This window comes from Lissotriton helveticus, chromosome 5_1, assembly GCF_964261635.1.
Source record: "Lissotriton helveticus chromosome 5_1, aLisHel1.1, whole genome shotgun sequence".
Lineage (NCBI taxonomy): Eukaryota > Metazoa > Chordata > Amphibia > Caudata > Salamandridae > Lissotriton > Lissotriton helveticus.
The window spans coordinates 445489575-446643007 of record NC_136065.1 but is presented as its reverse complement, the minus strand read 5'-3'; the positions used below and the strand labels follow the sequence as shown (position 1 = coordinate 446643007).

Sequence of the window (1153433 nt, the reverse complement as noted above, 5' to 3'; positions counted from 1 at the left end):
TAGAAGCTAGCACCACGACCCCTGTAGCGACTGTACCTCAAACCGAGGGAACTAACACCATGATGCCGATAAGAGAAGCAACTCCTTATTGGGTCCCCTCACGAGGACAGGGAACACACGACGATATTAACCACCAAGATGCGAGGGGGAGGGTAATGTACAACTGGGTCTACCAACCCTGGGATCGGCAAGACATCCTGACTTTTCGAAAGTCCTTGCCTGATCTACGAAAGAACCCCCTGCCTTCTACACAGAATTAGGTACCGCCTTGGGGTCGACGATTGTGACCCTAGCGGACATCGACTTGTTTTTCGGGCTATGTCTACCAGGTGATGTGTGGAAGCTAATCCGGAAAGTCGACCACCTTGAGCTGTTCGGACATACCTGGTTACAACTCGATAGCATAGACAAGCAACGAGAGCCCGGACAGAAACCTTTGAAATCAATTCTAGACCTGCCAGACAAAATCGTACAAAAACTCAAAACCATAGTCCCAGAAAAGAAGGTGGACTGGTCGATAGTAACGGCCTGCTGCCAGAAACCCCAGGAAGACGTATCAGAATACTTTTCCAGATTCGAAACGGTGTTCTCCGATTACAGCGGCCAGGACATGACCTCTGCAACCGGACATCACTTATTCGTCCAGAATTACGTAAAGGGCCTGACTCCAGAAGTCTCGCAGAAACTGCAGACTAGTGAAAGTAGTTGGGCTGCCTCCAAACCCGCGGCTATCCTTCAGATGGCTCAATACTACGAACGACAAAAGAATGAGAACGACAAAGCGACTGAGAGAAAGAAAAAGGACTTGAAAGAACGAGTAATGATCGCTCAATTGCAAGGAGCGACGATAGGTAGGGAGCCGTACAAAGGACACTACCAGTCGACTGCCCCTAGAAATCCACCCCCTAAAGACCGTACCCCCGCGCCCTATGCTGGACGGACAGACATTGACGACAACCAGTGTGCGTTCTGCAAGGGATTTGGGCATTGGAAGTCCCAGTGTCCGGTCCTGTTAGAAATGTACAAAAATAGAGACACAAAAGACGTAGCGGATAGGCCGAAAAATAGAGGGCAGGGACGAGGACACACAAACGATGCTAGCAATGACAGACCAGGCAGACCGAACACTTTTGACCGCCCCCGACAGAACCAACGCCAGCAGGCTGACTGTGACGATGCCCGCAACTTCGCATAGGACTGCCAAGGGCAAGGGAGGGATCCAGTCGAGCTCTATGTTGACCAGCAAGGTCCTTATGTCACCGCTAAGGTCCTAGGTACGAAGTCTCCATTTCTGATAGACACTGGCGCGACACGTAGTGCGTTATCTAAACGACTGATTCCAATGGCACCCTTGTCTGGCTCACACATAACATCAATAGGTTTTGATGGAACGCCCTCCACTAATTCCTTGTCCGCGCCGATCTCCTTCGACTTGGACAGTAACCCCACTGACACGACGTTTCTGCTTTCCTCCAACACCCCCGATGCCATTATGGGACTTGACTTACTGAAGCATTTCCAAGCTACTATTAGGTGTTCACAGGACAGAGTTCGAGTCATTCTGTACGATAACCCGACTCTGCTCAGACCTTATCCCTTACGACACATGTTCTCCATCTCTGACGCTGACTCATCCTTACTCGACTCTCTACCTCTGTATCTGTGGGCCAAAACTGACGCTGACGTAGGACGCATGATGATTGACCCTGTGCACATAACTGTTCGCCAAGATGCGATACTACCAAAACTCCCACAGTATCGGATATCGCCCGAAGGTGAGAAGGCATTGATAAAGATAATTCAGTCCTTGGTAGAGGCAGGAGTGGTAGAGGAAGTAGTCAGCAATATTTGCAACAGCCCTATCCTACCCATTGTAAAGAAGCAGGGTGAGGGAGACGAGAAAGCGTACCGCTTCATCATCGACCTTCGAGAGGTCAACAAAGTGGTTGTACCTCAGTACCCCGTAGTCTCGGATATCACTACCATTCTGACCCGGATTCCTTCCACAGCCACCACCTTCACTGTAATCGATCTCAAGAATGCATTCTTCTCCATCCCCATCCACCCAGACAGCCGCTACCTTTTCGGCTTCACGTTAAAATCCCGCTCATATAGATTTTGTAGAGCTCCCCAAGGTTACACAGAAAGTCCCAGCATCTATAGCCAGGCCCTCAAGAGACAGCTGGACGCCGTTCAGCTGCCGGATGGAGTGGTGTTGATACAATACGTCGATGATATCCTTTTGGCGGCCGACACCACTCCACTTGCAGTCACTACCACTGTCCAAATCCTGCACTTCCTTGCGGAAAATGGCCACAAGGTCTCCAAGAAGAAGTTGCAATTCTGCCAACCCCAGGTCAACTACCTAGGCCACCTCTTGTCCAAAGACGGGAGAAAGCTTACACCCGATCAAATTCAGGTCATTCTAGAAACCCCTGTCCCAAAGACCCAGAAACAAGTCCGCTCCCTGATAGGCCTCACCTCCTTCTGCCGGCAGTGGTTGCCAAACTTCAGCCTTATTGTAAAGCCACTGCTTTCTCTACTAGCTAAAGATGTCCCCTTCCCGCTCCCTTGGACCCCCGAATGCCAATCCTCCTTCAAAGAACTTCGAGACGCCCTTTGTTCTGCACCAGTCCTAGGAACCCCCGATTATACCAACCCCTTCTCTCTCTACACTCACGAAAGGGAGGGATGGGCTTTGTCTGTCCTGACTCAAACCATCGGCCCCAAGCAACGACCATGTGCCTATTTCTCTGCCACTCTTGACCCCGTAGCAAGAGCCTTGCCTGCCTGCCTTCGAGCCGTAGTTGCCGCTGCTGTCTCTATCCGACAAAGTGAGGGGATCGTACTCTCGAATTCCCTCACGGTATTAGTGCCCCATGCTGTTGACACCCTCCTGAACCAGACTAAGACGCAACACCTGACTAGCGCACGACTGACTGGATACGAACTGACTCTGCTTGCACCCCACATCACGCTGAAAAGATGCACCACGCTGAACCCAGCCACCTTGTTGCCTCTGCCTGAAAATGACCCAAATGTCCCCCCTATACATGACTGTGTGACCCTCACGGACGAACAGACTAGGAGTAGAGTTGACCTCCGAGACACTGCCTTCCCAAACCCTGACGGAGAGCTATGGGTAGACGGCTCTTGCATTAAACTCCCCGACGGCACCACCTCAGCTGCCTATGCAGTTACCACAGCCCGAACTGTAGTTGAAACCGCCCGCAACACGCAACGATCCGCACAGGCGGCAGAACTGATTGCCCTCACACGAGCATGTATCCTAGCAAAGGGGACGACAGGAAACATTTACACGGACAGCCAGTATGCCTTCGGGATGGTTCATCATTTTGGGCTCTTATGGAAGGAGAGGGGATTTCTGACATCTCATGGCACACCCATGCTGCACGGAGATCTAGTCTCTGCTCTGACTGAAGCGGTTCTCCTCCCCAAACGACTTGCCGTAATCAAATGCCAAGCACACAGAAAGGTGACAGACATCATTGGACAGGGAAATGCACTGGCCAACATCACTGCCCGAACCACAGCTGAGAATAGGACGACGACTCACATGTATGTGACTAGGTCACAAGCAGAAAAATGGACGGACGCTAGAGAAACTATTAGGGACATCCAAATGGCCAGCTCACCACACGAATTGACTGAATGGGCACGGGTGGGATTAAAAGACGATGAAGGCTGCTGGCGGACAAAAGACACGAACAAATGGTTGCTACCCAACTCGTATCTGATCCCCATACTGACTATGGCTCATTCCCCTGCACACATAGGATCTGCCCCTATGACCGAACTTGTCTCCCGAGTTTGGCATAACAATAGGATTGCAGACTCAGCCAAACGATTAGTCCAGCAATGTCTAGTCTGCCTGCAACACAACCCTGGGAAAGGAACTGTCGTACCCCGGGGAGGGTTTGGGGTCCCCAACCATCCATTTGAAGTCCTACAGATGGACTATATCCAGTTAGAGAGATGTCAAGGACTAAAGTATGTACTTGTTGTTGTATGTGCTTTTAGCAAATGGGTGGAAGCCTACCCGACGCGTGACAACACTGCCATTGCCACTGCAAAAGTACTACTGAAAGAGTTCGTCCCTCGCTACGGCCTTTGTCGTATTTTATGGAGTGACAATGGCCCCCATTTCGTAGCCGAGGTTATCCAGCTTATCCTGAAGGGGCTGGGGGTACAACAGAAATTCCACGCAGTTTTTCACCCCCAATCTGCTGGACTGGTCGAGCGACACAACGCCACATTGAAACTAAAACTGGCAAAAATAGTGGCTACCACAGGACTAAAATGGCCAGACGCTCTTCCCCTGGCATTGCTGTCAATGCGTTCCACCCCCACCAAACACCACTTGACCCCTTACGAGGTCGTTTTTGGCCGACCCATGAGTATCTGGTCTGCACCCAAACCAACATCTATTCACGACGTCCCGGACGTCCTAATGTCTGACTATCTGTATAACCTAACTAAAACGCTGTCTGTTATTCATCATCAGGTGCTGCAGGCCATCCCCGATGCGTCCAGGGGCCCCGGACATACCATCCAGCCTGGAGATTTCGTCCTAATTCGGAACTTCCAGCGGGAGAAGAGTCTGGAACCCCGCTGGACTGGCCCCTGGCAAGTTTTGATCACAACCCGAACAGCTCTTCGAGTGGAGGGAAAACGCAATTGGCTGCACGCACACCACTGCAAGAAGATCTCGTCGAATCTGACAACAACCGAAGGCGTGACCACGCAAGAAGAGCTCCTGAACAGAGATCGACCATCCCTGAGCTGCTACCCGGAAACAGACGCGCTTGAACTGGCAACATATCCCGACCCCACTGTGCCATCCAGAGAAGGGTACAACCTGCGACGAAAGGAGGGAGCTTCGGCTAAATAGACCACTGACTAAGTTTATATTCTCAGAGCGGTGGCCTAACACTACTAAGGTCACCAGGAGAGAAGCCAAACGAAGTTTGTGGTTCTGCCCACTACCGAGCCCCCTTGAAGATGATGGAAGCACCCGATACGAAGATGATGGAAGCACCCGACTTGAAGATGGTGGAAGCGACCGGATATCCAAAGACCCACTACAGAAACCCAAAGAGTGACAGAGTGCACAGTTCAAAGACTATCGCCTTCTTTGTTACCCTTCTCTTCTGCCTCCTCCTCATGACCACCCTCTGGATCTTGGAAGAAAGCTCACCAGCACATGAGACACTTCTAGCCACTGTACTACCTGTCACCGTGAAGGAACACCAGCTGATCTCTCTCTCTCTCCTCAACTCCGAGAAAGACGTAAGGAGTTCTGGAATAACTCCTTCGTACAACTTTTGCACCAGCACAACCTTGCCGCCAATGCCACCAACTGCTGGATCTGCGGGTTGCTTCCGCATGCCACTGGACATTCCATCCCTTTCATCCCCTCACCATTCTCTGTCCATGGCTCCTGCCTCGCCTGGTTGATTCTCCTGCAAAAGAGCTACAGAGATAAGACAATCTCCAGCGAAACCATGTCACACTTTTATCAAGGGGTCTGGCTGAACGAAACAAAAAAAGCGGCTGCACCCTTTTGCCCACTGATGTCCAACACCTCTGTTCACTTGGACATCCCAGCCAAAGAACGTGTCGAAATGCAGGTGTTCAACAACCCGGCCAGACCTACCTTCTCCTACCTCCGGAAACGAACAGCAGCCACCCTGACTGTGGCCCTATCTGTTGTCAATGTCTCGGGTCTTGTATGCATCGAAGGCCTCGGGACACAATTTGTAGGTCACAGTGCCTGCAACATCATCAGAACCTTGGACACAACTGACCCACCCTCTTTTGTCACTTCTCCAAACATGTACTTTGTCTGCGGTACGAAAGCCTACACCTGGCTCCCAAAAGGCTGGGGAGGTACCTGCTACATTGCCTTCATCCTTCCTCCGACCTATGTGGCATCTGCAAACCACCACCGACAAAAACGAGAGAGAGACATTGAACAAGCCGACTCTGCCGGAGCACAGTTCCTGGACGCAATGAAGGGACTTGTTCCACTCTGGGGTCCAATGGCAAACAGCCGTGCCATCCAACACTTGACCCAGGCAGTTGAAACAACCATGAACGTTACAGCTGGCATCCTCACAAATAACACGGCTGAGCTTCAAGCGGTCCGCTTGGTGGCCCTTCGGAACCGCCTTGTTCTAGATGTGGTTCTAGCAGATCGTGGAGGGGCATGCCGCATCATTGGGTCTAGCTGCGGCATCTATATACCGGACAATTCACCCTCAGTGTACAAAGCCATTGAACATCTCCACAGACTTTCCTCGGAAGTCCACCAGGAACAAGAAGAATGGTCGCTTGGCGGATTGTTCTGGATTACTGTAAAGAGCTGGGGGTGGAGGTTGTTTACAATTATACTGATACCCATTGTTGTGTTATGTGGGTTCTGCCTAGGAATTCAATGCCTGCCGCCTTTGTGCTCACTATGTGCAAACTGTATCTGCCCAAAGACTCTGGACTTTGAAAAGGAACGCATGAGAGCATTGTACGATGTCGAGGTTAAGGATTTAATGAAGATCGATATCGACTAGACAAAATGGCTAGATATGTTGAAAAGGGAGGACTGTTAAAATCTGGTTTGCGATGTCAACATTATCGGCGCCATCTTGTCCCCTTTCAGACTCACGCACACTTGCAGCAGCAGCCATTTTTTTGAAAACCATGGTCTCTCTGCCCACTAACAATAGCCAGCGCGTCTCTCCCCCTCACCCCCCGGCCTCGCGAGCATCCCCCCACGCCCCGACAGCCCCCGGTCTCTCCTGCCTGGGCCATAAACGCACCTCCAGCGCGACCCTGCCTCCGAGCCACATCCCGTGCTGAACCCCCTCACTCTTTCATCTCATTCATAGAACAGGCCCTTTTTGATAACCTCTTCCTCCATGCCCGATTGTCCGGCCTGATCCCAGGCCATCACCTAGCCCAACAGATGCAGTTTATTGCCCCCTACAGTAGGACCTCGCCTCACATCAAAGGAGCGGGGATTAATCAATGCCTTCACACCCCTAGATCCGACCGATCGTCCGCATTCCTGTTCCAAGCGGAATGTCCAGCTGCGCGATAGCCATAATGCTGAGATTTGGGTGGGGACCCCTACTGTAGATATGTGTGAGAACGGGCCTGAATCGGGGATTCCAAAGATGCCTTTTTCGTACTTCAAAGCAATACCACGGATGTCATAAATGTAATAAAGCCATAACACTTGTGTATAAGAGGCCAGGCCTCAGAGATGCGGTTAGAGCACCTCGAGAAGATACCCTGTTGTCTGATTTGACGTGTTCTGCTCCGTCGGAATAAACTCCTGTTTCCTGCTTTCCAGTCTCCAGCGCCTGTTTCTTCATTTGGTAACCTTGAGTTGGGTGAGAGGCGGCTATCGCCGGGCAAACCTTGAAAAGGGGTAATCGATCTGACCTGCTTGCCCTTTTTCCACATAGGTTTTGTCATATTCCTCATATTTGTCTGTTGCAAATGTCGCAAACACCAAAAGAAATATACTGTGAACAGGAGAGGCATGAAATGGAGTGTGGATGAGCTTGAATTGGAGGAACTGAATAATCAGATTTATAAAAGGGTGAAAAACTCTCACCCTAACAAAGAGACCAAAGAAAAGTTGAATCGAATGTTGGAAGAGATTGAATTGGGAAAGATTTAAGTTGGCATCTGGTTCTATTGTTTTGTGATGATAGTAAATATTAAGGGTGGGCGGCCAGCTACGCTCCGTGCACGGAGTGCGCGTAGTGCCGTCTCCTACGCATTTTGCGTAGCGGGCGTAGCCAGGCGGCACTACGCGCGCTCCGCAGACGATGCGTAGCCGGCCGCCACCCGCCTCCCTCCCGCCCTCCCTAAATATTTCAATAAAATGATAGAAAGCTTTTAAAAACACTTACCTTGTCTGCCGCGTCCCCGGGGCTCCCTCTCGCCGTCCCTGGATTCGCGCCGCCATTTCGGATACTAATGCGCATGCGCGGGCGGCCGCGCATGCGCATTTCTCATGAGAAATGCGCGGGCACCCGCGCATGCGCATTAGTATCTGAAATGGCGGCGGCGCGAATCCAGGGACGGCGAGAGGGAGCCCCGGGGACGCGGCGGACAAAGTAAGTGTTTTTAAAAGCTTTCTATCATTTTATTTAAATATTTAGGGAGGGCGGGAGGGAGGCGGGTGACGCGTAGTGGGGCTACGCGGAGTGCGCGGGTGGGCGTAGTTTTGCGCCCACTTCGCGTAGCTCCGCGGAGCCCCAATCCGCACACTACGCCCAGGGTTAGTAAATATCATCAAAGAGGGGATTGATGGAGCAAGGATTCGCACGTTACGCGACTTGCTCGTAATCATGAACCTCGAATAATTATAATACCTTAACTCAACCTGTTCGTCTTACTAATTTCCCCTTTATTCTGACATTTGGGATATCCGAGAGATGCTTGCTTATGTGTGTATTAACCTTAACAACGCTTGTCATTAAAAATGGCTGCTGTTTGGCGGGGTTTCTTCAGCGCATGCGTCGGTCACACTCACGTGATGTGACGTACTCGCAGTTCTGGTGGAAATCCTTTGCACTTGCGCACTAGCATTAAGATGGCCGCTTTGTGTTTTCACATGCCGAAGCTTGCACTGCTGCTTTTGCGCTACTGTCTCGTGTGCCTCTAACATTAATGCTGTAGTTATTATAAAGTAAGGGGTATAGAGTAGATATTCATGGTATACAGTGTAATCATTTATTTCTGTGTTTTAATTTGTTTTCGCTTACTTTTCATGTACCGCGTTCTTGAGGGTCTGAGAGACATTCGTGAATCCATCTTGAACAACCTTTCTGCGCATGACAGTCTTCTGCCAGTGGCATTGAATCCCTGCCAACCAGAGGTCTCAGCCAAGATGTGCCTGGGAAGATGCACCCTCACCTAGCAGAAGAAGCTAAACTGTCCCGCAAATGCAACAAATGTATTTCATTCATTGTATTCCGTAGAGTATGTCATGGGAACCCCAAAATCAATAGGCGGTCCCAGAATATGTTAATATAGACTTGTAGAAGTGAAATGTGATTGGTGTGTTGACCTATCCTACTTATGGACCAATCGGAATTGGGGATTCTGACACTTGCAACATTTGGGGGGCGGTACACTGACCCGAAAACAGTATAACTAGCCTAGGTTTAGCTAGAGAAATTGTCCGACTTGTCCGAATAGCTGACCTGTCACTGACCCAACGCACTCAATAGGTGACTTGATACAGAGGGCTGCCGATCACTCTGTCCGAAATTTCCATAGACTCAAGGGTTTTGTTAAAGAAACCTTAAGTGCTGGCGGAGCACTTTGCTGGGGAGTTCGATAACCCAATCGGGGTTCTGACTGATAGCTGCAGAGAGGGTGGAGCGCAGGCATTGCTTCCGAACTGCGGGTGCTGGTCGTGCCTTGGTGGTCCTGTCCTGATCCTAATTTGGGTTTCCTGTCCTGTCCTGGGGTGTCCATTCTGCACCTGCTGGCCTACTGGCGACTGTCCTTTCCTTGGGGTTCCTCCCGTCCTTTACTGATCCGTGGCCAGGGTTGGTTTTCACACCACTTTAGGTAAATATAAGTGCTGAAAGTCTCCTCTGCACCTTCTATATTTTCCTTCCTTTTGCTTTAATAAAGTCATACTCTTGCAAAATTGATTTTCCATGCTTTTTCGCATCTCTGAATGAACAAGTCATACATAAAATCGTCTTTATTCTAGCATGTTCCACTTTTTCCCCATCCTTTGAGTACATTTCCTTTCAGGTCATGATATACTGATGTTCCCTTGTTTTACCCAGGTTATAGTTGATTCAAGTAATTGCTTCGGTTTATTAGTACGGTTTATTTGCACCCTACCTATAGTTCCTCTTTATGGGGATATATTTTACTGTGAAGTTCTAGTATGCTCTTTATTCTTCCCCGACCTTTAGTCTCTCCTTACTAAGTCAAAATTCTGAAATTACTGTCTAGCAAGTTCTTTGCTCTTACCTTACTGTAGACTCATAAATGGTTGGCTTGATCTATTTCCTCTATGGATATGTGCTCTTTATGATTTTGGTTATTGACTGTTTGTTCATTGTAAACCTCATGATCTCCGAGATCGAAGAATTTTAAATAAAGGTTTTCAAAACTTCTTGAGTTTGTGGTTATTATAAAAGTACAAATAGAATATATAAAGTATAAGTATTTTGGTGTCTGCCTTTTCTTTTACAGCTAGCTCCCTGATCCATTGTGATCATTAGGTACCCGTAGCAGTGGAGTGGTTAGTCGGGTACACTGAAAATGAAATAGGAAGGAAACTGGGATACTGGTAGTAGAGTGTAAGGTCACCCGATTAATGTATATGGTAAATTGATGTTTATGGGCCCGATACGAATCTGGTAAAATAATTGTTGGCCGGGTGACCTGCGCGCTCTATCATACTCATTGTTTAACTTACTCAACGTCATCACCATGCTTCAGGTGTGCAAATTTGCTCTGCGCTGCGCCCTTCTGCGCTGCAGTATAACTGAAACACACATGAACCGAGCTAGGTTCAAATCAAACTGCACCTGCCAAACTCAAATGAATCCAATCAATCACATAGTCAAATTTCATCATAGTTTTCCTCTGACTTTTACTCATGCTTTCTTTTTCTTTGTTTATTTCGATTCATTTTATTCATCCAAGTGTACTTGGCATAAGTAAAAACCCAGGAGACATAAATTCCTTGGCACATGTCACGATTTATTAAAATGTGTTTTGATGCATTTAGGGAAACTTGACAAAGATGTCAACCTAACTAACGTAACATATGCACTTATTAGTTGCATATGCATATAGCAAGAATATATTATGAAATAGCTACATAAATGATAACATAATATCAGGTAAGATATGAGTAATATGGCAGTAATACATTTCAATTCTAACAGACCCTCCTTTTAGCATTTATCTAGCTAATACGGACACCTTTATTCTTGCTATCAGGTAAAGGTCTTTACAATTCAAAAAGTAGAGACAATGTAGAAATATAGGCAATAACATGTCAAGTACGAATTTATGTATAGATGCATAGCAAACGTATGGAAGAAAATGACACTGAACATTAGTAGTACGAGTAACATCAGGATCAGAACCTGCAAGAGAAGTAGTTGAACCAAAAACGCGTTCCTCTATTTGCATAATAGTATCAAGCTCCTTTTGAAGCAGTATAGTTGCATTAGTATCATGAACTGAACTCCTTTTGGGAAAGAGATAAGTAGCACAGTATGAGCAGCATAAGGGAAGACACTGAATCAAAACACAGGAACAAATTAAAAGAACAATGAAATATATCACCTTTTCTAGAATCCAACCCCCAACCACCAAATAAAGACCAACTCAATTACTGCTCTCCATTCCTCAAACATTTTCCAAAATGTCTAAAATATGCTGGGTGAAATTCCTTTCCATATTTGTGATACTGACCACACACTGCTCTCCTATTATTACGCAGGCACCACTGCTCTTAGCTAAAATAAAATCGACTGCATATCTTGTTTGCTCCGAGGATATGCGCATACTTTCTAACTGGCTGGTGATGTCATGTAAAGCTGCCACTGTAGTTTAGGCGGAATCTGTAGTTGGCACCCAAAATACTCTCTAGCTCATTCACCCATGGCCATGGCAGTACCACCAAATGTGATAATAGAGGAATGTATATATCCAAAAGTGATACAGTTACTGTAATTGTTGACTTCCAAATCGGTAACACCCTCACAAAATTCCTTGGTCAACGTTCTTTTTACCCATCTTTTATTTGGTTTACTATACTTGCAAGGTACCCCAAGAGGTAACATCAGTCCCAAGGCCACATCCTCTGTGCCATTGTACATATTAGAATATGTACCATTTGATAAAAAAATAAAAACCTGGGTGTGCATAAAGCGGACCCTGATAATCCAATGGCGCATATCTAGTATTCCTTCCCTTCATACTAGGGTCATCCTTTTTTCCTAAACGCAATATATTTTTTTACACTATTGATCCAGAACAATCTAGATACAAATACGCATCAGTACTATTTATTATTGGGCAACAAGCAGGATAAAAACCTGCCTCTTGAGTGACTGTCAGATCTTGATCATGCCAACCTGTCAGAGTGACATTTTGTTTGTCAATAATCACAATACATTTCAGGCATGCAACCTGGGAACCGTGTCCCTCTGGGTTTTCTTCAATACACACAAGGGCCAGGATATCCCATACCAAATTCACCCTTTGCCACTACAAAATGGGGAGGACGAACATATGTACAATTCACCAACAATAATGGGTAAGCAGTTCATAAACCTGTAACAGAACCAGTGGGATAACAAGCTGTGTTATCTCCGAAAAACTTAATGTGCGTATCTAGGAAAACATTACTTTGCATAGCTCTTTTACTACGATCTGAAGAGACAATCCAATATAAAACAAATGATGGGGTATCACCAGAAAACTCCAAGACCCTAAACATCTCCCCTCCCACCAATAAGAACAGTAATATGAAAACAATACAGAACACCTTCTTTCTGAGCAGCCAATCGAAACTGAGCTGCCCCGGTCACAGGGCAACAAAAGGATGACCAATGGGATGACCAAACAGATACATTTTTACTATACATTTTCAAATAGAATCAAGTAATGGAACCAATGATGGAAAGAACAAAAAAACAAAGAAAACATTAAAACGTTGAAAAGATCAGGGTCCTTCACAAGCCTCCCTGGTAGGCTTCTATTATCCTCGGTGGTGCTATTGAGAACTTCATAGATGAGCCACAATGTTGCAGCACATCAGCAAATGTTTACTGTTCTCAGGAAAGGGCACTCTCCCTCCTTGGAAAATCCCCTCAGCTTATCCTGTCCTGCATCACAGGCAGTGAAACAATCTTCTGATCTCTAGTCTACTAGAAAAAAGCAGAAACAAGGGGGATTTTTACTAATCTTATCCACAAAGTCCATCCCTGCTACATTCACTTCTCTTTTGGTGCACTATCCTCCGTCGGGACACAAATTGTACCTTGCTACTCCAGGCACTGTCTCATCACGAAGAAGAATCTGAAATTCAGGGGGTATCGGAGACCAAGGCTTAGGCTCCTGCAGATCAGATGAAGAAGAAGCCTGGGCAGCCCAAATTTCAGGGGGGCCATTATGAAAATGGGGTAACCCAAAAAGGTACAGGACCTGGGTATAATACGTTATACAAAAAACAAGGGTCCAAGACCTCTATACTTTTTTTACTGAATTTATCAGTGTATCATCATTAATTTAACTTAGTACAAAGCAGTATTAATCCGCTCAAAAAACACAAATGCACATATTACAAAGACCAAGGTGTGGGCATGGACTGGACAACAGTAGTAGGTTCAGGCAATCCTTTATTGAATTGCTACATAGTTGTATCTATTCAATAGTAATTCATTAACATAACTCAAATGACTACCAAAGTGGTTGCCCCACAAGAGCGTGCAACACAGCAAAGAGTGTAAAGGAGAAGGGGTTGTGAATAAGAGAGAAAAGAATCAATAGAAAAGTGACAAAATAAACACTATAAACAATTTATCAAGTACAGCAAAGGGTCATTAATCACCCAACCTGTAAAACCTGACCACTAAATCAATCAAGAAACAAAATCTCATACATTGTAAATGAATCAAGCACTACATTTTGCACAACAATGTAGAGAATATGACTTGGGTCCAGGTTGTATATATTTCTAGTGTCAACGTTTCGACTCGTCTTATGGCCATGCGGAAACTTATGCCTGGGCCGTGCGAGTCTTCATCAGGACCAAGGGGCAACCAGGGGATTAGTGATGTCCCCTGACTGGTCTCAGGTTAACAACCATCCACCGCTGATAGCTGGCGACACTATATCCTTAACGATCCCAGTTAGGCACAGAATCGCTCTGAGGAGGGTAATGACGGGTCCTGCTGATTTATTGCAGTAACTGTTCCTCCATATTTATCTGTCACAAGATAGTTTGAAATTCCATTAGTTGCCAAAAGTCTGAAAGTTCCCTTAGCGTCGTCTCAATGCGCATCGAGCGTCTTGGGAAGTAAATATCCACCGGAGCCCCACGTGACCGTGACGCTCGATGCGCATTGAGACGACGCTAAGGGAACTTTCAGACTTTTGGCAACTAATGGAATTTCAAACTATCTTGTGACAGCTAAATATGGAGGTCACGTGTGGCATAAGTTTCCGCATGGCCATAAGACGAGTCGAAACGTTGACACTAGAAATATATACAACCTGGACCCCAGTCATATTCTCTACATTGTTGTGCAAAATGTAGTGCTTGATTCATTTACAATGTATGAGATTTTGTTTCTTGATTGATTTAGTGGTCAGGTTTTACAGGTTGGGTGATTAATGACCCTTTGCTGTACTTGATAAATTGTTTATAGTGTTTATTTTGTCACTTTTCTATTGATTCTTTTCTCTCTTATTCACAACCCCTTCTCTTTTGCACTCTTTGCTGTGTTGCACGCTCTTGTGGGGCAACCACTTTGGTACTCATTTGAGTTATGTTAATGAATTACTATTGAATAGATACAACTATGTAGCAATTCAATAAAGGATTGCCTGAACCTACTACTGTTGTCCAGTCCATGCCCACACCTTGGTCTTTGTAATATGTGCATTTGTGTTTTTTGAGCGGATTAATACTGCTTTCTACTAAGTTAAATTAATGATGATACACTGATAAATTCAGTAAAAAAAGTATAGAGGTCTTGGACCCTTGTTTTTTGTATAACAAATTTCAGGGGGGGGACTGCCGTTTTCAGAACTGCCTCACTCTCTTCCTCCGTCTGTGCCCAAGTCAGTTGGGCATTAGAAAAGGGAACAAAGCGTGGAGCCATCTCCGTCTCGTGATCACCTATCCCCTCGCGAACCCAACTATCATAGGGGAGGGGGAGCGGCACTCGCCGACAATGAGAGGTATGGATCCAATGCTCCTGGCCGTCCACTCTCACTGCCGTCCTTGTCGTGATGAGGACAAAATATGGTCCTTTCCATCTGGGTTCCAAGCTATCTTGCCTCTGGAAATTCTTAATGAGAACAAAATCACCAGGCTGTATGGTGTGCCCGAGCTGGAGGCAAAGCTTCATGTATCTGTTGATGAATAGACTGTCAACGTTTAGTAAGATCATATAAATAATCGACAAGCAGGGGGTAATCCATTTCAGAAAACTTTTTTGGTCTAGGGACGCCCCACACATTTGCTGGACGACCAAAGACCACCTCATATGGCAATAATCCAGTTCTGAAATGGGATGTTATTCTGGTGGAAAAAAGATCAAGGGGTAATGCATCTGGCCAGTGCAACCCAATACTTTCCTTAATTTTTCCCAATTTTAGCTTGAGAGTACCATTGTACTTCTCAACTAAACCTGCCGACTGAGGATGAATTGCTGCATGAAATATTTGCTGGCTGTGCAGACCATTGCACACCAATTGGATCATCTTTGCATTAAAGTGAATTCCGTTGTCGCTCCAAATCAAACGGGGCAAGCCGTAGTGTGGGAAAAACTCCTTAATAAGAGCTGTTTCAGTCGCCATGGCTATGTTTTCTTTCGTTGGGTAGGCCTCAATCCATTTACTAGATGCACAAACAACCACCAGCCCATATTTCAAATTATTAACTCGTTGCATCTCAATATAATCCATCTGGATTACCTTGAAAGGGAGGGAAGGTGGCGCAAAATTACCAGAAAGTGTGTGGGTACCTTTTCCCGGATTGAGCTTCAAATAAAGCATACAGTGTTTCACCAAATGGGCAGCAACCTTTGGGATATTGTCATTTTGCCACACAGTATCCAATAACCTACAAATTCCCCTTGTGCTAATATGAGCCGGACCATGTACCATTGTAACTACAGGAAATACATATGCATCGTGTAACATCCATCTCTGCTTCTCGGATTTGTCAGTCCAGCACCCTTCATCATCTAAACGCCCTGTACACTCCTGTCACACTGCCAACTCCTCAACTGTTGCCTCACTCTGTATTTCCCTAACACTCTCTAGCGAATTTTCAAACATAGTAACATCTGGTACCCTTTTAGCAGGTCCAGTCACAAACATTTTCGTCATTTTTGACCTGGCTGTCTCTTTTGCTATCCGATCTGCAAAGGCATTTCCCCTCCCCACATCATCAGTAATTTCTTAATGAGCACAACACTTCACTATTGCCAATCGTTTGGGAAGGGTTAAGGCTGTCAAAACCCTCTCTATCAACAGACCGTTCTGAATCTTAGTGCCATGTGAAGCCAAGAATGCTCTCCCAACCCAGAGTCGTCCAAAATTATGGGTCACCACGAAGGCATACTGGCTGTCAGTGTAAGTAGTGACAGACAGTCCTTCAATCAATTTGCATGCTCGCAAAAGGGCTATCAGCTCCGCAGCTTGCGCGGAATGTTAAGGAATACGCATGGTAAAAGCATACACTGCTGTAGTTTTGCCATCTGACAATTTGAAACAAGAACCATCAACATATAGTTCCCCTTTTTGATCAGATAAGGGAACATCAGTCAAGTCTACCCGTCGCTTCGTCTCTTTTTCAGTACGAAACAAACAATCATGGACATCTGTGTCTTCATTTTCTGAAGGGAGGGGTAGTAACGTGATTTGGTTCAGAATGGCACATCTTTTGATAGTAATATGAGGTGCAAAGAGTCTCAATTCATAGCCGGTCAGACGAGCACTGGTAAGGTGCTGCGTCTTTGTCTTGTTCAAAAGTACATCCACAGCATGGGGTACCATTACTTGTAGATCATGATTAAGAACGAGCCCGGCTGATTGTGGAATAGAGACCGCCACAACTGCCGCTGCTCTTAAACAACTCGGGAGAGCTCTGGTGACAGGGTCAAGTGTAGCAGAAAAGTAAGCACACAGCCTCTGCTTACCTCCAAAGGCTTGTGTTAACACTAAAAGTGCACATCCAGCCGCTTTGTGTACATACAACAAGAAAGGCTTCTTATAATCAGGCGTACCAAGCACAGGTGCAGAGCAAAAAGCACAATTTTTCATTGTTCAAAAGCATGCTGACATTCATGCGTCCAGTGCAAGGGTTCATGCACATCTCTAGTTGTTAGGGGAAGCAAGGGCTGTATTAATAAAGAATAAGCGGGTATCCAATGTCGAAAATACGAGGTGATGCCTATGAAAGCACGCACATCCCTCTGAGTCACAGGGACAGGCATCCCAACAATGGCATCAACTCATTCAGGTGTCAGCCTCCGACCCTCCTTCGACAGCAGGTGACCTAAATCGGTGACCTGCTGTTGACAATATTGGAATTAGGAAAGGGACACTTTATGTCCTTTGTTTGCCAAATGCTTTAATAATTTAACCATAGCATCCAGAACAATCCTCTTTGGTATCGGAGGCTATCAAAATGTCATTCACATACTGCAATAATGTATTGCCTGTGGGGGGAGAGAGAGAGAGAGTACAATTGACTTTTTAAAGCCTTGCTATAAATACTGGGACTTTCAGTTTACCCCTGAGGAGCTCGACATAATTGGAAGCTCCTACCAGCCATAGCAAATCCAAAAAGATACCTACTGTCTGGATGAATAGGAATACTAAAAAAATATTTTTCAAATCAATCACAGAAAAGAATTTGGCTGTGGAAGGAATCATCATCAAGAGAACAGTAATGTCTGGAACCACCGGGAACTGGGGGACTACTATTTTATTCATCTCCCACAGATCAATCACAAAGCAATAGACATCAGGATGTGCATCAGGGGGATCCAAAGATGCCTTCTTAAGAATAGGGAGAATGGGGCTATTGCATACATTCGCTACTGTCTCCTCAACCACCCCAGATTTGATCAGGTCCTATATAATCTGCATCAAAGCCTGTTCCCTAGCTTGTGATATTTTGTACTGGGCAATACAAGGGAGCACAGCATTATCCTTGTCCTTTATAGAAACTGGTGGTATCTGCAACAACCCCACATCCCTATCCCCTGTGTCCCACAATGAGGACGGCACATCCTTAAATTCAACAGGAAGCGGCGCATCCTTTGCCAAACACTTTTGCACTAACTACATTAGGTCCAAGAGTCATGTAAACACCATCCAGGGAACAATAAATGGTAGCATGTAGCTTTTTCAACAAATCCAATCCTAATAAATTTTCCCCACAATTCGCCATCAACAAAAATGGTGAGTCCACAGTAAAAGGACCAACAGTCAAAGCAAGAGATTTGGAAATAGGGCTCAAAACTGATACGCTTGAAAAACCTACTGAGACATTATTACGGCCAAACATGGCTGCCCCGAGGACCAGCGAATGAGCAACAGAGCAATTCATTGCACCAGTATCCACATTAAATCACTGTGCAGAACAATGCAAATTTGCTGTGACATAAGGACCACAGGAATTTGGACTGGTCCCATTCCCTGTCCCTGACTGTCCTAATCATAGGACATCCCTGCAGTTTCATTGATATCATAATCATCATGATAGTACTGCCTTCCCCTTGGGTCATCAAAATAGTTCTGATCAAAACGACCTCCCGAGGATGCACCTGCTTGAACCTCATCCTGATCAAACTCACCACGGCCCCTTCCACTCGAACCCCGCCCTCTAGGTACTGCAATTTTCTGTAACAAATCTCGACACTCGATTCGCCAATGTCCCTCCTTTTTGCAATATGCACACTGATTCAGCCCTAAGGGTGCACCACCTCTACTGGCACCCCACGACCTCTGAGCCGAACCAGAGCCTCGTCCCCTTCCGGACCCTCTTGCAACCTGCTGCAGCAACACCCTCGTTTTCAAATCCTTACTCTTCTTTTCCACCTTGTCCTTTTCCTCATTTTCTCGATGCTCATAGTACTGGGCCATACTCAATATCACCGAATGATAGGCGGTAGTCCAAGTGCTGTCCAAAGCTGCAACCGAGCCGCAATCTCCAGGAGCAAATTTGTGACAAACCTGTTAACAAACAAACACCACCTTCGACTGACAAATCCTGCCCACTGAAATCCAAGAACACCCCTTCAAACTGAGTAAAAAAATCAGACACACTCTCCTCTTTCTTTTGCTGACATGTCGTCAGCTTATCTCAATCTACTCATCTGGGTGGTATAAGAGAATGCATGTAAGTGATGATACCTCTTGGCAAAGCCAGAATCTCAGCCCTAGGGTTTCCCTGTGATCCTTTGTATGCACCTGCTTCCATATATCCACCAGCACCAACAGCCCGAAAAACATCTCAATGTATGCTAGGGTGATAACTGAGGAGGAGGCGGGCTCTGTTAACTCTTTATAATTCGCCGTAGGGTTTTTCCTAGGCTCCAGTAATTGACTTATAAGAGCTAGCACCTCACTTCTCTTCCACGGGGTATAGACCCACTGTTCCTGAAAATGAGCCGCTACCCGTTGTTGAACTACACCTCCTCTCTGGTTACGCTGCTCTGGAATCTCAGGACGAAAAATGGGATGCACCTCCCTCATCGGAAATTGAGACACACTAGTTGGAGTACGGTGATGTAATCTTTCTCGATAACCTAGTAGCGTCCCAACATTACCAAGAACAGGGGCCATACCAGCTGAATATACATGATCTTGAATGTCAAATAATTTGAGGAGCTGTGCCTCCAGTACACTGTTCCCCCAAACCAATCAATGTAGCCGATATATGCTGAAAGGCATGCTGTTGTACAAACGGATCAAAATCTTTCATCATACTCCATATATCCTCCACACTATAACACGGACTTTGAACACATTGTGCTGCCTGATTTGCAACCATCCTTTTCTCCTCTTCTCCCACATCAGATCAAATCAATACCCACTCCATTCGCTCCTGTGCTGCCGCCCAATTCCCTCCATCTGACCCTCGCTCTGGTGTCCCAACATTACACAACACTGCGGATGAAATGTCTGGGGAAGACACAAGAGATACAGACGCAGGTGAAAGTGTTAGCAATGGCTGTGTGGTAGGTGTAAGAGAAGGAAGCAAAACATGAGCGGAAACAGCAGACACTGCGGGGGTGCCTGCAGTCACCACACTCACAGGTTTGGAAACCGGGGGGGGAGACAGATAGGGCTGGAGCCGAAGCTGTGGAGTCTGCAGAATGACCAGAGGAAGGCGGAGGCGCAGCGAGGGACTGAGATGACGGAACAGCAGGATATATTCTCTGCGGGGCAAAGGGAGGTGGGGGACGAGTTTCTAGCAGATCTTCCACAAAAGGATCCTCATCCTCTTGAACAACATAAGACTTATTACATTGTAATTGAAACTTCCTATCTGCACCCTCAATACCCTTTTCGGTTTGTTCTCTATCATAAGCTACAGTGTTCTGAACCATGTTTGCATTGCCTTCTTCCTAGACTCCTTCTCGGCTTGTATACGCCTCTGCTTAGCTTCCTTCTGCCATACCTGCAAAGTATCAAGCATCGACTGCCTACTTCTTCTAGCGAATAATGTGCCCTGTAAATAATTCAATTTTTGTTCGTCAAAGGTACCATCCAGTGGCCACTGAAGCTCAGTATTGTCCCTCGTATACTTGTGCCATAATGTACGAAACATATTAGGGCCAATACCATGCTTCACATACATCTCAAAACTCGGAGTGCCTTCTGGAGGTGCAGGCTGCCTTTCCTCCAGCCGATGCTCAGCAGAGCAACAGCGGCACCCCATGCACCATACTTTACTCCAACAAAGCATCGTAGCATCAGACACATTCACTATCCACTCAATCAACACACACACACGCAATAAAAACACACACAAACAAGAGAGCCCTCAAAAGCAGTCCTCATACTGCACCAAGACAAGTCAGTCCTCAGACTATACCAAGACAAGTCAGTCCTCAGACTGCATCAAGCCAAGATAGGCTCTAGCCCCAGACCTTTTCAAGAATAAGCCAAATTCAACAAGTGGCAGAACGTTCAAAAACGCTCCATATCACAAGGGTCCACAGACCCACCAAGGTAATCAGGAAGGCTTGCTAGTGAGCGTTTCTGGTCTTTGTAGCAAGAACGCACCGCGTCCGAGTCGGGTGAGTAAACACGCTAACTCCGTGTTAAGGCATGCAAGTCACGTTTTAAAGACAGTGATCACATTGTTTTCAAACTTAAACCACGATCACTCACCGTTTTGGAGAATTTAGTTTTGTAATTGAGGTGAACCTCTAGAGCATGGAACGCGGAGTTGAGGCAACGTTTGCATATATGATTCACTGCAGCATGATTTTGAACAGTAGCATATTTTCAATTGTATTAAAGATAAATAATTCACACATTGAAGGACACGTTATCAGTTGAGCACTTTATGAGAGATGGTATAATGTACACCATTTTCAGTTTTTTTCTGCATTTGCGTGCAGTTGGTATTGTAGTAACTTGTTGCAGTTAGGTATGAAATTAATCAGGACTGAATCAAGTAGCCTCTTATTTCATTTTTTACAGACTGGTATGATGAGACCCCTGAGGAAGGGTCGTTAAGGACCCAAAATGCATTGGGTTTGAGACTAATTCACTGTCTTAACTATAAGAATGACCAAGAAGTTATTGGTGCAAAAGGAATTTCTTAATAATGTGAATAAAAAGGAAACCACTAAGCACTGATGATTTTAGATTACTGAATTCATTGGAATATATTCTAAAAAACTTTGACTTAAATACAGAGAAGAAAACAAGATAGTTTTCGTGATAAGTGCTCCTGTCAGCTAGGCAGCGGTTCCAAAACCTGACACTCTTGCTTTCATTATTCATCAATAACTACCATGTGATGATGTTAATTTCCTAGAGGCCCAAATAACTTTACTGCAACTCTCTCCTAGGCATTCGCAGGAAGGTCAGACATTGTCAATGGATGTTGCGTCACCTAGGGGGATAAACACTTACAAAGGTGGCACATTATCAGCTCGTTCTCAACTTTTTAGCACAGCGATGTAACCACAATTGGTCTCTTATGGCTCTTTGGGTGGCTACAATGTCACAATGCTCTTCATGGGCTAGCTCAATGACTTGCTGTCTCAGGCTCTCAGGTATGACAATTCTCTAGCCTCTCAATATGATAAACTCTCAGGTGACGGATAGCTCATCCGTTCATTTTTGAATTTTTGAAATTCAACATCATCAGCAGAGTGTCGAAAACTTTCTTTCCAAGATTGTGTTGTAATGAGGTCTTTGAAGATGAACATTCTTTACCTGCATTGATAGCAGCATTAATCTGCCCAATGGATAGAGTTGTTGCGCTGGGCCTCACAATGAAGTTGAGATACTCTTCAGCTGCTTTGGATTTCAAACTTCGACGATGAAGAGGCACTCGTGAAAAGTCATCTGCTTGGTTTTGGTCTTTCCCCAGCCTGTGCACTATCACATAGTTGTACTCGTGCAGTTGCAACTCCCACCTCTTGATGCAGGGGGCCTCTTAGCTTTCCAAAGATAGTGAGCAAAGCCTGGTGATCTATGATTATAGTGAAATGTTTCCCATATGAAAATACATGAAAATGTTTGCAGGTCCACACTACAACCAGACTCTCCTCCTCTGGCTGAGAATAGGCACATTCTATTTCCGAGAGGCTTCTACTGGCATAGGCCACAATGTGTGTCTGGGCATTCAGATGGCCATTGTGTTGAGCAAGGATTGCCCCCAACCCCTGCGAGCGTGTGATCTCAATATGTAACTTGGGGCCCAAATTAAGACATTTCAGTTGCTTTCTCAATCGAATGTTTTATTTGTTTGAAATGTTAGTTGCATTCAGGAGACAACAAAGCAGAACATCCCATTGCAATTAAGTTTTGCAATGGGCAACTCACTTTTGCAAAGTCACGAATGTACCTTGAGCAATAACTGTCCAAGCCTAAGAAGGATCGCAGCATGGTTACATCGTGTGAGGGGCAAGAAGATGACAGTGCCTGCACCTTATCTGGGTCAGGAGTCATTCCCCAATCAGAGAATATATGCTCAAAGAATTTAAGTTTGGTTTTGTGAAACTTGCTCTTTTGTTGCATTCAGACTGAGACCTGCATCAGCAAGTAATTAGCACACTTGTGTAAAAATCATGTCATGCTCCTTTTGTGTTGTCCCAAATAACAGAATGTCATCACTGTAATACAAAGCATGTGTAACAGGTTGAATTACTCAGCAAATAACATACTGAAATATCTGCACAGTCAAAGATACTATAAAACTCAGGGGGATATGTATAAGGAAGCTGCGGAGTGAGGCGTTAGCCATCATGACTTAACGCCTCACCCCACCATTTCTGAAACGCAAGGCTGCACCATATTTACAATGATATGGTGCAGCCTTGCGTCCCCCCCCCCCGAGATAAGGCTACACTTAGCAGTGTAGCGCCAACACAGACACACTTGCACCATAGTGTGATTGATGATTTGGGTGCAGGAATTCGGCAGGTAGTTAATCTGTCCCTGTGCACTGGGGAAGTCCCCCTGGACTGGAAGCAGGCCCTGGTGAGACCCCTGCGGAAAAATAATTCTATCCCCTGGACTGATTTGACTAACTTGAGACCGATCTCTCTTCTTCCTTTTTTAGGGAAGATTACTGAGAAATTTGTGAATCAGCATTTGTCAAAATTCATCGAAAGTGCGGGGGGGCTAGATCCCTCTCAGTCGGGTTTTAGGCCTAGGCACAGCACTGAGACCGCCTTGCTGTCCGTCGCTGACGATCTTCATAGGTTACAGGACAAGGGTTACTCCGTTGTCCTGGTACTTTTAGATCTGTCAGCGGCGTTTGACACAGTGTCACACGACATCATGACCTCCAGACTAGTTGACATCGGTCTGGAAGGCAAGGCGCTGGCCTGGCTAAGGAGCTTTTTCACCAAACGCACTCAGAGAGTCATTTTGGGACCATATCAGTCAGAGGAGGTGGTGATCTCTAAGGGGGTGCCACAGGGCTCTTGTTTGAGCCCTACGTTATTTAACATCTACGTGGCACCCCTAGCTAACATCATGAGATCCCACGGGTTTATTCCCGTATCGTATGCGGATGACACCCAACTCCTCTTTCCTTTTAAAATCATGACTCCTGAAGTGCGTAACTCCTTTGCCCGGGGGATGAAAGAAGTGGCACATTGGATGGCAGCAAACTTCCTACAGTGTAACGTTTCTAAGACTGAGGTCATGCTCTTTGGGGAAGCCAAACGCCTGTGGACTCCGGACTGGTGGCCTCAAGATCTAGGCCCCGTCCCTGAGCCCAAAGTGGTGGTAAAAGACCTGGGATCAGGAACTTGCCCTGAAACAACATGCTAATCAAGTGGTCAGCTCCTGTTTCCATGCAATTGGGCTTCTCCGGAGAGTATTTCCCCTGTTACCTGATACCACCAGGAAAACACTCGTTCAGTCGCTCGTGTTGAGCAGGCTGGATTATTGTAATGGTTTGCTGCTAGCTGCCAATGAGGGGATCTTTGCCAGACTGCAGGTTGTGCAAAATACTGCTGCACGATTAGTTCTTAATGTCCCGGCCCGTACTCCCTCAAAACCATTACTCGCTAAACTCCATTGGCTCCCAGTGAAACAGAGGGTGATGTTTAAAACCTGCTGCGTCATCCACAAGTGTCTTACTGGAAAAGGTCCAGGCTACTTAACCGGAAAATTCATTCCATACGTTCCCTCTAGATCCCTGAGATCGGGAGATCAAGAATTGCTATGTGTCCCCAGGGCCATGAAGACAAGGAAAGGGCCTTATCAGTAGCTGGCCCAAAGCTATGGAATGAACTTCCTAAGGAAATTAGAGTATGTAGGGAATATTTTCCCTTTAGGAAAAAGCTAAAAACCGTCCTTTTTAACTATTAGATGTCCCGGTTAGGTAATCATGTGACATGTCTGGGCCTTCTCTGTTTCTCAGATGCTGCCAAAGGCGCGGAGATACTCCTTCGGGAGTCGATTCCCAGCGCGGTACAAGTATGCAAATAAATAAATAAATAGTGCAAGGGTGTCTGCGTGCAGGGGAGGATTGTTTATGTATAGGAAGGCGTTCCTTCCTGCACATAAACAATCCTAAAATGCCATTTTGTCACTTTCATGTGTGCTGCTTCATGCAGCACACATGAAAGTCACAAAAATGCATTTAAAAAAAAAAAAATAAAGATTGTTTATGTCCAGGAAGGATGACCTTCCTGTACATAAACAATCCATGGCATTTTGCTTTTTCCTTGTATGCTGCAAAAGGCAGCATACGTGGAAAAAGCGAAAACTAGGAGAAATAATGCATTTGTCCTCATTTCGACAACTTAAGACCAGGTTTTACCTGGTCTTAACTTTGGCGCTGCCTCCTAAGTATCCTGCCTTTGTACATAGGGGGCAGTGTCAAAATCAATGGGTGTTGCGGTGGAATGCCCACTGCAACACCCACTGCCCACTCCTTTCACGCCACCCATACTTGGAAAGGGTACCTTATTTACAGCGTTACTGCCTTGTAAATAAGGCCAAGCACCTACCGCCACCACTTTGTTGATAAACGTGACGTTGTAGTGGCGATAGGGGCTTGTACATATGCCCCTCAATCTTTTGTAGTTGAACAAACCAACATGAGTCAAAAAAGTAGTAATGTACCTACAATTTTCTTCCACTTGGAGTTGTTGGTATGCTTTGTTCGTGTCAAGACAGGAGATGTTGGCTCTATTTAGCTTCATGATCATGTCCTCTATGTGGGGACCAGGATGCCTATCTCTCTTGATTGCTTTGTTGGCTTGGTGCATATCAACACAAATGCGCACTGCACCATCACTGTCCTTTTTGGGCACCACAAATATGGTTGAAACCCAGAGCTTAGGACAGGTGGAGCATTCAGTAATGTCATGCTTCAACAGTATTTATAGTTATTTCTCAATGGCTTTTTAGAAGTGAACAGTCCCTCTGCTGTGCCACTGGGCAACAGAGCAAATGTCCTCTTATTATGAAGTTGCATTTTCATCTTCTCGAGTCTTCCTTAGCCATGAAACCATGACAGGAACTGACTCGCAATTTAAGGCTGAGCAGGGATGTTATAGCTGAGAGATATCAGTCCCATGTCAGCAGCAGTGGCAAAGCTAAGTAGGCATACACTAGATGAAGTTCACTGAAGGGCATGAATTTGCGACTGTACTGCGTTGTTTTTTGTCACAGGGTTGCTGTAAATGACCCTTGAATTTGTAATGTTTAGAAGCAGCCCATGTATATACCTTCATGTTTGAATGAATAAGGTGTGGCACAGGAGATAGGCTGTTGACATTTCTACTGACATGATTTTAATCGATGCACCACTGTCTATAATGAAGATTATGAGGCGACCATTCACCTTTAATGTAATTTTAGGGCAGTGTCCAAATGAATTTTGTCAATTCGTATGATGATTCTTCTTTGACTTTTGATCTTTGCAAGCAGCTAATTCTACATGTCCATGTAGTTCCTTACGCGATATCATCAACTGACAACAGTCTTCTTCACTAGCACTTGATAATGACATTGAAGAGCCTTTTTATGATGAACTTGATGATGGTTGACAGTACTTGGTTTCTAGTTGTCATACCTGATGTTGCCTTTTGGCCTTATGGGTGTGGCAAGAATGCTTCTGGAACCTTCTGGCGTCCATGTTCTCTTCTCACTTTGATGCATTTGATCTCTATTTCGCTTTGCAGTCTTTGAATATCTGTCCTATGGCTGGACATTTACCTTCATGGGAAAATGAAAACCCATGTCGAAAGCATAACTTTTTCATCTTTGGAGACGTTGACTTGTGTGCATCTATCTTGTGCTTAAGCTTGCTTCTTATGATCAACTCTGATTCATTACACACTGTTCCTGCTTTCATATTAGCAACTTGTCGATCTGCTCGTTCTTCTACCCTTGCAGCCATTAGTATTTTCTCTAAACTGAGTGCCTCTCAACATGTTTCACCTGAACGAATCTGAAAGACAGCCATCAGTGATTCGGAGGCACCAGACTTCTTCATCATTAAAGTCACAGAACTTACATTGTTTGATAACTACATCAAGTCTCTCAACAAACTCATCCATTGTTTCACCAGTGTGTTGTCGTGCTTGGTTGAAGATCTATCTTTCATAGTCGACATTCGGCATTGAATTGAACTTCGCTTCCAACACTTCTTTTATCTTTTGATACAATATTACATCAGTTTGTGAGACTTTCTTTAGCACTGCTTTCACTCGATCACTGGCAAGGGTTTTCAAATATTTAATGATTTTCTTATTTTCTTCTTCTAGCGCATCTATGAAGTCAACAAATGGTTCACTCCATGCAGTCCACCTGGCACCAATGTTCTGTTTATTCGATGTGTCAAAGGTAGTGGTGATAGCTTCAGGAATGTAGCTGCATCATATTTTGCTCTGTAATAGACGTCTTTATTCTTTAACATACAATCACACTCTGCACACATTGCATCATAACTTTTATAACCACACCTTAACACCTCCCAGGAGATTATGTAATTCCTATTTAGATTCGGCCCAGAACCGTGAGTGTCCTAGTGCGCATAATATTAAATTATCACACAATTGGTGGAGTGAGTGGTTTGGTTTCCAAGCTTCATCCATGTCATGTGCAAGTCAAGTTATTTGGCTGCCCGTCTCTCGGGAATTGTATGAGGAGCTTAGAAGGTGATCTCAGCATCATTTGTATAATGTTTTTTACGTTCCATCCGTTCAGCCCAGAAGAAGCTGGCTGTTCAGCTAAATGAAGATGAAATGTAGTGTATTGTATTGGACGGACTGACTTTAATATTACTTTTATATATGGAGTCTGGTAGTAACCATGTCCACTAGTTCAAAAATGAGAAGTGTAGAGCATCACATTGCAAAAAAATACAGCATACATTCAGAATGAATTCCCATTCAGTCAAATCAAAATACACTGTGTTAGAAATGGGGTCTCTAGTTGGCAGTGGTTTGCACCCTGTCCAAGTAAGGACCCTCACTCTAGTCAGGATAAGGAAGTCACACAGCAAAAATTACCCTTGCTCTCCCCCTTGGTAGCTTGCCACAAGCAGTCAGGCTTATCTCAGAAGCAATGCATAAAGCACTTGTACATACACACACAGTAACAGAGTGAAAACTCTATAAAAGGACACCACACTAGTTTAGAAAAAAAATACTTATATGAATAAAACACGACCAAAACGACAGCAATCCAACATGCACAAGTCAAGCTATGACTTTTAAAAGGTTCAAAATAGTTTAGTCGATAGGAAATTACGGATGCAACACTTTTAGAACAAAGTACCTGAGATGCGTCAAAATTCAAGATGAAAACTGGCAGAGGGGAGGTGAGGTGCCGGAAAGCGATCAGTTGACTGGGGGTGAGTGCTTGCAATGTTCAACACTCCGTCCATCATCCCCTTTGGAAAGCGATCAGTTGGCTCCTTACTGCCAGGGGAGGTGATGCATTGAATCCTTACTGCAGCACAGGGGAGGTGAGGTGTCAATTTCTTATTGTCAGGAGAGCTGATGCCTCAGTTCAATCCTGAGAGGGGTGGTGATGCATTGTTTTCTGGACACGCGGCCTCGGTTCCTTACTGAGGGGCAAAGTTAATGAAGAACTTGGCGCCCAGGGACTATGCGTCAAAAATCCAGACACGCTGGGTCAATTTCACACTTACGAATCAGGTGATGCTTCGACTTCTTCAGCAGTATGGCAGGGTCTGCATCGGAGTTGGAGTGTGCACCACAGCCATCGGTGACGTGGTGCTAGGGTTTTGGTGATCTTTCAGCTACACGGCAGACGCGCCGATTCTTCGGCTTCACATCAGTGATGCGTTCTCTTTTCAACCACACGGCGTTGCTGCGTCTGAAAAAATGGGCACTCATATTCTACTTTCAAGGCCCAGGAACTGGATTTGGTACCACTTGGTACCACTAGGATCTCAGTAGATACTTGTAGGTGAAGTCTTTGATGGCCCTGAGACATCTTAACAGGAGGCAAGCACACACAAGCCCTTGGAGAACCTTGGAAACGAGGATGTATAAAGCAAAGACCAGTCCTTTCACTCCCAGATCAGAAGAAGCAAGCAGCAGGCCAGCACAACAAAACAACAAGCAGAGTCAGTCCCTCCTTCAGCATCCAGTTCGTCTTCATGGCAGAATGCCCTCTGAGTCCAGATGTGTTTTGAAGTTATGGTGTCACAGCCCCAGTACTTTTACCTGTTTGTGCCTTTGAAGTAGGCAAACTTTAACGGAAAGTCTTTCTAGCACACAAGACCCTGCCTTTCCCTGACGAGACTCCAAACACACTACAGGGGTATGGAGACAGATTGTGTGAGGACAGGCATAGCCCTATTCAGGTGTCAGTGAGAACTCCTCCTACCACTCTAGGTCAGGAAGACCCATCAGCTTGGTGATGGCTCATTAGGATATGCAGGGCACATCTCAGCTCCTTTTGTGTGACTGTCTAGAGTGAATGCGCAAACAGCCCAAACTGTCACCCTTTCTAAGACGTGGATTGCACAGGTGGGCAGAGGCACAGAATGATAAAGCAAAAAAATGCCCACTTTCTCAAAGTGGCATTTTCAAATAAGCAATTTAAAAACAACTTCACTAAAAGATGTATTTTTAAATTGTGAGTTTAGGGATACCAAAATCCAAATTTCTACTACTTCCCAATTGGAAGTTACACTTGTAAGAGGTTACAAGGTAGCTCCAATGATAACTTATGGGTGAGATAGTCCTTGTAATAGTGAAAAATGTAATTAGCAGTATTTCATTATCAGGACATGAAAAACATACCAGTACATGTCCTACCTTTCAAATATACTGCACCCTGGCCATGGGGTTACCTTGGGATTTCCTTAGGGGTGCCTTACATTTAGTAAAAGGGTAGGTTAGGGCCTAGCCAGTCAACATGGCATTTTAAAACTCCCCACACAGACATAGGTCTGAGACATGTTTGCAAAGCTAACTCATATGGGTGGCACAATCAGTGCTGTAGGCCCACTAGCCGCATTTGATTTACAAGCCCTGGACACACCTGGTGCACTTTACTTGGGACTTACAAGTAAATCAATTATGCCAGTCATGGCTAAGCCAATAGCAGATACGTTTTGCACAGGGAGCACTTGCACTTTAGCACTGGTCAGCAGAATAGATCCTACTAGATGAATGATTACTGCATGAGGCCCTAGTTGAAAAGGCTGTCTCCTTCACATACAATACCATCAACAACAACATGCAAGGCAGATTGGGGGGGTTGCGGGAACGATGGGAAAAGACATCGGGCCCCTAGAAGATATTAATTGGGAAGCAGCACTAATCCACCCCAGAGAGGTAGCCATCAAGGTGAGTCTACGCCTAAAACAATACAAAGTGCTACACAAACTACACAAGATGGGAAGGTCAGAATCACTATACTGCCCCACCTGTTAAACGGTTAAAGGTGATTTTGTCCACACACTGTGGGCATGTCCCAAAACACAGACATATTGGAAGAATATAATAGACACCATAGGGTCAATATTAGGAACAACCCTGCCAGCTGAACGGAAATTTGCTGTATTTGGAATCCTGAACGAGGTGGACATAACTAGGAGCCAACGGATCTTCGCCTCCCTAGGATTGGTGGTGGCTAAGAGAGATGTGGCTAGAAGGTGGGGAGGGATGGAGAACCACACGATCCAGGGATAGACCTCTATATGGCCGCTGAACACACCACATACCAAAGTAGGGGCTGCTCAAAACAATTCCACAGAATATGGGGTCAGTGAAGACGACAGTTTGGGCTTTACCTATGGGATAACATACAACAGTCTATGTCACAAAATACACAAGTGACACATATGGCATGCAATGAAATTCAGCCCTAGTGGTGAAGATGCCTGGTCGTTCCTTGTTCCTGGGTTCACAGGGTAGAATAGTGACTATGAGATGAGAAATTGTATTGAACTAACTTAATATAAAAAATGGGGAAAGGAGGGGTTTCTATTGAAAAGGGCAGGCGTTCTATGCAACCAACAATTGAAATATTGTTTATTGAATTCATTGACTCTTTGAAAATAAAAAAGATTTATAAAAAAAAGAAAAAATGCCAGGTCTAACAAACTCCATCTACCATTGGACTAACACAAGATGGTCAAAATGAAAGATTATTGGCACAATTTAAAAAAAAAAATTTTGGGTCAGCATTTGCCTTAGTAGGATAAATGGGCACATTTTCTATATTGTTCCAAATCTAAAAATTTGATGGTAGCCAATTAACTTCTACCTCATGGGCAAAACGTGAATGAATAATAAAATGGGCTTTATTAGACTGCATGATTAATTAAATACCACGAGACACATGATCACCCCACCTGTTGAGTAGCCATTGCTACAATCTTGCTGAACATTGTTATCAATAATGACACACCGCATAGTATCTTATAAGGCACCGTGCTGCTGATTGCATTCCACATATAAGTCATGAGCTGAGCTTTTGTTTAATCTTGTTGTTTGTACCTGTGACCGTTGATATGAAAGGAAATCCAGAATCCGAGGGTTCCTTTTCATTATGTCCTTTATTTGTGTTGTAATTCTTTATAAAGAAATTAAAGGCATAACATTTCATAAAAGTATAATGCAGCATTATAGACCCATATTTGTCTAGTGACGAGGAGGGATGAGATAAAAGACAGAAAGCTAATAAAGGAAAAGAAGGGTATTGTACACGGTATACTAACAAATTCTACTTCTGATTGATTAATATCATGGAAAAGTTAGACAGAATAAATTATGGAGGGAGCAAATGTATTTTTGAGCTGCTAAATTAATACATGCGTAAAATATGGAATATGATGTATTTTAGGATGATGTTTGGTAATGAAGGTTAGTAAATAAATAAATAGAGAAATAGATAATTAGATAAATAAATAGATACATAAATAAATAGATAATTGGGAAAATAAGTGTGCACATAGGTGGATTAATAAATGGAAGAATGAATAAATAGAGAAGTGAGGAAAGTCATCTACTTACCGGGAATGAAAAAAGGTAAGGGTGGCGGAAATTAAAGAAGGGAAAAGACAAAAGGGATAGAAAGATAGGGGGAAGTGAAAGGAGAAGAAAAAAAGGAAAAAGATGAAAGAAAGGGGAGAGGGACCAGACAAGGCGATAAGAGGGAGAAGTTCAAGAGCTTCGGAGAAAAGAAGTCCACACTTGTTGAAATATTTCTTCTTGATCCTGTAGTTTATATATTGTGCGTTCATATGATGCGGTCTGAAATATTACGACCATCCAATCTGCCTTGGAGGGAGGGTTAGGTGATTGCCACAATCTTAAGATACAAATTTTGACTGTAGAGAGTGCAGTATGTAAGAGTCGACTCTGAGGACGTGTGAGAGCAGGTGAACTTCCAAGATCATGCAATAAAATAATAGTAGAGGTAAGGGGAGTTGAAGAGGAGTAGTTTCCTTTAATGTATCTCCTACTTGTGACCTGAAACGTTGTGTAGAGGGACATTCACAGAGTATATGGAGAAGGTCACAATTAACTCCGGAACATCTCCAACATTTAGAGAGAGGTAACAATCCTGCTCGTTGCAATTTCGATGGTGTCCAGTTCCAGTCACGCAAAGTTCCAAAAAGACAAAATTTCAGGCGTGCTTCATGAGTACCCTTGTCCAGAGCTTCCAATATGTCCAGCCAGGCTCCTCCGTCTATACTAATATGTAGGCATTCCTGCCATTTCTCGCAGAGAGCTTTAAGAAGTGGTTGTGAGTATTCTGATCTCCTAGACCAAAGCATTTCATAGGGGTAAAAAGATAGACACAGTCAAACGCTTTCTCTGCGTCCAGGGAGGGAGCGACCACATCTTCCATCATTTCCCTTGCAGACCATATAGTATGGGCTAATGTTCGGAGATGATTTCTAGATGAACGACCTGGGACAAAGCCAACCTGTGAATGGTGTTTTAGAGAAGGAATAACTTGGCGGAGTTGTGCCACAAGAATACTTGCCAAACTTTTAACATCACCGTTTATTAAGGAGATAGGGCTGCAGCTACCACAAGAGAGCGGATCCCTGCCCCGCTTCAGGATAACCGCAATTAATGCCTTATTAGAAATAGGACCAAGAGAAGATGTCTGGACAGCTTCATGAAAAGCAGAATGAAGAGTGTCAATTGTTTCTTCCCCAGACCACTTATAATATTCCACAGGGAACGCATCTTCACCTGGGGATTTGTGATAAGGTAATTTGGAGATGGCTGCAGCTACTTCTTCCTTAGTAATGTCACCACCAAGTAAATGTCTGCCCTCATCTGTAAGACATGGAAGGTCAATATTTATGAAGTATGTAATTATTTGATCTTCAGTTGCTGCATTTTCAGGAGCGTAAAGTTCTTTATAAAAGAATGCAAAAGTGTTTACTATTTTTTGTGGTTTAGTGAGAATTTCACCTGATTCTGTTCGTATTGCAGATATAGCCATAGAAGCTTCACGTTGTTTAATCTGTGCTGCGAGTAATCTGCCTGCTTTTTAACCTTGTTCATAATGTCTACCTTTGAGACGCTGAAGAGAATACTATGCTTTGGAAGTATATAGATTATTAAGTGCCATTTTAGCTAATTCTAGGCTTTTGCGCTTGATTACAGTAGGACAAGAAGTATATAGATGAGTAAGAGAAATACGATGCAGAGATGTTGATTTATCGGCCACAGCTGCATCTCTCATTAGTTGTCTGCGAATAGTTGCTTTCACAGCTGCCCAAACTGTTCTAGAAGAAGTAACTGATGATTTATTGTTGGTTAGGTATTAAGAGCGAAGAGAACGTAATTGGGTTTTACCCTCAGGTGAACGGTATCTTCGAATGTTCATGTGCCATGGTTTTCAACCTGGAGAGGTTAAGCCCACTTCACGAGAGAGAAGCACTGGAGAATGATCATAAATAGTGGCTTCTAAAATATGGGATTCATTAGTGATTGCAACTACTGAATGGGAAATAAGAAAATATTCTATCCTGGATTGTGTGCCATGAGCAGAGGAAAGAAAGGAATATTCTTGATCTGAGGGATGACAGAGGCGCCAGTGATCTACTGGACCATGGTCCATTGTTATATCACCCAGTAAAGCTATGTCACCAGCATTGCATCTGTCTAAGGGGCCTGTTCTATCTAAAATCCAGTCACAAGTCAAATTCCAGTCGCCACCAATGAGATAACTGGATGCACTAATCTCCACTAGTAGGCTGTTCATGTTGACAAAATAGGAGCGCTAAGCGCCTGTTGAGGCATATACTGAGCCAATACAGAAAATCTTTTCTCCAATTTTTACCTTAGTAAAGACATATCTGCCCTCAGGATCAATCCAGGTTTTAACAATTGAGATAGGTAGGGATTTGTGTAAAAAAATAGCCACACCACATTTCCTTGGTTGGTTCGTCTCAGAAGGGGGTTCTGTTGTCAATCCGCAATGAATAACTTTACCCACCCATTCTTGCTGTAACTTAGATGATTCCAGAGCATCGAGATGAGTCTCTTGTAAGAAAGCAATATCAGTTCTTTTCTTTTTTAGATGAGAGTACATTTTTGCATTTTATAAAATGTGTGAGGCCATTTACATTCCACGAGATTATGCATAATGGATGAGAGGAAGAGGTTGTGCTCACTGCCATGTGTGCGTTGGAAGTATAAAGAGGTTAATTTAAAAGAAAAACTGATGTTAGGGATAAGAGATATTAAATTATGAAGGTGGTGAAAGTGAAGAAGGGATTAAAGTGCAGAAATAGAGGCTAGATAAGTATTGGGGAGACATCATGAGAGAGAGAGGAAAAACAGGAGATACAATAAGCGAAGGGACTATGCAAGGGGAGGAGTGGAGGAAAAGAGAGGAAAAGGTGAAGAAGATAAATAAATTCCGGGTAAGGAGAAAATTAAAGGATGAGTATTCTGCTAGGAAAAAGTGAAAGGGTTGTGAAAGAGTCATTTATATGTTATATAGAGAAGAAAGCAATAGTAAGAAAAAGCGAAAGAGAATATAACGGAAAAGTGGAAGATGTACTGCGTGGGGATAACACAGCACCAAAGACTTACAGGCTATTCGCACTGGAGGAGCCCCATCCGGCAACAAAGTCGGTGGTGAGAGATGTATTTATACAATAATAATAACAATATTCCGACAATAATATAGAGTTTGGAATTAAAGTTGAAAAAAGAGGGAAGAGAAGAACATCTTGAGAGTGAAATGTTAGAGGAGATGAGAAAATAAAAAAAAAGCAGAGGAAAGAAGATGAATGAATAAAAGAGAGAGGTCAACTAAGTATGAAGTTGTCAAATGTATGGTACGATGAGCTGAACTTTGCATAGTATATTAATAGTAATTAAATATTAACATAGAATAGATAATTGTATTCACAGTTAGGTATAATCCTATCTAGATAATAGCACTGTTTAATTAACCAATATCATAGTTAAATGTTAAGACAATTAAATATGAATTATTATCATATATAAATAATATCATAGGTACTGGTTAGACAGAGGATGGGAATGAAAGATGAGTTCAGAGGATTGATAGAGGAGGAACGCAATAGTGCTTTTAGGTAATAATACATTTATGACAATTTTATAACAATTCATAACAAAAAGAAGGTCATTCATGTATATAGACAATAGTCCTGATACCTATAATGTAAAGTATTAACAACACCTAAGGAAAAGGAAAAATGTAAGCAAACAGGCTATGGTGAAAATAGAAGAATCTATGAAGAAAATTTCGGTCAGTCAAACTTTTCATAGGATAGAAATAATAGTAATTAATATTAAATATTTTCTAAATAGCTATTGTATCAATTAGGCATTACTATACTTAAATGCAAACAAAGCATAAATAGATATTATCACAATTAATAATCAAGGTAATTACATATTAAATATTGAAATACTTAATTAACAACATATTTATTGGTTAGGCAAGAGAGGAGGAGGGGAAATATGTGAGAAGGGATTAAGACAGAAAGAGCATTGTAGTATTTATAATTCATAAAACATGTATAACAAATTCATAACAGATAAGAGGGAGTTCATATATATAGTCAGTTATCTTAATTCTTTCTTTAAAGCAAACAGGCTATAAAAGAAACTTTAAGGATAGAGAAATGTATAACATATGTATATATCGGGAAATGTTGAAAGAGGGGGTAGGATGAAAGAAGAGAATATGAAATAGATAGTTTATAAGAGAAAAAGCAAAAGTTCCGCTACTCATCTAATCACCGTCTCCAAAAGGCAAATGAGGCAGCAAGCGTTCTTCAATCCAGTGATATAGAAAGATGATATATTAAACAAAAGATAAAGGTATGTACTCATTGAAGGAAGAGGGGAGAAGACATGCAAATAGGATATAATAAGGCAATGTCTATTGTCTGTGTTCAGTAAACATTCTCCTCTGATGAAGAGGGTTTAAGAGGAGAGAGTGACTTGTCCCTGTTCCTTCCTATGTGAGAGTAGCGACTGCATGTAGGGCCTGAGTACGATCTCCCAAAGGGCGAACAGTTTGATCTAGGTCTCGACCCTGACTCTGAGACCGGTCTGGATTACAGAGGAGCCCACTTGCAGAAGCAGTAGGATAAACAAGGAGAGTTGAGATCCAGATTCTTGTGAGTACGTCATACATTCCATGTTCTGAGGCAAAAGATTGTCCAAGAAGTTACGAAGGTCTTCTGGATTAAAGAATTCTTTGGAGATCCCATCTTTGGTAATTCGTAAACATGCCAGTAGAAAGAGGCCATATTTGATATCGAGTTGACGCAGATGTGGTCTAAAAGAAAGGAAAGCTTTGCGACGACCATTAGTTTCTTTCGAGAAGTCCACTGCAACTCTGATCTCATGTCCTTCGAATATGTATGGGCCATGAGTATGAGCCACTGTGATCAATTGTCGAGCTTGCTTGTGCCGTAGAAAGCAGACAATGAGCGGACATGGTCGCAAATGTTTTCCTGTGTTAAGTGGACCAATGTGATGAGCTCTTTGCATTTCCAATGGTGGTTCAAAGGTAGGGCCTGTGAGTTTTGGAAGGGTTTGTCTGAGAAAGGATTTAGCATCTGGTACTTCTATCTTTTCTGGGAAGCAAAAAAGACGGATAGTGTCTTGGCGACTTATGTCTTCCAAATCTACCACCTTGCTCCTTAGGAGGAGAAGTTTTTGATCTCGGTCCGGTATGGAGTCAAGGTGACTTTCCACTGCGCTCACCCGAGCAGTAAGGTTATCCATCCGAGCCTGGAGTCCAGCAAAACTGTGAGTATGGATTTGGTCTCGGCTGTGGCCCACAGCAGATATTTCTTGTAGGAATCGCTCCACAGTTGGGTCAGGTGAGGTTGCCATCATAGAGTTAGATGTTTTATGAGTCGAGGGAGAGACACCACTTGTGTCCATGTTGGAGCGGCCTTGATTTAGAGCTTCTAAAAAAAGGAGCTGTTTAGCAGGTTTCCCAGATGTCTTACCAGACGGCATCCCCAGCTTAACCCTGTCAATCTTTTGGTATTTGCAGCAATGTAAGAAGGAGCCTTGGGACCAATAACCCATCAAGGCAGTTGAGAGCAACAAACAGAGCAACCCAACCAATGGAGAATCTCACAGGGTATAAAAATAAGAGGCACTTATCCGGGCTGTAGTTATAGATTATCAGCAATGGGACTTGAGAAATTCAGTAATTCAGGAGGGGCGAACAGAATGGAATGCCAGCATTCAGTGGTCGGTACTCCGTCTAAGTGTCTTCAAACACACTGTGATAGTGATAATAGTAGGCCAGTATCACCACATGTAAACCAGCAGTAATCAAAGGTCGGCAGACCAAAAAACGGAGGTTCTGCATAGTAAAGTCATAGAGAACAATTGACATCGAAGGGGTGGTACTTTGTGTGTCTGATGTAATATGGTTCAGATTCAGGGCTTCAGAGAAGAGCAGTTGTGACTATACCAGGGTAGTGTTCTCATCACACAAGCCAATCAGGGTCATTTGCAGGGAGGCTAGATCAAGTTCCACAGTTGAGGCAAATCTCCCTGAATAAACCCTTGCAATGAAATCAGATTGTACCCACAGTCACCTCCACAATAGCACACAGGAGTAAAATACATGGAGAAGCCACCCTAATCGAACTACAAGAGTCCGTTATTGCCAAGAGACTCTGCAGTCATATAGGACAGGGTGGCGCATGAAGCATCAAGCAAGGTCCCATAGTTCAAGAAGGTGGGTCACAGAGAAGAAAACGCGAAGACCACCAAGCCATGCGAACTACTTCGCTACCTCCAGTGTCATATCTCAAGAGGCAAATGAGCAACAATGTAAATGTGGAAACGATGGCACAGGACTGCACATTGAAATGAATGAGCAAGATGCAATGTTCTATTGTGTCGACAGGCTGGTTTCCATTCCATAAATAACTGCATCATCAGACTTAGTCCAGGAGAATTACCACAGATGCTCCACAAATTCATGAATAAAAGGAGGCCAGTCCCATACAGACACCCAAGGACAAGACTCCGTCCCAAATTGAGCAACTGGAACCATCTGGAAACCAAACTCGCCTGAAAAGCAGCTCGCGAGTTTACCTCAGAAGGGGGGGCTTGGGGGAGGGCAGCCGACCCCTGGGAGGTCCCCTCCCCCGGGCGGTTTGGGAGGGGAGGGTGGCTCCATTTTGGAGCAGTCTTTCGAGTTGGGCTTCTTTTGGGCTTGTTTTTGGTTGGCTTTAGAGCCCATTTATAAATGGATTGGGCTCCCCTCCCCGGCCACCATTTTAGGCTTAGGTGACCTGGTGGCCGGGTGTAGTTTCAGTCAGTTTTTGCATCAGTTAAGTTTGTAGGCCATTTCAGTAGCAATTGGTGTAGGTGATTGTTTATTGAGAGTTCGTGATGGCTGGCGAGGATTATCGCGTGCTTGAAGCGATACGCCTGCTTAGCGAGGCGGGCCGCTTAGATTTGGTCATAGGTGACCGGGAGCAGGTCGGGCCACAGCGTCCCCAGCGTTTGGCGTCAGCAGGGGTGTCGGCGGTCGTGGCGGCATGTTTATCTCCTAAGCGGCGGCGCCAAGAGGCGGTAAGTGAAAGGGGCCGCTCTAGAACTAGGAGAGCGGCTCCGGGTGTGAGGGCTCGGCGGGGGAGTGGTTTGGGGTTTTCTGAGCCGGTGTGTGCGGTGGGGCTTGCTGTGGGCGGGCCCGTAATGGTGGGAGAGATTCAGGCTGCGCCGGTTGAAGTACCGGTGGCAGCCTTACGTGACAGAGCTGCTTCAGCTCCAGTACTGCGAGGTCGTCGTGCAGCTAGACAGCGCGGTTGCACGCGACGCTCTGCCTCGGCCTCCGGGGTGACGGTTGGTGACGTCACTGGCGGGGGAGGGGCGGAGGCCTTCTTGGAGCGCGAGACAGTGGTTTTTCGGCCGGTGCAGGGCGGACAGGTTAATCCTGTGTCCGAAGTGTTTTCCCATCAGGGTGGTCATCAGCAGGATGCTTTGGCAGCGCCTGGGGATTTACAGGGAGAATTATTACTTACGCCTATTCGCACACATAGTGTTTCTTTTCCTGCAGGTCATGAGATTGCTGCTTTGTCTGAAGGGATTGGGGGAACTGGTGCTGCCATGGGTCAGTTTAGCCCCTTATTGTTTTCTCCTCCGGTATCAGATAGGGGGGTGGTGGTTTCTGTGTGCAGTGGTTCTGTGGGGGAGGGTGAGTGGGCTCAGATGGGGGGCCATGAGGGTTCTTCTCTTTTGCATTCAGGTCTTGGGCAGGAGGCTTTGGTATTTTCGCATGTTCCTTCTTTCTCTGGGTCAGGGGACAGGGGTGTGGAGGGGTCTTCTCCTGTAGTGGGACAATTGCGTGAGCCTCAATCTGGGGTTAGGGTTCGGTCCTGGGGGGGTCTGGATATTTTTCCATCTTGGGAGGAAGGGCTGAGGGACGTCGCTAACCTACAGGAGAGTGGGGGTCAAGGGGGTATGGTTACAATGTCTGGCGCAGTGAATTTTCCTGGTCTGCAAGTGGGGGGGAGGGGTAGGGTTTCAGGTGCTGTGGAGGGGTCGGTGGGTCAGGGTTCACAGGTCCAGGGTCCGGCGTCTGCGTTTATTCAAGCTCTGTTGGATTGTAGTAGTGATGAGGAGGTGTGTGCCCCTTCCCCCTCTCCCCCTCAGTTGAGGGATGTTCTTAAAAGGAAAGACCCTGTTGGTTCAGTTGTTTTTCAGGAGAGGGGTCGGAGTGTTAGTAGGGCAGCAGGTGAAGTATTTTCAGCTTCTGTTGATTTAGGTAGTAAGGGACCCGGCACATCAGTCCGGCCTTTTTCTTTTCAGGTTAGGGAGCGGTCTGGAGCAGCGGACTTGGTAGGGCGGCATGCAGCCCAGTTACGCCAAGGTGAAGAGAGGGTGGAGCCTGGCGCGGCACGTCCCGTACCATCGAGGGATCCCGTCGTGGCCGGCAAAAGCAGGTTCAGTGCGACCTCGATGGCCCCAGCGAGGGAAGTCAACACAGGCAGTGTAAGTAGGTCAAGTGCGACCTTGCTGGCCTCATCGAGGGATTACAGCGCAATTCATAGGAGCAGGTCCGGCGCGACTTCTCTTGTTCCTCAGGTTCTTCAATCTCACAACTTGATGTTGCCGGTGGAGAAAGCTTTTGTGAGTGGTAACAGTGGAGGAGGGTACCGGCGGGTTCAGTCGGCCTCCCCGCCACGGTCACAGTTAAGGGTTGGTAAGGCCCGTGTACGTTCGCATACACTTGGAAAAGTTCAAAAGAAGGTGGTGTTGCCTGCTCCTCCCCAGTTGGATGAGTCGCTAATTCTTGACTATGATGAGGATAGCCCTGAGGAGGGTGAAGTGCGGGACATGGTGTCTGGGGGGGGGGCATTTTCATGTCTCTCGTAGTTCATTACAGGCTCCGGTGGTGCAGACTCAAGCGGCGTTATCCAGACCACGAGTGCTCGGCCCCTCGGTGAGGGCTCCTCGGAGGGCGGATGATGGTTCACATGTGGCATGGAGAGCGGAGCCCAATCAGCCTCCTTTGTTGCGTCCAGGTGAGAATGTGGTGCCTCGGGCGCAGCCTAAAATGGTGTCTGTGGGGATTGGGGAGGATTTGGTTTCTGGAGGGACAGATGGTAAGTTATATAAGGGTCGCATTATGAAGGATCAAAGTGTAGGTACTACAGATGGTGATAACGGAGTGGGTGCCAAGGTGGACAGTGGCACTTCCACAGTTGGGTTGGACACGTCAAAAAATGTCTTACATAGTAAGGAGTTAAAAATCAAAAAGTTGCCCTATATGGGCGTTACTAAGCCTTTGGGGGCTCATTTAATGCTGAGTACTAAAGAGAGAATATGGAATGGTGAGTATGTTGAGCTTTTAAAGTTATTACATAGGGAGGTCCGTGCCAAAGAAGGTTCTAAAGAGGAGGAATACGAACTAGCTAAGCGCCCCAAGGTTCCTCTAAATATTGAAAACTGGACAGCGGCCTTTTTGATCTATGCCAGCGTTTATTGTAAGAAGTTCCCTGAGCGCTGCGTGTCACTGTTCAAGTATATGGATGTGGTTAGGAAAGCGCAAATCACGAGGACTGATTTTGCATGGGCGCAATACGATGAGGAGTTTAGGGCGCGCATGGCTTGGGACCCGGAGGCAAAATGGGGGGAACTGGACACGGATCTCTGGCAACACACTATGGGTTCCTCTGCTAGTGATAAGACAATTTTTACTGCTAGTGGTTTGCCTTTGGTTTATCGCCCCTTTCAGGCGCGACTCACCCGGGGAGGGGTGGGGGCCATTCCATCAGCACAATCCAGTGCTGGGACCTGCTGGGATTTCAATAAAGGAACATGCAATAGAGAGTTTTGTAAGTTCCGACATGAATGTTCCCAATGTGGAAGGAAAAATCACCCTCTGTCGAGATGTTGGGGGCCTAGGCCTTCGGGTGGGCAACAGTGGACACAGAAGGGTTCGGGACCTCACGTTACACCACAGCCTCCTCCAGCTCCCAGGGGAGGGAAATCTTCATCAGGGGTTGGGCCCAAGGGCTCATACACCGGTTAATGTCCTTCATTTGGCTGACGCGTTGCAGGGTTATGGATCTGCTGAGTTGCGTAAGTTTTTATTAGCAGGTTTTCAAGAAGGTTTTCATCTGGGTTATGAGGGTCCTCGTTTGAGGCGTTGGTCTAAGAATCTAAAATCAGCAAGCGAACATAAGGCTGTGGTCCAAGAGAAGTTAAATAGAGAAGTGTGTGAGGGCAGAATGGCAGGTCCTTTTGATGATTGGTCTTTGGAGAATCTAATAATTTCACCCATTGGTGTGGTCACCAAAAAAGAACCGGGGCATTTCAGGCTCATCCAACATTTGTCTTGGCCAGAGGGTGGTTCGGTCAATGATTTCATTGATGATGAAGCTGCTTCAGTGTCATATTCTTCGGTTGATGTGGCTATGGCATTGGTAGTGGCAGCGGGCCCTTCGGCACTAATGGCAAAATGCGATATTAAATCTGCATTTAGACTGCTTCCAGTCCACCCTGAGGATTGGAGTCTTCTGGGTATCCATTTCCTTGGGAAGTGGTACGTGGACAAAGCATTGCCAATGGGCTGCTCTATGCCATGTGCATTGTTTGAAACTTTCAGTACGTTTTTACAATGGTTTTTCACACAACAATGTGGACATACTTTGGTCACACATTACTTGGATGATTTCTTTTTTGTGGGTGCTGCAGATTCTTCGGACTGTCAGAATGCTCTGTTTACGTTTCAAAAACTTATGGATCATTTGGGTGTGCCACTGGCTCCTGAGAAGACCATGGGTTCTTGCGCGACCATGTCCTTTTTGGGAATAGAAATTGATTCACAGTCTATGCAGGCGCGTTTACCACTGGACAAGAAACAGAAAATGTTGGTATTGGTGGAAGTGATGTTGTCTAAGGAGAAGGTTCTGGTGAGGGAGGTTCAGGTTTTGCTGGGTCACCTTAATTTTGCATGTAGGGTGGTCAGGGCGGGCAGAACTTTCTGTAGGCGCTTGGGCAGGGCTCTGTCTGGCCATTACTTGCCGCATCACCGAGTTCGTTTGTCAGCGGGGATCAAAGAGGATTTGCGTATGTGGGTCACCTTTTTACATTCTTTCAATGGTGTGCCTTTAGGCAGGGAGGTTGACTGGTTGTGGGATGTCCAAATTTTTTCTGATGCGGCTGGGAGCGATGGTTTTGGTTTGTACTGGCAAGGAAAATGGTGTGCGCAACAGTGGCCGGAGAGTTGGAAGAACGGAGGCAGGAGCATCGCATTTTTGGAATTGTTCCCAGTTGTTGTGGCAGTTACTCTGTGGGGCCAGGATTTGGCTCACAAGAAGGTTCTTTTCAGAATTGATAATATGGCTGTGGTTCAAGTGATTAACAGACAATCTGATAGGGACGTGCAAATCCTGAAACTGGTCAGAGTCTTTGTGTTAGGTTGCCTCAAGTTTGACATTTGCTTTAGGGCCTTGCACGTTCCGGGTGTGGGCAATGACATTGCGGATGCTTTGTCTCGTTCACAGTGGGAGAGATTCCGTGGGCTCGCTTTGGAGGCAGACGAGACGCCGACTCCCATGCCGGAGCATCTGTGGACGGTAGGCAACACAGGGTTGTTCAGCTGGTAGTAGGTTCTTTGGCTCCTTCTACTAGAATTGCCTATGAGTTAGCATGGGAGGAGTTTTTGTCTTCTGGAGCTAGTAAGAGAGAGATTCTTTGGCAGAGGTCAGAAGATGTTGTTCAGTTTATTTTGTGGTTAATGGATAAAGGTTTATCTAGAGTTACTATTGCTGGGAAGTTAGCGGGTGTTTCTTTTATGGGTAAGTTGTTCTGGGGCTACTCGCCGTCTGCTGGGGAGTTAGGTAGGAGAATGTTGGAAGGGTGGTCCCGTGAGCGGGGAGGTGTTCAGGCGGTTAGGTCCCCTTTGTCATGGCAGAAATTGTTAAGTATTGTGGCAGTGTTGCCGGTGGTTTGCAAAGATAGTGCAGAAGCTTGTCTTTTTGCCACTCTGATGGTTTGGATGTTTTTTGGAGCTTTTAGAGTGTCGGAGCTGTTGGGCAACAAATTTAATAAAGGGGTGTTGTGGGGGGATGTTCATTTGTCAGTTAGAGGAGTGCATATTTGGCTTTCTCATTCAAAGACAGATCAGAGGAACAAAGGCAAAGGAATTTGGTTGGAAGCGGTTTCCTCCCCGGAGACTTGCCCTTTACAATGGGCGCGATGCTGGTGGGAGTTTTCTGGTGGGATTGTTGAGCATCCTGTTTTTCAACACCTGGATGGTTCGGTGGTTACGAATTACCAATTGCGCATGGTGTTGCGTAAAGCGCTGCGTCATATTGGCCTTGATGAGTCATTATATGGCACACATTCTTTTAGAATCGGAGCGGCAACAGAGGCTTTTAACAGGGGTTGGTCGAGGGAGGACATTATGGGTCTGGGGCGCTGGACTTCAAACTGCTTTCAGCGCTACATCAGACGGGAGGTTGGGGAAGCGCTTGCGTCTTCTTCTGTTTTGCCTCTCTGATACTTCTTTTTCTTTCAGGTTCCGTGGCTGGTCCTCGCTCTGAATGCTTGACTATTTGGATCGTGGGGCACTCCTTCATAAAGAGAGCTCAACTTCAAGCTCGTTTGAGTTATTTCGGCACTATGCTTGGCTTCAATGACCATGTATTTAATGTTGTCTGGAAGGGTAGGGGGGGTATGTTGTGGAAAGATTTGATTCCAGCCCTTAATTCTTGGTTGGTAGGTGGGGTTTGTCCGGATGTTCTGGTTATACATCTTGGGGAAAATGATTTGGGTTTGGTTAAAGGTGTTGTGCTTCTTCGAGCCATGAAAAAGGATCTTTCTTTGTTGCATCAGCATTGGTCTGGGTGTCACGTCCTTTGGACAGAACTGATTCCTAGGAGGCTTTGGAGGAATGCGGTTAAACCTAAGGCTATTGACAAGTCTCGTAGGAAGGTTAATCTGGAGGTCTCTAGGTTCTGTAGAGATTTAGGTTTTGTTCGTATTGTTCATAGTGACATTCGTTATGATACTGTGGAATTTTTTATGAGTGATGGGGTCCATTTGTCCAGAATGGGGATGGATTTATATCTTTTGGAGCTGCGTGAGGTGCTGTCACGCTGTTTGACGATTCAAAGTTTCTTAGGTGAATAGTGTTTTCGGATGGTGGGCTTTATGCTTTGATCCCAACCCCTTCCCCCCTTCCCTGTGCCTAGTTTCTTTGTCGGGGGGCAGAAAGGTGGGGTCTCTGTGTTCCTTCCCCCACTGCTTTCTGGGTGGCGGATTATTTTGGTTTGACAGTTTTGGGCATGATCGGAGTTTATATTTTTGAATTGGGATTTGGTCAGGGGAAGTTGTACAGGTTGAATTATGGTTTGGAGGCATAGGCTGGGGGATATGGACTGGCTTGGGCTGTAATTGGGGTTTTGAGATATGCTTTCGGGGCCGGTTGAAGTTATAATGTTTTAATGGGGCTGTTGTATGGTTTTAATATGTGATGGGGTATGTACGGGTGGGGGCGGGTTTTGATGAGGGGTGAGGGGCGGGGGCAGGTGTTTTGGGGGTTGGAAAACAAATACAATCAATTGGTAAAGGTTTAGATTGTTAGGCATTGGCCGAGGTTATTTGTTGTGTAAATGTGCACCTGTTTCATTAAAGCGGCCTTTTTCACACTCTATTGGTTTCGTGGTCTGCTCACTCTCCCCCACCCCTCCCTCCCAAGGGGGGCTTGGGGGAGGGCAGCCGACCCCTTTGAGGTCCCCTCCCCTGGGCGGTTTGGGAGGGGAGGGTGGCTCCATTTTGGAGCAGTCTTTCGAGTTGGGCTTCTTTTGGGCTTGTTTTTGGTTGGCTTTAGAGCCCATTTATAAATGGATTGGGCTCCCCTCCCCGGCCACCATTTTAGGCTTAGGTGACCTGGTGGCCGGGTGTAGTTTCAGCCAGTTTTTGCCCTCCCTCCCTTTGTAAATATTTGTGGGTTTTGTCTTAATCCCGTTTTTGGCCAAATTATTTATTTATTTGTTTTTGGCTTAGCTGGTTGTAACAGGTGGACATGGGTTTCTTTACATTGTTATTGCTGTCGCTTGGAACAGGTGCGGTGCGGAATATTTTGGTTTGACAGTTTTGGGCATGATCGGAGTTTATATTTTTGAATTGGGATTTGGTCAGGGGAAGTTGTACAGGTTGAATTATGGTTTGGAGGCATAGGCTGGGGTATATGGACTGGCTTGGGCTGTAATTGGGGTTTTGAGATATGCTTTCGGGGCCGGTTGAAGTTATAATGTTTTAATGGGGCTGTTGTATGGTTTTAATATGTGATGGGGTATGTACGGGTGGGGGCGGGTTTTGATGAGGGGTGAGGGGCGGGGGCGGGTGTTTTGGGGGTTGGAAAACAAATACAATCAATTGGTAAAGGTTTAGATTGTTAGGCATTGGCCGTAGTTATTTGTTGTGTAAATGTGCACCTGTTTCATTAAAGCGGCCTTTTTCACACTCTATTGGTTTCGTGGTCTGCTCACTCTCCCCCACCCCTCCCTCCCAAGCTCCGTCATCTCAAAATGGCTGTATCCTCCGAACCTCAATCAGCCGCCGCGATCACATCAGGGCATAACAGACGGCATTTCGTAGTACCAGGATTGCCAAGTCTGCATCTACAAACCTTCTGCCAGCCAAAACCAAAGCTCAGGCAAATAATGTATCATTTAATGAGCGGTCGTCGCCGTACCGGGCTCCTCAGAGCGCGGAGCTCCGGAGCTAAGCGGCCATCTTCCTCCGTTGCCAGACCACGCCCCCTCATTATGTCCTTAAAATCAGTTGTAAAATTGGCAGCACCACAAAATCTGAATTCTTCATCTAATGTGCAATATACATTTAGAGTTCAGATGTCTAGTGATTAACCATGTAACCCTCTATACGTGGTTGCCACTGGAAGGTTGTCAGCATACCATGACCTCCTTCCAAGACAACCCCCTTGACATCACCTGCTTCCCTCCTTCGTATTCATCTATGACGTGTACAAAATGAAGAGACAGGCTAGAAGCCATTCATTCTACCAGGGCTGGTGTAATGCAATGGACTGTATTTGATGCTGTGTTGCCCTTTCAAAGGCAGGTAGATCAGGAATAAAAAGAATGTTCTTGATATGTGGGTGGCTGGTCTGTCTAGACTTAATTTAGCCCAATCTAAAATAAGATCTCAGTTACAGGTGTCATGCAATTATTCCCACTTGATATATAGGGCAGGCCCACAATATATATAGGTGTGTGTATTCCATGATAATGGTGAGCCCCATGATTTATGTGTTCCTAGCATTGAAAATACTGGCCTCCGGCCCAATCCATCAGCTGCAAGAAAGGACCAAGAGCTGGTGAAGTCACGAAGCTAATGCTAGTACATCAACTCAGCCAGACTACTACGAACAATCAGAACAAATCATTTCCTGGAAGAGCTGAGTGGTATTGGGACAGCAAAAACATAAATAAAAGAACGGCTGAATTCTCCAGCTCTCACCACTGTATAACTGAGGTTATAAAGAACATGTACCAGCATGCCTGGGCAGCTCTCAGCTGTGCCTAAAAAGGCACACGTGATACTCAAATGACGGGGTGTGCTACCTGAACATACTGTGGTTTCTATGTAGTATTTTTCCAAAATTGACTGGAAAAATAGCACACCAGCACTTTCACCCTGCAAAAAAGTTCGGAATTTTTTTTTCTGACGTTCATAAGCATGAAATATCCATATGACGATGTCCAGCATGAGATAAGCAGTGTAGGGATTTCAAAAATATAAAATATCTGTCGAATTCACATTGAGTTTCTTCCACCACACCCCCTCCCTTGTTCAACAGTATTAGAGAATATTAAAGACCACCTATGCAAGAACGCCTCTGATAGCTTGCAGCCATGGCTAGCTAATAAAGCAAGAATATTTGGTGTGCTGACAGAAAATGGAAAACGTTTTCAACATATGTGGTTCTATTAGGACTTAATTTCCTGTAATATTATATCAAAATTGACTGGCAGAACAACATGTCAGCACTTTTACCCCATAAAAAGATTTGCAATGTTTTCTACTTACTGCTGTCAGTGAGCCTGGAATGCGATTGAAGAACTTTCCAGAAAGATCCGAGCAGTATTGGAACTGCCAAAAATATTGCATAACTTTATAATTCACAATTATTATGTGACACAGAGCTCACCCCTCTCTCCGTTTGTTCAACAGTATTGGCCTGGTAATAATAAATACTGCCTACATAGGTGGGCGGGGGGCTGGGGGCTCCAGATGTGCCTAATATGGTCTTGTACACTGAATAGAGTGGTTTCAACATACTGAGTTGTTTGGGCCCTTGCAAGGCGCCTGTAGACTTGATTCCTGGAGCTATTGTACTAAATTGAGCGGAAGAATAGCATTCTATCACTTTCCACCCCGAAAAAAACGTGGGATATTTTTTGCACACAATGCTCGTAAATACAATTCCTGGAAGAGCAGAGCAGGATTGGGGACTGTAAAATGTGCAATAGCGGCATGGCACTAAGGCCCTTCTCTTCCTTCAATGCTACTGAACTGAGAATAATAAATGCTATATGCAACAGATGCCTGCGGTAACTTGCGGCTTTAGCTCATTAAATAAACCTACTATCGAATTGAGGAGAGTGTGCAGCCAAAATCTGCAACGGTTTCTACAGAAACCTTGAAAGAGCGAGCCCAAAGCCCCTATTCGCCAATGTTCGGTCTCCCATCTCTCAGCTTCCAATAGCAAGATCGGGGTGTCGTCAATCACTTGGCATTAATCGAACCACTGGCTACAGCAACGGCCCACCAAATAATTAGTCGCTGTCAATGGTGCTCGCCACCCTACTTTCATATTAGCTGTCAGGGAAGGGTAGCAGTCGGTACTGCGAAGGCCTGCCATACCTGACTTGGCATTAGCTCCCATGTCCCCAGCCCTGAAGGGTTCCCAAGCTCCAGCCAGGGGAACAAGCCTCACATACCCCTGGCACCCCAAGTCATCATGGCAATTGTTCAGATTACGTCACAGGTGCATGCACTATTTATTCTCAGTGATAGTAGAGTGACCAACTGGCATGGGTGCAAATTCAGGATGGCGGGTGTGAAAATTCAGGTCAAAGGGTCAAAATTCAGGACAAAAAAATCAGGATATAAGGTCAAAATTCAGGACAATAATTTGGGACAAAAGGTACGTTTTACAGACACACCAGAGGAGGTCATACAATAGTATATGAGTATGTAAATTGACAACCAACATAAGAACAAGTAAAACATTTTTTATATTAGCTTGAGACGAGCGGGCACTTCACGTTTTTTCAGTATGCGGGCAGCTTTGAGCTACTGAGAAACTGTGCAAGTCTTTTTGTGGTATTTCATATGATCAGAATCTATTTATGTATCATTCTTTTCTCTCTATTCTTTAAATTCGTATTTTCTTTTCTGTTCATATTTCCATATTCCGTGTTCCCATTCATTTTTTTGTTCCTTTTTTTATTTGATCATCTTCTTGAATGAATGAATGAAGGGAGATTTATACTGCGCAACTTAGCCCAAGGGCATCAAGGCGCCAAACAGGTCGTCCAGTCTGTAATTCTCCTAGTGCACCACTACGGGTATGCCTCAACAAAAAACAACGTTTTTATTGCTTTATGGAAAAGCACAAGGGAGGGTTGCCCTGCAAGTTCGGGGGAAGCGAGTTCCATAGCCTAGGTGCTAAAGTAGAGAAGGCTCTACCTCCCCATGTTGCTTTTGTAAATCTGGGAACTGAGAGAAGATTTTTGTTAGATGAGCGGAGAGCTCTACTGGGGGAATAAGGGTGGAGGAGGGACCTGATACCCACATAAAGTGCGTTGCAGTAGTCCAGTCTTGAGGAAACGAGTGCCACGGTGGCTTGCTTCCGGGCATCGGGGGGGGAGGTAGTGAGCGATCTTTCTAAGGATCCTGATGATACCGCAGCAGGTAGAAATAGTCCTGCTGCCTTGACGGTCAAATGAGAGTGAGATGTCTATCAATACCCCCAGTTTCCTAGCAAATTGAGAGGGAAGGGGACAGTCCCCAAGGGAAGCTGACCACCAGTCACTTGACCAGATGTCCTGATTGCCCCCGAAGATCAAGACCTCTGTCTTCTCCCCATTTAACTTCAGGAAGTTCTGGATCATCCAGTGTGAGACCGCCTCCATACAGTTCCTGAAGTTCAGGGCAGAATCACTCACAGACTGTGTGAGAGAGACCATGATTTGGGTGTCGTCGGCATACGACAGCACCTCAAGCCCAAAAGATCTCACTACCCTGGCAAGTGGGGCAACATAGATGTTAAAGAGAGTGGGACTTAAAGAAGAGCCCTGGGGGACCCCACACTGCACAGGTTTTGGGGGAGAGAGGAACTCTCCCAACTTCACCCTTTGTTCTCTTTGGTTGAGAAAGGAGTCCAAGAGGCTCAAAGCCAGACCTCCGACTCCTATCTCCCTGAGACAGGTGACCAAGATAGAGGGAGACAGGGTATCGAGAGCCGCCGTGAGGTCAAGCAAGACCAAGAGGGTATTATAGCCCTTATCGACCTTCAAGCGTATGTTGTTAATGACCACAGTAAGGGCAGATTCGGTGCTGTGGGATCTTCTAAAGCCATGTTGTGACGCATCTAGGAGGGTGGAATCATCCAAAAAGGAGCTGAGGTGGCGGTTAAGATGTGATTCAAGTATTTTTGCAGGGGCAGGAAGAAGAGAGATTGGCCGAAGTTTTTCAAGACCCCCGGGTCAAGAGTGGCCTTCTTCAGGAGGGGTTTGACGACCGCCATCTTCCATGAGAGAGGGAAGATTCCCTCCGTGATTATAGAGTTCATCACCTCCAAAAGGGGAGGAATAACCACTTCCCTACAGGCCTTCAGGACCTTAAGCGGACAGGGTCCAGAGGGGAACCAGATTTGGTGTTATCGAGAAGCTGATTGATCCGTTCAGGGGTGAGGAGAGGAAAATTCAGGAGGCTAGTAGAGGGTCCAACCGCCCGACACCCCACTGTAGGAAGGGCGGGGGAGGAAGGGGAGCCTAGCTCAAGGTTAAGGGATTCAAGGGTGTCATAGATATCCACAATTATAGAATGGAAAAAAATCGAGATTCTATCACACAACTCCTGGGTTTCCAATATAGGATCAACTGCCTGAGGGGCGGAAAGAGAGTCTATAATCTTGAAAAGGTCTCTGGGGTAGTTAAGGGAGGCAGTCAAGTTAGCAAAGTGGGCCCTCTTTCCCTCAATAATGGCTAGTTTGTACTTCCTTTACTGTTAAATCTTTCTTATATCGTTCCAGCTTTTTCATTATTTGCATTTTATTCTTCCTTTGTTTTCACACTCCATTTGTTTCATATTTCTTTTTGATTTACCATTTTAATAATTTATATTTATGTAGTCACTTTTGCCTACTTTGGCACCCTGTGGCCCCCTTCCCACTGCTGCATCATGGTGATTATTCTTGTTTTGTTTTATTAGGGTCTTCTCCTGTCTTGTGCTGACCTGCGAGCCACATTTCAAAGTTGGGAAGGGCCATAAAAAGCTTTAATCTGACCCGGTCACACCCCCACTTAGCGAGTGCTTCAATACACCTTTGGCCCATTGTCATTCTAAATGTGATAATCAGCCACAGTCAGAATGACAATGGGCCTGTCCACAGTCTGTACTAGGTCCAGGAAGGGCTGCTGCAGCCTCTAGAGTTCGAAAGAGAAGTGCAAGACGGCTGCGATTGCCCACCCTTCTGCAGTCCCAAAATTACTGGCGTCTGTAAAAATAATGATAAGGGACAAGCCAGCAAAGTAATGGATAGTCCGTGAAATTTATGGATGGTTGTTCACTCTAAGTAATAGACTTGATACCAGTAAAGCAAGCTCAGGGACTTCTCTTTTCCCCGGGGTACTTAATTTCCCCAGGGTCGAGTTTTCTAAGGAATACCATGGTGCTTTGCCTCCCTGTCCTAGCACATCCCAGTGATTTCCCTATGCCCCCACGTTCATGGGAAGACGACGTGGTTTTCTCCAGGTACAGGCTCGGCATGCCTGCTGAATAATTCTGCCATCACAGTCGGTTAGCTACTGTACGTAATAGGAATAACTACTGATGGTTGTCTACATAGCTATGCATTTTCTATAATGCTACTGTGTGATGCACATTTTGCCCGGTGTCTGCAATTTTTCTGTAATGCAGATATTCGTTGAGTGTCCGAAATACTTCAGTAATATACATTATACCTAGTTTTTGCAATGCTCACTAATGCACATATTTTCCCAGCTTAATAATGGTGCCGGAATGCACAGTTTGATCAAATTGTTTCTTATTTTTAACCATAGCACTTTGCTGATAAGTAGCTCTAGCTGGGAGGAAGATGAGTCACTAGGATTCAAACCTATGACTTACATGTTACATATTAATCTCTGCAGTAAGTGGATTTATCCACTGATTTTCTCCCTATGTTTAAAGCCAATGACACATTTGTCGAACAGGTACCTTTACTAGAATGTAATTATTTTGCAATAACCTTTACAGTGCAGTACATTACATTACATTGCGTCCTTTACAACTCTAGTCATTAATTCGTGAAGAGAAGTGTATGGGTATGTAAGGGGATTTTAGGCCTTATGGATGGGTTGTGGTAAGGGTTTTAGGCTTTATGTATGGATTGTGGTAAGGGTATTAGGGAAGGGTTGTGGTAAGGGTTTTTAGGCTTTAGGGATGGGTTGTGGTAAGGGGTTTTTAAGACATGATTTTTTTATGGTTTAGTAAGGGGCATTAACTTTAAAGTTGGATTTGGTAGGATATGTTTTTTTAGGCCTTAAGGATTCGGTGGCACATAGGTTTGGAAGGGGATTTTAGACCTAGGGGATGGGCTGTTTTAAGTGCAGTAAGTGTTTTTAGGCTTTAGGAATGGTTGGGGTAATGGGTAGTAAGTTTTTTTAGGGTCTATGAAGGGAATGGAATAAGAGGCTATAAGGGGCTTTTAGGCTGTAAGGATAGGGTATTAACCCCATAACTGCTGCCACCCTCCCTGTGCTGAGCCCTTTTTTTGGCTATTTGGAGTAGTTCATGCTTAGAGCCCCATAAGTGTTTTCCACATAAGGTATCCACACAAAATCTGCATCCTTTTTGCTAACATTCTGTGGATTCTAAAGGTACCCATTGTTTGTGGGTTCCCTTAGAGGGGACCAAAAAACAGGAAAAATGTAGCTACATATTCAGTTTTTTGAGAAAAATAGGAAATACAGTGCTTTGAATAAGTGTCTGCTTTTTTCCCTAAAATTGCATCAATTAATGGTTTGCTGTGCTAAATTCCTCATCTCTCCAGCTTTCAGAAACATGCAGATCTGTATAAAAGAGCCAATCTTTTACAGCAGTTTTGGCATTTTTGAAAGAGGTAGCCCAATCTTACTATTTTTGTGTGCTCTCAACCTGCTTCCAGTTCCTGGTGGAAATCAGTGTGAAACCGATGGGTGATCCAGGAAAGCTATAGATTTCTGCAAAGTAGACAAAATTCCAAATTCAACTAGGGGTCACATGTGTAGATCCCTCAAGGTTTTTCAAAAGAATCTAACTGTTGAAATAAAATAATATTGAAAATTAGTTGGGAAAAATGGCTATTTGTGACAACGTTTTCATCTGTAACTTTTTGTTACGATGGGCGATTTACAAAAGCAATTTACCATTGCATCCACTAGGCCATTATGGTTCTGGGAATGTATAGGGTTTGTGGGTTTTCCAAGAATCCAAGGTACCAAGAGCCAACGACTAAGCTGCACCGTACAATGGTTTTTCATTGTGTACTGAGTATAGATCAATTCATATGGTAAAATATGTAGAAAAATGGAAATCAAGGAAACCTATGTATTTCTGAAATTAGCCCAAGATATAGAGTTTAGGAGCATTTGATATTTGTAGATCTCTGAATTTGTGGGTACCCGTGCTAGCATATGCTTTAGAGAGTACTTTTCAAAATGTCTTATTTCTTATACACTGGCGTACATTTGGAAGGTACAAATGCAGTGAAATCCAATTATAACTATTTTTAAGAAAAGAATACAAGGTATTTATAACACTATACAATCAAAATCAGTTACAATCCCATTTCCCAGCCAAAATCTAAGTGCTCCAAATGAAGATAGAAACTGCACAGTAAATCTCTGGGCAATCAGTTCTGTAACAGAGACCTAAAGTGTCCATTTCGTTGGAAACGTTATAAGTGTAAAATGAAGGAGCAAGCCATTTCATGGGGACGGTAGCTACATTTAGACAAAATAGCATGAAGTGGGTACTGGCCTCAATTTCACCAGAATCACATACTACATCAATCCCCTTGGGCTTGCTGCATTTGGCAATATAGCCTTCAAAAGGAGGATCACCAGGCGGAATTGTATGTAAAGATAACACAATATCTCAGGGTAGATGTAATCCAAATAGAGTTCATAAGCAACAATAGATTCATGAATTAGATAACCCTGTCCCAGGATGCTCTTCTTACCTAACTCAAATATCATGTGGTTCTTATATTGCCAATATGCATCATTTGTCTTATTTATTGGTTTATTGTTCCCCCATTAACCACAGCGGGATCCTCATAAATAATGTACAGATTCAGCTGCTTTGAAGTACTGCAAACATGCTTCCACCAAGGCATTCCAGGCAGGTCACGGTAATGGGCCGCCTCCCTTATAGCAGCCAAATATATGCCTGCTAAACAATTTTTCTTTAGGCATACCTAGTAAATTACTGGAGCTAAGACAATAACATGTGAAATAGGTCTAATGCCCAGTTCCAAAGTCAGTGATGCTAAAGGTGTACCCTGTCCCACCAGTAACAGTGCCCTCATGAACCTGTTCTCAATTTATTGAACAGCTGAGGAATCTGTGTAGCCTCAAATTTCAGCTCCATATATAATGCAGATGTAACAGCTTTTGCTCTATGCACATGTAATAGTAAGCTCAGAGACTGCCCCCTCCACCATTCTTTGTTTGCACATAAACACTGCAGCAACTGCTGCCTCAGAACTGCAGCTGCTTTTTTCCTATGTTGTTTCCATGACATTTTATTATCGGACCGGATTCCCAAGTAAACTCCCAAGTAATCAAGATTGTTTACTTGTTCTAAGGCATCACTTTTCTTTGAGAAGAAGCACTTTAACTCAGTTCTTGATTCCAGTATCATCAATTTAGTTTTAGGAACATTAATAGTTAAATGTTTCATGTCACAGTAATCTGGAAAGCCCTTAATCAATTTATGCATGGAAATTAGGCATCATTCGCCTATAACAACACAGGGACACCTATATTACCAATCTTCAGGCAATCGCAGTTCAAGTTGTCAATCTATCGGCCAACATCATACAAAAATAAGGAAAAGAGCAAGGGGGCCAACACACTCCCTTGACGCACACCAGTAGTTATCAAAAAGCTCTCTGTACATTGTCCTCTCCATCCATAGTGCACTTGGGCCAATGTATTGCTATGGGGAAGATTGTTTAAACCTAATTCACGCCTCTTGGGGGACGGTTCCTATCACTCAAGGAGGTATAGACAGACTAGTAAAATATGAAACCCAATCCTTCACCCCAATACACGTATCATTCTTGCCACTGCATTGATTGTAACCCCATGTGATGAGTGATTAAATGTTCTTGGAGTTCTTTTCCCCAGCTGCCTGAATGACCTTGTCCCAGTTGCATTTCACGCTTCTTCCCCTGGGTTAATACTTTATAATCCCTCCTAATTCTTATGAATGTAAAATCCACGTCCACAATTTCAGTGCACCTGACAAGAGCATAAGATATCTCCTTCTTTTTCAACCAACATTCATGATTAAGCCAATTACCAGTCCGATCAATAACATTTGTAAACCCCACACTCTTTGTGGTGATCGCGAAGGGGGGAAACATCTTCAATAATTAGGTCAAACAGGACCAATGCCCTTTTATCATCCAACTCCTCATCCCCAATCACTATCATCTCCTCAGCATTAGCATGAAGTAAATTAATCAAATCCAGAGCAAAGTGCATATATTTTCCAGTGTTCCACCTTCTCAGGTCACCTCTCTTTCACTCTTTCAGGAATATGCACTTCCAAATTAGGTCCATCAAAAAAGAACACATGATGTGGGTTATGTTCAATATCTGGACGAGGTACAACATGCATAGTCCTTGCCATCAACCACGATTCAACATTAATTAGAATAGAGTCACTTATAGAAGAACCTCAATGGCCGAGGAAGGTCTCATTAGATGGGGTATCAGAGGAGGTGCGTCCATTCAGTTGTCTTAATTCGCAAGACAAGAACAGAGACCTGGGCCTATGATGTTCCCCTCAGGCTTTGCCTGCCTCATAGTTTTCCAAAGCTACTTCCAGCACAACCCCCGCCTGATCTTCCTCTAAGATTACACTATCTTTCCTAATTGCTAATAACAAATGTTCTATTACTCTATGTTCCCACATGTCTTCCATTAGAAATGGTACCTCACTTGTATGGGTAAGCCTAGTGGCTGCAACAGGAAACGCAAACAAAATACAACATGGATGCATCACATTTTCCCACAGAAAACTGACCCTTTTAATTTCAATGGGGCAGGTGTGGATTTAGGACCCTAGCTGAGCTGGCACCTAGGAAAATCTCGCAAAGCTGTACATTTTTTAAAACTAGGCATCTAAGAAAATCCACAGTGGGGTGAGCTGCATGGCTCTTACCAGGTTTTCTTACCAAGAATCCTGTGAAAACTTCAAACTTTGACTAAAAAGCACATTATACTCACATTTCTGAGATGGAAAGTTCTGGAATCTGAGAAGAGCAACACACTTCCTTCCACCCAGCATTCCCCCAAGTCTCCCAATAATAATTGTACCTCAATTGTGTGGACAGGCCTAGTTCCTGTGGCAGGAAACGGCACTAAAACACATCCTGGATACATCGCCTTTTTCCACTCAAAGTGGGTAGCTGTGAATTTTGGGCCCCAGCTCAACCAGTATCTCAGGAAACCTAGCAAACTTTCACAGTTTTGGAAACTAGACACCTGGAGGAATCCAGGGTGGCGTGACCTTCTCCCAGTGCAAATCTCAACAATTGACAAAAACAAATATTTTCCTTACATTTCTGTGATGGAAAGTTCTGCAATCTGCGTGGAGCCGCAAAGTTCTTTCCACTCAGTATTCCCCAATGCCTCCAAATAAAGTTGGTACCTCACTTACGTTGGTCGCCTGGTGCCTTTGCCATGAAATGGCCCGAAAACGCCACATGGATACATCACATTTTCCCACTCTAAATGGACCCTTTTTTGCAAAGTGGGTAGCTGTCGCTTTTGAACCCTAGCTCAGCGGTCACCTGGGTAAACCCACCAAACTTTCACAGTTTTGAAAACTAGACACCTAGAAGAATCCAGGGTGGGGTGACTTGCATGGCCCTCACCAGGATTTTTATAAGCAGAATCCCATGTAAACCTCAAACTTTAACAAAAAGAAAATTAATGTTCCTATTGTTTCTGTGCTGGTAAGTTCTGGAATCTGTGGGGAGCCACGAACTTCCTTCCAACCAGCATTGCCTCAAGTCTCCCAATAAGAATAGACCTCACTTGTGTGGGTAGGCCTAGTGCCCGCAACAGGAAATGGCCCAAAACACAACATGGCTATATCATAGGTCCCCACTCAAAACTGACTCTTTTTTTCAAAGTTGGTAGCTGTGGATTTTGGGTCTCAGCTTAGCCGACACATTGGGAAGCCTAGCAAACTTTCACAGTCTTGAAAACTAGACACCTGGAGGAATCCAGGGTGGGGTGACTTGCATGTCCCTCATCAGGTTTTATTTACCCAGAATCCCTCACAAACCTCAATTTATGAATAAAAAAAACACTTCTGTGTTGGAAGGTTCTGGGATCTGTGGGGAGCCACACATTTCCTTCCAGCCAGCATTCCCCCAAGTATCTCACTTGTGTGGGTAGGCCTAGTGCCTGTGAATCCCTTGCAAACCTCAAACTTTGACATAAAAACACATTTTCCTCACATTTCTGTTATGGAAAGTTTTGGAATCTTTGGGGAACCACAAAACTTTCTTCAACTGAGCATTACCCCAAGTCTCCCAATAAAAACGGCCCAAACCAGAACCTGGATATGTCACATTTTGTCCACTCAAAACTGACCCATTTATGCAAAGTGTGTAGCTGTAGATTTTGGGCACTAGATCTGCATGCACCAAGGGAAAGTTAGGAAACGTGCCCATTTTCATAAAGTAGATACCTTTGGAAATCCAGGGTGGAGTGACTTGTGAGAATCTCTTAGAAACCTCAGCCTTTCACAAAAAACGCATTTTCCTCACAATCCTGTGATGGAAATTTCTGGAATCTGCATGTAGCAACAAACTTCCTACTGGTCAGCATTTCCCCAACTCCCCTGATAAAAATGGCACCTCACTTGTGTGGGTAGGCCTAGTGCCTGTGACAGAAAACATCAGAAAATGAAACCTGCGTAAATCAAATTTTCCCACTCAAAACTGGCATTTTTTTGCAAAATGGGTAGTTGTAGATTTTGGGCGCTAGCTTAGCCTGCACCTCTGGAAACCTAGCAACCTTGCATAGTTTTGAAACTAGACACCTGGAGTAATCCCGAGTGGGGTAACTTCATGGCCCGCACCAGGTTTTTTTTTTACCCAGAATCCCTCACAAACCTCAAACTTTGACTAAAAAACATATTTTTGGGGGGCTTGGCTTGGTGCGTCAAGATGGCGGTCGCACTCTAAGAGTGCACCTGACTCCTCCATCATCTGCGCCACGATCCACTAGTACTGGCAGCCATCCATCCTCCAATTCTGTAGCCAATGACTTGCTACAACCGAGGGCATACACCCACGACAAAAATCCCCACAAAGACCCAGCATGTCTGTGCCAATCAGATGACCGCGGCGCCACCGCTCTTCAAAATTGCGGCACCCGCTCTCAGGAACTGAATGTGCTAGCCTGCTTCACCCCTGTGGCATCGTGACCCACATTCGATCCAACTGTGGCCTGAGACTACTGCGGAGATCGGCGGCCCAGCGACTAAAAGAGGCATCCACACACGGCAAACCTGCTCCCGCTCCCTTGTGGCTCGACGTGGGTTGTCCGCTCACACGACTCACGAAGGAGGTCACCTCCCCCCAGTGGGACCCTGGGACTCGTGGGCCATGTGGGCCTCAGCCAGGGCTGTCTTGTCCTGCCCCCGCCTGGAGATAAAGCGCCCGTAGGAGAGGACAGTGCCTGGTGACCCGATGGCTCGCTGGACATCCAACAGGAGGATCCTGTGAGGCATATGACCGGCACCTTGCTGGTCGAAGATCGGAGGTGTGGCGCATGGCCGCAAGGCTTGGGATGACACCCTGGCTATTGGCTGAGCCCCTGTGCTGGAGGTTTAGCCTGGCACTGCAGGGACCTGACCACCAGCCGCGCTGCAGCGAGACTGCGGTTCCGGCCGCCATTTTGGGCAGTAAAGTGCAAGATTATCTGTGGTATCACCGCCCCCCCCTCCCGCCAGCCCTGCCAGACCTAGACATGACTACTAACTGGCAGCGCCCCAGCCCAACGGGCGCAACTCCAGCAGCCTGTGAGAGACCTGCAGCTCCTGTAGTACCGGTGAGTGCAGAGGCAGCAGCGGGTGGTGCCGGTGAGTGCAGAGGCAGCAGCGGGTGGTGCTGGGACCTGGCTGGAAGCAGTGCTCCCTGTGACCTGTGGACTGCTTGCTGCAGGGCAGGGGGGTGGAGCAAGCTGCATCCATCGAGCAGCGTGGGTTACTGGGTGGGGGCTCCCTATGCAGCTGTCCTTCTCCCACTCCTACAGTGCCCTCAACCTTGTCTTCATCTATTCACCCCATCGATGGTCAGAGCGATTTTGGAACGCACCACCAACCTCCTCACCTCCCTCCTTCTGGGTGCCACAATAGTCGGGGGTGCCTTCAATGCGGTTCTTAACCCCCACCTAGACACTACAGGCTCACCGTCTGCCACCAGATTCACCCACAGCAAACAGTTAACAAACTGGGCTGATTCCCTAGGCTGTTAGATGCCTGGAGAATCTGACACTCCCTTTGCAGGCAGTTTACTTACACATCAGCTGTGCACCACACCCAGGCAGGTATAGATGCTATATTCGTCCCCTCCATTGACTGCCAAACGATTATAGACATCCGTATTCTTCCCAGTGGTATCTCTGACCACTCACCAGTACTTCTCAGTATTGGAGAACCTCCCCCCTCGACGCGCCCAACCTGGCGGATGAACTCCTGGTTCCACCAGGATAATGAGTTTAAAAAGGCGGTTGGGGTGGAACTCCAGCAATACTTCATCACCAACAAGGGCTCTGTTCCCTCCCTGGGTACCCTCTGGGTAGAGGGCAAAGCCACCATCTGACTCTTTGACAAGGGCCAACTTAAACTTCAGCGACCAGCCCAGACACACCAGATCACCCTGCGAGAGGCTCACACTGCTCCTTGAACAATGTCCACCCATCGACCATGACGCTGCACAAGAAAGGCAGCTCACTTGCCTGAGGTTCAATCAAGCAGCTCTCCCTGGATGCCGCTAAGCTCCTCTGGAGATCATCTATAGCTAGGGTGTATGGATGGGGCGGTAAAAATGGGAAGATCCTCTACAAATTATCTACATACCCAAGGGCCAACCACATTATTCCAGAAATTCTGGGCCTGGATGGTTTGGCACATCAGCCTCCTACTATCACAAGCTTTATTCTCCACAGAACCCTGAAACTTCCCTCTCTGACTTGCTTGGCGCAGGCCGTATCGCCTCCCTTGCCTTAGCACTGTTGAGTCGGCTGACCTCATCGTCATAAGGTTGACATTGCACTCCTACAGGAGGCACACCGTCTCATATCTGACATAATGTGCTTCGCCTTGAATTGGGGGCCTTATAGATATAACGCCCATTAGAGTAGCTATGCCAGGGGCACGGCAATCCTTATTCATAAGCGAATTCCATTATGCATGCACTCCCACTTCAATGACAATGACGGTCGTTACACGATTGTCACAGGCACCTTGATGGGCCACTCACTTTCCCTTTTCTGTATATATGCACCCAACATTGACGATCCTGAGTTCTTACATTCCATATGTGCGCGATTAGTCAAACTAGAAAACAATACCTTGTTTTTGGGAGGGGATTTTAATTTGCTGATGTGTCCTAGGCGCGACAGCAAATTCGCGGTGCCGGTGACCAAACCGCGAGCACGTTCTGTGGTATTGGACTTATGTAGTACTTTCTCCCTTAAAGTTACTTGGCGGTGTTGCCACCCATCTGAATCTGGTTATACACACTATTCGGGCAGCACGACACATGGACACGTATTGATTACTGGCTGTTATCTCCTGACGTGTATATATATGGATCGAATCCATTACCATCCTTACCAGAACATTCTCCTATCATTCCCCACTGCTCTTACATCTCCAGGTGCCTCTGCCGGAAGGCTATGAACTCCATTGGCGCTTCCCAAGCCGAGCCGTCAATGACGATTTATTTCATTCTGAGGTCGGAGAGGCCATAGAGGAAAATTTCAGGCTCAATACCGGTTCTGTAGATACGTGGGTGGTTCTATGGGAAGCCTTTAAAGCCTACATCAGAGGCGTATGCATTTCCAAGCACGGCGGTGTCTTGAAAGACTTGCGCTCTACGATAGCTAGAATAGAAAGGGACCTGGTGCAATTAGATGACAACATACAGGGGGATCCTACCTCGGATGACGCAAAATGTCGCCTCTCACTATTTTTCCGGCAGGGATGCCGCAGATCGAGAGGTCAATTTTCTGAGTAAGTACCAGACAGCCCGCAGGTATGGGGAAGGCGAACGCCCCAGGCGCACGTTAGCGCAGATGCTTCGACCCCCATATGCCAAGGCCTATATCGTTCAATTGCACCATACTGTTGGCCACATGCTCACGGACACTGTAGCTATCCGGGAAGAGTTTATCAATTACTTTAACACCTTGTATTCCACTAGAACGAAAGGAGATTGTACAGCCCAAGAGAATTACCTGTCAGAAATCGCCCTGGTATATTTGGAAAAAAACATACAAAGATTTCTCACTGAACCTTCTTCCGCGAAAGAAATCATAAGCGCCATTGAGGCCCTTAATGGTTCTACTGCTCCAGGCCTGGGTGGGTTTACTGGGGACTTTTATAAAACATATAAAGAGCTCCTATCCCCCAAACTTGTGGAGGTATATGCGGAAGAGCTTGAAAAAAACAAGCTACACCCTACGCTTCGGCAGTCTTAGTCCTTCTGCCTAAACCAGGCAAAGATCCCACACATTGTAGCTCCTATAGACCTTTGTCTCAGTTAAGCTTGGACTGCAAAATATTGGCTAAGATGATAGCCCGACGATTATCTCTGCTGATGGAAACAATTAGATCCCCAGCACAAACTGATTTCGTTCCTCACAGGTCAACGTCACTAAATCTCAGGACACTGTTTGCGGTCTTGCACAGAATTAATGCAGACGTCCCCGCCGCAGCGGTTTTGTTGGACGCCGAGAAGGAGTTTGACTCCTTGAAGTGGCCCTTCTTCCTGTCAGTGATGCGCAGGATGGGAATGCCGCTGGGCTTTGTTACCAACATTGTATTGCTATATCGCAGATCTACTGCCAGAGTCCGTTTGAATGGCACGCTATCGCGATCATTCTCTCTCTCCTGAGGCACACGGCAGGGGTGCGCTTAGTCACCTTTACTGTTCATCTGAGCCATGGATCCGCTGGTCCACCACTTCCAGGAACGGCACCTTCAATGAGGCCTTCAGTCCAACACCGGCCCGTTATTAATTTCTCGATACGCGAACGATATCATTTTATATGTTCGCAAACCCCAAGTGAAACTCAAACCTTTAATCCGGGAGACAATCCGATTTGGTTGCTTTTCGAGACTCCATATCAATTGGTCTAAGTCGGTAAAATTCCCCTTGACCACCAGTACGACGAAGTGGGACTGTGAGTTCCCATTGGAATGGTGCACGGAATCCACTAAGTACCTGGGCATTCATTTACACATGGATACAGTTCAAATCATCCGTCTTAATTGTGGGCAGGCATTGGACGACCTTGAATCACAAATCGAGAAATGGCTCCGGCTCCCTCTGTTTATTGCTGGTCAGGTCGCATTGATCAAAATGATTGTCCTCTCCAAATTCTTATATTTGTTTAACAACATCCCCATACCACTCACGAATCACTTCTTTCGGACGCTGCGCTCTTATCTCATGTAATTAATTTGGAGGGGCAAGATCCCCCATGTCAAGTGGCAGATACTTACCTTACCATAAGATAGAGGGGGTTTGGCATCCCGGATTTCAGACTATGGGGGTCATTAGGATGACGGGCGGACTTAGTCCGCCCGCCATCCTATTGGATTACGGGACCGCCCGCCATAAGGGGGTGGAGTCCCGTGGGGGGTATTAGGATGTGCCCGCCACAGTGGCAAGCGCATCCTGCATTTTTATGTCTCGCGACCTATCGATGCGCGCATGCGCATCGAGCGGAGCGAGAATTCAAGCGGCGAAAACATCATGAAACCACCAGCTTTTTGCTGGCGTTTTCATGGCGTTTTCTTGCCGTTCATGTGAACCACGTGAGCAACATGCACGCGCATTCACGGCCAGGGCTTCTCCTCCCCTACTTTCACTTTCCCGCTTCTCCTCCCCTAATCATTCATTCTTGGCCGCTCACAGCACATCAAAGGGCTTCGCCCAGCGTGCGCTCTGCATTCTCTCCCCAGCCAGTTTCCCCCATCCCTCGCACCCCCTCCTCCTTCAGGCCCCCACCATTTGCTTCCATAGCTTGCAAAGACCTCAGAATAGTTATCGCTAGACATCATTAACCTCCCGCTGAAGCGGCAGCTATTTCTGGTTTCCCTTTGCTTGTGTCCATGGCAACTCACGCAGCCATTACTAAAACCCGAGGGCAAAGCACCGAGCCCCCGAGTCAAGCCTTGCAACCCGCTCCAAGGATCTTGGCAAACGAGGCCATGCATGTTTACTTAAAAGTCACGATGAAGTGCTAGACGGATGCGCAAACCACTGAGTGGCACAGGAGTCGGATTGTGCACAAAGAATGATTCCATTAAAGATACTCATTCACACTTTGACAAAATCCAGCTTTCTAAAAAGATGAAATGGAAGCTAGTTAAGAAACTTGAGAGGTTGTTTGCTCAACAATCAGAGCAGCGCGGAGCCGCCAGTGTGTCTAGACTAGCACATGGTGGGGGGACAGCCAATGGCTCCAGCGCAGAAGTAGGAGGCGTGTGTGCGTCTCTGTGTGTGTGTGTGCGCGCTCCACAAGAACAAACAAGCATTGGCATTGCCAATAGGTCTCGCTTGTGGGACCTTATAAGTATTTTGTTTTGCAGCACAATATCCTTGTAACTAAATACTTATAAGGTCCTACAAGCGAGACCTATTGGCTATGCCAATGCTTGTTAACATTGTGGCGGGCGGTGCTCTCAGCACCGCCCGCCACAATGCTAAAAATACTTGTAATGCATTTCCATACACAAAGCGGCAGGCACCATGTAGTGCCTTCAGCATTGTGTATGCAAATGCAGGGGGGTACCACAGGTACCCCCCATGTGCTCCCCCGACCTCGCCTTCACCATGGGGGCCCGCAGGGGGTCCCCAAAGTGAAGACCGCCTGCCTTTCCGTGACGGCATTGCCGCCACAAAAAGGCAGCTCCCAAAACAAATACTAATATGGATGGCGGTGTCTGATAGACACCGCCACCATATTAAACCTTTTCCGCCCCGGTTGCAAGGCAAGCGGGGAGGAAAAGCGGCGGACGGTCTTTCGGTCCGCCGCGGTCCCCCCTGCTATAGTAATATGGCAGGGGAAAATGGGTGGCGGGCGGGTGGCGGGCGGGCAAGGATGGCGGGTGGATCGCGGTGGCGATCCGCCCGACATCCTAATGGGCCCCTATATTTCCTCGTGGCCCAATGCAGTTATGCCCACGCCTGATATCACCCGGACGCTAGGATACGAATGCTCCTCCCAGAGGCAGGCTTTGTTCTTCCTGACACCCTAGTGGTTGTGCTCCCCAAGGCAATACCTAGAGACCCAGTGGACATTCAGACTGTATCTACCACTAGGCATACTGCTACGAGATTTTTGTACGGGTACTCCAGTTTGACTGAACAGCAGGCTGCGGTCGGTCTAGCTGAAAAGGGGCTATGACAATTTAAGAGCCCCGTACTGGACCGAGTTAAGAAGCACGTTTGTGACTCTTACTGATAACCACATAGCATAATTTTATGCAAGGACTTAACTTTTATCAGAAAGCCGAGGAACATGTGTGGTCACTGACCCCTCATTGATGATCTTACTCCATCAAATGATTTTATATGGGAGCGTATATTGATTCAGTCGAGAATTATTTTGAGGGTTGCATGTAACCCCTAATGAGATATTTTATACATTGTGTGGGAAATTATCATTTTAATCCTGAAGAAGGTGTTGGCCATAAAATACAAGAGCCATAACTGAAACGCGTCGATGCTTACATTGAGTCTTGACACGCTAAGTCAATGGACATAACTACTCCTTTTGCGATAATACTACAAATTGGAGTCTGATTAATTGCCTTCCAACTAGCGTTTTTCATCACTCTTTTAATTGGAATCATTTTCCTTAGTGTATATTTCCCATAGTTTGTTATAATTTGATATGTATTAATTGCTTTTATTGATGCCTTATTGTTTTTAATGACTTGTAATAAAATGTACATTTTTTGGCAAACACTTATCACCTATATTCCTTTTATGTTTTTGTCTGTTGTCTAAAGTTATATTCATGTATGAAATTGTGTGGGCAATAACTGTTGTTGTGTGACAAATTTACCGAAAGGGGGAACATTTCTGACATCTACCACTAGTTGGGCCTGGGATAACTTGTGTCGCACACTGGAGGCTTCCCTGCTATATTCCTCGGCTCTGCCGCTTCCTAATTCCCACTGGCTCCCCATAACGGGTGAAGCGTTGGTTAGGCGTACACTGGCTGCATATGATATTGCTAAATTTGGTGATTTTTTTCCAGGGGGCCACGTTTTCTCATTGGCGGAAGACATTTGATTTTGATTGGCCACCTTCATGGATCGCTTTGTATTAAACAGGGTCCTTTCAGCACTGCGTGCCACCTTCCCAAGCTTTCCGCTTGAGCCAGACTAATTTGCCCCACTCACCACTATTACTGACGCAGACACAGGCATGCACTTGATTTCCAGACTATATAGAACTTGCTCATCCTTAATACCTGTTAACGATCATAAGATTCGGGAGGCTTGGGAATTGGATTTGGGACACCCCATTACGGATGATCAATGGGAAAAGTGCTGTGTTGTTACGTCAGACATATCATTAAACAGTCGTCATAAGCTCTTACGTTTTAAATTTTTGCGCAGAGTGTACATCACTCCAGCTCGCTCACATAGAATTGATTCCTCCAGTTCACATCATTGTGTAAAGTGTAACGCTCCACATGAAGATTTTGCACATTTAACCTGAACTTGCCCCAAACTACAGTCCTACTGGAATGTGATACACAACACATTAGGCCTCGTGATAAATCTAACTCTCTCCCTGCTACCCGAGATTATGCTCATGGGGTACGGAGTGAACTTTCCCAAAGGAGTTCGGAGATTCTCCGCTATCAGCTTTCTCCTAGTCAAGAGGGAGATTGCTATTCACTGGGGTGGGAAGCGTGTTCTTTACATGCTTGGTTACGGAGCCTAACATACTGTAGCACGAACAGCGAGACATATGCTTCCACACTTCACGCCCGAAGGATATCTGGTGCCCCTTCAGGACTTACGTGGTATTCAGCTCCTCGACCTCTAATACACAACTGGACCACGGACTTGTGGCCACAGGGGTTGGATAAATGTGTGGGTGTGTTGTTTATGGTGATGTGATTCTTGAAGTTTTTGATTTTATCTGAATTAACCCAATATATCTAATCACGGTGGGGCCTAAAGACGGCGCTCAAACTGCCTTTCCTGCAAGTGGTATAGTTTGGGTGGACGGGGCATGTGTAGGACAGATTTGCCTAGGTAATGTCTACAAAAGGGTTTCTGTCTTTTTTGTTTCTTGGATATATGTGTTTGCAGTCTATTGAGATGATGATATGACAGTGAGCTTAATGGTTTTGCATTCATTGTAACGTAACAAAATGACAAATAAAGTTTTTAAAAAAAAAATACTAATTATAACATCACCAACATTTTTGATATCATTGTACAGTTTTTTAAAACATTTACTTTTCCTTTTTTCTTACATTATTCTATTAAAATCTATGTGGGAAATTGTCTTTTTAATTTTATTTTCACCGGCGCTACTGTTTTTCAAATTTTTTCCCGTTGCAGCATCTGTTTCTTCAGTCAGTGGAGTATCATGGGCATGGACGGTGTGCTGGTGGGGCACTGGGCAAGTAAGAAACCTATTTTATTAACTATTGTAATTTTCTAATGGTACCTTAAATTAACAAAATGGTAAGAGAGGCCATGATACGTTGTAAATGTTTTTGTTTGTTCACATGTTTGTCTGTTTCAACTTTTCCTCCATTTGCAGGTTGTTGGAGTATGTGTGTGCATGGCACTTTTTGCAAGAGCGGTTATTTATTTACTTCAAATTATAGAGTAGTGGTATAGTGTTGGGTCAATTTACAGTATTCTTCTACTATTCTTTATTAACTTTCAGATTGCACATTTTTGTTGGTAGTTTGCATTTATTTTTTGGAAACATCTGACATAATTTCTTCACTGAATTATTTTCTCCATTTGTAATGGGCCTTTTTATGTCGGTTTCTATTACAACAATCCTATTTAGGTTTCTGAAGTTTTTACTGTGTGGATGTTATTGTCAATAGATTGGAGTTGTGTATTTGTAATAAAAAATAAAATTAAAAAAAGATATAAGCTTGTGTAAACTTTTTACTTAAATGAGCATTCGGATTAAAATTGGTGTTTTAGTTTTTTGATGGAGCATTTTTTTTAATAATATAGTAACATATCACTTTTCGAGTTTTGGATGGTTAGGCTAATGGGTCCTGAGTTTGTGAATTGTATTACATTGCTGTAGCGATGGAAGAGGTAATTACTAAAACACCTGCATTTGAAGAAAGAAGATAGCTCAAGGTAGGTCTTGTAAAAAAAATAGTTTTTGCAAATTAGTATGTTTAAAGGACAAGGCAAGAGATTAAGGTTAACTCTAGTGCGTTTCAGTAAGGGTGCTTTAGTGTTGTTAGTAATGTAGTACACACACATTACATTTTAAGCAACCTGAACCTCCAAACATGCCAAATTATTTAACCTTAGAAAGGAGACATACATTTATTTCTTTAGGTTTTCTTCTTTACTAACTTTTGGGTGCATACAGCTAGAGATATATATTCTGCTTGTCTTTTTTCCTGCAAACATTGATCCTTTTTTGAAATTTCCAATAAATGATAGAAACTGGGGTGAGGTTTTCCTGTAGAGGATCAAAAAGAAATAAGGCATCTCTTAATGAAATTATTAGTGGTTACTCCTGCGTCTAAGCAGGTTGAGTAGTAGGTCCACCAGCCAATATGGAGCCTTGGAACTCATCTGTGACCGGACCTGTTTAGATGTACAATCCATGTTTGCTCAAACTTTAGTAAATGTGCGACTTGTTCCTCTTTTTAGGAATATGATTTGTTGTATAGAAATTATCTAGTTGTTCAGAAGGAACAAAAGCTAATGCAGTTAGTTTTTTAATTACAAATTGCATTTTACTATCAGTCATATTTTCTCCTTCTAGGGATGTTTTCTGCATTTTTTACCCAGATAGCCTGGGTAAGATGGAAAAACATTGCTGTGTTTGAGTGTAAGGGTCGAGTTTTTTTTTATTGCTGCGATCATTGACAATTTAAAGTCTATACTTATTTTCCCAGGTGTTTTATTGTTGGATGTTTTTCTTTAATTATTAGCAAGAATTGACTATATGTGTGGCAGACTGTGTCTGATCGGAAATCATGAAATTTGCATGCTATTCATTTTAGCGTGCACAGTACAAATTTTGGGTGAATGGAAGAGGTGTAATTTTAAATGTTCCATCGATCATCCACATTTTACTATTCACTAGACTACCCCCAAGTCATCTATGTTAATATAGTTTTGTAATGACTATAATTGCTATAGAGTGGAAAACATTCATGCATAAAGGTTTCAATTAGTTTGCCAGATACTATGTCAGCAAAGGTTTTAGCTTGGATAAAAAGATCTGTACTTGTCTGTGTTTTCCCAGGTATTTCTCCGGCAACATGCATTGGGGTCTTCTCTGCAACCTCTCTTAACACTGCACCAGAGAGCCCATTGAAAATGTTGGCCAGTGCCTTCATTTGTTCAACTTTTCCTGTAACCTCACATTCAGTTGCAGAGGCAAAGAGGATATGCTCTGAGGTTCTTTCAACGAAGTCCACCAAAGTAGCCATTCTACCTCTGACGCAGGTAGAGAAATAGATGACATGATTCCATAGAGCTCTTGGTTGGTTTATTGAGCCTTTCATTAAAATATAGTTACCCCATATATTTTAACAATTGGTTCTTCTTTTGGACATCACAGGGGCATGTTTTCCAATTTTTAAGATAGAAATAAATAAAAAATAAAAAATAGGTTTGCATTTTGGTATTTAATGTTTAAATGTTTTCACTATGTCTGCAGTTTCGTTTTCTTACCTTTCTTTTTTCCTGATGGCTATTTTCAAGCACTCTTCTATTTGTTTGCCACCTTTGTTCAATGATGATGTCTGGTATCTTTTGTGTTTTTTACCCAATAATCAGTTAATTTAGGAAAATGTTTTTTGATTGATTTTCTCAATGTTTATTGTTGTTTATGTGAAGAGAATCTTTTGTTTGTCAATTTAATTGTTGAAAACTCTTTTAAACAGCAATCATTACTTTTATTAATCTAACAAATATTTGTGGCTAGTTATTTTAACTTTTATTAAAGAAAAAAAAATGTTCTGTGCCTATACCTGATTGCATTATTGTTATATTTTTTTCCCTGTGCGAAGTCATTGTTTGAAAAAAGTTAGCTTTTTTGTTCTTTTTTGGTAATAGGTTGTCTTGTTTTCACTGACTGTGTGCTTTTGCATATACAGGCATAAGATAATATCTATGAAACATGTTTAAAAATTATTTATTGTTGATCATTGACATCTGTAGCATTTTTGCCAAGTATTTTTTTTATATAAATTGCCAGGTATAGATGCCACTGTCCTAACTGGCACCTGTTTTTTGTGCAAATTGATTACAGAAACATAATGGGTGGTTGCTTGGAAATGTCCATGTACCACCGATGGAAAGCCCCCATGATGCAAAGTAAGGCAAAGCAGTGCCTTGCCTTGTTTTACTTTACTTGATCTAGAAGAAGAATATTTTCCTGGAGCAATTATTTGTACTCAACTTAATCTTATGCTGGTCAAGAAAATGATCCAAGTTTGTTAAGTTGAGTACAAAAATGATCCAATGACATCAACAAAACGCTAATGTATAAAACCAATGACTTGTGAACATGAATATATTTATAAGGATTAACTCAACAGAAAATCATATCCATTACACGTGATTACAGTACAAATAACATTTTGGATACAGCGGTACATCAACAAACGAAAATGGACACCCCCTTATAATCCCTATATTCGTGTTCTTTAGGTTCGGAGGTCCAAGGAAGTGCAAGAATACTCCCAACCATATAGGTCCAAGAGACCTAAGTCCATGAGATACAAATCATCACAATTCAACTTTGAAAGTAGGACAAAAAGCAGCATACTGTTTCATTGATGTTGGTATAGAGGACAGACTGTTGATGTTTCGGTCTTAAATGGCACATCAGGTCCGCAAGACCATCCTCAGGACACAGTGTTGTGGAAGAGTAAAGCCTATAAGTACTTGTTGACAACTAAGGCACATTTCTGCATGAAGGGCTCCACAAATGCCTCATGCATCAAAACGTTCCAACCATATGTATTTCAGGGCGGCGTGGCTTGGATCGCGATCATGGCGGACGCTAAGCTGTGAAGCTCCGTCCTGGTCCGTATGAATCCTGCCTAAAGCGAGTGTGGGATACCCCCAATGCATGAAGCTTGCTGACACAGGGGACAGGCCAGTCACCGGTGCTGATCCGAGCTGTGGTTGGGGCTTCAGCGGAACAGCGGAAAGGTTGCCACGATGGGAGCCTGGAGAGAACGCCATCAGAGTTGCAGCGGGCCGCGGCCTAACCGAGAGCCCGGAGAGCGTAGTTTCTGGGACAGAGAAACACGAGTAGAGAAGACAGCGGTCGGAGGCGCAACTGGAACGACGGCAGCTAGAGTATCGGATCGACGGAGGTCCGGCGTGGACAATTCCAGGCCAGGGCTGATGCATTTGAGGAGGCCTGGAGCAGAGAACCGTAGTGATCGGCAGCCCACTCTAACCAGAAGTGGAGATACTACACCCAAAGAAAAGACAGACCACAGTGTTCTTGTTCCCCTGGAGCGGAGATGGCGGCGTGTGCTGCGGCAGACCCTGAGGTACGTGCGCCATATACTGCTGCGACTGGGGTAGCAGTGACGCAGCACTGAACCATTGGGTGGGCACTGGAGGTGCTCAGCAGCCCGGAGGCCCATGTGGACACCCAGGGGTTTTTGAAACAGAGTTTGGCTGTGGACATCGTAAGCCCCAAAGAAGAGTACTGCACCTGGAGAATGTGGACCTGTGCTTGAGGCAGCTGAGCAGTGGTACCCTGGCTAGGGTGTGGCAGAGTTGCGTCCATTTTAACGGTTGGAGTGACAGGCCAGGACTGATAAAGACAGCAGTTGAGGCTAAGGAGAATCAGCAGTGCAAGCAATAAGATTGCTGGGGGCCTGGCACTACAGGGCACAGTCCCATGCAGACAGACTGGAAGCGGCCTGGACAGACGACTGTAGGCCCGAATGAGACAGCAGGATGCATAGACCTGCAGAGAGAACCTAACGAAGAGAAGAGCTAGGAAGTGAGGCAAGCTTTCACCACCTAAGCAGAGGCGAGATACATACAGTATTTGCCTCCAGGTTTTGTGTCGGGACTGGTAGCAGTCAGCGAGGCATTAGCTTATAACTGACTGGCCAGGCTCCAGCACCAGATGTCATGAGACACCAGTAGAACGGTGTTGACACTTAGACACTGTTCTGGGTCAATCCGCTGGGGAACAATTAAGTGGGTATACATGCCCCAGAACTTACTACTGTATATATGTTCTTCTGAGTCAACCTTCCCCCTGTGGCTTTGTGAACCAGTAGCTTGGTACCGCTGATGCTGGGATATCGTTAGTGAAGGCTAACAGTGGGCGAATCCCCTGTCAGGCTCCGTGATCCCCTTGAGGTAGGGAGCCACTGGACGGATACTAGAAGGAAATGGGGCTGCAGAGACTCAGTGCCCTAGACTTTACGAACACCACACTAGGTGCTAAGGCATTTTGCTATATAAAAAGTTGCCCAAGTAGGGGTTGGGGGAGTTAAAACGGCAGAAAACGAGACAAGGGGGTACCTTGCCCAACACTCCGGACCCCTCCCCAGAAAAGTGGTCAGGAAGTTGGGGACATAACTGATAAAGACTTTTCCTTACATCTTCACCTATACAAGATTTTGAAGGAAATCTCTGACACCAGGACAGCACTGCAGCAGGATATCGGGGCGGTGTCGATAGGGCTGGGTCTCCTGCAGACTGAACACAATATATTGGCAGACAGAGTCAAGGATGTTGAAAACACACTAACAGAATTGGTGCCAGGATGTAGGCAGGGGGTGGCCAGACTTGAGGACCTAACCTCTAGAGTGACGAACTGGACCTGAGGGCAGAAGATGCTGAAGGTAGAAACCGCCGTAATAATATCAGAATTTTGGGGATTCCGGAATCAGCGGAAGGGGCAGACATGCTGTCATTCCTTGAGAAATGGCTTACTGAAGTGATGCCAGCTAGTACACTATCCAAATTCTTTGGTTTGGAGAGAGCTCATAGAGTGCCGGAAAGACCGCCAGCACAGGGCAGTTACCCCAGATCGATGGTTGCCAAGCTACTACATTATAGGGACAGGGACGCTATCTTGCAGCAGTCCACATCTCATGGCCCATACACCATGAATAACAGTAACATCTCTATGAATTCGGATTTTACTGCCAAGGTGCAGGCACAGAGGACCTCCTTTATGGCAGTTAAAAAAGCACTACGGGAAGCTTGACTGCAGTACTCAATGTTCCCGGCGACTATGCCACACACTTCTGCACCACTCCGGATGAAGCGTGGACCTGTCTGGAGGCATAGAGGAAAGGGGCTCCTTTGCCTAGATCTAAGCCGGGCTCAAGAGGCGCGAAACGTGATGCTAAGGCCAGGGCATACCACCCCAAGAAACCGAAAGCACTGCAGAGGCCAACTGTTTCCCAGACATAATAGGAACGGGAAGCCGCTCTGAAGGCGGTGGCGCAGCTGATGTCCAAGATCAGAATGGAGACTCCTCTTCAGACCTAGTGAATCATTTGTCTAACTCAGAGGATTACTCAGGAAATAATGCAGAACTGCCGAAACTTACTCCACGTACTGCAGATGACATTGCCCGACGGACCAGGCCCGTGGATACTCAAAACAGGATGCAGAGAGATGTTTGGCTAGTAAAGAGACTGAGGGCCACTAAGAAGCAAACAGGGGGGAACCCCTGCACTATTGATGGGACCAGATGGTCATCATGCCATTTCAAGCACTCTTGACTTTCCTCCCACCCCCCACTAGAGTGCACCACCAACATGGCTGAGGGCAGCATACTGATCGAAATGAAGTTCTCTTACAGGTTTGGGCAGCTGACCATTGTCAGTCCGCTCGTGGGTTGGGGAGTTTTGCTGTTGGGCTTGTTGTTCTATACCATGGGGTCCACAAGTCATTAGGGTGGGAGCGCTGAGGGATGGCTGGTGTCTCTAGCCCTGCCGAGGAGTTCAAACTCCTGACTTGGAACATTTGGGGAATGGGCTCTCCCTCCAAGCACTACAGTATCCTGAACTATATACGGCGTGGGCAAGCACACATAGTGATGCTGCAGGAGACCCATCTCACAGAGGTGGAAGTGGCTAGGCTCTGACGTAGATGGTGGGGGCAATTATTTGCGACTACCTATTCGGCCTTTGCAGGGGGTGCTTGTGTGGATCAGACCTGGGGTCCCCTTCCAGGTGTCCCGGAAAATAATTGATGCAGAGGGGAGATTTAGGGTGGTTAGGGGTAAGTTGAAGGGCAAGGAAATAACACTGGGGAATGTTTATGCACCAAACCGTGACCAGATGTCCTTCCTGGAGCAGTTCTCTGGGAAACTCTCTGGGGTGGTGGCGGAGGATCTGATTTTGGGGGGTGATTTCAATTGTGTATGCAATTTAGGATGGGACAGATCTACTCCTCCTTTGAGGGGAACGATAGCAGCACTATGACCAGGGGACTAAGGAGCTGGATTGCTGGGTGTAAACTGATAGATGAGAAGAGAAAAGGGAATATTCCTTCTACTCCTCACTATATGACCTACACACCAGAATAGACATGTTCCTCTGTTCAAGTATAATGGCACCGATGTCATCCAATGCTGAATACCTAGGGAGTTCTATCTCCGACTACAGACCCCTGCTAATGCGATTCGTCCCTACCCCCGAGAGGGCCCCCATCCCATTGTGGTGACTAGACACCACCTTATTAGAGGATGAACGTTTTAAACAGCATCTCTCTTTGAGGCTATTGGCGCATACTTTGAGAAAAACCAGGGGACCACTAGCTCCCTCTTAGTAGAATGGGATGCATTTAAAGTGGTAATTCGAGGGGCGTGGCTACGTTGAGCCATGCAATGCCCACCTATTGAAGAGAGTCCGCAGACCAGGCTCAACCATCCGCACATTTCGCCATCCTTATGCAACTTCTGCCGATTAAGAATAAAGATAACCTGTGATGAAGCAGTCCGGCATTAACTGAGCATGCTTTGCTGGCTAAATACCGTGAATGAGCCATGCAACACGACCCAACTGTCCGTGGCCGATACTGGAGGAAACATGGCTGCCGTGCAACTCCGTACAGTGAGGAGATCCAGCAAGCTCCTGTGACCCCGGATGCTCCCAGCCCTCTGGGCCGTGGCTGAGGAAGAGACGTACCTGGCACTTCGCTCCTGAATCGACGATACACACCTTCAGGGATTTTGTGCATTTGCCGTAACGAACTCGAGCCTTCTGAGGTTACGACGAAGAGGCGGGTGTGACTCCGGACCGTGCTTTGGGCCCTGCAGTGAAGAGCTGGTTGGACCACCGTTCATCACAGACTCTCAGACCTCCAGGCTAGGGGGTTCTAGAGCACCCGCTGACCAGTCAGAGGGAGAGGCGAGACACAGTTGCGGGTGTGGGCCTAGACGCGCTCCGGACGCCAAACTTTCTGCCCTCTCTGCTTTCTCACCACTAGGGCCGAGTTGCAGTGGGGGTGCAGTCAGGCCCATGCCGCAGTGAATCCCGTAGGTGCCCTCTCACAGAGGGGCCCAGGTGCTTTTTGGGGATGCCTGGGTGGCGGCACAAGTTTAGTGGCTCTGTGCTGCCTGGTCTAGCCCCTACGTCTGTCCATGAACGCCGGGCCTGGTTGGGGGTGCAGGGAGTTGCTCACTTGGTCTTCGCTCTGGTGGTCCGGGGCTAGGCGCTGGCCCCCACACATAGACCCGTGAACCAGTGGGCTCCCCTACGCCATCGGTGAGGGGCCACTCTGCTGAGCATATGCTGGAGGCCCGTATCGAAACAACTGTGATGTAGACTGGTGGAGCGAAAGCTGAGGCCTGCGCTGAAGGACATCAGCGAATCATCGGGAACAGTGCTGACCACATGCTGTAGCAGCTTTAAAGAACCGACCTGAGGACCGCAGCTGACACTTGCTACGGGTATGCTTTGGTGTGGCAGGTGTGTGCCACCAGTTACTGTACACGGCCCATGTGCTTGCTGATTTTATCCCACGCTGGGCTGAGTGGGGAGTACGTAAGCACACCACACACCTGGGGCCCACTTTGGACTAGGAGATCTATGAGCTCAAACATAGAGACTGCGTCCTGAGCCTCATTATAGTTGTAATCATGAATTGCAGGAGTGTTATAACACCATATCGGCCCCACTGCCTCTGCGCTTTCCAACACTACTTTATAGGTGAGCTCCCCTTTGAAAACAAACGTCTCGCAAGAACAAACGACGCAAGTCAGGAGATGGACCCTGCCCAAGGCTCCAAAGAACGTGAGGAGCAACAAGAGGAAGATATTCAGTCGATCCTGCTGGATGTGCGCTTCAGTATTAAAACAGTGGACAATAAGATAGACGCTCTTGCTTCAAGCCTGGACACAGTCAAGAAGCGTGTTGATGCTCATGAGGTTCGATTAGACACCTTAGAGAGTAGGTTGTCAGATACCCATGACTCTCATACTGAATCAAGAGTGCAATTCCTCAATATGGAAAAGGTATTGGCTGTAATAAAAGTGAAAAATGAAGACTTGGAAGTACGCTCTAGGCGCAACAACCTGTGGATTATTGGGCTGCCGGAATAGACTGTTTGCTATCCTGAAAATGAAACCCTACATCGAGGACCTGTTACGTCATCTATTTGGGCCAGCTCTCGCACAGGTCATGATCGTTGAGAGAACACATCGCTCACTGGGCCGGGACCCCTGCCAAGTGCAGCGCCAAGTCAAAAAATTGCACGCCTCTTGAACTATAGAGACAGAGACGCCATTCTAAGAGCGGCAAGGGATAAGAGTCCTTTGACCCACCAAGGCAGCGCCCTTTCCCAAGTACAACCCGCTGTCCAGGCAGCACGGAGAGAGTTCACATCAGTGAAACGTATCCTGCAAAATTCTTCCATTCGATATGCGATGTTGTATCCTGCTAAGCCTAAAATCATGTATGATGGAACTGTACAGTTTTTCACAGACGCTAAATCAGCCCTCAAGTACGCTTAACACATTGGTGCAAGGAAATTGCCCTCACTTTCTTCACAACAGGCCAACTCGGTGCAAAATTTAAGTGATAATGACTAATTTACTAGGCGTGCGGATCCACACTTTGTTACACAAGTCTGTTTATGCTTGTGTTAATCACTATGAGCTATTAGCTGCCTCCCTCACTGAATAGCTAGCACTGTTGCTCTTGACTATAATAAGATGTTCTTTTCTTTCCACTTGACAGATTGCGCAATATATATCAGCCTTGTCACCCTGCCTTTTGGTGGGTTATCGCTGGCGTCCCCTGCCCCACTGGGAGTTCTCCCATTTGTTTTTGTTTTGCTCGAAGGATACTAAGGGGGGATGGTGTACATATGTCACAACCTAATTGGGAGGTTGCTGTGGGTGGGGGTGGGTTCGGGGGCACGGTATATTCAGGCGAAGGGTCCTTAGCTTCACAGTATATGCTTGACGGGCAAATTATCATGGTTCTTTCTAAAGATCACTTTCTTTTATCACTCACACTTAATGTTGCGCTCAACATTATTGTTTTTTTTTTAACGTATGATGTTTATTGCGAGCCCATGTTACAGGCACATTCACTACATGTTTCACTCATTAAGAAATGACTGAGACAAAATACCTTACTTGGAATGTCCGCGGGCTTAACGATTTAAAAAAAGCCAGATTGGTACATGCTTACTTAAGTAGACACCACGTAGACGTATGCTTTCTACAGGAAACTAATTTGAAATATGACTCTGACTCTAAATTAAATAATAGATACTGGGGGAAATACACTCAGCACCATACTCCAGTTATGCCAGAGGTGTTTCGATCTTGATCAGACGAGGCCTTGGTTGGGCTACCACACATGTTCAGACTGACCCTGAGGGACGTTATATTATTGTGCTGAGCACCCTTATGACAACCAATGTTACTTTAAGATGCAATATATGGCCTCAATATAAACGACCCACAGTTCTTTTTTACTGTATGGGCAAATATTGTGGCATTGGGTTGTGACACGATCATTTGGGACAGGGATTTCAATGTCACTCTTAACAATGACAAAGGCAGAGTGGGTGCAGCCTGCAATCCACACTTTAGGGCAGCACTGCAACTAAACACTATCATTCTTGAACATGATCTTACTGACATTTGGCACAGCAGGAATCAAAACACAAAGGAGGGTACGTGTATCACCTTGCATCACAATGCATGATCCAGGATCGACTACTGGCTAGTCACCTATGATTATGCGTCATAGACCACAGAGCCCCTGCACCTCACACGCATGCTCTCGAATAATGCCCTGGTGGTTCTATGCTGGAAGATACCACAAACCCTACCCCACGCATTTACTTGGCACCTGCCGCCACACGTGCTCCTAGATGATACATTTAGAGAAGAAATTAGAACTGATATCACGCAATACTTCTCTACTAACGAAGGTTCAGTGGACTCCTCCTCGAAGTTGTGGGATGCGTTTAAGGTGGTGATCCGGGGCGCTTGCATCTCCAAACAATCAGGGGTGCTACGCTCTATATGATCTACAATAGTTAAACTCGAACAGGAAATTCAATCAGCGGAATGACTGTTCTTTCAGTCCGGGGAGCCTAGACATTTAGCCACAGTGTGGGGGAAATTCTGAATTTGAGGAAGAAGCAGAGAGGGAGACACGATTTTTAGGGAGGAACTCCAGATCATGCAGCTATGAAGAGGGTGATAGACCTGGAAAACCCCTTGCTAATGCACTTCGACAGCGCACCTCTACAGCATTTATAGCTGAGTTATTAGATGAAGACGCTTCTCCAATCAGAAGCCAAGAGGCTACACACGCACATCTTACTAAATACTATACCGCACTCTATACTGCAACTCAGAGCTCACCCCACCCTGACCTAGATAAATACTTAGAATCAATTGGACTGCTTTGCCTCAGTGACGCCCATTGAGCTTACTTGGATGAACCTTTTTCACTAGAGGACATCACACAAGTCATGAAAAGTTAACTGGGGAAAAGGCGCCGGGTCTAGATGGCCTGACCACCACATTCTATAAGACATATGTGGAGGAACTGGTGCCTTGTCTGCTGGATGTATATCAAGAGTCATTGGAGATAGGGATCCTGCCACAGACCTTGCGCTAGGCTGCAATCATCACTCTTTTAAAACCAGACAAAGCACCTAATCTGTGTGATTCTTATAGACCCCTGTTGTTAATCAATGTGGATGCAAAAATTCTAGCCAAGCTAATAGCTAATACATTACAACCGCTGTTACCACTCATTGCCAGGCTAGACCAGTCTGGGTTTATTCCGGGTAGGTCGACGGCCCACAATTTGCACACCTTTTTCGCTACGGTGCACCAAATAGACCCCTAACTACCCGCTGTTGCAGTGTTTCTTGATGCAACTAAGGCATTTGACTCCTTAGAGTGCCCGTTTTTATTCACTGTCCTATCTAGAATGGGATTTTTGGACCAATTTCATCAAACTAATAATTATGCTCTACACTAGAACCGCAGCCTGACTTAGGGCAAATAACTTAATATCGCATCCATTTGTTATAACCCGCGGAACAAGACAAGGGTGCCCGCTCCCACCACTGCTGTTTGCAGTGGCAATGGAGCCCTTAGCGGCCGGCATTCATCAGCACCACACTACTCGGGGCTTAGGTTTCACAGACAGGAGTCTTATAATATCGATGTAAGCAGAAGATATAACTTTAAATATCTGTAAGCCCGAGGACAACCTTATTCCTGTGTTGAGGGAGGTTCTTCAATTTGGGGAATGTCTGGTATACAGATCAACTGGTCCAAATCCTCTATCCTACCCTTGACTGCAGCCCACGTGGAGACCGACTTGGAATTTCCGCTTAAATGGGCTGCTGGTACCTTGGGTTGTGGCTGAGCAGAGACCTGCAAGAAATATAGCAAATGAACTTCAGCAGATTGCTAGATTGGCTGGATCGAAGGTCGAAACTTTGGACTGCCCTACCTCTGTCACTGGCTGGTAGAATAGCCATCACTAAAATGATACTTCTCCCTAAATTTTTATACATTTTCGTAAATATACCCATACCTTTAACTAAAGCCTTTTTTGAATCCTTACGATCTGCTGTAATAGCCTTGGTGTGGGCTGGTAGACAGCCCCACATGAGCTGGGAGCTGCTAACACGCCTGTTATCCCTGGGTCGAATGGGAGCACCGGACTTTGAACTATATGCCCTTTGTGCGCAGGCCCAATTTTTCCATTTTTGGATATATGCCATTTCATTTCAACTGCACGTGGCCATCGAAACAGAAGTCGCTGATCCGATTCCTCTCCACGCCACCATCCATAAACCATTCCGTAGATCTGTAACCAAAATAAACACCGTGGAAACTGCACTGGGCTTGGGAAGGCTTACGGAAGCGTGTCGGAATTCCATTGCTTTATGCACCCTCAACCTCAATCGCACACCACCCACACTTTCCCTTTCTTAATGAAAGAGGTTCCTTAGAACGGGCACGATCTCTGGGCATTTCTACATTGGGAGACCTATACCCGCAGGATACCTTTTCAGAGCAGCTACAGTCACAGGAAGATAATCAGATACCAGTCCTAAATTTTGTTTTTATACTTCCAGCTCTGTGCCGCCTGCAAGAAAATGCACTCAACCTTCCCGGCTTCCCCAGCTATAATGCAGCTGCTAGAACACTACTAGTTACACCGTCACCTCGTAGACTAATCACTAGATTATATAATCGCACTCAAACAAACACCCCATGGGATGCCCCTAGGGCACTTATACACTGGAGAGCCGATTTAGAAGATTTACCTACAGATGAGCAACAGTCATTCAGCTGCTCACAGCTGAGATACTTATCCCCGAATTATAAACTCAGACTCATTCACTTCAAATTCCTACACAGGATGTATCGCACTCCCATGCAACTACACAAACTGGGGTAACGTCCCGATTTGCACTACTGGAAATGTAAACGTGAAGCACCAGCTTTTCAGCATGTGGCATGGAGTTGTCCTCCCATAGTTGACTATTGGAAAGAGGTCTATGAGACTATACAAAGTGTCACTGGAGTGTACTCCCTTAGTGGCACTGCTGGGATATGTGGGGTAACTTCCGCCCAAGAGGTGCTGTCTGGTGGCATGACGCTGCTACTGGCAAAGAGTAGGCTGGCCATTCGATGGGGTGCCCCTAGGGCTCCCTTAGTTGCTGACTGGGTAAAATATATTGTTCATTGTCAGGAGCAGCTTGCGGCATTCTGGGACCTCATGCCCACTGCATCCTGCTCGAGAGACATATGGGAGCCTTTCACCACCTGGCTTAGAAGCCAGGATGCTGACCGCCCTGACGGTTCTAGTCCAACATCAATACCCTCCCCGCCAAGTTCAACCCAATAATTGCCTCTACACTAGCCACTGTCCAAGACTGTCCTCCGCACATATGGGTCTGCCCAATTTGACAAATGAGTGACTGTTTGTCATAGATATCCTCCCACTTGCCATTTCCGAAATCTGAATTGATGTGTCTGGTTGGCCCAAGTCAGCACTTCTTTGTCTTACACAAGTATGGCTAGCAATCTAATATTGGTTATGACTGTTACATCATATTGTTTGATTTTATCTCTTTTTCTCTTTGAAAAAGTGCAGGACGCAATGGAGCCCTATACCTGTTTGATATGTGATATCGTTATTCATGATTATTTTACTGCTGCAAGCTGTAACGGTACTGTGAAGTGTAGACATACATGTGTGTTTATGTTATATAAATGCCTGAACAAAACTCAATAAAAAATTATTTTTTTAAAAGTCGTAATCCAAGGACAGAGTCTGGGACAGGTGGTGGGAGCCAGAAGAGACATCGCCCGGGTACTCGAAGCCCTGGAAACCCAGATACCGGCACTGGACAGAAAGACTGAGGAAGGGGCTGATGTGCAGAGACGACTAGCAGATGTGAATAATACTTATAACTCCACTTGGGGTAGGTTGAGGACATTGGATTACTGAGTATACCAAGAACGGCAACATGTAGAGGAAATTAGAGCAGGGAGGCTATTGGCCTGGTTAATCAGACCAGATAGCAGGGGAGCTCCAATTCCGAGCATTCGTGATGTGGGGGGGAAGTGTTCTTTGCTCTCCGAGGGGCATTAGCGACTTGTTACGGGAATATCATGAGAAACTATACGGGAAACCAGGGGACGTACGGGAAGACAGATTAACAAAATATCTCGAAGGGTTGAGACTACAAGAATTAGACCAAGACACTTGGGATACACTGGCGCTGCCGGTAAAAGCAGGAGAACTCAGAGAGGCCATTAAAGAAATGGCGCAAGGGAAAACACCCAAGCCTGATGGCCTCCTGGCCGAATTTTACTCCTCCTTCATAGGCTTATTGGCCCCGAGGCTGGAACAGATGTATGCAGCGGCATTGGGGGGAAAACAACTACCACCTTCAGTCAGAGTGGAGCTGGCGATTCCCTTACCAAAAACGAAGAAGGAGGTAGCAGACGTGCTGAATTTCGACCATTGTCAATGTTAAACCTTGACTTTAAAATTTTAAGAAAGGTACTGGCGTCTAGGTTTTTGCCGCAGATGCAGAGATTGGTCCACACTGACCAGAGTGGATGTATCCCCTCATGTTCCACATCTAACAATTTGCGGAGATTATGTAAAATGTGTTTCACAGAGACCTGGGAGGGTACCCTGAAGCCATAGTAGTGACTGTAGACCTGGAAAAGGAGTTTGATTCCCTGAGATGGGATTTTTTATTGGAAGTAATGGGAAGGATGGGGATGGGAGACGGTTGGTCGGAGTGGGTCCGTCTCCTATACGAGAGTCCTAGAGCTAGAGTGCGCACAGGTAGCACGGTATCTGCGCCTTATTCAATTTACAGAGGAACCCGCCAGAGATGTCCCTTGTCGACGTTGCTCTTTTCTCTCGCAATGGAGCCCTTGGCAGAGAGGCTCAGGCAAGAGGGTAAGAGTCTTGGAGTGGCTCTTGGTGGGACTGACCATATAGTTTCGCTGTATGTGGACAAAATACTGATCTATCTCTGTAAAGGATCTCATGGGATCCCGACAGTGTTGCGCTTACTAGAAGAATTTGCTGAGCTCTCAGGACTGCATGTAAACAAAAAAAACACCTGTGTGTTCCCATTAAGTCCTTCCCTTGATCGGCCGCTGAACTTCCCACAGGACCTGGAATGGACTCTTTCAGATACCTAGGAATACAGGTTTATCACCCTCAGTTAGACATGTTGGAGTGGAACCTTGGAGGTGCCCTGAGAGCGTTGCGGGCAAATGTGTCCTTCTGGTGTTCCCTCAAACTACTGGTAATGGCCAGGGTGGCGTTGTCCAAGATGGTGATATTACCTAGACTCATGTATTTATTTGTCAACCTGCCAGTAGTAATCCCGAAAAGCTGGTTTAAGGCCCTGGATACATTATTGAGAGACTTGGTGTGGGATGGGGATGGGGGATGTAATAGGGTATCCCTACAAACACTGCTACTGCCACTTGTGGGGGCGGGCTGGGTGCTCCTGCCTTAGAAGCCTATTATTTGGCGGCACAGCTCCAGTGGAAGGCCAGATCGCTAGATGAAGGGGGCTTGAGACTTTATCACTTCCGGCTAACACTGCACAAGGGGCCTTGACCCCTTGGAAGCTCACCCTTGCCAGAAGATCAAACACATGGGGATACTACTTTCAGTGGTGATAACCTGTTGGGTTAGGTGTATGGCAAGGTCTGGGGATACGCCGCTTTATACACCAAATATACCACTCATGGGACTACCACAGGCAGGGATGGGTCCCCCTCTTACACAGCGGCAATTACAGGGTTGGGAGGAAGCAGGAGTGCTATTGATCGGGGATTGCTATTGGGATGGTGAACTGCTTCCTTTAAATGAGTTTCTAGAATACCATGACTTGCTGCGGGAGAGTTTTTGAATTATCATAAGATACGGGGGCATTGACAGCACTGTGGGGAGTTGACATGAAAGAACCTGCCACCCAATCGGCCTTTCAGGCGATGGTTACTTTGAGGTCGGCATGACACCTGGTAAAATGGTTATACCTGGCTATAACTGAGATGACCCATCGGCCTTTGCCCCAAATACAAGAAAGATGGGAGGGCACACTGAATAGGCAGCTGGCTGAGAGAGAGTGGAAGAAGGTCCTGGGAAGCCCCAAAAAAGTGGTCAGGAATGCAGCCTTTAAACCCATACAGTTCAACATTTTCCATAGAACTTATCTCACTACGCACAAGCTGAACGTAGTATATGGCAGAGAAGACCAGGCCAGCGCCAGATGCTCGCAAATAGACACCGACTTTGCCTATATGATATGGTCTTGTCCTGGGCTCTGAAATTTCTGGACCAAAATTGTAGATACCGTAAATGGGGTTTTGGCTCGTAATATGACATACTTCCCAGAGGTGTGCCTTCTGGGCCTTTTCCTGAGACCCAAATCCAAAAGATTGGGACATAGGTTTGTATACCGGCTAAATGGAGAATAGCTCTCAGGTGGAAGGCAAAGATGAACCCTTTAATAGTAGACTGGGCCAGGGCAGAGGAAAAAGCCCTCATCTGGGAGAATAAGATCATAAAAAGGCGCAAACCCCTGGCGGAACCATGGGCTGACATACTGAGGGCTTGGGACACATGTGATACACCTGACCAAGACTCACAGAGGAGCTCATCTGAATCTGAGGGAATGGGAGAGACACGTACCTGCTAAATACAGGACAATTATTGCAGACCCTTATGAGACTCTGGGTTCTTGGGAAGAGGGTAAGCTTAGCCCCCATGCACCATAACACTTGGATGACCCCTTCTGTTCATTTGATTGTGGTCCGTGCCCTCATCTTTAGGGGGACCCTCATTGCTTTCTCCTCTCCCCCGCCCTCAGCCCCCCCTTGGGGCCCCTGCCCGATAGAAGAACTGGTCGTACCTATTGACAGAGGACCCCTGGTAAATATACATAAGTTTTAGTTGAATGTCTAAATTTGGTTTTGGATGCACAGAGTTTGTTTTTTCAGTTTCTTTCTTATTGAGCTATTGTAGGTTAGCTATACAAGCATTTTCAGAGCATGTAAATGCGTGACAATCAATGCTGACAGCAGACCCAATTACTCCATACAATACACCCCGCTACAGCAGGGAAATATTATGCATTATTGTAAACCTGGAGGATGACTGACACCATAGGGGAAAGAATCACAGGGAAGCATGATGTGGAAATAACTGCTGTTTCATTTGTACATACATAATGTGTTACTGAGATTGATGTCTGACATTGCCGTAAAGATTGTATTCCTACTGTGGATTTGAAAATGCATTGATTGTATCGAAGTTAATTTCATAAATGCCAATAAAACTATTCAATTCAATTCAAAGAAACTTTATTGCGGTCAGTATGACCTTAAAAGTACAAGCTTCTAAAACCAATCATATATTAAAACACATAAAGGCATACAGATAGCAATTTAGAACACTTTAAAAATTTCTATACACCTAAATATTTAATTAGGATACCTTCATACATTATGAAAAAATATATAATTTTTGGGTGATATTGGTAGCAGTAAATACATATTAATTTTGGAAAGTGCATAGTGCAATAAATAAATAAATTAGCTAAAAATGGACAAGCCTTTAAATTAAAAACAGTGAACTTGTTCACAGGCAGCAGGTATACTAAATTAATAAAAATAACATTGAATCCCTATATCAGATCCTACACCTCCTTGGATGATTTCAGTAAAGCCCTCCTAGTACACCACATGGAAAACAGAAATCGGGCAACTGAGAAAACAGTTGGAATGCTAAGGGCAGACTTAAATATCCAAAATGCCTCAAGGCAGTGTCTGCTGCCGATGTTCCTACAAATCTGAACCAACCAGCGTTTCCTTGCTTCATGATAACCAGGGCAACTGAAAAAAACATGTATAAAACTTTATAAATAAATAAACAATGATTCTTCTGGGTGATCGCATGCCGGGCAGCGTATCAATTGTTGATTCTTCCACTTTGATGTAAAACAGCAGAGCGGAAGAACCCCAAACCTAAATTGTAGAAGAAGCTTTCTTGCCTCCACCGGTTTAATAAGATCTAATACTCTCTCGAAGCGAAAATTGTCTTTTATTTCTAAGAAAGCTAGGGATAATTTGCCTGTTTTGGAGCAAGAATGAAGTTGAACCATTCTGTACTCTTCGTAATGGACCTTCATTTGTTTCCTTGAGATTTGAGAACAGGCACGGTCAGGTTCAGCCCAGCAATAACCCAAGCCCATATTATTTAGTACGTATTTAATATGGGCAAACCAGGAAAGTTTAACAGCACCCTGTAACATCATAACTACGGACAATTCCTCCCTATAAGATAGAAGTTGGGAGTTGTCCACAGGCGATGCCAGTACATTAATGGTTTGAGGCTCGACACATCTGCAATCGCCACTATTCCCGTATCTAATCGAAGTGGAATTAATGGGGTGGCCAATGGTAATCTAAGCAACTGTCTAAGGTATTGGTTTTCCACCTTTGATAGGGTCTCAAGTATAAAATGACCCCATAACTCGGCGCCATATAATGCGCCACCTCGAGCCTGGGCCTTGTAAATTTCTAAAGCCGGGCTGACGGCTCTCTTGCTAGACCTGCTAAAAACCTTCATGATGCCACCTGTCGATTGGGCTAGTTTTAATGTTGACTTCGTGATATAAAAAAAACTATACGTATTTCAAATAACTCGAAATCTGTAATTTCGATCCCCAATTCAAACCAAACTGATCATGCCAAGCTTGGACTTTCTCGTTAATTACAGCTAATAGCGTGAAATTCTTCTCTTCTCGGGACAAATTCATATACTTGCTTAAATGGGAATACATTTTAATGTCCTAAGTCTCATGTTATTCTATAATACAGCTAATGTAGTTTTTATGCAACGTTTCTGTGTATCACTTTGTACGTCGGGTATCAATGAACATAAGGGTCATGCGTCACATAAGTACATGTCTATATTTCTTGAATTTCACATTTCATTCATTATTAAAAACATACTGTACATACCAAAAAGAAACATTTGAGAATACTCTCTGATAATTTCATTACTTGTATATTGAAGACACAAAACTATATTTACTGTAAATGAATTGCTTCTTTGAGACCTCACTTAGTTGGAGAAATTTCCACCTTTAATATTTTCATCAGTAGCACGAATCATCAACTTTCTTACTTTGAATTAAAGGCCTCCCATAGATCTCTAGATATCTCTGCTTTTCTAGAATTTTCAGGACACCTCAGGACAACTGGACAACATTCTATAATTAAAAACATGTATCAATACTATATTTTATACAGAGGCATATTTTGCATCGCTTCTTGAAATGTAAACAATAAAAAATATAGAAAATTGCCAGTAACAATTTCTCTTGAAATGTTCATTTAATGTGTATTCTCTAATTTCATACGATTTTATACTAAAAAGATGAAAAAAAAATTTGTAGAAAATAAATTCAAATCATTTGAAAGATATAACTAATGTCCTTATTGTATTTGTGCTGTACACATAATGGATTATAACAGAGCAATTGCCTGACGTAAATCTATTGGGTTTGACAAGAGCTTATTTTCAGTTATAACATCACAGCTTTTATCCACATACTTCTTGTATGGATATCGAATGTTAGATCTGGAATAAGGATTTACAAAATACAAGCATCAGCAAAAATTAAGGTAAGGAATTGTGTATATGATATATCCCACATGTACCATGCCATTACCTTAACAGCCCTTTAGGTCAGGTTATTGAAATTTGATTCCCCATGGGCAATTATGAGTTGACTTGCACAGTAAATTCAGCTTCCAGCAAACAGATCCTGTCCTTTACTTTCCAATTCTGCAGATCAAATTTAAAGTGAAGAGCAAGTGTGCATTTATCTGTAACTGTACCTAAAAATGGGGGTTTACACCTGAAACTAATTGTATTTGTAGACAATTGCTTTAGTTAATTCGTTGTTTCTGCTGTCCTGTGTATGTTGAATTCTGAATGTGACAGATTTCAAATAATTGTATTAAAAATATTGAGTTCCAATCCATTTGTAACTTTAGAAATGGACATATTTAGCTAAATGTAACAGCTTTTGTTAGTTTACTGTGCTCCAAAGAACTTAAAATGGGAGCGTCCTGTTAAGGAATTACCTTAACCTACTATTGAGTTGGGTTGCAATGTGTTTGGTATTTGATAAACGCTGAATGTGGTGAGTTCGAGCTATGTATCTTCATGATGGCGGTCATGCATGCCTGCATTCCTATGCTATTCGAAATCGCTGTATTCTTGGTGATACTGCCAACCAGTGTATCAAAATGTTATTCCAATACCTATTTTCCAGTGCCCATGTTTATACATGTGACAAGGCTCCAAGCATTAATTTAAGCTGAGAATGGAAGACTGGAGTTATTTGTAACTAATCGATGCATGTTTGTGCTAACTAAAAGGTGAAGACACTGATTTATATAACAGATGAGGTTGTTCGGATTTTCTAATATTTGTTTGTTTTTTAGGTACAGTTGACAGCTATCCATAAACTCTTTGTGTATTTATTTAATTCTTTTACTGTATTTCCTGTGATAGGTTTCATTTCTCGATTCCCCGCCCATTTACATTTACATTTATGAGTTAGCAGGATGTGTCTAACCAATGGTATATTCATTTTTGCATTCTTGCTCATATTCTTCATCTAATATTCATTTATGCGTGTTACACTATCATGTTCTCTTAGCTTAGCTTGTGTGCCACCATTTTGGAAGTGTTTCTCTCTGCGTGCGAGTCGCACTTGCTCAGCCCTCCCGTAGGAATAGAGAAAAGAAATGCTAATGCAGTAGTTTTCCTTTCTCAGCTAACTGTGATCGAAACTATAACAAATTCATTATCAGTGGTGTTCTCATATGCTGGAGACGCTGAGGCCTGGCTCCGCGGCCTTGGGCCGAGATAAGAAATGTTGCCATCGCAGGTGCAGATGCCTCTTGTGTGAGGCCATTGTTCGCTCTTCCAGGGGTCCAGTATTTTTCCACACTGGGCGTGTTTTACTCTACTGTATCCTGTTATAATGTATTACTGTGTTGGGATGGCTCAGTCCTCTCGGCGCACTTTCAGGGGTGAGGTCGGACAGGGCCCTCTCATATGGGAGTTTGTGGCCTAATAAAATTACCTTGTTCATTCTTCTCCACTGTCCGGCTGACTTATTATTGGGTAACTATAGGTGAGTGCGGTAAGTCACTCGGGTGGATTTGAGCCACGTTTATCACCTGGGTGACTGATGTCCTGTATTTCGTTTTCAATTCTTTGCAATTTTGATCTACTGATTACAGGTTCTTAGCATGCATCCATAATAGTCCTGATCTATCACGTACGACTCAATTGAATTAACTCTGGTAACATGTTTGCTTGCTATCTTACCAGTCTCCTTCTTGCTACTCATTTCAGTCACCTACGTGTTTAATTTCCACATGTTTTATTAAGTATTTTCAACAATTAAGTACAGCTTTAGAGTACAGCATGAACCAATACAGCCTTCTCGTGACATTATACATTGTGCTGGATAGGAAGCATCGAATAGTGCACATCTCTATCACGCTACACAAGAGTTTGAGCTTTGTTTCCAAGAGAACTGTTATGAAAGTGATTCGCTTCTGCGAGCTTCCCAGTAACAAGAACGAGCTCTACTGTGAGAGAGAAAGAGGAGAGCAAGTGGACTAGGGATAGGAAGAGGGAGAACAGGTTTAGTGGAGGCGACAGAGATGAGTTAGAGAGAGGGGTAGGTGGAGCCTTATTAGTCCAAGTTATTAGGGCGTGAACAAAATTAGTCTCTGGGGTTGACAAGTGATCCATCTCGGGAAAAGGGCGTGGGTGCGGGATGTGTCATTATGTATGTGCTGCATAGTTGAGGATCATGGCGGTTTTCATTTCTGTAGATATTTGTCTATGGGGGACCATAGCTGTCAGAAGGCATTATGATTATGTTCTTTGTTGAAGATGATGTAGTCTGAGCTTCTAAGGAAACATACCCAAGTCCACCAAGTGTGGTAAGATATGGCTTTGCAATTCTTCCAGTCACATAGTATCATTTTGACACCCAGCTTGAGTAGTATGTCTAGTAAAAGGAGCTCTGTGAAACTTATTAGATGAGATGGGGTAATAACCCAAGGGGCCAGCGCATTAAGGACTGGGTTTAGAATACTGTTGCAGTAAAATATAGTATTGATGGTCTCTTGGATTCCTACACAAATGGGATGGAGATGTTTACAGGTGATTAGTATATCATCTATTTCTCCAGTTTCGTTTGACCAATTCCAATATTTAATTGATTCCATTCAGGCCTGATTTAAAGAGTATATCAGGGGTCCAGAAGCATCTGTGTATCAGCCAATATTTGCATTGTGCAATGGTGGGTAAAATCTTTACTTTGGTAACGTATGTCCATATGAGAGCCCAGCTACAATCAGTAGGGATGTCAATGGCTAACTTGAGGCAAGATGACTTAAAAGTGGGAAAGCGCAAGGACCCCACAGTTTCTCTGCAAACTTTTACACAACTAGTAACTATTGTCTATTGTCTTTGTTTGTGTTTTTGCCTGTGAAGTGCTCTGATACCCTCTAGTCTTGCCAGCACCACATAAGAGTCTTTAAATAAACAAATAAAATAAAAATAACTGTTGCATCCCAAATAGTCACCCATATAAAAGCCCTTTTTGATCACTCGTCTTCGACTGGTAAAACAGGCAACAATCATAGTTGTTCCAAAAGAGAATAAAGATCTTCTAAAGACAAGGCCCATTTCTCTACCTAACTTAGGCTACAAAGTCTATGCAAAAATACAAGCATCAAGACTAGGAAAAACTATTTCCCTCTATAAATCATCTCTCCCAAACCGGCTTCATCAAGGGGAGGCTGGCTTTGGATAACATATGACTCTTTGCATATGAACAGGAGAAAGCCCCACTCCTACAATCTGCATCTATGGCTATGGCTTTACATGCAGAAAAGGCTTTGATAAGGTGTCCTGGACTTTTTTTAGGTCGGCTATCTGCGATTTTAATCTGGGGCCTTTCTTTGCACAAATGTTTTTTGCCCTATATGATAATCCATCTGCCAGAGTTAGAGTGAATGGTTCACCCTCAGACAAATGTTATCTTTTCCAAGGAACTAGGCAGAGCTACCCCATATCTTCATTACACTTCTACCTTGCCATTGAACCCCTACTTATTGACATCCGCCAGAACAACAACATCAAAGGTATTCTCTCATGTAAGTCCATTCAATAAAATGCCGGGGGTAGCAGAAGTAACATCTCACACTTTGACACATCCCTTGTGACATCAGACAAATTGATCTCATGACCCTCAACATTCGTTAACTTTCTGGAGAGTGAGATAATTGAACTTGAAAGGCCTACAATAAAAGTAATTTACCATAATAACTGAAAAGACACTAAAGTAGATCACCCATATCTAAATCATGAAGCTGCATTGCATGACCAAGGAACAATGACCACCAAAGGGGCATACGATCATAGTCACAACAAGCATCTAATGCTCAAGGACAATCATCATATTTCTGGACATAGTCTTAAATGCCTAGACATAAAATCTAATGTAAAATTCCATCATTATATAGAGCAAATCTGCTGAGATGAGCGGCAGGCGTGGCCCGCACACGTAGTCGCTAGCCCAGCTCTCCCCTTTCCCCGCCCACTTCCTGCTTCACGTCGACGCCGAATGCCAAGAATGAGTGGTGTTGGCCAGGCACAGAAACCTGCACATAGAGTCTTTCATACTCTGCGGATTTTGCAGTTCATTGTGGTTTCCCACGGCAGCTCTCATAGCTGAGACTGAGACCTATGAGGCGCTACAGGCTCGAGAGCGACGTTGGGCACTGAGCCGCATGCGAGCTCAGCGCGAGTGAGTATGGCGTTCGGGGTCATAGTAAACCAGAGAGGAGCCAAGAAGAGCGTCAAGTGGCAAGATGCAAGTAAGCCAGGCGGTGGGGGGTAAAATTAACTTGGGACACTTGGGAGCAAACCTGCGCAGTATATCAGTATATCAGACCTGGAGTTCTCTCATGGCACGCTATGGCTGCATGAGTCTTGATGCTCCAGCCTTGCTTGCAGTCAATTATAATTACACTACAGCTAGAACACCGACCCTGAGATCTCCTAAAACTTCTTGAGACTCCAGCGGATCCTTGGAGTATATAGCAAGAACCTCATTCATATTCATCTACCTCACCACATCTCTGAGATTCTTGAGATTCCCGTTGCCCTTTGAAGTCGGTGGCCCTGCTTTTGTTCTGTATCTGCACTGCAGCAGGAGCTGCGATATGGAGTTCTGTTGTGAGGATGCGATGGTACGGGCGGATAATACTGTGATGTTCCCACTGTTGGCAAGGAGAAGAGGCAGAGAGAGGGAGCTCTTGATTAATACATTTTCTGAATAGCTTGAAGTATATGAGAAGTCGCTTAGAGGTTTATGCAGACCTGGGCGCTGCCATATGACTCTAAAAGCAGTTCTCAGTAGATCAACTCGCAGCCACACTTAAGGTTGAGCTTAGGTTTGTCTCTCCTTCTAATACAAGGAGGGGATGAAAGAATGCGCACAAAGCAGGCTAAGGCAGCAAAGAAGCATAGCATCGAAATGCCGGCTCAGTATTCCCCTTTCCAGCTCCTAGAGGGAAACGAAGATGCCAGGGAAACGCGCAGCAGAGGATGGAATTAAAAGCCAATGTGCTATCCGAAAATGAAAAGCAAACCAGGCCAGATGACCCCTCAGCTGTTGAGAGAATGTCAGATCTGGAAAATGATGAAGGTGTTCACAATCATTTCCCCGATTTACGGCTGGATACAAGGAGCAGTAGGGAACAAGACAGGAGCATGGGGGCACAAAGTGCAAATGATAGCCCTATCTGCCCCAAGCAATAGCCTCTCTTCCATAAGCACTAAAAGCAACAGACCACAACCAAAGCCATAGACCCTTCTCAAGTTGACGAAGTTATTCCTATAGGAGAAGAGGTCAGATCAGCACACTTGCAAGAAAAAAACGACCTTCCTCAAAGTACCCCTTTAGGTACACCCCTCTCCGAAGCCACTCAACGAACAGCCTGGATCGCATAGGATATAGCCAGCGAAAAAGAAGAAAGTACTGTAATGATAAACCTGAAGGCACCAGTAGAAAGAACTGTGGATGATGGGGAGAGTGGAGAAACAACAATTTAAAAAATGCTGCTAACCATACTGAGTGAAATCAGAGAATTGAAAATGTCCCAGGCATCAGAGATTGCCTTACTGCACGAAAGGTTGTCTAAACTGGAAGAGAATATGTCTAGTGCACCGGAAAGGATAAATGAGGCAGAGAGTCGCATCTCTGATTTAGAGGAAAAACTGTCTGCCATACAGCAAGATGTGCTAGATCTGGGCAAAAATAAGAGTCAGATGGAATCAAAGCTCCAGGACTTAGAAAACTATAACAGGCGCTCATGCGAAGGCACGCAGGTGATAAATGGGCTGACTGAAGGAAGCAATGCTGGAGCTAGAAGGGGACCTTACGATTACCGGAGTCCATAGAGTCCCAGTACAGAGACAATTAAATGCTAAATTTCCAAGGGCCATACGACTCAATTTCGCAGATTTTAGTGTCAAGGAAAAAATATTAAGCACTGCCATAATGAATAGGTCCTTCTCAACTTAAGAAATTTCTCAGTTCAAAATATTTTATGATATGTCTGCAGCATCAGCACGGAGACGAAAATAATTTGTCAAGATGATTGACTTGTTTAAGGAGAGGGGAGCTCAGGCCTCAATTGTTCAACAATCTAAACTTAAAGTGTTAGCTAAAGGAAAATCCCACGTTCTTACAGACATCCAGGAAGCTCAATTTTTGTTGTCAAAACTGGCTGACGGGGCAAAGTGAGGCTCAGCCTCGAAGGGGGCATATTCCAAACATTCAATATCAACGGAAAGGCTCAGCCATTTACTCAGCAGGTCTAAGAGTGCTTAATAGCACTGGGCAAGTAGGGGGAGAGCTGGAGGGCACAAAAGGATGCAATAAAATGGCATCCAGCAACAAGTGGGGGAAACAGTGGGTTATTCCGTCTTTTAGGGGGGCAGAGGGAGTGGTGGGGGGGTTAGGCAATTAAATAAAAGATAGTTTGATTCTAAGTCCTCAAAAATCCAGTGGGATAAAACAATTTAGGACATTGTGACGGGGCGGGCGGACCGGACATGGTAGGACCCAAGGACTGGTGGTCCGCCACCCCCCTCTCACCGTGCCCATTGTCCCCACAGCTACCACAATGCACCTGGACGGCTGACCCCGAGGCCGACTGGACCGACGATATCCACGGAGGCGGCCCCTTTAAGGAACTGTATAGTGAGGCCGAGGCTCCGCCCTTCGACAAAGACGTCGAGTCAAAAGCAGGAAGTGCCCAGAGCTCCGCGAACGGCGTTTCCCAGGAGAAGACGAGCGTGGAAGGAGACGAAAGGAGAGACTTCGAGCGTGGAGAGAGCGGCAAGCCAGGAGGCCAACAACAAAACGCATCGCCCAGCCACGGTCCCACGGGAGGAGCGTGGCTCCAAGAGGTACGTGGCCGGGTAGCGGGCTGGGTTGGGCGGAGGAAACAGCCCCGAGAGTGAAGAGCACCGCCCTTACTTCCCCTCCCTCTGCACGAGCACTGGCCCTCACACCCGACAGAGTGAAACGAGCACTATTGCATGGGAGTTGTGTCTTCACCCCCGGCCCTGTAATAATTCTGAAAGCGTTGCAAGTACCTGACCCCCGTTTCCCTTTTCTTTTGGTACCGGTGGGGGAAGCCTCGAAAGACGCACCTGGGACAGACATCACCACGCCTGTCAAGACCCCCGGATGTTAGAGCTGAATTGAAGCCGTATATGATTTGAGACCCTGTTATCTTATTGTTTACAAGTGGACTGCCTTTTCCAATGAAAAAGACTTATATACCCATTAAACCTTCTTTAAAACCTCTCCTGAAGGCACCTGTGTTTCTCTTTACCAAAGCCTCACAAGACAGTCTCGTGGTAGATTCCCCACAAGTCCCACCCCCTCCGGGACAACTGGTGTCAGAAGTGGGATCTCCACCACCATCCGTCTGTGGTACAAAGATGGAGGCCCTTATCGACCATATAATCAAAGGACAAGAGAAGTTGGAGAGGGCTGTGGAAAACCAGATCGCCACCGCCCAGGCCGACCGTGAGATGTTCACTACCACTATAACGGCCCAGCTGGAAAGTCTGAGAAACATACCCCCTCCCACACAGGTCCTTCAAGGGGAGGTACGACAGCATAGCCCCCACCCCCACGGAATGGCCCTCAAAAAATACGTGCCTGGTGATGACCCAGAGGCCTTCCTTTTAAATTTTGAGAGGGCAGCGAGAGCCATGAGTTGGCCTGAAGAAAAATGGCCATTCTTCCTGGCACCCCTCCTCACTGCGGAAGCCCAATCGGCGTATCAGGCCGCTAACCCCATGGGCACGACGCCCTACGCGACCATTAAGATGGTCATCCTAGACCATTTAGGAATGGATCAGGAAGCATATCGGGTGCGCTTTCGGAAGGAGCGTGGAGTCCCAGGGGAGAACCCCAAAACGCTTTTCTTCCGATTGAAGATGGCCGCCGACAAATGGCTACGTCCGGACCTCTGCAGTAAGGAAGATATCTTGAATAAAGTTTACTTAGAACAATTCATGGAGGCGTTGCCCTACGCCACTCAACGCTGGCTGCGCCAACATGTAGGGATTACGGTGGCCCAGGCCATTGAGATGGCATCCCAGTACGCCAGGGCACAGCCCAAAACCCTCTCTTGGGAACAGGAAAAAGCCCTCAAACCCCTAACAACCCCAAAGGTGGACAAAAGACCCAAAGGTATGACTGAGGTACCCCGAGCGCTCCGTCCAACAGGAACGATGCCTATCCTGCAGAGAGGACCGCAGTGCTTCAAGTGTGGAGAGTGGGGTCACATAGCGAGGATGTGCACCAAGAAAAAGAACCCCGAGGAACCTATGGAGGTTGGGTACCTCCCCCGAACTGTGATGTACTCCGCAGAAATGGGCAGCACCTTCTACGTGAGTATGAGGATGAATGGTTGTCAGGTACGAGCTCTATTAGATTCCGGGTGCAGACAGTCTGTCGTTCAAACCCGATTTGTTTTGCTAGACCAGGTACAACCCCATAAAACAGTATACATCCGGTGTGTCCACGGGGATGTCAAGCCGTATCTGGTTGCATTCCTTACCATCAAATTACCGGATAGGGATCCCTGTCAGGTCCGGGTAGGGGTGGTGGATTCCCTGCCCGAAGATATGATCCTGGGTACAGATAACCCCGAGTTCCTCTCCCTATTCAAGCAAACCCTTGACCGACCCCGACAGCATGAGAGCAAGGCCACCTACCTGTCACATGAACCATGGGTTATTGATAGGAGCTTTCGCTTTGCCCAGGGGGAAGACCGAACGCTCTTTCACGCCTGGGAAAATGCCCACGCCCCCCTAGGAACCCAAACTCTCTCCTACCCACGTTTCATGATTAAGAACGACCTATTGTACCGACAAACCAAAACCGACGGGGAGCTGCAACTCTTAGTTCCTAAATCCTTTAGGGAACAGGTTTTATTTTTCGCCCATGCCCATCTAACGGCCGGACACGCGGGAAAAGAAAAAACCACCGACAGCATAGTACGACATTTCTTCTGGCCTGGGATATATCGGGACGTTCAAGAATACTGTGCCAAATGCAAGGTCTGCCAGAGGCGAAACACTCACCGTCCCGTGGCCGCCCCCCTGCATAAGATGCCCCTCATAGGGGTACCGTTCGCACGTATCGGTATGGACATAATTGGTCCGTTGCCGAAGACGGGGAGAGGACACCTATATGCCCTCGTGTTGGTGGATTACGCGACCAGATTCGTGGAAGCTTTTCCCTTACGAACAGCCACAACCACCGCCATCGCTGAAAGGTTCATAGAGCTGTTCTCGCGAGTTGGTTTCCCCAAGGAAGTGCTGACGGATCAGCGGACCCCCTTCACATCTAAACTGATGAAAGAAGTATGTACCTCCCTGGATATTAAACACTTGAAGACCTCAGTATATCACCCTCAGACCGACGGCCTTGTAGAAAGGTACAATCAGACCCTCAAGATGACACTGAAGAAAATGCTGACAGCCGAAGGACCGACCTGGGACCGTCTTCTACCTATCGCCCTGTATGTCATTCGGTCCCAAAAACAAAGCAGCCTAGGGTGTTCCTCATTCGAACTATTGTACGGCAGACAGCCACGCTCCCTCCTTGACATCACGAGGGATATGTGGGAAAACGAGGCCCCCCAAGAAACAAAAAGCATGCTAGAATACACCACGCAACTGAGGGCCAAACTGGGGAAACTACAGGAACTGGCTTATACTAACCTAGAACACCAACAAGAAAGGTACAAGAGGAACTATGACAAGGGAAAGAAGCTTCGACGCATTGAGGTTGGAAAATGGGCCCTCGTGTTGCTGCCGGCTGCAGGTAACAAAACCCGGAACGAGTGGCAAGGACCGTTCCAGGTAGTCGACACCATTGGGCAAACAACCTACCGACTCAGAATATCCCCCAATAAAACACAAACCTATCACATCAATCTACTCAAAGAATGGTGAGGCCCAGTACCCCAATCGGGACATTTCGTAGGGCAGTCAAGCGACCCCTACGGTTCCACGTTAACCCAACTGGTGGTAAACCCCGGGTTGACTCCCCAAGAACAGACCGAGTTATCGGCCACACTGCAACCCTTCCAGGACGTGTTCTCTGACCTACCCGGGAGAACCAAATTGGCGGAACACCGCATCGAAACCCTTCCAGGAGAAGTCGTGAAGCAAAGACCGTACCGGATCCCCGCAGCAAGGAAAGAAGCCATAAGACGGGAAGTAGAAGACATGATGCGGTTAGGAGTGATCAGACCATCCCAAAGCCATTGGTCCTCCCCGATAGTGATGATACCCAAGCCCGACGGTTCCAAACGGTTCTGCATGGACTTCAGAGCCTTGAACGCCGTCTCCCACTTCGATACCTACCCCATCCCACGGGTGGATGACTTGATTGAGAAAATAGGCGACGCTCGATACATCACCACCATAGATCTCACGAAGGGGTATTGGCAGGTGCCACTTCGGGAGGAGGACATGAAGAAAACCGCCTTTGTGACCGACGAAGGAGCCTACGAGTTCACGGTTCTTCCCTTCGGTCTCCACGGAGCGTCGGCTACCTTTCAGCGCCTAATGAACCAGGTCTTGCGTCCATACAATAAGTTCAGCTCGGCATACCTGGACGACATCGTCATTTACAGCAAGAACTGGAGGGAACACCTACACCATCTAGAAACCATCCTGACCGCGCTACGGGAAGCGGGACTCCATGTCAACGCCAAGAAATCGAAAGCCGCGTTTCATCGCGTGAATTACCTGGGATATGTACTGGGTGAGGGGACGATAGCTCCACAGAGCGAAAAAGTACGAGCCATTGCGGATGTGCCGTTTCCGTCCAACAAAAGGGACCTACGAGCCTTCCTAGGATTAGTAGGATACTACCGCCGGTTCATACCTTGTTTTGCCGAGAAAGCTGCGCCCCTGACAGATCTCCTACGAAAGGACACGAAGACCCGGGAATACAGACAACCCTCCCCCGCCGTCGTGACAGCCTTCCAAACCCTGAAAGACACCATGACCACGGCCCCGGTTCTAGTATCACCTGATCACTCCCTGCCCTACGTGTTGGCCACTGATGCCTCCAATGTGGGGATTGGAGCGGTATTGTCCCAGGTCCAAGAAGGAGTCGAACACCCGGTGTTGTACGTGAGCAGGAAGCTATTCCCCAGGGAGTGTAACTATTCCACTATCGAGAGGGAGGCCCTGGCCATTAAGTGGGCGATCGATAAACTGCGATATTATCTGGAGGGTAAACCATTCATCCTGCATACTGACCATGCCCCCTTGAAATGGATGCATCAGAACAGCAGCAGCAACCCCCGGGTGTTGCGATGGTTGCTGTCTTTACAACCATATTCCTTCACGGTGCAGCACAAAAAGGGGAAGGACAATGGGAACGCGGATTTCCTTTCCAGGGTGTTCCCTCTCCCCGAACGGGAGAATCCAGGGGGGGAGGCATGTGACGGGGCGGGCGGACCGGACATGGTAGGACCCAAGGACTGGTGGTCCGCCACCCCCCTCTCACCGTGCCCATTGTCCCCACAGCTACCACAATGCACCTGGACGGCTGACCCCGAGGCCGACTGGACCGACGATATCCACGGAGGCGGCCCCTTTAAGGAACTGTATAGTGAGGCCGAGGCTCCGCCCTTCGACGAAGACGTCAAGTCAAAAGCAGGAAGTGCCCAGAGCTCCGTGAACGGCGTTTCCCAGGAGAAGACAAGCGTGGAAGGAGACGAAAGGAGAGACTTCGAGCGTGGAGAGAGCGGCAAGCCAGGAGGCCAACAACAAAACGCATCGCCCAGCCACGGTCCCGCGGGAGGAGCGTGGCTCCAAGAGGTACGTGGCCGGGTAGCGGGCTGGGTTGGGCGGAGGAAACAGCCCCGAGAGTGAAGAGCACCGCCCTTACTTCCCCTCCCTCTGCACGAGCACTGGCCCTCACACCCGACAGAGTGAAACGAGCACTATTGCATGGGAGTTGTGTCTTCACCCCCGGCCCTGTAATAATTCTGAAAGCGTTGCAAGTACCTGACCCCCGTTTCCCTTTTCTTTTGGTACCGGTGGGGGAAGCCTCGAAAGACGCACCTGGGACAGACATCGCCACGCCTGTCAAGACCCCCGGATGTTAGAGCTGAATTGAAGCCGTATATGATTTGAGACCCTGTTATCTTATTGTTTACAAGTGGACTGCCTTTTCCAATGAAAAATACTTATATACCCATTAAACCTTCTTTAAAACCTCTCCTGAAGGCACCTGTGTTTCTCTTTACCAAAGCCTCACAAGACAGTCTCGTGGTAGATTCCCCACAAGTCCCACCCCCTCCGGGACAGACATATAGGTTGAATCTTGAGTTGGCATACGAATAGGGAATGAAAAAAACACTTATGAAAAAACATTTATTAAGCATGTAGCTACCCGAGGGCATCCCAGTGCTAATAGCAGCACAGACAGTAAAAACTACTTAGCAACATTAAGGAAAAAACATGTTTTGAGACATTTCCGGAAGGACAAATGATTAGGCTCAGGACGAATATGGAGGGGAAGGGTGTTCCACATCCTAGCAGCATTCTAGGAAAACAGACGGCCACCGCTTCTTGCCTATTTTAATCTGGGAACTAAGGCGAGATGGAGGGTGTCTGAGCGCAGGCACCTGTTCGAACGGTAGGGCAGAATAATGGACCGATTAATAGGAGGTCCCTTCCCTGCTAACGTCTTGTGAACAATACAGAGAGCCTTACATTTTAATCTCTCCTGTATGGGAAGCCAGTGGATGGTATTGAGAGCTGGTTTCGTGGATTGGTGTTTCGGAATCCAAAGGAGCATATGCACTTCGCTGTTTTACACAGTCTGTAGCTTCGCGATGGTAGCACAAGGAGCTCCTAAATAAAGAGCATTCCTGTAGTCCAGGCAGGAAGGAGACCATGAGTCTCCTTGCGAGGAAAGGTAGAAGAGGAAGAATTTTCCAAAGCATCCTAAAGATTCCATAACGAGTAGCTGCCAATTTCAAGGCCTGATACTTTTTTTTTTTTTTTTTTTTTCAAAAACCTTTATTGGAGTAAGCATAGAAAAGTACAAGAATGGGCCTACAACCTCACAGGCTGGCCGCTAATAACAAGGCACAATTCATGAAATAAAAATGTACACCCGTGGTTAGGCACAGCTCGAGTACAAAGCATTACTCTACAGATATCACAGAACAATTTGTATTTTTATTTTACAAAAAGAAAAACAAACACTAAAAGGCGAATGCAGATAATTAAGGTCAGCCCAAAGAACGGAGGGGACGGTCCACGATCAGGAGAACACACCCAGAGCCCGGAGGCCCCAATCAAGTCGGGAGGGGGGGGGGGGGGGCAGCGTGGAGAACCGGAAGTATAAAAAACCTTATGGAAAGGTTCCGGGAACGCTAGTCTAGGGAGAAAGGACAATCTCAGCGGTGTCTACAAGGGGAGGGGCGCGGCGCAAATACCCCCACGATAATCATTCCACTGGCCCCAAACCTTCGTCCACGCCCTGGGTCTGCCCCTGGCCACATAAACCGTCTTCTCACGAAACATGGACCAGTCCATGTTGTCCTCCCACCTCGAGACCTCAGGGGGCCTGGAAGCGCCCCAGAGTTGCGCGACATCCCGCTTCGCAATCATGTAACCAAGGGTAGCCCATCTGGTCTGGGCCACAGAGTAGTCAGTGGGCTCCCACACATTCAACAGACATCGTCGAGGCTCAGGCCGCAGGGCCACATCCGTTACAGCAGTCATCACCTCAAGCACAGCAGTCCAGTAAGCAGCTACAACTGGGCACTCCCAAAGGATATGTAAAAAAGTCGCACTCAAACCACATCCACGCTTACATAGCCCATCCGAAGAAAAGCCCATCGTAACCAGACGCGGACCAGTGACATAGACTCGATGAAGAATCTTAAGTTGAACCAAACGGAGACGGGCGGGAATGGCCACCTCCTTGGGAGAAGAGAGTGCCGACTGCCAATCCTCGTCGTCCAGTACCAACCCATCGCCAACCCAAGCCTCCCGAAGTCGGACCAGTAAGTCCGCCCGATTATTAATCAATTTCTTGTAAATCAGAGAAATAGTGCTATCGGGAAGATGCCCATCAAGGACACGGTCCTCGAGGGGGGAAGATTCAGGCAGGGCCTCATCAGGAACCAAGACTGAGGAGAGGGCGTGCCGGACCTGCAGGTAGCGAAAAAATTCCCTACCACTCAAACCATATTCCGCCTGGAGGGCCTGGAACGACTTCACACAACCGTTCGAGTACACGTCACCCACCTTACAAATCCCAATCACATCCCAGCGGTCGAAACCCTTGGTAGACCAGAGTCCGCCCAAACGTTCCGAGGCATAAAGCGGCGTCGCCAACGTCAATCGATCCTCCCACCCCAAACTCACATTCGCAGCTCGCCATACAGTTACTGCAATCTTGGATGGGCCCACAAGATGGCGCCCGGCCGATCGGGAATAAAGCGCTCTAGTAAAGTCCCCACCCGGAAGCTGGAGTCTATCCATCTCGAATGCAGGATTACGACCCGGGGAAAACATCACGTGATTAATGGCAGACAACTGGGAAGCCCAGTAATATCGCTTGATATCGGGGAGCGCCATGCCCCCGTCATACCAGGGGATGGTGAGCTTTGCTAGTGCGATACGCGGTCGCCCATCCCATATCAATTGCCGTTGAAGACTCTCAATCTCTTGGAAATAGGTCTTAGGAATAGCGTCATAGGAGTTGTGAAGCGCGTAAAGGAATCGCGGCAAGGACATCATTTTAAACAGGGCCGCCCTGCCCAGAGGAGACAAAGGAAGCTTGCGCCAGCGGGCCACATCCAAGCGCAGTCTAAGCAACGGTGGGAGGAGATTACGCTCAAAGCGGAGCGTCGGGTCCAACGTAATAAAAATCCCTAAATACTTGAAACCCGACTGGACCACCTGGATAGGAAGTCTGCTCGGCAAGGGGGGCAAAACCCCCGAAAGAACATATACACAGGACTTGGTCCAGTTAATAACGAGGCCCGAGTTGGCTCCAAAAGAAGCAAGAACGTCAAACAGAACAGACAGAGATTTACGCGGGGAGGTGAGATATAAAAGGATATCGTCCGCGTAAAGCGAAACGCGGTCCTCAAAGTCCGGAGACCAGCGAATCCCCTTGAGAGACGGTTCCCACTGAAGCCAGGCAGCCAATGGTTCCAAGGCGAGAGCAAACAGCAACGGAGACAAGGGGCATCCCTGACGGGTACCCCTGCCAAGGGTGAAAGGAGCCGAGACCCTACCATTCACCACTACTTGCGCCAGAGGTGCCGCGTACAGCAACTGGACCCAACCAATAAACTCAGGTCCAAAACCAAATTTCTCAAGAGCCGCCCAAAGATAAGGCCACTCCACCGTGTCGAAGGCCATGGATGCATCCAACGATGCCAAAATGGCCGGCTCCGTCAGAAGCCCTGCCCTCGCGATCGCGCCGTGAAGACGACGTAGGTTCAGAGCCGTGTTGCGATGTGGGATAAATCCAGATTGATCCGGATGGACCAAGTCACTAATGACCGTCAAGAGACGGGATGCCAGGAGTTTCGCCAATACCTTGGGTTCAACATTTAGTAGGGATATGGGCCTATAGGAGGAACAAAGATCACGTGGTTTACCCTCCTTGGGGATGACAACTATCGTGGCCAGTCTCTGATCATAAGGGAGAATACCCCGTTCCCGGGACTCCAGAAACATGGCGCGGAGATACGGAGCCACCCTATCGGGACGCAACTTGTACAATTCGATTGGCAACCCGTTCGGGCCCAATGCTTTGCCCGAACGGAGGGAACGGATGGCAGTAGCTATCTCATCAACCGTAAAGGGGGAGTCCAACGCCACACGGTCTAAATCAGAAACAACGGGCAGGGCTATATCACGCAACAGAAGGCGAGAGTCAACCACATCCCTCACAGACACAGGGGTATACACCACACGGAAGTACTCGGCAAACCGGTCAACTATCCCAATCGGGTCCGTTACACTCACACCACATGCAGACCGAATCACGGGTACCACACGATTAGCTCTCTCCTTCTTATCCAGCCACGCCAGCAATTTACCCGCTTTGTCACCCACATCATACAAACGTCCCTGTTGCTCCCGAAACATCACTTTGGCGGCATCCGTGACCAAGGACTTATAAGCAAATTGTTTCAGACCCAGGGCATGGAGCTTCTCAGGCGTGATACCAGATTCCAAACCCTCCTCCAATGCAGAAATCTCCCCCTCAAGATCAACCACCTCTCTATTCCTCGCTCTCTTAGCCTCAACAATAAGGGAGAGGGCCTGCCCACGAATCACGGTCTTAAAGGCCTCCCAGAGGGACACAGCAGATGAAACCGACCCCTCGTTATCCAGAAAATACGAGTCCAAGGACTTAAGCAAAAGGGTGCGGGTCTCGGGGGAGGTAAGGTACCACGGATTAATGGGAGCCACCCTGCCCACTGCCTCCACCCCAACCTCAAAACGAAGCCAGAGCGGAGAGTGGTCAGAGAAACCCCTGGGCATGTGCACAATCTCACGCACCGCCGGGGACTGAGCCGCAGGCATCAGGAAATAATCCAGCCGAGACAGACTCCCATGGGCACCAGAGTGAAAGGTGTACTGAAGCTGCGTAGGATGCAAAAGCCTCCAGCAATCCACCAGGCCGAAGGTATCCAAAAAGCCACCCAACCACTGCTGAGCCGCCGGGGTATCCCTAGGGGGGTGGCGATCATGGAGGCCAGAGACTACCGAATTAAAATCACCAGCCAGAAAGAGAGTACTATCAGGAAGGTCCAACAAGACACGGCCCAAATCTGAAAAGGTAGAAGTCTGCAAGCCGGGGGGCACATATACAGTTAATAAGGAGAGGGCACGGCCTTCATATCGACCCACAAGGACAGCAAACCGCCCCCGGTCATCCTGAATAACATCATCAATAGCCAGGGGGAGGGAAGCCCGAATAAGGATACCCACACCCCTGGAACCCGAGGTAAACCCCGAATGTGCTACGAGGCGATAGCCCCACCTATTCATTGCGTGACAAACATTGCCTATCAAATGAGTCTCCTGCAGGAAAACAATGTCAGGGGATAAACGTCGTATACATTTCAACACCACACTTCGTTTGATACGATCACCCAGACCGTTAACGTTCCACGAAACAAATCGCAACCCGCTACTCCCCATCCCACCCGACAAAGCCCAAACTCCCCACCAATGAGCATGACCACAAAAAGCAATTCAAATACAGAATAAAGTCGCCTTGAACACAGAACACACAAACAACTAACTTCCCAACCACCCACCCCCCAAATAACAAGAAAACACCCCCCACCCTGCACCCCTGCAAAAAGCTAAAAAGCCCCCCCAACCTGCAGTGTGCCTGTCGCCCAATAACCCCTATTCTACACAAAGACCCCGGAGGAGGAAAGGCTCCGTCCCACCCGCCCCCCGATCAAACCAATGGCGAGAAGAAGACTATACATCAAAACACAAATGAGATAGAGGAACATAGGCTTACATCCCCGGACCAGTTATACAAAACAAGGCAGCAGTCAAAGACGAAACGTTCAGCTCTCTACACCACCTTCAGCACCGCCCGGGTGGGCTTCGGACTCAGTCTCAGGAGGACGATTAGGCAGGGAGTCCAGCCAGTCATTCGCAGCATCTGGCCGATCAAAGAAGAAAGTTCGATCATTATACTCTACCCGCAGCCTGGTCGGAAAGAGCATTGCGTAACGCATCCCCAAGTCCCTAAGACGTTTCTTGGCACCACGAAATCCCATACGCTGCTTCTGGACCTGTTGGGAAAAGTCCGGATAAAAGTTCACCGTGGCATTTTCAAAGGCTACCGGGCCCTTCACCCGCGAGGCCTGCAGGATAGCGTCCCGATCTCTGTAGTGGAAAAGCTTTGCAACAATAGGTCTCGGCGGAGCGCCTGGCTTGCCCTGGCCCCCCGGAACACGATGTGCGCGCTCCACAGCGAAAAATTTACTAAGGCCAGACGGAGAAAGGTGGTTCTGGATAAGGTCTTCAACCAGGAGATCAACCGAGTGGGGTTCTGGATTCTCCGGCAAACCAACCACGTGAACATTACAGCGACGTGCCCTGTTCTCAAAATCCTCCAAGCGCCGGGTCATGAAATCATTCACCCTACGGAGATTGCCAATCTCCGTCTGAATATCAGAGACGTCCGTCGTGAGGCTGGAAGATTTGATATCCAACGACTTCACCTTTTCGTTCGTCTTGGAGAGATCGGCTCGAATCAAATTCACCTCAATTGCCACAGTGTCAAGTTTGTGGGCCAAAGTTTCATACTGTTGGCCTATGGATTCCCTCATGCCAGAAATGGCGCCCATGATGTCCTGCAAGGAGGGCTCCGTCGACGCATCCGTTACTTGGTCCGACGCAGTAGGACCGGGCAGGGCAGCTCCGGGGGACCCCTTAGAGTGGGTATAACGATCCATAACATTAGATTGAACCGGACCCCCGCGCAGAGGTGTCTTCGTCTTGCGCGTCTCTCGGTCCCCTCTGCCCGCCATTTTGAAGATGCGTCACGAGTAATGTCACCAGGGTCGACGGACCGGGCACCAGAAATGGAGGCCCCGGGACCAAAGGACTTCAAGAGGGGTATCACCAGGATAGAGGCAGCCCACTCCAGGAACAGTGCAGCCAAGGGCCAGACAACCTACGTGTGTCCCGGCCGCAGCTCTGGCCCGACCCTCTCACCAATGTCCCAGTCCGAGGCAGAAACGAAACCGAAACTTAAGAGGGGGACTCACAAGACTAATCCCCCTGCCGTTGTTGTTCAACTCCAAGACGGCCACCGAACCTCACCCAGTCCCGGGCGCACTTCGGGGGCGGAGCCCAAAAGTTCAATCGAACATAATTCAGGCACCCGATGTCCAAATCAGTTTCTGAAGGGTCCAGGTCGATCAGCCCAACGTCCTCTATATGAATCCTCGCAAGAAATCAGGATCAAAGCAGGATATTAAGCCGGGAGTGGCGGGGGTCCGGGGAGCGCTGGGCTCACGCGGCCATCTCGGATGCCCGCCAAGCTCCTCCTCCAAGGCCTGATACTTGAAGTTCAAATCGAGCCAGATGCCCAGACTTTTGATCTGCTTCTTGGGAGTGGGAGTGGGTCCAAGGCAAACTGGCCACAGCGCTCCTGCATTAAAAATAGGAGAATTACCTAGGAGCATTAGCTCCGTCTTAATCTCCATTCAATTTCAAACATGAATGCTCCATCCACTTGGCCACCATCTCCAAGCATGGGCCTAGTCCAGGAGAGGAATTGTCAGAATAATTTAGGGCCACAACGAGTTGTGTATCATCAGCATAAGTGACAATCTGGACCCCAAAAGGAAGCATTATCTCCGCTAGCGGGCTCATGTATACATTAAACAGAGTGGGGCTCAAAGAATATCTCTGCAGAACACCGCAACTGAGAGATATGCGTTTTGCAATAGCATCTCCTTCAAAAACCTGAAATGACCTGTCTTCCAAGAAAGATTGCAGCCACATCATGCCCCGCCCCAGTCACCCCCAAATTCCTGAGTCTATGGACCAAGGTTTGGTGGTTAAGCGTGTCGAAGGCTGCACTAAGATCCAAGAGGATGATAGCCGCAGAGCATCCACAGTCCAAGATTTACTTGTACTCTTCGACTACTGCTAAGTGGGCAGTTTATGTACCCTGTGGGGGTCAAAAGCAAGTCTGTGAGGGGTGAAAGATTGTGAGACTCCAAAAATGTGGAAAGGACTGAGTTGACATGCTTCTCAACAAACTTACTGATCCCCGAAAGAAGCAATATGGGGCGATAATTCCTCAGGAGATCAGGGTTGAGACTCTGCTTTTTTAGCAACACCTTCACCATGGCACTTTTCCATGGAGGGGCGACTACTCCAGTAGAGATAGAGGCGTTAATTAGCTCCAGTATCACTGGAGAGACTCAGTTCAAAATAGTGGGGGGGTGCTGAGTCTCTAGGCAAACCAGATTTTACCAGAGCCAAAGTAATTCCTAACAATGAGGTCCATCCAAAGGATTTCCCCCAGACGGTGCTCACTGATCTGAGGCACAATGTCCAAAAATAATGAATTGCTGTGGCAAGCCGCCTGAGGAAAGGAAGTGTAGATGACTTGAATTTTGTTGAGAAAACTCTGGTAGTTTATTACTACAAGAACAGGCATCATCATGAGTAACTGGAGGTGAAGATGATCTAAGAAGGTTTTTTGCAATGCAAAACATTTCGCAAGGAGAGTTATTTGCCAGGGTAATTCTTTCTTCATAATATGAAGCTTGTGCAGATTTACTTTCCGCTTTATAAATTTTAATGGCCACCCTGTATTTCAGTTTATTAAATAGGGAAAAGTCCTTTCTCCATATTCTTTCAAATCTTTTACAAATGTGCTTAAGCTCAAGGAGTTTAGGGGAATACCACACCGTTCTGTTGGTCCCGGCTGTATTCTGAATCCACTTCTTAGGGAGGACCTGGTCTAACGAGGACTCAATCCATTTATTATAATTATCATTAGCACTGATAGGATTAGGATCAGGGGTCTGCCTGGTATTTTCCAGAGCTGAGATTCAGTGTTCTAGCAAGAGTTTAGACCACAAACGTGTCTGGCTTCTAACCGGACAGACAGACAGGGTGGGACATGTGGGAATCCAGGTAAAGGGAATCAGGAAATGGTCGGACCAAGGCACTGGGATAGTATCCCTGACCAATAATGTGTCAATATTAGGGAAAATGGGATTAGGTAAGTGACCTTTCGAGTGGGTGGGACCGATAACTATTTGTTTGAGCTGAAAAGCTGCCAGGTCATTAACCAACTCAGTGGCGGAATAGGCAACACAGGGAGGGGGTAAAGAAAAGGCACATGTCACTTTTTTATCAAAAAGCTTATCTCACTTTATGAACATTATATGCACTTTAGATCTATATACAGGTTGTAACCTAGCTGCTATAGTTGGTAAATTGGTGAAATGTAATCAAAATAAGAAGCTGTGTTCGCACACAGCACTTTCTAAGAGACTGGGGGTTTATGCATTTACAGTATTTGCTTTCAATAGCACAAGTCATTCTATGAATTTTAGATGCACTTTAGACCTATATGGGTTCAACCCCAGCTGTTATGGTATTTAAACGGATGGAATTTAACTATAATACAAAGCTGTGTATGCATGCAACATTTTTCAATAGGTTGGAGGCCTTTGTGTTTACAGTATTTGCTTACAATAGCACAAGTCACTTTATATATTCCAGATGCATTTTGACCAATATAGGCTCTATCTCAGCTGATATGGTACTTACCTGAATGGAATGTATTCAAAATATGAAACTATGCATGTATGCAGCACTTTTTGAGAGGTTGGGGGTATGTGTTTACAGTATTTGGTTTTTATAACAGCATAAGCCACTTTAGTTCAGCTAATAGTAAGCAATAGGTAGAGAAGAACTTGCAGTACTCTAATGCCAATGGACTGAACAATAAACATAAAGCTCATGCAATAGTAAGCTCACTCAGAAGTCACAACCCAGACTCTATACTCCTACAAGAAACTCACTTCAAGAGCTCAAATAGTGCGAGTAAGAACCTGCAGTAGTGGGCTGGCTTCTACTGTTTGTCAAACGATGGCTGTGCACAGAAGGGGGTAGGAATCTATGTAGGCAAACATGTGCAATTTCAAGTAAAAATCACGCTGGCAGACCCAGTGGGGAGATGGGTTTTTGTACATGGGAGTCTGAACAAGTAAAATCTCACCATAGCCACAATCTATGCACCAGTTTTTGATAATCCTCTCCCTATTACATAAGCTTAAACAGGCCATAACCAGCATTCATGACTTAAATTTCCTTCAGGATCCACTAGTTAACTCTTACAAGGAAGCTCAAATACAAAATAAGCCACAGGTGGCTATTGCTTTGACTAGTTGCAAAAGGGTCCTAGACTTGGTGGATCCACAGCACCTCCTAAACCCAGGGGAAAATGCTTTTTCATGCTTCTCTGCAAAATATAACACAGCTACTAGGATAGGCATTTTCCTGACCTCACATGGTCTTATAATGAACACACACAACTATATTCCTAATGCCTTTTCAGACCATACATTAGTTAAAATGGTAGTAGCCGGGGCAGGATTGGCACGAGCATCTAGGAGGTGGTATTTTAATAAAATTAAATTAGGAATTGTGCACAGAGGTAGCGAACGAAATCAGTAGTTTTTTTCTTAGCAATACAGATGCTGCCATGGTAAGCATAGGGTGGAATGCCTTTAAGGCTACACTACAAGGGATTATTGCTTCTAAAGAAAACCCCCAACAAAGGGCAAAAAGGGAAAAAAGATTTGAGCTTGAGTCAAGACTTGAACACGCAAACAGAAAGTATAATAGAGATAGAAACCTAGCATCAAAACAAGAGCTACTATGAGCAAAACTAGAAATGCAGGAATATTACAATCAGCAAGGTGACATGGTGAACATGGCATACCTCCAGAAGACATATGAGGAGAGCAAATACACGGGGAGACTACTTGCATGGCAGGCAAAGGAGAAACAGGTCCAAAATAGAATCAAATCACTGATAGACGAGGAATCTAAAGTACAAATAACTTGTTCCCTGGATATTAGGGATGCTTTTTCTCAGACATTATGAGAAAGTATGCCAGGCAGGTCAACAAACAATGCCTGACTATATTATAAGCTTCCTAGACAAACTACCAATTCAATCCTTGAGTAAAGAACATAGTGAAATAGTAACAGCAGAATGATCTATTGGAGAAATAGATACAGTGGTGAGTTCAATGGCTAACTGTAAGGCAGGACACAACTCCTTAAACTTGCTATCTATATAATAAGAGGTGGTGCACCTCCGGCATCCTTCCATATGACGGTGGTAAATACCATTTTGAAGAAGGACAAAAACAGGGAAAACACCAACTCCTATAGGCCAATAAGCCTTTTCAATGCTGATTATAAAATGTTTACAAAGCTTCTTACCAACAGGCTCAATAAAATTGTTGGATCAATAATCCACTGGGAACAATGTGGCTTTTTAGTAGCTAGACAACTCTCCTCGAATACAACATGTTTGATAGAAGCTTTGGACTATTTTAATAAGAATAACACAGAGGCACAGGTGTGGTTTTTAAATGCTGAGAAAGCTTTTGATCTGGTGTCCTAGGAGTGTCTTTTTTTAATTCTTGCTAGATTTGGCTTCCCAGAAAGTTTAATACATATAGTGAGCAGTCAGTATAAGGACTCAAAGGCATAAATAATGATTCTAGAAATATAGGTAACTGCAGAATACGTACGGGTGCAAGACAGGGGTGCCCCCTATCCCCAATTCCCTTTGCCTTATTCATAGAGCCCCTGGCAATAGCCATGAGGCAAAAAGCACTACAAACTGCACCTTTACAAGGCATGACCAATATAAAACTCTATTCTGATGACATTGTTTTATTTCTTAAGCCTGGGGAGAACATCTAAATGGAAATACTGGGGATTTCCTCAGAATTTCAAGCAATGGGTGGCTATAAAATAACTAAGGCCAAGACAGAAATGTTGTTATGTAATTGTTCAGGTGAGACATTAATACCAAGTTTTCGGCTATTACATAACTCCAGGCCCAAGAGTTATCTAGGAATATATATATATGTCAGAAAGAGTTGAAGAGCTATATACATAAAACTATGTTCCTCTAGTGCAAAAAGTCAAACGTTTACTAGCAAAATGGAATGAAATAATAGGTCAGGTGGCCTTTTTACAAATTACAATTCTACCACCATTTAATTTCTTATTCACAGCAGTCCCATGTGCACTACAATCATCCCTTTTTAAAGAATTAGATGGTTTATTCTCATCTTTCTTATGGGCCGATAAGGTACCAAGACTAGCACCAGCCACTTTAAACTTCCAGAATGAGGAGGGAGGGTTACCCCTACCAAACCTTAGGGAGTACTACTACCAAATTCGGCACACAATAAGCACAGATTCCATAATCATTTTAATTTGCCAGATATGGACAATTGTTTTATGAAAAAAATAATGAGCAAATACAAAATCGCAGACCCGATGAGGATAGTTAAGAACCCTAAGAAAGTACGATATAAGGTTCTACAGTGGTTCTTAAAACAAAAAACCCAACCGTCAAATTTGTATGGAATCCCATGGATAAACGGCTCTACAAGCTTGGCCAATTTATATACCAGGGTGGACAGGCTGTTGCAAACTGGCATACTAAAGAAATGGGAAGAGAATGGGTACAGGCAAGCGTACAGGCAAGTGGGTGGCTTTTTCAACTCAGATTCCTTGAAAAAGTGACCATAGATAGAGAATGGGCTGCCTCATTCTAAAGATTAAGTGGCCGTTTATCCAAATCAAGGATTTTTTAGAAAATATTGACACAACAGTGCTAAGAGTAAGATCAAAACTAAGCGAAGTGCTGCTAAAAACAATGAATAAGCAGTCAATAAGCAGCTGGGTGAACATTTTTTATGAAAATAAGTCCCTTATTGTCTATGAAAAAGCCTGTGACAAATGGCAGAAGAAAGAAGGCCTCCAGATCCCTTGAGTGGTCTGGAATAGAATTAACAAATTCAATTCAACAACAATTAAAGGCCCCGATTTTAGGAGAATGCAAGTCTACATAAAATGGTAAATATGCAGGACCCCATTGTTTCTCCATTATATATACCCCCAGATTGAAGACTGGTGCTTCCGCTCCTCCAAAGAGGGAGTAGGTACCTGTTCTCTTATTGTTTGGGATTGCCCAAAGATCAAGCAACTATTGGAAGAAATTGAGAAATATCTCAGAACGACTACAGGGCAAGCACTAACTATTTCGATGTGCTCTTATACACTTTTTAATGGCACTTTTGATATTGTTTTGATCTGAGATTGGTTCATGTTTGTGTGAGTATGTCGCCCAAAATCGAAATTGACCATCGTAAGCACTTATTTTGTATATGTACAACTGTGAATCGAACTCTCAATGAAATATGTTTCAAATTCCATCATTATATGCCTAGACAAATATTCCTCAGCTCAGCCAGAACCTCCTTTTTCCCCACATACAACCTCTATTCGACCAAGTATAGCCTGACATCCCCTTGTTCAATCTTATGAAAGCATATGCGTAGACTCTCCTGTGTCTCAAAATCAGTCTTCAAACAGGCTTCATTGACATCATTGACACAAACCATTGATACAAAGATAGTGACTATTATTATTAGTTACTAATAATAATAATGAGGCCACAGTAGAAAAGTCTGTTGACCAGTTATAAAGGTTTTCAGGATCGGTTTGTTTTCAGTGATTTTTGGGCAAGTATAGGTAGCATATTTTTAGAATTATATTTTTGTTTACAGATACGAAGTGCTGTGTAACGTACAAGTTAATATTATTATGATTAATAATAATAACTTGTTTTTTTGTACAGCACTTCGATCCTAACTCCTGCCATTTCCAAGCACTGCAAATTACAAATATTAATAACTTATGGTAATAACATTTTTACTTATTTATTTATTTATTATAGTGTTTTGTATAGCGCAGACAAGACCCGTGGGTATCAGAGCGCTTGACATTAAGAGGTCGGTTAAAGATTAACATAAGTAATTACAATTTAAAACAACAGATATGAGGTAGGTAATTATATGGCTTTTGGAAGTGAATATATAACTATGTTTACATAATATCAGCATTTACGATATGAGTTAGATTAAAGATTAGCATATCTGGAACACGGATTAAACAGCAAAACAATTATGAGGTAGATAAATATAAGACATTCAGGAGGTGAGGACGTAGAAATAAATCAAGTAAAACATGAGGTAGTAGTAAGGATACAACTAGGTCTCAGGAGAAGATGCTGAATATAGCTGACTCAAAATACCCACTATGTATGTCTTCTTGTTATTTTGTTAGGTGCTCCATTATAAAAATGCTTAACCCTTGTTTCAACACTAATGTAACTGAAGATTTACCAATCTAAGGGTCATCCTCAGCAGATGCTCTATATTCCTTTAAAAAATAAACGCACACAGTGTATTGATTGACCTCCTTGTGATTGAGCTTATCAGAGGTGCTAGTTTGGTCCAGGAACTCATAAAAGCATTTCCGCTTTGGTCAGCTCCACTCACATTTCAGCCTACCTCAATGGGCTGGGAGCACTGGGCACAAGAAGACACCTTTTTTCCAAGGATACAAGACACATACACATAGACACTCATCTCTGTGGCACCAGGCTCCTTATAACTGTTTCTCTAATGAGTTTATGACCTGACAGTACATTTCATTTTGCAACACTGCAGTTCAGTAGTTTATTCAGGCTGAAAACAAAACCGAAAGCTAATGCTATGTTCACTGCTTTCAAGACAAGCAGGTCGCACTACAGTGAGATTCCTGTTTTTCTTGTGTATACATTAAACATCATTCAGCAAGTCCTGTAAATCAGGGGTTGCTGGGAATCTGCCAGGTGTAGCAAATGGCAAGTTAAGGGCCGCAGCTGCGACCCATCGTCACCCCTAAATTATGTTTATGTATTCCCTTCAGCTCCAAACCCCAGAAAGTGACTGCATAGGTGGACGATGTACTCATCTTCTCAGAAGAAGCAGACACCGCTGCACCTTACATTTTTAATCTGGTCAAGTACAATGCAAAATTCTCCGGCTACACGTTGAACAAAGAGAAAACTGAAGTCTTCCCATTAAGTACAGTATGTAACCCCTCAATCCTCAGCAATAACAATCTCAAATGGCAAAATCTCCATACTAAATGCTTGGACCTACATTTCTCTAGGACGCTCTAAGAATCGGGATCACAGACTGAAATCCCCCTTCTAAAAAAAGTACAAGACCTTCTTGACACGTGGTCGCCTAAACACATCAGGTGGTGTGGAAGGCTAGAATGATGGCCCTCCACATAAATTAAATCACAAGTATGTTCCCCTAACACCTTTCTACAAATTCTTTCAGTTACCTACCTTGTCATATATTCAATGTTAACATTCACTAACAAGACATTCTTATTGGACTGTTCCAAATTTATTTAGGTAAGTATCAGTATTACTCCAAACTATTACCCACACTTCCTACGGCAGCACGTACTTACCTTACTTTATACGTGGTGCAAAATATATCTTTTTTTTAATCTTCTTATTTTCAATTGCCATCAACACTGGATCAACTATATTCACCTAATCGTAGTTCACTGGTGCTATGTCAGTTCTACTTTCTCTCAATTGCAATAATATTGATCTGGCAATGTGGATTCTTTTGTCAAGACAAAATAATTATGATAACTTGGCATCACAAATAGATGCCCGAATGCCACTTGGGTGATTGTTAAATATTAATTTCTATATACCGCCACACAGGAACTGATGAATGCTTTTAGGACTTACAGTCTTAAAATAGTCCTAAAAACAAGGCAAAACATGTGTAGGCTATTGTTCTACATACAATCAAATATACTGTTCTCTTTTAATCAATGAGGCTGTTGTGAAGTATATATGAAACATATATGTTACATCCTCAACTAAAGAATACTGAGGTATCTTGCTGATCTAGTGAGGGCCTGGTTTGTGAGCACCATCTTGGTTTCTTTTGTTTACTTTGTCAGTTTATTGGATGTGTGGCTTAAATAATCCATGCCACTGACATTTTAATGGTTGGTAAAGACTATATGACATAATAATAGAACAAAACATTTCTATGGTTGTATATGATAAGCTGGATTGTGGACAATCAAACAAGGTCGGAAAGGTACCATAGTGGACATACTCATTTTATCCCGTAACTAGGGGTTTTTGCATAATCCAGTATTCATCCAATCTATTAATTTAACAGAGTATACATTTAATGTAAAGTATTCTAACCACGTAGTGCTGTATTAAGGAATTGTATCTATTTTGCCTCCAAATTCTGTAGTTTACTTTCTGTCTCGTCTACCCAGAAATCCACTGTATTTTAGCCAAAACTTTCTATTTCATATTATCTGGTCAATGTCTTTTTGCCATGATAATGGTTAACCATGGGGATATTTGAGGTTTGACAATCTGAATAATACATTTTTTAACTTCTTGTATGGTCAGCCATACATATGATTTTTCACCAGGACTAGTTAAAAAAAACATAGAAATTCTCTGAAAAAAGACAAAGGTTACAGGGACGTTATAGCTAGGAATGAACTTTTAAAAAACCTTAGAAATTCACTGAAGAAAACAAAGGTTACAGGGACGTTATATTTAGCAAATAGAATTAAAATAACCTTAGAAATTCGCAGAAAAAAACAAAGGTTACAAGGACATTATAGTTAGGAAATAGCATTTAAAAAACCTTAGAAATTTACTAAAAAACCAAAGGTTACAGGAACGTTATATTTAGGAATTAGTATTTTAAAGAACTTGGACATTCACTGGAAAAAACAAAGTCTACAAGAATGGTATAGTTAGGCTCATGTTTCAACTGACAAAACCAGAGAAATTCAGCAGTTATATTTAGCTGAGCTACCTATAACTCTAGCTTATGACACACCCATGCCAGTATTACACATGCACTCACTGATTCATAGGTCTGTACGCACACAGTCACCAATACACCACTCATACATCAACTCACTCACTAACACAGCCATTGATATATCAACTCATATACCCATATGAGCCTCTCACACTCTATCAATCACTCATAGAATTACTCACACACTTACTCACTCATCTATATAGTCCATTGCAGAGCCACTTACTCACCTATACAGTTATACACACACTCACTCTCTTATTTAACATGTTAAGATACTAACACATGCTCACTCACCTATACAGTCACTGACAAGCACACACTCACCCATACAGCTGCTATCACAATCCCTCACTCACACATACAGTCACTCATATACTCCAACACTCACCTATACTGCCTTTCACATATGCAGTTACTGACCCACATACCACTGACACACCCATTCACTCACTGACACATCCATACACATATCCAGGCGCTGAGGTTCTGATGCCTTAGTCAAAGAGCCAGGTCTTGAGCCCCTTCCTGAAGTCGACGAGTGAGGGGTATGTTCGCAGGTGGAAGGGGAGGTCATTCCAGGAATTGGTGGCAAGATAGGAAAATGATTGACTTCCAATGCAGCTCGGACGGATGTGGGGTATGTGTGCCAGGGCGAGGGAGGTGGAGGAAAGCTCCCTTGTGAGTCAGTGGAACGTTAGTTGGTGGTTGATGTAGGTGGGTCCAATGTTGTGGAGTACTTTTTAGGCATGAATCAGCAGCTTGAAGTGGCATCTCTTTTGGACGGGAAGCCAGTGGAGGGTTCTGAGAACAGGGTTGGTGCTGGTTCTCTTGGGGAAGTTGAGGAAGAGTCTGGCTGCTGGGTTCTGAATGGTCTGGAGGTGTTTGGGTGGTTCCAGCATAGAGTGCATTGTTGTAGTCAAGCTGAGAGGAGACGAGGGCTTGGGTGACCATTTTATCTGGTGGAGATGGGATCCATCGGGAGCTCTTGCAGATCAAGCAGAGGGTGTGGAAGCAGCAAGAGGATATACCGTTGACCTGTTGCTTCATGGTGAGTTAGCTGTCCAGGATGACGCCGAGTTTGCATGTGTGGTATGAGGGGGTTGGCATTGGGTCAAGCATAGTGGGCCATCAGGTGTAATCCCATGGTGAGCTATTCTTTCATAAGATGATTACCTCTGTTTTGTACATGTTTAGCTTCTGTCAGTTGGACCTCATCCAGTTGCCAATGTTGGACATAGTGTTCCGGAAGTTGAATCTGGTGGTGGTGGGGTTTTCCATAATGGAGAGGATGAGCTGAGTGTTTTTGGTGTATGAGATGATGTTTTGTCCGTGGGTGCGGACAATGCCAGCTAGCGAGATCATCTAGGTGTTGAAGAGGGTGGGGCTGAGGGAGGAGCCCTGGGGGACTCCACAGAGGAAGCTTTTGGGTTCCGAAGTGAAGGGTGGTAGGCAGATCCTTTGTGTTCATCCAGTGAGGAAGGAGGAAATTCACTTGAGGCTTTACCCCTGATGCTGATGTGGTGGAGTCTGGCGATGAGAGTGTAGTGGGATATGATGTTGAAAGCTGCTGAGAGGTGGAGGAGGATAAAGGCTGCGTTCTCCCATTGGTCGAGGGCGCATCTTGTTTAGTCCGTTGTGGCAATCAGGGCAATCTCAGCGCTATGATTAATTGGAAGCCAGATTGGGAGGCATCAAGCAGGTTATTTTCTTCCAGGTGCTCTAGGAGCTGGTGGTTGATGGCTTTCTCTAGGACCCTGGAGGTGAAGGAGAGTAGTGAAATGGGCGGTAGTTCTTGAGTTCACTACGGTCGGCGGAGGGTTTCATCAGGGGAGGTTTGACCTCAGTGTGTTTCATTGAGTCGGGATGGCAGAAGGGATGATGGAAGAGTTAAGGATGTCTGTGAGGGTGCTGCTGATTTCTTTCCTTCCTAAGTTGTAGATGCGATGAGGAAATGGGTCCACTGGTGATCTGGAGTGAATCAAGTTCATGTAGTGGTGGTGTCACAGGCGTGAGCTCTTCTCCCGTCGGTGGCCTGGTGACTATCGGCTGCCTCTGTGGGTTTTAGGAGGTGGTTGAGGTCAGTGGATTGAGGGTCAACATTTCTGTAAATGTCTGTTATCTTGTTGTGAAAGTGGTCTTCCAGAGTGTCGCAGAGGGCCTGGGATGGGTGGATCATGTTTTCCGTGGCAGCTGGACAGGAGAACTCTCTGACGATGCTGAAGATTTCCATGGCGTGCTTTACGCTCGCCTTGATGCGGTTGGTGAGGGCATCCTTCTTGGCCTTCCTGAGGTGCTGGTGGTAATTCCTGCAGGTTGACTTGAAGGTGCTGAGGTTGGAGTGGTTCCTCCTGGAGCGCCAACTCTTATGTAGTCACTTACATTGCAATTTTATGGACATTTTAAAAAGAAGATACTTGTCCATAAACATTAGAGATCGGGGAAGAACATTTCACTCTTTAGATGCTAAAAATGAAAGGCACGCCTTCTGCAAAGTGATTTTCTCAAACAGCCTTCAAGGCTTCATTACTCAGCATCTTGGACTTCATCTACACGCTTCCGAACAACTCTGTAAAAACACAGGGCAACTGCCAGCTGCACTGCTTTTTGACATTCTATAAGGTTGTCCTTACCTTGCTCAAACAATTGATGGCTCCTGCTGGTGCATTTGCACCACTACACAGGAAGGTATTGCCTGCATTTGGCAATACCCGCACTTCAACAGAAAGCTGTTCACTTAACTGGAGGCCAGGGTTGGACTAGGACAGAAATTGGGCCTGGGCACCAAAATAAAAATGCCCCCATTAGTGAAATTGATATGTAAAAAAGTGGTCCCTGTTTGCAAATTTGGGCAGTTTTTAATTTGTAAAGACAAGCTTTATAAATGTTTTGCAAGGTATAGAAGACCACATAGATTTGAGGTAACTGCAGGCAATATTTGTTTAATATCAAGGAAATCAACAGCAAAAATCAGTCTAGCAGACCATAAACAGTTCCACAAACAGCTCAAAAATCTGCTCACACATTGAATTGTCAGCCAAGCCCATCGGGCACTGCCTGAATGCCCTGTAGGCCAGTCCAACCTTACTGAAGGTGGCTTCACTGTACTGGGGGACTCCAAATTTTCCCTCCCCACACTGATGGTTGCTTCAGCATTTCATCCACTATAGCTCTACTTGCAAATATTCTCCAAGTTATCACAGTTTATTTGAACTATTTTGGGTATCCATTGGAGCCAAATATTCACTGTCTCAGCTGTGTGAGTTCAGTTTTTTATTTTCTTGTCCTAATGAAGACCCTTTGGATCGAATGTGGGTTGAAATGCCTTTGACAGCCTTAGCGGCCTATAGCCTTCTTTTACAAAATTCTATGTGAAACAGAGTACTACCTAGAATAAGATATAAATGGATTCATGTGTTCGTACTCTGTTTTCACAATGTAAGTAAGTAAATGTGTTAACGTTCCACTAATTAAAATAATTACAGTAAAAAAGCACAATGTGCATATAGTCTATTGCCATTTTAGTGTTTATTCTGGATACCATTTTCTGACTGTTTGCTTCACTTATAAGCACCATGTCTTTTTTGCAATGAGCACCTTCAGCTCCTGTGCTTTAAGCAGTTATGTTGGATATATTATGCATTAAAATAATAGAAATAAATAATTATCCTTATAAATCTTTATTTTTATTTACCTGATCAACTTATTTTGCTTTTTTTATGTCATTAATATGTTGCTGATATATCAAATATATATCTCTGGAGAGTATATGATATTTTCTTTAAATGAAACCTAGCTGAACATTGCCGTTTAGCTATAACAAGTCCCTCGTCCAGCAGACAGGGTAGCACCATGTTGTTCTCGAAGGGTGCACATTAAATATTTTTGAAACTTGTACTGTAGATGGACGGGACCAGATATGTTTATCGCTCAATGAACCAGACATATTGGGGCATATTTATGAGGAAGTGGGTAGAGCGGCGTTAGCCACCTTGGCTTCACCATAGTGCAAGGGTGCCTACATTGTAGGGAAAGATTGTTTATGTGCAGGAAGGTGTCCCTTCCTGCACATAAACAATCTGTAATGGCATTTTGAAACTTCTAGGTGTGCTGCTTAATGCAGCACACATAGAAGCTGCAAATCATCATTTTTTTTAATTGGTTGTTTATGTGCAGGAAGAGTTACCTTCCTGCACATAAACAATCAATGGCCTTTTGCTGTTTCTATGTGTGCTGCACAGCACAGCACACATTGAAACAGCAAAAACAAGGAGAAATTAAACATTTCTCCTCATTGCGCCTGTTTAAGACCAGGTTTTTGCCCCATGTTTACGCTGCCCATGTAAATATGGAGCAGCTTCAAAATCAATGGGTGTTGAGGTGGAATGCCCACCCACCCATTTTCACGCTAAGTATAGCGTGAAAGGGAGCCTTATTCACAAGGTGGTATTAACCCACGTTAAGTGGCTTAACGTTGCCTTGTAAATAAGGCGATGCCCCTATTGCCACCACAATGTTGGAAAAAGTGATGTTGTGGTGGCGATAGAGGCTTGTAAATATGCCCCAATGTCTTCAATATGATTGTGGTAGGGATTGTGTACTCTTCCGCTGTATTTTGAGGTGGATGCTGGGTGCGGTTAGACGGAGGCATTAATGATTATCTGCTGAGCTTTTTAAGCAACTGTTACTTGTGTTGACTTAGAGCGCCTTTTAAACTTTTAAAACTGTTTTGTTTTGTTTAGGTGCATTATTGCGACTGTGTGCTGACTGCTAGCGTTCCAGTTAGCTGTTCTAGTGACCTTTTGCGCGCTGATCGCTAGCGCTGGCTTTATGTGTTTGTCACTGCCTACCTGACGGTTCATCTTTCCTGCTCTCCTCATTCTCACCACCTGAGACGGAAAGCCGGGTGTTCTCCTGCTCCTGACTTTCACATTTTTTCCTTACCTCTTTTCCCCGCCTCGCTGGGTGGCATCAGCATCGCGGTGGATTCTCTGGCTCATTTCCCCATACCTGCCCGACTGACTTGGGGCCGTAAGATATCCTGGGACCAGTAGGCTAGTAGGCTGCATTCTGTATTTAGCGGCCATCTTTGGAGGATTCCTGGCACGCTGGTCGGCGGACCAGTGGTGCGGTCTTCCTCACCTTCGCCGGATTTGTTATAAATTTGAGCTGTGAACTACCTCGGACCGATTGTGTACCCTCCCGCTGTATTTTGAGGTGGATGCTGGGTGCGGTTAGACAGAGGCATTAATAATTATCTGCTGAGCTTTTTGAACAACTGTTACTTACGGTGACTTAGAGCGCCTTTTAAACTTTTAAAACTGTTTCATTTTGTTTAGGTGCATTATCGCGACGGTGCGCTGACTGCTAGCGTTCCAGTTAGCTGTTCTAGTGGCCTTTTGCGCGCTGATCGCTAGCGCTAGCTTTATGTGTGTGTCACTGCCTACCTGACGGTTCATCTTTCCTGCTCTCCTCATTCTCACCACCTGAGGCGGAAAGCCGGGTGTTTCCTGCTCCTGACTTTAGCATTTTTTCCTTACCTCTTTTCCCCGCCTCGCTGGGTGGCATCAGCAGCGCGGTGGATTCTCTGGCTCATTTCCCCATACCTGCCCGACTGACTAGGGGCCGTAAGGTATCCTGGGACCAGTAGGCTAGTAGGCTGCATTCTGTATTTAGCGGCCATCTTTGGAGGATTCCTGGCACGCTGGTCGGCGGACCAGTGGTGCGGTCTTCCTCACCTTCGCCGGATTTGTTATAAATTTGAGCTGTGAACTACCTCGGACCGATTGTGTACCCTCCCGCTGTATTTTGAGGTGGATGCTGGGTGCGGTTAGACAGAGGCATTAATGATTATCTGCTGAGCTTTTTAAGCAACTGTTACTTGTGCTGACTTAGAGCGCCTTTTAAACTTTTAAAACTGTTTCATTTTGTTTAGGTGCATTATCGCGACTGTGCGCTGACTGCTAGCGTTCCAGTTAGCTGTTCTAGTGACCTTTTGCGCACTGATCGCTAGCGCTGGCTTTATGTGTGTGTCACTGCCTACCTGACGGTTCATCTTTCCTGCTCTCCTCATTCTCACCCCCTGAGGCGGAAAGCCGGGTGTTCTCCTGCTCCTGACTTTCGCATTTTTTCCTTACCTCTTTTCCCCGCCTCGCTGGGTGGCATCAGCATCGCAGTGGATTCTCTGGCTCATTTCCCCATACCTGCCCTGCCCAGGGGCCGTAAGGTATCCTGGGACCAGTAGGCTAGTAGGCTGCATTCTGTATTTAGCGGCCATCTTTGGAGGATTCCTGGCACGCTGGTCGGCAGACCAGTGGTGCGGTCTTCCTCACCTTCGCCGGATTTGTTATAAATTTAGTGGCTCTTTTCTCCGCGCAGCGGACGCGCGGTGCGGGTGCGCCTACTATCGTGCCAAAGGATCGCCTAAGGTAAGCCCATCTGCGCCCGTCCGCGTCCCGGAGGCGGACGGGTGCGGGTGGAGCTTTATCCTTTTGTGGTCCTAGCTCTCTTACAGTATGCGCACATACACTTCTGAGGGGCTCCTTTCCTTAAAAGGAAAGTCAGGAAATTGCCACAGATTCTTCCCTGGAAAACACTTCTGTAAAAAACATTGTTCGGCTTGCGGATGGGGTCTGGGTGGCCCTCCTGTGTCATCTCCGCGTGGCCTGCCTACAGCTCTTTCCTGTCTTCTTCTTAATACTAGGTCTCTTGCTCGTCACTCCCTGGACATCTACAATCTTTTGGTCGACACAAACCCTCTGTGTCTCTTTCTTACAGAGACTTGGTTGGGTGAATGTTCGGGACCCGACCTAGCGTCAGCCATTCCCAACGGCTATGTTATCTTCAGGAAAGATAGGGCAAAGAGCAGAGGAGGTGGCATAGCCCTAATAGTCGATAAGCGTTTTCCCTGCACGATCATTTCCACCGACGATATAGCGGGCTGTGAATCCCTGGAGTTTTCTCTCTCCTTATCCCCTCACCAAACTTGTGCTGGGCTTTTAGTTTGCAGACCCCGGGTCCCCTAGGCTCTTTTTTTGAAGAGCTTTACACAGCTGCGACAGCTCTGTGCCTTAAAACGGGCCAGTGTATGCTGCTGGGGGATTTTAACATACACATGGACTTAGGCACTGATGCTGATACCATCAAGTTATTAGAAGTCACCACCCCATTGTGTCTGGTCCCTTTCATCACTACTCCCACACATAATAAAGGACACACTCTGGACCAAGTATTTTCCACCACCTCCATTACTGTGTTTCCCCCCAAACCCGTTTTATGGTCGGACCACTATCTTGTTAAATTCCAGATCCCGTTGGCCATTAAACACCTATCTCGACTTTTAGAATGCTCGCGTCAAACATCGAGAGCCTTCAATCGAGTATCCCCGGATATTTTGGCGCAAGCTCTTTCTTCCCACCCTTGCCAGATGTCTGGCAGCCTCGAAGCCGATGTAGATCTCCTACAAAGATGGTTGGTTGAGAGATTTGACGAACTAGCTCCCACCACTACCTCACGTAAAGACTGTAATCGGGCATCTGCCCCGTGGTTTACAGCTTCTCTTGCGGCTATGTGGCGTAGCTGTAAGAAAGCGGAAAGAGTCTAGCGCCGTTACTATGATCCTTCGGACAAGAATGTATATAGGGAGTCCATCAAGCTCTATCATTGCAGCATCACCTTAGAAAAGAAAGCATATCTTGCTAAAAGAATTGAGGCCGCCGCTGCTGCCAGCAAGGAAATCTTCCTTATTGTCAAGGAATTTACTACACCTAGTTCTGTTCTGCCCACGCACCATCACTCTGAACCCTGGGTGTCTCAACTGGCCAACTTTTTCATTTCTAAAATCAAGAACATTCAAGATTCCTTTCCCCCTAACATTTTAACCACTTCGTTTGTAATGGGTGCCCCTTCTTCTATGTTCTTTCCTGAAGATGGTTCTTTTCTGGCTAACTTTCCCCCTCTTTCGTTGTCTTCTTCTAGATCTGATTTCTAAACTTAAATCTGGCTCACCTCTCGATCCTTGTCCTGCAAAGTGCCTGGGAAAAATGTGATCAATGATCTCATCAATCCGGTGCTCAACTGTTCACTGAACACGGGCGTGGTCCCTCAGGCCTGGAAACATGCCCTGATCCTACCGCTTTTGAAGAAGCCTAATCTAGATCCTTTGCTGCACGCTAACTACAGGCCTATCTCCCTCCTCCCGGCTTTGGCTAAAGTTGTAGAGAAGCACGTCCACGCCTCTCTTTCAAACTTCCTGGATAAGAATAAGATCTTGCATGATACCCAGTCGGGTTTCCGTGCCAAAATGAGTACGGAGAAGGCATTACTGGAGGTTACTGATGCCATCAGAGAGGTGTTGGACGCTGGAGGCAAGGCGATGTTGGTACTGCTGGACTTGTCGGCGGCCTTTGACACCGTTCCCCACGGCGGTCTCCTTCTCAGATAGAGGGAGATCGGGCTGCGGGGAGCGGTGTTCAATTGGTTTAAGTCCTTCCTAACGGTCTGGGCCCCCCCTTCTCTGCCGAGATGCCGCCATTGGAGGTAGGGGTGCCTCAGGGCTCTGTTTTGAGCCCTACTTTGTTCAACATCTATTTGGCACCCCTGGCGGCTCTGGCGGAGTCTTTCGGTGCCCAGATCGTGTCCTAAGCTGATGACACCCAGCTTCTCTTTACCTGTCAGAAGGGTGCAGACTTCGATGGCGGACAGATCAGAGGCTGTCTGGGGGCTGTCTTTAAGTGGTTTGAACAACATAGCCTTAAATGCAACTCCGATAAATCGGAGCTGCTGTTTTTCGGCTGCTCTTCTGACCCCAGATGGCAATCTTGGTGGCCGCCGGCCATGTTTCCCCCCACGGCTGCCTCCTCCAAGGCCAAGAATCTGGGAGTGCAGGTCGATGACGGCCTCACGATGAAACCCCAGATCTTGGGCCCGTCGGCAAGTGTTTCGGCATCATCAAGATGCACAGGAAATTTCTACCGATGCTTTCACTCTGTCACCGGAAAGTGACGGTTCAGGCCTTCATAGGTTCGCGCCTGGATTACTCCAACGTGCTCTATCTGGGCCTGCCGAAGTTTCTCCTTTCTCGCCTGCAGGTTGTGCAGAATGCCGCTGCCAGAGCCATTTTTGGCTTGCACCGCAGAACAAGTGCAACGGCATTAATACAAAAACTTCACTGGCTTCCCATCAAAAAACGCGTGATCTTTAAGGCTCTCACACTGACCTTTAAGGCTCTCCATAGCGTAGGAGCAAAATACATCAGAAATCGACTGGCTTTCTATCTGCCGTCTAGGACTCTGAGGTCAGCTTCTCTGGCCTTGGCACAAGTTCCCTCTGTCAGAAGAGCCCAAATTGGGGGTCGTTCCTTCCGCTATCTTGCTTTGGAACTCTCTGCCTGTCTCCCTGAGATTGAACACTAATCTTTTGGGCTTCAGGAGGGAGCTAAAGTCCTGGCTCTTTCTCCAATAGTCTTATGTTCTGTTTGTCTGCCCCTGCCATCCGCTCTCAATTTCTTTTAAAAAGCGCCAGGACGCTCCTCGGAGCAGCCGAGCGCTATATAAAACCATCCTAACATAACATAACATGATCATCTTCTCATCTGGGAGCCAGTGAGGTGAGCACGGCGTTAAGGGAGAATGTGGGACCTCTTACAGTGACCAAAAACCATACACACTGCAGTGTTCGTGATCAGTTGTAGCCAGGGACATCTTTAGGATTTTGGTGGCTCTCGGACAAACTTATTTTGACATCTCTTTCATGCCCTCTTTGGCCAGGTCACGAACGGTGCACAGGCACACTGGTCCAAATTCTACATGTGTGTTTCCATCTTATATTAATGTGGGTTTTCCATAGTCTAATGCAGTAGTAGCTATCTAACATTACTGCAAATAATCTCTGTGATGCTCTCCCATTTGTCACATGTGAGATCTTGTTTCGATCTGAAAGAAACTGTTTATGGTATTGCATGATAGCGGAAAACAAAAACTCAACATTTCCCTACAAAATATCTGTAACAAACTACGACAGATTACTCGTATAAAAAATACATGAAAGGAAAGCAGTATTTAAAACTATCTATATTTAAGAATCATTCCAGATCATCAGGACAGGACTGTGAGTAGAACAGTACCAGCATTTTCAGGGGGCCCCATTAAAGGCTGGGGCCCTGGGCCAGTACCCACTTTGCCAATGTCTTAACACATCTCTGGGTATAGCTTTCCAATACTTTTTCCATGGGCACCAATAGAAAATCTATTGCAGTAATATAGCCTTAAATAACAAGTGGAGTCGAAGAACAGGAGTAAACCTGTTAACCCAGCTGACACTCAGGTGCAATTTGTAACTAGAAAACAATGTCTCAACCGGTGATCATTCAAGGGGGGCAAATACTAGGAGAGTACCAATCACTCAGGGAAGGGAAAGAAGGGAGACCACAAAAAGATTTAGTAAGAAGTAAATTCTTTTTTGCAAATAGTTATATTAGCACTACAATACAGTTTATGTAACATTAACCCTTTCCGTGCGGCCGCGATTCCCCCCGTGTGCGGCCGCGGAACGAACAGGGCGGGGCTGTGACGAACCCCAGCCGTCATCCGCACACGAGCACCGTGGAGCGTGACGGCTGGGGTTCGTCACCAGCATGGAAGGGGTTAAACAAAACACACAGTTGTGCATTGAATGTGCTAGTGATAGTGAACGGCACAGTGACACAACGGGGTGAGATAAACAGCGTGAGCGGCGCAGGGATTATATACAGAAATAGTGGTCAACACAATGACAAAGATTATATACAATGTTTTTTTTTTCGTTGAGTCTCTTTAGGTAGACCACAAAGATGCCAAGTATACGTTGGATAGTAGACGGCGTTACGACCTGTTCAATTCCAGGTCATCATCAGGACAGGGTTACTTTATTTAGAGTAGTGCTGTACAATGGGAGTACAGAGCTACCAACGGAGGTGGAGGAACTTCTAATGGTCTAGTATAGGATCAAACTGGAGTATGGGTGGGTGTTAAAGCCAGGTCATGAAGGACCGTGATCCTGTTTGATCGGTATGGCTGGAAATCCACGCGGGGTTCAGGTTCAGTTGAAGAATTACTGTGATCCAACGCAATCAGACGTAACAGTTTGAAGGAATCCAGATATGTAGGCTGATCGGAGAATTCGAATTGGGAGCAGCGAACGGGTGCGTAAAGCGCAGCGTTCATCAGTCCCACAATAACCAGGGCATGGAACACTAGTTTGCAGCTCTCCAGCAGCAAATAGGGCGGAATTGTCTTCAACATTTTCAGCTGGTGCAAACATACAGTGTGTGTTTAATTAATCTGAGTCGTTCAAGAACGCTGATCAGCAAGATTTAAAAAAGCTGATTTTTAACAGTGGTTTTAGAGCGGGTGGGGAAACTTGAATCCGAGGCCCACCAGCTTTCGGTTACAGTGCTCCAATAGAAGCACGATGTTTTGTCTGTTTCAGTGGCGTAGCAAGGGGAGGTTGCTCCGCCCTGGTTAGCATGAGTTTTGAGTGCCTCCCCCACTCTTATCAGCCGTCTCGGGTGGTAATCCCCCTCTTTGGCAAACAAAACGGAGCAATCTCGCCAGCACTCCTCCTCCCGGCTCTTCAATGCGGCCACTGCGGGGCAGCAAACGCAGTGACCTTCAAGGGTGGCCAAAAGGCTAGCTACGCCACTGGCCCATATTCAGTTTTAAGTCATTACCATGCATTCAGCTGGCCACGACAGAAAATCATTTTGAAAAGAGACCCGATTGGAATCCTTGGGTCTCTTCAGCTGAATGATACGCTGAGTGTCATCAGTGCACATCATGCGCCAAAGGTACCCTGTGATTTATTTTACTGGAAAAACTTCTGTAAAGGAAGAGGTCATTTTAGACATTTCTGTTTTTTTCTGCAAAGTTTTATCTCTGGCACCGGTGGCGCTTTGTGACCCATGAAAATGGTAGGTCGACAGAGATAAAATTAAACAAAATAAAAATAAACATTTACATTTTAAAATTAAAAAAAAGTTTCCCTTACCTTTTTACCGTGCAGCATGTCCTCTGTGTTCTCCATCCAGCTCCTCACTCCTCCAGCAAGCTCCTCTCTCCTCCAGCACAAGGTCTCGTAGCTCCTTATCCAATCTAGACACTGCTCTCATTCTTCATGAGAGAAGTGTCTTGATTGGCTGGAGCAGGCTGCTTCAGCACACAGAAGAGCACTGAAAGCCTGTGCCTGCTCTCCAACCCCACTGTCTGAGAGAGGTTGAATTGCGCATGTCTGTTTGGCCGTAATAATGTAATCGGCCAAACCGACACAACCAATTCAAACTGAAAGGGCCACTCTTCGTTGCTGCCAATCAGCAGCAATGATGCACTGCCCTGCTCTCAGTTCAGCGGAAAGCTAGAAAACTAAAAAGGTAATACAATTCTTTAATTAGCATTTTGTTTTTCCAGCTTTCTGCAGCTGTGTGGGGATTGGGTAGGCGCTCCTCTGCTCCCATGGAGGAACCGCCACTGTCTGGCACTAATTACAAGGAGTCTAGCTGTAAGGACTTCAAGACAAATGGTGTCAAAGGCCGGAGACATGTCCAGTAGGATCAATACATTGCAGCCTCCCTGGTCAAAAACCCAGCAGAGCTGATCTACCTCTGCCAGAGGAGGCGATCTGGTGCTGTGAAGAGGTCTAAAACTGGACTGAGCTGGATGCAAAATGCAATGCAAAACTACGTCAGAAGTCAGAATGTTATTATGTTTTTTCAGAATCTTGATTAGGCGGTACTTGCTAGAAATAGAAGGACCCGCTGAAGTTCTTTTTTTAGTTTGAGCATTCGAGACCTCTTGTATATACTTTAATATATATATGTGTATGTACTTTGTGGGCTCTGGAGATGAGCCCTAGGACTTGTCTGCTTCCGCTTAAGGACTTTTTTTCTGTTCAACTGCCTCTATTTAACTGTCTTAATAGAAAACGACCAGTAGAGTTCAGTAAAATACCAGAATTGCTTTCTGCTGAGGGACTTTTTATTTTTATTTCTCTGGCACCTGCCTCTATTTAACTTTCTTAATAGAAAACGATCAGCAGGGGTCAGTAAAAAAACAGCATCACTTTAGCATTCTCTAGATTACAGTCCATAGAAATTGTCTTCCACATGCACCTGTAGATAATATTTTTTTCAAAACTTATATTTTCAGTGATAAGGCCCTGATTTTATATTAAAAACAGAGCAATATTTCTCTCCATGTGTTCCCATACCTGGTGTGTCACTTTCCCGCCATGTTAAAGAACAGCAGTGGCGTCACTAGGGGGTGCGGGGGGTGCGGACCGCACCGGGTGACACCATCACATGGGGTGACACCAATTCTGACTCACTATCCCCGGGCGAGCTCTCCTTTCCCCGGGCTGGAATACAGTGCATTAGAAGAAATGTGTTGTTATCACACATCTTACACTTCACACTGCACCAGCCAGCTCTGAAACCTTTCTCCCCAAGCCTCTGAAGTGAGCGCGAAACAGTGACATCATCCTGCTACTCCATAAAGGCACGGGCGGAACCTTAAAGGCATCTATTCAGGTGCGCGCACGAAAAGAAAAGAAAGACTTTAAAAGGGAAAAGGGCTGACAAATTTTTGGGAAAAAGAGACCTGGGCGTCATTGAAGTGCAACCACCTGTTGACTAATCATGTGAAAAAATGTGGAAGAATTATTTCAGTAAATGTCAGAGCCCACTAACCGATGCTGCTAAGTACGAAATGCACTTTAATTGCATTTTTTTCTGGCTGCTTCCCATAAGTATGAGGCTTTCCCCTCTGAAGGGAGTTGAGAATTCTTTCAGATCCAAGCCCGGCCTGTCCTTTAATCACAATTAATCACAACGAGGGCCTAATTTTGGGTCTTTAAAAACTGTGGGGTAGATTTACAAACCCCTTGCGCCACTTATGCGTCACGCAAAAGTGGCGCAGGGGGCTTATAAATCTGCCCCTGTGTTTTGTAATGCATAATTGACCTTCTCCTCCTGCCGCCGTCCGCCCGCAGCGCAGGGTGAATATGACGGCTGCTCGGGGGGGTAGGGGGGGGGGCTCCACGGCACACAGTACTTCTGTGAGCTGCACGTAGGCTTGGGGCTCTGGGAACTCTGGCCGCTCCAACACGCTCCTGACGGCACAGGCCCTGGTGCAGCTGCACACACAATACAAGAGACCCCACAGCAGGCCAGCGCCATGTTTATTGCTTGTAGCCAGAGACCAGTACATGCCAGAGACAGGTGTTTACGAGAAACCTGCATGCAGCGAATGCAGGCACGTACACGCGCATACACTGCCCCATGCAAAGACCACTGGGGGGCCCGTCTGTCAGGAGACCCCACGGGGAGATACGTCAAACGCAGAAAGACTCCAACCCGAATATGAACCGGCGACACACACACACTAAAAGCAGGCAAACACACTCGGAACTCACTGTACGAAATACAAAACAGGGCGAGAGCTGTACAGAAAAGAAAACACGCAGGGGCGCAGCTTCCCTTGGTGCAAAGGGTGCAGTGGCACCAGAGCCCTGAATAATGCTGTACAATGCAGTTCAAACGGCGGAGGGGGCATTTCTTTCCTTGCACCAGGGCCACTGAAAACACGCAGACCTCTCTGCATATTGTTTGGTGTCACAAACAATGTCGCTGTAATACTAAACCCTAAACCAGAAGAGGATAAACCGGCACAGTAAGATAAACACAGTGGGAGGAGTTATGAAAGGATGGGTAATACCTCTGCAGTGCTTTAGACTCCGGTGTAGAGGAGTGGGCTTGGAAAGGCCCCAGAAGAAGAAGAACCCCCCTCCGTGGGTGCTGTGCTGCACAGGTGAATACATCTCCTCGAGGAGGTCCATCATGGATTCATGGGGTAAGTCGTGAGGGGGTGACACCATGAGTTACCCGCACTGGGTGACACCAACCCTAGTGACGCCACTGGTAGATGTTTCAGCACCCAGACTAATGTGCTGCATAACTAAATACATATAAGGTCCCAAGGGCGAGACTGATTGCATTGCAAATGCTTGTTCAAATCTGTGGCACAATTGCATTTTTCCAGCTCAGGAGAACCTTCTCTGTAGCCAGGCAGGTGCTACAGACGTTGTGAGAGCAGTTGGCAGCGTATCAACGCCCAGATGCAGGATCCGTTCAGGGCGTGGTTCGCAGGGTGAAACAGATTTACCAAAATGTGAGTTGTTTCAGGTGAGTTGGGGGAAGAGGGACAAAGTTGGTCAACAATTCCTCGGGGTGTGTGTGTGGCTCTCATTAACCTTTGCACTTTGATGCCAAAAGACCAGACTCACATTCAAATTCAACCAACTATTGATTTTATACAAAAAATACATTTGTTGCTAAATTGTTACACATCTCTTGAAAACTGGGGCTGTCATACACTGGACAGTTCAGATGAGTAAAATAATTAATTATGTTAATTTCTTTTGTTGGTTTAGTTGATATTTGTATTCTGTAAGTAAATTATGGAGATTTGGCCATTTGATCATGTTTATAATCATAAGGCATTTAGATAGAGCATCGTGTTCTCTTTATTTACTTCAGTCCCCTCGTCAGGCTGTCTCAAGCTTGTTACCTTCTTTTTTTGTGAAGAATTATATTGTCCGAGTACCAGTGTTTAGATGCTATGACGTGGCAAGATGTCTTGGCCTTACCCGGGCCTAAATTATCAAGGGCCTTATTTATCCAACTGCAGACTGACTCATTTAAGGTAGCACCATCGGAACAGCCGTTTTATTTTAGGCAAGGTGAAACAGCAACCAGTGCTACTGAAAACGGCTCTTGTGTAATTTTCTACCAAGAAAGAGATTGCACCATTTTTTGTTTTGTTTACATTATAGTTGCATTAGATGAAATAGCTGGGGCCTCATTTATGAGGCTGTGCGTCACTTTTACGCCGCCGGTGCGTCACTTTTTGTGACGCATCGACGGCGTAAAACATGCCTCCTGTTGCTCACTATTTACAAAGTGACGCATCTAAGCAGATGCATCACTTTGTAAACCCCTGCGCTACATTATACCTGAGTCAGGTATAATGTATGCAGAGGGGGCGTTCCCCCGCAAAAAGCCTCGTAATAGTGACGCAGTGAAATCTATGAGATTTCACTGCGTCACTTTTAGGACGCTGATGCGTCAAAATCTTGCGCCTGCCTCACAGCAGGCGTAAGACTGACGCAAGCCCTTTCACATGGGGCTTTCCCCATGTGAAAGGGCGCATTGCTGGAGTTGCGTCACTTTTGTGACACACTCCAGCAATGCGTCACTTTTGCGCTTACAGATACGTCAGAAATACTGACGTATCTGTAGGTCCTTGTGCAATGATGCGTCATATTGTAAATATGACGCATCATTGGGGTCGCAAGGAGGGCGCAATGAAAAGTGACGCATCGCTGTTTTCTCGCAGCGATGCGTCACTTTTCATAAATGAGGCCCCTGGATTCTTAAAATGAATGCACGTTGGAACAGATGTTTGATGCTTATGGATGCCAGGGAGCATATATTGTGAGAATGCTGGGAGCGTGCACATTTTGGACAAGAACAGTATTATTTTTAAACCAAGTTACTAAATGTCAAAACTGCTCTTCTGACTGAAAACTGACTTTATAATTTACTTAGTGGACTTTAGTTATTAGGTGCAAGTGAACATGCTGTCTGCTGCTCTGAATTGCTAAGAGAAATTAAAACGATTGTTCAGGTTGAAATTTGTGAAAGATTGTGACTATTGGAAAAAATTGAAAGATATGTGGGGAAAGTGTTTAAGGATATTTTGTTTAAAAAAAACAACAGCAGTATTTTATTGTTTTTATAGAAAATAAAAAGTACAAAAGCAAATACAGTGTGAGTTGGCAGTGCCCTACACATTTTCACGGCGATTACAAATCAGAGGCAGTGGCAGACAAACATTATACAGTGTTCGCAAGCGGGAACTTCTACCACCTCAACCAAAATCAAAGCAGTTTGTGTATGTTACCACTCCAAGAGATCACATAACCATTGGTCGAACAGGGGGACCGTCGTGCCCATTCACCCAATGGCCACCCGTCTCTCCACCAATAATAGGACCAACTGGGCAAGTCTGTAAGGGATTGTATGTCCTTCGGGGTTCACCACTACTCTCAACAAGCAGGCTATCAGTGTCAGTGGGATTTTAATCCCGGTGGCCGTAACTATACGTGGCACTACTTGTCCACAAAAATTCAGGACCTTTCCGCATTCCCACACTAGGTGTATGAAAGTGTCCCCAATCGCACCACAGCACGCACACTTAGCTCCTTTAGCGGGATCTATATTATTTCAATTATATGGAGTGACATAGGTACGCTGTCAAAGAAAAAAATGTAGGAGCCTAAATCTGTTGTTACGGGACACAGTAAGCACAAGACCAGACACACTCATCCAATCCGAATCTGAGAGGGGCATCTCAAATCTCTTTAACAGGCCCTACGTGCTGGAAAGTGTTGAGGTTGCATTTCACTCCTAGGAGCTTTGTAAAAGAGGGTAATTAGGTGGCCAATAAGAACATCAAGCACCCACAAGGGCTGTAGCACTGCCGGGAAATCCGTCTAGAACTCCTTCGCTACACTCTGCAATGTAGGATAATGTAAGAAGAGGGCTGGTCCAACCCCAAAGGCGATCTGAGCATCCTGAAGCACAATGAAAGCATCGCCTGCGTATATATCAGGCCCTACCAAACAACCCCCTCACTCCATTATTGAATTGAATTGAATTGAATTGAATTGAGCTTTTATATAGCACAACTGTCACCCTATGGGTATCCTGGCGCTCAGACTTAGAAAAATCAACCTACACGCAACCAGAGCAACCGTAGGGGCAATATTAAAGGTCAGTCCTAGGGAAGAGCCAGGTTTTCAGGCTCTTTCTGAAATCCGTCAGCGAGTTGGCCTGTCTAATGTTCTGTGGCAGCCCATTCCATAGTTGGGCGGCCACCACGCTAAAGGCTCTCCCCCCCATCCTGGAGCGCCTAAATCTAGTAGTCGCCAACAGAGGATCGAAGCTGCCTTTTTGGATTATACCAAGTAAATTTCTCTCGTAACGGGATAGGACCTAAGTTGTGTGCAGCTCTAAATACAATGCAAAGTGATTTGAAATGTACCCTTTCCTTGATGGGCAACCAGTGAAGTTCTCTCAAGGCCAGCACTGTTGAGGACCTACGTTGTCTATTCAGCACCATCTTTGCCGCCATGGACTGGACTCTCTGCAACCCCTGAAAGATGTATTGCGGCGCTCCCAGATACAGGGAGTTGCAGTAGTCCAGCCTATTCAGCACTATATTCCTCACTACCAAGGTGCGTGTATCTTTAGGGAGTAGTGGAAGGATCTGGCATAGCATACGCATCAAGGAAAGACATACCCCCACAGTCTTGTTAGCCTGTTATTCCATTTAAAGGTTGCTGTCCACCCAGACTCCCACGGTTCGCAATGTTTTAGCTGGGGTAAGAGGTTCCTTTTCAGGTGTGAGCCTGAACTCCAGAGATAACTGTTGGGTCAATCTGGCCATGGGGCAGTAAACCACCTCTGTCTTCCCACCATTAAATTGTAGGGAGTTACTCCTGAGCTATCCAACCGTCTGCCGCATACACTCCTGGAAGAGGTCCATCGACACTGCTGTCTCCCCTCAAGGGAGAACACCAGTTGAGTGTCATCGGCATAGTTGACCAGGTCAATGCCGAAATATTTAATTATAGGGAACAGAGGCTAAAGGTAGATGTAAAACAGGACAGGGCTGACTGCAGAGCCCTGCGGTACCCCATATTGCACTGAAGACTTACTAGAGGTGAAAGGTGCCAGATTCACCATCTGCTGTCTTCCTGATAGGTAAGATCTCAACCATTTTGAAGCCTGACCTGACACCCCTATACTCTCCAGCCTTTCCAACAATATTACATGGCTCACCGTATCGAATGCGGCCGACATATCGAGTAGCACCAAAATGGTGTCACTCCCATTGTCGGCTCGCATCCGCAGATTGTCCAGTACGGTCGCCAAGGCGGTCTCTGTGCCATGACCTGGACGGAATCCAAATTGGTCCCTATCCAGCAGATGGTTGTCCTCCAGATAACAAGAGAGGCTTTTGCTGACTACTTTCTCCAGGATTTTAATAGGATAAGGCAAGAGAGAAATAGGTCTAAAATTTGCTGGTGTATTGGGGTCTAATGATGTTTTTTTTAGCAGAGGTGTTACTACTGCTAACTTCCATGCCTCCGGAACAACTCCCACTTCCAGAGATTGACCGCAAATCTGTTGTAACCAGGGGAACGTTCCATGGCCTACAGTTTTCCAGATTTTAGGCGGAAGAGGATCGAGTGGGGAACCAGAGGACACGCTGTTAGCCAAGATTTTAAAAGAGTCGGCAGTAAGGGCGGGAAATATGTCCAGGGAGATATTTGGCCGGACCACTTCATCTGGTCCCCGAGCGGAATTATCCAGGTCGCTGCTATTATTAAGGTCAAGGTCTCCGACAATTTTCGCAATTTTATCTTTAAAATGAGCAGCAATCTCCTCGCAAAGTTCTTGCGAGGCAGCTACCTTCTTGCTTGTGCCTACTGGGCATGAGAGTTCCTTGATGATTTGAAACAGAGCTTTTGTACTATTGAAGGCTTGTAGAATGGAATTAGCATAGAAGTTTGATTTGGACAGAGCAATAGCCTTTTTATATGTGGCTAATACCAGCTTCAAGGATAGTTTATCTGATACAGAGTAGGTCTTCCTCCATTTCCTCTCCGCTTTCTTACAGGTCGAGCGTAGTAGTCTTAGTTCCTCGCTGTACCAGGGGGCTGAGGTTTTTTTCCTATTTTTGAAACACTTTATAGGAATTATGGGGTCCAAACTATTAGTTATGTGGCTATAAAAAGCTTCATAATTCTCCTCTACCGTGATGGAAGGGGAGAAAAGATTTACGTTAGTGAGAGGCTGTAGATTGTTCCTACCCAGTTTGGCCCACTCTCTACCCCTTCTGTATGTAACAGAGCAGGTGTTGTCGCTCCTAGGGCTAGGAAACTTGATCCTAAAGTGGATCAGATGGTGGTCAGTCCAGGTTTGTGGCAATACCTCTATCACCTCTGTCTCTGTCTCCAGAGCGAACAAAAGATCCAGCATATGCCCCCCTAGATGAGTGGGTTGCTGAACCAATTGATGTAAGTTAAGGTTCCGACAGGAACTTTCCAGATCTCGTAGATGGCTGCCCAGACTGCCATTATCCCATAGATTAAAATCACCCATTATGACCATTCTAGAATGAGTTAGGCTCTGATTGGTAATTGTATCCAAGAGTGCAGGGAAGTGTGTGTCCTGTCCCGGGGGTCTCTAGCAGATCATTCCAGAGAGCAGCCTACCTTTAGCCTCTTGCACAGAAAAACCCAGGATTTCTATTCCTTTAACTTCATCTATCTCTAGCGGCGCAAAGGTCCAATCCTCTTTAAAAATGACCCCTACCCCTCCTCCCCTCCCCACAAGCCTAGGTTTATGAAAGACTTTATAGCCCTCTGGACATGCAAATCCCATTTCTACAGAGGAGTCAGGGCTAGTCCAAGTCTCCGTTAGAAAGAGAGCGTCCAGATTCATATCTTCCATCAAGCAGCAAACTTCAAGATGGTGCTTGACTAGGGATCTACAGTTGATCATCCCACAGTTCAGAAGATATTTGGATGTGCCCTCCACTTACTTATTGCCTATTTCCAGTAGCTGTTCCCTGGAATATTTTATCCGTCCTAGTTCTGTAAACTTGTTCCATCGACATGTTCATATCTATATTCCAAGAGGGAGCCAGATCCCACAACTGTAGCTCCCTGCTGAAGGGGGGCCTACTAGGAACCTTTTAGTCTATCTTCTCCCAAATTTCCACTGTGATTTGAATTAGATACTGAAGTTCAGTCAGGCCTGCCTCCTCGCATCAACAAATGAGGCAAAGTATTGCCTGCGAACCCGGTCCCCAGGAACCGTTTCTCTCTGTTCTCGGACTTTGTGAGCCATCTGCGGCATGCTGTAAGTGTGCAGCATACTAGTGGAACTGTGTATCCCTGAGCTCTAAACCCGATCCTCCTAGTTTTTCTTGAGCATGGCCAATGCCACCCTACAGCGCCTTCACGCCCATAGGAGAATCACCAACAGGCTACCCCGCCTGTGAAAGAGCGTTATGCACAAGGTTCAGGTAGCTTGGAAGGAACACCATTTTAGCCACAGCCGCTTGTCCGATCACAGAGAGAGGACGCCTACTCCAGAATTTAATGGAGTTCTCTAGACCCGGCAGCACCCTGTCTATGTTTTTGCTTCGATGCTGGACCTCAGCGTGTCTAACCCAAATCTCTAGTTAACAAAACTCCTCCAATTCCCACATCTGGCATTTGGTCCAACTGCCTCACAATTAATCTGCCTAAAGGGAACAAGAACAATTTTGCAGACAGTGATCCCAAGATCCGAGACCACACCAAAGAAACCCAGTAACTGCATCAGGATCAGAACCGAATCCCTAGGCTTGCGCACATACACCTGTGCGTTATCTGTATATAGTGAAATAGTGTGGGTAGTGTCCCCCACATTGATCCCCCAGGGTTCTAGCTCTGTACATAGCAGTAGTGCAAGGGGTTTGATTGCTAATTCAAATATTGGGGTTGAGAGAGGTCACCCCTGACAGGTACCCGTCCCCACTGGCCAGGCTTTAGAAAGTTCATCTCCCACCCTAATACGTACAGAAGCAACACTATACAGAAGTGATATCCAGGTGCAGAAGTTAGGACCAAACTCCATGTCTCACAAGACTGCCATTAGATAGGTCCACTCCACCATATCAAACGACTTTTCAAAATCAAGGGAGACCAAAGCCATCTCCCTTTCTCCACCCAAAGTGTAATGTAGTACATGTGCCAACCTATGGATGTTTGAGTGGTGCTATGTGCCAACATGAAGCTGCATTGGTCCCCATTAACCAGCTCTCGAATCACTCCTCGCAGCCTGGTTACCAATATTTTGCACAGTACTTTAAGATCTGTATTGAGCATAGTGAGGGGCCTGTAAGCATAAGGGTCAGCTGAGTCTCCTCTAGCTTTTAGCATCAAAGACACTATCTCCTCTAGCATAGTTGGTGGGAGAAGATGTTTCTCCTTCACCTCCAGATAGACCCCCAGCAGTTTTTCTTTGAGGACGGAGGAGAAGGCGTGATATAACTACACTGGGAACCCATCTCCACCCAGAGCTTTAAACCTGTTAAGAGCCACAACAGCTGCACCCACCTCTTCCAAAGAAAGGTCCTCCTCCAAGTCCTGCATGACCTCCCTTCATAACTGAGCTAAAGTCCTATCCATCGCTCTCACAGTGTCCAGTAGGGCAGCTCTGTACACCAGCTTAAAGTGGTCCAGCTGGACCTATAGAACTTCTCGTTGCTGGGTTGGAAATTGACCCTGTATGTTCCGTATAGATCAAATGGGGGCTACCTCCATTTCTTGCCTGAGGACCCATTCCAGGAGCTTACCAGATTCATCACCCTCCCTGTGTAACAACTGATGAAAGGATTTCAGTGCAATTTTATCCAGTGTTTTCCAGAGGAAGTGCAGCTCTATATGGACTGCTAAAATCATCGCACACACAAGAGCTAAGTGTACCTCCTTGTTTTTTTTTATCAGTTAGCCGGGCCCCCTTGTGTCTCTTCAGGTCCGCTATGATGGGCCTACGGTCTCAGCAGATGGTCCCAATACATTCTACCCAAACTACAGCCTTTAGTGTCTCCCATACAATTGCCCTGGTGTCCATGGTAATTCAGTTCTCAGGTAGGTAATTCTCCAGAGAGGTCCGCAAGTCTGCCTGACCGGTTACCTCTGTGAGAAGATTAGAGGCCATATGTCAAGCCCGGACCCCCCTCAGATTTTCTACCCAAGCCAGTGTCAGCAAAGTTGGGCATGATCAAGAGGAGCTTAGCCATGTGTGTCACCATGCCCTTAATGCATGATCCAAACCTCCTATCAAAAACTGGTCCAATTAACTGTAAGTATTATGGGTCTGAGAGTGACATTTATGTATGCATGACCACCCTGGTGCAGTAAGTGCCACCCATCCAAGAGACCCGAATTATTCAGCACTCTCCTCGATGATCCCACCATTAGTGGTTCAGTACCCTCTTTTGGTGGATAGCGATCCCCCGCCCCATTCAGAACACAATTCAAATCTCCTGCCCAGATTTTCTGCCAACATGTCCTGCAGTTTAGTAGTGTGATACCCTACCATCCAGAGTGTCTTGAACCAGGACCTACTGCCCCTCCACATTTGCCTGGCTATAGGCGTGCTTAAAGGGAACCCCTAGAGCCACCCAGATAGACACCAGCCTTGGCATGGAAAGAATAAGAGGCAAAGAACAGTTGACCCCTCCAATTTTTTTTGCAACTTCTGCGTCTCCTCCCCCACAAGATGTGTCTCTTGGAGGCAAACAAATTGAATCTTATGGCACCTAAGAAATGAGTGGACCCTGTAATGCTTGGAATACCCTCACAGCCCACGGACATTCCACGTGACAATGTTAAGTTGATCAGCCATAGGCATAGCAGATTCCCATTTGAAACCCCATCCCGTTCCCCTGCCTTTCAGAATGTCCAGCTCATATACTGTCATACAAGAAAATGTCTGCACCATCGAAATACTCACACTGTTATAAAAAGGGACAAACAACCCCAAAGAACAAACCCCCCTACCCTGGATATGCAGCGTAGCAACAACATTTCAAACTGCCAATCCAACTGAGCACTTGCTGTCGGGACCCACAGCCTAACCCTACCATCCCCAACCATGGCCTACTACTAACGTGGAGAGGCTACCTTCTATGACACAACCAACACACAGAATATCATGCCTTAAGAAGAACCTAAACATAGCCTACGCTGACAATGATTACCATGCAATCCCACAGACAATGCATGAAAACTCCCACCCCTAACATTCTACAGCTAATGAAGAAACAATTCTTGCCATAAGTCCTTCCTGCAAAGGGAGAAAAAAAGCATTAGATGACATTGCAGAGGTCAAGACCACATTAAGTGCCACATCCTGCTGCAGACTCGGTCGGCATCAAATTGTCCTCTTGCATTGGAGAGGTCCCCCCTGAATACGGTTGCCAGATTGGCTAAGCCAAAGCAATGGTCCCATCCTCCTGGATCTCCACCCTGAAAGGATCATCCTTCTCAGGGGACCATAAGGGCTCAGTGTCAGGCCCTCCACCCGCCCTCCAGTTGGAACCCTCCACATTGGCCGACATCTAGTTTCCTGGTTCTCCAGTATCCAGTGCATTCCTTGGGTACATTATCCCAGACATCCAGCCAGCACCACACATCATCAGGATGATCAAAAAAGTACGATTGGCCCCACCAAGATCACTTTCGGCCTCGCTGGGTTTAACAACATGTAGCGAAGGCCGATTGAGGAAAGCTTGGTCTTAACTTCCAGTAATGCTTTTCCAGAGCCATGTACCTTGTTGGTGTAATCTGGATAAATGGAGAGCCCCTGCTTCTCATGTTTGGCAGTGTCAGTGTCCCGGGCCGCTCTGAAAATCAAATTACTGACTTGTAGTTTATATTCGGGCAATGATTTTATGCAGAGGAGCCCCAGGGCGAGGTGGAGCCACCAGCGCACAGTGGGATTACTCAATGAATATATCTAACACTCAACAAGCTACTCAGGGGTCACCCCATCGGCCTGCTCAGGAAACCCCATCAGGCTTACATTATTGCAGCGGGACTTCCCCTCTGCATCCTCCACCCTAGCCTTCAGGGCACCAGACTGAGACATGACCACAACCACCAGCTTTCTCAAGGTGACCACTTCAATCTGCAGCTCTTCAATAGATACCTCGGCCAACTGGACTTTCTCATAGACCTTGTGGAGGTCAGTGCGCAGATAGAGATGGAGACCTCAAGGGTCTCCATCTCTATCTTGTTCTACAGGGTCACCCTAAAGCCCTGAATGACTTCCAGCAGCTCAGCTCTACAGGGCTCCCCTACAGATGGCTCAGACTCCTGGTCACCCCAGCCAGAGTTATGCCGCGTATTGTGCCGTTAGATGGGGGCTCTTGTCCTGTAATGTTCTGGGGTGTTCCCTGGGTTATTCCTACCCATAGTACTTAGGCGTGAGAACCTCAATGCACACCTGCACCCCGAGAACCACTAGTAGCAATCTCAGGGGCCCTTACGGGCTCCAAAGGAGAAAGTTAGTGTGACCAGAAGCCAGTAGCTGTACCCTTTAGTCCCAAACGGGGCAAGCACTCAAAGTGCAGACAGGGAAGCAAGGCCAGAGAATTTGTCGTTGGCCAGGCAGGACGCGTCCCACACAAACAAGAGGAGACAGCTCAGGAGGATACAATTCAGACCCAGGCAGTTACTTCACAGCCCCTGTGGGCTTCCAACAGGCCACTCTCTGACCCACAGCAGAGACCGCGAAAGCGCCTGATCCGCGTTGCCCCAGCAGTGAAGTCCAGCACTTCAGCTGCCTTCTGCCAGCCGCAACTTGCAAAATAATCCAATGGAGTCGTGCAGACTGAAATGTACGAGGTAAGCCAACAAATAATGGGAGCCCCTAAGGAAACAATGGGCCCAAGTGTGGCAGCGCTTAACTCTGTCCACCAATAAGGAGTGAGGGTTTGCGAGGCCGCCCAGGAGGCACAACCCCACCCAATGGCTACACAGGGTGTTTGCAGGATCGAGGTACCCTATGCCAGCCCAACCAGAGAACAGTTTAGTCTCTTTTGGCCTATTGTCGCCACATTGTACTATTGTATTGCGTGTACTGTTTTATTTTTGAAGGAGGCACAACCCCACCCAATGGTTACACAGGGTGTTTGCAGGATCGAGGTACCCTATGTCAGCCCTACCAGAGAACAATTTAGTCTCTTTTGGCCTATTGTTGCCACATTGTACTATTGTATTGCGTGTACTGTTTTATTTTTGAATTATTGTTATTCACTTTATGTTAGTGTTGTGGATGTAGTGTTGTATATTTAGCCTTGTGCTACAACTATGGGCCTCTGTTTATGTGTTGTCCGCACTGTTTAGAGAAAGGAAAACAGTTTTTAAATGTATATTTATGTGATTACCCTATCTATTTTTGATACTAATAAAATGTGAATTTATAAAATGTTGTGATGCTCCATATTCTGCGGGGCAACTTAATATATAGTGTGGATGAATCACCCACAATAGTATATTCCTGTGGAGGAAGATTCTCTTATTTAACCATCCCTACCAGAGAACAACAGGGCCACCCCAGCACCGCACAGCCTAGCTGGCCACAACGTCAGAAAGGCCACAGAGGCAGGGCACAGCAGGTCGTCCAGTGCGGACTTCGGGTATGTACCTGTATTCTCCTCTCACTGTGTTGGTAGCCTGGTGGCCCCTCAACTCAGCTAGGCACCACCCAGGACCAAAGGGCCTTCACCAGACCAACAGGGTGTAGCATCCAGGCAACTAGCTGCATGGTCACGAGGCCTCCAGACCCACTGCAGACCCCTAAGATACGATGGGTTTAAGAAAGGCTCCGGATTGCACAATTTAGAATTTTTGGGTGCAGAAACCCACAAAAGTGCTATGCACTGGATTTCCAGGAACAGTGGCACTATTGAAGGTACTATTCTGCAGGATATTACTGGGGTCGGACAGTAGCCTCTTTGGAGCATGTCCTGTCAGCCAGCTTCGTTTGAGGACATTTTGTTGTATTGAATGTACAGGGGTTAGGATATTGATGGGGAATCTGTATGCAATATCACATTACTTATGATGAGGTCAGAAACTTTATGAATAATGATTTGTAAATTAATGTTTTGTCACAGCTAAGTATGCAGTGGGATACTTACTTGTTTAAAAAAGGCATTTATCATACATACTATTTTTTTGTTCTGATTGTATCAGATCTATTTAGACTTATAAAAAATATCAGGTATTTAATGCTTTGTATTGGTCATTGTAAGGAATCAATCTGTTCGATGATTCTGGGGCAGATAAGTGGTACTGGACCCAAATTGTAACAACTGGAGTCTTTCACCACAGGTGCCTTGGGCTCCTTGTGGAAAATCCCTACCCTGCTCCCGGCACTTAACATCAGAAACTGCCATGGAGCCATCCACGGAATGCCTGAAATGCAGTCGGAGCCTGGAACATAAAAAAGGAAAGGACTTTGGAGTAGAGGAGGGGCCAAATCTGGCCAAAGCGCCACAGGCGTTGAGAAAAGACTTTTCTTTCTAGGTTCAGAGGGGCAGATCAACCTCTGGGAAAAATAGGATGGGGTAAAGCAGAATCCAGGAAGTTGTGGTAGTGCTGAGAGTGACCTGGTATAGGAGAGCTTGTAAAAGCCTGTGGGTATGAATGTTTTCATTTAGTTTAAGTTGGTTGTGTTATGTTCATGGTGTGCTGCACTAGTCCCACAATTTCTTTTGTATGCTGCCAATATCCTGTTTCACTAGTCTCATGTTGTCTTTAACCCTCATGTATGCTGCATCCCAGCAGGGCCGGACTGGAAACTTACAACAGCCCTGGCAGAAATTAACATTTCAGCCAGCATGGGCAGACGTGCTAATGTGCGCTAGAACAAGAGCAACTCTTTCAAGTTGCGGCCGCGATTGGTAATGAGCACGATCATTCCAGGAGGCTGAAACCGGCCTCCAAGTGTCAATACCGGCCTCCTGGGGCTCCAGCCTCCCAGGGAATTGCCCGCTTGCCCGGCTGGCCAGTCCGGCCTTGCATCCCAGATGCTGGTTACTATGGTTTGGGAGAATACTTCCAATCCCCATACCTTGCCAAACTATATGCTAAGGGCTATAAAAAATTTGGGGCTTATAAAAAGTGTGCCAACCTTGGGTAATCCCCCGACTGCTAGGAAACGTAGTTCTCTATCAACCCATGACCCAGCGTGTGAGTCCTTCCCTGTATAGGGAAAGTGGTCATGATTTCATTACGCTATCACAGGTGTTTTGATGAAGGAAGAATAAAACCCGTTCAGTGGGATTTAAATACTTACCGCATCCTTTCCTATTTCCCTGATGGCACTGGCGAGAGCAACCACATCCTAAGAGCTGTGGAAAAGGAAAAAGAACCACATTACCACCTGCTACCTCACTTGAAGGATGACAACCACTCATTTATACTCTGATTTGTTAGTACATCTTTAAATCAAAGCAAAAATACGTAAATCCGAAAAGCCTCCTAAGCCGTATTTCCACCCATCCTTCCTGCACTCCTGTTCTGCTGTGCCTCACAACTGGATACCAAATGCCCCTTTTTGGCAATTGACCCTCAAGATATTTGGGTTTTTGTTGGAAGTGCTCCGCTGTGCAGGTGCCCCAGGACACCTGAAAAAATGTTGGGCAAGATGAAGACCATTAATGTGAATCCGGTTTGGAGAACCCTAGGGCAGATCAGGTCAACTGGGCCCCAATTGTAACATCTGGGATATTTTGCCACAGGTATCCTAGGGCTCGAATGCTTAGTGCAAGACCTGCAACCAAGTACCTCTTTTTAGCACTTTTTAGACTCTCTAAGTACCTTCTTCCCCGTTGAGGGTTCACAGTACAGTGGCCGCAGGACACTAGTAGTGCAAGATTTAGCTGATTGAGATCCATTTTGCAATTTGCCGTGAGAATCGTCCAATCTGGATTTCATACATAGGTGGGATTGTGTTACACGGTTCCTACAAATTTAGCAGGACAGTGTATTAGACCAATATGAACTTCACAATATAGGCACTCAGTCCATATATACCATCAGTAAGTGTTGGTGGGTTTTGGCTAGCTCACAGCACCACACCCAACCCCTAAAGTGACTGGGATAAACAATGTTATCGGAAACCTTGAAAATTATGCCGATTCTTAAGCAATCAGTGGAAACAGATCTAACCCTTTCATTTGGTCACTTTTACACATCCAAGGTAAACCCAAGAAAGAGATGGCAATGTATCTTCAAGCATTTATTGAAATGATTGTATTCTTGCAAAAAAAGCACAGGCTGCAATTATTAGAAAGATGAGGCGTTTTACTGTAATCAGCATTATTAGAATGGTAAACAATTTGAAAAATGTAGCCACTTTAATTGCTACTAATGTTGATTTACTCCTATCATTATCTAAAAGTACACTAAAGAGAGGATTGTGATAGTACCCTTCTGCCAGATCAATTGGGATAGCCAAACCCCCATACCTTGGTCTTAGGTGCCAGGAAGTCGGTCGCAGCACGTGATCCAGCGGCCTATAGAAAATATATCATAAACAACGCTACCCAATTTTATAACCTATAAACAAAATTCTATACTAAATATGGACCCATTTATAAACCTGACATATTTTGGGCCTACTGAATCAGGTGGTCAGATTAAATCTATATACACATTATCTACAAACTATATACATTTTTATACATCTGCGGAAAGAATATTGTCATTAGAATAAAACCTAACCATTTAAACGACCACCATTGGCGACGTGATCTAGCTAATAGTAACCTACACTTCTGAATAACCAAGACCAGCTTGTTTGTCAAAAGTAAGATTTTATTTACTAAATTATGGTATATAAGTTGATAGTTTTAAAAATGAATTTTATTTGCAATAAAGCAAGCATGATTGTAAAGAAATATAGGAAAAATACAATTTAAGCAAGTAAATCAAATTTAAAGTGAATATATAAAGTTTAGCATTTCTAAAACCTAATTCCCTAACTGAACTAAATAGATAGAAATTAAAGAAAAATTCTTTGAGGATTCTTACGTGCTCCACGCAAAGTCCGACAGCACATCACCCTCATCGGAAAGTCAGAAAGCAGCAGCCAGCCCATCCCTAAGGGCTTGACTTTTTATACCTTTCTACGCTAACTAAACTAGCAAAGGAAAGTTTTCAGAAATCTTCGACGTCCCATTGGCTAAGAGTGACAAGTGACATGTCACCCACTTTTCAAAACTTCCATTAAATCACATTTCTTAGAGACCATTGTCTCTTCCACGTGAAACCAGAAGCTTCCTGAGTTTGCAACAAATGTATAAAGTCATTCTCGCAGCGTCCATTGACTTTCAATTGACTTCCGCGGATGCCAAGTTAAGGACTGACAAAATGTTCTTTTTCGACCTTGGCCATGTCCGACAGAATGATGACAGCACATTAGTTTTTGCTTTGTGAACGCAGCTTTTGACGAATAATTTATTTCAGAATGGGCGTCTCGTGACTTTTGCAGAATTACAAGTCAGCTCTTTTCTGCGACTCAAGTGACTAGGCCCAAAAGCAGGCAACTTATGATTTCTAGTATAAAACAAACACAAGAAAAGTATTAATGTAAGAAATAATGTAGATTCTGTATCCACCCCAGGATTTACTAATAAATTAACCCACCCGATTAATCAAAATGTTACCTAGCCAATGCAAACAAATAAAGCAGCGTTTATATCTACCAGTCTCCGTTATTCCATGAGACTCATATGCACCTAGAATAGTAGAAATGACATCACACAGACAAGGAAAAGCAAAACAAGCACATGCTTCTTTTAAGTTTGCAGCAGTTAGTAATGACAAAAACGAAAACAATAAATTATTTTATTATTTTGCACGAACAAAAAGATGCAACAATTATGCACGTTTATGAGCACACATGTTAGTCCCCCCATGTGTAAAGTTTAATCTAAGTTGTATTAGCACGACATATCACAAATCATTAATATTATTATTCATGTTATGGAAATATGACTTCGCGAGTTTAAACAAAATTTTGTTTTCTATCTCGCTCCATCAACTCCCTCATCTGGTGATTAACAAATCACCACACCAGCACTCAAAATTTTGATAATTTAAATTTCTAAGAAATCGATTCAAATTCATTTGTATCAGTAAACCTAAAAGTCTGTTTCTGCATAATCTTTGGAATTAGCATAACGCTCTCTATGTAACTCCTGTAATTCGATCTCTCTTTCTTCTTCTTTTCTGAGTTTATAGATTCTTTTCTTTTCTTTCAACTGTTTCTTTCTTTTATGTAACAAACAACCTATTTTGGTCAAAATAAAAATGAATACTATTATAATCAAAGGTGCCAGAATCTTGCCAAGAATTGAACTTCCGATATTATGAAACCAGTTTTTAATTGCTTGAAACCTTTTTGAAAGTTTCCCTGTAAAATCATCTTCTTCTAAAGGAATTATCTCTGAATGCATTTGTGTAATATTCTTAATATACATTTCAATATTCTTACTTTCATCAGGTATATATGTACAACAATGTTGTACATGTAAAATGCCACAGACTCCTCCCTCTTTTGCTAGGAGTATGTCTAAAGCAAGGCGGTCTTGAATTACCATGGATCTAATTGCAATAACTTCAACATTTACTAATTGAAATCCATCAGCTGTGTCGGTCGATAATCTATCAACTATAGTGGACAATTTTCTGATTCTCCCTGCATTTAGGGTTATACCAACAAAAGGTATTACAGCTTGAAAAATATCTCCCAGAACTTCAGTAAAAGTTTCTCTTTTAACTCTATTTACATAATTATGAATTTTAAACAATCCTTCTGAATCTCTGTCAACATGAAACACTTTAGGAAAAACAATTCCCACATAACAAGTTCCATACCAGTGGTCTGGAAGGTTGTAGTAGGCTTTGTCACCACAAACAAAATAAATCCCAGGAAAGATAGGATCCTTTCCACCTTTAAATCCCCAACCTCCCAGAATCTGATAAGTATCTTCACAGTTACTTGCACCTACAAAATAATTATCAAAAAGTGTATTGTCTCTTCTAATGCAAAGCTTTCCACTAACTGGTTTGTCTATGTGAATTGCAATATTTTCAAGCATTTTGCCATTTAATTTCTCATCCTCTTTTTGCCAGAAAGCTGACTTAGTCTGCTTGACTAATTCATTCCTCTTATAAATTGCTCTTCTCTCCTCAACCATATTTAAAAATTTCTTTCCTTCAGCACTTAATTTACATGTTAGATTATTCTTGTAAGCATACTCGTAAGTGAGTTCATTAGTAACAAGGAAAAATTCTCTCATTTGTTTTGCTTTCTTATGCTTATTTAAAGCATTATCAATCTTAATATTTGCAAAAATTTCATCATAATTTGAATAGTAATATTCTAAACGTCCAGTTTGATAAAATAAACTAGTTAATACACTACATGTTACAGCATAAGTGAGAGGAAGCATATTATATGTTACTCCCTCAGAAACAGAAGCAGGTAACTTAACACAGACGTAGCAGTCTTTTGCATCCATTACCTTAACATATTCACTCAATAGCTTTGTGAATGTATTACTTGAAAAATCACCAATTGATTTATCTTGATGAATGTTAGGCTGATGATCAATAACTTTTGTAGACGCACTATGTTTAGTTTGACTAACCAGAGCTTTGCTTGTTATGTTAACTTTGTGTGATTCTCTATTCATCTCTAAAGGGATAATCACAGCTAGAACCAACCAGAGCAGAACTAAAATGAGCAGACATACCAGAGTCATCTTACAGCATCTTTTAAAAACAGAACACTTTGAAGTGCTCTCCTTAACATAAGGCATTCTTGGTTAATTTTAGCCTCAAAAAATAAAAATAAATTTTAAAATTTATATACACCCCCTTTTAAAATTTTTTTTTTTTTTTTTTTTTTTTTTTAAAACCCTAAACAAGATTTCTTCGACCTTATGTCATACATAAGTTTTCTTCAACTAAACAGTTTTTCTTCGACCTTGTGTCAACTAACAAATTTTTCTTCAGCCTTTTGCCAATTTAATATTTCTGTACTTCAATCATTGTCACTAATTTCTTGGATTTCGTTTTCTTCTTCACTACTATCATATATGTCAATAACAGGTGAAATTACTAAGTAAGTCCACTCAGGAGACTTATATTTTTGGTTTGGTCTTATTATTCTCTTTCCTTTTCTCGATATCACTTCAATTTTTCTTCCAACTCCAACTTCTTTTCCAGGACTCTTTTGACTACTGATTTCTTCAACTTGTTCTCTTGGCTTTTTGATCAATCTGACTCTCAATCTTCCACCTGGCCAGTAGTCTGCTTTTCTCACGTACTTCTTCTTTGGTTCAGAATTATTTGATTCTGACTTCCAAGTCCTTTTCTTTCTGTTTTCACTTTCACCTTCCACGTCACTTTCTTCAGTTTCGTAGTCTGAAATCTCAATTGACTCAGGAACTTCTCTATTCGGCAATTTCACTCCTTCAGGAACTTCACTTTGTCTTCCATCACTGGTACTCGGTAATTCGTTTTCCTCCTCTTCCTCAATTACCTCCAACTTCCCAGATTTCGGATATTTGTTCCTTACTTCAGAGTTTGTTCTCTGCCTTTCGATACTCTCCTGGTCTGAAACTTCTTTTTGTTCTGCTTCTTTGTCTTCAATGGAGACAACCGAATCCTCAGTTATCTTTCCTTTTAACAGATTCTCTTCACCTTCAGAATCTATTTCAATTATTTCCAAGTCTTTTCTTGTCAGATTTCCATTCACTGGCACAGTTTCCAGATGTCGACTTTCTTGTCGATCTTCAGAATCTGGAATTATTTCACCTTCTGTTTTGCCTTCTGCTTCAGAATCAGAATCCTCTGTAGTATCACTTTCAACATCAGAACTCTCAGGAGTTGGTACTGGAATAGTATGACTAGGATGTATCCAACGTTTCAATCCTCTGCACTTTACAGCATTAGTAGTGATCAAGATTATCTGCCTAGGTTTCTGCCATCTAGGAGCTAGACAATTCCTTCTCCGATGTACTTTCGTTCTGACCCAATCGCCAGGTCTCAGATCATGTGTCAAAACCTTTTCATTTGATTGAGCTTCAGTTCCCACCTGATTAGACACAGAAGTTACCATATCAGATAACCTTTTACAGTAATCCAAAATTGCACTGTCATTTATGCTCAACAGTTTACCTACAGGTACAAAAGCTTGCCTCATAACTCTTCCCATTAATATTTCATGAGGACTCAAACCTGTCTTTTTATCTGGTGTACTTCTTAATGACATCAAAACAAGTGGAAGAGCATCAGTCCACTTTATACCTGTTTCAAGACACATTTTTCCAATTCTGTTTTTAATTGTTCCATTTATTTGTTCAACTACTCCTGATGCCTCTGGTCTGTATGCACAGTGTATTTTCTGCTCAATGCTCAAAGCTTCGCAAATTAATTTCATCAGTTTGTTATCAAAATGGCTTCCTCCATCACTCTCAATAGTGACTGGAAAACCGTACCTTGGGATGATTTCTCTGAGCATTAGTTTTGCCACTGTAATTGAATCACAATGTCGTGTAGGGAAAGCCTCTACCCATCTTGAAAACAAGCATACAATTACAAGTACATATTTCAAACAATTGTGTAAGGGCATTTCAATGAAATCCATTTGTAACCTGGTAAAGGGACCACCTTCTCGACCAATTATTCCTGTCCCCACCACTGATTTTCTGTTTGGATTCATTTGTTGGCATGACAAACACCTTTGACAAAAAGATTCAGCAATAGTTCTAAACTTGGTATTGAACCATGTTTCTCTGAAAAGTCTAACCATAGAATCTCTTCCTAGATGTGCTGGACCATGATATAATCTGGCCATGTCAGCAATCAAACAATTTGGTAAGACTACTCTGCCATCTTTGTAAACCCACACTCCATCTTCTTCACGTGGTCTACAATCTGATCTTAACCATAAGTCTTTTTCATCATCTTCTGCTTCATTTTGTAAATCTCTAATCTCATGCCATGTCTCTACAACAGTTGTTAGCATTAATGAATTTGAATCAGTTTCTTTACTCCTCTCCCGATTGTATGAATAATTTTTCCTTGCGCAGTATTTAGCTGTTTCATCTGCGAAGGCATTTCCCTTGGAAATATAATCAGTTCCTCTAGTGTGCGCTGCACATTTAACAATGGCGATTTCTTTTGGCAATTGTATTGCTTCAATTAATCTCCTAATGAAAACTGCATTTTTAATTGGTGATCCTGCTGATGTCATGTATCCTCTCTGTGACCAGAGTTGTCCATAATCATGCACAACTCCGTACCCATACTGACTATCAGTAATGATGGTAACTCTTATATCCTTTGATATTTCACATGCACGAATTAAAGCAATCAATTCAGCCACTTGTGCTGAACGAACTCCTTCAAGACATGATGCTTCTTCAATATCTACGACTGTACAAACTGAATATGAAGCTTTTAAGACACCTCCTTCGGATCTTAAACATGACCCATCTACGAAGTAGACAAAATCCGATTCAGACAAAGGTCTGTCTTTGATGTCTTTTCTTGGTTTAGTGCAGAATTCCATGACATCTAAACATTCATGTTCTGTTTCAATGTCATCAACAATTTCAGAATCAGGCAGTAATGTAGAAGGATTCAGATTTAAACATCTTGAAATCGAAACATTATCTGCTCCCAGTATGATTTTCTCATACTTTGTCAATCTGCTACTTGTTAGATGTTGAGTCTTACCTCTTGTCAGTAATATTTCAACTGAATGAGGCACAAAAACTTTTACAGGAAATCCCATAATGATCCCCTCACTTTGTTCGAGGCTGATACTTGTAGCTGCAACTGCCTTCAAGCAACCTGGTAATGCTTTAGCAATTGGATCAAGAACTGCAGAGAAGTATGCAATAGGTTTCTTTAAATTTCCATGTCTCTGAATTAACACAGATAATGCACATCCTTCTCTCTCACTGCAATACAGTTCAAAATCTTTTTCATAATTTGGCATACCTAAAGCAGGAGCTTGGCATAAGCTCTTTTTCAGGTTCTCAAAAGAATCCATCTCAGCATCATTGAGAATAATTGGATCTTTTACATCTGACTTTGTCAGTCTTTGTAGTGGTTTTGCAATTACTGAAAATCCACTTATCCATTGTCGACAGTAACCAACCATTCCCAAGAACATTCTGACCTGTCTTTGAGTTCTTGGTGGTAACATTGCTTGAATCATTTTTATTCTTTCTATTGTTACTTGTCTTTTTCCTTTTGCAATTCTGTGACCAAGATATTTTACTTCTTGTTTGCAAAACTGTAGTTTTGCTGGGGACACTTTATGTCCTTCTTCTGCAAGGCGATTTAACAGAATTATTGTGTCTGTTACACAATTTTCTCTTGTCTTTGCAGCTATTAACAAATCATCAATATACTGCACTAACGTAGACCTACCAGGTAAGTCTAGGTCTTCTAATGATCTTTTTAACAGTTCGTTAAAGATTGAAGGACTTTCTGTATAGCCCTGAGGGATTCTTGACCATCCGAGGGTCTTACCTTGGAATCTGAAAGCAAATATTTCATAACTGTCTGGATGTAAGGGAACAGTAAAGAATGCATTGCAAAGGTCAATAACTGTATACCATTCAGCATCATGTGGAATTTGAAATAGAATTACTGCTGGATTTGGAACCACAGGACAACATGGAACGACAATTTGATTAACCTTTCTCAAATCTTGTACGATTCTAAATGTTCCGTTAGACTTTTTAACTCCCATAATTGGTGAATTACAAGAGCTACTCTCCATTTCTTTTAATACACCTTGCTTAATTAATTTTTCAATTATAGGTGTAATACCTTCAATTGTTTCTGTTTTCATTTTATATTGTGGAGTGTTTGGAAATTCTATTCCCTGTTTCAATGTAATTTTTACTGGATCTACGTTTTTCATCAGACCCATCTCATTTCCAGTAAAATCCCATATTTCAGATTTCACTGTTCCTTTGAGTTCTTCAGGTAAATCCTTTTCTTCAAATGCAGGAAACAATTTTGTTTCTTCTGCTTCCATCATCATCATTGTCATTCTGTATAAACCATCTTCCTCCATTGTTTGTAATTCAACTCCATCAGGAGAACAATATATTCTACAATTCATTTTACATAGGATGTCTCTGCCTAATAGATTTACTGGACTACTATTACAAACCACAAATCTGTGTTTATCTCTGTAGTTTCCAATTTCAACTGGTACTGGATCAGTTAAGTCAGTTTTAATTTGCTGATTACTTACTCCGACAACTTGGATGGTATCCCCAGAGAGAGGTAGGTTTTCAATTTCCACTGATCTAACAGTAGAACGGGTAGCACCAGTGTCCACTAGAAAAGTGATGTCTACATCATTAACTTTCCCGTTTACAAAAGGACCAGACTGGTCAACCTCAAGAGTGGCTCCAACGACACACTCTTCCTCCTCTCTCGGGCACCGTCAGCAATAATCATCAGAATCGCTGTCTTGACTTTCTGTTAATAAGAATTGTTGTGAAGCATTTTGCATTTGAACCCTTTGCTGCTTTTGCTGTTTTTGTGGTTTTATTACCTGTTCACTTCCCTGAAATCCCACGTTTGGATTATATTTTTGAACTCCCCCACAATTCGGAAAAGGTGGTTGTGGCAATTGGTCTTGACGATTATTCACCTGTTGTTGTTGCTGTTGCTGTAACTGTCGCTGAATATTAAATTCGTTTAACCCCTGTTGCATCTGTAGCTGTCGCTGCAGGTCAACACCATTCTGCATCTGTGGATTTAATAAGGGATTCTTTAAGTTTTTAGGAGGATGAGGACACTCGTCTCTCCAATGTCCAATTTCGCCACAATTAAAACAAGGTAATCTTTGCTTCAACTCCTCAATCTTTGGGCTAAATTTCTTTGGGAAATTATTATTTTTAAACTTTCCTTGTATCTGGTTTGTATTTCCAGTTTGAACAAAATTAGTGTTCTTATTACCCATGCTGGCAATCTGTTGCTCAGCCACTTTTACCTGAGCCCACATGGCTTTCTCCTTTAGCTTCTTCTGTTTTACTTCTATTTCATCGCTGCAATACTTTGCTTTTCTTAGAATATCATCTACAGATAGTGATTGCCATCCGACAATACTATTTCTGATCATTTCTCCAATTTCAGGTTTTAGTCCATAAACAAATCTATAGACAAAATGACTCATGTCTTTTTCATCTAATTTTTCATAACCACTGTATTGTTTAAAGATTAACAGTAGTCTTTCATAAAAAGAATGGACTGATTCTTTTGTTTCCTGTTCTGTTCTTTCTATTTTAACCCAATCAACTTCTTTGGGTGGAATTTTGTTTTTCATCCAAACAATTACTTTTTCATAAAAATCCATTACAAGTGGATTAGGAGCACCTGTTTCTTTGATTCGCTCAGGTTCTGTTTTTGGCCAACTAATCGATATTTTGCATTCTGTCCAAAGATCAGATGGAACGACAATGTCAAAAAATCCATCTAAATCAATCCACAGAACTTTTGACACTTTGATAAATCTATCGACTTGCCTGTACCACTCAACTGGTTTTTCCCTCAATTTTGGAAAGTCATTTGTAAATAACAGAATGTCCTGTCTCGACCAAGGGACATGAACATATCCTCCACCTGCAATTTCTCTCATTGGAAATTGTTTTGACAATTTTTCCAATCTTTCATCTTCCTTCTTTTTCGTCCATTTTACTCTCCATTTGTTCAGTTCTCCTAGCTTTTTGATATAGACAATCAAATCTTTAATGTGAACTATTCTTCCCATTGAGTTTAAACTCTCAATGTCACTTTCTGAAAAGTCTAATCTGTAATGCTTTGCAAAATTCTTTTGTTTACTCACATCGATTTCAAGTTCTGCTGCTAGATCCTCTAGTTGATCATATTTGTTTTTCGTTTTCCACTGTATGCTTTTACAAATGAACAGTAGTTCATCATCTCGATAGTAATTTAAACTATCTGGACCAATTGTTCCAATTATTAATTCTTCGATATTCGCTTTTAGTTTGGCCACATCAAGTTTTGGTGTGGTTACCCTGACTTCAGGACTCCCTATATCTGATATAGCACCCATTGGTGTTTTTGGAGATAAATCCTCATTAAAGGTTAAATCAGGCATTCTCGATTTAGAAGAGTTTATTTCAGATAAATCTGAATAAAATTTTTCAGCAGCCTTTTGAATTTCTGTATTTAAAGGAATAGTTAATCCAGTTTTGTTTGTTTCTCTTTGATCAAATACGGGCTGAACAGGACCAATTGTTACTGGAACTGTCACAGCTTCCATGCCTTTTGTCATTCTTTTTATTAATTCTTCTTTTGATCTTATATATTAATTATAATCAACATCTTCAACATTTCTTGTCTCTCTTGTATAATCTTTTGGAGGTTCTCTTGCTCTTGGAGCCATTGTAAAATGTCTACCTTCATTTCGAGCATTCTCGAATTCTGGTCTTCTAGGAGTTTCAATGATTTCACAATTATTTGGATAAAGTTTAGGAGCTTCATTAATTGGAGGTGCACTCGGTGAAGTTTCAGTAGAAACCACCGGAGTCGACCATGATCTAGGAGGTCTCAAAGGCTGATTCTTTCTAGCAGTTGTATATATTTCTTCCATAACTGCATCCTCAGATTCACTTTCCATTGATTTCCCTGTAGGAGAACCCATTACCATTTCATGAATTAAATACAATCCTTCACTCATGTTTCCCTGTCTCCACATTCGCAATCTATCTTCATGAGTTTCTCTTTTCCAAGATGGATTTTTAGAAGGTCTTTTAATTCCACTAGCTTCTCTTTGTAACTGATACATCTCGTCTTCCCACTCAACTAAAGCTTCAAATTGAGTTGGTCTCGGTTTCGGAATAAGAGCATTCATTTTCTCTCGTAAATTTCTTAAGACTTTTACATTAAATGAACCATCATCAGGCCAAGTTAAAACACCGTCATTTTTAGTATAGCGTTTCCAACTGTCGAACCATAAGACAGTATGATATCCATATTCACCTTCCATATACGCTGCAGGTGTTTTATACTTATGAAGTAATTTACCACCTCGCGTTTCGATTTTCTTGTCAGGTGAAAATAAATTCTTAAACTTCTGAAATAATGTTGGCTTTTTCTCAACATGTTTAAAATGATAACTCATTTTTAAGAGTTAAATCTAATTCACAAAATCGTTCGTAAAATATTTCCGGGATGTTCCGTAAAACAACCAATCCGTGCGCGAAACACACCAACAAGCCAATGACAGTTGAGCTACGTCACTTTTCTGCTCAACCAATAAATTTGGAGCTTTTCCTAAGGACCAATCAGCTCACAGGCCGTCAGAGACTCAAGAGCCAATCAGAATATAGCTTGTGACGTAGGTCACCCAATCCCAGCGCGGCTCTGTGACGTACACAGCAGCTGCGGTTTCTCGTTTCTCACTCCTGGCGCTTACCCCTCCTTCACAAAATCTTTTCACAGCGCCATTTTAAGAACACTTTTCAGTGTAAATTAATTCTTAACAATGACTATAAAGACAACATCTGTTTGTTTCACTATTTAGGATAGTTTACATACATTCAAGTATCCACACTTCGGAATAGACGGCGCTATTCACACTAAGGATAATATTCAATTGTCAGTAGAGTAACCTTTACCCCACCCTTCTAACACGTATAATTATGAACTCGCTTTGCTCTGAACCCACCGCGAAGTGAAAGTTCTAAGAGTTCCACTTGAACATAAAATACAATTCAAACTCGCACTTTCACACTGAAATTTCCCTAATTTCAAACATACATGAAATCCGTACAGGACTCTCACCTGTTGATAGAAATCATGCGCCGTTAGCAAAATAACGACGTTATCCGTACAGGGCTCTCACCTGTTTATAGATATGAAACATGTACCCGTACAGGACTCTAACCTGTTTATAGATAATCATGCACCGACGCTAATTTACCCTTCACTCAAGCTCGGATATAACTAATACTTTTATCACAGTGAGTTTTATGGAAGGCGCTTTGTCCCTATTCTCATGCTGCTTTAATTTCTTAGAAAATCCTCACTATACAAGATTCAGACCTAGCCCTAAAACTGTGCTGCTCGGCGACAACACTATGGTACACGGCGATACCTCTTGTGATACTCGGCGATATCACTACAAACAGAACAGATGGCTTGCGTGACTAATTTCTCGCCACACAATCTATACCGGTATAGCTTACAGATAGCACGAAAAACGAACTTAACATGTGTTAAAACATCGATCCTATTTCCATACCATAACACTTTAGTAACCCTTAGCAACCAACATATTACCTTGGTTACCCTTAGCAACCATCCTCTGCTACCAGAGAATTGATCCAGCGGCCTATAGAAAATATATCATAAACAACGCTACCCAATTTTATAACCTATAAACAAAATTCTATACTAAATATGGACCCATTTATAAACCTGACATATTTTGGGCCTACTGAATCAGGTGGTCAGATTAAATCTATATACACATTATCTACAAACTATATACATTTTTATACATCTGCGGAAAGAATATTGTCATTAGAATAAAACCTAACCATTTAAACGACCACCATTGGCGACGTGATCTAGCTAATAGTAACCTACACTTCTGAATAACCAAGACCAGCTTGTTTGTCAAAAGTAAGATTTTATTTACTAAATTATGGTATATAAGTTGATAGTTTTAAAAATGAATTTTATTTGCAATAAAGCAAGCATGATTGTAAAGAAATATAGGAAAAATACAATTTAAGCAAGTAAATCAAATTTAAAGTGAATATATAAAGTTTAGCATTTCTAAAACCTAATTCCCTAACTGAACTAAATAGATAGAAATTAAAGAAAAATTCTTTGAGGATTCTTACGTGCTCCACGCAAAGTCCGACAGCACATCACCCTCATCGGAAAGTCAGAAAGCAGCAGCCAGCCCATCCCTAAGGGCTTGACTTTTTATACCTTTCTACGCTAACTAAACTAGCAAAGGAAAGTTTTCAGAAATCTTCGACGTCCCATTGGCTAAGAGTGACAAGTGACATGTCACCCACTTTTCAAAACTTCCATTAAATCACATTTCTTAGAGACCATTGTCTCTTCCACGTGAAACCAGAAGCTTCCTGAGTTTGCAACAAATGTATAAAGTCATTCTCGCAGCGTCCATTGACTTTCAATTGACTTCCGCGGATGCCAAGTTAAGGACTGACAAAATGTTCTTTTTCGACCTTGGCCATGTCCGACAGAATGATGACAGCACATTAGTTTTTGCTTTGTGAACGCAGCTTTTGACGAATAATTTATTTCAGAATGGGCGTCTCGTGACTTTTGCAGAATTACAAGTCAGCTCTTTTCTGCGACTCAAGTGACTAGGCCCAAAAGCAGGCAACTTATGATTTCTAGTATAAAACAAACACAAGAAAAGTATTAATGTAAGAAATAATGTAGATTCTGTATCCACCCCAGGATTTACTAATAAATTAACCCACCCGATTAATCAAAATGTTACCTAGCCAATGCAAACAAATAAAGCAGCGTTTATATCTACCAGTCTCCGTTATTCCATGAGACTCATATGCACCTAGAATAGTAGAAATGACATCACACAGACAAGGAAAAGCAAAACAAGCACATGCTTCTTTTAAGTTTGCAGCAGTTAGTAATGACAAAAACGAAAACAATAAATTATTTTATTATTTTGCACGAACAAAAAGATGCAACAATTATGCACGTTTATGAGCACACATGTTAGTCCCCCCATGTGTAAAGTTTAATCTAAGTTGTATTAGCACGACATATCACAAATCATTAATATTATTATTCATGTTATGGAAATATGACTTCGCGAGTTTAAACAAAATTTTGTTTTCTATCTCGCTCCATCACACGTCATACAGGTTATCTTCCTTAGCAGGATGGAGGTCGGAGTCAGCATGGCTGCATCTCAGTCACAGTTCGCAGCTGTTCCCTGATAATCCCTGCATGGAAATGCTCCTCTCACTGAGCTCTAGCATGAAAACTGTTATTCTCAATCTGTAGCAGAGGAGCTCATTTGGTTTCATCTAACTAAAATGAAGTGTCTCCTGATGAGCACAAAGAGAAAGGAAAACAATGGCATTGTGTTCATCATGTACACCCCGGAACTAAGTGGGTCATTATGATGGTGGACAGTCAGAGAGCTGACTACCATCGTTTTGGACAGGACCCATCAGTCAATGAGTTGGCAGACCCACCCATCCAATTAGTATATGACCCCCCCCCCCATTCAGGCAGGCGTAAAATGCCTTTTTCTACTGCTGCTTGTTTTCTGTGGCCCAGGAAAAGGGCTGTAGCACAAGACGCAGACTAAAAAGCCACTTTTAAAAACATACAAGCACCGTGTGCCAGGCACCATGTGGTTCCTGTCTCACGGTGCTTGGGTGTTTGCGGGGCTCCAAATGTGCCCCCCTAGCAACCTAGCAGTGGCCCACAGGGGGACAGGGTCCCTACTTGGGGACCCCAAAGTCAGTTTCGGTCTTCCTTTAAAAGGACGTCGGAAAGGGACATCCTAATCCCTACTGCAGTGCCTGCACAGGCACTGCCTCCATTGTAGGGATTAGAGTCTGACCACTGCCCTGTTGGGTTCCTTGAACCTCTCGTAAGCGTCGGTCTTTGCCTCGACATTATTGCTCTGACCAACTACATCGTGATGCGTTGGTCGGACCGATGCCTGGATGTCTGGCATACTGCCACCGACATCATAATGAGAGCCTTTCTGTACAGACTACAGGACATCAGTGCCTATCACAGATGCACATACAGCACATTCATGTATTTGCACAAATTGTAGCAAAAGACACCATGAGAAAGAAATTTCAATTCAGCTTCTGTCATTGAAATCTCACAATTGAAATGTGTAAAAAACCTTACACTTGTAATTTATTATAATGCATAATTTCCCACATTTTCAAAATACTTTTTTTAAAACCAAAATGGAACAGAAGTTCATATATTGATATTCATAGTAACATAATGAACATCTGAAGAAAAACATTACAAATATTCTTCATATTAGACAAAGAGATCGATGCTTCTCTTGAAAGGTTGTTATGTGTGCCCAATGCATTTCGGGAAGAAGATTCCTTCTTCAGGGGCCACTGTAATCAGGAAATATTCATATTTGAATGACCTCCAATGCACATAAAGGGAGTGCTTGTGCAAATGCACTAATGAAAATAAAGTCTCATAAATATTAACACAGCAATGTAGCTTATCTACTTGTTAGGCACTACTAAAACCAGTCTGTTGACATGTTCCTTCAACCGCTGTGACAGAATAGAAAGTGATACCTTTACCCAGATGTGAATTGTGTTCCTTTATTCATAAAGACTTTAGTTTAACAAACATAAAGCTTTTTAAAGAAATGTAGAATAAGGTGCCGCCACTGAACAAGTGCTAAAGAAGCCATGTTTTTGAAAGAAAGGGGAGTAAAAAAAGAACCAAGGAAATTCTATCGGAGAAGGTTCTCCGTTAGTAATATGACGTTCCAACATGCTGTTAAAGTGAAAAACTGAATAACTGACCAAGACTATATCAAACTGATGAGATGGCAACTTACTCGAAATAACGAAACTCTGTGACAAGTCTTCTTGAGTGAGTAGTTTAAAAACATGGCCTGTAAAACAACCAATATGGAAATTCGACTTTCAACGAAGAAAATCTCAGCGTGACTGATTAAAAAAAAATGTATGATTCAATGTGATGCTGCCTTACGATTTATTAACTCAGGAAAACAGTGTTATCCTTGTGCTTGAGAAATATTGGAATGGCAAATAATGTCCCTGCGAAATGTTAGAAAACAATGAACTGAAATATGTGAGACTAAACTGGTAGCATGACTGCAGGCATGAAGAATTCCCAATGGGATTCTTACCTTCATCAAACGTAGTTTGTATCTAAATACGTTGAAATCGAGGATTGCGATGAATCGACGGCTGGAATAGCGTTCTCGAGGAACAGAGATGAAAAAAGAACTAATCTAGTGCAATGGTGCATTGTACTTACAATGCGATCGCCATCTTTAATGTGCCTCTTATGTGTGAGCACTGAAGATTTCCAGGTTATTAGGTATAAAAAATGGAAACATGCTGAGTGCCAAAGTACTTATTATGAAAATGTGACCATGTCCTTAAGGACGCAGTGAAGTGCGGATGTTCCCAACGGTAAGAATATGAGCAAGAAACAGTAGTGCCCTGGCTCACAAGTACTGTTAGTAGAAAAATTATAAATAAAGCTTGTGTGTTAAAAAAAAGACAAAATTAAGAATGCCTACTACCGAAGAAAAGTCAAGTTGTGTGCTGTAAGTGAGCGAAGTAAAGATGCTTCAAAAGGGTGAACGAAGATCTCGACAGCTGGGTGTATATGTAATGGTTATAAACTAACAGAAACACTCATGAAAATACAAAATGAAGATAGGGGGATTGCATATTATAGTACTCCACCATGATTTCCTAACTTACAAATACAATGCGGCTGCAATAGTCATGACAGAGAGAAACAATTGTGATAATCCAAATGAGTGTTAGAAGCTGCGTATTGTAATTCACCCAAACTGTTGTATAGCACACTGTGTCCATTATAATAGTCCAGATCAAGCATGTTGAACATTTTGTAGAACAACAGGAGTTGCTTTATGGCAAACAATAACAAACAAGATAATCCAAGTATGAAATAATTACTTGAATTGTACATCATCGTCTCTGTTAAGCCAAACATAGCATGATGATATTGCTGCTCCATTAAATTATATGTTGCTAAGGTTAGCCAAGGTGATAACAAACATCTCATGTCAATTTTGTCGTTTAGACTGAATGGCGTCATTGTATTAAACTTATTAATCCACCAAATTTTCCTCTGCGACAATAGTTTGGAGTTGTCTATGTCTTGTCTGAATTGAATAGTTTCTAGAATGAGGAACCTGAGGTGAGCTATTTTGTGTGTGTTTACTAACCAATGTATGACTAAATTAGAGTTAGTGTTTTGGTATGTATCATGCTTTTGTGCTCAGTTATTCTCACTTTAATTTTTCGTCCAGTTTTACCTATATACATTAAGCCACACAAGCACTTAATGCAAAAGATAACAAAAGTTGAATTACAGTCTGCTGAATGGTGAAATTGCACTGGTTTGTCCGTCATTGGTTGCATGATAGTGTTCCCCATAATCACATTGTTGCAGTGTATGCAATTATGACATTTCCTCATGCCAGTTTCAAGGTTACTGTTTTGTAGTTTGGGTTTGGATAGTATTTCCTTGATGTTCTTACTTCTTTTGTAAGCAAATAAAGGCTTCTCAGCAAATTGATTTTTGAAATCAGGTTCATGCTACAAAACTTCCCAATGTTTGTTGATAAGTTTTGTAATTGTATTTGATTTGTTGGAGAATTTAGATACAAAGACCACCCGTTCCTGTGGATCTTCTTTTACTTTGGTCATCTGAAGTTCACGGCGTTCAATTAAGGATGTTCTTGCTTGCTGTAAAATGGTTTCAGCGTATCCCCTTTGCATGAAATTGCATTTTTGTTCATGCAATGCCGTTGAAAAAGCTTCTTGTGTAGATGATATTCTTTTTATCCTTAACATCTGTGAGTATGGTAAATTATGAATCAAATTATCTGGGGGAAAACTGTGAAATAGTAATAAGTTGTTTCCGGTCTGTTTGTTTCTTATGTAATGTAGTCTCCAGCTTAATGTTAGTCTTGGTAACATCTAAAATAGGTATATTGTTAGTACCGATGTTATCTGTTAATTGGATTCTCACTTTTTTTGGTTGCTGCACTCACGGTGGTTAAAAACAAAGTTGCTATCCTTGGCTTGAAGTGCTGAGGAAGAAATGTAATTGGTGAGAGGAGAGCCTCTTTATGAATAAGCTGTTAAGAAGTGGTTACATAAGCTCTATCAAGCTTGTGATGGTAACATAACAGATTCCACCAAGCGAGGAAGGAAACTTTGGAGGCGTCCTTCCAATTAGAAGTTATAACCTGAAAAGCAATGGTAATGGATAGATCTATAAATGGGCCAAGCTTACGAGCACCAAACCAGCGTATAGAATTACTACTCAAAAATATGAATTGAATGTCAAAAGGGAAATTGGTGGAGGAAATAGAAGCAATAGACTTGCATACTCTTGTCCAAAAATTGTAAATAGTGGGACAAAGAAAAAAAGAATTTATATAAGTGCCAGAAGTGTTCTTACCGGTCCAACAATTAGGAGATAGGTGATAGCTAAATTTAGAAACAGCTAATGGGGTTAAAAATAGTCTCTGGTAGAAATAATAAAGTGTTTGAGTGGTGTTGGCATTGCATGAAGTATGGTGTATCTGCACCCAAATGGAGTTCCATGTGTGTATAGAAAAAGTGTGCTGCAGGTCCTTTTCCCATAAGAGTTCAACCTTGCTTTTGGGACAAGTGGGAAGAGAAAAAAAGAGATATTTGTAGCTATGAGAGGCACGGAGAAAAGGGGAAGTAGGTAACGGTTAGATAGAAGGGTCAAGTGAAGAGGGAGAGGTATCAGAGAGAAGAGAAAGCCACTGAGATAAAATCAATCTCAAAGAATCAAACTTAGAGAGTGACGCGATGGATCAATGATATTTAAATTTGATTTCCTGAGGGGATAAAAGCTGCTTATCATGAATTAAATGTTTAACTTGAATAACCCCTTTAAGAATCCAATCTTTCCAGAAGATAGTACGATTTGAAATTTTAATGGATTTATTATGCCATATAGAGGAATCCAGAAATAGCTGAAGCGGTGAACGTGAATTTTGTAAAAATCGGAGAGAGAGTAGAAATAAGATATGGGATAGTAGGAGATTTGAAAGAACATGGAGGATGAACACAATTGGCTAATGAGGAAAAGGGTATTGGATGAATCACAGACTCCTCCAATTTACACCATACTGACATGGGAGGGTCATCAGAAAAAGAAAGATAGGACAGAATTTTCCGTATTAGACAGGAGGAATGATATTGATGAAAAATGGAAAAATTAACCCCCACCCTTATCTTTAGGATCAGACAAAGCAGAAAGAGCTTTCCGACTATTCCATAGAAATTTACTCAGGAATCTGTTAAGATTCCTAGTTTTTTTTAAAGGGAGTCGTATCAGTAACATGGAAAGATAAAAATTAATTACTGGAAGTATCATCATCTTGGAGGTATCCAACCTGCCCCACCAGGACAGGAATAAAGGGGACCACTTCCCTGCCATGTCAGAGATTTTTGATAAGACATCATCCAAGTTAAGTAGAACAGTCTTAGCAACTGAAGAAGAATATTTTATCCCTAAACAAGTAATGTAATTAGTATTCCATTTAGAATCCATTCCTTCAAACATACTTTTAAGGCGGTGTTTATTTAACGGAAGAATTTAAGACTTAGAAAAATATAACATATCCAGACAGGGCAGTAAATGAAGACAAAAGGTCGGTAAAAGCAGGCACAGAGATAACAGAATCAGACATATATAACAAAATAACAATAGCATAAGCCATGAATACGACTTCAATGGATTTATGAGTAAAACCCCGAAAAGCAGGAGAGCTTCTAAGGGAATGGAGAAAAGGTTCCAGAGACAAGATAAAAAGCAAAGGAGACAAAGGACAACCTTGATGGGTGCCTCGTTGAAGAGTAAAATAAGGAGATTGGAAGCCATTAACAAAGACTGAAGTGGTAGGGGAGGAGAACAACAAACTAATAAGAGATAAAATAACAGACCCGAAACCATGCCACTTAAGGGCACGCATCACAAAAAGCCAATGAATGCGGTTAAAAGCTTTCTCCACTTCTAGGGTGATAATGACTACTGGGGTAGAACTTTTGGAAGCAAGATTTATATGTTCAAAACAGTTCTGGAATTGTCAGCGATCGTTCTACCCTTAACAAACCCTGTTTGCTCATAACCAAGCAGATCCGGGATAACATTATTAATACGAAGAGCAAGGACCTTAGCAAAAATCCTACAATCTAAATTGATTAAAGAAATATGTCGATAGTTAGCACAAGAAGAAGGATCCTTGCCCTTCTTAGGAATTAGACAGATCATAGCTTCAAGAAAAGAACCAGAAGCTTCTTTGTGAGACACAAAATGTTGGAATAAAGATAAAAGACGAGGAAGTAAAAACTGGGAGAAACAAGAATAAAACTCAGCAGTGAAACCGTCTGGGCCGAGAGATTTATCTTTTGGTAATTGAGCTAGGGCGGACTTAATTTCAGGAAGTGTGTTCGTGGGTGTTGGGTCCTGAGGCGGAAGCCGGGACTGTGCGTGTGAGAGTGGATTAATCGGTCTAAAAAACTGCTGCTTGGAAAGATTATTTTATTTCCCTGTGTAATTTGTGTACCCCACATTGCTTTTAAAAGATTACGTTTTAAAAGTTGATTGTCTGTTCCACTTACTGATCGCTCACTTCTGGGCACACACTTTAGCTGCTTCTGTACCTGCCCACTAAATCTTGCTCGCCTAATTGCAGCCGATTAGGCGCTGCTGAGGTCAGAGTGCAAGACACCATCTTAGGTGAGGAGCAGGCGAGCGGTGCAGCGCTCGGCCCCTCCCACCTCTGACCACTTAAAAACAGCTATCAGCACCGCACTCATTGATTGCCTGTGTGTTCGCGGGTGTTGGGTCCTGAGGCGGAAGCCGAGACTGTGCGTGTGAGAGTGGATTAATCGGTCTAAAAAACTGCTGCTTGGAAAGATTATTTTATTTCCCTGTGTAATTTGTGTACCCCACATTGCTTTTAAAAGATTACGTTTTAAAAGTTGATTGTCTGTTCCACTTACTGATCGCTCACTTCTGGGCACACACTTTAGCTGCTTCTGTACCTGCCCACTAAATCTTGCTCGCCTCATTGCAGCCGATTAGGCGCTGCTGAGGTCAGAGTGCAAGACACCATCTTAGGTGAGGAGCAGGCGAGCGGTGCAGCGCTCAGCCCCTCCCACCTCTACGGCCATAAAATGAAATCCCCTTCCTGGAAGCGCAGCGGACGGGTGCAGCGGGCGCGTCGACGGCGCTCCGGAGATGCGCCAAAGACAAGCCCGTCTGCGCCCGTCCGCGACCGACCGGGACTAGGCGCGCACCATACTACCCAAACCACCCATTACTCCAGGGCCGATCTTTTGGAGTGTAATAAAAATAAAGATCATTTACTCCTATCAAAGGATACACTCCATCGGCTCTGTAAGTATGGTATCTTGAGCCAAGGCTGTCACCTTTCCACTCGTGCAGCATGTCTGGCACCGCCCGATCTACCCCCCAATTCGCTTGCTATCTTTTACCTCAACACTCGTTCCCTTGTTAAGCATCAGATGGACATCTTTCTGTTATCAGACACGGAGAAACCAGATATTCTCCTCCTGGCAGAAACTTGGCTAACCCCTACCTCAGCACCCGACATAATAGCAGCTCTGCCGCCTGACTACTATATTATTCAGGCAGACCGTGCTATCGGGAAAGGAGGAGGTGGAGTCGCGGCGATTATCCACTCTAGCCTGGTTGTTACCACTCTTACCTGTCTGACGCTAGCTAACACAGATAACCTTGTATTAAAAATTGTTACTCCCCACATGACTATAGCATGCGTCCTCTTGTATAGACCGCCCACTTCGATGCCACTGTTTCCCATGGCTTTAAGTGAGCAAGTTGCTAACCTGGCTTTGGATCATGCCAGGGTCATGTTAGTAGGTGACTTTAATTACTGGTACAAAGATCCATCAGAGGGCCCTCAATCGGCAGAACTGACTGACCTTCTGTCTAATCTTAACTTTAAGCAACTGGTGCTCTCCCCCACCCACGACAAAGGACACATACTAGACCAGGTGTGGTCTAATACCACATGCGTGACCTCCCCGCTAACCCTGCCTTGCCTCTGGTCAGACCATCTTATTCTTAAATTTAAGATTTGTGTTACTCCCATCAAAACCGCTGTGCCAATCTCTGGCAGGTTAGCCAGAAACTGGAACGCAATGGACAAGACCGCTTTTCTACAGTCACTAGCCAATGATGTCCCCTCCCTGGACAACGACATAAACTTGTCAGTCTCCACTCTTACTGGCTGGCTACAAGCGGCTAGCAATCTTCATGCCCCGTACAAAAGAATCAGACTAGCACGGCGCACGGATGCCAACAGATGGTTTTCCGCCGACTTGAAAACTAGGAAACTGGCCCTCCGGCATCTTGAACGCCTGTGGCGCCGTGAATATGACCCTGAGGAAAAAATGAAATACACTAGGGCGAGAAAAGAATATATGAATGCCATCTCCGCAGCAAAGGTGGAGTATTTCTCTTCTCGTATCCTAGATTCATCAAACAAATCTAAAGATATCTTCTCTGTCTTTAATGAATTGACTAACTTGGAGAATGTCCGCCCTAAAGTAATCCCTACTCAGTGTCTGTGTGACTCACTTAACACTTATTTTAGTGATAAAATCACAGACATAAAAACTAGCATTCCCCAATCAAAGACTCCAATCATGACCGGCATGGCAATCAAGACCGGTTCTGCCACCCTTACCAACTTTCAGCCCATAACTTATGGCCAGCTTTTGGAACTAATGACGAGAGTCAAATCTGGCTCCCCACTGGATATTTGCCCCCCTCGCATCTTGAAAGAATGCTTCTCCACCTACCCAGCCCCTGTTCTTGCCCTCCTAAACGACTCCCTCTTGTCGGGCATAGTCCTGTCTGCTTTTAAAGAAGCCACGGTCATACCTCTATTAAAAAAACCCGGGGCTGAACCTGCATGCAAGGCAAACTACAGGCCCATCTCCTTATTGCCTTACTTGGCAAAAGTCCTGGAGGCACACGTGGCGAAAAGCCTCTCTAATTTTCTGGAGGAGTCCTCCTGCTTTGACCCCATCAGGCTGGATTCCGGCCTGCACACTCAACGGAGGCAGTGGTCACTGCAGTTTTGGACACACTTCGAGACTGCGCAGATAGACGCTCCCCCCAGGCCCTGGTGCTCCTGGACCTGTCGGCTGCGTTCGACACGGTCGACCACAACATCTTGGTCGACCGTGTCGGACAGGCCGGCATACAGGACGCGGCGGCCTGCTGGCTAAGGTCCTTCTTGGAGGATCGCTCCCAAGCGGTGCGCCTGGGGGACCTAACCGGTATTAAACAGCCTATTCCATGCAGAGTGCCACAGGGCTCCTCCCTGTCACCTCATCTTTTTAATATATATATACTCCCTCTCATACAAACCCTTAGGGACAAACAGGTGAGAGTATTTAATTATGCAGATGACCTGCAGTTACTCTTCACCATTGACAACTCCGAAAAATCCATTAGTCACTTCCAGTCAACCATGAGGTTTATCAAATCCTGGATGGATCAAAATCAGCTGAAACTAAATCCAGGTAAAACCGAACTGGTACTGACTGGGGATAGTGCTAAGCATTGGGGTCCTCATTATTGGCCATCAGATCTGGGTCAAGCTCCGCAACCATCATCATCGGCTAAAACGCTTGGAGTCATTGTGGACAGTGACCTTTCATTAAAAGCACAAGTGGGCCAGGTGGTTTCCAAATGCTTCTACCAGCTAAAAAAAAAATCAGGAAGGTCCGGCGACTACTAACGCCAGAAGCTATTACCCAGGTTGTGATCGCCACTGTTCTGTCCCATCTGGACTACGCGAATGCCATCTATTTGGGTCTCCCAAACTATCTACTCAAGCGTCTCCAGATGGTGCAGAACTATGCTGCTAGGATGATCCTAAAGCAACCAAGGTGGCAGGCAGCGACTCCCCTTCTCATCAAACTGCACTGGCTTCCGGTCACACAACGCTGTACCTTCAAAGCAGGCTGTATGATTTTTAAGTCGCTGCATGGCAAAAGCCCTAAGTTCATTAACCAACTAATCACCAGATACGTTCCCTCCCGCAACCTTCGCTCACTCCACCTAGGCCTTCTCCAGACTCCCCCCTTCAAACTTAAACGCTCTGGTGGACGTAGGTTTGCAACACTTGCCCCTTGCTTATGGAACACCTTTCCCTTGGAGATCCGGTATTGCCAAGATCTCCTACCTTTCCGGAAAGCACTGAAGACCTGGCTTTTTAGACAAGCTTTTTAATCTACTCTTCTCTCTTCACCCCCGACTGTGTTACTGTCAATTTTAGCGCCAAGAAACTAATCAGTGTTAGTGCGCTCAATAAATGATTTAATAACATAACATAACATAACAAGAGAAAGTTCCCTTTCTAATATAGAGCAGTCCGGAAGCGAAGAGGGATGTGAAGGAAGTGCTTCAAAAAAAGAATCCAGTGCCTCCTCGGAAGGAGGAGATTCTGGAGTATAAAGAGTCTTGTAAAAATCCGTAAAACAGTTTCATATTTCATTATCCTTGAAATGATTGACACCTCCATTATCAGTGATCTTGACTACCTTAGATCGTTGGGATTTCACCTTTAAATAATTTGCCAGTAGTTTGCCTGCTCAATTGCGACCCCCATAGAATTTAGAGTTGACTTTGAGTAGAGAACCAGAAGCCTCTTCAGTAGATTTCTTATTAAAAGACAACTTAGCCTGAATTTACTCTTTTAGGGTAGCCCCATTATTAGAAGTAAAGTATGTGTGTTCGAGATGTTTAATAGAGGCCAGCAGAGAAGCGGAATCCTTTCTACACTGTTTCTTTTTAGCCGCAACGTAATTAATGAGGAGTCTTCAGGCTGTTGCCTTGTAGGCATCCCATATAGTGGGAAAGGGAATATCTGAAGTAGCATTCCTAAGGAAGAAATGTGGCAGGAACTCTTTAAAACGTTCCAAAAATGTATGATCCTTGAGTAGATAATTATTGAAGTGTCATCTGCTTGGCTTGGAGAGTTCAGAGGGGTGGTCCAAACTAATCAAAACTGGAGCATGATCAGAAATAAGAATATAACCAATATCAGAATGGATTAGGTTAGAAAGGAGATGGGGAACCATATAATCTATTTTAGAAGAAGATTTATGAGTAGGAAAATAGAAAGTGTATTCTAATTTATCCGGATGGGATATTCTTCATGCATCAACCAGACAACTCGAATGAATTGTAATCCTGAAGGTTTTTTGCATTTTATTGGGAATGTACCTAGTGTTGGATTTCCTGTCCGTGAAAGGGTACATGACCTGATTGAAATCCCCTTCCACTAGTAAGTTAGTATCAGGACAGGAATGAAGAGTGTCTGACATATTCTTCCAAAATTGTGCATCAACACCAGTAGGGCCGTATATATTGAGAAGGGAGGAGGGAGTCAGGAACCATTTATGTTGAGATGTAAAAGGAGCCATCTTCCATCACCATCTCTCTCCTCCCTCTCCACAACAGGAGAAAGAGTTTTGTGAAATAGAGTAATCACTTCATTTTTCCTGTCTTTGGATGGGGAACAAAAAACAAGACCCACCCATTGCCTTTTAAGAGAATTAATCTAATTTTCATTCAGATGGGTCTCCTGAAGCATTGCTGTTTTACGTTGCAGCCTAGACAAGTGAGTGAGGAACCTCTGTTTCTTAACTGGGTTGATTAGTCCTTTAACATTCCGAACACAATGCACAAACTATCAGTCATTTTAACTAGAGATAAACAACATCAAGCAACTAAGTATGCAAATGATAAAACGTTAGCAACATCTGAGACAACTTATAATGTATATAGCTGTAAAATAAACACATGAAAGCCTGTAGTACAAAGTGCCAAAGAATACGTGTTAGAGAGCAATGAAAAAAAGAATAATAAAATAATAACATAATGGAAAATACCAAGAGATGGAAAAAGAAATGGTATGCTGAAAGGAAAAAGAAATGGAAGATATGAGGACAATGAAAAGAAGATAATAATAAAAGATAAAAAAATAAAAAATAAGCCAGAAAAAGGAAGAAAAAAGAGAAAAGATAAAAAAGGTAGAAGAAGTAGGTGATAGACAAAGAAAAGTTGACAAGAAGCCAGAGGATTACATTCAAGAGAGACAGGATAAATATCCAGAACAGAGGAAATAGCATTAGGAAGCGGGAAGCCGCAAAGGGAAAAAAGATGACCAAGACAGCCAGAACATCCGAGAACAACCGGAACCAAAAATAGAGTAATAAATATAAAAAACACGGAGCCAGTATGAAACAAAACAATGAAAGAGACTAACTACAGATCAAACCTGAATCAATAAACGTGAAGAAGGCAATCAACAACAACCAGAATGTGTGAAGACATATACAACACTTACCATACCTGAGGGTAACTGTAAACATTGGGATTAATGTGGAAAGGCAGGGAAGAGGGAAAAATCTGGGGAATTGGTCTGAAGAGGAGGAGAGAACATCTGTGGAGAGAGACAAAGAGAAACAATAACATAATATGACCAACCATAATAACAAACAAACTACCACAATCTAGAAAAAACAACAACAACAGTCCGAGACCAATAACATTGGAAGAATTCCAACATCTTCAAACAGATATGATATAAAAGATAAACTCAGAGAACATAAGACAAAGTATAAACGACAAAGTTGATCAGGTCCCTCCAAAATCTATCTCGTCCCCTTTATGGTGAGAAATAAATTGTCTTAGATCTTCAGGACGATCAAAAGAGTAGGACCTCTCTTTATAAGTAACTTTAACAAAGCAAGGATGTACCAATCCATATCTGGCATTCATGGAGCGAGGCACCGGGGGGAGAGAAAGAAATTCCTTGCGACGAGTTTCAGTAGCACGGGCAACATTTTGAGAAAAGAAGACTTTGTGACCGGACCATAACATCTGTTTTCTTTGTTTAGCCGCTGAGAGGATCATTAACAGTTCAGTGTATTCCAGAAATAAAACAATTATCTCTCTGGGATGGTTGGTTGACAGTGAAGAAGAAGAACCTCCAGTTTTAGGGCCAATGCGATGGCACGCTGCAGATTAAGATTAGTACCTTCCTTGAGACCAACAATTTTGGGAATATGTGTCTTTAAGAAGGCGATCATGTCAGACCCTTCCTTCCCCTTAGGAGTGGCATAAATTTGAAGATTGTTATGCCTGTTACAATTATCTAAATCCTCCGTTTGTGCCTTGAGGAGAGGAATCTCTTTAGTCATGGCTGCAACCTGAGGGATCAGATCTTGAGTATCGCTAATTCTCTGTTCCATCGCTGACACTCTTGAATATAAATTTGACCATTTCTCATCCAGCCTCTGAAGAGTAGCATGGGTTTCAATCACAAAAGGTTTAATCAGCTTTATCTCCTCCATGAGATCTTCCAGTGTGATGGGTAATGGAGACCTGGCAGATGAACTAGGTTCTTTCTTATGATGTTTAGGAGGGGCAGCAGGATTGGGGTCCTTGTGAAGAGAAGACATACCTGATGAAGTAGTTTTCTGACCAAAGGAGAAAGCCAAATCCATATGGCAGAAAATAAAAATGTAATGGAATGTCCAGAAGATGAGCAACAAATATAAGCAGAATATGACACCTGGAAGAGGCAGCTAAAGGCAATAGTGAAACAGGTCCTCCGGATTTCACCTCATCACAACTGAAGCGAAGCGTCAGATTCTACTTGCGCCCCAGCGAAGAACAGATTCAGTGTTCGCTAACCAGATTCAGTAGTAACCTCCATACAATGAAAGGTATCCGTTGACACGATTGTAAAGCAGTGCAGCTTAGCTCAATCTGTCTCAATTCATTTACCAGGAAGGTAGCCAAACTGGGGAACATTTATGTTCACTAAAGGGCATTGTGCAGCCTATTCCGGCAATTAGGACCAAAACTGCATGAAGAAAAAACAGGGCAAAGCAAAAACAGTCTCATTTAACAGTCCAAAGTATAAAGGTATCATCCAACAAGGAGCAGGTCAGGTAAACAATAGTATTAAGGGCCATATCTGAGATTATACACAAGGGCAAAGAACTATAATGTTGCCCTCTCTCTAATGCTTTTCAAATGGAATATTGAGACTTCATGATAAAATAACTATGTGAAAGCTGCCAAGGAATCACCTTATAACTTCCAGCCAGCAATAAAAAAGGAGCTCCAAAAACAAAGGTATCCAGCAAAAACACAGAGCTACCAATACTTAGCTGCTGTAGTGACTTGAAAAACCACGCTGCGAGCAGAACCAGAGAAGCCTGTGGAAGAAAGTAGCTCCCCACCGAGGACAAAATGGCGGGCGCCACCATGAGCATTTGAGTTAAAAGCGGCACAAGAGAAAACAGGCAGAAAACGAGTCCAAAAAGGAAAAAACAAACAGCTACCTGTGCCTCCGCATCCGCTCCCTAAACGCCTCAGTCCATGCCACTCCAAATGAGGAAAAATGGCTCAGGCAATGAAAAAGGTCCCGCTCGATACGCAGAGCCTTGGCCGGACACGGCCATCTTGTGGCGGCTCAAGCCACGGCCCCTCGAGTTTTGTTATTTTGAGTAAGTTGACATCTCATCAGTTTGATTCAGTCTTGGTCAGTTATTCAGTCTTTCACTTTAACAGCATGTTGGAATGTCCTATTACTAACGGATAACCTTTTCCGATATAATTTCTTTCGTTCTTTTTTTTTACTAACCCTTTTTTCAAAATCACAGCTTCTTTAGCACTTGTTCAATGGCAGCACCTTATTCTACATTTCTTTAAAAAGCTTTATGTTTGTTAAACTAAAGTCCTTATGAATATTTGAACACAATTCGCATCTGGGTGAAGGTTACACTTTCTTTTCCATCGCGGCGGTCGAAGGAACGTGTTAACAGACTGGTTTTAGTATTGCCTAGCAGTTAGATAAGCTACATTTCTGTTTTAATATTTTTGAGACTATTTATTTTCATTAGTGCATTTGCACAAGCACTCCCTTTATGTACATTGGAGGTAATTCAAAGAAGAATATTTCCTGATTCTGTTTTACAGTGGCCCTTGAAGAAGGGATCTTTTTCCCGAAATGCATTGGGCACGCATAACAACCTTTCAAGAGAAGCATCGATCTCTTTGTCTAATATGAAGAGTATTTGTAATGTTTTTCTTTAGAAGTTCATTACGTTACTATGAATATCAATATACAAACTTATGTTCAATTCATTTTGAAAATGTGGGAAATTATCCATTATAATAAATAACAGGTGTTAAGGGTTTTTACACATTTCAATTGTGAAATTTCAATGACAATATTTGTTTAAGGAAGTTGAATTGATTTTTCAGCAGTGAGGCCAGGCTTTAAGTGACAGCGTACACTTGTTATGTAAACTAATATGTTATGATGGAGGCAGCCTCATTCCTGACCAGCATGCTAATCTACTACAAACAAAGCAAAATCTAGACAAGCTAGATATAGTTTAAATCGTAAATCAGGTGATCTATTATCAAACTATGTGTGCGCAACACATTTTCACTTATCGTACTGTGCAGAATGCCACCATGCTCCTATGTCCAAGGTCGTGGGAGGGGCCAGAGACCCAGGAGCATTGAATTATATCTTCTCCCCTGTGCATGTCTTTGATTTGGTGACGCATAAAGCACCTACCACAACAGTGTCTGCATCCCTTCTGACAATGGACAGAAGAAAGAAAGCAGCTGGCTCCCAGGATGGGTGGGGGTGGGAGGAAGGTAGATTCCGGCTCACCTATTTTTAGACCTGGCATCTTTTGGTATGTTTCCCCTGTCTTTTTGCTTTCTGACCTCCTGGTTGTGACTCTGTTTTTGCTGGGTTAGTGTCTCTGTGCACTTTCTCACTGCTGTCCAGTGTTAAAGTGGAAGAGCACCTATTGTAAATTGTATTATCAATTGTTGTTTCAATGATTGCCATATTTGGTTTACTGATGATTCCCTAGTAAAGTGCGCTGAGAGTGCCAGGACCTGTAAATCAAATGCTGCTAGTGGGCCTGCAGCACTGATTGTGCCGCCCACACAAGAAGCCTTTCAAAGGGTTCTCAAACCTGCCACTGCAGTGTCTGTGCACAATTTTTACTGCCATGCTGACTTGGCAAATGCACCTACTTGCCAATCCCTAACCTACCTTTTTATTACATGTGAGTCGCTCTTAAGGTAAACCCAAGGCACCCCATAAGGGCAGAGTGCAGTGTATGTGAAATGCAGAACATGTACTGGTGTGTGTAAAGTGTTTTAATAGAGAAATATACTGTAATCAGTTTTCACTATTGAAAGGCTATCTGTCCTATAGGATATAATGGGAGTTTACTTATAACATCTAGATGGAGAAATGGAGTTTAGTATGCTTGTACTCAGAATGTAGTCTTTTAGTAAAGATGATTTTTGTGTTATATCACTTTTAGAAAGTAGGTATTTTCTTGCTTAGCCATCCTGAGCACCTCTGCTGGGTTGTGGATTGACTGTCTGGCCTTTGAGTGACAGGGGCTGGGGATGTGCATTCTCTTCAGACAGCCACTGGGGGGTTTGAGGTGTGTCCTGCCTTTCCTGGCTGAGTCAGGGATGGGCTGAATAGACCTGGGCTGCTTTTAGAGTAGTGGGAGGAGATTATCTTGCACCTCAATCGGACTGGTCTGCCTTGGGCAATGCTGTCTCCACCTCCTGCCGGGAAGCTGGCCCAGAGAGTACCAAACTGGTTTGGACTGAGCACAGACACACTGCCTAAGAGAACCAAGAGAAACTGGGTATAAATATTGGGGCCCAGACCCCAGAACTTTGGAAGTCACGTGGATCAAGGAACCTGCCAAGAAGAAGAACTAGAAGAACTGCCAAGAGAGGAACTGCCCCTTTGCTGTGTTGTTGCTTTGCTTGGCTGGCCTGCAGTCGCCGCTTCTGCCTTGGGCAGAGAAAGGACTGGACTTAACTTTCTTCACTTGTCTCTGAGTATCTCCAAGGGCTTGAAATAGAGCGTGCCTTCTGCTCCCAAAGTCTCCGGGACAGCAAAGACTTCACTTACCTATGGGTACCGCCACTGGAACCATGGGTTTCAGTTGCCACAGAGGGGGAAGCAGCCGGCACAGTCACCGACACGGCTGCTGACTCCGTGTCCTGAAGGCACAGCAGAAATCGCCACTGCACTTTGCAACTCAACCCTGGTCTCACCGAGGACAACGACTGCCACCGCTACTGAGCTGCTGCTTCCACAGCATCCTGTGAGCACCACATTCCGCACCGCCTCGCTTCACTCCGCTGCCCTGGTCTCACCGACGATGTTGCTGTGTGCTGACCTTGACACCCGAGACTGCACCTTGGTTTTGGGGGCACCACTCGTAAGTCACACAACGCTCCTCCACATCCCACAGGGCAGTCTAGGCCGACTGATGGCAGCTCCCATCAACCGGCACTGTGACCTGTCAGCACAGCAACAAGCACCACCCTCTCCGCAGCACAACCCTGGTCTAACCGACGCCACTGGATGACCATACTGAGCCGCTGCCTGCACCGCGATTTGAGGGCACTGCACGCCGCACCGTTACGCTTCACACCGCAACGGTTGCCACGACTGGCCTGCACCAACGGGATCGGTTGCAACCTAAGGTACTGTTTACGAGTCTGCTGACACTAATACAAATCCGCACCGATGCGGTTGACTGGAACTGTTAGATTCTGTTAGTTTCAACACCGCTGTAGCTTCAGATGGAGTTACCGGCTTTAAGGAACTGCATTTTAAAGCCATTCTTGCAAAGTGCATATTTTTGATTACTTCATGCTGGTATTTTATCTTTTTGGTCTTGTTTGCACAGATAAGTATTGGTTACTTTTCTAAAACTGGTGTGGTGCACTTTTGTAGTGTTGTCACTGTATTATTTTGTGTTATGTGCAAATTCTTCACACACTGGCTCTGAGACAAGCCTGACTGCTCGTGCCAATCTACCAAGGGGGTGAGCAGGGGTTATTTCAGTTGTGTACCTAAATTATCCTGACCAGAAGGAAGGGTCCCTATTTGGACAACGGTGCAAACCATTGTCAACTAGAGACCCCCATTTCTAACACCTACTAACAGATCTGTGCTGTTTAGGGGGAGTGAAGGTGGCTTGGTTGCATGGGCTTGGGCTCCTTTGTGGCCCTCCAAAATGTGTCCGTCTGCACACCACCTAGGGACATGGAAACTAGCTTAAGTAAAAAAGCAGAGGCACTTAATTTTTTTACTACAAAAAAAGAAAGGAATTCTCAGGAACAGTGCAAAAAGACTGCAAAGCGAAGGGAGTCACATAAGGTTTTGCAGGCCTTATACAAATGTGCTCACAATATATGGGATTTTGCAATCCCTGTATAAAAACCCATCTCTAATTTGTTTATAATAGGTGATTTGTGGCACAACGTAATCACCTATTATAAAGAAATGACGTAGCCGCTAAACTGTAATAACTTATTACAGTTGAGTTCTGACTGGAAACGCAGGTCAGGGCATGGAACATAATTAAAGTAGCTGTTTAAAGAACAAAACCAAAACTTTTCTTTTCTTTCTTCTGCTCTGTTTATCTAGCTCTACTGTGACAAGAAGAAAGGAGATTTGTATGCCAACATGTTTATTTTTTGCACTCCTTAGGTAATTATAGAAGAGTTAGAATCTTTACACACTCCAAGCCAGCAAATAAGGATTGCTCTGGTCTCAGGCGGGAGCAAAACAAAACTTTCCTGCCTGTTCTGGCAGGTATCTGTGAATGCTCCCCTGCTGTGCTGCACCAGAAATTAAGCTCCAGATGGGTGGGAGTACATTCAATGCATGTGGCTACCATTGGCAACTAGATGGGTGCTAACTGGGGAATGGGTGGGCCACAAAAGGCCTTGCCTCCCCCCACCCCCCAAGAAAACACTATGTTGTGGTTTGTCGCAGGTGAGACTAGGGCATCCACAAATGTTTTTGTAAAAAAGGAAAACATGAAATGCAGCACAATACCGCTTAAACATAGGAGAGCGTATTAGACACTCATCAAATATTCACCACTCTAGAGAACAGCACCCCATACAGGGTTTATGGGTCAGATGTATCAACAGGTTTTACCCATTGTTTGTCTATGGAAAAATGTGTTTGTACATACTGCCCAAAATCTTTTTTGTTGCAATTTTTAAATTATACATTGCTAATAAACGAGCACGCCAACTAAGAAAAGAGGGCGAATCCGGGTTAATCCAATCATTTGTTATACATGCGCGTAACACAGCCATACATATGAATAAAAAATATTTCATACTCTCCGATCTTATCTGAACAGATACTTCTGAGCTAACGCCAATCAGAACCAATTCGCCAGTTATGATTACCGCTACTCCCATTATTGATTCTAAGAACTGTTCAATTGAAGCAAATAATGCAGATAACTTAGGGCACAGACAAAACATATGTATATCATCAGCAGCATATTGGCCACACCTATTGCATTTAATCCCTACTGTGGTGCTCCATTCAGACACTTTTTTCGGGGTATAACCATGTAATACTGCGCCCGCATCCTCCCTGTCAAGAGTACCTGATTTGCTAACCTCAATGATTCAGTAATATTAACTTCTTCTAACCCTAACTTGGTTGCCCATATACACTGACGACTCTCAAGGTCATCTGGTAGTACTGCAACAAGAAGAGAATAATATTGTTCTATAGATGTCTTTTTCCACATACTCTTCACAAGGGGGAATTTCCTCAGTTGCTGTTCTAGTCCGGGATGCCAAGGTCTGCAAGAAGCTATGGATCTGAAGGAACTTAAAAAAATCATGGTTTGCTAAGCCATACTTCTTTTGCAGCTCACTGAACGAGGCTAAGTGACCATCTTGCAGCAAATCATCTAGACATTGAATCCCCTTGAGCGTCCATCTATTAGCAATTTGATCCCTAAAGATATAAGGTAATATCTTGGATGCTGCAAATGGGGTATACCTGTTTAATTTCGGGATCCCCAACAGATGTTTGGTCAATTTCCATATCGAATAAGCTGACCTTAAAATTTTAAATCTTGGTTTTTTTTTTAAATAACTGGGTTCAACGATGGAAACCAAACAGCCCTTAATTGTTTCGCCCATCCCAAATTCAAAAAAGGGGCATGACAAGATAAGATTTGGGCACTGCCCCCCACTATCGTCGGGCTGCTTTATTGCAGTGCTGCAGCGACATAATAATACAAGAAATACGGTATACCCCAACCACCTCGATCTTTCGGAAGCACCAGCTTTTTATAGGCTCTTCGTTGCCTCTTATAACCCCACATAAATCTGGACGAAATCCTCTCTAGTCTCTTAAAACACGTAGCAGGAAATTCAGTCGGAATTGTACGGAACATATACAAAAATGTAGGTAATACAAGCATTTTTAAAACATTCGCTCTGCCATACAACGATAAATGAAGATGATCTTGTCTCTCTAATATTAAATTAACTTTTGTCAGCGCCACATTCATTTTTAATTCTGGAACGTTACAGACTGGAAGTGAGATCTTAGGGGCTAGATGTACGTGGCTAAATACCGGTCGGTAACGGTGAAATTCGGTAAATTTCACCGTTACCGACCGGTATTTAGCCATGTGCGATGTAGGTATTACCGATCGGCATCGGTAATAAGGAATCGGTTAAAATAAGGGAAAACAGTTAGCGAGGCCTTATTTACCAAATCAGAAAAAAATACCAAATCGGAAATAAGGAATCGGTAAAAATTCGCTAATGCTATGTATCAAAAATCGGTAATACCGAATTTGTCAAAAATCAGTAATTAAGAATCGGTATTTAACAGTAACTCAAATCAGGTGGTAATCAGGTGCACTGCATAAAAACAGCCCCAAAATGCAACAGTGTGAACACAATGGCTGCCCTGTACGTGATAGCAAGGCGGCTACGTTTGCGTGCAGCAGGACTGAGGATCTGGAGACGGGAGGAGCGCGTGCACTGAGTGCGAATAACACTGTTCCAACTGACTGAGGCTGAAATCCATGAGCGCTACAGGCTACACCCAAACACCATCTTGGACCTCATACGGGACCTGCACCCACTCCTGGAGCATCAGACACCAAGGGTGCACGCAATACCCACTCATGTACAGGTACTCTGTTGCCTGCACCTCCTGGCATCTGGCAGTTACCAAGGGGTAGTAGCTGTGGCAGGTGGAGTCTCACAAAGTTGCCTGTCGCGTTTTTTCCGCAAATTCCTGGATGCCATGTTGCAAAGGATGGCACACTACATCAAATTCCCCAGCACACAGGCAGAACTGCTGAAGACCAAGTTGGACTTTTTTCAGAAGGTCCACTTCCCACACGTCATAAGTTGCATTGATGGGACGCATATACCAATCTGCCCACCTGCTGCGACTGTGTACATCTACCGCAATCGCAAGTCCACACATTCCATCAATGTATAGGTCATATGTGATGTGAAGAACATAATCACCGACATAGTTGCAAAGTTTCCAGGGAGCACCCACGTACTTACATATTCAGGAACAGTGGGATATGTACCCGTCTCCTTGCAGGAGAATTTGGTGAAGGCTACCTGCTAGGTAAGTACATGTGACACCCCCTGAATTTCACAACTATTGCTGGGATTGTACACTATGTAATACTTACTTACATCTCACACACAGGTGACAGTGCCTATGCAGTGCGCTCTTTCATCCTGACTCCGTACCTGCACCCATCCACCCCAAGTGAAAGGAGATGTAATGTTGCACATAGATCGACACGCAGTGTGGTTGAGCGACCATTTGGACTCCTCAAAAACAGGTTCCACTGCCTGCACAAAAGTGGAGGTGCACAGCAGTACCAGCCCCTGGAGTGTTGCAAAATCATAGCTGTAAACACCAACATTTCATCACCATTCAGCCACTGTCAGCTATTTGTGCAACTTTGTCAGGAATATCGTAGGTGCTACTACATTTGGTCAAAGGAAACACCATAGCAGGAAAAAGCTTAGTACCTTGGTGAAACACTGTATGGTTAACCTTTGGGAAGACCTTAGTTAGCGAACTTGCACGCTGTAAGATGGCCGCCGAATTTACTGCACAGTTAGGCACATTTTCAAGACACCTGTGAGGCCACTAATTGCTAAGATGAGTGTGCACGCTCCCCGTGGCGCACTTCAACTGTAGTTTTGTTAGGTTCAGTTCGTGACTCCGTTCCTCTTCATAATTTATATGAGCGCTGGTGCGGAGTGCTTTAGTTCAATTATAGACTTAGCGGAGAGTTTCCCTGCATTTTCAGAGTTGGAGGCTGCATCACGGAGTTATCTTGCAAACTTCGTCAAGTCAAGACCTTCAGCTTAAGGAGATATTCATCAGAGAGAGAAACATTTCAAGTAAGGCATATTTATCTGCGCTCTCACCTCAGCTTTCTTCAGCAATCACGCGATAACCACTCCACGCTGTTAATTTAGCGTAAAAGGGCATTTATTAGGACAGGGTTGACAACCAATTCAAGATAACACCAATAACAGTTAACAATCCTGCCTCAATTCTTCCACACATTATCCACTCTCATCCTCCACTTACTCAACTCCCCCAATTCACGCCAAGAACTCTTCACTTATATCATTCACTTCCACCCTTCTCATTCAACCTCCTCCAACATCTACAGTCATCGCACTCCTGCCTGCCACACCCCCATCCTGCACCTGTATCCCCCTCCCCGGAAGGGTGATTCTGCCTGTCATGGACTCCCCACCCCTCCCAAGTACCGCCACACGCCACCTACAACCCGTCCTAAACATGGCACGCTTAACAAATCAAACGCCCCCCTTTCCACACCTAAATTGTAGGGTGGGAGGGTGGTCAAACGTTCCCTAAAGCTAATCCTGATGGTGCTGGGACAGGAAGAGGAAGGACTTCCTCTCCTGTCCCCCTTTATAACCTAGCCCTAGCCCCCACCCCTAACCCCACCCCCACCCCTACCTACACCCTGTCCTAGCTATCGCGCGAACACCCCAGGGGAAGACTGGTCTGCCGACCTCAATTCCCCTGGGGGCCGCATCGCGCAATAACCACTCCACGCTGTTATTTTAGCGTAAAAGGCCATTTATTAGCTCAGGGTTGACAACCAATTCAAGATAACACCAATAACAGTTAACAATCCCCCTCAATTCTTCCACACATCATCGACTCTCATCCTCCACTTACTCAACTCCCCCAATTCACGCCACAACCTCTTCACTTATATCATTCTTTTCCACCCTTCTCATTCAACCTCCTCCAACATCTACAGTCAGCGCACTCATGCCTGCTACAACCCCATCCTGCACTTGTATCCCCCTCCCCAGAAGGGTGATTCTGCCCGTCATGGACTCCCCACCCCTCCCAAGTACCGCCAAACAGGGAACCCCCAGAGGGCGGTTACCTGCCCCACCCAAAACCAGTGCACCTTTCGTTCTCAGTCACACCGACACCAGATAGACTCATTCCACAACAGACTGATAGCATACCGCATTTCCATCAAATAACACGCATTTCCCATGTACGAAAGGTGCTCTCCGTCGTCTCGAAAAAGCAGGGGTTCCTCCAAACGCAGGCCCGCGTGAGCGATCACTTTGATCCCTTTCTCGGCACAACAAAGTCTCATGGCCCTATTCAACTTACGCCGCGCCCTTTCAATGGCTGCCGGCTTCATTGTCCCTCTCCAAACGCGTCGTGGCACAAACTCTGTCCAAACAATACAGGCGCCAGCCAGATTGCTCCTCACGGCTTCCAAGTCCCGTTTCATGAAATGTAGCAAAGCCACTCCTGACTGCTTGACTAAGTCAATTTCCCCCAAATGGAGCACAATCATGTCTGGGCAACCCAGTTGGGCCACCTTCCTTGTCAGCCAGGGCAGCAAATCGCCCCAACGCATGCCACTCTTACCCCACCACTGGACCTCATGATGGCTGCTCCTCAGTCCCAGGCTACGGCCGTATACCTGTCTGTCCGCATATTTCGAGGCCCAATGAACAAAGGAATGCCCAAAGATCCAGGTAACCGTCTTGGCCCCCGGCCCCCAGACGCAACCTACGAAGAAAAAGAGATTAGCACAACAGTAAAGCCATAACCGCGTCACCGCAACAAACCCCCAACTGAACCCTCAACACCCTCCCCCCTGAACCTCATTTGCGCACATAGCGTTCACAACAGCGAGACCGCCAGCGACCGATCCTTCTAATGGCATCCCAGTACCACCCCAAACGCGCCGCTGCCGTGGCTGCAACTATCCGAAAAGAATGAGTCCCGTACCGAGAAGGATCCCTGCCTACGCGGCGCAGCGCCATCCGCAAAACCACCAACAACTGGAAAGAAGTCACCCTCCTCTGAGAGGCACGCCAAAATATTTCTCCCGACGACCGCTGCACCCTGCTGCAAAACGCTCTCCATCCAACCGCATGTCCTCAAACTGCCGCCCATGTGCACCCCTTGCTCCTAGCAACTCAGACACCCGAAAAGCCCCAAAGAACATCCAAATCATGCACAAACGAAACAACGCCACTTCCTGATCATCATAACAACAATGGGGCAACTCCGTCAAAAGGCCTTGCAACAACTCAAACGTAATGGCCTCCCACAGCCCCTCACCCCCATCCACCCCCCTTTCATGCCCCCAACCTTTCAGCATTCTACTCAGTAAAGGACACCTAGCTGGATCAAAACCCAAATAAACCATGCTGTAAAAGGAAATCCCTGCCAGTTTGCCCGAAATCGTGGTCTGAGACAGCCCCTTATCTATGCAGTGCAGCACAAAACGAACCACACCTTACTCACATTCACTTTCGGGCATACGCCATGTGCTCCTGGTCCAACCCAAAAACGCACCAAATTCAGACCATGCCAATCTGTAGGAGCGCCTCGTTGAGTCTGCGATGGATTTTTCAACCAACCCCACAACTCTCACTCCCCCCAGGCCCAGATACCCTCCGGCACCTTGGTCTTGCAAGCTTCCACTCCCGGCGCCAGCCTCCTGAAACGCTGCCACTGCGAACGAGACAACGCATCCGCAATGTCATTGCTTGCTCCTGTGACATGTTGCGCGTGAAACAGCACATTAAAATGCAAACACAGCAGCATGAAGCTTCGCAGCAAGCGCAGCACCCTCAAGTCCCTTGCCTTCTGGTTGTTCACCAAATCCACCACCGTCCTGTTATCCACATGAAAAAGCTCCGACCTGTTTTGAAACTCGGGCCCCCAAACCTGCAACACCACCAACAAAGCAAAGAACTCCAGAAAGACAATGCACCGTCCCTGCCACAACCAATGATCCAGCCACTGCTCCGCACACCATCTCCCCACACAGAAAATTCCAAAACCTGCTGCACCTGCCGCGTCCGAATAGAGCTGCACCTGCCACACCATCTTATCATGTCCAAAATCCATCAACACGCCATTGAAATCTTCCAAAAAGGTCAGCCACACCCGGTGATCCGACCGAACCCCCAACGTGACAAGGACCCTGTGGTGAGGGAGCACCGCCCCTGACATGGCCATGCCAAGGCGCCTACAAAATGTCCTCCCGGCCCTCACCACTCGGCACGCAAAATTCAGCAAACCCAAGAGACGCTGCCCTGACTGCAAATCAATCTTCCGGACCTCCACCAGCTGCAACAGAAACACCCGAATCTCCGACACCTTCTGCACGGGTAAGCGCGCCTGCCAGGCCAGCGAGTCAAGCTCAATACCCAAAAAGGTCAAAAAGCAACTGGGCCCTGCCGTCTTCTCAGGCGCCAAAGGAACTCCAAACAACTGCGCCAAACTCTGAAACTGCGCCAACGCCTCCCCACACTCACCAGTCTCTCCATATCCCACAAACAAGAAATCATCCAAATAGTGCGACACCAGCCGGTGTCCACTTCGGTCCACAAAGGCACACTGCAGAAAAGAACTGAAAGTCTCAAAAAGCACGCAAGAAATCGCACACCCCATCGACAAGACCCTGTCCACAAAAAGGGCCCCCCAAACTGCATTCCTAGCAAAGAGAAATCCGCCGGGTGACTGGGAAGAAGGCGAAAGGCTGACTTAATGTCACATTTGGCCAATTCCGCCGCCCGATCACACATCTGTACCAGACCGATGGCATCATCGACCGACGCATACAACACCCTGGAGTCCTCCACCGCAATGAAATCATTCACTGAACTCCCCTCCGGCCACGACAGATGATGATCAGCCTGAACTCCCCTTGCTCCTTCTTAGGGACCACACCCAAAGGTGAAATAATGAGGTCTGACATCGGCAACGCGCCAAACGGGCCCGCGATTCTGCCTTCCCTCACCTCCTTCTGCAATTTTTCCTCCACCACTTCAGGTAATTCCATTGCAGACCGCAGATTCTCCGCCCACCTTCTCTCCCGAGGACCCTGAGACCCTACCCGAAAACCTTCCATAAACCCCCAATGCAACTTCAAAGCCGCCTCTCTATCAGGGTACCGAGAGAGCCATGGACCCATGGCCACCACATCAACCGGTGTAGGGGCCCTTTGGCCCAGACTGTCCCCGGCCCTTTGTAATCCTCCACTGTTCGGAAGGTGTGGCCAGTGTAAAAACACTGCGTAACCGGGTGTCGCCCCCCACACTTGGAACACTGATGCTTGAAGCTACAGGGGTGTCGTGTACAGAAGCCTTTATTAAAATTCCAACATGCTCCAACGGTGGCTCCCCCAGACTTGGGCTGCTGACCAGCAGTCCCTGTGTAGGTAGCCTGACTTCCTGCTCCCGCGGAAGATCTCTGACAACCCGCCCCAGACAGGGCGGGGTACAACTGAAAGGACAGATAGGCGACCGGAAGGCCACTCGCACAGGGAAGGGCAGGAGACGTGTTTTTGTTGCATGTGGTTTTATTTGTGACAACAGATAATCTGTACAGGTCCTTCCCCAGGGAAGCCTTCTAGGGGAACGACTTCGCAGTCTTCTCCTTTCTGTGCGGTTGCTCTCGTTTCTGGGGCTGCGCCGTGGGCTTCGTCTGGACTTTTCTTCTTCCCCCTCCGTGATGGTGGTGCAACAGCCGTATGTGGAGGAAGGAAAAAGAGGACAGATTCAGACTCAGGTCCGCTCTCCGGGCCAATACAGGGAAAGGGCAGTGAAGGAACACCAGGTGCTGTACAGTCCCAAACGGGCGTGCTGAGGTGGGTCGTGAGGGAAAGGGAAACCTGGAGATAACACGGGGTCTTGGGTCACGGGACAGAACTCCCCCTTCTCTCTACCCAACCCGCGATACAATTTCGTACCTCGCTTAGCCACACACCTCCAGGTGTGCGGCTGGGCGGCTCGTGGTGCCGATGGCCTCCTGGCTCCCGCGCCGCCGACGGTTCTCGTCTCCTCCTCTCGCCTGATGTTCTTTCGTCTCTCTCTCCTTCGTCCTCTTCCTCCGATACGCTCTCCAACTCTTCCGACACCTCTCCGCTCCCGTCAACTCCTCCGGTGAACAAGCACACCTGTGCGCCTCTGACTTCCGTATTTGACGCTCCATTAGGCTCCTCCTCTTCTTCCAAGAGTTCCCAGTTAAAGGGACCAGTGTCGATTTCGTCGTCTTCTCGGGGGATCCTCATGCAGCTCCACTCTGCCTTCTGCGGAAACAAGAGGGGGGGGGTCACAGGATGAATCCCCACTCGGGGGCCCAGTTGACCTCCTCTGGGGGGTTGATGGCTGCTCCCTGTTACACACCATCCCCCCTGGACGCTTCCGATCGGGAAGGGGATTCCTAGACAGGTAGTCCGCCCCAATGTTCTCTGCGCCTTTGCGATGCCGGACCTTGAAAGTAAAGGGCTATAAGGCCAGGAACCACCTCATAACCCTGGCATTGTTCGATTTGTTTCTGGACATCCACAGGAGAGGGGCGTGATCTGTGAACAGGGTAAACGGGTGCCCCTCCAGGTAATAGGCCAATTTCTCTACCGCCCATTTGATTGCTAGACATTCTTTTTCCACCATGGGGTATCTGAGCTCACGGGGAAAGAGCTTTCTGCTTACATATAGAATCGGGTGGTCCACCCCATCTTCCCCCACCTGAGACAGCACCGCCCCTATCCCATAATCGGATGCATCTGTATGCAGGGAAAAGGGAAGGGAGAAATCGGGGGAAGTCAGAACCGGAGTAGTCATGATGGCCCGTTTCAGGGCAGTAAACGCCTCCTGCATCTCTATCGAGGGGTGTAGTAACACCGTCTGTTTGACCTGATGCTTGAGAGTATCCGTGAGAGGAGCCGCCATCTGGGCAAATTGTGGTATGAATCGGCGGTAATAGCCGATTAGGCCCAGAAAGGCTCTCATCGCCTTCTTGGTTCCAGGAAATGGGGTGTCTGCAATGGCCTATACCTTCTCAATTTGTGGTTCTATTAATCCGTGCCCCAGGACATATCCAAGGTATTTCACTTTCTGGTATGCTGCTCGGGACTTCTTTGCGTTTACCTTCAGACCGGCTTTGTCTAGTGTCGTAAACACCTGATCCAGGTGGTGTAGATGTGTATCCCAGTAAGGGCTGAAGATGACAATGTCATCAAGGTAGGCGGATGTGAAGTCAGTCAGGTCTTGTAACACAGTGTTCATTAGCCTCTGAAATGTGGCAGGGGCCCCTTGGAGGCCGAAGGGCAACACGGTGAATTCATAGTGTCCCTCGTAGGTTGAGAATGCGGTTTTATGTTGGTCTTCCTCTCGGAGGGGTACCTGCCAGTACCCCTTGGTCAGGTCCAGCGTGGTTATGTATTTGGCGTCCCATAGTTTCTCTATCAGCTCGTCAATATGAGGTATGGGGTAGGCATCAAAGTCTGAGATCTCGTTCAGGGCTCGGAAGTCCATTCAGAACCTTCGGGACCCGTCCGGTTTGGGGATCATAACGATGGGACTGGACCAGTTGCTCTTCGACGGACGTATAACTCCTAGGCGCAACATGTCCTGTACTTCCTTTCTTATGTCTTGTCTTCGGGATTCGGGATCCTGTATGGTCTTATTTTGATGATCTTCCCCGGATGGGTGTTGATGTGGTGTTCCGCTAAGTCCGTTCTCCCCGGTTGGTCCGAAAAGACCGCTGAATGTTTTCGGAGGGTGGCTAATAGGCCGTTTCTTTCCTCTGTCCCTAAGTCCTCATTTATGACCAGGTGTTCCATGGTAGAGGGAAAAGTCGGGGAGGTAGGCGTGGACAGGTGTATCGTCTTTGGTGGGGGTCCTAACCACTTTTTTAGCATGTTTATGTGAAAGAGCTGGTTTTTGCGGGGAGTTATTCTCAGTTTGTAACTGGTTTTGCCTACCGTTGAGACAACCTGGTAAGACCCCTTCCATTCAGCCTTGAATTTCTGGGTGGAGTGGAGGAGGGTAGCAAAACCAAAGCCCACTCGTTCACGGCTAGTCGCCTCCACTTCTTTCCTTTGTCGTAGACTTGTTTCTGTTTGACCTGGTTTTTTTCTAAGTTCGTGTAGGCCAAGTCCCGTAGTTTACCTAGCTTAGACCTGAGATTTTGAGCATACTCCAGGGTCTTCAGGGTTTCTTCGGGGGTTTCCTGTTCCCAGGCCTCTTTGGTCATGGCCAGTAGAGTACGAGGTTGTCTTCCATATTGCAGCTCGAAGGATGACATGCCGAGGCTACTTTGCTTCTGTCCCCTAATCACGTAAAGGGCCAAAGGGAGTATCTGGTCCCATTCTGCTCCGCTGACTTCCAGCATTTTTTTGAGGGTGGTCTTCACTGTTCGATTATACCGCTCCACGAGCACGTCCGTTTGCGGATGGTATACGGACGTTCGGATTTGCTGGATGTTCAACGTCTGGCATACTTCTTTCATGAGTCTTGATACGAAGGGGATCCCCTGATCCGTCAAGATTTCTTTGGGGAACCCCACTCGTGAAAACAGCTCCAACATTTTATCAGCCACTTGTTTGGTGGTAGGGGCTGTCAAGGGGAAGGCTTCTGGGAATCTTGTGGCGTAGTCCACTATCACCAACACATGTTGGTGGCCTCTCCTGGTCTTGGGTAATGGTCCGATTAAATCCATCCCGACCCTCTCAAAAGGGGCGCCTATGATGGGTAGGGGCTGTAATGGGAAGGCCGGTGGTCTGGACATGTTCTTTCGTTGACATACGTCACACTCTTGACAGTAGGCTAGCGTGTCTTTGTATATACCTGGCCAGTAGAAGTGGCGTAGGACGTTTTGGGTGGTTTTCTCTGCCCCGATGTGTCCGGCCACTAAATGGGCGTGTGAAAAGAAAAGTATTTGTTCCCGAAACAAGACGGGTACCAATAGCTGCTCTGGTTCGTTTTCTTGTCCCTGTCTATAGAGAAGACCATTCCTAATTAGGAACTGGGGTACCTGGGAGGGTCCTGGTCCTGGGTACTATGGGCGGTTTCCCAGGCATTGAATAGGGTGGCATCGTTACCCTGAGCGAACCGAAAACTCCTGTCAAGAACCCATGGCTCAGGGGGCACGAAGGCGGGGAGGGGAGCGGAAGCCCTATCCTTCCGGGTGGCCCTCCCTTGGTCTTGACTGAGGCTTTGCCTAAACATGCTGGTAAAGGACAGGTTGCCAGTGCCTATTATGAGGTCTTCGGGGAGGGTAGACAGAACCCCTACTCTTACCGTGAGGGTATCTCCCTGTCGGGGTTGTATGGGAATGTAGGCCACGGGGTAAGGCTTTACGTCCCCGTGGACGCACCGGATGTTAACCTTTTCATGGGGGACGTACTGGGAGGGTTCTACATGTTGGGACTGCACCACAGACTGCCGGCAACCTGAGTCTAATAAGGCTTGCATAGGTGACCCGTTTACCCTCACACTCACTCTATATTGGTTCCCCATCTCCGCGGAGTATAGCACAGTTCTAGGGAGGTATCCCACCTCCATAGGACTCCTCAGAATTTTTCTTGCGAGGGCAGAGTCTCTCTATGTGCCCCCAATTACCACACTCGAAACACTGGGGACCCCCCGTAACCGGTGGCTCTGGCTTCCAAGGGCGCTGTCGTGGAGGCTCTGGGGGTTTTTGCATCTTCTTTTTTGGTCTGAGGTTTGCCCGGACGTTCTTCTCCGGTTCCCATGAGGGAAACTAGGGTTGAGCCCGTGAGAACGTGGCGGCCATTTCAACTGCCTGAGCCGTGGTCAAGTTATGGTGTTGTCTTAACCATTTCTGTGTGGCAAAGGGTAAAGCTTCCAGAAACTGCTCCAGATATATTCGGTCCATTATTTCTTCCTTCGTGCTCACGGTAGGGGTGAGCCATTTGTCGGCCGCCATTTTTAACCTCACGAACATAGTTTTGGGACTTTCTCCAGGGGTTCCTTTCTCGCGTCTGAATCGCAGTCTGTAGGCTTCCGAGTCCAAGCCCAGGTGGTCTAGGATCCCGCGTTTCACCTCGGCATATGCCGTTTCACCGGTTGGGTTTGCCACCTGATATGCGGCTTGCGCTTCCCCAACCAACAGAGCAGCCAGGAAGAAAGGCCATTTGGCCACAGGCCACCCACACGCTCTGGCGGCTCGTTCAAAATTGAGCATGAACGAGTCCGGATCCTCTCCGGGTTGGTATTTCTGTAGGGACACACCGCTCATGCCATGAGGGATCCCCCATTCTTCTCCCCCTCCAGGTCGGGTCCAGCTGGGCGGGGCATCAATCGGTTTGGAGGCCATGGCCGCCTTCATTATTTCGCGGTCGGCTTCGGCTGACCGCAGTTGCTGCTCCACGAACCATTCCAGGCGCTCCTGTCCCTTCACTAACTGCTGTACCACGGTTTCCATCTTGTTCACGCAGATGGGTGTGCCTGCATTCTCCACCACTGTAGTGGGTTGCACAGGGAAGGGCAGGAGACGTGTTTTTGTTGCATGTGGTTTTATTTGTGACAACAGATAATCTGTACAGGTCCTTCTCCAGGGAAGCCTTCTAGGGGAACGACTTCGCAGTCTTCTCCTTTCTGTGCGGTTGCTCTCGTCTCTGGGGCTGCGCCGTGGGCTTCGTCTGGACTTTCCTTCTTCCCCCTCCGTAATGGTGGTGCAACAGCCGTATGTGGAGGAAGGAAAAAGAGGACAGATTCAGACTCAGGTCCGCTCTCCGGGCCAATACAGGGAAAGGGCAGTGAAGGAACACCAGGTCCTGTACAGTCTGAAACGGGCGTGCTGAGGTGGGTCGTGAGGGAAAGGGAAACCGGGAGATAACACGGGGTCTTGGGTCACGGGACAGACCTCCCCCTTCTCTCTACCCAACCCGCGATACGATTTCGTACCTCGCTTAGCCACACACCTCCAGGCGTGCGGCTGGGCGGCTCGTGGTGCCGATGGCCTCCTGGCTCCCGCGCCGCCGCCGGTTCTCGTCTCCTCCTCTCGCCTGATGTTCTTTCGACTCTCTCTCCTTCGTCCTCTTCCTCCGATACACTCTCCAATTCTTCCGACACCTCTCCACTCCCGCCAACTCCTCCGGTGAACAAGCACACCTGTGCGCCTCCGACTTCCGTATTTGACGCTCCATTAGGCTCCTCCTCTTCTTCCAAGAGTTCCCAGTTAAAGGGACCAGTGTCGATTTCGTCGTCTTCTCAGGGGATCCTCGTGCAGCTCCACTCTGCGTTCTGCGGAAACAAGAGAGGGGGGGGGTCACAGGATGAATCCCCACTCGGGGGCCCAGTTGACCTGCTCTGGGGGGTTGATGGCTGCTCCCTGTTACAATCACCCATGACTTGTTCTATGACATCATTGATAACTTCAGTTATAACATCTGAAATGACATCATTGATGACAACAATGCATAGCGATTATAGTTTCTTTAGGACACGACGAATTGTTAAAGGACATTCTAGGTAGGTGAAAATGTCAGTTAAAACATACCTTTTTAAACTAACAAAACAACAGGAATTCACCAGTTATAATTATCTTAAATAACTACAACTCGTTCACTAAAGTAACTATGACTTGTATCCTTTGCCGTGCACAGTATTATAATGAATTGTGTCATTTCAGCTGTTACAATAATGTTATCAATTATGTCATAGAACATGTTGTGAGTGATGCTTTGTGAGAGGTAGTTCGCAGTACATGACCGTGTGAGTTATAGTTACATTAGGGCACGTGTTATAGTTACTTAAGATATCTATAACGGGTGAGGTTTAGTCGTTTCATTAATTTAAAATGGTATGTTTTAACTGACATTTTTATCTAACTAGAACATCACTTAAAGCTTTGTTTTTTCAGTGCATATCTAAGGATTTTTTTAAATACTGAACTATAACTGTCAATCTAACATTTGCTTTTTTCAGTGAATGTTTTTTGTAACATAAATTAAGATGTATATCACCATGCGTGGTGCGAGGTTGGGTGCCCAACCTTCCCCGGCACACAGCATTTGTGCATGGACGGTGGTGCCGGTCCTGCATCCACCCCACCTCCCCCGCACATGGCTCGCTATGTCATGCAACAATGTAAAAAGTGTGATTTTATGTAAGGCAGACCTACTGGCTTTGTCAAAGGTTCAAAATTCCAAAGTAATCGTGGCAGGCCCTATTGGCTTTATCAAGGGGTCAGCACAATAACTTGTTTAAAACAGCAAAAAATCACTGATAACCATAATCAAATGTATATTTCATCAGTTCCTACATTGCAATGTTTAATAACAGTGATTGAGGTAAAATGTTTTCACGTAAGTCTTTTTAAGAAAACATTAACAAGTGTTTGAGGTTTTTTTTCTTTTTTAGCCACAAATTCCAGACAAATAACAAACCACTAGATGTCCCGGCACTCTAGCTGTAGAGTAGACAGCTCCAACTTGTAGTGCTTTCAAAGATATTATGGTAACTTCTCCTGGGGTCATGGATTCAATGACTCAGGAGACTTACTGTGTTTTTTTTTGTTGATTTTGTGGGGCTGCTGCACTTTCTGCAGCACCCCTCAACATAATTAAAAATGCTTGGTGGTGACCCCGCCTCTTCTAGGGGCACCACGAGCAAGAAAATATATAATTTATAAATGCCCTAGGACATTTTTAGGTGCTCCTTGCCATAGCAGTGAATAATAAATAAGCAACTCCTGTAAAAATTATTAATACAAAATGAGTCAAAATATATATTTGTTTTACTTTGGGTGGAAATTTGAAAATGTAAACTTTAGAAAAGAATTGTATTTTAATATGGTAAAAATAATGACATTTGAAATTTATATTAATATATTAATGCTATATTTTCTTATTTTATACATTTAAACTAAATAATTTACATTAATATTTAACAAATATTTTAAAGTTTTTCGAATGTATTAAACTTTTTACTGTAACCTATTGTTTGCCATAGGGAGATCTCCTCCACCAGGGCATATCTTTTCTGTTTTTATCACAGGACATAGATTCTTAGTGATGAGGGATGTTCATCCACCATTCATCCGAGTGGAATGGACCACTACAAAGCAGGCATTCATGGATAAATCTTGTGGTAGCACAAAACCCGCCCCTGGGCGACATGTCTGCCTTATTACCATAATTGGGCCATTACTGCTTAGGGAGCCATTCAACAATTTCACAAACATTTCTCTAGAGCGTGGTCAGTGATTCAGGATCATCGCTGGTGCAAATTCCACCATCTAACGTGCAGAAAATGTGTCATTTTAAAATGCAAACCAAGCAAATAGTCTCTGCTGCAGGCAAAAGTCTCAGCCGTGCATGGTTATGAAGTATACTCAGGATTCTTGATCTATTGAGTGGAAACCTATTATCAAACTAATCTATAAAATCTATTTATGAAGTTCACAACCCTTCCCAATAAGGAAAAATTAATGCACATTTTTTGAATGAACTATGTGTCCCTGCTGGTTTAACTTGCAATGTTTAAGGCATTTATGCAGTACTAAAACAATAATAAAGTCAAAATACAAAACAGTAAAAATCTCAAAATTAATTCGAGAAATAGAGTAACATTTAATGAACAAAATGACACCAACATGACAACAATCTAATGAAAGGAACCAGAGATATGATTTTTTAAAATTTTCAGTGGAAATAGCACCAAGAAGCACTAAGGGCTAGTAATTGTCAATGGTTGCGGAAGAACAAGACCACAGCACGATTTGACACTGGAGCTCAGATCACACACAGTAATCAGGTTTGTCTTGCTCAAAGATTATACATTCTGCCTTTAACCCTTCAGGTCCCAATGCATGACAGGAGTACCGTTCTAAAGCCCCCATGACCTCATGTCAGGCCCTTAAAGACTCCCAGATTTTGAGGCAGAAGCCACAACAGGGTCCAGCACAGGTCCCGTTTCTACTGGTGAGCTTGGCAGTTGCAGGAAAAGACCTCTTTTAGCTTGATATGTCCCTGTATCTTTTAACAAAAGGTAAGCCTTATGATCCTTGGAGTCCACTTCTCTGTCCTGTATACAAGCAGGAGTGCAGTTCCAATCTTCCAGGCTCTTCTCAGACAGCAGGTTCAGTCCTCTTCTAACATTGCTAAGGTCCTGGAGTGTTCTGAAGTCGGTGCATGGAGATGCCACATGTATGCCACGAATGAGCCAGAGGGTTGGAATGATCTCTGGGCATACCCTAACCAATGGGGTAAAGGTAATTATTCCCAGGGTTAACCCTACCCACTTTGGGCAGTTTCAAAATAGCCGGGCTGCGAGTGAGGGTGGGGAGTATACAATGATAATCCTTGTATCCTCCTGTATTTGAAACCAAAACAGAGTTTTAGGCAGTCTCTGGAACCCCAAATAACTCAGAGCCAGAAATCTGTTAGAACAACGCTGAGCTTTCAGCAACAAGACAGTGGATGCACACACATTGCTTTGGCATTCTGCTTTACTCCTTTGAGGTGCACTCAAAATGGAATATGTAAACACAGCTGACTTGTCAAACAGGCTTTGACACTGTAGTGTTAAAAAGCGGCCCACTGTTATTGGTGCCTGCATGGCTGAGGGCTGCTGGAAGGCCTAAGTGTCAGCTAACATTTTCTTGTGAAAGGGGCGGCCTCTTTGAAGTGTACCCCAAGTGTCTGCCAAATCAGGTCTTGACACTCCAGCAGGATTTGGATTCTGTGATGTCAACAAGAGGCCCATTGTGATGGTGTCCAGTCTGGCTGAGGGGTGCAAAAGAAGGGTGCAGCCCTGGGTGTTAACTACATCTGCTTGTGACAGGGGAGGCTACTTTGAAGTTAATCAAGTCCTTGGGCCCAGCGTACAGGCCATCCTGTCAAGGACATAACACCACATGCGAGACCTTTTGACCATATCCTGGGAGTAGGTTTACACCTCATTCACACCTACTGAGATGCCAATTACTGGCTGACAGAAATGGGAAAACAAAAAGCAGATTTAGCTTCCAGGGACTTTAAGCAGGGCAAAGGTAACTTTCTAAAAGTCACTTTTTTCAAAATATTTATTACTGATCTAAATTTATAAAGTGAATTATGCTTATAATGTGTCAAGAACTCCAGAAACTAAATTTGTAACTGTATCCTACGTGACAATAACATTTATTAAACATAATATTGTATCCGAATGCTTTACTATGGAACAGCCAACCCTGCTCCAGTTAAATAATTTTAGCACTTTTTTCACTGTAAGGACATATTTAACATTAACCATTTACTTGTCCTATTTTTAAATACCATCTACCCTGCCTTAGTGGCAATAAGGCCTACTTAGTGGTGGCATTAATATTTAAAAGTTAGGTTTAAGCTTGTCAAAAGGGGTTACTATGACAAGTTGAATTTGCAGTTTTAAATGACATAGAAAGGCTACAATGGTAGGCCCAAAAACATGCTCTACTGTGCCACTGCAGTAAATGGCATAATGAGCGTGTCAATTCACTGGTAGCAATTATTTTACAGGCCCTTGGTACACTTAGTACAATATACTAGGGACATATGAGTACATTTAAGGTGCCAATCAGAAATATACTAATTTTACCTGATGAAGGGAGGAGCATAGCCACTTTACCACTGGTTAGCAGAAATTAGGTGCACAGCGTTCTATAGCCAGCAAAAATAGGAAAAAATATAGAATACAATTACATCTCCTGATATATAACAAAATTCCAGCAACTGCAATTGATGTGAACAGCAAATCATTCATACCACCTTCCTCCTAATTAAAGCGCAGCACAATAATTAGAGTGCTATGATAATACATCTTTAAAGACATCATAAATATACAGAATACAATTTCATCACATAATAAACAACTAAAAATGACCAGCAAATACAATTGACATTAGCAGCAAATCATTCATACCGCCTTTCTTATAATTGAAAAGCTGCAGGGTGCTAAAGTGCTATACTGGTACGCCTTCAAGGATAGTACGAATAAACAGAATTTTTAAGACGGTAAACAAGTGTAACCATAGGGTAGTTCAACTCTTAAGGGCTCTAGCTTCAATCCACTACTCCCTTGTAAAACGGATTCAACACCATTTACTATTAAATATTGAACAATAAATAGTAAAGAACAAAAATGCTGTGAAGTTGGACAAAAACACATACATTTACCGTGTTGTTAATAAAGTGCATTAATGTCTAAATCAGGTCCTTCTACTAATGGTTGTAAACCCAAAGAAAGTCCAGAGTAACGCCCTTAACCCAATGAGTAAAAACTACTGAAGGTACCTATGTACTATAACAGGAAATATACATTTGTAAAATTCATAAGGGAGATTGAATAATATTAGTTTGAAAAACCTATTCATGCAGATGAATGATGTTCACAAAGCTCAAATGAGCCTTGACAAACACCCAACATGTCATGCATAGACCTCCTCAACGGATATAGTCCATTCCTTGTGGATACAAAAGTTCAATGGTTGGAATATTTTTCATTCTCCAATTTTGTAATATCAAGGAGCTTGCAACCAATATAGCAATTGAAATAAAGAATTTTACATGAATATTGACCCTAGTGGTGGCAAATGATGAGTCAAATAATACTAAAATGGCTTCGGGCACTATACCCACCTGAGCACATTTACATAGTTCCTGAAACAACTTACTCCAGAATTGGGAAAGAGTAGGACATGTTAAGAAGGTTGCATAACTAGACGTTTGCTGCCGAGCATCCGCATGTACGAGGGGTTCTGGCGATTCCTGCAATGTACTGCATGTAAGAGCTGAGAGGAGCTCGCAATTATGACCCCAGGTAAGAGCGGGGCGAGGCCACTACCTTCAAAACTTGTTCTGCCCCCCCTTCCTACACCAGGATTGACTGGCACAGCCAATGCAAAGTATAAGGATTGGAGTATGCTAACCATCTTGACAGACAAGACATTCTTTTAAACTTTGCAGCCCCCAGGAATTTATAACCCACCTTTATAATATATTGCCATTCCCCTGTTGTTATCTTGCAATTAGTCATGCTATAGATCTATCCAGAAATTCAGGAATCGGAGCCTGGCTAGAGTACTTGTTCAACACCCAGTACCAGTTGTCCACTCCTGTTCATTTGCTTTTCACAAAGAGCTGCATTAGCGTGTATACCTCATCGCTCATCCCCTGGTAATTTGACGTTAAGAATCCTGATGTCTGGTTTAAACTGAACATTAACTATCGTCTCTCTGTCCCTAAATGTAAAAACAAATTCCTCCCATGAAATCTGCTTTTGGCCTATGAAAAAACCACCAGTCCTAGCTTACCCCTTACTCTCCCAGGATTCCAAAGTGGATCTTGACAAAGTAAGTCCGAGGATTTTGCAATCATGTATTGACATAAATGCATAGCATGCTGAAACCTGCCACGAATTAAAGAAAGGATTATTATGACTTTCCAGTGCATGGAGCACGTTATGCCTGGTATTTTTTGGAAGCTTTGTTGCTTTTAAAAATGCTTGTAAATCAATTGCTGACTCTTTCACCATGCGAGTTAATAAAAAATGATTAAAAACGACAGGGTACTACAAAAAGTCGAAGCACATTATCCAATAGCGCAACCTGACAATAGGTCTGGACATGAGGTAACCAATTACTCCCTGAACTTTATCCAACTGCAAAACCAAAAGCTTTATCCTGGAATATTTATTATTCGATACAAATGTTATTATAGGTGAGTCCAGCTCTTTAAAGTATGCATTGTTAATCTTATCAGGGAGGTTTAAAAAAGGAGTAAAAATAATAAAATAATAGCTTGATAGACATTTTAAATAGAGCCACCCTACCTGTCAGTGACAAAGGAATTAACATCCATCTATCTAATAGGGTTTTAACTTTGCTGAGCATAGCATTGAAATTTAGTGGAACAAGTTGTGAATAGTTATTGGTGACATGTATTCCCAGGAATCATTTGGGTGCTGGGGAACGAACTCATGGTGGATATCTTGAGAAAGATCACTGGGTGCCGCCTTAAATAATAAAAGCTCAGTGTTCGGTTGATTTACTTTATAGCCCCCTACACCAGAATACCCTAGATTTTTGCTCATCACCCCATGGATATTAATCATGTCATTAATCATGTCTGTTTTTAAATATCATCCACAAACAGTTTAATTTTCAACATCCCTTCCAATGGTGGGATAATTGAATCTTGATTGTGTATTTTCACTGCCAATGGCTCAAAACAGAATGTAAGAAGAATTGAAGACATTGGACATCCCTAGAGGGTGCTCCTATTAATTTTCACTGTGCCTACTTCCTTCGAATGTATAATAATTCTAGCTTCAGTGTTGTGATAAAGGTTTATGAGAATTTTAAAAAATTGGTCGGAAAATCAAAATATTGCCAAAATAAAAAATTAGGCCCCCCAATTTAAATTAAAAGCCTTTTCAGCATCCATAATAAGTGAAGCAACTTTCTTTTGATTACTTGAAAAATAATCAATGGCTTGAATCAAAAAATCCATATTCAAAGCTATAAACCTATTTGCCAAGAAGCCATTTGATCCCTGTGTATCAAAGTTTGAGCATTAGGAGTCATTTGCGATGTCCTGATTGATGTGAATTAGTTGTAGTCAGAATTTAAAAGGCTTATTGGTCTACAGGAATTAACATTCATAGATGACTTATCCTTTTTAAGGAAACTAACTATATTCAACTCTTTAAAAGATTTAGGGATATACGCTCCCTACCTAATTTGATTAAATAACTCCGTTAGAAAAGGGAGAAATTCCTTTGCAAACATCTTATACACCCCAGTAGGAATGCGATCGTTCCCACGGGCTGTGCATTAGCTATATTTTAGTGTATTATTGCTACTTCAGGAACAACTGCTTTATCTAAAATAAAATCTTTTTATAGACTTCTCATTTGGGATAGACAGAGTGAGCTAAAATATTGTTCTAGCCTGCATAGAGAGACTAAAGAGATTTTAGTCTCCTCTTTGTATTTAATTTTAAATTTAGTGCGATGTATTAGCTGAACCTCAGCAACTGAATTCTTTCATAGAGGTCAATAACTGTTACAAGCCCAACTTCTATGCTTTTTACTTGCTTTCCTCCTGTTCTTGGCTAAGGGTTGTTCTGCCCTATATGCCTACAAAGTACCTGCACCTTTCCCTATTTGGGTATGGTATTTGCAAGTAATGGCTCGTGGACCACCCATGTCTCGCATAGCAGAGGCAAATTTGCTAAAGCCATTAATTCTGTTCTTTCATTACCCTAACCAGAAATGACAGAGGTAGTATTACCTATTATTAAAATCTTCAAATTACAATGCATTCCGGTGGCAACCTATAGGGCAGAGGTTTGGGGATACTCAGGCTGTGAGGGTATTCAAATCGAGGAAAACAGTTATTGCCGAAAATTGCTAGGCGCCCCGGTTACTGCATCTAAATATATGTGTCACGGGGAGTTGAATCTGACGTATGTGGAAGATTTCATCAGAGCCCGGCCAGCTATCTTCTGGCTTAAAGTATGGCAGAACCCTGCAGCTACGTTAACTCAAAGCATAATCTCTGACTGCCTCACTTGCAAAATGGGGATGGCCGTTACCATGGATTTCGGCCGTGCGAGAAAGCCTATCCAGTGTAAATCAGCGATTTGGGTAGTGTAAATAAAAAAATCACTTCAGGGCTGCTATATGAAAAGTAGAACACGTTAAGACAGGCAGAAGAGATGTCCAAACAGTCAGTAGAAAGGTATATGTCAATTGAGAGCATTTAACCTAATTTGCCATCAGGTTACCTTCTGAAGAACATTAATCGATGGGAAAGCAGATTATTGTTACGGTTAAGAGCAGATACAATGAAATATATGCTTTTTTTCCATTGGGGTATAGTGCCAAACTCGAGCAAGCGACGTGCCCTTGTGACAAACACAGCAAACAAACTATGATTCACTTTGTATTCTTTTGTAAATGTTATTTAATGTATACAAAACTATTTCTAATTCCGTTCTTCAAGAAAACTCCCATCATTGACCACAAAACAGCTTATACTAAAATTCTTAGCTTGGAAGAAGATGTTCTGGTCATTCGAGTATGTTCTTTTTTTAAAGCAGCTGTCCGGGCACGTGCTACCATGCATGACGAATGAAGGTTGAATCCTTGTGCATTTTCCACATGCCATTTTCTTCCCTTTCTCTGAAATTCGTATTTGTATGTATTTTTAAAGATTTTAAGTATTTTGTAAACTGATTGTTAATGACCTGTACTTTTATTGATATGATAATATCCGAATAAAGATTTATTGAATTGAATTGAATTATATGCTTCAAAAAATTATATTTACATGCATGCTTTCCTTCATTATTCTGTCTTTAGGCAAAGTCTCTATGAATCCTGTTAATCACTCCAGCTAGTTCTATTTTATGGTCATGCAGCAGCAAAGGCTACCTCAATTAGAGTTCATCTTAAAGTGTTTTCCTTTTACCAAATGAAGTTCAGTTAAATCATACAGGCTTCATTCTCTTGTTGCCCTGTAGTAGAAGCCTTACTAGAATTGATGACAGTCAATTCATCATGCTTACATATCCTGAGCTCCATATCCAAGGTTTCATTATTGTCTGTATATGTTTGTTTCTCTTAGATCCTTCTAGCATTTACCATGGTTGTATTGCTTTTCATGCTTTCCAGCATACAAGAACAGTCAGCCTAACATTCATAATGTAGCCTTGTCAGCCTCTACCCTTACCTTGAAACCATAATTTTAGATTTTATGTCAAGTTCAGATGGTGAACTTTTGACTAATATAGTGGGTTGTTTAAAGTTCCCAAGATTTTGATCCAACACTTCATAGAGCTTAACATTCATATTAGCAAAATGTTCATAATCTTACCCTCATCAGATGTTCACCCTTTCTTTCTACTCCTCTATTTTATTCTCATTTTTCCCTCTGCCAAAAGACTTCGATGGTGAGTCTTTCTTTTCTATGTTTCCATTCAGATGGGTCTAGATCATAATTTTTCTTCTGCAAGCGGTCTCCTTTCTTTCAAACTCTCACTCCATTCTTATTTCAGTGTAAAGAGTTGTTCTAGCTTTTACTGGTTCTCCTTTTTCCTCAATCAGGCTAAAAGTACTCATCATTCATCTTCCTCCTTAATAATCCTCCATGTCCCTTTGAGCTCCTTGCATAATGTACCTATCAGGAGAACTGAATGTGCAGATTTCTGCACACTGCGTTAAGTTCTTTTAAATCACAGAACTACTGTTTTTTTTTAAATTTTATTTATTTGTTTGAATTTATATGGCGCACAGCTACCCAACAAAGGGTTTCCCGGCGCGACAGATCCCAGTGTCAATGCGGTTACAGGAATTAGATGTTGAATAGCCATGTTTTTAGGGCTTTCCTGAATTTGATGTAACTTGGTTCAGACCGCAATGTGTGTGGCATTGAATTCCAAAGTGTGGGTCCTAGAAAAGAAAAGGACTTGCCACCCATGCGTGACAGCTTGATCTTTGGGATTTCAAAATAATTTGCCGTAGAGGACCGAAGAGATCTGGAGGGACGGTAGGGGCGCATCAGGCTTTGTAGGTATTTTGGGGCGGTATTGGTGGAAATCCTGTGCATGAAACATAGGGATTTGAATTTGACCCGATTTTCAATTTTTAACCAGTGTAGTTTCCTAATGTATTTGGTAGTAGGAGTGGTGATGGGGATTTTCCAGAGTAGTCTGGCTGCTGCGTTCTGTACTGACTGTAACCTGCGGACAGTAGCTTTATTTGCTCCCAGGTACAGAGCATTGCCATAGTCTAATCTGGATGTGATTAGGGCGTTAACAACTGTTTTCTTGGTGTTTTCAGGTAACATCCAGCAGATCTTTTTGAGCCATTTCAATATGGCGAAGCAGGTAGATGAAGTTTTTACTGCTTGCTGGTGTAGACTGAGTGAGTCGTCAATAATGACTCCCAGGTTGCGGGCATGTGCGACAGGGGTTGGGGGGTACCCATTTCAGATGGCCAGTGTTGGGGTCCCCAAAGATCTTTGTTTTTACCCAGCACGATTAACTCGGTTTTCTCGCCGTTAAGTTTTAGGAAGTTTTTCTGCATCCAACCAGCGATTTTACTAAGTCCGAGTTGTAGGGAGGATGAGTTGTCAACGTCTGCTGCTGATAGGGAAAAAAGCAGCTGAGAGTCATCAGCGTAAGAAAACATTAGAAGCCCAGTGTCTTCCACAATCTTGGACAGGGGACTCATATAAACATTAAAAAGCAACGGGCTAAGAATGGAGCCCTGAGGTACTCCGTGTTTAAATGTCCTTGTATCAGAACAGGCAGTTTGCGAAAATACCTGAAACGTTCGATTTTCTAATAGTGATCTGATCCAATTAAGGGCTGCCCCGCGGATGCCTAGGGAGTGGAGAGTCTGGGCGAGGACCGCATGCGACACGGTGTCGAATGCCGCACTGAGGTCGAGTAGCACAAGTGCTACTGTTTCGCCCTTATTCACCATGCGACGGATGTTTTCGGTCACCCCTAGCAATGTAGACTCAGTGGAAAAACCTGCACGAAATCCCGACTGGTGAGATGGTAACAGATCATGAATAGTGATGAAATCTGTGAGGCAACGATGAACATGCTTCTCTAATAACTTAGCAAAGGTAGGTAGCAATGATATTGGGCGGAAATTAGCTGGCAGGTTGGGGTCTGCGCCAGCTTTCTTTAAGAGTGGATGAATCATCGCATGCTTCCATTCACTGGGTACAGTTTGTTCAAGTAACGACGTATTAAGGAGATCAGTAATTGTGGTTAGGACGTTACTGCTGAGTTGTTTTAAGATTGAACATGGCAGTGGGTCTCTAGGAGAGCCCGATTTGATGGTTTTTAGCAGCCCTTGAACCATGTCAGGATTCAGCAGGGGCCAACTATCTAGTGTGGCAAAAGATGTATCAGCCAAGGAAGGACAATCAGTAATACCTAAGGTATTACCTGACGTATGCGATGAACAAATGGGGTTCGCTTCAAGAGTGAAGTCGTGTTTATTGGCAGCGTCGTCGATGTCTTGGTGGATTTTATCAACTTTATGAATAAAAAAGTTGGCTAACAGGTCACACTGCGTTTTGTTTAGCTCAGGTGGAGGTTGGGATGTATTGGATCCCGCCAGCTCTTTAACTAGCTTGAAAAGTGTTTTAGAGTGGTCTAAAGCATTTGTGATTTTTGTGCAGATGAACTCTGCTTTGACTTTGTTACACTGTTTTTGGTAAGCTGTTAGCTGAATTTTATATTTTTCCTTATCTGCAGGTAAGTAAAACCTCCTCCATTGACGTTCGAGATTCTTGCATTTAGTTTTTTCCTTTTGTAAAATATCATCGAACCATGGTGCAGGAGAGCGATGGGTGTTTTGTTTTAACTTAGTTTTAGGCAGAATGGAATCAATGGCTGAAAGAAGCCAGTTTTGTACTGTAAATGAGAGCTGTTGAACAGTAGTCTTAGTGCAAGGGCGCTGTTTTTCCAATAGGGCATTGAGACTGTCAATATCAAGTTGTTTCCATTTCCTTATGAGTGGAATGGGTAAAGGTGTGTTGTCGTTGTTTAATAGGTCGACCTGAAGACTAAATTTAATCAGGAAGTGATCGGACCAAGGCAAGGGCTGGGCACACTGCGTCTCAATGTTGTTGAGGTTGGAAAAGATGGGATCCAACAGATGCCCTGCACGGTGTGTAGGACCGGAGTTCTTTAAAGTTAAATTAATAGCTGCTAAGTCATTTATTAGAACTTTGGCCAAGGAGCAATTATCATCCTCTAAGTGCAGGTTTATATCACCTAGAATAGTAAAGTTGGCAGTTCTCATGGCCAGTGGACCGATGAGTTCAGACATATTTGTGAGCCATTTGGATGCTGCCGCCTCGGGAGGACGATATACAAGGATTCCGGATAGAGTGAAATTAGGGGCTAATGTAAGTTTAAAAAGCGCCGCTTCAGAACCACCGCATAAGAGCGGCTTAAAATCGCAGTGAAATGATTTTTTTAAAATTACAGCAATTCCTCCACCAGGTTTCTTATCCCTGTCTAGTCTGGTAATGGCATAGGAATCAGGAAGTGCCATGACTATATCAGGTCCTGAGCTATCTTTGAGCCATGTTTCTGTAACAAACAGTGCATCCGGTGTTTCATCTAAGAGCAAATAAAAAATTTCTGTTTTATGTTTTGGTAAGGAGCGACAGTTGAGACTAATAAAGGAAAATATTTTTGATTTTGACTGAGTTTTGGTGGAATCATTCTGCGTAGATTGGTCCCTGCTGGGTCAATATATAGGTGGCATGTTTGACAGGAATCCCTTTTCCCCCCTAAGTGTAACAGTCTGCAGGAAGATTTAATAGCCGGTTGTAGTGCCTTCAAATGGGCTGACGTATATTTAATATGTGGGGCTACTAAGGGGTTTATCGCAACTTTAGCTATAGGAGATACCTGTGCTGGGTCAGGGTCCGAGCTAGATGATGATGCCATCGCCCTGAAGCACGTCCAAGGCGCGGACGGGCGCAGACGGGCTGACTCTGGCGTGACTCCGGCGCTTGAGAAGGCGCGTCCACAAACGCGACCGCTAGCGCGGAAAACAACCGTTTCCTTAAGTAGAGAACACTGGAGCGCTCTCACCGCTCTCGCCCCCTCACTCAATATGGCCGCCGTACAATATGTTAATACTGCACCTCGATCTCCAGCCCTAAAATCGGCTGAGATCGTCAGGACAAGGCGAGAATAGTGCCTACTGAGTGCTAGGTGTGCTGGGTGCAAGCAGTATGGAAATACAACAATTTAGGATTTAAAATTCGGCGTTTTTCTTAAAATCGAACACGATGCACGCAGTAGCTCTAAATGGCTCCTAGCGTGATCTGAGCACAAACAAAGTATTGGCAAAGCGCTGGTACTTTGGTACATAGGTGTTTCTGACCTATCTCAAATGCAATTTCTTCCAAAACATGGGACTTCTATTAGCTAAAGCATCCATTTTGATTTCCCTTTCATGGGACATGCATTGAAAAGAAAGCATTAAATGAGGAGCTAAATCTGGTTAGTGACCTACTAATGGACCTAAGAGACTTAAAGTGGGTTTCTGATATCTTCATGCTGAAACAACTGCATGGTTCAGGGAGTTCATATTATAGTAGGCAAGCATTACCAAATAACATTTCCCTATTAAACGTACTTATTGATCCTTCTTTCAGCAGGTTTTTACACTTGCTCCTAGCTTAAGCTAAATAGTTGATAAACCACTCAAGTGGCGAAAAAAAAGAGTGGTGGGAAATGAAAAATGAATTGGCAAGTGGTTTGTCTCTCATTCCTTTATTATCACCCACATGCTCATTTCCTCACAATCTCTATTGTTCCTGCCCATTCGTAAGATAAGAAAAGTCATTTCTGTTTTTATATCTGTTTCCAATAAACCTTGCCCCTTAGGTAATTTGTAAAGAAAGACTTTTAAAGGCAACTCATATTAGGAGAACTCTAGTTCAAAATGTTTGTAGTTTTTTAATAGGTGGCTTAATGGGTTTGTTGAGGTTTTGTTTCTTCACATTTTAGGATGCCTGTTTGGTTCAACTTCTTTACATAATCCTGATGTAGACCTAATGATTTGTAACTATGTCTGTCTAGACACAGCAGAAAAAGGAACATAAAGAACATATCTGCTCTATAGTGCCATTGATCAAATGTGTGGGTGCTCAATTAAAAACTGAAGATAAAAGAGTTATTATGACATTTCCAAAACAGTAGGGTGCTTCTAAAACGTTTCCAATTCAGTAAAGAGCTTCTATAAGCTAACAAAACCGTGCTAAACCTCTAGAAATCTGCCCCATATCTGTTGAATTAGAATACTTTCAGTCTACATAATTACAATGCTGGAGTAAATCAAAACACGGTCAAGAAATGATAGTGGGATCCTGGTGCTTATTCAGTAAGTGACCATTGCGATTATGAATAAGCCAGGCTGAATGGAGATATTAGGCCACTGCTACAACCACTTCTCTGGTGTCTAATCGAAAAACTCTTAATGCAACTGCATATTGGCCAAAAACCAAAAGCTTGCATCCAGGCTTCAGCCATTTTGTATGTGGGCCTGCATAGGCATTTGCAAAAGAAAGCAAAATGATGGATGGATTCATCTTCAAATCTGCATCAGGGGCACTTGCTAGAGCTTCAGTACTCCCCCCTCCCCCATTTTATGCAGACAGTGTTACAGGCAAAACATCATACCTCCATTTTAGATAAAGTTATCTTGCTAAGCATCCAGGGCGAACCTTGTGATCTAAAAAGGGGTCTGTCAGAGGGCTCTTTGATCAGTGTACGTGGGATTGACTTAGCTTTATCCTGAGTCACCCATCAGGACGACAAGCCAATCTCATAAATCGTGGATTTACTAAAGGCAAGCTAGGGAATCCTTTTGGAGCTGTTGGACCGAAGAAGTACCTTTAAAGTTTGTCTCTACAATTTCAGCTCATTTGTAGACCAGAGCCTATGCCATGACAGAATGGGTCAAAGCATCAAGCTAAAATGAATTGGGTAAATACCAACATCTACAAATAATTGAAGGAGTCAGGAATCACTCTAGGGGAGATTTATCAACCCTCACATATGCCTATAGCCTTGGCCCATAAACAGCTCAACTTTATACTTTTATATTATAGTTATTCACTGCAGGTGCAAGTAGACAAGACTGTGTTTTCTTTCACAATTTAATCACAGCACCAGCCTCCTGTTGAAGTTTTAAGGTGCTTTTGCTCATATGCGCAGACCAGTTTCGTTTGTTTGTCAGACAACCCCCTCTATATATACAAACGCCTGCACTTTTTCAAGAAGGACCGATTGCACCAAAATGTTCGTCTTCACTGCTTTGTAGGGGTAGAAGACCATTAACTTGGTTTTGTTAATGTTAAGTTCTTTGCAAAAAACATAAGATCTACTATTGCCTGCAGGCCATATGGAGTTTTGGATATTAGAAGCATGTCATCCGCAAAAGCAGGGTAGAAATGTTACAAAGGCCTAGTTTGGAGGCATAATTACCATGAAAATGTAATGCTTTTACTAAATCAATAATATAAAGTGTGAACAACGTCAGTGCCTAGAGACCACCGGCGAACGACTGTCTCAATCCTAAAGAGTTCAGTGAGCTCACCTTTATTTCCATACCTTACTCATGCATTATTGGAGATGTGCAGCCTACTTAGGACTGTCAAAAGATTATCAGGGTCCCCCATCTGCTTTAGGACTTCGCATAATTTTGCCCTGAGGATAAAATCAAATACTGATCTTAAATCAGCAAAACCTGCATACAAGTGACCCCCTGTCTAGCGTTATGGTTTTCCAATAATGCTGCAAAAATGTAAAATTTGATGTATTGTGATGGCATTGTCCTAAAGCCCGCTCAATTCTGAGAGTATGAAATTTGAATGAAGCCACTACTGTTGTATATCGTTTTAGATTCCGAAAGGATTTTCCTGATTCATGCCCTTATATAGGTACAATTCGCGTTGCCCTTATATAGGCAAAGAAATCCTGTCCTTATTTAGGCATAGCCCATGCTACACAAATACAGGCATGGCTACTTCCATCCGTTCATCTACGTCACAACAAGTTCTAGGAAAACCAGGCTCTTAAGCCGTAAGGGACTTCCCCATGCTTGGATATTGATTTCTCCAGGAACTCATTTATTATGCATGAACAACTATTCCTTAGGGGTTCATCCATGACGTTCATATGCTCGACTTTACGTCAAAGCTGGCATTCCTAAACACCTTCAAGGTATAAATATACCTTCACTTGCTATGGCAAAGCACGGTGTGGTTCGGTGCAGTTCGACTACCTACTTGCCTGACGCAGCTCGCTACAGCAAGTGCCGAAGGAAGCCGACTCTCCAGCTGACACACTGACAAGAAGCTGACATCCTCCTGCCGAGAATCCAGCTCCAGTGTTTCTGACTCTCCTTGCGGAGTGTTTGCAAATTGAGTCCCGAGACAGAGATACCAACCTCTTTCATTCTAAGGTATGGAGCTAATTAGAACCTAGAGAAACCTTTGGCAATTCTTGGCAGAACTAAAACTTATGCTAAGCAGCACTTACTTCTTCGCTGGTACTAGACCTAGGTTATCTACATTGGGGCAGGTGTATTTTAGAGCACTAGTTGAGTATTTTAGCCTATGTTATTTATGTATGTATTTTTATATATGTCATAGCAACAGACAATGCTATTATAGTATTATTTTATACTACTGTTCTCGCTGTATGCATTATACTTTGCATTCTGTCTAACGATTGTAGCAGGTCACCTCTCTTGCATGAGAAAGAAGACTGTTCAATAAACCCTTTTATTGAAAACGCCCATCTCACTATTTCTCTGCAACTCGGTAGAAATGAAGCATGCACGATTGACTGAGTGAAATAGTTGTCTATTGTTTCCACAACTCTGAAGATATTTGTTCCAGTCCTAGGGAAACAAAGTTGTCATGTTTATGTGGTTGTCAGAAACGAATCCCTTCTTGTTTATTCGAGAAAGTTTCTAGCGACCTCTGAGTTAGACGGCACACACAATTAAGTATAATATACTTAATAGCGACTTAATGACCTCAGTCTATGTCAAAACTATAGTGTATATTATTCCAATGCGCAGAGCCTATTGGGAATATAGGAACTACACTACACTACAACAGTTCCCCACAATATTACGACAAAATAGTTTCTGTGAAGAGTCAATTAGGCTGATTGGTCTGCAATTGCCGGGGTCGTCTTTGCTGCCCTTTGTACATATCGACACAATCTCGCTTTCCTGCCCAGATCTGGGTAACCGACCACCGCCCAGGATAGACTAAAATAGTATGAAATCAAGGAGCCCCAAACAAATGGTGCGGATACAAAAAGTTCCCCAGGGACAGGTACTTTGTGGGGAATAATCACCTTTATTGCCACTAGAATATCTTTACATCAAGCTCTCATGCTCCCCAGATACTATAACAGGAGAGAGAACATGAGCATTGATCAAGATGACTACCACACCTCAGGTCGATGCTCCTCATCTCACAATTCAGAATGCCTTAATCTGCTTCATCTTCTGTTAAAACATTCTTCATACTGTATAGTTAGCCTTTATGTTCAGTTGGGCCTTAACTTTATACCCACTGATTTCCAATCTTTATTTAGCAGATAGGAAGGCTCAGTCATTTCCAAGTCTGTGTTTCTGATTTGAAACACATTATGCAGTCAACCACCCACAAAAAAGCTTCCTTTTAATTTCCTCTTTCAAAATCCAACCTCTCATTTCTTCGATTATCATCACAGTTCTGCCTTTGGCACAACCCATTTTGACTTCCCCGTGAGGGTTGTGTTGGCTTATAGGATCAGGGAGGGTTCTGGTCCATTGTGCCAGTCAAGAAGATTAAGAAGTGTCTTCCCTGTTTCCACTCTCAGGATAAACTTGGGGCTCATAACTAAGACCCAAAGGCACTCACCTGCACCCTACTTAACTGTCCACGCCTATCACGCAGGTGCTTAATGGCATGATAGTTTTGTCCTTTCATCATATGAAATCTTCTTAAGTTATGAGATTAAAGCTGCGGTCTTCAATCTGTGAGGTGTACCCCCCTGGCTGTCCGTGGATGCATTCCCAGGGAGTGAAAATGCCTCTACAAGTACTTGTAAAGGAAGATGGTCTAAAGGCGAGACCCTGTTTGTGTGGCGTATTTCCAGGCAGTCTTCATTTACAAGCGGCCTTTGAAGCACATAAGGTATGGTAACAGTGATCCTGAGTGCCACTGGGGGCAGCTGGCAGTGAGTGAGCTGGCAGGGTCAAAGAGGTAGTTAAAAAGAGTAAACAATTCTGTAGGTATTTTTGTGTTTTTTTGCCTTTAGGTAACTATATTAAGCAAGATGCACACAGCTCAAATAAAAAAAATGATGCATGTTAAACTAGTTGGTGGGAAATGTACTCTTTTACATTATGGAACCTCAGGTGGTTAATACAATCAGTGCAGATGTCTGGCTTTGTAAGATCAGAAAGGCACAGAATTGTATCATAGTTGGTGCAGTAGGAAATAGTGACTTGTATATTTGCAGTGCTAGAAGGTCCCAGCCTTTGGCAGAAATCACTGTGAATATGTAAGCCATTATTTAAAAATAGTATTACAACCAGTAGAAGCTAGGCTGCCGAAAAAAGATTTAGTGTTTGAGATAAAACAATTGCTTTCAAAATATATATGAGAGATACATAATAAGGATCTCTACCCCAGAACTAAGCTCATAAGGCCTTACATTACCTCTTGTAAATAATTAATCGTTGTCACTACTGAATTGTAAGTCTCTCTATCAATTAAAAACTGGTTAGAAGGCCATTTTCTTCTTTAGCTTTCTGTAGCCCCATCCTCTTCCTTCTCTTTCAGGCAGAGACACCTCAAGGTCAGTAGTAACCATGCAGAGAAAACTGTTTTTGTGAGCCCGGAGGGTAGGAGAGAGTAGGCCAACAGGGTTGCATTCAGATGCAGAGACCTAATTCTCTGGACCGCTGGGACCTCGGGATACTGACCCAGGAGAAAGAGGAAATTAGCTAAATTCATGGATAGTGTCAAATATATGGCTCAGAATAGGAGGCACTATGCGTGGGCTCAACGTTTAAGTTTCAATTGAACAGAGAGAGCTACATCAGGGAGAGGAAAAGGGTGAAATAGGTTTTTGTTTTGAAGGGCCATCACTACCACTAGTGCAGCAAGTATTAGGGACTGGGGTCAAAGGTGTAAGTGCCTGTCTTACTATGAAAAAGCTGAGTGGGGGCCCATTGTCCTTGCTAGCATTGGAACACTGTTCACCCTTGGTGCTTTTTTGTTACAAATCGGCATAAAGTTTAATTGGTGCTGCACGTACAGTGGTACCAGGGCACAGAGATATGAGGCGCCAACTAAACCCCATTCATAGCTGTTTTACTCTCCTTCTTTGCTTGAATTAGGGACCAGTGCACAATTGTTATGCTAGTGTTGCTTTGGGACCCGGAGTAATGGCTCAAGGGAGGTACATTTGAAGCAGAGGAGACCTCTTAGTTTGGCCTTAGATCGCAGGAAAGAGAATGTGGCAAGATGGGAGCCCTGTTTTTAACAAAGGTAGAGGAGACAGCCCACTTTGCAAGGTAGTGGCTATCATTAGTGAAGCAGGTGCAGTGGCACCAGAACCCAGGGGTCTAAAGGGCCCACATGATCACAATTATGACTGTTTCACTTTAAAAAGGGGCATGTGGTCTTATTTCCTTTCTAGCATTAGGGCCGAGGGTACATATGTTGGAAAATAGGGGACAACGTATGGGAGCTCATTTTTTTTATCTTAAAAAGGACAGGGATGTTGTGAAGTTAGCAGACTAGTGGTTGTGGGTGGAGACAGGGGAGGGCAGGAAGAGGAGGAGCGGGAGTGAGGGGAGGTTGGTTAGAGTAGGGACAGGAGACAGGCAGGGAGCATGAATAATAAAGCTCCATTGATAGTAAAGATATGTGTCTGTGATTATTGTAGCAGGATGCTACAGCTGGCGACGAGGGTGGGATCCAGTCAAACCCACTGCCTACAGAAAGTCTAGAGAGACACCCTGTCCCCGGCAGCCTCAAGAAAAGAAAACGCTGCCGAGAAGTGTGAGCCGCTGATGCCCCAGGAGAAGAGGCTAGCCGCAGGCAACCTGCGCCCCCCCCCCCTCATGAGGGAACTGTGAGGGGCTGTGCATCCGAGCGCTGAAAGGCTCGAAGAAAGAAGAAGCGGAGCGCGCCGACACGCGACCCCGCCGGAAGCGTGAGCATTAACAGTGCAGGGATCGGGAGCCTACTCCGACCCTGCTGTGTGCCCCAAAGTGAAGGAGAAGTGCCCCCAGCGTCGAGTACGACGTCCGGCACGACCGACCAGCGAGAGCGACCAAGCGCCGGAAAGCCCGAGCCTGAGATCCCGCCGTCGGTGAAATCCTCACGCTTGATGCGTGTAAGTCGGCAGGTCGCCGCGAAGAAGAGCGGGAAAGTGCAGAGCAAGGCGGGAGCCCACCCAAACCTCACCTGGTTGCTGTGGTGGCCAAAGAACAGTGATAGCAGGAGCGCGCTGCCCTGTGACTGCTGGCCGGTGAGTCTGGAGTGCCTGAATTGAGAGAGAGAGAAAGCCTCGTGTACCGGTACTGGCGGCGGCCATCTTAGAGTCAGGCGCTCGTCAAGACAGACCCCTTGATTTTCAACGGGCGGCCATTTTGAAGTCAGGCACCAAGGAAAACAATAAGCACTGGCAAAGAAATAAGCATTGGTACCCAAGACAAACAAGCATTAATAAAGAAACAAGCATTGGTACCCGAAAGCAAACAAGCATTGACAAAGAAACAAGCATTGGTACCCGAAAACAAACAAGCATTGGCAAAGAAACAAGCATTGGTACCTGAAAATAAACAAGCATTGGCGAGACCAAGTGAGCGTGACAGAGACATAAACGGACACTGCAACGATGTCTGATGACGATCGCCAGGCGGCAGATGTCAAGCCTACGGTTACAAGCGGGTCACACCTGCGAGCGCCCGAACCCCTCAAAGTGACCACTGGGGGAACCATGGGTCCCAAATGGCAGGAATGGTTCGAAGAATTTGAAGATTATATTGAGGGATCGGAGGTGACTGAGGATAAAAAGAAGTTGATTGCCCTGCGTAACCTGGCGGGGCGAGAGATTGTTAAGATAATTAAGGACCTTCCTGCCACAGAGGCAGACACTTATGACAAAGTGTGTGACGCTCTGAATAAAAGGTTCCTTCACAAAAAGAACGTCGACTATGAACGACACACCTTCCACTCAGCACGTCAAGGGAAGGAGGAACCAATGAGTGCTTTCATGATGCGACTGAGGAGACTAGCCAGGCACTGTGCATTTGATAACTTCTCCACGGATGCTGCAGTAAAATCACAAATAATTGATGGATGTCACTCCGATCAACTGAGGAGACGGTTGCTGAGGAAAGAACACACACTAGATGAAATCGAGGAGATGACACGGATCTTTGATCAAGCGGAGGAGCATGCAGCTGCCATCGAAACAGGGCACAAAGGGAGCCGCGAGTTAGTGCAACGTGTGCACGCCAGAAGTGACCAGCGAAGAAGCTCGAGAGACAAGCAGTGGAGGTCACGCCCGTCATCTGGTCAAGAACAATCACGACGTCAGCGGCGAGAACCGTGTAAGAAAGAAAGAAGATCTGAAAATATAAGGAAGTGTTTCCGGTGTGGGTATGATTACCCCCATGTGGATAGCTGCCCTGCCATGGGTCAGAAATGCCGGAAATGTGGCAGAACCAATCATTTTGAAGCGATGTGTGGGGAGTACCACAAAGAGAGAAGAAGCGGAACCAACAGGACAGTTCAGCCTGAACCACGAGGAGGTACCTCAAGAATGTCCCGATCTGACGGCCGAAGACACCATGCACGAGCGGTTCAAGATCAAACTGAGCTGTCGTCAGGGTCGTCACACTCCAGCAGGGAGTCACGTCGGTCCAGGTGGGACCGGAGATCACAGTCCAGGGAGTCCAGGCCGTCATCCAGAGACTCTGTATATACTATCGAATATTTGAACTTAGCGGCGGATCCAGATCAGCTCAAAACATACCCGAGGCTGGACATCAAGGTTGGCAATCATGACACCAAATTTGTACTGGACTCAGGTGCGTCTCTGAACTATATTCCAGTCACTGAATACGAAAGAATGAGTCCGCGTCCCCCTCTGTCGTTCGCACCCGTCAGAGTCTTCACATGGATGGCCAAGAAGCCACTTCCTTGCCTGGGGAAGTTCTCGACAACCCTTAAACATGAAGACACAACCATTTCGGCAGTCATCCACGTTATCAAAGGCCCTGAAGCAGACTGTCTGTTGAGCTTGCCGACAGCAGAACGCCTTCACCTAGTGGAAATTCTTTTCAAGGTCAGTGGAAACCAAGATGTGACCCGTCAGTTCCCCAGACTATTTCAAGGGCTAGGCAAGTTAAAGGACTGTCAAGTGCGGCTGCACATCAACGAACAAGTCAGGCCAGTTGCTCAGCATCCACGAAGGGTGCCATTCCATTTACAGACCGCGGTGGAAGAACTCCAGGATCTGCTAGCCGCTGACATCATCGAGCGCACCGAAGGCCCAACTCCGTGGGTATCTCCAGTAGTCATTGTCCCTAAAAAGGGCACCGCCAACAAAGTCAGACTCTGTGTAGACATGCGTTTGCCCAACACTGCAATTGAAAGAGAGAGACACCCAGGACCACACTTGAGCGACAAGATCTCAGCTCTCAACGGGGCTAAGGTGTTCTCCAAATTGGACTTAAATAAGGGGTACCATCAACTGGAACTAGAGACAAAATCCAGATACATCACCACATTTGCAACTCATCTTGGGTTGTTTAGATATAAGAGGCTCAGCTTTGGAGTTTCCTCAGCAGCTGAAATATTTCAAGAAGCTATTAGACAAGTCATCCAGAACATTCCCAATACGCTTAACTATAGTGATGACATTCTTGTGTATGGCTCTGATCTACGAGAACATGACATTGCACTCAATCGTGTCTGTCACGCACTACTGGAAGCAAACCTGACCCTGAACAGGGACAAATGTGAATTTCATCAAGACACATTAAAATTCTTTGGTCATATCTTCTCCGGTGCTGGCATGAAACCTGACCCCGACAAAATTGGGACTCTGAACAACACCAAGAGTCCTCAAGACGTCAATGAGCTCCGGTCATTCCTCGGGATGGCCAGTTACTGTGCCCGGTATATCCAGGATTATGCAATGATCAGCCACCCCCTCCGCATCCTGACCAAACAGGGTCAACCATTTGAATGGACTCCCCAATGTGAGACAGCATTCAAAGACATCAAGAAGGCGGTGGCAACTGCAGATCACCTGTCATACTTCAATCCACAACGGAAAACGGAAATAACTGTGGACGCCAGCCCCGTTGGGCTTGGAGCCATACTGGCACAATATGACAACGATTCAGATCAACGTCGAATGATTGCTTATGCGAGTCGCAGCCTAACTGACCCGGAGAGGGCATACTCGCAGCCCGAGAAAGAAAGTCTTGCCGTAGTGTGGGCATGTGAACATTTTCATGTTTTCATATATGGTAAGCACTTCACTCTAATTAGAGACCACCAAGCCCTTGTCACCATCTACGGAAATCCCCGATCCAAGATGCCCCCAAGAATCGAGAGGTGGGGCCTAAGGTTACAGGAATACACATTTACCATCGTCCACAAGCCGGGGAAGTCAGAAAACCCGGCTGACTACATGTCCAGACATCCACTTGCATCGTCAGCCTCTAATCCCTCCATTGCGGAAGAATATATACACTTTGTGACAGATCAAGCTCTCCCTCCTGCCATTCCAATGGACACCATCCGAGAATGTACGTCCCAAGACGTTGTCATGCAGAAGGTCTTACGCCGACTTCGACACAACAGGTGGAGACACGATCCTAAGGATGAAGAGACTGATCCACTCCTCAAACAGGAAATGCAAGCTTTCCAACATGTATGCGGTGAACTGTCTGCCACCACTGATGGCATACTGCTGAGAGACCAGCGAATCGTGATCCCTACCACACTGAGACAAGGAGTAGTTGCACTTGCTCATGAAGGTCATCGGGGTATTGTGTCAACCAAGCGTGCACTGAGAGAGCGAGTATGGTTTCCATACCTTGACCAAATGGTGGAAGCCACTTTGAAGGATTGTCACCTCTGTCAGCTCACAAGCAAAAATGATCCTCCCGCACCATTGAACATGACCCCCCTTCCACCGGGAGTGTGGCAAGAGATTGCCATTGATTTCTATGGACCCCTGTCATCGGGCAAATACGTGTTAGCCATCATTGATGAACACTCCAGATATCCATTTGCACACTTTGTACCATCGACTAATGCCGCGAGCACTCTCAAGGTGCTTGATGAAGTCTTTGCGGCTTGGGGAGTTCCCTCTAAGGTGAAGACGGACAATGGGCCCCCATTCAATGGACAAGACTTTGCAGCGTTTGCAAAACATCTAGATTTCCACCACCGTTAGATCACGCCCCTCTGGCCACAGGCCAATGGAACAATCGAAAGATTCATGGCCACGCTCAAAAAGACTTTTCAGCATGCAACGGCGGAGGGAAAAGACTTACAAGTAGCCCTCAATGAGGTCCTCCGAGCCTATCGAACGACCCCTCATGCAACCACAGGGCAATGCCCAGCGACTCTCATGCTGGGACGTCCCATGCGGAACCGCATTCCAACGTGGGAAGGGGCCTTACGACCATCAGTGTCACCTGCTCGAGAACATCAAGAGATGATGGTGATTGACAAACACCGAAAAGACAAGATGAAGACATACGCAGATCGACGGAGGAGAGCAAGGTCACTCTCGTTACATGAAGGGGACCAGGTACTTGTCAGACAAGAGCAGCAGAGGAAGACCGACTGCCCTTTCAAGGATGAACCGTTAGTAATCACAAAACGGAAAGGAACTATGTTGACTGCCGAATCGGAGCAGCGACGAATCACCAGAAACATTTCACACTTCAAGAAACTATCGCAAGACACCACCGAAACTGCATCCAGTGAAATAGCCATTCCTGGTTCGGCTGAACCACGGACAGATGATTGTGAGAACATTAGTCCCGTCGATGAAACACCGAACAGCATTGGTCCGAGTGTCAAGTCGCCACGACCTCATCGGGATACCCGTCCACCCAGAAGACTTATTGCAGAAATGGACTAAGAAGTCAGAGTTTCATTTGTTTTGTTACAAAAGGGGGAGATGTTGTGAAGTTAGCAGACTAGTAGTTGTGGGTGGAGACAGGGGAGGGCAGGAAGAGGAGGAGCGGGAGCGAGGGGAGGTTGGTTAGAGTAGGGACAGGAGACAGGCAGGGAGCATGAATAATAAAGCTCCATTGATAGTAAAGATATGTGTCTGTGATTATTGTAGCAGGATGCTACAAGGGAGTCTGTTTCAAGATTGATGGTCGGGCATGGTGTGGAAATGATGAAAGAGGCAGAGATGATAGTCTCCTACTTTGGACCTGAGTTATCATTAGTGCAGCAGATGCATTTCATTGGGGCCCAGGAGTGTGAGGGGCTCACAACATTCTAATTATGGGGAGCAGTATTTTTCAAGCAATTATTGTTTTTCTTTGATGCATTTGCTGTTTTATAAGTCTCACATTTGGGGGAATATTTACAAGCCCCTAATGCCACCAGAGTTTCACTTTTTCTGACACTCATTTGGCATTGCTCTCTATCCTATATTTACAAGGTGGCATTGAGCCATATGGCTCAACTCCATCTCGTAAATATGCCCGTTACCGCACAAGTCTGCTGCAGCAAAGGGCCATGCAATGTGTGTTGCAGTGGGCGTTCCACCGCAGCACCCATTGCTTTTTGAAGCTGCTGCACATTTACAAGGCTGGAGCAGTGCCAAAAACTAAGGCCATGTAAAACCTTATCTTAGGATGGCGATACCAGCAGAAATTATTAATTTCTCCTCATATTTTGCTCTTTCTATGTGTGCTGCACTCTTCAGCATACAGAGACAGCAAATCACCTATAAAGATGTGTTATGTGCAGAAAGGTGTCCGATCCTGCATATAAACAATTCACCCTGCAGTGTAGGCACCCTTGCAACATGGCCCAATGGTGACTGCCCCGAGCGCTAAGCAACTTTTTAGCACCAGCGCTAGGAGAAACATAGAAGGCGCTGTATTTTTGGAAATATGGCGCCTCCCTGCGTTTTGAAAATGTCAGAGAGCCGGGTTGCCAAATTTGGCGTTACAAAGCCTTCTGACATTTTCTTGTACATATCCCCCTTAGTGTCGAATTCTAGCTACGCTGAAAATGTAACGCCGAGTTGAAACTGTAACCCTCATATGATCCCATAAGCCCCACACATGCACTCAGTCCAACAGCCTGTCCCTACCCTAATATTTGCCATAAAACTTTGGAGGGGGGCTGACTTCAAAAGATTTTGCTTATGGGGCTCAGAGCATACAAATCTAAAGACCCCTGAATTAAAGGCAGCACATCTTTTGGAATTTAAGTGGCCCATGAGTGGCCTCGGCAGCTCCATTGTTAGTGATGTCCTTGTCTTTTTAATGATATTCACAGGAAAAGATCATGTATTCATTCTCTCAAAGGACAAAATGTGACCAGAGTAGTCAAATACATAATTGATGAAAGACTTGAAAGTGATATTTTGACTCTTTTGAAATGTACTGCAAGGGAACCTATAGCTGTCACATAACCAAGCCAATCAAGATTTCATATAAAGGCTACTTGTGGTCAAAAGCCCAGAGGTGTTGGTATAGTTTAGCAGAAAAAGAAGGCACAACAGGGGGACTGCTTCCGAATGACGAGGGGAATACAAAATGAATTTAACGAACTTCTAAATCCTCCTGGCATGTTTAAAAAGCACCCCCTGGGAAACCTGCACTGTACTGTGAGTAATCACGAGTTTTGAAAAAATGATTCACTTTCTGCAAAGTACATTGGAAATTAAAAGAGCTTACATTGGGAAAGAATATTTAACAGTTAACTTCAGTCCGTAGTAAGACAATGTGGCTCATTAGATTCAGCAGGAAGGTTGGTATAATGGCTAATTTGTCATTGATGGGCTGCAGTTTTTCTCCGATTGAATTCTGTCTCTGTGTGCTCGAGGCAATTTTCTGCTGTAAGTAGGATAAAGAAAGTCATGAAAACTAATTTAACAAAAGTCAAATATGACAATTTAAAAATGAAATTAGCTGATAGCACAATAGACCATTCATAATGCTTTTTATTTAACAATAGAGCACATTAGGGCCTAAGTCCAAACTGCTGGTACTGTCTTGCGTTCAATGAATACATTTATTATGTTCATTATAACTTGTGGCCACAAATTTTGCACAGTACAATCTGATCCAGGTGCGTTTTAGACAACACAGATGTTAATAGCAGCATTTCAATTGCACAATAACCCTCAAATCTTTATTTGTACCGCATTCTGTCCATGTTCCATTTGGATGGCTAAAATCCCCAAAAATGTTTTCCGGTGGAGCCCATTTAATGTAGCGGTAAAGTGTTTCTTGGTGCTATATGGTCTTATATTTATACCTCGCCTAGGCAGCGCTATGCACTGTTTTCAAGACATGCTGTATTCGGGATATATGTTACAGAAAACAAATGATGGACGGAATGCTGACAATGCAAACATTCTCCCCAAGTCAAAAGATCTGGGTTAAATCCATCGTTCTTGTGCCCGCTACGCCGCCCCAGTTTGGACCCAGCCAAATGCAAATCAGTCTTGACCCTGTGCCCCATGGGAACAGTCCTGACCGAACCGCCAGCCCAGGTCCTCCCTGGACCAGAAACAAGCATCCTGGGCCAGGCTAGCTTGAATCCAATGGCACAGTAAGCAAGGGACCCATGTCTGGGCATACCCATCCCACTTAGGGCGAAAAGTGTTACAGAAAACAAATGATGGACGAATGCTGACAATGCAAACATTCTCCCCCAGTCAAAAGATCTGGGTTAAATCCATCGTTCTTTAAGAAGGCTGATAGCCAGAAACTGGTCCTAGGATGCTTGATTCCGGTCCAAGGAAGACATGGTAGTTCGGGCTGGACTGTTCCCATGAGGCACAGGGTCAAGACTGATTTGCATATGGCCATGTCTGAACTGGGGTGGATTGGTGAGCAAAATAACGATGGAGTCCATGATGAGTCCGAGGTTGCGTGCGTGCGTGGGCTGTGGGGGACGGAGGGTGGCCTCCAGGTGTTGTTCCAAGCATCAGTGTGTGGGTACTTCGGTTTTGTCTGTGTGGATTTGTAGGTAGCTGTTCCACATGGCGACTGCTTCCATTCTTTCTTGAAATTAGTGTTTGAAGAGGTTTGGTTCATTGGATAGGGAGAGGATTAGTTGGGTGTTGTCTGCGTACAATACAATGTTGAGTCTGTTTGCTCTGACGATGGATGTGAGGAGGGCCATGTAGACATTGAACAGGGTGGGGCTGATGGAGGATCCTTGTGGGACTCTGTAGGTGGTCGGTGTGGGTTTCAAGAGGAAAGGAGAGAGTCTGACCCACTACCTTCTGCCACAGAGAAATGAGTGGATCCAGTCGAGGGCCTTGTTCCGGATTCCTGCGTCATGGAGTCTATGTGCTAGAGTGTGGTGTAAAACTGTGTCAAAGGCAGCGGAGAGATCCAGTAGGATGCGAGCCACAGTCTCTCCTCTGTCGAGGAGGGAGCAGATGTTTTCTGTCGCAGCGAGAATGGCAGTTTCTGTGCTGTGATTCTTCATGAAGCCTGATTGGGAGGAGTTGAGGAAGTTGTTTTCTTCTATGAAGGAGGCGAGTTGACGGTTGATTTTTCCATGACTTTTGATGGATAGGGGAGTAAGGAAATCGGTCAAAATTCTTGAAGTCGGTGGGGTCCACCAAGGGTTTCTTCAGGAGAGGGTTGATCTCAGCGTGTTTCCAGTTGCCGGGGAAGGAGGTGGTCTCGAAGGAGCGGTTGATGATTCATCAAAGCTCGAGGGAGATGATGTCTGCGGCTATGTGGTAGATATGGTGGGGGCAGGGGTTAGTGGGAGCCCCGGAGTGGGTTGTCTTCAAAGTCTTCAGGGTGTCTTCGATGCTGAGGGCGGTTCTGCTGTCCAGTGTCAGCTACGTAGTGTAGGGAACGGAGGGTGTGGGTTCCTCTTGAAGGTTGTTGTTGTTGAAGCTGTCATAGATGGTCTTGATTTTGTGATGGAAGAAGGCGCTGAGTCTGTCGCAGAGGTCCTGGGAGGGTGGAATCTCTGTAGTCTCACTTTTGGGATTGGCGAACTCTTTGATGATACTGAAGAGCTCCTTGCTGTTGTGTGTGGGTAGAGATTCTGTCCTGGAGTGCTTTCTTCCTGAGTATCTGATGAGTTTGTGGTGGGTGGTGGTGACTGCTTTGATGTTGTTGAGGTCTGCTGTGGTTATGGAAGTTCTCCATAGCTATTTGAGGCATCTGCAGCTTTGTCTAGATTCTCGGAATTCGGTGGAGAACCATCAGGCTTTCATGGCATGTGGGTTGGACGTTTTCTTGACGGGGTGATGGTGTTGGTGCAGTGAGTGATCCAGTTGTGTAGGGTATGGGCGGCGGTGGTAGGGTCGTCGTCTGTGGCGGTGGGAGCGGAGCTGCTGAGAGAGGAGGCGATCTGGTCGTCGGGGATCTTGTTCCACTTCATTCACTGGAGCTGGTGTGGACGTTTGCAGGAGATGTTTGTTTTGAAGGTGAAGTGGACGCAGCAGTGGTCTGTCCATGGGAGTTTGGAGGTGTGACTGAAGCTGATGGAGTTTCCGGATGTGAAGATGGGGTCAAGGGTGTGTCCTGCTGAGTGCATTGGTTTGGGTATGAACTGTTTGAATCCGATGTTGTGGCGGTTGTCCAGGAGGGAGGTGGAGTTGGGGTCTAGGCAGTTGTCCATGTGGAAGTTGAGGTCTCCCAGCAAAGTGTAGTCGGTGGAGGTGATGGCTTGTGGGGTGATGATGTCGGTGATGGAGTCGGAGAAAGGTGTGCGGGTTCGGGGGACCTGTAGATGAGGGTGCCTCAGAGGGTGGTGGATGGGTTGGTTTGTATCTTAAAGTTGAGGTGTTCCATTAGGTCTGTGGGCCCGTCGGTGAAGGTGCTCACACGGAGGTTGGATTTGTGAACAATGGTTCCCCCGCAGCGGTTGGGGTAATCCTTCTGGGTGATCTTGTAGCATTCTGGGATGGTGATCGTGATGTCAGGTCCCGAGGCAGTGTTCGTCCAGATTTCAGTAAGGATTGCTGTTGAGGAGGTCCCAGATTTCCACGACATGTCTGTGGATGGAGCGGACATTGAGGAGAATGCATTGCAGGGTTTGGGGTGGGATGGAGTTGTTACTGGAGAGTGGAGGTGGGTCCTGGGTCTCGGTGAAGAAGTGGCGGCAGTGTCTGCAGATGAAGGGTCCATGCCGACATTGAGTGCGTAGAGAGCAGAGGTGCTGTAGACTTTGCGGGTCAGAGGACTGTGGTTCCTGGTGATGGTCGCGGTTGGTTCACAGACAGGCACAGACAGGCTTGCCTTTGGCACACCAGTGGCGCGCCTACTGCGCGGCAGCCATTAAATAGGGATTAGGGGGAGGGCAGGCCAGCTGGGAGGAAGGAGCGGGAACACGCTGGAGCAGGAGGGACCGCAGGGGCAGCAGCGACAGGAAAAAAACAGCTGAAGGTGGCTGAAGCCGGGAAAAGTAAAATTAGGCGAGAGGTGGACAAATGTAATACAAATCAAAGAATTATAAAAGTTAAATGAGGGCAAGTAAGAGTACAGCCAAGTGAAACCGGCTAAAATGGCATAGCAGTTCGAGGGCAATGGACAGGGCCCTGAACCGCATCTAGCGGTGGTGAAGGGCAGAGGCACTACCTAAGTGCACTGTTGGTGGAGCTGTGTGCCGGGAGAGCAGTATCCCGACCAGAAGGTCAGGGGTCTTGCTCATCTCATTGTGCAGCGGCCACCATTAAGTAGGGGTTGGGGAGAGCGGGACAGCTGGGAGGCAGGAGCGAGAACACATAGGAGGGCTGCAGGAAAAAACAGCTGAAGGAGGATGAAGCAGGGAAAAGTAAAATTAGGCGAGAGGAGGAAAAATTAAATACAAATTAAAGATGAAATATAAAAGAATTCAATAAAAGGAAATGAGTGCAGGCAAGAGTAGAGCTGAGTGAAACTGGCTAAAAAGGCGAAGCAGTCCAAGGGCGAGGCACAGGCCCTCGAACCGCAGTCAGCAGCAGTGAAGGGCAGAGGCACTACCTAAGTGCACTGCTGGTGGAGCTGTGCACAGGGAGAGCAGTATCCCGACCAGAATGTCAGGGGTCTTGCTCTGGGTTGTGGAGTCAGGAACCTCTGTATTTAGAGGAGCAGTGTGGCTACTCCCTATTGCCCGTCAACCTAGTCCCGCTTCAGCTGTTGATTTTTAGCAGAGGGTAAGTGTAGTTCCTGCAGGAGTGCAACATCAGCCTGGTGGTGTCAAATATAAGTGAGCGTTTACTTATGTTTGACAAAACTAAATAAACCAGATACAGAGCGGTATGTTGTACAGTGGCATTTGGGTCATCGTCCTAGGCTCAGGTGGTACCTAGGTGTGAAATGGAGGATGCAGGGGGCAAGAGAGGGGTGGGGTTGCTGTCCCAACAACAAACATTTGGGACATGTTCTCCGACACAGGGATAAGACTGTGGAATGTGTGTGGCATTAATGTGTCCAGGTGAAATCAGACGACAAGTGTGATGTCAACTCTTGTGTTCCTATTTGGGAACAAAAAAACCTTCAATTGTAGTCTGTGATGCAAGCCATAATAGCAACCAAATGTCCCTCCACCAGCCAGGTTAATACCAGAGGAAATCCTCGGCAGCAGACCATAATAACTTGTAATGAAAAACAAAGGGGAAGATGAGCACAGGCAACCACCTAGCAATATCCCCATGGTGACCTATTTCACGTCTCCAACCCCAGACATCCGTCCATCCCCAAGGCAAAGGAAACAACATTTGAGGTAACACAATGATGTATACAGGGCTATTGGCAAAAAAAAAATGTGCACGCCATCAAGGCATGTTGAGATGTGCATCACTGTCTAAGAGAACAGAAGGCATGAAGTTATTATAAATAAAGTCAGATAAGTCAAGAAGAGGTTATTTATGGAAGCATATACAGTTTCAAGTAGTCTGCTAGCGATTCAATTCAGATCATTGCCGTGCCATACTGTGTTGTATACAGTGTCTCAGTGAAAGAAGGCTAGTTCACTAGGGGATCAGTAGGGCTCTCCTTCAGCAGACCTCTATGCATTCCTATTCCGGTCTTGGGACAGTACATCAATGACTCTGTCCAGTCTCTCTCTGGCAGAGTGCCTATGCTGGATTGGTTAGGGCCTTGGTGAGATGCATGCTTCTGATTGCTGACAGATAGTCCATTGAGGGTGCTGGAAGCTTGAGGGGTTCCAAACCCTTGAGGGGGATCTGCCTCCATAGACACTCCAAGGTTTTCCAAAAAGGCAATATGTGCTTCCAGATCATCAAATTCTGAGGTGCAGCCTTGTACAGTCACTATCATCACCGCCGAATCCAGCAGACCTAATTTCTTTTCATAGGCAGGGACTTAGGGCTATGATTTTTTTTCATCCTGATCGCTGTCTCATATGAAAAATCTGCCATTACATGGGGAATAAGCCCCTTTCTTGGTATATTGACGCTACAAGAGAAACGCTATGATTACCCTGGAAGCTTTTGGTTTGGCAGGAAGAACATACCCCGTCCATACGCAAGAAAGCTGGGAATTTTCTCCCACCGTTGCTCACCCAGGAAAGCAGCTTCATCCGTTTGTCCATGGAGGTGGCCCAGGCCATTGTGCTGATCAGGATGCTAGTCGGGGTGGGATGTGATGAGCAGACCACTTCTGCAACCTCCATACACGCTCATCAGAATCGGCCACCTCAATGGGGCTGGGCAGTGTAAGGCCATCCTTTCCCCATCCTGGTTTCCATCAATCTGCCCCGCTGGATTACCAGAGTTGTCCCCAGCTGCCTGAGCACATTCAGTGAACCACCATCTTGGATCCTGGCAAAGTCCTGCCTCGCTATTCTGTTCTATCCTTTTTAGGTAATTTAGCACCTTTAATTACATTTCTGCAGCACTGCCAGTAGCAGTCCACAATTGCAATACGATGGCATTATAATTCAATAAGCAAAAGCAAATACAAAAATCCAATATATGCAGACAAGGACAGTATTTTGGCAATATTTTATACATGTTTATAATGTTATCAATTAATAACCTGGCTACTAACTTGCAAATGCTACAAGAAAGAGACTGCTATACATTCAGAAAGAAAAGCAATGCCATCTGGCCCATACCATTGATAGCTAAAAAATAATTCTTCCTGTCCTACTTTTATAATTGAAACATTTTCTTGTAGCTTACAAATACACATAAATCTATGGAATCTATTTGCTTATTGCTTTCAATCAAAAGTTAAACTTTTCTCTTGCAATGTTAGAAGGCATAGTGGTCATTTAAACCTACATGCTAGTGAAAAATCTGAGTCACAAGGAGTTTATTCAGATGTTTACATTAGAACTTATCAGAAGATAAGTGCAAAGTGTTTTTCATTCCAGAATTTGTGCAGACCAGTACCATCTGTTCCTACTTGGTAACTGCTACTGTAAATTACAGTGCATCCATTATTTTACATTTATATGTAAGTTGTGTGCAATGATATTTGCAGTAGAGTGCTTTGCAGCAGCAATCTACATATACTTGCAAAGAGACCTCTGATAATCTTCAGTATATTTTTATATATCGGATGAAGTACCCTCTGATGTACATTATAAGGATATTGCAAGTCACAGAGGAGATCCAAGACCATACAGCGGAACAAGGCCGAAGGCCTGGTTTCTTTTATGATTATGGAACTCTGAGGTGCCTTGGAATATCATTTTAACTTAGAGCAGAGGGTATTTTATCCCTTACAATACTTGGTAACACCAACACCGTCCCACAAATGACTTTAATCCTCAGTGCCTTGCTCTTTCATATGAATAGTATGATAGTATCTTTGCAGACATTAAGACTAAAACTAATTCTGCAGTGTGATGTTAAAGACATCAAAAAGCAGTTGCTAATTTATTGCACAAAATCTTAGAACCTGTGCAACGCAACTTAGTTTAAAATGCTGTATCTCTAAATGTGTAGAAACATGTCAAGTTTCTATCTTAACTGTAATAATGTGAACAAAATAAACATGTTTCCTTAAATATCTCTTTCCAGCTGATCATTGTTCATTTTAGAAAATAACAGAACAGAGGAACAAAAAGTACTTTTTCCTTTTCTTTGATTAAACTGATACTGTTAAGTAGGCTCCACCCATGTTTAGGAGGAAAAAAGCTTTTCTACAAAAACAGACATTTGGGGTGAATAGATTTTAGTGTCACTGATGTTGTAGGGTGCTCTGTCTAGGAGCTGCTCCCCACCTAAACATGGGAACTACCCAGAGTTCTATGGTCTGTTTTGCACCATTTATGCAGCACTCTAAGCTTGAAAGGGTATTATTTTTACTTATAATGGGTTGCTCCCTTGTTCCTGGACACAGCTAAACCTCTCAGAAGAGCTGTAATGACAGCGAAACGTGTCAGGGGTAGCTTTCATTCATTCCAGGTTGACTTGGATGGTATTTTACCAATCCAATGCTGTACTGCGGCAACACACTCTAAGCTGGAATCAACAAGAACCTCAGCCGCAAAATCCAGAACATCCAAAACGCTTCACCAGAATAGTCCTCAACCTACCTCACTACTGCCACATCACCCAGCACCTGTGGACATTACATTGGCTCCCCGTCGAGAAGAGAATCACCTTCAAGCTTCTCACCCACACCCACAAAGCCCTTCACAACACCGGATCTGCCTACCTGAACCATCGCCTATAGTTCCACACACCCCAAAGATCCCTCCACTCAGCCCAGCTCTCCCTTGCTACGGTGCAGCACATCAAGAAGACCAGAACAGGAGGTCATTCCTTCTCCTTCCTTGCAGCCAAGGCATGGAACAACCTCCCTCTCCAACTCCGACAGACTCCTAACACTTTCATTAAGGACCTCAAGGTCAGGCTCTTCGACGAATCGCTGTGAACTTCTGGGAGCTGCGCCCCACCCACAGCACTTTTGGGTGAGTAGTTGTGCTTCACCAACCCAATGATTGATTGTAATACTTTGCTTGGAGTGGTAAAAGGCTTTTGTCATTTTACAGCTCTGCATCAATGGCACTAACTAATCCTATGCTTAAAGCCTTTGCTGTATAAATTGCAAAAAACGTTGTCCCTTATTAGCTCGGTGTGGATGGCACTTTACTATTCCCATACTTAAAAACTTTGCTAGAAAGACAGACATTTGAGGTGAGCAGATTTTAGTGTCACGGACATTGTGGCGTTCTCTATATAGGAGCTGCTCTCCACCCAAACTTGGGAACAACTCAGAGCTGTCTGCTTTGTTTTGAATATGAATAAATATATATATATATATACACATATAATCCATGTCGCCCAAAAAAAGGAGGATGCACTCAACCGCAAATGAAACTATCTGGTTTTATTTAAAGGAAGACCAGCATCTGCATTCCAGTTCAAGGATTTCTATAGCCTGACACGTTTCTAGGCACCAGCCTCTTACTCATAGGCAACTGCTAAAAACTCCACAGAGGCTATAATAACATCTTCGTCAGCATGCTGTTCATTAATATTGGCCCCTGAAGGGCCTCTCAGGTGAGTTCGACTATTGGTGCATGCTGGGACTTTTAGTTTACTTTAAGCCGATTCTTACCCTCCAATGGGTTCTGTTTTGTTTCCATATTTTTAAAATGTTTTATTCACCGTCCAGTGGGCCCCAGGATGCAGAGCAGGTTTGTATATATTATATATTACATATGCCGCTATCTGATGTTTTATATTCTTCCCAAAAAACAAACAAAGGGGAGCCACAGGCAAACCTAATGGTCTGCTGTTGGTAAGCAGGTCACACACTATCCAGTGCAAATTCTTTAAAAGATGGATAAAAAGGTGTCCTCAATATAGGGGCTATTTGAGAGATCACTAAGGGAAGAATGGCAGGCACTGGAACATGTACTAACTAGCAGAGTCACTTAAGAATTTGCCAGGTTAGCAGATTCCAATCTGATCTTCTGGATTTTTTTCTGAAAAAGCTACAAACCAGGGGTGCCGCCTCCATGTTGGTGAAGGAGAATAGCACCACTGATTTTTCACAGTGCGAGAAGCAGAAACATAAAATGGTATTACAAATACCATTTGATGTTTCTGCTTCTAGCACTGCGAGAAAGCAGAAGGGTTTGGTTGGGGGAGGGCGGGTCTGCTCTTGGGCAGGGGAGAGTGGCTTGCCTAATACTTTAGAATGGAAGGTGCACCAGAAATGAAGTTCAGATAGCAAGTTTAGTCCATTATCCTCCTTTATTTATGATTGCAATAAAAATCAGCCATCAGCCAACGCGTTTCGTTCCTTTAGTATAATGAACTTATCAGGGCTAGGTAAATCTGGTAGAGTATTCAACAAAGATCCTTGATGGTTGTGGTAATGTTAGTGTAGCCCGTGTAATCACCCCACAATAAGGGTCAATCAGGTCAAGTCCCAGCTTGTAATACGGGACGTAAGTAAATTCAGCCCCACTTCCATTACTGTAACAGAAGTGGAGCTGAATTTACTGACGTACCATATTACAAGCTGGGACTTGACCTGATTGAGGCTGCCTGCTTCCTGTTCAGGAGAGGAGCAGAGAAGCAGAGACGACGCGGGACAGGGCCGGCGAAGGCAAGTTAACTTTAATTTTTTTTTAAATTAAACTTCCCCTCCTCCCCGTGCGACCCCCGCAACCCACCCGCGAGTCATACCAGCCGTGACTGTTACAAACTAGTAACAGTTTCCAAACTTTTTACTCCTACACTGTTTTTTCTGTAGGGAAAAAGGGATAGATTTTTTGAACTGTACACTTGAAAATATCCTTTGTGATGGCAAGGACATGAAGGGCAAAGCTTTTCAAAGTGAACATACTTTCAAATTCCTTCCTTAACCTACTCCTGACACAGGAATGCCTGGCATGATGGCCATCAGAGAATCTCCGACTATCGTAATGAACATTATCTCAGTTTATAAAAAAACACTTGTGAACTAACTTGGTCATTGAAAAGGTGACTCCTCAACTTCTATGCAAAGCTCACGTTTGATACCGCATCTCTGAAACTGGTGGCGCTGCACTGGTTTCATACTGAATCAAATGATGCAGTTGAGTGTACTATATATTGCCCCCACAAACGTAAACTGTACTAAGTGCACTTCGTTTTTTGAAAGAAAAACCTTCTTGTTCCTACCCTTTTAGTCAGCCACCCATACATATACCGTATTTTCTGGCGTATAAGACGACTTTTTAACCCTTTAAAATCTTTTCAAAAGTCGGGGGTCGTTTTATGAGCAAGCAAATATAGCCCAAACCCTATATTTTAAAGGAAAAGTAGGGGGTCGTCTTATACGCCCAGTCGCCTTATACGCCAGAAAATACGGTATTCAAAATCCGAAGGTCTTGTAAGGGGAGGAAGATTAGAAGTGCTGCCTTCTTGCCCCAACTCATTAGAATTGCTTGTCTTTCTCCCTTAGGCTATCAATAATTCTCATGTGCTAGTAAAGGTTTCTATCTTGATTATTCACAGCTAGATCCCAAGGGCCAGATGTAGGAAGCCCAATTCCGGTCGGTAACGGTCGAAATTACCGAATTTCGGCCGTTACCGACCCGAATTAGGCTTTTCATATGTAGGGGCCTAAATTAAGGATTCGGTAATTTAAGGAATCGGTAAATTACCGAATTCTTAAATACCGATTCGGTAAATTACCGAATCCTGATATGTAGGGAGCACTCAAATGAGTGATTTTCCCATTTTAGGATTCGTTATTTATTGGTGGTAAATTTCGAAAACCCTAAAAAATGCAAATGTATGCAAATAATAACAGTGCCATGTGGCAGAGTATTTGTGCCACATGTGCACCCATACACAATTCAGGGGTGCGACCCTGCCACCCTTCAATGTTTCCCCCCTTTTACTGAATCGGTATTTACCCATTCCTATGGGCCTTAAGGCCCTTAGGAATGAATGGGGAATACCGAATCTGTAAATACCGATTCGGTATTTACCTAATTTTACAGATTCAGTAAAATTTACCGATTGGATACCTACATAGCATTTACGGATTCTAAAATACCCATTTGGTATAATTTGGTATTTTAGAATCGGTAAATGCTGATTATCTACATCTTGCCCCTTATCCTTTATTTCTTTAACTGCTTAATGTTAATCCAAAAAATTATTTTGGTGTATGTGCATTTACTACGTTTCGCATAGGAAATATCCATAACCTAAATCCAGCCTGGCAGCGATCAATGTGGCTCAATAAATCACTACAACGTTTTGTCTGCATGTTGTCAATTAATTTTCAGTATGTTTATAGCAATACAGAAGATTGAAATCGGGTAATTTGTTAGAATCTATAAGATTGTAGGACACATTTTTTTAGGACTGGGTATACCAATAGCTTTTTCAATTCAACATGAACTGTGCCCTTGGCCAAAAGAAGTTGGGTAATTGTAAAGGAGCAACATTTTCTTTGACCTGCTTTAGGATTATACCTGGACAAACATCTGAAAGTGAACCTAAACACTTAATAGTCACCATCAGGTTGATTGCCTCAACAAGGCATACTGGCTCATGATACTGTACACGAGGGACCGTTTGTGCCGCTTTATAAAAGCACCTGGTGAAAACTCTTCTGATTCTAGTGAACTAATATGTTTTACTGAATTTTATATTCAATAAAGGACGATATTGAAGATTTTTTTAAAGAAATGTTATTGGAGGCCATGACACCACTCCTAAGATGGAGAATTGAATGATAAGTCAGTAATTGCGTCGTTAGTAAGCTCCTGGGTTGTGTGGCACACTTCTCTGGATACCTCTGGTGCAGACTGAATAAATTGTACAAGCAGAATTTTTGTATTGATTGCTTGAGCTAGTAACACTTTGACAAATAACCTCACCTTATTTCTGTGTAACAAGGACCATGCATATGCATTTTGGTTGTGTGTAGATTTGTTCTTTAGTAGAGACAATTATAAATTATGCTTCTGTACATTTGATACAAAATGATATCAGCAGCTGACCTAAGACTAGATAGACTGGCATCAGGCACTTGAAATCAAGGCGCGTGTGTTGCAAGCCAACTAAGAAAGATGAAAGATCTAGTCTAACTCTGGTCTTCCTGTTGATTAAACTTTTGTGGGCAAATTGGACAGATAAATCAGCAAATGACTGCAATATAAAACAAATCCATATGGGTTATCACGGGCAAACATGGCATGTTATGTGTGTTGGGCCACTAGTTCACCAAGTAATACCAGTCCCACTAACTTGAGCAGAATGCATGTCTTCTGCAATATCTTCTGCATGATATACTTCAGTAGTACTTCTGGTTTCGATATACTAAGATAATCCGAATTTGTTTGAATGTGTATCAGAAAGCAAATCCCTTTGGAAACCAATTTAGCCACTGTTCAGAGAATCATGGAAAGTCACATATGGATCGTAAAGGCAATTGTTAAAATATGTAAGAACAACAAAAGCAGATGTTCATATTCTGGTTTCAAAGTAAGAAACAGCTTTCATAATTATTTTAGCAGCTAACTAAAGAGAATTCGGCCTAATAATCCTAGCCCACATAAATGTATAACCAGACTAATAACAACAAGCATTTACAATGCAATAGGTCTCGCAGTTGTTAGAGTTTGAGCTATTGGCATTGTAAATGGCAATGTCTTTTATTTATGTGTTGGTTTTTAAAACATAAATAAAAGGCATTGTCATTTACAATGCCAATAGGTTAAACTCTCGCAAATGCGAGACTATTGCATTGCAAATGCTTTTTTTTTATGTAGTTGTCTGTGAAGTTCCACTTGCAAGTCATGGAGCACGCCCAGGTCAAGCAGAATCTGTGGTGTTTCTAGACAACCGAAACAGCCAATTCTTTTATGGCCATTTCTTGCAGGGGCTTCACAAAAAACAACCACGAGGACTGACAGGGGAGACCCCTCAGCAATCCTGCATATTAATGTTTTAGGAGAAAAGATAGTTGCAAAAAAATACTAGGCGTGACCGTCTGGACAAGATTGGACAAAACCAAAGAAAAACAGCAGTCTTTTCCACGTTTGGGGTGTCTTTAAAGCCCTAGCCTGGCAACATTTTAACTGCACTCTGCATCTGCACTCTAAATCTTGAATCTGCACGCTGCACTCACACTCTGCATCTGCACTCTAAATCTTGAATCTGCACGCTGCACTCTGAATCTGCACTCTGAATCTGCACTCTGCACTCTGAATCTGCACTCTGCACTCTGAATATGCACTCTGCACTCTGAATCTGCACTCGGAATCTGCACTCTGCACTCTGCATCTGAATCTGCACTCTGAATCTGTCTCTGAATCTGCACTCTGCACTCTGAATCTGAATCTGCACTCTGAATCTGCACTCTGAATCTGCACTCTGCACTCTGAATCTGAAACTGCACTCTGAATCTGCACTCTGAATCTGCACTCTGCACTCTGAATCTGAATCTGCACTCTGAATCTGCACTCTGAATCTGCACTCCGCACTCTGAATCTGAATCTGCACTCTGAATCTGCACTCTGAATCTGAATCTGCACTCTGAATCTGCACTCTGAATCTGCACTCTGCACTCTGAATCTGCACTCTGAATCTGCACTCTGAATCTGAATCTGCACTCTGAATCTGCACTCTGAATCTGCACTCTGCACTCTGAATCTGCACTCTGCACTCTGAATCTGCACTCTGCACTCTGAATCTGCACTCTGAATCTGCACTCTGAATCTGCACTCTGAATCTGAATCTGCACTCTGAATCTGAATCTTCAATCTGAATCTGCACTCTGAATCTGCACTCTGAATCTGAATCTGCACTCTGAATCTGCACTCTGAATCTGCACTCTGAATCTGCACTCTGAATCTGCACTCTGAATCTGAATCTGCACTCTGAATCTGCATCTGCACTCTGAATCTGCATCTGCACTCTGAATCTGAATCTGCAGTCTCAATCTGAATCTGAATCTGCACTCTGAATCTGAATCTGCACTCTGAATCTGCACTCTGAATCTGCACTCTGAATCTGCACTCTGAATCTGAATCTGCACTCTGAATCTGAATCTGCACTCTGAATCTGCACTCTAAATCTGCACTCTAAATCTGCACTCTGAATCTGCACTCTGAATCTGCACTCTGAATCTGCACTCTGAATCTGAATCTGCACTCTGAATCTGCACTCTGAATCTGCACTCTAAATCTGCACTCTGAATCTGCACTCTGAATCTGAATCTGCACTCTGAATCTGAATCTGCACTCTGAATCTGAATCTGCACTCTGAATCTGCACTCTGAATCTGCACTCTGAATCTAAATCTGCACTCTGAATCTGCACTCTGAATCTGCACTCTGAATCTGCACTCTGAATCTGAATCTGCACTCTGAATCTGAATCTGCACTCTGAATCTGAATCTGCACTCTGAATCTGCACTCTGAATCTGCACTCTGAATCTGAATCTGCACTCTGAATCTGCACTCTGAATCTGAATCTGCACTCTGAATCTGCACTCTGAATCTGCACTCTGAATCTGCATCTGCACTCTGAATCTGCACTCTGAATCTGCACTCTGAATCTGCATCTGCACTCTGCATCTGCACTCTGAATCTGCATCTGCACTCTGAATCTGCACTCTGAATCTGCACTCTGAATCTGAATCTGCACTCTGAATCTGAATCTGCACTCTGAATCTGAATCTGCACTCTGAATCTGCACTCTGAATCTGCACTCTGAATCTGCACTCTGAATCTGCACTCTGAATCTGCACTCTGAATCTGCACTCTGAATCTGAATCTGCACTCTGAATCTGCACTCTGAATCTGAATCTGCACTCTGAATCTGCACTCTGAATCTGCACTCTGAATCTGCACTCTGAATCTGAATCTGCACTCTGAATCTGAATCTGCACTCTGAATCTGCACTCTGAATCTGCACTCTGAATCTGCACTCTGAATCTGCACTCTGAATCTGAATCTGCACTCTGAATCTGAATCTGCACTCTGAATCTGAATCTGCACTCTGAATCTGCACTCTGAATCTGAATCTGCACTCTGAATCTGCACTCTGAATCTGCACTCTGAATCTGCACTCTGAATCTGCACTCTGAATCTGCACTCTGAATCTGCACTCTGAATCTGCACTCTGAATCTGCACTCTGCATCTGCACTCTGAATCTGCACTCTGAATCTGCACTCTGAATCTGCACTCTGAATCTGAATCTGCACTCTGAATCTGAATCTGCACTCTGAATCTGCACTCTGAATCTGCACTCTGAATCTGCACTCTGAATCTGAATCTGCACTCTGAATCTGAATCTGCACTCTGAATCTGAATCTGCACTCTGAATCTGCACTCTGAATCTGAATCTGCACTCTGAATCTGAATCTGCACTCTGAATCTGCACTCTGAATCTGCACTCTGAATCTGAATCTGCACTCTGAATCTGAATCTGCACTCTGAATCTGAATCTGCACTCTGAATCTGCACTCTGAATCTGAATCTGCACTCTGAATCTGCACTCTGAATCTGCACTCTGAATCTGCACTCTGAATCTGCACTCTGAATCTGCACTCTGAATCTGCACTCTGAATCTGCACTCTGCACTCTGAATCTGCACTCTGCACTCTGAATCTGCACTCTGCACTCTGAATCTGCACTCTGAATCTGCACTCTCAATCTGCACTCTCAATCTGCACCCTCAATCTGCACTCTCAATCTGCACTCACAATCTGCACTCACAATCTGCACTCAAAGTCCCAAAGGTGCGACCTATTGGCTATGCCAATGCTTGTTTCACCAAGTCCTGGTTCCGATGTCACAATTTATCACTTTGTTGACCCTCACATGCCTGTTCTTCCGAATGCATGCTGCCCATGATGATTGTGTGTGTGCATCTGCCGTGAAGTGAGCCTTTTGTAACACGCGATCAAAACGAATTGTTTTAAAGTGTTTGAAAACGCCATTTCAAGCAATTGACCGGTGCACCAAGCGTTCAGGTATGGTAGAGAGTGTTTAAATCCTTACAGCCCTCTTTGCTTTTCAAGTTCGATTTTAAAGAATGTAAATGTCATGCGTAATACCCGCAGGACCAGTCTGTCAGGCGGTACCTCATTTTCTCATTATCTTCCCGCAACAAGTAGGTAAAGGGCTTCTCTTTGTGAACACAGGAGAGCGTACCTGCTGTGTCCTAAAGAAGCCATTTCTAATTCTTCAATCCTAGAGCCATAAAGAATAGCACAGAAACCCTCGTCGCTCGAGTCCTCGTTTTCCAAAGATTAAGAAAACAAGAGCGGCCGGGAAGCGGCCGGGAAACAAAGTACGGCCGGCCACATAATTAGGGGAGGAGAAGCCGCACAGCACACGCTGGGAGAAGCCCTTTGATGTGCTGTGCGGCCGCGATGCGCGCTCTGTGCTGGGGGAGGGGGAGGGCCATTAGCCTGAACTCGCGGCAAGATCAAACGAAGGGTGGGAGGGACATTGAGGAACAGATGGCCATGAAAGTTTATGGGCCAAAAGCGCGTGCCTGTGGCCACGTGCACTCGAAGAAAACGCCACGAAAAAAGCGGTGGTTTCACGATGATTTCGAGCACTTGAATTCTCGCCATTTCCCATTCCTTCGGAATGGAAAAGGCGAGACCTAAAAATATACATTACATTGGTTTATGAGAACTAAATATGATCGCTGACATCAATATCTGAATACTGTGCTCCTTTGATTTAGCTATGTAACGCTATGACATTATTGGTTGCAGGGTATGGGAAGTGAACAATGTGAGGTTGTCACTTTTTGTATTTAAATTCACAGAAGCACCAACAACTGAAAAGTACCAGAAAAATGGGCTGTGCCTCTTAACCCGTTGGCTGCGTCGAACGTTCAGCTCCAGTGCTGAACGTTCGAAAAATGGGTGGGGCAGCGTCGGCCAACGGACATGTGCAGCACTACCAAGGTAGTGCTCGCGATGACCGTTGGCCGACGGCAGCAGCCAACAGGTTAATGAGAGAGGAGAAATGAAAGTGGTAGGTTTTATTCATGTGAAACACAGGGGGTTCTCAAAAGAAAAAACAAAGCGATGCACAGCTATCGCTGATATGATCCATATCTGCAGGAGAAGATAGCTGTCAGAAGTGGCCCCTCAATAATTCGTCTCCTGGTGGCTTCTAGCTCCTATTTTCGGCAATTTGGAGGTCTTTCTTTCCTGCAAAGCCCTTAATGTTTTAGTGGACGTTAGTCAGGTGCAATGTGGGTACTGGTTATGTATGCCAGATGACCTCTGCCCCCAGTGACCTCTTAGGGCTCTGGAAAGAACAGCCACCACAACCCTTTCATACATAAGAGCTATGCCAGATAGTATGTGGAAAGCAGGGAGCTGATGCGTTAGCTGTTTAGAGTACTTTTTTTTAGGATTCTGTGGATACAAGTTCTGTAGAATTACTGTCAGGCAACACATACAAGCGGTGTTGAAATGGTTCACTCCACATGTGTCAAGTGTATTCTGCCATCCTTTTGAGTTAGTACCAAGACTGATTCCTTGATCGGGATAAGTCTCTCTTGAAAGATCAAATATGACACATCTCTGCAACTTAACTGGTGAAATGTTCACCAGCAATTCAGGAAATGTGAACTTCCAAGCTCATGAAAGCTATCACTAAGTATTTTATAAGGTATCTTTTTCAACTATCAGCAATTATTTTTTTTATCTAGTCTAAGACCTTTATATCTCTGAGCTACAAATGAAGAATATTTTACCCCTTTTTTATTCGCTACTCAAATTCTCAAGAATAGTGATGTTGTGTGTAATATCCCCCCAAAAAATGACTAACCATGAATATCCTAAGCTTTTTTTACCACAATTAGTTTAATATATTCGAATTGTATCTGCATGAAAGATTACCATGCTGTTAGTAAAACCCAACGTGAAACCTACTCGACTGTACCTTTTTCGGGGGGGGGGGGTGGTTATTGCTTCAGCACTGGTAGAATCAGCAGTAATGAGACATTTTTTTCTATTTTCACTACACTTTCATTTTGGTGCTCTATTGTAAAATATTAGGAACAACTATTCATTGATAACTTGTAAAACAGTTTTTAAGTTTAAAACAGTATTAATAAAGAATGTATGACAACATAGAATATATAATAACTTTTTTTATTAAATATTACAGTGATCAAAAAGTACAAAATATTTGTCACAGGGCTATGTGATTGGGAAACTATTGGCACATAATTCAGTATCAAAAGCATTTTAATGGGTACAATTTGGAAAACATACAAAAATTGAGTGTTTGTCATTGGCTCAGCTTAATCTATGGTAGTGTCTCGTCTAATGTATAGGTTACTTCAACAACCTTTCAATCAGCGAGAAACTACCATGTTACTGGGCCATTGTACTATATACAAATAATCACCTTACACTGCACACAAATTACATAACCTGCATCACAATTAGTGCACACTATTTACAACAAACATTTGAAAAAAATGTATACCCAACTACTACAATATACTGCCATTATTTGAACAGATGCCTATATCTCTGTGGCGCAACCAAGATATCAAGTACATTTACAGCAAATATCCTGAAAGTGCTCACGATGTTCATTTAAATGATGTGAGCAGCACATTAGCAAATAGTAACTTTTTAGTTCAATCAAATCAAAATGTAAGGGCAGGAATTATGACATTTCTGTGTCAGAATAGCATTTCAAGGTTGAAATAAATGTTTGTATTACACTCAGGTGATGCTAACTAAACATGTTAGAGAGCCTTCCAGTCAATATTCACATTGGAAACAAATAAATGAAGACCTCTAGTACTCCCATTTAAAGTCTGAAGCTTGATGCAAGCCTTGTGATTAAAATGTGAGCCTAACCTGACCAGAATTACTATAGTACATATAGCCATTACTTCAGAGTACACACACTGTTCCTTAGCTAGACCTTTGCTGTCCATAGTAGTATGCCTGTCTCCCATTTCACAATTCATTTTGCTCCATGTACAGCAAGCAGTCTGTATTTGAGTGCCTATGTTGTTGTCAAGGCCTCTGCATTACCCCCATGCTGACTTTAACTAGGTAAGCTGTATAGGGTTAGAATAGTGTTTGCTTAAAAGGCACACCGCATTACAAAAGAAAAGCTGTTTCAAGACATTTATCATCATATTATACAGGGGATAATGTACAAGAATTCTGCAGGGTGTAAAAAAGTAAATATTTAAAATGTATCGGCTATTTGGTGAGCACTGAACTGACACCTAAATTCTGCGGTAAGTGCATAAATACACCAGTTACAACAATGTTACTGGACCAAGAGTAGTGATAGACGAAATAAAAAAGGTTGAAATCCCATTTGGGCTTTGCTTCTAATTCGTATGCACTTTAAATGCAAAGAAAATGTACTCAGTACCAAGCAGCTGCATAAATGATTTTATCTCCCTGCAGATTAAGAATGAATAAAGACCTCAGTACGTATTACAGTGCTTCTTGGGAAAGCTCAGGGTAAAAAGATGTATGACTATTTTCCATTAGATTTTACATTCTCGCTAGAAAAACAGTCGGCTAAAGAAAAAGACTTGCCACTTTTAAACACGTTTGGAATATTTTCTACGTTTTATTTTGGGGAAATTAAAAGAAAAATCAAGCATAACATATACTTGGATTTCATATCAGCATGTTTTTCTTTCAGACAAACCTTTTGTCAGCTTTAAAAGACTCTTGGGAACAGAAATAGTCTACAAATGTTCCATGACACAAAGCCTCAATGGAAAGGAAAATAAAAGTATAACTCAAGTGAAATTGTCTGGGCACATGGCACTCTTGATGTTCTTTACTCGCTTCCAACATATAAAGCACACGCAATTATGTTACATCAGTATAAAAAATATAATAGCAGTCAAAGTATTCTCTGTAAGTTGTTCTCATAACTGCTGGTGTTATACTGCACTGGAGCAAATTTACTGTGCTCATTACAGTTTACGACAAAATGATACTATGAACTGAAATCAGTTTACATTTACTTATGTAACAAAATAATCCGCATCTATTTTAAATTATGGGTATCCTGTGCTCCCATTTCATTTTTACAGCAACAACGTTGCAAGGATTTTCAGTACTGCTGGCAAAATGTAATGTTGCTTCTTGTAGTGCCCTTTGGCCTTGCGAGCCTTCTGCATTCTTTAGATGCGACCAACAGCTGGCGATATAAGACTGCCCTCGCTTTCCTTATGAGAGCACCACCCCTGCTGTGCAAATTGACAATTGTATGGTGTAGCCAGACAGCATATACTGGTGCACATATTTAGTCGTGAAGAAAAAAATTACACAACTTTCTTCTTTAAGGGCATAGCGCCTAGGGGCAATGCATTTACTCTGTGATAAACTCTTTAAAAACATACAGTGAGCATGTAAAGGAAATTGCAAATTGGTGAAAATAAAATGAGAATTGCAAGTGTTTTTTTTATATTTATATAATAATGTTTTTCCAAAAGGGAGATGGGCCTATAACAATGAGTATGAGTACTGTCCCGATCACCGAATTGCAAGTGGGAGGCCATTTTTACAAGCGATGTAAAAGATTGTGTAGGTACAAAAACTGACATTTATGAAACTAATGAATCTTTATTGAAGGGCATTAATCGTGCAAGTTTTTGAATTGGCCTTCTGCTGCTAAGCTACAGGCCAGTGACAGCGTCATGACAGTCATACACAGCCTGAATGAATATGATTACTCTAATCAGCCTCACATGATTTGAAATTAGAGGTGTTAATCGTGTTTTTCAAAGAATTTCTGGCCTGCCGTTTATTTTCCTTGCGTATGGTGGCAATGGTTCGTTTGAAGTCCAATTCATATGAGAATTTGACAATATTGTTTTTTATCTTAATTGTCCTAAGGTATTTTGACTTTGTAAGAGCAGTTACAGGAGTCATACTCAATTTCCAGTATGAGGGCTGCAGTCATTTCCAGGTGCAGTATTACCACACCTTTATCAGGTTGTCCCTATGGAATGGGAATTGCTGTAGAAATGTATGTTTCTGCAGTGATTTCCACATGTTATTGCCGAATTCTAGGCTAGTTACCTTGGATATATTCCACGAGTTTTTAATGTGTTATTGATTTTCCCAGGTGTGGTAGTAGTGCATGCAGTAAACGTAAATATTTTGGAATAGCTATTTGGGTGGAAACTCTTTTTTCGAACCAAATCGGGAATACACAGATTTTTGAAATGAGGGCCATGGTGGTCTCAGTAGTTTGTACCAAATAGTATCCTTTATTCATTCACAAATGTAGCTCTCAGCATGTGTTGTGTGTGCATTTGCCCACTTTCACACTGAAAAGTAGGAACAAGTTTGTGGGTTTCAAAAACATTTGATATAACACCGAACAACAATTAACATGCAAAATAGTTCTTTGAAGCGTCTGTAGTAAGGCGTTATGTAATGGGTTATGCTTTTCATGAGGCATAGTGAGAATGTATAACCGGGCACAAAATAAAGAATATTGGTTGTTTAAGGACAGGTCTCGGGGTTTATTAATTTGGCGCGGAGTTACACATTATATACATTAATTCTTTAACAAAACAGTTAAAATATGAAGTTTGTATTGCATGGAATCTAAGCAACGTTTGATGCGGTGCCAACATAGTTCAAGCCAAATTCGAATCTTGATAAACATATCCTTTCTCTGGGTGGTTTACACGCCAGGATTGCTGTTTTTCCATTTGAATGCAGCCTGCAGATGTTGACATACATTCTAAGAATTCAGGAACTGTTCTACATTACATCTCTGGAGGGACATCAATCAGAATATCTTTGAGATGAAAGTGGCCATTTCGTGTGCATTGTAGCATTCTGAGTAAATTCACTAAGCATACTTTCGTACAGTGCCTGCAGGTCTAGGGCTACAGTAACCATAAATACTTCCAACATCTCAAAGGACCCTTGTCATGTAAAAGAATTCCAAGTAACCAAAATAGAATTCGAGAAAAGAGGTTATTCTTTTAGAACAGGGTTTTTCGACGTTATTTGTGTTCACCTTTCAACCCTGATAACTATTTAAAAAAGTTCAAAAGAAAAGTATCAGACGAGCAAATTAATTAAATGATGGCATAAGTTCATGGATGAACAAAAATTGCAATTACATCACATTTAAATTTAAACCAACGTACATCCTGATAAGAGAACCATTATCTGCAAATCCTGTATCTGATTTTAGAAACTGCTGAGGAGCCAAGAAGCATAACTGGTTCATTTTTCTCACAAATAATTTCCAAATCGTTGAGTCTCTTTCGTGCTAAAGTGAAAATGTAGTCAGTGATGGAGGAAACGAAAGGACAATTGTGGAAGATTGTACTCGGTGCCTCAAACGTCATCCTGGAGATGGTCTTGTAATGGGCTGCTTGAACAACATCCATTATAATTCCGGTCTGCTAGATTTGGATGCAAATAGCAGGACAAAATGTATTTGATTTGTCTCAGCACGGTAACTATTTAGCCAACACTTTATTTCGAGAATATTTTTATCTTTGTCTATCATCTGATCAAGAATTTGCTTTGTTCAGCATGGAGTTCCTGAACAGTCATAGCAAAAATTAGCAGTGTATATAAATAATATGTTTATAGCGCTTCACACTACACTTCTCACTTTTCTAAGCACTGTAAATAACAGGCATTAGTATTACCCAATGTGATGGCGCTCACTGACCTCGGAATGATGGAAGGCTTATTCTCCCTTCCCAGGTTTAGAACTTGTGGCCTTCATGTCATTCCTGTTTCAGCAGCAATCACTGAACTCAATGAGTTATCCAGCTGGACAGAGTCCCTCATTATCTTATATTGATAGTTAAGTAAAAAATATTCTCAATCAACGATAGATTTTTTTAAATCCACAAACTTTTATGAATATCTCACCTGTGTAATATGACTTTATTTCAGTGATTTGTGAACTGTGTAACCAGCCCAGACTACTACAAAAGAAAGCCATTCAATGTCTATAACAACAAATCATCCCAGATTAAACACACTGCAGGTACTGTTTGATTTCAATAACATCTGCTTAATTCATATGAACACATGTTGTTTTAGATGCACTTATGAATGCTTCACTGAAGTGTTTACCTCTCTCCTCATAATGTAACATTGATCAAAACGAATTTTGTACTGTACATTGCATTGCTACAGCCTTAACAGTCAGATGAAAATGAACAAATCACAATACCTAAAATATCCACCAACTGTAGTACTCCTGCTTTATTTCCTAGGTCATGTATTACTTTGTTCTGTGAAGATGTGGCCTGCTTAAATATTATTTTAATAGATCTTTCCAACTCTGATTGGCAAACCTTTCACTTCCAATTGTGCAATGTATCTTGAATTAGCAAATGAGACAAGTAAACCAGAAACAGGAGTGAGATGGTACCAAATCCTAAAACGCAAGTCTCGAACCACAAAAACCCTGTCTCAGCTCTCTCGGCATAAAGGAAATACTGTACAGAACAAATGTTGCCACCTCCCCAAAAATAGATTAGTTTGGTATAAGGAATGCAACAATTTTTTTTTTAACTACTGTTACTGATTTCGCTTTTAGAATTTAAAGTTTTGTGCTAGGATGAACAGGTGACAGCTGTGAAGATGAAAAGGCATTTTGAGGATTGATCGATGCTAGAGGGTACATGTTGTTGTGCAAAAGGTCGCCGTATGAGGATCCAACAGGGGCACCTGCTGCCAAGTGCCTGTATAGCTGCTGGGAATTGGCTGAAGATGCCAGAAGCTGTCTCTGTACCATGAACGAATGAAATGATATTGGCTGCATTACTGGGGAATACATAGTCTGGTTTTTCAAGTACTGTAAAGGGTGCGAATATGCAGCTGGGATCCGTGAAGCCAACCCAGTACATAAGGTACCTGGATAGAGACCGGAAAACACTGGTGAGGAAACAGGATATTTGTGACCCTCTAACATACTGTCAGAATTGGAGTCATGCACAGTTTTACTTCTTTCTCCACCTGGATTGGAAATCTTTTCTCTTCCAGAAGTTTCTTTTGGCACATGCAGTGGGGATACAATTCTTATTTTTTTCTCTGAAGGATCATTGTGCACATCATCCAGGCTTCTTTTTAAAGGTCTTGCCATGCCTATATTAACAGTTTTACTGGTGGGGACTGGATGGACAGTACCTTCCACCCGTCTTGAACTTTCAAACCTCATGTTGTGTGATGGTTCTAATCTAGCACTGGAGTCTGCCATCTTTTTTGGGGTGGTTATCATTGGTGATACACGACAGGCTTTAGGAGTGCCTTCACTGCTTACAGTGTGGCTATTCTCAGACTTATACTTCAGTAAAATAGGTTTGCTCTCATATTGCACCATTGTATGTGGAAAACTGACCCCATGGATACTTCCACTTTGCTTGTTTATGGTTTTGGGTAGGCTTAAATCTGTAGGCTGCTCATCTGTTGCAATTTCTGAAGACAGTTTTTCTTGCTGATGCAAAGGTGGATGATAACTTAGATTATTTTTATCCTGATGCTTGTGTTGAGAAAATGTAGGCTTTCTTTCACAGTCCCGCATGGTGTCTCTTGAGAAGCTCTTTGCAGACTGCTCGCCATGAAGGTGATGCTCAGTCTGTTTAAACAGCTTGTGCAGATGAGGAGAAGAGTAGAAGTCTTCCAGAAAGTTGGCTACACGTGAATGCTGTCCCGGCCTTTTCTTTCCATCTGTCTTCAAAACATAAGAGTCTACGTGAGTATTTTTATAAGGCTTAGTGAAATCACAATGAGGACCATCTGATTTACTTGATGGATTCTGCTTTGTACAGTCATTGGTGGGTGGTCGTTCCTCTTCATACCTTGTTTTAAAGCTCTGTACATGCTGTATCACGGAGGGTCTGTTAACTGAAACAGGCTCTTTGATACACCCATGTGATGTTTGCTGTTCACTAGCAGATAGTTCATCTCTTACATTTGTTCTTTTTTTGCTGATTAATGGTGGGGGGGATCCGTAGGGATAACTACTAGATAAGGAGGCTCCACTAACTTGTGACAACAGTTTTTTCTTTGCTAGAGGAGACATAATTCCTGGGTTCCCCCTTGAGTACAGAAGAGGTGCATAGTTAAAAGTAGGGTTCTCATTCCCAGGGGCTGGCAATTCTTTTTCTTTTAGTATATCCAGTGACTGTACAACGTACACTTTTGTATTTTGCTTCAGAGCATTTTGTAATATGTTACAGTCCATTGCAGATTTCAATTCATCGGATCCGAAAGGGTCCATCTTTACTGTGCAGTTTGCCACATAATCAGGTAATTGGGGCAGATTGTCATCTTCCATCTTTGGATTTTGCACATGAACATGGATGTCGGGAAAAATGGTGAAGGACGCTCCTTGGAGTTCTTTTTCCCCAGGGTCTGTAAAAGACTGAATACTTTGCTCTTGCTTTGCAACAGGCTGTTTATCTGTTTTAGTGCTTGAATGCTCATCTGAAAGACATGATTCTAGTTCTGGTTTGGAGTCCGATAAATTGCTAGAACCAGAAGTTTCTTGCTCTTCCTTATCCTCTTCTTCCTCATTTCTGCTGCCATTGACTTCCAGCATGTCCAACTTTTCCATGGAAACAACCTCTGTTGCCTCCTGTGCTAAAGACACAGACTTTTCTGGTAATTTCTCCGCATCTTTCGGTGCAGGGACGTCTGATACAGCATGCTCCTCTTCTACACCTTCTTGACTCTTATGATCCAGTGAAACCTGATTAAAAAATATATATATATTATAACCCATTCACTGTGTATGCTTGATGTCATATAATAGTGTTCAACTCAAAGAGCCATGTTATTTAAACTGCATTGAAGACACTCAATTCAAATTACTACATTAGGCAAAAAACCTCTAGTGAATAAATTCGAAGTCACATTTAATATGCTATGTACATAGTTTTAGAATTTGCTAATCAATTTATTTTTGACAGCCCTATAAATTAACATATTACATAACTCTAAAAACATAACTTGTTATAACAGTAACAAATCAGATGATGGCATAAGATAGGTCATTGATGATGTAGTGTATGAGGTCATTAGTAATGCACGGTGGGGCATGATTTACAGTCTGAGCAGCTTACTTTAACAAGGGAATGTTAGAGTTTAATTAACTGCACCCATAGCATCGCTTTAGGGGTGTTTTTGTAAGGGAATTTCTATATTTAAAAAAACAGACCTACCATTCCTGAAGCATATGTAAATTTGAAGTCTCCATGAAGAGGTTAAGTGTTATAGCTCCAAATACATTATTGGTACTGATAAGAGTTGACCACCGAGGAGGTTCAAAATATATATTTAATTTGAGTAATGCTGTGATGTACAAACCTTAGCAACGGTGAACATATGTCACTTTCACAAATCATGTCATATGGTCTGCAAAAAGGAATTGTGGAGGAGTAGTATACAAATTGTCCTTAGCGATCTACTTAACCTCATTATGGTATGACCAAAGTGATGCAACAACAAAAGGTGGAGGATATGTGCTGCCATAGCATGCATCCACTGCTGAGTGGTGAACCTAGCCTATCTTGTCTAGGAATTTAGCAGCTTTTGCATGCGTCACAGCTCGCCAAAAAGGTGCCATTTTATTAAGAACAATTCAGTTAGTCCAGTCTGTGATATTCAGCAACACTTTAGTGACTTTTTTTTTATACAAATACCTTTGTACATAGCCTAGTAAGAGTCAAGCTTTTAGCCTGGTTATGGTTCTAATACTGTTTTCCATTTCCAAAACCTTTAACACATTTCACCACAGTGACTAGGTCGTCTCTTACATGGCCTGATGCACAATATTTCAATTCTAATACTCTCAGGGGCCTATTTAATATGGCCTTGCATCATGCTTGCACCACGCAATGTGGTACATGCACAACACTAAGCTTCAAGGCATATTTATGAATCCACTTTGCATGGCTTTGAATTGCTTCATAAATATGGAGTAATGTAACGCAGCACAAATTGCTGCATTGCCTTACTCTGTGCAAGGGAGGCCTTCCCTGGGCGTTGCGTTGGGTGTTCCCAAATGAATACCGTGTTTTTGACGCTATCCCAGATTTACTAAACCTGGGAATGCATCAAAAAGATACACCTCTCCAACTGAGGCATAATGAGGAGAAATCTATTTATTTCTCCTAATTTTTTTCCTCTTTCTATTTGTGCTGCATTCTGCAGCATAAGAAAATGCCTCTATGGATTGTTTTTGTGCAGGAAGGGCCTACACCCAGGCTGCTGAAATGGTGCCAGCGCAGGGGGAAACAACAGGAATGCACTGTATTTGATAAAGACGATGCATTTCTGCCCTTTCCCTGTCACGCAGGGCAGCCTGCGCCACAAGGTAAGGTGCTGCGCTGCCCTGCCCTGCACCACCGTTCCCATAAATATGCCCCTCAGTGTGTTGAATAACAATATCTGATCATTTTGGTTTAAAACATAGATATGTTCAATAATAATCACTAAAAGACTAATGTTTTTGTCACATTACCTTTTTGAAGCCATTTTAATATGAATGTGGTGGGTATTGTTTAAGGTGCGCAATACATTAGTTTGTAAGGTAAGGCAAAAAAAGCAAAGCAGTAAGTCGGACAGCATCATTTTGTCTGCAACTGTTGATATCACAGGCCTGTCCTGAACAAGCATACAGGAAGCCAGATTATACCCCTAATTAGTATACATTTCTTACTGGGTAAGCTATCTAGGTTCATTAAAATATTCCTTCTCTTATACAGTAAATGTGAACTGTGGCACCCCAAAGTGTTCTGCCCGGTCACACAACATATTTAATATTCATGAAAAGCACCTGCACAACACGTGGCCCCCTCCATCAATCATAAAAAATAAAAAAATTAAATGAGGCACAACCCCAGGGGATGGGGTCCCTGGGGCCACTTGAGGCCTAAGGAGGGGGCGACGCAGCTCCCCTCCTTAAAAAATAATTTTAAAAGACATTAAAATATGGCCATGCCCCGGGGGATGGCGTCCCCGGGGTCGAAATTGGCCTCGGGAGGGGGGGGCCAAAGCCCCCTTCCCCTTTTTAAATTAATTTTTTTTAATAGCAGGCCCTGGGGTCCCCAGGGCCCCAATTAATGTAAAAGGAGGGGGGGCACACAGCCCCCTTTGTAAAATAAAATACAAAATAAAAATTCCGGCATCGCGGCGGAGGCCCCGCACCCTAACTGCAGCACTCGGCAAACCCCCCACCTGGAGCGTTGTAAGTGGGGGAATTAATTTCCCTTGAATACCGAGGGTCTCTGGGGGCCAACTAGCCCACCAGGTACCTCCAGTATGCGCCAGGGAGCTGCAATGCAGAGAGGTGTTCATAGGCCATGCCCCTTTTTACACCTCTCTGCAACGCAGCTCTATGGCGCTTATTGGAGGTACCTCGTGGGCTAGTTGGCCCCCAGGGACCCTCAGGACTCAAGGGGAATTAATCCCCCAATTTACAATGCGCCAGGGGTCCCTTTAGCACAGTGGTTCCGGGAGGGGGTGGAGCCTGACATATCAAGTGTGCAAATGCACCCCCTGGCACATTGTAAATTGGGGGATTACGTCCCCTTCAATCCTGAGGGTCCCTCTAGCCCACCACGTACCTCCAGTAAGCACCAAAGAGCTGCGTTGCAGAGAGGTGTAAAAATGGGCATGGCCTCTGAACATCTCTCTGCAACGCAGCTCCCTGGCGCATACTGGAGGTACCTGGTGGGCTAGTTGGCCCCCAGGTACCCTCAGGATTCAAGGGGACTTAATCCCCTAACTTAAAATGCGCCACAGGGCACACTTGTCACATCAGGCCTGCCCCCTCCCTGCACCACTGTGCAAATGCGCCCCATGGCGCGTTTTAAGTTGGGGGATTCATTCCCCTTCAATCCTGAGGGTCCCTGGGAGGAAACTAGCCTACCAGGTACCTCCAGTAACTACCACAGGGCTGCGTTGCAGAGAGGTGGTCCAAGGCCACACCCCTTTTTATACCTCTCTGAAATGCAGCTCTGTGGCGCTTACTGGAGATACCTGGTGAGCTAGTTGGACCCCAGGGACCCTCAGGATTTAAGAGGTTTTGGTGGAGCATCCAGAGACACAGTCGCAGTACCCCGCCATTAAAATGTCCATGCCAAGGTATCATGATGCAGCCATGGTCATTGTAGTATAGAAGTCTGGGCAGTCAATATTGGGTGTGTAAATGTTCATGGCCATTTAAATCGCCATGAAATATGATGTATCTGCCCTCGAGGTCCAGGACATGACTCCTGTAGTGAAACGGGACCCTGGAGCCACCCAATTTAACGTACGTTGGGCAAACCAAGAATAAGATGTGGAGTAAAGTTGTCCCTTCCCCCATTTGTGAAGGCGGGGGATACAGTCCCCCCTTACATGTGTTTCTGGCAATAATGCTATGGACACATTATATCGCTTCAGATATGCAAACACACTGCAGAGTTTTTCAAATCCGGCAATACTCCGGACATTCATTTAAATGTCTGTCCTGCCATTACCAGATGCGATTACACAGTCCCCGACCCAGTGGATGGTCTCCACCTCTCACCACCCATCCAGTCCTCCCCAAATACAGAAATGTGGACCTCATTATACAAGAGCATCATAGCATTATCAATTTTGTCTAACTTCTTAAAAAATGTACGCTCGCCCAACTCACCCCCACACCTCTTGGGCAGCTACACTCCAATGTTCACTCTGGCAAAGGGCCACGCAAGAACCAGCTTTTGCCACCCCATTCCTGAAACCACATTGCAATTTATGAATAATCAACTACTTATAATAAAACTTGGGCACTGTGCTAGAGTGCAGACCTCAACAGAGATGCAAAGAAGAAAACCTCAAGCCCCTCCGCCATGCCTGAGTACCTCTCAGCGTGACCTCCAGCCAGCTGTGACATGTAAACTATGACTGTGACTGTGACCCCAATAAGAGACATCAGGCCATCTCGCCCCACATCCAATGATCCCACCCCACGGATAAGCCTTCACCCGAGTGTTCATAGTTTGTGGATTGTCCGCTAGAACAGCAGCACTCTCCATGGGGCACCCCAATCTTTCTGGCAAACCCACAGCCTTGTAGGCATATTAGTACTTCAAGCAGGACCCAATTCTGTGCCATCGCTGGCTGTTCTAGGATTGCCTCAATGTCCCTGGAGCTAGGTTCTTCAAATCCAGGATCACCTTGGTGCCATTTGAACACACTATGATTCACATGGTGAGCGTGATCCATTCTGACTTCTTTTGCGACCATTCCGTCAAGAGACCCATGCAGATTTTCTCTGAGTGTTCGAACACATCAAGATACCTTCACCGGTTGACTAGATCCTGCTACTCTGCAGAGTATCCAACCACTCATAGGCCTCTCCTTGTGTGCATCAGTGGGCTGGGACACTGTACCCTGTAGTGAGGGCTCACCAAGGGCTTACCCCTCCACATTCCAAAACAGTAGGCTACGCAGGTTAAAAGTGTCAATGTTCTTATGAGCGGCAGTTCCAAGCTGCCCTGACACCAATACATTGCCGATTCTCAAACCAGGCCCCCACAATGGCAGTTTCAGTTCTCGCCAGGCAGATTAAGCAGCATTTATGTAGCATGGGGGTGAAGACGGCCCCCGATGGTTAGGGATATTTGCAGAATTTGCTTTATGCCAGCCGGAGCGCCCTTAAAGAGCATCTAGGCAGCCATGATGCAGGCAATGCCCCTCCTCATTCTACATTTCTCTTACTACCCATCCTCTCAGTCGCTCCATGTTGCCCACCACTACTGGCTTTGCTAAAGCTGAAAACTTTTTTTAATGAGCTGATATTTGGGAAAAGCAAGTGGCGACTGGACATCATGAAAGTATATTTTTATACTTTCATGATGATCGCCATGCTGTCTAACACATCTTAACACCCATCTTGAAAATATAGAAAAAGTGATGCTTACATACTTTCATGGGGCCACCACTTGTGTGATGCAATGCAGTGGCCATCTTGAAAGTTGAGAAAATATTTTCATACATTCAAGATATTAATACATTAGAGAGGGCGTATAAGGGAAATATTTACTGACCTTGCATTGTTATAATCCCTAAATACAGTGAAAAACAATGTATAACAACGGGTCAAAAACCAGAGAGAAGCTATCAGAACAACTATGTGCTGTTAGTAGATCCATGAATCCAAAGTATTCATGGTGAAAAATATGTTCCCATCAGATACCCGTCCTGTACCGCCCTACATCATTTGGGATCCTTCACCAGAAGGAAGTGGAATAAATTCCACTATGGATTAGGTAGATTGTGTCCTAATCGTGTTTGAAGGATACAATGATGGATTAATGAAAACTATATGTTGGTATCAGTGGGTAAAAATAATTAGCAGTGCAGAAGATGCTATGTATAGCATGTGAATAAGTGAATTAATATTGGGTTGTAGGAATGGAAAGAAAGAATTTTAATAGGATCCTACCCACACCCAAGGTTAAAAAACAGTGCAAAGTAGTGTTAACAAATAACTACTTGGATGTAATCTAGGTCGACATGTTTCTGCAGATTTTGTAGGCTCACACGATACCTGTCTGCTTCATCAGGACCTTCACAATAATATGCTACTGCTGATAAATGTGTTTTTAGTGATTAAATCATATCACCCACAATCTGGGGAATGAGCTCTCCACCTCACCCGGCTACAGCTCAGGTACAAATGGAGCACCGCTCTGTCCGTCGGTACTCCTCGCCTCCGTCTAGGCTGTCAGTGGGTGTGGGTAGGATCCTATTAAAATTCTTTCTTTCCATTCCTACAACCCAATATTAATTCACTTATTCACATGCTACACATAGCATCTTCTGCACTGCTAATTATTTTTACCCACTGATACCAGGATTCCAAATGATGTAGGGCGGTACAGGACGGGTATCTGATGGGAACATATTTTTCACCATGAATACTTTGGATTCATGGATTGTATCCTACTAACAGCACATAGTTGTTCTGATAGCTTCTCTCTGGTTTTTGACCCGTTGTTATACATTGTTTTTCACTACATTCAAGATAGCCACCACGTTGCCTCATGCAACATTGGGCCTTATTACGATATCAGTTGGAAGCCCATCCACCAGCTCGTCTGTCAAGTTCTGCCTGACAACTTGAGGTATTGATCCGACCGCTGTATTATGATACATGATGTCCGACCGATGCCTGCGGGTGGAATCCGCTCCACCTCCGGCGTGCTCATTTTGGCGGACGGCGATAATAATCCCCAAAATGGAGGGGGGATCTGCTCAGGCACCACCGTGGTGATTACGATGCTCGTTTCCAGCAGCTTTTCTATGGCAGTCTGACTACCATAGAAAGGCTGCCAGAAAAGGACTTTAAGGGCTCCCATGCCCCCAGTATGAGGCCTGGGGGGTACCCAAATATCCATGCATCCTGCTCTGCCTGTCACACGGTGTATAGATGTTCAAAAAGTGTATTTTACCTATTGCAGCTTGTGCTGTGCCCCGCAGCACAAGCCACAACAGCAAACATGCACTTTTCGTCTGGCAGTGAAGGCGACTGCATCCTAAGTTGGGAACCAGAACCGTCGATTCCTTGTCGGGTGGTCCATTTTCTGACACAATGCTAGTCGGACCGGCATTATAATGAGCCACACAGTGTCCATCTTGAAAGTAAAATAAATGGCCTTTAAAGATTGCTGGACACTAATATTTGCTTTGCCAATGCCAGTGCATTATAAAAGCTTCGAAAATTTGTGGCAATAGTGCTGACAAAATGCCACAAGACTACCTGGTATCATTCTGACTGATCTAACTACAGAGTGTTATCAACAGAAGGTAAAGAAAGCTGTTGTTAGTCAGAATCAAGCAAGGAGTTGCAATAGAATTAGTATCCTGAGAGTCCAGACAGGTTTACTGAAATACGATGGATTGGAATGCTACCCTAAGTGCGCTTACCTGAGGTTTAGACTATTCACTAGCATTCCTCTCATCCCATTTTGTGTGATTTGTAGGCAAACAAAATCAATACATTTTCTCATTTTTCTAGTTGGTTCCTAATTCCTAACATTTGTTGACTTAAAACATTTGTCTGATCAGGTTTAAATAGCCAATTTAAATGTTCTGTGGGGCCTCCTACACACAATGTCCAAGTATACTCTGAATTACTGGCTGTACGTTCATTTGTGATGAAACTCTATGTCTAAGCCTTTTACCCTACATCATGATAACCTGTGCAAGAGTTGTGCACTGGTTCTCAAAACACACACACACTCACACATACCCTTTGGCCTTTGCCACTGGATAGTTATAGTTAGGATCACGTTTGCATAGGAAAAGCCTCTTTAGTTTGCTAATAATTTTGGTGCTGTTTGACAAATCTTCCAAGAACCTTTCCAAAAAAGTCTCCTCTAGCTTAGCTCCTCTGGAAAGTTTTGGGGTGATCTGTCAAGCAGGGGCTGAGAAAAAGGAGGCGTCCCAAAACTTATTTTCCCTGTTCATTTTTTCTTAGAAATGTTAAGACACAGCTACAGCCCCCTAATGGCTGAATGGATTTACACCAAATTTGCCAGAAAGTTAATCTTTGTCCAGAAAGTGTGCTTTTTATGATCTGATGTAAATCTGCTCAGTAGTTTTTGAGAAATGAAGCCTCCAACTTTATAGCTATTTCACACCGTGGTTGATCCGTGGGGCCACCACATCTCGAGATGAGATCTGATTGCCTGCCACCACATCAACAACTATGTGGCAGCATCCATCTCAGGACTCCAGACTCAGCACCTTGCCCTGTAAATAATGTTAAAACATCCCCTAATAAAGTTTAGATAGGGTGGTCCACCCAAGTTTGTGAAGGTATGCATATTTGTCATTAGAATCTGGGGAGGGGTCAATTTGGAGATGAGTTTTTCTCTTATGTTTGTGCTTTACCTTGAGCACATGATTTCATCATTGTAGTATAGAAGTCTGGGCAGTCAATATTGGGTGTGTAAATGTTCATGGCCATTTAAATCGCCATGAAATATGATGTATCGCTTCAGATATGCAAACACACTGCAGAGTTTTTCAAATCCGGCAATACTCCGGACATTCATTTAAATGTCTGTCCTGCCATTACCAGATGCGATTACACAGTCCCCGACCCAGTGGATGGTCTCCACCTCTCACCACCCATCCAGTCCTCCCCAAATACAGAAATGTGGACCTCATTATACAAGAGCATCATAGCATTATCAATTTTGTCTAACTTCTTAAAAAATGTACGCTCGCCCAACTCACCCCCACACCTCTTGGGCAGCTACACTCCAATGTTCACTCTGGCAAAGGGCCACGCAAGAACCAGCTTTTGCCACCCCATTCCTGAAACCACATTGCAATTTATGAATAATCAACTACTTATAATAAAACTTGGGCACTGTGCTAGAGTGCAGACCTCAACAGAGATGCAAAGAAGAAAACCTCAAGCCCCTCCGCCATGCCTGAGTACCTCTCAGCGTGACCTCCAGCCAGCTGTGACATGTAAACTATGACTGTGACTGTGACCCCAATAAGAGACATCAGGCCATCTCGCCCCACATCCAATGATCCCACCCCACGGATAAGCCTTCACCCGAGTGTTCATAGTTTGTGGATTGTCCGCTAGAACAGCAGCACTCTCCATGGGGCACCCCAATCTTTCTGGCAAACCCACAGCCTTGTAGGCATATTAGTACTTCAAGCAGGACCCAATTCTGTGCCATCGCTGGCTGTTCTAGGATTGCCTCAATGTCCCTGGAGCTAGGTTCTTCAAATCCAGGATCACCTTGGTGCCATTTGAACACACTATGATTCACATGGTGAGCGTGATCCATTCTGACTTCTTTTGCGACCATTCCGTCAAGAGACCCATGCAGATTTTCTCTGAGTGTTCGAACACATCAAGATACCTTCACCGGTTGACTAGATCCTGCTACTCTGCAGAGTATCCAACCACTCAAAGGCCTCTCCTTGTGTGCATCAGTGGGCTGGGACACTGTACCCTGTAGTGAGGGCTCACCAAGGGCTTACCCCTCCACATTCCAAAACAGTAGGCTACGCAGGTTAAAAGTGTCAATGTTCTTATGAGCGGCAGTTCCAAGCTGCCCTGACACCAATACATTGCCGATTCTCAAACCAGGCCCCCACAATGGCAGTTTCAGTTCTCGCCAGGCAGATTAAGCAGCATTTATGTAGCATGGGGGTGAAGACGGCCCCCGATGGTTAGGGATATTTGCAGAATTTGCTTTATGCCAGCCGGAGCGCCCTTAAAGAGCATCTAGGCAGCCATGATGCAGGCAATGCCCCTCCTCATTCTACATTTCTCTTACTACCCATCCTCTCAGTCGCTCCATGTTGCCCACCACTACTGGCTTTGCTAAAGCTGAAAACTTTTTTTAATGAGCTGATATTTGGGAAAAGCAAGTGGCGACTGGACATCATGAAAGTATATTTTTATACTTTCATGATGATCGCCATGCTGTCTAACACATCTTAACACCCATCTTGAAAATATAGAAAAAGTGATGCTTACATACTTTCATGGGGCCACCACTTGTGTGATGCAATGCAGTGGCCATCTTGAAAGTTGAGAAAATATTTTCATACATTCAAGATATTAATACATTAGAGAGGGCGTATAAGGGAAATATTTACTGACCTTGCATTGTTATAATCCCTAAATACAGTGAAAAACAATGTATAACAACGGGTCAAAAACCAGAGAGAAGCTATCAGAACAACTATGTGCTGTTAGTAGATCCATGAATCCAAAGTATTCATGGTGAAAAATATGTTCCCATCAGATACCCGTCCTGTACCGCCCTACATCATTTGGGATCCTTCACCAGAAGGAAGTGGAATAAATTCCACTATGGATTAGGTAGATTGTGTCCTAATCGTGTTTGAAGGATACAATGATGGATTAATGAAAACTATATGTTGGTATCAGTGGGTAAAAATAATTAGCAGTGCAGAAGATGCTATGTGTAGCATGTGAATAAGTGAATTAATATTGGGTTGTAGGAATGGAAAGAAAGAATTTTAATAGGATCCTACCCACACCCAAGGTTAAAAAACAGTGCAAAGTAGTGTTAACAAATAACTACTTGGATGTAATCTAGGTCGACATGTTTCTGCAGATTTTGTAGGCTCACACGATACCTGTCTGCTTCATCAGGACCTTCACAATAATATGCTACTGCTGATAAATGTGTTTTTAGTGATTAAATCATATCACCCACAATCTGGGGAATGAGCTCTCCACCTCACCCGGCTACAGCTCAGGTACAAATGGAGCACCGCTCTGTCCGTCGGTACTCCTCGCCTCCGTCTAGGCTGTCAGTGGGTGTGGGTAGGATCCTATTAAAATTCTTTCTTTCCATTCCTACAACCCAATATTAATTCACTTATTCACATGCTACACATAGCATCTTCTGCACTGCTAATTATTTTTACCCACTGATACCAGGATCCCAAATGATGTAGGGCGGTACAGGACGGGTATCTGATGGGAACATATTTTTCACCATGAATACTTTGGATTCATGGATTGTATCCTACTAACAGCACATAGTTGTTCTGATAGCTTCTCTCTGGTTTTTGACCCGTTGTTATACATTGTTTTTCACTACATTCAAGATAGCCACCACGTTGCCTCATGCAACATTGGGCCTTATTACGATATCAGTTGGAAGCCCATCCACCAGCTCGTCTGTCAAGTTCTGCCTGACAACTTGAGGTATTGATCCGACCGCTGTATTATGATACATGATGTCCGACCGATGCCTGCGGGTGGAATCCGCTCCACCTCCGGCGTGCTCATTTTGGCGGACGGCGATAATAATCCCCAAAATGGAGGGGGGATCTGCTCAGGCACCACCGTGGTGATTACGATGCTCGTTTCCAGCAGCTTTTCTATGGCAGTCTGACTACCATAGAAAGGCTGCCAGAAAAGGACTTTAAGGGCTCCCATGCCCCCAGTATGAGGCCTGGGGGGTACCCAAATATCCATGCATCCTGCTCTGCCTGTCACACGGTGTATAGATGTTCAAAAAGTGTATTTTACCTATTGCAGCTTGTGCTGTGCCCCGCAGCACAAGCCACAACAGCAAACATGCACTTTTCGTCTGGCAGTGAAGGCGACTGCATCCTAAGTTGGGAACCAGAACCGTCGATTCCTTGTCGGGTGGTCCATTTTCTGACACAATGCTAGTCGGACCGGCATTATAATGAGCCACACAGTGTCCATCTTGAAAGTAAAATAAATGGCCTTTAAAGATTGCTGGACACTAATATTTGCTTTGCCAATGCCAGTGCATTATAAAAGCTTCGAAAATTTGTGGCAATAGTGCTGACAAAATGCCACAAGACTACCTGGTATCATTCTGACTGATCTAACTACAGAGTGTTATCAACAGAAGGTAAAGAAAGCTGTTGTTAGTCAGAATCAAGCAAGGAGTTGCAATAGAATTAGTATCCTGAGAGTCCAGACAGGTTTACTGAAATACGATGGATTGGAATGCTACCCTAAGTGCGCTTACCTGAGGTTTAGACTATTCACTAGCATTCCTCTCATCCCATTTTGTGTGATTTGTAGGCAAACAAAATCAATACATTTTCTCATTTTTCTAGTTGGTTCCTAATTCCTAACATTTGTTGACTTAAAACATTTGTCTGATCAGGTTTAAATAGCCAATTTAAATGTTCTGTGGGGCCTCCTACACACAATGTCCAAGTATACTCTGAATTACTGGCTGTACGTTCATTTGTGATGAAACTCTATGTCTAAGCCTTTTACCCTACATCATGATAACCTGTGCAAGAGTTGTGCACTGGTTCTCAAAACACACACACACTCACACATACCCTTTGGCCTTTGCCACTGGATAGTTATAGTTAGGATCACGTTTGCATAGGAAAAGCCTCTTTAGTTTGCTAATAATTTTGGTGCTGTTTGACAAATCTTCCAAGAACCTTTCCAAAAAAGTCTCCTCTAGCTTAGCTCCTCTGGAAAGTTTTGGGGTGATCTGTCAAGCAGGGGCTGAGAAAAAGGAGGCGTCCCAAAACTTATTTTCCCTGTTCATTTTTTCTTAGAAATGTTAAGACACAGCTACAGCCCCCTAATGGCTGAATGGATTTACACCAAATTTGCCAGAAAGTTAATCTTTGTCCAGAAAGTGTGCTTTTTATGATCTGATGTAAATCTGCTCAGTAGTTTTTGAGAAATGAAGCCTCCAACTTTATAGCTATTTCACACCGTGGTTGATCCGTGGGGCCACCACATCTCGAGATGAGATCTGATTGCCTGCCACCACATCAACAACTATGTGGCAGCATCCATCTCAGGACTCCAGACTCAGCACCTTGCCCTGTAAATAATGTTAAAACATCCCCTAATAAAGTTTAGATAGGGTGGTCCACCCAAGTTTGTGAAGGTATGCATATTTGTCATTAGAATCTGGGGAGGGGTCAATTTGGAGATGAGTTTTTCTCTTATGTTTGTGCTTTACCTTGAGCACATGATTTACTGAGTGGCGCTGCTCACATTTTGATCAATAAAAAGTAGTGTTTTAATTCCACACAGTCAGAAGCAGTGGTCTAAGTCTGCTTCAGGTCACCCAAACGTCCCACTAAAATGAAAAATGCTCCAATTGTACCTCCTGGAGTTAAGGTGAAAGCTGACACTGCAAGCCCCTCTCCACCCCCATTTAGTGTAACGTGCTGACAACCGGTAGATTCAGGTTGTTGCACATGCTGGTTAACTGTTCACTGTGGTAGCTGTTCAATGAATCTTCTTACAAACCCAGGGGCTACTTATGAAGGCCTGTTGTGCCACTTTTCCCAGACCCCGGAGTGATGCTGTTCATAAAATGCAGTACAAAAGGGGGTGGTGATGGACGGAGCATCTGAACCAATCAAACACTCACACCCAGTCAAAAGATCTGGGTTTGATCCATCACCGTTCTTTAGCCCACTCTGCCACCCCAGTTCAGACATGGCTATATGCAAATCAGTCTGACCCTGTGCCTCATGGGAACAGTCCAGCCCGAACTGCCAAGCCATGCCTTCCCTGGACCGGAAACAAGCTTCCGAGGACCGGTGCAAGCAAGCAGAACGCACTATGGTGAATAAGGGGAGCTGGCGTGTCTATTGCAGCACTTAAGGGTGACACCCCTATAAACGTATAAACCGTGTTCTAGATGGAACCTCAAGTATTAAAATCACTGTATGTCTGCCATCCACTAGTGCAGATAAATTACAGTTACAAGCATTTTTTCTGTTTACTCTCCGACTCATTTCGAACCTCATTCTACTACACCTTACAATGCGCTACCCTATTTCTCACCCTACACCTCTCTCAATATATCCTCTACATCCATACTCTCAATCATCCCAGACCCCATTCTACTACTATGATCCTCAAAATGACAAGTTCTAGACTCTTTCGCTACTCTACCCTTCCTTGCATCATCTCATACCTCTTTTTCCATCTAGACCTCCCAAACAAGTCTTTCAAAACCCTTCCTTCTAGCTCTTCCACCCTCCACTTCCCCTTTACTTATCCCAAACCATCTCCTACCACTAAGAGCTAAAAAAAAATGTATCTTTCCAGAACCTTCCCTCTTCTATCCCTCCAATATCCTTTTCAATCCAAATAACAGACTCACATGTCCACTGCTCAAATTAATTTAATATTTTCCTGTACTACTTCCCCACTAATTCTGTTAGGGTCACGGAGTAGTGCGCTACCCATCATACAGCGCTTCAACAACTCATCAGGGGTAGCAAGCAATATACAAATACAAACCCTTCCCTCCTCTATCCCTTCACTAGCTATTTCAATCCAACTTGCATACTAACATGTCCAAAACTCAAAGTAATTTCATATTTACCTATACTAATTCACCGCTAATCATTTCTGGGTTCCGGAGTAGCGGGCTACTCGCCAAAAAAGCGTGTTTCTACGCCTTGTCAGGGGTACTAAGTGCTATATAAAGGTAATTACAATATAAGCATGCATGGTAGGGATACCCTGCACTGCTGAGAGGTGTGGCGCCGCGGCCAGGGCGACTGACGCTGGAATCTGGGGACCACGGTTCGATCCCCGGCTCCGGCGGCAGGTTAGCCCAGCACCATGTGACTCTGGGCAATAGCTCGCTTAATCTTCCCGACGGCCCCCAGCGCCTGGAGACCCTTACGGGTGATTGTGCGCTTTACAAATGTGGACTTTAGTCCTTGTAGGGGTGGGACCGCAGAGGGATCCCTGGGGCCAAAAACCTATTTGTTATTTTAAATTTGCAGAGGATCAGTAAATAAGCTGTAAAATTCCAAAAATAAAAAGTTCAGGATCCTGGCAATTAAAAAAGAAAAAAAAACTGGTGGTGAAGGTGCATATTACTAAATAAGGGGCTGGGGCAGGTTTGGGGAGTCTCCCTCCCTGAACCTGCCTACAGGCAAGACATGCGTTCAACTCCATGGTGAGCACGGCCAGAGGCTGTGCACAGTGTGGGGTTGGAGTTCCAAATGGTAATAAAATATTTCTTAAAATTAAAAAAAAACTAGAAATTCACTGGAAAAAACACACAGACGTGAAAGTGAGATCATAGCTAGGCATGGTAATATCTTACCCAGGGAACCCATTCCCAGTTTGTTAACATTAAGGGAAGAGGGTTGGAAAGCCATCCTTCCCAAGCAGTCTATAGGCCCCAGGTACCCCATCCCCTCTGCCCCTCATTTCTTCTGGGTCTCGCAAACCCCATCCCAGGATGCTGCATTTTTCTGCCAGTGAGAGTGCGGGCATACCCTGCTTTCCCTCTTCTGGGCAGAAGACTGAACTTTGCTCCCACCCGGCAGGAGCAGTGAAAAATACTGCTACCGTCCAGGCGGGAGCAAAGGAATGGTGCCTCCTTCTTGCAGCTTCCAGTATGGCACTGACCAGAGTTCCAGCTGGGGCACACAAGCATACATATATAGATAAGATTTTCCAGCATGCACTAATAAACATGACTTAATAAAGATGATTCCGATCAGTGGCGGTTTCTCGTTGAGGGCGTCGGGGCTCCGCCCCCTTTACTTTACCTGGCACTGGTCTGCCGATATAAAAGCACAGTGTTGTGTTTTACTGCTTTGTTTTACATTAAATACACACAGGACAGCCTAAACACGAGTCATGTGTTTCTTTTTTCAGGGCTTGTACACTGCCTACTACTCACGGTGCGATGTTACTGCAGTTTGCAGTGAGGCTAATGCCGAGTGGCAAGGTCTGCAGCTTTTGCCCGGCTGACGATCTCACAGCCCTGGGGTCTGTGATGTCATCAGCTCGGCAAAAGCATTGAATTGCAGAGCAGTCTCCACCCCCTGATGCCGTGGAGATGTAATCAGCCCTGGGCGTCTTACAGTGAAGCCCTGTAGCTCCGGGGCTTCACATCAATCAGGGAGTGGAGAATTGGTTACCCCGCCCTTTCCCAACTCGTCACTGTGACGAGTTGGGAAAGGGCGGGGTAGAGGCTGCAAACAGTCTGGAAGCCGAGAAAACGAGTCTGCGCAGACTCGAGGTGGCTGCCTGCTTCCCTCTTTGAAGCTCCAGAGCGTCACACATGGGTTTATGTCAGAGCAGCCAGAAACCAACTTGTGGTCGGACCCATGCCTTGTCTCTAGGATTGCAATGAGAAGGCAAGTTTCATTGTTTAAGGAGTTCCGAGTTCGTATGAGATTATTCATTTAAAAAAATAGTTTTGCGGCATCTCCTATTTTTACACACTCTTCTTCCTCTCACGTTCCTGCGGCTGTCCAAGATTACGACTCCCCTCCTCCTCCCCTTGCTGTTCACTCTCTCCTTTCAAACTGGCCCTCCTTCACAAGCTGCCAGCCAGCTCTGTGATTACGCTGCAGCGAGAGACTGTGGATAGAAGGCACCCAGCTGCACAGCAGGTGTGAGCTCAGGCAGTGTGTGGGACAGAACAGGGGGCCCTTCCAATGGTAGCTGCCTCGGCAAAAGCGCACCGAAGCTGTCAGTTGGCTTTTCTCATTATTCATTTATTAGCACATGAAGTAGACGCTTGTGGCAGGACAGGCAGCACAGGGCATGGCAAACAGGTTTTGAAATCATGTTGAGACCGTGGCATTGTGGGGTGGAGAACAGGGCCCTGAGTTGTGAGTGACTGTATGACTTCCAATGGACAATTTCCTTCATTACATTTACTATGGATGGCTGGGAAGGTGAACAGACTTGTAGAGAAGGGTCCTGTTATTTGAATGGCCTCAAGTTGCCTTCTATTTCTCTTGTGAATGGATAAATAGGCTAGTAGTGAACAACTCCATTGACTGAGTCACCTCAAGGCACCCAAGGGCGCTCTTGTAAATAGACAAATGAAGGGGAGGATGAATAGAAGTGTAGAGCACTATTTTGTTCTATTTTGTTGAGGACACCTGCCAGTGTCAAGGTGGTCCCTCCCTGGTCCTCTTATGAATAGGTTGATGAATGACTGAATGAATACACTTTTATAGCATGGCTAAGTTAAGTGAAAGGCTCAGGGTGCACCTCTTCCTGAAAGGATGAATAGGTTTGTACAGAATGATGCAATCCAGTTGCCTTAAAGTGCCTCTATGTTTTCTTATAAATGGATGGATAGGGTGGCTTATTAATGTATAGATTGCTTTATAAACGTTCTTGCTTTCTCAGATTTGCTTAAAAATGCACCATTTGCCAACTTACTTTCCTGGCAGTCAGCCTCACTTGATTCCCTTTAGGGCACTCATCCCGAAGTTTTACGCCCTGCCACTTTCAAATGTCACCAGCCGCCACTGATTCCGATGTACCTATGGTTAGGGATTCTGAAGCTTCTCCTCTTATATACTCATTGTTAGCACATACGGAAAGAGACCTTTAGATTTTATATTATGCAGATAATACCCAATTGTCCATCAACATAGGTAAAACTAAAGTTTTTTACTTTTGGTGGAGTAAGCCAGAAGCAGAACTATAGATGCACAACTGGTTCAAACTCCTTGAACAAAGTCAATACTTCTTGGGACAGCAATTTCTACAATACACTCTTGATAAAGTTTGAACAGAAGTCAAATGAGATTAATGATGATCCATTTACTCACAGTTGTTGAGGGTAAATTATTCACATAATTGAATTTAGCTCTAGGAATTGTAGGATGAGGGGACGTACATCAATCTAAAATTACTATTATCAAGGGTAACACTTGAATAAGAGCTTTGGAATTACTCCTAGGAGTACCTCTCTATCCCATGCGCTAAACAAGGAGAATTGCTAATAGCGCCGTTTCTGAGTATCACGAAAAAGAGTTTATTGGGCGACTGTAAAAAATAACTTTTAACTACGGATTTAAAATGCACTGGAATGTATGAGGAGTTTTGCACTTTGTCAATCAAGATTATGCTCTTGTTTCTTCGGTCCATATCACCATAACTAACTACACAAAGAGGCTGATTACGATGTCAAGCGGAAAGTAAAGTAAGTAAAGTCCACATTTCTAAAGCGCACAATCACCCGTAAGGGTCTCTAGGCGCTGGGGGCCGTCGGGAAGATTAAGCGAACTATTGCCCAGAGTCACATGGTGCTGGGCTAACCTGCCGCCGGAGCCGGGGATCGAACCGTGGTCCCTAGATTCCAGCGTCAGTCGCCCTGGCCGCGGCGCCACACCTCTTCCTACCGCGTCGGAGCCCTTCCGACTAGCTCAACGGTTTTCATTCTGTATGCCCAAATACAATGTTCAAGCTCAGAATGTAAACTACAAGGTCATTCTGAATTGGTTCCGACCAACTCGCAGAGTATTCGTGTCGGTCGGAACTGCATCATACAACCCTATGGACAGCTTTTCTGCCCTCGGGATTACGATGTCAATTTCCAACAGCCTTTCCACGTCGGCCTGTCCGACATGGAAAAGCAGTCAGAAAGTGACTTTGGGGGCCCCTAGCAGGGCCCCCTAACCCCTGCGACCTATGATTAATGGCTGAGGGGGGTACGAGAGACTCCCCTGCAAAACTTTGCACTGTGTGGCAGGCACCATGGGGTGCCTGCGACAGGGTGCAGGGTTTTCCACACACACACCATTTTCCCTTAGGAGCTTGTGTTACGGGTGGTTGTCGGGCGTAACACGAGCTCCCATTGTAAACAATGGGAATCTGAGCAAATATTGTTCGTCCCATCGTAATCCAGCGGTCAGAACCGCCGATCGCAAGTGGTCGGTCCCGATTCCGAGAGGGTGTTGGGCAGAGGCTTTCCGCCCGACATCGTAATGAGCCTCAAAGTGTTACAATTAATGGGTTAGTTTATGTGCGCTACTAGGAAAATTCAGAGGGACAGCTCAATGACCCTTTTAAATTTGGGCGCATCTAGCGTTGCGAAAAGGATGCATTGCTCCTATTAATCGTGGTGCAGTATTATTATGCAGCAGTGGCATAACAAAGGCCCCTGCAGTGCGCGGGGCAAGCTTCGGGCCCCCTCAGCACAGTACACTTGCCTCAGAGCTCCTGAGTGAGTAGGGGGGGCCTCCTTGTACTTTACATGGGGGGGCTCAAGTTTTGTTATGCCAGTGTTATGCAGTAGCTATATAATGAGAAAGTGTCCAGTTCTTAATTGTAAATTGAGAGAATTGCCATTTGGTATTTTTATCATTGTTTTTATTATTGAGTGAACACTGTAGAGGTTGAGGGGGAAAAAGCTAAATACATATTTATAAAAAAAAATTTGCATTGTGATGTACTTCTCATGTTCTTTGCAAAAGATTACAAATTACCACGGATGTACATTCACAGGGTTCGATGCTCTTCATTATAAATGTGTGAAATGTAATTCTATGTAAAGTGCTCTAGTATCTGTATGGTGGGGGAGGGCTATATAAAACCGTTAAATAACAAACAAACGATGGCGCAAGTCTTTAAGTCCTGGGCCTAGTATTTATGCTTCTCTCTGGTAATGAGATTTTCAAGTGCCTGCTTGAAGGCTATTTACTCGTTCAATTTGATTTTTTCCTTATTAGATTTTTCAACCCCTGAAACAGGGACATCATGGATTGTGGGCCTTCAAATTGATACAGTCACTTCTTCCACGTCACAAGCAATACGAATCACTTCTGCAAGCCAGATTAGCAAAACAGCTGCTTTCAAATGGATTGGCACAAGAAGAGATCTTGCATGAAAGGGTTTTCTTGTGGCCTACTGTGAGTTTTGTTATACTCGCCTACGAACCAGCATCACAATGACAATACTCGTATACACGGCACCACTAAAACAAACTACACTATATGCAGATGTTCAAGTGATGGGCGGTGTTTTATAACCGTATATGTCAATGTGGACACCTAGTTGAAAGGCTCACGCATCACATCCTCGAAAAGTAAAACAAAATTTGAGTAGCTAGCATAAAAAAGTATAGCGTAATAAAAACAAAATTTGAGCCACTTGCGTTTAATAGAACATTTAGTAACGCGAAATAAAAAAAAACGCCACAATAGAAGGACGAGAATACTCTGAATGTTTACCTAAAGGGGAGCCCGCCCCAAAAAACAGGAAGAGCATTTGTGTTCTTCACTGCCAGAAAATAAATTTGTCAGCAATCCTGCGCCGTGCCCAGCAACACATATCTTGTCCTTTCACTGAAACAAATTAGTCAGCCGTGTAGAGTGGTGAGGCTGGGCCTACCACGTGTGTGTATATGCACAGAATAATTACACCAACACTTGCTTGCACTCAGCCGGAAAGACCCCGAGCGGTCTTCCGCTTGTTTATTTATACCGAGGGGCGAGCCCGCCCCAAGGTTGCGTGTGCGTGCGTGCGTGCAAGGATACAATGTATGTGAGAGCCCGGATGGCTCTCTACATCCCTCCTTTATTTTAGTCTCTTTCTGCAGGCACATTCATAGTCTCTTACTCATGGAGACGAACAAGCAAAGTCCAACAACCGTTGACTCGGCCTAGGATTGGGCCGCAGGTTGTAGCGACGATCCTGGGTCCGAGGTAGTTCGACAACCCCAGCCGGGGTTGTCCTCGGACCCTCGCTCGCATCTTCGACCCTTGGCTGACTCCGCCCGACCGCAGGGCCTGGTGACACTGGCCTTGGTGGGGTGGCCATTCGCGGCAGAGTAGGTGTTGGATCAGAACAATTATCAAAGTCCATGCTTTCTTGGTCTCCATGTTCCATTCCCTCGGTCCGTTGACGAACATTGACATTGTCCAGTACCTTCTTGAAACATGAGGCATTCCTCGTCACGGTTTGGCCATTCCTCCTAGCTGTAATCATAGTCCCTTGCACTCGCTCCACTGTCCACACTTCTGGCTCAAAAGGAGTCCGAAACTTCCACCCAGGATGGCGATCCTTGACAACGACAGTGTCCCCCTGCCGGAGGACTGGTTCTTTGGCATGCCGATGTGCGCTCGCTTTGATGTTGGTGGCCTGTCGCCGGGCCTGTATGGCCTCAGCGTCCCTTTCTCCCGGCACCCACGTGTTGACAGTGGGAATGCCATCCCTTGGAGCTCGCTTGAACAGAACATGAGAGGGAGCACACTTTGTCGTTGAGTGGGGTGTCTGCCGATAGGCTCCAAGGAAGTCGTCCAGGGCGGCCTCCGGGTCTTCGCCGTTATCCACCGCAATCCGCAGCGCTCTGTTTAATGTCCGCATCAGCCTCTCGACTTCCCCGTTGGCTTGAGGCCACAGGGGTGTGATTTTCCGATGTTTGATCCTGAGAGCCTCCAAGTAAGCCTGAAACTCTCTCCCTTGAAAGGGGGGCCCATTATCGGACTTGATTTCTTCAGGGAGCCCCATCGTAGCAAACACTCGGTTTAGGACTTTCTTTACCTGCGGGAACGCAGTGGATGCGATGACTTCCACAACTGGGAATTTGGAAAAAGAGTCTACCAGCACTAGCATGTGCCGCCCGTCTGGAAAACTGCCAAAGTCTATGCTGAGTTGAGCCCACGGGGCCTGGGGCGCTTCTTCCGTGAGCACGGGCGCTGGGGCAGGGTCTCCGCCCGTGATCGTGCATGCGTGGCAGGCCTGTATCATGGCTTCCACCTGGCTGTCCATCGCGGGAAACCACACCTTGCTCCTCAAGCGGGCCTTGGTCTTTGCCATCCCTTGGTGTCCCACGTGAGCCAGGCTCAGGGCTCGTTGCTGGAGGCTTTCGGGCATGACGATGAGGTGCCCACGCAGCACCACCCCCTCATCTCCGACGCTAAGTTCACTCCGTATCTGCCACAGCTGCTGCCTGGCATGACGCACCTCCGGCCGGAGGCACGAAGCGCCATCAAGGAAATGGGCCCAACGATTTCCTTCGAGTGCCTCCCTAACTTTCGCCAGGGTCTCGTCCGTCGCAGTGGCGTCGCTAATTTCCTGGAGCGACATGTTCTCGGGGCACGCCGCTAGGGTGACCATGTGCACTAACTCCTCCACTTCATCTCCTTCAGCATCGAGGGCCGGTGGGGGTGTGACATCCGGATGACGCGACAAGTAGTCGGCAGGGTTGTGTGCTCCTGGCCTGAACACCACCTTGAACCGGTAACCCTGCAGCTGGACAGCCCACCTCTCGATGCGTGGGGGAGCAAGCCGGGATGTTCCCGCAAAGAGGGGCAACAGGGGTTTATGGTCTGTGACCACCGTGAAGTCCTGTCCACAGAGGTAGAGGTGAAAGTGCTGGCATGCCCATTTGATGGCCAGCGCCTCTCTTTCAATTTGGGCATACCTGGTCTCCGTGTCGGACAGGGCCTTGCTGGCATAGGCGACAGGCTTCCACTCTTCCGGCCCGTACTCCTGCAGCAGCACGGCTCCCAATCCCACTGGGCTGGCATCGACTATCAACTCGGTCCGTCTCCGTGGCTGGAAGTAGGCCATGACGGTGTTGTCAAGTAGACTGGCCTTGACGGCCTGGAACGCCTTGTGTGCAGCAGCAGTCCAGTCCCATTTCTGATCAGCACGGGTGAGGGCACGGAGAGGCTCCGCTAAGTCGGCCAGGTTCGGGATAAACCGGCCACAGTATGTGGCCATGCCCAGAAAACTGCGGACTTCTGTTTGACTTCTAGGCGTGCTGGCCGCTTTGATGGCTTCGGCCTTCTTAGGGTCAACTTTAAGGCCTTCCCTCGTAAAGATATATCCAAAGAAGTCCACTGACTCCTGATAGAAGGCACATTTAGCGCGGTGGAGGGTGAGGCCGCTATCGGCGAGTCTCTGCAGGGTCGCCCTCAAGTTGGCGTGATGCTCCTCTAGGGTCGTTGAGTAAACTAGGATGTCATCACTCAGGTTGATCACCCCTTTTAGTCCGGAGAGCACCTCGCGAATGGCGTTCTGGAAGACCTCGGCGGCCGACGAGACCCCAAAACTGAGCCGAGTGTAGCGACGCAGCCCCACGTGCGTCGAAAACGTGGTGATGTACCTGCTAGCCGGCTCTAGCTCCAGCTGGTGATATCCGGAGTTGAGGTCTAATTTGGAAAACCATTTCGCCCCGTTGAGGTCAGCTATAATATCGTCCATAGTGGGGGTGATGTGTCGTTCGCGCTTGACAGCGGTGTTGGGGAGCCTCATGTCCACGCACAGACGTATGGCTCCCGGCTGCTTCGGTTTGGGGGCAACCACCAGGGGCGAGACCCAGGGTGTCGGGCCCGACACTTTCTCGATCACTCCCAACTCCTCAAGCTTGCGAAGCTCTTCCTCAACTTGGGGCCTGAGGTTAAACGGTACTCGCCGGTGTCTGAGAGCGACAGGTTTCACCGTCGCATCAATGTGTAGCTTAAACTTTTTACCCTTGAGCTTGCCGAGGCCTTTGAACAGTTCTGGGAAGTCCTTTAACATGAAGTCAGCGTGAGCCTGGTGTACTTGGTTGGCGAAAAACACCAGTCCCAGATCTTCTGCTGTGTGGCAGCTCAGGAGGGTGCCTTTCTTGCCCTCGGTGATGTGGAATCTGGTCACAGTCGAATATTCACCGTTGACTACTGTGGTTTGAATCACTCCACGAAGAGGCATGGGCTCTGTCCCGCCATAGGTGTAGATGCGTGCCGCGGACGGTGCCAGTGTCGGCTTTGGGGACAGGCGCTCATACTGGTCCGAGTCCATGACGTTCACGGACGCCCCTGTGTCTATCAGCGCGTTGACACTCGTCCCGTCCACCGAGACGGAGCACATTGGAGGCGGTCGCCTTTTCGTGGATGCCCGGCTCACGTAGGAGATGACATACACCTCATCGTCTTCGTCGTCCTCATATCTGGGCCGGCGGTCTTGAGCCTCCGTGTCGGGAGGGGGTCTCTCCTGGTCAAGAGACAGTTGTCGGACCCGTTGGGTCACAGTTCTGGCGCGCGGGCCTGCTGCCCGGAACTTCCCTCCCCGGCAGACAGCAGCGAAGTGATTCATGCGCCCACACTTGAGGCACGTCTTGCCTTTGGCACCACACGTGGCCGTGGAAGGATGGTCCACACCACAGTACCCGCACTGGCTGTCCCTTGGCGGGCCACCTCGCGGCCTTGCTGGCGGGAATCTTCTTTGGATCGCCTCCACTCGCTCTTCCTTGATGGCCGGGGCCCTTGCCCCAGACGGGGCGATCACCGGGGTGTGCAGTGCGACCTCCATCTCTTCCGCCCGGGCATCCGACAACTCGTGCGACCTTGCCAGGATGAGGATTTCGTCTAAGGTGATCCCCGGCTGTCGGAGGATCAGCTTTCTCAGCAACTTAGATTTGCAGCCGACGATGATCTGGTCCCTGATTTCGTCGCGAGGGTTGGTGAAGGGACACGTGCTCGCGAGCCGTCGGAGTCGAGTGTAGTACATGTCGACTGACTCGGAGTCCAGCTGCCATGCGCGCTTGAATTTGAATTTTTCAAAATCATTGTTCAACTGAGGGTCAAAGTGCGCGTTGAGGGCCGCGACTGCGGCGTCATAGTTGTCCTCGGCTCCAGTGTTCGGGAGCGATTCAAATAAGTCATAGATCTCCTGACCCCCATAGAGAATGAGGAGCGACCTCTTCACCGTACCGTCGGTTTCTCTTGTGCCCCTGAAGTACAGATTGAGGCGTCCGACCCATGCTCTCCAGCGGACGGCCGCCGTTGCCGGGTCTGCTGATTCGCTGAATGGCGGTATGGGTGCTACGCCGGCGTGCTGATGCGCATGGGGCGCGGGCGCGTGAGGACCTGCAGGGGCGCCTGCTCCGGCCTGTGCTTGAGCCTGTGGTTGAGCGGCGGGCGCAGCTGGCTGCTGCTGAAGAGCCGGCTGGGGGGGTTGGCCAGCCCCGTCTTGGACCGCTCCTGGAGCGCCGTTGTTCATGGCGAGGCGTCACTCTGGCCTTGCTGGTGCTTTCCGGGATGGCGGCGGCGTGAGGCGCAGGGCAGGGGCGCAGGCCACGCAGCGTTTCGAGGCGCCTTAGGGCGTGACGCGGGAAGAGTCAGCAGTGGCGATGGATAGGACCCCAGGGACCAGCTGTGGCGGCAGGGACAATGATGCACTGCCTTGTGGGGGCCAATGTGAATGGAGATGCCTTGTTGCATGTGCCAATGCTTGTTGCCTTCTTTATTGTATATTTGTTTTTTTTTTTTTGATCGTGTTGTGTCCTTCAAATGTTCCCATTAATTGACTCACAGTCCGTGAGAACGTCCCTTCGCCCCACGAGGGCAGGAGCACAGCAGGAGGGGCCTGGCGTCGTGCCTAGCGCGCGCCTCTGCAAGGGCGCCTCATGCGCGGCAGCTCCGAAGAGCGAGGGCGGGCCCAGGGCGGGTCGTCATGTGGCGCTCGCCGGGCCTGCAGTCAGCAGGCGCGCCTCCTCCGCGGTGGCAGGCGGAGTGCGGAAGGCAGGGGCCGCGCAAGCGGGGCAGATGAGCACTCACCCGCAGGACCTTCACCCAGCCGCACGTCAGCTTCCGCCGGTCCCGAGTCCCGCCAGCCGAAGGCGCACCCTCACGGGAGACGCGTGGGCGGGTCTCAGGCGCACGGGGGCCAGAGCAGCACAGCGGCAGGCACCGCCGCGCGAGGCAGACACACGCGGATCCAGGTACACCGGCCTCGTCGCCAATGTAGAGTGGTGAGGCTGGGCCTACCACGTGTGTGTATATGCACAGAATAATTACACCAACACTTGCTTGCACTCAGCCGGAAAGACCCCGAGCGGTCTTCCGCTTGTTTATTTATACCGAGGGGCGAGCCCGCCCCAAGGTTGCGTGTGCGTGCGTGCGTGCAAGGATACAATGTATGTGAGAGCCCGGATGGCTCTCTACAAGCCGGCATTCAGTCGCTCACTCCACTCCCAATTTAATGAGACCTGCGTGGTCCGCGCGCGCAATTCGCCCCATTATGTGGAGCGCGGGCCTGTGACCCGGCGGGTTATTATAAGGCTCCATCTGTGATGCTCACGAGCGGCGGCCTTTCCCCGAGCCGCTGCCGCGCCTCTGTGACAAGCCGCGCTAAAAGGCCGTCTACACACAGCAGCATCGTCCGGCCTTTTAATATTTCCCCTTCTACGTTGCTCAGATAAGAAGCATCAAGGAAGCGATCCTCGCCGCGGTCAGCGTAGGAGGGTGGATAGAAAGCAGCTAATGAGTCACAACTGGTTTAAAGATTTATTTCCTCACAGCTGCTTTTAAATATCCCTGCGTGTTCAGTATTCCTATTAGTCACGAAGTCTTTTAGCCGTCCGCGCGGTATTTTGTCTCCTAATAGCAGCCCTTTCAGTCTAAATGTCATCATTAGTCCTTTACAAAGCACTGTACTGTCCGCGGTCTCCAGAGCTTACACAATTACATGGAAATGCCAGACACATGAGGGAAGGAAGGCAGAATAACGGGTCAGATAATATTTAGTAACTCAACCTGTTGCATGCAGCCGTTGCTGTAACGGCAGAATACGTCAATTCGAAACTCACTCACCCATAGCACGCAAAATTCATTTACCAGCAGTCGTCAGTTACAGAACAATGTACACTGCACCAAACATTCATGTTATAATGATTCAGAACAATAAATGCAATACTATAAATAAAGCTCGCAGTCAAAGAACAAATGTAGAAACATGGTTTTCTTAGTGGTATCCCTACGCCAACAGAAAATTACAGTTCACTAGTTTCTTACTCTATACAGTTACGGAATTACATGTCTAGCAAATAAAAAATCATTAAAAGGAATTCAATTGGTTCAATAATAATTTTAAAAAATGGACATGGAATCGGGAGCATATTTTGTCCTTGACAGTATAAAAAAATGTCAAAACCTAAATGTTGTCAAAATGGATCTAATTAAAACTAGTTGCAACTGGTTAAGTGGAATGTCCGAAGCAAACATAAGGAGATGAGGGGCGGAGCGCTGAAAGTTTTCAGACACTCACCCCCAATCACAGATCTGGGTTGAATCCATCATCGTTCTTTAGCTCACTTGTGGAATGTACACCAGGGCAAAGCTAGTATCTTATAGAGTGGACAAGTTGGCTGAAAGGAGATGATTCCTTAAATAGACACCACACGCAGAGTCAGACGCAAAGGCAAAGTCCACATCCCAATTCACTGAATTAAGATCCCCAAATCCGCAAACAGGTCACAAAAGGTGACCACAATTTGCGCACTGTTTTTCAGGTCTTTCTCAATTTTGCGAAGTGACTTATGTTCTAATAGGTTGCATTGCAAAACCTCCAGTAGGAGGGGGTCACAGAATGCCCTGCTTAACGACTATAGGCAGGTTGGGGTTTGCAAGCCCTTGTAACTGGCTATAAACAAAGAGTTGGTGTACTGCAATATAAAGCAGACTAGCTGACCAATGGAGACCTATTTCCTTTTGCAAATGTGGTATCAGCTCATTTGAGAAGTCAGTAACTTACCAATGGCTTGCTACTGCCAATATGGTTACAAACCATTCATAATTACCATTGCGAATCACAAATACCATTGCAAATCACAATTCACACTCCCTCTGCTGTTCGGAATGAGTCTGTAAGCTTATTTTGCCAGTTTGGAAAGGATTTACCGATTTACAAAATGGATTTAGTGTATTTAAAATGTTTTATTTTACGTTCATGATCTCTTTGATTTTGTGAACTGCACGATTTGCCAAATCGAAATTAGTTAGTACACCAGCCCTGAGGAAACATGGGAGCTAGGGTCTGATTACGAGTTTGGCAGTGCAGGAGTGGGACTGACCCGCTCACGCACTGCCAAACCCGTGGCTGAACCGCCCGCCAGATTAGGAGCTTTCTCCTGGTCTGGATGGCGGTTCTTTGGCGTTCCCACGGCGATGCCTTTGAAATAGGCACATTAATGGGATAAAAATCGGTACCTGCACGGCATGGACTGCTTCAGTCCATGCTATGCAGGTACATTGGTGCATGCACACAGAGGGGCACAACATGTGCCCCCTGCATGCATCCCCAGGCCCCCTGTAGGGCCCCTTTGTTTCCACTCTACCACAGATTTCATGTTGGTGGAACCGCCATGAAAACCAAGGTGGAGAGGAAACTAGTAATATGCTAGGCGGGACTGTGGTGGTCCCGTGAAGCATATTGTGGCCTTAAGACTGCCATGCCACCATCACTGGTGACTGTGGTGGTCCCAGAGCGACCCAATCGCCCTAGATGTAATAGGACGATCAGAAGTTCACCGCCGCTGGGCCCCGCGAGTCTGGCAGTCAACTCGTAATTAGCACCTAAATCTTTCGAAGTGTGTTTATGGACACAGAACTTCTTTCAACAAGGTACACGTTTTCAATACACAAATGCCAAAGGGATAGTCAATAATGTGGGTGATTAAGGGAGGGGCATCTTGCAGAAGAAGTTGAACACCCCAAACCTGTAAGTGTGTGGGCATTCGCAATTACCTTGCAGTTAGTTAGTTCTGCACGCTGGACCATCATCAAATATTCGACTATCAAAGTAAGATATTCCTTTGCAAAGTGGGAAAGAGGCAAGAACACTCCCATAAACCATGAGGTCTAGGGGAATAGGCTTCATCAGAAAAAATAGAGCCCAAAAGAAATAGGAGCTCATTCTTGTTTGATTTGCTGAGGTGAAATTTTCCACCCAACTAAAATTTTACTTGCATATGTTTTTTTACAGGTAGGAATTCCCTGAAATGTACTGCTGCTTTTCAGCGTTCTTCCTTCCACTGCAGTTGTAAACCTTTCAAGCAAGACTGTGAATCCTTTGCTTGAAGAGCAAACTGTATACAAAGTAGGTCAGAGAGCTGAACATTTACACCAGTGTCACTTTATTATTTTTTGCTACTTGCCCATGAGAGAATGCTTTTAATAGGGGATTATCTCTCTAAAGAATTTAAAGGCATACACATCAATTTACTGGATTCAACCTAAAGAGTACTTTTGAACCAATTTGCACAACAATTCATATTCATCTTCAAAAACATGTAATGTTTTGCTTGGCTTCAAGGTAATTTATTTTCTAAAATTTAGAATCCAAGTTATTTAGTTGCAACAGAGTCAAATCTTGCAAGTGCCAGTGATATTTGGCCACTGAAGATTATAAGTTAATATTCATTCCTGTGGTTTCTCTTTTTGAAATGAACTCAAAGGAAATGCCACTAACCCTACAATAAAGTGAATTTCCGCTACTGTCCAAAAAAAACGAGTGAGAAATTCAAAACAAAACTACAATGTTATCGTAGTTCCTGACAGAAGCATTTTTTAGAAATACTAGGCTTGCTGAAGCTGCTTGTTTTTTTCGTGATCCTGTCACATTTTCCAGCAGCTGGTTTAAAAGAGTCGGTATCATGTGGACATGATGTAAAGTAATATTGTCATGTCTTCATGTATTGCACACAGTCTTGTTCCTAATGATAGAACTGACAAGTCACTTGGCGAACAGTGCAACAGTTTAGTCTCATCTTTCATACACGAATAGCACCAGGGCTTTTTTTTCAGTAACTAAACGCATCTGCGGCTTTCCTAAATCATAAACCTCACGTGAGGACTTTTTGCTATTCTGAGGTCACAGGAAATGGCAATCTGTAAACATAATAATGTTACAGTAACGAGTTTCTGGAACATGCATTCTTCCTTGCTTTAGTCATCCGTACTTTGGATTTCAATATTTCCACATCAGCAACACGAACTATTCGTTTTTTTTTAGAATTCAAAAACATGTCCAGTAATGACTAACTCATGACCACAATCTCAGAATTCTAACAGTTACTGCAAATTAGCGAGCTATTCAACAGTCTTCTAAGCAATCCATATGGACTGCACCCATTGGAGTTGACATCCAGCAGGCCAGCAATTGCTAATAATTCTGGTTAGACTCACAACCAGACATAGCTTCAAAGACATCAATGAGGGGGTCACAACAGATGCTCCATCCTGCATCAAGAACAGACGGTGCGGCTTAAACAATTTCCGCCGACTTCTGGGGGGGGTAAACCCATTTACATGGCCATGCACGACAAGGAAAAGCAAAATGTGCGGAATCACATTTTGTCCTTGCACCTCAAAAATGTAACTTGCAAACGTAGCACCTTTGAGAAGCTCAGCCAAAAAACAAACACCCACTAAGGCACTCACAATGAACAGTGAGACGAGACACTGAAAAGTGGGAATAAAAACATTCATTATCAATAGTGTAGATGAAGTGTAACTGAACAGTGCAAAGAAGGGACTGCACATAGGAAAGGCGCACCGACTCATAAAATGCAGATACTTCATCATCTCAACCATCTCTAATTGATCCACTGGAACAGGCACAGACTTGCAGACCCCATTTCTGCACAGAGGTCTACCTCGTCAACATGAATTTCCTACTGGCACTGTTTTGTCCTGAGTGTGGAAGCACAATATGTTCTCACTACAGCATGTCAGTGGAGGTTTGGGCGAACTTTCCAGTGGTCATCTTCCAAGCCCCTTCCTGTACTAAGTACCTCTTGGCACCAAGTCACACTTTCAATGTTTAAACTTGTGCTGGCCAGCGGCACAACTGTGTTGTGTTAAGGCAAACAAATACCTGCACACAGCTATGTGGATTTCTAGTTTCTCTTTTTAGAATGGTTGAGAAGATTGACATGAGGTCAAGAGTCTTTACTAGAATGAGCATTTAGTCTTTTATGAAGCTGGGCATCGTGCTAGGGACTAAGGCCTGTGTAGCAGGTAAAGACTGGCTTGCACCTTCTGAGGAGATACTCCAATACACTCCTTTGTAGAGAGGGTTCCCGAAGCAGCTTTTGGTTGTTGGAATACCTACGGAGTTACTTTGGCTGATGTGGCACAGATGAGTATGGATGTAATACCATCTAGACATTCAGGTATGCTGTTTTACGCATAACACTGAACAGTTTCTGAATTACTGTGAAAGGCGGCACTGATTCAGGTTTTAAGGAGTGCTAGACTTGGCATTCTCTTGATTTGGGAGGTGGTGGAGGTGCATTTGATTTCTGCAACGACGAGATCGGAGTGTGTCTACATGGTACTATGATTTCCAGTAGTGGGATCAAAAGTTACTTCCACGGTTGTCACATTGCAGTTGAGGGCTCAGTATGGTAATTTCCCAGTTGATGAGTATTGGGGTTAAAATGTACTGTGGTGCAATCCCTACGACAAGTTGAATGGGCAGTGAAGCAACATGAGCCACAATGTTTGTAGTGGGTAGTGTCAGATATGTCTTGGTGCTACTTCCTGCTTTGCCTCCAGTGTTTCTGTCTGTATGTTTTATATTCATGTTGCTCGTGTATTCTGTGGTCTTGTGTGTCTGGAAGTTAAGGATAAAGTGTCTTGGAGACTTACATTTATTTTTAATATTTTTTCTGGATATTTGTTGATTTTGTGACAAAGAATGTGAGTGTAGATTGAATCTTATTTTGGCCTTAAATGGTCAGGTGAATGAGAAATAAAATTCTAAGAAGATATAAGGTCTGGTAGAATGTTTGTGTGTTTGAATAGAGGGCTGCCGTTGATTTCGGGTAGGGGTCAGTTTGTGCCAGTCTAACAGGGCTGAAGGGGCATTGATATGTAATATTCGTTCCAGTGCACATTTTCTATGTCTGAGCCTTTCCATTCCATATGATGCTTTCAGTGGATATGGTGATGTTAGAAAACCAATGCCCATATTCAGTATTGTATAGATTACTGAAGACAGTATTTGAGTGTGTCTTGAAAGGATAATGTTCTAGATCAGAAAAGGTCTGCCCTTGTACCTGTTATGGATGCTGCCATGATGTACCTGGCTGTTGAAGATTTTGTGTGTATGCCTGCTAACACCCCTGAGGCACACACAGTTACTAACTTGAAGTATATGTTGTGCAAATTTTCCTAGCAGAAAGATTGTCTCTATAGTAAGGCACCCATCGCCTTAAGGGTTTGCTTTTGCATGTTTTCCAGTGGTGTGTTAACACTTAGTCCTAACAACAGTTGCTCACCAGTGAAATGCATATTTATTATGTGCCTATAGAATTCTGGTCTATAACCTAAAATAATAAGTCACAGTACAGCTGAGCCACTGGTGAGTTGTCTGTTATTTACATCAGGAATCAGGCCATTGGGTAAGTTTTTGGAATTTAATTGTCCTTCTTGATTGATACAAGTAGCCCTTTGTTGTGCTCTTCAGAAAAATAAATCAAGTCTTCTACATCCCTCCAAAGTTTGTGTGAAGATCTGTTGATCTAAAACCTGGAATTGGCATCTCTCCACTAGGTTGTCACTTCTTTTTGAACCAACTTATCCAGAACATCTAGTTTTTTGCTGTCTTTATCAGGTGCTAATCTGGGAGTGGAGAACTATTCACTGGTTGCTTGTTGCTGCAATGAGTAGATCAAGAACTTCCTGAGAGTTTATATATAGGATTTTTCAGTAAGACCCTGAAGTTCCTTTCTAATTTAAGACTGACAGACGTTGCCTCCCTTGATTGATAACACTAAGTAACATCAGCATACATTGATCTTTGTTCCCTAACGAAGAATCAAAGTTTCAAAACAAAAACAAGACTTGTTAGTATCTTCTTGCATCTTCCTTTCTAACATTTGAGCAAATTGCCATGACAGTTTGAGATATTTCATCTGCTGACTGTTGATGAGTGTGTAGGAGGTAGGATACAACTATTTTTCATAGTCAAGAGGATGAGTTTCAGGTGTCTTAAGAGTGAAAGGTTTTACAATATCCTACGATTTCAAAGCTATGTCAAAGCTTTTTTCTTTGAAGCTTATGTATGTGTTTGGAAGCAAACAAAGAAGTGGTGCCATAAATGCTGTTTACCTTTCAGGGAAGCTTTTTGATGATTTAGCCATCTTGGCTTCCGGTTGACTAGGCCTGGGACTCTTTGGTTCTACCTGCACCCTGTTCTTTGGTGTTTTTTGGCCACAAAGTGCTCATTAGGGGGTCTGATTCCACACCAAATGTATTTCATTCTTTTCTACATCGAGTGCATTTGTTTAGCTTGAATGTTTTAGAGTGCTATCTCCTGACAATTTCTCTGTGTAGCACAGAAGGTTTAGAGGTGTTTGTTGTGTAAACTAAAAGTAACTGATCCTGGTGAGACAGCTACTTCTGATTGTGCTCCTCATCAGAAGTAGAGAGTTGATACATAAGATGATGATTATTACAATGTGCAGATGTTGGGCTTATGGTCAACATCATCATGAAGGAAGTATAGGAGGCCCCCTGAGATACGGTCTGGGACGAGGGGAATGAAGTGGAAAGATTACAATGTCCCTGAAGTCAACGATACCCGTATTTTCCTGAAGAAGCTCTGTAAGTCTCTTTCAAGGGAATATCTATCAATTGTAGCAGAGACAGCAAAACCTAGACCTTTCTCCAAAAGGGCGATTTCGCTGTCTGTTAGTTCATGTTCTGACAGGTTAATAATAGGCGCCTTTTTGGAGTTCGCTAGTCCCAGTTTTTCTGGCTCCTCGTATGAGGACGTCGAAGGAATTGGGGGGTTTGGTTGTAATTGCCCCTGCCCCTTCCTATCCCTCGTTGTTGGCCAAAGCTCTGTTGGCGTGAGTCCAAAAAAGAAAACCCTTCTTTATTGGGTCCTGCATTTGGTTCTTTAGTATTTCTGCCCTCATCTTGACACTCTACTTCTGAATCTGAACTGGTGTATGAGGTGTCTAAGAACCTGACTCTCTTTTTGGGGTTATTGCGCGGTTGGTTTCGGGGTTGGTTTTGCCATTGTCTGCGTGGTTGGTATGTATCCCTGGGTCTATCATAAAAGTCTGGTTGGAGATAGGGGTAAACATATTCTAGTTTATAATTTTGGATATCCTTGCGTAGTTTGTTAGTTTTTTTATTGGTTAAATAAATCGCTGTAGCCTGTCACATCTCTTTGGATCTCCTCTAGTTTTTGTTGGGCATCCAATAATGCCGTATCGTCCATGAATTTAGCTTCCATGTCCTCGATATCTTTACGTTCGATAACTATGATTTCAAATGCTGTCTCAATTATTAGAAGCATCCAGTCGTGGCTACAGCGATTCGCAATGAGTGTCCTGGTTCATTTACAACTTGCAACCCTTTTGGTATAATCCCTTGCTTACAATATTGAACTAAAAATTCGGCGTGTAATTCTGCTTGCACTACCTTTTTCTTGAGGTTCCACAGTTTACGCCACTGTTCTTCATCAGTTTTGTCTATACGAGTGCTAGATACATTTTTTGAACCAGTTCCATTAATGATCTTGTTGAATTGATCTTCGGAATAAGTGAGTGTTTTAATACGCCGCGTCGACTCATGTTCTCACGAACATTTTTAATGTATTGTGTAAGAATTGTATAACACGTGTTTTAACATGATGTACTTCACTACTATTAGTAAATTGTTTTAACCTGCTCACTATGTGCAATAAACCTATGTTTAAATTTTACTTTCCGTTGTAATGTTTTAACCTGTCACAAGGAAATTTTTTTGTTCATGAAATTGTCACTGAGAGATCCATATTAGTGCATGAAAACTGGTAGATACATGATTTGATGTAATTCAGACAACATTATCTGAGATAACTGGTGGTTGTGTACAGGAATCATACTAGTACAGTGGGGACTTAACCCCGCTTGATTACTTCTTCGGGTATCGTTGACTTCAGGGACATTGTAATCTTTCCACAACATCATTATGAACCATACAAGACAATGTATGACACCCTAAAAAATCTATGTTATTGCTTTACCAAACTCAACCTCCATGTCGTGTAATAATGCGCAACATGTTTATCTTCTAAGGTTCTCATTGCTATGTACACTGAAAGACTTGCTTTACCAAACTCAACCTCCAACTCGTGAAATAATGTGCAACATGTTTATCTTCAAAGGTTCTCATTGCTTTGTACACTGAAATACTTTTTACACTTTGCTTTACTGCTGAATCCCAACTCTTTGGCTTCAATTCGACAAAGATCATATTTGCATTTGCTAGATGGTCTTAGGTTCACATTTCCAGCTTGCTCAATTGGACCCTAAACGTCTCATTGAATATATATATATATATTCGTTCCAACGCCTGCTCACACAATTTAGAACAGACTCCAGTACGCTCAGTGTTGCTCGTTTTCAGTGTTTATTTCAGCCAAATACTATCAGGTAACACGTTTCGACGGCACAGGCGGACTTTCTCAAACCTGTAGTTTAACCCATGTGGGTGTCGCATTGATACAATATTAAAAACATTCCCATTGTACATTCTCCAGAATTCCGGGCAAATTCACATGACATTATTATCCAATAAATTATGTCCTGGAGCACCATGTCATATTTGATAAAAGGCTGCCTGTGAACAAGGAAGTACATTTCCGAAACGCGTAAGGTATGAAGACCGTCCCAGTAATTTCTGCTTGCCATCTGCTAGAGGCCTTGGTATGAGTGCAGGCTTCATCCTATAGACAAACATTTGCTTCAATTTATAACGGCAGTCAAAGCCGTTGGAGTCAGCACCGCTGCAATACAAATGCAGGTTTGTGGGTCCACACTTGCAGACTAAACGGAATACCGAGGGGGCATGTAATGAAGTTGTGAAGGACAAGTTGTTTGCCCTGATGGACAATGGGAATGTTTTTAATATTGTATCAATGCGACACCCACATCGGTTAAACTACCTGCTCCAGAATTTCAGGCAAAGTCACATGACATCATTATCCAATAAATGATGTCGTGGAGCACCATGCTGTATTTGATGAAAGGCTGCCTGTAAACAAGGAAGTACATTTCCGAAAGGCATGAAGCCGGTCCCAGTACTTTCTGCTTGCCATCTGCTCGAGGCCTTGGACATAAAATAAAAAAAGAAAAAGAAAAAGAAAATATATATATATATATATATATATATATATATATATATATATATATATATGGCAAACAATCTCTCCTCCAACAAGAAAGAATAGCGACCCCGGGGGGAGATTCAAAAAGAGCACTTTATTTCAGTGAAGTCTCGGGCGGATGCATTTCGGCTTGTCAGCCTTCCTCGGCGCCCCTCTCCAGTTGTAAGTGCTGTGGCGAAAATAGTCCTGCCTCCATAATTTTATGTGCCTCGCTCCGCCCCCATTAGGCACACCCATGTAGTCCTGTGTAGGAGAACTACAAGACCCACAATGCTTCAATGTGGTGCATCGCGGGTTTTCAGGGATGCGCAATTCGGGTGACACGCTGGATTGGGCACTGGATGCCAGGCGCAGAGCACGAACCTGCTGGGAGGTGAGGCACCACCAACGTCCAGTTCTCCCTCTGGTCTCCCCTGTATTCGCTACAACCGCTCCGCCTGAAGTCTTTTAGCGTGGGCAGGCACAGGAATCCCAGTCGCCCTGACAGGAGAAGCAATTTCTCCCGACCGCCGTTTTCCTCCAAGCATCGAGGTGGGTTCCAAACGCTACTGCTAACACAGTCAAACAGGGGTGCTCAGACGAGCTTGTCAGACAATTTGGACCACTTATGTAGCGCGGGTACACTGAAGTAGCGTTCTGGCATGACGCTATATTGCATGGCAAACAATCTCTCCTCCTGTATATATATACACACACATATTCTTTCCAACGCCTGCTCACACAATTTAGAACAGGCTCCAGCACGCTCAGTGTTGCTCGTTTTCAGTGTTTATTTCAGCCAAATACTATCAGGTAACACGTTTCGACCGCACAGGCGGTCTTTCTCAAACCTGTAGTTTAACCCATGTGGGTGTCGCATTGATACAATATTAAAAACATTCCCATTGTACATTCTCCAGAATTCCGGGCAAATTCACATGACATTATTATCCAATAAATGATAATATATATATCGCTTGCCGCCAGTACTTCAGAGTTATCCAAAGCCACGGATGACAGATAAAGTGTTCTTTCAGTATTTTATTCGAATGCCGCCATTACGCGTTTCAACTCTCAAGGAGCCTTGATCACATGACAACTTTGTGGTATGTTTTTCTTTTTTTAAAGTGGCATTGTGTTTACGTTAGTTTACAAAAAACGACCGTCATGACAATGGAAGAAATACTGAATTTGTAGTTTCACATGGTAAATTAAAAAGTGACATGGTAAAATACCGTTAAAAAACTGCAAATCATGTGTCAAACAAGAGTAAAAGTAGGTACGTCAATGTAAAATAATTCTGTTACTCATACTGACATTCTGTTTTAAGACAATGACGCCTTAAATTATATTATGCTATACCACAGAAGATTAAATATATCACATCCTCATGTGTCTGCTTTAGTCGCCTTCCTGAACCTGTGAGGTCAAAACACGTTGGTGGGGGTAGAGGTGTTTGAATAAAAGAGGAATTTACTAAGATTTAGTGAGTGCTGCGTTCCTTTCCATTCAATATATATATATATATATATATATATATATATATATATATATATATATATATATATATATATATATATATATATATATATATATATATATATATCACTGAAAAAACCATAGGTTTCAGGAGTTATATAGTTAGGAATTAGCTTTTAAAAAACCTTTGAAATTCACTCAAAAAACTATAAGTTTTAGTGGTGTTATAGTTAGCTGGACATTTTACTCATACAAACCCATTGAAATTGCTCCTATATAGTTAGTTGTACTGACTATATTTCGCGCACCCGCAATCCACTGCTGATGATGTCACATATTAGATCATTCATGACATGGTCAGTGACATCACTGATGACATCTCAAATGACATCACTGATGACATCACTGATGACATCATCCAGTGAATGTGGTTTGCTTCCTTATTTAAATATGCACTGTATATATAGCAATTTGCATTGAAGAATAAGTGGATATATATAAATAAATATTTGGATGGAGGATTTAGTAGCAGTGTAATTGACTGTTTACTTGACCAATTTATAATGTCTCACTAAATATAGTGGATAGTGACTAAACTGTGTGAATATCTGTATCACTTTGTCAGTTGTTGTGTAAACTGATTCTACAGTTGGTTACTAGCTATGTGAAAGTCTATATTAGTTATTGATTAGTTAACTGAGTATTTGTATGGGAGTGTGAAAGTGTGTGTGGTTCGGTGGGGGGTGTGTGACTGTCCAAAGATGTGTGAATAGTTGATTCAGTAGATATATGAAGTTAAAACTACATGTTCTAACAGTTGTTTGGGTGAGTGAATATCTTTATGGGTGTGGTGATGAGCAAATAAATTTCTCAATGGTACAGGTCCAACAAACTAGAAAAATAAAAGGCAGTGTATGTGTCAGTTGTATATAAATAAGTATACATAAGACACAATGATTGTGTGAGTGACTGTATGGATAACTGTATACTTGTAATAATGATTTTATAATTCACTAAGTATGACTTACTATCTAAATGAATAGAAGAAGTGGTATTTGTATAAGTGTTTTGCTAAGTAAATATGTAAGTATGATCCATTGTTTGAATAAGTGAGTAGGATGACTTCATATGTGAATAGGATGCGTGCTGTTGTTTAATGTCGATATAGATGTATAAGTATTTTTGATAGTGTTCTATTGTTCATTGACAGCATGTATGAGTGAATCCATAGGTAAGTGATTAGATGTGTGTATACATCTATGAATCACTGAGTGGATTCTTAGATACTTGTATTGCTGTGACAATGGATTTAAATATGATACTCTGTATTTTACAAAGAGTGATGAAAAATTGTAATAGTGTATGAAAAGGTGTATGTGATTGTCACGTGGATTATGTCATCAGTGATGTCATTTGAGATGTCATCAGTGATGTCACTGACCATGTCATGAATGATCTAATATGTGACATCATCAGCAGTGGAATGCGGGTGCGCGAAATATAGTTAGTACAACTAACTATATAGGAGCAATTTCAATGGTTTTGTATGAGTAAAATGTCCAGCTAACTATAACACCACTAAAACTTATAGTTTTTTGAGTGAATTTCAAAGGTTTTTTAAAAGCCAATTCCTAACTATATAACTCCTGAAACCTATGGTTTTTTCAGTGAATTTCAAAGGTTTTTTAAATGCTAATTCCTAACTATATAAGGCCTGAAACCTATGGTTTTTTCAGTGAATTTGCAAGGTTTTTTAAATGCTAATTCCTAACTATATAAGGCCTGAAACCTATGGTTTTTTCAGTGAATTTCAAAGGCTTTTTAAATGCTAATTCCTAACTATATAAGGCCTGAAACCTATGGTTTTTTCAGTGAATTTGCAAGGTTTTTTAAATGCTAATTCCTAACTATATAAGGCCTGAAACCTATGGTTTTTTCAGTGAATTTCAAAGGTTTTGTAAATGCTAATTCCTAACTATATAAGGCCTGAAACCTATGGTTTTTTCAGTGAATTCGCAAGGTTTTTTAAATTCTAATTCCTAACTATATAAGGCCTGAAACCTATGGTTTTTTCATTGAATTCGCAAGGTTTTTTAAATGCTAATTCTATTAGCGGATAACGTTTTTATATATTAAAACGTTTTTTAAATCTCAAATGCCTGCTTTACTAACATAGTTTTTAAGTACAGGCTCTTTTGTCTCTGGTGGCCATCTTGGGAGACTGCATATCAGAATTTTTTTTATGAAATATAAGAGGATTTGAGAAGTCACTCAAAATGTACCCTAATTTTTCTTTCTTCAGCACTAATCATAATTTCTATGGCAAAATGAACCCCCTCATTTTGTTCCTTTGCAAATTAAATGTTTTAAGTGTTAACACTTTATTCCAATCAAGATGACTTCAGGTGTGCCATACTTTTGTCATAAGTAAGACTGTTAGCGCTCTAGTTGTTCTTTAGAACACTCTGGGACATTCTGTCATTGGGCTATAGTTGGGCTACATCTGGCTGATATTTGGGCTACATTTGTTTTTTTTGTCTCTGGTGGCCATCTTTGGGCTACATTGGGCTACATTGGGCTACATTTGGGCTCTAACATATATATAGCCCAATATATATTTTTTCAAAGTTAATTTTCGTAAAAACCACTGGAGCACATATCTTGAGACATAGCAAAGGCACATCGGGCTACCAGTCCCTACAATTTTGCCAAGTTTGGTGGAAAACCATTCAGCCGTTCGGGCTAAAAGTGAGTCCAACCGCCCTATGGAAATTAACATGGGGAAAACACGTTTTGGGACCCCCCTTTTATCTCGGCCCCCGCTTGACGAATCCCCACCAAACTTTCAGGGAAGGACCGGAGCGCCGCGAGGCAAAGTTAAGGAGAATTTCAGGAAGATTCCTCAACCGGCGCCAAAGTTATTCCCAATAGAATGTTGCAATTTCCCTATGGAAAACAATCCTAACTATATATACCTACTGGCTATCGCCACACTGACGAAGGCGACACGCCGAAACGCGTTTGTGGAGAGTGCCTGCGAACAATAAACCTGCAGTGTTGAAAAGTAGCCCCCGAGTGCTGTTGTCTTCTTTGTGAATCGAGAGGATTTGGAGCGCGATATATATATATATATATAGGACTGAAAAAAACAAAGGTTACAGGGACGTTATGGCCATTTACATTAATTTATTTACCGAGAGGAAAAACAACGCAGCCACAGCCACATTTTTTAATGCTCGATGTATGAAGGATGTACGTTGTTACAACGCATGCTTTTACCACGCATGCTGTAACAACGCAAGTTTTAAAACGCATTCCATTACACTGGGGAGTGCTGGATAGTGAATAGTTTAATTTACTATTCCAACACCAGTCCTCGTGGACACTAGGGAAGGTGTTGGATAGTAAATTAAAACTATTCCCTATCCTAGAGCGCCCCCCAGTGTAATGCGTTGTAATGGTTTTCGTTTTAAAGTTTGCGTTGTAATAGCACTGCGTGCTAAAAGTTGCGTTATAAAGGTTGTTCACCTGTATGAATGCATGCTTGCATATATTAAACATTATGTACTATACGTTGATTTGTATATATGACAACATGTGGTATGTCGAAGTTGTCTGAAAATGTATACAAATAGGAAAAAGCTCGAAGAAATACATAGATGTAAGTGCAACATTTTTGTACATATTTTACATTTGTTTTTCCAAATTGGTGATTTGTTTCTATAGAACTGAATGCTAGCTAGGTAAGGTAACCTGGACAATCTATTCTGCTCCATCCAGATGTAGCATTCACACACCATTTACACTTTGGACACTGAGGGGCTTATTTCGATGTCAGGTGAAAGCACAGTCACAGAAACAGGACCGACCGACCTCCGGTCGGCAGTGCTAACTGCCTAATCATGATGCGACCACACACATGCGGTCGCGTACTCCCATTCCGCTATGGGAGCTCATGTTACAGCCGTAAACCAGTCATAACACAAGATCCCTTAGAAGAATGGGATTCTGTGTTCATCCCTCTACCCTGTGGCAGGCAGCTCAAGGTGCCTGTTATAAAGTGCAGGGCTCAACAAGGGGGCACCTATGCACCCCCCGTCCCCCAACCAGAGGCCGAAACAGACCAAACATGTGTTCCAACAAGGTTTCCATGTCAGAAAGGCCAGCTGGAAACCCTGCTGGAAACCGTGCATTGTAATCCAGCACGAATAAAAGCCTTCCATTTGGATTATGGGCCTGTCTCTGACAGGCTGATGGGCTGCTGGAGCCTGTTTGAAACCAGTCGGAAATTCCAGCCGGTTTCAATTCTGACTGGCTGTATTGTAATCAGCCGGCCGGAATTGAAACAGACGGTCTCGATTGTAAGGACTTCGACCTAAGGTTGGAGGCTTTACAACTGAGATCGTAATCGGGCCCTAAAGGTACAATTTTCAACGTGATGTACCTATCCTTGTAAATGTGCATGCTAACTTTCACTGCATTTTACTCCCAATCTACAATGGGCAAGGAGTGCAGAAGGGCAGAAAATCCCTTGTCTGGCAAAATAAGTTCTGACCTGAGGTGGAATGGGGTTTCTTTTAGAATCCAGTGTCAGCACAAGTAACGAATGGAGGAGGATAGAGGCCTGATCATGGAAGCAGGACGCATGTCTGAACCCTCACCATTATTGGAAACATGGGGATATGCAGGGGAGGCAGAAAGTGAATGTAATAACAATGTGTAACCACCCAAAAAGAAAACCTGTTTAATGGAATTCACAAACATTTAGAAATTAATGTATGTGAGTTTAACTTGCATCTCAATAAATATCTGGCATCATTTTTTTCCAGAAAATGTGCTGAAGTGCATCAGTTCATCCCACTTTAAAAGACGTGTGTACTAGATCGGTGGTTTCATCCATATGTAAGTGGGGCAAATATAATGATTTGGCTGTGGCCAAGTATGCAGTCTGCATTTGGGCTCCATTTATTTATTTAATGCGATTTTCTATAGCGCGAACATTTTAATGCGATTTTCTATAGCACGAACATTACCCAAAGGTGTCAGATAGCTTTACAATGCACATATGCAATCAATATGCACATATTCATCCTATTTTACACATGCACAAGTTCCTTTCTTGAATCAGCTCATGAACAAATGCACTTATCCAATCAGCATACAAATACATAAGGAAACTTTTTATGAAATCCGTCCCTAACTATGTGGCTATTGCTTTGACTCCTCTCCAACATCCATGATTTGGGAAGTCCTTAAAGCAGTTACTCACTGCCCAGCTAGCCAGTTCTGACTACAGCTTCCCATAGACTAATCTTTAACCCCTTCTTTCTACTCTTGCCATTGTCATGCTTTAAATTCAATTTTCCTATGCCAGGTTTGGATAGGAATTGAAGGTGGGTGAAGGAGAGCAGAAATCATTGCATTTTTTTAAGCGTGATCAATGTGACTTTTTGGGCATAGATTTGCTATCCAACGCCTTAATTTTCTTTTTGCAGTGTTTATAAAATGCGAACTGGACCCAAGGGCATCGGAGTGCTTTAAATGAGCATCAGATTACATAACATAAGGTCAGATTCAGTTGGGGTTTTTAGGCATGGGAGATGAAGTGATTTGCCCAGAATCAAGGAACGCTGAGCCGGCGCTGGGACTCGAACCTAGTTCACAAAGTGCAAAGTCTGCATCTCCTCCTGCCTGTTATGAGTTTGTACCAATTTCCTAGCCCTTTTGTGCCCCCAGTTTTAATCTTATAGATGTCCTGGGTACCCCACTCGTGATGGTAGGTAACAGAGGCCGTGGATGCTTTCGGGTGGTTCCAAATGGACAGTTGACTTCACTAAGGTACTGTTTTTTGATACGCACCTGCATCAGCTCTGCCGTGAAATTTGCTTATCTTTTACCCACTTGCAAACTGTGCTTCAGGTGGTGTCAGTGCGCAGTGGAGGATACATCAAATAGTGCAATATTCCTTTGGTTCTTTCAGAAGTAGTCCAAATTATAGCCAAAGTAATCAGAAGAAGTTTCTCAGGTTCAATACTCACATCTGGCAGCCATGGAGATGAGAATGTATCAGTATAACCCTTTAGCTAAGCAGGGAACACATGCAGTTGCAAAGAATGCAGTAAAACCCAGCCTTGGGCTGAAGTGACTCAAAATCCTGCTGCACTTCGAAGATGATAGGAGAAATGACACACCCGGCCTTGCATAGTCCTTGTGGACAGAAATCTGATCCATTCGCCCGTTTTGTATTATGTTTAACGTGTGTCTTTGAATGACTATATATGAAAGAGATCTACGCTGCATGGTCCTTTGTGTTGTTTTGCTTTCACTCATCTTTTGGATTAGTTTCATACGCAGGGACTTTACTTATACCAAATACTCAGCTGCGTCTACCCTTCGCCCAAAAACTCAATGAGCCTGGAGTTCATTATCCTATGCAGAGGCTAGAAATGCAGGTTTCGTTTTAAACGGGGGTTACTAATATGTTCATTTTTAGTGGACAAACAATTAACCTTTTGTTATTGGGTAGGAACCGATTATTCCTTCCCAATCTGCTTTCAGCTTGACACAGCAATACCATGCACGTCATTTAGCGAATAATATCAGATTATTCACTATCAGTGTAGTATAAAAACAGAGTATAGTGAGCTGGAATTTGACACTATCTAGCAGTTGAGGTAAGTAAACAAATTGTTTTATATGTATGTTCTGTGCCTGAGTGAATGTATGTGTAAGCATGTGTGTTTGAGTGAAAGTAAAGGTCAAATGGCATGTGATGTCCCTTCGCCTACTCGTGACATTTTGGTGAATTTAAATCCATGAGCAATATTTGAAAACATTTGAATCTTTCCAATCAGAAATACTTTCAAGGACCAAGTACCCCTTTGTCAGGTATTGTGGAGATGTGTTTTCCTACAGGTCATGGAGGGGGAAAACAGAACATTTTGAAGCAAAATCAACCAAAATGTAGGTGGGAATCTGTAATAATGGAGAGACGCAAGTCTGGTTCAAACTTGTGTAACAAATTCTATATGTTTTATCAGTTAATACATTTAGAAGCTTTAGACATGAACAATAGCAGCGAGAAACCGAAAATGTGACTCGGATTACTGTGTACACACAAGCTGACATAAAACATACACAAAGAGTTCAAATGTGCGTAACCCACCTCACAGGGGTCCTGAGGTTTCTGGACATTACTTTTTTCTTTCTTGCTCTTCTTGGAATCCACTCTGATGTGTTTGGCTGAGGACTCTTCTGTTTTTATTTCCCCATCCTGTGCACCCTGTTCTTGCTTTCGAGGCTTTACTGGGGGCAGGGGTTTATCTTCCTCGCCTTTAGTAAATCTCTCATACGGGAGAATTAATCTGAAACATATATTTCACAACAACTTAACAAAACAGATGAAACTGCATCACAGCACAATTTGGGCTCAACAAACAATTACAGAACGCATCACTTGTTTCGTAAAAGAAATAACATTTGTTTCATGCGAAAACGTCGTCTCAAACAGACACATATCAGTGTAATAATAGGTTAAGATACTAAATAGGAAAGACATGAATTACCAAGTTGGCCCTTTGAAATATATTACATTCTACACTTTATTCATGCTAAAAGCTGTTAACAATGTAAAATATTTTAAATAGCAAATACATTATCAAGTCTATGAGTAAATAACCTAATCACTTGCATTTGTGTGCTTAGCAGAGAGAACGTGATTAAGCACTCAACTGCTAAGGAAATATTTTCTGGCACTGATACAATAGCCACGACTGGAGGAACACGAAATTAAAAAAAAAGGGCAAGTCAAATATTACCATGAATTAAAAAAGGTCTGACAATGCAGTAAACCAAATAGTCTACTCACCCAGTGTTTGAATAAAGCACCAAATAAAAAAGTACAGTGTTACTGATCTATTTTTGTGTCCCTGCCTTATTTAGTACTTAATCTTAAAGGGAACAAACCGGTTCAATTAGGAGCGAGATGGATTGTGTTACAATCTCAGTTTCAACTTCAGTGATTAAAGGTTTTATACTGCAGTTGACATGATTAATGACTCACTGTGGGATTGCAACAGGACTGCTTGGCTTAAAAAAAAAAGAACTTCAATGCAGCAAACAATGTTGTTTTGAAATGTAACAAGATGACTCAAAAGAGAGTTCTATTTTGCTTCCAAATAACATACCTCAGATGATTACGACGTCCTATTCAAAGCGTTTGTATTCTTAGACTGTCAGCACAACTTTAAATACACATTTATGCTGGTAACATAAGAAGGTTCACATCCTAACACACAAAACACAAATTAGACATGCCCGCTACAGTAACTGCGCCTCAAGGTTATCCAACACACACTGGGACGACTGATAGCATCGGTTTTAATAAAATGCAACACATTTCGTAATATAACATAAAACTAATTTATGTTGTATTTAAGCAAAATTCATTAACTGAGCACGTTCTGGCTTGGTATGTGCAAAGAGGCGTGAATAATACTTTCGAGCCCTGGATCTGGCAGCCGGCCAGCAGTGAAGCAAAGCAGAGCCCAGAGGGAATATTTCATCTTCAGATCCCATTACAAACTCAGTTTAAACATGTTACAGCTGCTAAAACTAGAAACGACTCCCTCTCGACAGACTCCCCAAAATAACACAGAACTGCCAAATACCTGTTTCCCACTGTCATAGTAGAGTTAATGTTTATGTAACAAAAAGGTCTCGCTATGCAAAATGGGAACAAAATCCCGTTTGTACTTAACATTACACAATTCCTGTTGCTAATAGAATATTTACTCGAATTTGTTTTCTCTTACCAGCCAAACACTGTGATGCTGTCATATATAAATCACATCTGTGACTAAAATGCTGTCCTGTACACACGTATAGAGCAAGAAATATTTACAATTTGGTACAACTCAAAGTTGTTACTAATACACAAATTAAACGTGAAGAACTGACAGCTACAGAAATCAGTCACGCATAAATTGAACCTACAGAGATTCAAAACGTGCTTTAACTCACACAAATGTACTTGAAAATGCTTCGACTAAGCTTTAGCAAGAAAGAGGGGGTGCTGCAGGTCGCAAAAAACTCACATGTGCTAATGTGTTAATATAACCACATTCACGTCGCTGTGTAAACAAAAAGCGTAATCTACTTTGTTTCCCTAGGTAATAAAAGGCCCTTTTTTTAAATAATAAAACTGTACGAGGGGGAAAAAAAGATGTTTGAACAGCTGTTCATGCGTACAAATGAAATAATAATACTATCTGCAGCCCTGTGGTAAAAGGTATTGTGCAATTTCCCTCTCGGTTTCACAGAAGTGAGAGCATTAATTCAGCAATGCTGGACTCGACCACATCAATCACTCTCAACATTCTTTCCATGCGGCCTTTCATGGTAATTTTATACAAAGGTCCCACCTCTTTATTTTTCATTGACAGCATCATCACAGTACTAAAACTCATTAGTCTGGAGCTAATTAGTAACCATGGCTAACTAACATTTCCTCTTCCAACCTTGAGGGATCAACCGGGAGAGGAAAAATTTAATTTTAGTCATTTTTCACTGAGCTCAGCAATTGGCACTTCAGCTGCAGTATAAATACACTTCACACAGCTGGTCAAAGGCCTCGCGCCAGGAGCAGAAAATCTGGAATGAAATGTTTCTTGTATCTGGGAAGCGGCATGACTAAGGTAAAATGGACGCGGAATAGAAGCATGAGCTTGTTCTCATCTTGGCCTTTAACGGTCAAAAAAATCACGACATGTCACCCGCTGTCCCTCCGTGATAAAGAACGATTGTTTCAGCAACGACAACTTTCAGGTTAACAAGGGGGCGTTAAAATGCACTATGGTGCTGCAAAAAATGGCCTTCATGGTCATTAAATAGAACAAATGTTCTTTCCTCCAGACATTTCCTTTCTTTTGCAATTTTCATTGAATGCTTCCTAACACCTGCAATTCAAGCCCCAATGCCAAAAGGCATGTTTTAAAATATCCCTGGCACACAATGCAGGGATGGTTAGGGGTCACCACAGGTGCCTTTCCCCAGGTCCCAAAGCTGAGGGCTATGGGGGACAGGGGCCCAGCTAGGGTCCCCCCATAAAAACTTACCACCAGCCTTTTCACATTGGAAGGAATTACATGAAATGGCTGACAAAAAGGTGGAACGTAATCCCCACGGAGGTGTCTGAGAAGGCACCGCCTCCATTGTGGGGAATGCGATCTGGCCGACCGCCTGACTGGCTCCTTGAGCCCATCGGAAGTTGTTGGTCGGTCTCTCGAGCAATGCAGTCCGACCGTCCTCATCACAATACGGCTGAGTGACCACGGACATAGATGTCGGAGGAACCCACACCGACGACACTTCGGTGTTGGTCCCATCGACATTGTAATGAGGCCCTAAATGTTAACCCTCTATTTCTTGATATATTATGAAGACCTGTAGAGCTAGCAATACATCATCTACTATGTCACTGCAAATGCCAGACATTAACACACATCACTGGATTGACAATTTTTGTTAAAGGAGCAAACCAGTTTTTTAATACAACAGATAAAGAGAAAGATGCCTAAAATGCCTATTTATTTTTGGGAAATCCAAATGTATTTTAGTAAAGGATGCTTAATTTTTTAACAAACATTCAGGGAAAATTGTTAAAATTATTGATGCCATTTTGCAAATGTGTTTATAGAATATATTTTAATCACATATAGATATAATGGTATATCTAGGATTTTTATGATATTATAAATTTAATGAAACTCAAAAAGCATTTAATGTGCAGTTGAAGACAGAAACACGTGCTGATTATTGGAATATTTTCAATCCTTGCGCTAGAGAATAAATATTTTACCAACTTGCACCTGATTCTAAACTCAGATGGATTATATGTTTACAAGCAAAAATGTGACAACTAATTTAATTAAAAAACATATTTGTACAATGTTTCTTATTGACAATGTCTGGTATTACTGCTTTGGATTCTGTGGGGATAGTGAAAAACATAGATGGATGGGGAATTAATTAATAATCACAGACCGTTCCAGATTTATTAAAACCCCGCCCATCCACTTTTCTTCACTATCCTGTATCCAAAGGCTTATATCAGGGGCATCATAAAAACATTATTTAGCAATCCTGCAAATCCTGAAAAATATTTCGATTAATAAGCTTAGGGATACTTTTAAACCAATAACTGGGATACCTATTAAGTGTCTTTAAAATATTGATAAGTTCCTTTGTATCTAAAAGGAATTTAGCTTTTAAAACTACTGAAAAATTCCTTTAGCAAAGTGTATCCCTGACAAAGGCTGCTGACCCGTATGATCACCCGGAAAAGCCAAAACATGTAGGCAAGATATACGTAGATATACGGTTCATTATATTCCATCAAACATTCACACATTACCTTTTTATTCATATCTGGGGTACTCTGTTAATAAAATAGAAATTCCCAAAGGGGTCCACCCCAAGATATTTTTAAGTTACCTGGATTCCCTGCAACTATCCAGTTAATTTGATCTGTACTCCTGCACATTGATTGAGTCCACCAAGGTGGGATTTACCTACCTTGGTGTAGATAAGGTTACTGATGATGAAGCATGCAACAAAAAATAAGTGGGTGAGGTAATCGATCCAGATCTGTTGGATACCTGGAGTTGACCTAGCACTCTATTAAGTGTTCATTGTGATAACCCAAGCACCTTTGGGTAGCTGTGCTTAGAATCATACTCTTACACTCTGTCCGGGTGAATATATATGTGTATATATATGTATTACCTACTGGCGATTGCCAGTAGGTATATATAGTTAGGACCTAGCTACCATAGGAAATCCGCAACATTCTATTGGGAATAACTTTGGCGCCTGTTGAGGAATTTGCGTGTAATTTTCCAAAATTTTGGCCAGCTCCGCTGCGCTCCTTCCCTGAAAGTTTCGGGGGGATTCGTGAAGTGGGGGCTGACAAAAAAGGGGGATCCCAAAACGTGTTTTCCCCATGTTAATTTCCATAGGACGTTCTGACTAGGCTACAGCCCGAACCGCTGAACGGAATTACATTAAACTTGGCAAAATTGTAGGGACTGGTACGCAGAAGTGCCTTTTCTATATTTGGTAAAAATTGCTCTAGTGGTTTTTATGAGAATTAACTTCAAAAACACATATATATCTATATGAGCTCACCGTACACTTACCCATAAGCTTACCCGTACGCGTACCGTACGCGTACGTACGCGTAAGGTATGCATACGTGCGTGTACCCCTACGTGCACGAGCTGCATGCTGATTGGCTGCCACTGTCTATCAACACTCCTAAACAGAAATTGTGGGCAGCCATCTTGTGCCTCGGTAGAGTGAGGTACAGGAAAGCAGAAAAACAAATGAGCAGAACTCAAAAAGGGGGCAGGGTAGAAGCACCCTGACCCCCTAGGCCTGCTCAGGGGGTCCCACAAGGACCACCAAGGCAAACAAATAAATAAAAAAAATTAAAAAAAAGTACGCGTACCGTACGCATACTGTACGCGCACGGTACGCGTACCCCGCGGCTTTCTAAAAAGAAATATATATTTTTTTGGGCCTGGAGGGACCTTGTGGGACCCCCTGAGCAGGCCTAGGGGGTCAGGGTGCTTCTACCCTGGCCCCTTTGCGAGTTTCACACCTTTGTTTCACTGCTTTCTTGTGCCTTGGTTCTACCGAGGCACAAGATGGCTGCCAACACTTCCTGGTTTGGAGTGTTGACAGACAGTGGCAGCCAATCGGCATGCCTTCCCGAGAAAGCTGCATGCTCATTGGCTGTCACTTCTAACCAGGAAGTGTTGGCATCCATCTTGTGCTAGTGTTGACAGACAGTGACAGCCAATCAGCATGCCTTCCCGAGAAAGCTGCATGCTCATTGGCTGTCAACACTTCTAACAAGGAAGTGTTGGCATCATCTTGGGCCTCAGTAGACTGAGGCACAAGAAAGCAGAAAAACAAACGTGTAGAACACAAAAAGGGGGCAGGGTAGAAACCCTCTGACCCCCTAGGGCTGCTCAGGTGGTCCCACTAGGATATTAATATATTTAAACGTTATCTGCTAATATAATTAGCATTTAAAAAACCTTGCAAATTCACTAAAAAAAACTATAGGTTTAAGGCCTTATATAGTTAGGAATTAGCATTTAAAAAACCTTTGAAATTCACTGAAAAAAACCATAGGTTTCAGGCCTTATATAGTTAGGAATTAGCATTAAAAAAACGTTTGAATATATAAACATTATCCGCTAATAGAATTAGCATTTAAAAAACCTTGCAAATTCACTGAAAAAACTATAGGTTTAAGGCCTTGTATAGTTAGGAATTAGCATTTAAAAACCCTTGAAATTCACTGAAAAAACCATAGGTTTCAGGCCTTATATAGTTAGGAATTAGCATTAAAAAAACGTTTGAATATATAAACGTTATCCGCTAATAGAATTAGCATTTAAAAAACCTTGCGAATTCAATGAAAAAACCATAGGTTTCAGGCCTTATATAGTTAGGAATTAGCATTTAAAAAACCTTTGTAATTCACTAAAAAAACATAGGTTTCAGGCCTTATATAGTTAGGATTTAGCATTAAAAAAACGTTTGAATATATAAACGTTATCCGCTAATAGAATTGGCATTTAAAAAACCTTGCGAATTCAATGAAAAAACCATAGGTTTCAGGCCTTATATAGTTAGTAATTAGCATTTAAAAAACCTTTGAAGCCGGACCACAGCTGTTGATAATCAAGAACGGAGCCTGCTTCACTCCAACCAATGGGAGTGCTTTTAGATACTTAAAGGAGGGAGCGAGTATGTCCCAGAGTAACCTGGCATCTGATGAAGGCCCACGCCGAAATGCATTGTGACGTAATTTACTATGGTGAATAAATGACTGCTGAAAGATTCCCCGCTGTGTCCTCTGCTCGTTTCTTGGAAGTGAGGTTTTTGGACATTTTCTACGTTGCTGGCCAGTAGCGCGTTTACAGAGGACCCGCTTTGCAAGTGGCTTGCAAAAAACTATTGGCATCTCTGTGTTTTTTTGTCCAAGGTATTGGATGTTTGCAAGCCCACCATGGGGAGAGACCTGACCAGTGGCCGCTGCAGCTAGCAGTCCGTGACTGCACGGGGACGCGGGATCACCATATCTCCGTGACACGGCCCGGTTTGGTGCTGGACTTATGGTGGAGGCGTTGGGGACTTGAGGCGGCAATCAACACCTGCAATGCGGGATTCACTCGGCTACCACTAGCCATCTCCCCCTTCAGTCATGCACAGCAGCGCTCACATGAGCACAATACAGCTCCGCTATTGACACTTACCCGAATGATGTAAGCTGGGAAATGTAGTCCTTGATGAGCTGGACCACAGCTGTTGATAATCAAGAACGGAGCCTGCTTCACTCCAACCAATGGGAGTGCTTTTAGATACTTAAAGGAGGGAGAGAGTATCCCAGAGTAACCTGGCATCTGATGAAGGCCCACGCCGAAATGCATTATGCGTAATTTACTATGGTGAATAAATGACCGCTGAAAGATTCCCCGCTGTGTCCTCTGCTCGTTTCTTGGAAGTGAGGTTTTTGGACATATATATATATATATATATATATACACATATATATTATATATATACACACATACACACACACACACACACACACACATACATGCCTGAGCTCTCAGTTAAAATAAAGCTCCGAATGCTCTTTAATTTGACAATGTCTGCCAACTCAGCTGGAACCCGCAGACTATGAAGTAAGCCCTGCCCTCTGAAATTTACTTACAAACACAGTCAACATATTTTTATTGCTACAAATTTAAATGCAGAAATGTTGGATTAGCCTTGCAATTCATAAGCTGAAAACCCAAAATGGAAATCATAACTCAAACACCAAATGTAATGCTCATCTATGAGTTTGCAGCTGTAGTTTAAATGATATAAACAGGGCCGGACTGGAAACCAAAACAGGCCCTGACAAAGTACTCGGCCAGCCCCCTTTCCCGTGGGTTGGGGGTGCGGCCGAGCTCTTTGCCAGATTTTGTTACAGGGACGATTTTGCAGCTATGTTGCAAAAACGGCCCTGTAAGAAAAACGGCCACCAGGGGCCCAAAACCGGCCCCAACCCGTGCGGCGCACCATGGGATTGCCCGGTGCCCGCTACGGCCAGTCCGGCCCTGGATATAAATGATCGTAAAGGTCAGATTACTTATTAAATAACGTTTAGAAGTACCAGTTACACAACAATGAATACAGTGTTATCAGGTTTGAAGAATTTTATAAAGTATCTACTTTTAAAAGTGACATGAGCCTTCAGAAGTCTAGTTGACCCCTTTGGTGCCAAGCAGTGAGGTGACCAATTACTGTTCTAGTATCACAGCTCTGATAAAAGCCTCTTTGATTATGTTAGGGGTCATGTAATATCAGGCTATCGATTCCGGCAAGCCTCTGATTATGGCACATTTCCAAAAACCTACATACAAAGGTTGTAATGGGAAACAGTAGTTCCAAGGGTTACGATGCCTTGAGAGCCTGTATACACCACAAACTAATATATTTAATGATATTCCCCAACTCACCTCAAATCTCTTCCCACATTTAAAAGGTTGGAAATGTACTTCTGACAATAGCAGGAGTAAAACATTTTAGAGGGTGGGAATGAAAGAAGGTGTATAGAGTTTGTAATTGCTGACCAGATTTTCACCCCTAAGTATAACTATGTATCTACTTATGCAAAAATGGAACTCACAAACATTAGCTAGAACTATTAATTCCAGGCACTTGTGAATTCCTGAAAAGTCATATGTATGCACCAATGTTACGAAATACAACCCTGGGTGCACTTTAGTGACCTTTTGGAATCAGAGTCCTAATTTAATTTCATGTAGTAACACATAATGTTGCAAATAATTATTTTGCAATGACTCTCCATTGTAAATCTTTTATATACAAAAAATATTGGCATGCATCAAACACACTGTATGAACAATGCAAAACGAGTTTCAAGTAAATTGTTTTGTGTATTTTATTTTCAAATCAAACAATCAATAATTCTGCTTTTATGCTTGTGCATTTGCATATAATCAGGGAGAAATCTGGGAGCAATATTAAGAGCCTCAAACTGTGCACATTTTGCAAACATGTGCACACATTAATATAGTGGGGCCACTGTAGATAGCATTACTGACCGTGAATCCACTATAAAAACAGCTCAAGGCATTTCCTCAGAGTGCTTGCCCTAATAGGGAAAGCCTTGAATTAATTAATCATATATACATCTTTGAACAACTTATACATATGGATACAAATGTTACCTTAGTGGCAGACATTCCTTTTCAACAAATCCATATTTGGGATCCTTGGTGTCAGACTACAAGGATTCCACGCCCTTTTGTATTTACTGGTTTGGGAATGCTTCCTCTTTAAATGATATTGTGTTTTAGCATTAGTTATTGTACTAAACATTGTGCCCCTATCCTTTTAAGGCTCATATATAACTGTGTGTGTGTATATATATAATATATATATATATATATATATATATATATATATATATATATATATGGAGAAACTTGCCGCTTGCAGGACATCACACGGGATACCACGCTAGTTCAAAGCAACAAAGAGTCGACCCAAAAGTGCTGGTGCAAGGTGATTTAATCCATAAAAGCCAGCGCTGCCGCCATGACGCGTTTCGCCTTCGAGAAGGCTTAATCACATGACAAACTGCTTAGGAGCCAGCAGAACTTTTAAAGTGACAGTGCATAATTATCTGGCATGAAAATGGAAAAAATACTGGTTTGTAAAATGCTGCCATAATACGATCGAAAATACATTATATGCGCATTTTTTTACACAAACATCACAAAAATGTTGTCTTGAAAATATTATGTTCAAAATTATATACTTTGATGAATACACACAATTGTCCATGACTCCCATCTAAGGAGAAAAATATATTGACAATCTATACATGATAAAAAAGTTTTCATCTATGTACACAAGCCGTAGCTTTTGTTCCAATATACTTGATTTGTGTGGTAATGAAGTCGATCCATACAATTTTAAAGCAGCAACTATAGTCCAAATTCATGACACCATAAGTCATACATTACTAAATAGAGCCCAAGTGGGCAAGTCACAATGTCTGCCAAAAACAATTAAAGTGCAAATAGTGATTGTGCAATTAGTTTCAATAAAGTGCTGAAAATATCAACAGATAATTCCTAACATACAAGTTAAAATCAGTTACTCATGAGAGTTCATTTCATCATCATTATATACAAAAATCCATGCAGGACGGGAACTGGTTGGGGGTAACCCAAAAGGATATTAAAGAATTGTATATATACATATAAAGAACTATCCGGACAGGACTTATAGGCATACTAAGTGGTACTAAAGACAGGTATAAAGATCCTCTCTGTCATTAAGACCATTGGGATTTTTTGTGTTAAGCTCCAAGATGTATCTAGTCTCAAGAAGACGGAGTTTGGCCTCACGGTCACCTCCTCTTCTTGAGATTTCGACACAATCAATTAGAAAAAATTGGAGCCTATCAGGTATGCCACCATGTTTTTCTTGAAAGTGCCTGGCAACCGGGTAGTTCTGATCATGTCCAGTTATAGCACGTATGTGTTGGAGTATTCGTTTGTGGGCGGGCAGTTTGGTACTGCCCACATATTGGAGCCCACATGGACACTCCAACACATAGATTACATAATCAGTTTTGCAGGTGAGCCACTTGGAAATAGCAGTAGGATGGTCATGGAAGGGACTTTGAAAGTGCGTCCTTTATAGTGTGGACACGCTTTAAAACCCTTCTTTAACCCCTTCGACGCTGATGACGAGCTGGGCTCGTCATGAGGTAGCCTCCTGCTACGCTGATGACGAGCCCAGCTCGTCACATAACATGCGCTTTCGCATATCTCAGCGTGCGAGCGGAATTCCGCCCGCACGCATGCGGTTAAAGCCAACCAAGTGGTGGAGGCTTTGGGCTCTAAGGTGTTGCTGACTAGAGCTTTGGACATTGAAGGAGACTTCCTGTATGTTAAAACTGGCTTAGGATCCATTTTGTGACCAATCACTGGATCACTTCGGACCAAATTCCAGTTGGCATTCAGAATTTTTCTAAGCGCCCCATGCTGACGATTGTATGTTAAAATTACGCGTGGGGAACCAGTCTGGACCTTCTCTGATAGACCTGTGTCAGGGTTAGTGTTACTATTTCTAGTAACCAATGCCTCCTGTCTGCTAATTGAATTAGAACGCCTGATCGCCTTGCTGAGAATTTCAGGCGAATAGCCTCTGGCAAGGAAACGTAATCTACATGCCTCTTGCGCAGCCGCACAATCGGCATCTGTGCTACAAATTCTTTTTATTCGGAGCATTTCTCCAAATGGAATGCTTCGAATCAAAGGAGCCGGATGCTGGCTGTTGGAATGCAGAACAGTGTTCCCTGCACTGGGCTTCCTGTATAATCTCGTGTTTAAGGTGGTACCTGTCACATAAACTTCAACATCCAAAAAACAAATACAATCAGAACTCATGTTGGAAGTAAAATTCAAATTAACGTTATTCACATTAATTAAATCAACAAAAGCCTTTGCACTTTCATGACTGCCCCTCCAAATTGGAAAAATATCGTCAATGTAACGTAAATATAAAGCAATGTTGGTGGAAACAATATTGTGGTGTTGGCCGACCAGGACCTGCTCCTCCCATAGCCCCACGTGTAAACACGCGTAGCTAGGTGAGAAGCAGGCCCCCATCGCCACACCTCTAACCTGATGGTAGATTACGCCATTGAAGATAAAAAAGTTTTGTTCCAGGCACATTCTGGTCATCTCTACCAGCATTTTGTTATGTGCCGTCGGTTGCAGTACATCCTTATTGAGATAATAGTCCAAGGCCTTTAGTCCATCATGATGTCTGATCGAGGTATAAAGGGAGGAAACATCCAGTGTTAGTAATACCATGTTCTCTTCCCAGATAAAATGATCAATTTTCTCTAGAAATTCAAAAGAGTCCCTTACATAGGATTTTAGATGTTTGACATGGCTTTGTAAAAAGAAGTCAATGTATTTAGAAACATGCTCCAAAGAACTGTCAATGGCCGAAATGATCGGACGACCAGGTGGTAAATCAAAATCTTTATGAATCTTTGGGATCAAATAAAATGAGGGAATAACAGGATGATCTTTCTTTAAGTATCTGAATTCATCATGAGTGAGTAATCCACCACTTCTCCAAACTTGAAGTTTCTGATGTTGTTCAATCCACGTATTCTTTACAATCTGGATATTACTTCTGCGGTAACAAAAGGTATCATTTAGTTGCAATTCCGCTTGTTGGAGATACATTTCCCTTGGCCAAAGGACCACGTTTCCGCCCTTATCGGCCTGTTTTACAATGATGTTATGATCCTTTTGTAGTTTGGTGATCAGTTGTTGATAACATCGGTTTTGTTTAGAAATGTAGAATTTCTTTTTGTTGGTTGTGATGTAAAGTTGTTTCATATCACGTACCACGCTCTCCTGGAATATATCCAGATTGTCACGAACCATGATCGGTTGAAAAGTGGATTTAGGTTTGAATGGAGTAACATGTTGACCTGTTGAATCCAATGGCACCTCCCCTGTGGTATCCAAGGTTGCCTCATTTTGAAGATCCCAAAGAGTATCAAAGGTAGCCTGACTCTGACTGCTGGTAGGGACGGGATGTAATAGTGTCTCAGATGTAATACTTTTTTCGAGATGTACTTCAAAAAACTTTTTAAGTTTAAGCTTGCGTGTAAATCGATATATATCCATGCGTATATCCGCATAGTTCAAGTTGCATGGAGGGCAGTACGATAATCCCAAATTTAACACAGCATATATATATAACAACACAAGTTCGCTTCGGATCCTTGCCGCTTTCAGTGGCGGGACTCAGACGGGGTAGCGACTCACAAATGTTCCAACCAAACACTCTAGCACGTAGAAAAGAAAGAAGTCCGGGCCACTTCGAGTTTGCAAAGCGTACTTTTAATTAACAAACGGCTTGTCTCGACGCGTTTCGCAGGTAAACCTGCTTTTTCACGAGAACGAGCAAACTGAATGACATGTAATATATAGTCACATGGTATTATCGTCATACCAAAGGAAATAGACAACAGACTTAGCGGTTTACATTCGGGCTATGGTCAAAGCAGTGAAATACCAATCTTACATGCACATATATATATATATGAGCAAGGTGGCGTTTTTCCTGCTTCAGTTCAGTTAGTTTTTATTTCGACAATTAAAAATCATCATAAAAATACATAATATCAATACAGTTTGACAATACCGCTAAAACATCATTAAACTACATTTCTGAACTTTACGATAGTATTTAAAAACAGTTAGATAAAATTAGATAAAATTAAGCCCCAGCAGCGGGACATATGAATCAGAAATAGAGGTGGGCATTAGTTCAAATTCACAGTTAGATCAGTTTCTGATGTTTCTCAGTCTAACCGCTACTTTAAAAAAAACTTGAGATGGCACACAAGGTGTATATATCATTTGCTTTCTGTAGGAATAGCAGGGCAGCTTTCGCGTGACGTAATTTCTGTTTTCTCAGAATATTGACCAAGAATCGGCGCCTAGGCAATTGATAAAATGAACATAAAAGTACAAAATGAAGGGTGTCCTGCGGAGACCTATTGTCGCAGCCGCAGGCACCCTTCTGCTCAATCGTTGTGGTAAAACCAGAAGGAAAGGCTAAAATGTTAGGTAAAAGATTGAGCCTAAAACGACACATGCTTAATAAAATATATTATTTGGTTCCAGTTGTGTCTGTGCCTGCTTACGAAGGCTCCAGGCGGGGATAGGAGCAGGAGTGGGACTGGATGTGTATATATGTATATATTGAATATGCTACTTACCAGTATGCATCTGTTCTTGGCATGTAGGGCTGCTGACATTCATATCTATAGCATAGATCGCCGCTTATGGTTGAGTCCGGATGATTGCACATTGTTGTCCTGGAAGAGTCTTCGAAGTATCACGAGATGGGTGGCTCCTCCCCTGGACTACAGTGCGCATGGGCATCGACTCCATCCCCAGATTGTTTTTAGCCATTGTGGCGAAGATGGAGTGTAACAGTGTGAGCGATGAGCATGCTAAGAGTAAGTGTAAAGCCTGCAGCCGCTACAGGCGCCGGGGAGGAGGGCGGGCGATATGAATGTCAGCAGCCCTACATGCCAAGAACAGATGCATACTGGTAAGTAGCATATTCAGTTCGAGGCATGTGGGCTGCTGAATTCATATCTATAGCATAGAATAAATAGCAGTCCCTCCATTAACGGCGGCCGCCTGTGCCAGCTGCAGACGTCTGAAAAAGTGTCTTAAGAACAGCCTGCCCCACAGCTGCTTGGAGTGCACATCTACACAGAAGTGTTTAGTAAATGTGTGTGGTGTAGACCATGTGGCTGCTCTACAAATATCTTCCAAAGGGATATTACCAAGGAAAGCCATGGAGGCCCCTAACTTGCGGGTGGAGTGGGCTCTGGGGGGGACCGTTAAAGTGCGCTTCGCCTTGTGATAGCAAATCTGAATACACTTAACGATCCACCTGGCTATACCTGCTTTGGAAATGGGGTTACCTTTGTGCTGGGCTGAAAAGGCAACAAAGAGTTGTTGTGTCTTCCTAAAGTCTTTGGTCCTATCGATGTAGTACATCAAAGCTCGTTTGACATCAAGAGTGTGGAGCATTCTTTCGGCTACCGTTTCTGGGTTTGGAAAGAACGCGGGCAGTTCAATGGTCTGATTGACATGGAACTGCGAAACCACTTTAGGAAGAAATTTAGGGTTAGTGCGCAGCACCACCCTGTTGGAGTGAATTTGAATGAATGGTCCTTGTACAGTGAGAGCCTGTAGCTCACTAACACGTCGTAGAGACGTAATGGCAATGAGAAAAGCCACCTTCCATGTTTAGAACTGAATCTCACATGAACGTAGAGGCTCAAAAGGTGGGCCCATCAACCTGGTGAGGACCACATTGAGGTTCCATACAGGAGCCGGCGGGGTCCTGGGAGGGATGACCCGCTTCAGGCCTTCTAGGAAGGCTTTAATGGCTGGCACTCTGAAAACGGAGAGATGCTGCCTGTTTTGGAGATAAGCCGCTATGGCGGATAAGTGTATCCTGATGGAAGCGTATGCTAGATTGCATTTGTAAAGATGTAACAAATAACAGATGATGTTGGGAGTGGATGCATCTAGCGGGTTGATGTCGTGTTCAGTACAGTAAATGACAAACCGCTTCCATTTTGCTGCATAGCAAGCTCTGGTAGTGGGCTTCCTTGCCTCCCGTATGATATCCATGCATTCAGGAGGCAAGTCAAGGTAGCCAAACTCTAAGACTTCAGGAGCCAGATCGCCAGGTTGAGCTGTTGCGGATCTGGATGCTGAATGTCGCCATGGCTCTGCGTCAAAAGCTTGGGCGTGAGGTGCAGCCTTTGATGCGGTACCACGGAGAGTTCTAGAAACGTGGTGTACCATGGTTGGAGCAACCAGGATGAGCGTCATCGAGTGTTGCTTTAGCTTTCGTGCCACCAGCGGTATCAGAGGTGCTGGGGGAAAAGCGTATGCAAATCTGCCTGACCAGTTCATCCATATCGCATTGCCCTGCGACTGTAGGTGAGGAAACCTGGCGGCAAAGCGTTGGCATTTTGTGTTTTCCTTTGTGGCAAACAGGTCTATCTCTGGATGACCCCACCGTTGGAAGTACGGGCGGAGTACCGAAGGGTGTATCTCCCACTCGTGCATTTGGTGGCTGTATTTGCTGAGCAGATCCGCCATCTGATTGTCCTTGCCCGGGAGGTGTTCCGCCATGAGGAAGATGTTCCTCTGAATGGCCCACTTCCACATGCTCTGAGCCAGATGAGACAACTGTGGGGAGTGTGTTCCTCCCTGCTTTTGAATGTAGTACATGGCCGTCATGTTGTCCGTCCGGATCAACACGACTTTGTTGCACAGATGTACTTTGAAAGACTTCAATGCCATGAAGATTGCCATCAGTTCTAGGTAGTTGATGTGCATCTTCTTCTGCTGCGTAGTCCATAGTCCCTGCACCGTGTAGTGGAGTACATGAGCTCCCCATCCCTGGAGGGATGCGTCCGTCGTCAGGGTAATCTGTGGCACAGGCTCCTGAAACGGTCGGCCCTTGCAAAGGTTGTGTGGATTCCACCAATGCAGAGAGTTGTATGCCCGACCGGTCACCAACACTAGGTTGTTCAACTGTCCCTGAGCCTGAGTCCACTGATGAGCCAAGCATTCTTGGAGCGGACGCATATGTAGCCTCGCGTGCGGGACTATGAAGATGCAGGAGGCCATCATGCCTATCAACTGCATGAACACTCTCGCTGGAAGCGAGTGTTGCGGTCTGAACTTCCGGATGAGCGACTGAATGCTGTCGATTCTCACAGAATTTGGCTGAGCCGTGGCTGCCAGAGTGTTTATAGTTGCGCCCAGGTACTGCCGCACATGGGCTGGCTGAAGGTGCGACTTCGGTAATTTAGTGAGAATCCCAGATCGTGAAGAAGGTGAATGGTGTGGAACATGTTGGCGGCGCACTGCTGGGCCGACTTTGCTTGGACAAGCCAGTCGTCCAGATAAGGGTAAACGTGAACGTTCTGCCTTCGGAGGTGCGCCGCCACCGTCGCCAGGCATTTCGTGAACACCCTGGGCACAGTGGTCACCCCGAAAGGGAGGACCTTGAACTGATAATGGTGACCCTGAATGGTGAACCTGAGCTATTTTCTGTGTGATGGATGCAGTGGAATGTGGAAATAGGCATCCTTGAGATCCAAGGTTGCGAGGAAGTCCCCCTGATTGAGCAACGGGAGAACCTGCTGCAGTGTGAGCATATGAAAGTGTTCTGATAGAATGTACTGATTTAGGGGTCTGAGGTCCAGTATGGGTCTGAGGGACCCGTCCTTCTTCGGGATAAAGAAGTACAGGGAGTACACTCCTGTGCCTTCTTCCTCCACCGGCACGAGCTCGATTGCCCCTTTTTGCAGCATGACGAGTACCTCCTGCTGCAATAAGTGCAAATGCTCCGCGGACATAGGACGGTGTTTTGGTGGCATGTTGGGTGGAGTGGATGTTAACTCCAGACAATAACCGAACTGGATACGTTTTCTGACCCACCTGTCTGTGGTGATGGATTTCCAGACTGGCAGGAACCGCTGGAGTCTCCCCCGACAGGTGTAGTATGGTCAGGGGGCAGTGACAGGGCGTCACTGTTTGTTGGTGGCGGAGGAGCGGGAGTTGTTGTTACCTCGACCTCTGCCCTTGGCGCTGTTGCCCCGGTATCCTCCTCTATTTTGCTTGGTGTAAGAGGATTGCGCCCCACCTTTATTGAATTGCGTTTGCTGGGACATTTGGCCTCTCGAAACACCTCTATTGCCTGAGCGACGAAAAGTGCTCCCTCTAAACTGTTGGGACTGGAGAGCTCCCATGGACTCGGTATCCTTCTTTATTTTTTCCAGGGTGGTATCCACCTCAGGACCAAATAATCTGTCAGGGTTTACCGGCTGGTTGAGGATGGTGGTCTGTATCTCCGGCTTAAACCCAGAGATTCTGAGCCATGCCTGACGTCTCAACATCACACTGGTGTTAATTGCCCTGTTGCTGCAGTGTCCGCAACGTCTAGGGCACACTTAATGGAAGCGTTGGAGATGAGTTTCCCTTCCTGGATAAGCATCTCCGCTGCCTCTTTATATTGGTCAGGTAGATGTTACAACAGGGTCTCTAGTGTGTCGTAGTGTGCCCTGTCGCATGTAGCCAAGAGTGCCTGCGTGTTAGAGATACGCCAGATATTGGCCGCCTGAGCTGCTACTCTCTTTCCTGATGCCTCCAACACTTTGGATTCCTTGTCCGGGGGAGGAGCTTCACCAGTGGTTTGCGAATTCGCCCTTTTGCGGGCATTAGAAACGACCAGAGAGTATAATGGCAACTGGCCCTTGATGTAGGTAGGATCGCCAGGTGCCGGCCTGTATTTTTTTTCAATTCTAGGGTTGACTACCCTTGACCGCGTGGGTTCCTTAAAAATGTCTGCAGCGTGTTTTAGGACCCCCTTCAGCATTGGGAGAGTCTTTACAGTCTTTTCAGCTGTTGAAAAAGTGTCAAATAGGAAGTCCACTTCCACAGGGTCAGCGTGGAGCTCCACGTCGTGGTTTTTGGCCGCCCTTTCAATTAAGGCATTAAATGCCGCAGAATCCTCAGTGGGAGAGGTCTTGACGTTGTACACCTGAGGGTCATGGGCGGTCTGCTGATCCCCTTGGTCTCCTGCCCCCCCATGAGTCCTGTTGCTCATCAGGATCCGTGTTGGCAGGAAAGTTGTATTCCTCGTCCTCATCCCCAGCATCCTCCACATCAGAATAAGTGGGTGAGGGTGTGGCAAGTTGTGCAGTCTGAGGAACCAGTGGCTTGACCAACACAGGTGAATCTGAATCGGGCTTCTTGCGCTTTAGAGGAATTGCGTATGACTCCAAAGGCTGTGCCGCCGTGATCTTTCTTTTGTAAAGCGTAAGCTTCCCGGTGTCGGCATCGATGAAATGCTCCGACTGCTCCTCCACCAAGGGTGGTCGACGCTTCAAGCCCCCAGCCGGGTGAGCTGGCTTCGACCCCGCAGATCCCTGCAAGTGTGGTTCGGGCACCGATCGTGGTGCGAAGGCTTTCGGTGCCACTTTCGGAGGCAACGTGAAGAGGATTGGCGTCGAAGACTTTGGCGTTGGGACCGATTGCTTCGGGGTGGAAGGTGTCATTGGTTCTTCCGCCGAAGCCTTGTCCCTGATGCGTTTTAGGGAGTCCGAGACCTGCTTCGTAAAGGAAGCGGACGGCTTTGTCGACCCGACAGACGATCTCGATCCACTAACATGTGAAGACTCGAGCGTCGATGACTTGGGCTTTTCCGGCCGAGGCATAGGAGCATCCTTCTTAGGGGCGCTACGCCCTCCTTCCGTGGCAGCAGACGTCGACGCCGGCTGTGTCGGATCGGCGGCCTGGATTACTGGTTTCGGGGCCCCAGTCGTCGGCTCGACGCCCTTGCTTGACTTCGGCTCGACGCCGTTTTTGGACTTCGGCTCGACGCTCTTGCCAGACTCCGGCTCGATGCCCTTCTTGGACTTCGGCTCGACGCCCTTGACCACCTTCGGCTCGGCGCCTTTGCCCGACTTCACCGGGTCGATAGCTTTCTTCGGCTTGGGTTGTCCCGACACCTCGGAAGACGAGGGTGTCGACAAAGGAGCAGACGTCTTCGGTTTCGATTGCGTCTCAACCACTTTCGGTCTTGTCGACACCGATGGTTTCACTTTCGGTTTCGTCTTCGACAATGGCGGCTCCGCCGAAGTGTCCGTAGCCGGGCCTGGAGGCGGGGCCGTGGATCCTGGTAGAAGGTCTTGGGGAAAGCCGTGTGGCGATCCCTCGACCTGAGCCTTCGTAATTGTTCGAACGGGGCATAGCTCTTCCTCTGAGCTATCTTCCATGGCCCCATAGGCCTCATCGCCGTCTCCTACCTCATCGACGACTTCTACTACTTCTAGGCCTTCGACATCCGCTTCATAGTCGTAGTCGATTTCCTCCGCCGGAGGTGAAATCTGCATCTGAACTTCGTGTTCGTCTGCTTCTTCGTTGACGAAGATGTCCACCGGTGCCGGGGCCATCTGCCGGGCCTCCATGCGCGCCACGCGCCGAAGCCGAATCGTCTTCTTCGAACGAAACCTGGAACACGCCATACAGCTGGCTTCATCGTGGTCCGGCGACAGGCACTTGTTGCACACCGGGTGGACGTCGATGTGGGGATACTTCGATCCACACACGGGACACTTCTTGAACGGGCTCCGTTCCATGTTGTGTCGTCGAAGGTCTTGCTGCGTCGACTGGGCCTCGATCACCGAAGAGCCACACGACTCCCCGGATGTCCAACTCGGGAACTGAGTCGGAACAGAACTGGGCACCGAACGCAAACAATACCGACGGGAAAAAGGCCTTCGGGCCTCGAAAAAGTTTATGTTGATTCCGAACTGGAGATAACGAAATTACATCCGAACCCAATGGCGGAAAAAACCAATCTGGGGATGGAGTCGATGCCCATGCGCACTGTAGTCCAGGGGAGAAGCCACCTATCTCGTGATACTTCGAAGACTCTTCCAGGACAACAATGTGCAATCATCCGGACCCAACACTAGGCGACGATCTATGCTTTAGATATGAATTCAGCAGCCCACATGCCTCGAACATATATATATATATACTGACAAAGGCGTACCGCCGAAACGCGTCTTGTTCTATATTTCTTGTGTGCAAAATAAATTCGATCCGGATTTAAACCCCCCGTGAGTGTGAATCCTTTTTCTGTGGAGCTTAGCATATATTTATATGTATTTATTTATTATGACTCCCCCTTGAGCAATCTGAACACATTTAAAAATACCAGGAGTAAACAAAACATGCTAAGCATTTACTTAGTTTGCAATTTTGTCAACTGTATCAAATGGCTCTAAAAGTTATAAACAAATAAAAATATAATTTTTTAACTCTGATAGCTCAATTTTGTTTTAGCCCTTTCAATCCCACCAACAAGTATTTATTATATTAATTTCTCCGAAACTACTATTTGGATTTACACCAAACAAAGCAAAGGCAGTACTGTGGGAAAAGTTCAAATTTCATGCCAATTTAATGTACTTCTAATCAGCATTTCTTTTTCTGTAGTGGAGAATACCTGTTTTTTTACACTTGTGCTAATTCGTCGAATTGCAATACAAAAATGGCTCTTCAATGAGAATATTGACCTAACCACTATTGCTATGCCACCCAAGTCCAGAACTAAAACTGGAACCAGGTATGAAACCTGTCTACTCTACAATGACATGGGACACATTTGCCTTCAATTGCCTAGAATTTCTAAGCCTATTTCTGTACCTCAGACTCTATATTTGTATAGAATAACCAATGCTTAATGTATTCTAAATTTCATTAAATTAATTCTACACATGAAAAAAAATGTCTTGTCACTCAAACTGGTACTTTACATGTCATTGATTATAAAAAAAAGTTATATGCTTGGGGGAAAAAAAGGAACCATTAATAAAATTAAATGTACCTAATCTATTACCAAAATATTTGTGGGCTAAACCTCCCCTCCCAATTTAAGAAGTAGTTAATTTTGATTGCTCTCCAGCAAGGTACTTCTCTTCAAAAGACACTTAAGAACTATTGTTCTCTGTGGAATAGGACGTATTTATTCATAGAGCTGATACAGCATATGCTTTTTACATTAATGATAACAAAATAAGTAATTTGCTTTAGGTTCCTTCCAAAGAGTTACTCTAAACACCCTATGACAAATATTCTCAGATTTCTTACAACAAGTGGGTCCCAAGCCACCATAATTATTGTATTTTATGATACTATATTGTTAATATATAATCACAAATATATTACAAGATCATATTCAGCATTAATAGTAATTTAAAATATTGACAACATTATATTTTCCAGGTGCCATCCCTTTTTTTCTTTCATTTTCATAGCTTTACATCTGCCATCATCCCGTGCGCCTAATTATTTATAACCGAAAATGATTATAAACTTGTATTACATTTTTAAGTTTGTACCATGAGCATTAATATTTTAATCTTTTCTAATTTATTTCTAGTGCTGCGTTGATAGTTTTGGGCTTATAGAACACTAACCAAAATCTACTAGAAAAACAGATATTTGACCTGACCAGACTGCCAGTGAAGTTAAGACCATACAAAAGAGCAGTCCTCCACCTAAAGAATGGTAAATACTCAGGGTTTTTCATAATGTATGCAGCGCGTTAAGTGTGAAAGGGCAATGTTTGGACCTATACAAAAACTGCTGTTACGTGTTTGGAAAAACGTATGCTTCTCTGATGAGCTCTAACAAGAGAAAACAACATGTTAGGAGCTGCTTTTATTCATAACAGATTTGCCTTGATGGGAGTCTACCAATCCAAAGCTGTAATACTGTCCCTGGTATCAGTAAAAGAATTTTAGCACTTTTCAGCTGGGCGTGGTTAGCACTAGCTAAACCTATGCTTGAAGATTTTGCTGCAAAAATGGTAAATGGCTATGATGCTTTTCTAGCTTGGCATGGATGTCACTAAGTTAATCTAATGCTTAAAATGTCTGCTTGTAAAACAGTCAATTGAGGTGAGCAGATGTGCCAGTAGAGTTGTAGAGTGCTGCATATAAAGGAGCTGCTCATCACCTAAAACTCAGGCACTAGCCCAAGTTCCCAACAGAGAGAGAGAGAGAGTGCGAGTGTGTGTGTGTCATCATGTGTCTACAAGTGGTATTAAAAGCTGGCTCTTACGCAGACTTGGATATTTATGCACCCCTCTGCTTTTAACTCGGTCCATCTATTGCTATTTATTAATGCTGTTGCCATCATGACTTACTCTAAGCCGCTCTGGAATCATGGCACCTCCTCTCTCAGCACCTACACTCAGCAACGGTAATAAATTGCATATTACATTCTGTACATCTAACTCTTTACTCTAAATGATATATTTGGGTGTTTTATTATACAATTACAGTGGTACGCAGTGGCGGCTCCTCTGCAATGGCGGAGGAGCGCAACCACCCTGCCTGGCGCAGAGCCAGCAAAGGAAAAATAAAACAATCTTTTATTTTTACTTAGACAGCTTGTGTGTGAAGGGGTGGGGCATGGGAGGGGGAGGGGGAGTGTTTGTGCACTTCCTGGTCCCCAAATGCTCATGTGTGTTTGGGCGGCTGTCTCAGGCCGACCAAAACACACCTGCGGAGCTGGAGAAACTTCCACAGACTCACTACCCCGAAGGGTGCCTTTTCCACCCACTCAGAACAATCCCCCTCTGCAGCACAGGGAGTGGCTGGAAGTCTGTCCCAGGGGCTGCTCGGACCCAGGAACCTGCCAGCAGAAGCACCGCGTTGCGGGATGCGGCCGGCGGCTTCAGGTACGTTTGAAACATTATTATTATTAATATCCCAAACCCGCGCCCCACCACCCTTTGTTACTGGCGGCCACCACCGGTGATACGGAAATCCATACTTTTACAAGGACTCATGAAATATTTCCCACATTTTGCAGAAATTTCATATTGACAGCCTCTGCAGTGCTTCCCCATTTTGTTTAATTAGCAACCTGTTCTAGAAAACCAAAGGAAACCCGGAATATTATAATTAGAACCAAGGCCCTTTCTTAGCTGGAAAATAAGAAAGGGTTTGAAACATTTCTGAGCTTAGCTATAACTCCTTGTATAAAGCGGTCAATTTGTGAAAGCCAGGCAAATCCGTAGTAAAAATCTCTGCACATTACACTGTGTATTGTTTAATCCACAGTATATTCATGAAAGCTGAACATTCTAATTACAATCACGGCTTACAGATAGCTCTGCCTTGCTGGCATTAGCTTCAACCATCGCAAATTTCTATAGCTAGAATGTTTTTTAAGAACGTGAAGACACCTGTTTTACCTTAAACCCTGTATTTTCTTTTTACTGCAGACGATAAAGCAGATCAGTCCTTCAATTGCTGTTTTCAACAAACATTTCCCAGGTTTTTTTAAAAGCACTATTTTCAAGCTCACTGAACTACAATAAACATGTAATATACACATGTTAGGAGGTAATGCTAGTGTAGTGTTGATACTGATACACACTGAACAATTAGGTGCAGTAACCGTAGTAGCAGCAGTGGTGATAGTATCAATACTAGCAACAGTAATGCTTGAAGTGGTACTGCCCACAGCTCCAGGGCTGCTAGTACTTATATTAGTAGTACCGTAAGTAATACATTTAGAAAAAAAACCAAGCAGGTGGACGCCAACTTTTCCCTTAGACAACCTGTCTGTCTCTGTCATTCCCAGTCCAAAAGGAACTTTTTACACTTGCATAGCCCTGTGATCACTCCTCCACTTTAGGCCACACCCATTTGGGATAATGTTTTTAATGGCAAGTTTGCACCCCTGTTTTCTGTTGTCCCACAACCCAAAGCTATCTGTACTACCCTTGCTCCCTCGGTTTATTTCAACTTCAGCTAAAGAACCGAGGCAACACATTTTGAAATCTCTAATGAATTGTGTAGTTATGGGCTTCATGTATAATGGGTTTTTAATGCTCAATGTTTCTCTTTTAATACAGTTGTAAAGACTTTAATTAATCATACAATAAAGTATTATCTATCTAAAAAAGTGAAACAAACAGCAGCTGTAATATGACTAGTTGTATTGGTGGTGCCAGAAAAGAAGCACTAGTTGTAGAACAACACTTAATATTCTTGATATTTCCTTTTATGAATCACAGCAGTAGTGAAATTGACTGAGAGTGATAATAGTATTGATAGCATAGTATCAGCTGCAGATTAAAACTCTTGCCCATCAGTTGTGTATATTGCAAACATTAAGTGTAATTTCCAGTCTTTAATTTCCCTTACTTTATTTGTTATTGAAGATATTCTTTACAAAAACGATTTTCAATTAGGTTTATATAATCATTACAGCCAACACATTTCACCCCCTTTTTGAAAGCTAAATGGATGCCCCAGTAATTACGCGTTTGCAAAAATATGCATAAACTCTTTGTTTGGAGTTGTATTTGCTCCTTATTCTTACAAAAAGGCTGATAAATTGCTTGTATCAGCACTACTGCTGCAATTTATTCATGATAAAGTTATTGTCATACAAAATGCCCAAGATCCCCTGTCATTCTGTTACAGGCACTGTAATCATATACCAGGAACGATCTCTCTGGGGGATATCCCTTGTGTAGTGTATCCCTTTTACCCAATTATGAGTTGCTGGGAATTCAGGGGTCAGTGATACCAGCCTGTAATTAATGATTCATTAACAAAAGGCACCCACTACAAACTGTGCCTGGTTTTCCCTGCATCTGGTAACTTTGACTGATGGAACATTGGCCCATTTAGTATCAGATTAACCCCTCCCATGCTGGTGACGGAACCGCTCCTTCACCAGCCTTAGTCGCGCTGTGCTGGTGACATAGCGGTTCCGTCACGGCCCGCTTGACGCGCCTGCACGGCGCTGATTTTGCGCCTGCGCGACGTGTTCTATTGAGCGGGCGGGGTCGTGACGGAACCGCTCCGTCACAAGCACAGCTCGCCCGAGGCTTGTGACGGAGCAGTTCCGTCACGAGCATGGGAGCGCCGCGCAGCCCCCCCCTCCCTCCTAGCGCTGCGGCGGAATTGCCGCCGCAGCGAAGGGGTTAAACACTATCCCCAGCAAGAAAACCCCTCCAGCTGACTCATACTAAAGCCCTTACTGTTAAATGACAGTGGTAATAGTATGGGTAGCACCATTAGTAGTAGCACTACTTAATGTAGTTGCAGCACTGCAGCATGCTGTTACTGACAGTGCTATCTGTACTAGCTTTGTTAGGTGTATTAGTATTATAGTGCCAACAGTTTTAGAAGCAGTAATAGTGAAATTACTACCATTAGAAACTATCATACCACCAATAGTAATACTAGCAAAACTATTATAGTAATAGTAATAGCAAGACAAAATAGCAGTAGTGGTGTTTAATAAAGAGGGTACAACATGATGTATATAAAGAAATGTAGGGATACTAAAAACCATTACAACAAATATGTGTTCAAGGAACTGGGTGCTGGCAGAGGTTTGTTTGTTCTCCTCTGACTGACATATCATTGTTTAATGAAATATATAAATATACCTAATAGGTAACTAAATGTTATAGTATAATGATGCCACCTCCAAAGATCATGGACATTTATAAACTCCTCAAATCTGTTTACATGATTTACAATGTTTTTACGACACTTCAGTTTCAGTGTATAAGAGTTTTTTTATTGAATATTGTATTATCGTTGGAGATAATGCAAAGGTTAGATTCACGCTGAAAGGAAAAATACAGTCATGTTTCATCTGCAAGAAATCAGGACATGTATTGTCAAATCAAAGGGGCCTCCTAGCGTCGAGACAATATTTAAGGACTGGCCATTTGGGGGAATTAAAAGAATTAAAGGTCAAAAAGCAATAACTCTGACCTGTGAAATAATTAAAAAACAGAATATTCCCCAAGAGAAAGGGTTACCAAATTGCCCATTTAATTAAATGGCAAGAAAACATCATAATACGAATTTCCTTATTCGCCAGATGTTATCAAACTAAATTGTTCGATTAAATGATTGAACATGCAGTTTATAATGTGACCATTCAGTTTGCATTACATAGTTAGACTGTATATATAAAATGACTCTGCGGACAGTATTTTTTTAGATTCTTTTTTCTGGCATCAATAATGCAAGAGTAACATTTAAAAGCCTTTAAGCAAAAAAAACAGTAGGGGTTTTGGTTATCAGAGCCTTCTTGTTAAACCAAAAATGCTCTTTTGAAAATAAAAATTATTTTCAAGAAAAAAAAGTTTGTTTCCATCATTATGTTAACTACATTTGTAATTGAGTCCTTATATCAGATATTCTAAAATAACCTCTCATCTAAATAATGGTGCCACAGACATCCTGCAAAGTAAATGTGTTCTGTTCCTGGAATTCCGACAAGTACAATATTAAATGCCTGCTTATCAATCATGTGATATTCATCATATCTGATATTGTTACTTTCCAGAGTACACAGCTTCTTATGGTACTGAATTTTGAAATAGTTGGGCAATTTGGAATTATGTAAATTCAATGTACTGCTCTGTACAAAGAGTCAGAGGTCACCAAAACTATTACCATCTGCCACCTGGCGTTCTGCCAACCAGCTTTAGAACACTAATGCAGACATTTTTATATTTACAGAGTCTAAAATCCTCTCAAACGCAAAGCAGACATTTCATATAATGGAAATGCATTGTCTAGCGTATCCAATTTGACTTTAATATTACAACACTATAAAAGGAAATATAAAGCCGAGTGTATTAGTCGTGCTTGCAGAAAAGCGTTCAAAATGATGTAAAGGGTGATAGGAACTGGGAAACACTAATTCTCCTGCGTTTAAACTGGGCTAAGAAAGTATTATTCTAGTCAGACATTCTGCTCTTATGTGGAATACAATAATGAAGTGATAATAACTCACTGCGGTGATAGCTTGCTTTCAGCTAAGAGTGAAGAGTTTGTTGAGATTCATTTACTACACACAGTATATACAAGAGGCTGTTGTGATTTATATTGTTTTGCCTCCTACATATGGACACATACATATCTGATGGCAACGGCTCAGCAAATATGATTTAGTGAAATGTAAGACATATCTATTTTAAGTCCATGCACATTCATTTTGAAGTAGTGCTGAAAATATGTGATACTTTAATATGTCTTTGTTTATGAATCTGAAATTCAATTACAACGCAGGAGAAAGCCCAAGGCTATATACGGAAACTCTAGAAGCAGAGTGGAAGCATGCATCGCCAAAAGGGTATTTAAAGGCTGAGAGATGGACTGCTTCCAGTTCTGCGGCTTTTGTCAGGGGCTATAAGTATAACCTTGCTGCTATTAGATGAGTTAATTAATCATAAAGTGCAACACTGCAAATAATAGTAGGCTTTAAGGCGCATGTAAAATAACAATAGAAAACAGCACATATAAACAATACATATACAGTATACTGTCGTATTCAATTAAACATAACATGAATTAATCATCTGGACACAGTCAGCGAGCTAATTAAACTGTAGACAACCAGTTAAATTCTAACCCCATCCAAAACCAACCACCCTACACACTGAAATCTCATTTCTCTTCTAGGGCTATTGCCAGGCAATCGTGCAGGACGGCCAAATAAGTAAGTAGCCCTACATTCACCTTAACTATTACAAAAATATAGTAAACTAAACAAAAGAGACACATTAGACCTAACTCTAGTCTAACACAGACAGAATAGCTGTTCATAGTGAACAGGTGAATAGTTAGCAAAGACCAGCATTACTAGTGGCAAAGCCATGGAGGATGCACCATTTTACACATGGCTCCAGGATTCAGACCATCAATGAGACCACTTGTTAAGGTAATGATCTGTCTCTAATGGGTACACAGGCACTATAACCAAATAGAATTATAGGTTAAAGGAGGCATGTAAAAGTATATCACGGAAATGCACTTACGGCTCACAAGGGGAGGGGAACATTAGGATTTCCATATAACAAATTAATATGCAAATGACTTCCATTCTTAATCATTATATGGACATTTGTCTATGAATATATCTGTTGGAACTTCTAAATGTCTGATTGGATTACTCCTGGGATCATTAGTGTACACTCATGTCCTGTGGTATACTCAGATATTGTTTTTAAAAGAAAGCAATAGTCTGGAGACTGTTTTCCTAATATGTGGGGGGGGGGGGGGGCAACCATTCAACCATTTCTGCTATGCCAACGTGCACATCACTTTATCTTGTTTTTGCACAAAGCCTAGTAGATTATAAAAGTGTTTCAAATATCTAGCCTGGATGTTTTTTTGGTTAAATCCAACAGTTCTCAAGTTCCTATTTGGTAAGATCCATCTTAGTAACTGCTCACCCTTAAATATTTATGGAAAGTTATATTTAGGTCACCTTCTGTCCCCAATGTTTGGTCATTAAGGAAAGTAAGCTATTTTGTCATTCTTGATATCTTAAATCATCCGTGTCTGTAATAACGTTTGTCATTATTCACTGTAATTTCTTATGTTAACATTAACATTACACATGCAGCTATATCATATCCATGCCACCCTTTAAAAGGTTTCTTATTAGATGTAGTAGATTAAAATGTTTAAACTGGTTGGCGGAGAGTTAAACATCAGATGACCTATGAATAACTCCTATTCCATTGTCTGTTGACATTCCCCCCACGCAGCACCCCCACCGCTCCTGCCTGCACCGGCCACTGCAGGGGATATGGCTGACCTGTCCTAATGGTTCTGCATGATGAAGAGTGTCAGCCATTGCAGTGCAGGAAGACATAATTCTCAAGAGGGATTTGAATAGGCGCACTGAAAGAGATTTTCTTCTGCGTACGCGTTCTGCCAAACACAGGAGTTTTTGTTGTCGCTCCTGCGATGGGTAAGCTTTTTGCAGGACCGTATCCAGGACAGCTCCCAGAAATATTATCCGCTGAGAAGGCTGAAGGACTGACTTGTCTGGGTTGAGGGTAAGACCTAATTTTCTGAAAAGCCTCAGACAGGCTTTGGAAGACTTTCTTGTGCTGTCGAGAGAGGGTGCCTTGACGAGCCAGTCGTCGAGATAAGGAAAGACCTGGTGATGTTGTTGCCTGAGGTATGCAACCACTGGAGAAAGGCATTTTGTGAAGATACGTGGGGCGGATTTGAGCCAGAAAGGCAGGACCCGGGATTGGTAATGCCTGCCCGCCACAGCGAACCTCAGAAACTTCTTGTGCCTTCTGTGGATAGAAATATGAAAGTAGGCATCTTGGAGGTCCAAGGATACCATGTAGTTGTTCGCATTGAAAAGTTGCAGGACTTCCTGAACAGTGACCATGCGAAATGATTGTTTTTTCAAGTATTTGTTTAGATTTCTTAAATCTAGTATCGGTCTCCATTTCTTTTCCTTTTTGCGCACCAAGAAGAATCGGGAGTAAAAACCTTTTCCTCTTTGACGAACAGGAACCCGTTCTATAGCCCCCTTCTGGATAATTGATGATATTTCTATGAGTAAGAGGTGTAAATGTTTGTGAGTCATATGCTGAGTAGGTGTTGGCGGTGGAGTTTGCACAAATCCAGAGAATGTCCAAACTTCACCAGCTGGAGAACCCAACGATCCGGCTCTTCCGTGAAAAGAAGACTTATTGTACGAAGTCTGCGCCTGTTGTCTCTGCTGAAATTGTGGTCTGTATTGTTGGTTAGAGGAGGAGTATGAAGACCTATATTATTGGTAGCCTCCTCTCTTAGAATATTACCCTCTACCCCTTGAGCCTCGAAAAGGGGTGCTTTTATATTGAAGGGTGCCCAGAGCTCTGGCCGTATCCGTATCTTTTTTGATACCCTGGATGGCCTCATCAATATGGGTACCAAAAAGAAGATGTCCATTATAGGTTATGTCAAGGATCTTGGTCTGAATTTCAGGCCGGAATGTCGTTGCCTTAAGCCACCCTTGGTGCCGTAGGACTGCTGCCCCAACCAGTTGGCGGAAACCAGTTGATGCGATGTCCATCACACAGTCTATAATTCCAGAAGCCGACCTTTAGCTTTCCAGAAGCACCTTTCTTGCTTCTTCCTTAGACTCTTGCGGCAAGGACTCCAAGTATGGCGCAATATCTGACAACATCTGACGGTTGTGGTATCCCAATATCGTTAAAGTGTTAGATGCCTGCACTGTTAACGCTGACATAAAGGAAAACCGCTTTCCAATATTGTCCAAGTGTCTGCCCTCTTTATCCGGTGGTGCTGAAAGTGGGGCAGAAGGGTTTTTCGATCTACGTTGAGCTGCCTGAGTAATCACTGAATCAGGCTTGGGATGGCCAATGAGGGAGGCTGGAGCATTGTCTGGAGCCCGTTATTTCTTGTCCAATTTTGGCAAGACTGGAGTACTGTAGAGGGATTTTGCATTATCTAACAGATTAGACCTAACAGATTTTTTGAATGGTTCCTTGAAATCGTAAAGGAAACAGTCCTGCTGGTGAGAAGGCAACGAGATTATGGAAACCTCCTATATCTTCGGGAGGCGAGTCCGCTTGAGGAGGCAATGGCGATGCTGGAAGAGAGATAACACAGTCGTCCCATTCGCCAAGGTGTGACTGCCTATCCTGGATCTCCCCTTCTTCCTGTTGTTCATCATCATCATCATCGTCCGTAGATGTAAGAGGCGGCACAGCACTTCAATGGTAGAAGGCGGTGGAGGTGGGACTTGCGCTCTCTGTGGTGGAGAGAGAACTGGAATAGGAGACGATGCAGAGATAGGGAACCTCTTTTTGTAGTCAAAAATCATAAACTGCAGGTCAGAGACCAATGCTGAAGGAAGACAGACCATCTGTGGTTGTGGATGATGGCTGTCGTCATGATAGTACGCCTGCTCATCCATGTCTTGATCATCATAATCAGAGTCTTCCTGATACTTAACATTAAGTTCAAAGGGACTTCTTGCAGCTCTAAACATACTGTCCTCATCCGAATCCTCATCCAAAAGGTGAGAGAGAAGCAATGGTTGAACTCTACTGGGTGATGTTAGAGGGGCGTCAGCCACTGCTTCTTAATTTTCTGTTAAAAATATGTAATTTCCGTCCTTGATTTAGGTGTTGTCGACGAGACCGTCATCGGTATAGACGTAGTCGACGAGGAATCATCGATGGTTACGATGGACACTACCGTCGATGAGGGACCTCTCGTCATCGAAGTGGTCATCGACAGGATGGTTGTCGACAGTACACTCTTCGTCGATGTGCGTATCATCGACGACGAGGCACTTGTCGCCGAGGTCGTCGTCGAGCGAGTCGCTGGCGCAGTCGTCGCCGCGGATTTCTTGATTTTGATCGCCGACGACAAAGGGGTATGTGCCGTCGATGAAGATGTCATCGTCGACGACGAAAGGGATGCCGACAAGACTGAAAGTGTGAGATGGTTGTCGTCGACAAAGTCACTCCAACATCTGTATGAGGAGATTTTGTCGTAGTCAAGGCCATCATCGATGAGGTGGTTGTCGAAGGGGCTGAGGAAGGCTTCTTAAAAGTGTTTTGAACCCTCGGTGGAGGAGTAAGAGGTTCTGAAGCTGGTTTTTTCAACCCTTGAAGGGGAGAAGACTCTCTGGCAGGTAATTCTTTAAGTTTTTGAGCCTCTGAAGACTTTTTCTGTGTCATCTTTTGAGGTTGCTGCTTAAAAGGACCTGGAGAGACATCTCTTGGCCTTTTCTGAGGTGTCTTCGAAGAGGATTTTGATGAGCTCTCACTCTCCTCAGAGGACAAGGGATCTTATTTGTCCTAAAGCCTCTGCAGCCAAGTTAAAAAGCCTTCCCTCACGATCTTTTAAAGACCTTGTAAAGAAAGTACGACATACCTTGCAGTCTTTAGGAGTACGGACTGGATAAAGACAGTAGGGGCAGTCCTTATGCTGGTCGTAGACATGCAATCTCTTCTTTTTGCAGGTATCACAGGGCCTAAAAAGGCCTTTTTTAGGAGTATCCGGCATGAAGACAGTAAAGACTTCACTCAGATAGAGAAATATCCGAAGAAAATACCTTAAATCCAAGAGATAAGGAAAAACCTGAGTAGAGCTCAGAGGAGTCTCCCTTTGCAAGACGTGTGGTAGAAAACCTGAGGGACTAGAGCGCCTTCCAGGAAGGTTCCAGAGGGTGGTGGCAGCGGATTGGTTGTTCTCTAGAGTTTGGTCCTTATTACAAAAGGACCTGGATATGATACTAATGTGAGGCCTTTGGCCTATTACTCTATATGTCTAATGGGACATTACTTTACTTATTTTACCGGGGACTCCCATCCCGATGACGGGGAATGATCAGGCATGTGAATCTATGAAAGATACCCTAATACTGGATAATACCCCGTTCCCCCTGTTTTTGTAAATAATACATGGCTGCCATATTGTCGGACGAGGACAACCTTGTAAGATAGGTGAGGAAGAAAAGCCTTTATTGTTAGGAAGATTAGCTGAAGCTCTAACTTGTTGATGTGTAGGGATTGATGGTTTGCATCTTACAGACCTGTGGGAGCAGGTGTTTTAGATGGGCACCCCAACCCATCTCCGATGCGTATGTGGTGAGAGTGAAGTGAGGAACAGGGTCTAGAAAAGGCCGCCCCATTAGCAGGTTGTTAGTGTTCCACAATTACAGAGAACGGTGAGTGCGGAGGTCTATTAACACTGGATCTTTGAGGTGACCCTCTAGGGGACACACGTGCAACCTCTTGTGAGGAACTATGGCAATGCAAGAGGCCATCATTCCTAGCAGACGCATCATGGTCAGAACTGTGAGAGTTTTGTTTGGTTGGAACTGTGGTAGAGTTACCTGAAAGTGCTGAACTCAAGCGGAATTGGGATAAGCTAATCCTAACTGTGGAGGTTGAAGATGAGACTTGGGAACATTTATTGTAAACCCTAGTCTGTGTAGTAGATCCACTGTCAATTGAGTCTACTGTTGGCACTGTAAAGTGGGTACTGGCTTGGATAAGCCAATCGTCCAGTTATGGGAATAAGCCAATGTCTTTGCAGATGTGTTTCAACTACTGCCAAAATTCTGTGAAAACTCAAGGTCCTGGGGTCATCCTGAATGGCAGAACTTGGGATTGGTAATGTTGGCTTTCTTTGACAAATCTGAGGTATTAGCTGTGTGCAGGGTGTATTGGTGTACGGAAATAGGCGTCCTTTTGGTCCAGTGTTGCCATAGAGTCACCCTGTTGGAGAAGTGGAATAACATCATGTAGAGTAACCATGTACCTGGTTCAACACTGCGGTGGCATGGTCAGCAAAACAACAATGGATTTAACCCAGATATCTTGACTGGGGGTGAATGTTTTAATTTGTTCTTCATTCCCTCCATCATTTGTGTGTCTTTTTCCTGCTGTTGAAGCAGCACTTTGAGAAGAAGAGCTTTGACTTCTTGTTTGAGAAGTGTTAGATGATCCTGCAATAACCTGTGAGTGCAAGGTGGAATGTTGGGTGGTGTGGTAATGACTTCCAAACAATAGCCATGTTGGATCATAGCTAGTACCCATTGGTCAGTAATGATAGATTCCCAGACTGGGTGGAAAAATTGTAGTCTGCCCCCATCAAGTGTGGAGTGGTCGGGGGAAGGATTGGGTAGTCACTGCTTTGCTGTGGCTGTTGCTTTGCGTGCGGAGGCACCCCTGCCCCTTCCCTTGGTGTTTCAGCCCCTGAAGTAAGCTCTAAAATAGCCCTTTCTGTAGACATACTGGCCTTCTTTTTGTTGGGAACTCAAGGCCTCTGTTGTGGTAGATATAATGACCCCTGTAGCCTGTGTGACGAAAAGACCCCCAGGTGTTGACATCTGTAATGCTCCAATGGCCTCAGCTGTGTTAGTGTCCTTTTTCATTTTATCATGGGTAGGGTCAACCTGAAAGCCAAAAAGTTGCTCTTTGTCAAAAGGTATATTTAGTACTGCCTGCTGGACCTCTGGTTTGAACCCAGAACACCTAAGACATGAGCATTGTCTAAGAAGCACACTGGTATTAACACCCCTAGCAGCTGTATCTGCTGCATCTAGTGCACATCGGATGGAATTGTTGGTAATTGTCTGACCCTCTGTGACAATCTGTGGTCCCCTTTGTGGTATTCCTCTAGGAGGTACTGTAAGGGTTCCACTATCTCACCCCAATGAGCTTTATCATAGAGAGCCAGAAGGGCTTTGGAATTGGCAATGCACGAATGATTAGCTGCCTGAGCTGCAAGCTTCTTCCCAGCTGCATCTATTCACTTACTCTCCTTTTCAGGTGTGGAGTATCCCCAGTAGCCTGTCTGTTCGCTCTCTTACGAGCAGTAGTTTCAACCATGAAGCCAGATGGAACTTGACCACTGATAAGGAGTCGTTCCACTGGAGACATGGAAGCCGATGAAGATTTAGAGGCTTTCGGCTTTGTAATTTTTGATACCGACACTTTTGGTGTGGAACCGAGTTTTTTGCTCAGCACCGAGGTAAAAGTGGTCAGTTGCCGTCTCTATCCTGAAAGTCAGTCTCGGTCAGAAGAGGTTGATGCCGAAGGCTTTTCCTTGGTATCAGAATTCAGAGCCAAGTCCAAGGGCGGGCGTCCAAAACATTCTTTCGAATCCGACCATAGCAAAAAGGCAGAGTTGGTCCGGCACCCTCTATGAAAAATGTTTTGAGACCTGCTTGGGTATTGCAGCAGTGTCAGGGGCTATAGCACTCATGGGTTGACAGGATGGAAGGCTACACATCTCCATATCAATCCCCACATAGGAGCCAGAGATTTCATCAGGGGAGAAGACTCCTTGTTTGTCTTCTGAAGCAATCTCCTCCTGGGGGTGCTCCTCGCCGAAAATGTCAGGGTGTCATCTCTGCTTCTGCAAGACATTTCCAATTGGTGAGCCCTTCGAACACGAAGGGTTTTTTTTGGACTGAAAGGGCTTATACACGTCACAATCAGCTTCACCATGGTCCGGTGAAAGGTGCATGCTACACTTGCGGTGTTGATTGGTATGCAGATATTTTGTTTGGTAATATGGGCAAAATTGGAAGGGTGTGCATACCATGAGTAGGGCATCTTCGATGGAAACAAGTGCATGTGGGAGTAAACCCGAGGAGGGCAGCGCCCTGTAGGGCGCTCAGTCATCGGCCAAACCGCAGAAATTCGAGAGCAGCGCAGAACTGAAAATCGCGATCAAAATAATACCGTCAAAGACAGTAAAGAACAAAAAAAACATACCGAACAGAGTTCAAACACAGAGCAGAGGCACACACATCAGAACCCTGCAGCAGAGAGAGAAACAATCTAACAAAGAAGCCGATTAACATGCGCAGTATTATCAAGAGGAGGAGTCACTCGGTCTTGTGATTCGAAAGACTTCTTCGAAGCAAAACAACTTGCATAACTCCAGACCCAACACTAGATGGCAGGAGTATGCAGACCATGTGTATCTAAGCCACACATGCCACTGAACATTATTTTACAGACAGTGCAAAAAGAGATAAACAATGCCCTGGACAAAATGTACACTTTAAAAGAAGCAGGAAAGTGTGGGTAGATGCATAAATAGTGACTTGTATTTGACAGTTCACATTCAGAAAGTATGCATTTGGCATTTCAATGTTGTAAAAACAGTAAATAAAATACGAGTAAAAAAAAGATAGGGCAGCTGTAGCATGATAGGTAGCTTTGGCTGCAGGACCACATGTTAGTTTCTTAAATAGAGCAGTGATTCACAAGAAATTTAAAGAGTTATGAAGAGTACTATCCCAGAAGAACGCATTCATGGTTTTAGCAGAGACCACAGAGAGAATTGATCTCAATAGTGGTATAAGGATCTCGGACTGGACTGAATGGTGTTAATGTTCTTTATAATGGATTCCATTTCCTCTGATGAATAGGTTTGATTAATATTAATAAGGCTTCCATATGCTGAGATACAGGTGCATGCCTCAATCCAATCAGATTACTTTTTATTATTATTTTCTCTCGCAGAGCAGGTTTTAGTTTCAATTAGTTTTCTATATTGACAAGGGTCTGCTTAAAGCTATTTGATATGGACTGAAATGATTAATTTCCTTAAGAAAATGAAAGAACTTCACCAAAACGAAAGTTTTAGATTTGTGATTACAGTACAAGATTTTTTAGTCTTTGTGATGGTTTACCTATAAATGCCTTTGATCACGTAAGAAACATTCTTCTCAGACTCGCCAACGTTTTTGTCCATTCAACTGTGGCCATATGTACTTTGATTTTAATGTTGAAAGGCTCCCCTAGGAACCAGTTTAGAAAGGGTTTAGCGTTATTCTTTGGCTAATGGTGAGTTCAGCAGTACAAAGTAATTGATGATAGCCATCAAGGTATCATTTTAGAAAATTACTAGCTTCTCTGCTGAGTTTGAAAGTCTGTTAATGGATAAATATAAAAAAGAGTATGCTGCTACAAGATTTAGATTTATTAATCTGATCTTCTTGGTTTAAGATTCTCTGCTGTCAATGGAAACATCTAGAATAGGTTAATCCAAGCCACATATATGCTTACACACCTTGACCATATCTTTTTACCTTTGCTGCTTGAGCACTTGCAAAAGCTATACATTTGGCTTGGAAGTTGGTCATGTAGGCTGTTAGACATGGCATCCTTGGCGTGGTTCCCCCTGATATTTTTTGCCTTCTGACTTCCTGTTTCGCAGACTTCATTTTTGCTTGCTTTAGGAATCTGAGGACTTTATGAAAGTTAACAAGTGCTGAAATGCATGCACTCTGTACTCTAAACATAGTAACATTGGCTTATCCCCAATTGGCATATTTAATTTACTTATGCGTCCCTTGTAAAGTGCACTTTATGTGCTCAGGGCCTGTAAATTAAAAGCTACTAGTGAACCTGTAGCACTGTTCGTGCCACCCACTTCAGAAGCCCTTGAAACATGTCTGAGGCTTGCCACTGCAGAACCTGTGGGTGCAGTTTTTTTTAAACTGCCATTTTGACCTGGGAAATTACCTTACTTGTCAGGCCCAAACCTTTCTTTTATACCTTATAGTCACCTCTATGGTAGGCCCTAGACAGTCCTGAGGGCAGTATGCAGTGTATTTAAAAAGAGGGATATGTACTCGTAAGTTTTACATGTCCTTCTACTGAAATACTCTTAAATGTGTTTTTCATTACTGCCAAGCATATCTATTACATAGGTTAACATTGGGATTACCTTGTTACATTTTATAAGTGAAATTTACCATTGGAAACAGATGGAAACTTGGGAGTTTGGTGTCTCTAGACTCACAATTTAAAATTCAAATTTATGGTGAAGTTGGATTTTGAATTGTAAGTCTAGAAATGCCACTTTTAGAAAGTTGGCATTTTCTTACTTTAACTATTCTGTGCATTTGCCTTTCTCTCAATACACGTCTGGGGAGTGTGACAACTGGGCTTTGTGAGTGCGTCTGGAGACAGGGCAGGAAAGGCAGGACCTTGTGTACTTCAAAGGCCTCTTTGAAGTCTCCACCACTTCAAAGACACAACTGGATATAAGTACTGGACCACCAATTCAGTACACTTCTGGATCTGAGGGCATTCTACCAGGAAGAAGAACTGCTGTACTGCCAGGAGGGACAGCCACACTACTGAACTGCATTGCTGTGTTGGCCTGCTGCCTCTTGCCTGGGAGTGTGAAGGGCTGGACCTGCACCTCTACATCCTCCAAGAACTTAAGTGACTCCAAGGACTTGCTGGCTTGCCTCCTGTTTTGAAGTCTCAGGGCCATCAAAGAGTTCCTTCAACTCTGTTTCAGCTACTGGACTTTGCCAACTGTGAGTCCTGCCCTGCCAAGAGGTGTTAATCCAGTCCTGGGACTTGAAAGTAGGTTCTGTAGCTGTTTTTCTGCAAAAATCAATCAGTGGCAATTTTGCACCGATTGGAACCGACGCAGTACCCTTTGACGCAATGCCACTTTGACGACATCCCTGCCCGTCTTGACAACGCCGGACTCAACTGCAAGGCTCGATGATGACACAGCACCTGCATCGTAAGGGGTTTGATGACACAGGACCCGAAAGCGAGGCTCGACGATTGTGTGGATCAGAACAGATGCAGCAAGTCTTTAACGTGACGCTTGCTCCATCCAAGGTACTTTTTCAGAAGGACCTGTGTGAGTCCTGTAGAAGGCCTGCCCTCTATCGCAGTTGACTTAAACTTTGAATTTACTCCAGTCCAGTGCAACCTCAAGTAACCCCTAAGCACAATTGGCTTCAGAGCATGTTATTGCAGTTTGTTCTTTAAAAATTCATATCTCAAGTTCTTCTTATTGGATTTTTGTCGTTCTGGTCTTGTTTTACTCAGAAAATTGATTTCCAACTGGTGCGTTATTGTAATTTAAGTGTTGCAAAAATACTTTACACATTGCCTTTTAAGTTAATCCTGACTACTCTGTGCCACGCTACCAGAGGGTGAGCACAGATTAATTTAGGTTGTGTATCTGAATTATCCTGACTAGGATTGTGGTCCCGACTTGTACAGGGTCCATTCCTATGCCAACTAAAGACCCAATTTCTAACATAGTCATATTATCCTATAGCCCAATTTGCTTTAGCAGAGATTCTAAAAATGTCCAGCAGTATTCTCTGAGCAGTCTCAACATTTGTATGGTATGCCTCTTTCTGCATGATTACCATCAAACTTTTATACTAATGCAGCTAGTTTTTGTTTACTATAAAATAAATCTAAGTCCTGCCAGACGGGCCTCATTCCTATACTTTGACCCTCACAGGTATAAACACAATTGGCATATGTTAACCTATTTGTAAGACCTTAGTATAGGGTACCAGAGGTACTAAGGTCCTCCAAGTTAAGTGTCTCTTGTGGACTGCAGCACTAATTGTGCCACAACGAGTGTGACAAAGCAAAGCATGACTTACAGCCTGCCATGGAAGGATGGCTGAGTGCTTTTTAAACTGCTAACTTGACTTTGCCATTTAAACCAATGGCAATGCCCAGACCTTCCTTTTTAATATTTATAAGTCAGCTCTAAGGCAGGCCTACTGAGCCCCAAAGGCAGGGTGCATTATATTAAAGAGATGAACATGTGCTTTATTAACTTTACATGGCCTGACAGTAAATAACCCAGGCAATCTTGTTTTAACTGTGGAACGGCGTCGGCTAGTCGACCCATTGGCGAGTATGGAGTTACATGTTGACAACTCAGCAGTGATAACTTTCAAATGGGACTATTACACATGGTACTTTTACATATCAAATGAATTGTTACATTAAACCCAACTTGTTGTTCAAGTTGAATTTAATGTAACTTTCGTACAATTGGCAACTTTAGAAATTTGCCAATTTGTTGCCCAAAGTTTCCAGTACCCCGTTTATGGTTGCACACGAGCTGTTGTCCTCGAGACAGCCTTCTCAACCTCTTGGGGAGAGGTGAAAACAACTCTCAGGAAGAGAAACAAAGGACCTGCTGAGGCAAGAGGTGTGACCTCATCCGGGCTGGATGGCCAGAGTGGATGTGAGCCCAAAAAGCGAGCTTCAAAAGCGAAGCCACCTTTGTAGGCCAAATGGTAGTCACACACGGAAGGCTGGCATCTCTGGTAGAGAGGGAGAAGCTACTGTCAAACCGTTTTTTTTCAAGGGGACCCCAAGTAGCCACACCTCGGCGTTGAGATAGGGAGGTCCACATAGCAAGAGAAGGGTTCTGCCATGTTGGGAGTGGGCAGGATAGCGCATTCTAGTCTAGCTAGATAACACATTTTGCAGGAAGTCATCACTAGGCTGGAGGGGAGGTGGCAGCCCATTGAATAGTTAAGCCCACATTACCCTAGGTTCATAGTGGCAATAAAAGTGGCACCCTAGCAACCAGACCTCAGATCACAACTGTATTGGAGAAAGGGCCAAATAAGGACTTGCCTGCTGTTCCTTGGACCCAGCAATGAGAGGTTTACACCAAAGAGTGTACTGTACCTGCTGCACATGGGACTACCAAAGAAAGAACTGTGCCTGTGGTGTTTCTCTCTTAGAAACAGGGGTGTAACACAGGCCCCCGTAGCCCCCGCGGTGCGGGGGGCCTAACCTCCAGGGGACCCCTCAGCACTGCACTTTGGGGGAGTGCTCCAGATTGAGTCTGGAGGGGGCCCTAACACGTACCCTGCAGGGGGGGCCCTCAAGTTTTGTTACGTCACTGCTTGGAAAAGTCATGCCTGAGACAAAGAAGCTAACTAAGAGTCAGTTGACTGACTCCCTTTTACAGCCACAGGGCCATAAGAGCTGAGAAACCTGCACCCTTGAAAGGCAAGCACCAAGAAGTATGACCGTTTCTAGACGCCAGCCTGAGAGACACAGCCCTAACCCTCAAAAGTTGTACTCAAGTCTGCTGGATCTTGGATAGTCATCAGAGCACAATTTGGTCACTCAGAAAAAAAGTTACTGCAAGATAAAGGGAAACACTGGTTTTGCTGTAACTGGAGACCAGAGGCAACTGGTTTTGTGCTGGACTTCACCCGGATTTTGAAAGGCAATGACCCCAGAAGCAAAAATTGTTGCCCCCACCCGGTGCTTGTGGATAAAGGGGTGGCCACAGAAAGACCCTCGACACCAGCTCACCATCCTTGAGCATCTTCAGCATCTAGCATCCGTTGCATCAGGGCCACTCCTTTGACTTCTATGATGGTTTGCCCATAAGACCTGGAAATGGCTTAAGCCGGCAGATAAGTGTCCCATTCAACCTGACTGGTCCTTGTGACTGGGCTCACTATTAGATTTGGCATCCCCAAGAGTGCCCATCTATCTGCTTTGAAGTTGCTTGTTGCAGCTAACACTAAACCGCGAGTTGCGGTAGGTATCAAATATTAATTGCATTCATTAAAACAAGTGAGTTATTGTTACTTTTAAAAATTCATATCTCCGAAACCCTCTGGTGGATTTTTGACATTGAGGTGTGTATTTAAAGATAAAAATACAACTCATTTTTATAAAATTGGTGTGGGATTTTTTCCTCATGCTGCATTTCCTTCTTATTCAACTGTTTTGGTACTTCATAATGCTTTACGCTTTTTCCTTTGATAAATCCTGACAGCTCCGAGCCGTAGCTATCTGGGACAGAGCTACGGTTTTACAAACAAACCTGATTGGACCTGACATGGAGTTGTGTCTATTACACAGTGAGGTTGCACAACCACACCATATAATAAATCACTTTCCTCACAGTGTTCTTATGGGAGGAGCAATGATAAAGCTAGGTTCCCCATTGTGAATATGACACTCCTACCACCTTGGGATGACATAGTGAGTTTTCAATTTGAAATCCAAATTTCATTGATCAAGCCTAAGTATACTAAAAGTTTTTGATCCTGTACAGATATATGATCTGGAGACTTGGTCAGTACTACTCTGGGGGACATGAAATTGTACCATTCCAATGGACCAAAAAGAGTATAAAGGCAGGACCACTGAAGTCATCTAATGGTGGATTCTATCTGTACAGTTAAAAGATAAAAGGTATACCAAATAAACACCAGAGGCCCTAAACATAAGCTTAGACCTGCAGTTGGATGGATTACTAGGAAGCGCACCCATTACCTGAGAAAGCCAAACCTGACTACTTAGTAACAAATGCTTCACGGCAAGAGGATACAAACAGCTTTTCCATCTGTGGCTAAGAACTTTGGGGCAGATTTACAAGAAACTGACGCATCTGTAGAGAAGCGTCAGTTTCCCTGCGCCAGCCTGTGATACCCTTCCGCCACCATGGATGTGCCGTATTTACAATACGGCGCACCATGGCGCAAAGATTGACAGATGCATCAGAAATTCTGACGCATCTGTTGGCCCAAAAGTCACGCATTGCTGGAGAAGTGTCACAAGCACGACGCAACTCCTGCAATGCATGTTGAGGCCTATACTTATTGTACTGCGTCACTCCTTATGCCTGCTTCAAGCAGGTGTAAGGTTTTGACGCAGTGGCGTGCCTAAAAGTGGCGCAGTGAAATCTTTTAGATTTCACTGCATTACTTCTACGAGGCTTTCCTGCATGGGAACGCCCACCCTGCATACATTGTACCTGCTGCAGGTATAATGTGATGTAGCGCTTTACATCGTAACGCATCTCCCTAGATGTGTCACGTTGTAAATTGGCCACATTGTTTACGCCGCCACTGCATCACAAAAGTGACACAACGGCGGAGTAAAAGTGTCGCAAGAGGCTTGTAAATCTGCCCCCAAATATTTAGGCTGGCCAATGTTGCACTTGATAGCGCCATAAATTTTCTCGCCACTAGGACCAGACAATTTTTATTTTCTTTTTTTGGCAGTTCATAGTACACGTTAAGCTACCTACCTATAGGACGTGCCACTATTGCTTAAAGGGCCTACTGCTGTCCTCCCCATAACTGCTCCTGGAACCACTTGAACAAGAATTGTGATTGTTGTGGTGACCCATACAAATACACGTTATGTTATGTTATTATTACTGGCACACATCATGGCGACCCTCACCAAATATCATATGTATGATCAAACTAAGGCTAGTTTGAAAAACTCTTCTTCCTTTGGTAATAGCTGTTGTCCAAAACAAAGATTGTGTTTGGTTATCACCAGAGGTACAATCACTGCCACTGCTAAACACATTATCACCAGGAATCCAAATTACAGGGAAACAACTGCCCCCGAAATTGAGATGAACAGCACAAAAAGATCAGTTCTGGACTGGTGTTGATTAACCAAATAAAAAAACGAAATTGTTGCTTCTATTTGAAGTGTCATTTAAAGTGTGATCCCACCAACCATTCAGTTTGTAATGGCTTTAAGTTGCAGGGGGCCTAGCCTTGCAGCGGACTCCTCTTTGGGCTGCAAGCGTTCTTTAAATCCACAACTGAATTTGTAGCCCCACACATATTGTGTTTAGTGGCTAAATAATACACCAATAGCAGGAAATAGTATGTTCTACCTAATAGGTTTCTCCTGCTATAGGCAGTAATAGTATTACCGTATTGGTGCTAGTAATATGTAGTTACAATACTTCAGCGATTACGAGTCAGCATGGTGTCTTCCTCAACATAGAAGACATACGCCTTCGGCATAATTTCTTCCATAATGTGTTTTCAGGTTTGTATCTCAATTCACACCTCACCCTTCGGTGTATCTCTCCTTCTCTATTCTTAACATTGTAGCAGAAGTTTAGTCTTAACCTACATGCTGGCCTGGCACAAAAGGATACTACTTTGGCCTGAAGAGATAGAAAACACCTACCGACCAAGGGAAACAAAATATCTGTCATTGTTCGAAGGACTGCAGGAACCGGATCTTTTTTCCTGATATTAATTAGTGTGCACTGATACCAAGTTACTTCTTGCTCTGTGGTCCCATCTGAGTAAAGCCTGTTTCAAATGGAAACTAACTCGCTGCACATCATCTTGATTTCAATCCCTCTTGATACATCCTAAACATGTACTGTTCTGCATTTTCCTCTTGTCCAAGCAGTATGCAATCCTTTCATGGTGAAAAAGAATAAATTCCCCTCAAAATGAAAAATACAATTCATACACACTAGACACAATGCTTGAAGATATCTAGAGTGTGGGAGTTGTGGATAGGTTTAAACAGCAAAAGAGTATGTTCCTCTGTCATTCAATACTTTCTATTTTTGCAACATGCTTTCTGGGCTTTCAATAGCTCCTTTGTTAAAGCATCTGTTACAGACATAATTGAAAAGATGTTTGTGCAGCGGCATGCTTGAGAGTACAGTTACTTAATCTTAATGATAAAGCCCCGAGGAGAGAAACTCAGATGTGGAAGTCTCTTGTTATCTATCAAAAGGAAAACAGACTAGGACACCTAATCTAGTCTAACATTTAAATGCGCGTTTGACGTTAAATATCAATAATTTGCAGTCAAAGACTGCTTGCCAGCATCCGGTTGGCACACTGCCTTTGTAAAAGCAGGGTATTGCTACAACAACAGAGAAAATGTATCACAGATGCTATGAAAGAGAGAGGAAAGCGTTTGTAAGATTTTTGGCCAGAAAGAATGAGCGACAGCGAGCCAAAGGACACGTATCCTTGATTTATACTTCTGGAAACTAAAGCTTTGTTTTATTACAATCCAAAATGTGATGCATAACTTTGTTTTATACTCAACCTTTATGTAATATAAATCAATATATTTATTGCACAGAATTAACTTGGCTAGCATATGTACTGAGGGATACTATATACAGAATCCATTCTCGTGTAGAAAGAAGGGACTGTATTGAAAAAATCAACATCCAGTAATTTACAATCTGAAACGTGGATTTTTTAGGTTTTAGAATATATATGAAAGGCAGAGCTGTTTTATGTCCTATGGTAACATTGCCTCCAGAAGACGTAAGAGTGTCAATATTCATTAAATAACTTGAATACAAACAAAGATGTCTTGAAATACAGAACCATGGGCCAGACTAAGGAAGTGCTCAAAGTGCTGCAAGAGCCTGTGCCTGCTTTTTGTGTTTCCACTGCACTTTCGATTTAAAGAAGAGACCACCGCACTTCTTTAATGCTGTAACACCAACTGTTCAGGTGCACATTTCACAGCTTTAGGAAGATGGCATTCCTTCATTTGGCTCTTTGCATTTGAGGGTAGTAGCGGCTGCTACTGAATGGGGCTGGAGGGGCGGGGGAGCAGACAGGGGAATAAACAATTATAGGACTTAACTGGGTGCCGCGACCGCCGCCTCCCTTCCGTCGTCCTTCCCACACCGCAGCAGGAAGCACAAAGCCTCCCAGAATCCCCTGGCCAATCAAATCACAACGTTGCTGTACAGCAGCGTTTTGATTGGTCTGAGCACCGTGTTTCGCCGCTTGGACAGGGAGGCTATGCATGTTCCCCATCAGGCTGTATAATGCAGCCTGGTGGGGAACATGCAAAGTGAGCAGACTGGTTTGACCGGCCTAAGAGGACCTGCCAAACCATCCTGTGCACTTTAGAGTGTGCTTAACAATCGTCCCCCTCGCCCCTGCTCTGGACAGCCCAGCCCCACCTGCCTCACCCGCATCGAAGCAGGAATGAAAACTAAAATAATAATAACATTAGTTATAATCATTTTACTTTTAAACTGCTCGCTGAGCAGTGGGGTGATGCTCCTCCGCCTTAGCGGAAGACACACTGCTGGTTGAGAGAATGCATTTGCTCGTGCACCATATTACACACACAAATTCGTAGGTACAGAGGTTCTCCAGACTAGAAGTTCCCTAACTGTGCGCTCCCCCTTTGGGTTAGGGCATTGGGCAAATTAAAAACTCCCAAGGTCCCAACACAGATAACTGCAGACACAGAATAAAGGAGGATTACTGCCTCCATTCCGAAAGGTAGGGCAGGTCCACCTGTAATGAAAGATGGAGCAGCGGTGGGAGATCTGCTGTCGGCCCTCACTCTAGCACATGCACAACTAATTTGGACAGTTATCGCATGCAGTGGTGAACACTTTTTTTTGTAATCAGGTGTACTTCTTCAGTAATTCTGCACTAAAAGTAGCCAATCAGGGAGTTTAGTGGAACAGGAAGGTATTTGCACAGACTTTCAGCCCAATTTGAAATTGGGTGTTGTGTGTCTGAATGATATTACGACTCATTAGCAAGACAAAGTGAAGAGATAAAATACGCTTGGCTATACTGTGGTCTTGTCAACCTCTATGATTGAAGCAGTGTTGAAACAGCACTAAACCTCTGTAATGTAGGTATTGTTGATGTGATCTGCTAGTGTCTGTACATAACACTTATATTGCTGGGCTTTACCTATACATCAGATACAATGTAATTAATTTTAGAGCAGTTATTTATTTTGGAATAACCTTGTGCAAATGCACATAAATTATTGAAAGGACTGTGAACTCCTTCCATTGAGGTGAACAGGCTCAATAGCTGCATAGGATTCCTCTTTCAAAATTAGGAGGCAGGGCTGGACTGGACACAGCGGACACCGGGTGTTTCTCCGGTGGGTCGCCAGGGTGGGGGCCAAATGTGGACCCCTGTGGGGCCATTTATGTTACCGCGGGCGGGTTTTGCAGCACAGCTAACAAAAGCAGCAACGGTGAGAAGGGAGTGGTGCTTTTCACAAGTACCCCACCCCTGGGGCCAACTGAGCTGTTTGCAAGGGCATGTTCCGGCTCCCAGATTGGCCTTGGGAGGCATGGGCAAAACCAGTTGATCATGCTTTTGAAAGGCACTAGTCGACCCGCTGAACAGCACTGGCAAAAACAAAAACATAAAAGTCCCAAAAATGTCCAGCCGCAGATGATGAAGTGTACTTGTGCATGTCTCACTACACAATTGCATGTATGACTCAGATGCTGTAGCCATAATATTCTTATTTTTACTTTAGAGTTCCAAGAGACAGACACCCATGTTGGAGTAGTAAATAGAAAATAAAAAGTGCATGAAAGCACATTATTCCGAATAGAACGGCCAAGCAGTAAACTGCATTTGACATTGTCTGGTCTCCTGAAAAAAAGAAATTTATATGAAAAAGGACGGGGATCAATGAAGGAGTGAGGGTGGAACAGAAGCAGCCACAGATGGCCTGTAAAGAATAAGCATTGGTCTGTTACACTCGGTACATATTAGACTGAATACTGTGTGGGCAAGACTATTTTTATTTTTTACTCAAAAACATTCCAGAAATGCAAATCGTAAGGCGGTGCCAGTATATTGTTCTGCCCTGCACATTACTGCAAACATTGATAAGGCTACACATCAGTTATGGCAGATGAGTGAGAAAAGGAATGCACCACTTGGAGATTACGGTTAGATCCTGTACTTTGTGAAACTCTTCACCTGTGCTAGTTGTGAACAATAAAGTGGAGGGTGCATCACAATTTCCTAATATCTTGTGCCAAGTTGGATGTCATGCAGTGTTAAATTAAAAACGAGGCACCCAAACGAATGCTTCCCACCAGCACAGTTAATGCATATTAATATAACAGCTGATTTGCAAGTTACAGTGAATAAAGAAAAAATTCGCCCTTGGTGAGAAAAGAAAAACGATTCTTGAATGTGTGCCAGGTTAAGAAAGATGTCCAACGTTCTTTCTCACATTTATGCACTGCAAACAACCATGCTGATTTATCTCTCGGTGACTTAAGCATTTAGAAAATTAAATGTGTTTAGTTTCAAACATTGACTGTTCCAGGAGACAGAATTATCAAACATTTTTTATTCCGCTGGGCAATTAACACTGCTGGAAATGCCAGGGTTTTGTAGGTCAGAATACTGTGTCTATTATTCGATTTAAGTAAACGGGTGTTACAAAGGTCAAATAAGAGGCCACTTCCTAAAATAATTTATGCAAAACACACTTTGGAATGCATGGTGTCAAAATTGTTTTTGCTGCTAAATTGCTTCCTCTTTAATTATCATACCTTACTCCCAAGTCTTTGTCCTTTCCCCTTGCTGGGCAAGTGGAACGCAAGACAAATACCAGCAGCTGATTCACTCCCCAATACTAAGTAGAGTGCGGTTTAGATACTGTAATGAGGCGGGAACAAAATACTCACCATGCGTCTGTTTATGAATATGCGAATTCAGTAGTTCTGCCGCAATTACTTACTTACATCGGCACTCATCCTTATAATAAATATGTTAAGCCTTAAATCACGGAGATCACGCCAAGTTATGAAACTACATTAGTTCTTTTTATAGAGATGTGCCAGTCTGTACAACACACACACACGTCAGATTTTGCATTCATGATGCATTTTTGTTTTGCAAATAACTTTGGAACTGTTCAGCTTTTGACAGTACTAAAGACAAATCATCAGTACAGAATTACAAAAAGAGTTGCCATGAAAGCAGAACCTTTCGCAATGAAGTTCCTTCGCTTGTAATGGTGTAAATATGTTCACTAATTCACTCCTTCTTTTACAAATTAGGATATATGTATATATATATATATATATATATATATATATATATATATATATATATTCACTGAAAAAACCATAGGTTATACACCATATATAGTTAGGAATTAGCATTTACAAAACCTTGAAAATTCACTGAAAAAACCATAGGTTATAGACCATATATAGTTAGGAATTAGCATTTACAAAACCTTATTTTACTCACACAAAACCATTGAAATTCCATATATAGTTAGTTGCACTAACTATATATCGCGCACCCGCAATCCACTGCTGATGATGTCACATATTACATCATTCATGACATGGTCAGTGACATCACTGATGACATCACTGATGACATCTCAAATGACATCACTGATGACATCACTGATGACATCTCAAATGACATCACAGATGACATCACTGATGACAACATCCAATGACTGTATGTTTCTGTAAAGTTAAAATATGTCTTACATATTGAAGAATGAGTGGATTTATAAGTGTCTGGATGAAGGATTTAGTAGGTGCATGACTGACTGTATGAGTGAGTGATTAAATGTGTCTCACTGAGTGCATGGGTTAGTGACTAAACTGTCTTAATTTCTGCATCATTATATCTTTTGTTCTGTAAACTGATGCATGTGTTGATCAGTAGCTATATGAGTAACTATATGGGTTATTGATTGGTTGCCCATGTATTTATATGGGAGACTGAGTGTGTGTGTGGGTGTCTGGTAGGTGTATGACTCTGTGCATAGATGTGTGAGCAGTTGATTCACTAGATGTATGGGTTCAAAAGTGCATGTGGAAACAGCTGTATGGGGGGTTGACTGTGTGCATGAGTGTATTGGTGAGTGAATGGATATCTCAGTGCTACATGTCAAAGTAAGTACATATGTAAAACACAGTACATGTGAGAGTTGACATATATAAATAACTGTGCATAAGAGCCAGTGAATGTGTGAGTGGCTGTATGGATCATTGTGAACTTGTATCAGGGATTGTGTAAGAGAGTAAATATGTGTTAGTATATGTTTCAATAAGTAAGGTGTGTATAACTGTATAGTTGAGAAAATGGAGGTGTGATTGATTCTTTGCATGACTGACTAGGTGTGTGTGTAACTTCATGGATGAGTGACAGTCTGTGAGTGTCTGTTTACACTGAGTGTATCTAAGGTTATATTAGAGTCTGAAGAAGTTCATCGTATTATCACATGAATGATGTCATCAGTGATGTGATCAGTAATGTCAAACCAGTGATGTCATCAGTGATGTCATTTGAGATGTCATCAGTGATGTCATCAGTGATGTCATTTGAGATGTCATCAGTGATGTCATCAGTGATGTCACTGACCATGTCATGAATGATGTAATATGTGACATCATCAGCAGTGGATTGCGGGTGCGCGATATATAGTTAGTGCAACTAACTATATATGGAATTTCAATGGTTTTGTGTGAGTAAAATAAGGTTTTGTAAATGCTATTTCCTAACTATATATGGTCTATAACCTATGGTTTTTTCAGTGAATTTTCAAGGTTTTGTAAATGCTAATTCCTAACTATATATGGTGTATAACCTATGGTTTTTTCAGTGAATTTCAATGGTTTTTTAATAGCAAATTTCAGAAGCTTTAAAATGTATTCTTCTTTAAATCGAAAAATATATTTTATATGTTTTTAATACAATTTTTTAATGTATTTTTTTTAATATATTTTTTTGTTTCGCTTCCGGTCCGCGAACCGGGTAGCTTCCCGTTAGCTCAATTTCTTGCCGCGACCTGGTCCGCGAACCGGTAAACGTTCCGTTTGCGCAACTGCCACATTAGAAAACAACATCGTGACGCATCGCGTAATCGCGAAGTATCGCGTTGTCGCGTAATGCGTCATATGACGCGCCGCGTCAGCGCACCCGGAAGCGCTCCGGTCCGCGAAGCGAAGCGCGAAGCGCAGCTTCCCGGAAGCGATCCGGGGCGCGGCGCGGAGCGCGTAACGTAAGCATAACAGGTCATGTGATTTGTCATGTGACTTGTTAATAACACTTTTCATTGGTTCATTTCACTTTTGGTTTCCTAATGTTGTTAGGCTAGGTCATGTGACCTAAAAATAACACTTTTCATTGGTTTAGAACTATTTTTTTTTCCCAAATGATGAAAACCCCTCCTTGTTTTTACCTCATTCTTACTTTCTACTTCCAGAGAGCAAGACCTATTTTTCACAATGGCTTCTGTAATAGCTGCAGCTGGTGCTTCTCAGCAACCACCACCACCACCACCACCACCAAAAGGACCACCTCCAACACTGGACTTTGGTAGAGAGGAAGATAATGAGGACGAAGAGGAGGAGGAGGAGGAAGAGCAAGTAAGGCAGTTCCTGCCAGAAACACCAAGGCAGAGCTATATTAAAGAGCACTACATATGGCAATTTTTTTAAATTCCACCTGGACAAAATAAGGTCAATGCACCCCAGGTGTCTTGTTTGATATGTAAAAATATACTTTCTCGTGGCAACCCCAACAAGAAATACAGCTTTGGCAATCATACAATGATTCGCCACATGGAGCGATGGCACCCTAATAATCTTTCCCAAGCACAAGTAAGGGATCTTGCTGCCAATCCCCCAAATGTCATCCCCAGCACCTCCAGTGGACAAAGGTCATTCGCCGGACCAGACAATATTCAAGCTCCTTTTGAACACTACAAAATAGTTTGGATATATTGTGGAGGAACTATTTGTTATGGAGAGAAGAGTATTACTTTGATTAACCGAGCTGGAGAAAATCATAAATGCAACAAGATGAGAAAACAATGAATCCTTTTTATTTTTTTTGCTCCTGTTGAGACATGTTCAAACCCTGCTTTTTTATTATTTCCTCTAAAAAAACACAAAAAAAACACAAAATAGTTTTCAAAAATAAAATAAAAATAAAAAAATTGTTCAGAAAATTAATAAAAAAATAAAAAAAATAAAAAGAATAAAAAAACAGTTCTTTTCAGAACTACCTTCCATTTATAACAAAATTGGCCACATTTTTATACCCTGTCTTTCTTTTTTCCTCATAGTACGCTCCTCGGACCGCTTCCCGGTGCGCGTACCGGGCGCTCCCCACGCAAAAACAAAGAAAAAAAATAATATTTTTTTGCCCCGTGGGGCCCTTTTAAAGCCTCCACATCAAACCTAGGGGGTCAGGGAGGATCTACTATGCCCCCTTATGGTCATTTCCCCCTTTGTTTTGGCCTCCTCTTGTCTCTCGATCCTACCGAGAGACAAGAGGGCGGCCGCTCCGGACTGTTTAGAATGTTGACAGACACCGGAGAGCCAATCAGCTTCGCTTCGCGAAGTTCCGTTATGCGTCAAGTACGCGAACCGGAGCGCTACCCGGAGCGCTCTTACAGATATATATATTTTTTTGAACGTTAATTTCTCAAAATCCACTGGAGCACATATCTTGAGACCTAGCAAAGGCACATCAGGCTAACAGTCCCTACAATTTTGCCAAGTTTCGTGCAAATCCATTCAGCCGTTCGGGCTAAAAGTGAGGCCAACCGCCCTATGGAAATTAACATGGGAAAAACGCGTTTTGGGACCCCCCTTTTTTCTCGGCCCCCCCTTGACGAAACCCCCCCCAAATTTTCAGTGGCTGCTCAGAAACAAAATGTTCCATTTTCCTGACAATTTCAGCCAATTCCGTCCACAAACGCCAAAGTTATTAGACATAGAATTTTCAAAAATCCTATAGAGAAAAAATCCTAACTATATATACCTACTGGCGACCGCCAGTAGGTAATATATATATATATAGAGAGAGAGAGAGAGAGAGAGACATTTGTTACTTAATGCGGAATCAAATACTTCATAAGCATGATCCTACAAATTTGCTACCCTAAAATGCATTTCTCTTGACCACAGATAGTATGAAACAGCCATGTTTCATACAACTGCAACATTTAATATTGCAACTGCAGCATTTAAGAAGACCTTTGATTGAGGAAATTCCACCTAGTTCAAATTCATCAAACCAGTGGCTCCTACACCATACACAATAGGTTACACACCCAAAGGCTAACAAACATTACTCTTCAAATGTCAGCAATTAAAATACACCCCCTTTAAAAGATGGCGGTTGTGAGTCTAGAACAAAACATACAAACAAAAGACTAGGAGCTAGAAAACATATCAACATCATTCCTGCCAGCATGAGAATGTGATGCTCTTTTAAATAAAGGTGGATCAGATGCTATTAAAAGAGTATCTGCTTCTACTGAGATTTTAAATACTGGACAGTGAAAATGACATTGTGGGCAGTAATCCAAAACAGTGCGGGAAAAAAAATACTGCTTATGCTGCTTGAGCAGTAAACTGGGCCTTTATGGTTTAATCTCTTGGATTACCCATGTCTGGTATTCAGGAGTTACAGGAACTCTAGTCTTTTTGCCTGGGCCTCAGAAACTCCCCATACGTCTCTCTGGTTTGCCATGCATGCTGTAGGGGAGCCAGGAGAATAGATAGAAGTCTTATGGCCAAACACTATTAGTATTTGTGATTACTAGATTGATAACAATAATAAAAAAAACATTGATATCCACACATACCCACATAACTGGCTGATGTACTTTGAAACTGGTGTGGCATAAATAGTAAGCCAAAATTCCACCAAATGAGCAAGCAAAACAACCAAGACGAATTACTACAGGGTGAGGTTCTCGTTATGAACTTTATTTGAAAACATGGGTCCAAATTATACATTTAAAAGTGTCATTTATGGGGGGCGTGGCTTACGCCCCGAAGTGAGATGGCGGCTTTCCCGTGAGCTCCGGAGAGCTGAGAACTCCCGAGGGGATTTTGGACGGCTTTTCTTGTGTTCGAGGCCAGAATTGCGTGTGCTTATGCAGCGGAACCTCTACGGCGGCGTTTGCTTCCACGGTTGAAGCCCCTAACGGTGTTTCTGCGGTCCTGCGAGCCCTGTCTCCTGCGCCGATGTCGGGACGCGGGCGGCCGCCATTTTGAGCTGCCGCGACCGCATCTCTCCTCAAGAAATTACCGTTGCCTCAGGCTGCGCCCAGAATTGGTTCTGCTTCATGCTTCAACTTCTTGGCAACCACACATAAGGTATGGCGTACTCTAGCTAATGCCTCCTCCCTCTATGACTGACTTTTTTTTTTCTTTTCTACATATGGATTTTCCACCTGCATGAGTGATGACCGCCATCCTCCACATTGTGTTGCAAGGGCGTATTGGGATCGTACTTCTTTCAACCGCCGCAATGTGGTTCTTCAAAATTGGCTCCTGCCTCACAGTTTTTTCATGAACGCTTTGCGGTTACTATGTTTTTCCAATTCCTTGTGGATTTCTTCACCTTGTCAGTTTGAGGAGTCTGACTGCATTACATTTTCTCATTTTACGTGTATGAGGTTTACCCTGAGGTTCTGAAGTAGGGTATCTGAGTCACTTTACCCTTCATTTTTGAAGTTTTTTCTTCACGCTTGGTGACTTTTTTGGACTACCTCTTCAAAATCAATATCCTTTTTATTCATTTTCTTCTGTGTTCTTGGTGTGCCCCTATCTTGCCATAATGACGCACGTAACGGCCAACTTGAAGTCGTCGAACACGGGTACCACACCCAAGCGCCTTAAGAATGATCCCCCCTCTCCGATTCGCACCTCCCAGAATCCTATTCTGGACTCCATCTTAGAGGAGGTCCGGGGTCTACAACCCTTTATGTCTGCTACCAATGAGAAACTCAAGCAAATTGAAGAGAGGTGGGTTGTTATGGAAGGCAAGGTCTTGACTCTGGAACAGCGTGTTAGTGATATTCAGGATGTCTCTACTAAGATACCCCTTCTGGAAAAGGAAATACAGCAGCTCAAACTACACACAGAGGACCTTGAAAATCGTAATCGTAGAAACAACCTACGCATTTACGGAGTTCCGGAGAATCTTGAGGGGTCAGACATGGTGTCTTTCATTCGTAGACTCCTGCATGAACTGCTAGACCTTCAGCCAAATGCTCATCCACTAAACATCCGGCGTGCTCATCGTCTTGGTCGTCCTACATCTAACTCCTCAAAACCTCGGGGTATCATCCTTCTTTTCCTCGAGTTCACTGAATTAATGACTGTTCTAAAAGCTGCCAGGCTCAAACGTCGCCTTGTGTGGTCGGGTCATAACATCTACATCTCTCAAGACTTGTCAAATGCCACCAATGCTAGACGCAAGGAATTCTTGAATCTCCGTCCTCAGATGAGACAGTTAAACATTCAATATGGAATTCTACACCCTTGCCTATGTAAAATCACTCATAATGGTCGTACTCGTACCTTTGATGATCCTCAGAAGCTGCACGAATATCTGCAATTTGCTTCTACTCCTACAATGGATGTTACCACCTGATGCCTCCTATAGGCATCTTTTGTTTTCTCCTTTTCTGACAACTCTCTGTTGTTTGTTGTACTGTTCCTAGCCTCAACATGTTCTCCTTCATTCTGTTGTGCCGTCCCTGGCTTTTTTCTATTTCTCTCCTGACGCTCTTAGGGGTTTTGCTTCTCCTTCGGCGTCTCCACGCTCCAGATGTCTTGGCGTTTTCTTTCTTCTCAGATCTGGCATTCTTGCCTTGATCTGTCCACTTTTTCCTCGTCCTTCTTCTATCTCTTTTCTTTCCTCTTTCTAGTATCTCTTTTTTTGTTCTACCAGTATGTATTTTTGTTCATCATCTCTATCTCTTACCTTTCTTTGTTGCTTGTTCTCTTCCTTGATTTTTGCTTTCTGTTCCTTGTTAGTTCGTATTTGGCACTTTTTGGCATGTTTTTTCGACTTAATGTACTTTTCTTGAATGTTATGTTTCTCTCTGTTTGTATTTCTTATTTCTTTTATTTTAGTCAACCCCCTGCAGTGTGTTCGCCCCGGATGTTCACCCCCCTCCTCACCTCCCATCATGTGTAATTTTGTCTCATGGAACGTTCGTGGTCTGGGTCACCCTGTCAAGCGTCAAAAGGTATTGTCTCATTTATCTAAGCTTAATTCACAGGTTGCCTTCCTTCAAGAGACCCACTGTACGGATTCTGAATCCTCCAAACTCAAGAGACAATGGGTGGGCCAAGTAGTATATTCTCCGGCTGTTGACAACAAGGGAGGTGTTGCAATTTTATTTCATAAAGGTCTATGTGCCCAAATTCTCTCTTCCAAAGCTGATACTGAAGGTCGCTGGGTTCTGGCTAAGGTTGTTATCCAAAACAAAACGCTGGTTTTTCTTAACATCTATGGCCCTACTCGCCCTTCTCCTGAATTTTGGAATGAAGTTAAAGTTCTCATTTCCTCTATTGACTGTCCCAATATTGTTATTTCTGGTGATTTTAACCAATGGTTGGATCCTTTCTCTGACAGGCTCTCCTCTACTAAATTTCGTCCTGACAAAACCCATAAATGTTTCCAATCTGCCATATCCTCCCGTCCCTTATATGATGTGTGGAAAACGTGCAATCCTGATACCTTAGAATACACGTTTTATTCCAATGTGCATCATACTAGATCTAGGATTGATTATATTTTAGTAAGCAAATCTCTCCTCCCCACATTGCATAAATCTGAAATTGGTTCTATTTTTATCTCTGACCATGCCCCCGTCTTTGCAACCCTTGATCTTACTCTTACCTCTTCCAAATTCAGCCGTTGGAAATTCAACACCTTCCTTTTGTCAGATGCTGTCTATATAAAGGAGGTTCAGAAGTTTATAGCTGAATTTTTTGCTTTTAATGTTCCTTCGGACACATCAGTTCCTAATAATTGGGATGCCTTCAAGGCTGCCTTGAGAGCTTTTACAATCTTGTATGTTTCCAAAAAGAAGAAACTTAATACATCTAAATACTCGGAACAACTTACCTCCATTAAGAAACTGGAGCATTTGTATTTCTCATCTAAAGACTCTGCTGCCCTTCATAATCTTATAAAAGCGAAATCCGAACTGAATAAAATAGCCACAACTGAAGCATGTAATACTTTATTGAAGATTAAGTCTAAGTTTCATGGAGGTCAGAATAAGGCTGGTAAAATGTTGGCAAATTATCTGAAAATCAAGTCTGAGCGTAAAGCTGTGGGACCTATCCTGAATGACTCTACGAATTCACTAGTTACCTCTGACGAAGATATTGCAGAGGTCTTCCACACCTATTATCATAATCTTTATACTGATGATACTCACCCCACAGATCAAAATGTATCCTTTTTTTTTGGCAGTCTCCCCCCACCCCCCACGCTACCTGATGAATTTGCTCAATTAGAAAAGGATATCACTCCTCAAGAAATTCTTCTGGCCATCAACTCCCTCAAAAAATCCAAGGACCCTGGCCCTGATGGATTGCCAATTGAGTTTTATTCTGCCCTCCATACTATTTTTGTGCCTCAATTGCTACAATTGTTTACCTCTTTTATTGCTGATGCTAAGGCCTCTGGCTCTTTCTTGGATGCCCTCATTGTCATAATTCCTAAACCGGATAAGGATCATTCCCAATGTAAAAACTATCGCCCTATTTCCTTGATTAATTATGATTGTAAAATTTTTGCCAAAATCCTTGCATCCCGCCTTGAATCTATCATCCCCCTTTTAGTTAAAACGGACCAAGTCGGTTTTGTTAAAGGCCGACTTGCTGCTGATAATGCCCGTATGTTTGCTAATGTCATTTCCCACAGCAAAAACCTTAAAGTCCCTCTAGCTGCCTTATCCCTAGATGCGGAAAAGGCTTTTGACCGCATTAACTGGCATTTTATGTTTCGTACTTTGCATTGGTATGGTTTTGGTCCCTCTTTCATTTCCTTGGTCAAACTCCTCTATTCGGCTCCACGTGCCAGCATTTTTGTCAATAACCAATTTTCTAGATTTTTTCCATTAGGTAGAGGAACGAGACAAGGGTGTCCCTTATCCCCGTTACTTTTCATACTTTGCCTTGAACCCTTTCTTCAGCGAATTCGCTCTAATCCCCAGATAACTGGTTTTAAAATTTCCTCTGTTGAAACTAAATTGTCTGCCTATGCTGATGATATTTTAGTGTACATGTCTAACCCTGTCACGTCCCTTCCCCCTTTTCTAGACGAAGTCCTCCTATACTCCTCAATCTCTGGGTATAAACTCAATTTATCTAAAACTGAAGTACTACCATTAAACTCTATTTGTTACCAATACATGTTTGCCTCTACTGACTTTGCATGGTGTCCCTCCAAAATTAAATACCTGGGCATTTGGTTCTCCCCTTCCCTTACCGATACTCTTAAAGCCACATTCATGTCCCTTACTCAGAAGGTTCAATCTCTTCTTCAAAGTTGGTCCCCTTTATTCTTATCATGGTGGGGTAGACTCGACACCATCAAAATGATGATTACGCCCCATATATTATATACTGTATCAATGCTTCCCATGAAAATTCCTAACACTTATTTTACTCGCTTAAATTCCATTTGTTCCAAATTTTTGTGGAACAACAAGCACCCTCGCATTGCCTTACATAAGCTCATACGTCCTAAATCGGAAGGTGGGGTTCGTTTTCCTAATTTTAAACTCTACCACTCAGCCTTCCTCATTAAGCAATCCTTTTCTTTAGCTTTTGATTTTCATGACTCCCCGATTCCTAAACGGGTTACCTTTGAACGATCATTGTTACAAGGTTTTTCCTTTCAACATACTGTCTTTATGTCTAACTGCTCGTTTTTATCGAAGCACACAGTTTTAAAATATTCACAAACTTTATTGCATGATATATTTGCTAAGGATTTATCTCCACTCCAATGTTTTTTGTCCTCTTGTGTCTGGTACAACAAATTTCTTAAATATAAGGGCAGGTCTTTCTATTACAAATACTGGAAAGAAAAGGACATTGTTTTTGTGCATCAGTTCATTGCCAATAATGCCATTATTTCTTTTCCTGAGCTACAAGATTTGTATAAGTTACCCTTGTCTTTTCTCAAGGAATATGTAATTATTACTAATGCTATCTCTTCATACTTATCAACCTTTCCTTCCTCTGTCACTCTACCTACCTTCTCTCCTTCTTCCCCTCTTTATCCTCTATTTTCCCTTCAACAACCCAAGGCTGCCCTTGTTTATAGAATATTGTCTTCGAATGTTGTGGAATGGCCTAAATCAGCTACTGAGCTCGCTTGGGAATCTGATTTGTCTGTCTCTTTATCTGTTGATGAATGGGATGGTATATGGAGCAAACTGTTTAAGACTTCTGTTGCAGCCCGTATTACCCAATCATTATATTTTATTTACCATAGATCCATTCTCACCCCTCTTAGTATTGCCAAGTTCTCACCTTCCTCTTCTACTTTATGCTGGTCATGTTCTTCGTTCACTGGTACCCTCAAACATCAACTTTATGATTGTCCCCCTGTTTTAGCTTTTTGGAACTCGGTTTGGGATATTTGCATGCGTATATTTCAATGTTCTGTTCCCTTATCATTCTTGTCTGTGTTTTCAGGTTCTGCTTCTGTTGATATAGATATTGCTCCTTCTAGTGTTAGATTACTGGATCTTTTTATTGCGGTTGCGTTTAAAGTAATTTTATCTTGTTGGAAGGATAATTCCAAATTATCTGTTCATACTTGGTGGAACTTTGTATGTGATGAACATAGGATTTCTATTGCTTCCTCCTCTTCTGTCTCCTCTAAAATTAAATCTGATCTTCTTTGGCTCCCCTTCTCCAACTATCTTTCATCGCCCCCTTCTCTCTGATTGCTGGGCCTGTATATCCACTGTTTCTCTTCCCCCCCTTCTTCTTTCTTTCTCCTTTCTCCTTTTCCTTTCCTCTCTTTCCCTTCTCTTTTCTCTCTCTCCTTCTCTCTCTTTTTTCTCCCTTTCTTTCCCTTTTCTTTCTTTTACAAATGAACCATTATTTTATAGTTTTTTCTTTGCATCACATTGTATCACGTGGTTCTACTGTATTATTATGTTATCTTTGCTTTGTACTTTCTTTTAACAAAATAAAAATTTCTTAAACTGAAAAAAAAAGTGTCATTTACACATAAAGTGGCCAAAAACCCATACATTTGCACAAAATATTGCAATATTTTCATGATATGTCACTCAAGCTTGACCCTTCTGTGGGGTCAAGGGGAATTCCACCTCTCCAAGAAACCTGATAAAGTGTGATAAATGATGCATTTTCAGCAAATGTTTCCTAAAATTGAGCAGCAATCCAGGGTTATTATAGGTAGCTTAGGAAATGTGGGCATGGTACAAAAGCCAGTTTACACCAGCCTTACAGGCCCAATATGTTCTCTAAGGTACATTGGGTTTCAAGCAGCTTTTAGCAGCCACAGCCCACCACCACCCCTCTGCTACTCTCAACCCCTGTGTGCCATGATTATAATGAGACAGAAAGTCCCACTAATTGATTCTAACTTAATGATAGTTGACTGGTGGCCACAGCAAGAGCTTGATATTATACAACTGTAGGAAATATATCAATTGGCTAAAAGGGATGCAAGTGCTATGAGTTTTATGAGAGGATTTTTTTGTTTTTTTTTGTTAGAGTTTTATATAGCGCAAACTAGACCCGAACCGAATCGGGTATCAGAGCGCTTTACATAGCACCAGTTACGTTACATGAGGACACACATTAATTTTTAGGCACAGGGAGATTAAGTGATTTGCCCAGAATCACCGGAGGTTTTGGCATCGTTACCGAGACATGAACCCAGTTCCCCAGGTCCGAGGTCGAGCGCCCTAGCCGTTAGGCCATCTCCTTAGGAAATTCCTCCCTTAAAACTATTCATATGAGCCCTTGTGCCTATAACATGGTGCACAAAAAGTTAAAAATACCTATTCACAGATGCACAGATTTACATCCACATCTAATGCATTAAGCTAGGAATGCAGAAACTCAATAACGGAAATTCTCTATTGAGTGAATGCAGTCCTTTTTACCTCAAACGGACTGACTACAATTTATCTTTAACCTTTTACTCCTCACGATTGACAGTGATTACACTGTTGGGTTGTTTGTACATCTACCACTCTTGCTTATCCTTCTGGTATCAAATACTGATATTTCCTAAGCAAGGCAGTTTATGGGATCAGTAAAGTCCTCTCCAAGATGAAGGTTCTTGTTCAGATGAAGGTCAGCAAGGAGATAAATCTGATGTCGGCATTTCTGCATCGGATAATGCATGAGTACTGTATAGTGGTATAAAATAACTCTTTGGAGAAAAACATGCCATTCCTTTTAAAGATCTGAAGCAAATAACACAATTAAAAGGTTAGGCAGTTTTTTCGAATGCATAAAAATATTGGAACCTGAAAGATGGTGGGAGTATTTGAAATGTAAAACGTACGAAGTATTTTCAAGTACAGCAAAGGAGATAATATGAGATAAGACATATGTCAGAGAAATACTACATAATTCTGTTGCACCTTGCAGTGAAATGCACTACATGCCTCATTTGAAAGTACTTTGATCACTGGCATGATGGTAGCAACTGCTGGCATAAGGATAGCCAGCCTTGTATGGTCTACATCCTAGGGATGGTGCTGCCCACCCCTCACACAATGCTAGTCATATATGGCCTATTTTGCACGTCCCTGGAAATAAAGAACGCATTCCTGACATAGTAGTCCTGTTATATTCATTCCCAACATTATATTGTGATCATCCATGGCATAATGGTGGCATCTCTGCAATGCAATAGTGATGAATATGCATGTGGCCATTTCAAGCAGACCTCGTCATTGTGTGGCAGCAGCACATATAAATGCTAGAAGAAATTGACAAGAAAATATCTGGAGCTCAAACGTGTATTTACTAACAGTGAAAATAAGGTATTTCAGGACATAAAGCTGTACGTTTGCTCATGAACATAAAAAGGTTTTATTTGGTGGAACTTGTACTCTTTTCCCAAAAAATAGAAAAAGCTTGTATTTGATATCAGAATGTTTATTTTCCAGAAGTGGACTGGCAAGCTTATTTCTGGGTGCTAAATGTTCCTATATATATTGAAATGGTAAATAGTCAAAATATCGACTATAAAATATCGAATGGACATAATATCGAGTTTTAAATATAGAATGGACAAAATATCGACTAGACAGAATATAGACATCAAAAATATCGTTTTTAAGGTAAGTAATGTAATATCGAATGTTAAAAATATAGACAGTTAAAATATCGAAGTATATAATATAGGTTATTAAAATTATCGAATTTTTAATAATATCGAATTTTTTATAGTGTTTTTTATGTTATTATATGTGTGAAAAGTGTGTATTTATGTTATAATTTATTTTAATTAATGAAATTTGTTTTTTTAATTTTTGCGTAATTTAATTCTGTAGCGGGTTGTGGGTTTATAGGGGAATAGGGTGGGAAGTAATTTAATTATAATTATTTAAATATGTAAAATTATTTATTGGTATTCATTTTTAATTAATTGTTAATTATTTTATATTTTGTAATTAATTAAATTTTAATTGGCAATTAATTTTAATTAATTGATTAATTGTTAATTCTTAATTTTACTAATGTATTTGGTAATTAATTCAATTTTAATTGGCAATTAATTTTCATTAATTGATTAATTGTTAATTATGTTAATTTTACTAATTTATTTGGTAATTAATTCAATTTTAATTGGCAATTAATTTTAATTAATTGATTAATTGTTAATTATGTTAATTTTACTAATTTATTTTCTGTCGCGGGTTGTGGGTGTATAGGGGAATAGGGTGGGAAGTAATTTAATTATAATTAATTAAATATGTAAATTTATTTACTGGTATTCATTTTTTATTAATTGTTAATTAATTTATATTTGGTAATTAATTAAATGTTAATTGGCAATTAATTTTACTTAATTGATTAATTGCTAATTATGTTAATTTTACTAATTTATTTTCTGTAGCGGGTTGTGGGTTTATTGGGGAATTGGGTGGGAAGTAATTTATTTATAATGTATTAAATATGTTAAAATATTTATTGGTATTGTTTTAGAATTAATTGTTAAATAATTTTTTATGGGTAATTAATTACATTTGATTTGCCAATTAATTTTATTTAATTGATTAATTGCTAATTATGTTAATTTTACTAATTTATTTTCTGTAGTGGGTTGTGGGTTTATAGGGGAATAGGGTGGGAAGTAATTTATTTATAATTAATTAAATAAATCAATTTATTTAATTGTATTTAATTTGAATTAATTGTTAATTAATTTCTAAAAGTTTAATTATTAATTGTTAATTTGTAATTAATTTGTATTAATAGGTCAATAATTGTAATAATTTATTTTAATTTGTGATTTTCATTGATTAATTATTATATTATATTACATTTGTAATTACTTGTAATTAATTTTTTATAGATATTAATTTATAATTATTGAAATAATATACTGTTGCACTCACTGGAGTGGGAATAGTAATTTTAACCCCTACGCTATCCAACGCTTTCCCTACTGTTGCACTTTTTGGAGTGGGAATAGTAATTTTTACCCTTCCGCTATCCAACGCTTTCCCTACTGTTGCACTCTTTGGAGTTGGAATAGTAATTTTTACCCCTACGCTATCCAACGCTTTCCCTACTGTTGCACCCACTGGAGTGGGAATAGTAATTTTTACCCCTACGCTATCTAACGCTTTCCCTACTGTTGCACTCACTGGAGTGGGAATAGTAATTTTTACCCCTACGCTATCCAACGCTTTCCCTACTGTTGCACTCTTTGGAGTGGGAATAGTAATTTTTACCCCTACGCTATCCAACGCTTTCCCTACTGTTGCACCCACTGGAGTGGGAATAGTAATTTTAACCCCTATGCTATCCAACGCTTTCACTACTGTTGCACCCACTGGAGTGGGAATAGTAATTTTAACCCCTACGCTATCCAACGCTTTCCCTACTGTTGCACTCACTGGAGTGGGAATAGTAGTTTTTACCCCTACGCTATCCAACGCTTTCCCTACTTTTGCACTCTTTGGAGTGGGAATAGAAATTTTACCCCTACGCTATCCAACTCTTTCCCGACTGGTGCACCCACTGGAGTGGGAATAGTAATTTTAACCCCTACGCTATCCAACGCTTTCCCTACTGTTGCACCCACTGGAGTGGGAATAGTAATTTTAACCCCTACGCTATCCAACGCTTTCCCTACTGTTGCACCCACTGCAGTGGGAATAGTAATTTTACCCCTACGCTATCCAACGCTTTCCCTACTGTTGCACTCACTGGAGTGGGAATAGTAATTTTTACCCCTACGCTATCCAACGCTTTCCCTACTGTTGCACTGTTTGGAGTGGGAATAGTAATTTTTACTCCTACGCTATCCAATGCTTTCCCTACTGTTGCACTCACTGGAGTGGGAATAGTAATTTTAACCCCTACGCTATCCAACGCTTTCCCTACTGTTGCACTCTCTGGAGTGGGAATAGTATTTTTTACACTTCTGCTACCGTACGGTAATAATATTGGATATTATTTAATTATATTATGTTACTATATATATATGTTTTAACAAATATGATTGTAAACTTTTTTTATCACTTTCATAAATTATTTAATTATTATAAGTTAATTTAAGTATTTTTAAGTATATTTTAGTAATTAATTTTTACTATTAATTTAATTTAACACCGTTTTTAATAAAGTCTATATTTTTATAAACTATATTTTTGTAAACGATATTTTGTACTCGATATTTTTGTACTTACCTGTTTGTAGATACAAACTCGATATTCTGTCTGTCGATATTTTGTCATCGATATTTTTGCTAGCAGATATTCTGTCCGTCGATATTATGTCAGTGATCCATTGAAATATCAGACAAATGGTAATTCATGCTGAATTTCGGAGTCATATAGCTTAGGGGATTTCACTGGTGACAGAGGGCACTTGCTGCTCTGGCTATCATGTAATGACTCTTGAGGGCATTTACCATATTTTTGAAAAAACATTTTATGAACATATTAATATTCCTCTCTGGGTCCTGAACCGGTAGGTCTGGTGTAAACTGCCTGTTGTACCATGCCACATTTTCTAAGCTATCTCTAATAGCCCTGGATTGCTACTCAATTTTAGGAGACATTTGCTGAAAATGCATAATTTTACCACAATTTATCAGATTTCTTGGGGAGGTGGATTTCCCCGCGGCCCCACGGGAGGGTCAAGCTTGATTGACATTTTGTGAAAGTATTGGAATATTTTATGCAACTGTGTGCCTTTTTGGCCACATTATGAGTAAATTCCACTGTTAAATGCAAAATCTGGTTCCATTTTTTCAAATAAAGATCAGAACAAAAACCTCACATAATAGGGCTTGTTTGTTTTGCCTGCTCGTTTGGTGAAATTTGGGATTGCTATTAATGCCACAACAGTTTCAAATTAAATCAGTCAGTGGCGTGGGTATGTGTGAATATTAATGTTTTTATTGTTATTGATCTATTTATCACACATACTAATGGAGTTTGGCCAAAAGACTACTATTTATTATAAAATCTGAAAGACATGAATAAGTATCCAGGCAGAGTTTACCTGCAAAACATGTGGCAATACAAATTAATAGAGATCGTAGGCGGCCACAAACTGTTTAAGCCTGCAGTGGTAAAAATGCTTCCCTTGCCAAAACACATATTTATCTGTTCTTTAAGTAAAAACATCCATCCATTCTTTTGAGTAGATGCACTTTTATTATTATACTCATTATTAAAGGAAATGCATTCAAACCTATTTCTGAACATCATTTACTGAAACATTAACTACCTTTCCTAGAATCAAAACAAAAACCTTTACTGGCAACACAATTCACTGCACAAAAAGAGGAAACAGTTGATAATGCAGAGCATGCAGAGTAAGTGCATGTTGCTCTTCCTGGAAATAAAAACAATATACATGACTAAAATAAGCTGATCCCGTCTGTCACAGAAAGCAGCAGCTGTGGCAGAGGATATATTACAGATAGCTAAAGTCTCCATGAACCAGGGGGTAGTAGTCTCTCTCCAACTCGGTTGTAATCTTCCTGAAACTGAAAATGACACTAATCGCTCTGAAATCGTATTTGTCCTACCTCCAAGAATCGCTAAAATCCCTTAAAATGGTTCAACACCCCCAAACACTGCTACAACTGCCTCTAAATACCCTAAAAGAGATCCATGTTCTTTGCTCTCAGAACTCATGAACATAAGAGCCGTCTTCAAACCAAATGATCAATCCTGATAGCCACAAACTTCTACAGTTGCACATGAAATGTAGAACTCCCAAAATTCCCCTAGGTGGGCAGTTTCTCTGCAGTAGTGTGTTCTGGAAATGGGTGGGAAAAAGGCAAATTAAGCATTCATAATGTATTTCCCATCCTGAAATCATGTGTAAATTTTGCCCAAGAAAAATTGGGTCAAGGCAAAATTCAGGATAGTAAAATTCCCCACATTTTCACTGGTCTGGTGGAGTCAGCTGTGGTAGGGTGTGTCGCGGCTCAGGAGTGCCAGAGTAGATGTCAGCATCCGCAGTGCCTGTACTGGGCAAAGCACAGCTCAGGTACAAGAGGCAGAGTTGCAGGAAAGACTGGGGAGACCAGCAGGTGGCATAGCTACAATGCAAAGAGGTGCATGTAAGCTATCCAGAAAACAATGGATGCTAAGAAAGTCTAAAAGCTGTAAATGAGAAAGCCAAAGCCTGGATTCAAGTCTGAACTAAAAGGAGAAGAAACTAAATGCACCAAGATGAGAAACAGGCAAAACCTCACTTCCAGGCATATTTAATTTGCAGAACTGGGATACATACTTCAAGGTAGCATACCAATAGAAGTAGAGGGAAAGAAGAGGGGAGAGGATGTAGCCTTAGGGCTGGAGCGGTCGATCTCGAAGCTGGGGAACTGGGTTCGAGTCTCGGCAACAGCGCTCAACATCCTGTGATTCTGGACAAATCACTCCCCGTGCCTAACAGAAAAAAAAGTGAATGTGTCCTCATGTAACAAAACTGATGTTCTTGTAAAAGCGACCTGATTCCCGATGTCTCGAATCTAGTTTGCGCTATATAAAACTCTGTAAAATAAAAAAGGGTTGTTTATGAGTGACAGGGAAGTACCCAGCCTCAGACAGAAGATTCCATAGAACGATGTGCCCTTCCAGGCAAGCGGAGTCACCCACATGGGTTAGGATAGGAAGGGGGTACCAAAACACAAAGCAGTTGACGGATTTCTGGAGTTCATGTGCCTTCCTGCTCTTTCTCTTACAAGGAATGGTGAAATGGCTACCAGAGTGAGATTGCTAATTTAAGAAATGAACTTCAGTTGAAACGTACAGTATTGTCTCTCAGTAGGACAAACTAAGATTCAAGATCTCGGATATTATTACGAGGTGCAAAATAACTGAGACCCTTCCAAACAATGTCCTCATGAAATGCTGCTGCTATGCAAATATTGATGTTAACATGAAATGTCAAGAATAGGGAAACAACATTTGTATGAAAGATATTGATCCCACTCTATTTGAATTAGACTTAACTATGCAAAGTTTTTGTTTCCTGGTTCTAGCAAAAGCTATTTCCCCAATTCCATCAACCGGGGACTTTAACACCACATGATTGAAATTCTCACTGCTTTAGAGCCTCATTAAACCAATCAACAGGAACTCCATCTACAACTTTTCAGCAGCTTTACCTGGTTGAGCTTCAAATAATTATTTTTGTTGCATTGTTTACTGGATGGTGGATTACACAGCAAGTGCAGCAAATCGCTGCTTTTTCCTGGCTCCAGGCTCACCCACCTCCAGAGAACATATTTCACTTATCAGAATATTTTTCTTTAGATAAACTATGTCCCTTGCGCTTCCAAAGTTTTATTTCCAAATCTTATAAATTAAGACCAAACCCAAAACAACTTTGTTAAAAGATTCCAGTAGTCTTACATGCACATTAACGCCTATAGGCCTTCTACACAAGAAAGTCATAAATCTAGATGCACATTTACAGCTGTCTACTCGTTTAAAAAACTCACAGGTGTACTAGAGGGAAATTATGATTTGGGTAAAGTTTTAAGAACATTGCTAGTTCTCTATGCCTACTGGTGAAAGGTCTCTGTAGTGTGGAAAACCCTCATATGCAAGGATAGGAAATGTATGGAATGTTACAAAAAAAGTCACTCCTTGTGAGGATTTCAACACTCACAAACCATTGGGAAAATGTGATTATTCTATTAATTTTCCATATTTTTCTGGACTTTTTGTACCACTTGCACCTTGTTCAATAAGGTCTAGCTTTAGAATTGCAGATATAGGAGAGAAAGAAATTGCAAATGTTTGCCAACACCCACGAAGTTGCAACACCAAGAATGTTCACTTCATTTATAATGCATTTTCCTGACCATCTAGCCCTCCCATAGGAATGCACCAAATTACTCTTTTTGGAGTCAAGCTAGGACTGCAGGAAAATCCCTGGGTCCGAATTTAAGCAGTATAACACATTCTGTGCATGCTTAGTTAAATTACACATAAAGCTAAAATTCTGTGAAGCTACATTTTTCTAGTCCTCACAAGAAATACCGAGATCAGGAATGACAAAGCAAATAAAATATTCATTAGCCCTGGGCCCTTCAAACCTAAGATACTTTGGGGCATCAGAAATACAATGAAGTCTAGCAAACATGAAACCAAGATCACAGAAATAAACAGTAACTGGAGGTCTAACTAATATGCAAATTAAAAGCAAGCGTATACCTCTGAACCACAGAAACTGAAGAAACACTTCTGTTGATCAATCCTGATTAACAGAAACTCCACTGGCAGCACAACAGCCTAAATCATAGAAATGATGCTGCTACTGATTTGGCAATGTCACAGCCACAGAACCAAAAGACTAATAATGAAGTATACAAATACCAAGTCACAAGTCACATAAACAGAAGGAAACAGACGAACACAAAAGTGTGCACAAGCTAGAGCTACATATTGAGAAAGTCTACTTTGGAATCACTCACTTTGCTAGGACGATTATAAAACCAAAGAGTCTCACAAACTGACCACACAAAGGCCTTAGAATTAGAATACATGTCGCAGTGACTTCTATCCAATGTCATACATGTAAATAGGATTAAAAAGAGCCTCAACCAAACAAAAAGATCACTACTGCGGTGAATCCATCTCAGTTTCACATTCACTGCAGTACTCAAATGTCTGATCCCTAGGACATGCATATTAAAATGGCGATTCCAAAAACTCTGAGCCTTATAAATGGAACAAAAAACTCTACACCGTATTCATAGAAAACAGACTTACGGTATCATTACGATGCCTGGCAGTTGCACTACAAGCCGTTACTGAGGCAGTCAGGAGACCGACCGACGAGCATGTTGCGGTCGACCGCCCTATTAGGATATGACCGCTAGGCTGGCAACTGGAAAGTCTGCGGTCTCACTACAGCAGCATGGCTCGTCAATTTAGAAGGGCCACAGCAGATGCCACCATGGGGCAGCACCTTCTGAACGTCCGTGCATCGTGTGCCATGCACAATGTTGTGCATGGCACAGGGTGCATAGAGGTGTTTGGGGGCACTACATGCGCCCCCAGGACCACTTTTCGGTGGCCTATGTTGGCAGGGGGCCCTGTTTGGCATGCCCCATATCCCTTTGCGACAACCTTTTCATGGTGGGGTTCCTGCCATGGAAAGGCTGTCGGAAAGGGATATCATAATGCCGATGGCGATTCCTGCCTCGGCATCGCCACCATTGTAGGACGCTGCTCCGACCGCCCCACCATCGGGATCTATGATATTGGTGGAATCAGCGGTCTTCCGTCTGACAAATTAGGGTCCGACCGCCAGTATCATAAAAAAGCAGTTGGGCCGCCGCCGATGGCCTGTGGGTGATCCGACTGCCAAACATCATAATCGGGGACTTAGATAGGAATGCAGTCAGACCCCTTTAGAGGAATAGAAAACTTGTGCAGGATGGTACTAGAAACCACAGCAATCCTATCAACTGGACGAGGACTAGTGGAACAAGTTTTAACGTTCACAACCATTAACATTAGTACTGCAAAATGTAGTCCAAAAATCTAAGAAACGAGAGTTAGACCTTGAGCAGATTTTTTTGCATTTTCATTTTCTTTTTTTGTTTAAATCTCTAATCTCTTAATTTGGCGACTATTGTCAAATGTCTCTTTTTTGGTACTACTAAACAAACCAGGTATCTGATGTGATGCTTGTTATAAGAAATACACATGTGCAAAAATACGGATCAAAATACTAAAGAGTGTTTTATTTATGACACTGTCTATATAGAATGTATAGACATAGCTAATCAAATGGGAATAGGGGCTACACTGCAGAAGAGCAAAAGAGCAACAAAATAATGTGCCAAGTCAGAAAAAAAAGATTGTAACGAGACATTATTTTATAAATAAAATATGCAATAACTCTTTTTGTACATTAAAGATTTTAGAGACCATTATTCACTAAGATAGTAAGAAGTTTCAATGTGTTTACAGTTCTATAATGGACATGTCAGTGTTTAAAATTAATGAGATTATTAGCAACATACATCCAAAATACATGAGTGTCCTGAAGGCTATCATCTATGTTTTTGGGAATTTACCGTTCGTAATGCCTGCGAGTACATGTAGCAGCACTGGTACTTCCAGGGTTACCACCTAATTCATCATAGACATGTTTCCATTGTCGACGGGCGGTAATCTGGTAAAATAAAAATAAGAGGAACTTGAATGTAGCATTTTAGGAGTTTAAGCAACACTTTCACACAGCATAAGCAAAGACATATTCTCTCCTTCAAGACATCATACGTCATAAACAACGTTTTTTAATCTAACTGTAGGGAAAATGACTTTCATTTTTGTTTTCTAAATGTTTACAATGAAAATTATTCTGAGAATGCTAATGTGTTCAGAAATGTTTTGCCAAAAACATTCCCCGTTGTCTTCTGCCGCAACCTCTTTCATTATATGTTCCCTTGTAAGAAGGTTATGTGTTCTATGTGGCTACAGTTTCTTTGTTTCCATCTACAGACAGTCAGCATCCTATCACTGGAATACCCTTTGCTCACTACTCGATGACAAAGGTTATCTTCTTCCAGAAAGTCAAAGGCATACAAGTGGCAATAACAGTTTAACATAATTGAGTTTGCCAGGGAACGTCAACCCCTCCACACTCAAAGCTGTCTAGCCATCCCTCAGGTTTTGTGTATCTTCTTTCCTACAAGTGCAGTCTTTGAGATACAGCATGAGACACTGGGCAAATCATGAAACCTTTTACTCAAAGGGCAGATTGAATATATGATCTCTGGTGGCACTGTGCCATACAACCGTTCCAACAATCTACAAGTTCATTTCGTATTATCATATTCAAATATTGAACAAAGAATTCCATTTTGAGTTTTTGAGCATCCTCCCAGAGGATCATTCTGTCCTGTACGTATGACAGGTTGCAGGCCAGAATTATGTCATGTGACACCCAAAGAAAGGCTAGTGACCCAACTGAACCACTCAGGAGCTCACTGTAGAGGTCACGACTATCAGCCGTCAGCCACTAGGGAAAACACTTTTCAGATTATTCAAATTGTAGAAATCATGGGGGGTGCATTAAGTTGTGAAAATACTGAGTTGAAACATAAGACTGCATGTGATTCTTTTACTTTCTTTTTGTCTTTTTGTATGTAATGTGCAGACATATCTAACCACTCAGATTTGTTGTCTTCTTGTGCCAATCCCGATATAATAATTAAAGGAGAACTTGGCCTGGAGAATAAAGGTATTTTCCAGTGAGGTGGTCGGCTGGTTATTAACCAGCGAGTAACTTAACTGTACGGTATCCTAAAATGAAGCCGGTGTGACCATCAGCATGAACTATGAAACCTCTGGGTTCTCAGGCAGTTAGTGTTCCTTGTTAGTATTCTTAATGGTAGCACCATTTACCACCAGTGTTCCCTGGCTTCAGGTGTTACTGAACAGCCAGCTGGATAATCCGCATACTTCTGTTATTTACTTAAAAAGCATGGACTTTGCTAAGGACATGAGGACATTTCACAAAGAATGATAGGAAGGCTCCTATACCAATTAGCAAGTTCACAACCACCACTTTGATGCTGTCCTGTACATTCTCCATCTATCTATTTGCCATGCTCTTTGCAGCAGGATTTCCTGTTTGTAACTTTGTGGCAATGTGGGCCACTCTGAGCCGTCTTGCTTTATGTAGCCTTTCACCCCCTTGATGAAGCGACCAACTTGGGCTGATTCTGGTCATCTTTGTCCATGTTGGGTTTGTGGGCCCAGTGGAAGGACCCAATGACCTTGGGCTTCTGACCATTTGCGGAGTCCTCATAATTACTGTAACCATTGACCACGATGGAAAGGTATCTCCCATTCTACTGCACGTTTTCTATCCTGCTAGTTGAGATCCACTGCTGACCCTACCACTTCTGTTCATTGGGACTACCATCTTGTAGGGAGAATGAAAGTCCCCGTTAATAGAATGCGGGTCACCAGACCACTCACTGTCTACTTAAAGAAATACAGACAAAAAAGCGAGTGTCCTTCAAGTGTACCTAAAATGTCACCAGCGGTCAGTGTCTCGAGACTTCCATGGGGCAGTTCCACTCTGCACTAATGTTGAGGACACAGGTGTGTGTACAGGTGACCAGCTGAGCGCTCTGCTCTTCTGAATGAATGTCAAAAACCTTGGAGGACCCTCTGCGCATGTGCAGATTGTTGGGCACACTTGAGTAACATTTCAAAAATCAGAGCAGGCCCATCAGCATTCTCTATAGAGTATGGGTTGCAAAACTTTCTTTATCTTATGACAATACCCTGATAAGTTAATACTCATGGTCCACTTCACTCTGGCCTAGTTGAAAATAATGGAGATAATGCAGAGTGTATATAAATTGACCAGCACAACTTAAAACAGGCTTCCAGTTACATTAAACAAAGGGAGCCTTAACAGTAGCTGGAGAGTGGAACACCCTCTCTCTCGATAACCTACAGAGCAAAATGTATGTGGTAGAGAGTTTGCCCAGCATAAAAACTCTACCCTCCTCCCATCCCTCTCTCGATCCAAACCTTCACCCCAGAACCCAGGTTCCGTTGTTAGAATCACACAGAATCGAATTGTGAGGTATGGCACAGAAGCCACACTGTTATGAGTTATCTTCTAATGTGGTGTTGAAAAAATACCAGGGGAATCATCATTTGGAAGTTAAAGATATATATTTTTAATACCACATATAAAATAAATGTAAGTTAACATACACTAATTTAACTCATTTATAAGGTCATCTGTGTGGATAGAATTTACAGGACCTGCAAATATATCGCTCTCTCACATTAGAAAATAACCCAAATAGAAGCCCACTAATATTTTCCTAAACCCTGTAAATTTTTCATTATTTGATTTTGTGTTTAAGAATGTAGCTTTTGCTTTTATGTGCTTTAAACTATTTGAAATGGGGGAAAGATGTAAAAACACTGCTCTTTGTTGATCTTTATACCTATAAATCTAAGTTGTGTCACCTGTGGATTAAAATTTAAAACAGAAGCTATCATTTTTGTATTTTTACTATGAAGATGTCAATGCTTGTTTAATGCTCAAGGCCAGCATAATATCCATATAAGCAAACGAGACATCTATATATAATTGAATGCAAATTGCAGTTATTTGGCACCACTCCATTTCGGAAGGGTGCAGGACATTCAGTCATTATGTGAAATGTACTTCATGTTGTATTATTGTCCTTCTGAATAAGAACAGTTCATGTTATCAGCCAATACTTAACCAGCTTTGAATACCACGCAGCCTCTTTTTTCCATCAGGCTTCATTTTATATTTCCTAATTATCAATTAATTCAGGGATAACTAAACCGCATTGTCAACATGTTCGCCGTGGCCCTCGACCAAGAAAATGCATTGTTGTTAAAGGGGCATTTGAGCGCGCCAGCATGAGGGTGCACAGCACAACCTCCATATGTCTCGCGCAACAATAGAGCCAAGCTATTCCGCTCTAAATAAATTACTTCCATAAAGAGATGCTCGAGATTATGTTTCAAGAATTAATTCAGCTCTTTTGATTGCAGCAGCAGCCGCGGAGAGTAATCAGATCGCTGTGTGTACGGAAATATTTCCACTGACGCAATCTCCCTGTGTCAATTGCCTTTTGTTCTGTTTTTATATTACAGATGTCATCTGCGCGCTGCATTGAAGCGGCTCTTCTCTTTTTCTGCAGATTTCAATCTAAACTGCTTGCTCAAACATATCAATGGTTTCCCAGTACGTACTGTACTGTACAGTGCACGGCCATCGAATGTTCCTGGAAGCTAAAAATAAACTGCTTATGTCAGATACAATTAAGAGATAAACAGTGTCAAAGCATTTTCTGCGCTTGCTTGATTGCTTCCTGTTTGTTTGCCGCTGACCTTGATATGAGACAGCTCTTACGCCGGCCATAAAGCAGGCTCGTGCATCACACCATTCCTTAATGGGTAATCGCGATTACGTCGGAAGGCTTTTAATACATTTCTCATATGAGACGAGAACAGATGTCAGGTATGTTGCCAAGCGAAATGACTTTTATGCAATCTTGGCTGGCCGCACAATAATAGCCGTTTCTCAACATGGGAAAAAATTACAGCCCCAACTAATTTCCTTGACAGGGAAGAGTTACATGAGTTTTCCACTGGTAGGCTTATGACGAGTTTACAATTCTGGAAAGCTGGAACTAATTGAGCCCGGCTGTGGAGCGGGTTCAAGAAACCTCTGATGTGTTCAGCTATTCCAAATGACTGTTTGCCTTTGCATCAACCCCATTCCTGTCAAACAAGGGAGCGTTACATTGCACAATTAATTTTTAAGTCACTTAAACACTTACTGTTTCATATCCTCCCAGTTTTTGAGCAGCTTGAAACATAGTCCAAAGGTTAACTGTTAGAGGGACAATAAGTGTTTAGATAAGCATTGCATTAGCCACAGTGGTTCATAACAAAAGCACATTCAACATTTTCCATTTGAAAAAAGAACACACAATATCTTTTTATCGAGGCGATGTTTTTAGTCAGTGGCGCAGTTCCAGGAATAATATCAAATTAACAGAACACACGTTAATAGAAGTGAACAACATCAGATCCCTTTGGAAAGCAGAGTTTGAAAACTAAAGAAAAATAAAAACTATGCTGCAGGGAAAGTACTGTAATCTTTCTCGAAATAGTGCTCTGTTTCAAGTAAACCGGGAAAGAAATTAATTTTTTTGTGCATGTGAGAAGTGTATTGCCACAACAAAGGCCTCAAGATGATTAACAGCATGCCCACATATGTTCCTGCTGGTAACTTTAAAAGTAATTTGCATTTTTCTGAACTCCACAAACCAGAAACTTGACATGCCTGTTCGCAACTGTAAAAACTACTTTTTTCACTTCCGCTGGATTCACAAGTTTCACCTCTCATTACTTTGCACCATGGTAGTTTAATTATTACTCATTAACATTCTGGCACTCAGTTGGGTTTTGACTCACGTGTTGGAGACCTACAGTCTGCACAATGGCTCTTTGTAGGAAAGTGATTTCACAAAATTCAATTGCTTAATTGAAGAGTGGGTATGGTGTCACAGTTCAGTCAACACTCCCATGATTCATCACACTATCATCATATGGTTCACAGCTTAAGGGGCCAAGCAGCCTATAATTAAAGTTTCTCTTATCAGAGTTAATATTTACCTAAGGCAGATAATAGAACCGCCACACACAATTAAAGAAAAATCAGAAAAGTTGCACACCTACAATAGGACGGCAAATAAATGTACCCATATATCCTCTGGAGGAGTGCACGACTTCACCCTCAGCGATCCATCAAGGCCAGAAAAAAGCAAACTACATTATTATAGCTGACGTGGGTCATAGGAGATAGGGCTGCAAGCCATGAAACACTAATGCAAATGACCTGATGCCAAGGTGCTGGTTAGGTGACCAATCCACTCCACAATTTCCAAACGACATAACAAAACAAAAAAGCAGTTTCAAAATTCCTCAAGTAAACCATGAGGAACTGACAACAATGGTGTGCACAAGGAGCCATAGGCCCTAAAGACAAAACCGGTGTGAGGGTACTAGTGTGCCTGTCTAGCCCCTTCCCTGCAGGGCACATTCCCCCGCTGTGCTGGGGGGAGGAGGGGCGCGCACAGCGCCTCCATGCTCATGACGAGCTCAGCTCGTCATGCAGCACGGTGGTCGTGTGCTCATGACGAGCTCAGCTCGTCATGACCACACACGCTTCTTTAGAACGCTCGCGCAGCAGGGGAGTTAGCCCAGCGTACGAACGTTCTAACGGTCATGACGAGCTCAGCTCGTCATGAGCACACAATGCACCGTGGTTCATGACGAGCTGAGCACGTCATGAGCATCGAAGGAGTTAAAGGACACCTTGCCTGGCAGATGGGTTGGACTGTTCCTATTGTTGCAGGACCAAGATAGATTTCCAGGCTGATCTCTATCTAGAGTGGCATAGTGTGAAAAATGACGGTCAGGAATGCGTCACACAATGGTGACCAATGGACAATTCCAGAATTCCACCCATCACGTTGTTGTTTGTTGGAGTTGACACCTTAGGTATAAGAGGTCAGCCAAGACCCGGGTACCGAGCTCACTGTGCCACAGGACTCAGGCTATACTTCACAGACAAGGCCTACCAGCCTGAAAGGAAATCTCGGCTGTGTGTGTTCCTGTACTGAGGGGACCTAGACTGACAGTTCAAGATGAACTTTTGCTGTTGGAACAGGGCCAAGCCTGATTTGCTTGTCCGAATCTGTCTGCAGTCACATGTGGGTGAAAAACAAAGGCCTGGAATGCAGTCCTGAGAACTCCACAGAGACTGGGAGTATTTTAAGCTTTCTTTACATCACTTTGTTGATAGCTGCACTGTAGGCCCTTAAATAAGCAACAATAATTGCACTTTTCTACCCAGATGGGTACAAAACGACAGCCAAAGTATGGATGGGATGGATGCAGTTCTCCCCATACCTCTTGGCCTCAGTGCCATTGGACCTACTACACCAAAGATACACACCCTTTACTGGCAATAGGAACACTATACAAATTCCTAAAAAGCATAAAAACAAATCCTTCTTCTGAAGGAAGAAAGGTCTCAACCTCGGAAAGAAAGACACTGAGAGCAATACCCATCCAGGGATGTGATATATGTTAAAGTGCTACTTAGAAGACAGTGTCACTGTACAAAATTCTAAATCTGTTTGTCACCAAAGCTGATTCGGGGAGAGAGGGGTACCAAACCACACACATTTTTCCACAGTAGCTATTTAAGGAAACGAGGAACTGATTTTCTGACAAATGTACACCCTATCAAATCCAAGGCCTTGCCGCCTAATTAGATGATGCAGGCAACCCATTAAGTTACAGTGCTGACATATCTGTGTTCATAAGGTATATTTAAATGTCACTCCCCGTGATGCCTCTGGTGGAAAGCACGCAGGGCTTTTTTATGTACAGAGCAGCAGTTTTTCAATGCATAATTTATTGTCAGAGCTGCGTGCCTGCTCTAAAACACACAGGCTGCAAACTCACAGTACATAGCGTCAGGTGCCCCAGTTAGCGCCGCGCCATAAACTCGGCACTCACTCATCTCCGGATATCACTTGACCGCTGAATTAGGAATTTGTGCCCATCTCTGCAGGGCATACTTGAATTCATCCGCCCGTGGCACTTACGTGCGTGCAGAAATAGTAAACAAGGCCCTTTGACACAACGCCTTTCGAAAGCATCTCTGACCCTTGTACTGCTTCGAAGCCATTAACAGATTTGCTTAGGCATTCGTTTAAGCAGAAACTGTGCGTAATGCAACAAAGCTGTTCACAGCACATTCATTTTATGTCATCATCATCATCAAAATCTTTTATTCGATTAGACATTTTGTTAATCATAAAAAGTACATCATTTAAACACTTCATCATAAAATCACGAATGTTGTTAATACATTAATACAGTTCAGATTTAAAAAACAAAAGCAAAATAAAAAAGAATACACTTTAGTCCATATACAAAGTTAATGCAGGTGTTCGTAAATTCAACTGGGGTTCATTTCTAAAGTTTTGCGAATGGTTATACATGATTTCAAAAACAGGGCTAAGTTCTTTGCCACCTATTGTGATTCAAGATGCTGTAAAGCTAGAAACGCCGGGCGACAGGTCCGCAACCCCATTTGGCGCAACAGTGGTAAAACCCAGCGTCTGCGTATTTCAACATAGTAATGACAAAACAGTACTACATGCATGGTTGATTGGGGGGAGACCTTGTCACATGGACATTTATCCAATTCATGTGACCAGTTTAGCGTTTTTGGAAAAGTAACCAGTCGGAAAAACAGATTAAAACGAAACCTGGTTAGTAGGTATTTTTCGTGATTTGTTATATAATATGATAGGTAGGGCTGTATTCCTGGAGACACCTGAGCCAACAAGATATGAGCGTTAGATTGCTTGGATATTTCACCAGACATACGGAGTTCCCTTAAATGATTGAGACAATGATATTTCAAAGTTTTTCTGCTCATCTCGGTGATAGTTGAGGGCTCAATGACATATTGTGTAAGGTCAAGATCTTTCAAGAAGTTGACCACATACGCCAACCATGGGATGTTTTTTCAGGACGTCATCTCAAGACATTCTAAGATCAGGGCACGTGTGAGATGGCACTGGGGCTTTGTCCAAATACGATGCCAAAGGAGCATTGGTTGGCATTTGATGTAGTCTATTAAGTAGTCAATCCCAAGCTCAATATGGCAACCGTATGTGGGGGCACTCCGTGGGAGGGCCAACAGGTATTTGACAAAGCCATTTTGAATTTTTTGCAGTTCAGCCGTGTTTACGTAGCCCCATACACCAGCTCCGTATGTGGCAATGCTTAAGCATTTTGCTGTATGAATTTTGAGCAATACAGGGGGAGTTGGTTTGCCCATTTTTCTGGAGAATGAGACGAGGGCCGAAGTTGCTCGTTGGTAAAGCAATTTCCTAGTTACCATCGCCCTTTTCCATGTTAGCTGGTCATCTATTAGGATACCCAAGTAGGGGTATTCCCTAACACGTTCCAGTTTTGATTGCTCAATGCAGAGATGTTTGGAGCTTTTTACCTTGGGCCCTGTTTGCATGACGAAGGTCTTGGTCTTATTCACCTTTAACCCAAGTGAAAGCATGTAGTTACAATATTTATCCAGCTGCTTCTGGAGCTGCACTAGGGTCCTAGCAAAAATTACAGAGTCGTCACTCAGCGTAGAGTAATGCTGGAATAGGGCGCTGATTGATGGTAGGTAAATCCTGGCTCCCTTCTAGCATGGCTGCTTCCAGACCATTGGTGTATAAATTGAATAGGAAGGGAGCCAGGACACAGCCCTGTCTTACTCCACGATTTATTGGAAAAGAGGGTGTTAACTCTCCACCCGTACCAAATCTTACGCAAGCCGAGGCGTCAGTGTAAAGCTCGCGCAGAATTTAATAAGGGGAGGGTCAACACCCAACTCCTCCAGAATAGACCACAGCTTGGCGTGGATTACACAGTCAAACGCCGCGCTTAGGTCGACGTAGACCATAAATAGGTTGCCCCGTTTTACCCCAACATACTTTCCTATTAAGAGTGTTAGGTTTAGGGCCTGTTCAACAGTGCCCAGTCCCTCCCGGAATCCGTACTGTAGGTCGGTGATGATGTTCTTTTCTGCCGCCCAATCCTGTAAGCGGTCCAGGATTAGACGACCCGCGACTTTACCCAGTGAATCCAGGAGGGAGATGGGCCTGTAGCAGGCAGGGTTATTTCTCTCACCTTTTTTGAAAATTGGGAGAAGTATGGAGGAGGACCAAGAGTCCAAAAGGCCGGTACTTAAAACTGCCGCCATTAGCTGGGTGATGATTGGGGACCATAAATCGATATTTGAAAGAAATATATCTAATGGGGCACCGTCTGGACCAGGGGCCTTTCCGGTTTTTGAAGAAGATAGTGCACTTATGACCTCTCCAAGAGTGAAATGGAGGTCAATTGGATAAACCCCTTTTTTTTGGGACTCGCTCACTGGATTGGATTGTGCGGCGCTTGCCGAGGGGCGGTCACCAAAGATTTTAGAAAAGTGAGTCACCCACTCGTCCGCGGTCACAGCTACATCCAGATGTTGATGTGAGCTTACCTCAAGTAGGAAGGGAGATTTTACTACTTGCCAGAATAGAGAGCTGTCAACCCATTAAGTTACAGTGCTGACATATCTGTGTTCATAAGGTATATTTAAATGTCACTCCCCGTGATGCCTCTGGTGGAAAGCACGCATGGCTTTTTTATGTACAGTGCAGCAGTTTTTCAATGCATAATTTATTGTCAGAGCTGCGTGCCTGCTCTAAAACACACAGGCTGCAAACTCACAGTACATAGCGTCAGGTGCCCCAGTTAGCGCCGCGCCATAAACTCGGCACTCACTCATCTCCGGATATCACTTGACCGCTGAATTAAGAATTTGTGCCCATCTCTGCAGGGCATACTTGAATTCATCCGCCCGTGGCACTTACGTGCGTGCAGAAATAGTAAACAAGGCCCTTTGACACAACGCCTTTCGAAAGCATCTCTGACCCTTGTACTGCTTCGAAGCCATTAACAGATTTGCTTAGGCATTCGTTTAAGCAGAATCTGTGCGTAATGCAACAAAGCTGTTCACAGCACATTCATTTTATGTCTATTTTGAGCAGGCCTCGTTCAGGCAAACAATGTAATCATCTCTGGTTCTGCAAGTTTGTCGTGCTTGCCAGGATTCTGTTGCAATCAGTGCCAGTTACTATTTGGTATTCAAATTGTTATTTAAAATATACACGTTTTGCATTCTTTACAACGTGACACATGGTTTGAATCTGGAAGGAGACATTTCAGTGCATCACGTGAAGTTGTGTATTCCTCTTTACATATATTCCGTTGCACATTTGATTTCACTGCACATACACTGCTTTCCAAGGATGTGTGGCTTAACTTTACTTTAAGACTTGCTTACAAGCAGTTTGCCATCGCCTACCTTACATCACCACCACAAAGTATGATAAAGCACAGGACCATAGAACTGAAAAGGTTGTATAGTAGTGGAGTATAGGTAGTGTGTGCAGAAGATGATGTCCAATGTTTTCCTTCCAATTCAATTGTTTCCCGGCTAAACTTCGAAAAATTCCACTGACGGGTCGTCAGAAAGTAAAGGTGGAGCTTGTCAAGTACATGAGACTAACAGCACCCTAATCACAAATTCCAAATCATTACAGATTTGTGGAACTGGGAAGAAATTAAGCTCAGATTAGCTAATTTGTGACAATGTATGCAATCCAAGGCCACAAACAAAAATGTCCTAGGGACCCACCCCCTATTTTAGCAGTAACGTTCTTCGAACTTTCATATGGCTGCATGTGATATCAGCACACCAGGATCATACCAGCTTTTATCAGAATAAAGAATTCAGGCAGACTCCAATTTACCTTAAAATATCTCAAAGTCAGAATTCAACTCTGAAAATCATTATTGATTTTATTTAAGAAGCTCACATACAGCAAATCTGGCACCAAAGAGCACTGTAACTCTTATTATGCAGGATAATTGTATTACAGCAGAATCCTAAAAAAAAGAGAGATGCTCTATTCAGAGCAATATGGTGCACGAGATCTTGTTGAGACCAGATTACCATAAATAGGATGTCATTGAGTGGGGATGGGGCAAGTAACTAGCAAGCTTCTGGGCAGCACACTGCAAACTTACCCTTTACATAATTACATCATACATGTGTTTAATTTCAGTCACAGGGAGTTAAAGTGGTTTGGCAAGCACCACACACTGTTTCTGGTGATGTGCTGAAGCAGGGGACAGATTTGCAGTTTCCAGATTTCAATGTCAGCAACTTAACTAATGGGCCACTTCTCCTCTCATTGGTAACTGGCCGTTCTGGCATTAGGAGACTGATGCTAGAGTTACTCTAGTTGACTGGAGAGCAGGCAAATATTAATGTAACCTGACTCAAGACAATAGATGAAAATCACCCTCGAGCCTAAGGATTTCGAGTCCATTCATTTAAATCATACATATCACTCAAATTACATTTTTGGTGCGTACTCAAGCCTTTGGAGCTGAGACCTAAAGAGGTGAAGGGAAAAGTTACCTGAAGCAGTAAGTCTCTGAGAGACCACAGGAGTACATTTTGCTACCACCATAGCCAGTGGAAGGACAGTATACATATTTTCAAATGCCACTGTGTCCCATAAAGTACTACTATTATCAATTCTGCTACCCTGATCATCCACTTTAATCGCCGGAGAAATAGCAAAAATCCCTTTTAGCATCATCCTTATTGGTCTGTTGTCACTATGTGCCAATTTCCCCCAAAGATTCAGGCTATTTTAACTATTTAAATATAATGAGCAATGTAATCCTTGTACTCAGTCACCATGATCATTTAGCAAATGATTAGATTTAATTAACTTTAAAAATTCTATTAGCTTGCCCTAGGTTTAGACTGGCATGAAAAGGCTTTGTGCTTTGTAGAAAAACATAAGTTGCAGGGCAGTTCTGGAGGTGGCTTTCGGCATGTAAGGGATTTATTTGAGGTTGAGTGTGGAGGAGGTGAATACCAGGGAGAGTGTTGCTGAGTTCCTAACGATACATAGGATCTGCACATATAAACAACATAAACTAAGGGATTGGTGTCCAGACTGATTGCAGACACCCCCAAAGGATATGTTAGCCTTTAGACCAGCTAGCTCCCAGTGCCACTATAAACCAGCCCTACCCTTACCAAGGAGTGAATAATTTCTGGCAACTATCGAACATGACAACCCTTGATTCTTCAGGGATCGTGGATACAGTACTTTTCTTTCAGTCACTCGTGCTCACGCTGTTTCAGAGAGATACACAGAATAAACGATGGGGACGCTTTCGATAAGTATTTATTGAACCAGCGTCATTCTAGTATAAAAGACATGTGCTGCAACAAACATTACACGGAAACAGATATATATGATTGCAAGCACCGACACAGTAAATAAAAGGTAGAAATCTACCATGGTGCTAAAACAGTGAATAAATGCAGACATATAGATACATAGTAATAATCAAGCACAAGCCTAAGAGGCATACCCTAGCTAAGTGTACCTGACATATATGTTGGTGTGAAGCCAAGAATTCCCCTAGGAAAGAGCCAACCCCATTTCCAGAAGGAAAAGAACGAAGGACACTGTCTTGGTCTCGAGTTGGAGACCCCGCAAGGGATGTCAGACCACTGCGTGCTGGAGTTTCTGCATACCATGTCGGCATGGAAGCTTCTCCTCTAGTTTGCCCAGCGAAGATGTGGTGCTTATATGCTCAACAGGTACCCTCAGGGGATCTACCTAGAATGGTATTGTGGGCCTGTCATTCAAGGATGATGATATTGGTGACTTTCGTACAGAGTTGTCATGCAGAAGTTGGCAATCCTGCTGTGATACTAAGAATCCTCATGCATTATAAATTAGGCCAGCTTTCGAAGAGAACAACACAACATTTATTCAGCACATAATTAAGGTAAAAGGTCAGCGCCAGAGCGGTTACGTAGAACAAGGTAGGACAAATGTAGATAAAAGGTCGTGCATCTACCTAGACCTATATTGGGGTGCATTGGGGCTCATAACGAGAAGTGCATTTTCTTTGGAATTATCAAGCAAAGGGTACATGCAAGTATATGCCCATTTTAGTGATATATTTAATTGCAATACTTAGTTATTTGGAACTCTGTAAAAAAATATTAAAGTATTTCATGGTTATTGACATGCATTGTAGAGACCGGAAAACTGAAAATCTGTGTCATCTAGTGCAGACGGTTTCAGATTTTGGAAAATAGTGAAATACATGAAGCTTCTCTGAACAAACCTTTCTACTCGTGACATTACAAAGACTGTTATCCCCCTTGCACCAGACATGACTTTTGGACACATTCTTCTTTTATCATAATTGAATGTATGCACAAAATATCATAACATTTTAATATAATCCATGTAACAATCAATAAATAATACCTATATCAACTTAAGAGATCTACAAAACTACATGTTAAAAAGAGTGCACCTAAATTAACACCCAGATAAAATATTTATTTATTTTATTTATTTATGAAGCTTATAAAGCGCGCGGCTACCTCCAACGGGGGTGTCCCGGCGCTAAGATTACAGGTAATCACACGAGAAGAAAGCCAAGTACATGTCCAGTCGAATGGCAAACCAAGGGCTGCAGGTATAAGATTAGCGTTTGGCAAACAGCCAGGTTTTTAACTTGCGGCGGAAGACTTGCTCAGACTCGATGAACCTAAGATCTAGAGGAAGGCTATTCCAGAGCTTGGCGGCTGTGACGGTGAAGGTTCTGCCGCCACTTCGGGAGAGCCTGAATCTGGGGACATTCAGCAGACGTAGGCTATTAGATCTCAGGTGTCTTACTGAGGATGATAATTTGAGCCTTTTTCTCAGATAGACCGGGCCGGTTCCATTAATTGCCCGAAAAGCAAGGACCAGAACTTTGAAGTCAATGCGACGGGCAATGGGGAGCCAATGTAGCTCGTCTCGGAATGCTCTGACCGAGTTGCGGGCAGGAATGTTTCCAATGAGCCTTGCTGCCGCGTTCTGAATGATTTGTAGTCGGTCTATAAGATATTGGGGGGCACCGGCATATAGACTATTGGCATAATCGAGATGTGCCGTAATAAGTGCGTGGACCACCGTTTTACGGGAAGTCAGGGGGAGGAAAGGAAAAATCTTCCTAATCATACGCAGCTTATTAAAACAGGCCGCTGTAACTTTATTGACCTGGGCTTTGCCGGACAAGGTGTTGTCAAATACAAAACCAAGGTTACGAGCAGACTTCGCTGGTATGGGAGGAGGATTGAGGACGGTAGGCCACCATAAAGTTGCGGGGGGAGTACATTTCCGACTAAAAAAGAGGACCTCAGTTTTATCAGTGTTTAAAGCAAGATGATTGGCAGCCATCCATGAGCAAATGTTGCCAAGGCAGTTTCGAAAGTTGGAGAAGAGGGAGTCAGAGTGGTCTCTAAATGAAAACACAAGCTGCGTATCATCAGCATAAGAGACCACGCTGACACCCCATGACTCAACTACCTTGGCAAGCGGGGCCAGATAAACATTAAACAGTAGAGGGCTCAAGGCGGAGCCCTGAGGCACACCACACAGGAGGGGTTTTTCTTCTGATTCAAATGGGTGAAGCAGTACCCTTTGGGACCGACTGGCCAGAAAGGATTTGATCCATGCCAAAGCATTGCCACCAATCCCCAGCTGTTGTAGCCGGGCTGTGAGTATACCATGGGATACAGTGTCAAATGCAGCGGATAGGTCGAGGAGAACCAACATGGCCTCCTCGCCCCTATCCACTGATTCCCTGATTATCTCGGACACTTCCAACAGCGCAGTCTCGGTGCTGTAGCCGGTTCTAAAGCCGGACTGCGAGTCATGCAGCAGCTTATTTGTATCTAGGTACTGAGCCAGTTGTTTCTGAACCGCTTTCTCCAGCACCTTAGCAGGTTTAGGGAGAAGCGAGATGGGACGATAGTTGCAAAATTGTGAGGGGTCAGCATCAGGTTTCTTCAGAATAGGAAGTAGACTAGCATGTTTCCAAACTGAGGGAAATTGGCCTTGGGTCAAAGAGGAATTCCAGATGGAGAGGAGGGGATTAATTAAAACAGGGGCAAGATTGCCCATTACCTTAGCAGGGACTGGGTCTAAAGGCGAGCCAGACTTGACTTTATGGAGTAGGGACAAAGCAGAATCGTGAGTAAGTTCACAGAAAGAGTTAAAAAAGCAATGAGAGGGCTGTAGAACAACAAATGGTGAGTTGGGAGAAACAGAGTCAAAGGAAGAAAAAAGTTTGACAATTTTATCCTGAAAGAAGTCAGAAAGTCCATTGCACAGGTCTTGAGTGGGGACGCATTGGGTTTTCAAGGCAGGAGGGTTCAAGAAATCTTTCACAATAGTGAAGAGAGTTTTGGAGGAATTCTGCGCCCGATGGATGAGATTAGAAAAATAAGCTCTCATAGTAGAGCGTTTAAGTTTTTGAAATTTATTTAGGGCCGATTTATAGGCTAATTTGGCCAATGGGTCGTAGTCCTGGCGCCATAAAAGATAGAAATACAAAAGCAAACAACATTACAATATCTATTCCTATTCTTTTAGTTAATCGGCTGAAATTTTATTCAGCCATTTAACTTGAGACAAATATTTTATGCCCGATCTCAAGATCGAGACTTTATTTTTTTACCTTTTGAGAACAACCATTGCATACATTACTCCAACTACCTTGGCACAAGGAATTAACAATTATATTATATGCTCTTTGCTCTTTTAATTATGAATTCTGCTGTATTATGCTTGTATGTGAACATTGTTAAGGTTTTTATTAACCTATTCGATGTGCCGGACGGCCCGCAGCCGTCCGACGTCACGGTGGGAGTGTGCGTTGGAAGGCTGGGGGCCGTCCGATCTGCGCATGTGTCGGACTCGGCCGCACCCCGGCGGAAAGTCCGCTGCGGCGAAGCAGTTAACGGAATAAACTTATTTGAATTTTTTTTAAATATCTATTCATATTACTCGAGTATCTAAACCAAACCAATACACAGCCTATAAACAAGAGTTCATTCTGAGAGAAGTATGGATGTAGGTCAGAAGAAAACCACATAAGAACTTTACTATGAATTTGCATCATAAATTCAGTCCAATAATTCAACCCAAACACCATAAAAGCTTTGTGAATCATTCTTTTATCTAAAGGGAAGACTGTCTATTGAGGCCACATGTGAATGTTCCTGTCACCAAGTAATGACATCAGTGTTGTTGTTCTTCCACTTACAAGGTTCAGCTTCTTTCCTACCACTGGCATTTTGATGATTCAGGAACACACCCTTTACTGTGTGATTAGCTAATCTTTAATGTGAGTAACCATGCTACAAATTTGCATGGTGGATGATTATTCCACGATTTATCATATGAAATACAGAATGGACTTACTTTATGGCAACAAAAAATGTATGTCATCATTAATATATGGTTCACAGCATCACGTGTACCAATCTGAGTTTACAGGATTCAGGCGTGATAGCTTACCTAGGGACTTACACATTTTCAATGGTATTTTCGTTTTTGCACCATTCAAAATAGAAATCAAAATATAACCATTCAATCAGTACCTATTCCTTGGTGAACCATAACAGCTTCAACAAATTCCATTCCTACATAAAGAATGTATTTTTAACAAAACAAAGGTTTTTTTCTCTTAAATGATACAACCTTAACTACAAATTACAGAGTAGGCTAACCTTCACTTCAAGATCCACATTTACAGAATCAATGTACTTAAAACAAAATTCTAACAATAAAAGCACAGTTAACAATCATTAAAAAAGTATAAACTACATATCAAAAGAGAAACCCTCAAAATAATTTAGCAGCAATAATGGCCCTTCTTTTTCCCCACATCAAGTCGTTTTCAGCGAGGGCACAAGAGGCCTAGTATGAGAGACATGCTGTTCTTTTAAGATTACACCATTCTCTGTTTATGTTTTATGGTTGCAATATTAATATGTTGGCCCTAAGATAAGTTTGGTAAGAGTTTAATGCCCAGGTATGTAAATGAATATGCCTGTCCCATTAATTTGCTCCCCAGGGACAGCTTTCCCTTAAACCTCTCACAATGGTTATAAGCCATAAATGTCGTTTTCTCTGCATTTATCTACAGGCCATGCTACGAACAAAAACTCCTGAAGCTGGCTAAAAGTTTATGCAGACCACTAAGTGTTTTAGAAATTAACAACGTGTTGCCAGCAAACAACAATAAAGGTATCTTCCCCTTTGCAAAAGATTGGGAATAAGCCTCAACTCTTAAGAGATAGTGTACCAGTCCATTTACATATAAAGAAAATAAAGAAGGAGCCAGTACACATTCCTGAAGGACAACCTGCTTCCAACAGGCTTTCTACCCATTGTTAAATCTCTACTAATACAATTCGCATAAAACTTTCTGTAGGCAATCAATTAAACTAATAGGCCTATAGTTGGCTGGCAGGCTGGTATCCCTTTTTAGGGCTCGGGCCTCCGCCTCCACGAAGTGGGGAGGCGGAGCTTCCCGAGATCTTATGCGTTCAAAAGAAGAAGGAATTCAGAAAGGGCTCTTTCCAGGCACATTCCTTAGTGTTTTCTGGTATCTGCCTAGTGATTCGTCTTCGCTGTGCTGTTTTTTTTGTAGCGTTGACCTGATAGGCTATAAGTAATTTACGCGTGGCCGATGTGGCATATTGTGAGCGCGAACGAGCACGGCCGAGTGATTAATCTTAATTAGGAGCTGTCAGAGTGCCCGTGTAATGCAATCCAGATGGTGCGAGCGCGTTCACCATGGCATTGCATACAAAAAGTCATAAACACACACACACATGGCCGTGGCATCATGTTACAGTTGGCACGCGCACCGGGCGGGAAGCGGTGGAGGTCGTGCAGCTTTAAAAGTGGTTTTAAGGGCCTCGGTGTTTGTTTGCGCCTCCTGTGGGTGGGTGCAAGTCCGAGCATATTTATTCAGGGGATGAATGGGTTTATCGCGGTTTCGGCAGCTTGCTTCTTTCATTTGGAGTTTTACTGTTCCAGTGCCGAGGAGCTGTCAGGGGGATAAATCTTGCATTCGGCGAGCATGTCGATTTGTTCCCACCCATCCCAGAGGCTTAGTATCGAATTCAATGTACACATATTTAACCCACACTCATGCACGAAGGGGTATTAGTCAGCTATTGACAATAAATACTGATTTTCATTTTATTAATCGGTTGTCTTTGCCTTGTGACTACCAGCGCTCGCTGTCCAACGGAGAAGCGCTGGTTTATAAATCAGGGACACTCAATTTTATCGACCTCAGAAGCATGAAGGCTTGAATCTTCATACGGAATTCTGCAGCAGGTACACTATTCTCCTGAGCTGCCTACACAGTTCTGAATGCATTGTTCTATTAGTTGTAACTTGCAAACGTTCCAAAGAAACCAGCATCCTTTTCGAAATGTATCAACGACATAAAATGAGTAACAGGAACTTAGGTCTGAGGTAGTAAAAAACATGTCTACAGATTGTTGTTAACGCGTAGCACTAGGAATTGTTTGAAAGAAGAGAAGACAAAATGTAAAGGTAAAAAAAACAGCTTACCTATTGTAGCATGGACATGCACGTGCCAGTGACACGACTCTTTATTTTGAAAACGCGCTATATTTACTGTGAATATGGGCTTCCTAAGACACCACAGCGAGGAAGCATCAAACACTATTGCACTGCTCCAAAAAGGAGAGATACGTGTGCGATGTGTAAGAGGAGAAAAACAATGACGTGTTTTTATGTCGAGTTACTTTCGTTGAATTTGCCGTTTGCCAGTGATGGAAATGAAATGTCACTTAACCACTTTTCTCAACTGAATTGCATTCAGGCAGTTTATCCCTGCAAAAGCAGAACCTTCGTGTCACCTGCAGTGCGCTGCAGGGGGCGCATTACCCTGTGAGTTATCTTAACGGATGTTCTGTTGAAAGGAGATACTGCAGGCTTGGTATCTTTATGTTGTCCGTCTGTAGGGCTGTAAAAACAAGTGTGGACAGTACACAAAGCCCCCGAAACGGCGAAGGTGGGTTCCTCGGGATAAAACGAACACGACATGGATGACTCCGCCTGCTGCTGTAAATGCGTGACACCAACCTCAAAGAGGAATCAACAGACAGCTGACTGCCTGCATGTCACGCGCGGTTTGATAGGTGAGCGGTGTTTGTTGTGTTATTGGGGTCGGAGATGCTACTTCTGCTACACACATAACATGCTAGTTTTGCATCAGAATCAGACATCTTCACTCTGGTCTACAGATATGAATCAACTCCACGTGTCACTCTTCTTCACGCTTTTGGTACATAAGTCACGCTTCAAAATATGTTTTTTTATTTTTCCAAACGGATTTTTTTACATTGAACATAGTAATTAACATAGTGGACTATGTCGTTTGGTTGCTCGCAGTAAAATGACAGAACAGTCCTTCATTATATAGAGAGGGGTGTATAATTTTTACTAAAATAAAAGGTACAGTTTGCACTGTCAAAAACAAGTTCTGTTCCCAGAAGGGAGCCATTGTTGGAGTTGTTCGTTCAAGTGTGCGGCTAACTATGGACACTGTTTGAAACTAGAATGTTCACGTTTTGTTTGCCTTTCACAAATGGCATGTTAATAAAGCAATAGAAAATTGCGAGGGTCAGAAAAATATGCAATTCTGTCACTTTGGATGCAGGGTTTACAGCATAATTATGAACTTGCCACATTGGCCACATAATCTGCCTCATAATTAGCACTTTTATCAAAAGTAGTGAGTGCAGAGTAGTGAGTAGAGTAGTGAGTGCAGAGTAGTGAGTGCAGAGTAGTGAGTAGAGTAGTGAGTAGTGAGTGCAGAGTAGTGAGTAGTGAGTAGAGTAGTGAGTAGAGTAGTGAGGTGAGTAGAGTAGAGTAGTGAGTAAAGTAGTGAATGCAGAGTAGTGAGTAGAGAAGTGAGTAGTGAGTAGAGTAGTGAGTAGAAAGTAGAGTAGTGAGTAGTGAGTAGAGTAGTGAGTGGAGAGTAGTGAGTGGAGAGTAGTGAGCAGAGTAGTGAGTAGTGAGTAGAGTAGTGAGTAGAGTAGTGAGTAGAAGGTAGAGTAGTGAGTAGTGAGTATAGTAGTGAGTGGAGAGTAGTGAGTAGTGAGTAGAGTAGTGAGTGCAGAGTAGTGAGTAGTGAGTGCAGAGTAGTGAGTAGAGTAGTGAGTAGAGTAGTGAGTAGAAAGTAGAGTAGTGAGTAGTGAGTAGAGTAGTGAGCAGAGTAGTGAGTAGAGTAGTGAGTAGTGAGTAGAGTAGTGAGTAGTGAGTAGTGAGTAGAGTAGTGAGTAGAGTAGTGAGTGCAGAGTAGTGAGTGCAGAGTAGTGAGTGCAGAGTAGTGAGTGCAGAGTAGTGAGTGCAGAGTAGTGAGTAGAGTAGTGAGTAGTGAGTAGAGTAGTGAGTAGAGTAGTGAGTAGAGTAGTGAGTAGAGTAGTGAGTAGAGTAGAGTAGTGAGTAGGACATCACAGGCAGCAGCTGTGCAAGCTTCTTACACTCACAAGGAGACCACAGGCAGCTGAGGTGCAATCTTCTCCCACTCACAAGAACGACATCACAGGCAGCAGCAGTGCAAGCTTCTTACACTCACAAGGAGACCACAGGCAGCAGATGTGCAAGCTTCTCACACTCACAAGAAGGACATCACAGGCAGTAACGGTGCAATATTCTCACACTCACAAGGAGATCACTGGCAGTACACACCACATGAACACACTCCATAACACATAGCAACAATACATTGGCATTTACAATGCCATTAGCTCAAACTCAAATAAATCCGAGCCCGATTGCATTTCTAATGCTTGTTATACCCTGGAACCACCTCCGACAGCCATGGAAATAGGAGTTTCCATGGCTGTCTTGTTTGCAGTGACCAGTATATAGTTTGTCCATACATCTATATCATGGAGATAGACATCTTCTGGAATGCTATCTGAACCAGCACCTAGCTCTCCCTCTAGAAAAGGAGACCAATGAGTTAAAAACACCCTCCCTAGAAAAAGTTTGTGAATTCAAATGAATCAATATGACATTCAAGGATGTTTTGCCCAGGTTTATAGAATCATCGGAATATAGTGCTGAGAAATGATTGAACCAATGCGCAGAAAGGATATGGTTCTTGGGCTCAACCCCAGCTGTATGCTCTCCTCTGGCCACTAACCTGCAAAACTGAAAGTATTCATTAGACGCACATGTCTCCAATAATTCTCGCTATCTCTTGTCGTCCCACTCTTTTTGCCACTGGCCATTGACAACTTGTACATTTCTCTAGATGATACTATTAAAGGGGAGTTTTTTGCGCTTAGGGCCTCAGCTAATAAGCATCTTAGCTTTCAGCACTAGCTATTGAACCAGCTATTCCCATCACATGGGCTTTCTATTTGCACTGGGAGCTACAAAGTGAGTGGCATTATCATCTAAGAACGTTGTATGCATCTCGATAACCTCTTACTTATCATTAATTACCTCTATCGAAGTGCAATAATTTAACACAATTCTAGAGCATCATTCTTTATAGTAGCTAAAGCTAGGATTAACCATTACATAGTCAATGCGACTCTTGGATCTATGGTTGTTAAACGTACATGCACCCTTATGGTCAGATTTAGTCCTCCCATTTGTTGCTCGTATGACAAACTCGATAGTGAGTGTCTTTAACAGAAGGGCAGGACGTGTCCATCTTTTGACCAGGGCAATCTCCAGTTCGTCTTTCATCCTCCTCCACTGTGCTTCCAACATTGTTGTCAAGGGGCTCAAATTTGGTGATGAAAACACCAGCAAGGATCAGGTTAACCCCAGGCTGTTGTCTATCCAAGAAGGCTTCCAGGGTTTGGATTGTTGGCACCGCAATCCTACCCATTTCCCCTCCTGCATAATTGTTAATAAATGACACAAAAGACTTTCTGCCACTGCTTGCTTCAATATCTAATATATCCTCACTATCAATTATAGATTGTCGAATTTTACCATTCAGGGAGGGTTCAACCCATTTTACCAGTCCACCTGCCAGCCTCCCCCCTTTACTTGTTTACTTGGCTTTGCCAGGATGAAATATGTCAGGAAACCCAGACTATGTATGGGGCCTGTAAACCAAGTTTCTTGGAAGAAACATGTGTCAAAATCATCGATAAAATGGCACCAATATGGAAGTAGCAACTTAGCCTTGAGTCCTGCGACATTCCAAGAAATGAATGAGTTTATTGATGAAAAGCGATTAACCTGAGCACTGCTAAAGGGACATATAGAGGAACAATTTGTGTCATCAATGGAGACTTCTGGAGCACACAAAGAGATGGATCTTATCTGGGCTTTAGCAGGAGATGTTAGTTCCCCCACATCTTGGGCCCTTCCTATACAATTGGGAATACTATTCTCATAAGATTTCTGCATGTCTAGGGTTTTTGGGGTATCAGAATTCTCCACGGGTATTCTTCTGTCCCCTCAGCTAGTACAAACTCCAACAGCCGTGGTATTTTTTGCCCCCCCCCCCCCCACCGCCCCCGTGGCACTGCATGATCACTATTGCATGGACTTGTAACTTCACTAGCCCCTTTTATTTGAGGTTGGTATGAGAGAAAAAGCCAGGGCCATCCCCCAGTCAGTCATTATTATCAAACGCAGACATAACTTCTGGCAAGTGGGCAAGTTTGCCAGATGTCTTTGTTCCCCTTTCCCTAAACATACATAAGCATACATATTTAAACTGTATACTTGAATTTTTAGGGTGGCAGGCCCGAATGTCTAACATAACGAGGCCACTGACATGTGCCTGCCCCTCAATACAACTTTGATAGTGTCATGGGGTGTCGTGGCATTGGAACATCTTCTAGCTCCCATGATGTCATCCCTGATAACTGAATAGCATTCCCTGGTATGTCTTACCCTGTGGGCTACTTTGTTTTTTAGAGACCCTTTGTCGTCAAAATTCATAGAATCTGACAAGTTTGGGGCGTTGACCAGCACCAGTCTGAACCCAGCCGTGGGGAAGCTATTACGACAGTTGCTTCCCCTTGGCTAGACCCCCTCTTTTTCGCCAGTGGGTTTAGGGGTAGTGTTTCTAGTACTACTGCTGTTAAGTTTAAGCACAGATCTATGGGTCTGCGGTTCCCTGGGCAATACTTGGGTCAAATAAGCAGACTCTCCCAAATGTTATTTGTAGGTGTGCACTGGTGGTAGTGTTGTATCTATTCTTGCATTTATAGACCTAGGAGTCAGCTGCCCCCCTCCCTTTGCTACGACAATGTCCCCTTTAAGGACAAAATATGGTTCATTTTACTCATAAGAAGACTTAACGCCAATTTCAACTCTCCCACCTCAGCTTTCACCTCCATAATAAGAGGGAGGTAAGTGGTCATATTAGGGATTGTTAAGTAGAGTGTATTGGACCAGTCTCCAGTGCACGCCTATCCTTAGCAGTCTCCAGTGCACGCCTATCCTTAGCAGTTGTAACCGTGGACACACCCTCCTTTTTTATCGGGGGAAGAAAACTATTTTGACATACTATCGGTGTTGCTAAAGATGGCACTGTGACCCCTGCTGCTTCTGACTGCAGAGATCTTGAACATTGGGTGGCGGGTGGCGTCACTGTTTTGTTAAAAGTAACTTCACATTTTTTAGGGCCCTTTTTCGCTTTAGTGGTAGCATCTACTTTTTGAGCCTTGACACCCCCAATAGTAGACTCCACCTTCTCGATTAGCTGATCTATCTAACTTAAGTCCAGTAGCTTTACGATGCTTGGCAGCTTTGTTGCCAAATAACGATGTTGCCCGGGTTCTACCACCTTCCGTTTCCCCATATTCTTAAAGTAACCCAAGCCCACAAAGGCAATTTTAATTGCTGATAGTCAACTCAGGTCGGTTTCCCCATTAAGGTATAGGAAGATGTAAGAAAAAAGTTACCCCTCCCCCTTCACCTCAACGAAAGGACACCTAGCTACAAGCCATTCCTTAAATTTGGCCCGGGGTGCACTTACTTCTACTTATGGCTAGATAATTAGAATTATGCATCCTAGCATACAGCTGCGGCGTGCAATTACAAACTCCCAACACCTGATATAATCAGTTAGAATATATGTGTCCACAACCTGCTGACTAGACAGAATCCAGGCAATGTTGGCACTAAGTCCCCAGCAGCCCTGAGAGGGAAACAAAAGGGCTCTGCTCCCCCAGCTCCAGCACATCAACCTGTCTCAGACTTCTCTCGTCACAGAGGGTTAACCATTATGTAGGCACTAAAGGCTATGATCCAGTGGCTAAAAAACATTGGCTATCTCTGGTTTGGCTTGCTACACAACCATATTGCCCTCGTGCACTGTGTATCACCTAAGACATGACATAACAGCTAGGCTTATAATTGGCATTGTTACTGATAGGAATACCACAGCAGCAATTACATTACTGATGGCATCACTAAAGTGACACATGATTCCATTTTTTAAAGTTTGCTATTAATAGAAACGCATCCTTCTATTCTAGGCACTGTGTGCGAAGACATGTGGTAAAAGAAAATCGAAATACACCCTTACAACTGCATTTAATGTCCTCGAGCATATCTGTTACTTCGGAGTGTGATTGAAGAAGCTTTCCTCTATTAAATCTCTGTGAAAACATCTATTTGCGGAAAGTGGTACTGCAGGTGTATATCTACAATAGAATTAAACTCTGTGGATCTGTCACGTCAGAGTGTGGCTGTAGGAGTCTTTGTTGCTGACTGTAGTACTGCAGTCTTTAGTCTCCATGCACTATTTCCGTCATCACCAATTTGCTGTCAAATGAAATGTAACCATTTGTTTCCATGTAATTTAAACGATCATTTGTTCAACAGAAGCCTTGGTTCTCTGTAGAAAATCTAGGGGTAATCAGTTGGATCACATTAAAAGGACAGCATTTGATTGCTCTCTGTCTGTGAAACTGTAGTTTCTTTTTTATTTCCTCATAATCTCAAAGAGTGCATTTTGTGGGTGTGCAGTCGAACCACAACCAAGGGTTTACATTGAAATGTGTGTGAGGACATGTCGGCTGTCATTTGTACTTCAGTTTTTCCTCTTAATCTACTGTAATTTGTGAGTCTACCATCAGTGATTTTTTCCAGTGTCATCATATTACTAATGATGTCATTACAGGTGTTATTATGGATATTATTCATGAAACGTGAGGCCACAAGGAGTGAATTTTGATTGCATTACATTTGCAAAACTCAACATAGCTAGCAGTGGGCAGAATTTGATTTCATGGAATTCCACTGAATGATATTAAAATTCCACAAGATTACACAGAATTCCACTACTGGGCAGAGAGGGCATTTGACACTATTTTCTTAGCGCAAAATACATCCTCTAGTCCACAAATTGATGCGAGGATGCATTTTGAACTAAAAAGTAGCTCTGCCAAATACAAAATGCCCTTACACACTCTGCAGTGATTACTACAGAGTATGTAAGGGTGCGAAGTGTATGCACTGTACGTGCATATGTTATTTGGCCCTGCTGTGCATGCCCCTCTGCGCTCTTACATACTCTGCAGTAATCCATGCAGAGTATGTAAGGGTGCCAAGGGGTATGCACTAAAGTGCATACCCTTTGAAGCTCTACCATACTCAGCAGTGATTGCTGCAGAGTATTTAAAGGCATCGAAGGATATGCATTGCGATGCCTATCACTTGACACCCTTACATACTAGAGTATACAAGCCATATATACTCTGAGTATGAAAGGTAGCCCGGTGGATATGCACAGCAGTGCAGTCAGTGGTTTTTAACCCCTTCTAGGCTGATGACGGCCCCCGTCCGTCAGTCAGCACGGTGGGCGTGTGCTGATGACGGCTGAGGGCCGTCATGATCCCGCCCACTCTTAAAAACAGCCGCACAGGCGCAGAATCGCGGCCGCGCCCAAGGGGTTAAACAGGGCCAGAAGAGGGAGCTGTCCCTCTATGTGATTGCAGATTAAAGTCTCATCTGCAGTGGCATTTAAATTTAGAGGGACTGCTCTCTCTTCCGGCCCTGTTTAAAAAACAAACACTGCAGATTAATTCCGCAATCAGAGAGGGGGAAGTTATTAGTAATTCCGCGTTACAGAAGTAACAAGGAAATACTAAATTCCTCCAATTCCCCAGGCAGAATTAAAAAGTCTGCCTACCCCTCAACGTAACTGGAGAATTTCAATGATTTTTAGGTTTTGGAATGTAACTATAATATCCCTTTAACTGGGGTTTTTTTAAATGAAAGTTTATTTTTCTGATAACATATGTTCCTTTTTAATCTTAGTAGCCAACGATACTGTGCCTGTAATGAATTTTCTTTCACTTATTGTCATTAAAACATAACAATGTTTCTAATGGCCACAGGTTATGGCCTCCAATTATGGCAATAGAGAGCCACTGTCACAAACTTTGTGATACATTTCTTCATCCATCCACCCACACATTAAAGTTTAGCTACAGTGATAGAAAAAAAAGAGCTATACACACACAACTACAAAATGCACTATGTGAAATGTATTCATACTTTTAAAACTTTCTCTGGTCATTACTGCTTTAGTTAAGTATTTAAGCTACTGGTAACAAAAAAGCCTGAAATCTTATACTTACTTTGCTTGAAACCTAAATAAGGTATACGTTCTATCGGCGTTTTTCTTTCTTTCATATATTTATAAAGTGCCACAAGAAAATTCTGCTCCTCTGCCTTGCATTCTCCAATGGAAACCTTCAGACTTTCTTCAGTCGGTTTCTTGCAATTATTGTTGTTACTCTTAGGTTTTAGCAAAGCTGATTTGTCCTCACACTTAACCTAGAAGAACACACTATTATTAGACTAAACCAAGATAGCAAAGTCTATAATCATTTCCACATGCACATGTAAAAACAGCATAACACTGGTACTCAAACTCAATTTCCAAATTATACATCATGTAGCAGGATACAAACCAAAAGAAACTGTGGTTGGGTCTACTCTGGAAACATTACCATGGAATACTATTAAGTAATTTCTATGTGTAACATATATTGTGTGCTGTAAATTATCAGATTTGCTCTTTTATTGACCTTCGTACAAGTAGAACCAAGCCACAGGGGCAGGGTGGGGCAAAACAAAATATAATTATTCTACGAAGAAGGAAAAAGAAATATAAATGTTAAGCTTTTATGTTTTTCAGTGCTTTGAGTGCGTGATGTGTCAATACAGTTAGAAAAATGTCAGTATTCTAACTTTAAGCCATTTAATAGCATTCCATTGAAGTAATGTCTTAAAAATCAGTTGGCATGTTGTAGAGTACTCTCTGCCAACATTTTTCCACAAAACCAAGACCAGGAAACAATCTAAAGCAGAACATCTACCAATTATTTGTTTATTTGACTTTATTACTTGGAAGTGAGCCGCTAACATTTTAAAGAGCTCAAGTCATTTGCGGATCTAAGTCATGTTTCTCATGACAGGACTGTGATACCCAGCTACACAGATTGTACCTATTTTTTAAAGGAAGTCACTCTATCCTCATCAGTCTACAAGTACGGTGTGTTGGTCAACACTGCGAACATTGTCTCAAATCCTGGACCAAATCATCTTAAGGTGTGTGGGATTCATCAAATCTATTGATCTATTGAATATCTGAGACATTTAGTGGGTCTATGAACCAAGCCTTTTAAATCTGATGTGATTCAAGGTAGTTCAACTTCTAAATAGGTTTTCTGAATAGTGCATGGAGTATTGGTTTTCTTTGTTACTTGTGAACGTGGAAAAGCAGTTGCGGAATCGCCATAACCTTGTATCATGAACAGTTTGAAAAATCTTGATTTCCTCCATAATTTGAATAGTTTTAATTTGTTTTGGTTCAACCTGGACTAACTGGCAGCACATACGGACGGACCAAGAAGTGCATATTCAGTGAAACTGGTGCAAAAACTGATGCCATGCATCACGAGATGTGCAGTTTAATTTCCTCATGTCTGATCTACTGATAAGTATAGGGTGTACCTAACACGAAGGCTGTGGCCAAATAAACAACCCCCAACTCTTCCAGGAAGCTAATGGTCCATCTGCTCAATTTTTACCATTTCATTATCTTGTAATCTCTTTACCCTTGATACGGAACCAACCCTCAACCTCAACACCTCCCTTTGTTTTTTGGTCTCTATATTGACAGCCCAGCTGTCACACAGACCTATTGCTTACAATTTGCACTGCATGGGCTTTGAATCAGCACCTTTAAATAACTGTCTTTCTGAGAGAGGGAGAGAGAGAGAGAGAGAGAGAGCAGGCTTAGAATCCACCCCTTTCAATAACTGGTTTTCTCTGACCAGCCTCTTTTAGCCATTGGGTGCAGACACCATCCATCACGTTCTTGGCTCAGTCCAGGGAAGTATCAATCTCTCACCTAATGCTAGTGGAGGTTTGGGTGTGTCCTTCCACCTTCACTGGAGTGCTTGCACTGAAATACATGATGGACTATTTTACAACTGTAGCTCTCTCGATTCATTCCTGCTGGCTACCTCACACGAGTATCTCTCTGATGTGCTAGCACTACAAGCATTAGTGCATTTCCAGAGCTGTTTGCTTTGCCAATGCTGGTTGACATACAAATGTCCTTACTTCAAGTCTGTCTCACACAAACACAAATACGGAGTATGAAACATGCATTATGGGTTTGGGTATAGTTCATTTGTAATACTGACTGTCTTACAATATATTTCACCATTTGCAATTATAGCAACCTTCATTGATCATAAACATTAGTCTACATTTGTGGTTACAATTATATTCTAGAAACAGTATGATTTGGATATGAAAGCAATAGCGTATGTCCGGAATGAGATCCTGAGAAGAGTTTTAGTTCAGGCTATGGCAGTGCTTAACTTGAGCCCGTGGTTTACAGTGCTCGACACCGGCACTTAATTGGCAGCGTTTGCAGGGGCAATGAGTGGTGTGGGCGCAGTTGCCTCCTGAGAAGGGCCCTGGGACGTACTTTAAAAAAAAAAATTAAGCACTGGTCATAACGGAACGAATCAATAGTAAAAAGAACACACATTTTAAGAGAGATCTCTGAGACATAAAAATTAAAGACCCAGAGTTTACTGAATATGTGTGTAGTATTTGCGTAGTGCAAACCAAGGCATAGGACGGGACAGCGCTGAACATGCTACCACCACCCAAGTAGGCATGGGCCAAAATGCCATAACAATACAATATAAATACAGGGTGACTCGGATCTTGCCTGTGATGGAAAACTTGAAATCATGATCTGGGTCACCCCGAATAAAACACAAGCCCATAGCAAAGGGAGGGCCAATGGGGCTTATGGCCCAAAGCCCCGTTCTCTCTAGGGCTCTGTGGTGCCGTTACAAAATGTATTTACATGATAAACAAGCAGGCCTGGCCTGTTCAGTCGTAATACAGCTAATATGACCACTATAAGGGGCACAAAATATACTGTGCTTCCTCTTTCCACTGCACACGTTTTCCTAATGACGAGGCTTTCCTTGGATTAGAAAGCAGAGGAGCTCCACAAGCGTTGCTGCGGTGGGCCCTGCAAATGGTTCAGACATAGTGCCTATATAGGCAACCCTCCCAGGGCCGGACTGGCCAGTGCGGGCACCGGGCGTTTCCCCAGTGGGACGCCAGGGTGGGGGCCGTTTTTGTTACAGGGGGTGGGCAAAAATGGCCCCCTGTAACAAAATCAGCCAAAACCGACCCTCGCAAACAGCTTGGCTTCCCCCCCCACCTCCAGGGGGACAGCCGAGCAGTTTGTCAGAGCCGGTTTTGGTTCCCAGTGCGGCCCTGAACCCTCCTCACCTTTGCAGAGCCTAGCATGCAATTGGAATAAATAATCACGCAACACCATTTTTTTGGGACAAGTTTGCTGCAGGTTTATTCCATACAAAAGTATGCCAACGTGGTGGGTTAACTTATGGGCGATCCAAGGGCAAGCAGAGGTACAAGTGATAATAAGATTACAAACACCCACTCCGAAAAAATGTGTGCTTTTTTCCATAGAAATGTTTCAAAGGTTGTGGTGAAAACTTGACATTTTATTGTAGTGTCCTTGTCTATAAAATACTGCAAACTTTCGTATACAGTCAGGTGTCTTTTAAAAGATTGTATGCAGCATTTTGCTTATCTTTAGAAGCTCCTTAAAAATCTAGCTCTGCGAGTGGCGCACGCCGTATAAAAACTGTGACGTTGGCAGAAAATATATCCATGTCATCATGGAAAAAACTCGAGTAAAACATTTCTAAGAACTTGTTTGACAAGTGAGTGGCTCCTAACAAAAGATATAGATGCCCAAGTCTGATATTTAGACAGCTGCCCCCTCAGAGAATAAATGCTCTCCATTAACTACTGACTATCATTTTAAGTTACTGGCTGCACAAGTTTACCCCGCGCTTGCTCCTTAAACAGAACAAGCATCCGAATGACCCCGACAAACTGCGATCGCCGATGTCTATTAAAAATCCGTCCCCGAGTCTAAATTACTCATTTCCAGAATGACTAACTGAAGCGTCTGGCTGACCTTACAGACTTGCGAACGTGTGTTTAATAGCGACGGGCCCATCGTGTTTATTTTGCTCTCGGTGGATCATTCCAGCGTGTCACTGTGTTACAGAGAGTGAAATCGAACACTCGGTGACGTCAGGGCTCGAGCGCTGGCCTACTTATAAACAAGCGGCATCTTTTCTCTTTGTCCGGGAGAAGCAGCAAAGCTTAAAGCTGAATGCAGTGGAAAACCTAGAACGTCCTATTCAGAGGTCCAGGCCTTTCCTGGAGCTACTGGGGACAACACTTCACCTGAACACAAAAAGGAACTCGTGAGGGAGTTTTTACCTTGGCAACAGCTCTGGCATCGCAATTACTGGAATCTTTCACTCCATTAAATGAATCTCTCCTCTGTGAAAAGGGTTTCTTCTTGCGAGGCCGGCCTTTAAGATTTGGGGCTGAAACAAAGAGGGTGCAATTTTAATGTGAGCGCACACTTTCTCCTAGTAAATGCAGCCAAGCTCAGCGAAAGCACAAGAAATAAATACAAGTTTAGTTCTATGACTGTTTTGCTAATACCACTATTCATTTCCAACTATGAGTGTCTATAAATAGGACTGTGGAGACTGGGAGAGAGCATGTTTATTCTCGAGGTAATGGTTCTGGGGCCAATCCTATGCACACATGTCTGGGAAAATGTAAGAGTAAGGAATGCAAAGCTTAGTTTATGTTTACAAATGTGGGTAACTAACAACCCCCAGTCAGCTTAACACCAATTCACTGACACTCAAGCTTTTGTACACATTGTGCAACGTACCTTCACAAATATCTGGGTAAATGTAAGAGTAAGGCATGAACAGCTTAGTTTATGTTTACTCGTGTGTTCCCCTAAACAGAGAGTAGGAGGTTCAACTTCAAGAATATCCCACTATAAAAGAAGATGTAACATAAAACTACTTGAGAGTAATGAAGTCACTGCTGAACAATCACAGTTCAGACTTTCTTGAGCAGAGGGTTATCAAAAGATTTGTGTGAGTAGTCGTCTGACCCTTAACTTATCAAGGCATGCTTCCTCACTTGGCGGCCTCTCACACTGGTATGGTTAAAACAATAAACTAAAGGTCATAAGGTGAACAACGACTCACTTGTAAAGTAAGGTTGAGTATACCCCTAGGTATTTTAAAGCTATTTCTTGAAAAACTAACAGGACCCAAGGTATTGTCCTGCAATAGATTTCTAAGAACGCCTAGGGTTAAGAATAGCTTGCCTCGGTCGAGTCCGCTGGAGTGGCATTGTTCCTACTACAGTGTGAAAGGTCACCAAATGATAAAGCAAGCCTTGATAAGTTAAGGGTGAGACAACCTCTCAAAAATCTCTTGAGAACCTTCTGCTCAAGAAAGTCTGAATTGCAATTGTACAGCTGGGACTTTGATACTCTGAAGTAGTCTTGGGTTTTGTGTATGTTTACACGAGTGCCTAACTAACAAGTAACAACATCCAGTCAGCTCATAACCATTTCACTATGGTTCAAACGTATGCACACATTGAGCAACTTACCTGCATACATGTCTGGTTACATGTAAGAGGAAGGTATTCAAAGCGCAATTTATATTTATATGTGTGTAATATATAACCTTCAGTCACTTCACAAACAATTCATTGAGATTCAAGTATATGTACACAATGTGCAATTTATGTGCACAAATGTCTGGCTTTAATGAAAGAAGAAGCTATGGAAAGCTTAATTTATGTTTACACGTGTGTAATTTACAATCTACAAACATTTCACTATGGCTCAAGCGTATGTACACATTGTGCAACTTACCTGCACAAATGACCAGTTACATGTAAGAGGAATGTATACAAAGCATCATTTATGTTTACACATGTGTCATTTACAACCTTCAGTCAGTTTACAATCAATTCACTATAAATGCATTACACATTTGATTGAGTTAAGAAAATGCAGCATTTCTAAAGCTGTTCCACTTCACTAACCTAACGATTTCTGAAAAACTATTATTAAAGGCATATTAAAACTACACGGACAGAGGTATTTTTCCATATTTCGCCATTCAAGTCAGTTGCAAATCCATTCACAAGCCTCTGAGAGTATCACATTAGTCACTGCTTTCTGCTGTCAAGCATATTTCCATTGCACATCCCTGGCCACTCCACAGACACACCACTGGCTACTGTACTTTGCATACCCAATTTAAATTAATGTGCGTAGTGTACCCATGAGTACATTAGATTACAAACTTGGAAACACATTTAAACTTTTAATTTGCACTTCTACTTTCTCTTTTAACTTCAGCTGTTCTCAACGCATGGAGGCGTTATCGACATACTCATGATTAAGTTACGTAGACGTCACCACCTTTTTTAAAAATGTAAAACATATGGAGTGCCTGGAAACCCCCTTTATGACCCGATCACTGTATGAAAAGTCCTGCCACAATGCAGCATGCAGTTCAGTGAATGACATTCTGAGGGCCTGTCATCTCATTGGCTGGAAAGAAGCAGGAACAGCTCCAGGAAATAGTATTATGAATGGTGAGGTTGAGTCCAAGTTACTAACAGCATAAATTACAGTGGCTGCTTAAATTTGCCATTTAAATGCCATCGGTACGAGATTAGTCTCTATAATGTCAGCAGCGTGTTTGTTGTGAAGGTGAAATTGCAGTCCATCCCCTTACAACTCACCAGCACCCTCTGGGACAGGGGCAGCAGAAATGATAGCACAGGGGGCAGCTGGCTTACATGCACCTTTCCACATGATGGAAACACATTCTCTGCATGCCTGCGGTATAAGGGGCTAATAATGCAGCATGTTGACAAAAGGCCTTCCCAGCCCACGCCGTCTTTCTATTTCTGTCCCCCAAAGAGCAGGGTAATGCAATGTCATCCTGACCTTGTTCCCTTTACGTGCTGTTTGTTTCACAGCCTGAGTGCCAAGTAAGCATTTTGAAGCATGGCAAATCTATGCGCTGCCGATAGTCCGCAGCAACGGGGATTTCTCGTTCAGTGTGCATTTGTTTTCTGTCTTACGAGCACATCCTCTTTTGTTGCTCAAACCCCTGCATGTAGTGGAAATAATTCGCCCCTTCCAGCTCATGAGAGCCGTCGAGTCAGCCACCGGCCAGCGCAAACAATAACTCGCCAATCTCCTCACTTTGAAATCTTTCCCAGATTGTTAAACTTTTCCTGCCAACAGTTCAAACACTAACAAACAGGAGGAAAAAAAAGTCCGCGAAGCAACAGTCCTAGTGTATGAAGCCCCCAGTGCTTGAAATGGAAAATAGAAGTGCAGGTACTCAGTAGCCTAGTACCTGCTTGTTTCTGAGAAGTGCCGGAACTCTCCAATTAAAAGTATTACGTCGGTCTTGAAAAGTGCCGGTACTCTCCCTCTCAAAATAAAAAGTGCCGGTACTCCTTACCGGGCAGTACCGGCCCATTTAAAGCACTGGGAGCCCCCTAACCATAGGCAGTGTGTCCTAATGATTCTCGACTGGTGATAGTCAAACAGAAGGGTCCGAAAGGTGGGGAAACGCTGTACACACACACTCTCACCACCGGGAAGTCTTGCGGAGGCTGGCAATGCCAGCCTGGCATCATCACCGCGAAGGGGTGCTGTGCGGGACACGCTTCCAAAACACTCGCGGCACACACCACCCATCCGTCTTCTGTAACAGTTAACAGGAAAGTCCCACTGTCTGTCCATCGACAAGGCTCACCCACACCACCACCCGTCCAGAAACACACATTCACAATAACTTGCTCCATACATTTTTTAAAGGGTAGTTTCTGATGACCATGTCTAGACAAAACACATTTTAAAAGCACTCCCTTCACAAAGTACTCAAAGTCGACCCCTTTCAAGAAAGTAGAGTCATCAAAACCGCATCACACTTCTATACCTCTGTCCTTAAAGTTTTTGCCACAGTGCTCGCCGGAGCATCCATTAAACATCAGAAAAGTTGTTCTAGCAAAATCGAAAGAACCATTATTTACCCATTCCCTCAGAGATGGGCGCGCCTCATCGGAGTCGCTGCTCGCCGGGGCTCCGCGGCATGTGACTGCCCGCTCCGCTTTCGGAAGTCTCGCCTCGGTGTGTGTGGATGTGAGAGCCCTGCACGCACCGAGGCGCTGCCGGGGATCTGCTGCGTGTGCGCGCGTTACCCGCCCCTCCCCCTGGCCGCAGCTCATTACACACGTAAACAGAGCGCGGCGGCTCGCGTGGCCGAGGAGGCGATGCCAGTTGGTGCGGTCCGCGCGAGCCCTCCGCTGATTCAGACCTCCGGCTCACACTGACTGGGCTCGGGACGGAGCACTATGAATCAGGCGGCCAAATACAACCTGCTAAAGATATCACCGTGGAAAATCAAAGCGGAAAGCGGGAGCTGTGACTGATATAATAACAGTTGACGGAAGCAGCAGAACATTAGTGATTCTGAATGACTTTACAATTGTGAATAGAGCAGGAGTCAAAACAAACCCCAGTCACCCCACAGGTGGGGGCTCTTTGAGGAATGCACACGCTAGATTTACTAATGAATAAAACAGGTGGAAGAGTGCTTAATGTGTAAAATAGTGAGTGCTGCTGCCCGAAGCTCCGCTTACAATCCCGCGGCCGGTGCCATTACACGTCAGCGCGCCGAATACCAAGGCTGCGTTGTCTGGAAACCACCTCACATTTTAAATCCACTACCAAACACACCCTGTCCTTTTATCTTATCTTTGCAGTCTCTTCTTATCCTCCCCTTGTTAGGGGTTTCCGTCTCTTTCTCCTTCTTTCCCATTTGTTTGTTTTCCCTTCTCGCTCTCTCGGGCGCTCATGATCAGGAAAAATAACTGCACCACCGACTCAAATTAAGTACTGTGTGGGGGAGCCAGCAAATTAGCAGGGCGAGGTAAGGGCCGGATTGGCTCTAAAAAGTTGAGCCAGCGGTCTGGCTTGACTCTAAATACCCATGATCCGAGCCATGAACATGCCTGGGACTTAGCATTATGGGCTTTTCTGGGGCAGGGTAGAGTTAAGCAATTCTTTTATGGGCCTTCGGGGTGTAAAGTGAATTTATTTCTCCCAATATTTCTCAGAGTTATTGCTTTTTTCTCCAGATAGTACATCTCTGAAACACTGAGTAAGAATTGCCTCTTCTTGTTTCTGCCATGTGTTGTCTATAAAGCAGTAACCTAGAAAAATATCAGGAAATATGAATTCCCTTTACGCACAGCAGGCGCATGAAACAGTTGCTTGGGTCAGCACCATGAAAGCCCATCCCGATGCTTGCTGCCGTTGACTTGTAAATTGTGCAACAAAGTTCACGTTGAAATATGATAGTCTTTCTAAAATCCATAAAAGTGTCTTTCTTTAACATGCGGAAGCGCTTCACTTTAGAACATCAGGTTGTATCACTATTTTTAAACATAAACTTAGAAACCTTTAGGCCTCCCAACTCATAGGGAAATGCCATTTGGTGAAATGATAGGCAAGCATGCGGTCAGGCATTGTATTGTAATTACATTTCTATAGCACCTATGACCCCTGACGAGACATGCACCTATATATGACCTACAATCTTATAATACATGGAGCAAGATTATAGGTTAATAAATCAAATAAAAGAGGTTTTTGTACAGGGCAGATCCTGAACTCACGTATTTCATGGTGGTTCCACATGTGATAACAAAGAAAAAGGATGCATGATGAAATAAAATATTTGTCTAGGACCAAACACTTTGTTCAACCTGGGAAACCAGGACTGATCCCAGGTTTTCTGGTTCACACTGAGAAATTTGTCCACTAGGTGGGTGTCTATTTCCCTCTTATGTTTTACATGAACAGTTAATGCTTTGTCTTTAATTCTTGGTTCATAAAGTTAGAGCGTGAGTGGCAGACAGGAGGCACATGAGTCCTCAGTTGATGGGTACAAGAGGACCTTGACGTCAGCCAGATCCAGGTCTCAGGCTCGAGGCTTCAGTGGCTCACCCACCTTTATTAAACAATGATGAGGGAACATATTAACCCGTTTACCGCGGTGCAAATTCCGCCGCGGTGCGGGCGTTCTATTCGGTGGGCGGGGCTGCATCAGCCAACGGTCGTGCGCAGGACCAGGGAGGTAGTGCTCGTATCGGCCAACGGCCGACACGAGCACAGAAGTTGTTAAACATTTCAGAGGTTGCAAGAGAGTACATTATTACTCAGTGCATTCTAGAACACCACAGGATGGATTAAGGTAGAAACACAGTGCACTGAACAATTTACAACAGTGTGTACCCATAGAGCTTGCAGGTGACAATCAAGCCCGGACATTTCAACTGTGAATGCACTACCTCAGTAATTAATCGTATCTGCTGCACACACCATGTTAACATTTAGCAGCAGCTCACTCACTTTTTTCTGTCCCACTGGCCCTCCAAAACTTTATTGGGCCACAGCTTACAATGCATCTACCTAGGTGGGAGCATTCTGGACCCTATTCACGGGCAGCCGTCAGGGCACTGAACAGATCTAGGTAGTGCAACAGTTGTTGCACTATTTTGTGTGTCTACAATGGCAATCCATGACTACCTCCAGAGGAGGTAAGGCAATGCATCCTCCTGGGTGACTGCTCTCTGTGCGACCCTCTTTTCTCCTTCTCAAGGGATAACTGGAGGGTGGACTTACTGGATCACTTCCTGGGAGGCACTCGGTGGGGGAGCCTTTGGTGGGTGCCCCAGAATGTGGTTCATGAGCAAAGGCAATACTTCTTTTGCATTGTCGTAGCCCCAATGCAATTGAAGGAAACCCACCATGCATTGCTCAGACGCAATCTGTGCACTCAGGCACTAGGTATTACAAAACCAGGAACACACATATTTGCAGCTGCTTCGGTAATACTAAATTGCCTTCCAAAACAGGTGTAAATGCCTGTTACGCTGTTGTAGAAATTTCTCCAACCCCAGTACATGAATGGAGAGTTTTGGTGTTAGCAGAGTCCCAGAAAACATCTTTCCAGTAGCGACCAACACCTGGGTTACCAAAAGCTTGAGATGTTGTCGTTCTGCATGCATATAAAGATATAGATATAATTGGCAGAAATCTTATCCTGCATCCAATCAGTCACAGGAGTGGACCTACCGCTGCCAGACTCTGCCAACACAGTCTACAGGGCCCTGGGTAATTTATTTATATAGCGCTTACCACCCCTGACGAGGAGTTAAAGCACTTTTTGGTGAGTAGCATGCTACTCCGGAACCCAAAAAGTATTAGTGGTGGATTTGTATAGTGAATTGAAAAGGAAAATGGGGGATAGAAGAGGGAAGAGTCTAGAAAGTGTTTATTGGGAGATCAAAGCAGTAAGTTGAGGTTTAGGATGAGTATAAGGATAGATGGAGTAGGGAAGAGTCCCTAGAACTGGATTGGGAGGTCATAGTAGTAAAATGAGTTTTGGGATGAGTCACAGGAGGGTAGGTGAGGGAAGAATTTAGAAGGGTTGTTAGGAAGATCATAGTATTAAAATGAGGTTTGGGGTGATCCAAGGAGGGCTATAGGAGGAAGTCTAGAAAGGGTTATTTTGGAGATCACAGAAGTAGATTTAGGTTTGGAAAAGCCAGTCATCACATTGTTGGGAAAGCTTTAAAGGTATTTATTGTTGGCTGTCAGGCTCAATGTAGCACACTTCTGGCAGCACCAATCCACCGCTCTGATAGCTCAGTAGAAATAAACTGGTAAAAAACTGGAAAGTGTACATAATGTAAAAGCTATCAACTTTCATACTTGATGAAATGCAGAAATGTGAAAAAAACATGGTTGATATTTAAAACGTACACTAATACAAATCGCAGGCAAGCTGGGGTCCCACCTGATGTGCCAATTATTATTCATCAGCTTAATTAGCATGGCATAACCTCTTCCGGGAGTAGCTTTGCAAGCAAGATGGCCTGGTCCTTCGGTTTTATTTCTATGCACACTGCCCTAGAGTAACAATTTCATACCTGTTGCTTGATATGTTTTATTTCATGAGTATATGATTGTTTACGAATGCACAACCTTATTTTTTATTTCTGTGATGCGACTATCTTCAATATAGTGTAACCCAGGTGTGCAACACCCATTGGGCTCACGGGACTTCAGCCCACCCCGTCGTGTGTGTCAGCCCGGGGGGGGGGGGGGTGGAGAGACAGCTTCGCGGGCTAGCAAGCATCAAATTGCAGCCGCACCCGAGTACTTAACAGGTCTTTAAAGACCATTTACTTGTAAATGAGGCTTTTGTTGTGTGTTCACCCTTTTCTTACAGCCACTCTGTCCGTGGTGGAAGAATTATCCCCCCGAAATATTTTCTAGCCCCCCCCCCGAAATTTGGCTCTAGTTGCCCGCCTGGTGTAACCAGTGCCCACAACTTGAAAATGCTAATAAACAGAGATGTGAAAACTGCACCACTTTGCTCCTCTCTATATCTTTCACTAAACTAATTCTTGAAACACTCAAATTATGCAGTTCTCTAAAATATGTCCTATGGGGACATAGCTAACGAGGCTCCGGCATGGCCAGTCACACTAGTTGGTTGGCTCTAGTGCAGTGCCTAGCTTGTAAAAAATAAGTGCAGGGCCCTCGTTAGGAGGCCCCTGCAATTTGCACCACACATTGCCAAGGTACTAACACAATTACTAACCATCACACTGATACAAGTGTTACAATTCAGACTGTTCGAGGCTGCCAAAGCTTTAAGAATAGCTTGGGTGGCAGGCAATAGTTGTTTTTAATGTCTATTGAATTAACAAGCAACAGTTTTTCTCCTCATCTTTAAATTGCACAACCAGCGCCAATATGTGGCAGATGTCATAAGTGTGGGTCCCTGCAAATAAGTGCCAGTGCCGAGTAGTGGAAACCCCAGCTCAAATTTAGCACTGCTCAGATGTAATTCCATGTCTAAGCTGGTTCCTGATGCTCCGAGTGCGAGTTGGGGTGGGACCTGACAAGCAGAGGGCGAGGCCTCCCTTTTGAGGACCGCTGCTAGTTCAGAGGCTGCCTGCCACCCCAGTACACTATTGGACTGGGGACCCACAACAAACCTTAAGACAGTGGCACTCCATGCGTACAGCCGCTGCTTCGTGAGTGAGATTGGTGCTAGGCAGACATTTACTGTCATGTATTCCTATAGGTTCTGAATCGATCCCCCTATTCCTGACCCTATTCTGGTTAAACTAACTATCAAGTTAACTAACAGTCAGCCCATGAGGCAAGAACAGCCCCCATGATGCAGATACCGTTATCTGACGCAGTCACACTACGGCACAGGAACGTGTTATCTGATTAGGTCATAACGCTTGAGATCTAATTAGACAAGCAACATTCCTCCAGCCCCTGATAAGGCATACGACGTTCTCATAACAAATCAAACCTATGACAACCTGGAAAATCCGTGCGGCCATTGTTTTGATTTCACAGAGAACTTTAGTAAAGAATGTGCTAACGAGCAAGTCGTATGACATCTTTATTGACGTATCTATGTCCATCTTTACGTCAATCTCGGCACCTTTAAGGTATAAATATTGCCGATCTTGCCCTATGCAAACACACGCGTGGTGACGAGACGGAGCAGCCATACTTGCCGAAGCCGAGAGCAGAAGCAGACCCCGCTGGCAGCAGCCCCGCCTTCCTGACGCGCTGAGAGACGTGCTGCTATCTCAAGCCGAGAGACCCAGCACCGGCGTTTCTGGGCAGCCCTCGCAGGCAGCCTGGAATATCGAGAGCAGAGAAAGAGATACCATTCCTCATTCATCCAAAATTCCAGGTACAGAACTGAATAACCCCTCACAGAGAATTCTTTAGTTATTCACTTGGCAAAAACAAACTTAACTTAAACTGTAACTTTCTATTCCCGCCCACGCATTAGACTTAGGTCAGGTACACGGGGTAGGCGTATTTAGAAACACCAGTTGAGTACGTTTAGTCAAATGTATATGTGTATGTAAATATATTTTAATCATTTTAAACATCATATGGCTCAGAAACCATATCAATGTTTTTACAGTATTATTTTATACTATTGCTTTTAATGTATGCACTTTACTTAACTATAAGTATTGCAATAATATCGATCCATTTCTCTTGTACGAGAAAAGAGACTGATCAATAAATAACACCTTTTTATTGAACACGCCCGTCTCTTCCTTTTCTCTACAATCTGATGAGACTAAGAATGCACGTACTGACTGAGTAAAATAATTGCCTTGTGCTCACATGACTCTCGAGATTGACTCTTGATTAGGGGAGAGCAAAGTTGTCATGTTCTATGGTTGTCAGAAACTAAATCCCTTCTTGTCTAATCAGGGAAGTTAATTCCTCCTTGAACATTCGAGAAAGTTTCTAGCGAACTCTGAGCTACGCTGGCAAACCCAAAAATTAAGTCTAGTATCGACAGTAGTAGACCTAGTTAACGTCTGGTCTAGGCCTTTACTGCTGTAGGTATTATTCCAATGCGCAGAGCCTATTGGGAAAATAGGAGCTACACTACATGGCGCCCAACGCGTTTGGAAAGGGCGATAAAACTAACGTAAGACATTTAGAGTAACTCAGTCGTGCTTTCTCACTCAGACCCCTTTTTCCATTATACTCCAAAGACGTCTGGAGTGGGTGAAAGGTAATATCCTCCAAAACCTCGCAGGAGGGAACTCCTATGTATGGTTCTTGGTATAGTCAACGTTGAAGGATAAAAACATTCCCAAAATATTGTGCATCTAATCTCTGTTTCCATAAAGAAACCTGATCTGCAAACAAACATAATACCATCCTGTCAGTAAAATGGGAGACAGTGATGAAGAAAGAGAGGCAGTTAGATTAGCAACTGAACTCGCAGATGCTGATGCTACCATGCAAGCAGCAGACCCGAATATAACACTCATTCCGGTCATCAAAAGGAGATCTATAACCTTAAAACTTATAGAAAATGGACTGACACCTAGAGGTGGCACAGTCATATTCGTAATCGAGGCACACGAATATCGGCAGACAGAGGTATACTATTCATGGATACATTTTCCAGCAGCAAATGCTGTAACAAAGTACTTCCACTATTACAAAGTAGAGGAACCTCCTGAAACGTACACTCCTTTCGAGGAGGTGGAAGTACCACTCAAATTCCAAGAGCATTTGCTCTTATTTGATGGCGCCCTAAAACATAACAATCACATTACAAGACTCGGTCCTTTAGGAAGACCAGGAGCAACGTGGCCAGTCTTAGCCGGATACACACCACATCCAGACATCGAAAGAATGCCTGCAGCAGAGCTGTTAATACAGCTAAAACAACTACTAAAAATTCATAGACAATTAGTTCAGTATGTAATGCGGACTTCAACAATTCAGCCAGCGATTAAACTTCCACAGCTGACCCCTCACCAGGGGAACACAAATAAAATTACACCACAGAACATCCAATCCTGCCTAGGTAAAGTTCCAGCTAAACGGGAACAGATACCATTCTGGTTGGCACAGAAAATTACCCAAATAGAGGCGGTGTTTCCTGACACCACCCCATTAGAAAAACACAGGATTCTGACTATATGTCTCCCAATGGGAATCGCACCACACATTGAGGACTGTGACACTTGGGGTACAGTCTTTGCTTCCATCTACACAAAAACGCACGGTGTTCCATCCATTTCGGTAATACCAGATGTGCTAAAACAAATTCAAGATGAATACGGTCCAGAACCTGCTTTAACTCTTGGTATGAAATTACTAAAAGACTTCAAGCAGGTCTCGGCTATATTATTAGCCAACATAAAAGGTGAGGCAGCAAACGTGGCGATCCGCCAGAGGTTAAAAGAGACAGATATAGCAGACCAACCAGCTGAAATTGCCAGAATCATAGAAAAATCCTATGAAGAACTAGGCAGAGATAGTCTAGGTGGAATACCAGTAAAACCGCAACTGACTACAAGTCCAGAAAAAATATTTTTAATAATAATTCACCAAAAAAGAACTGGGATGGAAACAAACAATCCAATCCTAAAGAAAAGAAATTCCAGTCCCGAGGGAGGTCTCCCAGGCGAAGAGAGAAATCTCCAAACCAAAGACAGAGGTCACTGCAGAGTGACCCCTCTGGGAATAGATATAACCTTAGAAATAGGGATAATATTAAAAAACCTGATAGATATCAAGACATTGATACACGTCCCTCTCAATCTTTTCAGACTTCCTCGCAGAAATCGGAAAGAAGAGGACGATCAGAAGAGCACGCCAAGTCCAAAGACAAGGAACCTGCTCAGCTAAAAAAGAAATTACAATTTCCAAAAAAGAAGGTAGCCAGTATCAAGGTAGTTAAAAATGCCGAGAATACTGAGGACACAACTGAAAAACGGAGAGTGGGCTCAGACAATGCTAGACAGCGCAGCAGAAGTGAGCATAGCTCGCAAAGTCCTTATGAATCATCTGGAGACAGTGGACACGAATGAATACCTTCAAGTGGAAACTGCAGACACCAGAGTTAGCAAGCCCCACAAGATATACGAGATAACATTACGTATAGAGGGAGATAAGACTAGGAAAATAAGGGGACTATTTTGGGATAACCTCTCAAAGGGTTATGACATCCTTCTAGCTGAAAAAGACTGGCCACCAGAGTTTGTCAGGGAGTGCCCTCATGGCGAAGAAGTAATTATGCCTGCCTTCTCGAATCAAATCCCGATTCATAAAAAATACACACTTGCTAGAAAGTGGGCAGTGGCCTTAGCACCTGCTTTATATAAAAATCATGTAGGATGGGATGAGGATTCTCCTCCTCACAAAATCCAGTTAAAATCACAACCTACTGCACAAAGGCAGTACCCAATTAAGCAAGAAGCTAAAAAACAGGTAAATGAAATACTAGATCAGCTAGAATACCAGGGGGTGATTGAAACTTGCACCTCACAAATGAACAATCCTTTGTTTCCGGTCTCCAAACCAGACAATACTTATCGTCTAGTTTTGGATTACCGACACCTTAACACATGTTGCAAAACCTTTGCAGTGCAAAACTCACAGAGTGCTTCACTAATGAATAACATAGTGCGCAAAAAATACAAAACAACCTTGGACATCTCCAATGGATTCTTTTGTCAAAACATAGCACCAGAGAGCAGATATTTAACTGCATTCTCGGTAAATGGCACTCAAAAACAATTCTGTCGGTTAGCCCAGGGGTACAAGAACAGCCGGGGGGTATTCTCAGCGAGAGTAACAGAATTACTACAACTATATGATGATGAAGCATTATCTTATGTCGATGACATTTACTTAACAGATGATGACTTGGAGACTCACTTGAAAAGGGTGAACACCATAATACTTGGGTTCGCTGCAGAGGGTTACAAATTCAACTTTAAAAAGTCCAGAATTGCCCATCTGACGGTCCTATTCTTAGGATATGAGTTATCAAGTGAAGGTAAAAGCCTGGCAGACAATTTCCTAGAGAAATGTGCCGTAATCCAAGCTCCTAAAACACTAAAAAACCTACAGTCAATTCTAGGCTTCCTAAATTTCGGAAGAACATACATTGCAAATTACGCAGAAAGGGTAAAACCCCTTTATGATCTAATTAAACCAGACTTTAAAAGATCCAGTTGGACTCAAACACACACAGAAATTTTGAGATCCTTACAAACAGACATGCTAATTAAAACAAAATTAGAAACACGTGATAACACACGCAATCTTGTGATTCGAGTCATCCCAGGGAGATGCGGATTCACATACCTGACTTCTAATGAAGGAGAAAAGGTACCAATTGCATTCAAATCACACTTGTACACTAAGGCTGAAATGAAGTTTAGCCCAACGGAAAAAATTCTTACAGCAACACAGACAGCTATAGCAAAAGAACGAGCCCTGGCACAAGGTAAACGAATAATAATCGTGACACCAATACCAGCCTTAGAGGCGGTAACAAAGGCAAGCATTCCAAATGCTAAAGCACTCCATCCAAGATGGATACAATGGGCTAACTCTCTTGCTGCAACAGACGTGGTGTACGAATTTGATCCTTATTTAAAAACACAAGAATTTCTCCAATATGAATTTGAATGTCCTCCGCCAACCGAAATTCTGCCTCTAGATCACTACGGCTGTATAATATATACAGACGGATCAGCACAACCCGCAGTAGGGGGTAAACAAGCTTACAGTGCTGTGTGCGCGATTGTTAAAGGTCGTTGGCACGAAGGGAAATTTAAACCAACCCTCACTAAAACACAATCCCTAGGAGATTGTACAGCTCAGCGAGCTGAACTACTAGCATTCAAGATGGCGCTTGAAAATACCGATCGAGAATTCCCCACACTCATAGTGTGCGATTCGTATTATTGCGTTCAATCTTATAATGAATACTTGCAGATCTGGCTTCAGAACGGTTTCAAGGATGCGAAAGGTGGCACAATCAAGCATAAAATGCTCTGGGAACAAGTAGCTCTTTTACAAAAAGAACTACCAAAGACTCACGTGATACATACACTGAGTCATCAACGTGATGGCGTTCACGTTGCAGGGAATTCATTGGCTGATGAGGCCGCGAAGGCAGCTGTGCAAACTGCTTCCGTAGCTGCCGTCACCAGGTCAAAAACAAAAATAGACAGCGAAATATTACAAGCTGTCAGCGCTTCAGAAAAGGATTCGATAGAACCACTCCCTAAAGGCTTTCCAGTAAAATACTCATACATAACTGATGCAAACAATGTTCCTTTTGCTCAAATCCCTGGAGTGGGGGATAGGGCAATTCCAAACATGGAACATAGGTTAGGACTAATAATAGCGGCACACGAAGGGCTTGCTTCTATCCATGCTGGCGTCTCAGCCACAGTATCATTATTTAAACAGAGATACTGGTGGCCACAAATGAGAAGACAAACGAGGAACTATGTTCTAGCATGTGAAATATGTCAAAAAATGAAAGTATCAACGGTGAGACGTCCAGCGCAGACGCCCCTTCTAATCTCGGATAAACCATTAGCCTGTGTTTACCTAGACCACTGCGGTCCCTTACAAAGGGATGGTAACTATAAATATATCTTGGTCGCAGTAGACTCATGCACGAGATTCATATGGATGTGGCCCCAGCGAACGGCTGACGCCAGAACTGTTATAAAAGATTTGCCAGTCTTTATCGGCACATACGCAATTGGCATGCTGCATTCGGACAATGGTCCTGCTTTTAGCTCTCGGGCTTATAAGGAGGCCATGGTCAGCATGGGAGTGCAATTGCGGTACTCTTGTCCATTTCACCCTGAGGGGAACGGAATTGTTGAAAGAAAAAACCGTGACATAAAGCAATCTATAACGGCAAAGGTATTAGGTTCGGGAGCTGGGTGGGTCAAACATCTAATAAGTGTCCAACGTAGTCTAAATAACTTGCCAAGAAATTCTCTGAAGGGATTCAGTCCGTACGAATTATTATTTGGAACTAGGATGTTGATCTCTGACCTTGATAGTCAGACTTCAGTGGTTAAAGAAAAAAGCTTTGATGTCAAAGACCGTTTGGCTATTTTGCAGGACTTAAACAAAACAAGAAAAGACCTGAGCAACATACAGTTGAAACAACAGCCAACGACCACTGAAGAATCACCACCTGTCCCAGCAAGACCTGTCTGGATTCCAAAAGTCGGGGATCTAGTCAGGGAAAAGATCGCGGTAAAGAAGGAATTTGGGCCTTCCTACAGAAAAGCAGTTCCTGTCTTGTCTGTCAACGGGACAAGATCAGTTGTACTACCGCCACTTGCTGGTAAAAAGGAGAACCGAGTTGTATCCATCGACCTGGTAAAACCACAACATGTGGCCGATAACAAACAGTAGGCCAAGTGGACTCCCAATAAGTAGCAGAACACCAAGGTTTGCTACCAGCACAGAGGTCCTAACAAAAAGGCTCATCACATTCGAAACGCCTAAAGAAGAACAAGAAGGACTATGCAACAATGCAATAGAACTCAGACCTCTGAAAACCCAAATAAAGACATTTAGCAGAGACACACCAATCTATACTGAAGTACCAAGTGAAAATGCAAAAAACAGAAATCCTGAACCAATTGGAACAATTGACAGAACTGCATCCGGTTACTTCATCAACTTCGATGATTCCTCTGACGGCTTCAGTGAATCAAAGACACAGCCATCATCAAAATCCTTTAAAGACAAAGCTAAGGAACTTTTGAAACATCTGAAAGAAACATATCTGGTTTCTCCATGGATTGAATTTTGGGTGGGTTTTGGTGCATTTATCCTCATACTTTGGCTCATCATGGTATTAACTTTGGGACGCTTCATTGAGGGAAAATATGCTAAAATGGACACAGCAAGTCAGAACATCAACTTGATCCTCAAACCACACACATCTTCACACGTCGAGAAAAGAGAACTTTCTTCAGAACTTTCTTCAGCCAACTTCACAGCCAATCCTATACCTGGTGGGGTAGCCTGGGACAACACTGACTATGAAATTTATGGTCCGGTCGAGATCCTGAAATATCCACACCAAATCAAGATCTCCTTGAGTGACTTTGCAAAACCAAACTCATTTGCTGATGATTGGGACTTCGAAAGTATTAACAACATGATGTCTGACTTAGTAATGTCTGCTAAATTTACAAAACACGATTATTTGCAAGGTTCTACAAATTATGATAGTATGTATTGCTATAACCATTATGGTAACCATTTTTTACATAAATCTGCACAACCTAGAAATGTTTTAAGTTATAATCAATGGGAACATTGTGCTACACCTCCAAAAGGAAGCTCTAGAACCGTATATGACAAATATTCATATTTTTCAGGTTTTAACATAAGTAATGCTGAAACATTTTATTTCAAATTGTCAAACAAGACAGGGATGAAAACCATGATAACCAACACAAAATTGATATATTCAGATTCATTCTTTGAAAAAATGAATACATTTGGATTTGATTATTGGGACAAAAATGTTGATTTGAAAAGTGTTTGGGGTACAAAAGAATGGCAAGTACAGGGTATAGAAGCTTTGTTTAGAGCCTGCATGATCCCAGAACAAATGATATTTTTAAATGACACTGTTCAACAAACCACCTGTCTTGGCTTAGCCAAAATCAAAGATTTAATTAAACCGTCTATTCCAAAGCCAACAATGTTTAGCAATAGCTCTGATACAGATGAAGAGATAGACGTAAACCAGATATTAAACCAAAACAGAACACATCCTGATTGGAAACAATGGTTGATCTGGCCCATAGATACAAATAACTGTCAAGACAGATTCCTGAATAAAACACAGGGTTTCAAAATGACCAGGCCAGACCCTAGATATCCCCAAAGACATCACCCAGGGATAATAACAACCTACAGTGTGGGCAAATTATGCCTTCAATGGCTACAAACTTCCACACTGCCTGAAATTAAGCAACACCTAACTTTACTTACTGATGGTGCTGACTTGCGTGATTTCATAATGGGACCACGCAAACAGCGTCAAAAGCGTTTCATAGCAGCCTCTGTATATGCAGCATACAATGAGGCCTGGAAGGTTACTCAAATTGAGACAGCAGAAAGAATACGGGAAATTGACCGTATTAATTTGGAAAAATCACTATCTGTAGTGGACAATGGGTTAATGACTCTGTCCTCCAGAATTTTTTCATTGGACAGCATTGTGTCTTCAGCAATCGATATATTATCGCAAGACTTACTGTTATTACAACATGGTCAGTCACAATTGCGTTCTATTGTACAGCTTGGCTGGACGTTACAAAATCTGCGTTCAGGCTATGTGCCTTGGCGTTTAATCAACACAACGTCACTATTCCAAATCTTTAACCTTACTGATAGACAAATCGGTATGGCGCAAAAGGGTGCTGATTATACAATCTTGAGGATTGAAAAACTAGAAAGATTACCAATGACAATGTCAGAACGACCTGTCAGTGAATGGATAATACACGGAATCATAAATATTCCAATCTCAACCTTCAGGTTTCAATACTGCCAAAAATATATACAGGCTGGCATGTACGAGAAATTGGGAAAGGGGTACCTTAAAACAACTTGGAACCTGCCCTATTCACATGCATGTGTCAGTAATAAAGGACAGAAAGTGTTTCTTAGTGGCAACAATTGTGCTATGTCACTAAGCGGCACGCTTCTGTGTAACGGTATTAGTTTGCACGGAGCCTGTGAAGGGAATTCGTACAACCTTTCATGTCACCAGCAAGGCGCACCTGCAACTGAAATAGAACCATTCTTTCAAAGACTCTATAATGGGAGTTACATTCTTATTGTAGACCGCAAATGTTGTAGTCTTATGCCCGGGACTCCTTATCTAGTCACTACGACAGCGAAGGTCAAGTGCTGTGGACGTTCTTTGTTCCCCAGCTCCTTTCCAGACAGGGAGGCAAGGGCATGGCCCAATTTGAAAATTACTTCTATTCGAATAGATACTTTAAGCAGAATGAAAACAGTGCTTCTTCAGACGCCTACAAGGCTCACGTCATCAAAAGAAACGTATGATCTACAAGTCGCAAGGACGACTGCAGAGATACATACATTATTATCGACTAATTCCCCCGTACATTTCGCGGAAATCCTGAGCGAAATCTTAAATATTTCTGATACCAATGGGATCTCAGGGGTATTTAAGACAGTATTTTCGATGGCATTAACACCATTCAAAGCCATACTGGGTATTTTTCCAGATTTCGTCCATTCGATTTTTGGCGGACTTCCCCTGATCTTGGGACTAATTGCAGGAATCCTATTCTTAGTCCTTATTTTTCGTTATGGCAACCCATGTCACAGATCAAACTCTCGCGACAATGGAAGATACGATCCTAGCCATTGGATACCGGGACCGGATATCAAAAATCCTGGGACTCTCCCGGCTTAGAGACCTAAACATGACTTGGTTTCTATCATTTTGACCAATGTGGCAAAGGTGTGTTTTACCTGTACTAAGGTGTCTGCTATGCGGAGAAGAATGCGTGTTAGACACCTGTCTGACGCTACAATCGGATGCGCCAGTGGATGCAGATACACTGTTGGTTCCTACCAAGGTTCACGCTTTGTGCTGCCCTCAAAGGCTGCCAATCCTGATGACGGCATTCCTGGAATCTTCACCACTGCGATTGAAGAGTAGTGAAGTTCAAGATGAAAGCAGCATCGAACAGGTACGACCTTCTGTCAGCAATGCGAATCAGAATGTCAATGCAGACAATCATGCGCACGAATGCATGGTTACCCCTATTTCCGACTTAGTGGAACTTTCCCATGAAGCTGTTGACAGTTTTTTCGAAAGCCTGAATGATATGATGTTCTCTCCAGAACAGAAATAGAGACTTTTGAGCAAGCTCGCACACGGCGTTCCCTGAATTCGGCCTTCAACTTTAAAAATAAAGTCACATGAACAATTCTTCCCACCAGTTCACGGACAACAATTTTTTAGCAGCCCCAAATTATTTTTCACAAATTTTTCGGGACACTTATCTTCTGCTTAAAGTAAGAAACTATTCCTAGAGAACTAAGATTTCTATTTTTAGATACTCTATAAACTTTAGTTGCCCGCTGGGATGTTCACAAATATTTTATTATGTGATGAGATGGTCTCGAACTTCCTTTCTGTATAGCTATATTAAGAGCCATTTCATGTGTATTTTTCAAATACCAAATTAGCAATAATGCATACAAATGCGTGTTTACTTTTGCATTTAATTCATAGCTTAAGTGCATACAATATATATGACTGCAATTTTTCAGTATATTTGATAATTTCAAAATGCATTTATGTATTTTGGGGTGGTAAGGTATACACTATACTCTATAGTATGTTGTACTATGTTATACTATGCATAGATTAGTAAATATGACCATAGTTAGCGTGGAGTGGGTGTCATGTATTCCTATAGGTTCTGAATCGATCCCCCTATTCCTGACCCTATTCTGGTTAAACTAACTATCAAGTTAACTAACAGTCAGCCCATGAGGCAAGAACAGCCCCCATGATGCAGATACCGTTATCTGACGCAGTCACACTACGGCACAGGAACGTGTTATCTGATTAGGTCATAACGCTTGAGATCTAATTAGACAAGCGACATTCCTCCAGCCCCTGATAAGGCATACGACGTTCTCATAACAAATCAAACCTATGACAACCTGGAAAATCCGTGCGGCCATTGTTTTGATTTCACAGAGAACTTTAGTAAAGAATGTGCTAACGAGCAAGTCGTATGACATCTTTATTGACGTATCTATGTCCATCTTTACGTCAATCTCGGCACCTTTAAGGTATAAATATTGCCGATCTTGCCCTATGCAAACACACGCGTGGTGACGAGACGGAGCAGCCATACTTGCCAAAGCCGAGAGCAGAAGCAGACCCCGCTGGCAGCAGCCCCGCCTTCCTGACGCGCTGAGAGATGCGCTGCTATCTCAAGCCGAGAGACCCAGCACCGGCGTTTCTGGGCAGCCCTCGCAGGCAGCCTGGAATATCGAGAGCAGAGAAAGAGATACCATTCCTCATTCATCCTAAATTCCAGGTACAGAACTGAATAACCCCTCACAGAGAATTCTTTAGTTATTCACTTGGCAAAAACAAACTTAACTTAAACTGTAACTTTCTATTCCCGCCCACGCATTAGACTTAGGTCAGGTACACGGGGTAGGCGTATTTAGAAACACCAGTTGAGTACGTTTAGTCAAATGTATATGTGTATGTAAATATATTTTAATCATTTTAAACATCATATGGCTCAGAAACCATATCAATGTTTTTACAGTATTATTGTATACTATTGCTTTTAATGTATGCACTTTACTTAACTATAAGTATTGCAATAATATCGATCCATTTCTCTTGTACGAGAAAAGAGACTGATCAATAAATAACACCTTTTTATTGAACACGCCCGTCTCTTCCTTTTCTCTACAATCTGATGAGACTAAGAATGCACGTACTGACTGAGTAAAATAATTGCCTTGTGCTCACACGACTCTCGAGATTGACTCTTGATTAGGGGAGAGCAAAGTTGTCATGTTCTATGGTTGTCAGAAACTAAATCCCTTCTTGTCTAATCAGGGAAGTTAATTCCTCCTTGAACATTCGAGAAAGTTTCTAGCGAACTCTGAGCTACGCTGGCAAACCCAAAAACTAAGTCTAGTATCGACAGTAGTAGACCTAGTTAACGTCTGGTCTAGGCCTTTACTGCTGTAGGTATTATTCCAATGCGCAGAGCCTATTGGGAAAATAGGAGCTACACTACATTGCCAAGAGTTTTTCTTGGCCCGAGGGATGCAGTGGAGACCCCAGGCTGGGGCGTGGCTGCCAATGGTGCAGCAGGAACTGTGGCACTGGGGACCACTGAATTCTCTTTATTATATTTCATTAACTGCCCAGCAGTAAGGGGACCATTTTCTTGATTGCACCTGGGCCCATGGCTTTCTTCTACACCATTAGCTTCCGGCAGACCAGTGTAGAGGAGAACTGAGGCACAGAGGTGGTGGCAGCACACAGGATCGGAGACTAGGCTGACTGCGGGGAATGAGGGAAGGGGGTGAGGTGGAGTTGCGCTTTGGACTGATATCCAGCAGTATGAGTCTCACATTGTGAAAAAAGACAGTTCTCCTGTGTCAGACTCAGACCCAAGACATGCATCAGCAAGGAAGGAGTACATCTGTTTCACTAAAGACAAGTATGAGCATTTTACGCAGCTACATTCAATTCTGAAAGAATCCCATAGGGATGGAAGTGAACCAGCTAAAATGTGGGGTCCGCCCTCCTCCAAAGAGTGTGGCTCAGTATGGTGATTTCGAGAGGGTTCCACGGTACAGCAAAAATGATTTAGGATAAAATATTAGTGATGGAGGGGGCATTAGAAACCGTGAACATCCAACTGCCAAAACATTAATATGGGGCTCTAGATCGCCATAATGGAATGCTTGAAAAAAGCTGCCTGAAAAAGAGATGAAAACCAAAAGGGCCCACATCTTTAAGAAGAGTGCATCTCAAATAGAAGATTACGTGCATCAAAAATTAGATCAGATCTGCAAAGGCTAGAATTTAGGAGCTACCATTTTCATTGAAAAGATGATGGCCTCAAAAACAGATGCAATGCTTTGTACAGCTGCTGCTTTTTCAAGACATGAAGTCACATATTCTGAAGAAGGCAATATGCTTATGCAACCGTAATTTGGAGAATATTAATAGCCTAGAGAGTGTAGTGGGTCAACTGGGAAACTCAGAACAGCATGATCTAGTACTACAGACAGGAAACATGAATAAAAGCTGGACACCCTACAGTGCATATCTTCTCAGACCTTAACTTTCTAACCCTTAGGTGGACACTAGGCTTGCAACATGTGAAGGCCAGGTTGGGTGTTGAGGCCTCCTGTTGTTCTAGGCATGGCTAAAGATTAGTGCTGGAGAGAAGGTTTTCCTAGTCACACAGACTGAAGCTGCTAGAGACTTTCTAGGCACCAGGAAAATGGTGTGGTGGAAGGAAAATAATGTTGCTTCCAGCCGTGACTGCCATGAGGCCCGCAATGAATCTGTTTTTGAGTGACTGCTCCGTTTTCCTATATCCTGCTTGTACAACATGTAGGGTATATGGGAAATACCTTATTTGGAATTTATTACTGTGATGTTAGCCAGGGCATTGAAGCTTTGCTAGAGCTTGCTACACAGCTGTAACACCAGGCATGCCCCCTCTTCCTTCTGCCTAGATACTTTTCTGGGGGAGAGTGGTTTATTTACGTAATGAACGGGATTTTATAAAGATAGGTTGTTTAATGATTTGTTGCCAGTGAGATGCATATGCAGTAGGAGTTGGAAGGATACAGACATGGAGTGGTTCTCTTATGCACTGTACTGAGTAATTGGGCTGTCTTCCTTAATTAAAAGATTTAAAAGAGCTGTATACTTTTCTCCAGTATCTATAAATATCTAATCTATTGATATAATTCTCCATCTCTTAACTAGGCTGACAGATTACTGGGAAATTGGACAAATGACCTGATTCTCTAGTATTACTTCATAGAAGAGATTAATAGCTTTAATTGACCAGTTTCTCTCAAACTACGAAACGGAAAAGCATCCTGCGATTACGTGTTGAAAGTAATACATCATTTTTGATTTGGCTATATTATACTCATCATCATACAATTTATTAGCAACAATAATACATATTGACCTTTCTAACCCAAATCATTGACAGCTATTTAAAAATTAATTTGTCAGAAAATGGATCCAGCAGCCGGATTTACAAAAATGAACATCATAATTAATATACAAAAATGTAATGTTAATAATATTGTTTTTAGATTAGTTTGATATATTTTAGTATATATTATAATTGTATGTGTTATAAATTGTTTGTATAATTATTGTTAATGTTTTTTTAATATAGTTTCTTAATTTTAGTTGTTTTACTTTTAACTTAATAGTTTGCTGATATTTTTAGACCCATATTGGGTTGTGGGGTTTATAGGGGTACAGGGTTGGAAGCAAATTGAATATTATTAATAATTAGTTACTAATTAATATTAATTCTTTGATAACTATGTTAATTGTGTAAATATTGTTTTTAATTACATTAGGTTTTAGGTGTGGGTTGTGGGGTTTTTAGGGGTATAGAGTGGGAAGAAATGTAATTATTATTTCATAATTAAATTGTAACTATTATTAAATATTTAATTGATAAGTAAATTGCGTATTTACATTTTGAATTACTATGGTGTCTGTTGTGGTTTTTGTAAGGGTAAAGGGTTTGAAGGAAATTAATTTGAATAATTAATAATGTTAATTATTAATTATGCAATTGGTAATTATGTAAATTGTGTAACTAGAAGATTTTTTAAAGTTATATTTGAGGTGTGTGTGTTGTGTTTGTAGAGGTAACGGGTGGGAAGTTAATTAAATATAATTAATTTATTAATTGGTTTATTTGCTAATTATGTAAATTATGTAATAAAGATTATTTAAAATGTATATTTGGTGCACGTTGTTGGGTCTGTAGGGATAAAGGGTCAGAATTTAATGAAATATAATTATTTAGTTATTAGTTAATTACTATTATTCAATTGATAATCTATCACGAAAAGTTTTAATTATTATAATTTTAAGATATATTTTAGGTGTGTGTTGTTTACTTTGTAGAGGTATGGCATAGGAAGTAATTAAAATAATAAGCGGATAAAGAGGTACTTACTGTTTGATAATTTTTTTTATTTTTTACGTGTTAATTTTGTTATGCTTTTTAATTGTAAATAACATTATATTTGTTGCTTGTTATAATTGTGAAAATGTAGCGTGGTATTTTAATGATAATGTTCGTTTTCATTAAAAATGTTTATTAAACATTGCAATAAACATTTATTTTTTCATAATAAATATGTATTTTAAATGTAAATATTTATATTTGTTATTTAATGTAGTTGTTAACAAATATTTTATTTGTTTGAAGTGAACTACTTTCTGCTATTGCACAAACTGGAGATGGAATAGTAAATTTTACTTCTCCGCTATCCAACGCTTTCTCTACTAATGCACTGACTGAAGTGGGAATCGTAATTGGTACCCCTCCCGAGTCCAACGATTTCCCTACTGTTACAGAGTTTGGAGTGGGACTGAATCTTCATAATTCCTACAATTTCATAGTCTATGTTGTTTAGATTTATATTATTATGATGTTTCTGTGAATTTAACATATTTTTTTTATTTATTGTTGTTTGTAATATTTAATATATTTTTATTAATAGTAATTTTTTATTTTGTTTATTATTTATGTGTAATTAAATAGATATTTTCTTCAGAATTGTTTTCCAGTTTGTTAGTTTGCAATCGATTGTGTGTGTGTGTATATATTTCCTGTACAATGCTTCTTCCGCCCCACTCAGCCCATGGTAGGTGGAGCATGTCCCGGCGAAGCCCACTGGACAATTGACTTTTTCAATAACAAATATAACGCTCACTCAGGGGATCCGTTTCTTCTGGCTAGATTTTATTCCAGTTTTGCGTTTCGGGGAACACAGTCCCCTTGCTCACAGGTGAGCAAGGGGACTGTGTTCCCCGAAACACGTAACTGGAATACAATCTAGCCCGAAGAAATGGATCCCCTGAGTGAGCACTATATTTGTTATTGAAAAAAAATATATATATATATATTTGTTAACCAACGTGGCCCCCTGTTCCAATTTCCGGGCGCTCTCAGGTGATGCGGACAGGATACGGCAGAGCCTCGCTGTTATTTATTTTTCAAAACTCCTTCTCCAAAGGTATTTCCCTCGCACACACAGTCACAAATAGATGCTTTACTCCACAATTGCTTAAACCATCCGGTTTATTCTCAATATGCCAGCTGCCCCTACGCGTTTCGAGGCTGCAAGCCTCTTGATCACGGGGATTCAATAAACGCCATTGGCGGCAAAACAACTATGTGTATAAGTAGGATGACATCATTTCCTCTAGTGAACCGCTAGGCATTATGGTAATGGTAGTTTAGGCAATTTTTATATAAAAAAAAACATTTCCAATTCATATTGGCTACAGTTTAAGCGTCACATTTTTTCTTTTTTAACCATATCGCCACCTGCTAATGCATTTGTTATTCTTTTAGTAACTATTCATTATCACCAATTTAATTGCTGTTCCATGGTATGCAAATCACAAATTGCATCATTTGTTTAACCATTACATTTTACTGAAAAAGGGAGCACCCTTTAATAAGTAATGACTTGCAGCATATTGGCAACTTTAACCATGGAACAGTTCCATCCTATATTTTACATTTATCTAGCACTCCAGTGGGCATTTTCTTTAGTCATTACCACTCAGTCAAACTAAATTATCATTATAATACTATTCACAGTATTCTTGGTATCAGTGACGCAATGACCTCCATAAAGTCAATAACGTTTAAAATCTTATATTATTATCAAAACTAAGTGAGAAAAGGGCGGAGCAAAGAAAAAACTTATATCTAACCACATTTTTCTTAATGTAGCCTTTTGTCAATGTTCGTTTTTGCCAGTTCTTATTTTGGTAATTTCTTCTTAGTTTCTTCTTTCAACATTTTTCTCAAGCAATTACAGTTTTTAATGAGTTTTTCAAAGAGTTCTATTTACAAATGTGAATGCAGTTCCTTGTCCCGATTCAGGCCCATAGGGGTCAAAGTTCTGAAATTTAGGATATGCTTAGACTCCTTTTGTCTTAAGATCTTTTCATGATCCCCCCTCTCACATTTATAGGCACTTGTTCCACTGCATAGAATTTCAGATCCCGCCAATTGCTTGCATGATTCTTCTCCATATGTTTCGCAATGGCGTTGCTTCTATCGTTATTAGTTGTAGCTCTAGTATGTTCTAAGATACGCTTTTTTAATTCACAAATTGTACTGCCCACATATTTCAGAGCACATGGACATTCCACAATGTAGATTACAAACTGGCTCTTACATGTTATCAATTGGTTGATCTTCCACTTTTTCTTGTTAGCCATTTCAATTTCCTTGGTGTTTTACGCAATTATACACACTTTACAATTTAAACATTTAGTAAACCCCACTGATTTCAACAATGTCTTTGGTGGTGTATTTTTGAAATGACTATGGACCAGATGATCCTTCAAATTATTTGTTCTTCTATACGTTATTTTGGGGAAGTCTCCCACAATTTTAGCCACTGTTGGATCCAGCTGTAATATATTCCAGTTCTTGCGTAATATCTTGTTGATCTGATTGTTTTCTGTGCCCAAAGTTGTTATCAGGCGGATTTCATTTTTATTTTCTTCTTTCTCCTGTTCACTTTTAAGTTCAATTAGTTCATTTCTTTTCATCTTTTCAACTCTCTGGTGACTGGAGCGTATCACTTGAGTTTTATATTTTCGTTTTTTAAATCTTGCACACATAGCTTCACTGTTTTTTTGCCGCCAATGGCATTTATTGAATCCCCGTGATCAAGAGGCCTGCAGCCTCAAAACGCGTAGGGGCAGCTGTCATATTGAGAATAAACCAGATGGTTTAAGCAATTGTGGAGTAAAGCGTCTATTTGTGACTGCGTGTGCGAGGGAAATACCTTTGGAGAAGGAGTTTTGAAAAAAAAAATATATATATATAAACATATACATGTATTTGTTATTTTTTTAGTTAAAAAAAATAATAAATTGTAACAAATTATTATTATTTTAACAAGTTTTCAATTATATATGTTTATATAAACATACACATTTTTTTATAATTATAACATTCATATAGAGTTTTATATTATTTAAATATATGTTTATATATTTAATGCTTACTATGTTTAACTATGTTTATATTAAAAACCAATATTTTTGTGTTCAATATTAGTGTAAAATGATATTAATATTTTTGTTATTTACATTATAAGAATAGGATAACCATATTTTTTTGCTCAATATTTTTGACACAATATTTATGTCCCACAATATGTGTGGTGTTGATATTTTGTCAGTGAACCGCTACAATGACCTAATGACCTCATTCTCCTAATTAATATATTGAATAAATTGATTTATGTTTATTTCGGATTAAATGTCTCCTTGAAAACAGTCAAGAATAAAAAAAAAATAGTAAGTACAATATATAAATGAGCAAAATCACAAAATTCATACCAAATAAAACATATTAGCTTTGTCAGCATACAATAAATTACAACACATAAACTCATTAGTATATAGCAGATGCAGAGAACCAGCCGCTCCCAAGTGAGAAAATACCCATCCATGAGATCATTGTTTAACACAAAACCTTTCACAGTTTCCATGTCAGGGGCAGTTAATACAACTTATCAATCATTCGTATAAAGTACAGTGTACAATAGACACAGGGTCCAATTACGCTACGATTATGGCCAGATTACAATGAGGGTAGGAAGGCCTCCGAACGGCATTTGCTCCTTCCGAATCGGAAACATGTCTTCCCAACGAGGGCCCGATTACAATGCGGTTAGGAACATAGACTCCCATTGAAGTCAATGGGAGTCCAACCAAATCGTATCTGGAGGCATCAGGATGCATCATACTCGGTCAGTCGGACTCTCCCGATCTGAGTGGGTCGGAAATCATTTCCAAAACCGATTCGGTTGGGACGATTTCCTAACTGCATCGTAATTGGGCCTATAGTCGGGACCACCACCAACTTGTGAGAAGAATTAAAACAGAATCTAATCAATCAGAGGCCACCAAGTTCATAGCAACTTAACTATTGATATAATTCACAGAGAAACAACACAAAATCATTGTTAAAAAAGTGCAAATGGACACATTTAGCGTCCAGGACACTCTCTGAATAAATTGTTGGCACCAATTAACTTATTCAGTTTTATCAACCACGTCGAGTGTTCAGTAGAAATAAATGCAAAGTTGAAAGACTGGATATTAAATTAATGTACCATAAAGCCAACAGGTTGACCTCATGGCAATCAGCTTATAACTATTAATGGTTAATAACTCCCTGTCTTTAAATTGAAGAATCAGCTGTTCTTGATGCAAGATTCAATAAAGTGGCAAAGATCACACCAATGTCCCTAATTAATTTAATTCCCATGCACATATTTACATCACCCGTAGGTGATAAAAAGTAACTGGGCTAAGCACCACACAAACCCAGAAGGATAGCATCATAGCACTATAGGACCTTTATATTCAGGTAGTCAATAAATATTGAATAATAAGATACGTTTTCTCTATCCAATATTCAATAATAGGAGGACCGTTTTCTTTATCCAAACTGGCATGTCTTTAAAATTAAACATCGCTCACAACTTGCCACAAGAATTACTGTGACACAAGCAATCTTGTTGCTAGAGTAGGCTCTTAAGCGACCGTTAGGACAAGCATTGATTCACATTTCATTCAAAGACAATTACTGCCTTCCAAGTTTGTGATACAATCATCATTTTCCTACCAACTTTGTCGATAGAGCATCTTATACTTCTAAATATAGCGAGCATCCTCATCTTTCATATGTCTTCCTAGTTCTGCTATATTCCAACAAGTCAGCTGAAAGTTATTACAGGTTTCATAGTAGGCTATATTATTTGAAGAGCAATAGTTTCCTGATAAAGTTCAGGTAGTCCAAGACTGACCCGAGGTCAAAACATTTCTTCTTTATTTCAAATCTGTTAAACACCATCATCATAACAGTGCTGCTCTCAGAGCACACCAGGCAATCTCACCTCTGCAGGCCTATACTTGATGCAAGCATCTTGCAATCAACCCTTCCTAATGTGTGAACATAAACAATGTAAACGGACTTTCTGAGCAAAAAATGACACTGCCCACGTTGCACTTTATTCACTATAGTGTCAATATACTGCAAAAGAAAAGCACAATTTAAAATTCAGTTTTTAAATTTTCTTACAATGAGCTTTGCATTTAAAATATAACATAGTACACATTGTTTAAAAATACACTTAAATACTAGCATATTTCACCAACAAAACCAAATGTTTCTTAACACATTAACATACATATCTGCAGTGTCAGGCAAGCAATGGATACTAAATAAATGATGATCAAATGCTGGAAATCTTTCTACAGAGTACTAAGTCAATGAATAATATACAAAACACAGAATAGGGAATATGTATAACATGGTCCTATATTGCCATCTTGGAGTTCAAAGAATTTCTACAAACTACTCGGACTAGGAAGGGGGAAGAGAAAGATAGAGTATTTTAAGGAAATAAAGAGCTCCTTTATGCTGTCTGCCTCAGCTCACACGAGGCAATGTATGTTGTACGGGCAGGAGAGACTATTTTCAATTGAAATGTGTCGGATCCACTTTTCTCAATAAAAGCACTTGCAACATATCACCCTGTGTGAGTCCATTTTTGGTCATGGCGTGAAGTCGTTCTTTGGTGAAAAAAATGTATATGTTACCTAGTGGCAGTCGCCACTAGGTAGTTATAGTTTGGTCTGATTTTACATAGAAAGAGCGTTTTTATGATTTGCTAATAGCTTTGGCCCATTGGATAAATATTCACAAAACTTTCTCCCAAAAAAGTTCATCCACCTCAGCTCATTCCTGGAATGTTTCAGGGTGATTCATCAAATGGGGTGGGGGAGAAAAAAGGGGGGTACCAAAATGCAAAATCCCCAAGCATTTTCCATTGACTTCTTTAGACAAGGCTATAGCAACAACTAATGAATAAAATTACACCAAAGTTGGCAAGAAGCTAGATCAGGGTCCACAGATTGTGCTATTTGTGATTTGGTGTAAATCCGTTCAGCAGTTTTGAGAAATTAAGGGACAAAACAAATTTTATATCTGAACGTTTGGGTCACAAGAGGCTCAAGAGACTTTTTAGGGAGCTGCAATTTAAAAATGAAGTATTCTGATTGGCTGAGTATTTCCCTTGGGCCATCTCACTACTGTGGAAGTCAGACTCCTGTGAGAGCGAGCGTTCTGACTTGCTGAGAAAAATGTTGCTGGCAACTATTACAGGACACGGGGAATCAGTCCACTGTCCTGAAGTAAAACAATAATAATCTAAGGGGACAGGGTAGGGACAACCTGACTTCCTAGGCCCTATGAGAGAGACCCAGAGTGATCCCTTGGGGCAAAAAAGAAATAAAAAAACAAATCGGCAAAAAGTGAGGCAATCCAGCGAGACTCTCGCAGGATTTTTTTAAAAAAACTAGCAGCCGGGTGGCATTTAAGACATTTAAGACATTTATGCCCCGGGAGCCCACCCATGGGCTATGTGGTAGGGGGCAGTGTGGTCCCCTTGCCCAAGTCTGCAGAGAACCCAGGAGCCCAACACCTGGGGCCAAAATTAGTTTCTATGTGGAGGGGCCACACAGCACCAACCTTGAGCCTACGGGTCCCTGAGACCGGAATGTGTTTATATGGGAGGGGAGCCACATGCCCCCCCTCTTGAACCTCAAAAGGCCCTGGGATCCCCATCCCTGGGGCTGAAGTTTAACGAAAAGAGGAGATTACCATGTGGTCTCCCTCCCCGAGCCTCAAAAGGTCCCAGGGAGCCCAACCCTGGGCCAGTTAAGAGAGGGGAGTCATTTGAGAGAACATCAGTGATGTCATGAATGATTTCATAGAACATGTCATGAGTAATGTCATATGCAGCGCATGGCAGCGCATGACGGTAGAGCAAATTTATAGCTAACTCTGCTAACTGGGGAATGTCTGTGATTTTTTTAAGCATGGGCGGCAAATCCGTTACGTCCGCAGATTTTTCGGATTTTTGGTGATTACGCAATCCGTGTATTTTACGTATTTTCCAAAAAATCCGAAAAAATCCGCGGATGTAACGGGTTCAAAAGTTGAACCCCCACCCACTCGTGTAATGGCGCCAGCAAGCTGCCAGCGCCGTTGTGAAATAGTTACAAAGTTAGCTTGCACAGGAACCACTAGATAAAACGAAGCAGGTGCTGCTTTATTTTATCTAAGTGCTTCCTGTGCAAGCTAACTTTGTAACTATTTTACAACGGCGCTGGCAGCTTGCTGGCGCCATTGTAAACACACACATGGTCGCCGGAACTAGTTGAAGCTCAAATGCAGTGACTCATTCATCAGCCAAGAAACAATCGAGAGTGTCGTCGAGGCTGGGCAATGTGCCTTCTTTACCACATCTACTGTCGAAAGTCAGCTGTGATGCTGGATAGAGGCCTTTGCATCCTTGACTTTCACGAGCACAATCCCTGTGCTGTTCCTGTGACCTGGAGTCTCTGTATCTTCATCTGCTGCTCTGATCGGCCTCTGACCTTTTATACACACAAGAGGCATGTGCAGCACAATCCCTGTGCTGTTCCTGTGACCAGGAGTCTCTGTATCTTCATCTGCTGCTCTGATCGGCCTCTGACCTTTTATACACACAAGAGGCATGTGCACTCGCATGGAAGCCCCGTCCGTTTGGCCATGAGTAGGCACATTGTGTTCGCACGGGTTTCTGCACGTTCGCGAGCGTTTTGTACAATAAAACTCTCGCGAACTTGCAGAAACCCGTGCGAACACGCAAAAAAAAAATACGCTAGGCTCCGCGGTTTTTGCGTATTGTCGCAATCCGCAAATCCGCAAATCCGCAGATCCGCGGATTGCCACTACGCAAAATCCGCTCATGCTTAGTTTTTTTAGTTCAAAATGTAAATGTTGTCACTGACAAATCCACCTAACTATAATGTTACTTTAACCTTTGTTTTTTCAGTGCCAAAAAATATGTAGTTGTAGTTATAGTTAGGACCTAATTTCCATAGGAAACACATTTTCAGTTTTTCTAAAGACTTTGGCGGCGTTTGACAAATCTTCACGAAATGTTCAAAACTAGTTTGCCGCTTACTTCAGCTGCTGTCTGGATACTTTCGGGTCATTCGTCAAGCTGGGGCAGTGAAAAGGGGAGGGTCCCAAACCGCTTTTTCCCCATGCAATTTTCCATAGGGAATTTTGACAAGACTGCACCTCAAACCAAATTTGGCAGAAAATTAGATCTTGGTCCAGAAAGATCTCTTTTTGTAATATGGTGTCAATCCGTTCAGCACTTTTGAAGTAAATAAAGAAAACAAATTCATGTATATCTAGGGATTCGGAGGGTCAGTTGATCCGAAAAATCTCATACTGCGATCTGATTGGCTACCACCACTTCAACCAGGAAGTGGTGGCATCCATCTTGAGACTCAGACATGGCCCGATTACCAGAAAATGCAAAACAAAAAAAACTCTAGGGGGCATGGTAGGAATACCCTGGCCCCCTACGTCTGGTGACAAAAAAAAGGTCAACACTCTGCCACACACAACCTTTGGCGATGGTTGGATTAACGTACTGTAATTAACAATTACTTTACATTAAAAAAAAACTACAAATTCACAGAAAAAAACAAAGGTTATAGGGATGGTATAGTTAGGATATAGTATTAAAAAACATACAAATTTACTGAAAAAACCCCAGAGGTTATAGGGATGTTATAGATAGGAAATAGAATTTAAAAAACCTTAGAAATGCACTCAAAAACCAATGGTTACATGACATTATAGTTGGGTTCAGATTTTACACCCACAAATCCATACAGATTCAGCATCCATAGTTCGAGTTATCTCAACTTGCTATAACGCTTGCCCCAAGGTTACTATAACTCGCACCCTCACCCTGCATTGCTAATTACCCCACATATTGCTCCACTCATAACCTAATTGATAATATCACTTCAACATTTGCAGTGAAATTATTGATGAGAATATTGTGCATGTGGGGTGCGAGCTACAGTTACCTTAGGGCACATGTTTCACTGCTGAAATAGTGTGTGTGACTGTGTGAGTGGTTGTGTGGGGGTGTGTGAGAGTGTGTGAGTGGTTCTCTGGGTATCTGAGTGGGTGTGTGAGTGGCTGTGTAGGTGTGTGGGTATGTGAGTGTTTTCGTGGGTCTGTGAGTGAGTATGTGAGTGTGTAAATGGATGTGTGAGTGGGTGTGTGAGTGGCTGCATAGGTCTGTGAGTGGGCCTGTGACTGGTCTTCTGGGTCTCTCAGTGAATGTATGGGCATGTGATTAGGTGTTTTAGTGGCTGTATTGCTATGTGAGTTGGTATGTGAGTGACTTTGTGATGGGACCTGTGAGTGGGTGTATCTAAAAAAAATGTAGGCACTAGAGCCACACGCTGGCCACACTGTGCCCTGTAGTGGATCTACAGGGGCCACCCAAAAAACATTTGGGGGCAATTTCCTGGCCATGAAGGGTCCCTTACAGAACCCTCTATGAGACCAATGGGGTATTTTTTGCCCTCTGGGACCAAGTCCTGATAAATAAAATGTTGGCTGCAACTTTCCTTTTAGATTGTGGCCAACAAATCATGGCATTGATGGTGCATCATGGAGCCTGTCGGTCGGAGCCCATCGATTAGTCTGAAAGGCCTCATAATCCCTTAAGGACTGCGTTTCCGCCAGCAGGATTATGATGTCTATTTCTGACAGCCTTCCCATGTCAGCAATTTCCGACATGGAAAGGCTGTCGGAAAACGGTATTGGGGGCCACTAGCGGGGGCGCCTGGGGGGGCACCATGCATCCCTGCACCATGTGGCAGGCACTGTGAGATGCCTGCCACACAGTGCAGGGATGTTCACAAACTCCCATTTCTCAATGGGAGCTTGTGCTGCAGGCAGGTTTCCGCTTCCTCACGACGGGCTAGTATCTTTCACATACAATGTGTTTTTGCACCAGGTGTTATGCAGATCTTTAAGATCTTTAAAACACCCAGTGAGTGCAATTTTCCTATCACTATCCTCTTTTTTATCTTCTAACTCTAACATGCCCATTTGTTGAACTTTATTTTTAATGTCATATGGACTAGTTTACACTAGTGATCTTCACTTCCCCAAATCTCTGATAAGATTTGCTGTATCAGAGGTGAAGTTATACCCTCCCTATTACTAATAAGACTACTGAATATATATGCTCAGTGGGACTATTACTTCATGTAACAATGGAGATAATGTTCACTTGACCTATGATGATTCAAACATAATGCCTTTTTATTTAGCTTGGACAATAATTGCTTCAAACGTATTACACATACCGGGGACACATTCCCATGGAACAGTTTCTTGATATAAAACACCTTAATGAGTTTGCACTCTTTGGTTTCCCTTAGTAGAGACAAGAATTCTGTATGTGTACACCTGGGGCCATATTGTGGAAGTGCCCTGGGGATGTAACGGGCATTTGCATCTGCTTTGTGCACCATTGGGGGCACTTCAGTAGTACAGAACGGGCCGCCAACGCTTGTACGGCCCCTTTTGTAATACAGATAGCGCTGGCACACATGTAGAACCTGTGCTATCTCAATAGGGATTTCCCTTATTTGCTTGGGTTCTGATCATAACGGTTGCTCCACTTTTGTCCAGTAGATATCAAAATGTCCTTCCCTTTACTATTCAAGTCTAAGTAGCTGTGGCCAACTGCAGATGAGCAGGAGACTCACCTGTTAAAGATATTTCTGCTATGTCAACTCTTTTTCATTGTATTTGGTTTTGAGATTTGTGGTGGGGGGATCAGTTTAATCAATCATGATATTTCAGTTGGATTACAGAATATTTTACAAAAGTATGAGTATATCCTGGGAATTCTTCATATAAGTTTTACAATTGGATCAGAGCAAATCATGTTACAGTGCACCTTGAGAGCATAACACTTGATTGTCTTTAACCCATCATAAATGATCTTTTTAAGTCATGGTTTATTGTCAAATAGCCATATTTAACATAATGTAAATAGTGGTCACTACATATAGCGCATCCTTGCCCTACAATGCTGCAGGGCTCAAAAGTAAGCAGATGAGAGGTGCTAATCCTAAAAGTTCCAAACACCGCCTCAGCACAAGTACTCAGTGAATGCATGTTGAAGTTCCTTTACCTCCTGGTACTTCAATATCTTGGCATATTTAATTGGAAATCCTATCAAATTAAGGGGTCAATTAGGATGGCAGACGGATTGCCACCGCCATGTAGGCGGTGGCGTTTCGTCCGCCATCCTTGCCCGTCCGCCACCTATTTACCCCCCGCCATAATACAATGGCGGGGGGGACCATGGCGGATGGGAAGACCGTCTGCCGCTTTTCCCCCGCGGTCGCCTTGAGACCGCGGTGGAAAAGCTCTAATATGGTGGCGGTGTCTATCAGACACCGCCAGCCATATTAGGATGTGCTGGGGGCTATGCCTTTCCGTGGCGGCAATGCCGCCACGAAAAGGCATACGGTCCTTGCTTTGGGGGCCCGTTGCGGGCCCCCAGGGTGAAGGGGGCGTGGGGGGTGCACATGGGCGGTGCCTGTCATGTTGTGCTTTGAAACGCACAACATGCATTTTTAACACTGTGGTGGGCGGTGCTGACCGCAATGTTAAAAATGTGGGATGCACCCGCCACTGTGGCGGGTGCATCCTAATTCCACGGACGGGACCTCCGCCCCTGTGGCGGACGGTCCCGTCCTCAGACAGGATGGCGGACGGACTTTGTCCGTCCGCCATCCTAATTGACCCCTTAGTTTTAAATTCCACTTGGAAGTCATTATGTCTGAGATAGTTAGTGAACATTGTACTCCAGATGTGGGTAGTTTCAAATGCTCAAAATCATTAATTTGTGGTATGTTGCAATCCTTTGACATGGAAATGAAGGATAGCTTATTTGGATAATCATACATCGCGAATAGGATCCAAATAGTTTTCTTATAAAATAACTGAAACAAATTAAAACCAGACCTTTTTAAGATACATACAAAACACACTTTTCATCAATTTTCAAGGAACAAATATGATCCACGTGCACTGTCTTTTTTTTGCATCCAAGTAATGATTTCCTTAAAAATTAGATAATGTATAGTTGGGTCCAGGAATTCACATAAGTCCATGGTGAACTACATTTTTTAAAACACTTTTATTTACTTTTCCAAAAGGTTGTATGCATATGTCAAAAGGACAATAAAATAATTCAGTCTCATAGAATTTAAAAAAGTCACAAATACAGCAACATTGTGTGCCTTAACTTAGTGAACATCTTTCACTTTTCTATTGGCTAAGCCATGTATAAATGAGGTTGAAAAAGGTTAGCAGGTTTTAGAAAAAGTATTGAAAAACTGCTTTTAGGAACAAATATTATTCTGCTATATAGTACACTTAATCTACATTATCTATAACAATAGAAACACAATTTTTATTTACAGGGACATGAGTAGCTAATGGGTCCATTGAATTACACAACAAAGAGACAGGTTTCAGGGAATCACCCTTAATCAGCAGGCTAGCTTGAATCCAGTGGTGAGGTAAGCACGGGACCCACGTCTGGGCATACCCTTCCCACTTAGGGCGACAAATGCAAAAAAAACAATTGATGGATGGAATGCTGGACAATGCAAACATTAATCCCCAGTCACAAGGATCTGGGTTTTCTAGAAGTGGCATTTCTAAGCTATTAATGACAAATCCCTCTTTACTACAAGAGAAGGTTTGCCATTGTAAATCCAATGATAGTTAACATTATAAGGCTGCTCCACTGTAAGCCGCTATTGCAGCTTAAAGTAATTTCAACTATCCCCCATGTTAACATATGGGAAGAGCAAACCTCATAGGTAGTGACAACACACATGGGTATTCTTCACTACCTGGGCAGGAATCAAATGTGTACCTACCCTGCCTTTCACCCACCACTTGCTTCACTCCTTAAGACTTACACCAAGTGTGCCCTAGTGGTAGTGAAAGGTCCCCTCATGGTCAGGCCAGAGGGATAGAAAGGCCAACCTGAGCATAATTGCAATCACATACACACAGGCCTGTAATGTTCGACTTGACACATGTTTAAAAACCTCATAGGAACAAGTGTGCACCCACAGGCCTGCAAAGGCAGCCTTAAGACCGGTTTAAAAACATGAGGTAAGCACCTCTTACTAGCATCTGTAGGAAGGGGATGTGTACTTTAAGTGGGAAAGTGCCCAGAGCTCTAAGTCCTCTAAAAGTGAATTGGCAAAACCCTGGTGTTGTCCCATGGGAAGAGCTGATCTCCTAGCTAGGGATAACCGGTTCACTGACAGAATATCGATGCCATTGGCCCATACTGCTCCACTTACAACTCGATCAAATGGCTATTCAATAAACGCACATATATATCTGTCCAAGAAATAATCTCATATCAATACAGGGACACCAGTGTTATTTGGTTTTCAGCAAAGCCACATGTATCACTAAATTCATCCGCTCATAATTATAAGAGAAACAATGTCCTTCCATTATTTACAGATGCTAGCTCTAAGATTTTTGTGGGTTATTCGACTTCAGTTTCTGGTCCAGCACTCCAAAATTGATTTTAAAAAAAGTTGACCTTTATCTTGACCATCAAATAACTCTTGCTTTGCTTTACCCATGGACTTGTCAGAATTATTGAAGTGCAGAGCAGCTTCTGTACAAGTGGGTACCATCAATCACTAATTGCACTTCTCACACTTGACTAGAGCCGAAGTGTGATATTCATAATTTTCTTTGACAAACAATATAACCTGGATACAGTAATAAGTGGTTCCTTTTATGTGGGGCTGACCATATGAACCTAGGTAGAAGGTCTATTGATACTTGGTATTTATACTCTTCTTTGCAGCACTGGAAATCATCTCTCTAAACAGCATCTTGTAGCACAAATACAATTTGTACATCTTCTTGCAGGAAGTCTTCCCAATTTGATAGTTCCTTCTTGCAAGTCTTTCACTTATTTAATTCCTTTTTAATTTGCTAACCGCCTCAAAACTGCCTCTTAAACTCATCTTCCTCACTCAAGTTGCAATCTTATAATGGGTAAATCGTAATCATCTACCCCAGTTGCCTCGAATAGGTCTTCTGAATGCGTAACTTCCCACTTGATTAACAATCATCTCAAATTTGCCTCTTTCAAATGAAGGCAATATTTTGTTTGGCTTGAAAACCGGATGCAAAAGCATAACAAATTTAATTATGAAACATGCTCCAATTTTTCAATTTTTACTGATTTTTACAGATAAATACGTACAGAAAACAATGTGTTTTCTGTCTGCATTCATTTAAAAAAACAAAAACACAGAAAATGATGCTTCTTTTGAGTAACTTTCCATGCTCTCCTTGATGAATTCCAGGCCAACAGCTGAGTAGATAGAAAGCATGGGGTTTGAAAAAAAAGAGTGAGATATCTTTAAATAAAAGCATATGTCAACATATGTTTGAAGCTAATATTGAACTGTGGGTGTATTGTTCTGTTATATTTGGCTACTTAATTTTCTAAACACATGACAGGCATCAAAGTATTAGAGCACATTTATCAGTTATAAAATACTATTTTAAGTATAATTTATTCACACAATACATATAAATATGAATATATACTGATATGATGGTCACAAATAAATTAAAATAATTACAGATGGAAGTGTTAAAAAATTAAATACCATAAAACTAGTAGCCCTAATTATAAACATATAGCGATAACTAGCAGCTAATCAGTAAAATACATACAAAATGTGTTAAAGAAATGCATTAGAATTCATAAATGTATAGTCTGCAAGGTAAAAGCAACTGCATCTCAATGACAACCTGTTCTCAAATGTATTTTAACTGATATCTTTGAGGATTATTTTGAATGATAAATATTTCCAGTCCATGAACTTCATGGCAATAAGTAGAAACAAAATCGGTAAAAGTCACACAATAGTGCAAGAGTGCTTTAACAACATGAAACATTAGTATCCATAAACTTAACACCTGGAAAAGTAGAACCAACTACATCTATGTAATAATCAGTTCCCAAAATTATGACATCTCCCTGGATTATTTTGAATAATAGATAGCGCTCACAACACATTAGATCGAAGAACATGACTCCAGTAGAAGGTAGATGGAAATTCAATCAATATGCATTTGGGGGATGGGAATTGTGTTATATGAATTAGTCAACTTGCTTCCCTACCCACTAGGGTCCAGAACTCTTGAACATCCATACATTTAGCAAAAATATGAATCATATCTGCTTCGGAGGACTTACACTAATGCCGATTTATCCAGATCGCCCCATGTAACACAGCCTTTAGGTGAATAATACAAATATTGGATAATTTTATAATGAAGAATATTCACTCTTAAAATAATAAGGATTTCATGGTAAAAATCAATATTCTTACACATTTCAACAAGCATCACTGGTTCCCCTATTTTAACAGATTATCTGGATGATTCTCGCCCCATAAACTTGGCCAATTATCCATCTACAGTAGGTAAAGTTTAGTAATTTAATAAAGGGAATAGGGTTACATCCAAAAAATGTATTTGAATATGTTAAATGAGGGAGGAGCCAAGATGGCGATCGGAACGGTCGCATAAACGCCTCGCTCCGAGATCCCTTCCTCCCCGCCACCTATCCTGTCTTTAATCCTGTTCGGGGCGTTCCGAATTCGGTTACCAAGGAAGAGCCTTCACTTACCGTCTGTTTCCGGGGCTCCGGCGTGCAGTGGTTTCTGCGTTCTGCCCTTGTCGTCTTGCCGGCCTTCCCGGCCCTGACGCCGGGGCCTCGAGTGCAGTGTCTGCCCGGAGGTGTTCGGAGTGCCGGCTGTCCGGAACCGGTGGAGAGACTCGATGGTGGGAGCCTGAGAGCCGCGAGCCGGAAGCACCGGAGCGGACCCACCCCCGATAGTGGGCCGCCCCACATGCCCGATTGCCTGCCGGACCGGAGAGAGAAGCCGCGTTGTCCGGCACCCCTCGGGTGAGACGCCCACTCCTGTTGATTGTCCCGCCTGGGATCCGGTGCAGGGCTCCCCGAGAGTTGTGGGGAGCACGCCCATTCTTCTGGTGACTCTCCTTTCTCCGCCGGGCGCCATCCGCCGCGGATCAGCTGTGTGTCCTGGGGCCTCCGGCACTCATGGTGGACTTGGAGGCGGACGAGACAATGGCGGCGGGCGATGTGCTCAAGATGGCGGATGGCCCCTCGGAGTGTCTTCCTCCTGGAGACAGGGACGTTGCTGCATCTGCTCTCCCCGGACCTCGTTTGCTTTGGGCGGCCCCTACACGGAGTGCTGTCTTGCTTGCCCTGGCTACTCTGCGGATCAACCTGTCCTTGAAATGCCGGGACTTGGAGTTGCGGATCGCCGCCATGGTTGCTCCGCCATTTTGTGACGCTGTGTCGTCTCCCCGAGTTGGTATTGTTGAGACTCCTCCAGCTGTTGTGCTGGGATCTCCAGATGGGTGTTCGATTCTATGGGATCAAGTGGACCCGGTGCCGATGCTGCAGTGTTTCCTACATCCTGATTTCTTTGCTTCGTGCTGGACAGCCCAGATTTTGTGCTTGGCCACGTGGATATTTGGTGTACTTTTGCATTCTGACTGCTGCCGCGTTTTCCTGGTTGCTTCTTGGTGGCCGGGACGGTGTTCCGCGAAGATTCCACTTGCTTTCCCTGACTGGTATGAGCCCACTATATCGTACTGTTTCTTGGCCATGCCGGGGTCTGGCAGTTCTGCTCTTCATAGAAGTGGACAGGGGTGATCGTGCCTGGGTGCCTGCGGGACTTTCGTTTTGTTAATGGCATCTCCGGGCCTCATTATTTGGACAGTTCCTGTTTCCATCCTCTGTGTAGGCTTTTCTCAGTATCCTCTTTGACCTCGATTATTGATCCTTTGTTGCGGGTGGGGAGGTGTTCTGTATTTCGATCGCCCGCTCCTCTCCTCTCTCTCTCCTTTTTCCTCTCCGTCTCTCTTTTTCTCCTTTACTTTCTCCGTTATTTCTCCCTTTCTCCTTTCTCCTATCTTTCGGGTGACTCTGGGGCGACAGGCACGCTGTTTAGTGGGGTAGGCCATAGCCATTACAGTGATGTAGGGTGGGGGGGGGTGTTTGTTATTTTAGCTTGTTTTGTTCTATGGTCCCTTTTTGCTTCCTTTCTAGGGGGTGGGCTATGTCCCTTTGTTCTTTCTCCTTCGTTTCGCAAGTGTCTGCACTTTCTCCTTTTTCGGGGCGGGTGGGCTGTCTATGTGGCGTCCTACTCAATTGTTTGCTATGATTTGTCCTTTATTTTTGACCCCTTTGATGGGCATAGGATGTCTTTGGGCCTTGCCCTACTATGGTTACCTGATTGCATGGGGGGCTATATCCCTCCCGTCCCCCCCCTTTTTTCTGTATATGTTGCATGACGCCCTGGTAGACATGGCTGCTGCCTCCTCTATAAATCATAAAATGGAACCTTTCTTATCCTGGCGCTTACTGTGTAGCGACTTTATTCCACGTCTATACTGTATTCATTTTGCCGTACACATTGATGTTGCTCCTTTTTGGCTCTCCTGATTTTGCGGCCGGCCCCTGTGGTTGTAGGCCTGCGCTTGTACTGACATGCGTATTTCAATAAAGGTTTAAAAAAAAAAAAAAAAAAAAAGAATATGTTAAATGACAGTCAACTATAATTCTGAAATGATTATAATTCTGTACACTCATATAATAGCACTACACACTATAAAGTAGAATTAATCCAATATAAGACAATTTTCTTTTACAGGGTTTTATATAGTGCAAACTTGACCCAAAGGAATCGGGTATCAGAGCGCTTTACATGAGCACCAGTTGCATTACATGAAGACACATTCATTTTTGTTAGGCACTGGGCGATTAAGTGATTTGCCCAGAATCACAGGATGTTGCGCATCCTTGCCGAGACTAGAACCTGGTTCCCAAGATTTGAGATGGACAGCCCTAGCCATTAGGTCAACTCCTCTCCCAGGTAACAGGTATTATACCAAAGAGCAGTATTGTTATATTCCCAGGTTAGGCCCATGTAGCTAAGCAGCTTATGTCTTACATTGTCTTCACAAATAACATTTTCAGCGGTGACCTTTTGGACATATTTGTGTGCACGACAATGTTCGATTAGTTACACTGAAACTAAACTTGTTTACACTTCTAGCTTAGCACAACATCATGTACAAGGTCTCATTTTGCACAGTGTACAAATGTCATCACTATCTTCATCCACGGGGCGACATGGCTATCTAGATATCCATAACATCACTAATCTATAAGCACATAGCAAGGCTTCTTTCTATTATAAAAGATGAGAATCCCGATAGATCAGTAGAGGAGGCACTTCCGCTGAGGTGTTTGCATGCTGAGAAATCACCACGCAGTGGTCTGACATCTCGTGAGGGGTATCCAGTTCATGACCAAGAAGGGATCCTTCACTCTATCCGATCAGGTAATGGGGTTGAATAGTCCCTTTGTGGGATTCTTGTCTTTACACCTACTAATGCTCTGGGTACACCTAGGGGGTGATTCCGATTCGGAAGGGCTCCGAACCATGTTCGGAGCCCTTCCGACCGAATCTGTCAGTGCCGGCTAGATTCCATTCCAACCGAGCTATTCCGATGGGCTCGGTCGGAAGGGAATCCGACTCGGATTTCCGGATGGCCTACGATGGGCTCGGAGAGCCCGTCTGCCATCTAGAAATCCTTCAGTACTCCCCCGGTCGTCTCTTTACGACAGAGGGAGTACGATGGCACGAAAAGGCTGTCGGAAACTGTTTTTGGGGGCCCCCAGCAGGGCCCCCCATGGGTGCAATTCGGCAGCTGGGGGCACCTATGGTACCCCTCTGTGGATCCCTACAACCGTTGGCAGGCACCTTGGGGTGCCGGCCACAGGGTGCAGGTATGAACTGCACCCCGGCTTTTCTCAAAGCAGGCATGCATTCCGCTCGGAATGCATGCCTGCATTGTGAAGTATATGAATGCGACCGAACCCTGCTCGGTCGCATCGTATTAGCAGGGCCGTAACCCACAACAGCAGGTCGGTGGGTTACTGCTCCTGACCGATGTCGGACAGACCTGAGTCCGTCCGACATCGGAATCGGCCCCTTAGAGTAGGATTCGCATCATAGGAGTATGCTCAATTACTGCCTTGTGTTATATGCTTGTAATCACGTTTATCTGTTTCTGTATACTAATCATGGTAGCATATTTATTTTAAGCAAGAATAACATTGGTTCAATAAATATTATTGAAAACGTCCCACTGTGTATTCTCTGTATACTTCTATGAGAATAAGTGAGCACGAGTGACTGAGCGAAAGGCACTGTAATGTTTTCACAATCCCTGAGGGGAGAGGCTTATCATGTTCAGTGTTTACCAGAAACCATTCGCTCCCTGATAAGTTAGGGGGAGCTTATGGTGGCACTATGAGCTAGCTGGTCTATAGGCCAACATATCCTGTGGGGTGTCCAGAATCAGTCTTGACACCAAGCCTTTATTTTCTGTTGTTCAAACAATGCACAGATCCTATTGATTAGTAGGAACTACGCAACAGTATAGCTCATAATAGAAAGATTGGAAAACCAGTGGACAAGAGACTTTCAGATTTGAGCATAGGCTGCTACATTTGTGAATCTAATGCGCTTAAGGTAAGAGGGGTCTTAAAAGCTTAGACAAGATGGTAAGTTAATATAGAGCGCTTGGAGATATGAAATATAGCCAGTGCCCATGACCTGTAAAATTTGTCCAGAAAATACTGACAAATAATACAAACTAAGAATAGATAGGACACAACCCCCTTCTAACTGTAAATGCAACCAATGAGTACCTGTATGTTGACAATTATGTTGCCATATAAAACAAATGCATGAACGTTTGACTCTTGTAAAAAAGGCGACATAGATATGATGGGATTGACTGCAAAAGATATAAAAAATTAGGTAAAATGATATTTTAATAAGATTGCATCATTCAAAGAGGCCTAAAGGGATCCTACACCATTTATGAAGGTATGAGGTAGTTTTACTAAATAGAACATTGTAATTTAATAAAATCATTTGTTCAACTTAAACTGAAAGTGGGATTTCCAGATAACTGGCTGAGGAGGCATAGAATATATCCGAGCAATGTGTCAGTTTATTAAACAGGATCTGCATTTTTGAAGGTTTGAGAAGCGAGCCAGAGACTTGACCAAATCGGAAAGCTTCAGCTTTAATAAAGCAGATAGCTCAACGACTTTAACATTTTGGATATCTATATCATCTGCATAGGCTGCTATTCTGAGTTTGCAGTATTAAGAATCAACAAGGGTCTATCTGCTGCTCACTTCAAGTATTTCAAGATATGTTTCAGGTAAAGTGCAAATAATTGTGCAGATAGTGGGCAACCTTGCTGTGTCCCTCAAGTTACCTGAATTTTATCAGAGGTATTAACCATATTTGAAAAGGGTTTAAATCTATGCTTGATACCTACGACTAATCATAACTACTCCCAGAAAAGGCCAAGAGACCCTGTCAACACTTTTTTAGCTTTCTGTAGGATCATCCCAGCCTTCACATCCAACGCACCTCGAATAAAGAGCTTTCAAGATTAGGATAAGCAATGGTATCCTTTCCTGGGATGAAGTCATGTAGCATAGGATCCACCCGATTTGCAATCCTTGGAGCAGTATGATTATGCAAGTCCTTTGAATACATTTTGAAGTCACTCTTAATAAGAGCTATGGGATGATGCTAAGCGTAGAGCTTAACATCCTTCCCCCTTTTTTTTGAAAGACAGCAATATATGTACCATGCCATTCTAGAGGCGTCTAAGCTCCCTTATCGAACTAGCTAATGATCAACAGGAAAAAAAAGGAGTGTGGACTCAGTGCTTTCCCTAATGGGAGAGATGAAAACATTTTAAAGCTCTGGAAGTGTAATAAGAAAATCCAAAATGATCTCTTGTTGTTCTGAAACCTGTCTCTTAAAGACCAGCCTTAAACAGGTCAACATTGAATCAAAGGTAGTTGTTCTATTATCACAATACAGGTCAGTATGATATGACTGGAGAATACAAGAAATATTCTCTTTCCCTAAAACCTTCTGGCATTATGTGTGTAAATCTGTAGGAATATAGCTTTACTGGTCTGTTGGTAACTCTGTACTGACGAAATGTGACTGATGTTCTTGTTATTTTCACAATTGTTACATTTGTGAATGAGAGCAGATTAACTGACTCATCCCATATAGTTTTTATTTAAATCACATCTTTACAGTTACTAACGTTTGGTAAACCTGGGCATTCTGCAAGGTATTGATGTGAGACAAAAAAAGAGCTGCATGCTCAACTTCCAAAGAAATTAATATATTTTATATTTGTTTTGCCACCTATCTGAGATTTCCATCTCTTAATTGTGAAGCTAAGAGTACCCCTCCCAATAACATACTTCATAGCATCCAATACTATACCAAGAAGAGCAAAGCCCGAAATATGTTTAATGTAAACAGATAGAATTGAACAGGGCTCTATCAAACCTCCAACTCTTAAGAATAGGTTTTGAGCACAAATTATCTTGAGATATAACGTGCAATAGGTTATGATATGAAATAATAGAAGAAAATACATAAACAGATAAATAAAGGGAAAGAGCCTAACCTATTGGCTATCAAGTAATGAATCAAATTATAGATGGACTGGTGAATTGAATGCAAAGTCCAAAGTACAAGTCCAAAGATTTCCCTAATATGACAGGCGGCAGCTCATGTTCACCGCATGCATCCACGCTGTATAAATTGGAAAAGGCAACACAAGGTCTAATGTTAGATTAATATTCCCTCACAAAATTAGGAGGGCCTCCCAAGAAATTAATTCCAAAAGCAATTGATGAACATGGGGGGGGGAGGTCATCTTCAGTTTGGGCCATATACCATACATAATGTTCAAAATACACTTTCTCTAACAATCCTTGCAATCAGCCAGCACTCCAAACTATTCAAGCAACAGCTCTTGCATATGCATAAATTACCCTTTGTGAGTAAAGCTTCCCCTCTGACAGGACAATCTTGTATGGTAAAACCTATCACTTGATAACTGAGCAACCAGCTTACTCATCTCATCTTTTGCCAAATGAGATCTTGGAGACATAATTTTTACACCTTTATATTGTAATCCTGCTCTAATAATATGCAGTGTAGAAGTCTTCCTGAAACCACTGACAATCCAAGAGGAAATGCAGATGCTTCTCTTATAATCATCTGTCATAGATACTTGTATGATAATCCTTGAAATTACCAAATTTATCTCTAGCCTGAATCATCTTTTCCATTTTTACCTACATACCATCGCCCAAATGCCTCCCCTTTGTCTTTGCTCAGCCCCATAGACCTTAGACTTCCCAACCAAGGACCCCTCCCACCCCAATCTCTCAATGGGTGTTCCACAGGCTCCACAGAGAGCCCAGTAAAACCACATCCTACCATTTAAGATAGTTTTCAGCCCCTGTTTACAGATATTTTTCAGCAGTGGCTGAGGCAGGCATCTAGGAGAGAGAAACTCAGCCCCCCACCACACCCAAACTGAAAAGTAAGAGGATATAGACAAATGCAGTAAACAGCCCCACCACATGCTCATTATTAAACCACCCTGCTCCATCAATATCGGATATACGCCCCTTAAACAATACGTTTAGTATCTCTTTAACGTGTGAATCTGAAGTACATGCAAATGTACAGTTATTGTAATTGTATAATTTACAATGCATGTATAAGTTTGGTAAATTCCTGCAGGTAACAATGGGCCTCTGCTGCTTAGAACAATGAAAGCACTTGGCACATCTGCAAATCGCGCTCCACAGTTGCCTGGCAGAAGTCTGAGCGTACAAAAAGCACCAAGTCTCCAACTTTCCTTGGGTTGTATTGGGCACACAGTCTAATGTTAGAACTGTAGAAAAATAAAATTGCTTATATATATATATTAGTATTGCAGAGGGACATTAAGTCCCCCTTCAGTCTTTAGTATTCTGGAAAGGAAAATTATGGGTTTGCTGAATCTGGCATTCTGACAGATTTGGAAAGGCTTGCTGGAATAGACAGGGAAACCTCTAGGGTCCTCACCATCTGTTCCTTTCAAAATACTTGAAACACATAGATTATCTCTGCACGTACAATTCTCCAAGTTTACTTTCCAACATTTCTTTTGCACTTGTTGTTTCATAGAGTGAGCTGTTTCTTCCAGTTTGGAGGTAAATTGTTCAACCTCTGACAACTTGCCTCCCGGAGTTCCAACTTGTTTAGCTGCTTTATGTATTGCTATTTAAACCATAGGATGAGAGGTTTTAAGTACACACAGCACCCTATGCCCAAATAGCAAATCATACATTGATGCAAGGGTTAGATGCTGGTTGGGAAGCTGTGCCCCAGGGCTTGAGCTACTCTGCTAACTAGCAGTGTTATTCACCCTTGGGGCATGTTCAGTTTAGTGGAGACCCGTTAAATGAGTTTATAAGCAGAGAGATCCTCTTGCGGATGATCTTCTACCTCTTCTTCCACACACTGAGAGATTCTTAAACAGTTGCCCTAGAAATGTGTTTGATTGCTTGGGACTGATTTTATCCAGATTATCCATTCTGTCCATTGTTTCCATAATATGACCTCAATCTGTATCTGTATCTGACTCTCCATCGGAGGGATCGGATATGGAGAAAGAGTCTCTTGAACATCCAACGTCTATTTGCTTATTTATCTGTAGGGCCTGCCATTAGGTTAGGGCTAGGAATAAGATTTGAATTTAACCTTTCAGTCCTTTAATAGCTCACCATCTACCTCATCACGTTAAGCGGCTAAATCTGTGCTTGCGATGCTCATAGTAAATAAGGAGGTGTGCTTATGTCAGGCCTTACTTTCAGTCCATTGCTATCCAGGATTAGCTGTATTTATTCCTATAGAAGCAACATCTATTGATCTATTTATTTGGGCCCAGACTCTTTGCTGATCAAGCCACTATGCAGTATCATACAATTCCACCCTTGCATCACATACTCTCTTAGGGGCTTATAAAGGGCACCACATATTTTAAGCTGCCCTTCTCTACAGTGGCACTATATATATGCTAGTCTTATTATACAATGGTATGAACTGCAGATGTAGGCAGTCTGTTTCTCCCAGAACATTTCGGCTCTGTTCTGTGCTTTACTCTTTCACTCATCCTCAGCAGCTTCTTCCACAGTAGAGACAGGTTCTGAGGCCCTACCCTCCAAGTTGCTGCCTATGCTGGAATCATCGTCCCTGGTCCTAATTGTCTTTGTGTCAGGTGCCAGAGATAGGGTTACTAAGCAGTTTTCCATATTAGAATCTTGCAGAGCAGCTGGCAGCATAGAGAAACCCACTGCCGGCCATGTTGCTGCTTGATCTGTCATACAGGGATGCAGATGAGGATCCTTGTTTGATTCCCGATTCCAAAAACTGAGGCTCACCTTCCAGTCATAGTTCAACTGCTGGATGGAGGGCCAACCTGACCTGTCTCTCCCCACAACAATACCAGAAGTTGTCAGGCAGCGTGCACCAGCTTTCAGCCCTCTACTTTCACGTCCAGCCATTAGCCTGGAAACACACCAACCACACCATCTGCTGAAGTGAAGCAGAGACACAGTTACTAGGTCCTAATGGGTTATATGTTCATGCAGAAGTCCAGCTAGTATTATAGCAAGCAATAACATCCCTATACAGGTCCCCAGAATGCTTAAGGAGGGCTCCAACTGTACATCAACCGAGTTTTATCATGAAATTAGACATTATTAAATTATGCATTCAAGAGAGGATCGTAGACTCTTCCAGGCCCATCAGCAACTACTATCAGCCTGTTGCCATCCTGGTAGCGTCAAATTAGATCTTTTGTAGTAAGCTATTTCAAATGAAATAACAAGCGCCCTACGTACGAGTTATTGTTTGTTATAAACAAATCTTTCGTTGAGCATAACTTTTATCGGCAACCGTTACAGAAGCTTGATCTAGCTTGACTTTACTCATGCAGAAGGCATAATTCTATTGCTGGCAGATGGCACTTAGAAACAGTCTCATCAGTTGTGCATCGCCTCTATCAATATGGGGGAACAAATGACACCACAATTGTGCAAATTTCTGAAGCTTAAAAATCCTTCTCTAGCACTCAAGTAAAAATAGTTGTAAGTGGTTGTCCGCTCATTTTTGGTAATAAGTTGTTTGCAGCTCAACTGGAGTGCAGAGCAAATCCTGAAGCTTAACTCACAAGCTAAAGTCATACACCATTGAAGGTTTAGACTGACGGCAATGTTATAACTGTAATTAAGTGGTAGGACGCAGAAAACAGGAGGTATTCACAGTAAGTACAATTTAATTTTAAAAGGAGTATCAACTTCCAGCCAACAGCTGGATATTTATATTAAATTATCAAAATCAGTCGTAGACAAGACCTTCAGATGCAATTGCTTATCCATCTATGTCTGACTCCCTCAGACACAGTTGCATATGAACACTGATGAAAGGGAAAGGAGATGCCCCATCAACCCAGGATATCTCTAGTAGTTTCACACATATGGTAAACCAAGGGAAACATATATAACCCTGTGGCATCCAAAATAACAAATGAATAGTGCACAGTTGGACGATCAGTTGTAGCAAGTTGAGTCTGAGCTGACAGAAAGGCCTTTAATCAGCACAGAAACCATCAACCTTTCGAGCCTCCTGGTTAACCATATTAAATACTACAGGGAGATTCAACATGGGAAGAAGGCAGGCATGCCCACCTCAGGTATTGTCCACAACATGATTGTCAGCCAGCCTAGTGCTGCAAAGAAGTCAAAATTGAAATTGATTGTATTTAAGATCACTATGATGGACCTAAGGATTTTGTTGCATTTTATGTTCTATTTGTATATAGAATTGTTTTATATAAAATAGACATGTAACCCAGGCATGTTTCAAATAGCTGTACAACAATTGGGATTTACATAATAATCCACATTTGTGGATTATTGATTGTGATTGTCATTATTGATTACATGAGACAGGAGCGCACATATTCAAAGTGCTATAATCATTTTGTTTACTGTGTACTCATAAATAGGAGGATACTACAGTATATTCTGGTTGTAATGGTATTGGATAGGGTATGAACAATGTAGATGGTGTTTCATCTGTTAGAACAATGCAAGGTGGATTAAAAATACATTAGAAAGTCTGTATAATGGTTTATATTGGTTTTTGAAATAGCCTGCACACAGTTTACAGTCAGTACAGGTCAGGTCGGTTTAGTGAGTCCATTGTAAAATCTGTTATAAAATCATCAGGTATTTCTTGATGCTAAGGTTTTATAGATGTTTCTTGAAAATAAGGAATGAGGGGTCATGCCTGATCTTATCAGGGAAAGCATTAGAGATGTTGGGCACCTGAATCCACCAGACAGCTTTCACTTCCGTCTAAAGTATCTCAGATATTAAGGGTGGTGTGTTCTTTATAGAGATTCAACAGCTATGCTTTAACAAATACAGTAACTATTGTTCAAGGATGGGAGATGCAACCACATCATTACAGCAGCAGATACAAGAATATTAATTATTAATCTAAAGTGCAGCATTTTAATGAGAACTAAGTGAGCAAATGGATTAGCCTAGTGAGGTTTAGTATATACAACCTTGTGTACATTACAGCTTCGAAAAAAGGACAGAGCCAAGGTATCCTAAAAGTGCTGTTAATCCTTGTAAATTCTTTTTACTCATTTTTTTAATTAAATGATTAATGAGGTGTACTTTTAAGCTGCCAAACATGTTCAAAACAGGCGAAGAAAGAAAATAAATGAAAGTTAATTTACTTAGAGCAACCAAGAATTGTTTTTCTTAACAGTGGCATCAACTGACTTGCTTTTAAATTGGAAGGAAAATGGTGGGCCAAATTGGAAATCTCCTAAACTGCGATTTCCTCGTAAGAAATTGCAATTTAGGAATTCCAAACCCAAGGGTGCCTCTGGGCTTAAGGCCCCCGGGGGGGGGGGGCCTAAATGTTTATGTGCATGTAAGTGCACATATGTCCTAGGGGCATATGTGCGCCTCATATCACATTAAAAAATATATTTTTTTATTTTTGCACATGGGTACCATCAACTTTGAATGGTCTATCTCTGTAGTCTCCTGGTGTAAATTACAGTAACACATCCACATTGGGGCATGACATTGATTGCCACCAGAATAAGACGTAATAAACCGGTCAGACACCCACCCACTACACAACACCACACCAACAAAGTTATAAAAAACAAACTCAACAATCGTGAGACTAAATCTGCTGAGGAAACAGCCAATAATTTCCATATAAAGTGAACTGTCCTCTTTCCTTTGAACAAGACACCATTCTGTTTTTCTTTTTGACTCTTTATGGAGACATCATTAATGTACCTTAACAAAAGGAGAAACGTGATCATTGAACTATTTATGCCACACCATGCTTCCAGAAAGTAATATTTGAGACGCGAGGCAAGCAGGCAGTTATTTTTACTATTATTTTCACTAGGTGTATGTTACAGAGTGACACCACTCACTATTTGCACAGTATCATTTTACACCAGAGGGCAGTGTAGGAAAATAAACCATCCTCACACATTAGTAGGTTTACACTCTATTATTGCAGTTTTATAAATTCATTCAGTATTTTATATTACAGCCTTGTAATTTTGAAGGAAACATTCTCACAACACTTTATATAAAATGACATTCACTAAACTTCCATAGTTTTTACATATACACAAACACATCTTAAACATTAGTCTATTAATAAAGTGTCTAGAGATTTAGTGAGCTGTCTTCATCTTAGAAAAGGCCAGAAATATATTTTCTTCAAACCAATCAAAGAGCCTCAGGCTACAGTGCGGAGAGGTCAATCATAAATGCTGCCCAGAAAGTGGAAAATAAACTGAGCAATAATGCGCTCAGAAGGCTTACTGTTTCAGAAATGTATCAGAAAAAGCAGAACTGACTAAGGACAGCAAAAAGAACAGAGTGAAATAAGTGAGTGCATTGACCACTATCACAAAATAAAATCACCCAACAGAGATCATTCAGAACCAACCACATTAAAGATTCCTTGTAAATAATATAACTCTAAGAAAGAGCTAAACATTTGGCCCAAAGAAAAGCAGCCAGTAGCGTTCCAGCAAGGGATTCCAGGCTTTTAAAAAGGCAAAGTGTTGCACATCCTAATGTCTATGCGTGTTTATTATGGTACCAATTAAAAAAAATAAGAAGGTGCACATCCAATGATAAGTTTATAGGTGAAATTCATCCTTCAATCCGGGGCTACCCGGCAGCTTTTGCTGCTCTCTGGCGCTGACTGCTGGTGGAATTCTAAATAGTACTCTACTATTGCCTTGCACGAGACGTGGTCCAGCTTGGTATCAGAGCTAAGTCCTTCTTTAACACCAAGATATTACAGGGGACTCCAAGAATGGGCAATAAATTCCCGAGACCTATTTTAAACAACAGCAATGGTGTGGAAATGAGAAAATCAGATGTGATGCAACAACACTTAAGACACCGCAAATAGGAACACCACATTATGCAAGACCTAAGCATTTGTTTGGATTATTGCATAATGTTACAGCTCATATTAAGAAATTGGGCACAGGAAACTATCAATTAACCAATTCACAGAACATGAACTAGTTTCTAGTTTTCCTTAACTATTGTACACATATACGATAAGTTTAATTACAACTACACATTTCATACATTCTATTGCCTGCCAAACAATATTTTTAACTGGAATATCATTGGTGGAAGGGGGTGTATTAAGTTCATGGGTATGCCAAAAAGAACTATCTTTGTTCAAGCAGCAACTGACAATGAGTATCCACAATCTAACATTTATTGTGGCAAAAGTAAACCACTGAAAAGGATTTTTAGGTGGCCTCAATGTTCATTCATTTCTAAAAATAATAAATACATTCAAGAAGTAATTAAGGGCCGCATTAATGCTGAAGGTTTTGTAGAATGTGGATCTAAGTAAGAATCAGAAAACATTACATAAAAAATAATGTGGAATATAATTATTTTATGATGTATGGGCATAATTACAAATGATTCTTCATTTATATTTCCTATTAGAATATTGGAATGTTGGTATCTCCAATGAAGACAGTGGAGTGCTCGGGCTTCTAATGTCTGGTAGAAGCCCCAATCATCAACATTTCAGTGTTTGCCGTTGTTCACAGCTGCTGCTGTGAACAAAGGCCTTTTGAAGCCCAAGGGGATTTCAACGCCCTCTGGCTCCGTGAGGCCTTTTTTTACTATTTAGAACACTCTGCCCTCTAGGAACGGAGTGTTCTAATAGCCTTATAACCCTCCGTAGTTGGCTATACCCACCATTAAATGTCTGATCCCTTGGTAAATGCCCTTGTTAATTGTCAGTATAGCCCGCTACAGAGGGCTTTAAGGCTATATATTAGGAGAGCCCTCATTTCTCCCATTATGCATTTTGTGCTCACCAAGCAATTTCACTTTTTAGCTTTTCCTTGCCCCTTCCTTCTGCCAACATCAGTCCTGATCTGCATCTGAACCAGAGAAGAACTTCCATTTCCTAAGATGGGCTAGATGGGACATGTCACATTTCTCTTTCTACTTCTCAAAATGAAAGCAGACATGTAGCCTTCTGCTAGATTTGGGAGTGCCTGATACTGCGCCAGGAGTAGGTTGCACTGCACCAGTTTCGGGTGGTAGCAGAATGCTTCCTTTTCCAAAGATAACTTATTTTTCACCATTAAAGTAAATTCTCAATTCCATTTTAGTTAATCAACATTGTTGTAGTCACTCATATTTTTTCATCAGTACATAATGCAAAAAAGTGTATGCAAAGACCACAAAACAATAACACCCGGTTTGTTTTTACTTAACACTTTTTCGAAACTTAGGGGCCCATTAGGCTGTCGGGCGGATTGCCCCCGCCAGGCTGGCAGTAGCCATCGCCAGCCTGGCGGGGGCAATCAGCCCGACATCCACACTCGTTTTCCCCCCTGCCATATTAGTATGGTGGGGGGGACCTTGGCGGACGGAAAGACCGTCCGCCGCTTTTCCGCCCCGGTCGCCTTGCGACCGGGGCGGAAAAGGAATAATATGAGGCGGTGTCTATCAGATACCGCCAGCCATATTATGATGGTTGTATTAAGGTGCCTTTCCGCGGCGGCGATGCCGCCACGGAAAGGCATGCGGTCTTCACTCTGGGGGCCCCCTGCAGGCCCCCAGAGTGAAGTATAGGTGGGGGGTGCACACGGGGGGTACCTGTGGTACCCCCCTTCCTTTGCATTTACAAAGCGGCAGGCACCACGCGGTGTCTGCCGCTTTGTAAATGCAAATGCTGAAATGCATTTTTAGCATTGTGGCGGGCGGTGCAGAGAGCACCGCCCGCCACAATGCTAAAAATGCAGATGTGCCCGCCACCTAATACCCCCCACGGGACCCCTGCCCTTATGGAGGGCGGTCCTGAATACCGACAGGATGGCGGGCGGACAAAGTCCGTCCGTTATCCTAATTACTCCCTTACTGTTAAGTACATTTATTGGAGTGGTCAAACACTATGTGCCCTTAGAGACAGATGGCTGAAGGAACTAGCTATTATGTTGCCAAAATGATGCAGTAAATGTGCCAATCCCCTGTTTGTTCATCACTTTCCAATATCTATGGACTGATTTTTGTGTACCTGTATTTACCAGTTGGATCATAGTATGATTAATAACCAAAGTGTTTAAAAATTAGAAAGTGAGGGTGATGCGCCTATGTTTAAAACGTGCTGCATGTTACTAAAATGAAGATGTAAAGGCTTGGGACAGGAAGAGGACTTACTCTTTTGGCACTGAGTTGTGTCATCCAGGTACTGTTTTTGAGTCTGGTCTTTATACATTTTCCCAAGACGACCACAGGTTAGTTGAAACATGTCTGCCTTCTTAAGAGGAGGTACTTCATCTAAAATCTCTTGGGTCACAACCTGCTTGCCTTCTTTCATGAAAGTACCTCTTTATGGAACTTCATGGCTAGAGGCCACTCTCCTATTTTTTAGGTCGGTACTTGTACTGGGTGACATATCTGTCTCATGTCTTCCTTTTGATGAAATTTATCTGGTTCAGGGTTTCCTACTTCACTTGGGTCAGTTAAATCACTGGCTTGCCATTTTCAATTCTCCTAGCAAGAGAGCAACTCTAGTGACATTTATTTATTTATTTGAGGAGTTTTATATAGCGCTATCCAGACCCAAGGTTATTGGAGCGCTTCCCAACAGTTTTCTTGAGCAAGATTCATAAAATAAAGCAGTATTCTATATATAGGTTCGGGAGTCAGGGTGTGCTGAGCAGTATTGAGGTAGTACGTGAGTGCGGAGATAACCTCATAGAGTGCACTATGTTTATGCTTGAGCCACTTTGGTAAGTTCGGAAGTCCAGGTGTGCTGAGCAGCGTTGAGGTAGTACGTGAGTCCTGAGATAACCTCAGAGAGTGCACGTTGTCTTGGGGTTGAACCCCTTAGGCAGGTTCGGAAGTTCAAGTGTGCTGAGCAACATTGAGGTAGTACGTGAGTCCAGAGAAAACCTCGTAGAGTGCACAATGTCTTGGGGTTGATACAAAAAAAGCTGTGTTCTATAGATAGGTTCGGAAGGCCAAGTGTGGTGAGCAGCATTGAGGTAGTCCGTGAGTCAAGAGAGAACCTCATAGAGTGCATGTTGTCATGGGGTTGAACCACTTAGGGAAGCAGGAGCAGTTGGGGGTCAAATATCAGGGAGGAGGTAAGTCTTAGAGCTACAATGTCTGGGAGAGACAAGTGAGCAGTAAGTTGCATTTAGATGGTGTAGTGAGGCCTGGGCCTTGTTTGCGCACATTGCTATGTTAGCATAGGCTCATTAGAAGTTTAAACCCCATTTTACCTTTTGCTGCTTTTGCACACGGCAATACATATAGCTGTTGTTGTAAGTAAGGCTGCGTGAAATATTTCACATGAGAATGGCTTGTTTTCGGCATCCCTAGACTTACATCGCAACCCTAGTCTGCACAGTGAGTGCTAAAGCCTCCAAGGTTATCATAACAAGGTAACTGTTGTTCAGGCTGATCGGCTCACGTTTTAGATATAACGTACATGCAGCTGCAGCCAACAGAGATCTGGCGCCTTTAATATTGCACTGTAGGCATGATTTCAGGCACTTGGAAGAATTCAGTTTCCAGAGAGACAGAGAGCTTTTGCAGATCCTGATGTGATTCACTCTTGCTTTTCTTGGAGGTATGGGGTCCCCCACACAAGCCTAAGAGACCTTCTATATTTTATAAAACATAGTTCGTAGCTAGGGAGGGTGATATACTAGGCGCAATAGAACCTGTTTTCACCATCATTGTAATATGATTTCTTCATTTGTGTTTTATGGAATTGTAACAATTCTGATCATATTATTTCTAATCGGTGAACAGACATAATATCGAATGAAAAATATAGAATGGACATAATATCGAGTGAAAAATATAGAACGGACATAATATCGAATGGACAGAATATAGTGGTTAAAAATATCGAATTGAAGGTAAGTAATATAGATTTTTAAAATATAGAAAGTCAAAATATCGAAGTAAGTAATATCGATTTTTAAAATATAGAAAGTCAAAATGTCGAAGTAAGTAATATTGATTTCTAAAATATAGAAAGTTAAAAAAATATCGAAGTATATAATTTAGGTATTTAAATATATCGAATTTTTAATAATATCTAATTTTGTAATTTTATTTTATATTATTTAATTTTTGTGTAATCTAATTCTGTAGCGGGCTGTGGGTTTATAGGGGAATAGGGGGAAGTAATTTAATTGTAATTAATTAAAAATGTTAATTTATTTATTGGTATTTATTTTGAATTAATTGTTAATTTTTAATTGGTAATTAATTAATTGTTAATTGTTAATTAATTTTTAATTGGTAATGTATTTTTATAAATTGATTAATTGATAATTATGTTTATTTTATTGATATATTTTCCGTAGCGGGTTGTTGGTTTATAGGGGAATAGGGTGGGAAGTAATTTAATTGTAATTAATTAAGTATGTTAATTTTTTTATTGGTATTTATTTTGAATGAATTGTTAATGATTTTTTAATTGGTAATTTATTAGTTTTTAATTTGTAATGAATGTTTATTAATTGATTAATTGATTATGTTAATTTAACTAATTTATTTTTTGTAGTGGGTTGTGGATTTATAGGGGAATAGGGTGGGAAGTAATTTAATTGTAATTAAATATGTTAATTTGTGTATTGGTATTCAGTTTGAATTGGTAATTAATTATCAATTAATTAATTTTTAATTGGTAATTTATTTTTATTAATTGATTATTTGATAATTACGTTAATTTTATTAATGTATTTTCTGTAGTTGGTTGTGGGTTTATAGGGGAGAAGTAATTTAATTGTAATTAAGTAAATCAGGTTTATTTATTAATTGGTATTTATTTTTAATGTATTAATTAATTGGTAATTAATTTGTATTAATAGGTAATTCATTTTATTTATTAATATTAATTTGTTTTGTAATTGATTAATTATTATATAATATTAAATTGGTAATTTATTTTAATTAATATTTTCTTGGTATTGATATTTAATTAATTTTTATTAATATATTAAATCTTTACTTTCCCTACTGTTGCTATCTCTGGAGTGGGAATAGTAATTTTTACCCCTACACTATCCAACGCTTTCCCTACTGTTGCACTCCCTGGAATGGGAATAGTAATTTTTACCCCTACACTAACCAACGCTTTCCCTACTGTTGCACTCTCTGGAGTGGGAATAGTTATTTTTACCCCCCCCCCCCGCTATCCAACGCTTTCCCTACTATTGCATTCACTGGAGTTGGAATAGTACATTTTACCCCTATGCTATCCAACGCTTTCCCTACTGTTGTACTCTCTGGAGTGGGAATAGTAATTTTTACCCCTACGCTATCCAACGCTTTCCCTACTGTTGCACTCTCTGGAGTGGGAATAGTAATTTTTATCCCTATGCTATCCAACGCTTTACCTACTGTTGCACTCTCTGGAGTGGGAATAGTAATTGTTACCCCTACGCTATCCAACGCTTTCCCTACTGTTGCACTCTCTGGGGTGGGAATAGTAATTTTTACCCTCCAGCTATCCAACGCTTTTCCTACTGTTGCACTCCCTGGAGTTGGAATAGTAATTTTTACCCCTACGCTATCCAACACTTTTCCTACTGTTGCACTCTCCGGAGTGGGAATAGTAATTTTTACCCTCCCGCTATCCAACGCTTTCCCTACTGTTGCACTCACTGGAGTGGGAATAGTAATTTTTACCCTTCCGCCATCCAACGCTTTCCCTACTGTTGCACTCTCTGGAGTGGGAATAGTAATTTTTACCCCTACGCTATCCAACGCTTTACCTACTGTTGCACTCTCTGGAGTGGGAATAGTAATTGTTACCCCTACGCTATCCAACGCCTAACCTACTGTTGCACTCTCTGGGGTGGGAATAGTAATTGTTACCCCTACGCTATCCAACGCTTTCCCTACTGTTGCACTCTCTGGAGTCAGAATATTAATTTTTACCCCTACGCTATCCAACACTTTTCCTACTGTTGCACTCTCCGGAGTGGGAATAGTAATTTTTACCCTCCCGCTATCCAAAGCTTTTCCTACTGTTGCACTCACTGGAGTGGGAATAGTAATTTTTACCCTTCCGCTATCCAACGGTTTCCCTACTGTTGCACTCTCTGGAGTGGGAATAGTTATTTTTACCCCCCCCCCCCGCTATCCAACGCTTTCCCTACTATTGCATTCACTGGAGTTGGAATAGTACATTTTACCCCTATGCTATCCAATGCTTTCCCTACTGTTGCACTCTCTGGAGTGGGAATAGTAATTGTTACCCCTACGCTATCCAACGCTTTCCCTACTGTTGCACTCTCTGGGGTGGGAATAGTAATTGTTACCCCTACGCTATCCAACGCTTTCCCTACTGTTGCACTCTCTGGGGTGGGAATAGTAATTTTTACCCTCCAGCTATCCAACGCTTTTCCTACTGTTGCACTCCCTGGAGTTGGAATAGTAATTTTTACCCCTACGCTATCCAACACTTTTCCTACTGTTGCACTCTCCGGAGTGGGAATAGTAATTTTTACCCTCCCGCTATCCAACGCTTTCCCTACTGTTGCACTCACTGGAGTGGGAATAGTAATTTTTATCCCTACGCTATCCAACGCTTTACCTACTGTTGCACTCTCTGGAGTGGGAATAGTAATTGTTACCCCTACGCTATCCAACGCTTTCCCTACTGTTGCACTCTCTGGGGTGGGAATAGTAATTTTTACCCTCCAGCTATCCAACGCTTTTCCTACTGTTGCACTCCCTGGAGTTGGAATAGTAATTTTTACCCCTACGCTATCCAACACTTTTCCTACTGTTGCACTCTCCGGAGTGGGAATAGTAATTTTTACCCTCCCGCTATCCAACGCTTTCCCTACTGTTGCACTCACTGGAGTGGGAATAGTAATTTTTACCCTTCCGCCATCCAACGCTTTCCCTACTGTTGCACTCTCTGGAGTGGGAATAGTAATTGTTACCCCTACGCTATCCAACGCTTTCCCTACTGTTGCACTCTCTGGGGTGGGAATAGTAATTTTTACCCCTACGCTATCCAACACTTTTCCTACTGTTGCACTCTCCGGAGTGGGAATAGTAATTTTTACCCTCCCGCTATCCAACGCTTTCCCTACTGTTGCACTCACTGGAGTGGGAATAGTAATTTTTATCCCTACGCTATCCAACGCTTTACCTACTGTTGCACTCTCTGGAGTGGGAATAGTAATTGTTACCCCTATGCTATCCAACGCTTTCCCTACTGTTGCACTCTCTGGGTTGGGAATAGTAATTTTTACCCTCCAGCTATCCAACGCTTTTCCTACTGTTGCACTCCCTGGAGTTGGAATAGTAATTTTTACCCCTACGCTATCCAACCCTTTTCCTACTGTTGCACTCTCCGGAGTGGGAATAGTAATTTTTACCCTCCCGCTATCCAACGCTTTCCCTACTGTTGCACTCTCTGGAGTGGGAATAGTAATTTTTACCCCTACGCTATCCAACGCTTTACCTACTGTTGCACTCTCTGGAGTGGGAATAGTAATTGTTACCCCTACGCTATCCAACGCCTAACCTACTGTTGCACTCTCTGGGGTGGGAATAGTAATTGTTACCCCTACGCTATCCAACGCTTTCCCTACTGTTGCACTCTCTGGAGTCAGAATATTAGTTTTTACCCCTACGCTATCCAACACTTTTCCTACTGTTGCACTCTCCGGAGTGGGAATAGTAATTTTTACCCTCCCGCTATCCAAAGCTTTTCCTACTGTTGCACTCACTGGAGTGGGAATAGTAATTTTTACCCTTCCGCTATCCAACGGTTTCCCTACTGTTGCACTCTCTGGAGTGGGAATAGTTATTTTTACCCCCCCCCCGCTATCCAACGCTTTCCCTACTATTGCATTCACTGGAGTTGGAATAGTACATTTTACCCCTATGCTATCCAATGCTTTCCCTACTGTTGCACTCTCTGGAGTGGGAATAGTAATTGTTACCCCTACGCTATCCAACGCTTTCCCTACTGTTGCACTCTCTGGGGTGGGAATAGTAATTGTTACCCCTACGCTATCCAACGCTTTCCCTACTGTTGCACTCTCTGGGGTGGGAATAGTAATTTTTACCCTCCAGCTATCCAACGCTTTTCCTACTGTTGCACTCCCTGGAGTTGGAATAGTAATTTTTACCCCTACGCTATCCAACACTTTTCCTACTGTTGCACTCTCCGGAGTGGGAATAGTAATTTTTACCCTCCCGCTATCCAACGCTTTCCCTACTGTTGCACTCACTGGAGTGGGAATAGTAATTTTTATCCCTACGCTATCCAACGCTTTACCTACTGTTGCACTCTCTGGAGTGGGAATAGTAATTGTTACCCCTACGCTATCCAACGCTTTCCCTACTGTTGCACTCTCTGGGGTGGGAATAGTAATTTTTACCCTCCAGCTATCCAACGCTTTTCCTACTGTTGCACTCCCTGGAGTTGGAATAGTAATTTTTACCCCTACGCTATCCAACACTTTTCCTACTGTTGCACTCTCCGGAGTGGGAATAGTAATTTTTACCCTCCCGCTATCCAACGCTTTCCCTACTGTTGCACTCACTGGAGTGGGAATAGTAATTTTTACCCTTCCGCCATCCAACGCTTTCCCTACTGTTGCACTCTCTGGAGTGGGAATAGTAATTGTTACCCCTACGCTATCCAACGCTTTCCCTACTGTTGCACTCTCTGGGGTGGGAATAGTAATTTTTACCCCTACGCTATCCAACACTTTTCCTACTGTTGCACTCTCCGGAGTGGGAATAGTAATTTTTACCCTCCCGCTATCCAACGCTTTCCCTACTGTTGCACTCACTGGAGTGGGAATAGTAATTTTTATCCCTACGCTATCCAACGCTTTACCTACTGTTGCACTCTCTGGAGTGGGAATAGTAATTGTTACCCCTATGCTATCCAACGCTTTCCCTACTGTTGCACTCTCTGGGTTGGGAATAGTAATTTTTACCCTCCAGCTATCCAACGCTTTTCCTACTGTTGCACTCCCTGGAGTTGGAATAGTAATTTTTACCCCTACGCTATCCAACCCTTTTCCTACTGTTGCACTCTCCGGAGTGGGAATAGTAATTTTTACCCTCCCGCTATCCAACGCTTTCCCTACTGTTGCACTCACTGGAGTGGGAATAGTAATTTTTACCCTTCCGCCATCCAACGCTTTCCCTACTGTTGCACTCTCTGGAGTGGGAATAGTAATTTTTACCTCTACGCTATCCAACGCTTTACCTACTGTTGCACTCTCTGGAGTGGGAATAGTAATTGTTACCCCTACGCTATCCAACGCTTTCCCTACTGTTGCACTCTCTGGGGTGGGAATAGTAATTGTTACCCCTATGCTATCCAACGCTTTCCCTACTGTTGCACTCTCTGGAGTCAGAATAGTAATTTTTACCCCTACGCTATCCAACACTTTTCCTACTGTTGCACTCTCCGGAGTGGGAATAGTAATTTTTACCCTCCCGCTATCCAAAGCTTTTCCTACTGTTGCACTCACTGGAGTGGGAATAGTAATTTTTACCCTTCCGCTATCCAACGGTTTCCCTACTGTTGCACTCTCTGGAGTGGGAATAGTTATTTTTACCCCCCCCCCGCTATCCAACGCTTTCCCTACTATTGCATTCACTGGAGTTGGAATAGTACATTTTACCCCTATGCTATCCAATGCTTTCCCTACTGTTGCACTCTCTGGAGTGGGAATAGTAATTGTTACCCCTACGCTATCCAACGCTTTCCCTACTGTTGCACTCTCTGGGGTGGGAATAGTAATTGTTACCCCTACGCTATCCAACGCTTTCCCTACTGTTGCACTCACTGGAGTGGGAATAGTAATTGTTACCCTTCCGCCATCCAACGCTTTCCCTACTGTTGCACTCTCTGGAGTGGGAATAGTTATTTTTACCCCCCCCCCCGCTATCCAACGCTTTCCCTACTATTGCATTCACTGGAGTTGGAATAGTACATTTTACCCCTATGCTATCCAATGCTTTCCCTACTGTTGTACTCTCTGGAGTGGGAATAGTAATTTTTACCCCTACGCTATCCAACGCTTTCCCTACTGTTGCACTCTCTGGAGTGGGAATAGTAATTTTTACCCCTACGCTATCCAACGCTTTACCTACTGTTGCACTCTCTGGAGTGGGAATAGTAATTTTTACCCCTACGCTATCCAACGCTTTCCCTACTGTTGCACTCTCTGGGGTGGGAATAGTAATTTCTACCCTCCGGCTATCCAACGCTTTTCCTACTGTTGCACTCCCTGGAGTTGGAATAGTAATTTTTACCCCTACGCTATCCAACACTTTTCCTACTGTTGCACTCTCCGGAGTGGGAATAGTAATTTTTACCCTCCCGCTATCCAACGCTTTCCCTACTGTTGCACTCACTGGAGTGGGAATAGTAATATTTACCCTTCCGCCATCCAACGCTTTCCCTACTGTTGCACTCTCTGGAGTGGGAATAGTAATTTTTACCCCTACGCTATCCAACGGTTTACCTACTGTTGCACTCTCTGGAGTGGGAATAGTAATTGTTACCCCTACGCTATCCAACGCTTTCCCTACTGTTGCACTCTCTGGGGTGGGAATAGTAATTTTTACCCCTACGCTATCCAACGCTTTCCCTACTGTTGCACTCTCTGGAGTCAGAATAGTAATTTTTACCCCTACGCTATCCAACACTTTTCCTACTGTTGCACTCTCCAGAGTGGGAATAGTAATTTTTACCCTCCCGCTATCCAACGCTTTCCCTACTGTTGCACTCACTGGAGTGGGAATAGTAATTTTTACCCTTCCGCTATCCAACGGTTTCCCTACTGTTGCACTCTCTGGAGTGGGAATAGTAATTTTTACCCCTACGCTATCCAACGCTTTCCCTACTGTTGCACTCTCTGGAGTGGGAATAGTAATTTTTACCCTCCCGCTATCCAACGCTTTCCCTACTGTTGCACTCACTGGAGTGGGAATAGTAATTTTTACCCCTACGCTATCCAATGCTTTCTCTACTGTTGCACTCACTGGAGTGGTAATAGTATATTTTACCCTTTCCGCTATCCTACTGGAAAAATATTGTAATTTCTTTATTAATATTACGTTTATATATATATATATATATATATATATATATATATATGTATATATATATATATGTATTAACAAATCAATTTTTTTAACTTACATTAATTATTTATTAATTTTAAGGTTATTTAAGTATTTTAAGTATGTTTAAGTTAATTATATTTATTATTTCATTAATTTTTAATTAATTTAAAGCATAAAAAAAATCGATATTTTGACTAACTATATTTTTTAAATTGATATTTTTGATTCAATATTTTTGTACTTACCTGTTTGGAGATAGGAGTTCGATATTTTTGTATTCTATATTTTTACCTCGATATTCTTGTAGTTCTATATTTTGGACATCGATGTTGTTTCAGTGATCCTTTTCTAATCATATGTCTGCTTGTGTTAGCAAAAATACTGCATCTTAGAGCACGTCATTAAAATAAATATTTTAACCTTTCCCGTGTCTCTTTTTACTCCTGTTGTAGACTGGTATGAGAATAACAAACGAAAGAGTGTTTTTAATTCCCACCATTCCTGAGTATAACCTAAGTCGCATGTTCTGGGTTGTCTAATCATTGGTTCCTTTGCTATAGGACAAAGAGCTAATGTGACATTGATGCTAGTCGGTTAGGGTTTCTAGGTACTGAGGTGAGTGTTTTGGTCCACCACAATTCACTGAGGTCCTGGGTCTCTGTGCACAGTTCTGTGTCTGAGCAGAATCCCTGCAACAATGGTGGCTGTCCATTCGGGAGGGAACGGTTGAGGAAAAATACTTTTAGGTGTATTTTGAATTTTGTGAAGGACGAAATAGACATTACAGAGAGGACTTTATTTCATCAGCATCTTCCATGGACTCATTGTGATATTATGTCTCCTGTAAAGGCTCACTGTCATCTTGTTTGACATGAGGTTTACACACCATTTTTATGTGCTTCTTGGGGTTGCTTCTTGGCTACCAGCTGCTTTAGTTCTTGGTTTCATTACATGTTGCCAAGAACTCTGCTAGTATCCCAAACTATGCACTTTTTGTTTAACTTTCCCAGGTGCTTCACTATACTCATAACCATGTAAACTTCTTTCCAGTCATTTTCTTAGCCTCAAAAATGACATCACTGAAATTATTGGTTGATCTGCTTTTTGCTCAGTGGAGTCGAACCTACTTACATCACCTTTCAATTAACACTATTTTCACTCTATCTGTAGTTTCTGTGTAGAGCCGAGTGACCTTCAGAATTTATGTTGATGCTTTGGACAACCTTATTGGATCTTGCAATATGCCTACCGGCAACTAGCTCATCATGCCAACTGCCTGCCCACTCCTCTTGTCCATTTCAGAATCCACAGGTAAAACTTCTCCTGTGGCTAAATGATGGGATTCAGCCCAGTGACCACCCATTAACATTCCATGTCATCAACTCTCCAAAATTGAGGTTACTGGTGAATGTGATCACGTCAATCACAGTATTTCAGTTTTTTGGGTAAACCCCAATCAAACCTGACACTGAAGACCTCTAAACTGATTGTCGCAACAGAAAATGGGAAGAGACTAGTGAGGCCACGCTAACACTGCTCTTGTATGCCATGAAGATGTGCAGCTTTCTCCTTTACACCCTTTCATGTTTAACCCCTCCCATGCTCATGACGAGCTCAGCTCGTCATGACCGTTAGAACGCTCACAAGCGGTGCTAATTCCCCTGCTGTGCTGGGCGTTCTAAGGAACGGGCGTGTTCATGACGAGCTGAGCTCGTCATGAGCATGGGGGCGCTGTGCACGCCCCCCGCCCGCCAGCACAGCAGGGGAATCTGCCGAGCAGGGAAGGGGTTAAGCGCCTGAGATCAGACCAGCCCCCCAATGTCTTGTGTGAAGTATGAGGTGTTACAGTCCATATTATTGTATTTACAGTCTTTCAAATCGGTGTGTAAGAGGGAACCTGCTTTAGCTATAGTAAACATGCTCGACGGCTTATACCAACACATTTCAGTGAAATAAAATTTTACATAACATTTCTTGGAGAAGTTTTTTTTGCTGTCCTTTCACTGTTCCCTGCTGTCTTTTTTTCTCAAGCACACAAAGTCCTGATTTTACAAAATGTAACCCAGGTCGTTTATAGTGTGAAAGAACTTGCTCAGAATGTGGAAAGTTACAATATGGTCTACAGTCTTTACATGCGTCATTCATTCCAACCAGACCTCATTCTCTCGAAAGAATTTGATATTGTTCTGCGGAAGTGATTTTCATCAAAGCAGCAAATGTGCTTCTGCGCTCTAGGGGTTAAGAATGCCAAAGCAGACAATTGCCGTATGACCTTGTACTGAATGGAATGCAAATAACTCGAGTTTTACCACAAGGTATTTTTGAATACCTAGCTAGTGAAACAGTAAACAGGGCCATCATTTTTAAAATATTCAGACTGCCAATAATGCAGTGCATAATTGGAAATGCGTTCCAAACATTGCTTCCAGTGTAAAGATTTAGTAGGATATTATGCCCTCGGAGAAAATAAACCCATTCATTATTTCAAAGTGCTCAAAGACCAGAAAATTAATCGTTTAATATATACCAATAAAGTCAAGTAAATCGTTAAAAGGCCTGTACTTAAATGACATTTTAATAAAAAATGAAAAAGTAAATCTTTTGTAATAATGCAGTTTGTGACGACCAGAAAATAATGTTTTTTTTACTTTGTAATTAACGAGTCAGATATCATTTTTGTGGTTAACAACCTTCTCTAGTGTTGTTATTTAATCGCTGACCGTAAATGTGAGAACAGATTTTTACTTCTTAAAGAGACACATGGCATTCTCTCACATTTGGGTATAAGTAAAAGTTTAAGTAAAACAAAACAGCTCAACAAAATGTATTGAACAATTAGCAGAGGTTTATAAAACAGACCCAAAACTAACAGTGAACATGTGTTTTTTTTTTGAGTTCGTAGAAACATTATTTTCCATAAAGACAAAGGATTTCTTTAATAAAAGCCTTTTACAAAAATAAGCTGTCCTTTCTTAAGGCAAGTCTGGGTCAAATCTATAAAGAATGTATTTTTAAACAATGCTGTATATTTCCTTGATTGATAATAGGATGTTTGGAAGAGGCTGATGCAAGCTGCCTCAGGCCTTTCTGATCCCTAAGTGTAGCTGGGCTTCTCGTTGAGCACAGAGCTGCTTTACTGCACATGGTATGCATATTTCAGCATTCAGCATTATTAACTCATGACTAACTGACAGTTGATCATTATCTAACACATGGGTCTTCAACAAAGCCTTTTTTGGGCAAAATCTGTTCTCAGGCAGACTGAGACTATATTTTCACTAGGGGTCATTACGTGCTGTCAATGGAAACTCGTATGCTGCACATATAAACAGAAAACCGTAGGCAGGAAAATAAATCCTCTTTTTGTTTAAACCCTTGAATGATGTTACAACCATTCCCAACCCTGGTTAGTTCAAGGAGCACTCTCGGCTGCCCTCTAGTGGTGCATGAGCGTAGTGGAGAAAGACAAGAGCCCTTGCAGGAATAATATACACAACATGTAATTAAGTCAGCAAGGAAAGCACATTTTTATGAGAAAGAGCTGCACGGATGTCTATTTCCATAGCTGTCTTGGAATTACTGCTGATGCTAACCTCTTATCATAACATAAAAGGCACACTTTTAAATAAGAAATACGGCACATTATCCATGCTTCTCAGTTGTCAAGCTTACAGCTTAATCTCGCAACAGGCTGAAACACAGAGAAAGGCACCACACTGTGTTCTGAAACGTCTAGTCAAAGAAAAATATAAACTGGCACAAAAGTGGGTTCTGCATAAAGGGATATTCCTACAAAATACACCTTCTTTCTTTCCTAACATGGCAGATAAATAGGTTTCTATAAAGCAGTATTTAACTCTTACCCAATAAAGCCCTCTAGTTTCACCAACACACGTTATAAGTCTATGCCATGACGCGAGATTCTTATGCACCCTAACATTCACTGCATGGACAACTCTAACTGTGCACAGCAAAAACTCCAAAAGAGGCAGTCAAGTTTCGATTCATGCCATGAAGACCACCTTGAGATACCTAACGCTCCAAGGCTCCACAAGCTATTCTGCATCAAGAATTCACTGGAGAAAAATATGGACTAGGTAAGTAAATATGTTCACCCAGAATGTGTTCTTTTTGGATTCATATACCGGAATCCAATGTGTTTCAGTAGAAGACAAAGGAACCTCTCTAAAGACACATATCTCATAGCATCCAAATGTGTTTGACTGACAAAGATGGCATGCAAGTGCACTCATAATAATATTATTATTAATAATTAAAAAAAATGTGCAGCTTCTTATACAATATTTCTGCCATTCTAAGAGCTATAAATAGAAAAGAACAAGCATTGCTATTACCTAAGTTAATGGTACACAATGTATCCATCTGTGGAACAATAGAAGTCTTCCTTGTCTTGCCAGGATTCTTACTTGTGACCCCTAAATAGCCTCATGTTTCCAGGATACACACCAGCTCATTCAGCCTCTTTGCCAGCTTCTATACAGATTCAGATTTAAAGAAGTAGGATCTGTGGATATTCACGCTCATAGGCGCAGCCTAATACCACAAATGATCTGCATGTACCTTGTCAATAAAGTAAGTCCTCTCTCCAATGTTACTAAAATCCTCCAATAGGGATGTATGATGGTGGATATTTAAACGCTGTATTCACAATTATGTCATTTGTACTACCTGGCAAGGATTAAAAAAGGCTAACGCGGAAATGCGTCTCCTAATGCCAATAAAAGAAGGAATGGCAATCCCGTGAGTGATCCGTGTGGTCCTTTTTGGACGTGTTCTAAGATGTATTCACAAGTCCACCCTCACGCTATGGATTTAGCACCCACCCTGAGTTCAGCAAGTGTGGTGATAACTGGAATATATATATATATATATATATATATATATATTTTTGTTTCTTTTTTCACAGAAAAAACGAAGGTTACAGGGACTTTATAGTTGGGCTCAGATTTTATTCATACAAAACCAATGAAATTCAGCAATTGCGCTTACTATAACTTGCACCACTGCAATGCACTGCTTAAGACATCACATATTACATCACTAATGATGACATGGTCAGTGACATCACCAAAATTATAAATAATTACTTCTTAAAGGACATCACTCATGACATTGCTGATGACATCATCCAGTGAGTGTTTTCTAATGTCTTTTTTTGTGTTAAATGTATATACTAAGGTACCACAAAAGTTAAATTAGTATACTTTGTGTACTACTGAGTAATTCCTTTTTTTAACAAGGTTTATGTGAGTACCTGTGTGACTGTGTGTATCTGTGTGTGAGTGAGTGCCTGCGTGAATGTACAGCTGTGTGAGTGGCTGTATAGATGTATAAGTGGGTGTCTGAGTAGTTGTAAGTGTGACTTAGTGGCTGTGTTAATGGCTGTATTGGTGAGTGGGTGTGTCAGTGGTTGTATGGGTGGGTGAGTGAGTCACTATATGGGTGGGTGAGGGGGTGTGTCAGTGACTGTATGGGTGAGTGACTAGATGTGTAAGTGGCAGTATGGGTGAATGAGTGAGTGTTTGGTTAAGTGAGTTGGTGTGTGAGTGGCTGTATGGAAGAGTGAGAGTCTGTATGAGTGGACCTGTGAGTGGTTGTATGGATGTGAGAATGGGTATTTAAATGGATGTGTGGGTGGGTGTGTGAGTGAGAGTGGTTTTATGAGTGAGTGGCTCTGTTGAGAGGCTGTATTAGTGAGTGAGTGGGTGGGTGTGTGAGTGGCTGTATAGTTGAATAACTGGGTGTCAGTAGCTGTATGGGTGAGTGACTGGGTATATGATCAGGTTCTATGAGTGAGTGGGTATGTGAGTGGCTATGAATACTTGAGTGGTTGTGTAAGTACTTGAATGAGTGTGTGAGTGGTTGTGTGGGTATGTGAGTGGGCGTATGAGGGATTGTATGGGTTTGAGTGGGTGTATGTGTGGTTCTGTGGATGATGTAATCTGTAATGACATTTGAGATGTCATCAGTGATGTCACTGATCATGTCAGCCAATTACTCTGCGGCTGGCCATCTCCGAGTGTCTATCTACGGATTCAGTTTCCAACTGGAGCAAAGCGATTCTTACTCATTCTTGCTCCCCTCAAGGATCCAACAGGATGGTGGATCTGGCTCCCTTATACTCCAATAAGGATGGCAAGTGGTACTTGATACCACCGCTTTGGCTCTCCACTTTGTGTCCTGAAGAAGACCCGCTGTGACTTCATAGTAATCACGCACCATCTTGGGTCGAAACGTCAACGTACCGCACAATCCATATCCTATGTTCTCCATCCCATGCCAAAGAACAAAATCTATAGGAGGCTCATTGGAGATTAATATGTCTAGGAACGGAAGTGAATTGATGTCAACATTTTATAATCTGATGTGTATAGAACTGTATATATTACTTTCACTCAAAACACCTTATCACCTTTAGATCACTTACTCACCGGAAAAGTCAATCTTTTTGCTTTTATCAACTGGGAATATTGTTCATGACAGCCTTTCAATTTTGTAAAAGAAATATATACCAATCAAGAGCTTATAAATAATATATCTACTTTGATTGACCTCATATATGTGTGTTTCCATTTTTCTGCAAAATTATTGTTGTAACTGTAAAGAAATTGATTTCACCCAACAGAACGAACTGTAGTATAATCTTTAGATACCCAGGTTCTGAGGGATACTGGGTCACCCCATTATATTTTATGCAAATGCTAATAAAGCAAATACATTATTTTTAAAAGGTGGGCGGCTGCCTTTACATTATTGTTGCATTTACCTTTCACCATGGCGGCCGCCCACCTTTAGTGGCTATTTATTTACTTTTCAGGCATTGACGACACGCATATAGCTTTAAACATAAAATTAAAGAGCGCCACAATGCAGAGTCTACAAAACAAACACAAAAATGCTACCACTTCTTAATGCTCACTTTAATTTTATTCACTTTAAACCCGCCATTAATTTCTATTTCTATTTTCCTTTAATAGCATTTGCGACATAGCACATAATTCTATTCCCTTGTTAGGTCTCAAGCAAAGGCTGCAGTACCATAGGCTGTTACTAAGTGTCCCCGTTCCAATAAAAACTAATGAAAACGTATACTCTTTCTCTTTATCATTCTATTAATGGTGCAGTACCTTATGTGGCTTATAGAGGTCCCTTTACAACTCCGCTGGTCACCTAGTAACAGCCTCTGGTACTGCACCCTTTCCTTCATTCATGAAATTAATTTTATTATTACTTATTACTTATTACTTACTGCTGGGATATTTTTAAACAAGCACAAAAAAAGGGACACACATTAGCATTTGCAATGCCAATAGCTCAATGCTGGTTCCTCTATCTTCTCGTTTCTGACCTTTATCTTGCTTCTTTCTGCTCAATTCTCACCTTTATTTTGCCTCTTCCTGCTTATTTCTGATCTCTATTTTGCCTCTTTCTGCTTGTTTCTGACCTTTATTCTGCCTCCAGCTCATTTCTGACATCTATTCTGCCTTTCTGCTAGTTTCTCATCTCCATTCTGCCTCTTTCTGCTCATTTCCCACCGTTATCATTCCTCTCTACTTGCTGCTGAACTTTATTGTGCCTCTTTCTGCTCATTGCTATCCTTTATTTTGCCTCTTTGTGCACATTGCGGACCTTTTTCTGACTTTCTGCTGGTTTCTGACCCTTATCCTGTCTCTTTCTACTCTTGCCTCACCTTGTTTCTGACAATTCCTCTGCCTCCTTTTGCTAACTTCAGACTGTTATTTTGTCTATTTCTTTCCTTTTCCCTCCCGGGACCTCGGGGAGAGACTCAAGTCCCCCGCGGATCCAGCCGGCTTCCCACCTCCTGCGGGAGCAGGCATTGCTCTCACAAACAGGAGCTGCTAAACAGGCAGATCCTTGTCTGCCAAACAAATCATTTAGTCGCTTTCTCTGCCCACTTGACAGCGGGCAGGGAAACAGACAAAAACTCCACTCTCACCAAGCGGGAGCCGTTTTACAGCTCTCACTTGCTGAGAATGGAGTTTGTGTTTGATCTGACTTGGCGGGAGCCGTCAAGTCAGGGCAAACAGCTATGTCCCACCGGTGGGCACCCCAGGACATAGCCAGAGCTGGCCCCGGGGCTGGTTTCTTAAAGAGGAGTCTCCAGAAGCCTGGGTAACCCATCACAGGGGCCAACATTACTTTTTATGGGGATCAGGGCCTTGCAGTAATTTAGGTCATCAGTGATGTCATCATGATGTCATAGAAATGTCATGATTGATATCATATGTGGTAAACACCCAAAATATAGAATACAAAATATCGAGAGGACATATTATCGAATGAAAAATATCGAGAGGACAGAATATAGAATGGACACAATATAGTTGGAAATAATATCGACATATAGGTAAGTAATATCGAATGTCATTATATAGTATGTCATAATCTAGAATGTTATATCGATTTTTTTAATTATATTATATGTTAAGATATGTGTTAAAAGTATATAATATTTTTTTAATGTATGTTGCAATTTTTTCATGTAATGAATTAGATGTTAATTATTTTTGTGTATATTAGTTCCGTAGCGGGTTGTGGGTTTATAGGGAAATAGGGTAGGAAGTAATTTAATTTAAATTAAAAAAAAATAATGATGCATTAATTAATAATTTATAGTTTAATAATTAATATTGGTAATGTTTGTGTATATTAGAGCCGTAGCAGGTTGTGGGTTTATAGGGGAATAGGGTGAGAAATAGTGTAATTGTAATTAAAAAAATATATAACTTAATAATTAATAATGTTATGGTTAATAATTAATATTGGTAATTATTTTTTGCATATATTAGTTCCGTAGCGGGATGTGGGTTTACAGGGGAATAGTGTGGGAAGTGATTTAATTTAGAAAAAATAAAAATTTATTAAATATTAATGTTATGGTTAATAATTAATATTGCTAATTACATTAATTAATTTATTATTAAATTTAAAAAAAGTTATTAAACGTTTTTAATTAATCGATGCATATGTAAATTGTTATTAATAAGTAATTACTTATTAATTATTAATGTATTAATAATATTATGTTACATTTTTTAGGAGTGTGTTGAGTGTTTATAGGGGAATATGGTGTGTATTAAAATATTTGAAAATACATTTTTATTAATATTTAGATAATATTTAATCAAAGTTATTTTATACTGTTAATTAATTTATATATCATTGTTTTTATATTTTTGTTAATCGTGATTAGCTAATTAATTAAATGTTAATTAATTATGTTAATTTATTAATATTTTAGATTATTGGAGGTGACATTTATAGTGGAAAATAGAGGGAAGTAAATTAAATTTAAATAATTAAATATTTTTAAATTAATTTTAATTAAATTGTAGGACTGAGTGTACTAAATTATTCCTCCACGTTATCCAACACTTTCCCTACTGTTGCACTCTCTGGAGTGAGAATAGTAATTTTTTCACCTACGCTATCCAACGCTTTCCCTACTGTTGCACTCCTTGGAGTGGGAATAGTAATTTTTACCCCTAAGCTATCCAACGCTTTCCCCACTGTTGCACTCACTAGAGTGGGAATAGTAAATTTTACCCTCCCGCTATCCAACGCTTTCCCTAGTGTTGCACTCACTGGAGTGGGAATAGTAATTTTACCCCTACGCTATCCAACACTTTCCCTACTGTTGCACTCACTGGAGTGGGAATAGTAGTTTGTAGCCACCCGCTGTCCAACAAATTCTCTACTTTTGCACTTGTTGAAGTGTGAATACTAATTGTATTCCCTTAGCTATGTAATGTTTTTAATTTTTTTATATTTAATGTAGTGTACATTATTAATTAACATAAAAGTATTACTTTAATTATTTAAATTGTATTTTATTTATTTTTATATTCATATGATAGGTTTATTTATAAATATGTAACTATATTTGTAATAATGTTTTAAATATTTTATAATTAAGATTAATAATTATTTTTATAATATTATTAAGTAAATATATATGTTTAAAAGAAAATTATGTTTTTTTTACATTACATTTATTATTTTTACATTTTAAGCTTTTTTACATTATTTTAACTATGTTTTATTTAATTATGTTAATTATTTAATACATTTTATATTATTTTTAATACATTTAAAAAATTCGATATTTTACTTAACTATATTTTAACTATTGATATTTTGTACTCAATATTTTAGTACTTACCTGTTTGTAGATAGGGATTCTATTTTCTGTCCCTCGATATTTTTGAATTGATATTCTGGCAGTCGATATTCTGCCCCTCGATATTTAGTCACTAACCGTCATATGTGAGGTCATAGCAGTGCATGATGGGGGTTCAAGTTCTAGTTAGCACTGCCAACTATAAAACTATAACTGGTGGGTTTCTGTGCTTTTTTTTTAGCTCAAAGCAATAATGTTGTCACTGGAAAAACCAAAGGTTATAGTTAGGTTCACGTTTTTCCCACACAAAACCAGAGAAATTCATGTGTTATAGTTCTACTTAAACTTATATTTATATTAACAAACTAAAACTTGTGGCCTTAAGTTCCTTAATGGCATATGTTAGAATTTCTTATAACTATAATTTTGGAATTTCTATGGTTTTGTTTTGGTAAAATGTGAACCTAACTATAATGTCCCTGTAACGTTTGTCAGTGAATTTGTATTTTTTTTAAAGTAATATATAATTGCATCCGCAGGTGCCCATGGATCAGTAGAGGATTTGCGTCCCTAGATTTACGTTTTATTTCTTTAATAACTCCAAAACTACTGAATAGATTTGCACCAAATTACAACACGCATCGGCAAAGCCAAAAGGTATCAGGTTTGCGAGAGGTTCTATTTTTGTTTCCTCTATTCTACAGTAGTTGCGTGGACAGTAAGTGTAGGTTGTGTTTGTATAAATAAATGTTTTTTAATGATTTGCTGATTAAGTGATGTATGTTGGATGTTTTGCCTGCCTCAGTAGACCTATTGGCTTTTAAAGTGTTTTTCGTTGATGTTAGCCAGCTGAAGCATTAATGCCCTGCACTGCCTCAAAGGCATTATAAACCCTTACTGCAGATTACATAAGCTCCCTTTGGAATGTGTTCAGCAAGCTATAGTACATGCTTTTGTTAAGCCATTATAGCACAGCACACAGAGGCAAGGCTCTTTCAGTAGGCGAGGGGGCCTTATTGTAGCCTCCATTCAGTACAGAATATGCATTTATAAGTAATTTATATATAAACCTAATTGAAAAGCAGAAGAGCTCCGTATACTGCACAGTAGAGCCATCACAACATATGATAGAAGTGGTAGCTGTTTGTGGAGTATTGCTGATGCGGTTTGACATAGAAGTGTGAATCAATGTCTGTAAATCAATCACCTCTTACAGTGGTATCTCTGCGCAACCCTTCAGCTAACTGGAGTTATGTGACGCACTGCGAAGAAGATGAAAAAGACTGCTCACAAAACTACTTTCCTTGCTCTTAAACATTAACTTTAGAAACACGGGGGGTAGCCGCAAGATTGTGCACTAAAGGTTCCCTTTATAAAATACATATCTCTAAAGTTTTGGGTTTGAATATATGGTTGCAATAATTATTATTAATGCATTGTGCCTCTGTGTGATGATTGGTGGTCTTATGTGAGCATGTAGCTCTCCATTGGCAGCAGTTGTAACGAGGAATCGGGAAGCTAAAGTGTGACTCAGAGGGGAGGAGATGGAAAGAGCGACCAACGACGGAGGGGGATAGCAGTGATGAGGGAGGAGTTGGGTGGACGAAATAGGCCCCCTCGGAAAACAGGAAATGTGATGAGCTAAGGACAAGATTTACAGGGCTATTTACTGAATGGCACTAGAAGCATCAACATTACAAAGACACAAAAGGGAACCTTCCCAAAGCACAGGATGAAAGAAGCAAAAATAAATAGTAGACATACACAAACTGAAATAGACAAAAGTGAAAGAATACAGGTAACAGACCACTGCTCTGTGTGAGGGAGCAAGACACAAGAAGGAGGGCCAAAAACACAGATTACCCAAATAAATCTAAGCTTTTTGGAAGGACCCCCGAAGAAATTAATCAAAAGCATGGGTGGGCTGTAAGTCCACAAAGTGGACACATCAAGTCTCAAAGAGATAGTGCATGTGCTGCCTAGGACAGACCTAAAAAAAGACATGGACCAAGAGCTAGCTTTCTGCCAAATTTGGTGTATATTTGTTCAGAGGGTCAGCCTATGGCATGTCTAAAATTGAAAATCCCGTTAGACATTGTACGGAGAAAAATCATATTAGAAGCCCCTCTTTTTCTTGGCCCCTGTGCTTGACAAATCACCCCAAAATATTCCATGCAGAAATTGGAAAAGGTAGACTACTTTGTTTGGAAAATCTTGTTAAGATTTGTCAAACGGTGTCAAAGGTACTAGCAAAACAAAAAACCTTCGGTCCTAACTAGAACTACCTACTGGCTATCCCCATATACACATATATAGTTTTCACCAAGCATTTATAATGTTAGGCTTTTTTGTAATTTTTGCAAATGTTTCTTAAGGGTGCTTTAAGAATTAACAAGTTTGCTTCTTTTGTTTTTGGACAGTTGAGAAGAAACCAGAATATTCATAACTTGTATCCCTTACATAGTAGCCTTTTAACTGAATTATAGCACCTTAAAACTGTATATTGTTTCGCCAGTTTCCTGAATAATGTTATGGTTAGACAGACCCAATTCCCCCAAATAACACAAGTCAGATTAATTTTAGACAGGGGTTCTAATTATTTACCTTTGAAACATTGGGTCAAATTACCTGAAAACAGTCTCATTCTTCCAATGCTGAAAGCAAGTTATAAACATACACTCAGGAAATTGTACCTTCCATTTTGGGGACTACTGATTTTGAAACTAACTGCTGATAAAGATTGGTAATAAAGCAGTGACACATGGATAGGCTTCATAGAGGTGAAACGTAAAATCTATAGGCTCACTGAACAAGAGCTCTACTTCTAGCTATACCCAGTCCTCCTGGGACGCAAGCAAAAAAATAATAATTTGGACCTGTTTTTAGACAGAGAAACATTGTTTATTTTATGTACTCAGTGTCGCATCACCTAAAGTGGCACTGCTTGTGTCTAAAAGATTTGTAAAAGGTAGACCACTTACTATAAAGGGACTTGTGAGCTAAAATTAGATGAAAAGGGTAGGTTATCCTGACAAATATTTTGTTCTTTCTGAAGGGTAAACCAATTACATTTTTGACCCACGAAATATGTTTGTGTCCACCAGATATGGACATTTCCATTAAATTACTTAACACCTTCCACCGATCCTTTGTCATTTGTATTGATAGCATATTCTCCTAATTAGGAGGCAAGGGGTGGAATAAAAATACATCACCAAGACAGTTGTTGAGTCTCTGAGATGGAGGTAGAAATCAATGTATCCATTCAAAATACAATGGCAATTCACTGAGACAGATATTTGGAGATATTTATACTTTTGAATGAGAATCCAGTTTACACCATTGTCTTAATATTAGAAGTACAATACACTACTTCATATAGATTTAGGGGCCGATTACAATGGCGTATGGAAAGCCTCTGACCTCTACTCTGAAGCTTTCCGACCGCCCGTATATGATGTTGATGGTCGGAATGTAAACTGGCTGGTCAGTCTGACTCGGTTCCGACTGGCTCTCAGATGCTTCCTGCCAGTTGGAAACGCACCATAATACCCTATGGAAGGTGTTTTTGCCGTCAGGATTACGATGTTGGTTTCCCACATGGAAAGGCTGTTGGAAAGCAGGGCTCCCTTGCCTCCATGGTCTACAGTTGAGGATTGAAGGGGTATTTAGGGTACCCCCTGTAAAACCCTACATTATGTGGCAGGCACCATGGGGTAGTATCAGTATTCAAAATAGGTTCACTGACAAAATATCAACCCTCAAAATATCCTCATACCAAAATATCACGACCAAAATGCCGATATGAAAAATATTGTCATCCGGTACTTATAATGAGAAGTACAAATATATCGATAACAAATATATTGTTATAATAAATATTGTTGTAATAAATATCCTTTTTCAAATATATATAAACGAAAATTATAAATATCCAATATATTAAATAATAACTAATTAAAAACATTAAATAGATGATATATTTTTAATAAATATAACAAATAAACTTAATTAAAAAAAGATCAATAAAAATATGTAATACATGTGTATTTGTATAGATATATTATATATAGATATACATACATATATCTACTTGTATATTATAATTTAATTTTTTTAACTAATATAAAAATATAACAAATATATATAGATATACATATAGTAATACCATAAAATCTTTAAAAAACAGACCATCCTAATTAAATTAAAAAAGTAAACCTTAACAATTATAAATGTTATAATTTTAAATAAACAAGAATATAATATAAATGATAACAATATAAAATAAATTATAAAATATAACATTTAATACATATACTATTCCCACTACAAAACTACACAAACTATTACAGGAAACATATATTGAATGTAATACTCACACTTCAAACAACACAAAAATAATACAACTGGGTAAGATTTGCAACAGTAGTGAAAGTGTTGGATTGCGGATAGGTATTCCCACTCCAGCCAGTAAAACAGTAGGGAAACTGTTGGAGTGCAGAGGGGTAATATTTACTAATACCACTCCAATCAGTACCACAGTAGGGAAAGCATTGGATAGTGAAGGAGTAAAATGTACTATTCTCCTACAGTCAGTACAACAGTAGAGAAAGTGTTGGATTGAGGAGGGGCAACATTTACTATTACAACTCCAGCCAGTACAACAATAGGGACAGTGTTGGGATTGCGGAAGGGAGTGGTAAAATGTACTATTCCTACTCAAGTCAGTACAACAGTAGGGAAAGTGTTGGATAGAGGAGGGGTACAATTTACTATTTCCACTGCAGTCAGTAGAACAGTAGGGAAAGTGTTTGACACTCCAGTCAATACAACAGTAGGGAAAGTGTTGGATAGCGGAGGGGTAAAATTTACTATTCCTTCTCCTATAAGTGCAACAGTAGGGAAAGTGTTGGACTGCTGAGGGGTAAAATGTACTATTCCCACTCCAGTCAGAGCAACATTAAAAACAAACAAAATAGCGAAATAAAATTATTTAAAAAACAAAGTAAAGAAAAATATAAATATGTACAAACTAAATTACAAATATATGTACAATAAATTTTTTTTAAAATAAAAGATATTACAAATAACTACAAATATAAATAAAATGCAAAAATAATTTTTATGCAAATCATTTTTATATCAAAATTATTAACAAAAAAAGTATTACAACATTTTATTTACCTTTCCACCCTATAACTCCACAAAACTCACATCCTGCACCTATAGCGTAACTTTGAAAAGCTAACTATTAACACTAATAATGTAAATATTTATCAACAAACTAGTTATCATTCATTAAATATTAACTATTCATTAATTATAATTAATTTACCCAACATACCCCTACAAAACACACAACACACTAATACAATTTCACAGAAAATTATTTACACAAACATAATTATCAATCAAATTGATATTAATCTAAAAATTAATTATGAATTTAAAATGTATTTACTATTCACCCAATACCCCTCCAAACCCACAACCCACATATAACATCTTGACAAAAAACGAATTGCACAATTAACATAAGTAATTATCAATTAAACAATTATTAATTAATAACTAAATATTAATTCATTAAAATTAATTAACTGCCCAACCTTTACCCATATAAACCCCACAACCGACACCCAACAGTAAAGTAAAAAAAATTATTTACACAATTAAAATAATTAACTGTCAATTAAATAATTAATAGTATTTAACAACAAATTATTCGGCTGGCTTCTGATGTTTTCAAGGAACCAGTCGGCTAGTCGGAACCGGCTTGTAATCCCAAAGGGCGGGCCTTTCCGCCCTTGGGATTACGATGCATGGTTTCTGGCATGTTTTCCATGCCGGCCTGTCCGACATTGAAACCATGTCGTAAAGCAAGTTCAAGGGCCTCCAGCATTTCCCCCGAGGGTGTGCCGCCTCCGGTTGGGGGCTGAGGAGGTCCTATGGTGCCCCCCTTTGATCCCTACAGCCCGTGGCAAACACCTTAAGGTGCCTGCCATGGGGTGCAGGGATGAACTAACAAAACCTCCCAAATACCCAATGGGATCATGTATTACCGCCTGTTTACGGCCGTAATGCATGCTCCCCTAGGGAAATGTCGGATTGCATCCTCATCCTAATGAGGCAGTCAGGACCTCCGACCGGAGGTCAGTTGTCCCATTTACGAAACATGGTAATCACCCCCTATGTTTTGGCAAATGATATTAATAAATTTGATTTTGAAAGATCAATATTACTTGGCTTAATATCGATACTGGACAATGATATTCTTGCTGACGATATTTCCATAACACATTATTTTGGACATGATATTTTGGTTGGCGATATTTCTTTTCGATATTTTATCTGAATACCTTCAAAATACCCTTCTTTGTATCTTCATTCAAGCTTTTACAAACACTTCAATTGTAAATGATAGTTTTTTCCCCCCAAGTTTAAATTATCTGGAATGACCTCCCTCTTGAAATCTGTACCACCTTAACTGCATACCCTTCCAAAGGCTAGAAATACCTTTTATAGGTTTTCCTTTAACATCTACAGGCCCTAGAAACCCCTTATAGTATACTATGTAATTGCAAATAGACTATCAAAACCACATATTTCAATGAGGCAACAAATTGGGATAATATCCCAGCTTGCATTTTCGATCTCACTGAGCTTCAGGCGGAGATAGGCCCAATGTGCAGAATATCCTGGGTAATAGAGATGGCAGTGCCCCAGTAGAAATAGACATAATGTAGTACTACATGTGTGTGTCCAGAGTATCCTGTATGACAGCGAGACAGTGTCAGCGATAAGTGGTACACAGGGCCGGACTGGCTACCGGGCAGTTTAGAAAGCTGCCGAGCTGCTGGCTGATTTCACTGCGGTGGGGGCTGATTTCGTTCATGGAGACCTGCGTGTGCTTCGAAATAATTAATGCAAAACGAATTTCGTTTAGCACACACAGGTCTCCATGAATGAAATCACCCCTCAGCGCGGCAGCTTTCTAAACTGCCCGGTAGCCAGTCCGGCCCTGGTGGTACATGTGTAGACTATCTTTTGTGATACAGATGGAAGACTTGGGCAGAGATTTGTGCTGGGTGAGAAGAATATCCAGTATGAAAGAGTGAGACTGAGGCAGAGAAAAGCTTTATGATGTAGAATATCTGTATCATAGAGATGAAAGACTCAGGTATAAATAAATGCAAATTGTGTAGAATATTCTGAAGCGCCGAGATTACGGTCTATACACTTATAAGTGCATTGACAAGGTTGCAGACAAGGCAGAAATAAGTTCAGAGCAGTGCTTAATTTAAGCCGGTGGTTTCCAGTGCTTGGCACCGGCACTTAATTGTCAACATTGACACATATGACGGTATGCCACATGGTGGAGGTCTGTCTAATTTAAAAAGGTGCACAACAACAGTCATTTATTATTTCAATACGCATTAACCAGGACAACTGTTTGCTGCAGAAGGCTTTCCAATAGATATAGGGCGGCCTGGAATATTCTGAATTGTTACACCTATAGGAGTATGATAGTTTGTGTTTGTACTGTCACTGGCAGCGCTGACAGGGGCAATGGGTAATACAAGCTGCAGTGGCCTCCTGACAACGGCCCTGGCACTTGAGCTTTTTACAAATTAAGCACTGTTTCAGAGTGTCTTACATAGGTTATATGTCCCAGCAGTGAAAGGCCAACAACTTGTACCTTAAGTTGCTCAAGAAGAAACATAGTCAAACACTGACATCACCACCATCTCTCAGTTTATTGGCTAATCAGAATATAGCCTAAGTAGACTAGCCATAGAATGCCTGGTATTTGGTCTGCTCCACGCTTTGTAAATATAGGAGCACTTGCTACAGTAAACGGATCCGCTCACTTCACTGACTAGATGCTGATTGTGAAAGGTGTTTGCGCCCAACCACTTTCAAACCCACCAGCCGCCACTGCTTTGGGGTATTGCCACCATCATGGGACATATATTTATACTTTCAAAGACCAAGGCATTCACGGTAAACATGACTCTGCATGTAGGTCAGACAATTACCTTCTTTTGGCAGCAGATTGTTCTGTACAGGATGTATCTTTTTTTCTTTATTCTAGCATATTCTGCTTCTAGGAAGTGGTTAGGAAAAACAACATCAACAAAATGCTAATGAGATCACATGTGCAGCGCAAGAGGGCGAGCAAACCAAAATTAGCATTGTCGCAAGAGAAAGAAAAATGTTACTTCGCATTGCCGGATGGAAGCGACTTTGCAAAACACTGTGATCTTTTGAGACATGAGCCTCCCTATTGACTGAAAAGGAATTGATGTGAAAGGAATGCACAATGCGCCGCATTGTAAATCATTTTCCCAGAAATGTGTCCAATATTCTCATATGAAACTCATGAGGCAGTGAATATGCCTTCGCGTTAACGTCTGAGATTTCCTGGAATACGGGCGCTTACTTTAACAGTAAATTATTCTCTGGCATGGAAGAAAATAACTTTGAAAAAAAAGATAAGTCAAATAAATGCTTGTGAGAGCGAAGTCATTCATTTGCCTTCAAAAAGCATACATTTCCACGTTTAACAAGTTCAGCATGTACTATGTTATTCACGTTCAGATATCTGCAGCTCTTGGCTATGCCATTAGCTAAGTTTGCCTGTCCCAGTTTAATATAAACACACGGTTTACGTAACGCTATACGTGTGCTGGCCAATGGAAAGGTCGGAATGCGAGTGTTATTTAATGGAAATGCAATCATGGCAAAAGGTGAAACGCTGAGTGACAGCTGGGAGTGGAGGATGAAAAACAGAGTGCGTGGGTGCCATCAAATGTGCTCAAACTTCGTGTAACCACGGACTGGCCAAATCATCTGCGAAGGCCCATGTTTGTTTCATTCTAAACTACCCTAATGTTGCTGTAAGAAAAATGTATAACCATCCCTATACGTTGTGGCTGGGGAAGTCATCACATTTAAATCTCTATTCTGCTAAAATCAAGAAACTGAAACATATTTTGCAAATAATGAATATTTACACCTACAACGCAGAATATTTCAAGTATAAAAAAAGGAGATTACAGAATAAGCATTCTTATTAATGGCATAATTTTCAAGAACTCCTAAATCTGAGTTTTGTTGATCACCCATAAGAAAAATATTGTTATTTTTATTTTCTAAGAATGTTGCCGGAACTCTGGAAAGTTCCAACTGAGGCTCACAAAAAACACCTCTAAAAATGCAGTGAGGCAACAACAATTTCCCCATAGTGTAACGCTCATCACTACCACAGCTACACCCACAAATGCACACTTGAACGGGCAACGTCAGAGAGCACTAGCACAAACCACGTAATGACAGCAATGAAGAACTGCACGAACCAGGCTAACATTTGCACACAACGCACCATACACACGGAAAGGGGCAAGCAAGGTGATGTTGTGAAAAGGGTTTTAAATGTAAATGTAAATGTGTTGTATTTGTAAAGCGCACGGCTGCCCACGCGACGGGGCGTCCCGGCGCTGCACTCATACCGCTGTGGAACCCTTCCTGGCTTTTCCATGTGAAATGTCCACTCCTGGGCACCCCCAAGGTGAAGCCAGGCATCCAAGCGCTGGTGGGGCCGTTGTGGAGATTAAGCAAGCTATTGCCCAGAGTCACAGAGTGGGACCCATGATTAGACTAGGCACTGAGGCGAGAATTATCAGGTCCGAGGAAACTGAGTCCAAGAGCCGCCGAGGCGGGAATTGAACCCTGGTCCCGGGCCAGACCTCTGCATCAGGGTCTGCCGCTCTAACCATTGAGCCACGCTTCTCCAAGCTTAAGTGCATGCATCAAGTAATATTCATGCATCACACAGAATCGTGGACATGTAAGCCAACTTTGTTAAGGAACGCGGAACCACACCAGAGGAAAACAAAGACCTTCCCCGCCCAAGAAACTGCAAAACAACTACATGCCAGCACACATGGATGTGTTGTCTGTCCAGTACAAGGCCATAACACATGCTAGCCATCAATAGGCATTCATAGCCAAGTTTATGCAGGCATGCACAGTATGATTGTACCCCAGCTGCAGCACAGGACAACACTGTGCTGTATCATGGCGTCATTGCGGTTGCATAGTGAATTTTTAACATTTAATTTAGCTGGCCTCAATTATTTTTTTAAAATGGCAAAGAACGCTACTTGGACCGTGCTAACATGACCACTAAAACGTCATTCTCTCTGAAGTAGCCGAGGGGCTTGAACTGGCATTACTGTAAAAGACTACAATCCAGAAACAGTGGGCATGCCAAAGTGCTATCCACTTAGGTTATTTAGGAATTTGCTACTCTGCCCAAATGATACATGTATGAAATGACCACTCCTTCCAATTGCCAGTCAGGTTTGGTGGCACAGTGGACTAATGCAAGCAGGAATCTGTGTTTGACTGCATGGTCATAGGTTTCGATCCTGGTGGGTCCACTCAGCCTTTCATTCTTCTGAGGTTGGTAAAATGAGTACCATTGAGTTGGTTAACAATAAACATATGTTATTTCAGTCAGTGCCATGGCAACCAGGCTGTGGTGAACGTGTGTATTTACAAATACCCGTTTATTTTATGGAGCATCCCCAGATTTGATCCTTTTTTGCCTGTGCTCCTCATTTCAACATGGTGAAGTAGGCATAACCCTAATTGGCATATTTAAATTACTTGTAAATCCCTTAGTGGATGGTAGAAATGTGTACACAGGGTCTGTAACTTAAATTCCATTAGTAGACTGCAGCACCTATTGTGCCATATACTACAGTGATAGTGTAAATGTGGCTTCAAGCCTACCATTAAAGCCTGTTTGGAGCAGTTTAAAAATCACAATTCGACCTGTTACAATAAATCCTTTTGACAGGCCTAAACCTTCCTTTTACGCATTTATAAGTCACCCTTATGTGGACCATATAACCCACAAGGCAGGGTGCATGGTATTTAAAAGTAGAACATGTAGAAAGTTAATATTAAACATGCCTCTACAGTGACTAGCAATTTTAATGTAGGTTGTAGCAAGCCTGGCCGTCCCATAGAGAAACACTGGGTTGCACTATTAGATTTAATAATGCTATCTTTGTCTAGGAAACGAATGGAAATATCATTCTTGGACTCTTTGTACTATGTATGAAAAGCCAAATTCATTAGTGAAGTCAGATTTGTAACATTTTAGGGAAAGGTACATTTAGAAGAGGAATGTTCTTTTAGAAAGTAATCCTTACCCTGCCTAAGGCCTCTGAAGGCTCATTTGCATTAGCCTTCACCTTCAACTGCAGGTCTCTGAATGCTCGAGACCCGAACGAGGTGTGAAAACTGCTCCCAAAGAAGAGACAAAGGCCTGGGTTTAGGGTGGTGTGTCTGTTCCTCTGGCAAAATAGCTATTTGGGCATTGCCTAGGAAATTGATTATCTTCAAATGGGCTTCCTCTGTCAGAAGCAGGTGTCAAATGATACCCGTACAGGGCCCTTCTTATGTTCTCCCAGTTAGGCAGGCACCAATCAGTGGGGAAGGAACTGCCCCCAGAACCGGTTTAGAGTGACCAAAAAGGAGGGGCTGCTCATTTCTCTGACCACACCCTGGGCATGCAGACTCTGCACAAGGGGAGAAGGGCTTCACCAACTTGGATTTAGGCAGAGAGGGGACTATTGGATTGTTTGCAACAGGGCACACAGGAAATGTTGCAAAAGTGAGTAGGGTAACCCCTGAGGAATTTAACCCCATTGGTTAGGGAGAAACCAGGAGTCACCCTCAGTACCCAGTACCCTCCTCAGAACACAACTGGTCCTGAACACATCTGTGAACCTGAGAAGAGCCCCGAAGGACAGGACCTGCTCTATCCGTACCCAGGACAAAGAAGTGGACACCAAGGGTCATAAGACTGACCTCCTGTTTAAGCTACAGGGACACAACAAGCGTTCCTGTAACTGCTCAGCTTACCAGTTTCAACTGGTCCTGCCCTGAACCCTACTGTTTGTCTATACTGGATTGAGTCGACCTCCAATTGCTAATTCTCAAGTCCTGAAAGCATTGGTTGGTGTAGGTGGACTTCTTCTGCCACCACTGAAAACCTGGTACCTGTAAGCTGTGGCGCTGAAATTTTAGGTTTACCAGCATCAAACATTTTTGTGATAGCGAACCCTCATTGGTTGGAAATCACGGAGACAGTATCTGACCTCATGGAGTCCTCTTCGGCTACAGCCTACAGCCTTGCCCCACTGGAAAAATCCCAAAAAGTAACTAAATGTGAATGAAAAATCTTGACTGGGCAAAGGTGACACAAGTATTCGTCCGGCAGGCGACTGTCCTTGGGAGGTAAACTTGAATTTCTCCCACTTGGAGACTTTCTGCCAAAAACCAACGGCTTCACTGGACCTCTTCCAAAGGTTATCTGACCTTATGGAACCCTTCTCAGCTACAGCCTGCTGAAGGTTTAGAGTTCAATTCTTTAGACCAAGTCCCAATGTAAAATTTCCAGCTGGGTTGAACCAGGTTTCTGTATCTGACACTCAGTGGCGGGGGTGCCCCACAACAGTAGTGGGGTGTCAAGTGGACTGAGAGCCAAACCCAGTGAAAGGCATTGTAATACATCACAATGCCTTTAGGCTTAAATGCCAAAGCTCTTGGTCATGGCTCGTTAACAGATTGTTGTTTATAACTGGCCGTGACTGAGAGCATTGGAGTCGAGGCTTAAGGCAATGGAAGTTTCTCACAGTGCCTGTAAGTAGGCCAAAAGGATAGAAACAAAATAAAAAATTAACTTAAACCATGCTTCCTCATCCTCTGTGTTTTTCTTCTTGAATGCTGCCAGTGCCTCAGTCAAATTCCCTCTTCAAATCCGGATGCTGCTCTCAGGCTGCAGATGAGCAGCATGAAAGCAGTGGCAGGATTGGCTGGAGCAGGCTGCCTCGACACTCCAACAGGCTGTGGGGGGTCTGTGCCTGTTCTCCACCCAACTGTCTAAAAGAGCTACCTGAAGATGTTTAAAGTACTTATGTCGCAAGACAGCTAGCCATAGAAACATGCGCACTTTATTATTATTATCATATGTTAAGCGCTACAAATCATCCCTGAGGGGATCTCTCAGCGCTGTATCATTAGACAACAATTAGCAGAACTATGTCAGGTTAGAGATTGAACAACCAGGTTTTGAGAAGTTTTCTTAACTGAGATAAGTCAGAGCAGGAGCGAATGTATGGTGGCAGCTGGTTCCAATGGTGGGGAGCCAAGAAAGAGAAGGAGCGACCTCCCAGTCTGATTTTACATTAAACTGGAGTGAGCACCACTCCCCTGCTGTCAGTTAACAGCAATGACGCCACCATCAAACACTGCTTGGGCTGGGAGTAGTGAAAAATAAAATGGTAATTTATTTTATTACCTATATATTCTTCTTCTTTGCTGCACTGGTAGTGGAGGGGGGCAATACTCCTCCGTCCTAATGGGGGGACAGCCACTGCTGACACCTGATCCATCGTGTTCAGCCTTAAAAAACATCTAGGTCCAGTCTACTGTGACTTATTGACCGTGCAAGGATACGATCCAGGGTGATAGCGCACTCTACAAATCTGCATAACATAACATACCATAACATTAGGTGCCCAGCAATGGCAACCCTGAAGTTGTACACACAACTTCAGAGAAAGAGCTAATGTAGAAGACAGAAGAAACAACATTCCCTAAAGTGCAGAGAGGAGCATGATGTAAGCAATTATACAGCTAATCTAAAAGCATGCCTGCAATCAGTTTACAGTGCCCTAACATAAATAAAGGATAGCCATATAAATGGAGGGATTGAAATCTATTTAGGCTGGTAAAAGGGACATGTTTCTTTGAACCAGTTGTAGAACTCAGATGACAGGTTGCCCTTAGTGTAATCTTCAGGATTATCAGACGCATTGGAGGAGTAAGAGGCATACATCTACATTCACCCACTGAAAATAGCCATTTTGTTTGGTACTCCTCAGATTCATGAGATAAAATGTCAACCTATACGGCACACTGATCCAGAAAAGCTACACAATGCCGTGAAAACATCAGTGTTTATTCAAATAAGATCCATGATAAGGTACATCCTAGTTCTATGATTAGTCCAAGTTAGGCAGCTAATCCAGGAAATAATCAATGAGTGAAAGTGGAGAGTTGACAATTGCCTACTCAGTAGGAAGGTAAAAAAAGTAAAAACAGGCCTGGATTACGTAGTATTGAAACAGTTGTAATTGAGGCAGACTTCTTTCTACTGTATGCTGGTACCATTACACATTGAGAAGGATCAAAAAGCATTAACGTTTTTTTGACTTGTTAATGAAACTAATAGGGTAGATTTAAAACGTGATATTACTATAGCCCAATTACCCAATCTAATGTAGTCTTCTAACCTAACTTTATTTAACAAAGTTGTTCTTCTGCCCTTCTGCAGTTTTTGTTCACTATCATAGTTATTTTGTTAATTTATAAATGAGATTTATTCAATCTTGGAACATAACAGCGGAATAAGTGTATAAGTGTACTGTATAAGTGTAGGCCCAAAGCCGGTTGGGAAAAGTTGGAGGCACTTTCTCATCATTGCAACTCTCCTAATCTACACTGTGTGGCATTGCTTCCTTTTCTTTCTTTAACCTTTTTTAAAATAAAATATTTGCCTACTTTGTTCTCTGTGAAAAGGCCTGGCATCATCACCTTTGCTGGCCGATTTTCAACAGGATGATGGTTGGCAGTGTATCCCCAAAAGTAAGATGTAGATATGGAGGTACTGGGCAGGGGATGAGGAATGGAAACATCCTTTCCTTAGCTAGCGAAATTCATTTTCTGTGATTTGTTGTGGACGGAAAGCATTTTCAAACAATCAAGAAAAAGTGCAGCAAACTCAGAACTTATTTAATAATGCCATCAAACACTGGCAATTATAAGTGTATATGAATTCATACAGTACACATCCCTGTGTATTTTCAATAGAGGAATGACACATCACAAGGAGAATTAGTAGGTAGAAGTAAATGTGAAATATATACAAAGACATTAGTCTCCTATTTACTCAAAGAAGTGAACATTTTTTTTTTCAGGGAACTAAATTGTTTTCAATTTAAAGTAAATGTGTGCTATTATGTTGGTCTTATTTGTTGTTTTAGCAAACAGATAGCAACAATGATTAACTCTAAAGAAAGCCGAAATAACGAACTAAACAGTGCTTTTATCCAAGGCAGTCATACACATTATACATCAGAAGGATAATAGGCTTAATTAATCCTTCCAGGATTGAAACCTTTCTCATACAGGCCACCAGTCATTTCACAAGCTTAGTGTCAGCTTAGTGATGCTTAATTAAGTGACAAAATGTACTTCCAAAGCTAATTTCAGAAAAGGAATTATACAATAGCATGAAAATATCCAACTTGATGTTTCTTTACAAGGAGACTATATTAAAAAGATGACCCATGAAGGTATAATTTGGTACACAAAATTCTCCCCGAGTCTACTTTTGAAAATATTGTGAAGGCCTAGGAAGTACTTCCAATCTCCAAATACGACAAAAATATGGCATTTTAAATTCTACTATCAGAATTTGAGTCAAGATTTGGGGAAATCGTGGTTGACCTTTCCATTCTGTACACTGGACGTTCTATGTCAATGACAACAAATTAGGTCACTGTACTCTAAATCAAAATATGTGGAAGAAGGATCTCTTCTGAGAATCAGCACCATGCAGGAGTACACTGAAGTCACCACAATAAACAAATATATTGAAGGCCATAGAATACCAGCATAGGATAATCCCATGCCACTTATGCAATGTAATATCTCCTTACTATATGATAATACTTTGCCTGCAATTCTCTAAGAGAAAATAGAACTATTGTTTTTTATGTGGGAGTAGGTAGCCAAAGGTAGAACAGTATTTTAAACTGTGATACCCTGAGGCGAAGTAGTAGAGTTCATCAGTTAGCTGTACAGATATTGTATTTAAGATATCTGCTTATTCATGCAGACAGGAAATTGCATTGCAAATGTTGAATAGATTGCACATGTTTGAGATGTATCATTTTAAAAGTTAGGTTTTTTATAAAAATTCTTGCTGAATTAGTAAGTCTCTAAATTGAAGATAATGGGTAGCCACTAACTGAATTTTCTTTTTTTTTTTTTTTGTGAGAATCCTGCGAAAGTCAGTGATGAATACGCTCAAATTCACAAGTCTCTAGGTATTCTCAAACCTTTTGAAATATTTCCACACTTTGAAAACTATCCACGGTATATTTCTGAACACATGCAAGTTCTCCTTGGAAGTTGCAGCAGACACATCTTCCCAGGTCTATTCAATGAATTATTCATGAATAAAAATAAAATAAAAGAAACATACATTTTTCCTTCCTTTCTTACGCTTTTTCATATTAAGAGCCATAGTATTTTCAGTTCTATTTGTCTTGCGACCAGGTGGGACTTTTTGCCTGAACATCTCGGCAATCCTTCTCCTTACATAAAGATATTGATCAGTGGATACAAAACCACACCTAGGGAAGCTTAATCTGAGCTACTTTAATGTATTATCTGTATGTATCTATGATCGGTTATTGTGGCGGTGGTTTTTTTTTTTTTTGGTTGCTGTATGTTCTCCCTCTTTCTTACCTTTATTTTTACATGCTTTTTGTACGGATATATGACGGTACAACGCGTACCGTCACAACGCATACCTTTACAACGTGGCCGTGACAACGCAAGTCGTTACCACGACTTGCGTTGGGGGGGGCGCGGATTTCGAATAGTTTAATTTACTATTCTAACACCAGTCCCCGTGGACCCTAGGGAAGGTGTTAGGATAGTAAATTAACTATTTTTAGACCTTGAGCGCCCTCCAGCGCAAGTCGTGGTAACGACTTGCGTTGTCACAGCCGCGGTGTAAAGGTACCGCGTTGTGAAAACATCGTTGTAAACGATGTTTACCTTTTTGTACGGTATGATTTAATACCTTGGTCTTGGGGGGGGGGGGTAATAATAATTTTAAAAAAAAAGATATTGTCTCTTTCCATTTCGGATACTCAATTTGTGGATAAATATGTTGGCTGTAGAGTTTTGCTTTTTTGTATGCCCAAGACCACCCTGGGTAAGACAGCTCCAACTTGCCCATCGATGCAATCTGCCCGTTAGATGCACAGTGTCAAGCCCCAGACTTTTCTTGGGCCTTTTCATTCTGAACTATGATTAAGCCATTTGAGGGATCTCAAGTGATACCTGAACCAAGAAGCATTTTATAATAGTTTCCTTTAGATAAGGAGTAAATAGACAATTTAACTCATATTAGAAAAATGTAGAAGTATTATAATGTGTGTCCCATAGCCATATTTCTTGAATAAATACCATAAAAGGCAAGAGCATAAACGATGTCCCCTCCCTTCTAAACTGAATTTCTTAAGAGGTTAAACTATAAAAGGTCGAAGTACAGTAGTTTTGAAACACAACCATAAGATGATCTGCCTAAGATGAGGTTTCGCAATGACTGCAACCAGTTTCAAGAAAATAGCATTAGGAACAGTTCACATTTCACAAAAGCTCCCTTCCGAATGATGCACTCATTTACCCAATATCCAAGTAATAAACAGTTGCTTACACACACAAATTACACAGAACAGTTTTGTAAACTATTTTGGCACACATTGCAAAACTCTCAATTATCCACACCGATTTCACAATCAGTAGTTTGTATGTGCAATAGGGTAAGGTAGAGTTCTGATTTTTCTCAGGATAAAGCACTGGCTGTGGTGTACACATGAGACGAAACCCAGACGATAGTCTCTAAACGAAACTACAATTTCTGCATCAGATCAAAAGCAACTTAAAAAAACACAAGCAACAAGCCAACCAAAATGTATCATGATGAATATCTATGGTTGTTTAAGTTGCTCTCTAATTAACTGCAGTCAGTACTAATTTGCAGGTGGTCGGTCAAAATATGCAAGCACAACTTTTCTTTGAAACTGCACTGCTGAAGAAAGACAACACTACTATAAGGATTACTGCAACAGTTGAAATGCTAAAGTTGTTTTCTCGAGCTTCAAGTGAGCTCAGTTCATCCTGACTGTGATAAACATTTCATTAGACTCTTAATCCCACAAAACCGAAAAAGAAAAAGTATGTTTGATCTTGTGCCTTGGAGACCACCTTTGTTCTGGGATTTTTAGGCCCAAAAAAAGTAATCCCATCTCACTCATTGTATGCAAAAATTACATCTTCACATCTTAAATCTTACAAATCCCATGCACCTTGCTTTTATTTCAATTAAAAAAGTTATCTGTAAATTGCTTCTTGAAGCTAGGTTCATGCTATGACAAATACCCAAAATAAATAAGGGCCTGATTACGAGTTTGGCTGTGTGGGAGTGGACACCATGCCATTGCCGGCTCGCTCACCACCAAACTCGCCCGCTGACCACCCACCAGATTGGGAGTTTTCTCTTGGTTTGGTTGGCGGTCCTTTGGCAGTCCCATGGCAGTGCTGTGCTGTGCTAAGGCTCATATGTGAGCCTTAGCAGGGCAAATTTGTGGGACCGCTAAAGCCCATTCCTTCCAGGCATGGACTATGAAGTTCATGCCATGCAGGATCAGGGAGTGCACGCACACAGGGGGCACAACATGCCCCCCACCCCCCCCCCGCATGCATTCCCAGGCCTTGAGGCAACAGGGAACCCTGTAGGGCTCCCTTTCTTGCCTCACTGCCAAACTTTTCATGGTGGGCTCACTGCCATGAAAACTGTGAAGGTAAGGAAACTTGTAATATGCTTGGCGGTGCCGCAGGCACCGCCAGCATATTGCGAGTCTCTGACCGCTATGCCACTGCCAAGGGATCACTGATCCACAGTGGTTGTCGTGGTCCGACCACCACACTTGTAATAGGGCAATTGTACCGCAGATACGGAGTTTGCCGCACCGCCACCGTGAGTTTCAACTTATAATAAGGCCCTAGTGTCCTTTCACAGGTTTTGAGTGCATGTACAGATTGCCAGAAACAAATGGGGCTTATCACCTGAGTAGTTTTGTGGCAGCAATATTTCATTTGTCAGCATATTGGTCAATACCACCTAAATAGATTTGTGTTGGCGATATTTGAATTTGTATGGGACAAAAGTTGCTATTTTAATTTAATGTGCAAAATGTTACTTCTTTGTTATACAATTGTCAGCAATGTAAAATACATAATGTGGTGCAATACAGTGCTTACGTCCAGCACTGCACCTAACTGCGAGCCAATTAAAAACCTGCCCACGGCATTTACTGCTCACAAAATCTTACTGTTAAAAAACAATTTTACTTGATACCGTCAATAATTCGGATATATTTAAATACCACCACAGAACTGTTTATTTGTGAGATGCCTGTTCGACTGTACAATTTCCAAATGGGATTTGCATTTTCCCAAATCAGCTGGAATTGAATAACTATATTAAATATAGGAAGTCTGTATAACAATATTTTTGAAGGAGCAAATACCACACTAAAATATATGAAATGACGATACATTAAAACCATCTAAGAAATATACACTGTACCATCCAATAACCTCACACTGATATTAATAAAAGTACTGCCACTAAAAACAATCACTGTCAAAGCCAATAGGTCTGGTGTAAAAATATATATATTTTTTTGTTTTGGCAATTGGAGTATTATACAAGTTGACAAGCATGACCAGTTCACTTATTGACATGTAGCAATTGTAACAGATTATATAGGAGTATTAATCACAGATAAATAGGAGGAAATCCATGAATAGCGCATAACATACACATATTCACACAACAGACGTTTTCTTTTGGAGGACTCTTAGTAAATGACCTTTTGTTTGGTGTACTGGGTCCGTAACCCCTTCGCTGAGGGGTACTCTAGTCTGCGATATGCTCTTCGCCGGGGTAAATGCTTGTTTTATCTTGGATTCTGAAAACTTTTGTTGGGAATCTACCAAGCCCTCACTAATCTAAAATATAAATGTCTAAAAACACACATTGCCATAGTAGTCTCTGGCATTTAAGGAGAACCACTTCTGTGTGTATGTGCTCCTCCTTGTGATAGGAGAGAACGCCTTCATTCACATTGAAGGAAAGCAATGGCTAAAGTGGGCTAACTTGTTGCCCCACGCTGCATACTGTAGTGTGCGGAAGAAAAATGTGACTGACACAGTAACAGACCAAATGATGAAGAGGGCTGACTAAAACCACTATGAGTAAGTTTATTATACGTATACTTTTTGTTAAATCAGAAGGTCTTGGCGAAGTCCAGATCTAAAAAAAGGCAGACCCAGTATTTGTAGAAAAAGCAAACAAGGCACGTTAAGGCACGTTACAGCTCAGGCGCTTCTACTGCATACTCTCAAATTATATGCTGTAGTTGAAAGTCTAACCATTTATTCCAGCTCATTTTCTCTCCCAGTAAATCCCACTTGGCATTCCAGAGCAATATATTTTCTGTCAGATCTTTCAATTCTACATTGTTTTCAGCACAGTTATGGCTACATTTCCAAAATGCTTCCAGGTGGTTTCTAAGCAACTCCTGTTGAACATTTGTTTTGGGGATTACGTGTAAGAAACAAAACTTTCCCTGCCATCATTCACGTACTACTCAATCACTTTGAAGTATTATTTGAGTGCTCGCCCCACAACTGAAGCACAAAGCAGCATTAACTGTACTTACTTAAAAAAATGTCTGAGTAACCAAGAAGTCTGCTATGGCTAAAATAGGAAGAGGCATGCATCATGTCTAGAGTGCTGATGGATGCAATGTGTCAAGAGCCTGCTGAGTCACCATGGATTTCGCGATCCTTCCATTATTTTTAAGTAGCTTCCTATAAATTTGGCAAAGACTTAGAAAGAAAAGTATTTAACGTTTTGTTGAATGCATGGTGGGTTCACTGTGCTAATCCCTTTCCTTGTTTCTACCTCACAGGCGTTTTATAATCTGTTTGTTTGCCTGTTGCCTTTGATCCTGTTTTTGAAATGGCCATGCGATATTAGTAGACAAAGTATTATTTTCTAACACCAAGTAAACTCTTTATCCGTTAAACAAAGACTCCTTGTTTTTAACAACTCTTCCTCTCTACTGTAATAAAGGGATAAAAGTATGTTAGCTTCTTTAAGTACATTTTAGCACAAAAGCACCCTTTGTTCTCATAAGATAGCATGAATGCAGTTAGCCACAGGAACCAATTCCTAATCTAAAAATAAACCACTGCCTTCTACTTAATGTCTTGCATATTCGTTTTAAAACACAAACCATGACATACAATAATGCCCTGATAATTCACATGACAGAAGATCAAATTCAGCACAATAATCAAAGTAACATTAATTGGGAAAAACACGTTTCAACTGAACACAGTTTTGGACTTCTGTTTAACCTCTCAGGAACACAATTTAAATTTAGCCTTGCACTTTTATACTCATATACATACTACACCAAGAAAGTGGACAGACTGAATACTTATAAGGTTGTATATGTTCATTTGCACATCGGTTCACTCTGTGGCACAGATGTACTTCTTATAGTTGCAAATGGCAGGATCAACCAACTTTTGCACGGAAACCTTTATTATGCATTGAACATTTAAGAATAGGTCTGCATCACATAGTGCCAAACTCATTTATACATGCAAATAGGACAAAGGAGAGTGGGACAACATAAACATCTTTATGTGGCTCAATGGTTAGAGCGGCAGACCCTGATGCAGAGGTCTAGTCCGGGACCAGGTTCAATGCCTCGGCGGGTCTTGGGCTCAAAAATTCCACAGACCTGATAATTCTCGCCTCGGTGCCTATTCCAATCATGGAGTCCCACTCTGCAACTCTGGGCAATAGCTTGCTTAATCTCCACAATGGCCCCCACAACGCTAAGGATGCCTGGCCTCCACCTTGGGGGTGCCCAGGAGTGGACACCTCACAGGGAAAGCCAGGATGGGTTCCACAGCGGTATTCGTACAAGCGCCTTGAGACCCTTGCGGGTGAGTAGTGCGATATAGAAGTATCAATTTTTACACTAAGCCAAATCTACCAACATTGTGTGGGCTGGCTTAGTACGATTTCTGTAGTCTCTTATGTATAGCAGGACCCTTCTGTTCCCTGATGGGCTCCGCAGAAGAATGGTGTAATTGTTTCGGTGTGTCTGGGTGTGGTTGATAAAGTTCATGACGTAATGCGTACAGTTAGTCAAGGGTTGCACTTCAAAGAATAAAGATGTGCACTGCAGAGCTCCATCTGTGGCATGGTCATTTGCATGCTACTGGGTTGGGGAGGAAGATACAAAATCCTAGTTTCAGTGTGAGATATGTATTGTTTCTATGAAACAACACAGATGATGTGTTTTACTCATGTGCATCTGACCTTCTCTGTGTACAGATATTGTGCAGGTCAGTTTTCTGGAAGTAAAAATCTGTTGCAAAACACCACTTGCTCTTTAATTTTTTATTCATCCTTTGTATAATGTAAAGCTGCAGAATTTCACACAGCATAGCACACATTTGATTGAGTCTTGGACTCAAATGTACTACCCTGCTTCATATTTGTTTATTCTGAAATAGTTTTCAGGCCTTGAAAATCGTGAGGGATGCTACTGAAGTGGTCCTTCCAACCAACTATCTACATAGCAAAATGCATTACTTGTGTTTCATTAGATCTATTATATCACATTCAGATAACGGTTGTGTTCCTTATTGAAAGTTACCATCGAAATATTGTACCAGGTATTGGAAGGGCAGTGAATGCAACAGTGGCAGCTGAAAGATGACCAAACGAAAAATACTGAGGTGATTATCAAGTTCCTCTGCTCAAAACATCTGAGGTACAACATAATTACCACATTTCCGAGGAAACCTGCCCCTAGAGGTGTGTGGAATTATAATGTCTCTGTTAACGTTGTGTGGAGTAAACAAACATTTCACTCTGGGAAATTTCGAATTATTGCAAATGATCTGTCAGGATTTGCCCTCTCCCTGTGTTTTTTGTGGGTGAAGTCCTTCAGCAAAATCTTATTCAGAGGGAGAATACTCCCATATGACTATTTAGATAGGAACTGCTCCTGCTAAAAGTAGCTTCTGATAGGGCTTTTACCAACAACATCTTTTTGTTTAGTTTTTGCACTCACTCGTTTTTGAACTTCATAAAGTTTGTGAACATTGCTACTTTTTAATTAAATTAATTTGAGTAACTTGAGGTAGGCTAGGTGTTTCTAGTTTGAACCCCCCCATCAGATATGTCTATCATGGGACTACCCAACAAGACTTCCATCCACTTATCAAGTGCAAGACAGCATGAACTCCCAGAGTCTCCCTCAAAACTACCATTCCAGCTTCAGACTCTCAAAGGGAACTAAGACCACACTGGTGAACGTATAATGTATCCGTATCTTCCTAGTTGAGGGTCAATAGGAACCACTGATCATCCATAACATCTCTGCAACCTAAAGCAGATCATAGGATGATTTTCAAACATGTTTGACTCATTGGAGCCACGAAGCTATCCAGTTAAGGATCCTGCCTTGTTTCATACAAACTTGTGTCAGCAAAATCAGACACATTCTATCGAATCCATTAAAAATTAGTTACCTCTGGGGTAATGTAAGGCCTATCCCTTTGACACTTCTAATATATATATATATATATATATACACATGCCCTATTGACTCATATCATTGAATAGCACTACCTGCAATTGCAGGAATGTGTCCAGATCCACTTCTGTCCTAAGACTGGAAGAGGTTCCACCATCTGAGGAATTATGGACCACAGCTACTTCTTCACAAACAGCAAACTAGTCTTGCATTACACTATATTTAAAGTACAGAGAAATAAATGTACTGTTGTTCTTGAAGCTGAAAACTCAGCCCATTACATAAAAGACAAGCATTAGGAATGCATTAGGGCTCAGGTTTGTTTTAAGTTAGAGATAATGGCATTGTAAATGGCAATGTGTTTTAGGCACTCTGCACTACCACTCTGCACTCTGCACTACCAATCTGCACTCTGCACTCTCAATCTGCACTCTGCACTACCAATCTGCACTCTGCACTACCAATCTGCACTACCACTCTGCACTCTGCACTACCAATCTGCACTCTGCACTACCACTCTGCACGACCACTCTGCACGACCACTCTGCACTCTGCACTACCACTCTGCACTCTGCACGACCACTCTGCACTCTGCACGACCACTCTGCACTCTGCACTACCACTCTGCACTCTGCACTACCACTCTGCACTCTGCACTACCACTCTGCACTACCACTCTGCACTACCACTCTGCACTACCACTCTGCACTACCACTCTGCACTACCACTCTGCACTACCACTCTGCACTACCACTCTGCACTACCACTCTGCACTACCACTCTGCACTACCACTCTGCACTACCACTCTGCACTCTGCACTACCACTCTGCACTACCACTCTGCACTACCACTCTGCACTACCACTCTGCACTCTGCACTCTCAATCTGCACTCTGCACTACCACTCTGCACTACCACTCTGCACTACCACTCTGCACTACCAATCAGCACTCTGCACTACCACTCTGCACTCTGCACTACCACTCTGCACTCTGCACTACCACTCTGCACTCTGCACTACCACTCTGCACTCTGCACTACCACTCTGCACTCTCAATCTGCACTACCACTCTGCACTACCACTCTGCACTACCACTCTGCACTACCACTCTGCACTACCACTCTGCACTACCACTCTGCACTACCACTCTGCACTACCACTCTGCACTCTGCACTACCACTCTGCACTACCACTCTGCACTACCACTCTGCACTCTGCACTACCACTCTGCACTCTGTACTACCACTCTGCACTACCACTCTGCACTTTGCACTACCACTCTGCACTACCACTCTACACTTTGCACTACCACTCTGCACTACCAATCTGCACTCTGCACTACCAATCTGCACTCTGCACTACCAATCTGCACTCTGCACTACCAATCTGCACTCTTCACTATCAATCTGCACTCTGCACTACCACTCTGCACTACCACTCTGCACTCTGCACTACCACTCTGCACTACCACTCTGCACTACCACTCTGCACTACCACTCTGCACTACCACTCTGCACTACCACTCTGTACTGCCACTCTGCACTACCACTCTGCACTACCATTCTGCACTGCCACTCTGCACTGCCACTCTGCACTGCCACTCTGCACTGCCACTCTGCACTACCACTCTGCACTCTGCACTACCACTCTGCACTACCACTCTGCACTCTGCACTACCACTCTGCACTACCACTCTGCACTACCACTCTGCACTCTGCACTACCACTCTGCACTCTGCACTACCACTCTGCACTCTGCACTACCACTCTGCTCTCTGCACTACCACTCTGCACTCTGCACTACCACTCTGCACTCTGCACTACCACTCTGCACTCTGCACTACCACTCTGCACTCTGCACTACCACTCTGCACTACCACTCTGCACTACCACTCTGCACTACCATTCTGCACTACCACTCTGCACTACCACTCTGCACTCTGCACTACCACTCTGCACTACCACTCTGCACTACCACTCTGCACTACCACTCTGCACTACCACTCTGCACTACCACTCTGCACTACCACTCTGCACTCTGCACTACCACTCTGCACTCTGCACTACCACTCTGCACTACCAATCTGCACTCTGCACTACCACTCTGCACTCTGCACTACCACTCTGCACTCTGCACTACCACTCTGCACTCTGCACTACCACTCTGCACTACCACTCTGCACTACCACTCTGCACTACCACTCTGCACTCTGCACTACCACTCTGCACTACCACTCTGCACTCTGCACTACCACTCTGCACTACCACTCTGCACTACCACTCTGCACTCTGCACTACCACTCTGCACTACCACTCTGCACTCTGCACTACCACTCTGCACTACCACTCTGCACTACCACTCTGCACTACCAATCTGCACTCTGCACTACCACTCTGCACTCTGCACTACCACTCTGCACTCCCACTCTGCACTCTGCACTACCACTCTGCACTCTCACTCTGCACTCTGCACTACCACTCTGCACTCTGCACTACCACTCTGCACTCTGCACTACCACTCTGCACTCTGCACTACCACTCTGCACTACCACTCTGCACTCTGCACTACCACTCTGCACTCTGCACTACCACTCTGCACTACCACTCTGCCCTCTGCACTACCACTCTGCACTACCACTCTGCACTACCACTCTGCACTACCACTCTGCACTACCACTCTGCACTACCACTCTGCACTACCACTCTGCACTCTGCACTACCACTCTGCACTCTGCACTACCACTCTGCACTACCACTCTGCACTACCACTCTGCACTACCACTCTGCACTACCACTCTGCACTACCACTCTGCACTACCACTCTGCACTACCAATCTGCACTCTGCACTACCACTCTGCACTCTGCACTACCACTCTGCACTCTGCACTATCACTCTGCACTCTGCACTACCACTCTGCACTACCACTCTGCACTCTGCACTACCACTCTGCACTCTCACTCTGCACTACCACTCTGCACTCTGCACTACCACTCTGCACTCTGCACTACCACTCTGCACTCTGCACTACCACTCTGCACTCTGCACTACCACTCTGCACTCTGCACTACCACTCTGCACTCTGCACTACCACTCTGCACTCTGCACTACCACTCTGCACTCTGCACTACCACTCTGCACTACCACTCTACCCTCTGCACTACCACTCTGCACTGCCACTCTGCACTACCACTCTGCACTACCACTCTGCACTACCACTCTGCACTACCACTCTGCACTACCACTCTGCACTACCACTCTGCACTACCACTCTGCACTACCACTCTGCACTCTGCACTACCACTCTGCACTACCACTCTGCACTCTGCACTACCACTCTGCACTACCACTCTGCACTCTGCAATACCACTCTGCACTCTGCAATACCACTCTGCACTCTGCAATACCACTCTGCACTCTGCAATACCACTCTGCACTCTGCAATACCAAACTGCACTCTGCACTCTCACTCTGCACTCTGCACTACCACTCTGCACTCTGCACTACCACTCTGCACTACCACTCTGCACTCTGCACTACCACTCTGCACTACCACTCTGCACTCTGCACTACCAATCTGCACTACCCCTCTGCACTCTGCACTACCACTCTGCACTACCACTCTGCACTACCGCTCTGCACTACCGCTCTGCACTCTGCACTACCACTCTGCACTACCAAACTGCACCACCACTCTGCACTACCACTCTGCACTACCACTCTGCACTACCACTCTGCACTACCACTCTGCACTACCACTCCGCACTACCACTCTGCACTCTGCACTACCACTCTGCACTCTGCACTACCACTCTGCACTACCACTCTGCACTCGCCACCAGACACGGCGGACTCGTGGAAAATTAATGAAGTGACCTAGAGGGTGAGGATGGGATACTCCGCTACCATCGAGTTCGTAGAAGAACAAGATTACATACGAAAAACAAGCAGCACAGAAAGCATCACTTTCGCAATCGCAATTGTTTAAACAAGCAGCACAGAAAGCATCACTTTTGCGATAGCAATTGTTTAAACAAGCAGCACAGAAAGAGATCACTTTCGCGATCGCAATTGTTTAAAAAAACAAGATCTGATGCATGTAATTCTCTACATTGCTGGCCGGCGCGCACACAGAGCTCAAGGGAAAAAAAACACAGCAGTGCACACGCTCCCAGCACCATCTGCCTTCAATTACCGGCACCTCGGACAGCTGGTAATTGAGGATTTATGTATTCTTCTGCGCGTGTCCGAACACTTCATGCAGGAAGTGGACATTGAAAAAATTCCAAAGCCCTATGGCGTGCTGCCTTACTTAAACACAGCCTTGCCTGGATCAATTACCATGCACATGGCAAAATACCACACGCAAAAACCGCGCGCTTTCTGGAATGTGGCAGCCCGGACCCCTTTCTGAATTTTTTTTTTCTAACATAAGAGCTCGGAAGCCCCGCCCCACTTCGTGGTGACGTAGGCCCGAGCCCTAAAAAACCTAGGCATCCAATTAGTCTATGAGCCATGCAATCTAACAACAGAGACACAAACATCTGCATCACTGAAAACCGAGCCAAAACAAACTTCAACAAATATAACTTAGTGCTACTCTCAAAACCTGAAGATTCCAAAAAATATAAGGAAACCTTGAAGTGTCTGTATAAATGTTCAGTCAGTCATACTCACACATCAACTGCCTGAGCATTGCAAGAGTAGAGGTGGCATTACAAGAGGCAAAAACACCACTACATTACCAAAGTATAAGCAGGGATAGTCTAACTGAGACAATTAATTTCCACAGTATTGAAAAGGTGGCCTATATTAAGCCATGTGTGGGCCTTGTCATGCCCAGATGTCCACCTTATACCACAAAGTACCACCAGTAGGCTGCGGATTGTATTTTGCCTGAGTTGGGCACCATCATACCAACAACATCCACAATATGACCAGATTCATCTCATGTTTCAGGGTCAGTATTTGTCCAGAGGTCAGCACAATCATGTTGATAATATGACAAAGTGTCCTTACATAATGCCAGGTCCAATATTATTTCAATTTAGGATAACATCATGCCACAGTCACCAGATATATGTCAATAAACTTCACCAGGTTGCAGTGTCAGCACTGTACCAAGGACCACACATGCTCAGGATGTCTGCAATCTGTCAATTATTACTACAATTTGCACAAAGCATTGTGTGGAGATTTGTCAATGATTCCATGGATGTCCACATTTTACAAGGGCAGTGCTAGCATGACATCAACGGTAAGCACCATTGTGTAATAGAAGCCCCACTATTTTCCAAGAATTACTGTTACTTTCCAAGGTGCAACAGTATGCAAAGTGTGGGGACCACAATGCCAATAATGTCTAAAGCATGCCAGGAATCATCACCATTATTGCAGCTTGCCAAGACAAGGCCAGCATCTATCAACCTTTGTGTGACTTGGTGTAAGTATTTTACTTTGGAGGTCCCACTTAATTGTCAGAAACATTTAAAGATGATACCCATTCACACTTTACAACAGTGCCTAGCCCTAACTTCTCACAGTCAATACAAAAGAAGTGCACCTATCATGTTGATGTCATGTTCCATCTCAAAATGGAATCCACTTGCCCTTGGTAAGGATATTAGTGTTTACACCTATTAAGTCATAATAGAGAAAAGACACATATGCCCTCTCGCTCTGATCATCAATGTCCAGACAATGAATGCTGGCAGTTATAACCTGCTCAAAGCATATTGATTTCATATGTGCCACTCACCTTAGTTTATTGCTCCTCATCTCGTGAGGCAGCAAGTATATGTAAACTAGAGGTGCAGCTACAGACCCTTTAGGACTCAATTCTGTCAAAGTTATTGAGGCATGTTGAAATACTGAGAAATGTAAGACCTTTGATTCACTATGAACATGTGATTGTTTCTACCTTTTGTGTTTGACGCATGTATTTAAGACACATAACATCTCATACTGTCCTTGATTAATGAGGGGCTTAATACTTTTTGTATATATGTAGAATGTAATCAGCCCATCCCCTCGAAGAAGAGCCTATCTGTCTGAACTGGATTGTCGACGGGGCAAGCCAAGGATCATTATTTTAATGGATGACAAAGATATCAACAGCAATATTGGTAGATAACTAATATGTATTTTTGATATTTTATACAATGGAAAAAAATATTCTTTTCGGCTAAACAAGTAGATTAGTGATATTACGAAAAGCAAACTTGTAGCCAACAAAATGGTAAAACAAATGTGGATGACTGTAGAGCAATGCAGGACACCAACCTGGATGATTTGGGTGCATAAATAGCACCCTATTTTTTGTGTCACAGACCAGGGCCCACAGTTTGGCAAGAATGACCAAAATTAACTCAGAGGATTCGGACAATATGCCATTGAGCTCCACCTTTATGCAAGGGATGGGACCTTTTGTAAAAGATTTAGAAGGAACAATGTTTCACTAGGATATAAATCTTTATAACAAAGTGAAAGAGTGTTCTGTAATATGAAGACAGCAAAACAAGACAACTTTTGCTAAGGCACAAAATCAACATGCTGAACAGTGTGAAATTCTCTTGCAATTGCGTTAATAATTGCATTATATAAACATTATATTTATCACCAAAGTGAGAGCTCTGGTGCTCAAGCTGTAAGTAACAAGGAAGGTGCATTAAAGGTGCTAGACAAAACAAAACATTGTGCATCACTATTAAAAAGACGTATGACTCCTGTATAAGTCTGGTGTTGACAGTGTTTCGACCTCTATATAGCTAGCCTGGTGGAAAATGAAAAAATATGCTTGATTTGATATGTCTGTACATCTGGTTGCAAGTGAATATGTGTTTGTGTGTGTGTGTGTGTGTGTGTGTTATCTAGATGATTATGGCAATAAGGAAAGTTCTTAATCCACACAAAAGATCAAAAGGAGAAAGCCGCAAAAGAGAGCGTACTACTCCTTTTCTAAATTATTGCTCACACAAAGTACATTCTCAAAAGGATAGTGACAAAGAAAGATATTACAGAAAGAATTCTGTAACTAGTGTCAAAGTTAGAGGATTAAGTGTGTTGTTGAGGATGGGTGAGATCTTTTTTAAGGACAAGAACCATAACTCACCCGAGGGTGAATGCTTCATCATAGGGTTCCCTCCTCACAAGAGGTGCCCACATGGACAGCTTTTTTTAAATATTGTAAATATACATATTGTAATGCAAATTGAACATTCCTGTTTTGCAAAAAGTACTTCAGTCCTGTAGTCCACTCACAGTACCTTAAAGTACCAAAACTAGTAATAAAACTGGGCACAGATAGATGGGAGAAGAGATCCAGATGCAAGTAGCATTGTCCAGGCAACACTGTGTTATTCTAAATCAGCACACATATTCACATGTCTTTTGCAGAGCATTTGAACTTCCCCTTGAGGCAGAGAGCATCTTTCTGCACCCCAAGAGAGGTCACAAAAAACTGTCAAGAGAGTGATGGGTGGTATGACGACTGAAAGTGCAGTTGCCCATGACAGCATGCACACACAGACTATACATACACTGTTCATCAGCAAGTACCTCTGGGTGAAAAATGTGTAATGAGTTGTGTGTCCCTTCATGGCACAGCAAGATTTTACCAGGTGCCATCGGGACCTTGAAGCCCAGCTTTCAACCTTGGTAGCTAGACCGCGCAAATTCTTTGTTAAGTTACACATGTGAAACTGGATGCTACTCCCTCCCTTTTCCACATACATGCACATACAGGTGCTTACATGGATGCATGTGGGCACACACCTGCTAGGAAATATGACCTTGTTCGTCTGATTATAATGGGCGAAGTAATTTTCTGGAAGCAGGCTGCTCTACCTGGAGCTGGGCTAGTAATACTTACCATATTTGGCAATGAATCCTAAAGCTATAAAGTCTATAATAAAGCTATTTGAAAAAAAATGTCCAAGGGTCTATGTTTTAGCCTTTCTTTTTTGAAAAAAAGCAATTAAAGCAGTCCTTTTTTCCCTGAATTGTTGCCATATTATCTGGAAATTGCTGTGGTGTTTAGAACACTCCTGCCCCTGACCATAAAACGTATGGACTAATTGTTTAGTACAAATGGAGAGCTATTAAAGCTGTAATGGTAAGGCACTTCAAACACAGGGCTATTATTTCTACATGAATGCTTTCTTAAGCTCAAGCTTGTGCAGTGTATTGCTAATAAAACAAGAATTTCATTTAGCAAAAAAGCACAGCACATTTAAAAGCCTGCACACTCACAGATGAAACAAATCCCATCAATCAAACCCAAAACAACTGATAATTTAACACAGACTAATTACAAACAATAATAAGTATTTTAAATAAACTAACAGAATATCCCCACATTGGGGAAATAAAGAATACACCATGTCTGCAATCTGGGTTATCAAAACTGACATACTTCAGTTTCCAATGATATTTATGATCTAATTACACGTCATTTTCTCGGAGACAGTGTGTGAGGACTATCTATGCTGGGAGAGATGGGTTAGAGACAGGGTGGAGGCTTCAAGAACCGTACTCCTGCTCCCACAGTGCTTTCCCTCAGACATTCACAGGTGTAAGTCTACCAAGGTAACTCTGGCTCACCATTTGGTAGCTTTGCTAAGCTCATGGCTCATGTACTGGAGAAGGTAAGAGGATATCAAAGAAACAAAATACATACAGAAAAATGGCTTAAGAGATGAAAAACGCAAAGGTCAAGAAGATAAATTAAAATGCATTTAACAATGAGATGTATTTATCAATGAAAAAAAGAGCTAAGACAAACAATGATACAGTAAAAGAGAAAGCACGTGGTTGAGGTGTCCAGGAAGCATTGTTTCCCTAAAGAAAGGTGCCTACTTTCAGCTTTTGATTGGCAAAAAGGTTCTCTACCCTTCATGTCTGTTGAGAAATTTGAGATTATACTTTGTGTTTCAAGGTATATAATTCAATGTATATAGACATCCTATTGAAATGCAAACTGCATCAAACATTTAACAACACATTAATGCTGCGTTTAATGTAGTCTCTGACCTTGGTGCCAATAGGATAAAGTAAGTGTGCACAATGTTTAACTTTCCTTTAGAATTCAAAAAAGGGTGAATGGGGTTTTCTTAACTGTGTTTTCGGAGGTCCTTACATCGTGTTTTCATATGGTTTCTGTCAGAAAAACATTCCATCAACAATCTGTTTACAGTGTTTATGTTTCAGAACGAGAAAAGGTTCTGTTAATTATTTTTTAAAGCCAATGTTGACGAATACATAGGCAGGCAGACAGTCAAGGTGCTTTACAATATTTTTGAATGACCTTCTCACGTTGAGCAATATAGGATCATTCTCTCCTCCTAAAATTCTAGAAACTTTGCATCCAAATATTATACTGCACGAGTAATTAGTCTTGAATTATTTACTACAATTTTTATTAGGTTTACTTATAAAAGGATCTACAGAGCATCCAATAGGCTGTAATGCAATGTAAGTAATTATTAAGAAGTCAAAGGTTAATTAATTAAATACTTTATGAGTTTAAACATACGACCTTCTGCCACAAGAGTTTACAGACAGTAACTGAAACAACTGTCAGTTCAGCGCGAGAACAATGAGAACATTCCAAAGAGGAGGCAAGTATAGGGGTGGCGGTAGAAGGGAATATAAATGTAGGTGGTAAGGGCAAAAAGGAAGAGCAGATTACAAAAGTAATATAACAGGATTTGTAGAGCGCCGGAATACCTGTGAGGGTCTCTAGGCGCTGAGTAGGTGCAGAAAGTCAGGGTCATATCAATGCCCTGATCATATGCTGTGATTTTATAACGGAAAGAACATTCTTACTGCAACAGTGATATAAAATACGTTATGTGACTGATAATTGTATAGCACCACATTAACGAATTGCTAAGGCTCTTTGCATAAACTTCATAATACTGAATGTAAATTTACCTTACCTGGATAGCCTGAAAATCTACCATGAGTCTACATTGGAGACTCTGGGTTTAGCAAATCTTCAAATAACCCAATCAGAGTAAACTTTCTCCATTCATTAGTTTCTTGCTTTGATCAGTCTCCTCTGCAACATATGAAAATCCACACAAATGTCCATCTCCTGTCCTGATGCCACAAACTCTAATTCAATATTGTACTATTTACCTGGAGGCAACCTAGTAAGCAGATGCCTGGCTGGACAGTATTTGAGTATGCCCACAATAGAAATGCTATGAGAGGATACGAGATGTTCAACTTTTTTCATCTGAAATTGAGCCTTGGGTGAAAAAATTGAAAATCCACAGGTGAAGGTTAATACCAAAATGATCTGCAGCCTAAAATGATTCCATCACACTTGGTGCTTTTAGAAGTAGCAAGGCAAATGATCCAAAGAAGTATAGTGTATTGTTTTTCTTTATTCTTTAAGAAATGGTGGTCCCCTGTTGTAGGAAGACATATTTGCGGTGCATGTCACTGTATTGTACACTCATTAGGCTATAAGGAGGTAAATGTACTTATTATAGGTAGTGGCGCTGGCATTAAAGGGGATAGGGTGAATGCCCTCCAATAAAATGAAAAAATATACAAAAATAAATGTGCGAGCGCACATAAACTTAAAATAAAAGTAAACTTACCTTACTCCTGCTCCGGATCTCTCAGACTGCAGCTCGGCAATCAGGAAACTCCCTAGACCAATACTGGCGCTGCTCTCCTGCTGTGAGAGCAGCGACCTGATTTGAGAAAGCAGCCTCACTTGACGCTCCACAGTGCTCTGGAGGCCTGCACATGCTCTAAACCAGCTGTCTTAAGGTAGCTGGGCTAGAGGTTGCAAACTGTCTGGCTGGCTATTTCAAGACGGCCAAACAAAGGGACATGCACACTTAAAAAAGTGCACACACATCCCACCCTCCTCCCCGCTGCTGTCATTCAGCAGCGGCCCGCCCCGTCCTGACACTCGGTTCAGGGCAGGAGGTTGAAAAATAAAAGGGTAATGAATTGCCATTTTATTTTTCATCTCGAAGCTTTGGGGGATTTTTAAGCGGGGTTACGCTCCTCTGCTCAAAAGGAGGAGCCGCAGAGTAATATGATCTAGGTGCCTCAAGTCTGCAAGAGTCTGAGTTGATTAATTTTGTGTCCTTCTCAGGCGGTTAAGCAGTTGAGGTGTGTTAAGTTGCTATGATTTGCATTTCCATCCTTCACATATTTCTTTCAAACCTTTGTACTCTTCATGAAAGTAGAAGATTTACAAAACTATTGGGAAGGGGAATGCAAAATTAGGTTGTAAGGGAACACATTTTGTAGGAAAACGATGTACAGAGACATGTTTCATTGGCACTATCCTAAAGGGAGAGTCTGAGGGAAAAATGTGTGCTGAAGTTTCATGGATATTAAAGCTATAGAAATTACTCTAGAAAAGGCCAGCGATTAATTATGACAACCTACACTTGGCCCTGGTGTGTTAAATTCAAGCAAATTATGTATCTATCTATATATATATATTTTTTCTTCTCGTAAGACACCAAGATGTTATATAACATTTTCAAATGCATCATTTACCTGATTAACCAATCTTATTTTTTGTGAAGGTTTATGATCAATATAATTGAAAAAGTTATGATATTTGCTGCTCTATGAGATGACTAAATTCCCCTAATTAAATTCTTAAGAGTTTTACCATACACAATTGCTCAAATGCTGAACTGAAAAAATTCAAGTGGGGCACTTCAAAGAAGCCATAAATGGAAGAAAAGAAAAACAATTACATGGAACTGATTGAAATTCAGTCTCTCCTATTTGCTATAATATCCCCTTCCAATTATCCAGAGAACATTTTAAGTCAAGAGCAACATATCTCAATGTAGCCTGCTAGAACAAATGTTGGTCTAATCTCTGTATAGCTAACAAACAATTCTGAAGTTGACAAACCTCATATGGAAAATGAAAAACACATCAATGATGCACACAATTATAGCCATATTGTTTAAGGTATAAAATCGAAGAAAATTATGTTTTGTTTTGGACTTTTAGCAATTCCCTTTACAGGTAATGGCATAGTTGCATACATTTCAGCGGCATTTATTCATTGAATATCTAGTAAGTTTCTGAATTTTCTTTAAGTGGTCATCCATGCACACGATTTTATCAGTACCCATTCACATGTTAGCTTTACAGTGATCTCAGAGCCAGCTTTAGCATTTCCTGCACTATTTTCTCTCTGAAGGACAAACAATGTTGATTGCTGGCTGCTCAGAATCTGCAGTTGCATTTGTTGACAGCTGCAGTCAATATGTAGATCAGTTTTTTTATATTTCCGTCAAGGTTTTTGGTTGGCACAGATTGTTTTTTTAAACTCTCGTCCAGATTGCTGGCACTCTGGATATAAAACTAATTACTTTATACATGGGGGCAAAATGCTTGCTCACATGTATGTAACTTAACTTGGCGTAATGCTGAATGATGTAGAATAAACATCGCCAACACATCTTTAATGTAGCTGGATTCCATAGAGCGTTACCCAATTTGAATCACTGTAAATACTGCTGTCCTATATTTTGTGGTACTAGCATGAAAAGTTAATAGCAGTATAGGAGGGGGCCGAGCTGATGCCAGATTTTACAAATGATCATGTTAAATGTTCCTGTTTAAATTCCTTGTTTGTATTCTTTCCTATGTGGACATCCTGAAAATCTAGGATAGGTCCCACTTGCTTGCAATTACCGCTGGCACCCCTGTGCAGAGAGAATTTGATGGGAATTTTAAAAAGTTTTATTTCCAGTATTGGTTTGGAGATAGATCTCAAAGTAGATTAGCCTATATAATGGGGTGATGAGAGTCAGTGATCCTTTCTGTAGTGATGAGTTAGTTATCAAGAGCAGAGAGAATTTGGTACATGGCTACAGGTACACCTACCAGTGTCTAACAGGTGTGCAATCTGATCACAGGCATTTAGGGATGAGACTTCCTATATACACAGGCACACAAATGTAAAAGAGAACCCCACTTCATGCACAGTTTCCAAGATCTAAACACTCAAAAAACTTCACTCATAGAAAATATTTTAAAATTACTAGGTATAATGTCAAACAATTTAAAATAAGTTGTTACTGCATTTCAAAAGTTCCCCTTAAAGTCTGCTATAATGTCTCAGTTGACTCGGCCCCTGTTGCTGAGATTAGTGTGATCCCTGTGAGAGCAGCTCCAGTCTTATATTGCACATACATTAATAATGATTGATTCTGTGGGTAATATAGCATTTATTATTTAAGGGCCAGGAGATAATTCAGGATGTATGCTCCACATCAAGAATATTATAGCGAGTCATTCATATTGAGGCAAAAGCTGACTTAACACATGAATGCTGCTCACCTTTTGCAGCTAACGTAATGTGCATATCTTCACACACAAGAAGTGTATTGATCTTCGTGTATAGTCGCCTTTATAAAAATGAATTGAAATTAATTTCAATGAGAAAATGCATAGTGTATGTTTGTAAATAGGAAAGAACCTTAAACTATTTGCAGTGAAAGATCAATGCTGTGGAATTATATTGCATTATTTTTTATTCCATGTTAGCTTCAAGTTGATTAATCAAAAATGCTTATTTCTAATGATGATGCTCTTTACTGTCATCTAAAATGCTAAAAATATCAGTAGCAGTGAAGAAGGCTCTTCGTGAACGGGAACTAAAATACTCCATGCTCTTTCCAACCAAATTGAGAGTGGAAGCAGAGGGTAAAGCATGGTTCTTCTCAACGCCTGAGGAGGCCCAGGTCTGGCTGGATGGATGGCGTAGGGCAACGAGGTCAGACCGTGCTGCAGGCCGAGACGCAAGGCGCAACGAGCAACACGGAGAAATGGAGCAAGAATGAACGCTACTCTCTGGAAGCAGTCAACTTGTCCATCAATGATTGAATTGATGACCATTGGGAAAAAACCGGGCCATGGCCTCATTAGGACCATATCCTTCTTGACAATGGCTGCTATGGGTAATAGTTAAATAGGATGATGTTACAGCTGTTCAATATCATGGATTGCAGATACTTTACCTTATATACCGGGGGGGACCCAGCGGTGATGATATTTGGACGCCTTTGGAGAGACTGTTCCTCTTTGGTGCTATTTGGCTGACTCCACTGATGGGCTCTGGGTTACTGAAGTTTCATGTGTACTGGCCTGAAGAGGGGCAGGAGCTGTTTTCTATTACCTCCTTCGTTGAAGAACTGGGAAAGGGTAGTAAGCACTCTGCTTTGTTGGGGTGGCAGGTAGTTTTGAGTCCGTCAAGCAGGGAGGCAGGGTGGTGGGTGGTATGGGAAGTAAGGTTCATTCGTAATGTTTTTTGTTTCATTGTTTTTCTGATCAGGGCAATGCTTAGTGTAGAATGTGCAGTTTGTCAATTTATGGGCACACAGCATTGGGGCCACTTTGTACCATTACGCTGCTCATGGCGGTAGAAACAGGTTCACCATGCTCTGCGGGTGGTACTGACAACTCTCCGAGGTCCCCGGTGTCTTCCCTAACGTTACTTACCTGGAATGTACATGGCCTGGGAGATAAGATAAAAAGGGGGTTGGTGCTACAGTATTTAAGGCGCAATGCCCCAGATGTGGCATTATTACAAGAAACGCACCTGATGGGCTCCGCGTGTCGAGCTATGGATCGCTGGGGTAACAAAATGGCAGTGCATTCAGAATTCACTTCAGGCTCCCGGGGGGTGGGCATATTGATACGCAAGCAGTTCCCACTGATAATACACCAAACCTGGACATATACTCAGGGACGTTTCGCAGCCATATCATGTCAGTGGGAGGGGAAGCGTTTTAATGTTGTGTCAGTGTATATTCCCCCGGTCCTCCAGACTTTGGCCTTCCCGGCACAAAGCACATTCCTCTTAATACTGTTCTAGATGGCACTAGGGACCGCTACCCGAGCAGGGCAACTGAAGCGGGTGTTTCCCGTCTGAAGGGATTCTTGGACGCTTTGGTTCTCACTGACGCTTGGAGGTATAGACATCCAGTCGAGGAGTAATACACTTTTCAATCCGGGGTGCATAACAGCCTCTCTCGTATAGACTACTTTTTACTTTCAGCTGACAGTCTGCCCCACTTAACAGATGTTGAGATTCGTCCTCATGGCATTTCGGACCATTCACCCGTTTTACTAACCTACACGATGCACAGTAAGGTGAGAAGGCGTGTTTTCCCTATCTACCCAGGTTACTTCCAGGTTCTAACGATCCGAAAGGATATAGTTTCAGTCACGAAACACTATTTCCAAGAGAATGTGTCCTCAGTGCAATCTCCTACTATACTGTGGGAAGCATATAAAACGGTGTTGAGAGGACAAGCAATCGCCTCCATCACAGGCTATAGACGTCAGGCGAAAGGTGAGTTAGAGGCCCTGGAGGCGGAACTGACTAAGTCTCAGGCCCAGCATGAGGAGAATCCCACCATAGATACAGCACATAATCTTCGCCTTAAGCAGTGCACACTCCAAGAATATCAGCGTGACCAGGTTAAATTACGGATACAAGCTACAAGACATACAGTGTATGAAGTAGGGGATAAAGCGGGCAAGCTGTTGGCATGGTTGGACAAAAAAGAAAGAGCACAAAGAACAATAGCACAGCTCCGTACTCGGACTGGGGAGGTGATAACCGCCCTTGAAGACATAGTAGATGCCTTGGCTGGTTTTTTTGCACGAGTATACGCAACTGACTCCCACATGACGACAGAGGAGGTGCAAACATATTTTAAAGATATTAAGATGCCCACCCTGTCGGCAGAGGCTGCTCTATCACTGGAAGCCGATATCACGACTGAGGAACTGCAAACTGCCATCCACTCCCTGCAGTCTGGGAAAGCCATGGGACCCAATGGTATCCCCATTGAGCTCTATAAATGTACTGCTGATCTAACTACCCCACATCTCTTGTCTATGTTTAAAAATAGCTTAGGGGCGGGTGAACTGCCACGTGACCAACGAATGGCTACCATAATCACGGTGCCAAAACCTGGTAAACCCCCGGATGAATGTTCCTCTTATCGCCCAATATCTCTGCTTAACACTGAGGCCAAGATACTAGCTAAACTGATTGCCAGTCCGGATTCATGCCCAATAGGAGCACTGCACATAATCTCAGGAGGGTGCATGAAGTAATGGCGCGTATATTCTGTCTCCAAGAGCCTGCAGTTATCCTCTCTCTCGATGCCCGCATGGCATTTGATATGGTGGAATGGCCATATTTGTTTGCAGTTCTCAGACACCTGGGCTTCGGCCCAAAATTCTGCGCTAGGGTGAAATTACTGTACTCACGTCCTCTTGCGCATGTGGTGGCGAATGGGCATATCTCCAAAGATTTCCATTGGGACGGGGTATGCGCCAGGGATGCCCCTTGTCTCCAGTATTGTTTGCGCTGACGCTGGAGCCATTGGCGGCCTGGATCAGATGGGATCCCATGATCCGGGGATTAAACTGGACAGCGACTTGGGAGGACTGCATTTCTTTATATGCGGACGACGTGCTGTTGTATCTGTCTTCCCCAAGACGCTCAATTTTAGTACTGCTAAATATTTGCGAAATTTTCGGTCGGACATCGGGGTATACCATCAATTGGTCCAAGTCGGTGTTGTTCGTCCTTAAGTGCTCGCCGTCATTGCTTCCGGCGGATTGCCCACTTACAATCATGGAAGACTCGTTTAAATACCTGGGTATTTGGGTGACGCCTAGATTGGATGCCTTCCTCGTCAAAAATGTAGAGCCCCCTCTTGGGAGATTTCGGGGTGATGTGCTGCACTGGCACGCCCTGCCTCTGACCCTCCTGGGCAGGGCAGCCCTTTTTAAAATGATGACACTTCCCCGGCTCCTCTATGTATTAGAAAATACCCCGTTCACAGTCCCTATAAAATACTTTAAAAGTATAGAAGCGATTGTCTCGGGCCTACTCTGGGGAAATTAACCGGCGCGTATTTCAAGGGGTAAATTGATCCTGAGCTGGTATGATGGAGGTATAGCCCTCCCAGATATTCAGTTGTATTACTGGGCAGCTCAATTGAAAATAATTAATCAATGGCTACACACACCCCAAGCGGAACCGGTGTTTCAGGCAGACAGGTATGAACTAGGTGGAGTTCTCTCCGCGTTATATGATAGGAGTGGCTCCTCCTCCCTGTTGGGACTGACAGCGCTTACAGTTTCCACCTGGTATGCAGCTCAGACCCGACTAAAATGCGCAAATGTAATCACCCAAACGACTCCCCTCTGGTCAGCACGGCAGCTGGGTAGACTTCGAAATAGTAAGGGATTTGGGGCCTCGGATTTAATAGGCATTTCCACGGTGGGAGACTTAAGGAAGAAAGGCGCGATAGTATCATTCGACCAGCTCCAGGCCCAGTATGAATTAGCAGCCACAGAGAAGTTTAGATATATACAGATCAAACACGCTTTGAAATCTGTTCTCCCACCTGGCACAGATGAGCCTAAATCCACTCCTTTAGAGGACAGATTGCTTACTGAGCATATGCCCAAGAAGGCGACCTCATTTACCTATCGTAAACTAATCAACAACATACCGGACCCTACACTAAAATTACAGCACAAATGGTCCACTGATTTGGGGGAACTCGATGAAACGGACTGGCAGACAGCACTGTCCTCCCCGCGAGAGGTGGCTACACCCTCTAGACTCCGCCTGGTACAGCTCAAGATATTACACCGTGTTTGCTATACAAGGGTCACCCATTACACCATAGGAAGGGTCACATACCGCTTCTGCCTTAGGGGTTGCAGGGAGGAGGGAACATTCTTCCACACTCTATGTCAGTGCCCCCAGATTGCAGCATATTGGGCTAAAGTCATATGAACGATGTCTCAGGTGGTCGAGTTGTCGGTTGTCCCTGAGCCCAGATGTTGCTTCCTGAACCTCTGGGAGCCGAATGATCTCACTCACCCAGCTCAGGACTGGGTTACGCTGGGTATGAAGTATGCTAAACCTAACATAGCCAAATATTGGGGAGCCGAAGAGGTACCGGCGCTTAAAGATTGGTGCAAAGATTTGGATGCAGCAATGATGGCAGAGAGAGTGGTTTATCTACACCGTGGCTGCCCTGGAAATGGGAGAAAGTTTGGGGGCTTGGAACAAATACAGGGGATATCTATGTGAACCGCCAACGCTGGATGGGGAGAGTGAATCTGAATAGGAGATGGGAGGGAGGGTGGGACTCAGGGGAAGTACCAATAAGAATGAGTTTCGTACCACTGTTTTTGCTGATGAGTATAATGTTGCCGATGATTATTGTACCCTGTGCTACCCAATGTCTGTGCCATAGGACTGTTATTTGCCCTGTATCATTTTCAATAAAAACAGTTAATAAAAAATATATATATTATTAGCTCTATCCACAGCATTTCTTAAGCCCCGAATCAAATGGCCTCCTAATGCTAGTTTTACTGTGATGAGGAAGAAGAACTACTTGAAATGATTATTTTGAGGTGTACTAGGGGTTCATTAACCTTTGGTACTGAACACTGACAGCTTCCTCATACATTAGCTACAATATCCGCTAGGAGTCTGGCTTCTGCTTTCTGCAGGTTCAAAAACAATACATGTGTGTAACAAACACCTAGGAGCAGAGTTACTGTGGAGGACTTGAACTCATGTGCAGGTAGGATTTAGCTTACCTTTTTGAAAAAAAAGCCAACAAGGCATTTCAGGAATGAAGTTTTGAGGCAGAAAACGCAAAATCACCCAAATCTTGTAGGAGATTTTTATGAAACTAGTCATGCCTTTTATGGTGTACATTCAATTCATTTGCTAGGATTATAACCCCCAACAGTGTAGCTTTAGAAATGGACACCAAGGGGTCGATTCTGATGCCGTTCGGAAATCATTCCGACTGAATCAGTTTGGGAATGGTTTCCAACTGACTCGGATCGGGAAAGTCCGACCAACCGATTACGATGCATCCGGATGTTTCCAGATAGGATTCCGTTGGGCTCCCATTGACTATAATGGGAGGCTATGTTCCAACCGAATGCATAAGAAAGCGATGGCTGGGGAAAATCAGGCACCCTGTGGCTGGCACCCGTGGTGCCTGCCACAATGTGCATGGCTGGTAAGGGGGGTCCCATGAGTACCCGCATGGGCCAGACTGGGAAGGCTCCGAGTGCAGGGGCACCCGCTACAGGCCGCTAAAGTCTGATTCTAACTGTCAATTCGAGTCGGACGGCACGATTCGGAAAGGCAGTCCGAATCCAGCTTTGTAATCGGTCGTTCAGAAAGGCAGCCCCTAGAGATGTATGAGTCTGCTCCATACGGCTTGGTCATTCCAAATGTTAAACGGGTTCGGATTTGGATATTCCCAGCGGCTAACTCGCATAGTGATCAGTCGGTCAGAAAGCTTTCTGATTCGGTCGGAAAGACACGTTCCCGATCCGATTCAGACAGACCAAATACCGTTAGAAGGCCTTCAAAACTGCATCGGAATTTGTCCCTAAGAATTTATACCAGTCTTCCCCAATGAGTAGCTCTTTAGCTACTGGTAGCTCTCCAGCTATGTGTAAGTAGCTCTTCTATGTGCAGCCCTGTTAACTAAATTAGATGATTTTGCTTGGCTGAATTAATATATGAATAGCAAAATTAAAAAGTGTGCATTTGAAACAAAAATATGTGTATTTTCAGTTTTCATTACCTGATATTTGGAGCAAATATATTTAAAACTGATATTTGAGTCATAAAAATCAAACAGTGATGAGGAGACTATTATTGATAATATTAACTTGCTGCTAGAGGCACTGCAGTTGTGACTGTTATGTATTACCCATGTAGATTTCACATTGACAAAACATTTTTAACATAACTGCTGGCAACCATGCCTCATGCACAGAGGTAATCACTGCTAGTAATCTTGCATATGGTTGCCACTAATGGAATCTTGTCAGATGCGGTTACTACTACAGCTCTAATAATCTTAGAAGCTCGGGAGGATTTTCATGGAACACAAGTAGCTCTTATTATAAAATGGTTGGAGACCCCTGATTTATACCATAAACGTGCAATCTTTCAATAGACGCAGAAGCCACCTATCTTTCACTTTATAGTCACTTTGAATTCTCTTTTTGAAACCATCTGTTTTCTCAGAGGACTACCAGAGGCACTTAGGTAATATGATGAAACTGTAGATATACTTGAATAAAAAGGGGGATTCATGTCTTACTCTCTGTAACTGTGCCATATATCCAATTACTGTTGGATTCATTCCCTACAGCAATTTTAAAGCCCTATCTGAATGTGAACATTATAAAATCAAATAAATGTGTATCTAGGGGAAGATCTTATGTATCCATACTGGGCTACTTGGCAAATGTAAAATCAGGCCCTAATGAACTACCATAAAATGCACTGAATTGGCACATATCTTGGTTTTACTAGAGAACTTCAGAACTGCCAACTTGAAAATTAAATGCTTTTTTTGGCCTCTAAACAAGCTCATACAAAAAGGAAAAGTGTGGAAGCAGATATAGGAGAAAAAGTTTAAGCAATTTTACTATATTTGAAAATATTTAATGGCCGAAAAAGAATAGCCACCAACTAGGAATCACCTAAGCCAATGCAGGTGAAATAGAATTACAATGTCCTGTAATCTGAAAAGTTTTACAACGCTGCCTGCATGGATTCTCAAAAGAAATTACTCCCTTTGCAAGATATAATCCATTATAATGGCATAGTTTAGTTGCACTTAGTGGCCTCTTCCACCTAAAGAACCACTTCAGCACAGTTCAGCAAGTTCAAACCAAAGGCAATTTAGGTGTGATTTACTCAAAGTAGGCAGGCGTGCTAAATGGGACAGACAGGGTTATCAAAATGTAATAAGTTGTGCTTTCTTATAAATGTTTAGCACTATTGGATTCCCAATCAAGATAAATATCCATTTATCTGATTTCTTTTAAGCTTTTCTTTTTACTTAGGCTGTCAGTTTTCTCAACTTCTTTTAAACTCTGTAACAGAAGTGGCATTATAGGTGTGTAATTAGCAGCTCCGTTAGAAAAGAAAAGTATGCAGAGTAACGTTTTGAATTTTCTTTAAAATTCTATGCATTATATTTAGGTTTCACAGTAAATATTCTGATTTCACAGAAAGTATTACCTATGGCTGCACGTGTTGAGCTGCCCTGGATCATAAGATGGCCAGATTTTCAGGATATCCACAGTGAGAAACCAATTTAAATACAAGTTTTTTTTGTTTTTTTTAATGAGAACTGAAAAAGCATCAGGATGCTTTTCATATTTCTCTCCTGATATCCATGATACACTTGCACACTCCTGCAGTTACAGAAGAGTGTACTCTAATATATGAGGATAAAGTCTCAATACAAGTTCCTTTTCCTAAATTACATTTACATTATGTAGTGTGCTAGGACTGAAACAGAGCTTACAATCATGATGTGGAACCGGAACAGAGTATTCATAAGGCATATCTCATCCAATAGCTGAAAGGTAAGCCCTTGGCAAAGTTTTACATTAAAAGCTCACTCTTACAATGTTGAACTGCTGCATATTGTAGGATCGAAGAGACAGCTTAGCTTGTCTTGGTGGTTGGGTTTTGTGGCCTAACGTTTTTTAGATGGATGCCTTTCAACAACCAACTCACCTACACACCTTCTCTGCATGGAATGTACATTCTGAGGTGGGGGTGATGGGGTGGAAACCAGGGTTATTTCTGGGTCGCAGCATCAATCCAAGAGTTTGACACTGCAGGTAAGCATGGTGGGGTGGGGGTGAAGTCGACCGACGACGGAATAGGGAAAATAAAAACATCCTATTTCATCGTCTGTTGACTCCCGCCCGCGCCCTGCCCCACCGCGTTTACCAGCAGGAGCGGCGATTGAGTAGGACACAAAAGAGCATTTGTGCTCTACACCATACAACACATGCCCTAAAACATCAGTAGGGATATGTGAAACCTGAGGCCTTTCTTAAAAGACATGCGATATACTAGTATAACTGAAAGTGTGAAAGTACTTGCTACTAACTGAAATATCTGTATGACCTGCAAATCAAGTTTGAATACCAGTAATATATAGCGACTCTCACCAAGTTTGGTTAAATTAATATCTTTCATATGCAATGCTACCAAACCACAATTCCAAGGCAGCAGACAGTCGGCACACTACAAATCTCAGGACAAATGGTTAGACTCTCTCTAGAAAAAGACTGGCATTAATTCAGATTCCGAGATTGATTACTTATGAGTTTAGGGGTTTACACGCTGTTTTTACTTTTTCCTAGAGGCAGTCGCAGCTCCTGCAGATGAGCGCGGTAGAGTCAACAGACAAAGAAATAGGATTTTATTTTATTTTCCCTATTACGTTGTCTGTCAACTCCTCCCCCTCCCCGCACCCACCTCACCATGCTTACCTGCAGGAGCCACAAGTGTTGACACTGGTACAAAATAACACTTGTAAGACCCTCATTCAGGATCTGCACAAGCCTGAGTGGTGTTCAAATAACACACCATTCTGAGTTTTGGACCACAGAATAGGGAACAACATGTCAATAGCTTGTTCTTCCAATCCGAGGGCACAAACCCAGTACTGTTCGATGGGGCCCTTTATGATTTGCACCAGGGAGTACTGTACAAGAACCTCGCAGTCAAACACCCACAGGTGTGCTAATGTGTCCAGTCCCCAATCTGAGTGCCAACAGATGCCCTAATCAGGATTTGACCAAGTGATGAAAGAGGCCCAAAGTTTGATGGAACCAGTTACCTCCTGAACGTCTGGTGTTTCCAAAATTTCGATTGTTCATACTAAAATAAAATATAATTATTCCTTTTATTTAGAGTATGATCTTGCATTTTGTTCTTCCTCTCTGCGGAATAGCCACAACTGGATCAGACTTCAAATTCCTGACCCATAAAACGTTCACTCTTATTCAACTGACATCTGCATACTATTGGGTCCTAAAAAGTCTTCTCACAGATTTCCTTACCAATTTCAATCCAATTCGATGGTAATAATCAAATATTTTATCAAAAGCTTAGTGCTTATACATTCTTAACAGTCCCATTTGCTTTCAATTACGCCTTCAAAACAACAAATTTCATTAAAATGCTTTTTCGACGTATTCAACAAAACATCAAAACAGTATTTTTAAGTTTGAAATCAAGTCAGTAAACAAAAGCTGAGCAATACAACTATACACCCTCTACAGTGTTCAAGCTACAGCAGCTTTTAAACTGTTTCAAACTGCCTCTTGAGAAAATAAACAAAAGAAATTGCAGTCACTAATGTTTGTTTTACTTAATAGTTTAAGTGAGTAACAATGCACTCGTGGAATTTTAACACAAGTGCTTTGCTACTTTTGCAAAAATAGTCTGCAATTATATACCACCATGACTATTTAAAAAGTAACACAGCTACAACTGATTCTATTTAGGTGATATGCTCCCGTAAAATGTGAGATCAGAACTCTTTCAAAGCTTGATCACGGCTAATCCGTGGAATCAAGGTTTTCAGTGTTCAAAAACCAAATAGCATTGTGCCTGCTGGAGCACCTCCTTTCATTGAGAAAAATAAATTGTTCAGGGCTTTTGCAGCAGTCTAGCACCAACACCAGATGGCGCTCTCCAAGGCTCCTGTCGCGCATCACCTTATGGCAGAGCAAGCACCGTATGGGTAATCACGGTTTTTTAATGCCCATGAAAACGGGGCATTCCGCAGCTGAATAGCAATTTAGTGCAAACATATTATAGCATTCGTTTTACTGTTGAAGGGAAAACATATTAAAATGTACACCACAAAGTGCATTTAGACTTTTCTCCGTTTTTCACGCCTGGCATCCCCAGGCAATTTTGTCAAAAAGTGCAACTATTTCATGCACGACAGTGAGTGGCAGAAGGAAGATCTTGCAAATATTTTTTTTTAGCAGTATGGGAAAATGAGCAATTAAGAGCTAGAAGGTTAAGAATGAAGAATTCACTTAACAGAGGCAATTATATTAGTCAGACAAACAAAACAGTTCTGGTTTTAGATGTCTTTATTCAAGTGCCATGGAGCATAAGACAGGGTATTACTTGCTTAAAACAACACACAGAATTACTTCCTCCGTAGCCGAAGGAATCAATCATTATAAACAACGTCTGGGGATCATTAATATTGTGCTCCACAGTTGGATTAGCAACAGAATAGAAAAGCCCATCACGATTGCAAAACAGCTCCAGCTTTGCTTTTAAACTTCAGGGTTACTGTATGTTTGCAGATATGGGAACATTGTGTTTAATATGTAACTGCCGGATGACACATTATTATGCATTCCTTGAATCATTACTTACCTCTAGCCATAGTCTTGTGATGTTTGGGGAAAATTAAATTGCTATATTTAGCTTTGCTGTTTGCAGCCTATAATTCCGTGTAATGTATGATTTGCTTAGCTTTTAAAAAGCAGTAGACTGACTGTGCAAACAGGAAAAAAAAGACTGAAGAAAGATTTCTCAGTGCCTTAGCGTAGCCTCCCTCCCCCACCGCCAGAAGGCCCATGATTATGTGTGTGGCGTCCAGTATGGCAAAACACAGAGCTTAATTTGAGCCGATGTTTGTAGGTGGAACCTCATTTGTGGGGATCAGCACTATTGTCCCTCTGCAGACTTTGACCCAAAGCAAGAAGGTGATAAACTACAGGTCTGGCGACCTTGGAGATGTGAAAAGGGTGTATAGATTCTACACTCGGTAGCGTGGGACGCAGGTTCTGAGAAAAACTCTGGACACCCCAAACTTATACTTTAACAAGTTCAGCACTGGCAAAGCAACATGTTAAATAAACTCATGTCCAAGAAGTAAAACCTGGAGGAATCTTTGCGAGAAAAATTCTGCACATTCTGAGTTTTTCTGCTTGGAAAGGAGGGAAACATTTCTGTTCTAACTCTAACTCCAAGGTGCAGAATTTGAAATGGGGAGGAAACGTCACACCCATGAAAAACTACACCTTATTCACGCTGTGTTTACCAGGTGTGTTATACCCACTCCAAATACCAAGGTACTAGTATTGAGGCACTATATGTTTAATATGACATTAGACAGTTTCATATTTATGGAATGTTATTGCGACAGAGTACTGCACAGAATGTGGTCCTCAAAATGTAAAAAGTGTGTCCCCTCCAAAATTTAAAAAACTGCATCAAAGTGTGTAGTTGAAAAGGTCAAGTTTCTGTGCGACAAATATTACATTTATGCAACTACTTTATTTGGAGACAAAATTATATTCATAGCTGTACAAAAACTGTACTTGGTGTGAATATACAAACACACTAAGGGGCACATGCATCAAAATTGTAAATTTCAAATACCGAATTGCAAATTCCTGAGAATCGCAATTAGGTAATCGCAATTTACAATGCACAAAATTCAAAGCGTCTCAGATTGCGATTGCTAGGGGGTCGCAAATCGCTCGTCCTCATTAATATGAATAAGGTAGATCCCAATTTGCGACCCACTAGGAATCGCAAAAGTCATGGGTATGGTGGTCTACTGAGGTCCAAGGAACATGTAAAGAACCTCTCCTAGAAACTTATATAACATTAGGTAGCATATCCATCAATATTTATAAAACATCATTGTCCCAAACAGAACCAATATATAAGCAAAACATTTATTTTTTTTCTTCTTATTTTTTCAGTTCCATCAAAAAACACAAATTCATAAAAGACATATATATATATAGTTATATACAATACAGTTAGTCAAATGAACATAACATGTAACTCCCACTCAGACTCACACATACAAACATCCTCTCAACCAATCACCACAAAATATACTACAAAGCAAAAGTGCAATAACATAATTACAAAACCATGAGGGTCTGAAACAAAAAATACAAACAAACAACAAAAAAGCGCTGACGCGCGTTTCGGAAAGGGACAATAGATCCAGAAGTTCCTTCGTCAGGGCGCAAAGAGAGTCACAGTTTATAGGGAAATTCTCCACAAATAGGAATGACTTGGATATTTTTAACACTTGGTATCATCAAGACCACACTTTCAGGGGTTGAATATTAGTTGATGATGGTTCAATCTGCAGAATACAAGGTCTGTGGGGACAATGTAGGGGAACAATGAACAATAATTTTTAAATAACATCAAGTTTCGCTGCTGGAGAAACCACCACCAAATCGTGCTACCCGAATTGACTAGTGCTAAGAGTATTTATAGTGCACAAAAGATGATAAGTGTAAAATAGAAAGAAAACTCTCTATAGCTGAGATATAATGAAGAATGAAGGATTGAGTCTACAGTAAGCCTTTGAGACCCAGAATACACCAAAGGAAAAACAATAATAAAAAGAGAGCTAGACCAACCACCAAATTCCAACATCGCTACTCTGAGACCTACCCGAGTCCTAATGGTAGATAACTTTGGTGCAAAAATCGTCATTCAATCTGCGAATTCTTGGGCACAAATTTGGTACAAGCAATCCATAATTAGAAAGTGAATATAGGCTCACAGGGGAATAAATAGACCCTAACATACAAAGCTCTAGTCCTCGGACCTATAGCATAAATAACTCACTTGTCAAACGTCCGTTTATTGGTGTAACAGTAGCGTGAGGAATCTCAGTACTAGGGAGGTCGACTGGGAGTAGGGAACTGGAAGTAGGAAACTGGAAAGAAAACAGAACGATAAGCAAATGGGAATAAGACGATAAAAAAGGTCCTAATTACTATATGGCGACTATGATCCAAAGAGCAAGGGGGGGGGGGGGGCGATAGAATACCTACCCGGATAGCCCACAACAGGCTCTCTCAAGAATCCTGGGTCTAACGGGTTTGGCGGGCCCACAGCTCACGAGTCACCCACAGGTAGACATTGTCCTCGGTGGTGGGACAGCTGTCTGGTATCGAGGCTGAAAGGGAACAAAGCCGGAAGTGAGCCGGTCGTTCACAAAGACACCACGGAAAAAATACACTGGAGCCCAAAAGGGCATACCAACCCCCAATAGAAAAATAACCCAGCCCTGGATAGCACACTGACCTGAATAAAGAACATCTGTGCGTCTCTCGACTGTCCGCAAATAAGAGGTGGTGGGGGCAGAATTCACACACCTCTATGTACCGGAACCCGGGACTCGAAGAATCCGAATCAGTTGTGCCGGGGCAGGAAAATCGAAAATGGACTAAAGAGACTCTATCTGAACACGGCGGCCATTATGGATGAGGCAAACTAACGTAAAGAAGGCACCATGGTGGAATTCGCGCGGCCATGATGGACGAGGGAAGAATCATCACAACCAGTCTGGTCCGGTATAAAAATTAACTAAGGCCGGGGGAAGGGACCAACAACCCGGGGTAAAGAGGAGGGTGAAAGAATTTGATCAAGAACCAATAATGAAAAAAGTAAATGAAAAGAACCAAGAATAAAGGTTCAATTACAGGGAGACTAATGAATCGCGATATAGGGGATCAAGGGACAGATGGTGGCGAAACAAGGAAGCTAGGAAGAACCAGATGAAAAAATGCGAGAACACACAGGCCAATAGAGCAGGCCGATTAGGAATAAATTCCGGGGACCAACCAGTCCTAAAGAGAGAAACCACTCGAGGGTGACAGCAGTCATCAGGACCAGGAACAATTACAGTTTACTGAATCGCATTTTGCCAGGGTATGCATTTGTTAAGTCCTGTGACTGCCGTCTGCTGAGTAAAGATCCAAAATACTTCTCTTTTTGCTCGGACTCCATTGATGGTATTATCCTGTGGATTGTGAACTTTTTCGAGGATTCTCCATTTGAGATCATCGATAGAATGTTGTTTCTCATGCCAATGTGATACCAAGGGTGCTCCCCTTTTGTTATTCCTGATAGATGATTTATGTTCACTAAGGCGTGTTCTAAACTCACGGCTAGTCTCTCCTACATATCCAGCCGGACATGGACACACAATCAGGTAGATAACATTAGCTGATCTGCAGTTTGTCATTTCTTTCATACAGAATTTTCTCTTCCCCCATATGAGGACATCTGACACAATGGCCGATCCACAAGCATGGCAATTCCCACACCTGTGTGTCCCAAGTACTGGGTTCTCTCCTGTGATCGATTTTTGGTGAGGGAGAGCCGTACTCTTAAACTTGGAATGGACCAAATGATTTCAAAGATTCCTATTCCTACGGAACGCGAATACTGGTCTGGGTAAGGCTGTTCCGGGGGATCCTGAATTTAAGATATGCCACTGAGAGCAAACAATCTGTCTTAGTTGGTTGTTCAGATTGGAATGACGTGTGAAAACAAACAAGTTTGGGGTTATTGTTCTCCTTTTTATTGTTTTCCAATAGGGCATCTCGGTTATAGTATTTAGCCCGTTTGTAAGACTCCTTCAGAAGTCTTGGCGGATAACCGCGTCTGAGAAGCTTATTTCTGAGTTCCCCTGCATGAATCTCAAGATTTTGCATGTTGGTGCAGTTACGCCTCAGCCTCAGGAACTGGCTGAAGGGTATGCCATCCTTCTGGCTACGCGGGTGGAAGCTCTGATATTCTAAGAGTGTAATACGCGCAGTTGGTTTCACATAAAGTGAAACTTCAAGCTCTCCATCCAATACTTGGATCCAAATGTCCAAAAACTCAATGCGATGTCTGCTCACATTAGAGCTGAATTTGAGATGTGGGTCGTAAAGTTTCAGCCATAAAGTAAATTCCTCCAACTGTTCTTCCGGGCCTCTCCAAATAAAAAAAATATCGACGATAAAACGATACCAATGGAGGACATTTTCAAAAAAAGGGGCGACCTCGTTGAAGATAAACCTGTTTTCGAATTCCCCCATATATATTTTGGCCACATTTGGGGCACAAGCTGCGCCCATACTTACGCCCTGGACTTGCTTGTAAAAAGACTTATTAAACTCAAAATAATTCTCTTGTAGCACTGTACCGAGGCATTCTAGTATAAAGAGATTGTCAAGATCCAAACCACTATGTTCTAAAGTTTTTTTGACCGCTTCTAGCGCTCCCCTTTGGGGAATCGCAGTATACAGAGCCTCTATGTCCATAGAGACAAGCAGGTCCGAATAGTGGTTAAACGGAAGTCCCCAAATGATACTGATAAGGTGTCCCGTATCCCTGATATACGCTGGAAGTGTCTGTGCCAGTGGTCCAAGGAATTTGTCCACGTATTTAGACAAAGGCTCAGTAATCGAGCCAATTGTCGAGACTATAGGCCTGTAGGGAGGATGAGAAAGACTCTTATGGGTTTTTGGTAACCCATAAAATACAGGTATGCTGGTATATGGTTTGTTCAGGTAATCAAATTCCTGTTGACATATGCTACCTCTATTCAATGCTCCTAGTGTGATTTGTAGAATATCATTTTTAATTCTTTTACCAGGATACGATCTCACTCGTTGGTAATGTTCTGGGATACTGAGCATTGCATCTATTTGAGTAACATAGTCCTCCGTATTAAGTGCCCCAATACCCCCTCCCTTGTCACTGGGCTTTATCGTAATAGCTGGATTATTGGACAGAGTCTTAAGAGATTTGTATTCCTCATAGTCCAGGTTAAAGATGGGCTCAGGTACAAACCTAGTGAGATTATGGATTTTGGAATGGACCACCCTTTCAAAAATTCCCACCTCAGGGCCCACCTCATCGAGGGTGGGGGTGAAGATGGAATCTGGTCGCAATCCTGATCTATTTAGATTAACTTGCGGTTCATGATTAGCAAAGAATTTTATGAGCCTAATTTTTCTAAAAAAGGCCTGAATGTCCCTTTTAAGTTCAAATGTATCCACACCCGTACTGGGAACAAAGGATAAGCCTTTGGATAAGAGACAAAAGGTACAAGGGTCAAAGTTAGTCTGGGACAGATTAAAGATAGGCACAGGATCAAGGTCACCGACCACAGTCATTTTTACTGTCTCCAATACTCCGGGACAGGGAGATTCAACTCCCACCCGGACTAATAGTTCCTCCTTATTGGAAGTCGAAGGAAGTTCTTGACAAGTTAGAGGTTCCAGAAAGGCAGGTGTAAATTCTGATCCTATTTCTGAATCAGGCAGAGTCACACAATTGTGACTCAATGCCTCGAGTATTGGTTCCTTCTCCCCGATGGAAATTTCGGGTAGTGGTCCGTGTAGTATGGATCCTCTATCTGTTGGTACTGGCCTCTGCCTTGAGTTCTGAACCTGGTTCTCGGGGTGAACTGGTGGTTCCCTAAAAAACGGTTACCTCTAGAATGTTTGTCAAAATTTTGTCTCCTATAGTTGTTACCCCTGAAGGAGTTAAATCCACCTTCGCCTTCGGAATCAGACGACTCAGAGAACGTGAGAATTTTTTTGTTGGACCAGTAAGGGTAATCTCCTTGATAGCCCTGGTCTCTCGGAGTGTTGTAATATTGGGTCCCAAGATATGGACAAACCCTTTCTTCAGAGAAGAATCGAATGTCCTTTTTAAGTTTCTCAGTTTTTTTCTTTACAAGGTAGTCACTGAATGAGGAGAGATCAGAGTGATTTCCTCTAATTTCTTCTTAGCCTCATCCACTGGATTATTAGTACTGAGTTTTTCTTCAATTTCAGCTATTTCTTTTAAAAGTGAATCAACTACTTCCCTAGCTGTTTCAATAATGAGAATCATTAAATCTCGAGAGCACCGATTTGCAATTAGTGACCACTTTTCAAGAAATGTCCTTATTTCGACAAACAGGCCTGGAATATTTCTCACACGTAGCCCATTTGGTATAACACCTGCTTTGAGATAAGCGAGCATAAATTCCGCGTGGGACTCGGTTCTCCTAGCCTTCTTTTTAAGGTTCAGCAATTTAAACCATTCATCGTTCTCTGTTTTATTGAGTGAAAAAGGACGTTCGGTAGATGAGTTAAGTCCTAGCAGTTTGGAGAATTCTTCATCAGAAAACCCAAATGTTTTAATTTTTTCCATAAATCCCCTGGTCCAAAAAGAGTGGAAAGAATGAGGAAGAACAAGAAAAAACCAATGACTCACAATACAACAAAAAACAAGGGAAATATTATACCCAAAAACCCAAGAAAGGTATACCAGAGGAAGTGGAAACACGGGCTGAACGAAAATAAGAAAAAAATATATACACGGAATATAAAGATCCAGCAGCAGGAAAACAGAAGAAGCCCTCACAGCAACGTGCTGGGGAAAAGTCAAAATACAATAGAGGGTCCCTGTAGATTAAATGCTAGGAGAGGAGGCAGGGAAAAGCAGTCCAAGGTCATCAGACCACCATGTCTGTGATTATTGCTTTTAAATAAAGCAATCTTCCTTTTAGTAAAGTTGCCCATTATCCTTAAAGGAAAATAAGATGCTTTAAAAAAAAGTTGAATGAAATGTTTTCTTTTAATTTTTTGAGACCATGCAGTGCTCCGAGCGACCACTGCCTACTTTTAAAAATGCTTTTATAACCATTAAAAAAGAGGAAGCGGTCCCTTGGGGTCTCCTTCCCATTTGCGAATGGGTTACCACCTAATTGAATTAGGTGAGAATGTTTTGCAACCGCATCCACGGTCACAAAACATTCATGAATACTGTTAGGATTCGGTATTTGGAAGGGATGCCCTAAACATGCCCCTTCTAAATACCGAATCGCACACCCATTTTGCGATTCGGTAACAGGTTACCGAATCGCAAATTGGAGTTTGCTGCATCTGAAAATAATTTTTTGCATTTGCAGAAAAAAATCTTTTTTTGCATTCACAAACAGGCAAATGCAAAAATGCTTGATGTATGTGCCTCTAAGATCCTAAATTAAAGTCCATTTGGTCTATCCGCTCTAACCATGCAGTCATATGTGGACAATGCCAAAATATTAAATCATTACACTTCTGTATGAAAATAAACCTAGTAGTACACTATTCAAAGTTACAAATCAAATACATTTCTGAAAGACCAACCAAGAACAACGTTTCTATTGGAGAAGCGAAAACCTACTTAATTTCAGTATCTTGGCTTAATGTTACCCCATCAATGGCAAAGAGGGAAAAAGAAATGACAGGATTGGAGTAGCAAATTAACCAAACCAGAAATGCATTACGCGATTCCCGTGTAAATATGGTGATCTAGTCATTGAACCTATGATAGAAGACTATTGCACTCATATTGGGGGTATGGTTTCACATGCAGTCCAAAATTTTGGATGCATGTAGGAATCTTCTTCTCTTCAGGCATCTAAGAAAATCCTCGTTGGAAACCACCCTAGTGGCACTGCTACTATTTTTGCAAAAGTAGCAGAACTTGGAAAATGGTCACTCTAAGTCTTAAATATTCCACTCTCACACATCTAGGGTATGAGATATACACATTACAAACAGAAATTCAAGTAGCACACACAATGTGTTCTATTCAAATTTATCTCATCCATTGATTTTCAAACAACTTTCCATTGACTGGTGTCCTCAGTAGAAAGAAACTTTCTAATATATTCAATTTTAACACATATGCTTGATTACTTTCTTCTCTGTTTTAAATTGTAAGTGTTTTCCTGTTCGTTTTTTATTATTGTGCCAGTTGCATTTCAAGCATAAAATACACCCTATTCTGCATTAGTCAACAAAATGAAACCCAAACAAAATATATTCAAATTACAAACAAACTAAAACGTCAATGATATCTTCAAACTGCCATTCATGTGGTAACCCTGTAAATCTCATTAGTAAACACACTTGGCACAACATTTGCCCATGAGGGACCAACATTATTCAACTGTATACTTCCCATAAGACTTCACTAGAATAACTACACGATTCCTATGGTGGTCTTCAGTATATGGCTGTTAGATCACTGGAACCAGAAAGCTGCAGAAGACCCCGCTTCTGCCCTAATGATGGAGAACCACCTACCACTTTCAGAAAATTTCTTCAGCGTAAGCACTATCAGCAAAACTGTAAATGAGCAAGAATCCATTTTATGGCAGCCTGATTAGCTATTTCAGTGTTCTGCAGAATCAAACTACCAAAACATGTCTATTTTGCAAAAAAAACAATTACCCCAATATGTGGGGAACTTTCAATCCTGCGCATGAACACCATTTATGATTTGTATTCTACATGTGGAGTTTCATAATACTAGACTTGATGGACCTGAGCAGGGAAAGTCTGCATCAGGAGAACTTACATAGGGCATGTTTTATGCCATATTGACTCACTATGAAAGCAAGCACCCGCATGGTCAAGACTCCAATAATTATTGGAGGAAAAAAGCAGATGTAATTAGAATATTTATCACCCAAACAGTCACATTTTATTTACAGTTATCTGCCCATTATATAATGTTGATTGATCTGGAGTGGTGTGTTTCCCCTATCTTAGTATGTTCTACCCAAAGACAATGGTGAATATGGCTAAGGTTAAGGACATACTGGACAGGTTGGCTTGGGTTCAGGGTGAGATACAAGCCTATAAAACTCTATAAATAAATAAAATACATTGAAGTTTTTGGTCCAGTGGCCATTAGAAACAACATGGAAGCACCAAATAAAATGGTAAGGGATAATGCTTGAAGTGGTTTCTTTAGAACTAGAAAAAAAAAATTCAAATACAAAGTCTAAGCAGGTTCCTATGAAAGCGCCAGGGTGAAGCACATTACTGAAGATGTCTTGCTGTGGTTAAATCCTCATGTTTAGTAAGCCACATCATATAGGGGATCCCTGGTAAAACACTGAGACCTCCTCTACTTTCTTATGGGATACAGCAGCTGTGCCAAGGCAGATACGTTCCATGAAAACTGGCACTCTGACAGGGTAGCACTGACCAAGTGCTGACACGGAGTTCAGGACAGTTAAGATGATTCTGTGCATGCCTGGCCGCAAATCATATTTTGCTACTGCATCAGGACTTTGATGTCAGATCAAGGGTAAGCAGTTAGCCAGTGTTCCCTCTACCCAAATATATCATCAAACCATTTCAGAAAAAGTCAATTTTAGAAAGTATATTGAGAATAATTTGCCCAGTGGGTTCATGCAATACTAAAAGCCATGTGTGGCTCCTCCTTTTTCAATCCTAAAAAGTACAGAGTGGCACACATACACAAATTACCGAACAGTAGCAAAAATAACAACACCGTGCTTTTAATTTATTCGCTGGGTATTAGTTTAAACAACACATTCAATTGTTACAAAATTGGATATGCATGTTTTTAACAGTGTGGGTTTGTCTTTTATGAGGAACAAGTGATGCCATTCGCACTACATAACACAGCAGCTTTTTTGTAGTTTACGATTAAGACACAGACGATATCATTGGCATGTGACAACATAAATCTGCTAGAATTCTTATATATTACTCAGAAAGAACCATAGCAATTGTCATGAGTAGTGTAACTTACTTCATTTAAAGCAATTAATTAAGTGGGCATCAGTATTCTGAAATTATCTTTCACACGAATAACAGGTTAGCATTGTTAAACTACTTGAAGTACCGTTATTTTCAGAGGTTTTGTGAAACAAATCTTATCAAGAATTTTCATCTACTTACCTTTGGATGTAAACCTAAAATCTACTGTGTTCTAACTGTTGTTTCAGGCGGAGACTAGAATTATGAATTGGTGAGAAGAGACAGTTTTTGACCTATATGCCTTGTGTCAAAAGATATATAGGAGAAGCAACTGACAATGTTATAAGCACAGCATGGTAGCAGGTGGGTATTTGGACCTCGATGTCCCATCTTCAGCACAGTAATCAAAGGTCTAAATACAAGACTGCATCAGATTTAGCATTCAAGAATAAAAGCTGGCAATTCATTCTTTATTTTTTATGGCAGCTGTAACCTTTACATATTAAAAACACTGTTGGTAGGGAAAGCTCAGAGATAATTCATTTAGTAGGAACACATCACAAGTGCTGCATGAACCATTAACACTACATCACCTGATCAGGGTGTATGAAACCAATTGGACCTAACAAAACCATTTGAAGCTACTTTTAAAGTGCCAACTTCTCTTGACTCGAGATCGCGCCACTTTAGACCAACAGTAAACATTTAAAGAGCCTATGCTCTCTAAAACCTACATATGAGCAACGGTTCAATCTGGCAGACTCATTATAGTTAACTTATTTTGATTTCTACACTATGCCAATGAAGAATAAAAAAATGCCTATGGGGCAACACTCTGTTCTTCATTAAATAACAAATGTATTAATCACGCTGATACAATTTTCTCTGCAATTAGAGATTTACCTTACCTTGGTTGTGCCAAGAGTTTGGTGGTCTCTATGCCAAAATCTGGTTTAGAGTTTTGTACAAGACATTGGCATGACTGCAGAACATCATGGTGGTCTCAATACACCAACGTCTTACATCAGTTCTGAAGTTGGTGAGGGGGCAGAATAAGTAAGGGAAATGACTCATTAAAACATATGCTTTGAATTATTGGAAGCTATAATAGAAATTATCAAGCCTCTAATTAATGGTCTTAAACACACAGAATTCATAGTTGATCTTAAAAAAGAAAGTGTCTTAAAAATGACTGCTAAGCCACAAAGCCTTGTCATTTAAAGAGCATTAATGGTTTCCTGAAGTAGAATATAAATATTTTACAGGTTGGTTGCACTTATGTTGAAAACAGCAAAATTATATTCATTGGTCTTAAATGAATTACTCCGAACTGTGCACTTAACTGCCTGATCCAAAATAATGGAGACAGCAGTAAGTTTGGAGCATAATATAACCTGGAAGCTTTTCACCTGCACAATGAAGTAAAAATGCTGCTCCAGTTATGGAATACAGGTGTCACTTGTTTTAGTATGGGATAACAATCAAAGAAGACAAATAGCAAAGCTGACTTTCAAACCCTTGAACCTATCTACAGTCTTAGATACAGACAACCAGTCCATCTAACTGCTTAATTTTCAAAGGTACCAACCGAAGTAATTTTGATTTCTTCCGGAAAGAAACACATTTAATAGGATGGGCAGTGCAATTTGTATAGAGGAATAAGCCAGAGAGGTCATTTTTCATGCATGCACCAATCGCTGCACTAACTGTCACTTGGCGTGAAGTTACAGTTTACGTTTTCATTTATGGTTCACAAAGTTTCAACAGATAACAGGCAAGAGTAACTCACTTGTAGAATCCAGACAAACGTTCCTACAAGAAAGTGGAGATCAAAAGGCAAGGTGCACCTAGAAACAAATAATGTACCACCACAGTAATGAAATATAATCATCCTATGTTGTCCATAAATCTCAGAAAATTTACATAAAACATATTTCCAGGGAACTGTAGCCTTATATTGGCTGAAGCAACTTGGCAAAAGTTGCAGAGTGCTTAAAGATAGTGTTACAAAGTTTTATTGCAATATTTAAATCCATTCTTTCACTCAATCTGTCAAGAGAGAAATTGTAACAAAGTCATACATTGCATATAGGCCATAGTGTTATGTACAAAGAACTATACAAACTGTGTCTTAGCAGCGTACATTTCTATGTATACTTAAAAATTAAACAGTTGAGAATGCACAAAGAAATGACTTGCATCTTAAACTAAAATCATTAAAAATGTATTATTTTTGTGCAGCTTTTGTATACTAATAACTTACCAAACTCCTCACATATACTCTCATTTTCAATTAAACTTGGATGGTCAAAGGTATTCCGACAGTAAAAAATGTGTGTATTCCTGTTGATCACTGCAATACCTCCAAGAGCTAAAACGAACTGATCGATCAGCAACGAAGATGATTTTGTTTGAATGCGCTTCAACACTGAGCGATATCGACAGTACTGTGGATAACTCAGGACTATCACTTTTACATCCTCTTCATTCTCACCTATAAAGAAACAAAAAAACATGTATTACAATACTGTAGATTTGCTTGTTTTGCATTCAACAGCTTAATGGAAATGTTCAATTCACGACTAGGTATTTTTACATCTTTTTTCGAAGTTAACATGCAGAAAAATACCACTGAAAGAACAGGACCTCTTACATTAAAAAGAAAATCATCGAAAATAACATAAAAAGTTACCAATCCACCAAAAACACATAACTATATTTGAAAGTTTCATCTGTTCCAGACATATAACTCCTCTCGTTGCTTGCACTTCATCCAGTCCTGGACTGCCAACCCGAAGCTTAGCTCCACCAAAACAGAATTCCTTTGCCAAGAACTAACAAAAGCTAGTCCAAACCTGGGTCAAGGACATAAGTCTGGTCGTATTGAACCCTAACTTTCACCAAATACCAAGTCAAATCCCCAAAACATTGTCAAGAAAACCAAGATTGCATTTTATAAGTTTTTTCTACTGAAGAAATCAGACCTTTAATTCCTTGCATTCTGATAACTGTCTGGCTGTCAAGCTCACTATCTTTGGTGGCTCTGAGCACACCTGCAGCCACACTGGAGAAGTAAAAAAGAAAAAGGAAAACGAAAAAAACACTAACAATGTTATCTCCATCTATGCACTCAGGATCTGGAAACATCCCCATATCAACCAGGACTGTCTTAACACTGCTCCAATTTAGAAAAGAGCTGAAAAAGCATCAATGTAATGCAATGAACAAAACAAGCATGGCCTCTCTACTTATTTTTTTCCATAGGTATAATTTAATTTTCTACCATGTATCTATTTCATGAATCAGAAATATACAGAGCGATATTTTCTTAGATCGTACATTTATTTTATAATGTTTCTAGGTCATACAGAGATCAAACACATGGTCATTAGTGTATCCAATTGGAAATATACATATTAACATACATTTACATTGGGCTCCTTGATCTTACCACAATCATCTAAAAACCATACCTATAAATCAGCTTCCTCTAATGCATAGCAGCTCAAAATAATTGCCATATGTTTCTCATTGAATTCACTACAGATCAATGGGCAAACCAAATATATATGTATTACTTTGCTATTCATCACTTCTTCCTGGAAAGAGCCTCATATAAGCAATGGGCAATGGTAGATGCTGAAGAACATAATCCAGTTTATAAGGTTACATGTCAAAGTTCTTACAGCCAACCACATCCCATGATTTTAAAATCTGATGAGATAACTTTAAGGTCCCGCAATGAATTATTTGCTGGATTAAACCTCTCTGGTAAATATGTGCATTGACATTTTGATGTTTTGTTTATATACAAAAATGTGGGTAGGAAGATACTTTCATTGTAAGTGTCTGACTAAATGAACTCATCTTGAAATTTAAATTGTTAGTGTTAAATATCCAGAGTTATTTTTATTTGAAATTACATTAACTATCATTGATCTATTTAAATTTACAACATTGTAGGGTCTGTGTTAAGGAAAACAAATACTTCTCCTGCTTTATTTTATTTATTCAATAATGTTTTAGAGAACACTACAATATGAGAAATAATTACACTATTTACATCTTTAAAAAAGGAAATTATGATAATAATGTACTGCTTAGGGTTACATTGTCCATATTACAACTGGAAATAGACCAAGGGGGTTTAGCCTTACCAAATATTCAAACTTATTATGATGCAGCAATATTAGACCTTACAGCACGCTTACTAGAACCTAATGAATGGATGGACATATATTTCTTTGAAAGAATGATTTGTGAGTCCAGCACACACATTCCAATCTTCTTAAAAACATCCAAATTACCCCAAAAGACCCGTTATAAGACAATTCGTGATTACTCAGAACGATTTCAGTCCTTTTTTAAACAAGCAGAATCTTCAGGATTTATTTTTCTGAAGTTAGAGGAATGCAGGGCTTTTGGTTTGCAAATTCCCTTCAGTCACCACAAGAGATGGAAGGATAGTGGCTTTGAGTATCTGGGCCATTTTTTTTCTTGCTACGACACTGATCGCATAGGATGAGGTTTTAAGCAGATGTGGTAATCAAATGAAGCCAGGGTTCCTGGCATACTTGCAGATCATAAACTTTATCAAAAAATGCAATCTTCTCCCAAGCGGCGTGCCTACTGGCCAGGTCAATGCCCTATATAAAGCCAGGTTAAAGGGGGTAGGAAACTGGCATTCTCTGTTGATAAAAACGTAGGGCACTCCCTCTGGTTGAGGAATTTTTGGGAAAAATAACTCAAGAGACTAATTGTTCTTTCTCTCACCAGGACTGGCAGTCTATAGCCCAGGTAGGGAGTAAGGCCCTGAGAGCAGCCAATTTTAAAAGAATGGCTTTTTTGTCATGATTGCTGGCCTACTATACCCCGAAAACATTAAATAAGTGCTATCCGGAAGTGGAGAATAAATGCTTTCGATGCCAGTCACATGGCGAGGGAGACTGGCTTCGTACTTTTTTTACATGCCCAAAGGTTGAAGTTTTTTAGAGCAATATCTTTTTAGCTATAAGCCAGGCCATTAAAAAGAAGACCGATCCCGAGATAGAAGTGGCCCTTTTCGGGTTCTGGAAAGCAAGGTCAGATTTGACCAAAGCTGAAGAGGTGTGCATCACAATTTGCTCCATAGTAGCACGCTCTTTAATTCTAAAAAACTGGAGATCGGAAGTGGTCCCCTCTTATCCTAAATGGATAAACAAAATGCAAAGGATAAGGAGATTTGAAGAAGCATATGCAAGTCGGTTTGGGGCAACAAAAAAGTTTACAGCGGTTTGTAAGATTTTTGATACTTGGGATATATTGACAGAAGTCTAGCACCTTAGCACATTGCACTTTAGGTTTTTATAGTTGAAAGATTTGACTGCTTTGTCATTGGGATATATTGACAAAAATGTAGCACTTTAGCACATTGCATTTTAAGCCCCTTTATTCTGGGGGATGTATGATTGCACAGTAATAATGACAATTTTTGCACAGTTAGAAGGTTTTAAACAGCTATCAATGGATTTATGTTTTAATTGGACATTTAAAGGCACGTAGTGACCATGAAAAGAAGTGCTTTTTTTGCTGTAAAAGTGAAGATACAGTACTATTATATCTGATGCTAACTAGGCACAAGTCACTTTAGGGTCTCATAGTAATGGGAAGGTGTAATTTTTTCCCGATACTTCTCAAATACGAGTTCTGATTGGCTGGAGGCTTTTTACCGTGTTTGGAAAAACAACAATAGAAGGTTGGATGTCTCCCAATTTATGCACTTTAATGTAAATAGTGTTTGTAATTACGTGTTTTAAGGCAGTCTGCACTTAGACAGCACTTTAATAATGTAGGGGTAAAAAATTTAAGTGATTACATGGCTTGCTAGACTTATGTGTTATTTATGTATGTTCATCCATGTTCTATGGATTTCAAGTTGACACATGTATAGAATGTGTATCTGTGAAAAGTGTGGATTTATTTCTGACGACCAATTGTATTATAATGCTGTTTTGTGTTTTGCTCTGCTCAATAATAATAATAATAATAATAAATAATAATGTACTGCTTTAGGATTATAAAATAAGGCCAAAGCTGCACTTACCATTTATGGATAACATTTTAGGTAAAAGCCGAACTTAATCAAACCAATGTTGAGCCTTTAAATACAATGTAAATAATATCTTACTATGGATATGGGCACATAGTACAATGCTTATCCCAAAAGCGACAGCTCTTTTTGTTCAAATCTTCTGTTGCCATAACAAACCCAGAGCATTTTAAAAAAAGATGTAAAATGAAATCAGGATCAAAGCGTACACATAATTAAAACAACATGCTACATTCCTTTTCAGCTTTTGGTTTAATTAATATCCAAATAGCCTGACGCATATATAAAATAATTTACCTAGTACCTCAATTGCTGTTTAGCTTCTACTAACGTTTCTGTGATGAAATAAAACAATAACGAAGAGATAATGAGCAATCATTACGATGTCTCTTTATTAAACAAAAAAAGTCAGAAATTACTTAAGTTGAAAGTACAAGGGTCTTCAATTTCATATGATGCAGCACAATAACATTACTAAGGACAGACACCAGAAAAGACCAACTCAACTTCAGAAAAACCTTTTCTGCAACTATATGCAAGGCTAACCACTTAAATATATCAAATGAATAACAATTCTAATGTTGGTAAGTCTGTGACATCCTTACAAAAGAAAGTCAGTGAGAGACTAATAGGAAAAAAGGGGAACAGCAAGAATAAGGCAATGGACAGCAGTCCACAAATAAATACAACAAATAATTCACAATACGTAAACAGATAGGGCCACTTAAATCTACCAATCATACAGGTCTACTAGGTCTTTTTAGAGCTTTTTAAAAATCAAATCTTCTTCAAAGTTAAAATAATTCTATTTGTTTGTGCCATGCTAGGTATTTCTGCAATACAAGTTTCTATTTTGAGGTTTGTCACTGTTTAGTGATTTTGCAAGGGGTCCTCATTCACAAAACGTTGTGAGTTGTGTGTATTGTGTGTGTGTGTCTTTCAGAGAGAAATAGTTTTTTTCATGAGTGCAAAATGACTTTTGTAATTTGAAAACTTCAGTTTCACACGGGTAAACCTTGGTGTGCATGTGACTAAACCTCCTCCTGTTGGGAGGGATTGGATGTTCCAGGAGGAAATGCCCTAAAAGTATCTGAATACCCATAAATGCACATATTTGTGCATATTTTCAAACCACTTACTGACCACTTTCCCACCTTAAAGAGGGTCATTGATCTACTCTTCTCAAAGGGAGTACACCCTTTTCAGAGGTAGAAAATGAACACTCCCCAAAACTGGCAGGAGAAAAGTATGAGGTTTTCTGAATGGGGGAAATGCTTTTCCAGAGAAAATTATTTATAAAACAAATTATCAGTTATGCTTGCACTTGCCGTCTTTATATATTGGAAAATGCATTTGTCTATTTTGACAAGTGTAAATTAATTTACAAAACTTGATCAAGCTGTTATTTTCTGAGGTACGCCTAGAAATGTGCTCCAATCGCACATTTCTAGGCATAACTCAGAAACCTTTTACTAGAATCAGCCTCCCAGAGTTGATTGCTACATATGGCCACATTCTGGGCTGCCCTTTAACCGCATCACCTTTCTGGATAGATTTGTCTCATTCCCATAAGAATTCCTTGGCAACAACCACATCAGAGAGCGAACTACATTTTACCAAATGTGTGCATTTCGGAATAGAAAATTACTGCACCGTAGAATTGCAATGTAATATATCTACTGTTGTTAGTTTGGAAACAAGATATCTTTTGAGCTTGCCTTTCCTTTCTTTTGTTATTGTTGTCTTTTCTCTTATTTCTCGCTATTTAGTGGAAGTGCATATGATTGGAGAGTGGAAAGGAAGGTGAGTGTGTGTGGGGACTTTCTAGGGCTGTCACGTATTTCGACAGCAAAGGGGTTCAGAAGGGTGGGTTTGCCGAGTAGGTTTACAGTGACATTCCTAGCTAAAGGTGGAGTGGTTGTGGTGAGGGGGGAAATGAGCCAGAATGATCAATGGTCACTTTATGATTCAATGTTCTCTTTTGTACATTGGGAGTTTGGATTTGGGCATTGATTGGTGCATTTGATAATGACGATAAGGGCGCTTGCTAACGTCTAGGCTAAAAAGTATGTGCTGGAACGTTTCTGGCTTGAATTCACCTAAAAAACGCAGTCTAGTCCAGGACGAGATTAAACAGTATAGGCAGCACCTACTATCTTTAATTGAGACCTACCTTACCTTTAAGGACCGTTTTCTGTTAAAGAATCTTAGATATAATACTACTGTATAAACTTCCCAATCTGTTTCTATATGATAGGTTGCTATTGTGGTTGATAATAAACATAAGCTTAAGATACTAAAAACCGCAGGGGACCCAAGGGGTAGGTGGGCGATTACCCAATTATTAATATATGGCCAGAAGTATGTGCTCTGCACAGTGTATGGGCCGAATGAAGATGAGCCTGAGATACTTGCTGTGTTTTGAATTACTGGACTGGTTGAGGGAGTTACTTGTAATGGGTAATTTTAATTGTATTATGGACTTTAGTATTGAATCCACAAATCATTCTGCCTCTCCCCACACGGTAAAAATAATAACTTTTATTCTTGAATTAGCCAGTGTGCATGGGCAGCGAAATTTATGGAGGGCATCATATCCGGCCAAACGAGGCTACACATTTTTTTTTTTTTTAAATCGCTGCATAGACATTACTCTAGGATAGACATGGTTTTTGCTAGTGGACGTTTGATTCAGGAGGCAGGTATAGAAGTGTGTCCTCAGATCACCTCTAATCACAATCCCATATTGGTATTTTTTTAACCCTTATTCGGCTAGGGAAGAGAAGCGTCAGTTCTCCTTCCCTCGCTACCTATTTTCATATCCCAATTACTGCAAACATATGTGTAGCTTACTGTCAGGAAACTCTGCAGGTCAATGTAGGTATGGCCTCTCCGCCACTGGTGTGGGACACTATGAAGTCATTTATTAGGGCTATCACATTGCAATTTATACTTAGTAAAAATAGGGACAGTCAGGATAGCGCTATGCTGCTTTGCCAGACAATTAAGCAGCTGGAGATCATGCACGCTCATATAATTGCAACTGATGTACCTGATCAACAGACAGTATACTTTAATTTGATCGAAAAGCAATCTCTACTTTGCAGGGCTCTTAAAGAAAAGGTTACGGCTAGCTAGCTCAAAAACCGGGCTCTTCGATGTGAGTATTGGAAAAAGATAGGTCAAATACTTGCTTATCAAACCTCAGGCTATTGTGGAATAGTTTTTGTTTTTCATCACGTGTTCTACAACCAGCCTCAAGGATTTCACCTACCTCGGTTTACACACAATGTTCGGGTTGCAGATTGCCCTTTGTTGGAGAACTTGATGCTACTGCACTCCAGAAAGATATTACAATCACTGAAATTGCAGCAGCTCTTTTAGCTCTGCCATCAGGCAAAGTGTCAGGAGACAACAACATCCAGCTCGAATTCTATAAAAACTTCAAAGATATTATCATTTCTCCCAGTGTCATCCAACATATTGAGCCTGGAAGAGAAGTGACCAATGCCTGGAATATGACTACTATTATAGGCTTCTTAAAGAAAGGCAAACCACCAGATTTACGGGCTCATATCACTCCATAGCTCTTATTAATGCCATGCAAAGGTGTTTGCAAAGATTTTTGGTGTTGGAATTGCTCCTCAACTGTCAGATTTAGTCTCCCAACAGCAGCATAGCTTTGTACTGGGTAGGGACACTACTTGTCATGATAATACAGCAGTTGCCACATTTGATGCAGTAGAAGAAACAGGCCAAAGGATTGGTATGATACATTTAGATGCCTAGAAGAGTTTCGACCGTGTTGTACAGGGTGGTCTTTGGGCAATGAAGGCCGCCTTTGGTATCAAGGATCACTTTTACAAGGGGTTACAGGCATTATATAGGAGTCCCAGTCCTCAGCTAGCTTATGCTGGGAAGTCTTCGATATCTTTTCAGATTCATCACGGTACTTGACATGGGTGCCCTCTAACTCTTCTTTTGTTCGCTTTGTATTTGAGTACCTGCTCTTGCATGAGCATGATCAAATATAAACCAATGATGTCTGGTGATTGCGAACTTAAAATCACAGCTTATGCTGACAATGTTGCTATATTTTCATCTAACAAGTCAGTAGCCCTCGATCATATTATCGAGGAATCTAATAGTTTCAGAATATTCTCTTGCTGTAAAAACTAAATACAACTAAAACTCAAGTTCTTCTTAATTTTAAACCAGAAGTTCTGATCACAGGAGTAAGTTAGTCAGCAGCCTATCTTGTAGTTCAGCTAAGCACCCAGGTAGGGAAATTTGTTATATTGAATTATGAACCCCTCCTACTTTCAGTTATTAATAAACTCGAGTTCGGGAATATGCTTCTTACCAGCATTATAGGTCAATGTAACATCATCAAAATTAATGTTTTGCCAAACTTTTTATCCATGTTTCGGGCAGTTCGCCTCTAGGTTCCAAATTCATTTTTTACACAATTCTGGGCTACAAATGGGACAGACGTGCCATACAACTTAAAATATTTCTCTCTGGGCACGGTGGACTGCAGCTTCCTGATTTCAAGCTTTATTTTTGGGTGGCAATTGCTGGTTAATCTTTGTAATTTGTTAACACTTATTGATCCAGACCCCTCTATTTTCGGTTATCAGTTTGCATTAGGGCCAGACTATAGGCTATTTTTGTATTGGCTAGGGGATCCTAATTATTAGTATTAGGTTAAAGTGTATTAGGGATATTGCTAGTATATGGTGGGAAATATCCGCTAAGTATTCTTTCCTGTTAATACACTCGGACACCCCACTTTGGGATAACCCAGCGTTTCCATCTATATTCCACGATTCAGTGGGTAATGGTTGGTTACATTTTGAGATTGAGACTACAGGGCATCTTTACGATTTTAACGTATTTTGCTTTTTTCTGGGCTTCAAGTGTCCTTTGATCTTCCCCTTTATTTTTTCTTTAAATAATTACTGAGTAGGGATTTCTTTATGGCAGGATGTAAGCTTACTATTTTGGTTGGTTATGATTTACTTTCTAGCTTTCATAGGGAGCCTAGGAAATCATTATTCAGCACAATCTATCAGGGGCTCTGTCAATACAGAGTTGATGATAGTTTGTCTCTTGCTGATAAGTGGAGTAGGGTACTGTCTGCTCAAATTTTTCCCTCAGAAATCCTTAGGGCCTTAGATATCATTGACGGTTCGGTACACTCTATCAACTTAAAACTGCAGCAAGTCAAGACCATCTGCAAGCTGTATTATACGCCAGACAGAATTACAAAATGGCCCGGGAACCATGGGGCTGAGAAGACTAAATGCACTAAATGCTGTTTTGCAGCTGATATTTAGCATAGGTTCGTTATATGTCCAACTTTGTTAAGAATTCTGGGATGGTGAGCCCCAACTGTCGTCAGCTTGTCTCAAATATGATATACAGCTTACTCCTAACCAGAATATGTTGGGTTATAGGCCCGAATTTGATAATGTCTGAGACAGATGTTGTCTATAGTAATTGTTTTGGCGACACTTTGCATTGTCAGAGCTTGGGTCTCCCCGCTTTCCCCAAGGGCTGCTGAGGGGTGGGCCGCCATTCGGCAAATATACGACTCAGAATTAGCGTTGGCTAAAACTAGGGGTGCTCGGTCTATTAAGAAAATGTATTGAGCATGGGTAGGATTTCATTGGGATCCTTAGGCCAATGTCGATGCTGGAAATCAATGTGTTGGGATTTAATGGCCTAAATAGTGTGGGTCCGATAGATGCTTAGGCATAACATTTTCTTACTATTTAAATCTTCGTCTTCCACAAATTTGATATGTCATTATTATTTAGTTTTTGTGCACCATTCCTGTATGTTTCTCTATGTTTATGCTTTAACTCTATGTTTTGGTAGGCTGGGCTATTCCCTGGCTAAAATATACAATTGCTATTGAGATATACTTCTAATAGTAATGTTTGCCTTCATAAAACAATAAGATTTATTTTTAAAATTGAACTGAAAAATGACAAAAATTCACATTGTCAAGGTTGTACATTGTATTCATCTTTACAAGGGTTCGGCATCCCTACAGTAAACATCTTTTTTCAGTATTAGCTGGTTGAAGATAGTTGAATATTCCATTTACGTAGGTGAATGCTAGTAAATGCAAGTTATATCCAAGGCAGGTTTAGTGCTTAAGTAATCATGTGAGAGCTCATATGGTATATGTAAGCATAGTTCTTGATCTCAATAGGCTTACTCTTTGTTTACCTGAGGTAAACCATTGTCAATTAAGTTTGTACACAGCATACATTTATGTTCAAACCAGGACAACCTTGGAACCCAACCCCAGGAGAAAGTATATGTTGAATATATATATAGAGTAGGGACCCCCAAACGCAGAATTACTATAAGAAAACGTTTCTAACACTTTGTTCAGTTCTAATTCATCTCAAGGCAAGAAAGTGGCAAAACAAAACAACACTGATTAATTATGACCTACTTTAGAGTCATAACACCACAACCCATACAGAGATGCATACAATTGCTTCCTCAAATGTTTTTGTTAAATGATTTACATTTTCCATTCCAGTACAGTCATTTCCTGTGGCGCAATTGTCATTTGGATTCTATTTTGAAAGTTCGGTACCATGTGTTTATAAATACATGATTTACAGTGCTCTTTGCTATAGACACTCCACTTTGCCTTATCAGTAAGGAGTGCAGTATATCAGGTCTCAGAAACCCCCCCTCTGGTGATATGCCTAGCAGTTACCCCATGAAATGGATGATTAGTAGAAGGGACAGCACACCTGCACGTCCATATTATTTTCTAAGAAACATGAATGTCATTGAAGCTTAAATTGGTAATAATCTCTGGCATGTTTTAAAGAAATGAAGTCAGTGGTCCATGGTTCAATGTCCAGCAAGAAGCTCTTCCTCTATGGGAAAACGAACTGCTTGTTCTTGAAAGGAATTATACTAAGACCGGTTTGCAATGAAACACACATTTTTTAAGTTGATTGACACACTATACAATGGGAGAAACTCTATAATTGTTAAATTTGTTACAAAATGTGGATTACACTTGTTTGTAATTTGCAGCGCAATCTGTCTCATATTTCAAAGATTGTTTAATGATTGAGTAAAGCCAGCAGCTCTGTGATTTTACAACTAGGCCTTGGCTGTAAATTCCATTCTGCTCTCGGAATTTGGGTAATTTGGGTAATTTCCCATTCTGCGGTGAACGCAGAATTACCAAACATTCTGTGATCCGCGGCTTCGCAGATTTTTTTTGCTTGTTCGTGCTTTCAAAAGGCGTGTTCGCTAGATATTTCTCCCCGAGTACGCAAACAGCGTTCGCAAACAGGAAAAAAGCATCGCGAATGGGCGGAACATGCAATTCTGTGTGTTCACTGAACTTATGCGTACTCGTGGAGATTTTTCACCGTTTCGCAGAGCATTGCGTAGCGTGACTACGCAAATTCCGCCTACCCCTAGTTACAACTATGAGTGTTATGCATTCCTTCTAATGTTTCCTCACAGGCTATTGTTAGAGCTATATGCAAGGAACAGTGCCCTATAGGAGTTTATATTGAGGTCCACCAGGCTATCCTTCAGCTTACTCCTAACTTTGAGATTTCTGGACCCTCTATAAACAGAGGTAATGCTACATGTCTTACTCCAACTTCTATACACTGATGCACCAGCTAAGGAGGAATAGAAACTATGAAGAGTAAATCATGAGGACCTATACATCTATTCTATGGAGGTGGCAGTAACAGATAATATTTAAATGACTAATGCAGTGTACCCAGCCAGTTTTACCTTCAAATGCCTCTTATCTGTTTTCACTGCACAATGTGCTGTCAAACTGTGAAAAGAGCCACAAGTTCAACTAACACTGAAGCTGCATGTGTCACAGAGGTGTCTGTGAGGCAGGAAGGAGCCATGCTTAGTAGGTGATTTTGAATTTATAATATTTTTGAGACCCTAAAAGGATCCCACATCCAAGCCTTGCATTAACAGCCAGGAGGATCCCAACTGGCATCAATGAAACCTCGAATATCATTCTGCAGGAAGGTAACATCTTCAATTTGCTTGAGAGTTCTATGATGATATAGGTATATTAAACAGTGAAAGAAGATCAGATACATAACAAAATAAATTAAAAGATTGATTGCCATGCCAAGGTGGGCTCACAATTTCTACCATTACACTTTCACTATTTCCCATCATTAATGTAATTTACCATAAATGTCTGAAATTGTATGAAATAAGTGGAAGGGTCTTCATCCATATTTAATTAAACATTAAGCTTTCCAGGGGGTAAAAGAGACATAGTTCTAAACGACTACATACAACAAAAAAGCATGAGATAATTTACACATCTATTTTAAATTTTGAAAGTTGGGGCTAAAAATATGTGAACAATATCGGAAGTGCGTAAAGAACTGAAAATTTGCGAGAAGCAAAGTTGTGCAAGCATTTGTCCTTATGCCAACTTTTATTTATAACATTAATGCACAAATGCTCTATATTGATAAAAAAATATCAAGCGCTAGCTTTAGCAAATCCATAGCTATTTATATTAATAAAATAGTTTTCTGAATTGTGACATGACTGCTGCATGACATCCTGCATAAAACATTTTTCGTGTCAGTACTGTGAGAAAGAAAAACAGTACTACGCGCTATATAAAAACACCTTATTGTTTTAGAACCCATACTCAGAAGAACAAGTAACCTGTAACAAGATGATTTATATAGAGAGGGGCGGTTATGGTAATGGACCTTTACTCCCAGTTTTCTAATTAAAATAATGTTTTCTTTGTTGCTCTCAAGAAAACACTGCCAAAATGAACATATCACTTTTTGTTTAAAATTGTGCATTAAATTATTCTACCACAGTATTTAATTTAAGCCGGTGGTTTCTGGTTCACTGCACCGGCACTTAATCGCTAGCACCTGCTCCAGTGGTAGTCCACAACAAGGTAGAGCTGTCTGTCTAATTTTGACATTAGCTCAACAACAGTGTTTAATAAGTGAATATACATTAAAAAAGAATAATACCCATCACTCACACCATTATTATAGCTTCGGATGGCCTGAAATAGTCTGAATTGTCACACTTGTAGGAGTGCAACAGCTAGTAGTAGTGTTGGTACTGTCATTGGCAGCGTTGTCAGGGGCGATGGGTCGTGCAGGCTGCAGTAGCCTCCTGAGAAGGGCCCTGGCACCGACTTTTTTAATACAAATTATGCACTAATCCTAAAGAAGCACAGGGGCCTCCTCCATTTTTCAAATTCAACCTCCACGTAAATGAAAGTTATGGAAAAGATTATTAAAATCGTTATTAGTTTGTACCTTGGTGAAAAGTGTTTCCCTTTTTATTGATACATTAAAAAGTCAATTGAAAAAACAAATCTATCTAACTACGGATGCAAGTTTCCACATCTCTATAATGTGTTTTTGTTTCTCGCTTATAATGGCCTATGAAGAGAACTAAACGAATGAATCGAATAAGGTAGGGAGAAATCTCGGATTTGTTTAGTGAAAGTAAATAAGAAATTTCCTGGAATGTTGGCTTTATGACAACCGCACCCACTGAAAGCATAAAGGCAAGAAACTGTACTATCTTAACAACTAAAGATCGGAAACAAAGGGCCTCACTTTTAGCTTATGACTTTTAAGTGAAGACAATTTACTCTGGTCAAACAGTAAAGACAACCCTATCAGCTCATAGCTTAACTAAATCCATTCTCACCAAAAGAGAACGCACTGCAGTGTCAGCTGTTGAAGAAAATGTTTTAAAGGTAAAAAAAGGCTTGCCTTCTCAAGAAGGAAAGCTCTAGAAAATATATGATATGCTCATGCTTGGTCATTCAAATTAATATTTTGGAGCTATACATCAATTTCAAAACCACACAGTTGTTAATCTTTATTTACATTCAAAGTCCGATCTGTATTTCTATTTTAAATTCAAAACATAATTCGGCAAAAATTAAATTATTTGTAAATGGTGCATGCAGTGTATTTATTTGATCTATTTTATTTAGCAGGTGACATAAAGAAGCTGCCTCTGTTTATCCAAATGTACTTTTGTGTGAAAAATATACATCTTCTGCATAATAACTCTGTACAAAAGTCACAACTATCGTCAGCCTTGGCCGACAGACTCACAGTACATTGACACATCTGGGTAGAACCCCTGAGGGTACCAGGGGCGTAACACAGGCCCCCACATCCCCCACAGTGCGGGGGGGCCCTGAGCTGCAGGGGGACCCCTCACTGTACTCACACAGGAGCGCTCCGACTTAAATTCGGAGCGGGGGCCCCTCTGTGTACCTTGCAGGGGGGGCCCTTCAACTTTCATTATGCTACTGGAGGGTACCTTTCAGGTATTTAAGTATCACATATTTGCTGGGCAAACCAGAGGAGAAACTTCCACGCTGACAAGACGCAGGGTTCCTGCACGCTGTGGTCTGACATCCCTTGCGGGGTGTCCAACTAGAGAACAAAACAGAGTCCTTCATTCTCTCCAATCAGGTAATGGGGTTGGCTCTTTCCTAGGGGGATTGCTGTCTTTACACCTACATACATGCTAGGTACACTTAGGTACATCTAGTTAGGGTTTGCATCTTAGGAGTACTCATGAATACTGGCATGTATGTATATATATTCATTGATTTAGCACCATGGTAGAATTCTACCTTTTATTTATTCTGTTGGTTCTTATAACTGTATACATCTATTTCTGCCTGCTGGTTGTTGCAGCACATGTATTTTAAACTAGAATGACGCTGGTTCAATAAATGCTTATTGAAAACGTCCCTGCCGTTTGTTCTGAAAAGCTCTCTGAGACAGAGTGAGCACAAGTGTCTGAGCGAAAAGTACCATTCTGATTCCACAATCCCTGAGGAGTCAGGGTTATATTTGATAGTTGCCAGAAACTTTTCGCTCCTTGGTAAGGTTGTGGGGCCTATAGTGGCACTGTGAGATAGCTGGTCTACAGACTAACATATCCTCTGGGGGTGTCTGGAATCAGTCTGGACACCAATCCCTTAGTTTATGTTGTCTAAACGCCCAGATCCTATATAGATTTGTAGGATCTACATGACAAAATGACAGTGTGGTTTAATTTAAAAAACTAATACAAATGCCAAGCAAGAAGTGAATGGGAAGCAATGCATGAGATGGGGGTAGAAAAGCTACACGGAGAACAAGGTGGAGATGGTAGGGGGAAGCAGCACATGGGGGGAGAGAGCAAAAAAAACACATGCACTCCTATGAGGGTTGAAAGAAAAAGAAAAAAGTTTGTTTTCCTGAATGTAAGCAATTGAAGTATACAACTTATCAAATCAGAATGATGGTAAAGCAGCTATGCTCCAGGGGTGGGATTATCACAAGAAGAGGAAGGAAAGCCATGAAATAAGAAGCAAGCGGATGAGAGCAACAAGAAAGTTAACCAATGATAAGCAAGGAGTTGACCGAAAGCCCGCTTTAAGTATTGTTATTACACAATAGGTTTAGACAGCAAGCAATGAAAGCTGTCTGTAAGACCTAAAAATGTCATTGCCATTTTACAGCTGACGCACTGCACCACACCATATTAACAATAACCATTTTGACAGACTTCACACAGTTATTTACCCCATAAATGTAGTTGAATTCATATAAGCCATATGTTGAAAAATGCTTTTAGCTTTGAAGCTGCTGCTAAACATTGCAGAGCGTGAGCAGGCAGCCAATATATAGAGAACAATGCATACATTTTCACCACCCATGCTATGGAGGGCAATCCTGCCCCAGGGGTGTTGTCAATGGCATCAACCTTAGAACTCTATCCAGCTAACAACAGTTCAAAGAGGCCCACATGAAATGGAATCGGTATCCTTGCATTATCCATACAGACACATTTTCTAGTTGTGTTATCTTGGAAATTCAAGCTAATCCTTAAAAATACATAATTACTATGACACACCCATCATCACCCGGGGGAGTCTGGGCTGGGCCACCCCTCTAACATTTGGGGTCAACTTGTAGCATGTCCTTCATTACCAATTAACCATAGTCAAACGAAAATCAAGGGCGCCTAAGACGGATGGTGAAATCATCAACACCCTGGATTCCTTTTTGACAAGGGCTACAGACATTCTCTCCAAAGAAATAGAAATCACTGAGAGCCGCCTCTCCTTAGGGGAGGTAAGATTTCCTACTTTAGCCCCTGAGGTCCCAGAAAAGGGGGTTGGTCAAAATGAAGCTTCAAATATATCGGCTACAATGCTATTTCAAATTCCCCCAGACCATCTGCCAGCCTGTAGTGGAAAACCTGTGTAAAAGGAAAAGAGGGATGTCTAAAGATGTCCCTGCACCCATGACGAAGTCCATTAGAGTACGTAAAAAAATACCAATGGCCTCAATACGGGCATTGCATATTGCCCTTGCTACTAATATACAACAAGTGTCTGAGCAGCCGTCCCTTGATGACCCTCTGTTTCAGAAGCGGAGTCAGCTATTAATACCCTTTTGCAGCCTGGCCAGATTGTCCAATATAGAGGAGAACATAAAACTTGTCCTCGCTATTAAAACAGGGAATGAGCAACCTAGGCGGGGAAACATGCAAGAGGGAAATTTGCACTATTCACAACCTTACACCCATCCACAACAAGTACCGTTGGAGTGCCTGACTCATCGAACTGCTTTTGCCTTCAAAGCCTGTTTACCCACAACTTCATCACAAGCGTTTCCAGGCACTTCTTGTAAGACACCATCAACCCCCCCATTCTTCAATCCTCCCATCCTAGGTGCGGCTTCTCAAGCAGGGAAGTGGGCCGACCACCAACAACATAACTTTTCATGCAAAGGATGCCATTGGACCAGCTAACCCCCATAAGAGCTCCCAGCTCAGTGTGACCATTGCACAAGGTGGACGATTAGGCCTTCCACCTGCAGCCTCCCCATTTTGTAATTGGTTTCGCTAACACTGAAGAACCGGGTTATTTAGGACCCGGCGGCGCCAGGGCTACGCCCAAAGTCTTCGGGTTCACCTGTCTTAGAACACAGAGACACGGGACTCTTCGTGGTGACGTCAAAGATCGAATTTATTCACTGCAGTCAGTAACAGAAGTCCTAGAAATCATCACGGTATGAGTTCTCAGGAGACTGCTCGATTCTACAAAGCAAGTCATTCCTTTTTTGCGGAAAATTACATTCTAGGCAAACACCTAGTATTTACGAACTGTCCAATCACATGTATCCACACCAAAGGTATCGCATGACGGTAAAACCCACTTTTCAATTGTCCGGCCCATGATCGATCATGGACAAACGCAACATTCTTCTTTAGACAGGCCGAACGAACCCATAATAAAAAGGCCACGACCCATATCATAAATAGACCATAAAGAAAGAAACAGAAACAGGTAAGAGTAGAATAAGGCATATTTGTGTGTAGTAAAAACTTTACGATGTCCTGCGCTCTGATCTTAGTCTTGATCAGCTAGCGTGCAAGAACTGGCTCAGCAAGGTCGGCTTCAGGCAACAAGGTCAGTTCACTTCGGGTCATGTAAAAGTCAGCACAAACCCCAGCAAAAAGAACACGAGTCTTAAAGACTCATTCAGCCGCAGTCATCGGCCTATGTGAGGGCAACCACAAAATGGCTGCCTTACACAAAATGAAAACTATGGTTCGGGACGGAATCTTCAAATACACTGTGAATCCTTGTGTGTAACATGGCGAAAACAGTCGTACTTGCCAAATTCATTAGTTACGGTTCATTGTTACCAAAATCGTAACAGAACCATGACATTTAAAAAACGGGTTCAGAATTCACGGAACCTCAGACCCTCCTTTTCCCCTTACATAGGCAATTATTCAGTCTATATCTGAGTCAATGTCAATTTTCATCAGATCACCAAGGTGCTGTTGAAGCATTATCTTGTTTCTCTGTGCATCTCTCGAGACAGGCGGTCTCCTGACACACGTAGTAGCACAAAGGCCACATATGGCAGGACCGCACTTTACACAAAGACAACATGAGAAGAGAACCGCTAGAGCCACACCAATGATCATCAGAATCTTCCATCCCCAAACGGATAACAGTCCCCAAAACCATCCAGTTAACGACCAATCTCCTTCGTCCACATGTATAGACTCGGAGATCTTATGTAACCTGGAAATGGCCTCGTATACCATTGGAGCATTATCTAGGATGAAAACGCAGCAACTCATTTGGATCACTTTACATACTGCACCTCGATCTGCGAGTATGACGTCTAAAACTATACGATTCTGTAACGTCATAAGGCGATCCGCTTGAAGCTCAGCTGTCAGATTACTAAGGGCACTGGCAGTTTCGTTTATGGTGGATTCAACCACTCTCGTCAATTGCCGTAAGCCCCTACTGTTAGCCATAGTTCCCCAAAACGGTTAAAAACCCTTAAAGAAGTCTCCTACTTCCTGTCCAGCGGTATCTTCCCGATTGAAGACACCTCTAACAACTCTTGTCTTGTGGTAATCTGCAGCAGCAGTATACGTAGGAGGCAACAGGTATCCAACATAACACGTTCCTGAAAAATCAGGGGTCAACCATGTATATGCTCTGTTGTAACAAACAAAATACGTGCCCTTAGCTGCCAAAAACGGCGGGGAAGATTGAGACGTAAAAACATAAGTCTGAGTACAAACGCCCCAGCTGAGGTTTCGGATTTTTGCCATTACCTTGCAGACAAAGATGACCTCGGTGGGGTACGATCCAAATCGGAGGTGACCTCTTTCGTTTCTGCCTTTCACTCAGACTAACACTGTATCCGGTCGTGTTCCATCCAACATAAGCTGATAACTCTTCCTTGGGAATAGTCCTGTACGTATTGATATCTCTGCTCATATTCATAACTCCCTTCACCAAGGCTTGATTACTCAAGTTATCTCTCATGGAATGCAGGGGATAGACTTCCAGGGCATAAATGAACATCGTCTGAAAAGCCCATAACAACCCATTCTGACTAAACGGTAAGATCAGATAGGGAACAACTCTATCTGTAGTATGTGGCATAAGGCCACACACCCAACAATTAGTAATGTTCACTACCAACTGATGTTGGTGCAGTAGCTGTACGAATGTATTATGTACAAATTCTGACCTTCTAATCTGCTCGTGTTCGGGTAAGATATGGAAAGAATGCAAAGAAGTAGTAGTAGGAAAGGTCGTAGGTTGGGAAATGGGTGCAGAAGTCAGTTGAGTAGAAAAAACAATCCAACCCACCAAAGTTAACGTCACGCTAAAAAACATCAGAATACATGTAATCAGAAAATATTTGCTATGCATTATTTTACATAGTTTCATCTTAAAGTTCATTTTCTCAGCAGCTCTCTCGGTCGCAAGAAACTCCATCCTCTAACTGGGCTGTTCACGGCGGTTGGTTTTCTTCTGCTAAGGAGTGCGTCTGTCAGTTCAGGGAACGCCCTGAGACCAACCAGAACCGTCAACCTTGTGTCTACACGGCTGCAATCCCAAGTCTTTACACCGCGACCCTACAGCTGAACCCGGATGGCAGTTGGAAAAGAAAAAAAAAGATCAAAACAGTTTCTTGGCTGAGAGAGTGCAGTTTTAAAAACCAAAAAAAAGGAATTATTTGTTCTTTATTAGTCCATTATTTCTAGGTCGTAAATTATAACGGTTTTTACCAAGCTCTGTCTGGTTTTTAAATAACAGTTCAGGCTCGGTGGTGTCCAATCTCAAAGATGAAGGCACAGCTGCTTGCAAGACATCATCGTCTTCTTTCTCAGTCCCTCTCCATACCAACTCAGCGTCGCTGAACGGTGTGAACTTCGGCAACCTTTCAGTCTCGGTGTCTGCAATACCTTAGAGGATCCACTGGTCGTACGGCAGAGGTAAAGGTACCCTCTTACAGTGTACGCCGTGGATCCAATTTTTCTTCCCAAAGACTTTTACAGATGTTCTTGTAGACAGCAACACCTGATGAGGGCTTGTCCAACGGGGCTGGTCGTTCTTGGTCCGTTGAAAATTTTTGACGAGGACCCAGTCACCAGGATTGATGGTGTGACCTGGGTCCACAGAGGCTGGTGGCAGGTTATCGTGAACCTGTTGATGCAAGACACGCAATTTGCCGTCAGGTCATACAAATAGTCCACCAACACAGGATAGTCAATATCACTAAATTTTGTTGGTCTCGGCACTCCCCACACATTTGCCGGTCGACCAAAAATAATTTCATACGGACTAAGTCCGATTCGGGAATGCACTGTAGTTCTAGTTGACAAAAGTGCCAACGGCAAAGCATCGGGCCATTGGAGACCAGAACTCGCCTGAATCTTGGCTAACATCAGCTTCAGTGTGCCATTGTAACATTCCACTAATGCAGCTGATTGGGGGTGATTCGCAGCATGGAATTTCTGTTTGATGCCCAAACCCTCACACACTCACTTCCGTTATCACTCCACACCATCCTTGGCAACCCAAACCTAGGGAAATATTCTTTGAGCAAGACTTTAGCTGTGGACGAGGCAGTATTATCTTTTAGGGGGTACGGCTCTACCCATCTAGAAAAGGCACAAACAACTACAAGGACTTATTTCAGATTGTTACATCTTTCCATGTGGATAAAATCCAATTGCAGAACCTCGAACGGATACGTCGGAGGCGCAAAGTGACCAGCTGGAGTTGGAGTTCCCTTACCTGGATTATACATCAAACACACCATACAATTCTTGACCACATTCTCCGCACATTTGGGAATCCCACCATTCTCCCACACTGGAGCCAACAGCTTACAAATTCCTTTCGCACTAATGTGAGACAACCCATGTGCCATCGTAATCACCGCAAGCACATATGCATCCGGCAACATCCATCTTTGGTGTTCTGATAACTCAACCCAACAACCAGTCGAATCCAATCTACCTGTAGTTTCTCTCCACACACTCTTTTCATTTTCAGTGGCTTCAGCCTGGATTGAGTTCACACTCTCAATCATATCTTCACACATTCCAACTGCACCAATCCATCTCACAGGGCCTGCAACGTACATTCGACTCATCACATTTCTCGCTGTTTCTTTCGCAACTTCATCCGCAAACGCATTACCACGACCAACATCATCCGTAACCTTCCGGTGAGCACTACACTCCACAATCGCAACTTGCTTCGGCAAAGCAAGTGACTCAAGAAGCTCATTCACCAATTGCCCATGTTGGATCTTAGTCCCATGCGATGTGAGAAATCCTCTTTCTCTCCACAAGCGTCCAAAACTGTGTGCTACACCAAACGCGTACTGACTATCGGTATACACATTCACTCTCTTTCCCTCAGATAAAATACACGCTCTCGTTAATGCAATCAATTCTGCTGCTTGCGCCGAATTATAGCTCACTCGTGCAGTTTCAACAATCGTACATAATGTCGTCACGGCATATACCGCGGTTGTATCGCCATTTGGGAGCTTGTAGCATGACCCATCAACCCATAGCGTACCATCAGGATCCGAAAGAGGAGTGTCTTTCAAATCGACTCTACCCTTCGTTTTCTCCTCCGTCCTAAGAAAACAATCATGCTGTCCCTGACCATCTGTGTCCACAGAAATCGGCAACAATGTCGCTGGATTCAATATATTACACCGCTTGATGTGCACATGACTAGCCAACAGTGTCAACTCATAGCCCGACAACCTCGCACTAGTAAGGTGCTGAGTCTTGGTTCTATTTAATAAAGTATCCACTGCATGTGGAACCATCACGACCAACGTGTTATCCATCACCAAACCAGCAGACTGTCGGATAGAAACAGCCGCTGCCGCTGTAGCTCTTAAGCAACTTGGCAACGCTCTAGCTACCGGATCTAAAGTCGACGAAAAATACGCACATGGACGCTGCTTATCACCAAATTGTTGAGTCAAAACTGACAATGCACAACCCTCTCTCTCGTGGACGTAGAGTGTAAATGGCTTACTATAGTCAGGAGTACCCAACACTGGAGCAGAACACAACGCATCACGCAGTTCAGAAAAACTTTTCTGACAATCGTCAGACCAAGGAAGAGGGTTCGGTATATCCTTACAAGTCAATGCCAACAGAGGTTTTGCCAACAAAGAAAAGTTCGGAATCCACTGTCTACAATACGACGTGATACCCAGAAAAGCACGTACCTCTCTCTGCGTACTTGGCACAGTCCTTTGAGCAATCGCTTGAATTCGTTCTGGGGTCAACCTTCTTCCCTCCTTTGACAAGAGATGACCTAAGTAGGTCACCTCTTGGCGACAATACTGCAACTTTGAAGGTGACACTTTATGATGCAAATCAGACAAATGTCGTAACAAAGAAAGAGTAGTTTCTTTACAAGTTTCCTCATCATCAGCAGTCACTAATACATCGTCAACATACTGAATAAGAGCAGTACCAGCAGGCAGCACAAGAGTATCAAGCTGAGTTTTCAAAGCCTGGCTATAAATGGAAGGACTTTCGCAATAGCCTTGAGGAGCGCGCTTAAACCGGAAGCTTCGGCCTCCTAAAGAGAAGCCAAAAATATCTCTACTCTCCTCTGCAATTGGAATACTGAAGAAAGCATTCTTTAGATCTATAACCGAAAACCAGGCAGCTGAAGCAGGAATCATATTCAGCAAAGCAGTAATGTCCGGAACAACAGGAAACTGTGGCACAACAATCTTATTAACCTCTCGAAGGTCGATCACAAACCTGTAGACAGGTGGCTGAGAAGAGTCAGTGCGCTTCAGGACAGGCAAAACGGGACTGTTACACACATTACCTCTCGTTTCTTCAATCACACCTTTCTCAATCAAATCATAAATGATTGCTAAAAGTGCTCTTTCACCATCGCTAGAAATCCTATATTGGGGAATACATGGCAATTTAACATTCGCTTTGAGTGTTACAACATAAGGTGGAATCTCCAAAAGACCCACATCATTAGGACCAGTAACCCAAAGAGTATCAGGGAGAGAGCGCAATTCCGGTGGAAGCCGATCTTTAGACAAATACATCGGAAAGATCACTTTCTTACCCAATGTAAGCTGTACTCCCGAAGGAGAACAATGCAATGTCGCATTCAACCTTTTCAACAAATCCAAACCCAACAAATTCTCACCACAACCTGTCGTTAAAATGAGAGGTGCTTCCAATTCACAAGGCCCTATAGAAAGAGACAAGGGACTAGAAACTGGATTACGAACTGGGGCGCCAGAGAATCCTACCGAAACATTTGTTAAGCCAGACAAAGGTGCGCCAGGGAGTTTGGAGTGCATGATAGAACTCTTCGCTGCACCGGTATCCAAAAGAAAAGGCGCTACCACACCTGATGTAACTACTGCAACATAAGGCCCACTCTGATCTACTGGAACCGACACTACTCCCTCTCTTTGTCCATGGCTGTCCTAACAATCATTATAGTCCGCATTCTCACTCTCAACATAATAGTCATCCGCATAGTACTGAGTCGACTGATCAGACGCAATTTTCTGTTGATCAAAACAATTCATAGAATTCTGTGGGGGAAAGGAACGTTCGTTCTGAGGAAACGCACCACGTCCTCTACCCCTAAACACTTGCTGGAAACCACCATGACCTCTTGGGGCCGTCATACCACTCGCGCGCTGTTGTAAAACAGGGCACTCATTTTTATAATGACCTTCCTCCCTACAATACGCACACTGATTTAAGCCCAAAGGTGGTCTTGGAGGAAAATACCCAGCCTTCTGTTGCGGTCTCTGAAATGATGGAGGTTGCTGAAACTGTGGGCGTTGCTGTGACTCTTGCTGATTCGAGAGAGGCGGATATGCCTGCTGCAAAAGAACCTTTGTCTTTAAGTCTTTAGTCTTCTTCTCTAGTTTTATCTTTCTCATCCTTATCCCTATTCTCGTAGTACTGTGCAGTTGCCAATATCTGAGCCGACGAAGAAACAGCCCACGAACTCTCAGAGTCCTTCAACTTGTTACAAAGCTCTGGAAGTAAATTAAAGACAAACTTATCTAAGAACAATCTTTGGCCACCTTCCGTACTCATTTCCTGACCACTATGATCTATGAATGTTTCTTCAAACCTAGTGAGGAAATCTGACACACTTTCATCTTTCTTCTGTTTGCATGCTGCTAACTTGTCCCAATTGACTTGTAAAGCCGGCATCATTGTCTTCATAAGGTTGATAATTCTGCCAGGTAAATCTGCAACTAGAGGCTCAGGCTTAGCTCCACCAACCTGTCTACCATCCGCAGCAGTAATATTAGCCCATGTATCACCTAACTCTGGCGCATGATCCTCATGACGAATCTTTGCCCACAAAGGTTGAGGAACTACATTACCCAACAGCATGTCTATGTCGGCTAAATTCATGATGCATGCGTCAACTGTTTGGGACAATTCTTTGTAATAGCCAGCTGGATTCTTACGGGGATCAGGTAAAGACTGTTTAAGGGCCAAAACTTCTACTCTCTTCCATGGCACATGTACCCATACTCTCTGAAAATGAGGCAGAACAGGTGGATTAGCGTTTGCGCCCCCTTCTCTCCAAACTGGGGGAACCTCTCTCATTGGATATTGTCGTACCTTTCTCCTAACTGCAGAATCAGGCTCAAACAGTCGCTGAGAAGGGAAATCGCTCCTCAATGCAAGTATCATCGCAACTGCTTCCTCAATGGCGGGACCCACTATCGTCCCTTTCGCAAACTCAGACTGGACATTTAGCAACTATACCGGGACTGAACCCAAATCATTATCTTCCCATTCCTCACGGAGGAGAGTACACATTACATCAAACACATATCTTTGCTTGGGTGCTTCCCACTGCAGGAAGACATCCATAACTGACTCTAAATTATACCTCGAAACATTCGAAATCCACCTGCGAACCAGGAGATCCAACACTGCCCGCTCTTTGGGACTAGGTAACTGACTACGCAGTTGTTTACACGCAGAAACGGGGTCATACTCGACGACCCAAAGAAAGGAGACAAAAGACCAGTAACAGTTTCGGCCATCCGTTGTCGAGCAGAAGGAGAAGCCGTCATAAGGACAGGGGACAAAGTATTTTGAGGCAAAGTAGCAGAAGTCAAAGGTAAAGGAGAGTAAGGCAAAGAAGGTCCAGGCAAAACTGAAAGCAAAGTTTGCGGCCCCAGAGGAGGCGGGGCCGTAGGAGGAAGGACCAGCTGAAGAGGAGCCAGTTGTTGAGCAGGACCAGGAGGTGGAACAACTGGAGGTGGAGGAGGTGCCGTAGCGTTCTGTGCTTAAGGGGGTGATAATCTCAATAGATGTGACATTAAAGGATCCTTTTCAGGGTCCTTTGTCGCCTTCTCAAGAATAGGTGGCAATGCTAGATAACAATTATCAATAGCCATATCATGTTACCTATCTGATACCTCAATTGCTTTATCTTCTTCGTCTTCTTTAAACTGCTTGGCAGCTTGCATTATCAACAACCCCTTTTCTCTCTTATCTTTTTTAGCTTGTTTGATTTCTCGTTGTCTGGCTTCTTTACGCCAAAGGCGAAAGGAGTCAAACATTGCCGGCCAGGCTTTCTTTCTAAACAATTTCGTTTCTAGATTATCTAAAATCTCAGCATCAAAACTACCATATTGGGGCCATCGTAAAACCCCATCTTTCCTAGTATAGCGGACCCATACTTCATTGAACGTAATGGGGCCCACGCCGTGTTTGGAATAGAGTTCATAAGTCGGGGTTCCAACTGGAGGTATCGGACATGAATCCTCCAATCGGGAATCCCTGTTACAACCACAACAGAATATCCTTCTAATTTTGCTAAGACTAGGCATCTTTGCTCACTAATCTAGCTTCAAACTTCAAGGGATTATCTACAACGATAGTCTCGCAAATATACGAGTCCCTCGGCTTTGGAAATTGCAATGCCCAAATCAAAGACCCAAAAACTAAGTACTCAAAGAACCAAAAAACAAAGAACTGGGAGCGACCCACGTATACTTAACTAAGGTATCAGTCACGCCACCAGAAGACCCGTCTATCGTCTCAAGCTGCACAAAGGGGGGGGTCCAAGACAGGGTGGCAGTCAGGGCAGTGGTCCTTCGTAGCCGTCTAGAAAGTGGGAAACTTCGCAGCAAAGACCTTTAGTCCACGTTCGACATTCCGGGGTCTTCAGGCTTGGGCCGGTACCGCTTGATGTCGCCCCGCGTTGGGCGCCAACTGAAGAACCGGGTTATTTAGGACCTGGCGGCGCCAGGGGCACACCCAAAGTCTTCGGGTTCACCTGTCTTAGAACACAGAGACTCTTCGTGGTGACGTCAAAGATCGAATTTATTCACTGCAGCCAGTAACAGAAGTCCTAGAAATCATCACGGTATGAGTTCTCAGGAGACTGCTCGATTCTACAAAGCAAGTCATTCCTTTTTATGCAGAAAATAACATTCTAGACAAACACCTAGTATTTACGAACTGTCCAATCACATGTATCCACACCAAAGGTATCGCATGACGGTAAAACCCACTTTTTAATTGTCCGGCCCATGATAGATCATGGACAAACCCAACATTCTTCTTTAGACAGGCCGAATGAACCCATAATAAAAAGGCCAAAACCCATATCATAAATAGACCATAAAGAAAGAAACAGAAACAGGTAAGAGTAGGATAAGGCATATTTGTGTGTAGTAAAAACTTTACGATGTCCTGCGCTCTGATCTTAGTCTTGATCAGCTAGCGTGCAAGAACTGGCTCAGCAAGGTCTGCTTCAGGCAACGAGGTCAGTTCACTTTGGGTCATGTAAAAGTCAGCACAAACCCCAGCAAAAAGGACACGAGTCTTAAAGACTCATTCAGCCGCAGTCATCGGCCTATGTGAGGGCAACAACAAAATGGCTGCCTTACACAAAATGAAAACTATGGTTCGGGACGGAATCTTCAAATACACTGTGAATCCTTGTGTGTAACATGGCGAAAACACTCGTACTTGCCGAACTCATTAGTTACGGTTCATTGTTACCAAAATCGTAACAGAACCATGACATTTAAAACACGGGTTCAGAATTCACGGAACCTCAACATTCCGGAACCGAAAGAGTCCCCAACAGGAATCTACGGAGCAGCTGATGGACAAAGTTTTACACTGGCTTTCAACATTTTATATGGGTCTTTCTATGTTATTTACCCCTATCATTATGGCCAGACGTGTAACATGGGTCGGCTGTGGGCTAAAATGAACTGGAGGGGATGCTGTAGTCGTTAATTTTAATAACCAAAGGTTACCATCGATCAGTGCCTTAATTTAGATTTGGTCATTTCTAAATATACCCTGGTCATGGGAGGTCATCTTTACATGGCCTTCATAGATCTGACAGCCGCCTTTGATTGTGTGGCCCATGCGAAATTATGGTCCATAATGGAAGATATCGGTATAGAGAAACCGATCATTAACTTTATTCGCGACATGTACTCCGGGGCTACTGCCTGTGTTCGTTTTGGGATAGAGGGCGTGTCGTGTCGAGCAGCAAAGGACCATCACCACGCTGCGTGACACGAAATGTTGAGAACAAAACTTTCCACTATTTGGCCACTTTCATTCCATTGCGTTTTGGAATCTTGAGCATGTTGTCACAGTACTTGTTTGAGGCACAACTTGGCATATGCTTTCATGCCATTGCCCGTTTCCTCATTGTATCTTCGCTTATAGATTTTTACAGAACATAACCCCTGATGAAGGGCTAACACAGCCTGAAATGCATTGAGAAATGCAAATGTTTGGTCCAAAATTGTGATTAATAATGTTCTGGAATTGTGGATTGATATGAAGAAGATAACATCAATTATGAAATAAATACCAGAGACATTTTCTCAAACACCTTATTCAAATTTTCGTTTGAGTAGATTAACATTCACCGTTCTAAACCCACCGCTGAGTGGGCTACATGCTATGCTCAGGGGGAAGTCCCCTAATCAGGAGACGCTTCTCATTATTGTTTATACACTCCATGACCAGAGAGTGAAAGCTCAGAGGCAGGCAACAAACTATCAATTTGTACACACCGGTGTGCGTGATCCTATACCCATTTTGATTTTTTACTGTGACATCCCTGCAATTTGTGTGGCTGACACTCAATGGTTAGAGCGGCAGACCCTGATGCAGAGGTCTAGCCCGGGACCAGGGTTCAATTCCCCGCCTCGGCGGGTCTTGGGCTCAAAATTCCACGGACCTGATAATTCTCGCCTCGGTGCCTATTCCAATCATGGAGTCCCACTCTGCAACTCTGGGCAATAGCTTGCTTAATCTCCACAACGCTAAGGATGCCTGGCCTCCACCTTGGGGGTGCCCAGGAGTGGACACCTCACAGGGAAAGCCAGGATGGGTTCCACAGCGGTATTCGTACAAGCGCCTTGAGACCCTTGCGGGTGAGTAGTGCGCTATACAAGTATCAATTTACATTACATTTACATTACATTACAATTTACAGGTACTCTGTGAGTGCATGCCTCATCAGGCGCTCTGCATAAGTATCAACAACAGTAGGGCACACTTTTGCCCGTGGTGGACAATCTACTATGGAGGGGTACACTGCCGCACAATTTCGGTATGAAAGCAGAGGGCAGCGGACATAAGAGACTTTACACTTTCACAACCTTGGGCTAAAATATTACTCTGTTGCACGATTGCTAACATTAATTCAGAATGTACCCATTATGCCAGAATAACGATAATATTAAACATCATCACTAAACCATATAATTTAGTCTGTGACCGTGCTCCGGAGAAATGCCAATTCATAATGAATATTTTTCAGTAAAGCGCAGTTATCTTTAGTATCCTGCGTATGTTTTTATTTAAACCTCGCTCTAGAATGTTATAATGCTGGATGGAAAAAATAAGCTTGTTCCTTCCTGCACCTAATTACCTCAGCTGTAGAATCTGCCAAGTATGCTGCCCTTTGCTTCCCTTAATCGTATTACAGCGAATGTATTTTGACGCCAGTAGAAACAAACACGTAAAGATTTCAGCTTAAAAGAGTCCCAATATGTCCTAAAAGTCTGTTAGGATCATTACCACGCCAAGGCTTGAAAGCAAATGTACGTTTATATGGGGAAAAACACACAATGATGGATTTGCTTTCCTTAAAAACAAAATGTCTTGTTCAATGTGAATTTAAGTAAAATTGTGTCAATGGGAACTGCTCTCACAATGATTTATGCGGCCTTTTGTTGTTTTATTGCGTTAGACATTCCATTCCCTAAGCTTTATGCTTTCACCGAGCCCTTGCAGCCAGGCAAATGCACAGATCTGCCTTTATGTTCTTGGCAGGGCTCCAGCGTTTGCAAATATTGATAGCCAGCTTGAAGTTTTAATTTAATTGCTTCCCTGGTGCAGGACAGAATATCCCTGGTGTTTAAGAATTTCTTATTTTCCGGGGATCGTGTCACTCTGACGCTTCTGAATGCAACAGATAACGGACTAGGAAAGCATGAAATAGAATAATGCATGTAAATATGTTCTGTAAATTCGCGACACTGTGGTATATAAAACACGGAGATTTAATTTCTCGGAAGCTCGTGTTCTTTTGTTAAAGTGTCGCTTATTTCTCATACGGTTACTCAGAGATTTCCTGTTCTAGTTGCGAGATATCTCAGACATACTTTAGTGAGCGCATAATGTGGTTATGTGAGGCAAATTTTCAAGAAGTGTTTGAATTATAAACAAGTGCCTCGGCGTTATCAAATCTGTGTGACAACATCTTCCTCTAGGCAGCTGACCTTGCATTCAAGTAAACATCAAAGGAGGGAACACGCCAGGCAGTTAAACATTTAACAAAGACAATTCTATTTTTTTTCCCTTCTCATTGAGGCCATTAAATTCCTGTCGGGAACAAGAAAAGCGAGGTTAATGTTAACAGTATTAAAACCCTTCCTGGACATGATTGCACAAAAATATCAAATGAATAGATCGTGAGCTATGCACTGACGTAAAGTAGGCGTCAGTGTTGCACAACTGTGGTTATTTTGTGCAATGATTAGTGCTGGAAGTCGGCTGGCGGTGCCCCACCTTCATAAAAAGTAAAGTAAAAAACATGTATTATTCATGGAAGCGGAGGAAAGCGTGCTGATGCTGTTTAGGTGGAATCACATTTTCCACTAGGATTGCAGCTTTGTTATCTTTGAACAATGTAGCGTTCCTTTGTTTGCAGTTTGATTTTCCTAAATGTTTGCATAGCTTTTTATAACTGCAGTTAACGAGTATTTCGTAATATCCGATCTAGCACTCAAGGTTTGTTTTGCAACAATATCGTGTCCCTGAGCTGGCAAAGGAACTCGTTTGTACTTTCAAGTGGTAATATGTTCCAACTAGTGCACTTAGCTATTTAAACATAACAGAAATAAGTGTCCTGGGCAGCAGCAATATGCATTAACATTTTTCCAGTTATGAGAAAAGATGTTTGATTTTGTTTTTATGAAATCGACTGAGGAATATAAGCAGAGATGTGTTTTTCAGGCAGCTTCAACAGTGCAGGCAGCCCCATAGATTCCAATATATGACATATACGTACGATGGCTTTGGGTCAGTCCTTGCTCTTGACTAGATGTCGATCTCTCAGTTGTCTCCTCTTGATTTGATGACACCTCTCTGTGTAAATAATTTTGCTTTGCTCAAGAGCATATCCGCCTATATTGATTCTGATTGGATGCTCATTATCATTCCGCTAGTTACCTGAGGGGACAGTTTTTTTTGGATCTGGCCTACCAGACAACTTGTGTCTGTAGAAAATGCTTCTTATGGACCATATCAAAAACTTACAGTGGGCTTAGATCTGGTCTATGCTTACCATTGGTTGACTTTATTGTCACAAATTTTTGCTAACTTCTTATTCGTTGGCTAGTTTTGCTCTTCTTCTGTCACCCGGAGCATAGCTGCTTTCCATGGCCTGATTTGTATGCTTCCACTTTTCACATTCAGCTAACTACTTTTTTAATTTACAACTTGAAAGTGGATGTGCTTTCACCTCCCAAATACTTGCCCCAAAGGCTCTGTGTTGCTTTCTCATCCCCCAAGTGCCTTCACTCTAGTGCAGTGCTTTTCCTGTAATCCCTGCTCCATCCTACCCCAACTTACTCTCTCTCTCTCCCTCATGTCCTGCTTTTCCAGTCAATAGCATTCCTTGATCCTTCCTCCTTTCCCACTTACATTTTTTACATTTTTTTTATTTAACCTCACAGTCTATTCCTTATTGCTTTCCCCACCTGTTCCTCCACTGCTTCCCCATCCCCCGGGTCTTTTTTTTGGGAGAACCCTATACAATGTCTATTTGTTAACTAGCCAATTCGCTTTCAGAACTGTGGTTTTGCACATATAATTTTTTTTTCTCCAAATGACATCCACCATCTTGTATCAGTAATTAAAAAAATCAAATAACATTGTGCTGCATCATCCAATAGGCGCCCACATGCGTAGTGAGGCAAGGGAGCACGTCATCATGCTTGCACCAATGTTTACATTTTAAGCACTACATCAGAGTGCATGTTTCCTTGCTTTTTCCCCTACTTTTTCCGTGTTTCTGCGCCCTGCACTTTTCACGCACTCCCGAATGCTCCCCACACAGTTCCATCACACAATCAAAAAGCATTGGTAAAGTAATATCTTGAACAAGCAGAGACATATTTCCTTTGTCAATATTTGTTTTACAGTACTTCAAAAGGGTTACCTCAATTGCTGTGTGCTATATAAAGTCTCTCACTGTCTTGCTTTCCATGTCCCTACCTCCCTCCCTGGCAAAAACATAAATAGGATGATGTTCAATTCTTATCACAACACAGCCTGGGCCATTCTAATCAAAGTCAGTGGATAGGATGTGCATACATTAGAAGGCTTTGGTCATCATTAACTATTGCAAACAACAGTGAATTACTACCTTGTCATGATTGTCTTTCCACCAGCAGAAAGTTCAGCCTTACGGCAATTATGTGTTACCACTGGCTAAATGCATTACTTTTATGATCTTCAGTTCCGGTGCCCAAACAAACAAATAGCAGGGTTATAATGTTCCAACCACTCTCACAAATCACCACCTGCAGCTCTGGTCTCTTTAAGACCATCAAGGGAGTAATATTTTTTACGTAGGCACCACTTTTTCATTCAGTATTATTTCTGAGTGAGTGTAAACCCTTATAGAGCACAGACAGTGGAGTTAATTTGGTGCCGCTCAAAAAAGGATGGGAAAGGATGGTGGTACGCCTAGAAAAATGGGAATTGCAGAGAAGTTTGGAAAGATGAAATATTGTTTAAGAGCCTTATTTGTAGGAGCTGGAGATTTCATATCTTACTCATCTCCAATATTCTGAAAGCTCGTCAACTTCTGTAATTAGAGAGGTGGTGGGAGACTGCTAGTACACCTATCCAGATGGCTCAGATCTGAGGTTTAGAGTTGTGAACACCTAGGGGTCCTTCTTTGAATGCATTTCAGGAGACTGTGAGGATCCTGAATTTGATGGAAGTTGTTTCTAGAAACCAGACCCATGATTATTTCTAGCAGAAATATACTGTTTTTTTTATCAGACAGTATACTGTGCTCCTTGCAGGCATGACCTGGCAGTATTTAGGAAGCAACTGTTTTCAGCAGTGTGTGTCAATGGTGGTGATGAATTCCCCAAAGGTAATGCATATAACACTGGCAGTCTTTCCAGTGGTGGCAATGCTGCAGAAGGCATATTATTGGAATGAGATATTTATTCCATTCCGAGGCAGGCACTGGACCCCACTCTCACCACCAATTGATGATACTTAGTGACTTAGTGATGCCAGTAAAAAGGCCGCATCCATACATATTGAAGGCCCATTTCGTAGCAATAAATCCATTCCATTGGAAGCATAAAATGAGTTATCACAAAAACAATAGAAAACACTTCAGACAAACTCTTGCACTTGGGCTAGTAATAAGGAATATATCAAGTAAAATTATTTGCTGCCATACAGTTTCCGTGCATCCAAGAAAGGCTGCTGATCAGCATGGTGTGTTGGTTTGGCTGAGACTATATTAGAGAAACAAGGATACCATGAGGAGTGCAATTAAGACAGAACTAAGCAGCACAGTGTGTAGTGTTACATATTTACATTATTCAGATCTGCAGAGAAGATGAGGTGATATACACAGAACCATCCTTTTTAGGTCTCGGCAACGAGAACTATTGTCGCCGAGTAAGCTCGCAAGGGAGTACAGAGCGGTGCACGAGCCGACCAGGGTCTGTGGACGCGCACACACAAAGGCAGGCAGGCAGGCACACACCAGACACACACAGACAGACACACGCACGCACACACACACACACACCCTCCCTCTCTGCCCACTACCTCTCTGCCGCCCCCCTCTACCCCCACTCACCGGGCTCTTTCCCTCTGCAGCGGGTCAGTCACGGCAGCAGGCAGGCTCGGTGTCTTCTCCGGCGATGTTCAGCTGATGTGCACGCTCACGCTGCGTCTCCTGCGCGCCCACCACGCTGTTTCGCGCCCGTTGATCCTCAGCTTGTGATTACTACTCCTTCTAACCCGGATTCTAAATTACTATTTCTTGGTTCTCTAACTCCACTCTGTTGATTTGTAACAAACTGATATTCAGCACATTTCACAGTCTCGCTTTTGCTTCTCATAAATACAATAAGATTATTTTAAGCAATGTCTACCCTTCTTTTGGTTCTGTGCCTATTATGCTTCGGACTATAGAGTTTTAGAAAGTGTGGTGGAAGATTCCATGTTATCAGTGGTGTGCACAGTGCAGAGTGAGTGTGGTGAGTGCAGAGTAGTGAGTGCAGAGTAGTGAGTGCAGAGTAGTGAGTGCAGAGTAGTGAGTGCAGAGTAGTGAGTGCAGAGTGTGAGTGCAGAGTGTGAGTGCAGAGTAGTGAGTGCAGAGTAGTGAGTGCAGAGTAGTGAGTGCAGAGTGTGAGTGCAGAGTGAGTGGGCAGAGTGTGCAGAGAGTGTGCAGAGTAGTGAGTGCAGAGTGAGTGTGCAGAGTAGTGAGTGCAGAGGAGTGAGTGCAGAGGAGTGAGTGCGCAGAGTAGTGAGTGCACAGAGTAGTGAGTGCGCAGAGTAGTGAGTGCGCAGAGTAGTGAGTGCGCAGAGTAGTGAGTGCAGAGTAGTGAGTGCAGAGTAGTGAGTGCTGAGTAGTGAGTAGTGAGTGCAGAGTAGTGAGTAGTGAGTGCAGAGTAGTGAGTGCAGAGTAGTGAGTGCAGAGTAGTGAGTGCGCAGAGTAGTGAGTGCAGAGTAGTGAGTGCAGAGTAGTGAGTGCAGAGTAGTGAGTAGTGAGTGCAGAGTAGTGAGTAGTGAGTGCAGAGTAGTGAGTAGTGAGTGCAGAGTAGTGAGTAGTGAGTAGTGAGTGCAGAGTAGTGAGTAGTGAGTGCAGAGTAGTGAGTAGTGAGTGCAGAGTAGTGAGTGCAGAGTAGTGAGTAGTGAGTGCAGAGTAGTGAGTAGTGAGTGTGAGTGCAGAGTAGTGAGTAAAGAGTGCAGAGTAGTGAGTAGTGAGTGCAGAGTAGTGAGTAGTGAGTGCAGAGTAGTGAGTAGTGAGTGCAGAGTAGTGAGTGCAGAGTAGTGAGTGCAGAGTAGTGAGTAGTGAGTGCAGAGTAGTGAGTAGTGAGTGCAGAGTAGTGAGTGCAGAGTAGTGAGTGCAGAGTAGTGAGTGCAGAGTGCAGAGTAGTGAGTGCAGAGTGCAGAGTAGTGAGTGCAGAGTAGTGAGTGCAGAATGCAGAGTAGTGAGTGCAGAGTAGTGAGTAGTGAGTGCAGAGTAGTGAGTAGTGAGTGCAGAGTAGTGAGTGCAGAGTAGTGAGTGCAGAGTAGTGAGTAGTGAGTGCAGAGTAGTGAGTGCAGAGTAGTGAGTGCAGAGTGCAGAGTAGTGAGTAGTGAGTGCAGAGTAGTGAGTAGTGAGTGCAGATTAGTGAGTAGTGAGTGCAGAGTAGTGAATGCAGAGTAGTGAGTGCAGAGTAGTGAGTGCAGAGTAGTGAGTGCAGAGTAGTGAGTGCAGAGTAGTGAGTGCAGAGTGCAGAGTAGTGAGTGCAGAGTAGTGAGTAGTGAGTGCAGAGTAGTGAGTAGTGAGTGCAGAGTAGTGAGTAGTGAGTGCAGAGTAGTGAGTGCAGAGTAGTGAGTAGTGAGTAGTGAGTGCAGAGTAGTGAGTAGTGAGTGCAGAGTAGTGAGTAGTGAGTGCAGAGTGCAGAGTAGTGAGTGCAGAGTGCAGAGTAGTGAGTGCAGAGTGCAGAGTGCAGAGTAGTGAGTGCAGAGTAGTGAGTGCAGAGTAGTGAGTGCAGAGTAGTGAGTGCAGAGTGCAGAGTAGTGAGTGCAGAGTGCAGAGCAGTGAGTGCAGAGTAGTGAGTGCAGAGTAGTGAGTGCAGAGTAGTGAGTGCAGAGTAGTGAGTGCAGAGTAGTCAGTGCAGAGTGCAGAGTAGTGAGTGCAGAGTAGTGAGTGCAGAGTAGTGAGTGCAGAGTAGTGAGTGCAGAGTAGTGAGTGCTGAGTAGTGAGTAGTGAGTGCAGAGTAGTGAGTGCAGAGTAGTGAGTAGTGAGTGCAGAGTAGTGAGTGCAGAGTAGTGAGTGCAGAGTAGTGAGTGTGCAGAGTAGTGAGTGCAGAGTAGTGAGTGCAGAGTAGTGAGTGCAGAGTGCAGAGTAGTGAGTGCAGAGTAGTGAGTGCAGAGTGCAGAGTAGTGAGTGCAGAGTAGTGAGTGCAGAGTAGTGAGTGCAGAGTAGTGAGTGCAGAGTGCAGAGTAGTGAGTGCAGAGTAGTGAGTGCAGAGTAGTGAGTGCAGAGTAGTGAGTGCAGAGTAGTGAGTGCAGAGTGCAGAGTAGTGAGTGCAGAGTAGTGAGTGCAGAGTAGTGAGTGCAGAGTGCAGAGTAGTGAGTGCAGAGTAGTGATTGCAGAGTAGTGAGTGCAGAGTAGTGAGTGCAGAGTAGTGAGTGCTGAGTAGTGAGTAGTGAGTGCAGAGTAGTGAGTAGTGAGTGCAGAGTAGTGAGTAGTGAGTGCAGAGTAGTGAGTGCAGAGTAGTGAGTGCAGAGTAGTGAGTGCGCAGAGTAGTGAGTGCAGAGTAGTGAGTGCAGAGTAGTGAGTGCAGAGTAGTGAGTGCAGAGTGCAGAGTAGTGAGTGCAGAGTAGTGAGTAGTGAGTGCAGAGTAGTGAGTAGTGAGTGCAGAGTAGTGAGTGCAGAGTGCAGAGTAGTGAGTGCAGAGTAGTGAGTAGTGAGTAGTGAGTGCAGAGTAGTGAGTAGTGAGTGCGGAGTAGTGAGTAGTGAGGGCAGAGTGCAGAGTAGTGAGTGCAGAGTGCAGAGTAGTGAGTGCAGAGTGCAGAGTAGTAAGTGCAGAGTAGTGAGTGCAGAGTAGTGAGTGCAGAGTAGTGAGTGCAGAGTGCAGAGTAGTGAGTGCAGAGTGCAGAGTAGTGAGTGCAGAGTAGTGAGTGCAGAGTAGTGAGTGCAGAGTAGTGAGTGCAGAGTAGTGAGTGCAGAGTGCAGAGTAGTGAGTGCAGAGTAGTGAGTGCAGAGTAGTGAGTGCAGAGTAGTGAGTGCAGGTATGTGCAGTGCAGTGCAGGTATGTGCAGTGCAGTGCAGGTATGTGCAGTGCAGTGCAGGTATGTGCAGTGCAGGTGAGTGCAGTGCAGTGCAGTGCAGGTGAGTGGAGTGCAGTGCAGGTGAGTGCAGTGCGGTGCAGGTGAGTGCAGTGCAGGTGAGTGCAGTGCAGTGCAGGTGAGTGCAGTGCAGTACAGGTGAGTGCAGTGCAGTGCAGGTGAGTGCAGTGCAGGTGAGTGCAGTGCAGGTGAGTGCAGTGGAGTGCAGGTGAGTGCAGGTGAGTGCAGTGGAGTGCAGTGCAGGTGAGTGGAGTGCAGTGCAGGTGAGTGCAGTGCAGTGCAGGTGATTGCAGTGCAGGTGAGTGCAGTGCAGTGCAGGTGAGTGCAGTGCAGTGCAGGTGAGTGCAGTGCAGGTGAGTGCAGTGCAGGTGAGTGCAGTGCAGGTGAGTGCAGTGCAGGTGAGTGCAGTGCAGGTGAGTGCAGTGGAGTGCAGGTGAGTGCAGTCGAGTGCAGTGCAGGTGAGTGCAGTGCAGGTCAGAGCAGTGCAGTGCAGGTGAGTGCAGTGCAGTGCAGGTGAGTGCAGTGCAGGTGAGTGCAGTGCAGGTGAGTGCAGTGCAGGTGAGTGCAGTGCAGTGCAGGTGAGTGCAGTGCAGTGCAGTGCAGGTGAGTGCAGTGCAGTGGAGTGCAGGCGAGTGCAGTGCAGTGCAGGCGAGTGCAGTGCAGTGGAGTGCATGCGAGTGCAGTGCAGTGCAGGTGAGTGCAGTGCAGTGCAGGTGAGTGCAGTGCAGTGCAGGTGAGTGCAGTGCAGTGGAGTGCAGTGCAGTGGAGTGCAGTGGAGTGCAGGTGAGTGCAGTGCAGGTGAGTGTAGTGCAGGTGAGTGCAGTGCAGGTGAGTGCAGTGCAGTGCAGGTGAGTGCAGTGCAGGTGAGTGCAGGTGAGTGCAGTGCAGGTGAGTGCAGTGCAGGTGAGTGCAGTCCAGTGCAGGTCAGTGCAGTGCAGGTGAGTGCAGTGCAGGTGAGTGCAGTGTAGTGCAGTGCAGGTGAGTGCAGTGCAGTGCAGGTGAGTGCAGTGCAGTGCAGGTGAGTGCAGTGCAGGTGAGTGCAGTGCAGGTGAGTGCAGTGCAGGTGAGTGCAGTGCAGTGCAGGTGAGTGCAGTGCAGTGCAGGTGAGTGCAGTGCAGGTGAGTGCAGTGCAGGTGAGTGCAGGTGAGTGCAGTGCAGTGCATGTGAGTGCAGTGCAGGTGAGTGCAGTGCAGGTGAGTGCAGTGCAGTGCAGGTGAGTGCAGTGCAGGTGAGTGCAGTGCAGTGCAGGTGAGTGCAGTGCAGGTGAGTGCAGTGCAGTGCAGGTGAGTGCAGTGCAGTGCAGGTGAGTGCAGTGCAGTGCAGGTGAGTGCAGTGCAGTGAAGGTGAGTGCAGTGCAGGTGAGTGCAGTTGAGTGCAGTGCAGTGCAGGTGAGTGCAGTTGAGTGCAGTGCAGTGCAGGTGAGTGCAGTTGAGTGCAGTGCAGGTGAGTGCAGGTGAGTGCAGTGCAGTGCTGGTGAGTGCAGTTGAGTGCAGTGCAGGTGAGTGCAGTTGAGTGCAGAGTGGTGTGTATTGACAAAGTAAATGACAATGCCATTTATTTATGATTTATAGGAAAAAAAAATGTCATGAGCAATGCCTATAGCTCTACCTTTAATGATGCCGAGACCATTGCATTGTAAATGCTTGTTTGGTATAGTGATCATAGTGAGATTTGAGCTCATCTCTTCATGATCCGAGAATAAATGCAGAGCGTACAGAATTACCCTATATAATATTATGCCATATACCTTTCTGAAATATATTATTGATAATCAGCTTAGAGCTACCCATTATGAAAACATTGAAAAGCAACACAACTCTGGGTTTCAAGTCTAAGAAGCAAACCAAAGACAAATACTCAAGATTAACATTGGTTTGCCACAATAGGTCTTTTCAAGAAATCCAATTCTTAAAATAATGGTAAGGTACAGAGAAGACAACTCACAAGAAGCTTCTTTATCATGTGCTAAAATGTCCTGAAGGGCAACACTTAAAATAGCAGAATGTATTTGATTGTAGCACTACGTCCTGCAAGCCTACAATCAGCACATGTTGATTGAGTCAATTCAATACATGTATAGCACTCACTGCAAATAAAGCCATCTGAATCGCATACGAGGTGTAGAAATTACCCTTGAGAATTTAGGTCTCTTGAGAGAGGAGACAGGCTTTTACGTTAGCCCTCTATACAATTCTGACACATGATCCCAGATGACAAGTTAGCTAGCACTCAGAGAACAACCAAAGCTTTGGCAGCAGAAGAAAGGTCTGATTGGGAAATGGTAAAATTCAAGAATGACAAGGGAAATTTTGTCATTGCACTATTCTGGAATTAATCATCATGTGGATTGTTATATAGAATGTAAAAAAAGAGAGAAGGCCTACTCCTGCTGATGCAAGCATGAGCAGAAAGAAATGTAGAAATGACCCTGGTCCTGGTAAAGGAAAAGCACAGGCCCAAGCTGTTTGCAAAGCCACAAATAGAGAGAGAGAATATAGTGGGGGCCAGGTGGGAAGCAGACACAACTTTTAGTAGATATAGAAAACACAGCACAAATGAAAAGTCACAGCATGAACCACAGGCACACAGTGCAATGACACATTTCTGAGAAAATATGTAGGTAAAAGTAGACACTCAAAATCAATAGGGAATGGATCACTTGACCTGAGTAACCAGGGTCTGGATATGTCCAGGTTGCCAAGGGAAGAACCAGCACAAGTCGCGCTGCACCCCGTTGAAGCAGGCAAGTATGCTCTATGGCAATCTGAAGAAGTCCACAATCGAGGACTTTAAGGTACTAATTGACCTTTAGAAACGGGTAAAATATACCTTGTTTTCAGTGAAACTGTGAAAGTACACAGACCCCACACTCTTCTTAGGTCCTGAAGAAAGCCCCCTGACACTTCTGGGCAAGTCAAAGGGCTGAAACATGTCGACCTTTTTATGGACACTATAGTGCGCAAGACTAATAATAAGTCTACACATGCACAACATTCTTTTTAGACTATCTTGAACCTAGACCAATTTAAAAAAAATGTATCTGGGTATACAAGATTTTTAACATCACAACTTACCTTCACCTCACTATAGCACTGTTCACTGCATTTTTTCGTTGATCACCACTGCAATAACCAGCGGTTCTCCTCCGGATGGAGGAAGCATACGACAAAAAATTAAACCCAATTATGATGCTGTTACGTTTTTAATGCAAGGCGGAGAACCAAGATATAATGCCTCACGATTTGAATACGTGACTGAGGGTTTTTTATTGACAACCCAGACGAATACTGCAGACCCTGGTTACTCAGGTCAAGTGATCCATTCCCTATTGATTTTGAGTATTAATGCAAGGAAGCTGAATGGATCGCAATCCCTTCCTCCTCCCCCTCTTGATTTAATATATGGTAAAAGTAGATACACAGGAACAAGATAAGCAGGTGGTTAGGTACAGCAGAACAGTAGGTGCATATGGAGGAGGTCATTGCTAGGCTTCAAAGCACTAGACAGTCAAGGACACGGGTGCTGCAGGGTGCCTGAAAATGTATCGATAACATGTGCACTTGAGTCACTTTCTGTAACGTGCAGTTAGATGTTTTTGCAGAAACTATTGCTTCTTGCAGAAATTATAAGTGATAACAATGTGCTTGAGCAAGGTCTTGATTTTTTTTAGACTACATTAGACACTGTAGTTGAGTACAGCTTCCAGTTCCATGGAGATAGCTGACCTCCCGGCCGTGTTTTGATAAACCCTATGCTATATTGCCAATACAAGTAGTGTCATCACATTCTTTCTCTGACAACATTTGGCAAGCCAGCCACGTGTCCATTTCGCCTTCCCGGACTGTGCCCGAGGGAGATGCTGCCTGCCCTGATTGAACAGATTACTGCGTAGATACATCAGGTAAGCAGACACTGAATTAATATTAAAGTCTGCTATTAAAAAGGGGCAAATTAGGTTCCCAGACTGGCGTCAAAAGGGGGAAAGGTCTGACTTTGTCCCTAAAAATGTGAATTGCATTGCATGATTCGTTGGCAATCATAGTATGGAGGGATGAGGAAATGCATGCATGGTTTATGGGGGTGGGTTCTTCTTTTTTCAGGATACAATTATAAGTTTAGAGAAATGAAATGTGGTGATTCCAAGGATATACCAGAAGCCTAGATATTGTGAATTCCCCTTTGAAATAGAAGGGAGAAATAACAGGCAGTGGTGTATTACCCAGGGGAAAGCTCCTGGAAGATACATTCCTTCGGAAGGTGGTCCAACAGGCAGTAGTGTATTACCCAGGGAATAGCTCTTGGAAGGGATATTCCTTTGGGGAATTGCCACACATATCCCAGTTAGATCCGCAGGGCTAGTGTAGAAGTAGTGAGACAGGATTGGGTAACAAGTGTGTGCAGTCTGACGTGATAAAGAGACGGCCATTTGACCAGTGCCGGCAGACCTTACTCTGAATTAGTCACACGCCCGGCTCCCAAATTCACAGATTTAGGATATCTGGAAGGCGTCTTTAAGGAAAAGCCACAAAGGCGGAGGCATCATTTGAGGAATCTGGTGACTAGGTAAGAGGACAGTCGGATGATTGTTGTCAATTGACTTTGCACTGAGCACAACCAGACCCTTGGTTGCGAACCCAAAATTCGCATTAGTTGCAAGTAGATATCCCTCCATGAATAAGGAGGATGACAAAGAGTACAGTATTTCATAAGCATAAGGGGTAAAACTTAGAGAAGTAACAAGGTACCCCATCGGTTGTCATTTAGTCTGAAATAAGTGAGGGAGAACGACTGCAAGATCTTTGCAATATTTTTGATATTCTAATACAACCCATAAAGTGTCCTGAAAGCGGCAAAACATCTCAGATAAAAACACGGGAAGCCAAAATAAAGCATCCTAAGACAAGTCTAAAGATTAATAATAATTATCTATGAGTGAGAATGATGATTCATTGTGGCAGGTAACACATACTATTGAATTACAATGAATATTTCAATGGGCCCATGGTGTACCCCCTTGTCCGAGTAACACCCCTCAGTTTGAAATAATAACAGAATCACCCATCATATTAGAGGCCTTCCCTGATGCATTCCACACATATATTCACAATTTAGGAGTTTAAAAGATGAGTGGGAGACCAAATACTCGAGAACCGCAAATAGTCATTAGACGAAGACACAACTGAACATGCATTGACTTACATTCACTCTAAGTATAAAAGAAAGAAAACACAGAAAAGGGAACCCATTCTGTCATTATGGCTGGCATTCTATGATACAAAAACAAAAGTGAAACCAGTAGCACTCAAAGAGGCAACAACACAGTCCCCAGAGAAGCCCCTGCCTAATGGCCTTTACCCTATTTTGCCAGCTGTTGGTCCCAATGGAGTTGCACCTAAGGAGGAGAGACAAAAATCACAGAGTAGCGAAAAGAGGCAACTTCGGACCCACACCCCTACAACTCCCTGGGCCGGTCCAGAACCGGACCAAAGAGACACTCGGAATTGCAGCACCCCATGACACAGGTAGAACACTCTTGAAGCCCTGCCCCCCCTTTCAAGACAATGGACTACGGACATATTATTAGGCTGGTAGATACTTCTGCAGACACTCAGAGAGGCAGCTGAGGAATGGATAAGAGAAGAAGAAGAATTGGAAAGGGACATGGAGATGCCACAATATAACGAACTCCTGAATGAGTTATAAGATGTAGCAGGAGTAGAGGAAATAGGGAAGTGGGAAGACAGGCCTACCAGGGATGCAGAAGAACAGGACACTAATGAGAGACAATAGAATGTCTGCCCAAATCCTACGTGGGGGTTACTGATGGCAGTGAGGGACACCTCAGATATGAGGAAGAAGTCAATCCAAAAAATGAGTAGGTCAGATTTAAAACCCATGGAGATAATAGAACAAAAGGAGGGTAGTTACTGTTGCTGACACTACCTGATGAATTGGCAAGTTGGACTACAAAAGGAGGGGAGAAAGCTACAGCCTAACAAGGGTCTTTTCAACCCATCAAATTAGCTTCGGCCGAAGATTGTATATGGCAGGGGAAGGGCAACCCAGACTGGGACTACCCCTATATGTAAGAGTGCCTCATGGTCTGGATGGAGTATGCTATAGACAAACCAACTGAAGTGACCAGAAGTAATAGACCACATCCAACTTTAGGCCTGAGATCAGTAAATCCTCACCCAATTACCCCTCATTTTCAATCCTGGGTAAGTGACTACTTACGTACCAAGGCAGGAAATGGCTAAAGAGATTTTAAAGAGGGCACTACCCCCGCTGTCTGAGAGAGTGGTAAAATGGATACAATGCTTTGAAAAACTCACTGCTGGAGTGAACCTCGCCTTGGGCAATGTTAAGAGCTTGCTAAGTTCTCTGGTGGGAGACAAAGGAAATACCATTTGTACCAGAGCAGGGATCCCTCAAATAACATTAATAAATACACAGTTTGGCGGGTCATCCTTCAGCAATATCCATCAATATGTCTCGGATGTGCTCCTGCGGACATACCCAGACACAACTGACATTGGGACCCTTATGGCAGAGAGCATAGGACCAACTGAAGATGTTACAGAATTCATCACCAGAATGAAAGAACAATGGGTACAGAAAGTAATTTGTAACAGGAAAAACACTGGAGGGAATGTAATAATATTAAAGTGAACCAGTCTTTGTCTCATCCCTCACCGGTCACTCTGGGGGTACCACAGGGGTCCTTGCTTTCACCCTCTCTCTCCTAGTTGTTCATTGAGCCTTTAACAGAAATTCTGAAACTATCCAGCATTCACTATCACATGTATGCTGATGAATCCATACTGTACTTGAAGGTCTCCCCCCCCCGAAGACATCAGGTCCCTCAATTTAGTTTTACAGAAATTCCAAAGTTGACTGACACTTAACCACCTGAAATTAAATACTCTTAAAGCGGAATTTCTCTTAATCCCCCCACCCAAACAGTCATCAGTCATTGAAGATTGGATAAATAAACTTGTTGAGCGGCAAAAAATTAAATCTTGTTAAATTAGCCTCCGCTCTCATGCCATTTTGTGTACCAGCCCCATTTTGTGTTTCTGCAGGGACTCTGGCGAAGTTAGAAGTTAAGTGTTCACTGAAAGCTGGTTGTATTGATAAGGCTTGCATGTCAGAGTCAGCAGCCCTGCCCTGCCGAAGAGCTTACGTGCACAGATGTCTAATCAGTTTGCCCGCCAACGCCTGTATTCTCCCTTGCCTATCTACAAAAATTACGTAGGTAGGGGTTTATCAGGATTCTACAGTACAGCATGTAGGCATCGTGTAAGGGGTTGTGTAAGCGTTATGTAAAAAATGCCATAAGAGGGTTATGTAAAATGTGATGTAACCATGACTAAGGGGTTTTCTAGTGAACTCCTATGGTACCCAAATTGTATAAAAAGGAGACCCTCAACCATTCTAGTTCGTTCCCTCTCAGGCACTTGTAGTGTCTGTATGACGGAGCCATCTCATGAGATATAATAAACTTGTGTTTTGTCCCACTCCAGTGTCAATCCTCATTTATTGAACCCGTAGACAAGAGGGTGTCCCTGCACCAGTGAGATTGATAAGAATCTCGCTTCTACAAAGTGACAGCTCTTAATTGCATGCCACACATAATTGATTCCACCAACTCATTGGGAATAATGCTAGATAAGAGTCTGAACATGCAGAAGCACATTAGTGTACTCACCAGTGGAGCAAACTTCCAACTGAGCATCATAAGGATAAAAACTTTCCTCCCCTCTAATGACTTAAAGGTCGCCGTACAAGCCCTAGTGCTCTCTAAGCTGCATTATCGAAGCGCAACACTCCCCATATCGAAGACGGCTCCACTTAGGGCAGCCCTCAACTCTGTTGCAAGGCTCATAACAGGTTCTAAAAGAAACAATCCTATCACACCTGAGTTGATATCCTTGAATTGCTCCCATATGAAGAAAGGATACAACTAAAAATTGCATGCATGGCCCACAAAGCCATTAATTTCAACACCCCGATATACCTTGCACAAAAAACTTGAGCTCTCTGAAAGCTCCATATCCTCTAGAAGTGCCAGCACCTTCCTGCTCAAACCTAAGAGATTCTATAAAAAGAAGTAGCTAAGTGGGCAGCACTGACACATCTTTCCTTTTCATCAGCAGCTCACACAAGGAAGCTAGCATGTGTGACAGTACACCAGTGTACAAGGCTAGTACATCTATTTATGTAAGAAAGAGAGTAGAAAATATGGAGAGAGGGCAAGAAAAACAAAAATACATTCTCCCTTGAACAAAGGGTGGATTTTGTATCCATCTCAGGTTTTAAGATTATGTATTAACTCTTCCCAGGGATGTACAGTCAAATTAGGGAACATGCTATTAACACATACGGTGCCATGCTGTCATTTTTGGGTTTTTGGTGAATTTTTCGTGAATAGAAGATACTATGGAGAGCCTACATATTTTGTCTCATGGCACAATAATTTGATAAACACACAATTTCTGTGAATCTATATAGTAGTGACTTGTATACTTTGCGGCTCATTTGGGAAGATTTATAGCTTTAGCCCTGAGGAAGCCTGTGGTCCACACCACAAAAGACGAAACAAGTGTTGGCGGCTAGGACTGTGTTTGGGGAAATTTTATGAAATAAAAGAAGAATAAGAAGACCTTCTCTACTGTGATTTATTAAGGACTTTATTTGATGGTGAAACAAGGTCAGGATATGTCTTCCTTTTGTTCTGAAGGGTATAGAATTCCTATACCATCTGGTGGATGGCCGTCGTCTTATCCTTGGAGCTTCTGATATTTTTGTGTTAATTGTTTCACAACTCTGCGCAATTGTCACTCAGCCATCTGTTCTGTTCAGTATTTTAAAGAGTATGTATTAACACTTCCTTGGCATGTACAGTCAAATTATGGCATGAAAACTAACCTGAGATTGCCTGCAGGCCATAAATGTTTTACCTTGTAATTGGGATGTTCTCTTTCCATTTCGTTCCAAAGCAAAAGAGGTAAGCTCATATTTGTTTCTGTAAAGTGTGGCTCAGTTGTTAAGTTCTGCTTGAGTGAGTATCAATTTGAAACAAAATCTCATGAGTGAGGGTAAGACCCTGGCTGCAGTTTATTCATTGTTTGATAAGACCTTTTCACCCTTAGTAGGACAACCTTTATCTACTGATAACTGTGATTATTTTGTTGAGCTACACACTGTCTTTTTTGATGAACTAAGAGTCCATATGTCTAAATTGCCGAGGAAGAACTGCCAAAATGTACGCGTGGGATGCCATGGAAAACTGTGGTACGACCACGCTTGCAAAATGGCTAAGAGAAAGCTCTTATATGCAATTAGAAGTAAAGTCCAAGATGATGTTAGACTCGCTAGGGAGGAGTACAAGCGAGTTCAAAGGATATCACAAAAAACATGGGAAGAGTCAATTTGGGCTGAAATGTTGTTTTCTGCTAAACATAATGACAATGTCGGCTTTTGGAGGTTGGTTGCAAATGGGGGACACGCCAGTAGACCCGTGAGGGATTCGTATATTGATGAAATGACATGGGTAACGCACTTTTCAAATCTGTATAAACCATATGATAATAATAATGAGGAGGAGCCCCCATGTCTACTCCCACCACCTGTGTGTCTTGACTTCACTCTGGAGGAAACACACAGAGCAATCAATGAACTAAAAAATAATAAAGCCCCCGGACCAGATAAAGTATCGGGTGACCTCTATAAACATGTACCTGAAGTTTGGGCTCCCTATATTAACCGTTTGTTTAATGCTTTGTCCATAAGTTGTAATTATCCTGATAGTTGGCGTGCAGCAGAAGTTGTCCCGATTTTTAAAAAGGGAAAAAGATCTGTACCCTCAAACTATAGACCTATTAGTTTAATGGACATTCTGCAAAAACTCTATGCTAAGCACCTACTATTTAGGATAAATGACTGGTTGGAGGAATCGGCCATACTTTCCAAATTTCAGGCAGGTTTTAGGTCCAAGACCAGTACGCTAGATCAGGTCTTTAGATTTTGTTGCCTGATTTGGAAGTATGTCCAAATTCGGAAAGGTCATTTGTATGTAGCCTTTATCGATTTAAGGGCGGCATTTGACCTTGTCCCTCGCAATCTACTATGGAGAACGTTAAACACAGCCGGCCTGCCAGCAAGTCTATTGGTACACATTATTGAATTGCACGCTAGAAATCACGCAAACATCAGATGGGGTCCGAAAGGTGAATTGACGCGTGACATCCCGATTAAGCGTGGTGTCCGACAGGGATGCGTCCTGGCCCCCACTTTGTTTTCTATTTTTGTTAATGATGTCCCTGATTATCTTAATGCTTGCAATAACGATTCGCCACAACTAAATGGAGAGAGAGTGCCTGCGTTGCTCTTCGCGGATGATACCATCTTAATATCCCAAACCAAGAAGGGCCTCCAGGCACTCCTAAACTCCTTTAGCAGTTACTGTGTGACCAAAGGACTAGAAATAAATGTTGATAAAACAAAATGTATGGCTTTAAACCCTATTAGACCGGATAAAGGGAACCTGACCCTGAATGGGGAAACTTTAGGTACTGTGGAGAATTTTGTTTATTTGGGGGTAGTACTCGATTCTAAACTAACATGGAAGGCTCAAATCGAAAAAAGTAAGGTGTCATATGCCCATAATGTAAAACCTATAATCTGCAGATTGAATGCTAGTACAAGCAAAAGTATAACTCCTGTACTTGAACTTTTTAAATTCAAGATTCAGTCTGCAGCACTATATGGGGCTGAGATATGGGGACCTTGGGCCAAGGAGAGCTTTCAAGGCCTCGATAACAAATTCATGAGATCAATTGTAAGGGTCCCAACCAGCACACCACTAATACCTCTCCATCTCGATTTGAACTTCAAACGAACCGACCACCTAGCTACCTTAAGACCGCTAATGTTCTGGATAAGGACTTGGTCCACTCCGGAACTGGTAGATTACAGAAAGGGTCTTCAAGAATTATTAAATTTAGATACTTTTAATTCCCTTCGGTGGTTCGGGCATGTTAAAAAATGGTTCTATAATTTGGGGTTGAGTTCATTTTGGGAAAACCCAGACAATTTACCAACTCTTGCTAAAAAAACTGTGAAAAGAGCATATTGGTGCTTTATGAATGATAGACACACTCATGACAGTAGAATTGGCACCCTAACAAGAAACTTCCTAACCTTCAAAAGCGAACCATGTTTTGAACAGTTCTTGGACGAAATAGAGCCGCCCCTGGCCAAAACTCTCTTCCTGAAGTTTAGGTATGGGAACCTCATGTTGAACTCTAACGTTGAGCGTTGGACAAATAAAAAACTGGATTGTCCTAATAGTACAAGTGAGAGATGTCCTATGTGCTCAGATCTATGTAAAGAGAATGAGGTCCATATGTTGTTCATATGTAAAGCATATTTAAATGCTCGGAAAAGATGGCTCAAACCGATGTGTGCTCTTTTAGGAACTAGATCTTGCCTTGTAGCATATAGAATCCTTAAAACAAATACTGCACAGTTTATTGTATTTAGTATCAGTAGGTTTCTTTACTCAGTGTTTATTGTCCGAAAGAAAATGGGACAGGTGCTTTGAAGATGGATAAATTTTAATAGTGATTCTTGCTGTTAAAAGTTTGTATTTTTCCGCTGAATGAACTATGTCTTTGACTCTATTGGCGAGAATTTAATTTTACACCATATTAATGTAATTATTGCCTCAATCGATTTCACGTATATATTGTGTATGAATTGATGAATGTATATATGTGTCTCTTTTATGGCCGTTGGCCGAAATAAAGATTATTTCAAATAAAAAAATCTCATGTTGCTTCATTATCAAACGTGTCTGTTTCTCTGCTGAATGTATGAGCCACAGATTATTTAGCAATCTGGCTCCTGACAATGACTGTTTGAATTTCTGTTTCACTGCTACAGAGATTCCAGCTGTGAACTCTTGCTATGAATGAGTAGTGGTCTAGTTATTGCCTATCTATGAAAGAAGAACATGAGATTAAGATCCAGGGGCATAGTACTGTTCTTTATGTCCTTCATCCAACTGCACGCTAATATAGCACACACCTATCTGGCAAACAACAAAGTGCAACATTTTGTGGGTATTCTATTCAGAGTTGAATGCATAGTCAGAATAGAAGGAAAACTATGTGGTTCACAATGCTTGAGAATCAGGAGCCAAAAGGCTGTGTCCCAAAGACTAGAAAAGCTTGATAGGGCACTCAGAAATGATACATAGGTTTACCAGATAGGATAGTACATGCGTATGTCCCCGCAAGATGTATTACATATAATCTAACTGCTGTATCATTTCAAAGATACAAAACAGCAAAGCCCTTTTCTTTTATGTAAACACAAATCTTACCCATATTGGTTCTTGAAGAAAATTCTTTACTAATAGGCCTGGGGACGATAAAATAACAGTTGACACACACTTTCCCCTCCTGTAATGGATGTGGGGTTTTCACCTTACAGCTGAACTGAGAGGCTTCTTGTGGCCAAAAGAAAAAAATCCCATGATGGCAGCTCTGCATTTATCCCTTAGTCCAACTATATTATCCACAAAGCACACAAGGTTCATATAACAGTTTTGGACAGCTCTCAATAGAGAGGTCCATAACAATTTCATATATCAAATTAATTCCATTCAGACCAATTATTCCTACTAAATGGCCGGCACATTCAGGAAACGCAAAGGATACATTGGAATGTGAAAGTCTCAGGATGCTGTGCATTATTCAGGATTGCCTCATTCCAAGCAAATATTTAAAGAGCAGCACAGATTTCGGAAAACAATGTGGCACCAAAATAGGAAATCCCTTTATAGCTATGTAAAGCACAGTATAGTTAGGGTAAGAGATAAAAAAGAGACCATTATTGATCTAAATTCCTAAGCACTTCTGTTTATCTTGTAAGATACAAAAAAAATTTGTCAACATGCCTTCCATGCTGTCTATCCCCCTCCTATAAGCAGACTCTAGTCATGTTAGTCTTAAATAAGAGTTTACTTAACTCTTCCATTGCCTTCCACCCTTCCAGCAGAGATCTTATAGTATTTGTTCAGAACCTTAGGAACATAAGTCCCCTTTTATCTCCTACCTCTTTGTCTTCCTTGATTAATTGACAGCGTCACGTATGAGGGATTGTGCTATGCTCTTTAGCTTCCTCAACAAGGAGGCTCTCTATTGAAATGGTAAAATCCTTAACCAGCAAACATAATACCAAAGGTTAAATCTCACTGATCTCATGCAGACTTCCTGAATTTCTCTTTTTGCCCCCTTACAATTTAACATTTATGTTGCTCTCTAGATGCACATTGCATAAAAATGGTGTCTTCATTTATCAAAGTGCAGGCAATACTCCACTATATTTGATGCTCAATGACGAAAATAGTCACCTCACCAATCATGAATGACTCAGATGAGGCTAAACCACAAGTCACTCTTCCTCTAATTACAAAAAAACCCCAATATAATATACAGGCCAGATACAAGGTTGTTATCTTACAAAATCTTGCATCATCCACAACTGTCAACAATATAGGTTGTAGAATTTCCTTTTGTTTGCTAAAGTCCTATGGGAATTTACAACCAATTCTAACACTCACTAGGCAACCCTTGCCCGTTTAAACAATCTTTCCTAAATCTAACCAACAAATTCAGTTTGAACATAGCTTGCTTTTAGGAAAAGTTTAGGGAGAATTTGTTTAGAGTTGATACAATTACTGGATTTCTAAGAACCCTAATTAGTGGTCACTTTCACGTTTTAGAACGTTGCAGCACAAATATTTTCAGAAGTTATTACTTAACTTAAGAAAGGAGATTGATAACTTTCCCATCAAAAAAGTGAAAGAGCGTGATGCTAGAAGAAACGGAGATGGCCATAATATAGTGAAAGCATTGTTTCACAAGCTATCACCCAAATAGGAAGCATCACAAGCAGCATGACCGTCAGTAGATGAGCGCTCCAAGTACAGTGGTGAAGTTTAGAAAAGGGTAGGTATATTGAATTGGCAGGTTTACGAAGTGTAACCCTCTCATTCAATTTATTTATAAAGGAACAACTGTCCTTCACAACAAAAAATTACTACTGTAATTGACTCAGAAAAACAATGGCACCTATGTTCATATATCCAAATGAATGTTATACTTTTATTATTGCATATTGGAAGGGGATGGCGACCATAATCACCGGGTTGCAGCTACACTTATATTAGACACTCAGGGAGCATGCGCCTGAGTATCTTCCTTGTTCTCTTGCCTTGATACTATACACCACCGGGATTCGCTGTGTATTATTTGAGTCACGCCGGAGGCAATTCACACTCCAGCGCACCGGACCAGGCATTGCACCTTGGTTCCTTACTTGCTGCTACCACGGGCACCGCAGTTCCCGTTGATCGCATTTAATTCGGGCCTCGCATTCAACAGAGCTGAATTCCTCAATTTCGTGAATGAATGTGGATCGCCTCCTTCCCCATTTGGAACTCGTTCAGGGACTTGATACTTCTATCTTGCTAGCACTTAATGTGTTGTTTCCTGAAGGCATAGCTGTCAGGCATAAATACTTGTGTCCTGATGATGATCCCTTAACCCTATTTGGGATTGAGACGTCATAGACTTTAGTGTCTTGAATTGAATTGCTACATGTATATTTTCTTAAAAAGCAAAAATACTTTTATGTATCCTGACTCAGAATCTGTATTACATCGTAAGTCACCCAAATGAACAATGCCTGAGTCCTGGAAATGTTTTGATTTCTGTACTGCTTTGCCCATTGAATTGTTTTGATTATTTCTTTTAGGTTTGAACTTATGTTTGACTAAATAAATGATTTAAGTCTCCATTCTGAGTTCATATAGGTAGTCTTTCATTGTAAATTATATGTCTTATTAATTAATTTGTCTTGGAAGGGACTTTTGTTTTCTGTAAGACTTAAAAACATAGCACGTTGGCTTTGACAGGATACAGTGCTACCATTAAAAGGTCCTGTAACTACTTGCTGTTCATTTGTCCATCAGTATAGAAAGCCAGCACTTGAAGGAGGCGAGGTAAAATAGCAGGCTTCCACTGCAACCTAGTGAGGATGGTAAATTACTTCAAAAAGCCCAATATTGAATTTTGTTGTGCCTGGGTTCACCATGCTCCAGCAGGCAAGTGTGTACTTTGCATGGAGAAAAATAAATCCTTAAATTTTTCTGGTCCACACAATAGAGGATCCTTACCTTGCATACAACACAGGGAAATTTCATAGAATCATACCCCACCCTCCAGAAACAAAAAGAGCAGAGGAGAGCAAAGTCATTTTCAGTGATTTCCAATTTGTGTACATGGTCACCCCCGCTGACGGTCCTCAGGATCAATTTTCAGTCCCATGTCACAAAGCTGCATTCTTCTTTTGTTATGGACCACTGTTCTATTCAACTGTCATGACTGATTTTAGCTAGCAAGTACTGATAGATAGGGATATAAGTTGCATTTGTTTAGCATAGAACTGGTCTCCTTCGCAACAAAATGCAATAATTAAACCTCAGATATTAAAAGAAAACCTTGCATAAAATGGTGTCTGCAATCTATACAAACACAATTTTTTCCGAAAACTCTTAATGATTCAAATGTATCGCATCATATCTCATATTTTGAGGCTCAACTTTTTGAAAGATCATCAATAAATGATCAAAACCATAAAAGTGTTGTACATAGAGGGTGGGAATCCCACATTAGACAGCTATTAAAAAACAGCTAGGCTTGTTCAATTTCCTGATGTTCAAAATTGCGAAAGACACTGTAACAATACACCTGTATAAGAATACACTTATTGTGCAGCGCACAATAAAAACATGTTTTTTACATTGTGCTTCAAACCACAGCATTGCTGAGGTAAGACCAGGATTTACCGTTTACAAAGTTCACTGACCTCGGAAGGACAAGTTGGTATTGCCGGGTTAGAAAACGTGACCTGCAGGACACAACAGCTGTCCAACTAGGAGTGGTTACTTCGCTGAGCCATCACACTGGATGTGAATATGAAATATGGCACTTTCCAGCTCCCACCAGAGGTTTTATATATTTACATACACTTTCTAATTTACATTTTAATTTCGACTGCATGTACCAAAATGTAAATAATAATCAAAACAGCATTCTGACAAGATCAGTAATCTCCTTTCCCTAATATGATGGTCTTGATAGCTTTCTTAATGCTCCTGAAAAAATACATGAAGTGCTATGTCGACTGCACTCAGTATTTAACTTCCTTGATTTGCAATTCAATTTGTGGTTTTAGGCAGCATTAACTTACTGGAATGGGTTTTGTTGAATTTAACGTCTGCTATCTAACCAATTATTTGATGAATCATAGAGCAGCTGCCTCAGGCGTATGCTTCACAAAGGTCCAAGGATATTTATCGAACATATTACTTGGGACCTACAATTACAAAATGTGAAGCTATTACCCAAAATATTGTTTTGATTTCGTCTGCCCACATAATGAGTTTGAGACTCCGGAGACGTAGTACATGTTATGCTCCAATACAGTCAAATTAGAAGATGGATAGTACGCCCATGGGTTTCAAAGGCTGCCTTAAATTGTATACACTGAAGACCACAGCCTTTTCCTGTAACATGTCACAGAAAAACAACTGTCCTGGCACCGAAACATTACAATTATAGGTGTTATCAACTGTAGTCCATAATAATTGCACATAAATTTAGATGCAAAAGAAAGAAAACATCAGTTATATCTATTTATAAAATAGTTCTCAACCATCAATTCCATACACGATGGTACAAGCCCTACGAGAGTCTTCAGACACACAAACATTTGCTAGTTCTAAAGTTTTCACACTGCATAGTACGCATGGGGTATATGCAATATGTGGCAATGCGAGCAAAATGCTAAATGGGCAAAAACATGCAGGACTCAGATATGAACATTTTTTTTTTAAGTGCAGAGGAGAATATTTAGGGGCAGATTTACAAGCCCCTTGTGCCTTCTTGCGCCTCTTTGGGCTGCCATTGCGACACTTTTTTGGACGCAACGGCGGCACAAACAATGCGGCCAATTTACAATGTGATGCATTTAGGTATAATGCATGCAGGCTAAGCGTTCCCACGCAAAAAGCCATGTAGAACTGACGCTGTGAAATTTACAACATTTCACTGCGTCACTCTACGCCTTCACTGCGTCAAAATCCCTATGCCTGCTCAGACTAGGCGTAAGGAATAATGCCGGTCTTTTTGTATTGGAGTCTCACATATCTGTTTTGTGGCACATTGCTGGAGTTGTGTCACTTTCATGAGCAACTCCAGCGATGCGTCACTTTTTGTGCCAACAGATGCGTCAGTATTTCTGGCGCATCTGTTAATCCTTGCGCCATGGAGCACTGTATCGTAAATACAGTGCATCCATGGTGGCGCAAAGACATTTGGCACTGGTGCAAGGAAACTGACGGACCTGTGCAGATGCGTCAGTTGCTTGTAAATCTGCCCCTTAGAGCTTAATTAGAGGAACCAAGGTGACCTAATGATCCCATAGCCCTGTCGAAACCAAGTGCCCCGGACTCAGAGGACAGAATACCTATGGTAGCCCAGCGTGGGCCCCCATCCAGTGCCCCAAGCCATTTGTGATGCACAAGCCTCAAACATACCACTGCTGAATAGCATCACACATTTCCTAAAGCAATGGTAGTCGTCCACTGCTCTTCTGGCATTGTGTGTGTCGGAAGGGAGGGTGTGTGTATGGGTGCACTGCTTTGCAAGTCTCTTTGATTTCTCCCTCTATTGTGTGTTGCAACAAATGCAAATAGTCCCACTTCCACTGTGCACGTTGCCCAGTTCCTGCTGGCCATGTAGATCACAATGCCAGTCTGTTATGATACCTGTTAACGTGTTTATCCGAGATACCACTCTCAACTGCTACCTGTTCCTACCCTCCAAAGCGGTTTACGGATTTATATCCCCCTGCACTTGTGTCCCTTTTCTATTGCACTTCTGCTCCCTCAAAAGGGTTGCTGGAATTGTGCTTAATTGGCTCACCCTAAAATTGTGTACTCAGCAGAAGATCCACATCCTCACTCGTGCTGATCTAAAACTTCCATTTGAGAACAGCTTTACTCATCACTCCAACTTTAGTTAATTAATTGGCTTCAGTGATTTTAAAAAATGCACTCAGAAAGCAGATAAATATTTTTCAAATACTGTCAAGTCAACAGAAGAGCATAGCTTACGTATGACATATAACACATGAAAGCATAATATGTACACAGACTATGTTGATCTACAAAGATGACTTTCTACCAGGCCTACAACATGCCTAATAAACAACTAGAAAACTAGACAACATAATACAATCTGGATACATCTAACATATTTTGCCCATCTCAAACATTATTATAAATATCCTACACAATAAGAATTAGATAATCAAAAAACGTCACTTTTGAAATAGTGGTATCTCGAAGAATCATAAAGAGGTGGTGCATGTAATAAGGTAATCAGCACGTTTGAGTGATGTAGGGCACTTCTCATTCATCACAGAGATCTTTTTGTGAAAGTATAATAGGTCTATGAATAGAAAACATTGGTGGTATACTTCAAGAGCTTAACTTTTGATAAGGTTTTTAGAGTGTGGTCAACAAAATAGGTGCTATTTTGGACAGTGCTGGATTGGGCTTCAGAAAAAGATGTATGAACATACTGGAACCTCATTTACTAAGGAGTAACTCTTTCTACACAGGAGAGGCCATCTAATCATCATGGTAAGATATCCAAACTGCCATCCTTTTAAACACATTCAAACAATCATCTGAGAGGGCATCATGCTAAACAATATCTTTGATTACGGTGGATGTCAATTTTTTTTCTAAAATGCTTGCCACATGACTTTCAAAGGTGATAGAGAGACTTATGTCGTATAGCAGCATAGATTTTTTCCAGTCATGGCTCCTGTATGATCATCCTTGATGCTAAAAACACATTTAACACAGTTTCCTGGCAACATCCATGGATGACAATGGAAAAAATGGATTTTAGCCCACAATTCGTGACACTTTTGCAGCAACATTTTAAGACACCAAATGGTCAGAATTGCAACCATGAATGCTATTTGTGACTCTAAGAAAACTGTCACAGCAGAGGCCAGGTGGGTCCAATATTCCCATTACTATTTACTCTATGCTGAGAGTGGTACTTGTGGGAACTTATACAGTCTGTTGAGCTGAATGGCTATCAAAGTTGCCACTTATGAGAATGGTATAGCGGTCTTCAGCTAAAATGCTGAAAATGCTGGCAATAAACAGGATTGCCAAGAAATTTGAATCAATTTTCGGGTATAAGTTGAATGCTACTGAGATGATATGTAACAACAACACTGCCTGGACCAACATGGTCTCAAATTCATTATAATTAGGGATCAGAATATTTTACAAATGATAAGAGATAATTAGGCTTAATTATAAACCCCTGTTAAAAGAAGTTCCTATATTTTGTGTAACGTGAATCTACTACAGATCACATTGATCAGTGGAAACATTACAGTTAGAATGGTCATTCTTTCTTAATTTGTATCTCTTTTCTGATCAAACTCACTAAACATGATAATGCATTCTATTGTCACCTGGATTCCATTGCTGGAGATGTTATATGTTACTATAAATGAACCTGCCAACGCATCAGAATATTGATATTACAAATTTTGAAGGGTGGTTGGTTGCTTAAACATTTGTTTCTATTTTTGGGCTGCCATAGTAAAATGCTGGTCTACCCTAGTTACCCACCGGAATAAATAATTTATTTATGTATTAGTATTTAGGACACACCATAACCTTGTGACCTGAAAAGGTAGAGGTTCAGGGGAGAAGTCACACCCCGGCGTGGGGTAACACCCCAGGAATCAGGAGACCAAGGTGAACACAGTCTCTTCTTTAAGTTTCCACCCAGGACACATCACTGCCAGTCAGGACAAGATCCGGTGTTAAGCAGAAGATCTACTATTCTGAGCAGCACATGAAAAGGATAACGGGGGGGAGCAGGAAGACAGAGGGAGCAGAGGGATGGAGGTTCATGATCAGGGATGGGGAAGAGCCCATCAGGGTGGCAAATGCTTTGAGCACACCGATCTCCGCAATATCCTGATGCAAAGTTAACTGTGATAATAACAATAACTACTAGCATGTAGCATGACAAGCCTTTCTTCTGTATGTTCTGGGTGAGGGGGATTGGTCACCAGAGCAAGGACCGTGGGCCTGAGGGAAGACGGGGGTCAGGAAGTATCTGCCACAGAAGTCATGAAGTAGTCCCATTCCCTTTTGAATACTTCTAGGTCATCATTGAGTTTGTAAGTGGCCCTTTTGTGCTCCATCACCCTGTGGAGTTCAATCAACTGTTTCATGACAGTCGGTAGGGAGGGCTGATGCCAATGCTAGAGGCTGCAAACTTTGACTACCGCCAGCTACCCGCGTGTGGGGGTTAGGGCAGCAATGTTTAAAGTGTCATGGAGGAGAGCAAGCTGAGGGGGTAACAAGGAACAAGAAGGTATAGGGCCTCAGATGGGTCCTCACCTCCGTAACCATTTTGTCTTGGTCTAGGAGTAATGAGGGCGAGTGCTCTGGGGTATACAACTTGTTGAGGTGTTTCTGCCGTGCCAGCCTGGTCGCATTAGAGGAGGAGCCAGAGTGGAGGGCTTTCCGAAGTACCTCTTAGAGGCCAAAGACTACTCCTTGGTATTGGCCCAAGTCCAGTAGATACTGACTTACTGGCGAGGAGGGTCGTTTCCCCAGTAATGCTTCCAATTGTGGTGCACAGGCAATGGGCGAGTCGTCAATACCTCCAATAATCTGAGTTCTGGAGTCCAAATTCGAGCTGTTGTTCGGGAAATAGTTTGAGGGCTATGTCACTGTACATTTCTTCCAACCTAGTCAGACTGCTCTCTTGCATAGGACCTTCAGTAGCACATCCACCTCACAATACGCATGGCTGCATTATGCCAAAGTGGCACTTTGTGATACAGGATCGGTGCCTTGCCTAAGAGTTTATGAACCTCTTTGTAGATATGGAGTATAGATCGGAAGATGGTATAAGTCGTTACTGCAAGGTCTGCAGGTGGTAAGAACAATGGGAGCAGCATATAGGTGCACTCCACAAGATGTCTTTCACATCTCGCTCACCATGGTATTTTCTGAGGCCAGCTCAGGTGGGAGGCTAGTGGTGATAAATGAAAGGCGAGGTTATAGAGACACATGTGGGGTAGTCATCTGTGTATTTTGTAATGATTTGTAGAGCAGAGATTTTCTACAGATGGATAATATGGTTTTAAATAGTGACAAGAATGTATTAATGGAAATTTTAAAACAGGTGGCAAGGTATGTAAGAATTAAAAATGCCTATCCCTTAATTGCTCGCTGGTCACATACATGAAACAGAACAATGACATTCTTTTTAGAAAGCGTCTGCTATAGCTCAGACATTCTTATTACTGCTAACTTACAGCTTCTGCACTAGCAAACTGAGCAGGTGTTATAAAATATTATATAATTGAAAATGTAGAAATATCTCTAATTGCCCTATGTGCGGCAATCCAAAAGCAGATTATTCGCATATATTTAACTGTAGTAATAAATTGGAAACATCGTGGTCTTCTCTAACCTATAAATGAAGCTGTAACTTGCAAATGAATAGCCATTTTAATGTCCCTTCTTTAATGCTCAGCTCTGATGCTAACCTGCAACAATTGTATTGTGTATTACACTTTGTGGCAACAGTGGTAGCTCGCCATGGAATTGTTAAACATTGGACAGACCCACATGCCCCCTAGTTCTGAATACTTAGCATATGTAATATACACAAAATATAAAATGCTATCTAGGAGGATTGCAGTGGGAGGCATACAAGACTTTCTACATGGAACTTATTTACCGACTAGCAAAATATTGATTTAGATTATGGAATGAATTTAGCTGAACAAATATTGGATATATTGAATGTCAGATTACCAGGACTTGTATAAAATATGAACAATGATTTAAATTGCATCAAATCTATAACTGTTGACATAATTCAATATTTATATGTATAGTACCATTTTATTTCTGACTTAAAAAGATTGAAACATTCCAAAATGCTTCTCTTCAACTGACTGAATGGCTCATATTTCTCTATTTCTTGGAAATATCCACATCAACAAGTACATTTTCTGAGTCATAAGAATTATTTTGTCAACATCAACAACATTTGCCATGATGTTCTCGCATGTATTTTATGCCCTACAATATTTGTTGGAAAAATCAATATGTCTAAAATGCAGAGAATGTCCAAATACAAGAGCCATGGTTTTCGATTTACAATTCCTGCTGCACGGTTTAAATTGTCTCATTGTATTGTTATTAGGTTGTTAGGTTTTCCTGCAGAGGTCCTGCTTTCATTATTCAAGGATGCAGCGTGTCCAATTTTCTAATGTCACTACACACACATGTAAAACAAATATTTTGTACAGAAATTAGATCAATGTTCTCCTTCCACCATTCATTCAAAAACAGGGAAGATATATCAAAATATTCTGAAAATGCAAAGTGTCATCTAAAAACCAGAAACTGTTTCTTTACATAAATTGTTAATATACTTTGTCTAAAATTAACTGTATAACTAAGTGCCTGTCTATTCAGCAACTTATAAAATGCCCAAACAGATGAAGCAAAAAGCTTTCTCTATAAAAATGTCTTATGCATACAGTTTTGCTATCATTTTCAGTGCATCTGCAGGTTTCTTCCCTGCAGCTATAAAGCAATATAACTGTAATCTTAGAAATGAGAACAGCAAAACTGGAATATAAAAAAGGTTCACTTCGGAGAGAAGTGCTCATATTCTGCAACTATGGTTTCTGTCCAAGTCATTTGATGCATCTGTGTATTTTTAATATGATACATAATCTATATGAATTTTACCCTTTCTGATTTGTGAACCTCTCATACAACTATTAATTGTAATAAATGCATGACAGCAACAACAGTTTCTATAACTTGGGCAAATGGGGGTTCCCTAGCAAAAGGCTCGTTTTTTAATGATTTAACATCAAAACATTAGACAATGTGCCACACGTCCAGTCATGTGAATAATTTTTCAGTCCACAGTCCTAATTCGGCCACCCCCAAAAACAAATTGATATTGCATATTAAAACAAATGTATACCAAGTTTGCCAATCAATCATTAATTGTCAAATCCGAAAACAGAGGAGAGCATTTTCCTGATCAATTTGAATGCAAAAACCAGAGCCTCGATTCAGTTACATATTAAGGGCCAGATGTAGGAACCCTAATACCGGTCGGAAACGGCCGATTTTGGCAGTTTCCGACCGGTATTAGGGTTTTCAGATGTAGGGCATGCATTTACAGAATCGGTATTTTACCGATTCTGTATTTACCGATTCGGTAAAATTACCGAATCAGTAAATACAGACTCTGTAAAATACCGATTCTGTAAATGCAGATGTAGCTGGCACATGTCAGAGTGCCACAGGGCTTTAAGAATCGGTATTTTACCACCCAATCCAATTGGGTGGTAAAATACCGAATCCAGGTGTGCATGCACATGTGTGCATGCACACCTGTGCCATGTGACACACAGACATGCCCTTAGGGCATGTCTGTGTGCCACATGGCGCACATGCCTATTTTTGGGGTGCCAGAGGGTGTCAAAGTGACACCCCCTGCACCCTTGCTGAAATCGGTATTTACCGAATCTGTAAATACCGATTCCGTAATGCCCATTGATTCCTATGAGCTTCAATGCCCATAGGAATCAATGGGCATTACCGATTCGGTATTTACAGAATCGGTAAATACCGAATCTTAACGATTCGGTATTTACCGAATCTGAAATACCTACATCTCCCCTCCTCTTTTTTTACCACTTCTTAAATACCGATTCGGTATGAATCGGTATTTAAGAAGTGGTAAAAAAGATTTACCTACATCGGGCCCTAAGTCGCTCTATGGACTCATTCATTTAAACTGCGTTACAGTGCTGTACTATTCATTATTATTTAATCTGCAAATTTTTCAGAGTTGGCATGCCAAAGTAATACATTTGGATAGCACTGTGTCAGGGTACTTTAAAATAATGTGCTGCGTTATTCTATTTTTATTTTATTATCGTTTATTACTTGGCACAGGCCTGGACTGAAAAAGCCAGAGAACTCTTCACACACAATGGGGAGACATGGCAAGCATGCACCAATACAGGATACTTAAGGGCACTTTAACATGTGGAAAAAATCGCACATAAACCAGAGGTTGTTTAGGTCTGGGCAAAATGGAGGAGAGAAGGCTTCTTAGGTCTATCATGAACCACAGACGTGAGGGGACCTTCAAGACTGTGGTGTTGCAGTGTAGTGCTGCACGTGACGTCAGTCACCCACGTGACTGGGTGGGGCTGCTTCACACCAGTGCCAATTAGTGAACAGCGGTGTGTAGACGCATCGCCCTTTATTTAAATAAAGTGCACTTTAATAATCATCACGGTGTCAGTGCTTTTGTCCGGAGCAAAGACGCCATAAACTGACGACGAGCGGACTCAAACCTGCTGTTCCAGCCACCTCGAGTTCTTCAGCTTCCGGCCAGCACTTCGGGATCGCCTGCGAGAGAGGGGGAGTGACGTCCCACAGGAGCCACACGACGTTACACACATCCCTATGATCGCCACAGGCGGGTCAACAGCCTCTAGAAGCACGTTAAGATGCTGGCGCTCCTCAGCTGAAGGTGAATCACACAAGCCAGCTAGCCAAGCACGTGTGTGCAGAGCTGGAAACTGCCCTTCAGGTGGTGCCAGACAACTCTTGCTTGCCTTTGCTCAGCAGCAACCCTTGACAGTAAGGTACAGCCTACCACCAGGATTTCTGGCACAACTTGAACCCAGTGCTCCAGACCTTCCGCATGCCGGTGACCACAAAGGGGCCACAACATGAAGATCTTCACCACAGTCAACAGCACAGTACCGAGCAAACCACTGCCCCTCCATGCTTGCTGTCGCGGTCCTGGCGGCCAGTCAGCCTATGTCCATGCCCAGGAAGTTCACTGTGTAGCAGGTACACTCACCCACCACCATGTGCGGCCAGACCTTCTCCCTCACGAACCCGGTGCCGTTCCACCCGAAACCAGGGGAACCAGCAATGAAATTGGCCGACTGGAAGGGGTACTTTCTAAACTACTTGTCGGCGCTGGAGGATGAATGGGAGGAAGAGTTCTCCAGCAAACGCGGGAAGAAAATTCTGCTGCACAACCTAGGACCAGAAGGGCTGCGAGTTTATGAAAACATGGTAAAGAAACCGAGGGCCACGACTGAGGTAGATGTGTCCCAACTTGCGTTGGAGGGCCTAGACACCCACTACCAGCCAGTCATCTGTACGGCAATTGATAGGTACACCTTCTTTCAGTGGAACCAGGATGAAACTGGAACGATGGACAATTACATGGCTGCACTAAAAGAATTGGTGATAAACTGCAAATTTGGGAACCTGCACAACGACTTAATACGAGACCAAATATCATGCACACAACAAGCACCAACAAGCAGGAAAAGTTATGGGTGAGTGGCGATGCACCTCTCCATGAGTTCGTTGCCATCGTCAAAAAGGCTGAACTTTCAAAACGGTGTGCCGCCACAGCCAAGAAGGAAGCAGAGACGAAACCTGCGGTCTGCAAAATCAGGGACACCACCGGGTCTAGAGACAAGCCACCCGCCCCACGCCATACCGCCAAACCAGGAGGCCCCCTCGGACTCCGGCAGCACAGGTCCCACCCACGATGGACAAGAAGGGCTCCTGTTACAGATGCGGCAGCTCTGCCCACATGGCCAATGACAAACGATGCCCCGCATATTGCGTCAAGTGCTCCTTTTGCGGTATAGTAGGGCATTTTGGCAAAGCCTGCCGGAGGAGGCTCAGCAACACGTACATAAAGTGTATCATGTACGACTTGGAAACCGATGTGGGAGAAGGGGACAGGGTTGACGATAGCATATTGTGTGTGGATGACCAGGTTTGGGGCATTGATTGCAACGCCAAGAAGAAACCCTTGTGCATGGTGACCATTGGAGGTGTCCAGGTTTCAATGGTAGTGGACTCAGGTTCACCATTTACCATATTACAAAAAGCGGTCTGGGACTCAGACTTTGCCACCTCCATAGGGCTCCCGCTATACACCACAGACATACACCCTGTCACCTATACAGGTGAGAAGATCCCTATGGTAAGGTTCAGACCCCTCACATTCAAGTTAAAAGGCAGGGTGGCCTCAGGCAAACTATATATCGCAGAAAAAGGCTCCTAGGGTGGGCCGACCAAGGCGCACTAGGGATATAACTCAATGCCAGTAACGACATTCCAGTCCTCATGGCAGTTGACAAACACACCCTAGCAGAGGACACCTTGCGAAAAGACTTTCCTAGCGTCTTTGGTGGCACCATAGGCCAACTATACCAATTCATGCATAAGATTGTTCTAAAGGAAGGAGCCATACCCGTCAGCCACAATGTGCGCAACATCCCTTTCAACTGCCGAGAGGCGGTACAGCAGGGATTGCAACGCCTGGAAGAGAGACGGGCGCCATCTTGGAGCGTCCTCGCGCTCGCGCTGGGCTCAGAACGCCTATTTAAAGCTTTATTCTCCCGCGCAGCGGGACGCGCAGATGGGGCGCCCTCGCTTAGCCGGAGTCCGCGCTGAGAACGGGCTGCAGAACGGGCTGGCCTCTGTCAGCATTCCTCCAGGTATGTTCAAACAGGACGACCGCTTACGCTATACCACCTCGGCATTACATGCTCTGCGTCCTTCCATTTCTATTAACTGCACTTTATGTATCTTGCCCACTCATTATTATACATGTACTGGATGTAGTTTTTCTACTGGTAAAATGCAGCTTTCCAAGACGCAATTAAATATAAAGCATCACCGGGGAAAGAGGAAGCCTTCTAAGGGTTGCATTTCATCACCACCCTTAGTTCCTCTCCATTTTTGGAGCCTCAATTGTAGATCGCTTCCTAAGAATAAATTCAACATCTATGATTTCATTTGTGACGAATCTCCTGATGCATTGTTCCTGACCGAGACATGGCTACATGCCAGCTCGGGTCCGGATATTGCTACAGCTATTCCTCCCAACTATGCTGTACTGCATCAGGATAGACCTTTCGGCAAAGCAGGTGGCGGAATCGCAATTATTTTTAAGACCATCTATCAATGCAAACTGGAACACGTACATCTTCCAGGTAGTGAGGCAGCATTATTTAAACTAAGGGTTAACCCCCGACTGACACTTTCCGGTCTGCTAATTTATCGGCCGCCCGGGAATGCAGCTTCATGGATTCCCTCACTTGTTGACAGTCTATCTGCAACATATTTGAAATCAAATAACTTTACTATCCTCGGTGACCTAAACATCCACTTAGAAGAGGCAAATAACCCCCAGAACAAAACTTTTTTATCTGATCTTGAGGTGTTTAATCTCAATCTTTGTAACTCAGGGGCTACTCACATCGCAGGCCATTTATTGGACCCCATTATTTCTACCCTTTCGTTTGATTGCACTTCATTGGCGCGTCCACTGCATTGGTCTGATCACTATGCGGTACATTTTATGTTACCTCCTGGTTCTTTCTCGGCCCATGCTCACGTGGAGGAAATCAAATCGTCCTACCGCTGGGATAGGCTTGATATGGTTGCTTTCAACCAGCGTCTGACGGAGTCGATTCCGGCTTCTGTCAGTACAGATCAGGATTTGAACATTCCCATTTCCCGCTGGCTGACGGACGCTGTGACTGATCTTGCTCCCCGTGCGAGTAGCAAGCATAGATCCCTACGTCCTCCTGCACCTTGGTTTTCCGACGAGTTGAAAATCCAACGTGCTAAATGTAAAGCCTTGGAGAGGAAGTGGAGGATTTCATATTCTGCCGTTTGCAAAGTGATCTATAAAGATGAGTTAAAAATCTATCATGCAAACTGCAAACGTGCTAAGGCCACCTACATCGCCACTACTATTACGCAAACGCAAAATTGTCCTCGGACCCTTTTTGCCACGGTAAAGAAACTTACTGGAGCAGATACTATTCCTTCCTTGCCGGCTCTGAATGGTACACAGTGCAATGCCATTGCGGATTTTTTCGTATCTAAGGTTGAGGGAATCCACCAATCTCTGGCCTCTTTTTCACGGCCAATTGAGTCACCTCAACCTGATTCTTCCCGCAGTGTCTTTTTCTCTCCCACTGTATTTATCGACAATTGGTTACCATTTGATGACGCCTCCTTCCTGTCCTGTCTACATAGTATCAGGTCTGGCTCCCCCCGGGACCCAGTTCCTATGAAGATACTAAAACAACTAGATCTTGAACCACGGAGATTCCTAATGAGGCTATTAAACATCTCTCTTACTGAATCTCAAGTGGCACAGGATTGGAAACATGCCATGGTGGTTCCGTTGCTCAAAAAATCTGGTGCCGACATCACAAACCTTGCCAACTTTAGGCCTATATCCCTGCTGCCAGCATGCTCCAAAATATTGGAACGTCATGTTAACACTCAGCTCAATGAGTTTGTTGAAAACGTGGGATATCTCCATCCATCCCAATCAGGCTTTCGCGCAAATTATTCAACCGAATCTGCACTCCTTGGGGTGACCGAGCGACTCCGACACGGTATCGATCGCGGTGAGACCTTCGCGCTTATTCTTCTTGACTTAAGCGCGGCGTTCGATACCGTGTCTCATCCCATCCTTCTGGAGTCCCTCCGCTCCCTGGGTGTTACTGGATCTGCGCTTGCCTGGGTGGCCTCATTTCTGAATGAGCGCACCTTTCAGGTTTTCTCAAACAAGGCTGAATCTGCGATCTATTCTTCAACCTACGGCGTCCCCCAAGGGTCTATATTAAGCCCATTGTTGTTTAATATTTACATCCGACCTCTTGCTTCCATCGTAGAGGATGCCGGTCTGTCCATATACTCATATGCTGACGACACGCAGATAGTGTTTTCTTTGTCTAGCAGCAGGATTCAGGAAGCTTCCGTCCTTAAAGTTGGCCTATCTCGCGTCGCAGCTTGGATGCAAGACCATCTGCTGAAGCTAAACGGCGAGAAAACGGAGGTTATTATATTAGGCAAGCACAAAGATCTATGGGGCCCTAGACATTGGCCATGTGATATGGGTCCTCTGCCCACCCCCGTGCCTGTCGCTCGTAACCTCGGAATCTTGCTTGACGACAAACTTTCGATGAGGCAGCAGGTGACTAAGGTCGCTGCAGTCTGTTTTAACACCTTACGATGGCTGCAGAAGATCTTATGGATGCTGCCCGAATCCACCCGAAGAACAGTCGTACAGGCTCTTGTGATGTCACGGATCGACTATGGCAACGTGCTTTATCTTGGAGCGGATAAAGCAACAATCCACAAACTACAAGTGGTACAGAATTCAGCTGCTCGCCTCTTGCGTAATGTTCCACGGAGAACGTCCGCAATGCAAGCCTTACGTGATTTACACTGGTTGAGAATCTCTGAACGTGTGACCTTCAAAACACTGTGTCTTATGTTTAAGATCCGTCAGGGTTCTGCCCCCACATACCTGCACAATCTTGTTCAGCCTTATTTACCTGGCCGCTCCTTAAGGTCTTCAAATAATGGCGATTTCCTGATCCCCAGAATTCGACTGGCAAAAATGGGAGGCCGTTCATTTGCATATCTTGGACCAAAGATGTGGAATGCCCTCCCATTGGCACTAAAAACAGAAACTAATCTTCTGGCCTTTCGAAAAAAGTTGAAGACTTTCTTGTTTTAACTTGTTCCTCCTTTATGTCCCCTTTTAGTGCTACCTGATTTCTCTCTCCAGTCTGTCCCTGGCGCCGGGAAACCCATTGCGGGTAGCTGTGCGCAATATAAATTCAATAAAATAAAATAAATAAATGAATAAATAAATTGAACCCATAGAAAGCGCTGAATGGTTGGCGCCACTGGTAGTGGCGCGGAAACCCAACGGGAAGGTACGCCTATGCATTGACCTTCGTGAATTAAACAAAAACATCCTGGTAAACAAATTCCTGCTACCACACATCAGCGACCTCCTGGGTCAGACCAAAGACACAAAATGGTTTTCCACTATTGATCTCACGGCGGCGTACCACCAGATCCTACTCCATCCATCTAGTCGGAAACTAACATCCTTCATCACACCATTCGTCTGCTACAGATTCCTCCGCCTGCCCTTCGGACTGGCATCAGCGGCATCGGTGTTCCAAAAACTCAAGCATAAACACTTCAAGGACAGCAAAAATGTACTATATTTCCAAGATGACATACTGATCATGGGGAAGACCAGAGAAGAACACAACACCACCCTCTGAGACGTGTTACGCACCCTGTCAGCCAATGGACTCACGGCTGAACTCGGAAAGTGCAAGTTTGGCCTCCGCTCAGTGACATACCTAGGACATGAAATAGGAGATACTTCCCAAATGAACTAATGTGACAGCGATCAGAGCTGCACCCCAGCCCCAGACCAAAGAAGACGTCAGATCATTCCTCGGACTGGCAGAGTTTAACAGCAAGTTCGTCCAGAACTTTGCCACGAAAACCTATTCCATGCAACAACTTTTGAAAGACAAGGCCAGCTTCGGTTGGACACCCAAATCCAACCGTGAGTTCAAAGCCATCAAACAGGACATCTGCGAGGCGATACCTCTCCAGGGCTTTGACTGTCGAGCTCCCAGCATCCTGACCACAGACGCGAGTGACAAGGGGTTGGGAGCTGTCTTGACGCAACGATCGATGGACGGCACCAAAACCACGATAGGCTTTGCGTCCCTCTCGCTCGCACCCAAGCAAGAAAAATTCAGCGTGATCGAAAAGGAGATGCTAGCGGTCACCTGGGCTAATTTCGGCAATACCTATGGGACTCCGATTCAGCCTTCGCACGGACTACAATCCACTGGTAAAGGTTCTAACAACCAGCGGTCATGCCACTGCCACCCAGCGCATCGCCAAAATGTCCCTCAAACTCCTTGACTTTGTGTATGATGTGGAATACCTTCCGTGCCAAAAAAACAAGATGGCAGATTTTCTAAGTCGCTCAGCCGCCATGGAAGCAGCACCAGTGCCCAGTGAATGGGACGACCACCAATTTGCATTCATGGAGGACCATGAGAGCAGCATCAGTGCCCAAGAATGGACATCTGCTTACGACACCGATCCTACATTGTCGAAAGTCAAAGCCTTCATCACGACAGAGTGGCCGGAGAAGAGGCACATAGCAGAAGACACGAAGAAGTATTGGGAAGTATGGGACGAATTATCCCTCAGTAATGACGCCGTCTTCTTGCTCCGAGGGGACAAGGTGGTACCCCCGGAGACGCTCCGAAACCACAACCTCACTATCGTCCATGAAGGCCTCTTGAGGATCGTAAAGTCCAAAAGGAGGATAAAGCTGTCGTACTGGTGGCCGGCCTTCGACTCCTCTGTGGAAAAATATGTAAGAGCATGCCAGCACTGCACCAACGCAGACAAATCCCTTACTCTGTTGCAACCCCCAATGGGGGAATTCACCACTCCTGCCAACCATTGGGAGGAGCTGTCAGTGGATATCTTAGGCCCCGTCCTTGACACCTGGGGTGAACCCAAATATGTCATCGTCCTCGTGGACAGGTACTCCAAATGGCCCAAAGTAGTGACCTGGAAGAAGGAAGACACGGACAGAATCATCGCCTTCCTTACCAACGTTTTTTTGTGGGAAGGAATCCAGAGAGCCATCACTTGTGACAATAGACCCCAGTTCGTCTAGGACTAATGGAAGGCCTTCGTGCTGCGGAACGGGATCAAAACACAGCACACCCCAGTGTATCACCCAGCAGGCAACGGCCTTGCCGAATTCTTCAACCGCATCATCATGGGTCAGTCCAACCAGACGTCCCAGACCCTGCAATTATGATTAATGGCGAGCGTCTGCCGTGGCACCACACCACGTTCAAGTACCTAGGAGTGTACATCTACAGGGCACCACAGGACATACTGGACGGCAACCTGACACGTGCCATAACGTCCTTGAGGTCCCAAATTGCCTTCTGGAAATCCCTACCGCTCAATGTCCCGAGCAGGGTGACATTGACGAAAATGATCGTTCTCCGCAGACTCCTATATTACTTCGCCAACATACCGGTATATGTACGGGCACACACCTTCAAGGAACTAGCATCCATGACTAGAGACTTGATATGGAACACTGGATGACCCAGAGTGGCCCTGCAAAAACTACATGCGCCAATTGATGAGGGTGGCCTTGCAGTGCCGAACCTTGAACTTTACTATCTGGCAGCCCAGCTACAGTGGGTTACTGCCTGGCTCGCGGGAAACCGCCTGGAGGACACTGCCACGAGTACAGATGTGCTGACCATCACACAGGTACATACCCTATTCCACCCCCTGACACACCCGAGGAGAACGGCTCAACTGCACGTAGGTGTGGCGGTGAGGTGTTATAACAGAAGCCTGCGACTCACGAGACTGACCAAACCGTACGCCCCAGCACTCCCACTCCTAGGCACACCCAAGTCCACCTCTATAGTCACTGAAACAGCATTGGAACACTGGACACGCACTGGAGTGGACACCATGGCGGACTTATACGCCGATGGTACCCTGATACCTTTTGAGACGCTGGCCACCGACACGGGTCTCCCACCGGGGCAGTTTCTGCAACACGCCCCCCTGCTTTCAACATTCACACAGCGGTGGGGTAACATCACTGAGGAACTACCAACGCATCAATTGATACAGAGCCTACATGTCATGGGAAACGGTACACATGTAGTGCACTGGCTACATCAAGCACTGCTGTCACACACGCAACACACGTTACAACCACTATGTGACAAATGGGCGGCAGACAAGGGGAGGGACTGGACAGAAAAGGAGTGGAAAATGATACTGTTGGGCCCCAGACACGTACCACGTAACGCACGCTTCAAACTAATCCAGATCTATATATTGCATAGAGCGTACCTCACACCCAGTAAAATTAACCAATACTTCCCGGGTGCCGCGGCTAACTGCCCGAGATGTGCGTTGGAGGGAGCGGACTTGCTACACATGCTGTGGCAGTGCCCACAGCTTCAGGCGTACTGGAGGACAGTGCTGGAGATACTAGACAAATGCACAGACATGGTGATACCGCACACATGGGAAGCATGCATACTGGGCCTGTATAAAAGAACCAAATTAAATAAAGTTCCCTCCCGTTTCTGGGACCTTGGCCTCCTCACGGCAAAACGATTGATCACGAAGCACTGGAAGCGAGCTACCCCGCCCCTAACAGACCACTGGCACACATCCCTAGATAACTGGGCGAGAGCGGAAAGCACCACCCTCCATAATGAGGAAACAGCAGGTCTAAGGCAGTTCCCGATTGCGGCACTATGGGATGTAATGCTCAGCTCCTTCCACAGGGAATACCAGCTAGCACAGAACCCAGCAGTAGTTACCCAGCCAGTCGGTGCCAACGACTCACCCCCCACCCCTCGCTAATACTCCATGCAGACAGACATGATGATACTCCATACAGCAACCCCCTCATGCCGAATACGTACTACAACTGACCCATTGTCCTCCCAAAAGGTATACTCACTCCGATGGTTCACATTCAACGGCACGCACACCCCCCCGCATCGATACGTCCTAGACTCGACGAACACGTCACACTATTGACTTAGATGACCATATTCCCCCTTCGCCCTCCCCCCTACATACCCTTTGTCCTTTTCTCTTTCCCTCTCTTCCTCATTGTTTTGTTTGAACAGTTACATCCTCTGTTGCGCTAACACGGTTGGAACATTTGTGATGAAACGTTGCCATGATGTATGAAGCGAAGAACTAATGCATTATGTGAAATGCCCCGAGAACATGACAGACATCTCTGCGATGTAGTACCATACATGTTGTAATATTCATGTTTTTACTCCTCCTGTGCCTCAATAAAGGATATTTAAACAAAAAAAAATCATGGGTCAGTCCAAGCCACAATCAATGCAGACAAGAATTGGGAGACAGAACTCAAAAGCACGATATGGGCATACGGGATAACGCCCACAGCGACGGGCTACAGCCCATTCAAGATCCTAAGAGGAAGGGAACCCTTCACCAAGGACAATTGAGCGTGGATGGACATGACACTTCAAAGCAAATGGTCTCCGGCGGTAGTCAGAGGCAGCATAGCAAAAGCACAGAAAATCTACAAAGAACACTATGACCGGCGATATGGAGTCGAGCAGTCTCCTTGGCAGCAGGAGACTGGGTCAGGGTGAAGCTGGGCCAGCTCTGCCAGAAAGAAGACAGCAAATATAGCAAACCGTTACAAGTTAGGGAACTCTATTCACGTTCTGCCCTCCTGAGTGATGGCAAGATCCGTTCACACAGCCGCATGGCGAAGTGCAATAAAGTCCTCCGATGGGCCATGGATTGTGCTGCTGCAGACACCGGTTATGACGGGGAGGTAGATGAGGCGATGGATATCCGCCCGCCAGAGAACTTCGACCGACACGGCACAAAGGGGAGGACAGGGGGTTGCCCTGAGCCAAGTACCAGCACAGACCCCACTCAGCACACAACACCCCAGCAATCCAAGGAGGTAAGCAACTCCGGAACAGAGCAGAGAGCACCGAGACCCACATTCACCACACCTCAAAGGGCCGAGACACAAAAGGAGCAGACCTCCGGCACTCGCACCCGCACAGGAAGGTTAGTGATACGTCCCAACAAATACAGCGAATTTGAAATGTAACCTCGTCCCTGGACACTCCTACCCTCCTTCAACCCTTTCCGACAGGACTACCTCCTCAGCTATCAACCACAGCCCAGGGGGCAGGACTATCATGAAAATGTTGACAGTTTAAATATTATTATGTTGTTATTATAAAAGGGGGAGATATGTTGTGTTGCAGTCCAGTGCTGCACATGTGATGTCAGGCACCCAAGTAACTCGGTGATGCCTGATGGGCTTGCGCGCTGCGTCGCACCAGTGCCAATTAGTGAACAGAGGTGTGTAGATACACTCACCCCTCATTTAAATAACAAATACAGCGAATTTGAAATGTAACCTCGTCCCTGGACACTCCTACCCTCCTTCAACCCTTTCCGACAGGACTTCCTCCTCAGCTATCAACCACAGCCCAGGGGGCAGGACTATCATGAAAATGTTGACAGTTTAAATATTATTATGTTGTTATTATAAAAGGGGGAGATATGTTGTGTTGCAGTCCAGTGCTGCACATGTGATGTCAGGCACCCAAGTAACTCGGTGATGCCTGATGGGCTTGCGCGCTGCGTCGCACCAGTGCCAATTAGTGAACAGAGGTGTGTAGATACACTCACCCCTCATTTAAATAACAAATACAGCGAATTTGAAATGTAACCTCGTCCCTGGACACTCCTACCCTCCTTCAACCCTTTCCGACAGGACTTCCTCCTCAGCTATCAACCACAGCCCAGGGGGCAGGACTATCATGAAAATGTTGACAGTTTAATTATTATTATGTTGTTATTATAAAAGGGGGAGATATGTTGTGTTGCAGTCCAGTGCTGCACATGTGATGTCAGGCACCCAAGTAACTCGATGATGCCTGATGGGATTGCGCTCTGCGTCGCACCAGTGCCAATTAGTGAACAGAGGTGTGTAGATACACTCACCCCTCAATTAAATAAAGTGCACTAAAATAATCATCACGGAGTCAGCGCTTGTGTCCGGAGTTCAGACACCATAATGACCACCACAGGAACCGCTGCCAGACCAGTCATCTGCACTCAAATATGTGTGGCCAAGTTGTCACTGTCTCATTGCACAGAGAAACAGAGGTATTTGGGGTGATAATGGGTCACCTTACTACTTTTCGGAATTTACAAACTGCACTTTTGTAGTACTTTACCCTTTTGTAGTATCTACAGCACTACACACGGATATCACCGTCCCATAGAAAATAATGGCGGTAGGGACCTGTAAATAGTACATATCTTTTGTTTCATTATAAAATATGAAATAGCCTGATTTATTAGGTTAATGCATATTTCATAATTAAATATAAATATTAAATACAATTTTATTAGCAGTTGATGTGATAAAATAGATGAATATACAATCAGGTGGGATATGCTGGATGATTCCCCTTCCTATAGTTGCTTTGCTACCTACAGCTCCAATATTGGCGAATAACCACAGGTCTGTTAAGTGTCCTGCTGTACTGAATAACCAAGGAACCCTCATAGAAATATAGGAAGCCTTTGCAGAGGTGTGTTTCCAGAGGACTCTGCCCTAGCCTCTCGAAGGGCTCCCACCACAGATGTACATACTAAACTGACACTAGCCTTGAAATCGATCCAAACCAGGCCCCCTCTAAAGAAAACAACACCAAAGATCAACAAAGTTGAATTGAACCCATGATACACCAAATCGTGCTGTGATGCCAAAAAATGCTTTAATAGATGCTCAAGAAAAACGTATAATTCGCAAAGGGTGCGTGCTCTAAGATGCCTTCATAAGACAATTACAGAAACTCGGACAGCCGGGGAGGAAGCATGCTGGGTGGACCTAGTGATGGATGCCAAAATGGGGGGAAATTACCTCTTTTGGAAAATGATTGCCAACAAGAGTAAGACTGCAACCTCAGAGATGAGATAGACTGCAATCTGAAGCCAGGGGCCTGAGTGTATCACTTTTCCCGTATATATAAGCAGCCCCTGATGGACACCCAGGCACAAACTACTCTTTTTTTGTTTAATCACATTAGTTCAGATTCATATTTTGCGCCTGAGGAGACTAGGTAAGCCATTCTTTCAATTAATCTGGGCAAGGCCCCAGGTCCAGATAAAATCCCTAGAGATTTGTTCCGTCACTACTTGGTAGTCTGGGTTCCCTATGTCAATAGGTTGACTAATGCGGTAGCAGCAGGAGCCCCGATCCCTGATGCTCGGAAAGGGGCAGAAGTCATACCCATCTTTAAAAAGGGGGAATGGGGAAACCCGGCAAACTACTGACCAATTAGCCTACTGGATGCTGTGCAGAAAGTCTGTGCTCGACAATTGTTAAGTAAACTTAGTGATTGGATTGAGGGACTAGAGATTGTACCCCATACCAAGCAGGGTTAGGCCAAAAGTTAGCACTATCGACCAAGTCCTAAGGCTGCTGATCTCCTCTGGAAATATACAAGACTCAGAGAGGGACACATATATATTGCATTTGTGACCTCAGAGCAGACTTCGACCTGGTTCCCAGGAGGCTGCTATGGGCATCTTTAAAGATCTAGGGGTCCCGACGCCCTCCTCACCCAGATAATCAGACTCCACCTGAGCAACTATGCACAAGTCCATTGGGGAACAGGAAGGCAATTAAGTGACAGAATTCCGATTAACAGGGTGGTGAGGCAAGGATGCCCCTGGCCCTAACCCTTTTTTCCCCTATATATCAAAAACATAGTAGAAGCTTTCTACCTAGGAATATAGATACACCTAAACTGGACGGGGCTAAGGTGCCCGCACTCCAATTTGCCGATGACACCCTTTTAATCTTTCAGACCCCGATGGGCCTCTAGCAGCTCTTGACTTATTTTAATGCTTTTTGTCTAGCTAATAGCCTCACGATCAACATCTCGAATACCAAATTTATGACCGTTTGACCCCACAAACATTTAAGCAAGCTATCTCTCTGGCAAATGAAAACCTGGGACAAGTATCTATATTTGAGTACCTGGGCATAATGCTCGAAGGTAGATTGTCATGGTCTGCGCGCACACAAAGAGAAAAAAAGAGTTGTGCCAACACCAGGCCTCAGCAATATACAGGCGGTTCCAGGTAACAACATCGAGAGCCCCACTCCCGGCTCTTGAACTTTACAAACTAAAGGCCCAATCAGCCATGTTGTAAAGGGCAGAACTTTGGGACATGCTAATCTAGATGCTTTCACCATAAGCAAAAACAAGTTTGTCCGCTCACTACTCCATCTCATAAAAGAGTAGAAGAAGTAGCCAGACTTAGGCCCCTTTTGAATTGGGTGAGGCTCTGGAGCACAGAACAGTTTAGGCCAAACAGGATGGCTGTCGAGGATTTGTTGGTCCTCAACAAAGCCCTGACTTTTCCCTGGTTCAAAAACGTCCTCCAATGGTTTGAAAAAATGGACCTTGGATTCTTTTGGTCAGATTCCGCCTTGTTGGAGGCATCTTCCAAGTTGCTGCTAAAAAACGCTACTTGGAACAAAAATACACTAGTCGGTGACCCTGTGAGGAGCATTCGGGACGATTTGGGAGCCCGTTCATTTACCTGCTTGGCTGTTTGCTGTCTGCTGCTGTCCGTTCACGGCTCGCCGCTCCCGCTGCGCGGGAGCCGCTTCGTTACGTGGGACCAACTAACCCACCAACGCTGTTGCCCTCGCTTGCTGGCTGGACACACCATCGACGGAGGCTGCAGGGGTAGCGCGGCAGGGACTCACTATCCCAGGAGTCCCTGCTTGACCACGTTACATCCGGTCAGCGCCCCCCTGCGTGCCCCGCCCCCGCCGGCAAAAGGAACAAAAGGAGAGCTTTGGGCAATTACTACCGTGACCCTGTGAGGAGCATTCGGGACGATTTGGGAGCCCGTTCATTTACCTGCTTGGCTGTTTGCTGTCTGCTGCTGTCCGTTCACGGCTCGCCGCTCCCGCTGCGCGGGAGCCGCTTCGTTACGTGGGACCAACTAACCCACCAACGCTGTTGCCCTCGCTTGCTGGCTGGACACACCATCGACGGAGGCTGCAGGGGTAGCGCGGCAGGGACTCACTATCCCAGGAGTCCCTGCTTGACCACGTTACATCCGGTCAGCGCCCCCCTGCGTGCCCCGCCCCCGCCGGCAAAAGGAACAAAAGGAGAGCTTTGGGCAATTACTACCGTGACCCTGTGAGGAGCATTCGGGACGATTTGGGAGCCCGTTCATTTACCTGCTTGGCTGTTTGCTGTCTGCTGCTGTCCGTTCACGGCTCGCCGCTCCCGCTGCGCGGGAGCCGCTTCGTTACGTGGGACCAACTAACCCACCAACGCTGTTGCCCTCGCTTGCTGGCTGGACACACCATCGACGGAGGCTGCAGGGGTAGCGCGGCAGGGACTCACTATCCCAGGAGTCCCTGCTTGACCACGTTACATCCGGTCAGCGCCCCCCTGCGTGCCCCGCCCCTCGCCGCCCTTCCTACAACATCGGGAGAGAGCACGCTCTGCGGGACGCAGGCGGGACGCCAGGCGAAGCCCGGGCAAAGGGCGGGCCGTCTGTGGCCGTCCGGGGCCAGCAGGGGCCGGGACGGGCCACCCCCCTAACGCCTGAGGCGACCCAGAGGTCCGTCGCGCAAAGGTATATAGTACCTAGATTTTATTTTAATACTTGCTAAACATTCGTACATGTCTAAATACTCCCCAATGTCAACGCGCTCAGGTAGAAACGCACGGAGAGGGGGGAATTCTACAATAGGGACAATGGATAACTTTATTACACGTGCAGTTTCTGTTGTGGAGAAGGAGATCATTCTAGCAGAACGCAGACTTTCACGTGAATATTTGGCGCACAAGCGATCCTCCATAGGGTCTCTTGCGCACGCCAAATCTCCTCCGAATGATGCCCAACCTGATCCATCTACTTTTTTTGCCCCAAGCGACCAGTTATTATGTACTGTTTACCCGAGACCGGACAATGACCCTTTTCAAATTATATCTGATCCTGTATCAGTAAACGCAATGCCAACTAATATTGCACATGGAAATGCTTTGAATCCTATAGCGTCAGATGCCCCTGCTCTTCCTATAGTAATCGTACATGATACACCGACAGTCCTAAATTTGCAATCACCTACTCAGAAGGTCTGTAGGGCTGCAATAAAACGAAAAAGACAACTCACCCCGCGCAAGGCATACAGACTAAAGACTCTAAAAAGAATTCGTAGAAACTATATGAATGTGGGAACAAATATTAAAGCAGTTGTCAATGATCCTACGATTAATGAGGTGGAACGTACTGAACCTCCGAGCAGTGAGCAATCTAATGTTTTGGTTGACATTGATGTTGCTGATGTCCCGGGAACTAATCATGAAGAACTGCCAGCAACAGATCTGTTGATGGAGCGGATCCAATTGCTTATGACATCCTTATTGCTGCCAATAACTGATAGGTTAAAAGGGTTATCAGACCGTCTGGACAGATTCGAGCAAACATCGTTAGACAACTTTTTCTCTACAAAAACGTTGATTAAACTTCACTCGAAGTCTGGCCAAGATACTGTAAGGGAGGAGAAGAGTACAGTATCACCCAAACCTACGCAACCACCATGCCCATCGAGGACTGGTAGGGCTGCAGCAGATCAATGCAGAACTAATGCTGTACTGGGAGACTTAAGCCGGGAGCTCCCGAAGGTTTTACCACTGGGCAGCGGAAAACAATTGGTTGCTCCCCCAAAGCCTGCACCTCGTAAAATTCATCATATATCAAACATTACTAACCCCCAGATCTTGGAACCCACAAAACAACTTAATGGATTGGGACCTTCAGTTAATGGTAAAAATATCAATGTCCAAACTTCTGTTCCCACTATAGGATTACAGATGCCAAAGAAAGTCCCAAATGCCCATTTGCCACCAGGATGCCAACCATATGTGGTAGTTCTTACCGGGGTTCCCCCACTGAAACCGAACAAAAGGGAGTCGTATGATGAACTAAAAAACAAGACTTTATATTGGCTAAAGGAAAATAGACCTCTCCCTCATTCTGTAAATTGCCAAGTTATTCAAGTTCGTAGAGTCAGTTGGCTGGGTACTAGGTCCAAAGATATAGAAGGGGACTGTATCCTGGTCAACTTTAAAGATCCTTCAGTAGCAGAACTTGTATATAGTCAACATCCACGTAGAGGCAATCAAGTAATTGGAACCTGTGATTTAAGCTACTTTTACCCAATGCAACAGAATCAAGGAAGCAGAGCCCCACAATATTCGGTACCAATCACCAATAGATACTCATTTTTCGATCCCCAAACTCCAGTTGCAAGGAGTTTGGAATCGGATAGTAATTGGTCATGGCTGGGTCATTGACAAGAAGATAAGGTCGATCACCCTAATGGATTGTCCTCCTCAATTTTGAGTGCATATCAGCATGAATCAGGTGATACATTAAATTCATGTTCTATTGTATCGTATCCGGAAATAGAGATAACAGGGCCCTTGCTGGCAGAGAATATGCCTGGAAAACATCTGGTTAACCATCAAGGACTGGTCCCAAATGACGACAGTAAAGCTTCGGGCCGCGATTCATTATCATGGGATAATAAAGCATCCAACGATCAGGTCTGTGGGGAAAACTTTACGGAGTTATGCAACGAGGAGGAAATATTGACCATAAGTAATAGCGTCCCAACTCACCAAATGCCCAGTAAGCCCGTCCGAGCTCTAAAAATAATGTCATGGAACATTGCCGGCCTGTCTAGGAATCTCTGTGACAGTAACTGGGGCTCCTTCATGGAGGAACATGACATTATTTTTCTACAGGAAACCTGGGCTATCAATATTGTACATCGACTTGGTTATAAAGCTTTTTATTGTGGGGCAATTGCATCGGTGAGAGGTAGACCCTCAGGGGGACTAATAATTTGGACAAGTATATCTTTAGATGCTATTGTAACACCCCTGAACCTTGCTTCCAATGATTTACTTGGTGTTAAGGTAACTACGAAAGATATGGGTCATGTGTATATGATAAATGTCTACAATAGACCTTCCCCACAAAATAAGGAATCTTTGATTATTGAACAACTTAGCTCTTATCTGTGTAACCTAGAGCCCGATTCCAAAATATTTATAGGTGGGGACCTTAACTGCCAGTTCGAGCCCATAGTAGGGCTCGAAAATCTATTGGAAAATGAAGATAAATCATTTGATATTCCAATCTTGGATAATACTAAATCTGTAAAATGTTCAGTTGCCGCTATGCAGATATATGAATTGACTGTGACCCATGGTTTGAGGGCATGCAATGGGCGACTTGATCCGGATAAGCCGGCTAATACCACATTTAGTAAAGGGCTATCCAAATCTTTGATTGATTTCATGTTGATCTCAACCAACTTATGGTACCTATTGCTGGCCTTTAAGGTCGTGAACAGACCAGAGAGTGATCATTTCCCATTAATACTAGAGTTAGTGTCGGATCCCTTTTTGACACATAACAGTATATTGGAAAGTGAGAAGGAGGTGTCTGAGGTTGCTGTTTCCAATAATAGGAAAGCCATTAAATGGGCTCATATTTTAGAAAAAGAGGAGACGCTTCTGGGAATTTACAATGCTTTTATAGATATCATCCCTTTATATGAAAACTTAAGGTTGGGATCCCCTGAGGTTTTGAAAATGCATTATCATCTAGTTGAATCTCTAACTCCCCTTCTGAGTAAAAGCTGTAAAGGTAAAAAAGATACCACAAAGAGGCGATTGGAACTAGAGACACCATGGTTTAATAAACAGTGTCATCTAGCTAAAACTAAGTTAATCATTGCCGTGAAATCCAAAGACCAGTTGAGGGTAAGAGAATGCAGACAGGAATATAAAAATCTTCTGCAAAATGCAAAAAGAGAATGGGATGATTCAATCTGGGAGGATCTCCTGAGTGCTGCTAGGAGTCACGATCAATGTACCTTCTGGAACCTGATAGCTAAGAACAACAAAACAGGCGGCTCCAATAGGGATTTTTATCTGGATGAAAATGTGTGGTTTGATCACTTTGTTGGTTTGTATGATGAGGTAGGGTCACCCTCTGAGTACAATAATTCCGTTTCCTTATTACAGGATATAGACATAGTGAAGTTTAGTACCAAAGAAACTTTGTGTGCAATACAGGCAATAAAGGCAGGCAAGGCCCCAGGCCCTGACAAATTACCTGGTGATTTATTCTCTCATAACGTTGAAGTATGGTGCCCCTATATAAATTTTTTATGTAATTCTATTTTAATGGGAACCCCGATCCCTGAATCGTGGAAGGGTGCAGAAATTGTGACAATCTACAAAAAAGGGGATCGTTACAATCCGGGTAACTACAGACCAATTAGTTTAATTGATATTTTACAAAAAATATTTGCCAGACATATTTTAAATCGGCTTTTAAACTGGATTGAGGAAACCGAAATTCTTTCTAAATTCCAAGCTGGATTCAGAATAAAGACAAGCACGGTAGATCAGGTGTTTAGGTTTATGTGTATATGCTGGAAATACATTAAGATAAAAAAGTGTAGTATCTATGTTGCATTTGTAGATCTACGCTCAGCGTTTGATCTTGTTCCCCGTAATTTATTATGGGATTGTTTAAAGAAAATGGGTGTCCCGGATGAATTATTGGTTAATCTTATAAGACTCCATACGGGTAATTTTGCTAAAGTTAGGTGGGGAAGGAATGGTGAACTTACTCGAGCCATCCCAGTCAAAAGGGGGGTAAGGCAAGGGTGCGTATTGGCCCCAACCCTTTTTTCCCTATTTGTAAACGATATTCCCCACTACTTAGCCCAATGCAACCATGATTCTCCCAAACTGTGCAATGAGGCAGTCACAGCATTGCTATTTGCGGATGACACCATCCTAATATCCCAAACGCCAAAAGGTTTGCAAAACCTAATAAATAAATTCAACAGTTACTGTGAGTTAAAAGGGTTAGAAATTAACTCATCTAAGACTAAATACATGGCTATTAATCCCTCTAAAACATTCAAGAAGAATTTAGTCTTAAACAGTACCAAACTTGACTATGTGGATTCATTTGATTATCTGGGCATTAGGCTGGATAGCAGACTGTCTTGGATAAACCAACTGTCAAAAAGTAGGTTAATATTGAAGCAGAATTCCCTCCCTATTTTAAAAATACATGGTGGGAGTACATCAAAAGCCATAACCCCGGCTATTGAAGTATTCAAAGCCAAAGCACAATCTGCCACCTTATATGGTGCCGAGATCTGGGGACCCTACACAAAAAAATCATTTGACATAGAGGAAAATATATTCGTCAGACGTCTATTAAGAATCCCAGTAAGAACACCACTAGTGCCAGTCTATCTGGACATTAATTTAAAACGCACAGGTTATTTGTGCTGGCTAAGACCATTGCTTTATTGGGTGAGATTATGGTCTACACCGGAACTGGCTGATTATAGAGCAGGTTTAGTGGAAGTAAGGGAGTTGGATACCTTTAACTCAATTAAGTGGTTGAGACATGTTTCCTATTGGCTGATAAAAATTGGCTTATCACATTTCTGGGAATCACCAGCATTGTCAATCACTTCGCCAAATATCTGTAAGGAACAAGTGAAATCTGCTTATTGGTATTATGTGAATGTTAATGTATACGGTCAAGCTACTGGTATTTTAACCCAAAAGTTCTTGCAATTTAAGGACCAACCCTCGTCTGAATATTTTATGGATGAAATTGAGCCACCTCTGGCCAAATCTGTTTATTTGCAATTTAGATACGGGGTCTTGCAAATTAATGCTAATACGTATCGGTGGGGTGGGCTACGTAAAGACCGAAATTGCAAATTGTGTGACTTAAAATGTAAAGAAGACGAGGCTCATATTCTTTTTTTTTGCCCGTTATATGTATCACTACGTAAGAAATGGATTATACCTCTTTGTAGAGATATGGGTACAAGGTCATTCAAAGAGGCAGAGCGTATACTTAGAACTTCTACTATGAAACTATTAATATTTGGTTTAAGTAGGTATCTCCATGGTGTATGCATAATTAGAAAGAAATTTGGAATGTTATTATAAGATTGTTTTATCTGGCATTTTTAATTATTTATAATGTTTTAATCGTTTTTAACTTATGGTCTTTTAAGATATCCGGATTGAAGATTGTCTATAAATGTATGGAATCACGTTATGAATTTTTGTAAAGAATGGCACTGGACCTGCACTTTATGTATACTTGTACCTATTGAATATGCACATTAGTATGGTTGATAATGTATTACTAATTTTAATCAAAACATTCTTTTTTCCTTTTTTTGATGACTAAATTGTATGTATTATATGTGTGTGTCGGCTTTATGACAAAGTGTCGAATAAAAGCTTTACAACCCAACCCACTAGTCTTTTTCACAGTTCCTCAATTGGTAGGCGTTTTATGAAACCTTTCTTGACCTTCCGCTCCAACAACTACTAAAAACCTTATATCTAACATTTTGCTAAGATACATTGGAGCTGGGGTCATTTACTGCCCTAAGAAATTTGAACAGGAGCGTTGTTCACTCCTCTGTATGCACTATGTGCTCGCTAGCTGCAAATGAATCAATACACCAAGTATTATTTTTCTGCCCAGCATAAGCAAAGCCTAGAGGGAAATGAATACGACAACTCTGTTTGTATGATGTCTTCCTGGGATATCAGGAGGCAATGACAATATTGAAGGGCAGCAAGACTATTTATATTGTTTTTGCTGTAAGCAAGTTTTTATTTATGGCTGGATTAATAAGGAAAGCTAAAGGTCTTAAACTGTAGCTCTAGCCAAAACGGGCGGCTTATACAGATCACTTCCTTTGCGCATGTCTGACTCTGTTTTTTAGGTGGGGTTACTGGACCTGCTCCACTTTCTATTTTTCTTTAAAGAGAGCCATCTTGTGATTTTATTGTTTTTAAACAGAGTCATTCTATGTTAGGTCTTAAAGTGATCTCAATTGGTCTTAACAATTTTGTAATATTGATTAGAAGAGTATTAGAGTAAACAGTAGGACAGAGAAAATAAGAACAAGACATAATAATGGAAAATGCTAAGAGAAAAGAGCAAATATAATATAACTATCCTATTAAAAATTACATAAATACAATATCATTGTAAAATATTAGAAATGAATTCACATCAATAATGAGGAATCTAAAAATTATACATAACAGTAGTAAAGAGTAATGGAGGCTTGGGTACCACTTCAAGGATCAGGTGAATTGGCAGATTGTGCTAAGAGGAGTCCAGGAAAGTTGTCACAGGTAACCAAAGAATGTCTCTTTTAATGGCAAGAGATATTGGGTTGTGATATGCTCTGTCAAATCTGATTATAGCAAACACCATTCTACCAGGCTTGAAAAGATATATTGGAAGACCCTTTCCATGATTTAGTGATCTGCTGAAAGGCAGCTGCAAGAAGTAAATCTAGTACATCAACTTTAATTGAATGATAAGACCAATCTCCTGAGATACCACCTAGGAAAATATTGTTGAAGTTAAAAGAGACTTGTGTGTGAAAAATAGTATTGATATGTTTCTAGACTTTCAACCATAATTGATACGTAAAGAGGCATTCAAATAGCATATATTTTAGGTAAGATGGAGTGGTATTGCAGAACCAACAAGAGGAAGAGGAGGAGGTAGGATTTATTATATGTAAAGTGGCTGAGGTAATCAAAAGTCTATATTAAATACAAAATTACGTTTGAATTGTATGAGCTGCTCTATTCTGGAGAAGAGGTTAGTTTATTGTAAATTTGGGATGCTGGCTGAAAGAATAGCAAACACATAGCCAGTTGATGGATAGGAGTAATAGAAGTGATATTATGGGAAAGTTGTTTATAGGTTGAGTGAATCACAGATATTAATGAAAAATTTTGTACAATATGAGGGAGGAAAGAAAAAACGTTGTAGAGGTTGTGCAAAAGGAAGGCAAGAATGATTATGAAAGAGTTGATGCACTCATGTTAGACCTTTCTCATCCCAAAACTTCCCCAAAAATAGTTTTACTTATTTCAACATATTTAATGTGCCATATTGAGGAATGGCAAAATTGTTCTTTAACATTATGGGGCCTTATACGATGGAGGATTTTCTGCATCCTCTGGGCCGGCTGGAGCCACCGCCGGCCCGGCGGATGCGATAAATCCTCTGCGGACTCACCAAAGACCCACCGCCACATTAGGATGGCTGGTGGGTCCTGGTTTCCGTCCGCAGCTTTTCCGCCGCGGTTGGCTTACAACCGCGGCGGAAAAGCTCTAATATGGTGACGGTGTCTCTCAGACACCGTCAGCCATATTAGGATGGGCTGTGAGCAATGCTTTTCCGTGGCGGGTTTTCCGCCGTGGAAAAGCATGTGTAACTTCACTGCGGGGGCCCGTTGCGGGCCCCCTGGGTGAAGGAGGGGTGGGGGGTGCACATGGGGTACCTATGGTACCCCCTGCATTTGTATGCAGTAATCGGCAGGCACCGCACGGTGCCTGACGCTTTCTGCATACAAATGCAATGTATGTATTTTTACCATTGCGGCGGATGCAGCTTGAAGCCGCACCCGCTGCAATGGTAAAAATAGAGGATGTGACCACCAGTGTGGCGGGCACATCCTAATTGCACAGGAGGGAACTCCGCAGGCCATGCGGAGTTTCCCTCCTACTCTATGGTGGCGGACGGACTCAGGTCCGTCCGCCATCATAATCGGCCCCTATGATAGGAGACAAAAATAGAACGTATCAGCTTAAATAAATTTTTTGAATAAGAAGGCACATAGAGGTTTCTGGGTGAAAGTTAAAAATTCTCGAAAAGAGAAAGATATGAAGAAACAGTTTTCAATATCAACCCAGAAGGGAGGTGTGATATATCCTTATTCAGATAGGGACAAAAGCCTTGTTTAGGAAAAAACACTGAATGATACGAGTGAAAATCGGGAAAATGTACACCTCCCATATGTTTAGGACATTTAAGTTTTGGAAGGGACATGCAATATTTTTTATTATTTCACAGAAAGCTAAAATAGAGTAGCTTTAAAAAAAATAAAGATAAGGGATATTTCTAGGAATATTGGAAAGATAGAAAAGAATAGAACTAGCATCATCTTCAGCACATTTAATCATCCCCACCAAGATTAGAACCAAGGAAGATGTAAGAGTTATGAGAACCCCTTTCATATTGATAGAAACAGTCTTTTATAGTAGCAGTGAACCAAAGACCAAGGTATTAGATTTTATCTTGATTAAGATTGAAATGAGAAGAAAGGAAATCAGCATGAAAACATAATTTAACGTGAGTATTTCACATTTATCTTCATTTAGTTTGTATCCTGAAAGAGAGACGAAGTTTGTGACTTCAGTTAAGAATCCTGGTAAAGAGGTTTGTGGATGCGACATGAAGGGAGGAATATTGATTGTGTGCATTTATCGAGAATTTTGAATGTTTGTCTCCATACTGGAAACCATGAATGTCTGAATTCATACGAAGTTTTAGCAGGAAGGGCTCCAAGGTAAGAATAAATAATAGGGGAGATTTGACAAACACCTTGATGAAGTGAAACTGGTGTGGAAATAAGACCACTGACAATGATTGAGGCCTTGAGAGGAGAATATAGCAGAGAAACTAAGTAATACATTTAGAGCTGGAACTGAAGGAGAAAATAAATGGACCGGCCAACATAGTCAATCTAGAGAAATAGCTGCTAAAGAGTGTCTATAAGATTTGGACACACAAACAATAAAAAATAATGTACAGTTATCAGAAATGTGCCGTCCTTTAATAAAATGTATCTCTTGATAGACTACGAATTTCCAATTAATGGTACAGCACATCTGGTTAATAAGTAGAACAAGCATTGGCATAGCCAAAAGGTCTCGCCTTTAGGACCTTATAAGTGTTTAGTTATACAGTACAATATCCTTGGTGCAACAACATCAACTGTTGCATGTCTAAAAACACATATAAGGTCCCAAAGGTGAGACCTATTGGCTATCAAATGGTAAATTTAATTTGGGATGCATTATTCATGTATGCCTGTTACACAAAGGAGTAATGGTGCTTCTGCTGTGGGTGCTTGGGTGCTGCAGAACACTGGAGTAACGATTTGTATCCCAACGCCTCAGTAACGTTGGGATACAAGGAAAAGCATTGGATTGGATCATCTCGTTCCTCGCCGGAAGAACCCAGAGAGTCCGCCGCCCCCCTTTCAGATCAGAAGCCACTGAAGTCATCTGCGGCGTACCACAAGGATCATCTCTCAGCCCCACCCTCTTCAACGTCTACATGAGCCCCCTCGCATCCATCGCACGCCAGCACAACCTCAACATCATCTCCTACGCCGACGACACCCAGCTGATCCTCTCCCTCACCAAAGACCCAAACACCGCCAAAACCAACCTACACGAAGGGATGAAAGACGTAGCCGAGTGGATGAAGAACAGCCGCTTAAAACTGAATTCAGACAAGACGGAAGTCCTAATCCTAGGATCATCCCCCTCTGCATGGGACGACTCATGGTGGCCACCGGCCCTGGGCAGCGCACCCAAACCAACAGACCATGCCCGCAACCTGGGATTCATTCTAGACTCCTCCCTCTCGATGACCAGACAAGTCAACGCCATCTCATCATCATGCTTTAACATCTTACGCATGCTCCGAAAGATCTTCCGATGGATCCCCATCGAAACAAGAAAGACGGTCACCCAGGCACTTGTCACAAGCCAACTGGACTACGGAAACACCCTCTACGCCGGAACCACAGCCAAATTACAGAAAAAACTCCAACGTATTCAGAACGCCTCCGCCCGACTCATCCTAGACATACCCCGCCACAATCACATATCCGGTCACCTGAGAGACCTTCACTGGCTCCCCGTCAACAAGAGAATAGGACCCAGATACCTCAATACGCACCTGACCTTTTACACCCCCACCCGCCAACTACGATCGTCCAATCAAGCCCTCGCCACAATTCCACGCATCCGAAGAGCCACCATGGGAGGAAGATCCTTCTCCTACTTAGCGGCCAAAACCTGGAATTCTCTCCCCACCCACCTCCGCCTTACACAGAACCACCTCTCCTTCAGAAAACAAGTAGCGAACCCCCCCCCCTCAAGCGCCTTGAGACCCTCTGGGTGAGTAGTGCGCTATACAAATTTTAACTTGACTTGACTTGACGATTTGAACAACTGGCAGGGACTAGCGTACCTGGAACAGCGGTACAAATCAGAGACACGAATGCGTAGGTGCCCAGAGTACAACTTTGTGCAACACTACGATAAATTAATTTAGGAACTATAATGCTGAAACAATATCTAAATTGGTCAGCAGGGTTGACAGAGAGATCATTGTAATCTAAAAGATAATGGTCCGAATTCCAGCTGGACTTACTCCACCTCCGCCATTGAAATGAGCATGACTGAGTTGGATAACATATTACTGTTACTAGACAAGATACACATTATGAAACAACGTACAAGAACGAGTTAGTATTCAACATGTAAAGGAACGAATGTATTCTAAAGCGACCAAAAATTCAACACTGTTTTTCTACAGCAACTGTTTGTTCAACATGGTTTTGACAGCTGCATATGAACTATCACATGTTGGATAGCATCGGACTACTAGATGCTGTTACAGCTGGATTTAGATCAAAGGCCACTTGCCACTGGTTCCTCCTCCTGATCAAGGGACTGTGGTCCACACATTACGTCCTCTTTCTCGCCACGGTCCTTAGTAAGTCAATACTCCTGTGGCCAAAAACGGTAAATCAAGCAAAGGAAATAAACACACGCAACACAAACAAAACACACGCACAAACCACCCAAAAAACACCACACACACACCACAATAAACACCACAAAAAACAAGCACACACACGTTTCCTATTGCTTCAATTTCCATTACCTATTAAGTGGTTAACATAAAAAGGAAGCAAGCCTCTGTTTTAGCACACCAACTTTGGAGCAGCAAGTGTAGAGAAAGCCACACTGTTTAAGGTGAAAGCTTCCGCTAGAGGGAATTATTTGAGGAATAATCATTTACACGGGTGCCACCACCTGACTCTGATGGCAGTGCCTCGTGAAAGCTAGGACTGTTAGCGACATCAATCAGGGAAGAAGCCACTCGTATCTAAACATCCCAATGTGCCGGCAGTTGTGGCCGCATTAATATAGACCATGGAGCAGCATAAGAAGTGTGTTGACAAGAGGCACCTTTTGGAAACAGATAATAATGCTTACCCAGAGAGGGAGGGCTCACCTGAGTTAGTCCCATTAGTGGCACATAAATAGTACAGGATTGGAATGACTGTGGCTGCAGCATTTAAAACAAGAGCGAACCTCTCCCGTCCCAAGAAAATGCACCCATCTGATCATGATGGGCAGAATACTGAAAAGACAGACATTAAGGCAGGCACTTTCAAGGGGATGATTTAATGGAGATACTGCAGCACACAAGGAAGCCATGGCCTTTCCTGATTTTCCAGGTGTGTAGTTAAGTGAAGATTTTTTTCTGTCACTACTAGATTTAAAGATTCTGAAATCCGACCACTACACAAGTGCATCCAAGCTAGTCATTGAGACGGAGTCTTTCAAATGAGACAATCATTCTTTCACAAGCTGAGTCGAAGGAAAAACAAGCTGCAAGACACGCTCTATGGTGGGGGAGGGAGAGGGGCATTAAAGGGAGGTGCGTGCGCTTGAGCGAGCAGGAGGAAAGCCAGCTGGTGCCTCTGCTCTTGCCTTTGCGCATGCTCTGGGGCGGGGGAGGGGCTCTTACCTGAGAGGGGGAGCAGGAGGTGAGCCTGTGAGTGGCGTGGCAAAAGTCAAAGTGATCGCGAGCGATGTGCGTGCACCCTGACGAGAGAGGAAAGCCAGGAGCGCCTCTGCTCTATTCCACCCCAAAAGTGGTAGGACATTTGAAAGCCCACTCACTAAATGTCTTCCCAGAGCAGCTCATGCTCTTGCTCAGACGAGACCTAAAAACAAGGTGACACAAAAAATGTAATGAAACACAGTATATTATCAATCATATTGTGGAGCAGTGCAGATTATGACTTATCAACACAATACACAGGAGTGTCATGTAACTTATGCAATAACAAAAAAAACAAAAAATCATGAAAGTGCATCAAAAATTAAAAATTTTAAATATGTATGACATAACACACTTCAATATAAAGTACACAAAGTACTCAGTAGGTTGTCCATTAAAAAAATATATATATATCTATATATATATATATCTATATATATATATATATATATATATATATATATATATATATATATATATATATATATATATATATATATATATATATATTCAACCCAAAGTTTTCCGGCGCGTTTGCGGCTCGCCACAGCATGCGCCAGGAACACAGTGCACGGACCAGAATTTGCGGTGCTTAGATGATTTTATTCGCTTGTCGGCTCATTAGATATATATATATATATATATATATATATATATATATATACTTTTTTTTTTTAAATCCCCATAAGTTGAAAGTGGCTACTACTATTTATAATTTCTATTCACGTTTTGTGGTAAAGCCAAAGCACACAAATGCTCAGCAAGAATCAGATAATTTGTGAACCTCTTTGCGAATACTGAAGCTGAAACTGAATGAAAAGTTCAGCTGATTAAAATCTAACTCTAACTTTCACACTTCAAATTTGTGCACTTCTATTGTAACCCCCAAAAATATTTTACAGTGTCTTTAAGAACAACAGAAGCTACTCCACTTTTCAGTATCTTTTTAACTACCCCTTTACGACTTTTATTTGAGATGTAATTGTTAGACAATGATTCTACCTCTGTGGTCCCATCATATTTCTAAAGCTGATCCAAAGCAACTTTTCTGTTTATGCTTGCAGAGAATAGGCAAATCAACTGTCCATCAAGTCCAGATGTAGGTAGGCTTTTACCGGTCGGTAACGGCCGAATTCGGCCGTTACCGACCGGTAAAAGGCATTTGAGATGTAGGGGGCAGAATCGGTAAATTTACCGTTCTGTAAATTTACCGATAGGTAATTTTACAGAATCTGTAAATATACCGGTCGGTAAATTTACTGACCGGTATATTTACAGAATCTGTAAAATCGATATGTAGGTGGGACTCTTATGAGTCCCACAAGGCCTTAGAAATCGGTATTTTACCATCAAATTCAATTTGATGGTGAAATACCGATTCAGGTGTGCATGCAAATGTGCGCATGCACACCTGTGCCATATGACAGGCAGACCTGCCCTTAGGGCAGGTATGCCTGCCATATGGCCCCCGAACCTTTTTTGGGGGTGCTAGAGGGTGTCAAAGTGACACCCCCTGCACCCTTGCCAAAAATCTGTATTTACCGATCGGTAAATACCGACCTGTAATGCCCCATTCATTCCTATGGGCTTCAAAGCCCATAGGAATGAATGGAGCATTACAGGTCGGTATTTACCGAATCGGTAAATACCGACTTTTACCGATTCGGTAAATAAACATCTGGATTTCCCTACATCTCCCCCCTTCATATTTACCGACTTTTAAATACCGAATCGGTAAAATTCGGTATTTAAGGGTCGGTAAATATGCTTTACCTACATCTAGCCCAAAATCCCTTACAATCTCATAAAAAAAGAAAGAATTCAGAACTATTTGAGAAATCACTATTCTTAACACATCATTTGGAAATTGAGAATGTTAAATCTGGGAAATGTGGGTTAATGCTCAAATGTTTACATTATATTCAAAGGACGCGCTCACCAGGTTGCTGACTCTGCCGTGAGGGGAATCGCTTCTCCACACCTCCAGCATGCTCTTTCCGGGACAGCTGCTTGCCACTAGCCGTGAGGGGAACGGCTTGCTGGGCAGTTAGCTGCAAATCCTGCCGTGAGGGGAACAGCTCCAGGCAAAGGACAACAACTCCCGGCGGGCACTGCTAGACACCCATCAAGCCCATCATCGCTACACCAGAAGGCGCAATAACTGACGAGCAGCCCTCACGCGGGCGAAGCCCGGGCCCGTCAGAGACTGGAGGAGGCTGGGCTTGGCCACCCCCCTGAGAGGTGGTTCACAACACGCTGTGTGGCTGTGTTGAGGTGAGTGTCAAAAATCATAGCGACATGGGGAAGCGCACCACCATACCAACCCCCTGCTCTACCATTACTATAGACAGTATGTTAGAGAGAGCTGTCAATATTGTCACTACGGAAATTGAGCTAATGGAGAGGCGATTATCCTTGGGACTTGTAGCACCCCGAACCACTCCCACAGCAGGGGAAGACCAGGAAGATTATATCGGACCTCCCCTATCACCAAATGTAATATTCACTACCACAAGTCACTCACCAACCCAGAGAAGTGGCTGTGACATGGAAAGTAATCGGGGTTTACAATGGTAATGAAATTCCTGTGGATGATCGAGCTATGGGTCATGCAAAGGACATTGTTCCAAACAAAGGTGTTTCCCAAACCCGATAACTACCGGAGCAAAAAAAAAAGAGCTATAGTTAAAACAACTAGCTCTAAGAGAAAACAACCCCCACGCTCAAAGCAACAACAATGCACAGCCTTGAGCTCATAGATCCAAAACACGGTAGCTCCTGCAACTTTAGCAAATGTGGAACCTTCTGATGCCACAAAGGTTACCACTGTCGATCTAACCCTATCAGAAACATTAATTCATTCCATTCATACGCAAACTGAGAATAATGTAGCCCCTACAACTCGTATCCAACCTGGTGACTTTTCAATTGATGCCGAGGCGGACATGGAATATGAGCGCATGAGAGACCTTGTGGATAAGAACTTTAATCCACTCTGGAAACGCCTAGATTGCTTGGAGACATTGATAAACAAATCAAATGCACATACTAGTATATCTAAATCTACAACCAAGTCGGGGTGTTCAGAACGCTAAGCTTTTTGGTGGGAAGAACCCAAATGCTCAATGGCAAACTTTGAATTTGACATCCCTTCCCTTTAGAGACCCCAATGTAATATGCAGTAAAACCAAAGATAGTTCCCCTTCTCAACCTACACCTATGCCCAGTGGAAATATCCTATTATGCACAGGGTATATTGACTACACTAGCAGCCCACACCCTAATACCCACACAGGCAACTGTGCCACTACCACTAATCCCTTAAACTTTGCCCGCCTGAGGCGTGACAATCAGAATGCTATCCCCACCTCAGAAAACAATGATACCGGGTCATCTCTAGACCTTAGGGGCGATTTTCGTAATTTACAGCCCGCAGCATGCACCTACGTCCTAGTTTTGGAAGGCGTCCCCCCTAAGAAAAAAACAAAACGAGACCTGGGATCATCTGCGAAATAAAAACGTGGAATGGTTGGTTATACATAAAGGTTTTAGGCTGGCAAATATAGGTGAGATCATAATGGTACGTAGGGTTAGTTGGGTAGGATCATCACAAAAGAACATTAACAGAGACTGCGTCGTCATTAATTGTAGACGACCTTCACTGGTAAAATCAATATTGATGACACAGGAATCCAACAATCACTGTCCAACACTCGTATGGTCATTGCTCCTGGTTTTTTTCTACAAGCCAACCTCGGGTTCAAATACCCTTACCATTTCTCCACACACCATGCATTACAAATTCTCTGCTTTGTCGGGGTTAGATAGGATGGATTAACTACCCCTTACTTCGATACCAGCAGCACCTGCCATTTCTGATTCCTTGTTCGATTTCTTGGAGATCATTACCCCAAAATCACACAATCAGAATGATCCAAACTTGCAGGTGCTTAGCTGGATTGTTGCAGGTTCTCCTCCAAGTTAAGCTCCACAGACTGGGTCAATATAGTCCAAAAATATGATATATTAATGTTCCAAGAAACATGGGGTACGAGGGATTCATTCTTAGAAGTCTTTGCTGGTTTCAATAATACTGTCCGCTTCCCCAAAGTAGGTTGTCCATCTGGTGGCCTTTCAATAGGGGTTACAATTTCATCAGGTGGTAGCGTAAAGTCCCTCCCTACAAATAATGACAATTTTCAAGCTTTGATTTATACACGGGGAGCCTTAATCTGTTTTATTAATTTTTATAACTATGATTTTGTAAGTCATCCTAACATGAATTTTATTAATTTGTTTGATTTTATTGCTAATTTGCAAAATCAGAACCCGCGCCCTAATTCGGCTGGAATTCGTCTTGGTGGTGACTTTAAGGCTAGACTCTCAAGAGAAAATGATATAGCTACCACATTTACGGCCCATGACTTTGCATGTAAAAGAGGGATGGAATTGTTAGATCATTTGTCTACCTGTAACTTACTCAATGTGATGGAAGTCGCAGATGTGTGCCAAGATAATAATCGCTTAATACCTACCTACAGGGGTTGTGGTTGTGCCTCAATCATTGATTATGTCTTTATATCTGCCTCTTTGGAAGATCTCTTATTAAAAGCAGAGGTCTTATGTAACTCGCAGGGTGATCATAACCCAATTTTAACGACAATTAGATTCGCCCCCAGACCAAGTCTTGGCAAAGAGCCTCGGGCAAGTAACCAAACGGTTTCGACTGACAAATGAATTTGGAAAGTTATTAATAATAATATCCTATTTTCTAATATGATAAAATCGCACCCATTACTCATCGAAACCTGTCTATCATCTAGCGACCGCAATCCAGAGGTTATCAGCGCATTTAGTCAACTGCGTGTTGGCATTAAACAATTAATCTCTACGCCTGTTTTAAACATTAACTGGGATCCTAGGTGGTTCAACAGCAGTTGCTCGCGACCAAATAGAGAACTTTGTGTAGCATTAACAGTAAGACCTAGGGACGCAACTCTTATTAAATCTCTTCGGCGCCGTTATAAAAAAGCAGTCAGGCATCGTAAAGATGAGCTCCTGAAAGAACTTTGGGTCAACCTTGCTTGTGCCGCCACACTCAAAGATGGAAATGGATTCTCTGCAGCAGTTAAAGACATGAGATCTATGGGTCAAACTCTCACCCCCAATACGCTGCAACATAGCTAGCGAAGCCTGGGAAGCCCATTTTTCTACAATTTACACAGCCTCGGCTCCGAACGAGGCACTGTTAAACAATCCTCCTGTTACACGGATTTCTATATCAGTGTCAGAAGTAGAGGATGCCATTAATCAAAGCTTAGGGAACAAGGCCCGAGGGCCCAAATGGGATTTCCATTGACCTTATTAAATATAAACCGGATTTCTTGGCACCTATTTTACTTACTGTTTTTAATAATTTAACAAGCACCTTTATTCCAAGCACTTGGTCTACCAGCACAATTGTGTCCATTTTTAAAAAAGGAGATCGATCCAACCCTAGCTGCTACAGACTGATCTCTCTGATTGACAATACCTTGAAGATCCTCGGGAGGATTTTGTTTAACAAAATAAGATCTTGGGCTGAAAGGGAATCCATTTTAAATAGTTGTCAACTGGGTTTTAGAAGCAATTTAGGAACAGTGGAACAGAGCCTTAACTTAAACTTAATTATTGGCAAGTACACAATAGCCCGGAAGTCACCTATCTACCTGGCCTTTATGGACCTTACCTCATCCTTCAGCTTTGTCAATAGGTCGCGCCTGTGGTCGGTCCTTTTAAACTATGGGTTGGATGAGACATTGGTTAATTTTTTAGCATACTTGCATAGAGACTTGAAGGCGCAGGTGAGGATTAGCAACGATGGGGAGGTTTCAAGGGACATCATTATTGGCAGAGGGGTCACACAGGGGTGTGTACTGGACCCTCTTGTATTCATTCTATACATAAATGAATAACATAACGTTCTGTTTGAACTTACCAATATGCGGACGATGCAGTCCTAATGGGCCGCACCCGAATGCACTACGCACTTTAGTAAGGGGTTTTGTTGTTTTTATGGCAGATCTAGACCTATGCACTCATTTTAAGAAATCTTTTATAATGACTTGTGGACCAAAAAAACATAGTATTAATTCAATAATCTCAGGTTCTGAACATTTAGCATGCACACACACTTTCCCATATTTGGGATTAGTATTTTCCGATACTGGATCCTGGGTGGCCCAAGCTGCCCCTGGCAGAGGTAAATTTATGAAAGTGACAAACTCGATCTTGAGTCTCCCTCAACCTAAACATGCAGAGGTAGTTTTATCAATAACTAACATTTATAAAACACAGTGTATCCCCACCGCCACATATGGTGCGGAAGTTTGGGTTTTTATAAATTGTAGTGGAATCCAAAGAGAGGAAAACAGATTCTGTCGAAAACTCCTGGGGGCCCAAATTTCTTCACCAAACTTTGTGTGTCATAAGGAACTAAACTTGTTTTATATAAAAGATTTTATAAGGTCTCGCCCAGCCATATTTTGGCTAAAAGTGTGGCAAAATCCGGCAGCTACCTTGACAAGGGAAATTATAGTTGACTGCCTCAATTGTGACAAGGGAGGGAGCATACCCTGGCTTTCCGCTGTTAGAAAAAGCTTAAGCAGCGAGAATCTGGAGCATGTGTTTTTGAATCCTCTGGGCCTAGCGGGAATAAGTAACAAGCATTAGAAATGCAATCGGGCTCGGATTTATTTGAGTTTGAGCTAATGGCATTGTAAATGCCAATGTATTGTTGCTATGTGTTATGGAGTGTGTTCATGTGGTGTGTACTGCCAGTGATCTCCTTGTGAGTGTGAGAATATTGCACTGTTACTGCCTGTGATGTCCTTCTTGTGAGTGTGAGAAGCTTGCACCTCTGCTGCCTGTGGTCTCCTTGTGAGTGTAAGAAGCTTGCACTGCTGCTGCCTGTGATGTCGTTCTTGTGAGTGGGAGAAGATTGCACCTCAGCTGCCTGTGGTCTCCTTGTGAGTGTAAGAAGCTTGCACAGCTGCTGCCTGTGATGTCCTACTCACTACTCTACTCTACTCACTACACTACTTGCACTCACTACTCTACTCACTACTCTACTCACTACTCTGCACTCACTACTCTGCACTCACTACTCACTACTCTACTCACTACTCTACTCACTACTCTGCACTCACTACTCACTACTCGACTCACTACTCACTACTCTACTCACTACTCTACTCACTACTCACTACTCTACTCACTACTCACTACTCTACTCACTACTCTACTCACTACTCTACTCACTAATCTACTCACTAATCTTCTCACTAATCTACTCACTACTCACTACTCTGCACTCACTACTCTACTCACTACTCACTACTCTCCACTCACTACTCTACTCACTACTCACTACTCTACTTTCTACTCACTACTCTACTCACTACTCACTACTCTACTCACTACTCACTTCTCTACTCACTACTCACTTCTCTACTCACTACTCACTTCTCTACACTCACTACTTTACTCACTACTCTACTCTACTCACCTCACTACTCTACTCACTACTCTACTCACTACTCACTACTCTACTCACTACTCACTACTCTGCACTCACTACTCACTACTCTACTCACTACTCACTACTCTGCACTCACTACTCACTACTCTACTCACTACTGACTACTTTACTCACTACTCTACTCACTACTCACTACTCTACTCACTACTCTGCACTCACTACTCACTACTCACCTCACTACTCTACTCACTACTCTACTCACAACTCTACTCACTACTCTACTCACTACTCACTACTCACTACTTTCTACTCACTACTTTCTACTCACTACTTTCTACTCACTACTCACTACTCTACTCACTACTCACTACTCTACTCACTACTTTCTACTCACTACTCTACTCACTACTCTGCACTCACTACTTTACTCACTACTCTACTCACTACTCACTACTCTACTCACTACTCACTACTCTACTCACTACTCACTACTTTACTCACTACTCACTACTTTACTCACTACTCTACTCACTACTCACTACTCTACTCACTACTCACTACTCTACTCTCTACTCACTACTCTACTCACTACTCTACTCACTACTCTACTCACCTCACTACTCTACTCACTACTCTACTCACTACTCACTACTCTACTCACTACTCACTACTCTGCACTCACTACTCACTACTCTACTCACTACTCACTACTCTGCACTCACTACTCACTACTCTACTCACTACTGACTACTTTACTCACTACTCTACTCACTACTCACTACTCTACTCACTACTCTGCACTCACTACTCACTACTCACCTCACTACTCTACTCACTACTCTACTCACTACTCACAACTCTACTCACTACTCTACTCACTACTCACTACTTTCTACTCACTACTTTCTACTCAATACTTTCTACTCACTACTCACTACTCTACTCACTACTCACTACTCTACTCACTACTTTCTACTCACTACTCTACTCACTACTCTGCACTCACTACTTTACTCACTACTCTACTCACTACTCACTACTCTACTCACTACTCACTACTCTACTCACTACTCACTACTTTACTCACTACTCACTACTTTACTCACTACTCTACTCACTACTCACTACTCTACTCACTACTCACTACTCTACTCTCTACTCACTACTCTACTCACTACTCTACTCACTACTCTACTCACTACTCACTACTCTACTCACTACTCACTACTCTGCCCTCACTACTCTGCACTCTGCCCTCACTACTCTGCCCTCACTACTCTGCCCTCACTACTCTGCCCTCACTAATCTGTACTCTGCCCTCACTACTCTGCCCTCACTACTCTGCCCTCACTACTCTGCCCTCACTACTCTGCCCTCCCTACTCTGCCCTCCCTACTCTGCCCTCACTACTCTGCCCTCACTACTCTGCCCTCACTACTCTGCCCTCACTACTCTGCCCTCACTACTCTGCACTCTGCCCTCCCTACTCTGCCCTCACTACTCTGCCCTCACTACTCTGCCCTCACTACTCTGCCCTCACTACTCTGCACTCACTACTCTGCACTCTGCCCTCACTATTCTGCACTCTGCCCTCACTACTCTGCACTCACTACTCTGCCCTCACTACTCTGCACTCCCTACTCTGCACTCCCTACTCTGCCCTCACTACTCTGCCCTCACTACTCTGCCCTCACTACTCTGCCCTCACTACTCTGCCCTCACTACTCTGCACTCACTACTCTGCACTCACTACTCTGCACTCACTACTCTGCACTCTGCCCTCACTACTCTGCCCTCCCTACTCTGCACTCCCTACTCTGCACTCCCTACTCTGCACTCCCTACTCTGCACTCCCTACTCTGCACTCCCTACTCTGCACTCCCTACTCTGCACTCCCTACTCTGCACTCCCTACTCTGCCCTCACTACTCTGCCCTCACTACTCTGCCCTCACTACTCTGCCCTCACTACTCTGCCCTCACTACTCTGCCCTCACTACTCTGCCCTCACTACTCTGCCCTCACTACTCTGCACTCTGCCCTCACTAGTCTGCACTCCCTACTCTGCACTCACTACTCTGCACTCACTACTCTGCCCTCACTACTCTGCCCTCACTACTCTGCCCTCACTACTCTGCCCTCACTACTCTGCCCTCACTACTCTGCCCTCACTACTCTGCCCTCACTACTCTGCCCTCACTACTCTACACTTTGCCCTCACTACTCTGCACTCACTACTCTGCCCTCACTACTGTGTGTGTGTGTGAAATATGTACGTAAAAATCAACTCAAGGTGATGGCAAATAAAACACGCCGCAATCTACATAGGTGCTTTTGTTTATTGCGAAAATCTCTGTTAAACTCTAACATATTGAAGGGAGGAGAAAACAGCCACGGAAATCACTCCTCGCAGAGAAGAGGCAAATGTTCGTGCAACAACAGAAATATCTTTTCAGAAATCTTGAAAGACTGCGCACTTTTATTTTAGAAGACACGCGCATTGGCGAGGCAAGGGTGCTTGTATGCGAGGTATCTTAAAAAATACTGTGACTGCCCTTGAAGCTACAGTAAACTTCTTTCCATTATCTCCGCCGTGAACGCGGCACTCTGACAGCTCCTAATTAAAATGAATGGACTGCCGTGCGCGAAAGGTAAATGTTAAACGCGCGCATGATACATGCAATGCAATAGTGAACGCGCTCGCACCATCTGGATTGCATTACAAGGGCACTCTGACAGCTCCTAATTAAGATTAATAAGTCTGCCGTGCGCGAAACCGCCGAGAATATGCCATGCAACTGAAATCAATGACGGACGAAAAGTAAATATAGCCTATCACGTCAAGGCTACTAAATAGACACCACAGCGAAGACGAATCACTAGGCAGATGCCATAAAAAACGAGGCGCGCACTAAGGAATGTGCCGGAATGTGCCAGCCAGGACACCTTTCAGAATTCTTTTTTTTTTCGAGTACATAAGAGCTCGGAAGCTCCGCCTCCACTTCGTGGTGACGTAGGCCCAAGCCCTAAAAAGGACCTTATGGACGTACTATATGACTCATACAATAATGCAAGACACGCCACAGAGCTTTCAACATCGTCGTTTGCCAGGTATATATCGCTAGTGGAGGCTGACAGCCCCCTAACCCATATGCCCTCTAAATATCTTCTGAAGAATTTAAGTCGATGGGAGAGAAGCCTTCTCCTTCACCTCAGGGACGGCACTTTAAAATACTCACTTTGCTTTCCTTTGGGATTTAACAGTAATCTTGCCCCTGTCCCTGTGGCACCCATAGAAATCAAACAATGGTACATTTCTTATTCTTTTGTAATTTTTATCAAAAATATACAAAACAATACTTGATACCCTATTTTAAAGCAATTGCAAATATGAATTATAGATCAGCTTACTTGGAAATTCTCAGACTTGAGAAGAATGATTTGCTTTTCCACGTCAACTCCTTTCTGAGAGTGGCTGTCCGTTCACATGCTTCTATGAGCACTTTGTAAATGCATCTTAGCATTTGGGAACACACAATACTGTCTTCTTCTATGAACCTACTTACATTTTTAGTAGGGAACACTAAATGAAAGTGTTACTTGTAGATTGGACTACCCTAAAATATCAAATTTAATTGCACTTTATATTATGCTGCTATAATTGTTTACAATCAACTGCATTTCATCATGATCTCCTGTTACCTGTTTTTCAGGGGATTACCCCAGAAGATCAAATTTAACTGTACTTTATACTATGCGGCTAAATTGTACATAACAGATTGCACTTTATCGTAATCTGCTGCTATTTGTTTCTTGAACCCCTGAAAGTGCTCAACATTATCATGTTGCAATCTGCCCGTTTTTAACTTTTTCTATGCTATTGTTGTTTTGAACATATATTCATAATTGAAGTCCTTGTAATCCGATAATCTCCTTTTTATCTATTTATATTGTGTTTTTAACAAAAATTGTATGTTGCTGGTATTTTTGACCTGTGCTTTCATGGATATTTTATATCCAAATAAAGATTATTGAATATGAATATGAATATATTATATTCGAAGTTCCTTGGAAATTAGAAAACTCAAATTGCTCATTACAATTTCAGGCACATTTCCTAATTTCCTTCTGAAATGCCATAAATACAACAAAAAGGATGAGAAAAAAAGGGTCAGACATTTATACCTCAATGACGTTATTGCCAGAGAATTTGTTATTGACATATCAATCAGTCAGTCAAAGATCTTTATTCGGAAAAAAATAAATCCATAAAAGTACACAACAATTGTTATGACATGCAATACAATATAGAAATGAAACAACTGGCAAATTTGATAATAACTGGCAAATATGATAATCTGTCTGATGTGCAAAAAGTTAAAAAAAACATTTTAAAAAGGGACAAGGCAATATATACAATTCTAAAAGATTTTTTTTTTTAAAATGATGAACAATTGTCCAAACAGATACATATAGATATATATATATACACAGCTTAAAACATATACAAACAAAGGTGAAATAAGGTGCAATATACAGATTTTAAATTCCTGTCAATCAATACTTAAAATAGCTCGTGAGCGAACAGCAGCCTTTAGAAAACAGCTAACTCTAAATATAATTTCATCAGTACCTAACATTAACAGGTTCCTCATAGCAATCTTAAAATCAACCAGATCGTGTTTCCTGCAATAAGGCATTAAAAAGTGCATAGTAAACAATTTATAAAAATCACAGAAAAACATGAAATGCATGAGGCTTTGTTTCATACACGGGTTACAGGGACAACCTAATGTTTCCAAATGTTTATTATAACCCAGTGGAAAATGTAACAAATTTACTATACTGCCGTCCCGGAAACGGAACAGTAAACTTCTGTTCCACCTACCAAGACTTAAACGTAGGTATTTCCGGGGTAGGGCAGCATGGCTAGAAATGGGCTCTATATGGCCCAAATATTTAGCAACTGTACATTTAGGGAAGTGTATCCTTTCCCGTTTTTCTCTGTACAGATTGTACAAAGCCCCTTTAATACACTTCTTATGAGAACGATCAATAAGGTTAGGGGATAAAAACAGATAGCCATACCCAACGTCTATTAAACTTTCTTTTACTGCTTTTAACCATGGTATATAATGTGCCCTATCACATTTTAAGCAGTCTAATATTATGTCTTGGGTCAGTATGGCTGCCGGGTTCGTCCATAACTTTAACCAAAAAAGAGCAGGCCTTGATCTAACAAAGTCCTCAATATAGGGGATGTTTAATTCACTATGACATATGTAATTTGAAGCACAAATAACTCCTCCCAACGATTTTCGACAGAATCTGTTTTCTTCCGTCTGGATATGGAGACAGTTTGTATATCCCCATACCTCGGCACCATAAGTGCCTATAGGGATGCATTGTGTTTGATAAATCTTAATTAATGGTGTTATCACATCCGCGTGGTTGGGTTGGCGTAAAGAAATTATGGAGTTAATGGCTTTACCAAATTTGTTTCTGGCATATGAAACATGCGGTTGCCATGAACCGCTGTTCGAAAATACCAGCCCCAAATATGGAAAAGTACATGTGCTATGTAAAACATTCTCCCCTGAGGTTATTCTTGTGATTTTATGCTTCTTTGGGCCACAGGACATAATAAGGGATTTTTTAAAGTTTGTATTTAAGCCCAGATCAGCCATAAAACTAACGAACCCTGAAATTAAAATACGAAGAGCCTTTGGAGTGCGGCCCATTAGGACCGCATCGTCAGCATAAAGAAGGGTAGGTAACGGCATGCCCTTAATATAAGGTACGTCTTTAGTTAGGGTTCCTAATGAGCTGCTCAGTTCATTAATATACAAGATAAAAAGCAACGGGGCCAGGACGCAACCCTGTCTGACCCCCCTGTCAATTAAAATATCATCTGAAACTTCTCCATAACAGTTAATGCGCACACGGGCTCTTAGGTTGCTATGAAGGTAGGACAGAAAATACACCAAATTTTCATCTAAACCATAAGTAAGAAGGGCAGTCCATAAACGGGAGCGGTTTACAAAATCAAAAGCAGAACTCAGGTCCATAAAACCAAAGTATAAGGGGGATTTTTTGGCAATTGTATATTTAGCCATTATCAGGTTTAAATTTAGGCACTGTTCTACCGTGCCCACCTTACTACGAAACCCTAACTGGCTTGGGTGTAGGATAGAACTTCCCTCCGCCCAAGTTCTAATTCTTTTAAAAATTACCCTGCCCAATACTTTCAGGGTGTTATCAATCAATGATATTGGGCGGTAACACCCAGGGTCAAGCCTATTGCCTTTTTTAAAGATGGGGACGATAGTGCTATTTGACCAGGGATGGATTCATTCGTTAAATTGTTAAAAACATTGCACAACAATGGAGTCCAGAAATTCATTTCACATTTTAATTGGTCGAAGGAAAGACCATCTGGGCCGGGTGCTTTATTACTGGCGGAATCAGCGATAGCATCCTCAACCTCGAGCAATGTGATGTATAGAGGGGTTGGGGAAGGAAGCTTTACTACAGGGTGGTCAGATACAGTATAAATCATTGAAAAATGCTCCACCCACGCCGGTCCCAGGATATTACAATTAATCGATGTTATGTTGGAACCAAGTGATCTTAACTTCTTTACCTCCTTCCAGAAACCCGGGGTATCTTTTAGGGATGCTGAAAGTACTAGAGATTCCCAATGACCTTTTACTAGTTCATTTGATCTAGTGCGCAGCGTGGATTTGTATCTAGCTCTCAAAAGCCTGACCTGGGAAATATCTCGTGGTTCGGCCATGAGAGCAACCCTTAAGTCCCGGTTTGCCTTTGAGCAAGAGGCATCAAACCATTTTGGGGCTCCCTCAGCTTTCCTTGATGTTGGCTTGGAAATTTCGCTTTTTATTGCGAGACAGAGTTCCCCAAAAGATGTAATCAAGTTGCCCCCGCAGTTATCGATATCTAGACAGTCCGAGACCAATACAGGATGTTTCCTGATTACGGTACCCAAAACACCTCTGTTATCCACTCCCCTCCAAACAACCCTTAATCCATCCGTTGACGCCGCCAAATTAGCTGCGCCAATTTCCCTATGTGATATTTTCCCCCTTGGCAATTTCACATGAATCACAATTGGGTAGTGGTCACTATATACATTGCACACTACCTCTGCCTTTGATAAAACATCGGCAAGGGAAGATGAAACAAATATATAATCAATAGTTGTTGCACTCCCATGACCGATGTAAGTAGGGACTGGTTTAGTAATTGTATCATTACCAGCAAATTCCATAGAGTTTATGAGTTCTCTAGTTGCGAGGAGATCGGATAATTCTACGCCTCTCCTGCATGGGGGATTCTTTGAATGGATATGAGCGTTAAAATCTCCTCCTAAGCAAATCCCATCAAACTTCCCGTATTTATGCCCCTCTATTATATCATCGAAAAAATTAAACAAATCTAAAAAATTACGGTTCGGATGGGATAAAAAATCGTTATTATAAAAGTTTATCAGACATAATTTTACCTCTCTTACATATACCAGTGCCATAAAACGTGGGTTATTGGTTTGTATTACTTCTATTTTTACCTCTGCTATTATTTTTATCCAAATTGATAAGCCCCCACTTGGACGACCTAAGGGTGGAGATGGCACAATACTGTTGTGACAGCTGTACCCTTCTAATAACAGATTAGTTGTACTCCAAGTTTCCTGGAACATTAAAACATCATAGCAATTTACCCAATCCTTCCAAGCCTTATTTTCTAATTTCGCCCTTAGCCCAGCAATGTTCCAACTTACAATAGACAAATTCTCATAAACACGTGGACAAACATCATAAGTGACAATAGCTGTTACATTAGACACTTGATCACTTTGAGGGTTTAAAGGCAAGGGAGGGTGGGGAAATTGCAAGACCATCCCAGGATCTACAGTTATTGAAGAATCATCAGCGATGGGCAACGCTGCAGCAGAGTCTTCTAAAATTGCAGGCAGTCAATCTAAAGTGCCCTGATCTAGTAATGCTGAGAATCTGTTAAATAAAGGAAATGTAGGTGGTGGTTGCAACAATCTGTTGGGGGGTCTGTAAAAGTAATTCAGAGGTAAGGGGGTCACCACGGTACATGGACCATTCTGAGTATTCTTCCTGTTTAGTAAATATTTTACAACGCCCGGGTTCCTAAAGTTAATTGTAATACAGTCTCCATTGATATTTTTAAACAGGGGACCGACCCAGGTCACCCGGCGAGCAGAGAGAATTTAATTTGTTATGTCGTATCCGACCCCCTTATGCTTAGTTAACCAGTCAATACATTTGTTGTGTAACTGTACCCAAGATTCGCTTTGACCCTCCCTAAGTGGTGGTATACCAGCCAAGACCAGGACATAAGGGCACGACTCAGGGGGAAGATGTAAAGCTGGACCTTGATGTTTTATTGGTCTATTGTCCTCAGGTTGAGCCCTATGTTGGCCACATCTGGTAGGTACTTTCTGCTTGGCTGTACCAGTGGGGGGGATACTCTTTTTGGTAGTATGTGAGGGTTTAATCAGACCGGATGGCGGTGGAGGAATAGGAGGCGAGATTTGTAAAATTTGTGGGGAGTCTTTTTGCTTTGTGGTAGCTTCCACTGGTGTCAAGGAGGAGGTATTAACAATGGGTACCTCTGTAACCCCTTGATTTTTAGCTAAAGTACACTTTTTATTGGGTTCTCCATTGGATAGAGTACTAGTAATAGTCTCTATACCTTTTAACCACCGGTCGCCTCTAATTTGGTCTAAACAGACCATCCCTTTCCTCTTAGCTTCATCATTTTTCACAAGAGTCTCAAGTCTGTCAAACCTCTTAAAAATAATATTAAATTGTTTCATCATTTGACCTTCAAGTTGTTTAAAAATTGTATCTGCAATAGTCTCTATAAGGTTCCCCTGTGGTTTAAGTTGATGATCTTTTTCTTTAGGGAAATCCGTCTGTGTGCAGATTGAGTTTGTACCATCATTTGTTATTTCAGTATCACAATTATCCTCTGTGTCCAGACAAACTGTTGGGACCTCTGTTTGGCGCTTCTCCCCCCTAGACCACATGCTCTCTGGAGTTGGTTGATTAACACTCCTAGGAGGCTGCTTCCTCTTGTTTATAACAGTCTTTGCTGGGCCCCTTTTACGTTTCGCTGCTGTGATCTGGGTTTTTTCAGATGGAATCGCTGATGGTAATTCAAGATCAATAGCAGCGACAGTTGCGGTGACACGGGTATTTACTTCCTGTGATATAACAGAAGAACACACCGCAGAGGTAGATTTTACTACAATTACCTCTGGCAGTAGGGGTATATTATGAGTAGAACTCATAGTAACGGTCGACTGGCCGTTGGTTTGGGAAGCCAGGGACAGCCTCCTTTCAGTCTCTGCAATCTCGTTAAAGGCATTATCCAACAAACTCTCAAACGAGAGTTGTAGAGATGCAGGGACTTCAATGGCCTGAGAGTCTATATTAATTGTACTTGTGGCAATATTGATACTTTCCCCCATAATAGACAATAAGGCTCACCTTCACTGGGGGTTAGATGTTAGATGGGTGGCCCGCCCGACCACTGCTGACCTCTGAGGGCCTCAGAGGGCCCGCCCTTTGCCCGGGCTTAGCCCGGTGCAGACCCGCGCGCGTCCCGCGACGCAGGAGATGCTCTGCGAAATAGCGAAAACTTTCTAAGTGGTATGTTACACACACATGTCCTTTGGACATGTGTGTGTGCAACATCAGTCTACATATTCATTTCAGGGGTGCTAGAGGGTGTCCTTTGGACACCCCTGCCACCCTTGAAATCGCATCCTTATTTGCGATTAGCAATTTGCTAATCGCAAATAAGGAAGATGTAGGAATCGCATTTCTTTATGCAATTTCTACATGAATCCCGTTTTGCAAGTCCTTAATAGCGATTCCTTAATAATCGCTATTAAGGACTCGCAAAACGGGACTTTGATGAATCCAGGGGTATGTTATTTTTAAATAATTATATCTCGATCTATAAAACGTTTCATCAAAGGTGAGTACGTTGATATTATTGCCCTAATTGGGAGTTACTATGGAACCCCAAAGCAGTGTTCCTACACCCAGAATAATAAAACAAGCATTTGCAATGCAATAGGTCTCGCATTAGGAAAGTTTGAGCTATTGGTATTGTAAATGACAAATTTTTTATTTATGTGTTGGTTTTGAAAATAGCTAAATTAATAGCTTTGTCATTTACAATGCCAATAGTTACAACTTTTGCAAATGTGACACCTATAGCATTTATAATGCAATATGTGTAGTATTTACGTGACTTACAAATAACAATGGCTTTTCATTTTTTTTAATAATTAATACTTAAATAAAAGTTATTACATGTATGATTTGTAGGCGTGATTGTCTTCCTAAGAGTGACTCATAAGGTACTTAATTGTCGCAGGCAGAGGCATTTGCACACCAGGAGTGGTTCTGTTGTACAAGGATTGGCCTACTTCCCACTGAGATCCAGTGTTATGCTAGTGAGTCAGTCTTTTACCAATAGAAATGTTAATGTTGATTATTAAAGCCGGTCTACTAATACCACGGTCGTAAGAGCAAAACATGCTGGGGGTGTAGAAAAAAAAAATGCCATTGGCGCCCCCCGCACGCACCCGACATGATACAATCGGGATTGCCGCTGTATTCACTCTCAGACCGCTGTGCTATGGCACCTGTATAACGTGAGTCGTGGCGTTTAACCGGATAAATTAGTTCGCAAAGAGAAATTCGCCCTCAACACGGTGCGTGGGACCGGCACCACATATAACAATGAACTCGATATGTGTGTGTATAAAAGGTTTCCGCATGGAGGGAGGGGTGTGACAGCTGGCACGAGCGCGCTGTGCATTCCGTTTCCGCTCCGTGCCGGGTGGAGCCCCCGGTGTAAACAGCGCCGCACGCGCCCCGTGTCATCGCTGCCTGTGCCGGGGCGCCGGTCGGCGGCAGGCCTTTGCGTGGAGCCGCGAGGAGCTGGGCCGGCTGCCATTGGTTAAGAGCCGAGCTCAACCTCTTCCTGGTACGCGCGGGTGCATGTTATTCATGAGGCAGTCCTCGGTGGGAGGGGCCTGCCGCATCTCCGGTAAGGAGGCTCCGCCGGGCGATGGCCATGTCTGTCAGCGCCGATGAGCGCCGATGACGAGAAGTACGACTCGGAGCAGGAGCAGGTGAGAGGCTGCCTCTTTGTCCCCGAGCTGTGCAGGAGGGTGAGAGACCGCGCTGCCGGCGGGTGTTACAAGAAAGCTCCCGGGACGTTGGGGGGGGTCGTAGGGACGCGCAAGGGACCATTGCAGGTCTCCATTACCTGTCCGTGCGGGATACTACCAGAGAACCGGCTGCCTTCAGACCCGAAGCCCCGCATGGGCGAGGCGGCGTTCAACCAGCAGCTCTGGTAACCATGTGGGCGGAGCCTCGCTGCGCTATGAGCACTCGGGTTGTGTATCATGCAGGCTCCTTAACTTCATTGAGTGCATCGGGCATGTTTCATTGTTTACAAACGACGCGGTCGAATGGGATGAAGTGCCGTAGGCTTCAGCGCTGTAAAAGAATGAGAGACGCTTGACAGCAGCCCGAGAGAAAGAGGAATGGCGCTGAGAGAGCCCGGCCAGTGAGAGGCCGCGTGTGTCTGTCTGTATGCAGCGCGTGTGTGTATGCGACGGCGGGGGTGGGTTCTCTGTATGTATGGGTGCTCGTGTATGTGTGTGTCTCTGGGTATGCGCATGCGTGTTGGAGCTTCCGAGGCAGGAGAGGGGCACGGCGCCGTGCGCGCCCACGAGGTACAATCTCCGGCAGGAGAAGCGCGTGGCAGTCTGCTGTCCACATTCCCCCAAAAGTGACAACATAAGTTGTCTCGCTCTAGACAGACAGCAAAAGCTTCGCTTTTGCTTTCGTCTAGGCTCGACCTAAACACAGGGCCCTTAGCTGGCTCCATCCATTGCCCTTGCCTATCACAGTGCCACCACACCTACCAACCATTGTCCTCATACAAGTGTGACAATTTAGACTATTGCAGCCCACCAAAGCTAGAAGAATGGCATAGGTGGCAGGCATTAGTCATTTTTTATGTATATTGAATTAATATACAACTGTTGCTCTGCTCATCCATAAATAAGACAAACAGCACCACCATGTATCAGACTATCATAAGTGCCAATGTTGGCAATTAGGCACCTGTGCTCACCACCGGAAACCAGCGTCTCAAATTAAGCACTGGCCGGAGAAGTAATCATGAGGTGCAAAAATAACTTAGTTTCCAAGTTTAGATTGGAGAAGTGGGAAATCGCCTTGGGGAGCTTTGCAGTGATTCTTGCACATTTCTTTCCAGTTACATGCCATTTGTAACCTAAATATTGTTCAAAGTTTCAGGTAAAATATGTAGGAAAACATACAGGAGTGTATTGCCCCAAAAAACGTGTAACTCTAATCAGGATTAGCCCCAACTCAAAATAAAGTAGTATGTCATTTTGTCTACCTAACAATGAAACCTCATCCATTTGCTCCCTAAAATCCTGTCAGCAGTCACCACTTTAATTTTACTATTACTGTGCTTGTGTTTTGTCTGTTGTTTCCACAACACTCATATTTATTATGCTACATACATTTAACAAAATGTTACCAAACCATCTTATGTACTTGATAGAGTGATTATGGGGCTCATTACGATGTCCGCCCTCCATCACTGCGGAGCTGGGACCGGCCACCGGTAAGGCGGCGGTCCTGCTCTGCTTATTAGGATGGAACCGCCACTTTAGCAGGCGCATCCAGGCCCCTGATTATTGCAGAAGGTGCTGCTTGCAGCAGCACCGTTCGCAATACACAAATGGCACGTAGTGCATTTCCATGCACAACGTGGCAGGCACCACACGGTGCCTGCCCCCTTGTGCATGGAAATGTAGGGGGGTTGCAAGGGTACCCTCCAATGCACATTGATCCTCCCCCCACACAGAGGGGGCCCGCAACGGTCCCCAGAACCCAGCCTCTGCCAGCATTTCCATTGCGGTTGAACTGCCATGGAAAGGCAGGCTGATGCCAGCATTGCAATATGGCGGGCGGTGCCTACTAGGCACCGCCGCCATTTCACACATACTGACACATCCGCCAGGCAATCGTGACGAGCATAAATTTAGTTCAGGTTTAAGTCTGATTTATGCATTTGCTGCCTATACCCACACATTTTAAGCTAAACACAAAAAGAATGGGAGAAAAAATTGAGTAAATAGAGTACCCTGTCTTAGCTTTTTATTTAATTTGTAGAAATCGGTATCCCTCAAGGAATGTGTCACTCAAATGTGGGGAAAAACACCCAGGCTAACTTTAGTGATTTTTTACCTGAAGAGGCATTTTGCATACTTACAAGCTCATCCAGTCTTAACCTGAATGATCCAGGTGTGCTACTGAATGTGCAGGCAAGTGCATCCACTAACACAGTTTTCACTGGAGTGTATAAGAAGACGATACATATCAGAAGAATATTTTCAAGTTAACATTAAAACAAAACAAGATTATTTTAATCTGGTTCATATTTCTCAGCCATGCACATGAGAAACTTACACAATCAAGACTAAAGTCTAGAAAGTAAAGTTCAAGGGAGCTTTAGGACTTATTTACATAACCACGCCTCTTGACAAGCATATATTATGTAAGTGTACGTTGGAAAATGTTGTGAATCAGTGAAGCAGGTTTAAATGATGACCATGAACAGGTGTAATTTACTCGTTCTCACGCTCCTTGTGGGTGTTGTTGTCATTTTAATCAGCATCAGAATTACAAGTTGTGATTTTTTAATTAACTGCAGGTTTTCATTCCTCAAGCAGACAATAGTGGCTAAAACCTGAATATATATGTGCAAAGAAACAGGGAGGAGGAAAACATGGTAAAATCAGCGCCTCAGCCTGTATTCCTGCAGTTATTCCACACTCAGAAACTGATGCCCGCGAAAGTAAGATGACGAACACTCACAGAGTTTATCGTCTGCACACGTCAGACTCGCCACCAATGTGATGCTACATATGATTGTTTTTCGCTGCCCACCCACAAGATATTTACTCAAATGTGTATTTTATCTTATGGCTTGTGAAATGGGCAGTTTTAACACTAAACACTAGGAGTTATCTCCTCCAAAACAATTGTTCCAACTCTGTTCCCAATAATGTAGATGTGACCTATATTTTGCCTGTGTTCTAGAGCGGTAGCAACACTGTCAGGGGTGGTAGAAAACCTTCTGAACTACATCCCTGTATTTGTGAAAGCTGGTTTACTATGTCACAGATACCCAAACAAGTGTGGCCTCTTCCGCTGTTTGCGGCTTGCACTTGCCCGGTCATTGAAAGGTTTCTTAGGTCTACATGTGCTGTCCACCTCCTAGCCCTTCACACTTTAGGGGCTGGTGTTTAAAAATTGAATCTGAATATGTACCCCATGGCCATCCATTAATTGAGAAGGAGACTATCTGCCGTCCCATAATGTGACCTGGTGTTTGGTGTAAAGCCCTCACTACCACCTTCAAGTGGAGTTCTTCGTAGCACATTTAAACCAGAGCTTTCATTACTGTAATCACATTATTCTGGGCCTCTTTTCACGAGTGTCTCTAGTAACCACTCTGGTATTCCCAGGCCTCACGTTCTTTAACTCAGAAACTGTTTTAAATATAATTTAACATCTTGCTTGCCTTTTCTCTATAAAGGGCGTATTAAACCACAACAGTGTGTTGTCCTTCTGATTTGACAGTATATTTATTTATAAAATTATGGCTTATTTTAGGGATGCTAATTTACAAACAATGTGTGTGATTTAAATATGTGGATGTTTGATGAATTTCCTAAAATCTTGGTACGGTATTATTAATTTGCCACCCACAAGCATTTTTTTTGTGGTGAATCGTGAACTTTTGTTCCTGTTTTTTTTGGTATTCACTGGAAAGATTGCAGATTATGAAATGCAGCTGTTTTGCATTTTCGATACATAATTTCAAGTCTGACTCCAAATTATTGATTTAAATAGTTGTTTTAGGCAAAGCAGTGAGCATAAAAAAAAATCTTTTTGTGGCGTATATGTGGTTTGAAAAACTGCCCGCAATGATATAATTACACAGACAAAAGTAGAACATGTTTAGGAGCAATATGGACATTGTAGGTCTCCACTACGAACTACAATCAGAAAGTGATCAATCATACTCTTAAAGTACTCCTTTTTCCAAAATGTTTACTTTTTTAGATCGCAAATTCACGTGCTGGCCTTTAAATGACGATATGCAGTCTCGAATTTAGAATTCTTGGCAAATTGCCAAGTTGAAGTCATGAGGGAACCAATGATATGAAGAGATCAGTGTTTTCTAATGTGGAAAAGGCATGTAAATTTTCCAGCATGTCTGCAAGCAATCAAGATTTGCTGACTATAAATGAGGCTGTTTGAAATGTATTTTTAGAGAACTATCATTTAGGATTCAAATTGGAGCCAAAAACAAATCCTTATAAAGCAACGTTAAAGGTGACTGTAGAGACAACGGCACATAAATATACATAAATATTAGTATAATCGTGTAACTTGAGCAGCCTGATCCAAATACATCATGCCCTACCAATAAGATCTTGCTCTAATTAGGGCAAACTGGGAAAACAAACTTGTGTTCCCATGGCATTCAAAATGTTTTCTGGCAGGGCGATTTCACATTACAATGCAGCAGGATGAGCAATACCATACGGAAAAGAAAAGTGATTTTCATTATTCCAGATGTTTGCATACAACATAAACGAGCCCTCCCTCCCTGTGTTAACAAAACAGATGTTAGAACATGTAGGCTTTCAAAGCTGACATTTAGAAGAGGAAACACATTCTCAGAGCAACATTATGCCTTTCTCTTTCTTATTTCAGATTAAAGAAGGTAGAGGGCCCTATTGTTGTTCAATCAACATTCAAAAACCAAATTGAGCACTCTAACCACTTTAAAAAAAACAACGTTTTTTTCCCTCCATTTTTGAAAAACAAGATGGGTGGCGCTATTGTCCCTGAAAGGCATCACAATTCTACAACCACTCATAGATTCCTTCTGGAATGTTTTTTCAGGATAAACATTTAGTTAAATTTTGCTTCATTTTATGTACATTTTTCTTATGAGGATATTCTAAAAATGCCATACGGATACAGCCCTCACTGACCGACAATGTGCAACACTGCACTTGGCTCTAGTCCAGCTCTTTCCAGATTCTAATGTTTGGAGTCCAATTGTCCATCAGGAAATGGGAACTAACCCTAAATTCTAGAATGAAGTAAAAAAAAACGTACACGTTTAGGTGCACAAGTGACATTTTTAGGTTGAGCCTACCAGACAGCAGGTCTAGTTTTCAAAATACCTATTGTAGACTTAGCAAGAGCTTAAAGAAGATTACAGCCCACCCACTGCTTACTATTGGTTAGCTCTATTGTCACTTTCACTAGCTTAATTTTAATGAGATAGCTTTTCTTATCCTAGCCTGTCCATCTCGAGTTGGTCATTTCCATGGAGCATAGTTTCTTTACAACCTCTCTGAATGAATGGTTTCTTTCCTTCCACTACTCACTTTAAGAGCACTTCCTTTTTCTTTTTGGCTTAGCACTGCATGAGAGTGCATGTGTTTTCTAGCTCTCTGCCTCTTGTGCTTCTGCCCCCACGCAAATACCTGCCTCTTGCGTTGTTGTCTCCCTCATGTACTGAAAACAGTCCTGTTTACTTTCAAAAGTGTTTTCGTACTACTTCAATGTCATTACAACAAGGTTTGTTTTATCTTTCTCCCCAAAAAATTATTGACCCACTCCTAAACAAATATTTCACAAGCAAGCTATAACTAGTGTTCATACAGCAGATTTCAATTGCACAAACATATTATAATAATTTGAATTACTTTGATAGTGCCTAACAATATTCATGATAAACCAGATTATTTATACGTGACCAATTTATTACTGGGGAAAAAATAAGTGTAGGTGCTCCAACTGGAAAAGTCCTTTTAGTGGCATGACTAAGGTATTTCTACACGACAAAGTTAGGCATGGAAGTCAGATCACAAATATCTTCAGTGAAATACCAACACTCTTAATTAACTAGATGGACTGCAGTCTGTGGAGAAGAAGGGTAGCAGGGGCAGCTGCGTCGTCTCACTGCGCTTTGAGCAGGAAAAATTATGCATGGCTGCTTGGCCGGCAGTCTTGGGATGGCCAAACAGTCATGCGCACTTAGCATGTTCTCCACCAGCTGCATTACTCAGCCTGGTGGGGAACATGCCCAGGCCACATGTCCCCATCTGAGCTCCAATCCACAGCGCTCAGACCAGTCACAATGCTGCATTGCAGCATTGAGATTGGCTATGGGAGCCTGAGTGCATCCTTGTTCTGGGACTCGCCGGATAAGCGGAGGAGAAGCACGGCTGACAGAAAAGGCAAGTAGTATTTTTTTTAGGTCTCGCCTACGCAGCACGCAGGCGTTGCCTAAGAGGGGACCTTTTGGAATCGATCAGCTTTTTGAGCAAAAATGTGCACGTTTTGCGTTGCTTTGTATTGCAACGCGTGTACGTTAGGCGTTTCCCTTGCTGGAGCGAGCTTTGGCGACATCGGTTTGTAATTATCTTGCACACAGATGGTGCCCCTCTCGCTCCCGCAAGGGAAACGCTGTGTGTGTCTGGTCCCTGTTACCATGCAGAGACTGCTTGTTTTCCAAGCTTCCGACTGGGCTTTGCGATTTAATCTTCTTGAGGCGTTCAAAATGTCACTTGACGCTAATGAGAGGAGACAAAGGCCGGATCTGCCCGGCCCTCATGCAGTGTGTTACTGAATGCATTGGTTTGCTTTGAATAGCTCTTTCTAGTAGCCCTTCAGTTTCTCTGCAGTCCTGGTGGCCCTGAAACAGCCCCCTCTGAGAAATTATATCTCCTAGACATGCACCCCGCCTCTCAAAGGGGGGCACAGTGACACACACCCCGCCCTTTTAGCTTTCGAGGCATCACATGTGAATGTGTGGTTATCATTTAATATTCAACCCACAAGCCCTTTAAACATACAGACAAATTAACAGGTGAGATGCCCTGTGTGTTCTGGCTAAATTCCCCATTTAATTCATGTAAGGGTTCTGCCCTTTGATGCAAAATCACTTTTCTTTTCTGCATCCCTCACTGTGTAATTCTAACAACATTTCACTTTTTTTCTCTCGGGGTTCAGCTTGGTTGGCTTTTGCCGAACTCTAGCACTGGTCTGTCACGGGTGAGGCCTAAATGTGTAGACGCGTTGCAAGCGCGCATGCTTTCTGCCCCCCTTCTGTGGTGGGTTCATAGTTACAACAACCAAAAGACACCGATGTGTTGTCCGGTCTAGGGCTGAGGTTGGGTCATCTACTTCGCTGAACAGGTAGTATCTGTGGTGAATAATATTCCAGGTTTTGCCTCCTTAAAACCTATTGAGGCATGCAACAAATGGCGTCTTTATTCACCTGTGCCCAGGCGATTTTTTTTCTTTGTACTTTTATTCAGGCATGCAATAAAATATACCCATATATTTAAACAAAATTGTGCTCTCTTAATTTCATCTCTTTTATTGCAGCAAGGAGAATAGCATTTTCTTTACAAGCATATTATATACCTTAAATGGCTTCGAGTAGGAGGTTTAAACCACTTGTGAGTAAAGATGTCGAAGTGATCAAAATTTCAAATACATCCTGAAATGTTTGAGATCATATTCTTTACCATCACACTTTTGCAAAAGTATACCAATCTGATGTATTCATTCATTCCTACCTTGCAGGAAGTGCTATATGCCACTTTCCTACTGCCTCTAAACACTTTGGTATGAAAGAAAATGGAGAAAAGAACAAGGGTAGTTATGGAGTCACCTGAGGCTAAGTAAGTCTTGGGCACAAGTAAAGGAGGAAGACTACAAACTGTACAAAAATTTCCTCAGACAGCGAAACACAATGGCATACTTTGAAATTCAGCATAATGTGAGTGGTAGTGGACATGACAGCGTGTTCCATTTGAAAAGGGCAATGGGAAGTAGTAACAATCATTGGCATAGCCAATAGGTCTCGAAAGATGAGGAGGTAAAAGGGTTAACCTGCAAGGCCATGGTGAATTAAAACCAGACAGGCACATTATCTTTATTACTATTGCATTGGCAGTTTTACAATGACACTGCTTCCAGTTGCAAACATTTACTTTCTCTTTAAGCCACACAAATACCTATTTCAAAAGGCATTGTGAAATCAGGAATTTTGTGAGACAATTTCAAGGTGTAGCAAAAATCAAAAGCAAAGGAGGTTAATAGCATCAGATGAGGCCATTTTCCTATCCATCAGCTTGGTTCCTGTTCCCGTAATGCATGAGTGAAGCTGACCCTGTACCTGAAGAAGATGAGCAATATCTTCCTCTGAGGGGGTGTTTACATTTTGCTCTCCATTGGAGACGGTGGCAGGTGGGGTGGGGACAGGGCCGGACTGGCCATAGCGGGCACCGGGCAATCCCTTGGTGCGCCACAAGGGCTGCAAAACGGCCCTGTAACAAAATCGTCTGAAAACCGGCCCTCGATAAGAGTTCGCTGGCACCCACAACCCCCCAGGGGGGGGGGGGGGGGGGGGGGGGTTTGGTTCCCAGTCCGGCCCTGGGTGGGGAAATAAGAGACCCGTAGATCTACTGGAGGAACCCGCAGGAATGTTGCATATATACACTGGCTGAGTGTTTCTTGTTTTTAGCAAAACAGCAGAGTCAAGTGGCATAGCTTCACAAAATTCAGGTCCTGAACAAGCCTACTCAGGCGGCAAGAGCTAAACACTTTTACAGATCAGGAGGTGAGCCCATATACAGCTACCCGGGGAATAACATACGATAATAAGGTAATCTAGGCAATCAAGCTGCTGTGGGGCAGGAAAGTGGGCAATCCCCCTATTCCTGATGCACAACACAATTTATATAAAAGCCAGGTGCAATGATTAATTGCACATTCATTTAAATATTAATTTGCTGTTTTAAAGACACAAACAATGTTTGGGTCACCTGCAAATTCAGTGGTTTGGCAGCATAATTAAGTAACTAGTACTATTGTGCTTGAATTGCAGGTGTAGAATTCTTTGAACACAAGGGGTAAATTAATAGCATGGCATAGATCTAAACTATAAATAATAATCAGGAACAACACTAAAATACCAATATACTCCATGCATCAGAGAATTACAAGGAATGTGTAATTTGCAGAGTCTCCCATTATTCATTGCGTTGAGGGAATGACAAAGCAAACCTCAGTCGTTTTACCCCTGGGGTCTGATGACCCTGAGAGAGGACTAGTAGGCCAACCTGGGCCGCAAAGTAAGAATGGTAACTCTAGCCCTGACTTAGAACTTCTTGCATCCTTTTCAAACCTCCTGCAATCAATAAAGTCAGTGTCCCTTCTGGACCCCTGCCCTCCCAATATTGCGTAGTTGGCTCTTAATGTAGTAGCCAGACACTTGACGTGTATGAAATGATCAATCAGGGATCCTTTCAGAATGTGTGGATGATATCTTCCATTCTGTTACTTCTTAAGAAACCGAACTCCCCAACTTCGGACCCAAATAACTATAGACCAATTTCATTCCTTTCCTTTCCTGCCAAGATTATACAAAAAGCAAAAGACACACAAATGTTGGAGGGAATGCAGAACAAATCAAACATTCACCCCCGGTCAAGAGATCTGGGTTAAATTCCATTATTCCTTTGCTCACCATGCCACCCAAATTTAGACCAAGCCATTTTCAAATCTGCCCAGCACGAACTGCCAAGCCAAGTCCTCCCTGGACGGACACAAGCATCCTAGGACCGGTTTCGGGGTAGCACCCCTTATCAGCCAGGCTAGCTTGAATCCAGTGGCACAGTGAGCCCGGGACCCATGTTTGGGCATACCCAGCGCACTTAGGGTGAGAAAGCAAAAGACAAACAAATGATGGACGGAATGCGAACAAATCAAACATTCATTCCCAGACAAGAGATCTGAGTTAAACCCATCGTTCTTTTGCTTACCATGCCATCCCAGTTTAGACCCAGACATATGCAAATCAGTCTTGACCCTGCTTCTCATGGGAACAGGCCAGCCCGAACTTGATTCAAGCTAGCCTGGCTGATGAGGGGGACTTTTAAAACTAGATTATTTTTAATGGACTATGGGCCAGATGTACGATGTATTTTTGCATGCGCAAACAGGTTTGCGACCAGTTTGCGCAGGCAAAAATACCTAAGAGCCATGTACAAACCCTAATTTAGCGAGTCGCTAATTAGGAGTTGGGACTCACCATTAGGAACCGGCGTTTCAAGGGCGTCCGTACCCAAAAGCGAGTCTGAGCTCTATGTATGACTGTTATGCGACAGCTAACAGTTGCAATTTACCACCTACGTCAAGTAGGTGGTAAAGCATTCGCATATGGGAAGGGGTCCCCTGGGGAACCGTTACCCTTTGAGAATGCACGGGAAGACATTTTTTAAGGGCAGGGCTCCTAAGGACCACTGCCTGCCCTTAAAAAATAAAACTAAAACGTTTCAGTTTTTAAAAAAAAATGCAGCCTGTTTACCTTAAGGAAAACGGACTGCATTAAAAAAAATAAGAAAACTGCTTTATTTAAAAGCAGTCCCAGACATGGAGGCCTGCTGAGCCCAGCAGGCCACCATCCCTGGGAGGGCCAGCCATCCCCAATGGGGTCGCAAATTGCGAGTGGCTCATTAATATTCATGAGCCTCACATTTTGCGACCCCATTGGGAATCGCTAACAGTGTCTCTGACACTGTTGTACATTTGCTTTTGCAACTCGTAAATTGCGTTTAGCAATTTTTTGCAAATGGTCATACTCCGGGCCCTATATGTCAATTTACAGCAAAGGTTAACCCCCTGGCTGCGGCCGGAATTCTGCACCTGTGCGGCACATTCCGATGGCGGGCGTGGTTATGACGGCTCCCGGCCGTCATCAGCACACGCCCACCGTAACTGATGATGACTGGGAGCCGTCATCAGCACCGAAGGGGTTAATAAACAAACTACAAGGTATACAAAACACTGCAGCACGTATTCTTTTTAAGATCCCCAAATATCACTTTAATTCCCTATCCTTGGCTCAGCTCCACAGGCTGCTTTTTTGGAAGCTCATTGATTTTAAAGCTCTTGTATGGCTTTTAAAGGGGCTGAATGGTCTGGACTCAGAATATTTGAAGCAAGAAATCATCTATCTATCTATCTAGAACCTTGCGGTCTTCCTCTGCCCTCAATTTGAGGCAGGAGCTTTATTTACTTACTGTACAGCTAAAACATGGAATTCTCTTCCCCATTTTTTGAACAAATGAATTGACCTTCAAGCATTCAGGAAAGCCTTGAAAACAAGGCTTTTAAAGCAGTAATGTTTTGTTCCTTCTATGTTTTGCAGCATCTTCTTCTAACCCTGTATTTCCTTTCTTCTGCAGGTGGAAGTGCCTAGATGCTTTCGGGCAGTAGCGCTCTATATAAAATTAATTTCCACGTTTCATTCCAGACATTGTTTGGGCACAGAGGACACTCTTCTATGCATCATTCCTATTGAAGTGTTTGTACGCCTCTGCTTTCCATATACAGCAAGCACTGGCAAAGCCAATAGATCTGGCCTTGGACAGCTGGTGCAATGAATATTTTTGATAGCAGATTATGCTAACTATTTAAAAAGAAAATATGTTCTAGGCTAAACATTGTGTCCATATGTTTGCTATAATTTTAAGTTAAAAAAATTTAACCATCACATAATTTTGATATAACACTACGGACACTTAGTAGAAGGCAGGTGTAGTTTGAACAGGTAAAGGACCCCAAATTTCTAACAAACATCACAGGAAAATAAAATTCTTATTGGCTCAAACAAAAGCTACTATTGGCTTTGAACTACTGTAAACCAAAGACATAGCTTAAACTCACAAGGATGCCTAAAGAATAAGAAGAGATCCCTCCGACAAGCCGAAAGAATCTGGAGACAGCCAGAAATACATACAACAAGAACATCCTCAACTCAAAAAAAAGAGTTCTTCAGAGCGGAACTAGGAAATGCCCAGAACAAACCACGCAAACTCTTCGAGTTGGTTAAACACCAATCGAACAAATTGGCCAAACCATGAAAGAAAACCCCAAGTCTCTCATCACTTCCGAGGAATTCTCCTTGTTTTTCGCTAACAAAATCAAAACCTTAGGTAACAAATTTACAGCTAGATTCATCAAGCTCAATTGCGCTCGCAAAGGGCCAGATTCTGAGAATCTGGCCCTCTGCGAGTGCAATTTTTGCATTTGGGATTCTTCATCCCAAATGCAAAATTCCCTAATAAAGAATTCGCACATTTGCGAGGAATTGCATTTAAGGAATCTCTATTTGAGATTCCTTAAATGCAATTCATTAACCATTTTTACATTGCGAATTTGCAATTTTTGGTCGCTATTTACCACGAAGTCTGACTTCGTGGTAAATAGCGAAAAAAATTGAAAAAAGCACTTTAGTAAATTTTTCTCATTTGCATGTTACACACACACATGCCCTTTGGACGTGTGTGCGCACCACCTGTGTACATTTGCATATCAGGGGTGCTACAGGGTGTCCTTTGGACACCCCTGGCACCCTTGAATTCGCATCCTTATTTGCGATTAGCTAATTGCTAATCGCAAATAAGGAATAACTCCCCATTCATTCCTATGGGCCTGTAGGCCCATAGGAATGAATGGGAAGTTATTCCTTATTTGCGATTAGCAATTAGCTAATCGCACATAAGGAAGCTGTAGGAATCGTATTGCGATTCCTACATGAATCCCGTTTTGCGAGTCTGTAATAGCGATTCCTTATGAATCGCTATTATATACTCGTAAAACGGGTCTTTGATGAATCTAGCAGTTAGTTCTGCCTCACTCTCTCTACTGAACCCTGACCTTCCGCCTCCTTCCCCCTTGCCTCTACAGTCCTCACCTAAGAATCGAGCACACTGGACTGACTTCTCACTCTACCACGATGACTCTGTCGCCAAAATCCTTTCCACCGTAAACCCGAACAACCATTTCAACGACCCGCTCCCCTCAAACGGTCTTGTGACCGCCGCCCAATCCATTATTCCTAGCTGGACTGTGATAATTAACGCCTCTCCCCGGCAGGGATCATTCCCGGCCAAGTCCTTCCCATTCTGAAAAAGCCGTCGCTGGATCCAGCCTCCCCAGACAATTTCAGACCGATTTCCAACATCCCTCTCTTAGCTAAAGTGCTGGAGAAGTGTGTGCAGCTGCAGCTAAGTCACCACATCAACAGCTTCCACCTACTCGATGACTGCCAATCTGGTTTCCGACCTGGACACAGCACTGAAACCACCATGCTCCACATCATCGATGATGCTCTACAAGCCCTTGACCAAGACAAAACCTGTCTCCTAATCCTCCTAGATCTATCCTCGGCCTTCGACACGGTCAACCATGTGAAGCTACTTGAACGCCTCAAACTTAGGATGGGATTAGATGGCCTTGTCCTTGACTGGTTTAGATCCTTCCTCCAAAGATTCCTAATCAACGGTAACCTGTACGCTCCCTCCTTGGTCACGGTTGGAGTCCCTCAAGGATCAACGTTGTCCCCCACCCTTTTCAACCTTTATTTGAAGTCCTTCGCACCGCAAATATCTCCTACCATATGTACGCTGACGACTCTCAGATCTACATAAAAATCTCATCTCTCTCTCCTTGAATGAGGCCCTGAAGTTAACTGTCCAATGGCACTCCTCCAACCAACTTAAACTCAATGCAAAGAAAACTGAGTTCCTTCTGATTTCCCTGCCAAACAGCAACTCTGAGATCCAGACATGGATCAAAGCCATTACAGCCTTAAACTGTCCCCCGACCATTGTGGACTCGGCCACATCTCTGGGAATAACCTTGGATTACAACCTAAACATGTGAGACCACATCAACTCAATGGCCAAATATGCCAGATTCTACCTGAGCTACCTATGGAAACTGAAACCCTTTCTTGACGCTCCCGACCTAAAACTTGCAGTCCAAGAACTAGTCATCTCTAGGCTGGAATATGGCTGCTCCAGCCTCTCTGGTCTACCCAGGATCTCCCTAGCACCCTTAAAATCCCGCCTCAATGCAGCCGCTAGACTACTCACCGGCACTAGGAAATCTGATCACATCACTCCCCATCTGAAAGCGTTGAACTGGCTTCCTCTCGAGGCCAGAATTCAACTCAAACTGGCATGCATCACAAACAAGGCCCTACACTCAAACTCCCCTTCCTATCTTACGCAGAAACTTGTGATATCCGGAAGTAGCAGAAACTAACGATCGGCCAATGCCCTCCTACTCCAGCCTGCACGCTTTCGGAAAAAAAACCTATAATCAGGCGTTCACTGGGGCTGCACCAAGAATATGTAACTCTTTCCCACCCACCATCAGAAGAATCCCCTCTCTGGCACACTTCAACAAGCATTTACAATGCAATGGTCTCTGCATCATTAAAGGTAGAGCTATTGGCATTGCTCATGACATTTCTTTTTTTTCCTTTAAATCATAAATAAATGGCATTGTCATTTACATTGTCAATACACAGCACTCTGCACTCAACAGTACACACCACTCTGCACTCAACAGCACACACCACTCTGCACCTGCACTCCCTACTCTGCCCTCACTACTCTGCACTCTGCCCTCACTACTCTGCCCTCACTACTCTGCACTCTGCCCTCACTACTCTGCCCTCACTACTCTGCCCTCACTACTCTGCACTCTGCACTCACTACTCTGCACTCACTACTCTGCCCTCACTACTCTGCCCTCACTACTCTGCCCTCACTACTCTGCCCTCACTACTCTGCCCTCACTACTCTGCCCTCACTACTCTGCCCTCACTACTCTGCCCTCACTACTCTGCCCTCACTACTCTGCCCTCACTACTCTGCCCTCACTACTCTGCACTCTGCACTCTGCCCTCACTAATCTGCACTCACCACTCTGCACTCACCACTCTGCACTCACCACTCTGCACTCACTACTCTGCACTCTGCACTCACTACTCTGCACTCTGCCCTCACTACTCTGCCCTCACTACTCTGCCCTCACTACTCTGCCCTCACTACTCTGCACTCTGCCCTCACTACTCTGCACTCTGCCCTCACTACTCTGCACTCTGCCCTCACTACTCTGCACTCACCACTCTGCACTCACTACTCTAGCACTCACTACTCTGCACTCACTACTCTGCACTCACTACTCTGCCCTCACTACTCACTACTCTGCCCTCACTACTCTGCCCTCACTACTCTGCACTCTGCCCTCACCACTCTGCCCTCACCACTCTGCACTCACCACTCTGCACTCACCACTCTGCACTCACCACTCTGCACTCACCACTCTGCACTCACCACTCTGCACTCACCACTCTGCACTCACCACTCTGCACTCACCACTCTGCACTCACCACTCTGCACTCACCACTCTGCACTCACCACTCTGCACTCACCACTCTGCACTCACCACTCTGCACTCACTACTCTGCACTCACTACTCTGCACTCACTACTCTGCACTCACTACTCTGCACTCACTACTCTGCACTCACTACACACACGATAACGGCAAGTTACCCGGGCTGTGCCCAGAGGCATTAAAGTCTTTGACAGGTGCTGGGCACACTCACTTGCCTGCGCTCGTGGTTACCTTCCACTGCAGGCTGCACACTGCACCACTGTGCCAAGAATGCCCACTGCTACCTTTTACCAGCACCCGCTGCTTATTGGGGGCATTACACTGGCCCTGTACTTATAACTAGTTCGGGGCTAGTAGGCAAAACGCACTTTTCCAAAGCTGCTTCATGTTCATAGTCAAAGGCGACCAAAGCGCTGCGAGGCACAGTGGACTACCCTTACAAACTAATACATTTTAAGAATGTAAAGCTCTTGCACCAAAAGGCGTATGCCTACCAGGTGGCATTCACTACATAAACGCTCATAAATTCACTACTAAATAAATAAAAAAGTATTTAGGTGGACTGTTTAATCCCCTCTGGACAATCCAGTGCCTTGACATGTTTGAATGGCTATACTTTCATGCAAAAACATTCTCAAGTAAATTGCTTCTACACGCTAAACTGAATGGTCTGATTTTGTTACATATAGCAATTAACAGTCTACCCAACTTTGTTTCTAAAAAACACCTCTTTATTGCAGCAGATCGTAATGCTCGGCACATGAAAGTAATTTGCCCAGGAACGCACTTTCAAATGCATTTTGTTTGAATGAATGCAGTTGTGAAATAAGTAGACTGTTATAATCGATGTCGTGATGCTCAAGCAGTAGTTTATTTTTGATTCTGGCTGCTTCCGAGTTGTCAGTGTAGGCAGTGGCCATAACAATGGTACAATTGGGTGGCGTAGTAATTTAACCAGGTGAATAACTGTGAGAAGTTGCGGCCGCCGCATAAGAAAGATTTTGAGCACCGGGACTTATTTTTCTACAAATTAAGCACTGCTTACACTGTGGCATGGAGTCATCCTGCTCAGCTCTCGGCCTCGCGCGCGCGCCACTCCAGGCATATGCTTTCAATTATCTCCGCCGTGATGGCGAGATAATTGAAGATATATGGCCTTCTGCTCTTAAGACAATGCCTTTCACGTCTGCCCTACACGGAAAGAAAACACAAGAAAAGCCCGAACGCGCGCCATTCACTGCAGACTGGTGAACGCACCCACAACATCTGCATTACATTATCGCGGCACCCTGACAGCTCCTAATTGAAATTAATGCACTGCTGTGCGCGTAACCACACAGAAAATGCCAACATGGCGAAGGACAAATTACATTAAGTCTATCGCGTCAATGCTACTAAAAACACAGCACAGCGAAGACAAATCACTTTGCAGATGCCATAAAAAACGCGCGCGCACTAAGGAATGTTGCAGCCCGGACCCCTAAAGAAACTTTTTTTTTTTTATAACATAAGAGCTAGGAGCTCCGCCTCCCCTGCTGACGCAGGGTTGACGTAGGCCGAGCCCTAAAAAGGAGGCTAAATCCTTCCTCATAGGTACATTCCTCGGCTAACCCCGTCCCACAACCACCTCAGAGACTATTGCCATCCTCCTTCGACCTCACCCCACCAAGAAACCGGGGGCCTGTCTTCAACAACTGTAATATTGACTATCCTTGTATACTCCCATTCCTCTTGTATTCAGCACCCCCCTGCCTAATGTACAGTATACTCTTGTTTTATCATGCCTCTTGTATGACTCTTTGACTCTGTAAAGCGCTCTGATACCCTAACGGGTCAAGTTTGCGCTCTATAAAACACTAAAATAAATAAATAAATAACAAAAAACATTGCCAGGGTTAAGTTTTTGCCCACCTGCCTTACTACTGAAGTGTGCTTCTTTTTAGGCAGATTTGCACATGCGACAAAATGTCATCAGTCTCAGTGCCAGAAAGCCATTGCCTGAAGTTGTCGAACACACTGCCACATTATGTTTGTTGTAGAGAGTGGAAGTAAACTGTGAATGACTGCTCAACAAACCAATAGATGAAAAGGGCTGCCCAAAAGACCCTCTATGTATCTATAGGTCTATGTATTTTTCATTTTCAAATTGTATTTCAAAGTACGCATTAAAGTGTTTAATTATATTAGGGTAGCAGAGAAGGGCCTTACTTGATTGACATAAACTTGTCAAGAGTATGTCAGAGTGATTGCATAGTGTTGGGATTCACGGTGCGTGTTTCTAAGATAGGTAACCCATGCCCACTCCATGTGAGCTCCTCTCCCCATCCAAACCCTTTCTTTGCTTAATGTGTTCTCTCCTCCCCCGTTTCCCATTCCTTTGCTTCCCTTTCCCGTCTTCTCACCCTCCAACGCTTGACGCATAACTGCCTAATTAACCACCCCCCTCCCTCTCTATTGGTCCCCACTACTGTCTTATCACTTTAAATTGGGAGTTTATCCATCTTCTTAATCCATTACTGTTGATAATTGTATTTTGGACTGCCTATGGCCACTGTTACTTAGTACCTACAATTCTTCTCACAGGATACGGTCAGCTGTTTTAGCCGCTTCGAAGGTGACTAATGATATGGTAGGTGCTATATCAGTAGTGATACTTGTATTCTGTCATGTTCTCTAGCTACAAAATCAATATAAATGTTTAGAACAAATCTATTTTGTTATTAACATCATAACAGCAACCAAATTAAACAGTTTATTTATAATACTTAAAGTAGTTGTCTTAGATGACATATAATTTTTCATTTTTTACTTTGGGAACTTTAAACAGGTAAGACCTTGGCCCAGGGGCCAGCGCAGCACTTGACTTATTAAGCGAAGTGGCGCACAAGTTACAAGTTGCGTGGTACACTTACTTAAAAGTAACTTGGCAGTTGGGGCGGTTACATCATTTGGGGTTACAGAAGCAGGATTACATCGGTGTTTTAGGCAGTTTATGTTTATTGGTTTACAAATGATGTATGACCTAGTGGTTAGGCAGGAAATTGACTATGTAGAGGATTTTCCTCCCAGAAGGTCAGGCCTGAAGGTGTCAATCACATTTAGGGCGAGCTATTTCCAGTGGAAGGAGTAATAGAGTAGAAAGATTGCTTTAAAAGAAATGTATTTTACTTTTTTAGTTTATTCCTTCTTATTTCCGTGTCCTAATAGGATAAGCTGGTTGATACTGCAGTAGTTTGTGATGTGGCCATTGATCCAGCATTTTTTCTACGGGGAAACTATGGATTTGCATAAAGTTGCGTAAATATTAGCCCAAGCATTAGTGGTGAGTTGCTTGGATTACGACAAAGACTGCACACAAAATAAGGTATTTTTTTAAAAGCAGCACGCCGCACTTTATTTATTTTTTCTGTCAGGCATAAACTCATGTTTTCACTTCAACAATAGCGGCCGTGCATTAATCGAAGTGTCCTTTCCAGTGTTAACAGCTAGGGACGTGTCCTGTCATTTACAATGCCATTAGCTCTAACGTTCACAAATGCAAAACCTATTGTAGTGCAAATGCTTTCTGAGTGTATCTCAACAAGCCTGTACACACTACTATCTTAAAGGCAGTTCAGACAATTACCCTGAGCATAATATAATGACTCTTTAATTCAGAAAAATATCCATAAGTGTGGAACCGGTTTGCAAGGGTGGAGGGAGATGTGCATGCTGCAGTGCTCAAAACTTTACTTGTCACCCTGCACATCTGCTGCATTGAAGAAGTTGAGAAAGAGACAAAATAGAATATCTACTGTGATGCATCAATTATGAGGGATGTTTCAGCCATAGCCCACCCAGGATTAGGCAAATTCCCATTTTCCACTTTGAGAAAGGCATATAATTTGATATTTTTCTACATTCAAGTAGCGCCGAGGGAGGGTCTTGTTGAACATACGCAAATTTCCTCGGCACCCATGACAGTTGTCCCAAACCCAAGACTGAGTCCTCCAAATATGTTAATTCCTAGTCTGTTGGTCAATCACAAACAGCAATGAATGCTTTTCTAGTTGTGACATTCGCCCTACCATCAGTCTAGCATCTAAGTCCCCTTCTTTTGAAAACCATCCAGCTAAAAAATGGAGTGCCATCATAAAATAATATTTTGTGTGAGAGTACATCTAGTTTAACCCTCCATTGTATCTCCACCCAGATTTGGATACCAGTATGCTGTCCAGTTCTCTAAACGCATAAGGGGGCATGTAATACATAATGCATAGAAATATGTATATGCTTCTGAGGAGGGCTATCATTCTGGTCAATGTTACCATTTCAGATAATGACAAGTGAAATGTCTTTCAAAATGTACAAGATTTTTTAAATTTTGGATCACTATGTGTATTAAAAGAATACCAAAGTTTATTCATGCCTGCTATTCTAATTCCTAAGTCTCAAAACAAGTCATTTCTGCCATGTTACAGGCAACTTTGGCATTACAGCATTTGACATTTCCTTATTAATTGTTCAATCCTTAGACCTTACAGATTATTTGTAAAATGTCAAGCAACTTCCACACAGACTCAACTGAGTCCATCAGATTCACCAAAAATCTTCAGTGTATAGCAACACCATGCGCTTTACCATTACAATATTCATCCCATTGTTGCTAAATTTATCCGTGAAGACAAAAGCTTGTGATACCACCTTCAGCATGACAATTAGTGAAGACAAGAGGCAACCCAGTGAAGCAAATACAAGGTTTGGATAGTAAGTTGTGCATTTATATTGAGGGTTTCTTTCCACACTTCCCTCTAAATTATGCCCCTAGTCTCTAGAAAACTCTTAGATTTGACAATACTTTCTTATACTATATCAGAGGCGCTATCCCTCTACCACACCCTGGGGTAAGCCTCCCCTGCTTTCTGTTGCTACTGTTGACAAGTTAAGTGTACAAAGGTAGTAACCTAATTATTGAATTGTATGAAACAAAACATCACGCCTCACTAACCCCTTATGTCTTTAGTCTCTTATCTGTAAACATTGCAGTGCTTAGAAACCGGTGCAGTTAAAGTAGCCAGTGCTATATAAAATCATAGACAAATATCCCCCAACAACATGTGCAGTTCACTGAGGTGGAAAGACACAAACACCCAACCAACCTCCACCACTAAACATGGGACAGTGGAAAATGCTAACCTTGGCATTAGGATACTTGACATTTAATCTTGCCTTAGCACTTTGCCAACATATGCTGGATGTATACTCTGTACCTAAAGTCTCAGTAGATTCCGCAGCACAGTGGCATTTTATTGGTCAGAGTAATTCCTGAGTCACGGCATCGGAATCATTCACACCCTACTTGTTGTATAATGATCAAGATGGAAACAGTGGAACAAGATGGCATTATTTTTTAAATTAATTTCGGCCTAAACTTGTGACAAATTGTATCTCTTGGATTATCACTTTCTGAGCATTTTTCTCCAAACCATTTTTTTAAACAGAGATAGCAAAAACTTAAACTAAATACCAGTAGTAAGCATGTAATGAGAAAATAGGAGAGTAAACTAACACTCATTGTATTTTACCCACAGGGAGAGAATACCCTGTCTCATACTCCCACTCACTATAATTTGGTGTAGTGAGAAAGTTATGAATCTTGAAAACAAAGTTTTATGCAAACCATATCAGCCCAAGATGCACCCTGGGGGTTCGAGTCTAGATGCTGATTTCAAGTGAGTAGACTTTACTGTGGCTGAAAATATACATAAGATATCGAGCCTAATGTTAAATGTGTATATAAGAGATATTGTTAATGTGGCGTATTAATTCATGCACAGGTTTGACCGTAGCCAGATGAAAGTTATTCAGGCAGCTGGAATGCATAGAATGCTGTTGTAACAGGTTACATGTTCATATTTGATTTGTACGACCCTCTAAAAAGTTGAATGGGAAGTATACACTGAATTTAGACTAAGAACTATTTAAGAAGAGTAGTATGTTTCGGGGTCAGATGGGTTCGGCCATTTTAGAACGCTGCGCATGATAAAAGAAAAGATGGTCTCCTAAAAGAGATGTAAGGCCTAAACATCCACCGTGCCAGAAAGCATTCAATTATGTACACACTAGGTACAATGCAAGTAATTTCGGATAAATACTGCAAGCAATACTGCATTCTCTGCTGTAGGTTATGGTCACATGTTTATGCTTATATTGTGCAGAGATACTCTGTGAAAGAAATATGCAGAATAAACAGCCAACATTCTCAAAATCTGTACAGACTAAGACGGTAACAGCTGGACGTTTGCTTACATAGCTGTTATGAAGAAATATTTAAATGTGTTTTAAAGAAAACATATGTTCTGTAACAAGCTTGGCATAAAAAATATGTAAGCCGATATTCTTTCAAAGAGGAGCACTTCAAGCGTTCCCAAATCTTAAATCAAGTATTCAAATATCAAGACAAATTTTAAGTACAGAAAGTGATATTTTCAAAAAAGCATTATTTAGGATTTAAAACACAAAGATTAGATTACTGAGACTCTTGCCTGCAATCCTCTTGATAACACTAGATTGCCACCAGGTATTCCTTCTTTGAGGCTCGTTTTTCCAAGAGAGGGTTCGAAAGCTTAAAAGCATGTTAGAATCAAGAAAAACTCCCAATATCTTGTTGGTTTTGTCGTGCATTTCTTTCAAAGTTTTCTAACAACAAATGATTCAATGTGGTCCACAATGCTGCCTTTTACTATCTTTTCTAACGAGCAATACCAATGCCAATATGTCTCACTGTATTGTGCTAATATAAGGAAACAGCATTTATGTATGCCTGTGATCACCATGTACTCAACACAGACACACCTCTCACTTTGCATACACAGAGGCACACCCCTAACCCTGTACTCAGACAGACATACAAAACATTAGCCAGGAGGCATATCAAGCTTTGGTACACTGCAAACCTAGAAAAGTCACACAAATGCAAAAGAACACTTGGCAACTATGCTTGGAAGAGGACTCTATTTTAGAATCCCCACCCAGTGTCCGCTGACAACACCATAGTACATCAGAGACTTTTTTGCCGAGAACCTCCTAAGATTGCCACTGCAGGCCATTGTGCCTGAGAGGCTCTTATACCCATTCTTCTCTGAACTTAGCCCCTAGATATTGTTCCTCATCCAACGCTCCTAAGATGTGAGGGCTAGTTGCATTACAGACCTCAAGGAAAGAGTCTGTATTCTTGTAACTAGGGAGGGGCGATTGTGTCCGGAGAGCCGAGATCCTTCAAGCTTTCGCTGTTAGACTCAATCCTTCTATGCTCTACTTCACCAGATGCTGCTGTCTCCCATTGCTAGACCCTTATGAGAGCAGATCTTCAACAATACATCACTGGGCCAGATTAAGACAGATGGAAAGGGCTGGAGATGGAGTCATCGACCTTCAACATTGACAGAGATCAAAGACTAAGTACAATGCGTCACTAAGAACATCTGCATGGATTTCACTACCAAGACTACGTTAAAAGAGAACTTTTATAATGAAGAAGTAATAAGAAGTGCCAGACCAGAATGACTATTTTTTTAAAGTAAGAAAAGCTCAAATTTGAGTTGTCATTAAATATTTAATTTCCCAGCACTAAAAAATGTATTATTAAAAAAAGTCTAATCCAATGTTATTGGCTAGCATGTATGGTGAACCTGTTTTTTTTTGTGGGGGAGAGATTTGCAGAGATCTAATTATTAAATAGAGAGGTAACTTGTTTCACAGATGGTGCTACAAGTAGGTGCTTGCTAGCAGTGAATGTCATGCTGCTGGTTAGATGACCACATTTTCAAAACCGGGACAGGCCACAAAGAAGTAGGACTACAATTTGGCAGGGACAATGGACAGGCAGGGTCTACAATGGAAACAATCAAAGATCTAAAATAAAGGATACAGTCTCAGTGACTGCCACTAAAAATATGTGAGGCGTGCTGCTTCGTGTTGGCCATGCTGCTGCAGATTCATGAAACATGACATGGTGCAGCTCTTCATGGAATAAGAATGGTTTCTTTTAGGGGAAAATATGTATTTAACCAACAGACTTCCATTGCAATGCATGGACAAACTCTATACTGCTTGGTAAAGCTATTTGTTTCTGATTACATGAGATATGGCAAACAGCTGTGCTGTCAAGTTAGGCTTAGAAAGCTATAGCTAAGTGTGAGCACACACACAACATATAGGACGGGCTCTTAAAGTATCGATTCAGCTTTGTCTTGCAATTCTTACCATACAGATTAGCTCAGATTATATTTCATGTACTCTTTCCTTCGCGTTATCACGTTTAGGAAATTTAAAGAAAACTTGCAGTGACACAGAACAGGAAAGTAGGATCAACATATAGAAATCTCTGCTTTACCTCTTTTCTCACACTGCGAAGGGGAGAATCTAGCTAAACCAAATTAGTTATAGCAAACTTACTTAATTGGAGAAATATTTTTCATGCTACACTCAGTGATAGTCACTGCAAAGACTGAACTAATAGCAGATTGTGGTCCTTTACTGAGAAAAATGTGAGCAAGGGAAGTGATTTCGAGTTAAAGAAAAGATTTGCAAATAAATGGACTATTGGATTTCCATTTTGTATGTAGAAGGAAACACAAAAACATGGTTCTCCTGTGAACACATTTATCAAACAGATATAAAAAATACCCTGGATGACCCATCACATAAGCCAAAGGAAATCGTTTTGAAAATTTCTTTATCTAAAAAGGATTGCCAGTATCCCTTGGGAATATGAGTATCTATTAGTTACCTCATTGTAAACATTTATAATAAATGAGAATGGTTGAAGGCTTCACATCACTACCTCAGAGCTTAGAAACTGCAATATTTTCATCACACACAAACGATCTTGCCAATGATCAGATAGTGCTCAATGGCGAACATCTTTCTATTTGAAGAGCACTTGTATAGACAGCTCCAAGGAACCTTGATGGGCACTTCCTTCAGCCCCAGCTACGTGAATCTATTCAAAGGTTTGCAGAAAGAGCAGGTGGCCTGTGTCAATTCCAGGAAGAATATGTGGAAATGCTGCCCTAGGGATATGTGGTATAGATGATTTAGCTATAATTTGGAGAGGCTCAGAAAATGAACCAAAAAAATAGGTGGCATATCTGAATAACCACAATTTAAATCTACAATTAACTAGCACAATGAGTAAGCATGAAATTAAACTTCGAGATGTTCTAGATGTTCAGCTTAAAGCTGTAAACAATGAACTGCAAACCACAATTCATAGGAAGGAAACAGAAGGGAACAGTACATTGCATTGTAAGAGTTTTCATCCTATAGCACCACAAAATTAGTATCCTTACAGGGAATATTCGAGGGCAAAAGGTAATTGCAGCTCATGGCAGCTGCATGAAAAGGAAAGGGAGGAATCAGATGCCAATTCAAAGCCCGCGAATATCACTGTGAAGTTCAAAAGGAAGTAGAGATCAGGGTAAAAGCATTAGATAGAGAGAAATTACTGTTTGAAGAAAAAACAAAACCTGGTGCCAGCAAAAGGACTACAGTAATTACTCTTACAGAACACAGCATAGGGAGAGATAAGAGGCATATCCCAGAAGCATAGAAAGCTCCAGCATCTAGACCCAATTATAGGCCATACAGTAAAGGAAAGGCCAGGAATGATATTCCCCAAAACATTCTTTAAGAGATGAGCTACCTTTCAGTCATTATTTTCCAGTCAAGAAAACCAATACTTGGCTACAGCCAACAGCCCGCTTCAAGAAATGCATAAAATGAAAAGCATGCAAAAAATTGTGTCAATACCAAGAAGTGTAATAGTCCAATCTGGTCTGAACTCAGAAAGATCGGAAACTCCTTAACCTGTAAAACTGATTTTATGGTGAATGTGTTAAAATGGCCAACTTTACGGCCTACAAGCGTGTCCTGGAACACCTCAGGGTGTTAAGAAATGGAAACATATTTATCCAGTATTGGGGCATTTCATGGTGGTTCAGGGGTTTGTGTTTTAATCTATTATGTTATTTTGTTATTGATAAAGTCCCACAATCCTTTGGAGGAGGGGACATGGAAAGAGTACTTACGAGACTTGAATAGCATTACATAATTGAATTTGACACCTCAAACCAATGGACCTAAGCATTTGTGACATTAAAATACATTTTGTTAAATTAAATAGGGCTATAAACCTTCTCTTTAATTTTGCCTTCTGCTGAACACTTTTTCATATTTTTGAATAATTCTAGTTTTTTTGTGGTTCTAAATCTCAATTATGTTTTTGTAGGTGGGGACAACGCTAGCAATGAGAGCATCGGAATGAATACAGATGCAGAATTTATTTAACTCAAAATGCAGATAATATCAACCACATGATCGCTAGAACATTGTCATGGTCACAAATGAGACTTTAAAAAACATAGTTACATTTTATTTGAAATGCTATAGTGAATAATAGTAAAATGAGACACATCAGCCCACTGTGGTATGAGAGTAGTTAAAAGAGGTGAAATAGTATATCAGGTAGCCACCTAGTATGATATGCCTTTTAACTGTTTCAAGGTCATTGCCTCGGCATGGTACTTGTTGGATAATATGACAACTGCACGCTATGAAATCTGGTATACTGTTATGTGATGATTCATAATGTGGATATGTCGCTCCCTTAGGTATTTTATGATTGTACTCCGTATTCAGTTACTAGTAATGCCTCTGGATTTACATACATGAACACTGTGACTGTTCTCTTCCTTTAATTTTTTTTCTTCTTCTTTTACTCACTCTGTATATTTTTATCTCTGTAAAATAAAAAAAATACAAAAATACAAAAAGTGCTGAATTGATCTAAGTTGCTTATGTACAAAAATCACATTCCGTTTTGTCTAAATTTGTTCCTGTTGCAACAATTGGCACTTAGTATGCATACAATAAGCAGGCTTTGTGTAAAATTATTATATACAAAATGGTAATTGAAGGTCTTAATGATGAAATGATCTACATATACACAGTATCTTTTCAAATAAAATAGTTAATCCATTTGAGGAAAAGACTGTATTTTTAGATACATTTTCCATTTCTTCATCCATGTTTTTGGGTAAAGGCTTTTCATGATATTGAGCTCCGTGAAATGAAATATAAATATTTGTGTTTCCAAATAAATGCATAGTTTTTAGCCCACCATTTGGATATTATAGATTATCTTCATGTGGGTTGACCCAGAGAGGAGGATACGTTTGTTTTCACTGATTATCACTAAAAATGCATTAAATGATGCAGACACCCAACCAAACTCTGTTGTGAGCAAGGCGACAATAATGAAACGTGTTGAACTTTTTTGGCACTGTAACGTTGCAAGAATGGGATCTAATCTCCAGCTAGGGTGTGGACTTTTCTTGTGGATATATATCAATACATTGATAGTTGTGTTTAAGCGAGACAATGGATACAAGAGGTGCCAAGGGCATACAATGTCACCATCATTTGTGATATATATACAAACATATATATTTATTTACTACTTTTTTTTCTAATGGTCAGTCTCTATAGGAAGAACAGTTTTGATAAGAACTGTGGTGCTGTTTTGGGAGCCCTCACAAACGTTTCCACAAAAAAAGGCCATCTACATACTCTCCTGGAAAGTTTTGGAGTCATCTGTCAAGCGAGAGCCAAGAAAAAGTGGTGGTGTGAGTCATAAAATACATTTTCCCCATGCAGTATCTTATCGGATTTTTAAGAAGCATTTTAGCAGAAAAGACTGAACTCAATTCCACCAAATCTATCAGAAAGCTTGATCTTTACTTCAAAAGTGTTCTTAGCGTGATTTGGTGTAAATCTGTTCGAACATTTTAAGAAACTAAGCTTCAAAAGTTAGTTATATCTGTACAGATGCTCCTACAGTAGTACTGCTGTACTTCTACAATATAAAAAAAATAGATTAATCTGATTGGTCACTAACAAACTCATAACATCAATGAAAAAAGAGTTAGTATGTTAAAGACATGTTGTTGCACTTTGATAAATGGCCATGATAAACGTGCTTCAATTTCATTGTGCTGTTTTACCCATCAACATAAAGTGATAAAGTCAATAAGTAAAAATAAACTACCAATAGTTATTTGGGAAGATTACCAGGTGTATATGCTACAGAATGAGCGAGGCAGCATTGACTCCCCAGAAGAGGGAGATCAGATGGAATTAGTCAGTGGGTATTGTGAATCTCGCAAAATGCAGCATGTGTATTGGCTGTTCGCTTCATCCAACTAAGGAGCCATCTTCTAAATCAGTGTCAAGTATTCTCTGCATTTGATGTGCAGATGAACTATATCTGCTTGCTGTGGCTTAATTATCTGGGTTATTTATTTGTAAAGATTTCCCGAACTCAAAGTTTGCCAAAACATAAATACAACTACAAAGTAAGCAGTTCTAAGATGGCAAAAAATAAATAAATTTCGAATTTTTATTCCTATTGCAATGAAAACGAATTGAAAGGTAAGGGTAAACTAGGCTAATTAGTAATGAATGTTAGACAGATAACATCTGAACAAGTTCTTTGAAAAAAAACTACACTTTAACATAGTGAGGCTAGTTCCGACAAAACAACACTATCTGCACGATGGAACAGGTTCTGGGAATGAGCAAGAGAAGTGGGATTAAAATACTTCATGGGTTGGATGCATGAAACAATAAGCGATCATCATTTTCTGAATGCCTTTGCACTTCGAAGAAGAAAGCAATCCCCATATATCAGCTTTTTCCAAAGTGAGGTTAATAAAAGCTTCATCAATCCTTTTCTCAGAATTGAGGCAAACCTAATATTTCAAACCCATAAATCATGTTGACGAGTCTGCAGCTACATTCTGTACAATATTTGCATTTCACAGTTGATGTATAATTCAGGAGCAGAATGCTTTAAGGTACTAAACAAAAGCTAAAATGGGAAGAGATTTTTTTCCACAATTAAGTATGCACACTCCTGCCTATGCAAGCAAACCAAATGGGTCTCAGACTATTCGGGCCAAAAGGCGTCATGCCAAGACACAGTTAAGAGGAACTGCTGTTCATTTTTTAATCGAACAACAAACTTGTAACAAGCAAACAGAACACCCACTACACATCCTGTCAATCTATTTATATCTAATTGAAGGGGAAAATGTTGCACTTTTCCATCCAGCCCTACTGTAAAACAGTACTTGTGGCTACAATTTTTAGGCAGCAATAGATTTACTGTACATGTTTTTTGCCTTGACTCGAGAATTCTTTGTATAATTTCAAGCTATTTTATCTTGAAGGTCATGATAAAGTAGTGGGGGATCTACAAACAAGGAACGAATCACTCTTCAATTTTGTGTCTTTTTTACATAACTGGACGAACTAGCAGTTTCCTGTTCCAACCTACAAAATAGCATTGCTTCAATAAAGTTAACTCCTCTTTTCTTGCCAGCAGTTTCCATTTAATTAAATTGACAGCAAAACAGGCCCTGTCAGTAATGCGATCCAGACCAGTTTTCCTTCAATGTAGATTCCCAGGCATGAAATTACATTTGAAACAGACAAAATAATCCTTCTATAATTTAGAGGTAAAATGCAATCATACAATAAAGTGGCGGTTCCTCGGAACCTTATTTTTTTTTAGCATCGATCGGCAATTATTTTCCAGTTGTAGCACCAACAATGGTGCATTATTCTGTTTAATGTTTCCAAGGAAACGTTTGATTTTCTTTGGTTTACATCATTCTGTAAAAGCATTTTTGTGGCCTGTCAGATTCACACACTGATACATGGCATGCAGGTGCATGAGTTTCTTTGACATTCACTTCAGGTTGAAAAGCAGGCTAATAATAGCAGTTCAATCTTCCAAAGACAATACCCGTGACAGGGCCACTCACCAAAAGAAGAATGTGCTGCTTGATGGATTTTCTAAGGTATTTTAAACATCAATGCTATAGAGTAACAAAACACACCAGTCGAAATAAGACATGTCATATCAAGATTATGAATCAGGCTCAGGCCCCGCAATACAGAGAAATGTTTCTTTAGTATATAGTCTGAGGTAAGATTAATAGCATCCGTTTTACAAACATTACAGTTGGCTTCCTGTGTGCATTAGTTTTGTTCAAAATGCATTAATTGGGATTAAACAATTTTTCGTTTTTTTTAAGCAGGGGTCTACACTGAATTTATCTATTCAAGCTGGTATAATACTGTATTACGCTGGATGTGAATCACCATGGGTGCTCAGTATAAATCTTTCATGAATTAACTCAACCTTCAAACAGGTTATCCACAACGCCTTTATCAGTTATATATGTGACAGTATTTCATAGGCAACACTGCCACTTTTTCTTTTGTATGGCAGCTTCAGGCAAATTGAAAATGATCCGGACCTACCTTGAATAGCAGGCATTGCCAGCAAATATGGGTCCTGTAGGTCCAGGGCTACCATCCCGTCACTTCGATGGCGTGCAGACAGAGCCTGGGTCAGCGTGAGCATTCTGACTCGGTCCTTCTACAGGAAGGACCTCAGAGGAGTGAAGATCTTAAAAAGGAAGGAGGCCTTCATCATACTTTGTCACAAGAAAATATCATGATTAACAACCTGTTATTCTTTTCGAGGCCAGCACCTTTTCAGTGGCACCTCTGGACAGTAAAACGTGCACCTCTTGCAATAAGATGGATAGGTGCTGATCTGAAAGCCACTCCAATGTGGACAGAAGCAATGGTGAGTCAGAAAGAAACAGAAGAACAACCTGACTGACTCCTCTGTTGGGCAGGATGGATTGCCACCTTGGGAAGAAATGTTGGATCCTGCCTTCCGGCTTGTGTGCTACTAACAGCAAACTAAAATGGCTTGGAAGCTGATGCTGCAGATCAGAGTGAATGTGAGGACCCAATGCCCAAAGTGACCTGTATGTTGCCTGCCTGATCCCAGTCTCAGGCCATGAAAGGGCTGAGGTCACTGTAGTGGAGGGTACCTGACACTGCTTATACGTCAAACCTCTGGAGTATCACTGGGAAGGAGAAAAATGTGGCGGAAATTGTCTGGCAGGCATCGAAAGATGCAAAGAGTTCATCATACCATGGATCTCCTTGAAGCACACAATGGCAGAATCAGCTGTTTCACAAAAAAGTTGGGAAACATTGAAAAGACAGGAATGCCTTCACAGCTCCACAAAAGTCTGTAGCTCTCATCCACGCATGGCAAAGGAGCACCACATTAGTACCAACAGTTCACCATAAACAACTGGCAGTATTCAGGCCAGCCCAATTATTTGGCTGCATCTTTAATGGTTTGAGCCAAGAAGGCCCTAAACTCTCCCAGGTCTGCTGCAAGATCTCAGCGTCCATGTCCCAGGGTGCATGCGTATAGCGACCTAGTAGGCAACTTATGTTTTATCAACCCCAAGGCTAGGCTTGTTGAACATAACAAATGTTTCCTGAATGCCTAAACTTTTTTGACTACCTGACAGGGGTGGTTGTGAGGAACAAATAAGCTGGTGGAAGCTTGAATCCCATACTCTCAGAAAAAGGATGCTGTGTAGGAAAATCAGGGTCACCAGGTGGCGGTCTATGGTGTCTGTCTATCTGCCTGTAAGCTAACGAGAAATAGCAAGGTTTAGAACAAGTGGCCACAATAATACAAGATAGGGATTTGTTAGACTGTAGTTGAGGCTAAGACGCCCAGGCTGTAAAACTGCACTAAACACATTTTTCAACCTCAACAGAAAAAAAACCTTGACCTTGAGTAATGTAATCGAGTGCTCATTTAAAGGCCTCTGATGCCTTTGGGCCAAGTTTACACTATATAAAACAGCACCAAAAAAAAGAAATTGTAGATCCAGCACCTCAGGAACACATACACATGTGAGGACTCTAGGAAAGGAAGGTCTCTCTTCCGTTGGTGGTCGGTGGATTCAACCCTCTATTAGGGAATGTGTCTAGTCCACTGGCCTCTTGTAAATCCATATATTCACTGTAATTCTCATAATGTGCAGGTTGGAGTGGGGGGTTGATTCATCCCCATCATCATCTGCTAGTGGTGACAAGCTCTTTTCAGAGTCAAAACCGAAAAGCTGGTGGAGCAACTTAGGACGGTTCCATGGTAGAGGGAGTTTTTTTTGCCTTTTGTGGTTCATCTTCAGGGGATTGTGGCTGTTGCTTTACCAAGGTCCACATGCCATTCAACCAGCAAACCAATTTCTAACAACTGTGAAACAGCAAAACATGATGATGGTCCTTATTCCAGCACATATTGCTCATATTGCTAATTTGCAGCCACCTGACACAGAGAACAATTATTTTAGAGCAATAATGTTTTTTGCCTGAATCTTAAGTCCAGAAAGATTTGGGTCTGAGCCAGACACTGAGGTCAGCAGAAGTTCTGCCTCCAGCGATGTAGGAGCTGGCATAGATGAATAAGAGACTGGCTTAGGTCTTTGTTGGACCCGGTCCTTTGGGCAGGTTTACCCCGTGACTTTTTGCTTTTTCCTAGCCTGTTTTTGGAACCTGGATTGGTGATTGTAGGCCTCTGCGCACTTTTTCACTGTGGTACAGTGTAAAGTGCGTGTGCTTTCTGTGTATGGATGGTGAGTGACCTGCCCTCCCATAGGAATGAATGGGGAATATGTATGCCCATGGTAGATTCCTGATGCATGGGGAGTGCAGGGGCGAGTTTGATATGTATGAACTCGTGAGAATGAATGCTGCAGAATGGTGTATGCGGCATGGCTGTGTGTAGTCTAGAAGCGCCACTTTTAGAAGTTGGCATAATTGTGTAGTGAGTCTGCTAGCACGTGATTGGCTGATGGGCCTGGCCCAGGCATGCCTGGGCCTGTTGGTAGATGGACTGTCTGGAGGAGGGGGTCTGAGTCAAACCGTAGATGAAAGGCCCCCCATCTGCTGTTAGGGGGGAGTGGAAAGAGCTCTGGTGGTGCCAGGCTGTGTCTGTCGGCCCACCCTGGATAACTCTCCCTCCCGATGGCCCCCTGTCACCTCTGACCTGAGGCTGACAGGCGAGGGAAACCAGATACTCCCAGAGCTTAGGGCTCGCTTACACAACGACTTCAAAGGGCTTCAAAGCTTTTTCTGTGTATAAGAAGGGGCTCTGCCCCTTCCAAAATGTTCTTGTTTTCTGACTTGAATCTGCCAGGGGCATGCTGATGCTTGGGCTCAGGGAATCCCTGAGTCCTGCCCAGCCCCTGGACTCCTGATGGACTTTCCTGGATTCCTGGGGGACCCCTCTGCCGTGCCTGGGCTGATGGGGAGACTTAGCTTTGCCCCCCTGGGAAGCTCTGGGGCTTTGGCAGCATGAAGGAACTGCATTTTTCTGTGGATAGCGCTGGAACCGTATTTCTAGCGCCTGGAGGCGCTGAGCTTCCCCCTGAGCGCTCTGCCTGTTTGCTAGCGCTATGGAGCGCTTGATTTCCCCCTAGCGCGTAGGAGCGCTTTATCCTTGGCCATAGCGCTTAGGAGCGCTTTATTGTGCTCTAGCGCTGGGGGGCGCTTGGTGGGCTTTGGCCGGTGCCCCCCCCGGCATTTGCCTCCCCGTCACCGCCGCCACCCGGGCTTGGAAGCGCCGGCGGAACCGAAGGCGCCGCGCTCTCATTGGCTGAGAGAGCCGAGCCCCCTCACCAACGCCGCGACGGGATAGGCCCGTGCGGCGCAGCGTCATGGCCCCTGTCGGGCCGTGATTGGAGGAGGAGAGGAGACTCGTCATCGGGGCCGCGACGGGATTGGCTGGTCGAGGCGGCCCCGGGAAGAAAGGAGAAGGCGCGGGAGATTGCGGCCGTTCGCGGGGCTCCTCTCGGCTGAGGGAGCCCCGAGGAGAAGAGGCGGCCGGTTGACAGGGCTCCCGTGTGCCGAGGGAGCCCTGCAGAGAGGGAGACCGGACTTGCTAGGAGGCGGCGAGAGTGAGCCGCCGCCCAGCAGAGAAGCCGCCGTCCGGAGGAGCCCGCCCAAGAAAGCCCGGTGAGTCGGAAGGGCTGGGGAGGGCTCCGTGCAGCTGCTGTTGGTGCCGGAGAGCGGCACCTGGGCGGGAGTGGAGGTAGGGCGGCCCCAGCTGACAGTGGGCCGCCCCCAGGTCGACGGAGCCTGAGGCCCCAAAGCTCCTGTTCATTTTGAGAGCGCCGGGAGGCGCAGGGGGCATGTCATAATCCTGAGTCCCCCGAGTGGGACTCCAACGGAGTGGGTGACGACCCTACGAGCCCTGAGAGGCTCCAACGCAAGCCATATTTGTTTAAGGAGTCTAGATGGCTCCTGGGACACCTCGGGGCATATTGTCGATGCCCGTCCCCTCCTGGGCTTGTGTAGTTCTGGTGCCAGTGAGAGCACCATGGTTGTTTAAGAGCCCCAGAAGGCTCCAACGTTGGGCATGTGATGCCCAGAGCCTGTGTGGCTCCAACGTCTGTGTAGTGTTGCCCAGAGCCTGTGTGGCTCCTACAGTTTGGCGCAGTTTGCGCCTGAGGGCCAGTGAGGGCCCTGGCGCAGTTTTGATGATTCTTCAGCTGTCCAGCAATTAGTGGGCAGCTGCACCGTTTAGGCGCAAGTTGGAGAGAGAGTCCCTGTGTGGGACAGCGAGGGCACCGTGGTGCCAGGCCTACCCAGCTGCGCAGCACTTAGTGCCAGCTGCTACGTTTAGGCCCTTGTGAGTGTTCCCAGGGGCCCAGCAAGTAGTGGGCCCCTGCATCGTTTAGGCCCCTGACATTGAGACTCAGGGCGTCTGAGCCCCAACAAGGCCAGTTGGCCTAGGGACTGCCACAGGTGGTGGCTTATGTGAGTCTTTGCGCAATAATATGGTTATTGCACCTCTGAATGTGTTCTCTTGCATCATGTGTTATTCCTGCACCCCTGAATGTTTTTAAACATCATGTGATTCTTGCGCTATTGTATTGCTCTGGCACCTCTGAATGTTTTTATGCATGTGTGTCTTACTTTTCCTGCGCTGCACCTCTGAATGTTTAGTCATCATGTGTCTTCTTGCGCTGCACCCCTGAATGTATTTTATGGCATCATGTGCTTTATTCTTAACACCTCTGAATGCTTTAGGCATCCTGTGTTTCTCTTTATTACGCCTCTGAATGTAGGTTATTGCATCATAGGTAATGTGTTCTTTTCTTAGACCCCTAAATGCTGTGTGATACTTAGGGGGTTGTTCTTTTAGTACAGGTGGTCCTAGTGAGGTCCTGGTCCCCTGCGTGACAGTCTCCTAAGGGGTTTAGGGTTGCGTAGGAGGTACTTACCTGTTCCCAGTAGTTACTGGATGTGATCTATAACTGTTACTTTGTGGTACAGTGATTTTATACACTTTTATTCTAAGTTCTATAAGTACTATTTCTATTTCTAGAAGTGCTGATTATGACAGTGGCCTATGTGGCCCTGTCCTGTGTACATAATCCCTTGTGAATATTGCCGTGCCAGTTGGCACAATGTACATGTGTAATTTCTATCTGATATGTTTTGACAATACAAAAGTTATTTTAATATAACCTTGTGTGGAGTCTCTTTTGTGGTGTGCCTAGTATGTTGTTGCTGTCGTGCGCTGACGCAAATGCTTTACACATCGCCTCCGAGTTTAGCCTAGACTGCCCGCGCCATGCTACCTAGAGGGCGAGCAGGGGTTATCTTGGCGTGTGACTTCCTTGCCCTGACTGGAATGGTGGTTTCTGCCTGGCTTTGGCATAAGCCTTAGCCTACCAGAAATAGCCGGTTTCCAACATTGGTGGGTCAGCGGTGCGGATTTGGACTTGCGTTTGCCCAGTGCCATAGCGACAACTGGCTACATTACAAAAACTCTGCGTTTTTCAGATAGTCACATATTTGGGATTATTGTTTCTGATTTTGTTTTTCCTCAAAAGTGTCATTTTCAGGTGGTGTTCCTGCGCTTTATGTTAAGTGGCAGATGAGAGAAAATGACAGGGCGGGACGCCAGTAGATAGGGGAGGTTCCCATAGGTTAGGAATCCCTTGCTGGGTCCAGTGTCCAAGCCTATTCCTGTCCCTGTGTGGGTAGATGGAAGAGAGGGAGGGTGGAGGAGAAATTGCTTGCTCAGGAGGGTGGTTATTCCCTGAGTGTAGTGTGTGTGTCTGGATTCCCCAGTATGGTAGGATCCAGTGGTGGCAGCTTAAATGTGTCCAGTGCGTGAATTCCCATTCCCAGTTCCCAGAGTATGGTGCCTGGTGCTCAGTAAGAGAGTGACAGGTTGAGAGTCAGAGGCAGTGAGGAACTGTCTCACCAGTCTGGAGGGGGAGTGTGTGGATGAGTGCTGTGTGGAACTGGAGGAGTTGGTGTGAGTTTTTTTTTAAGGAGCTTGCACGTGAGGTGTACCTCTGGTGGTGTGCAGGAGATTCTGCGGAGGCATTGGACAAGAAGGTGGATGTCTGGCGGTGTGCTAGATGTCTGGCCGACGCATTAGGGAGTGATTCTAAAAGTAGTGGCTTGGGTATCTGATGATCCTGTGTAGGTGAAGAGGTTCATGTGTAGCCCAGCTATGTCCCATTAGGATGGTAGGGGTGTAGGAGCTCACGTCCTGTCTCAGTGGAGGCGGAGTGAGTGTGGGACGGTGTGTCCCACGTTGGCCCGAAACCCTGTCTCGGGGCCTGGAGGGTTCCCTAAGGGAGCGCCAGGTCAGGGGCCTAGGCTGTACTTATAAGTCATTTGAGGAGGATCTTCCTGTGTCAAGAGGACGGGGAGTTTCTGTAACCAGAACTCCGGCGGTCCTAGGGTTGGGCAGTACCGCTCCTAAGTGGAGGGTGCAGAAGTCCTGGTTCGCTGGGCATTTGACCATCTAGGGTGCTCGACCATTTTTGGGGCCTCTGGAGGTCATTCCCCGAGGAGGGGGGAGGCCAGGTTCAGGTTCAGCCTGACCTGGGGGGAAGGGCATCTGTAGGCAGTGTCCTGACCGGTTGGTGGCTTCCAGGGGTACCGCTCCTAGGTGGGAGGGTGCAGAACTCTGGAGGGGGGTGCAGAGGGACGGTGTCCTTACTTCTGACCCCGGTGGGAGGAGAGTGTGTCGCTGCTACGCCGCTGGCGTGTGCTCTGTCTAGCCTGAGACATACTGTGCCTGTGATAGTGGAACTGGAAGGGGGTGCAGAAGGACGGTGTACTTCTGACCCCGGTGCAACTTAAGGGTGTAAATCCTAGGTTGGGAGATTAGGAAACTTCTAGGTCAAGAGGAGTCTCTACTAAGGTGGATCAACTGAAGAGACTGAGGAGGCGGCCCTTGCTGTGTGTTCTGGGGCCCACCTGCAGTTTGTTGTTTCCACTAAGGTAGAGGAAAGGGGGCTTTGCTGTGCCCAGTTCTAACATTGGTGGAGTAGAGGTAGGATGGGGCATGCTTGCCCGTGACCTCTAGTCAGCCTGAGGGTGTGGTCCCTAGGTTGTAGGATCAGTGGTAGTGTAGCTACCCTGAGGGAGAGAGTGGAGATTGGCTATTGTGTGCCAGGGGCTTTTGCCCCCACTCTGTGGATTGGTTAGGACCTGTGATCTTTGGATGGCCTAGGGCCTGGTCCTGGCTGTGGATGACTAGTGTGTACCAGTGGGGTATCCTAGTTGTGTCAGAGAGCTTTTGTTGAGGGAAATCCCTGTGGGTTCAGAGTGGCGAAAAACTGTAAGGTGGCCCTGCCCTGCAGGCCCGTCTCCGTGGTTTTGTCGCCCAAAGCATTGAAGACCATCAGTGTAGTGATTGGTCTACCCTGCGTTTTGGCTGGAAGGGGGATGTGTTGGACCCGGTCCTTTGGGCAGGTTTACCCCGTGACTTTTTGCTTTTTCCTAGCCTGTTTTTGGAACCTGGATTGGTGATTGTAGGCCTCTGCGCACTTTTTCACTGTGGTACAGTGTAAAGTGCGTGTGCTTTCTGTGTATGGATGGTGAGTGACCTGCCCTCCCATAGGAATGAATGGGGAATATGTATGCCCATGGTAGATTCCTGATGCATGGGGAGTGCAGGGGCGAGTTTGATATGTATGAACTCGTGAGAATGAATGCTGCAGAATGGTGTATGCGGCATGGCTGTGTGTAGTCTAGAAGCGCCACTTTTAGAAGTTGGCATAATTGTGTAGTGAGTCTGCTAGCACGTGATTGGCTGATGGGCCTGGCCCAGGCATGCCTGGGCCTGTTGGTAGATGGACTGTCTGGAGGAGGGGGTCTGAGTCAAACCGTAGATGAAAGGCCCCCCATCTGCTGTTAGGGGGGAGTGGAAAGAGCTCTGGTGGTGCCAGGCTGTGTCTGTCGGCCCACCCTGGATGACTCTCCCTCCCGATGGCCCCCTGTCACCTCTGACCTGAGGCTGACAGGCGAGGGAAACCAGATACTCCCAGAGCTTAGGGCTCGCTTACACAACGACTTCAAAGGGCTTCAAAGCTTTTTCTGTGTATAAGAAGGGGCTCTGCCCCTTCCAAAATGTTCTTGTTTTCTGACTTGAATCTGCCAGGGGCATGCTGATGCTTGGGCTCAGGGAATCCCTGAGTCCTGCCCAGCCCCTGGACTCCTGATGGACTTTCCTGGATTCCTGGGGGACCCCTCTGCCGTGCCTGGGCTGATGGGGAGACTTAGCTTTGCCCCCCTGGGAAGCTCTGGGGCTTTGGCAGCATGAAGGAGCTGCATTTTTCTGTGGATAGCGCTGGAACCGTATTTCTAGCGCCTGGAGGCGCTGAGCTTCCCCCTGAGCGCTCTGCCTGTTTGCTAGCGCTATGGAGCGCTTGATTTCCCCCTAGCGCGTAGGAGCGCTTTATCCTTGGCCATAGCGCTTAGGAGCGCTTTATTGTGCTCTAGCGCTGGGGGGCGCTTGGTGGGCTTTGGCCGGTGCCCCCCCCGGCATTTGCCTCCCCGTCACCGCCGCCGCCCGGGCTTGGAAGCGCCGGCGGAACCGAAGGCGCCGCGCTCTCATTGGCTGAGAGAGCCGAGCCCCCTCACCAACGCCGCGACGGGATAGGCCCGTGCGGCGCAGCGTCATGGCCCCTGTCGGGCCGTGATTGGAGGAGGAGAGGAGACTCGTCATCGGGGCCGCGACGGGATTGGCTGGTCGAGGCGGCCCCGGGAAGAAAGGAGAAGGCGCGGGAGATTGCGGCCGTTCGCGGGGCTCCTCTCGACTGAGGGAGCCCCGAGGAGAAGAGGCGGCCGGTTGACAGGGCTCCCGTGTGCCGAGGGAGCCCTGCAGAGAGGGAGACCGGACTTGCTAGGAGGCGGCGAGAGTGAGCCGCCGCCCAGCAGAGAAGCCGCCGTCCGGAGGAGCCCGCCCAAGAAAGCCCGGTGAGTCGGAAGGGCTGGGGAGGGCTCCGTGCAGCTGCTGTTGGTGCCGGAGAGCGGCACCTGGGCGGGAGTGGAGGTAGGGCGGCCCCAGCTGACAGTGGGCCGCCCCCAGGTCGACGGAGCCTGAGGCCCCAAAGCTCCTGTTCATTTTGAGAGCGCCGGGAGGCGCAGGGGGCATGTCGTAATCCTGAGTCCCCCGAGTGGGACTCCAACGGAGTGGGTGACGACCCTACGAGCCCTGAGAGGCTCCAACGCAAGCCATATTTGTTTAAGGAGTCTAGATGGCTCCTGGGACACCTCGGGGCATATTGTCGATGCCCGTCCCCTCCTGGGCTTGTGTAGTTCTGGTGCCAGTGAGAGCACCATGGTTGTTTAAGAGCCCCAGAAGGCTCCAACGTTGGGCATGTGATGCCCAGAGCCTGTGTGGCTCCAACGTCTGTGTAGTGTTGCCCAGAGCCTGTGTGGCTCCTACAGTTTGGCGCAGTTTGCGCCTGAGGGCCAGTGAGGGCCCTGGCGCAGTTTTGATGATTCTTCAGCTGTCCAGCAATTAGTGGGCAGCTGCACCGTTTAGGCGCAAGTTGGAGAGAGAGTCCCTGTGTGGGACAGCGAGGGCACCGTGGTGCCAGGCCTACCCAGCTGCGCAGCACTTAGTGCCAGCTGCTACGTTTAGGCCCTTGTGAGTGTTCCCAGGGGCCCAGCAAGTAGTGGGCCCCTGCATCGTTTAGGCCCCTGACATTGAGACTCAGGGCGTCTGAGCCCCAACAAGGCCAGTTGGCCTAGGGACTGCCACAGGTGGTGGCTTATGTGAGTCTTTGCGCAATAATATGGTTATTGCACCTCTGAATGTGTTCTCTTGCATCATGTGTTATTCCTGCACCCCTGAATGTTTTTAAACATCATGTGATTCTTGCGCTATTGTATTGCTCTGGCACCTCTGAATGTTTTTATGCATGTGTGTCTTACTTTTCCTGCGCTGCACCTCTGAATGTTTAGTCATCATGTGTCTTCTTGCGCTGCACCCCTGAATGTATTTTATGGCATCATGTGCTTTATTCTTAACACCTCTGAATGCTTTAGGCATCCTGTGTTTCTCTTTATTACGCCTCTGAATGTAGGTTATTGCATCATAGGTAATGTGTTCTTTTCTTAGACCCCTAAATGCTGTGTGATACTTAGGGGGTTGTTCTTTTAGTACAGGTGGTCCTAGTGAGGTCCTGGTCCCCTGCTTGACAGTCTCCTAAGGGGTTTAGGGTTGCGTAGGAGGTACTTACCTGTTCCCAGTAGTTACTGGATGTGATCTATAACTGTTACTTTGTGGTACAGTGATTTTATACACTTTTATTCTAAGTTCTATAAGTACTATTTCTATTTCTAGAAGTGCTGATTATGACAGTGGCCTATGTGGCCCTGTCCTGTGTACATAATCCCTTGTGAATATTGCCGTGCCAGTTGGCACAATGTACATGTGTAATTTCTATCTGATATGTTTTGACAATACAAAAGTTATTTTAATATAACCTTGTGTGGAGTCTCTTTTGTGGTGTGCCTAGTATGTTGTTGCTGTCGTGCGCTGACGCAAATGCTTTACACATCGCCTCCGAGTTTAGCCTAGACTGCCCGCGCCATGCTACCTAGAGGGCGAGCAGGGGTTATCTTGGCGTGTGACTTCCTTGCCCTGACTGGAATGGTGGTTTCTGCCTGGCTTTGGCATAAGCCTTAGCCTACCAGAAATAGCCGGTTTCCAACAGTCTTGGAATCAGAATGGATGCCAGCACTAGAGTCGGGGCGAGATTGGAAGCAGGTTCCACACAAGAGTCAGTAGGGAATAGGAAGCAGGTTTCAGATTGTACTGATAATGGATCTGCCAGCAGTAACTTGATTAGAGACTCCTGCAGATCCTTGTAACCCAAAGGTGCACCAGAGGGAGGTTGTAGTGAGCCTAAAATATGCAGCATTGCCTCTCTACAGGGCTTCAACTGTTTCAGCAGTGAACCTGGGATCCACTGTGTGATTGGCTCCTCAATCAGAGATTAGGAGTAAGATCGAGTGGCACCTTGATGCCCTTGTGTCTTCTCTTTAGACAAGGAGTAGTTGGATGAGGGTTGAGTCGCACTTCACCTTCTTGTGTTTCTACTTCACTCTGGACTTCAACTTCAAAGAGGACCCATCAGAGCCTACTGACTTGATGTATATGTGACAGTTCACTTTTGCAATTCACCAAAAGTGACACTGTAAGGAACAAAAGTTTGGTGTGGTAGTTTGTGAGAGTAAATGTGCTCTTGTCACATGAATAGATGGTTTAGGATAAGAATACCATTAAAATGTGGTCTCAGCTACCCACAAATTCAGATTTCTGAGAATTCAGACACTCATTCCTACTGAGAATACCCTCTCTAAGAATATAAAATGACTATAGTAATTTGTAACTTAAAATGGAAATGCACATGAATCACTCGCCCTATCATTTAGGTGCAAAACATTTCCAAATAGAAACTAGACGTTCATAAGAAAGAAATCAGGGGGGCACCCTTCTGTGAGGAATGTTCATGTGAACTCCTGGACTCAGTTGAGCTACAATACTCTACAGAGGAATGATAAGATCACTGAAGATCAAGATAAGCCAGAATTTATCATCAATTAAATTTACTTATATGGGTGCACGTACCAACAAATACACTAGAGCTATTGATAAGATCATCTGTCCTGGACTCAAGATGTATTTGATTCCATGTGTAGTTCACATCTGCATTTTGCAATAAATTCCTGTCCTATTTTACCTGAAACAATATCTAAACAAGAGTAGTAACCGATAAAGCCATGCAACAAATGTAACATGGTTATCTCATGCCCCTGTTCAAATATACAATCACAGGAAGATTCAACAGGGCTTTTAGCATTAGTTCAAGAGTAAGCCTAAAGTTCTCTTGTAATTTTACTAGAGCGCCATCAATATGAAATCTCTTAGGCATCATCCTGCAGTGTGGAAAATTTCAAAATCAAGGTCAAATGCATCCCACTGAAAGAAAGTGGGAATGTGCAACATACGTACAATGTAGGATATGTCTGCAATGCAACAGAAAATTATTTTTGACATATATTTGTGTTTCTATTTTCTTAATACGAGGTACTAAAACACTGCTTGCTTGTAATGATCTTGTGGGATATATGAATGAGGACCGATGTGCCACTTGTAATATCTGTAGGATCTCAGTCTATTTCAATTGGGATTTCCTAATGGTTTAAGCCAGACCTTCTAATCCCCCATATGTGTGTCCAAATCTGTTCTACACTTACACTGCTGGCTTAAAGTTTTGGTGTTTTTAATTTAAGCTGTTACTTTTCATTTGTTTCTACCAGTGTAGATTCCATCGGGGACATTCGCCACCACAATGGTGGCCTTCTTTTTTACAACTCAGGAACTCAAAGAAATATAGAATAAGTTGATGGAAAAATGCAGTAAGGCTATATAACCTGACTTGCAGTCTTAAGATGGCTAATAGTCTGCCTATTTGCTTTTTATATCTCTACAGTAAAAACCTTAAATACCATTAGTTTAAATGAGACCAGCTCTCATCATAAAACCATAGATGGGAACATAGATATCAAATGAAGACAATACTGAAAATCAATTCAATTCAAAGAGGCTTTATTTGAGTATTTCTCATAAAAGCACAATACATACAAAAATGTTAAAACAGTATTAAATGGTTGCCTCTTAACAGATAAAAGCAAGTACTATCAATCAAAAGCATAAATATAAATATATATACATAGGATATAAAATACAAACTGCGTCCGGTAGCTTCAATAAACCCTCCCAATGTAAACAGTTACTTGTCTAACAATTTAACCCTAATAGACCAGGCCCACCCCATAAATTTCGCTACTGCTATGGTTAGTGGTAAACAAGAACTAGTACAAATAATTCTCGGGGCTACAATGCTACTTTTAATTCCCAAGTTTTTGCATGCAGGTTTTAACCAGATTTGCCTAGGAACGGCATAGGCTTGACAGGCGAATAAAAAGTGACCAGTGGTCTCCCTTGCGATTCCACAAGCGGGGCAGATAGTATTTGAAGAACTCTGCCACCTGCCAGTTAGGGACCTCAACGGAAGAGCACCTATCCTCAATTGACATAAAAGCTTCCCATCCCATGGCTTTGTTATCTGGTCCCAATAAAGTTCATAATCAGGAGAGATTTTAGATTCCAGATAACATCCTGTCATAGTTCTAGAGTCAGTATTTCTCCAAGCCCGCTCAGCCACACAGTCCCAATACAACTCCTTCACAGTAATTTTTCTAGGGAAAAGGGCACCTGGCGGGTTATCCCAGAGGGTTTGGAGACCCAACAAACATAACAAGGATCTAAGGTCTTTTAGCCATTTGATCTTATGGAAAACATCCTCCTTGATTAATACCAAAAAACCCTCAGCATAATGCTTAAGTTCTGGAGTAATCCAGAGTCGTCTCCAATACAATATCTGGCGAAGCATTGCCAAATCAACCACTCCCTTTCTGCTCAGCTCATATCTAAGGGGAGGAGGGGGGTACTTTTGGGAAGGCCAGTAATTGTCCTGAAGAACTTATTTTCGTACCTCTGTAATGAGTCGAGCTTCCCAAAACCCCACAACTCAGCCCCGTAAAGTGCTGAGCCCAAAGCTTTTGCCTCGTAGACCTGTAAGGCTGGCATGATTGGTTTAGTTTTTGATTTTTTATGTTCAGCCCCTAAGGCTCTAGCTAATTGTCTATGCCTCAATGTTGCTAGATCAATATGCTGGGACCATTTAAGATTGTTGGTTATATAAATACCAAGGTAGGTAAAAGCTTTGACTACTTCTAGGGGGCGCTGGTTCATAGTCAGCCTGGAGCGGAAATTACGGTGAGGGTTAAAAACCATTAACTTGGTTTTGGCCACGTTGACTTCAAGGCCATGCTCCCCACAAAATTCCTCAAAGATGTTGAGGGCACACTGCAGGCCACTCGGAGTCTTTGATAGAATAAGAGTGTCGGCGGCGAACATTAATATTGGGACCTTAATGTCTGCCAATGTGGGGGCGTCTAAATTAGCCGACAGCATTCTTACTACTACACCATTAATGAACAAGGAAAAAAGCAGGGGGGCCATTGCACACCCCTGCCGAACTCCCCGCTCAACCGGGAAGTCCGCAGTGACCTCCCCTTGACTGCCCCACTGTATCCTGGCAAAATTTGCCTCATGCAGCCTCATAACCAGGGTCAGCAAGTCCTCCGGTAGACCTAGCTTCCACAACACTGACCACAGCTTAGACCTGGGAACCAGGTCGAAGGCAGCCCGCAAATCCACAAAAGCGGCATACAGGCTGCCCCCTCCCAGCACCACAGTTCGCCACCGTAGCAGAGTAAAGCGGAACACCAGGTCCACCGTACCAGTGGCCTTCCGAAACCCCGCCTGGTAAGGGGATAATGCATTATTTTCATCCTCCCAGGCCATAAGCCTGTTCACCACCATCCTCCCCACCACCTTTTGGATGGTAGCTATCAAGCTTATTGGTCTATAGTTACCCGGCAAACCCCGATCACCTTTCTTGTGTACCGGGATAATGATTGCACCCTTCCAGGATAAGGGAACATTTGCACCCTGGGCAACAGCATTAGTCAAAAGTAAGATATATTTGCCCCAGCGTTCCTTATCATTAATGAAAAGATCCACCGGGATCCCATCCAAATCCGGCGCTCTTCCTCTCGATATTGCCCTTAGGGCCAACAACACCTCACCACGGCTAAAAAAGTTATCTTTAGAATATACAGCCTTAAAACCTTCCATCTCAGAGCCAGGGCTGCTATCGGCATATTGTGGCTTAAAATAATTGACCCAGTCCTCCTCACCAACATTATTATCTGGGCAATTGGGTAAGCCGCCACTCCCCCATTTAACAATGCTCCAGAAAAGTCTAGAGTCTTTGGTCCTACTTGCCTCTCTTAGTTCATTCCAGTGTCTCTCATCCCATGATTTTTTTGCAGAGGCTATACAATCCTTATACATCCTTCTTGCACCACGGATAGTCACTAGATTTCTGCTCTTAATAGCTATTCCCAGAGTTAGCCTGGCTTTTCTACACTGAGCGTTATACCACCTCGGAGAACTGGGAAGTACCTTATTGTTTTTCCTACCCGGTTTCTGGAAATGGCATCTAATAGCACAGAAAAGATTATCATGTATAGCAGAAATTTCATGAGAATCTGGAACGACAATATTTGTTTGCTCTAGGGCAATTATCGCCTTGTCTACCTCCATATCTATATTAACCATAGACTGTTGATTAGCCAAAACATTCGACCATTTTAGCCATCGCATGTCATTGGTGGGTACAGGCAGGGGAACACCAACCCACTCTTTAGCGGACTTCCCTGTTGCGAGCAACCACCATTTGTGTGTAACACACAATGGGTCATGGTCACTTTCTAGCCTATGCTTTACTTCCATATCGTGGGCTCCCTTCCATAGTTGAAGACTGCACAGGACATAGTCTATCCTACTCCTATTTCTACCATTATCAAAAGTGCATGCCTCCCCCTTGTCACTCATTGTTCGCCCATTTAGTGCCCTAAGGCCCCTTTCCAGGCAAATGGCATTCAAACATATAATATCCTCAGGCCAACGTTTAATTGGATCTAGATTTAGTTTGGGGACGCCCCATAGCATATCCTCATCCATCCCAACTAGATTATCACTAATGTCCAGGGGTTCAAACGTACGGTTGAAATCTCCAGCAATAATTGTGTTATTATTCATGGAGTATATCTCAAGTAGGGAAACCAGAGCCTCAAGAACTACTGATTTCCCCCATTTGAGCCCCTAGCATATACATTGTATATATCTAGGCTCCCAAATAAGCCCATACTCTATTTTATAAGTTGAATATCGTTACTACCAGTATCAACCACTTTAATAGAAAAGGGCAGGCATTGACGTGCCCATATAATCAAGCCACCCTTAGGATGGCCCTTTTGACCTTTAATTGCCGGGATAGAATAGTTCAAGTACCCATGGAGAAAGCAGGGCTCACAGATCCAAGTTTCCTGAAACATACACACATCAAAACAATTTACAAAATCTACCCATTACTTAGACTCCATCTTTGGGCGGATACCTGCAATGTTCCAGGAAACCAAGCTTCCTACTCCCTCCATATCGTTTGTTACCGATTCTCTTTGAGTGCCTAGCGGGGGTGCATCAAAGTCAATATTATTATCGGTACACTCTACTAGACTATAATTCCCCTTAGTTTGAGCCCCCCCCTTGAGATGGTGTTCATAATGGGGGCTAACAGTATGCTCCAAATTACTGCCAACTTCATTATGGACAAGTCAGTCGCATTCATTAAGCCCCGAAAGAACATTGAATCTATTTGTTATTTCTATTCCTCCTCTATATCTGGAATCACCCCCTTGCCAACGACCAGATGGCATCAAATGAGGTATAGGTCGCAGCCCATGTCTTCCTATAGGGTACGCTTGATTGGAAAAATTCCTCAGTGAGGGGATCCTACGGGAGGATTTACCCTGAATGCCTGGTCTATAAAAGAACCCAAGGGGCACGACTTCAATACCCTGCCCCCTCTCTAATGAATGCTGTTCTGTCTCCCATAGTATTCTAGCATCTGTATTCGGATTGTTAAAATTTATGACTATGCAGTCACCCTCCCTGGTCTTCCTTAAGCGACCCACCCATCCTACTCTACGAACCATGAGTATATCACTTCCTAGTTCTTGACCCCCTTGTAGATTCTTTGCGAACCAGTGAGTGACCTTTGTCTTCAATTGGTAAAACCCCTCAGTTAAACCAGCTCGAAGAGGGGGAACATTAGTCATAACCACCACTAGGGGGGTACTTTGGGGGGGTAAGCTCAATGTAAACTGATTTCCTATAACCGAGTCCAAATTGTTAGGAGCCAAATACCCAGGAGCAAATTTAGTAGGTTCTAGCTGCGCTTCCTGACAAGATTGAGATGCCCCCTTCAGAGCATTGGATGACTCAGAATATAAGTTTTTATCACCTGGCTTGACTAGACTTGCATCCCTGTGTACCACTGACTTTTTTCCATTCTGCAGAAGGGATTTACAGATAGAGGGTGCCTGGTCACTTTTGACTATTTTCTGTTCTGGATTAGCAGGAACAGTTTTGCCCTTGTTTGCTCCAACAGTCAGTGAATGTAACATATGAGAGTTGTCCTTAGCTGCAATTTCCAGTTTGTCCAGGCTTGTAGTGATTAATCTCAACCTCTCAATAATAGGGAGTAAGAAAGATCGAAGCAGGTGTTCAACCAGCCCCACCAGTGACCCGTCCCCATAAACAACTGGAGGAAGTAATGGCGAAGGAATAGGATATAGTGTATTATCAGACTCTACACCGATCCCGACACCTACTTGCTTATTCCCCTTTTTCATAGGTTTGGACCTTTTCGCTCTTTTACTTTGAGGACCACCCCCCCTTCTTTTCCTTTTGGCCGTAACTCTTTTATTTAGGGGCGGTGAGTCGACTACCACACAAACCGGAGACCCATTGGGGGAAGATATATAGGTGGGAATTTCAACTAAGTCACCACTACCTGGCAGTGTAGGAGAATTATTTTCCTCTAGAATGTTAGAAAGGGAATCTAACTCAATGCTGGACTCGGGCAAACCCAGGTCACTTAGCCGTTGGCTCATGCGATTTTCAGGAATAGTACAATGCTGAATTGCCCCTGGAGAGGAACGTTTAGAGAAAAACTCAGCTGATAGTCTTTTCTCAACTGCACTTATCTGGTTTTCCAATACAACAGAGACCTTAGTAAAGTAATTATCCAAAGTACCCAAAATGCTTCCAGTATTGGATTTCTCACCATCCTTGCCTCCCTTGGTTGACTGAGCTGCCATTACACCTCAGTCTAAAGTAATCTAGTGCACACAGGGAAAGCCTTAAAGCAAAGACGAGTAAAATACACACAAAATCACCGTTATTAAAAAACCAAGGGAAATGGCCCAGCCCAGCCACAGTCGGCCTCAGACGGCCGTGGACGGACGGCCCGCCCTTTGCCCGGGCTTCGCCCCGTGCTCTGTCCCGTGCTCGTCCCGCGTACCGCGTGATGGGTCGACCTCTAATGGACAAAGGGGGAGGGGTCACGGGAAGAGGCAGCAGGGGCGCGTGATGTTTCCAGCGTGCTGACCTGTGGACCACGCAGTCCCGGACTCCCGAGTCAGCAGCACTTCAGAGAAGCAAGGGCAACGATGGTCCCTGTGGCAAGAAGAGGCGATAAAAATCCAACTCTCTCAGTGACGGCAAGATTAGACTGCGAGCGGCTCCCGCGGAGCGGGGGCCGTGAGTCGTCTTTTAACTGCAGCAGGCAACAAGCAGCAGGCTCGGCAGGGAGGGGTCACGGGAAGAGGCAGCAGGTGCGCGTGATGTTTCCAGCGCGCTGACCTGTGGGCCTCGCAGTCCCGGACCCCCGAGTCAGCAGCACTTCAGAGAAGCAAGGGCAACGATGGTCCCTGTGGCAGGAAGAGGCGATAAAAATCCAACTCTCTCAGTGACGGCAAGATGAGACTGCGAGCGGCACCCCAAGACAATACTACAAAATACATAATAAGATGTTTGTGGAATCTCTTTCCATAAGGAACCCTGCATTTAAGCTCAGGGCGCACAACTGGGTTAAATAGGTATAGACCTTGTGTATGGTACAGTTTGCATGGTTCTAGAGACTGTGGTAATGGATTTATTAAGGTCTTGTATGGCAAAGCTCCGTAGAAAAAACGAGCATATGGCAGTACATACAGCTCTTGCTTGCTTCATAGTCTTTGCTGGTAGCTTACTTGAAAAGGGAAAGAGATTGCAAAGGGAAATAAGGAAAAGAGAAGTGTTATGAAAGGATACTAGATAAGATGAAGTTGATAATATGATGGGCGATAGGGATACATATTTTGCTATCTCTCAGCTAGTACAAAGAGGCAAAATCCAAGACTCTTAAATAATATCAGCATATCAGTCAAGACATTTCGGAAGGCTGTTCTCTGGACAACAAAAAACTGCATCCAAAATCTTTCCTTTTTTACCATTGTGATTTTTTCAGCATTTCGCTGGCAATGACAGCTGGATATTTTGCGGTGTGATTATGCAGTTTTGTCAGGCCTTTTTTTTTAGTTTTAGAGCTAAAAGGCTCTATGGCGCAATGATAAGATCTCATGAACACTTGTCAATTAAGTGACTAAAGCACAGATAAGAGTGGCTTCTTGATTTTGACTTCTGCGTTACTCTGGCACCATAATTCTGAAACAGCTGGGTATTTTGTATTAATACAGGAGCATTAATTCTTGGAAATGTCAGGGTTTGTCTTCTTTTTTTTTTTTTGTAAATATGTTTTTATTGCAGGAAACAGATATAATCACAACATTGGCACCTGAAACGTAATCTAAATCAGTGCTGGCGGTGTTGATTCAACCTCTATACACGGCCATTCAGCCCACAACCCGGAGGTCGGGCGGCGTGTGCCAATCTTTTGCAGTGTGTATCTCCTCATTCTCGCAGTATGTCTCAGGTGATATATCAAATCTCGTCTGCTTTGTCAAAACTCCCAAACGAAGTACCCTCCCTCCCTCCACCTGTCTCACCCCCCCAGAAGATTGAAGCGTCATTCATCTTGGTACAGATCCCTAGCGCTTAACGGAAGCGAATGACGCTCCTCTTCCTCTATCCCCCACCCTCCACCCCTCTCGTCATCGGTAGTCTATCTTGTGGTCTAAAATCATATGTTATAAGCCGTAGTTCTCAATATTGGGTACAATCCGGTAATAGCGTGTTATTGGGATCCAGGCTGCCCCTCATCCGTACTGTCCGAGTCAGTATGTGTGTTATGGTCGCGCAGGGCCTGCACTATCGTCTCCCAAGCCTGCGCCGCCTCTAGAGCCCGCTCATCTCGCCGCCGCCTCGCCTGCTGGAATCTCAATGTACTCTCGCTCCCCGCCCACTTGAGAAGTTCATTGCGCCACTTAGTGCCCGTTGGACCAACACGCGCCTTCCAGTGTCTGGTGATTTCCCGTTTGGCCAGAAGCAATCCCAAATCGATAAATTTACTAGTAATTTTATTTTTGGGGGTATGTGGAAACCAGTGTAGAATCCCTACAGCCGCATCCATCTGCAACGATCTTCCAGTCACTTCGGTCAGCGTGTCTCCCACAAGCAACCAATAGGCGGTCAGCATAGAACAGGACCGCAGCATGTGGAAAAGGTCCGCTCCGGCTGTCCCTACATCTAGGAAATATTTCTGTAGCTTCTCCGGGGTCAGGTAGGCTCTATGCAATATATAGAAGTGGACCAGTTGGAATCGGGCATGTCAGGGTTTGTCTTCTTTAAGGCTATTTTGGCATCTTGTTCTGATTTGACAGCTCTCTTGCTTAATTGTAACATCTACTTTGCAACCTAAAATTGCTCTTCAAATAACATGCCTATTTTTCTGCTGACTTCAATGTGTTTGAGTAAAACTAAGGAAAAAGCCGTAGAGGCCACCTTCAACCAAGTTAACACCTCATTAGGTGTTCAGGTCATCAGGGTACATATTTATATAAAGTAAATTCTATGTTTTCATATTTATCAGTCAGTTAAATAGTTATCTACGCATAAAATGCAATTCATAACAAAATGTTGCAATAGCGGTTTGACCTGGCTCTCTCTGCAGTGTCACCCCCAAACCCTTTGGAGTTTTCCCTCCTCTTTTGGCTGCATCCATTTTTGTTGGTCTTAGGTGACATCCAGAGTACTCAAAGGTATGGGCCCCCAATGTTGAGCATTCTTTATCCAATGTTCGATTAAATCAGAGTTTCTTAGTCAAGCAAAAAGCTGTGCACTTCATGCTGGTGCTTCAGTGAGTTCCCGAGCAGAGCCTGCAGCACTTATTGTGTCACCCACTGAAGTGGAACCTTAAAATGTGTCCCAGACATGCCACTGCAGCCTGAATGCAGCTTTAACTGGCATGTCAACTTGGAATTGAAACCCATTTGCCAAGCCTTAAACTACCCTTTTATTACATATGCGTCACCCCCTATGTTAGGCCCTATGTAGCCCATACGGCAGGGTTCTGTGTAATGAAAAGGTTGGACATGCACGTGTAAGTTTTGAATGTCCTGGTAGTGAAACACTCCTAAATTTGTTTTCACTATAGTGAGGACTACCCCTCCCATAGTATAACATTGAGGTTTCCTTATTACAATTAATAAACTGTAATTTCCAATTGGGAGCAGGTAGCAGTCTCATGTTTCATGTTTATGAAATTGTAATGATTAACCCGCTACAAAGATAAAGTCGGACTTTTCATTATGATTTTGAAAATGCCACTCTTAGAAAGTTACCATTTTCCTGCTCCTTAGCCCTTTTTACCTGTAACCTGTCTTGGGTCACATGACTGGGTGTAACTGACAGACTTGGTGAATTCCTCCCAGACAGTCACACAATAGAGAGATTAGGTGTACTTGGATGGGTCATCTGCTGGCAGTATGGGAGAAGCTCAGTGTCTCCCCACTTGTAACTGAATACACTGTGCTCTGCCTTCACACAAAGAGCCTAACAATCTCACATAATCACTGCAGCCAGCTTGGAACCAGGGCATGGGAGTCAGGACATTCCATTCACTTCAAAGCAACTATCTAGAACTTTTTCCCACCTTCCAGAGCCAGGGCACCAGCGTAAAAAAGTAGGACCTTGGACATCAACTCTTTAGTGCACGTCTGGGCCTCTGGAAACTCTGCCAGGTTGAAGGACATTCTGTGCTACTGAAAGAAATGCCACTCTGTTGCACTGCAGACATGCGGCTGCCTTGCCGGATTGCTGCTGTTCTGCCCGGCTGCTATCTTGTCTGGGGAAGAACTGGGCCTGCAACTTCATCTTGAACCCAGGGCTACCAGTGTGATTCCAAGGGCTAGCCTGCTGGCCTCCTGAGCTGAGCCGCAAGAATATAAAAGGCTTCCCAACATCCTGCACCAGCACCTGGACCTAGCAGAAGTGAGTTCCTGACCCCTAAGTGATGCCACTTAGGCCCTGGACCCTTGGTGTGACTCAGAGAGCAATATTCGTGACCACCAATTGGCCCGTTCGCAAGAGACCTCGCCGCTCGCACTGTGATTTGACATGAGTCTCCATCAGACTGACCCTTCGTGCTACAGCACGCGGGGACCACCAGAAGCTCCAGCAATGCCCATCTACGATGCCTGGCCTACTCTGGCAGCCTACTATGGCGGGAAACATCCTTTACAACGCAACTTGTACCACGCAGTGCCTTTACGACGCAATTTTTACAACGCAAACCATTACAACGCATTGCGCTGGGGGGCGCTCTAGGATAGGGAATAGGTTTAATTTACTATCCAACACCTTCCCTACTATCCACGGGGACTGGAGTTGGAATAGTAAATTAAACTATTCACTATCCAGCACCCCAAAGCACTATGCGTTGTAAAGGCATGCGTTGTAAAAACAGAGTTGTAAAGCCATGCGTGGTAAAAGCATGCGTTGTAATGTCATACATCCACTGGAACACTCTCACTGCTCCTCACATCCCCCTCCACCATGAAAGAGACTTTTGGGATGGATTTAAAAAGGTAAGACTTCAGCAGGTCTAACCTGTGACATTGCCCAACCACATATACATTGTTGGCGCTCAATTGACTAAAACCTTTAAAAATTCGTACCTCTGGTTCTACCAATTGGACTTTTGTATTTCTGGTGTCAAAGAATTTATTGAAATATGCTCTATTGTTTTTTTTTATTGGTATGGGATTTTTCTTGTGTTGTATTTTCACTTTATTACTGTTTATGTGCTACATAAATACTTTACACATTGCCTCTAAATTAAGCCTGACTGCTGTTAGTGCCAAGTTACCCAGGGTTATGCACAGGTTAATAGAACTACTTTTTGAGGGTCATCTTCAGGGGATTGTGGCTGTTGCTTTACCAAGGTCCACATGCCATTCAACCAGCAAACCAATTTCTAACAACTGTGAAACAGCAAAACAATATGATGGTCCTTATTCCGGCACATATTGCTCAAGTAAAAAGATTGCTGCTAATTTGCAGCCACCTGACACAGAGAACAATTATTTTAGAGCAACAATGTTCAGTTCAGACATCTCTTTTTACTAGACTAAGATTCAATAGGAACGAGTACAGTCCGTTGCAGGAAACAAGCAACGAAATTGACAAGTCATTTCCTTGAAGCGAAACATGGGCCTACGGATTTCTAATGGACAGTATTGGAACAGCCATTCATTCCAGACCATGTGACGGATATATATAAATACCTGCTGATCAAAGAAACAGAAGTGGGTGTTTAGACTAGAGACAGACAAAAATGGTCTAAACGATGATATACCGTGGGTATCCCTTTGAAGCTGCAGCTAAAATGACAATTATATTAACTTAGTGATCTTTCTCTCCCGCAACACTATAGATTATCTTAACTGCCTATGATTCCCACCTTGAGAAATTATCTGTGAGCATGTGGGGTCATTAGATAGAGTCTTGTTTGTAGTGGAGTTTTAATCTACTTAGTTTTTGACACACTGTACTGCCAATAGTGTTAGCAGATGAGAGTATTTGAGAAAGTAGTGTACGTGTAAAACTTCTGTAAAGCCATAGACATATCAGTAATAATTGTGCTTGTAACAAACACAGTCATTCTGTTTCAACACACTATAGTGATAGTTTCACTGTGAAACCAGGATGTTAATACAATTTATTACAACATATTCTGCAATGGAATGCACCCCTGTACTATTTATACATAGATTTTTTTCAGGGGTTTATATCGGGAGACTGATTCTTTATGGCATATTGAGATCACTGCCATCTAGCAGACACATACATAGATATTGCCGACGGCTAAAGGAAAGGATGACTCTAGTGTTACAATTTCCTAATATAGGCGAGTCTTTAATTTATAAAACATGATGACACAGTCACTTTATGTGTCGACAATAACCTAGTTTTTCCGCCTTATGTATGCAATAAACACAAAGATTCACCTATTTAGATACACGTGTTCGTTTGGTTGCACAAGTGCATGTCTCGATCCGGGTACAAGTTAATATAAGGGTGACTCACACTGTGGATAACCCGATAATAAGGACGCTATTACATTCTGGAAGTTTTAAATAACAAGGATAGTGGGAATTTGAACTACGAGTGTTGCTATTGGCAAACAATACACGTAACACATAAAACATACTACATTTCCCATGCTTCGCTCACCACAGACACGTGGTTCGCGTTATTACTTGTACCATTCACCAGTAAACAGTGATTTTATAGGAAGAACTATATTACATTTTGTTATTTTGAATCGATTATAATGATAGGCACTTGTATTACTGACTTTTGCAAAACATATACGAAATACATCAAACGTACTACATTTCCCATACCTCCTGTAAAATATACACATGATCACGTGACGGGTGTTTACATCGTCACATGCACCAATTACCATCGACCAATGAAAAAAATGGCCGACCCAGATCTCAAGTCACCTCCCTAAGTCGGCTCGGTAGACCGTCTGGAGTACAGACGGAGGGGTAAGTTGGTCATTTGGGCTTTCTACTATGCGCGAGGCTCCCGGTTCCTTAAACGTAACCGCATGCTTTGAATGCAACAGGAATTTGAATCAGGAACCTTTCTACTATGCGCGAGGCTCCCGCCTCCTTAATTGTGACCGCATGCATCTTTGCAATTAGTTAGGTTTTCCCGAGCAAGTGACATCGAGGCAATGGGTGTGTTCTAAGACACAAGGTTTATCAGATAGACATGATATGAGTTTTTATCTTGAATAGAAATGGATTACGACATAATTAGCGCGTGTGACTATATGAGCATAATCAAACTCTTTTTGAACACCCGAGTGAGAGAGCGATTGAATATTACATACTTCTAAAGTTTTGCTTGGTCCCGGGAGCACTGCGGACATTCTCTTAATCAAGCAAGATGTCCGGACATTCCAGGATTGTCCTACAATGGTTTATATATATACCATACTCTGTGATCCACATCATTCTAAGGAGCTAGTATATAGCAAGTTTAGAACTCCTTAAGGAATGATAGGATAGATTAATTTGAAGAAATATGATGACTGTGGGGAATGATGTTTTCCATGAGAGGCGCACAAACTTACCATTAAAAGCAGGTTATATGACATTTTCCATGTCTATACCTCCCTTTTGATTTTTATAGAGCGGTGCTTCCTCTCCCTGAGCTGCAGCCAGGTGAGGTGAGGCTGTACCCTCTTGCTCAATAGGTAAGCCGGAGATGTTGTATATTATATGCTATGTTCACATTGATATACTAGATGCTGCCTATTTTTTGTAAAGACAGTCATTTTTGCTGAATGCGTTAGCATTAGATGTCAAGATTAAGACACTTAGGGGTCGATTCTGATTCGGGAAAAAAAACGTCTGTACGATTTGTATCCGGAGCCCTCTCCGTACGAATCGTACCCGTCCGTCCGAGTCGCGAAGTACGATCTGTATTCCGTGAATCTGTCCGAATCGTCGCGATCCGTACGTATTGCAAGGCTGAAACCGTGAACCGTACGACTCGTACACATACCGTACGACTCGTACACATGCCGTATGACCCGACGATCGGTGTACGAGCCGTACCCCCATTGTACGATCGGTGTACGAGCCATACCCCCATTGTACGATGGGTGTACGAGCCGTACACCCATCATACAATGGGGGTACGGCTCGTACACCGATCGTACAATGGGGGTACGGCTCGTACACCAATCGTACAATGGGGGTACGCCTCGTACAACCATCGTACATGGGGTACGGCTCTTACACCCATCGTACAATGGGGGTACGGCTCGTACACCCATCGTACAATGGGGGTACGGCTCGTACACCGATCGTACAATGGGTGTACGGCTCATACACCCCATGATCGCAGGGGTACGGTGCGTACCCCAGCGATCATAGGGGGTACGCACCGTACCCGGGGGGGGCGTTCCGTACCTGTCTCGGTGCGAACTCTGCTTTTACAGCTGTTTTCAGCTCCCGTAGAAAAAGGGTCGTACGGTGCGTACCCGACACGTATCGTACTTGCTGGGTCGTAAAACCCAGCCACGAACCGTACAGATGTCACGTACAGCGGGTTCCGAGGGAGAATCGTACGGAGATTAGAGTCGTACAGTGTCTTGTACGACTCGTACGGAGTACGGCTCCTGGTACGAATCGTACTTCGTCGTACGTACGGGGGGGCATTGCAGGGTACGATTCGTATGGGAAAAACACTCCGAACGGCTATTCGGAGCATTTTTTCCCGAATCGGAATCGACACCTAAGTTTCTTTTGACTTACATGTAACCAACAGATTGTTTTCTCTACTTTACTGTGGCAGTTTAACCACTTACAGGAGGATAAGACCAGACACCTAGGAGGCCAGGTGACATTGGTCTGAAATAATTTTTATGATTCCACGTTACTTATCACTTTTTGTTGAATGCAGTAGCTTTCACTTATTTAGGTCCTGATGAAGGCAGAGGATAACAGTGTCCTAATCAACTGCCGAAACATGTTGACCATTTAATACTCTTGGCAGATATTTGTTTAGACTGTCATATTATTTTTAATCTTGGGTTAGTTGGGCGACCGAATAAAAGTTTTTTTCTCTCACTTACCCAATTGTAAGTCACTCACTTTTAACACCTTCACGCACTGCAATCCCTTTTTGTCACCTTTACCCATCACCAAACACCATCATTTTCCATCTATGAGGTGACCCCTTGTCTCATAATTAGACGTAGGACATGTCAACTTGGTCCTATATTACATCTTTTATGAGCTACTATGGGAAGAACTTAAGGAAGCCCAGATGATGACATGGGCGGTATCGGATGGTGACTGATGGGTATCCGCACTTAGACTGGTAATTCCTCATCGAGGCATACAATCTGTTTGGTTGTTTATGTTTCTCAAAGGTAGTTATTGGTTTCTTTACTAGACCCGTGGATACTTTATGTATACTTTGCTCTGTGTTTCTGGGGGCTGTATCCACGCCAGGTCTCTAAATATGCCCTAGGACCCTACTTTATCGGTTTGTTTGTTCCGGAGAATAAAGCAACCAGCCTTTTACGATAAAGCCTAAAGGCTCCGACTAAAGGTCTGAGTGTTCAAGCGCTGTATTGTAATCAGACACATAATGTTTACAAAATATTTCGATTACATTCTGAACCTACTGCAATGCCTGTCATTGTCAAATTCCCAGAGAGAAAGGAAACACCTATAAGACTGACATCATTTCATTTACTGAGCAATTTAAACGACTTCACAGTAATGAAACAAAAAACAATTATTCCACCTAATGTCAAAAGAAAACTATTATTTAATTCCTGTTGTTCAAAATTAAAATCACCAGGCTCTGATTTGTTGAATAGTACTTGCCACTTTTTTTGACTGGTGATTTTATATGCGTGTTAATATTGTTGCAAAATATAGACATTTAAGAAAATATGACTTATTAGAACGAAGTTGAAAATTAAATGAAGATGCACTTGATTAAGGCTTGAGTAAACTGTTGCTTCAACTTGATGCCAATGGGTAATTTCAACTTTCTACCAGGGCAAACATTCTCCAATATATGCATGAAATCATATACAACTCAATATGATAGCAGAAAAATAAAAATTGGACAACCCACTGCATGCAAATCGCCCAAAGGGTGCAGGAGATTGAGTTTATGTGTTAGGTTTGTCCAGAATAATGTGGCCCATACTAAAAATCAAAAACGCCAAATTTGGCGGGGTGTATGGTTTCAGTGTCAACCGTATTAATGAATGCCCTAATCTGCAAAGGCTAAATTGAAACATTGCTTATTCAAAGGCCATGCAACACCAAAGGCTATTCGACACTCTGAAGAATACACTGTCTACACAAGTGGCTTGGAGAGAGGATGAAATAACAATATCAGTTTGGAATGGAAAATGGTACTCAAGCGTATGTTTCTCTGGTAAGTAAATTGTGTTTTAAAATTTATTCTCCTAATACAGCTGACCTTTTTCAGCACAGAAAGAAAAACAAAGCAGGGTAGTAGCATTTCAAGCTGAAAAAATGTAACCGTGTTTACCGCTTCGAATGATTAGACTCTAGTCTTAACATAAGAAGTCCCTGCATTATTGGCACATGTTCCACAAATGTGCTGCTTCAAATTTCACTTATAAATTTGCAAGATGAACTTAGGAGATCCTTCCTTCTATAGCAAAAAAGCTTAAGACTGATGAGACAGATATATTAGCACATCAAATATATTGCGGGTGCACCCTACCATAGTCAAGAAACGTGCCTATAACTCATTACGCCATTCCAGTGCTTAGTTTGTAAAACAGCACGGGTCATGGGCTGAACGTTTGTCAGAAGTTTGTGGCCGGTGCTACAAATACCAGGTGTGCCGAATAACAAGGCACGGCTTGAATCCACCTCATGCCTTTTTCATCCACCACAAAACACTCTCTGCCCTTTATCTCACTCTTGCGGTTTGGGTTCTTTTTCATCCCAGATTTATCCCTTGGTCACTGTTTTTCAGTCTCTCTCTTCCTCTTTCTTCTCCCCTTTGGTGTTTTTCTCTCTCTCTCTCTCATACTCAAAGCGAAAGTCTTATGAGGAAAACAGGTTTGTGTGTGAGGGCTCCACTGCAACCATCAGCTCAAATTAAGCATTGCTTCATATCAATAAATGATGTAATCCTGCATCAGTAAATTTATTTTGCTCCCGAAATCACCAATACTGTGTGTATCAGTACATTTGGGATGTGGATTAATCTATAGTGGGACCCTGGTTGTCTCTTGAGGAATGAGGGGTTACACCAGGATTAGGTACTACTGCATTACCGTTCAGTAATAATTCTCTGTTATTGGTCAACTTCCTGCTGGGTGTTTTCACATGGATTTATCCAGTGAAATGTCCTCAGGAGTAGCTGCTCGCACTGAAAGTGTGGTTTTATTCCAAGTAGTCGTACTCCATAATTGGCCAGTAATTTGAGTTACAGCCTATAGCAGGATTCACTTCAAACTTAGAAAGCGGCCTTCAGTGTATTAAATGCTTACATTCATTTCTTGAAAATGGAAAAGAGTCTACAGTAGAAAGGTCTGATTTCCCATTTGAAAACCTTCAATAATGCAAGGGGTTTGAAGAAATAACACAGTCACCAGTTGAGTTGTAAAACAGAGAGCAGACGCTAAATCTTAGGGCACCCATTTTCCTGACTACATAAAAGAAAAAAATATTGCCATTCCCTTTGTGCTGCTTCCCTCCAATCCTAATGCTTATGCTTAATAAGAACGGGATGCCAACTCATCAAGAGCTTTTGAGTGTATACATTTAAATGTGCATTAATATTATTCAATTAAAAAGTGTGTACTTATAAGGGGCTAATACAATTCATTACACTGTGTTAAAGTAGGTTTTTCTGGCTTAGGCTAACAAGGCCACAGTTAGACCTTAACACCATCTTTGTTCAAAATGGATCCAATATCATAATGTTTATATTTCTCACGAGACACTACGTACAGCAAGAAGAGTATTGTTTATGTCTGAACTAAACTGTTCTCGAAGAGCCTAGAAGAGATCCTTTTGTAAACATTTTCCAAGGAACTTCCACTTGCATGCAGGACTACATTCATTCACAGTGGTTCACTGTGGTTTATGTAACTAGTTGTTGCCCCGTCTGGAGAATCTATATTCATGTAGGGGGTTAGTGCCAAGGCAATAGGCTTATATGACATTTACTGTGAAAATGTGATTTGTTGGAGACATGATCATACCATGCTGAATTTGCAGAATCTGTACTTTCCTATGCAAGAAAACTGCATATAAACCCTTGAATTTGGGGGTGAGCCAATTACCTTTCTTGAGCCTTTGGGGATGCTGTCCGATTTCTTTCTTATTTACTACACATTTGAGACTTTGCACTCTCTGATGTTGCCCATTATTATTATGTTATTCTGCATTTGGTGACCCCTTTAAGGTAAATCATTTCTATGCAAGTGAAAGAGATTATTACTTCATTTGAATTTACTATTTTTGTAATGTACCTTTGAACTTTTGTAATAAACCTTCATGTTTAGTTTACTAAATTTCTTATATCAAATTCCCGTTTTAACTCGGACGTTTCTTTTTTAATGTATGTTAAAATGATGATTTGAAAGCTATCTTAAGGGACGTAATGCTGCATAGTTTCTGGTTAACACTATCCCTGTTCCACCCACTGTTTGTACGCACTTTGTAAAATAGATTTCCAAGTCGCTGCAACCTGCAATATGTAGGGGGCATGGCAGCAAGGCATCCCTGTAACTCAGGAACAATATATATGACTTTTACATGTATGTCGGCGCATGCATCTTCTTTTATATTGCTCTTGATTATTGTGTTAAAAGTATCAGGATATTGTAAATGAACACAACACACCAGCAGAGGGAATTCCAACCATACCTGCTTATTACATTATTATGCATGGCTCTCTCGCCCATTAGTGTGAATGACTGGATGCTAAATCCAGTAATTCACTCCTATAACATAGCAATGGTGGGTAACAGAACTTGTTAATTGCTGTTGCCATGTCTTAAAAGAATGTCAGATTATTCTGGCAGTGCTCTCTGAGAGCCTACCAGAGTGGTGCTGGAGCACAGGAAAGGAACTAAAGTAAAGGGAAAGGAACAAGAGTGGTGGGTGTACATGGCAGGACAGCATGTAGGTTTTTTAAACATTTGGGACAGGGAGGAGTGGCCATTTTGGCTCCCCCATTACTCCTCTATCCCATCATAACTGGTAAAAGCAAGGCCAGATGATTTTAGGGGCCATACATAACATAAAATTATAGATGGCTAAAAAGTAAAGTACAGGGATATGTTTTTCACCTTGGGATCCGACTGACATCATAGACAACTTGAGTTAAGTGCTCTGTCTCAGGTCACTCAGAACCCCACAGTGATAGATATCTGTAGTTATCCATCTATAAAATTCTACATATTATATATGGCTTCTGTAAGAACCCTCTGTCATTTGCACAGTGTAAAGAACATCCCTAGGCAATTCAACTTTTAATGTTGTTTACAAATCTATAGATATATTCATCCTATCGGCACAAAGTTTTTATGAACTCAGTGTAACAATCAACCAGATAAATGCAATAGTATTTCCTTCTAATTAAAAAGAATCTTATTACAAATTAGAAAATCTATTTATAACACATATCAAGTTCTATATATCTAATTGGCATGGACATACATGAACTTAAAGTAAAGAAGAATTGAAACTGCATTCATACATTAACCCCTGAAGAAGGGTTCACTGTAACCCGAAATGCATTGGGTTTTCATGATGTACCTTTTGGTTATACTTTGATATAAAGTTTTTTTATTGTGATTATTCATGTGATGCACTTCTCTAACATGTTTTCAATGTTATGAGCAAGCAGTTGATATATTGATTTCAAAATACATGAAATGAATGTCTTTTGTATTTGACTCTTGATTTGACGTGATGAAATTGTTAGCATCGCATTTCATACGAATTTTGTTAAAAAGTAACACTATTAAGAAACCTTAGGGGCGCTAGGTTGAGCCCCCTGCAGACCTGGATGCTTCCAGGCCTCCACAGAGCAGTTTATAGATTTGGGTAGTGGGGACACCCCGAGCAGGGCAGCTCCCTTATTAGTTAAAACCTGTTTTAGATCCAGTTTACTAAAGATCACTCAGGTGTGCAGGCCTAACATTAACAGAGCCATACATGTATTTAATCATAAAAAACAATATCAGCAAGATAAAAACAGTTCAGGTCGTGGCAGAACGAGTAAATTTATTTCACACTTGTTTCAACGCAAAACTGCGTCTTCGTCAGGAAAAGCCACACATGTACTGGAGTAGTAAGACGTTGATATAAGAACCAATGTCTATTTACTTGCCGTCTGGGTCAATGAATACCCTCCTAAATTATCTCTTGTGATGCTCATAAATCTCCTTAATTAAAATTGTCAACTATTCTAAGTGACATAGAATATTCTTTTAAAATCTGAAGGGAATGTGATATCTTGCTTCGAATGTGTTTGTGCAGATCAGATGAGGTTTATTCAATACATAGATAGTTGTCACAATGATTGTCGTGGGTCATCCCGTATTTTTTGTCAATTGGGATGCAACGTCTCGATGTGCTGATAGCGGCTCCATCAGCGTGTCAACGTTCTGACTGGTCGTGTCAATATGTCATTTGCACCAGATTCTAAATCTGGTAATTCACTACTATGACGTAGCAACAGTTGATAACAGTTTATATCCACTATTGCTATGTAATAAAGACATTCTTGGCCAGGCTGGCAGGGCTCTCTGAGAACCTGTCAGTGCAGCACTACTTCTCTGCAGAAAGTACAGCTACAGGAGAAGGAAGATAGGGAAGGTGGTCAGGGACGAGTTAAGGATGGCAGATATGTTATTTTTTTAACATCTGGGTTCGGGACAAGAGGGCATGTTATGTATGGCTCCTCCATTGCTCCTTTGTCACTGTGTCTCAGATGAAAGCAGGGGCAGACGATTTTGGGGGCTCTATACGACATATATAATTATAGATAGATGCGAGTTAGGGGGATGTTTTTAACTGAGGGGTTCTAAGTGACATCAAACCGACCCTGAGAGACATGCAGAACCTAAAACAACTAGATGGGTAAAAGGAAAATTATGGGGATGTTTTTCACCTCAAGTTTCTGAGAGCTATCACAAACAATTCGAACTTTGCTTTCATAGTTTATTTGATCTCAGTCAAAAACTCTTGGGGTAAAAATTCCCGTTATTAACTGTTAACCATCTATAATTCTTGTTTTCTTGACGTGCTTGCTATATTTGGGAGATATTCTGGCTTTGCGATTAACTGGTCGAAGTCAGTGCTTTTTGTCCTTAGGGGGATCCCCCGGTGCTCCCGGGTTCCTGCCCGATACAGATTGAGCCGGTGGGGTTCCGATATCTCGGCATCTAGGTTACACTGGACCCACGGTTGCGATATGCAAACAACTTGGACCCCCCGCTGAGCCGGTTTAGGAGGGATGTGGCGAGATGGAAAGCGTTACCGCTCTCTCTTTTGGGCAGGGCGGTGCTCTTCAAGATGATGGCCCTCCCCCGATTCCTATATGTGCTTCAGAACGCAATGGACCCGGTGCCGTCGTCCTATTTTAGGGAGATAGAGGCACTTCAACGACAGCTCCTTTGGGAGGGCAAGCCGCGCATTGCCTTCTCTAAACTCACTCTCCCCGGGTATGATGGTGGAACTGGCTTGCCAGATCTGCAGAAATACTATTAGGCCTCCCAGCTAGCGGCGGTGAACCATGCTATCTATGGGTTTCCCGGAGACCCCGGGTATGCTATGGACCGTGGACTGGTACCGGGGGGCGACTTCACTAGGGCGTTATACGCCAGGGCCGTCCGATTTCCCCTCGTTGGACCGTCGGCGCATGCAGTGTGTGTGTGGCACGCAGCTACTCGACATCTTAAATGGGATGGAAAGCTCACACTTGCTACCCCGCTGTGGAACTTACACATATTAGAGATATCTGGGGAAAGGACGCAATTCTCACATTTGGTGCCCTCCAAGATAAATACCATCTGCGGGAGGGTGAGCATTATCGCTACTTCCAAATCCGACATGCTCTGCTTACTCATATTCCCAGAGGAACCATACTCCCGGAAGCCTCCCCCCCTAGAAGATCGAGTGCTAGATGGTCATCTCCCGGAAAAGACCATTTCATTAATATATAGAAATCTTATCAATAACGTGGTGGACCCACTGGTAACTATTAGGGCACAATGGGGCACGGATGGCGTGGAATTAGATGTTGAGGACTGGAGAGAGGCAGTCTCCTCTCCGAGGATAGTGGCGATTCAGATGAGACTCCGATTAGTCCAGTTAAAGATCCTACATAGGTCATATGTCACGGGGCCCCAGTTGGTGCACATGGGTCGGGCAGAGGGGGGGGGGGAGTGTCGGAGGGGGTGTGGGGAGCTCGGAACATTCATGCATATTTTGTGGCATTGTGCAGCAATACAAGATTATTGGCATAACATTCATGCATATTTTGTGGCATTGTGCAGCAATACAAGATTATTGGCATACAATTCATGGTAAGATGCGAGAAGTGCTTGGGGTGGAGATGACAATGGAGGCTCAAAGGTGTGTTCTAAATGTCTGGGAACCCACGGACCTGAGTGTGAGTGAGAGACAGTGGGCGACCCTGGCTTGTATGATCGCTAAGCGTAACATTGCCCGGTTGTGGGGTGCTGGTCAACCACCCCGGGTTGAGAAGTGGATGGAAGACCTGGACTGGTGCATGTACAGAGAGAGGTCAGTCTACGTTGCTAGAGGCTGTCCCGCGAAGTGGGGGAAGGTTTGGGGAGCCTGGAATAGGTATTGTGGTGATATGTGTGCTCCTCCAGTTGTTCGTGATGAAGTGGTAGCGCAGGAGTCCCCATGAACCCCAACTGTTATTCTGTATGTGTTATCCTGTGATACAGAAAAGTATGATAGACAAATGTGAAGCAAGGCATGTCACCTGATACTTCTTTTGTGGTTTTGTTAATAAAAAGATTTTTTTTTAAAAAGCATCTATAATTCTATATTTGCATTGTGAATCTTCATCCGTAACTGATTTTAAGAACAAATTAAATTTGCTTTAAAAAACTAGATGTAAAAAGAAGCTGCATGTGTTACAGACATACTGCAGTAACCGAGTTTCATGTTAAGAATGGCTATTCATTCATTAAAACAAACTTTTTGTGATGCAACTGTTTTCATGTTTGCGAACTGTAAATAAAATAGTTAGCCAATTTGACAGTACTAAACAAACAACTTCTCATAAAACATTCTTTATTCATTCTCAATATTTTCAAGTTAACCTGTATAATACAGATTCCACTGGAACTTGATATACACAAGCAGTTCCTTAAACAAAGGAAATTCTATCAGAACTTAAAGTAGTCAGAAATGGGTAATCTCTTTCTGGGAATGAGTCAGAAATTCCTTCTAAGTTGTGGTGTGTGAGGTATTGACAATGGCAGGGTCAACCTGTAGGATTCAGGGTTGAGGAATGACTTGTAATTAACCACAGTATGATGAAGAAATAATTGTACTTTTCAGAGAACCAGAAGTGGTGCTTAGGCCATGATGTAAGTTGTGCAGAGACATTGGGCAATGTGAATTTTAACTTCGAGACAAGTGATAAATGATTAGCTGGTGTACAGGATCACAGCTTTAAAAACAGCTGAAGACAACAGAGGGCTTTGAGAGGTTTATATTGTAACTTATATTTTTGCTAAATTATTTGCACAATACACTTTCTCCTAAAATACATAACTATGTACATGGTCAAGCAGTCCATCCAGTCTATCTAAATCAGATCTTTAGATTTACATTGGAGTTGCTATGTTTTCCTTTCACCTAATACATGTCTTCCAGGGTTTTTTATTCCACTTATCTATTGTGTTGAGTGTTCTACATTCTAAAATTTGAGAAAGAGTTTCAATTGGCTGTAACCCAGAAACACTCCAAAACAAGAGAACGAATTCTAATTTAGATACTGGTTACACCACTCTTACTGCCTTTGTCTTCCAAAAGAAGAAATGTTCAAGCTCCAAGTCTAACTTTCCTCTAACCATGCATAACTAAGTAAAAAGATTTGATTGGGGGCTCACCAAAACACCTTCTTTGTCTAAAGAGAGGTACTCAATACTTTACAAAAGTTCATCCATGCATCAAAAAACATTCAGCAGGATACAGCCGATAATCGTATGCCACTAAAAGATTCAACCCCAGTGTCAATCCCTCAAATATAATAAGGCTGACATTATGGTTGCCCCAAATTTTAGCTGGCCTCCGTAGAAAAACACTAGCCACGACCATAAAAAACAAGCCAAGGTGGAAACACTAGGTAACATACAGGGTCCTTTTGTTGAAAATTAAATAGAAATTAGTTAGAAAATAGTGAAAGTATAATTGCCTTATTAATGTTTTCTTTCTTGTGGATGCTTGGTTGATAAAATTATCCTATTTCACAACTAGTTAAGTTGCTCAATAAATTGTCCTTGACATACAGAACAATGATGTTTATCTTTCAGGACCAGAGAGACAGAACTTAAAAGGGTTGCGTGTTATTGGCCATTATGAGTCAGCAATGATTACGTGGAAATTACACTACTGTAAAAAGTCATTTCTTTTGTTGCCTTTATATAGTAACAATGACTTTTGAAGTGAAGTCTGATCACATAGAGAAAAGGTCAGAATTTTAGTACAGCTACTGTTAAATTCATCCTTGGTCAGATTAGCAGTTTATTTGACACCGTCCTCATGATTAAAACCTAATGCATCAGTGCATAGCCGCCACTGGAACAATGAAATACTGTTTATACTAAGATGATCATGGGTGGCCTGCAATAGTGGCACCATGTGGCTATGTTAAAAACTATATCTCAAGATCAGTTTTGTAGTACAGCACGTTTACAGCAAAGTTGTAATAGAAAATAATGATGCGGTACCTATTTGGGGATTAGTTCTATCAGAGGAACCTTCATTGAAGAAATTCTTTGACTCTAATCTGGGTATTAATTGTACTTTTAGGTTTTACATCACACATAGAATTGGCATTAGCATCAAAATCTTTGTTCATTGTATTTCTCTATGTAGATAGCAATTGTATGCTCTCTACCAAAAATGCCTTGAGGTAGATTAAAGTAAAACTAAAGTTTTATTTGCGGCAGAGATTTGACCCATTTGAGTAGAAACATTTGTTGTGTATAGCATAGTTTATTTACTATGGGAATTTGCTTGTTCCTGTACTTGGATACTTAAAGGTCAATGTGTTGAGGGAGATTGTGAATAATGTCCAATTTATTTGAATATTCATGCTTCAAAGGGGATAGTGTTCTGAGCTAGATGAGAGAATGAGGGAATGTAAATTGAGTGTTGTCTTTTCGTCACCACCCTCAACCAGAATGATTTCCAGACCTAGTGGTCTTTAACTGCCTGCCCTCTGTGTGGATCTTATATTATTTTGTTCATTTTGTTCATTTTGCCTGCTCTCTCCCTAGCTTACAAAATCCTATGTTTTGTGAGGACATCCTGAGCGTTGCCAAGTTTCATGATATATAAGTGGGTGTTCTACACAAAAAACAATGTTTTTTTTTTTTAAAAATGGCCCTTAGTGAAATATTAGTTTTTTTGATCCATATTTACTTTTGTGCTGAGATCATTCTGTTAAGGTCTTCCAGATTTCATTCTTCAGCTACCCATTTTATTTCCTAATGATTAAATTACACAGACAAATATTTGTATGTGAAGCTTGAAGTGTCCAGCTGCCAGCATTAGTTCAACAAAATTATTCTTCACCTAAATAATATCACAATGCAGAACACAACCTAACTGTAGTTCTTTGCTGCAATTAGAAAGGAGGCTATCAAGCATATTCAAACCTTCCACATCATTCTGTGTGCAATAGTCTTACAATAATGCCCAGTGCAATAATATTATTCTGCTACAAATGCTGCGTAATTGTCGAAAGAGCTACACACAAACAGACACACACACACACACACAAATTCAGATTTTGTGTTCTGCAGAAGTCCATTAGTATTTGGCTTTCTGTGTCTATCAATTATGCAACATACCAAAGCTGCAAATGTGCCTTCATGTTTTTAAGAACTTGTAAAACATTCTCCTTAAAATAATATTTAATTTATTTTTCATTCACATCTTTTAGATGTATATATTTTCTTCTGACATTTGGGATACCATTATGCCACTACACCGAAGATGTGTGTATAATGTTACTCACAAATACTTCTATTTCTGCATTCCTTTATTACTATGCATGCATATTTAACTAGCAATAGTATTAAGGTTGTACTTGGAGTAGGTCTCCATTTTACAAATGCAACTCAATAAAGGCATCACTCGAAAATAGTCATCCTTATATTCATGGTATGACGCTCTCATGATTCAATCAACTATCAATCAATCAATCAATCATAGCATTTGTATAGCGCACTACTCACCCGGAGGGTCTCAAGGCTCTTGGGGAGGGGGGGGTCCGCTACTGCTCGAACAGCCAGGTCTTGAGCTGCTTCCTGAAGGCGAGGTGGTCTTGGGTCAGGCGGAGGTGGGTCGGGAGGGAGTTCCAAGTCTTGGCGGCCAGGTGGGAGAAGGATCTTCCTCCTGTTGTGGCTCTTCGAATGCGGGGGACGGCGGCGAGGGCGTGGCTGGTCGATCGAAGGTGGCGTGTGGGAGCGTAGAAGTTGAGGCGGCTGTTGAGGTAACTCGGGCCTTGGTTGTGCAGGGCTTTGTGTGCGTGGGTGAGGAGGCGGAAGGTGATTCTCTTGTTGACCGGGAGCGAGTGCAGGTCTCTCAGGTGTCTGGAGATGTGGCTTCGTCTGGGGATGTCGAGGATGAGTCTTGCTGAGGCGTTCTGGATTCGCTGGAGTCTCTTCTGGAGCTTGGCGGTGGTTCCGGCGTAGAGGGCGTTGCCGTAGTCCAGACGGCTGGTGACGAGGGCCTGGGTGACCGTCTTCCTGGTCTCGGTGGGGATCCACCGGAAGATCTTACGTAGCATGCGCAGGATGTTGAAACAAGACGAGGAGACGGCGTTGACTTGTCTGGTCATGGAGAGGGAGGAGTCCAGGATGAAGCCCAGGTTGCGTGCGATGTCTGTTGGTTTGGGTGCAGAGCCCAGAGCGGGTGGCCACCAGGAGTCGTCCCAGGCGGAGGGCGAGGAGCCCAGGATGAGAACTAGTTCCATACAGATTATTAATATGTAACTATTAGAGGTAGAAATCTGTTATTACATATGCATACAAACATACAGATGTAGCTATTCATTATGTACCTACAGTTATAGATTAATATGCATACCATGATAGTAAAAATACATGTGTCCCAATAACAGGCTATTCAAAGTAATTACCTAAATAACAACACATTTATTATTAAAGTGCAAATGTCGAATTCCACTCTATTGCCACAGTAACGTCAAACTGACAGAGGATAAACACTGTGTTTTGGTTCACAGACGGCATGTTGCAACATTACCTAGGGGAACAGCAATAGCCATGATTCCGCTTCAAAATGATTTTACCTCGCTACAAAATGTAACCCCTTTCATCCCAGGTTTGGTGAAAATAATTACATTTTATTAAAACAATATGAAGAAAATGCCATGGCAATCATCAAATATACAGATGAGCAGAGTGCCAAAGAGCATTTATTACCAATTTTGAAGGCGGAGACGTTCACCTCTGGTGAATTGCTGATCCCACACTCAACAAAGATTATAAATCATACCTTACACTCTGCACAACTGCTTCATACTATATCCTATTTGTATTTTCTTATTTAACATACATGCTTTCCATGGTATCAAAACTGAATGTGGCCCAATTTCACATTATTTAGTGCAACTGTACTAATAAATGAACATTCCCACAAGTATTACTGCATATTAGCATAACTGCAATGAGTAAACACTGCTTAAAGTCTCAGCTTAAAGTCTCACCAAAATCATGTTACAATTACAGGGAAACTACTCTCCTAATACTCACAAGACTTACTGGATAAAATGTAACGCCTTGCATACTGGTTTTGGTTACATATCTTTTGTAGTAATAAATACATAAGAAAAAAGAGTATAATCTGTTATTTATTCCTCTTGTTGATGCAGGGGAAGTGCATAGGTACACATCAGGACAATGGCCATAAATAGAATATTACGCACTACATATTATTTGATAAACACACACACACACACACACAAACACACATGTTACGCTGTTATCGAACAATTAACCTAACTGTAACAGTACTTTAACCTTTGGGTTTTTTCACTGAATTTCTAGTTTTTTTTATTACTTCAACTAATATATCATTACCATACGTTAAGGCAACTCCAGGCTGTGCAGGGTGTTCGGTCATGCATTCCCGGAGGGCAGGCCACCACCATTCCCCTTGATGCAGCCAGCCCCATGATGCATACGGCCAAATGCGCACAGCCTTTGGCCGTACACAGGGGGGGCTGGCCACAATGTCTACGGCCAACCCTCCAAAGGCAGTAACACCACACCTGCACAGCCTCCTGCCATGTGCGTGCAGTGGGGAATTGGCCAAATGTCCTTTTTTCCGTTCCTTTTTAAAGAAGAAGAGGGGTCCATCCTCCTCCCCAAACCTATTATGGCCTTAGAAGCCTCATCTCCCAGGGCCATATATATTTTAGAGGGGAGGGGGGCCTTGTGGCTTTCCTTCTCTGAGCCTTATTAGGCCCCAGGGACCCCATTCCCCAGGGCCACTATTAAAATTAAAGAGGAGCTAGGCCACAAGTCCCCTTTCCCTGAATCTTGTACGGCCCTGGGAGGTGCGGTCCCCAGGGCCTTACAAAAATAATGGGATGGGGAAGCCGTGTAGCTCCCCTCCTTGAGTCTTGATAGGCCATGGGACCCCATTCTGCAGGGTAACTAATTTAAATTGAGGGGAGTGGGGCAATCTTAGCCTCAGGGACCCCATCCCCAAGGGCCCAGTGCATATTTTAGGGGAAAAGAGAAACCCAAAACCCCCTCCCTGGGCAACTTTTGACCCCAGTGACCCCATCACCCAGGGAATATTTTAGGGAGAGTGGGCACACAGACACCCTCCCTGAGATGGTTTCCACTGCAGGACCCCATTTCCCGGAGCCCGGCACCATATTCAATGGGAAGGGGGGCCCGCAGCCCACTCCCCAGACCTAGATTTCAGCCAAATTTGGTATTATTCTGTTCAGCAGTTCGGGCTGTAGTCGTACCCAAAATCCCTATTGGAAATTGCATCAGGAAAACGCATTAGGACCTTCCTCTTATCTCAGCCCCCGCTTGACGGATCACCCCGGAACTTTCCAGGCAGGAGCTGAATTGACAAGTACACTCGTTTTGAACATTTTGTGAAGATTTATTCGCAAAGTAAAAAATACTTTGTGTTAGGTCCTAACTATAAAAAAAAAAAATATATATATATATATATATATATTCACTGAAAAAAACATAGGTTATACACCATATATAGTTAGGAATTAGCATTTAAAAAACCTTATTTTACTCACACAAAACCATTGAAATTCCATATATAGTTAGTTGCACTAACTATATATCGCGCACCCGCAATCCACTGCTGATGATGTCACATATTACATCATTCATGACATGGTCAATGACATCACTGATGACATCACTGATGACATCTCAAATGACATCACTGATGACATCACTGATGACATCTCATTTGACATCTCAAATGACATCACTGATAACATCATCCAGTGACTGTGTGTTTCTGTAAAGTTTAAATATGTTTGATATATTGAAGAATGAGTGGATGTATAAGTGTCTGGATGAAGGATTTAGTAGGTGCGTGACTGACTGTATGAGTGAGTGAATAAATGTGTCGTACTAAATGCATGGGTTAGTGAATAAACTGTCTGAATGTGTGCATCAGTATGTCTGTTGTGATGTAAACTGCTGCATGTGTTGATCATTAGCTATACGAGAGGCTGTATGTGTTATTGATTGGTTGCCCAAGTATTTGTATGGGAGATTGAGTTTGTGTGGGGGTGGCTGGGAGGTGTGTGACTCTGTGCATAGATGTGTGAGCAGTTGATTCACTAGGTGTATGAGTTCAAGAGTGCATGTGGAAACACCTGTATGGGCGGTTGACTGTGTGAATGAGTGTATTGGTGAGTGAATGGATATCTCAGTGCTACATGTCAAAGTAAGTACATATGTAAAACAAAGTACATGTGAGAGTTGGCATATATAAATAACTGTGCATGAGAGCTAGTGAATGTGTGAGTGGCTGTATGGATCATTGTGAACTTGTATCAGGGATTGTATAAGAGAGTAAATATGTGTTAGTATATGTTTGAATAAGTAAGGTGTGTATAACTGTATAGTTGAGGAAATGGAGGTGAGATTGTTTCTTTGCATGACTGACTAGGTGTGTGAGTAACTCCATGGATGAGTGACAGTGTGTGAGTGTCTGTATACACTGAGTGTATCTAAGGTTATATTAGAGTCTGAAGAGGTTTATCGTATTAGCACAAGAATGATGTCAAATGAGATGTCATCAGTGATGTCATCAGTGATGTCATTTGAGATGTCATCAGTGATGTCATCAGTGATGTCACTGACCATGTCATGAATGATGTAATATGTGACATCATCAGCAGTGGATTGCGGGTGCGCGATATATAGTTAGTGCAACTAACTATATATGGAATTTCAATGGTTTTGTGTGAGTAAAATAAGGTTTTTTAAATGCTAATTCCTAACTATATATGGTGTATAACCTATGGTTTTTTCAGTGAATTTTCAAGGTTTTTTAAATGCTAATTCCTAACTATATATGGTCTCTAACCTATGGTTTTTTCAGTGAATTTCAATGGTTTTTTAATAGCAAATATCATAAGCTGTTGAATGTCAAGTACGTGGTAAGTAAAAACATTTTCGTGTTTATGCACACTGATCTGCTTTGAATGCTGCCCCCCCTCATTTCTATTAGGAGTACTCTCTCTTTGCAGATAGTGAAGGGTAGTTAACGCAGGCCTTTGCCCCCGTTGTAATCCGTCGTGCCTGCTTCCCTCTCCATTTGATTGATTGTTATCCAAGCATTTACTGTTTTAGAATTGGTTCTCTTTGGTTCATTCTCTATTTACAAACAAGCACAGAGTCGCAATACTCTGTTTAGTCTTTGCAGATAGTGAAAAAACGTGTAAAAAAACAAAAGGGATCGAGCAAAATCAGTAGGCCACTAATGGGATCTCTTTTTGACCTCGCTAAAATAGAAACATTAGGAACAACCCCTCATGAGAAATACGAAACTAGTGAGATGAACTGAACTCCACACCATGATGGCTGCAAGACAGCTCGGCTCCGCCACCCACCCCGCCCAAAATAACGATAAACTCTATACAAATATTACAAATATATACAACACACCAGCAAAGTAACAGGGTAAAACATTTTATTAAATAACTATTTACATAACTATTTTATACTTTTTGTTGCCCGATCCGGCTAGCTCAATCGATCGAGCATGAAACTCATGCACTCTGATAGTTCAAAGTTTTGAGGAGTGCTTGTTAGACTGTCTGAAGCTTATTTGCACCTGCTACAGCTTCACTATTCTCAATGTAAGTGGGGGCTGTTTGAGGACGTGACTGCATTTGAAAACAATGTGATGCGGTGCCTCCCTGAAACGCTTGACGGAGGCCCCCGAGGGACGGTGTGATGGCGCGGACTCGGAGGGGGCGCTTGGCTCCGGCCCCCTCCCCAAGTCGTGTTGCCCTGGTGTGGCCTGAGATCGCCCCCGACATAGGTGGCCGGCTCCCGGGGTTAAGCGGAACTTTTTGCCTTTTGGTGACTCTTCCATTCTGGACCTTGTCCCACAATCCGTTTGACCTGAAGACACGCTGTAGTGGGGCGCCCCTTTACCGTTTCAGTTGGCATTCCGCCCGCTTTTGCTACACTGTGCCTCTTCCGCTATTCAGTTGTTTACCGCCCGCTCTTGCGACTACAGCGTTTCGCTCACCATGTAGTTGAGTTGCTCCCGCTCTTGCGGTGCAGCGATAGGCGGCTGCCACAGGACTCTCAAAATGGCGGCCGGCTCTTCAGATTTGGGCGTGGTCCACTAAAATGGCCCTGCGACACCTTGGAACTCGGAGGCTTGTCTGCTAGGGCTTGGGCTCCATTCTCGAAAGCGTCCCCTCAGCCTTGAAGATTCTACAAAAGTCTTGGGGGCCCCCGACTCCCGCAGGCTTCTGGTGGGGACCGGCTGCCATGATTGCTCGTGGAATGGCCACGACGGAGCTACGAGATGGTGGTGCTCTCATGCCGACGCCAGCTTCAGTCTGAAACATCCAGAAACACTGTAGACTACCAATTCGATCAGTTCCGCTAGCGCCCCAACGTGACCCGGTAGAGAAGAACTTGCCCTCCCCTCTTTGACTGATGGTTCTTGTTTCCTGTCCCTTCTGTTGTCATTTAACAGAACTATTTAGCCTGCTGAAAGGGGTTGTGTTCCGACCGCTGGTTGGTGGAGACATTTTGACTATATTCTGGACCTGCGTTGTCGCGTAATGCGTCATATGACGCGCCGCGTTAGCGCATCCGGAAGTGCTCCGATGCGCGAAGCGCAGCTTCCCGGAAGCGATCCGGGGCGCGGCGCGCAGCGCGTAACGTAAGCATAACAGGTCATGTGACTTGTTAATAAAACCTTTCATTGGTTCATTTTACTTTTCTTATTCTAATAATGAAAGGCTTGGTCATATGACCTAAAAATTACACTTTTTATTACTTTCGAACATTATTTTTTCTTAAACATATATGTTATAATGTTCCAGGCTAATGTACTTTCCCGGAAAATTTACAACTGTCCTGCAAGTAAAATATATTCCTTTTTCGAAAAAAAGGGCGTTTCTTCGTCCCATGACGGAGCCGTTGATCAAAAGAGGCTCGGCCTGCTGTCTTAGTCGCCGATACGCCTGAATATCAGATTCTTATCGATCACTTTATGTTGCAGGAGTAGAAAACACAACAGCCCTTGACCATTTATCTTTACTGCGTTCCTGCGTATTATACCTTTTACCCTTCATGTAATTGGACTGCTTTATTTAACTTGCCTTTTACTGATTCGAAAACAGTGACTATTATTAAAAACTTTACCAATGTAAATACTACTACCATGTTTTCTTTTAAAAACCTTTATTGTGAAAATGTCAGTATACAAATACGGGCCTATAACCACGTGGGCCGGCCACGGAGCAAACTGTAATCGTATATGATGAGGAGACATTTACACTGTAGAGGAACGTAACGGGCGGGCCATTAGGTTGCAAGAACTAAGGTGTCTAACAGTTGCGGAATCGGTGGACGTACATTTTATAATTAAAAAACGACAGGGCCAGTTACAATAAAATGATCTAGATATACATTTGCGGGCAAGTACCATGGGTGACGTTAATTCGAACTTTCAATAGTACAGTAATCAATAACACATCAGAACTTAATATCAATAGGGATGTGGAAATATTCAATCAATTCTCGTCCCCGCCCGCCATGTGCTTCAAAACTGCATACGTATCTCGTGATATCAAGGTTGTGCAACCAGTACACAACAAGGAGTTACGAGTCCCATTTATTCCGGCGCCATTTTGGGCGAGGACGGGCAGGTCCAGGATATAGTCAAAATGTCTCCACCAACCATCGACTATGATGATGTTCATATGCTGTATTTATTAGAGTAACACTCATCTGTCCACATGAAATTAATTTGCCACAATCTAAACATGTCATTTTAATGTTTCCAAAGTTCTTCTGAATATTTGGGACCGTTTCCCTTGCCTCTGATGCTGTCAGTGCCATTTCTTTGGTGAATGTACTGGCAGGTCGGGGGTTGTCCTCCAAATCTCTCTTTTGTGCAGCACTATAATTAATCGGTGCCACCTCTCCATATGACGATGCATGGTATAATTACCATAACTATATTTTTTTTCGGTTCCTCTGGAGAGTACATCGTGGCAGATGAGGCAGGTAACGTACCGGGCATTTACCTTTTTTGCACGTAGAGGAAAGGAAAAAAAATTCGAGCGTCCGAGTTCTAAGGTGTCCCAGGGCCATTTTAGTGGACCAGGCCCAAATCCAAAGAACAGGCCGCCATTTTGAGAGTCCTGTTGCAGCAGCCTGTCGCTGTAGCAGCAAGAGCGGGCGAAACTCAGCTAGACGGCGCTCCACTGCAGATGAAGTGCCTCAACCTGGAGAGGCGGGAGAGGCTCGTTTTCGCCGCCTCCCCCCCCCCCCTTCGGGCACCCCACGCCGACTTTCGGCGCAGCATTGTAGGATGGCCACACCAGTGCGGCAACTTGCTGGACACCACCTCGGTGCCAACCGAATCTCAGCGCCTTGTGGTGTCTTCCATTCCGAAAATATTGTTGGCAGCATTTTGAAAGGAAAGATAAACAGCCGTTTGTGGCCCTCACTACACCGTTCTCCTAGTGAGTCTCACATTGTTACATTTAGGAAGAATGTTGAAGAGTAGTATGTTGAAAATCTGAAGCCATTGTTCTACAAACTCTCAACCAGCCTTGGATGGAAAAATCCTGAAGAATGTACAAACTGAAAACCAGTTTTTGTCTGTATAGCATCAGCAGCAACGCTTGAGTCAGCTTTGTGTGAAGCCGCCATTTTGATTCAATCAATAGCGTCCCCCTGCACACATTCAGGGACCTGGTCGTGTCTTCAGGTCAAACGGATTGTGGGACAAGATGCACAAAGGAAAAGGAAAAAAGTTCCGCCGGACCCCGGGAGGCGGACGCCTATGTCATGGGCGATCTTAGGCCACACCAGGGCAATAGTGAAGCTGCAGCAGGTACAAATAAGCTTCAGACAGTGTTACAAGCGCTGCTCAGAACTCTCAACTATGACACCACCTCGGTGCCATCCGGATCTTGACGCCTTGTGCTGGTTCCGGCCTATTCACACATCGGTCTGCTACTGACGCCACCTCACAGGCCAACGGGGCGCCCCACGCCGACTTTCGGCGCAGCATTGTAGGATGGCCACACCAGTGCGGCAACTTGCTGGACACCACCTCGGTGCCATCCAGATCTCGGAGCGTTGTGCTGCCTTCGGCCTATTCGCCGCAAGTGCGCACGCAACTCAGCTGCATAGCAAGTGAAACACCAAGGGGCGCCCCACTGCAGCCGAGGAACCTCCATCTTGGGGGCGACGCACAGCATCACATTGCTTTCCAATGCAGTCAGATCCTCAAACAGCCCCCACTGACTGACGCGAACTCACAGGCCAACGGGGCGCCCCACGCCGACTTTCGGCGCAGCATTGTAGGATGGCCACACCAGTGCGGCAACTTGCTGGACACCACCTCGGTGCCATCCGGATCTTGGCGCGTTGTGCTGCCATCGGCCTATTCGCACATCGGTCCGCTACTGACGCCGCCTCATCTTGGGGGCGACGCACAGCATCACATTGCTTTCCAATGCAGTCAGATCCTCAAACAGCCCCCACTGACTGACGCAAACTCACAGGCCAACGGGGCGCCCCACGCCGACTTTCGGCGCAGCATTGTAGGATGGCCACACCAGTGCGGCAACTTGCTGGACACCACCTCGGTGCCATCCGGATCTTGGCGCGTTGTGCTGCCTTCGGCCTATTCGCACATCGGTCCGCTACTGACGCCGCCTCATCTTGGGGGCGACGCACAGCATCACATTGCTTTCCAATGCAGTCAGATCCTCAAACAGCCCCCACTGACTGACGCGCACTCACAGGCCAACGGGGCGCCCCACGCCGACTTTCCGCGCAGCATTGTAGGATGGCCACACCAGTGCGGCAACTTGCTGGACACCACCTCGGTGCCATCCGGATCTTGGCGCGTTGTGCTGCCTTCGGCCTATTCGCACATCGGTCCACTACTGACGCCGCCTCACGTGCCAACGGATTTTCTACGCTTTTTATAGCCCTATGCCGCATAACAGGTCATGTGACTTGTTTATAAAACTTTTCATTGGTTCATTTTACTTTTGATTTCCTAATGATGGAAGGCTTGATCATATAACCTAAAAATACACTTTTCATTGGATTAAAACATTTTTTTTCCCAAACGATGAAAGCCCCACCTTGTTTCTGGATGTTTCAGACTGAAGCTGGCGTCAGCATGAAAGCACCACCATCTCGTAGCTCCGTCGTGGTCATTCCGCGAGCAATCATGGCAGCCGCTCCCCACCGGAAGCCTGCAGGAGTCGGTGGCCCCCATGACTTTTGTAGAATCTTCAAGGCTGAGGGGACGCTTTCGAGAATGGGGTCAAAGACCTAGCAGACAAGCGTCCGAGTTCCAAGGTGTCCCAGGGCCATTTCAGTGGACCAGGCCCAAAAAGGAAAGAGCCTGCCGCCATTTTGAGAGTCCTGTGGCAGCCGCCTATCGCTGCACTGCAAGAGTGGGCACAACTCAGCTGAATGGCGGATTTTGGCACAGTGTACCAAAAGCGGACGGAATGGCAACTGAAACGGTAAAGGGGTGCCCCACTACAGCAGACGAGCCTCCACCTGGGGAGGCCCGTTCACGCCGCCTCACCCCCCCCCCCCCGGGGCGCCCCACGCCGTTATTCGGAGCAGCATTGTAGGATACCAAAACCAGTGCGGCAACTTACTGGACATCACCTGGGTGCCACCCACATCTCAGCGCGTTCTGCTGCCTTGGGACTATTCGCACAACAGACCGCTACTGACGAGGTCTCCCCCCGGAACGCCCCACGCCGTTTTTCGGAGCTGCATTGTAGGATACCAAAAACCAGTGCGGCACCCAGGTAACATCACCTGGGTGCCGTCCAGAACTCAGCACGTTGTGCTGCCTTGGGACTATTCGCACAAAACTCAGCTACTGACCATTGTTGCTTCTTTTTTCTAAAAAATGTTTAAATGTATTTACTGTTTTTGTTGCGTTGTATATATTTATAAGTTATTAAAGTTTTATAATCCTACTACTTTGTTGGAGTGCTATATATTTTTAATGTGACACATAATTGTAAAAACTTTGATGTACAAAGAGGCATCCCTGGAATCTTCCGCTTCAGGCTCGGTCCCCTCCCCAATCACAATACAAGATGGTTTTCAGATAGTAGGAACGCGTGTGGTGTGACGGATCTCATCGGGTGGGGGCCTTGATCTACTGTAACTCCTTTGAAGAGGGGTGATTCTTTACAGCTGGGGCCATAAACTACATCTGCATGGCTAGGTGATAGCCTGGGACCGGCCTGGACAATCGGACGCAGAGGAAGAGGAGTGTCAGAGGGTGCGGTAGTGAATAGGGCGAAAGGGAGGTGTCGGACGGGCACAGGGTGTGATTCTCAAGGAAGAGCAGCGCAGATGGGGGGAGGTTTATTGCCCATGCATAAGACAGAGAGCGGGGGTGACCAGTGCCTGGGGGAGATGCTTGCGAGGGTGGGGAGCCATGCTAAGGATCGACAGCGTGCAGAGAGTGGGTCTGGTCAAGGCATCTAAAATGGCTGCTGTGCACGACAAAAGTGTGGCATTTGAAAAAAGGCAAGATGGCGCAGATAATGTTTATCAACACTTCCTGATTTCCTTCGAATCGAACGTTAACAGACGTTATCTCTCCCACACTACCGGTCCCCCTGGGCTTAAACGCCGAGATGGTAGGGACTGCATTCCGTGGAGATAGGCCGAGACGTCACTCAGCCAAAAAAAAAAAAAAAAAAAAAAGTCTATAAACATACAATAAGTTAAAAGTCAATCATTCTTGTTTCCTTGTAGTACGCTCCCCAGTCCGCTTTCCATTACGCGTACCGGGCACACCCCACGAAAAAAAACGTTGTTTTTTTTTGGTTTTTTTTTGCCCCGCGGGGCCCTTTTAAAGCCTCCACATCAAACCTAGGGGGTCAGGGAGGATCTACTATGCCCCCTTATGGTCATTTGCCCCTTCGCTTTGGCCTCCTCTTGTCTCTCGATCCTACCGAGAGACAAGATGGCGGCCGCTACGGACTGTTTGGAATGTTTACAGACACCGGAGAGCCAATCAGGTTCGCATCGCAATGCTCCGTAACGCGAAAAGTACGCTAACCGGATCGCTGCCCGGAGCGCTGTTACAGATATATATCTTTTTTTGAACGTTAATTTCTCGAAATCCACTGGAGCACATATATTGAAACCTAGCAAAGGCACATTGGGCTACCAGTCCCTACAATTTTGCCAAGTTTCGTGCAAATCCATTCAGCCGTTCGGGCTAAAAGTGAGGCCAACCGCCCTATGGAAATTAACATGGGAAAAACGTGTTTTGGGACCCCCCTTTTTTCTCGGCCCCCCCTTGACGAAACCCCCCCAAATTTTCAGGGGCTGCTCAGAAACAAAATGTTCCATTTTCCTGAAAATTTCAGCCAATTCCGTCCACAAACGCCAACGTTATTAGACATAGAATTTTCAAAACTCCCATAGAGAAAAAATCCTAACTATATATACCTACTGGCGACCGCCAGTAGGTAATATATATATATATATATATATATATATATATATATATATATATATATATATATATATATATATATATATATATATATATATGTGTGTGTGTGTGTGTGTGTTTTTAAAGAAAAGCGAAACATGTCAAATATGCACTGAAAAAAACCATGAATAGTGAAATTCAAAGTTGCAAAATATAAAGTTGAAAAAGAAATAGCTACTAAACTTTGCCTCACTGGGGGGAATATGTAACTACTGTGCATATGAGCTAACATGACTATAATGCACTGGGAGGGTGACCAATGACTGGTTTTACTAAAAGCCCACAGCTGAATGAGCCGCCACCTTTGGAAGAAATTAATTATTGTTACAACACAGTGCTGGTCGCCATTGAGTAATAATAATTAGGTCAAAATGTCTATACTAAAGGCATTTATTTCTTATAGAACTATAGAATAGTTTGCAATCTTGCACAAAACTTTCCAAAACAAGATAAAATGCATCCACTTTGGCATCTTCATGAAAAGTTTCAAAATGATCTGTCATGAGGGGGCCAAGAAAAAGGAAGGGCCCAAAAGTACTAGTACCCATTTCCATTCCTATAGAAAAATGTACTCTCCGATACATGGAAAACACAGCTGAACAGAAATACACCTAATTCTGAAAAAGTTAGAACTTTACAAAGAAAGTGTGCTTTTTGTGATTTGATGTAAATACATTAAGCCGTTTGAGAAATTAGCATTTAAATAAAGGCTCAGATGGGGCAGTAAGGGGTTAACCCTCAGAACACTTTTCATATCTGGACAGTTGGTGAGGATTGGTAGCTCTAGATTGGCTAGCCACACCATGACGATCATGATGTGGCAGCCATTATAAGATGGTCCCAGAGTCCTGGAATTACAAGAAAATGAATGAACTACTGTTAGCAGAGGTGCTCTATTTATTTTAATCTTCCCAGGGACTACCACCTCCCCAGTGAGAACAGCAAGGGAGGGCCACTGAACTCTCTTTAATTTAATCTCCCAGAGGACTGCCACTGCCCGGGGGGGGGGGGGGGGGCGGGGGTGGGGGGGAATTGAGCGTTGCTTCACTCCCTATACTTTAATCTCCCTAGGGACCGACACATCCCCGGGGAGAAAAGTGTGTGCTGCTGTATTCCTTTTATTTTAATCTCTCCAGGGACTGCAGTGGACTTGAATTTGATAATTGTTCCCAAATATACAGTAATCAACATGTCTGAGGTGGTATTGAGGGTTATGAATCAGCCATAAATATCAACTGTTACCTATCACTATTGGTATTGCCACCTGCTAACCTGTAAATATTTGAAAATTAAAGCATTGTATTAGGTAATGTGTGTGTAGTAAAGTACAGCCCCTCGATGCAGCGTGGACTGGGCAGACATGGGTGGTTGGGCGCAGGGCCTAGCCGTAGGTCCGTCCCTATGTAAAACCCATTAAATATGGAGTACATAATTTTTTTTAAAAATCTGTGAAAAAACACTTAAAACTTGAGTTATGGTTCTGACTCAAACAATAAGATGTCATCAATTATGTCATTAAACATCTCATGAGTGATGCATTTTCTGATTTCATAAGCAGAAGATGTTATAGGTAATTCACTACACTAGAACTGGTGAATGTTAGTGGTTTTTAGGTTTTACACGCATGTTCTGGTGGTCTCAGTTCAACACCTATGATGTCACTTTAATCTTTGGTTTTTTTCAATAACATATATATATATATATATATATATATATATATATATATATCTATATATATCTTTTACACAGTGACAATCGCCACTAGGTAGTTGTACTTAGGACCACGTTACCATAGGAAATTGATTTTTTTGGCTTGCTAATGGGGTGATGGCCAAGGAAAGGGGGGGGGTCTCAAAATGCATTTTCCCCATTCAGTTTTCCATAGGAGCTTTAAAAACATCTACAGCCAAAATGGCTAGATCTTGCTATACAAAGTGTACTTTTTATTATTTGGTGTAAATTCAGTAGCTTGAAAAAGGAAGGCTCAAAATGTGTGTGTATTTCCGATCGCGGTTACACTGCAATGGATCCGCGAGCTCAAGCGCGCATTGTGAATGACAAGCCACAACCTGAAAGAAAAGTTTTAGATGCAATCTTATGACTAAGGGACTCAGGCCCCGAGTCCTACAAAATACATGAAGACAATATATAATGGGACAAGGTAGAGGTACCAAGAACCCATGGGCCATGTGTGGGGGAGGGGACCCCCTGAGGCCAAATCTTTTTTTGGGGGGTAATTCTGTGGATCCGCAGATCCACTACAATCGTCTGTGAGTCCCCTTGGAGAACCAATGTGGGTCACGGATCAGTGATGCATCAAAATAAAATTAAAAAGTGGGGGGCTGGATGCCCAACACAACTCTGCACATGCTGTGAGCAGCTAGGGGTTGCACACTCACGGGTGGTGGGGTGCAGGGCCTGGCCATAACCAGGCCTTACAGTCAACCCCACGCTGATCACGGTATTGGACATCTTACTTTGCGCTAAAAAAAATGAAATACGCGGGGGAATTTTTTTTTAGTGATATTATAGTTATATAGTTAAGAATTATAATAATATCTTACTTTACATTATCATAGTTTGCCCTTAAGTAACTATAGCTTGTGCGCTCACCATGCACTTCTTGTATACTCACATATGGAACTCTTTACATGTTGATGTCTGCATTGATAACATCCCTAATGCCATAAGAAAGGACATCATTTGACAGCAACACAGTGCATGGCGAGAGTGAGGGTCATAGGTACTTTAGGTTATGAATCATAGTTACATAACTATATAGTTTAAAACACTATATATTAACTGAAATGTTCACCCAATTATAACGTCTCTTTAATCTTTGTTTTTTCCTTTGAATTTGTAAGTTTTTTAAATGTAAAGTAAGATATTATTACAATTTCTAACTATAACGACCCTTTAGCCTTTGGTTATTCAGTGAATATATATATATACAACAATGAATGCAATTCCAGACATTTATTAATACAGTGCAAATGCTGTACTTCTTCTTACTTTCACAATTCAGTGAAAGTGACATGAGAAAAATCCTGTTCACTATGTCACGGATTGTATGTAATATGCTATTTACTAGTCTCAGTGAGAGGAAAGGTTTTCTGACCTACACTCAACAATCGTAATAAATAGCCTATACTACTCTCCACTTCTATATCACAAATACACAAGAATATATATACAAAATGTATCTATACTTCTACATCTATATGTAAACCTAGCTGCATATGCACACATGAATAAAGAGAACGAGAGATTAACATTTTACAGAGAGATGAATTTGGAGATTAAATCGCTGTCAAATGCCTTTGCACAGGCTGACTGAGGCAACATAATTGACCGTGAGCATGCTTCAAAAATGAAACTGGTGGTTTAATAACCTCAGCCTAGAATATATTCTGCTGTATGCCTCAAAGGGTTTCAATAAAACGTCAACCTGTAGAGGAATATTTTCCCAGCTTAAACAACAATCCACTGAATATAAATGCAGTGCAACTGTAATGGCATATTTATAGGCCAATAAAGCTTGCACTGCAGCTTTCAATACTCTTAAATGGACTCTATAAGAAGCCGTGTTATATGAAAAATGTGCAAAAAATCGAATACAAAATGCCGAAATATGCTTGCAAGAGGCGAACATCCCCGTGCACCTGTGTTCCCTGGTTTGACAGATTGCTGTTCACGATCAGTTTCTCTTTAACGAATGCAAAATAATTCTAAGAGGCAGAAATAAATGAACAGAGGAGGGCTGACAAGTGAATTAAGTAAATGGATTCCCGGACTCCGGCAAATGCTTGCATCCTTTTTGAATTTTATGAATACTTTAAACATGAATATGAGATGCTAAATGAAATGTGTTTCTTCTGTTGTTTCTTTTAAATATTAGCCTAGTCGTGCAGCATGTGGGAGTGAAGAAATGCCTGAATATTAATAACCCAGCCGTTTCCTATAATACCTAATGAAGAAGCTAAAAAAAGACAAACCTGTCGTGCGCATAGAATTGGATGGTACATGAAAGTCAACGCAATTATGAAAAAACTGATACATTTTCAGTTGCCAACTGACTTTAAATCCTGCCCTCTGTGTCATCGTTATGCAATACAGCTAAGGTTCAAATGGGATTTATTATAGTTGGTTTTAAGACGGATATATTAAAATACTAACATGTGCAACACTGACAACTTGTGTACTCTTCTTTGACGGACAGCTTTGCTAGGGCATTGCTACACAAAGCTATGGGGGTTATGTCTGAGGACAAAACACAGTCACGTGACACTTGCTGGACATGTATAATATTACAAATGAGAAAAAAGCATGGGAAGAGTCAATTAGTATGTTTGGGTTACAAGCATTTTCACAACATTTTCCCAACACACTATAATGAAGTCCAATTATGACTTTGCTGAGAGAAACAACAAAAATCAACAAATAACACGTTGATAAAGAGAATTAGTTGGACCAACGATTGCAGAAGGTTGAAAAGAGAAAAGCAGGAAGCGATGGTGGTAACCTTTGTACAGGAGTGCTTCACTGAAGCAGGGACAGGTACTAACTACAGTGCGTAGAGTTACTAACGCCACACCGTTTACAGTTCTTAGATGAGCTCTGGAACAAGACAATGCTTTATTTGCATTGACACAGTAACTGATCAATGCACCATGCATAATGTGATCCAAAATAATCATAAGACTTCATGAAGTCATTTACAATACACTTTAAGTAGCATGGCTTTGTACTGAAAGCATCAACCCATTGTCTAAATAAGTGTTTCTGCCAGCAAAACATGGTAACCAATCACCATTCACTTGTGATCAGATTATACTTGGTGTATCTTTATCTTATATGAAGCAAGCAAGATCCATAGCAGGAATAGACAAGAGTTCCACTTTAATATCAAGCGGCACTGAAAGCAGCACAAATTGTGTGGCTTACAAACAAACTGTTCATCCCATTGATGCAACTTCCAATTGGTAAGAAACAACAATATCCTGCCTAGATCTAGCTATGGAAAAATGGCAGTACCAAAATAGAGCTGTGGAACATATGGTCGCCCCTTGATCTTTAGTTCAGGAATATAATTTCAATATTTTCAATAAGACTCCAGCCCTCCAAAGTTTATTTAATTCCAAGCTTGTATGACAGGCTATTCTTTCTGGATACTAACTTTCTCCAGGCAAAGTACCAGACACCATTAAGCATGCGTACGTAATCCAGCTACTAAAAGAGCCTATTTCCAATTCTACAGACCCATCTTATTTTTAGATCACATTCCTAGCTCAGTAGGGGTGCTCGATAACGTGGCGCAGTCTAGTTACAGGTTTTGATTAATCGTGGGGTGTTAAGGACCCCTTCCAGGAATGCTTTCAGCCAGGGAAAGTAACTGAACTATTCTACCAGTCAGCCTCAAATAGCCTCGCACTCGAACTGGTTAGTGAACTTTTGAAAGCTTTGGTCCTAATAGCCAAAGCATTTGATACTGTGGCCAGAGTTTATTGCTGTCTGGTGAAATGCTGATATGAAATGCTCTCTGTCTTGTCAAAAACCAGTGCGTCCCAAGTAATTTCACCTCCTCCAAATCCTACGCAGCTTCTGCCTCAAACCCATAGATACTCCTCATGGGACAGCCCATTCCCTTTTTTTAACAATATTCAAAGTCACTGATGAACATCATTCACTCTTATGACTTGGTTTTTCACAAATGTGCCGAGGATACCACACCCTGCAGATGGTTCAGTGGCCAAACTTCAGTTCAGTCTCAATCTTTGTCATCCTTTTACTATTTCTGACAGGCTCTATATAACTGAATGACTCAAATTAAATCCTTAAAAATTGCTGTATTCAGCCTAAATTTTAAACTACAGAATACAGATTTCTGTCGAGTTGTTGAGGGATCGTGCCCCAATTTAGCAGCTGTCAGGAAATGGTGCTGTCATTAACAAGTCATTTATGTATATACTACATTATGTTGTTCAATCATTTTGATCATCTTTTGACTCTACACATGATTTTCAGAAACTTGAACTTACAACACTGGCTTTTGCCAATTCTGGCATGTCATTAGACTCAGCACATTATTTCAGTCTGTGGAACCAGATCGTTAGCTGAATCTACCTTTTAATTAGGATTCATTGCCACCTGATCTGGCCTGTAACAGAGAGAACATCAGGGTGTATTCTGAAGTAGGATATGGACCATTACAAAGTTACCTGACCACACAAGAGTTGTGGCATTTAGCCCCAGAAGAACCACAATGACTAACTGGCTGACTTTAGCCAATCAGAAAAAGGGTAACAGAGGACCCTATTCTGACTAGTTCAATAGGTAACCTGACAAACTCTTGGAACAGCAATATGATTAGGCAACAAGACACCTAAAAGTGTGTGTTTTCATTTAGACCACCCAAATGCCAGAAAGGGTTTTAAACAATTAGTGTCTCCAAAGATGACTGGCCTTAGTTATTTAAGATACTCCAGTGTTTCAAGCCTGTATATCTACATGCACATCTACATATCCTGGTTGCAGCCTGCCTGTCAAGTCAACGCCACTGTCACACACACCAAAATATGCCCTACAATCTTGATTATAATATTAGCATAAATATAAATACCCTTACATTGTATCAGGACATCACATCATAAGACACGGGCCTGGCTTGTAATGAGTGTATGAAAAGCACTATGTCTGGCTGAGCATGGACAGCTGATCCGCTAGTGCAGAGGAAATTCGAAAATGTTTCAGCACACCCATCAATACACATAAACCACCACAAAGTTCTTCCTAGATCAACCTCACCTTTCTTTAACAGTAGCTCGCACAAAGCATTTCAAAATCTAAACACTGTACCAATGCTCTACTAGCCACACAAAACCAACCACCAATAAGTAAACAGCAGTTCCTTCGGTCTGATTGATGACTTTCACAGATCCTTGATACAGGGTACCAAAATAGAGAATGTATTAAAATGACGTAACAATGGTGGTTGTCACAATAAAAATGCAAGCAACATAAGGCAGAAAGTAATTAGATAACAAAATTTACCAAGTTCCGTCTTTTCTTTGAGAACGTCTTTGAAGTTCAGTCGACAGTTAAGTGTAGACTGTCTGTGTTTAAGAAAAATTTGCTTCTGACCATTCTTCAGCTCTTTACATTTAACAGGTAGAGCCTTAAGACCATGCTTCCATTTCGAGAAATCCGAATGAGCCCATTTTACAAGATCTTCAAGTTTGACAATCACCTTTTCTGAGACTGCAATAACTTCATCCTGTATGAGAAAAGAGACAGTATTATTAGCTGTGTGTGCTTACAAAATAGCATGATTGTTATAATAAATTTCAACTTGTCAGTGGTAAATTTGATCTTTCCAGTGTTCAGTGGGCAGCATCAATTGTATCCATGGCTAATTGCTGAAGTTGTCTGTATGCAATTTACATACTTCCACTCTCGATTTGTTAATGAATGGAAACATGTATGTGCGATTACACATTGAAGGCATAGTAGGAAATTTAAAATTCAATCTTGCTAAATGTCCCATTTGAAGAAAGCTGTATTTTTATTTATGACTGGCTAAAAATATAACAAACAATATCTATTTGCACCTAGTCTTTACATAAAATGACTAATTCTCATGAGATTGGATCTTAGACTCACTGAATAATTCCTATTTGGTGTTGGCTTAATTGACAGGTCAACTGTAAAATGCTGGTAACCGAATCAGAATTTGAAAATCATGGTTCAGCAAATTAAGTATTGGTGAAATGGTATCACTAAATTCCACTTACAACTAAACCTAAATTAAGGTGGATTTTCCAGAACTGTGAGTAGAGGGGTTAAAGTGGAAAATGGGTGCATACAGGTGGGCTAAACGAGTGGTCACTGAGAAAGTCAGTAAAATAACAATGATTGCTATTATGTTAAGTTGGAATAAAATATTATGTAATTGAAAAGTACTTGAAGGTCATGGAGGGTCAACTTTTTGAAGGTGTTCAATAAATGCTATGCCATAGATAGAAATGTGTGACATGAGATAGCTTGCAGAGAACATAAAGGTTTTTGACCACCCCTTAATAGGATAAGCCAAGATGGCCAAATGTGAAAGAGGATACCTTCAGAGATATCCATTGCAAGAGAATCAATTTTGTAGAAATGTTTAGTATGAGGTCAATAGGTTTCTGATCTGTTGATGAGTTTGACAGGAGCTGCTAGGATGCCTAGTGCTATTCTAACAAAATGTTGAGCAATTTGTGATTTAAATAAATCTATCTTTGCTGTAGGAGCCAATGGAATCCCATAGTGATTTGATATAGTGAGAGCTGAAACGTGTGCAAGATTACCAGTTTCCTCTACACATTTCCAAGATCCGTTTGATGATGTTAAGCCTAATTGTGCTAGCTTTAAACCTAGTCAGCTTGCTGCCTTTAAGCCTAATTTTGTTCGCTTTAAACGCTTTTGAATGAGCCCTAGAAATCTCTAAATTATTGGCTTAACTCACTCTTTCTTCCTCCAGTCCCCTCTGAGAACAAAGGTAAATAAATTGTGACCCTTCCTATCCTACCCTTTCTACAGCAGTAATGTATGGACATTCACTAGTAACTTAAGTGTGCAAATGCATGTAAATTACAACCGGGGTGGGGCACACACTGCATTATATGGATCTCATTAACCATTTTCCCGACAAATCCTAGAGGGTACCCTTCAGTGAAAACATAAGAGAAATTTAAGAGTGCATTTTTACAACTTCAACTCCAAAACTACTGAACGGATTTACAACAATTCACTAAAAGGGCTCTCTCTGGACTAGGAGCTACTTTTCTCCCAAATGTGGTGTAATTCCGTATAGCATTGTTTGACTCCTCCCCTTTTGCACCTGCCTCAAGGCTCATCCCAAAACATTCCATGGAGAACTAGACAAAGCAGTAAACTATTTTTGGGGGAAATTTGGGGAAGATTCGTCAAATGGCACCAAAGTGATCAGGAAATTAAAAAACGCTTTCCATATGAAAACTAGGTCCTAACAATAACTACCCCCCAGCGACCGGGAAAGTGCTCCCATCATTTGAAAAAGGCAAGAGGCCGAAACGCGCCATGTTGGTTTTGGATACATTGGATCTCTACAGCCTCACAGTTGTGCTTCATTCCGTTTCTTGGAGCAGTGTTTTTTTAATATTTGCGTGCGTCCACTAGCACGCTTAGAGGCGCCTGTCCTCAAGTAGTTCAGCAGGTTGTGGCTTTTGGACTATGTATTCAAGTTATTGAAATACTTCCGGACCCCCACTAGCCAAACAGTAATGGCGTGCCTGTCGACAGAAGTCTGATCATGACTGCATGAAGAGCGATGGTTAAGATGCCGACGCTTGCGAGTATTGTCACCTAAAGGGCAACTATGTGGTTGGATGTAGGGGCTGCGAGGACTACTTGATTTTAAAACTATGAGACACAACCATTGAGCGGAGAAAGTGTTTGTGCGCACTGATATAAAAGGCAGTGCCATTATCATACAGGTGGGTGTGATGTAGCCCGTGCCCACTGTGGCAATTAAGAACGTATTTTGAAAAATAAGGGACATACATCTTTTATAGGGCCAACGGACATCATTTGGCCAAAGAAATTCTCTTAGCAGCTGTCCGCATGGCGCTGCTAATGCACTTTCAGTGTGGAGATAATATATAGTCCTTTCTCCCTGGCCACTCAAAAGATCAGCCAATAACAAAATGGTGAGATATTTTGAAAGCATGTTGATTGCAACTGGGAAGTGTTACCAACATTTGAAAACCGGCAAGATGCCGAGAGGCGTCTTGTTGGTTTTGATTAAATTGGATCTCTTCACCCCCGCAGTTGTGTTTCATTTTGTGGTTGTGATATATATTCCACACCACTCCAATCCACTTTTCACAAAACTTTTGTAAAAAAGAATGATGGCCCATGGCTCAATTCCTTGCAGCAAAATCAGCCTGGTGCGTTTTGGAGCCCAAAGCTTCCTGATCACGGGTCCTGCTAACACCAGCAAACTCAACTCACCAAGACTCAAAACATAGAAGCGACTTTAAAATACAAAAAATAATAATAATTCTAGTTGCTCAGTGGTCTAATGTTAATCTATATACTGTTTCATAAAATCAGCCTAACAGGACTGATAGTTCTTGATCTTTGTTTAACCGCTTCTGTGCGGCACGAATTCCAGCCCTGTGCTGGACATTCCAAGCGTGGTCGTGACGGAACCATTCCGTCAGCAGCACAGCCCAACCGTGACTCATGACGAAATGGTTCCATCACGAGCATGGAAGGGGTTAATCCCTTAGGGTTCCAGGTTCTATATCTGATAATCAATCTAGACATTAGTCTTCTTAACCCCTGTTTTCTATTGCTTTTTCAGATAGGAATTTATCCAGCAAACAAAATTGTAGAAGACCCAGGTTTTAATCATGTCTTTGTTTAAAATGTCTTGCTATGGAATATTGCTTATCTTCATTGGTGATCGCTCTCATGTGCCCCAAAACATTTTTTTTCACTTTATGAATCGTTCTGCCTATGTAATACATCTCATACCGGCAGCAAAATGCATAAACGCGAATGTCTGAATTACAGGTAAGATGCTTTGTGATTATATAAGGCTGATCCTCTTTTGATAGTTTGGACTAAAATTACAGGCTTTACATGCACCGCCATGTATGCTGTTAGGGCCTTCTCCGGATTGCACTAGACTGTTACTGAGAGTATCCTTCAAAGAAGCAGATCTTCTGAATGTCACCTGTGGGTTATCTCCAATCTGTGGGGCCAAGAACTTATCTGTCTAATTGCCAAATTTATATCAAACAACACTGCACCTCCCTTGCTTAGCTACTAAACAAGTTTCTAAATCTCAAAGGTTAAATATTTAACGCTTCTCTTGCTTTTGGACAAGTAGACATTCTCTTTGGATGCCTTTGACTTTCATACATGCCTGTTCTACGCCCTAGTACCCTCTTTCTTTAAATCTCAGCTTCATAACATTCCTCTCTTCCAGGAATGTTACTTCCGAACTGCAGTTTCATTTGGCTCTAAATAGTTTGCCATATGGTACACTTTCAATTAAAGTTCTTAGGATGGACAACTCCCTGCATGCAGCAGGCTATTGCCTGCTGTCTTTTTACGAAAGAGGCTACTTCCAATTTGTTGTTGCATACCTTCAATCGTACGTCCAGGAATTCAACTTCCGTTTGACGTATATGACTCATGAAGCTGAGATTTAATAAATTTTCATTCAGAATGTCAATACATTCATGAGCTTCTTCTCTACTGCCCTTCCATATACAGAAAATGTTGTTAATATAGCACACCCAGAGGGCAAAATGGTGATGAAATTACTTGATGTTACTGACGACCTGCTCTTTCTACTAGCCTAGGTAGAGACCGGCATAGATGGGGGTGAAGCAGGTCCCTATCGCTATCCCCTGGGTTTGCCTATAGATCTCTTGGTCAAACATGGAAAATTGATTGTTAAGCATGCATACATCATATCTAAGAGCATCTCACTATGAAAAATATTTGGTAATGACCAAGCTCTCATAAAGTGTGTATGTGCACTAATTTCCAAACCATGGGGTATGCAAGTATACAGACTGTTCAAGTCAAGATATAGGAGTAAACAACTTTCTTCCCACTCTATATCAGCAATGAGCTTCTGTCTCTTATGTAAAGGGAAGAGACTGTATAAAGGGTCTTAAAAATAAGTCAATGTATTTTGAGGAATTTTCTAGCATACTGCCTCTACAGGGGCTACAGGCTCCAAAAAGCATTGGGCTGATTTTGCTGCCATTTTGAAAATAAAAAAACATGCTGCAAGCAATTGAGCTGTGACCCGTCTTTCTTTTTTGCAAAATTTGCGGGATAAGTGGATTGGAGTGCTGTGGAATATTAAGGGTTCACTACTCCGCCACAGGCTCGCAGTTACCAGAGGCGGGGGATACCAGCGATTGGGAGAGTAGCATATATATCGAAGAGACATGACATTTATTTGCTGGAAAGTATTATTTTACTAGATCTTAAGAACTGTATACAGGGAACACCACTAGTAGGCCATGACTTGATTGAGAAAAACATGTGTATTAGATAGATTTAAACTGATATATAAAGTGTTTTCTCAACCAAGTAAATAAACCATATGAAAGTCGTTGCCTCTTAAGACTATGATCAATAGTGAAAAAGGTAACAAGCATTGAAAATGCAATAGGTCTCGCATTTACTAGAGTTTGAGCTATTGGCATTGTAGACTACAATACCTTTTATTAATGTGCTGTTTTTTTAAACAAATAAATAAAAGGCATTGTCATTTACAATGCCAATAGGATAAACTCTCGCAAATGCGAGACCCATTGCATTGTAAATGTGACAACCTGCTTTCATCAGACTGCTCAGATGCGCTCACACACAAACACATTGAAGTGCACTCGGATAACTCAATTAGACGCAAGAGTCAAATTAAAAAATAACATGCATTAAAAACACCTCAATTTCATCCCAGAGACGTTTTAACTGAAAAAGGCTGAGAGTGTCGCTTTTGGGAGGTGACGCGCACACACACAAACACATTGAAGTGCACTTGGATAACCAAACTAGACACAAGCGAAGAAAAAGCTGCCAGGCACTAAAACCATCTCAATTTCGTCCCGAGTATGTTGTTCGGGAGGTAAAAGCACCTACAGAAACGGAAATTGTTTTTACTGACTATTATATAACAGACCAAGACTAAGTTCCTGTGTGTTTTAAAAAAAATGAAAGTGCAAATGAATTAGGCTCACCAGTCACAGTGGTGTTTCTAGCCGTGACAGAACAGAAGCACAGAACAGGACAGCCTAACAGAAGAATATAACATAAGAAGCACAACACAACAAAAGCATGTAGCAAAGGTAGCACAACAGAAGCATCGGATAACACCCACATCATATAGAAATAAACAATCTTTTATCCTGCAGTGCTTCTTGTCTGATATTGTCATCTGTAGTTTCGTGCTGCACAGCGCTATAATATCAACTATTGGTGATGGCGCTATATAAACATTGTTAAATCACCTAGTTTCTCTTTTCGGTGGTGGGGTAGGTGGCGCATCCCTCGAGTCAGGCTGGCACTAGGCTTGCATAGTTCCGAAGGGACTGCTCCCTGTTCAGCTGTCTCTGATTTCTGCCAATAGAGGCGGCAGGAGGCGTTGCTGGTGTCCGCAGGAGGGCACATGCAAGGCGGGGGCGGAGGCTGCCCTCCAGGGGGATATCAGTGTCTCGCCAGCTGAGCCGCCTCCTGCAGCAGCCATATGGGTCTGGATAAAGAGGGGGCAGACGGAAAGAGGGGGCAGTAACAACAGCATGGAAGAGGCCGGAGCGCAGCGGCGTGGAGAGGGCACAGGGGGAGCAGGAGGCAGAGGGCAGGAATGAAACAGAGGAGGGCTGATGGTGCAGTGTGAGGGGGTGAGACGGCTATGAGCGGGTATTGAGGAGTGAGGGGAGGCTCACTAAAGAGATAGTGTAATTGAGTAAAGCGCTATAGCTTAATGGGAATGCAGAGCGAGAGGGCGCTATAATATGTGAATGAGAGACATGGTGAGTGTGCTTATGGGGGGCGAGGGTAAGCCCACTAGAGAGGGTGCAGATAGATGGGGAAAGCGCTGTAGATTTAATGGGAATGGTGAGCGAGAGGGCGCTGTATGTGGAAGAGAGACAGGCTGAGAGTGTTTGGGGTGAGGGCGGGCCCGATGGAGAGAGTGTATGATAGGTCAGTGCAAGGGTGGGGGCCCAGGGAGAGGCGCGTGTGGGGGGGGGTTAGGGCCGAGAGAAAGGCCTATTTTTAAAAAAAAAAACACTGGGAGGGGGGAGGAGAAACACGAGAGACGGCCTGCGGCCGTCAAAGTGAAAGTACGAGGAGAAATGCGACACGGCGGGCAGTGGAGGGGGTGGAGCGGGGAGAGCGGCATGAGGGTGTGAAGCAGCAGGGGCCTGAGACGCGGCCACCTTTGATGTGGTAATGCGAGGCAGGCAGGCGGCTGGTGGCATTGTGCACGCGCTTTCACATGCACTGCAAGAAATCGCCAGTGGAATCGCCAGTTAGGTAAACTCTCGATAAGCCCCTATATATCTCGCTCCTCTCAATGCGCATGCGCATTGAGATAGGTCGCTCGACCTAAAAAGCAGGAAAAAGAGCAAGTGTTAAATACAGTAGTGTTATTCTAAAATAAATGAAAGATGAATTTGTCTATAGTTATTCTGGTTCATTTCATAGTATTAAACGTCAGTTACTGTTGACCACACTATTCAATTTCAGCTGATTTCTTGGACAAAGAAAACTGAGCTGGTCAGCAGACTTTTGGCCACAAATGAGAACCTATTAAACTACTATAGACAGGTATAAAAAGATCAGAGCATAAAATTCCATGGGCAACCTTGATCTTGGAGTGTCCCTCTGAATTACAAATGAGCTTGTAGACATGCCATTTACAGTATTATAGAGTTATTGCTTTGTTATTCGCTTCTACTTATTTTTCCAGTATACATTATGCATTTCTTATCTCTAATTACGCATTTTGTATCAATCTGTGGTGTTGTGATGTAAAATGTTCAAGCTTTGCATGTAAGTGTTGACGGTTACAGCGGTATTCTGCCTTTACTACGCGGTCATTACTTCGTATTACCATTACTAAGCATATTTTAGTTAGCAGATGCCATTACGTAGCAAGCATTTACTTAGCATGCATTTACTGCGCATGTTCCATTACTTAGCATGCACTTACAATGCATAATGGAGTTACTGTGTAAAATTGTGTTTAGGTTTTGGGGTGTTGGTGTAATTTTAGGGTTCAGTTGCTTTTATGTTTGGGGTACTGGGGTATTTTTAGGGGTCAAGGTTTTGGGTGCATGGGGTATTTTGAGGGTTTAGGGTGCGTTAAAGGTTTTGGGGTGCTGCGGTATTTTTGAGGTTCAGGGTGCATTTAGTTTTGGGGTACTGGGAAATTTTTCGGGGTCAGGGTGAGATCGGGTTTTGGGGTGTAGGGGATATTTTTGGGGTTCAGGGTGCGTTTAGGTTTTGGGGTGGTGGGGTTATTTTAAGGGTCAGGGTGGGTTATGTTATTTAGGGGTGTAGGGGGTAATTTTAGGGTTCAGGGTGCGTATAGGTTTTGGGGTACTGGGGTATTTTAAGAGGTCAGGGTGGGTTAGGGTTTTGGGGTGCATGGGGTATTTTGAGGGTTCAGGGTGCGTTTATGGTTTTGGGGTACAGGGGTCAGGGTGGGTTAGGGTTTTGGGGTGTAGGGGTTATATTTAGGGTTTAGGGTGTGTGCCAGGGGATAGGTTACTATTACGAATAATTTTTTGTTTGAAAGTACCAATAACACGTTATAATGGTATGCGTAATAATTAATTGCGAAGTAAAAGCATTTTTAATGTATTTGTATATATTTGCAAAGTAAAAGCATGCACACTAAAATCATGCTTAATAATGGTATTTGCGAAGTACAAACTTCTAAGTAAATACCTGCATAGTAACGGAAGGCTAAGTAACATCATATATTCGTTACAGCTAGCTCAGTTCTTGGTGCCTCCTATTTGCAGACCATGGTTTAGTGGCCTAATTTGGTTAGAGCCAGACCATAAGTTACTTATCCTTGGCAATCCTCTTTCTGGTGGATACTCTAACTGCAGATTCCTCACCTTGAGGATTTGCCAAGGCGCCTGACTGGATATGTTAATACCTGCACCAATATCCAATGAATGGAGGGCAGGTAGGTATTTAATGCAAGCAAATCACCTGCATCTCCAGAAAATAGTAGAGGTGGGTCTCCACCAAAGTTCATGGACCTGTGATATCCATCTCTCCCAGATGACCTCCCCTACCCAGTAGCGACCTACCCGTCACCACATAAACTCTGTGTGGTGTAACCATAGGTGTCTGCCACTGGCTAAACTAAAGTTGAGCAGCCACCATGGCAGATCTTTTGATGCCTGCTCAAACACTTCAATGAAATCTGACAAGTTCCCTTGGTACTAGGCCAAATAAAACTTCAGATCCCACAGTAAAGCTTGTATGGTCAGAGAGCAGGATGCAGGATACTAGTTGGTCAAGAAGCCTCAGAGCTGCCCCAGAAGACAGGCTGAACTTCGGGATCATATCCTGAATGTCCTGGACTCATTGGTCCAGAAGAAAGGCTCGAATGTGCATCATATCCAGTATGGCCTTGATGAATGAAGTCAGGTGCAACTCAGACCGGTTGAATGAAAATTCCACAATGATGTCAGGAGGTTTGCCATTATCTGGAGGTGGTCTGAGACTAACGGAAGTGAGTCTACCCTCAACAGCCTCTCTTTGAGATAGGGGGAACACTGGTATCCCGAGCTCCGAATATGGGCAGCGACCACCCCCATTACCTTTGTGAACACCCGAGGGGTACATGTGAGGCCCGAAAGCATGCAAGGCAAAGTACGTGTGACCTACCTTGAATCACAGGATAGGGATGTGAAAAGAAGTGTCCTCCAGGTCCAGCATACCATCCTGTCTCTGAGATTCAGGGCAGAGAGAACCTGGGTCAGGGTAAGCATTTTGGATTTGTCCTTGCACAGGAAGGTGCTGAGAAGATGAAAGTCCATGATAGGACGGAGGCCTTATCTTCTTTTGGCATAAGGACATAGTGGAAATAGCACCCAGTATTAAGTCCAAGGCTGGCACCCTCTCAATAGCTTCTTTGGCCAAATAGACTTTCTGGCATAAAATAGACATATGGTCCTCAGAGAAGTGGTTTGATATATGTGGCTGGTGTGGTGGATCAAAAAGGGATGGCAGGGTGTAACCCCATTGGACAATCTTCAGGATAATTTGTAGAATGTAATGTGCTGCTATACCTGCAGAAAGTGGCTGATCCTGCTTCCTACCAGATGGTGGTGTGCTGCTGCGGGTAAATTAACGGTGTTTTGAGGTTGTGGAGGGGAGAAGGCAAAGAATGAGAAGAGAGCTTTCCCTGATAGCCAGGTTATTGTCTTTTGGGCCCACGTCCCCAATCACGAAAGGGCTGGAAGGCCAGTTGTGTGGGTAGTGGAACCTAACGTTGTTGGTACCGAAGTACTCTCACATATCTTTGAAAGTGGAACATTTTTGGAGGGGGGGAATAGGGGGGGAAGGACGCCTTTTCACCAAACAGGCAGGAGTCATAAAAAGGATGTCCATTATGGACACATGGATGTCCCCAGAGAGCCAGTAAACCTCATGCAGCATCAAAGCATCATGCTGGCTCCTACAACCCTGCCCAGACAATTCTTAGGGTTCATCCCCAAGCGGAGAACAAATTTGGCCACATCGCATCCATATTGTGCTAAAGAAGTACACGTAAGACACCTGTGACCACAGACAAGATTTCACCACCATGTCCCATTGTGCATGGGTGTAGAGACTGAGCCGAACGCTTGTGTTAACTGATGACAAAGTAAGGCTGGCCGAGGGGAACATATGCTTACCCAATGGATCCATCTGTTTAGACTCTCTGTCAGGGAGAGTTGTAGGGAAGGCGTGAAGGCACACTTTATGGGTGGATGCCTATACCACCAGACTTTCAGGGGTGGGACGGTGAGTAAAGATATCACGGTTACCTGGGGCAGGTCTCTGGCAGCGGGCAACGTATCAGTTACCTAGTAGGCCAGAACATGTTTTAGCTCAAGTGCCCAACATTGCCCAACATTGTGTCAGAGAGGGCTTCATTGAAGGGCAAAAGAGGTTCGGTCATTGTCTGGCCAAGTTACATTCATCTCTGCCTCTATAGTGGAGGCCAAGGATCTCAGCAGGCTTTCTCTTACTCAGGGTGGGAAATCAACCCAGTATCGGGTCTGATGTGAATCCCACTGGCATCCTGCAGGTCCATGTACCAGTCGTCAACAGAGAGTGAGGCAAACTCTTCCATACCCTCACCATTGTCATCTCTATATGGCTGGCTCGGTAAACAACCTTTACAACGAAACTTTTACAACGCACTACCATTACAACGCGGTCATTCCAACGCAAACTATTACAACGCATTGCGCTGGGGGAGCTCTAGGATAGTGAATAGGTTAATTTACTATCCAATAACCTTCCCTAGTGTCCACGGGGACTGGAGTTGGAATAGTAAATTAAACTATTCACTATCCAACACCCAAAAGCACTATGCGTTGTAATGGATTGCGATGTAAAAACCGCGTTGTAAAGGCAGGCGTTGTAATAGCCTGCGTTGTAACGTCATACATCCGGCTGGCTCTGGTCAGAGTCTGAGCCAAAAAGTTATTGTAATGTCTGTGCATAGATGCATGGTGGTGAGTATATTCTCAGTCATTTAGAATCAGTCCAGGTTGTGGTGTATCACCATCTGAACAAGGCCATGGTTGAAGACGAGATGAAGCTGGATGGGAGTTGGACATCACAGTGAGTTATGCTACATCCTCCTGCATCTGTGCTGGCATCAAGACTCAAGAGACCACCATGGATTTCTGTGCTGGTCACCCGGAAGCGAGTTCCGAGGGGCTTGACATCGATAATGATGAACTGCGGGCGGCAGTCCCACTGGGTGTCCCTGCAGATCACTGGGGCCTGAAAATGAGCAAGAGGTAGCCAGAAGCGTGTCAAAGAGTCACCATGGCCTCTTGAAAGGCCTCGTCTAGCTGCAAAGTCACAGATGGACTGGAGATCAAAGCTGGAATCAGTTCCTTGGTGGAATGGGCCCTGGAGGCATGCTGATGCCCTGACACCTCCGCTCAAGAATGAGAGTTGCAGAAATGGTCTGGGTGCTGCTTGGACTTCTCATGTTTTTTCTCTGACACACACAAAGACTGACTGATGGAAGAACTGTCTCCGGAACCATGTAGCCAGCAAGATTGGGTCCACACCTCAACTACCTCCTGGAGCGGGACTGCGTGGAGATTTCTGGAGCCTTTTCAAGATCAATTGCTGTGCCTGAATATGCAGTATTGTTATTCCTTTGTTTAAAATATTGAGTGTAGTATAACTAGGGTCACAAGTACACCTGATTCATCTAAGATCTGGTCTACTACTGTCCTCTCAATCTACGACAGTAGGTTCACAGTTCTTAAGTGTTGCACTATTTCCGTTTTGTGTACCTTTGGTTATATGAAGATCATTAAAATGCTTCTTCTACATTTGTCTGTTGATCTCTTTAGTATCACTCAATTTCACATCCCTTTTAAAAACTGTAAAGAGATGCAATTTCCAGTTGCCAGATTTAGACGAAAACTAAAAACTTAATAATGGCTTACAACTGGCTTAGACACATCCCAAATTGGAGAGGACTGTCCTTACAAGGTACTGAGTTTTATTAATGAGCATCACTGGATGAGATATTCTTTAAAATAATATAATCTCAGATTGGGCAACAGAGGCCACAATATTTGTCTATTTGGTCTTGTGATAATCTCATGTGTAGCAATTTCCATAAGACGCAGGCACCAGCTGGGGTCAAACACATCTTTATTCTCTTACAGCGGATCCCTATCTGCCCACTACTCTCCCCTGCTCCTCCCCTTTCACATCCAGCCATGCCTGACTCCGACGTTACAGTCTTGTCAGGCTCAGCGATATGACATCGAGGAGATGTACAAAAACATTTTTTTTACTAAATATAAAACATTTTTACCTATGGAGAAATCCTTTCTCCTACACCAAAGGATGTTACTCTAGGCATTGAAATGCTTGAGTATCTTTCGGACCATTTCCAGGGTTGGAGAGGATGGATTTCAGTTTGAAGCTATTGTAAATAACTACAAAACTCTCTCTCCTCTCTCCTTACAACTACTTATTTGATATAGGGGTTTGGAAAGCACTTCTCCATCAGAAACTCAAATACCTGACCTGCAGATTAGTAATCTTTCATTGCTCGCCTTTCTAACAACATAGGTACCAATGTTGCTTCTGAGAATGAACGAATCAATTTTGTCCTTTAATTCTAGGGATGGGATGGCAAACACACCTCTTCTTCACTCGCTATGGATCTGGTGACAACACTCTTGCCTAGGAGAGTCTTACATTCATATTGCCATTAATAAACAAGACTGACCACAAATTTGGGATGAAATTAGGTAAGATTTTTTGCATCAATTGTGTCAACACCAATGAAAATCCCTTTGAGACATCATCAGCAAAGCATTGCTAACTACAAAAACATAATCATGGTGGGACATGGCAATCAACATTTACACTACTTCCAATGACTTGTGCAACCCAGCAATACCTTATCTAGCATTGTTTCAAACTAATGTATGTGCTTTGCTTCCAAAAGGCACACAATTTTCATCCATTTTCAAGGCACCTAATAATGGACCAAAATGTTACCCCTGGCTGCCATGACATGAAGAGATTACAAAGATTAGCATTAAGCTAAAAGATATTCTTAATTATTGAAAATAATGTGTATTACATTTTTCTGATTTTATTGCCCCCTAACTACATATGGGACATCTAGTGCTAGCCTAGTGTTTATTGTGACACTTGTCCATTCAGCCTTAAATAAGAGACCATTGATACATTTTAACCCCAAACCAAATGCTAATATAACAATATCTATGGTTATATTCATTTTTGTCTGACTGGTGTAAATTTGACAAAGTAAAACAAAATTATCTTCTAAAAACCTATCAATGAAATGCTGTGTTTCTTTCCTGCATTTGACACAAACGTGTATGACTACAAAACGGGCACTTTTCTTCAATTGACACATTTGAAAAATAGCTTGGTAGAAGTCTGCATCTAAGTGACAAAAGTCCCACAAAAGCAGACACTACCTTCGCAAGGAATACTAGAACAAAAATCACCCGTAGAGGTTAGCACTCAATGGTCAATCTATGGTGTCTAATACTTTCCATAATAGACCTCAGGAAGAAGAACTTTCTGCCTGATTTAAAGTTTGTCAGATAGGTACTCTGTAACAGTGTTCCATCCATCATATTACAAGTACAATAAATCCTATGGCACTTGCAATAAGGTTGATAGGATATCCATCAAGTTTTAGATGGAGTAACAATCCGCCAATGTTTAAATCATGCACATAGTCAATCTCCATTAACTGCTTTGTAATAACATTGATGCTCAATGTATTCTTAGCAGCAATTAGTGCTAATTGGGAGAGATCGTCAAAGTGTTGCAAGAAAAGATCCATAAGTTGAACTACTTTGGTTTCACACCCCAATACCACAGACTCATAGCAGGGCTATATTGCACGGTAGTACTACAAGGCAAAAAGTCATCTTCTCCCTTATCAAAGGGCCCCTTGATGGTGCTGAAGAAATAGCTGTCAAATGGTCAATGAGTCTAAACAACAGCTCAGAAATACCATTCAGTCAGGAGAAAAAAGTTTTTTTGCTTCTGGGGTGTTTTTTGCAACTGAGAAAGCAGCTTATCTTTTGTCTGCAAAGTGGATTGGAAATGTAAAGAAAATCTGAGAACTGGGCACAATACGCAGCAAATTATGGTTAAATGTGCTATTTTGCCAAGACATATTATAGAGATGATCAAACTGAAGAATTCCTAAGGAACCCAGAAAGCAGGGGGTAGGGGCAAAGTGAGAAAACTGGATCATCCATTAACGTACTTGAAATGTTCCAGGACAACTTTGTGACACACCTGGTATTTGACTTTTCACTTCAAGTGAAAAACAAATCAATTCCTAAAGATGACCTGGTTGTTATCTAGGAAGGTCTTTCCATTTATAGATCCCATTTAACTTTATGTCCCTGCAATTCCTTTACTGAATATTTTCCAATGTAAGTAAACATTTAGTCAATTGCTATTCAGAGAAAAGTGTACAGAATGAGGGAAATGAAAGAACAAGTCTATGATATTTTTAACTGTAGCAATTACTTCTTGTTGCAAAGTGAGGCATTGAATTTAGAGAATGCTATCAGCTACTACTAATTAGAATTTCAACAACTCTCTTAGTGATGGATTATACTTGGCTGATAATTCTTTCAGTATAGACAACAGAGGGGATCCAAACAACAACTCTATTCACCTAAATGTTAAAGAAGACTTTCGCAGGGAGGGAAACTGGAGAGGCGCACAGTCAGTGTAATAATCATAAACAATAAGGGAGCAAATTTACTAAAAATGTATACTGGAAATGCTTCAGAAATGGGACACAAACCAGTGAAAACTGTTTATATAAGATTTACTGTCTAGAGTAAAACATTATTCATGCTGGAAAGTAGCACGAAAGTAACGCAATGTAGGACTAGGGATGCTTTGCTTCAACTGGGTGTCCCACAGAAGAAACATGGGCGTAACCAATGCAACCACCTATGAACTTTGAGGCATAGTACTATCTGTAGCGTTCTACAAGCCCAGGTACTTGCCAATAACCACGACACATATGGAGAGGAGATTTACATGTCTTTAATCCGCTGCATGTAAGTCAGAGCTCAACATTCTAAGACTGCCTTCAATTCGTCCCTCCGCCACTTACGCCAAAGTCCAACGGTGTACAGTGAGAACCAAAAGAGTTCCAGCATTCTTTTATTTATAAGACACTACAGAATCTACAAAAAATAGTAGACAGAGCTTTGAGGCAAAAATATTGCCTCTTCGAGGAAGGTGTTAAAAAGGAGAAATGTTCAATTTTTCCTAACTCCATTGCATGTTTGATGTACTGTACTGCACACATCTAATGTGGGAAATGTCTTAAACTATGTATAAGCATACTACTTTGCACTGGAAAGCTTTTCTTCCTGCACACAACCCACACTAGACATCACATAAACGAATGTTTGCTCTATGGTGGAGAGTGTGTCCAGTTTATAAGCCAGGATTGAAGAGCTGACGCAGGGGGAGAGGTAAACTACGCAATCTCTTAGAACATACGCACCATTTCTCTTTCTTCCTTTTAAGCAAATCAGTGCAGCAACTTTAGTTACTGCTCAGCGTATCATGAATTGTTATTAAATTCACCCTGTAATGTGTTACTACTTTTTTTTGTTGTTCAAGAATAAGCTGCTACTAGTCACTAAACTAATATGTAATCCTGTTAATGTAATGGACGTACAGAAAAGGGCAGACATTTGGACTGTTTTAAAGGTGTCTCTTCTTGCACTAGGATTTTGCTTTGAGGCGTGCTAAAAAGATTGGGATTATATTTATTTACTAAGGGAAGTATCAACCTTACTCAAATGAGCATATTTAGATAGATGTCCTTGGTGTTTGCTTAAGGAACACCTTATCTCATAAGTAGAATTCTTTCAGCCAGAGCTGGAAAAAGTGGATTTATTGACATTTCTGAAAGCGTACATTAGAGGAGAGGTCAGGTGGATTTTGTTACTAAAGGTAGGAATAACTACAGTTTCACTGCTTGGGCAGCCTTTGCTGTCATAACTGCAAGTAACGTAGAGAGGACTCATTAGGTGGTCATTGTGACAAAGGGAGTAAGCAAAAATGAAACGCAGCAAGGCAAGGGGACATTACTTTTTCTGCAGGTTTGAAGGGCACGATATGTTTGTGTTTATCTTACATTCAGGGTACATTTAGTCTTTCATATTTGTCCTTGGTCAACATTTATAACTCGTCATAATATAATGATGAATTACTTGTTGACCACCTCACGTACAGTCCCTTCCGTCTTCTAAAAAGAAACAGAAGTGGCAGGTTTACACACTCAAAGCAGTGGGCACCAACATGTAACAAAATAGAAACGCTGCTGTAGTTGCTAAATTAAAGCTGCACAGTTCAGAAATAGAATGGAATTGGGAAGTTTCAAAATGGGAGGTGCGTTGTCTGTGCAGGCAAATGTATTTTACAAAAATCAATAGCGCTAAAGGGGAACCCCAAACCTAGAGGAAATGCATCACTGCAAACCACTTACAGTAAATGGTGGAAGGATTTGCTTTCTGTTTTCATTGTGCATGCAAATCATCAAACCAAGGATAATCATATTCTAACCTTATAAATAAATAAATTGTATAGGGAATGTAAAAGCTACTGTTTGCGGTGTTCACATCAAAGTTTGGACATCCCTTAAAACCCCTGGTAGGGACATCCAGCTACTTGTCAGAGCTAGGGACTATAAGAGATTGTTTATAATTGCTTTCTGTACTACAAGATGTATTTTAAACGTGTAAGTAGGTAGGCTGTTTTAACTGACAAACAAGCTGCCATTTAATTTGCCACCTGCCCATGAAGCGTGCACATTTCATACAAAACAGCAGTTGGATCCATAAAAGATTTTAAATCCGTATTTGTATTTGTAAAGCGCAAACTACTCACCCTTAGGGGTCTCAAGGCGCTGGGGGTCGTCGTGGAAATTAAGTGAGCTATTTGACCAGCAAATGAACATTTGCCATCACTCATTTACATTCTCATCAACCTCAATGAAAAGCTCAAACTAACTGAGCACTCAGAGATAAGCTTTTATCAAACCAATGCAACACAAAATATCAATTTTCACAGTAGAGATTGGTAAATGTTTAAAAACATTAATAAATATGAGGCTCTTCTCTAAGGATAGATAGTCATACACTGAGTACTCACAAAGGTTAGATGTACGGAATAATCGGTTTCAACTAATGCTCATCAAATGCTCGGGCTCAACGTTATGTAAAATTAGTTAAAGGTGTGCAATCCAATATGCAAGTGAAAATTTGCTAGTGCTCACTGAGGCTCATTTACTCTAAAGCTGAGGAATAGTTCTGTGCTTCTGGTTGAGTGCACTATAAGGTTTTTTTGGCATTCCTATGCCTAATCATTTTCATTAAAACCAAATTTAGCCAACGGCCCATGACATAGTTGTCTGATTATACAACCAATGGAATTTCATATGCAACAATACTTACTTAACTAAATGGACCAACCAATCAAGCTGATCACAAATTCCCTCACCTTTGTTTCATGTTCAATGTCCTTTTCACGGTGATCCAATAGAGATCCTGTGTGTATATCTTTCCACTGACTACTCTTAACTCTACTCATCACAACTGAATTCTCTCCCCTCTTTTCAGTGTGTCTCTTCCATTTAAATTCAGTTTTACATTGCAGGGTAAAGTGAAACCAGGTCTCTGCAGTTCATACAATGTTAAGAGGACTAACACCCTTGCCAGAGAGCTGCAGCTCTAGACAAAAACGTTAAATAAACAATTTGAAACAAATTCAAGTCTATGATTTGATATGCACAGTTTAAAAACGAAAGAACAAATGATGGGTTAAAGAAATTAAGGACATAAGGACATTTAATACATTGGCACTTGCCTTATTTTGTGTTTTTCAGGTTTGTTCTAATGCTGTGCTTCGTATGCCATCATATTTTGCACTATGTCTTGAAGATATCATGTATGGTATTTGTTATGCATTAACATAATAAACTATTCTATGTGTACTTCTGCCCAGATTTAATACAAGGTCACGAGGTTCATGAAGGATAATGTCAAGAATATTCCACAATACTTTCAATCTTACAATTCCAAACCCTGAGTAATTTACTGTGGGTAGGGAGAAATAGGTGAACTTATTTGAGATGGGAATACAGTTGTATGGCCATAGGGAATTTAGGAGATACAGAATAGGGAACTGGTAATGTTTGTTGTGCCTTGGGAATAGACCTCTCTTTTATCTTAGGCATACAGAGTTCTCCCAGTGAGAATTCCATTTTATACCTTGACATTCCCTGTATTTTTATCATGATTTTTATTTAAAAGAGCTGCATCATTATCAAATCTCCATTCCTGCAAGTCATTTTTGAGGGTAGCATAATCTTCACATCCCAGTTATAGCTTCTCTGTAGCCACACTCTTCTGTCGAACTGCGGACACTGTTTCTTGTTTCTGGCTACCATGCCCTATAACGTACACACAAGATTTAGTCTGAATATGACAGAACACAAAGACTTGTAATATTATGTTACTGATATACTAGTAACCGTTTCGAATTTGAACCAGTACAGAGCGCCTACTGAGCCCTGAAGAAGTCTCATTTATGAGACAAAACGCTTTGGCTAAAAGAAATTACGTGTATATTTGGATTTTACTGTTTGAATCGATCAATAAAGAATTCAATATGATCATCACTGAAGTCCGGACCTGTTCATTATGAAATTTTCTTTGGATTTACTCAATAACGGAAAGACTTATCATGATATTTTTTGATAGGTGCTGATTTCAAATTTAGTCTGTAATTTGGGCGTATGCCCAATAGGGAATAAATAGGGTTGTATTCCCTGGTTTTACGAGCACCATCACAACACCAGCCAGCCACTTGCGTTAACAGGTGCAGATTTTTCTTGCCTCAACCCTCTTGTGTTGTTTTATCCATGAGATTATGGGAGTGTCAGAGGATCCTGAACACATTCTGAAGGAAGGCTGTAGGCTGTATAATTTTGTGTTACACCATTGTCCCATCGATACGGTGGATTCGCTATTCAGGGAGCACACCAGATGTCATACTGCACCACTGGAACTACTGTAAAATCATCTGTAATAGCTTGTATATGAAAAAATATCTAAGGGAGATAGAAAGTGCTTAGAACCATGCACCAACCTCAACCAGTGCAATAACATACTCCGACCATATACCCTGGAATTTGTTGGCCCTGGTTCTGGAAAGAGGTCTGTTTAAAGTACACTGTACTGATCACAAGACAGTGTACGGCTGCAACCCTGTCATAATTACAAAAAGGGGGTGGTGATGGACAGAGTATCTGAGTTAATCAGAACACTCCTACCCAGTCAACAGATCAGGGCTTGATCCATCACCGTTTTTTAGCTCACTGCACCATCCCAGTTCAGAACCTGGCTATATGCAAATTAGTCTGTCCCTGGCCCAGTGCATCATGGGAACAGGGCAGACCAAACTACCAAGCCAATTCTTCACTGGAAAGGAAACAAGCTTCCGGGGACCGGTTTCTGGCATTACAGCCGTCTTCGGCCCGGCTTGCTTGAATCCTGATGGTGCAATGAGCAAGGGACTCATGTCTGAGCATACCCTTCCACACTCATGGTGGCCAAAATAATTACAAAAAGGGGGTGGTGATGGACAGAGTATCTGAGTTAATCAGAACACTCCTACCCAGTCAACAGATCAGGGCTTGATCCATCACCGTTTTTTAGCTCACTGCACCATCCCAGTTCAGAACCCTTTTCTGAATCATTTTGTCCACCATAAGCGTGGAAGGGTATACTCAGATGTGAGTCCCTTGCTCATTGCACCATCAGGATTCAAGCAAGCCGGGCCGAAGACGCCTGAAATGGCAGAAACCGGTCCCCGGAAGCTTGTTTCCTTCCCAGTACAAGAATTGGCTTGGTAGTTTGGTTTGCCCTGTTCCCATCATGCACTGGGACAGGAACAGACTAATTTGCATATAGCCAAGTTCTGAGCTGGGATGGTGCAGTGAGCTAAAAAACGGTGATGGATCAAGCCCTGATCTTTGGACTGGGTAAGAGTGGTCTGCTTAATTCAGGCACTCTGTTCATCACCACCCCCTTTTCGCAACCCTGTCATAGGAAGATGTTCACATACTTTTACCAAAGCGTCTGTGGCCACTGCATTCTTACCAGTCACAGACCTGACAATATACAAATATTTTACTCCATGTAAGTGTACTGGGAGGAATGAGCGTGCTGTGTCCTTGCAGCTTTGAAGATGCTTTGCATTGCAGGTTTTGGGACACAGCAAAGGTTAGCCAGAGAAAGGGTTACAATATGGTTGGTGAATGTGGATGGCTGCATTTCATTTATGCTCAACAAGCTAACACTAACAAAAAAATAAACTAATTTTTAATCACATGCGCGAAACCTATTGCATTTGCAAGTGCAAGTTTAATCTAGTCAAAAGTAGACACCATGGTCTGACAGATAAAGAATGTGTGAAAACGGTCACACAATCATCATTATCATCATCAACTTTATTCGAAAGTCAGAGGCAATCATAAACATATATAGACAAAATACAAAACTCAATTAAAACAGTTTTCACATAATAGTAATCAAAAAAGTGTATGCTTACAACGATAAACAGCTAATTTAAAAAAACATACTCGATAACATACAACCTCATAAGGTAACAATTGTGGGAATCGAAGTGCTACACCGCATTGAGTAAATTTGGGTTCTATTAAGAGTGGCAGCCAAAATTGGACTCTTAAAACTTCATAAAAATTAGGTCTCGACTTTGGGACCTTAAAAGTGTTTAGCCATGCAGCACATTATCCATTATATTACATTAGCAATTAAAGACATCAAATGTTGTGATAAATCTATAGCGGGACACATAATTAACAAGCGGTTGGTAAAAAAGCAATCAAATAAATGAATATGTAAGGTCATTAGTAATAATTCAAAAATTGATTGATACCTTGATTAATTGCTAGAAGGTATCGTACCAGGTGTGAAGTATGTGCAAATTTGCTTCAGTGTTTTGTCAGCCTCACTCCGCATGGAAGGCACTGTTTTAGGTGCAAAATAAGACTTTGTCTTTAATTTGTGAATCATGAGGTTAAAGCATGGGTGTTAGGCAAAAGTCAAACTAAGGCTTGGCTCGCCTTTGGCTCAAGGGTCCAAGATGACCTCAAGCTGAGTCACAGAAAAGGATATGGTTCTGACCTAGATCAAGCTTTCAGTACATGCTGACCCCTATTACGAGTTGTGCACCTTATTTAGTCACTGCATATTACCACATTTCATCCACATCCTACTCATTAACCAGCAGATTCCCAAGCTGCATTGTTTAAACTGAACAGGGAACCGTCCCAGGTGCACTTGCATTGCCCAGCCCACCCTTTCTCGGGGTCCAATTACATCAGTAGGGGTTGCAATAAGGAACGCAATTGAACTGAGCAGTTTTTTCCTTTAGGACTTAGCTCAGTCTACTAACCCCGGGCTGTGAACTCCGCTCGCGGAGTTTTCAGAGTTTTCCGCACTCCGTGTTACGCGGAGCTCACAGAGTTCCCAAAAATTCTGCCCATGTAGCGGAGCAGAGTTTTTTTCCTCGCTCGCGTTTGTCAATGTGAGGTTGACGAGCGAGGGAAATCAACCTCCCAGCGAGAATTTTCCTTGTTCGCGATCATCAACATCAAGTTGGCGAATGCGAGCGTGGAAAATCAATCTCCCGGCGAGATTTCTCAATGTGGGGGGCGGGGGGGTGTCAAGTGTCTCATTGCGAGTGGTCGCGAATGCTCGCATTGAGAAACTGCCAGTTTGCGTTGATAAAGCTGCCGCTCGAGTAAAATTCTACTCGAGCGGCAGAAAAGGAAAGCAGGGACTGCTTGCGCTGTGCAAGGTTCCGTTTGCAATGACTGCACAGTGCGGACAAGCATCCGCACTGTGCAATCACCGCAAACTGCATTTTTCTATCATCCTCTGCCGCTTACAGAGCACTGCGTAGTGCGGCTGAGTTTTTTTTGCACTTCGCGGAGTTCCGCATAGTGCAACTCCGCAACCTCCGCCCAAGGTTACAGTCTATACTCGCTCACAGAGCAGAGAACACTGTGCACCCAACTGTGGACAAATGTAGAGCCGAGTCACGAATGAACTACATTTTGGAAAGGTGCTAAATCCAACGTGCCACAACTACAGTAATAGATAAAAATGAAATATTTTCACATCTTTCCAAGAAAAAATTTCAAACACCAGAACAATACTTTCAATTATCTTACAAGCATGTCAAAGTAATGTTTAAAAGCATTCAGTACATTTTTTTTCAGTATAATATTGCACTATTTAAATAGCAATTTTATCAACAAAAATAGGTTCCTTCTCCTTAGAAATTTTATTTGTTTGTGTTTTCATTTTTGCCCGGTTCTCTTTACTTTGAATTCAAAGCGTTCTTTTCTAAGATGTCTGTTCCAATTGCAAACAATGCAAAACAGACTAACATGAGAGCATGTGCCATTCAGGCCTGTCGAGTGGCTTGAATACCGGACAGCAGCACTGGAGAGATAATGTCTCCACCCACGCCAAAGTAGTTGTGTTCTGGACCTTTAGTAGGCCAGTTAACTTTAATTTTAAAATTATTCTCAGAAATAAATTAAAAAACATGGTTGTGTGTTGTGAAATTAACATATTTATTCGATGTTATGTTTTATATTCATCAATAATAATAACTCTATGTAAAATACAATTTGAAAGTTGAAAGCTGTATTTTAATTTTAAAATACTAAACCATTGTAAACATCACTACACGCTCCAAATCACTCTAAATCGAAAGGCAGGGGTGCAGCTGTGCGAGAGGAGTGCCTTCCAGTGCCACCAACTAAAAATGAAAAAACAGCGCGGGTCACGGGAACGAGAGTGGCCGCGTGCAACGAAGAAACGGCATGGGACCATTAAATGAAAAAAAAAAAAAGAGCGGGCTGAACAAACGATAAATAAATCCAAGAGTGAGGGGACATGTTAAAATGGGCAGTCGCCACTAAAGTGAAAGCACACCCATAAGCGGGACAAAGAGCAATGTTTCACCAATAAAAAGAAAGGGATTTAGAAATACATACTATACGAAGGAAAAAATGGAAAGCAGTGAGCGTGGTCCAAGCCCATCGTGGAACTACAGCATGCTCTGCAGCGCATGCGCACTGCTAGGCTCGACCTCAAAAACCAACAAAGGAGCTCAGTTGCATCCAGATTCGATTGAACCACACCCAACACACCCCACATCCTTTGAAATAGTAGACTGACAGAGGACACCAAAATCTGTAAAGCACTTTAAAACTTAAGTCTTCCTAATGCTAGACAACCAGTAAATAGATAAATAATGCCGACAATGATAAGCAGAATAATCAATTCTGCAATGCCCTAAAGAGGCCTGAAATATTGTCAAATTCTTAGTTCGACCAAAGTTTAGGGAGCAGGGAACATAACAGTTTACACCTATGTGAGGAATAACGAAGAGAAGTGGAATGCGGTGTGATAATGCAGAAGACTGCCAATTTCCAACTTCTCTATGCCACAGATGACTGTATGAGGCATAAAAAGGCATTTAAAGATCACTCAAAATTCAACTGCTAGCCAATTGAAGTCTCTTCAGGACTATGAGACATAAGGAAAAATATAGTTGCTATAGCTCATAACTGATTGCCCACATGTGATCAGTAAACCTCAAACACGGTAATGCACATGTCAAAATCATTTGCAGAGAAGTATATTTTACCCGGGATTTTTACAGCACTGACTGATCTATTTCCCATTCAGCTGTCCTTAGACGAAAAATAATGCTTTCTTCAGAGAAATGCTCAGAAATGGGGGCAATGTATCTTTGAAAACCAGCACCCTGAAATATTATGTCATCGTTGTCTAAGCAACCAAGACAGAACACTAAAAGCATTGAAACTTTCGAGTGTCTGACTCAGCAGACAGGCTGAGCGGCTATAAAATAATGTAAGCCATTGGACAGCTATCACACAACTGCAATTTGAGAACAGCTATGGATTGATGGGTTTTAGTAACATACAATGCAAAAGAGCCCCTAGATTCCTGAATCAGAAATCGCAGTACACCGACATATGCAACGACTTATCTCCAATTTTTGCTGGTCAAAATAAGGAACTCTCAGAGCTGGCAATCCGTTCTACACTGGGCTGTCTGCATTGTGAACTAATCACCAATTCAGGGGGAAAATGTGGCTTACAGGAAACAGCAGTTAAGATGAATGCATTTACTGATTCGCTGACATCAAGCTTGAGTTCTAAGAAAACGTCGGGAATTAGAACTTTGTTTTCATTTTTAAAAGAGCCTTTTTATCTGCACAATAGATTTCGTGGTTTTTCTTTCTCTTCCCAGCATAATGGGAATGAAAAAGTCATTTTTCTCTGGCTTTCACAACTGCAAATAGCTGTGACAGTATACTTTACAGAGGAATATTTCCATGCAGTGCTGCTACAAATGTACTCAAGAACACAACGCCACTTTAAAGAATGCATAAAAGGGCAGCGTAAAGCTCTTCCTTGACACTACCTTTTATTGTTATACATAAAATGCCTTTGAAAAACACATTTGCAGAGCTTAATGCACATTTTTACAGACTTAGCACAAGGTTAGCACATGCTGGAGCGGACGGCCTTGTAACATTAGGCATTATTTTCATATTAGGTTAAGTGTTATTTTTTCCATACAATTATAAGATAAACGACATGGTTTTATGCATTACTGAGAAGTGGGAGTGGACAGCATTCTGATATGTGCTGAACATCACTGTGTATTAAGGAGAAGCACGCGCCCTTTGGAGTATTCATTTATTTGTTAGGCAATGCTGAATTGTTATTGTAATTGCATTTATATAGCGTTTAAAACCCCTGCTGAGGCGTCGAAGCTAGTAAATGGCTTAGACTAAATACCAGGAGCCCCTGAGTGGCAGAGGGGGCCCATCCCGTTAGGGGTCTCCAGCCCTTCTAGGACCCTATTTGGCCCCTGATCAATGAATATCGATAAGATATTGGAGCATTGGGGCCGCCCATCATTTTGAGTTAGGCCACTGCCAAGTACAATTTCTGAGGACTTGATATATCACCAATCACACATAGACTATGTTTAACAAACTAAAACGATTATTTCAAATCATGTCACCAAACCAAAGTCTTTTTTTCAAAACAAATAAAAGATAGACAAACCAACAACCCTTCAGTAATTAAGTCATCCACATAACATTTTAATGGTCGGATCAATCCTCCTAACACACTTTTAAATTGCAAAAGCCGCAAAAGCGGATTAAAATGTATCAAAGCACTAAGAGACCTACAGGTAGCGAGAGTGAAATAAATGTAATTAATCAATTTTTCAACTGCACTGGATTAACTTGCAATCAAGGGAAGTTCATAAGGCAACCCATAATTCTCACACACAATGCTTCTGAGCTCTTTATATATTACACCAATAAATAACGCCTAAATTCAAAATGTTATTAAATAACACAAATCAATAAATACTATACTCACAGTCCCTTCCTTCAAAGTTGTAAGGTTAATGTGATATACAATTTCATCAGCAAGATTTTTTACATTTGTAATTACATTTGTCACTTTAAAGATGAGGTCATGAGCATTTCATACGCTGTGCGACTTGTTTTTCACGCTTAGTGTGCGAGCTATGGATCATCGTCCTAATCATAATTTACAAATTTCAGGGGTTTATCCGTTTTAATATGCAACCATAAATAAGCTATAACTGTGGAATTTAAAGTACATTTTTGAGTTTTTTATTTAAATTTTGCTGAGATGCTATAACTAGATCCATCTATAATTTCACTTTAACCTGTTTCATCAGTAAAAAATATATTATATAATTTCTTTTGCCAGATTAGGTAAAATGTCGACACTCCTCCAAAGTTGCAGGTAAAAATGAGTGGGCTACTAACACAAACACTTTTTCAGCAAAGGTGTATGTTGCAGCTCCGGTTCAGTTGAAGAGCCAGGTCTTAAGGTTCCTCCTGAAGAGGTGCAGGGAAGCAGAGCATCTGATGTTCACTGGGAACTCGTTCCAGGTCTTGGCCGCAATGCAGGAGAAGGCTCTTCCGCCAGCTCTGTTTCTGCGGACATATATCTATCTATCTATCTATCTATCTCTCCATCTAGCAGTGCCACCATCTTCAGAAGCACCACTTTTCTGCTCCTGACACTGGTAATGTGCTCCAAAAATCCATATTAATTCGAAGCAACCCGATTGACCGTCTCACATTGGCCTCAATAAATCAGGCTGATCATAGTAAGCCTTGACCCTCAGATATGATAGGCATCAAGGCTCCCATCGCAGTAGCTCTAGTCCCTCCGAGGATGTGGGCCCATCTCTGTTGGGAACAGTCTAGATTTTTGTCAATTAACTTTTAAGTCTGACAACGAGCCAAACTGTTCAAATATGGCTTTAGGGCCGGCTGGATCAGCTGCTGTGTTTTTAAGGAAGATTTGTAAATCATAAGCATATAGGGAAATCCGATGTTGGTGTCCACCCACCTGCACTCTCTGGTATCTGTTCCCAGTCCGTGCAAGACTAGCCAGATGCTCCATAGCTAGCGCAAAGAGGAAGGGTGACAAAGGACACCCTTGCCTTATTCCGCACTCAACCCTATAGCTGTCGGATATGGCCCTGCCGGTGTGGACTCTAGCTAGGTGGTCCTTATAGAGCAGTCTTGGTCCATATCAGGCTTACAGTCACAAATATTTTCCTTTGGAGTACTTAAATCACACATCTCAACTACCAAAAACATTTTCAATCACCACTCATTCATACACCCAGTCTTGAAAGAGCCAAATATTACACAAACAAGTTTATATTACCAAATATACTACCAAATACATCAAATCAATTAGTCAATAAAATTAAAGTCACTCTCAAAACAAATACAGCAAAGCTCACATAAGTACACAAGTTAAAAGAGAGATAACACATAAGACATTCATATTTGTCATAAAATTATGTTAATTTGTAGGAATCCATAAAAGTGACATGTTGTAGAAACAAATTTCTTTTCAAACATGTGAAACTATATTTTTCAAATTTAACAAACACTAAGGGGTCCATTATGATGTCGGGCGGATTTCCTCCGCCAGGCTGGCGGTGGCTACCGCCAGCCTGGTGGAGGAAATCCGCCCGACATCATCAGCACAATTCCCCTCCGCCATATTAGGATGGCGGAGGGGACCGTGGCGGTGCGAAACACCGCCCGCCTGTTTTCCGCCGGGGCGGAAAACCTGTAACATGGTGGCGGTGTCTGTTAGACACCGCCCGCCATATTACAATGGGCTTTCACCAATGCATTTCCGTGGCGGCAATGCCGCCACGGAAAGGCATGCGGAGACTCCCTGCGGGAGCCCGTTGCTGGCCCCCTGGGAGTCCGTGGCTTGGGGGGTTGCACATGGGGGGTACCTATGGTACCCCCCGCATTTCAAAGTGCAACATGGCAGGCACCGCGTGGTGCCTGTCATGTTGCACTTTGAAAAGCAATAGGTGCACTTTACACATGGCGGCGGGCGAGATTTCTGCTCCACCCGCCGCAATTGCACCCATACAGGATGCGCCCGCCTGTGTGGTGGGCGCATCCTAATGCCCTGATCGGGACCCCCGCCCTTAAGGCGGGCGGTCCCGGGTCCCGATGTGATGACGGGCGGACTAAGTCCGCCCGTCATCATAATGGACCCCTAAGGGTCGACGCGTTTCGGGTGCATAGTGCAGGAAAGAACCACCTTCTTCAGGACAACAAGAATATTTCCCTCCTAACGATCTATTCAATAAGGGCCGAAACTAGCACTCGAGTGAGCGGGACAACCTTCGCTCGAACCTACGACAATAGAAATCAAGACCTGACCCCTCTTATCATATTATACATCTACTTAAATTATTGATTAAAACATCTAGCGGTGGTCAGTGTTTCTAAGTAATCACTCGCTATACTTCATATCCATACTCTGAGGCATATGTATGTGGTTTCCCTGCCCTCACTCCAGTGTGATTCAGAAAAAATGTCCTCAGATCGTGGAAGATGAATAAGGAAGCTTAAAAGCTTTCCAATAAAATACTTACTGGGCAGACAATTGCTTCAATGTGTCTGTCTCAGTATTAAGAGGCACCAAAGCTCTCTGTAGTACGTCTTTCCTCTGATGTGGACCGTAACCAAGTATCAGGAACACTTCACCTGCCGCATGTGCACCAACATCCTACAGAGATAGTCCCTCCCTAGGCTGTCGAAGGCCTTCTCTATATCAACAGCAAATGCTGCTGCTTCCCTGTGGTCGTATTTGTTGGCCTCAGCAGTGCTAGAATGCGTCTGATGTTGAATGCCTTTTTACGGCCGGGGATACACCCCGCCCGGTCAGGGTGTATTAACTTAGTCATGAACGTGAGGAGAATGGTTGCAAGAATTCTGCTTAGAATCTTGAAGTCGATATTAAGCATCAATAGTGGCCTATGAGCTTTGCAGTTGTGTGCAGGTTTTCACAGTTTTAGCTGGTACAGCCCGGAAGACACCCAGTTTCTCTGGACGGGCTTTATAAATTTACCGACTTGGGTGCCAGTTCCACGCATATGCTGCATAGAACTCGACCAGGAATCCATCTGTTCCCCGCATTTTACCCCATGCCATGTTCTTAATCACCGCCCTTACTTCTGAGAGCGTGATATGTCCGCCCAGTTCCTCCTACTCCTTATCTGTGATGTGTGGGTGGGGCAATGGGGCCAAGAAGGTGTAGAGCCCCCTCTTCATGCTACATGGTACTCCTGTATAAAGCGGAGTAAAACTGATGAAAGTGGTTATTAATTTCTTCTTGGATGAATACCCGGGTACCCCCCCTCAGTCTCAATTTCAACTATGACTGACCCCTTTTCACTGAGTTAGTCAACCAGGTCAGTAAGGATCGCGTCTGATCCCTCTCAATGCAATCTCGCGCCATATATTTCCTATAGTCGAAACACCTGAGTCTTTCAACCTGTTCTGCCACCTTTTCCTTGGTGTCTATTAGGGCTAGCTGTAGCTCTAGGCTCCCAGGTCTGCACTATTCTATGCTGCGCAATTCCTGTTCTGCTGTCAACACTTCCTACATTAGTGTGCCCCATCGACTCAGCTATGCACTGATCCCTGATCACCACTTTGAGAGCGCCCCACTCTATCTGGGGAGAGGATGCTGTACCAGTATTATCAGTGAAATACTGCTCTATATTGCCTCTATTCACCTCCTTAAACAACTGATCTTCTAAGGATTTAGGTGTCAACTCCCATGTCGGGATACAGGTCCGATCCCATTACAGCTGCAGAAGGACTTGGTTATGGTCCGATATCATGCGGGCCAAATACTCTGAATGAGAAACTAAGCTATGCACTTCTGGGGTGCATAAGAATGAATCTATGCCGCTGTGGTGCTCATGGAGGCCAGAGAAAAAGGAGTAATCCCACTCTTGTGGGTGTGTCCTCCTCCGGGTGTCTATCAGTCCCCATCTAGCTTGCCAGTCCACAAATATTCAGGCCAATTTAAATGCCTGGGAGTCTCTCAGTGGGGAGTGTGATCGATCCATGTAGGGTCCGCCACACAGTCAAAATCTCCTCCCATGAGAAATGGGTAGACCAGATATGGGGCTAATGGGCCTGATAATCTCATCAGGAAGGCTCCATATTTGGAGCATATACGTTCACCAGCACTAGGTCTCCGCCTCCCAGGTGGCCCATCACCACCGCATACCTGCCCTCCAGGTCCATGAGGTCTCCCATGTGTTGGAAAGGGACTCCCGCCCATATCCAAATCAGGGCACCCCTGGCATAAGCGGAATACGTTGTGTAGTACGCCTGCACTTCCCATCTACTCTGCAATGCTGCTCCTTCTTTAGCTGTCAGGTGTGTTTCTTGTAGGAGTGCCATTTGAATGCCCTTTCTATTGATTTAAGAAAACACTTTCTAACATTTTGACATTGTGTGCTTGCCTCAGATGTTCCAAGAGAGGAACATGTACGTCATGAGGGCTTCTATTTTCCTAGTGGGGAGTTCTTTGTGCGTCCCAGTCTCCCAGTAGCAACCCAATCTCTGCCCACCGGTATACCAGGAGGGATCATGGACAGAAAGTTCCGGTAGTTATAACGAATGGCGCCCCAATTCCCCAGTGATCAAAAACAACCCAACTCGCTCTCCCAGGACAAGTAGGCAACAACCCCTTACCAAAACTGTAATCCAAACCACTTTTACTCATGGGAGTACCCACATGTCGCTCTGCAGATGGGTGAAGCCGACAACCCGCTCTGCCGCGAGTCTACCCACCCAGTACTTTTAAAGGGAGTAGTATTTTCTAACACAGCGGTAACGAGTATTCATTCCCCATCCACCCCCATCCAGAACCATAACAGTGACTCAGCCATGTCTCTTCCAAGGGCATCAGTTTGGCTTCTGCCTCACAGGATTTCTTTCAATGTGCCGGGGCTCACCTTTGGTAGCTCAATGCTCGTGTCTCCAGATGCCCTCGAGCCACGGTCTGAGTCCTGTGCACCCCCATTATCCATCGACGACAGGGGACCATGCCGCTGCCACTCAGCAAAGCTATTGCTACCACTGCATTCTATCATATTTGTTGCAGCGTGACCTGGGATGGAGCAGCTAAGTTATGGGACCTGGTCCAGCGAAGCGATCTGGCCCTGCATGACCTCTTTTTCTGGGATCCCTGACTGGAGCTCTGATGTGGATACTTGTCGATCCAGCTCCAGACCTCCTGTGGTGTTTGGAAGAATTGGGCACCTTCGGGTGCCACTCTGAGCTGAGCCGGGAACATCATTGCGTACTGGATTACTGTGCCAAGTTTGGCTTTTGTTCCCTCTGGCTCTTGTGCTCGTTGTACCTTTCTGCTTAATGCCCTTTTTGTGCTCGTTTTTCTTCTCTGGCTCCTGTGCTCTTTGTGCCTGTTTGCTTAAGGCCCATTTGTCTTCTGTGCCTGTTTGTCTGGTGTTTTGGCTCTTGTGCTCTTTTGTGCTTGTTTCCCTTAGTGCCAATGTTTTGTGCCTGTTTATCCTTTATGACCTTGTTTGGGCTCTTTTCCGTTGCCCTTCTTTTGCCTGCTTCTCCCTCAGTGTCCCTCTACCAGTCGGCACCAGCGAGTCTGGCAGGCGTGGACTTGGTTGGGGCTCGCTTCTGGCCTCTCGTCAGGGTGCCGTCACCATCTTGGAGACACTTCCGCCCTGCCTTGCCATGATTCAGCCGTGGCCCCAAATCACCTTTTAGCCCCAACAGTCTTCTCTCAAATCGGCATCACAGGCTTCAGGGGCTTCTTCGTAGTGTGTTGATGCCTCTGAGTTGAATATTGAAGTCAGGATGGTGCTGGATGGGGACTCAGCGGCTGGAGCACCGTTCTCCACTGCCTACTCCATTGGTGTCAGGCTATGAACCCTCTGTACTACAGAAACAACTACGACTGCAGTGATTGATGAACTAAGGTATGGCTGCAGACAAAAATCTCACTAGCTCACTGATTTTATTAGACTTAGAGGCAAGACATTTAATGAGAATTGTGTCCAATGTCTGTAATGCAGCTATTAACAGATTGTCCAGAATCTGTTTACAACCTTAACAAAAGACAGATCATAAATAATAGTCCTATGATTCTACATCACCACCCTTCAAAAAGTTACAACTGGCATCCCACAAACTTGTGTCATTTCATCCTACTTATTTAAAAAAATATATATATATAACTTCTAGAAGTACTCATCAGGACCTAAGGTGCCTGCATTTACACTGATGAAGAAGATACTCAAATAATCTTCAGATTCTCTGACCAGCAATCTAAGTCAACAAAGTTTAAGGACTGCTTAATAAAAGTCAAAAGGGGATGGATAATAGCTGGTTTAAGATAAAACTTGACAACACATAAGTCCTCATTGCTGGCAGAAACCCCTCCTCTTGGTCTTCACAGTTCGAGCTTACTTCAGAAGGCCACTTTCTGACCCCTAATAAGAATGCTAAAACTCTAGGAGTCAAATTAGAGTCTCATCTTAATAAGGGCGCCCTCGTCAGTGGGCTCGTGTCAGCCTGCTCTTACCACAGGCATAAGTTGAATCCCAGTCAGAGAAAAATCCCTGGGTAAACACAATCTTAGAGATTCACTATATTTTCATACCCTATCAGTCTAGGCATTCATACACTCTTGCTCCTGCAGTTACAGGCCAATCACTCCCAGTGACGGTAAATAGTTAAATTCCACACTAAAATTGAACGTTCACAATCTTTTTAATAAAATTTAGGTTTTACACAGAAAGACTTAAGATTTCAAAGAATAGTCTTTGAACATGTACAGTAGAAGAACAGATACTCATAAAGATTCATAAAAATACATTATACACATTTAAACTAATACAATTGCATTTAACTAACTTAATACATCAGAAACAAAAACATATTAAAAAACGAATATGACAGTCAAAAATATTGTACAAGAAAACCCCCTAAACACTATGGCCTACAAATTCCTTCGCCACACTAGTTACTAGATCCAATGGTCCTTTCCTTGTATACAAATGGTGCAGTCAATAGTATCTTTAGTGTATAAATATCTATTGCTCCCCAGACTCTACTTGGATTCTACACAAAAACATTAATGCGTTGACGCGTTTCGGTGCTGTGGACACTTGATACTGTAGCACCTTCTTCAGGACTGCCGTTTCTTTGGGGTCACCGGCTTCAAGGACTATTGTTTAACACCCTCGCTGTAGATATATGGGGAGAGAAACACGGTATCACTGCTGTGTAAAAATGCGTGACACAGTCATTGTTACAACAATTCTAGTCGCACTAACTTGGTGTATTCCTATGACAATCTAATATCATACAAGTTTTGTTTTGTGTTATTTCCATCACTTTAGTGTGTCTCTAACAACTCTTTCAGGTGGTCATCAGAGATCATGAGCTATTACATCCCTAAAACCTTATAGGACATGGGGGCCCCTCTTCCCCCATCAACGTATGATTACCGTCAATACAGTTCATAAAGCATATGCAAATTCCTGTAAGATATAATTTCACACATCTTTGGAATTTTTATTCCTCCGTTTCTCTTTTAGTGTGGAAAATAGACAATAAATAGGACCTTATTCCAGCATATTCTTGGGTCCTGAGTTATTATATCGCCTGACAACTTTTATTATCTCATTCAGGCATCCTCTTACCCTTTGGGTGTAGGTAAATGCACACCCGCAGATGTTACTTGGGTCTATCTCCTCGGTTAGTCGCTTCTCACTCGAGGTAGAGTTCTTCCTAATATAGGAACATAAGGCACTATAAGTACCTTTGTATATTATGTTCATATTACCCACCACCTTCTGAAATCCGAAGTATGGGGATTAGTTACCTTTTTGCTAATATACGGCCGAAGTAATGGGGACCTTTCCACTTCCCTGTAGTTATATTGAGGCACTTCCACTCTTCTTATTGGGCTGTCTATGTATCTGTTTAGATGAAAAGTATCGCTATTAAGATATGTATATTGTAGGGACTCAATCAATCAATCATAGACATTTATAGAGCGCTCTACTTACCCGGAGGGTCTCAAGGCGCTAGGGGGGGGTGCTGCTACTGCCCGAACAGCCAGGTCTTGAGCTTCTTCCTGAAGGCGAGGTGGTCTTGGGTCAGGCGCAGGTCGGTCGGGAGGGAGTTCCAGGTCTTGGCAGCCAGGTAGGAGAAGGACCTTCCTCCTGTTGTCGTTCTTCGGATGCGGGGGACGGCGGCGAGGGCGTGACTGGCTGATCGGAGGTGTCGTTTGGCAGCGTAGAAGTTGATGCGGTTGTTGAGGTAGCTCGGGCCTTGATCGTGTAGGGCTTTGTGTGCGTGGGTGAGGAGACGGAAGGTGATTCTCTTGTTGACCGGGAGCCAGTGCAGGTCTCTTAGGTGTCCGGAGATGTGGCTGTGTCGTGGGATGTCGAGGATGAGTCTGGCTGAGGCGTTCTGGATCCGTTGGAGTCTCTTCTGGAGCTTGGCGGTGGTTCCGGCGTAGAGGGCGTTGCCGTAGTCCAGTCGGCTGGTGACGAGGGCCTGGGTGACAGTCTTCCTGGTCTCGGTGGGGATCCACCGGAAGATTTTCCGTAGCATGCGCAGGATGTTGAAGCACGACGAGGAGACTGCGTTGACTTGCTTGGTCATGGAGAGGGAGGAGTCCAGGATGAAGCCCAGGTTGCGTGCGTGGTCTGTCGGTTTGGGTGCAGTTCCCAGGGCGGGGGGCCACCAGGAGTCGTCCCAGGCGGAGGGCGAGGATCCCAGGATGAGGACTTCCGTCTTGTCCGAGTTCAGCTTCAGGCGGCTGGTCGACATCCACTCGGCTACTTCTTTCATTCCTTCGTGGAGGTTGGCTCTGGCGGCGGCGGGGTCGTTGGTAAGGGAGAGGATCAGCTGGGTATCGTCGGCGTAGGAGATGATGTTCAGGTTGTGTTGGCGTGCAATGGCCGCGAGGGGGCTCATGTAGACGTTGAAGAGGGTTGGGCTCAGCGAGGATCCTTGGGGTACGCCGCAGATGACTTCGGTGGCCTTTGATTTGTACGGGGGTAGGCGGACTTTCTGGGTTCTTCCGTCGAGGAAGGAGATGATCCATTCCAGTGCCTTCTCCTGGATTCCGACGTCGTAGAGGCGCTGCACTAGGGTGCGGTGGCAGACGGTGTCGAAGGCCGCGAAGAGGTCTAGGAGGATGAGCGCCGCTGTTTCTCCGTTATCCATCAGGGTTCGGATGTCATCGGTGGCAGCGATGAGGGCGGTCTCGGTGCTGTGGTTGGCTCGGAAGCCAGACTGTGAGGGGTCGAGGGATCCGTTCGTCTCAAGGAAGGCGGCCAGCTGCTTGTTGACGGTCTTCTCGATGACTTTGGCTGGAAACGGGAGGAGCGAGATGGGGCGGTAATTCTTCAGTTCGGTGGGGTCCGCTGTTGGTTTCTTGAGTAGAGCGCTGAGTTCGGCGTGCTTCCAGCTCTCAGGGAAGGTGGCGGTGTCGAATGAGGTGTTGATGATGTCCCGCAGGTGGGGTGCGATGACAGCGTCGGCCTTGTTGAAGACGTGGTGAGGGCAAGGGTCGGTCGGAGATCCGGAGTGGATGGAGTTCATCGTGCGGACGGTGTCTTCGGTGCTGATAGGAGTCCAGGCGCGGAGGGTGGTGGTGGGGGGCGGTGGTTCGGTTGAGTCGGGCGTGGCGTTCGTCGGTTGGGTGTTGAAGCTGTTGTGTATGTCCGCGATCTTGTTGTGGAAGTAGGAGGCGAGGGAGTTGCAGAGTTCTTGCGATGGGGTGATGTCGTTGTTTCCGGCGTTGGGGTTGGAGAGCTCTTTCACGATGTTGAAGAGTTCCTTGCAGTTGTGTGCGTTGTTGTCCAGTCGGTCCTTGAATGCAGTTTTCTTGGTGTCGCGGATCAGCTGGTGGTGCTTCCGGGTGGCAAGCTTGAGGGTGGTCATGTTGTCCGGTGTTGGCTCCCTCCTCCAGGCTTTCTCGAGGGCTCGGCAGTTCTTCTTGGAGCTCTTGAGTTCGTCGGTGAACCATGGGGCCTTCTTGCTGCCGGGTCTGCTGGGCGGGGTCTTCAGTGGGGCGAGTACGTCCGCGCAGTTGCTGATCCACTTCGTGAGGTTGTCGGCGGCCTGGCTGGGGTTCGCTGAGCTGGCGGGAGGGTGCTGGCTCAGGGCAGCGGCGAGCTGGTCGGCTGTGATCTTGCTCCAGCTTCTTCGGGCAACCTGTTGCTGGTGGTGGTGGGTCATCGTTCTTCTGAAGGTGAAGTGGACGCAGCTGTGGTCCGTCCAGTGGAGTCCAGTGGCGTGGCTGAAGGTGATGTCTTTGCTGGATGAGAAGACGGCGTCGAGTGTGTGTCCGGCGAGGTGGGTGGGGTGGTCACCAGCTGCTTGAGTCCGAGGTTGGCGAGGTTGTCCAGCAGGGTGGTGGTGTTGCGGTCGTTGTTGTTCTCCAGGTGGAAGTTGATGTCCCCCAGGAGGATGTAGTCAGCGGAGGGGAGGGCATGCGGGCTGACGAAGTCGGCGATGTCCTCGCTGAATCGTGTGCGTGGTCCAGGGGGTCGGTAGATCAGGGTGCCTCTGAGGGTGGTCTTCGGGTCGGTGTGGATCTGGAATTGTAGGTGTTCGGCGGTGGTCAGGATGTCGTCTGTGCTGGTCGTGATGCGGATGGTGTCCCTGTGGATGATGGCGATGCCTCCTCCTATCTGGTTGGCAGTGCGGTCCCTCCGGGTGATCTTGTAGCCCTCCGGGATGGCGATGGCGATGTCGGGAGCTGAAGAGGCGTTCATCCAGGTCTCCGTGAGGAAGGCAACGTCTGGTGCTGTGGTGTCGATGAGGTTCCAGAGTTCGATGGCGTGTCTGTGGACTGAGCGGGTGTTGAGCAGGATGCACTTCAGGTGGTTGGTGCTGGTGTTCGTCTTGGCGGGTGCTGGTGCGAGGCAGGTCCGGATGCAGGTGAACTTGCAGGACTGGCAGATGAAGGGACTGAGCCCCCCACCCACCTAGGGAGGTTCCTGTTCTACTTATTAGCGTCATCTTTCTTCTCTTACCTTAAAAGTTTTTTTTTTAATTTCTTATGGACGGGCATATATCAGCGTACTTCCGTGAGTCAACTTGATATGTTCTGTCAAGAAAACAAACCATATATATATGTGCATGTACCTGCTTGTCACTCAGTCAGTTACTTGTCTGTCTTTACTTTAAGTTTCCCCTCTCATCGTGGGTTTTATACCCCTTCTATTATATTGTATCTTCCTTCGCTAACCATTCTCTATATGTTTATAGCTGTCTCTTATTGGGTTCCAGTTTTTGTATAAAGATCTTTAACCCATATCTCCCCCGTGGGACCCTTCCCCCTCTTCTTTTCTGTAGGTGGCATCCTTATTGCTTATAGCTTTCTTGGTCAGACTTCCTGAATATTACATAACATCCCGTGAGTTTGTTCTCTTAGTACCACTAGATCTAATATTGGTATTGGATCTCAGTATTAATAACCACATCTTCTCAGTATCCCATTCGTGCTTGTTATGGTGGTGCTGCTGTTTACAAGAACCTTACTCCCCATACACAACGTTGAATCCCATCCTTACTCTTCTTTCACTAGAGTGGAGAAATATCTGCAGCAATAGAATCCAATCTAGACAACTGCAAGACCTCCTACTCGGGTATAAATAAATCTTTCATACAATGTTTACAAACTATTCAATATATGGCATTAACACTTATCTTCTATGCACCTCACTTTGCCCAGTACAAAGCCCATCCTTAGAAGCAAACAGTGCCAGCAGGCACAAAAGAAGATTCCTTTCTATATTGTTTGTTTCATTCACAAATGCTTTTATCAACTACTTCAGGACTTTATCCTCTCTAAAACCCAGAGAAGAAATTATAAAACATCATTCGTTCTGCAAATGACTAATAAATACTCCATAATTCAGGAAATCTTGAGTTATAGGAAGATCATTTTCTATTCTTGCCCAGAAACCCTTGAACTCTCTCACACTTAAAATGAAAATTATTACCGACCACACCTGCTCTGCTGACTAGGAGCCTTTCTCTTTGTTAGTTCCTTGGGCATGGCATCAAAAAGCCAAAAGACCTTCCCAGTGAAAGAGGGGTTTTGAAATTCACTTCAGCATAACGATAAATCCTTTAAATCTAGCTTGGCTCAGCCCAGTATCTACCCCGCCACTGTAGTGGCCACCTCAGCTGGCTACAAGACTGTCTGCCGCGACAGGCTCCACAAACTTGGAGGAGGCATTGCAATAATCCACAAAGACACCATCACCTGCACTACCTTTGCAGATTAACCAACCACACTGATTTTCAGCCACTCCAGAACCATCTCAGGCACCCTTGCCTATCGACTGCTAGGGCCCCAAACCACCTTCAGCACTCCCATCACCATGAAAACCAATGACTTCCTCCTGCTCGACAACCTCATTATTCCTCTTGATGACCCTACAGACTCCAACGCCACCGACCTCCAAGAGAGCCTCAATAAAATGGGGCACATGCTGCTTGTACAAGGCCCGACTCACATCACTGGACACGCACCCTACCCAGTCTTTACAGTCAGCAACAAGATTACCTTCAGCCACCTTACCTCGCTTTCATGGACAGATCACTCCATTGTACATTTCTACATAAAAGCTCCCCAACCCAGCAAACTAAAAACAATTATCAAAATTAGCCACAACTGGACAAATAAAACCAGACTGATCCAACCAGCCTATCCTCACAAATGACCAATAGAATGACCTATCTACCTTTAACAGTTGGACCTCACAGTGCACAACAGCCTGGCTCCAATGAAGAAGATCAGACACACAAGAACTCTGGCTTACGCATGCTGGTATACAGAAGATCTAAAAGACTACAAGCGACATTGCAAACCGCAGGAAAGAAGATGGAGAACCAGCTGAAAATACCACCAGAATCACCTACAAATCTGCACTCAGAAGGTACCACGCACAGATCAAAAAAGCAGCCCATTGTGATCAAACTCGAATCCTGCACCCTACCCAAGCAAAGAACTCTTCAACATCGTCAAAGAATTCACCAACCCAACATATGCCTCCAACACCATCATCCCCTCACAGATCCTTTTCGATGACCTCTCTGACTTTTTTCACAACAAAATACTCAAGATCTAAATCAACTTTGCAACACAATCCACTGTACAGCACATCTTCATGCAACCCCCCTACCATCAGGAGTTCCCACCTCCTAACAAACTGGAGCCCGCTCACCACAGATGACAATGCCAGAATCAGACCATCCACTCAAGGACCCCTGCCCTCACCACTTGTACAACCTGGGAAGCACACTGATCAGCACAAACCTTCCCACTATCACCTCCGTCATCCTCAGGGGAATCTTCCTGGACAGATAGAAACACACAGAGGTCAAAGCCCTCCAAAAGAAGCCATTAGCCAACCCAAAAGAGATAAGCAACGACAGGCCCAACTCGCTCCTATCCTTTCCGGCTAAAGTCAAGGAGAAAGAAATCAACAAGCAAGCTCTCCACTCATCTTGACCACAAACATCTCCTGGACTCCACCCAGTCAGGTTTCAGCAGCAACCATACCAGGAAACCAAAATGTATCGATACTGCAGCTGACTATACGTTTAGCACCTCAAACATAGTGTCCATAAAGTATTAAAGTCCTGTGCCAATGGCCTCCGAGACCTGCTGCAGTTGGGTCTCACTGAAAATCCAGAAATACGAGTTGAAGGAGAATGGAGGCAGCACCAGGGATGAAGTCACAATAGCCGATATGATCTTTTCAAATGTCTTTGATTCTTCTTTGGGTTAAAACAGGACAACAGCCATTGCATTTCGATCCTTTTATAGGAACTTCATCAGGGCAGAAAAATCTTGTGTAAATCACGTCCCACTTTTAGTATCAAGGCAATAGTCAGCCCAACGATATAGATAGTGTAGGATCTGTCCAGCATGGCCAACTGGATATGAAAGAACTGCCTCAAACTCAACAAGGATAAAACAGGGATCCTGATCTTCGAAAGTAAGAGCTCCCCTGGGACTCCTCCTAGTGGCCACCTACATTGGGTCCCATGCCCACTCCCACAGACCACGCCAGAAGCCTCAGCATCATCCTTGACAGCAAACTCATTATTAACAACAGGTCAGCACTGTGATCGCGTCCTGCTGCCACATCCACAGAATGCTTCGCAAGAATTTTAAATGGCTGACCACGCACACAATATGCAGGGTCACCCAGGCCCTCATCACCTGCAGATTGAACTACTGCAACGCACTCTAGGGATAGGCATTTCTAACCAGCTCACACAAAGAATTCACACCGTCCAAAATACCGCCATCAGACACATCCTAGAAGTCCCCAGAAGTTCTCACATCACTGCCTACTACACCAAACTACAATCGCTACCCATCCAGAAACGTTGCAAATTCAAGCTGGTCATCCACACCTACAAAGCCCTTCACAATACAGGAACAGTGTACCTCAATGGTAGACTCCATCTCTACCAACCCTGCAGACAGCTACAGTCCACCTCTCTCTGGCACGAAGTCCCACGCATCTGCAGAAGCAAGATAGGAGGGCACGCATTCTCCTTCATCTCTGCCTAAAAACTGGAACAAACTTCCTCTACACATCAGGGCTGCCACGCCACTTCTCAACTTCCACAAGAAACTGAAGACCTGGCTGTACAATTAGGAGCACTGCCGAGCCTAAAGTCCTGCTCCAGTGCTTGGATACCCTCACAGGTGATAGGCTGTGCCATCCAGAGCCACATCACATAACATAGGCAAGTTTATCCACTTCCTCATTCTGAAGATTACAATTTGCAGGAATCAGGTTTATGAGTGGACTGAAAAGCTTTGTCCACATTTCAAGGACCACAATTTTTCTACACTGGCTCCCCATTCACAAGAGACCCTCTTTCATCTTGCCTGACTGCCATACCTTTCATTCGCATCCCTCAGTCGTCCCTCACACTCGGGGGTGCAGATCTGAATATTTATGCAAAGATGCATCTGAGCCTGTGCAAATCCTATTTTCGTTACCACAATAGATTTATTGCGGGAAACAAAATTCGATTCAGAACAATGACGTTCCTTTTCATAAGGTCAAATATTGAATCAAGTGCTTGTGCTCATTTGTAAAGTAGTCCTCAGATTGTAAGTTATATAAACAAGTCACTATTAACTGTATAAACTGTAAGTTGTTGTGCCTTCGCTTATAAATAAAAATTAAAATAGAAGCAAAGCACAACTGTTACTAACCCGCAGGTTGTAATTTTATTGTATAGATTAAAAAAATGTGACTATAGAATGTAAATTTAAGGACAGAATATTCAAAATATTGTTTTATGTAGAACCTGCCATCTTTAAGCAGAAGGGTGGTCTACTGCCAACTGCTGAGGTCACGCAAATGAGGCCGCAGTAGGTACCTTTAAACATTTTAGTTGCAAAATACGTATAACAACTTGAGATGGTGCTCTAACTCGCAAATCAGCACGATCTACCATTTAGTGTAAACTGTAAATAAAATAGTAAATAATATGTCAGCTGTGAATGCCTCTTTCTTTGTATTAGCGAGTTTCTTGAGCGGAGGAAAAAGCAAATGTCTTTTTAAACTATACTGTTGAATAATTTCACACATCTTTACACAATCTGATTTTGGATATCTTCTTTCAGAAAATAATCACAGGCACTGACCTATAACAATAACTGTGTTAACAAAGCATGCTAATCAGAAATCAAATTCGGCCAACCTATCATCTATACCCAACTGGGTTGAACATTACTTAAAAGATAGAAAATTTACATAGTTTATGCTTTGTCCTCCTCTACAGCATGATGATTATGGTCAAGGGACTCGCAGCATGAAAAATCCAATTTACCATACATATGCTCGGGAACACTAGAGTGTTACTTAGCAACAACAGACAAAATACGGTCTCATTAATTCACTTCTATGCCTATTTAAGTCAAAATTAGAACATTTTTTATGTTTTAGCAAGCACAGTGACGAATATACTTGGAATGATCTTTATGAAATGTTCCCTATTCATGAAGGAAACATTTGAATGCAGCTGTACTTTGTAACCTATCCAAATTATCAACATGTTTATTTCATGCTTTCCTTCCTTCACTGCCACTCGCGTTTTCTCGTGTTTCGCTTCTCATTAATCATATTTATGGCTCTCCAATGTCTCGTGTTGTTTTTGTTCCCAGTAGCCCCGAATGTTTATGACGATACCACAATGTAACAAAACCTCTTCTCACGCGCTTGTGAAACTTGGTTAAACATACGAAAAAAAGCCAACACTTCAAAATAACTAAAATAAAACATTTGGTAGCCTGATGTTTGTTGCCTCCAACAAATCATGTTGGTGCTGTTTCGGCTTGGATGCTCACAGCGAACGGGCTCGTTTATGCTAAGTAGAAGGAGCTTCTGCTACCGAAGTTATTAACAATTTTACTTGGTGACACAGAGTCTTGCTGACATGCATTCAGAGCGACTGGCTGCTCAGCTCAAGAGCATTTACCAAAGACTACTAATCATGTAACCAGAGTTTCCATGTCATCTTCCTCATAGACAAAACAAGTTATCTTTTTTGATGGTGCATTTTGGGCAACAACATGGACTCCCAATAAGTGTGTGAGCTAGAGGCATTGAGAATCTGACCCCAGGCCACATTATCAATCAGTGTAAATGCAGGTGGTGATGAGATTCCTCACTGGACCCAGAGTTACCTACAGCGGCGGCTGGCAGGACTAGTGAAAGGCGCGGCCGGGGAAGGGGGGGGGGCATTGGAAAAAATGTTTAAACACTTACCTTGCCGCCGGTCCCGCCACCGCGCCTTTGCTCCTTGTTCCTGTTCTCCTCGTGGGACAGGAAGACAGGCTCCCCTGACCAATCACAACCCTGCTATGCAGGGTTGTGATTGGCAAGCACCCAGGCTCCCCTGGCCAATCCCAACACTACAATGCAGCGTTGTCATTGGTTTGAGCGTCCGGATTCAACGCTCAACCAGGGAATGGGTGCCTGGGCTTGTTCTCCATGCAGGCAGTAATCCAGCCAGCATGGAGAATGGGGAAGTGTGCATGACTTGTTTGGCCGGCCCGAGAGGCACTTAGATGACACTTAGGAGTGGGCAAACCACTCCTCTCCTGCTCCGTGAGCAGAGCAGCCCGCCCACCCGCAAAGGAAGGAAACATATAATGATAACTAAAAGTTAATATTATTTTAGATTTCCTTTCCTTTACACTGCTCAGAGCAGTGGGGCGCCGCTCCTCCGCCATAGCGGAGGAGCCACCACTGGCTGCCCACTAGCTGTAAAGGTCAGTATCTCTCTCTCTCTTTCCATCTGAAGGAATATGGTTTGCCTCGCTGAGTTGCGTGTTATGTGTTGTGTATTCACTGCCGTACCTACCCTGAGAAAGCACACCTACCTACCTTATCCCAATTTGTATCTTCTTTCCTGTCCCTATTAAAAGGGGAAAGAGCTCCTAAGCCCTGGAAGGTAATACCAACTGTAACTGAGACCCATCTCTGTTCTATCAACCTGACCTGGTCTATCACTCGCTTTGATCCAACTGTGGCTCAGACCAAGTAGGAGCACAACTGAGCTCAGCATCCCACTTGTAGACTCTTACCAAGAAGGGAAACTGGAACATATGTGAAGGGTCTATGTGGCAAGAGGTACACACAGAGCAGTAAGGAAGCTAAAAGCAACAGAGCTTGCCCATCAAACGACAGATAGAAATAATTGCATTAGTCGGTGACTAATTACATTTTCAATGACTGAAAATTAGCAAGGCTTCAAGCACAGTTGATACTTCAAGAAAGCCACGTTTTTGTCAAATGCTGAATTCCATCCCACCCGATGAAGAGAAAAGTGAAGGACTGCAGGATGTTTACTGCTAGGCACCTGTGAATAAAAGCTTAAAAGGAATAAAAAATGTCAGGTCTCTTTCTATGTTGGAAATTATAGCAGATACACAAAAATGTATACATCATTCCCTGTGAGAAGTACTGCTCAATATATTACATTTTATATCTGTGCATCGCTTGTCAGAGCTAGTAGAAGGTTGAATCATGATGTTTGTTATCTGTACTTTAGACAATGCATCCTTTCTTTAGAACAATAATGGAAATCCTAAATACTATTGTTCCAAAAGCATAAATATGGTAAAGACAAATTGATCTTCAAGCTAAGGGTCTACTGTTTCAGCAAAGACTTCTTAAACAACATCACACCAGAGGCCAATTCTTGAAATTAATTCCAAGTTCTAGTGATGTCATCTAATGCATGTAGATAGTTTGGGATTTCTTTGGTTCGTCTACCAAAGAGAACTTTCAGCGTCATCTAAACCCTTGAATAATCAATCGTATGGGTAGTCTTTGTTAAGTTACAAGAGGTTCTAGCAGTTGAGAGAGCAATTTTTCATCAATTTCGAATTCTTAACACAAGATTAACGTTCTAAATGTTATCCCCAGTTATTGGTTTCACCCCATCTCAGCCAGGATAACGGCATAATTCCAAGGAACTTTTGTCTTGGTTAATTTATTAATTTTCCACATGATCTCAAATCTTATCAAATCCATGCAGAATGGAAAAGGTCTAAGGCAGAGGCATTTGAGATAATTTGTCGGTGTGTATGAGATTCCTAAGATCTATGAGCCCAACGTTACAACATAGCACTCTAAGATATCAGTGGTGCTAGACTTATGAAATATTTGCTGACTAGTTGATGACTTGTTTAACTCTTTCAATGTTCCTTTTTTCCTCCACTACATCTGTGTCTATTAACGGTTGGGGTAAACACTGTATGTGTTGTACAATAGCATCGAAGCAGCAAGGGATTTCTTGCAACCTTGGGTCGATATTCAGATTGCTGCAAGTAAATACAATCAACGTAAATATTGGTCCTTAATCGCAAAAATAACTGGAACAAAGAAGAAATTACAATCCATCCCGGTCCCTCCGAACGACTGGGAACTATATCTCTCAGATCTCTACAAAGCAAATTCAATAAAACCAAATGTAAGTAGCAAGGTCATGAATGAAGAAAAAGATAAGAGTTTTTTATTACAAACTACAGCCATCTCGGTTGAACTCAACATACGCAAAGCAAGAACTACTGGAGCCTCTGGCCCGGATCAGATTCCAATTAAGGCGTTACAAGTCGCACCGAAGGAATGGAGCAAGTTGTTATGCCCTCTTTTTAATTACATCTTCGAGAGCGGTCATGTACCAAAATCTTGGCAGGGGAGCATTATTATCCCAATCCATAAGAAGGGAAGTAGAATCCAAGCCGGAAACTACCGACAAATCGCACTCATGGATGCTGTGGGAAAAGTGTTTGCAGCAGAGGTACTGGACCGCCTGAAAGAATGGGCCTTTTCGTTGGGTCTGATACCCATGTGTCAAGCAGGCTTTAGGCCTAAGCATTCGGTAACTGATAATATCGCAGTTATCCAGGTGATCTTTGACAAATACATTACTCGAAAAGCCCAGGTGGTTTATGCTGCATTCATCGACTATTCAACGGCATTCGATCGGGTAGATCGACCAACTTTATGGGAAAAATTAAGGAGGCTTGGAATCCATGAACAACTGCTACAAGTAATAATAAGCCTACATACCAATACCTGGTGTCAAGTCCAGATGGGTGGAGAAAAAGGACTCACAAAAAGAATCAAAACAGAGAACGGATTAAATCAAGGGTGCCTTTTAGCCCCGCTCCTATTCTCCCTCTACTTAAGTGACTTGCCTCACCAACTGCAATTTGGCTCTAGTCTACCTCCGAAGATAGCCCAGCAAAGCATAATCTCACTACTCTATGCTGATGACATAGTATTACTAGATCTTACCCCTTTTGGACTGCAAGCATCATTGGACATTCTGTACAAATACTCAAAGGAAAATTATCTAGTACCGAATATACAGAAAACTAAAGTGATAGCCTTTTCGGGAAGAAAACAAAGTGCCAAGTATATCTGGAAGATTGGTGGAGATAAAATAGAAGAGGTAGATAATTATCCCTATCTCGGAAGGATCCTCTCCAAAAACTTGACAAATTCAATACAGGTATCAAACTTACAAAGGAAAACTGATATACACGTCTCGGCTCTCTTGAGACTTTACAGTGCAACAGGGAATAGACATTTCTCTGCACTGTTAAGCACATACAGAGTAAAAATACCACCTGTACTATCTTATGCGACGGAGTATATCCCCATAAAGCAATGGGTTTTCATGGATCGAAAAGAAGGGAAAGTTTTAAGAAGGATCATGAAAGTTTCTGATGCTGTACCTGTTCAGGCACTGAGATTAGAACTATCAATTACAAGCTCTTATGCCATAGCTATCGCTAATGTAATCAGGTGGGCCTACAACCTGTTACATGCGAAGGAGAACACTCTAAGGTCAGTGTTGCAAAAAGAGTCTTTTGGGGTAGAGTCTAAAAAACAAATCTTTTTGGAAAATTTGTCCGTAGCATTTCAATTGGCACAAATTAACACAGAAATGCTGCTTACTTGGTCGCCGACACAACTAAAATTGTTCTTAAAATATTTTACCCCTAAACTGAGCTATGAATTGGACTGCTTACACTGCAACAAATTAGCCACCTACAAGCCGTTTGTGGACGCACTTGAATACAAGCAAAGTCGGCCTTATATTGGGTTTACCTTGACACACGGCGTAAGGAGAGCGATTAGTATGTTCCGATTGGGTATTCTACCAGTACTGGCATATACCTCAAGATGGCTTCCAGGAGGATCTCCATCATGCTCATTGTGTGCAGGGGGTGACCAGACTATAGAGCATTTACTACTCGTGTGTCCTAATCATAAAGTAATCTTAGCTCGTACAAGATACCTTGATCCTATATTCCGCTCCTGTAGAATCACAAAGGGGAGAGAACTCTTAGTTTTGTGTAGTCAACCTTTGAATGAATTTGTTTGCTACAATTTGTATAAATTTTTAAAACCATTTTTATCCTTGTATTAACACAATTGCATTTTTATACATGTAAAATGTAAATAACTTTTTTGTGGTCCTCTGTTGAGTACCATTACAAATAAACTTTTTGACTTTTGACTTGCAACCAAGAATGTCCTGAAATAAAATGACCCCTAGGGTTGTACACCATTTACCTGTGGCCTCTCTAGATAGCTAGCCATGCCACAAATCGTTCTCAAACATTTGATTACTATATCTTGAAGAGATGTAAATAAGAAATAATCTCAAAAAACTAAATACATATCTATATATATCTATATATATAATTTCTATTGTTTTACACACCAGAACATTTCTTATCAACAAGTATTGGTGTGCTTCATTTTATACATACAGGCTTTAAAAGCATCTTAATACACATATTATAAATCATCAGTGCCACTTCTCCATCAAATGCCTTATTGAAAATGCATTGGACCCAATTAGACTTCGTTTAGACAGAGTAAAGACAGCCAAGGTGGCAGATGACTTTATGTCTGTTACCCTGCCTTTACTCTGGCTCCTAAATATAGAGTTTACCAAGAGTCCTGCGGTGAACTGTATATGTTTGCATTACCATTGTGACAGCAATTCATATCAAAGCCATTTAAAAGTTGGGTGTGCATCTGTCATTTGAGATTGCAGCTTACACCAAACACAAACTTCCAATATAGGAGTTTATGTTTGTAAAAAAAAAAAAATGAATGGCCCCAATATCATGTGTTTTCTCTCATGGTGTGGGGGCCATTTTTAGGTCTCGCACCTAGCATTGCAGTGCGCAGCACTGCCGCGCAGTGCGAGACCTCTTGTACGGGGTTCTGAAAGCTGACCACACGCTTGTGCGTGTGATTAGGCTTTTGCCGGCTGCCATTGGCTTTAGCGTTTTTTTTTAACACAAATAAGGCACGCAATTGGGCAAAGGAGCATGTCCCGCATTTGCTCTGCCCTTTCCCACCAGGGTCTAGCACGCGCATCAGCGCGGCACAGACGACAGACTCCCTCGCCCCCGCTCCTCTGTGGTGCGCGCGCACCACTGGTTTCAATTCCTGCATCGGCTCCTCTGTGGTGCGCGCACACCACTAGTTCATTGTAGAGTGGCTCAAATATTGCTGCTTTTCAAAAAGATGCACAAAACCGTTTTAATTACTGCTGACTTGGAACAACATAAGCAACTGCAATGCAGTGTTGTAGTCCAGATCTTTTTTGTCTGGAATGAATAATAATGCAGTGTACGAGTCTGTAGCCAGTATATTAACCAGTGCTTTTATGCACTCTATCATATTAATAGCTGACAGTCACTTGGGAGACGGGCCCCTTGGGGACAGGCGAAGATTCTCTTAACTTCAAAGCCATCCTGCTTGCAAGGCTCCGGGACTGCTGACTTCCCAAGCACTGCCGGAGCCGCTGTCGCTTGATTCCACGACTAATCCTAATGTCTGCACGCTCTCAGTGGTCCTTGGCATCGAAGCGCCTTGTACTTATATGCTGAAGTTATTGGGGCAGAATGAGGCTGCTGCCTCCATTGTTTTACTTCACCTTAAAGGCGACGTCGGCAGAGTGAGCAGTTTAACACGTTTCGTTTACGCATAAATTCTAGCCTTGAAGAGACCCACCATGGCTTGCAGTACAAGTGTGCTGACTTTTCAGTCTGTACTTGGCTAAACTACAAAGCGAAGAATGCCATCAGGTAAAGCTGAGGGGCACATCACTCTAGTTTACCCATCAACATTAGTCAGTGAATCAAGAGGGACAGTGACACCATTTTGGCCAGCACCAAGCATTCAAGGGCCATTGCGGAAGTGTACTGACGCTTCATCCACCTGAGTGTCACTTTAAGGACTGAGACAGCTGTGGAAACTGGGCCACCTTGCTTCTGTTTGACTTTTTTTGAGCTGCCGTCTTCCTTCCCAAATGGTTTCTGAGAGGCTAGTTAGTTAAGTCTTTGGGAATTCTTGGTATGTATCATGAACCCATTAGGTTTGGAAGCACCTCGGAGTTCCTATATTTATGGTGCCTTCAAAATCAATACAAACAAAATATATGTCTAGAATAATAAGGGCTCAATAAAGACGGCCCCCTTTATAAAAATAGCTATCTGAAGTTATTGACATATCTCATAATTTCATTTGGGTCAGAGAGCACCTGGTGGTCCGTGTATCTATATTGCCTTTAAAATACATATGAACAAGCATTTGCAATGCAATAGGTCTCGCATTTACGCGAGTGTAACCTATTGCCATTGTAAATGACAATATCTTTATTTAGGTTTTAAAATCCAAAAACAAAATAAAATTGCCAATAGCTCAAACTTGCGTAATTGCGAGACCTACTGCATTGCAAATGCTTGTTTTTTCTTCTTAGGGTATTCCTAGCAGTGAAGGACAGATATAAACAAAAAGGACATTCGACCATCGATCTTAAAATAGGACAGACGGTCAGAATGCTTACCTCCAATGGCCCATACTTCTGCATGGGGTCAGAGAAAGGTTTACGCTAATGGAGTACATTTTACTCTGTTGGCGTAAACCCGACTTTCCGACTTACAAAAATAGGACGGGCAGACCTAGAGTTTTATGGACAGAGTGCTTTGTCAATATTGTCATTTAGCACCCTGTCTGCCAAATTCTAAATGGGGTACATGACTGCTTTCCGATACCAAAAATGTAATTCGAATTTATTGCATTCTTGTCGTTTTCATAGGAACGATGAAAGAAACCATTTATTTATTTATAAAGTTTAATATAGCGTGAACAAGATCCCATATGCTCTTCACACCTTAGATTTTATGGGGCATAGGTAGGTTATTTCTGATTACTGGCAACAAGTGTTTCACATATACAATGCGGTTTCAGGGCAAACGGATGTTTAATTTAACAGACTCATTTCCAGTGTATCATCTATTTCCTTGCTCTGTTAATGAATCTCGAAGATTTTTCCACATATGCAGCACTTCATTACATGACTAATTTTCATTTGTTCAGTCCCATATCTTTTATATTTATAATCATGACGGTCTCGAAAATTGTAAGATCTGTTTTTTTGCACTGATCTCGCCCACAACTTCATACAGTCAAAAATCTTTCAATTGTAGTCTGGAAATTGAATAACTAACTGCACAGATCTGTGAGCTGCACTGAGATCCTGGCACGGACCTATAAATATACTGACTTGAGAAACTGAGAAGATAGAGGTCACACACTTCTTCACCCTCTTTTGCTGTGGAAACCTGGTGACTTGCCAGTGGTTCACAGAGTGTGTACTCAGTCTTTGTCACTCTGAGTAGATTTGCAAACACATATCTACAGATTGCCAACAGAAAAATAGCTGCGTGGAATGTTGCTCCAGCAAGCATATGAACATCCACCATCTTCTTCTACATCAGCACTTAAGTTGGAACACAGATAAAGGGCACAATGTCAAACAAAAGCATCTGGATTGAGACAGTTGCTGAAAGGTGCTCTCAACATATAAACACCAGAGAGCATGGTTCCACAAGCAGGAAATAGTACCAAGATGTAACTTACTGATAACCCAGGTGACACCAATGGTTTCAGAATCAACGATAACTCAACCCTTCGACCCACAGGTGAATCAAAGCTCATTCGAGCACCACTGGTGGCCTTAAGAATTTAATCAACATCAATAACAGTTACTCGCTAGTGCACTTGGCACATCATTAGTAAATCAGTACCATGAGAGACCCCTCCAAAAAAACAAAATCAGCTGTCATGTCACAAGTAACAGTGATCATCTTCAAAATCACTGAATGCTCCAATCTGCTCTCCAGCTGCCTATTCTAGTGTAACACTGTAGTGCTCATATTACCCTACACATCTTAAAACATGTCACTCTGCAATACAACACTTCAGGCACTACTTTTGTAGCCTTAGACCACCAACTTGCCCTTAGTTCATATGGTAGGAACACATAGATGCTGCTCACCATAAAAGTGCCCTACAGATGTATTTTGAATAATGAATTTAAAGCTCCTTCGCACATTGCAGTGATATACTCTGTTCAGAGTGACATAGCTTCTCACCTACACCGAAATACAATTAAATGAAAGGTTTTGTTAGTGTAGAATTTTATATGTTTAGAATGCTAATTATGCAACCCAGACTCTGGGTCTTGATGTGAGTTCATTTAATTCTTGGTCTCATTAGATTAAGTTAAATTAGAATCAATGCTAGTGCATGAGGCGTGGGTGGCCATATGTAGCAACTTCATTTTAATGCGAATAGCAAGAATCAGAAGGGTGTTGCTGGAAAGACATGGAAGTGTGACTATTGCTGATTGTAATCTTGTGCGCCCTGGGCCTTTGAGAAGGCCGAATGTAAACCTGGTCGCTAGCGCAGGGGCAGGTCGCGCACCAGAAAGCTACTCAGGCACACTCCGCGTGATAGTCGGAAGTGACGTGCCCGAGCGCCCGTCCTCCTTTTATTTAACCCCTCAGGCCACGCCTGGCCTGCGGATGTAGGGGTGCGTATGCGTGCATCAACTAGAGCGTTGCAGTATTACATCCCTATCCAACTATATAAAGATCTGCAGCGGCTGGACATTGGTCACATTAAACTCAGAGTTCAAACAAAAATGCCTCTGTACTTGCATGTCCCTTGGTGGCAGCTTCAGGGCCTCAGCAAACAGGCATAGTCTTTTAACTTCTGACTCGGTGGTGGATTGGGCCGCAGATTGTGCCTCTGGATGTTGCCCCGGCCACCTTCCATGCTTTGGGGTGTGCCTCTGACGGTATTCGATGCTGTAGGGGATACACATTCCGGCTCGGATCCCTCCGTCTGACTCCCTGTTGTTGAGTTGTCTTCCTCCTCATGTGCCATGGCCATGGGTGGTTCACTGTTTTCGTCCGCAGTCTCCGGATGTTGTCTCGGCACGGAGGGTACCACTCTGAACCAGGAAGTGTTTCTCGATACTTCTTCTTCACCCTTCCTTGCGGTGACCATAGTGCCGTTCATGGCAGTAATGGTCCAGGTGCCCGGCTCATAGCGAGTTTGGAATTTTCCCCCAGGGCGTCTGTTTCGTATGATCACGCGGGCCCCTTGGCTTAGGTGTCTTGGCGTGGCTCTCCGGCGTCGGCTGGCTCGCTGGTTGCTTTGTCGTCTCCGTTCCTGTGCATCGTTTATGTTGGTCCTGTCCGGTGTTTCCCCCCGGACAGTGGGGAGGAGGTCTCTGCGTTGTCCTTGGAACATGAGGGCCCAAGGGCTTCTTTGGGTGGTGCAGTGAGGGGTTCCCCGGTATTCCCGTAGGAAGTCGTGCATTCTCTCTTCGGGGTCGGCATGTTCTACCACCGCTATCCGGAACACCTTATTAAGGGTCCGCATAAATCTCTCTACGTCCCCATTAGCCTGGGGCCATTGAGGCGTGATGCGTCAGTGTAGAATGCCCCTAGCCTTGAGAAACGTGGCAAACTCGGTCCCCTGGAAAGGCGGTCCATTGTCACTCCGTATTTCAGCAGGGTATCCGAACATGGAGAATATCTTTTCCAGTGCCGGCCCCACATGTGTGAACGCAGTGGAGGTGACCCTCTCCACTAGTGGGTACTTGGAGTAGGAATCGATAGCCACCAGTGTATGTCCTTCCCCCGGGAAACTGCCGAAGTCTATGCTAACCTTGGTCCAGGGAGCTGAGCAGGCTTCTTCCGTGATTATTGGAGCAGGTCTCTCAGGGTCGCTTGTCAACTGGCAGGACATGCAGTTCTTCATGTACTCCTCCACCATGGCTTCCAGTTCGGGGAACCACACCTTCTCCCTCATGCGTGCCTTCATTTTCGTCGTGCCTTCGTGACCACCGTGGGCAAGTTGTGTGGCCCGGTGTCTTAGGCTCTGTGGTATCACCAGTCGTGACCCTCTTAGTAACACTCCTTCTTCCGTGGCGCTTAACTCGTGTCTGATGCGCCAGATCTTCGTGAGTGCTTCTTTATCTTCAGCAGTCCAGGAGTTGGGTGGTCGTAGGTAATCAGTCCAGGACCCTTCTCGAATTGCCTGAAGCGACCTCGTGTAGACGTTGTCAGCAGTGGCTGCCTCCTTGATTTCCTCTATCGTCATGCATTGTGGGCATGAGGTAAGGGCTACCCATCGGGCGTACTCCTCGCAGTCGTCATTCGCTGCTTCTGGCTCTTATGGTGAGGGGTGACGCGACAGGTAATCAGCGGGATTTTTGGCCCCTGGGCGATATACCTACTCCTTCTCGTACGGTTGAAGTTGAATCACCCCTCGTTCAATGCGAGGAGGTGGGTGTGGGGCAGTTCCCTTGAAGAGTGGCACCAGGGGCTGGTGGTCAGTGACCATGACGAAAGAGTGTCCTTGTAGATATAAGTGAAAATGGCTGCAGGCCCACTTGATAGCGAGAGCCTCTCTCTCTATCTGGGCGTACCTAGTCTCAGTTGGGGTCAGGGCCTTGCTAGCGAACGCTAATGCCGTCCATTGTCCGGGTTCATGTTCTTGGGTGAGGACAGCGCCAAGGCCTACCGGACTGGCGTCAACAATTACCTCGGTGCGTTTTGCGGGGTCAAAGTAGGAGAGTGTGGCCTTCTCCAGGAGGGCATCTTTGATCCCCTGGAATGCGTCATCTTCTTTCGGGCCCCACTGCCACGTAGCCTCCGTTTTGGTCAGTGCTCGGAGAGGTTCGCTTCGAGTGGCTAGGCCCGGTATGAATCGGCCACAGTAAGTGGCCATCCCAAGGAAACTCCTCACCTCCGTCGGGGATTTTGGCGCTGGGGCGTCCTTTATGGATTTGGACTTCCTAGGGTCAATTTGAATTCCCTTCTGGTTGAAGACATAGCCGAAGAACTCAATAGAGGGTTGGAAAAATTGGCATTTGTCTTTGTGGAGCGTTGCTCCATAGGTGCTCAGTCTCTTCAGGACATCCCGAAGGTGCTTGTGGTGTTCTTTCGCGGTGGCAGAGTGTATCAGAATGTCATCGCTGACATTTATCACCCCCGGCAATCTAGACAAGAGTTCTCTGATCGTGTTCTGAAACACCTCTGCCGCTGAAGAGATGCCAAAATGTAGCCGCTTGTAGCGCCGGAGGCCAAGATGAGTGCTAAAAGTGGTAATGAACCAGCTTTCCTCTGCTAGTGGTAATTGATGGTATCCAGCATTGAGGTCAATTTTTGAAAACCATCTTGACCCATTCACATCGGCCACAATGTCATCCATGGTGGGGGTCAGATGCCTTTCCCTCCGGATGGCTGTATTTGGTAGACGCATGTCGATACACAGGCGAATTTCGCCCGGCTGCTTTGGCTTCTCTACAATGACCATGGGCGAGACCCATGGGGTGGGTCCTGTTACTTTCTCTATGACGCCTAGGCCCTCTAGTTTCTCCAGTTCCTTTTCCACCAGTGGGCGAAGGTGGAAGGGTATCCGGCGGTGGCGCAATGCCGTGGGGGTGACAGATTTGTCAATGTGAAGCTTGATAGGTTCACATTTTATGCACCCCAGGCCTCTGAATAGTTCCGGGAATCGTTCTAATAGCTCCTCCACTTGGTGTGCTCTGATGTGATTGGCAAAAGCTATCAGTTTCAAGTCCTCCGCTGTGTGGCTACTCAGCAAGGTGTCAGCCTCTCGGTCAATTATGTGGACCGTCGCCATAATCTCTGACTCATCAGCCTGGATGGGTATTATGATTTTCCCTTTGAGGGGTAGCGGTGTGTCTGCTCCATAGGCGAAAATCCTTGTCTTGGAGGGTAGCACCTCGGGCCGTGGGCGTAGCTTGTTAAATTGTTGCAGCCCCATGACATTAACGGTGGCGCCCGTATCAATGACTGCCTTCACTTCGTTGTTTCCCATTTGTACAATGCAGGTTGGTTGTGGCCGTCGTCGTCGCTTGAGCTCCCGTGCGAAGGAGATGACATACGCCTCCTCATCCTCCGACTCCGAGTCGTCATACACCGTGGGTAGGTGCTTTTCCGCCTTTGCCCGTGGTGGATCGTTCAGGGACAGTTGGCGAACAGCCTTGGTGGGCGTCCATGATCTCTTGGGGTTCTTGGATTGATTTTTCCTGCGGCAGACCGATGCGAAGTGGTTCGGGATTCCACAGCTTGCACATGTTTGCCCCGGGGCCGGGCAGTCTTTGGCCGCGTGGGGCTCGTGGCCGCAGTATCCGCAGTGGGCTTGGGGCGGATCTCTCCGGGGTCCTTTCTGTGGCGGACCGCGTGGTCAGGGCCGGACGGCATCTGCACGTTCTACCTTGATGGTTTCAGTTTTGACTGGGGCTTTGTGTAGGGCCTGTTCCATGGCCGAGGCTCTGACGTTCGAGAGCTCGTGAGATCTGGCCAGGATGAGAATGTCTTCCAAGGAAATCCCTGGTTTGCGTAGGATTAGCCCTCTCAGAGTCTTATCTCGGCACCCCTGAATAATCTATCTTCTTATGGCCCTCGGTTGATCCTCATCGGTGGAGCTGGCTAGCTCTCTGACGCGAGTGTGGAACTGGTCCATCGACTCACCCTCCCGTTGAAGCGCTCGCCCCAACATGAACACTTCAAAGTCCACATTCAACTGGGGATGAAAATGGCCGTTGAGGGCGGCAACAGCTGCGTCATAACTGTCTGCAGCACCCGTATTGGGTAGGTGTTTGAAGAGTCTAAAAATCTCATCCCCCGCATAGTGGAGCAGTAACGACCTCTTCACCACATTGTCCGTCTCCCTCGTGACCACGAAGTAGTTCTCCAGCCTCTCGAGCCAGATCTTCCACCGCGGCGAGGCCGTGGACGGGTCTACCGCCTCACTGAATGGTGGCAGCACCCCCGCTGCGGCGTGCTGAAAAGGGATGTTAATGACGGGTGCTGGTGGGTCACCGTCCCCCATGATGATGGAGTCGCTGTGTGTAGATGAAGGTTTCTGGGAGTCTTTTCTGCCCCCTCACTAGTCGAGGTGTCGTGTGTCGTCACCTCCGTTTCTCCCCTTGTTAGCGTCTTCTGCGGCACCGCGCGGGAGCAGTGCGGCCTACCTCGGTCCTGCCGCGAAGTCAGCAGGCTGCCAGCGATGTGAGGGGCGTGAGTCCCTCCAGGGATCCTCTCCGGCCGCCTGCCTGCCAATGGCTTCCCTCTCAGACCACAGCAGGATCTCCAGGCCTGCCGTCGGTCGAGATGCGCGGCACACGCGAGATGCGTGAGGTACGGCAGGGTGTCTTTTCCGTTACTCACGCGAGATGCGTGAGGGAAGGCAGGGTGCGGCACCGGCCACAGACCACGCAGGAAGTGTGGCAAATAGCATCCAGTCGCACTCAGCAGGGCAGCCGAGGCAGCAGTAGCGGCGTCTCTCCCTCTCCCCCTCGTGCAGCAGTGGGAAGGACACCCAGTCCCAGGTGAGGAGAGCAGGGAAGGGCGGGCCGGCTCCGTGGAGGCAGGCACCGCGGCCCGGAGACACGCGGTAGGCACCGCGGAAGGGAGCGGACAGCTCCGTCAGACCTCCGGTGTACGGGCGAGGGTTGGGCCCCCTCCGCTCGTCGCCAATGTAATCTTGTACGCCCTGGGCCTTTGAGAAGGCCGAATGTAAACCTGGTCGCTTGCGCAGGGGCAGGTCGCGCACCAGAAAGCTACTCTGGCACACTCAGCGTGATAGTCGGAAGTGACGTGCCCGAGCGCCCGTCCTCCTTTTATTTAACCCCGCAGGCCACGCCTGGCCTGCGGATGTAGGGGTGCGTATGCGTGCGTCAACTAGAGCGTTGCAGTATTACATCGATGAGACTTACCACGAGATGTGTTCGGAAACCAACATGTAATCAATCTATCATGTTAAAACTCAAGGATTGATAAAGGAAACAGAATCTGTCGTACCATTATTCTTCTTTCAAGATTCTTCAGATGGGCTAGCCAAAGCTTGAATGTTTTTCTCATGTTAAATCTGCATTGCAAGAAAGGTTTTTTGTACTTTTATGACTGGGTTAGAGCTGCCTCCACACACGTATATGGCTGCAACAATGATTTGTCACATAGAACATCATCACAAAATTCCAGGCTCTTGGGTACTCAGGGTATATCATTTTTTTTTTAAAACGTTATAGTCCCTTTCTTAAAACAAAAGAAAACATTTAGCAAATTGATATTTTGCAAAAGGTGGATCCAATAATATTAATAATATTGCTCACAGCATCTTGAGCAATATTTTAACTAGGTCTTAAATTTTGGGGAAATATAGGAAATACACTGTTTCCACGTCATTACTGCAAAATCCTATGGCAGTAAACAGTAGCAGGTTCTGCAAACACCAGCCAGTAGTGTGAGGTATTACCAGCAAGTGTCAAGTAATTTTTGGAAATGTCCGAAATACCCCAGATGGAGAAAAGAAATGCTCGTATCCAGATTACTGCCTTTCCTTGTGAGCGTACTTCTGGCTTTCTTTCCCCTAAAAAAAAAAAACATTTGGCGTGCATCTCCTTTTCATCTTCTCTTTCCAGGAGTTAATAATGGTTCAGTTAAAAGAACAATGGACTCCATTCGTCTGGTGCATCACAGGCAAGGCGAGGGCATCAATTTAGCACTAGCTAATTTTTCTGACTTTGATCATGTTCTTCTTGAGTTATTGTGATGTTGTGGTAACATTTTTAAGTCTGTAAAATGTCCTCATGTTTGAATGTCACAAAGAGTAAGCCAATATTAACAAATTGAGTTTTAGACATGGAAACATATTAATATGAATATCAATTGTAGGGCAACTTTATTGGCAGCTTAATAATGCATTACAAGATCTGTAGAGAGGATCATGACAGATGAGGGTTCCTTGCTACATGCAAAGAACATCTATGAAAGAAACATTTCTGAAAACAAAACACATGCAGTAAATCGGGCTTCACATGAGAAGCGGACTGGACCAGCTTGAATATTTCAGTGACTTAAAATACAACTCAGACAAATAAGAGTGTTCTTCTACTTTATATTTAAAAAATAAAATGGTAACTCCATTTCATTCAGATTGAAACAATCACATACGGAACACTACTAACCTTAATTGTAATATTTAATGCAATTTTAATGCCCATCATAACAGATGTTTTAAGAATGGCAATGCCAAATCTGTAATACACTAACAGCCGCCCTGTTTAAAAAGTAGGTTCTGTCAAGTAGCTCAGCAAAGGTAACAATTTTGACCCCCCCATCAACAGCACTAATCAACTCAAACAACAAAATGAACTTTTGGATGTCCAATACTCATTAGAAGGATTACTGTGTTATTAAATAAATGCTCAATTACATATAATCCAACAGTTCCACAAATGTTACAAAGCATGAAAGTGTCCCACAGAATGTGACAGTTCTCTAAAAGGAGGAATGAAACTCTGCCATGATGGATTTGTACAATTCACACATAATAATGCTGTTGTTCACATGGTATTTGGTTATTTTTTTTTTTTTTAACTTTATTGTCAGGAACACAGGATACATATTGCCAATAACATATGCATTGCACGTTCGGATATCAGTTTTTGCATAATTAGGAATAAATGATAAGATAGACCTTAATACAACATATACCTTTTGTCACCTTGAGTGCGGCAGGAGATTGTCAGAAGCAACTACTACATAGAAAGCATTCAGCTCCATACCTTGATGGTAACGGAGAGTCAGAGTACTAATAGGCATAAGTACCCGTCCCTAACAATTTCAATGTGTAGCAAACATCAAAAGAAACTATAAAACCCAACTAAAGTCATCACTCGACAATGAAGTACAGATTCTCACAGTCAACGGTAGGCCTCGTAACCCGGTCCCTCCCCACACATCTCATTGCACAGTGTATGCATCCATACAGTTTATTCACCGTCCTCTTCGGACTCCGAATCCTCACCCTCCGGCAAGGGTGCACACGGCTCCCCCCTATACTTGTTCCACGGTAACCAAACCTTATTCCATTTACGGGGGCAAGCCCGTAGCACATAGACAGCCCTTTCCTTCACCATTAGGAGGTCCATATATCTGGTCCAGCCAGCCACCGTAGGTAGTTCCGGGGCACCCCACTTTTGGGCGATATCACGTTTCGCCACAGTCACAGCTAAAGTAACCCACAGCCGTCCATACCTGTTCAGGTCAGTAGGGTCCCAGATGTTCAACAGGCATTTACGGGGTTCAGGTAGGACCGACACTTCAATGGCCTGAGAGACTGTGCGCATGATCTGTCTCCACACTTCTTGGATTTGAGGGCATTCCCATAATGTGTGAAACAGAGTACCTTCTTCCCCGCATCCCCTGAGGCAGTAAGGGTGTGGCGCCCTGTGTATTTTGTGGAGAAGTGTTCTGGTGTAGTAGGTGCGATGTAAGATCTTGAGTTGCACTAAACGGAACCGTGCCGATATGCCCACCTCTCGTGGTGAAGCAAGGGCTTCGTTCCACTCTGTGTCATCCATCTCACCCAATTCCTCAACCCACCGTTCCTGAAGCTTCCGAGTGGGCTCTGGCAGGTTATTAACCAGTTTTTTATAAGTGAGAGAGGTCGCTTTTTGCTCCATAAATTCCGTCAGCAACCTGTCCTCTAGGGGTGACGAATCAGGGAGTGTGGTGTCAGGTGGAATTGCCTGCATTAGAGCGTGTCTGATCTGCCCATATCGGAATGCCTCAGTGGAGCCCATGCCATATTGGTGTTGGAGTTGTGTAAATGTAATCACCTCGCCCTTGTCCCAGAGGTCCCCAACCACTGAGATCCCGATGTGGTCCCATTGCGTGAAGCCCCTACAGGTCCGCAGGTTTCCCAGTGCTTTAGTGTCCCACAGTGGCGTCATCTTGGTTATCTTCCCCTTCCAGCCCAGTCTGGATTGTGCTGTGTGCCATAGTGTCGCTGTATGAAATGTTGGGCCGAGGAGGTCCTTCACACGCGACGGAGTGTACAACACTGCAAGCATGCCGTTTGTCCCCAATTGTGCCCAGTCAGCCTTGTATGCAGGGTCCTCCCGCGGGGTGTGTATCCAATGATTAATTATTTTAAGTTGGGATGCCCAATAATATAGTTGGAGATTGGGTAACGCAATCCCTCCCTCGTACCAGCCTTTCACCAGTTTTTCCTGTGCTATTCTTGCTGGGCCATTGCTCCATAGCAAGCTGGAGATCAATGCAGCAACCTGCTTAAAATATCGCTGGTGTACTACATATGGAGAGTTTCCCAGCACATATAGAAACCTCGGGAGTGCCATCATTTTATACAGTGCCGCTCGCCCAAGGAGGGTTAACGGTAGAGTCGCCCAGTATTTAATGTCTGCACGTAAGCGCACAAGAGGTGGCAGCAGGTTTTTGGTATAAAATTCCACTGCATCAGTGGTAACGAAAATCCCCAAATATTTAAAGGAGGTGGTTGTTACTGTTAGGGGGCAGTCGTCAGGTAGAAGTGGGTTCGGGCCCTTAAGTACGTACAGTATGGATTTGGACCAATTCAGGGTGTACCCTGATGCCCGGCCGTGCCCATCGCACAGCGCCAGTAGGGCTGGGACTCCCTCGGTTGGGTTGACCATGTATATTAGCATATCGTCCGCATATAAGGAGACTTTGTCTTCCCAGCCGCTCTCCCAGGTAATGCCTCGGAACAGTGGTGTCGCCCTAAGCAGAATTGCCAACGGCTCTAGTACCAATGCAAAAAGAAGGGGTGACAGAGGGCACCCCTGCCTAGTTCCGCACCCCAATGGGAATGGAGGCGAAATATGACCATTCGCAGCCACCTGCGCGACCGGTGACGTGTAGAGCAACCGTACCCACGCAAGATATTTTGGGCCGAAGCCCATGCGGGTCAAGACCGCGAATAAGTATTCCCACTCTACCATGTCGAACGCCATTTTGGCGTCCAGTGATAGAATCACAGCAGGGTCCGAGAGTCGATGCGCCCGCGCCAGTACCCCATGCACCCTCCGCAGGTTCAGAGCCGTACTCCTGTGTGGCATGAAGCCCGATTGATCGGGGTGTATCAGAGTACTCAGGTGCAGAGTGAGGCGACTGGCTAGGAGCTTCGCCAAAATCTTCGCTTCAATGTTCAGCAAGGAAATGGGCCGATAAGAGGTGCATTCAGTAGGTGGTTTGTCTGGTTTCGGGATGGCTACTATCGTGGCCGTGCGCTGATCAAGTGGGAGCAAACCCTTCTCCACGCTGTCAGTGTACATATCCAACAGTGGGCCGGCCAATGTCGAGGCATTCGCTTTGTACCACTCTACAGGGATCCCGTTGGGCCCCAGCGCTTTGCCGGACTGTAACGCCTGGATCGCCAATTGGATCTCATCCTTCGTCAAGTCCGTGTCTAGGTCTTGTTGTGCAGATTGTGGAAGCTCCGGGACAGTGATGTGCCCAAGCGAGGCCAGTGCCTCCTGTTCCGTGACGGACCGAACCGGGGTGTATATGTCTTGAAAGTGGCCTGCTAGGGTGCGAACTATGCGGTCCGGGTGTGTCTGCAGTCGGCCCTCACGATCATACAATCTCTGTATCCCTCTGTTAGTGCCGCCCCTATTGTCCAACCACGCCAACATCCTCCCGGCCTTGTCTCCAACGTCATAGATTCGGTGTGCGGTGTTCGCCAAATGACCCTGAACACTCATCTGGAGGTGTGCCCGGTGCTGCTCCTGTCGTAGGTGTAACGTGTGTGTGTTGTCAGGGGTGGGGTCCGACATGTGGGCAGTGTTCGCTGCATGGAGTGCCAATTCCAATTTTGCCAGTTCAGCACTGGAGTCCCTCTTATGGCCAGTGATCGCCGCTATGGCCGCGCCGCGCAGAACCGCCTTGTACGCCTCCCAGAGCACCGTGGGTGAGGAGACTGTTCCCGCATTTTCACTAAAGTAGTGTTTTGTGGCCAATTGAAGTTTTTTCCTGATGCCAGGGACCAGCAAATAATTCGGGTAGATCGGATATGTCCTAGCGCGTTTCTTTTCTCTGGTAGTAAGATGGAGGGATATTGGGGAGTCGTCTGAGATGCCCCTGGGTAAAATTTCTAGCTTGTCTATGGATCCCAGTCCCACCCCCAAAAAGAAGTAGTCTATACGTGAGAGGCTGTTGTGTGTGGATGAGTAATGCGTATATTGAGTTGCCGCAGGGTTTAATTGGCGCCAAACATCCGTGAGACCCAGCGCGCTTAGGAAGCCAGGAAGCGTGGCCGCTCCCCTCGGGCGTGCCCTTTTGGGAAAGGTGTCCAGTAAGGGGTCTGCTATAGCATTGAAGTCCCCGCCAACAATTATATCGCCCTCCGGGAGGCCAATGAGAAATTGCCCAAGCGCTGGTAGTGCTGTAGAGTGTAGTGCTGGGGGGATGTATACGGACACCACATTGAGGGTTTTCCCCTCCCATTGTCCAGAGAGCGCAGCAAAACGTCCCTGATCGTCCGCCCTGCGACTTTGAACCAGAAATGATGAATTTTTTTTTAGGAGTATCCCAGTGCCCCTGGAGCCCGTGGTGAACTCAGCATGAACCGCCATGGCATACCCGCGCCTATCAAGTGCCTTGCATGAATTCCCCACCAGGTGCGTTTCTTGAAGCAGGACCAATTCAGGCCCCTGGCGTTTGATGGTCTGCAACACCAGACCTCGTCTAATTTTATCCCCCAGACCCCTGACATTCCACATAAGCAGCTTTAGCGGTGGCACCAGTGTCATTGCAGGGGCGCCCTCAGTGTGCGCAACTTGTGTATGCTGTGCCATGTATAGGCAATACCAGTGATACCAAAGTGCAGCAGTATGGTGTTACCTGCATGTATCGATGCGGACTGGAGTACCGGGTATGGACGGCCTGTGGTGTGACTGTGCGTCTAACATAAGGAGTGTACGTAGTGACGACTAATAACCATAACAATAACCATAACTGTAACAGTACAGCAACCCCCCCCGACCCCCTCCCTGCTCCCCTGCACCACGGACGAAAACCCGCCCGCAACCCCAACTTGGCAGAGTGCTTAAGTCCCTCCCCGGTCATCTTACTTGCTCGTGGGGTTGGTGAGACCCCTACAGGCACCGGCCAATGCCCGCCCTACTCAGCTCCATCAGCGGCAGGTCCCCAAGGGCAGCAAACCTGCAGTGTCTCGGACATCTCAATTCTATCAGCCCCTAACAGGTTGTCCAGAGTCAAACGGGTCCCTTTCAAGATCAGAATCCAGCACTGTCACATCTTCTCCATTCGGGGGGTCTCTGGAAGGTTGACTCGTCGATTTACCACTGCGTTGACGCTGTCGATCTCTGTGCGGCCGCTGGGGATGGCCCACCTGCCTCCAGCCATCCAGCCATTCTCTAGCAACCTCAGGCGTGTCGAAGAACCAAGTTTTCCCTTCGGCCACTATGCGCAATTTGGCGGGGAATAGCATGGAATATGGTAGCTCTCTGTCCCGTAGGGCCTTTTTCACATCCGTGAACGATTTCCTGCGCCTGGCCACATCTGCCGTGTAGTCAGGAAAGAATGCTAAGGTTGAGTTCTGTATCCGCACAGGTGGGGAGACTCTCGCTGCCTGAAGGATCGCGTCCCTGTCCCTAAAATTGAAGAGCCTGGCCAATACAGGCCGCGGATTGGCACCCGGCTTGGCCGTACCTCCAGGAACTCGGTGCGCCCGTTCGACAGAGAAGAAGTGCGAGAGGCCTTTAGGTTTTAGCTGATTTTTGATTAGGTCCTCGACGTACAAGTCCATCGCGGCTTTACCCTCCGTCTCTGGCAGGCCAAGGATTCGGACGTTGTTTCTCCTGGAACGCCCTTCCTGGTCGTCGAGCTTCTCTCGCAACTGCTTAGTGATGCTTTCCATGCGCTCCATTGCCACTTGTAGATCCGAGGTATCCTCCACGAGCGATTTGGTGACCACCTCCACCTGCGACACTCTCTCCGTCATTTTTTGGAAGTCCGCCCGCAGCAGGGTAACCTCGGTGGAGATGGAACCCACCGTTGACCGGACCTCGTTGAGAGTTTTCATAATGTCCTCTAAGGTCACCTTCGGAGCGCCGCTCGGATCCGGGGTCGCGCCTGCCGAATGGCGGCCAGAAGTCTGTGAATGGGCATGCTGGCCGTACGCGAATTTGTCAAGCTTCGCCTGTGTCGTCGTGCTTCGAGTACCTTTTCCAGCCATGCCGCCGCGATGACGAAGGGACGATGGGCCCCCGGTTGCTGGGTAGGTCCCGGTCTATGAGCTGCGGAGTCCTCCTATGTGGCAGGTCTTGCCGCGTGTGCGCCAGACGGGTCAAGGGGGTTCACTGGGGCCACTCAGGGCCGAGAAGCAGCGTGGCAAGTGGTCGTGGCGGCCAGGACACCGGTCTCCGAGGACCGCAGGTGTGGTCTGTGGCGGGACTGCTCCAGTAATCAGCGTGTATTATAGCGCTACCAGCCGTTGTTCAGTTGCGCCGCTTTAGCGGATCTTTTCATGGGGGGGTCCCCCGTGCAGAGTCACTGTCCCCCAAGATAGATGCGCCAACGCAGGAGCGTGTGTACCCACAGGTCCCCGAGCAGGTCGCCTCTGTCGCTCACATGGAAAGCCGCCTCTGCGTCCGGATAGTGAGGCCGGGTCACGCCTCTCCGGGCAATTGGGGTGAGTCTCGTGTGGACAGCAGTGCAGGGAGGTGGTGGGGGCCCCGGCTTGCAGCTCCTTACCCTGGCAGAAGAGCGGCGGGTCCAGTCGCTCGGCGCCTCCAAAATGGCGCCTGTCGGTGTCCAGTGAAGGATCGTGCCCCTGTCGATGCGTGATGTGTCCCCAGACAGCGCTTATGTTGGTCCCGGCCGGTAACGCTCCCCTGGGCCACACCGGGGGGGGGGGGAGCCGGAGGCGCGGCGTCGTCCCGCTACCCTCGCGGCAGGAAGGCAGCCGCGACCGGTCAGTGTCCCAGTGTCCGGGCCGGGGATGGTCTACTTCCGCCCGGGCTCCACGGCCACCACAGGCCGGTGCTGGCAGACAGAGGTAGGCTGAGGTAGGCCTCGGATCACCGTCTCTGGACGGAGCAGTTCCCGGCGTCCGAGAACCACCGGGGTCGGGGCAGTCAGCGCCGCTCGAGTCCCCGAGCCGATTTCGCTCCTTCGAGCGGGCAGAAGTCGGATGGATGTTCGGATAGTGAGCTCGGGCCGTTGTGCCTGTAGGAGCTCCCTCTTCAAGCTGCCGCCATGCTCGGCAGTCGGCCACGCCCCAGGTATTTGGTTATTTTTATGAGATTTTCTCTCAGCATATTTATATAAAAATGACATTGAAAAGAACAAAAAGACTTATTCTAAAGTCGATTTAATTCAGTTTTACACATCGTATGATGGATCAGCCGACTGAGGTGTTTAAACATGGCCATCCATTGGCATTGTTCTAAATGCAGTACTGATATATGTTTAGATGCTATACAGGATTTTAGGATAACTTTGCACTAAAAAGTTACACAGTTTACCATTGGAAATTGTTACAGATAAAATTTTAAACTAAATACAATATGATGGTAACACCATCTTAATAAACTGAACAATGTCACCATCAAAATGAAAATAACATCCCATAATTAAAAATCTTCATGCATCTCCCTCAGTAAATTATAACAGTTCGAGGAAATCATGTTCTCCCATGTCTAATTATCTGCACCCATGGATATTGAAATAACGCACCCAGTCACTAATTCATCTTGTTTCGAAATCATCAATTTTAAAATTCAAAACTGAAAAAAGCATCAAACTCCCTATGAATAGCTGATAATATATAAATGATAGAATGGTTATAATATCACAATATAACATCAATTTCCTGCAATACGGTTAAAGGCAAGATCCATTAAACGACAGCTTAATGCAAATGGCTCAATTAATTAGAGCCATGAGAGGAGACCGAACAATCTCGATCTTAACATTACATGGCTTATATTCATTGCTACCATGGCCACCAAGACAAGAAGGAACGCAGGGACAGCTGTCATAAAATGCTCCCTCATACTAAAGCTGTAAATATTAAATAACTGTATCTATGTAAAATTCTGTTTATTGGACAACTGATACTTATAGTTATTACAAACAACAAAATAATACCATAAATTACGGATTAATGCATTTCGAAATGTATTAACGAATTATGCATTCATTTTTATGTATCTTGAGGAAATTTCATCACAGCTAATACTACAGCAGACTCTTACAAATCAAATAGAAATTATGCAGCTGACATCTCATTAAGCCACAACAGAGGTACAATTATCTAGGTCAGTCAAAAGGGGAAATGTGAGATTATCCTGAGCTCTGAGACTACAGGTACACCACCCCAAGGCTGATCAATGAGAACACACTTTGGTTAAGCACGGGTGTAGCATAGTTTGTAGAAAAAACTGATGTATGTGGGGGGTCTAGCTTTGATCCTAGATAGAGTTATACTAGTGAGGTTTTTGAATCATACATTACACAGAATCATTACCACTAAAATATTTCAGGTTTTCAATGAATGAATGAATAAATGATTGAATGAATAGGGGACAATATGTTGACCATTTGGCAATGAAGGCCAATTTCTTCATTCACTACATGTCCAGCCGATGTGATGCCATATTTCTAAAACAATCCATTTAATTTGGTTTCAACAGTTAATTATTATAGCACAAAGTATCTCATCCTTAGGATAGCTCAGACCAGCATAATCTTGCTATTGCTCCTTCAGGGTTTTCAATCAAGTTTTAATACAATTTAATAACACCACTTAGCCATGTTAAGAGAGCTATGGTCTAATTACAAACAGTGGGCTTAAAATCTGCTTTGGGTACTACCTCCCTAAATTGTTGTAGTTAAACGTGTTTGATAGTCATAGGGAACGCCTACAAAATTAATGAGGCCACATCACTATTAAACGCCCTTACTGCTGGCACATGGGAGGCATCCACAAGTAAAGTTAAACTTTCGCATTCACTATATAGAAAACACAATCATTTAAAGTTCTATTAGGAGCCACCCAAGACAATTCATCACAAAACTGGAAAACTAAATATTTATATTTAGAACTGAAAATAAATGGAGTTTTGTCAGGTAGCCCGATCATCTTACCAGCATAAGCTTGTAAATCCGTTTTCACTGTGTCTAAAAAAGGCAACCGAACTGGGGATAAAGGACAACTGCAATCAAACTCAACACAACCAAGTCATCTGCATACAGTAAAATGTTAGCATTAGATTGCTTCCCTAACGGAAGGAAGCATCTTATGTTCATTAATGGTGGTAGCAGATTTATTGAAAATAGTGAGAACAAAAGTGTGCATATGCATCCTTTCATTAGAAATTAGAAACTAGAATTTTCTTTGTTAGTGATTGCCTAAGGTCCGAATGTACACATCCCTTTCTGTAAACGTAATGCTTTAAAGAGATCTAACAAACCTTCACACAGGCCTAAATTAACAAGAATTTTTCAATTGATGGCAAGGTCCACCTTGTTGAATACTTGCCTGAATTCAATGAAGCAGGCTTATAATAAAACCTACACCAAGTACTTCCTGGTAAAAAAAAACAACAACAAATAAACAGACACCGTGTAAGAGAATGTTGGCCCATGCCCATCCCAGGCTGAATATCTACCTGATCTTTAGGAATGAGAAATCTGCTCTCCTGGAAAGAGGGAATTATTATGTAACCAATTCTCAAGATTTAAGAGAGTAGGTGTAGTTAGGTGCAAATCTTCGCAAGTCATTAAGAGGGAGGGTGATCTTGAAAAACTTTTTTTGTTTATAGGTTTTGCGATGCCACCAGCCCTTGCAGGAGAAACAATGCCAGTTTCAAGTAAAGAATGGGAAATTGAGGTAAGTCCATATGTTGGCAGAGCTTTTAGTTATCAACTGAGTACCCAGTCGGAACAGCAGTTGGGTTTGGTTCTGAAGACTCAATTATTTTAACAATAAAAGGCAGTATCATAATTCAGTCTCTAAGTGTCCCCAACAAAACCATCAGCAATCTCAAGTAGAGTAGTTGCTCTATCCAAGGGGCCTGATCCACAAATGTTTCTCACAGTAACACCAATTTTTTAATTTTAGATAAGCAGATGTTTAATGAGCGCTATTTAAAGATGTTGGTGAACCTCAAGTAGCATTATTTAAGTTAATTGAAGTATGCTTTTTGTATGTATGAAGTTCACAAACATCATGTTGATTAGTACATTTCAGAAGCCAATGCACATTATTGTTACATGTTTTAATAAAAGTTTACAAAACTCCATTAATCTTTGGTGAACATATAAACTGCACGTGTATACCAAAGGTATAAAGGTTGAGCCACACAGGAGTTGGACTTTGGCCATCTCAAGTTTGTTGTTGTGTTATTTTTATTTTTTATTTTTTATTGAGCAGAGCAGAAGCGCAATTAATACAATATACAATAATCAATAATTGGGATTAAAGAAAATGAATTTGTTAAAAGAGACATGCAAATTCTAGTAAAATCCTTGGTCAAAAACATTATCGGAAAACAACAGAAGAGAACAGAGTTCCTACTACCATGATTTCTAAAGTGCTAACAGTGCTAGGTGTAAAAATACAACAGAGTTGATCAATAGCATATATTATTATTGTCGTTGGCCTGTATCCCCTCAATGCAGGTCATATTTAATTAATGCATAAACATTCTATCCAATCGAGGGTGTTGTTGTGTTATTGTCATAAAGATCCATTTGCGTTTGGTTTGTGGACAAAACATGACTTATGGCCTGTATGTCTATGTAGTATATGTACAGGTTAGGACTGCAAGGTGGTGAAGGTGGGCAACACCACCATGTTATGTTTGAGATGCATCAACATTTGATTATATTTAAGGTAAATTGCCTGTATGTATATGTGATGGGCATATTCATTGAGTCCATGAGCAAATCATTTTGATTGTTTTTTTTATGCTCATGAAGGTTGATTTTTGTTACATATTTAGGGCCCGATTTGGATGTTGGTCGGAATTGCCTCCGGCCGACATCCCTGCGGTTGCGGAACCCACTGACCTCGGTCGACGGTCTGGAACCGCAATTATGAATCAACCGCACATGGTGCGGTCGCAGACTCCCACTTACATATGGGAGCTTGAGCGATGGTCGGAAACTGGACGCAGCATAATCTCCCATAGAGAACTGGGAGTTACTGTAAATCCCTGCACTATGTGGCAGGCACCTCACAGTGCCTGCAACACGGTGCAGGGATTTACAGGGGGGCATGGTGCCCCCCTCAGCTCCCAAACAGAGGCCGCAGTAGAAGGCGGGCCCCCAAAGACGCTTTCCAACAGGCTTTCCATGTCAGAAAGCCCGACATGGAAAGCCTGTCAGAAACAGACATCATAATCCCGATGGCGGAAACGCGGTCCGTACACGATTATGTGGAAGTTCGGACTGGACGACGGGCTCCTTGAGCCCGTCAGAAGCAAGTCAGTTTGACCTGCTGGTTTCAAATCCGACCGCCATCATTGTAATACAGCGGTCAGATTTGAAACCTTGGATGTCAGTCAGAAAGCCTCCAACCTAGGGTCATAGGCATTCCAACCGACATCCAAATTAGGGCCTTATTATTTAATTCACTATAACTAGTTGTTTATATGGATAAGTAGTACTGTTACAGCGTGAATACCAATGACACATAGGCTGTGTCCAGGACAAGTTTGTGCAAGATTATATTTGTACTCTTTGTGACTGCTTATGTACGAAACGATTTACAGTTAAACACCGCAATGTGTGTTCGTTCACTAAGTGCATGCACAAATGCACATGTCTGCAACCTCTATTGTTAGTGAAGGGTTAGCCAGGGTTTGTCAATATTTAGGGACACACACAGCACTAGTGCATGCATTCTGGGCACTTGGTCTTGCTTAGTATCTCCAACATGGCAGAATAATAATTCCTAAAACAAGGTAACGGCACTGAATGAATCCAAACACTTGAAGCCTGTAAAGTTTTAGAATTAATTGTGCAGGAATTTACCTATGGTGATTTCCATACTATTTTTTTAATTGTTTTGATTTGGAACCCCTACTATAATTTTTTACCTCTTATACCGATTAGCACAGTATTCGGCTGTAATTCTAAGGGTTATTTGCGCTAAGATTGGTGTCAAATATTTGGTTGGCAGGAGCAAAGTTATTATCAGCGCAAGAATGGCATTCCCTATGGAGTATTGCCCCGGTTGCTTTTACATCAATATGATAAATAAAGGTCCCTATACCTCTACAACTCTGGATTGTCCATCTTGACTAGAATTTGGGAGGGCCTTCTAGGATCGACAACCTGAACTGTATTATGACTACGAAAGGTTCTCCCCAAACTGAGTGCTCCACATATACTCCATGTACACTGCTTGTTATTTTACATGGTACTATATTTCACAGGGCCAGTCCATAAAGAAGCAGAACTACACATTATGGGTTTTCTGAGAAGGAGAATCTGCAGCACAGTGATTCATGTGTACAAAATGGTGATCCGAATGATCGTCACATGAAAAACAGAACACCTATATCTTATACACTAGGAGGCCATAGGGATGAGTGCTTCACAGTTAAGCGAGATCCGGACTATAACTGAAGTGTTGATTAACCATCTATGGTTTTGTGTAGCCAGAATGTAAGTAAGCTTTCTGAGATCATACAGTTACAGTAAAAACATTCTGAAGTCTGTGAATCTCAGCATATGTACACATTATCAAGGGTATTAACAATAAACACCAATGCTCTTACCTTCCAAATACACAATGAGATGTTCAACAATATGTGGCGTAATACACATAGGCCTCTATACTTAGCGGAACATGACTTGATTTTACATGCGCCAGTTTGTTTGCATTACACTGTATTTTAATTTATCGTACAGGGCCTTACAAATATGTAGACAAGGTCCTACGTTCACAATAGTCTAAAATTGGATAACTGGATAATGAAGCCAAAAGGTAATTACATAGCAAAATAGCAAAGTGTAATTGCTATAATCCCAAGGAAACTCAACCATGCCTTCCTGCGCTGTCAAGCTTCCTGGCTTGCAACACCCTTGATATATGGTCCAGTCACTTATTGTTAGCACAATGCACTGAAGGCTCGGTGTCTGCTATTCTCATGATGCATGTGACAAACATCAAGTGTTTCTAACATTAAGTCAGGAAATAACGCCTAAATCTGACTTTTCAGCACAGAACATACTTTCAGATGGACCAGGCCGAGGGAAGGTTCTGGAGTTGTGCACCCAATGTTATTAGAAGACAAACAAACAGATGTGTCTTCTTGTAAGCTTCTACTAGAAAGACTCTGTTCTTGGTGACGAGAGAGGTGTGAGTGTAGGTTCTCTGAAAGGGGAGTTAACATGATGAATAGTGTATTAAAAGGGAGACAAGTGATCTGAACTGTACAGAGAAATAGGCTCATCCATATCAGTGTTATGCAGTAAAAAAATAATCACAATAAAATTGCACTAACCACATGAACTAGGTCTTAATGTGAGATTTTGGATTTAGGATTTCATGCTGTAGTAACGATTTTATGTTAAACCTAACTATATCAATACATCAAGGATTTCTAAAGCTCTACAAATCACCCATGAGTGTCTAAAAGGCACTGGAGTTGCTAGCTACTTTGTGGCGATCTTGTTTATTGGAACAGCCAAGTCTTGAGTCCTTTCCTGATATGCCGGAGCGATGAGGTGGTAAAGAGTACAGGGGAAAATCTTTTCAGGGTTGGCACCAGGTGTGAGAAGGAGTGTTAGCAGGATCAAGGGGTGTCTGTGAGGAAGAGAGAGGCAGATCCTAGGTGTCTGGTCAGTTGGTGGAAGGTCAATGCGTTTGTTGATGTATGCTGGCCCTTCATTCTGCAGGGCTGTGTAAGCGTCTGTCAAAATCTTGAACTGCTGTCTCTTCTGGATCGGGAACCAGTGTACCTTGGTAATGTGGGTCCACGTGGGGAGGTCGAGGATGAGTCTTGCAGCTGACTTGTGTATTGTCTGTAGTATCTCAAGAAGGTGTGCAATGATTCCTATGTAGAGTGTGTTCCCATAGTCCAGCCTGCTGGAGACAAGGGCCTGCGTGACGGTCCTCCTGGTGTGACTGGGAGTCCCCTGAAGCTCTTGTGGAGTATGCACAGGGTGTGGAAGCAGGTGGATGAGACTGCATTTACCTGTTTCTTCATAGATAGCTTGCTGCCCAAGATGTTGCAGAGGTTGTGGTCATGGTCTGTTGAGGCGGGGGATGGACCAAGTTCAGAAGGGCACCATGCGTCGCTCCATGAAGTGTTGTTCCGAAAGATGAGGACTTCCATCTTGTCAGTGTTGAGCTTGAAAGAGTCGTCTTTCATCCAGTCGCCGACATTCATCAGGCATCTGTGGAAGCTGTCTCTTGTGTGGAGGGGTCTTCTGACGACATCAAGAGGATGAGCTGGGTATGATCAACGTAGATGATGTTGAGTCCATGGAATCAGACTGTGTTGGCCTGGTAGGGGTCATGAATATGTTGAAAAGGGTGGGGCTGAATGAGTCGGTCTATCTCAAAGTACTGGACAGTGGTGGTAGGCTAGACAAATTATTGGGTTTTCATGATAGTGCGGGAAAGAATTTCAAATTTATATAATAAGGAAGAACACTTTATCTAAATTACAAGGCATGACAAATGTTTTGTTTTAAGGTATAACTTGATAACTAGTACATGTGCATGCCACTTACGTGTTAACCACATGCCTCGTCTGTAATTCTTTACAGGTTAAAAATCTAATAAAAATGAGATTGAAGAAACATGAAGTGTTGCGATGGCGGTGTGGCTCGTTGGGCAGAGGGCAATGTGGGGATTTGCTACAACTACCTCTGTGGTGGACGTTTGTGTGCTCTAATCTAGTCCCCACGAAATAGAATTAAATGTTTATGCGGGTTAATTCAACCCACCTAGAGATGTCGATATGTTTCTACCCTATCACTTTAATTCAACCCACCTAGAGATGTCGATATGTTTCTACCCTATCACTACCCTCCAACGAGTTGTTGGGGCTTTTATCAGGGACTGGGACCCACTCTGCAATAACCGGTGTAATTGTACAACTGGTGTACATTTTCTGAGCTCTCGGTTCCCTACTGTGCTTGCATCTCTCCTCTTTGGGAAGCGATTGCACACACAGCAGGGACCCAAGAGTTCCAAAATGCCCAGCTCCACAAATACCTCTCCTGTGAGATGAGGCAAATACTATCCCATTAGTGAGATGAGATGTTGGCTTACCTAGGAGGCCAGTACTAACTGGATCTAAAGCACACAAACCTCTACCTGAGAGGAATTTCCCCCTCTGCCCAACTTACTCCACACCACATTCGCCACACTTCATCAAAGGGCACCCCAAACTACAATGAGGAAAGATATGTTCTACCCCTGAGCTCCCTATAACACACGATGTAGCCTGCACTTGGATTTGAAAAGCCAGTACCATGAGGTGCCCGACGATGAAGCATGCCGCCTTGATGGTGGGTGAGGGCTTATCATTCTGTTGACAGGCAGGCTTAATACTTGGTACCTGTTGAATAGATATTGAGGCTGCAGGTCTGTAATACTGTTTGTGTATTCTCCTCTACCGGGGTGCCCCTTGCTAAGGGCCACCTCCCCAAGAGCATGTGGGCCCCAGGTATTCGCTCTACCCTGCTGTGCACTCCAGATGGCAGGGAGAAATAGCCCGAAATTCTCTAAGCTCCAGGAAAGGGGACTTCTGTGAGATACAAGCCGGAGGCCTCACTGCTACTGCTCAGCCATTTTTTGTCACTGCTGTCAGTGTTAGAATCTGGCAATGACATTTAACCATGGTGAAAATTTAGCAGACCCCTTGTGGTGCAAGTATTTATGTCATCTAATTGGCATCTCTATCTCCTTCCCCCGCCTTGCACCTGGTGACTGGAAGGAGGACTGAAGCAATTTTGTGGTGCCTCTCCCAAATAGGTGCCACATTGTTGGTTGGCATCCCAAATTACCAGGGATAACAACTGTTTGCTTTAAAAAAGAAAAGAAAAACACACAGTTCCAAAATTATAAAGAGAAAGGTTCATAATTATTGCAATTAGATTCCACCCAAGATTGGTGCAATTTTTATGCTTCATTTCAGAAATGGAAGTTCATTTGAGCGTTATTACATCTGACACTCCTGTTCTGCTCAAATGAACGCATTCACTGAAGAAATACGTTGGTGTTAAATGTACTTCTGAATATGTTATTAAGAATTCATCGAAACATTTGGTGCATGTTTCTGAATTGGTTTGTACGGTGCATTTTCCTTCAGTACTGTGATGTGGCAGTTCCAACGTAGGGGCATATTTTACATGCTGACTTTTTAGGTCTCGCCTGTCGATGCGCATGCGCATCGAGCAAGCGAGAGTATTGGGACTTATCCACTCTTTATCCACACTGCAAGGAATCGTGGCGATTCCTTGCAGTGCCCGTGACTTTTAAGCTCAATGCGCATGCGCATTGAGCTTAAAAGCGCGTGCACGTCCGTCTTTGTTTACCCGCTCCGCCCCCTCCCCTTCCCGCCGTCTCGCATTTACCCTGCCGCATCAAAGGCTTTCACGGCCGGCCGGCCATGCTTTCAGTTTCACGACCGGCCGGCCGTGTCAATTACATTCCAAAGCCCGCTCTCCCTGCTCCGCCCCCTGCTCCGGCCGAGACGCATTTCTCCTCCCCCCTCCCCTCTCTTCCCTCCGTCTTGTTTCCTTTAGCTGCCCTGGATGATCTATTCTTACTCAAACTTGCACCGCTTTTACTAAATCTTACCCTTTTAACCTTCGCAATGTTTCCCCCTTTTTACCTCCAGTGCTTGATATATCGTTCTCTGCCATAGCCCGGTGCTGGATCTGTCCTCGTTAGCCCGGTGCTGTAATTGCCACGCTCCCCCTTAGCCCGGTGCTGGACCGCCCTTCTCTTATCCCACACATGAGTTGCCCGACCGTGCTAATCCTGACTGCATGAATAAAATCCAGCACAGGCAAACGCACCCGTTCTCCTACTGTAACTTCAATATACTCGCAGGCTCGCCACCTCACCCAAACGTGCTCCCCCAAACAACGCGGGCTGCCACGCAAGGACATCAAACCTGGTTGCTGGTGGTCCCTACAGCTGCTTGAACCAGGTCCCGAGCTACAAAGAAACTCCAGCATTCAGCACCTCCTCGCCTCAACGCCTCGGTCTGCCTCTCACCTTCGTCGGCATCAGGCCTCCGCCCGCATCCCATAACTGCCATCTTGGGAGCGTAGTGCACCACAGGAAGGTTAAGGCGATCTCGCCCTCCAGACTTCTCCCCCAGGACTGCCGCCTCCGCAGTTTTCCGCTGTGAGTCTGCACGCCGAATCGCCTCCCAGCCGCTCACAAACAGAGTGCACATCTCCCGTTGCCGCAGCCGGTGGAAGTCTCCCCCTCAGTGCGCTGCCGTCATTTTAGATGCGCAGCGCCCAGCGCTCAATCGGGTGATTTTGCTGCACTTACACCCTTGTAACAGCACCAATGCGCCCCAGCAGCAGTCCAGCTCATGCACCAGGATTTCCGCAACCAGTTTTGCAGTAAGGGGCCACCTTAGAATCGCCAACCCCTCACCCTCAACACCTCACCCTCACTCACTCACCCTCAACCCCTCACCCTCAAACCCTCACCCACCCTCAACCCCTCACCCTCACTCACTCACCCTCAACCCCTCACTCTCACTCACTCACCCTCACTCACCCTCAACCCCTCCCCCTCAACCCCTCACCCTCACTCACCCTCACTCACCCTCAACCCCTCACTCACCCTCAACCCCTCACCCTCAACCCCTCACTCACCCTCACTCTCACTCATCCTCACTCACCCTCAACCCCTCACCCTCACTCACCCTCACCCTCACTCACCCTCAACCCCTCACCCTCACTCACTCACCCTCAACCCCTCACTCACCCTCACTCTCACTCAGCCTCAACTACTCCCCCTCACCCTCACTCACCCAAAACCCCTCACTCACCCTCACCCTCACTCACCCTCAACACCTCACTCACCCTCACTCACCCTCAACACCTCACCCTCAACCCCTCACCCTCACTCACCCTCACTCACCCTCACTCACCCTCACTCACCCTCACTCACCCTCACTCACCCTCACTCACCCTCACTCACCCTCACCCCCTCACCCTCACTCACCCTCACTCACACTCACCCTCACCCTCACACAGTGCAATAGTTCTCAGACCATTTCAGTTAGAGCTTTTAGAAATGTTTATGGCTTTTTTTATTTGTAATACTTTAGCATTGGCTACAGGAAACAAAAATGCTAAACATTTACAAAAAAAACCCATAAACAATTCTAAAAGCACTAACTCTAATGGTGCGAGACCTATTGCATTTCCAATGCTTGTTTTTTATGTTTTGCATTTCTGCCCATCACGGCAATACTGAATTAAGTTCTGCATATGACTGAGATGCACGTCACATCTCCAACTTGGATTGTTTTACACGGACAGTTTTAATCTGTCATTCTACCATTTCATTTTTAACAGCTCTAGTGCATTCGTGATAAATGGTGTTGTACAGCTCTGACTTTTGATTTATAAATTAGTGTGTTTTAATGATCTGTTTTAAAAAATGTGTTTCTCTTTCATCTTTGTGTAAGGAGCTGTTGCTCAGTCATTCAAGTCATGAATTGTGTATGTAGGCTTTATTCACTTTGGGCTAATAAATGGCATTTTTATCATGCCAGCGTGGCACTGGTAATTTAATGAGAAATCAGTTAATACGCTAAGCAATCCAAAATACAATTTTCAAAGAAATCATTAGCAGGACATTACTAGGGATGCTTATTTGCATTACTCATGTGACCTTGAGCACATTTCACCCACCAATTTGTTTACAGATGTTTGTGGGAATCACATAAATCTATTTTGACTTCAACACAGAAGCGTGGCATTCTGGGTTTTGAAATTATCTAAAAACAGGACTAAAACACACCATGAACTACACTGTGAAGGCCAAGAGAAAAGTTAGCAAACATCTGGGTGAAGAAAAGGCTCCCATTCAAGGGTTGACGAGTTTAACTTACATGTTTGCCCATGAAATGTTCATATCCAATCTGAGAATTGTGCTGAAATTAGACACCAGTCGGAATAGGAGTAAGGGCAGAAACAGAGAAATGACAACAAAAGACTTTTGACGAACTCAAAACGGGGTCTTTACTTAAACCATTGAGTTGTCTGCAGTATCTTTAGCAGGACAGCAAAACCCCAGCAAAAGACATGGCAAGTTTTGACACTCGCCTGGGGACGGATGACTTGCCACCTTTATTAGAACCAAACCCAAAGAGAAGATCCTGCTTCCAGGACCAGACTTTTTGTGAAGATGGTTTGGTATTAGTACAGGATGATGAATTTATCCCTAGTAACTTATATATTCCAGAGTCAAAAATATGACTGCAGATGGACTCCAGGAGTCAGAAGGATTTGAATGTCAGATTATCAGTAACAAAACCACCACCTGACAAATCTTATGGCCTAAAGCCTTGTTTACAAAAATATCACCATTATGTGTAGATTTTCTATTATTAACACCAATTGAGCAAATATTTTGTAACCTATATGGAATTTAGGAAATTATCTTTTGGTTAAACATTGTTTATACCATGATATTCTGGTACCATTCCCTCAAGAGGACTCTAATAACTATATCTGTGCAGTCTGTTTGCCAAATGGTTGGACAGTTGACTATGAAGGTTGTAATGCTCAAGACCAATACTCGGAACCTTGCGATTAATAGATTCACACAGAATCATAATGAAGACTTCTACAGATCACTTCAACCATGTACCATTATGCCTATTTCTTCTGGCTGGCAAGGCAAAACCAAAGTGACCATGGTGTACCCGTCGAAGACAGCTGTTCTCTAAGCAGATATACTTGTAATGTTTACTGATGAAAAAATAATCTCTGTCTAACACACTAGCCATGGATGGTATCCTCCTATGGAATGCCTTTATCAGACCATCCTTCATCAGAAAAGTCGAGGGACCTTCAACTAGAGAGCATTATTATGCAGAGTAAGAAAGAAGCCATTGCTGCTTTGACAGATTCATGGGATCCATATCAGACTTCTGTCCACAACGTAACAGGTTTATCGTTTGACACTGCACTAATTAGACTTGGAAAAAAACTCAATTTATAACTGTCCTCTCCACATTTGCGGGCCGTTTTCAGTCAACTAAAGGTTCATATGAACATAGCTTCACTTCCAAATCTAAAAAGAGTGAATAAGTGGGTATGGCTTTGAGGTCCAAAATATCCTACTTTGTGAGTTGCTGACTTAACATTAAAGTTTTGTTTGAAGGGAAGAAATTAGGAACTAGTGTTTAAGGACCATGGACATAGACGGACTAGTGACAGCATAAACTATAGTGAGACAGGAACCATGATACAAAATTATTTTATTGAGTTTTCATTTAAATAAAAAAGCACAATTGAATATACATAATTATTATGTGCATGCCTTCATTGAATATGTGACTAGTTGTCTACATATATGGACTACTGTTGTCTGATCCTATATGATGTTTTTGAAACGATATAATTACAGTTGGGATCTATACAAGGCTGATATTAGAGATATACATAAAAACATGGCTGGATGTATCAACAACTACGCGCGTTTCGGCTGGAGGCCTTCATCAGGGAGCCATGTAGGTATCCAAGTGGACCTGAACATGTGGTAGGTATCGGTTCTCACATAGATGGATTAAATTGAACTAGCATGGATCGATGGTCTCTGTTGATGATTTTAGCTGTATGAGTTCTCTAGGAAAGCCAGAGACTGCACGCTGTCGGTATAGAATGGATGGCAGAAAATGACCTGATAATTTGGTCTCGTGTATCTGTAAGAAGGGGTCTGGTTACAAAAACAGTCTGTGTAATATGCCACCACCGTGTATTTGGGGGGGTCTTGGTGCTGCAGAACGAAACGCCGGGGGTTGCCCTCCCGTGGTTGTTAAAATGTCGTCGCACTCGCAACGTTACTTCTTAACTCGTGAGCGCAGTTGAGAGCGGGATCTGTCGGCTTCACGGTGTCGGCTTTTTAGTGCCGTCTTCTTTTCCGCAATGCGCGGATGCGGGATGTGGCTGATCGTCCGTATTGCAGCGTATTTCAATGGTGGGGTCCGGGCGGCGTTCGTCTGCAGGCGTTCAACTGTAATTATATCGTTTCAAAAACATCATATAGGATCAGACAACAGTAGTCCATATATGTAGACAACTAGTCACATATTCAATGAAGGCATGCACATAATAATTATGTATATTCAATTGTGCTTTTTTATTTAAATGAAAACTCAATAAAATAATTTTGTATCATGGTTCCTGTCTCACTATAGTTTATGCTGTCACTAGTCCGTCTATGTCCATGGTCCTTAAACACTAGTTCCTAATTTCTTCCCTTCAAACATTGTACTTATCCCGCATTAGGAACTCTAGTCGGGGATTCCCCCTTTTTCTTACAAATATTAACATTAAAGTTTTAGCAGAGGTTAAATTATAAAAACGTCCTTCATTTAAAATAATATTTGCACATTTGGCTGTGCGGAGGGCTTCGGTCTTCAAAACAACAATAGGCTTGACAGACATGGATTTATACAGGGTACAAAATAACCTAAAACAACTCCACTTTCAATTTGATATAGGTACAAATGCCGTTATCCTTGACATATTATTTTATTCACGGTAATGACATCATTTTCACACTGTGCTGTATTTTTTTTTTAATTAAATAAGGAGGTTTTTTTTTCTGCTGCCAGGCAAATATTATATTTATATTTGCATTATGAAGTCTCATAACAGCATGATACCACACTTAATTGCCACATTGAGTCAGTGCTCTACGAGACTGCCAGGATCGTCACTAAAGTAATTGGTCCATATTCTGTGTAGGAAGTGGATTCAAGTAAGACATTAGGATTTGTTATTAAAGTTTGCGAGTATTAATGCTCCTTCACATTTTTCTAGAGTGTTTATGTTTTGTAAGTTGTCATATAGAGTTGACTCATTCAACACTTAACACTCTTACAAATGTATTACTCATGGTGTTTTATTCCAAAGGGCTAATAACAGTTATTGCTGGCACCATCCGAATTACTAAATCTGCAGTATAACAGTGGATGTGTTGTTTTTCAACAAGAGAGTCTGCCTAGTAAAAGTTGGTCGAGTCTCCCGGTGAAATAACACTGGGGACATGAGGAATAACCAGCGGGCTCAGGACAAGTTTTATTGATGATACTGATCATTTTTAATTTGTAAAGGAACCAGTGAGAAGTTACCAGGAGACATCTGGTGACTAACGCCCACCCACCAAAGTCATGGACGTCCCTAGTCCAACTAGTTTAGGGCATGGTGATATTAGTTGCAACTTCGTTGTGGACCTTGTAATTAGCCCCTATTAGGCCCTCAGGAGTAGAAATGGTCATGTGTTTTTTCAACTTGGACACTTGTAAGTCTCTGTGACATGAATTAAAATGTAAATTCTTCAAAGGGACCTGTAGAAGAATTGTATTGTCTTAAGTGCAACAGGACACAATTATGTCTCTTTCCAACATTTCTTTCCGATTTACTTTAGGAAAACATCCTTCTGGAAGCCTGGATAAAGAACAAAGGGTTAGGGGAAAACACTGTAGTAGTTCAAGACATGTCCCGCGAGGGTGTTTTAGTTCTTTTAAGGCACAGCAAAAGAAGAGAAATGCCTGCAGCCATGATATGATTTCAATCAGAAGGAAGAAAAGGTGGATGATTGGATTTTTAGGGGCTAAAGAGTTAGGAGAGTGCAAGGATTTCAAAGTACGCTTAAAACGGAAATTAAGAATAGAAAATGGACATCGGATATGCAGTAATAAAGAAAATACACCTCCTCTTTAGTTGAGTTTGCAGAAATGCATTTCTAGGCATTTCACTAGAGGCAATTCAAAACAATCTAGTAAAGATGAGTTTTCAAGAGTCATATTCAAACAATCAAAAGCCTTATAGCAGTATTTTTATTAATATTATGTCGGTCAAACTCAGTGTTGTCTGAGCCGAAACCTTACAGGATGCATACAAAGCAACCTTTGACAGCAGATTCAATTGCTGGAGGCTTAGACAAGTATCGCATGAACTTTTATAAGCTGATAGTGCGTATACACAGATGTTACAGATTTTATACATTTTCAACTACCCCGCCAATAATATGCACTCATGGTCTTCTAACTATAAGGTCTTTTGGATTACATTTAAATATTTAACACTTATCACTAGAATCCTCTTCGTCATTAGTTAGGTATGATGGGTTCAACATGCAGTTCATTCAAAAGTAAAAAGTGCACAATAATTGTACTAATCAATATATAATTAACATGTATAAGGGAAAATAAAATTACATTGATTTTCAATACCTTACTAGCCCACTGATACACAAGGCCAGATACAACAGGCCCATGGTGGTCATTGTCAGAAAATCAGCATAACAGTAGCTAGTACCCTTTGAAGTGAGGGGTGTGACAGTTGTACATACTCCGACCTAAACCAAAGAACATTTCAATTATCGCTTTACAGAACTCTTAGCAACAAGCAAGTAGGAGGTGGAGTAAAATTCTGGACAGTTCTACGGGCTAATACAAACACAACAGAGCACTGCAAGAGAAAGTGCACATTTAGCACCAGAGAAGTAATTTACAGTTCGGCTATGGCTGTATAATAGCTTTCAATTTACTTCACATTCTTTTCAAGTCAGGGATTGTTGTGGCAGTGGCATTGTTATTTCTCAGATCGATTCACAGATGTATAGCGTGAAAAGAGACAAATTTGCTCCCGCAGAAATACTGCTCTGTTTCTAGCAAATTTCCAACATGTGGGAGTTACAAAGGATCCAAGGAGTACACCTGGAAATCTACCACAGTTGTAGATTTCCAGTAACACTGCCATATGCAAAATGCAATTGTGTACTACAGACAGGCATAGAAATTACTTTTGATCATTCCTGGGACAAATTCATTAAGCAAGAATTCTAAGATGGGTCTTTCAAAATAGTTAAATGTTTCAAGTGCCCCCAGCCCAGCACTGTGAGCATCTCAAAAGGGATTCCAACAAAACCCAAGCAGTGCTGACTCGGGCTTTAATTCTTACGAGAGTGATAAACTGAATACCAGTGACGTGGAAAATAAATTAGGCCCAGGCGACCTTTTAATTGCGCTGTCTTGGTTTGTTATTGTGGACTTTTCATTACGCTAAAGTGAAATTCCTGAAGTTACATCACATAACATAATAACACCACGTTTGTGGCAAAATTATAGTACAGGAACCACTCACTTCACCGGAAGGCGAGTAGCTGTCATTCCTGGTGCTTGTGTTTTTGGTGCTATTTGCCATATTTGTTTAATTAAGAAAATTAAGTGAATTTAGCAAAAACCTACTTATGACACAAAGCATACAATTCTACTGAATGCCCGAAAATTACACACAAAAAGTCATTCTTTCCGTCATTGGAGTTATTTGCTATGTTCCATTTAGTAACAAAGAAAATGCTCTTTATTCCCATGTATGTAATGTACATTATCCTGGACATGGAAGATATGTGCTTTGTCTATCTTGTCTTTGAAGAGTGCGAGTCAAGCTCTGGCCTCATGCTTATTTTGCATTTCCCAAGGAAGCCTTTTTTTAAAGTTTTCAGGTGCTCACTATTTTGTTTTAATTAGAATGATGGATGAGGCTGCAGTTTCCCCATATGTATTTATCATTAGAAACAAGAGTGACATTCCTGTATTGTTCTGCTGCGTGTCAATAGCTGACTCAACATCTGTTTTGAAAAAAAAAAAAAAACGAACAAGCTGGCACATTTTCCCTTGAAAGAGCTTTTAGAAACCCTTGAATGTTACCTGCGTGATCTGCTAAAATCTGATATTCCCGCTTTTACACCCCCCTACAATAGCTCACAAAATGCGAGTCATTTTTCCAATGTATCACCCTGTTAAAATGTACCCACGCAGCATTTCCATTAGGTAGAAATTAAGAATAAATATACATGAGCAAACGTGCATTAGCATATTAATTTATTTTCTGTTTCTCTGCTCAGGAAACGATTTTACTCGATGAGGGCTCTCCTTCCTTTACACCCCTATTAAATATCATATTGTTTCCTTTCAATTCCAACACTGGAAATGCACCTACTCTTGATGCTGAAAGGAGAAAACAGGCATGGGCTGCCAAGGTATGAAATTATCTGCAAATGGTACATGAATACCCACAAACATAAAACATTTTCAGAGTCACCTACATTTCCAGGAACGTTCATCCAGTAGCACCCGCAAACCCACCACAAACTGTGCATTTTCGAGTGAGGAAATGTTACTGAAAGGCCGGATTTCCGCATTCCCATATTACATTTTAGTTGGTAAAAGTCTATCATTCCTGATTCAGTTAAACAGGGGTTGCTCTCAAAAAACACTTTTGGAGCACCAAGTAAATTTGAGAGAATCAGGCCTTCGGCGATCTGGCTTTACGTTGGATACCGAGGAGCAATTTTGCCTTGCTACTAAGGCTCCATCGTTTCTGATTTCTGTTGGGTGCCATTTTGTGTTACAATACGAGCTGTGTCCCATCTTTTATTTTTACTACATTTGGATGCATCTGGATCCGGTTATTCACACGTGGTATTATTTCTGTGCCTTGTTATTACACAGTTAATTTGATTCGGTTATGTTGCTGTTAGGACATTAGGACATCATTTGATTCCCTTGCTCTATTGTCTTATTTTGTATTATTTACAAATTCATACAAACCTGCCTTGTATTACTGTCTATTGTTATATTGTCTTTAAATTCCTGCCCTATCAGACTTTTCAGCTCTGGCCCATTTGCTCTTCAACTGCAATTCGATGACTGTTGTAATTCTCTTCCAGCTTTGATCCTCCTCTAGTTTGATGCAAGCTCATTTACTGTGCCATTAATTTTCAAATTAACATTCTATTAGAATAGTATAACCTGGACTCCAAAAGAGGTCAATATCAGGAATGAAAGGCTCCAAAACTAGGTAACCAGGCTAGTAAACCCCAAATGAAGTTTAAAGTACTGTACAGTCTACAATGCCTACTGGGGCAAAGGTGCAAGATACCTACAAACACTATTCCCGCCTCCCCAACACCACATGCTGAAAGGGATACAGCAATCGGAATTTGCCCAGTTTATTTACCCAAGACCATTGAAACTGATCAAACATGGAGACATGACTGTGAGTTCAGTGCTTCAAACTGTAGTTAGCACTAAACCCAAGTTTCAATGTGGAGCCAAACTAAATGAATTTAAGAATCAGCAACAAAACTGAATTGCTTCAGCTTACTTTCAAACTGAATCTTATGTTCTTGGAAACTATTATGAAAAATATCAGAAACGGCCCTCCCATTACTGAATGGGCTCTAACTGCCATACGTTCAGAATGTTACATTGCGTAGTCTTCTCCAACTGAGCTAATGGGAGGACTGGGGCTGACATTCTCTGTGCGACAGAATTGAAAGATGACAAGTGACACTTTGCAAATTTCCTACATAAATCTATTCAGTTTCAATGTTCTTAGTTTCCATTGCAAATTCAGAATAAATACAAAGTGAGAAATATGACAATAAAGAACTGTGTGAATGACAAGGGGGTGCACCGATGTTTTCTTTGTATTCTGGGTAGTTCTCAAAGTAACATGGAATAAGATTCCCAAGGACGCATTTTGTAAGAATGTTTTTGGATGCAAGTTAACCATATATTTTCCATACTCAAGCGAACAAATGAGAAACCAACAAATATTTGAATGCTGATAAATACAAAAAACAAAAATGTACCAAGGAGATGGTGGTTCATTTGATAGCAATACATGTGGAAAATTACTTATAATAATGTTAATCAAGTGAGAGACAGCTAAATGAAGGCTCAGTGCTTAGGTAGAAACAAGGTGTCAAAAACGCGATTAGGGTGAAGAAAATATGAAGGCGATAAAAACATGGCTCTGTTAAATTTGGTTTGATATAACTGAGGCACAGTCAAATGTATGTGTTCAAACTATGAGCAAAAGACTGAAATTCAATGCTAAGTTAACCAATGTTCGACCCCTTAATAGGATGTTTTTAGTGGGGACTTCCTCAGGACATTGTCTGGAGGCACTTGCATAACTAAAAAACACAGTTGATGTGCCCAATGACCACGAAAATTCACAATAGGAAGTGGGAAAAAAACAAAGAAAAAAGTTAATAGGATTACTTCCAAAAATGTGATTGTGAGTGTTTATTAATTCTTAAAATAAATTATTTAACAATATTCTTACTCATATATATATACATACATATGTAACCGCTGAGTAATGAGAGGAAATTGGCGTTTATAAAAAAAACTTCACTGGTGACTATACATTGCCATGACAACAAAGTCATGTTCAGCTGGAAAACTATAGCTGTAGGTCTGATAAACTCTTAAGAGTTAACAATTTGAAATTAAATACGATGCTAGCAAAGTGCATATGAACAACTTATTAAAGACGACTCTTAGCAGATTTGGTCTACTGTGGAGTATTCTTACTTTGGAATTTGATAACTCACTGCACTTTCCTGTTTTCAAACCCTTCTCTAGAAGGGCCACTTTTACTTAAGCTCCTGTTGCACTGTACCTTCTAGGAAAATATATGCTTTCCCCTGAACAACTGAACTGATAGCTAATCGAATCTTTAGTTACACATGGTCAAATCAAATTTTCTTACCTACTAACTTTCCCCATATTCCGAGTAAAAGACTGGGGGGATTTTGTGAATGTTCTCTGCAACTGGAAGAGGCAGTTGTTTTTATTACAGGCAAAATAAATAGAAGAATGATATAATGCATTTCTTAAAAGCTCCACCTTTAGAATTCTGCTATGCAGGCCAGGTGTTCTGTAATGGGCACTTTTAATGGGTCCTTTTGGGCCAGTGGGCCAACGTATGTTATCCAAAATGGACACCACCACACACACCTTCTAATGATGCAGGTTTGAATCCAGTTCGAAAGGTATTGAAAAGTCAAATTTCCTCTGCTCTTGGAAAGTCACTACATACTGCATGAGACTGGAATGAATGACAGTTGCAGCTTGATAACTATAGAATGTTGACTAAATTGAGGGGATCCAGAGTGATTTGTTTTGATAAAGGGATCACAATGTCTTGTCTGAGATCCTTTGCTAAAGCACCAGATTTTAATTAGCTGTCCACAATGTGATGGAGCTCTGGAGGTTGATTCTAAATACTTTACTTGGAAGTACATTATATGGTAACAAAAGGTAAGTTAGCTGCATACTGAAGTATTTTCTGATCTGTTTATGTACTGAATAAATCTTAAAATGGCTATCTGCCCCACTAATTTCTATAATGGTGTATGTTATTTAACATTGCTTACATTAAATCACAATCTTTTACCATAGAATCATTCACCACCCAGTGAAGAAGAATAAAACCTATGTAAAATAGCCTCACAACCCTTGCCCACTCAGGACCTGGTGCCACATTCAGGGTGCATCATCAGACACAGAAACACAATGATATCAGTTATAGGCAGGGCCACTGGAAATAGGCGATTCTGCAGCCACTGTATTTTTCAACATAATTGTGCATTTGCCACGTAATCTATTGTCTGCTGCATAATCTACAGAGTTTAACAAACAAATTGTTTCTACCTCAAACGGATCAATAGTTACTAAAAACATGGTGACACGTGTTCCTGTGCACTGGAAGACACTTTGCAAAGAGTGACTGCTTACCTTTCAGTTGCTTATTGATGTATTTGGGTGTTAAATTGGCGCTAGTGAGGTAAACGTCTTTCCCAGACAGTTTTAGCATGTATCAAAGTGACAAAATTATGACGCAATACAATCAGAAAATGTGCCGCATTATGCTGCAAAATTTGTATTTTCTTGTTGCATAATTTAGTCTACTCAGTTGCATAATTTGGTCCTCGTCTGCAGCATAATTCCAGTGCCCCTGTTCATAGGTGCCTCAGGGCTCTATAGAGACACCTACAAACCAGCCTAAGGATACAGCTGTCATGCTTCAAGTTGTAGTTCTGCTTCCTATAGCTGCCGGTATGTGGTAAGCTGCATTAAAGGGAGTATATGTAGATAACATGGTTCTATCCACCTGGAGGAATGGCATCCCTAGGCAAGGAAAAGTGAGCATACTGCTTTGCTTGTATACATTTTTGTCTCCCAACTGCACATTTGAATTGGCAGAAATTTAGTTTTTCCTTTTTCACTGATAAATGTGAACCTACTCATAGAATCCAGTTTTTACATCCCAATGTGAAATGTGCTTCAAGTTGTACACCTAAGTTCACTTTTGTCACTCATTGTGTACGAAGCTAAGGCAGTTAGCTCGGCCCTTTACGGCGCCGAATTATGGGGCTTCAATAATCTCGAAGATCTTGGCAGATCAGAAAATAAGTTCTTCAGGGATCTCCTTATGCTGCCACAGGGAACACCTTTAACCCCCCTGCTATATGACTTGGGCAGACGTCATATTAAAGATCTGGCTAAACTTCGCCCTCTGTTGTATTGGGCACGCCTTAGCCGTATCCCAGAACTTGCCGAACTTGCACTCCCAAAACTTGCACCCCAGAACAATGCCGAAGCTCTTACCGAGGTAATGGGACTGGACACTGGCAAAAATATAAAATGGATTTCAAATGTCAAGGCATTGTTGTTAACTTTGGAACTCAAAGAGTCATGGGACTCCCAAAACCCGCCGAGCAAGGCTGAGCTGAAACGTATTTACTGGGATTGGATAGATGCCAGAGATCTCAGCAACTCGAATTTAGGAAGGCTTACAGAGGAGTTTTTTTTAACACAAACCATCTAGAGCTTTCGAATCTTATTTAGATGTGATTCAGACCCTGAGAGACAGGACCCTATATATCCAATTCAGATTTGGCACAATCCCAGTTGCCGAATTACTATGAAGTGGCGCCCCTTCAATCAGATCACTGAATGTCCGTCTTGTGGGAATCCCAAAGAGAGCATTGCACACTTATGCATGTGCCAGGTCTTGTTGGCTTGTGCCAATTTGTAAGCAACTAGGCACTACTAGCCATCGAGATGCCCTTCGTATACTCAGAACAGATCCAAGAACCTTATATGTTTGTGCCGTTGCCAAGTTTTTGGGACGAGCCTGGATAATATCACACATAGAGCTATATGAAGGGCCTCCAAAAATTGACGCAGCGGCTCAAGAGTACGCATATTGTATAGTTGAAGCTCGTAACGCTACTTCTTGGTCTAGATAAGGAATTTCTTACATCGTAAATCTAATCCCCCTCTTCGCCTTAAACTGTTTTTAATTGGATCGATTATTTATAACATTGTCAAAAGCTGTAATTTTTATCGAAAATAGGAGAATTGTATTGCATGTTTTTATTTTATCAATTATATTTTAAAAAGCTGTAAATTTTATCAGACAAAAGAGAATTGTGATACATGTTTATATTTATTGATGAATCATTTCCTATACTGAAACTTTTATTGCTTTTATGATATTTATATCGAAATAAAGCTTGATTGACTTGACTTTTGTCATGTTTCCAAATATCAGCCTCCATTAAAAATGTGTTGCAAGTACAAATGGCAGCCCTCAATATCTAGGAATGCTATTCAGAACCATATGCCATTATACATTTTTCGCTCATTACAGGATTACCCCGTTGCACAACACATGCAATCCATATCATTCCCCTTTTGTCAGGTATGTTTCCTGTCTCTAGGAAAGGTAATTATAGGGAGTAACAAGGGGCCTTGCGGCACAATTGTGACGAGAGTTATCTGTATGGTCTCAAGGCCTAGGGCTTTGCGGACCACTTGAAAGGGTACATGGCGTCCCTACCCGGTAACAGTTGCTTGGCCTCACCGTCATCCCAAACCCATTCTTACTTCTTACTAGGCTAATGGAAAATTAGGAGGTAAATACTACGTGCAATTCTTTCATGACAAGTATTTTGTGGGCTGCTTGAGGACTGAAGTGAGAATATCTCCATCTGATTGGCCATATCGTACCTCCGCCCATGCATTGTAAGAGTCAGCTGGGAGACAAGAGGTAGAACCTTGTTGGAGGAAGACGGAGGTCTTCTGTTTCCAAACAGGATGTTGGAAATGGAGTTCATAATCTGATGTGGGATGCATGGCTGTGGATAGATACATTTAGAAAATGCAAATAGCCCCTCCCCATACAACTAGATTGGATTTAATAGAAGATCCATTTTTTAGAAAGGAACGATAATGTGAGAATGGGAGATGGTAAACATGCTACTTGAACAATTTAAATAACGAGTGCCGTGAATCATGAGCAAGAGAGCTGCTCTTTTGTTCGTAACCGGTCATGCGACTAACTTTAAACATGCTGGGGTGAGATCTACACAACGAGGAGATAAAGAATTAAATGAAATAGTAATAAACAAATTTTACATATCCTTTCACACACTCTTAATTATATCCTAAATTCACTACTCCAGGGAATCAGTTATTCAACATATGCCAACAATGTGTAGCACTTACAATGTTTAAGAAATAACAAAGGAATTTGTATTAAAAGTGGATTTCTTGTGAAAGATTCAAGTATGCAATGTAGTTACTGTACAGTAAACTGAAAGTTAATTGGTGTTAACATAATGTATATTACTTCAGCTTTATATCCTCCAATCTTTTCATTTTCAAAAAGCTTTATTCGATCATTTGAAAAAAACAATCATAAAAGCACATATAATACATCAATAGTACAAAGCAATTGGTGAAATATTAAAAGTCATACAATCAATAAAAGAGAGGGACGGCAAAATGAGCAAGGGCTGCGAATTTTGCTGGAAACAACGCATTCGCTGTTAGGTTAAAAAGTCATACTTTTCCTGGTGGACACAGATTTCAGAATAAATATCGCTGTGAAAAAACACACATCCGGTTCGTCAAGTGCAAATAAAAGCTTCATAGCAGATTTAACAGTTCACACAGAATATTTTTTAAAAAGCGGTTTAAGGTAGGCAATACGGAGATACAAATACAAAGGACAAAGTAGTAAAAAGTGCTCGGTGCTCTGCTTTGAAAATCCATCACATGGTCAGGATGTTGACGTATACTTTTTTATCAGGGGGAAAGCCACCAGATTATGGACAATACCTAATCGTAGTCTGGTAAGGACATACTGGTGGGATAGCTTGGTAACCACTTTTAAATACTTAGAATAGCCGGGGCTTGCCTGATTATTAGAATGATAAAATTGATGTGTCACATACAGGCAAGTGGCATCCCTACGTAATTTGGCTTTGGCCCACAGATAGACGTGTTTAAGCTCCTTTTTTGCTATATCAGTAGCACTATCGGGGTCCAAAAAAACATTCAATGCAAATACATCCCTAAATGATGTTATGACGTAATTAAGCCATGGGATCAGACTATATTTATCCAAACGGAGGCAGTCTTGAATGATTCTTCTGGTAAAACCAGTTTCCTCCTTGGCCCAGATAGATCTCCAGGTCATTAGTGGTCTTAAACCTATGAGATCAGTCAGGAATTCCAACCCGACCTCTTGGTGAACCAGCCCAGTAGAGGCAGAGGTTGGAAGACAAAGGAGTCTCTTTAGAAAGTTGTTTTCCTCCACTTGCAGATCTCCATGACAACAATGTGCCCAAACACCTGAGCCATAAAGTGCCACTGAAACACATCTAAGGCGATAGATATGCAACATGTCCCAAATACGACGGCTTAGTAATTTAGAAGCAAATTTAAAAACACCGAAGGTGCTTCTGCCCATCTTAGCCTTGACATTATGTATTTCCTGTGCCCATGTGCCCTTACTGTTAAAAATGATGCCCAAATAGCAGAATGTATCTACCACTTGGATTGTGTGGTCCTCAAACTGGAATGATCTTAGTTTCCTAACCTTCTTCCCACAAGCCATGATAAAAGTTTTGGAGTTATTAATTTTTAGTTTCCTCCCCTTAATAAAGTCACAGAATTTGTCCATTAGTCTCTGCAGACCGACCGGTGTTCTAGATAGTAGGACTGTGTCGTCTGCATAGAGCAGTACAGGGATCGATTGGCCCTCAGCAAGTGGTGCATCAGCATTGACTGATCTTAACCTTGGAGTCCATGGCATTAATAAAAAGGGAGAAGAGTAAAGGGGCAAGGACACAGCCTTGCCTAATACCTGGTTTGACCTTGATGTTATTGGTACATTCCCCCGCTTGGCCAAATCGAATCTGGGCCGATAGGTTACTATATAATCTAGCCAGGAAATAAATAATCACAGCCGGTGCACCCATATCTAATAACGTGGTCCACGAAAGAGCGTAGTCAACCAAATCAAATGCGCTGGAGAGGTCCGCAAAGCAGAGGAATAACGCGCCCTGCTTGGCGCGTGTGTATTTACCTATAATAAGATCTAGGTTAATACACTGCTCGATGGTACCAAGGCCCTTACGAAACCCGAATTGGGAATCTGCAAGGATGCCATTAGCCTCTGCCCACTCCTCCAGTCGCAACAAAAGCACCCTGCTCATTATTTTTTGGGAGGAGTCTAAGAGGAAGATAGGGCGATAGTTCTTGGCCTCGCCTCTATCTCCTTTCTTGTAAATTGGAATGATTATAGACTCACCCCATGTTAATGGGGTGCTTTCCATAACTGCCGCATTAAAGACCTTGGTCAGAAGGGGGCCCCATAACAGAGTATCCGCTTTATAAAGATCAATCGGCACCCCGTCAGGCCCGGGGGCCTTCCCTCCATTACTTTTCTGAATAGCATTAACCACCTCTAGGTTTGTAATATTGAGGGGTAGGTAAAAAAGGCGACCCAGTTTTCCTCACTAACCTGGGCAGATAATACTGGGAAATCCTCCTTCTGTAAAAGGAAGGGGCTATTCAGTGTGTTCCAAAAAAGCTTGCTATCCCGGGACTCTGCCACTTTCGCAAGGTTGTCCCAAGCTTCCTCCCGTAGCTCTTGCTTTCTACGTATCAGATGGTCTTTATAGTTTGCCGTAAGGGATTTAACGGCTCCCTTGTCCCTAGGACGGCTAGAAAGTGCTTTCTTTAGTTCTTGTAGGGACTTTGTACAGGCCCCATCGAACCAACCTACAATACCCCTTGGCCTACTGACCTTGGTAATAGTTAAAATCTTTTTAGTTAACTCATTTATTTTCACGAAGTCGGCAAGGATGCATACGGCGCCTGCATTAACATCTAAGCAGCGCTGCAGCTCCTGGAGACTCGCAGCCACGATTTTGGTCAGCAACTTCTCTGAGTTGTCCCTGCACCATTTAATCCTGATGCTATTTGGTCTACATGGGATTATTTCATCAACAGTCCTTCGGGTGGCTTGGGCCTTCTTCCCCCAGATGGACGTAGACATAGTAATGCCATTATGGTCACTAAGGGCCACATCTACAATTTTCGGGATAGCACAGAGAATGCTGATATTCTCAGAGACCAACAAGTGATCAATGACAGTGGCTGAATTCCTCCCTACAAAGGTCGGGATGGGGTTGCCCTCGCTATCGTTTGCGGGCACATAGATTATCAGTTCTAATTTGAGCATTAAGGTGTTAAGTGACTCTCCATAAGGGGTGTGAATAAAGTGAGCCCGGTCCTCCCCTTTATCCCCATCTAATCCACAAACATTCGTAAATGAGAAGGTGCACGTAGGGATATTAAAGTCCCCCCCCCCCCAGATGATATCAAAAGGGACAGGGTTGGCCCGACATAGTTTGTCTACTGCAGTCTCAAGATCATTAACTACTGAGAAGCTGGAAGAATCAAACACGTTGTTGTAGTGGTTGATTAACAAAACATTACGGCCCCCGCTTTGCCGCAGCCAAAACATTTGTGAGTGAAACCCAATAGTTATATAAGATTTAACTTGTACCGGCAAGCTCACAGACAATAATATCACAAGCCCTCCTTTGGCCCTTCCCATAGTTGATCCCTGCGCCACACAGTTGAAAGAGACATACCCATCAAAATGAATCTCTTCTGTAGACCACGTCTCTTGTAGACAGAGTATATCGTGGTTAGTTACATACTCCCTCCAGCCCAGTGACTCTTCCTTTTTCCGCCAACCGGCAATGTTCCAGCTCACTAATTTATACCCAGTACCATGGTCTCCCTCATCCGATCCTGTGTTCTCCCCCGTAGGTGTTTTCTTTGGAGCCTCCAGACTATGGGAATGCTTATCGCACAGGGGGGTAGTGGGTGTCAGAAGAATTGTTCCTGGTTGGACTACAACCGTTGGCATACACTCCACAGGGTCATAATCTGGTTGGTTAGTACTCCCCACCAAAACTTCTGTATTTAAATTTGGACTTTTCCCCATGGATGACAACTGTAAGACAGGGGGTAGTCAGTCAACTGCATCAAGGCAGCTAAAGCGATTATAATCACAAAAGGGAGCACGTATTGGCATAATGTCAGATCTACCGTCAAATCTCCTGCTTCTTCCCCTACGGTCGACCCTAGTCCAATCATCACTGTCTTTCCCATAGGCCATGCGGTTTGGGGGGTAGAAGAATGACAACGACAAAGTCTGGATAGTAGAATCCAGTGACCTATTAAAACCAGCACAAATATGGGAGACGGTTCTGGGGTCCCTAAAGTTTATTCTTATGCAGTCCCCGTTTATATTTTTTACTGACTCCAATCATTGAGTATTAATAAACTGAAAATCCTCACCGGTTCAGCGAAATGTAACAAAATTAGAGTGGAAATGTAAGCCAAAAACATTATTTGAGTTGGCTGTGGGACCTGCTGTATTTGCCTATCCCTTTGTTAGCTTGAGAGCATTCTGTTGCTATATCCATTTTATGGGGAGGAAGTGATGTAAAACTAAAACGGTTAGACTACAAAAACTGTTTCAGGCGGGAATTGTGTTTATTCTGGTTCACATCTGGAATATCATATATGTAAACAATTTAGAAAATGATGATCTTATCTTCAACTGCCTTGTGTTTTGAGCATATTAACCCACTTTTACTGAAAGTGATGTAGGCACAGAAAGACATTCTGCATTAGTCTTTGTTTTCCATAGTTTAACGTTATTTATGTTTCTGACTAATTATAACAAATCCTAATCTCCTTTAGACATGATTAGGCATTATGAGGAAAGAATACTATCTCCAGTTTTTAAGCTTTGATTAATGAAGCTTTTTTGAGTTTGTGCTGTTACATGTATTCTAGACTTTTTGCGACCACCTTCTCTAGAAGCTATAGGAATGACCCAGAGCATGCCAGAAGCAGGTGCAGACGTGGTGGTCAGGCAACAGGAACTGATTGGGATTTTTGTTTGTTTCAATTCTTATTTGCACTTTAAGATTGATTTACTGCAATGCTCTAAAAAGCATAAGCCATTGAACTAATGAACTGAACAAAACATAGTTTGTTAATTAAAGTGACTGAACAACCAAATGGCCCTCAATACCAGTACGAGTGACTGACCATATTTCAATATAATCTAATAGACACTTTGCATTTCTGCATATTCCTTTTCAAAAGTTTGTCTTGTATTTCATGTTCACAAATTACATTGTAATTATCTCTTCCTGCATGTTATTCTCCACACCGCTAAAAGAAAAGGCACTGTTATGCTGGGGTCGTGAGCGTGCATTATGGATGAACCACCAGGGAGTGTTGTGGTAATGAAATATGTGAAGCAATGTGAGTGTCTACCGCAAAGCAGTGTGTGATCCTGGGAAAATAGTTCTCATTCACTCCCATAGTAAGCCCAGAATCCCATCATGATTGAAAGAAGGATCGGTGCAGGCAATCTTGCTTGAGTCACATAAGTGAACAAGATACCAGTTCCCAAAACAAATTAGTCACTGTGGCGTACTCTTAGGAAGAAATCTACCTGCTTAGAATATAACATCAGGAATTACGTGGGCGAGAGAATCTGTTTGAATTTACAACACAATGCCATGTGATTTCCTTCCTATTCTCCCACAAAGAATGAGAAATTCTGTTCTTGCTGGTAAGATCTACTTGATGTTTTCGGTTTTTGGTTCAACTCCGGTTATGCTCCCTTTCTGCAAATCCTATCCAGGTAACAACCTAACTCTGGATTTATTATGAGCTTTGTAGAAATAGAATGCAAGATTCTGTATGTTGCATTTATGTGATCTGCTATATGGTCTTTATACACAAATCTTTTATTGAATGATATAAGGTTGTCACAATTTACTATCAAGATATGTTCAGCCCAGTGGACCTTTCGTGTCATACTAGGGAAGGAAGAGGGTTGAGATTGTGTGTAGATTTCCAGTTCTGGAATGACGCTCATTTGTCACAACTCAAGAGTGGAAATTAATCTGTGGATCCTTCTGAGACATTAGGTGAGATGGTGACCATAACCTCCAGCACCTATAGGTATCCTTAGTCATAGGAAGCGTGATGCATCCTTAAACTCACAATGATTTCTGCTTTTAAGAAATGCATTTCCTCAAACTGATTTGTCCTTTTTTACTTTTTATCTAAAATGTAATTGTGGTTAGGCAGTGAACACTGAATCAAATGGATTTATTTACATGTGAGGAACATGGTCCTGAGAAAGGAAAATGTGAGCTCTCCCTAACTACACAAGCCAGGGGTATCCCTAAATATCTATGGGTGTGCATCTCATACAAGAAAAATCTTTGATGACAAAGTTTGATCTGCTAATAGCTCATGGACCACTGAAGAGGAGACGAGATTGGAGAAATGGAGAGTGTGTACAGTAATGGGTAATATGTGCTTTAATGGGTTATGTAAAAACTGGGCAATGTGTATTTCCATGACAATGAGAAAAAGTGTAATCTGGTTTACTGTGAAATGTTGAAATTGGCAGTTTCTCTTAGACTACGTCAATGTAGAGAATGTTGTACGGCCTATGCACATTGGAATGTGATATAAAGCACACCATGCACCATTAACTTGTCAAAAATATAAGAGTTCTGTGAACATCACCATAAACCACCAAACCCCTGGGTGAAGTGTACTTTAAATCCGCCAAACTAGTATCAATGTTACATCTGCGATGTGCTTCACCAAATGTCATCTACATATCCTTTACTTTCTTTCAAAAATTAAAAAAACGTAATAACTTTGAGAATTTATTTCTGATTAAAACTGAGTTTCTTGGGGGTTGCACATCTTTGGTTTGGTAGTTATGCCCTGGATTGCATAACCTTAACTTAACAGAACCTCGTGGGTCTTCACCACATTATGCAAGAGGGCGCATTATTATGCAGGAGGTATGCAAGGCAGAAAAGACCGATGTCTATCCAGCTTTTTAGTATCAAACAAAGGGAATAAAAGTGGACGGTTGTTTAGTGGGGTCCAATGTACTCGTCCAAAGCAGCAGCAAACAAGGAGTGTTGTACAGAGTTCCCCAGTGGGAGCTAGTGATATAGCTCGGTCAATTTTCTCTCTCAATTGTAGTGGCGGGACAAGTGCATGGTGTAGACCCTTTTCAGAATATAAGGATACCTCACACAGGTTACCGACAGGACAACACCTGTTGTCCCAATCGGTGGCCGTCCAGCGTCATCATCGGTATCCTGCTCCTACGGCAGGCTGGCGGTGCAATGCCCGTCGGGCAGCCCAAGGGGCTGCACTTTGATGGAGATCTTTTATTCCGAGCCAGCGGGTGTATGTGTGTGAGGGGCCTAAGGAGTGCAATAGTGAGCATGGGGGTGTGTGTGTAGGATTTAAAAAAAGTCAGTCGAGTCCATTGGGAATAAATTTAATGATCAGGCTCGCTGCTTTATTAAAAATAAGGGGTATTAAGGAGTGATAAACAATGGGACCAATCCTTATTCAACCCTTCATGTGAATATGGTCGACATGTTTCTTGCCGTAAGGGCAATTCGTCAGGACCTTAGTGCTCATATAATTGCTGGGTATCCTCTGAATTGAGAAGACCCCCATATACGACCTGAGTAGTATCGTACTGAAATGGTTCCAGGCGAGGGACCTGCTGGAAACTGAAAAAAATTAAATAAACAGACATACATGATGTTAAAATACGGTATTAGCAATTTACATCAGAAGGTGCCTGTGTTCAAGGTGACTTGATGGTGCGTGTCCCGTGAATACAACCACTGTGCCATAACAGATTCAATGGTACTGTGAGAGAGAAGTGATTGATCAAAACAGTGCGCGCAGTTGAACACGCTCTGTATGTGGGCAGTCATGCTGTAAGTCTTTAAGCATGCATCTTGGTGCAATGGGCGTGACTCAAGACTATGCAGCTTGCCGAGTCCGGTGTGAAACCAATATACCGGGCCATTGGTAATGTTGCGCCCTAAACCAGTTAGCTGGTATGGGGGGCCCGTGTATTTGTTAAAAGCTATACATATATATGTAGACTAAAGAATTTAGCCGTACAATCCAAAAGAAACCGCAAATATAAACAAAAAGATAAAATTAAAGTCGCTCATATGTAGTTTGACACTCTGTTATCTGCGTGGGGTCGGTGCTCGCGTGGTGATCGCGGTCACCGGCAGGAAGTCAAAACAAAACATCGCAACACCAAGAAAGTGCCCTGATTGACATATGCGCGTGAGCGCGAGCAATGTCAACATCGACGATGCGCTTACCCGTTATTGTTGTTCCCGAGGGCCTCACGAGCTGTCCAGGTGGGGCCAGCAGCGAGTGAGGGGTTCCTATAGGGAAAGTAAGGCATCCCGCGGGGTTATTGAGAACGGTAAACACCTTCACGCAGAGCCCCACGTGAAGGGGATCCGCTGGGTAGTGACTATCCGGGCGTCTAGCAAAGAGCGCGCGGATTGTAAAAAGTGGCTCAACACCTTACCTCAAACGTCGCTGAAGGCAGGCATCTCAGCACCTACCCGTCCCACGGTCACACGAAGTAAGGACAGCCGGCAAGGTAGCCCGGCACTCTCCAGTGTAGTTAAGGAGAAATTGAGCGCGCACCAAGCGGGGGGCGTGTCCCTCTGGTTGCTAAGCCCCGGCACGCAAAAGTAAAAAGTAAGAAGGGGTTAGCTCAAAGCGACGAGTAGGATGCACTTCAATGCGGGGGCCATTTTGCAACGTGCAAATAGAGCTGATTTGTCATCTTAGTAATCATTTAGGGATGGACAAAGGAGTCCAAATCATGACTATCTGGCGAGGGCAGTCCAGGGCACCCCATCGTTCAGTCCCCGTTCCTCGCACTGTAATCGATGTACCCATCTTTGTTCGAGTCGGAAGAGGGCTTGTTGATTGAAGTTAGGTACACACTCTAGGACTGCCCACCTGATATTTTCTGGGCGATGATGATTTATTTTGCAATGTTCATACAGTCTGGTGTGTGATTTTTGACACCGAATGTTGCTGTTGTGTTCCATTATACGTTGTTTAACTGGGCGCATGGTCATCCCAATGTATAACAGATCGCAGGGGCAGATCAACACATAAATACACTTGGAACTGTTACAGTTGGTATGTTTGTTCATTGTCCATGTGTAGTCGCCTGGAAGTACAATGGTCTTGCCTTGGATGGTCTGAGGGCAGACAACGCAGGACCCACAGCGATAGTGTCCAGTTACTGGAGGAAGGCCCCAAAGAGTATTGGCGATCTGGGTGATGGTTTTCTTAGGACGGGTGTGGATCAACTGAGTTTCTTGGGGGTTGCACATCTTTGGTTTGGTAGTTATGCCCTGGATTGCATAACCTTAACTTAACAGAACCTCGTGGGTCTTCACCACATTATGCAAGAGGGCGCATTATTATGCAGGAGGTATGCAAGGCAGAAAAGACCGATGTCTATCCAGCTTTTTACCCTTCTTCGGCAAAAAAACACAAAACTTGCAGTTATTTCCACGCGCGCTGTTTAGAGTAAGCTGAAAAATTAATACCCAGCACAAAATAATCACACGTTTGAAGAACTTGCTATAACTACCGACTAAGACCCGCAAAAGTTAAGAGGAGCATGGGCCGCAAATAGCACATAATCCCCAGAGTTTGCAGGAAAAAAGTCACATGGCTTGGGGCTGTAGATCCAACTAGACTCATTTCGCCCACTTAATTCTAGACATTATATTTCAAGCAGGCAGACGTCTTCCTAAAAACACATCCTGGTGACTTAATTCCCTGGGGAACTGGCACCTCGTCCCTTTTGTGACTCAAGCAAGACTGCCTGCACTGATCCTTCTTTCCATAGTGATGGGGTTCTTGGCATATTATGGGAGTAATGAATAATTATTTTCCAAGGAACACACACTGCTTTGCAGTAGTTGCTCGCACTGCTCCACACATTGGCTTTACCACAATACTTATTGATGGTAAATGCATAATGCACACTCAGCACGGTACTTTCCTCCTAGGGGGCTAGAGAATGACATACAAGAAGAGATAATTACAATGTAATTTGTGAACATGCTACAAAAGAAAAACAGTCAAAAGGAGTATGCAGAAATGCCAAGTGTCTATAAGAATATATAAAAATATGGTCAGTCACTCCTGCTGGGGTAGGTGACCATGTGTTTTCAGCCACTTTAATTAACCAACTATGTATTGTTTGGTTCATTATTTCGATTGCTTAGTCTTTTTAGATTGTGAACCAAACCAAACTATATTTTGGTTGTAATAAAAAATACCATTAAACTCAAAGTAGGCTTAAAAGGCAAATAAGAACTGAAACAAACAACAAAATCAGTTCCTGGTGCTTGACCACCATGTACACAACTGCTGCTGGCATGTTCTGGCTAATTCCTAGAGGAGGTGGTCACAGACAGTAGCACATCTCCAAAGGGGGGATAACTACAATCTTTGCATCTGCACAGTGGGCCTTACATAAAATACTGCACATGGGTCTGAGGTCGCTTCAGTGATAGCTAAGCACACGGATAGTGATATAATGTGTGCACATGCCTCTTATGCTCTTGGACACTGTTGATATGGTTCATGGGCTGAATTTAAACTACTAATTGACTATGCGTGTAGGCAGAGGTATACTGAAACTGCACAGGTCTAGCAGGGAAGAGACAAGACCCACAGGTATGTCTGAGTTTTTGTTTAAAGAGAGGCAGGCGACAGACGAGTTCCTATAATGTGTGGAATATTATTACCTGAAAAGGTGAATCTTGAACTCCTTCCAAATCTAAATATGCATCTAAATGTGAACATATGGGTTTTCAAGGCGCCATCTTACATTTCACAAACATAAATTAAATAAGCTTATAAAACCTCAACAATTCCAAGGTACTAATAAGCAAGACAACAATGAGGCTACACAATTGTCACAATTTGCCAACTCTGCTTAAGCACAAGTTCTCACTCAATAGCGTAGTTTTAACGTAATAAAACATATTAGGCACTGGAACAAAGAGAACATAATATTAAAAAAGTTAGCTATCCAGTAAAAGCATTTGGGCATAAACAAGTTAATGAGTAAGTGGAAACTAAGCACATTTCTTAATGGGAGTGTAATATTGCCTTCTCCGGGCCCTGGCTCCAAATGCTGGTTTCTGCGGGCAGGCTGCCAAACAAATATCGCTGTATGCTGTTTCTGGTTCTGTTGCTCCTATTCTGCTAATGAATGACTAACTAGGACCGGAGGGGAAATGACATCACAGAGTCAGGCCATGTTCTCTCCTACTAGAGGTAAATGTTTATCGGCAAATCCCTACACAAGGCGTGTTTGCACTTTGTAGAAAGGCTGTCTATGTTGGTCATGCTTAGTGTTGCTACTTTGCAAGTAAACTTTTGCTTACGAAATCCCATGAGAGTTAATCGTGTCTGAAAAGCTTCTTCAAAACAGACACTGCACTCCCACTGTTTCACAGAGAGCTGCTTCTAAATATTTACAGCAGGGCATAAAACAGAAGTAAATACCTTCTGGTTCGCGCTATTAACGTGTTAAGGAACAGTCAGGAAAAAATAGCCTACATCATTTATATAGGAGGAAGGAATGATTTCAAAGGAGTGTTGGCGAATGCTTTTGATGGAAGTACATTTTAAATTTTCTTTCAAAAATCGATTGCACACGAATTTAGATTAAAACAAAAATCAGCCCAGTGGAGTACATTAGTGCCCCCGTCGACCTACACTGCTGCTCCGCCTTTCACAATACCAGCACTCGAGCAATCAGTTTAGTGCGCGGGCACAAAAAATGTTCTGAGGAAGCAGAAACAGGCGAACCACAGACACAAATTAATTTTAACAGTTGCTTTAGCGGCATTCCAGAAGGTGTTCGTTCTCTCTCTCTCTCTCTCTCTCTCTCTCTCTCTCTCTCTCTCGCTCTCTCTAGCTCTCTCTCTCTCTTTAGCTCTCTCTCTCTCTCCAGCTCTCTAGCTCTCTCTCGCTGTGTCCCTTCTTGGCTATGTTGCCCTTCTCCCTTCCACTTCACTTGACAGAACAAGCTAAAGTCATAATTTTAAAAAGCGAATAAACTCCAGGTGGGGTGCAGGGGCCTAACGCAGGTCCCTGCATCCCAGGGATTCACGCTCCCCCTCCCCCCAAACTCTTAGGGGGTCCCAATCTATCAGGGGACCCACATTCAGCTTAAGGCCAATGTATATCTGTGAGATTGGAAAAACTGGGGGGGGGGCATAACATAAGGGGGGGCATTATTTTGCGTTACTCTACTGAGCATTGTTAATGTTGACATCCGAATAACCGACTATAATTACACATGTGAGATGTGCAGACTGAACACGTCCCTGTCTCACAGGAGTGTAATCTCGTACGTGTAAGTGAGCATTGTGCAATTACCTATTTTAAGCTGCCGGCTACTGCACTCAGATCATAAATACACTGTAAACGCACAAAAAAACGAGAGTAGTTAAGCATGGAGGCGAGCCGCCACTCCAGTCACGGAAACCAACGCGACCCGCCCTCGTCCGCTCGCGACTGTGATGATCTAATTGACAATTGTATTCCAGTCACATAAATATGGCGCAGTCCACGCAGACTCTATGAAAATAGTTTGTCATCGTAATGTAATGCTTGTCAGCTAACAAGAGCACCTCTGTGGTCGTACATGAAATTACACCTCGGCGCGGATCCATTGTAAAGCACTCGTCTATCTGTGAATCAGCGCACAATTACATGAATGTAGCCTTCCCCTGTGCTGCGCCCGGCAGGCGCCCTCTCTGATGCAAAGTGGGGTGGTGTTGGGTTACACTTGACCACAACTGTCAAACCCGCAGTAAACCGGACGCTCATAGAAGTCTAAAGGAACTCAAACATGCCCATCTGCCGGTGCCTCATCACCTTAGCCAGCCAAGCGGGGATTGGGAGAGGAGAAAACAAGTTTAGCAAACGTATAGCCAAGCGAGTGTCGTATATCACTTAATCAAACATGTCTGTGTCAGCTCAACTGCTTGTATTCTCGTGCGAGAGTCCATTTCACAATTTCCGCCTTTCATCACACTGAGATACTTAAAGATACATGCTTATGTACACACACACGAACATATATAAATATAGAGGTATGTTATAATTACACCATGATCTACGACACGTGACAAACGCCTCACTAGTACGCCCAACGTGGGAGAAATCAGTGAGAGTATGCACCGTGTATACAATAAAAACGTGCATGAAAGAAGCAGATGGTATTCTTGATCGCCTACCAATAATCACAGAATAACTATACTAGCATGCCTTGTGCTTCTTTCTGCCCACAAGCACGGTCCTCGTCCACAACTCTGGCGCTGCAACCCTTCCCGTAGCTTCCACCCATATTGCCAGCGGGCTCTACCTTTTAATAACGCCCCTTACCTGGCCGTGCTCGCTGCTCCGGCCCCTCGGAGTGTCCTCGGGCAGGAAGTACAGCTTGGAGCTGGATAGGAGCTGCCCGCTGGTCCTCTCCTCCCACAGCAGCTGCAGCTCCGCTATGCAGACCGGGTGCCCCTCGGGCTGGCACCGAACAGGGAAGAAGTCACCAAGGCACAGGATCCGGTCTCTGCCCTCCAGGCAGCACTGGAAAGCCTTGTAGAAGGTGTACGATCCGTGCGACCCGCAAGGGGAGCCGACCCACTGCAAAGAGGCGAGAAATAAAGCAGGGTCAGGCGCTAAGAGGTGTTAACGGCCCCCCACGCGTGTTAATGGCACTCTGCCAGGGCAGTGGAGAGCTCCTGGGGCGAAGCCTCAGGTATGCATCTGGCTGCCCGTCCTGCCGGGGTTAGGGGTGAGCGGCAGGGCACGGGACGTGTGTCAAGGAATTCTTCCTGGCACAGATCACGTCCCCCGTGCCGCCCCCCTGGCCTGGGAGTGACTGCCGGTGCTGCCTGCGCGCTCCCGCCCGGACCCTCCATCCCAGCCCCTGGGGCTGCGGACCCTCCGCCCGCTCTTACCTGCAGCGCGGGGCTCCGCTCCTCCATCGCGCGGCTCCGCTCAGCGCATTGAACTCATAACATTCTCTCGCAAAACTTGTTGGCTTGAATGGACGGCGCGGGAGGTCCTGGCAGGGAAGGGCGCCGCCGGCTGCAGCGAGCTCAATACCGCCTCCGAGCCCCGGCGGGAAGCGAGAGGGCCACGGGTGGGACCCCACCGAGCCCCGTGCTCAGACCCGAGCGAGAACGGGGCGGCTCAACCCCCGCCGAGAGAAGGACGCGTCCTGGGCAGAGGGCTGGGCGTGCGTGCACCGGAGTCCGCAGCCGGCTCTGCCAGGACGCTGAAGGGGGCAGGCGGGAGAATCAAAATTTAAAAATAGGCGAGTCCCTGCCACCAGGTCCTCCGGGGTCTGACGGCGGCCGGTGCGGGCTCACGAGGCTCCGTTTTGTATTTTTGCCAGCTTGTTTTCCGCGCTCGCCGTGTACCTCCCTGCCAGGACCTACTTGTATATATCTGATATAAAGAGCATTTCCTGCAGCGGCGGCAGAGGCTCTGGCAGGGCTCCCGCTTTACTTGCGCTCCCCCCAGCACAGCTTTGATGCATTACACATTGCAGCCGTGTGTGGGCTGCAGCCGTTCGTGTGAAGATTATTTGCACAGGGGAGGGGATAATTATACTAATGCATTAATGAAGGGTGCCTAATATTGTGAATGCATAAATATAAGTGGATTCGCGATCAGTGTTAAAGGGACAACTGCATCTATTTAGGAAAAGGGGATGGGGCATCCCTACGTGAAGGAGGATGCGTTGCATAAGGTCACAGGGTGCGAATGAATGACATAAGGAGGAGGTGTTATTAAGGGCACAGGGTGCAGAGGGTCACACGGTGCGGATGCATGCTGTGAGGAGCAGCCAGGCACTGGTTACAGGTTGAAGTGTCAGAGGGTCACATGCTAAGCTGTGTACAGCACAGTAAACTATTTGTGAGAAGGGCTAATGAATAATTTTCCCGCTTGTCCTGTGAAGGAAAGACATGTGCTTATGTCTTCAAGTACTTGAACAAGGCCTGCAATGTTTCACCATGGAGTACGGTCACTGTGCTACACCTGGACATGCTCAGGCTGTTGATGGGAGCCCGGAAATCCCATGTGCATGTACAGTACTGGCGACGCCTTCCTCCTGCACTCTGAGGAGAGAAAGAAGCCAGACTGCGCAATGTGGCAGCCTGACGAATATCACTTTAGTCAGCAGTCAAACAGAGCTAGAAAATGAAACTGTTGAAAGGTGGGCGTGAGGGAGGGGCGGTTACCCCTCGGACAATGCAAGAAATATAAATGTTCATATTTACATACTTTGGGGCAGATTTACAAGCCCCTTGTGCGTCTTTTATGCCACCGTTGCTTCACTTTTGTGACGCAGTGGTGGTGCAAAAGATGCGCCATGGTGCGGGGTATTTACAACCTTTTGCATCTGCGTCACGTTGTAAAGCCCTGCGCCAGAAGGAGGCGTTCCTGCGCAGGGAGGGGCGTTCCGGCGCAGGAACGCCTTCTAAAAGTGGCTGAGTGAAATCTACAAGATTTCACTCAGTCACTTTGGGGCCCATGCTGCGTCAAAACCCTGCGCCTGCTTGAAGCAGGCGTAAGGATTGACGCAGCATTTACAAGATAGGGCCCCCCAGAGCATTGCTGAAGCTGCGTCGCGCTTGCGATGAAACTCCAGCAATGCGTCACTTTTATGGCACAGATGCGTGACGCATCTGTGCCGTCTTTGCCCCATGGTGCGCCGCATTGTAAATGCGGCGCATCCATGGTGGCGGAGGCATGATATGCAGGGATGCGCCACTTATTGTAAATATGCCCCTTTGGGTCTACAGAGGAGCGCATCATGTCTTCTTGTGTATTCAAACACTGGTAAGAGAGGGCACCCATAGGACATCACATGTATAGCCCCCCCACCCCCACCCCCCGAGGGCAGTAGCGTACCCAGGATACCATGGGTCCTGGTGAAAATCATAAAAACGTCCCCTTTGACTGTTATTGTAGTAAAAATGCACCAATTTTCAGGGTTCAATGGGCCCCGGCGCCACTGCACCGGTTGCACCAATGCCAGCTTCGCCCCAGCTTGTAGAGCAACATTTCCTAAATTCACTTAGGGAAGGGGCTGTGGAACGAGTGCTCTTGGCAGGGCCGAATGGAGAGAAAGGGCTGGTTAGAAATAAACATGTCACGGATGGGGAACTGGGTCTGTAAAGTATGACAGTTGAAACCCGATCTAAGATAAAATCACAGGATGTTGAAATCACCAGTAAGCTATTTTTATCGCTTTCGCAATGTTTCACCTCCAGTCGCTGCCTCTAGCTGAAACAGGATTACTTTAATGAAAATTATCCACACATGACTGGAGCTAATGCAACCGAGAAGGGACAAACTCCTGATACTTCAAAGCGCTCATTTATTAATATATTTTGAATAATGCATGCAGTTATTTCTCGGTGCGATTGGAATAGAATTGACAGTCGCTGGGATACAAGTTATTAGTATTTTTTTTTTCCAGACTTGGTTGAAACAGAAGCAAGATCTGTCTTGTTTCTTCCCAAGTGAAGAGGTAATCAAAAGAAAATTGCAGGGCATCAAATTACTGAAAGCAATAAGGCCCTCAAACAAAAGAAGAGATTTACTCCAAGCCGGTTAAAGCTGTTTTCGCCATTTACCAGAAACAACATGAAACCCTTGCAAAGTAAGAGACACGGAAAACAGTAATTGGCATTGTTTTTTTCAGCAGGCTGAAAAGGAAAATTATGATCTAAGAGCCCCCTTTCATTATGTGACTCTATATTTGGCAGATCTTTGAATTTAATAAACATGTTGTACTTAAGGAAATTATAGCCCATATTCACTTTAGAGACCTAGATATAGACACTCCTATTCTTTCATCAGGGTTTCAACTGTAAATTTCACTCAGCATTTAATGGCCACCCCCACATGTGCGAAAAGCAAATGTACCAGTTGTTCAGATGAAAACGAGGGGTCGCTGCAAAAAAACAAACAAGCAAAAAACGTAAAGAAAAAAAAACTGTTCAACTTGCTATTGTGAACTCGAAATGAGTCAGCTTCCTGTATCAAATGCTGCAACCTTTTGTGCAGGAAACCTCAACCGAGAGCCCGAGGGCATCCCAGGCGTAAGTAATATATGGCATTAAGCGAGCTGTATTTCACCACAGGTTTTTCATATCAGCAGCTGACTGTCAGCAGGGTGGGAACCCGGCCTCATTGATGCCTTTCAGATGTTTGACTGGAAAAACCGCCTTGTGTGATGCAGGTAACACGGCGGATTATCAATTTCTGAAGAAAAAAATCCGATTTTTTAAAATTTGTTCGGTACCTCACTCTGGATACTGTTTCAACATCTGCGATTGCACAATTAAATTCAAATAGCCAAAACTAATACTTAAAATGCTGGCATGCCACAGACTCCACAGTGCCGTTTAGCTGGCACGTTCTGCCAATTTGGGCATGCAACCCCCCTCAAAATTCAAGGGGAAAAAAAAAACATGATGCAAATCCCATCTGTAATATATGCATCATTCCAGTGACTGTGTACAGCGCACCGTGTCCTCTATCTGCTTGAGCAACTACCCCCACAAAGAAAGTTTCAATTAAGATAAGTAGATTGTATTGAAACAGGCCTTTGAAGTAATGCAGTTAATAGCCTGTTTGATTTCTGCTTGCGAGAGGGTAATAACGTGTATTCAAGGCCCCATCAATCACAGAGCAGATGTAAGACATCAGGCTCCGGCACCCAGGGGAACGGAGGCCTGCTCTTGCCGTGCAGGCCTCGACTAATGCAAAGTAAATACTGGGCAACAGATTGAGCCGTGCAGCAGGGCCGCGCATACGGGGCTTTTACAGCCAGCCGAGCAATGGCGTCGTTTGTCCACTAGAGCATGAAGTGGCTCCGGGAGGTGCACGGGATGTCGCTTTCAAGAAAATAATGCGACATAATTTAATAATCCGTTGACTCCCCGAAGTACCCTTTTCTGAGGAAATAGCTGACGCAAAGATTATGACGCATTGAATGTACTAATAAATCAGCAGGTGCGGTGGCACCCGCCCCCTCCTCAGCTGTGGGCAGTCTTCTGCACCCAATCGTGACGTTTTTTTCTAGCCAGGTGGGGCAGGGTGGCATCCATTACTTGTCAGAGGCGCTATGACTCCCTTCTTACCCCACGGAAATTAAGCGTATAGCCAAAGGGACACTGTGTCCAGACTTGACACAAAGTTGTTCGGGAAAATTCTGCTGCAACATCTGTTGCAAATATGCGAATTCCGCAGTAAGCGAAAACATTGAAATTAATAGGGCGAGAAATTAGACACATTTAGGTAAAGCAATGAAGCACACACTTGTTATGTTTCAGAGGTTTACTCAGCAGTTCACCTGCTAATTGCTACATGATACCGAGTGTGGCTTGAATATATAATTGCAGTTTTTTTTCTGTCCATGGTAGAATTGCTTGAGCAGAACTACGAAATGAAGCAGGTGACATTTTTATTTTTGCTTTCCCATTCGGGTAGTGGTTTATATTCTCAGCAACAGAGATCAGAACTGGGACAACGCATTGCCCAGTAATCCCCATCAACATGTCAGGCACGTCACTTCCTGTTCACACAATGAAGATATGGGAGTCTGGAATACAGAGCTCCTCTCTTGGCCACAGCACCCTAACACAATAATAATATGCTTCCTTATCTGCAAAATGTGTAAATGTGTGTATACTTGTAAAGCGCACCTCCGCCCCATCTCGGGGCATCCTGGCGCTGTATACCGCTGTGGAACCCTTCCTGGCTTTCCCTGTGAGATGCCCCTCCAGGGCACCCCCAAGGTGAAGCCAGGCATCCCAGTGCTGTTGGGGCCGTTGTCTATCTAAATAGGCCTCTCACTATTGCACTGATATTAGGATTTTACAATGCGCAACATGCATTCTGGCCACATTTCATTGTAAAGGCAAGCCGAGATGCAATGGATTGTTGCAAGGGATGAGTGCCACTATCAAAGCTTATGATTTACTCGTAATTATGAATGTGTGACATGACATCACAAGTGACATCAATTCAATTCAATTCAAATATTTATTAAGATTTGGAACTCATATGAGGTCCACAAGTGTCATCATACGTGACATGACTGGTGATGTCACGACATCGTTAGCGAAGTAATCAAGTACATTACACACATGGTATTATTCCTAAGTAGAGGAGTTGTTGAAGTGGCGAGAATGCTCTCTACACACATTCTTGGTATCCACATACGCATTCTGCACTGCTATAGGTGCACCTGCACCCATACACTCAAGAGTCATAAAATCACCACACACTCCTGGACCCCAGGTTGCCCCACCCAGTGCAGATCACCTATGTTTCTTTGTCACTTCACTAGTCACATGCCTTTGAAATAGTTGCAGCAACCATATGTAGTACTATACACTTCCTGTTCATAAGTATATAAGTATGTGCTTTCACCATACACAGTTGTTTATATCTGTTTATTTATTTCTGCCTGAATTTATTTATAGTAAAATGTATGTATATGATGTATTAAGCTTTTCTGTATTAACTAAGCAGTAAAGGGCCTGGGTTTCTCCGAATGCCGATCAGAACTGAGTCGGAGCGACCAAAGGGTTTCCGACTATCGTAATTGGTCGGTCGGATGTGTTTCCGAGTCGGTGGGAAACGTGGTTTCTGAATTGGATTCGGACAAACCGAATGCCGTTCGGAGCCTTTCGGACCGACATCGTAATGAGGCCCAAAGTCTATATTGCTTAGTTAATAATGTACTCTCTCTCTCATTCACAGCCAGGCCCTTTGTAAAATCCTGCATAGTAGGTAAGAGTAACCTGCACATATTCCTGAAATGAGCCAAATGCTGGATACTGTTTTAACAATTATTACAGTCAAACTGTGACTTGAACCGTCTGTGAGACACCTATAGACTACAAATCTTACAGCAATGAATAATGTCTCACAATTTTCAGTGAACTTATGGAAATAAATATCTGCACTTTACAGCTCTCCATTTTATTTAGAACTTGTTGATAGCGCTATATGAGAACTCTGCAACTTTAGTATGTGCACAGAAATCCATAGATGAATAATGTATTGTGAGGAGAAGTTTTAGTTTTTTGCACAAGTTTTGGTAGCAGGACTTTGAATGAACCAGTGCTTTAAATGGAAAAAAATACGTGCAGGTACTCACCAAATTGAGATATAGACCAGGGGGCGGGGCTTTGGGGTGGGGCTTTGGGGGCGGAGCGATGGGCAGTGAAAGGGATCCGGTCAGGGGCACACATTTAATGTTATTGAGATTGAATTGGTGTGCAAATGTGCATAATGATACTAAAGCATTTCTGGTGTATTTTGATTATTTAATTTCCCTGATTCGTACAAAAGGGTACATTTATCATTAAAGTGGGCTTCTTTACTAAACCTTGATGCCCAGTGCTGTGCTACAGCATCACTGTTACCACCTTCCTCCTCGCTCTGGCTGCTCTTCTCCGCAATGCCAGCAGGAAGCCTTCCCTTCGATTTTCTGAGTCAGGAGATAGGCCTGTTAGCAGGCCCTGCCCACACGCCTACCGTGCTATTGTCAGGGCTTTAAGTGGGCCGGGTCTTGAGCACCGGCATTTCTGAAAAGCAGGCGCCGAAACGGGTCTCTATCAGGCTCTCCATTCATTTTTACCCTCACGCTTGTTGGAAAAAAATATCTTAACTCTGCAGCATGGCAACCATTCACTGCCTTAGATGTACATTCAAAATGACTCGTTATACTTCTTACATAGTCTCATCATTTTAGAACTGAAGAATTTTCAATATTATATACAACAAAGCCAAAGTTGTTGATTTTTTGATCTTATACAACAGCCATTGACACATTGAATAGTACTGGCTTGATGTAGGTGTAATATTACTTGTAATATGTATCCAGATTATGGATGCAATGACAGAAGCAGTAAAATACCAGTCAGATGACACACTATGCTAACCACATATGTGTAGCTTAAGTGTTTTTAAGCCATGCCCTTAATTATACCGGTCACGTCCCTTTGAGAAAACCCCCAGTTATTTCATCTCACTTAAAGCCCTGGCTATTGTCTCCACAGAGCGGACACAGTGTCAGTAATCACAGTGCACCTCAGGCCCCTCCCAAACTTCCTTTCAGCTCAGAAGGAATGCCTACGGACCACCGCTCAATTACCACGATAAAAGGAGAGATTAGCACTCGATCAGAGTGCTTCATGAAAACAAATGGACCCACTCATTGTCAGCTATGATGCGCTTCTCTTAAATGCCAATTTCACTAAGCTTGGTTTACGGCCCCATGAGTACCGGTACTCTCTTTGGACAAAGAGAAGTTCCGGTACTCAAGCGCCAGAAATTTAGAAGTGCCGGTACTCAGTACCAGTGAGTACCGGCCCATTTAAAGCCCTGGAATGAACCCATAACTTATTTGAAACATACATCTGCAACTCACACTAGTTGTGCTCAGTCACTACCTTGTTTAAATGAAGTACTGCTTGCACTTAAAACTTCACTGGTAGCTCAGGTGTGGACCATTTAATTTTTACCATACTGGATCATAATAGTTTTCAGTACTACACTGTGTCTATTTAGTACACAGACACATGTAAATATAGTCAATGTATGCAATACATGTTTGTGGACCCTTTACTACCTCCTTTGTTTTCAAAAATGATTTAGCCAGATGTATGATAGAACAACGCATTCCGTTGCAATGCATCATGTTACAACACATGCAGTACAAACACAAATATTGTTACTACACATTTGTTTTACAATGATTATGCCTTTACCATGCATGCCTTTACAACGAATTTCGTTGCAAAAGCTGGAATGTTAAAGGCATATATATGCATGGTAAAGGTTATTCCTGATCCCAGCTCTGAGCCTTTAAACTGGATCCCGGCACAACACCCCCGTGGCCCACAGCCCTTTTTAAAAACACCCAGCCCCAGCTCTGATTCCAAAAACCAGACCTCTGGCTGTCTTTCCCTGGCCCACTGCCCTTTTAAAGAATACTTTTTCCCTCTCCTGTGCCCTAAAGTCGGACCCTGGTGTGGCCCCAGCCCTTTCAAAAACCACCCAGCCTCTGCCCTAGGCCCTTAAACCAGACCCCTGGTTTGACCTCCCTTGGCCCCCAGTTCATTTTTAAAAATACCCGGCCCCTGCCCTGAGCCCTAAAACCCGAACCTGGTGCAAACACCCTGGCCTCAGTCCTTTAAAAAAACCTACCCCCAGCCCAAAGCCCTAAACCCATACCCACGCCTAGTTCCCCTTACCTCACGACGACGAGGCAGCTGTTCAAGGCAGAGGTGTGGTGCAGGTCGTAATGAGGAAAGGTATCTTACTTTCTCTAACAATACTGATTGCCACACATATGCTTTCACCTCCGTTACTACACGTATGCCCTTACCACAAGTAACATGCATATACCTTTACCATTCATACCTTTATACCGTAATTTGTTGTAAAGGCATGTGGGGTAAAGGCATATATGCCATTTAAAGAAATGCATCGTAAAGGCTATGCGTGGTAACGGCACACGCTTTGTAACACATGTGTGGTAAAGGCTATGCGTGGTAACAGCCGCATGTAGTGGGTGTTTCCTGAGTTAGCCACTTATAGGATAATTTGAGGACCACTAGGTTGGATGATGTCATCAGTGACATCGGTACAAAAGGGGGTGGTGATGGACAGAGCATCTGAACCAATCAAACACTCCCATGAGGCACAGGGTCAGAGCTGATTTGCATATAGCCAAAGTCTAACCCAGGGTAGTGTGGAGTGCAAAAAAACGATGGATTTAGGCCCAGATCCTTGTACTGGGATGAATGTATGACATTGTTCTACATTCTGTCCATCAACTGTGTTTTTTGCAATTTTCACCCCGAGTGGGCCGGGTATGCTCAGACGTGAGTCCCAGGCTCTCCACACCACTGGAGTCAAGCTATCCAGGCTGATGAAGGCTGATAGCCAGAAACCGGTCCTTGGATGCTTGATTCCGGTCTGGGAAAGACATGGCTTGGTAGTTCGGACTGGACTGTTCCCATGAGGCACAGGGTCAGAGCTGATTTGCATATAGCCAATGTCTACGATGGATTTAGGCCCAGATCCTTGTACTGGGATGAATGTATGACATTGTTCTACATTCTGTCCATCAACTGTGTTTTTTGCAATTTTCACCCCGAGTGGGCTGGGTATGCTCAGACGTGAGTCCCAGGCTCTCCACACCACTGGAGTCAAGCTATCCAGGCTGATGAAGGCTGATAGCCAGAAACCGGTCCTTGGTTGCTTGATTCCGGTCTGGGAAAGACATGGCTTGGTAGTTCGGACTGGACTGTTCCCATGAGGCACAGGGTCAGAGCTGATTTGCATATAGCCAATGTCTAACCCAGGGTGGTGTGGAGTGCAAAAAAATGATGGATTTAGGCCCAGATCCTTGTACTGGGATGAATGTATGACATTGTTCTACATTCTGTCCATCAACTGTGTTTTTTGAAATTTTCACCCCGAGTCGGCTGGGTATGCTCAGACGTGAGTCCCAGGCTCTCCACACCACTGGAGTCAAGCTATCCAGGCTGATGAAGGCTGAAAGCCAGAAACCGGTCCTTGGATGCTTGATTCCGGTCTGGGAAAGACATGGCTTGGTAGTTCGGACTGGACTGTTCCCATGAGGCACAGGGTCAGAGCTGATTTGCATATAGCCAATGTCTAACCCAGGGTGGTGTGGAGTGCAAAAAAACGATGGATTTAGGCTCAGACCCTTGTACTGGGATGAATGTATGACATTGTTCTACATTCTGTCCATCAACTGTGTTTTTTGCAATTTTCACCCCGAGTGGGCTGGGTATGCTCAGACGTGAGTCCCAGGCTCTCCACACCACTGGAGTCAAGCTATCCAGGCTGATGATGGCTGATAGCCAGAAACCGGTCCTTGGATTCTTGATTCCGGTCTGGGAAAGACATGGCTTGGTAGTTCGGACTGGACTGTTTCCATGAGGCACAGGGTCAGAGCTGATTTGCATATAGCCAATGTCTAACCCAGGGTGGTATAGAGTGCAAAAAAACGATGGATTTAGGCCCAGATCCTTGTACTGGGATGAATGTATGACATTGTTCTACATTCTGTCCATCAACTGTGTTTTTTGTCATCAGTGACATCATCAATGATGTTATTTAGCATATCATGAGTGATATAATATTTCAGGTCATAAGCAGTGTATGACATGGCACAAGTTATAGTTAGCTCAGTAATTATAATGTGAGTTTCAGTGTTTTTCTGATTTTAAACATTTGTTTTTGTAGTAGAGATGCATCTAACTATAACATCCACTTCATCTTTGTTTTTTCAGTGAATATGTGTGTGTGTGTGTGTAGTAAAAAGAAACTGAAAGTAGCACTGCAATGCCGGAATCACGGTGAGTTTATTCGGTGTCACACACACAACGTGTTTCGGATTATCAAGAAGGCTTTCTCAAGTGAAATTTGAGCTGAATACCATTGGAAACAAATGCAGAAAACCAAACTTAAAAGACATAATATACTTTCTAAAAATATTTAAGTAAAACATTTTGCATCTGCATCAATCATCATGGGAATTTTATGAAAAATTACTTCACTATTTATTAAAATTGAAAATTGAAAAAAATGAATCACATCAACATAACTCATTAGGCAAATAATCAGCACATGATTTGTAAGCAACTACGATGGCCAGAATACAATGTGATCAACAAAAAATGTAGATTAAAATTAATTCCATTCTATTAATTGCTGTATTGGCTATATATATCGTCAAATCATTGTATTCCTTATCAATAAAGTTGATTGTACACATCCGAAAGGAAAGTACTGCAGTATGATCATATTGGCTAATGTACACTGCAGGTTCTGAGTCAGGCTGAAATATAGTTGACTTATAATGGTATAACTCCCTGGGTGCAATATAATGTGAGTCTTCTATAGTTCTGCAAGAGTCAAGTGTTACAGAAGTGACATTCCCTCAGTAGGCCTTCTCCTAGAACCAAGGAAATATGCAACATGGTTCCAGTTTAGACACACATCATGAAAGTAGTATAACCCTTGAGGGCGTGCAATATGTGTGGTGAACATACATCGCACACCATATTATCATAAGCAGTCAGCCCAATTGGCATGTCCAAAAACCAATAGGGTTGACACACTAGTATGCAAAAAGCGTCGCTACTGCTGGCCCCCACTTGCCAATGCATCTGAAATTCAAAAGCTGGTAGAGTTTAAAGGAAATGCATTGTCTGATATATCAAATGAGCATAATAGAGAAAAAAAATTATGAGGATAATTCAATAATCAGAAAAGGAAAACCATATATTCAGAAATGACAGGTGTTCCAGTCAGTATCAGTTGAGAAGCACAATTAATTAATAGGGAGAAATCAGTTTCAGTGGATATAATTGGCCATCTCTTCATCCTTATCGAGAACAAAAGTTTATTTGGAATTCAAGTAAAAAAAATATAGTGAGATTCCAAGCTAGGGAATCTTTCCTCTGTCTCCCCCACAAGTCAATTTGTTCACCCTACCAATACCAAAAAATGGCGAAAGGTCGCATCACTCTTATGTAGCTCAAGGAAATGTCGAGGAACCAGATAAGGCATACCCCGATTCCGGATTGCCCGTTACGGAGCTTTGCGATGCGAAGCTGATTGGCTCTCCGGTGTCTGTAAACATTCCAAACAGTCCGTAGCGGCCGCCATCTTGTCTCTCGGTAGGATCGAGAGACAAGAGGAGGCCAAAGCGAAGGGGCAAATGACCATAAGGGGGCATAGTAGATCCTCCCTGACTGTGAAGGCTTTAAAAGGGCCCCGCGGGGCAAAAAAAAAAAAAAAAAAAAACGATTTTTTTCGTGGGGTGCGCCCGGTATGCGTAACGGAAAGCGGACTGGGGAGCGTACTACAAGGAAACTCGTCTGCGCTCGTCCGCGACGAGATCGCGACCAGCGCCTCCACCTCTGGCCAAATTGACTCGCTGCCCCCACGCTATTCCCGAGACACACTGCTTGAATTACAAGGTTCCGCATCAGAAGGTACGCTCTCTTTTGAGGACACTGCGTTTCCCCTGACTGACTTCGCCCATACGGGCCTGATCACCGGAGGCTTACTGAACGTCCGATCTTTACCTAAACACGCGACGGAGATCAGTCTCCTTATAGAATCACACCATCTTGATGTCCTGTTTTTAACCGAGACTTGGATGCAGGCCGATTGTAATATTGATCTCGCATCCGCCTGCCCACCCAACTTTAACATCTTGCACCTCCCTAGACCTAAGGGCCATGGGGGCGGAGTCGGTATTATATTCCGTGCCTCCAGAACGGTCGACACTATAAACATAGACCCTGTGCCTGGGGTCGAGCTCCTTGGTCTGGCCATTAACTGCCACTTGGGAGATATTTTTACGGTCATAATCTGCTACCGACCCCCCGGAGCCTTTTCCCTTTCGCAACAACAAGCACTACTTACAATTTTTACCAATATGGCAACCTCCCATAACAAACTAATCATTGTGGGAGATTTTAATCTTTGGCCTAATGGTAACCTTGACACTGCACTACATAACCTTTTGGTTTCCTGTGACAGTGTGGGGCTTCACCAAGTAATCCGGCAACCAACCCACTCTGCTGGTAATCGACTAGACCTTATTTTCTCAAGTGCAGGTCTAACACAAGTGGGCAACATTCTGCCTATGAGTTGGACTGACCATGCACTCAGAGAGATAAACGGTTAAGGGGGGGTCCGAGGGGAAAAAAATTATTATAGACGGGGGCGGAGCTAGCAGCCGCGGAAAATGGCCGCATAGTCCCGGGGCTCCGCCGACACCATCTCTCTATCCTTCACTATCCTGCATCAACCCACGATCTACGACCCCCCTTCCCCCCCGCAGCGTCGCGGAACACCTGGGGGCCTGGCTGCCCGACTTGAAACGGATCCATTCAGCTCCGGCGGAGTGGGCGGGCTGCCCCCGCTGGGACTCCTGGAAGGCCCGTGATCCGCGGCCTCAAGTTGCAACGTGCCCGCGTTGCGTGCGGTGACGTGCGGCAGAGACTGGGCAGCAGCACCGCCAGTTGTCGGGACCCTCCTCCGGGTTCGGAGAGGTGTCAGAGGCGTGGCCGCGGGGAGCGCGGCCATCATCACCTACACAGCGGACCCGGCCCTCGCTTAACCCTACGGTGAGAAGTCGGGTGGGGACGGGGCGCAGGTGCGGCCTTCCGCGGTCCGGGGGCGCCAGGGGCACACTCAGCAGTCGTCGCGGACTTTGTCTGCGGAGGGGGGAGTGAAGGAACTTGCTGTCTCCCCCCCTCCTACCCACCCAGGGTGCCTTGGACAGCTTGCACGGCCCGAGATCGGCCCATCTCCTGGGGCCTGCGCACCTCCCCCGCTCTCCTGCTGCTTATCCACCGCGAGGCCCGGGCCCCACAGCATTGCCAGCGGCGGTTGGACTATCTGGTGGTTGCGGACCTGCTGCTTCGCCGACCAAGCGATACCAAGCTGGTCTAGGTGCCCATATCCGGCACCGGACGATCTCCTGAAACTCCCAGTAGGGCTGCTCTTGTGGCTTGCAGGCGGCGGACTTTTGCTTGGTGGCCAGCTTCCCCTTCGCGCAAAGGCGGGGGCATAACAGGAACAAACGCGGCATGGGGAAGGGAGACAGGACCCAGAGCAAACTCCCCTTTTCGCAGCGGAGGGTCCAGGTGCTGAGCCCACAGGCGCATCAGGATGAGGTCTTGCCCGCGGGTGAACGCCCAGAGGACAATTCGGAGATAAAATCGATGCTTCGCTCCATGGAATTGAATATCCAAACAAACATCACGGCGCTGGGGACCAAGATGGACGCCATGTCATATAGGATGGACCGCATGGCGGAGCGTCTCGACAAACACACAGAGAGGCACGACATGGCGGAAAGGCGCATCACGGAGGTGGAGGAGGCCCAGACAGACTTGGATTCCGCGAGACGCCGGGCGGAAACGTTGATCAAGACTCTGCAAGACAAGACGGAGGATTTAGAGGCACGGTCACGTCGTTGCAACCTTCGCATCCTTGGCCTGCCGGAGACCACTCAGACCGGGAGAATGGAGCTGTTTGTGGAAACCCTGCTAACTAACCTGCTCGGAGAAGGAGTGTTCTCGTCCATGTTTGTGGTCGAACGTGCTCATCGGTCGCTAGGCCCACGTCCTAACCCGGGTCTCCCTCCGCGGCCAATTATTGCGAAGCTGTTGAATTACAGAGACAGGGACACGGCACTTCGGTTGGCACGTTCCAAGGGTGATCTACACTTCGAGGGCTCAGTGATTTCCATCTTCCCCGACTTCACGGCCCGGGTACAGGAGGCGCGCAAACACTTTGCGCCGCACAAGAAACGACTCAGAGATATGGGCCTTGATTACGCCATGCTGTACCCAGCCAAGCTGCGTGTGAATAGGCAGGGCCACTCGCACATCTTCACTGATCCTGCGGAGTTGCAAAAAGCATTGAAGAAATGGGCTCGAGACAAGCCGGAAGAGCAGGCGGATAATCAGGAAGAAGACGGTCAGCAACGTGGGGACAATCAGGAGTGACCTGGCGATGGCCGCACTGTGGTACTGTGTTCTACCATCTGATCCTTTTGAGGTTGTGTTTGCTTGGAGTGATCTGGATCCGGAGGGACTATTCACTGCCGAGATGTCACAGATAAGAGGGCGTGGGAGGCGGGTACGATTATTGCTCACTGTTGTGTATAGACTGCACCCACTGTGTCTGTTGCTCTCTCTGCTCATTATTATTGGATGGGTGATGGTTGCGACGTTGGGGGCGTGGGTGGAGGGGGGGGGGAGTTGTCCCCGGCATAGCTGGGGGATATGTAGAAGTTATATCTGCGGTTTGATGGGGTGATCCATACTTGATGGTGTACGGCGGGGGGTGGGGACTCAGGACAACAGCGTTGAGACTTCCTAGGTAAGCCTGTAGTGGCTGGCTACCTTTTGCCCACGAGCCGTCGGCTATGGGGTTTCTGGACTGGTGGCTGGGGAGGGGCGGGTGGGATGGGGACCTGAGTGACCGAGTTGGGGGGGGTCAGCTGTGGGAGGAGGGTGGAATGTTGGGGTTTGTTTTTGTACTTGTACTGTTCTTTTTGTTAATGATTGAAAATGTGCTTTGCCAATCTGTGCGGGGACCTCCCAATATGCAAGCAGCCGTTGCTCCCCTTCCGTTTCTCCTGCTTGACTGTGTAGCCGCAGTAAACGCAAATCTATTCCGCAACTTTATTATCTTCTGCCATGGCGGGTGGGACTGATACTTCCGAGCTCACGGCACTGAGGGAGCCGGAACCTACACACTTAAGAGTCTTGACTTGGAATGTACGGGGATTAAATGACTTCAGGAAGCTTCGTAAAGTCCTCAGCTACCTGCGCAGACATCACATAGATCTTGCACTGTTACAGGAAACACACTTGCCTTTGACCAGCAAAATGCTTCTTCACAAGGGTCTGGTGGATTGCAGTGTAGCTTCTGGGTTCACAACACACTCTAGGGGAACTCTCATTTGGGTTAGCCCTGGCTCCAAACTAACACTGACGCCCCTGGAAGCTGACACTGAGGGCAGGTATGTACTCTGCAGATGTAAGGGCAGAGGTCTTGATTGCATGGTGGTGAATGTGTATGGCCCAAACTTTGACTCCCCGGAGTTCTATACGACATTGGCTCAGAAATGCGAGCTGTATGAATGTACAGGGATGCTCTGGGGTGGGGATTTCAATCTGGTTCTTGACCCGATGTTGGACAGGTCAGCGGGGCCGCATAGGAGTCCGTCGGCAGCGGCAGAGGTGCTACAGACTGCAATGGCGCGTCTGGATTTACTTGACGTTTGGCGGAATAGGCACCATACCAGAGGGGGCTACACGCACTATTCCTCATACCACGAAATACACACAAGAATTGATTACTGGCTAGCGTCGCGTCCTCTGGCTAGCAGAGTAAGGGACTGTCTGATTCTGCCCCGCACACTTTCAGATCATTCTCCTCTCCTCATGCTTCTCGAACTGCCGACGCCTCGTCTCCCCCCATTCACGTGGCGCTTTCCCCCATATTCTTTACTAGACGAAGTGTTTAGGGGCGAACTCGCAGAGGAGATCCAGAACTTCTTTGACATCAACTTGGGCTCTGTGGATGACTTCCAAACGCTGTGGGAGACATTCAAGGTATATGTGCGCGGTGTTGCTATGGCCAAACACTCCAGCGTCCTTAAGTCCATTAGGCAGCGGCTTCAACACCTGGAGACGCGCCTGGCGGAGCTGGAGCAGAAGCTGCAGGCCGGCCCTGACGGGGACACACTAGTTACTATTAAACAGCTAGTAACAGAATACAATGTGGAAGCTGATAGGGAGGTCCAACACATGGGCAAATATGCTACAGCACGCACTTATGGCGAAGGTGGGAGACCTGGATCCCTACTGGCCAACATGGTTCGCAGCGAAAGGCGACAGCTTGTAGTTGGCGAATTGGTGTCGAGTACGGGAGAGCTCCTGACCGACGAAGAGCGAATTCTAGAAGAGTTTCGACTGTTCTACTCCACTCTTTATGAGGCTAAATCTACCGGCATGGAAGGGGCAATAGATGATTATTTAGACTTTATTAAAATGCCACAGCTATCAAACGCACAGAGGGAGTTCCTGATGATGCCTATTCAGAGGGAAGAGATAGTTGATGCCCTGAACAGCATGAGCGCGGGCAGTGCTCCGGGAGCCGACGGGCTGACGGTTGGCTTCTACAAGGCCTTCGGGGACCAGTTGGTACCCTACCTGTCGACTCTGTTCGACGGCATATGTCAGGATGGCTGTATGCCGCCGACCATGCGAGAGGCACTCATTATTACTCTCCTTAAGCCGGGAAAGCCCCCGACAGAACGGAGTTCATACCGGCCACTCTCGTTAATAAACGTCGATGCCAAACTATACGCCAAAGTCCTGGCGACACGTCTGGCTCTCTTAACCCCGGAACTGGTCGCTCCGGAGCAGGCTGGCTTCATCCCTACCAGGAGCCTTACCTACAACATACGCACGGTGCTGGGGACAATGCAACATGTTAAACCGGAGTGTAAGGCGCTAGCTGTATTTCTGGACATGGAAAAGGCGTTCGACTCCGTCGAGTGGCCCTTCATGTCCAGAGTGCTACGGAAGCTGGGCCTGGGAGAACCCTTCCTGCAGATGATAGGTGCGTTATATTATGAACCATCGGCTAGAATTCGCCTGGGCAACAGAGTGTCGGACGCCTTCGCAATATGCAGGGGCACCAGGCAGGGCTGCCCTCTCTCGCCGCTGCTGTATGCGCTCGTGGCTGAACCTCTGGCGTGCGCGCTGAGAGAATACCATAGTCTCGAGGGAATCAGTTTCCCTACGTACAAGATCTGCATATCCACGTATGCTGACGATACCCTCCTCTATGTTAGAGACCCAGAGCTCAATCTCTCCTCTGTGCTGCGGGAAGTGGTGCAGTTTGGAGCGTTATCAGGACTGAAAGTAAACTGGAGCAAATCCGTCGCGTTCCCGCTGACCCCGGCAACGAGTAGGTTTGAGATGGATTATCCGCTACAGTGGTCGGATGACCCGGTTCGGTATCTGGGCATACAATTGCACCCGGACCCAGACGTTCTGGTGAGGGAGAACTATGGGGTGGCCTATTCCAGACTGTCCGATGACATTGACAGGTGGTGCAGGTTGCCGTTCTCCCTATCAGATCGCATTGCCCTGATGAAAATGATTGTCCTGCCCCGGTTCCTGTTTTTGTTCAACACCATCCCGGTGACTTTACCGAAGGTTTTCTTCAAGACGCTGACCCAGGCTCTCACGCGGTTGGCCTGGGGGGGCAAGCAACCGAGGATACAGTGGCAAATCCTAACGCTCCCATATGAGCAAGGAGGATTAGGGGCGCCCGACTTAGAGAGATACTACAGGGTTGCGCAAGCAACACATTTGCATACATGGACTCACGGGGATCGCAACATCCCCCACGTGATACTTGAAACCCTTTTCGCCGCCCCTCTCCCCCCGCCGACCACGGTGTTTGAACCGGCCTCGCGTCGGGTTGGTACATTGGACTCCATAACGGCGACTAATCATGCGTGGCATTCTTTGGCTCGGAGACACGGACAGGACCTATTGTATTCCCCACTAGTCCCTATAGACTGGGCTGTGTGGCTCTCACCGCTACGGGAGAAGGGGGTCCTGTGTGCGCTTCGACAATTGGGCATACTCAAGCTGGGAGACCTATTCAAAGAGGGTACAGCGATCACCTGGACACAGCTGGCACAATCCAGGCCGTCTGCCACGCTAATGCAGCGCTTCCATTTCCACAGGATCCGCGCGGCGTTACGGGACTCGTTGGGCGCGACCATGCAGGAGCCTCCTGAAACCCCGGAACTGACGTACGTTATCAAGACGCCATCCCCTAGCCACCTTGTATCCCGGTTGTATCGGATAGGCCAGCGTAGCGGCCAACAAACTATCTCCAAAGCTCGATCGGCATGGCAACGGGATCTGCAGGCAGAAATAAGCGATTCTATGTGGGAATACTGCTGCCGCAATACTAGACGGGTTTCCATTAATGCTCGACATAGACTCATCCACTTTAAATTCCTGCAAAGAGTGTATTACACCCCTGAACGCCTACATAGGTATGGCCTCCGACAATCAGCGGAGTGCGAGCGCTGCCACTCTCCAGTGGCGGATTTCATGCATCTTGCGTGGACATGCCCGGGCATCAACAGATTCTGGGCGGACATTTTTGAGGAGCTGGGCTCCATACTGGAGACCGAGTTACCGGTTGACCCGGCGTTGGCGCTCCTGGGACACTCCAGAATTCTCCCACCAGCGATGCGTCGCCTTGCAGACCTGGGACTCATAATGGCCCGACGGTTGGTGGCGCGATGTTGGATGCGAGGTCCTCTCCCGACCAAAGATGGATGGTCCAGAGATATGCTATATGGGTGCACTCAGTCGCAGCTCTATAGCGAGCTTCTACCCCCTCGCAGCAGACCGAAAAATTTCTGGGACCAGTACCTGACGTATGCTACCAAAAAGTCCGACACGGATTCGGGGCATGAGGAAGAGGAGAACCAGATCGGGGAGGAGGACACTGAGGCTCGGGGCTCTATTCTTTTGGATTAAGTGCTTAGTGGAGGCCTGGGTGCGTCACTGGGTGAGTCTCCAGGGGTGGTGGGAAGTATGTGATAGCATGTCCTTTGACCGCTATTTCCAGTGTGCTACTTGCAGGGCGGGTCGTCACAGTACACAGGGGGCACTGAGATTTGGAGTGGGTGGAGGGTAGGTCACGGATTGGGAGGACGGGTAGGGAGGAGGCATAGGTTTGGGACTCACGCAGAGGCAAGCACGGGGGTAGTTAAGGGGGGGAAGGGGGTAAGTTCGAGAGGGGTGGTTGTAAGAGAGGTTATAAGCTGGGTTTCAGGGGATAGACAGACATTCCACACCAACACACATAACCACACAGTGGGGCTGGGTGGGCACCAACAGGGGGGGGCGAGGTTAGGATGGGTAGGCCATGGAACCTAGGGTATGTGTGCTCAACAGTGGAGAAGGGGCAGGACGTCCACTGTTCCCTGTGGGGCTCCCGCTCCGTAGATCTGCCGGTCCTACCATGATGATCTTGAAGTTCACTTACATTGCTGCCGGCCTCAGGGTTGTAGGCATAGAGCTGTGTGTATGTACTGTCACTGAATAAAAGTTTATAACCATAAAAAAAAAAAAAAATAAAAAAAAAAAAAATTATTATAGACCTACTGGTACCTAGTCCCCCAACTAGACACTAAAACACACGGAAGGTACAGAAGGTCTCAGAAATACAGAGGGAGAGAAAAGAAAATAGCAAATCTCTCTATTGGGACCTAATAGTGTCCTCTTTACATGCCCAGAATACACAGTTAATCTGGAAACAACCAAGAAAACAAAAAAACAAAAACAAGAGAAGATGCACAAGGAGAGGAAAAAGATACCCATCAGCCCACTCATAAGTGGAATCTCGTCATCTGGGTATATGTTGGTAAATGGTGTCCTCTAGGGTCTGCCTTGGAAACAATCCATAGGACTGCCTAGTGATGGACCCAGAACATTTCACCAACAGATGACAGTATATGAGCGGGAGGGGTTAAGGTTGCAGTGCTCAAAGAAAAAGAAGAAGAAAAGGAAAATAATCCAAGTGATTCTAAAAATACCTACGATGATGTCATGAAATACTTTATTAGGGCTGACCATCAAAGTGGTATGGTTAAAAACAGTATGCTGATAGCATGTAAGGAATTGCTACCCACCAATGTTGTTATTCGGTCAACATGTTTCAGCCTCAAGGGCTTTCGTCAGGACCTATGGTGCTACTGCAACACTTACTTAAGTGATGTGAAAGTGGGATCTACATCTGCTTTCCAAACTGAAAAGAGTGTATCTTCTCCCTTATTGTGGGGAGAGAAAACCTCACCTCACCTGGCCACTGCTCAGGAAGAAAGGGAGGCCACGCACTCTCCGTCGTTGCCTCGGAGTGAAAACTGAGCCGAGGGGGACACCATTTACCAACATATACCCAGATGACGAGATTCCACTTATGAGTGGGCTGATGGGTATCTTTTTCCTCTCCTTGTGCATCTTCTCTTGTTTTTGTTTTTTTGTTTTCTTGGTTGTTTCCAGATTAACTGTGTATTCTGGGCATGTAAAGAGGACACTATTAGGTCCCAATAGAGAGATTTGCTATTTTCTTTTCTCTCCCTCTGTATTTCTGAGACCTTCTGTACCTTCCGTGTGTTTTACTGACCATGCACTCATCAAAATATATATCACTAGTACTACCGCTTACAAGCCCAAAAACTGTCGTCCAGCTGAATTTACTTACCGGAACTGGAAAGCTCTTGGAAAGCCCGGCTCTGCCACCCCAGTCTTTAATGTAGATGACAGTGTCTCCCCCACTAGCTCGGTGGAAAACAACTACAGCACCTTCAGTAGCAGGATAACAGCTATTACGGATTCCATCGTTCCTTTGAAACAAGGTACTTCTAAAGGACGAAGATCCGCTCCCTGGTTTACCGACTCCCTTAAAACCCTCAAGTCAGCCTGTAAACAGGCCGAGAGGAAGTGGAGACACGGCTACTGTGACACCAACAAAACCCTGTGGAAAAACAAACTTTTCGAATACAAAGCGGCCATTAGAGTGAGTAAATCGGACTATTACTGCTCTACTATTGTCAATGCAGCTAACAGTTCAAAAAACATATTTCAAATTTTAGAGAATCTCCTACATCCGGACTGTACGAAAAAAACTATTCCTCCATCCCAGACGCTCTGTGATAACCTCGCAGAGTTCTTTCTGGATAAAATTAGGACAATCATCAACAACCTGGGATCCTCTCTATCACAATACCCGCTTACCTCTCATGCTACCAGCCCTGCACATTACACCCCCTGTCCAGTCGGCTTGGCCAGGGAAAGTCTTCTGGCTCTCCCCCAGATTCCCGAAGCAGACTTTGAACGACTGGCACTGAGCATCACCTCTGGGTCCCCTCTTGACCCACTCCCCCCAAAAATTTGGAAAGCTTATGGGCACGAGCTATTCCACACTCTGCGAAGGATCTGTAACCAATCTCTCCGCAGTGGAGTGGTTCCTAACCCCTGGAAGCAAGCATTAATCACCCCGCTGCTGAAAAAACCATCCCTGAATCCAGAATGCCTTTCTAATTTTCGTCCCATATCGCTTCTGCCTTTTCCGGCGAAAGTGGTGGAGCGATGGGTCAGCACCTGCCTATCATCTTACCTCGAGCAGAATCACGTTCTGGACGCTTTCCAATTTGGATTTCGTCCAGCCCATGGTACGGAAACAGCTGTACTTACGGCCATGGAAGAACTTCGAGTGCGGGCAGACAGGGGCCAGGCAGCGGCCTTGATCCTGCTGGACCTGTCTGCCGCATTCGATACTGTCAACCACGTGATCCTGCTAGAAAGGCTGAGAGCGGCGGGTGTTGATGGCTCTGCCCTGCTCTGGTTCCACTCTTTTCTCAGCGACAGGAAACAGGCTGTATCCCTCCCCCCCTATCAATCTGCCTTTTCCCCAGTCCCTCACGGTGTACCCCAGGGTTCCTCTATCAGTCCGATTCTCTTCAATGTATATTTACTACCACTGGTTTCTCTCATTAAATCACATACCATGACCACAGTAAATTACGCAGACGACACCCAGCTTATTGTTTCCCGGGAGGGTGAAGACTCTATAACTTTAGAAGCATTCCACGACTGTCTGAGAGACACTGCTGGCTGGCTACACCACAACTCCCTCCAATTTAACTCCTCTAAGACCGAGGTTCTGTTCTGCCCAGCCAGCCGCATACCTCGCCCCCTGCCTGCGGATTTCTGGCTTCCGGAAAATTCGGACAACCCGTCACCTGTGGCCAGTGTGCGGAATTTGGGCGTCATGCTGAATAATAAGCTGAGCATGGAAACACAGGTCTCGAGAACAGTTGCCACCTGCTCTGCTCTTTTGAGATCACTGCGTAAAATTCTGCCACTACTTCCACTTTCCGCCAGAGCACAGATAGTCAGGTGCACCATCCTTAGTCGCATCGACTATTGCAATGCTCTCTTGCTTGACTCCCCCTTGGTACTGCTGGACCGTCTCCAACGGGTCCAATCAGCAGCAGCGAAACTGGCACTTGGATGGTCCAGGAGAGCCTCAACCACTGCTGCCCTAGCCGAGCTGCACTGGCTTCCCCTGAAGCAACGAATTGCCTTCAAGTCTCTTTGTCTGGTCTTTAAGGCACTACATGGGCTAGGACCTATCCCTTTACAACGGATGTTCAGCTGGTACACCCCTACCAGAGCTCTTCGATCCGCTACCGCTCGACTTGTAATAGTGCCCAGATTCAAGAGAGCCAGGATTGGAGGAAGATCATTCCGAGTGGCGGCTGCAAAGCTCTGGAACAGTCTGCCTGCTGACATTCGCCACACGTCACAGCTCCTTCCTTTTCGAAAACTAATAAAAACTTGGCTTTTTCCCTAGATTCCCCCCCCTCGCCATTATCTTTCTCCCACTGTTTTTTTATCTTAGGAGTAAGCTACTCTAGCGCCAGGATGCCTGCCAGGCGACAGTTGCGCTCTATAAATGTTTTAAATAAATAAATAAATAAAACAAGAATGATTGACTTTTAACTTATTGTATGTTTATAGACTTTTTTTTTTTTTTGCTGAGTGACGTCTCGGCCTATCTCCACGGGATGCAGTCCCTACCATCTCGGCGTTTAAGCCCAGGGGGACCGGTAGTGTGGGAGAGATAACGTCTGTTAACGTTCGATTCGAAGGAAATCAGGAAGTGTTGATAAACATTGTCTGCGCCATCTTGCCTTTTTTCAAATGCCACACTTTTGTCGTGCACGGCAGCCATTTTAGATGCCTTGACCAGACCCACTCTCTGCACGCTGTCGATCCTTAGCATGGCTCCCCACCCTCGTAAGCATCTCCCCCAGGCACTGGTCACCCCCGCTCTCTGTCTTATGCATGGGCAATAAACCTCCCCCCATCTGCGCTGCTCTTCCTTGAGAATCACACCCTGTGCCCGCCCGACACCTCCCTTTCGCCCTATTCACTACCGCACCCTCTGACACTCCTCTTCCTCTGTGTCCGATTGTCCAGGCCGGTCCCAGGCTATCACCTAGCCATGCAGATGTAGTTTATGGCCCCAGCTGTAAAGAATCACCCCTCTTAAAACGAGTTACAGTAGATCAAGGCCCCCACCCGATGAGATCCGTCACACCACACGCGTTCCTACTATCTGAAAACCATCCTGTATTGTGATTGGGGAGGGGACCGAGCCTGAAGCGGAAGATTCCAGGGATGCCTCTTTGTAGATCAAAGTTTTTACAATTATGTGTCACATTAAAAATATATAGCACTCCAACAAAGTAGGAGGATTATAAAACTTTAATAACTTATAAATATATACAACGCAACAAAAACAGTAAATACATTTAAACATTTTTTAAAAAAAAGAAGCAACAATGGTCAGTAGCTGTGTTTTGTGCGAATAGTCCCAGGGCAGCACAACGTGCTGAGTTCTGGACGGCACCCAGGTGATGTTACCTGGGTGCCGCACTGGTTTTTGGTATCCTACAATGCAGCTCCGAAAAACGGCGTGGGGCGTCCCGGGGGGAGGACTCGTCAGTAGCGGTCTGTTGTGCGAATAGTCCCAAGGCAGCAGAACGCGCTGAGATGTGGATGGCACCCAGGTGATGTCCAGTAAGTTGCCGCACTGGTTTTGGTATCCTACAATGCCGCTCCGAATAACGGCGTGGGGCGCCCCGGGGGGGGGGGGTTGAGGCGGCGTGAACGGGCCTCCCCAGGTGGAGGCTCGTCTGCTGTAGTGGGGCGCCCCTTTACCGTTTCAGTTGCCATTCCGTGGGGCGTCCCGGGGGGTGCGGGGGGAGGCCTCGTCAGTAGCGGTCTGTTGTGCGAATAGTCCCAAGGCAGCAGAACGCGCTGAGATGTGGATGGCACCCAGGTGATGTCCAGTAAGTTGCCGCACTGGTTTTGGTATCCTACAATGCTGCTCCGAATAACGGCGTGGGGCGCCCCGGGGGGGGGGTGAGGCGGCGTGAACGGGCCTCCCCAGGTGGAGGCTCGTTTGTTGTAGTGGGGCGCCCCTTTACCGTTTCAGTTGCCATTCCGCCCGCTTTTGGTACACTGTGCCAAAATCCGCCATTCAGCTGAGTTGCGCCCACTCTTGCGGTGCAGCGATAGGCGGCTGCCACAGGACTCTCAAAATGGCGGCAGGCTCTTTCCTTTTTGGGCCTGGTCCACTGAAATGGCCCTGGGACACCTTGGAACTCGGACGCTTGTCTGCTAGGTCTTGGACCCCATTCTCGAAAGCGTCCCCTCAGCCTTGAAGATTCTACAAAAGTCATGGGGGCCACCGACTCCTGCAGGCTTCCGGTGGGGAGCGGCTGCCATGATTGCTCGCGGAATGACCACGACGGAGCCACGAGATGGTGGTGCTTTCATGCTGACGCCAGCTTCAGTCTGAAACATCCAGAAACAAGGTGGGGCTTTCATCGTTTGGGAAAAAAAAATGTTTTAATCCAATGAAAAGTGTATTTTTAGGTCATATGATCAAGCCTTCCATCATTAGGAAACCAAAAGTAAAATGAACCAATGAAAAGTTTTATAAACCAGTCACATGACTTGTTATGCGGCATAGGGCTATAAAAAGCGTAGAAAATCCGTTGGCACGTGAGGCGGCGTCAGTAGTGGACCGATGTGCGAATAGGCCGAAGGCAGCACAACGCGCCAAGATCCGGATGGCACTGAGGTGGTGTCCAGCAAGTTGCCGCACTGGTGTGGCCATCCTACAATGCTGCGCCGAAAGTCGGCGTGGGGCGCCCCGTTGGCCTGTGAGTTCGCGTCAGTCAGTGGGGGCTGTTTGAGGATCTGACTGCATTGGAAAGCAAGGTGATGCTGTGCGTCGCCCCCAAGATGAGGCGGCGTCAGTAGCGGACCGATGTGCGAATAGGCCGAAGGCAGCACAACGCGCCAAGATCCGGATGGCACCGAGGTGGTGTCCAGCAAGTTGCCGCACTGGTGTGGCCATCCTACAATGCTGCGCCGAAAGTCGGCGTGGGGCGCCCCGTTGGCCTGTGAGGTGGCGTCAGTAGCGGACCGATGTGTGAATAGGCCGGAACCAGCACAAGGCGCCAAGATCCGGATGGCACCGAGGTGGTGTCATAGTTGAGAGTTCTGAGAAGCGGGGGGGAGGTGGCGCAAACGAGTCTCTCCCTCCATGTGGAGGCACTTCATCTGCAGTGGGGCGCCGAGATCAGGATGGCACCGAGGTGGTGTCTAGCAAGTTGCCGCACTGGTGTGTGTTGAAAAGATGAAAGATCCTCAGCAACTCTATGTTACTTCAATGGAGCGCCGTCTAGCTGAGTTTAGCCCGCTCTTGCTGCTACAGCGACAGGCGGCTGCAACAGGACTCTCAAAATGGCGGCCTGTTCTTTGGATTTGGGCCTGGTCCACTAAAATGGCCCTGGGACACCTTAGAACTCGGACGCTCAATTTTTTTTTCCTTTCCTCTACATGCAAAAAAGGTAAATGCCCGGTACGTTACCTGCCTCATCTGCCACGATGTACTCTCCAGAGGAACCGAAAAAAATATAGTTATGGTAATTATACCATGCATCGTCATATGGAGAGGTGGCACCGATTAATTATAGTGCTGCACAAAAGAGAGATTTGGAGGACAACCCCCGACCTGCCAGTACATTCACCAAAGAAGTGGCACTGACAGCATCAGAGGCAAGGGAAACGGTCCCAAATATTCAGAAGAACTTTGGAAAGATTAAAATGACATGTTTAGATTGTGGCAAATTAATTTCATGTGGACAGATGAGTGTTACTCTAATAAATACAGCATATGAACATCATCATAGTCGAGGGTTGGTGGAGACATTTTGACTATATCCTGAACCTGCCCGTCCTCGCCCAAAATGGCGCCGGAATAAATGGGACTCGTAACTCCTTGTTGTGTACTGGTTGCACAACCTTGATATCACGAGATACGTATGCTGTTTTGAAGCACATGGCGGGCGGGGACGAGAATTGATTGAATATTTCGACATCCCTATTGATATTAAGTTCTGATGTGTTATTGATTACTGTACTATTGAAAGTTCGAATTAACGTCACCCATGGTACTTGCCCGCAAATGTATATCTAGATAATTTTATTGTAACTGGCCCTGTCGTATTTTAATTATAAAATGTACGTCCACCGATTCCGCAACTGTTAGACACCTTAGTTCTTGCAACCTAATGGCCCGCCCGTTACGTTCCTCTACAGTGTAAATGTCTCCTCATCATATACGATTACAGTTTGCTCCGTGGCCGGCCCACGTGGTTATAGGCCCGTATTTGTATACTGACATTTTCACAATAAAGGTTTTTAAAAGAAAACATGGTAGTAGTATTTACATTGGTAAAGTTTTTAATAATAGTCACTGTTTTCGAATCAGTAAAAGGCAAGTGAAATAAAGCAGTCCAATTACATGAAGGGTAAAAGGTATAATACGCAGTAAAGATAAATGGTCAAGGGCTGTTGTGTTTTCTACTCCTGCAACATAAAGTGATCGATAAGAATCTGATATTCAGGCGTATCGGCGACTAAGACAGCAGGCCGAGCCTCTTTTGCTCAACGGCTCCGTCATGGGACGAAGAAACGCCCTTTTTCTCGAAAAAGGAATATATTTTACTTGCAGGACAGTTGTAAATTTTCCGGGAAAGTACATTAGCCTGGAACATTATAACATATATGTTTAAGAAAAAATAATGTTCGAAAGTAATAAAAAGTGTAATTTTTAGGTCATATGACCAAGCCTTTCATCATTAGAATAAGAAAAGTAAAATGAACCAATGAAAAGTTTTATTAACAAGTCACATGACCTGTTATGCTTACGTTACGCGCTGCGCGCCGCGCCCCGGATCGCTTCCGGGAAGCTGCGCCTACGCGCACCGGAGCACTTCCGGATGCACTAACGCGGCGCGTCATATGACGCATTACGCGACAACGCAGGTCCAGAATATAGTCAAAATGTCTCCACCAACCAGCGGTCGGAACACAACCCCTTTCAGCAGGCTAAATAGTTCTGTTAAATGACAACAGAAGGGACAGGCAACAAGAACGATCAGTCAAAGAGGGGAGGGCAAGTTCTTCTCTACCGGGTCACGTTGGGGCGCTACCGGAACTGATCGAATTGGAAGTCTACAGTGTTTCTGGATGTTTCAGACTGAAGCTGGCGTCAGCATGAGAGCACCACCATCTCATAGCTCCGTCGTGGCCATTCCACGAGCAATCATGGCAGCCGCTCCCCACCAGAAGCCCCCTCCGAGTCCGCGCCATCACACCATCCCTCGGGGTCCAACGTCAAGCTGTTCAGGGAGGCACCGCATCACATTGTTTTCAAATGCAGTCACATCCTCAAACAGCCCCCACTTACATTGAGAATAGTGAAGCTGTAGCAGGTGCAAATAAGCTTCAGACAGTCTAACAAGCACTCCTCAAAACTTTGAACTATCAGAGTGCATGAGTTTCATGCTCGATCGATTGAGCTAGCCGGATCAGGCAACAAAAAGTATAAAATAGTTATGTAAATAGTTATTTAATAAAATGTTTTACCCTGTTACTTTGCTGGTGTGTTGTATATATTTGTAATATTTGCATAGAGTTTATCGTTATTTTGGGCGGGGTGGGTGGCGGAGCCGAGCTGTCTTGCAGCCATCATGGTGTGGAGTTCAGTTCATCTCACTAGTTTCGTATTTCTCATGAGGGGTTGTTCCTAATGTTTCTATTTTAGCGAGGTCAAAAAGAGATCCCATTAGTGGCCTACTGATTTTGCTCGATCCCTTTTGTTTTTTTACACGATTTTTCACTATCTGCAAAGACTAAACAGAGTATTGCGACTCTGTGCTTGTTTGTAAATAGAGAATAAACCAAAGAGAACCAATTCTAAAACAGTAAATGCTTGGATAACAATCAATCAAATGGAGAGGGAAGCAGGCACGACGGATTACAACGGGGGCAAAGGCCTGCGTTAACTACCCTTCACTATCTGCAAAGAGAGAGTACTCGTAATAGAAATGAGGGGGGGCAGCATTCAAAGCAGATCAGTGTGCATAAACACGAAAATGTTTTTACTTACCACGTACTTGACATTCGACAGCTTATGATATTTGCTATTAAAAAACCATTGAAATTCACTGAAAAAACCATAGGTTAGAGACCATATATAGTTAGGAATTAGCATTTACAAAACCTTGAAAATTCACTGAAAAAACCATGGGTTATAGACCATATATAGTTAGGAATTAGCATTTAAAAAACCTTATTTTACTCACACAAAACCATTGAAATTCCATATATAGTTAGTTGCACTAACTATATATCGCGCACCCGCAATCCACTGCTGATGATGTCACATATTACATCATTCATGACATGGTCAGTGACATCACTGATGACATCACTGATGACATCTCAAATGACATCACTGATTACATCACTGATGACATCTCAAATGACATCATTTTTGTGCTAATACGATAAACCTCTTCAGACTCGAATATAACCTTAGATACACTCAGTGTATACAGACACTCACACACTGTCACTCATCCATGGAGTTACTCACACACCTAGTCAGTCATGCAAAGAAACAATCTCACCTCCATTTCCTCAACTATACAGTTATACACACCTTACTTATTCAAACATATACTAACACATATTTACTCTCTTATACAATCCCTGATACAAGTTCACAATGATCCATACAGCCACTCACACATTTAGTGGCTCTCATGCACAGTTATTTATATATGCCAACTCTCACATGTACTGTGTTTTACATATGTACTTACTATGACATGTAGCATTGAGATATCCATTCACTCATCAATACACTCATGCACACAGTCAACCGCCCATGTAGCTGTTTCCACATGCACTCTTGAACTCATACACCTAGTGAATCAACTGCTCACACATCTATGCACAGAGTCACACACCTCCCAGCCACCCCCACACAAACTCAATCTCCCATACAAATACTTGGGCAACCAATCAATAACACATATAGCCTCTCGTATAGCTAATGATCAACACATGCAGCAGTTTACATCACAACAGACATACTGATGCACACATTCAGACAGTTTAGTCACTAACCCATGCATTTAGTACGACACATTTATTCACTCACTCATACAGTCAGTCACGCACCTACTAAATCCTTCATCCAGACACTTATACATCCACTCATTCTTCAATATATCAAACATATTTAAACTTTACAGAAACACACAGTCACTGGATGTTGTCATCAGTGATGTCATTTGAGATGTCATCAGTGATGTCATCAGTGATGTCACTGACCATGTCATGAATGATGTAATATGTGACATCATCAGCAGTGGATTGCGGGTGCGCGATATATAGTTAGTGCAACTAACTATATATGGAATTTCAATGGTTTTGTGTGAGTAAAATAAGGTTTTTTAAATGCTAATTCCTAACTATATATGGTCTATAACCCATGGTTTTTTCAGTGAATATATATATATATATATATATATATATATATATATATATATATATATATATATATATATATATATATATATATATATATATATATATATATACACATACCAAAACATTCTCCAAGCAGGGGAGCCTCGGACCAATGGGCATGGAGCAGCTCATCAGTCTTAAACACACAAACACAGTGGCACGTTTCTGGGATAAGGCATTTATTCCGATGGCTTAACAGCACAGGTTTCCATATCCTTATGCGTTTTGGCATAAGCCTTGTTCACAGGTGGAAACAGGGTAAGTGCAAAGTGCAAAGTGCATGTTAATTTATATTCCAAGTCACATGATCAGTCTTTGAAAATACTTGTCCCATAATGCATTTGTACTTGATCTTCACCGTGGACTCCACGGTGAAGATCGCCCGCAATGCACTGCTGATGACGTCACATATTACATCCCTCATGACATGGTCAGTGACATCACTCATGACATCACTGATGACATCTCAAGTTATAGTTAGCTGAGCTAACTATAACGGAGGAATTTCAAAGGTTTTGTATGAGAGAAATGTTTAGCTAACTATAACGTGTGAAACCTATGGTTTTTTCAGTGAATTTCAAAGGTTTTGTAAATGATAATTTATAAATGTATTAATTATTATGTCTTTCTTAATATACTAATTTCTTATATTTTTAATATAAATATATATATTTATTTTATTTTTTAGATTATATTTCATATTCTTATTATAAAATAATTACAAAACTAAATTGCAAAGGAATTTTTGGATTAATAATTGCTTGACGTTGATTGCAAGTATAACACAGCTCCACCAATGCTCTTGGGGCCCTATGCTAACAATGCTGTATCAATCCTTACACCTCCTTCAAGCACGTGCAAGGTTTTGACACAGCATAAGCTCAAAAGTGACTGAAAGAAATGTTATACATTTCACTCTGTCACTTTTAGGAGGCGTTGCTGCACCCCCTTCTGCACAAGAAAGCCTCTTCTGGCGCAGCGCTTTACAATGTAATACACCCTCCAGATGCGTCACATTGTTAGTAGCACACACCATGGCACATCTTTTGCACCACCGCTGTGTCACAAAAGTGATGCAACGGCTGTGTAAAAGAGGCTTAAGGGGATTGTAAATCCACCCCTAACACATACAAATTCACCCAGGCAGTTTCACCAGCAGCACAAATTAAAGCATAGACTTGTAACATATTTATGTACATATGTTACATTCAAGTGCTTCGGACATACTACAGTATACTATAGATAAATACCTTATAGATTTATGCTGTAGCACTTCCTTATAGTTCTGCACTTCCACATTCTCCATACACTAGTAAGATATTCTTTCATTCATTTATGAACTACACATTCATTCTGACAAACTTTTACACACTAACATAGAAATATAGTTCTTTCTTTGACCAGTGAAGGTAGTTCTAAAAATAACTGTTTTTTTTAGTTTTTTTAGTTTTGTAGTTTTTTTGGTGTTTTCTCAACAAATTCCAAGTGGAACAAAAGAATGAAAAAAACAACAACTAATGTCGAGGACAGCAATGATCCTGCATCCGGCATTTCATCAGGTCTATAGACTGTTCCCCATAACACAAAAGTTTATCGCAATAAATGCATAGAATTTTAACTTTAGCAAAGTCAGAATCAATTTGTGGGTGTGGACTGCTTGCTGAAAATGCTGCTGCCGCAGTTGATGTGCTTGGTGCAGTAGCAGGTGGATTCTCGTGCAACCTCCGTCTTGCAGCTCGAGCAAAGTTCTTGGGGTGCAAGTTCTTCACGTTTCGCACCATATTTGCTGTGCCAAAGGAGTATTTATTAGATGGATCACCCCTTGAAAGAGTGGTTTGGCAAATTTTACAGGTTACTTTTGGAGCATTAACCTTTTTTTGTCCTTCTGGAAAAGTAAAAAACTTCCAAATTAGAGCTTCTTTCCTCTTCTTTGGACGTTCTTCAGGAATGAAATCTCCCTCTGAAGAACTGCTGGAAGATGACTCCATTGCTCTTATTATTGTGATCTTCCTTCTATTTGAGAAGATTCTCAGAAGAAATGCTTCTTCTTAGAAACTCAAAGTCGAATAATTATAATGGGACGGAACTTTCAACAGTCGCAATAGCAAAAGTTATGAACCAATCAAATCTCTACTTTTAAAGTCACATGCCTTTGCGTATGCTTATGATGCGCTAATGCAGCTATTTCGATACCAGAACGCATGATGTTCTACCGCGATTTGTGTAATTGTTTTTAAAAGTAATATATGATTATTACAAGTATTAAAAAAAATTCAGTTATCCCAAATGTCTGCCCTTAGTATGTACATTAAATACATAAATAAATGTTTTAAACCAAGTAGAAACATTGCCCCCTTTCGCGTACAGAACGCCGTACATGACATCACACGGAGCTTTAATGCGACGCGTAACGTCAAAGCATATTCGTACCGTATGCGCGGGTACACACGGAGTACGATTAGCAGTACAAAGTATGGTGCAATCACCGTCTCAGTGACAAATCAGAGCTCAGGGCGCGCTAAGGAGAATGATTAGAAATGTTCACTCATTGCAGATCCGATTCTGGGCCTGCCTCTGCGTACATTATAACGCAGCCCCCATCTCTCTCTGTTGTTAATTGTTAGTGCACACACTCATACTTGCACATGCACGGTGCACGCCCGCCCACACTACCCAAATGCCACCACCTAACATGCTTGCTATCACTAAGCCTGGAAACCAATACATTAGCCAATGGGATGTCCCCCAAAACCATAATTCTTATACACCGCGAAAACTCTACCAATGATGGCCCTGGGCTTGGTTTGGTCAGCCCCCACGGTTCCCATATAATGCGGGCACTGACGTGAGCACGCTCTCTTTTGCCTGCCTGTGCTGCGGTGACAGACAGACTGTCGAAAACACCTCAGACTCAGCGAAAGAGCAGCCTTTGAACACACGACAAAAGACGACAGAAGCAAAGGTAAGGAAGACGTCACAACATCAGCCTCCACTGTAAACTGCATATGCATAATGCTATTTTTTTCTCCTTCATATGGCTTTCCTACCCCTCAATGGTTTTAAATTGTGCTTACATAATTGAAATATTTCTTTATAAGTCACAAGGTCCTATACACCTCTAGTTTTAACAATTGTGCGTGCATACATTTTTGTGTCATATTTCTGTACTATGCCATGTGCTTAGGCCTCTATTATTATTAATTGTGCGTCCATGATAGTATTTATTTTTCCGCGTCACAAGGCCGTCCCAGGCCTGTATTAAGTTATTGATCTTCCTTTGTTTGATGAAGCTGCAACAGTCTAACTACGGAATATTAAGAACCCACATTAAAATTCACTTTTGATAGTAGTTACACAACTCAGTTTACAATGACTAATCAAAATGTCCTTTTGTTTCCTTCAGCAAACATCCTTCAGAAGCAACCACGGCCTATCGAGCAACAGCAATGGAATTGTCTCCAACGTATTGAATATACTTTGACGTATAGAAGCAGAGTTCAATTCGAATGGTGAACTCCGGTGGCCGCACTGTTTGTACAAGGTAAGTACAGCAGCCTAGATCTACAAAGCCTTCATAGCAATGCATTAGAAATAAGTCGGCATAATGGGCGTCAGTAACGCAGTAGGCACTTCCATATAGACACCACTTGAATGCGGCACTATAACAAGTGAAATGTACCAGGTACACTGCACTCGCAAAACTGTAGTGTAACCTTTATTTGTGAAAAGAGAGAGGGCCATATTATCAAGCCTTGGCAACAAAATTATCGCCACTTTATGGGCAACAAAGTGCAGCTAAAGTGGCGAAAATGAGTTTGATAATATGCTCTATGGAATTCCAATTGAAGCTCATGTTAGATGTGAAGGACATCTAACATGAGCTTCGATTGAAATTCCATAGAGCATATTATCAAACCCATTATCGCCACTTTAGCGACACTTTCCTGCCGATCAAGTGGCGATAATTTTGTCGCCCAGGCTTGATATTATGGCCCAGAGTGCCTAGTTTACAGCAGCTTCTCTGTAAAATCTATAATTACCTCCGAGCAGTGACAACAGATAAGTTACAACAGTCTGACAAACAGATCCACAACCTTATTACCCTACTTTTGGGTCACTTTTAACATGGGTAAAGTGATGCAAGGAGCTAGTAAATCCACGTCTGACATTTCAAGAAAAAATCTCAACTCCAGACTCTGCGACACAGTTTTAATGTTGTTTTCTCTTTCTTTCTCTCTCTTTCACTCTCTGTGACATCATTTCTCTTTCTCTCTTAAACTTATAGACACTGCTGTCAGCTTGGACGTGTAGAAGATTTGTTCAAATGAAGTTGTGAACTCCACTTTCTTATGTGTTTGGCCGCATGGTTTATACAATGGTAAGCACAGAGGCCTAGATCTACAAATCCTTCATAGCAATGCATTAGAAATAAGTTGGCATAACGGGCGTCAGTAACGCAGTAGTCACTTCCATATAGACACCACTTGAACGCGGCACTATAACAAGTGAAATGTACCAGGTACACTGCACTTGCAAAACTGTAGTGTAACCTTTATTTCTGAAAAGAGAGAGGGCCATATTAACAAGCCTTGGCAACAAAATTATCGCCACTTTATCAGCAGCAAAGTGCAGCTAAAGTGGCGATAATGGGTTTGATAATATGCTCTATGGAATTCCAATCGAAGCTCATATTAGATGTGAAGGACATGTAACATGAGCTTCGATTGGAATTCCATAGAGCATATTACCAAACCCATTATCGCCACTTTAGCGACACTTTCATTCCGATAAAGTGGCGATAATTTTGTCGCACAGGCTTGATATTATGGCCCAGAGTGCGTAGTGTACAGCAGCTTCTCTGTAAAATCTATAATTACCTCCGAGCAGTGACAACAGATAGGTTACAACAGTCTGACAAACAGATCCACAACCTTATTACGCCACTTTTGACTCACTTTTAACATGGGTAAAGTGATGCAAGGAGCTAGTAAATCTACGTCTAACTTTTCAAGAAAAAATCTCAACTCCAGACTCTGCGACACAGTTTTAATGTTGTTTTCTCTCTCTTTCTCTCTCTCACTCTCTGTGACAACATTTATCTTTCTCTCTTAAACTTATAGAAACTGCTGTCTGCTTGGACGTGTAGAAGAATTGTTCAAAAGAAGTTGTGAATTCTACTTTCTTATGTGTTTGGCCTCAAGGTTTATACAATGGTAAGCACAGAGGCCTAGATCTACAAAGCCTTCATAGCAAGGCATTAGAAATAAGTCGGCATAACGGGCGTCAGTAACGCAAAAGGCACTTCCATATAGAAACCACTTGAACACGGCACTATAACAGAACTGTAATGTACAAGTCACACTGCACACGTAAAACCATAGAGTTACCAAAACTTGTATGGGCATATTATCAAGAACGGCGATAAAAAAATCGCTGTTTCAGCGGCAGGAAACTGAATCTAAAGCGGCGATAATTGGCTTGATAATATGCTCTTGTGAATTCCCATAGTAGCCCAGGTTAACACCAGAACCTGGGCTGCTATGGGAATTCACAAGAGCATATTATCAAGCCCATTATCGCCGCTTTAGCTGCAGTTTCCTACCGCTAAAACAGCGATAATTTTATCGCCATTCTTGATAATATGCCCCGTAATGCTTCAGCTCATTTACTCACATCTACATAATTCTAAACTCTAATTTTCTTTTTTCTTTTGCAGATTACCAATCGGACACCTTTTGGAATCCATTTCACAATTTGTTTATAACATTGTTTGTTAAAGTTATATTTCTAGTTCTAATATAGTTATAATTTAGTTTTGTTTATATTTATTGTTTATTAAAAAAAATACATACTTTTTTTATTTTGTGGGGGAGGGGTATGACGGTCCACAATAAAAAATAATGTTGAAATACTATAGTAAAATATTCAAGACTAGGATTGAAAACTACTGAGTTCTAACTAACAGATATAATAAAACCAACAGTGAAAAACTACTAAAATGGCAGTGGACGGAGTACGTAATCAACGTTTGGTGCCTCGGCACTACCTTTCAAGTAAATATAGAAAAAATATGATTATTAATACTGTACAAAAGTACAGCAGCGGATGACACACACGAACCGGGAAAAGAAAGCGACAGATTTACTACCTGAAATAAAGAAAGGTTTGCTTGTTGAACTTGAAGAAAAAGAAAACGTGGGCTTCGAAACGATGCTGCGCATGCGTAGAGAGTACAACTGCTACACAAAAAAAGGAAAGCTTTACATACTATCATAAAAATGAAGGAGCATATTATCAACAAAAGGCGATACATTATTGCCGCTTTTATCGACAGGAAACTACCGATAAAGCAGCGATAATGTGCTTGATAATAGGCCCTTGTAACTTCTCATACAAGCCAGGTTCTGGTATTCACCTGGGCTGCTATGGTTATTCACAAGGGGCATATTATCAAGCCCATTATCGCCGCTTTATCGCCAGTTTCCTGCCGATAAAAGCAACGATAATGAATCGCCTTTTGTTGATAATATGGCCCATTGCTCTTTTTTTGACTAGTAAACTTAGGTGCATATTATTAAGGACCGGTGTTAAAATTGTCGCCGTTTTATTGGCAGGAAACTGCTGATAAAACAGCAATAATGAGCTTGATAATACGGCCTTTGGTATTTCCCATAGAAGCTCATGTTGGTATTTCCCATAGAAGCCCACCAGAACAAAGGCTTCTATGGCAATTAACAAGGACGTATTATCAAGCCCACCCTCCCAACATTAATAAAAAAACTCCAGACAATGCAGGTACCCAGAGCTGGAAGGTCATTTAACAAATCACTACCCCAGAAAGGTGCCGTTCCCCGCGACGTGTACGGGGAGAGAGAGAGAGAGAGCTCAAAACATATTTTTTTTTTTTTAAAAAGACCCGAGGGGTGCCGCTCACCGAGACTGCGGGGAGTAGGACCGTAACCCCCCCGCATACTAAAAAATAAAACCAGAGGATTGCCGTTCCCTAGTGCTCGGGGCACCTTACAAGCCCCCATTATGCAAAAAAATGACCCCCGTAATTTGCCCCCCGGAACCTAATGAATAAAACGAACTACTAGTTTTTTTTCCACCTTTTCCACCGCGTACAAGTACTGCACGAGTACCCCGCCATTTTTTATTTAAAAATAAAATAAAAATTGAGACTAAAGATCCATGTACCACCCCCTGACCAAGAATATAGGGTCAGAATGTTTCTACTCTGGCCCCTTTCCTTATTTCTCAACTTTGTTTTACTGTTTTCTTGTGACTCTGCTCTCCTGACAAACAAGATGGCTGCCAACACTTCCTGGTTTGGAGTATTGACAGCCAATCAGCATGCAGCTCTTGCTCATAATTGTACGTATTTCCATACGCGTACACCGCGATTTTCCTTTAAAAAAATAAAAATAAAAAATAGAGCCTAAACATCCATGTATGACCCCCTGAGCAAGCCTAGAGGGTCAGAATGTTTCTAGCCTACCCCCTTCCCTTATTCCACAACTTTGTTTTACTGTTTTCTTGTGACTCGGTTCTAGCGAGGCACAAGATGGCCGCCAACATTTCCTAGTTTCGAGTGTTGACAGACAGTTCACAGCCAATCAGCATGCAGCTCGCGCTCGTAATTGAACAGATTTCCGTCCGCGTGCTGAACTCTGTCTCTAGATATTGCTATGATTTTACTTGCAATTTTCTCAGAAACTACTGAACGGATATACACCATTTAACAAAAAGCACAATCTGCGAACAGAACTCTACCTCTCTGCCAAATTTCGTGTAATTCCGTTCAGCCGTTCGGGCTGTAGCCCTGGCTAAAGGTCCCTATGGAAAATTGCATGGGGAAAACACGTTTTGGGACCCCCCTTTTCTTGGCCCCCACTTGATGAATAACCCCCAAACTTTCAGGTAAGGAGCGGAACCGAGAAGGCCATTTTCTTTAAGAAATTCACGAAGATTCGTCCACCCGCGCCAAAGTTATTCCAAATAAAATGTTGTGGATTTCCTACGGAAACTAGGTCCTAACTATAACTACCTACTGGCGATATTGGCAAAAGAAAAAATATAACTACCTACTGGCGACCGCCAGTAGGTTATATATATATATATATATATATATATATATATATATCTATATATCTATATATATATATATCTATATATATAGATATATATATATATATATATATATATATATATATATATATATATATATATATATATATATATATATATGTATATATATATATATATATATATATATGTATATATATATATATCAAACACACAGAGTTTCCCATTTAGGAGAGCCACATCAGCAGGTAGGTTCAATTCTGTTTTATTCAAGAAGCTGCAGCAGAGCGGGTGAACAAACGCCATAGTTCATAGCGGCCTGACGCGTTTCATGCTATCAAAGCATTTCTTCAGAGGCACAAAGTCCATTACCAGCGTGCAGCGTCAGCACTCATTTGTATTCCTACCACCTGCCCCAGTGGGCGTCGGCTCTCGCTGAGCCCGATGGTCCTTGTAGTGCTGTTGGTATTGCTCCAGTGAGTTGCTGGCATGCTGTAACAATTGAGACAAAAATTAAATCCACAGTGGGTCTGGAGAGAGTTCATAGCACGCTGTGTTGCACCATACTACTTCAAGACAACAACCTCGCTGCCAAATGTGCCGTCAGTCGGGTGACTGCAGCACTTACCACAGACTGTATGGCAGGGCTTCTCCCACGACCGGGACCGGCCGTTTTAAATTTCAAACACACAGAGTTTCCCATTTAGGAGAGCCACATCAGCAGGTAGGTTCAATTCTGTTTTATTCAAGAAGCTGCAGCAGAGCGGGTGAACAAACGCCATAGTTCATAGCGGCCTGACGCGTTTCATGCTATCAAAGCATTTCTTCAGAGGCACAAAGTCCATTACCAGCGTGCAGCGTCAGCACTCATTTGTATTCCTACCACCTGCCCCAGTGGGCGTCGGCTCTCGCTGAGCCCGATGGTCCTTGTAGTGCTGTTGGTATTGCTCCAGTGAGTTGCTGGCATGCTGTAACAATTGAGACAAAAATTAAATCCACAGTGGGTCTGGAGAGAGTTCATAGCACGCTGTGTTGCACCATACTACTTCAAGACAACAACCTCGCTGCCAAATGTGCCGTCAGTCGGGTGACTGCAGCACTTACCACAGACTGTATGGCAGGGCTTCTCCCACGACCGGGACCGGACGTTTTAAATTTCAAATACACAGAGTTTCCCATTTAGGAGAGCCACATCAGCAGGTAGGTTCAATTCTGTTTTATTCAAGAAGCTGCAGCAGAGCGGGTGAACAAACGCCATAGTTCATAGCGGCCTGACGCGTTTCATGCTATCAAAGCATTTCTTCAGAGGCACAAAGTCCATTACCAGCGTGCAGCGTCAGCACTCATTTGTATTCCTACCACCTGCCCCAGTGGGCGTCGGCTCTCGCTGAGCCCGATGGTCCTTGTAGTGCTGTTGGTATTGCTCCAGTGAGTTGCTGGCATGCTGTAACAATTGAGACAAAAATTAAATCCACAGTGGGTCTGGAGAGAGTTCATAGCACGCTGTGTTGCACCATACTACTTCAAGACAACAACCTCGCTGCCAAATGTGCCGTCAGTCGGGTGACTGCAGCACTTACCACAGACTGTATGGCAGGGCTTCTCCCACGACCGGGACCGGACGTTTTAAATTTCAAATACACAGAGTTTCCCATTTAGGAGAGCCACATCAGCAGGTAGGTTCAATTCTGTTTTATTCAAGAAGCTGCAGCAGAGCGGGTGAACACACGCCATAGTTCATAGCGGCCTGACGCGTTTCATGCTATCAAAGCATTTCTTCAGAGGCACAAAGTCCATTACCAGCGTGCAGCGTCAGCACTCATTTGTATTCCTACCACCTGCCCCAGTGGGCGTCGGCTCTCGCTGAGCCCGATGGTCCTTGTAGTGCTGTTGGTATTGCTCCAGTGAGTTGCTGGCATGCTGTAACAATTGAGACAAAAATTAAATCCACAGTGGGTCTGGAGAGAGTTCATAGCACGCTGTATATATATATATATTATATATATATATATATATATATATATATATATATATATATATATATATAAATATATATATCGTACTGGATATATATATATATATATATATATATATATATATATATATATATATATATATATATATATATATATATATATATATTACCTACTGGCGGTCGCCAGTAGGTAGTTATAGTTAGGATCGTTTTCCATAGGAAATCCGCAACATTCTATTGGGAATAACTTTGGCACCGAATGAGGGATCTGCCTGTAATTTTCCTTAACTTTGCCTCGCTGCGCTCCGCTCCTTCCCTGAAAGTTTCGGGGGGATCCGTCAAGCGCGGGCTGAGATAAAAGGGGGGTCCCAAAACGTGTTCTCCCCATGTTAATTTCCATAGGGCGGTTGGACTCACTTTTAGCCCGAACGGCTGAATGGATTACGAAAATTAACTTTGAAAAAATATATATTGGGCTACATTGGGCTATATATATGTTAGAGCCCAAATGTAGCCCAATGTAGCCCAATGTAGCCCAATGTAGCCCAAAAATGGCCACCAGAGACAAAAAAAACAAATGTAGCCCATATATCAGCCAGAAGTAGCCCAACTATAGCCCAATGACAGAATGTCCCAGAGTGTTCTAAAGAACAACTAGAGCGCTAACAGTCTTACTTATGACAAAAGTATGGCACACCTGAAGTCATCTTGATTGGAATAAAGTGGTAACACTTAATACATTTAATTTGAAAAGGAACAAAATGAGGAGTTTCATTTTGCCATAGAAATTTTATATATATATATATTCACTGAAAAATCCATAGGTTACACACCAGTTATAGTTAGGAATTACCATTTAAAAAGCCTTTGAAATTCACTTAAAAAACCATAGGTTACACACCAGTTATAGTTAGGAAATTAGCATTTAAAAAAACTTTGAAATTCACTGAAAAAACCATAGGTTTCACACCAGTTATAGTTAGCTGGAAATTTTACTCGCATAAAACCATTGAAATTCCCACGTTATAGTTAGTTGGACTCACTATAACTTGCACGTCTGCAATGCACTGCTGATGACGTCACATATTACATCACTCATGCATATATTTAAATATTTAAACATTACTTGCTAATATATGTATTCACTAAGATACACTTAATAAGCCAGTTAACCAATCAATGAGTGATGTAATATGTGACATCATCAGCAGTGCATTGCAGACGTGCAAGTATAGTGAGTCCAACTAATTATAACGTGGGAATTTCAATGGTTTTATGCGAGTAAAATTTCCAGCTAACTATAACTGTTGTGAAACCTATGTTTTTTCAGTGAATATATATATATATATATATCTATCCTACAGGCGGTCGCCAGTAGGTAACTACCTACTGGCGACCGCCAGTAGGTAATATATATATATATATATATATATATATATATATATATATATATATATATATATATATATATATATATATATATATATATATATATATATATATATATATTCACTGAAAAAACCATAGGTTATAGACCATATATAGTTAGGAATTAGCATTTACAAAACCTTGAAAATTCACTGAAAAAACCATAGGTTATAGACCATATATAGTTAGGAATTAGCATTTAAAAAACCTTATTTTACTCACACAAAACCATTGAAATTCCATATATAGTTAGTTGCACTAACTATATATCGCGCACCTGCAATCCACTGCTGATCATGTCACATATTACATCATTCATGACATGGTCAGTGACATCACTGATGACATCACTGATGACATCTCAAATGACATCACTGATGACATCACTGATGACATCTCATTTGACATCATTCTTGTGCTAATACGATAAACCTCTTCAGACTCTAATATAACCTTAGATACACTCAGTGTATACAGACACACACACTTCCACTCATCCATGGAGTTACTCACACACCCAGTCAGTCATGCAAAGAAACAATCTCATCTCCATTTCTTCAACTATACAGTTAAACACACCTACTTATTGAAACATATACTAACACATATTTACTCTCTTATACAATCCCTGATACAAGTTCACAATGATCGATACAACCACTCACTCATTCGGTGGCTCTCATGCACAGTTATTTATATATGCCAACTCTCACATGTACTGTGTTTTACATATGTACTTACTATGACATGTAGCATTGAGATATCCATTCACTCATCAATACACTCATGCACACAGTCAACTGCCCATGTAGCTGTTTCCACATGCACTCTTGAACTCATACACCTAGTGAATAAACTGTTCACACATCTATGCATAGAGTCACACACCTTCCAGCCACCCCCACACAAACTCAATCTCCCATAGAAATACTTGGGCAAGCAATTAATAACACATATAGCCTCTCGTATAGCTAATGATCAACACATGCAGCAGTTTACAGAACAACAGACATAATGATGCACAAATTAAGACAGTTTAGTCACTAACCCATGCATTCAGTGAGACACATTTAATCACTCACTCATACAGTCAGTCACGCACCTACTAAATCCTTCATCCAGACACTTATACATCCACTCATTCTTCAATATGTAAGATATATTTTAACTTTACAGAAACATACAGTCACTGGATGTTGTCATCAGTGATGTCATCAGTGATGTCATTTGAGATGTCATCAGTGATGTCATCAGTGATGTCACTGACCATGTCATGAATGATGTAATATGTGACATGATCAGCAGTGGATTGCAGGTGCGCGATATATAGTTAGTGCAACTAACTATATATGGAATTTCAATGGTTTTGTGTGAGTAAAATAAGGTTTTTTAAATGCTAATTCCTAACTATATATGGTCTATAACCTATGGTTTTTTCAGTGAATTTTCAAGGTTTTGTAAATGCTAATTCCTAACTATATATGGTCTATAACCTATGGTTTTTTCAGTGAATTTCAATGGTTTTTTAATAGCAAATATCATAAGCTGTCGAATGTCAAGTACGTGGTAAGTGAAAACATTTTCGTGTTTATGCACACTGATCTGCTTTGAATGGTGCCCCCCCCTCATTTCTATTAGGAGTACTCTCTCTTTGCAGATAGTGAAAGGTAGTTAACGCAGGCCTTTGCCCCCGTTGTAATCCGTCGTGCCTGCTTCTCTCTCCATTTGATTGATTGTTATCCAAGTATTTACTGTTTTAGAATTAGTTCTCTTTGGTTCATTCTCTATTTACAAACAAACACAGAGTCGCAATACTCTGTTTAGTCTTTGCAGATAACGAAAAATCGTGTAAAAAAAAAGAAAAGGAATCGAGCAAAATCAGTAGGCCACTAATGGGATCTCTTTTTGACCTCGCTAAAATAGAAACATTAGGAACAACCCCTCATGACAAATACAAAACTAGTGAGATGAACTGAACTCCACACAATGATGGCTGCAAAACAGCTCGGCTCCGCCACCCACCCCGCCCAAAATAACGATAAAGAGCGGCTGCCATGATTGGTTGCGGAATGGCCACGACGGAGCTACGAAATGATGCTGCTCTCATGCTAACCCCAGCTTCAGTCTGAAACATCCAGAAACACTGTAGACTACCAATTCGATCAGTTCCGGTAGCGCCCCAATGTAACCCGGTAGAGAAGAACTAGCCCTCCCCTCTTTCACTGATGGTTCTTGTTGCCTGTCCCTTCTGTTCTCATTTAACAGAACTATTTAGCCTGCTGAAAGGGGTTGTGTTCCGACCGCTGGTTGGTGGAGACATTTTGACTATATTCTGGACCTGCGTTGTCGCGTAATGCGTCATATGACGCGCCGCGTTAGCGCATCCGGAAGTCATCCAGGGCGCGCAGCGCGTAACGTAAGCATAACAAGTCATGTGACTTGTTAATAAAACTTTTCATTGGTTCATTTTACTTTTCTTATTGTAATGATGAAAGGCTTGCTCATATGACCTAAAAATTACGCTTTTCATTACTTCCGAACATTATTTTTTCTTAAATATATGTTATAATGTTCCAGGCTAATGTACTTTCCCGGAAATTTTACAACTGTCCTGCAAGTAAAATATATTCTTTTTTCGAGAAAAAGAGCGTTTCTTCGTCCCATGATGGAGCCGTTGAGCAAAAGAGGGTCGACCTGCTGTCTTAGTCGCCGATACGCCTGAATATGAGATTCTTATCGATCACTTTATGTTGCAGGAATAGAAAACACAACAGCTCTTGACCATTTATCTTTACTGCGTTCCTTCGTATTATACCTTTTACCCTTCATGTAATTGGTCTGCTTTATTTCACTTGCCTTTTAATGATTCTAAAACAGTGACTATTATTACAAACTTTACCAATGTATATACTACTACCATGTTTTCTTTTAAAAACCTTTATTGTGAAAATTTCATTATACAAATACGAGCCTATAACCACGTGGGCCGGCCACGGAGCAAACTGTAATCGTATGTGATGAGTAGACATTTACACTGTAGAGGAACGTAACGGGCGGGCCATTAGGTTGCAAGAACTAAGGTGTCTAACAGTTACGGAATCGGTGGACGTACATTTTATAATTAAAATACGACAGGGCCAGTTACAATAAAATTATCTAGATATACATTTGCGGGCAAGTACCATGGGTGACGTTAATTCGAACTTTCAACAGTACAGTAATCAATAACACATCAGAACTTAATATCAATAGGGATGTCGAAATATTCAATCAATTCTCGTCCCCGCCCGCCATGTGCTTCAAAACTGCATACGTATCTCGTGATTTCAAGGTTCTGCAACCAGTACACAACAAGGAGTTACGAGTCCCATTTATTCCGGCGCCATTTTGGGCGAGGACGGGCAGGTCCAGGATATAGTCAAAATGTCTCTACCAACCATCGACTATGATGATGTTCATATGCTGTATTTATTAGAGTAACACTCATCTGCCCACATGAAATTAATTTACCACAATCTAAACATGTCATTTTAATCTTTCCAAAGTTCTTCTAAATATTTGGGACCGTTTCCCTTGCCTCTGAAGCTCTCAGTGCCACTTCTTTGATGAATGTACTAGCAGGTCAGGGGTTCTCCTCCAAATCTCTCTTTTATGCAGCACTATAATTAATTGGTGCCACCTCTCCATATGACGATGCATGGTATAGTTACCACAACTATATATTTTTTCGGTTCCTCTGGAGAGTTCATCGTGGCAGATGAAGCGTGTAACATACCGGGCATTTACCTTTTTTTGCATGTACAGGAAAGGAAAAAAAAATCGAGCGTTCGAGTTCTTAGGTGTCCCAGGGCCATTTTAGTGGACCAGGCCCAAATCCAAAGAACAGCTATCTCACAGGCTAATGGGGCGACCCACGCCGAGTTTCAGCATTGTAGGATGACCACACAAGTACAGCAACTTGCTAGACATCACCTCGGTGCCATCCGGATCTCGGCGCCCCACTGCAGATGAAGTGCCTCTCAACTATGAAACCACCAGAAAACGCTTGAGTCAGCTTTGTGTGAAGCCGCCATTTTGATTCAATCAATAGCGTCCCCCTGCACACATTCAGGGACCTGGTCGTGTCTTCAGGTCAAACGAATTTGGGACAAGATGCAGAAAGGAAAAGGAAAAAAGTTCCACCGGACCCCGGGAGGTGGCCGCCTATGTCATGGGCGATCTTAGGCCACACCAGGGCAATAGTGAAGCTGCAGCAGGTGCAAATAAGCTTCAGACAGTGTTACAAGCGCTGCTCAGAACTCTCAACTATGACACCACCTCGGTGCCATCCGGATCTTGGCGCCTTGTGCTGGTTCCGGCCTATTCACACATCGGTCCGCTACTGACGCCACCTCACAGGCCAACGGGGCACCCCACGCCGACTTTCGGCGCAGCATTGTAGGATGGCCACACCAGTGCGGCAAATTGCTGAACACCACCTCGGTGCCATCCAGATCTCGGCGCGTTGTGCTGCCTTCGGCCTATTCGCCACAAGTGCGCACGCAACTCAGCTGCATAGCGAGTGAAACACCAAGGGGCGCCCCACTGCAGCCGAGGAACCTCCATCTTGGGGGCGACGCACAGCATCACATTGCTTTCCAATGCAGTCAGATCCTCAAACAGCCCCCACTGACTGACGCGAACTCACAGGCCAACGGGGCGCCCCACGCCGACTTTCGGCGCAGCATTGTAGGATGGCCACACCAGTGCGGCAAGTTGCTGGACACCACCTCGGTGCCATCCGGATCTTGGCGCGTTGTGCTGCCTTTGGCCCCATTCGCACATCAGTCCGCTACTGATGCCATCTCACAGGCTAATGGGGCGCCCCACGCCGACTTTCAGCATTGTAGGATGACCACACCAGTACAGCAACTTGCTAGACATCACCTCGGTGCCATCCGGATCTCGGCGCCCCACTGCAGATGAAGTGCCTCTCAACTATGAAACCACCACTGTGACATCCGGATCTTGGCGCGTTGTGCTGCCTTCGGCCTATTCGCACATCGGTCCGCTACTGACGCAAACTCACAGGCCAACGGGGCGCCCCACGCCGACTTTCAGCATTGTTGGATGGCCACACCAGTGCGGCAACTTACTAGACACCACCTCTTGGCATCTCAACGCCTAGTGGTATCTTCCATACAGAAAATATTGTTACGCTACCTTTGGCCCCATTCGCACATCAGTCCGCAACTTAGACATCACCTCGGTGCCATCCGGATCTTGGCATCTCAGCGCCTTGTGGTGTCTTCTCGTCAGAAAATATTGTTGCGCTGCCTTTGGCCCCATTCGCACATCAGTCCGCTACTGACACCATCTCACAGGCCAACAGGGCGCCCCACGCCGACTTTCAGCATTGTAGGATGGCCACACCAGTGCGGCAACTTACTAGACACCACCTCGGTGCCATCCCGATCTTGGCGCGTTGTGCTGCCTTCGGCCTATTCGCACATCGGTCCGCTACTGACGCAAACTCACAGGCCAACGGGGCGCCCCACGCCGACTTTCAACATTGTAGGATGGCCACACCAGTGCTGCAACTTGCTGGACACCACCTCGGTGCCATCCGGATCTTGGCGCGCTGTGTTGCCTTCGGCCTATTCGCACATCGGTCTGCTACTGACGCCGCCTCACGTGCCAACGTATTTTCTCCGCATTTTATACCCTATGCCGCATAACAGGTCATGTGACTTGTTTATAAAACTTTTCATTGGTTCATTTTACTTTTGGTTTCCTAATGATGGAAGGCTTGATCATATGACCTAAAAACAACACTTTTCATTGGATGAAAACTTTTTTTTTTTTTCCAAACGATGAAAGCCCCACCTTGTTTCTGGATGTTTCAGACTGAAGCTGGCGTCAGCATGAGAGCACCACCATCTCGTAGCTCCGTCGTGGTCATTCCGCGAGCAATCATGGCAGCCGCTCCCCACCAGAAGCCTGCAGGAGTCGGGGCCCCCAAAACTTTTGATGAATTCTCAAAGCGGAGGGGACGCTTTCGAGAATGGGGTCCAAGACCTAGCAGACAAGCGTCCGATTTCCAAGGTGTCCCAGGGCCATTTCAGTGGACCAGGCCCAAAAAGGAAAGAGCCTGCCGCCATTTTGAGAGTCCTGTGGCAGCCGACTATCGCTGCACCGCAAGAGTGGGCGCAACTCAGCTGAATTGCGGCTTTTGACACAGTGGACCAAAAACGGACGGAATGGCAACTGAAACGGTAAAGGGGCGCCCCACTACAACAGATGACACTCCACCTGGAGAGGCCCGTTCACGCCGCCTCCCCCGGGGCGCTCCACGCCGTTATTCGGAGCAGCATTGTAGGATACCAAAACCAGTGCGGCAACTTACTGGACATCACCTTGGTGCCATCGTTCTGCTGCCTTGGAACTATTCGCACAACAGTTTGCTACTGAAGACCCACCCCCCGCGACGCCCCACGCCGTTATTTGCTGGGTGGCAACTTACTAGACATCACTTTCGTGTCATGTAGATTTCAGCGCGTTCTGCTGCCTTGGAACTATTCGCACAACAGTTTGCTACTGATGACCCGCCCCACGCCGGAAATCTGGACGTTGTGCTGCGTTGGGACTATTCGCACAGCCGACCGCTACTTCGTTGTTTTTCCCTAAAAATGTTTATATGTTATTACTATTTTTGTTTTCTTGTATATATTTATAAATTATTAAAGTTTTATAATCTTACTACTTTGTCGGAGTGCTATATATTTTTAATGTGACACATAATTGTAAAAACTTTGATGTACAAAGAGTCATCCCTGGAATCTTCCGCTTCACGCTCGGTCCCCTCCCCAATCACAATACAGGATGGTTTTCAGATAATAGCAACGCTTCTGCTGTGACGGATCTCATCGAGTGTGGGCCTTGATCTACTATAACTCCTTTGAAGAGGGGTGAATCTTTACAGCTGTGGCCATAAACTACATCTGCAGGGCTAGCTGATACCCTAGGACCAGCCTGGACAATCGGACACAGAGGAAAAGGAGTGTCAGAGGGTGCAGTAGTGAATAGGGCGAAAGGGAGGTGTCGGGCGGGCACAGGGTGTGATTCTCAGGAAAGAGCAGCGCAGATGGGGGGAGGTTTATTACCCATGCATAAGACAGAGAGCGGGGGTGACCACTGCCTGGGGGAGATGCTTGCGAGGGTGGGGAGCCATGCTAAGGATCGACAGCGTGCACAGAGTGGGTCTGGTCAAGGCATCTAAAATGGCTGCCGTGCACGACAAAAGTGTGGCATTTGAAAAAAGACAAGATGGCGCAGACAATGTTTTTCAACACTTCCTGATTTCCTTCGAATCGAACGTTAACAGACGTTGGGGCATATTACCAAAGTTAAGCGATATTTATCCCTAACGATGCATTGCAAAGATTTTTTTACCGTCAGAAATTATCGCAGATAAACGTTGCTATTATCAAAGTTTATCGCAAATACGATAAAAACCGACCGCAATGCATTAATATCGCTGAAAACTCAGCGATATTCATGCATTACCGAGCTAATCCTCTTAGCCATGTTATCCACCTCCCATAGGATAACATGGCTAAGAACTGCTCAGGGCAGCTGTTACTTTTTGGAGATATTCGCGCTTATCTCGAATATTTCCAAAAGTTGATAATAGGAGATAGCGATGTTAGCGACTGTTTCCAGTCGCTAACATCTTGGCATGCCCACTTTGCATGTCATTAGTGATAAATATCACTCACATGCAAAGTGGGGCCCAAGATGGTCGCTATCTCCTACTAGCCGTCGCTAACTGGTGTTAGCAACAGCTAGGTAATACAGATATAATTTTATCTCCGCGAAGCGGAGCGCTGTTACAGATATATATCTTGTTTTTGAACGTTAATTTCTCAAAATGCACTGAAGCACATATATTGAGACCTAGCAAAGGCACATCGGGCTACCAGTCCCTAATATTTTACCAAGTTTCGTGCAAATCCATTCAGCCGTTCGATTATTATTATTATTTATTTTTTTTGCCCCGCGGGGCCCTTTTAAAACCTCCACATCAAACCTAGGGGATCAGCGAGGATCTACTATGCCCCCTTATGGTCATTTGCCCCTTCGCTTTGGCCTCCTCTTGTCTCTCGATCCTACCGAGAGACAAGATGGCGGCCGCTACGGACTGTTTGGAATGTTTACAGACACCGGAGAGCCAATCAGCTTCGCTTCGCAAAGCTCCGTAACGCGAAAAGTACGCGAAGCGGTCCGCTGTTACAGATATATATCTTTTTTTGAACGTTAATTTCTCAAAATCCACTGAAGCACATATATTGAGACCTAGCAAAGGCACATCGGGCTACCAGTCCCTACAATTTTGCCAAGTTTCGTGCAAATCCATTCAGCCGTAAGATTATTATTATAATTTTCTTTTTTTTGCCCCGCGGGGCCCTTTTAAAACCTCCACATCAAACCTAGGGGGTCAGCGAGGATCTACTATTCCCCCTTATGGTCATTTGCCCCTTCGCTTTGGCCTCCTCTTGTCTCTCGATCCTACCGAGAGACAAGATGGCGGCCGCTACGGACTTTTTGGAATGTTGACAGACGCCAGAGAACCAATCAGCTTCGCTTCACAAAGCTCCGTTGCGCGAAAAGTCCGCGAACCAGTGCGCTAACTGGTCCGCTGTTACAGATATATATCTTTTTTTAAACGTTAATTTCTCAAAATCCACTGGAGCACATATATTGAGACCTACAAAAGGCACATCGGGCTACCAGTCCCTACAATTTTGCCAAGTTTCGTGCAAATCCATTCAGCCGTTCGGGCTAAAAGTGAGGCCAACCGCCCTATGGAAAACTCAATGTTAAAAACACGTTTTGGGACCCCCCTTTTTTCTCGGCCCCCACCGGACGAACCCCCCCCAAATTTTCAAGGGCTGCTCAGAAACAAAATGTGCCATTTTCCTGAAAATTTCAGCCAATTCCGTCCACAAACGCCAAAGTTATTAGACATAGAATTTTCAAAAAACCCATAGAGAAAAAATCCTAACTATATATACCTACTGGCGACCGCCAGTAGGTAATATATATATATATATATATATATATTACCTACTGGCGGTCGCCAGTAGGTATATATAGTTAGGATTTTTTCCCTATGGGATTTTTGAAAATTCTATGTCTAATAACTTTGGCGTTTGTGGACGGAATTGGCTGAAATTTTCTGGAAAATGGAACATTTTGTTTCTGAGCAGCCCCTGGAAATTTGGGGGGGTTCGTCAAGGGGGGGCCGAGAAAAAAGGGGGGTCCCAAAACGTGTTTTTAACATTGAGTTTTCCATAGGGCGGTTGGCCTCACTTTTAGCCCGAACGGCTGAATGGATTTGCACGAAACTTGGCAAAATTGTAGGGACTGGTAGCCCGATGTGCCTTTGCTAGGTCTCAATATATGTGCTTCAGTGGATTTTGAGAAATTAACGTTTAAAAAAAGATATATATCTGTAAGCGCGCTCTGGGCAGCGCTCCGGTTCGCGGACTTTACGCGTACCGGAACTTCGCGTAGCGAAGCTGATTGGCTCTCCGGTGTCTGTCAACATTCTAAACAGTCCGGAGCGGCCGCCATCTTGTCTCTCGGTAGGATTGAGAGACAAGAGGAGGCCAAAACAAAGGGGGAAATGACCATAAGGGGCCCCCTAGGTTTAATGTGGAGGCTTTAAAAGGGCCCCGCGGGGCAAAAAAATAATATTTTTTTTGTTGTTTTTTTGCGTGGGTAGCGCCCGGTTCGCGAACCGGGAAGCGTTCTGGGCAGCGTACTATAATGAAAAATGAATGATAGACTTTTCAAATACTATATGTTAATTGATTGTTGGTTTTGTTGATTATTTTTTAATTTTTTTATTTTTTAAGCAATTATTTATTATTGTGATTGTGTTTCAAATTTTAATAACATTTCTAACATTTAACTAGTTTATGAATTACATATAAAAATGATTAAAGACTCAAACAATTTTTTAATATTACATACAATTTTATTTTTCAGATTGTTTTTCAAAATTTAATAGAACGTCTAGCATTTGACTGTCCGATATGTCCTATTGTTGAGTGAACATAAGTTCCCACATTTGACCGTCATCATAATGGAGTAAATGATCGACAGATTCTACACATTGAAGTAATTCATAGTCCCGTGACTCATCCATGAATTCTAAGTCATCAATGGGTTCCATAACTTGTTCATTGTTGCTGTCCAGAACAATTTCGAAGGAAACATTCTGCTCACCTTCCATTTTATTGCTGTAATTTGCATAAAAAATAAATATATCAGTAGTGATAGGGCACTGTTGGGTTTAAGTTCAGACAGGTACTTGTGAGTTTATAACAGAGAAGTAATCTATGGGCACTGTATGGTTTCAGGCGTGAAGTAGTACTATTAAAAAGTGCCTGTGAAGAAGCCTAAGTAAATTCATAATTATACCACAGAAACCTAAATCAATCCATAATTATAATAAAGAAGCCTTTCTCAATGTCTAACTCTTACAGAGGGATAGTATATAACTATCTGAAAATGTTTTCAAATTTATAAAATAATATCTCACCTTCTAAAAACAAGTTTAAGTTGTGAGTGAAAATGATCTTGCAATGTAATTCAGGAAGTAGTAGTCAAAATGGCTGCGTTTCTCTCTCTTTCTTTATATATATTCAGGTACATAACCAATCAAATGTCAGGTAAAAAAAGTAGAAAATGAAAGTAACATTTTAATTGGTTGTCAATTCCAACACTTCAGATGTGTTTTGAGAAGTAATTTACCTCAGGGTATTTAGAGAGGTCTACAGGCTAAATGGCTAAATGGAATTCCAATCAAATTTGTGAAAATGGTAGGGATTGGTATGTAGTATGAGCTAATCTATATTTGGTGAAATTGTCTCCAGTTGCTTTTCTGTAAACTACTTTCCCACCTTTTTTGATGGTGCGCTTCCCAGGGAGCGACCCGGTACGCGAACTGGTGAGCGCCCCGGTTCGCGAACCTTAAGCGTTACGGGAGTCCACCATTTTGTGTTTCGGTCGAATTAAGATACAAGATGGAGGGCAAATAATGTTCAGAATGGGTAGAAGGGGGCACGGTAGACTTATTTTGACCCCCTAGGTTTTCTGAGGGTGGCTGAGGAGGCTTATATGTGCGAAAAAAAACATTTTTTTTAAAAATTTCGCGAGGTTAGCTCCCGGTTCGCGTACCGGGAAGCGCCCCAGGGAGCGTACTTTGTTGAAAATTAGTGAAAAATGTTAGAGTAAAATAATAATTGTGAGTGATCAGATGTAGGGTAGCTCTGAGAAGAGCTTTTGGGTTTATGGTACATTTAGGTACTTATAAGTAGGTACCAATGCACAGTCTTAAATTCAGAATGAAAATTCTGTTGCCCTCATCTGAGAAGTGAACTCCATCTCCTCTGTAGATATCTTGCATGTAGTAACGCAAGTTATTGTTGTACAGGGAGCCCATTCCATGGTCTCTCATGTAAGCTGAAACAGATTTGTTTACATGCTTCCTCGACTTCTCAATTTGTGGACAAAATTGGTTTGACCACCTCCATTTCTGTCTTTGGCATATATTTGAATATACCAAGGCAGTTTGAGGAAAAAGTGCCATCAATTGCTCAAAGGTGTCCTTTAAAAGCATTTCCAGACCTACCCCAGTCAAAGTGCCCAAATCATTACCTCCACAGTGCACAATTAACAGGTCAGGTTTTGGCAAATGCATAAAGGTTTTCACCAATGGTATCAATTGGTGACATTTGAATCCTCTGTGGCCAAACCACTTAATTTCCACATCTTGTAAATTGAGGTTAGGTAAATTTCTGTTCTCAGCATACCTGTGAGCCCAGTGGATATAACTATGTCCAACAATCCAGACAGAAAACATGGTGAGAGAAGGTTCTGCTGCAGTCAGATGAAGTGTGGCAATGAAATGGCAGTTGAAAAAATGAGAGTTTAAAATGAAAAAAACTGTGGAGTTTCTGTGTTAATGAAGCAGTAACAGTGATTGGTGGATTTTGATTGCTGAAAACAGAAAGTTAGGGTGCATGGATGAGTTCTTTGAAAGATGTATTTTGAATGGTCAATAAAAAGTCATTAAATGAAAGATTGCAGTGGATACGCAGGTGCACTGAGAGTTCAGAGTTCAATTGCAACATTGTTGTGTGAACTTGCAAACACCAGAGGTCTTCCAAGAGGTGGTTGCCATGCAGAAAAGGCATGAAATGGCAGAGGGGGGAAGGGTTTTCATTTGAAAAAAAGTGAGGGAAGAGTTTTGATTGGGTGACATGAGAGATATGTGTGAAGAATTACAGCATTTCTGTGCTTTTGATAGCTGCAGACTCTGGAGTGCATACCTTTTGCTCTGCTGAAGACAAATTGGTGTGTTTCTGAGACTGTTTTCAAACTCAAAGTATTTGCTAAGGTGAGAAAATATTTCTTTAATTTAGATAGAGAATAGTGTGCTTTAAGGAGAAAATTATGAAGAAAGTTGTGTTTTTCAAATGTTGCTTTGTAGATTTTGTTTCTTTGAGAAAATGTAATTGGAGAAAATGTGAAGTATTAGTACTGACAGGGTGTTTTTCTGCATAGGAGCTGTGGAGTCTTTTCAAATTATGACTTGAAAATCGTTTTTGAGGAAAATGAATGGTTATAATATTTCTGACAATGACATAATGGTGTATGCTTCTTTATAATGCAATTGACTGTCTCTGATGTTATTTTTCCCATTTTAATGTAAGACCTTTCTCTGTGGCGCAAATTGCTTGTAAATATGCTCCCACCTGTGCATGGCAAATTTAGATTTTGAATGTTTGTGTTACATAGCCATGTTAAAAGTGATACAAACATGCTGCAAAGGCAATCAAAAAACGCTTTTATGTGTCTTAAGGACATTTTAAGTAATTTCCCATGTGCAGTGTTTTGAAATTATGATTTGAAAATCGTTTTTGGGGAAAAGGAATTGTTTTTAAATTTATGACAAGGACATAATGGTGTATGCTTCTTTATAAGGCAATTGACTGTCTCTGATGTTATTTTTCCCATTTCAATGTAAGACCTTTCTCTGTGGCGCAAATTGCTTGTAAATATGCTCCCACCTGTGCATGGCAAATTTAGATTTTGAATGTTTGTGTTACATAGCCATGTTAAAAGTGATACAAACATGCTGCAAAGGCAATCAAAAAACGCTTTTATGTGTCTTAAGGACATTTGATGTCATTTTTCCCATATTACATTAAAAGACCTTTCTCCGTGGGGCACATTCCTTGTAAATATGGTTACACTTGTGCATGGTAAATTTAGATTTTGACTGTTTGAGTTACATAACCATGTTAAAAGTGACCCAAAAAAATTGCAAAGGCTTTCAAAAAACACTTTCATGTGTCTTAAGGACATTTTAAGTCATTTCCCTGTGGGCAGTGTTTTCAAATTATGACTTGAAAATCGTTTTTGAGGTAAAGGAATGTTGTTAAATTTTATGTGCGCCATATGCCCCCAAATTTCTTTTTCAGGGGTGCAGCAGGGTGTTCTTGAGACACCCCTGCACCTTTGGAAAAATTCCTAATTTGCGATGAGCTAATTGCTAATCGCAAATTGCACCTTCATTCCTATGGGCATCCTGGCCCATGGAAATGAATGGGTAATTTGCAATTAGCAATTTGCTCATCGCAAATTAGGAATGGTAAAGAATCGCTATTTATTCCTTAAAATTCGCTATTTTGGAAATGCAAAATAGTTTGATGATACATATGGCGGTTGATCTCTAACAAGATAAGAAGCTTAGGGATACATTTATGATGACTGGCGCAATGAAGTGGACATCACTTACTTCATTGGTAGAGCTTTACATGTATTATCTCCTCTGTATTCTTCATCAAGCGTAACTTTAATCTGCAATCCTGAGTAGGCCTCACCTTAAACAAACCTCTGGATAGGCCACACCTTATCGTCATCATGAATTAATCATTTAAAATGCTAGGGACAGATTTATGATAGGTGTATGCCTCTTTTGCGCCACTTACAAAACACTGCCCATGGGGAAATGACTTAAAATGTCCTTAAGACACATGAAAGTGTTTTTTTAAAGCCTTTGCAATTTTTTTGGGTTACTTTTAACATGGCTATGTGACTCAAACAGTCAAAATCTAAATTCACCATGCACAGGTGGGAGCATATTTACAAGGAATGTGCTCCATGGGGAAAGGTCTTATAATGTAATATGGGAAAAATGACATCAGAGACAGTGAAATGCCTTATAAAGAAGCATACACCATTATGTCCTTGTCATAAATTTACAAACCATTCCTTTTCCCTAAAAACGATTTTCAAATCAAAATTTGAAAACACTGCACATGTGGAAATGACTTAAAATGTCCTTAATTCAAAATTTGCTATTCCTTATTTTGCGATTGCACTGAAGGATTTGCAAATTTTGCGATTCCTTAAATGCAATGTATCAAACAAAAAATATGTAAAAAATGACATTAAGGATTTGGAAACTACCACCAACTTCTAGTTTGTGGTAATTTGCGAATTCTTTTCAAAAAGCTTTTTTTCCAAAAAACAAAAGGTGCCATATGACGCCAATACATGCCCTTAGGGCATGTATGTGCGCCATATGCCCCCAAATTTCTTTTTCAGGGGTGCAGCAGGGTGTTCTTGAGACACCCCTGCACCCTTGAAAAAATTCCTAATTTGCGATGAGCTAATTGCTAATCGCAAATTGCACCTTCATTCCTATGAGCCTCCTAGCCCATGGAAATGAATGGGTAATTTGCAATTAGCAATTTGCTCATTGCAAATTAGGAATGGTAAAGAATCGCTATTTATTCCTTAAAATTCGCTATTTAGGAAATGCAAAATAGTTTGATGATACATATGGCGGTTCATCTGTAACAAGATAAGAAGCTTAGGGATACATTTATGATGACTGGCGCAATAAAGTGGACATTACTTACTTCATTGGTAGGCCTTTACATGTATTATCTCCTCTGTATTCTTCATCAAGCGTAACTTTAATCTGCAATCCTGAGTAGGCCTCACCTTAAACAAACCTCTGGATAGGCCACACCTTATCGTCATCCTGGATTAATCATTTAAAATGCTAGGGACAGATTTATGATAGGTGTATGCCTCTTTTGCGCCACTGTGCGTCACTTTTATGATGCAGCGGCGGTGCAAAAGATTTGCTATGAGGCGACAAAATTACAAATTGATGCATTTAGGCAGATGTGTCATGGTGTAAAAAAAACGTGCCACATGAAACCGATGCAGCAGTGATGCAAAAGATGCACCATGTTGCAAGACAGGCCTCACTTGGGGCCATATGTATCAAGATAATTAGCATTCGCAAAGATCAAAATTCTGCAAATTTCGGCCTTTGCGAATGCTAATTAGACAAATGGTATGTATCAAACAAGTTTGATGCAAAATAAGGAATAGCAATATTTGCTATTCCTTATTTTGCGATTGCACTGAAGGATTTGCAAATTTTGCGATTCCTTAAATGCAATGTATCAAACAAAAAATATGCAAAAAATGCCATTAAGGATTTGCAAATTACCACCAACTTCTAGTTGGTGGTAATTTGCGAATTCTTTTCAAAAAGCTTTTTTTCCAAAAAACAAAAGGTGCCATATGACGCCAATACATGCCCTTAGGGCATGTATGTGCGCCATATGCCCCCAAATTTCTTCTTCAGGGGTGCAGCAGGGTGTTCTTGAGACACCCCTGCACCCTTGGAAAAATTCCTAATTTGCGATGAGCTAATTGCTAATCGCAAATTGCACCTTCATTCCTATGAGCCTCCTAGCCCATGGAAATGAATGGGTAATTTGCAATTAGCAATTTGCTCATTGCAAATTAGGAATGGTAAAGAATTGCTATTTATTCCTTAAAATTCGCTATTTAGGAAATGCAAAATAGTTTGATGATACATATGGCGGTTCATCTGTAACAAGATAAGAAGCTTAGGGATAGATTTATGATGACTGGCGCACCACCAGGGATGTGCCAGTCATCCTGCGCCGCTGTTCCGCCACCCATGGTGTGCTGCATTTACAATGCGGCGCAGCATGGGGCAAAAATGGCACAGATGCGTGACGTATCTGTGCTGTAAAGGTGGCGCATTGCTGGAGTTGTATCGCAAGTGCGATGCAGCTCCAGCAAGGCTCAGGGGTGCCCCATCTCCACAATGTTGCGTCAAGACCTATGCCTGCTTAAAGCAGGCACAGGGTTTTGACGCAGCTTTCTCCTATCTGATTGTAAATGCGGCACACCATGGGTGGCAGAGCAGCGGTGCACGTTAACTGGTGCATGCCTGGGGATGTGCCATTTAACATAAATCTGCCCCTTTACATTTAAGTATGTGCAGGGGACACAGAGTCGGTGAGGCTTATCCAAGGTTAAGAAGAGATGAGTCCTGTTCACTGAAAAATTAGACATAGGCTTCACCTGCTCAGCATTGCTGGACATGGCTAAATAATAGCTGCAAAATGTTACTCTTGTTAAACAATTTTACTATTATAATCTCTGAGATTTGTCTCTTACTCTGCAACATCTCATTGTTGTTATCTTTCTTTAAAGATAAAGACAACATCAACATGAGCGATAATCTGCAATCAGTTGATTTTGACCTCATCATTGAACTTGTAATTGAAACATCAGTGGATGTTGATCCCTTGGATGATTTAAATCCTGAGGATGAAGAAGAACGTGATGAGGATGCAGATTTGTCCGAATTATATGACATAGGGTGGGAAGCTGACCTGCTTGATCCTATGGAACTATAAACATTTATTTTTAAAATTTATAATAAATAAAAAGTAAAAATGTAAACCGTTTAATTTAAGAATAAAGACACCTTCAAAAACAGGTTATGTGTAGTGTCTTCAATAAAATATTAAAATATGCTCATAAAATTAGATCAGATTCACATATAAGATAGCACAGGTAACATGAATATAAATTCCATTTCTTTTCTGCTATTTCTGTATTCTAAAATTGCCATGCACTAAAAAATCTTATATGTAAAAATGTAAAGTAGTGTTTTAAGTTTTTGATTACTGTTATTGATGTACTGTTGGGTAATAGTGGTTAATAAAATTTTTTAATATATTTTACCACAGATTCAACTGCAGATCATTTCAACATTTCACCATGCCAACGAAAGAAAGACTGAGAAAGGCTGCAAAACGTCAAAGACAGCAGGTGATTGAAAAAAAGCAGCAGTCCTCTAACAAAAAGATTTGTCAAGTCAACAAGAAAGCACCGGGTAAGAGTACAAAAACATTCATAAGAAATATTTGCAGTAAAAAAAATATTACTACAGAAAATGTTTCAGTCCAGAAAAAGAGAAGCAATTCAAATGGAAAGGAAAGGCCAATCAAAAATGTTACTGCTAGAGCAAGAGATAACTCTGTGCATGATAGTAGAAGGAAACAACAATTTAGGGACATTCGTAAACGAATGTTCCGCAACAGGATAATTGGCAATTTGTTAAAAAATATTAAGAAAGGTCAACAGAAAGTGGTTTTTTATAAGAGAAAAAAAAAGTTGAGAAAGTTATTGATCAGGCATTTGAAATTAAACGTAAGTTATTTATTTTGATAATCAATAGAATTAGGAAGCTAAACAAAGCAATTTATGATTTCAAAAGAAATAGTAGATGGAAGAGAATAGTTCATCGTAGTAATTTTTGTGAAGTTTTTTCTGGAGAATGGATGCATAGTTCAAGCTGTGAGGCATTTTTTAATGAGGAGAGTTATTTCCAGGATAATGATTTGGTGCATGCAGTTGACACCAGTGGTCGTGCTTATGAAGTGAAAGATGGTTGTCCAGTTGAAAAAGAAAAACTTGTGACAACAGAGGCAGAAGAGGTGTTAGGTAATGAGGTTTTAGGAAGACGTGCTAAGGGTCCTGTGTACACCTGGAAGTGTAGTAGTATTTGCAGTGTGCGACAGGATTCCATCAATTTGCTTTGTGATTTTGTACGGTCATTTAATAAGAAAAGTTTGAAGCAGAAAATAAGGTTGTTGCAAGAATTAGATCCTTGCAGAGTGAGAGAAGTGACAGGTTTGCATGGTCATTCACTGGCTTGTCTTTCCAGGAGAGTATGCCAGAGTGTTTTTCATCATTTCAGGATGCTAGCAGTGCATCATAATAAAGTGAGGAAATTAGTTAGAATGTTGTATTATGCTAAGAGTCCAGCAATTATGCTTAAAAAATTATGTGCTGCTCTTTTGCATGGTTCTGAAATAGATGTGAAGAATATATGTGAAGAAATTGAGTTTTGTTACTTTGGAAGTAAAGAGGAGAATGTTGAAATTGACCAAGAAGAAGCGGGTAATGTGGAAGATAGTGTACAGGTTTCCAGTACAGATAATTTCCAGAGGGAAATTGCCACGTTTCAGGTCAAATCAAGTGAGAGGCCAAATTTCACTTGTGTGTGTTGTCGACGCACTTATTATAAGAATCAGACTAAGTTAGTGGATTTATATGCAAAAAGTGAAAGGGAAAATAATAGTGAATGGAAGGATTTCGCAACATACTTGATGGTAGAAAATTGTTTTGATTTGGGATTGGATCAACGTGTGTGTACTTATTGTTGTTGCAAATTAAATCAAAACCAGATGCCTGCTAGAGCAGTTCATAATAATCTGGAATTGGTTGAGATTCCTTCTGAATTGAAGGATTTAAATACTTATGAATCTATTTTGATTCAAAGTATCCATCCCTTTCAGGCTATTGTAAGAATGGAGCCAAAGACAGGGAAATTGCCTCCATCAGATTTACAGAGAGGATTAAAGGGAAGAGTTGTTTATTTGCCTCTAGATTTGAAGAAAAACATTAACACAATTGGAGTAGAAAAAGTGGACGAGGAACCTCTGGTTATCTTAGGTAATGGGGTTCCGACAAAGAATAAGAAAATATGGCAAGATTTAGTAGATGTTAGGAAAGTTAAAAAGGCAACATTGTATTTGAAAAAAAATAATAAATACTATAAGAATGTATATGTTGCAGAAGAGGAAGTAAGTGAGGAAGAGGATAGCGATTTGTGTGCTGGTCAAATTGAGAAAGTAGAAACTTCTACTAGTGAAGAAATATATGAACATTATAGTGTTCATCCTTTGCATTCCAAGGAAGTCATGGGGAATGCTATTGAGTTGTTTCAAATGAAACAAGCCAAAGGGAGTCCCATTAGTGTTTGGGAGGAAAGTTTGGAAGCTCGGTGTTTCCCACAGCTTTTTCCAACAGGTCAGGGAGGAAGATATGATGAGCGACCTCATCAAATTCCTGCTTCTGAATACCGGACTTTGCGATTGTATGCAGGAGATGCTAGGTTTCGACAATGCATTCCTTATTTGTTTCATCTCCTGTTTGAAAGCGATCTGTCTGGACTGTCATATGCAGTGAACCACATCTTGAAAAGTGGTATACACATGCAAAACATCTCGGCAAGTGACTTTATGGATAAAGTCAATGTCCAAGACAGTATTTTGGATTCTCACCTGATTAATCTCATGGCGTGTCAGCGTGGTACTAATGAGTACTGGTACCGTCGTCATGGTGATTTAAAATGTATGCTGAGGAACTTAGGTACTCCCACATGGTTCCTCACTCTGAGCTGTGCCGAGTATGGCTGGGAAGACTTACTTGAATTTCTACGAGAGGCAAATGCTAACGTAGAAAACATCGAATTCAAGACACCCGGAGAACTGTGCTCTTTGGATCCAGTCAATGTATGTAGGTACTTCAATCATAGATTTGAAGCTATGATGTCTTTCATCATGAATAAGAAGAATCCACCTCTTGGAGAGGAGTTGGATTTCTTCTGGAGAAAGGAGTACCAAGCAAGAGGTGCTCCTCATATACATATGTTGCTGTGGATCAAGGATGCACCTAAATTTGGAACGGATCCAGAAGACTCAGTGATGAGTTTTATACAACAGTATTCTACGTGTGCTGTTCCAAACACAAAGGAGAAGAAAAGCCTAAGAGAAAAAGTTCTGCGTTTCCAAAGCCATCGATGTGGAAAGTACTGTCGTCGTAAATTCCGAAACAAGGACAAGTTCTACACCAAATGTCGTTTCGGTTTTCCACGACCGGTGATTTCTAAAGGAAGAGTAAACAGTTTGATGTCTTCGCTGCGACATAATGGGATGAAGAAATCACCTAAAAACACATACAATTTGAAGAGGAACGAAGAGTCCAAGTACATCAACGACTACAACCCGGTGATTTTGTCCATGTGGAATGCTAACATGGATATACAGTTTGTGGCTGATAACTGTATGGCTGTGGCTCGGTATGTGACGTCTTACATCACCAAAAAAGAGAAGACAGAATTGAAGGATATGTGGGAGGACATTTCCCATGAAAAGAGCCTCAGCAAGAAGTTGTACAGTTTCAGTCTGAAGATGTTGTCGCATCGAGAAATCGGAGCGTACGAATGTTCTGACCGGTTGTCTTCAGCAAGTCTCTATGCCAAGTCCAGGAGTATCATTTGGGCGAGTCTTGGTCTTGCTGCAACGCGTAATCGAGTTCTCAAACCTGTGGGGGAAATTGAGTATTTGGCGGAAAAGGAGCCAAACAGTACCGACATTTTGAAGACCAACATGTTGGATACATATTATCCAAATCGAAGTATTCACCTCGAGAATGTTTGTCTGTATGAGGTTCTTCAAAATTACATATTCAAGAGGAACATCAAAGAAGATACTGAGAAAGGAGTGTATGCTGTAATAGGAAGTGAGGGATGTCTGGTCAAGCAAAGAAAATGCCACTTGGTAAACCATCGAAAATTGAGTGGCGAATCTCCTGAAAAAAAGGAGTTTTTCTATTTAGCACTTTTGCAACTTTTCAAGCCTTGGCGTGCAGAAGAGGAACTGCTTGGAGATTTTCTCTGTTACGAAGACTCTTTCAATGCCGCCAGGGAGACCATAGAATGTCCTGCTTTTCCCAAATATGTACAAATGTTGAATGCGGAAATTGAGCAGGAAGCAATGATTGCAGCCGAGATTGCCAGAGACAGTTCTCAGGACAGTCAGAGTTCTGCTTCATTGAGTCAGGATCCACTAGGAGGACCTGTTATCGAAAATGAAGCTGCCACTGCTATGAATGAAGTGGAAAGAGCCATGGCACATGCTCAGGAGGATGCGGTTAACTTAGAAGAGTTGGAAAGACAACTCAACGTTGAGCAGAGGAAAATATATGACGAAGTTACCATGCAAATTGATCATGGATTAAGTCATGACAAGAAAGAGTGCTCATGTACGTCGTTGAAGCCTGTCCGACTGTACGTGAGTGGAGAAGCGGGAACTGGAAAAAGTTTCCTCATTAAAGCAATTTCATGCTATTTGCAGGAAAGGACAGAGTCATCGCTGTCTTGTGTTGTCACCGCTCCAACTGGACTGGCAGCACATAACATTAAAGGGATTACTTTACATCGTTTACTGATGCTGCCAGTGGAGCATGACAACAAATTACAATATCACAAGCTATCTGGAGATGCTTGTTTTGAAGTTTCAAGAATCTTGAGGAAAATGAAACTTCTTATCATTGACGAAGTAAGCATGGTTTCCAATGTCATGCTTGCCTTTGTGCATTTGAGAATGCAAGAAGTTCTCAAAACAGAGTATGATGTGTTATCTGGTGGCAAACACATCATTGTTTTCGGAGATCTTCTGCAGCTGACACCAGTGAAAGGGCAACCTGTGTTCAAAATGCTCACGCATGAAGATACCAGGAAGTGCCTAGGCAGCATTGGCAACGTCAATATATGGCTAAACTTCAATTATGCTGAACTGCATGAAAATATGCGTCAGGCGAAGGATGAAGTTTACAAGACTATTCTACAAGATGTTAGAATTGGAAAAGTGACCGAGCATGGGAAAGAAGCTTTACATGCACGATTACTGTCAAATTTATATCCAGAACAAGATGTTGTGCCTGAGAATATTTTTCAGAAAATTACTGAGAAGAAATCTGGAATATGTTTGATGCCAACTCTTGCAGAATGTGCCAAATTCAACAACAAAATGTTGCATTTAGAAAAGCAAGAGATTGTGAAACTGGAAGCTATTGACAGAGTAGAGCATATGGGATCAACAATTATTTTGTCTGAGAATCTGAAAACAAAATTGGATTCATTAGAGAAGAGTATATCTAAAACTGCAGGTTTTGAAAAGACTCTGAATGTGTGCTTGAACTGCCGTTTAATTTTAAGAAGGAATTTACATGTTGAAAGAGGTCTGGTAAATGGATCAATGGGTAATGTTGTTGATTTTGTAAAATACAGAAATAGAGATGGAATTGAATTTTTTAAAATTAAATTTGATGGCATTGAGGAAGTACAGCTAATTGGTCGTTGCTCTGCTAGATTTTTGCTTGTAAAAGACTTATATGTTCGCCGTAAGCAGTTTCCTGTTTGCTTGGCATATGCGGTGACAATCCATAAATCGCAAGGTTTAAGTGTAGACAGTGCATTGGTTAATATTGGCAGTTCTGTGTTCAAGGAGGGTATGGCATATGTGGCATTGTCACGAGTTAGAACTTTATCGGGATTGTACTTGATTGAGTGTGATGTCACAAGCATTTGTGCGGATCTAGATTGTGTTAAGGAATACAATAGGTTAAGAAGAGAGTATGCGCCACATTTGCCTCAATATCCTTTGTTTGAGAAACGTGTGGTAGGCCGGAAACGAAGAAATGTAACCAATACTGGGGAGGTTGTAGCAAAAAGACGAAAAGTCGATGAACCTGAAATTATAAGCAGAAACAAAAAGAATTCTGTTGAAGATGTTGTTGATTTTCAATTTGAAAACAGTTCTGGTGTCAACTGCTATGCTAATGTAGTGGTTAATGTTTTGTTTTCTCTAGAAAATGTAAAAGAAGAGATTGTGGTCAATTCTGATCAAAGATTTTGCAGTTTGTTAAATTCTGTGTTAGAGAAATGTAGCACTGATAGAACAAACATAGAAAGTGTGTCTGAAATTCGAAATCTGTTAGACAGATGTTCAGGCCAAACACAATTCTCTCAAAATATTCAGCAAGATTGTCAGGAGTTTTTAATGTATATGCTTGATGTATTGCATGCTGAAGGTGTAGATGTAGATCAGCTGTTTGGGCTTTCTTATCAATGGCAGCATGACTGCGAGAACTGTATGGTATCAAGTACTACTAGTGTAGACTCAGAAAGATTTATATATTTAACTTTGCCAGACAGTAAATCAGTCTCCTTTAATAAGCTAGTAAAAGCAGCTGATCACAACATGGAGTGTAGCCAATGTAAATCTGAAATGATGTCCACATTATTTATACGAACATATGGCCAGTATGTCATTTTAATGTTCCAACGATGTAGGCCTGATGGAACAAAATTGACAACTTTAATTAAAAATTTTGTGGCTTCGCAGTTGTCAATATCAGGAAGGACTTTTGTAACTGCAGCAATTATATATCATGACGGTCCTTCAATAACATCAGGACATTACACAGCTTATTTAAAGTCTAGAAATGGCTGGTCATTTTGCAATGATTCTGTTTTAATTTTCAAAAAAAAATTGCCGTATGACCTTAAAAACTCTTACCTGGTGTTTTTAAAACCAAAATTTTAGGGAAAGAATCTCGGGATGTGCTCTGTGGAATTTCAAGAAGTTCTAATGGCTCCTACACGATTTGGCCTTGAGGATAAGTGTAGTTCAGAGACATAACTTCTAACCATAAGACTGGACGTCATGGAGAAATAAGTGCACTTTGAATGAGTTCAGAAAAACTATTTCTTTTTATAAGCTAATTGAAGCAGCCAATCAAAACATAGAGTAGAGGGAATGTAAGTCTGCAATGCTGTCTACTGTTTTACATTGCTTTGTGATTAAAAGTGATGTAGAGAATTAAATAATTGTAGTAGTCATAGAGGTAGTGTAAGTCTGCTTCATAGTAAGCAGTATCAGTGTCATAGGAAATGTAGAACATGACTGAGCAAGAAGGGGAAGATATTACTATTCCAGGATTGTGAAAATGATCTTCAACATTTTAATTCTGAAAGTTGCAGAAATGCCAAATGACGGGATTGGCTTACAAGAAATCCAAGAGTTATAAATGGCTCTGACAAGATTTGGCTTTGTGGAAACTTGTGGTAGAGAGCAAGAAGTCATTTATTGCATGTAACATGTTTTTAAAAACGATGGAGGTTTTCTTTCAGAAAGTGGCGGGCTGAAAGTAATAACAGCACAACAGAGTGTAAGCTGTTCATAGGACATCCTTTGACGTCATGGAAAGTAAGTTAACTTTAAGGAGTTCTGAATTCTGATTTGCTATGTTGTATGGGTTTTTTAAACACAATCATTTTGATTGTGTTTTTTTTTCCCCGCTGTTATATGATGAATACCTTCAAGTCACTGTTTTTAGTGAATTTTGATACATTCTGAGAACAGCAAAAATAAACCATTTAACATGTATAATTAATTCTGTACTGTTTGCATTTATGATGTATATGTAGAACTGTGTAGGAGGCATGGAGAAGGTGAGGCTTCTGTAAGTGTCAAAGTTGTTGCATGCAGTGCTGCACTTCTGCGTACTCTTTCATATGCTGGACTACATCTGCACAATGAGATACCTAAGCAAAGGAAACACAAGTGATGTGATTGTGAAATGAGCAAAAGAAATTGCACGTATTTCAATTACATCACCTGTGTTTCCTATCATTACGAATCACATTGTGCAGATCAAGTTTAGGTCTGTCCAGGGAAACAGAGGAGGTTTGGCCTTTGTTCAAGAGTGCAGTGGACATGACTCACTTCATTGGTAGACCTTCACATGTATTATGTCCTCTATTCTCTTCAACAACTTGAAATTTCATCTGCAACCCTGAGTAGGCCTCACCTCAAACAAACCTCTGGATAGGACACATCTTATTGGCATCCTGAAGCAATCATTTAAAATTTTAGTGTCTTGCGACACTTTTCTGAGACAACAGCAATGCAAAAGATGCACCATGTTTTAAGATAGGCCTCACTTCATCTGCATCAAGATACTGTTAGTTTAAAATGTATATCTTTAGGACTGTGTAGGGGGCCTGGAGAAGCAGAAGCTTCTGTAAGTGTCAAAGTTGTTGAAAAACTGTTTGTCCTTCAATCTTTTCCCTTGTCTTTTGTAATTTTTAAATACATGTTTTAATATTTTTCAAATGTTTGTTCTCTCTTTCACAGATTGAAAGTATAAAAACAAAAAGTGAGTAATTTAACGACAATTATAAGGTAAATGTTTTGTACTCTTTTCGTTACATTTCTATCACATTTAACTTCTATTAGTTCCACTGCTTCATTTCTTTAACCCTCAGTTTCCTGCCTTTGCTACTTCCCTCATTCCTTTCTCTATTACCTACTTACTCAACTCCTTCCACTCTTTTTCTCAGTCCCTCTCTTCTCATAGTTCCTCACTCTTGTTCACTCACTCCGTCTCTATTACTCTTAGTGCCTTTGACTGATCACTCTATCACTATTTGTTCATAATGCTTTCTCTGTGTAGTTGAAGCACACTAAGGGGCATATTATGAACACAGCCAATAAAATTATTGCTGTTTTTATTGGCAGAAAACTGGTGCAAAAGTGGTTTTAGCGGCAGTTTTCTGCCGCAAAAGCGGCTTTAGCGACACATTTCTGCCAATAAAAGCTGCAAAACTTTTATTGCCTATGTTGATGATATGGCTCTATGTTACTTACATTTCTTTGCTGTTTCAATTAATCTTTTTCTGTTATTTTTTGTTTTCTGTTTTCTATTTTTTCTCTCTGTTATTCCCCATGTTTTAATCTTATTTTGAACATTCACTCACATTCTCCAAGAAACTCTTCTTTGTTAATGTTATACTCTCTTTTTTTTTCTTTCACTTCCTTATCTATTTTGTTTTTCACAATTATACCCTCTTCCGTCTTTTCTTCGGTAAATAGATCTATTAAACAGTATCTCTTCTTTACTCCCTATAGCTGTCTTTCTTTTAACATCACTCTCTGTTTACTTTCCTTATACTTACTCTTTTTTTTTTTTTTTTTTTTTGGTTAGCTCCCGGTCCGCGTACCGGGAAGCTAACCGGGAAGCGAACCAAAAGAAATAGAGCTTGCCAGAGTGCTAAACATTCTAGCAATTTTTTTTGAAAGGGGAGGTAGTTCTGAAAAGAACTTTTTTAAAAAATATTTTTGTTGTTTTATATTTTTTTTTATTTTTTGAACATTTTTTGTTTTTTTTGTATTTTTTGAACGATTTTATATTTTTTTTGGTTTTTTTTGGGGGGGGGAAACAACAAAAAACAGGCATTGAAAAGGGCTCAACAGGAGCAAAAAAAAATTACTGGGGGCGGTTAGGGCAATTATGATGTTCATAAGCCAGGTTGATAGCATTTATACTCATATTACCACATGCTATCAACGCACCACAGTGCATACAAGTATGTTTCATGTGGCCAAAATTCTCTTGTATGTTTAGCACAGTTTCCCGTGCCTCTGCTGGTGTCAATGATATTGACGATCTTGATCTGGCCACAGGAGTTGATGTTGGATTTTCTTCCAAATCCCGTATTTCCGCCCGGCTGTAATTAAGTGGATGCTTCCTGGTCATGTGCCTATGCATGGTATAGTTCCCATAACTATACTTCTTATCAGTCCCTCTTGATAATTTATCTTTGCAGATGAGGCAGGTGACATACCTCGCATTCACTTTTTTTTGGCCTGGAGGGATTGAATAAAACTGCCAGATGAAACTGGCTTTCCTATGGGAAACCCGGGGCACCTCTTCCAAGAACTGTGGTTCTTCTCTCTCCTCTTCCTCCATTTCTTCCTCTTCCTCCTCTGTGTTGGTCATGACCTGGGGAGGTGGTCCTCTCTTCCCATGAGGAGGTGGAGGTGGTGGTGGGGGTGCACCAGCTGAAGCAACTACTGAAGCCATTTCTGAAGTATTAATAAAGGTCTTCCTCTCACAATGATGAAAGTCAGAGTGAGGAAAGAAGGAGGGGTTTTCATCATTTGGGAAAAACAATAGTTCTCAACCAATGAAAAGTGTTATTTTTAGGTCACCTGACCTAGCCTTACATGATTATGAAACCAAAAGTGAAATGAACCAATGAAAAGTGTTATTAACAAGTCACATGACCTGTTATGCTTACGTTACGCGCTCCGGTCCGCGCCCCGGATAGCTTCCGGGTAGCTGCGCTTCGCGCCTCGGTCCGCGCCCCGGGGCACTTCCGGGTGCGCTAACGCGGTACGTCATAAGACGCATTACGCGGCAACGCGATACGTCGCGCTTTCGCGACGCGCCGCGGATCGCTTCCGGGGAGCTGCGTTTCGCGCCTCGGTCCGCGCCCCGGGGCACTTCCGGGTGCGCTAACGCGGTACGTCATAAGACGCATTACGCGGCAACGCGATACGTCGCGCTTTCGCGACGCGTCACGATGTTGATTTCTAAAGCGGCAGTTGCGCAAACGAAACGTTTACCGGTTCGCGGACCCGGTCGCGGCATCAATTTAAGCTAACGGAAAGCTTTCCGGTTCGCGGACCGGGAGCGAAACAAAAAAAATATTTAAAAAAAATTATTAATAAACATATAAAATATATTTTTTGATTTAAAGAAGAATACATTTTACAGCTATAGATATTAGCTTTTAAAAAACCAATGAAATTCACTGAAAAAACCATAGGTTATAGACCATATATAGTTAGGAATTAGCATTTACAAAACCTTGAAAATTCACTGAAAAAACCATAGGTTATACACCATATATAGTTAGGAATTAGCATTTAAAAAACCTTATTTTACTCACACAAAACCATTGAAATTCCATATATAGTTAGTTGTACTAACTATATATCGCGCACCCGCAATCCACTGCTGATCATGTCACATATTACATCATTCATGACATGGTCAGTGACATCACTGATGACATCACTGATGACATCTCAAATGACATCACTGATGACATCACTGATGACATCTCAAATGACATCACTGATGACAACATCCAGTGACTGTATTTTTCTGTAAAGTTAAAATATGTCTTACATATTGAAGATTGAGTGGATGTATAAGTGTCTGGATGAATGATTTAGTAGGTGCATGACTGACTGTATGAATGAGTGATTAAATGTGTCTCACTGAGTGCATGGGTTAGTGACTAAACTGTCTTAATTTGTGCATCATTATGTCTGTTGTTCTGAAAACTTCTGCATGTGTTGTTTAGTAGCTATATGAGTAACTATATGGGTTATTGATTGGTTGCCCAAGTATTTGTATGGGAGACTGAGTGTGTGTGTGGGTGGCTGGGAGGTGTATGACTCTGTGCATAGATGTGTGAGCAGTTGATTCACTAGATGTATGGGTTCAAAAGTGCATGTGGAAACAGCTGTATGGGCGGTTGACTGTGTGCATGAGTGTATTGGTGAGTGAATGGATATCTCAGTGCTACATGTCAAAGTAAGTACATATGTAAAACACAGTACATGTGAGAGTTGACATATATAAATAACTGTGAAAAAGAGCCAGTGAATGTGTGAGTGGCTGTATGGATCATTGTGAACTTGTATCAGGGATTGTATAAGAGAGTAAATATGTGTTAGTATATGTTTGAATAAGTAAGGTGTGTATAACTGTATAGTTGAGGAAATGGAGGTGTGATTGATTCTTTGCAGGACTGACTAGGTGTGTGAGTAACTCCATGGATGAGTGACAGTCTGTGAGTGTCTGTTTACACTGAGTGTATCTAAGGTTATATTAGAGTCTGAAGAGCTTCATCGTATTATCACATGAATGATGTCATCAGTGATGTGATCAGTAATGTCAAATGAGATGTCATCAGTGATGTCATTTGAGATGTCATCAGTGATGTCATCAGTGATGTCACTGACCATGTCATGAATGATGTAATATGTGACATGATCAGCAGTGGATTGCGGGTGCGCGATATATAGTTAGTACAACTAACTATATATGGAATTTCAATGGTTTTGTGTGAGTAAAATAAGGTTTTTTAAATGCTAATTCCTAACTATATATGGTGTATAACCTATGGTTTTTTCAGTGAATTTTCAAGGTTTTGTAAATGCTAATTCCTAACTATATATGGTCTATAACCTATGGTTTTTTTCAGTGAATATATATATATATATATATATATATATATATATATATATATATATATATATATATATATATATATATATATATATATATATATATATATATATATATATATATATTACCTACTGGCGGTCGCCAGTAGGTATATATAGTTAGGATTTTTTCTCTATGGGATTTTTGAAAATTCTATGTCTAATAACTTTGGCGTTTGTGGACGGAATTGGCTGAAATTTTCAGGAAAATGGAACATTTTGTTTCTGAGCAGCCACTGAAAATTTGGGGGGGGTTTGTCAAGGGGGGGCTGAGAAAAAAGGGGGTCCCAAAACGTGTTTTTAACATTGAGTTTTCCATAGGGCGGTTGGCCTCACTTTTAGCCCGAACGGCTGAATGGATTTGCACGAAACTTGGCAAAATTGTAGGGACTGGTAGCCCGATGTGCCTTTGCTAGGTCTCAATATATGTGCTGCAGTGGATTTTGAGAAATTAACGTTCAAAAAAAGATATATATCTGTAACAGCGGACCGGGCAGCGCTCCAGTTCGCGTACTTTTCGCGTTACGGAGCTTTGTGAAGCGAAGCTGATTGGTTCTCCGGCGTCTGTAAACATTCCAAACAGTCCGTAGCGGCCGCCATCTTGTCTCTCGGTAGGATCGAGAGACAAGAGGAGGCCAAAGCGAAGGGGCAAATGACCATAAGGGGGCATAGTAGATCCTCCCTGACCCCTAGGTTTGATGTGGAGGTTTTAAAAGGGCCCCGCGGGGCAAAAAAAAAAAAAATAATAATCGAACGGCTGAATGGATTTGCACGAAACTTGGCAAAATATTAGTGACTGGTAGCCCGATGTGCCTTTGCTAGGTTTCAATATATGTGCTCCAGTGGATTTTGAGAAATTAACGTTCAAAAAAAGATATATATCTGTAACAGCGCTCCGCTTCGCGTACTTTTCGCGTTACGGAGCTTTGCGAAGCTGATTGGTTCTCCGGCGTCTGTAAACATTCCAAACAGTCCGTAGCGGCCGCCATCTTGTCTCTCGGTAGGATCGAGAGACAAGAGGAGGCCAAAGCGAAGGGGCAAATGACCATAAGGGGGCATAGTAGATCCTCCCTGACCTCTTAGGTTTGATGTACCATTTTGCCAAGTTTGGTGTAATTCCGTTCAGCCATTCAGGCTGTAGACGTATGTAAATGTCCTATGGAAAATTGCATGGGGAAAACACATTTGAAAGTGTTGAAATTTAGAACCAATTAAAATGTTACTTTGGTTTTGTATTTGTGTGTGATGAAAGTTAATTGGTTATGTATATATCTAAAATGAGAGGAAACCACAGCTATTTTGTGATACTACTGTCTGAGGTACATTTGTGAGGAATTTTTGGTGCTCAATTTCTGGTGTTTGATTTACACAGTACTAACACTTCTCCTACTTTTAAAAAGGTGAGTTGTTAATTTGTAAGGGGAACTATGTTGTACACTTTAAGATAATTTGAAAAATGTTTTCTGTTATTTATTTACAGTCCTTCTGTTATACTAAATACTTGATAAAGTTAGTTTTATATTATGTATTACTAAAAACGATAAATGAAAGTGATTATTTTTTTCTGCAATTTACAGCAAGCAATTTCAAAATAAAATGGCTCACAATGAAGAGACCGTGGCAATTTCTTTTGAATTATCCACTACATTTATTGAAATTGACAGCACCAATAATGAAATATTCTCACAAGGAGGAGATGACTTGAATGATTTTTTTGATCAATCTCTTGATGGCGAATTTATCGAATGTTTGGAGACCATAGAGTTACAAGAATCATCATTGCAGACTTTTCATGAGGAGATTCCTGATGAGATGATTGAAGAGGAAATTCCTGATGAGGACATGTTACTAGTTCTTTCAAATTTTGAAAATTCAGAAGAATAAATTTATATTTAGAAATCAAAAATTGTTTGAGACATTATTCATTTTTATTTTTAATTTATGAGGTTGTAGCGAAGTGATTGTAGTATAAAATGAGACTTATAGTATAGAGTGCAACATTTTTATGTTACATGGTAAGTTTACTCATATTTACTTTCCTTCTCCCACTATATTATCTCCAATGTGTATTTGACATCTCTTCTTCATCTCCGGCCTCCTTTCTCTCACTGTCTGTGTCTGATGCATCTTATCGCTGCCATTTTGTGTAATTACAGAAGAGAGTAAAATAAAATAGTTCGGAACGTGAAAAGGGGGCAAAGTAGAGTACCCCTCACCACCTAGGCCTTCTCAGGCGGTCCCAAAAGGATCAGTTTCTGTTTTCCTGAGAGATTATGGTATGAGTTCCATATACCACAATAACTTGCATTACAACATGCAAGATATCCATCTCCTATTACCAACTTTTGGAGATATTCGCGCTAAGCGGGAATATCTCCAAAAACTAACACCTGCCCTGAGCAGTTCTTAGCCATGTTATCCAATGGGAGGTGGATAACATGGCTAAGAGCATTAGCTCGGTAATGCATGAATATCGCTGACTTTTTAGCGATATTCATGCATTGCGGCCGTTTTTTATCGCATTTGCGATAAACCTTGATAATAGCAAGGTTTATCTGCGATAATTTCTGACGATGCTTAGCGGTAAAAAATTCGTTGCTAAGCATCGTTAGCGATAAATATCGCTTAACTTTGGTAATATGCACCAACGTCTGTTAACGTTCGATTCGAAGGAAATGAGGAAGTGTTGAAAAACATTGTCTGCGCCATCTTGCTTTTTTTGAAATGCCACACTTTTGTCGTGCACGGCAGCCATTTTAGATGCCTTGACCAGACCCACTCTCTGCACGCTGTTGATCCGTAGCATGGCTCCCCACCCTCGCAAGCATCTTCCCCAGGCACTGGTCACCCCCGCTCTCTGTCTTATGCATCGGCAATAAACCTCCCCCCATCTGCGCTGCTCTTCCCTGAGAATCACACTCTGTGCCCGCCCGACACCTCCCTTTCGCCCTATTCACTACCGCACCCTCTGACACTCCTCTTCCTCTGTGTCCGATTGTCCAGGCTATCAGCTAGCCCTGCAGATGTAGTTTATGGCCCCAGCTGTAAAGAATCACCCCTCTTCAAAGGAGTTATAGTAGATCAAGGCCCACACCCGATGAGATCCGTCAAACCACACGCGTTCCTACTATCTGAAAACCATCCTGTATTGTGATTGGGGAGGGGACCGAGCCTGAAGCGGAAGATTCCAGGGATGACTCTTTGTACATCAAAGTTTTTACAATTATGTGTCACATTAAAAATATATAGCACTCCAACAAAGTAGTAGGAATATAAAACTTTAATAACTTATAAATATATACAACAAAATAAAAACAGTAAAAACATTTAAACAATGAAGAGACCGAGGCAATTTCTTTTGAATTATCCACTACATTTAATGAAATTGACAGCACCAATAATGAAATATTCTCACAAGGAGGAGATGACTTGAATGATTTTTTTGATCAATCTCTTGATGGCGAATTTATCGAATGTTTGGAGACCATAGAGTTACAAGAATCATCATTGCAGACTTTTCATGAGGAGATTCCTGATGAGATGATTGAAGAGGAAATTCCTGATGAGGACATGTTACTAGTTCTTTCAAATTATGAAAATTCAGAAGATGTTGCCTGGGTGCCGCACTGATTTGGGTATCCGGCGTGGGGCGTCCCGGGGGGTGGGTTGTCAGTAGCGGTCTGTTGTGCGAATAGATCCAAGGCAGCAGAACGCGCTGAAATCTGGATGGCACGAAGGTGATGTCTAGTAAGTTGCCGCCCAGCAAATAACGGCGTGGGGCGCCGCGGGGGGGGGAGGCAGTCCAAAGTTCCGTTAAAAGGGCAAAGGAAAGGATCGGTGGTTTGAACCATCAGTCAAAAAGGGGAGGGGGTGCAACAATTTTTCCTACCGGGTCACACTGTGCTTTCACCGGAACTGAGGTCTGCAGGATTCTAGTCATTCAAACTGAGGCTGGCGCCAGCATGGGAGCGCCGACGTCCCGCGGCTACAGTTTCGTCACTCCACGGGCGATCATGGCAGTCATTCTCCATCGGGGGTGTCTGCGGGGGTCGGGGACTCCCGCGGCTCCTCTAGAATCTTCAAGGTCGTGGAGGACTACGGTGGTGGAGTCAACCAGTGACCGGGCCATTTCTTTATGCTGGGCCCGCTCTTGCCAGGTCGACCTCCATTTTGAGAGTACGGTAGCTACTGGCGATCGCGGGGTCAAATGAGCGGACGGGCTCCACCCTGCCGGGCGAGACGTTGCAGCATTGCCACAGTGGAAGAACCCTTTTCCGGGCGCCTGGAGCGCTGAGGGTGCAGCTGGGAAGCCTCCACCTGGGGAGGCGGGAGAGGCCTGTTCGCACCGTCTCTCCCACCCAGTGCACCCCACGGCGTCTCGCTTGACATTTGTTATGGCCGGACCAGGCGATGAGGACGAGGGGGGGGGGTCGGAGGCATGTGCAAGACATCCCCCCCCAGTGTTGTCGCAGCCATTATAAAAGAAAGAAGAAATGTCCCGTCCGTCTTTGGGCCGGACCTCCGGTGGATGGCGGACGGACGCCCTATGCTCTGGCCCCATGAACGGGTTCCTTGGCTCATCCGGTGGGGCAGGCCTTGGCGTGTGGTGCCTCTCCTGGGCCTTTCGTGCAGTGGCCTCTCCACTCCCAGGCCCTCCATGGATGCTGGCCCAGACTGGGAGAGAGAGGGTCTAACCTGCAATTCTCCAGGGTTACCGCCACCGCGGCCGGATCCCGTCAGCCTCGGCCTCTGGTTGATGGTGGCCGGACTGGGAGAGAGAGAGGGGAGGGTCGAGGACACGGACATTCCCCCCCCTGCAACTCTCCAGTGTTGTCAATCCCCCTGGCCGGGTCCCGCTGGCCTCGGCCTCTCCTCCGGCTACACCCTACGTGATGATCTCCTGGCCGACGGTTGGCAGCAGGACCCGCCTTATATGTGTTGCTTCCGGTTGGGCGTAGCCGCAAACCTGTTGCACTTTGGAAGTTTCCAGAATGGGGCGGATGTCTGCTGACTTGTATCTTTCCCAGTTTGCCGTTATTTGGGCGTGGCAGGCGGTGGGACAGACACGTTTTGGGGCAGTGAGGGGCGATGAAGCCTCGTTGCCTTGTGGCCGTTGCAATGTCACACTTGGTTTCTCTTACTGTTTTCAGGTTTCTTATTACGGGCTTACTTCTAACGTTTCTTGTTTCTAGGACAATAATAGGTTTTATCATTACGTATTGTTATCGTTTCTTTGTTTGTTATTTAATAAAAAGTTCATCAGTGGCCTACTGATTTTCGTTTTCCTATTCCTTTCTTTCCAGGTTGTTTCATGCTAAAGTTTCTGTTAACAGGATACAGTGATCACTTCGTTATTATTGCATATGTCCTTTTCACTAGGGGTGCTCTCTGGTCGGGCCAGATGACCTATCTCTAGTAAATGGTCCGGGTGAAACAGGTGCATCAATCAGTGGGGAGTAGATAGGCATGACAGATTACAACGGGGGACAAAGGTCCGCATTACCTACCCTTTCACTACTTGCAAAGATTTTCCTACGTTTATTTGCAAACAGGGAATACCTCCAAAAAGAACCAATTCCCAAACAGTCAATGTTCGGGCAAACAATCAATCAATGAGGAACGAAATAGGCACGACGTGTTAAAGGTTTGCGTTACCTACCCTTCACTATCTGCAAAGGGAGAGAGAATATTCCTATTCTTCCTCGTTTGCAGGCAGAGAAGATCCTTAAGAGAACCAACTTCGAACAATTCAATGCTCGATTCAAACAATCAACAAGGGGTACTGTGAACACAAATGAACGCCGCTTATGTACATACACATTGCTATTTTCAACAGGTTGTTCCTAATGTTTCTATTTTAGCCAGGTCAAAAAGAGATCCCATTAGTGGCCTACTGATTTTGCTCGATTCCTTTTGTTTTTTTACACGATTTTTCGCTATCTGCAAAGACTAAACAGAGTATTGCGACTCTGTGCTTGTTTGTAAATAGAGAATGAACCAAAGAGAACAATCAATCAAATGGAGAGAGAAGCAGGCACGACGGATTACAACGGGGGCAAAGGCCTGCGTTAACTACCCATCACTATCTGCAAAGAGAGAGTACTCCTAATAGAAATGAGGGGGGGGGGGCAGCATTCAAAGCAGATCAGTGTGCATAAACACGAAAATGTTTTTACTTACCACGTACTTGACATTCGACAGCTTATGATATTTGCTATTAAAAAACCATTGAAATTCACTGAAAAAACCATAGGTTATAGACCATATATAGTTAGGAATTAGCATTTACAAAACCTTGAAAATTCACTGAAAAAACCATAGGTTATAGACCATATATAGTTAGGAATTAGCATTTAAAAAACCTTATTTTACTCACACAAAACCATTGAAATTCCATATATAGTTAGTTGTACTAACTATATATCGCGCACCCGCAATCCACTGCTGATCATGTCACATATTACATCACTGATGACATCTCAAATGACATCACTGATGACATCACTGATGACATCTCAAATGACATCACTGATGACATCTCAAATGACATCACTGATGACATCACTGATGACATCTCATTTGACATTACTGATCACATCACTGATGACATCATTCATGTGATAATACGATGAACCTCTTCAGACTCTAATATAACCTTAGATACACTCAGTGTAAACACAGACTCACAGATTGTCATTCATCCATGAAGTTACACACACACCTAGTCAGTCATGCAAACAATCAATCACACCTCCATTTTCCCAACTATACAGTTATACACACCTTACTTATTCAAACATATACTAAAACATATTTACTCTCTTATACAATCCTGGATACAAGTTCACAATGATGCATACAACCACTCACACATTCACTGGCTCTTATGCACAGTTATTTATATATGTCAAGTCTCACATGTACTGTGTTTTACATATGTACTTACTTTGACATGTAGCACTGAGATATCCATTCATTCACCAATACACTGATGCACACAGTCAACCGCCCATACAGCTGTTTCCACATGCACTTTTGAACCCATACATCTAGTGAATCAACTGCTCACACATCTATGCACAGAGTCATACACCTCCCAGCCACCCACACACACACTCAGTCTCCCATACAAATACTTGGGCAACCAATCAATAACCCATATAGTTACTCATATAGCTACTGAACAACACATGCAGCAGTTTTCAGAACAACAGACATAATGATGCACATATTAAGACAGTTTAGTCACTAACCCATGCACTCAGTGAGACACATTTAATCACTCACTCATACAGTCAGTCATGCACCTACTAAATCCTTCATCCAGACACTTATACATCCACTCAAGACATATTTTAACTTTACAGAAAAATACAGTCACTGGATGTTGTCATCAGTGATGTCATCAGTGATGTCATTTGAGATGTCATCAGTGATGTCATTTCAGATGTCATCAGTGATGTCATCAGTGATGTCACTGACCATGTCATGAATGATGTAATATGTGACATGATCAGCAGTGGATTGCGGGTGCGCGATATATAGTTAGTACAACTAACTATATATGGAATTTCAATGGTTTTGTGTGAGTAAAATAAGGTTTTTTAAATGCTAATTCCTAACTATATATGGTCTATAACCTATGGTTTTTTCAGTGAATTTTCAAGGTTTTGTAAATGCTAATTCCTAACTATATATGGTCTATAACCTATGGTTTTTTCAGTGAATATATATATATATATAAATATATATATCCCACTGGATATATATATATATATATATATATATATATATATACATATATATATATATATATATATGTATATATATATATATATATATATATATATATATACTTTCACAACACAAGAACAGTGTTCAATGCGCTCTCAGGAAACAATGCAGAGACCACGATATCCAATAACGAGGTTTATTCACACTAAGCGTGGACTTTTTGGACTTTGGAGTTTGGATCACTTTTGGACTTGAGATTTTACAAGTACGTTGGTGTTGTTTGTTTGGGGCATTGCAGTTGAGGCAACTCCAGTTCTAAAACTTTTTTCACAACTTTAACAAAATAGATATTGTGGTGGGTAGCTAGCCACAGTATCCAGTAGGGCCAGGGTTAGTCATGGGTGCATGATACAACTGTTTCTCTGATTTTTTTTTTACTTAATTCTCATTCATGTCATGGAATTTTAGCTCACTGTTATATGTTGTTTTTGTTTTTAATTTTGGGGTGCCTGTAAAGCCTCACTAGCCAGTAGGCCCAGGGGTAGTGAGTGGTGCATGGGCCTAGTCTTTCTGTGGGGTGTCTTGAATTTAAACATCATTGAGGGCATGGATGGCATGGGATTGTGGTGATATTTATGTGTTTTTCGATTTTTGGGGGTGTTGTTGGGGACTGGCCATGTGGGTGGGGGCCATTTTGAGGGCTGGTACAGGCAGGCCCTGACCATGTGCTGGGGGTCAAGGGGCCATTTTGAATGCAGGCAGTGAGCTCAGGCCTGCACCCAGTTTGCCTTGCTTTCAACCATTATGCCCAGGGGTACTCAGTGGTGCATGGGCCTAGTCTTTCTGTGGGGTGTCTTGAATCTAAACATCATTGAGGGCATGGATGGCATGGGATTGTTGTGATTTTTATGTGTTTTTCGATTTTTGGGGGTGTTGTTGGGGACTGGCCATGTGGGTGGGGGCCATTTTGAGGGCTGGTACAGGCAGGCCCTGGCCATGTGCTGGGGGTCAAGGGGCCATTTTGAATGCAGGCAGTGTGCTCAGGCCTGCACCCAGTTTGCCTTGCTTTCAACCATTATGCCCAGGGGTACTCAGCGGTGCATGCCCCTAGTCTTTCTGTGGGGTGTCTTGAATGTAAACATCATTGAGGGCATGGATGGCATTGGATTGTGGTGATTTTTATGTGTTTTCCGACTTTTGGGGGTGTATAACTGGTGTTCCTCTGTCTTCCATTGCTTTTAGGTGCACAAGAGAACCACCAGTGCCAGGAAGAAGTCCTGCAGCAGTGTGTGCAGCACAACATCACGCGACGTCACGTGTGGCCACAGACAAGACAACTCTGCAACTCGTGCAACTGCGGCCTGCTGTTCTGACATCTGAAGAAGATGGGCCCAAAGAAAGGTGGCCGTAGCGCCTCAGCGAAGAAAGTTGCCAGTGCCACTGCCAGTAAGAAGGAGCAGAAGAAGCAAGTGGCACCACCTACCAAGGAGACTGGTGTGCCCAACGACACCTTGTTTGGAAAAATAAAACTACGACTGCAGCAGCAGCGGAGTCCGCCGGGGACCAAGCTGGAAGCAGCACCTCCGCCTCATTGGGGTCAGTGCCACCACGCCAAGTTAGGTCCAAGACCATGAGTGCTGCTGCGGCAGCCACTTTGGTTGTTCAATCACCATCGACCAGTGATGTTGGCTCATCACAAGAAAGTACCATCCAATCAACGCCGGGTGTAACTCAGCTGGCGAGTGTTCAACAATCACAGCCGCAACGACAACTACAAGTGCAACTAGTACAAGCGCAAGTACATGGGCAAGGAGAGGCGCAAGTGCATGGGCAAGGAGAGGCGCAAGTACATGGGCAAGGAGAGGCACAAGTACATGGGCAAGGAGAAGCGCAAGTACATGCACAAGGAGAGGCGCAAGTAGAGGTGCATGGAGAGGTGCAACTACTAGATGTTCATGCCTACAACGCTTGTTCCTCCAGAAGTAGGGGCACATCAGGAAATTGATATTCAAGTGGAGGTATCATCCGAGGAAGCCACTCCTCCTGAGGATGATACATTGTCTCCCAGATCCCCAGCAAGAAAAAGGTAAAGGAGGGCTGCTACTACTACTACTCCTACTACAAGTTCCTCTTCAAGCCCCCTTCATTCTGATGACCTTGATCTTGATTGGAACCCAGCAATGCAGTCTGACAGTGCGGCACACCATGAGCCGACAAAGGTAGCTAAGCCTAAAAGGAAGGTTCCCGCAAGGCTTCGACTTATGGGTGAGGACGACGAACAAGAAGTGGTGTCTTATGCTGCTGATGAACAGTCTGATGATGACCCAGTCATCACAGACGTCACTCCAGCCACAGCGGGCATGCAGCAGGCAAACATTTTAACCCTAGGCCGAATGGCTGCTGAGCGGGATGATGGCGGCGTGGCACTGGTACCACCACCAACGCAGTTAACTACAACACCAACACGACCTACAGCTTCTATATTTTCTCGTCAGAAGGGCCGGCAGGGACCTCCATCCATCTCTACCTCCATTACCTCAAGTAGTGGTGCTGTAAGTGAACAACGGAAACAAATTCAGCCACGCCCATCCTCCACTTCATCTGGCATTGAAAGTCAAAGTAGCACCTCCACCACCAGCAGACATCTCCAGTCCCCAGTTTGGGACTTCTTTACTGTTAGCAAAAAGGGGGAAAACATGGTCGTTTGTTCGATTTGTAAAGCATGCGTTAGTCAGGGTAAGCTTGGTACCAACTATGGTACTGGAGGCCAGAGAGGTGATCTCAAGCAACACCACACTATCATTTGGGAAGCACACATGAGGAAGATCGAGGAAGGCAAAACAAAAACAAATCCAAATGTATCCCTTGATATTTCATCTGATGATGATGAGAGGCTGATCGTGCAGGGGGGAAGTGAAGAAGCAACAGACATTTTTTCTGGAACACCCAGTACCCCTGGCAGCAGCACTGCAGTGGTAGCGCCCACACCCTCTACCCCGGCAACATGTATGAGGCACACTAAGAGTCTGGGACAGACACCAATGCAAAAAACTAAATCAATGAGCCTAACTGGTGTGAAGTCTGCATCATCATCACGTAAATTGGTCCAGCCCACCATTAGCGGAATGTTCTGGTCGGATGCGCCATTTGAACGCAACCACCCAAAGGTGCGTCTGTATAACGCAAAGCTGGCTAAAATGCTAGCGCTGGACCTTCTCCCTTTCTCTTTCGTGGAAGGGGTGGGTTTTCGTGAATTGGTGGCAACAGTCTGCCCTAAATGGAAGGTTCCTAGCCGGTCCTATTTTGCAAGGGTTGCTGTTCCAGCACTACATCAAGATGTGCTGGAGGTGATTGGCGCAGCTATTCTGAAGAGTGCTGTTCACACTATCCAGATGACAATAGACATGTGGACCAGTTGCCAAGCCCTTGATTAGATGTGCATCACTGCACACTGGGTCTCTTTTGCAGGGGTCGAAAAACAGTTAAAACACAAAGATGTTGACACGGAGGAAGTTTTTAAAGCTACTCGCAAACATGCAGCAGTAGGCATGTTTGCCATGGGGAAATCTCACACCTAACCTTTTGGAGGAGTTCGACAGGAAGGTCAATGGCTGCATCCAAGAAATCGCACAGTTGGTTATGTTTCCACGGATAATGGCAGTATTATAGTTAAGGCCATAGAGCTAGGTGGCTATTTCAGAGTGCCGTGTTTGGCGCACAGTATTAACATCGTGGTGCAAGCCTTTTTGAAAACAGAAGCGCCAGTCGCCGAATTACTGACCATCTGCCGAAGAATCTGCTCACATTTCAACCATTCTTTTAAGGCCCGGAAGCAGCTGAGGAGCCTTCAATATGAACGTAAACTGCCAGTCAAAGGACTAATCCAGGAGGTGGCAACACGTTGGAACTCAACCTTTTACATGCTTGAGCATCTGTCTGAGCAGTGGAAGGTAATACATGAGTATGTCTTTAAACTGGGTTCTACTCATAAAGACAGGGGGCTAGAGTTGGAGGAATGGAAGCTAATTGCAAGCCTGACAGACATGCTTCGTCCTTTTGAGCTCTTCACGCGTGCAGTCAGCAGGGAGGACTGTTCTTTGAGCAAAGCTATTGTTGCGCATGCTAGAGCACCAACTGAAGGAGGTGATTTCAACGTTCCGAGATGATGGTGAAAAGCGAGAAGCATATGATTTGGCAGATAAGTTATTAAGGCACCTACTTGACAATGAAAGGCTTAAAAAGATACATACAGAACAACATTACATTTGTGCCACTATTCTTGATCCACGGCACAAAACGGCAGTGGCTAGCAAAGCATGCATTCCTTTTCATAAAGCAAATGTTTCAAAGTACAAACATTGGCTAGCTGTGTCAGCCACTCGGTTCGAAAGAGAGTGGCAGAACCTTCAAGGAGGCAGCACAAGTACAACTGAATCAGCAGGCCATCCGGCGTCAAGTTCCACTTCTCAATCCGTGGCCGAAGGGAGTTACTTTCCCTCACAGCCGTTAACGACACCAGCAACCGTATCATCATCCTCCTCACCTGCACCAGGCCGCCCAAAAATATTGTCGGAAGGGGATTCGCTATCTCAGCAAGGGTTTGCTCGGTCCACTGATGAAAAGGTCGCAGATGGTACGCAAAGTGGATCAACCCTGGAGAACCTTGAGTCGGTGGAGCAGGCCTGTCTGGATGACCCAACAGAGGTCTGTCATAATGAGAACCCATTGGAATATTGGTATACAAAAAGCTCTGTATGGCGACTGATCACCAACCTGGCTCTAAATTATTTGTCTTGCCCACTCGCAAGCGTGTCTTCTGAACGTGTTTTCAGTGCTGCTGGTGCCATTGTTACTTCAAAAGGACCCGCCTTTTGCCCAAAAATGTGGAGAGGTTAACAATAATCAAGATGAATCAGCACTTCATACCACCCGATTACAAAATACGTGAATGCACGCAGGAAGAAAAGGACACCGACTTAGGTGATGCCAACGGAAGTTCTTCTCGGTCACCAGACCTACTCCCATCTCAATTCGTAGACTTGGAGGATGAGCTCTGCTTCCCTGACACCGATGCCTGAAAATTACTTCCTTTTTTCCGTACTTATTCACTTTTATTCCTGTGTGTCTTTCTTTGTTTTGCTACTTTTACCACAACAAAAAACTCTAATCACCTAATCACAACAAGTCCATCATCAGCACTGTCTTCATCTTATTTTCCTTATTGATTTGAAGGTGCTGCAGTCTGCATTCAGATGTTCTCTAGTTCACAACTCAATCATGCTCCTCTATCCTCCTCCTCCAGACTCCCCCTATCCATTTCCCTCAAAGCAGATGGATGGATTATGGAGAAAAAACAAACTTTGTCTTCGTATACGAGTCCCCTCAAGTGGGACTGAAATAACTGACTGACTACATGCTTGCTGATTGTTGACAGACCTACTTCTGAAATTTACAGGCGAGGCTGCCCTGTGGGCCCTCACTTTCCGAAGAAGATGCGGACAAAAAGTAGAACAGGTAATGAATAATGAGAAGATGGCATGCAGTGGACAGCAATGGCTGTCTGTCTCTGTTGAAACCAATTGCTGTTTGTTTTTTGTGAACAGCGCAATTTGCCATGTTTTGAATATACCAGTATTGCAGGTTTTTGGGGGTTTCTTTGGGGGTGTTCTAGATTTGCGGTGCTGGGTCGGGGGGTCTGGGAGCACTGCTGGCACAGTCTAATGTTGATTGCATTTGGTTTTCAGGAAATCCATGGTGGAAAAGGGGAGTTAGGGCCTAGCTGCACAGCGCATTTGGACTGAATTCCAGGTTGGCCCGAAATTTGCTAAGTCTCACTTTTTAAGGTTTTGCTTTTTGGCTGTTTGGGGGTCTTCTACTTGTTTCTGCCTGGGTTGACGGGTCTGGGGGCATTGCTGGGAAGATCTAATACGGATAAAGGTGTTTTGGAGAAAATCGGAGCTGAAAAAGTTTTTGCGTTTTTGCTCACTTGCTTGTCTTTGGGGTGCTGTTTGGGGGGGTTCCTGGTGTTTGGGGGTGGGTTTTGGGGTCTTGGAGCAACGCTGGGTATGGATACTTTTGATTGCAAGAGGTTTGAAGCAAATCCATGGTGGCAAAGGGGAGTTAGGGCCTAGTTGAAGAAAGCGTTTGACACTATTTTTAACTTAGGGCTAGTTAGGGTTAGCAGTATTGCATGTGTTTGGGGGTGTTCGAGATTTTGCCAACTAGGTTCTGGGGTCTACTCTTGGAGCCCTTGTCGAGAAATGTCTAATTTTGGTTGCAAGTGGTTTGAAGAGGGATTTGGGCCTACTTTACTTTCAAAGTACGTTTTGTCACCATTTTCCACTAGGCCTCAGACAGGGAGCAGTATCGCACGTTTTTGGGGTCTGATTGGGGGTACATTTTAGCCTCTGTGTTTAAGGGTCTGGGAGCACTGCTGGGAAGGTCTAATTTTGTTCTAAAATCGTAGTTTACACTACACCTAGCTTGAGGGGAAAGATCCGCAAAATTCGCCCATACTTATTTATCCTTCAAAAGGAGACTCAGAGTACGCCCTTTCGAAACTATTGTACTGTTGATTCTGAAACTGAAAGTGTGACTTTTTGCACTACACAGCGTATGTACCTTATATTTTTTTCTCGGGGGTGTTTCAGTATCACTTCCTGTTTTTCCATCAACATTTACAGGGCGGCTTTCACCCTGTGCAATGGAACAAAGGATGAAGTCAGGCTTCACATTAGCGACCCGCAATTCAGCATCCGCCATGCAGGCAGTGGACAGGGTGTCTTCTGGTCACCAACATTGATCGACGGAGCGTCAGATGGAACGGAGGAGTACCGCAAATAAGAGGAATGGCTTGATGCATGCAACTTCCCAAATTCAACAGGACAAGTACAACAACATACAGTAACAGTATCCATTAATTTCTACTTATCTTTTAGGTAATGTTATTGCTGTGAACTTCTTTGAGTGTGACTCGGCATTTCTTTGCTCTCTGCTTCTAAATTCATCCCTCCAGCCATTGTATACTTTTACTTTGCTATTTTTCAAACTAATTTAATGAACAAAGTGTTTCTCCGAGTGCAGAGATAGGCAAGTGAAAACGCATAATTACTGCAGCCCTGTACTGTCGCATTCTTTCATTCATTAGAAAGTTCTACTTAGTTAAAGTAACCTAACCATCCATGTAGCAATCAACTTCATGCCTGCAGAAGTGCAAGCACTTCCTTTAAGCCCCTTTATGGATATCTTCGTATCCAAAGATTTGTTTATCTTCATTTGTTGTTTGTCCATGCTGTGTTTTTTTTTCCTCTCTCACAACAAAACTTTCCCAAAAAACCCCATTCCCATCCAATTTCCAAACCCTAGCCCTCTTCTCCCGGGCTGTGTGGTTTTCATTGACGTGTGAGTAAATGACAGCAATAATTCCACACACTTGCTGGGGAGGATAAGGTCATAGCAACTGAAAATGAATTACATTTCAAGGCTGGTGAAGGAATCGAAGGATATAATCTTAGTCAGCTTGACACAGACCCATGACTATTGGCAAATCAAAGCAGATTTTCATGGGCGCCATGAAATGGATTGATCATGAAGAACATCCTCCTCCTACATGTGGCAAATGATTACGCTGCTGTGTCCTTCACCTTCAGTACTATTTCTTGTAGTAGTAGCCAATGTCAAATTCCACGCAAGTAGTAGTTATACTTTCAATACTTTGGCATTTGTAAGGCTACATTTTGGCACTGTTCCAGTGTACTTTCATGTGCTATAGTATCTATCGTACCGTTCTAATGCTCCGCTAAGGCCAATCAAGGTTTCAATTTCTTTTTTTTCATATGCTGCAACTGCCACTGTGTACCACCACTAGTACCACCGCAATGATGCCATTTCAACCAAGGGTTGCCAACCTTAATCGCCATTTGCCATGCAGCCAGCCCTGTGCCTAGCCCTAATTTCAAACACGAATTACAGGTAAGATAAGCGTTTGGGGGGAGCAAGAATAATGGAGTAGTAAGAGAGACGAGAGACTGGTGGTAGTACTAGTAAAGTCCTAGGACAATTGAATTCACTAACTCTGTGACAGGCACTTACTTTTGTAAACATTTGGGCAATTACTTACACAATTTGAATCAAGAAGCCACTTAAGTTTCCGGAAAACAAACTTACAGTTAACCCCCCCTTCCAGCCACAACTGTAGTAAAAACACGTATGCTATGTTTAAGTTGAAAGTAATAATTATGTATATCCCTAACAAAAATAAACTATCCCGCAAGACCCGACCCACCCCCACTCCCTAACCCCAAAGAATGTCTGTGAAATAAAAAGTCCCCAAAGTCCAAAAAACCCAACTCCCAATTCCCACCCCCCAAAAGTCTTTAAAAAAGGGGCAAGGGACAGTCTCTCCTTCTCTAATGCCGCCGGCGGCGTACTTTCTGGGCCAGGTGGTCATGCTCCTTGCGGAGGTTCTTGAGCAGGATTCTCAGATTCTTCTGCTCCTGCTCAAGGTAGGACACCCTGAGTGTTAGGCGGTGCACGCGTGCCTTGCACCTGCTGTGGGGGGCAGCTGATTTTTTGGTTGCTTGGCGGTGGTGGGTGGCTGCGGTACCACGGCTCCATACCGCTGAAGGCCTGCGCTGACTGGCTGACCCAGGGAGCACGGAGGAGGATGCAGCTGTCCCTGCAGATGTTGTGGTGGTCTGCGACTGCGTTTCCTCCTCTTCCTGGGCCACCAGCCGCCGATATTCGGCGACAGTCGCCTCCAGTTTCCTTTGCCGGGCCCGTCTAGCCAGTTCCTTCCGTGACAGTTTGGAAGGAGCATCTACATGAAGAAAGAAAAACATAGTCTGTAACCAATGCTCTTTAAGATTAACACAAAATAATTCAGCAGAAAGTTGTGTCACAGTAGAACTAGCAACTTGCAAGCACAGTACATAACATTTGTGGCCTGTATCTATCTAACCTCCCACTTCTTCAGCCTTGCTCTAACATTAGTGGGAGTTTCAGGAATCAATTCTATGAGCACTATGGACACACTACATTAGAGTCGACTATGACAGTACACCAGTCTTATTCTTCTTCTTCTCTCTTGTTTAGCGAAATTGGTACGTAAACTTCTGGAAGCCGGCATAATAGCAGCGCAGTCAACTTGCACCCGAGAAAAACAGACGCACGCCATGATGACACGGGCTTGCGTTACTGTACCAGTCCAGTACATGCAGGTGGTGAAGCTCTTACTTTTCTATTACGTGTGGCACTGAGAATACTCTGTTACAAGGGCTACTGCTTAATTAATTTAACTTTCACCCTACAGTGCCAATGACTACTAGAAAAGGAAAATGAAGAAGATAAATAATATGATTATCTATCCCTTCACAGGATATGTATTTGATTACATAAGGGATGACTTTAGGTGATTTCTTTTTTATTGAGTGAACACTGATAGGCCACACATGAATGACAGAGTTGTACTAAAATTATTAACAGAGGTAGTGAGTGGCCCCCGTAATCGCCGGATATATGCTGTGCTAGCAATACAAAGTACTGCTACTATTCATGGTAGTATTCGTAAAAATGACAACTTCTTTTTCTTGCCTTTCCTACACTGGAACGGACGTGTGGGTGCGGTGTTACATGCTCTTCAAAGTAACACTTAGTTCATCCAGTGACCGTCTACTCTCTCTACATACACATATGCTATCTATGAGTCAGATAGTACCATGATCCTGGCATGCATCCATTCAAAGTAAGTGTCAATCATTCTTCTTATGTCTCAAGTGGACAAACCTTACTTTTTCTCACGGTAAAACAACATTTTCATTTCATTTTGGAAACCGCAAGCCATGCATCCGTGCTTGACTTGCATTTGAATTTCAACCAAAGGATATCTTGCGCACACATACAGTTTCTGTTTCACCCACCCAGGCAGTCCTCTTTCCTTTCTCCTTCCACCCATCCTTGCTTCATCCTTCAACCGGCCATGCATCATATTCCCAGCCACCTCGGGCAGCATTGAAAAACACGTATCATTCTTTGCCAGTCATCATTACTTTTAACTCGCTCGTCCTTCCACACTTACTTACACCCTTCTTTCCCTTTTCGCTCATCCCATCCATTAAGTTCATCTCTGATCTGACTTGGATTCTCAAAAAAACTTTCACAGCTGAGTTGAAGTCAATTTAGAGGAGGCTACTGCCTGGATAATAAAAACTTAGTTCTAAATTTGTAAGTCTTCTTAACAGTATAGTATACTTGTCCTGTACAACATATACACCCGTGCAGAGAGCACACTCTACAGTCTGCTATCTCAATAAGTAAGGAATATAATAGCTTACCACTGTCCGCCACTACCGTGGCATCCCCCACAGCAGCTTCCGCTGGCTGTTGCACCGCCTCCGCCCCAGGAGTGTCCACCTCCGCGCTGGCCCCGGCACCGGTGGATGGTTGTGCCGATGTTCCGACTAGAAAATACATTTCAGATTCTTAGATGCCATATACACCACTCCCTAGTATTTTGTCTAGGAATGAAAATTTTTTACTACGACTACACAAACAAATGTAATAATTTGTGACTGTCTAGTCAACTCAAAACTAAAAATTGCACTTTTTTTCAGGGAAGGGTGTTGCTTGTCTTGCTAGAGTTTTTGGCACAACTGATGAATGCTTGCTTTTTAACATGCACCGTTTTTCTCATAACAGACAGAAGCTTCCTTAAGAACAAGAGCAACATCAGATCATCATCCCTAGGACGGAGTCAGCAACGATTCAGCACCACAAAGAAGATTTGAAGTTCCAACCAGGTGAGGTCTCGCCCACAATTAATGTGTGAAATCACTAAGCACTTTTCCATTTTCAATCCACCGTTTATGTTGTATGATGAACTTGATTTTAATAAATGTTTTTACTTTTAATAAAGCTCTAAAACTTACATAGACTCTGTGGTTTTTATAGTCATGAGTGAGTGAGCGAAAGGGTTTGCTATTTGCAAGCATGAGTCCGTGGCTCTGACAGTTCTGGACTCTGACTCCGTAGTCTTATGTCCTGGGTTGGATAATCATCATTGGGGATCAATCATCGATGATTTAGGGAGCTAAATGACTCTGTCACACTAGCTAGTCAGTAAGGAGATGGGGTTCAAATTCTGTTATGTCTGAGGTATGTGGAAAGTCTAACTGCGCCTATTATAATTGATAAACAATGCACTATTTAGTGTCCATAGTTCTGTTTGTGCAGAATTGTCCCTGCAACAATAGTAGTATGGATTGTTCTCCTATCCAATCAAAAAGTAAACTAGTATCTTATTCTTTCTTGGTGGTCATTGAAAGTTTCTTGTTGGGAATTGTCAAAGCATAAACATTTAGAAGATTTCATAAGACATTATGGACAACCCAGAGGACTGCACTCAGTGCATAGAGCTATTGATGAATAGAATGGGAGTTTTGTTTAACACCTTTTGCCAACTGTGCAAGCTTAGTTAGCTACATAGACAGACTAATAATAATAATCTAGTAGTACCACAGGGAGTCATAGTAGAGGCAGGATAAGAATTTAGAAACAGTCTACAAGACGATGTAGGAAAAATCGAATGAGGAACGTTAGTAAAAAATAGGTACTCTAAAAGGTAGGGAAGTATAATTATTAATATTAACATGAAAACTTACTGGGGCCAGCAGAGGAGCCCTCGCCTGACCGATCCTGGCCTTCCAGGTCCTCAGCCCTCGGCGCCGCTACCTCCTCCTCCTCTGTCCTCTTGCCCCTGGGGAGAGCTGATGTACAACATGAAAGAAAGACCCAAACATGGATGATTGTTGTCAACCAAATCAAACATTTCAAAAGAACAATAACAAATTATTTCGGGGAATTAGCAAATAGACAACAATTGCAATACATTTATTGAGCTATCTGGTGTGGTCTACTAGGATATTAGTATTGCTGGATTCGCGGCCCGTCGACTTGGAAAGTTATGTAACTCACTAAACCAACTACAAAAAGGTTCGACTAGGACTGGCAGGAAGCATTCCGCAGCACGTGAAGTGACAGACAAAGTCCATCGTTATTGCAGACCAGTTAGAACACTAAAGTAAGTTTCCCACTACATAACCAGTCATTAAAATACTCAAACTATCAATCCACCACCACTCTTATTAGTGGCAGGTGTACAAAGCAAGGACTGGACTTGAGTCTCTAGGGGAAGATTTACAAGTCCCTTGCGGCTCTTTTGCTCCGTCGTTGCGTGACTTTTGTGACGGAGCGGCAGCGCAAAAGAGGCACCATGGTGCCGGGTATATTAACAACGTGACGCATCTAGGAGATGCATCACGTTGTAAAGCCCTGCGCCATGAGGGGGCGTTCTGGCGCACGGGAGGGTGTTCCTGCGCAGGAACGTATCCTAAAAGTGGCTGAGTGAAATCTACAAGATTTCACTCAGTCACTTTTAGGCCAATGCTGCGTCACTCGAAACCCTGCGGCTGCTTGTAGCAGATGTACGGCTTGACGCAGCATTGAGGAGATAGGGCACCCAAGAGCATTGCTGGAGCTGCGTCGTGGTTGCGATGCAACTCCAGCAATGTGCTGACTTTAGGGCACAGATGCGTGACGCTTCTGTGTCGTTTTTGCCCCATGGTGCGCCACATTGTAAATGCGGCGCACCATGGGTGGTGGAGGCGTGGCACACAATTACTGGCGCATCCCTGCTAATTTTCAGGGATGCGCCAGTAATTGTAAATCTGCCCCTTGGTGTCTCGCATTACGCAGTTCTGTAAAGTACACTCATACATAATGAAATCAACACAAAAAATCGAAAACAGTAGCACCGCCACTGAGCAGGAGAGCAGTGCACCTGAAATGCAATCACAGAACATTTTGAAACATAATTTACCTACAATGTAATCGGCAGCATTATTGCTCTTTGGAAAAAAAAGAATTTGCAACATGATAACACATAGAGCAGGAGAAAACAGAGTAGTGATTAAATAGCTACTACTACTCACAAAGCCCGGGGATCTCGACGCCTAGCAGGTCGCGTTCACGGTCCAGGAGGTCGGACCACCGGTGCGTGGCCTGGTTGTAGGTGCGCCGGACCCGAGAGTGTTGATACATGGCCCGGCACACCTTCTCCAACGCTTCCGACGCTCCCGGAGCCCGTACCCGCCACGATCCTGCCGCTTGCCGCGATGGTCTTGGACACTGGACATAAAAAAACAGTGCGGCCACCTCCTCTGCGCTAATGATCTCCCGGACTGTGACGTTCTCCCCCCGCAATCGCCCGCATGGGAGCCGGGTACGGGGTGCGATACCCTTCCCCTTCTCCTTCCCGGCTCCCTTTGCCATGGTCCTGTACAGCAGGAAGAAAAAAAAAAGGAAAGAATAGGGAAAAAGTAAAGTCAAATAAAAAAATAAAAAAAAGTAGCTTTAAAAGTAACGAAAAGTTGAAAAAAACAGAAAATATAGATCTAGAAAAAAGAGGGATAGATATAGAGTACAAAAGATCAAAACATTTCCAAAGAAACAAAGGATTGAACAGATGAAAGGAGGATTAGAAAGCATGCACAGAACCATAGCAATGAATGAAAAACAAGAGGGCCGCGCCCATTGAGGACCGCGTGGGTAAATTCGCGCGATATTTCCCGTGCGAGCACGCGAAAACGTCCGCGAATACGTAATCGCGCGCCGCATACAACGCGAGCATGCAACCAGTGGCCGGAAACGGAAACACGTCACGCAAACAAGATGGCCGCACCCATACATGACCGCATGGGCAATCTCGGGGTCGGTGCGCTGCAAGCGGTCCGCGAATAAGCAAAAAACCATGCGAACACGCAAAAAAAAGGAAATCCGCAAATTCGCACGAATTTGCGGATTGCAAGTTCGATTTCGCACGAATTCGCACCCCGCGAATCTCGCGAAATGGCAGAAAAACAAATTTTGGAAAACTGAAAGCACTTTGCAGGTGCAAAAGTTCAAGCTAATTTGTAACCATTCCCTGTAGTGCTTCCTGAGGGGCCCCTCCAGAGTTCAGTTGCCTACTTGCAACTATTCTCTGACCCTGCTCTGACCCTCAAAGCAGGGTCAGAGAATAGTTACAAGTATGGCACAATGCTCCTGTAAAAAAAATTAAACTGCAACAGGAAGCACTTACAGCTAAGGAAGCAGGTGCCTGACTTGAAGCTCAAATTCAGTGACACATTAACCAGCCCCAAATTAATTCATCTCAGTTGGGCAGGTGTGCTTTCCCCCCATAATCTACAGTGGTGAACCAGAGGGTGCTGTGATGAACCAGAGGGTGGCAGTACTGAACCAGAGGGTGGCAGTGATGAACCAGAGGGTGGCAGTGATGAACCAGAGGGTGGCAGGGATGAACCAGAGGGTGGCAGGGATGAACCAGGGGGTGGCACTGGTGAACCAGAGGGTGCTGTGATGAACCAGAGGGTGGCAGTGAAGAACCAGAGGGTGGCAGTGATGAACCAGAGGGTGGCAGGGATGAACCAGAGGGTGGCAGTACTGAACCAGAGGGTGGCAGTGATGAACCAGAGGGTGGCAGGGATGAACCAGAGGGTGGCAGGGATGAACCAGAGGGTGGCACTGGTGAACCAGAGGGTGCTGTGATGAACCAGAGGGTGGCAGTGAAGAACCAGAGGGTGGCAGTGATGAACCAGAGGGTGGCAGGGATGAACCAGATGGTGGCACTTGTGAACCAGAGGGTGCTGTGATGAACCAGAAGGTGGCAGTGAAGAACCAGAGGGTGGCACTGGTGAACCAGAGGGTGCTGTGATGAACCAGAGGGTGGCAGTAATGAACCGGAAGGTGGCAGTGATGATCCAGAGGCGGGCAGTGGCGAACCAGACCGTGGCAGTCTTGAACCAGAGGGTGGCAGTGATGAACCAGAGGGTGGCAGTGATGAACCAGAGGGTGGCACTGGTGAACCAGAGGGTGCTGTGATGAACCAGAGGGTGGCAGTGATGAACCAGAGGGTGGCACTGGTGAACCAGAGGGCAATCTCGGGGTCGGTGCGCTGCAAGCGGTCCGCGAATAAGCAAAAAACCCTGCGAACACGCAAAAAAAAGGAAATCCGCAAATTCGCACGAATTTGCGGATTGCAAGTTCGATTTCGCACGAATTCGCACCCCGCGAATCTCGCGAAATGGCAGAAAAACAAATTTTGGAAAACTGAAAGCACTTTGCAGGTGCAAAAGTTCAAGCTAATTTGTAACCATTCCCTGTAGTGCTTCCTGAGGGGCCCCTCCAGAGTTCAGTTGCCTACTTGCAACTATTCTCTGACCCTGCTCTGACCCTCAAAGCAGGGTCAGAGAATAGTTACAAGTATGGCACAATGCTCCTGTAAAAAAAATTAAACTGCAACAGGAAGCACTTACAGCTAAGGAAGCAGGTGCCTGACTTGAAGCTCAAATTCAGTGACACATTAACCAGCCCCAAATTAATTCATCTCAGTTGGGCAGGTGTGCTTTCCCCCCATAATCTACAGTGGTGAACCAGAGGGTGCTGTGATGAACCAGAGGGTGGCAGTACTGAACCAGAGGGTGGCAGTGATGAACCAGAGGGTGGCAGTGATGAACCAGAGGGTGGCAGGGATGAACCAGAGGGTGGCAGGGATGAACCAGGGGGTGGCACTGGTGAACCAGAGGGTGCTGTGATGAACCAGAGGGTGGCAGTGAAGAACCAGAGGGTGGCAGTGATGAACCAGAGGGTGGCAGGGATGAACCAGAGGGTGGCAGTACTGACCCAGAGGGTGGCAGTGATGAACCAGAGGGTGGCAGGGATGAACCAGAGGGTGGCAGGGATGAACCAGAGGGTGGCACTGGTGAACCAGAGGGTGCTGTGATGAACCAGAGGGTGGCAGTGAAGAACCAGAGGGTGGCAGTGATGAACCAGAGGGTGGCAGGGATGAACCAGAGGGTGGCACTTGTGAACCAGAGGGTGCTGTGATGAACCAGAAGGTGGCAGTGAAGAACCAGAGGGTGGCACTGGTGAACCAGAGGGTGCTGTGATGAACCAGAGGGTGGCAGTAATGAACCGGAAGGTGGCAGTGATGATCCAGAGGCGGGCAGTGGCGAACCAGACCGTGGCAGTCTTGAACCAGAGGGTGGCAGTGATGAACCAGAGGGTGGCAGTGATGAACCAGAGGGTGGCACTGGTGAACCAGAGGGTGCTGTGATGAACCAGAGGGTGGCAGTGATGAACCAGAGGGTGGCACTGGTGAACCAGAGGGTGCTGTGATGAACCAGAGGGTGCTGTGATGAACCAGAGGGTGGCAGGGATGAACCAGAGGGTGTCAGTGATGAACCAGAGGGAGGCAGGGATGAACCAGAGGGTGGCACTGGTGAACCAGAGGGTGCTGTGATGAACGAGAGGGTGGCAGTGAAGAACCAGAGGGTGGCACTGGTGAACCAGAGGGTGCTGTGATGAACCAGAGGATGGCAGTAATGAACCGGAAGGTGGCAGTGATGATCCAGAGGGGGGCAGTGGCGAACCAGAGGGTGGCAGTCTTGAACCAGAGGGTGGCAGTGATCAACCAGAGGGTGCAGTGATGAACCAGAGGGTGGCAGTGATCAACCAGAGGGTGCTATGATGAACCAGAGGGTGGCAGTGGCGAGTGCTGAACCAGAGGGTGGCAGTGGTGAGTGCTGAACCTGAGGGTGGCAGAGGTGAACCAGAGGGTGTCAGTGGTGAACCAGAGGGTGCTGTGATGAACAGAGGGTGGCAGTGGTGAACCAGAGGGTGGCAGTGGTGAACCAGAGGGTGGCAGTGATGAACCAGAGGGTGGTAGTGGTGAGTGCTGAACCAGAGGGTGGCAGCAGGGGTGAACCAGAGGGCGCTGTGATGAACCAGAGGGTGGCAGTGGTGAGTGCTGAACCTGATGGTGGCAGGGGTGAACCAGAGGGTGGCAGTGGTGAACCAGAGGGTGGCAGTGGTGAACCAGAGGGTGGCAGTGATGAACCAGAGGGTGGCACTGGTGAACCAGAGGGTGCTGTGATGAACCAGAGGGTGGCAGTAATGAACCAGAGGGTGGCAGTGATGATCCTGAGGGTGGCAGTGGCGAACCAGAGGGTGGCAGTTATGAACCAGGGGGTGGCAGTGATGAACCAGAGGGTGGCAGTGGTGAACCAGAGGTGCTGTGCCCATACACGACCGCATAGGTAACTTCGCTATGCAAGTGGCTCACGAACATGCAAAAAGCCCCGCGAACACGCAAAAAGCCCTGAGAATACGCAAAAAAACAAAAATTTTGCAATTTCGCACGAATTCGTGAATTATGCGGATCGTGAATTCGTATTCGCACAATTTTGCGGACCGCGATTTCACTGATTTCGCCCATACTTAATTCACACAACGCGTTTCAGCAAACAGCCTTGTTCACGTGAACAAGGCTGTTTGCTGAAACGCGTTTTGTGAATAAACCTGTTATTGGATATCATGGCCTCTGCATTGTTTCCTGAGAGTGCATTGAACACTGTTCTTGTGTTGTGAAATTGGATATTACCGGACTGCTTCGCCGGAGTATGCGCCAACCTTCATGGGTCCCAATACTTCAGAAGAAGCGTTGTTTGTTTGAATATATATATGTATATATATATATATATATATATATATATATATATAAACGCACGTTTCTGTATCCAATCTTATGGGTTACAGAAATAAGAAGGCAGGCACACTGGTATCCGGTTTCAAAATTTAATAGCACCAACCCCCCTCACCCCTTACAGACGCGTTTCGCCTTCGCAGGCTTCGTCAGTGTACCTGTGGCTGAGGCCCCCTCTGTTCCCAAATGTGTCCGTATAACAAACACACAGGATCCGCCCAAGCAGCGGCGGGGCGACTTGGCGACCGGACCAGCCGCATTAAATCACAGCGACAGGTACATATTGGCAAGATGGCAGCAGAGCGGACAATGCCTTTCACCAAACCGGGTTTGACATTTTAATGATGATGAAGGTAGCGGTGCCCACTTGGATTGATGGAGTGAGCTTAAACAAACTACTTTGACCATAATGCTCAGTTTCGTGACGCCCACCAGGGCGGGGCTTGTTATTAATTAAAAACAGTTGTTTCCATCAGCCCGTTTTTCCTCTTCATTGCAGCCAGTGAACAAGAACATGCAGATGCTCGAAACGCGTATGGCATGTTTGGAAGGCTTGTGGCATGCTGATCAACCCTGCTACCTGTGGCGATTTGTGTTTATACCCCTCCGTGTGTGGCGACTTTCAAGGGCAACCTTTCTGTGTGTGATTTAATGCGGCTGGTCCGGTCGCCAAGTCGCGCCGCCGCTGCTTGGGCGGATCCTGTGTGTTTGTTATACGGACACATTTGGGAACAGAGGGGGCCTCAGCCACAGGTACATATTGGCAAGATGGCAGCAGAGCGGACAATGCCTTTCACCCAACCGGGTTTGACATTTTAATGATGATGAAGGTAGCGGTGCCCACTTGGATTGATGGAGTGAGCTTAAACGAACTACTTTGACCATAATGCTCAGTTTCGTGACGCCCACCAGGGCGGGGCTTGTTATTAATTAAAAACAGTTTTTTTTCATCAGCCCGTTTTTCCTCTTCATTGCAGCCAGTGAACAAGAGCATGCAGATGCTCGAAACGCGTATGGCATGTTTGGAAGGCTTGTGGCATGCTGATCAACCCTGCTACCTGTGGCGATTTGTGTTTATACCCCTCCGTGTGTGGCGACTTTCAAGGGCAACCTTTCTGTGTGTGATATATATATATATATATATATATATATATATGTCCAAGGCTTCCTTTCCAATTAGAAAAGGATGAGGGGAGGTTGCATGTCTTCACGGGATTCTTCGTTGGTGTACGGCATGACGTGTTTCGGCGGTAGCCTCATCAGATGCCTCCGTTATTGTACTCCCAAGAATGTCTTCTCTTGTTTTATTCGTTATGCCCCTCCCTCTGAAGTAGTGAGGGGCTCACGTGCACCGCATCTCGTACCTGAGCGCTCCTCCCAGTTCATGGTTAAGGACTGCATGTTCCAGCATGCAGTTGGTTCTCAGCATGGAGGAGTGCTCACCACACAGCCAGAGTGTTTTCTATTCTCAAGGTGAGAGGCTGAGTTGGAGAGCGGTCGGCTTGGGATAGTAAAACTGTGTCGAGTAATTGTTGATTCCTGCCCCTGCGGTTCCAGCCTCGCAATTCCTCCGTCGGCTTGGCTTGGAGACACCGTTGAAGTAACGTGGTCTCTCCGTGTGTGTCACGGACTGTCATTTGGCAGCAACGCCTTCGCTTCCGTCGGGTGCGGGGTGGTCTGGGTTACGCCAATGAACCCTAAACACTACCGGAAGACCACTTAAGGAAGGCTCCCCTCTGCGTGTCATTGGTCTCACGCTATTATGTCCAAGGCTTCCTTTCCAATTAGAAAAGGATGAGGGGACGCGGCAGGGCTTCACGGGATTCTTCTGTTGGTGTACGGCATGACGCATTTCGGCGGTAGCCTCATCAGATGCCTCCGTTGTTGTACTCCCAAGAATGTCTTCTCTTGTTTTATTCGTTATGCCCCTCCCTCTGAAGTAGTGAGGGGCTCACCTGCACCGCATCTCGTCCCAGTACTTCAGAAGAAGCATTGTTTGTTTGAATATATATATATAAGTGGGTGCAACACAATATAAAGATGATGCACTAAGTAATCACCAACCAAATATCCCCTCAATGTTTAGGAAAAAATCACTGCCACCAACCAATTCTACACACATTCTGCCACCTGTAATGTTTTAGTGCACATTGAATCCCCTCCCTTGCCAATACAGGACATTGCCAGGGTCGAGGACGTTAACCAAGCTGCGGACCTTGCTCACATTATTCCTTGTTCCAATAGATTTGCGATCCTTGAGCACATGATCGAAGGACAAACTACGCAGGGGCCGTTGAGCTGCCACGATTCGAGAGTTAACCCTATGGCAGAAAGATGTGGCTGCAATGAAATCACCTTAGGGCTACAGCAGAAAGTAGAAACCCTGGAAAACGAGGTGGAACAATTAAAGAAAATAGTAGCAACCCTCCATTCCAGGCTCACACTACCGAAACGCCCCCTAGCCCCCCTAGCCTACCAATTACCCCCACACCTCTTGCATCCTCTCTGCATAAGGATGCTCCTGCAAACAATCCACCGTGTAAATCACAATGCACTGGTAAAACCATTGCTCAGAGGGTACAAGAGTTAAGAAGAACAACACCTCTAGTAGCGACTCCCCCCGGGGCTAGGAAAACGCAAGTACCCAGAAGCTATCCATCTATCGCATCCTGCGCACCGGGGGGACGTAACATTCTCCGTAACCAGATGCTCGCTGGTGAACCAAATCTCTATCCCTCTTGGGACTCAACTACGGACTCTAGGGCTATAGTCTATATGGTAAAGGTGCCAAAACCCAAAGATGGCCAGAGTTATGAATCCACTGATTCTTTACGTAACAAAACGATACACTGGCTACGTCACATTAGAGGTTGTAGGTCTATAATACGCGAAGATATACAGGGTATCAGGAGAATCAGCCAGCGGAATTCAGCCCTAGACTGTATTGAGCTAAGGTTTAATGATCCCTTCCTCGCTGAAAATCTTTTAGCGCTGGAGTTCCGCACCACAGCCCCTGACCATTCAATAATCCAATTGAGACACAAACCCCTCTGGCTGGAAAATGGTTCTGTGGGTAGAGTTGAATCCGGGTTAAGGGGAGACAGTTCAGGGTTGAACAAGGTTGACTGACTAGCCCATAACGACTCTGACCCCAATCCTATCATTCTATCTCCATCAAATTTGATGGATCTAGACTCCTCTGGGGACAGTGTAAACCCTGGAACACCATCAGTACACTGTCCGATCTTGGATAATGCCTTCCATAGATCGGGCAGAACATATTCCATCCCTAGTGAAATAATAACTAATAACAATTCCAACTCGGTTCCCTAAACGTATTATCATGGAATGCAGCAGGGCTAGAAAGGAAACTTAAACTTCCAGAATGGCAAAACTTCGTGGGCAACCACGAGGTATGCCTTTTCCAAGAAACCTGGAGCCTAATCCCCTTACACAAAGTGGGTTATACAACATTCTGCATTCCAGCAACTAGTTCGGGTAGAGGGCGACCATCCGGGGGGTTAATAATTTGGATTTGTATAAACCTCAATTGGGCAATTTCTGCACATCCTGGCCAGTCTAATGACATCTTGCACTTGACAATTAAAAATATACCCAATGGCCAGCAAAACGAGCTTTTTAACATCTATGCCAGAGGTTCCCAGGGGGCTCGGATGTCCCCAGTTATTTCGACATTGGAGAGTATGCTGGCAAGAACACCGTCCTACTCCAATGTGGTAGTAGCTGGGGACTTTAATGTGACCTTTGAGCCACTTGGCTTGGATGATCAAGAGGGAATTGCTGAAGAGGATGGTAAATGGGATATTACGCCCCTCACCATAGACCCAATTAAAAAATGGTCCCAGCGAGCTATTCAAATAAACGCTCTGGGGTTGGAGTGTGACCTAAGGGCCGTGAATGGGAGGACCCGTTCCGACCAACATGGTGCATACACTTTCAATCGGATATGCTCCCCCTCTAGAATAGACTACATATTCCTGGATGTTCGCCTATGACGCGACCTTATCGACATGGAAGTTGTAGCCTCTTTAGACAGCGACCACAACCCACTCTGCATGCAGTTAAACAACATTTGGCAGCAGTCTGGACCTAAGGTATATAATCGCCCACCAATGGCAAGCAGGGAGGTAATCCCTTCAAATTGCAAGCGACGCTTGAAATGGCATAAAATCTCCCAACAAGAGGAGAAATTATCATGCATTAGGGAAGAAGTAGTCGCCAAGAGCATCGAATTGATAACACTTTATGGTGTGGGGGAGAAGCAGATTATATCCAATTTTAAGAAACTTCTATCAAGTCGCGATAGATAGGCTTAGCTCTTTTATATCTTGGAAGGGAATCCAGCAAAGAAACAAGTTTTTAAAAAACCTAGTAATCCTTGGTATTCCAAAAATGCAGGGAAAAACGGGCAGAGATAGGGTCAAGGATAAGGGCAAAGGACCCAATCACAGTCAAGATTGCAACAAAAGAATATGCTAGGGCCTTGATTGAGGACAAACAAATCTGGCAGGAGGCTCATTGGCAGGAATTGAAGGAAGCATCGTTATTGAAGGATCCCATCTTATTCTGGAGTTTGATTAATCGCAGGGACAGGAAATTAGAGGACCCAATGCCAAACCACATCACCTGTCTTCAGTGGCATGAGCATTTTTCGAACCTCTACCGAGGCGAAGTCTGTTTAGAGCTTCCAACAACAGAACCTGCCTCTGAAGCCGGTGAAGAACAGAAATCCCTTGACAAATTTGATTTTCATGAGGTTGAGCTAGCAATAAATAGTATTGCCCCTGGGAAGGCAGCAGGCCCTGATGGTCTTCCAGGGGATTTGCTTTTACACGACCCCATACCGTGGGCACAGTTCATTCTTCTTGTTATAAACATGATAGCCAGAGGAGCTGCCGTTCCAGACTCCTGGAAAAGAGCCGAGGTAGTTCCAATTTTTAAAAAGGGGAGTAGAGAGGACCCCGCCAACTACCGACCAATCAGTTTGATTGACGTGATACAGAAGGTGGTTGGCAGGGTCCTTCTCTCAAGAATCAGAACCTGGATGGACGAGGGTAACATCCTTTCGCACTTCCAGGCAGGATTCAGGCAGAGGGTGGGTACGATGGACCAGGTCCTTAGGCTCTTCATGATCTATTGGAAGTCAGTTACCGTGGGGAAAGGGAGTTTGTACCTGGCTTTCATAGATCTGAAGACGGCTTTCGACCTGGTCCCTCGTGACAAACTCTGGAAGGTGATTGAGCACCTGGGTATGCCACCTTACATCCTTGACTTTTTAAAAAGATTACACTGTGATAACTATGCTAGGATTAGATGGGGAACCCAAGGGGAACTGACGGAGAGGATCGTGGTAAACAGAGGGGTACGTCAAGGGTGTGTGCTGGCCCCCACCTTATTCTCTTTATTCATCAATGGGGTGGTGGGCCCCCTTAACGAGGAACCAGCAGATGCCCCCATACTAGCAGGGGAGAAGACACCCACCCTTCTGTTTGCCGACGATACCCTTTTAATTTCAAAGTCACCCGCCGGCCTCCAGAAACTGCTCAACAGATTCGATTTATTTTGTAAGGAGCAGGGGTTAACTATTAACACTGACAAAACTAAACTGATGACCATCAATCCTTCCAAACGTTTTAGGAATAACATCTCCCTAAACAAGGTCCCTCTAGACGTGGTTGACTCCTTTGATTATTTAGGGATTAGAATTACGAAAGGTATGAAGTGGGCTGCCCACCTAGACAAGATGCTTTTAAATCGCAAAAGGGTGTCCGGGGCAATCATCAGGGAACAGAACCTCTCTGTGAGTAGGCCGGTTGCCCCGGCGCTCACTATCTACGAGGGGAAAGCACTACCTTCGGCCCTTTATGGAGCAGAATTGTGGGGAATGGAGATACTCGGAGACTTAACCAAGTCTGAGAACAAATTTTTAAGATCCATTACCTCGCTCCCTGCCTCAACCCCCCTGAAACGCCTGTTCTATGACACAGGTAGAAGGGAATTACAGGATATTGCCAGACTCCGTCACTTGCTTTTATGGGTTCGCCTTAAGAGGTCCGCAGAGCTGTCCAACTATGCCGCGGCCTTTGACGAACTTTTGGCCATTGATTTAGGGCGTAGGATAAAAAGGCTGGCAGACCTCAGACACCTCACTGGCCTTATTGGGCTAAGTGAGGCTTGGGCCTCCCAAACAACCCCCTCCAAACAGGAGCTTAAACGCGCCTATTGGGAATGGGTGACGAAACGTGACCAATCCACCCAAAAACCTGGGAAACTAACAGAGGGATTCTTTGAGCATAAAAGCACCTGCAGTCTGGAACCCTATCTTGATTTCATCCAGGCACCTAGGGATAGATCCCTGTATATCCAGATGAGATTTGGAACCCTGCAAGTCAACACCTTTGTTTCACAATGGAAAGGTCCCAACCATGTCCCGGAGCCCTGCCCTTGTTGTGGCCACCCTGAGGAGTCTATTGCCCATCTTTTCCTGGCATGCCCGGCATACAAAAACGCCAGAGAAAAGTGGCTCAAACCAGCATGCAGGGCACTGGGCTTTATGAGCCACATTGCGGCCCTGCGTATCTTGAAAACTGACACCTCCTCTCTGACAATTGTTTGTGGTGTAGCCAAATTCTTGGGGCGTGCCTGGTTAATCAGACAAATGTACCGAGACAATTGCAAGGCAATCACAACTGCCTAGGACAAGGAACTCTGGTTTTGTTCCAGTGCACTCATCGCAAGCCGGGGAACATTATGGTTCGAAACCTCCCTTTCTTCTGCAACGGAAACCTTGGACCTATAGACTTATGACTATTTTAAAGATATGATGTGATATTCTTTTATTTGCTTTATTTTATGATATTTTACTATTCGTGCAGAATTTCTAACAGTCTTTTAAAAATTTGCCTTACAATTTTTTTACTCTGTAAAATGCTTTTATGATAAAAATGTTATTGAATAAAGCCTATCTAACTAACTCTAATATATATATATATATATATATATATATATTACCTACTGGCGGTCGCCAGTAGGTAGTTATAGTTAGGATTGTTTTCCATAGGAAATCCGTAACATTCTACTGGGAATAACTCTGGCGCCGGTTGAGGAATTTGTGTGAAATTTTCGAAAATTTTGGCCAGCTCTGCGGCGCTCCTTCCCTGAACGTTTCGAGGGGATTCGTGAAGTGGGGCCTGAGAAAAAAGGGGGGTCCCAAAACGTGTTTTCCCCATGTTAATTTCCATAGGACGGTCTGACAAGTCTACAGCCCGAACCGCTGAACGGAATTACGCCAAACTTGGCAAAAATGTAGGGACTGGTACGCAGATGTGCCTTTGCTATGTTTGCTGAAAATTGCTCCAGTGGTTTTTTCGAAAATTAACTTCAAAAACACATATATATGTATAGGCGCGCTCCGAGCGCTCCCGGGTGCGCGTACCGGGGAGCGCACCCTGCGCGCTACGGGAGTGCGCGAGCGGAAAGCTGATTGGCTGTCGGGTGTCTGTCAGCATTCTAAACAGTCTGGAGAGTCCGCCATCTTGTGTCTCGGTAGAATCGAGACACAAGAGGTGAAAAAAGAAAGGGGGATATAATTAAAAGGGGGCAGAGTAGACACCCCCTGACTCCGTAGTTTTTCTGAGGCGGGCCTAGAAGGACCCTGAAGGGCAAAAAAACATTTATTTTTTTTAAAGTTTTTGCGGGGTAAGCGCTGGCTGCGCTCATCGGTGCGCTCTCCGGTACGCGCACCCGGGAGCGCACCACGGGGAAAAACAGTGTAAAAAAATAGAGTAAAAACATAATGTAGAGTGTTTAGTGGTAAGTGAGCTCTGAAAAGAGCTGTTGTGTTAAGTGGGTGTTTTTTGTGTAAAATGAACACCATCTCTCCTATAGATGTCTTGCATGTTGTAACGCAAGTTGTTGTGGTAAATGGAACCCATACCATAGTCTCTCATGTAAGCAGAAACAGATTTATTTACATGTTTCCTTGCTTTCTCAATCTGTGGACAAAATTGGTTGGACCAGTTCCATTTTTGCCTTTGGCATATATTAGAGAATATCAAGGCAGTATTTGGAAAAAGTGACATCAATTGCCCAAAGATGTCCTTTAAAAGCATTTCCAGACCTACCCCACTCAATGTGCCTAAATCATTTCCACCACAGTGCACAATTATAAGGTCAGGGTGTGGTAAATGCATAAAGGATTTTACCAATGGTATCAATTGGTGACTTCTTAATCCTCTTTGTCCAATCCATACAATGTCTACATTTGGTAAATCAAGGTTGTAAATACCTCTGTTAGTTGCATATTTTTGAGCCCAGTGGACATAGCTATGCCCCACAAACCAGACTTTTGTCATTTTGAAGATAGGTGTGTGAAGGTAGGTGTGCTTCTAGTCAGATGAGTTGTGGAAATGAAATGGCAGTTTGATTATGAAAAAAAAGTGTTTGAGAATCAGTACAGATGAATAAGTAGATATGATTGGAGCGTTCTTAAAAATCTCCACTGAAAATTAGGCTGCATGTTTTTTTTGTAATAAGTCATTTCAATGGTTGAGAAAAAGTAATTTAAAGAAACATTGCATTTTATTAGCTAGTAGATTGAGAGGTCAAGCAGGCTTGATGGATTGTTTGCAACATAGTGAAATGAACTTGTGAACTCTGTGTTGGTTGTAGAGGGAGTTACCATGGTTACTTGGTGAATGAGCACTGGGGGATGGGTGAATGTTATGTGAGTTTTAAAGTCTTGAAATCTTCAACCAATTAAAATGTGTAGTTTGGTTTTGAATTTGGGGGGGAATAATTTTAATTGGCTATGTGCCAGAATATGGCTCTGAAATCAGAAAGAATCTGTGCCATTATTGAAAGGCTCTCAGTGAAGGAAGCATTGTTCAGAGATTCTGCTTAAGAATATCTGTTGACTGTGACTGACACTGTTTGACATCTTCCAAACCATTTTTAAATGTGAGTAATGAATCTTTTAAAAAAGATAGAGAGTTTAAAGATTTTTTACAAGTATCATAGTGTGTGTTTCTGTGATTTAAGGAATGATATTTTTACCTTTTTCTATAATGTTAGCTGTGTGTTAATAAGGTAGTCTTTTTTATAAATTGTTTTTTATGCTTGAATTCAATGCTGGTTTAGAAATTGTGTGATGGTTTCATTGGAGTTGTAAATATGGTAATTTTTTTTAAAGAACATTGTGCAACCTGTAGCATGGGTGGAAGGAGTGAATGTCTGGAGAGGGATAGGAATAGCAGATAGAAAACCATATGAAATGGTGGGGAGATGCATAAGCACACAGCTATGTCAAAGATTGTGCGCACATCTTGTAAATATGCAGGCAGACAAAACAATCTTTGACATAGCTGTGTGTTTATAAGGTAGACTCTCACAGTTATAAGATCTCTCACGGCATTTCATATTATTGTCTGTGTGTGTATTTACAAGCTGTGTGCACAATCTTTGACATAGCTGTGTGTTTATAAGGTAGACTCTCACAATGTTAACATCTCTCACATTACATAAGGTAAGGTCATGGGATTGTCCCATGTGAAAGGATGCATTGCTGGAAATTATTTTTTTTCTACCATTTTTTACACTGTTTTTCCCTGTGGTGCGCTTGAGGGCCTCATTTATGAGGCCATGCGTCACTTTTATGCCGCCAGTGCGTCACTTTTTGTGACACAGCAGTGATGTAAAAATTGCACCTTGTTGAGTTATATTTACAAAGTAACGCATTTAGGTAGATGCGTCACTTTGTAAAGCCCTGTGCCATATTATATGTGCGTGAGGTGTAGTGTATGCAAAGGGGGTGTATTGACGCAAAGAAGGGTTGTACAAATGACGCAGTGAAATCTATGAGATTTCACTGCATCACTTTTAGGACGCTTTTGTGTCAAAATTTTGCACCTGCCTCACAGCAGGTGTAAGACTGACACAGGCCCTTTCACATAGAGCTTGCCCCATGTGAAAGGATGCATTGCTGGAAATTATTTTTTTAAATGGCATAAATTGAGATAGAATATACAAAAAAAGAGAGACATATTTACAAGCTGCGTGCGCAATCTTTGACATAGCTGTGTATTTATAAGGTAGACTTCTTTATAAATTGTTTTTTATGCTTGGATTCAATGCTGGTTTAGAAATTGTGTGATGGTTTCATTGGAGTTGTAAATATGGTCATTTTTTTTTAAGCACAATGTGCAACCTGTAGCATGGATGGAAGGAGTGAATGTCTGGAGAGGGATAGGAATAGCAGATAGAAAACCATATGAAATAGTGGGGAGATGCATAAGCACACAGCTATGTCAAAGATTGTGCACGCAGCTTGTAAATATGCAGGCAGACAAAGCAATCTTTGACATAGCTGTGTGTTTATAAGGTAGACTCTCACAGTTATAAGATCTCTCACGGCATTTCATAATCTTGTCTGGGTGTATATTTACAAGCTGTGTGCACAATCTTTGACATAGCTGTGTGTTTATAAGGTAGACTCTCACAATGTTAACATCTCTCACATTACATAAGGTAAGGTAATGGGATTGTCCCATGTGAAAGGATACATTGCTGGAAATTATTTTTTTTCTACCATATTTTACACTGTTTCTCCCTGTGGTGCGCTTGAGGGCCTCATTTATGAAGCCATGCGTCACTTTTATGCCGCTGGTGCGTCACTTTTTGTGACACAGCAGTGATGTAAAAATTGCACCTTGTTGAGTTATATTTACAAAGTGAAGCATTTAGGTAGATGCGTCACTTTGTAAAGCCCTGTGCCATATTATATGTGCGTCAGGTGTAGTGTATGCAAAGGGGGCGTATTGACGCAAAGAAGGGTTGTACAAATGACGCAGTGAAATCTATGAGATTTCACTGCGTCACTTTTAGGACGCTTTTGTGTCAAAATTTTGCACCTGCCTCACAGAAGGTGTAAGACTGACGCAGGCCCTTTCACATAGAGCTTGCCCCATGTGAAAGGATGCATTGCTGGAAATTATTTTTTTAAATGGCATAAATTGAGATAGAATATACAAAAAAAGAGAGACATATTTACAAGCTGCGTGCGCAATCTTTGACATAGCTGTGTATTTATAAGGTAGACTTCTTTATAAAAAAAAATGTATGCTTGGATTCAATGCTGGTTTAGAAATTGTGTGATGGTTTCATTGGAGTTGTAAATATGGTCATTTTTTTTAAGCACATTGTGCAAACTGTAGCATGGGTGGAAGGAGTGAATGTCTGGAGAGGGATAGGAATAGCAGATAGAAAACCATATGAAATGGTGGGGAGATGCATAAGCACCCAGCTATGTCAAAGATTGTGCGCGCAGCTTGTAAATATGCAGGCAGACAAAGCAATCTTTGACATAGCTGTGTGTTTATAAGGTAGACTCTCACAGTTATAAGATCTCTCATGGCATTTCATATTCTTGTCCGGGTGTATATTTACAAGCTGTGTGCACAATCTTTGATATAGCTGTGTGTTTATAAGGTAGACTCTCACAATGTTAACATCTCTCACATTACATAAGGTAAGGTCATGGGATTGTCCCATGTGAAAGGATGCATTGCTGGAAATTATTTTTTTAATGGTATTAATTGAGATAGAATATACAAAAAAGAGAAACATATTTACAATATGCGTGCGCAATCTTTGACATAGTTGTGTGTTTATGCATTTTCCCACCAATGCTGTGAGAGATGTTAAAATTGTGAGAGTCTACCTAATATATATTAATATTGTGGACATGTGCGTAAGATCACACTGATGGGTGAATTAAGCTTCACTCACAGTGTGATCTTAGGCAGATTAGCAGGATGTTACATGTAATGAGAAATTAATGTTATGTGTTGCTTATATATAGGTGGCCTGTTTTTCGTCTGTAGAGAAAGTGAAATAATATGAGCAGAGACACACATACTGCTTGCAGAGACAGACATGGTACATTATATCTAACATTCTGATCATGTGCCTAAGATCACACTGTGAGTGAAGCTTCATTTACCCATCAGTGTGATCTTAAGCAGAGTCACACATACTGTTGGCAGAGACAGACATGGTACATTATATCTAACATTCTGATTATGTGCCTAAGATCACTCTGTGACTGAAGCTTGATTCACCTATTATTGTGATGTTAGGCAGAGTCACATATACTGTTGGCAGGGATAGGCATGGTACATTATAACTAAAATTTTATTAATCTGTCTAAAATCACACTGTGAGTGAAGCTTGCTATAATGAACAATTAGAGTGCTAACATTTAGAATATATGGCAAATGTGTGACACATCTGAATGCCTTCTTGATGGAACTAAAGTAAACAAGCATTGAAAATACAATAGATTTGGTGTGATATTAGGCACATGTGCACCATATTACATGTAATCTACCATCTGAAATGAAATGAAATGAAAAAGGTTCTTAATAAAGCGCACTGTGACCAAGAGGCTTCCTGGCGCTAGAGGTAGGAGCTGAGGGAAATGAGAGAAGCCTAAACTGTTTAACCAGAATATGCAATAGAAAACAAGTGGGTTTTTAGGGCCTTACGAAATTGGGAGTAAATAGTAATTGATCTGATCGACAGAGGGAGACAGTTCCAGAAAGAGGGACCCAAAACAGAGAATCTGGTGCCTCCAGTTTTGGATCTACGAGACCGAGGTACATTGGAAAGGAACTGATTAGAGGAACGGAGGGAACGGTTAGTGGTATAGGGAGTGATGAGAGAGTTGATAAAGGCTGGGCCAGTGCGGGCCTGAGCCATGAAGACCAGACAGCCCATCTTAAAGAGGGATCTCTGAGAGATGGGGAGCCAGTGAAGTGCTTTCAGGATGGGGGTAATGGGGGAAAGTTTCGGGAGGTGAAGGATAAGGCGGGCGGCCTGATTCTGAACAGCCTGTAGGCGGCGAAGTTCATACGCTTGAATGCCCACATACAGGCTGTTCCCGTAATCGAGGCGGGAACTAATCATGGCCAGGATGATGAGCTTGAGGGCGTCAGAAGAAAAGAAACGGGACACCTTTCGGATGATTCGGAGGGAAAGAAAACAGGAGGAGACAACCGAGCTGATCTGGGCATGCATAGAGAGGTCCCGACTGACTTTAATGCCCAGGGTCTACCATCTCTTTGTCTGCAAGCAGTATATATGTTTCTGCTGATATTATTTCAAATTATTTTCAGGCGAAAAACAGACAACCTATCTATAAACAAGACATAACATTAAATAATAAATAATATTTAACATTGTGGAAGCGGTTTGTAAGTATGCCAATGAAACCTTTACACTATTTCTGTACCAGCATTAATATCAAACATTGAAAATTTATGGCAAATGTGTGACACATCTGAATGTCTTGTTGATGGAACCTAAGTAAACAAGCATTGAAAATGCAATAGATTTGGTGTGATTTTAGGCACATGTCCATGATATTACATGTAATGTACCATCTCTGTCTGTGGAAGCAGTATGTGTGTCTCTGCACAAATTATTTCTTTGTATCTACAGGTCAAAAACAGGCCACCTATATATTAAGAAGATATAACATAAATTAGTAAATTATATCTAACATTGTGCAAGCGGTTTGTAAATATCCCAATGAAACCTTTACACTATCCCTGGACCAGTATTAATGTCAAACATTCAGAATTTATGGCAAATGTGTGACACATCTGAATGCTTTCTTGATGGAATCAAACTAAACAAGCATTGAAAATGCAATAGATCTCGCCCTCGGTGTCACACATACTGTTGGCAGTGACAGACATGGTACATTATATCTAAAAAACAATTAATCTGTCTAAGATTACACTGTGAGTGAAGGTTGAAATAATGAGCAACTAGAGTGCTAACATTCTAAATTTATGGCAAATGTGTGATGCATCTGACTGCTTTCTTGATGGAAGCAAGGTAAACAAGCATTGAAAATGCAATAGATTTGGTGTGATCTGAGGCACATGTGCACGATATTACATGTAATCTATCATCTATGTCTGTGCAAGCACTATGTGTGTCTCTGCACTAATTATTTCTCTGTATCTACAGGCCAAAAACAGACCATCTATATATAAACAAGACATCAAAATTAATTAGTTAATCGTTTTTGACAGAAAGCAAAGCACATGTAATTTAATTAGCGTTTTGTTATATACTAGTGTTTATATTGTTTACTTATTGTAATTGCTATGTAATATGTTTGTAGTGGTCTATAATATGTTATTTTTTGTTTTCCACAGATTACAATCATCTATACAAACAAAGAGAAAGATGCCTTCTAAAAGAAGGAGAGACAAAAATTATAAGAGAAAATTAAGGTCTAAGGAAAAAGAAAATCAAGAACCAACCAAAATAAAATCTTCAGAGAAAAAGAAAAATGCTCCTGGTAAGCAAAGTACAAATTTTCTTAGGAAATTATTTAAATTTGAAGCCAAAAAAAGTTTTTTAAATAAAAAGACTGAAACACGTGTAATTTCAAAAAAGACAGGATGTCCTTCTACAATTGTTAGACGTGTACAAGGAGACAATATTTTGAAAATCAATAGAAGAAGCAAACAATTTTCTGACATTCGTAGACGAATGTTTTACAACAGGATTATATCGAATTTATTAAAAAATATAAAAAGTTATAAACAAAAGACAGCTTTTTACAAGAAAAAAAAACATAGTTAAGATCGTGGATGAAGCATTTAAAGTGAAAAATATATTGTTTTGTTTAGTAATGAATAGAATTCGTACACTTGATACGATAAATAATGTGTTTAAATAAAAATGTAAGTGGAGGAGAGTAATTAATCGAACTAATTTTTGTGATGTTTTTTTCTGGAGAATGGAAGCATAGTTCAAGTTCTGAGCCATTTTTTAATGAAGAAAGTTACTTTCAGGAAAATGATTGGGTGCATGCAGTTGACACCAGTGGTCGAGCATATGAGGTGAAGGACGGTTGTCCGGTTGAAAAAGAAGAGATTGTGCCTAGAAATACAGAAGAGGTGTTAGCTGATGAAGTTTTAGGGAGATGTCCTAAGGCTCCAGTGTATACATGGAATTGTAGTAGTATTTGTAGTGTCCGACAGGAATCAATTGATTTGTTTCACACTTTCTTACGGACATATACTAAGAAAACTGTGAAACAAAAAAGGAAAATTTTACAAGAGTTAGATCCTTGTAGAGTGAGAGAAAAAACAGGTTTGCAAGGGCATTCACTGGCTTGTCTTTCAAGAAAAGTATGTCAGAGTGTTTGTCACCATTTTAGGATGTTAGCAGTGCATCATAATAAAGTGAGGAAATTAGTGAGAAGGTTGTACTATGCAAAAAGTCCAGCACTTAAACTAAAACAGTTAAACAGTGCTCTTTTGCTTGGAACTGAATTAGATGTCTAAAACATTTGTGATGAAATTGAGTTTTGTTACTTTGGTGAAAAAGAGGTTAGTGCAGAAATTGATACAGAAATGGAAGGTAATGTAGAAGAGAATGTAGAGATTTTAAGTACAGAAAAATTTGAAAATGAAATTATAAAGTTTACGGTCAATTCAGGTGAAAGGCCTAATTTTTCTTGTGTTTGTTGTCGACGGACTCATTATAAGCATCAGACTCGGTTAGTTGATTTATATGTAAAAAGCGAAAAGATAAATAATAATGAGTGGAAGGATTTTGCAACTTATTTGTTGGTTGAAAATTGTTTTGATTTGGGCTCTGATCAACGTATTTGTACATATTGCTATAATAAATTAAATGAAAATAAAATGCCTGCTAGAGCTGTTCATAATAATCTGGAGTTGGTAGACATTCCTTCTGAATTGATGGATTTAAATGCATCCTTTTCAGGCTATTGGTCGCATGGAGCCTAAGACAGGGAAATTGCCTCCTTCAGATTTACAGAGAGGATTAAAGGGAAGAGTTGTTTATTTGCCTCTAGATTTTAAGAAAAATATTGATACCATTGGTGTTGAAAAAGTAGAAGAGGAACCTCTGGTTATTCTAGTTAATGGTGTTCCGACAAAAAGTAAGAAAATCTGGCAAGAATTAGTGGATGTTAGGAAAGTCAAGAAGGCAACGTTGTATCTGGTAAAAAATAATCAGTACTATAAAAATGTGTATGTGGGAGATGAGGAAACAACTGTACAAGACGACACTGATGTCTCTGCTGGACAAATAGAAAAAGTTGATGTCTCTAGAAGTGAAGAAATTTACGAACATTATAGTGTTCATCCATTGCATTCCAAAGAAGTAATGGGTAATGCTATTGACTTGTTTCAGATGAAAAAAGCCGAAGGAAGTCCCATTAGTGTATGGGAAGAAAGTTTAGAAGCTCGTTGCTTTCCACAGTTATTTCCAACAGGTGAAGGTGGACGATATGACGACCGACCTGTTCAAATTCCTGCATCTGAAAACCGGACTTCAAGATTATATGCAGAAGATCCAAGGTTTCGTCAATGCATTCCATATTTGTTCCATCTACTGTTTGAGAGTGACTTGTCTGGACTTTCCTATGCAGTAAACCATATATTGAAAAGTGTAGCACATCTGCAAAATGTTTCGGCAAGGGACTTTATGGATAACGTGAAACTGCAAGACAGTGTTTTGGAATCTCAGCTAATTAATCTCATGGCATGTCAGCGTGATACTAACGAGTATTGGTACCGTCGTCATGGTGAATTGAAATGTATGCTAAGAAACTTAGGAACTCCTACATGGTTCCTCACTCTTAGCTGTGCTGAATATGCTTGGGAAGACTTACTTGAATTTCTACGAGAGGCAAATAAAAACATTGAAAATATTGAATACAAGACACCTGGAGAACTGTGCTCTTTGGATCCAGTTAATGTATGCAGGTATTTCAATCATAGGTTTGAAGCTATGATGTCTTTTATTACAAACAAAAAAAATCCTCCGCTTGGAGAGGTGTTGGATTTCTTTTGGAGAAAGGAGTATCAAGCAAGAGGTGCTCCTCATATACATATGCTGCTATGGATTAAAGATGCACCAACATTTGGAACAGATTCAGATGAGAAAGTGATGAGTTTCATTGAGCAGTATTCTACATGTGCTGTTCCGAAAAGTACAGAAGAAAACAATTTAAGACATCAAGTTTTACGCTTTCAAACCCATCGTTGTGGGAAATACTGTCGTCGAAAATACAAATCCAAGGACAAGTTCTACACGAAATGTCGTTTTGCATTTCCACGTCCAGTAACATCGAAAGGAAGAGTCAACAATTTTATGTCTTCTCTCCGACATACTGTGACAAGAAAATCACCCAAAAATACATACAACCTAAGAAGAAATGAGGAATCCAAATTCATAAATGACTACAACCCAGTCATTTTATCCATGTGGAATGCTAACATGGATATTCAATATGTGGCTGACAACTCTATTGCTGTGGCTCGATATGTGACGTCTTACATCACAAAATCAGAAAAGACGGAACTGAAGGAAATGTGGGAGGAAATTTCACAAGAAAAGAGTCTAAGCAAGAAATTATACAGTTACAGTCTGAAGATGTTGTCGCATCGAGAAATTGGAGCATATGAATGTTCTGATCGGTTGTCATCAGCAAGTCTATATGCCAAATCTAGAACCATCATTTGGGTGAGTCTAGGTCTTGCTGCAACACGAAACCGAGTTTTGAAATCTGTACAAGAAATTGAGTATTTGGCGGAGAAAGAACCAGATAGTACAGATATTTTGAAGACAAACATGTTGGATACATACTATCCAAATAGAAGTACTCACCTTGAGAATGTTTGTCTCTATGAAGTTCTGCAAACCTATACTTTTAAAAAGAACGTCACAGAAGACATCAATAAAGGTGTATGTGCTGTAATTGGATGTGAAGGCTGTCTAGTGAAACAAAGAAAATGCCATTTGATTAATCATCAACATTAAAGGGATTACTTTACATCGCTTATTGATGCTGCCAGTGGAGCATGATAACAAATTACAATACCACAAGCTATCGGGAGAAGCTTGTTGTGAAGTTTCAAGAGTCCTAAAGAAAATTAAACTTCTTATCATTGATGAAGTAAGCATGGTATCAAATGTAATGCTTGCTTTTGTGCATTTAAGAATGCAAGAAATTCTTAAAACAGACTATGAAGTGTTATTTGGAGGAAAACACATAATTGTTTTTGGAGATCTACTGCAACTAACTCCAGTGAAAGGACAGCCAGTGTTTAAAATGCTTACGCATGAAGACACCAGGAAGTGCTTAGGAAGCATTGGAAATATTAACATATGGCTAAATTTCAAATATGCAGAACTACTTCAAAATATGCGACAGGCAAAGGATGAAGATTATAAAAAATATTCTACAAGATGTAAGAATTGGAAAACTAACTGAGCATGGCAAAGAAGCTTTACATGCACGATTAATTTCAAATTTGTTTCCAAAGGAAAATATTCTCCCAGAGAATATTTTTAAGAAAATTCCTGAAAACAAATCTGTGATATGCTTGATGCCAACTCTGCAAGAATGTTCAATCTTCAACAGCAAAATGTTAAAGTTGGAAAATCAAGAGATTGTGAAACTGGAAGCTATTGATAAAATAAAACATGAAGGAGCCACTATTATTTTGTCAGAAAAATTGAAAACAAAATTGGATTCTTTAGAGAAGACAATATCCAAAACTGCTGGTATGGAAAAGACTCTGTATGCATCTTTAAATTGTCGTATAATTTTACGACGTAATTTACATGTGGAAAGAGGTTTAGTAAATGGAGCAATGGGTGATGTTGTAGATTTTGTGAATTACCGAAATAGAGATGGAATTGAAATTATAAAAATTAAATTTGATGGTATTGAAGAAGTACAACAAATCACTCGTTGTTCTGCTTGCTTTTTGCTAGTGAAAGATTTATATGTCCGCAGAAAACAGTTTCCTGTTTCTTTAGCATATGCAGTAACTATTCATAAATCTCAAGGTTTAAGTGTTGATACTGCTTTGGTGAATATTGGAAATTCTGTGTTCAAGGTGGGCATGGCATATGTTGCTTTATCTCGAGTGAGAACTTTATCTGGATTGTACTTGATTGATTTTGATGAGACAAAGATTAATGCAGATCTAAATTGTGTAAAAGAATATAATAGGTTAAGAAGAGAGTATGCTCCAAATTTACCTCAATATCCTCTGTTTGAAAAGCGTGTGGTTGGCCGAAAAAGAAGAAATGAGAAAAATTGTAGTGAAGTTGTAGCAAAAAGAAAAAAAGTAGATGAACCAGTAATTGTAAGCAGAAAGGAAATGGATTCAGTTAAAGATGTTGTTGGATTTCAGTTTGAAAATAGTTCTGGTGTCAACTGCTATGCTAATGTAGTGGTTAATGTTGTTTTCTTTCTCCAAACTGTAAAAGAACAGATTGCTGAAAATCGCGATCAAACACTTTGTTGTTTATTAAATTCTGTGTTTGGGAAATGTAGCAGTGATAGAACAAAAATACAAAGTGTTTCTGAAATTCGAAAGGTTTTAGACATATGTTCTGGTCTAAATCAATTTTCACAGAATATTCAGCAAGATTGTCAGGAATTTCTAATGTATATGCTTGTTGTTTTACAAGATGAAGGAGTAGATGTAGAAAATCTTTTTGGCCTTTTTTATAAATGGCAACATGATTGTGACAATTGCTCCTTTTCAAGTAGTACTACAGTAGACACTGAAAGATTTATATATTTGACTTTACCAGACTGCAAATCAGTGTATTTTTATAATCTAGTTAGAGCAGCAAATCAAAACATGGTGTGTAGTCAATGTAAATCTGAAATGTTATCAACTTTATTTTTAATAAGATATGGACAGTATGTTATTTTAATGTTCCAACGATGTAGACCTGATGGGACTAAATTGACTACATTAATTAAAAATGTTGTGGCTTCTCAATTATCAATTTCAGGAAGAACCTTTACAACTGCAGCAATTATTTACCATGATGGTCCTTCAACAACATCAGGACATTACACAGTTTATTTAAAATGTAAAAAAGGTTGGCAGCTCTGTGATGATACTCAATTGACTTTCAAACAACGTTTGCCTTCTGACTTATTAAATTCTTACCTGGTGTTCTTACAACCGAAATTTTAGGGAAGGTAATTGACCTATGAAGATTGCAGCAGTTAATATAACTTAGTTTACTCTTCAAAATTACTTTCTGAATGAGAGTGATGAAGGTAATAAAAAACATGTAGTTCTCATAGAGATAGTATATGTTTATTATATAAAGTGTGCTGTGAGTATTATAGGAATTATTTATTAAATGTAAACTAGAGATGGAAATAAAACTCTTGTTTCATAACGTGAAAGATGTTGGAGCTTTTCTTTCAGAAAGTCGGGTAAATGAGACATTACGAAAACAGTGGACTAATTTCCATAAAAAAGGACTTTCCATATACTATTTGGCCTCGTGGAAAAGTGGATGGATCAAAAGTGAGTTTAGATATGGTTTTAAAAAAATTACATTATTTAAGTAATTATTTAATGGGTTTTTTAAACACAATCATTTTGATTGTGTTTTTTTTTGCCCGCTGTTATATGATGAGTACTTTTGAAGTCACTGTTTTAAGTGAAATTCAATATATTCTGAGAACAGCAAAAATAAACCATTTAACATGTTGTTGAAATTATTTTGTATTTTGTATTATTAAATATATAATATTATCCAATTCTCTTATACTCACTTACCTATTTCCACCCTCTATCACTTTTCTTAACTTACCCTCGCTTGCATTTTTTGACTCTCCCTCACCTCACTTCCTTTATTCCATTTTCCACACTTATTCTCATTAACCACTCCTTCACGGCTCATTACCTCTCTCCCATCCATCAATTTCTAGCTGTCAGTCACTCTACTTCACTCCCCTTCCCTTTGTTTCTTTTCTTCATTCCCTCAATAATGCTCCTTCTCTCATTAACTTTATTACACTTCACTCACTTCTTTTCTCACTTTCTATATCCTCTCACATCCTCACTCCCTTTCCATCACAGCCTGTCTGTTAGCTTCAGTCTCTGGATCCTCTCAATCTATCACTCCTCTTCCATCACGCTTACTCCCTAAAAATGACCCACACTCCCTTCCTTACCTTGCTTTACTCTCTTACTCAGTTCCTTTGTGTCACTCTTTCCTTTACTAGTTGTATATTCTCACTCCTTTACTTCGTTTGTCTCAAGCTCACTTGTTTTTATTATCTCTTTATTTTTCCTTTTTCATCAACCTTCCTGCATTTCACTCACCCTCACTTACCCTTGTTAATCTCCTACTTTGTCTCTTGTATTGTAAAATATATATTATAAATATTGCAACTTATTTTGTTTTGTCTTTCACAGATATAAATTAAAATGAAAATATCAAACTAAATTGATATTACTTATAAGGTAAGTTTGATGTAGAATATTTATTTTCTCTATACTATTTTCCTTAACCTCACTACTCTTCACTGATGCTCCCACACCTCTGTTCCCTTATTGCGCTTGCCTCACTCCTCTCTCACGCTCACCTTCTTTCAGACCTTTTCCTTTACTTTCCTTCCTCTCTCTTCCTTCCCTTCATTCCTTTACTCTTTTCCCTTCCCTTACTCTCCTTACTCCACTTCACTAACTCCTTCTCTTACTCCCTCTGTCCTCTTACTTCTACACTCCCCTTACCTCATTTTCTCCGTCTCTTTAGTCTCTCACTCGTCTTCTGTCGAGATCACTCCCTATAACTTAGTTAGCATCACACACTCTCCTTTTTGATACCTTCTCTTTTACTTACCTTCCTCTCTTTTCCCATCCTTTGCTTTTTCATTATTTTCCTTTCTCTTACTCTTCTTACTCCACTTCAATAACTCCTTTTCTCAAATCCTCTGCCTTCTAATTTATTCACTCCACTTTTCTCAGTCTTTTTCTATTACCCTCAAATAATTTCCAGCAATGCATCATTTCACATTGGGGCAATTCTCATGTAAAAGTACCTGCATCAGTCTTACGGCTGCTGTGAGGCAGATGCAAGATTTTGACACAACAGCGTCCTAAAAGTGACGCAGTGAAATCTTATAGATTTCACTGTGTTACTTCTATGAATTTTACTTGCGTCAATACGCCCCCTTTGCATACATTACATCTCACGCAGGTATAATGTGGCGCAGTGGTTTACAAAGTGACATATCTACCTAGATGCGCCACTTTGTAAATATAAATCAACTAGGTGTAATTTTTACACCACTGGTGCGTCACAAAAAGTGACATATGGCCTCATAAATGAGGCCCTCAAGCGCACCACAGGGAAAAACAGTGTAAAAAATTGTAGAAAATAAATAATTTGAAGAAATGCATCCTTTCACATTGGGGCCAGCCCGATGTGAAAGGGCTTGCGTCAGTCTTAGGCCTGCTGTGAGATAGGTGCAAGATTTTAACACAACAGCATCCTCAAAGTGACGCAGTGAAATCTCTTAGATGTTACTGCGTCACTTGTACGACCTATCTTTGTGTACACCCCCTTTGCATACATTACATCTCACGCAGGTATAATGTGGCGCAGGGGTTTACAAAGTGACATATCTACCTAGATGCGTCACTTTGTAAATATAACTCAACTAGGTGCTATTTTTACACCACTGGTGCGTCACAAATAGTGACGCACTGGCGCCGTAAAAGTGACACATGTCCTCATAAATGAGGTACTGAAGCGCACCATAGGGAAAAACAGGTCTTCTCTTTTATTTGATTTCCTTTCTTTTGTTTTAATTCATTGTTTTATATATTTCCCTTATTTTATTCTCCCGACTCCACTTCAATTACTACTTCTTTTTCTTTGTCTGTCTTCTTAGTTATACGCTTCCCTTCCTTTAATGTCTTTCTGTTAGCCTAATAGTAGTAGATAGAAGCCTGTTGGAGCAATCAGAGCTCACGCTAGAAAGTGTATTTTCTCTGTGTGTAAAGCTTCGTTTTTTTAAAGATTCAATCCCTCTGCAATTTGATTGATAAATTGTATTTTATTGCTTGCTGAAATCTCGTTTTTTAAAAAAATATTTAGTTTTTGCAATTTGACTGCTAAATTGTTTAATAGTGCTCTGTGACCCTTACCTGCTACCCTATCCCTGTTTCTGCCGCGGGAAGTCCCGTTTGTGCGGAGGGAGAACCGGGTTGCTGAAATCCACAAACACCCACACATCGCCGCCATCTTAGGTGTGGGGGAGTGCAGGGACGCGGTCTAGCGCTCACAAGCACCACCCTGACACAAGCCTACTTAGCCAAATGCTCTCCCGGCAGCGCAGCGGGCACGCCGGAAACGCGCCGAAGTTGCGCCAAAGTCAAGCCCGTCTGCGCCCGTCCGCGCCGGGCCAGCGTCATGCGCCGTGACCCCTGCCCGATCCTCGCCCCTTCGCTACTCAGCCAAAGAGCTATTTCTGCTTAATCGTCCTAGTTGTAAAAATCCGGTCAGAGCTAACTGTTCAGACTCCCTCACAGTCTCTACATGCCTGACCTGTGGCTATTGACCTACCATCTGCAATCATCTGAGTCTGGAAGCCTCTCCTGCTGTCAAGAGAAGGACTCTAAAATGCATTCTATTGAATATTAGATCCATGCCAAAACATAAATGCAAAATTGAGGCGTTTATAACCGATCACGATGCAGATGTAATGTTCCTTACTGAGACCTGGTCATCTGAGGCCTCTGGTCCAGATTGGAACATAGCAGTTCCGGAGGGATATTTTGTAGAGTACCTCAACCGACCTAGAAGAACAGGTGGGGGCATTGGTATCATCTACAAGTCCCATCTAAAAATATTCTGCCTACCAGAGTTAAATATGGAGGCTGAAGCCTTGAACTTCAAAATCAAATGCAATAACCGTCTGATTTTCGTTGGCCTGCTGCTCTACAGACCCCCAGGGCCAAATGCTCCCTTCATCACTGCTCTCCATACATATCTGGAATCCACCACGGACTCCGCCACTTTTACAATTCTAGGAGATTTTAATTTTCACCTCGAAGCTACTAATGTTTCTGATTCCGCAACTCTCATTGACAACCTGCTTAGTTTTGATATGATCCAACTAGTGCGTAAGCCCACCCACATTGCAGGACATACTCTTGACGGCATTTTCACCAACAACAATAATTTAAAATTTTCTTCCACTTTGCCTGTCCCATGGTCTGATCACAGGGCTGTCTTCTTTAATCTAAAATTTCATGACTCTGCAAGACACAGAAGACGCTTCCTGCCCCCGGAAAGCAAGCGTTCATGGAAACACTTAGACTCGAATCTGCTAGCAGAGGCTCTTGCCAACGACCCCCCAACATTTGAGCAATGTAGCATCGACACTGGAGCCTCCAGCTTTAACAGATGGATTGCTCAGGCTGCCGATGAGCTAGCTCCTCTGGAGTCCCGAGTGCCTAAGAAACGGTTGGCCACCGCCCAGTGGTATACAGCTGAGTTGAAATTAATCAAACTCAAATGCCGCAAAGCTGAGCGCATTTGGCGGTCCAACTACTGCGCTCTTAAAAAGGCCGAATACTCCAAAGCTCTGCAGGAGTACAAGGCAGCGATTTTTCAGGCCAAATCCACATTTTACACCACCAGAATCCAAGAAGCCCCCAACTCTGCCAGAGAGCTCTTTAAGACTGTTACCCTTCTGACAAAAACCCCGCGAGACACTATATTTCCTCCGGACCAGAACTTTGTCGGGAATATTGCTGCTTTTTTCCAGAGCAAAGTACAGGCAGTTTATGACGGTCTCGGCACCGAAGCCACCAACTCCAATACCAGCCTTAACATCTCGGTCACTCCTACCCAGATCCCGGCAGTGGACACTGAGGAATCTTCACCTCCCACTTTCCCTGTCTTTTCTAGATTTCCTATGCTAAAGGAGTCGGAGGTCGGGGACCTTCTCCTACAGATGAAATCAGGATCTCCACTGGATCCATGCCCTCCGCACATTTTGCATTCTATTCCATTAGCTATAACTGGAGTATTGACCTCTCTATTAAACAAGGCTATATGCTCGAACTCCTTCCCCTCAATCTGGAAGAAGGCCTGTATCCGCCCGATTCTGAAAAAAGACTCACTCAATCCCTCCGAAACTAAAAACTATCGGCCCATCTCCTGTCTGCCTCTACCAGCTAAAATCCTCGAGAAAGCCATGAACTTAGAACTGATGACTTTCCTCACGAAGAATAATCTTCTTGACTCTACGCAACATGGCTTTCGAGCATGCCATTCAACTGAGTCAGCCCTTATCATGGCAACAGAAGATATCAGGAAGACCATGGATGACGGTGGAAGAACGGCCCTCATATTACTTGATTTAACCGCGGCGTTCGACACCGTCAATCATTCGGTCCTACTAAGTCGTCTGGAAAATCTGGGCATCTCCGATGCCGCTCTAGCCCTCTTAGCATCATTTCTGACAGGCAGAATCCAACAAGTCCACTGGGATGGACTTAAATCAGAGGAATTCACTCTTCCCGGAGGAGTCCCACAAGGGTCGGCATTATCACCAACCTTGTTCAATTTATATGTCACCCCCTTGGCGAAATTGATAAAATCCCATTGCTTGAGATTAGTGTCTTATGCAGACGACACACAAATCATAGTGTCGGTCTCCGATTCCATTGAAGCAACCGCAGGCCGTTTCAGGAATTGCCTTCTCAGTGTAAAAAACTGGATGAGCCAAAACTTTCTCAAACTAAATACTGAGAAGACTGAAATCATAGAATTCGGTCAAAAGCCCTCGATATGGAGTCAGCTATGGTGGCCCCCGGAAGCCGGCTGCTGTCCTATCCCAGCGGAGAAGGTCAGAAACCTCGGATTCTTACTGGACAAAAACCTCTCCTGCACAGCGCAGGTGAACCAAGTCACTTCAGCTTGTTTTCATATGATGAAGGTACTTAGAAAGATCTTGCCTTTTATTCCACCCACCTTAAAAAAGACTGTCATTGCTGCCCTAGTAATGTCTCGGGTTGATTATTGCAACTCTCTTTATCTCGGTACGGGAGAGAAGCAATTGATCAAGCTGCAGGCTATCCAGAACGCGGCCGCCAGGGTTCTCCTGAACCTGCCAAAGCGTCACCCCACTTCCCAGGCCATTCGAGAGCTGCACTGGCTGCCAATTAAGTGCAGAGTCCAGTTTAAAGCCCTCTGCTTGGTCCACAAAGCCGTACACGGAAAAGGATCAGACGATCTGGCCAAACTTCTCCCGCGCTATGTGCCCAACCGAACTCTAAGATCGGCTAATCAAGACCTGGTCTGCGTGCCTAGAATCCGGAAAGTGCGTTGGGGTGGAAAATCATTTTCTAATCAGGCCTCCAAACTTTGGAACTCATTGCCTGTCGAACTTCGCTCACAAGCCTCCAAACTGAGAGTCAGAAAATCCCAGAAAACATGGCTGTTCTCCCTGCCCTGATCTGTCTCACATCACCTTTTATTCTACAGCGCCAAGACGCCGCGGCATTCGAGCGCTTAATAAAAACTTCAGTCAGTCAGTCAGTCAGTCATTCTCTCCATCCTTTTAGTCTCTCACTTTTCTCTTTCACGCTCACTGCCTATAACTCGTCCATACTCATACACTCACATTCTTTCAGACCTTATACTTTACTTTCTTACCTCTCTTTTCCCATCCTTCACTCCTTCACTCTTTTCACTTTCCTTACTCCTTTTCTGCAGTTCAGTAACTGCTTCTGTCAATCCCTCTGTCCTCTAACTTACTCACTCTCCTTTTCTCACTCTCTCTGTGTTACCGCCATTCTCTCCATCCTCTTAGTCTCTCACTCCTCTTCTATCATGCTCACTCCCTATTAGTGAGCCATACTCTCACACTCATCTTCTTTCAGACCTTCTCCTTTACTTTCCTTCCTCTCTCTACACTCCCCCTTACCTCATTCTCTCTCTGTTAGTCTCATTCTGTCCGTCTCTTTAGTCACTCGCTCCTCTTTTGTCAAGCTCACTCCCTATAACTTAGTTATACTTACACACTCACCTTCTTTCAATACCCCTACTTCACTTCCCTTCCCCTCTCGTCCCTTTTTTCCTCTCTCACTCATTTTCTTTTCCTCTCTCACTAAAATTAGGACTGGGGATGGCAGCGGTGGTTCTCTAATGCTCAAACAATGATCATAATACTTTGTTCCCCGTAACAAAGTACGGCATCACAATTTTTGCATTTGATGGAGGCCTCATTAAAAACAGGTTGATTATTTGGGATCAGCTGCTCTGGTCGCCCCCTGACCAATGCAGTTATTCCTCTAGTTGAAGTAGGGGCACTATTTCTTGGAGCCTCTCGTGCCAGAGCCCTGACACTCTTTCGGGCATAATTCTGGGCGTGCCTCCTCTGCACGTGCCGAATCATAGTTTGATTACCAAAATTGTACTTCATTCTGGGGTCTTTTCTGCAAAATATAGTATGGCACATATTGAATTCCACGTTTGGAGTATTACAATTCTCTGTATTCTGAAAATACAAAAAATGGCGGCGATAGTGTACACTAGAGAGAAATAGTGAGTGAAAGAAGGCATGAGATGAAAAAGAGATGTGAAATGCACATTGGAGAAAATATATTGGGAGAAGGGAAGTAACTGTGAGTAAACTTACTATGTAATACAGAAATGTTGCACTCTATACTTTAATCTCACTTTATACCACAATTATTTCACTACTATCTCATAAATTTCAAGTACAATAACAGAAAAATGTCTCAAACAATTTATAAATATAAATTTATTCTTCAGAATTTTCATAATTTAGAAGTACTTCTAGCATTATTTGATCAGGAATCTCCTCATCACAACTCTTCATAAATGACTCCTGGAACTCAACATCGTCCAAACATTCCAATAATTGAGCATCCAATGTTTTATCATTAAAATCCTCCATTCCATCTTCTCTGAAAAGAAGGTCTTCTACATGGATAGTGTTATGAATAGGATCATTTGAGACCTCAATCAAACTCTCCTCAACAAAGGTTGCAGAAATTTCAAAATTAATATTAACGGTCTCCTCATAGATATTCATATTCTTTTCAAATTTCTTGCTGTATATAGCAGAAAAAAAATCACTTTAATTTATCGTTTTTAGTAATAGATAATATTAAACTAGCTTTATCAAGTATTAAATTCACATTACAAATTAATAACTCACCTTTTAGAAAGGAGTAGAAGAGATAATACTGTGTAAATTTCACACCATAAATAGAACACCAAATATTCCTCAGAAATGCACCTCAAAGAGTACTATCACAAAATGGCTGTGTTTACCTCTCATTAGAGAACCATTTCATTAGTAGAAAACCAATGAAACTTCATCTCACACAAATCTTGGGTGTCTGTAAACACTCTAAATGGTCTGCATAGTCCGCCATCCTGTGACTCTGAAGAACAGAGACACAAGAGGTGAAAAATAAATGGGGAAATAATTAAAAAGGGGCAGAATAGACACCCTCTGACCCCCTAGGTTTTCTGAGGTGGGCCTAGAAGGACCCTGACAGGCAAAAAAGCTTTTTTTTTTTTTTTTTTTATTTCGCGGGGTGTGCGCTGGGTGCGTTCCCAGGTGCGCTCTCCGGTACGCGCACCCTGAGCACACCACAGGGAAATACAGTGTAAAAAATAGAGTAAAAAAAATAATGTAGAGTGTTTAGAGGAAAGTGATGCATTGCTGGAATGTGTCACAAAAATGATGCAACTCCAGCAATGCATTCTTTCACATAGGGCCAGTGTTATGTGAAAGTGCCTGCATCAGTCTTACGGCTGCTGTTAAGCAGGTGCAAGATTTGGACGCAAGAGTGTCATAAAAGTGACGCAGTGATATCTCTTAGATGTCACTGTGTCACTTCTACGACCCTTCCTTATGTCAATACACACCCTTTGCATACATTACAGCTGGCGCAGGTATAATGTGACGTAGGGGTTTACAAAGTGACGCATCTACCTAGATGCGTCACTTTGTAAATATGACTCAACAAGGTGTATTTTTTACACTACTGGTGCGTCACAAAAAGTGACGCATCGGTGGCGTAAAAGTGACGCATAGCCTCATAAATGAGGCCTTCAGTCTTCTACTCATGCGTAAAATTGAATTTATGACGTGTTATGTCGCAAGTAGTTACAGATACGTCAGTATTTCTGACATATCTGTAAACGCAAAAGTGATGCATTGCTGGAGTGTATCACAAAAGTGACACAACTCCAGCAATGCATCCTTTCACATGGGGCCAGCCCCATGTGGAAGGGCTTGCATCAGTCTTACACCTGCTGTGAGGCAGGCGCAAGATTTTGACACAATGGCGTCCTAAAAGTGACCCAGTGAAATGTCATAGATTTCACTGCATCACCTCTACGACCCTTTCTTGCGTCAATAAGCCCCTTTTGCATACATTACACCTGATGTAGGTATAATGTGCCGCAGGGGTTTACAAAGTGACACATCTACCTAGATGCGTCACTTTGTAAATATGACTCAACAAGGTGCATTTTTTACAGCACTGGTGCGTCACAAAAAGTGACGCACCGATGGCGTAAAAGTGACGCATGGCCTCATAAATGAGACCTTCGGTCTTCTACTCATGCGTCATATTTAATGTATGACACATTATGTCGAAAGAAGTTACAGATACGTCAGTATTTCTGACGTATCTGTAAGTGCAAAAGTGATGCATTGCTGGAGTGTGTTACAAAAGTGACACAACTCCAGCAATGCATACTTTCACATGGGGCCAGGCCCATGTTAAAGGACCTGCGTCAGTGTCACGCCTGCTGTGAGGCAGGTGCAAAAATGAGGCCTTCAGTCTTCTACTCTTATTTTTTCTTTCACTTTCTCTGTTTCTTCACTGCCTTAATTACCTGGTCTCACACTTACTTGTCTTTATCCAGTCTGTATCTCTAGTCTTTCCAAAACATCACTGCTCTTTTCTTACCCTTCCACCCCCGTTCTTTTACTACATTTTCTTCGCATATCCACATTCCCCATGTTCACGCTCCTTCTCCTCACTCTCCTTCCCCACACTCACCTTCTTTCAGTCCCCCTACTTCACTTCCCTTCTCCTCTCGTCCCTTTCTGTGCTTTCTCACTCATTTTCTTCTCGTTTATCAATGCACTCCACTTCACTTACTCTTTTTCATTTTGTTAAGAACACAGCTCTTTGATGAGAATTGGAGGTAGTTCTGAAAATAATTTTTTTTTCTTCTTTTTTCTTTTTTTAGAACAAAAACAAAAACAGGGAATGGGAAACTGCTCAACAGGAGCAAAAAAACAAAACAAAATTAGGGCTGGGAATGGCAGCGATGGTTCTCCAATGCTCGAGCCATGAGCAGAACACTTTGTTTCCCATAGCAAAGTAGCTGATCGCAATATCTGCATTTAATAACGCCTTTATTAAAAGCAGGCTGAATGTTAGGGATCAGCTCTTGTGATTGCTCCCTTCCTGATGCAGTTTGTCCTCCGGTTGAAGTAGAGGCCCCATCACTGGGAACCTCTCGTGCCAGAGCCCTGACACTTTCCCGGGCAAAATTCTGGGGGTGCCTTCTCTCCACATGGCGAATCATTGTGGAGTTACCAAAAGAATATTTCTAAGTGGGTTCACCCCGTGACAGGACAGTGTGACAAATCCTGCACTCCACTTTTGGAGCATTTACTTTCTTCTGGTCATCAGGAATAGAAACATTTTTCCAAATAAAGTGTTCTTTTATTTTCGGCTGAGGAGGCTCTTCATCAAGAAATTCATTGGAGTCATCTTTACTGCTGGATGGTCTGGCAGCCATAATAATCCAAGATTTTATTCCCACAAAGATCCGACAGCAAAAAGGCAGGTCTTGCAGTCACAAAAGTGAAAGAAGAAGTGAAGGAAATGGGTGGGGATTTCATTCTTTGTAAAAAAAACTGTTAGGAACCAATGAAAAGAGTTATTTTAAGGTCACATGAATTGACGCGCTTACGCTGCGCGCACCGGAGCGCTTCTGGGGGCGCTTACGTGGCACGAACGTAGCGCTTCCGGGGGCGCTTACGTGGCGCGCCTGAGTGACGTGCTAGCTTTATGGAAATGCAAAATCATTTCATCTAAAATAATGCTTTTTTAAGTATGGTACTGAATGTCTTGCATTATTATTTAGTTTTCATACATATTTTTTTTTACAAACGCAGAATTAGCGCTCTTGCTGCGCTCTCGGAAGAGCTTACTGGTGCGCGCACCCTGAGCGCCCCAGGAAAAAATGATACGGGTAAGCTCACCGGTGCGCGCACCCTGAGCGCCCCAGGAAAAAATGATTTTAAAAAAAACATTTGAATTTTTTTTTTTTTTAATTATTAAAAATTAATACTTATACAAAACAGCAAATAAAAATAAATACAAAATCATAGGTCACAAACTTGATATAGAAAGGAATTAGCTTTCAAAAAACCCTTGAAATTCAGTGAAAAAACCATAGGTTTCACAAATGTTATAGTTAGGAATTAGCTTTTAAAAAACCTTTGAAATTCACTAAAAAAAACATAGGTGAATGAATGGATATCTTAGTGGTATATATCCAAGTAAGTATATTTGTAAAACACAGTGCATGTGGGAGTTGGCATATATCAATGACTATACATGAGAGCCTGTGATTGCGTAAGTGACTGTATGGATCAATGTGTACTTGTATCATTGATTGTAAAAGAAAGTAAGTATGTGTTAGCATATGTATGAATAAGTAAGGTTATATGTGTATAACTATATACATGAGGAAATGAATGAATGAATGAATATTGGATTTATAGAGCGCGTGGTTACCCTGGAGCGCCCCAGCGCTTACCACTGGGGAACCCGTCCTGGTTTTCCCTGTGAGATGGTCCCTTTACTGGGCATCCCCAAGGTGAAGCCAGGCATCCCCGGCAGTGGTGGGGCCGGAGTGGAGATTAAGCAAGCTATTGCCCAGAGTTGCAGCGTGAGACCCCATGGTTAGAGTGGCACCGAGGCGAGAATTATCGGGCACGCTGACATTGGTCCTGCACCCGGCCGCGTGGGGAATTGAACCCTGGTCCCGGGCTGACCTCAGCCTCCGGGTCTGCCGCCTCTAACCGTTGAGCCACACTTCTCCAATGGGAGTATGATTGATTCTTTGCATGACTGACTAGGTGTGTGAGTAACTCCATGGATGAGTGGCAGTGCGTGAGTCTCTGTATAGGTGTATGAGTGCATATGATAGTGTTGTATTGATGAGTGACTGTATGTATGAGTGATTGTATGGGTGAATGAGTGGATGTGTGTGTAGACCTAGAAATCAGTGAGTGCGTATGTGGTAACTGGAATTGCTGCGTCAATGGTTTCAGGAATGGTAGTCTGTATTCAACACTGGATGTATCAAAGGTTAGATTAGAGTGTGATGAGGTGCATTATATTATCACATGGATGATGTCATCAGTGATGTCATTTGAGATATCATCAGTGATGTCTTTTGAGATGTCATCAGTGATGTCATTTGAGATGTCATCAGTGATGTCATCAGTGATGTCACTGACCATGTCATGAATGATGTAATATGTGACATCATCAGTAGTGGATTGCGGGCGCGCGAGTTATAGTGAGTCCAACTAACTATAACGTGGGAATTTCAATGATTTTGTATGAGTAAAATGTTCAGCTAACTATAACTGGTGTGAAACCTATGGTTTTTTCAGTGAATTTCAAAGGTTTTTTAAATGCTAATTCCTAACTATAACGAGTGTGAAACCTATGGTTTTTTCAGTGAATTTCAAAGGTTTTTTGAATGCTAATTCCTAACTATAACGATTGTGAAACCTATGTTTTTTTAGTGAATATATATATATATATATATATATATATATATATATATAGATATAGATATATATATATATATATATATACAGTCCAATGCTCTCTCCCAAAGCAGGAAAAAAGCGCGACACAGCTCCGGGGACAAACCAAGCTTCATTCATGAGAAAGCGCAAGGTAGGTGAGGTCACGAGACGCTTGGGCAGACGCGTTTCAGCAATCCATTTGGCATCATCAGTGCCGGTTCCATGGGCTTCTCGATGTTACTGAGATGGAGCGATGTTTTGTTGATAACGAGACCACTCCCAGTCAGGTGGTCACTTGCTCCTCCTCCACTTCAAGTTTAGAACTAGCCTTGCGTTGACCCATCTTGCAAGTGCATGCTGGTCAAGGGAGTCCGAATTAGAGGCCTCATTCAGTGATAGGCTCACCTGACATCATGTGATGCCCCAATTTGCATTGGATTCAGTTCCCCACGAGCAGCCACAAATGCCTGGAAAATGTTTTGCTTTTGCGTTTGTCCCCTTATCAGGCAATCAGTGTTGCCTACTCTCTCCCCTCAGTCCCTAATGCAACAGAACCGTAGGGGGGGCGCCGCGTTTGTAGTTCATACACAATCCAAGTTTTGTTGCAGGTATAACGCGGTGCACCAGAACGAAAGGGTGTGTCGTTTACCAGCGCCTGCTTGCCGGTTAAACATACAGTCCAATGCTCTCTCCCAAAGCAGGAAAAAAGCGCGACACAGCTCCGGGGACAAACCAAGCTTTATTCCTGTGAAAGCGCAAGGTAGGTGAAGTCACGAAACACTTGGGCAGACGTTTTTCAGCCATCCATTTGGCCTCATCAGTGCCGGTTCCATGGGCTTCTCGATGTTAATGAGAATGGAGCGATGTTTTGTTGTCGATACCGAGACCACTCCCAGTCAGGTGGTCACTTGCTCCTCCTCCACTTCAAGTTTAGAACTAGCCTTGCGTTGACCCATCTTGCAAGTGCATGCTGGTCAAGGGAGTCCGAATTAGAGGCCTCATTCAGTGATAGGCTCACCTGACATCATGTGATGCCCCAATTTGCATTGGATTCAGTTCCCCACGAGCAGCCACAAATGCCTGGAAAATGTTCAGCTTTTGCGTTTGTCCCCTTATCAGGCAATCAGTGTTGCCTACTCTCTCCCCTCAGTCCCTAATGCAACAGAACCGTAGGGGGGGCGCCGCATTTGTAGTTCATACACAATCCAAGTTTTGTTGCAGGTATAACGCGGTGCACCAGAACGAGAGGGTGTGTCGTTTACCAGCGCCTGCTTGCCGGTTAAACATACAGTCGAATGCTCTCTCCCAAAGCAGGAAAAAAGCGCGACACAGCTCCGGGGACAAACCAAGCTTTATTCCTGTGAAAGCGCAAGGTAGGTGAAGTCACGAAACGCTTGGGCAGACGCGTTTCAGCCATCCATTTGGCCTCATCAGTGCCGGTTCCATGGGCTTCTCGATGTTACTGAGAATGGAGCGATGTTTTGTCGATAACGAGACCACTCTCAGTCAGGTGGTCACTTGCTCCTCCTCCACTTCAAGTTTAGAACTAGCCTTACGTTGACCCATCTTGCAAGTGCATGCTGGTCAAGGGAGTCCGAATTAGAGGCCTCATTCAGTGATAGGCTCACCTGACATCATGTGATGCCCCAATTTGCATTGGATTCAGTTCCCCACGAGCAGCCACAAATGCCTGGAAAATGTTCAGCTTTTGCGTTTGTCCCCTTATCAGGCAATCAGTGTTGCCTACTCTCTCCCCTCAGTCCCTAATGCAACAGAACCGTAGGGGGGGCGCTACGTTTGTAGTTCATACACAATCCAAGTTTTGTTGCAGGTATAACGCAGTGCACCAGATATATATAACCTACTGGCGGTCGTCAGTAGGTAGTTATATTTTTTCTTTTGCCAATATCTTTGGCGCCGTTTGACGAATCCTTGCGAAATGTTCCCCAAAAAATGTTATTTCAGGTCAGCTTCTGTCTTGGAAGTTTCGGGGTGATTCGTCAAGCAGGGGCTGAGAAAAAAGAGGGGTTTCAAAACGTGTTTTCCCCATATTCATCTCTATAGGAAATTTTATTACAGACTACAGCCCGAACTGCTGTACGGAATTACACCAAATCTGGCAAAAAGGTAGCACTTGGTTCAGAAAGCGATCTTTTTTTAAATGGGTGTAAATCCGTCCCGTCGATGCTGAGAAATTGTAAAAATAAAATTATCATTTTCGGAGCACAAGCTCATTCTGATTAGCTGCCAACACTCCAAACCAGAATGTGTTGGCAGCCGTCTTGTGACTCAGTAACAGAGTCACAAGAAAAACGTGGTAAAAAGGTAAAAAAATTGGAAAAGGGGGCAGGGTAGAAACTGCCTGACCCCCTATGTCTGCTCAGGGGGTCCCACAAGGACCCCCAGGCCACAAACAAAGTATTAAAAAAAACAGCAGAATTCGCACTGGGTGTGCGAATTCGGGTGAAAAAATAATTAAACAAATGAAGCACAGGTTAACGCGCTTCTTTATCTGTTAGCCCCCGGGTGGGCCAGGTCCCGGGGGCAATGTATCATTAATTAGCGGGGGCCGTGGCATTATCCATTATGTGCGGGGGGCACGCAGCCCCGGGGACTGCCACCTCCTGGGGGCTTCTAAAAAAATGGGTGGGTGGTTCTGCCCCCCCCACACTGCCCTGGGGACCACCAATTCCCTGGGGCACTAAATATTGAAATGCAGGGGTCTTGTGCGGACCCCCGGGGGCCACCACCTCCCTGGAGCTTTACACACTTGGGGGGACCGCATGGTCTCCCTACTGGTGCCCTTGGTGGCCATGGGGACTGCCACCCCACAAGGCCAGCTCCTGCAATGTCCTGGGGTGCCCACCCCCGGGACATTGCTATTTGGTATGGCAAGGCGGGAGCATGTGCTCCCACCCCGTCATAGCAAACCCTGCTTTCGTTTTGGACAAGGGGAGCTGCTTGTCAGCAGCTCCCCTCGTCCATAAGCAGTGCCGGCTTCCGCAGGAGGCAGGGAGCTGGAGGGACTGTGGGGGCATTTGGGCTCCCCCAACGGTGAGGCCAGGTCCCGGGGATGGAGTCCTTGGGGCCAGAAGTGGCCTGGGGGGGCCACCCGGCACCCTTCCCTTGCAAATGTAATAAAAAAACAAAAACAGAAAGGCTAACCCTAAGGAGGAAGATGACTGGGCATCCTTAAAAAAAAAAATGTTGGCCAGGCCCCGGGGGATGGGGTTCCCGGGGCCACGGATGACCTGAGGAAGGGGGGCATGCAATCCCTCTTCTTGCTTAAAAAAAAATCATCGCTGGCCCCAGGGGATTGGGTCCCTGGGGCAAGTACGAAATAATCGAAGTGGCCTTTTTTTTCTTCAAAGTTTGGTGTCGTGATCCTAGCATGGGCCCTAGTGTAAACACGATGGGTGCGGGGCTCCCAGCGTGGCCCCCAGTGTAAAAGTGATGGGTGCGCAACTCTTAGCGCAGCCCCCATTGTAAATTCGATGGGTGCGCAGCTCACAGCACGGCCCCCCAGTGTAAACGTGATGGGTGCGCGGAGCTAAGCACGGCCCCTCCCCGGTGTAATCGCAATGGGTGCGCAACTTCAACCAATTGTTTAAAAAATATATGTATATTTTATCAAAAGTTAGGTTATATGTTGGGTTATTGGGTGGCTCTAAAAAGAACTATTGTTTTCAATGGGATTTTGTTGTAGCTACATGTAAGTGCGGATGCAGAGCTTCAGGTTGTTTAGAAGGACTCTGTTTCTGTTATCTGTGAAGTGTACTCCATCACTTCTGTAGATGGCATCCATATCAAACCGTAAATTGTTGCTATAGATGGACCCCATCCTATGGTCTCTGAGATAAGCAGAAACAGTTTTGTTGACATTCTTTCTAGCTTTCTCAATCTGTGGACAGAATTGATTGGACCACTTCCATTTCTGTCTTTGGCATGTGTTAGAGTATACAAAGACAGTTTGGGGAAAAAGCAACATCAATTGTGCAAAGGTGTCCTTCATTAGCATTTCCAGACCTACCCCAGTCAATGTGCCTAGGTTATTGCCACCACAGTGAACAATCATGAGGTCAGGGGGTTGGAGATGTAAAAAGGTTTTAACCGAGCTACGCATTGAGCACGATGGCCGCCTAAGACCTCGGCTCCACGTTACCCACCCTCTGGCTCCAATATCCTTCAACTAATCCTGTCATCTGAGCCCATCGCCTGTGAGGGGAAGTGCGGCGGAGCTCCCGACTGTGACTCTGGCCCTGATACGACTCCCTGGGCCAGAGATACATCACCCGGCAGTTTCGGCCTGGAAAGCGGCCGAGACCGGGGGCTCGAGTCCTACCAGTGGCCAGAGTGTAGTGCGTCACCAGCGTGGCCGGACACCGGAAGTCGCCTGTCCGGCCTGAAGAAATACGACAGAGGTGCGGAGGTCCTGTTCAGAACGGGGGAGGTGCTATCCACTGGCGGGGGCCCCATGTCGGTGTCCCGGTCACCTCCTTTGTGGCCCCCGGGCGGCACTGAAGTTCTCCTGTGCTGCGAAGCAGTGGAAGTTCGGCGGTGAGCCTGTGGCCTGGATAGTGGGGACATGGGGGCATTGGGGGTGTGAGATTGGTTGTTCCCCCCATCCACCCGCTTGTGGACTATTGAGTCAGACAACATATTGTGGCGGATTTAGGCCCCCCAAGCACGACGACGGCCGCATTGGTGATCCTGCAACGTGGGCCCTCTGGAAGGGGCCTGGGCTGAGTGACCACGCAGGGGACTGTGGGAGCGGCACAGGGCCATACACCTGAAGTGTGTCCGGTGTATCCGGCGGCTGGCTCTGGTGGTGATTGTCCCGCGCAGTGCATGTAACATACACCGTGGTCCATCCACTCTGTAACATTGGGCCACATTAGACTCATTGCTTCGGAAGGTCTCTCGATTGTGTCCTGACCTCCCGTGTGGGGTCATGCTGGACATCCGGCCTATTGGCCCTTTGGTGTGGCCTGGGTGTGCTGCACAGAGTTCGGGCCATGGCCCGCCATGGAAGTGGCTTAATCGGCAGTGGCCCTGACTTGTGCGTGCGGAATTGGTGTGCCGGGATCCACACTGTCACGTCTCCTGGGACGCTGTGTGGCTTTGAACCTACCCCAGTCGTGGGCGTTGGATAGCGGAAGGGTGGTCACAGTGGACGAGTGTGGTGGTTTCGATACAGGCCCATAATTTCCGTGCGGAGCTGGGGAGTGGTCACTTCCGTCAAGGAGTTAACAGATGGCATCAAAACCAGAAACCCAGGTCCACCCAGGTCTTCCAGAGGCACAAAACCGGTGCAATCCAACAGGTTGGACCGCTACACCATACCTAAAGGCTCACCCATAGACCCAAAGCGGGCTCACCCGGTGGAGGATGACGCTTCAGAACAGCCGGTGGAATTGATGTTACTAGACGTGATGACTTCGATAGAGGGCCCCCAGTCCTCACTGGGCCAGAGGATGGAGTCACTGGACAACAAGCTGGACACAGTCACGATCAAGGTCAATCTCATCCGGGTGGATCTCATGAAAGCTAGTAAAAAAATGAAATCGTTGGACATCAAAACGGCCAGCTTGATTGACGACGTAGTGCTGCTCCAGCAGGAAGTGCGTGACCTCAAGGCCTCCCGGGATCTGACTGATAAGAAGCTGGACGATTTCGAGGGGAGAGCCCGATGCAATAATATTCGCATTCTTGGGGTCCTGGAGAGGGCTGAGAACCATGCTCCTGATCTGTTCGTCGAGAACATCGTCCTTAATTATCTCAAGCCCAAGGGACTGAGTAACTTTTTGACAATTGAGTGGGCGCATGGGGTGCCTGGGGGCGGCCCAGACCGGGGTCGCCGCCTCGCCTGATGATCATGAGGGTCCAGAACTTCAGGGACAGAGACGCTATACTGCAGGCGGAGCGCTCGGGGCCCCCTTCGATACGAGAACGCCACCCTCTCCTTCTTCCCCGACTTCACACAACTTGTCCAGAAACAACGTCAAAGTTTCCTAGCGGTGAAGAGGAAGCTGACGGGAGAGCTTGGTTTTTCGATAACCCGGAGGTGGTGTCAGACTGGATTGACAATCATCCCCTGGCAGCGCTGGAGCGGTGCGATCGTGAAGGAAGAGGCGAGCAACAGGAGCAGGACTGACGGTGGTAATAGGAATCTGTGGGACTGATGAGTAATGACAGGTAGTGGGGTTGGACCCCAGGATGTCTTTTATCCTATTTAGAATAGAGATAATGTTAGGTGTGTGGGTCACTCCGAGTTCTGGAAGCCAAGGTTTGCTTATGAGCCGGAGAGGGTGCGGTTTATCGACTCTCCTCCTCGTTACTACCTTTAGTTAGTTGTAGATTTAGAGTGTGGGGCGACCGGCATACTGCCAGTTGGGAATGGGCCCAAGCCGAGAGCAGGGGTGCAGGGAGGGGGGAGTTCGGGGTTGGCGGGGCTCCAGGTGTTTGGGGTAATGCTGTTTGTGGGTTTGATTGGTTATTGTTTTATGTTCACAACATTGGGGAACAGTTCAGCGAATGTGACGCTAAAATACCAGCGTAATGTCGAATATTGTTTGCAATGTGCTTTTCTCTTTTCTTTTCCTTTTTCACATCAGGAGACAATGCTGTAAATGTACAGCTTCCATACTAGTTCAATGTCAAATGTTAGACGGGGATCGGGGATGAATGTGCTTAGTTGGAATGTGAACGGCCTTGCGGACAAAATTAAGAGGGGAATAGTCAGTCAGTTGCTTCGAAGACACTCCCCAGATGTAGTACTATTGCAGGAGACACATCTCATTGGCAATCATTGCATGGCCCTACATAGGGGGGTTATAAATTGGTAGCGCACGCTGGATTCACTACTGGGTCGAGAGGGGTTGGTGTCTTGGTGAAAAAATCCTTTCCTTTAACGATTCAGGCCACATGGTCTGACCAGCGAGGTCGGTACATTGGCATATCAGGCAGTGGGAGGGGAGGACGGTCACCTTCGTCTCCATCTATGTCTTACTCGGCCTCCAATCCAACACTTTCAGAGACCTGGGTTCTATCTTCCTGACTTTGCCATTGGGCCTCCTTGTGATGGGGGGGGCTTTAATGCGGTGGTGGATGGGGAGGTGAATCGGCACCCAGCCCAAGCTCTGAGACCGGCGCAGAGGTGGCTCCCTGATTTCCTAGAAACAACGGGGCTTGTGGACAGTTTGAGGGTACGCAATCCGAGTGGGGTGTACTATACGCATGTATCCGCCGCACACCATAGCACCACCGGAGGCTGGACACCTGCGGAGGGGCATTTGAGACCACTCTCCGGTTTGGCTCCGGTTGGAGTTCGATCAGTTTATGTAGGTAGGGTTGCCCCTATTAGCGCATGGCACCTGAGGGACCCCACCACTAAGAAAGAAATTGTTAAGGTCTCGGACAGGTACTTCCAGGAGAATGCGAGTACCGTGGACTCAGCACAGACTCTGTAGGAGGCGTATAAAACCGTGGTTCGGGGGAGGCTTTATCCCTGGTTGCAGGGAAGAAAAAGAAATGGCAGGCGGAGATGGCGGAGGGGAAGTGTCGAGGTTGGAGGCGGAGGTGTCTAGGGCAGTGACCCCGGAGGGGCTACACCGGCTAAAATTGTGACAGGATGAGTATAAGGGTGTCGCTAGGGACAAGGCTAGAGCACAGAATGATGAGACTCAAAGTAGGGTGTACGAGCATGGAGATAAAGCCGGAAAACTGATAGCATGACTTGAAAAGGGAGAGTGGGCATCGCGGCTGGTACCCGAAATACAGGGGGAGAATTCCAATATGCTTATAGACCCGCAGGCCGTGGCGGATAGATTTGCGGAATACTATAGTGGGGTATACACCTCGGCTGGGGTGTTTACAGAGGAAGATAACAGCGCAATGATCAAAGATATCCAAATGCCCACGTTATCGGATGAAAACCGGGAATATTTGGAATCCCCACTCACTGATGACGAGGTGGCGCAGGCCATCAGAGGAGTGCACTCTGGGAAAGCCACGGGCCCAAACGGAATTCCCGTAGAACTGTATAAGTTGAGCGCCAACAAGCTTGCTCCATTTCTCCACTCCATGTTTGTAGAATGTAGAGAGGAGGGACAGCTCCCGTATGACCAGCGGGTGGCAAATGTAGTGGTCATCCATAAAGCGGGTAAGCCCAAGACGCTTTGTTCGTTGTACAGACCTATCTCGTTGCTGAATGCTGAGCCTAAAGTCCTGGCGAAGTTGCTGGCGAACGAGATTAGCTAAAGTTATCACCACCTTGATACACCCGGATCAGTCTGGTTTTATGCCGCGTCGTAATACGGCCCTTAATTTTCGTCAATTGCATGCGGTGCTGGGCAGGACCCTGACGATCCAGGAACCGGCGGTACTGGTATCCTTGGATGCCACCATGGCATTTGACAGGGTTGAGTGGCCATACCTATTTGCAGTACTGGGGAAACTGGGTTTTGGTCCAGAGTTTGTAATTTGGGTACGCCTCCTATATGCGCAGCCCTTGGCAAGAGTAGTGGTGAACAATCAGAGATCCTCCGACTTTCTCCTTGGCAGGGGCACAAGCCAGGGATGTCCCCTGTCCCCGCTCCTATTTGCCTTGGCCTTGGAGCCCTATGCGGCATGGGTTCGGTGGGACCGTGAGATCCACGGCTTACGATGGATGTTGGAATGGGAGGTCAAAATTTCACTATACGCTGATGATATCCTGCTTTACCTCACCAACCCGAGAGGATCCCTTATGTGTTTTCTAGACGTGCTTGCCATTTTTGGGAGGTACTCTGGCTTTGCAATAAAGTGGCCAATGTCAGTGCTTTTCGTTCTTAGGGGCGACCCACCGGTAGTTCCGCAGACCTCCCGGATACAGATTGAGCCAATAGGGTTCCGGTACCTTGGCATTTATGTTACGCTTGACCCGAAACTATGATATGCTAATAATCTAGGCTCCCCTTTTACTCGATTTAAAGGGGATGTGGCGCGCTGGAAGGCACTTCCGCTCTCCCTTTTGGGTAGGGCGGTGCTTTTTAGGATGATGGACCTTCCCCGGTTTTTATATGCACTCCAGAATGCTATGGACTTGGTACCTGCATCTTACTTTCAGGAGGTGGAGGCCCTCCAGAGGCAGCTTCTTTGGGACGGCAGGCCCCGCATAGCGTTCTCTAATCTCACTTTCCCCTGGTATGAGGGGGGATAGGACTGCCGGACTTACACAAATATTACTGGGCCTTCCAGCTGGCTGGGGTGAACCATGCTATCTATGGGCCCCCCGGGGACCCGGGGTATGCGATGGATTGCTGGCAGGTACCGGGCGGTGACTTCACTAGAGTGCTTTATGCTGGTCCTCGTCGGTTTCCCCTCACCGGACCAACAGCACATGCCGTTCTGGTGTGGCACGTGGTAAATAGGCACCTTAATTGGGAGGGTAGACTCACACTTGCCACCCCGTTATGGAGTTTGGGGAGCCTATGGAAGTCTAAGGGTTTTGACAGGTGGGACCTCATCGGAATTCCGCAGATCAAAGATGTCTGGGTGAAAGGTACAGTACACCCATTCTGTTCACTTCAGCAACAATACCACCTTCACGATCACGAACACTACCGTTACCTTCAGATCAGACATGCCCTACTTGCGCACATCCCCAGGGACACGTTGCTTCCCGATGCCTCCCCTCTCGAGGACCGGGTGTTGGATGGCCACCTCCCCGAGAAGACTATTTCATTAATTTATAAGAAGCATTAATCATATGGAGGACCCGCTGGTACTTCTAACAGCACACGGGAGTGAGGATGGGATGGAGTTGGATGATGAGGACTGGCAGGAAGCAGTCTCCTCTCCACGTGTGGGAGCAATACAGATGAGGCTTAGGTTAGTACAACTAAAGATCCTTCATAGGTCATATGTTATGGGGCCCCGTCTGGTCCGTATGGGTCGCTTGGAGGGTGGGGAATGTAGGAGGGGGTGCGGGGAGCTTGGAACGTTCATGCATATATTATGGCACTGTTCTGGGGTGCAGACGTACTGGGAGAAGATTCACATTACATTACGAGTTGTCTTGGGGGTGGAGATACGGCCGGAGGCACGCAGGTGTATTCTGAATGTCTGGGAACCTATGGATCTGACTGCATATGGGAAGCAATGGGTAACGTTGGCATGCATGATAGCTAAGCGGAATATTGCCCAGTTGTGGGGTGCCAGCCAGCCGCCCCGGGTCGAGAAGTGGGTGGAGGACCTGGATTGGTGCATGTTCAGGGAGAGGTTGGTATATATGCGGCTAGGGGGTGTCTGGCAAAATGGGGGAGGGTCTGGGATTCTTGGAATCATTACCGCGGAGATGTTTGTACGCCCGGATGTGTCCTGAGGAAGTGGAGGCGCATGTGTCCCCTTGATCCATTACCTACATCTTGTATCTACCATTTTGAATGTATGGAAATGTTCTTATGTAACTTGCAAGAGCTGGTGATGTCACCGATTGTTTATCTTTGTCATTTTGTAAATAAAAAGATTTAAAAAAAAAAGGTTTTAACCAAAGGCATCAATTGGTGCCACTTTAATCCTCTCTGTGCAATCCATTTAATATTCCCTTTTTGCAAAGCTAGGTCTTTGTCAATACCTGTGCGTTCAGCATACCTTTTGCACTAGAAAGCAAAGCTATGTCCAACAATCCATACTGTAAGCATCTTGAAGGGATGTCTGGAAGTGATGAAAAGATGTATGTAACTGAGGTAGTCAGTTGGTAGAATGAGAGGTGTCTAAAATGATGGACTAGATTTTTAAAAAAGTAGAGCATTGATTGGGGGTTTAAGAATATTGTACATTCAAAAATAGGGTGCATGTTTGTGTGTTTAAAAACCATGCTTCTTATTGGTTAGTAAAAGATGTCTGAAAGGTACTGTAGATAGGATAAGCTGATATATTGTAAAGTCAACTACACCTGCTGGTTGCATTTGCAACATTGTGTGGTGAACTTGAAAATATACTGAACTTGTGACCATTCAGTTAAGTTGAATATTCCATGAACTGTTACTATGGAAACTGGCATTAAGCAGAATGGGGGGAAAGGTTGGATCTTAACTGTGGATTTAATATGTGAAATTGTTATGTATACGTAAGTAAAATTTAATCAAAGTAAGATTTTCCAAGTCAAGAATATCTTTAGAAGTGGTGCGTTTTTAAAAAATAGTTAATTTTTTATTTCTAATATGTTTTTGAACTCCTGTATGGATTTGTGGCAACGGTGCTGCGGTGCGAGGTGGAGTTGCGACTTAAGAAAATTCTAGAAGCAGTTTTGGCAGTTTTAGAAGTCAGTTGGTAAGGGTTAATATGTCTAACCAATAGAAACGTGTTTTGAGGTTTAAAATAATGTAGGAAGGAATGTGATTAGTTACTTACATGTATTTGTGTGGAGAAAGAGAGGGAAACTGTGCCATTACTGGTTCTACCTTGCTGAGACAGGTGCATTACATTAATTGTGTGCCTGAGAAAATCTTTTATGAGTTTGTGATATTTGAAATTCTACAAATCTATTTGGAAGGTGAGTTATAAGTTTGTGAGGTATATTATGGATTCGGTTATTTTAATCTTTAAAAATAATTCAATATCTGTGGTGTTTGAAATATATAATTACATGTACAGATGTGTATTATAGTTTGTTTTATTGTAGTTACATATTGTTTGAATTATATATTCTGAATAGTAATATGTGTATTTTCGAAGATGGATTAGTTATTGTGGTAGTTTGTTTTAGTGTGGAGATATGTATATTTTTGGTATACCAAATAATTTTAACTGTTGCTTTACATTTGGAGGTGGAATCTGTCAACTTATGTTGAAGTATGTTTCTACTTTTATATGCATTTTGATATGTGTTTTATATTTACAGGTGCATGATATATAACAAAGAGGTATTGTTGCTTTTTATGTGGTAGGCTCAAGACTGTGACTACTAGTAGAATGGTGATGATGCAGCACAAAAAGTGTGGTGTAAAACATGGTGATATAAGGTGTTATTAATTAGGCTTCTTTTTTAAGTTTCTAGAGAGGTACAGTTGAAGTATGCTGCATAGTTTTTGATGTTTGCTTGAAATTGGAAGCCTCTGTGTTTTTTTAGGTTTGGCTATTGTTATAGTACAGACACATTCATGTATGGTTTTAGTAATATGGTGAGACTTTTACTAAAGATATGTGAAGGGTTCATACTTTCTATTAGGGCAGGTGTAATATTATAAGTAGTTGTAAAAGGGTTAAACAGTAGCCTTAAAGTGAGGTTTGAGATGTTATTTACTAGAGTCATTCTTATGGTGTGAAAAAAGTTATATTTCATATATACCACATAATTTTCAGTGTCTGAAAATTGAAGTGTACTCTGTGAAGTTTTGAGCTGTGCATGGTGTTGTGGCTGAGATATGTGTGTACTTGCTCATACACTTATAGAATCAGCCAGGCAGTACCTTTGAACTCCTGTAATCACTCAGGCAGAACCTTAGTACTCCTGCAATCACCAAAACAGTACCTATGGAGTTATAAAATCACCCAGTTACTTTCTATGTATTCAAATAATTTCCCAGATATTACTGCTGCAGTCATGCAATCAACCAGGTACTTGTTTTGTACTACCCGTACAGTCATATAATCATGCAGGCTGTGCCTATGCAGTCATGTAATAACCCACACACTACCCTTGCAGTCATAGAATCCTGGCACTACATATGAACTGCTGTAATAATTCAGGCATTAGTGCTGCACTTATGCAATCATGTAAGCACTATCTATGCAGTCACGCAATCACTAAGGTATTATCCATACACTCTTTCAATCATGTAGCCACTACTCATGCACTTATATATTCACACAGGCACTACTGTTGTACTTGTTCAATCACGGTTGGTAGTACATTTATAGATTTGTAATCACCCAGCCAGTAGTCATGCTGTTATGAAATCACCCACTCACTACCTTGGTATATAGGCACTATCACTCACTCAGTCAGTCAAAATTAAATTTATTTGGCTAATTAAAGCCATAAAAGTTCAACAAGAAAAAAGAAAAAAAAGCAAGAGTGGGACATTCTGCAAAACATTATAATGCATAGATATATAATCCATAAACAGTTAAAGTCCCACCGTCTTAACAACATAGAACAAACATATAAAATAAATAAAACCATGAGACAGTTAATAGTCGCCATAAAATCCTGCTAATCACAAAATTCATAATCTTCGGTCCCCTTTACAGAAGGCAACAATATAAAATACACTCCATTGTGTAAAGTGGGCGATCACATAGAATTAGAACGTACATCATGAAAACCATGACAGGGAAAAGGTATACATAATGAGAATTCAGCCCACCATAACATAGCTTAACCTGGGAGTACAAGATACAAATTGCCCTACATACACTGGTTCATATTTACAGATACAAAAAAATCATATTAAGCAAAACTGCAACATACAAGGGATAAGGATATGATCTCTTAAAAATTACATAACATGATTAGAATCAGTATCTGCAGGCTGATTCAAGGGCAGTCTGTTCCTAAATCTGATCACCCCCATTAGGAAACTGGCTACCCCAGACCTTTGGTGACGCTAGCATTTGTAAATAGACCAATGCAGGCCTAACATGTACAAAATCACAACCTCTTAGCAAGGGAAGGATAAACTTTCTGCGGATTGGATTGTAATAAGCACCGAAAAACATCATATGAAAGATATCTTGATCTGAGAAGTTGTCACAGGGGCAGGGATTTAATGTGCCCTCTTAAAAGTAACCTTTGTGAAAGGCAAGTAGCCAGGGAACCATATTCAATCTAAATCTTGTCAAAACAAAAAGATGATAAGGTTTGTTAATATAAGATAGAATAGGTTGCATCTGCTGGCCCAAGCTCAATGTGACAAATCTTCTCACCGTACGTTTTTTCAGTTCTTTCTCCTCCCTTAAACCTTTTCTTCTGTCCAGGAACTGCTGCTTAACAGCCTTATTAGCCGATTTACCAAGGGCTGTAGGGCTCAAAAATAATTCGGTCAGCCAATCATTTCCATCTGATACCTAATGTATTTCACCCAGGGAATCTCTAAAACTTTATCTAAGGTAAGACAGTCCTGGCTGATCAATTGATTTTGATTTTGGGACGGTTGGGCCCAAATTCTCAGCCAGCTTAATAGAGGTGCAACCGCAATCTGATCAGAAATAACACCCGCTCCCAATTCCTCATGTATATTAAAAATTGGGGTGGATGCAGGGACCGAGAGCAGTTTGCGCATAAAATTATTCTCTGCACCTTGAATTTCTTTAACATCTGTGTAACCCCAAAGGTCACTGCCATAGGTCACCATAGGGATACACTTGGCATTATAAATCTTCATAAGTGCAGGAAGCGGTTTTGATCCTATTCCTTTTGCAAAGTCTAGGGTAGCCCCCGATGCTCTAACTAACACGTTCTTTCTATGGGCACGCTGTGTGCACCATGAACATTGATCATCAAAAAGAACCCCTTAAATAGGGAAAAGCAGAGACTTTTACTAGCTCAACTCCCTTGCAATAGAATTTAACCTTCCCGGCGCTCCTACAGCCTATGGTCATGGCATGCGATTTTTAAAGATTATTAACTAAGTCCAGCAACTCCATAAAATCAATAAAACAATTTAAAAGCAGTTGCAGCACCCTTGCAGTTCTGGCCACTAATACCGTGTCATCGGCATACAATAGCGCGGGAATCATTTTGGTGCCGGCTCTAGGTATATCTTTACTACATGAAACCAAAGAATCCCCTAGTTTATTAATATAAAGGGTGAAGAGGAAATGGGCCAAAATACACCCCTGCCAAACCCCTCTTTTTACTGCCCAAGAGTCAGTCAGGCTTCCATCTTTGTTAAATCATACCACGGCTGTTGTGTTTTCATGGATGGCAGCCAGAAAAGAAACCAGGTCAGTATCTTACCCTATGTCTCGAAGGATCAACCACAGCTTTGACCTACAAACAAGGTCAAAGGCAGAGGTTAGATCCATAAAGGCCAGGTGGAGATCCCCGCGCTTGGCAACTGTGTACTTCCCTATCACCAGATGGAGATTAAGGCATTGATCCAGAGTGCCCTTCCCCTGCCTAAAACCATATTGAAGATCGGAGACTATGCTTTCTTGATCAAGCCACTCTGTTAGGTGTACCAAAACAACGTTCCCCATAATCTTGGCCGCAGAGTCAAGAAGCGAAATGGGCCTATAACAAGCCTGATCATCCCTTGCCCCTTTTTTGAAGATTGGAATAATTACCACCTTTGCCCATGATGGGGGAAAACAAAACACACAAGCTGCATTAAAAATGTAAGGTAAAATCTTAGCCCAAATCTTAGGATCTGCCTTGTAAAGATCAGCCGGTACTCCATCGGGACCTGGTGCTTTCCCCACAGAAGTTGAAATAATCGCTTTGTGAACTTCGTCCATTGTAAAAACTAGAGGGGAACCTACTAGACCTAGAGCAGATTGCTCTATGACAGCCCCTAAGTTTGTATCACTGTACATATTTCCAAAGTGTTGCACTCACGTTTCAGCAGGAACTAGAGAGTTTTAATAGAATTCGAAGTATCATCAAACAAGGAGCTGTTTACAACAGACCAGAATCTTGAACTATCGGCCAACACACTGGCTTGGCTAGGATCCTCCCAATCCATCTCCCTTAGTTGCCTTGTCCTACTATCTACTGCATGCTTGTATGCCTTCCTTGCATTTTTGACCCGTGTTGCCTCCCTAGGTTTTGATTAAGCTCTTGCATGACTTCCTTATGAGTAGTCATACATGTTTCATCAAACCATTTCTTAAGTTTTAGGCACCTTGGTCTATTGGCTATGGTTAGATTAGAGGCAACTTGCTTTACAATTAGGTCAAAAGCATTAAGTATGGATCTTGGTAGGGAGTACTGGTCTGAACAGATCTAAATACACCTGGGCGCATTGAGTGAACAAACTATCAATAAAACTTTCAGGGGTAATCCTTTCCCACCTTACTCTCTGTGCTTGATCTTTAGAAACAATGCGGCCGATTAGGATGGCGGACCGCCATCCGTGCCCGTCCGCCACCTAATTCCCCCCCGCCATATTACAATGGCGGGGGGGACCGTGGCGGACGGGAAGACCGTCCGCCGCTTTTTCGCCGCGGTCGCCTTGCGACTGCAGCGGAAAAGGTCTAATATGGTGGCGGTGTCTATCAGACACCGCCAGCCATATTAGGATGTGCTGTGGGCAATGCCTTTCCGTGGCGGCAATGCCGCCATGAAAAGGCATATGGTCTTTGCTTTGGGGGCCCGTTGCGGGCCCCCAGGGTGAAGGGGGGGTGCACATGGGGGGTTTGTATTTCAAAATACAACATGGCAGGCACCGCGCGGTGCCTGTCATGTTGTGCTTTGAAACGCACAACATGCATTTTTAGCACCGCCAGCCGCAATGTTAAAAATGCGGGATGCACCCGCCACTGTGGCGGGTGCATCCTAATTCGAGGCACGGGACCTACGCCCCAGTGGCGGATGGTCCCGTCCTCCGACTTTGTCCGTCCGCCATCCTAATTGACCCCATAGTTAGCATTAGTGACTTGAGTCATTATCCTTCCCCTATTGACAGCATTAAGGTTAACCCCTTCGATGCTCATGACGAGCTCAGCTCGTCATGAGGTATACCTATAGGGTGCTCATGACGAGATGAGCTCGTCATGACCACACCCATTATCATTATGGCCCAGCACAGGAGGAAAATAACTCAAGCAGCCAAGGTGTTAAGGTCCAATATCAATGGGTTATGATCACTAACACAATTTTTTGTAACACTTAATCTACCTATTACCAGAAACAATGGGAATGATACCAGATTATGGTCAATTATGCTATGACGACCATGACCCACATATGTAGGTATTGCGACTGTCCTGTCCAATTGTTCAAGACAGGCCATGTTATGGGCTGATAAAATACTTTCTAAAAAAATGCCCGACAAGGTATGTTCAAAATGATTTAGCCCCTGGAGGCCATGTTCCTCCTCCAGCATAGCAGAACAGTTAATGGGGCAAGTATGAATATTAAAATCTCCCAAAACAAATATATCATATTAGGCTTCTGAGCTACCTCCATAATTTTCGAAAAAGGCCTTAAGAACCCTGAGATGCTCTGTCTCTTGAATTCTAGTAAAAGAATTGTAAAAATGAACCACTAAGAGAGTTGGTAAGTTCTTCCCTGACAATTCTACTGCGAGCATGTGAGGAGATCAAGAATCATTCAACTTTGCATTATAAGAGAGCTTAAGACTGATAATTAATAATACCCCCCCTTGCTCTACCCATGCTGGATGGTGTGCCAAATTTACAAAAAGATATGAACCCATCCAAGTAGAAGTGATCATTAATCTCCCATGTTTCTTGTAGGGCTATGATGTGGTGTCTAGCGAGAAAAGATTCCCATGAAACATCACTCTTTTTTGCCCTTAAACCGGCTATATTCCATGATAATACTTTTATTATATCCCCATCAGTTATACTTGGGATGGGACTAGATTTTACTGAGTTAGCTTGGATAACCTGAGATTGTTGAATCAGAGCGCGTGGAATAGTGGAAATCAATGAGCTGACCATGGGAACAGGGATTTCTACATCCAATGTATGAGGAAAACCAACAAAGATGACGGATGCTACGTCAGGGAGAGGTAGTCAGTCTTGGGCATCCAAACCAGAAAAGGCCTGAAACCTATTAAACAAAGAAATAGAGGGAACAGCAGACGGGGAAAACCTTAAAAAAGGCTTATAAAAATAACCCAGTGGCAAGGCCCAGATAGAGGTGGAATTCTTAAAACAGAAATCCTGGGCCGTCAGTATTGATTTAACAACCAATAGGTTACGAAAATTAATAACTATACAGTCCCCATCAATATTCTTTGGAGATTGTCCCACCCATCCAATTCTGTGAACCATAATGATGTTATTGCTTATAGGTACCCTAAACCCTTTGTGTTTGGATAACCAATCTACTCTTTTGTTACACAGTTGGGTCCAAGATTCAGTTTGATCTGGCCTAAGAGGGCACAACAGCCAGCACCAAAACATAAGGACATGCAGCTGGGGGTAAGTCTAATACATCTACAGAGCACTTGACATTCAGGGAATTGAGTACATTGGGGCCACCCCTGTGATTATTACTGTCTCCAGTAATGGTGTTGACCTGGGCAGTGGATAGTAGTCTCGGGGGTCCTGCAAACTGGGGTGGTATCTGATCAGATGGATTGAAGGAGTTAAACATCCCGACTGTCCACGTCCACAGGTTTGTGATATTCCACCCGGGACCAGATACCACAGGTAATGATCGAAATGCGGCAGAAGCCCCAATACTCATACTAGCTTTACCTGCTGTATGACCCAATTCCATGTTGTTACCAACCACAGACCCAATCACTACTAGTATTGCCTGGGCCATGGGTGCGTCGGCTGCCCCCCGCACAGCACATTGACACCGCATGCCTCCTGACTAACTGAAATGTTACTGAGCTTTTGGAGGTGCAACACTTTTCCCTCAATCGCCCCTAATTTGCATAACAAAGGCGCTAGAAGGGCAGTTATTAAGGTCTCTAAGCGTTTCCAATGATCAGGGTCACTCCCCAAATCCGCCATAAGGGTGGTCAATATTTGGAGGATGGTCCATACCACCATCGGCTTCTAGTATCTGATTCTCTTTTAGCCCTGTCTTTTGATGCATAGGTTTGTATTTTTTGCTTATGCCTCTGAGCCGCACTTCCCCGTATGCGTTTCGCGGGCGGCTCATCATTAACTTCTAACAAAGAATTAGAGGAACGTACCGTACTTTCCCTTACAGCTCTTTTGGATCTGGTAATAGGATCGCTTTGGGATATACGAGTTGTAGTTAAAGTATGGGCTAGGGATGGAACCGGGGGTGCAGGGAGATCTATTGTCTCCGAAGTCAAATTAACTAACAAGTCCTGGACTTGGCTCATTACCAGTTTTTGGGGTAGGTCCAGGGTACTTAAATGACCCACAGTCGCCACCTCTGGTCCTCCCGATATGTAAAGTGAATAATCAACTGTCTTCCCATCTGAACTTATAACCGGAATATCAGAGCTTATATGGGCCAGAGTTTGCTGTAGGCCCATGGGAGAATTGGCCATAATTATGCCTCCTAGCAATGACCTTTTGTGTCCCGAATATGTGTCCAGGGAGAGTAATTTTTCAGTAAGCTGGATTTCATGTCTCAATACCGACTCTGCCCTTGTCAAAAACGCATCCAAAGTGCCCACCACCCCACCCCCTGCCCATGCTCCTATGGCCTTGCATTTGCTCGTCATAGTCTGTGCCTAAAACAGTATATAGCACAAACGTCTAGGCGGTCAAACGTAATGACGCAATATACAATAACCTTATGTGATAACCTTATGTGGCAGCAGAAGTCCAATATGCCTTGTACAGATAAGAGGGGTGGCCCAGCCCTGCCTCCTCCTGTCTCGGACGGGCTCAGACGGGCCCGCCATTGGTCTGGGCTTCATTCGGGCGTTGTCCCATGAGCGGCCCGCGCCACGGGTGGAGAGGCAGCGCTTTATGCGCAGTGACCATGCCTCCCCCTCACTCGCAGCAGCTGCAGAGTAACTGGTGCACCCTGGGGGCTGTAGTCCTCACCCAGGGTGTTGTAGCAATTTGGCAAGTTGTTGCGATAACACGCAGCGTCCTTAATCGGGTGACCTCCAACAGGGCAGCAGGAAGGCAGGAATGATCTCCCGTCACTGAATTAACAAGGACTCCGCCAAGGAAAGACTCCCCTTTGTATATAGACACTATCACTCATTTATAATCCATAAACTACCCTTGCAGTCATAGAATCACCCAGGCCCTATTGTTGCATTAAGGTATTCACTTAGGCATTACTCAATGAATGATCTACGCCTTCAGGTGCTATTCATACAGTTATCCATGCACTGAACTTCTATGTGAGCCCTCCTACAATTAGCCAGTCACTATCTATCCTCTCCTCTAATTACCCAATGACTACCCTTGCACTCATACAATCATCCACACACTACCCATGGAGTTATGGAATCACGTAGGCACATCTATTACATATCTCAGTTTCTAGGTTTCACTATTTACCAGAAATATTGTATACATATTTCTTTTAGATATGATGATGATTTCAAAAAGGTACAGACATATGTATGCATGCTTATAACAATAAAGAGAGACTTATGGTGGAGTCATTTAATAGTGTGCCGGTTTATATTTGGCTAGGCCCAACACTCATGCAGTTATAAAAAGACCCAAGTACTACCCATGCAGTCTTTGAATGATCCAGGCAGTACACATACACTGCTACAATCACTCAGGCATTACTGCTGCACTAATGCAATCATGTAGGCACTATTTAGGCAGTCATGCAACCATTAAGGTATGACCAAAGCACTTTTTAAATCATGTAGCCACTACTCAAGCACTTATATAATCATCCAAGCACTACTGTTGCACTCAATCACGAAGGTACTATCCTTGTAGTTATATAATCACTCAGCTAGTAGTTTGCTGTTATGGAATCACCAACACATTAGCTTTACACTTGTTTATTAACTGAGGCACTACCTCAGTAAACCTGCAATCACCCAAGAAGTACACATGCTCTTATAAATTCCCCCAGTCATTTCCTGTGTAGTGATGTACATTTTCATTTGTGGCTGTTGTAGTCACCTGCAAAGCACTACATATGCTCTCCTGAAATTCTCTAAGTACTACCTTAGTACTTTTGTAATCACACAGGCATTACTCGTGGACTTATATAATATTGTGTACATATGTCTTTTAGATATGATGTTGGTTTGAAAACATAGAGACATATGTATGCATGCTTCTTCCAATATGCAAACACTTGTATTTGAGTGATGTAATAGTCTGCTGCTTTAAATTTTGCTAGGCCAAACTCTCATGCACTTATAAAAAGAGTCAAGGTCTCACCATGTAGTCTTTCAATGATGCAGGCACTATATAAGCAGTGTTGAAATCACTCAGGCTTTACTGCTGCACTGATGGAATGATATAGGTACTGGTATACAGACAAAATATCGAATCAAAAATATAGACTAGCACTAATATCGAAGTCAAAATATAGAATGGACAAAATATCGAATGGACAGAATATAGTCAACAAAAATATCTAATTTAAGGTAAGTAATTTAATATCGATTTTCATAAATATAGAAAGTCAAAATATCGAAGAATATAATATAGGTATTAAATATATCGAATTTTGAATAATATTGAATTTTTTAGAGTGTTTTGTATGTTAGTATATGTGTAAAAAGTGTATATTTATTTTATAATTTATTTTATGTAATGAATTTTATGTTATTTATTTTTTGCGTAATTTAATTCTGTAGCGGGTTGTGGGTTTATAGGGGAATAGGGTGGGAAGTAATTTATATATAATTAATAAAATATAAAAAAAAAAATGTTGGTATTTATTTTGAATTAATTGTTAATTAATTTTCAATTGGTAATTACACTTTAATTGGCAAATAATTTTACTTAATTGATTAATTGATAATTATGTTAATTTTGGTAATTTATTTTCTGTAGCGGGTTGTGGGTTTATAGGGGAATAGGGTGGGAAGTAATGTAATTATAATTAATTAAATATTTTAATTTATTTATTGGTATTTATCTTGAATTAATTGTTAATTAATTTAAATTGGTAATTCATTAAATTTTATTTGGTAATTAGTTTTTATTAATTGATTAATTGATAATTATGTTAATTTTATAAATGTATTTCCCGCAGAGGGTTGGGGGTTTATAGGGGAATAGGGTGTATTGTAATTAAATATTTGAATTTATTTATTGGTATTTATTTTGAATTGATTGTTAATTAATTTTCAATTGATAATTATTTAATTGGTAATTGGTAATTAATTGGAATTAATAGGCAATGAATTTTAATAATTAATATGTATTTGTATTTTTAATTGATTAAATATTATATTACATTAAATTGGTAATTACTTTAAAATATTTTTTTATTGGTATTAATATTTAATTTATTTTTATTAATATATGAAGTATTTACTTTCCCTACTGTTGCACTCACTGGAGTGGGAATAGTAATTTTTACCCCTACGCTATCCAACGCTTTCCCGATTGTTGCACTCTCTGGAGTGGGAATAGTAATTTTTACCACTACGCTATCCATCGCGTTCCCTACTGTTGCACTCACTGGAGTGGGAATAGTCATTTTTACCCCTGCGCTATCCAACGCTTTCCCTACTGTTGCACTCACTGGAGGGGGAATAGTAATTTTTACCCCTACGCAATCCAACGCTTTCCCTACTGTTGCACTCTCTGGAGTGGGAATAGCCATTTTTACCCCTACGCTATTCAACGCTTTCCCTACTGTTGCACTCTCTGGAGTGGGAATAGTCATTTTTACCCCTACGCTATTCAACGCTTTCCCTACTGTTGCACTCTCTGGAGTGGGAATAGTAATTTTTACCCCTACGCTATTCAACGCTATCCCTACTGTTGCACTCTCTGGAGTGGGAATGGTAATTTTTATACTACGCTATCCAACGCTATCCCTACTGTTGTACTCTCTGGAGTGGGAATAGTAATTTTTACCCCTACGCTAGTCAACGCTTTCCCTACTGTTGCACTCTCTGGAGTTGGAATGGTAATTTTTACCCCTACGCTATCCAACGTTATCCCTACTGTTGTACTCACTGGAGTGGGAATAGGAATTTTTACCCCTACGCTATCCAACGCTTTCCCTACTGTTGTACTCACTGGAGTGGTAATAGTAAATTTTACCCTCCTGCTATCCTACGGTAAAAATATTGTATTTTTTTTAATTAATATTATGTTAATATATATATGTATATATTTCTGTTTTGAAAAATAAAATTGTGTGTTTTTTTATAACTTAAATTAATTATTTAATAATTTTAAGGTTATTTATGTATTTTTAAGTATATTTTAGTTCATTATTTTTAATATTTCATTAATTGTAAATTATTTTTAAGACATTTAAAAAAATTTGATATTTTTACTAACTATGGGGCTGATTAGGATTGAGGTGAATCCACATCCTCTGGGCTGGCGAAAGCCACCGCCGGCCCAGAGGATGCGGATTCACCGCTGTGGTGCCTACAAAGACCCCCCGCCAGATTAGGATGGCTGGGGGGGTCATCGGCGGACGGGAGGACCGTCCACCACTTGCCACCCTGTGCATGACAAAGCAGGGGGGTACCATAGGTACCCGCCATGTGCACCCCCACCCCCCAACACCCTGGGGGCTCGCAACGGGCCCCCAAACACCAAAGCCAACATGCTTTTCCACGGCAGAAAAGCTGCCGCGGAAAAGCATGTTTACTGCCCCATCCTAATATGGCTGGCGGTGTCTGATAGACACCGCCACCATATTAGAGCTTTTCCGTCACGGTCGGAAGGCGACCGCGGCGGAAAAGCGGCAGACGATCTTCCCGTCCGCCGATGACCCCCCAGCCATCCTAATCTGGCGGGGGGTCTTTGTAGGCCCCGCAGCGGTGAATCCGCATCCTCCGGGCCAGCGGTGGTTTCCGCCGGCCCGGAGGATGCAGATTCACCGCAATCCTAATCGGCCCCTATATTTTTGATTCGATATTTTGTACTTACCTGTTTGTAGATAGGAATTCGATATTTTTGCATGCTATATTTTTTCTTCTATATTTTGGTAATTCTATATTTGTGAATTCAATATTATGTCAGTGATCCATCTATTCATGAAGGCACTACTCAATGACTTGTCTATGGCTTCAGGTGCTATTCATATACTTATCTTTGCACTGAACCTCTATGTCTATGCTCATTCAGTTAGGCAGTTACTATCAATCCTCTACTCCTATTACCCAGTGACTAGTTTTGCAGCCATATAATCATCCAAACACTATCCATGGAGTTATGGAATTACTTAGACAGATCTATTATATGTCTCAATTTCTAGGTTTCACTCTTTTCCAATAATATGGTATACTTATTTTTTATAGATATGATGGTGATTTGAAAAGGTAGAGACGTATGTGTGCATGCATTTAACAATATGGAGAGACTTATGGTTGAGTTCTGTAATAGTGTGCTCGTTTATATTTTGCTAGGCCCAACACTCATGCAGATGTAAAAAAATCCAAGTACTAAGCATGCACTGTTTGAATGATCCAGGCACTACATACGCACTGCTGTAAGCAGTCAGGCATTAGTGCTACACTCATGCAATCCTCTAGGCACCAGGTATGCATTCATGCAATCACCAAGATATTACCCATGCACTCTTTGAATGATGTGGTTACTGCTAATGCTCTTATATAATCATACAGACAGTACCGTTTCACTCCTCTAATCATGGAGGTACTATCCTTGTACTTATGTAGTTGCTCAGCAAGTAGGTATGCTGTTACAAAATCACCAAGGTACTACCTTTGCACTTGTTTATTCAGTCAGGCAGTACATCAGTAGTCTTGCACTCGCCCAAGAAGTACTCATGCACCTATTAAATCACCCACTCACTTCCTATGTAGCCATGTAAATCCTCATTTATTGCTGCTGTAGTCATGTGATCAGCCAGGTGTTACCTATGTAGTCTTTTAAGCACCCGGAAATTACTTGTATACTGATCCAATCACAAATGGATTAGTTATACAGTGCTTGAATTACCCAGACACTATGGGGCCGATTATGATTGCGGTGAATCCGCATCCTCCGGGTCGGCGGAAGCCACCGCTGGCCCGGAGGATGCGGATTCACCGCTGCGGTGTGTGTGAAGACCCTCCACCAGATTAGGATGGCTGGGGGGACATTGGCGGATGGGTAGACCGCCCGCCGCTTTTCCGCCGCGAGACCGCGGCGGAAAAGCTCTAATATGGTGGCGGTGTCTATCAGACACCGCCAGCCATATTAGGATTTGCCCTGGGACATGCCTTTCCGCGGCGGCAATGCCGCAACAAAAAGGCATACGGTCTTTTCTTTGGGGGCCCGTTGCGGGCCCCCTTGGTGAAGGGGGGGTGGGGGTGCATATGGAGGGTACATATGGTACCCCCCTGCATTTGCATGCAGGAAGCAGCCGGCACCGTGCGGTGCCTGCCGCTTTGTGCATGCAAATGCACTGCTTGCAGTTTTAACATTGCGGTGGGTTCTGCTTCAAGCAGCACCCACCGCAATGCTAAACATACAGGATGTGACCGCCAGGGTGGCGGTCACATCCTAATTCGCACGGAGGGGCCGCCGCTGCCCCTGCGGACGGTCCATCCACCTCTGGGGTGGCGGACAGACGCAGGTCCGTCCGTCATCCTAATAGGCCCCTATATTTGCACTCTTTCTATCATGCAGGTACTACTCTTGTCCTTATATAATCTCTGAGCCAGTACTCATGCACTTATACAATCACCTAGGAACTATCTTTGTAGTCATGTAATCACCTAGCCAGTACCTTAGTATTTCTGTAATCACCCAGTCAGTACTCATGGACTTATAAAATCACTCATTCACTTTTTATGTAATCTTCCAGATATTACCCCTGTAGTCATGCAATCACCCAGGCATTATTTATATACTACCTGTACAGTCAGATAGTGATGCAGGCTGTAGCTATGTAGTCATGTTATAAGATACACACTACCCTTGCAGTCATAGAATCACCCATGTTCTACTGTTGCATTCATCTGTTCATGTAGGAACTACTCAATGACTTGTCTATGCCTTCAGGTGCTATTCATATATTAATCTTTGCATGGAACCTCTATGTCTACACTCATGCAATTAGGCAATCACTATCCATCCTCTACTCCAATTACCCAGTGACTTGCTTTGCAGTCATATAATCATCCAAACACTATCCATGGAGTTATCGAATTACTTGGACAGATCAATTATATGTCTCAATTTCTTGCTTTCACTCTTTTCCAGCAATATGGTATACATATTTCTTTTAGATATGATTGTGATTTGAAAAGGTAGAGATGTATGTATGCATGCATTTAACAATATGGAGAGACTTATGGTTGAGTTATGTAATAGTGTGCTTGTTTATATTTTGCTGGGCACAACACTCATGCCGTTATAAAAAAGCTCCAAGTACTATGCTTACAGTGTTTGAATGATCCAGGCACTACATACGCACTGCTGTAATCAGTCAGGCATTAGTGCTGCACTCATGCAATTATCTAGGCACTAGGTATGCTTTCATGCAGTCACCAAGATATTACCCATGCACTCTTTCAATGATGTAGGCACTACTCATGTACTTATATAATCATACAGACAGTACTGTTCCACTCCTGTAATCACAGAGGTACTATCCTTGTACTTATGTAGTTGCGCAGCTTGTAATCATACTGTTATAAAATCACCAAGGCCCTGCCTTTGCACTTCTTTATTCAGTCAGGTAGTATGTCAGTAGTCTTGCAATCACCTAAGAAATACTCATGGACTTATAAAATCACCTAGTCACTTCCTATGTAGTCATGGAAATCCTTAGATATTAACTCTGTGGTCATGCAATCAGCCAGGTGTTACCTATGTACTCCTTTAATCCCCCAGGCGTTACTGCTGTACTCGTGCAATCCCCAATGCATTAGTTATAAAGGGCTTCAAATACCCAGGCATTAACTTAGCAGTCTTTGCATCACACAGGGACTACTCTTGTAGTTATGTAATCACTCGGGCAGTATTAATGCACTTGTAAAATCATCCAGGCACTATCTTTGAAGTCCTGTAATTATTCAGTTAGTATCTTAATAGTTCTGTAAACACTTAGGCAGTATTTACGGACTTATACAATCACCCACTCATTTTTATTGTATTACAACAATCCCCCAGAAATTACCTCTGCATTCATGTAATCTCACAGCCTCTAGTTATGTAGTACCTCTACAGTCATGCAATCATGTAGGCTGTACTTATATCGATTTTTCACTGTTTGAATCACTCAGGTGCTGCAATATTACTAGTTCAATTAACAATGCAGTATCTCTGCACTTACAAAATCATCTAGAAAGATTGTATACATTTGTGTAATCTCCCAGATATTACCTGTGAAGTCATGCAGTCACTAGGCATTACATACGTATTCCATTATTTCCCTAGACATTATATTGCATTAGGTATAGACTAGTTTAATCTCATAGGCTGCGCCCTTGCACTCCTCCAATCACTCTGTGAGGATATATGCACTACTTCTACCACTTACCAAGTGTGCATGCAGTTATAAAATCACCCACTCCCTTTAGTTTTCTCCACTGACTGAGCCACTAGCACTAAACTATAGCACTTACTTAGGTAGTACCCATGCACTTAAAAAATCAATTAGACACTTTCTATATAGTGTTCCAAGAACACAGGCAGTATGCATAAACTTACACTTCTCTAATCTCTCACTTTGTACTGGTTATTTACCATTGTACTCATGGCAAAGGTGAGGATATTGGGCCTAAGAAATATAAAACATAAAATTGTACAACATATATGAGCTGTAGGTGTCAGTATAGCGTGGAAATTATTTATGGATTTGTTTGTAGTTTTTAAACTGTATGCATTTTTATATTTATACATGTGAATATGTGTATATAATTATTATAATTATATTAAATAGTTTTTAAAACTTTTCTTGTTTTACAGATATTCAGCATAATTATTAAGACAGAGTTACAATGACAAAAAAAGGGCAAAGGAAAAGACAAGAAGAAAATAGGCCTATTTAATGAAAAGAGAAAAAGAGAAATTAGATGAACTACAACATGGATCATTAAAGAAAAAGTCTTCTGGTAAGATAGTTAAAGAATTTGTAAAAACAGTTTTAAAGAGTCTAACAAATTCTCAAAACGAAGAAAAGAGAAACAAAAGTAGTACAACCAAACAGAAGGAAAAGAAAAATGAAAAAAAAAACGGGAAAATTGGGTTATGAGAAAACAAAATATGTTGAAAGAAGGATGAAACAATTTTTAGACATTAGAAAAAGATTGTATAAAACTAGAGTACTACAAAATGTGTTAAAAAATTGCAAAAAATGCAAAAGGAGACCAGCATTTTACAAAAAAAGGAGATTAAAAGTTGTTGAAAAAGCTTTTGAATTGATAAGAAAATATCTTTGTTTTAAACAGAATGAAAACTTTCAATAAAATAATGCAGTCTATGAAGGACAAAAGTAAAAGAAAAACTTTTTTTCAATGAAGAAAGCTATTTTCAACAAAATACATTAGTTCAGATACTTGTGGTCGTTGTTACGAAGTTAAAAATGGTTGTCCAATTGAAAAAGAAAAGATGGTTCCTAGAAAATGTGCAAGATGTAATAGCTGCAGAAGTTCAAGGGAGACGTACACAGGCTTCAGTGTTTAAATGGGATTGCCGTAGTATTTTTAGTATATGACAGGAATCTATTGATATATTACTAAATTTCTTAAGAGAATATGGAAAAAAGTGTGAAACAGAATATTAAGATGTTAAAGTGAGAAAACATACTAACTTGCAGGGTCATTCTCTGGCTTGTCTTTCTAAGAAAGTGTGCCAAAGTCGTTTTCATCATTCAAGAATGTTAGCCTTACATCATTCAGAAAATGTGGAAGTTAGTAAGAAGATTGTACTACGTAAAACGTCCTGCATTGTGTCTAAATGAAATTAACACAGCTCTTTTGCATGGTTCAGTGTTGGATGTAAAAAAAAATGTTGATGATATACAGTTTCGTTTCTTTGGTGCTCAAGAGGAGTGAGAGTTTGATAAGTGTGGGTGTTGAAGAAGAGATGGAAGATTCTACTACTGTGAAGTTTGAAAAAGAAATAACAAAGTTTAAAATAGTTTCTGATGAATATCCCAATGATGTTTGTATTTGTTGCCAACGTACTCGTTATAGAAGACAAACTAGGAATGTAGATGTGTTTTTAAAAAGTGAAAAAGAAAACAATGATAAATGGGGAGAATTTGCTGCCTTTTTGTTTATGGAACATCGTTTTGAGTTGGGTACTGATCAACACATTTGTAAATATTGTTACAATAAATTAGAAGAGAACAAAATGGTAGCTAGAGGTATACATAACAACCTAGAATTAGTAGCTATGCGTCCAGAACTGGTAGATTTAAATACATATTAGTCCATCCTTATTCAATCTGTGCACCCGTTTCAGGCTATAATTCGTATGGAGCCTAAAACAGGTAAGCTGCCTCCAACAGATCCAAAAAGAGGTTTGAAAGGGAGAGTTGTGTATTTACCTTTAGATTTTAGGAAAAATATTGAAACTGTTGGTGTAGACAGAGAAGAAAATAACCCTATAATAATTCTAGTTAATGGTGAACCAACAAGCAGTCTGAAAATTTGGCAGGAGATTGTAGATGTCTCCAAACTTCAAAAAGCTACATTATATCTGGTACAAAATAATATTTACTATAAAACTGTAAATGTAGACGAACAAGAAGTATGTTTAGAAAGTGAAACAGACATTTCAAGTGGACAAATAGAAAAAGTGGAGAACTCCAGAAAAGAAGAAATTTACGAACTTTACACTATACACCCTCTACATTCAAAAGAAGTGATAGGAGACAGTATTGAATTATTGCAGATTAAAAAAGCAAAAGGAACTCCCATGGATGTATGGGAAAAAGGTTTGGAAGCTTGTTGTTTTCCACAGCTGTTCCCTACTGGAAAAGTTGGACGATATGATGAGCGACCAGTTCAGATTCCAGCTTCAGAATATCGTACTTTATGACTGTACTTAGAAGATCCAAGATTTCAACAGAGTATTCCATATTTGTTTCATCTTTTATTTGAAAGTGACCTGTCTGCACTTTCATATGCAATGGACCACTGAAACAGGAGTTCATCTTTCACATGTGTCTGCAAAGGAATTCATGGACAAAGTTCAACAAAGAGACAAACATTTAGAATCACAGTTAATTAATTTGATGGCTTGTCAACGTGGTAGTAATTAATATTGGTATCGAAGTCATGGAGAACTCAAATGTATGTTAAGGAGCTTAAGAACCCCTACATGGTTTGTTACACTTAGTTGTTCTGATTATGCATGGGATGATTTGCTTGATTTTCTGCGACAAGCAAATTCAAATATAAAAAACATTGAATTGAAGACAGCTGGAGAACTGTGTTACTTGGATCCTGTAAATATGTGCAGATATTTTATTCATAGGTTTGAAGCTATGATGTCTTTTATCTGCAATAACAATAACCCACCTCTAGGAGAAGTTATTGATTTGTTTTGGAGAAAGGAGTACCAAGCCAGAGGTGCTCCACATATACATATGTTATTATGGATCAAGGATGCTCCTAAATTTGGAATCGATTTTGATGAAACAGTTTTATCTTTCATTAAAGACTATGGGGCTCATTAGAATGGCGGACGGAAACGGGTACCGTCCGCCATGGTCGTGGCAAAATCACTCCTGCCCGCACCGCGGAGAATCCGCGGTTGCGATTAGGATATTCATGTCGAGAAACTCCGACCGCGGCGGACGGAACACATCAAACACCGTCCGCCGCGGACGGAACCAAAAGAACACCCACTGCCGCGGACGAACATGACCGCGGGAACAGGCTCAACCGCCGCCATAACTGCGGAGGGTCCAGCCACGCGATTAGGATAATGCCGCCATTCCAACGGAACTCACCACCGTCCTCCACCGCCGCGGAAACAATACTTCAGAAAACGGACCATGACTGCGGAAGGACCACACAAACACCATCCCTGCCGTCAAACCAATTACAAAATGGCAGACGGAAGTAAATAGAAAACACACTAAACAGAACACCCAACCACCTGAAACACCCATCCCCAGCAACTACACGGCCCAATGACACCCCCCCCAAGCACCGAAAAATGCACCTAAATCACCACACCCACGGAACACCTGATTGCCAACAACCATTGGGACACCACCACCACACAGAGTATAAAATGAATCCCTCCCACTACCACAGTCCTTTGCATCACAGCATAGCTGCAAGCAAGAGTCACATTACCACGAACAGCAGACACACACAAACACACATACAACCTGCACACAAACACACACCACACAAACCAACACACCACATCCCTACACACCACACACCTGCATATCCCACCCCACCACACCAACACCTTGCACATCACACACCATGGCACCAAAGAAAAATCCAAAATTCACTGACAGTGAGTTGAAGGTCATGGTGGATGAAATCATCCGTGTGGAACCACATCTCTTCGGCAACCTAGTCCAGCAGACAACCTTGGCAACCAAAAACCACATGTGGGACAGGATAGTAACCAGAGTGAATGCGTCAGGGACCGTGCCACGCACAAAACACGAGATCCAGAGGCGGTGTCACGACCTCAAGGCAAGGGTGGAAGGCATCAGGGCGAAAAACCACCTGCGGGCACACCACACTGGCGGCAGCACTCCCCCGGAGCCCATACCATTTTCTGAATGGGAGGAGAAGGTGCTGGGCATACTGCACCCTGAGAGCCTGGAAGGAATCGAGGAGGGACAAGAGGCTGGTAAGTACAAACCAATGACCACAATCACACTGCCATGGTCTGTCATGCACAACTGCCAACACACATCTCCCTGGCCCCAATCCATGCATGTGGACGACACAGTCACCCAAATGTGAAGTCTTGGCCTCAAATGCATACACCATGACCAAACACAAATGATGCCACCTACCTTCCCAGCCTTGCATGTTGTCAAAGCAGCCAGCACTACATCTCCCAACAGGCCCCCATGTCTAAAGGGAGGGTGGCGGTGGGTGGGGGTGTGTGCGAGAGGTGGGTGGGGGGTGTGAGACACCAGCACTACAACTCCCAACAGGCCACCCTGTCCACAGGGAGGGTGGGGTGGGTGGGGGGTGGGAGAGTCCAGCACTACAACTCCCAACAGGCCACCATGTCCACAGGAAGGGTGGGGGTGGGTTGGGGGTGTGAGAGTCCAGCACTACAGCTCCCAACAGGCCCCCATGTCTACAGGGAGGGTGGCGGTGGGTGGGGGGTGTTAGAGACCAGCACTACAACTCCCAACAGGCCCCCATGTTTATAGGGAGGGTGGCGGTGGGTGGGGATTGTGAGAGACCAGCACTACAACTCCCAACAGGCCACCATGTCCACAGGGAGGGTGGCGGTGGGTGGGGGGGGTGTGCGAGAGGTGGGTGGGGGGTGTGAGAGACCAGCACTACAACTCCCAACAGGCCTCCATGTCCACAGGGAGGGTGGCGGTGGGTGGGGGGGGTGTGAGAGGTGGGTGGGGGGTGAGAGACCAGCACTACAACTCCCAACAGGCCCCCATGTCTACAGGGAGGGTGGTGGTGGGTGGGGGGGTGTGCGACAGGTGGGTGGGGGGTGTGAGACACCAGCACTCCAACTCCCAACAGGCCACCATGTCCACAGGGAGGGTGGGGGTGGGTGGGGGGTGTGAGACACCAGCACTACAACTCCCAACAGGCCACCATATCTGCAGGGAGGGTGGGGGTGGGTGGGGGTGTGAGAGTCCAGCACTACAACTCCCAACAGGCCACCATGTCCATAGGGAGGGTGGGGGTGGGTGGGGAATGTGAGAGTCCAGCACTACAACTCCCAACAGGCCCCCATGTCTACAGGGAGGGTGGCGGTGGGTGGGGGGTGTGAGAGACCAGCACTACAACTCCCAACAGGCCACCATGTCCACAGGAAGGGTGGCGGTGGGTGGGGGGTGTGTGCGAGAGGTGGGTGGGGGGTGTGAGAGACCAGCACTACAACTCCGCACAGGCCCCCAAGTCTACAGGGAGGGTGGCGGTGGGTGGGGGATGTGTGCATGAGGTGGGTGGGGGGGGTGACACACCAGCACTACAACTCCCAACAGGCCACCATGTCTACAGGGAGGGTGGCAGTGGGTGGGGGGTGTGAGAGTCCAGCACTACAACTCCCAACAGGCCCCCATGTCTACAGGGAGGGTGGTGGTGGGTGGGGGGTGTGAGAGACCAGCACTACAACTCCCAACAGGCCACCATGTCCACAGGGAGGGTGGCGGTGGGTGGGGTGGGTGTGCGAGAGGTGGGTGGGGGGTGTGAGAGACCAGCACTACAACTCCCAACAGCCCCCATGTCTACAGGGAGGGTGGCGGTGAGTGGGGGGTGTGAGAGTCCAGCACTACAACTCCCAACAGGCCCCCATGTCTACAGGGAGGGTGGCAGTGGGTGGGGGTGTGAGAGACCAGCACTACAACTCCCAACAGGCCGCCATGTCCACAGGGAGGGTGGCGGTGGGTGGGGGTGTGTGCGAGAGGTGGGTGTGGGGTGTGAGAGACCAGCACTACAACTCCCAACAGGCCCCCATGTCCACAGGGAGGGTGGCGGTGGGTGGGGGGTGTGTGCGAGAGGTGGTTGGGGGGTGTGAGAGACCAGCACTACAACTCCCAACAGGCCCCCATGTATACAGGGAGGGTGGTGGTGGGTGGGGGGTGTGTGTGAGAGGTGGGTGGGGGGTGTGAGAGACCAGTACTACAACTCCCAACAGGCCCCCATGTCTACAGGGAGGGTGGCGGTGAGTGGGGGTGTGAGAGTCCAGCACTACAACTCCCAACAGGCCCCCATGTCCACAGGAAGGGTGGCGGTGGGTGGGGGGTGTGTGCGAGAGGTGGGTGGGGGGTGTGAGAGACCAGCACTACAACTCCGCACAGGCCCCCATGTCTACAGGGAGGGTGGCGGTGGGTGGGGGATGTGTGCAAGAGGTGGGTGGGGGGTGTGACACACCAGCACTACAACTCCCAACAGGTCACCATGTCTACAGGGAGGGTGGCGGTGGGTGGGGGGTGTGAGAGTCCAGCACTACAACTCCCAACAGGCCCCCATGTCTACAGGGAGGGTGGTGGTGGGTGGGGGGTGTGAGAGACCAGCACTACAACTCCCAACAGGCCACCATGTCCACAGGGAGGGTGGCGGTGGGTGGGGTGTGTGTGCGAGAGGTGGGTGGGGGGTGTGAGAGACCAGCACTACAACTCCCAACAGCCCCCATGTCTACAGGGAGGGTGGCGGTGAGTGGGGGGTGTGAGAGTCCAGCACTACAACTCCCAACAGGCCCCCATGTCTACAGGGAGGGTGGCAGTGGGTGGGGGTGTGAGAGACCAGCACTACAACTCCCAACAGGCCGCCATGTCCACAGGGAGGGTGGCGGTGGGTGGGGGTGTGTGCGAGAGGTGGGTGTGGGGTGTGAGAGACCAGCACTACAACTCCCAACAGGCCCCCATGTATACAGGGAGGGTGGTGGTGGGTGGGGGGTGTGTGTGAGAGGTGGGTGGGGGGTGTGAGAGACCAGTACTACAACTCCCAACAGGCCCCCATGTCTACAGGGAGGGTGGCGGTGAGTGGGGGTGTGAGAGTCCAGCACTACAACTCCCAACAGGCCCCCATGTCTACAGGGAGGGTGGTGGTGGGTGGGGGGTGTGTGTGAGAGGTGGGTGGGGGGTGTGAGAGACCAGTACTACAACTCCCAACAGGCCCCCATGTCTACAGGGAGGGTGGCGGTGAGTGGGGGTGTGAGAGTCCAGCACTACAACTCCCAACAGGCCCCCATGTCTACAGGGAGGGTGGCGGTGGGTGGGGTGTGTGTGCGAGAGGTGGGTGGGGGGTGTGAGACACCAGCACTACAACTCCCAACAGGCCACCATGTCCACAGGGAGGGTGGGGGGTGTGAGAGTCCAGCACTACAACTCCCAACAGGCCACCATGTCCACAGGGAGGGTGGGGGTGGGCGGGGGGTGTGAGAGTCCAGCACTACAACTCCCAACAGGCCACCATGTCCATAGGGAGGGTGGGGGTGGGTGGGGAATGTGAGAGTCCAGCACTACAACTCCCAACAGGCCCCCATGTCTACAGGGAGGGTGGCGGTGGGTGGGGGGTGTGAGAGACCAGCACTACAACTCCCAACAGGCCACCATGTCCACAGGAAGGGTGGCGGTGGGTGGGGGGTGTGTGCGAGAGGTGGGTGGGGGGTGTGAGAGACCAGCACTACAACTCTGCACAGGCCCCCAAGTCTACAGGGAGGGTGGCGGTGGGTGGGGGATGTGTGCAAGAGGTGGGTGGGGGGTGTGACACACCAGCACTACAACTCCCAACAGGCCACCATGTCTACAGGGAGGGTGGCGGTGGGTGGGGGGTGTGAGAGTCCAGCACTACAACTCCCAACAGGCCCCCATGTCTACAGGGAGGGTGGTGGTGGGTGGGGGGTGTGAGAGACCAGCACTACAACTCCCAACAGGCCACCATGTCCACAGGGAGGGTGGCGGTGGGTGGGGTGGGTGTGCGAGAGGTGGGTGGGGGGTGTGAGAGATCAGCACTACAACTCCCAACAGCCCCCATGTCTACAGGGAGGGTGGCGGTGAGTGGGGGGTGTGAGAGTCCAGCACTACAACTCCCAACAGGCCCCCATGTCTACAGGGAGGGTGGCAGTGGGTGGGGGTGTGAGAGACCAGCACTACAACTCCCAACAGGCCGCCATGTCCACAGGGAGGGTGGCGGTGGGTGGGGGTGTGTGCGAGAGGTGGGTGTGGGGTGTGAGAGACCAGCACTACAACTCCCAACAGGCCCCCATGTCCACAGGGAGGGTGGCGGTGGGTGGGGGGGTGTGCGAGAGGTGGTTGGGGGGTGTGAGAGACCAGCACTACAACTCCCAACAGGCCCCCATGTATACAGGGAGGGTGGTGGTGGGTGGGGGGTGTGTGTGAGAGGTGGGTGGGGGGTGTGAGAGACCAGTACTACAACTCCCAACAGGCCCCCATGTCTACAGGGAGGGTGGCGGTGAGTGGGGGTGTGAGAGTCCAGCACTACAACTCCCAACAGGCCCCCATGTCCACAGGAAGGGTGGCGGTGGGTGGGGGGTGTGTGCGAGAGGTGGGTGGGGGGTGTGAGAGACCAGCACTACAACTCCGCACAGGCCCCCATGTCTACAGGGAGGGTGGCGGTGGGTGGGGGATGTGTGCAAGAGGTGGGTGGGGGGTGTGACACACCAGCACTACAACTCCCAACAGGCCACCATGTCTACAGGGAGGGTGGCGGTGGGTGGGGGGTGTGAGAGTCCAGCACTACAACTCCCAACAGGCCCCCATGTCTACAGGGAGGGTGGTGGTGGGTGGGGGGTGTGAGAGACCAGCACTACAACTCCCAACAGGCCACCATGTCCACAGGGAGGGTGGCGGTGGGTGGGGTGTGTGTGCGAGAGGTGGGTGGGGGGTGTGAGAGACCAGCACTACAACTCCCAACAGCCCCCATGTCTACAGGGAGGGTGGCGGTGAGTGGGGGGTGTGAGAGTCCAGCACTACAACTCCCAACAGGCCCCCATGTCTACAGGGAGGGTGGCAGTGGGTGGGGGTGAGAGAGACCAGCACTACAACTCCCAACAGGCCGCCATGTCCACAGGGAGGGTGGCGGTGGGTGGGGGTGTGTGCGAGAGGTGGGTGTGGGGTGTGAGAGACCAGCACTACAACTCCCAACAGGCCCCCATGTATACAGGGAGGGTGGTGGTGGGTGGGGGGTGTGTGTGAGAGGTGGGTGGGGGGTGTGAGAGACCAGTACTACAACTCCCAACAGGCCCCCATGTCTACAGGGAGGGTGGCGGTGAGTGGGGGTGTGAGAGTCCAGCACTACAACTCCCAACAGGCCCCCATGTCTACAGGGAGGGTGGCGGTGGGTGGGGTGTGTGTGCGAGAGGTGGGTGGGGGGTGTGAGACACCAGCACTACAACTCCCAACAGGCCACCATGTCCACAGGGAGGGTGGGGGGTGTGAGAGTCCAGCACTACAACTCCCAACAGGCCACCATGTCCACAGGGAGGGTGGGGATGGGCGGGGGGTGTGAGAGTCCAGCACTACAACTCCCAACAGGCCCCCATGTCAACAGGGAGGGTGGCGGTGGGTGGAGGGTGTGTGCGAGAGGTGGGTGGGGTGTGTGAGAGAGGTTATTGATTTGTAATGTTGTTACCAAAAACATGTCATGTCCACACCATTGATCATGATAATCTTGTCCCTCAGGTGATCGCATCAACTTGACTGGCGAAAGCAGCAACCGCCAGCACCAGTCGCACCCTCACAGCACGGACTCTCTGGGGACGAGCCCATTGCCATCTCAGGCGCAGAGGACGATGCGGGGCCAAGCAGACTTCCAGGGCCATCAGGCTCCCAGGACATCACTGCCTCCACCACCTCGGCCTGTGTCACCACACCAACACCTTCCATTGTGAGCTGTGCAGCTGTGTGAGCTGTGCAGCCACCACCACCACCACCACTCCTGCCTGTGCCACACTGCCTGACCCATCAGCCGATGATGGACCATCAACATCCCAGGCAAGCAGGGAGAGTGGACGTGAGAGGACACAGGTGAGGGCACAGCTCACAACCAGGAGTACAGTTGTCTGGCGAGGTGGGGAAGGACACCCACCCCATCCTGGCGCCGAAACCCTGGACGCCATTGCCAGAGTCAATGCCTCCTATGAGCGGTCGCAGGCACAGTCCGATCGGGCCCACCAAGACTCACAAGAGAGCAGTCATCGGTTGCGGTCAATTGATACCCGCATAGGCCAAATTGTGGACCTCATGGGCCAGCAAACTGCTCTGTGGAGGGACTGGCTATCCCACACCACACCACCACCCCCTCACCCTAGTGCCCAGCGGGACCGCTCCCCAACACCACCGCCACCCACACCTGAGCCCACGGACAGGGAGGTGGCCCCTGACCAACCTGCCACCACAGCTGTCTCCGCTCCGGCTACAAGACGGAGGGGCCGTCCGAGGCTGGATGCAGGTGAGAGCAGTGGTGTTGCTCCATCTACCCGCTCTAAGAGGGGGCACAATGACTTCACCCTTGTCTGAGCCTGCCATTCACCCTGCAAACTATCCTGTCCCACAATGCCAACCATTGCCACACGTCTGTTAGACTAGCTGGACATCACACATTGTGGTGTCCCCACGGTGTTTTCATCTGCCATGACCTTCAACTCCCCCACCAACACTTCTTTGTAAATATGCACCAACATCAATCCTCAACCTGTAAATAAACATCACGTAAACACTCATTGATGTGTGGCCTCCATGTTTTAATCACATGATTGTCTTAGAATGTAACGTTACCAGGTGCAGGGATCAATGTAGTTGAGAATCATGCCTCTGTGGGAGTGACCTAGGGATAATGAGAGAACAACAAACACAGGTCAGGAAAGAGATTCACACCCATCACAACACACTGTACTGCAACATCCCACAAACCACACTCATCACCAATTAAGTGGATCACAGGACACACATCACGGAGCATTGCATGTACACCATCTAACACACACATTTGCAAACAGAATATACCAGAACAGGCATCATAGACATACCACATCCACACTCCACCACCAAACATACATCACGCATTGTCTGGCTGCACAAGCGGTAGTTACTCACATTCAAGGGAAATAGCGCTCAATTAGCTGACGCCTCTGGTCCACACCTTCTTCCTCTCCACTATCCTCATCAGTCAACATGGGTGGGATGGGAAGCCGAGCAACCTGTTGGTCTTCAGGGTCCATGATCAGTTCAATGTTATTGCGCAAGGCCAGGTTGTGGAGCATGCAGCATGGAATCACGATTTTGCATACTTTGCCTGGTGAGTATGGCAGGGCCCCTCCGGTTTTGTCAAGGCAGCGAAACCTAGACTTCAGCAGTCCAAAACTACGTTCTATCACTCGACGTGTCCTCCCATGGGCATCATTATAACGCAATTCACCAAGGGTAGTAGGATTCCTGATGGGGCTCAGCAGCCACGGCCGGTTTGGGTATGCAGAGTCGCCTAGGTGGGGGGATGACAGACACAAATTTCATTACCAGGATTTGTGGGAACACCATGCCACACATACAACACAATTGTCCTCACAACACACTGACAACACAATTGTCCTTTCAGCACACTCACCTACAAGCCACGCACGTTCTGGACGCAGATTAGCCGTCAGTTGGGGGACAATGCTGCTCCGCATGATGTGGGAGTCATGGGCGGAACCGGGAAATCTGGCACACACATGCTAGATGATGTTGTCAGCCAGGCACACCACTTGCACATTGATCGAATGGTAGTGCTTCCGATTCCTATATACAGCTTCACGTGCCTGGGGTGGTATGAGACCAATATGTGTTCCATCAATGGAACCCACTACGTGTGGTAACTGGGCCAGGGCATAGAAGTCCCCTTTGACTGCTGCCAACTGTGCCGGGCGTGGAAAATGGATGTAATCATCCTTGTAAAGCATCATGGCATTCAGAACATCCCGCAGTACCATGCTGAACATGGATTGTGACATCCCTCCCGCATGACCAACTGTGTACTGGAAAGTGCCAGTCGCAAAGAAATGAAGTGCCGCCATCACCTTTGCTGTGGGTGTGAACGCTCCAGGATATGTCCTGTGTGGCAGCAGATGAGGTGACAATTGTGTGACAAGCTCCTGCAATCTCAGTCGGTCAAGCCGATATTTGCGGATCACCTCCTCGTCAACCATGTCCTCCAGCACAGTGTATGGTCGATGCACATTTGGAGCCCTCCTGTGTGGGAGTAGATGGCAGCAGATGTCAAATTACCAACAACGCATAGTTGTTCAACACTATCACATCTTGAGCAACACAATGCTAATAAGACATGCTGCAGACAATGATGATATGTGTGACCGGAACAATATATAAGGCAATAGAGCTGACTACACACACAATGTACAACCACAAAGAACATCCTGTGGGCTAACATGTACAATGTAAATTGCACACATGTTCAAACATCTTGTAACAACACATGACTGAGGGCCCATATGCGGACAAGCGTCCACACAGACACACATGTACGTGCACAAACAACATGGAATTGGAACACACCCTCCTTGTCTTCATGCACCCATGAACACACCTACAATGCCCCCTCAGCTGACATGCATGGTCACACAACAACAGACATGCATACACAGAATGCATGTACACACACATCATTGATACTTGCACACACAAACCACACACTCACAACAGCTAATGAATGTGTGTACACACCCTTGCGGTACTGTGTAGATGTGTAAAAATGAAAACGTGAGTCCCCAAGACCAAGACGTCAACACGTCGCCATGCACATCTGACGCAACTTTGGCCCACATCACTAGCCTTTGTTAACCACTGGCAAGGTCTACAGTCTGAGCACACAAGCAACAAATGGACATGAATGTCGCACGTGGACACGGTCCATAGACTACACATCAATATTCTTCCAGCATTCCGGACATGTCCTGACACACACGTACAACTAAGAAGATTACATGTGTGTGTACACATGCAGTGTGTGTACATACGCCATGTGGGGATGCCTTCCACCAACACAGAAGATGACCGATTACACAGCAATTAAGCATGACATATGGTGTATGGTCAATGACCTTCCCGGTTACACCCCGCAAAATGCATGTGCGCACTACCGCAACGGTGCATCATTTGAAATCAATCACTCACTGGCGCCGCTATGGCGGTGCACGCATTCCGCGGTGGCGGTGCAGGCCAACACATACATTTGATGATGCAATCTGAAATGGCAGTTGAGAAAACCCCTTACAGTGTCATTGCCTCACCCACCACCAGTCCAGGCCGGTCACCCACCGCCAGTTCAGGCCGGTCACCCACTGCCAGTCCAGGCCAGTCACCCACCGCCAGTCCAGGCCGGTCACCCACCGCCAGTCCAGGCCGGTCACCCACCGCCAGTCCAGGCTGGGCACCCACCGCCAGTCCAGGATGGTCACCCACCGCCAGTCCAGGCCGGTCACCCACCACCAGTCCAGGCCGGTCACCCACCGCCAGTCCAGGCCGGTCACCCACTGCCAGTCCAGGCCAGTCACCCACCGCCAGTCCAGGCCGGTCACCCACCGCCAGTCCAGGCCGGTCACCCACCGCCAGTCCAGGCTGGGCACCCACCGCCAGTCCAGGATGGTCACCCACCGCCAGTCCAGGCCGGTCACCCACCACCAGTCCAGGGCGGTCACCCACCGCCAGTCCAGGCCGGTCACCCACCGCCAGTCCAGGCCGGTCACCCACTGCCAGTCCAGGCCGGTCACCCACCGCCAGTCCAGGCCGGTCACCCACCGCCAGTCCCGGCTGGTCACCCACCGCCAGTCAAGGCCTGTCACCCACCGCCAGTCCAGGCCAGTCACCCACCGCCAATCCAGGCCGGTCACCCACCACCAGTCCAGGCCGGTCACCCACCACCCAGTCCTGGCGGTATATAGGAAAAGTGAAGAATCCGTCCAACATAACACTAAGCTAACAATGGCTAATGGTAGGCTTGAGAGAACAGCCAAGTTTTTAATCCCTTACGAAAGGTGAGTAGATCCTTACTCTGCCTAATCGGTAAGGGGATGGAGTTCCAAAGTGAGGCTGCTAGATGGCGAAAGCAGCAGCCTCCCTGTCGCTTCCTTGTAAAGCAAGACACCTCCAGTAGGGATTTATGAGCAGAGCGCAGGCTTCTGGTGGGTATATATTTAGAAATCAGACGATGAATAAAGGCAGGGCCTTTATCTTGTGTGGCCTTGAAGGTGATACAACCTGCTTTAAAGGCTATGCTGGGAAATCGGAAGCCAGTGTAGCTTTTCTAGTCCTGGTTTAATAGAAGACCATTTTGGCTGTTGTAAAATGAGTCTAGCCGCCTGATTCTGGACAAGTTGAAGTCTCTTCAACAGGCCCACTGGGGTCCCAGATAGACGCTGTTGGAATAGTCCAGGCGGTACATGACCACGGCGATAGTAACCTGGATTAAGGCAGACTGGGTGAGGAGGTGAGCAATTTTTTTTTTTTCCTCATTTGGAAAAAGCTTGCTGAGACCACGGCACCCACCTGGGTTTTTAAGGACAAGTCCGAGTGGAGCGTGATGCCTAGGCTCTTTACAGCAGTGGACCTTACAGGGGGGATGCCCAGGTCTGCTGGCCAGAAGTTAACACTCCAGCTGGATAAACTATTCCCGGGCAAAAGTAGTTCTGTTTTGCCCGGGTTGAGTTTTAGATGGTTTTCGTTCATCCAACAATGTCAAAATCACCAGCTTTTGCAAGAGGGGTTACCTGGGTTTTTGGCCCCGTGCTAGACGGCCATCTAGGGAAACCTACCAAACCCACACATTTCTGAAAAGTAGACACCCGGGGGCTTTCAAGGAGGTATGGCTTGCGTGGCTCCTCCAAAGTTCCTTTACCCAGAATCCCTTGCAAACCTCAATTCTAGCTGAAAAAATCTGTTTTTTCACACTTTTTGTGTGGGAAAGCGTGGCATCACTGGGCTCACACAAATTTCCTCCCACCCAGCCTTCCCCCAGGTCTCCCGATAAAAATGGTACCACACTTGTGTGGTTAGGCATAGTGGCTGCAACAGGAAAAGGTCCAAATCGTACCCTATAGCAAAACTACCTTGATTTTGGGGGGGGGGCCCTGAGTTTTTGACCCGGAGTTCAGCGGCCATCTTTGGAAACTACCAAACCCAAACAGTTCTGAAAACTAGACACCCGGAGGAGTCCAGGGAGGTATGGCATGCGTGGGTCCCCCAATGTATTCCTACCCAGAATTCCTTGCAAACCTTAAAATTAAGTAAAAAAAACACTTTTCCAAACTTTTTTGCGTGGGATCTCCGTGCCGGCAAAAATGTCCTACCACCCAGCGTTAGCCTTGTTCTCCAGAGTAAAATGATACCTCACTTGTGTGGGTTCCCCAAAGCAGAACAGGCTAAAAATGAATTTAAAAAAAATCTAGTATATAGGTTTGACAAATTAAGCACCCCAACCTTAGTCACAGGGCTTTGGCCCACCCACACAAGTGAGGTATCATTTCACTCGGGAGATCAAGGGGAACGCTGGGTGGTAGGACATTTGTGCCGGCAGGGAGATCCCACCCAAAAATGTATGAAAAAGTGGGTTTTTTAACCTAAATTTAAGATTTGAAGGGATTTCTGTTTAGGAAAACATTGGGGGACCCAAGCATGCCATACCTCCCTGTACTCCCCCGGGTGTCTAGTTTTCAGAACTGTTTGGGTTTGGTAGTTTCAAAAGATGGCTACTGAGCCCCGGGCCACAAACACAGGTGCCCCCCCCAAAAATCAAGGTAGTTTTGCTATAGGGTATTGTAAATTCACCACCGTACGATTTTAACCTTTTCCTGTTGCAGCCACTATGCCTACCCACGCAAGTGAGTTACCATTTTTTTCGGGCGACCTGGGGGAACGCTGGGTGGCTGGAAATTTGTTGATCCACGCAGATTCCAGAACTTTCCACCACAGAAATGTGAGGAAAATGTGTTTTTTTTGTCAAATTCTTAGCTTTGCAAGGGATTCCGGGTAACAAAACCTGGTGGTAGGAAGTCGAGTCACACCATCCTGAATTCCCCTGGGTGTCTAGCTTTCAAAAATGTATAGGTTTGCTAGGTTTCCCTAGGTGCTGGCAGAGCTAGGGCTCAAAAACAAAAGGTAGTCTCTTTGTTCAAAAAGGGCAAGATTTCACTGGGAAATTGAGGTGCGACCACGTTGCGTTTTGCGCTGTTTCATGTCGCAGCCACTATGCCTACCCACGCAAGTGAGGTACCATTTTTTTCGGGAGACCTGGGGGAACGCTGGGTGGGTGGAAATTTATTGATCCACGCATATTCCAGAACTTTCCACCACAGAAATGTGAGGAAAATTTGTTTTTTTTGTCAAATTCTTAGCTTTGCAAGAGATTCTGGGTAACAAAACCTGGTGGTAGGCAGTCAAGTCAAACCATCCGAAATTCCCCTGGGTGTCTACTTTTAAAAAATGTATAGGTTTGCTAGGTTTCCCTTGGTGCTGGTAGAGCTAGGGCTCAAAAACAAAAGGTAGTCTCTTTGTCCAAAAATGGCAAGATTTCACTGGAAAATTGAGGTGCGACCACGTTGCGTTTTGCGCTGTTTCATGTCGCAGCCACTATGCCTACCCACGCAAGTGAGGTACCATTTTTTTCGGGAGACCTGGGGGAACGCTGGGTGGGTGAAAATTTGTTGATCCACGCAGATTCCAGAACTTTCCACCACAGAAATGTGGGGAAAATGGTTTTTTTTTGTCAAATTCTTAGCTTTGCAAGGGATTCTGGGTAACAAAACCTGGTGGTAGGCAGTCGAGTCACACCATCCTGAATTCCCCTGGGTGTCTAGTTTATAAAAATTTATAGGTTTCCTAGTTTTCCCTAGGTGCTGGCAGAGCGAGGGCTCAAAAACAAAAGGTAGTCTCTTTGTTTAAAAAGGGCAAGATTTCACTGGGAAATTGAGGTGCGACCACGTTGCGTTTTGCGCTGTTTCATGTCGCAGCCACTATGCTTACCCATGCAAGTGAGGTACCATTTTTTTGGGGGGACCTAGGGAAACGCTGGGTGGGTGGAAATTAGTTGATCCACGCAGATTCCTGAACTTTCCACCACAGAAATTTGAGGAAAATGTGTTTTTTTGTCAAATTCTTAGCTTTGCAAGGGATTCTGGGTAACAAAACCTGGTGGTAGGCAGTCGAGTCACCCCATCCTGAATTCCCCTGGGTGTCTAGTTTTCAAAAATGTATAGGTTTGCTAGGTTTCCCTAGGTGCTGGCAGAGCTAGGGCTCAAAAACAAAAGGTAGTCCCTTTGTCCAAAAATGGCAAGATTTCACTGGGAAATTGAGGTGTGACCACGTTGCGTTTTGCGCTGTTTCATGTCTCAGCCACTATGCCTACCCACGCAAGTGAGGTACCATTTTTTTCGGGAGACCTGGAGGAACGCTGGGTGGGTGGAAATTTGTTGATCCACGCAGATTCCACAACTTTCCACCACAGTAATGTGAGGAAAATGTGTTTTTTTTGTCAAATTCTTAGCTTTGCAAGGGATTTTGGGTAACAAAACCTGGTGGTAGGCAGTCGAGTCACACCATCCTGAATTCCTCTGCGTGTATAGTTTTAAAAAATGTATAGGTTTGCTAGGTTTCCCTAGGTGCTGGCAGAGCTAGGGCTCAAAAACAAAAGGTAGTCTCTTTGTCCAAAAATGGCAAGATTTCACTGGGAAATCGAGGTGCGACCACGTTGCGTTTTGCGCTGTTTCATGTCGCAGCCACTATGCCTACTCACGCAAGTGAGGTACCATTTTTTTCGGGAGATCTGGGGGAATGCTGGGTGGGTGGAAATTTGTTGATCCACGCAGATTCCAGAACTTTCCACCACAGAAATGTGAGGAAAATGTGGTTTTTTGTCAAATTCTTAGCTTTGCAAGGGATTCTGGGTAACAAAACCTGGTGGTAGGCAGTTGAGTCACCCCATCCTGAATTCCCTTGGGTGTCTAGTGTACAAAAATGTATAGGTTTGCTAGGTTTCCCTGGGTGCTGGCAGAGCTAGGGCTCAAAAACAAAAGGTAGTCTCTTTGTCCAAAAATGGCAAGATTTCACTGGGAAATTGAGGTGCGACCACGTTGCGTTTTGCGCTGTTTCATGGCGCAGCCACTATGCCTACCCACGCAAAGGAGGTACCATTCTTTTCGGGAGACCTGGGGGAACGCTGAGTGGGTGGAAATTTGTTGATCCACGCAGATTCCAGAACTTTCCACCACAGAAATGTGAGGAAAATGTGTTTTTTTTGTCAAATTCTTAGCTTTGCAAGGGATTCTGGGTAACAAAACCTGGTGGTAGGCAGTCGAGTCACCCCATCCTGAATTTCCCTGGGTGTCTAGTTTTCAAAAATGTATAGGTTTGCTAGGTTTCTCTAGGTGCTGGCAGAGCTAGGGCTCAAAAACAAAAGGTAGTCTCTTTGTTCAAAAAGGGCAAGATTTCACTTGGAAATTGAGGTTCGACCACGTTTCGTTTTGCACTGTTTCATGTCGCAGCCACTATGCCTACCCACGCAAGTGAGGTACCATTGTTTTTGGGAGACCTGGGGGAACGCTGGGTGGGTGGAAATTTGTTGATCCATGCAGATTCCAGAACTTTCCACCACAGAAATGTGAGTAAAATGTGTTTTTTTGTCAGATTCTTAGCTTTGCAAGGGATTCTGGGTAACAAAACCTGGTGGTAGGCAGTCGAGTCACCCCATCCTGAATTCCCATGGGTGTCTAGATTTCAAAAATGTATAGGTGTGCTAGGTTTCCCTAGGTGCTGGCAGAGCTAGGGCTCAAAAACAAAAGGTAGTCTCTTTGTCCAAAAATGGCACAATTTCACTGGGAAATTGAGGTGCGACCACATTGCGTTTTGTACTGTTTCATGTCGCAGCCACTATGCCTACCCACGCAAGTGAGGTACCGTTTTTTTCAGAAGACCTGGGGAAACGCTGGGTTGGTGGAAATTTGTTGATCCACGCAGATTCCAGAACTTTCCACCACAGAAATATGAGGAAAATGTGTTTTTTTGTCAAATTCTTAGCTTTGCAAGGGATTTTGGGTAACAAAACCTGGTGGTAGGCAGTCGAGTCACCCCATCCTGAATTTCCCTGGGAGTCTACTGTTCAAAAATGTATAGGTTTGCTAGGTTTTCCTAGGTGCCGGCAGAGCTAGGGTGCAAAAACTACAGGTAGGCACTTTGCCATAAAAGGGTAAATTTTTAACTGCAAAATTGAGGTGTGACCACGTTGCATTTTGCGCCGTTTCCTGTCGCAGGCACAAGGCCGACCCACACAAGTGAGGTACCGTTTATATCGGGAGACTTAGGGTAATTCAGATTTGTAAATCAACTGTTATTACCAATTGAGTTTTCATGCATTTCTCCCTTCCCAATGAAAGACATTGTGTAAAAAAAAATCTTTTTCGAAAATGACCAATAATTGTCATGCTAGTATGAGTATTCCCAATTTTGAAAATGTGCAATTATATACTGTTTCTAGACTCTATAATTTGTACCCAATTCAGAAATACATAGGTGTCTTTCATACCGATTTTTCCACATATACATTTTCCAAGAATAAGTGCTCTATACCCAGTAAATAAAAAAAATCATTGCAAGTTGCTGCTCAGTTTTTGGATCTGGGTTCGTCGGGTTCTTGGAGAAACTACAAGTCCTATATATCCCCACAACCAGGAAGGTCTAAAAAATGGTATGGTACTTTGCTTTCCAAGAGCTGTCAAAATTACAAGAAGTTATAGGTGAAAACGTTGAGACAAAAGGCTGTTTTTTTCAACAAATTTTTAATTATTCCAATATTTAACTGTTAGTTTATATAAAGAAACCTTCATGGATTTAGACAAATGATCCCTTTGTGAATTCAGAGGTTTGTCTACTTTTCGAAAATGTATAGCTTTTCAGGACCCCTTATTGCTTTCATACTCCTTTCTACCATTAACTGGAAGGTGTTGAAAAGCTCTGAAGATAGCAAAAATAGGCTATGTCCCAGAAAAATGCCAAAACTGTGTGAAAAATCTTGGTTCTCTGACAAAAGACTGTCATTCCCTAAAAGCTGAGAAAATGGAGATTTCAGCGCCACAAACCCTTTTTTGATACCGTTTGCAGGGAAAAACCCAGAGGCTTTCATTTGCAGCCCGTTTTTCCCATTTTTCTGAAAAAAACAAAAATTTCACTATATTTTGGTTAATTTCTGGGACCCCTCCAAGGGAATCCACAAACCCTGGGTACCTTTAGAATCCACATGATGTTGGAAGAAAAGGACGCAAATTTGGCATGTATACCTTATGTGGTCAAAAAGTTACAGGGGCCTAAGCGCGCACTACCCCAAATCGCCAAAAAAAGGTTAGGCACAGGAGGGGAAAAGGCCTAGCAGCGAAGGGGTTAAAGCACAATGACTACCAATCTCTTGGTATCAGTGTCCTCGATGAAACAACTAAGTTTCATCATTGCCTTGCAGGGAACACTATGAAGTAAGAGGAACTTTTACTCAATTGATCTAAGATGGCTGACAACGTAATTAGTCTCAAGAGAGTACCATAGGGCTTTTAGAAATGTTTGTCTTGATTCCAGCAGCTGTGAAGTCTTCCATTCAGCAGTGCCTGCACTTTGCAGCTGTCACTGATCTCCTCTTCAGAGGAAGACTTGAGCACCTTTGAAGTCCAAACAAGTGCATCTCTATGCCTTCCTTGCATATATAGTTGAGCACAGTATGCATATATTGACGTGGGGTACCCCAACTTATTCACTGCACATTTAGAGTCCCATCCATTAGATGGCACACAAGCCACACTCTTTGCCACTTCTCACCATCAAAGCAGCGTCCCTGCCACTAAGAGGTTGCATACAATGCCACACATTTGCTCCCCTCAGTTTCACTGCAACAGAGTTGGCCTTCCCCTGCAACAACTTGTAAGGCCCTCCCATGTACTTCATAGTTCCATGACTCTCTGACAAGATAGGCAAGGCATGGTCCCAACATTGGGGGGTGCAATAAAGGATGGCTGATACTGTAGATTAGAGGCCAGAAGAATCTGTGCATTGTAAGCATGAGCACAATGTGCCACCTCTGTGATAAGTACTGGTTAAGAGTATATAATCTCCTCTAAAATTTCAAAATGTAACTCTTATTTCAAAACATACTAACTCAGAGCACTGTTGTTGAGAAAGTCCAATCAGAACGTGTCTTATCCAAATGCATCTGGGAAGGATTACCTGCAAATTTAGCCAAAAGACAGCAGACTCCTGTACAAGGTCAAAGGCAAATACATAGTCAATATGTGATAGGTGAGGTAGCTGGGTAGTTGCTGTTAGTCCCTCGTGATGTAATATGTCCTAAAACAGAAGAAACTCCTGTAGAGCTCTGCAACTAATAACAGACAGAATCACTGCTTCTGGTAACCCCCTATCTCCCCACCAATTGCATAGAGAAGAACCTTGTGCCAAGACAAGGTAAATTTGTGCTCAATGAAACCTCACATTCCCATATAGTAACATGGGCTTCCCCAGGCAGAGCACTCCTCTAGCTGAGAATTCCCTGCATAAAACCGTTTGCACAGATGGTACCCATCAATACTCTGTTATGTCTACAGACAAGTCAGCGGCCACCATCCGTAGGAAGAAATCCTGTGCCTCATTTATAAAAAGTGTTGCCTTGTTGCATAAAACAGCGATGCAACACTTTTCAGTTTGCCATCCTTGCGACAACATGGATGCACCATATTTACTGTAGGCTGTCCATGTCACAAGTATTTACAGCTATGTCAGTATTCCTGACGTGTCTGTAGGTGCAAAAGTGGCACATTGCTGGGTTGTGTCTGAAATCAGACGCAACTCCAGCAATATGTCCTTTCACATGGGACAAGCCCCATGTGAAAGGGCCTGCGTCACTCTTTATGCCTGCTGTGAAGCAGGTGTAAGGATTTGACGCAGTGGCGTCCTAGAAGTGGCATAGTGAAATCTCATAGATTTCACTGTGCCACCACTACAAAACTTTTTTGCAGGGGGGACGCCCACCCTGCATAAATTATACCTGGTGTGGTATAATGAGGTGGAGAGGTTTACAAAGTGATGCCACAGGGTCACAAACATCGATGCAACAGCAGAGTAAAGGGCTTCTAATTAAGGCCCCCTGTGCCTAGGCAGTCGTTTATCCCTCCAGGAATGGAATCTTCAACTATCAAAATCAAATGAAAGGGTATTTTAAGTACGGCTTCCAGTGTTCAATTTTTACAGATGTTTTACACATATATACAGACTAAAACAAACATGTTTCCTTTCTGGTTTTATTTTTGAATACGGAAAAAAATGAAATTAGGTATTTTTTGTGTAAGTCTCCAGCTAAGAAGCATAGCAGCCAACCAAATAGCCGTCGAAGTTCATAGTGTGGGGTTGTTAAGGAGGCAATAATTTGTACAATTAAGTCTAAATTGCGCTGCATGTGCACATTTGTTCTGAAATACTACTGACGCTATCTTTGAAATATGAGATAAAGTGCCCTTGCAGAATCGGGGCAGAGTTACCCTCGAGAATGTATGAGGTAATGTGATCTGAACAAAAGTCTAAACTGTCAAAAAAACTAGTAGCGCATTCAAAACCATGAAGGTTTATTCATTTCTTTACAGAAGGCAAAATATGTTTGGGTTTAAATCAGTCAAATGCATAATAAATCAAATGGAGGAAATTAGATTTAAACTCAGTCAAATGCAGAAGGAGGTTTGATTTTATGTCAGATCTCAGAGAAAATATCAAAATGATTTAAAGTCTCAAGCATGAGCTAGACAAGGGTCTGCTCAATGAGAATCAATGGATTGACTTTGGCTCACCTCCAAATCAAACTCTCTTTTAGAGGAAAGTACCCATGAAAATCATACAGTCAGCATGAGGTGATCAAAATGTTACGCAGGGTCAGCAAATCACAATGCAGACTATAATACAACAATATCCAACACCATTCTAAACATCATCCCTAATAAATAATAATTAGTCCCTTTTAGTCTAATATCATGGGATGTGAGAGTAAAAATCTAGTTGCACCCAAAGCAAAGACAGACTCATAAAGTGAATAGATGCTCTGAGTACAAGCCAGAAGGACCTTGAACATTTTTGACAGAAGGCTTCCTCTAGAGTTCACTAAGAACAACACATCATAACAAAGCATTTATGTGTGTCCCTTTTGCTCCATGTGGAGTCAGTGAAAAATGAAAACACAGTCAGGTTATCATTCAAGATGAAGTTTAGCCCTTTTTTGGGTATTGTTTGAAAAACAGGGTTCTGTGAAGGGTAGTGTAATATTCTTAATTTCAAAACATTCATGACACTAACTCTAAACAAACATTATTTGTTAAGCAGAACTATATCAGAAAAAGCTCTCCTCTGATTAATCATTATCATAATTCTCACTATTTTAATTTCTATTACAGCCTCCAACAGCTTCAGCTTCTTGTGTTGTGATTCTTGCAAAGACTTTCTATCATTATAGACATGTGCTTTAATGTTCTACAGCTGAAACTTATTTCTTTTCTTGCAGATGTTGCTGACACCTTCTGTTAAAAACCCACCCTTAAAGCAAATTGTTTCCAAGAATTTCAGCAAACAATGAGACAAATTATACAAAGAAAAACCATAATTAGTGGGGTTAGAATTTTCTGAAACATGCTTCCACCTATATTGTCAAGTGACTTACCAACCTTTGCAAACCCCTTTCTAATCTCACTGAATCACGCACTAACTGATTTCTATAATCTGCTCTCTTCTGTGATATTACTAACATCATCATTAATCATCTTGCTATTACCTGGTATGTAAGTGCAGCACTGTTGAACTCTCAACACACAATAGACACCGCCGTCTTTTGCAAGTAGAACATCTAAAGCAAGATGATTTAGCATTATTACTGCACACATTGCCATTAATTCTTTGTTTATGTGAGTTAATGTACATGCACTGTTAGAATCTAAACAGTCCACTAATGTAGACAGATTTCCAATCGAAATTGTATGAAAACACCAAGCTCAACCATCATAATTTGTATGAAACCACACTTCCCTCTCCTAAATCTAATATCACACCTTACATTGATTTCATTCACATGTTAAAGAAGAGACAAGTATTAAGCAAGATAGCAGCTTCCCACCCATTTACGAAGGAGCTTAAAATAGGCAGCTTTACAACACACATAATAAATTATACTTAATATCAGTCCATCTCCAGTCAAAAACTCATTGTAAACCACATAACTCTGATCACACTCTTTCCAACCATTTCTAATGGTTCATTACTCTGAGATTCCTGAAGCACCATACACACCACTCCTTTTATTTCGTGCTTCACTCTCAGTTCTGCATCCTTGAATGTAATATTTCTGAAGCCTCTTCTTTCAATTTAATCTTTATCACTTGTTCCCAATTTTCTGAAAAATTTCAGACTCCTTTTATAATATTTGTTAATATCAAACGGGTTAATGTGTATACTACACAGATTTGGTTTTTAAAGAAGTTTTAAAATGTATAATTCTGTGATGTATGAAATGTTTTGACACAAAAAGACCAAAGGAGGTGTATCGGAAAGCATATACACCAATGTAAACTTGAGAATCACAATAATTTTTAATGAGTTGTATGCAATTTTCTATATACACAATTATAAATCCAATAAGTATAACACTTTTTTACATATATTTGGGTTCAGTATTTAGGAGTGATATAATGCTGGATGAATGGTGAATGAGTAAAGTAAGCATTACAATTGATAGCAAGAAGTGGTGTGTAGGGGACATTTTTGTGCATACTCTGAAATACAGAGCAGGCCTGGTGCCAGATTCATTTGTGTGTGTAGGAGGCTAGTGTAAGTGGGGTTGGGTGAAGCCTCTCCCCATTTATCCTGCTAGGATGCCATTCATAAGCCCCCTTTGTGTTGCTGCTTGGAAGCAATACAGAAACCTCAATAGCAGAGCAATTCACATTCATGTGACCCAGGACACTGAGGCAGAAGGCACAAATGGTTTGTACAAGGAAAGGCCAACTTTCTAAAAGTAGTATTTTTGAATTGCGACTTAAATTCTGACTTCACTTTTAAAGAGGGTTTTAAAATATAATTCATTGATTGTATACAGCATATTTTTATCTGCTCTCAATCTAAAGTTGAGGAAGCCTAGGGAGGTTATTGTCCAGCAGAAGCCAAGTCTGAATGCATATATAACATGTAAAAGAGAAAAAAGAGAGGCAACCTGGATATCAATTTGTAATCCGCTATTTATTTTGGCGGTCAAAAAAACAAAGACTGTTAAGTTCATATGTTTTTAGTGTTTAAATCACAATTATTTAGCATGTTCCACACATTGTAAACATTTCTCGCATGTCTGAGTTAAATACATCACAGATACAAAACATGTGAAATGCATGAAAGGATATAAAGTGATAAGGAAAAAATCAATTAATATGACAATTCAAATATGCTGTCAAATATCATCAAAAACGTGAGCAAACATAATACAAAAAACTCAATAGAATGACACCAGCAGGACATTGGTTCAACTCGTAGTGATACTAAGCAGTTCCTAAGAGGCCCTTTAACTTGTTTTTTTGCCCGCCAAAATAAATAGTGGTATACAAATTGATAGCCAGGTTGCCTCTCTTTTTTTCTCAATCTAATGTCAGCACTTATTAATTGTAATAAGGTAAGCCACTGTTAGTCAATGGGAGAGTTAGGTCTTATAGCAGGGAAAAATGACTTTAGGAGGTTTCTCTGCCAGGACATGTAAGATGTAAGTACCCATTTTCTACTTTTCAAATACAATGCAGCCTTCCTCATGAGCTTTCAGGGCCTTTCTTTGGGGTGCCTTACATGTATTAAAAAGGTAAGTTTAGGCCTGGTAAAATGTTTATTTTGCCTGTTCGAAATGGCAGTTGAAACTGCCCACACAGGCTGCAGTGGCAGGCCTGCGACATGTTTTACAGTGCTAATTTTTTTTTTTTTTTTTTTTTTTTTTTTAAAACCTTTATTGCGCATTATCATAAACAGATACGGGCCTACAACCATCCGGCCGGCCGAGACAGATGTACGAGCATTGAGACAAAATTACGCAACTCAGTAGCACGGAATACAATAATAAACAAACGATCCAAATTACTTCAAACAAGCAGGCGCTACCGAGATACAGGAGAAGTTAAGGTTCACTTTTAAAGGTTACATAATTGACTTGATAGAAAAGCATACGAATCGAGAAGGATCTGAGAACATATAGGTCACCAAAGACAAGGGTGGGCAACGCGTATCCAAAGAATTCAGAGCAAGCAGTGAAAAATAATCAAAATGGCGGCAAAAGAACATACAGTGCTAATTTAATGCGTGGCAGAAGGATAGCTGCTGTTCACTAGTAGCGTTTAATTTACAGGCCCTGAGTACATGTAGGACAATTTACTGGGGATTCTTAATTAAATTAAATGTAACAATCAGGTAGATACCAATTGTACCATGTTTCAGGGAGAGAGCTCAAGCACTATTGTACTGGTTAGCAGAGGTAAAGTGCACAGAGTCCTAATGTCAGGCTCAGCACCGGAAGGCAAAAATAAAGGGGCAAACCTGCCAAGTAAGGTTTAACAAGTATGTTTTTTTTCGTCAGCATTAGCGAAAGTACGTCTGGCCATTTCAGAGATGTTGAGGCACACACATTTGCACGCTTAGACTTCAATGTACCATTGACTCTTTCTACAACTCCTGATTCTTCTCATCTGTAACAACAATGATACATTTGCTCAATTTGCAAAGCTGTGCACACTAGCTTTATTATTTCACTTTACAGTGAGTACCCTTATTTGTTTATATAGAAGTTGTCATACTGAATCTAGTGATTGACTCCCTCAGTAACAGTTTGGCTACTGCCATTCTGTTGCATTGCCTAGTTTAGTAGGCCTCAACTGACCTTGAAAATAAGCACACAGTCATGAAAATATATCTGAGATTGTTCTGAACGGGCTTTTCCATAAAATCTAATTGCATTCTGGTGAATTGGCCCTCAGACTTTCAAATGAGACTCGTAGTCACTAACCTTTTCTTCTCAGTGTTAGTTTGCTGGCAAGTTGCAGAGTGTTGACCCAAATCTTTCACTACTCTTCTAAAGTGTGGATGCAGCCAATATTTATTAAAGAGCCAGATCACAGTTTCTTGACCAGCATATGTAGGAGCACGTATCAATTGCTGGCTGCATTGAAGTGGGTAACCCATACTGTTACCAGCAGTTATCAGGACCTCATTCTGACCCTTTGTACAAACTGCCATTTCCCACTTTCTCTTTTAGTCTTCTAATGCCTCATCCTTGAGGTCTCTAAGCTAAATAAGTGTCTGGACTGAAGGTAACATAAAACACCTTATATTGTCATTTACGTTATGTACAATGTTACATTGTTCTTTCTCTTTTGAATTGGTTTTCCAAAAGCACAATATTTTGCGACCTCATCGGCATACCTATTTCCAAAGTGATTATACAATTTCCACTTTTTTGAGCAGCACCCTTAACCCAATGAAATATCACTAGGTTGCTATAATACTTTCAATAGACTCAAAATATGTGTGTGTCCCATTATAGATTGGGGCTCTAGAAGATGTCATAATACTCCTTTGTGATCACAATTGTCTGAAATCATGGACCACTCCAAAATCATATGGCTGTTAGTATAAATCATAATACTCAATCAATTGGCTAAACAGCATTCTCTTGTTAAAGCAATCAGTTATTCTACTTGAGCCAAATATATTTTACACAAGTATGATGCATGCTTCAACAATATTTGAAATAGTGCACACTGAGATTCTGCTGCTCTAAATGTTCCATTATGGCTCTCAGACAAGAACCATCTATAAATCAAATCAAATACGCCAGTTCAGGTGGAACATCTATGTCCTGTCCTGGTTTGGTGCATAATTCGGTCGCATTAATACAGTCATGATCACAAACTTCATTTTCAACATCTTTGTTTGCAATTAGCAAAAGTGTTGCGGGATTCAGGGTATTATACCTCTTGATTTAAATGTTGTCAGCCACTAGGATTGTTTACTCATATTAGGTTAGTCAGCTTCTTTGACAAATGCTAAGTTTAGGTATGAGTCAACAAAATCTCAACTGAATGAAGAACTAACAGAATGAGTGTATCATAATTAGGGCTCCCGGTTTTATAGTATTTATTTTTTTGCCACTTCCGTCTGTGTTTATCCATATTTATTTTTTGGGCTTTTTTCTGTATTTATCCACATTTATTTTTGCCACAAGCAATTGACAATGCACACATGCGCTCGGTTGTTATTGGTCAACACTATACATTCATCTGAAGACTTTGCCATTTGCAAAATGTCCCAAATATGCTTAAATGTGCTATGACAAGCCATTTGTCTCAGAACCTTGCAGTTTCTGTCATCCGCAGAGTGCCACATCCTCTTCCCCACTGAATACCATAATGCCCCACTGAGAGAAACTCACACTGCTTTCAGCTACAGCCCAATTGTGCCCCGCTATAAACACCTGGAAGCAATTCAATTCAAATTATACACTAGACTACAGTAATATGCTGCCTGAAAAAAAGTAACAACATACTGGAAAAAAGCAAAACACTCATAGGGAATACAACTTAACGCTTTTACACTCATTATTCAGTAATCAATGAGTGTTTTTGCTCGAAAAGCAAACAACATGAAAAGAAAAGTAGCACTTCACTGGCAACCTCTGTAAGGTGGCGCTAATGTGTTGAGTGTAAATAAAACCAATCTGGCCACTTTGCGACCACTCTGTCTTGCTTTATTTAGTTATGTATTTATTGTTTGTATTTTTGGGGTGGGGGGGCTTATAAAAATTTCAGCGGGGGCCGGTTAATTCTTCAACAAACTGGCAGGTTTTTCCCCTGTCAGCTCGGGGCACTTTTCTCTTAGTTCCATTCAGCAAACCAGGCTTGTTAGTACACACAGGAGAGTTTTGGGTGGGCGTGTATTTTAAAGTTCTTGAAAGTTTGCAAGTTTGCAGTCCTTATGGAAATTCGATCTCTCACCGGAACTGAATTGTTAATCCTGTTCCCGATCTGTTTGCTTCCACTTCTTGCCACCGGTGTCTGGCGAAGATGATTCATGTGTTCCTGCTTTGCAAGGATGCTCGGCTAAGACATACATAACGACTCTCACAACCTCTATTTTGCATTAGGTTGTGTGTGGTGTGCCCCCAGGGCGCCTCAGGCCCTCGTTATAAGGTTGGCAGGCTTTTGTGTGGGGATACCTGGGGCCAGACTCTCGGATTCTGGCTGGTGTTCTCCATCCAAAACTATCAATTATGAAATTGTCGATGGAATAGAGAAAATCGAAATGGACACGGAACGCAATGTCCAATTCCTTCTGTTGTTATCCGATTCTGAGGAGAAATATACAATGGTTTACGCCTGTTCACAGCAGGTTGAACCTGTCAGTGAATGGTCCAGCGGTGGTTAGGCAATCGGCAGAGTGAAGAGGCAGGGGCTCTAAGAAGAGGCGAAAGAACAACAAAGCCTCATTAACAAGTAAATGGTCTTTCAAAGACCTGTGAAGTACTCGGTGCGGCTGTGTGTGTGCCCGGGAAGCTGTCTCAGCCCGGGCTGACACCTCTTAACCCTCTAAGGAGGGGGAGACACCAGATGGTTGGGGGTGTGATTCTATTGATGTCAATGAAGACCTTACTCGAGGGGCAGAGCGGAGCAGCAACAAAAGTGGTTTGTGTTACTGTAGGCTGGTCTGCTGGAGCACGGCAGCGCGGCAAAATGTACTAGTATTTTGCCATTTTTATATGTAAATACAGATAAAGGAAAACTTGCTCTCCGTCTGTATTTATATGTATAAATCCATTTAAACGGAACACCAAGAGCCCTAATCATAATCCATTAACTTTGTTCAATTGCAATAGAAACTGCTGCTACTGATTTGAAACAACCAGGACATGCTGTAGCTACTGGACCAATTGTGGCAGACATGTAAGTCGCAGGCCGCTTTATTTGACTATGTTTTTGTGTAGAAACTGAAAATGCAAACCCTTCTCTCTCATGGCAGAATAGATAGAAATCTTTCTCAAAATTCGGCATTCCTGGAGCAGGTGCACTACAGATTTTACTAGTGTACACATATATACTGTAGAAGTATGGGATTACTCCGCCCCTTTTTCTGAAATATAGCATAAATATCAACATTACCGATGCAAACAGGAGACTCACACATTTTTTAGCCAAACTTGCCTTAATTTCAGCAGTCTTCTCGTTGTCTAATATTAGAGTGCTTCTTACCAATCAGCCTGAAATCTGCATGGAAGTGATGGCGATGAGCAGTAATAGCAACAGTCAACCCACAAGCTCAAAACTATAACCCACGGGTGGAGCAGTAGTAGCAGCAGGAGTGGATGCTTGTGTATGGAGCAGAAAGGTGTGGTGCTAAGAGGGGATGCAGGAGATAGGGAAAAGGAGTAAGGAGGAAGGTGGAAGGGGTGCGGGTATCTCCTCCCCACTCCTGCAATTGACAAGTGGTCACTCAGTTAGGTGAGCCCAGGGTTCTGGACCTCTTGAAGCCGCCGAGGCTGAATTAGAGTGCCATGCACTAGGCGTTTGTGCAATGGAAAAATACCTGTGCAGTTTGTCACTTTCTTAAGCCAATATGTCAATTAGTCTGCCAGCCCACAATCACACTAGCCCATCAGTCCTCCATCCCACCAGAACACTCTTCTGCCTGACCGCCACAGCTTTTGCCCACCATTGCTCATCATTCGACCAGCCCACCAGCAACGCAGTCACATGGGCCGATAACGTGACCCACAAGTAAGCAGCTGCAGGCATTAGGCTACTAGGGTAGATGCACCTGGGTGCAGCAGAGGCACCTAAGCTAGGTCTTTGTGCGGCTTGCAACTTGCGGCCCCGGCTCACACTGGCTTACCAATCATTGTTTGCATTAATCAACAGTCCCTTGCTCGCAGCTAAACTTTCAAGCTCACTAGTACAGTCAAAGCTTGGCCCTTCCAGCACATAAACATATAACAACTTCAAGGCAAAGAGACAGATGACCCACTTGCATCTTCAAAGCACCAGGCATTAAACTAATGCACTTTGGCATGGTTTGGTTGATTTGCGCATTCTGTGACACCAGCGGACCAGGCGAATGGCCGAATGGTTTTATTTGAGACTGTAACAGACCACAACAGACAATAACGGACTACAATTAACTAAAGGAGACACGACTAGCTGTTGGACCTAGGTTCCATTGCCTAAAGTGCCCCACAGCCACCTTAACTGTCCAAAGTAGGATTAAATGAGTCTTCAATCAATTTGCAAAACAAATTATCACAAGCAGACTCAAATATGAGCGCCTGGAAAATATGGAGCAACTCAATTCAGCAAGAACCCTGAATACAACAGCAATGATAGGAGAAGAAGGGAAACCTGAGTCTTAAGTATATAACCATCTTACTAAAAAGGGAAGAAAATTGCCAATTGAAAGAAATTCCGAACATAAAATAACAGACCAAATACAAATGATATAGAGGGCAATGCAAATTCTAGCTAAGAAACCAAATAAGGCCAGATTGAGTCCACCAAGCAACAGACAAATATTTTGACAGCAAAAGGGCTCCACTAGTGAAACATTCACCTTGTATGAGTTCAGGTTCATAAAGTCAACTACGCACAATCTTCTCTACAATCATCCCCTATAGTAACCAAGGACCTGGGCACCTTTAGTCTCACAGGAAGCTCCAGCACTAATAATCAATTTAAACATCCTGAACTACAAGATTTCCCCTGATAGAATGTTAGGCAACACACATGATGCCTGAAGAAAAGGAGTACGCCTAATACAACAATATAAGCCCTTCATGTCATCTAAAACATGTCTGCACTTCAATTCCACCATAGTCAGCATGAGCCCCTTCTACCCTCATAGCTATAGCACTCTGCTCATCTCAAACAGTCTTTCTTATGACGTTAAATCCCTCTTAAGTCCAATCAAACTAGCAGCACTAGATGTCAACTTCCAAACTTTGAAATTAAGTGACATGCCTCATGACTCTTTATTAAACAACAAGCAAGATGTTGCAAAAAGCTACATTTAGAAAAAACGGAATAAAAGTCCTGCAAAGATATCAGAGGAGAAGCAGGACATCGTTTTAAACACCTCTGCCCCTCTTACAAATGATAGCAGTATTGCAGGCCCAATCTCAATAGCACTTTTAAATACAATTGAGGCAATATCACAGGAAAGACAGGTAGATCTTCTCAACATGGTTCACTGACACAACATCAATACCATAAATAGTGTGGTATGTACATCTTGTGTCAAAAATATTGAGCACAAAAAAATTGCTTTCTATACTTAAAATGCAAATGACAAAAATATCAAACAAAATATTGTTGCACACTAATATCGAAGACAAAAATATGTTTAAAAAAGAAGAAATAAAAAAGATATATATATATAAAAAAGATATATATGTATATATATGTGTATATATATATATATAATTATATGCAAAAGAAACCTCCTTTCAAAGAAAGAAGCGGGAGCCTCAGAGGGGATTGACGAAGCAACACACTTTAATCTTCAAGCAAATGGCGAATGCATTTCGGCCTGGATTGGCCTTCATCAGCGCCTGCAGTGTGTGTAATAGGAAGTCCCAAAAGTCCTGCAGTAAAATACACCCCACCGCACACTGATAGGTGCAAGTTATTGGCTCCGCCCCTCACAGGTGAAGTTTTCAGCCGGTCCGGGGAAGTCCACGGACTACATGACCCAGGATGCACTCGTTGTTCCCAGGTAAGTGTGGCTGAGGGACGTTGCTGAAAATGTCCAGAATAGCAAAGGCGGGGGTTGATGCAGGAAAGGGCACGCACAAGAAGTTGAAGGTGCCGCCTCGCGTCCCCAACCTCAATATAATTATATATATATATATATATATAAAATTGTATATATATATATATATATATATATATATATATAAATATATTACCTACTGGCGGTCGCCAGTAGGTATATATAGTTAGGATTTTTTCTCTATGGGATTTTTGAAAATTCTATGTCTAATAATTTTGGCGTTTGTGGACGGAATTGGCTGAAATTTTCAGGAAAATAGAACATTTTGTTTCTGAGCAGCCACTAAAAATTTGGGGGGGGTTTGTCAAGGGGGGGCTGAGAAAAAAGGGGGGTCCCAAAACGTGTTTTTCCCATGTTAATTTCCATAGGGCAGTTGGCCTCACTTTTAGCCCGAACGGCTGAATGGATTTGCACGAAACTTGGCAAAATTGTAGGGACTGTTAGCCCGATGTGCCTTTGCTAGGTCTCAAGATATGTGCTCCAGTGGATTTTGAGAAATTAACGTTCAAAAAAAGATATATATCTGTAAGCGCGCTCCGGGCAGCGCCCCGGTTTGCGTACCTGACGCGTAACGGAACTTCGCGAAGCGAAGCTGATTGGCTCTCCGGTGTCTGTCAACATTCTAAACAGTCCGGAGCGGCCGCCATCTTGTCTCTCGGTAGGATCGAGAGACAAGATGTGGTGAAAAACGAAGGGGAGAATGAAGGAAAGGGGGCAAGGTAGACCCCTCCTGACCCCCTAGGATTGATGAGGGGGATATTAAAGTGCCCCGCGGGGGAAAAAATAAAAAAATAAAAATTTTCGCAGTACAGGCGCGTCCCGGTACGCGAACCGGGCAGCTCACCGGGCAGCTAACCGGGCAGCTAACCGGCAGCGTAGCTGTCAACTTTGTAAACAGTCCGGAGCGGCCGCCATCTTGTTTCTCGGTAGGTTCGAGAGACAAGATGTGGTGAAAAACGAAGGGGGAAATGAAGGAAAGGGGGCAAGGTAAACCCCTCCTGACCCCCTAGGATTGATGAGGGGGATATTAAAGTCCCCCGCGGGGCAAAAAAAAAAAAAAAATTGCGATTTTTCGCGGTAGAGGCGCTTCCCGGTACGCGAACCGGGCAGCTAACCGGCAGCGTAACGGGAGTCCGCCATCTTGTGTTTTTGGAGCGTCCGGTTCGCGTACCGGGTAGCGTCCCGGTAAGCGTAACAAGAGAAACAGTAAAAAAAAAAATAATGGAATAGATTATCAAGAAAACTTTGAAAAATTGTAGGGACTGTTTGTTTGATGTGCCTTTGCAAGGCCTCAAGATATGTGCACGTGTGGATTTTGGCTAATTAAGGTTAAAAAAGATATATATATCTGTAAGCGTGCTCCGGCGCGCTTACGTTACGGGTTTTGTTTGCGCTGCAGAGCCGATACGTCACGGTTATGTCATGAGGCGTCTCACGTGGCTACGTGATACGTCACGTAATAAAGAATATATTTTACAGATATAGATATTAGCTTTTAAAAAACCAATGAAATTCACTGAAAAAACCATAGGTTATAGACCATATATAGTTAGGAATTAGCATTTACAAAACCTTGAAAATTCACTAAAAAAACCATAGGTTATAGACCATATATAGTTAGGAATTAGCATTTAAAAAACCTTTTTTTACTCACACAAAACCATTGAAATTCCATATATAGTTAGTTAGTTGCACTAACTATATATCGCGCACCCGCAATCCACTGCTGATCATGTCACATATTACATCATTCATGACATGGTCAGTGACATCACTGATGACATCACTGATGACATCTCAAATGACATCACTGATGACATCTCATTTGACATCAATGACCACATTACTGATGATATCATTCATGTGACAATACAATGCATCTCCTCACATTTTAATATAACCTCTGTTACACCCAGTGTTAAATACAGAGTATAATTTTGGAAACCATTGACACACCAATACTAGTTACTACATACGCACTCACTGATTCCTACGTCTACACACACGTTCACTCATTCACCCATACAATCATTCATACATACCATCACTCATCTTTACAACACTATCATATGCACTCATACACCTATACAGACACTCACACTCTGCCACTCATCCATGGAGTTACTCACACACCTAGTCAGTCCTGTAAAGAATCAATCACACTTCCATTTTCTTGTCTATACAGTTAAACATAGAGCACCTTACATTTTCAAACATATACTAACACATACTTACTCTCTTATACAATCATTGATACAAGTACACATTGATCTGCACAGAGTCACACACCTCCCAGCCAGCCACACACACACTCAGTCTCCCATACAAATACTTGGACAATCAATCAATAACCCATATAGTTAATCATATAGCTACTGATCAACACATGCAGCAGTTTACAGAACAACAGACATAATGATGCACAAATTAAGACAGTTTAGTCACTAACCCATGCACTCAGTGAGACACATTTAATCACTCACTCATACATTCAGTCATGCACCTACTAAATCCTTCGTCCAGACACGTATACTTCCACTGTCATTTGAGATGTCATCAGTGATGTCATCAGTGATGTCACTGACCATGTCATGAATGATGTAATATGTGACATGATCAGCAGTGGATTGCGGGTGCGCGATATATAGTTAGTGCAACTAACTAACTATATATGGAATTTCAATGGTTTTGTGTGAGTAAAAAAAGTTTTTTTAAATGCTAATTCCTAACTATATATGGTCTATAACCTATGTTTTTTTTAGTGAATATATATATATATATATATATATATATATATATATATATATATACACACATGCAGGATTATAAAGATTACCAGGCAGGCCGCACACTCACTTTCCACCGCACGTACGACCATCTGTTTGATAAGAAGACAGGAATGGCGAGTACAACCAATTTAATGAAACCAACAGTGGTTGAAGTGAGTGAAAGCGATGTATCTGATAGCAGTCTCCCAGACATCTCAGTGGTGGGTTTGAACTCAGATGCAAGTCTGGAGCCACAGAAAAGGAAAAGTAATTTTTTATTACAGTTCCAAGTAATGAATCAAGGGCGGACAGAATTTTATCAAGATCGAGGGAACCAAAGGGGAAGGGGTCGAGGCGGAAGAGGAAAAGTCAGAGGAACAAACAAGCAAAAAACAGGAGAAAGAAATGACGAGAAATTGCCCATGGGAATGATGACAAGGGGCAGAAAGAGCAAAGTATGACGGTGATCAATCTTTCTCAAAGAACCCTCTCCACCCAAGAAATGGAGGTCCTTGCATTAGGTCTGTCGTTTTGCCCTTCTATGAACCTTAACTATACTCAGACAAGGATTGACCTGTTTTATTTTTCTAGAAAGTTAAAGCTAAAGAAATGGTTTGAGACGCACCCTAAAAGTGATCTGATTGGAAGGGATCCAGGTGCAATGAATAACCTTGATACTAATGATATTGAAACTCTCCAAATGTTATCCTCTGCAGAAGATAATGATGGGATAAGGGGAGAAATGTTTGATGATTGTGATATTGACTTAGGGCTACATCCAGGAAGCAGCTTCAAGCCTAAGTCAAGGTTTTTACCTAATATTGTGTGTGAGGCTGTTGAAGTCTTTGAAAAAGGAGTATTGAAAGATCTAACAAACTGAGACACAAGAAAATTTCGGTCAATAAGAAAAATCTTTCTTTTAATCAGGTAAAGGCAGTGGAAAACTTAAAAAAAAGACAACCAAATTGTAATATGGCAATCTGGTGGAGATGTTGTGGTGCTGGATAGAGAAAAATATCTAGCAGAAGGAGCAAGACAACTAAGTGACACCACTTGCTACAACATTTCCACCTTTGCCGAGATCAGAGAATCCATTAGCAGGTTTGGTACTTTGTTGACAGAATGGAGAGAGCAATGTTTATTGGAGTGGGAGGAGTTCAATTATCTGAAATGTGCACACCCAAGAACCCCCATTCTGTATCTGCTACCCAAGCTTCATAAAAATTCGGTGAACCCTCCATGGAGGCCTATAGTCTCCTCTATGGGATCCCTCTTAGAGAATACCTCACGATTAATCGATCATTATTTGAGACCTTTTGTAATAGCCCTCCCTGCCTATCTCAAGGACACTACACATTTTTTAACAATCATCGATGGTATACAATGGGAAACATCTTACACTCTGGTCACCTTGTATGTGTGTAGTCTCTACCCAAGTATCAGTCATGATCTTGGAATACAGGCTGTAGAACACTTTTTGAAAAAACGTTCCATTTCGCTGCTACATCATTCGAAAATGCTGGTTGACATGATTTTATTTTGTCTTACCAACAATTTTTTTTTTTTTTGACGACTCGGTGTACAGGCAGTCACAGGGCACCGCGAATGGCACCTGCTTCACCCCCAGCTTCGCCAAATTTATTCATGGGCTGGTGGGAGGAACAGGTGTCCACGTATATGGTGGAATTTGAGAACAACGTGGTCCTGTGGCTTCGGTAAATCAATTATATTTTTATGGTGTGGAATGTAAGTGCTGAATAAGCTAAGAGCTTTGTGAGCAAACTAAACGTGAATGATTGAAATCTCACATTCACTGAGAAGATAAGCAGGGAATCTATAGAATTCCTAGATGTTCTAGTGGAAATTCAGGAAGGAGCACTAGTGACAAGTCTGTTCCGGAAAAAAGACATCAGGGAATAGCATATTGAGTGCTAGAAGCTCACATCCTTGGAACCTCGCTGACAGCATACCCTATGGGGAGCTGTAACGTGCTAAACGCATTGGCAGCACAGAGGCAGCATAGCAAGCAGAGAAAGAAATTATGTGTAATCAGTTTAAGGAACGAGGATACAGTAGTGTAACTATCAGACAAGTCTGTAATAGGGTGGACACTACCACAAGACATTAATTGCTCCGCCCCAATAGATTACACACAGATGTGGAAACTGTAAGATTTGTGACTACCTTTTCAGGACAAGCGCAGGAGGTCAGAAAGATATTAAAGAAACATTGGCACGTGCTGTCTACTGACGGGCACCTCAAACCGTACATTTCCAGCAATCCCCAGATCACCTTTAGAAAATGTAGATCTTTGAGGGATGATCTGAGCCACAACCATGTGACAAGACACGGTAGAAACAACATGGAGATTAGGTCTGGATTTAGGTGTTGCAAGAATTGCAAAGCCTGTCGAAAAAGTATAGAAGGCTTCACACTCAAGATTCCTAATACTGAGAAAGAGTTTACAATACACAAGGCTCCGACATGTGACACTATGTATTGTGTTTATGTATTAATCTGCCCATGCAATAAGTGGTACGTGGGCAGCACAATACATTGTGGCAAAAAGAGAGTGATGGGGCAAGTTCGTGCTATCAAGAACAACAACAAGCAATATCCAGTAGCACGTCACTTTCTTGACTGCCACTTCCAAGATGTGGATCTTTTGAGAATGGTGGGAATTGACATGGTTGATTTGGGAATCTGAGGAGGAAACAGAGAGCTATCATTGCGGAAATTGGAGTCAAGGTACATTATTGAGTTTGATTGTATGACTCAAAAATGGTTTGAACTTGAGCGAGGAACCAGCAGTACATTTGATAGAATGAAGTATGTGTACATATATACAATAATGCAGTGCACAATCTGATTTTAATGTGTTTTAAAGCTTTATTTAGATGGTACCCCAATGAAATGGATAGCCTCTGGATTATCTCCATTGTTGTACGCTATGGAAATAACTGACTTTCTCATTAAATTGATTTTGGACTATTAGTCCACTGGGGCTATATGAACTAGTATGAACAACATCGACTAGACAGCTATGCGTGATATGTGTAATGCATTTAAGCCCACTGGGGCGTGACTGTGATGCAAAGGGGTGGAACAGTTGAAAATCGGTTCAGAACAGATACACTTTACTAGTTTATGTGACATTGGTAGGGTGTGTAATGCTTATATTTGTAAATACAAACTTATATTGAAGCCTTACCGTTAATGCATAGGTTGTTATCATACCTATTTATAGCGAATGAAAGTTCGTCAATTTTATGCCAAAATTGGTAAAAGTGCATTGCATAGAGTGGGTCGGGTAGCACACTATTATTTAAATGTGCGACATTCTAATTATTTGTAAAAAACAACGTTGATGTGCAAAATATTATTGAAGTGCATTGGAGAGCAATGAGCTTTAAGAATTTCAAAATGGATGCCATGTTTGCACTACAAATGCCACACATATGGGGTGTTAGTCCTACGTCTATGGTAGGCTGTGGATATAAACAATCACGATGTATCACAATGTTGAAACGTGAACAAGGAGAGAGCTGAAACGCGTTGTTTCCTGCAATGAAATTATCTTCATATATATATATGTACATATATATATATATATATATATATATATATATATATATGTATATGTATATATATATATATATATACACACACGCTCACCCTTGAAAGAATGAACACCGACATATGCTGGCTCCCATCAGGATTTATTCTGCAATAAAATAACAGCAAACATCCAGGAAATGCCAGGCAGACGCGTTTCTAGCGAGTGTCTTTGCTTTCATCAGTGCCGGTTCACGTTTCCTCATAGAGCCTCGCACCTGGGGAAAATCAATGTCTTGAGCTGATCTCTAGTCACTCCTTTTGTGGCTGGAAACTCCCCGCCTCCGCTTGCAGCAGTGTTGCCTCCTGTGACGATGTCGAGACCAAAGGCATGCTGGAACCTCGAGTCCATAGTGTCCGCTCATACAGTGATGGCTGACAGAGAGCCTAGTGGCTTGACTCGATGCTTCGCAGACCCCCGCTCTCGTCCTCAGGGATAATCTTTTGCAGTACCTGACGGGGCCCCTGCAGACACACTGCAGCCTCTTTCCCCACACCAATACCCACTAAAAAATGGGTCCGACACATGCTCAGAGGCGTTAGTTGAAATTTATTACTCTCCAGGCTAAGGTCACAAAGTCCTGTAAACTACGGTGAAACGCTGGGCAGACGCGTTTCAGCCTGATGGCTTTCTTCAGTGCCCACATCACTTGTGCTGTCAAATTAATTAGGGGCTTGCTTTTAAAGACTCAGGAAGTGTTAGCTCATTGGAACAAACACTCTGGCCTGCTCTCCACAACTTCCAGCCTTGTCAGTCCTGCTTAGATCCATGCCGGCTGTTCCATGCTCCCCGTTTTTGAATGCTGGTACAGTGAACAGCTTCTCCATACACCATGTGGTGTCCCAACCTCTGCTGGCCACAGAAAGCACTTCTCCCCCGGCTATCTGAGCAAGGAGTAAAGATGACAGTTTCACCTCGAGGCTCCTCAAACAGCAATCAGCTGCTTCCTTTTTCCCCATGCGGCCACGGACTCCGGTGAGTATCTTGGACCTTCGGGGGGGTGTCGCGCTGTGTCCTTCCACACTATACCAAACTGCACAGGCGTTGCGTGAAGCTCCAGATCTAAAGGGCATGCCGGTCCAGCGGTGCCTGTAACCGCTCACACAAAAACACCAAATACCCACTAAAAAATGGGTCCGACACATGCTCAGAGGCTTTAGTTGAAATGTATTACTCTTCAGGCTAAAGTCACAAAGTCCTGTAAACTACGGTGAAACGATGGGCAGACGCGTTTCAGCCTGACGGCTTTCCTCAGTGCCCGCTTCACTTGTGCTGTCAAATTAATTAGGGGCTTGTTTTTAAAGACTCAGGAAGTGTTAGCTCATTGGAACAAACATTCTGGCCAGCCCTCCATAACTTCCAGCCTTGTCAGTCCTGCTTAGATCCATGCCGGCTCTTCCATGCTCCCCGTTTGTGAATGCTGGGACAGTGAACAGCTTCCCCATACACCATGTGGTGTCCCAACCTCTGCTGGCCACAGAAAGCACTTGTCCCCCGGCGATCTGAGCAAGGAGTAAAGATGACAGTTTCAATTTGAGCCTCCTCAAACAGCAATCAGCTGCTTCCTTTTTCCCCATGCGGCCACGGACTCCGGTGAGTATCTTGGACCTTCGGGGGGGCGTCGCGCTGTGTCCTTCCACACTATACCAAACAGCACAGGCGTTGCGCGAAGCTCCAGATGAAAAGGGCATGCCGGTCCAGAGGTGCCTGTAACCGCTCACACATAAACACCAATACCCACTAAAAAATGGGTCCGACACATGCTCAGAGGCTTTAGTTGAAATGTATTACTCTCCAGGCTAAGGTCACAAAGTCCTGTAAACTACGGTGAAACGCTGGGCAGACGCAGTTCAGCCAGACGGCTTTCCTCAGTGCCCGCTTCACTTGTGCTGTCAAATTAATTAAGGGCTTGTTTTTAAAGACTCAGGAAGTGTTAGCTCATTGGAACAAACACTCTGGCCCGCCCTCCACAACTTCCAGCCTTGTCAGTCCTGCTTAGATCCATGCCGACTCTTCCATGCTCCCCGTTTGTGAATGCTGGTACAGTGAACAGCTTATATATATGAATATCAGCCAAGGGAGGACTGTTGGAACGCACATCTATCTACATTGATTATTTTCTTCAAGGATATGTGCGTTCACTTGAATCCTATCTACAAGATACTGGAGATTTTTTGCAGAAAGTACAATACATCAAGTGGGTGGAGGGTGATTGGCTAATGGCACTCGACGTCACCGCCCTTTACACCAGTATAGTGCACACTGATGGACTGGCTGCAGTCAAGCACTATTTATCATGACGATCCGACCACTTCAGCGATCACAATGATATGCTTCTGCAAATGCTAGAATACTGTTTATCAAACAATGTATTCATGTACAACAATCTCCTTTACCGACAGAACCAGGGAGTAGCAATGGGGGCCAGCTTCTCCCCAAGCTTCGCATGTTTACACATGGGAGCTTGGGAGGAGCTGGTCCTCAAAACCACACATCAGGAGGTCTTCGATACCAACATAGTTGGGTGGTATCGATTCATCGATGACTTATTTGTAATCTGGAGAGGCAGTGAAGAGCAGGCAAACATATTTATCAGGGACATCAACTCTAATGACCTCAATCTAGCATTTACAGCAACACTGAGCCAAACCTCTGACACCTTTTTAGATACAGAGGTATATGTGAGGGAGGGTAAGTTGGAAACGAAACTTTTCCGCAAAAGTACAGCAGGAAATACTATCCTGCATGCGGGCAGTGCCCACCCATCCCACCTCATTGCCAGCATACCCTATGGGAAAATGCTGTGCATAAGGAGGGTGTGCAGCAACCCAACAGACCTAGAGACGACCCAACTAGCCAGTAAATGTAGATTCTTGGAGAGAGGATATTCTGATCAGTTAATTGACAGTGCCCGCGTGAAATCGATGGGACACAACAGACAGGATTTGCTTGAAAAATACAGAAAGGAAGGTAGCCCTGAGGAGGAGGTAATTTTGAATAACATAGGACTAGAAAATGGTAAAAACAGCACGTTTAGAATAATCACAGGGTACAGTAAACAGCATAAAGCTATATACAACATCATAAACAGAAACTGGCCTGTTGTTTTGAATGACCCTGTTATGGGATCAAGAAAGGAGAGCGGTATAATGTGTGTTACAATAGGGGGTTCCCCCATGAAATAGTACTAGGAATTCTGAATGGTTAATCATCTCACTAGACTCGTATAAAGAGCAATTAGAGGGAAAATGCCGAGTGTAGCTTGTTTTTTAAAAAACTTATGAGTAAATGAACATTTCATGAAATTGCACAAATCGTTGTCCGTATATGCATAAGATTTAAACGTTCCCTTTTATACTTTCAGTGAAATCCCTGATGAAGGGCCCGAAATTTAAGCCCGAAATGCATTGGATATTATTCACTATCGAAGATGACTTATATATAAATTCCTACCGTAGAAATTGAAAGTCCTGTCGGACACGCCTACTGTATCAGAATTAGACATACATAAATATGGCTTCTCTTGCGACAGATGAAAATGGAATAACCTTGGAATTAATTTGAATAAAAAGAATAAAAAGATAAATAACGGAACTTTATCATGGTATACTTTTTGCAAAACGCATTTTTAAGCTGTGCTTCTAGTAAGGGAACAGGATCTCATTCCCCAAACCCTTTTATGGGATCGACATTACCAAACAGGGCCTCACTGACATTCAGCAGAGCACCCTCTCTCAAAGATCAATTGGTAGACACTTGTCCTGAGACCATAGAAAAAACGACATGGCTGCAAAATAATTGTGGGTTCTTTAGGTGCACAACCTGCAAATCCTGTGTACATGGAATCAATAAAAAATCTTACATTGACGGGTTTAGCAAGCAGGAACATCCTATCACCCAGGTGTTGACATGCAAAACGGAATATGCCATCTATGTTTTACAGTGCCCAAGTTTGCTGAAGTATGTGGGAAGCACGAAGTTAGCTGTGCACAAACGCATACTTCAGCACTTGAGAGCAATAGCCAACCAGGACAATACCTATCCAGTGGCGAGGCATTTCCGCGATGTACACCAGGGTGACAACACCAGCCTCAAATATTTTGTTATTGACACAGTCAAAGCTAGCAGGCATTGTGGAGATAGGGAAGCAAAGCTACGGAGATTGGAGACTCGATATATATTACAACTAGACACCAAATCTCCGGGAGGTCTCAACGTAACTGAGGACATATATACATGCCTACCTTAAGTGCTAATATACCCAGGTATTAAGTCAACATCTATTCGGCCTCAGGTAGATTTGGAAAGCAGGCTGGCGGTACTGTAGATAGATGAGGTGCCAGTATGATATCCAACAGTGTTTGCCACCAGTGGGTAAACGTCCGTTATTTTCTTATGCTGACATGGAATATCCCCGGCTGGGGAAATTAAGAAATGAAACTGAATATTGCTTGGTCAACCACTATTTTGCTTCAATGATTTATGTGATATCCAGGAATCCCTTTGTATAGTATATCCCTCTTATTATAACGAGAATGCATGCAATGCAGTCCAATGAAAGAATCAAGTATAGTTGCTGCTAGTAGTAGTAATAGTAGTATGTTTTTAAAGCACATAGGTTTTTCATCAGAGGAAACCGCATTTATAATTTTGACACTCAATCACTTCAGGTGTTTAACACAGTTATTTTACAATTGGGAGGTTTGATAGACTGACCGTTTACAGTTAACATGTATTATCAGGTATGAGCTGTCAATTATGATTATTGGCATAGGGGCTAGACCAATACATGCACGTCTACACTTCTATAGTAATATATGAGTTAATCGGGTATTTAGTATTACTTTAAGGCATTTAGCCGTATTTGAAAAATCCCCTTTTTTTCACAGTATGATATTTGGATTTGGTCTGTTTGTGAACATATGATGTACACAGGGTATATCATTTGCTTTGTTTGCACATATTCGCATGAGGTGTATATACAAAGATTTACATCAGAGAGAACATTGAATATTATTACATAGCAACGTGTGATTTGAGCACAAATTAGACTATATGATGTAGAGTATCAAATGTTATCGTTGCACTTTATGCGTTTTATGGAAAGAGGTATTGTTTACTTTGCGAATTTGCAGAATGCACTTGCACCTTATCAAAATGATCAAATGAAATTTCTGATGATCCATGCCGTTTACATTGCGAATTTGCACAGAATGCAACAATTTGCACATTATTAAACAGACCTAATCGGTTGCATGAGGAATTAAATTATTTTGTTAATTGCTTTTTGATATGCAACCATCTGTGATGACATGACCCATAGGGATATATAGTACTTTACATGTAGGATCCAGGATTCTATATCGATCAATATGTGATACCTTATACTTTTTTTATCATGTCTGATGTTTTATACTGTAGAATGTAAGTGACTCGCATCAAACTATATGAAGGAATGTTATATAACTATGTATTTTACTGTTATCAAACTGCTTATTAACGTTGGCCATAACAAAATATTTATGATGGTCTTAGGTGTCCCCTGTTACGAACGATGTACACTTATAATGTATAGGTGTATATCGTAAGGTCATTCTTTCTTCCATGTCCATTGCGGGCAATAATCACATGGTGATTTTGAAAACAGGCACTGGCACTTTAAAAATGAGCATTTGTATGATGGGTGTTGTCATGTGAGCAAGGCTCCACGGAGCCGAAACGTCATGTGGCATATATCTGCTTCAAATAAATAATTTAAGCACTAACTTGGTCCGTGTCCGAGAGTCTTTGGCGTCAGGGCGGAAGCTGCTTGCTGTTGCTGAAACGCGGTGCTACAGGATATATATATATATATGTATATATATATATATATATATATATATATATATATATTACCTACTGGCGATAGCCAGTAGGTATATATAGTTAGGATTGTTTTCCACAGGGAAATCGCAACATTCTATTGGGAATAACTTTGGCGCCGGTTGAGGAATCTTCCTGAAATTTTCCTTAACTTTGCCTCGCGGTGCTCCGCTCCTTCCCTGAAAGTTTGGGAGGGATTGGTCAGGCGGGGGCCGAGATAAAAGGGGGGTCCCAAAACGTGTTTTCCCTATGTTAATTTCCATAGGGCGGTTGGACTCACTTTTAGCCCGAACGGCTGAATGGTTTTCCACCAAACTTGGCAAAATTGTAGGGACTCGTAGCCCGATGTGCCTTTGCTATGTCTCAAGATATGTGCTCCAGTGTTTTTTACGAAACTTAACTTTGAAAAAATATATATTGGGCTACATTGGGCTATATATATGTTAGAGCCCAAATGTAGCCCAATGTAGCCCAAAGATGGCCACCAGAGACAAAAAAAAAAACATATGTAGCCCAAATATCAGCCAGATGTAGCCCAACTATAGCCCAATGACAGAATTTCCCAGAGTGTTCTAAAGAACAACTAGAGCGCTAACAGTCTTACTTATGACAAAAGTATGGCACACCTGAAGTCATCTTGATTGGAATACAGTGTTAACACTTAAAACATTTAATTTGCAAAGGAACAAAATGAGGGGGTTCATTTTGCCATAGAAATTATGATTAGTGCTGAAGAAAGAAAAATTAGGGCACATTTTGAGTGACTTCTCAAATCCTCTTATATTTCATTAAAAAAATTCTGATATGCAGTCTCCCAAGATGGCCACCAGAGACAAAAGAGCCCAAATGTAGCCCAAATATCAGCCAGATGTAGTCCAACTATAGCCCAATGACAGAATGTCCCAGAGTGTTCTAAAGAACAACTAGAACGCTAACAGTCTTACTTATGACAAAAGTATGGCACACCTGAAGTCATCTTGATTGGAATAAAGTGGTAACACTTAATACATTTAATTTGAAAAGGAACAAAATGAGGGGTTTCATTGTGCCATAGAAATTTTATTACCTACTGGCGATAGCCAGTAGGTATATATAGTTAGGATTGTTTTCCATAGGGAAATCGCAGCATTCTATTGGGAATAACTTTGGCGCCGGTTGAGGAATCTTCCTGAAATTTTCCTTAACTTTGCCTCGCGGCGCTCCACTCCTTCCCTGCAAGTTTGGGGGGGATTCGTCAAGCTGGGGCCGAGATAAAAGGGGGGTCCCAAAACATGTTTTCCCCATGTTAATTTCCATAGGGCGGTTGGACTCACTTTTAGCCCGAACGGCTGAATGGTTTTCCACCAAACTTGGGAAAATTGTAGGGACTGGTGGCCCGATGTGCCTTTGCTATGTCTCAAGATATGTGCTCCAGTGGTTTTTATGAAAATTAACTTTGAAAAAATATATATTGGGCTACATTGGGCTATATATATGTTAGAGCCCAAATGTAGCCCAATGTAGCCCAAAGATGGCCACCAGAGACAAAAAAAAAACATATGTAGCCCAAATATCAGCCAGATGTAGCCCAACTATAGCCCAATGACAGAATTTCCCAGAGTGTTCTAAAGAACAACTAGAGCGCTAACAGTCTTACTTATGACAAAAGTATGGCACACCTGAAGTCATCTTGATTGGAATACAGTGTTAACACTTAAAACATTTAATTTGCAAAGGAACAAAATGAGGGGGTTCATTTTGCCATAGAAATTATGATTAGTGCTGAAGAAAGAAAAATTAGGGCACATTTTGAGTGACTTCTCAAATCCTCTTATATTTCATTAAAAAAATTCTGATATGCAGTCTCCCAAGATGGCCACCAGAGACAAAAGAGCCCAAATGTAGCCCAAATATCAGCCAGATGTAGTCCAACTATAGCCCAATGACAGAATGTCCCAGAGTGTTCTAAAGAACAACTAGAACGCTAACAGTCTTACTTATGACAAAAGTATGGCACACCTGAAGTCATCTTGATTGGAATAAAGTGGTAACACTTAATACATTTAATTTGAAAAGGAACAAAATGAGGGGTTTCATTTTGCCATAGAAATTTTATATATATATATATTCACTGAAAAAAACCGTAGGTTACACACCAGTTATAGTTAGGAATTAGCATTTAAAAAACCTTTGAAATTCACTGAAAAAACCATAGGTTTCAGGCCTTATATAGTTAGGAATCAGCATTTAAAAAACCTTTGAAATTCACTGAAAAAAACATAGGTTTCAGGCCTTATATAGTTAGGAATTAGCATTTAAAAAAACCTTTGAAATTCACTGAAAAAACCATAGGTTTCAGGAGTTATATAGTTAGGAATTAGTTTTTAAAAAACCTTTGAAATTCACTCAAAAACTATAAGTTTTAGTGGTGTTATAGTTAGCTGGACATTTTACTCATACAAAACCAATGAAATTGCTCCTATATAGTTAGTTGTACTAACTATATTTCGCGCACCCGCAATCCACTGCTGATGATGTCACATATTAGATCATTCATGACATGGTCAGTGACATCACTGATGACATCTCAAATGACATCACTGATGACATCACTGATGACATCATCCACGTGACAATCACATACACCTTTTCATACACTATTACAATTTTTCATCACTGTTTGTAAAATACAGAGTATCATATTTAAATCCATTGTCACAGCAATACAAGTATCTAAAAATCCACTCAGTGATTCATAGATGTATACACACATCTAATCACTTACCTATTGATTCACTCATACATGCTGTCAATGAACAATAGAACACTATCAAAAATACTTATACATCTATATCGACATTAAACAACAGCATGCATCCTATTCACATATGAAGTCATCCTACTCACTTATGCAAACAATGGATCATACTTACATATTTACTTAGCAAAACACTTATACAAACACCACTTCTTCTATTCATTTAGATAGTAAGTCATACTTATCGAATTACAAAATCATTATTACAAGTATACAGTTATCCATACAGTCACTCACACAATCATTGTGTCTTATGTATACTTATTTATATACAACAACTGACACATACACTGCCTTTTATTTTTCTAGTTTGTTGGACCTGTACCTTTGAGAAATATATTTGCTCATCACCACACCCATAAAGAGAGTCCCTCACCCAAACTGTTAGAACATGTAGTTTTAACTTCATATATCTACTGAATCAACTATTCACACATCTTTGGACAGTCACACACCCCCCACCGAACCACACACACTTTCACACTCCCATACAAATACTCAGTTAACTAATCAATAACTAATATAGACTTTCACATAGCTAGTAACCAACTGTAGAATCAGTTTACACAACAACTGACAAAGTGATACAGATATTCACACAGTTTAGTCACTATCCACTATATTTAGTGAGACATTATAAATTGGTCAAGCAAACAGTCAATTACACTGCTACTAAATCCTCCATCCAAATATTGATTTATATATATCCACTCATTCTTCAATGTAAATTGCTATATATATAATGCATATTTAAATAACGAAGCAAACCACATTCACTGGATGATGTCATCAGTGATGTCATCAGTGATGTCATTTGAGATGTCATCAGTGATGTCACTGACCATGTCATGAATGATCTAATATGTGACATCATCAGCAGTGGATTGCGGGTGCGCGAAATATAGTTAGTACAACTAACTATATAGGAGCAATTTCATTGGTTTTGTATGAGTAAAATGTCCAGCTAACTATAACACCACTAAAACGTATAGTTTTTTTAGTGAATTTCAAAGGTTTTTTTAAAAACTAATTCCTAACTATATAACTCCTGAAACCTATGTTTTTTTCGGTGAATATATATATATAGTTAAAAATAGTGAACATTAAGGGGCCGATTACGATGTCAGTCAGAAAGCCTCCAACTGCTAGTCGGAAGCTTTCCAACCACCATCGGAGGCTTTCTGACCGAAACTGCCAGTTTATGGCCCGACCGGCCAATTACTATGTCAGCGGTTGGAACATAAATCGGCAAGTCATTTTGGCTCCGTTCTGACTGGCTCTCGGAGCCTTCCAGTTGGTTGGAACTTCACTGTAATCCCCTATGGATAGCGTTTCCGCTGTCAGGATTACGATGTCAGTTTCCCGCAGCCTTCCCTGGGGGTCTTTCGGACACGGAATGGCTGACGGTAAGTGACTTTGGAGGGCCCCTAGGAGGTCCCCCTTGCCTCTGCGATCTAAGGGTTGGCGGTCGAGTGGATACCTAGGGTACCCCCTATAAAACCCTGCACTGTACCACAGGGTGCCAGCCACAGGGTATAGGGTTTTATACACACCCCCATTTCGCTATAGGAGTCTGTATTATGGCCGGTTTATGGCTGTATAAATCAATTACTGTAGGAACAGGATGCACTCCTTTTTTCTTGTTTCTTCATATTTCTTCATAATCTTACACCTTTTTTCTTCGTGCTGACTGGTAAGTGCTAAGCCCAAGAATGCACTCTGTTAATGTAAACTGTGACAATGGGGCGACATCTCACCCCAATCCAATCGCACAGCTTAGTTGTGCCAACCCCTGAAGAAGGGCCTATAAGCACGAAATGCATTGGGTTATGACGAATAAATACTGCCCTAAATGAAGAAATGCTTAAGTCGTGTTCTTTCTGAGAGGTCCGGATGGGCACAGTGGGAGCATCAGAAATTTGGGAAATTGCATATTCACTCCGCTGGTGGAATTTAAGCAAGATGAAATAAAAAATAACGAGCAGAATGAATGAACAGATATTTGAAATACGGAGTATGTTTTTGAAGTAATTGCCGAGGTTGGCACAACTAAGCTGTGCGATTGGATTGGGGTGAGATGTCGCCCCATTGTCACAGTTTACATTAACAGAGTGCATTCTTGGGCTTAGCACTTACCAGTCAGCACGAAGAAAAAAGGTGTAAGATTATGAAGAAATATGAAGAAACAAGAAAATTGATTTATACAGAAAGCCCAGCACCAGGATAGCACCCACGTGGCTTAAAATGGTTTGATTCTTTAAAAAGGAAACACAAATTCCACCCGCTTTGGGATGACATCGTGACTTCACTATGGACGGAATTTATTATTTCAGGAAATGGACATTGCAAAATACGTAATAGTTGTGTTCATAATATTTAAATGGTTTCATATTCACAAGACTTTAACATGATGTTCGGGTTACATTGAAATGCCTTATGGGGAATGCAGTTCATCTGATGGATCAGCAGTGGGCGGGAGCAGTCATGACGTGGAAAAAGCGGGATATTCGTAACTAGCACAACAAGTGGGCGGGGTGCAATAAGGGCATTTAGAGAGAGGAAGGGTGGGGCGCAGCTAAGATCGGGTTTAGGAAGCACGGAGGATGTAACGGGTGTTTTTAGCAGTCCAAGGGCAGGTATGTGTTCTGTCAGCAGTATGAATTATTGCGAGGGAAGTAATCCTTTAGCTAAAAACATAGATAGATTCTTGGAAAAGAGCCTTTTTTAAAAATGGATGCATTTTGTTTAAGTATAAAATGTCGAGTAAAGGGTTTAATTAATGAAGCAAACCAGGATTAGTTGTCAAGTGATACATACAGCGACTGCAAAGTGAAAACATACGGGGAAGGATAAGGGTTGTGGTAGTTTGAAAGTAATTGGGGGTTTGAGCACGAGTGAATGGGGTGTGAGAACGCCATGGTTCATGTTAAAGTAAAAAGATGCTGCTGGTACAGGATACATTTTGTGTTTGCACATAAAATGACAGTTTTGCGCACAATGTAACTGAATTGTTCTGAGAACACAATGATATTGATTTAAATTAATCAGAGACCGTTTTTCATTGATTGTAGTGACCCCTGAAGAAGTGCCTATAAGCACGAAATGCATTGGGTTATGACGAATAAATACTGCCCTAAATGAAGAAATGCTTAAGTCGTGTTCTTTCTGAGAGGTCCGGATGGGCACAGTGGGAGCATCAGAAATTTGGGAAATTGCATATTCACTCCGCTGGTGGAATTTAAGCAAGATGAAATAAAAAATAACGAGCAGAATGAATGAACAGATATTTGAAATACGGAGTATGTTTTTGAAGTAATTGCCGAGGTTGGCACAACTAAGCTGTGCGATTGGATTGGGGTGAGATGTCGCCCCATTGTCACGGTTTATGGCTGTGACACAAGCTCACAAGGTGAACAGTGGGAATTTGACCAAACAGTGTTCTGACGCATCGTAATCAGGTGCTCAGAACCACCGACCTCAGGTTGGTCAGTCGTGAGTCCGAGATAGTGTTGGTCGGAGGGAACTCCAACCGACATCATAATAAGGCCCCAAAATATATTAACATTTAGCAGTAATATACTATAACTTAAAAAAAATTAAATAATTAAAAATATATATAACTGTTATAATTATTTGAAAAAAACACACACATATATGTGTATGTTTATTTAAACATATATAATTTAAAAGTATTATTAACATAATAATTGTAATTAATATTATTATGTACTAATTTTTTGTAAATGTGATACAGTAACAAATACATATATATACATATATATATATATACATACACAATAAAAAAAACAGTGGAACAAATTAAAAAACATACCAATTTAATTACACATGAAGAAGTCAATAATATCAAAAAAACTTACATTTTAAAAACAATAAATTACATTTACAAACATTACTAAATATAAATAATATAAATAAATAATATAATGTTAAATACATAGAAACTTCATAATAATATAAATGTAAATAAAGTAAACAAAACTATAAAATTGTAGGACTAATACATATACTATTCCCAATCCAATCTGTGCAACAGTAGGGAAAGCATTGGATCAGGAATGGTAAAATTTACTAAAGCGTTAGACTCAGTAGGGATAATATTTACTATTCCCATGCTAGTTGTGGCAATAGTAGGGAAAGTGCTCGACTCAGCAGAAGTACAAATTACTATTCCCCTCTAGTCTGTGAAATAGAAGAGAAAGTGTAGGGGTAACATTTACGATTCCCACTCCAGTCTGTGCAACAGTAGGGAAAGGGTTGGACTCAGAAGGGGAAATGTACTATTCCCACGCCATTCTGTGCAACAGTAGGAAAAGCGTTGGACTCAGGAGGGGTACAAATTAGTATTCCCACTCCAGTTGGTGCAACAGTAGGGAAAGTGTTGAATTGTAGAGGGGTAAAATTGACTATTCCACTCTAATCTGTGCAACAGTAGGGAAAGGGTTGGACTCAGGAGGGGTAACATTTTATTATTATTTCTCCAGTCTGTGCAACAGTAGAGAAAACGTTGGACTCCTGAAGGGTAAAAATTTCTATTCCCACTCTAGTCAGAGCAACAGTAGGGAAAGTGTTGGATTGCAGAGGGTTAAAATGTACTATTCCCACTGCCGTCTGTGCTACAGTAGGGAAACGGTGGGACTCAGGAGAAGTAAAAATGTACTATTCCCACTCCAGTTTGTTCAAAAGTAGGGAAAGGGTTAGACTCAGGGGGTGTAAAAATCAGTGTCGGCCAGCTCAGTTAAGTGCGGCGGGGTGGGGGGAGGGGGGTGGACAGGTGACGGAATAGGTATATTTAAATAAATAAATAAAGCCTATTCCGTTGTCTGTTGACTTCCTCCTCCGCCCCGCTCCACCGCCCCACCACGCTTGCCGGCACCGGCCGCGACTGGTAAAAATGACAATTCCTAATCCAGTCTGTGCAGCAGTAGGGAAATATTGGATTGCAGAGGGGTAAAATTGATTCTTTCCACTCCAGTCAGTGAAACAGTAGGACTCAGGAGAGGTAACAATTTGTTATTCTTACTCCAGTCTGTGCCACAGTAGAGAAAACGTTGGACTCCAGAGGCGTAACAATTACTATTCCCACTCCAGTCTGTGCAACAGTAGGGAAAGCCTTGGACTCAGAAGAGGTGCAATTTTCTCTTCCCATTCCAGTCAAAGCAACAGTGGGGAAAGTGTCAGATTGCAGAGGGTGGAAATGTACTATTCCCACTCCAGTCTGTGGTACAGTAGGGAAAGGGATAGACTCAGGAGGAGTATAGATTTACTATTCCTACTCCAGTCTGTTCAACAATAGGGAAAGCCTTGGACTCAGAAGGGGTAACATTTACTATCCTCACTCCACTCAGTGCAACAGTAGAGAAAGTGTTGGATTGCAGAGAGATAAAATGTACTATTCCCACTCCAGTCTTTGCAACATTAAGGAAAGTTTTGGACTCAGAAGGGATAACATTTACTATTCCCACTCAAATCTGTGCAACACTAGGGACAGTGTTGAATTGTGGAGGGGTAAAATGTACTATTCCCACGCTAGTCTGTGCAACATGTAGAGAGAGAGTAGTTCACTTCAAATAAATAAAATATTTAACAACTACATTAAAGAACAAGAAATATGAATATTTAAATGTAATATATATATATTAATTTAAAAACAAAGTACATATTTATTGTAATGTTTAATAAATATTTTACATTAAAACAAATAATATTAATATATTTAAAATACCACACTATAGTCTCACAATCATAACAACCAACAAATATAATATTATTTACAATGAAAAAACATAACACAATTAACATATAACATAATAAATAACACAATGTTTCATTAATGAATATCTATTTGTACATTTTTTATTACTCAAATAACTTCCTACCCTATACCTCTACAAACAACACACACCTAAAATATATCTTAAAAATTATATCAATCACACATTTTACATAATCAGTTATCAATTAAACTATTAATAGCAATTAACTAATAATTAAAACATTTATATTTAACTAACTCCCACCCTTTATCCTTACAAATACAACAACCCACAGATAATACATAAATCCAAAAATATCTTCATTCCATAATTTACATAACTAATTATCAATTAAACAATTAATAATAAATATCTAATATTATATTAATTCTTGGAGAATCCTTGAAACAAAGGAATAATTTTTATCTTACAAATGTCCCCATAGATAGATCTGAAATTAGGATAGCCAGACATGCCTACAAAGCCAGATTGAAGGAGGCCAATTGTAATTGGGACGATAAACTTTGGCAAGTTTTGCTCGATGCAAGTAAAACCAAGGATAACAGAACTTTCTGGAAACTGGTAGCCCTAACTAAGCCAGGAAGTGTGAAATCTCATCACTATAACATATATCCCGAAAAACAGGTGTCACACTTTTCTGCTCTTTCTACTGTAAAAGATAAGAGCAATTACGAGCTACGCAATAGTCAGCCCTCCCCCCAACGATATCCATTGTAGAGTGTGAAGCGGATGCTGCCCCAGTTTTATTTAGTCTAGACGAAACAGCTAGTGCAATTGATTCGCTAAAAATAGCAAAAGCACTAGGTCTAGAGGAAATTCCAGTAGATTTTTATAAAAATGAGCCACAAATCTGGTCGATTTATCTGAACTTGCTATCAAACACCATTTCTGCAGAGGGAGAACTACCCAAATCATGGAGCGGAGCCGAGATTATAACCATATTCAAGAATAGAGATGAAAGCAACCCTGCCAATTACAGACCAATAAGCTTGATTGCTAATGTGCAGGAAAATTTTGCTAGGCAAATTCTGAATAAACTGAATGATTAGGCAGATGGCAAAAAAATAATGTCACCATTTCAAGCTGGCTTTAAGCCAAAGGTCAGCACCACTGACCAGATATTTAGATTTTAGATTTTATACAGGAATACAGTTTTATTACAGAAATTAAAGCTTTATGTGTTTTTTATAGACCTAAGAGCTGCATGCGATCTTATCCCGCACCCGATTTATGACACGTTTTGTTAAACCTGGGCGTTCCCTGCAATCTAGTACAGTTTCTAAGAAAAGTTCATTTGAACAACTTTGCTCAAGGTCTCTGGGGCCCAAATGGAGAGCTGACAGAACGCATCCCAATTGAACGTGGGATGTGCCGAGGCTGTGTTCTTGCACCTTTATTGTTTTCCTTATACATGAATGATATTGTTAATGTTTTGGAAAAATGTAGAAATGACGCCCCACTTTGAAAAATAATAAGGTACCAATTTTACTCTTTGCTGATGTTTCCCTTCTCATCTAATAGACGACAAGTCGAGGGTTCTCGAATTAAATGTAAACCAGACTAAATTTATGGTGCTGGCCAAGGGTGTGAGAAAAAAAAAATGTTGATAATGAGGCGCTAGAAAGGGTGGATAACTTTGATTATCTAGGGTTGCGACTCATGGAGAATTTTAAGTGGCTGGGCCAGTTGAGCAAGAGCAGTCTTTTAACTGAGCACAGGTCGAGCGCCATTCTTAGGATGCAGAAGCAAACAGTCTTTCCTGTAGTGTGGCCTGCTCTGGAAATATATTGTGCAAAATCCTCAGGGGCTGCACTCTATGGCGCTGAAATATGGAGTTATGGGAATGTCTGGCCACTGGCCACTGCTGAAAAACTATTTTGCGAGGAAAGTAGTCTGGCTTCCATTTAGCTTACCGCTGATTCAATTGTACTTTGAGCTCGGGTTAAAAAGAATAGCAGGGGTGGCTGCAGTAAAAATACTAGTTTACTGGTTTCGCCTCTGGAGCATGCCGGAGGTAATTGGTTACAAGAATTTACTCGCAGAATTACTACGGATGCCAGTTGCTAGGACGCTCCCCTGGGTTCAATTTGTAATATGTGGCTGGGAAAGCTGGGTTTACATAGCTATTGGGCTGACCCAACAGGAATCAATAAAGTAGATATGAATGTACTGAAGGCTACTTATTGGGCACACATTAATAAAGAATATATACATTGTTCAGAAGGTTCATTAAGCAATGCGTTCCTTTAACACATACTTACACCAACTTTTGAGCAATACTTAGATCTAATACCTTCCTCCTTAGCCAAGAGCCTGTACTTACAATTCCATTTCGGTACTCTTCCTATAAGATTGTTCACCCACAAATGGGTCAAAGAACAGGAAACTATGGCTTGCCCTATCTGTGGCCAGGATGATGAGAACGAATTGCACTTATTGTTTTTCTGCTCCGAGTACCTGAATTCTCGTTGTAAGTAGATTCACCCTGTATGCCATGACACGGGAATAACTCGATCCCAGGTAGCAGTCAGGATTTTAAAACTGTATTAGCTGTAAGTAAATTTCTAGAGGCAACCTGGCATAAGCAAAGAACAATTTTAAAAGCCGCTATCTAATGTTTTATGCAACTATGTGGGTATTTTTAAATATTGAATAAGTATTCTACAAATGCATTTGCATCTGATTTATGTGTTGAGACTTTTGTTCTATTTATTGCATCTTCGGCTGTGGTGATAGTTGTTACCTATAACTACACTGCTTTTAAGGCACAGGTCACCTTATACTCTGGTATGACCTGACCACTTGGAGGTTGTGATGCTTTATTGATTTAAGTAAATGGAATATATGCTAAGTGTCTTTTAATCATTTTAAATATATGATGTATCAATAAATAATCCACATCAACCCTGGTATTTGATCCTTTTGATGAGACTGTTACTCGATCTATTGTACTCTTTGTCATGTGTTCATAGACGTTATTTACATCGCACTGCTTTTAGGCACAAGGCACCTTACATTTGTTATACCTTGGCAGGATCTAAACATTTTGGGGGCTGTGACGTACTGTGTAGTTAAGAAATTGGTCTAGAGGAAGCCTAGGCCTGCCCCATGGAAAGACCATCCTTCATTCGGCTAAGTAACATCTCGGCCAAAGCTCTGTCACAGCTGTAAGACAAGAACACATTAGCAGCTAAACGCCATGCATGGACTATTATCCCCTCATATCAGCATTTAAAGCCTCAAGCTTACTTAACAACTCACTTCTCACCTATGTTAAAGCACCAGCTTATGTTGTTTCATTTTGAACAGTTTTAAATAAAAGACCGTATCCCTTCCTGGAAGAGCCGGCCAACCCCTTTTAAGCTGCTGTATATGACAAAAGTTACTAACCTACATATTATGCGCAAGTCCAGCACTCTTAGACCACAGAAGGAAGCTACTTAGATCAGCGTACTTACAACAGAAAGTGCGCACCTGTAGGCAAGCTGCATTTGTTGGCTCAGTAGAGAGTCGATCACCCTGGTGTGTCAGGAGACTAAGGGCGAGATGTAGGTAGTAAATTAGCGATCGCAAATGCAGAAATTCGCATAATTTCCACATTTGTGATCGCTAATAAACCATGTGAAATGTAGAGGCAGAAACACCAAATCACTAAATAAGGAATCGCTAAAAACAACAGAAAACAACTAGAGATTCCTTATGTAGCGAAAATGCCACACCGACTCACTATTTAGCGATTCGCAAAATAGAGAATCGCTAAAACAATTAGCTAAGCAATGTACATAAACTCGCTATTACCGAATCCTTAAAAAAATTGCAAATTAAGCGTCGCAAATTACCACAATCAAAGCAGGTGGTTACCAGGTGCACAGCATATAAACAGCCCCAGAATGCATCAGCCTGAACACAATGGCGGCCCTCTATGTCATTGCAAGGTGGTTACGGATACAAGCTGCAGCACAAAGGATCTGGAGACAACAGGAACGCGCATACAGATTGCGCATCACATTACTCCAACTGACAGGGGCTGAAATCCCTGAGAGGTACAGGCTTCACCCAAACACCATCATGGACCTGATCCGGGACCTGCACCCAATCCTGGAGCACCATACACCAAATGCACACACAATACCTCCACATATACAGGTACTCTGTTGCCTCCACCTACTAGCATCTGACAGTTACCGGGGGTAATAGCTGTGGCAGGTGGAGTCTCACAGAGTTGCCTGTCATGTTTCTTCAATACATTCCTAGATCCCATGTTGCAAAGGATGCTACATAATATCCAATTCCCCAGCACACAGGCAGAACTGCATAAGACAAAGATGGACTTTTAGCAAAAGGCCCAGTTCCCACATGTCATAGGGGGCATTGACGGGACACATATACCAATCTGCCCCCCTCTGTGACTGAGTGCATCTACCACAACCACAAATCCACACATTTAATCAATGTCCAGGTCATATGTGATGCTTCTCACATCATCAGCAACGTAGTTGCAAAATTCCCAGGGAGCACGCATGATTCCCACATCTTCAGGAACAGTGGGATCTATACCCGTCTTGCTGGGGGTGAATTTGGAGAAAGATACCTGCTAGGTAAATCCATGTGACACACCCTAATGTATACATTTGATGCAACGATTGCTGACTGTGAATAATTTTCCTTTCTTTTACACTTAGGTGATAGCGCATATGCGGTGCGTGCTTTCATCCTTACTCCATACCTCAACCCATCTACCCCAAGTGAAAGGAGATATAATGTGGCACATAAATCTACACGCAATGTGGTGGAGCGTACATTTGGACTCCTCAAAAGCAGGTTCCGCTGCCTCCACAAAAGTGGAGGTGCACGGCAGTACCAGCCCCTGATCTGCTGCAAAATAACAGCTACATGTGCCATGCTGCATAACCTTGCCACAAAGAGGAGGACACCCATGGAAATCAGTGAATCAGAGGATGAGGATGAGGAATGTCTCCAGCCACAGCGCTGCAGGTGTCACAGCTGCACCAGATGGGAGACACAGACGGGCAGAGATCACACACAACTATTTCTGAGTAAGTAATGAGACAAAGCTAGTAACTGCAATCGTGTGACGGTGTTTAATTGACCTTCAGTCAGGCAATTGGACAGCACACTGCAACACTATGATGGCCTCACTGTGCCTGGTCAAGCCAAAGTCACTCCACCATGCAACATCCCAAGTCCCATCATTGTGTCAAATGGGTTATGTCACCCATCACACAATGGAATGCGATGGCAGTGCTGAATGTACGATGTTACCCCGTAGCCCAACACTTTGCATGCCAACACCCCGCAATTTTGACACTGCAAATGCCATAACTCCGCAAGATATTATAACTAAACCAACATAACGAAAAATGCATTTAAACAGTTAAAAGTACATTTTCAACGCAGGTTTTCACAACGTTTTCTATTTCCTCAAAAATTAAAGGCTAATTTAACTTCGCTACTGGCACGGGATGACAGGCAAAACAGGGGTTTTGGGTGGGTAACTATTTTAAATAATACTCAAGTACTTTTTTTAAATGTCAATGTCATCTAAATTAGTACAATAGTTTTAGTCAACTACTGGGACGGGAAAGCAGGAAAACATGGGTTTTGGATGGGTAGGTAAATGAAAAAAGATGCCTCCAAAAATGTATAATCGAGTATTGATTTGTTAAAGTTTTTTTATTTTTTTTTATTTTGTAAATATGTAACAATTAATCTGAGACGAGGAGACAGGAATACTGGGGTTTTTGGTGGGCAAGTATTTTAATAATGTAGGTAATTTCGAAAATGTAGGTATTTAAATTAATACTCGAGTATTAATTTAGAACAGTACATATCTAAATTAATACATACATTATTAGATCTCATCAGTGATATCATCAGCGACTCCAAGATCTGGGTCCCATGACCTCATGCACTCAAATAGCTCTTTACCTTACGCACGATCCTGCTTCCGTCACTCACACCTTCTCTGCTGCACATACAGTTCCGGCAACTACTTGCAGGGCGCGTGAGTGCGCTTCAAACACTTCACAAATGGATACGTGCTGAAGTGTATACACTACATCAAATGCATGTGCCGCTTGCTAATATGATGCAGAATGCATGCAAGGTCTGAGTAGTGTTGCCTTCCAGAGAGTCGGCGCAGCATAGACAGCTTTTCATTGTCTATCTTTCACAAACCCGGAAATCCATTTTAAATAAGCGCCGTGTGATATCATCAGGAACTTCAACATCAGGCTTCCAACGCCACCCACTCAAATCTCTTTACCTTATGCACGATCATGCTTCCGTCACTCACACCTTCTTCTCTGCTGCACATACAGTTCCGGCAACTACTTGCAGGGCATGTGTGTGCGTTTCAAACGAACACGGAAAACCATTGTAAATCAGCACAACTTTTATGCGGGGTGAATGTCTATGCAGGGTAAAAGTAGTCGTAATAGTGACAGTGGCGTTATAAAGGTATGCAGGGTAAAAGGATTCGTTGTAAGGGATTCGTTGGCAAGGATATTTACCGGCAGTGCTTATCTCTGCGCCCACGCGCAGCACTGCTGCGTTCAGCAGGCATACTGTCCTCCCCAGTGCTGTGTCCTGTGGCTGATACCTGCCTACCACTGCGCCTCATGGTCTTCTGTAATGGGGGTGATGCTGCTGCAGCTTGTTGCCTCCTCACTATCAGCCCCATCCCCCAATTTAATTGGTCTGAAGCACCTTCAAGGCACAGGTGGCTGTTATCAACCCCCGAGTGACATCACGGCTGCACTTGGCCATCTCCAATTGCATGGCCACCAAGCGCCTGCTGATCACACGGGTGGCATTGCACAGCCTGTTAACTGCCTTAGTGTACCCTTCCAGTCTCTGTCTGTCCCTGCGCCTTGCACCACGGTCGCTATCAATCTTGCTGCATAACACCTTAACAGCATCAGACATCTGCCTCATGCCCTCAACCACAGTGTTCTTGAGGCCGTATATGGCCTCCTTCATGTCATCAATGTTTTTATTGTTTGCCACCATCTGGCATTGCATTGCCTTCATTGTTTTGCCTTGCAGGCACTGCACTTTAAGCATCTTCCCCTCCAAACCAGAGAAGACACTGGACTCCTCTGCCTCAGGACTGTGTGTCCTTGGTCGACGTCTTCGTGCACCTGTGTTGCCAACCTCCAAGGGGGACTGTGTTACAGATGCGTGTAGATCATCATCCTGCGGGGTCTGTTGTTCTCCCTGGCTCTCATCCTCTGTGCCATCCATCTCCTGGAGGCTACCCACTGTATACCTCCTGGCTCGTGGTGGTGGTGATGGTGGTGTGGCGTTAGCAGGTGATAGGACATCCTTCTCCAGTGTGTTTTGCTCCCTGGAAGCCTCTTCTGTCTCCCGTTCTGTAGCCTGGCGCAATGTTTCACCTGTGGATACAGAATGTACTATTACTCACGTATCTGGTAGCATTTGCCTACAAATCAATTTCATGACTGCCAATCTAGCTGTCTGTCCCCCGCTTGCTTATCTGTTGATGTGTGTGACATGCTTATGCTTTTTGTGGACTGACTGATATGCTATTAGTTGATAGGGACTACATCTCCCATGATGCATTACTGATTTTAGGCAAAACATGGTCTGGGGTGGGATTCTTGCCGGGGGATTGGGGTTAGGGAGGCGGGACACAGCATCCTGTGCAAGCATCTTGCCTTGCCTGTTGGACCCTGTGGCTGAACTGTCCACATCTCCAATGGCACTGAGGCTTTCTGGCTGGAGGATGGACTCCACCATTTGTTCCAATGCAGTCGGTGCAGGCGCTGTTGATGTCTCCCCACCTGTCTTTCTGGCTTGTTTGAGACCTTCAGCCACCCACTCCTTGGCACGTTTCCGGAGATCGTACCAGCGCTTCTTAAGGTCCTCAGTTGAGCAATGGGTGACACAGATGGCATAGATTTTCTGCTGGATCACTAGCCAAAATTTCTGTTTTTGTGACTCAGGGAGGTGCAGTGACTTTTTACCGAAGAGCTGTTTGTGATCCTTCACCACCTCCTCTATTAGGACCTTCAACTCCCTCTCACTTGACCTTGTATTTACGCTTTCTTTCTCCATCAATCCTTCCCCTTCTTGTGTGAGTCCATGGTTCTGTGTTGGTGTATCAGCTAGGTGGTAGCTTTACAGCTCCTGTGCTTTTGCTCCTGCTCCCTTTCTCTCCAACAGCTTCAGGATCAGTGTAGTTGCATGTGTGTGGCCACTTCCTGGTTGTGAGGTCATCAGGAAGCACAGGATTGGCTGATCCACAGCTTTGCGATTTTTTGAAATACCGGATTCACTAATTACCGATGCGGTAATATGGAATCACTAATACCGAATCGGTAATGCCGATTCAGTATTTTGAATAGCGAATTTTAACGAATCGCTAACTTTTAGCGATTTTTTATCTACATTGCATGTATGGAGTTCTTAATAGCGAATCAGTAAAATTCGCTATTAAGAACTCTCTATTTCGGTGATACCTACATCGGGCCCTAAATATCTATGCCTGGTGCAAAAATTGCTTGGTGACACACTGTATTAAGCCTTTGACTGTTAGAAACTGCCCGAGCACTTCTGCACTTTAATTTATTCATCAGGAACTTAGTCATGCAGGTTTTAATGTTCAACAGGTACAACACACAAACCTAGGCAATTCCAATGATGGGGCATAAAAAACGGTTATGCAAAGCACTTGCACATCCTCTTTTTATATAATTTAATTGTTTGTTTTTTTGTCCTCATTTGAAGATAATATGCTTCCATTAAAAAGAAGAAAGATGGTTCTTTTCTGACCCCTTCAAATGTCCGAAGGATGAACTTTTAATTACCGGTCCGGTTTCATCCCCACAGAAGAGAAAGGATACTATCACCAGAACCGCACCTTCAAACACTTCTATAGGGTTTCAGAACCTCAGACTTGAAATGGAATGTGGCCCTTATATTCTCACTTACCAGTGAGTGGCTCTTTTCAGACTAGTCCCCTGGCCCATGTCTGAAGCATATTATTTAATCATAGGACCCAGAAATACAAAAATCTGCTTAACAATTAAAAGAACATAAACCATAGACTAGACTATTAAAAACCCAGTTTATCATAATATATGTCGAGCTCCTGTCTCAGCCCACTTATCCCAGATTTCCCAATATTTGGTCTTTTTTGCAAAATTGCCTGCTTGATCCAGACGTGCTATCCTCTGAATAGAATTAATCCATTCATTCTTGTAGGAGGGCATGCTACTATCCATTTAATACATAATTCCCTTCGAGCTAAAAAAGTCAGGGTAAAAAAAGAGCTTTATGCTTCTTTGTTAGTATTAAATCACCCCCCCCCCCACTAGGAGGTATCCCAAAAAATACTGAAAACATAAGGACTTCGTTGGCGTTATCTTCTCCGCATTTGGGGCATTTCTTGATCTCCCGATTTCCCATCTTTGAGATTTTCCGCGGGGTCCAGTATGCTTTATGAGCTGTGAAAAGGTGATTCTTTTTTAATGGTGCCGCACTTATGCATGACCAGAGAAGTGACATTGATACTTGCCCCATAGATTCGAGATCTTCATCTGGCAGGTCCTTCTTTCAGATATACATAAATGAGGCCTGCTCCTCTTCTCCATTTTGTACCAGTAGCCAGAAGCATTCTGCCACCTCCTTTTCCTTATTGCTTTTAGAGCAAATCTTTAGTGGCAAGTACGAATTGCCTATCAGATATTTTCCAACTGCCTTTGTCCAACTTGTCAATTGATAGTATTTAAACTTAGAAATCAAGTTTCCAGTTAAAGCTGATAAATGCGGCCAAGATATAAGTTCTCCATCAATTAACAGTTGGCCCCAAGAAAAAATTCCACCATTACTCAGAGGTAGCACCAAGGCATCTGTCAAGCATGCTGGTAACCCCGGAGAATTCCAAATCTGGGTTATTTCGTTATAATATGGAATTTTTAAGAGGCGACTTACTTGCAACCAAAGTTTTACAGATGTCAGCAGAATCTTCAATTTAACTATTTTTTTAAATTTAGGGTTACCAAATTTTAGAAGGAAACCATCGGCTTGTGGAGATAGTGCCTGTGTAAGTGCTTTAAAAAGGGGAGAGAACGCACTGTGTTCCAGCATTAATTGTCGGAAATTTTTTAACTGAAATGCACACATATACAAATAAAGATCCGGGCTAGCGATCCCACCATATTCTTTTTTCTTTTAAAGTTTTTTCTGGGAAATCCTAGGGCTCTTATTTCCCCATATAAACTTTGTAAAAAGGCCCTGCGCCTTCTTAAACCAAATTTTTGGGAACTCAAGGGGGATAGAGTTAAATAAAAAGGTGTATTTAGGAAGAATCGACATTTTCAATAAGTTGGATTTGCCCAGAAAAGAAAGAGATAAAACCCTCCAGGAATTTAAGAGTAGACTTACTTCTTTTGTTACTTCATCAAAGTTGACTTGCGTAATTTTATCTATATTGTGAGTTATTTGAATTCCCAGGTATCTTATCTCCCTCTTTTCATAGGTACTTACAAACTCTGTATTCAATTTCATTAACTCTGTTTTTTGTTGGTTTAACAGATATCCTGAGACCCTTGCAAACCTCTCTATCTCCAACCATATTTCTGGGTAAGATTTTTCTATATTCCCCGTGTATACAATAAGTTCATCAGCATACAACCCTATTTTTTTTCCCCATCCGTTATAACTAAATGGGATGATGTTCCGTGATGCTCTTAAATCAAAAGTTCAGGGCTCGATATACATATTAAAAACTAACGGGGAAAGAGGGCAACCCTGTCTGGTCCCTCTTTTAGTTTGTATTGCTTGGGACAAATTCCAATTAACCAGGATTTTAGCGGAGGGATTTTTATAGATGTCTTTAATTGCTGCTAAGCAATTCTCCCCCAAATCAAAGCGCTGTATTACTTTAAATAAAAAGTTCCACTTAACTCGATCAAACGCCTTGGCGGCATCTAATGTCATTACTGCCAAGGGGGAGTTATATGTTTGTGACACATCTATAGCGCCAATAAGATCCTGAGTCAACTCACTTAGGGCCATGTGTAGGGAAATCAAGAATACCGAATCCTTAATACCGAAATTTACCGAATCGATATTAAGAATTCGGTAAACGAGATGTAGATAAAAAATCGTTAAACATTACCGATTCGTTAAAATTCGGTAATAAATACCGAATGAGAACGAATCGGTAAATAATTAAAATACCGAAATACAAATACCGATTCGGAGTTACAGAATACATTACCGATTCGGTAAATACCGAATCGGTAATTCAAGAATCGTAATTCGTTGAATCAGCCAATCCTGTATCACCCAATTACCTCCCAAACAGGAAGTGGCCACACCCAGGCAGCTGCACAGGACCTGGAGCTCACTGTGAGGCAGGCAGGCAGGCAGGTGAGCTGAGGAGCCAGCAGCAACAGAGCCTCACAGCTACAAGCAAGAAAAATAAAACATGAGAACAAGCATTGAAATGGCAAGACAGAACAGGGAGAAGGAGGGAAGTGACAGGAAAAGAAAACTGAAGTTCAGTGACAAGGAGCTGGAGGTACTGATCCAGGATGTCAGCCAAGACCATCCCAAGCTTTTTGGAGCCCAGTCCCACCAAGTGCCCGAGTCACAGAAGAGGCAAATCTGGAGTGGCATTTGTGACAAAATCAATGCCATAGGTGTGACCCAGCGCACCATAGAGGACATAAGGAAGAGGTGGTACGACCTCAGGAAGACAGCAAAACTAAGGATGGCAGAGAGACAGAGGCAGGCTGCCAAAACAGGTGGAGGAAAGAACCGAGCCCCAGCACCAACATCACTGGAACAGATGGTGGAGTCCACCATCCAGCCGGAGAGTGTGAGTGGCGTGGAAGACGCAGACAGCTCTGCCAGAGCAGCAAGGAAACAAGGTAAGAAGCATGCCCAGCATGCTGTACTACCCCCTCCCCAACCCCAAACCCCATAGTGGCATAGGGGCTATCACTCCACTCCATGTCTTACTGATTACCTGCAATGCATTATGGGAGATGCAGTCAGAGGGAACTGATGTATAGGACAGTCAGGCTAGCAAACACAATAGCATGGTAAAGTAATTGGCTATGTCAGGACAATCACTGTGCTCCGTAGGCATGATGTTTAATGTAATTCCATTGCAGACAGAGCAGTGAGTATATCTACATTTGTGTCATTACAGGCGAGTCATCTCGCAGTGCTGCAAAGTCAGCCAGAGGGGAGGCAACATGAGGATGACAGCATGCCTGCAGGGACCACAAGCTCGGCGCCATCACAGCCATCAAATCCTCCACCACAGGAATCACCACAGCGCCAGGGAAGGTCGCCATCCTCTCTCACCCAGTCCCCATTGCGACGCTCACCAACACCACCACCACCACAGTCAGGCAGGAGGCATGCCGTTGCCACCCTCCAGCAGATGGAGGAGTCATCAGAGGAGGGCACAATGGGCGAACAAAGTCCAATCCATGAGGGAGCCAACAGGGAGAGGGCTGGTAGTCCATCCGAGGGCACACACTGTTCATCCTGACGCCGCAGGGCAAGGCCGGACAGTCCTGAAGCATCCGAGCAGGGTGAAAGTGTGTTTGCTGGACTTGAAGGCAACATGCTGAAGGTCCAGCGCCTGCAATGGAGGGAGATGAAATCAATGCACAGGGAGGTGGCACACATCAACAAGCACATGCACAGGATGGAAAAGGGCATCAGTGCAATGGGAGACAACTTGTGTGCGGGAATGGAGAGAGTAGCAACCTCTGTGGACAACCTCTGCAGCCAGCTGGAGCAGGACTGTCTAGGCAGGCGCAGGGAGAGGCAGAGGCTCCAGGCCTATACCAAGTCCGTGAACCGGCTGCCCACTGCAACATCACTGATGTGTCGCAGGTTCATCGCCATGCAGGAGGAGATGGCGCATTGCAGCAGGGATGTGACCAGGGGGATGGTGTCTATGACCTCAGCTTTAGAGCTCCGGCTGAATGCAAAGGCGGCCACAATGGAAGGGGGGGACAGTGAGGAGGCTACCAGTCGTGGTAGCATTACGCCCTCACCCATCGAGTGCAGGAGGCGCAGTGAACGCCACGGGGCTGCACAGGAACAGTCCGACACAACAGACAGTGTTGCTAGGGAACGTGCACGTGCAGCGCGTGGACGCAGGAAGTAGAGACCTATGCCTATTGCCATACATTAGATGGGTGATGTAACCCATGTCCGATTGGACATTGATCACAATACTGGAGGTGTGCTTAATAAACACCTTAACATGTAACTGTTACTGGCTCTGTCTCGTTACTCACTCAGAAATAGTTTGACGTAATCTCTGCCCGTCTCTGTCTCCCATCATGTTCATTTGCAACACCAGCTCCGCAGGGCTCTGGCTGAGGGTTGTCCTCGTCCTCGTCCTCTGAGTCAGTTAGTTCCACTGCTGTTCCTTTTTTTGTGGCCAGATTGTGTAGCATTGCACATGTAGCAATTATCTTGCAACATTTGATGGGGCTGTACGGACGTGCACCTCCAGTTTTGTGGAGGCAACGGAATCTGCTTTTAAGCAATCCAAATGTGCGCTCCACCATGTTGCGTGTGCTCCTATGTGCCACATTGTATCTCCTCTCCCTGGGGGTGGTTGGGTTGAGATATGGTGTGAGTAGATAAGGCCGGAGGGCATATGTGCTGTCACCTATGTACAGAAGAAAGTGCCATTAATTTGTGTGCCCAACAGCTTGAGCCAGGGTGTATATCAGGGTGTGTCACATTGACTTACCTAGTAGGTATCCGTCTCCAAATTCACCAGCAAGCAGATGTGTATGGATGCCACTGTTCCGGAAGATGTACGAGTCGTGGCTACTCCCGGGGAATTTGGCCACGATGTCAGTTATAATGTACTTGGCATTACATATCACCTGCACATTGATGGAGTGGGTGGATTTGCGGTTTCTGTAGATGTATTCACTTGCTGCAGGTGGGCAGATGGGTATATGGGTCCCATCGACGCAGCCAATTACGTGTGGGAACTGCTCAAGTTGGTAGTACTCCAGCTTGGTCCTTTGCAGCTCCGCCTGTGTACTGGGGAAGGCAATGTAATGTTCCATTCTGTCCATCATGTCATCCAGGAAGGTGTTGAAGAAACGGGATAGACAGCTCTGTGACACACCACCCACTGCGGCTATCATACCCTGGAAACTTCCTGATGCAAGGAGGTGCAGGCAACAGAGTACCTGGACATGGGTGGGTATTGCGTGCGCCCTTGGTGTCTGATGCTCCAGATAGGGTTTTAGGTCCCGTATTAGGTCAAGGATGGTGTCTGGGTGCAGTCTGTACCTTTCATGGATTTCAGGTTCAGTCAATTGAAACAATGTGATGCGTAGTCTGTACACCCGCTCTTCCCGTCTCCAGATCCTCACTCCTGCTGCTCTCAAGCGTAGCCGCCTTGCTATGAGGTAGAGGCCCGCCATTGTGTTCACACTGTTGCATTTTGTGACAGTTTTTATGCACTTCACCTGATTACCACCTGCTCTGAAAAAGTGGTAAATACCGATTCGTTATTACCGATTTTGGTCATATTCGGTAATATCAAGGTTTGCTACATCGTATTTTCGGGGTTTTTACCGAATCGTTATTTCCGATTCGGTATTCATTGTTTCGGTATTCTCCGATCAGTAAATAAGGAATCGGTAATTATTTACCAATTCGTTATTATCGATGCCATTTGGTATTACGTACATCTCAAATGGCTAAATACCGGTCGGTAACGCCGAAATCGACCCTTTTTCAGTTTTACCGACCAGTATTTGGCCACCTACATATGGCCCTTAATTGTCTCCCCTTCATGAATCCATTTTGGTCCGGATGTACAAGTGACCCTAAAACTTTATCTAATCGTTGTGTTAAGACCTGCGTGTAGATTTTATGGTCGCAGTTCAACAGCGAGATTGGACGATAAGATTCACAATCTCGTGGATTTTTATTTGGTTTTAAAAGGATTATAATTGTTGCTTCCTCCCAGGTTACTGGAGGGCTATTTCCTTCTATGAAAGAGGAGTTAAATAGTTGTAGTAGGAAAGGTGTTAATTCATCCTTTAAGATCTTATAGATCTCATTTGGGATGGAGTCTGGACCGGCAGCTTTCCCCTTTTTTAAGGAGTTAACCACTTGATATAGTTCTTCCATTGAAAAGGGGCTATTTATAACATCTCTGTCTTCTTGCGGAGAGTGGGGAGATCAATTCTTCCATGCTAGCTTCATCTTTGATATCATCTTCTGTATACAATTTGTTAAAAAACGGGACAAAAGCTTCTTCAATTTCTTCACTTTCTGTGACTACCCTACCATTATCAGTAAGTCGTATGTCTTTTATCTAGTTTCTTGTTTGTTCTTGCCTTGTCTTCCACGCGACAAGCTTGCTACACCCTTCGCCATACTCATGGTGTGCCAGTTTACTGGCATCTCATTTTTTTTAAATATAGCTTCTAAATAGTTAGCTAATTTACATTTAGCCGATGTTAAACTGTTTATATTAGTCATATTCTCCCTATCACCCTCTAAACTATCAGACAGTCTCTGTATCTCATTTTCCAAGTTTTTAGTCTCCTCTTTTATTTTCTTTGTTTGTGCCCAGGATATACTTGTTAACACCCCCCTCAGGAGTGCTTTGTATGTATCCCATACAATTTGAATAGGTGCAGTATTTGAATTTAAATAAAAAAATTCTTTAGTTTCTGCTTTCAACCTTTCAATTACGTCATGCTCCACTAATAATGCTCGATTGATAGTATACCTACTTTGTGACTGGGTCCTACAGACAGCTATTTTCAGACTTACAGCCGAATGATCGGACATATGCTCAGGGACATGACTAATTTGGCTAATATTTTGTCTAGCTTTTATCCCGACCAGGAAAAAGTCAATCCTCGACCTATGTCCGTATTTTTTATTATGAAAGGTAAATTCCCCCCCTTAACTTTAGATTTATTAGCCAAGTCACTCCAGATGTCTATTAGACCTAAGTCGACCATTAGTTGTTTTAGAGTTTTTCAAATTTTTTGTGTGTTGGAATTAGCTATGAGAGAGGTTGAATCCTTGTTTGGATTGAGCACCAGATTGAAATCCCCTCCTAAGGTAATATAATTATCAGCTTCTACTAAATGAGGTATCAGGCATACAGGGGGGCTCGGTCATCAATGTTGGGACCATAATAGCTTGCTAACGTAAATCCAACTCCACTGATCTTTATTTTAGCAACAGCCCATCTTCCTCCTGGGTCCACTATACTCTCTTCCACTACCGCAGCAGCTGATTTTTTTATTAAGATAGCCACTCCTTTTGTTATACATGTCTGATTTGTACATATAAAATGTTCCACCCACTTATGTTGCCTTAAAATTGAGACCCATTCTTCTTTTAGTAAATGGGATTCTTGAATAAGAAAGATTTTGCTCTCTTATAGTCTCAAATATTCCAGAATTTTATTTCTTCTCCGTGGGACCCTCAAGCGATTTACATTCCAGGTCGTTATTTCTAATTTCTCTACTCTAACTTTGGACATAGAAAGGATGTTTACTTCCTTTATATCTTCTGTTTGCAAAAATGGCCAGAAATTTACTTACATCTTCAAATGAGGACATTCTTATTTAGTTTTTTCCCCACATGCTCCCCACCCCTTGTGAAAAAGAAAAATGTGTACTTTTTTGAAAGAGGGGCCACCCTCCACCCCATGGGGAATCCTCCCTTTCTACTATTTGAGGAAACCTCCGGTTTCAGGCTCTATATCTATCCAGGGTTTCTTCAAAAGTGCCTATATGGATAAAGTGCTCTTTATTTTACTTAACAGGGCATTTGCTTCGACCGCATCTCTAAATGTATACATTTTGTTTTCCCACATGACTTTGAGGGAGGCTGGAAAGCGTAAGTTAGCTATTGCTCCTAACTTTTTTAATTCCTGCATGGCCTTCCCTAATTCCCATTGTTTTTTTAGGGTTATGTGGGATATGTCCAATCTAATTCGGAATGACCATGCGTTTCTCTTGTATTCCCCTGCTATTAAACCTCCTGCCAAAATTTTCTCCTTTAACATATGTGTCCTGAAATTAACCAGTATCTTCCTGGGATTTTTCTTACCAGGCTTTTTCAAATATGGATCACGGTGTACTTGCTGTATATCTTCCTCCAGTGTTTTCCTGTCAATATCAGGATGTAACTCTAGGTGAAGGTTAATTATGAAAACTTTTACATCTTCACCTTCTGCATCTTCTGGTATATTTAAAAAGGTTATGTTGTCACGGAGTCGCGCGAGCGCGTCGACCAAGATGGCCGCCACCGCCGGAGCTCCGTAAGTCTCCCGGCCCAATTAGCCGGAAAACGACGATTTTTCAGTCAGGAAATGCAATATTATAGCGGCGCTTGTTATTTCTCAATATCTCCTACCTTCTGCTCGATTTATGAGTGATTTCTTGGGGGGGAAGTGCTCCTGCTGGCTCCTCGGTCCTCTCCTCTGCCTCTGCTCCAGCTTCTGCCGGCTTGCTCTGCTTAGGGGGCGGAGAGCTCACGAAGAAAGGGCCTGGCTTGGGGCTGGCCACACCCACGACCCAGTTTAGCTGCTGCACCAGTCCTTTTGAAGAACTTTTGGGGAATTTCACATCCTTTTTCCCTCATATTTATTAAATTTTGAGGTGGTTTTTCTTTTTTTGCATTTTTCTGACGCAAAAGGTTGTTTTTTCACCTCAGGATGGAAAATAAAAATGTGCCTACTAATAAAAGGAAACAGCAGATTTCACCTCCTCCAACTAAGTCTAAGGTTGTTGAATCTTCTGAACCTTCCCTTGCTCTAATTTTGGAGGAAATTCAAGCGCTGCGTCTGAATACCGATACTATTGCCACTGAAGTGAAAAATGTGCGCAAAGATATGGCTTCTATCTCCATGAAAGTGTCTGATAATTCTATCAAAATTAAGGACAATAAAAAAAAATTGGATGCTTTTACTCCTTTGGTGAATCAAATAGTACCATTGCATACTCAACTGCTGGAATTGGAAAACCGTAATAGACAATACAATCTACGTATTTTCAATCTTCCTGAAGAGGTTGAGGGATCTGATTGTCGCTTATATCTAGAGTCCTTGCTTCCTGGCCTCCTAAATATCAAATTTCCTGAAAAATTTGAAGTAGATAAGGCTCACAGAATTCCCTCACTTAGGAATCCTCGTCACACTAAACCCAGGCAAATGAGTTCTGCGACACCATCATTTGGTCCTTATTAGGAAAGCAGCAAGAGACATTCCCTCACTCTTAGTAGATGGCTGTAAAATCTTTATCCATCAGGATTTTGCTAAGGAAACGGTTGCTATTTGCAAGGAATTTTCCTCTTTTCGTCCACAATTGCGAAGCCTTGGTTTTAAGTATGGTCTATTTGATCCCTCTACGATGAGAATCTGGAAAGACACCTTTTCTAAATCTTTTCATCGTCCTGAAGATTTGAGACTCTTTCTGGATCAACAAGCTTCACCGTCAATGGACACTCATGATCCTGTTACTTGAAGGCGTCTACTCTGATTTCTCCTGACATCTATGTCTCTCTCTCTTCACGGGCTCCAACGGTTTCTATGGCCATGCTTGAGGAACGTGTGTGCGTCTCTATGTTCTTATTTATGTTCATGTTTCTTGTTTGTTCTTTTTCCTTCCTTTTGTGTTTCTCCCTTTTGTGTCCTTCCTTTTCTTGCTCTCTACGAAGAGTTACTCTTTCTCCGTGGCTGTTTTTCATTTCCTCTTCCTTTGAATCTTTTTCTATCCTCTTCCTTCTAATTCTTAATGGCTAATATTCATACTGTTAAACTTGTTTCACTTAATGTCAAGGGCCTGCGGCAGCCAGTGAAACGCACGAAAATCTTGGACTACCTGGGTGCGTGCAAAGCTGACATTTGTTTTTTTCAAGAAACGCATGTTGATGATAAAATGTTACAATATATGAGGAAAAAGTGGGTTGATAATATTGTTTCCTCGCCTGCGTTGGGGAAGAAAAATGGTGTTGCAATTTTCTTTGCAAAAAGGTTACACTGTCAGATTCTTAGTAAGTTTAATGACACAGAAGATAGATATATTGTGGTTAAGGTGAAAATTTATGACTCAACCTTCTATTTGCTTAATATTTATGGCCCTACGGCTGATGATCCTTCGTTCTGGTCTACTATAACTACTGAAGTTCTGAAGTTGGGACAAGTTCCTTTGATTGTTGGGGGGGATTTCAATGTGATTATTGATCCGTTATTAGATAGGCTTTCCTCTACAAAATTCCGACCTCCTAAAGTTTTTTATGCCTTTAAATCTTTTCTTCGCTCCACCAAGTTGGCTGATATTTGGAGAATACACTTTCCTACTGATAAATGGTTTTCCTTTTTCTCTAATTCCCATAATTCTCATTCAAGGATTGATTCTTTTTTGCTTTCGCCTTCTTTACTCCAATCAGCTGCCAATCCTGTTGTAGGTAATATTGATATCTCGGACCATGCCTTAATTTCCTTTGTTTTAAATATTTCCTCTACTTTTACCAAACAAAATAGGTGGCGTATGAACACGAATATTGTACTTAATGATACGCATAAACCTAAACTATTGCAAGCTATTCAGGACTATTTTTTATTTAACCCTGAAGGTTCAACTTCAATTGTCAATAGATGGGATGCATTTAAGGCCTACATTAGAGGTACCACAATTTCTATTATGTCCCATGAAAAGAAGCAATTTAACTCTAAGGTTAAACTCTTGGATGAACAAATTGCTAAATATGAACGTTTATTTATTTCTTCTAATCACCCTCAACACAAATTTAAACTACAAAAGCTTTGTTATGAATTTAATGCTCTACTTAGTACTAGAGCTGGGATTCAACTTGCAAAATCCAATGCTAAATTTCGCTTTAATGCCAACAGGTCTGGGAAACTCCTTGCAAACTATTTACGGATTAAAAAGGATAAGACTCAAATAACCTCGATACGTGGTGCTCATGGCCAAGTTGCTATTTCCCATAATGATATTGTCCTAGAATTTTTAACTTTTTACTCTACCTTATATAATAAATCTGATCCCTGTGATGATTCTTTAATTGATTCCTTTTTAAATAAATGTAATTTGCCTCAAGTTTCTCCATCCAATAGACTAGCTTTAGATTCCCCAATTACTTGTGATGAGATCTTACTTGCTATTAAATCACTTCCTAAGAATAAATCCCCAGGCCCGGATGGTATCCCGGCTGAATTTTATAAAGAGTTTAATTCTTACCTTTTACCTTATGTAAGTGCACTTTTTTCCCATTTTGGTTCCGCTGGTACTATTTCGGGCTCCTTTACGGATGCTCTAATCATTGTTTTGCCCAAACCTGATAAGGACCCTACCCTGGTTTCTAATTATCGTCCCATATCCCTAATAAACCAGGACTGTAAGCTTTATGCTAAAATCCTTGCCACTAGAATGGCTCCTGTCCTTCACTCCATCATTCATCCAGATCAATCTGGTTTCATGAAAAATAGATACTCTGCAAATAATACCAGAACGCTTTTACACGTTATTGAACAGAGCTCTCACCTTACTTCTCCTGCGGGAGTGATGGCTCTAGATGCAGAAAAAGCATTTGACAAAATTCATTGGCAATTTTTATTTAAAACTTTATTGTCTTTTAATTTTGGTACCCATTTTATTCGTATGATTTCTGCTTTATATTTTGCCCCTACTGCTCGTTTGTTTATTAATGGTCAAATTTATACTCAATTTCCACTCTTTAGAGGTACTAGGCAGGGTTGTCCCCTTTCCCCACTGTTGTTTTTATTAGGAATTGAACCTTTTCTTAATTATGTCCGCTGCTGTGATACTATTCAAGGTGTTGTGATAAATGATGTCACTGTTAAAACTTTAGCTTACGCAGATGATGTGTTATTGTTTCTTAGCAATCTTCTTTCCTCTGTTCCCTCCCGCTTAGGCATTATTACAAATTATTCTCTAGTTTCAGGTTACAAATTAAATGTAAGTAAGACTGATTTTTTTCCTTTAAATGCTTTTTGTACTCCGGATATGCTACCAAACGCAGATATTCTTTGGCAAAACATTAAGCTTAAGTACTTGGGTATTCTATTTGCCTCCTCATTGCCTGCTACATTAAAACTGAATAAGGATTTTATACTTGATTACATCAAAGACAAAACGTTCAAATGATCTTCCCTTTATCTCACCTGGTGGGGAAGAATGGAGGCTGTAAAAATGAATATTGCACCAAAAATCTTTTACTCTTTGGCTATGATTCCCACTCAATTTCCCCTCAAATTCTATAAAGATATTGATAAACTGCTATCTAAATTCCTTTGGTACAACAAAGTTCCTCGTATTGCTTACAGAAAATTAAAACTCCCCAAGCTCCAGGCGGGATTTGCCCTTCCGGACTTTTACCTCTACCATAAAGCTTTTATCTTAAAACAAAGCTCCTTGTGGTTTACAAATTCACATGTGGTCAAACCTCCAATTTGGTTAGATATTGAATCCTCAATTGTACGTCCCTTTACATTGCTCTCTTTGATGTCAATGTCCTCTGCTTCCAAGGTTGTTCATAGGTCATCTATAATTAAATTCTCTAGATTAATACTTAATGATTTAGGGCCAGATGTAGGTAGGGTTTTACCGGTCGGTAACGGCCGAATTCGTCCGTTACCGACCGGTAAAAGTATTTTGAGATGTAGGGGGCAGAATCGGTAAAATTACCGTTCGGTAAATTTACCGATCGGTAATTTTACCGAATCTGTAAATATACCGGTCGGTAAATTTACCGACCGGTATTTTTACAGATTCGGTAAAATTGATATGTAGGTGGGACTCTTATGAGTCCCACAAGGCCTAAGAAATCGGTATTTTACCATCAAATTCAATTTGATGGTGAAATACCGATTCAGGTGTGCATGCACTTGTGTGCATGCACACCTGTGCCATATGACAGGCAGACCTGCCCTTAGGGCAGGTATGCCTGCCATATGGCCCCCGACCCTTTTTTGGGGGTGCTAGAGGGTGTCAAAGTGACACCCCCTGCACCCTTGTCAAAATCGGTATTTACCGATTCGGTAAATACCGACCGGTAATGCCCCATTCATTCCTATGGGCTTCAAAGCCCATAGGAATGAATGGAGCATTACCGGTCGGTATTTACCGATTCGGTAAATACCGATTTTTACCGAATCGGTAAAATACACATCTGGATGGACCTACATGTCCACCCTTCATATTTACCGATTCTTAATTACCGAATCGGTAAAATTCGGTAATTAAGAATCAGTAAATATTTTTTACCTACACCTGGGCCTTAGACTCTAATTTTGAATTACCCTTACTCTCTACAGTCCACTTGTCTTTATGGCATAGTGCTCTACTTAAACTAAACAGAAACATTAACTTTTGGTCCTCATGGATTTCAAAAGGAATTATATATCTTAAAGATGTATTTTATAGCAATGCCTTTATTCCTTTTGAGCAACTACAGTTACAGTTTGATATCCCGGCTTCTGATTTTTCAAAATACCAATCTTTATGTAACTCTATTTTGGATTCCTTTCCCGATGGTATTCCCTCTTCCACCACTAATGACCTTTTGATTTATATTAAGGCTGTTACGTCATCCTCCAAAGCTGTCTCTGTTTTTTATTTAAAAAAATCCACTTTCCAGGGCTCCAATGTTGGTGCAATCTCATCTTTTTGGAATAATGAACTTTCCATTTCCCTATCAGATGACTCATGGTCCTTAATATGGTTCAGCAATATCTCCGGTTGGCTTCCGGTGTCCCTTTATCAGACTAATGCATATATTTTATTTAACGCTCTATGGACCCCATCTCGATTAAGTCATGCAAAATTAATACCATCTGATGTTTGTTGGCACTGGAATTCAAGTTCTGGATCACTTCGTCATATGTTATTTGAATGTCCAATTATTATGAAATTTTGGTTGGATGTTTGGAATGTCATTCTGAAAATCTTGCCTTTACATGATGATAATTCTTATGCTGTGTTAATATGCAAATCGGTTGCCCTTTCCCATCCTCTTAATGAATCAGAGACAAAGTTATTTAATTTTTTAATTACAGCTTCTTTAAAATCCATTACTTTTTGTTGGAAGGACGCTTCTTCTCTTTCAGTTCATGCTTGGTGGTCTTGGATTACCTTTACAAGAAGAGGATCTCAGCTGTCCCTTAAAGGCGTTACTCACAATTCACAGTCATTTCAATCCTTTTGGTCTCCTATTGATTCGTATGTTCTGCAATGATATGTTTAGTATGCTTTTATGTATCTTGGTGATTAATTTCCGTTTGAAATTACTTTATTCGAAACAAGTTTCATAAAAGTACAACACACAATATCCAAAGTAAACTATACATAAAAATAATTTCAGACAATTGGCATAAATTTTACATAGAAATAATTTCAGACAGTGGGCAAAAGTTTTGACCTGATGAACCATGCATTCGCCACATATTTAGCCACCCCACAAATCATGTTCATTGAAGTGACATTAGTTTGGATGATACGCATGGCTAATCTATGTTCCCTCACCCCTAAATTCCTACAAACAGGTTTCAACCACCTATCTCTTGGTTTTTTGTAGGCTACACATGCAAATAGGAAGTGGCCCAATGATTCTTTCGGGCAGGGACAACCTGGACATTTGATCTCTGTTCCACTATATCCCTTCCAGCCTTCTTTGAATGTGTTGAGGGGTAAAATACCGTATCTGAATTTCAGAAACAGTGTTCTATCGCGAGGGACCTGGATAAAGTCCAGAAAGGGCTCTAACTTTCTAAGGGGCTTATGGTCAAGGAAGGTGCTAGTTAAATGGCCCCAATTTGGGTTCCTAAGTTCTTTTGCTACAACCCAATCCCAATATAGTTTTTTAACAATTGTTTTTGGGGGTGGCATTTGTGAAATCCAACTCTCCTCCAGACCTATAGATTTCACAAGCCTCTTTAAATTGTTCAGCCATTTAATTTTATTGGCTACATTCAGACTAATCAACTCATCCAAAACCTTAGCATAGTTAGAGAGTTCTGGGGTCCTTCTGAGACGAACCCAAAATAACAGCGGGCGGATTTGCACCAGATCAGCTATCGATTTTTTTCCCAGGTCTAAAAATAAAGGTTTCAAGGGGGACGATAAAGGTAGCGAAACCATGTCTCTAATGAACTTATTTTCCGCCACTATTAAAACTTTTGTGTTTTCCGCACCCCAAAGTTCTGAACCATAGACTGCCGCCGCCAGTGCTTTCCCTTCATAAACTGCCAGGGTAGGGGCTATGGGTCTGCTAATAGAACGTCGCTGATTTTTAAGAATTACTCCTGCAACCCTTTTGAGGTTTAAGACCATTTTAGTGATATGGGCAGACCAACTCAAATTGTTACAAAGTCTTACTCCGAGGTAATCAAATTCTTGTACCACCTCCAGCGCGGTGCCATTCAACAAGAGGTTAACCTTCCTATGTTTCTTTTTAGAGGTTAGCACCATCAACTTTGTTTTTGAAGTATTTATTGTCAACCCCCTGTCTTTACAAAAACTGCAGAAACGATCAAGCAGTTTCTGCAAACCCATAGGGGATTTAGACATGAGAAGGGTATCATCGGCAAAGAGGAGAGTGGGAGTTTTCTCTCCTGCAAGGACGGGGGCATCAGCCGGGTCCTCCCTCAAATGGTCTACCACCCCATTAATAAAGAGGGAGAACAAGGTTGGAGCCATCACACACCCATGTCTCACTCCCCTATTTACCGGAATCTTCTCAGTCAGTTGGCCCTGAAATCCCCATCGGATCCTAGCATAATTTCCTTCATGGAGTTTAATAATAAATTGTAGAAGGTAACTAGGAAACCCCATATCGGATAAGACCGACCAAAGCTTAGTCCGTGGAATAACGTCAAATGCTGTCTTCAAGTCTATAAAAGCCAGGTATAGACTGCCCTTCGTAATTAGCACTGACTTCCAACAGACTGCACAAAATCTGAAGACCTGATCTATTGCACCTATATAGCTTCTGAACCCGGCCTGGAAATGGGACAAGATGCCTTTATCCACAAGCCAAGATTCTGTGCGATTTATGATCACCCTTCCCACCACCTTCTGAATAGTGTCTATCAGACTTATCGGTCTGTAATTAGAGGGGTCATCCCTTTCGCCCTTTTTGTAAATAGTTATCACCTCAGCGCCTTTCCAGGAATCTGGAACAGGGTAACCAGCCTGGATCAAGTTCATCAGACACGAAATATACTTAGCCCACACATTTGGTTCATATTTTAACATGTCCCCTGGGAGACCATCTTGGCCTGGGGCCTTCCCGGGCAATAGTTTAGAGATAGCATCTAATACTTCTCTCTGCGAAAATGGATCTGTATTGTGAATCAAAATTCCACATGGCATATTTCCAGGGGTAGTAGCTGGTTGCGATAACGAGCTATCCAAATTATCCTCACAGTACAGTTTTAAAAAATGGGAGTACCATTCCTGCTCCGTAATATGATTTAAAATAGGTCCTGCTCCCTTGCTATCTAAAACATTAATTAATTTCCAAAAAGTAACAGCATTTTTCCCACATGCTGCTTCCTTAAGCTGTTGCCAATGCTCTTCTTCCCAAGCTCGTTTTGCGGATTTTATACTTCTTGAATAATCTTTCCTAGCCGCCCGGACGGCCACAGAATCCTTGCTTCGTATTGCTTTAGTAATTGCTTTCCTTTTAATTCTGCAATTACTCGTGTACCATGGATTACTTGTGGTTTTAATATCATTAAGACGTGATTTTGCCATTGGCTTCTTAAGAAAGTGGGCTCCCAGTTTACTTATTAAGTTACTATAAGATACCAACAAACTGGGACCGACTAAATTAACTGGGGAGAAGGCTAAAGCTGTCAATCTGCTAGTTTCTTTGGATACTAAATCCGTAATATTTTGGAGCTTCCCCTCATCACATTTGACGACATTCCATTTTAGCTTCCGATTATTATTTACAGGGAAGATTTCTTTGGTTAGCATCTCAGTTACCCGACTGAGATCACGGCCACTTACCCACCTAAGCTGCATACATAAGGGGTTGTGGTCACTATAGGAAGACTCCCTAACCACCATGTCAATTACGTCGGGCCAGGAATGTTCATCTAAAAGAATATAGTCGATACGAGAGGGGCACCCCAGCCTATTAAAGGTCATCGCACCTGCGCGATCTGATTTTGTACGGCCATTTAAAGCCCAAAGATTATGATCTAACACCAGGGCATTCAACTGAATAACTCTCGATGACCATTTCTTAATTGGACTAAGATTTAGCGGGGGTATGCTTTGTCGACCTTCCACTACTTTCGATCCCAATACTTCTTCCACATCTAGAGGTTCGAATGTACAGTTAAAATCCCCCCCGACCAGTATTTTAGATCTGGTCGGGAGTTTTGACAACTCCACATCCAATAATTCCAATATTGGGGAAGTAAGCCCTCCCTGAAGACCTCTAGCGTAAATACAGAAGATTTCGTAGGTATAGCCCCCTACACTGTTCTTTAGAGTAACGTGCAGGATGTCATTAGAAACGTACTTGTTAAAAATAGCACAACAATTCAGAGATGTTTTCACCCAAATATGTAACCCACCAGAAGGAACATAAAATGTAGAGTAACCATTCATATATTCGGGGGATAGGCACCACGTTTCTTGAAACATACAAATATCAAAATTGTTAATAAAAATGTTCCAATCAGGATTTGCTAAGTTTTTCTTTAAACCTGCAATATTCCATGATAGAATATTGATAAAGGGACCCGGAGACTTAGGTTCCAATTGACCTGTAGAAACTATATCCTGCATACAGTTACCAACTACAACCGGAGGTTCAATAATATCTGTACCAACACTGGTGGAGCCTGTAATAACCACTCTGCCCACAGGTGGAGTAACTTCAACTCCGGGTAAAGCCTGCACCACCCGACTACCCAATCGATCAATGGGCTGGTTGGTAAGTCAATCGACTTCCTCCAGACCATTGAAACGATTATAACATTGGATAGGGTAATCCAACTGCGGGCCCAACCAACCCTCCTTACGCCTATTACCACCATGGTAAGTTCTACCTCTTCCTCTACGCACTTCTTGCCAGTCTCCATTTCCAGCCCCTCCCCAGTTGTAGGAGCGATGATTCCCCTGGGTTTCAAATCTCCTCCAACCATTTTCATGCGGGGTGGTCCTTAGCCAACTCCATCTATTATCATGATTCCCCGCGGGCATATAAAAATATGACAAGGGTTTAACAAGGATCTCGGAGTCATTGTTACGGCTAAGCCCAGAGCAAATGAACTCTACAATACAAGGGTCTTCAAATGTGATCACCACACAATCTCCTTTGAGGTGTTTCTTTTTCTCTCCCACCCACGGTGCTCTCTCTACCATAAGAATATTTTTGTTGATATTGGGTGGGGTTGGGAGATTCCTGTCCAACCAATGACAAACTTTGTTTTTAAGGGCCCAGAAAGTTTCGGGGATGTCTGTGGTAAGCTCAGGGACACCCGTTAATACTATCACAAATGGGCAGGCGTCAGACGGTAAACTAATATTCCGCCGTACCCTTGGTGTCTTCACAGCGGGTGGGTGCTGGATAATGCTTGGTGCGGTTGAACTGGCTGTTCCCGGAGGTTTATTAGCATCTACAACGACTTGTTTAGTGGTCACTTTACCAACCTTCTGTACGGATGTAACGGTTGGACAAGTCTTGGTTTGCTGGGTGGGTGCTATTGGAGGGTTCTTAGCCAATGGGTGTGGGCTTCCCGTTGTACCGGGGGTATTCTTCTGGATTTCTTGAGTTACTTTTACCCCCCTACAATTTAGCTCCTTTGATATAATTCCCAATTGATTTTCTATACCCTGGAGTCTAACTTCCAGGGGCAAAAGCAAGGATCTAATAAGGGTCGCTAGGGAGTCAAAAAAAGGCGCATCCACATCCTCTTCACTCTCTACAGACTCATCAGGACTACCATTATCAAGAATACTAGCCAAACTAGTGTCGGATACAGTTACATCTGGTAATTCTAGGGGTAGGGGGTGCGATGCTCTAGATTGCCTAACAGAAGTTACTGGGGCATCCACACTTATTCCTCCCTCCTGTGTACCATTTCCCACACCGGCTGTGTTCCCCATACTGTGTAAAGTATTTTGATTAGCTACAATATCACTAAGCACCTCTGTAACAGATGGTATTGGAGAGGGTGTTTTCCCCACAACAGTGAACCCTTCTAACTCCGGGGGGTCTGTATGTATAATAGCTGAAGTAACCATAGGAGTAATGAGGGTTACAGTCTCAATTGTGGGTACTGGTAATGTAGATACCGGAGATATATTTATACTTTGAGGCTGGGTCATAGACAATACAGGGGTCACATGAGTAGTTAGTAGATGGGGCGTATCTGATAAACGCAATTGTTTATTCGGAGTACAAGCCTGAGCTATATTACCCAATGATGATCTTTTGGCCTGGAGCAGATCTTGGGAAACCCTCCGTTCCATCAATATAATACCCTCATCAATTAGGGTGTTCGTGCGAAGGATAAAACTATCCAAGGTATTAGTTAGTTTTTTGGTTTTTGTGTTTTTTATCCCCGCCACCGCCTGGCTTCTGGTTTTCCGTGTTGACATTGTATAACACCAGCAATTAAATAACACGGGGTACTCAAGTTAGATGGTAAAAGGGAGTAACTAAATTAACAAACCCTATAAGTAGAATATTACTACGATAAAACTGATCCACACAGTAGTACTATAAACCAAACAAAGACATCCCATACAAAAGATAGCACATCAAAGACAACTACAATTTTATAACACTTGCGAGGGGGTATGGCCAGTCCAGTCCTCTCGGTCCTCGGAGGGCCACAGAGGGCCCGCCCTTTGCCCGGGCTTAGCCCCGGGCTATGTCCCGCGCGCGTCCCGCGTGCGCGCTCACCTCTACACTTAAATAGGAGGGTTGGGGGCGGGAAGAGACACCAGGTGCGCTGGGTTGTAGAAGCGCTGAGCAACCTGGGTCTCGCAGTCCCGGCCCCGGCAGCGTCCGCTAATGTCCTGGGTCCTAGTTGATCAGGAGCAGGGTGCAGGGCAGCAGTTTAAAAGCGTTCTTGATAAAAATAAAGTTCCACAGGATAGTCCCCAAGGCTGCGAGCGGCTCCCGCGAAGCGGGGGCCGCGAGCCTTATGAAGCCGGTAAGTGAGCACAGAAGGGCGGAGGGCTGGGGGCGGGAAGAGACACCAGGTGCGCTGGGTTGTAGAAGCGCTGAGCAACCTGGGTCTCGCAGTCCCGGCCCCGGCAGCGTCCGCTAATGTCCTGGGTCCTAGTTGATCAGGAGCAGGGTGCAGGGCAGCAGTTTAAAAGCGTTCTTGATAAAAATAAAGTTCCACAGGATAGTCCCCCTTATTTGCCATCTTTTTTGTATTCAATTTACTGGCAACTCTATATTTTATGATTTTATGATTCTATGATATGTTCACTCCTCCGCCCTCCCCTCCCTTTTCTCCCTTTTCCCTTCCTCTTCATTTTTGGATTATTGCATTTCATACTCATCACTTAATCATTTACGCATGTAAGATTTATTCTTTTTGTATTGTACTTGTTTATTCTTTTGTTCAACAAAACTTCAATAAAATCATTTTGAACTTTAAAAAAAAAAAAAATCTTATGTTGTTTCGTCTGGCAGCATTTTCTATATTTTCCAACTTATCTTTAAGGGTTCTGTCCTCGCTTCTTAATGCCTGGATCTCTTGTGTATTTTTATCCACTTTTTTTGTTAAACTCTCAAACACTTCTTCTATGGCACCTACTCTGTTAGAGATTGCAGTCATCTTCGTCTCAAGAATTTCACAAGCTGATTGTATTTTTAATTGATTGTTGACCGCAAATTTGTCCCTGATTTCCGCTAACAAAGTAGTTAAAAGTCCCTCAGTAAGTGAGGTCTCTCCCTTATCCTTTGCTGTATCTGTGGTATTTAACGGCTTCTGAACAGCTGCTACGTTTCCCTTTTCACTCATAGTGGGAACTTTCAAATTACCCTGAGCAGGTTGGGATGCAGGTAATGGTAAAGGTAGCGATTCTACTGCCCCATCATTCAAGTCTTGCGATAAGAGCTCATACCTATTCTTCAACGGAATTGGCTCCATCGTCTCCTTATTAACACACTCTAAATGAGTGTGAAAAAGACTAATAGAACTCTTCTCTGCTGCTACTGCCACTGTTGGATCTGTCAAGACCCTTGCTACTGATGGCTGTATATTCTGCACCTTAAAGAAAGATCTTAATGATGGGGTGACTCTTGTACCACTTGTTCCGCTCGTTTTATTTTTAGTAAAAAAATTTCTTTCTGTTTTTGAAGGAGTATTATTATACGTACTTGCAGCTTTTGCCTTTAGTTTCCTGTTGGAGTTAAAACTTGTATCCATTTTCACCTTTTTTATCTCTTTTACCACTAGTTGATCTCCTGCCGTAGTTTTAGACACAGACTTATAGGAAGAGCTCTCCACTCCCCAGATTTCCCTACTCCTAAGAGTGTACCTGTTTGGTTTACTCTTTTCTGGTTCTGATAATAAATTCCTAGCGTGGTCTTCCTGTGAAACGCTCTCCCTCTCGTAGTGTATCTTTGGCCCCCAGTCTCTCCTCTTTGTCTTACTATAGACATTGAAGTCTGTAATACATTTTGTTCACTATTTAGTGGGGACAGCCGTATCAAACATGCAGGAGCTGAGCCAGTACGTAGTTCCACTTTGGCCGAAATTCCCCTTCTAATTGCCAGTCCTGCTGCTGCCTCAGAACAGCGTCCTCCGCCAGGCGTTTGATCTTTTCCTGCCGCCACTTCTCTACATCAGAATAAACTAGGCGCCCTGCACCCAGCGCCCTATTTTACAGTAAACCTTTAGCTGCCTAGACCCCCAAAAATACTGCAGGGAAAACTGCCTAAGAGGAGCAAGCCACCAGAAACCTCAGAGTCAGCCACGTTCTACCGAACCAATGTGCTTGCAATTTTATATCCGCTTTATGCCCATTATATCCTTAAACCTTAATTCTGGAAAGGAGAGAAAATTGGTGCTTATTTCATTAAAGCCCAAGAAAGATTTTATTGAGCCCAAGGGCCTTGAGTTCCAAATTTTTAAAGGAAACGGAACAGTCTGTAGAGCCCCCAGGAGTATATCTGAAACTATGCCAAGTTCACCTTGAAACTCAAGTTAAAAATCGCTTTGCCCAGAAGAAGTGACGAGCATCAAATACACTCTTCAGCCTCAGCCAGTTTCACCGGCGATGCATGGAAAGTCACAAGCCACACGCCACCCGCAAAAGACAGGTAGCAGATGCCGCCGAGCCACACACCCCAGTTTCTCCCATGCTCACCTTGTCTTGACTCACGAGGAAGAAACTAGCGGTTCAGGCGCAAGGGCAAAGCTAACACCGCCACCGAGGGACATACACACCGAGGTCTCTCCAAAACGCCTCTTGCCTCAGTCTCCCCCTCACATAGACGTCCGCATTTGCCTCCGCGTCCCAGTCCAAACAGACGGCGCAAGGCGATGACCCAAGCGGCCAGAAACGCTGTAAGTGGATTTTTCTAAATATAAATGGTCATTCTGCATGAAGTTTTTCTAAATGGCATCATACCGCCCTTTTGCTTCTTCGCTTCTTTCACCTACACTTCATCCCTTCGTGTCCTCGAGCATTCCCCTGGATATACTGCCGAGTCTGCGGCTGCTACTAGCTAGCAGCCGCCATTTTCCCCCCCTTCCTGTGTTATTACCATATATATAATTTAATTGTTGCTGCCTTTTATTGTTAGAAATCTAAATAACTTTTAAATTATATTTCTATTGCTGATTTTTTATTGTAATTTTAATTATAATGATTTTAATGAACCAGCAATAAAGTATTACTTACTTACAAATGTTATCTCTGAGCTTGAGGACAGCACTCATGCATTCCTTATTGAATGGCTATGTATCATTTATATCACTGTGAGTGAGCCTCAGTAAAGGCTTTGCAATCAGGAAAAAGTCTGGAATACACTGTCTATAATAGCAAACAATTCCCAGGAGTGACCTCAATTTTTTTGGTGTATTTCGAAGATTCATTCTTAGGACTGCTGTAACGTCCCTTCCTCGTGGATGATACCTTATGTTCATTATCTGCACTGTGCTTTAAGAGCACAATTCTAGCCAAATTGCAATCTTCTTTTGTTTTAGATGCCAACATTAAATCATCTATGCATTGAACTAACACTGAGTTACTGGGCAATTACACATTTTCTGAATCTTTCTTTAGAATCTAAGAGTGTGGGATACAACCCCAAACGAGAATGTTATTAAGTAATTGAAATGCAAAGTGGTACAGTCCTATTCTCATTAAGAGGAATGGAGATGAACACTTAGCACAAGTCAAGTACAGTGTACTATTGTGCATCAGCAGAAATTTGAAACAAAATGTCAGCAGGATTCGGTATCTCTGGACAACATGGGACTGCAACTTTATTGATTCTGTGTTGGTCTTGAACCACCCTTTATTTTACATTAATTTCTTTTTATTCCCATGATGGCGAGTTTCAGGACTCCCTAGCACTTCTATTAAAATATTAATCATATCAATCACAGGTTTTGTCCCTACCTCTGAGGAGTTTGAGGGCAATGGTGTCTGGTTTTACTGTAATTTTTACTGGCTCTGAACTTTTGAACATCAGAAAGTAAATCCTCTTTTACACTGAGCAGTGTATGTGATGTAGGGGGGCACAATGTTTGGGTACAGCAAGCAGTGTAGCCCACCCTGTGCAAGCAGTTGTGATGTATACGCAATTTCACCTACATTTCGGCTACCCAGCCAGTATGACAAACTTTGGAACGCTGCAGCAAGACAGTAAGCATAGATGTCAGGTGCTCCTAGCCCACGCGCATTAGATGGGAGCTGTCATTTCTTTGAGATTAGCCGACGGTGGCCTATACCCGATATCAAACTGGTCAATAACGTATTCAAAGTTTGAAAAATAGCAGCTGGAAACCTTACCGGCAGATTTGTAATAAAATAAAGCAGCTGCGGCAGGATTACTATCTTGGAGATAGTGTGCCGACTTCCAACTGAAAGAGGTAGGGACGTCCAGAATGCTACTTGGGCCCTCAAAGAGTTGATCACTTTCTGGAGATTCCCATCTATAATATCTTGTGCGGCCCAGATATACTTGTATTCCCAGATATCGAAAGTGGTGTGGGCTAATGCTATGTGATTAGTACCGAAAGGGATATCAAAAGCTTCTGTGGTGTCACTGAAAGAGAACGTGCAGGATTTGTCATAATTGATAGCCAAACCCGTAACGGCTTCAAAGTGTCAAAAAGTCTGTGCTACAGTCAGGGCATTAACCTGCAAGTTGCGGACGTATAGTACAATGTCGTCAGCATACAAAGAGATGGCATGGTATATTAGATAAGGGGATGCATCATTCTGAAATTCTTTATTGTAGCTAACATGTACTCCCAGCTCAATGTATCAAATGCTTGGGTGATATCCAGTGCCAGGCACCCAGCGTCCAGTAGGTTCCCAGTGCAAGAGAACATTATAGAGCAGAGCCTATGTATATTTAGGGATGTGATGCGTGTAGGTATAAATCTGCATTAGTCGGCATGCATTAGTCGACAAGTATTAGGCCTGTCAAGAGTGGTTTCAGCTGAGCTGCTAGAATTGTGTTCAGGATTTTATGTTCAGTGTTCAACAATGAGAACGGTCTGTATGCATTCAGTGTCGAGGGATCACAACATGGTTTAGGTAAGGAAGTGTTCAAAGCCTGCGCTGTTGAAGGTGGTAAGGTACCTGTGTCATAAGTTGTCGCGTGTAGATTTTTAAGGTGTGGAGTCAATTGTTGTGCAAAGGCAGCATAAAACTTCGCCAGTAGGCCATCCAGAACAGGGCTCTTGTTTTTGAGGACACTTTTTATTGCAGCGTGTAGTTCCCCGGTCGATATAGGGCTAGCAAGTGTATCCCTGGCATCATCAGTAATTCAGGGTAGGAGCACTTTGCTTAAGAAAGAGTGCAACTCAAGGGGGCCCGTCCATTGTGGGGCCCTGTATAGGGCTTGGTAATAATGATAGAGTCATTAATGTCTGCTTGGGAGGTAACCCGCACATTGTGTGGTGTGATTATCTCTACTATTGTCGTCGTGGTGGAGCATCCCTATTGATTCGTGCCAGCAGTGCACCAGGTCTGTCCGCTTCCATGTGTATTCTCTGTGTGTATTTACGGTAGTCAATAACCCGCAGCTGTTCAAATAATTCCGCATATTTAATGCAAGGCTCCTGTAGTGCCGGCTTCACAGCCGGGTCCAGAGCCGCCTGTGCTTACAGGGCACCTAACTGATCCTCAATTTGACATAGCTTTAAGTGGTTGTCAGGCTCCAGTGACAGCAGTAATAGCCGCACAATGGATCGCCACCTTAAATGCTTCCCATTCTGTTGCAGTGCTCTCTGCTGTGCCCGCATTTTCTATGAAGTAATGTGTTATATTTGTGGCCAGTGTGCATTTAAATAGTCAATCCTTTAGGTGCGGTGGAGTCAGTCTCCATGTGGGCACTGGGAATGGAACATGGCCTCTTTCGAACATCATTTCCAGAGCACTATGATCAGAGATAGTTTTACCCACATAGGCGGAGTGTGTCATTTGTGTTATAAGCAATGCACTGCAAAATATATGGGTGATCCTTGTATGCAAGTTGTGTAAGCCAAGTAATAAGAATACTCCCATCCCCTTATTGTGACTATGCCACGCCTCCATAAGGGACCATCCATGCGCCCAGTTATTTAGTAGAGCTAACAGTCATTTGGTATGAGCCCCATCTAGTGGGGGGATGGGAACAGTCCAATATAACATTTAAAACTGCATTATAGTTCCCCCCAGGACCCATGGGTGGTCGGTCCAGTTCATCAGCACAGAGTTCACCTGGCTGTAGAATGGCTCTTGAGCTGTATTAGGGGCATAGAGACCTCCTATCACCATGGGACAGCCATCCAACACACCTCTCAGTAAAACATATCTACCATCCTTATCTATGCACTGTTCCTGCAACACAAAGGGTACTCCTGAGAATATCCAGAGTGCCACCCCTTAGGCAAAGGCAGAGTAAACCGTACTATATATTTGTCCCCTCCACTTTTTCTGTAGTTTAGACACTTCTAACGCAGTCACATGGGTTTCCTCTAGGAGAACTCTGTGTGCCTTATGCCTAATCAACTGGGCATGTATCCTGTGGCGCTTATATGGTGAACCCATGCTCCTTACATTCCAGGTGACACTACTACATTACTGTATAGTATGCATTGGTACAGCTGTCACATTGTCCTAATAATAAACCTTGCCCATCCGAAAACCTTCCGATACAGCTTCCCACTTAAACTACACAATACACGGTCCAACTTCAAAACTGTGTTTGACCAGTTAACAAAACAAAAACAAAGAGCAAATACTAACAATACTACAATCAAACATGTTGCTATTGCAATAGGGGTCATAGTGATAACATAGTAATGTGGGACCTGAATAAGCCCCATAGGCAGTTTGTTGAAAAATCGTCAGCCCCCGACACGGGTACCCGCCCGAATCCCACCAATTAGCAAAGTTTAACATCACAGGCCGTGTATCAAATTAGTTCACAGAGGACTCATAAGTTCCTTATCAATGTTTGTTTCTGGTGGGCCATAGTGACAACAGTCTTACCTCTGCCGTACCTCGGGGCCTCCCAGCGTGGCCCGCTGCCCAGCCCGAATAGCTGCCCGCCTTCTCCACAAGAATCAGTAGAGACCAACCAGAGGCCCGCAGAGGAGCCACTGTTCCAAGCAATGGCAGATCACGTATTGCTTGCCAAGAAGCACCCAACACCTCTACAGCAGGCACCAAGGTCCGTCGAACATAGTTGTCAACTAAGCAGGTCAGTGATTGTCTGTGAGGATAGGGAGGAAAAAAGGAACTGGCTGGCGTTTGGTTCCATATGCGCCATGACCGCCATAGTAATTTCCTCATCAGTTATTGCCCTATAGCCGTGAAAAGTAGCTGCAGATATTATGGCTCGTCGCTGGCCCTACAAAATCTGCGCCGGTGTTGGGTCATCCTCTGGTTTCTTAGTCCTCCTATATCTCTGTTGTTGTGGTCGCTTTCTGGGAAGTGACTCCTCACTTCTACGCTGTGCGGAGTCGATAGGAAAATCCAGGAATGTGTGCTCCAGCCTCATCCGGGGTGTCACAAAAATGACTTTTTTGGTCATGCAGGATTTTAATCTTGGCAGGGTAGAGCAGGGCATATTTCAGGTTTATGCTCTGCATGTACTTCTTAACGCCCTGGTACCAAGCTCTCTGCTTCTGGACCTGGAGAGTGTAATCTGGAAATATTAAGATGCGCACATTGTCCTTTAAGATAGGGGCTTTCTTGCGTACCGCCTGTACTATAAGGTCTCGATCTCTACAATTAAGCACCCTGGCTACGATTGGGCGAGGAGGTGCACCGGGTACTTTCCGCCTTGCGGGCACTCTGTGTGCCCTCTCGATGCAGAAGGTACTTTTCATTGCTTCAGTCGGCAGCCAAGTTCGCAGCCATGCCTCGACGAAGGACGTGGTATTTTGACCCTTGGCATTCTCCGGCATACCCGCGGCCTAAACAGCCTTCCGCAACTTCAACGCGGTCTTGCAAAATCAATACTTGGTGTTGTAAGTGTTCTAACTCTGCAGAGTCCTCTTTTTGCTTCGGGAGGAGCTCCTGCTGTGGCGCTTTATTAGTAGCCACTTTACCCAAGAGTTTCCTGTGGTTGTCCCTAAGTAGCACTACCTTTGCCGCTAGTGAGCCCAGTTGTTGTTCCAACGAAGCGCGGGAGTGCCTTATTTCCTGAAGGATATCATCTAATTCTGCAGTGCGGGGAACAGCATTAGTGGGTGCAGTAGTTGAGGATGAAGCAGCATCTTTGGGTTCTTGTTTTGTGCCTCCCTTTGGGCAGCCCATCGTGGATCCGTTCTTGCAGCAGACACAGGTCAGTTCAGCAATGCACCTTCACCAGTGGGGGGGAAGCTTAGCCTGAGATCATGAGTTGCCCTCGTGGAGGTGCCCCTGATACTCACATACCAGTGTAGTTTTGTGCGTTTGAGCCGGGCACCCGCTTCTTCACCACGCTGCAGTATTCACCATCATCATGTTCATTCTGCTTCCTCTGCTTTGCATGAAAACAGTCACTGCAGTTGTTTGTGTACTTGAGTATCTCATTGATACTCTTTGTCACCCAACACATCACACTCTGTTGACTGTGAGAACTAAGGGGCCAGTTACAATGTTGAATAATCTGACTACCACCTGTTATAGCGGTGGTCAGCAGACTTTCCGACAAGCAGGCGGCAATCCCACATTACGATGCGACCGCCGGGCTGGCGGTCATAAAGTGCTACTTTCCACAGTGGCTTGTGCTGCAGATGAGGAAAGGACCCACAGCACACACCGGCATGAAAAGGAGCACTTCTTGCATGTCCATGTATCGTGTGTCATGCCCCATGTGAGGCATGGCACATGGAGGCAAGTGGGGGCACTACATCTGCCCCCAGGCACAAGGAACTTGGGCCCTGTTTGGGGCCTCTAATATCCTTTTCCCATTGCCTGTACAAGGCGGTGTTCCTGCCATGAACAGGGTGTTGGAAAGGGATATCTAAATCTCAATAGCGGTGCCTGGCTCGGCAATGCCACCATTAAGGGCCGCGAGAGGCAGCAGTATGGACTCTTACCATATATTGTCCGACTGCCAGCATCATAATGCGGTGATTGGACCGAAGGACTGACGGCAGTCAGACCACCACTTAAGGCCTGTTGGTGGTGGTGCGACCGCCATTGTAATGAGGCCTTTAGTTACGGGCGTAACCCTAACACAAAGACTGCCACAAAACTACTAATGCCTTCTTTTGTCAGATCTTTGACTCTGCTATATTTTCTATATATCTGCATTAGCCTCTCATAATAAGCATGCACTGATTCTATGGGTCTTGAGTAGCTGTCATTATTTTCAACCAGTTTACCTCTTTCTCTGGCACCTTTTCCTTCAAATATATAATAACCTTCATGTAATTTTCCTTAACATTAGGAGCTGGATCATTATGAGGAGGACTCCGATGAGGTTCCTCTGTTGCCATGTTACAGCTGCCTAGCATTCAACCCTCAATTCCTTTGGGACAATAATTTCAAACAATGAATTAAAATCCACCCAAACCACTTTTGAAATGATCACTAGTCTTTCCACTTCTGATACCGTTTGTCTAGTTCTTTCCTAAGCTTTGGAAAGTTTGTCTTGAAATCAAAGAGATTCTACCTTTTCCAAGGAGCATGCACATATGTTTCACCATCCACCTCTCATAATGGAAATTTAGATTATAGCAGATTCTCTCACACTTGCACTCGCTTCTTTTTCTGTGTCATAACTTTTCTTTTGTTTATTACCTCCCTTATTCTATTTCCACATACCCCTCTATTTCTTTAAACCTGCCAATCTTTTGTACAATTAATTAATTTTCTAATATGAACATATAGGGTTAATAAACCCATTCTATTCCCATTCGATTCACTCAAATCCATTCTTTATTTTCTGCACAAATTTCTCTTTTTATATAAATCAATATTACCCTTTTCTTCTAAATCCTCAATCCTACAACATGCTTCACATGCACATCTAACTGCTTCTTACTCAAATATTTTAGTTTTTCTTCTTTATATATATAGTCAGTCTTTCTATGCTATTTGTACTGTGAAGATTTTCTCTAAATTCAGTTTTCAACCAGAAAATATTAATTTCTGTCCTTGTTGGTTCTCTTGATTGCACAATAGTGAAAGTAGCAACAGTTGGAGTAAAGCATCATCAGTAGATAAAACAACATTGCGGGAAAAGTCTATTGGGCCCTGTTTCACTATCAGGTGCAGTTGGCCCTTCTGATGCTTGCATACTCATACTCGGCTCTCCTTCACCCACACCTTGATTGGGTGGTCTGGGTGTCTGTGAAACATCATTATATGGTGGCGGTCTTGAATCTAATCAGTCATTTGAAAACTAGTCTTGCTCATCTGCATTAATCTCCATATATTTCTTTTCTTTTTTCTTTCTCGGTTCAAATTTCATCATTTCTATTGTCAATTTTCTTTTTTTCTGTCTCATCGACAATTGCAGGAAACATGCCCATCCCCAAAATCATATCCTCTCTTTATGCACTCTTTTGTATGCTTCTGTCTGAGTCTATCCAATGTATCACAGCATGTCTAACATGGTTCTTCGTTCTCTTTTGTTCTTTCCCAATTGCTCTACGATCCCATTGATTTAGTGCTTCAAATTGTACAGATCTAGGTTTTCTCACACTAAAGGTACCCCCAAAGGAAATTGCATGTTCGTGACATCAGATGAGTTCTCATTCCATTCTTTTAACCACATACATGTATGGAGCCCTGAAATTTACATAATTTCATAGGCAGGAGAATCTTCCAGACAAAACGTTTCTCCTTCCATAATAAGAACATTTGCCTTTTTCAATGCGGCACCAACTTTCACTCAATCTGACTCTTCAAATACATGTAATATAAAAAATTATATTCAGCCAATCATGGCACGACCTACAGCAAAAAATTGGCACATAACTGTCACAATCAACCAAATGCAAGCACAGCTGATTATGATGTAATGGTAATGCTTTCAAAACCACAGACAAAATAAACACTAAAGGAACACAATTTCTTGTGTGCTTAATCTGGATAAAAAAAGAGCAGGAAGATATATAATCTATTTTAGAATACTTTTAAGTGATCTTTTAATAATTCAGGAAATTTCCTATTAGGTGTGAATGTAGGAACTCACAATACACACCTCTACTTTGCAGAAAAGTTCAACATGAATATATGTTGAGTTCTTGGAATTTGATACATCTGTATACCAAACCAAAGAAAACATAAATCACAATAATTAGGTACTCTCTGACCTATTTTAATTTCCAGAAATTCAACACATTTGACAACAATGCCTAAACATATACAATAATAAACTCCAGCAATCTAATCTAAAAAATACGGCAAAATGATCAAGCTCACAATAAATAAGACTCCTAATAACCCACAACTAAAAATCACATAACCAAATAGCTTGCACACAATATAATTCATGAGACCACTGTAATCTGCACCAACCTATGAGAAGCACACTGCACTCGATCAAAACCTAATTTCATCGCAATATAGTCATCCTGTTAATACTCACACTCTGCTGCTAAGGAGCAGCTCAGGAACACTGGAACACTGCAATTTGCCCAGACCATAGGAACCAAGAGTGTAGAAACATCCTAGGAAGGGGAACATTTTAATCTCCAGATTTTATTTAATAAATTATCAGATTGTCCGCATTCTTCACAAAAACTGTTGACGCTACCTTTGATAAGCTGATAAAATATAAGATAAAGCACCTAAACAGGATAAGGGGGGTGTTAATCTCAAGACTGTATGGGGTGATGTGGCCCTAACAAAGACAAAATTGTCAATAAGTGGAGAAGTGTGGCTCACTGGTTAGAGGAGGCAGACCTGGAAGCAGAGGTCAGCCCGGGACCAGGGTTCAATTCCCAGCTCGGCGGGGTCTTGAGTCCTAAAACGTCCATGGATTCGACAATTCTCGCTCCGGTGCCTACTCGATTCACGGGTTCACACTCTGCGACTCTGGGCAATAGCTTGCTTAATCTCCACAACGGCCCCTCGCGGCGGGATGCCTGGCTTTTACCTTGTGGATACCTTGCCGGGGTTATCTCACAGGGGAATACCAGGACGGGTTCCCTAAGCAAGCGCTTAGAAACCGCTTGGTGATTTGCGCTATATAAATTCCTGTACATTTACATTTACATTTACAATAAAATAAGTAGCAAAATCAATTAAATCAGCCTACTTGAGACAAAGTATAATTTAGAAACCCTGAAAGTGTTATAAAAGATGTAAGTTCATTTCAGAAGTCAAAATATGATTGGTTTCAAATCAGTTAAAATGCAAACTAAATCATATAGAGGAAATTAGCGCTAAGTTCCGTCAAATGCAGCAAGGAATTTGATTTTATGTGAGATCTTAGAGCAAATATAAAAATTATTCAAAGTCTCATGTATGATTCCAGATAACACAGGTCTTCTCTCTAAGAATCAAGACATTGACTCTGGCTCATCTTCAAAATGAACCCTCTTTTTGGTAAAATACACAATGAAAATCACACAGACAGTAAAAGGTATATAGGCTTAAGTAATCAGAATACAGAATATAACGCAGCATTACCTAACACAAGCCAAAATAACATCCCCTAATGAATAATAATTAGTCCTCTTTTGACGTAATGTCATGGAATGTGACAGTAAAAATCTAATTTCACACAAAACAACAACGAGAGGCTCATGAAATGAATAGACCCACTAAGTACAAGCAGAAGGACCTTGAACACTTAGATTTTGATGGAAGGTTTCACCAAGAACAATGCATCATAACAAAGTATTTTATTTATGCACTTTTGTCTGTGTGATACCACAGTCATGTTGAAATTCAAAATGAATATGAGGACTGTTTTAGGCCTTGTTTGGAAGTTGTTAGAAAAACCTGGTTCTGTAATGTGCAGTATATTCATTTTTTATGCAAAACATTCATGATACTAAACAAAATATTATTTGCTATTCAGAGGTATCTCTCACTAAACTAAAGTAGTCAGTTGAGTATATCATTATATTGCCTATAACTATTTATTGTAATAAAAGGCAAACAACATCCAAACATGAGCGAATATATGTTGCTAAAATATTTGTACATATACTTTACTAGTTTCAACAGAACAGAACTTTTATATGGATAAATTCAGAAAAGGTCTGCAAATAATAAAGAGGGATAAATACAGCCATAAATATAAAAATTGTATATACCTTTTAATTGCGAGGCTTACTTTAATGTCCTTATGAAATTTAGATTGAGATACCTATCCTTGAGCATTCAATATTTGAATATCCAATAGTTACGTTTGATGAGATTGGTAAATCATGGGCTTGTTGTTTTCATTAATATTCTTTAACTATTAGCAAAGCTGTACTTATTTGTTTTATTTTCAGTAGCTCTTATAACTTCGTTGAATTTGGTGGCACAGACCTGACATCGTTGAAATCCTTTCTGGAATGTATTAAGCCACGCAAGCCACTTTGCGTGATTTAGTAAATACAAAGTAACACAAGACAGCGCATCCTCCGATTTATTCTGACATTCTTTGATGTACTAAAGCTAGTAACGTTAGTCAGAAAGAAATTCCCTTTGGGTAAAGTAACAATAGTACAAAAATACTTACAAACAACCATTTAAGTCACCCACATATCACACGGAAGCAATGTAGACAGATGAAACTGACAATATATGTGAAAACACTCTAAAAATATTTTCTAAAAACAATTTATTCAGGATGCATTACATTAGATAAAAACAGAATCAGAAAATGGGAAACACACAAAAGACGATGCATTAAACAATAAAAACCACATTCAAGTAAAAAGGAGTATACGGGGAAAAGGATAGAACTCAATCAAAAAGACAACAATTTTGAATTCCTCCTTAGTTTGTATTCCCAGATTCACTCCTTAGGCGTCGACGCGTTTCGGCGGTGTATTCATTTAAATCCGCCTTCATCAGGACAGTAATAACGTTTCCCAAATAAATTCTCAGACACAAGACAAGTCTGACAGATATTGTTAGGGGTATTCAGCCTCCTTCGTATCACCACAACTTATTCGTCCAGCGAATTCGTTATTCTTTTATACATAAAAACTAGTTAAAAATTGATGGTATGAGGCGTAAATACGTCTTTTTGACTCATGGAGATCTCCAGCTGACTGACTGGTAGAAATAATTAAAAAACTAGTGCCTAAGCACGCAGTAGTCAGGTATTCAATTCCAACTTCGGTCTTTTTAATCAGGCTTTTGCATGGGTTCTGGAGGTATGATCCAAAGATACCCGCTGTACAAGGGAAGCCTCCTTGTCAACCCTTCTTTTGCTCTTCTTTATCAGGCTATTGCGCGTTTGGTCACAGCATGGGTTCGGGGAGTATAATCCACATATACCCGCTGTACGAGGGAAGCCTCTCGGTAAGCCCTTGAGCGCTGTATTCGCGGACGTCCTGCGTGCTTCTGTTCGTCTTCCCGGCTAGCTAGTAAGCCTGGGAATGCATCAAAGTGCTGCATTTAGCCACAACGTAGTAAAATATGTGTATTTCTCCTCATTACTTTTCCTTACTGTGGGTGCTGAACAGAAAGGGTAATATACTTCGAAATAATGTTTTTGGCAGTAAGTTATCACTTACTGCACAAAAACAATCATGCCCGTATGAAGGCACCCCTGCCAGGGTGCTTGCATTGGCACTAGGCAGACTCAAGCGCACCAGCACAGGGAGAGAGCTAAAGACTGCCATATCTTAGTAGATATTGTACATTTCAACTCTCTAACATACATGAAACCCAGCGTACCAACTTGCCTTGCTCCACTGCTCTGCGTGAATTATAAGTAAATCTGTCCCTGAATTTCTGACATTGTACTACTCAGGCCAACTAGCTAATAAACACAGAACTTAGGGGTCCATTATGATGTCGGGCGGATTGCCTCCGCTAGGCTGGCGGTGGCCACCGCCGGCCTGGCGGAGGCAATCCGCCCGACATGCATGTCCTGATTCCCCCCCGCCAGATTAGGATGGCGGAGGGGACAGCGGCGGACGGAAAGACCGTCCGCCGCTTTACCGCCGCGGTCGCCATGATGGCTAGATTTAGGGGCCTTTCCGCTGCGACAATGCCACCACGGAAAGGCAGGCAGTGATTGCTGCGGGGGGCCCCCGCGGGGCCCCCAGGTGATGCCAGTGTTGGGGGTGCACTTGGGGGGTACTTATGGTACCCCCCCACATTTGCGTATGCAAAGCGGCAGGCACCGCACTGTGCCTGCCGTTTTGCATATGCAAATGCGTGCTGAAATGTTTATCATTGTGGCGGGCAGTGCTGAGTGCACCGCCCGCCACAATGATAAACATGTAGGATGTGCCCGCCACTGTGGCGGGCACATCCTAATTCCCCCTACGGGACCCCCGCCCTTATGGCGGGCGGTCCCGTTCTCCGTTAGGGTGGCGGGCGGACTTTAATGTGCCCCTTAGTTGGTAGCGTATGTTACACAGGTGCAGTTAGTCACTCAGGCAGGATGTAGGACCAGGAGTATGATCTAAGCTACCTTTTAATGTGGCATCTAATCGTACAGTAGTCCAATGGGTTCATGTGTCTACTGCATAGATCTCAAATATATCTGAAGCATAAGAAAATACAAACAGCACAAATGAAAGTCCGCTGCAAGTACATGGCGTAGCAGAACAGAATAGTGCAACACAATGCAGTTAACCCTTAATATAACATAAGGTATATCAAGTACTCCAAATCAAAAGGTTATGTGTAAAAGCTGTGGGTTTTAGCTCACTGGACAAAAATACACTGATTGGTGTGTCTACATTGTGCTAACTTTATTATAACAACATTATGTTCAAATTATATTAAATTCGATAGTGCTTTTACCTTTGTGCACATAAGTAGACAGTCAAATTAATGTCCCATGTTTTATACTATTTAATACTTTTTCACACCACATTAAGCTGCCTAATATGTTTCATTCAAAGCACATGTTGCCGTTAGTAGGGTGAGATAAAAAATAGATATTTAAATTTCTGTGAGAGAGGTCATCTTTGAAATGTCTTATCTTTTCAATCTCTCCAGCACCCAGAAAAAGCATCACAAAATGTAAAAAGTGCTATCTTTTTGCACACATAGCACACATAATATTGAGTTCAATTGGGTGATACTGTGACCCTCAGAACCTACGTTGGCCAAACGAAACAAAAGATCAAATCAAGTACTCTACAACACTGTAGCAGGCTCAGATGTAAGACTCAGGGAGCCCCACTGGTAGAATACTTCCACCAACAAAATCACCCCATAGACAGTCTTAAGTGGTGGATCCTAGAAAAGATACTACATGACGCCAGGGGCGGTGATATTGAAGCAAACTTCAATGCCAGAGAGCGCAGAAAGATACGTCTTGGATTCATTAAATGGTGGTTTGTTGAGGAAATAAATAGACAAGCTGGACTGCTAGCATACAACTGATTTTCCTTATTCATTCTGTACTTTTACAGTGGGATCTTGTGCTATTCACCATTTGACTGAAATAATGGGACATGCTATCTTGCCCCTTACGACTGTAACCTATATTGCTGTACAATCAAGTTTTGAGATTTGTATTGTATTGTTTCCTAATACACAATGATGTATTTACACATATATGGTAGGATTGTGTCAGATGCACTACTGAGTTGGAGTGAAGGACATGCCAGTTTGTCCCTCACACCTATATTCGTCCGTCATTTAACATCTCTATGTAATCATGCATTAACAAATGTACTTTATTGTTCCTTAACGTACAATTAGGTGTGTACATATATAATTTACCCCACATGTTATGAGTCACCAGAACTAGCAAGAAGTGCACCTGACCAGGAGCATCACTGGAGGAGTGAGGTCATTAGGAGATCCCTCCACGCACCTACATAGGGACGCTAGACCAGCATCAGGAACTTCGATTCACTTGTGTCTTCCTCAATGGTCAAATTGAAAGAATCGCTCTGCCTGCAGGTGCAGCCAAGTTGGCCTGCATGCAGTAACCTCACCTGAATTAGCCACTGCCCCTATGGCACTCGTAGATGGGACGCGCTCAGAAACTCCGGATGCTCGGATCCTGCAGGTGTAGGTGGGGCTGACTTTGGGCCATCTCGGCCCTGGGAGAATTTGCTTGCTAGATTGCTTCGGCGCTGGAATACATTTGACTTTGCATAGAGTTAGAATGGACTCTTGAAACTCGGACTACTAGTTGCACTTACTCTGAATGTTGCCTAAAGGGAATGGGGAATAACCACAATCACTAGAGCAAGGAGGGAGTGGGACACAGGCGACTGCCTATGAAAACACTAGAACCTTGACCTCTGTGTGACTGTGTAGTTGTGTGTGAATGTCATATTTACCTTTGTGTTAATAGCGGTAAAATAAAAAACTTCTCTCCTTTTTATAGAAGTAATTGGCTGGACAATAATTTATTGCTGCTGTTGTGTGTATTTTGAGGTGTGAGCCATTATTTAACCCTGCGTCTACCTCGTCCCAAGGGTGTCTTGGCCCAGTTAATCAGAATCCATAGAATGTCAGGCCCTATAACATCAGGAGTGTAGGGCCTCAACCCACACGGTTGGGCCCACTACTTCTGCTTTCCCTGTGGCCTTCTGGAAAGGATTCTGACATTTTATGTTTGCTCTTGCTGAAGTAATCTATCCAGTGCTGAGTGTTTGGGGTGAAAGGTCGAATTTAGCTACAGCATCAACCAAGATGTTGGAGAGGTGCTCGTTCCCTTCCAACTATCTGATGCTCTCAGTGCTCCCTTCCATGAAACCATATCCTGGTCACCATTCTGAAGCAGGAGAAGTGAAGTGGTAATCATTTCTTTAGCCCAGCTGCACAATATTTATGAAATATGGTAGATAGAATAATGGCGGAGCATCTTCAAAAAATCCTGACAGTCACTTTTCCACATATGTTTAACATTTGGTGTGCTCATATTGAAGAGGAATCTATGATTTGTTTATTTATTGCAGTCACGAAAGATCACATAATATCTCACTGGAAGGTTTAGACATATAAATCTTATATGAACCTCTAAGGGGAACAGCATGCATACGTCCTGGGTTTGCACCGGGTTTACAGTATTGAAGAGTTTAGGGTGCCAAGCCAGTTCTCAATGATCTGTGGGCTTGGAGGAAGAGGTCTATCAGAATTTCAAGTCATAGCAACAACAGACCATTTAATATTAGAGACTATTGTTGGTTTATAAAGGAGAAAAACCCCTTAAAGCCCTGCCCCAGGTCCAATACTTTCAATTTGACTGGTCCTCAGAGCTTTTCTAAAGTCAGAAGGTGAACTAAGATTCTGACACAAAGGGACAGCTTGTTTCCCAAACTCATGGAAGTTGGTGGCAGGTCAACCAACCACTCAGAACTTGTGCTGTTCTTGAAACTTTAGAGGCATCTGATCCAGCGCTCTGTTTGAAAATCTGTCTAAAAAACGCTACCTATCTCCTCAATACTCACCATTATTCACGAAACACATATAAAAGGCCCATAACACCAATGAGACAATTTTTGAGCAACTGAATTAGGTGGTCTGATTAATCAAAACTACTCACATATTATTTACATTATTATATACAACTGCAGTTTAACTATTTTCACCATGGTTTTATACACTTATTATTATTTAATCAGTCCACTTAAGGCGATTGGATCAACTGATGGAAACTAGACCATGAATAAACAAGACCAGCTTGTCTTTTCAAATCTAATTTTATTAACTTTAATTTTTCATGAAGAAAGATAGCATTTACGCTTTAAAATCTTTATTTTATAAGCAATTAAGAAAGCAGCATTTTAATAAAGAAATGAATTAATAAACTGACATTTTCATAGCAAGCTCAGAAAGATGAAATATTAGCAGAATATCAGTTCCATTCCCTAAATCTATTTCCCTGTCTATTTCTCACTTTACCTAGAAAGGAAAAATCAATTAAAGTCTGCTGTCCTTACATGCGCCAAAAGTCCAACAGCATGTCACGTCATTCAGGAATCGGAAAGAAGAGAGTTTTTTCCCTGCTCCTAGTGTCAGGTTTCATACCTTTCTTTCTAGCTAAACTTTCTACATTTTACATTCTTTCAAGCAAATCCGAGCTTTTCATTGGCTGTCCTGTGTCAGTCCATGATAAAGTATATTAGGTCATCTCCGATTGTTGACCAAGTCCAGGCTTCACATAAGCCCTATTGTCTTACACTTCCACATCTTTCAGCTTCCTCAAGAAAGTTTCTTTTCCTCGAGTTTCAAATATTTACTTCCTAGCCTTGGCAGACACTTTAAGTTTCTGTCCTTGAGCCTTTTCTTCATGAGCACGTTCACCTCAACCAAAGAACTGCTTTTTCAATTAACGATGACAATGCAGTAAAAATCTTCACAGCTACGCATGTGCAAAGGCTTCACTCTGGACAAGCTTTCGCATCTGCAGCTCTGTCTGCCATATTTTCTGAACCACCTTTAGGCCTCACTTTGGAAACTATTATTAAACAAACACAAGACATCAATTAATTAAAGAATTGAGACCCATTCTGTTACCCACCCCCTTTACTAATTAATCCTGTTAATTATGTTACCCAGCAAAAGCACAATCAGGCAGCATTTTATGTACCTCTCCTTTAGGATCTAAACGAACTCCTTGAGCTTTTGTCACAGAAAAGACATAACATAAGCACACAAAATAAGCACATGCCATTAGTTAAACAGCCGCATTTAATACTGACAAAGACAATAGACAAGGTTAGTTTATTTTTTTTTTTTTTTGCGTTTGCAACATAAAGCACATTCGTTATCCCACGTGTATTGATGAATGTATTTTTAAAGTAAGTTGATTAGTAATTTCACCACAAGCTTATTAATTCAATTACTGTTATAAGAGGTTAACTTCACAAGTTTGATCAAAATCGTGTTCTGCACCTCACCAAATAATACCCAATATTTATAAATTTTCAACCCTTGAACATGTTTTGGACTTTCTTAATATTAGTATTTCTAAAGTCTAGATTCATCTGTTTTTCTGCATTTTTCATATTGAGTTCTCCGAAACTCTTCTAATTCTATTTCTTTTTCTTTTTCTTTTCTTAGTTTGCAAATTCTTTTCTTTTCTATTACATGTTTTCTTCTCTTGTGTATCATGGAACTCATTTTTAACAAAAGTATCACTATAGCTATGACTATTAAAGGAAAAACTATTTTATCTATAATTGAATTACCAATCTCTTGAAACCCAGTGTTTGATTGCTGTAAATCTTTTACTTAAACGATCTGAAAAACGTTCGTCTTCCAAAGGTTCAACTTCATCATGTAATTCAGTAATGTTTTTTATATACATTTCTATATTCTGACTTTTGTCAGGTATGTAAGTACAACAATGTTGAACATGCAAAATTCCACAGACTCCACCCTCTTTTGCCAGCAAAATGTCTAGAGCAAGACGATTTTGCATCACCATAGTTCTCATAGCAATAAACTCTGTATTCACTAATTGAAATCCACTTGCAGTATCAGTTGACAATCTATCTATCAACAATTGTAGACATTTTTCTGATTTTGTTTGCATTCAGGGTTATTCCTACCATAGGTATTAATGCACCAGATATGTCTCCCATTATTTCTGTAAATCTTTCCCTTCTAAATCTATTCAGGTGATTGCTAATTTCAAATTAACCTTTTGCATTTCTATCTATATGAAACATTTTCGGAATAACTAAACCTACGTGACAGGTCCCATACCAATGGTCTGGGAGATTGTAATAAACTTTATTTCTACAAACAAAATAAATTCCAGGAAAAATTGGATCTTTGCCTCCTTTAAATCCCCAACCCCCTATAATACGATAAGTGTCTTCACATTAACTTGCACCTACAAAATAATTATCAAACAAAGTATTATCTCTTCTTATACAAACTTTTCCACTAACAGGTTTATCTATGTGAATTGCAACATTTTCATTTCTACCATTGAGCTTTTCATCTTCCATCTGCCAAAATTTAGACTTAGTTTGTTTCATCATCTCATTTCGCTTGTATATTGCCCTTCTCTCTTCCACCATATTTAAGAACGTCTTTTATTCTGTTCTCAATTTAATTTGTTAAATTATTTCTAAAAGCGTACTCATAAGTGAGTTCACTAGTTACTAGGAAAAATTCCCTCATCTGTTTAGCATATTTCATTTTATGCAAGCTATCTTCAATTTTTAAATTTGCAAAAATCTCATCAAAACTTAAATAATAATATTCCAAACGTACAGTTTGATAAAACAAACTAGCTATTACACTACATGTTATGCCATAAGGAAGAGGAAGCATATTATACGTAACACCTTCAGACACAGAAGTAGGTAATTTCACACAAATGTAGCAGTCAAAAAAAAATATTAAAAATGAAAAATGAAAAATTACTAAATATACTCCCCTCTTTTTTTTTAACAGATAACTTTCTTTTCTAACAGCTTTTCTTCGACCTTATGTCATGCATCAATGTATTTTCTTGCTAACACAATTTCTTCGACCTTGTGTCACCTAACATAATTTCTTCAACCTTGGGTCACCTAATGAACAAAATCAATCATTGTCACTTGCATCATCAAAATTTCTTTGACTACTATTTACTTCTACCACTGGTGGAATTATTATATAGGTCCATTCACGTGATTTGTACTTCTAATTCGGCTTTATTACTCTTTTTGCTTTGCTGTTAATTACTTCTATTTTCTTTCCTGCTTGTTTTTTCTTATTTGAGTCTTCTTGCTTTTGACTTGTGATCTCATTCACCTGCTCTTTTGCTAATTTAAATTTTAGCCCTTCGTTTTCATTTGGCCAATTATCTCCTTTTCTTGATAATTTCCTTTTTGGTTCCCCTAAATTATACTCCACTCTCCAAGCTCTTTTCCTTGATCTTTTCACTTTTGATTCATCTCCACTTTCATCTGTTTCACTTTCTGTGTTATCAGCTGATTTATTAATAATCAGTTTTATTGTATCAGATTCTTCTTTAGATTCAGGTACTTCTTTACTCGACAGTTTCACTCTGTTAGGAACATCTTCCTTATAGCTGGTACTTGGAATTTCTTCTTCTTCTTCCTCCTCAATTACTTCCAATTCACCAGTTTCAGAATTTTCGTTCCTGCTTTCAGAGCTTCCAATCTGCTTTTCAATACTCTCCTGATCTTGATCTTGAACCACTCCTTGTTCAGTTTCCTTTTCTGCTTCTTGATCTAGCAGATCTTCATCATTTTCATTTTCTTCAGAATCTTGTATCACAATTTCTTCATTTTCCTCATTCAATGCCTCATTCGCAATTGAATTTTCCAGATGTCGACTTTCTTGTCGATCTTCAGGATCTGGATTTCTTTCAGGTTCTTCTTCTGAATCTGAATCAGCTGTTGTTTCACCTTGGTCAGGATTCTCAGGTGATGGTACACGTATGGTATGACTAGCATGAATCCATCTCTTCAATCCCCTACACTTTACAGCATTTGTTGTGACTAATATCACCTGTCTTGCCTTCTGCCACCTTGGTACTAGGCAGTTTCTTCTCCGGTGTACTTTTGTCCTTACCCAGTCTCCTGGTAACAGATCATGAGCTTGTTTTTTCTCTTTTGTAATTACTTCAGTTCCCACCTGATGGAACACAGAAGTCACCACATCAGATAGATTTTTGTAGTAATCCATAATGATGCTATCATTAATGCTCAACAGTTTATCAACTGGAACAAATGCTTGCCTCATGACCCTACCCATTAGTATCTTGTGAGGACTCAATCCTGTTTTCCTATCTGGAATGCTTCTCAAAGACATCAAAACAAGTGGAAGAGAATCTGTCCACTTCATTCCTGTTGCTAAACACATTTTTGCTATTCTGTTTTTTATTGTACCATTCACTTGCTCAACAACATCTGATGCTTCTGGCCTGTAAGCACAATGTAATCTTTGCTTTATATCCAGTGCTTCACAAATCAATTTTAACAATCTGTTTTCAAAATGTGTGCCACGATCTGTCTCGACCGTCACTGGAAATCCATACCTTGGTATGATTTCTTTCAAAAGCAATTTTGCCACAGTAATTGAATCATTGCGACGTGTTGGGAATGCTTCTACCCATCTTAAAAACAAACAGATTATCACCAAAACATATCTGAGTTTGTTGTGAGGTGGCATGTCAATGAAGTCAAGCTGTATTCTGGTAAATGGACCACCCTCCCGTCCTATTGTTCCCATGCTCACAACAGTTTTTCTATTTGGGTTAATCTGTTGGCAGATAAGACACCTCTGACAAAAAGACTCTGCAATTATTCTGAATTTTGGATTGTACCATGTTTGTCTGAATAATCTAATCATTGAATCTCTTCCAATATGTCCTGGACCATGGTACATGCGTGCCATGTCAGAAATCATACTGTCTGGCATTACTGGTCTGTCATCTTTATAAACCCAAACCTCATCTTCTTCTCTCTGTCTGCATCCTGCTTTTCACCATGTGTTTTTCTCCTCATCATTTGCCTCATCTTGTAACTGTTTTACTCCCTGCCAAATCTCAACTACTGATGTTAGCATAAGTGAGTTCAAAACATGTTCATTTTCTTTTTCCCGATTAATTGACACATTTTGTTTTGCACAGAATTTTGCTATTGAGTCAGCATATGAGTTTCCTTTTGTTATGTAATCCTCGCCTTTTTTATGTGCTGTGCACTTTACTACTGCAATTTTTTCTGGTAGCTGAATTCCATCAATCAATTTTTAATAAACTGAGCATTTCTTATTGGTGATCCCGCAGAAGTTAAATAACCTCTTTGAGACCAGAGCTGGCCATAGTCATGGACTACACCATCACCATATTGACTATCAGTCACTATGGTAATTTTTAGCTCTTTTCCCAATTCACATGCACGAATCAAAGCAATTAATTCTGTACTTGAGCTGAACGAATTCCTTTGAGACAGGAGGCTTCAATTACATCTGCAACTGTACATACCGAATATGCTGCACTTAGAACACCTTCATCTGTTCTTAAGCATGAACCATCAACAAATAAAACATAATCTGATTCAGCTAATGGGACATCTTTTATGTCCTGTCTAGGTTTAGTGCAATATTCTAATACATCCAGGCATTCATGATCAACCTCATCCCTGATTTCTGTTTCAGTAGTGTCAGGTAATAATGTGGAAGGATTTAAATTCACACATCTCGCAATTGAAACATTGTCCGAGCCAAGGATAACCTTTTCATATTTTGTTAGCCTACTATTTGTCAAATGTTGTGTTCTGCTTCTAGTGAGGAGAATATCAACTGAATGTGGTACATATACTTTTATAGGAAATCCCATTATTATTCCTTCACTTTGTTCCAAACTTACACTAGTTGCAGCTACTGCTTTTAAGCAACCTGGTAATGCCTGTGCAACAGGGTCAAGAACAGCTGAGAAATATGCTATTGGCTTTCTCAGTCTTTCATGTCTTTGAATCAGAACTGATAATGCACATCCTTCTCTTTCACTGCAATACAGCTCAAATTCTTTTTCATAATCAGGCATTCTTAATGCTGGAGCTTCACACAAACTTTTCTTCAACTGTTCAAAAGCTTGTAATTCAGTTTCTGTTAGGCTAATCGGGTCTTTTATGTCTGCTTTTGTCAGTCTCTGCAGTGGCTTTGCAATTACTGAAAATCCACTAATCCATTGACGGCAATAACCTACCATTCCTAGAAACATTCTAACTTGTCTCTGTGTTTTTGGAGGTTGCATTGCTTGAATCATTTTTATTCTTTCTGTTGTCACTTGTCTGACTCCCTTTGCAATTCTGTGACCAAGATATTTTACTTCTTGTTTGCAAAACTGTAAATTTGCAGGAGATACTTTATGTCCCTCATCTGCCAGATGATTTAAAAGAGTAATTGTATCTGTTACACAATTATCTCTTGTTTTTGCAGCCACAAGAAGGTCGTCAATATACTGCACTAACGTAGATTTTCCAGGTTGTTAATCTGTCTCTGGCCTCTGCCTCTGTTCCCCTTTGTTGGAAACAGGCGAAACGGCTTCCTCTGCTAAAGAAGCCTGGCTTGGACCCCCTAGCCACTTCCAATTATCGGCCAATATCGCTGCTCCCGGCACTAGCGAAGGTCTGTGAAAAGGTTGTCTTTAGGCAACTGAATAACTTTATTGAGTCTTCTCAGGCCCTGCACCCGGCTCAATCGGGTTTCAGGGCGGCCTTCAGCACTGAGACGGCTCTGGTAGAAGTCTCAGAGGCCATTAGGGAGTGTCTGGACGGAGGCGGCAGAGCGGTCCTGGTTTTGCTGGACTTATCTGCCGCCTTCGATACGGTACCCCATGCTCAGCTGCTGAATCGGCTGGCAGAGGTGGGGCTGTCAGGTGCGGTTTTGGCCTGGCTGTCCTCGTTTCTGTCAGAGCGGACGCAGCAAGTATGGATGCCTCCATTCGCCTCGTCTCCCAAGAAGCTCACCACAGGGGTTCCTCAGGGGTTGACGTTAAGCCCCTTGTTGTTTAACGTTTATATGACCCCGCTGATTCATCTGGCAGAGCAGTGGGGAGCAAAAATAATGGCGTATGCCGACGACACGCAGCTGTTGTTTACCTGGCCTAAGAATTGCTTAGATGCCAGTGTCGTCTGCTCTTGTTTGTCCAATGTCTTCTGGTGGCTCGTTTCAGCCCAGCTTAAATGCAACGAGGACAAGACAGAGCTGCTGTTTTATGGCAACTTCCCGGCCAATTTTAAGGATCTTATATGGCCGCCTGACTTTGCTTGTCCCAGCTCTCCTGGAGGCCCGGTTAAAAACCTGGGGGTCTGGTTTGGACCGGATCTTAAGTTTGAAGCGCATCTAAAATGACTTACTGCGACTTGTTTTGCGACCCTCAAGTCACTCAAAAGGTTCCTTCCGCTGCTTCATAGGGAAGCAAAAGAGACGGTTCTGCGTGCTTTGATTTTATCAAGGCTGGATTATGCCAATGCCCTTTTTAGCGGTTTCCCTAAATATCTCATTAATCGCATGCAGATCATTCAGAATGCGGCGGTTCGACTTTTATTCCATCATCCGAGAAGAACTAGCGCTTCTGCCCATCTCCGAAAGCTCCACTGGCTTCCGGTGGCTCATCGTATTGTGTTCAAATCACTGGTCCTGGCCTTTCGAGCCCTGCACCAACAAGGACCACAATATTTGCACAAGAGGTTCACTTTTTATACTCCTCGCCGTGCCCTTCGATCAGCTAATCTTCTTCTGATGTTTACGCCTAAAGTCAGATATGTGAGATTGGGTGGTCAGTCCATCTCTGTCCAAGCAGCTCGGTCTTGGAATGCCCTGCCGCTTTCTCTGCGATCCTCAGCCACACTGGCGGAATTCAAGAAGGGGCTAAAAACCCACCTTTTTAAACTCAGTATCTAGCTGCTTTTCTTCTTCACCTGGTTTGGCTCTGTTCAAGGTTACATATCGCGCCAGGATACTCTGTAGTAGCAGAGCGCGTAATAAAATATTTTATACATACATACAGGTAAATCTAGATTTTCCAATGATTTCTTTAACAACTGATTAAAAATATTTGGACTTTCAGTGTACCCTTGAGGAATTCGTCACCATGCTAGAATACGCTCTTTGAACCGGAACGCAAACATTTGTTGGCTGCTTGGATGCAATGGAACAGTAAAGAATGCATTACACAAATCAATAACCATATACCATTCTGCATCATGCGGAATCTGATATAAAATTACCGCTGGGTTTGGTACAACTGGGCAACATGGAACAACAATTTTATTAACCTTTGTCAGGTCTTGAACAATTCTGAAGGTTCCGTTTGGCTTTTTAATTCCCATAATCGGTGAATTACATGGACTACTCTCAATTTCTTTTAAAACACCTTGTTTTATGAATTTGTCTATTACAGGGGTTACCCCTTCAATCACTTCTGCTTTCATTTTATACTGAGGAATGTTTGCATAATCTGCTCCTTGTTTTACTGATATTTTTACTGGATCTACATTTTTCATCAAACCCATTTCATCTCCAGTGAAATCCCATTTTTTTTACATTCACTGTGTCTTTTAATTCTTCAGGTAGATTATTCTTGTCAAACACAGGAAATAATTTACTTTCCTCTGCCTCAACCATTGACATTGTTAATTTCTAAAGCCCATCTTCTTCTGGAGTTTGAAGCTCAATACCATCCGGTGAGCAATATATTTTGCAATTCATTTTGCACAGGATATCCCTACCTAATAGATTTACAGGACTGCTATCACAAACTACAAATCTATGCATGTCTTTAAATTTACCTATTTCAACTTCAACTGGTTCAGTTAAATCTGTTTTTATTTGCTGATTAGCTACACCTACTACTTGGATTTTATCTCCAGAGAGAGGAAGGTTTTCTATTTCCACTGATCTAACAGTAGAACGAGTAGCACCTGTATCCACTAGGAAAGTAATTTCTACATCATTCACTTTACCATTTACAAATGGACCAGATTGATCTACCTCAAGAGTGGCTCCAAGCACACTCTCTTCCTCCTCTCTCAGGCACCGTCAGAAGTATTCTTCAGATTCACTCCCTTCATCTTCTTTCAACCAATATTGTTGTGACACATTCGACACATTCACTCTTTGCGATCTGTTTACCTGTTCACCTCCGCTGAATCTTGTTTCTGCACTGTATCTCTGTACATTTACACAGTTTGGAAGTGGCGGTTGTGGTAACTGACTTTGCTGAATCACTACCTGTACCTGTAGCTGTTGCTGCTGATTTATCTCATTCTGCATCTGTGGATTTAATGATGCATTTTTTAAATAATTTCTGGGCGGATTCTTGCATTCATGCTTCCAGTGTCCAATTTCGCCACAATTAAAACATGGAAGTTTCTGTTTTAACTCTTCTATATTTCCCATCAACTTTGGTTTATTATAATTACCTTTACATTTTCCTTGATTCTGATCAACATTTTTATTTCCTAAAGTTGCTATTTGTTGTTCAGCCACTTTTACCTGTGCCCACATAGCCTTTTCTTTTAACTTCTTTTGTTTAGCATCTATTTCATCACTACAGTATTTTGCTTTTTTCAAGATATCATCTACTGTGTTTGACTGCCAACTAACTATTCCAGTTCTTACCATTTCACTAATTTCAGGTCTCAAGCCATATACAAATCTGTATATAAAATGGCTCATGTCTTTTTCACTTACATTTTCATAACCACTGTACTGTTTAAATACCAGCAGTAATCTTTCATAAAATGAATGTACTGATTCCTTTGGCTCTTGGGTTGTTCTATCTATTTTAACCCAATCTATCTCTTTTGGGGGAATCTTGTTTTTCAAAAACACAATTACCTGTTCATACTTTCTCACTACCTCTGGTGAAGGAGCACCTGTTACTTTATGTCGAGGGTATTCTTCTCTAGGCCAATTTATAGTAATTTTACATTCTGCCCAAAGATCTAATGGGACAACTATGTCAAAGAATCCATCAAGATCAATCCACAAAACTTTTGAAACTTTCACAAATCTGTCTACCTGTCGATACCATTCTACAGGTTTTTCTCTTAATCGAGGAAAATCATTTGTAAACATTAAAATGTCTTGTCTTGTCCATGGGACATGCACATACCCTCCTCCCGATATTTCTCTCATTGGAAATTCATTTACTACTTCTTCTTTCTTTTCTCTGATAGGAAAAGCTAAACTTGTTCTGTCTTCATCTCTTTTCTTTGTCCATTTCACTCTCCACTTACTTAATTCACCCCATTTTCTCAAAATCACAATTAAGTCTTTTAAATGAATGATTCTTCCTGTGGTATTCATATCTTCAATATCTTTTTCAGAAAAATCCACTCCATAAGTTTTCTGCAAATTCTTCTGCTTGCTTAAATCTACTTCTAATTCAGAAGCCATTTCCTCTAATTGATCATATTTGTTTTTTGTTTTCCATGTTATGCTTTTGTAAATAAATAATAATTCATCATCCTGATATGCCTTCAAACTGTCAGTTCCAATCGTTCCAATTATTAATTCCTCTAAATCTGCTTTCAATTTTGCAACATCAAGAAATTTACATTCTGGGGTTTGTGTTAAATCTATTTTACTCAGACTCTTTTCCGGAGTTCCAGAGTCAGATTCTGTACCAGATGGAGTTTTGCTTGACAAACTTTGATTAAAAGTTAAATCAGGCATCATTATTTTCTCTCGATGTATTTCAGACAAATCTGAATAACATTTTTCAGTCACTTTCTGTATTTCTGAATTTAATGGAACAGTTAAAGCTGAATGCCTAATTTCTTTTTGATCAAATACTGGAAGAACAGGTCCAATCGTTACAGGTACTGTTACTGCTTCCATGCTTTTAGTTAACTGCTGTATTAATTCAATGGTAGAACGATTATATTCTGAGGTATTTGGTAATTCCTCATATCTTTCTGTTCTTTTTCCATTTCTTGGGGTTTCATTTCTTTGAACTGGGGATTCAGTATAATTTCTATTTTCTCCTGATATATTTGAATTACGACTTGTTTCTACTCTTTCAGGTGTTTTTCTATAATTCAGATTTGTTTTAGGAGATGTCTCATCAATAATTTCTCTTGGAGGGGCACTTGGAGAAGACCGTGAACAAACTGGTTGATAAGGTGGTGGTTTTCTAGTATAAATTTCTTCTAATACCGCATCTTCTGAATCACTTTCTTCACTAATAATATTTTTCTTTTGGGCACTCTTTTGTCCAGTTACCTCATCAATTAGTCTCACTGGGTACAAGCCATCACACATGTCTGCACTTCTCCATCGACGCATTCTATTCTCATGTGTTTCCCTATCAGGACCTAATCCTGTTCTCCTTGATATTCCTCTACTCTCTCGTTGTAATTCAAACATCTCATCTTCCCATTCAACTAAAGCTTCAAATTGAGTAGGTCTAGGCTTTGGTACAAGTTTCATCATTTTTTCTCTTAAATTTTTCAAAACTGCTATGTTAAATGATCCATCTTCCGGCCATGCTAATACACCATCATTTTCAGTAGACTTCATCCAATTCTCAATCCAAAGACAAGTATGATAACCATATTCACCCAACAAATAAGCTGCAGGTGTTTTGTACTTATGAAGTAATCTTCCACCTTGCGTTGACATTTTCTTGTCAGGTTTAAGTTTGTTTTTCAATTTCTGAAACCATGAAAGCTTCTTTTTCTCCTTCATGTAATAGTGATCCATGTTTTTAAACAATTTCCCTTACTTCGGTAAAGATCGTAACAACTTCCTTGTTATTCCGCAACGCCAACCAATCCATGCGCGAAACTTACCAACAAACCAATCAAGTTAAGCTTCGTCACTATTTTGCTCAATCAATAGAATTACTGTTTTTCAGAATGAGCCAATCAGCTGTAAGCTTGCCTTAGTCACATGAACCAATCTGTGCGTGAATACTGTGACGTATGTTAGCCAATCACAGCGCGACACTTGTGACGTATGCTACCGCTGCAGCTGCTCTGTCCCTCGCTACACTCCTTAAACTAACACCACCTTTACAATTTTTTTTTCAAAGCGCCATATTTACAAATATTTCAATTGAATTCAGTTAATAACACCACAGAACACAAACCATTTGTCTGTTTCACTACAATAAAGTGATAGCTTTCCAATCATTCAAGTATTCTTTTCACGTGAAATAGACAACGCTATTTTCACAGAATATTTAAATTTGTTGATAAAGTAGGGCTACTTTACCCTTCTAGCAGGTAATAACGAACTTGTTTCTCTCTAAATGCACATACAGAGATATTTTACACCTCCTTAGAGACAATTCAGAGTTTAACTCAATTGTATATTACAAATTCATTTACGCACATTCATACAGAAAAATCCCTATTCATTCATACAGAAATCTTTAGTAGGACTTTAACCCACTAATAGAAATCCTCACTTGCCAGTAAGATAGACGACGCTTCCTTACCCTTCACTCAAGCTTAGATAAATTCTACTACTCTTTTCACAGTGAGTTTTAAATCAGGACATATTTCCCTATACTCGAAAGCTACAATTTCATAGACAATCCTCACTATGCATTCTACCTTACACACCTAAAATCCCTAAACTTGTGCTGTACGACCACAACACTTGTGATATACGGCGATACCACTATTTTGAAACAGAACAAATGCACTGTGTAACTTCACCTGTCACACTTCTCATCCCGGCACAAACCAGGAATTTTCACACTACTGGAAAAACCCTTTCGACTACATAAAACAACTGAACAAACTTAACATGTTTTAGACATTAATCCTATGTATTACCATGTAACATACTAGTTACCATAGTAACCGTAACTCCGCTACCAAGAAATTGATCCAGCGCTCTGTTTGAAAAACTTTCTCAAAAACGCTACCTATCACCTCAATACTCACCATTAATCATGAAACACATATAAAAGGCCCATAACACCAATGAGACAATTTTTGAGCAACTGAATCAGGTGGTCTGATTAATCAAAACTACTCACATATTATTTACATTATTATATACAACTGCAGTTTAACTATTTTCACCATGGTTTTATACACTTATTATTATTTAATCAGTCCACTTAAGGCGATTGGATCAACTGATGGAAACTAGACCATGAATAAACAAGACCAGCTTGTCTTTTCAAATCTAATTTTATTAACTTTAATTTTTCATAAAGAAAGATAGCATTTACGCTTTAAAATCTTTATTTTATAAGCAATTAAGAAAGCAGCATTTTAATAAAGAAATGAATTAATAAACTGACATTTTCATAGCAAACTCAGAAAGATGAAATATTAGCAGAATATCAGTTTCCATTCCCTAAATCTATTTCCCTGTCTATTTCTCACTTTACCTAGAAAGGAAAAATCAATTAAAGTCTGCTGTCCTTACATGCGCCAAAAGTCCAACAGCATGTCGCGTCATTCAGGAATCGGAAAGAAGAGAGTTTTTTCCCTGCTCCTAGTGTCAGGTTTTACACCTTTCTTTCTAGCTAAACTTTCTACATTTTACATTCTTTCAAGCAAATCCGAGCTTTTCATTGGCTGTTCTGTGTCAGTCCATGATAAAGTATATTAGGCCATCTCGGATTCTTGACCAAGTCCAGGCTTCACATAAGCCCTATTGTCTTACACTTCCACATCTTTCAGCTTCCTCAAGAAAGTTACTTTTCCGCGAGTTTCAAACATTTACTTCCTAGCCTTGGCAGACACTTTAAGTTTCTGTCCTTGAGCCTTTTCTTCATGAGCACGTTCAACTCAACCAAAGAACTTCTTTTTCAATTAACGATGACAATGCAGTAAAAATCTTCACAGCTACGCATGTGCAAAGGCTTCACTCTGGACAAGCTTTCGCATCTGCAGCTCTGTCAGCCATATTTTCTGAACCACCTTTAGGCCTCACTTTGGAAACTATTATTAAACAAACACAAGACATCAATTAATTAAAGAATTTAGACCCATTCTGTTACCCACCCCCTTTACTAATTAATCCTGTTAAATATGTTACCTAGCAAAAGCACAATCAGGCAGTATTTTATTTACCTCTCCTTTAGGATCTAAACAAACTCCTTGAGCTTTTGTCACAGAAAAGACATAACATAAGCACACAAAATAAGCACATGCCATTAGTTAAACAGCCGCATTTAATACTGACAAAGACAATAGACAAGGTTAGTTTATTATTTTTTTTTTGCGTTTGCAACATAAAGCACATTTGTTATCCCGCGTGTATTGATGAATGTATTTTTAAACTAAGTTGATTAGTAATTTCACCACAAGCTTATTAATTCAATTACTGTTATAAGAGGTTAACTTCACAAGTTTGAACAAAATCTTGTTCTGCACCTTGCTTCATCATATCCAACCAAATATGTATGCATACTTCAACATGTATACTTCAGCCCACAGTATCTAGTTATTCCATAATAGTTACAGTATCCGAGAAACAGTAATGCTTACAGAATTTCCATAATACCTGCAAGGTATGTCATTTTAATCCACCCTGCTTCTGCCAATCAAGTTCTGTAGTCGTGGCTGCAGCATATCTTTTGAGTTGCAAACAAAGCACACCCTGCTGTCTCACATGATCACAAGTCCCGTGCTCTTGTTTTTTTTTTATTTACTACTAGGTGCATTCCTACATGTCTCCACCCTCTCAACACAGGAGGTGGATCTACTAGTAACTTTTGACATATACCCAGAGGCCTCTGCCACCAGAGCAGAGATTTCGCTATAGTCATAATTATTTTACAAAAATATAAAAACATATTTAATGTAAAGATTATTGATTATTGATTTAGAATTTAAAAAAATAGAATTCTACAGCACAATAATCCATCAACATAAATATTGAATAAATATGTAAATACATATATCATATTTATTTAATTTATAATTATTATGAATTAAAATATTTTTTACCAATCCCACCCTAACATTAATTACTATTTTGTACATTCCATTGAAACTTATTTTTTTAATCAATGTTAAGAAATTTTAATTATTTAAAAGTTTTATTTAAACGCATCTTTGTTATTAGGCCCCCAGTAAAGTTTGTGCGCAGTACCCATGTGTTTTCCAAACTTCGTGGTATCAAATGGGTAATAACAAGTTCAAATGGTATTTGAATTTTTTTGTTTGCACATAGCATGTACTCCCCACATACATAATTTCCTCCAGCTAGTACCCGGTGGTAATTTCACATGTAAAACTGAGACTGATTAGTCTTTTGAGTTCAACCCATAATCTTTGCTACATGTAATAGAAATAGCTCTAAAAATTGGTTACACTCAATTCCACTTTGTACACCTCTCTGAATGAGGCTGTGTACACTTCTTTCTAAAGTAATAACTGTAACAAATGGGTTCTGCCATTTTAAACCCTTAGATTTTTCTTGCTTTTGTACTACCCAGGTTTTGGAGTCTTTCTGAGTCTCACTCACTGTAAAAATTCTGGGAAGATGGATTGAAATTGCTACCTTTTAAAATAACATCAGCTGTTGTGCATTTAGGGTAAGAGTTTCTGTGCTGGTTGCACATGAGCACATTAGCACAAACATGTGTCATGTGTGTGGGCTCAGCGTGTGAGACTACCGTTTAGCTCAGTGCAGTATATGTGCACAGGTAGCCGGTTGCAGAAGGGACCCTTGAGGGATTAGTATTAACTTGGTTTATGTCTTAATAATGTTAGTGGGCATTCATAGTGTAGTTCTATAGTGCCTAACTGAAAAGAGGAGGTGCTTTACTGAATTACACATTAGGTCGACATTTGTGCCAAAGTATTGTTTCACCCTATATAGGCCTAGAGATCCAAGTGAGGATCCAATCATAACCTAAACATGTCCCCAATTCTAGATTAATGTCACTTTTGTGATGAATATACTCCTTATGGTACTTGAGGATTTGTCATGATTCTCTGACTCAGCTTATAATTTGGTTCCAGGCCTCTGTACCCCTAATGGGCCAAGTTAACTACTTCCTTTGCCATCAGTAGTATCAATGGTCTCCCTACACAACACAGCCACTTAACAGTGCTTGGGCTTATTGCTGGGAAAGGAAGGGGTGAGCTGGTGCTAATTATCTGCTCATGACCTAAGAAGGTTCCCCCCCACAGTGATGAAGGAGGACAGCCAGATCTCTGGAGTGAGTGACAGGAGGGCCTCCTTTTTACGCTTTAGAGGTAAGGGATCAGGCAGCAGAGGGAGGACTGTCACAGAAAGCCTTTCCTCAGACCACTTCGAGTCACCATGTTGGAATGTTCCAGAATGCTGTGCTGAAGGGTTGTGGCAGTTGATGGTGTGTCACCCTAAGATTGGGTAGAGGTATCTAACTTTGAAAACTTTCTATCTCCAATTAAACACCTCTGTAAAATAAAGAGACTGTTGAGAACTTTCTGAGCTTAGGAATGATGATGTCAGAGGAATGCTCAGCTGGAAGAAAAAGCCACCTGACTCCACTACAATAATAGACATGAGAACTTTTGCACTCCGGCTAGCATCCAGGGACTAGAAGTGTTTCTCCAATTAAGGTGGAGCTGGCAATCTTACAAACTCTGAGAGACAGCAGCGCGATAGACATGCTAGGGTAGACCATGGAGGGTTCCCCTGCATCTTCTGTGGACTGATGCAGCAGGGGGGTGATCTCCATCAGGATGGAGCCAGTGACTCTGCTGCTGGCACACAGGTGTCCTGAAAGACGACCAAAGCAATGGAGCCTGAGAAATATGTCAGGGAGGGTATTCTGCTGGTGGGCCGCACAGGTGCTAATGGGGAAGACCTGGGAGAACTGTACCAGGATCCCAGAAAGAGGACAGACCCAGCATGAGAAGTAATGAAACCCAGATCCAGGAATAAAAATAAAGTTTAAAAGTCAGGAAGCCTGAATAAAATAATTCTGGTGTCCACAACTCACCAAGAGGAGCAAAACAACAACTGCCCCATGAAATGTGGCTCAAAGGTACCGGAGAATAAAGAAAGAAGCCTGACCTCCCCTAGAGGGACCAGGCAGGAAAAAGGAAGGGGCAGATTTACAAGAAAATTACACATCTGTATAGATGCTTCACTGTCCTGTGCCACCCTGAGAAACCCTTGCACCACCATGGATGCGCCGTATTTACAATACGGCGCACCATGGCGCAAGGATTGACAGATGCATCACAAATTCTGATGCATCTGTTGTGGCAAAAGTTACACATTACGGGAGTTGTGTCGCAAGCACGACTCAACTTTAGCAAAGCATTTTGAGGCCTATTCCCACTACACTGTGTCACTCCTTAGGCCTGCTTCAAGCAGGCGTAAAGTTTGGACGAATTGGCATCCTAGAACTGACGCAGTGAAATCTTGTAGATCTCCCTGGGTCACTTTTACGAGGCTTTCCTGCATGGGAATGCCTACCCAGCGTTGTAAATTGGGCGCATTGTTTACGCTGCTGCTGCATCACAAAAATGTTGCAAGGGGCTTGTAAATCTTCCCTGAAGTGTGTAGTGCTCTGCCTTAATTCTGAAACAACCTCTGGTGAGGGCAAGGGCCAATGTGGCGAGGCGGTCATAGCGAATTTAAGAACAGATGCAAGAAAAAGAATTGAAGACCACTGGGAGTCACTGCACCCTCTCTGCACTGGTCCCCAAGCACCCCCATCATCTAAGGGCCTGACAAATACTGCTGGGATGCTTCAGAGGCAAACTTGAACCCCAGGAGCAGAGCAGGTGCTTTCTCTGCCCCCTGTGCCTGTGTCTCGGTGAGGTAGGTGCACCCAGTCAGCGGCTCACAGCTGTGCTCCTAGACATTGGGGGAATGAGCCCACTGGGCTCCCACACCAGCACTGGATGTGTCAGTCTAGTGGGGATCTGGTCAGGCAGTGCAAGAGTATGCTTCTTGTGCCGCCCTCGTACAAAAAGTACATGCTGTGTGACCAATCAAAGGGCATGGGCACCCAACCTTTTAAAAAATGAAAATGCAGTGCGAGGCAGAACAATCAGAGCAATTTTTTCATAGTCATCCCACTAAGCAAGTAAGGGCCACAATATGCCCGTGTGAGGGAGTTAAAAATGTGCATATTGTTTCTCACGGTGCCCCAAGAAAAACAGGGGTACTTCTAATAAAATAAAGCGAATTGAGTGGGCAGCCTGAAGTTAAGGAGCCCTCCGGAAGAGTGCCTCCAGGTTTTCCCTGAAATGTTGCACAAAGACCCTTAGAGGTCTACAAAGATAACCCCGAATTATAGGGCCGATTAGGATGGCGGACGAACTTTGTCTGTCTGCCATCCTGTTGTAGGAAGTGACCGTCCGCCACAGGGGCGGAGGTCCCGTGCGTCGAATTAGGATGCACCCGCCACAGTGGCGGGTGCATCCTGGATTTTTAACATTGCGGCGGGCGGTGCTGAAAGCACCATCCGCCGCAATGCTAAAAATGCATGTTGTGCGTTTCAAAGCACAACATGACAGGCACCGCGCGGTGCCTGCCATGTTGTACTTTGAAACGCAGGGGGTTACCATAGGTACCCCCCATGTGCACCCCCCCTTCAGCCTGGGGTCCTGCAACGGGCCCCCAAAGCAAGGACCGTATGTCTTTCCACGGCAGCATTGCCGCCGTGGAAAGGCATAGGATCATCGGCATCGTAATATGGTTGACACCGCCACCATATGTAAGCAGTTTTTTACGCCGGTCTCGAAGGCGACCGGCGGAAAAGCGGCAGAGGGTCTTGCTGTCCGCCGCTGGCCAGCTGTGTCTACCGCCAGCCTGGCGGGGGCAATCCGTCCGCCATCCTAATCGGCCCCTAAATGTGCTTGATTTTCAATACTGCTGAAATTAGTGCTTTTGCACTTAGGCTCAGGAGTGTGGGATCCCTGTTTGCGTCTTTTAATGCCGAATATGCAGCAAGTTTGAAATAGAAGAAAGACTCTTGTACACATTATATTGAAATAATCATGATTAATTAATAATGACAAATTTTACAATACAATGTTTTATATTTCGATTCTAGTTATTGAAAGGTGCTATTACTATAATGATTTTTATGGTGTTACTTTAGTTGTGTGTCATCTATTTCTGTTTTTATTAATGTGGTGACAGACTGACAAAGCCAATCGGCCTGCCTTTAGATAGCTACACTATCTTGAATTGTGTCAGGTATACGTGGGGGTATTTTGGACTTAGGTTCAGGACTCTCTAGGTGTGTGAACTAATAAGTGTGTGTCTTAATAGGTATTTCTACCTGCTTACATGTATATATATTCAAATTAGAGTTCAAAAGCAAGTGTGTAATAAAGTGCTTTTCCTTTTAACAAGTAGAAGCACTGACTGGTCCTGATATATTGGGTGTTGTTGGTTGCATGCTTGCGGAGTGGGGTACAAACTTACACCACCTTCCCAGAGTAGGCCTTGGACTGCCCTGATTTGCTATCCTGAAAGAGCCAAGTGCTACAACAGGGTACTTGGCTCCCAGCAAACAGAAGGTTGTGGATTTATTGCTTGTAAAGGACTCCCATCCGCAAAATGACTAACGCATATTCTTACAATAACTATTAATTTTTTTCAGTCATATTTTTGAGCAACCCTTCCTGCTTTTCTTTATGTTTCCTGCCTTTTGCATGCTACTGTGCAGCACCAGTTTATGGCGGTTTGACTGTTGAAAATATTCTTCTTATTTCTTAAGAACACTTTAATTACTGGAACAGCTGATTGCGTAACTCAATTACACCAATAAAAAATTAAATGGACATTTAAAATGTAGGAAAGAATTGTGTCATACAGCACACGGGTCAACAGAAAGAACAATTTGCTCATTAAAATGTGGTTAGCCTTTAAAGAAGCTTTTGGCATTATTAAAAAGAATTAGATTCATAAACAAGAATTATAGTGGGGAGGTAATCTGACGTGTTAATATTCAATCAAATGTAATTTCTGTAGCTCAATACTCTTGTATGGCAAATATGCCCTAGAAAGGAAATTAATTCTATGCACATATTATGTCTGTGTGAAAATGACCAACTTAAGTTCACATGTGTTGGATGAGGTCTAGACATTCTACTACTTGGAGTATTAAGGATTGTACTACTAAATATCAACACCAACAATATTGTGGCATACTATTATCGAGGACAGAATATCGAGGGGCAAAATATCAATAACCAAGTGCATATAGGGAAGTATAGATTTATTTATCCTTCAGTAAATGTTTGCACACGACTATAAGATGCAGTGAGACTTTTCTCAATAGACAATAGACAATTACGGTCTTTTGGGAAAAAGTCTTCTACCAAACATATATTCATAAAGTTTCCACAACCAAAAATAACTGGACAAAAAAATCATCACATTGATATAAAGCAGGGGTGTCCAACGTAGAGCACGCATGCAAGATCCAGGCCAGATTTTCAGGACATCCACACAAAGAAAAATTATATGTAATGGATGGAAATTGAGGTTGTTTACTCTGCCAGTGGTAATTCAGAAAATAGGTCCTTTATTCTTGAGTTCCCTTACCTGATTAATAAGATTCCCACTACTACACACTCTAAAATCTGAAAATAAACCGTATCAAACCAATAACCCAATGCCAACCCTCCACTTTTGCCCTTTCTGTGGGAACACACTACTTAAGATATTACTCCTTCTTGTACCATCTATTTTCCCGGTGTTTACTCGTAGGCATTTTTAAGCATAAATGTACCAATGTACACAATGCATGCTGTAAGATGCTCTCAGATTGCACACCTGAATTTTTCCTTCAGCTGTAGGAATAAACTCTCAAATCAGCAGGATTTTCAAGTCTCTATTCTGAATACAATTACAATACACAAATTGTGTCCATAGGTTACTGCACTTTTTTCTAGCTGCACAGACAATGTTAACTATTCCTCTGCCAATCTGTCAGGAAAACAATTTGACTTCATTACCAGGGCTCGATTGGGAGCCCAAAGCAGACCTGGCAAATCTTGTCAGACCAGCTACCATATCATGCATAGTGAGTGCAGCGAATGATCCTGACCACTACAAGGAGGTTTTTGGTGGGAGATTCTCCTCTTATGTAAATTGAGGCACAAATGGCACATTCTACAACACATATTTCATTATATAATTGATTGTATTAGCTTTTAAAGCACAGGATTCAACACTCTCTGTTGGGGCCCATTCAATGATTCCCTCATTTCATTTGTTTTATGGTGCCTCTCATACCAATGTAGGGTGTCGGAGCACTTTACATCACACAGACATACAGAGACAATGAATCATACCTGTGTAAATCAGTGTACAGGAAACTCTACATAAAACAAAGGGCACTACAAGATGTAGGATTCAAGTCATCTATACTGGTAGGCATTTTTAAATTTATTTCTACTCAAAACCCCTTTTTAGCAATATTAGGATAATGAAAGACTCAGAAAAAAGACAACTTTCCAACCTGTACTATGTAGTTTGTGTGCAGCTCTTTGATGGCACTTCATAGCTCACTGCCCTAGATTATAACTGTAACTTATGAATTGCACAGTAGCAAAGGTTCTCTGTGACTAAAGCAGTAACCCAGTAAGCTATGCACGTAAAATACTTTTCTGTGAGCTGCACAGTACATGTCCTTTGCAGCAGGCATATTAACCCTCTGCACTCCTTAGCTGAGTCAAACCTGCCACTAGACAAAACTCCGACCTCTCTCCAGCAGGTACATTAATCACCAAAGTTATCTAGATACTTTTATTGTTGCCTGAAACTACTGGATATACAAGTAACTCTTCATTGGGGGCTTTCAAAACCAGGGGTGGCTGGTGACATTTGAAAGTGGTGAGGCGTAACATTATTGCCGTACTGTATTGCGGCTAGCAAGCGTAGCGAGTGAGCTCAAACAACCTACGGGGATTCTCCCCCACGAAAACTTTGAAACAATGAGTGGACAAACGGTGCATTTTTAAAAGCACATTTGAGGAAGCAGGAAGGTTAATAAAGCAATTAGTGCTGGGCCTAAACTGCCCTCACAGACTTATCTACAAGTTCCTCATCTCAGCACATCTTAGACACTGATAGGCTGGCCACCCAACCCTACTTGCATTTCTCACCTTGTTTAATAGTAATTCCTGACCCTCGTCCCCTTAACAAATTCTTTGCAGCAACCAGCTGGTTGCTTGAGTACCATAAAAACACAATACACTTAATACAAAAATAAATAAACTGAACAGTAATAGAGAAACACAAAAAGACACACCATAAGCATTTGAAGACCGGGGAAAGAAACTCAGATGATAAATCAACTCCATAAATTTCAGTACTCTGTTTAGACATGTGAATCTTTAAAAACACGTTTTCCTGAACTTATATGCTCTGTCTCTAAAAGATACACTGCAAAAGGGAACACACTATTATATTACGTATCATGCGATCTTTAATGGCAATGTAACTGTCCATTTTTTATTTCAAAGCCTTAAGTGCCAAATTAAAAGCCACATTTTGTTACCACATTTTGAACCATCTAAGACATTCTGACAACTTTAGAAAAGTTGGGTGACAATGCAACTGCTTGTGCTCGCCCAACTAATTTCAACCATCTATGGGACTCCTACTACTAGCTAGGAAAACAAGACCAGGGGCTTCAGAACAAAAGGAGGCTTGGAGCAACCCTTTAACACAACATACAATACAAAATACAACATGCAATACACAATGGTGTAACCCTCGTCTTGATAAATCAAGGCCTCTCATGGTGCCTCTCATGGTGGCATCTTTCAGTGTCCTGTCCTGGGGGCTGAGAAAAGCCGACATGGGGTTAATGGGGGTTCGTAGCCCATCCCAGCACAAGCATTCTCAGCTGAAACAGCTACAGGGAGCGCAAAGGCATCACATCACACCAACATGTCACACGAACTTCGAAGCCCACATGGAAACTTTCCCAATACCTCTAACTGCCCTTGTTTGCGTCTCACTTTGACTCATGAGCTCTCTTCTCCACCTTCTCATATCTCCCTCACACCACCTCACGTTCACTCACCTCACATTTCCTTTCCCCTTTTCATCACCATCTCACCCCTTTCCCATGTTACACCATCCTATGCCTTCACTTACACAACCTTTGAATGTCTCACTCCCTCATCAGTTTCCCATACTACCTCTTACCTCCTCAACCTCCCTCAGCCCATCTCTCTCCATAGCTTTCCACAATCTCCCTCCAATCGTCCATTTTCACCGATGCCTCCCCATATCACCACGTCTCCCTCTCACCACCACCTCATGTCGTGCTTACTGGTTACCTGTCTTCCTTTCCCACCACGTGCAGGCTGTGACCCCTTTTCACCTTATGTCCCAACCGACCCTCCCTCTCAATGATTCTACAGGATCCCAGATGTCACACCCAGGTTACAAGGGGATTTCCAGGCATTCTAATGAATTGATGACTTTCTGTATAATGCTCCTCCGCGGCGGGGCACATTGAGCTACATGCCATCAACATCTCCACAGAAGGCACATATGCATAGTGAATCCAAAGGGGGCATATGCACACGAGGGCGCATGTGAGTAGGGCCTCCACAGAAGAACACATTGCCATTATAGATATGCATAATGTTGGCACAAATTGGGATATAGGAGAGTACATGTGCATAGCGCCTGTATGAAAGGGGTCATTGAGAGTACGCATGCATAGTGCCCACGACAGAGGGGCATATGAATATAAGGGTACATGCGTATGGCACATCCACAGTGGGGCACATGTGCATAGCGCCTCCATAGTATTGCCAATATTCATTGAGCCTTCCTAACTGGGATCAGTGAAGCTAAACACAAGTTTATCTAGCGCCTTCCAGAGGGGCCTATTGGAGCTACATATGCTTAGCGTCTACTTAATGGAGTTAGGTGGGGAGCACGGGGCCCACTGACGAGTGCTGCTGTGCGTGACAGCGAGTAGCGGAAGTTGCCCCGTGTCCACCCACATCACCACCCCTCCATCGTGGTCACCCCACCTACGCACCAGGCAGTCAAGAGAACGCTTTGTCAGAGTGGTGTGAACCTGGGTGAGCTGGGCACTCGCGGCTCGCGCGGGGGGCGGGGGTGTCACGCGGGGAAGGGGGGTGTCATGCGGGGGGAAGAATAAATATAATAAAACAAAACTTACCTCACCGCCGGTCCACGCCACCTTTGCTCCCCTTGGCGCTTTCACGTCACAAATGGCACTGGTAATGACTGGCAGCCCCTCCCAGCCAATCCTGGCGCTGCTGCAGCGCCCGGATTGGCTTGGGGCACAGGTTACTCTTCGCCCGCAGCACGCCCATTAGGAATCCGAAGGGCTCCTAATGGGCATGCGCAAAAAAGTGCAAACACAAGTGCGCATGAGTAGGCACGGGTAAAAAATTCACCCTCCGTTCCCACTCATGCGCACTTGTGTTGCTGCCTGTTGCCCTGGTGACAATCATGTCAGTCAACATGATGCTAGACCGCCCATCCCCTTCAGACTCTGAAGAGGGTGGGCGGTCTGACGTCATGCTGACTGACATGATTGCCAGTTCTCCCGCCTTGGCGTCTTTGAACTTAAGTTCAGAAACTTCGAGGCAGCTGCTGGCGGCTGCGGGCGGGGGGGGGCTATGCCCCCACACCCCAATGGACGCACCACGGCTGTTCAAAACTGCTGCACTGCTACGAAAACGTCACCCAATAGTAATAAACCCCCATCCAGGTTCCCAGGGAAAGTACAAATAGCCAGCAGGGCCAGACCAGCCTTGCTCATTACCTTCCTATCTCTTCCAACAAACAGAAGATCGAATGTTTTAGTGAAGGCAACTTTACGTCGGATGATTAAGTGACATTTTCCAGCTAGTAAAAATCATGTGCTGCTAGTCATAATAGGACGTGATTGAATTATGGACGTTGTTTCCGTAATTTTTATGAGGAGTACATTTAAACGCTCCCTGATAGTGGTAACATTGGATCATATTACATGCTATACATGTTACTGAATATGTACTTTTTTTAAAATTACATGTTGATTTTTTGGATATGTAGCTTGAATATGTGCTTTTTCTAACAGGGAAATGTTTATTGAAAATAATACGTGAAATATTGGGCTACACCCTTTGTTATCTGCAGTGAAACGAAGAGAGCAATACTTACATTTGTATTAAAGAGCATAGAATTGTTTTAACAAACACCTTTGCTATGTTGAACAAGCATTGGCAATGCCAAAAGGTCTGGCTTTTAAATGAAAGTGCCTCCCCAGTCATTGATGGTTTAGGCATTTAATATGTCATCATACATGCACTTTGCCACTCCTCTTAGCTCTCATGCACTCACTGGCTCACTCTTGTATTTATTCACTTACAGAACCAAAAGAAATTCACACATTAACTCAATACCATATGCAAGATAGGTTAAAAGAATAAACTGGATAAAGAAAACAAGCTACTGGCTCAACGTGCAGGTATATATTTGCATAACAATTAAAATGAAACATACATTGAGTGGCCATCTTTCACTGGTATTGTACATGGTATTTTTTTGTTTTGAAGTTCACGTATAACTGCCACACAAAAAGAAAATGTGTTGGTCGTCTTGGACTGGTAAAACAGTTAAACTATGGACAATATGTTCCATGGCAGTGGACTGGTCTAGAGACTGTGACCTCGTGTAATGTACGTACAGCAGAAAAATGAACAGTACGCAGCTATTTAGCACTGTCTTGGGGGCTGTAGTAGACTCTAAAAATAATTAAAACATAAAGATGAGAAGGAAGGAAATGACTGGAACAAATTTAAAACTAAAGGACTGGCCCACACGTCCTGGCACTGAAGCATGCTCTTTTTCAGATGAATGTGCACGATCATAAAAATGATCATTGCCATGGATGCAAACAGAGTGTGAACCACTGGCTTTATTATTCTATGACTGACAGCATTTTTATGACCAGATTTCATTCCTTCACCTCTTTACTTCCAATATATATTTAAGAGGTATTTATTAGAAAATCATGGCAGACAAGTAATTCTGTTAGAAATTCCAAAGAGATTCTAGCAATAATTAATTCAGTGCAATCCACCTACCCCTAGGGTTTGTGAGAGGGAGGTTTTCAGACCAAAATCCTTGCCTACAAAGGTAATCTGTGCGATTTCAAATAACAAAATGTGTGTATACAGACTAAACACGGTACAATAAGAATCAACCATTAAAGGCTTATTGAATTTGACATATGTGTTTTATAATAAACAAATGGGGCAGGTTGCCTTCTTTTCGTTTATAAAAATAGATCAGAACTATTTAATCTGGCGTAACTATTACCAATTAATCAATCAGGCCTCTACACTTTATTATTGGTATGTCAACATAACCAACTCAAGCCTACTATATTGAGTTAAACCTTTCTAACATGGCAAACATCAGGCATGCAATCACAAAATTAGAAACGTAAACATTACAGACGGCAGAGCAAAATACTCCTGTCCCTAAAAGGGCTATCGAGGATTATCACAGTACAAATCTTTTATCACAGTGGTTTGTCAGTGGGTAACCAAAACTGAAACCCTTGCCTACTACGTTAAAGTGTGAGATTGCATGTAATAACAAGCCTCCCTACAGATTTTAACAGTAATGACTACTGACACTTAAATGCATATTGACTTTAACATATTGTTCTCACAATAAATTAGTTAAGCTTACTGACTTTATCCTAACTTGAGCATAAGCATACAAATATGGAAGCCACAGAAGAACAATCACCATAATTATATAATTATGCAGGTGAAGCTGTCTAATAGTATTGCAGTGGCCTTTGTGTACCCTTAAAGGGCAAGCTCTATATATTACAGTGGCATATGTGTGACAGAATAGGTGAAATACATTTGCTTTTCTTGATAAAGAGCCTAGCTCCAGCAGCTAGGCAAACTAATGGTCACAGCTGCCTGAAGGTTAAGCACACAACTTTTGAGAAAGTTAATGCTGTACCCAGATGAACCAACATCTGGGTGGAACCACAGTCCCTCTCTGTAGGACTCCTGAAAACCCATTATTTTAGCAAGTAAGGTTTGATGACAGCTGTGTATCAAGCCAGACCTGAAAACATATCACAATGTCTGCAGAAGGGAGAGAAAGTTAAAGCTGTCCTCTTCAAGGTGGTGATGACAATTGGTGCTGATTAGAATTTGAATGTTTAGGTTTTGTTTACACATACATATAATGTTGACAGTACAATGAACAATGGTCTGGGCTAATGGAATTATGTGATTCTGTTCCTGCAGGATTTATTGAACACCTGCCATACAATTTTCTGCATAATTTGCAAATCTGAAACAAAAATGTATTTCTCGCTCAAATAGACCAAAATAATATTGTCCGAAAATACGCCTCGTACTGATCCATAATTAACCCTTTTCTACTGCAAAATATAGATAAACTTTCTGCATAATGTGGTCCTCCATTGACATATATTCCTACTTATCCTGATTATCGTAAAGCACTACAGAGTGGTTTGTGGCTGTCATTATGATTATAAAGCCTATATTTTGCAGGGGCCATGAAATACATTCCATATGTCAAGTTTTTATAGCACCACGGCCCGGAACTACTGTGAAGGTGAGCGCCCGGGTGCTGTGCTGGCCCGTCTGGCTAAACGCGGTAGAGATAACACCTCAATACCGATGCTGCATTCGGAGGACTCGGATGTTTCGCTTCCAAATGAATCTATTGCGGTACGGTTCCAAGAGTATTACGCGAAGTTGTACGCGTTGAGAAGTCCTGCTCCTGAGGAGCGTATTGTAGACTACCTGGCACATATCGAGCTCCCGTGGCTCTCAGACTTACATCGGGAATTCCTAGCTCGTCCATTTGAGCGTGACGAGGTAGCCCTGGCTTTGTCGTCCATGAAGAGTGGAAGCGCGCCGGGCAGCGATGGGCTCACAGTTGCCTTCTATAAGGCTTTCTCTGAACTTTTGATACCACACTTGCTTACTCTGTTTGACGATATGGCCAATTCGGGTATCATGCCACCTTCTATGAGAGAGGCAATCATTGTAGCGATCCTTAAACCGGGCAAGGACCCGATTGACTGTGCCTCGTATCGTCCACTTTCTCTCATGAACGTTGACACAAAAATCTTCGCCAAGCTCCTCTCTAACCGCCTCCAACCCTTGGTCACAACCCTGGTAGCCCCGGAGCAATCAGGCTTTGTCCGAATGCGCAACCTCACATATAACATTAGAACTGTCTTTGCTGCGTTTCAGCATACGCGTCCGGAGGTATCGACTGTCGCAGTCTTCCTGGACATGGAGAAGGCATTCGATTCAGTGGAATGGGTGTTCCTCCATCAGGTGCTGAACAGAATGGGTGTGGGGCAGCTATTCTTGCAACTTCTGACGGTTTTGTACTTTTTTCCGACGGCACGCATCCGCATTGGCCCGCTGGTCTCGGAACCCATTGCTATCGGAAGAGGCACAAGGCAGGGCTGCCCCCTCTCTCCGATACTTTATGCGTTGGCCGCTGAGCCACTGGCGTGTGCTCTTCGGGAGTATCATAGTCATCGCGGTATCCGCTTCCCGTCATATAACCTTATTGTTTCCACCTACGCGGATGACACACTGCTTTACGTTAGGGACCCCTCTACACACCTCTCTACGGTTCTGCGGAGGTGGTTCTCTTTGGTTCACTCTCAGGCATACAGGTCAACTGGGCTAAGTCCATTATGTTCCCTTTGACGCCCTCCACAGCACAGTTTGAACCGGAGTATCCACTACAGTGGACTACTGATGCGGTCCGATATCTTGGAATACGCCTCCATACGGATTCCGAGATCGTTATTAGCGAAAACTATGGGCGCGCCATATCAAAATTGGAGGACGACATAGAGAAATGGATTTCCCTCCCGCTATCACTTCTGGGACGTATTTCCCTGATGAAAATGGTGTTTCTCTTGCGATTTCTCTTCTTATTCTGTAATATCCCGATGACCCTATCTTCCCACTTCTTTCGCAGGCTACAGTCCCTATTAATACACCTTGCCTGGGCGGGTAAGCAACCTAGGGTGGCCTGGAGCATCCTAGTACGACCATATGCAGCGGGAGGCCTGAACGCTACAGACATGGAACTCTACTATCGCGCTGCGCAGTGTGCTCATGCTTACTCCTTGATACATGGCCCGAGTGACGCTCCCTACATCCGTATTGAGAAGATAGTCGCGGACCCGACTCCTTTGCCGGCACTGCTGACGTTATTTCGAGATCGCCGCATGGGCATATTAGATTCCTTAAACTCGGTTATCCATGCTTGGCATCGCATGATGGAGATCCAGGCGGGCACTTTACTGTACTCCCCAAGGGCGGAGATTGAATGGTGCCATTGGCTAGCACCATGTCGGGAGAGAGGGGTTATTCTGGCCCTTCATCAACTTGGACTGCGCACCATGGGCGATTTATTTGCGGGTGGCACGGCGCGAACCTGGGACTAGGTTAACGCAACTGAGATGAACCCCACTCTGATATCACGTTTTCAGTTCCACAGGGTGCGACATACTTTGCGAGAGCTTCTTGGCGATGACATGGAGGAGCCGGTAACGGTTACCACATTTGACTACGTGGTGGCTGCAAAGTCCCCTATGAAATTAACGACTAACCTCTATAGGATAGCCCAAACTGAGAAATACACTAAATACACGAAGCCGAGATTAGCCTGGCAGCGTGATTTGGGTACCGAACTGAACGAGGAACTGTGGCAGTATTGCTGCACTAGCACTAGAAAGATCTCCCCAAATGGGCACCACAGACTTATGCACTTTAAATACCTGAACAGGACTTATTACACTCCAGAGAGACTTCACAGGTACTGCCTGCGTGATTCATCGGAGTGCGAAAGATGCAGAGCCCCAATTGTGGATTTTCTGCATATAGCTTGGACTTGCCCTGCTGTCTCCCCTTTCTGGCAGGCGATATATGGTGAAATTAACAGAGTACTGTCTCTAACCCTGGACCCGGACCCTCTGCTAGCCCTTCTGGGATATTCAAAACCCTTATGCCCAGCCCTGACGAGATTAGTTGACATGGCGTTTCTAATAGCTAAATGGTGCATTGCTAGAACCTGGATGAGAGGCCCTCCCCCTTCCCTTAATTTATGGAAGAGAGAATTAATATTCTACTGTACTCAAACTGAATTATATAGTGATCTGATGCCCCCGAAGAATAGACGTAAGAACTTCTGGTCCCTAATACTAGATGGTACGTTAATGTCAAGTGCACAAGACAGGGATGATGCAGATGATGGAGACATGCAAAATTGTGAGGAGGGGATGACTGGGGTTGACTGGTACGACAGCACTGACATGCCTAACAGGATGGCTGCGACGAACGCTGTGACACCTCCTTAGTTTGAGCTGCTTTCTCAGCGAGGTTGGGGCGTTGGGTACTAGTCACAGTGGGCGGCTTGATTTTGTTAATAAACCGGCCTGCATTGCGCGGATCTTTGTCATTTCTTTTTGCTGATATCATTATGATACTGCCCTCTTGATATCCTGAAAGATGTAACTATTCTTATGAAACTGCTGACTTTGATAGATGTAACCACTCTCATGAATGTGCTGATTGATGCTTGTGATTTGCCAACTTTTTTCTGTTTTGTTGTATCGTGTTTCTTTTACCTTTGAAATTGCAATAAACAAATTAATTAAAAAAAAAAGGTTTTATAGCACAGCGTTTTGAGCACAAAATGCCCCTAAAATATTACTTAATATGTAATCAAATGTGCAAAGTGTTATACCATATATTACCATTGTTGACAAGGGATGAAGTACTGAGTGGCTCATGATGCCCATCCCTCAGCAATGGTGATAAACAAGAAATTGCACACTGCTCAATTACATATATGGTTTATATGCCACAGTATTTTCTTATATATGTTGCTTCAAAGGAAAGTATTTAACTCAAACTAGAATTAAAGGGAGAAGAAGAAGAAGAAGGATACATCTATTTATTAGTTAATTAAAACCATAACAATGTACCAATAAATCGCAATACATAACACCATTAAAATGTACATTAAAATATGTGTTTTTAAAAGTTTCTTGGTACAGCAGTTCCCTCAACATTTAGTTAGGGCGTAGAGAGTCCGAACATATGAGCAATACATAGGATAACGGAAATGAGGACATGAGACATAGGGCCATATGTATCAAGGAACCAATTTGCGATTCTGTAATAGCGTTTTTTAAGAAATCGCTATTTCAGAATCGCAAAATGGTACGTATCAAGAAAAATGCAATTTTTTTGCGATTTCTTGATATTCCTTAATTGCGAATTCTCAAATTGCGAATTCGCAATTAAGGAATACTTTCCCATTCATTTCTATGGGCCAGGAGGCCCATAGGAAGGAATGGGAATTTTTTCTCAATTTGCGATTCGCAATTTGCTAATCGCAAATTGAGAATAATTTCAAGGGTGCAGGGGTGTCCAAAGGACACCCTGTTGCACCCCTGAAATAAGCATGGGTGCACATGTGGTGCACATACATGCCCTAAGGGCATGTATGTGCATCACATGGCACTTTGAAAAATGCTGAAATGTGCATTTTTCAAGGAAATCGCAACTTACCACCAACTAGAAGTTGGTGGCAATTTGCGATTCCTTAAGGGCATTTTGGAATTATTTTTTGCTAAATACATTGCATTTAAGGAATCTCAAAATTTGTGATTCCTTAAATGCAATCACAAAATAAGGAATGGCAAATTTTGCGATTCCTTATTTTGCACCCAAATTCTTTCATACATACCATTTTGCGAAAATGCGAATTTCGGCGTTTGCGAACCTATTTGGCCTTGATACATATGGCCCTAAGGGCCAGATGCATCAAAGGGTTTTGCCCATTCTGTGTCTATGGGGTGTCTATGGGAAAATGTGTTGATGCATATGGCCCTAAGTCTCTAAAGTGCCATTGTGCCACTCCCATGACTATTTTATACTATTTCCTCAGGTTTGTAATTACAGAATTTTGCTAATTGACAGTTAATCTGTGATCATGGTTACACAGGGTATACAAGGTAGGTGAATTATACAATGCATTTGATGATAAAAAAGTGACACAGTCCATAGTCTCTAAAGTGCCGTCGTGCATTGCCTCAAGCCCTTTTTTGATACTTTCTCATAATTAACTGAAACTTTTATTATATGACAGTTAAGCTGTGGGTCATTCGGATTGAGACATTTTAATAGTGAGGTTCTACAAGAGCGAATGCCTCTTGCATTGAATGATCTCTTCTGCTGTTTACGTCAATCTTGGCTTAGGCTGGGCGAATGAATATAAAATTAATAAAATCCTGTGTTGGAGATCCACAAATGCTAAATGACTTTGGTCCCTGGTATCTCCAGGTTGGCTGGTCTGCATTAGACGGCTGGATTCCAAATCGTATTGCTAACAACTTAGGGGGTGATTAGGATGGCCGGTAGAACGGGACCGCCCGCCAGCCATGTGGCGGTCCCACCACCCCAATCATGATCCGACTACCACCGCGGTGGTCACATCAGGCATCCTCAACATTGCGGCGGGTGCTGCTGGCAGGCCACATAATTTCACTGCACAAATCCACTCCATACCGCACAGTTTAGTAACTATCAAATCCAATCCAACCCACATACGCTCACTACACTCCATAACACATGCGTAAAAGACATTATCATTTACAACTTCAATAGCTTAAACTCTTGCAAAAGCAAGACCTATTGGCTTTGTCAATGCGTTTTTGGGGGGGAAGCTCTTAAAGCCTGTTTCCATTGTACATATTACCCAACACGAGCCAAAAACTTGTAATATGGTATAGCATGCACTTTTTTACCTACATGTTCACTCCACTGCAAACAAAAAAAAACAAGTAAGAAACATTGTCATTTACAACCCCAATAGCTCTAACTTTCACAAATGCGAGACCAAATGCATTGCAAATGCTTGTTTTGGTATGGCTTCATTCTGCTTTTGAAAGGTTATTCTTTTGTCCAAATATATCCCTAGGTATTTGTAACTACTAACCACTTCCAGTTTTGAGTTGGTGAATTTGAATGGTGATTGTTTATGGATGTGACGGCTTAGCAGTGTTGTTTCCCTTGCACATAGCCATTGAAAAAGCCATAAACAGAGTTTTTATGTCAATGTTGCTGTTCTACAATCATAATATGGAAGTTGGACTTTGCACTTTAGTAATAAACTTGTGGATGTGTGTGAATATGCATTTGATTGAGCTTTTTCTCCAAATAACGATGTTACTGGACAACATTTGTCATCTGTGACCAAACCCAGTAATCAAAATGCGTTGGAAATGTCTTTCTGGTCAGCACATTTGAAATAAAAAAAATAAGTTTACCAGTCCTTCAAGAGATGCTTGTTCCTAAGTTGGTATTAGACTGCTTATTACTTTGGTGAGCCCTAGCATGTGAAGAGGCATTCTGGGGAGCATTTATATCAATTTATTCAGGTTAGGTGTTAAAAGCAACAAAAGATAATGAATGCCATTGTGTTTCAACCTGGTCAGGCTTGGTCACAGCTGGTGATGATTACCAACCAATTATGCAACACAAAATGAACTATAGCTTGAGCCCCTACATTGCAATGCGTATGACATCACTGAATACACAGGCGTGGCCCGTGCAGGTAAGAGCGGTGGGGCCCAGTGGGGGAGGGGGGGGGGGATTTTTACAGACGACGATGAGGGAAAACTAATTATTTATTTGTACTCATTGTTGTCCCCCTACCTGGCCACACTAATCTTACCTGCACGGGCCAGGGATGTGATTACATCTCAAAATACATTACTGATGACATCACCGATGATGTCACTGACATGATAATTTTGTTCAACAGTTTTCTTTAAACTACTGTTCACTGACACACTTTTTTCAAAAGCTAATTAACATGCATTCACTAAATGTGTATGCTGTGGTGGTGTATGATGGCGGCTGTGTGGGCATATTATACTGTGTGTCAGTTTTTTATAGCAAGTTTATTCGTTTTTATTGTGATTGTGTGTCTCTCTGAGGGCAGCTGTGTGGCCATTTGATGGTGGGTATCTGGTCGTTTGATAGCAGGTATATGGCCATCTTATACCGAGTATGGAGATGTTTGCTGTAGCTTGTATCACTGCAGTTTGCGGAGTGTGTGTGTGATGGTGGCTGTGTGGACATATGAAGGGGTGTGTATTGATGTATGATGATGTTTCTTAGTGCCAAAACGGAATCGGTTATTGATTGTGTGGGCAAATATTTAGCGCAACACTGGGAAAAAACATGATTGAATTGGCCTAGAAACACAGATACCCTGATTTTGTTCCCGAACATTTTTGAATAGGGTTTATTTCTGCTCCCTCTGGAGTTACTGATGCCCTGAATAACAACTGATTCTAAATTCTGCAATAAATGTTCACATACTACTGCAGGATACCCTTTCTGCCTCTTAAAAATGCCAAATGCCCAACCACTACCCCTTTATTATGAATGCATCAAATTTACCAGATTGAAGGATTTTCAGAGTACATAAATGTTGTTATCAACAACAGTAAAGCACACTTATGCCATGTACAAGCCATCCTAAGGCATTTGGTCTGTGCGCACTTAGCTTCAGGGTCTAGCGATTGCATTGACAGGATGCAGCTTTCAACAGACAAATTCACCAAGACCTGATTCTCTGACTCAGGTTTGGGATTTTCTGATTGCAAATTGTCCGAAATTAAATTTTCGCTCACCTGAGTGCAACTGGACCATAACTCCTTTACTGGATCGGGTTGATTAAATAATATATGCTGGAATTTCCCGCCCAATACAAATAACATCATATACTCTTTAGAGCTTTCTGCAGGTTTTTGTTCAAATCTGCTTTGAAGAAGCCCAGTGTGTTCCATTGGTAGAATATCTCCTGTTCTACTTCTGCATTGCTAAAACCTGCTGCAATAAAGTACACAACGAGAACTCCTCTGTTCCTTTTTTATCAGATTTGAGATATGTATGTTCCCAGATCCTGTGATGATCTCTTTCATACCTGGGTTTTTTCGTTCGGATTAGTACATGATGAACTGGAAAGGCCTGCAGAGAATTGTGATAAAAAAACATTAAACTGTGAATTACTGTGTGTCAGCATCTATCCACAGTGCAGTTCTACGCGATTAAAGTGACTGCAAATAAACGCAGTTGGCAAAATAACTGCATATTGTACATTATTTCAAGCACAGCTCCATAACAATGAAGGTAAGCGTTCTGTGACGCTAGTGACGTCACTGAACTTTGACATCCCTCTGCGTTCTTTTCTCTCTCAGCAGCAACTCGCCCCTCCCACTTTCCTATACCTGCATTAATGAGCAGGGACCATCATCGCCTGGAATTGGTAGAAGGGCGATTCACCAGTTTCAGAAGCATATCGAGGGGTAATGGGATACGAGCAACCTGCCACAATAATACAGTATTTTCAAACTAAATGTTAGGGAGAAAGAATTTAGCAATAAGTGATGCGTGTGCCCGGGGGGAAAAGCTTTTTTTTTTTTTTTTTTAAATGAAGAAAAACACTTTTCTACGACGCTGTAATTTCCAAAGGAGTTTAAATCATAATAAACACGCAGCGACTTAAAAGAGAGTGCTGCACATTAAAGACTTGTGTCTCGGTGTGGTTTAATGTTTCAAGAATAATAGATTATAGCTCTCCAATTCCACCTTTCTTTCATCTACCTTTGAAGTCCGGTCATGGAAAGACTGATTGTAGAACAACCCTCATGTTTAAACAAATATCACTTAGCATGAGTCATATGTAGAAGAATTTACAATGCAGGCAAAGGACACGTTTTATTGTCTGCATCAAAGAAAATTAAAACTGTGCCCTAAAACGTATCCTAAAAATTATTAGCAATTGGGGAGTTCATAATGCGAGACAACTAAAAAGTCTGCCAAAATGTGCACACTAACTTTCACCGCACTGCATCATGTAGCAATAATTCTTTTTTTGGGATATCTTGATCAGGCTCTGTGAAAAACTGGAATTAGGTGTTTAGTCATATGTATTTTTTAACTGTTTATTGAAAAATGGTTAGGTACGGGATGCAATCTCCTAAATGCTGCGGATAGGATTATAGACTGACTAGGAGCACACAGCATGGCTATAACAGATCATGGGCTTCCAAACATGCATAAATTAATGGAGGCAGCTCAAAATTTGGGAAGTTTTATGTTGAGTCAAATAAGAAAGTAATACTTTCTTTAAAAATGTCTAAATAGTATTAAGAAGTTCTCAGGCATAACTTTCATTTTGGAAAGACGTTCAGATTATAAATCAGTGAAATACAATGTTATTTAGAGCTGCGGTAATGGTCGAAATGTGCTCTATTTGCACCACCACACATTTAAATTATTCTGTACATGATTTTTTTCAGGCGCATGGAAATATAATGGTTTTCAACAACAGTAGACTTCGGAATACAAAAGACAAGATAATGTGGAAAAGTTGGTGCAATATTAGATTCTGCTCTACAACACATTAACACATTTTTGCGGTCTCAGGTCAGCTTTGCAACTAACAATTCATATTGTACTAAGCAAATCTTTTTGGTCTGCACTTTTCTAATGTTACCTTTTTCAATTCCCTGCTCCTGATTCAATGACATTTCTTTCTATTCTTATGTTTGCCCTTTCTCTGGAACATTTAGATTTCACCCTGGTTTTTGATTTGTTGATTTCATCCTTCCACTGCTGATGTCAGTGGATTATTTTTTCTTCAACTTTGCCTGTGCCATTTGAGCTTTAGAATTCAGTGGTAGTAAATTCTCTTCTCTTTCTTTCCTTCTCACTTGCTTTCTATTTTTTCTCTCTCTGAAACCCCGCCAGTCATCATCTGTTCCCCCTACTGTCTCTGGTTTGCTCTCTTCAACTCTGGCACCAAATATGGCTTTGACTGGTTCTCTCTCTCTCTATCTCTTTCACCTGCCCCACCTCTTTCTCCCGCTCTCCCCACACCATCCACCTTTATTAACTTTGCTAATGCTTATAAATGCTTATAGAGTTGTGTCGAAACTGGCAAATCCAACAGCAGCCTCAGGTAATCTTGGATTTCTAGTTTCTATACTTTCAAGATGGCTGACACATTGGTTCTAAACCTCAAGTAGGGCCCATCTTGGAAGTATGCAAAATTGCAATCCAAAATGGGTGCCCACTAGTATTACCAAATACCAACACTCATTGGCAAAATGAAAATAATCAGCCTAGTCAATGCTTGTTTCCAATTGCACTCTAAATTCATTGGTAATAAAGCACCTCCTGACTTCCCAACTGCGGTAGTGTAATTACTGCAGCGAGAAATTAGCTGCATATTTCGCTCTAGATTGTAAATGAACTGTGCAGCCTGTACTTAGCACACATTTAAAGTCTGTACCCCATAACACAATGTATCCTCAGCACACATTCCAGGTCACATGACCATTTAACACAACATATCCACATTACTCTTTTCCAGGTCACTATCTTTTCACACAATGTGTTCCTCCCACACATTCAAGGTTACTACACTTTATGACCTATGAATGCTTTAGTTCTCACTTACCTGTTTTATCTGCTGATTAGATTTGGAACCTATCATGTATGTCTTCGAAACCATAGTGCTGCAGGCCTGATTTTCCAGGAATCGGGTTTTAGTTGTGTATGTCTTTACAGCATTAACCTCCTTGAGTATACAGTATTTTTAGCCTGTGAGAACAATAAGCAATGTGGGAATCGGATCTTAGCTGATCTTTAACAGTCATACCTATCCTCTTGGTTACACGTGTTTAATCTTTCCCTGAAAATTTGAACAGCTAGTTGCAGGTTCATGTAACCTGGTATACTGACCCGTCATTGGAGGGTCCTTGCTAATACATGACCTATAATGACAAAAACGACTCATTCTAAAAGTAAAAATATTCTAGCACAATGTACTTTTTTCCCGAAAGGAAAGTCTTGTGGAAGAGGTAGTATTTGGAGTCACTAACTGTATACAGCATGTGCAAGTTTAGTGTGAACAAATTAAAGCATAAAACAAAGAAAATGTATTATAATTGTATCATCAATAATCAAAAGGGGGAGAGGGAAGTTCAAGTTCCACTTGACTTCCCTTGGATAAATATTCATATTCAAAAAGAGTGAAAGAGATATATGAGAGCAGAACGATGTAACACAAAATGTCGTAAGACCCTCAACAGTGTTGTTCCCCCCAAAGTGTATTTTCCTTTGGTGTACCAAGTCACTGATTGTAACATCATAGGGCCTTATCCTCCACCAGGAGGGGTTGTCTCTTAGACTTTGTGTCATCTACCCTGTGAAAAACAATGGAAAAGTGCGTGAAAAATACCTCCTACAGCAAAAAGCCTTTATTTTCGACATGTCACGGGCAGTGGTATGATTAAATGAAATAGGAGATGTGAAAAGACAAATAATATGTATCTCTCACATCTAACTTTCAAAGTACCAGGTCGGGTCAAAGTTGTCCTGTGTGTAAGGAAAGGGGATGATGTAGTGACTTATTGGGTCTGTGTATAGATGGGTCGAGTGGACATGCTCTGGATGCTCGGAAAATGTGATGGTACATTGAATGTACACTGGGTGAGGTCTGGCAGGTAATTCCAGCTGGAGGGAGGATGAGCCATGACAGACACTTTCAGATAGTGGCTCAAACATAATGGCCTAGAATTAAATAAACAACTCACCTCCTACCTGAGTGGCATCAGACTCTTGTTTGAAGACCATGTTCTCTAACCACAACATTTTGGTGATGGTTTGTCAAAGGAGCCAGAGTGGAGATGCAGCAGAACACTGGTGTCAATTGGGAGCTGGTACTGAGAGAGAACGATCATTGTCTACAGATGAACAGAGACACTGAGACCATGAAGGAGTAGTCTAGGGCTGCCCACCCTCAAACCCACCAGCAAGTGGTGTCTTCCAATATCTGCTGGGCAGGAAAAACCCAAAGAGGAGGGTGGGCATTGCAGAGAAATCAACTGTGCAAAAGGCCAAGAGAGCTAAGGCTCCCAGTGTAGTTTACAGAAAATAAGGTTGGGAACAGAGAGAACGTGAACAACTGTATTGAGTGCTGACTTGGATGAGTTAATGAGCGAGTATGGGACATCTGACTCATCCATCAGATCTTTACTTGCTGGTAAGTTGCCTCTCAATATGTATTGGGACTATAAAGTAGAATATGGGCTCTCCCAAGGAAAGTCTGTGACACTTGCAGAGTGCGTAAAGCATAAGATGCTCTTACCCTAGGGGAATGATATGCATTTCAGAGTGATTGATTGTGCAATTTATAAAGCACAAAGAAATGCCCAAAGGTGTCAAGGTGCAAGTGGGAGGTTGTAATAGAACATGGTGCACCTATGGGCAGGTGTATAAACTGTGAGGGCCAACAAGGAGCACTCGAGAAGATGTGTCATTTACATTCAAGCGGAATCATAAAAAGAAGCTTGATGCTCTGAATGGGCGTGGCTAAGGAGAATGAGACATTTGATAACCCGATTGTGCACTTCAAGTTGTAGGTGCGCTGATGCTTAAAACTGGGGTGGCATAGCAACAAAGGGTACGTCTTTGCGTGCAGCCAGAGTATCTTCATTGCTGCAGTTCCTTTATCGTAGGTAGGCCTAGTGCAAATATTTAAAAACACAGTGATAAAAGTATAGGTATAATTGTTCAAAAGGATATAACAAGAAAATACATGGCAGGTTGATTTTCAAAACTATAAGATACATGTGGCCTGGGAATAAACCATGAGGTTGGTGTATTTTGAAAGCTGAATGAAAAAATGGACTACAGGTGGATTGTGGAGCCAGGAAGATGATCCAACCAGTAATGATATTTTGACACCTAGAGTGAAAATAGAAGAAAGAAAGAATCCTCACTAGCGTCCAAATGGAAAAGTGCAGCAATGGCTTTTCCAAGCCAATACTCAATTTTAGTTATTAATTCTCAAGCTGCCATACTCTTCAATTTACTCAATATCTATCTTACTTTAAGTATTTCACCACGTGGAAACATTGTTGTAAGATTCATAGGGTAGTGCCTGTTAGTCTTACACACACTTCCTTGCAGCAGGTGTATGCGCTAACTGACAAAGAGACTATCCATCTTCAAATATATCTAGACAATTATTTTATCAGAAGGGTTAGTCATCATCTCTCTTCTTCATGCCTAAAAGGAATAGACATCAGAATGTTCTTAGTTTATACAGCATTAAATAACAATGCTGTATAGATATGTGTTGCCATTCATTTCCACCTTGTTAGAACAAATCAAACATGCCAAGATCTTTTCTAAACTTGATGGAATAGGAACTTATCATTAGGATTGCGTAAGAGAGGGGGATTAGCGGAAGACAGCATTGCATCCTAAACATGACTTGGCTGAATACACTGTGATGCCCTTTGGCCTTTGCAATGCATGAGCACCATTTCAGTTTCTTATCACTGAAGCCCTGGCTGACTAATTGGATACACTTGCCATAGTGTATTAGATGATATTCTTATCTTTTCTTACAATGAGGAAGAACATATAAGACCAAATTGGACAGGTTACAAAGGACATCATCATCTTGGGCATCATTTCGCTGTAAAGAATACAAATAAATTGCAATAAGATTGGCGTAATCATTACCTGGCCCTCTCTACATACATTTAGTGATGCACAGAGCTTCCTTGGAATCACAGATTTCCGGGGGTATTTTATTCAACAGCTTACTATACCAGGATCCTTCATCTTGCATTTGTTAAAGAAAGGGGCTACCTTTCGTTCGACTGGGCAAACATGGGTGACGTTCCAGCAGGTAGAGACCTGTCTTGCTCCTACCACTATTTTATTTTACACCATCCAAAGACTGAATGTTCTTACATTTTAGAAGCTGATGCTTCTGACATCATGATTGAAGACGTCTTATCTCCAAAGTACTAAAGTACTTAGAACTACTGCCATCACCTACACCATTACAGAGAATGAATTATTAACCATAATGATGGCCTTTCAGCAATTATTATTATTAAAAAGTTCTTATAAGACACACGCTACCCATTAAGGGCTTGCCGGTGTTGACAGAACAAGTGAGGACAAAAAAGATCTTGTACTGCTTAGATGAAGAGGGGGTTTTTCAACTGTTTCCTAAAACTGAGTACGTTTTTGTCTAGGATCTAAGCTGAAAGGGAAGAGAGTTCCGAAAAGCGAATGAACGGTCTACTTCTTACTCTCCTGATTCTAGAAACAGCTAGAAGGAAGAGGTTGCTCGATCTCTGTTCTATGGGAGTTCTGCATTTTGTAATGAGATGTGGGACGATATATGGGCCAGGTAGTGCTTTATCCTATGTGCAATACAAAGTGCCTTAAATTCTGTTCTTTCGCTTACAGGCAACCAGTGAAGCTGAGTAAGCGCCAAACGTACTGATTGCAATGTCCACATTATTTAATGCATACTAGACAACCTATAACTGTGTACACAGATCGAAAAAAATATGTCTTTAAGGCCCTCATGCAATCTGAACCATGCAGTTGAACCAGCCATATTTCTTTCCTGAATCAATTTTTCATATATTTTACAGGTGGTGACCCCTCCAGGTCGCTCCACCTACCGCATGGCCCCCGCGTGCCAGGTCACCACTGCTGCCTACTCCTGCCACTGCTTCCTGCCCGTGGTTAGCCGCTGCCTGCTAGGGACTCTGCCCTCAGGCCTCCCCCATTGCCGCTACCGCCATTTTTCCCGCCTCTCCTTTTCCCGCCACTCCTCTTCCCCGCCGCTGCCCCCCTGTGGCCCCGCCCCCTTCCTTTACCCCGACCCTCATTCGCCACCCCGCTCCCGCCTCCCAGCTGCTCCGCCCTTCCACTTCGCCATATATGGCGGGGACCACGCGTACGCGCAGTGTTCACGTGCAGCGGGCGCGCTGATTGTGCGCCGAAGGCACGCCAAAGGCAAGCCCGTCTCTGCCCGTCCATGCCTGGACCGCGCCCAGCGCCAGAACCCCTGGACCCCGCCAGAGCCAGCCCACCTGCCGGACCTACGATGCCGCCACCCTCCACGCACTCAATGCTGGCCGACCCGCCGCCTGCTACCAAGCCACCCCGAGGCGCACACACGGACCCTTCACCTGCCAAGCCTGCCGATTCACCTGCCTCCGGACCTGCACCGCACCCGCCAAGCCGATCACCAGCAGCAACCACCTCAAGTGCATCCTGCTCAACACCCGCTCCGTTCGACACAACATCACCGGACATCGCCTTCCTCACGGAAACCTGGATGAACGCCTCCTCAGCGCCCGACATCGCCATCGCCATCCCGGACGGATACAAGATCACCCTGAGGGACCGCGTCAACCAGACTGGAGGAGGCATCACCATCGTACACAAGAACACCATCCGCATCAGGACCAACTCCGACGACACCCTCACCGCCGCCGAGCACCTCCACTTCCAGATACACATCGACCCCAAGACTTACAGATTTACAAAAGCACGTAAACCTGGAGAAGCGCGAAATCCTTACACCTCCTGTGGTGAGGTGCAACGAGGAGAAATATCTTTATCTCTCTCCGGTTTTTCCTCTTTTTATGTGCTGCATTCTGCAAAACACATAGCAAGAGGAAAACGCCTCCTAGGATTGTTTCTGTGCAGGAAGGTGCTTCAATCTTGCATGCAACAGAGGCATCCTTGCACCAGCGGTGGCCAGCTCAGGTAAATGCGGTGGGGGGAAGGGTGCATCAGGGGTGGCAAGACAACAGACGACGGAATAGGTATTATTTATTTAATTATACCTATTCCGTCCTCTGTCGACTTACACCCTCCCACTCTGTCCCGCCTCACCGCATTTACCTTAGCAGCCGCCACTGCCTTGCACCATGGTGCAAGGATGTCTACATTGGCACTAGTCTGCCAAAATGGTACCAATGCAGGGAGAAAGGATAGGAATGCCTAAATACGGTGCCTTACTGCCCTTTCACTTTGGCAAAGGGCAGCGCTGCAAGGTGACTTACTGCACTTCCCTATGCTCAAATCCTATAGAAGTGGGCCTAAGCTTCTTACAAAAAAAGCAAACTCATTGAAAGACATGAAAAAGACATTAGACTCAATGTGCTCACTTGAAAAACATATGTTAGAGTAAAGTCTGAAAGTACCTCACTGCAAGGACAAATGCAGCTTTTGCCAAATCCTGCCATACCCTTAGGAGTAATTATGTTGAATTTTACTATTAATATGCCCAAAGATCAAGCCCACGATACATTTAGGGACGCAGTAGATACCTTTTCAAAATGTCTCATTTAATTCCTTCTGGGATAACCACTGCTAGTAAGTTATCTTGCTTATTTCTGCAACATATTCTTTGTCTATATGGAATAACCAAGAAGCGCATATCAGAAGGGGTACAAATCTGCTTCTAAACTGCGAGCAGCATTTTTTAAAGCTTTACACGTCAGATAGTTTTATCTATTGTACACCTTTCTCAGAGAAAACAACAGACTGAAAGAACAAATTAGGAGTTAGAAAATATTTACAATATTTTGTGAGCGATCAGCATGGATAGGTCCAGGTTTGCAGCAGGCTGAGTGCGGTTTAAACAACGCCATGCACACCTCTGCAGGACATCTGTTTTTTATATTATGCAGGCTTACAATCTTTATATCACAATGGTAATGTCTTCAGCCACTTTAATATACCTTAAATAATTAGTTGGTCAAGAGGAGTCACAAGGCCTAGAAGGTTACAGAATCCCATCTTACTCATGTCAAAGTACAGTAGCAAAAACAAGCTGATCAAAGGCGCAGACAGGTTCTTACTCATAAATGTATACTTCAGAGACCGTTCCTGGTAAAGGTTGATTTTGATGAAGAGCATGAGATCAGGGCCATGTTGGATTTCTGTGAGGTGAGAGGTTTATTATAATATCGAATAGACTGGGATTTAGGGAAAATTCTAATGGGACTTCTGGACTTCTTCTAACACAGCCTGGCACACCTGTGGCTTTGAACAAAGTATCACAACAGCTATGGGGTGCTACTCAGGGTGTTAAGAGTAGAGAGTAGCAGTGAGTACTGGGCAATCTTGGTATGCTTCTAATTAATGTGAAAGAGGATGATGGATATGGCAGGAAGGAAGCAGTTTCGAGGAGCGCTTGGTGCAGTTTAAGATCCCTGCTCAAAGTGAGAAAAGATAGAAAATTACTTTTTAAAGGCTTAGTCCTTTGGTCTTAAATTAGGAAGACATGGTTGCCTCCTGGAAGGCCTTGCGATAATAATGTTTTCCATCAACACATCATCTCCCATTGGTGTCCATGTTTTAGAAAATGGGTTTCTGCTGCAGTAACCCCCTACACACTTTTTGGCAGATTTCTGATGCACTTTGACTGAGTTTGAGCTGGCTCCCTGCCAATCAGGTTCCCACTGCCTGTGTTCGTTTACTAACCTGTACCTTTCTTTCCACAATTGGCACACCTCTGGACCACATGTAAGTCCCTTGTAAAGGGTACCCCTGTTACCAAAGGGCCTTATGACCAGCGAAGTCCTCTAAGGGTTGCAGCATGTATTATGCCACCCTCAGAGACCCTGAACCTTAACACCCACACACTGCCATTACAGGTTGTGTGTTTTGGTGCAAAACAGAATGAAAAGTTGACATGGCACACATTCCTGTGTGCTTTGCCCACCAACCACTGCCTGTGGCATGGGTAAGTCACCCCTCTAGCAGACCTCACAAGTCAGGGTGCACCATGCCACTGGTGAAGGCATAGCTTCATGAGCAATATGCCTCTACAGTGTCTGTGCCATTCACTGACATTGTAAGTGTAGCGAAGTCATTGTGAGTACATGGCCTGGGAGTTTGTCCTTACGAACTCCACAGCACCATGATGCCAGTGTTGGATTCATTATACAATGCACTCAAAGGGCATCTTAGAGATGCCCCCTGAAAAACGACCAACTTCTAGTGTATTGGCTGACTGATCCCAACAGCCAGCCACCACCAGACAGGCTTCTGACCTCATGGGGTGAAAACTTTTGTGCTCTTGGAGGTCAGTAACAAAGCCTGCTGGGTGGGGGTGCTTCACACTGCTCCCTGGCAGGAACAGCAATTATTGGTTGTGAGCATCAAAGGCTCTCACCTTGTGATGTGCTGATTTGGGCAGCTGCAACCTGTGAAGATGCCCTACCCCCTGTTCAGGCCCATTTTTGGCTGCAAAAGGGTCACCAGTAGCTGAGGAGAACCCCTCGCTTACAAATTCTCAATCTTGAATTGGAGAATAGGCCCAATATGAAAAGAGACGTGCCCCTCTCCTCATGGGGAGGGGGGCAACCAAAGAATGTAGTTACCCTAGGGGACAGAAGCCTTTGGCTACTGTTCCCTGACCTCAGTAATGACCTTAAATTCAGTTTTGAAGGGCCCTACTGAACCTTGCCCCTCAGATTCATTGGATCGTAAAAGAAGATGGAAGAAGACCGCTGCCAGACCAGGAACTAAAACGCTGCAGACACAACCCGGCAAGAACCCCGCCACCTGTAGCCTGTTTGACAGCTGCACCTGCTGTCCTTCCAGAAACCTCGCTAGGCCTCCAAGAAACCCCGGAGACCTTCCAGCCTTCACCTAATCTCCAAGAACCTCCCTTTGGGCTAGAGGCTCTAGTCCACAGTGTCTGGCATTACAAGAATCACAGTGGTTGAGGACCAACTCTTGTGTTGACTTGACTCATCACTACAAAAAGAACCCCAAGACTGCAGCAGTAGAGGACCGATACTTGTGTCAACACGAATTTGCCCTGCCAGAAGAAAGCACCCGAGCTGAACTGGGCCTCTCCAAGATGGCCCAACATCAGCAGAACTCCTCTACCTCCAGCGCATCTCCAATCCCCGTAACCGTGACAGCTGGGCTGGAAGTGCCTCCCTTTGACATAAAGTGACTCACTGACAACGACCGTGACAGTACCGGCATTGGTGGCCTATTGACTCCCATTCATCCTCATTGCTTTCCGCTGACCACCGAGATTGGATTGCATTTTACCTATTGCATACAACTATCATTTTCAAGTACTAAGTGCTACTGTTTCGGATTGACAATACCAAAGCTTTTCCAAAAACAAAGTATTTCCACTGCCTTTGTGAAAGTATTTTCTGCAGGAAAATTCAACTTATCTGTTACTGAGTTCAACTTGGTTCCTAAAATAAAAATAACTAAAGTAATATTTTTCCAAATATTGGTCTGGACTCTGGAGTCAGTCATTGAGTGTGTTTTCCTGTCTTGTATGACTGGGTACAACACATGCATTCACACTACCCTGTGATAAGCTTAACTGCTCAGCCCAGTTTCCACTAAATTGAGAGTAAGGTATTATCTGTTTTAACCTCTGCCTTACCTTTGGGGGGACACTGGACTCTTTGCACACTATATCTCTTTTTGGTATAGTATATAAAGAGCCCGCTTCCTACACCATGATTCTGATCATACATCACAGTACCACTTATCATGGTGTTCTGTTGCTTCCTATAGGCTGTCCTGGAATCAGACATCCAATGGCACATTTGCCTATGGGCATTGTGGCAGTTAATGTAACAATAACATAACTTGTTAAGAAGGACTGGGCAAAGGTGAATAAAAAGCATGGAGAGGGAGAAGGTCACTGGGTGCAAGATCCAATATATATTCTTAATGTTTGTACAGCTCACAGACTGGCATAAGTTTCTTTGTACAATATTATTCTACGTGTTACAACCCTCACTTTATTATTTTTTCCATCCAGCCTGAGCTGATGTAGATCATGGGCAATGTGTGAGCAGATCATTTTTTAATTTAAATATTTCATTAGTTTTTTCAGATAATTTCGCATTTTCATGACACTGTTTATATTTGTTTACATTTAGCACTTCTGAAATCTGAATACAATCATCTGTGTGTTCATTGAAACAACGTAATAAGTAAGTAATTTCTCAGCAGAAAACAATGGAATGAGCACCACTTCCATACAGAGGAAATAAATAACAAAATAGAGCAAGGACGAGAACTCAGATTATTATTATACAATGTTGTGGATACTTCAAGTGTGTGTGCTGCATTTTCCTCTTTCACAATATTTTTCAGAACCATGTATGAATTCTGAGCACAGTTTCAGTCCTTAGGGCTCACACATCCGCCTCTTCATATTTTTGATTTGTGCAAAAGGCGTGGGTCATTTTGTCAGGTACATTTTCATTCCACAAAATGGATAACTTTTGGTATGGGTGTAACTTTAAACGTACGTGTGATTTGCATATATGAGTATGTTCAGCAAAAAGGAAAAAAAAAACGAAACAAGGAAAATATTCTCACAACTATCAATTTAGGCGAGCCCTTATCTAAACAGTGAATCATGTAAAGCAAACTTGTTCACACAATGCCTGTTACACACTGCTTTTCATTTTCAAAACCGGTAACACAGGTTCGCTGGCTCATACTGTAAAATAGAATTAAGCAACCCTAAAGGACATCTATTATTTGTAGTGCATAGTGACTAATAGGCTTATAATTTATAGCGCTAATCTCAAAATGGGATAATGGACTGAAGAACAGCAAATACCTCAAAACTGCTGTAATAATTATTGACCTTGTTTTGTGCACAGCGCCTCTTATTAAGTACAATGCAAAAAGGTAAAAGGAATGCAGGCCATTTAAAGTGATCAGCTGATTATGGTAGCGTTGCACTGCCCACATTGTTTTTTCAGGTAAAGGCAATTCATTATATTGATTGTAAGAGACATACTAATACCTTTTTCAGCATGTAAAAAGATAATATTAGAATCAATGGAACGATGCATATATGCCAAGTGTACAGACAAGGGTAACACTGTCTGTTATTTTTATGTGTAATAGTTAAAGTGTCAATGAAGTAATGGCAGAACACAGAAAGAACACTTAAAAGTCCAGGTAGAGGGAGGTAAGACCAAGGGGCATATTATCAAGGACAGCGTTAAAATTATCACCGTTTCAGCGGCAGAAAACTGCCGTTAAAGCGGCGATAATGGGCTGGATATTATGCCCTTGAGAATTCCAATAGAAGTCCATGTTCTGATGTGAACATGGGCTTCTATTGGAATTCTACAGGGCATATTATCTACCCCATTATCGACTCTTTAGCAGCAGTTTTCTGCCGCTGAAACGGCGATAATTTTAACGCCGTCCTTGATAATATGCCCCCATGTTGTTTGTAAAATGGAGAAATTCTCCAAAGAAATGACACGAGAATCAACCTCATTAAACTGCAGAATTAAGTTGGAGAAAATCGCTCCCTTTTTAAGGATTTGGTCCTTTATGCCATGATGTTTTATTTAAAGAGTAGTGTAAAATGGAAGTAATCTTCATTGCACCTATTCCTACTCATACACACCCAAGACAGAGAAAACATACCTTGCTTTTGCTTACTAAAAATACCCTTTGTTACCTGTACTCTTAAGGGGAGGATATGTTAGGGCCGCCTCTTCTGTCCAGCGTACACTGAAGATCTACCCTTTCAAAGATTGTGCCAATGCAGGGCAGGTGCAATGGGCTGTACAAGGATTATGAAGAGTAGGTCAGGTAAATAATCTGTGCATGACTTCCTTGTCCCTCTTTGTTTTCCAAGTCCTTACATATGAATACATATAAAGCAGCAAAATCAGACATTGAAAAGCACAGAATCCATAAACTGCTAGCATATAGCACACCTCATGAATTACTGCCTCCATAACCTCATTCACAAACTGTTTGCCCATAGAACCCACCTGAAGCTTATAATGGGATGTTCATGTGTGCCCCGAAAACCAGGCTCCTATATGGAAGCAGTCTACCAAGGAAATGTTTCTTGCCACAGCCTGAAGCTGGGCTGGGGAACATGTTCCTGCTCCTAGATGAGCAAATGACTGAAAGTCACGTTTGGAGACATCTTTCCCTTCTTACCCAAATATAAAGTAACAATCAGCTTGCCACAGTCTCTAAATGTTCTTAGTTTTTAGCTAAATGACCATAGCCCTAAAAATATGCAAACAATGGGCCAATATGTCTACAAATGAAGAGGCAAGATGGGGCAACACAAATGCATATGAAAACCTGAAAGATGCTTGTTACATAATCTGGAATGTGAAGAACCATGACATCAGAAGAAAAATTAACATATCAGCACAAAGGAGAGCCTTGATTTCACCAAGGTGTGTCATGGCTACAAAGAACAGTTTTTCAGTGACAATAATTTGAGAGTTGCGTCTCTAAGAGGTTAAAATTATGTTCTTTGGAGCATCTGGCAGAAACCTCAGCAGAACCAACCTGATCAGACACTGAGAGTGATCAAGGCTATGGAGGAAGTAGAACATGTAAGGCAATGCCATTGTAATTTGATCTGTCCCTAAACCCACTGCTCCTTGAATGGTGAAACAGCTGTTAGTTGACCCATGAGGAAAGAGAAAGTGAATCCACACCAACACTACAATTTTTCTGATGATTGACAAGAGTGTTTCACACTTATGGGACTGGACACATTGCACCTTGCAGGAACATCTTCGGCAAATCTAGCAGGAATGCTAGTTTTTACAGTGAAGATAAACATTGACAATAACAGAAGGCCTCAAACATCTATCATGTTGCTATGATATATGCTGGTCTGTGCCCAGTAGTTAAAAGCAGACTGGGAAATGGAAAAATGGCAAGAGATCAGGCTGGCCCTTGATCAAAAAGACAGTAAAAAGTTTTGGAATCTGGTCCACTTTGAGACAGTGGAAGGCAGAACCACGCTTGATCCCAACATTGATGAAGGTGCCTGGTTTTCATATTTTAAGGATCTGTATTCTTGCTCTTCTCCTGACCCACATTTTAGTAACACTCCACTTTGTAATTTTAACTTTCAAAGTCTAACGGATGCACCCCCATTTGTTATGGGAGAATTGACATCTGCATTGGCCAAACTTCAGTCCAATAAGGCTCCGGGATTGGATACAATCCCGGGCGATTTATTTAAAAGCGAGCAGCTAATCTGTGGCCCATATCTCTTAGTACTATTTAATGCAATTCAATACGGCCTCCCCACACCTCCAACTTGGGCAGGTGCTGAGATTGTTCCCATTTATAAGAAAGGTTCTCCCCTGGAACCGTCAAATTATAGGCCCATCAGCCTTATTGATGTCCCCCAGAAACTATATGGAAGATTGCTGTTAGGGAGACTGCAGGAATGGATGGAAGATCATGACATACTCACCCCACTACAAGCTGGTTTCAGGGCCAAGATGTCGACGGTTGATCAGTTGTTTAGACTACAGCTGATCCACTGGAAGCATGCGGTACTTGAACAGGGGAGTTTATATCTAACTTTCGTTGACTTAAAGTCAGCGTTTGACATGGTTGATCGAGACCAGTTATGGAATATCTTATCAACCATGGGGGTTCCTTCCTACCTTTGTTTACAACTTCAACGGCTTCATGAGACCACATACGCCCGGGTAAGGTTTGGAAAAGATGCACAACTGACGGCCCCCTTCCCTGTTGATAAGGGGGTAAGGCAGGGCTGTGTGCTCACGCCAACCCTCTTTTCACTTTTCCTTTATGGATTAGTGGAAGACTTGTCCCTTGCAAAAGATCTGGATTCCCCATAAATAGGAACACGTAAATTCCCTGCACTTATGTTTGCGGATGATACCCTGCTCCTCTCAAAGACACCAATGGGGATGCAGCGAGTATTAAGGGAATTCACACAGTTCTGAAAAAAGAGGAAACTGTTAGTTAACATCGGTAAAACTAAATATATGGTTTTTAATGCCAAACCTTCCACTCATCCTCACCCGGTAATATAGGACATTCCGCTCAAAACAGTCCATATCTTTGAATATCTGGGTCTGAGATTAAACGATAAAATGTCCTGGACACCCCAAATTGACAAGGCGAACTTGAGGCTCGCACAGACAATAGGGGGCCTACGGAAAGTGCACAATGGCTGTGCACTGAAGGCATTAGCCCCCATTTGGAGATCTATAAAGTGCAAGCTCGTTCAGCAGCCATGTATGGGGCGGAACTGTGGGGGCATAGTAAAACAAATGCACTAACACTTACTGAAAACAAGTTTATTAGAAGCATTACGGCCCTCCCAAATAATACCCCGTTGGTTCCACTTAGAATGGACTTAGGAATTCTCCCAGTAGCCGAACTAATCTCGAGCCGACCATTGTTATATTGGCTTCGGCTATGGCATACAGTAGAATTGAGCCACTACAGGGATGAACTCAGGGCACTCCTATTGTCACCAGGAGTTGTGGAAAAGATACCATGGCTTGCTTTTGTGAGAGACTCCTTCACTGCCATTGGCAGGGAGGAGCTATGGGCTTCACCGGAGGAGGCGTGCTCAGCTATTACAAAAATTGTTTTATCTAAAGAGCTGAAAGATTATAAATTGTCAACTGTGTACCGTGTGGTTAGCACCTCAAGCTTGACCTATGGGTTTTTCGATTTTAAATCATATTACTCATTTGAACAGGTCCTGGACACAATATACCCCTCACTCACCCGGAGGCTTTTCCTCCAATTCAGATATGGGACCCTTCCACTGTTCGCTACAACAAATAATTGGCTGCCTAAGACTTGTTATTTATGCCCTGGGTGCCACGTGGAAGAGGAAACCGAAATCCATGTAGTTTGCTTCTGCCCGGCTTATAAACAGGCTAGGAGCAAATGGATTGTACAACTGTGCAGGAATTTGGGCATAAGGGATTGTTTTGCACTATTTAGAATTTTAAAATCTGATATGAACCCTTTACTTGTCATTGTAATCTCTAAATTCCTTCAGGCTATGTGGCTGAAACAAAGGTTTCTCTTAGAAATTGATATTTAGATCCAAGACTGTGCTCATTAGTATTATTAATTGTGGAGTGTTTATTATCTAATCCCCATAACATGTTTAATAACTTTCTTAATGTATTTTATACTAATTTATTTATTTATTTAAAAAAAAAAATCATGGGGTCCAATTTTAAAAATAATTGCCGTTTTAAATTTAAGAAAAGTTTCGGAATATTTCTGATGTACTGTAATTTCCAATGTAAACCACTTGAATTTAGGCTACTCTTGTATTAATGTGCATTGTTTTTTTAATTTGTGTGCTTCTATGACTGTAAAGAGTCGCAATAAAGTTATTATAATGATGACAAAAAAAAAAGCAGACTCTGCTCAGCATCAAACAAACCACTAGATCAGATCACTAACTTTACTTTCCTAAGGTTAGCCCAAGTCTGGACTGGGCTCCATTTAGTTAGTGATATGATTGCAGTGGCTCAGTCACTGGAGTTGAAAGATCCACAGAACCTACATACCCTATCCCTCTGTCTTCTTCAAAGTAAAGTGAACCATTGAGCTATGCAATATTGCAGCACTGTTCCTTCAAATGACATGTTACCAGATAAAACAAAATAGTCTGCAATATGGCAAAACACAATCTTTCTGTCGTCTTCCATGATGTTGGACAATTTCCCTAAGCTGGGGACGAGACAGCTTATTCACAGTAGGCTCAGGGATTAGTAGGAATGGTTTCTAGACTTTGCCACTCTTCAGTGCTCAAAATCAATAATGTCATCTGGTACTTACTGTTTTGACTCCTGCAAAAAATGCCAATCTCAGACTGTTGTTGCAGCATAAAGTGTGCATAAAATATTTATTGGACGCTTGTTCTCCTCAATCCTCTAACCGTGCTGGGCCTATTATGATTAGACAGCCTGAAGCGTTTCCACTACCAAAGAGGCAATAATCCTCTGAAGAATCTTTCTCCACTGATTGGAGGGGTGGAAATTAGAGTGACCAAACTCTACGTTAGCTGTGCAAGGAGGACGAATAATTGACAACCAACTCCCAAATTTGAAATCAGATTTAGAAACATCACTCTTAAGATCATAATGTAAAAATAAAGAATAGCAACTGGAAGACCCAACCTCTTAAAGAAGTTATGTCAAGTGAGGAATATGCAAACCAAAAGCTCCACAATAGCAACACAGAATAGAAGAAGTAAAACGCTGTGTTCTGATACAGCTCGCTCATTCTCCCTTCAATGTAATTAAAACATCAAGTACTGTAGAACAGTTTAAATGGAAGAACCAACAATACTCAATAATGGAATCAGACAGATTTTGATTTATTCGGTTATTGTGTTAAAGAAAAAAAACATTAAAATAAGCAATTTCCTAAGGACTTTGGTGAAGAATATCACAGCTTGCATTAAAGCACCAAACATTAGGTAAATCTTTATCGAGTGGTTATTAAGTTCTGTTTGCAGAGTTAGAGAGACCCACTACCCTTTAAGGCAGAAGGATGGTTACAATTTCTAACAGCTAAAATCCTACAGGAAAAAAGAAAGGTTCAGACTTAAAGTTCAGTAAAGGCAAGTCCATTAATTTAGAGCGAAAGATATAATGGAAAATTGAAAAATAGAAATGGTTTGGCAAGAAAAGTTTCAGTCCATCAGTGACCGATTGTAGCAGCGACAAACAACCCAAAGTAAAAGATAGATCAGCATAGCATCCTGATCTCAAGTAGGAAAAATCAGAATGGTGGTTATTACCCCTCCTTTGGGGTTTCTTATTTTTTAGAGTTTTTAGCAATGTAAAGTGGCATGGCAACACATCACCACCAAAAGACTATCACATGTCCATGTTCACATAGTGCCATCTAGACACTTATACACATTGAGATGGTTTCCAATGGTAGTCATTAGAAACGAAAATTGTCAGTTCACACAAGCCTAGTATCAAATAAAATGATACAAAGTAGTTTGTCTTTAGGCATAGCTGGAATTCTATTCCCACAGAAATATTTCACAGTGTACATTACTGAAGCATTCAAGATTGTCAATGTGTAGGTATGTACAGGACAAATAAGTAACATTCACTTGTAAAGGATGATCCATTGTATTAAATCAGGGAAAGGTCAGCACTAGAGAAAAAGCATTTCGAGAGGGCCTTTAGGTTAGCATCGCATATTTAAATGAAATGAGCTCTAACTTTTAATTTAATTATAATGAAATAAAATCAATTCAAATTAAGAATTTATACTTTTTCACAAATTAATATTCATTGGAAATGGCTAATCTTAGAAATGCCCTACTACCAACATTTTTTACGATATTCATATAAATGCACGCTTTTCTAATTTCAGCCTACAAAATTTGTTTTTAATATTTCATAAACTATAGAGATTTGAATATCATATGGCAAAATATCAAGCTTGTACTTCAGTGCTACACATTTTTGCACCAACTTTTCTACCTGGTGGATTCTCAGCAAAGAACATGAAAAACAGTAGGCTACTTCACGTAGTATCACACTTTTTATTAATATACGTTAAAAGCAATATATGCATTAAAGATTCATTATTGCAATTAGTTTATCAGTATTAGTGTTGTTTATAAATGTGTTTTCTTTGTCTCTAATTTTAAAGCACACTTTTATGTTGCCTCTACTACACTTGTTTCTGTTTCATGTGACACTGTATTTAACGTGTGCTACTTGTAATTTCAACCTTTCATCTTTTCTATGTATAAACGTGTTGTGTTTTATGATTTTTAAAGTCATGCTGCATCAGACTCCCCTCTGATGGCGAATAAAGCCATTATCTTACCTACCACATCAGATCTCGTCACAGATTATGGGTGTGTTGTCTTTAAACTCTTTCTTCTACTCTCCTCTAAGGGTTTTAGTTCATCCTAAAATTTGCATTCTGCATCCTCCGTTTCAAGATTAGCGATTGCTCTTTTCACTCCATTATTTTGACTCTTTTGGAATCTGCAAAATGTAATTGACTGCATCAGCAGTGATGGAAATCACTAATCCAGTTCCTAATTTTCGCAACCAGCTGGTAACAATTGACAATCCCTTACCCATGGTTTCCCAAGCACCACCTGCTTTTAAGCCTTTCAAGGTCTTTGTTCAAGTAAGTAATGTTTTAATGCAACCTAGCAAGTTTTTGCTCCGGTCTGGTATGTAGGCACAACAGTGTTGGACTTTCAATAATCGGCAGACTTCACCCTCCTTTGCAAGAAGAATATCAAGGGCAAATCAATTTTGAATCACCATTGATCTTATCAATCTCATCTCTTCATTCACAACGGAACCCACCCCCAGTTGTAATGGTGGCAAGTTTATCAACAACAGTAGACAGTTTTCCAATTTTCCAAAAGTTTTATGCTACTCCTAGTGAACGTATCAGAACTTCAAATATATCATATACTATTTCACTTGCACTGGTACTTCTCTTTGTCCTCTCATTTGTTTCCATTAACTCTTCTTTAATTCTTTCGACGTGACAATTTTTTAATCAAAACTATTCCCATATTCACCTTCCATACCATCTTTTCTGCTACGTATAATAGGCAATCTTCTCACAGACATAATATATCCCAGGAAAAACAACATCTACTCTTTCTAAATATCTTCCCCAGTTTTAATACAATTCAAATGTGTGTTCCCATTCACTAAATCCTATAAAACCAATGTTAATGTTTGATTTCTTAAAAGATATACAAAGTTTGCCTTTGTGCTGCCAATCTAAAGCTAATCACACTATTCGCTCTATGATTTTCTTTTTTTCTTGTGGTAATCTCCAATGAGATAATTTAGGCAATGTACTAATATTGATTAGTTCATGGCTTTGCCTACTCTCCACTAAATCTATACAATTCTTATCAGTTCTCACTAATTTACATGTCAGTTTATTTCTAGGTGCATAAGCCGTATCCAAAGATTGAGTCAGTCTGAATATGTATCCCATAGTTTCAATTGTTGAAACTTCGGGATGTGGATTTAAATGTCTAAGCACAGAAACGTCAGGAAAGATATGATCTTGATTAGAGTAATAATATAGTGATTGATTAGCACAGTAAAACAAGGTAGCTAACACACTGCAAACAATTCTATGTGCCGGAGGCAAGCTATAGTAGGTTACCCCCTCAGCAACTGGTGAAGGTATTTGCATACAAACCTAGTAATCACTAACATCCACGGTATGTATGTACTTATTGAGTAAAACAGCATACACATTTAAACTAAAACTATTTTGAAAGTGTTATTGTGTGAAGAATTGTCATTCTTATCATCAGAATCAGAAACATTTATTTTAGTAGCACTTACTGTACAGGGTGTAGATGACCCAACAGCTGGGGGCAGATCACTCCTGGCTCTTTCATATGTGGATGGACCTGTTTAAATTTCTTGTACAGCAAGACGTTTACAGCCTCTTTTAGATCTTTTTGTTGATTTTATGATTAGTCTGGATCTGCATACCAATACTAGTAAGTCACATGTTATGATCATGGGATCAAAGAATACGAAAAGTGCTACTTTTTCTCAATTCAGGACCACATTTTAAGTAAGGTGGATAATTCTCCATATTTAGGTATTTTATTAGATTCCAAACCCTGCTGGGAACTGCTAATCAAAAAGAACACTGGTTCTCTTATGAGAGCATTTGAAGGGGACAATGATTTTCTTTCCTGTTTAGGTCATAAGCCATTGAAATTCATGCTGGATGTCTATAAAGCCACATGTCTATCAATTTTCACTTGTAGTATTGTAATGATACTATATGAATATAGATTATTTTAGGATTGCTGAGAAAAAATACCTCAGAGTGCTTATGGGGCAAAACATTCCTGCAGGAATTATACATGAAGAGTTAGGAATTAGTTATAATATAGATTACATTTGGTTGCGTCCTCTCTAGCTGTGGTGTAGTGTCTGGTCAAAAAGTGTGTTAAGCTTGAACAGATTAACTATACTTAATTGTGTGAAATTAGATAATGTACATAACATACCCTGGTTGTTTATGTTTGAGAAAACTTTACAAAATTAGGAAGATCAGAGTTATTTTTTAATCCGTCCATCATTACCAAACAATATGTGATTTGGTTAAAGGAGACTTTTAATGTAAGCATGACAGCTGTGAGAGAAGCTTTATCTTTAGCTAAACCATTATTTCAAAAATATATTATGGTCAAATCAGAACCAGGGATGTAGCCATACTTAATTTTTGATATGCCATTCCACCAGCATTGTCTTGTAACTTTTTTAGGTTGGATTTGTTCCATCAGTTGTTGCATCTGGAGGGAATTTGGCACAAGTATATTGATCCTCCATATTGTTTTTGTAACTTGCCTTTTAAATCTGATACCTTGCACATTGTGATGATATGTCCTATCTATTCACCGATTCCTCATACATTTTTAAAACCGTTTTTAAACTCATGACTTTGATCAGGTTAGGCCAGTCTTTTTGTTTTTATAACTTTTATCTTCACAATTAATTTGTTACAATATATCAATGTTTCTTGTGAGGGTGTACAAAGCAGCACAGTAAAGGATACTCTTACAGGCGTTGATTGTTGAAATTCTTTATGTAGTGCTCTTTCAGGTTTTCTGCTTAAAAGGCTTTTTTATGTACTTGTATGATTTTATTACAAAATCGAATAAAGTATTTGTTGATGACAATGACTCATATCAATCTGTGTTCTTCTTCCAGGGTTTTGTTGCTGACATATTATGCAACAATGGAATAGTGTCTCTGCTGTTGCTCTAAATCTAGGATTGTACAACACCGGTTAGAAAAGGTGCATCATTGCATCTCTCCCAACATAGTGCCTTGCCATTGGTGAAAATGAGCTGTCAGGCAATACTGATCTGCCATTAGTGTAAATCTTCACATCATCCTCACTCTTGGGACAGCCTTCTAGCACCCAACCCTGCTGTTTTGCTTCTGTCACCTCATCCTGTATCTTCGTAACCTCATCCCAGGTGTTTATTATTGACAACATCAGGGTACAATCTGTGACATCCGATGTGTTTTTTCAAGATCTCTTCATTAAATGTGTACACATTTAAGCAGAATATCTTGCCCTCTCATCTGCATAAAGGTAGCCAACTGTGACAAAGTTGGTACCTTGTTCATGAGCAACACATTTCACATCAGCGATTTGAGCAGTCAATTGTAGGGAATGCATAGGTTTCCTCATGCATTCCCCATTTCTATAGGGTGAACCAGGGGATGTCATAAACCTATGCTGTGACCACAATTGCCTGAAGTCATACACGACTCTAATGTCATACTGGCTAACACTGTAAAATGTAACTCAGAGCCGTTCTGAAATGGTGCATGTTGGTGTCAGAGATATAAGCTCTGCAACTTACTCAGAAAACACTCATTTCAACCATGACGCTTTCACAACACCTCCAACGGTACACATAGTATACACAACTTTCAGATTGCCTTAATTGTCACTCAAACAGGAACCATCAACAAACAACATTTGATCAGATTCAGGCAGCGGCTCATCAGAGGTATCAGGACACAGCTTTGTACACAGCTCAGTCACATCGAAGCAATCATGTTTGGCTGCATCCACCACATTTTAATTTCCAGGCAACAGCATCAAGGTAGCTGGGTTCAATACTGTGCATCTCCTCAGAGTCAAATGCTCTGTACCCAACAAAATCTGCTCGCAGACGACAATTGATCAGATACTGTGTTCACACACGAGTTAGCAGTATCTCCACTGAATAGGGCGCGAATACTGTCAGTGGGTGACACAAGACAGTACTTTTACACTGCTCAAGATTCACACATGTAGAAACAACTGCTTTCAGACATCAGGCAAAGCAGCTGCAACAGGATCAAGGGTCATTGAGAAATAGGCGATAGGCTGCAGCCTTCCCTTTCACTGCAAAATAACACAAAGCATTTATGTATAATAAGTCATTCCCAAAGCTGGTGCCCTGCAAAGGCATTCTTGAAGCTCTGTGAAAGCAGTCATGCATCTGTCATTCCAGGATACCTGATCTGACACGTCTTTGTGTGTCAACCTCTGTAGAGGCTTTGCTGTCAAAGACAAATTTGGAATCAGCAGTCTGCAATAGCTCACCATTCCTAAGAACTTGCGGACTTCCTTTTGGGTAACTAGAGGATTCATGTTCAGAATTACTATGATTCTTTCCTGTGACACTTTCTTCACTCCTTTCTCTATATGATATCCTAAGAACGGGACTTCAGTATTTCAAAACTTTATTTAATTCAGGGAAACTTTATGTCAATTTTCTGCCAAATGATTTAGCACAGCAATAAGATCAACTCTGAAAGGTTCTCTTGTAGTTGACGGCATCAATAGATTGGCAATATATTAAGCCAACATTGAGTGATTCTTTACAACAAGGGGTGGTGAGGGACAGAGTCTCTGAATTAAGCAGAATACTCTCACCCAGTCAAGAGATCAGGGCTAGATCCAACACCGTTTTTTAGCTCATTGCACCATCCCAGTTTCAGAACCTGGCTGTATGCAAATTAGTCTGTTCCTGTCCCAGTGCATGATGGGAACAGGGCAAACCAAACTACCCAGTGTTTCTGGCATTTCAGCCGTCTTCGGCCCGGCTTGCTCAAATCCTGATGGTGCAATGAGCAAGGGACTCACATCTGAGTATACCCTTCCACACTTAGGGTGGACAAAAATATTTACAACAAGGGGTGGTGATGGACAGAGTCTCTGAATTAAGCAGAATACTCTCACCCAGTCAAGAGATCAGGGCTAGATCCCCCTAGCGTGGAAGGGTATACTCAGACATGAGTCCCTTGCTCATTGCACCATCAGGATTCGAGCAAGCCGGGCCGAAGACGGCTGAAATGCCAGAAACCGGTCCCCGGAAGCTTGTTTCCTTCCCAGTGTTAGAATTGGCTTTTGTAGTCTGGTCTGCCCTGTTCCCATGATGCACTGGGCCAGGGACAGACTAATTTGCATACAGCCATGTTCTGAAACTGGGATGGTGCAATGAGCTAAAAAACGGTGTTGGATCTAGCCCTGATCTCTTGACTGGGTGAGAGTATTCTGCTTAATTCAGAGACTCTGTCTATCACCACTAACCCTGGGCGAAGAACTACGCTCCGTTCGCGGAGCTTGCGGAGTTTCGGCAGCTCCGCGTTCCGCGGAGAACGCGTAGCTGTCGATAACTCCGCGATCCGGTGCGTAGCGTAGTTCTCGCGCGCTGAATAACATTATCGCGTGCGCGGCAATGGCTTACCTTCGTTCTGCGTTCGTTTTTTCCTGGTCGCTTGTGCCACCATGTTTGGAAACACTCTCGCACAGTCCCGTGCGACTGTGCGAACGCGATAACGTCATTTTGATGCGAGATAGCGTCATAAGGACGCGCGAGGATGCTTTTTGGTAAGATCGAGTTGCCGAACACGCAGAAACTGCATTCTTGCACAGAATAACTCGCGAGCATGTTAAAACCATAATAAATTACCATTTTGGTTAGGAAAAAAAAGGCAAAAAACCTTAAAGTTGTACCTTTGGCTTTATTTTTAGGGGGGAAGGACCCCTCTTTTTGTTTCTACTCTTGTTTTGCAGAGTAAGGAGGAAGGGCTCTTGAGTTTACAACTTCCTGTTCCTGTCCACCAGGCTCCTCCCAGTGCTTTGTCCATGTGGTGCTCACTTTCCTTTGGATTTTGAGCTGGAAGGATCACTTTCTGTCTGTGTTGGCTGCATTACTGATTTACCTTGGATTTAATGAGGACTTTTTGAATTGGAATTCTCTTTTTCAAGTAAGTTTGTGTAATGTATGAGTGATGTAGACTTGTGCTTGTTTGATTTGATTTTTTTTTAACAACAGTATTCAATCCTGGAATTAAATTATTGATGGAGGCCTGTACTTTCATGAGGTCCCAAATTGTAAATTTTTTCTAACATTGCATTTTGTGGAATTTAAAATGTTTCTAATTTTTAAGCCAATATGTGACCCTAGTAGCTAGTACCCCATGTAGTTAGTGTGTAGGCATGCATGAGTTCATTTTATTAACTTTCTGTGGTTGGCCTGGCCATGTGTTGGCGGCCATTTAATGCAACCTACTACGCATGTCCGCGGAGCTACACGTAGCTCGCGGAGTGCAAGTGCGTCTTCGCGTAGCTTCGCGGAGTGCGGCTACGCGAACTACGCCCAGGGTTAATCACCACCCCTTGTTGTAAATATTTTTGTCCACCCTAAGTGTGGAAGGGTATACTCAGATGTGAGTCCCTTGCTCATTGCACCATCAGGATTCGAGCAAGCCGGGCCGAAGACGGCTGAAATGCCAGAAACCGGTCCCCGGAAGCTTGTTTCCTTCCCAGTGTTAGAATTGGCTTTTGTAGTCTGGTCTGCCCTGTTCCCATGATGCACTGGGCCAGGGACAGACTAATTTGCATACAGCCAGGTTCTGAAACTGGGATGGTGCAATGAGCTAAAAAACGGTGTTGGATCTAGCCCTGATCTCTTGACTGGGTGAGAGTATTCTGCTTAATTCAGAGACTCTGTCCATCACCACCCCTTGTTGTAAATATTTTTGTCCACCCTAAGTGTGGAAGGGTATACTCAGATGTGAGTCCCTTGCTCATTGCACCATCAGGATTCGAGCAAACCGGGCCGAAGACGGCTGAAATGCCAGAAACCGGTCCCCGGAAGCTTGTTTCCTTCCCAGTGTTAGAATTGGCTTTTGTAGTCTGGTCTGCCCTGTTCCCATGATGCACTGGGCCAGGGACAGACTAATTTGCATACAGCCAGGTTCTGAAACTGGGATGGTGCAATGAGCTAAAAAACGGTGTTGGATCTAGCCCTGATCTCTTGACTGGGTGAGAGTATTTTGCTTAATTCAGAGACTCTGTCCATCACCACCCCTTGCTGTAAATAACATTGAGTGATTCAGCATTTTCAGAGATTTGAGATTCATTTTGAGTATCTGATTCAAAGTTGAAGGCCTTTCCCTGTACCCCTGTTGGACTCTGCACCATGTCAAAACATGCCTGATGAAACGGAAAGAGTGTAAAAATAAGCTGTCTTCATGCAATGAAATCTAAAATAAGGCCTGGCACAAATCAATAACTGAAAACCATTCAGCCTTACATGAAATCTGAAATAAAATCACAGCTGGATTCGGTACCACAGGACAACATGAAACAACAATGGCATTCATTCACCTTGCACAAATCCTGCAGTACTTGCCATTCAGCTTCTGCAAGCCCATAATGGTTAACCACTTGGCTGCTAAGGGTGTTCGATGAGCTCCATTGACTTTCCATTGAAATCAATGGAAAGTCCATGACGAGTTACCCTTGTCATTAGCGCTGAAGGGGTTAAACGGACTTCCCATTATCTCCTGCGGAATCCCTTGCTTGATCATTTTGTCAATCACAGGAGTAGCTCCAGCAATGGTTTCTGGAGACAAGTTGTATTGTGGAATTCTTGGGAACTCAGCATTTCGTTTGATTGTGATTCAGACTGGGTCGACTGGGTCGACACCTTTGATTAGTCCAATATCTTTACCTGTAAAGTCCCAGACTACGGGTAGGACAGTGTCTCTCAGTTCTTCAGGCAAATTCTCACATGTCAGAGGAGGATACATCCCCACATCTGATTTTTGTTGGGCAAGTTTGAAAACAACATCCTCCTCATTCGTATGGAATTTGATTCCTCTGGGTGTGCAGGTCAGTTTGCAAAGTAAATCACATCCAAGCAGGTTCACTGGACTTGTCTCACACACCTCAACTTGGTGACGATCCTCAAAGGATCCTATTTTAACAGTCCCTGGTTCTGAAATTGGGGTTGACAACTTTATTGCACATCAGCCCAGCCAATGTGTTTCATCCCTGCAGACTTCATTATGCCGTTTGCTCGTGATTTGCGATACAGACACGGGCGAGTGAGATCAAACAAGAGGGGTACTACGCCACTCTACACTTTTTGGACTTCTGCTATCTTATATTTCTCCCACATGAAGAGACATTATTTTCTGAAGAATATCCCAATCCTGATGAAGTCCCGTGAGAGGGATGGGTGAAAAACAAATCTGGGAGGCCAGATGTGTCTCTCAATCTTGGCGTTTATTTTGAAACTAATGCAAACAGAAAAATAGAGGGGGGAAATAACAACAACAAAAAAATATTTGAGGTTGTTGAAATGGACTCTTAGTTCTTCTCCTCTTTCAGCTGTATTCTTCTCCTTCTTCTCTTTGTTTTCGATTCACACTTCCGTGGTGGGTCGTCTCTGGTTTGCATGAAAGAAGACAAGGTGAATGAGGTAAGTATAATGGCCTAAAAGTATCTTGCTTGTAAGGGACAGGGACCATCACCACTCCCAGGAGTGCTAGGGAGACCTCTCTTCTGGTGAAGGTTGTAGATCTTTTACCCCCTTTCTCTATTAGGATGTTTGTTTTATTGAGATCCTGTTGTGACCACTAGGATTTAGGGAAGGGAAAGTGTGCAAGGAAAACAAGTGAAACTGTGCTCAGTCTACTCTCCTTTCCTATCTTGGTGGTTTGATACTGACTGCTCTCTGTTTTTATAATGTCCCTTGGAGTTTTCTTTCATATAATGCTCTTCCTTTCTTCTATTGGGTAACCACAAGTGCACCAGTTAATTGGCGTTTCTCTCAGGCCTTTCTCTCAGGCTCAAATCTTGCTAGGGAGTGACATCCCCTTCTGCTCTAAACCAACATAATTCGAAAGCAAAGAATGAACAAATAAAAAAAAATCATTCATGATAAATATACAAGAATTGGAGGGCAGGACAGTACTCCTCACTGGGTAACGCTATTCCAGCGTTAGGGTAGTGCCACTTCTAGGCCCCCCACTTCACCCCTTTTCTCAATTCCCCACCTGTCTTGGTTCGTTCTCCCTGAACCTTCCATTACACCTCCCCTCCCTTCCCAAACACCTACCAGGGAAGCTACAACTCTCCTGAGTTGCGGTGGGGAGTCACACTTCCCAGGGCGACCACCTCTCTTGGCTCCAGGTTTCTGGAGTCTTGTCATCTTCGCATGCTGTCCTCAGTCCAGGTGCAGCTTAAGGTGGCCTCTCTCCTTCGCTTCCCTGTGCAATGTTTCCGACGTCCTCCAACTCGGTGGAACGGGTCAGGATGTCCTCCTTCGGACAGCATCTTGAGTCCACGCTATTCCCTTTGGTGTCTTCTAGGTGCAGCCTCCTGTCTCTCTCCTCCAATCTGGTTGTCCATTTTTTACTCTCCGCCTATATCTGTAATTGGCTCCTAGTGTTTGTAGGCCCGCCTCCTTCAGTTGTCGAAAGAGGTAAGTGAGGGCTGATTATGGATGTCGGGTCAGGGTTCCTTAGGGCTAGTAGATTGCATTTAGGGAGCGGGCCTGGCCTTTCTTACATCTTCTCATGGATAAAACTCGTTAGCTGGGCTGATGTGCAAATGTAATAAACCTCAATAAAGTGGATTTGAAACAGACAAACAAGACTCCAGAGGAATATCATTGGATGTTATTTGTTTTTGTGTCCTATTGTACTTTGAATCAAGCTATATATATTAAGGAATTGTATGCTCCTTTTCATTATTGTTCAACAATATTTAGCAAAATGCAATATTTCATCCACTGATTTACTCTGCCAACAGAGTATCTGCTGTTGAATCCTTTCAGAACTCTCAGGTCTCAAATTTATAAACGAATAAAGTGTCTGATCCGCTGTACTGCTTGAAAATCTATACTAACCTCTCATTAAAAGCATGCACTAACTCTTTCAGCTTTTCGGCCTCCTTGTCAATCTGCATCCAATCAATTTCTTTAAAGGAAACCTTAGTTTTCAGTTGAGTCATCACCTGATGATATTTCTTCATTACCTCTAGAGATGGTGCACCTCTACTAGAATCCCTTGGCGGTTCTCCCTTTGGCCAATCCACAGCAATCTTCATTTGGCCCACAAATCTGCTGGAACCACAATTTCAAACAAAGTATTGAAATCAATCCACAAAACCTTCGAGTGTTTCACAAATTGTTTGACCTGTCTGTACCATTCCACGGGCTTTTCTCTCAATCTATGGAAATTGTTCATAAATGAAAAAATATATTTTCTATCCGTTTGTACAATGACATGCCCTCCTCCAGGTACTTTCCTCATTGGGAGCATTTGCACATCCCTCTCACTGCCACTATAACAATCAGGTGGTGACTGCACCTAAACTCGCTTTGTTTTCTTCTTTTTCGACCATCTGCCTTCCCACTTTTCTCTATCTTGCCATTTTCTGATTAATGCCATTAGCTCTTTTATTTGCAACTTACTTTCTGGTGCTCAAGGTCTCAATGTCATTGTTAGTAAAGTCCATCCTTTACAATTTCTACAAGATCTTTGAACTTCGAATATCTAAACCATATGTCCGAGCCAATTCTAACAACCTTCGTAGGTCGCGTTTGATTGTCGTGTAGCGTTTTTTACAGAGAACAAGAGTTCCTCCTCTTGTAAGGCTCTAATCATCAAGGGCTAAGTGGCCCTTGAATAATTTCTTCTAATTCAACTTTTATTCGACTCACACCCATGAATGGTTTTTTTTCCTGAACTGAATTTTGGACTTTACTTGGACTTGCAACCACCTCTGAAACATGGGCTGAACTAGAAACTGAAGGTTGAGTTAGGACTGAATTTCTAGTTGGAGCTGGCAATGAAACTGGAACCATTGCATAACACTGATTATTTGTGGTACTGTATCCCTTATGCCATTCCTCAATCTCTTGAGGAGTAAACCCTGATCTGATTGCTCTCCTGTATTATTTAAATTTAAACTTCCACTAGTAAAATTTGTACTCGTCCCAAGTTGCACGTTTAGGGCAGATGAATCTGGAACTGAAAGACCCATCACCACAGTCATATCAGAAGCATGAAATTTCATTTCAGCAGTCCCAATCGGCTTGCAACAATAAAATGGTGGAAACCTCTGCACCATTCTTTGCTTCATGTCAGCTTGTCTATGATTAGGGATAATACTCACAGCAGCAGCATTATTGGACCACTTCGGAACCATGAGCATGTGAATCAGTGATTTTACTATAAGATCTGAGTGCACTGTTTTTATTCCCAAAGGCACAGCCATATTATGAGTTGTATTTACCTGTACCCCAGACTTCTGAAGGGGTACATCAGGTCCAATAGTAACAGAACCGTCAAAGCATCTGAAGCATTTAAACCAATCATGTTTATAGGAGGTGACATTTCTGTCCTCCTGCTTACTTGAGAAATAAGCATTGGTTTCTTTGGTACTTCAGGCAACAAGGGAGCATTAGGTCCCTCAGGTGTACTCATTTGCATCTGGTCTCCATTCGGGGATTCATTATAGGGGGCTGGGCGATTTAGTAATAAATCATACAAAAGGTCAACATCTATGTTACTCTCTTTTCCCTCTTTCACTGTTTCAGTTTTGTCTATTTCTAAATGCTTACTTTTCTTCTTTCTCTTGCCCCCAACTCCTTCCTCAGCCTCTAACATCCGATAAATCATGTTTTGTGTATTATATCTGCTCTTCACATTTTCTGTTGAGCATGCCATCTAGCATCTGCGCAATGATCCATTGTTCTCCCATACCTTCCTTGGTATTTCTCTCTATCTTTCTGTTTAGCAGTATTCTCCCTGGTTTTCGAAGTCTCAAGGACAGTAGGTCTAATAGACTCTTTCATCTTGTATGTTCTTTTCCTTAAATTTTCTAAAATCCTCAAATTAAATGTCCCATTACGAGGGATGTGTAATCCCTCATTATTCTCAGTAACTATGCCAAAACTCGAGCTAAAGACATGGTAATAAACCTTTGTCTGTCATGACAATATTTTCTGGTGTACCCTTACCATACCAATTATTTACCCCTAAAACATGAAGGGAACACTTACCAAGGTGTTGTCAATGACGTCTCACGATCAACAACACAAACCAGAAGACAACTTACTCAGTGTCTTCTACACTGAGACAATCCGTAGGAAAATATCTTGAGAACTTAGGCAACAACAGGCCCATTTACAACTTCAACTTTACACAAAAACGCCACAATCATACATGGACTTTAATCATTTCACAACACTAAGCCATTTTTAAAAACTGTAATCTTAAGCAAAGCAATAGCAACACGCATCCCTACTGATACTCACAGTCATTTGCTGCTTGCTGTTGCTTCTATCCAGAGCGATACTCCATCAGCACTCCACAAACCCTCTCTTTGCCGAACCACATATTGTGGACTTTTGGAATTGGGATAAGGACTATTTTAGGTACCCTAAAATCTCACTTCAGTAGGCAGAACCATAGTTCTACTACAAGATTTGTTGGAGCATAAAGCGTGCATAAAATATCTTGTACTCTTACTCTTCTTACTCCTCTATCCCTACTGGGCCCTTTACGATTATACAGTCTGAAGCATTTCTATTACCACAGAGGGAAGGACCTTCTGATAAATCTTCTCCAAAGATAGGAGGGGTGAAAATTAGGGTGACTAAACTCCATTTGAAATCAGATGTAGACACATTACTTTTAAGACAATACTGTAGAAATAAAGAATAACTAGTAGAAGATCCAACCTCTTAAACCTCTTAAAAAAGTTAAATCGAGTGAGGATTATGCAAACCAAAAACTCTTCCATAGCAACACAGAATAAAGGAAGTAAAGCCTGATGTTGTGATAGAGCTCGCTGATTCTCCCTCCAACACATTTAAAACATCAGTACAGTAGCACAGTTTAATTGGAGGAACCACAGGACTCAATAATAGGCGCATACAGATTTAGGTTAATTTGGTCATTGTATTAAAGAAAAAAATACGTAAAAATAAGCACTTTCTTAAGGACTTCGGTCAAGAATATCACAGCTTGCATTAAAGCACCAAACATTAGGCACATCTTTATTGAGTGGCTATAAAATTCTGTTTGATGAGTTACATAGTCCCACCATAGTCAGAAGGATTGTTCAAATTTATAACAGCTTAAGTTCTACAGAAAAAGGGAAAAGGTTCAGACTTAGAGACCAGTAAGGGAGAGTCCATTAGCATAGAGCTAAAGATATAATGGCAAATAGAAAAATAGAAATGGTTTGGCAAAGGTTTCAGTCCATCAGCTAATGATTGTAGCATCGACAAACAGTCCAAAGTAAAAGATCGATCAGCATAGCATCTGGGTCTCAAGCAGAAAAAATCAAAATGGCTGTTGTTGCTCCTCATTTGGGGTTTCTTTTTTTATAGAGTTTTTAGCAATATAAAGTGGCATGGCATCACACCACCATCGAACGTCTAACACATGTCCATGTTCAGGTAGTGCCACGTAGAACATTTGCAATATTGATATAGTTTCCCACACTAGTCATGAGTAAAATAAATTGTGAGTCCACACAAGCCTAGTATCGAATAAAAAGATACAGATTATTCCCACAGGAATATTTCAGGGTGCACATTTAGGAATGTCAGGGTGTAGGCATGCACAGGACAATTAAGTAACATTTTACTTGTAAAAAATGATCCATTGTACTAAATCAGAGAGGTCAGCACTAGAGAAAAAGCATTTCGAGAAGGACTTTGAGTTAGCTTTGCAAGTTTAAATGAAGCTCTAACTTTTACTTGAAATATGATGAAATTAAATCAATTCAAATGAAGAATGTATACGTTTTCAGAGATTATCATTACATGGAATTGGCCTTCTACCTCAGACTTTTATGATATTCATATGAATGCACATTTTTCTAATTTCATCCTACAAATTATTTTTAAATATTTCTTAAACTATAGAGTCTCTATTATCATATTACTAGATATCAAGCTTGTACTTCATTGTTACAGTATTTGAACCAACATTTCTAACTGGTGCATTTTTAGCAAAGAGCAGAAAACACTAGGCCACTTCACCTAGCATCACACTTTTCATAAATATATGTTAATAAGCAAGACATGCATTAATAATTCATTATTGCAACTCATTTATACGTAGTAGTGTTGTCTTAGAAATGGGTTTTCTTTATCTCACTTTTTAAATCACGCTCTTACAATGCTTCTACTGCACTTGTCTCTGTTTCGTGTCACTGTGCCCAACATGTGCAATGTGTCATTTCAACCTTTCGTCTTTTGTACGTATAAACATGTTGTGTATTATGATTTTTTAAATCATGCTTCCTCACTGTTATGAGAGGCATTTTATAGCAGATTAAAATTCTTTCCATTAATAAAAAAGAGCTCAGAATAGACTACTTACGTCTTAGCAAACACGAGGAGATAATGGACGGAGCACTTAAACTTTTCAGACACTTACCCCCAGTCACAGATCTGGGTTGCATCCATCATCGTTCTTTAACTCACTTTGTCACCCAAGTTCAGACCCAGCTATATGCAAATCAGTCTTGATCCTGTGGTTCATGGGAACAGTCCAGTCCGAACTGCCAAGCCAGGTCTTCCCTGGACCAGAAACAAGCATCCTGGGACCGGTTTCGGGGTAACACCCCTCATCAGCCAGGCTAGCTTGAATCCAGTGGCAAAGTGAGCAAGGGACCCACATCTGGGCATATCCTGCAAACTTAGAGTAAACAAAGCAAACACAATGAGATGATGGACGGAGCGCTGAAACTTTTCCGACACTCACCTCCAGTCACATATCTGGGTTGAATCCATCATCGTTCTTTAGCTCACTTCACCACCCCAGTTCAGACCCAGCTATATGCAAACCAGTTTTGGCCCTGTGCCTGGCTTCTGATGGGTGTTTCCGGTTTCAGAGTAACACCCTTCATAAGCCAGGCGAGCTTCAATCCAGTGAGTAAAGGGACCCACGTCTGGGCATACCCAGCCAACTTAGGGCAACCAAAGCAAACACAAAGAGGTGATGGACGGAGCGCAGAAACATTTCAGATACTAAACCAAAACCTTTGCTTTTTGATGCAAAATGCTGAAAAGCTTTTGGTGGCTTATGGGGCGAGAACTGTAAGCAGTTTAGAGATACAAATTTGTAGCAGTGCCCTCGATATTAACATACCATAATCACCTTGCTGAGATAAAATTGTAATTTAAGGCAGCAACGGAAGGTTTGAAGGCCTGGCGCTTACTCAATAGTTGATTTACGAAGAGCCTATTTACAAATGGAAGCTCCTGTTGTTCTTTACGGAACTTCCTTGTGAACAGTGTTATAGATTCTTAATGAGGTGTGGAAAGTGTGCTATAGAAAATATTCTCTTGATTGTTGAAGCATCAAGTATTTAGGCACTGCTTGGAAATCAACCTGATAATACTAGGGATTTTCTTTTCATAATCAACTTTATTGAGTTTTGAACAGTGACACGATCATTCATAGCACAATGACACTCGGTACAGTCCATACATATCATGAGGTAATCAGATAATAGCCACAGTCTCTTTACAGCATGACAAATAAAAACGCTGATTTGAGAAATCATTAAAGTCAGTTGCATATCCCATTAGCCCACGAGGCCCAGCCATTTACCCCACACTCAATCATATTTGGCCGGACTGCTTCTCACACAGGTTTTTCCAGCACTACACACCAATCCAGCCCTTTGCGCCAGTGTGACACAGTGGGAGGGGTAAGGTCTTTCCATTTGGCTGCTATGATGCATTTCTCCACCATGGTGACTCAGAAATGCTCTGTCAGTCCGAGAGCCCTCCAAGACCCCCAAGATAAGGACCAGGGGAGTGAATTGGACCTCTCATCCAAGAACCGCATTAAGCGCATCCACTAAGTCTGTCCAATATCTGTGCAACAAGGCACAGGAACAACTCATTTGGTAAAGATCAGCAGGGGTTTCGGCACACCGTGGGCAGCTTGGGGTCAGAAGGAAACCAGCGCGGTGCAGTTGGACCCGGGTGAGGTTGGCGCAGTAAAGGTAGTAGGTTTGGATCAGTCTTAACCGGGACGACACGGTGATAACTCATGGGGCCATAAGGGGGTCCCACCAGTCCTTGTCCACAAAGGGGCCCAACCACTGTTCCCAGCATGCCTGCAGGTTATTTAGGGTAGCTGGAGAATTATTGAGAGAATGGTAGATCTGGGACTCCCCTCCCCTCCCCAGACCACCCATGAGTAATTGGGATTCCAGTGAACTGACCTCAGGGATTGAGGTGCCAGTGGGAACATGAGAGGTAAGGGCATGCCTAAGCTGTAAATATGTATAAAATTGAATGGGAATACACATCTTGTAATTCCTGAAAGGTGTGTATGTGGGTTTCAGACCAGATATCTCCAAGCTGTGTAATACATATAAGGTCCAACTTCTGGAATCCCTCCAGCGCAGCCACCTCCCTCAACCCTCAACCATGTGCCATGCCAGATGGTTGTCTGAAGTGTGAGATTAATGTCCCAGTGGGTATGATGGATCACAGAGCATCTGGCAAGGAAGACCGCTCAGGAGAGTGGGGGCAATTCCGTCTATGCATGATTGGGCAACAGACATGGACAAAGCAATGATAGCTGAAAAAGATGTCTTTAAAAACAGGGTATGCCCCAAAAAATGGGAATGTTAGTGAGGGGGTGGAATAAATACAGAGGGGACATTTGTGTGTCTCTTACACTCAAACTGCGGCATGAACAGAACCGAATGGCAGACATATCAAATGTTGAAAATGTGAGCTTACAGGGGGATGAGTAATATATATGTCTCTGACCTACAATTTAAAGATCTATTTATGTGAAACATGACCTTGGAGCAACACCATACTCCAATCAATGACTGTGTAGGGTATTGCAATTATGATTCTGTGTGGTGTCCTGTGTCGCAATTCCAAAATGTATTTTCCTTCACTACTGCGACCCAGATGTATGGCTGTAATGCAGTATTTTTTGATTTGTTTTTTATAATGAAAAGTTTACACAAAAAAAAGAAGACTGCCCGAGTCACCGCTGGAATAGTGCGGGGGATCGAAGAGTTGTAAAGCATTGCTTTGACTTGAGGAAACTCTAGAGCTGTCCATCCCACTGACTGAAACCCAGTCATTAATCACCAAGAGGTGAGTCACCAGATAATAGAGGGAGAGGTTGGTCATGCCCAGTGGCACTCTGGCAGCAGTGGATAAGGGCGAGACGTGGTCTAGAATTGCCCCAAAGAAATGTAGTCTAAGGTGTGTTCAGTGGCGTGGGAGGTGAGGAGGTAGGTTCAGCAGCACATAGAGGATCCAGGGATGTATTATCATCTTAAATAGGGAGATTTTACCTATTGGATTCAGTGGGAGGGATTGCGATTTGTGATGGCCTTCCTTGCATTTTTTTTAGCAGTGGGGTGAGATTTAGGGACCAGGTAAGTTCTGGATGGAGCACCACCCAGACCCCCCCATGTACCAGAAGCTGAGGTGTCTGATCGAGAGATCTGTTTGCTATGCCACACAGTCGGGAGAGATATTTAGGAGTACTAAGAAGGATTTGGCAGGGTTAAGTCGTAAACCGGACACTTCACCGAATAGCTTAGGATGTGTAGGCAGCGGTGACCAGTCTGAATGGGGTGCGCCATAAAATGCAAGACGTCATCTGCATAAAGGGCAATACAGTCCTCATGGGAGTCATTCCATTGCCACCCTTGTATTTGATCATCGCACCCAATAAGTCGGGGGAGAGGCTCTATCACTGGGGCAAAGAAGAACAGTGATAAGGGGCAGCCTTGCCTTGTTCCACGACAGATAGGAAAGATATTAGAGAGGGCGCTGTTTACTAAAACTTGTGTCGAAGGGTTAGAGTAAAGCATGTGGGTAAGGTCCCCAGAAGTGCGGACCGAAACCGCTCTCATAAGCACATTCTCAAAGCATCGCCTATCCAACGTATCAAAGGTTTACTCAAAATCTATCAATAGTAAGCCAGATAGGGTTAGAGGAGGTGATGGTGGGCCAATGCAACGTGGAGGGCTCGAAGGCAAAGGCTCGTGCTACAGTGGGACATAAAGCTGCATTGATTGGGATGATTCAGAGTACTGAGCACCAGCCTAAGACAAGTCACTAGGATCATGGTGTAAATTGTCACCTCAGTGTTGATGAGGGAGAGGATGATGGAGAGTGCATTATGGGAATGACAACGATTGTGGCCACCTCAGTGTCTGCTGGGAAGGTACCTTTCTTTGCTGCTCCAGTGTATAGCACGTGAAGCCATGGTGTCAAGGTGTCTTTGAACGCCATATAATACTGAGTCAGAAATCCATTAGGCCTGGAGTCCTTCCAGCCACCATTAGGGAGCTGGCCCCACCTATCACTTCAAGTGATATGAGTTGATCAAGTAGTTGGGTTTCTGCTCCTGTGAGTCATGGGAGAGGTACCTCCCATAGAAGAAGATCCAAGGGCAAGGCTGCTACGTAGAGGTGCCTGCAATAGTGAAAGATTGTCTGCACAATGGCGGGAGGGGCGCCTTGAGCACAGTCCTCAGTGTCTAGAATCTCCATAATTATCCTGTTTGCCAATGGCTGAGAAGAAAGCCATTAAAGGAGCTTACTGCTTTTGTCCCCCCAACCATAGACTCGAGCTGTGGAGGCCCTCCACATTTGCTTTGCAGTTTCTAGTGAAATATGAATGTATTCTTGACTGTGTGACATTCAGGGGCAGGCATGAATATCAGATCAATGCAAAAGTGAGTATGGTGTGCTGCGGAGGTGTGAGTATATGGAAGCAGTTGGGAGTATATGTTCTCCACACATCACAAAGGCCAAACCTGGAGGCCCATTCTGAGAAATCTCTAGCTCTTGTGCGACCCCCATGGTATTGTGTGTAGGGGCCACGGCTGCATCACAGTCTCCTTCAATCACTTTCAATCCCTCCAAGAGGGTCAATATCAGTTTGGAGAGATCGCAGAGGGAGGACTCTAGGGCAGCCGGGGTTACATAAACCGAAACTGGATTAAGTGCATACTGTGAAATTCCCTAAAAATATGATGACTCTGTTGTAGCTGTATCCAAGTTCTAGGTTTATTCTTAGGAAGAAGTTACAGGAGTTGAAGTACGATAAACAGCATATTAATCCAGGTTATCAAGTAAAGCATAGTAAGCCCTATCAGGGACAGCAAGCCTGCTGCTCAACCTCATGCAGAAACTGACAGATACACCTAAACATACTCAGAGGGAACATTCAATGACATCATAGAGACTGGCTAAGCAGCAAAGTATAGGACACAAAGAAAGAACAGAGTAAAGAAGAAGGCAAGATACAACAAATCTCCCTCCCTAACGGAGACAATAACAACTAAGGAAACGAGTGGTAAGAAAGAGAGCACAGAAAACAGAAGAGAAAGGAAACCAAGAGAAACAAAACAAACAACAGCAAGGAGAAGTGTTTAATAACATAAAATAAAAATGAGTTTAAGCTCAGTAAAATAGCCCAACACCCAGAACAACCAAAAGAATGGTGTAGAACAATAAATGAAAGTAATAAGTGAAAAACCACACTTAGGGGCCCATTATGATGTCGGGCGGATTGCCTCCGCCAGGCTGGTGGTAGCCACCGCTGGCCTGGCGGAGGCAATCCGCCTGACATCCATTGCCCAATTCCCCCCCGCCATATTAGGATGGCGGGGAGGACCGCGGCGGTGAAAAACACCGCCCGCCTGTTTTCCGCCCCGGTCGCCTTGCGGCCATGGCGGAAATTGTTTAATATGGTAGCGGTGTATGTTAGACACCGCCAGCCATATTACAGTGGGCATATTGGCAAGCCTTCCCATGGCGGCAATGCCGCCACGGAAAGGCAGGCGGTCTTTGGTTTGGGGGCCCCCTGCGGGCCCCCCTGGTGATGGCCGAGGTGTTTGGTGCAAAGGGGGTGTACCTGCGGTACCCCCTGCATTTGCATACACCAAGCAGCAGGCACCGCGGGGTGCCTGCCGCTTTGTGTATGCAGATGCGTGCATTTGCTTTTCAGATTGTGGCGGGCCGTGCAGTGAGAACCGCCCGCCACAATGTTAAAATGAGGATTGCGCCCGCCACTGTGGCGGGCGCATCCTAATGCACATTTCGGGACCCCCGCCCTTGAGGCGGGCGGTCCCGTTTCCCGATAGGGTGGCGGGCGGGCAAAGCCCGCACGCCATCCTAACAGCCCCCTAAATTTGGTTTCAGTCCACCACCGGACAAAAACAAATGGAAAGATGGAGCGAAAGTGCTCCGTAAACCATCACTTGAAAACGCAAGCAATGATGAGAGCGTAAGATGCTCTTGCAACGAGCTTAAAAATTATGCTCACAACAAGTCACTTCAAATAAAGGTTTACCACCACAATAGTTTGGGACGCATGCAAAATGCAATCCCAGCACTAGAAAGCATAAAAAGAATTGGACAACTTCATGGCCCATCACAAGAAAGCGCAAACTGAGTTGAGCACCCAAATGGCTCAGCACAATTCAATCAATCAATCATGAATCACTGTCAAAATATCGACCTACAAAATATCGACCTACAGGTATATCGATGCAGAAATATCAAAGGCAAGAATATCGACATCCTATCTACAACATGGTAAGTACAAAAATATTGAAAAAAAAATATAGATGTTAAAAATATCGATGTTAAAAATATAGTTTTTTTCTGTAAAAATATAAATGTAAAATAAAGTAAATAACATTAATAAATAAAATAAACATAATTAAAATATCTAATAATGTTTAAAATTAATACATTATACATATATAATAATAATACATTAATTAAACATATACATAAAATATATAATATATACATACTTAATAAGTTGTAATAATTATTTTAATAATTTATACATTAATAAAAAATATTTTAAATTAGAAATACATTTACAAACAAAACACAAACATAAATAAAAAGTAAAGAATTATGTTTAATAAATTAAAAAAATTAAATATACCTTTAATATTTTTAAAATTAATTATATACTACATTATCTAAATTTATACAAAAAAAACAAAATAAATAAAAATACTATTCAAAATCCATAAGTAAAAAAAATACAGTAATAAAAATGTTGGATAGCATAGAACTTAAAATTACCATTCCCACTCCAGAGAGCGCAACAGTAGAGAAACAGTTATATAGCGTAGAGGTAAAAATTACTATTCCAACTCCAGAGAGTGCAACAGTAGGGAACACATTGGATAGCGTAGGGGTAAAATTTACTATTCCAACTCCAGAGAGTGCAACAGTAGGGAAAGCATTGGATGGCGTAGGAGTAAAAATTACTATTCACACTCCAGAGAGTGCAACAGTAGGGAAAGCGTTGGATAGCGTAGGGGTAAAATTTACTATTCCAACTCCAGAGAGTGCAACAGTAGGGAAAGCAATGGATAGCGTAGGGGTAAAAATTACTATTCCCACTCCAGAGAGTGCAACAGTAGGGAAAGCATTGGATAGCGTAGAAGTTAAATATAACATACTTATAAATAATTGTTGCAAATAAAATATTTAAAAATTTAATTTTTAAATAACTACATCATTAGCAAATACCCATTTATAATTACTAAAAACATATTTTAAATTGAATAATTAATTAACACTAAATTAACATTAAACACCAATAAATATGAATGTATACATATACATTACCAAATAATGAATATTGAACACTAAAATATTTTTCAAAACAAAAAACATATTGATAATTAAAAATTGATTAACAATTAAAAAATGGTAAACAATAAATTTATTTTTAAATAAAACACATTCTTTATGAAAAATTAATTACCAATTCATAAAATAAATTTCCAAATAATAAAAAGTAATTAACAATTAAAAATATGAATTACCAATTGTAAAAAATGAATTACCAATTAAAAAAATAATTGCCAATTACATAATGGTAATACCAATTACAAACCTTAATTACCAATTAAAAATATTAATTATCAATTAAAATAATTATTTACCAATTAATAAATAATTAGAAATAATAAAATTAGCAATACCAATACAAAATTAATAATTACTTAATTACAATTAAATTACTTCCCACCCAATTCCCCTATAAACCCACAGCCCGCTATAGAACTTAAAGGCACAAATTTATTAAAATTAAATTACAATTACTAAAAATTAATAATTAATTTACTATCATTAAATTACTTCCCACCCTATTCCCCTATAAACCCACAACCCGCTCCAATACTAAAACATAAAATTTTATTAAAAATAAAAATTTTAATATACAAAAATAGTACACATATAATTTAAAACAAATAAAAAAAATTAAAAAGCCTATAACACATACTTATAAAATACATAATAAAATACATAACAACATACATAACAACAAACAAATATCGATATTAGTAACATCGAAATTATTAACATCGATATAATTGATATCGATATTACTAACTACGATATTACTTACATCGATATAAAAAAAATCGATAT

The 1153433-nt window shown here is 43.1% G+C and overlaps 1 protein-coding gene across 2 annotated transcripts; it reads right to left on the bottom strand.

The window, feature by feature from the left end:
- Nucleotides 1-236934: 236934 nt before the first annotated feature.
- ARID5B (AT-rich interaction domain 5B) lies at nt 236935-819549 on the bottom strand. 2 transcript variants are annotated; one of them, XM_078642686.1, is made up of 10 exons: nt 819098-819549; nt 818523-818780; nt 716112-716334; nt 522788-523018; nt 388909-389018; nt 384684-384882; nt 362314-362366; nt 358036-358133; nt 288648-288846; nt 241691-244537 (listed from the first exon to the last, which is right to left on the bottom strand). In XM_078642686.1, the coding sequence occupies exons 1-10, from the start codon at nt 819122-819124 to the stop codon at nt 242387-242389; spliced, it is 3549 nt and encodes a 1182-aa protein (XP_078498812.1). In that variant the 5' UTR covers nt 819125-819549; the 3' UTR covers nt 241691-242386. The 2 variants fall into 2 exon arrangements, with proteins under 2 accessions (XP_078498813.1, XP_078498812.1); XM_078642687.1 differs by lacking the exons at nt 522788-523018; nt 716112-716334; nt 818523-818780; nt 819098-819549 and adding an exon at nt 392575-392725 and having other exon boundaries at nt 236935-244537.
- Between the last annotated feature and the right edge of the window lie 333884 nt (nt 819550-1153433).

Coding starts and splice junctions, on each gene's coding strand:
- ARID5B (XM_078642686.1), bottom strand. CDS start 819,124: ATGGAGGAGCGGAGCCCCGCGCTGCAG. Junction 362,367..384,683: donor TTATTTAGGTTTCAAGCAAA/GTAAGTATAAGA, acceptor TCCCTCTAACAG/TTAACCTTTGGACTATGTTT. Junction 288,847..358,035: donor ACTCGCAGGCATTACGAACG/GTAAATTCCCAA, acceptor TATATGTTTCAG/ATTAATTCTCCCGTATGAGA.